General features: G+C 44.0%; 73 protein-coding genes and 3 long non-coding RNA genes across 133 annotated transcripts; 48 read left to right on the top strand and 28 right to left on the bottom strand.

Annotated features, from left to right (window-relative positions):
• Positions 1-405: 405 nt before the first annotated feature.
• Positions 406-8,567, top strand: camta2 (calmodulin binding transcription activator 2). Its single transcript, XM_076155812.1, has 12 exons — positions 406-1,002; positions 1,901-2,085; positions 2,205-2,283; positions 2,373-2,652; positions 2,846-3,079; positions 3,179-3,372; positions 3,549-3,730; positions 3,900-4,104; positions 4,303-4,374; positions 4,800-4,993; positions 5,136-5,210; positions 5,524-8,567. Exons 1-12 carry the CDS (start codon positions 757-759, stop codon positions 5,576-5,578), a joined length of 2,001 nt encoding a protein of 666 aa, XP_076011927.1. The 5' UTR covers positions 406-756; the 3' UTR covers positions 5,579-8,567.
• Positions 8,541-10,605, bottom strand: trappc1 (trafficking protein particle complex subunit 1). The gene is made up of 5 exons (XM_076156359.1): positions 10,536-10,605; positions 9,855-9,953; positions 9,685-9,755; positions 9,381-9,519; positions 8,541-9,267 (listed from the first exon to the last, which is right to left on the bottom strand). Exons 2-5 carry the CDS (start codon positions 9,951-9,953, stop codon positions 9,139-9,141), a joined length of 438 nt encoding a protein of 145 aa, XP_076012474.1. The 5' UTR covers positions 10,536-10,605; the 3' UTR covers positions 8,541-9,138.
• Positions 10,606-10,972: 367 nt separating this feature from the next.
• On the top strand, positions 10,973-13,549 carry psmb6 (proteasome 20S subunit beta 6). Of its 5 annotated transcripts, none has more exons than XM_076156086.1 (8): positions 10,973-11,107; positions 11,596-11,663; positions 11,803-11,868; positions 12,350-12,415; positions 12,513-12,642; positions 12,908-13,052; positions 13,273-13,396; positions 13,463-13,549. In XM_076156086.1, exons 1-8 carry the CDS (start codon positions 11,009-11,011, stop codon positions 13,542-13,544), a joined length of 780 nt encoding a protein of 259 aa, XP_076012201.1. In that variant the 5' UTR covers positions 10,973-11,008; the 3' UTR covers positions 13,545-13,549. The 5 variants fall into 5 exon arrangements, with proteins under 5 accessions (XP_076012201.1, XP_076012281.1, XP_076012123.1 ...); XM_076156166.1 differs by having other exon boundaries at positions 13,455-13,549; XM_076156008.1 differs by having other exon boundaries at positions 13,449-13,549.
• Positions 13,550-16,346: 2,797 nt separating this feature from the next.
• LOC143004561 (ephrin type-B receptor 4b-like) lies at positions 16,347-30,316 on the top strand. 2 transcript variants are annotated; one of them, XM_076155594.1, is made up of 22 exons: positions 16,347-16,969; positions 17,067-17,249; positions 21,069-21,139; positions 21,262-21,404; positions 21,509-21,872; positions 22,026-22,188; positions 22,896-23,051; positions 23,295-23,443; positions 23,522-23,726; positions 23,879-24,006; positions 24,085-24,250; positions 24,416-24,515; positions 24,892-24,956; positions 25,050-25,163; positions 26,161-26,408; positions 26,577-26,723; positions 26,814-26,882; positions 27,343-27,392; positions 27,487-27,586; positions 27,712-27,905; positions 28,213-28,371; positions 28,723-30,316. In XM_076155594.1, the coding sequence occupies exons 2-22, from the start codon at positions 17,129-17,131 to the stop codon at positions 28,826-28,828; spliced, it is 3,018 nt and encodes a 1,005-aa protein (XP_076011709.1). In that variant the 5' UTR covers positions 16,347-16,969; positions 17,067-17,128; the 3' UTR covers positions 28,829-30,316. The 2 variants fall into 2 exon arrangements, with proteins under 2 accessions (XP_076011709.1, XP_076011796.1); XM_076155681.1 differs by having other exon boundaries at positions 16,347-17,249; positions 24,895-24,956.
• An 11,721-nt stretch (positions 30,317-42,037) lies between these two features.
• On the bottom strand, positions 42,038-43,711 carry LOC143006010 (E3 ubiquitin-protein ligase TRIM39-like). Its single transcript, XM_076157353.1, has 2 exons — positions 42,803-43,711; positions 42,038-42,679 (listed from the first exon to the last, which is right to left on the bottom strand). Exons 1-2 carry the CDS (start codon positions 43,709-43,711, stop codon positions 42,038-42,040), a joined length of 1,551 nt encoding a protein of 516 aa, XP_076013468.1.
• Positions 43,712-52,708: 8,997 nt separating this feature from the next.
• On the bottom strand, positions 52,709-57,791 carry mepceb (methylphosphate capping enzyme b). The gene is made up of 8 exons (XM_076155329.1): positions 57,250-57,791; positions 56,186-56,619; positions 55,721-56,034; positions 54,591-54,888; positions 53,889-54,489; positions 53,569-53,784; positions 53,381-53,489; positions 52,709-53,216 (listed from the first exon to the last, which is right to left on the bottom strand). Exons 2-8 carry the CDS (start codon positions 56,566-56,568, stop codon positions 53,164-53,166), a joined length of 1,974 nt encoding a protein of 657 aa, XP_076011444.1. The 5' UTR covers positions 56,569-56,619; positions 57,250-57,791; the 3' UTR covers positions 52,709-53,163.
• A 1,494-nt stretch (positions 57,792-59,285) lies between these two features.
• Positions 59,286-75,146, top strand: dlg4b (discs, large homolog 4b (Drosophila)). Its single transcript, XM_076155062.1, has 21 exons — positions 59,286-59,335; positions 59,755-59,874; positions 60,199-60,269; positions 63,134-63,259; positions 68,113-68,163; positions 68,427-68,551; positions 68,776-68,945; positions 69,151-69,287; positions 69,369-69,519; positions 70,191-70,302; positions 70,420-70,576; positions 70,976-71,078; positions 71,233-71,329; positions 71,824-72,000; positions 72,469-72,506; positions 72,703-72,750; positions 72,907-73,008; positions 73,108-73,280; positions 73,466-73,575; positions 73,659-73,750; positions 73,911-75,146. The coding sequence occupies exons 1-21, from the start codon at positions 59,317-59,319 to the stop codon at positions 74,015-74,017; spliced, it is 2,286 nt and encodes a 761-aa protein (XP_076011177.1). The 5' UTR covers positions 59,286-59,316; the 3' UTR covers positions 74,018-75,146.
• A 3,755-nt stretch (positions 75,147-78,901) lies between these two features.
• Positions 78,902-80,903, top strand: LOC143004339 (mamu class II histocompatibility antigen, DR alpha chain-like). Its single transcript, XM_076155209.1, has 4 exons — positions 78,902-79,109; positions 79,181-79,426; positions 80,123-80,407; positions 80,494-80,903. The coding sequence occupies exons 1-4, from the start codon at positions 79,052-79,054 to the stop codon at positions 80,613-80,615; spliced, it is 711 nt and encodes a 236-aa protein (XP_076011324.1). The 5' UTR covers positions 78,902-79,051; the 3' UTR covers positions 80,616-80,903.
• Positions 80,904-81,976: 1,073 nt separating this feature from the next.
• On the top strand, positions 81,977-84,437 carry LOC143004216 (rano class II histocompatibility antigen, A beta chain-like). Its single transcript, XM_076155154.1, has 6 exons — positions 81,977-82,136; positions 82,273-82,545; positions 83,286-83,499; positions 83,600-83,667; positions 83,749-83,862; positions 84,004-84,437. Exons 1-6 carry the CDS (start codon positions 82,082-82,084, stop codon positions 84,027-84,029), a joined length of 750 nt encoding a protein of 249 aa, XP_076011269.1. The 5' UTR covers positions 81,977-82,081; the 3' UTR covers positions 84,030-84,437.
• Positions 84,438-86,218: 1,781 nt separating this feature from the next.
• Positions 86,219-88,211, top strand: LOC143004063 (mamu class II histocompatibility antigen, DR alpha chain-like). The gene is made up of 4 exons (XM_076154948.1): positions 86,219-86,411; positions 86,481-86,729; positions 87,431-87,715; positions 87,802-88,211. The coding sequence occupies exons 1-4, from the start codon at positions 86,354-86,356 to the stop codon at positions 87,921-87,923; spliced, it is 714 nt and encodes a 237-aa protein (XP_076011063.1). The 5' UTR covers positions 86,219-86,353; the 3' UTR covers positions 87,924-88,211.
• A 1,243-nt stretch (positions 88,212-89,454) lies between these two features.
• LOC143003986 (rano class II histocompatibility antigen, A beta chain-like) lies at positions 89,455-91,962 on the top strand. Its single transcript, XM_076154842.1, has 6 exons — positions 89,455-89,614; positions 89,799-90,071; positions 90,811-91,024; positions 91,125-91,192; positions 91,274-91,387; positions 91,529-91,962. The coding sequence occupies exons 1-6, from the start codon at positions 89,560-89,562 to the stop codon at positions 91,552-91,554; spliced, it is 750 nt and encodes a 249-aa protein (XP_076010957.1). The 5' UTR covers positions 89,455-89,559; the 3' UTR covers positions 91,555-91,962.
• Positions 91,963-94,886: 2,924 nt separating this feature from the next.
• Positions 94,887-99,183, top strand: mogat3a (monoacylglycerol O-acyltransferase 3a). The gene is made up of 9 exons (XM_076154726.1): positions 94,887-95,202; positions 95,866-96,044; positions 96,153-96,213; positions 96,551-96,694; positions 97,582-97,712; positions 98,015-98,058; positions 98,177-98,267; positions 98,541-98,649; positions 98,769-99,183. Exons 1-9 carry the CDS (start codon positions 95,109-95,111, stop codon positions 98,921-98,923), a joined length of 1,008 nt encoding a protein of 335 aa, XP_076010841.1. The 5' UTR covers positions 94,887-95,108; the 3' UTR covers positions 98,924-99,183.
• Positions 99,184-99,722: 539 nt separating this feature from the next.
• tsc22d4 (TSC22 domain family member 4) lies at positions 99,723-105,688 on the top strand. Of its 5 annotated transcripts, none has more exons than XM_076154460.1 (5): positions 99,724-100,376; positions 101,385-102,070; positions 102,242-102,363; positions 104,712-104,763; positions 104,941-105,688. In XM_076154460.1, exons 2-5 carry the CDS (start codon positions 101,396-101,398, stop codon positions 105,100-105,102), a joined length of 1,011 nt encoding a protein of 336 aa, XP_076010575.1. In that variant the 5' UTR covers positions 99,724-100,376; positions 101,385-101,395; the 3' UTR covers positions 105,103-105,688. The 5 variants fall into 5 exon arrangements, with proteins under 5 accessions (XP_076010657.1, XP_076010575.1, XP_076010502.1 ...); XM_076154387.1 differs by having other exon boundaries at positions 99,724-100,506; XM_076154233.1 differs by having other exon boundaries at positions 99,724-100,529.
• A 120-nt stretch (positions 105,689-105,808) lies between these two features.
• Positions 105,809-109,171, top strand: ppp1r35 (protein phosphatase 1, regulatory subunit 35). The gene is made up of 6 exons (XM_076154608.1): positions 105,809-105,994; positions 106,609-106,837; positions 107,006-107,111; positions 107,257-107,378; positions 108,241-108,331; positions 108,408-109,171. The coding sequence occupies exons 1-6, from the start codon at positions 105,939-105,941 to the stop codon at positions 108,731-108,733; spliced, it is 930 nt and encodes a 309-aa protein (XP_076010723.1). The 5' UTR covers positions 105,809-105,938; the 3' UTR covers positions 108,734-109,171.
• Positions 109,172-118,105: 8,934 nt separating this feature from the next.
• Positions 118,106-129,387, top strand: LOC143003421 (phosphatidylinositol 4,5-bisphosphate 3-kinase catalytic subunit alpha isoform). Its single transcript, XM_076154101.1, has 28 exons — positions 118,106-118,405; positions 121,113-121,240; positions 121,362-121,465; positions 121,608-121,770; positions 121,865-122,074; positions 122,152-122,219; positions 122,343-122,471; positions 122,768-122,821; positions 122,963-123,072; positions 123,170-123,311; positions 123,607-123,692; positions 123,865-123,970; positions 124,153-124,305; positions 124,460-124,591; positions 124,678-124,802; positions 124,995-125,076; positions 125,181-125,345; positions 125,658-125,761; positions 125,911-126,010; positions 126,199-126,270; positions 126,530-126,636; positions 126,898-127,019; positions 127,226-127,304; positions 127,425-127,595; positions 127,848-127,965; positions 128,031-128,182; positions 128,267-128,415; positions 128,659-129,387. The coding sequence occupies exons 2-28, from the start codon at positions 121,156-121,158 to the stop codon at positions 128,781-128,783; spliced, it is 3,213 nt and encodes a 1,070-aa protein (XP_076010216.1). The 5' UTR covers positions 118,106-118,405; positions 121,113-121,155; the 3' UTR covers positions 128,784-129,387.
• Positions 129,388-133,953: 4,566 nt separating this feature from the next.
• LOC143006926 (uncharacterized) lies at positions 133,954-135,631 on the top strand. Its single transcript, XR_012964340.1, has 2 exons — positions 133,954-134,236; positions 134,561-135,631. It is a non-coding gene; the product is annotated as an uncharacterized LOC143006926 (long non-coding RNA).
• Positions 135,632-138,458: 2,827 nt separating this feature from the next.
• On the bottom strand, positions 138,459-142,004 carry hmgb2b (high mobility group box 2b). Its single transcript, XM_076153976.1, has 5 exons — positions 141,860-142,004; positions 140,298-140,456; positions 139,756-139,907; positions 139,451-139,625; positions 138,459-139,354 (listed from the first exon to the last, which is right to left on the bottom strand). Exons 2-5 carry the CDS (start codon positions 140,445-140,447, stop codon positions 139,229-139,231), a joined length of 603 nt encoding a protein of 200 aa, XP_076010091.1. The 5' UTR covers positions 140,448-140,456; positions 141,860-142,004; the 3' UTR covers positions 138,459-139,228.
• A 712-nt stretch (positions 142,005-142,716) lies between these two features.
• ctc1 (CTS telomere maintenance complex component 1) lies at positions 142,717-151,187 on the top strand. 4 transcript variants are annotated; one of them, XM_076153384.1, is made up of 25 exons: positions 142,717-142,882; positions 143,447-143,546; positions 143,693-143,777; positions 143,939-144,161; positions 144,288-144,526; positions 144,766-144,895; positions 145,014-145,424; positions 145,515-145,637; positions 145,781-146,007; positions 146,157-146,304; positions 146,486-146,703; positions 146,903-147,072; positions 147,154-147,268; positions 147,362-147,809; positions 147,982-148,071; positions 148,173-148,310; positions 148,528-148,574; positions 148,750-148,838; positions 148,950-149,085; positions 149,207-149,275; positions 149,461-149,608; positions 149,767-149,819; positions 149,923-150,079; positions 150,164-150,287; positions 150,431-151,187. In XM_076153384.1, the coding sequence occupies exons 1-25, from the start codon at positions 142,832-142,834 to the stop codon at positions 150,550-150,552; spliced, it is 3,861 nt and encodes a 1,286-aa protein (XP_076009499.1). In that variant the 5' UTR covers positions 142,717-142,831; the 3' UTR covers positions 150,553-151,187. The 4 variants fall into 4 exon arrangements, with proteins under 4 accessions (XP_076009499.1, XP_076009414.1, XP_076009579.1 ...); XM_076153299.1 differs by having other exon boundaries at positions 143,444-143,546; XM_076153464.1 differs by lacking the exons at positions 150,164-150,287; positions 150,431-151,187 and having other exon boundaries at positions 143,444-143,546; positions 149,461-149,654; positions 149,923-150,073.
• A 295-nt stretch (positions 151,188-151,482) lies between these two features.
• On the top strand, positions 151,483-159,962 carry tfr2 (transferrin receptor 2). 2 transcript variants are annotated; one of them, XM_076153656.1, is made up of 16 exons: positions 151,483-151,904; positions 152,003-152,189; positions 154,450-154,590; positions 154,679-154,787; positions 155,096-155,338; positions 155,412-155,551; positions 155,640-155,815; positions 155,902-156,021; positions 156,338-156,420; positions 156,547-156,610; positions 156,926-156,993; positions 157,097-157,167; positions 157,390-157,474; positions 157,647-157,871; positions 158,105-158,245; positions 158,711-159,962. In XM_076153656.1, the coding sequence occupies exons 1-16, from the start codon at positions 151,721-151,723 to the stop codon at positions 158,954-158,956; spliced, it is 2,283 nt and encodes a 760-aa protein (XP_076009771.1). In that variant the 5' UTR covers positions 151,483-151,720; the 3' UTR covers positions 158,957-159,962. The 2 variants fall into 2 exon arrangements, with proteins under 2 accessions (XP_076009771.1, XP_076009851.1); XM_076153736.1 differs by lacking the exons at positions 151,483-151,904; positions 152,003-152,189 and adding an exon at positions 154,034-154,353.
• On the top strand, positions 159,949-162,581 carry LOC143003257 (uncharacterized). Its single transcript, XM_076153862.1, has 7 exons — positions 159,949-160,143; positions 160,775-160,856; positions 160,943-161,026; positions 161,298-161,405; positions 161,490-161,526; positions 161,850-161,926; positions 162,064-162,581. Exons 1-7 carry the CDS (start codon positions 159,949-159,951, stop codon positions 162,081-162,083), a joined length of 603 nt encoding a protein of 200 aa, XP_076009977.1. The 3' UTR covers positions 162,084-162,581.
• A 3,020-nt stretch (positions 162,582-165,601) lies between these two features.
• On the top strand, positions 165,602-171,196 carry LOC143002792 (uncharacterized). The gene is made up of 7 exons (XM_076153177.1): positions 165,602-165,686; positions 166,937-167,379; positions 167,522-168,034; positions 168,437-168,836; positions 169,087-169,191; positions 169,288-169,362; positions 169,538-171,196. The coding sequence occupies exons 2-7, from the start codon at positions 166,969-166,971 to the stop codon at positions 170,332-170,334; spliced, it is 2,301 nt and encodes a 766-aa protein (XP_076009292.1). The 5' UTR covers positions 165,602-165,686; positions 166,937-166,968; the 3' UTR covers positions 170,335-171,196.
• A 445-nt stretch (positions 171,197-171,641) lies between these two features.
• On the top strand, positions 171,642-176,297 carry atp1b2a (ATPase Na+/K+ transporting subunit beta 2a). Its single transcript, XM_076158558.1, has 9 exons — positions 171,642-171,744; positions 173,905-174,033; positions 174,139-174,243; positions 174,475-174,554; positions 174,827-174,952; positions 175,258-175,317; positions 175,466-175,492; positions 175,783-175,878; positions 176,133-176,297. Exons 1-9 carry the CDS (start codon positions 171,642-171,644, stop codon positions 176,295-176,297), a joined length of 891 nt encoding a protein of 296 aa, XP_076014673.1.
• A 4,203-nt stretch (positions 176,298-180,500) lies between these two features.
• eif4e2rs1 (eukaryotic translation initiation factor 4E family member 2 related sequence 1) lies at positions 180,501-183,764 on the top strand. The gene is made up of 7 exons (XM_076153061.1): positions 180,501-180,667; positions 181,286-181,358; positions 181,604-181,738; positions 181,969-182,073; positions 182,192-182,344; positions 182,486-182,622; positions 182,775-183,764. Exons 1-7 carry the CDS (start codon positions 180,651-180,653, stop codon positions 182,812-182,814), a joined length of 660 nt encoding a protein of 219 aa, XP_076009176.1. The 5' UTR covers positions 180,501-180,650; the 3' UTR covers positions 182,815-183,764.
• Positions 183,765-186,353: 2,589 nt separating this feature from the next.
• LOC143006689 (retinal guanylyl cyclase 2-like) lies at positions 186,354-195,714 on the top strand. The gene is made up of 23 exons (XM_076157960.1): positions 186,354-186,565; positions 186,698-186,928; positions 187,194-187,349; positions 187,489-187,631; positions 188,367-188,522; positions 188,689-188,838; positions 188,967-189,186; positions 189,335-189,410; positions 189,893-189,977; positions 190,120-190,236; positions 190,334-190,417; positions 190,848-191,024; positions 191,221-191,374; positions 191,477-191,620; positions 191,830-191,981; positions 192,396-192,559; positions 192,761-192,884; positions 193,108-193,176; positions 193,334-193,508; positions 193,596-193,694; positions 193,815-193,900; positions 194,503-194,588; positions 195,150-195,714. Exons 1-23 carry the CDS (start codon positions 186,451-186,453, stop codon positions 195,235-195,237), a joined length of 3,051 nt encoding a protein of 1,016 aa, XP_076014075.1. The 5' UTR covers positions 186,354-186,450; the 3' UTR covers positions 195,238-195,714.
• Positions 195,715-197,066: 1,352 nt separating this feature from the next.
• On the bottom strand, positions 197,067-224,852 carry camk2d1 (calcium/calmodulin-dependent protein kinase (CaM kinase) II delta 1). 8 transcript variants are annotated; one of them, XM_076152472.1, is made up of 18 exons: positions 224,572-224,852; positions 223,501-223,595; positions 217,260-217,319; positions 216,442-216,496; positions 215,408-215,473; positions 214,459-214,531; positions 210,874-210,976; positions 209,251-209,334; positions 208,783-208,877; positions 208,139-208,261; positions 207,951-208,034; positions 207,069-207,111; positions 206,478-206,518; positions 201,968-202,016; positions 199,475-199,550; positions 199,296-199,390; positions 197,996-198,229; positions 197,067-197,789 (listed from the first exon to the last, which is right to left on the bottom strand). In XM_076152472.1, exons 1-17 carry the CDS (start codon positions 224,631-224,633, stop codon positions 197,997-197,999), a joined length of 1,437 nt encoding a protein of 478 aa, XP_076008587.1. In that variant the 5' UTR covers positions 224,634-224,852; the 3' UTR covers positions 197,067-197,789; position 197,996. The 8 variants fall into 8 exon arrangements, with proteins under 8 accessions (XP_076008587.1, XP_076008909.1, XP_076008504.1 ...); XM_076152794.1 differs by having other exon boundaries at positions 206,478-206,515; XM_076152389.1 differs by lacking the exon at positions 214,459-214,531 and adding an exon at positions 213,558-213,630.
• A 7,031-nt stretch (positions 224,853-231,883) lies between these two features.
• Positions 231,884-239,733, bottom strand: arsj (arylsulfatase family, member J). Its single transcript, XM_076152114.1, has 2 exons — positions 239,000-239,733; positions 231,884-233,377 (listed from the first exon to the last, which is right to left on the bottom strand). Exons 1-2 carry the CDS (start codon positions 239,308-239,310, stop codon positions 231,982-231,984), a joined length of 1,707 nt encoding a protein of 568 aa, XP_076008229.1. The 5' UTR covers positions 239,311-239,733; the 3' UTR covers positions 231,884-231,981.
• Positions 239,734-249,278: 9,545 nt separating this feature from the next.
• mad2l1 (MAD2 mitotic arrest deficient-like 1 (yeast)) lies at positions 249,279-251,683 on the top strand. The gene is made up of 5 exons (XM_076152002.1): positions 249,279-249,442; positions 250,180-250,326; positions 250,744-250,864; positions 251,049-251,152; positions 251,287-251,683. Exons 1-5 carry the CDS (start codon positions 249,379-249,381, stop codon positions 251,457-251,459), a joined length of 609 nt encoding a protein of 202 aa, XP_076008117.1. The 5' UTR covers positions 249,279-249,378; the 3' UTR covers positions 251,460-251,683.
• Positions 251,684-251,884: 201 nt separating this feature from the next.
• pde5ab (phosphodiesterase 5A, cGMP-specific, b) lies at positions 251,885-279,060 on the bottom strand. Of its 4 annotated transcripts, none has more exons than XM_076151794.1 (22): positions 279,019-279,060; positions 267,897-268,407; positions 267,564-267,737; positions 265,758-265,847; positions 265,496-265,567; positions 265,280-265,369; positions 265,010-265,147; positions 262,460-262,527; positions 261,874-261,976; positions 261,695-261,779; positions 261,066-261,241; positions 260,238-260,297; positions 259,398-259,544; positions 257,775-257,900; positions 257,297-257,391; positions 257,014-257,101; positions 256,631-256,731; positions 256,116-256,193; positions 255,679-255,742; positions 254,531-254,605; positions 254,116-254,199; positions 251,885-254,038 (listed from the first exon to the last, which is right to left on the bottom strand). In XM_076151794.1, exons 1-22 carry the CDS (start codon positions 279,021-279,023, stop codon positions 253,919-253,921), a joined length of 2,550 nt encoding a protein of 849 aa, XP_076007909.1. In that variant the 5' UTR covers positions 279,024-279,060; the 3' UTR covers positions 251,885-253,918. The 4 variants fall into 4 exon arrangements, with proteins under 4 accessions (XP_076007909.1, XP_076007997.1, XP_076007752.1 ...); XM_076151882.1 differs by lacking the exon at positions 279,019-279,060 and adding an exon at positions 277,851-277,951; XM_076151637.1 differs by lacking the exon at positions 279,019-279,060 and adding an exon at positions 270,329-270,610.
• Positions 279,061-280,359: 1,299 nt separating this feature from the next.
• Positions 280,360-288,217, bottom strand: zcchc4 (zinc finger, CCHC domain containing 4). The gene is made up of 13 exons (XM_076151513.1): positions 288,035-288,217; positions 287,460-287,578; positions 287,301-287,383; positions 286,608-286,880; positions 286,337-286,417; positions 283,044-283,116; positions 282,817-282,967; positions 282,609-282,709; positions 282,363-282,484; positions 281,991-282,066; positions 281,854-281,905; positions 281,613-281,760; positions 280,360-281,521 (listed from the first exon to the last, which is right to left on the bottom strand). Exons 1-13 carry the CDS (start codon positions 288,144-288,146, stop codon positions 281,410-281,412), a joined length of 1,503 nt encoding a protein of 500 aa, XP_076007628.1. The 5' UTR covers positions 288,147-288,217; the 3' UTR covers positions 280,360-281,409.
• LOC143005255 (E3 ubiquitin-protein ligase TRIM62) lies at positions 283,449-286,106 on the top strand. Its single transcript, XM_076156574.1, has 7 exons — positions 283,449-283,500; positions 283,842-284,055; positions 284,477-284,572; positions 284,665-284,895; positions 284,996-285,015; positions 285,107-285,237; positions 285,508-286,106. The coding sequence occupies exons 2-7, from the start codon at positions 283,852-283,854 to the stop codon at positions 286,104-286,106; spliced, it is 1,281 nt and encodes a 426-aa protein (XP_076012689.1). The 5' UTR covers positions 283,449-283,500; positions 283,842-283,851.
• A 1,864-nt stretch (positions 288,218-290,081) lies between the features above and the next one.
• On the bottom strand, positions 290,082-316,578 carry afap1 (actin filament associated protein 1). Of its 2 annotated transcripts, XM_076151399.1 has the most exons (18): positions 316,340-316,578; positions 310,596-310,724; positions 310,117-310,199; positions 303,193-303,301; positions 302,902-303,113; positions 302,347-302,526; positions 299,221-299,307; positions 299,043-299,118; positions 298,283-298,435; positions 297,814-298,025; positions 297,199-297,344; positions 296,695-296,809; positions 296,008-296,247; positions 294,885-295,011; positions 293,720-293,884; positions 293,094-293,284; positions 292,796-292,963; positions 290,082-292,495 (listed from the first exon to the last, which is right to left on the bottom strand). In XM_076151399.1, the coding sequence occupies exons 1-18, from the start codon at positions 316,374-316,376 to the stop codon at positions 292,469-292,471; spliced, it is 2,457 nt and encodes an 818-aa protein (XP_076007514.1). In that variant the 5' UTR covers positions 316,377-316,578; the 3' UTR covers positions 290,082-292,468. The 2 variants fall into 2 exon arrangements, with proteins under 2 accessions (XP_076007514.1, XP_076007434.1); XM_076151319.1 differs by lacking the exon at positions 296,008-296,247.
• Positions 316,579-323,501: 6,923 nt separating this feature from the next.
• ablim2 (actin binding LIM protein family, member 2) lies at positions 323,502-359,249 on the bottom strand. The gene is made up of 23 exons (XM_076152930.1): positions 359,006-359,249; positions 348,949-349,104; positions 342,672-342,855; positions 341,634-341,746; positions 341,279-341,405; positions 340,977-341,070; positions 337,886-337,973; positions 337,649-337,707; positions 337,230-337,271; positions 336,734-336,811; positions 336,256-336,399; positions 335,691-335,723; positions 335,226-335,343; positions 334,452-334,742; positions 330,346-330,453; positions 329,012-329,065; positions 327,213-327,250; positions 326,894-327,002; positions 326,745-326,803; positions 326,537-326,597; positions 326,166-326,173; positions 325,967-326,047; positions 323,502-325,173 (listed from the first exon to the last, which is right to left on the bottom strand). The coding sequence occupies exons 1-23, from the start codon at positions 359,016-359,018 to the stop codon at positions 325,060-325,062; spliced, it is 2,172 nt and encodes a 723-aa protein (XP_076009045.1). The 5' UTR covers positions 359,019-359,249; the 3' UTR covers positions 323,502-325,059.
• A 1,448-nt stretch (positions 359,250-360,697) lies between these two features.
• cth1 (cysteine three histidine 1) lies at positions 360,698-361,946 on the bottom strand. Its single transcript, XM_076157274.1, has one exon. It carries the CDS (start codon positions 361,944-361,946, stop codon positions 360,972-360,974), a length of 975 nt encoding a protein of 324 aa, XP_076013389.1. The 3' UTR covers positions 360,698-360,971.
• A 2,618-nt stretch (positions 361,947-364,564) lies between these two features.
• Positions 364,565-383,068, bottom strand: mta2 (metastasis associated 1 family, member 2). The gene is made up of 18 exons (XM_076151194.1): positions 382,640-383,068; positions 378,704-378,771; positions 377,328-377,421; positions 374,590-374,707; positions 374,243-374,306; positions 374,016-374,133; positions 373,764-373,866; positions 373,406-373,505; positions 373,018-373,206; positions 371,906-371,980; positions 371,754-371,812; positions 371,566-371,666; positions 369,322-369,461; positions 368,996-369,224; positions 368,769-368,858; positions 368,559-368,677; positions 368,168-368,310; positions 364,565-367,424 (listed from the first exon to the last, which is right to left on the bottom strand). Exons 1-18 carry the CDS (start codon positions 382,665-382,667, stop codon positions 367,247-367,249), a joined length of 2,016 nt encoding a protein of 671 aa, XP_076007309.1. The 5' UTR covers positions 382,668-383,068; the 3' UTR covers positions 364,565-367,246.
• A 626-nt stretch (positions 383,069-383,694) lies between these two features.
• Positions 383,695-408,960, bottom strand: eml3 (EMAP like 3). 3 transcript variants are annotated; one of them, XM_076150916.1, is made up of 24 exons: positions 408,828-408,960; positions 398,062-398,238; positions 397,837-397,951; positions 396,779-397,252; positions 395,110-395,226; positions 394,932-394,960; positions 392,583-392,618; positions 392,191-392,311; positions 391,776-391,925; positions 391,389-391,458; positions 390,511-390,621; positions 390,259-390,354; positions 388,803-388,937; positions 388,521-388,659; positions 388,278-388,429; positions 388,052-388,177; positions 387,815-387,946; positions 387,628-387,695; positions 386,740-386,828; positions 386,081-386,178; positions 385,798-385,885; positions 385,617-385,715; positions 385,328-385,458; positions 383,695-385,256 (listed from the first exon to the last, which is right to left on the bottom strand). In XM_076150916.1, exons 1-24 carry the CDS (start codon positions 408,850-408,852, stop codon positions 385,059-385,061), a joined length of 2,976 nt encoding a protein of 991 aa, XP_076007031.1. In that variant the 5' UTR covers positions 408,853-408,960; the 3' UTR covers positions 383,695-385,058. The 3 variants fall into 3 exon arrangements, with proteins under 3 accessions (XP_076007031.1, XP_076007120.1, XP_076007198.1); XM_076151005.1 differs by lacking the exon at positions 408,828-408,960 and adding an exon at positions 405,460-405,699; XM_076151083.1 differs by lacking the exon at positions 396,779-397,252.
• Positions 408,961-409,399: 439 nt separating this feature from the next.
• ecsit (ECSIT signaling integrator) lies at positions 409,400-413,455 on the top strand. The gene is made up of 9 exons (XM_076150791.1): positions 409,400-409,601; positions 410,305-410,477; positions 410,835-410,992; positions 411,162-411,570; positions 411,668-411,891; positions 412,087-412,144; positions 412,249-412,397; positions 412,557-412,662; positions 412,805-413,455. Exons 3-9 carry the CDS (start codon positions 410,870-410,872, stop codon positions 413,059-413,061), a joined length of 1,326 nt encoding a protein of 441 aa, XP_076006906.1. The 5' UTR covers positions 409,400-409,601; positions 410,305-410,477; positions 410,835-410,869; the 3' UTR covers positions 413,062-413,455.
• Positions 413,456-413,705: 250 nt separating this feature from the next.
• Positions 413,706-423,860, bottom strand: LOC143000957 (uncharacterized). 4 transcript variants are annotated; one of them, XM_076150605.1, is made up of 8 exons: positions 423,711-423,860; positions 418,912-422,167; positions 417,713-418,432; positions 417,172-417,221; positions 417,030-417,091; positions 416,325-416,348; positions 415,886-416,203; positions 413,706-415,483 (listed from the first exon to the last, which is right to left on the bottom strand). In XM_076150605.1, exons 2-8 carry the CDS (start codon positions 421,993-421,995, stop codon positions 415,467-415,469), a joined length of 4,275 nt encoding a protein of 1,424 aa, XP_076006720.1. In that variant the 5' UTR covers positions 421,996-422,167; positions 423,711-423,860; the 3' UTR covers positions 413,706-415,466. The 4 variants fall into 4 exon arrangements, with proteins under 4 accessions (XP_076006720.1, XP_076006619.1, XP_076006701.1 ...); XM_076150504.1 differs by having other exon boundaries at positions 416,286-416,348; positions 423,711-423,859; XM_076150586.1 differs by lacking the exon at positions 423,711-423,860 and adding an exon at positions 423,336-423,700 and having other exon boundaries at positions 416,286-416,348.
• A 1,531-nt stretch (positions 423,861-425,391) lies between these two features.
• On the top strand, positions 425,392-432,790 carry zfta (zinc finger translocation associated). Its single transcript, XM_076150382.1, has 6 exons — positions 425,392-425,941; positions 426,684-427,172; positions 427,398-427,475; positions 427,627-427,986; positions 428,836-429,279; positions 430,310-432,790. The coding sequence occupies exons 1-6, from the start codon at positions 425,818-425,820 to the stop codon at positions 430,831-430,833; spliced, it is 2,019 nt and encodes a 672-aa protein (XP_076006497.1). The 5' UTR covers positions 425,392-425,817; the 3' UTR covers positions 430,834-432,790.
• A 1,541-nt stretch (positions 432,791-434,331) lies between these two features.
• On the bottom strand, positions 434,332-455,720 carry rtn3 (reticulon 3). Of its 2 annotated transcripts, XM_076150188.1 has the most exons (8): positions 455,427-455,720; positions 451,496-451,543; positions 439,303-439,510; positions 438,876-439,014; positions 438,015-438,084; positions 437,710-437,756; positions 437,462-437,520; positions 434,332-437,355 (listed from the first exon to the last, which is right to left on the bottom strand). In XM_076150188.1, exons 1-8 carry the CDS (start codon positions 455,515-455,517, stop codon positions 437,307-437,309), a joined length of 711 nt encoding a protein of 236 aa, XP_076006303.1. In that variant the 5' UTR covers positions 455,518-455,720; the 3' UTR covers positions 434,332-437,306. The 2 variants fall into 2 exon arrangements, with proteins under 2 accessions (XP_076006303.1, XP_076006375.1); XM_076150260.1 differs by lacking the exon at positions 451,496-451,543 and having other exon boundaries at positions 455,427-455,719.
• A 1,876-nt stretch (positions 455,721-457,596) lies between these two features.
• men1 (multiple endocrine neoplasia I) lies at positions 457,597-464,353 on the top strand. Of its 2 annotated transcripts, none has more exons than XM_076150075.1 (10): positions 457,597-457,754; positions 458,907-459,368; positions 459,499-459,707; positions 459,844-459,972; positions 460,304-460,344; positions 460,424-460,511; positions 460,950-461,086; positions 462,062-462,188; positions 462,315-462,494; positions 462,603-464,353. In XM_076150075.1, exons 2-10 carry the CDS (start codon positions 458,933-458,935, stop codon positions 463,113-463,115), a joined length of 1,860 nt encoding a protein of 619 aa, XP_076006190.1. In that variant the 5' UTR covers positions 457,597-457,754; positions 458,907-458,932; the 3' UTR covers positions 463,116-464,353. The 2 variants fall into 2 exon arrangements, with proteins under 2 accessions (XP_076006190.1, XP_076006116.1); XM_076150001.1 differs by having other exon boundaries at positions 457,598-457,867.
• Positions 464,354-465,322: 969 nt separating this feature from the next.
• On the top strand, positions 465,323-484,581 carry map4k2 (mitogen-activated protein kinase kinase kinase kinase 2). Of its 8 annotated transcripts, none has more exons than XM_076149433.1 (33): positions 465,323-465,423; positions 465,511-465,694; positions 469,274-469,331; positions 469,464-469,554; positions 470,287-470,351; positions 470,641-470,696; positions 470,824-470,871; positions 471,021-471,063; positions 471,315-471,387; positions 471,928-472,059; positions 472,326-472,388; positions 472,670-472,751; positions 473,148-473,264; positions 473,346-473,424; positions 474,896-474,954; positions 475,044-475,096; positions 475,761-475,799; positions 476,998-477,031; positions 477,300-477,465; positions 477,631-477,806; positions 478,361-478,402; positions 479,038-479,122; positions 479,225-479,304; positions 479,442-479,502; positions 479,603-479,726; positions 479,868-479,929; positions 480,020-480,123; positions 480,311-480,488; positions 480,957-481,025; positions 481,125-481,211; positions 481,296-481,366; positions 481,474-481,529; positions 482,543-484,581. In XM_076149433.1, the coding sequence occupies exons 2-33, from the start codon at positions 465,602-465,604 to the stop codon at positions 482,628-482,630; spliced, it is 2,634 nt and encodes an 877-aa protein (XP_076005548.1). In that variant the 5' UTR covers positions 465,323-465,423; positions 465,511-465,601; the 3' UTR covers positions 482,631-484,581. The 8 variants fall into 8 exon arrangements, with proteins under 8 accessions (XP_076005548.1, XP_076005620.1, XP_076006000.1 ...); XM_076149505.1 differs by having other exon boundaries at positions 465,339-465,419; XM_076149885.1 differs by having other exon boundaries at positions 465,348-465,694; positions 475,047-475,096; positions 479,871-479,929.
• Positions 484,582-485,698: 1,117 nt separating this feature from the next.
• LOC142999953 (RNA-binding protein 4.1-like) lies at positions 485,699-489,295 on the top strand. Its single transcript, XM_076149307.1, has 4 exons — positions 485,699-485,790; positions 486,935-487,370; positions 487,720-488,443; positions 488,640-489,295. Exons 2-3 carry the CDS (start codon positions 486,959-486,961, stop codon positions 488,424-488,426), a joined length of 1,119 nt encoding a protein of 372 aa, XP_076005422.1. The 5' UTR covers positions 485,699-485,790; positions 486,935-486,958; the 3' UTR covers positions 488,427-488,443; positions 488,640-489,295.
• Positions 489,296-490,833: 1,538 nt separating this feature from the next.
• Positions 490,834-494,268, top strand: LOC142999693 (RNA-binding protein 4.1-like). 2 transcript variants are annotated; one of them, XM_076149286.1, is made up of 3 exons: positions 490,834-490,925; positions 491,913-492,336; positions 492,968-494,268. In XM_076149286.1, exons 2-3 carry the CDS (start codon positions 491,931-491,933, stop codon positions 493,813-493,815), a joined length of 1,254 nt encoding a protein of 417 aa, XP_076005401.1. In that variant the 5' UTR covers positions 490,834-490,925; positions 491,913-491,930; the 3' UTR covers positions 493,816-494,268. The 2 variants fall into 2 exon arrangements, with proteins under 2 accessions (XP_076005401.1, XP_076005410.1); XM_076149295.1 differs by lacking the exon at positions 492,968-494,268 and having other exon boundaries at positions 491,913-492,620.
• A 3,418-nt stretch (positions 494,269-497,686) lies between these two features.
• On the top strand, positions 497,687-508,764 carry sf1 (splicing factor 1). Its single transcript, XM_076149239.1, has 12 exons — positions 497,687-498,080; positions 499,012-499,143; positions 501,783-501,858; positions 504,454-504,606; positions 504,724-504,813; positions 504,900-505,083; positions 505,391-505,506; positions 505,592-505,699; positions 506,039-506,234; positions 506,328-506,550; positions 506,925-507,089; positions 507,345-508,764. The coding sequence occupies exons 1-12, from the start codon at positions 497,822-497,824 to the stop codon at positions 507,674-507,676; spliced, it is 2,034 nt and encodes a 677-aa protein (XP_076005354.1). The 5' UTR covers positions 497,687-497,821; the 3' UTR covers positions 507,677-508,764.
• A 984-nt stretch (positions 508,765-509,748) lies between these two features.
• Positions 509,749-519,734, top strand: LOC142999439 (glycogen phosphorylase, muscle form). Of its 2 annotated transcripts, none has more exons than XM_076149123.1 (20): positions 509,749-510,073; positions 513,225-513,326; positions 513,643-513,721; positions 513,807-513,910; positions 514,077-514,208; positions 514,306-514,417; positions 514,562-514,644; positions 514,849-514,992; positions 515,068-515,160; positions 515,246-515,392; positions 515,573-515,736; positions 515,874-515,988; positions 516,489-516,590; positions 516,676-516,823; positions 517,134-517,192; positions 517,278-517,419; positions 517,613-517,820; positions 517,983-518,117; positions 518,470-518,536; positions 518,806-519,734. In XM_076149123.1, exons 1-20 carry the CDS (start codon positions 509,831-509,833, stop codon positions 518,953-518,955), a joined length of 2,529 nt encoding a protein of 842 aa, XP_076005238.1. In that variant the 5' UTR covers positions 509,749-509,830; the 3' UTR covers positions 518,956-519,734. The 2 variants fall into 2 exon arrangements, with proteins under 2 accessions (XP_076005238.1, XP_076005166.1); XM_076149051.1 differs by lacking the exon at positions 509,749-510,073 and adding an exon at positions 511,328-511,708.
• Positions 519,735-520,146: 412 nt separating this feature from the next.
• Positions 520,147-522,837, bottom strand: trmt10a (tRNA methyltransferase 10A). Its single transcript, XM_076148924.1, has 7 exons — positions 522,393-522,837; positions 521,726-521,891; positions 521,493-521,564; positions 521,253-521,327; positions 520,897-521,046; positions 520,710-520,815; positions 520,147-520,600 (listed from the first exon to the last, which is right to left on the bottom strand). The coding sequence occupies exons 1-7, from the start codon at positions 522,575-522,577 to the stop codon at positions 520,398-520,400; spliced, it is 957 nt and encodes a 318-aa protein (XP_076005039.1). The 5' UTR covers positions 522,578-522,837; the 3' UTR covers positions 520,147-520,397.
• A 3,203-nt stretch (positions 522,838-526,040) lies between these two features.
• Positions 526,041-530,234, bottom strand: cunh4orf54 (chromosome unknown C4orf54 homolog). The gene has a single exon (XM_076157206.1). It carries the CDS (start codon positions 530,232-530,234, stop codon positions 526,041-526,043), a length of 4,194 nt encoding a protein of 1,397 aa, XP_076013321.1.
• A 2,406-nt stretch (positions 530,235-532,640) lies between these two features.
• hacd4 (3-hydroxyacyl-CoA dehydratase 4) lies at positions 532,641-536,717 on the top strand. Its single transcript, XM_076148808.1, has 7 exons — positions 532,641-532,880; positions 533,604-533,710; positions 533,785-533,912; positions 533,994-534,103; positions 534,620-534,726; positions 535,934-536,065; positions 536,538-536,717. Exons 1-7 carry the CDS (start codon positions 532,747-532,749, stop codon positions 536,618-536,620), a joined length of 801 nt encoding a protein of 266 aa, XP_076004923.1. The 5' UTR covers positions 532,641-532,746; the 3' UTR covers positions 536,621-536,717.
• On the bottom strand, positions 536,696-557,062 carry focad (focadhesin). The gene is made up of 44 exons (XM_076148388.1): positions 556,986-557,062; positions 552,067-552,138; positions 551,833-551,907; positions 551,405-551,559; positions 551,193-551,291; positions 549,072-549,173; positions 548,440-548,650; positions 547,837-548,046; positions 547,611-547,698; positions 547,312-547,505; positions 546,906-547,169; positions 546,595-546,699; positions 546,176-546,277; positions 545,947-546,074; positions 545,538-545,664; positions 545,301-545,435; positions 545,098-545,148; positions 544,588-544,671; positions 544,363-544,501; positions 544,022-544,210; positions 543,783-543,904; positions 543,594-543,686; positions 543,401-543,489; positions 543,260-543,301; positions 543,036-543,144; positions 542,692-542,808; positions 542,251-542,489; positions 542,072-542,161; positions 541,720-541,864; positions 541,497-541,616; positions 541,188-541,310; positions 540,921-540,998; positions 540,716-540,787; positions 540,461-540,563; positions 539,931-540,011; positions 539,642-539,770; positions 539,449-539,564; positions 539,037-539,297; positions 538,718-538,807; positions 538,232-538,409; positions 538,038-538,135; positions 537,540-537,791; positions 537,371-537,446; positions 536,696-536,943 (listed from the first exon to the last, which is right to left on the bottom strand). Exons 2-44 carry the CDS (start codon positions 552,118-552,120, stop codon positions 536,870-536,872), a joined length of 5,409 nt encoding a protein of 1,802 aa, XP_076004503.1. The 5' UTR covers positions 552,121-552,138; positions 556,986-557,062; the 3' UTR covers positions 536,696-536,869.
• On the top strand, positions 554,577-576,836 carry mllt3 (MLLT3 super elongation complex subunit). Of its 5 annotated transcripts, none has more exons than XM_076148604.1 (13): positions 554,577-554,640; positions 559,422-559,602; positions 565,655-565,737; positions 565,920-566,063; positions 566,515-566,553; positions 566,699-566,827; positions 569,690-570,262; positions 573,977-574,046; positions 574,139-574,274; positions 574,739-574,862; positions 575,039-575,101; positions 575,679-575,750; positions 576,024-576,836. In XM_076148604.1, the coding sequence occupies exons 2-13, from the start codon at positions 559,506-559,508 to the stop codon at positions 576,153-576,155; spliced, it is 1,662 nt and encodes a 553-aa protein (XP_076004719.1). In that variant the 5' UTR covers positions 554,577-554,640; positions 559,422-559,505; the 3' UTR covers positions 576,156-576,836. The 5 variants fall into 5 exon arrangements, with proteins under 5 accessions (XP_076004719.1, XP_076004666.1, XP_076004804.1 ...); XM_076148551.1 differs by lacking the exon at positions 554,577-554,640 and adding an exon at positions 556,079-556,323; XM_076148689.1 differs by lacking the exon at positions 554,577-554,640 and adding an exon at positions 556,391-556,455.
• Positions 576,837-586,254: 9,418 nt separating this feature from the next.
• On the bottom strand, positions 586,255-588,025 carry LOC142998647 (histone H2A.Z). The gene is made up of 5 exons (XM_076148377.1): positions 587,903-588,025; positions 587,581-587,658; positions 587,364-587,477; positions 586,737-586,866; positions 586,255-586,579 (listed from the first exon to the last, which is right to left on the bottom strand). Exons 1-5 carry the CDS (start codon positions 587,903-587,905, stop codon positions 586,518-586,520), a joined length of 387 nt encoding a protein of 128 aa, XP_076004492.1. The 5' UTR covers positions 587,906-588,025; the 3' UTR covers positions 586,255-586,517.
• A 392-nt stretch (positions 588,026-588,417) lies between these two features.
• LOC142998387 (uncharacterized) lies at positions 588,418-594,252 on the top strand. Of its 2 annotated transcripts, none has more exons than XM_076148364.1 (15): positions 588,418-588,754; positions 589,033-589,127; positions 589,370-589,460; positions 589,623-589,823; positions 589,907-590,043; positions 590,290-590,541; positions 590,653-591,321; positions 591,425-591,719; positions 591,807-592,023; positions 592,111-592,317; positions 592,643-592,749; positions 592,840-592,977; positions 593,081-593,189; positions 593,333-593,453; positions 593,583-594,252. In XM_076148364.1, the coding sequence occupies exons 1-15, from the start codon at positions 588,440-588,442 to the stop codon at positions 593,725-593,727; spliced, it is 3,099 nt and encodes a 1,032-aa protein (XP_076004479.1). In that variant the 5' UTR covers positions 588,418-588,439; the 3' UTR covers positions 593,728-594,252. The 2 variants fall into 2 exon arrangements, with proteins under 2 accessions (XP_076004479.1, XP_076004470.1); XM_076148355.1 differs by having other exon boundaries at positions 593,078-593,189.
• Positions 594,253-598,642: 4,390 nt separating this feature from the next.
• lrch4 (leucine-rich repeats and calponin homology (CH) domain containing 4) lies at positions 598,643-614,715 on the top strand. Of its 4 annotated transcripts, none has more exons than XM_076148326.1 (18): positions 598,643-599,027; positions 605,351-605,495; positions 605,659-605,788; positions 605,902-606,007; positions 606,086-606,332; positions 607,297-607,393; positions 607,686-607,803; positions 607,888-607,982; positions 608,072-608,130; positions 608,798-608,941; positions 609,277-609,345; positions 609,451-609,505; positions 609,587-609,647; positions 609,992-610,093; positions 610,320-610,417; positions 610,503-610,640; positions 610,777-610,854; positions 611,345-614,715. In XM_076148326.1, the coding sequence occupies exons 1-18, from the start codon at positions 598,853-598,855 to the stop codon at positions 611,564-611,566; spliced, it is 2,139 nt and encodes a 712-aa protein (XP_076004441.1). In that variant the 5' UTR covers positions 598,643-598,852; the 3' UTR covers positions 611,567-614,715. The 4 variants fall into 4 exon arrangements, with proteins under 4 accessions (XP_076004441.1, XP_076004432.1, XP_076004457.1 ...); XM_076148317.1 differs by having other exon boundaries at positions 598,644-599,027; positions 607,885-607,982; XM_076148342.1 differs by having other exon boundaries at positions 598,645-599,027; positions 607,885-607,982; positions 614,506-614,715.
• Positions 614,716-618,884: 4,169 nt separating this feature from the next.
• Positions 618,885-658,715, bottom strand: adam19a (ADAM metallopeptidase domain 19a). The gene is made up of 23 exons (XM_076148304.1): positions 658,511-658,715; positions 654,129-654,208; positions 645,062-645,141; positions 635,272-635,353; positions 633,852-633,928; positions 632,914-633,097; positions 632,022-632,087; positions 631,216-631,287; positions 630,969-631,135; positions 630,571-630,655; positions 630,168-630,310; positions 629,802-629,979; positions 629,018-629,107; positions 628,603-628,798; positions 628,227-628,335; positions 627,290-627,494; positions 624,561-624,638; positions 622,521-622,629; positions 622,090-622,231; positions 621,513-621,612; positions 621,043-621,291; positions 620,627-620,847; positions 618,885-619,608 (listed from the first exon to the last, which is right to left on the bottom strand). The coding sequence occupies exons 1-23, from the start codon at positions 658,638-658,640 to the stop codon at positions 619,557-619,559; spliced, it is 2,895 nt and encodes a 964-aa protein (XP_076004419.1). The 5' UTR covers positions 658,641-658,715; the 3' UTR covers positions 618,885-619,556.
• Positions 658,716-660,207: 1,492 nt separating this feature from the next.
• rwdd (RWD domain containing 4) lies at positions 660,208-663,192 on the top strand. Its single transcript, XM_076148291.1, has 7 exons — positions 660,208-660,400; positions 661,129-661,209; positions 661,357-661,466; positions 661,800-661,950; positions 662,055-662,151; positions 662,386-662,549; positions 662,634-663,192. Exons 1-6 carry the CDS (start codon positions 660,377-660,379, stop codon positions 662,472-662,474), a joined length of 552 nt encoding a protein of 183 aa, XP_076004406.1. The 5' UTR covers positions 660,208-660,376; the 3' UTR covers positions 662,475-662,549; positions 662,634-663,192.
• An 862-nt stretch (positions 663,193-664,054) lies between these two features.
• ing2 (inhibitor of growth family, member 2) lies at positions 664,055-667,474 on the bottom strand. The gene is made up of 2 exons (XM_076148278.1): positions 667,173-667,474; positions 664,055-665,395 (listed from the first exon to the last, which is right to left on the bottom strand). Exons 1-2 carry the CDS (start codon positions 667,315-667,317, stop codon positions 664,695-664,697), a joined length of 846 nt encoding a protein of 281 aa, XP_076004393.1. The 5' UTR covers positions 667,318-667,474; the 3' UTR covers positions 664,055-664,694.
• Positions 667,475-669,368: 1,894 nt separating this feature from the next.
• On the top strand, positions 669,369-676,835 carry LOC142996901 (macrosialin-like). 3 transcript variants are annotated; one of them, XM_076148134.1, is made up of 7 exons: positions 669,369-669,525; positions 670,996-671,064; positions 671,101-671,513; positions 672,269-672,388; positions 672,990-673,059; positions 673,543-673,716; positions 674,274-676,835. In XM_076148134.1, exons 1-7 carry the CDS (start codon positions 669,477-669,479, stop codon positions 674,411-674,413), a joined length of 1,035 nt encoding a protein of 344 aa, XP_076004249.1. In that variant the 5' UTR covers positions 669,369-669,476; the 3' UTR covers positions 674,414-676,835. The 3 variants fall into 3 exon arrangements, with proteins under 3 accessions (XP_076004249.1, XP_076004329.1, XP_076004176.1); XM_076148214.1 differs by having other exon boundaries at positions 670,996-671,325; positions 671,398-671,513; XM_076148061.1 differs by having other exon boundaries at positions 670,996-671,513.
• A 766-nt stretch (positions 676,836-677,601) lies between these two features.
• LOC142997285 (membrane-spanning 4-domains subfamily A member 4A-like) lies at positions 677,602-679,651 on the top strand. The gene is made up of 7 exons (XM_076148264.1): positions 677,602-677,632; positions 677,890-677,999; positions 678,376-678,483; positions 678,605-678,658; positions 678,821-678,982; positions 679,142-679,264; positions 679,356-679,651. Exons 1-7 carry the CDS (start codon positions 677,626-677,628, stop codon positions 679,419-679,421), a joined length of 630 nt encoding a protein of 209 aa, XP_076004379.1. The 5' UTR covers positions 677,602-677,625; the 3' UTR covers positions 679,422-679,651.
• Positions 679,652-679,690: 39 nt separating this feature from the next.
• On the bottom strand, positions 679,691-681,516 carry slx1b (SLX1 homolog B, structure-specific endonuclease subunit). Its single transcript, XM_076148250.1, has 5 exons — positions 681,084-681,516; positions 680,944-680,995; positions 680,515-680,844; positions 680,114-680,329; positions 679,691-679,910 (listed from the first exon to the last, which is right to left on the bottom strand). The coding sequence occupies exons 1-5, from the start codon at positions 681,254-681,256 to the stop codon at positions 679,881-679,883; spliced, it is 801 nt and encodes a 266-aa protein (XP_076004365.1). The 5' UTR covers positions 681,257-681,516; the 3' UTR covers positions 679,691-679,880.
• Positions 681,517-681,830: 314 nt separating this feature from the next.
• On the top strand, positions 681,831-686,164 carry taf6l (TAF6-like RNA polymerase II, p300/CBP-associated factor (PCAF)-associated factor). Its single transcript, XM_076147825.1, has 11 exons — positions 681,831-681,917; positions 682,484-682,636; positions 682,802-682,888; positions 682,961-683,111; positions 683,206-683,351; positions 683,421-683,495; positions 683,603-683,823; positions 684,039-684,171; positions 684,267-684,395; positions 684,640-685,127; positions 685,274-686,164. Exons 2-11 carry the CDS (start codon positions 682,490-682,492, stop codon positions 685,617-685,619), a joined length of 1,923 nt encoding a protein of 640 aa, XP_076003940.1. The 5' UTR covers positions 681,831-681,917; positions 682,484-682,489; the 3' UTR covers positions 685,620-686,164.
• Positions 686,165-686,277: 113 nt separating this feature from the next.
• kcnk7 (potassium channel, subfamily K, member 7) lies at positions 686,278-687,858 on the top strand. The gene is made up of 3 exons (XM_076147951.1): positions 686,278-686,629; positions 686,713-687,108; positions 687,200-687,858. Exons 1-3 carry the CDS (start codon positions 686,293-686,295, stop codon positions 687,439-687,441), a joined length of 975 nt encoding a protein of 324 aa, XP_076004066.1. The 5' UTR covers positions 686,278-686,292; the 3' UTR covers positions 687,442-687,858.
• A 2,658-nt stretch (positions 687,859-690,516) lies between these two features.
• Positions 690,517-723,231, top strand: ehbp1l1a (EH domain binding protein 1-like 1a). Of its 5 annotated transcripts, XM_076147434.1 has the most exons (24): positions 690,517-690,873; positions 694,252-694,309; positions 694,564-694,659; positions 694,833-694,886; positions 694,968-695,146; positions 695,267-695,412; positions 699,736-699,795; positions 700,254-700,347; positions 707,953-710,876; positions 711,215-711,269; positions 711,423-711,614; positions 712,544-713,056; positions 713,758-716,016; positions 716,834-716,933; positions 717,038-717,186; positions 717,613-717,661; positions 718,055-718,573; positions 719,000-719,051; positions 719,175-719,230; positions 719,735-719,846; positions 720,132-720,231; positions 720,472-720,545; positions 720,769-720,883; positions 721,199-723,231. In XM_076147434.1, the coding sequence occupies exons 1-24, from the start codon at positions 690,770-690,772 to the stop codon at positions 721,290-721,292; spliced, it is 8,154 nt and encodes a 2,717-aa protein (XP_076003549.1). In that variant the 5' UTR covers positions 690,517-690,769; the 3' UTR covers positions 721,293-723,231. The 5 variants fall into 5 exon arrangements, with proteins under 5 accessions (XP_076003549.1, XP_076003585.1, XP_076003657.1 ...); XM_076147470.1 differs by lacking the exon at positions 712,544-713,056; XM_076147542.1 differs by lacking the exons at positions 711,423-711,614; positions 712,544-713,056.
• Positions 723,232-723,352: 121 nt separating this feature from the next.
• On the top strand, positions 723,353-730,870 carry LOC142996119 (tyrosine-protein kinase receptor TYRO3). 3 transcript variants are annotated; one of them, XM_076147045.1, is made up of 15 exons: positions 723,353-724,007; positions 724,143-724,204; positions 724,392-725,016; positions 725,532-725,687; positions 725,830-726,159; positions 726,290-726,461; positions 726,558-726,643; positions 726,935-727,048; positions 727,242-727,322; positions 727,766-727,858; positions 728,266-728,387; positions 728,550-728,659; positions 729,170-729,323; positions 729,516-729,652; positions 730,277-730,870. In XM_076147045.1, the coding sequence occupies exons 1-15, from the start codon at positions 723,944-723,946 to the stop codon at positions 730,602-730,604; spliced, it is 2,634 nt and encodes an 877-aa protein (XP_076003160.1). In that variant the 5' UTR covers positions 723,353-723,943; the 3' UTR covers positions 730,605-730,870. The 3 variants fall into 3 exon arrangements, with proteins under 3 accessions (XP_076003160.1, XP_076003311.1, XP_076003228.1); XM_076147196.1 differs by having other exon boundaries at positions 723,966-724,047; positions 724,370-725,016; XM_076147113.1 differs by having other exon boundaries at positions 723,981-724,007; positions 724,370-725,016.
• Positions 730,871-730,991: 121 nt separating this feature from the next.
• On the top strand, positions 730,992-737,978 carry rab1ba (zRAB1B, member RAS oncogene family a). Its single transcript, XM_076147316.1, has 6 exons — positions 730,992-731,362; positions 732,300-732,372; positions 732,661-732,756; positions 733,573-733,668; positions 733,849-733,980; positions 734,304-737,978. Exons 1-6 carry the CDS (start codon positions 731,349-731,351, stop codon positions 734,496-734,498), a joined length of 606 nt encoding a protein of 201 aa, XP_076003431.1. The 5' UTR covers positions 730,992-731,348; the 3' UTR covers positions 734,499-737,978.
• Positions 737,979-738,923: 945 nt separating this feature from the next.
• Positions 738,924-750,113, bottom strand: peli3 (pellino E3 ubiquitin protein ligase family member 3). Its single transcript, XM_076158205.1, has 7 exons — positions 749,842-750,113; positions 743,047-743,247; positions 741,861-741,990; positions 741,656-741,757; positions 741,194-741,418; positions 739,896-740,084; positions 738,924-739,682 (listed from the first exon to the last, which is right to left on the bottom strand). The coding sequence occupies exons 2-7, from the start codon at positions 743,217-743,219 to the stop codon at positions 739,083-739,085; spliced, it is 1,419 nt and encodes a 472-aa protein (XP_076014320.1). The 5' UTR covers positions 743,220-743,247; positions 749,842-750,113; the 3' UTR covers positions 738,924-739,082.
• A 1,043-nt stretch (positions 750,114-751,156) lies between these two features.
• On the top strand, positions 751,157-754,860 carry LOC143005695 (solute carrier family 22 member 13-like). The gene is made up of 10 exons (XM_076157088.1): positions 751,157-751,531; positions 751,669-751,772; positions 751,857-752,011; positions 752,487-752,655; positions 752,749-752,869; positions 753,256-753,362; positions 753,617-753,831; positions 754,005-754,113; positions 754,284-754,490; positions 754,788-754,860. Exons 1-10 carry the CDS (start codon positions 751,157-751,159, stop codon positions 754,858-754,860), a joined length of 1,635 nt encoding a protein of 544 aa, XP_076013203.1.
• Positions 754,861-755,884: 1,024 nt separating this feature from the next.
• rce1a (Ras converting CAAX endopeptidase 1a) lies at positions 755,885-759,378 on the top strand. The gene is given in 9 exon segments (XM_076158079.1): positions 755,885-756,219; positions 756,615-756,717; positions 757,014-757,097; positions 757,339-757,350; positions 757,353-757,419; positions 757,532-757,699; positions 757,837-757,908; positions 757,993-758,055; positions 758,416-759,378. Coding segments are annotated over 9 exon segments (1,041 nt in total). The 5' UTR covers positions 755,885-755,977; the 3' UTR covers positions 758,646-759,378.
• Positions 759,379-762,421: 3,043 nt separating this feature from the next.
• On the bottom strand, positions 762,422-764,091 carry LOC142996055 (uncharacterized). Its single transcript, XR_012961722.1, has 3 exons — positions 763,591-764,091; positions 763,211-763,498; positions 762,422-763,033 (listed from the first exon to the last, which is right to left on the bottom strand). It is a non-coding gene; the product is annotated as an uncharacterized LOC142996055 (long non-coding RNA).
• An 809-nt stretch (positions 764,092-764,900) lies between these two features.
• On the top strand, positions 764,901-772,471 carry LOC142995996 (uncharacterized). The gene is made up of 3 exons (XR_012961720.1): positions 764,901-764,971; positions 765,193-765,275; positions 771,248-772,471. It is a non-coding gene; the product is annotated as an uncharacterized LOC142995996 (long non-coding RNA).
• A 3,949-nt stretch (positions 772,472-776,420) lies between these two features.
• cd248a (CD248 molecule, endosialin a) lies at positions 776,421-780,539 on the top strand. The gene has a single exon (XM_076146786.1). The coding sequence runs from the start codon at positions 776,571-776,573 to the stop codon at positions 778,815-778,817; it is 2,247 nt and encodes a 748-aa protein (XP_076002901.1). The 5' UTR covers positions 776,421-776,570; the 3' UTR covers positions 778,818-780,539.
• Positions 780,540-785,097: 4,558 nt separating this feature from the next.
• sstr1b (somatostatin receptor 1b) lies at positions 785,098-786,192 on the bottom strand. Its single transcript, XM_076146800.1, has one exon. The coding sequence runs from the start codon at positions 786,190-786,192 to the stop codon at positions 785,098-785,100; it is 1,095 nt and encodes a 364-aa protein (XP_076002915.1).
• Positions 786,193-790,705: 4,513 nt separating this feature from the next.
• Positions 790,706-791,098, top strand: LOC143005559 (cilia- and flagella-associated protein 144-like). The gene has a single exon (XM_076157011.1). It carries the CDS (start codon positions 790,706-790,708, stop codon positions 791,096-791,098), a length of 393 nt encoding a protein of 130 aa, XP_076013126.1.
• Positions 791,099-793,754: 2,656 nt separating this feature from the next.
• znf16l (zinc finger protein 16 like) lies at positions 793,755-799,866 on the bottom strand. Its single transcript, XM_076146767.1, has 4 exons — positions 799,304-799,866; positions 795,971-796,360; positions 795,645-795,863; positions 793,755-795,474 (listed from the first exon to the last, which is right to left on the bottom strand). The coding sequence occupies exons 1-4, from the start codon at positions 799,635-799,637 to the stop codon at positions 794,771-794,773; spliced, it is 1,647 nt and encodes a 548-aa protein (XP_076002882.1). The 5' UTR covers positions 799,638-799,866; the 3' UTR covers positions 793,755-794,770.
• A 1,737-nt stretch (positions 799,867-801,603) lies between these two features.
• Positions 801,604-808,098, top strand: htra3b (HtrA serine peptidase 3b). Its single transcript, XM_076146647.1, has 10 exons — positions 801,604-802,311; positions 804,371-804,470; positions 804,562-804,694; positions 804,790-804,879; positions 806,112-806,306; positions 806,613-806,645; positions 806,805-806,919; positions 806,992-807,049; positions 807,185-807,280; positions 807,374-808,098. The coding sequence occupies exons 1-10, from the start codon at positions 801,831-801,833 to the stop codon at positions 807,540-807,542; spliced, it is 1,470 nt and encodes a 489-aa protein (XP_076002762.1). The 5' UTR covers positions 801,604-801,830; the 3' UTR covers positions 807,543-808,098.
• Positions 808,099-808,249: 151 nt separating this feature from the next.
• Positions 808,250-813,506, bottom strand: acox3 (acyl-CoA oxidase 3, pristanoyl). Of its 2 annotated transcripts, none has more exons than XM_076146468.1 (19): positions 813,405-813,506; positions 812,568-812,737; positions 812,157-812,254; positions 811,885-812,020; positions 811,728-811,802; positions 811,500-811,589; positions 811,253-811,396; positions 811,070-811,158; positions 810,832-810,928; positions 810,551-810,736; positions 810,335-810,457; positions 810,086-810,206; positions 809,855-809,977; positions 809,664-809,777; positions 809,445-809,560; positions 809,193-809,367; positions 808,972-809,039; positions 808,758-808,844; positions 808,250-808,619 (listed from the first exon to the last, which is right to left on the bottom strand). In XM_076146468.1, the coding sequence occupies exons 2-19, from the start codon at positions 812,730-812,732 to the stop codon at positions 808,500-808,502; spliced, it is 2,127 nt and encodes a 708-aa protein (XP_076002583.1). In that variant the 5' UTR covers positions 812,733-812,737; positions 813,405-813,506; the 3' UTR covers positions 808,250-808,499. The 2 variants fall into 2 exon arrangements, with proteins under 2 accessions (XP_076002583.1, XP_076002668.1); XM_076146553.1 differs by lacking the exon at positions 813,405-813,506 and adding an exon at positions 813,190-813,303.
• A 6,268-nt stretch (positions 813,507-819,774) lies between these two features.
• On the bottom strand, positions 819,775-824,551 carry nat16 (N-acetyltransferase 16). Its single transcript, XM_076158768.1, is given in 5 exon segments — positions 819,775-820,003; positions 820,255-820,604; positions 821,015-821,239; positions 821,382-821,606; positions 824,489-824,551. Coding segments are annotated over 5 exon segments (1,092 nt in total).
• Positions 824,552-830,464: the final 5,913 nt, after the last annotated feature.

Genomic DNA, 830,464 nt, shown 5'->3' with positions numbered 1-830,464 from the left:
TTTATATTGCGTCACCTCATGGCCGTCTTTGTGTTTAGTCAATTGATCAGTTTTTACTCTTACAACCTAAGTTCAGTGATTGCAAGTGTGTGTGTGTGTGTGTGTGTGTGTGTGTGTGTGTGTGTGTGTGTGTGTGTGTGTGTGTGTGTGTGTGTGTGTGTGTGTGTGTGTGTGTGTGTGTGTGTGTGTGTGTGTGTGTGTGTGTGTGTGTGTGTGTGTGCGCGCATGTTTCCAGGTCACTGCTGTGTGTGCTATATTAGGCCGTGCTCTTTTATTTATTTCTTCTCACACACACATGTCAGCACAGTGATTGAAGTCATTGCAGATAGTTTCCATCGGACACAGGGTGGGGGGGGGGGGCAGGTTGTGGTTGGGGTTGAAAATATTTTGAAGGTGTGCGTGTGTGTGTTTGTTAAAGAGGTTCTCTTAAATCAGTTATTTAAGAGAAGTTATCCATCTGCCTGCTGGTTAGAGCTGTCAGCACACACACACACACACACACACACACACACACACACACACACACACACACACACACACACACACACACACACACACACAGAGTCTAACCTTGCTGTGTTTTTAGCCAATCAGCTCACAGTTTGTGTGCTAGTTCAGCCAATAGCAGTTGAGGTTTTTGTTTGGATGGATGAGTGATGTTAACGAGGCAAACGAGAAGGGATTAAGATTAAAATATCAGCAGCGTCCGAGTTGAAGGGTCATATCGCACAAACGTGTGTGTGTGTGTGTGTGTGTATGAACCGTGTGGGCGTGAAGCCTGAGACGTACTCTGAGAGGGGAGCGCTCACTCTGTGTGCGTTGTCCGTGTCGACAGATAATCAGTTCAGGATGTCCATCCTGGAGCGGCTGGAGCAGATGGAGAGGAGGATGGCAGAGATGGCTTCCCGTGATCTCAACCAGCACTACCAGCAGCACCAGCAGCAACGTGGCAACCAGCTGGCCACGCCCCCTCCACCTCCTCTACCTGAGCACGTTGACCAGGTGAGGATCCAATCAATCTGCTACAAGACACTTGCGTTTTAATCAATCATCAAACCTCTATCATGATCAATTATCCATGTGTTAGACATTCAAATTAAATATATGTTGGCATTGATGTATTATTGATCAGCTATAGCTGTTGTTGGTTGATCAATGGGCCAGGATCTTTGAACTAATTTCAATGCATTATATTTTTATGACTGCTATTGAACCTGGCCAGTGACGCTCAACCTGTCTCTGTGTCTGCCTGTCTCTCTCTTTCTCTGATGTCATGGGGAGTTTGGCAGATGAAGTACTGGAGTTAAAATAGACTGAATGTGACAGAGGTGGGCGGGTGTGTGTGTGTGGGGGGGGGGGTTGCTTGACCTTAAGTAAAACAATTAGAAGCTCCAATTTGCACCAGAAACTCCAAAGAAGGTTACAGTGATCACAGCACTTCCGATGGTGATTTGAGATTCATTTGACCATCGCTGCTCTCTGTGATTAACAGGAATGCGGCGGCAAACTTTTTCGGAATGATACCGAAATGCTGGCAGCAAGTGAAAACTCAGGAAGCGGTTCATTTTTAGCTTTTCTTCCATGTGCGTCACAGAGGAAGAGCTATACATACCAAGGAGTGTCAGGGAGGGAAAAACGAGAGGGGGGGGGAGGAGGGGGTGAGTTATGAATGTAATGTTTCCGACCAGCTGGTGGGGGAGGAGGGGTGAAAGGAGAGAAGGTGAGAAAGACAGGAAGGGAGAGACAGTCAGCTGGGTCGGGTTCAATCTGACAGGTGAGAGCGTGTTCACCTGAAACACCCCATGCCTCTGTGATTGGTCTGAGATGTCACATGACCGCAGACTGCTTTGCTCCTGTCTCTCTCTCTCTCTCTCTGTCTCTCTCTGTCTCTGTCTCACAGTCCTCTCAGTGGTTTGAGAGGAGGATTGTGGGAGTGTGTGAGCGGATGATGAAAGGAGCAAGGTGGGGCAGAGGAGGAGGAGGTGAGCGGCTTCATCACTCAGTTCGTCACCGAGGGATGACGCTGCTCCACCTGGCAGCCGCACAAGGATACACGCACCTGATACACACTCTGATCCACTGGAGGTACGCGATATCGCACACTGACCTCTCTCACCTAAATGTGACTTTGCATCACATCCAATGACTTATGATCGCAGTTTTGCAAATGAGAGTTTGATTGAGTTTCTTGTTTCTGTGTACAGGAGTGTGAACAGCGACAGTTTGGACTTGGAACAAGAAGTTGATCCTCTTAATGTGGACCACTTCTCCTGCACACCACTGGTAACACAAAATACATGCGGACATGGACTCAAATGCCTACGAGATTGTTTGAATTTGCTCCTGACACACCTGTTACCGTGTGTGTTCAGATGTGGGCCTGCGCCCTCGGCCACCAGAGAGCAGCAGAGCTCCTGTACGGCTGGAACAGTCAGGCTCTGGGGATCCCCGATTCACTGGGCCGCCTGCCGCTGGCCGTTGCTCGCTCCCGAGGCCACACCCGCCTTGCCACAGCGCTGGAGGAGCTGCACACACACCGCACAAACGCACACGTGCACACACTACAGAGAGACACACACGCACCTTCAGAGGATTCGAACACACCGGTGACACCACAACCACCGTCTCCTCTGTCCACTAGCCCAGACACAGGTAACACACACGCACACACGCACACACGCACACACACACACACACACACACACACACACACACACACACACACACACACACACACACACACACACACACACACACACACACACACACACACACACACACACAGTGACCACTATCAGATAATCTAATAATAATGTTTGATTCCTCTCTGTGTGCCCTCCTGCAGGCCTCAGCTCTTCCAGCAGTCTCCTTTCACCCAGCGAACCCTCCTCCCCCTCTCCCAGCTCTGCCTACTCCAGTGGTCCCACCCCCATGGACACCTCACCCTCCTCACTCTCATCCCCTTCCTTCTCCTCCTGTTCGTCATTGCCCGACTCCCCTCCCTCCCCCTCCTCCCGCCCCCTCTCATCCCTGCCCGCAGCCATGTGGGGGGCGGAGCCAAACGCTGATCTCAGCTCTGGTAAGACTGCTTACATTGAATGGGTGTTAGTTGGTAAAAATATTAGCTGTTAAATTACTGTAGTGTAATGACAAAATGATGCGTTGTCATATTTCTCAGGATCTAACCTCATGGACTATGAGAGCGCTTGCACTGCCTCCCCTTGCACGTATGCACCACCACACGCACACACAGCAGGAGGGCGGCGGTCCCATGCAGCTGCAGCGACGCTGGAAGCGCATCTGCTGAGCTACAGCGAGAATGCAGAGAATGAGGGAGAGGAGGAGGAATACTTGGAGGAGGAGGTGCTGCAGGTACGTACTTGAAATCCTCTTAGAAATCCTAAAACAATACCAGGTGGAAACGTATAGGTGCACACTGTTGACATCAGGTTATCTGCGATTATCGTCACTCCTTTATGAGCGTAAAACAACACATTTCTCAGACATTTAAGTGCCTGTTGCTGTGGTTACTGCCCCTCCACCTTCAGGTTGACATGGCAACGCTAGCGGAGCAAATCATCGAAGCAACCCCAGAGCGAATCAAACAGGAGGACTTTCCCAGAGGGGTGGAGTCACCACTCAGAGAGAGGAGGGACAACCCGCCCATACAAGACACCTGGTTGGCTACTTACCTTGACATGGTCGACACCCACACACACTCCCCACCCAGGTAAGCCCCACCCATTTAAACACCAGCATGCCCACAATATTCTGTGATTGACATACTGATGCTCATCAGCCTTGTTGCCATAGCATTTGTATGCCACACGTTATGTACTGGTTACCACAGTAACCTCTCAACCAAAAGTTTGTCAGAAAATGTGCGCGTGTGTGTGCAGGCGGGTGTGTCCCCCATCCCCCCTTAGCACGCTGGCCCTCCAGAGGCTCCGCCCTCCCTCCTCTGCAGCATGGGCGGAGTTCCTGAATGCCTCAGCCAATGGAAAGATGGAGAGAGACTTTGCCCTGCTGACGCTGACAGACGGTGAGCAGAGAGAGCTGTACGAGGCGGCCAGGATCATCCAGAATGCTTTCAGGAAATACAAGGTGACTCACAATCACAAATATTATACATTACATATTATACATACACAGCCAGAGGGCGCTGGTCATGTTTTCTGTCAGCTCAAAGGTTCTAGGCGGGCAGGTCGATGCGATGCAGGGAAGAACCCATTCATCATTGATTTTAATACTGATATGTCCGATGGTGGCCCTGTTAGCAGTTCTCTTTTGTGTCTCTCTCAGGGTCGGAGGTTAAAGGAACAACAGGACATGGCCGCAGCTGTCATACAGAGATGCTATAGGAAATACAAACAGGTGTGTGTGTGTGTGTGTGTAATGAGTTTCTGTCTTCGAGCTTAACTAACAATGAACTAACCTGCTGTGTCTCTTACCGTTTCTCTCTCTCTGTTAGCTAACATGGATAGCTCTGAAGGTAATATGAGCAGTAGATTTAGTCTTGTACACCCAGGGTGTGTGCGTGTTGAGTGTGTATGTGTGTGCCCGCAGACTAGACCCAAAGCTATCCTAGATAAAGGTTTGCTCCCTGTCTGACGCCTTTTGACTCTTCTTTTATGATGTTTACCATTTATTTGTTTATAAAGGCAGAGTGTCAGTAAACCACAGCTGATCAGTGTCAATAACATTGTGATCACAGATGTGTTTATCCTTTATTGATCATTCCCAAACGTTGTGACGCCGCTGTGTTTAGATGGACACTAACTTTGACACCTCCCCCTCAGTATGCCTTGTATAAGAAGATGACGCAGGCGGCCATCTTGATCCAGTCCAAGTTCCGCTCGTATTACGAGCAGAAACGTTTCCAGCAGAGCCGGCGTGCGGCAGTCCTCATCCAGCAGTACTACCGCAGCTACAAGGAGTACGAGCGGCTGAAACAGGCGCCGAGGGGCGCAGCCAGCCACAACCCCAAGATCAAGTAAGAGCTTCCAATACATCTGAGCAGTACTCCTGAACAGTGGTACTGATCAACAAAAACATTGATTTGTGATTATTACAGTTTGAGGCAGCGATAATGAGCGACCGGCTGTAACCATCAGATTATTAATTGTGTTTATCAGGGGATCGTTCCTGACCAAGAAGCAGGACCAGGCAGCGAGAAAGATCATGAGGTTCCTGAGGCGCTGCAGACACAGGTACACACACATACACATGCACACACGTGACCAATGAAACGTTTTGGCTTGTAATAAAGAAAGTAGTGTGGATGTCTGTACATAGTTGATATTAACACGGCCACCTTGTGACCACAGTGTTTAAGATAATGAAACAGATTTACATTTAACTTTGTGCTCCATGGATCACGTTTATAATTTAACACCTGTCTGTGTCCGTCTCTGTCTCCCTTTCTCTCTTTATCTCTCTTCCTATCTCTCTCTCTCTCTCTCTCTCTCTCTCTCTTTCTCTCCCTCCCTTTCTCTCTCTTTCCCTCTCTCTCTCTCTCTCCAGAATAAAGGAACTCAAGCAGACGAGGGAGTTGGAGAGGAGAGGACTGACCACTTAACCATTTCATCCCATTCATCTCGGGCAGGGGGAGAAGGATAGGAGAGACAGATGACAGACAGACAGATACTCTTCTCATCAATTATGACATGAAGTGAAGGAAAACAAGCGACGGATGAAGAGAAGGACAGAGAGATGCTTTATCTCCTTTCATTCTTCCTTTACTCTCTCATCGCATCTGTCTGTCTCTCTTTCTGCCCGTCTGTTCCTCCTGGTTGAAGTGTTAAGTGTTTGTGTGCAGCTCACCGTGCTGTCTGAAATAATCACTTTTCAGCACTCCCTCCTCCTTCTTTGGGATTTATTTGCCATGATTGAAGACTTCCTGGCAGCGGCACGCAAAAGCCCCGCCTCCTTCTCCGGCAGTCGACACGCCACTAAAGGTGTGAGCTTAGGGCAATGTTGTGGAGAGGCCGAATTTCAGTGACCATAAACACACTCTGCTGCAGTTGGCCACAAAACAACAAAATAATTGTATCCTCATTAATCCAGACTTTAAGCACTTCTTTTCACTTTTTTATTCATTTTTGCAGGGAAATCTGCAGATTTATTTTGTCTTTCCATCTGGATATAATTTCCATAAGCACTGAAGTTTACAGCAAAAAAGGACATCTAGTGGGAGAGCAACTCCCACTGATGGAGAGTGAACATGAAGAGAATACACTAAGCTGCGGTTTGAGCAATGTGACGTGTAATGGAAACAAAACCAATGAGAAAGTCATCTTGGAAACTCATGTAAACAGACTTTGTTTCTTCGTGGTTATGTAGGTTATGTTTGATGTCCTGGTTGCGGGTGACCTGATGTTTCCAGAAGCATGGCAAGGTCTGTTTTGTGTTGAATTGAATGAAAAAAGAAGCCACAGCACGATGCAAAGAAGATTTGATGAAGTGTGATAGGACTCGAGAGACAGACTGTGCAGACGTGGAGCAAAGGGAGATGTGCAGCAGCTGCATTGGTGGAGAACAGAGGAGGGAATATTGGGACGACGGCCTTTAGTTCCTTCACTCTGTTATCAACAGCTGAGCTCACGTTGAGGTGTTTCATGTTGTCTGAATGCTCTTAGTAGAACAGCAGTCAGTGTAAACCTGCACATGGTCACTCATTACAGCCCAAACATTTCACAGATTTGAGGAATGATTACCAGTTCCCGGAGAGCCACAAGATGGTAGAATTTTTAATTTAATTTAATTTACAGTCATTTAGCAGACACTTTTATCCAAAGCGACTTCCAATTCGGAAGCTGCTCCATGTTTACTTCTCATCTGTACATCACTAAACTTACTGACTGACACCATTTAATACAAACACTGACAACTCGCAGCAAAGAGTGTTTGATGATTTCCACCTGTTACTTTTGATAGGTTTCCGCAATTGTCTCATTAAAACACAGAGAAATACAGCACCAGAGAGTTAAGCTACGTTATAACAGACAGATTAGGAGATGTATTAGTGATCAGCACTGATCAATCACTGTGAGTCAGCAGCCTTTCTATTTAAGTACGAAGTCAAATCTTTCATCTTGGGATCAGGTTTTTTGAATTTATTTTCGGGGCTTCTTAATGGTCCACACCCCCTGAGTAGCTGCTGCCATCTCCTCCAACCCACAATCCTTTGCACATAAATCCTTTCCTGTTCATGTGTCACAGGGGGGTGCTGTTGTTCCTGCCCGGCCCGGCCGCCTGAAAATCAACCAATCAGAACGTGCGTCCGGTAAACAGTTTGTTTACCTGAATTTCATTAGAAGTCAACTGACTGACTTCAGACTGTAAATGATTATTACAGAAATATATAAACACAATCACGTATATATGAAAACAAAGTATATATTCTAAAGTTGACTTTATAGATGCTTTTGATGTTATTTATTACAGCATGTTGTGTGTGTGTGTGTGTGTGCGTGCGTGCGTGCGTGCGTGTGTGGTGCACAGACTGTACAGTCGAGTCTTAAAGAACCTCCTGACCTTTGACCTTGAATAAAAAACGTGAACTCATCTGACCTCTGAACAGACAGACGATCTGGACAATAAAAACGTTTCTTCCTCTGGAGGACGTACAAGCAGCAGGACGGCGAGCGTCCGCCGAGTCTTTTATTTATATAGGTGGGAGCCATGTGATGTTGCCGCAGCTCCTCGGCCCTCAGATGTGACGTCGCCTAACAAACGCCCCTGAATTCTGAATTGGATTCTGTGTCCCGCTGATTCAGGCTCATAGGATCATGCGGTGGACATCCTGAGACGGGCTGATTTTGCTATCGCTTTTTTAAAATCATGTTTCTAGGTAAAAATAAATAATTGTTGAGCAATTTCTGGTGACATCCGTCTCCATAGCAGCGCACAGACGCCTGAGCTTGTCGCACTCTGGTTTTGTTGTTGCGTACTTTGCCGTTTTGCCGCATGCCAATGTGAAAGTTTGTGTTTTTGTTTAGAAGAAATGATATCCGACTTAATCACATTTTGTCTTTAATCGCCGTCAGGACAAATACTGGAGTGTTGCGTGCATGTAAACGTCCTGACTGCCATTTGCTGTAGGGGTTCACAAACACATCACTGTCCTGCTTGATTGTAAATCCACACGGGTCAAGAGGCTGCCTTGGCGTTCGCTGTCCTTGTTGTTACAGAATCTTTTAGCACCGTGACATCACGCTGAAGCAGTCTTACTGTGCTGTTGCTCCTGGGTCAGGGTGGGGTCATAGGTCAGAACAGGGCTGGGGTTGTCCTGTCAGGGCAACAAGTTGCTCCTGGAAGGAGCCCACATTGCCCTCTGGTCCACATTGGGTTGCCCTCGATTCTCTAAATGTGCTTTTATAGTCACAGAATGGATGAGGCAGTGTTGTTATGGCAACCATGCCTAGCAGGACAGCATGACCGAGTTCTTTCAGATTAATGTGAGCTGCTGATGTGAAGCTTTGCATGAGTTTGTATTTGATTGTTCTGCATTTCAAAACAGATTATTCATTATTCTCAGTGTCAGATAAATAAATCACTTTACTATTTGTTTGCTTTGTTGTGTTTCCTGTGCTTTACTGGGTAGGCATCTTGAATCAACGTAATACATCTTTTATCTGGGGGTTTGAACTTCCAACTTCACGACTATATTCGCACAAAGCTAAAGACGATATTCACGTGTGATGGTACAGCAAGGTATAAAGTATATGTGTAATTGGCTTTTTAAGCCATAAGAAACTTGACTTTGGGTAGTTGACAAACTACCCTTCAGAAAGCAGTTAGCGATACTACACTCCTGATAAGAAGTAGACATTACACTGAAGCTACGGCAAGGCACAACATGAAATATTTGTGCTGTTTTACTCTCAAAGCAAAAAGGGTTTTAGAGTTTCCAATGTAGTGGATGCAGCACATGAGCAAGGGGTGCAGTGAGCAAGAACAATGATTTACAACGTTTCAAAGCACTTTAGTCATATCGTGTCACACTTTACAGCTTGTTTAAGAGTCAACATACACAAAACTGCTTCATATTCACAATAAATACCAGAAAACAACACCCACGTGTATGTCACGCAGCTCGTGGGCTGTAGTATAGCTGTGTGTGTGTGTGTGTGTATTTCATGCGGCCCGTGGGCTATAGTACGGCAGTCCTCTGATGTAGGCGTCCAGTCGGCTGCTGAACAGTTCACTGTCCAAACTGTTTCCCAACACACACACAGGGTTCTTCACGATGTGCTCCACATACAGCTGAGAGACGGACAGGCAGGGAGAGAGAGACAGACGGAGACACAGAAATGAGTGTAAATTTCTGCTTGCCTTACATTGCAGCACATGTCTGTCTGTCTGTCTGTCTGTCTTACATTGCTGTATATGTGCTGCAGGGTGTCTCTGGCACTGGGCACAGACAGGTCTGTGTTCAGGACAAACTTTAGTCCGCTCGGCGTCTCGTAGTAATGGAGACGATACTTGCTGGTCTGGAAGGACAGGAAGCCTTCCTTCCTGGAGACAGACAGGCTGCTAAGGAAGACAGACAATGCTGACTGATTGACTGACTGAGATTTGCCTTTTCCATCAAACATTTTCTTTTCCGTAAGTTGCAATTCATGAAAAGACACCAAGCGACAGATGGAGAGAGAAACAGGTAGATAGGTGCTGGAAGGATACATGTCCAGAGGAGACATCTTGCTGACGAAGGAGCGGATGGAGAAGAGCATCCCATACATCAGCTTGTACTCCTGGAGGAGAGAGAGGAAGATGAAAAATGTGAGATCATTGCTGTTGAAAACACCAATGACAGCAGATTCATCTCAGGTTCTCCGTGTTCCTCGTCTCACCTCTTCCTTGGAGATTCCTGCCTGCTTCTTGCGGTTCCACTCGTTGTAGTACAGACAGTTTCCATTACGGTCGAAAATGTAAACGTTATGCACCGTCATCTGAAACACGGGGCTCCTCATTAGCATCATGTCACCAGAACCATGTGTGCATTTCGTAGGTGAGCCACGGGTAATGTGGTCACTATTCATAAGGCAACCTCTGTGATTGACTGAGCCGAGACGCAAGGACTTCTATGAATAAACTTAATACATCTTTTATCTGGAGGTTTGGTACCTTAAACTTCCAACTTCACGACCATATTCGCATTAAACTGAAGAAATATGAGATAATCGGGTGTCATGCGATACCTACTGGCCAATCACACCGAACTCGACAACAAAAAGAACCTGCGCTAAACGAAATCCACAATAGTGATTATGGTGATTGATTTTAACCGTTCAGTGACGTTTTAACGGGGCTGCCGATCGACCGGGACCCCAAAACAGCTGGTTCGCTAACAGCTAATGACACCGTTGTACGAACCACTGAATTTAAACTATTAATACATTATTATCTTTTACATGCTACTGTCTTGTTGTTTGTAATAGAGGTTATTGTTAAAATTATTGCAAGCAAACTACATCGACACGGGGATTAAATTGCTTTTATCAGACATCTAGGAAGGGACGAATTGTGTTTACCTTCCCTTTCCTGGTTCCTGCGGAGCCCAGGACCCCACAGCAGAAGCGTCCACTGTCATGCCTGAACAAATCGTTTTGTATGGATTTTTCTTCTGTGCTTTTTGTTTGATTCATAGAAATGCAAAAAGACAAATCTCAGATCTAATGCGTCAGATAATTCCAATTTATTCCAGCCTTTTGGTTATGAACATTTTTATTTGCCTGCCTCCAATGCTTTGTTGTTGTTGTTGTTGTTGTTGTTGTTTTGCATTTAACTGAGGTACATTAATTTGTTTTACTCAATATTTGTTGAGAGTAGCTTTTCTTATAACTTGAACTTCTCTAGGGTCTTTTTTGGAACGTTTATTTGTTTTATTTCATTGTCTGTTGACTTCTTCTTTCGGCTAAACTATTGGCCTCAAAACAAAAGAAGCAACTACGGAGAGCGAGATTCACGCATTATTCATCTCGCGATACATTCATATTGAGACAAGATGGCGACTGCAGCGTCAATGATGCCGTACTTCGGCCAGCAAATTTCTTCCAAACACGACATGGTCCCGGACTGGACCAACCAGGAAGTCAGCACCGGGGTAAGAACATGAGCCGCGGGACCGGAGCGGACCGACCCGGACCACATTCTAAGCCTCTACAGAGATTAAAACTGCAGACGAACTGCTCAATGAGACAGCACTTCTTTAGCGGCTCGCGGCGGCTAACGCTAACCACGTACAGATTAAATGGTGTTTTGGCCTCAGTTCTTGTGTAAACCGGCTTTAGAAAATGAACTGGAGCAGAGGAGGCCGGTTCAGTCTCCGTGGACTAACTTACACCGGCACGGGCTTATTGAGAAAGACACGAATCCTATATTTCACGGGAGAAGCGCAATGAGCGTTAGCTTGTCCAGGCAATGGTTGGTACTGCATTTGACTCCATAATCGGACACAGCAGTTGTAATCTTCTTATTGTAAAACTAGAAAGCTACAACAGCAGACAACAGACGCAGCTAATGTTGCGGTTGATCGTTTATTTAACTAGTTTAGTTTTGAATAAATAACGTGTCCATCTTTCTGATTCTCAGACCACTATCATGGCGGTGGAGTACGATGGAGGAGTTGTGATTGGTGCCGACTCTCGAACTACTACTGGGTAAGAAACTGTCTGTGTGTGTGTGTGTGTGTGTGTGTGTGTGTGTGTGTGTGTGTGTGTGTGTGTGTGTGTGTGTGTGTGTGTGTGTGTAAAAACGATAACATTTATAAACGTGTCTCTTTGTCTGTCTGTCTCTTAGAGCCTACATCGCTAACAGGGTAACAGACAAACTGACTCCCATCCATGATCGGATCTTCTGTTGCAGGTGAGCCTTGTTTTGTGGGACTTCATGCCATCTTTGTAAAGTTGGGAAGGGTCCAGTAGTCCAGCAGGGGGCGTGGTTGTACATTGTAATGAAACATTGTATGTGTTAGATCAGGCCCAAGGGCCAAACTGAAATTTGGCCTGCGAGATCATATCAAATGTCTATTAGAGCTGGCCCGCTTGTATATAGCGCAAAAACTCAGTTCTCACCATCAAGTTGACTTTTAAGCCCAGATAAGAAGGTTTCTTCTCTGAATTCTATATATTCAGACTATGTATAATTTGGAGTCTGACCCGTGACTAAGTCCTAGTTTTGGCTTTGGCCCGCTGTGTATTTGACACCCCTGTGATAGATAGATAGATAGATAGATAGACAGATAGATAGACACAGTAGTAGTTAGTAAATATATAAAATAAAAACACAGTCATAATAAATAGAAAAGAATAAAGTAGTCAAAATGCAAAATATGTGCTGTGTTTAGGTCCGGATCTGCTGCTGACACCCAGGCCATAGCTGACGTGGTCACATACCAGCTGGGATTCCACAGGTACACACATGAACACTTATGCACGGTTCGATTAAAAGCCTCCGTGTTGGGTGATGGTTTATCATCCCCTTGTGTTTGTGTGTGGTCTCGCCCACAGCATTGAGCTGGATGAGCCTCCATTGGTGGAGACGGCTGCCAATCTGTTCAAGGCAAGCTGCTACCGCTACAGAGAGGAGCTGACAGCAGGGATACTGGTGGCTGGATGGGACAGGAGGAGGGCGGGGCAGGTATGCGCGCGCGCACACACACACACACACACACACACACACACACACACACACACACACACACACACACACACACACACACGCACATATACTTTGTATTTGTTATCAAATACAAACTTTGTGATATTGTTAAGATGCAGTGTAACTCCTCTTTTTGTCGTCGTCCCCCCCCCCCCCCTCTCTCTCTCTCTCTCTCTCTCTCTCTCTCTCTCTCTCTCTCTCTCTCTTCTCTCTCTCTCTCTCTCTCTCTCTCTCTCTCTCTCAGGTGTACTGTGTTCCTATAGGTGGTATGTTGGTGAGACAGCCTGTGGCGGTGGGTGGCAGCGGCAGCACCTACATCTATGGCTTCATGGACTCAAACTACAAACCAGGAATGACCAAAGACCAGTGTCTGGATCTGACTGCTCAAGGTAAATCAGCAAGGCATGCCTGGAGCTGCTCCCCACCTGTCTTTCTCACTCTCCACCTGGCTCTCCCATCCTCATCTCACTGTCTGTTTCTGTACCTGTCTCTCTCTTCGCACTCATGTCTCTCCCTCTCCCTCCCTCCCACCCACTCATCTGTCTTACTGTACCTATATGTCTCCATCCTCCCATTCTCTGTCTAACGCTCCACCTCCCTGTCTCCCAGCTCTGAGCCTGGCCATGGAGAGAGACGGTTCCAGCGGTGGTGTGGTGAGACTGGCGTCCATTTCAGAGGAAGGAGTAGAGAGACGGGTTATCCTGGGAAACCAGCTGCCCAAATTATCCACGCACTGAACAAACACACACACACACACACACACACACACACACACACACACACACACACACACACACACACACACACACACACACACACACACACACACACAAACATTGCAGTGTCTTCTGGTCCACGTTGTTCTGATAATAAAAGGTTAAATCTGTTTCTGTCTTCTGCTTTTCATTAATTATTCCTATATTTTCACATCTTTTCTGGATTATTCCTGTTTTTCATTTATTGCCACATTTTTAGGATTTTTTTCAGGGCATACAACAAATGCCAAAAAAATTTAAACCAGCAAAAGAAAAGAAAATCCATCTGCCACACACACTGTGGTTGTACAACAGTACAGACCGCCGAGCTGACTTCCTGCGGTGACCTTTATTGTCCCGGGGTCACTGTGGTGATGATCTGGAGGGGATGGGCCTGTTTCCCCTTGTGTGTCAGAGGGCAACCATCCAACTGCCTGTCTGTCACCACACGCAGAGAGAGAGAGACGGGTAGTGATCCAAATGTATGATTGTCAGCTGTATTTGTTATTCATCAGTTATGTTGTTCATGTTTTAATTGTTTCCAACTCATGATAAACCAAAGTAAGCAATATGCGTTTATTAAAAATATAAGGTGATGTAGTTCCCATTTTGTCCAGTAGAGAGTGCAGTGTCATTCCAAAGCAATAAAACTGAGCTGTGTGTGTGTGACAGATATATGAGAGTTCAGTGACTTACTGACGCATACACAACACTTGCACGCACACACACACGCTTTGATGTTTCCCTCCACATTGTTTCCTCCTATATCTCCCCGTTGACCTGAGACAGGCGCCTGTCTGTGTCAACCTGTCTGTCCCTGTCTACATGTCAGTCTGTCTGTGTGTGTTTCCTACTCTCCATCATCATTGGCTTGAAGTTACAGTGCGAAGGAGAGAAAGTTGGTGGTGGAAATAAAGAAAAGGGGATGAAGGAAGGATTCTGCACAGTGGTGTCAAAGGTAGAGAGGATGAAGATGAACAATAAACACTTAGGTGTTGGGGGGGAGGGGGGCTGATGGATTTGAGGAGAGAACTAAAGATGGGAGGAGGAGACGACGAGAAAATATGGAGGGAGTGTATAATGCTGAATGAAAGACAAAGGATGACAACATAACAGGCAAAAGGAAACAAATAAGGAAGGAGAGGTGAGGTGAGGAGATATGGATGGAAAGAAAGGTAGCAAAACAAAAGGAGGAAAAGCAAGAAAGATGAGAGTTTAATGATTAAGGAGGTTAAAATCGAGACAAATAAAGGTGCGTGGTCGCAGTTTTGGAGGGAAGACATGACAGGGGCATTCTGGGACATTCTTTTTGTCACCTAATTGTCAAACCCGTGATGGAGGGAAATGAGACAGGAAGGACAGGTGGGAGGGCTCCCGTGTGTGTGTGTTTGTGTGTGTGTGTTAGAAAGAGAAAGACAGTGATCTTTCAAAATACGTTCAAAAACCATGTGTAACGTTTCCAGTTACAATCTGGAATTTTGTTATGTGAACAATATTTTATAAACTCTTTAAATCTACAGTCATCTATACCCGCACTACAAATACAAATGCAAGTTAAAACCAAATCAGCAAATCATGATTACTATATAATCACCTGTGTTTAACTTGCTTTACCTTTTTTTTTTTATTCGTAGAAATATCCCTCATCCTCTTCCATTGATTCACAGACAAATCGGGTTTCAACGGAGTTTCTGAACTTTCCTGACCACACGTGAAGCCCCGCCCCATCATTCTGCATCTTATTAACTAACAAACACACGTGTGTGTATTGGTGTGTGGGACAGTATGGTGACACACTGTTATAGAGCTGCATAGTGTGTAATGGTAGTTGTGAATGTCCCTGATGATGCGTGGTGCTGTGTGTGTCCTTGTGTGTGTGTCCCTCTCCCTCTCTCCATCCCTCTTCAGTAGCACCTGAGTGTCGATCATCCCTCTTTATCCCTCCTTCCTCTTCTCACCTCAGTGCAGAATCCTTCCTTTGTTTCCTTTCCTCGTTCCACTTCCTCCTTTAGCCTCCCTCTCACTCTCTTCCTTCCTCCCAAACATTTTTTTCATCCTCTCCGTACTCTCCTTCTTAGTTCCTTTTCTCTCTTTCATTCCTTCCTTTTTTCGTTCCCCGTTGCATGAGACTAAACCCTCTTCCCTCCTTTTTCTCCTCCACTCTTCTGTCACTCTTTTTTCCTTCCCTCCTTTCTCCCCTTTACATGCTCTCATCTCTCTCGCTCTTCTCCCTCCTTTCTTGTTTTGTTCTGCATGAAAGGCGACTCGCTTGTCGTTGACACCTCCGATGACAATGAAAGAGAGAGAGGGAGAGATGGAGGGCGGAGTGATACCCAACACCCCTCTTTTATCCCAAACACAGAGAGCGTTAGAGAGAGAGAGGGGGAGATGGTTGTGCGATACCTGTTGTGCGATACCTGCTGCCTTTCATCTGAAAGAGAGATGTGACATCATTGTTATCAAACTACTATATAATCTGTCTGTCTCTCTCTCCCTTTGTCTCATCGCTTTCTGTCTGTCTGTCTCTCGCTCACCTACTTTTTATGAGCCTTCAGGTGTGAAATTTACACCTGCTGTACTACTGTACTTAGTCCTTTATCCACACACATACACACCGAGACAGGAAAGCAGGAAAACACTCATTATGATGTCATAAAAACTATTGATCAGTATTACTATGCTGTAGTATAACAGTCGTAGTGAACCCTGTTTACTTGTGTATATACCACTGATAATAACTAATAAAATAAGTGAAATAAGAACTGGGCAGACAGACAGGTAGAGAGACAGACAGCCCTCATTCCTTTCCTCTTCAAGCACACATTCCATCACATCAGGCTGTCACTCTCCACCAGGCCCCGCCCCATTAGCTATCTGAGAGCCAATCATATGCGACGAGGGCGTGGCCTCGGTGAGTTCTTCCAGAGGTGGAGAGCGGAGAAGTGAGAAAAGTTTGACCAACAAACTGTTGCCTTTGTCCCGCAGTGTTTTTTCCTCGGCAGCTGCCCTGCGCACGATTGGATCTTTGGTACGGTACACTGGACAATACTGACCGGGACAGTGAGACAGACAGGCCGGACAGATAGACAAAAAGAAAGACACAAAGACGGGAAAAGACAAAGAGAGGGCGCTCGGGATTTTCCTGCGTCTTCTGACATGGATGTTTCATCTCCGCGTGTGTGTGACGCACGCACGCGTATGAGTGTGTATTGAAACAGTGTGTGCGGGTGTGTTTCGGTCAACTCCTTCACCCCTCCTCCATTAGACCCACCGACCCGTCCTCTATGTGCTGGCCGCCCTTCAGAGCTCCTCTCTCGGCCACAGAGGCAACCGCACCCCGCTGTTTGTCCCGGAGGAAAACAGAGAGAGGGGAGGAAAAGTGAGGGAATGAAGGGATGAAAGAGGAGGGACGCGCATGGAAAACCTCACAACTGCTGGAAAGAATTAACGGACCTAAGGAATTCCAGCTTCCAACTGGTTTTTCTTCTTTCTTTTTTTGTGGTTTACAAGACAAAAGAAGTTTTTACCTTTTCACTAAACGGATTTAAAGGGTAAAATAATTGCTCTCCCCACCTACACACACACACACACTATTTTCTCGGCCTTTGGAGAAAATTGTGTTTGGCTGACTGATTGATTTATCGACAGCGGATCAGATTTGATCGGGTCTGGATTCCTTGGGACCGGAGCCATAGATCCAGACCCGGAGCATGGGGGCTGGGAGGCTGCGGGCCCCTGCGGGCCCTCAGGCCGCTGCACGGGCCTCCTCCTGCGTACTCCTGCTGCTCCTCCTGCCGATGCTCCTGCTGCACGGCTCCGGTGCGGAAGAAGGTAAGAGGTTGTCCTTTATTGAGTTAGCGAGAAATAATGAAAACATGATGAAAGCATGAAACGGTTGTGAGTCAGCGTTAAAAGAGCAAAGGAACTTTACAAAGAGTTCTGTTTGTGGAAGAAAGTTTGTAGTGTCTCCACATTTAAGACTCGGAAAGAAGCTTCAGTCCACGATTGAAGGTTAATTCTTTTAGAACACAAAACAAACAAAAATAGAATCTTTTTACTTTAACATGAAATTTCAAGATTAATTTTAAGTCCATGTTCTGAAGGAACCAGTGTCCAGATGGTTCCACAAGGTAAAGGACACCTTCAGCCCCATACATCCGTTTCACTCCTTGGTTCGCTGTGATTCTGCTTTCTGGGTTGTCTGAGCTTTTTCACATTCACCTTAGAATATCCAAGGATGCGTCAGGGAAAACTGTAATGCTTAGGTTCTCCATAGAATACTGATGTTTCAAAGAACCACCTGAAGGGAGAGGCAGCAGAAAATGGGGCCCACATCATCTCTTCAATTCAGATTGGAAACATTTCACTGGGCGGGGCAAAGCTTTCAAACAGAAGTCCTGATTTGTGTTCCTGTCTGTAGAACCAAGACGCATAAAGGAACCTGAGTTTGAGTTTGCTGACCCAGTTCCACACAGATATGTTGACCAATCAGAAACCAGTGTTGCGCCCTGTTGTGAGTCCAGAGGGTCTGAAGTCGACCCCGCAGGTCTCTGTTCCACACAAACCCAAAAGACGAGAACGACAGAGAACCTGCAGAACATCTGAGCTCAAACATGTCAGCAGAGGTTTGGAGAAGAATGGTGACAGTAGAATGCTTAGTATTTATTTTATTGGTCATTAATGAGTGGAAATCACATCTGAACTTTGTAGGGGAACAGAAACAAACACAGGAACAAACACACTGTGATTACAAGCAAATTATACACTGTGAAGATCCAGTTATTAGAGAGTGAGACAGAATGGCAGTGAGACAGACAGGTGGTTATAGTACTCATCACTGTGTATTTTTTGGGTGCGTTAATTAGCAGCTGTGAAGCAAATTTACAGCTGTGTGTGTGTGTATACGCATTATAAGCAAGATCTATGCTTCCTGCCAAAGCATAAAATTGATGGTTATGGAAAACAATCCGTGTGTATGTGGCACTAAAACATTCATCAGGAAGTCTGAATTGAAGTGGATTAGAGAGAGAGACGGATAGGAAGTCATGTCCCTGGTGTTGTCAGTTGTCGGTCAGTGTGTCCCTTAGTGTGTTTCCATGGGCACCCTGGTTATTCCACGCTGTTAGTGGTCACCCTGCTGAGCGTATGGGGCTGCATGTTGACCCTCGCTCTGCTCCTGGTTGGTCGCAGCTGACGTGGCGCAACCACATCATTTGGTTTGAAGCAGCCGCCACATCCACCAATTCGTGTGTGTGAGAGAGAGAGAGAGAGAGAAAGAATCTGCAGTTACACCTGGGAGAAAACAGCAAATTAAACTGAGATGGGACAGGAGACAAGCAGGAAGAGAGAGAGACAGGCAGAGAGACAGACAGTGGCACCAACAGGATGAGACCGAGAGGCAAGCAGGGAGACAGACAGGCAAGCAGAGAGACAGGCATGGTGGCGAGACATACAAGGGGACAAAGAGGGTGAGACCATCAGGCAAGCAGGGAGACTGACAAGCAAGCAGAGAGACAGACAGGTGGTATGTTTAAGTTCTCCTCTGCCTAGGTTCTTATTCTTTTCTTTGTTCTTTTTTCTTCGTCTTTAAGCAAAACAATACAAAACCTGTCTTACTCTCTCTCCCAAATCCCTTCAAAGTTGGCGCCTGTGTGTGGATTTACATGTTAAATGCAGGTTGGTTAATCTGTTGATTGGCCCTTCAGAACCAACCATCTAACACACATGCACACATATCTCACTTACACTCACACACACACTGTTGGTTTGAGTTTGAGTTTTTTCTTATTTATGTGAAAAAGAAGTTAGGAAAAGTTTGATTTATGATGAGTCCCAGCATGAGACCTCACACACACACAGAGTCAGGGCAAGTGTCTTGTGTAAACATCCCACCGGCGTTGTCATGGCGATTTCCGTGTCCTCGTCATGCACTCTTATCACCCAGATACACTGTTTACACTGTGTGTGTGTGTGTGTGTGTGTGTGTGTGTGTGTGTGTGTGTGTGTGTGTGTGTGTGTGTGTGTGTGTGTGTGTGTGTGTGTAAGGGTTTACAGGGTTTATAAGCATGTAAACCACACACACACACACACACACACACACACACACACACACACACACACACATAATTTGTTGAGACTGTGATCTTGATTAGTGGTGTGTGTGCGCATGCATGTGCATATAAACAATGCATTTCCTTAAAGTCGAGTTCCAATCCTCTCTGTCTCTGATTTCCCTGAATTAAGTTGCGTCTTATTTTAATTAGCCGACATGGGGAATTAAAGAGGCTGTGTTGGTGTGTGTGTGTGTGTGTGTGTGTGTGTGTGTGTGTGTGTGTGTGCGCGCATGCATGTGTGTGCATGTAATTACAGCTTTGAGTCAGCCATTTTATCGTTCTGCTTCATAGCAGCAGAGGAATGAAAGTGTGTGTGTGTGTGTGTGTGTGTGTGTGTGTGTGTGTGTGTGTGTGTGTGTGTGTGTGTGTGTGTGTGTGTGTGTGTGTGTGTGTGTGTGTGTGTGTGTGTGTGTGTGTGTGTGTGTGTGTGTGTGTGTGCGCATTCTGAACTCAAATGTTTCAGGAATAATATGACCTATCAATGCTAAACCTGAAGGTGGAGCTTTGGTTTCAGGTCATCTGTGCATTTCAAGTTTGAATACAACACGTGTCGTCTTCAAGTTCAGTCCACGTTGTTTACTTTTCCCGCCATAGTAAACTACATCCTGTTTAGACTTTGCAACTCCACCGAGACATTTCTGAACAATGAGCAGACGGTGTCACATGACTTTTGTTGCCTCCCCCTGGGTAGGGACCAGCCTTGTGTGTGTGCGACAGTCAGTGCAGCGGAAGCAAAATAGACAAATGTTAGTGAATGGGCTTTAAACAGGTGAGCATGCATGTGATTGGACAGACTGCTGGATAGACAGGGACATGACAAAGTTAGCTGACCTGCAGACACCGACCTGGCAGGAAGACAGGTGAGACTTTGATTGGAGGAGCGAGTGAACGGGTTACGTGACCTATGAGCCTCCAAGGCAGAACTTCCACTAAATACATGCATATGTGTCTTACCTGCTTCACACCAGATTCAGACCGGTTTCATACATTCTTCTTACCTGTGAAACACCATCAACTGTGAATGATGTAGGTGTGTGTGTGTGTGTGTGTGCACGAGTGTGCATGTGTGTGGGTTAAGCCATCTCATCCTCGTATATCCAGCACAGATTGTAGAACATTAGTCATGGCTGATATTACCCATCTGAAGTGTGTGTGTGTGTGTGTGTGTGTGTGTGTGTGTGTGTGTGTGTGTGTGTGTGTGTGTGTGTGTGTGTGTGTGTGTGTGTGTGTGTGTGTGTGTGTGTGTGTGTGTGTGTGTGTGTGTGTGTGTGTGTGTGTGTGTGTGTGTGTGTGTGTGTGTGTGTGTGTGTCAAGCCTGCTTCTCTTCTCCTGTCCTCCCCCCTGCATAACTAAAGCACTGATATCACTGCCTCCCTCTCTCTCTCTCTCCGTCTCTCTCTCTGCCCCTTTCTCTCTCTGCCTGTCTCTGTCTCTCTCTCTGGCTGTCTCTGTCTGTCTCTCTCTGCCCCTCCCTCTCTCTGCCTCTCTCTGTCTGTCTCTGTCTCTCTCTCTGCCTCTCTCTCTCCCACTCTCTCAGAGGTCCTGATGAACACCAAACTGGAGACCTCTGACCTCCGTTGGACGAATCATCCTGCCGATGACCCTCAGGTAAACGCAGTTTAGCTCATGGCTAGCAGCATCCTGTTACGTCCATTAGAAATGCTAACTAAAATTCGAGTCCCAGTCAGCTAAGATTATTGTCTCTCTCTCTGCCTGTCTGTTTCTCACAGTGGGAGGAAGTGAGTGGATTGGATGACGAGTCAAACAGTGTGCGGACCTATCAGATCTGTACGCCGGACAGCCCGTCTTCCTACTGGCTGAGGACACGCTGGATCCCCAGAAAAGCAGCGACCATCGTTTACGTAGAGATGCGGTTGGTTATTGATTCAGTGATAAATGTTTTTGCTCAATAAGCATATACATGTATCATATATTAACAAGCATCAACAAAACTAATCGGCTGATTGATTTGTTCAGGTTCACCATGATGGAATGTTCCGGGCTGAACCAGCGGCACTGTAAAGAAACTTTCAACCTGTTCTACTACCAGTCTGACACTGATGAGGCCACGCCCATGCGGCCCGCCTGGATGGAGAACCCGTACACCAAGGTGGCCACAGTCGCCGCAGACCACCTGCTGCGGCGTGGTGGCGAGCGCCGCTCCAACGTCAAACTGCTGAGAGTGGGGCCTCTGCAGGGGGCGGGGCTTTACCTAGCCTTCCAAAGCCAGGGTGCCTGCATGGCGCTGCTCTCAATGCGCGTCTTTTACAGGAAGTGCCCTCCCCTCCGCCGTGCCTTTGCCTCCTTCCCTGAAACTGTGCCACACTCGCTGGTGGAGCAGGTAAGCACGCCATAACCATGGTGACCAGTGTATTTGAACACACCACAGACATGAGATACTTTCTATCCTTTACAAAGTAAAAGCTCTTTGGACTAAGAGTGGCACAGCTGTCTCTACCTTTTAACGTGTGTGCGTTTGCATGTGTGCACACAGGCTCAGGGTGTGTGTGTGGAGAACGCTGCGACTTCGGCCGGTGAGCAGTCTCAGCCTCCCAGCATGCTTTGCGGCGAAGACGGACAGTGGGTGGGACAGCCGACGTCCAGCTGTGCCTGTCGCCCCGGATACGAGTCGGGCGGGTCAGACCTACGGTGCAGAGGTGAGAAAAAGAGAGAGATTATTTAAAAACTAACATCTGTGTGTCATGTCATGTCGAGAGAGAAAAGAGCACACGGCATTTTCGGGTGTGTATCTGTGTGTGTGTGCACTTGTGGTCGGACCTTCCTGTTATTTTCTGTGAGGTCAAAGTTTAACTGACTGGAACCAGGAAGTGTTGTTGTAGGGACACCAGCAGGGTCGCTTCTGTTTCTGGTTAACCCCGCTGACACATACACACGCACACACACATACACTTGGGGGAGGGGGATTTTAGTTAAGACTAGCTGAGTGAAAAGGGCAGAGGTCAACTTCTGGTGCTTAATCTGCCTGGGAGTGTGTGTGTGTGGTGTGTGTGGTGTGTGTGTGTGAGTGTGTGTGTGTGTGCACTCCAGCCTGACAATAGCACCAAGCTGTGTGCCAGCTGGTTTCTGATTGATTCTTGTGTGCATGTGTGAAACACACACAGACCTTGCTTGGCAGGGGATTTGAGGTGATGACATCATGACAGCAGTTTCCACTTCCTGTTGCAGCCAAGGTCACTTCCTGTCTCTCATTGTCCTCATTCCTCTGCGTGTGCACTCCTCCTCATCCGTCTGTCTATCTGTCTGTCTGGCGCTCAGGCTGTCAAGTCACAGCCAATCAAAGGGCTGGATTGCATGCTCAGTTTGCAGAGATCATGCTAACCTAATGCCGCCTGTCTCTTTGCAGCCTGTCCCTCAGGCCAGTTTAAGGCGGGGTCCGGACCTGGTGGGTGTGGCCCATGTCCAGACAAAAGCAACACCCGTATCCCAGGCTCTGCCTACTGCCCTTGTCTCTTTGGTTACCACAGACCCGACTCTGACCCCGCCCACGTTGCCTGCACCAGTAAGAGCTCTTCTAATTTTTTCTAATTCTGTAGAATTCTAGCCTAGCTTAGCACAAGGACCGGAAACATGTGGAAAATGTTACCCTATCTTAGTGTAAGGTCTGGAAACATATGGAAACTGTCAGCCTAGCATAGCACAAAAAAATATCTCCTGGCTTAAACCAGGATAGTGTGGAAAGCCTTTCACCTGCTCTCACCTTTTCACCTTTCCTTTCTCTGCTGACCCCTGACCTTTCCCCTAGGCCCCCCCTCTGCGCCGCGCTCCATAGTGACTCAGATCAACGACACCATGGTGACTCTGGAGTGGAGCGAGCCTCTGGACCGAGGAGGCCGGACTGACCTCACCTACAAAGTCTTGTGTTCTTTCTGTGGGGCCGTCCCCCCTGCCAAGGTAGAACCAGACCAGGCAAACTCGTCAGAAGAAGAGTCCTAATGCAGCGATTGGTCACTTTCTCTTTGTCCTTTGCAGGGATTAGTCCCTACCTGTTCTCTGTGTGATGACAGCGTTCTGTACCGTCCGGCGCAGCGGGGTCTGACTCAGCGGCGTGTTGTGATCTTGGGACTCCGTCCACACACCAACTACACTTTCACCGTCCAATCCCTCAACGGTGTCTCTTCTCTCAGCCAATCAGAGGCTGCCGCAGACAGAGTCAACGTCACCACCAGCAGAGATGGTACGCAACACAAACACTATAGTGCTATATTACCATTACCCAGCATGCCCTGCAAACACAGTGTACAACTTCCTGACTCCTCTGACTTATTCCACATGGGAAAAACACAGATTTGATAGATTGATTGATTAATTAACTATTGCTGTTTGTAGTTCCTCTCCCCTTGTCTGGTCTGAGGAGGACCGGGTCTTCAGAAACCAGTCTGTCTCTGGAGTGGAACATTCCAGTCCTGCAGAACCAGTACAAGATCCTTGACTACCAGCTCCGCTTCTGCCCAAAGGTATATGTGGACACACACGCACACACGCACACACGCACACACATAAGCTGAACTGCTCTGACGTAATGTCATCCTCAGGACGGCGTGGAGGCGGGGCAGTGGCAGTACGTGTCCAGCAGGTCTTCCTCTGTGGTGCTGGCGGGTCTGCGGCGGGCAGGGCGGTATCAGGTGCAGGTCCGTGCTCGATCCCAGGCGGGATACGGATCCTTCAGCCCGGTCATGACCTTCAACACGCTGCCTGATGGTACGACCAGGACCAGACAGACAGGCTGGGCTGAGAGTCAGTTTAAACTGGTTTTCTGGTTTAGACAGTTTGAACTGGTTTGGATAGGCTCAACAAAAGCTTAAAGATAAGGTCATCACTGTAATCATTACTTGTGATTCATTGATCTGTTTGTTTGTTTTTCAGAGAGCGACAGACACACACAGCTAGTGGTGACCAGCATACTCGTTACCATGGCAATACTGCTGCTCAGCGCCGCCGTGCTACTTGCCGTATATTGCTACCGGTGAGAGTGTGTGCGCGTGCGTGTGTGTGTGTGTGTGTGTGTGTGTGTCTTCAGGATACTCCCTCCCTGCTCGCTTTGGCAGAACAATGAAACGCTGACCTCAGGTTCAAACACACGCACAGAGTCCTGGTGGAGGGTGGGACACCTCAACTATTTTAAGATGGAGAGCGTAATACGACACTGTGAGAGAGATGGAGAGATAGAGAGAGATAATAACATTCCTGAGAGAGAGAGGGACAGAGAGAGGGAGAGAGAGTTTCTGTCTCTAGAGGAATAAGGAATTCTGCAGTTGGCTGAACAACTATAAACCTGCCTTTCTTTCTTTCACTGTGATTCTCTCTCTCTCTCTCTCTCTCTCTCTCTCTCTCTCTCTCAGCAGGAGGAGGAGAGCGAGGGATGCACAAAGGCACGACAAAATTGGACAATACCCAATGGGACAAAGTGAGTTGCTCAGGACATCTGATCATGTCATCACCATGTATAAACCTGCTGTGTGACAATGATAACAATGATGCTGTGATGTTGTTGTCGTAGCGATGAAAGTGTACATCGACCCGTTCACCTACGAGGATCCTAATGAGGCGGTCAGGGAGTTCGCCAAGGAGATCGAAGCCTCATTCGTGAAGATAGAGGAGGTGATCGGAGCAGGTAACCGGCCTGTTTCATCTTCTGCTTCCTCTGCTGTGATTGGTCAGTTTGCAGAAAGCAACATATTTTTAGGGATATATTAATCCATTTTAGGAATTTTCTGAACTTTTCTGGATCGACTCCATTCTAATAGGATTTCAAGCACATTAATTTTTTGGGAAATTTGTAGGAAGCCAGTTGATTTCTAAAAATGTCCCAAAATCTGTTAAAGCTTTTGTGATGGTTAATGAAGTGAGCGTGAAAGAAATACTTATTTTGTCAGCACTTCCGAACTTGACTTGACACACAGGAGAACAATATTAACGTTGCTGATGTCCAGCGAAATATTCATGTTAGAATAACTCCTGCTTTACTAAAAGAAAACACCAGAGTTCAGCTGTGTGCGCGCGTGTCTTTGTGCGCGAGCGTGTGTGTGTGTGTGGCTACTGTAACATTAGTAGTTGGTGATGACATTGGTGAGATGTAAGTGGATACCAGCTGCAGCAGAAACAAGTCCCCTCCAGCTAAAACACACACACACACCTCATGTGTGTGACTGTTGTATGAAGTGTAGAAATGTTGGTATGTGCTAATGAGTCTGAGTGGAACATTACGCCTCAGTGTGTTTTTGTCTTAAGTTTTTGTCTAAAGTTAATGAGTTTAACGATCATTCACTTTCTGTTGGTCAAACTTTTACTTTCCCTTGTTTTTGAAGGCGCTGTTCTTCTTGTGCGTCTGCATCGCCTAAAGACATCAGTGTTCCGTCTTAAGGCCATGCACACATCTGCATGGATGTATATCAGATATCCGACTCCTTGTTTTCCTCACAGCGCCGAGGGTCTTTAGACTGGATGAGCTACGTGTTTGTTTTTTCAGACTGTTCAGAAGCAGATTCAGTGTGTTTAGTGTAGACGTGCTTCCTGGCTGGAAACTGCCGATGCTCTACACACACATGTTCCTTTTGAGATATTTAATCTCGATCATAGATCTAGTTCAACATTCCGATGTTCTTGTCCAGGTGAGTTCGGCGAGGTGTGTCGTGGCCGGCTGCGCGTCCCGGGTCGGAAGGAGAACTATGTGGCCATCAAGACGCTGAAGGGCGGCTACACTGAAAAGCAGAGGCGGGACTTCCTGTCTGAGGCGTCCATCATGGGTCAGTTCCAGCACCCAAACATCATCCACCTTGAGGGCGTCATCACGACGTCGTGTCCAGTCATGATCCTCACCGAGTTCATGGAGAATGGAGCCCTCGACAGCTTCCTAAGGGTGAGACAGGGAGACGGGGAGAGTCAGAGACACGTATGGACTGGTGTGAGACTCGACCACTTTATTTGGGACTGGAAATGCAAATCGGTTTGCCGTACATTTGCTGTCCACTAACTACATCTCTATACCTGTCTGTCTCTCTATGTGCTTGTCCGTCTTTCTCCGCAGATGAACGATGGGCAGTTCACTACCATCCAGCTGGTCGGAATGTTGCGAGGAATTGCCGCAGGGATGAAGTACCTGTCTGACATGAGCTTCGTCCACCGAGACCTGGCAGCTCGCAACATCCTGGTTAACTCCAACCTGGTCTGTAAGGTAAGATGGCCTGCCTGTCTGTCTGCCTACATGCCTCTTTGTCAGCCCTGGTGTAATTAATGATGTAATTGTCATTTTCTGTGTGTTCAGGTGTCAGATTTTGGTCTCAGCAGGTTCCTGACTGAAAACTCGTCTGACCCAACCTACACAAGCTCCCTGGTATGTAGATATCTTAAATGGCTAATTAGCATGCTAGCCAGTTAGCTGTGTAGGTCATAAAATGCAAGGCAAACCGATCAGCTTTTATTTTGAAAAGTCTTCCGCGCTAGCAGCTGCCTGGCATCTGCATAGCATAGCTTCGGTTAAGCGCCCTCAAGAGGCTTTAATGTTCTTTGCGGCTGACAATAAAAAAGTGCTTAGACAGAGTGTCTTTTCGTGGGTGAGCTGGGGGAAAAGTTGACAGGATTGGTCAGTCGGTATCCTGTGACACAGGAACTTTGTACTTCTCTATTGGTTTTGTGCAAATACAGCTGTACATCTTACCTTAAAACTTTGAGTATTCATAGGATTTTGTGCATCTTGGCTCAGCCAATCACAGTCTGGTATTCTGGGTCGCAGTGCTGGTGAACTAAAATGAAAACAGCCTGTCTCTCTCTCTGCCTATCTGTCACTCTACAAGGGAGGGAAGATTCCGATTCGCTGGACAGCTCCTGAGGCCATAGCCTACAGGTCAGTGCTGGTACTTCACATATTTGTACTGTCCAGTGTACACATTATTAGAATTATTAGTGTAGTCTCTAAGTTTTTGATTGGTTGACCACAGGAAGTTCACATCAGCCAGTGATGCGTGGAGTTATGGCATCGTTATGTGGGAAGTGATGTCATACGGAGAGCGACCATACTGGGACATGAGTAACCAGGATGTAAGTAAGACACGTACATGTGTGTCTGTCTGCCTACTTGTGTTTTTGTCCGTCTCATCTGTCTGTGTCTCCAGGTATCCAGCACCATTAAGAACTGTTTCTGTCTCACTCCTCTGTTGTCTCAGGTCATTAACGCCATTGAGCAAGACTACAGGTTGCCGCCACCGCCAGATTGCCCCGCCTCTCTGCACGCGCTCATGCTGGACTGCTGGCAGAAGGAACGAGCCAATCGGCCAAGGTTCTGTGACGTGGTGGCTGCGCTTGATAGGCTGATTAGAAACCCCGCCTCCCTCAAAGTGACCCACCCAGAAGGACCAGGGTTAGTCATTATAACACACACAAAGTGTGTGTGTGTATTTTGTTTGAATGACAGGTGTGGAATGCCATTTATGCACCAGCTGGTGGGGTTCAGAGGGCAAAGGTTACAGACAAAGAAGCACACAGACTGTGTGTGTGTGTAAATAGTCTGTGAATGGCAGAATGGGGAGGGCTTTATAGTCTGACAATTGGCTTGGCGGCTCTATGTGATTGACAGCTTGTTATAGAGTTGGTTGTTTATAAGAGCAGGTGCAGAACATTCTTGGATTGTGACTTTATCTCTCTGTCTGTCTCTCTCCGTGTCTCAGTCCGTCTCAGCCCCTGTTGGACCAGCGCGTTCCCCCCTCACTGTCCTCCTGTGGTTCTGTCTCTGAGTGGCTTCGGGCCATAAAGATGGAGCGATATGAGCCGAGCTTCCAGCAGGCTGGATTCACCAGCCTGGACATCGTGTCCCAGCTCAACACAGAGTACGATGCACACACTCACACTTCCTGTTTGGCATCTTTGTCTTCAGCTTTGGTTACCGGTTACAGGCTTTAAGTGCCTGAGCAGTCTCCTGGCTTAGCCATAATATTACATATCACAATTAATTGCCGCAGCTTTTCTGTTAAATATTTTTTTGTCTTTGACCTTTGACCAACAAAAAAAAAAAAAGAAAAGACCAACCCACCTGCCAAGTTTGAGCCAAATCTGATCAAAACTATTTCCATCATCGCTGTGAAAACATCAGTGGTTATGATACTGGATCTGACAACACAAACGTGTGTTTTCTTGCATCCAAAGTTTGTGTTAATGCTTTTGTTTGCTTTTTTCTATAGAGACCTGCTCAGAGTGGGGGTGACCCTCGCTGGGCATCAGAAGAAAATGCTCTCCTCCATCCAGACACTCAGGATACACAAATCTCCGCCCACCCTGCCTTTCTGACCAATCACAGCCCTCTGTCATTGTTCTGTCCAATTCAAAACACTCAGGAGTCTGCTGAGCCCCACTCTCTCTCTCTACTGACACTGACCAATGAGGAATCCTTATGACTGCAGCTCCGCCTCCTGCTAGACGGACCAATCAGAGCTGACTGACAGATTTTTTCATCATCAAGCTATTTTTGATAGGACCACAGTCTTTCATTTAGCACCTTCATTTTTGTCCGATACATCGCATCATTAACAGTGGGAACAAAGTTAACTTTACTGACTTGTATTGTTCAACTCAACAAGACCTTACTTCTTTTCATATTTCAACCAATCACAGCCAAAGATGGAGCGAAAAACTTGTGAACAGTCACAGTACTAGTTCCTTACAAACATTAATAATTCATATTTAAAGTACTAATTACAGCCAGTTACACATCAGCCTAAAACAATTATATTGTCAATTTTAAGTGTTAAGTGTTTTAAGATTAGGTTTTTATTAAATAATAATAATAATTTATGTTTATGAACATTTACTCTGAAAAATAACAAATATTTCCAGTGACAACAAGCCAAGAATTTGATTGGTCCGCCCTCAGGAGACCCTTAGCCCCGCCCCCACACCAGCCAATCCACAGCTCAGGAAAACCATAGTTCCTCTTGCCTTGAGGTGATTGGCTGATGCTGATAAAACCATTGATGCACCGTTTTCAACAGCTGGCCCTTGTTGGATAAAGAGACCTTGAACAACTGTTACCACTGAGCCCCACCCACTGCATGAAAAACGGCTGGGATTGGTCCAAACTTAATTATCCCAGGAAACACTATTGGATTCTTTTGGACATACAACAAAGACGGAGAAAATTGGAACAAACAAACTTCTGCAGATGCTTCCTCTTTTCTGTCGGCTTCGCCAGGTGACAATTAAGTGCTGTCGACGTATTTAGTAGCGTTCATTTCAATAATCTGGAATCTGATCGGAGCCTGTTTTGGGAATTCTTCAGGAATGTCATGGGAGTGCAAGGAAACTGGAAATTTGTGTGAAAATGGGAATATAAAGTGGCTATAGGGAATTTTCTGTATCATGCTCTATAGGACCTTTGAAGGAATCTTTCTGAAAACTGTGGAACCACCCCAGGAATGCCTCGGGAATGATGGCTAACATGCTAAGCTTTGCAGCAAAGAACTACAGACAAACATTCTGCAGTTCTTATCCCAAAAACTGTGATCGTGGGAGGAAAAATCTTATGGAATATTAAGGAAATTTCCAGGAATTCCTTAGGTAACTGACGTGGAATGGATGCATGTGGAGTGGAGTGATGTCCTCTTCAGGGCTGATAAACATTGTAAACCCTGGGCGTCTGTTGGATTTCCCTTTTATAAGAAAAGTACCAAAGTACATTTTACTGAACCAAGAACACCTGAGGTCCCACTCCAAGGTGTCCCAACCTGGAGTTCCAGGTTTTGGTTTCGGTCCCATTTAATGAGCAGATTTTGACTGAAAGCTTTTTGAAAAACAATACAAAAATGACCAGATCCCCCAGCATGGATCAATAGCAGATTTCTGGAAGTCCAGGAAATACTGCACCGTAGACCTGTTTTCTATTGTAGCACTTTTTGTACTTGATATTTGATCATGTTTCCCAGCAGTAGGACATCAATGTTTTTATACTAAATGTACATTTCAAGAAGTTTGATGTCAATTTTGTAAAGATAAAAAAAGACAAGTCTTTGTAAAAATCAAAGTGTGTTTTTATTTATTTACTATTTTATTTTGATTTTTGATTTAGCTCTACTATTTCAATCACTATTCATATCATCTAATTTCAGTATTTATCTTTTTAATTGGTCAAAGTAAAAGATATTGAGTGTTAAAGTATTAGCTTTATAAAGATTCTATGTGAAACCAGGGGTGAAAGTTGAAGTCCTTGGAAGTACTACTACCCCAACCTTCGTTGATCCATATTGTTCTCCGCCTGCCCTAAGTTTCACGCATCCTGAACACACACATTCAATTTTTAAATGCCAGTATGGTGTAGAAATTAGAAACAATTGAAATGTATAGCAAATCAGATCAATTTGTTTTAAATTGGAAGAAAATCATCAACAGTTGAACAGTTAACGAGTCTTTGTCATAGAATTTGTCAGAACATTGGGCACATAAATGAAAGTTGAGATGATGAGTAAAATCTCTCAAAATGTCTGTTGGAATGTGAGCATTGAAATGGAAAATAACTTCTGAGAATTGTTTCCAATCACAACCTTTTTCACAAAATCACAAACCTTTTTCCGGAGGCCTCCTCCAAAACTACAGACCTCAATGCTGCTTGTATTACTTTGTTGTGTAGGGTCTCTCAGGGCTCACTTCTGGCGCTCCTGATGTTTCATCTGCATACATTCCAACCAACATAACACTATTAAAAAACTGTACGAATGAATAATCAGTATTCAGACCCAGATTCTGCCTCAAAGGTAGTGCATTGGTCTGCATCTGGCTGTCAAACACTAACCACCGTTTCAGTCGGAAGGTAAACATGTTCATAAAGCTAACTGAAGTGTGCTATGTTGTACAATCCGACAGGCTTCTACTTAGTCACATACCAGTAACTTGTCAGTCACAACGTAAAGAAATTACAATCTGTGTTCTGATCATAGAGGAAGAGAGACAGACCGAGAGGAACAGACAGACAGAGATAGGATACTGGCGGACTGAGCGGCAGAGAGAGGGAGACGGATGCATAGCTGGAGAGAGACAGACAGAGGGAGATCTACCTCTCTCACTGCCTGCTCGTCTCTCCTTCTCTCTAGAGACAGACAGTGACACACACTAACAGAGAGGGAGAGAGTCTGGTTTGTTCATCTTGTAGTAAATCAGCAGCCATTTCTTTCAATTATACAACCACTAGTGTGTGTGTGTGTGTGTGGCCTATTCTTCAACCCCCCGTCACAATATTATTCTACCAATTAACCACACACACATACACACACAGTAAATGGAAACCAGATAGGCTGAAGAAGTCTAGACAAGTGTTTGTGTGTGTTTGTGTTATTGCTGTTACTTTTAATACTACAGAAAATATTTGTGCACTTTGGCCAACCGGAACAAGCTCCTTTCTTAACGGTTCTGATTGATAGAATACTTCAGTTTGGAATCAGAAATGTTTCAAACATCTGGAAACTCTACTCAGAACTCTTCCGGGAAGTTTCATGGAGTCCAGGGGGTGGATTCTGGTTTGTCAGAGGTCTTTTAGGAGGTTGACAGAGTTGATTCGAGTTGGGAAGGTTCTTCTGGGTTCAAGAGTCTCTGCATAATTAAGGAGATTCTAATTGCTCTTTAAGAAGATCAAGTTCCTCAGGAGGCTCATGGTGTCGTTGAAGAGGTTATATGAAACATAAGTTCTAGCTGTGGTTGGGAAGGTACTATCTTTCCTTGGAATTGCAAGGATCCTTCTGGAGGATTGGAGTTTTCTTGAAGAGGTTGTAATGACAGTTGCAGATGTTAATGCCACTACAGAGGTTTTCAAGTTTTTGAGGATCTTGAAGAGGTTTTATGATTTGGTTAAGAGGTTCTAGGAGAGGTTCTTTGTGTTCCAAGGCTTCCTTTACAAGCCTCCAGCTGTCTGGGGGTGAAGAGTTTCAAGATGTCCTTGGGTCCTTGACGAGGTTAGTCATTTCTGCAGAGGTTCCACTGGGTCTTGAGGGGAGACTCAGGAGGTTTCAGTAGTTTCTAGAAGTCCTTGAAGAGTTTCCAGGCGTGCTTTATGAGGTGTTAGAGGTCAGGAAGTTTGAAGTTTCTCCCAAACTGGAAAAACTCAAAACAGAGGGAGAAAAAAACCCAACTGGAAAAATCACACACACACACACACAGAGCATTACAGAGCTGTCACTACCGATTGTCCAGGAGAGAGAGAGACAGAGAGCAGGAGGGCAGCCAAAATCCCTCCAGATATAACACACACACAACTGCACACACACACACACACACACACACACACACACACACACACACAACCGCACACACACACACTCAGGGTAATCTCTCTCTCTGGTATTATGAAACATAAGTGTCTCTTTTTTTCCCTCTTGGTTTTCTGTTTCGTTGTCTCTGCCAACTTTCTGCTCATTAACCTGAATAGGATGTATGTGTGTGTGTGTGTGTTTATATAATGTACGCTGTATGTAACTGTTGAACAGATACATACAGTTACATACACATTCTCATTTTTTGGCCCCTGACCCACTTCCATACGTAAACCAGAACAAAGCAGGACTTTGTGGGTCTGCAATGTTTACTGACTACTCCTTTCACACTTGCAAATAAGTGTAAGACAGTCAGCATGCCAATCCTGTTTGTTCAATCATTGTAAACTGAAAAAAAAAAACAATTGATCATGAAGGGGACTTTCAGATTCCCTGAAATCAGAGCATAATCTGGCGGTGGGATACATTTAAGTTGGGTAGTTACTGTCCTTAATCAGAGAAGGTCCTTTCCTGTGGGTATAAAAGTGTGAATTACCCCTTATCCAGAAGCAAGGTTGTTTCCCCCACTATGACAAAGGCTCAGCTCATGACTCCATCACAGTCTATACCCAGGATGGCAAAGGAAAACCTGCAAATACAGTCAGTTTATTTATTTTTATGGTCAACCTACAAATACAATCAGTTTATACATTTTTAGGGTCAACCTACAAATACATGCTCATAATCGACAAAGAGGTATGACGTTCAGTTAGGTGACGAAGAGAGTTTCACCCATGTAGAGCTTCACAAAGAGGCAGAGTGCTAAACTGAGCCGGAAGTCTGCTCTCCTCTGGACCAGACTGCTAGAATCCACTAGAATTTCATCAATAAAGAAACCAATTACAGAAACACTGACAGGAGAGCACAAAATGCTTAAAACAAACTAACCACCCATTTGAGAAGTACAATACAAATGTGTTTTCATAGTTTCACTTCAGTTTTCAGTGTGTTTCTACTGCTGAATTCAGACTTACTGAACAATCATCTCTGTGAATGTTGTGGATCTTAGTAGGACGAAAAATATGTGGACAGTGTAAGTCTTGGTCGCATTTTGACTCAGGATCTCAGTTTTGACTTCACCAATTTACAGTAACCTAACTCTGTCTGCCTGTCTCTCTCTCAGTGAGTGTCTACTTCGCTGTCTTCAACCAAAATGTTTGTTCAGGTTTGAGTTACACAGACTGTCAATCACACACACACACACACACACACACACACACACACACACACACACACACACACACACACACACACACACGTGTGCCTACTTAAGCTGCCAGGATCTTTGACCTTGAACATATGTGCCACTCTCTGTGTTTGTGTGTTTATGGTTCTTGATGTGGAGCACCTGCATGACCAAAACCAGAGACCACAACTTTATGTATGTATGTGTGTGCGCGTGCGTGCGTACATATGTTATTGTTTGTTCCACGTTCTCACTTGGCTGACAAATCACTCCTCAAGGACCTGTAGACCCTTCACAGTGATCCTTAGAACTCTTTAACACCCCTAGAACCTACTTATTGGTGACAGAATCTCATCATGGATCCTCTACTCAAGAGTGTGTTCAGGGTGGATTCTCTGGATTTAAAGGTTCCTAGCGGGTTCAAGTAGTTGATAGCTTGATTGGTTTCTTAGCTCTTGAGATGTTATTCCAATGTTCAAAGGTCTATCAATCAGCTCAAAGAACCCCAAACATTTCTAAGGCTTCTAGAATCTCGAATATCGAATCTCATCCTCTCATCCTCTCCTAGACCTCTTGGAAGCAGACTAGAATCTTCACACCCTCTCCTAGACCCTCCACAGCAAACATTAGAACTCCCTGAGGACACCTCGTCCTTAATTGAGGAACCTCAAATGTCAACATGGTCTTCCTGACCTAAGTAAATAACGTCCTTCAGAACTTTAACAATGTCTTTCAGGACCCCTAAGCCTCTATACCTCTTAACCTCTGCAAGAATGCCAGAACTGCCTCACAGATACCAATAACCTCTTTTATGAACAACCTAATATGTCTTAAGAAAAACAAGTGCAATTTCAACGATTAACAATAATAACAATACACTATATATAAAACAACTTAGTTAAGTAATGTGAACTGAACCGACTCACTAGCCATGAATAACTCTCAAAAAAGTCTTGGAGGAACACATAGTTTAATTCTGCGTGGATAGATATATCTTCTTTCACTGCCAACAATTCAGGAGGGAAATAATTCTAATTGATAATAAATGGGCTTGCTATATGGAGAGAAATTATATAGAACTAATAATAGCAAACAACAATCAATGTAATGTAAGGTTCTGAGACATTTCCAGAACAAACATGCAGCATTTACTGAAAAGCACCAAGCTGGAGATCAATGTAAAAGAGCGATAACGACACTGCTGCGCAGAGCAAATAGAATTTCAAGAAGATCGTAAGGAGCGGAAAGCTGTTTTCAGCCGGAGATTACATGAACATCACTTGAAAAATCACCTTTGTTAAACGCTGATCTGACACTGATGTGGAAACATTGCATTTTAGTGGCGGAATGCTGTCACCTCGCGGGTCACAAAATCTACATGCATTGGGGGAAATGTAGTTTATAGACAATGTACGCTTATGAGCAGCATAGACGTTCATTTTGCTCTTGCGGGCCACATAAAATGACGTAGCGGACCGGACTCAAGAGATCCTTTACTGGAACCTTTCATAGAATCCCTACAACCTCCTCAGGGCTGCTAGAAGCTCATCATTGACCCATAGAACCTTATCAATGACCTCTAGAATCTACACAACAACCAAAACCTCAACGCTTTCCATACCTTCCACAACAAGTATTAGAACACCTTAAGGACCTGTTGACCCTCATCAAAGACCTGTGAACCTCATCATAAACTCCTTTAACCTCCTTGAGGACCACTAGAACCTCTTGAAGACTTTGAATCTCCTTTAACATAACAGCCTCTTCAATACATGTGAGTTACACACACACACACACACACACACACACACACACACACACACACACTGTAACCAGATCTGTGTTTTGACAGAAGAAAGTACAGGCAGACACACAGGCAGGCAACCTGTCGCCATGGTAATGATCATACCTGTCAATCAGCAGCTGATCCATCAACTGATAGGCTGACACCTCACTTCCTTCACCACCAGCACCCCTGCAACCCTGACCTGGAGATGAACTCGCAACACGCACACATACTTTAGCAGGATCTTGGTTTTAGTCTAGTCATTTTGTTACACAATGAGCCGTATCAGAATCACACACTGCAGGGTGTGTGTGTGTGTGTGTTTGTCCTGAGCTGGCGCTGTCATGTTTGTTGGTGGGTTTGATTAATTGATTGATTACTGATTTGTTTACTTGACGGTGGTTTTTCAATTTCAAACAGGACATCCTGACTCCTCATTGGCCGAAACTGTGCAAGCATCACAGGTAGGAGGTAATCTGGTATATGTCACTATCACCTCATTCACTGATGCGACACCCTCCTCCTCCCATGTCATGGTACCGTCTGACCTCTCTTCATCTTCTTACTCGTCATCTTTCTCATTGTTCACTTGTCTTTCAACCTCCATTTTAATTTTTCCTCTTCTCCCTCACTTCTTTTTTTTAACTTAAAATTGAAGATGTCTGCCAAATCCATCAACGTGTGTGTGTGTGTGTATGTGTGTGTGTGTGTGTGTGTGTGTGTGTGTGTGTATGTGTAACTTATTAGAGGCGAGCTACAAACAAAACCTCATGTCGCTCCACACACACACACACACACACACACACACACACACACACACACACACACACACACAGGGAGTCTTAGGTATGTATCAGCTTTCAGTAGTGACACAGTAGTGCACTCCGGGTAATATGTGGAATATGCATATGACAAAGTTTTCGGGCTGTTGAGAATAGTGTCATTTTACACTTGACAAGTCAAAGAAATTATTTTGTGAAATTATAAATACTCCACAAAAGACCAAGACATACTTGACCCTGTACAGTATCTAAGTATTCTTACTAAGTTTCTATAAACCACTACTATCAGATAGTAGTGTGGATATAAGTGTTGCTTTGTATTTCTTTTTAATTATCTGGCTTTATGCAGTACTTTAAGGCATATGTTTACTGCAGTGCAGAATGTACAGTATGATTTTTTAAATGATATTTCACTACATTATACCATGTACATCAAATTTTATAGTACCGCATGTTGCTGTGAGTATACTGTGTGTTACTGTTTGATACTATATGGAGGTATTTGGTCCTATGTTCTACTGCACATGTGGTACTGTGGTACTGTGTGCTACCATGTGGAGGTATGAGGAACAGTATTTGCTGAGATTTGAGTACTACAGTCTGTTAGTATTGGCTACTGTTGTACTACTTTGTCCTGCAGTCATGTTCATAAGCAACATCTGGAAAATATCTTCATACATGATTCATATTTATAACAGGACATGTGTGTGTGTGTGTGTGTGTGTGTGGGCGTGTGCGTGTGTGTCTTCTGCCAATATGGTTTCTATAAAGTTTGATAGGATTTGATCAATGAATATTCAGTGTAGTTTGAATAGAAACCATAAACACATATTAAGGGTTTGAATTCTGTGTGTGTTGTACCTGCAGCAGACCACCATGGGCAGAATGTGGTGTCATCTTTAAGCAGCTTGGCTAGTACCTAATGGAGCCACAGGATTTTGACATGGAAGTTCATTCATCAATTCATATGCCACTCACTCACTCAGTGGAATGCTCCTTTAGATTTCTGTCGAGAACAAGACAAGACCAGGTCAAAAGTCATGGCTGGAATTGGCTTGTGTGATTGGCCGGATAATACGGGAAACGTTTCCAGGTCACTCCTGTGTGTATGTGTGTGTGTGTGTGTGGGGTGTAGCATTCAGGAGAGCACTCGCCACAGGGAAATTCCCAAACTCCAAAATCACTTTAGACACACACACACACACACACACACACACACACACACACACACACACACACACACACACACACAAATATGCTGGAGTTGGCTTATCACATATTATTGTTGGACAGACTCTGTGTGTGTGTGTGTGTGTGTGTGTGTGTGTGTGTGTGTGTGTGTGTGTGTGTGTGTGTGTGTGTGTATGTGTGTGTGTGTGTGATAGAGTGAGTAATAATCATGTAGCAGATTTGAAGAACATCTGTTGAACACATGTAAAAATTACACACACACTGAGCTGCCAATCACACCCTGAGCTCCTCCCACCTCTCCCTGAGTCTCTTAGTATTCTGATTATCTGTCTTTACTGACATGCAAGGCAAAATTGGGATTAAGCTGCAAGCATGGATGAAATGAATGAGGTTGCTGGGTAAAGATGACACCTTAAGTAATTACAACACGAGGAGACGCCTGTGTTCAGGGTGTCATTTTCACCTCGACCCCTAACCACCAAGCTGGACTGATACCAGTTCAGTCTTGTTACATTGTGTAAATGCGTCAACGATTGCTTGTTAAAATGACAACACTACAACAGAGATTAAAAAGATTCTACCACTCTCTAACATAAACAAACCTTAACACACATACACACACGTTTCTATACACATTCAGGTTTCTGTGGTCACGCTGCATGACACATCTATTCAGGAAAACAAACTTCTAGCCTAGCTTAGCACAAAGACTGGAAGCAGAGGGAAACTGCTAGCAATGTAAAGTTGACGCAGCCTCAAATAGTATTATGTTTACATGTGAAAGATGGGCACACACATTAACACACAAACAGATGGAGCTGATTTTGACAAAACTTTGACAGAACCCCCAATGCGTCACAGCCCCCCCCCCCACCTTCCCATTTTCTGTGGGGATCTCTACCCCCACCTCTGTCTCTGTCTCTCTCTCTCGACCAGCCTCAACCTGTCGTGTTTCTGTTGAGAACGAGAACAAACAGGACACACACCAAGCTACTTTAGAGCCAGAACAGATAGCATGGAAACTCACACATACACACGCACGCGCATGTGCACACACACACACACACACACACACACACACACACACACACACACACACACACACACACACACAGACGTTGTTTACATGTCAGACCAACTTCCATTTTCTGTCTGATTTTTCTGTCTGTCCCATCCCCCGACATCTGGGGCGAGTTAGAGAAGGAATGAAGGAATGAGACTGACCGGGGGGGGGGGGGAGAAAGGTTTGATGGTGAGAAGGACAGCTCAGATAGTGTGTGTGTGTGTCTTATAGGAACCAGATTGTAAGTCTATTGAGAACACACACACACACACACACACACACACACACACACACACACACACACACACACACACACACACACATTACTTTCATATTGATGGTCGATGTTTGACACAATTCCCATGATGCTTAGCTGTAGTGACGGAGCCTCATGGGAGGTCTGCCGCTCAACATTATTTTTTATTGTGCGTGAAACCGTGTGTGTGTGTGTGTGTGTGTGTGTGTGTGTGTGTGTGTGTGTGAAGCAACGCTCTCAGCAGTCTCGGTCAACAGTTTAAAATAATATTAGCCTAACTAACCTCTGTCTCTCGCTCTCTGTCTCTGTCTATGTCTCTCTCTTTCTCTTTCTCTTTTGCTCTATTTGTCTCTCTTTCTGTCTCTCACTCACTGTGTCTCTAATGTGCACTTTAGCATTCTATCCAGCTGTTATTAGCTTTTATTTTGAAATGTGTGAGTAGCTTCTTTTTTTATTTTCTGGCGGTACAGCAGAACATCCTGTGAGAGGGTAAGACAGTTTGTGTGAGTTCAGCTGAAGGGAAGGAGTTTTCTCGCAATGACATCATCTCATTCTTCAAAGTCTGTGTGTGTGCTTGTGTGTGTGTGTATGTGTGTGTGTCAGACACAAAGGCGTCTCACAGTGTCAGATGGTGTCTGTCTTCCTGTCTCACTGTTTCCTCTTTAATCTGCATCACAGGTCAATTCTGCTTGGAAGACAGGGTCATCGGATAGCCTAGCCTAGCACAGGGAATGGAAGCAGAGAGGAACCGCTAGCTTGGAAGCAGAGCTTGAGTTGGGCCTGACCTTTTGAACCTGTGATCACAGCCGACACAGTACGAACCCAACAGAATACTGTCGAACTTGAACCCGATCAGGCACAAAACACTTTACAATAATGGCCTAACTGTCACTACGACTTTCATCTTCCCATACATGCTATGTGCTTCATCACAGAGTCCAGGAATGAAATGTTGACCCCTAGATGAGCATGCCGGGTACAGACACATCGCACGGCATCTGATTGACTGATTTCAAACCAATCACTCAAACAATCACATCTTAAGATCGTTTTTTATCTTCTGTTTGTTGCACCTTCGAAAAAAAAGACTCAGTCTGAACTGCTGACTTGTGTGTGTGTGTGTGTGTGTGTGTGTGTGGGGTAATTTGTCCTTCTTATCTCTGTCGGACTGACACTAAGAGGTTTTGCCCTGGGGAACACACACACACCCACACACACACACTGAGCACTGAAACTTGTCAGTGTGTGTGTGTGTGTGTGTGTGTGTGTGTGTCTGGAAAGCTTCCCTCACCTCTGTTTTATCGCTGAACCTGCTGTCATTCTGTGTCTCTGTGTGTATGTGTGTGTGTGTGTGTGTGTGTGTGTGTGTGGGGGGGGGGGGGTATAATAGAGAATAGAGCAAAAAAGAAAGGGCAGAAAAAGAGGATGAGTAAAGGAAGGTAGGGAGGAGGAGGTAGGGAGGAGGAGGTAGGGAGGAGGAAAGAAGTAGAGGTGAAAAGATGAAAGGAAGGAGGACAGGAGGACAGGAAAGAAAAATGGACCAAGCATCTGGAAAATAAATGACACCACTGATAAACGTGTGTGTGTTTATCACACACACACACACACACACACACACACACACACACACACACACACACACACACACACACACACACACACACATACACACACACACGCACACACACAAACAGATGTCAGTGTGGAGAATCAGTTACTGTTAAACATGATTCTAACTAAGAATGGAGGTATGGAAGAGATGGAGGGAGGAAAGAAGGGAACAAGGAAAAGCAGAGAGGACGCTTGATTTGCATTTCATATTAACTTTATTTAATGCAGAAATACCTTTATTTGTAATTACCCAAGAACTCAAACTCTTTCTTTCTTTCTTTCTTTCTTTCTTTCGTCTACCGTGACACATAGTATAATAGAATGGTATCATATTGTAAAAGGTCCATAATAAATGACTATATTGGATCTGTTGTATTACATTGCGGCTTGCATATATTTCCATGTTTGTATTCAGATCCACATGTAATAAACTGTATTACAGCGCCATCCGCTGGTCAATCAGGACACTACATCACATTCCGCTTTAATGGGTTTAAATCAAAGGTTTGTGTCAGACAGTCCGCCTGAATCCAGGAGGTAAAAACACAAAGTTTGGCTGATAAGTTCTGAGCCACACATAGTGATTTAACATTTTGATTTAAACATTCCTCTTCAACCACTCTAAATGCAAATACAACAAATAAAAGAAAATAATCCTTCACAACAATCATCATTTCTCGGATGTTTACAGGCAATCCACAATAAAACTAATTGCATTTATGTCATAATTATTTGTCACTTGCAGGTATGAGGATGATTTATATTTCACAAATTCAAAGAATTTTATGAACAATCAAAAATTTAGAAAGTTTCATTACAAATAACTCAATCTCACATCACAGGAAGTTTCTGAGATGACAAAATATTCAAAATTAGGATGGCAACCCAACAGCAACATGTGTTGGGTTATTTGGGCTGTTATTTAGTGGTTACTACAATTTTACTAGATTGTTGCAAGAAAATTACCCAACAGATTGTTCTTAATGATTTGCTAGGTGGTCGCTAAGGTATTTTGGGTGCTGCTTTGGTGTTGCTAGGTGATTGCTGGGTTGTTGTCTTATTATGTAATTCTTAACATGTTGCCAATATTCCAGAGACTGAGTAGATGCAGTAATACGGCACTGCTATCTATCTGATGTTACCAGCTGTTGCTGTGGTCTGGTTATTGGGTGTTTGGTTACTTTGTTTCTCAGTGGTTGTTTTGGAGGAGGGGGTGGTTGCAAGGAAGTACTCGTGTGTGAGGCAGTCATAGTTAAATGAGCAGAATAGAAGTACTCACACAAAACAGTGTCCAGAGGAACACAAAATGTTCATTAAATCATCATTAAAGCTAATCAGATTGTATGACATACGCTATGATGAGCGGTGTGGTTTTACCACCCAGATTTTGCCCTGGAGAAAAGAATGGATAGAGTTTCTCTGTGAAGGAGCATCCAGTAAAGGAGTAGATAATATCCACACCATCTACGTTATAAAAGGACACCACACCCTCCTCATAATCCACAAACACCCCTACCTTCTGAGGATACCACGTCCGACTGAAGGGAAACACTTCAAGAGCTTTAGCTTTGTACTCTTTTCCTTTCCTCAGACTCAGAATCCAGTGGTTTTCATCTTTGTTCTGTGTGAGCTTCACCTTCCTGTTGATGGATTCACAGACCACTCCCAAATCCCAATTAGTCTTCTCTTTGACAAAGACCTCATAGTAAAACCTCCCAGAGGAGAAACTCTGCTTTGCTAAGACGCCTCCTTTGGGGTGAAACCTCTCTGAATTGTTTGGGAGACTCCTCTTCATGTCACCTAGGTGGACTTGTTTTCCATCATGAGACAGGTTGAGCCAGGCACTTGCTGTAGCAGGATTCAGGGTCAGATCCACTCTAAACTGCTGGACCCTCTTAAGCTCCACCTCAAGCAGTTTCTTCTTATCCCTTTTGTACGTCTGCTTCACGTCATCCACTGCTCTCACCACGCACTTCCTCACTATCTCCTCATAAAATGGTTGGAGGATGGTGACCCCTGTCCAGTCATTGGTGGCCACAGGGGTGGTCAGGGGCTGGAAGTTGAGGATGAGGTGGAGGTGGTCCTCAGAGCGTGCAAGCTCCTCCACATCAGCGGCTCTCTTTGTTAGTTCAGAGATTTCCTGCTTCAGCTCTTTGATGTAGCTTTCAGCTTTTCCCTGTGTGATTCTCTGCTTCTCTTGGATAGTGTCCATGAGCTCGACCAGACCTCCCTCCAGTAACTTCATGAGACTGGTGAGAACCTCAACCCCCTCTGCAATCTTTGTCTCTGCAGCTTCCTTGTTGATCTTTTCTGCCTTTTTGAGCTCGTCGATCTTCATCTGCCTCTTCTGGATCTTCATCTTTAGTTCAGCATCCAAGGTCTTCAGCATGCCCTTCTTTTTAGAATATTCTTCATTTAGAGGACGAAATAAGTGCGACTTGTGATCCATAATTGTGCAGTGTATACAGATACTCATCTTGTCTGTGGTGCAGTAAAACTCGATAGGTTTATCGTGCTTCTTGCAGATCCTGTTTTCCAGGTTCTTCACAGGGTCAACCAGCAGATGACTTCTGAGGCCAGCCGTACTGTGATGAGAGTCCAGGTGAGACTGACAGTAGGAGGCCAAACAAACCATGCAGGACTTTACAGCTTTCATTTTTCTGTGATTGCAGACATCACAGAGGACGTCCTCTGGTTTGGTTTTCTCCTGTTTCTCACTGCCTTCCAAGTGACTTGGTGTGGTGATTTTCTTGGGCTGTCGCATTGACTGTCTAAAACATTCAGACATGTCAGCTATGGTGAGATTGACTCGCAGAGATGGTCTTGTTACAAATGTCGCTTTGCACAAGGGGCAGTTGAAGGGGAATTGCATTTTCAAGTGCTTTGTGATGCAGAGTTTGCAAAAGTTGTGTACACATGGTAAAGTGACGGGATCAGTGAAGACCTCATAACAGATGGAGCACTCCAGCGTCTCTGACAGGGTGCTGTCCATTAAATACGCCATGTTTTCACCCTGAGACAAAAGAAACATGAACATTTACAAACTGCCGAATCATTTCAAATACAAGGGCTGAATGATAAGTGTTCACTACACAGAAAGACAAATGTTTCATGGACATTTCTGACGGTAAACTAAATTCTAAAGCTCTCAGAATTGATAAACAAAAAGGTCACGATTCCAGTAAAGTCACTTGTCATTTGATCCTTTTTATTGTGTAAAGTTAATTTCTAATCGATCAAAGGCCAGATGATAACAAAACTCAAACTTTGCTCTCAGCCCAGTTCAACTACACTGTGATTTACAACCAACCAATCAAATGACTTGGTGATCTTTGACCATGGGTGTGGCCTGTCGCATGGAAAGTTGTTTGGGACATCAAATATTAACTCCAAATTTTATGCCTGTCACACAATTATTGAACTTATGACACAGTGTTGTTGTACACTGTGAACAGTGTTGATTGATAAGTTCAGTACCTCTCATGAGGAAGTGAGCTGTATATTTTAAGCAAAAACTTTGTTTGAGGTATTAGTGGTTGGAAAGGAATAATTTGGAGAAAATTTGAGAGCTGAAATGCCTCTTAGATAGGCTTGTCACTCATCAATTGACCCTTGTACGAGAGTGTACCTAATCAGTCAATAACCTAAACCCAAAGACAGGAAATTCAAACTGTCAAAACGGGTTCATATTTAAAATACTCCCTTATCTTTACAAAAAACAGTAAAACATTCTGTGGTTTTCTTTAGATGTGGTAAGGAGGAAGGAAAGGGGAAAAAAAGAAAAGAAAAGCTCTAAACGTTTCTCCCACCTGCTGCTAGTTCACTTCAATATAATTTTGGATTCTGTGTTTGGCATTTATTTATAACGGATTGCAATGGCTGAATATGAGAGAGACTCACCTGAGCGCCAGCAGACGATGATTCAGACTGAACTTCACCCTGAAGAACCCGGAACACTGCTGACCAATCACAGGCTCTGCAGTGTAGCTCCACCTTACAGGTAACCATTCAGAACACACACACTCGCACACACACACACACACACACACACACACACACACACACTGGATGTATACACGAAGTCTGCGATTTCTCCTCAAACCTAAAAATGATCTTTTTTCTGTCACACACTTCTTATACACACTTACACACACATACATGCACATCTAATACACACACAACTAATACACGCTTATGCACACACACACACACACACACACACACACGTAATACACGCCTCTCATACACACACATGCATGAGTGATATTTTCCAGTTCTTCTCTTCTATGTGTGTGTGTTTCCAAAATGCCTCTCCAAGCTGTGGTTACTTTGGAAGTGCAATATAGAACTACAAACACACACACGCATGCACATTCCACTGGATGTATACAGGAAGTCTGCGATTTCTTCTCGAACCTAAAAATTATCTTTTTTCTGTCGGTGGTTGGAACTCAAGACTCCTAAAATATTCCCTTTTTACCAGAAAAAGGCGGGGCCAGTGTGGGCGTGGCCTGTGATCGAGAGAACGTGAGCGAGGCAGTGTTTTTCATTGTCTGTCATTTTTCCTGATTTCAGCATTGCTACAACATTGCTACTTTTTCAGACTTTCTGCACCTAAGTTTCTGCAGGCTCCCGTGTCTCCCCCCACCAGGTGAGAACCAATCCGACTATCAGATCAGGTTAATCAGTTTAATTGTGCTGCTGACGAGCTGCTAATGGATCCATAGACATTGACCTAACATGGGCCTATGTTATAACTGTCATTTTATGTTTATATTTATAGTTAAGCCCTGGAGACACTCAGGGAACTCATCTGGAACATTCTGGAAAAACAGTGGAAATGATGCTGCAATTTGTTTTCCTGCTCAGCTCTTTGTTCCTCGTTTCATCAGGACCAGTAAGAGGCAGGGGTGGGGGGCACAACAACACAACTTAGACAGAGAGACTTTGGGTGTGTGATTCTATCTTCAACCATTTTATGTGTGTCTCTGAATGTGTTTCCGGTCTGTTCTAAATCAGTGCATTGTATGTAAAACACTGTTTATCTGCCTGCCAGAAACCACAGGGAGGCTGAAAATATGGACACACACACACACACACACACACACACACACACACACACACACACACACACACACACACACACACACACAATTATATATGAGCTTCTTCAGCAAACTGACACAGATGCAAAACTCAAACAGGATCCAAACAATTATTTTATGACAAAACACATCAATATGTCACTGTGCATGTTAAGTGCTCATATAATTCTGTGCAAGCTTATAAAAAAAGCTTATAAAAAACTTATTAAGCTTATTTTCTTGTACATTCCACCTCTCTCTACTCTAAGCCCCACCTTATCATCATTTGCTGGCATTCTTCTACCTAAAACACTACGCCATCTGCGTTCAACCATAAACACTCAGTGTTGCTCTAAATTACAGATTAAACACTCTGTAGCACTCTACATCATACCCTAAACTCTCTATGGCACTCAACATCCCACTGTAAACATTCAGTGGCACACTGCTTTAACCCTTAACCTTTTTGTATGCTATGCTCCACCTTAAAACCTCTGTTGGGTGTTATACACCTTAACTCTCTGTGGTGCTCTACTTTCCACCTTAAGCTCTCTGTGTCTCTTTCTCTGCAGGTGCCTTCAGACACTGATTCATGGTCAGCCTCTTCATCAGAAAGTGATGAGAGTGTACAGGTAACACACACGCACACACAGAGTAATACCATTAGTATGACAATGAATGTCCTGTTTCTGTTTCCAGGCACATGTGCTGTTTCCAGCAGGGGGAGTGGCCTCCTTACAGACCACACCCAGCCACCGTGAAGCACTGCCTAGTGTGATTGTCAAGGTCGAGGACACAAAGAGCAACGTCACCGTCAGCTTTGCCATCGTCATCATCGCTGAGGAAAAGGATGGCAGTGGAACAGAGGGACAAGGAAGGTGAAGATCAGCTCTCCTCAACTGTCTCCTCCTCGTCTGTCTGCTATGGCTTTGCCTAATGCTCTCTTTGCTTTCCTCTTTTTTCAGCAGCAGGAGCAGCGAGAGTGATGACATCAGTGGGGAAGAAAGAATGACGCTGGGCCAGCAGCCAATGGCATCACGTGCCTATGGTGAGAGAGAGAACAGTGGACAGCCAGTGGATGAAAAGGATCACTTGATCGTCATTGGTGGAAAGAATGATGTCTCAACAGAGGAAATGATGAGCGATCAATCAATGTTTCCTGTTTCTGATGAGGAACTTGATGATTTAAACAACCTTCAACGCATCACTGAGGACAAAACAAGCCCGAAATTGACTCTGTTTGATTACTTTCATGACTTAAACAAGTTCACTGTTGGTTTGGATGAACTGAACCAAAACATACGAACAGATAATAGTGGTGCATTTTACACTGATCACAAAATCAGCACTGAATCCAATGAATTTATCATCACACATAGCAATGAGACTGCTGAACCAACATTGCTTTCTAATGAATTAAGGAACTCAGCTTCCTCTGAATTAACTGATCCAAACCCAGACCTGCAGGACATGATTAGGCGTAGTGCTGTGGAAGCATTTAGTTCTGGACTTGAGAAAGTGTTCCAGAAGGTTGTACATCTGCTTTCAGGCTACCATGACCCTGCTGAATCTGACTCTAATAATGCAAAGATTCTCAGTTTGACTCCGAGCTCATCCCCCAGTACCAAGACTGGTACTTTGTTGAGTTCTGATAACAGTGACGAGAGTCTGGAATCTACAATATCTAATTTTCCATCTGATCCCAAGAATCATACCAACATTGGAGCAAATCACGATAGTGATAAGAGTTTGGAATCCGGCAACCAGGAGGTTATTGGTTCCCATGTAAAAATCAGTTCAGGTCAGGGTTTTTGGTCTACTATCCAGAAAATGGAGAGAGCTACCACTGCTCGTCCAGTCCTATCTGCTCAGGGACTAGAACCTATGCTCTTGATCAGTTCTAGAGCCAAGTCCTTTTCTCAAGACCACAAGGATGTCAGTAGTCATGACAATAGTGCCCATGAGAGTTCAGAATCGAATGTCAGTCACCAGCAGGCTGGAGGTTCTACTGGTCCTTCTCAGCAGGTTGCCAGTTTCATGCCCAGCTTTGTCACCAAGAGACAGACGGTTATTAGGTCTGACACAAAAGGCAAGAGTCAAGACACCATCAGTACTGTCAACCAGAGAGATAATGTTTCTACTCTAAGTCCAATCAGTTCTCATCTGGTCCTTTATCCTATGATGCAGACCAAGAACAGTGATTCTAGTTCTTCCATTCATGGTGGCCCCAGGTCCTTCTCTCCAATCCAAATGAAGTTTGCTCCAAACCCTGACAGCTCTGAGGAGAGTCTGGAATCTGCTGATAAACAGGAAGTTGTGCTTTCAGCTGCTATCAGCATAACTCCTGTTTTTCATGTAGAGGTCAGCTCCAGTAGTGAGGAGGTCATGCTAAGTTTCAACTCCTCATCATCCTCCGCCTTTGTCCCTCCCCAGGAGCCAGCTGAAAGTGAGTCTGAATCACAAGAGTCTGACCACGATGCACCCATAAACTCACTGACCGGCAGTGACTCTCCAAGCCACGACACCGAATCAGGAAGACTTCATGTTCTTCCTCATCACGTTCCTACATTCTGGTCTAATAGAAAGTCTAACTTGAATCTCAGTCTCACAAGAAACCTCAGCTCCTCTATGGAGATTGGTCAGTCAGAATCTGGAGAAGCAGTCAGCATTGAAATCAGTAATGTTTACAGAGACGCTAACCCCACTGTGAACTACAACCCTAACTCTGCAAGCACAACAGCTAACTCTCAAGGTAATGCGGATGCTAAACCTGGTGCTCCAGAATCAGGTTTCAGCACAGAAGCTACAACAAACTCTCGTAAGGACAATGGTATGGATCTCTCCTCCACCACTAACATTCCAAGAGTCAGCCATTGCGCTAGTGCTGACATTAACCAAGAAGCTGTTGATGTGTTGAGGCTTGAGGACGATGATGATGCTAGCATAGAAGGCCTCATTGACACTTCTGCTGTTGGCATTAAACCAACCTCCACGACCCCAACTGCATACCCTGAAGATAGCACTGATGCTAAGGCAGAAAGGGAGGGAGTAGGTTCAGACGTTAGCATGGATTTGAACTCTCAACATCTATATGTTGAGAGTTCAAATCCTAACCAACATGCTAGCAGTGAAGAAAACATGGCCCCTCCTCGCAGAAGGAGACCATATCGCTTTGGTTACCTTGGTCCTATCAGTCATTCCTATAATAACCACCCTGTTGTCACAGAAACCAAATCCAAGGAAATGGCTGCCTCACCTCATTTGCAGGCTGGGGGATGGCATCCAAATCATTACATTCACTTTAATCCAAAGCTCCACCTCGACAGCTGGCACAACGTGAACAGACAGCGCCACAAGCAGGTTGACAGCCATCAGCACAGCTGGAAGCAGGTGATGGTCAGTGGAATTGCGGCACCTGATCCAGTTCAGAGCAGCAGCAGCAGCGAGGAAATTGGCCTGTGAAGAGGAGAGTTACAAATGTGATGTGGTCTGCAAGTTTCACCCAAAACAGGACCCCAAATGGACACCGGATGGTCTTATCGCTGAAAGCTACAGTAAATTCAAATATATGTATCTTCCACATGGTGGCACTATGGGGCTTTTACTCTTCCTCATTGGTATTAAATGAAGCAAATGCTATTGTCCAAGTTAAATTCCAGAACTGCGGTTGGTATCTACAAAAACCACCACAGCTCTTGCTTACGTGTTTGTGTTAAGCTCACCACTTATCATTAAACCCAAGATTTAAATGTTTCAAATTATTTTCTCATTTTTCAACTATAAAAAATGTTTTAAATATAGATATTCCATTCAAAAACAGATTATGTGTGTGTGTGTGTGGCAGTAAATCTGTCTCTTCCTGTTTGTGTACTGTGTGTTTATTGCGGCATCTTCTGTTGGTGAAAAATGTGTTTAACCACAGAGCATCGATCTAAATATATACAACAACTATGGAAAAGCTCAGAAATCTTTCCAACATAAATGTAAAATCTGTACACAAAAATATTGTATAAGCAAAGTCACAAATAGTACCAATACTACCATACAACCAGTGGTGGTATAATAAGACACACACACACACACACACACACACACACACACACACACACACACAGTAAATCAGGTTGTTGTTGTTGTGGTTTAACTGTCAGTCAGTAGGAGGGAGGCGGGACCAAAGGACGAGTTGATGACAGATCACTTCCTGCGAGATGGATCATAAAAGACATGACCCAGAACAGAATGCATCTACACACAGACCTGGACCTGAACAGGATTGTCTGGACCTGGACCAGACCATCTGCATCAAACCACTGCAGAATTAGTTCTGATTCGGACCAGACCAGCAGAACCACAGTGAACCCAGAGGAGCTTGTCTGGATCAGTCAGGATTTTCCAAGAATGAAGAACTTTTTGTTGCTCATCTGCCTGCTGGGACAGAACCAGGCCGGGCCAGTAAGAACCCAACAGTAATCCACTGTAATCTATTTTAATCCAAGTCATGATTATTCACATTAAATTCCTGTGTGTGTTTTCTAGCGCAGTTGCAGCAGGAGCAGGGGCAGACAGCAGTAAGTAAAGATCAGTACTGAATACTTTGAATACTGAATACTTCTATGACTCCCACTACCTTACCATACTGATATTAATACTGTTAATATGCCAAATTGTACCTCAGTGTACTATACTATGTATATCTATACTGTGCTAGCTATCATATTGCATTGTATTATAGCATTTTTTACATTAAAGCACTAATATTATACTAGCATATTACATTTTAAAATTTTACTCTTATCCTGTGCTATCATATTACTAACATTATATTACTTTATATTACGGTAATGTACTCCTTGAATCCTGCACTACCATACAAAAGTCTGCAGTGTGTGTCTGTGTGTATGTGTGTGCGCATGTGTGTGTGCGCAGCCCTCAGATGTTCCTGATGTTGTTCCACAGCAAACATCCTCCTCCTCGTCCTCCTCCTCTTCATCATCAGCCTCCTCAGAGTCAGAGCAGAGCCAGAGTTCAGAGGTCAGTTTTACCTCTGCCAAAAGCGATGATTTCTGCTACATTACCCACAAACCTCTGCAGCTTCTGCCCAATTGCTGGTTCTCTTTAACTCTGGTTGGTTCAATGTTGCAGAGCCTTGAACAGCTGATAGAACAGAACCTGCAGAATATGGTATCACACAGTCACACACACAAACACACACACACACACAGACAGACACTATACATACATTATGTGACGTAACAAAACACTGAGAGGAAATGTGTGATGTCATATCCTACAGGCTGTGGAGCAGATGGATGCTTCTCAGGAGGTAGGCTGTCAATCAAGCAAGCAGAAATTCTTCTTGCAGATCATCCGACACAATTAATCAGATGTATTCAGAAGAGGGTGTGTGGGTGGGTGTGTGTGTGTGTGTGTGTGTGTGTATGTAGAGCGGGGATCTGTTTAACAGTAGCAACTCTGTGTGGGAGAGCAAACTGGTTCTACTGGGAGAGAGAATAGGCGAGCGAGAGAGAGAGAGCGAAACTGGAGACAACAGCATGGAGAGTCAAGAGAACCGACGCAGGGTGAGACATTGCAACATGTCAAGCTATAACACACTATGACAAGACCACTATGACTATGAGAACACGACACATCATCACGTCATGTTACTAAGTTTGATGTCACGTTTCTCATCACAACACAAGACATCACAACTCGCTCTCTCAACAGGACTTATCAGTTTTGACTCCTCCCCCTCCTCTCTTAGGCTATGCTGTTAACGTTCCAACACCTCCTCAGCAGACCTCAAGTCAAAGGAGAGACGAGCCCGACTCCAGAGGAAGCTGCTGGGCAGAGTGCAGCCACAGGGAAAGTGGAAGGAGCAGGAGGTAAAGTGGGTGGAGCTGAAGGAGTAGCACAGATCCACTCGGTGCTTCCACAACTGCTAGAGGACAGCATGGAGGGTCTGACCTTTGACCAGCACGACGAGGCCCATCACCCTGGTTACCATGGAGATGAGGCGGGGCTGGAGCTGGGGCTGTAGTTCTACCCACACGCCCCGCACAGTTAACAGCTCTCAAGGAGTAGCTGACCAATCCCAAAATTCTAACAATAACTAACTTAACTCTATCTTCCTGATATGCATGTATGTGCTTATATGAATATTAATTCAGTATTTATACTTTATATTTACAACAATTTTACTGATAATATCTGACACGTCATTTTAGCAGTACTATACTTATATTTACCAACATATATGTGACTTACTTGTTTGTATTTAAACTCTGTAGTGGCTTTTTGCCTTGACACAATTGTTTAACCACAAAACATAAAGTTGGTTTCAATAGCTACTAATGACCTTCACAATAAAAGCAGTGTACCAATAAATCAATATGTGCACATACAGTTGTGTATTATTTGCAGTCATAAATACTTTTCATTCAAATAATTACAATGAAAGTACAGATATAACATTTTGAAAAAATACTAACTAATGTTTCATGGTGTTCAAAGCTGAATTACCGGTGTGATACCTTATTTTCAACCCCATCCTTATTGTAGTTGTTTTTTGTTTTGGAGTTTCTTATTCTTTCTCAGCCCACTCATATTCTGATAAAAACAAAAGCGGACTGGAGGAGCCAAAATGAAGCTAAAAGTTAAATTAATTTGATCAACTTTCATTTACACATATGTAGGGTCATGTAACCTCACGCATTAGTGGAGTAGAGTCTGCCACACAATCCTCCACTGCTTCGTCATTTTGGTGTTTAGTCTTTTACCGTTCACTTCTGCACTGATGAGCTCTTTTTTCATAATAAGAGCACTGTTGCCATTATTTGGTATATTTGACCAACTAATGTCAAACTACAATCTCTTAACTAGAGTGATGAACTTGGAAGACACTTGGCAAACCAACAGCAGATTAAGGCTTTTATTTTGTCAAAAACAAAACAAAATAATGAAACCAGAAATAGTGAAACGATCTTTATATTCAAACACCTTTAAACACTTCCGGGCTGTAGTCCATCAATCGCATTTTGGGACCAGATGCCAATATCATCCACCATATTTTCCATCGAGTGTGTCACCGATCAAGTCTTGACCCTGGTGGTCCAATCAGGTCTTCTTCTGTGACGTCTCAAAGAAATGTTCTGCGATAAAGAGCTCATTCGCCACCAGTCAGCCAATCAGCTTTTAGTCTTTTCAGTCATTTAGAAAAACACAAATGTAGGTCCATGATGGCTCCAAACACACACCGTCCTCACTCTACCTCCTCGCTATCGCTGTTCACAATTGTTACTGAGAAAGCGTTACGCGGTGCAGCCCACCCTTCCTCCTCCTGTGACTGCTGTCCCATCATATCCCATCAACCTCACTTCCTCTGGGTGGAGCCTTTGTGGAACAGGTAGACTGGCCGCTGGTTGCCTGGAGAGACACACACGTTGTTAATCACCTCTCCTGTGTGTGTGTGTGTGTGTGTGTGTATACCTATTTATGTTTGTGTATGAATCCATGCACTGAATACCCACAAACAACTAAAAGAATCAATCAATAAATGTGTGGGTGTGTGTGTGTGTGTGTGTGTCTACCTGAATGTGTCAGCAATCTATATGAAGTAAAGCCCACACTCTCAGTCAGGTAGCGGGTGAACTGCTCCGGTTTTAGTCGAAGGCTCCTGTAGTTGCGATACATCGTCTCCTAGGCAACACAAAACAGCAAACCATGTTGGCGTGTGTGCACGTGTCTAGGTTACATATGTGTATGTGTATGCATTTACCGAGGCCCTCTTGCTGCGGCTGTAGCTGCTCCACGGTTGCGGCTCCAGGATGAACATGCCGCCCTGTGACAGACTGTGATAGGCCCGTTTGAACAACTTGACCATGCCCACATCCGCCGACTGTAGCTGCACCCACTTCGTCACTCCCAGGCACAAGATGACATCATACTGTCCCCGTCCAGGCCACACCTCCCCCCTCTCTGACACGTAGTCGCCCTGATGGAAATGAAGAATGAAGCCAGTTACAGTTGTGAACATGTATCAACTTTAATATTGCGATTGCTGGATTGGGTAAGTTAAACTTTACCCTTCTGTCCTACCTGTATGAAGCTGATGTTGTTGGGGAATGGAGCTCTCTGAGGAGGAGCAGGGATGAGAAGAGGGGGAGCAGAAAGTGGACCACGACTCCCCCGGAAGGACAGAGGGAAAGAGAGGAGAGACAGAGCTTTCTGGAACTCCTCCAGCACCTCCGTCTCCATCTTCTCCTCCACCTTGTTCTCCACTATCTCCTCCTCCATCACCTCCTTCTCTCGTCTCTCTTCTTTAACCGTCTCCGTCTTCCTCCTCCTCTCGTCCACCACCAGGTCACATGACAGGAAGTGTCTTATGTTCTGCTTAGCAGCGTGGACGAGTCGTTCATCCCGGTCAACCCCCAGGATGTGGGCCGGACCAAATCGCCTGGCGATGGCCAGCGCGATGTGACCGGCGCCACAGCCGATGTCCAGAACATGTTTATCTCTGAACCAAACAGCTTCCAGCAACCGAAGCCTTGGATCCTCTTCTGCCCCCACACGCCCCTCCCACTTGTCACCATAGAAACCTTGGTAGCCATAGTAGCGGTTGTGGTTTCCATACTGGTAGCGCTGCCTATCCTTCTTCATTACTGCTGCATGGGTGGAGCTCGGCAGGAGTCCACCAAACCTGCAGGGTGCAGCACAGAAGTCACGTGACCAGATGTCCTATCAGGTGACAGCTTTATTATTTACTTCATCCTCTGTGACAGGAAATAAAATTCTCCATACCTGCTGGCTTTAGCACCGCCCACCAACGGTGTCTGGAATCTGGTTGGCTGGGTGACGGCAGACGGGATAGTGTTGTTCGCAGTGCACTCTGACGATCTCACTGAGGTGGTGCGGCGTCGTCTTCGCTGGCGACCCTCTCCTTGGTTGCGAGGCTTGTGGGTGTGGCTTGGTGGAGGGTGGGTGTGTCTTCTAGGTAAGATTGGGGGCGGGGCCACATCATCTCGACAGGTGATGGCAGTGTTGAGTTCACAGGGCAGGGGAGAAACCGGGACACTGCCCTCTCTAGTCAGCAGCGGTACTGCAGATACAAACACCATAACCACCAAATCAGTAAAGATAAGAACACTGTCACCTGTGGTCATTAGAGGTGCTGCACACATGAAAATGGCAGCTCATTATACTAGCATATTAATAACTGATTATCATATCGTCCCCCAAGCAGGTTGCATTTGGTGCATTTTGAAGTTACCAATTGATAGATTTGTACTGCTGTAAACAGAGTTTGTGTCTTTGTGGTTGCAGAGGACAGAGAGGTCTCACATTTGTTATCTTTCCAGGAGTATGGCATGTTTTGTTTTGAATGAGAGAAGTTACAGCTACACTATACACAAAGTGACAGCACCGGTGAGACACTCCACCACCGTGGAGACGTCTCAGGTTCCAAATGTAAAGATAGTCAAGCAAAGGGAGCTGTGCAGCAGATGCATTGGTGGAGAACAGAGGTGGAAATGTAGAGGAAATATTAGGACAGCGGCCTCTGGCTCCTTCACTCAGCTCTGTTATCAAACGGCTGAGCTCACGTTGAGGTGCTTCGTGTTTGTCTGAATGCTCTTAGAACAGGGGTCGGCAACCTTTTTAGCTGAAAGAACCAAAAAAAGCCAAATATTTCTAAATGCATTTCCTCAAGAGCCGTATCACAATTTGCGCTGGGATGAGCCGGTCTGACGGAGGGATTATCATCACGCTATTATCATTTATTACTTGTTAATCATGTTAAACAATGTCAGCTCAGAACTTCAAATCTACAGGGAGCCACTGCAAAGTTGAAAATGGTAAAGGAACAACGACTCCAGACAGGCTGGCAGGCAGACAGGCTGGCAGGCAGACAGCTGTGATCCTTCACATTTTACCTCTCGGTCCAGTTGTGGAGGGAAACAGACGAGCCGGTACTGCCTCCTTCTCTCCTCCACCACCTCCACCTCTTCCTCCGTCTGCTGCCCCTCCCCTCGCCCTCTCTACGCCCTCTCCTCCTCCGTGGTGTCGGTTCCTGTGTCTCTTCCTGGTTTTCAGAGGAGAAATTAGGACTCCTCCTCCATCGTCTCTGCCCTCCGTTCCTCCCTTGAGGTTCAGGGGGTCTGTGATATCACGGGGAACCAGAATCTCTACAGGGTCTCCGCCCCGTGATGGCAGGGGTGAACACTTGGGTGTCTCCAGATTGGTGACCCTGTAGAGAGGACAGGAGATCGATTTTAGGGTTAATGTGTCTGTGCTTTAGTAATTACATTACATGCCCAAGGAACTGCTGCTTATTCTTTAGTATTTCAGTGGAGAGGTCACGTGGATATTACTAGATTGTTGTTTGTGTGTGTGTGTACCTGTTGACCTCTTCATCCAATAATGAGTTCAGGTTCAGGGGGTCAAAAATGTTCCCGCCCAGCAGGAAATGACTCGGTAGGGTGTGCTCCGTCTGACTCTCACTGTTGGCCCGACGACGGCGCTTAGCCAGCCCCTTGAAGCCGACCCCCAAAGAATAGCGCCGCTTTCCCATTCGCTGGTTAGGGGCGCTAGCAGGCGGGGCCTGATTGTTCCCAGCGGGTTGGAGGCCATTTTTGGGCCGCAGTGGATGGGTTTTGACGACTTTTGGCTGGTCCGATAGGCTGACGCCAGCAGAAAAGGTGGGGCTTACTTTAAGAGGAACCTCCTGCAATGTTCTGTCAAGAGGGAGGACAGTTTCTTTATCCAATGACATCTTAATCATTGTCCTACTGGGGGCGGGGCTTCTTCCTCCACAGCCAATGGCATCTATGTGCTGCGAGAGACATAAAGAGACAGACAGATCATTTCAGAGCTCCAACTGATAACTGGTGAGACATTGTTCCTCTGACAGATTACATCCAAACTAGGTTGATGTGCTGTTACTTCAAAGACAAAAGTTATCCACACCGAAATACACGTGGATACCTCTATGTTTTCCCCCTTCTACAATTCTTCCGGTATGTATGTCTTCGCAACATTCTCTCAGCTACTTCAGGTTCAAAATACTAATCGTTTAGGGTCAAAGGTCACGAGGAAACACTTTCTGTGGCAGCAGAGAACATATCTGTGTGCAAATAAACTTTGAACTTCATTTAGCTCCCCATACAAAGACCACAAGTATCTCCAGCATGGTGCAACAAAAAAAACAGATGTTCAGATGTAAAGAATGATTACACTTTATAAAATCACTTCGGGCTATGAATTCATCAGTCAGCTCTCATATTCAGGAGGCCCTTATTGGAGTGATCTTCATGGGTTGGCCACACTACTAATCAAATCAACCCTTTGGAGTTTAGCATTGACAACCGGGAGCAATGGTCATTCAACAAAAACAAACCCAAACTTTCTCTGTGCGAGCTGTGATGTCATCAGTCTGGGCCGATTACATCTGTCAGGTACTCACTCTGTCCTGTGGGATTTGCCAAAGGTCCACGTTGTCCTCTCCAAGCCGTGTTTGTGTGTATTATCCACTCATACTCAAGTGTTCGTGACAGAAATAGACCAGTTAATGTGTTTTCTACAAACTCACCCTCCCTCGAGACAGCTTCCTAATTTGAATTAACCCCGCCCCTCATGCTAAATCTACCAATCGCAGAGCTCCCTCATGAATAAATCAATCCCCCCCCCTTTCCTGTTGTGCGCCCCCAAAAAACAACAAAAACACAAACAGCACCAGTCTGAGGAACACAGTTAGCTTCTACCACCTGCAGCTAAACATGCAGGAAGCAGACTGCAGGAAGCTATCACACGCCCCTAAACTACCCAAATAGGCTCCAAACGGCGACTGATCTAAAAAATGTAGCTCTAACTACACTGTCCGTGCGTGTGAGTGCGTGTTAAGTGTGTGTGAGCGGCTTAATAAATCATGACTTAAACTAAAATGGTCGGGACTGGCCAAGAATAGTTGCTAGCTTCTGCTTCTTCCCACTGTGCGACTGCCCCAGACGCGCGGCTTTATACCACAGCTGCGGGGCCACACCGAGCCATAAGAGTGACGCAGAAAAGAACCAATCGTAAGGCTGAAAGGGCTCCCGCCTCTCTGAGGTGCGACCAATCACAGTGCCGATCTAAGCTGCCTGTCTGAAGAGACAGACGTCCTCAGCGATGCCTGACTATAAATAATAACACGACCAAAACCGAACAATTTTACGCAAACCTTTCCATTTTTAATGGAACATAACAGCCAGTGTTCAACATGACACGCGCGGTTTGGTAATAGAAGACGGCATTAGGATGAGACTAATGTTTCGCCGCACAAACAAATGGAGTGAGCCAACCCCATATAGGGACGTTTTTCCCTGATCGTAGCCTTCTAGGATTAATCTCTTTCCAATTTGTGTGTTGTAATCTCATTTTGACTCTGTGGCAAAAACACGGCGTTGACTCAAGTGCGAGTTTGTAGTCGATTTGAGGTCAGAGTCTACAAGCACAAATTGATTTTACAGATATAACCCCGAAAGACCAAACCCGGGGTGAATTATTCCCAATTGTCCTCGCGTAAACAGAGCATACATTATTTATTTAAATCGGACTGTTAACTTGATAATTAAAGATGTCAACGGCGTAAAGCAACTTTATTAAAATGTTTGGTCGACCCGCTGATGCTCAGCGATACTTTGAAGAGACGAAGTTTATTTGTTAAATCTTTATTTTAAGACGGAAAACTTGGTCATTTTCCCATCCCCCACACAACCAAGGCCCTCTGCTGGCTAAACTACAGACATGTGACAGGAACTGTAGTTCTTTTCACTTTCTCCTTTCCTTTCCTTTCCGTTTTTACTTTGGCGGCTAATATATCGTATTTACTGATTTAAGGATTAAATATCCTATATAATCTGTCAAATAAAAAGTGGACCAGTTGGGTTTTGTGTGTTTTGACATTGGTAAACGTAGCATTGTACAGAAAGGACCTATGGTAAAAAGTACAAATGATCAAAGTTCTATGAATTTAAGTACAATGTATCTAATTACTTAACCTGTAAAATCAACATGTATATCTAATATTTATTAAATTCAGATAATCTTTATATTCTACTAGAGAAAGTTGGTGCTGGTATGTCTAAATGAGTTTTACATCAGAAATGAAAATTATACACCTAATAAGGCTACAATATGGTGCAAAAAGTATTAGCTATACAATTCTGAGAATGTCTAATCTTGCACAGTAAAAAGTATTATTTTACTCTGACTGAGGAAAATGAGGGATGTCATCTCAGTGTGTGTGATGGAGAAAGAGAGAGATAGGAGGAGAGCAGTGCAGAGGAAAAGGAATAGTTGAAGAAATTAATATTTGGTGATTTGATTGTGGAAGTGGGTGGAGCTATGATTTACGCCATTTGGACAATTGATGTAAATATCAGTCAGTGTGACCCCGCCTTCTACAAATGGAGGGATTAAGACTTCATTACCCAGCATGCCCTCTGTGTGTGAAATCTCTAAAGAGGATTTGTATGGATCAGAGACAGACGATATGCCGCTGAAAAGAGAAGGTGAGACATTTTCAAATAATTTTCTGTCTCACTGACATTCTGTCTCTCTCTCTCTCTGTGTGTGCATGTGTGTGTGTGTGTTCCTTGTGCTCCTCCAAAATGATTTCCTTCTGCTCTGCCTCTTCCTCTCACTGGTGGACTTCCTGTTTGCTGGTATTTGCTGGTCTTGTGTGTTTGTTCAGTCTTTGTTTTGATCAGGACAATTCAATATTGCCATTGTTTGCAAGAAGTACTACAAATACTGCAACTGCTTCTGTTACTGGAGTACTGAATGTCTTAATGTTACCACATCTACTGTGTGGAACGCAGTCCAGTCCAGTAGAGTCCAGTAGAGTTCAACAGGTTTGGGTAGAGTTCTGAATAGTACAATGGTGTTCAGCAGAGTTCTGTAAATACTGTCATGTGTCATGTCTCCTCAGATACTGAGCGTGCTCTGCAGGTGATGGAAGCCTGTCAGGCTGGAGCCTCTGATGGGGTCAAAGGTCGAGCAGAAAAATTACTGAACATCTTCCAAAGTGACCTGTTCCAGGCTCTGCTGGGTAAGGCACACACGCACACGCACACGCACACGCACACGCAGACGCGCGCGCACACACACACAGGCGTTACTGATTCATCCTGTTACGTGTATGTATTCACTGTCACATCGCTACATGAACGCTAGATGGCGGTGCTGCACCTTTTATACGGATGATATAAACTTCTAACCAGTGCACAACTGACAGACACATTTAAAGTGTATATTGCTTGCACACACACACAAAAACACACAAATGACCACACAATTATTAAGACAGTAAAAATAAAAAGAACAACTTTGTTTGTTTGTTTGTGTGTGTGTGTGCGTGCATGTGTGCGCGCAGACATTCAAGAGTTCTACGAGCTGACAGTGTGTGAGCACGAGTCAACCAACCAACCACACACACCTGTCCAGGTAGAAACACACACACACACACTATCTCTCTCTCTCTCTCTCTCTCTCTCTCTCTTTCTCTCTCTCTCTCTCTCTCTCTCTCTCACATGACAACACCCATCACTGTTACCTAGCGACAGCTGCAGCAGCATTACCAGGGCAACAGCTGCATAACGCCACAGCAACAACAGCCCAACCCCCGACCACCCTCTTTTCAGTCTCTGATGTACTGTCTCCCCCAAGCCTCCCCCTCTCTTTCTTTCGTATTCTCTCTCCCTCTGTCTAGCTCTTGATCGCCCAGAGTTAAAAACACACCACAGTCTCATTCATCTAGCCGTCCATCTTCCTCTTCCTCATCTTCCTTGCTCGCCCTCCCTCTCTCTCTCTCACCCTCTCCCTCGTTCAGCCGCTGACAGACATAGGGATAGAAGAGGCGAGAGGGAGGATAGACAGATAGACGAGAGAGAGAGAGAGAGAGAGAGGGCGACAGAGAGAGATCGACCATGAGTGTGTGAGTGTGTGGATATGCGTGTGTATGTATGTGTGTGTGGGTGAGTGTGTGTATATGTGTGTGTGGGGGGGGATATGGACTGCCTCTGCATTGTCACCACCAAGGTAAGAGCAGACCACTCGCATGCATGAGCTAACACACACACACACACACACACACACACACACACACACACACACACACGTGTCTCTGTGTCTGTGAAATATTGTCCTCATAATCACAAACACTAGTAGCTTCATATCCCTTTGTGTGTGTGTGTAGCATATTTCTCTTGTTGCGAGTGTGAGTTTAGTTGAAGAACATTAGCAGGCATGTTAGCTTGCTGGCTGTGTTAGCGTTTGCTCTCATTAGAGGCAGACATATCACACAAACTGATGTGATGTCACACAGCGAGATGATCTTCGTCAGTAACCAGACAGACTGTATCCGGTCTAGTGCCCCCATGAGGCTGTAATGCTCGTTACGCACCAGATAACTGTTGCATGGATGAAAAATGCGAAGACAACTTTGCTATTCTTTGATTCTATCTTTGGAGGGATATCTGTTTACGGCCCAGTGAGCATGTGAACAAAGCAGTAAAACAGATGTGAAAGGAATCTCACTGTGGATTTTCTCCCCGATTCGCTAGGTTTCTGCTTTTGTGTTGTTACCCGCCTCCTGACAGGAAGTTGGGTTCAGCAAATTTGATTGGTTTTGACGAACTGGACCACATAACGTGTTGGTGAGATTAAGGAGGTGTGCATGATTGTAACATAATTCCATTACAGCCATGGTCATGTACATGGTCCAACACAGGTCAAGTCCATTTCTTCGCTGATGACATCGTCCGGCACACATTGGCTTGCACCAGGTTCAGGTCCAGACAGGAAGCTGCATCATTGTTGTGTGAGCGTAAATGAATGATCTCGTTCCCAGTTGCTGCCCCACGTTTTTTCATTTCCACGGTATGTAGAAGAAGGAGAAACAACTCGTACAAACTCAAAGTTTTTGCAATGTTAGGGTTATTTTATTATTTTATTATCATTTGTTTAGTACATTTTGGTGTCACATGATACCAACTGACCAATCACATCTATCCATAGGGAACAATATGTAAAGTTTGTTCTGAGGATGGCACCATGGCGTTTCCTCTTTTGACTCTCACTAAGAACAATACCAGTTACATAAGCTCCTCCCTACAGAGAGAGTGACGTCCTGTATTTATATCAATATATACACATATACAATTCTAGTGCTACAAAAAGCAAACAAATATTCAAATAAATAGTTTTTCCTTATTAGATAATACATAGTTTGACTGTTTTGTGTGTGTGTATGTATGTCACATACAATATATTTGCAAGCTGATGTTCCCCATATAATCTCTGCAGGGACAAATGATGATGAGGTCACATTAGATGTCGTGTCAGCCATTATGTTATTGAATCAGTGAATGAATGAATTCTTGCGTAGTTAGCTGTCTTGCTTTAAAGTTGTGGTGCATAGCTAATAGGCAAGTAGCAAGTATCTATTGCCAGTTAGATAAGATAAGATAAAGATAAAAGTTTATTATCCTGAGGGGAATTACTGAAGTAACTAACTGTATTTACTTACAGTTGTATTTTTTCTCGTACTGTTTAAATACTAAACTATTAAGAACATATTATATAGTATTAGTGTGTCGTACACCTTTGAGAGACAGCATTTGTTTACCTACCATAGTAAACTACTTCCTCTTTTTGACTTTGTTGGTTCACCCCCTGCCATTTCTGATCAATGAGTGTGGTCTCATGACTGTTTTTAGTATATTTTGGTTCTCTTGATCAAACTGAAGCAAAATTAGTCAGTAACTTCCTGTTGGTCGCTTGTCTGTCTGTACGCCTGTCTCTTTATGAATTGGAGCCATCTCCTCCTCTGTCCGGTGATGTCAGTTGCCAGGCAACAAAGCTCTTAGGGCCTACCTGTTACTACGACGACTGCATCACTGTCTGTTCCCCATCCCCACTCATTTCTTTCTTTCTTTCTTTCTTTCTTTCTTTCTTTCTTTCTTTCTTTCTTTCTTTCTTTCTTTCTTTCTTTCTTTCTTTCTTTCTTCTTGAATAATAACAGTATCTATGATGCTGTCAATGTTTGCTTGAAAAGTTCCTAGGGGTCTTGAGGAGTTTACAGGGGACCTTGAAAGGTTGTTCCTATGGTTACTTGAGAAGTTTCTAGAGATCTGTGAGGATTCTGTCGAGGTGTTTCAGGCGTCTTTGTTTCAAGCGGTCCTTGACTACATCACATGGCACTGCAGTGTCACATTTTTCAGCATGTTATTAATCTAAATTCAATTCAAATGAGTCTCTGTGCTTGTACTAATGGATAATGCTAATAATCTGTCTATCTGTCATGGCAGAAATATCGGTACCAAGACGATGAAACTCCACCTGTTGACCCCAGCCCCGGTCACATGACGCATGGACGCAGCACAGAGTTCACACACGCACAACTGGACGGATACACACACCCTGCCGCACTCACAGTATGTAGACACACACACACACCCACACGCACGCACACACACACACACACACACACACACACACATACACACACGCACACACACACACACACATACTCACTCCTTAACACAAGCAGGTGTGTGACCTGCAAGTGCTAATGTCGACTGTGTTGTGCAAGTAGAGGCCCTGTGGTGCAGGTGTGGGCCCAGTGGGGCACGTGTGGGCCTTGTGGGGCAGGTATGGGACATGTGGTGCAGGTGTGGGCCCTGTGGTGCAGGTGTGGACCTTGTGGGGCAGGTATGGGACATGTGGTGCAGGTGTGGGCCCTGTGGTGCAGGTGTGGACCTTGTGGGGCAGGTATGGGACATGTGGTGCAGGTGTGGGCCCTGTGGTGCAGGTGTGGGCCCAGTGGGGCATGTGTGGGCCTTGAGGGGCAGGTGTGGGCCCTGTGGTGCAGGTGTGGGCCCTGTGGTGCAGGTGTGGGCCCTGTGGTGCAGGTGTGGGCCCCGTGGTGCAGGTGTGGGCCCAGTGGGGCACGTGTGGGACATGTGGGGCAGGTGGTGACCATGTGGTGCAAGTGTGGCCTGTGGCGCAGGGGTGGGCACCATGGTGCAGGTGTGGCTAATGTATTATGGTGCCTAAAACTAAAGGGTGTGAGAGAGAGACAGATGAGGTATGAGAAAGACAGAGGGAAAGAGAGAGAGACATGTTAAGATTGTGATACAGTATAAGAAATAGAATGAGAGAGAGAGAGAGGTAGAGTGAGAGAGAGGTAGAGAGAGAGAGAGGTAGAGAGAGAGGTAGAGAGAGAGAGAGAGAGAGAGAGAGAGAGAGAGAGAGAGAGAGAGAGAGAGAGAGAGAGAGAGAGAGAGAGAGAGAGAGAGAGAGAGAGAGAGAGAGAGAGAGAGGTAGAGTGGTAGAGTGAGGCAGAGATCAGTCCTACAGCCTGAGGGAGTTCTTCACTGTTAATTACTGACACACACACACACACACACACACACACACACATACACACACACACACACACACACACACACACACACACACACACACACACAGGCGTGGGCTGCCTGTGCCCACTGAATGTGATGCATCCCTCTCTTTCTCCCAAGTTGTTACCATGGCAACACAGAGGATGGGGGGAGTGTCACCATGGCAACAATATTATCCTGAATAAATATATAATTCAATTACAGCTGTCACCATCGCTGCTGTTGTCTCACTCCCTCTCCCTCTCCCTCTCCCTCTCCCTCTCCCTCTCCCTCTCCCTCTCCCTGTCTCTCTCCCTGTCTCTCTTTCTCTGTCTTTCTTCCTCTCTCACTCTTTGTTACTCTCTCTCGATGTCTCTCTCTCTCTTGGTAAGCGGCCAAGCGACGTCACATAGGGGAGGGGATTCCTTCAGAGAGAGAGAGAGAGAGAGAGAGAGAGAGAGAGAAGAGAGAGAGAGAGAGAGAGAGAGGGGGGGGTGCTGTGAAGCATTGGGAGGGTTGAGCAAAGAGAGAGAGAGAAAGAGGAGAGACTAAGCAAATGAGAGTGAGCGGAGGAGGAACGAGGGATGACAGAGAGAGCAGCTGCCTCCCTTTTTCTTTCTTTATTTCTTTCTTTTCCTTCCAGCGTGCAAGAAAAGGATTCATTTGTTGTTTTTGCCTTATTTGTCTGGTTGTTTTTCCTCTCTTTTTGTGCATTTAATGACTGGATTCTAGCGTTCCTCTCGTTTTTCTCCCTCTCTGGACCTGGAGGAATCTCTCGCTTCACCGCTCTCTCTCTCTCTCCCTGTATGTTTCCGATGGGGAAAACAGAGATTTGTTCATTTTTACCCTCATTTCTTTGTTGATTTGTCTCAGCATTGATTTGCTGGTGCCCGTCTTTGGCTCTTAACAAGGGATTCCGTCATCGACTGGAGGAATGTTGAAGAAATGATTGACAGACGAGTGATATGCGGACCTGTCTGTCTGTCGGTCATGTCTGTGGTTCCTGGTCTCTGGTTCGTTAGGGGCTCCAGGAAACCAGATCTAACAAGCTCCCTGAGATTCTGCTGAAAGCGGCCAGTGTGTGTTTTCTTTCTGTTCTGCTGTTCATTATTCATTCATCACTTTATGTAACGTTCATCTACTTGAAGAGACAGAGAGAGAGAGACAGGTAGGGACAGAGAGACAGGTAGCGAGAGAGAGACTGACAGAGGGAGAGGAAGCAGGAAGTAATGTTTGTGTCAGTGTGGTACGCAAAGAAGATGGGCAGAAGATTCATCAACAACGTGAGGAAAGCAAAGAGACACAGGCAGAGGATGATGGTATGAACCCGTCTGTCTGCCTTACCTGTCTGTCTGTCTCTGTGTTTCTGTCCCCCTGTCTGTCTCTGAGAGTGTCTGTGGACTGAATTCTGGTTTCTTCTAAAACCACTACTACCACTTGAGGGGGGCTGTATGCTGTTAACCAATCAGAACCCTCGCAGTTCTCCTCCACCATCAGGACTGACCACTCCTCTAAATGTTTTGATTTAATGACAGTAAAGCTTCAGTGACTTTAATCTGCATTCAGTCTATATCGTGATGATGATTCTGATTGGCTTCCAAATTCCTGGTTGGGAACTTAAGCTTGATTAGGACCTGAACTTTTGAGCCCAACCTGAACCTGAGAGTTCCTTCGGGCCCTGAGACTACTTTGAATCTGAACCCGACTGTAACGCAACAAAACACTGATCAGCTGACCCAAACTGAATGTTTCATTGTAATTGGTACAAAAAGAAAACAATAAACCATTCTTCTTGTATCACAAACAAGTCGAGCCATTTGCCCACATCAACAATCTCTGTTCTCACACATGTGCGATGTTTGGAATGCAAAATGTAAAATTTAGGATCCATCCTGAGCACAATGGATTCGGACTCTCGTGTCAAGGTCAGGCGGAGGTATTTGGGCTACGTTGTTGTAAAAGGTTTGAGGTTTCTTGAGATTCATGGCAAATTCTTACACTCTTGGCGAAGTCCAGTAAACTTGTGTTTTTGGGTAAACTGAACTGAAAATAATGAATACAATTACGCTGCTTTGAGTTCATTCCACTGTTGGATAACCTATTTTTGAAAATAGTGATTTATGAATCATTATCGTGAGTCATAAGGTCCTTGTAAAGATTTGACTGACTAGACGTATTTAATTGTACAACATGACTGTGGTTGCCTTTGCTGCTTGGATTGTTATCATGGTACTGAGTACGATGACTCTGGTATCTGAAATCGGTACATCTTGACACTCGGAGAGGTAAATTTGTCTGTAGGTAACATACCGATGCTGTAATGCCACCTATCGGCACTACCTATAATTACATCATATTTTGCAAGATGACCTGAGTTGGTTGCGCTGTGATCTGAGTGGAGCTGCATGATTTGTTCACTGGGACAGCTGTAGGTATACTGTTATTACCCCAGTACCCTGCAGGCTCAACACCACTGGCTCCTCACATTATTATATATTTGAATAATTGCAGCTTCTTGCAATTCAGTAATCGCATGGGGCCAAATTGCAATTTTGAATTTTGAATTTTGCTTTGACTTATTTGGCCAATGATAGCATTGGTGTGTGCTGTCACACACAAACTGCAGTGTGACACACACACACACACACACACACACACACACACACACACACACACACACACACACACACACACATTTGACACACAAACACACACAGCACATTTGACAGTTTTAACTCCACTGTATGCTCACATGTTTAAAAAGTGACGAAGCCTTGCTAACCTCTGTCATAGCAGCCTGTGTGTGGGTGTATGAGAGACATTGACTCAGAGTGGCACAAAGAGAGAGGGGGCAGGGTATCATGGGAGATGAAGAGAAAATGCTTTAATGAATTCAGTGAATTCTCTCTCTCTCTCTCTCTCTCTCTCTCTCTCTCTCTCTCTCTCTCTCTCTCTCTGTTACATAACACCAGCTTCTGCACAAACACAATGAACACAGACAGCTGCTCAGCCTGCAGGGAGACAGAGAGAGACAAACAGGTACACACATATGGACACACAGATACCGAGACACAGACACAGAAATGTAAAAAAAAGTGAGAGACAGACAGGTACACACACAGACAGAAACATGGATAGACAGGCAGGTACAGAAAGAGAGAGAGAAGCAGGTGTTCAGCTTGCTGGGAGGCAGAGAGACGGGCACACAGTGAAAGAGGAAGGCAGCTCAGCCTGAACTTGACCAGCTCTGCTGCAACCAATACTAACATGTAAAAACATCATAGCAACCACATAAAGCACCCAGCAACCACTTTGCTTTGTCTTATCACAACCATGCAGAACACCCAGTCAACTGATTTTAAAAACAGGGCACCACCTGTAATCACCATGGCAACCACACTGAGCACAGAGAAAACCCCTGGAACAACCTTGAACTCTCTAACAACCACATCAAAATGCTGCAGTAATCATCATGCAACACATGAGCAATAATCCAGCAACGCTGCGGTTACCACCAGGCAGTACCATAGCAACCACCTAACAAACTGTAGCAACCACCCAAAAGGCCAAGAACAACCCGCTGGTAACACACAAGTCACTTGGACTCTCTGATTATGCAGACGGTGACGGTGATGAAGATGATGTCGATTGTGATGATGGTGATGATGTGGAAGATGGTTGTGATGATGGTGGTGGTGGTGGTGATGATGATAGTAGTGTTGATGACGAGTGGGAGGGATTAAACAAACAGAGAGAGGTGGTCGCTATAGTTACAGTTATGGTTTCCAAGGTAACTGGCCCCCTGAGGGCTCAGCAGCTGTTGCCATGGAAATGAGAGATCAGCAGAGAGAGGCGGTGATGTGATCTAACCCCTCCCCCACTGTGTGTATGTGTGTTTCCAGATGAACGGATCAGAAGGAGAGCTGGAGTATGAGGAGATCACACTGGAGAGGGTGAGACACACACACACACACACACACACACACACACACACACACACACACACACGCATGCACTCACACACATGCATGCAAACACACACACAAGTACTGTACACTCACACTAAGTACACATAAAACACAAATTGTACTCACATACTGTATCAACAGGCACAGGTAACCTGAACACATTAACCCACACCCACACATACATTATCAGAAACTTGTGGCTGATGAGTAACTGTGTGTGCGTGTGCATGTGTGTGTGTGTGTGTTAGGGGAACTCTGGTCTGGGTTTCAGTATTGCAGGAGGAACTGATAATCCTCACATTGGAGACGATCCTTCAATCTTCATCACCAAGATCATCCCAGGAGGAGCCGCCGCCCAGGACGGACGCCTGCGGTACACACACAGTACACACAATACACACACAGTATACGAACACACACACACACACACACACACACACACACACACACACACACACACACACACACAGTTGCTATAAATTGATTATTTCCTCTCTCTTTTCCTCTCTCTCTCTCTCTCTCTCTCTCTCTCTCTCTCTCTCTCTCTCTCCACATCTCTCTCTCTCTAATGCCCTCTCTCTTCCTCTCTCTCTACAGGGTGAACGACAGCATCGTGTTTGTTAACGACGTGGACGTGCGTGAGGTCACCCACTCAATTGCTGTGGAGGCGCTGAAGGAGGCGGGGCCTGTGGTCAGGCTGTATGTCCTACGGCGACGCCCAGCGAGTGAACGCATCACGCAAATTAAACTGATGAAAGGACCCAAAGGTGAGAGGAGAGTAGTTGAGGAGGAGGAGGAGAGGAAACAAAAAGAGGGGAGGAGAGGAGGTGTTCAGTATTGTGTATCGCTGACCTCTGCTGGCACATTGTGTTACTGTATTCTATTCTTCTGTTGGACGGTACACTGCTTGGCTCTGTCTACCTGTCTCTATGTCTGTCTGCCTGTCTCTCTCTCTACCCGTCTCTCTCTCAGGTCTAGGTTTCAGTATAGCGGGTGGTGTTGGGAATCAACATGTTCCAGGTGATAACAGCATCTACGTCACTAAGATCATCGAGGGCGGAGCTGCTCACCGTGACGGACGGCTACAGATTGGGGACAAAATCCTGGCTGTACGCACAATTTACACATATACACACACACACACACTAAGGACACTAGGACTTCTGTGAGCTGACCTTTGACCCCTGCAGGTGAACCACATGTCTCTGGAGGACATCCTTCATGAAGACGCTGTGTCAGCCCTGAAGAACACAGGAGAGGTTGTTTACCTGAAGGTGGCCGCGCCCACCTCACAGTACATACATGCACCTGACCGCTACAGCCCCCCCGACCTGACCAGCTGTACGTACCTGCACTCCCTGCCATCCCCCCTGACCTTCAACATCATCACTTCTAGAAATTAAACGTGAATCATCAAACATTTGAGTTACACTGTCACTACGTTCACATCTTTTGGCTCTGTCCACTGGAAGTTAGTCGCTTCAATGGACAGCAAAGGACTCAGAGGATGGACGCATGTAACTTCACACATCATATGTAATACGGAATGATGCGCCTGAGCAGCACTCTTGCAGTTTGGCTTTGTTGCTAGCTATGCTGAGGAAGCTTGGTGAAGTCAAATGAGGAAACTAGTGTAGGGGCTAGAGCTTATGCTACGTGATGTGGGTGCCATGGTAACAACGAATGCTATGCATAGTGGTGTAGGCGGAAGGATTGTACGCACATGGGTTTTGACAGGATTAGACTTCCCTCTGTTTTCCTGGTCTTGCTTATGTCACTGTATTATCAGTCACTTATGTCACTCATATATTTGCGTTGGTTAGAGTTAGTAGGCGGTCTGAATTGCGTTATCATTGTGACATAAGTTGACAAAAGATGTGAGCGCACCAAATCATCAGTGTGTTTTTTGTCAAACCTTAATGAGTGTGATGAATATTTCAGCCTTTTGGGGGCACCATCATGTCTTTAGTGTGGTTAAATGTTATTCTCCCTGTCTTTCTTCCTCTCTGCAGCCTACATGGAACCAGATTACATGTGTGATTACCCACAAGCCCTCCCTCCTCCATCTCCACGGCGATACTCCCCTATATCCCACGGCATGATGGGAGATGAGGACTACTCCAGGTAGAGAGAGAGTGAGAGATTGATTCTAATTTGACGTGTTTGTCTCACTGCACATTCTGACCATTGTGTGTGTGTGTGTGTGTGTGTGTGTGTGTGTTTGTGTGTGTACATGCATAGGGAGCCTCGCAGGGTGTGTGTGCAGCGTGGGGCAAGCGGTCTGGGGTTTAACATCGTAGGTGGTGAGGATGGCGAGGGAATCTTCATCTCCTTCATCCTGGCAGGAGGACCAGCCGACCTGAGCGGAGAGTTGAGGAAAGGAGACCAGATCCTCAGTGTGAGTACATACAGAGAGAGAGAGAGACAGGTACAGACAGAGGGAGGGAGAGACAAAGAGACTGACAGCTACTGAGAGAGACAGGTGTTGAGAGAGACAGGTACTGGGAGAGACAGGTACATAGGTTCACAGAGAGACGATACAGAGACAGATACAGGTTCGGAGAGAGTGAGAGAGAGACAGGCACTGAGTGATAGAGAGAATGAGAAAGAGAGACAGATACAGAGAGGAACGCAAAGAAGTGGAGGGAGAAAGCCATGCAGAAAGACAGACGGGACTTAATAATAAAAAAGTTAACGTCGACCACTTTACCTGGATTAAAGATGATGTCATCGCCTGTTCAGCTGTTAACCACTAGATGTCAGTGTTCACACGGGTTTGCATGTGAAACGTGTGCAGGTGAACGGCGTGGATCTCAGGTACGCTACGCACGAACAGGCTGCAGCTGCGCTGAAGAATGCAGGACAGAACGTGACCATAGTGGCACAGTACAGACCCGAGGGTGAGCAGGCAGACACACACACACACACACACACACACACGTTACTGATTCATCCTGTTAGTTGTATGTATTCACTGTCACATCGCTACATGAACGCTAGATGGCCAGTTTCCAGTTTCCGTCTGTGTGTGCGCGCGTGCGTGTGTGTGTGTAGAGTACAGTCGTTTTGAAGCAAAGATCCATGACCTGAGGGAGCAGATGATGAACAGCTCGTCAGGAAGCCTGCGAGCGAGCCGAAGCTTCTATGTCAGGTGCGACTCATTAACCTCTTGAATTACACTAATAGGTACACGTTTGCAGGTAAAGTACTTTATGCAGCGTCATTCATGACTTCCAGTTGGTCTATGTAAATTACGTCACATTCATCCAGCTATTATAGACCAGTCGATTACATCTGGAATAAAATCCGAGATGAATTAGTCCTGGTCAATACGTCAAATGTAACAAGAACATTTATTTACATTATTTATATTTTGTACTTTTACTGCTGTGTCTTTACTGTTACCTGTAAAGCTGCTACGACAAAACTATTTCCCAGTTTGGGATCAGTAAAAGTCTTATCTATCATCTATCTATCTATCTACTCCAGGTTAAGTTGCTGGACAGTGATTAAAAAAAAAAAGCTCAGTATTTAAACTTGCAATTAAAGTTGCAATTAACTTGTTTTTATCCGTGTAGGCCTAATTCATAATCACAGCCGTGTGGTCATAATCAAGGTGGACGCTGATTCAGATGTGACTTGCAGGGCTTTGTTTGACTACGATAAGCAGTGGGACTGCGGCGTCCTATCACAGGCCCTCGACTTCAACTTCGGAGAGGTGCTACACGTGATGGACAGTGCCGACGAAGAGTGGTGGCAGGCCAGGAGGTTAAACCAGCAGGGGGAGCTGGACGAGCTGGGATTCATCCCGTCCAAACACAGGTATATACACACACACACACACACACAGACACACACAGACACACACACACATTACATTATTTGTGAGAACTATTCACAACCCTGTCAAACTTGATGTAATACCAAACTAACCTGATCCACTGGGTGGCAGTAGCCCAGTGGGTAGTGCTTCCACTTGGGAACCGGAAGGTCGCCAGTTCGAGCCCCTGCCGAGGTGCCCCTGAGCAATGCACCGAACCCTCAATTGCTCCCCCCTCTGCGAAGGGTGGTAATGTAATGTAAGTCGCTTTGGATAAAAGCGTCTGCCAAATGATCGTAATGTAATGTAATCCTGCTCCTAAACTGAATCTTAAACCATATTTCTCTCCATTTTGAGAGGTCGGTCCCCACACAACAGGGAGAATTGATTTATACATCGCTATGTTCCTTATGTTTGTTGTGTGTGTGTGTGTGTGTGTGTGTGTGTGTGTGTGTGTGTCTGTGTTTCAGAGTGGAGAGGAAGGAGTGGTCACGCCTGAAAAGCAAAGGTAATGAGGTTCTGCTTACAATCGAAAATGAGAAAAGAGTATGAATATAGGAGCAAAGGATGGCAGGAGAGAGGGAGAAGGGAAGGAAAGAAGGGAGGAGGCAAGGAGAGGAGGGAAGGAAAGGAAAACACACAAGAGGCTGAAAGAAAGACGCTGGAAGATGTTGCTGTGTACTAACGTGTGTCTGTCTTTGCAGGCAGAGAAGGATTCGTTCACAGCTACGAGCTCGTCACTCAAATTGAAGGTTGGTGACCTTAGACCTCTGACCCACAACCCTTAACATCACAGCCATTTATCAGAATTTAATGACTTTGTTTATTCACCGTGACCCTCTCTCTCTGTCTGTCTCTCTCTCTCTCTCTGTCTGTCTCTCTCTCTCTCTCTCTCTCTCCCTGTACAGTGGATTACGCTCGTCCTGTCATCATCCTCGGGCCAACCAAGGACAGAGTCAATGACGACCTGCTGTCCGAGTTTCCTGACAAATTTGGCTCCTGTGTCCCCCGTAAGCCCCGCCCACTGGTCCTCCTTCAACATACAGTCCACCTCGCAGGAAGTCCAGAGACTAAACAGGAAGTCACTGTTGTTTGACAACTCTCTCCAGATACGACTCGCCCCCGAAGGGACTATGAGATCGACGGGCGGGACTACCACTTTGTGTCGTCACGGGAACAGATGGAGCGAGACATCCAATCCCATCGCTTCATTGAGGCCGGGCAGTACAACAACCACCTGTACGGGACGTCAGTGCAGAGTGTGAGACAGGTGGCTGAACAGGTGAGACACACCGGTCACCTCGTACATTTGTTTGGAGAACATTGTCGTCACACCATGGTAGTGTTTCCAGCCATGCCGATGTTTTGAGAATGTTTTGGTTATAATGTTGTGTGTGTGTGTGTGTGTGTGTGTGTGTGTGTGTGTGTGTGTGTGTGTGTGTGCGTGCGTGCGTGTGTGCACAACAGGGGAAGCACTGCATCCTGGACGTGTCGGCTAATGCAGTGAGGAGGCTGCAGGCTGCTCAACTCCACCCCATTGCCATCTTCATCCGACCACGATCCCTAGAGAACATCCTGTAAGAACCAGGGAGGAGGGAGGGCAGGTGTGAAACTGTGTGTATGAACTTGGTTGAACTGTGAACTGTGTGTGTTTGTGCAGTGATCTGAACAAGCGTCTGTCGGAGGATCAGGCAAGGAAAGCTCTGGACCGAGCCATCAAACTGGAGCAGGACTTCCTGGAGTGTTTCACTGGTATACACACACACACACACACACACACACACACACACACACACACACAAAGTTATGATGTATAAAAGCTAGTCAGAAACATACAAAAGTGTGTTTGTGTGTGTGTGTGTGTGTGTGTGTGTGTGTGTGTGCGTGTGCTTGTGTGTGTGTGTGCGTGCAGCCATTGTGCACGGTGACAGCTTCGAGGAGGTTTACCACCTGGTGAAAACCGTCATCGAAGAGCAGAGCGGCCCTTACATCTGGGTCCCCGCCCGGGACAGACTCTGATTGGCTGATGGACCGTCGGTGTGATCCTCGCCGCTGAAACGACAAGTAGACTTTTCTCTTTTTATGGTCTTAGGTTTGTTTCTGTGGGAGGATGATGAGCAATTGTGCCCTCTGTTGGATGCTGTTGCTGTGGAAACCTTTTTTTGCAAGAGGACTAAGACATTCACAGTCACCTGTCTCTCTAACGCTCTGTCTCACTCTCCGGCATCCTGTCTGTGTGCGAGAGAGAGAAAAATGTGAATACAGAGAGACAGTCAGATACATTATTGACTGATTGAATGACCTATTGATTGATTAATATTCTTGTATTATCAGTAAATAATGATTCAGAGTGACTGTAGAGTACAGAAAGTATGGAAATATTCATATTATCATATTTATTTAGCTATCTATCTATTTATTTGTTTATTTATTGTGTGTGTGTGTGTGTATGTGAGAGAGAGAAAGAGAGAGAGAATGTGTGTGTGAGTGTACATAAAGACTTGTGTGACTGTATATAAACTTGATGGGGCTCGAACACACAGTCTATTCAGGGCTTAAAACATCGACACCTGCAATCCCCCTATGGTGAACTACAATACCCCCTAACTCCCTATAATAGACTACAACCCCCACAACCCCCTATGATGGACTACAGGACACATAATTCCCCTTTGATGGACTACAACACCCACAACCCCCCTAGGATGGACTACAACACACATCATTTCCCTGTGATGGACTAAAACCCCCACAACCTCCCTATGATGGACTACAACACCCACAACCTCCCTATGATGGACTTACAACACCCACAACCTCCCTATGATGGACTACAATACCCACAACCTCCCTATGATGGACTACAACACACATAACTCCCCAATCATGGACTACAACACCCACAACCTCCCTATGATGGACTACAACACCCACAACCTCCCTATGATGGACTACAACACCCACAACCTCCCTATGATGGACTACAACACACATAACTCCCCAATCATGGACTACAACACCCACAACCTCCCTATGATGGACTACAACACCCACAACCTCCCTATGATGGACTACAACACCCACAACCTCCCTATGATGGACTACAACACACATAACTCCCCATTGATGGACTACAACCCCCACAACCTCCCTATGATGGACTACAACACACATAACTCCCCATTGATGGACTACAACACCCACAACCTCCCTATGATGGACTACAACACACATAACTCCCCATTGATGGACTACAACCCCCACAACCTCCCTATGATGGACTACAACACACATAACTCCCCATTGATGGACTACAACACCCACAACCTCCCTATGATGGACTACAACACACATAACTCCCCATTGATGGACTACAACACCCACAACCTCCCTAAAATAAACTGCAACACCCACAACCTCCCCATGATGGACCGATGGACTCAACACGGCTGCGATGGACAGTTTTATGAATTCAGTATTTTACTTGTTGCTTAGCAACACTGCTAAATTACAGAGCGTATGAACTTCCTTTTTCACTCATCGGGATGTGGACCATATTACCCACAATGCCCAAATGAAACACAAGACCACGTCACCCAAGGCAAGCCCACAGTGTCCCCACAATGTCTTGTGGATTGCAGTACCCACAATGCCTTGCTGTTCAGCCCACACTTCCCTAAGCCAACCGTACAGTACCCATGATCCCTTGCTCTTGTAGATGATCGGAGCAAAGACGGGGCTAAGATCAAAATGATCTCGGTAAACAAACAAGATGGTGGCGAAGCTAAAGGTGTCTGGGGCGTTTTATGGGTCAATTACAACAACAGCCACCAGAGGGCACGCCCCCACAATGCTCCAGTTCCCATAGTGCTTTGGGGCAGGGGCAGCACATTGTGTGTTTTTTTTTGACTGAACATCAGGGTCATGTGAGAAACAAGGACAACATCATCACACTGATAAATCCTCACCTGGCTCTCGTCAGCACTGGTGACGTACCAGCAGAGACACGCTGTTGGTTTACTGACCGGCTTGTTGTATCATAAAATGAATTAGTTATAAATGAAATTAAACTATTGAAATATTGAAATAAATTCCTTATAAAACGTGAAGATCCAGCTGCTTTATTCACTCAAGCAACAGTCTGACAGCTCAGGCTTCATGACGGAGGTGATGAAGACAATGATGACGTTATGATGAACTCTGTGGGCAGAAAACGTCTTTGAAAGAAACGTGGATCTTGTTTCTCTTCACAGGATGTTTTGTTTTGTTTGAAAGTCTAAGTCCATTTTTTGTGACATCAGAGGCGTCGAGTGCAAATGCATCGACATAAATAAAATGAAGTTGGACTTGTTCAGTGTTTAATACGTAGTTATAGATCATCAGCTAAGGACCAACGTTTTTATCCTAACTCCTCTATCTGCTCTAAGTTGCATTATGAGACAGTAGTTACTAATAATACTGAACAGTTTATAACTTTTTATTGCACATTTGGAACACAGCGCTGATCACAAACATGCTGCTCTTAGTAACAGGTGACACTCACACCTGCTCTTCCTCTGATTGGCTGTTCAGAAAAACCTGTGCAGGTACAAATAAGGTGTTGAGCCACTAGGAGGCGCCTGAGCTCCTGCAGTTCGTGCTGTTGTCGGACCCGACATGCTGCCCCTAGCATCAGTTGACAGAGGCAGAAGCTAATTTCTCATTGGCTGGTGAGGTGCAGCGCTAGAAGTGAAAGCAAAGTGCTGGGACTTTCCAGAGACGCTGCTGCATTCAAGTTCTGCAGGAAAACACAACACTGAATCACACTGAGCTGTAGGGGGCCGTGCTAGATTCCGCAACTGTCTGGGCCATGAAGGCACCACACGTTCAGGCTTGCGTGAAAGTTTGAAGGGAACTATGAAGCGACGCAGCAACTCAATCCGATCTCATGACTCCGCGTCAAAGCACAATCTCACATAACAAGCTCGACTGATACGTTACACCCATACGGTCACAAACAACCCAAAGCTGTCTGAGTTGCAGTTTACTTAAAGTCCTTAACCACAACTTAGCAACATGTACAAATAGGAATCATAGCAATTCGCTTAAATCCTCAAGGTGGTGCACGTTTGTCACCAGGCTATGCTTGAAATGTTGCACATTTAATTTAATCTACTGAAGCGCGTTTGTGCCAGACATTTCAGCAAACGAGTAGAAAAGTATTTCGGCAAGTTTGACTGATTCATAACTGACTGAGTTGTGTGTTGTAGGTAAGCTGAGTTCTAGGGTCTCCATCTACCTGTGGGATTTTGTGCAATTGAAAAGTGTGAAATGGAAAATTTAGAATAAACAACAAGCAAAAGTTTCACGCTCACTTGGAGTTGATTCTGTTCTGAATTGAAAAAGACTTTGCTTAACTGTAACTTAAACAGAATTTTACGTCGCCGTGGTTACGTAGGACATGACAGGATTCCCAGAATCATGACAAAATCTGTGTTGAATTGAATGAGAGAAAAAGAAGTTACAGCTATACTAGACGCAAAGACTTTCATCATTGCTAATACGCCAATGAAGAAGCACAGTCTCCTTTTTGTGATTAGCCAACCCAGGCTTACTGTATGGACCAAGTAAGTGGACTGGTAGCTGGTGAGTTGCCAGTTTGCCTCCAGGGCACTGCCGAGGTGCCCCTGAGCGAGGCACCGAACCTCCAACTGCTCCACGGATGCCGTAGAATGGCTGCCCTGCACCCCCTCTGTAGTGCATGTGTTTGTGTGTGTGATATGTATTTGTATATTTGCCGAGGCGCCCCCTGAGCAAGGCACCGAACCCTCAATTGCTCCCCCCTCTGCGAAGGGTGGTAATGTAATGTAAGTCGCTTTGGATAAAAGCGTCTGCCAAATGATCGTAATGTGATGTAATGTTTAGGTTTAGATAGACTTTGTACTCTCCCTGTCAGTGAGAGTGTAAGTCTATCACTTTTACTGTCTATCCTTCTTTAACCACTCATATTCTGTGACTTGACTGACTTGACTTGATTTCTCTGTCGACTTGCAGGGCTCTGTGGATTCCTCTGATGTGGGCTTACTTGCTACGTCCTAGGAATCTAGGAATCTTGCTCTTCTAGCGTCAGACTCAAGCCCCAAGTTTCCAACCTCACCTCTGTGGGCGGGGCTTGGGCGCCGCTTTGGGCGTGGTATGTTTGACTGACAGGTGAGCCAGCATTAGATCACAAATGCAGCTACTGAATAAAAAATTAGAAAATGTTTAAATTGGGGGATGACTTTTCTTATTTCATGGTTTTTATTATTAAACATGTGTTCATCTCTTATTTGAAGTATGAACATTTATTATTTGGGAGTGGAGCTAAATATACTCCATATAAACTGTGATTTTACACTGTTGAAAGGAATCGCTCCATTTGAAAAAGGAATTAAAACAGATATATTGACGTTGTGCACAAATGGTTTGATCCGCTATTGCAAACTTTGACGTATGATTGATCAGAAGCTCACCTTGGTTACCACTGACAAAGTGCTTTCTGTGGCTAAACAGATGAACTCTGCCCACATTGAACCTGACCAATGATGCCCTTCAGGAACTCTTCTACCTGACGACACCTGACAGCATCAGGAGTTTTTTTCTGATTGGCTGTGGATAAATTAACGAGGAAGTGGAAGTAAAGTGATGGGACTTTCCACAGACGCTGTGTGTGTGTGTGTGTGTGTGTGTGTGTGGTCACTGAAAGATATACACACCAACAAACTGAAAAGGTTTTGCGTTCAGTCATTCTCTTGCTTCTCCCCACCTTTCTCTCTCTCTGTCTCACTCTGTCTGCCTGTCTGTCTGTCTCTCCCCCCCCCCCCCCCCTCTCTCCTTCTTTGTGTGTGTTGTGTTGTTTATCAGACTGAACCTTCCACAGCTCTGAGTCCTGGGTGCAGTGTGTGGGGTGTTTACCTGGACACTGATGATGTCACACAGCTGTGAAATCTGATTGGCTGGTGTGTGTGTGTAAGAGTGAAGCTGCTACTTGTGTTTGTGTTAGTTGTTAGCAGCGAGTCTAACAGAACAGAAAAGATGAAGATCAATCTCCCCCTCCTCCTCCTCTGCTGGGCCCTCTGTGCGCGAGCAAACGGTAGGTCCATCACACACACACACACACACACACAGTTTTTATTCTGATTTTCATTCTGATTCTCTGTTTAGTTCTACATGAGGACATAAATATCAGAGGCTGTTCAGACTCTGATGGAGAGAATATGTATGGGCTGGATGGTGAAGAGGTTTGGTACGCAGACTTCATCAACCAGAAAGCAGTTGAGCCTCAGCCTGAGTTTATGGATCATATGACCTACGATGGAGGTTATGAACAAGCTCAGGTTAACCTGCAGATCTGCAGACAGAACATGAAACTAAGACAACGAGCTCTCAAGAACGAAACGCTGGAAAATGGTAAAAAGTTTTTCAGTTTAACACTTTACACTTCAAACTTCATAAAGTTTAACGTCAAACAAACAGAAAATGAAGAAACTTTGCAGATGTCATTATTAATTAACACTGATTATGTTTCTCATTAAGCAAGTAATGGATATGTGTGCATGTATTTCCTCTGAGTATATCTGTGTAGTGTATTTGCCCAATTTGATATGGATGAGTTCAGATATCAGTACATATACAGCATATTTATACCACATATGTGTATTTTTACATTTAATCCTGTTTATTCTGTGGTGTTTGGTGCAGCTCCTGCTGTTGTGAAACTCCTTTGTTATGTGTGAACAAACGACCCCTCAGACCCTCATCCACTATTAGCTGCATCTTCAATTGATTATTACTTCGATTGATTATTATTGAATAGTTACATCAGTTTAAATATGACTTTAATAAAAAGAGAACATTTATCCCAACCTGACAGGAAGTCAAAGCAAACGCCAGTTAAGGGAAATACATCACAAATGAAATATGTGATGTATTTAATAAATCAGTTGAAGCGAGATGAAACCATGTTAATATGCTAATGTGTCAAGAGTTTTCTTTCTCTGTCACACACACACACATGCGCAGACATGCACACGCACGCACACACACACAATGACATTAATAGAGAAACATGTAAAACGTGTTAAACGTGTTGTGGTTGTTGTGCAGATCCTCCTCCCAACCCCACCATCTACAGCAGAGACGACGTGGAGCTCGGAGTGACCAACCAGCTCATCTGCCACGTGAGCAGGTTCTATCCGGCTCCCGTTCAGATCCACTGGACCAAGAATGGCGAGAACGCGACCCAGGGAATCCGCAGCAACCCGCCCTACGTCAACAAAGACGGGACCTTCCAGCAGTTCTCCAGCCTGAGCTTCGTCCCACAGCTGGGAGACATCTACAGCTGCAGCGTGGAGCACCCGGCCCTACAGCACCCAAAGACCAGCCTGTGGGGTGAGGAAGATGCTTATGCTGCGCCACTAACGCTCTGCTAACGCTCTGCTAACACTCTATTAACGCTGTATTTTCTGTGTTTGCAGATGTGGAGAAGACGCAGCCTGGACTGGGACCTTCCATCTTCTGTGTCGTGGGTCTGATCGTAGGACTGCTGGGCGTGGCCACAGGAACCTTCTTCCTCATCAAAGGAATCGAATGCCGCTGATTGGAGGAGAGCTGATGATGTCATCTGTGTTTCACTGTAACATAAATGAGATTTACCGTGTTTATTCCGTATATACTGATCACTATTGTGGTGAAAAGGATTGATTATATTTGCTGTTTTGCTTTTTTGATCTTAATGTGTTCAGATGAAGTGATTGATGTATGAATCAGCGAGCTGGGTGACATCATTCTGACCTCAATTATATCAACCAACAGAAGTCATTAAAGTCAGCACGTCTTTTTAAATGACCACTTCCTGTTAATAAATGATTACTTCCTTATAAACTGATCACATGTTTTATGCTTTGAGCATCACAAATTAAATGTATAAAGCTGAGGCAGAAGTTAGAGATTTTAGAAGCTGATGAAATGAAATGAAAGTGATCTGTGAGCAGCTGATGATCGGGGTGGGCTGACCCTTTAAAGCAGCAGCAGCAGTATCTACACACCTGTCTGTCTGCTCCTGCTAGATTTGAGCTTCATCGTCTCCTCCACCATCATGTCAGATCAGCTTCACCTTCAGTCGCCGTACAGGTTTGATCACAGGAAGCGTCCTGAAAAGGTTTCCATGTCGATGTTTAACAAAGATTCCTTGTGCAGGATTAACCTGCAGCTTTCAGCTTCAGCTTGGCTGCCATTTGTCTGTGATTCTTTATTTGACCACAAAGACATCACAGTAATATTCAGAACAATGGCAACTCTCTAAAATAAAACACAACAAAGACATTTAAGAAGACATTTGGTTTATCCATCTTCTGGTGGAGTCGATGTGCTGAAGCTGAACAGGCTGATTGTTACAGGATCATTAACGGGGCTGATGAGGATTCACCCTGTGTGTACTGAGGCACATGCCACCAGTGAGACAGAATCGCTATAGACGAGTAGTAGAAGGGGCTCATTCGTGCTCATACCTCCACCAAGGTCAGACAGAAGAGAAGAACAAGCTTGTTCTTAGAAAATGTATTTTTATTGAACAAACACCTCTCCTGTGTGTGTGACCCAGGATGAGGAGGACTTGTCAAGGCACAGGAATTCTTCCCACACCCTCTCGGTTTGAGATAACTGCTAAATCAAAATTCCACCTGCTGCCCTGTAAATGCTTAAGTTTGAAAGAAGTCTGGAACAAAATGTGCCTGTGAAGGTCACGGGATCAATGAGCCTGATTATTGTTTCACTCACATGGAAGGCAGGCAGGCAGGCAGGCAGGCAGGCAGGCAGGCAGGCAGGCAGGCAGGCAGGCAGGCAGGCAGGCAGGCAGGCAGGCAGGCAGGCAGGCAGACAGGTTGTATGTCAATAATGCAGATTAGTCTTCACACTGTCCCAGCACCTGCATGTCCTCTGTCTTCTGCGTGCTGTCTGCCTGGTAACTGCTGAGGCTGCAGGTCATGTGATCAACTCGGCTGCTTTATCTGTCGGGACTCCGTGTGTGTGTGTCAGTGTGTGTGTGTGTGCAGTGAGCAGAGGAACATGGCTTCATCCTTTCTGGGCTTCACCCTCCTCTTCATCGGTCTCTACGGAGCAGGTACCATCAACACACACACACACACACACACACACACACACACACACACACTCTCTCTCTCTCTCTCTCTCCCTCTCTCTCTCTCTCTCTAAACTCTAAACTCTAAACTCTCAAACTCTATCTTCATTTCTTGCAGAGGGATTTAGGAATCTTTACTTGTCCCGCTGTGTGTTCAACTCTTCTGACCTGAAGGACATCGAGTACATTTACTCCACATATTACAACAAAGTGGAGCTCGCCAGGTTCAGCAGCAGTGTGGGGAAGTTTGTTGGATACACTGTGTACGGTATGAAGCAGGCAGAGCACTGGAACAGCGATCCATCTGTGCTGGCTCAGAGGAGCCACTCGAAGGAGAGATACTGCAAACACAACATTGATAACTGGTACTCCAACATTCTGACTAAGACAGGTGAGTGACATCATCGCCCATCAAACTCTGACTCGCCCCAAAAGAATAACTGAATTGAGGCTGCAGGCTTAACTTTCACCTTCGTCTTCCTCTTCATCGCGCTGTTCCCTTCTGTTTATTTGAATTTTTATTGAACTCACCGGAGCTGATGACTTACAGAAAAAACCCGCTTTACCGTAAACAACACCAGCCGGCGGGAGGAAACGAAAACACAGCGGAGAATCTGAAATTAATGTCAATCAATAACAAAAACGGTAAAAAAGGAAAATGACAGTTCGCCTTAATGCTGCGCCTGCTGGTTTTTGACTTTGGCTTATAAAAGATTTCTTTAAAATCGTTTGAGAAATGTCGCGTCTCCTCCTTCAGCTTTCACTCAAGCTTTCATTTCCACATTCAGAAACACAGAAAACTCCTCTGTGCTCGTCAAGCACGAGCAAACAAAACCAGAATCGGTTTCATTCATTATAGGTAATTGATACAACTTCAACAACAACTTGAATAAACCTCATCTGTTACGAATAGAACTAAATATAACAAGTTTACACGAACCAGTATGAATTTAAATTATGATATTTATGTTCATTTGACTGAAACGGACCTAATGTAACTCTATGTTTCCATCTGGTGGTAAATACCTGCTACTGCCACTACTCATGTAACTCCACCAGGTAGTTCTTTGACTGTTTTACCACATCTGATGCTAAAACCTCTGCAAATAATCATGATTATGATTATTCCAGCAAAGCCCCATGTGAAGCTGAGCTCTGAGACGCCCCCTGCTGGTCAACACCCCACCAGGCTGGTGTGCAGTGCCTATAACTTCTTCCCCAAAGAAATCCACGTGACCTGGTACAGTGACGGCAAGGAAATCACCTCTGGAGTCAGTTCCACTGAAGAACAGGCAGATGGTGATTGGTACTACCAGATCCACTCCCACCTTGAGTACACGCCCAGGTGGGTCTAGGTTTTGGTTCTGGTCCTGGTCCAGGTCTGGTTTGGACTATCACAGAGCGGTGAGACATTTACATTGAGCTGTTTGTTTGTGTTGACACAGGTCTGGAGAGAAGATCACATGTGTGGTGGATCACGCCAGTCTGGAGAACTCTCTGATCACAAACTGGGGTAAGAACCTGTCCGTCTGTCTGTCTGCCTGTCTGTCTCTCTGTCTGCCTGTCTGTCTCTAACCTATCTGTCTGTCTACAGACCCGTCTCTCCCTGAGTCAGAGAAAAACAAAATCGCCATCGGAGCTTCAGGACTCATTCTTGGTGTAATTCTGTCTCTGGCTGGATTCATCTACTACAAGAGAAAGCACAGAGGTAAGAACCACACTTCAGACCAGCTTGGACGCCGTAGCTTAGACCTATTTACAGACCCGTTAAGCCCAGCTTTAACAATGTGTTTTAGTTCTGGTCCAGATGTTGACCCTGTCCTGGTCTCCTGTCTTGTCTTTAAACCAGGACGGATCCTGGTTCCCTCAAACTGATGCAGGAATCCTGAATCTTCATGCTGCTGCTGTTTGTCAGATGGAAGTCAAACCTGCTGTCAGAGCTGCCCCCTGCTGGAGCCGCAGACCACCGCTTTCTTCTTTAAGCCTTTTCTTACGCACAGGTACATCAGAGTACATATACGGTATTGTGCGTGTATATCAGAATACACGTATAGTACTCTGTATATTCCACCTGCACTCTGATGTGCTCTCTGCTGTACATTTATATCATAGTTTGCTGTGTGAGAATAACTTTACAGCAACTTATATGGGGAGTGATTTGATTAACGTTAAACATATAATCAGTTATCTGTAGTATTTTTGGGGTTTGAGGTGTGATTGCTTGAATTTTATATTTCCGCTGGAATTTACCGTTTTCGAAATAAAATAAACCATCGGAAACTCCCTGAGTGTGGCTTTATTCTTGTTGGTTTGTCTGTCTGTCTGTCTGATTATCAGCAGGATTTACTTGAAAAGTTATGAACTGATTGTCATGACACTTGTGCAGTCAGTGGCCATGACTCAGGGAAGAAACCATCAACGTTTGGTCACGTTTGGCCTGATGGTGGTGCTGTATACGCATTTTTATGCTTTGGCTATGTAGAATATCTGCACCAAAGGGGACAAAGATTTGATCTGTATTTTTGTATTTGCCTCACTGTTTTGCTGTAACTGGCTGCTATAGTGAAGTGGGTGCAGCTCATTCTTCTTCAGTCTGGGTGTGTGACACCACATGGCTTTACGCTATGTGTAGGTTATAAAAACCCCAGATAAACAGAAATCTTCAATTAAAAAGTAGGTTTGGAGAATAAATTCCCTAAGGCTGTTTGTCTCGTTCTGTTTAAATGTTCATAATTGCTCCCTGCTTACAAATAAACTTGCCCTCTTCTCTTTTCTTGACGTGATTTGCAGGCAAAGCATAAAAAACACGGTATATGCTGCCACCTGCTGGACAGAAGTGGTGCCTGCAACGTTCGGTCATTTTCTAGGGAAGATCACATATATGACAAATCCTGTAGAGTTGGAGATGCGCGTGGAAACGAAGTAATCAGTGAGCAAGGCACCGAACCCTCAATTGCTCCCCCCTCTGCGAAGGGTGGCAATGTAATGTAAGTCGCTTTGGATAATAGCGTCTGCCAAATGAACGTAATGTGATGTAATGTTTAGGTTTAGATAGACTTTGTACTCTCCCTGTCAGTGAGAGTGTAAGTCTATCACTTTTACTGTCTATCCTTCTTTAACCACTCATATTCTGTGACTTGACTGACTTGACTTGATTTCTCTGTCAACTTGCAGGGCTCTGTGGATTCCTCTGATGTGGGCTTACTTGCTCCTTCCTAGGAATCTAGGAATCTTGCTCTTCTAGCGTCAGACTCAAGCCCCAAATTTCCAACCTCACCTCTGTGGGCGGGGCTTTGGCGCCGCTTTGGGCGTGGTATGTTTGACTGACAGGTGAGCCAGCATTAGATCACAAATGCAGCTACTGAATAAAAAATTAGGACACATCTTAAAATAGAAAATGTTTAAATTGGGGGATGACTTCTCTTATTTCATGGTTTTTATTATTAAACATGTGTTCATCTCTTATTTGAAGTATGAACATTTATTATTTGGGAGTGGAGCTAAATATACTCCATATAAACTGTGATTTTACACTGTTGAAAGGAATCGCTCCATTTGAAAAAGGAATTAAAACAGATATATTGACGTTGTGCACAAATGGTTTGATCCGCTATTGCAAACTTTGACGTATGATTGATCAGAAGCTCACCTTGGTTACCACTGACAAAGTGCTTTCTGTGGCTAAACAGATGAACTCTGCCCACATTGAACCTGACCAATGATGCCCTTCAGGAACTCTTCTACCTGACGACACCTGACAGCATCAGGAGTTTTTTTCTGATTGGCTGTGGATAAATTAACGAGGAAGTGGAAGTAAAGTGATGGGACTTTCCACAGACGCTGTGTGTGTGTGTGTGTGTGTGTGTGTGTGGTCACTGAAAGATATACACACCAACAAACTGAAAAGGTTTTGCGCTCAGTCATTCTCTTGCTTCTCCCCACCTTTCTCTCTTTCTGTCTCACTCTGTCTGCCTGTCTGTCTGTCCCCCCCCCCTCTCCCTCTTTGTGTGTGTTGTGTTGTTTATCAGACTGAACCTTCCACAGCTCTGAGTCCTGGGTGCAGTGTGTGGGGTGTTTACCTGGACACTGATGATGTCACACAGCTGTGAAATCTGATTGGCTGGTGTGTGTGTGTAAGAGTGAAGCTGCTACTTGTGTTTGTGTTAGTTGTTAGCAGTGAGTCTAACAGAACAGAAAAGATGAAGATCAATCTCCCCCTCCTCCTCTTCTGCTGGGCCCTCTGTGCACGAGCAAATGGTAGGTCCATCACACACACACACACACACACAGTTTTTATTCTGATTTTCATTCTGATTCTCTGTTTAGTTCTACATGAGGACATACATATCAGAGGCTGTTCAGACTCTGATACAGAGGATATCTATGGGCTGGATGGTGAAGAGCTTTGGTACGCAGACTTCATCAACCAGAAAGCAGTTGAGCCTCAGCCTGAGTTTGTGGATCATATGAGCCCCGAAGAAGGAGCTTATGAACAAGCTCTGGCTGACCAGCAGATCTGCAGACAGAACCTGAAAACTGTTCAACAAGCTCTCAAGAATGAAACGCTGGAAAATGGTAAAAAGTTTTTCAGTTTAACACTTTACACTTCAAACTTCATGAAGTTTATCGCCAACAAACAGAAAATGAAGAAACTTTGCAGATGTCATTATTAATTAACACTGATTATGTTTCTCATTAAGCAAGTAATGGATATGTGTGCATGTATTTCCTCTGAGTATATCTGTGTAGTGTATTTGCCCAATTTGATATGGATGAGTTCAGATATCAGTACATATACAGCATATTTATACCACATATGTGTATTTTTACATTTAATCCTGTTTATTCTGTGGTGTTTGGTGCAGCTCCTGCTGTTGTGAGACTTAACATCCTTTGTTATGTGTGAACAAACGACCCCTCAGACCCTCATCCACTATTAGCTGCATCTTCAATTGATTATTACTTCGATTGATTATTATTGAATAGTTACATCAGTTTAAATATGACTTTAATAAAAAGAGAACATTTATCCCAACCTGACAGGAAGTCAAAGCAAACGCCAGTTAAGGGAAATACATCACAAATGAAATCTGTGATGTGTTTAATAAATCAGTTGAAGCGAGATGAAACCATGTTAATATGATAATGTGTCAAGAGTTTTCTTTCTCTGTCACACACACACACATGCGCAGACATGCACACGCACGCACACACACACAATGACATTAATAGAGAAACATGTTAAACGTGTTAAACGTGTTGTGGTTGTTGTGCAGATCCTCCTCCCAACCCCACCATCTACAGCAGAGACGACGTGGAGCTCGGAGTGACCAACCAGCTCATCTGCCACGTGAGCAGGTTCTATCCGGCTCCCGTTCAGATCCACTGGACCAAGAATGGCGAGAATGCGACCCAGGGAATCCGCAGCAACCCGCCCTACGTCAACAAAGACGGGACCTTCCAGCAGTTCTCCAGCCTGAGCTTCGTCCCACAGCTGGGAGACATCTACAGCTGCAGCGTGGAGCACCTGGCCCTACAGCACCCAAAGACCAGCCTGTGGGGTGAGGAAGATGCTTACGCTGCGCCACTAACGCTCTGCTAACGCTCTGCTAACACTCTATTAACGCTGTATTTTCTGTGTTTGCAGATGTGGAGAAGACGCAGCCTGGACTGGGACCTTCCATCTTCTGTGTCGTGGGTCTGATCGTAGGACTGCTGGGCGTGGCCACAGGAACCTTCTTCCTCATCAAAGGAATCGAATGCCGCTGATTGGAGGAGAGCTGATGATGTCATCTGTGTTTCACTGTAACATAAATGAGATTTACCGTGTTTATTCCGTATATACTGATCACTATTGTGGTGAAAAGGATTGATTATATTTGCTGTTTTGCTTGTTTGATCTTAATGTGTTCAGATGAAGTGATTGATGTATGAATCAGCGAGCTGGGTGACATCATTCTGACCTCAATTATATCAACCAACAGAAGTCATTAAAGTCAGCACGTCTTTTTAAATGACCACTTCCTGTTAATAAATGATTACTTCCTTATAAACTGATCACATGTTTTATGCTTTGAGCATCACAAATTAAATGTATAAAGCTGAGGCAGAAGTTAGAGATTTTAGAAGCTGATGAAATGAAATGAAAGTGATCTGTGAGCAGCTGATGATCGGGGTGGGCTGACCCTTTAAAGCAGCAGCAGCAGTATCTACACACCTGTCTGTCTGCTCCTGCTGGATTTGAGCTTCATCGTCACCTCCACCATCATGTCAGATCAGCTTCACCTTCAGTCGCCGTACAGGTTTGATCACAGGAAGCGTCCTGAAAAGGTTTCCATGTCGATGTTTAACAAAGATTCCTTGTGCAGGATTAACCTGCAGCTTTCAGCTTCAGCTTGGCTGCCATTTGTCTGTGATTCTTTATTTGACCACAAAGACATCACAGTAATATTCAGAACAATGGCAACTCTCTAATATAAAACACAACAAAGACATTTAAGAAGACATTTGGTTTATCCATCTTCTGGTGGAGTCGATGTGCTGAAGCTGAACAAGCTGATTGTTACAGGATCATTAACGGGGCTGATGAGGATTCACCCTGTGTGTACTGAGGCACATGCCACCAGTGAGACAGAATCGCTATAGACGAGTAGTAGAAGGGGCTCATTCGTGCTCATACCTCCACCAAGGTCAGACAGAAGAGAAGAACAAGCTTGTTCTTAGAAAATGTATTTTTATTGAACAAACGCCTCTCCTGTGTGTGTGACCCAGGATGAGGAGGACTTGTCAAGGCACAGGAATTCTTCCCACACCCTCTCGGTTTGATATAACTGCTAAATCAAAACTCCACCTGCTGCCCTGTAAATGCTTAAGTTTGAAAGAAGTCTGGAACAAAATGTGCCTGTGAAGGTCAAAGGATCAATGAGCCTGATTATTGTTTCACTCACATGGAAGTTTACTTTAGACAGACGGACAGACAGACAGACAGACAGACAGACAGACAGACAGACAGACAGGCAGACAGACAGACAGACAGACAGACAGACAGACAGACAGGCAGGCAGACAGACAGACAGACAGACAGGCAGACAGACAGACAGGCAGGCAGGCAGACAGACAGACAGACAGGCAGACAGACAGACAGACAGACAGACAGACAGACAGGCAGACAGGCAGGCAGGCAGGCAGGCAGGCAGGCAGGCAGGCAGGCAGACAGACAGGTTGTATGTCATTAATGCAGATTAGTCTTCACACTGTCCCAGCACCTGCATGTCCTCTGTCTTCTGCGTGCTGTCTGCCTGGTAACTGCTGAGGCTGCAGGTCATGTGATCAACTCGGCTGCTTTATCTGTCGGGACTCCGTGTGTGTGTGTCATTGTGTGTGTGTGTGCAGTGAGCAGAGGAACATGGCTTCATCCTTTCTGGGCTTCACCCTCCTCTTCATCGGTCTCTACGGAGCAGGTACCATCAACACACACACACACACACACACACACACACACATACACACACACACACACACACACACACACACACACACAATCTCTCTCTCTCTCTCTCTCTCTCTCTCTCTCTCTCTCTCTCTCTCTCTCTCTCTCTAAACTCTAAACTCTAAACTCTCAAACTCTATCTTCATTTCTTGCAGAGGGATTTAGGAATCTTGTCTTGGAACGCTGTGTGTTCAACTCTTCTGACCTGAAGGACATCGAGTACATTTACTCTGCGTATTACAACAAAGTGGAGTTCGCCAGGTTCAGCAGCAGTGTGGGGAAGTTTGTTGGATACACTGTGTTCGGTATGAAGCAGGCAGAGAACTGGAACAACAATCCATCTCAGCTGGCTCAGAAGAGACACGAGAAGGAGAGATACTGCAAAAACCACGTTGATGCCTGGTACCCCCACTTTCTGACTAAGACAGGTGAGTGACATCATCGCCCATCAAACTCTGACTCGCCCCAAAAGAATAACTGAATTGAGGCTGCAGGCTTAACTTTCACCTTCGTCTTCCTCTTCATCGCGCTGTTCCCTTCTGTTTATTTGAATTTTTATTGAACTCACCGGAGCTGATGACTTACAGAAAAAACCCGCTTTACCGTAAACAACACCAGCCGGCGGGAGGAAACGAAAACACAGCGGAGAATCTGAAATTAATGTCAATCAATAACAAAAACGGTAAAAAGGAAAATGACAGTTCGCCTTAATGCTGCGCCTGCTGGTTTTTGACTTTGGCTTATAAAAGATTTCTTTAAAATCGTTTGAGAAATGTCGCGTCTCCTCCTTCAGCTTTCACTCAAGCTTTCATTTCCACATTCAGAAACACAGAAAACTCCTCTGTGCTCGTCAAGCACGAGCAAACAAAACCAGAATCGGTTTCATTCATTATAGGTAATTGATACAACTTCAACAACAACTTGAATAAACCTCATCTGTTACGAATAGAACTAAATATAACAAGTTTACACGAACCAGTATGAATTTAAATTATGATATTTATGTTCATTTGACTGAAACGGACCTAATGTAACTCTATGTTTCCATCTGGTGGTAAATACCTGCTACTGCCACTACTCATGTAACTCCACCAGGTAGTTCTTTGACTGTTTTACCACATCTGATGCTAAAACCTCTGCAAATAATCATGATTATGATTATTCCAGCAAAGCCCCATGTGAAGCTGAGCTCTGAGACGCCCCCTGCTGGTCAACACCCCACCAGGCTGGTGTGCAGTGCCTATAACTTCTTCCCCAAAGAAATCCACGTGACCTGGTACAGTGACGGCAAGGAAATCACCTCTGGAGTCAGTTCCACTGAAGAACAGGCAGATGGTGATTGGTACTACCAGATCCACTCCCACCTTGAGTACACGCCCAGGTGGGTCTAGGTTTTGGTTCTGGTCCTGGTCCAGGTCTGGTTTGGACTATCACAGAGCGGTGAGACATTTACATTGAGCTGTTTGTTTGTGTTGACACAGGTCTGGAGAGAAGATCACATGTGTGGTGGATCACGCCAGTCTGGAGCACTCTCTGATCACAAACTGGGGTAAGAACCTGTCCGTCTGTCTGTCTGCCTGTCTGTCTCTCTGTCAGCCTGTCTGTCTCTAACCTGTCTGTCTGTCTACAGACCCGTCTCTCCCTGAGTCAGAGAAAAACAAAATCGCCATCGGAGCTTCAGGACTCATTCTTGGTGTAATTCTGTCTCTGGCTGGATTCATCTACTACAAGAGAAAGCACAGAGGTAAGAACCACACTTCAGACCAGCTTGGACGCCGTAGCTTAGACCTATTTACAGACCCGTTAAGCCCAGCTTTAACAATGTGTTTTAGTTCTGGTCCAGATGTTGACCCTGTCCTGGTCTCCTGTCTTGTCTTTAAACCAGGACGGATCCTGGTTCCCTCAAACTGATGCAGGAATCCTGAATCTTCATGCTGCTGCTGTTTGTCAGATGGAAGTCAAACCTGCTGTCAGAGCTGCCCCCTGCTGGAGCCGCAGACCACCGCTTTCTTCTTTAAGCCTTTTCTTACGTACAGGTACATCAGAGTACATATACGGTATTGTGCGTGTATATCAGAATACACGTATAGTACTCTGTATATTCCACCTGCACTCTGATGTGCTCTCTGCTGTACATTTATATCATAGTTTGCTGTGTGAGAATAACTTTACAGCAACTTATATCGGGAGTGATTTGATTAACGTTAAACATATAATCAGTTATCTGTAGTATTTTTGGGGTTTGAGGTGTGATTGCTTGAATTTTATATTTCTGCTGGAATTTACCGTTTTCGAAATAAAATAAACCATCGGAAACTCCATGAGTGTGGCTTTATTCTTGTTGGTTTGTCCGTCTGTCCGTCTGATTATCAGCAGGATTTACTTGAAAAGTTATGAACTGATTGTCATGACACTTGTGCAGTCAGTGGCCATGACTCAGGGAAGAAACCATCAACGTTTGGTCACGTTTGGCCTGATGGTGGTGCTGTATACGCATTTTTATGCTTTGGCTATGTAGAATATCTGCACCAAGGGGACAAAGATTTGATCTGTATTTTTGTATTTGCCTCACTGTTTTGCTGTAACTGGCTGCTGTAGTGAAGTGGGTGTAGCTCATTCTTCTTCAGTCTGGGTGTGTGACACCACATGGCTTTACACTATGTGTAGGTTATAAAAAAACCCTAGACAAACAGATATCTTCAATGAAATAGTAGGTTTGGAGAATAAATTCCCTAAGGCTGTTTGTCTCGTTCTGTTTAAATGTTCATAATTGCTCCCTGCTTACAAATAAACTTCCCCTCTTCTCTTTCCTTGACGTGATCTGCAGGCAAAGCATAAAAAACACGGTATATGCTGCCACCTGCTGGACAGAAGTGGTGCCTGCAACGTTCGGTCATTTTCTAGGGAAGATCACATATATGACAAATCCTGTAGAGTTGGAGATGCGCGTGGAAACGAAGTAATCAGTCAAATGAATTAAACAATAGAAACACTGGAAATTTAGAATTTAGAGTTAAATTTAGAATCTTTTTTTGTTTTAAACTGGTAAAGTTCAGGATTATCAGTTTAAAGAAGAAACACTTTGAGGTGTACTTCATGTAACTTTGAATAACAACCTTTCTCATTCTCTCAGACATTCTCAGTGCTGACAGTTCAAAAGGCCACAGACGCATGTGGAGGATCTATAGGCTCAGACAAGGAAAAGCTGCTATAGAAGGTTGACTCATACCACAGATCAGGCAGCGTGCAATCACTGATGTGTGCAGGTCAGATGGTAACTTTGTCATAATAAACTTTTACAATCTATGCAAACATTTAAACTTAGAATCATTACAACAGATGATACGTAGGCATCAATATGGAAATGTAAGAGAAATGTGTTGTGGGGAGTTTAATGCTCATAATAGATTATGCGGAAGTAATGGAGACATAGTACACATATGTCTTGTATAGATCTAACTTAAGTATCTGCTGTAGTAATATTGCAGCTCATGTGAGTGAAGTAGTAAGGATGATTGTACTATTGGAAGTGACTGTTTACCTATAACACGTTCTGTTAATGTAGCTGGAGATCATCAAGGAGGGAACAAAAAAGAGAAATGTGTTTTTTGCAAATGGGGATTAGAAATAGAGACATATAGCCAGTCAGCTAAAACAATTGTGTTTGAAGTGCATCAAAGGGGACAAAGATTTGATCTGTATTTTTGTATTTTCCTTACTGTTTTGCTGTAACTGGCTGCTATAGTGAAGTGGGTGTAGCTCATTCTTCTTCAGTCTGAGTTTGTGACACCACATGGCTTTACGCTATGTGTACGTTATAAAAAAACCCAGATAAACAGATATCTTCAATTAAAAAGTAGGTTTGGAGTATACATTCCCTAAGGCTGTTTGTCTCGTTCTGTTTGAATGTTCATAATTGCTCCCTGCTTACAAATAAACTTCCCCTCTTCTCTTTCCTTGACGTGATCTGCAGGCAAAGCATAAAAAACACGGTATATGCTGCCACCTGCTGGACAGAAGTGGTGCCTGCAACGTTCGGTCATTTTCTAGGGAAGATCACATATATGACAAATCCTGTAGAGTTGGAGATGCGCGTGGAAACGAAGTAATCAGTCAAATGAATTAAACAATAGAAACACTGGAAATTTAGAATTTAGAGTTAAATTTAGAATCTTTTTTTGTTTTAAACTGGTAAAGTTCAGGATTATCAGTTTAAAGAAGAAACACTTTGAGGTGTAGATCTAACTTAAGTATCTGCTGTAGTAATATTGCAGCTCATGTGAGTGAAGTAGTAAGGATGATTGTACTGTTGGAAGTGACTGTTTCCCTATAACACGTTCTGTTAATGTAGCTGGAGATCATCAAGGAGGGAACAAAAAAGAGAAATGTTGTTTTTTGCAAATGGGGATTGGAAAAAGAGACATATAGCCAGTCAGCTAAAACAATTGTGTTTGAAGGGACCATAGAGGAATATGCCTCTCAAATTACACATTCCAAAAGAAATGCAGCTCTGAAAAGTATTACAAGAAATGTAATGGACTATTCAAAGAAAAGAGCAATTGTTCATAGAATCATGAAGAATAGTAGAAGAAATACGTGGAGGAGGAGTAGATAGGAGATGTCTGGTCAATGGAGGAGAGTTAAGTTTGTACACAGTGGGAATCATTTAGACGAGTTACACTAACAATTAAAAGAACACACACTGAGAGAAAACAGAGATGTGCATAATAAGAAAGATAATATGGAGTCTGATTGAAAAGAGCATAACTGGACTAGAGACAGTGTCAGATGGGGGTGATTACACAGCGACAGGGGAGGAGCAACTAAGATATACAACCTGCTGAAAGTTACCAGAACAAATGTTGAAGCCAAGATTTGGGAAGAAGGGAGGATGCCAAAAACTGGAAGACTGTGTTAATTCTGCCATTTAACAAACCAGGGAAGGACATAAACAATGCAGCTTAGTGAGTTTAAACAGAAGGGTAGGAACAGCTGCAGATGGAGTCATATGGATTAGGGGAAGAGATCAGCAGACAAAATGAAGGACGGAATAGTGACAGAAGAACAGCAGTCTTAAAAATCAGAGCTACAAGTGATATGGGTAAAATGAAGAAGAAGTAAAAGAGGAGGAGCCAGGCGCGCTCCCGGCGCCTTTCGTGAGCTCTGATTGGCTGAGAGGATTCCACCCCGGGAGGTGGGGCCTATGCGCGCGCGCATTACGTATGGCTCAGACCAGAGCGTGATCGAGAAGTTTGAACAACAGATTAAAGAGTTCAAACTCTACGCTTTTACCAAAGTTCACTTGAATAAACAGCGGAGATACAGACGTCAAACAAACGCCGTCACTGCGTGCACAGAGACACGGAGACACACGAGGTGAGACACACGCTAACACAGCAACACCCAGGCAGGACCCCCGGGAGGTCTCAGCGCTTCAGGCCGTCCCAAGGAGCGCATCCGCCGGCATGGGGATAGAGTTCGCCCCGCTGAACATCCCGCTGCGGAGGAGACTGCAGACCGCCGCGGTGCTGCAGTGGGTCTTTTCTTTCCTGGCCCTGGGTAATATAACGTTCACCTCTCTGTCTGTCTGCCCACCCACCCACCTGTCTGTCTGCTCACCCGCATGTCTGTTCACCTGTTTGTCTCCACAGCTGTTTGTCTGCACAACTGTCTGTCTGTATGCTCAACTGTTTGTCTGTTGATGTGTCCGTGTTTAAATACCTGTCTGTTTGCCCACCCGCCTGTCTGCCTGCTCAGCTGCATGTCTGTTAGCCCACCTGTCTGCTCAGCTGCATGTCTGTTGGCCCACCTGTCTGTCTGCTCAACTGCATGTCTGTTGGCCCACCTGTCTGTCTGCTCAATTGTCTGTCTGCTCAGCTGCATGTCTGTTGGCCCACCTGTCTGTCTGCTCAATTGTCTGTCTGCTCAGCTGCATGTCTGTCCGCCCACCTGTCTGTTTGCTCAGTGACCTGTCTGTTTACCTGACTGTCTGTCTGCTCAGTTAGTCTGCACAAATGTCTTGGCTGTATGCTTAACTGTCTTTTTCTGTGTCTGCTCAACTACCTGTCTGTCTGCACAACTATCTGTCTGACCACACACGCACACACTAGTCTAAGTAAAGACCTCAGATATAAACTGTTTTTGGCTGATTAATAAAAACTACCCTCCATGTCTTATAATCTCAACCTGTCTCTCTCTCTCACTTCCTGGCTCTCTCTTTAGCTCAGTGCTGTCTTGCAACCTTCATCCTATTGGCCCTCTCTGATTGGTGGATGCTAGTCTTGCTGTATGCTGGTTGGCTGTGGCTGGACTGGGACACGCCCACTTGTGGTGGTCGTAGGTCACAGTGGGTGAGGACTTGGAGCATGTGGGACTACTTCAGGGATTACTTTCCTGTCACGGTGAGAACAACCGCAAACACTCATGGGAGGTGGCGTTAAATACTTATGTGACAAAGTAATGCCTGTCTCTCTCTCTCTTTCTCTTTCTGCCTGTCTGTCTCTCACCAGTTGGTTAAAACGGTTGACTTGGATCCAAAGAAAAATTACATTTTCGGCTTCCATCCTCACGGTGAGAGAGGCGCTCCAGCACATAGTCAGACCCTTTTCTCAACAGGCCCAAACTGAAAATACTCACCAGCCATGATTCCAAGGTCCATTTTACCGTAAATAAAGGCAAATCGTTGATAGGTTGGCAAAATACAACTGCAAATTTCCATTGTTTCCATTAGATTATGTTGTTGAATAACGCTATGGGAACCTTTGATACACAAACATGACAACTCCAACCGTCAACGAGGTTAAACAGGGAAGAGTAGTCTTGTCTCTATCCGGGCATCCATGTCCACGTCATTTCATTAACATCTTTCTGCTCTGCCTGTCTGTGTGACCACCTGTCTGTCTCTCAGGGGTCCTGGTTGCCGGGGGGTTCGGGAACTTCTGCACGGAGGCGACAGGTTTCTCTCGTCTGTTCCCTGGTCTGACGCCTCATCTGCTGATGCTGCCGTTCTGGTTCAGAGTCCCGCTGTTCCGAGAATACATCATGTGTGGAGGTACCGACCTGTCTGTCTGACTGGCTGTCTGTCTGTGTGTCAGTGCTTCTGTCTGTCAGTATTGCTGTCTGTCTGAAGGTCAGTTTGAAAACCAGAATTTCTAGACTTTCACAATAAACTCTTGCAACAGCTCTGAGTCAACACACACACACACACACACACACACACACACACACACACACACACACACACACACACACACACACACACAGAGTTCATAGCAGGATGTGGCAGAAAGCTTCTCTCTGATTGGCTGTCTGACCAGCTGCAGTGTCACTGAGGTTGTTTGGTTTTCAACAATCTCTGTTGCCAGTGATTACCATTGTCATTTTGGGCGGCAGTGGCCAGTTTGCCTTGCTCCAGGGCACTGCCGAGGTGCCCTGGAGCAAGGCACCGAACCCCAACCTGCTCCAAGGGCACTGGCTGTTTGCTGTGCCCCCTCCGGTGCATGTGTGTGTGGGTGTATGTGTAGGAGGGGGGTGCAACTTCAGATGTGTGTTGTGTATAAAAACGTGCATGAAATGTAGAAAAATGCATGAACGTGAATGTAAAATTTCTCAACTATGGGATTAAATAAAAGGTGTTGTTCTTCTTGTTCATTTATTGATTATATTATCATTTTAAGTGTAAAGTGCCAAAAAGTCTTGGTTGAACTTGAATCTGTAAATATATATAAATAATATTAAACAGGTAGACATTATAGTGAATTGATAATCAAGAGTAACACAACAATAAGTTTTTTTTTTTTTTAGTTAAAAATTCTGTGGTCTGTTTTTCTGAATCATAAATGTCTTGGTCGTGCATTACGGATCGTTCCAGCTGATCATTACTGTTTTATTAGTAATTGCGTTAGAATGTTTCCTTGTTCTCGCCTCTGTTTCTCTCAGGCCTGGTGTCCAGCACTAAGTCCAGTCTGTCTTACCTGATGAGTCGTCCTGAAGGCGGGAACGTGGCCGTCATTGCGGTGGGCGGATCTTCAGAGGCTCTGGACGCGCGTCCTGGAGCTCTGATGCTGCAGGTCAGACATCAAACACACTTAACCTGCAGTTCAACAAATGAACTGCCTGTGAGAGCGGAAACTAATGCCATTAGCACTGACAGTGTATTGATAGATTGACTTGTATTGATCAACCTGAATCATCTAATCATCATCTTATATTGGATATTATTATATAATGTTTTTTATCATTCTACAGGAACTTAATTGACCGTTAACTAATAAATATTGGTCAACTTCAGGCTGTTTGAGTGACGGTGGCTTCAGTTTCCCTCATGACACCAGGACAAAACAAATGAATGGCTGTTTTCTTCCTCCTGCAGGTTCGAAACAAGAAAGGCTTCATCAAACTGGCTCTCAAACATGGGTGGGTGGAGCTTAATTGATGGGAGTGGGGGAAAGGGGGGGGGGACTAAAACCTGAACCACTGACACGACAAAGCAACACTGTTATGACATTATGTGTGTGCGTGCTTGTGTGTCCAGGGCTCAGCTGGTTCCAGTTTTTTCTTTTGGGGAAAATGAGCTATTTGACCAGATGGAAAATCCCTCTGGATCCCCCCTGAGAAGACTTCAGGTCATTATTGCTGCCAACACCATAACACGTTAGCAACCACCTTACCTACACTGGTAAAAGAGTAAAATCAGAGCAAAACCTTAGTAACACAACCCAACACTGCAATCCCACCATAGCCACACGCACAAACATCATAATAAAGTCTTCTTAACCACATACCATCATCTACAAAAACCATGAAGCACCTGACAAACTTCTTACCGGCATCATATTTACATGTAAGGAACCATGGAAGAACAAAGCAACCAACAGAACGAATGTTTACTTCCACAGAACCGCCTGCAAAGCATCATGGGAGTGTCTCTGCCTCTGTTCCATGCTAGGGGAGTTTTCCAATACAGCTTCGGCTTGATTCCATACAGGAAACCAATACGCACTGTCGGTACGAAGCCACACGCTGCTATAAGACACTGCACACTGCTACACACCAATACGTACTGCTTGACCGTAGCAAAAACCATGTGTGTCTCACTCTCTCACTCTCTGTCTGTCTCTCTCCAGTGGGACAGCCTATCTCAGTCGTTCAGACTCCCTGTCCCAGCAGTGAGGACATTGAGTCTCTGCACAAACTTTATTTGGACAAACTGACTGAACTGTTTGAGCAGCACAAACATGAATTCGGTCTGGAGGACCACCAGCACCTCACCTTCACGTGACCTTCGTATGACCTGATCTGTCCTTTGCCTGACCCTCTGTCACAGAAGACCACAGTTGCCTGAACGTTAAACTTTCCGATTTTTGATTTCCCCCGCAGCTTGCATGCCAGGTGCCGCTCCTCAGCAGTACCATGCTAACAGCGATAGCGGAGTCCAGTGGTTTGAGTGAGGAAAGGTGTTTGTGGGCAGCGTCTCTGCTTGTACAATGATTTTTTCCTTTTGTTGTTGTTTTGTATTGTGTAATAAAACAATAGCAGATAGTGTCATTTTGTCATTGTAACAAGAGAAAATAATTATGTTTGTTTTTGTGCTGCTAATATTCAGATTAGATACTCGGAGGTAGCAATTTAAAAGTCAAATATTCAGTAGAAATTGCCTGCTTTTCTCAGATAAATAAAGTGAAGTACAAATGATACACTAAAGTATTCAGTTTTATCAAAGCAAATTGATGTCTTTTTTTCACAAGAGGTTTCATTGAAAGGTGAAATAACAATGGGCATGCAGTTACACAATCAAGTACTGATAGTTCATAATAATAATCATAACACTTGGATATTACACATGAAGGAAAACAGAAAGGGGACAAATAGAGGAGAAAAGGATGATATTGAGATGATATGTGGTTGCAAACATCTACCCACATTTGTCCTGGACCTCTGGGTCCATTTCAGATAGTCTCGACCCTGTTTATTACCTTAAACTGAATGAGTGCCTGCCACTAGATGTCACCATGGTAACAGATAAAGAAAAGAGAAAGAGTTTCTCAATATCTGGGTCGGGAGCCTGTGCAGGGCTTCCAGTGTGCAGAGGGATCGTCTCAGTCTCTCTTCTTGCCTTCTGGCTTCCTGTCTCTGTCCTCTTGTGTCTATGTATCTCTTCCCCATTTCTGTCTTCCTGTCTCTCTCTCTCTCTCCCCTCTGTTTTCTGTCTTTTCTCTCTCTCTGTCTTCCTGTCTTAGTCTCTCCATCTCTCTTTCTGTCTTCCTGCCTCTCTCTCTCTTTTCACTCTGTCTTCCTGTCTCTCACTCTTTTCTCTTAATTTCTCTCTTCTCTTCCTGTCTCTCTCTTTTCTCTGACACTCAGAGAGATAGAGAGGAAGACCGATGAATGTCGTTCCGGGTAAACAGGATGTATACAGCTCAGCAGCAGTTTGTTGTTGTTTTGATTTGTTGTTCCGCCGCTGTGAAGCCCCGCCTCCTTTCGGGCTGTTGGCTGAGAGGAGGATGAAGTGAGGAGAGAGAGGAGGAGGAGGAGAGGAGGAGGAGGAAGTGTAACTGCCGCTGCTGCTGTGTGATTCAGAGGAGGAAGAACAGGAAGAAGTTTGTGTGATGAGTAGAAAAGTTTGTTTTTGAAGAAGAGGAAGATGAGACTGAAGAAATGAAACAAGAAGGAGGAGGAGTTCTGTGAAAACTTTAAACTCCTTGCGCGCTACCGCTGCCTGTGTTTGGATTGCGGTGAGCTCGTTCGCCGCCACGCATGCGTACTAAACGTTGGTCTTATAAAACGTATAATGGATCTATTGTACCGTCCGGACCGCTGGTGACGTCACCGTCCACACCGGACCGAGTGGGAGGCGCGCGGCCGGTGAGCGGGAGCGCGCATGTGCCGTGCGTATGAGTGTTTGCTGATGCTGTGGTCATCCATGTCCAAATGTTGTATTACAAGGAAAAGTAACAAAGTACCACAGAGCATGTACTACTGTTTACAGTACACACTGTACATTTAGTCCTTTCCTGTTGTTACTACATCACCACTGATCCTGAAGGGTTAAAGTAAGAGTACTTATTATTTGTTTCCAGTGTGATTATATGTAAAAGCCTACATCTGACAGACGTACAAGAAGTACAAAGACAGGTTCAAGTAATACTGTATAAGTACTGGTAAAGTACAAACAGCGTAAGTAATCAGGTGCTTCTTTTGGTGCAACTACAATAATAATAAAGTAAAATAAAGTTAAGATAAGTAGTATTAAAACAGAGTAACTTGTAACTAAAGTGGGTAGAAACCTAGGTAACCATAAGGTCACTATAGTTGGAAATATTTAAGTAATTAGTAACTACATTTACTTGCAATGGAACTAACCGGTAAATAAAGTAATCAGTCGCCAAAGGTAGAAACTTAAATTATAAGCAACTAAACTAACCTAACAATATAACCAAGGAAACCACAAACTAAAGTAGGTAGTGGCTAAAGTGATTTGTAAGTGATTGTAATTTAAACAGGTCACAGAGCTTGTAGAACCTGTATCACACACAGACACACATGCCTGGCACAGGCTGTTCTTCTGGGTTGTGAAACACATGGCTGACTGAAGCAACCTGCAACAACCAGTATCAACCACACACACGCGCACGCACGCACGCACGCATGCACACACACACACACACACACACAGTAGTGATTAAGAGCATTGTTATTTTCGAACCTCTTTACGTCACATATGTGTGTGATTGTGATTTCAGTGTGTGTGAGGATGAGCAGCGGCTCCGGTAAAAAGAGGAGTGGCTTTCAGATCACGAGTGTGACCTCAGACTTCAACGCAGCACCAGCCAGCCAATCAGCTTCCAGCATTGTCCTGACGGTCCTCCAATCAGCAGGTTCAAGTCATCATGGATGCTCCTCTCAGCCAACTTCACCTTCCCTGAAAAGGAAGCACATATCCCATGATGCCTCGGGGCAGGGGACAGCCTCTTCCTCCAGGTTCAGAGTGGTGCGATTGGCCGGTCGCGGTGGCAGTGGGCGCAGCGATTCTTATTGCCGTGGACGATGGACATGCACTGATGTCCTGGATTGGCAGGAAGGGGCGGGGTTCAAACGGATGATTGACAGCATGAGGCATGCCCACTCCTTGGAATCCCTTGAAATGATTGGCCGGGGCAGAGGCAGTGATAGGGCTAACATCCATGTACGCTCCCAGACAGCATCCCACCTGCTGCCACAGCCAATCAGAGTCAGGGAGGGGACGGGACTTGTAGTGCGCAGCGGGCCACCGTCCCCGACATTTCAAGAGCCAATCAATGTCCGCCTCCTGGACTGCAAGGAACCAATAGGATTGCGGCCTTTAGACTCAACCCCTCCCCTTTTGTCTTCCCGCTCACGAAACAACATCCCTCCACCACTGCGATTGAATGTTGACACTACAGGACGGGTACACTGTTATTTTACAATTACTTTTAATTTCTCTTCACTTTCAGTTTCTGTTTGCTTTATCTTTACATTTACTTTTGTTTGAAATATACATTTAGCTGTTCTCCTGTCATTGGCTGAACAAAATTGCAATGTCACTATTGGTCTCAGTCTTCTATGTTCCTCCCTCTAGTCTGTCTACAGGCTTTCTCGCTCTCAACCCAGCTCCCCCCCATCCGGATCCTTCCATCCTGTTCAGACTTCTTCAGGATTCAGGCTGGATCAAACCATCTTCACGCTGCCGGGGGACAACAGGTCTGTCCCGAATATTTTTCAGAATCATTGGTATTCATTATAAATGATTAAAGTAACACCATCATAACTTTTTCCTGGAATTGTTTCTGTTTTTCTGCTGAGGAAAGTAAACATTTTAATGACGGCATCATCTGCATACAACTGTAGATTACAAATTCAAATGCTCTGTCAGCAACACAAGACAAATTATTTTGTATGTCAAGTAAAATTGAGCTTATTTTTATGGCCCAATATTGATGCTACTAAACGATTCCCCACACAGCCCAAAGTTCTATCAGTAGAAAAAAAGAGAGAGACAGTTCACAATAGCAAAAGAGAAAATGATCAAGAGATGTAACAATAAATTAAATACAAGTTGAGTCCTGAGGATCAGAAGTGTGCAGAGATGTGGTCAAAATGAAAATATTTAAGTATTGGGAGAGTTATTGAGAGTCAGAAAGAGAGAGACAGACAGAGACAGAGAGAGAGAGAGAGAGAGAGAGAGAGAGAGAGAGAGAGAGACAGCAAGAAAGACACAGAGAGAGAGGGAGAGAGATAGAGCAAGAGAGCAAGAGAGAGAGACAGAGAGAGGTATGATGTAATGAATATTATATATACTTATACGTATAAGATAAGGGTCGAAGGGCATGCGGTCGCTAAGGTTCCCAACTGCCAAATAAAAAAGGCTCTGTTAGCCAAGTCTCTCATGAGGCTCATCACAAGCCTGTTCTAGATGGGAGTCCGTGATGTAAACCCACATACAATATATATATAATAATAGTAATATAATAAATGATATTATATATATATACACATATATATAAATTTTAGATTGTTATTCGAATACTGCAATACCTCCAGTAATACTACTAAAAACAAATTAACACCACACACACAAGCACACACACACATTCAAGGAGTGGGCAAGAGGAGAATTCCATGGCAGGGATTCTATTTGCTGCGTGCAGTGAGTGGGTTGGTGCAGAAATGAAACAGTGTTTGGTTGTAGCCAATCAGAGACGAGAGAGAGTGTGTGTAGGAGAGTGAGAAAGAGGGTGGGGTCTCTGCGAGGACCTGATGTCTCTCTGACAGTGTTTGGTCCAGAATCAAGCCTGCAATGCTAGAAGTACAGATCCACAACAGCAACTGCTTCTTTGTGGAGAGTGATGGATCACAGCCAATCAAAGAGAGTCAAGACTATGTTGGACTGTAACAGGCAAACTCTGGACCTTAACGAAGAAGAATAAACGAGGAAAAACAGCCTGGACGTTCATGAGGAGGAACAGTCTGGACCTCAATATGGAAGAACAGTCTGCACATTAACAAAAAGGACAGTGTGGATCTTAATAAGCAAGAGTTTAATGAGGACGACTATTCTGGACCTGGATAAGGATGTATATTTTGGACCTCAATGAGGAATATCAGTCTGGACTTTAAGGAGACAACACAGCCTGGATGTTAATGAGGATGAACAGCATGGGCCATCTTGGATGATAGATCATACTTGATTAGTGTCATGTGATATAGTGTCACTTGATTGGTCAAAGATGTTCAGTAGTATAAAGAAAGTCATCTCAGTGTTGGAGACGCGACACCAACCTTCATCTTCAGTCCCTCTGTCCCCCTCTGACTCCTCCCCCTCTGCTCTTCCTCAGGGTTGTCCTCGTCCTCCTTTAACCCCGCCCCTCCCTCTCAGGAGTCTCCAGCTTGTTGCTAAGACTCCAGGAACAGGAAGTGAGAGTGAACTCCTGCATGCCGGTCTATTGCGACGTCATAGAAAGTCTAAAGGTCACAGGTCAGGGATCCGAGAATCCTGGCCTACTGCAAGATTGACGACTTTTAACCCCATTCAAGCTCCATCACTGATTTACGAACCCCAAACCATGACAGTGGGGCTTCAGAGGTCACTGACCCCGCCCTTCAGAGGTCAGAATCAACCTCAGGCATTCACAGAGATCCGGAGTAAAAACAACAACCAACGAGGACACCGCGTGACTCCGTCAGCCCCGCCCCCAACCCCGACATTTGACAGTGAAACTCATAACCCATGGCAACCGGCAGCCACGCCTCACCCACATTGGTCAGTGCCTGTTAGAGGTTGTCCCAGTGGACAGGGCTCTGAGGCTACCATGATGTCACTGATGCTGTTCTGCCACAGGTAACCATGCCAATGACCTTCAGGTTCAGGGCTTCTATGGGAGGTGTGGTCAGACACACCTGGAAGTTAAAGCTGTAACAAAGTTGATCTGGAAGCTGAAAGGGTTTAGGTGCACTCAGGTTGTGCACTAGTACGAGGGTGCATTGTAATCACCGCTGTTTTATATTCAAATAAAATGTGACTCTGACCATTCTGTCTCTCTGTCTTGTAGCGGCTCCATTCATGGTCAGATTGCCATCGACAACAAAATTGAGCAGGCCATGGTAAGACAGACCTGTACACATTCTATGTTGTGCGGTATCTACTATACCCCTGCACACCTTTATTGTACTTTAATTCTACTACTAAATTGCAATGTTATGGTGGTTTTGATGTACAGACACACTTGAAAATTACGATTCCAATGTCTAATTTGTGTGTGTTTGTGTGTATCTGGGTAGGACCTGGTGAAGAGTCACCTGATGCTGGCCGTGCGTGAGGAGGTGGAGCTTCTGAAGGAGCAAATCAAAGAGCTTCAGGAGAAGAACCAGCAGCTGGAGAGGGAGAACCACATGCTCAGAGCGCTGACACACAACCCTACAACGCGCAACACACACCGATAGGCAACACCCACCCTCAGACACAACGTGACAGACAAGAGAAGAAACAGCAGCTGGAGAACAGCCAATGCCACAGCAACACACACACCACACATTACAACCAAACAATGCTCGGCACTGATAAACAACAATAAACACTGCAACAAGAAGAACACACACACACACACACACACACACACTGTCCCCTTTATGATGATCGTTTTAACTGGAAATAGTTAAACTTACCAGAATGTGAAAATTGGTTGCCATGACAACAACTGATTGTTATGAATTTCAAATTTTTGATTTTTGATTAAAATCTATTCAGGGTGTGGTGTGGCTCTAGCAGATAGAGTGGCCATCTTGGGATCGGAAGGTTTGTGGTTTGACACCAGGCTCCTGGGAGCGTGTTCACACTGACACTCATTTCAGTGTCATGTTAAGCAATTTGGTCAAAAGAGTTATTGAAGAGCAGTCCATTTACAGTTTACACCAGTATCACCCAGCCAGTGAGGATGATGATATTATTATAAATATTGATTAGGGTTCTAATAAATTAATCATGTTTTACTAAACACTTGACTGATAATGTTTGGCTTTTGCGTGATGATGCAAATACATGACAAAATTAAATCAGAATATGTAATGTAATACAAATGTGTATTCTTTTCATAGATAAGTTAAAAAAAATGTTTTACTTGAGCCGGATGAGGGCGCTTGAAAATGAAAATGAAACGGAAGCGGAAGTGAGTCTGTATTGATGTGCACAACTGAAGCGCGAGCGTAGGAGGGAAGTTTAAAACATCAAGCAGAATAACGAAAACAAATACGACTAATGATAACTACGGAGATTCTTTGAGATGTCGTCGGAAACAGCGGAACCTCTGCTCCGGGTTGTGACCGAACAGACTGTCAGGTAAACAAGGCTGCGTTAGCCTTAGCATGCATTCAGTAACCGATATTCGATTTTATGATCCTGAAACTACGAAGCAGTGCATGAAACGACAACCGAAGACGTCCTTTATTATTCCAAGGGCCGCGCTTAAGTTCTAACTATTAAAGATCAATTCTGTTCTGATTCTCCTCCTCTGGATCTCTCAGAAGATGGTTTTAAATCCGCTCTGGTTCTAAACGCTTTAAATGTTGTTGTTTGATTCTAGATGCACGTAATTTTTCTGCTCTTGTGCTAATGGTTCTCGTTTTATTTTGAACTCTTATTTAGCATTATTTATATTCAATAAATGAGCACATAAACGCTTGTTTCCGAGTGTTTCGCCAGAATGTGTGCCTGCTCATTTCCCTCCACACCATTAGAACGGGAACTCAAACGAAGCGTGTAGAAATCCTCGTAGTTTCCATCCTGTACATTAGAAGAAATATTTCGTTGATACTGCAATTTACAACTAATATTGCCAATAGTTCAGTGGTATCTACAGATGATCTTGTTCACTGCGATGTACAGTATACTGCTGTATATTAATGATGTACTAATGATGGCTAATGATATAATTGTTGCTGGTTTGTCTACAGGATGAAGAGCTGCGCCCTCCTCTCTCCTGCCCCCTCTCCTCACCAAGCCCCACAGCCCCTCTCCTCCTCTTCTGTACCTCGCTGTCCGGAGCTTGACCTCTCCGTCACTCTCAGCCCTGACCCCAAGACTGCCCCTCAGCCCTGCCCAGTCAGAAAGTCTCAGTGGAACAATCAAGTGCACCAAAAGCCCCGTCTACAAGGAGGGGCGGCAGGAAGGAGAAACAAACAGGTAACGTCTCAGCTTCTCATTTTTACCTTTGACCCGGCCTTCTCATACTAGCTGTTCTGTCCTGATGACATCATTGACGCAAAACAGAACAAATGCTAATGATAAAAATATAACTATTTTACAAGGTAGTGAGTCCTAATTTACAAAATGTCTGTCCACTTCCTGTAGGTTTGTTTCGAGGAGCGCGTGGTCGTCAAGGTTACTGACGAGCATTGTAAAACGCTTAACAGCCAGGCCCTTGCCCAAAAACAGACAAATGGAATGCGTCACTATGGTAACCAACGTTTTCATCAGCATTAACTTTTCACTTACGGCGTTGTACATGCTGCTCTGCAAGGTTGCAGCGACAATCATACATTACAGAGAGCTAGACCTTATTTATTATATTGTTTCTATATTGTTATTCTCTCCTCTGATAGGCAGAGCCACCAGCCAGCGGGTGGAGCCTCCCATTGCAGCAGCCAATGCAGAGCCACAGTTCCTCGATGGGGCGGAGCTAAATTCGACACTGGCACTGAAGGCAGAGCTGGAGTCTGTTCAGGTTGTCCCTGGAATGGCTTCATTACTTCTGATTGCATCAGCACAACATCAACACACAGTTTTCACACCACAGAGGTCTGTGATGATCTCGGTCCAAATTTTACCACCACTTTCTTTAGAGCCTGAACTCCATGGACAGTTCTGTGTCAGAGCCAAATGTGCCGATTTAGCAAATTTAGCAATCACAGTTTCTAACGTTGCAATCGATAATGTATATAGTATGTGTTATATATTGCTAAGTATCTTAAGTACTTCGTCATTATTTTAATTATAATAGAGTATTAACTGTAAAACCTGGCCTCATATGCTGTAATGAAAGTGTTTGTAGCAAGCTCACATAAATTGAGTGATCTTGTCCATATTAATATTTTTACCTCTCAAGGCAGCGACCCAGCAACACATTCTTCACTCCTTCTGTTCTTGACTACACTTCTGAGTGAGGAACTTAAAAATGTTTTCCACCATGGGACTTGTTGGTGCAGGTTTTCATGATGTGTGATATCCAACAACAATAATAACAAACAACAACAATGACGACAAATAAAACAATTTATTCATTCAGCAGCACACATTCACTTTAGCTCACTTTGTTTAGCTCCCTGGAACCGCCTCTGTATACCCCAATACTAAAACTCATTGTTTTACAGACCGCTAAGATAAGAGATAAGATAAGATAGAACTTTTTAGGTAGAACTATTTATCCCAAGGGAAGTTGTTACACTCTAGCACACGCTCACACACATCTCCTGACATGGTACTGGCACCTTCTGTGCCGTCTGTGATTAAGAACAAAAGCACTACAAACATACTCTGAATACATCTAACAATAAGACGGAGATGGCAACGTGTACATTGTCTTCCAGGGTGCACACTTTGACTCCCACAAGGCCGTTCAGGAAACGCTACAGAAATCAGAGAGGACCAAAATCCTGATCAACAGCAGAGCTACAGAAGGTAAAATACACACACTCAAACACACACTCACAGTATTTCAGCCAACATCGCTCTCTCTCTCTCTACTTCCCTCTAGGTGTGAATGTCTCACGCTCCCAGCTCCTCTTCAGCTCATTGGTCAGTGTCGACGTACAGGAGGATCAGCTGATAAGCCAGGCTCTACAGGATAGGCTGGTGCTGGCCCCGCCTACACGTAACCATGGCCACAAGGTTATGACTGGGCATGCGGCTGATTGCCCGAGCCTGCTCGTCTTTTGGACCTCTGACCTGCAGCGACAGAAGCCCCTCCCACCAGAGGAGGAGCAGGTCAACAACGAGGCCTGCCCAGCCCCAGTCCCTTGCACTGCCCACTTGACCTTTGACCTATACAAACGACAGAGACAGTGGGAGGCCACACCCTGATACACATGCACACACACACACACGCTTACGCACTGTTGTAAAGGAGGGCTCTAATTGGCTGTTGATGCTGCATTTTTACATATGAATATCTGCGATGTCATTTGATAACAGGAATCTGATTGGAAGAGATCGTCTTTGTGGATATTCTAAACTTTGTAATTTTTACGATTGAACAAAAATAAAACAACACAAATATTGTCAAATTCATCCGATCATTTTTTTAAAGGTTGATGTCATCAATGCTTTCCATTGTTTGCTTCCCTCGTGCCATTAACTGATGCAAATCACACCCGTGGAAAAACAAGAACAACAAGAACTTGATGTTCACGTCGGGCTCGGTGGGCCTTATTGTCAGTAGAGCATAACAGTTCTATTTGTGAATCAAAGGGATACTTGATGTTCATAACTTCTGTCTTTGTGCTGCAGAAGCAATAACAACATACAGTGCCTATGAATAATATTCACCCCCCATAGATGTTTTCCTCTTTTATTGCTTTTATAAATGAAATCACGGTAAATATTATTTGGCATTTTTGATAATAATTAACAAAAAACACCTCTTTAATGTCAGGTGAAAACAGTTTGACAAAGTAATGTCAGTTAATAAAAAATACATAATGTAAAATTAACGATTGCAAATTGTAAAAACTACACAGACAAGGTTGAAAGATAACTATGTGAATGTTCTGGAGTGGTCGAGTCAAAGCCCAGACCTCAATCTAATCGAGAATTAGTGGTTGGACTTGAAAAGAGCTGTTCACGGCCGATCCCCAAGCAACCTGACAGAGCTGTGCCTGTTTTGCAAGGAAGAATGGGAAAAAGTTGCGGTGTCCAGATGTGCAAGACTGATTGAGACCTAAACTGCTGTGATTGCAGCCAAAGGTACATCTACTTAATATTAAATTGAGGGGGGTGAATACTTATGCAATTGTTTATTTTACATTATATATTTTTAATTAACTGACATTACTTTGTGAAAATCACTGATTATTGTAAAAAAAATCCTAATTGTATTGACCATGATTTCATTTATAAAAGCAAGAAAAAGGGGATCCATTAGGGGTCCATTCAAAGACCTGCAGACCTTCACAGAGAATCACAGGCATCTACACAGTGATACAACTAAAATAAATAAATGTCAGTGACCTACTGTATGTCACATTTCCTGAAATCATTACATTTTGTATAGTCGGTGTCAGTGTAACACCATCCAACACCAACCCTTCTGAATAGGAGTCTTTCACCTCAGGACTTTGCCTGTTGTTTGACATTTCTATGGCTCCTGTTTCTATAGCTCCAACCATAAAGATACAAAGTTTAATTAAGATAATCAGTCAGTGTTAAATTCAGTCCAACCAAAAACGTGTGTGACTGGTGTGACGCCCACTTATGTGTGGTCACAGTAGTGTGAATTGTTTTATTTTTTTCGTATGCTAGATGTATATTTTCGCGTTGCATGTGTAAGTGAGTGTGAACACTTCTTGCCTCTGTTCGCTAGTCTGTTTGCGGCAGTCATTTTATGGTTAACACACCTGTATTGATTTCCCTCATTCTGCTGAGCGAGGTCAAGCAATATGGACGTGAAGTTCCAGTCTCACTTGTTCTATGTGCTTTGCAGGTTAGTAATGGTTTGTGAGAAATATGTCAGGTTCCTTTAAACGAATGAAAACACGTTTAGAATTTGAATATAGGGAAAGTTGGTGTTGGTTGTGGCAAGGCGTGTTGTTTCGGGGTTAGCTCTCCAGCCACTTGTTAGAAGGTGCGCTAATTTATCTTGGGCTCCATGAATGTGTTTCGATGCTAATATCTTAAATGTTTGTTTTTTTTATAAATGTGTTGCTAAAAGTTAAGCCAGTGGTTCCCAAAGTGGGGGGCGCAGAGGTATTGCAGGGGGGCCGCGACAAGAGAGAATATTTTTTTGAAAGCAGAAATGCTGTTACACAGTAAAAGTTACACAGTATTACACCGTTAGACTTTTAATAATTCCACTGTTATGGTGATTTGTCATTTTATTATTTATTTGGTTTTGTCCAATAATAAGTTGCAGTTTTATAAACTGCCATGTTTAAAATAAAATCCAGTGGAATTTGGAAGCTAATGATGATAATTGATTAATACATTGATTCAGTCTTCCTGTTTGAGCCTGATGATGACAATGTGCAGCTAGCAGAGTAGGATATTGGAGAAGGTCTGTTGGAGGTACAAAATCCAAGAAAACCATATGTAGCTGAAATAACACAAAACATGCAATTACTCTACAGAAAGAGACAGCCCTTGGCAGCATACACTGTGTTGAAAAAGAGATCCCAACAGATTTACCTGTAACACCCAAACTACCAGTCACTGTCAACATGCTACATCATCATTTGCTGACACCAGTCCATCTCCATGGCAACCTTCTGTTGATCTCAGCCACCTTAAAAATGAACAACGGGCAAAAGTAAGCAAAATGCTTTGGAGCTTTTGCACGTGACAGTAATGATGAGGGTCCCATGCCTGCAAATGTCGATCACCCTGGAGGATGAAATCCCTGTGCAGAGAGAGTATTCATCAGTCCCAAAGCCGCTATTTAAAGAGGTAAAGGAGTACATACAGGAACTGTTAATGAAAGGCTTGATAGTCAAGTCCAAGTCCCAAAAGATGGCAGCCTGTGTCTTTGTATCGGTTATCGCCGATACAAAGAGTATTCCTGATCGACACCTACTACCCAGGATATAAGACTTGACAGATACCCTTGGTGGTTATGCCTGGGTAAGTATCCTGGACCAAGGGAAAGGATATACTGTCATGGTTTTGTGACTGAGGGATGTCGTCATTTAACTGCCTTCATTACTCCCTGGGGTCTCTATGAATAGGTTTGTATCCCGTTTGGCCTCTCAAACACCCTAACCCTAACCCTTAGATACTTATTAATCGTCTAATCGTCTTATTAATTTTGCATTCACAATTCACAGCATGCAATTGAAATTTATGTTGCACCCCCTCATATCACACACACAAACACATGCATTACAGAGGGGGTGCAGGGCAGCCATTATACGGCGCCCATTGAGCAGTTGGGGGTTCGGTGCCATTCAGTTCGGTGCCTGGCAACTCACCAGCTACCAGTCCACTTACTTGGTCCATACGGGACTCAAACTGGCGACCCTCCGGTTCCCAAGCTGAATCCCTATGGACTGAGCTACTGCCGCCCGGACTGAGCTACTGCCGCCTGTGCCTGTGCCCGCATGCTTTGCTATGCAAAAACATTAAATGAACATATTGAGGCTCTCCGCAAAGTTCTCCAGGCTCTTCAGTAAAACTGAGGCCAGAGAAATGTCAGCTCTGGTCAGGGATGTGGGCCGCCTCGTATCAGCTGAAGGGGTGAGGATAGACCCACAAGACCTCAACGCTGTAAGGACTATGTCAAGCTCCAAACTAAGCTAGGGAAAAGTCCCAAAACACAGGGAAAGCACTAAACGTCCACAGTTGTCCTCTCGTGAAGGGAGGCAGTGGCTCAGTGGGTAGTGCTTCCGCTTGGGAACCGGAGGATCGCCGGTTCGAGCACCTGCCGAGGTGCCCTTGAGGTGCCCTTGAGCAAGGCACCGAACCCTCAATTGCTCCCCCCTCTGCGAAGGGTGGTAATGTAATGTAAGTCGCTTTGGATAAAAGCGTCTGCCAAAATGATCGTAATGTAATGTAATGTAATGTGAACCTGTTGATTGGACTACTGAACATCAGGAAGCCCTTGAACACCTGATCACCCTCCTAACTAACCTGCCTGTCTTGGCGTATCCAGACTTTATCTGCCTTTCACGCTTCACACTGACGCATCAGACCAGGGCCTTGGTGCAGTCCTTTATCAGTGGCAGAACGGTAGATTGAGAGTCATTGGATATGGTTTGAGAACATTGACACCAGCTGAACACAACTACCATCTGCATAGTGGAAAACTGGAGTTTCTTGCATTGAAATGGGTTGTGTGTGAGAAGTTTCGGGACCACCTTATTATGCTCCACACTTCACCATTTACACAGACAACAATCTACTGGCCTATGCTATGAGCACAGCAAATCTCAACGCTGTTGGCCATCGGTGGGTTGGGGAACTCTCAAGACTTCCGCTTTGACATGAAATACAGACCTGGGAAGTCAGACGCTGATGCCGATACTCTATCTTGCCTTCCTTTGGATATGGAGGCCTATGCAGTGGCATGCTCAGAGGAGCTCTCAGATGAGGAAGTACGTGTTACATGGGATGGGAGTCAGGCTGCTGAACGGAAGGATGTGGCCTGGGTTGCTGCCCTAAACCTCTCTTCCCCAGACTCTCATCAACAGCCCCAGTCATACCTACCAACCATCAGTCATGATGACCTCGCACAAGCTCAGAGACAGGATCAAGCCATTGGCAAGATAGTTGAGTTAAAGGAGTCAGACACAAAGTTAACTGATGAATTATGCAGAACAATGCAAACAAATAAACAAAAGCAGCTGGTCCTTTTTTTTTAAATACAGGACACTTGCTCTGAAACCTGCAACACACATTCAAGATCCCATGGGCTGCATCACATCCAGCTTCCCCTTACAGCTAGTGTGTATTGACTATTTGCATCTAGAGACCAGTTGGGGAGGGTATGAATATATTCTAGGAGTAGTTGATAATTCTACTAGATCTGCCCAGGCATATCCTACAAGAACAAGAGTGGTCAAACAGTTGAGGAGCGTATCTTTGGCGATTTCATACCTAGATTACCCATCTTAATTGCACCACAACCAGGGTCGTGAATTTGAAAACAAATTGTTTGAAACGTTGCAAAAATGTTCTAGAGTCAGCCATTCCAGGACATCACCTTACCACCCTCAAGGCAACCCAGCTGAAAGGCTGAACCACACCATACTACAGATGCTGAAAATTTTGACTAAGAGTGAAAAGATGCGGTGGAAGGATCCCCTCCCGCATGTCATGTACCTGGCATGAATCTACTGGCTACTCAGGCACAAGCGACGAAGGACATAATAAACACAGAAGCTCATCTCTCCTAGCAAACTGATTATAATCAAAAGCAGCAGCGAGTTGGACTGATCTGTCTTTCACAGCCGCACCACAATGACAGTTGACAGTCTTCTTTTCCTGGGCTTAATTGGAGCGTCATCATTAGTGTGAGCGTGGCAGAGTCATCCAGTCAGCCACGGATAAAGGACAAAGTGAAAATGAAGCCGGTTGAAGTCGGCCAGTACCGCACCAATCAGCTGACTCAGCAGTTGGTTCAGATTTCTATCCTCTAATTCTAATTGGTTAACATCAAAGATGTAATTGCTTAACATCAATCATCAAAGATGTTAACAAATTGGTTGTGTGTGTGTGTGTGTGTGTGTGTGTGTGTGTATGTGTGTGTGTGTGTGTGTGTGTGTGTGTGTGTGTGCGTGCGTGTGTGTGTTCTCTGCCCTCAGGTTCCTGTTCTAACAAATTCATTTTTTCAAAATCACACTCGATATTTGATTTATTTCCTCTGCTAAGGAGTTTATGTTTCTTGTGTTTGTGTGTCTGACTGTCAGCAGCATATCATAAAAAATGGTAACCCATTCTCCTGCCAGACGTGCCCTGAGATGTGATGACAATCTGATCATAGGTTACCTCATCAGGACCTGAGAGAGAGACAGACAAACAGAAAGACAAAGATGCTTATTGTTTGATTAACTATAAATTTTCATAATTTGTTAAAAAATTATGTAATTTTTTGCCTGACAACAATGCTTTCCAGGGGGGTCCATTCTTCTCAGCATGGCACCACGAAGGCATACAATGTTTCCTTGATCTGTACTTGGATGGCAGTTACCTGTAAACCAATTACTTAAGAACTTCCAAATCAGACACCTTGCCTTCAGAAATTTCCAAACCTCTCTTCCCCTCCCCCTCAACTCATGTGTGAAGACCTGCTTACGTTCAAGACACCACTCTGACATCTATTGCCACATTCTGGAACTCGGGGACCTATCTAATTCCAAAACATGGGCGCCTTGGACGCTGAGCTCAACCTCCGACTAGGCATGGACTGGTGGGACGAAGTCATACTACATACTGTCTCGTCCTTTGCTCGTTTCGCTCTCATCCAGTTTAAGTACATAGGGTAAGTTTGTCTAAGTCTAGATTGGCTGAAATGTACACAGAAGTAGAGGACAAATGTAAAAGATGTTTGAATCCTCACTGTAATCTAAGCCAGATGTTTTTTCTTTGCCTGAGGCTGCACAATTACTGGTCTGGTTACTTCAACACATTGTCTACCATATTGGGAACAGGTTCAACCCTCTCCTCATATTGACATCTTCGGTACCCCATCCGACTCACACCAATTGAACACCGCGCTAAAAGAAATGATCATGTTCACCTCTCCGCTTGCTAGACACCGCCTGCTTCTGCATTGGGAATCCAGTTGGGCCAAGACGGGGTTGTGTGACACTGCTGGGATGGGTCGGGTCTTTGGGTGGGATATCTTCTCTTTGTTTTTTTCTCTCCTTGAGTCCCCTTCTGCCTCTTTTTTTCTCTTCTTCACCTCATCCTGTGATGCGATCTGTAGTTGCCTACACTGTTTTTGACATCATCCTGTAAAAACTCTACCTATGAGATCATTGCATCAACATCACTGATGCCATCCTGGACTCTGCGTCCACACTACTGTGCCAGTTTCTCACAACCTTCGGCGGCCGTGGCTTTCTGCTGTTTCTGTGTCAATTTACTTGAACTTTATATTGCCTATTTTGCCCTGGGGTCTAAGTTCCCCTTTCTCTCTATCCCTCTGGCTCTCTGCCCCTTTTAAAAAAAAGTTAAACAACAGCATAATGCGCTGTCACATAATTTTAGAGATTTAGAGATTTAACATGTTTAACCCTCTGATCAACTAACTCGCCACCCGTTCCTGAGTAGCTTGTGAAAGGCTCAAAGAATAAGTACATTTGAAAACACAATGTCACTTGGTAAAGCTGTTTAAATTTATATCCAATCAAATTCATAGACATCCCACCCCCCTGACTCAACTAATTCAAACAAAATTGTGAAAACTATATTTCTGCCAAGTCTGCCCATGGTCTTGTCATTTCCTGATATTTTCGAGAATAGAAAATTGTGGAAAAAAAACAATGATTGTGGTCCTTCACACACTCACTCTGTTAGTAACAGTATCTGCTGGAATCCTTTCCAATGTAGAATCTCTTACTATGCAGCATTTTAACAGGCAAATTGAGCCAAATTAAATAAAAAGTGAAATTACTAACATGATTTTAGACTCCAGAGGGTCAAAGTGAATGCAGGAGTGCTCAGCTACTTACAATGATTTAACAGTTAAATAAGGTCCCGTTCTGCCCGTCAGACTCCAATAAACTGTTGTGACTAGTTCAGTACCTAACACACTTTAAAGAATGCGTAGGATTGATTTTGTCTGTTGTGTGATACAATCAGCTGGTTTAATGTAATCCATTTAAAATTTCCTTTCTGTCAGAGCTGTAAACTTTGAATGTTTGACTTACTGAGCAGCATAGAGACGCACAAAGACTTCATCATGTGTGCAAGACGACTCACTTCTGTTTTCTTTAATTTTTTCAGTCTGAAGAATTTTTGTCCTGCTGGCCTGTCACCTAATGTTGCCATGGAAACCCATTTTAACAGTAACCCTTTCACATCTCTTATCAACAATGTAGCTATTGCTTCCATGTGTTCACACAATGACTCCTGGTGGTGAAATGTGTAAACTGCAGTTTCATGGTCAAGACATCGAACTGGAGAATCTGTTTCTTCGATTATTACAGTTATTTATTTAAGAATGTATTGATTGGTTAATTTGTTTATCATTTGACTGAACGATTAACTGACAGCTTGAGAGAGAGAGAGGGAGAGAGAGGGGGGGGGGGACAAAGAGGGGGGGGTCCTTTCATTTGCTTAAAAACAGGAAAAGTTGAACAATGGCTTCAGATTCCACACCCCGGTTTACGCACGCACGCACGCACGCACGCACGCGCGCACACACACGCACTCACACACACACACACACACACAAACACACACAAACACACACACACACAGGAGGTAGAGAGGAAAGCAGGAGAAGGAGGTAGGGGAGGAAAGGAGGAGGCATTGTGAAGGAAACCCACTCATAGACAGACAGAAAGAGTGAGAGACAGGAAGAGGAAGACAGTATTGTTACTGGCTGCAATGAAAAACAAGTTATCAGCACAGAGCGGAAGTACACACACGCACACACAATGATTCAGTTAGTCTTTGCTGTACAACTGATCAGCATGAACAGAAAATGATTCATTGATTAAATTTATGTGGTCAGTATCACATCCTTAACATTCCATATTCATCATGTTCTCATTTATTTGACTTGCTTCTATTCTCTATTATTTCAGATGTTCTATTATTGGTTGAATTTGGAGTAACTGATTTTTGTACTCCACATGTCAAAATTCAAGATTTCCGCTGCTGCAAGTCATCAATTTTGAGATGTTCGATGAGTTAGCATTAGCTTGTAAGCATCAGCTGTGTTGGTTTCATATAGTTTTTTCTCTTTTTGTCACACAGTACACAAAACTGCATTTATAGGCAAAATGCGGCTAAATCATATACATGCATGGAGTCAGCAGATTACTGCTCTTAGATTAAACATGAGGTATTGTGTAATTGTAGTATGAGGCGTGTCTGCATATTGCGATTGAGATGTGTGTTACTCAGAGTAATCATACTTCAGTTTATCATGGTTTCAGTCCTGTTTAGACATCCACATGATGTATGAAAAGGATTATTGATGTTTTGTTGCCTTAATTGCAGTATAATAAAAGTTTCAAAGTGCATGCAAACCTACTGCGAAAACAAACACAGGAGAGGAAACAAATGAATCCCCCAATCTCTCTCTCTCTCTCTCTCTCTCTCTCACACACACATACACGCACGCACACGCACGCACGCACACATACGCACGCACGCACTCATGAACAAAAGGGAAACCGAATCGCTGGGGGAAAAAAACAGGATTAAGATTAGAATGAATGTGTGTGTGTGTGTGTGTGTGTGAGGGGGGGGGGGGTTAATATTTGGAGATTATTGTCTAATAATTTGAGAATATTTCATTTAAAGTTGCATCTCCAAACATTTTATTGACTGTTTTTGTTTCTTATTTTTTGCTGCTGCTGTCTCAACGTATGCGCATCACTTTGTTATCTCCATTAGTGCTTAAATTAAGACAACAGTGGGTGACAATGGGAGGGCATGTGTGTCCTCTTTTCAACAGCTGTTTCTGGCTGCTACCCCTTTAAGAGGATGAGGATGAGAGACTCACATCCCCCCCACCCCATCCCTCCTTCCCCTCTCTCCTCCAGCACATTGTTCTCCAGCCGGCGAGCAGCAGCTAACAGACAGGCTGCTGCCAAGCTTCACTGACAGAGAGACTGACAGACAGACAGAGAAAGACAGACGGGTCTCAGTTTCTAACAGGATTCATGCTTTGTGTTGGGTAGACAGACAGACAGAGAGGTGGAGGGCGTTGATGGAATCTACCGGCTGAGAGAAAGAAAAGGACACTAGGTGAAAGAGAGAAAGAGACATTCAGAAACAAAGGAGGAGAGAGAGCTAGAGAGTTGATTGCAATGACAGCAATGCTATGACCAAAGGCGCACAGCTCTGGACCGACTGGCACGAGGTCAGGTAAGTGACCCGAGAGAGTGAGACAGGGATTCGGAGAGAGCCCTTTCTTTAGGTTTGTCGTGGAGGACTGTGTGTGTGTGTGTGCATGCGTGCGTGTGTGCGTGTGATTTTTGGTATCACCCATTTTACTCGACGATGCTGCCACTCCTGTTGTCATGGTAACCATATCATAGTCATGACTGAAGAAAATGAGAAAATCGAGAATTGTAATTTTATTCATTAGCATGCAAATGTTTTTTAATATCAATGTGTAATTATTGTTCCAGACCCAGCACTCCATGCAGAAGTGACAAAAACTTTTTGAAAAATTTGGGTGGTGGGTGGGACTTATTGAAATTTTCATTTATGCTAAAAACATTCACTTTCTTTTTGTATTGAAAATTACAGTTAACATAAAAGCAGAGTAAGACAGAGGTCTTGGAATTGGACTGGCTAGTTTTACCCTGGATAACCCGACCACCACACCAAGTTCTAGATCAGTTGGACCCAGGATTAGAGACTTCGTTAGGAGATCTGGACCAGATATACCTATGAAACTAACCATGCTCTACGGTTATGGACCCTCTGACTATGGATATGAGGTGCTTAACCAGTTGGACCTTGGATACAAGATTGTTCTAGAGTTGTGTGGATGGCTCTAGAGTTGCAGACACATTGGACCCAGACTAAGAGAATTGCTCTAGAGCCTCTCTAGATTCCTTGAAACCAGATTAAGTGGCTGATACAGGACTGGACCAGCTGGCCTAAGGATAAGGGACTTGTTCTAGATATCTGAACCAGTTGGACACAGGCGAGGAGGCTTATGCTAGAGTTCTGGACTAGTCGGACTTTGTTCAAGAGGCTTGCTGTAGACTTCTTGCCACTTGATCCCAGGATAAGAAGCTTGTGCTCAGGTTCTGGACCCCTTAAACCCATGCTAATAGGCTCACTCCAGTGTTCTGGACAAATTGCATCCAAACTCAGAGCCTTTCTGAAGAATTCTGGAGCAGTTTTCAGAAACCATGACCACCTTTCTAAAAGCATTGACCAGGATCTCAGATTTTAGTGACCTTTATGACCTTTCCTCTAGCGTCATCCTCAGGCTCTAACAACTGCTAAAACACTTTCTTTATTGTGGGTGTAAAGAAATCCAGCCCTTAGGGGAAGGAAAAGGACTTTCTCGCTTTCGGTCTGTATTGGCTGAGGAGAGGGTGTTGTCCCTCATCGTCCTAATTTCTTTTCTGTGTGTGATTGCTTCACTGAAAACACAAAGACAATGTGAGCATGTGAGGAAATGAATGAAAAGCATATAAGACCTGTCTATAAGATATATATAAGAATATAAGACCTGTCTACAACAGGTCGTCGCAAGCTACCAGTAGCTTGCCACCCGTTTCTGAGTAGCTCGTGAAAGGTTCAAAGACTAAGTTTATTTGACAACACGTCACTTGGTAAAGCTGTTTAAATTTCTATCCAATTAAATTCATAGACATCCTGTCCCCTTTTATCACAAAACGATTATAAGCCAATCAGCTGTCAGTCCAACAAATGACACTGCTGCCAAGTTTGGTTGGACACCGTAACATTCGGCTTGCAAGCGCACGCCAGATTTGACAATAATCTCCTCGAAAATAGCCCCGTTTTAAAGCAACAAATTGGAATAATACTATTTTCATGAGGAATTAAAAAAATGTACGAATGTGAAAGACAAGTGTGTGCGTGTCTCATTGGCGGTGCGAACGCGTCTGTGGAGCGCCACTTCACCAAAGCCCACAGCAACTTTTCACAGGACTTTACGGCTGCTAGCAGGGCGTGATGTGTACATAGCAAACAAACCGGCTTAAAGACCGGCTCTTTTAGGTGAACGATGGGAGCCGGCTCCCGTCCGAGAGCCGTTTTTATTTTTCTTCCAAACAGGAAAACCTTCTGAAAAACACATTCCAAAACTGTACAACAGATAATGTGCTTCACTGCAAGAACATTCCAAAACAATTTTAATTCCTCATGAAAATAGTACCACACTCTCATCTCACTAACATCAGATCAGACTGAATGCAAGTGAAGTACAGATGATATGGGAACTACAGGGAATTCCCTGAATTACAGGGAATGTGAAGGGAAATTGTGACAGTGATATGTGGACAGACAAATGTGAAATATGAAAGGGATAGTATTGGTTAAATAGTAAAATAAGTAACTAATAATATAAAAATAAAATAACTTTTTTTGTTTTCTTTGAGATTAATATGATCTGAATTCATCAGTGTGAGCTTGACACAGAGAAAATGTATACAGCAAAGAACATGCTTATGTTGCTGAATTGAAGTGCATTTTGATACAAAATTTAAGTGTTGGGAATCGGCATTTTGTAAATGTTCACACAAAAGACGCTCATTCAGCTGGTGTGGGTGGAGAATCATGTGGATACATTTTACTAATAATGTTAAACATGAGTAGCTCTCGGATACTTTAATTTTGTCAAAGTAGCTCTCAGAGGCATAAAGGTTGGAGACCACTGATATAAGATATACAGAAATTCAGACAAAGTTTATCCTGGTCTAACTAATCTCGGCTTTATAAAAGGGGCCAAACAGTACCCAGGGTTAGACTAAACAAGGTCAGTCCCATTGTATTAAAGGGCCACTCTGGGCCAACCAGGGCTAGTATTGCTCTGACACATGGCCAACCTGGGCCAGGAAAGACTGATGTGGCTTCACTGTTTGTCCAGGTAACTCGGGGCTAAGACAAGGCACCTGTGATAGGAGGTCACCATGGTGCCCAGGCCTTCATCAGGGGAGCTGTGGGGGCTGCACCTCATGCCCCCGCGCATCCTGGTAGACTGCTGCCTACCCAATGGTACAACATCTCTATTATATATATTGTATTGTATTGTATTGTATTGTATTGTATTGTATTGTATTGTATTGTAATGTATTGTATTAATTTGTGTTGTCTTTTGTGTTGCATTTCCGTGCAGGGATGATGGTGAGTCTGGAGTGTCTAAGAGAAACTCCTCTCATCAGCATCAAGCAGCAGCTCTTTACCGAGGCCAGGAAGTACCCGTTGTATCACTTGCTGCAGGTACAGCTCCACATGCACACACCCTGATCACACGTGCACACAGCCTGACCTATGACCTCAGTGAAAGTTTTCTATAACTCTTTGTCTCAGAAGAGTTCACCATAATTGAGTTTCACTTCATGGTTTTGCTCTGATTGGCCAGGAGGAGTCGTGTTACATCTTTGTGGGCGTGACCCAGGAGGCAGAGAGGGAAGAGTTCTATGACGAGACAAGGCGACTGTGTGACCTCCGCCTCTTTCACCCGATCCTAAAGGTCATTGAACCGCTAGGCAACCGCGAGGAGAAGATCCTTAACCGAGAGATTGGTAACTGAAACACATCATAAACTGTAGCATCTCCACAGCCATTGGTAATTGGTCATCAAACATTTCCTCAGCCAATGATCTGTGGTCTGTGCAGGATTTGCCATAGGGATGCCAGTGTGCGAGTTTGAGATGATGAAGGATCCGGAGGTGCAGGATTTTCGCAGATCCATACTGAGCGTGTGCCGAGAGGCCATGGAAGAGAGGGAGGGGGGAGGGGCCCACAGCCAAGCACTCTACGTTTACCCGCCCAATTTGGAGTCCAGTCCACAACTGCCACAGCATATCTACAGCAAGCTGGATAAAGGTACAAGGAGGAGGAGCGGTATGAGGCAGGAGGAAGTTAATGCTGCCTGTCTCAAACTCTTTCTGTCTGTCTCTCAGGGAGGCTAATAGTGACCATCTGGGTGATCGTGTCTCCATCCAACTCCAAACAAAAATACACTCTGAAGGTATCAACTGTATTGTTGAAGGCAATGACATATGTCTGTAAAAAAGAGTATATCCGGAAACCTTTGTGTGCGTGTGTGTGTGTGTGTGTGGGTGTGTGTGTGTGGGTGCATGTGGGTGTGCAGGTGAGCCATGACAGTCTACCTGAGCAGCTGATTGCAGAGTCAATCAGGAAAAAAAGTCGATCGATGCATCTTTCACCGCAGCAGCTTCGCCTCTGTGTGCAAGAGTATCAGGGCCAGTACATTCTCAAGGTACCTGTCTGCCTCTCTGTCCAATATACCGTGAAGGTACCTGTCTATCTGTCTGTCCAGTACAACCCAAAGGTAGCATCTGTCACTCTGTCTGTCTGTCAGTCTTTGTCTTCTCTGTGTGTGTCTACCTGCCTGCCCATTTCTCTGTCCAGTACATATCCTGAAGGCACCTGTCTGCCTCTCATTCTCTATCTGTCTTTCTGATTGTCTGTGTGCAAGGGTACAAGAGTCCATCCTGAAATTACCTAATTGTCTCACTGCCTGACCTGTCTGTCTGCCTGCCTGTCTCTCCTCAGGTGTGTGGCTGTGATGAGTACCTGTTAGAGAAGTATCCTCTCAGTCAGTACAAGGTAACAAGGCCCATGTCTCTTTCTACCTGTCTGTCTGTCTTACACTCTGTCACTCTTACTCTGTATGTACCCTCAACCTCCTCCAGCTTAATAAAACTGCCGTCTACCTGTCTGTCTCTCTGTCCCATCGGCTGTCTCCAGTACATCCGCTCCTGCATCACAGTTGGACGTCTTCCTCACCTGATGCTGGTGTCCAAAGACAGTCTCTACTCCCAGCTTCCTGCCTCAGGCTTTGTTACGCCCTCTTACAGGTATGACAGCCAATCAGGATCGAAGAAACATCTGCTGGCCAATCAGAGGCCAGCATTCTGAGATGATGATGTTGTTGTTGTTGTTGTTGTGTTTTAGTCGCAGGACTCCTCAGCCATCTCCGTGTCCAGGAGGAGGAGACGGCTCCCCTCCTCGTTCTCTGTGGGCCTTCAACACTGTGCTGAGGGTTCGACTCCTGTGCGCCACCTATGTCAACGTCAACATCAGAGACATCGACAAGGTCTGTCTGTCTGTCTGTCTGTCTGTTTGCCTCTCTACCTGTCTTTCTATATGTCTGCCTGCCTGTGTGTTTTTCCCACTGTCTTCTGCCTCTGTTTCTGTCTCTCTTCTCCAGTGTTTCTGTCTCTCTTCTCCCTGTGTTTCTGTCTCTCTTCTCCCTGTGTTTCTGTCTCTCTTCTCCCTGTGTTTCTGTCTCTCTTCTCCCTGTGTTTCTGTCTCTCTTCTCCCTGTGTTTCTGTCTCTATTGTCACTTATATGTGTGTGTTTTAATGTGTGTTTTCCCTGTGTGTGTGCAGATCTATGTGAGGACAGGTATTTATCATGGTGGAGAGCCGCTGTGTGACAATGTCAACACACAACGAGTTCCCTGCTCTAACCCTAGGTAACACACATGTGAGCAGAGACACACACGCACACACACAAATCAACTATATGTGATTTAAACATACATTTATTTACCAAATCATAAATTGCCGGTCTCTTTCAACCTCTTTGTCTTTCTCTCTCTTCCTCTCTGTCTGTCTCTCTCTCTTTGCCTGTCTGTCTTTCTCCAGGTGGAATGAATGGCTGACCTATGACATCTACCTAGCCGACCTTCCTCGCTCAGCGAGACTCTGTCTTTCTATCTGCTCTGTGAAAGGAAGGAAAGGAGCCAAGGAAGTAAGACTCTATCTATCTATCTATCTATCTATCTATCTATCTATCTATCTATCTATCTATCTATCTATCTATCTATCTATCTATCTATCTATCTGTCTATCTATCTATCCATCTATCTATGCCTTTCTCTTTCCCTCGCTTCCTTTTAATTGCCTCTCTCTTGCTGCCTGTCTGTCTGTCAGGAGCACTGTCCTCTGGCCTGGGGTAATGTTAACTTGTTTGACTACCAAGACATCCTTGTTTCGGGGAAAGTGGCTTTAAGTCTCTGGCCAGTACCTCACGGCCTGGAGGACCTTCTCAATCCCATCGGGGCTGCTGGTTCAAATCCCAACAAGGTGAATACCTGTCTGCCTCTATATCGGTTTGACATCCAGGAAGAGCAGCAGCCTTAGTTAGGAAGCTGCCAGATCAGCATCCCAAAACTGACCCTTACAGTGCCTTGCTCGTGGGCACTTTAATCTGATGCTCTCCTTGTGTGTGTGTATGTAGGAGACCCCCTGTGTGGAGCTAGAGTTCTCCTGGTTTAATCAGACTGTGGTGTTTCCTGATGAGCAGCAGATAGAGGAACACGCTAACTGGACCATCAGCAGAGAGCTGGGATACAACTACTGCCATGGCGTGGTAACATACAAACACACACAGATTAACACATTATAGACATATGCATAGACGTACACGGTCTGACTCTCTACCTGTCTGTCTCTCAGAGCAGTCGTCTGGCCTGTGACAGCAGTGTTTCAGCAGCTGATGCTGAGCAGCTTCGCTCTCTCTGCTCTAGAGATCCTCTGTACGAGCTGTCAGAGCAGGAGAAAGACTTCCTGTGGAGGCACAGGTGAGGGGCGGGGCATATTTACAATGTGAAATAGGGGGTGATAATGGGGGGCATACAGTATGCGGAGATCTTGTAAATCAATCAATCAATCAGGAAAAAGGGAGGCAGGAGGGGAGGATAAATGGAAAGAAATGCCAAATATGTCTCAGCCTGTCTCTGTCTTTCTCTGTCTCTGTCTCTGTCTCACTTCAGACATTACTGTGTTAACATCCCAGAGTCGCTTCCCAAACTGCTGTTGTCTGTCAAGTGGAACTCCAGAGACGAAGTTTCACAGGTAAAACACAGAGTCGGGTGTTAACGCAATTTCTTCCTCATGTTAAATTTGAACTCGAGCTCTGTTTCCTCCCGCTTCTCCTCCCCCCTCCTCCTCCTCTTCAGATGTATTGCTTACTGAAGGAGTGGCCTCTAATGGAACCAGAGTCTGCACTGGAGTTGTTGGATTGTAACTTCCCTGATCCAATGGTTCGAGAGTTTGCCCTGCGCTGCCTGGTGCAAGGACTGACCGACGACAAGCTGTCACAGTATCTGCTTCAGCTGGTGCAGGTAGAGGACGTTCACAATGACATCGTGTTCACACCTTCACTATATACACAACTACAGCATGTTGACAACAACTTAATGTACACATCTGTACCGATATACTGTACACAACTAAAGCACCCTCACGCCTTCACCTTCAATTTGCCTATTTGTTTACATTGATATTGCCTATAAACTTTTCACTGTATATGAAACTTAATAACACCTACTGAAGATTTTAAAGTAACTGCTTTCCTGTGGGCTGTGTGTGTGTGTGTGTGTGTGTGTGCGTGTGCGTGTGTGTGTGTGTGTGTGTGTGTGTGTGTGTGTAACCAGGTGTTAAAGTACGAGATGTACCTGGATAATCCTCTGGCTCGTTTCCTCATTAAGAAAGCTCTGACCAATCAGAGGATAGGACACTTCTTCTTCTGGCATCTCAAGTATGTTAGAGCAGCAGAGGTTAAAGGCAGTTCACACAAAACAGACACAAACATAATACTGTCCAAAAAGTACCTGGACCTGTACAATATGTGTGTTTCTGCGTGTGTTTGTTTCTGTTTGTGTGTGTATGTGTGCGTGTCTGTGTCAGGTCAGAGATGCACAATAAGACAGTGTCTCGTCGGTTCGGTTTGCTGCTGGAAGCTTTCTGCAGAGCTTGTGGAATGTACCTGAAACACCTCAACAGACAGGTGAGCAACATCTTACAGAGCCTGGATCCTCTTCAGGGACATGGCATGGATGTGATTGGTTCATTATAACTTCTCTGTCCTCTAATTGGTTTAAATACTCACTTGGTGTGTGTGTGTGTGTGTGTGTGTGTGTGTGTGTGTGTGTGTGTGTGTGTGTGTGTGTGTGTGTGTGTGTGCATGGAGTGTAGGTGGAGGCCATGGATAAGTTGGTGAATCTGACAGACACACTGAAACAAGAGAAGAAAGATGAGACACAGAAAGTACGAACACACATTCACATAAATACAAAACACTGTCATCATTCAGTGTGTAATGATTGGTGAACTGGGTAATGATTTGTTATTTTCCTGATGGATTGATGGATTGATTGATTGATTATAAGCAGTTATTTGTAAGTTGATGTGTTTGTAGCAGGCGCAGTCACGTGAAAACAGTAATACCAGCGGCTGATCCTTTCCCTTCACCTGTCCGAATTGTGATTGAACAATGGTGTTTCTCTGTATTGTGATTGGCTATCAGACTCAGATGAAATTCCTGGTTGAACACATGTCCCGTCCTGATTATATGGAAGCTCTGCAGGGATTTGTCTCTCCACTAAACCCTGTACACCAGCTGGGAAACCTGCGGTAAATTACAACTGACTAACTGATTAACTGACTAACTAACAAACTGATTCACTGACTGACTCTGTTTTTGCTGAATAGTTTTATTGAGGAGAGCATCAGACATTACAATCAGCGTTCACTTAGGGAGCAATTTTTCGATGATAACACGTATTGACCGTCTCCATGGAGACATGTTTATTGTCAAACGCACATATTTGTCTGTTTGTGGTTATGTTTGTGTTTATATCTGTGTGTGTGTGTGGGGGGGGGGCACTCCCTCAGATTGGAGGAATGCAGGATTATGTCGTCAGCAAAGCGCCCCCTGTGGTTGAACTGGGAGAATCCAGACATCATGTCTGAGCTGCTCTTTACCAACAACGAGATCATCTTTAAGAATGGAGACGGTAGCTAGCTGCATGCTAACTCCACACTGGTGACTAAAACTGAGAAACATGTTGGCCTGCAATAATTCTGTGTGTGTGTGTGTGTGTGTGTGTGTGTGTGTGTGTGTGTGTGTGTGGCTGTGTGTCTGTGTGTCTGTGTGTGTGTGTGTATGTGTGTGTGTGTGTGTGTGTGTGGGGGGGTGTGTGTGTGTGTGTGTGTGTGTCAGACCTGCGTCAGGACATGCTGACCCTACAGATCATAAAAATCATGGAGAACATCTGGCAGAACCAGGGCCTGGACCTGCGGTGAGTAAGACCACCACAGAATCTCAAAACATGAGACCCAAACATCTCAATTCGTCCTGACGATTACTTAACTTGTCTGTCTGTCTGTCTGTCTGTCTGTCTGTCTGTCTGTCTGCCCAGCATGCTCCCATATGGCTGTCTGTCCATCGGGGACTGTGTGGGTCTGATTGAGGTGGTAAAGAACAGCTTCACCATCATGCAGATTCAGTGTAAAGGAGGCCTGAAGGGGGCGCTGCAGTTCAACTCCAACACACTGCACCACTGGATCAAAGACAAGAACCGAGGAGAGGGGTCAGTACCTGTCTTTCTGACTGTCTGTCTCTCTTTCTGTCTGTATATGGCCACCTAAAGGTGTTTAAGGTGCTGTATGACTTTAGTCACATAATTTAGGTGTATCATGATCCGGACTAGGCATATTGCGATTTTTGCTGATTTCTGTCGTATCAAATTGCATGCAAAGACATTAAGTTTGTGATTATCCTGTTGATCACCCTGCTGCATTCGTACAATTTGGTGTGAACTAACCACCTGTCTGTCTCTCAGGTATGACCGGGCCATTGATTTATTCACCAGGTCATGTGCGGGTTACTGTGTGGCCACATTCATCCTGGGAATTGGAGACCGGCACAACTCCAACATCATGGTGAAGGAGAACGGACAGGTGAGTCCCTTTTTGTCGTCATCTGCCTCCCGCTTAACTTTCAATAACTCCTCTTTCTCCTCCAGCTCTTTCACATCGACTTCGGCCACTTTTTGGATCATAAGAAGAAGAAGTTTGGGTATAAGCGGGAGCGTGTTCCTTTTGTGCTTACTCAGGACTTTCTGATTGTCATCAGTAAAGGAGTCCAGGAGTCCACCAAGACCAAGGAATTTGAGAGGTAGTCACACACAAAACCTTACCTGACCTACAGATCTTCTTCTGACAGCCCTCCTGTCTAAGTGTCTCTCTGCCATCCTGCCAGGTTCCAGGAGATGTGTTATAAGGCGTACCTGGCCATCCGGGAGCACGCCAGCCTCTTCATTAACCTGTTCTCCCTGCTGCTGGGCTGCGGCATGCCTGAGCTGCAGAGCTTTGATGACATTGCCTACCTCAGGAAAACCCTCGCTCTAGGTAAGAGTAGTAGACAGGCAGGAGAAGGGGAGGGGGGAGGGGGGGTGGGTAGGGTGGTGGTGATGGAGAAAGGAGGGGAAGAGAGACAGCCAGAGAGATGAACTGTTAATTGAGAGACAATTAGAGGCTAAATCAGGGATGAGTCTGAACCGGTTTGAGGTCCATGTTTCAAGCCTTCCTTTACCTGTCTGTCTGTCTGTCTGTCTGTCTGTCTGTCTGTCTGTCTGTCCGTCCGTCTGTCAGAGAAAAGCCAGCAGGAGGCGTTGGAGTATTTCACCAAGCAGATGAACGACGCTCATCATGGAGGCTGGAGCACCAAGATGGACTGGATCTTCCACACCATCAGACACATGCCCAATGAACACTGACACACACATACACACATACACACACGCACAAACACTCTTTATGCACTATGTAGAACTCAGTGAGGTTGACAGTGATGCTGGTTGGGTAGTTGATTATATTTGTTTGTTGGTGAACCGTTGTCGTAGCAACACGAAGCTCAGGGTCAAAGTGATCATGAAGGATGCCAAATGCATGCTGGGAAATGACAAAGATGATGAAGCTGATGAAGGTAAAGATGTGCTGAATGTCTTCCAGCCAGTGCTGCAGTCAGCCTGTTAGCGACGTCTCTGTGCTGTCAATGAGCAGTAGATTACACTTTACGCCTGGTGCTATGATTCATTTGTAGTTAAACCTCTAACGTGTTTTTAGGAGTTTGAATGAAAGCAGCTTTATTTAAACCAGCAAAGGGAACAATCAGAGCAATAACGAAAGTATCGGCACACTGACGTCTGACAATCAGTAAGTCTGACCAATAGGAACCAGAGCTGCCTAACTGTAGGCAGAGCCAAGCCAAGCAGAGGATGCTGGGAACAATCCAATCAATCAGGAGTGTTGCTCATTATTAACAAAGAAGCACAAAACAATCGTGGTAATGAATTGATTTCAAAAACCGCTGGATTTTAATTCTTTTACTAAAAACTGGTAAATGCGATGTTAAATGATGCTTTGGTGAAATAAAAGGATGATGTCATATTTCAGTAGCGAATTAAAGCAGGACAAATACATTTACTAGCGAAAAAATTGAACATTCTGACACAAAAACAACTGTAAGATTACATTTTTCTTTTTTTCCCATTGCAGTTTATTTAAGATGACAGATCTTAACTCTGTACAAAAAACATAATCACATAAACCTCTATGGCAAATGTTTACAAATATACTGTAATTGGCATATATAGATATATTTTTTATTAATTTGCATCACAAAATCTATTTAATTATTTAATTTCTTTATCATATGACTCTTCTATTTCTCTGTGTACTGCTCAGCAAACACATATACAACATCTGTAGCTCTTAAATATGGATAACTAGAGTATCTTGGGCCTTACAGTTTTCTTTTTAATGTATCCAAACTCAAGTCTGAACATTTCTTTTTGAAGGGCCTCAGGGGCGGAGCCAGGATTTCACAAATAATCAAATGCCGACTTTTTAGAAGATGCCAAAAACAAATTACATTTTACATTTTGCATTGTTCTTTGGTCAAACTTGTTTCTTTGAATCTCAATTTTTTTATTTTAAATTTTGACTTATTGCATAAATGTTGTCAGAAATGTGGCGGTAATAATTTCATGTCATTGTATTTATAATATATTTATTATCCTTGTAAACACAAAGTTCCATAAACAAAGTCATGTTTTTTTCAGATTTGTGGGGACATTTTGGTCTGAAAAGATAAACTTGTCTTTTGTTGTTTAATGTTATTTCTAAGAAACATATTGTGATGAAGTGTAGCTGAAATATTATCAGGGACCAATGTGCGACAATTTCAGCTTCTCTGTTGTCATCAAAGGATTGGGAAACGTTTAGCACTCGCTACCTGAACTACACTTAATTTTTAAGACTGAAAACAAACAGCACACAAAAGAAACAAATATGTTGTGTATACATCATAGATAATATGCAGTATATATGTATACAAAAATACACATTAAATCATATCAACAGTGTTTACAGTGCAAAACTTAACTATTATTTAGCATTAGCACAGTCACACTGCTAATGTGGGCAAACTTCTATTAGCTAGAGGTGTGGTGATAATAGCAACAAAGCATAGTAATCACACAAATGTCACAAAAAAGAATCAAATTAGCATATTGTGTCAGTGTTGAGCTCAAACTACAGCTCAAGCCATTGGGAATTTTGTGATTTATCTTGTTAAGTATCAATTTTTGCACTGCTGCTGCCGCTGTATGAAAAGTTTGTGACGTTGAGATATTTCAGTCTGCACCACAAGTGTATTTTTTTATTTTTCATTTTACAGCCTTGTGGCCACACAAAAAAACAAAATATTGTGTCCCATAGATATTCCCACAACAATGACATGCATGGATGCAGATTGGTAACTCTCCAGCTGCCAGTCAACTTACTTGGTCCATACAGGACTCGAACCTGTGACCCGCCAGTTCCTAAGTTGAGTCCCTATGGACTGAGCTACTGCCGCCCGCTCCTTTGCATGTACTATCAAATTACATGAAATTACATAGGTTAAAACAAAGACAATTGTAACGACAATAAATTAAATAAGGAGGCATAATGCAAATGTATCGCACAATAAAAAAGCTAAATATTTGTAGGATGTCGGTAAAGTGATTCCTGCCTGTTCTCACATATTGGCTGCAGACTTCAGCACTGCCCGATCTGTCGGAATACAAGTGGGAAAAAACAACATGGACTCATGGTTAGTTATGTAGCTTCATTAGCGTGTATGCCATGTTTGCCTGAGTTGGTGCACTCTAATCACTAGGGTTTGATGAATCGTGGGTGGTTAGCATGGTTAGCTTAGCATATCTTAGCATGTGTGGAAACTCTGCAACCACCAGAGGGCGGCACTGTACTCTGACGGGTTAAAGGGTAATAATGCCCATTCATAATGTGGTTCAAGCTTTTTTGTTTGTATGAGTTGTTAGTTTTGTCTTCTTCTGGCATGTTCCAATTTATTTTAGCCCCTCCCACTCTGTTGTGAACAGGTCAATGGCGATGCCTGCTAATGATCCATTTTGTGTTGACTTCTGACATTCTTTTCTATTGTGTGATTGGTCAGAAAGCAGTAAGTGGGTGTTTGTAAGTGGTTTTCATCAATAAATGGTTAAGATTTATAAAAATTTCATAATTATTGATCCAAATTTCACAAAGCTGGGACCCCTCACACACCTTCAACCTTCATGTGGGAAATAGGGACTAATCAGAGGTCTGGCCCACCTCCATGCCCACGTTTGGCTTGAGTGTGACTGTGAGCTGGTGAGTTGCGACTTCATGTTTTACTGCAATACTCAAACTCAATTTCAAAAAGCCAAACTGAGGTTTCTGATTATTAAATGACCGTCCTCGTGTTCAGAAAACCCCCCACAAAATATAAAATAATAATAAATAAATAAGAAAACACAACAATTGCTGTGCAGGAAGGTTTGGAGTTGTTGATGTGTCAGATTGGAAAGAGGATGGGTTCATCCTCTCCATATGCTTTGCTTCAACTAAAAACTGAATAGAGTTAATAGAATTATAGATATTTATTCACCTTATCCATGCATAATAATAACAACAATAAAAATAATGTATGAATGATTTTATAAATTGGATTTGAAATAATAAAAAACAAATGTTTTCAAAAATACAGCAATATGTGAAAATATAAATTGCATGTTCCAATATATACATAACTTATGCTTACATAGCAAAAAATGAATGTCCGTAATGATCTTTTTATGAACCGCAGATAATGTACTGGTTGAACGTTTTGTGTGCTTATGTTGCGGTAAAGTATCAGCGGATATAGTACTGTTAACACTTAAACTTACTCTTGCTGACTTCTGGAGGATATCGAAAGTAACCATCTGTTCTTCTCCACAGTAAGGAAACATTTATTGAAAAAAATAATACTTCACATTCACATTATAATAGTGTAAATGGTCTGTAATTGCTACGATTAAATGCAGAGGTTACAAGAAAAAAAAGAAGTGAAAAGTGAGTGAAATGTGAGTTTCTTTTGGGCGACACCTAAAATATTAAGGGATAATTATCTAAAATGAGGCCCAAATCTGATTTGTGATGTTACGAAGCTGCCTCACTTCTGGTCACACTCAAAACCCAAAAATGTAGAATTGAGACCTATAAACCTGAGGGAGGCAGTAGCTCAGTCGGTAGAGCTTCCGCTTGGGAACCGGAGGGTCGCTGGTCGAGTCCCTGCCGAGGTGCCCCTGAGCAAGGCACCGAACCCTCAATTGCTCCTCTCTGTAAGTCGCTTTGGATAAAAGCGTCTGCTAAATGATCGTAATGTAATGTAATGTCATTTTTGGAGGTTTTCTGGTGTGTTCTGTTCACTGCTTGTCCTTATCAACATTGAAACTGTATGTATTTAGATCCCAATTGGCCACCTGTGTGAACAGTAGACCCCCCCCCCCCCCCCCCCTCCCCCACTCCCCTCCAGTCTCCTAGCAGGCCTCAGGTGTGCTCCAGGTCATCCCTGTGAAACATCTAAATAAAAAATCGTCACGTTGGAGTGGGCACGCGATGGACCCAAACAAATCACTGTCCACGGCACTGATGCGCCCATTAACCAAAACAACCTCTACTATAATCGCACGGCACTGGTTGCTGCCAAGACCCTGCAGACGGGAAACATGAGCATGATTCTATCTGAACCTGGACCCTTTGACAGTGCCAACTACTCATGCACTGCTGTTAAGTAAAGTGATACGTCTACCACACATTCGGCTGATGGTCTCCAGCATTAAGCTCCAGGTCAAAGGTCAGTACTGTCACACAGGGGACACAGATCTGTGTTACATTTTTTTGCTTTCTCAAGTTCCTTGATGTGAACCTACATGATCCAGTTCCTTGGTTTACAATAAACCTGTGAGTCTGATCCCGTTTCTGAGGTTAATTCTTTACACGTGAGCCTAATGTGGTTCTTCGGTTTACTTAAAATGTATGTTCCTGATCCAGTTCTCTGATTTACTGTAAACTTCAAGCCTGGTCTGATCTGGTTCTTTGATTTACTGTTTACCTGTGGGCCTGATCCAGTTGCTTGCTTAGTTTGAACCCTGAGACTGACCGAGTTGCTTGTGTCTGTTTCCAGTGGAAGATTGGTGCAAGAGACATGACGCTGCCTTGGCTTGTGCTGGTGTCCTGGCTGTGGTTCTTGCTGTGGTCCTGTTGTTGAACCTCAGGATCTACCTGAGGAAATGCATGCATCCAAACAACTGAGGTAATGGATTTCCACCATGGTTTCTAAATGTGTCGCTGGATTATCAAACCGTTGTGACACAAGGAACAAACTCTGCCACCACGTCTGGCTCGATCGGTTGATCTCCTCGGGCATATATTCAAATAAATCATAGCTTCTTACAGTTTAGCAAGCACACGCAGATTAATTTCTAATTCTTCTTCTTCTTTGAAGGAGTCCACAGTTGATGGACTGATATGCTAACCACATTCCTGACAAGCGCTTATTGTGAAATATTGGCTATTTATATCCAACGTCAGCCTTGAACCGGTTGTCGACAATGAGCCAGGAAATGAGGTGTTTTGAGTAAAAGTTTCTCAGTGCTCTTAAATTTGAGTTCTGCCTCTGCTCTGTGCGGACACAGCGGGTCTGCTCTGCTCGCACACGGAACATGCAGCCTTCTGATAAGTCCTCCACAAGCAGGAGCAGGCGGCTGTTTTGACCAACGAAATTATCACTGCCCCGGTCCAGGCTTTCTTCACTGATCTCATCTGAACTTTTTTAGAGCAGTGTCATAATCATCAACTGGTATGACATTATTTTCTGCAGTGTTGTCATTTCTAAAGTTGGTGTTTATTGTTTTACACTGGATCTCCAGCTAGTTGCTGGGACGCCTGGACAAATCATTAACAGGATTGTTTCTGTTGGTGGAGAACTTTGGGCAGGGTTGTAAACGCTACATGTGAGGCAATCGGACAGCCGAGAAAATATGTGTGGAAATGTTTCAAATTCTCAAACTGCCACATTATGCTCCGGAAGGGAAGCAGGGAAATAACGCCCTAATGATGTGCATCAGTTTAACACAAGTACTAATAGAATAGTGTTTCTAACTGGTCTTCCATGTTTCCTCAGCAGGACAAACCCCAAACAGTGACAGCATGTGGACAACTCCCTGCATTCCTTCCTTCCTCACTTTCTCTTGTTCCGTTGTGGAAATGACCCTCAGAATGTAACCAGTAGACTTGCTTCAGACTTGCCATTGTGGTTTTCAGTTTGATGTGTTCTTTAGGTCAGTTTGTTCCTTACGTTTTACTTTGTCTGATCTTTAAATTCACGCAGCAGAGGGTGAGGGTGGTTTAGTGATGTCAGACAATACGGATAGATTTTTCTTTGATCCACTGGCACAACTTGTACATGTTTGGCTCCTATGAAATATAATATATAAACAATAAATAAATCACTTTACTCTCATTTGCTGTTAATCCCCATAATTTGCTGCCGTTTTGCTTTATGCTCATTTCAACTAAATGTTTTTCTGCCCCAGAGGCATTCAGTTACCATATTTAGTCTAATCAACTCCACAAAAAAACTAAATAAACCAATTAGATTTAAAATGTGTCTGACGTCGGGTGACTCAACTGTCTGTTTGGCTGTTGCCGTGTTTTTTTAATGATTGGCACAGCCATTTTCAATTCAGGCCTAATAATGAACCCTAGACCTAAACTTAACTACAACTCATTTGTGAGCCTTATTCTTACTCTATTATTGTAAAGCACTTTGAATTGCCTTACTGCTGAAATGTACTATATAAATCAAATTGCCTTGCCCTGCCTTGCCTCTTCCACATCCATCCTGGAAAATGTCACAGCCTGTTCTATTTGTTATCTCACACAAAATTTCTATCCAACTCAGAGTTTATATCAGATTTAGTCCTGGATGCTGATAAAATAATAATAGCTGGTGACTTTAATATTCATGTGGACGTCAATACTGATAGCCTCAGCACTGCTTTTATTTAATTACTGGACTCTATTGGCTTCTCTCAGCATGTAAGTAATCCCACTCACTGCCATTACCAAACCCTTGACCTTGTTCTGGCTTATGGCATTGATCTAGATCATTTGAACATGATCAGTTGGACATAACCTTATTCTTTCTGATCACTACTTAATAAATTTTGAATTTATATTATTGGACTACACACCCGCAGAGCAAAATACTTTCACTAGTTGTCTGTCTGCTGGTGCTATATTAAAAAAAATTAAGGAATTTCATCAGCGCTGAACTCAATTTCATATATTAACCATTCCTTTTCTGATTTAGTCCCTCACAGATAGATAATCTTGTCTACAGTACAGCAGGGTCACTGCAAATTAATCCATTGTCCCTTTAAAAAGAAAACAATCAAACAGAAGAGGTCTGTTCCGCGGTACAACACTCAAACCTGTGAACTAAAACAGACATGACTGAAACTTGAGAGAATATGACGTTCCACAAGACAGGAAGAGTCGCACTCAATTTGGCAAGACAGCCTTAAAGTATATAGTATAGGATGGCCCTCTGTAATGCCAGAGCTGCCTATTACTCGTCACTAATTGAATAGAACAAAAACAACCCACGTTTTTTTCCCAGGCTTTAGCCAGGCTGACTAAGAGCTATAACTCTATTGACCCATGTATCCCCATAGATATTAGTTGCAATGATTTCATGAGCTTGTTTGACGATATAATTATAACAATTAGAAACAATATTCACCACCTCCTGCCCTCAATAGGCACTGGTTTATCCTCAGTCACAGGAGCCTTAGGAATAGGTGTAAAACCCCATATATTTTGATAGTTTCTTTCTAGTAATTAACCTAACTCAACTATCTTCAATGATTTCCTCTAAATCATCAACCTGTCTCTTAGACCCAATTCCAACCAGGCTGCTCAAGCAAGTTTTTCCCTGAATTAGCACTTCCCTAGTAAATATAAGCAATCTTTCTTTAGTAGTGGGCTATGTACCACAGTCCTTTAAAGTAGCTGTAATTCAACCCCTTATTTAAAAACCTACTCTTGACCCAGGCATACTGGCCAACTACAGGCCTATATCTAATCTCCCATTTCTTTCCAAGATCCTCGAAAAATTGTCGCCAACCAATTACGTGAATTTCTGCTCCGACAAAAGTTTATTCGAGGTTTTTCAGTCCGGATTTAGAGCCCACCATTGCACAGAGACAGCACTTGTGAAAGTCTCAAATTACCATCTAATTGCATCAAATACACAACCTCTCTCTGTTCTTGTTCTATTATATCTTAGTGCTGCATTTGACACCATTGACCACCACATTTTATTACAGAGATTAGAACACCTAATTGGCATTAAAGGAACCGTATTAAACTGGATTAAATCATATTTGTCAGATCGATTCCAGTTTGTTCATGGTAATAATGACTCTTCCATACATACAAGAGTTGGACACGGTGTTCCTCAAGGTTCAGTGTTTGGACTAATACTTTTCACTCTGTATCTACTTCCATTAGGGTAAAATTATTCAGAAACACTCCATAAATGTTCACTGTTCACACACGGATAATACCCAACTTTATTTATCAATGAAACCAGAGGAGTCCAGTCAATTAAATAAGCATGCCTTAAGGACATCAAGACCTGGATGTCCTGTAATTTTCTATTGCTTAACTCTGACAGAACAGAGGTCATTGTGCTTGGCTCTAAACATTAGAAATACACAATCTAATGATATAGCCATGATGGATGACGTTGTCTTTGCCTCCAGCACCACCGTAAGAAATCTAGGAGTCACGTTTGACCAGGATCTGTGAAAAACAAATTTCAAGGACAGCATTCTTTCACTTACGCAAAATTGTTAAAATCAGGCATTCTGTCACAGAATGATGCAGAAAAACTTGTCCACAAATTTGTTACCTTTAGGCTGGACTATTGTTATTCATTATTATCAGGCTGCCCTAATAAGTCCCTAAAGACTCTCCAGTTGCAATGCAGCAGTGTTCTGACCAAAACTAAGAAAAGGGATCATATTGTAGCGGCGCTGCACTGGCTTCCAGTAAAATCTAGAATAGAATTTAAAATCCTTCTGCTCACTTTTGAAGCTCTTGATGGTCAGGCTCCATCCTACCTTAAAGTGCTCATAATACCATATTACCCCCATAGAACGCTGCGCTCCGAGAATGCAGGCTTACTTGTGGTTCCTAGTATCTCCAAAAGCAGAACGGGCTGTAGAGCCTTCAGTTATCAGACTCCCCTCTTGTGGAAACACCTCCCAGATTCTGTCCGGGGGTCAGGTGCCCTCTCTACATTTAAGAGAGGGTTTTTGATAAAGCTTATAGTTAGGGCCAGCCAGGCTTGCCTTGGACCGGCTGCTAGTTATGCTGATATAGGCCTAGACTGCTGGGGGACTTCCCATGATGAACTGAGCTCCTCTCTCCTCCTCCCTCCAGTTTTCTGTGTTCTCTCATCTCACAGGTTGCTGTGGAAGTCTATCCTGTAGAGATGGAGACCCTGTCCTGCTATTCGTATCATCTATCATGTTTATATTTATTCATTATATCACTTTCTATAATTTATTTATTTTGTATTGTTGTCGCTGTGCCTCTCGGTGTCTCTCTCTCTCTCTCTCTCCTTCTCAACCCAGACGGCCACCCACCTAGCGCCCGGTTCTGCCTGATGTTACTTCCCGTTCAAGGGGAGTTTTTCCTTGCCGCTGTTGCCAAGTGCTTGCTCATGGGGGAATGTTGGGCCTCTTTAAATATTCTATGTGAAGTGCCTTAAAATAACGTTTGTTGTGATTTGGCCCTACATAAATAGTTGAATTGAATATTTACATAAATGTATTCGGATTTCTCAATTCTAATTCCCAACTGAAAATTGGTTTTCATCACAATTTTGAAGCTTGTGGCTTTGTTTAAGAAATACAACTTAATACTGTGTACATTCTTCGTTATGCAAAACCCCACATAATGAGAACCTGAAAGAGGACGGCATGCTGTAACTCAGAAAAGGGCCAGTCTGCCTTTTTTCCTCACTTGGTCATTTTATTATAAAAGTTGAACGTTTCTACTGTGACAGTGAACAAGAAACAAACAAAACAAATAAAAAAACACAATGAAGAGCTTGATGGGAGGGTTTCCATGGTAACACATAGGCGGTCTTGGTTCACTACTATCCTCTGAAATGTCAGTTTTACTTTTCTGATGACTTCTGCACTAACACACTTACACACATTACTGAAAGGCGACACGCACGCACACACACAGACACACACACACTGTCATACATGTCATTGCACGCACAGAGGCTGGTGTGTGTGTGTTTCAGAGCAACCGCTTAAAATATTTCAGTGGAAACAATTTGATTTGATTTCATTGATAGGTTGTGGGCAAGTTATCCCGTCAGCACAGTTAAGTGGTCGCTAATTCACTCTGATTTACCTTAAACATTATCAACCAAATTGAAGATTCAGGTTTCTTCAAATCTTTCCTGAACCAATCAAACGCCTCGTGAAGGCGCAGGGGTGGGGCCTCTGCCTAACCACTGGCATTGTTGATCAAATTCTATCTACGTTAAGTTATAGAATCATTTATGTTTGGGAAGTCCCCCAGCATCATTTACGTCTTGCTGCAAATCCCAAGCTCTGCCCCTTGCCTCTGATTGGCTCACAGACCTGACTGACCTCTGTGACGGAGTACCACCCCTGAAACACACACACGCATTTAGTCACTCGGACTCTTTCCCTCTCTCTCTCTCACACACACACACACATCATCAGGCCCGTGGTCTTTATTCGTCGTCGTCATCATCATCATCTTCATCCTCTCCGTCTTCGTCATCGTCCTCCTCTACTCCCTGGGCTGAAGAGCCGGGATTTCGGGCAAATGACCCGCCGCCGCGGTATGCCACCATATCCTGACACACAGAGACGGAGGTTATTATTGGTCCTCTTCAGAAATCTGGGTTATGGACGGACAGGAGGTGGCCCAGCTGTCTGTCGCGTATTCTTACCTGGTCGTATTTCTCTCGTAGCTTCTGAGCCTTCTCTTCATACGGCAGTTTATCGGACTGAGTCAGTTTGCTCCACATCTCTCCCAGCCTCTTGGCACAGTCTCCTATAGACAGACCGGGATATTGTTGCTTCACGGTGGGACGGTACTCGCTGCAGAACACAAAGAATGCAGACCTGCACACAGAGACGGAGAGAGAGATGACATTTGCATTAGCCACGCTTGCATTCCTCATATTCATTTCGTTTGATGGCTGGGAAGTGTCTGGGCCTAGTTCAGGTGTGGATGTGCGTGTCATAGACTCACGGAGGCCGTTTGGGTGCATTCGGGTCTTTCCTCTTGCGCCCCCTCTTTCCGTAGCCTTTGGGTGGAACGTAGTTCTTCATCTCGCTGTTGTACCGCACTTTGTCAGCTTTGGCCATGTCCTCAAAACACTTTTTATCGCCTGGTGTCAGACCCTACACACACAACAAATGAGATTGGACCTTCAGTCACGTTCCCATACCTGCTAATAACATACAACATTTTTAAGTTAACCTTGATTTAAAAACAGTACATTTTCTGCAATTAATGGCTGTTAGAAAAAGCTGCAATTATAACAGCTAAATAAATCAAATTATATGCCTCCCCCTGGTGGGTTCTATCAAACACTGCACCCCCGCTGCAAACTAAAATAATGAACATTTACAGCAGCATGTTTGGTGACGGTGGAGTTTCAAAACATATCGTTGACATATCGTTGACATATCGTGACAAATTACAACCAGACTGAAGATTCAGGACACATTCAACAGAGAGCGGACAACCACTTGGTCCAGCCCGAGTGGTTGTCTAAATGTGTGTCTTACTTTCCACCTCTCAGAGCATTTCTTCGAGAATTCAGCGAAGTTGACAGACTGCTCTGGGTGCTTAGCCCGATGTTCCTCTCTGCACGTCTGCACAAAGAAGGCGTATGCCGAAGTCTTCCCCTTCGGCTTGTTTGCGTCCTTACGCATCATACTGATGGCCTGAAGGACAGAGGCGAGGGGACAGACGGTTGGGTCAAATAGGTTAAGCAGACGGATACAGGTGAGAGAAATGCAAAGATATGTAGTGGAGACAGAATCAGCCAATCTTTACTCCATTTAGTTGAAAAAAATGAGATTGGAATTTTTGGAAATTGTCAAATTAAAACCATATATGTATATATATATATATATATATCAACTCTGAATACCTAAGTGTGCATCTTTATGTTGCAGCCTTATTAAATTGACCCAATACATCTATTTCCAAAGATGTGAGGGCAAGGCTTTTGAACTTTGTGACCAGAAATAATCCAATTAATTTAAGTCATTTTATGTCTCCTTTGGTGTGGACTTGGGTTTTAATGTACTCATTAGCAAAACAATTTTATATCAAAACTATAATGTATATAATCGAGGAGAAATCAAATGCATTTTGATTGCATGACCCTTTAACCTATCTCGTTCAATCTGAAGAAAATAAGAAAATAAGATAGAAAAGGTCAACTTGGTTAGTGTTGATGTTATCCACTATAGTCGGTCTATTATCGTTCTCTTTTCCTCGTGTGTTTTAGAGTCGTCCAAGTCCTGAATGTGATTAACAAAGAGAAGAAAAAAGGGGTTCCATTTTCTCCACACGGTGCTCGGTAACCCTCCGGCCCAGGCTGAACTCGCACTGAGCCCGGTGTCGTCCCGTCTCCCAGCCCGGGACCCTCCGCCCGGCTCTGAGTGCTGGTCAGTGAGCGTAGCTAAAAGTAAAGCTAGCCGTGTTTTTATAATGGCTGCTGCAGTTAGCCTAGCGCTAATATGCTAAAAGCCTCAGAACAATGGACCACCATTTGCTTCCCGCCCTCTGCAGGGCTAGCCGGCCCATCCCCCTCCGCTAGCAGGGGGCTATACCCGTTGGCACGGCGAGCAGAACACGTATACACTAAATATATTTTTACCACAAAGAAACGAATTGTTTCGGTTAATGTGGAGATTTCCTGTCCATCAGCGCTCTGCGCAAAGTGGATAACGGTGCATCTGCAATGGAAATATGATGTCTGTAAAGCAGCTACGCATTTTCTACGCAGGGCTCCGGCTATGGCACGGAGAGGTCAGTGTTCTATGGACGGGGACCGGCTAATCGCCGGTATTCATAGACGAGATGGGCGTTTCGTGTCTGCAGCTGCATTTCATCGACAGTCCCCTGAGTGTTACCACAGGATAGACAGAAACCGAATAAAATCGAGCGAAAACCATCGCATCCCCAGTCTGGACTCTTGACTCGGCCATTTTATTCCTGTTCACAGCATCAGATTCATCCTGCACCTCAGATTCCCAGCTAACGGTCCCATTTTCCCCCGATTGAAATAAAGACAAAGGACCGGTCCAGCAGAAGGATCGTGACCGGGTTTACTCACTGGTCAGAGGGGTCGGCTACAAGCTTGAAGCAGACTCTGGACCAGGTTCTTGGGTTTTCTTGTTGTTGTTTGTGGGATGGAGCTGGTACTGGAGACGATGGTACACTTTCAAACTGGGTCGAGCTTGAGTGCGGCCACGCCCCCGAGAAACGCCCCCGTTGGTCATTCCTATCCAGAGGGCGGGGACACTGCCGGCCAACCGGGGCGGAGCTCGTCTGATAGCTTGCATTTGATTGGCTTACTAGAATGCAAGTCAACGATATCCACCCTTCAGCTCCGCCTACCCCACATTGTTAGTGGGGCGGGAACCCTACATGTAAGAGGGGGTGAGGCCGGTTTGTTTTCGCGTATCTGATTGGACAGGATTGGTGTCTGTTAATCAACAGGCCAATCGCGTTAAAGTGCTGTAGAAAAATAATGATAACATTAGCAATATTAATAATTATAATGACTAATGTACAATATTACAACAAATAGTAGAACATTTTAGTTAGAGATGTTTGTACGCCGCTAGCAAGGAGTAATTGAGTTTCTTTAGTTCTATTAAGTTCACTCTGAAAAGTAAGTACAAAATATACAAAATAATCAAGGTAAATTGTAGTGGAAATAAAATAATTCTGATGCATTGAGTAGTTTCCTTTGTAATTATAATCAAATAAAATTTCCTTGAGGGCAAGGTTTTCGCCACTTACATACACTATTTGTCTTTTCTTTTACTCAAAACCTTTGGTTATTGTCACAACACGTTTTTCCGTTCATTCATTAACCTATTTCTGATATAAACAGTACTGTCAGTACTTACTGAATGAATGGGGACTCTGTCGTGTTTTGTTTGACCCTGCGCGGACACCGTACTAACAGGAAGTTGAACATGTTTGTTGATGACTGACGACAAACTGGATCTGTCTGTAATAATAATTCATTCGCGTAAAAACGGGAAGCAGTGGTGTGGCGTGCGGGTTCAGCGATCAAATGGACTTTGTTCAACTGATTCTGGATCAAATAAAATCCCACAGTGAAGCCGTAAGTCCAGTTGATTGCCTTTATTAACGACTTCATAATTAATATTTAGGCCTCAACACATTTCAAACTTCGAAACTATTTAACAATAAAGACAATTTACTCTTTCGTTCGGCTCATTTTTAAGTTACCGAGCAACGCCTTCTAAAGCTGGACTCTGAACCGCCCCATCTTGTGGAAAACACATCTTTGTTTTCTCCGGTTTTTTACGTGTTAAGGTGCTTCTTTAGATAAATAATTACTCCTGATCATTTGTACAAAGATTGTATGAGTCAAGGTTGTTTCGCCGAGTACAACGTTAGAAACTTGTCGAGTCAATGTCGCCCACCCGTGTGACAAGAAGGCGGGCAGTCCATAGGTCTATAGCCAATACAGAAAAACACTTAACAAGTTTAGTATTTTTTAGGTTTAGTTGCCGGGACTTACAACTATTTGGTTATATTTGCACAAAATCCAACTGCGTGCTTCAAAGTAGTCCTGAAGTGTTTTTTTTTTTTTATAACCTGTTGAACCTAATGTATGAATGTAACCTTCATGTAGTGACACAGCTCTTGGTTTCCCCAGCAGGAGTTGTCGTGGTTAAAGGAGCTGTGTGCCTTCCTTACCCAGAACATATGTCCTCTACTCTGTGGCTCCGGTCCTCCTGCTGCTGGCGATGCACCAACAGGTCAGTGAGGTCATGGCCTGAATTGAAATACTTGCTTCCTTACCGTGCACAACATTCACCCTTTACTTGTTCTTGTTATGACAAATGCTGTTATCGTTGTTTGTTAACTATGTTATTATTTGTTGATATTGTGGGTTGCTCTGCAGGCAGCGTGTCACAGCTCGGTGTGGGCGTGGTCAAGTGGTTGCAGGAGGTCATGGCTGTCAAACACACCTTACCTGTCAGCTATAGGTACCGCACACTGATGCACTGTTTTAATATTTTATCATATAATATAATATAATTTTAATATCAGCATTTAAGCAGCATCCATCAGTATATCATTCATGACAATTTTCTACCTGAAATTATTGATATTTTTAAATGTATTGTTAATTCGGCAAATTTTCTAGGCTGGTGTCCATCTCTGAGCTGGTCGCCAGGCAACGGGTGGCCTGTGTCAGCAACTTGTCCTGGAGCACCAGTCAGCAGCGAGCATGGGCAAGAGAGGCGGAACAGGTCCTGCCTGGCCTCAGGGCTTTACCGCGGGTCAACCTGTTGCTGATTGGCTGCTTGAGGGAAGGGCGGGGTGGAGAGTGGAGATTGACAGACGCCAGTGGGAGTGTGAGGTGTGAGGTGAGTGTGTACACATCCTACATCTGATACAGGATAGGTAAGGAAGATAAGATGGTAAGAATTGGACAATATAAACACACATGGTTTGATCTCTTTCTTTCTTTCTTTCTCTCTGTCTCTCTGCAGTGCCTGTCTCCCTCTCCCATCTGGGTGAATCGTCCTCTGTTCCTGTCTCACTGGAACTACATCCCCCAGGATGCCACAGGGCAGGACGGAGAAGAAGAACGAGGCTATGTGGAGCTGATTGGCTCCCCTGTGCTGCTAGACTCTGGTCCTGAACAGGGATTGGCTGACAGTCCTGGAGGAGGGCCAGGCCTTAGAAGAGTAGTTGGTGTCAAAGATGCTGCTGCTTGTCTACACAACAGGTATCATGGGTGAACTTTGACCTCAGAGGTTATAGCTAGGGAGAAAGCACATAGTGAGCTTACCCGTCTCTCTCTTTGGGTGCCCTGTCTCTCTCTGTGTCCATCATCCTGTCTCTCCTGTTAACATTAATTGGTCTCTCTCTCTCTCTCTCTCTCTCTCCCTCTCTCTCTCTCTCTCTGCCTGTGTTCTCTTTTCTTTCTTTCTTTCTTTCTGTCTTTCTTTCTTTCCTTCTTTCTAGTAATAAAGGACTGCGTATCTCAGTATGTGGCTGTGTGTCTTCAGTCTGCCCTCAGCTGGTCATAGGTGGGACTACATTCTTCATCTTTATACTGAAGGACGACACACTCACTCTGCCTGTGCTGGTCAAGGTGTGTGTGTGTGTGTGTGTGTAAAATTAAAAGAATAAGATTGATTGAGAAGCAGGTTGCCACATGACTATTATATAACTTTCTCTCTCTCTCTCTCTCTCTCTCTCTCTCTCTGCAGGACAGCAGCAGACTGTGGTGGCATCAGTGTGTGTGCGTTGGTCAGAGAGTGTGTGTGACGGCGCTGCGTGTGTGCATATTGCGTGGCTGGAGGGAAAACCGTATTCTGTGTGTGACTAACCAGTCAGAAATACACAAACATGCAGATGAGCACACACAGGAATCAACACAAAACACATCCACATGTGAACAAGCCCTTAACACACACACGTACACACAGGAATCAACACAAAACACACCAACACAGGAACACACACTTAACACTCACACACAGGAAACAACACAAAACCCACACACAGACACACTGCTGCTGCTGTCACATGATGGTGAGGACCTTGAGGAGGCGGAGCCACAGAGACATGTTGTCCAGTCAACTGTGAGGATTAAACAATCTCGAGTCATCGGCTACCAGGTAACATGCAGGGGATACTGATTGGCTATGAAGGCAGAGAGGGAACTTGTTGCAAATGCTTCACCCTTAAACCCCGCCTCTTTCCCTTAGGGCATTGTGACAGAAGTTTTGAGTGAGGGGTCAGGGCTCTACATGATTGATGGGAAGGTGGGTCTGTGCCTGGCCTATCAGCCGACACTGAGGAGGAAGCTCAGGCCAGGAGATGCTGTGGAGGTCAAGTAGCAAACTTGTCAACTTTGAATTAAAGCTTTTTTTGTAGTGTAACTTTATTATCATTATATGATTATCAATAACTTGTTTCATCTTTTTGAATAAAGTTACATAATCCGTCATTAATGAATGTTTCTGGCTTACAGCTTCATCATATCCACTTCCTGTATGGGCCCTGCCCTGACTCCCCTCCCAGCATGCTTTGCGCCTGCCTGCGCTCCAGCTTGAGGGTCACGGCCTTCAGCAGGGTCACCGGCCCGTCTGACGCCAGCCACCCCAGTGACAAGGCTTTACCACGGCTGCTGCTGGAGAGAAATATGGGCGTGGCTGAGTACCTGTGGATTTGCCACATGACCCGACAGCTCCGACAGAGGTGTGTGTGTGTGTGTGTGTGTGTTTGTGTGTGTTTGTGTGTGTGTGTGTGGGCAGAAGTAAGAAAGATAGGCAGATAACAGAGATAGTAGAAACTAGATGTCTCCCTGTCTCTAACTCTGTCCCTAACTCTCGCTCTCTTTCTCTCAGTCTGGTTCCCACTCTGCTGAAAGAGGAGTGTGTGAGTGTGTTAGCGTGGAAGCTGATTGAGTTTGTGTGGAGGGGAAGAGGAGGAGGAATGAGGAGGGATATCTACTCAGAGATGCTGGATGAACCTCATACCTGTCCACTGACACAGGTATACACACACACACACACTAACTAGTGGTCTTTACAGAGAGACAGCTCCCTTTACTCCACTTCTTTACATTTTGAACCTAAGCAATGCTTTGTTCTCTCTCTCTCTCTCTCTCTCTCTCTCTCTCTCTCTCTCTCTCTCTCCCCTTCTCTCTCTCTGTGCTGCCCCTATGCCTCTGCAGTACTCAATCAACCCCTCAGTGTCCAGGTGTCTCTCTCTCTCAGACTGTCTTCACTCTCTTCAATCAGACTTGTGGTCTGGGCTCAGTCTGAGCTCCCTGCTGCCCCCTGGTGCAGAAAGTCTGACCACAGCGCAGCTCAACGCAGCTCTGTCCTGGTCCTACCAAACTCTGAGCTCTGACCCCCACCAAGACCACCCCCCATCTGGAGGGAAAGACAGGTGAAATCTCCCCTCTGCCTCCCAATACAACACCCACTGTCCTTCTTTGTCTCCTCCTCCCGGTGTTTCTCCGTCTCCTCCTCTGTCTCTGCCTCTCAGTCTGTTTCCTTCTCTGTCTCCTCAGTCTATCTCCTTCTCTCAGTCGGTCCCCATCTCAGTCTGCTCCTCTCAGTCTGTCTCCTCCATGTTGTTGACATAGGCAGCGCCCCCTGGTGTTGGTTGGGGTTTTGGCATTTCCGTCACAGCCCTCTGAACACACACTCCAGCTCCAACTGAAAGACCAGAAGGGCACAATGTCATGCGTCGTCACCGAAACAAGGGAGGAAGAGGCGGGGCTTCAGAATACACCCTTCAACACAGCCTGGATCGGTTTGTGTCCCTTTAAACGTAGGAAATAATGAAGACTTGTGTTCAAAGCGGAACAGAAGATTAATGTGTGTATGTGTCCAGGTTGCCTAGTGTGTGTCCAGAAGTTCACCATGGTAACAGAGCGATTCCTCCAATCAGGCTTCCCCTCCTACAAACACCTGAAGCAGGAGAAATACATAACACACAAACACCACAGGTACTTACACACATACACACACTGCAGGTTCACAAGCTCAAACATTCAAAGGTCAATGAGTCACAAAGTGTCTGCCCCATGGTTGTGTGTCAGTGTTTATCTACAGTTTTCTCTGGATGATGTTCACATCCTGATTCCATCTGACGCCATGGTTACCATCCTCCAAGAGACAAAGAGGGAGGAGTCAAGAGCAGCGGGGTCTGACAGGAAGAGAAAGAGGGAGGAGGAAGGAGAGCTCGACTCCTCCCACTCAACAAAAGACTCCTCCCACATCACCAAAGACTTCCCCAATCTTTCTTCCTCTGACACAGTCCAATCAGGCTGCAGCTCCCAGACCTGCGTCTCCATGGTGATCAGGGTGGAACAGAAGGAGGGCGTGGCTCGGAGGAACATTGGGATGGACTCAACAAACAAGGCAGGGTTTTCTCTGTGCTTCTCTGCGAAAGCCACCGCAATTGGTCCGGTGGTGAGCTGGGAGCGGGATCCCAAGAACTGCCGATTGATGGAGAGAGAAGTGGCAACAGAGGCAGAGAGAGAGAAGGTACACAAGTTAATTCTTATGTCTAATAGTGTTACACTGACTGCAATCTGAATCTCTGTGTCTCTTGTCTCTCCATCTGTCTCTCTCATCTTTCCTTCTGCCCCTCTCTCTCTGTCCCTCTCTCTCCCTCCCCTCTCTCTCTCCATTTCTCTCTGTCCCTCCCTCTCTCCAGGTTGTCTTGCTGTTCTTGCGTTCGTCCATACGTTGGTTTCCGTCCCTCCATCCTGGATGTATCTACAGGCTGGTGGCTGTTAACACCCAGGTAACATGCCAGCCTGCACTGATTGTGGACTTCCTGTGTCTCAGTCTGTCACACCTGAGGCGGCCTGACCCGGCTGATTGGTCTCTGCATCTGTCCTCCAGGATCTCCATGTTCTGATTGGCTCTGGGATTGCTGGCCGCAGTGGGGTGGACATACTCAACGACCGCAACCTTCAGGTCCGTTCTGATTGGAGGTTCCACACGCTCCCACGCCTACTCCTCCTCCCCGCCTACAAGCAGGTACTGTGTGGTTTCTATGTTTTTACTATGACGTTACTGTGGTTTAACAAGGTTTTCTTGTTGTTGTGTTGTATTCGTAGTTACTGTCTTTACTGTGTAATTGTACGTCTGTGTGCATCGCCAAGAACTCCTCTGTAACTTGGACATTTTCATCAGCCAGGTCACTAAATGGTGCCATCATTGTAGTCTTTCTTTCTTTGTCTCTCCCTCTCCTCAGTCTCGCTCGCCCAGGATCCTGTCCATCTCTGAGGTCATAGATTGTAGGTAAACAGTTACCTTTCTTTCTCTGTCTCTTTCTGTACTTCTGTCTCTTTGTTAGTGAAAAATGACAAAATTCTGCTGTGTGTGTGTGTGTGTGTGTGTGTGTGTGTGTGTGTGTGTGTGTGTGTGTGTGCGCGTGTGCGTGTGCGTGTGCGTGTGCGTGTGTGTGTGTGTGTAGCCCAGCAGAGTTGGTGTGTTTTCATGGTTTGGTCACTGAAAGGATCAGCCTAAACGATAAGACAAGCAGTGCAGGAAAGACACACACCGGTATGACACACACAGTTTGGACCTCTGGTTCACGTCTTTGTGCTAAGCTAGGCTGGCTGTTGCAGCCATGTTGGAAATCTGAAATATCATCCTGAGTTTGTGTATTTCCAGGTGTGCGGTTGACACTGAATGACCAAAGTGGGCGGAGTCTTCAGGTTTACCTGGACATAGGCCACACCTCTTACACACCTGGGATGTTACCTGGCAACATACTGTTGTTGTCTGGCTTCCAACGAAAGTTGTCCAAGTAAACTACATGCACACACACACACACACACACATGCACAGCACAATTGACGTCATCTTTGTAGACACAAGATCTTGTAGAGGCAAGATTGTTACCTGTTTACCTGTTGGTTGTCTTTCAGGTCGGGCAGTGTGTATTGCAGATCCCTACCTGTCAGTTCAATTACTGTCATCTCATTAGGAGACACATGGTAAAAATCTGTCTGTCTGCCTGCCTGTTTGCTTGTGTGTCTGGCTGCCTGCCTGTCTGTTTATCTGCCTGTTAGCCTGTCTTCCTGTCCTGCTTGACTGTCTATCTGCCTGCATGCCTACCTCGCTTTTACTATGTTGACTTGGTTTGTTTATTAATTCATTCTTCTGTTTGTTTCTGATTAAGTTTGGCTCTGCCTCCTCCCGCTCCCATAATACACCTGGGCTCCTGGGAGCCCCGGTACAACGTGGGTCAGGTTAAAGCCCACGTGGCGTGTTTCCTCTCCCTGCAGCTGCAGTGGAGCTGTTCACAATGCGGCAGCGTCTACACACAGGTACACAAGACAGTGCACCACAAAATCCCCACCAGAGTAAACACAGGTACACAACAAAGTACCCACCAGAGTCCACTGGCAGTCAGTCCTCTTGCTGTCTCTCTCTCTCACTCCCTCTGTGGGTGTCTCTCTGTCCCTCTGTCTGTCTCTCTCTCCAGTCTTGTTCCAGTTCCTGTGGTTCTTCCTCTTCAGTCTTTCAGTCCAAAGCAAAGTAAGTCTCGTTATTTTAAGTTAGAATTCGCTGAGGGTCATGAGAGTTAGATGATGATAATGTGTGTTTATTTGTGTGTGTATTTATTGTGTTGTGTGTTCAGGCTGGTGGTGGATGATGGGACGGGCGAGGCCCATGTTTTGTTTTCTAATCTTCTGGTTCGTCCTCTGCTGAGATTGGCTGAATCTCAGTGGGAGGGGCTCCAGAGATTGCTGAGGGTCCGTGGACACATCCGTGTTTACACACGTGGGCGGAGCCTGGTCTGTGTAACTTCCTGTTACTCTCACTATTATCCACTATAGACATGTAACTCAGCCTGACAGGTGTGTGTGTGTGTGTTTCAGGTGTGTGAGCCTAGCGATGATGATGCCCTCCTCCAGTACCTGGTGTGTGTATGCAGTAGTGACATTGTATGTCGGCCAATCTCTCTCACCTGCAGGATATACAAGAACAGCCAGCACACACACGGTAAACACACACACACACACACACAAACAAGCTTGTGCACACCCAAACACATATAAATACAAACACATTCGGATAAATACACATAAGTGTGCACACGCACTCAAACACACACATCTACAGCATGTTGTGTTTGTTTACTGCAGATTTGAGGAGGTTCAGTAGAGGTGACAGGGACTTCATGACCAGGATGAATCCTCCTCTACAGCTCACCTGTTTACACCTGGACACTGAGTCTGAATCAGTCAGTGGAGGCGGGGCAGGTTGACTTGAACCCAAAGAATGGGGCGGAGCCTTCATAGATCTATTTTGGATTTTGTTTATTGGACTTTTACCTCAAGGATGTTTGTTGACATAGTTTACATAGTGGTTAATAAAAAAAAATTGTTTGAAAGTCTGTTATGTTTTTCCCCTCACCCGTGCCTACATGTCGTCATGGTTACAGCTATTTGTGAAATCGGAGTCAGCCGTTGTTCTTATATTATCTCTACATTTCCTCTTCTGTTCTCCACCAGCGCCTGCTGCACACCTCCCTTTGCTCCACTTCTTTACATTTTGAACTTAAGATGTCACCACAGTTTACCTCTAGTGTCCTCTCACACTTCATCAATTCTGCATTGTGCTGTTGCTTTGTGTGTAGTGTAGCTATAACTTTTTATTCTCATTCAATTCAATTATCATTCATTCATACAGATTTATTATTTACTGCTTTTTCAACTCAACACAAAAGCTCAAGCAAACATGTTATTGAGTTTTGTATTTGTGTTACAATTACACATTTGTTTCACATTTGTATCTCCATATTGCGCAAAACCCGGGTCAGTGGAAACCACACAAACACACTTTTCAAGCTTTCTAAAAAGTGACTGAGACAATTATTTATCAGCTCAAATTTACTGAAAATCCTCTTCAAAAATGCAAATATCGCCAACATAAACATCCACTTGCATTCAAATTCAGCTGCCTCAGTATCTAAAGTACTTAGTTACAGTATGTGACAAATAATAATGCTGCTTTCAAATGAGAAACTATTGGTTTTAGGGGCAAAGCGCTGTATTTAGACAGCGTGTGTGTGTGTGTCTGTGTGTATGTTTACCTAACAGTTAATAAAGTTAACCAGACAACACAATATGACCTCCGACCCCTCTTTTAAGCACCAATCACAGGCAGACTTACCTCTGCGTAACTCGTCCTCCACACAGTTTCGACATTATGGACTCAATAAGGACGGGAGTGAGACAGCTGAAACAGCGACAGGCAGACACACAGTCACTTCTCTGATGAGTATTCATATTATCAATGATATTACTGACAAATCGATTGCTCCTGAAGCACAATAGAAAGTGACAGAACAGTACAGATTTCTGACTCAAAAGTAATTTGAGTACTTTCTTCATCTCGAGCCTTAGTCTGTGTCTCGCCACTTTGCGGTGGGCATGGTGCAGGAAGAAAGTGGTGAAGACCAGAGAGTGGAGATGAGATTGGTCCAATCAGATGGCGATCGTGACGCAGAGTTGGAGCCTAACAGTGACACCACAGCACTGGTGCAGCGGTATCGCCAAGGTTATTTGAGACTTGCAGTGTATCTGTCTTTGTGCGGAGTCGTTGTCTTTACCACAGGTATGCAGGCTTACTTGCACAAACACACACTCAAGCATACACAATTGTTGTGAGTGTTCATGTGACTGATGTTGGCGTGGCCTGTGTTTGTCTACCAGCCTTCCTTTTAGGTTATTTGGTTTTTCGTGGGCAGGGCTACTGCCCCCATGAGGATGAAGGTGAAGAAGGGGGGTCTGTGGTGGGTGGAGCTAAACATGCAGATGGAGGAACAGGTCTTTACCTGGGAGAGCTAAGAATGATGATGAGGAAGCTGCTGCGGGACGAAGACATATTCAACACTGTAAGGTAGATGCACTTTTGCACGTTTGTTTACAGAATGTTAACTCCATTACCTTCATTTCTTTACAATGATTACTATTTGTTTATAATGGGTGAACACAGATGTATTTCTTTGCATTGTTTATGTTGGTTATATACCTCATTTTACATACACATGATACTCCAACACCTAGGTTTGCATCATTCTCTGAATATTCATGACAAGTACATTCAGAGCATGTGAGAGATCGCCAGATTATAAGATGCACATGGAGCTGTCTTACTCTCATTATAACGTTTACACGCCTCAATGAATCAGTTGCATGATCTACGTCTGTTACTCGGAGTGAGTATATTTAGATTTATGGCAATTTCATTCTGGAGTTTAGATAGATAGATAGATAGATAGATAGATAGATAGATACATAGATAGATAGATAGATAGACTTTATTGAGCCCAAACAGGGAAATTGTTCCGTCACAGCAGCATAACAGTAAAACACGCTAGAATAAACAAATGAAAACATAACACACACAGTAGTAAATAAAAACACAGTCATAATAAATAAAATAAAGTAGTAAAAATGCAAAATATTGATTAAAGGGCAGAAAGACTGGATGTGACCTAAACAAAGTTTCTGTATGACTATGGGGCAGAGTGTTCTATATCAGTGGTGAGGAGTTGTAAAGGGACATAGCAGCAGGCTATCTCTTGTGACAGTGAAGCTGGATCAGTCTCTTAAAGAAGGAGCTCCGCTGTCTGTCCAGTAGGTGATGAAGAGGATGATCAGGGTTATCCATGATGTACTGAAAGTCTGTGTGGAAGAGGAAGGAAGACAGCACGGTCCCGTGTGGAGCTTCAGTGTTACTAACCACCATTACGGACAGAACATTACTCAGTCGAACAAACTGTGGTCTGTCAGTCAGATAGTCAGTCATCCAGGAGATGGTGGCCGTGTCTACCTTCATTGCTTGCAGCTTCTCCCTCAGTAGTGATGGCTGGATGGTGTTGAATACAGTGGAGAAGTCAAAGAATGTGGCTCTCACAGTGCAACCGGTTCCATCCAGATACAAGTGGGCTCGCTACAACAGGTAGATGATGGCGTCGTCTACTCCCACGTGAGGTGGATATGTGAACTGCAGAGGGTCCAGTGATGGTTTCACCAGCAGCCTAAGGCGGGCCAAGACCAGCCTCCCCAGCACCTTCATCACGTGAGATGTGAGGGCAACTGGTTGATAGTCATTTCGGCCAGATGGAGTAGACTTCTTTGGAACAGTAACCAGGCAGGACGTCTTCCACAGCACCGGTATTTTCTCCAGGGTCAGGCTCAGGTTGAAGAGGTAGCACAGGATAGCAGACAGCTGCCTGCACATGTCCTCAGAACCCTGGGGCTGATACCATCAGGGCCTGCAGCCTTGCCTTGGTGGAGTCTCTCTCGCTGTCTCCTTACCTGGCCAGTAGTCACGGTCGTTTCAAAGGTGAGTGGTTTGAGTCAAAGGCGCTCACCAGGGGGATTTGAGGGGGGGAGGTCATGAGCATTGGGAGCAGTGGCGGTGTGTGGAGGCCTGGGTGTGAGGTGGATGGGGCAGCAGATGGCTTTGAAGTCAACCTGTTGAAGAAACAGTTAAGCTCATTTGCCCTCTCCATGCTGCCTCCTTGTTGTCTTTCCCTCACCTTGAAGCCAGTGATTTGCTTCGTTCCCCACACATCCCTGGTGTTGTTCTGCTGGAGTTTGGCTGCCAGCTTCCTCCTGTAGGAGTCCTTGAACACCCTCAGCCTGTCCCCTCAACTCATGCTGTACACTCGTCATTTCATCCCTGTCTCCACACCTGAAGGCTCTCTTCTTCTTGTTAAGAAGCTCTTTCAGGTCACTGGTCCAGGGCTTGTTGTCGGGAAATGAGCGGCCAGTCCGGGTCGGCAGGGTGGTGTTCACACAGAAATTGATGTATTCTGTGATGCAATCAGTCATGCTGTTGATGTCCTCCCCATGTGGCACACACAACAAATCCCAGTAAGTCAACTCGAAGCAGTCCTGCAGTGCCTCATTCCACTTCCTCACAGCCTTTGTGGAGACAGGCAGCCATTGAACAAGGGGGACATACTTTGGAGTCAGCATGACAAGGTTGTGGTCCAATCTGCCAAGGGGGGGAAGGGCAGTGGCACTGTATGCATCCTTGGTATTTGTATACAGTAAGTCCAATGTTCTATTGTTTACGTGACATTTGAAAAAAACTGAATCTGAGTAGAATCAAAGTTTTAACATGCATTTAACATTTGTTTCCTCAGTCGAGTCAGCAGGGCGAGTCATCCTCCAGGTTCAGCTGAAGGGACGTCTCTGGCCTCAGAGATCCTCCATCGCTTCAAGCTGCTGCACATGGATCACACCTGGACTGAGTCTCTGTATGCCACGCTGCAGTTTCCTGACAGGTTGGACTGCGAACATTTACTTGTATTTTGGACAGAACACAGGACGTAGGACACATGAACACAACATAGCCTTGATTATTGTGTACAGGGCTCAGAGGAGCTCTCTGTGGCTGGTGGACTCAACAGGTCTGATCTCAGAACAGATCCCCCTCAACCCATCTGACTACTGTCCGTACAGCGCAACAGGCAGCACCATGGTGAGAGATTAATAGATCGTCCTCATGGTATTCAAGAGTTCCTACATCCTAATCATATCCATCATGTCTTTGATTGTTTGTACCGCTTAGGTCTTGGCAGTGTCTTTAGGTCCCAATTGTATTCCTTAGGTGTCCTGATTTGTCTCACGCTCTGATAATCCATCACTTTGCGAAGTCTCATGGGGTCCTTATCTCCTCATTGTATTATTTATGTCCTTGTGGAAGTCCTTAGGCCCTATGTCATCCTAATCGTCCTTACGGTCCCTCTCCATCTCTCTCTTTCCCTCTATCTCGCTCTCTTTGCACAGGGCAATATGGTTTATGCAAATTACGGCCGTCATGAGGACTTCAATTGGTTGAAGAGTGTGGGTGTGTCTCTCGCTGGCTGCGTGGTCGTAATGCGTGTTGGAGGCGGAGTCAGTTTTGCAGAGAAGGTCTGGTTGGCTGAGAGGAACGGTGCAGGTGGAGCTTTGATCTACCCTGACCCAGCTGATCTGCCACAGGACCCGAGACGCCTTGGACTGAACACACACACTGCTGTGTCTGAACATGTGAGACAATCACACGCATACAATTGGTTCCTCAGCACTGACCAATCACTAAGCATATGTTTACAAATAACAGGTGCATCTTGGGTCAGGTGACCCTTTCACCCCTGGCTTTCCTTCCTTCAATCACACACAATTCCCGCCCATTCGGTCCTCTGGCTTGCCACTCATCCCAGCACAGCCAATCAGTGCCACTGTGGCTGCCAAGCTGCTCAGGTAAGCATCGTCTCTCAAACTGATTGGTTTGGTGTTACATAGTCATCTTACCTGTCTGTCTGCCTGCATGTCTATCTCTCCCTCTCAGCCTGTTGTCTGGTCCGTCCTGTCCTACATCATGGCGGATTCGGTTGCCGTACGTGCGCTGTACGGTTGGACCAGAGTTCACTTCTGGGCGCAGAGTCAAGATGTCTGTCCACAACACCATGACTCCTGTTCTGCTCAACAACATCTTTTCCTCCCTGGAGGGTCGGGTCGAGCCAGGTAGGCAATGAATGGACACAATGAGAAAGAGAGGCTCTATTGGTTTTACTATATTTAATGAGTACTTTCATTTGGTAATATTTCAGATCAGTACATTATCCTGGGAGCTCAAAGGGACTCTATGGGTCCTGGAGCTGTGAAGTCTGGAGTGGGAACTGCAATCCTCCTGGAGCTGGCTCGCACCTTCTCTGCCATGGTGCAGAAAGGTCTGAATCCACGACAAAAGGCTCAAATAAAATGATAGATATTGGGCAAAAGTTGGTGGTTTTGTAGTTAGTAGTGATTTATACCTTTGCTAATGGGTTGCTAGATAATTATCACGTGATTCCTGGAGTGTTTGCCAGGTTAATCTTAGGTTTGTGGTAATAAGTTGCATGAGTGTTACTAATGAATTCTTAGCTCTTCCAGTAAGTTGCACAATAGACGCTACACCTAATGGAACAATTGTTACTTGATTGCTCAGTTGGTTGCCGGACAGTTTGTGAGGGGCTCAGAAATTATTATTACTATTTGTTTGTGCAGGTTTCAGTCCCAGAAGGAGTTTGCTCTTCGTCAGTTGGGACGCTGGAGACTTTGGGAATGTCGGAGCGACTGAATGGCTTGAAGTTGGTCACATGACAGAAAAACACGAAATATTGATTACATAACAATATAAGATATAACATACAAACATCAATGCTAATAACAAAAGACTGAACTTGCCCAATGACATCTGACTGTGTTGTTGCCAGGGTTACCTGTCTATGCTCCACCTGAAGGCTGTGGCCTACTTTAGTCTGGATCAAGCTATAATGGGTAACAGACAAGTCTCTGCCAATCAAAGACCTTCTGTATTTATTCACTTAATCCAGTGGTTCCCAAACCTTTTCTGCAGGGCCTCCCTTTTGTAGATAAGACAAAGAAACTTATTATCTAACAAAACAAAATAAATAATAGTGACAAATCCCCTTCACAGTGGAATTAAAAGTCTAACAGTGTAATACTGTGTAACATTTGTGCTTTCAACAAATTTTCTCTCTTGTCGTTACAATACCTACGCGCCCCCCCACTTTGGGAACTACTGACTTAATCAAAACACACAGCCATTTAAAGAAGCCTTTATTCTTACAGGCGATGATGTCCTGTCAGCGTACACCAGTCCTCTTCTTGTTGATCTGCTGGATGCAGCCATCAAACAGGTGACGACTGTGTGCATTTTCACTGTTTTATTGTCATTTACCTTAAGTTTATATATGTGTGTGTGTGTGTGTGTGTGTGTGTGTGTCTGTGTCTGTATGTTAGGTAGAACATCCCAAACATCTAGGTCAGACCATCCATAGCCAAGCAGAGAGAGAGGGTGGCAGCTGGAGGATGTGAGACACACATATTGTGCCCTGATCTACATATTGACACACAGACTCACTCAATACGTTTACATGCAGTCTCCTCAATGTGCAGAGTTCCGGAATGGCAAAATCCCATTGATTCCATGTACAAGGATAAATTAATTGCATTTAATTGTAAGGACAAATACTGTGTGTGCATGTAAATTTTCTGACTGGCACACACACTGATATATCCTCTCCTCTCCTCAGCGTAAAGCCCTTGTATCTGAACAGTGGAGCGTACAGTTTCACCGCATTTGCCGGCGTTTCAGCCATGGAACTCAGATTCACTGAGGTAACGTTCACCTACGTCACATAATCACATAATGTGATGTATTGACACTGCTAGCACTCATCATGACATCACCACTGATAGCACACCGATACCATACAACATCATCTTATGTCACCTTGTGTATTATGAGACATGTTACATCATTTGGGACTTGCCTGTCTTTTCTGCTCAGGAACGACCATATCCATTTATCAACACGCCTTTGGACAATGCTTCTCGCCTCCAGGAAGTGCTGGGGGGTCGCCTTGGGGTCACAGGGCAGCGCTTAGGGGAGCTGGTGGGCGAGATGGTGCTGCGATTGGCTCACGACCACATCCTGCCGCTACGCATCACTTCCTACGCCCAGACAGTGCTGCAGTTCAGCGTTCAACTCAATAAACACTCTGTAGAGCTGCAGGTGCACACACACACACACATGCAGAGATTTAATTGAACAAACATGACCTTGGCTCTATTATAAAAATATTTTTTTTCCTCTCTCTCTTTGCCTGTCTCTCTCTCTATCTCTGCCTCTGTCTCCCTCTGCCTTTTTCTCTCTCTGTTTCGATGCCAATCTCGCTCTCTTTCTCTCTCTTTCTTTCTTTTCTTTTCCTCTCTGTCTCTGTCTCTCTCTTATTATCTGCCTCACAGTCCAGAGGTCTGTCTCCTCAGTGGGTGTTCAGTGCCAGAGGAGATTACAGTCGAGCAGCAGAGACGCTGCAGAGGGCGATCGTAAACAGCGACCTGCATGACCCGACCGCCGCCGCTTTCTACAACACACACATCATGAGGGTACAAGTACTGCATTCACTACTACTAACAGTACTCATAATACTACTAAAAATACCACTAGCATCACTACTAACACTACTACAACCACTACTGTTAATAGTAAGAATATAATAATATCAGCATTACTGCTAACATGACAAACTAATAATACTGATGACAATAATAACCTAACAATCAGTAATAACACCAATAAGACTCCCACTCAAACTACTAATAATACGCTACTACCAACAGTACTACTAGGTAATGATAATAATACTCTACAACAGCTAATACTACTACTAATAAAAGCACTCCCATCATGCTGACAGTTAATCTCATGCAGGTTTTAATATGCAGTTATCACTCCTAATGTACTACTAATACTAACGATATACATAAATATAATTCTGCTTTTGCACTAATACTCTCATTACCAGAGGTATTCTTCTTCAACAAGGATTTCTGTCTTTGTCTGTCCAAAAGGTTGAGTACTACTTCTTGTCTCAGTATGTGTCTGTGGTGGAGACGCCGTTCCGTCATGTAATTCATGGGCGTGGCAACCACACATTGATGGCACTCACTGAGCACCTCGCCCTGCTGACCTCTGACCCTGGACGGTTTGATGAGAGCTGCTTCAGACGTCAGCTCGCCCTGTTTACGTGGACGCTGCAGGGTGCTGCCAACGCACTGAATGGAGATGTCTGGAACATATACACACATATACGCTAATCTTCACAGAAATATATGTATAGTAAATAGGTACACATGTACTGTATTTACATTAATATACTTCAGAGCCATCATCTTAATAAGCAGACCAGCAACATACGACTCCAACCAGTTAGACCAGTGATCAGTAAGACCTATTGTCCAGATCCAGACTTATATATGTGATCGGGTCGTCTACAGGTCAGTAACTTTTAGGTTTACTGATTTGAACTTGGGTGTTTGTTTGTTTTTTTTGTTTTTTTTTACTCAAAGTCCATTTGATCATCATCACCATTTGAGGATCTAGAGATTTATGTTGAAAGTTTGTTTGCTCTGTAGTTGCTAGCTGAGAGCAGCAGGTTGATTAGCGTAGCGGCTTTGAAGCTGAGATGTTTCTTAAGAAGTTAACAAAAAAGTCAAGTCAAGTCAAGTTTATTTGTATAGCCCAATATCACATACAATGTCTCAAAGGGCTTTACAGACCCACAACATGAGGACAATGCTCCAAAAAGGTGTGTCTCTGTATCACTTTCTGTACGAACAGAAGCAAACAAAAGTGTGTGAGTGTGTGACGCAATCATAGTTGCACCTGGAAGGTGTGTTTTACCACTACACTCTCACTCTGCAGACTTTAACCCTGTAATGTCAATAACACTAACACACTAAACACGATTTAATATTAGTGTCTGACGATTATTAATTAATAACTATTATTAACTAATTTGACCAAAACGCACAAAAAGCCTGAGGTGTTCTGGAGATGATAGATAAAATCTTTACCACGCTGCCAACACATTAGTTCAAGTTAGAGTAAAGTGAAATTTCACACAATGAGCGTGCATCATCTTGTGAAGAATAACGTTTTGTTTTATTTGAGTTAGTTGAGTTTATTATAGACCAGAGATTGTTTACACCAGTTAACACTTTTCATGACTGACTGATGAAAGGTGTTGTACATACAAATTAATGAATTGATTGATTGGATTGTTTGAATTGATAATCAGACTTATAAAATGGTTTCAACAGCCTTGTTTGTTGTGGTTACATGGTATCCCTCGCGTCATGGTGAGGTGGTTTGTCCACCCACTCACTCACCCACAGGACTCTCCCCTGTTAGGGGTGGGGCAAACAAACCAATAAGAGCCTGCTTTGCTTCTGGACTCAAACCAGTGGATCAGTCTCATTGTGACAACATGGACAAACTGCAAGTGAGTACTCTGATCCTTTTTGTTTCAAGATATTAGCGTGAAAGCCTCCACATACACAAGGCAGCGGTGCGTTTAAGGTCCTGCGGGACCGTGGGAGGACAGTGAAGCTTTATGTCATATAGAATTTTAGTCCGTCTCCACATTCTGACATTTTTACACATTTGTTTGAAAGGATCAGAGTGAATGTGTGTGAGAGAGTTTCTGCTGACAGCTTCAGACTGCTTATTTATTACTTACTTAGTTATGTTGCTAGGACAGGGCTCAGGTCCAATCAGCTGTTGACCCTTGGAAGAGTGCAAATGTACCTAGTGTAAAGATGTTTACAGAGCAGGGTTACTCCATGGTTCGACTTAGTCCAGGATTATAGTCAGACCAGAATTTAAGTTTACACCTTGCAGTTCCAAGAGTTTTGAGCCACTTTAGCGCTTTAAAAATGATCACATGGTGGCATCAAGAAACAAAGTAACGCCAGATCACATTTAACTTGCATAGATGCTCTGCTGGCAAACAAACGGTCAGAAAAATTAGATCAAAAAGTATGAATTTGATCAAATGCTGATGTCTTTCTGTTTCTCTATTTTATTCTCCCTCTCTTTGACTCCCTCTCTCTCCGTCTCCCCCCCCCCCTCAGATCGTCTTTGTCTGTCTCTTGTTGAAGTTAATGTTTGACCCCTGCAGTGCACAGCACCCTGACTGTCAGCTCTGCCCTGCAGGTAGCTTCAAATACATGGAAATGTGGGACACTGGTTTAATTAAATGTAATATATTTCTATAGGTTAAATGTGAATTTATTCTGTAGGGTACTATGTGACGAGAAACTGCAGTTTGGAGGCTGATGGGAGGAGGACAGGAGTTCAGTGTGCTCAATGCAAAGACTGCTCAGGTGCTGTATATACTGTATAGATATACTATACATATGTGGAGATATTAAAGCTGCTCTCTTTCCTTAAAAACAAACATGCTTTATCATTTTACACCTTTATGTTTTGCTCTACTTCTCATGCTTTCACTACGTTTTCAGCACATTACGTCCATCAGCAGTTTGTTATAAGAAGCCCGTCAAACTGCACTTATCGACAAGAAAGCTGCTCAGTCTATAAGATTAATATGTTGGTTTATTTATTGATTAAATTGTCCCCCTGTCTGTCCAACAGGGGAGGGACAGGTGATGCAGACGTCCTGTTCGTGGTCCAGTGACTCAGTGTGTGTGGAAAAGCCAGAGATGCGTGTGAACATGACAGAGATGCCTATAAGTTTACCAGGTAAGGACAATATTAAAGGAAGAGGTGCCCTTGAGGTTTTGTCTATGTTTTCTGCAGTTAATTGTTTCTTCTTCGTCCGTGCAGATTTTCCATGTGAACCATGGGTCATCTTCCTAGCAATGTAAGAATCTTTGTATAGAAAAAAACAAATATTTGAGACACTACAATAAATAAACCCTGCAACAAGGAAAATAATTTACTGTGCAGAAGAAATGCAACTAAAATGTGGCGCTGTCTGCTGACAGCAGCTCCTTGCATGTTAACTTCATCTCAGACACAGCTCCTTTAATCAAAAATACTAAATAAAACTGTGAGCATCTGTTTGTCCTTGTCACCATTCATGTTTGAGAAGAGTATGTACAGTGTGTAGAGTGTATACACGTGTGTATGTGTGTGTGATGGAGATCATGGGTGTTTAACGCTGTTTTTCTTGCTTGTTTATAGAGTTTCTATCCTCATGAGTCTGCTGTTCTGTCTGTGTCTCATTCTGTACACCTGCCAAAATTGCACCCCTCACAAAGGTAACAAGCCCCTCCCTCTTGACAAACTCCTACCATATAATAAGTAGCTCCTCTCCATTGACAACAAACCCCTCCCATCAGACAAGCCACACCTGACAACTGGTCTAATATTCTTCTCCCTCTCTGTGTTTCTGCAGGTGGATTGGGTGAGCCATGATCTGCAGCAGCTCTTGAGCCCAACTGAGAATCTCTGAATGTCGTTGAAGTCTGATCAAAATGCTTTTCAGACCTCAAGAAGGCAGAGAAGCTTCCTGTGGCAGTCTGTTGGCCACACCTGGTGTAGATGTAGTCCAGTGTCTAAGTGTAGCTCAGGGTGCAGTCCAGGTTTAGTTCAGGTAAAGTCCTGGGACATGCTCAGTCCAAGTGCAGGTGTAGTCCTGGGCCGGTGTGTAGAAAGCTGCCAAGAGTGAAAATTTGGTCTTGAATGTGTCAGAATTCTAAGAGTACTTTGCTCGTACCCGAGGTGTTGCGGCTAAATGTCCATCCGTGGTAAAAGTTGGACTAAGCTCTTAAATTTTAAAAGAAGTTCTCCAAATCAGTAAGAAGTCGTAAAATTGTTGCTTTGCGCATAAAAATGTAGGACCACACGTTTAAACGACAGCCAGCCGAAATCAACTCTGCGTGATCATATTATGTAATAATAATAATAATAATAATAATAATAATAATAATAATATCATAGTATGTAATAATATATAATAAGCAATCATTTTCCTCACTTAAAGAAACAGTGCTCTAACTGCAGTGATAAGGAGCGTAAGAAGAAGAAGAAGAAGAAGGCGAAGATGGAGAAGGGGAAGAAGAAGAAGAAGAAGAAGAGGAAGAAGAAAGCACCACAAACCTTCACCAAGGCAAAACATTTCTCTTTAAGTCACTATCTATCTATAAAACCAAAACCTGCTTTTTTTCCTACATTTGATGTTCATAATCTGACCTCTTGACCTCGAAAACCTCTCCATAGTAGTAACTCAAATAGAAATCAATCATCAAGTATGGCTCAACTATTCTGAAGTTGTGTAGCAATTGAAGATCCAGATGCAGATCCTACTGATCCGGATCTAATGGTGGTGAGTCTTTTGGTTCGAAGGCTGGCTGTACCGTGCTATCGTCTAGTGCAGTGTTTTCAACCTTTTTTTGCGATTGAACTGCGATTGCGATTGCGCGCGTGCTTCAAAATTGCCAGATCGCAGGCCGGATCGGCTCGCGGACTAATTAAGTGAATTTAGATCATTTCCCAAGGCACACCCGACGATCTCTCACAGCGGTTGAGAAACACTGATCTAGTGGTACCCTGCTTTTAATACAGGGCAAGCAGGATGAACGTCGCTGTTGGAGAGAAACTGGACTATTCCAACTATTCAGTCGTTGAGGATAGGCAATTTAGGTTGACGTCATTGTATTCAGGATTTGATGACACTTAATAGTCGCCTCAGTCAGCGGTAAAAAAATCTCTTAAACCTATACAAACAATGCTCCTATGTCCGACTCCTTACTAAGAATCTTTGTCTCTGAAGTCCAAGTTTTGGACCATTCTTTGCAGCATTTCTGCCAAGTTTTACACATGCCAGCCCGGGTTCAAGTTCAGGTTCAGCATAGGACTCATGTCTCAGGCTCTAGGTGTAGTCGAGTTTCAGTCCAGGAAGAGACCAAATGCTGTTATAGTCAAGGGTAAATTCAAGCATAGATGAGATGAGTTAAGATGAGCTGTATTTCAGGTACAGGGAGAGTACATGTTCATTCAGTTCAGTTGCATTCTAAATTTAGACAACTGGTGTGGTCCTTGTTCACATAAAGTGTATCCCAGGTGTAGATGTTGTCCAGGTTAAGGTGTGGTCTAGGTTTAGTGCAGGTGTAGACACACAAGTGTAGTTCAGGTTCAGTCCCGGTTTAGTCTGGTTCAGTCCAGGTTCAATCTAAATTTTGTTCAGATTAAGTACAGGTTCATTCAGGTTCATTGTGGGTTTAGTTCAGTTTCAGTCGGGGTTTAGCTCAAATTTGGTCTAGGTTTAATCCATCTTTAGTTTAGTTTAGTCTATGTTCAGTCTGGGTTCAGTCTTGGTTCAGTTAAGATTTTATTCACGTTCAGATCTTTTTAGACGACAAGTTTAGAGTTGAGTTGAGTTGAGTTGAGTTCATCCAGGTTCAGTCTGGGCAGGCCAGGTTAAATTCAGTTCTAATACAAGTCGAGTTGAGTTGAGTCCATGTTTAGTCCTGAGGCCTGTACTACGAAGCAAGATTAACAACGGAACATTCAATGTTACAAAGCTGCCTCACTCCTGATTGTGCTTTGTCGCTGCAGTAACTTATGTTCCATGATCCTGGTCCAGAGCAGCATTTGTTGGCACTTAGTCAGACAGAAACCTTAAGCACTGACTCTTAATCAATCACCAGCGATACCATTCCTGCAGCATCCGCTTGACATATCTGTAGGGGGTCTCCCCATATAAGGCGGGGTGAGGATATTTAGATTGCGGCAAAGTCCTTGATTTCCCCAAGCATTTTCTTAACCTACGCTTCAAGATTCTCAGCAGAAGGCAGACAGTATTTATGTACGCTTCTTACTTGCTCCGCCATGTGTTTCATACTGCAGGGATTGCAACTGAAACAATAATGATGACAATAATGCTTGATACATGATACAGTAATGACACTATAACTCGTATATTGCGTATGAAGTCAAATCAAATTCAGCTTTATCCAAAGTGCATTTGGCATAGTATACTTTACATAGAATCATACAAAAAATAAGGCAATACACACAGTACAAGCTCTTCTGACGTGAATTACGTATATCTGCACGTGACTATTCCACCTTGTTCCTCTATACTGGTCTTTGCAGACACTTTCCCTTTTATGAGACCATGCACGCCTCTGCATTAAGAAGGACGTCATTAACTAAGTGTGTTCATTAAGAGTATTGCGATATCGATTAACCATGATTGCAGAGTTTTGATTTTGTTAAGCCAGCCTACACAAACAAGGCAGCGGTCTGTTGAACTTTCTTAGATTAGATCAGATTAGATTAGATTCAACTTTATTGTCATTGCATGTCACAGGTACAAGCAACGAAATGCAGATAGCCTCTAACGAGATGTGTATAAGCGATAATTTAAAATACTATGTTACATTGATTAAATATATGATACACAGGGGTATTTGCAGTAGAGAGTTTAGACAGTAGTGCAATGGTATTGCAAAGAATGGTATACAGTGGTGCAAAGAATGATTTTACAGTATTTGCAGCAAGTAGTAGTAGTAGTAGTAGTAGTAGTAGTACAGGTTTCAGGCTCAGTGCGGGTAGTCCAGGTTTAGTCTGTGTTGAAGTAAAGGGTCAGATCAGGTTCAGTTCATATAAATATTTGGTCAGGGTCCAGGTGTGGTGCTGCCTTCTGAGTGCTGTTGCAGATTTCATTTTATTCATGATCTTCTGTTTTGTTTAAATGATTTGGAAATGGACCCCTGAAGTCTCACTGTTGAATTAAACAACTGAAAAATCTGTTCTGTTGTCTTTCTTTGAAGAACGCCAGCATTTCCATTATGAATAGCACATAAACTCGGGTGCAGTCCAGGTAAAGACCAGGTACAGTTTAAGTCAATGTCTAGTATTGAGGGATTTTCCATTAACAGCGCCCTCTGACGGACAATTTCGGAATTAAACGTTTGTGTAAAGTTAGAGTCATCCAGTGCAGCAAGTGGCGCTCTGCTTGTCTGAGAGGCAGCAACGGAGGAAGCAGCGAAGAGGCGCCCGAGCTGAGAGCAGGTTAAATTTTTTAGTCTTCAAGTTTGTAATTTTTGTCATCAGAATGCTTATTTATGATACTTGTTTGCCTTTAGCGCTGTCAGCTCCTGCATTAGCCACTGTTGCTAAGTGCTCACGGCAATCGTGATCCGCCATCTTCTAACTTGAACGTAAATAGTTATACGTGCAACGATTCCATTATCGGACACACCCTCGACTGATGGAGCTTCACTCCAGCTGTGTGTTCGACAAACACTCGGCCTGGACTCTGTGTTTGTCCGTTCACACGTTATTATCAGTGATTTGGCCCACAAACAGAATGAAACAGTTGTGATATCGGCTGAACGCCTTTGTTCTTGACCAATATTTCCTTCTGTTGAATTGTTTCTTATGTGAAAATCGGCATAAAAAGAAGTAATTAAAATCAAAATTTAAAGTCAATGACGTGCCTCCTCAGCACAGAGTGGCGATGAGAGACAAGATACCTTCTGTTATGGGGAGATGTTTGATCAATTCAATACATCCCCAATTAATAAGATCATTTTACAACATTCAAACGTTTCCCTGTCGATTCAGCCAGACACCTGACTGGCAACTGGTTATGTTAAAGTCATAGTCGTCATTCTGATGGAGTGGGTCTTTTTTTTGATCGGTTTTTGGACCAAATGAAGTAAAATCATGGCTGTAAAACAGACATTCACCCTCCTAAACTCCCAGACATTCAAACCTCACAGGCATGTTTACATTTTACACCGATTTAGAGGCGATAAGAATTGAAGAAATATTCACTTTTCAAGGCCAGAATATTGTCAACAGTTATCACCCCAGCTACTAGAAGAGGAGAAGCCGAGAGAGGACTCGTAGTTATTGCCGTAGGAATATACTGTGTGTGTATATATATGACTCGAATAGGAATAGGACTCGTAGGAATATATTGATCAGCGCGTCACAATTCTGTACAATCAAGGACCAATGCAGTCCGAGATTTACACTTTGTTGCAGTAAATACATCATCCAAGAAGACGTTTCCTACAGAAAAATGTTCCCTTATGTTCCCTAAAACGGCGTGATTTTTCTTGAGATGTGGAGAACGACCACATTTGTCAGCTGAAAACGTCCTTGGTTTCCGTAAAAAGTTGTTTTTCACATGACTCATTGTAGCATTGCACAAGTCAAGCGGGTTGTTTCTAGTTTCTTTATTGTCATTAATTTTGATACTTGATCTCTATGAAATGACACCTGTCCACTTCCCGTTGTGTTGCGTCAGAAAGGCCCTCATTACCACGGACAGGCTGATGTCACCATGGCGGACTCAGCCAATCAAATGTCTGCTAATGAAGGACTTATTAAGCCTGTCAGACTCAGACCCCAGCGCCGAATTGCCACTGCTGCCGTATGGCGTGGCCAGAGTTGGAAAAGACTCGGCCCTGCGGAGAAGAGGCGTGGTCAGAAGGAAAAGAGGCGGGACCAGGAGGAGAGGAAGGAAGGCGTGACAGTGAAGCGGATCTGGGGTGGTGGAAAGCGGCGTTGGGATAAGAAACATTACTGCGTGTTCTGTCGGCGGCCACAGGTGAAGATCGCTCGACACCTGCTGAGGAAACATACAGACAAGCCTGAGGTGGCCAAAGCCAGCGCGTTGCCGACAGGATCCAAACAGCGCCACCTGCTGCTGGAACAACTTCGCTGCAGAGGAAACTACTTACACAATATAGAGGTCTGTCTGCCTGACTATCCTTCTCTCTGTCTCGCTTCCTGTCTCCTTTTCTTCTTGTCTCTCTCTCACTCTCTCCTCCCGTCTCTCTCTGAGTTGACCAGACCTGTCTTTGTCTTTTTCTCTCAACCTGTCTCTCTCTCAGGTGATCAGACAGGGCAGCGGGGAGATCGTAACGTGGCGTCAGCCTTCGGAGGAAGTTGATGCTAGGAACTATCTGCCCTGTCCGCTCTGCCTGGGCTTCTTCCTGCGTGCTGATCTCTGGAAACACCAGGCCTCCTGCCGCAGGAAGCTGGCTTCTGATCCTACCTCTGAACCATTAACGGACATGACCTCTGACCCCACAGTGGACACAGTCTGTGAGCCCACAGATGACAAGAGCTCAGATTCCACAAATTCTCCAGTTCCAGATTCTGACTTTTTAAAAGACACACCCACAACCAAGCAGCCGTTGACTTCTGAGAGTGGAACCGAACCGCCTGCAGCCTCTGACCCCGTGTCGCACCAGAATGTGGACTCCAAACGTGAGGCAGACCAGCCCAGGAAACGCTGCAGGGTTCAGGCTGCAGCGTCACGACTCCTCCCAATCTCCAGTGGGGCATCTGAGAGCTGTAGTGAGGTCCTGCACCGCATGAACCAAGACTATATATCACACCAGGTACCTGTCTGTTTGTCTGACTTCCTGTCTCCACCTTTTCACAGTGTATTCATGGATCTTGAAAAGCATTAAAACCAATTAAATTTATATAAAACTGGACTGCACCTGAGCTAAGCTTAGTTTTAGGGAGACAGTTAGCCATCCATCATGCAGCATCATTTAAGTCCATCTTTCCCTTTGCTCTGTGGATGATCAGAATGCATTTTCTTGATAACACATTATGTTTATGCTTGTGCTGTGTGTGCTGAGTCCCAACTGAGTCAGGGTGACGTCTACAACTCCAGGGTTGAATGAACTTGTGACAGAGCCTGACCACATACGTGTGACCTCATTATCGAGATTACATATTCCGATGGTGCAGACAGATGTTTACGCAATGTCTCCTTCCCTTGCTCTTCTCAGGTGAAGTCTGATTGGTTAATCTGTAAATATGGTAATAAGCTCATGGGAAACCAAGGTGGCTGTCAGAGACGTTATGACTATGTCAGTCAGAAGCTCAGGGAGCTGGGCAGGTTTCTCCTGGCTGCAAAGTCACTGGACCTGGATGTCCAGAATCTGCAGGACCTCCTGGCTCCAGCCAGACTCGGCCTTGCGCTGGCTGCCGCCAGGAAAGCATCCGGGTACCGCTGGCGCCACCCCCCGCTGGCCGTGAAGGCTACACTGAAGACAGTCTGTGAGATTGCCATTGAAGAAAGTCTGCAGGAGGGAGACTGGGAGGCTGCTGTTAAGACCACCGACTTCTATCACCTGCTGGATCAAGACTGGAAAACCCAGTGCTTCCCAACACCTGACACTGGCTCAGGTAACACTCCAACACCAGTAGCCTCTTGTTGCAATTAATTGATCAATTAGTGAATTAGATGAATGTTAAATAAGCTGATGAGTTGGGCATCTCATTGGCTATCAAAATCTCAGGTGACCTCAACATCAGCATAAACATCCATTCACACTAAAATAGTTAAAACTTAGAAATACTAATACTTCCTTCACGAGGGAGGTTTTCTCCTCTCCATGGAGACGGACAGATCTCACCTTCCTGTTGTTTATCTTAGCTGCTACTGCGGTTGGAGCAAGGCAGAAGAAACGACTGGTTGAACCAAGAGGCCAGAAGCAGCGTAAACTCCCAGATCTGGAGCAGCTCGACCCGAGACCTGAGGGTGAGTATCAAATCTGACCTATGACCCTGAAATCTGAGGTGTAATCCTGGAATCTGAGCCATCACCAGTCATCGCTGACTTTACTGGTCTTCACAGATCCTTCAAAGAGCAGCAGCAGACCAGCAAGTTGCATGGCAACACCAGAGTCCAGACTGCAGCCTCCAGTCATAGGTAGGATCTTGTTGCCCTCCGTGTGGGCTTCTGTCGCTCATTGGGTCCCACAGATGCACAGTAGCAGTTTAATGGTCCCAATAAAAATCTGTTACAGTTCAGGACACCACCCATGGTCTGCCACATAGTTTGAGCACGTTTCACTCATTTGGACCTGCATTTTTCTGTCTTTCAGTTCCTGTTATGACCAGGAAAGTCCGGCGTCGGCCATGGTCATCTGCAGAGAAAGAGGCGGTCTGGAGACAGCTAGGAGTCCATGTGCTCTTTCAGTCAGTACCAGGAAAGGAGGTCTGTCAGCGATGTCTGGACCTGGAACCTGTCCTTAAAGGACGACACTGGAAGGACATTAAGAATCAGGTCCACAACCAGATCCAAAGCCAAAAGAAGCAGATGGACCTCCAAGAAATCCAGGGACATCAAGACCAGAGCCAGAAGAAGCAGCCAGGACAGCAGTACAATGCCCAAATGGAGGACCAGGATCACATTCAGAACCAGAAGAAACAGCAGTACCATTCCCAGATGGACCACCAGGACCAGGACCATGTCCATATCCAAAAGAAACGGCACCATCAGGCTCAACTGGACCACCAGGACCAGGAGCACAACCTAAATTACAAGAAACCGCACTATCAAGCTCAGGTAGACCACCGGGATGAGGTCCATAAAAAACAGGTCTACCCAACTGACCATCATAGCAAGGGACTGCAGACCGCTCTAGACCGGGACATTTCCAGACTCACACCTTATGTCCCTGATGAACTACATGGAGCTCCTGCACAGACTCTGCTGGACCAAGACCCCACCATCTATCCATACCCGGCCCCACACTGGGCACTGGGGCTCCACATGCACCAGCTTCTGTCTCGGCAGACAGCTTGGACAGAAGAATCCATGTCCCAAAACTACACAGTCAGCAGACAGCCCCCAGGAGGACCAACGTCGGATCCACATCCTGGACATGTCCTCTTCTGATGGGACACTTTTACTTTTAGATACATGTCCTCTGTGATGCCCCATGGTAGATTTAAGCATTCTGTGTCCATGGAGACATTTCCTGTGGTGGAATAAGACGTCTTTAAAAAGTCACACTTTTTATTGTCACATTTTCAATATTGCTGCTGAGTTTGTTTTATCAGGTTAATGTTGACAACGTATCCACATCTGCCCCCTGCAGGTTTCCAGGGTTTTTTCTACTACAGCACAAAGACAAATGTTATGACATATCGGGTGGATTTCCAAGTAGAACTGTGTAATGCTTCAATGACCATTACACCTTGTAAAATCTCTCGCCGCCCTGCATGTATATCTCCACAATGTTCTTTTCAAGTTATGGGGCGATGTCGCACAATAAAGAACCTGGAAGTTACTTTAGGATAGAGATCCATGAAAACACACAGAGGTTTCAGGGTCAAAGGTTATATGTGAACATATTTATAGCTAACTAAGTTTAAAGTTACGTGTTATCCGTCAAGGAGCTTTTAGAGGCGTTAACACGTGTTCATGGATCCATAAGGGTCCATTCAACGTCCTACAAACCTTTAAGGGAACCACAAACATCTACGCAATGATACAACTTACAGAGAAACAACCACCCCACTCTCCTCACCTGGACAAGCTGTGTATCTGTCTATGCTATGTGTCTTGCTCAACAACACTTCATCAGGATCGTTTGGAGGAGCACGGAATCAAACCAAAAACCTTCCAATCCCTAGATGACCTACACAGAAATGACTGCATTTGCGAACTACTGTATGGGTGCAGTACTGTTTGAAGTAATACAAAAATTGTAGGCATTGTGTACATTTTAAATAAAATATTGGGATTAAGTGTTGAAGCTTCCTTGGGTTCGTTTTCATTCAGGCCATTGAAACACACTCGCGCGCGCGCACGCACACACACACACACACAATGAGAGAGAGAGAGAGACTCACTGAGACAGAAATAAACAATCAGACATCCATCCTCAAATATAGACACACACACATGTACACTGTGGGCGGGGACGTTGACTGGCTTGATGACGATGTGTGATGGTGCATGTAACTGGTTTGGGAGGGGGAGGTGAGGCTCGCGCTCCGCTTTACCGCAGTGACAGTCTCCCTGGTATCCTCTCTCTCTCTTTCTCTCTCTCTCTCTCTCTCTCTCTCTCTCTCTCTCTCTCTCTCTCAGGCCCCATCATTTCCATCGTCTATCGATCCACTGGTGAGCTGTACCGGTCCCGGTAGCCGCGGGAGGCATCACGGCCACGCGTCTGAGTGAGTGAGACAGATCCGTCCATCATGTCCGGCAAAGAGGAGGACCGGAAAGGTTCGGGCGAGTGGCGGGAATTCTTCTGGAACCCGCGAACCCACGAGATGCTGGGCCGAACCGCCACGAGCTGGGGTCAGTTCCTCTGTGTGTGTGTGTGTGTGTGTGTGTGTGTGTGTGTGTGTGTGGCGTTTATTTCTCTGCACCACTCTCTCAGTGATGCTGGTTTGTCCTCGGTCAGACATGTCTTCTCTGAAGGTCACTCACGCACTCTCTCTCTCGCTCTCTCACTCTGTGTGTGTCACACTCTCTGGCTCGCTCTCTTGCTCGCTCCGTCTCTCTCTCCCTTTTTGTCTGTTTGTGTGTGTCTCTTTCTGTCTGTCTGTATGTGTCTCCCTCACCATGTCTCTCTCTGGCAACTTTGATGAACTAGAAAATCATTTGTCTGTGTGATAGAGAGCAGGAGGTGTCAAGTCTTCCAGTAACACACCAGTCCATTATTCCCCCCCCCCCCCCCCCCTGAGATTGGACAACAATGATGTCATTGGTCAGTTGTTATCATGTGATAATTCTGTGTCTGCTTTGCACAAACATGGCTGCACAGTTGTGATCTTAGGCATTGTATAAATGTATTTGTTATTTAAGTTTATAGATCAACAACCTCGTTTCCACCAACAACAAACAGCTTCAGTTCTGGTTCCCAAATATTGTTTTGAACTTTTTGGAGCGTTTCAACTAAAAAGCCTAAAAACGAATCGCCACCATTTTCCCTCCATCTCAGTTTGATCTCATATCAAGAAGCTCATCTTCGTCTGTATCATGTAGTCAAAGCTGATCAGGGGTCTGACCGGATCCACATGGGTATAAGATCTGAGACCTGATTCAATAGTGTGGGACCCAACCTGACTAAACTAAACAAACCACAAACCCAGAATATTATTTGGACTCTGGGTCTGAGGCTGCATGAGGCCCAGCCTGGTTCTTCTGGGTCTGAGGGTCTGTGAGCCTTTTTTTGGGGTCTGTTCTTCTTACATAACGACAGCCTGTGAGGATGTCATATTACCCATGGTGCATCAGGGCAGTAATGTTCTGGCCTTGACTGAGACTAAAGGACACAACCACACTCTGATATGCTCTAATACACACATACAAACACACACAGAGTGTATTGAAGCATAAAGTGAATGTCCCCAACATCAGGGCAGATGCTTTACACTGTGTGTGCCTGTGTGTCTGTGTGTCTGTGTGTGTGTGGAGAGGGGGTGGGGTGGTAATCTGGATTAGGTTGAGGGAAGTGGTTGATTGGACTGTAATCTGTCTATGACTGTCTACACATATAAGGGAAACTGCTGAACTGCTAGCCTAACTTAGCATAAAGACTGGAAACGGAGGGAAACTGTTAGCCTATCAGGAGGCGATGTGCTGTTTAGATGTGATCGTTTTAACCTTAAATCCTAATCATCTTTAAAAGACACTAATGAACTGAGCCACAGTTACATTTAAAGGAGACTGCTGCTTACAAATGCAAATCTAAATCTGTTGACCTCCAGGCTGATCAATCATGCTATGACTATGAAACATTCTGCCTCAGTAATATGTAATCAATAATCTACACTCTGTCTAATCAATTTCTATAATAAATAAATAAAAATAATAATAATAATGATAAGTGTGTGTGTGTGTGTGTGTGTGTGTGTGTGTGTGTGTGTGTGTGTGTGTGTGTGTGCCAGATTAGCCCCTCCCCCACTTTGATTCATACTGAATGTAGGTTATCCTCTGGAGGGGGAGGGGCACTCTTATGGTAGAGAGAGACAGGGAGAGAGAGAGAGTTAGCTTTGGAGAAAAGAGGATTATAAAATAATATTCAGGAGAGAGAGGATAGGGGGAGGAGGAGAGAGACTTTAGGGGGTAGAAGGAGAAGAATTGCGGGAGAAGGGAGAGGAGAAGAAGAGCGGAAAGTGGAACGAAGGGAGAAGAGGAGCAGAACATGAGAGGAAATAATAAGAAAAGGGGAGGAGGGAAAGAGATAAAGAAGAAAGTGGAGAGTTGGAGAAGGAACATTAGAGGAGGTGGAGAAGGAGAGATGATTGAAGAGGCGAGGCACAGAGAAAAAAGGGGGAGGAGTGGGCAGGAGAGGAGGAGGAAGAGTTTGGATGGCATTACAACTCTGTTTGCACAAAACCCCCAAACTGCTGAAATAAAACATAATGTCAATAAATAAATGAATAAAATAATTCTAACAAGTTTGAATAAGTTTACATATAGACTGTAAAGTGTGTGTGTGTGTGTGTGCAGGGCTCATCCTCCTCTTCTACCTGGTGTTCTATCTCTTCCTGGCGGGAATGTTTGTTCTAACCATGTACATCATGCTGCTGACGCTGGACGACTACAAGCCCACCTGGCAGGACCGCCTGACCACGCCGGGTATGACAAACAAACGCACCCCAAAACTGTCACCCTCTCTGCCTGTCTCACACTCTGCTTGTCTCACTCTCCCTGCTTGCCTCACTTTTTTTTATTTTATTCCAGGGATGATGATTCGTCCAAAAGGCGAACAGCTGGAAATCAGCTTCTCCATCTCTGACACTAAGAGTTGGGAGGGATTCGTCCAGAACCTCAATACCTTCCTCGCTCGTAAGACACGCGTGCTGTCTGTCTGACAACCTGTCTTTCTGACAACCTGATTATGTCTGCCTGCTCTCTCTGTCTCTCTCTCCTAATCTTATGGACAACCTCTCTCTCTAACAACCTGTATGTTTACCAATCTGCCTGACTACCTGTCTGCCTCTTTTTAAGTCTGTTTGTCTGTTCTCTCTCTCTCTGCCCCCCTGTCTGTCTCTCCGACCATCTGTCTGTCTTCTGTAGCCTACAACGACAGCTATCAGGCCCAGACCAATGATAATTGCACTCCAGATCAATACTTCCTGCAAGAAGACAGTGGAGAGGTAATCGTGTCTCTGTCTCTGTTTCTGTCTGTCTCTCTATCAGTTTTTGTCCCTCTGTCTCAATCTTTGTCTTCCTGCTGTCCTGTCTGTTTCTGAAGGTGAGACGTATCTCACTCTGCCTGTCTCACTCTCTGCCCACCTAACTCGCTACCCACCTCCTCTTCTCTTATCTGTGTAATTTTTTGCTGTCTCGTTCTCTCTGCCTGTCTCTCTTCTAACTCACTCCCTGTCTCCCCGTAGCTATCTGTCTCACTCTCTCTGTCTCTCCGAAGGTGAGGAATAATCCCAAGCGATCCTGTCAGTTCAATCGAACCATGCTGGAGGAATGTTCCGGAATCTCGGATCCTTTCTATGGTTACAGCACAGGACAGCCTTGCATCCTCATTAAACTTAACAGAGTATGTACACCTATGACCCTCTGCCTGTCTCACGCTCTACCTGTCGGAGTTTTCCATTGCTCTGCACTGGAAACTAAATAAAAGCTGTATATTTTTTTACATTCATGGCTTGTTTGATGTTCTCCTTGTAATGTATGTTCGACGTAAAACCCAACCTGTCTGTCTGTCTGTGTGACAAACCTAACTTGTCTCTCTCTCTCTCTCTCTCTCTCGCTCTCTCTCTCTCTCTCGCTCTCTCTCTCTCTCTCTCTCTCTCTCTTTCTCTCTCTCTCTCTCTCTCTCTCTCTCTTTCTCTCTCTCTCTAGGTGATCGGCCTCTTACCTGGGAAGGACGGCCAGTCTCCATACGTCACCTGTGGCGCCAAGGTCTGAGACTACCTCAACCTTCCTCTCCAGTCTAGCCTGTCTGTCTGTCTCTCTCTCTCTTGTCTGTCTGTCTCTTTGTCTCCTTGTGGTTTGAGTGTGTTTGTGTTTATGTCCGTTTTCATCTCTCCCCTCTGCATGTCCTCCTCAGCTATACAAAGTGGGGATAGATGAGTGGGTAAGAACATTAGAACACCTAACAGAATAGAAATAGTGGTAGAACTTTGCTTTGTAGATAGAGAACAGAAGACCAGGTGGTCCACAGTGTCCTCTTATGTAGACCAGGTGGTCCAGTCTCCTCTCATGTAGACCATAGAATAGAACAGAAGAAAGGTTCTCTGTACATGAGTCCAACCCTTTTTCCCTTTTTCATTAAATCATCAAAATAAAGTATATTATTTACTGCTGACTGATTTATTTCCAACCATAACTATTGTTGATGAATGGTGTGTGTGTTTGTGTGTGCAGAGGGAGGACAGTGAAGAGATTGGGAAGCTGACTTTCTTCCCACCTGAAGGAAGTTTCAACCTCATGTACTATCCATACTATGGCAAGAGGGCTCAGGTGACACACTGAACACACACACACACTGAACATGCACCAGGAAACCACTAGGATCAGTATTGACACCATGATAATGGTTACCGTAGTGATCTGTGTTAAATTCATCCCCTAAATGATGACTGTCCATGTCTTTACATCCAATGGATCCATGTTGCATCTGACTCTGTAAGTCATTGATCCATATCAGTGGGACCACTGGATCTGGTGGTGTGTAGCGAGTGTAGTTTTAGGAGCATTTCTCTTCTGCGTTTCAGGTGAACTACACCCAGCCACTGGTGGCCTTGAAGTTCCTGAACACCACTCTGAACACGGACATTAACGTGGAATGCAAAATCAACTCCAACTCTCTCGAATTGGGCAGCGAGAGGGACAAGTTCGCCGGACGCGTTTCCTTCAAACTACGAATCAGTGACCAATAGAACACACACACAGACACTTTTACACACATATACATTCCAACCCCTGTCCCCCAAAGCTGCAATAATCACAGCCAACACACACTCAGACATTAAAGCTGCACTAATTAAGGTGTAAATTGAAAGTGAGTGAAATGACCAGAGAGGGCGCTGCTGTGACATGTTTTTGAGTTTATCATGGGGCATATTCAACGCAGCTACGTGAATGTTAATCGCGCAAAAAATGTAGTTAGATGAATGGCAGCTAGAGGGCAGCATCGCAACAAACAACCTCTGATTGGTTTGTGCTTCCAGAGTTTGAATAGTAGGTATGTATGTATGTATGTACCGCCCCCCTCAGGTGTTTAAGCAATTTTACTTTTTCTAATTACATTCAAGAACAATGTGTAGCAGAAAAAGATTGGCAGCGTGATGTTGACGTTAGTGTCGGCTAGTTGGCTAGCTTGATACCCACTCCACCACTTGGTGTGCTGTTCAAACCTTGCACACTGTGGAGTGAAAGCATCGCCAGTGAGGTTTCAGTAATGATGCCATTTCGCTGTCAGCGACCTAGCTCGTGGCACATTAGGGACCCTATTGACACTGAAATGTTTTCTATGTTTTTGTTTATGATTATATTTTAAAACTTTACTCTGCTGCCACAAGGCAATGGTGTCCAAGATGGCATTGGTGCAGCTTTGATGTAAACACACTTTTAATGCAATGACTTCACAGATGCACACACACACACACACACACAGTCACTGCCACTGAAGATGGTCTCTGAATCATGGACAGGAGGAGTCACTTTAACTTTCCCCAAATCTGTTTACCTGTCTGTGTGTCTGTCTCTCTCACCTGTCTGACTCTCAGCGTGTCTCACTCTCAGCATATCACTCTGCATGAACTTTGCATTATGAAGCTCATCTCTACCTGCTGGTTAATGTGTTTGTTTTATTGTTGTCACATATTTATTTGTGTTAGCATTGTTTATAATGACTTTTAGTGTTTTAAGTTGCGTGTTTACACCAAGCTCGATTGGTTTGTGTAGGTGATGTATCAGCCACGACAAGACGTTTACAATCATCCAAAGCATTTGAAACCAGTTCGGATGACAAGCAGTGACTCAAGTTTTTAAACCAGCGGAATACAATCTTTTCAACAACCTAAACCAGAACCGGTATAACAACAGAACTAGGACAGATTATATCAGAACAGAAACCAGTTTAGAAACTGGAAACTGTTCTGTCTCTGAAGTGGTCGGTCTCACAGGTGGTCTGTCTCTGGTGCTCAGATGGTCTGTCCCTTAAGTGGTCTGTCTCAGGTGGTCTCTGATCTACTGGTGGACAGCCAATCAGCTGTCTAGATGCTGTGGGGGCAGGACAGGACAGATTGTGAAGTGTTAGCTAATTAATTAGTGAATAAGTTATTGAGTTACATTAGATGATACATTAGTTATTTAGCTCATCGGGTAGAATGTTTTCTGTAATGTTTGTGTGGATATTATTCTGTATATGTTTGCTTTTGTTTCAACATGGGGTAAACATGGGGTTAGCTCATCAGGTAGAACGTGTTCTGTAATGTTTGTGTGTAAAATATTCTGTTTATGTTTGCTTATGTTTCAACATGGGGTAAGCACAACCATTTCCATGACGACACCCCCGACCAAACACTCATACATTTATACACATTTTGTTTACATGTTACTCACTTGTTGTCCTACAAGGACACACCCGTGTCGCTGCCCTGCCAGGTGTTGCTGTCAGCCAATTGGCTCCCTTTAAAAAGCGACACTACTTCCTGTTTGTAGTCTCAACCTGCCAATGAGGTGCTCCTGTTGTATGATGTTATTTGCTCCTTATTTGTGATTGGTTGATTTACTTGCCTGAAGATTCCACATGTGAAATCACCATTAAATAAAAGATCTTATAACAATAAGATTGTGTGCCATTTCTTGTTAGTAGAGGGGCAGAGCTAAGGTAAATGATGGCTGGATGAAATGATGTGTGTTGGGCCTGTGTCTTAATGTGTTCTACTGTTTGATCAAAGGTTCCTTTTACGCCTCCAAAGAGCTTTGGTTCCTCCTGTAAGGGCTTCTGAACCTGTGGTAGGTGTGTGTTCTTGAGTCCCTGCAGTCCATGACACACACTGGCTGCTGATGGTCCGGACAGAGGGGCTTGGACTTCTCAGTGTGCAGGTTGCAAAGATGCTCAGATCTTGCTGAAGTTCTCTGACTCCAGGATAAAGGCCTCACACAGGTTCTTCAGCGCTAAATTACAGGGCGGCTCAGGCTTTGAAGATCTTCTCTTACAAACTAAACACTCATGAACTATACTGTTGATCCACCAGGTCGGTTCCCTCCAGTTTCTGTCCGACCTCAGTAGGAATTGTGAGTTTGGTTTGAAGATGAATCTTGCCGTCCGTCTCTTCGCGTGTTTGGACGTACAATTTAGGGAATGTATAAATGTGACATCATTGTTGTAATTGGTTAAGTTGATGACATCACTTTGTTAGTTTGATGTCATCATTATTGTTTATTTAAGTAGCTTTAGATTCAGACAGTTGCAAGTACGTTGGACTTTGTAATTTTGTGTTTTCCAATTAAATATTTAAAGGAAAGAAAAGGAGTCAAGACAAGTGGTCTTGTCGTGCGCTTGACAAACGCTGTTTGCCAGGTTTAAACAAGAAGTGACTTCTCTATGCTGAAGAGGAAGCAAGAAGAAGTGCCACTACAGAGCCAATCAAACAAGTAAAAGCTCGACAAAACCCTGTCATGGTTCTCTCGACCGATCAGTAGGTCGCATTTTCATCTCCAAGGACATTTCCAACCTGCATTCTCCTAAAAACTACATTATTCAATTTGGTCCATGTCGTCTGAATTAACGACGATGCACCTGAGAAAACTAAGAAAGAAGTACAACAATTCTATGTTGAACGCAGGTGAGAAATGTCCTTAGAAATGTTGCGGGTAAGCTCCTATTTTTAAATACACTTGGCTGCTATAAATCTGTATTTACTTAATCCTATTAAACTTTTTTACTCACTATACGGTGTTGATAATAGACTGAGCCCACTGGAACACTAAACCATCAATACCTGCTAATATTTATTTACATATTTTGATTTACGTATTCAATCACTGCTCAAGTAAGAACAAGGAAGGGTACCAAGGATACTTTTATCCTCACTGTGGTTTTAAAAAAAGCTAAGAAATATGTTATACTTTTAATGAAATACACTCTCTGCATCTCTGTGTGTGTTCGTGTGCACGTGCATGTCTGCATTTTAAAACTATGGCAGAAGGACAGACTGTGCTTATATAAAATGAATCCAAAAATGAGACCCCACACACTCACCTCAAGATGTCAAAATGTGGCCATCCAGTGTTCAGAGCTTTGTCTCCATATATGATATCAGAGAACATGTGCACCTGATGAGGTTCAGTTTGTAACTCCCTGATTTACAGAATTTACAGCTAATTAAATTAGCGATTATTTCATAATCAAGTAATAGTAATTAGTACATTTTCTGTCTCTGGGGAGATTTTAAGAATATTTACAAAAAAACATATTATATATATATATATATTCGATATAACGTAATAATTATTGAATATTTGAAACTTTATGTCGTATTTTCTCTAAATAAATAACGTTGAAAACACAGTACAAATACAAAAGTTTCTTTTTCATACGATGGGTACTTGTTTTTATGACAAACTACACACAATCACACACGTGGCACAGACAGGAGGCTTATTAGCTTATAGACTTAGCTTTTTTTCAGACAGAATTATGTGTAGATGTGATTTCAAATGACTGTGACATCGATTTGATAAAGTTGTGTTTTATAATACTCATTTGCTGCCTCAGGTCCATTGATGACACCATCAAGGATCTGTCAAAAGCGTTTAAATTAGAATAAGCGTGTTGCTATTTCGCGAAATATTGACATTTCAAATGTGTCTGCGTAAAAGTACTTACAAATTAGTATTACAACTTTTCACCCCAATTAAAACTTTATTAATCATATTTTCATATTTTGTCTGAAAAATGTCTACATAAGTTAGGTTAATTGTCGAAACCCTTTCTTTATTTTGATAAAACTGTCTTTCCCGCACCGTTGAAAATCTTCTTCTTGAAGTTTTTAGGCGGTTATTCTGTTTCACTCACTGCTTTATATTTCTGACCGCCATTTCGCATTTGTCCTCAATCGGCTTCCGTCCACACTCACTGCGCAGGCGTACGTAGACCAACCGGAACAGAGCGCCAGCCGCATGAAGAGAAAGAAACGCGACAAAACTACAATTTATACAAAACAAATAACAAAACTCTGAAATTAGAAACCAGCTAATATCTGAGATTCCAGAGCGGAAACATGGAGCTGGAGGAGCGGTAAGATCCGACTTAAAGCGAGCAAACGACAACAATTAGCATAGCTACAAATAATCAGCTAACAGATCAATAACATGAAATAATGACCGTTTATTTAAGGTCGTTTCCCTCAAACTGAACGCATATTCACGCTACACAGACTTAAAACAATACACACAGCGGAAAATGTGACTGTGAAGAGTATCTGTGTTTCAGTCGTGTGATTTCTTTTTTTGTTTGAATGAACTGCGTGAGGTGAAACTTTACCGAAAGATACTGAGTTTCCAAATAACACAAACGTGACTTGTATAGATTTAGAAATTGATGTTCTAAGTTAATATGTCTCATTGGATAAATATAAATGTACACAGTAAGTAAAAGTAATAAGTCATCGTATTAAGGAAAGTAATAATTTATTCCAGATAACGATGTCGCTTTATAGATATTATAAAGATGAGCAGACCTATCTATCCTCATCCACATCAATGTATTGATCACCGCTTTCATACAGAAATGTTGAGGCGACAGCACACACATGCAACTATTTGTAGAAAACTGCACATACAGCAACACAATGATCATTCTCTCTCTCTCTCTCTCTCTCTCTCTCTCTCTCTCTCTCTCTCTCTCTGTGTTTAGTCCCAAAGATGAGCACGAGGAGATGTGTTGCCATGACAATGGCGATGGGACCAACAATAACAAACTTCGCAAGGTGATGTCTCTCTCTGTTTGTGCAGGGTTCAGTTAAAATCATTCATATGATTGTATAGATGTCACCATCTGATTTTAAAGTATGTCTGTCTGCCTGTCCATCTCTCTGCCTGTCTGTCTCTCTATTTGGCTATCTCTCTGCCTGTCTGTCTATCTCTCTGTCTGCCTGCCTGTCTGTCTCTCTATTTGGCTATCTCTCTGCCTGTCTGTCTATCTCTCTGTCTGCCTGCCTGTCTGTCTCTACAGATGGTGTCTCCAGCTGCAGGTGAACACCCTCTGCAGTATAACTACACTTTCTGGTACAGCAGAAGAACTCCAAGCCGACCAGCGAGCTCTCAGAGCTACGAACAAAACATTAGACAGATCGGAACTGTGGCATCGGTACACACACACACACACACACACACACACACACACACACACACACACACACACACACGGAGTCTCCAGTTATTGATTGAAAGTTGCAAATGTTGCATTAGCAGAGCCCCTGACAATCCATTCTGTTGTTTTGCTGTAGCTTGATAATGACTAACGTTTACAGCATGGTGTTTGTGTGTGTGTGTGTGTATATGTCTATATGTCTATGTGTGTCTGTGTGCTTGCTTCAGGTGGAGCAGTTCTGGAAGTTTTATAGTCACTTGGTTCGACCAGGAGATCTGAATGGACACAGTGACTTCCACCTGTTTAAAGAAGGAATCAAACCCATGTGGGAGGTAAGAAACTCTGAAATGAACCCTGAGAGACATGGAGAGGATTCAAACCCAGCTAACTAGATTCCCTCTCTCTTCATCTCTCCCATTTCTTCCACCCCCACACACACACACCCCCCAGGACGAGTATAACCGCAGTGGGGGAAAGTGGATCATTCGTCTTCGTAAAGGACTAGCCAGTCGTTTTTGGGAGAACATCATCCTGGCCATGCTTGGCGAGCAGTTCATGGTGGGGGAGGAGATCTGTGGTGCTGTGGTGTCTATCCGTTTCCAGGTACTTGGAGCAGGAGTAATGTTGTACTACTACAGTGCTGTGCTGTACTTTCATTACAGTGCCACATTATACTTCTGCTGCTTTGCTTTGTAGACCTGTGAAAACCATACAACCTTTTGTGTGTGTGTGTGTGTGTGTCAGGAGGACATCCTGTCCATCTGGAACAGAACGTCCAATGATCAGATGACGACATCCAGAATTAGAGACACTTTGAGACGAGTTCTGAACCTTCCAGCAAACACCATCATGGAGTACAAGACTCACAATGACAGCCTCAGGTACCCGTCTGTCTGCTGCCTATCTGTTTCTATCTCTCTGTCTCTCTACCTGCCTGTCTGTCTGGCTCTGTCTGTCTTCCATACTTTTTACATTTGCACTTTTGAAGAGAATTACATGTACTTGTAATTAATTGGTAATGTGTATGTTTCAGGGATAACTCCAGCTTCAGGAACACAAAGATTGCGCTTTGAAGGGGGGAGAGAGAGAGTGAGCAAGAGAGAGAGAGTCAGCTGAATGTCCCATCCAATCAGGATACAGATTACTTCATCGTACTCTGTTTTGTCATTGGTCAGTGGAGGGGGCAGACGTCGCCCTGTGTGTGTGTGTGTGTGTGTGTGTGTGTGTGTGTGTGTGTGTGTGTGTGTGTGTGTGTGTGTGTGTGTGTGTGCGTGTGCGCGTGTGTGCGTGTGCGCGTGTGTGTGCGTGTGCGTTCACTCTGGACCAATAAAATCACTGAATTCCTATTTATTGAATTGAAGAAATGTGTTTTAAAACTAATTCATTCAGTTTTGCTCTCAGTGTTTACAGAATGTTAATTAACAGTTTCCATATATTTTTGTTTACTTTTCTCACCTTAATCATCTCTTAAATCTTTTATCATACATTTTCAAACAAATGTAGGCTGAGTCTAGTTTTTTACTGGAAAATATTTCCTCAGTGCTATCAAAGCTAACGTATGAATGAATTAAACAATTTATTGTTTAATGAATTGTGTGTTCAAAGTGATAATCCTTAGTTAAGTGGCTTTCTGTCTCGTGACTGACATCTAATGGTAGAGGGTAATGACAGCATGTTGGCGAGCGCAAACTCAAACGCCATTTTTTAAGATACAGATTATCACTAACATTCTCCCAATGCTAAAGTCAGACTGTGCTGCCCTCTGGTGGCAAAATGCATTTTTTACACTGAATCTGAGCCGAAGCAGAACAGGCAAAAACACAAAATTTGGTTTCTGTCGTGGCTCAACATGACTTCATCAAACGCATAATAAAAATCCATAAAGTATTTGTCATTATTTTTTATTTCTTTGCCTTTTGAAAGCGATTGTGAATAATTGTCTCCAGAGGAGGACCTGACCCCAACCTCCGAAACTCTGTTCTTCATCTGGTTTGTTGCCTTTAATAAACTCATTGAACTTTGATATTGGCAGTGTTCTAGTTGAGCTCTTTTCCATTTGTACAGAGAGGATTTTTTACCTTTTTCTCCCTAATGTGGATGGTCAAATTCCTGGACGAGGAGTCGACCAGTCAGGCGTCTCCGGGTGGGCACAAGGTGCTCCAGCCTTAAGCTTTCCCCATCAAATCTTAGCTCTGGCAGATGTTTACATGCTCTTACTCTAATAGGGGACCGTTGCTGTGCATGTAAGCGCAGCTCAAACACAGTGCGGCCAATTCTTTAAACTTTGAAGTTTGGCTCCCAAAAATGCACTAATAATTATCACTTAAGCTGAATGCAAAAAAAGTCTACAAGTGAAGTTTGAACAGAATCGTAGCTTCAGGGTTTCATCTGTGATTAACTAAAGCCAACGCAACAGGAAGTTAGTCTGTAAATGGGCACAGCTGGCAGGCTTCTCCTGCTGGTGTGAGCTTGGCAGGAGCAAAGACTCGAAGCAACTGCTACATAATCATCCTTCAAACAGTGATCCCATGAGAGGAAATGCAGCTCCTTCCCGATTTGTTTTTCCCACTTGTAATCCCAAAGAAGTGATCAGTCAATCGCTAGCATTAGTGATGTACTTTGTATTTCTTCATGTCTAGGATCTTTCTTTTGTGTTCATCTATATTGGCTACTAACTCTTGGAATGCCGACCTTAATGCCCCTGCCTTTCTCAGTTCAAACAGTAGGAGTTGGACACACAAGTGTTAAAAAGCATGATGCATGAAGTTTAAGGACAGAAGGAGACGTCTTTAGACTTTTGGGACGTCTTTGCGTCGAATCAGAACCTGGGACTTCAGCACCTGCTGCAAAATCAGCTGGTGTTTCAGTTCAGCACCAAGGACTTGGGCTACAATGACGCCTCTCCTATCTTTTGTCATCTTTCCTCTCCTTCCCATCTTCCTCTTTTGCCTCCCGTCAGCACCAGAGTGCTCTGTGTTTGGAGCTGGAGTTGGTTGAGGAATGCAGAGAGAGGGAGAGGTTTCAACAGGTGAGGACACACACTCAGTAGAGGCTCCTCCTCCTCCTGAACTCTAAACAGGATTAAACTCATGGCCCCATCCCTCTTCCTCTCTCGGTCTCTGTCTCGGTCTCTGTCTCTGTCGCTGTCTTTCACAGGTCGAAGTGAAGATTGATTTTAACTCCATCAACTCAAAACCCAAATTTTACCTCGGACAGATGAAGCTCTGAGACAAAGGTAAAGCACCACCATTTGTTTGTGTGTGTGTGTGTGTGTGTTTAGAGAGAGAGAGAGATGAGTTGTGATTTATTGGTTGTTGATGACAAGCCTTTGTCTTAATTTTGCACCTTTTCTCGCAATTTTTTAAAATGAAAATGGAAAAAGTGTAAGATATTAATATGTGTATGTAAAGTTTAAATTAGGGCATTGAATTAAAAATTGTCTTTGGGTTAAATCTATTTTTTAAAGATCAATATTCATCCAGACTGGAGGTTTAAATTTTCGCTCCACTTCAGCCCTTCTTGTCATCATAAATCATGTTTAAAGAAATAAATCCTGAATGCTGAATCTCTGACCTTCCTAAAGCTCCTACAGATGATGATATGTACGACTTTACTACATGTAATGATCCAGGAAATGTACATCTCAACTCTGTATGTCTCTCTTTCTCTGTCTTTATCACTCTCTTTTTCTGTCTCTCTCGCCCTCTCCCTGTCTGTCTCTCTCCCTCTCTCTTGAGTGTTTGAGCCGCAGCATTGTTGCTATATTTAGCGTCCTTAGTACTCTTTAGCGGTAGTTAATGTCGAGCAGCTTTAGCCTGTGGAACTTAAAATGTCAGAGGTCACTAAGTCAGCAGGGTCAAATGCGCAAAGTTGCCATTTGAATACACAGTATGTTTTATATTGCTAAAGTGTGTTTTTCAGGTTTATTTATTCATTTCTATTTTACATGTTTGCCTGGTTCAAGCATGGGGATGACATGGTTGCTATAGTAACCAGTTTTGTTGGCTGCTGGGTGGGCTGAGTTAATCCAAGCTGCTTTAGAGCCACAAATATCCTTCTGGATATTTACCTGGATTAGACTCAAGTCATTAGTCTCACACACACACACACATGGTCAGACGCTTGTTGAGTTATTTTCACTCATGTTTTTGCTTTGTTTTAAAATTACTTAGGCTCTTGATGATTTATCCACGAAAGCTGGAGTCAAGCCAGCGCAGAGTTCTTGATCAATTTATTTTTCATGGGTGTAAAATAAAAGCAACCTCTGAAAACGCCACGAACATGTTGATTAATGGCAATTCCAGGTTCCCACAAATACAGACCAAAATCCCCCACTGTCTAAAGGTGTTGAAGCTCTGGGCAAATAGAAGGGATAGGAAGGGAGTCAGTGTCCTTACCTAGAGAGTGTGCCTCCCCAAGGGGCATAAAAGATAGCGCCCCCCTGATGGAGGAGCTCTGGAAAGGCTTCAGCTGAGCACCAAGCTCCCCTTACCCAGAAATAAGCGGTAAACAGAGCTGGAGATCAGATGACCAGATGTACAAACCACTTAACTTTCACCTTTTTATACCACAGATCCACCAGGATGTGGCTTTCCACGTGGCTGTTCTGGGTGTGTCTGTGGTTGCTATGTGTAGCAGAGGTTTGGACAGCGACCTTCAAGTTGGCACTGATTGGCCCGTGGTCATGTGACCCCATCTTCTCCAAGGCGATGCCAACTGCAGCAGCCAACCTGGCGTTGTCACGGTTACGGAGCGACAGCAGTCTGAGCAGAGGATACTGGTATGACATCAAACTTCTGGAAGAGGACTGCTCTGCCTCTAAAGGTCATTAACCCCTGACCCCTAACCCTAACTAAACAATTGATGGTTTTGATACCTACTATGTTTCTCTTCACTTTCTGTACTTACTGTTTGTCTAAGTCATATTAAAATGTTTCAATTTTCTAAATATTTCAGCTTTAACCTCCCTCGGTGACATGGAGGGCTATGGCCATGCCTACATTGGGCCCTTTAACCCTGCCCTGTGCCATGCCGCCTCCCTATTCGCTCAGCACTGGGAGGCAGGGCTTGCCTCACCTGGTTGTCTGGATGCCGACTGGCCCAATCTGCCACCCATTACCCCGCCCAGCAGAGTCCTGTTTACTGTGCTGAGGTTCTTCCGCTGGGCCCATGTGGGTGTGGTCTCCTGTAAGTAGCTGTAGTCTCCTAGAGCTGATGGGGTATAAACTTATTCCTAAAACAAATTGTGTTGGGCAACAACATGTTGTCTAGTGTGAGTGGGTTTGGTCTCCTCAGGTCTCCTTGGAATGGGTGGGGGCCTCCTCTGCAGGTATGCAGGGTCACCTGTGAGCGGGTGTGGTTTGCTCTCTCTCTCCTGTTTCTTTTTCATGTCTTGTTCGTTAACAAAGGATTTCTCTCTGTGCGCTCTACTTTCTGTTGGTGTGGTCTTCAGCTTCAACTGACTTATGGGAGAGCACAGGACAGGAAGTGGCCTCAGCTCTCAGAGCAATGGGCCTGCCAGTGGGTCCAGTGGTCACCATGGACACAAGGAAGGGGGAGGGACCGCAAAAGGTGCTCAGAGCTATCAGAGAGGCCGCAAATGTAAAAGGTGAAAGAGAAAGTCTGTGACCATGTTTGCCATATTAACACTTCACAAGTTAGTAATAAGTATTGATGTTTGATTGACAACTGAAACATGTCACATGTTAACCAATGAGTACATTTCTGTTTTTCCTGTTTTATGATAGTGGTGATCCTCTGTATGAGCTCTGTCCTGATTGGTGGAGAGGATCAGAGAGAGCTCCTATTGGCTGCTCTGGACAATGGGATGGTTTCTGACGGTTACGTGTTTATTCCCTATGATGCCCTGCTATACGCCATGCCTTACCAGGTAACCAACAAATTATAACTCACTAACTGACTGCCTGGATGACTGAAAATAACGAATTGTTCAACTAACTCAGAGGTCTTCAACAGGGGGCCCTAGGGGTCCACAGAGATACTGCAGGGGGGTCGCGAAATTTGTGATTGATTAGACAATTTGTCATATTATTATTATTTTTTTTTTAAACAATTTTTTCACCCACAAATTTAAATGTTAACATGAACATGAATTAACATGTATCCAACATATTGTAGTGAACGGTTAAATGGAGGCAGAAGATGTTATCTTTCAGTCAGCAGTGCACACATTAAGGACAGACAGGAGCTCTCTCAGGCTGGCCACCGGTTCACTCACAGCAGGAGTCTAGCCTAGACCTGTCCCTGTCCCTCCAAGCCTCCTGTACACAGAGAGGAGGGTCCGCCCCTATCGCTGCTGTGCCAATCACAGGCCGCATGTTACAGGCTGAAGGCGTGAATAGCTTAGAATTGAATGCACAATAATAGGGTAGCTATGTTTATACATGGCACTAGGCCCAGTTTGATATAAAACTGAATTTTATACAATACATATATTTATAGTAGGGGGTCCCTGGTCCATCTCTCCATCAGTTTGGGGGTCCTTGGCCTGAAAAACTTTGAAGACTAACTGACAGACTGATTAACCAAGTGACAAACCTACTGCCTGGCTTACTGTCCAACTAACCGCCAAACAAACTCTTCCCTCACTTCTCTGTCTAATCAGGACACAGTATTCCCTCAGCTGACCAATAACACGAGGCTTCGCCATGCCTACAGCTCAGTCCTGACAGTTACCATGGAGTCCGATCAGAGTTTCTATGAAGCATTTCGTCAGGCTCAACTGAACCGCGAAATACGGTCTGCCATCACCGCCACTGAGGTAGTGCACAAAACAAAAACATTGAACATACAAACAACACACAGACATACACTCACACTTACACTCAAAAACATAAATGGACAAATGTTTTTAAATGTTGTTAAGCATAAAAACATAATATGCAAGATATAACTCTGTACTCTAACGCCGTACTTCTTCCCGGCAGGTGTCGCCTGTGTTTGGAACCATCTTTAACATGGTATACTTTGTCGCTAAAGCAGTAGAAGAGCGGCGTCAGGCAGGGGGTGGGCACTGGGTGACGGGTGATCAACTCGTCCAATCAGAAGGAGGCTTTGATTTCCAAGGCTTTAACCAGGTCAGAAATATTTTGTCTTGGGAGTTCTGACCAGGACAACATGCATCCAAGGGTCATGGGGTCACGCAAACGTCTCGCCCATGATAAGGTAAACCTTCATCCAATGGTTCATCCAATTTCTTTTTCAGGTGCTGTTCGGGGGTAAAGAGGGGCAGGGCTTACAGGCCAGGTATGTGGTGTTGGACTGTGATGGAGACCGACTTGTGCCAACACACACTCTTGCTCCAACACACACTTATGGGAGCATCGGAAATCTGAAACCGCTGGGTCGAACTTTTAACTTCCCTGGAGGAAAGCCGCCATCGGCCAGCTTCTGTTGGTTTAGTCCCGATGAGGCCTGCACAGGAGGTGCGTTCAGGGACACAGACAGATATGTTTTCCTATTTATTTTGTTTTACAAAATGGCAATAAGCACATTTGAGCTGTGAATGCAATATAATTATGTGTGATATTTTCCGATGTTTTACTGTGGCTGTTATGGCCTGTTCACATGCAGGGGTGGAGCCTATGATTCTCTTCTTCCTGCTCTTGTTGCTGTGCGCTCTGATTGGAGTTTTTTTCCGCTGGATTAAGTAAGCATGCCCATTCTTCACGTTTGTATGTTTTCTGTGAAGATGTTGACAAACAATTGCTCAATTGAGTTGTCTGGTTTCTTTTGTTCCGGATGAATGTCACTTCCTTCCAGGGTTTCAATACAATTTAAGTAAATATATAAAATACCGCAAAAATACAGCATATTCTAAACAGCCCCACTCGGTTTTACAGCGAGATCACTTTCGGCAACTCACTCAAAATAGCTGAATGAGACTGCGTCCCCACTGTACACACTGCAATTACACCTTACTTGTGACAGATATAGAATCTTAATTTGAGCATCTACCTGAATATCTAGATCTCCAGCAAGGCTTTCTGTAGCCACATCAGTCAAGCATACACAGTTTTTGAGTATACAATATGTCAAAAATAGTTGGATTGAACCGTAGCTACTGTCTGATTTATCAGAGATGTGGACTAATGAAACAGTCTGATCAGGAGCTGTGATTTGTGTCTGCAGAAACTACAGGAGAGGTGTCAACACCACCAAACTCGTGCTGACATTAGACGATGTCGTCTTCATTGACACGCATGTCAGCAAAAGGGTTAGTTAACTGAACTTGAATTGTTAACTTTACCTGTAGTGATGAATGTTTACCAGCGTCTTTAAGTTCATTTCTGTTGTAAATTTAGACTACATGCAGACTGCTTTACTTACTGACCTTCTGACCGGTTGTTTGTTTCAAGAAAATGAACGATGAGTCAATCATGAAGAGTATTGTGGAAAGTAAAACTCCAGTCCGATCGATCCCACGAAGCTTCATACTGACGACACCTGAGAGCTCCAATATAGGATTACTGGAGGTACACCTGTCTGTCTGCCTATTTGCCTGTCCGTCTGCTTATTTGTTCACATTCTGCGAAACACATTTGTGTTCTGCCTTGTCATTGGCTGTTTTAGGGAGACTGGGTGTGGCTGAAGAAGATTCCTGTCGGAAATTCGGTAACAGTTGTCAATCAAGGCACAAAGAATCTGTTCAGCCAGGTATGATATCAACAAAGACATACAACTATCCCGAACCCATACAATACAGTTTATGTGAACATATTTACTCTTAGTGTCAGTGAATTTAATTTAAGTATATTTACCATTTGTTACAGTTTATTCAGTTTGTTTTCGTGAGGTTACACTTGTAATGCCAATGCTAACTTGTTAGCAGAGTGAATATTTAAGATGTTTTTAGTTTTGATTGAAACTTTTATATGGTAATGAGCAGCTGGTAAATGGTTTTGTTAAATTGTCCTGAATGTGCAATCTGAGATCCAGACGCTGTTGTGTCGCTCTCAGACCTTCAAATAGCCTAGTTTAGCTTATCGTAGCCTCCTAACAAAGTGTCTTAAGGATTTTTTACTCAAAAGAAAAGTGAGGTACACGTTTTCCTCATATTTTGATTTTTGATGGATTGTCTCTACAGCTGAGGGAGATGCGACACGAGAACCTGAACCTGTATCTTGGTCTCTTTCTGGACTCTGAGATCTTTGCCATAGTAGAGGAACACTGTCCACGCGGCAGCCTGGCCGACCTGCTGGCTGATACCGACATGAGACTGGACTGGATGTTCAAGTCTTCGCTACTCACCGACCTCATCAAGGTAACCATGCAGTTAACAGTCAAACAAACACCAACAAAAACCTTGACCAGATCTTCTGTCATCTTCACTGGACCTTGATTCTGCATCTACAACCCAAAATACAAATGTTCTGCAGCACTGCTGATAATAGTTTTGTTAATAAAAGTTGTGTAACAGTAGGAGTGTATCATTGTTTTCACCTGATTGTACGTTTTAGGGGATGAAGTACCTCCATTTACGCGGTTTAAGTCATGGTCGTTTGAAGTCAACAAACTGTTTGGTCGACGGACGCTTCGTTCTCAAAATCACTGATTACGGCATTCCTATGATTCTTCACTCTCAGAACATCGTCATTCCTGAGGACCCACAAGGTATAAAACATGACATAACCCAAATGACTTTTAAAACATTTTAAAATCCCTTAAACAACCTGTCTCTGTCCTTGTATCTGTCTGTCTGTCTGTCTGTCCCAGAGCTGCTGTGGACTTCTCCAGAGCTTTTGAGAAATCCAATCAGAGGGGGATCATTTGCTGGAGACATCTACAGCTTTGCCATCATCATACAGGAAGTGATCTCAAGGACACTGCCGTACGCCATGTTGGACATGCCAGCACACGGTGAGATAACCTCAATCAATCAATCAATTGATCAGTTTGGTCACCTGTCGGACTTGACCAACTGTATGTTCTGAATGCCTGTCTGTCCATTTGTGTTTCTGTCTGACAACCTGTCAGATCACATCTCTCTCTCTCTCTCTTTCTCTCTCTCTCTCTTTTTCTCTCTGACAACTTGTCTGTCTCTGACCGCCTGTCTGTGTGTGCTGCAGAGATTGTGGATCGTGTGAAGCAGCCTCCTCCTCCTCTCTGCAGGCCTCTGGTTTCAGTGGATGAAGCTCCCACTGAGTGTCTCAGCCTGATGACTGAGTGCTGGAATGAAGACGCCACAAAGAGGCCGAGCTTTGACCAAGTGTTTAAGCAGGTAACCCAAGCTGCTGCTGCCTCCTGAAAAATGCCCATGTTGCTTTGTATCATGACAAAACAGTTTTTCCGATTTTTATTATTATTATTCTAGTAATGGATCAAAAGCTTTAATTTAATGTCAATTTTTTTGATGCACTTCTTAAAATACTAACATATGGAATACATGTAGAGATTTAAATCTGGAGGACATAAGTGGTACGTTGGTATACATGCATGTCCACCCACTCAAAACCTGCCACATCCAAACCTCTACCTTCAAAACACCATCATCAATAAAGTAAATGCTGGTACTTATTTTAGCAAAGGAATGAACATATTTCATAAGCCTCCCTCACTCAGCAGGAGGACTCAAGGAATTCAGGACTGCAGATCCTTTTCTGTTCTGTTCTGAAATCTTATATCGTGTTTGCAGTTTCGTGGTATCAACAGAGGAAAACGAGCGAACATCATTGACTCCATGTTGCGGATGTTGGAGCAGTACAGCTCCAACCTGGAGGATCTGATCCGAGAACGAACAGATGAACTGGAGATCGAGCGAAGCAAGACAGAGAAACTGATCGGGCAGCTTCTACCAAAGTGAGATTGTGGGAGGGAAACTACTGGACCAAACTGAGCTAAACACAGAGACATCATCAGGGTTCATCAGATTACTACTGGACAACAATATTAGATTAATGCAGCTTTAAATAAAATATTTCATCATCTACTGCCACTGACAGAGAATGGATTGATCAATGGATGATCAATAAACTGATAAAGTCTGATTTTCTTCTTCAGATCTGTCGCTCAGGCACTGAAGAAAGGGAAAGCGGTGCAGCCTGAACATTACGCCGAGTCCACGCTGTACTTCAGCGACATCGTTGGGTTCACCACCATCTCTTCTCTCAGTGAGCCTATAGAGGTAACCAATCAGCTCACACTTCCTGTTTACACATAGAGGTAATCACAATCTGCTCACACTCCCTGTTTACACATAGAGGTCACTAATCAGCTGATACTTCCGTTTCTACACAGAAGTAACAAATCTGTTCACACTTCCTGTTTATGGTTTACCAGTAGAGGTAAATTATCAACACAAATGATAAACATCTCTCTAAAGATACTGTGTGTTTGTGTGTTTTTAGGTGGTTGACCTGCTCAACGATCTATATACCATGTTTGATGCCATTATCGCATCTCACGATGTCTACAAGGTAAAATTACAAAAAAGAACAGTAGAGTCAGCCTTTCAGAATAAAATCCTTCTGCATACAGGAATGTCAACCCCATGTTTGTGTTTTAGATTCCCCTGTCAGGTGTGTTTTCTGGTTTATGTTACAGCTGTGTTGTTTATTTGATATATGTTTACAGGTGGAGACCATAGGAGATGCCTACATGGTGGCCTCGGGTATTCCAAACAGAAACGGGAATCGTCATGCAGCCGAAGTCGCCAACATGTCGCTAGATATTCTTCACTCTATAGGTGCATTTAAGATCAAACATATGCCAGAGATCAAAGTGAAGATTCGTATCGGACTGCACTCAGGTACACACAAGCACACACAGCTGTAAACTAGTCTTAAGGTCTCAGGTTCCTGTTAGTCTCACTGTCTCTGCCCGTCTGTCTCTCCAGGTCCAGTGGTAGCAGGTGTGGTTGGTCTCACCATGCCCAGATACTGCCTGTTTGGAGACACGGTGACCATGGCCTCGCACATGGAGGCCAGCGGACTCCGTATGTATTTAGAATTCACATTTACATGTTGAGAATTTGCAAAATGTGTGGAGATGGAAATCCTGTTTGACTTCCTGGACTTGCTTGGGTTACAATTCTCATGGGATGTGATTTGTTTAGCGTACAGAATCCATATCAGTCTGAATACAGTGAAGGTCCTGACCAGCCTGAAACTGGGATACCACATGGAAACCAGGAAAACCGAGGTACACACACATTGGTATATAAACTTGTACATACAGAGTTACATACACTTACAAAGAAATACACATGTCCAAGTAAGCATACATATACAGGTGGTATACACACACGGTCATATTTATATATTTACATATACACAATCACTCATACACACATGGACGTATATACACACAGGCATAGACACAAGTATACACAGATGCACAAGTACACACACTGATGTATGTATACACACACAAGCATACACACAAACAGGTATATACATATACACATATGCACACAAAGGCGTGTACATTAACAAATATACCGGAAATATACCAAAATTTGCACACAGATATATACAAACACAATAACTATATCCATGCACACAAACATACAGTTATACCTGCGGAAATACAAACACACATGCAAAAATATACACAGATGTACACATAGACTTGTATACACACACACACGTATACATAAAGGTGGTATATATACAGTATATACAAACAAGTACACACACATACAGTTACACACACAAATTCAGAAATTCAATCAGTAAATTCAGGCAAGTGCCACATTGTAGTGTTTTAAAAAAGAAAGTTTAAAGAGTGTGTTTTTGTCGTAGGTGAAAGGGGCCGAGGACACGTACTGGCTGGTAGGCCGAGACGGCTTCACCAAACCACTTCCTGTTCCCCCAGACCTCACCGGAGGGTAAGAACGCCAAAACACCAAGCATCAGAATCACCACAGCCCGTATCTTTCCTATCTTTACATTCACCACAGAACAGAAATGATAATTACATAAAAGCACGACACACAGGATTTTTGTGGTGTGGATTGTGGTATTCATTCATTCTTTGCAGTGTTTACTTCCAAATTTAAAACAAGTAGTTTAATATTTGAGACGCAACACATTCTTCTATCACTGAAGTGTAGTTACAAAATATTGCACAGATTATTTAAAATGTCTGAATATTTAAATGTCCTGTACAATTGCTTTTGAGGGTTTTTTGTTTTTATAAACACTGTTCTTAAATTAGTGATATTTTGGATCATCATAGGAAGGTGGCACCTGCATACAGAGAGACATGGTTATTAAACAACATTGACTGTACTACACATGCTAATAATCATACATGATTCATGTAACATCCACAAAAAACAAACTCGGGAATCCAATGATACAGGGACATTCTGTCGACTGACCCATCTTCCACTCACTGTCTCCATCTCTGTTACCTGTCTCTATCTCTCTTCCTGTCTATCTCTAAGGGCCAGTAACCATGGTATCAGTCTGGATGAGATTCCAGTTGAGAGGAGACAAAAGTTCCTGGACCGGCAAAAATTGAACAAGAAGTAGAAGATGTACAGACACACACACACGCGCACACGCACACGCACACACTTCAATTCAATTTCAATATGCCCGCTGTTGTTGTCACATGATAAAGGATTTCAATGTTCAGTATGTTCAGTATGACCTGTGTTTTACTGTGCACATGACAATAAACTTGAACCTGAAACTGAAACACACACACTCTACCCTGAGTGCCGGTTTTAGTGGGAAATGTTGCATGAATGAAATCCTGAATGAGCGAATGATCAATGATTGACTGAATGAGAGAGTGAGTGTAAGGTGTCTGGCTAAAACCCTGATGCTCATGTTTCTCTGATCCTCCAACTTGATTAACATCAATAATATATTAATTATCCGTCTTATTTTCACTGAAAGTTGTTAAAACTTGAGCACTGACTTGATGCATGCCCAGTGATGACTGAACTAAATGACATAAACCACATATGAAATGTACTTAAACAAGCCAATAAAATATGAATGGATGTGAAGGTCATGAGATCTGTGCTGGTCTTTTATGGTGTAAATATTAATGTAACATTTCTTATGAGGAACTCTCAGACACACTGAAGTTGTACATACCACTTGGTTACTGTGTTCCACCCTCCCAAGAGACCCCACTCTTCTACTTGGAAGCGGCCACAGCTCAGACTTCGAATGCCGATTTGTGCATTTGACTCGAGCTAGCATTAGCACAATAGAAATGACTGCAAACCCATGACCTATTTTGCATGAATCCCAAATTTTATTTGATATTTCTTAAACATATCAGTCTCTTCAAAAATGCCGTCATTTATATCCAACTGTTAATTTGTCCAAATATCTTAAATCTAGAGTGACATGGCAACAACACATATGGTCAAACAATCAATTGCAATTCGTTTGAAACAGTGCGGTTTGACAACGGAAGCAGATAAATCATTGTACCTAAAGAACTTATTCGTAAGCTGTTGTGATTCTGCAGAAATAGTAGTTTTTCGGAGGTCCAGTCAACACATTTTGTGTTCATGCTCACCACATAGCCCAACACAAACTACGTAAACAGGCAGCTTGTTCCTTTACTGCTGCTACCTAACAAACGTCATCACTATGGTAACCGAAATGTCTGCAGGTAGGCAGTATTACAGGTAATGCACAATTATAATTAATAAAGTAACAAATTCTCATTGTGAAATCCTCATCAAATCCTAAGAATTTAAATTCCTTGAACCTGATGTTTGATCGAATCCATCACTTGAGTGTTCACAATTTATTCCTCTGAAGTTTAATCATAGCTGTGAGCCTATTTAAGTTTGTGAATGGTTGATGGCTTTTAAGTGTTAGAGGAATGAAATTAGGAATTTCAAGCAGCGATGACAGCTAAAGCTAATTGGCCCCGCATTCTTTACATCTACAGGCTGCGTAGTCAAGTGTTACACATGTACGAGTTTGTGCTGCACATTTATTCGAATTCAAATTGTGTGAAAGTGAAGTTCTTAACACAGATGATCTCAATATTTTTAGCTTAAAAATCTATACATGTTTGAAATACTTTGTTGGCAGTGAACAGTCGGGTCACGTCGAGCTTCACCTCAGCCTGTCGCTGCTTTAAGTCCCAAATGTCGGTTGAGCTGCTATGTCACGATCTAAAAAGAAAACCAGAGTCGATACAATTCAGCTAATTAATCTCATGAAAACGTGACCGGTGTGACTTGAAAAGCAGTTCAGGTTTACATTCTATCACCCGCCGCTACAGGCTGTCGTAGTAAAACTTACATTTAGGTTTGCGTGACTGTTAAAGTATGTAGTTAGTAGGATTCTCAAAATGAACTTTAAAAAAAGGACACCAATACAAATTGAATTGACACTTTTACTTTTTACAAAAGACTTCAGAGTTTTACTAGAATCTACTTCTGCCTCATTACTGTGAAAATTAAGCTATTGTTAGTTAAAAAAATGAATTTAAAGAACATATTTCATGATGTTAACCTGTTGTTAAGAATAAGAAATAACCTCAAATTTGTTTAGCGTTCAGTATCTTGAGAACCCTTGTCGTATTAAAGTAGTCCTATTAAACAAAGAAGACGTGTCAATAAGATTCCATCGTACTGCAGAAGGTTAGTTGAGGATACACATAACAAAATGAACACCAGCATGGCCCCTAAAGTTTAATGGTGTGAATCTGAAAATCTCCATTTAAAAAAAACCAGATATGTGATATATTGGTCATTGTGCCAAAAGGCAAAACATCACAAGAGCGTTGATATTCACATGTGCAATATTAATATGTAAAAACGGCCGGTCATTGGAAGCTTTTACACACAGTATATCGTAAATCGACAAGTACTCTAAAAGCGACCAAAATGTGAAACATAAAAAAGATAATGTCAACAAAACATTCTCACTAGAAAACCACGCAGACTTTTACATTTTCTGCCTTGACATTAACAGTAATCGTTGGTCGATATGTAAACAACACACCGATGGTTGACAGGGATTGGCTGAGGATCTGATTGACACTTGGTAGGCGGGGCCTTTTCAGCTGCTGGAGGTTGTCGGGAGTCAAGCGTCATCCTCAGCTGAAACCAATATTAGACAATAATCAATAATAAGACATAATAATGTTACAATACAGAGTAAGAACTACAATACCAGGTCTCTTCCTTCCCTCTTCTCCATCTTCCCTCTCTTCCTACCCTCTTCACTTCACTCCACCCCTCTTTGCCCTCTCCTCTCTTTGCTTTCTTCCTCCCTTCTTCACCCTCTTCCTTTAGTCTTCAGTCACCTTACTTGTTTGGCACAGTGAGGGATCCCGAGCGGTGGAAGTGGATGTTCTGCCACTTGCCGTCACGCCGATGCCAGATCCGCGTCTCTTCCGACTGCATGGTGCGAGGCATGCCACTGGCGTCCACGTACTGGGTGAGGCGGATGTACGCCACGCAGGCCGCCTCGTCTCCGATCAGGTGGACATGGGGGTTGAGCAGGATGGTGTGGATGGGCTGCTTGGCTTTGGACAGAGCTGGAGAGGAAAACACTTCACATAAATGACGGAACATTCAGTGCTCAGGCGTTATTTGATTATGGTTATGGAATGCAAAGCGTTTAGTTTCTTATGTTACGTTTAATGTGACTAATTATCTGAGGACTAAGTCGCGGGCCAGACTCCATATTTCTTGAAAAATGGACTACAATTGTGCATGTTTTCCCTTCTCTCCAGATATATGATGATCAACTTTTTCATATGGAAAAATACTTATGTTTAGCTTAAACATTAAGTCTGGAACAAGCACAGCTTATTATTATAAATAGGCTCTTATTTGATCTTAATGCCCTTTATTGCTTTGCACGATCTACTTTGCTGCTGTAAACATGTGAATTTCCCCAATGTGGGACGAATAAAGGATTATCTTATCTTATCTCTTATCTTAAAGACATGAGAAATGGATTTTCAAACAAGAGATACATCAGTGGCATTTGTTTCTTATTTTCATTTAAATAAATAAATAAAATACTTGTATGCCTCTCTCTATCTGTAACCTTTCAAGTTAATTTTCAATCGGAACCTTTTCTTCACAGAACCAAAATAAAATAAATTTCCTTCAATGAAAATCCAACAATTCAACTATTCACAGTCCATGCCTTGGAGTAATGAGACAAAAGTGCATAAAGAAAGGTTCAGTTTGCTACACTCTGATGTACTCTGATGCACATAGATATGTGCTGCTGAACATAGAGAGCATTTGAGTGTGGTCGCTAGATTTGTCGCTAGTAGCTTTTGACAAAGACAAGTCGCCAAGAGGACTTGGAAAGTTGCCACATTTAGCGAGAAAGTCGCTAAGTTGGCAACACTGACTTCTTGAGACTTGAGAATAATTAGAACAATCCTGTATTTTTGTGTGACACATATTCCAGCTTTCCGTGTCAAATTACCAACTGCCAACTATGGCAGCGTGGATATCTGAATACAAACTCTGGCCAATCAGAACCAAAGATTTCTTTGCTGCTGCGCCATAAGCAAAGCAGAGTTAGCATTCAAATGTGTAGCAATAATTCAGTACGGTACTAAAACCACAATAATATCTTACCGTTCTCAAAGTAGAAGCGGTGGAAGTCGGTGCCCTCCACCAAGTTGCCTAAGGCCTCGGGCTCGAAAGAGGTCAGACCAGGGTCACATATCTTCCTGCATTAACGTAATTTTCAGTATTAATTATTTATAGTCAATACAATAATTTACAGAAATGCAAATTAAATTGACAGAACGCACGTGTAAGCCTCAAAGTCCCCGTTGTTGATGGCTTCGATCAGTTGCTCGGTGACTTTAATGATCTCCTGCTTACGAGCTGCAACAGAGAAAATTGCTGCAGTTTTAAACATTAATGCAGAAAGAAAATGTGGCATAAACAAAAACCACAACCATCAAAGGTGAAAGAGTTGAACAGTAGCTAGGTTTCCATCCAAGCAATGTGTGTCAGTGAAAAATTTCGATGTAAGAAATTATCGGTAATGTTTTACAAATTTCCACAAACTGTCTGTTTGTTTTTGTTGGATATATTCTTTGTCTTTATTTCAAATGTGATAAAAACGTTGCATGTATGGCAAAATGTAGCATTTGCTTTCATAGTGTGATGTCATCACACAACTTATTTAACAGAGCAGCAAAATCCTCAAACTTATTCACACATTTTTGATTTTGTTCTTTAAAAAACCCACAATAAAGTGAATGGAAACGGCGCTAATATCTTTAAACCGAACTCACAACATTGGGAGATTCAGGGACAAAGAAAGGATAAAAATTACCTTTCAAGCTAAGTAGGTTAGCTAGAAAACAATGGATGCAAACAATAAATAGTTGTACTTTTACTAAATTTCACCCAGTGCTGATATTTACAAACGCCACATCCAGACATCCCTGACTTATAATCAGTTGATTAATCGCGTTTCAAAATAATCGATCATGACAGCCCTCCAACAGCCTACCTTCGACAACTTGAAGTCCGCTACTGTTACCAGGTAACTGAACGCTGACGTGGCAACTCATTACGTCAAAAGATGCTAAGAGTAACAAATAAACTGCTAGCCAGGGAAACATGTGTTCTGCTGGATTGTCCCTCTTGGTTTGAGACAAATATGCCCATACACAGCTTTAGCAGTGTGGATAAATACTCTCCTGTTACTGGCTGTTTTTCACAGAAAAGCCGACTCAGCTAAATTTCTGTTAGTTTAATGCGGCCTTTGCTATTTGCAAACCAAAGTCCACAGAGCAAACCCAAAAAATGCTGATGACATTCAAATATTTGAGTTGTGTCTCGTCTCATCGCTGCTTAATGAAATTTTAGGTGGATCTTTCCAATGCAGTATAGCAATTTACCAGGCTACAACCAGCAAATCCTTCCTGCATCTCCTCAAAACAAGAATGGCTGCAACATATTTAAACTTTATGTGCAAATCCGGGAAATAAAGAAAAAAAGGAGCACAATTTTTTCCTCCAACTACTCTGATTAATTCTTGTAACATTACGACTTAAAAAAAGACTTTATTCTTAGATAACAGTACAGGCTGATGGTCTGCCTGCTGCCCCTCCACCAGTGCCTTGGGGTGCCCCTCTGGTGTGCCCCGCTGGTGGGCTTTCTTCCCTTGGTAGACACCACATAGCCTAGCTGCGTCATCAGCTAGGGACCACCAGTCATGGATGACTTGCTCCCCAGAACATCTCCTGATGGCAGAGCAATGGCAGGAATTTGTTCCCTTGCTGAAGCTCTAGGTGTTGCCTGGCCCCCAGTTCCCATGTGTCCTTCTCAGCTATAACCAGAAGCTCTCTGTTTTCTGCGCAATTCTGCTTCTGTGACTCCCATCTCATGCAGCAGATGCATGGTGGAGGAGCCGTCGAAGCTGCTGCATCCCGCCTCCACAGGTATGTGACAGACTTGGTTGCCGAGTGCAGGGAAGCTGGTTGGAAGGAGTACTTGGTCTTGAACTCGGCTCATACCTCCAGCCCCTCTTCACATGGAACTGTCAGCTCCATTAGGAGAACCGTTTTTCTTGCCTCAGACCACACCACAATGTCAGGCCTAAGCGATGTCACTGCAATCTCCTTTGGAAACTTGAGCTGCCTCAGATCAGCTCTGATGCACCATGAGACCATCTGCCTGGTGATAGAAGTCTGGCTCCTCTCTTGGGAGGGGCTGTTGATTCATATGCTTATGCTTATGACATTTCTACTTTTTGTTTGAAATAGTTTTGTTCATTTTAACTTATTGTCATAATTGAGTTTTCGTGAAAGATGTCGACTTTATTTTTGTGAAACATCTCCTTGAAATCCGAAAAAAACTTTTTCTGGAATTATTACAAGTTTAATCTGGTAACATTACAACTTCATTCCAGATGTCTTTTTTTAATTTTTTGTCTTTATTGTGTTTTTTTAACTTACAATAGTTGTTGTTTTTTCTACAATACAAAAAAAGATTTGAACGCCACATGCGGAGTAAACCACTGAATCATCCAAGCACTCAACTCACAAAACTGTGGAGTTTTTGTTTCACTCTAAAACAACTCGGATCTTCTGCCCTCTGCAGGCAAGGATGTGATCCCATGAAATGAGACACAGCTGATTCTTTTGAGGCGAAACATTTTTTAGAATATGAAACTAAAACAATGAAAAATAAAACCAGCTAAAACAGAAAAGAAGGGTATGACTGAGCTCATTCATCCCAACATCGTTTTCCCAAACTTAATATGCATATCAACTTAATACTCATACCTCTCACATCCTCATCCTCGATGGTGGTGTTGGCGCTCTCGCTGGACTCCTGTTTAACAACAAATGAGGCATAACTCAGTAACAGAAAAACACAAAATTCTATTCGTGGTGGAGATCGGTACAATTGTTTACCACTTATGCAGCAGCTCATGTCATCTTTATCAGCTTATGATAAAGTGATATGATTTACAAGATTTTTGCCATTCATTTACCAGGTCCATAGTCCATAGAATGGACCCATATGGATCCGTGAAACACATGTTAAAGCCCCTTCAAGCTTGACACCAGAAAAGACTTTCTACCAAACTTTGATTGAGGTTCTGGCTTCACCAGCAGTCTCTTTAATCACAGCCACAAAATAATTGGGACATTCATGTAAGATGAATCAATTTAACCCCCTTCAATATCAATATTTCAGTAGTCCACGTTAACCTATTATAGATTATATATTTCCACTATAAAAAAACGTAAACGACTAAAACCACTAAAAGCTTTGTTCAAGTAAGCTTCTAGATGCCACACACTCACTCATTGCCAATGCTGTTCAGTGTGTCACAGTCATGTCACTGCACAAAGCGAAAGACACAAGCATGCACGTGCGACTTCATGCCATCGCCTACAAATGATCTGCATTACATCAGAGAGATCAGATGGACTCGATGCTCGTACACTAATGCACATGCATTAGTGTACAGATATTGAAGTGTTGTTAAAGAAATGGTTACACATAAAATTGAAGTATTAAACTCCTAAATGTAATGCACAAGTTTATGCGCACAAGTCATTTTTTAACCTTACAATGCTGAGGTCACCACGACTTTACCTTCACATCTACTGAACCGGCTTACCACATTGTCTCTCATCCAATGATGCCAAATTCCATACAAACATGGCATTCAGAAATGACACACAGCTTCTATGTTAAATAACACACAACACCGACGAACTATAGGTATCAGAGCAGCTTCTTGTCTACTCGGTACCTTGTTTCCATCAGCTGGGTTGTGGATAACGGTGGTTTGGGGTTCCTAATTCACAAGCACGGTGGAAAGAGATATCAAAACAGAATTAAGGGACTCAGAAGATAGGACAGTGTTAAAAAAGGAAAAATGAAAAAAGGACCAGAGAGAGAAAAAGAATTAAATGCTTGAAAGAAAATCAGAAGAATGTGATCACTACTCCGCGCTACAACGTCTTTTACCACAGGAGATGGCCAAGTATTATAGATCACTGTCCGCACAACAGCAAAAACTGAACACACGCACACACAGCACGGTTACAAGCACATTAAAATGTGATCATACTCCAATAAAGGCAATACATCAGAATCCAATGATGTATGGAAAATTAGCTAGCCTTTCCTGGGAAACAGATGCCACTTCTTTCACTACAACACCTACAGGAAACTACTTTCCACCAAATAACTACAACACAAAATAGAGCCATCAAATATATATGTTACTCTGAAATGTGCTTGAGTAATCAATCATGACACAAGTGTAACAAAGGTAGTCTGCTGTTTGCTGTACACCTGTACTTTGTCCACAGTTCATCTTTGACCAGAAGCTATGAAAACAAACACATGACAGCAATCATGTGTACAGTATCTTATAAATGTATACAATTTCTATTTTTGTTTTACAATGAATTTCAATTTTCTTAGACAGGGTAAAATTATTGAATTTGCTGTCAATGTCTTAATTGCATTCAACTCAGTGATCTTTTCCCCACTTTAAAGGTTGAAGCACTGAGGAGCATTTCCTCTTGGATAGGTATACTTTCAACCTTATTGATTGAGTGATGTTGGCTATGACTGATGACCCAGAGCCCCAATGACGCCATTACAGCCATCATCATCATCATCAACAACAACAACAACAAAGCGTACAGCAATGTTGCAATGTAATAAAACAACTCAAAGACGCACATGGAAATCTGAGTTTACAAAACCACGACAGCATTGATGTGACAAGGAGTCAAACAGTCAAACAGATGCCATCAAACGTGTGGACGTATGGATAAGGCAGGCAGGCAGGCAGGCATGCGGGCGGGCATGCGAGCTGGCGAGCAGTGTACCAGAGAAGGAGTGGGGACAGGTTCTTTAGGACTGGTGACCACATTGGCCTTGTTGTTGATCTGGAGGAACAGAATGGACAGACAGGCAGAAGGATGGGACAGGACAGAGTAAGCAGTCTGTCTTTAGAGAGCTGGCATGGAGGAAAACTGTTACATTATTCTCATTAAACCGCTGTGGAAAAATGTCATAGACCAGTGGCTCCCAATCTTTTCCAGCAGGGCCGCCCTTTTATAGATCAGATTATCTTAGCACCCCCACCCACCCCCCATCCCCCATAATCAACCATGTCTGCATCACCACCAGGAGGCGCTGTGGACGCACTGACGACATTTGTCGCCTCACTTGCTGGACTAAAATATGACTTACTGTAGCATACTGCCACCCAAAGATGGTCTCATACTTTAACTGATGGTTTTAGATTTATTGAAATTCCAAAAACGCAAGAGACAGTATGTTCAAAACACAAGACAAAAATAATAATAAGAGCCCTTATTATACTGTATAATAAACTGCCGCACTATACTATGACTTGCTTTACTATAACTTACTGAATTAAACTATGAGGTACTGTACTATGTCTAACTATAGTATTCCTGTGAGTATATTATGATTTACCATACTATGACTTAGTATGGAACAGTTGATACAGAACATTAGAATGTTTTAGGAATACTATGACTTACTCTTCTATACTTTGTCTTACTATACTTTTCAATTCAACTTTATTTATATGTGCCAAATCACAACAAACATCTCATGACCTGCTATAATATTCTATACTGACATAATGTTCTATACTATGATGTACTGGACTGTACTATGACTTACTGGGCTTTACTATAGTACATCATAGTAAAGTCCAGTAAGTCATAGGCTAGTAAGAATAGCATAGTAACTATACTAACTCTTACTAGCCTGTACTATGTCTTATTAGACTATGACTTACTGTACATTTCTGTGGCTTACTATACTATGATGTACCATACTATACTATGATCTACTGTTCTGTATATTATGACATACTCCATTATGCCTTACTGCACTATACTACTTTATGAGTATTACTATGAATGACTATGCTATAAGTCAAAATACTACGATGGCAAATACCATGACTTATTATATAATGTGGTACTATGCTATGACTTGTTGTCGTACTATGACAATATAAAATGAGTTATTATACTATGACGTACTTTACTATACTATGACATAGCGCTATATATTTTGGCTCACAATACTATATAATGACTTCCTACACTAAAACATACTGCACTATACTATTATCTACTGACTTATTATACTGTGACGTTCCACTAAATGGAAATATCAATTGCCTTCAGGTAGTAGGCTGCAGAACACACACTACACTACCCTTGTATGCTGCCATCTGCTAAATAATTAACTTAAATTCCATTAAATTCAAAGAGCGAAGTATTATTTTGAATGCGTTTATAACTTCAGTGAAAATTTTACGGAAACAAAATCTTCAAATGCTGCGTGTTGCTCAGGACATTGGTGAAGCTCATCCATATCCATAATGAGGATGAAATTGACTGACAGATTTATAAATCAAGGGAGGAGGAAAGGCAGAATGCGTGAACACACACATACAGTACATGAGTAAACAGTGCCTCCTTTGTGGTGTCACTGGGAGGTGCCAACTGTGACATGAACGACAGTTTTGGGCTCGACTCCCACCATCACCTACCTTCCAACGAGGGAGTGTGTGTGGTGTCCACCAGGTGCTGGGCCTCATACAAAAGCACCTTCAGTAACAGACTCATTCCTCCCAGGTGTACTACTGAACGCCACAGGAAATCCTTCCTCCCTGTGGCCATCGGACTTTATAATAAATCTACCTCGGGTTGGGTCGGGACAGTGGGGTCATAGGGATCTGAGCCCCCCCCACTATCACTTTTATACAGGGTGACTTTGTAGTATGTCGCACAAGTATGTCGCACAACACGCTGCTGTATATCATATATACACACACGTATGCTGTGGTTATATAGCCAGATGCACATTTGCACTTTGCACCCTTGTCCTCCTCATGTATTTGTACTGTCATGTACTGTTCCCCGAGTGTATGTACTTCGCCCCTTATTGTGTGTTCTTATTATGTTGTACTTATTATCTGCATGCACTCTTGCATGTTTTCTATATTGCACTAGTTTTGTGATTTGTTCTAGTTTCATTCTGCACTGTACTATAACTGTTGCACATTTGCAGTCATTTCCCTCGGGATAATAAACTTTTATCTTATCTTATCAATGCTTGAGATGAAGTCAAGCATTACACAATATAAGAAGCAACAAGCTGCTGCTATTGATAAGCTGCAAAGTTACAATGTGATATCGTGTACATACAACATAAATATATGAAAGTTTTCTATACAAGGAATGTAAACAGAATGGATAAAGTAGAACTCACTTTGACACCATCCGTTTTTTTGTTCAGCAGGCTCTTGGCTGCTGTAGAGAAACAAAGATGACAAAAGTAAAGAAATTGGCAATAAATTCACACACTGACCTCACACAAACACACACATACACAACATGCAACAACAACAACAAGGCTGGCCAATTACTAGCAGCCTTCATGTGGGCCCTGCTGGGATTGGAAGCAGTGGAAAATGCAAATAAGGTGAACAGATGAAACAAAACGTGAGTCAGTCTGGCACATGCTGTCTTCTGTTATCACATTCCCTACAAACTGATTTGTGGAAGTTAGAAGGAGTTAAAATCACGTGAGAGGGGGGGATTAAGGTTCTGTCGGTCAGAAAATGACCGCCAACTAGTTGATTAACATGCAGGACAGGATTGTGACGATAAGGGTTCGGTTGTTTGTTCAGTATTACCTTACCTTATGAATGAATTTACCGCGCAAGAGAGGGAGGAGGAGGAACAAAAGTAAACAATAAGGGCACGCGTACATAGATATCATGACTCAAATGTGTTGAAAGGACTGAGAAACAATGAGAGCACCAGCCATTACTCTTCACCATAACGGGATCGGTTCTACCTGAGAAGTTGCGAGTGGCGAGCATCGTCGTCAGGATGGCACCCTGGGGAGAGACAAAACAATCCACTAAAAATGTTTTTCACGGTACATTGTTAATCATAGTATAAATACTATACAGTGATTTACTTTACTATGACTTGCCCTGTTATGACTTATTATACTCTGGCTGAAGTCATTCCCTGTTATTCTGTCTGAGTAAGGAGAGGTTTATGAAACAGAACACAACAACCAGCTGCTGTCTACCTGCCAGACACGCACAACAGGTTCTGAGCTTAGCCTGGACTGAAATCACACACTGACATGGAAGCTGTGTCACATAGTAACCCATTGGGCAACTGAACCTCACACATATGTACCTTGATCTAGGTTCTGGGCTTAAGCTAAGCATGCAGACTTCACACTGACATGGAAACTGTGTGACGTTGAAACCCATCTTCTCGGTTTGCTGTTGAACAACAATTCAAAATAATCTAAGCACACAAAAACACTTTAGCAGGGATGGGATTTAAAGTGACAACCACTGGCAAATCTGACCAATATTCAATGAGCCAAACAAATAGGAGAAGGCAGAGTGTGACACAGAGACACAACTTCAGATTCATTTACTCAAACAGAACAACAGAGAGCTACCGTATATCTTTACCCATAATGCAGTAACTCATACTGCACCCACCCACTCAATGACTCCATCTCAAGAACATGCATCATTTCAAAAACATTGATTGAAATTCCCATAGTGGGTTTCTCACCTTGTTCCCAGTATATGTTTTCTAAAGCTGACATAATCGTGTTGACATTAATGTTTTAAAGCTTATATTCCACGATCAAAGCAGATGTGTTCATGTGATCATTCACATCCATCTGATTAGGACCTTCACTCGCCTTGAGTTTCCTCCTAGCGTTGAATTTCTTCAGGCACTCCACAGTCTCCTGTCTGTGCATCATAGACGCCACAGTCGAGCGTTGCTATGGACACAGAGATGAATGCAGTTAAGAAATGCAGGTGTGTGTCGTGCTGCTCAATACAACTCTTGGCTGTGGTTTTTGTGTGGGGAGTGTTTGAGCCATACGCAGATCCACGGGTGTTTGAGGGCGTCGGTGGCAGTGATCCTCTTGGCTGGGTTGATGGTCAGCATTTTGTTGATGAGGTCTTTGGCCTCTGGGGTAACCGTGTCCCACTCAGGAGAAGGGAACTGCAAGCAAAGACATCAAATCAAACATTGACGTTGCATCTGTCCACTTTAGTCATCTGTCACTATTTTTACTTCCTCCAATTCGAGCAGTTGGCAAGTAAAAAAAGAGTACAGAGAGCGGTTACAGAGCTACATCTGTCAACAATAAATAAAAAAAGAAGAGTCGGCTACCAGGTGATTTGCCAAAGCATTGCTAAAATACAGCTTCAATTCCTGCGAGTTAGTCACCGTTGGCTTTGTTAGTATGATTCTAGGTGCAGTCAGGTCCTGGCACAGAAGTGAAGTAACAATTTTGCTTACATTTGCATTTGGTGAGATATGACTGCTTCCTGTTTACCTGACCCCCACCTGTTACAACATTTCTCGGTTCCCCTTAAAGGGGTTCTCCAAAAGTCAAGTATGAAATTTTGTGTTGAAACCTGAAAGGATTAGAAATGTTCACCACTTTCAAGACCTTTCAAGCACTACCATCTGGCACACCTAGAGGGCGACAAAGTTAGTAGAAGAAAAAAAAAACTCACGTCATAAGCGCCCGCCTTAATCTGCTGGTAGAGTCTGTGCTGGTCCTCGTCCCAGAAAGGAGGGTATCCCACCAACAGGATGTAGAGGATCACACCTACAAAACACACTTTTTTAGGCAATACCAACTCCTGTCAGCTGATGTCAATGCTGAGCGAGAGGCGCCTCAAATATTGACAACTCTTGCAGTTTGTTGAGTTTGGGAATTAGCTATTTAACATCTTTCTTGTCTCTATTTTAATAGGAAATTCGATAACCAGACTTTCACTCTGTCCTCTGAGTGATTTTCTGAAGCAGCGTTGAGGCTTTTGATGCTGCGTGGGAAGGAAAGGTCATTTATTGGCTGTGACATTTGTGTGGCAGCAGCAGCTCCACGTGGCTTCCTTCACTTCATCAAATCAGTCTGGCATTTGTTTCAGTATTTCTCTGGAAATGACAGATAACATTGCAGGGAGTCAAGGGCATCTTACCACAAGCCCACATGTCCACCGGCTTGCCGTAGGGGTCTTTCCTCAGCACCTCTGGAGACAGGTACCCTGGAGTCCCAGCAAAACCTGAAACACACACACATTTATACAGTGAACGTATATCTAAAAACCTTCTCAAACACATCACTACAGGTCTCAACAGTTGCTGCTTCATACATTTAAAGTAAAAATCTGTTAATCTAAGCACCATTATATCATTGTTTGAACACAATCCCAAATGTTCCAAGCAAGCTAGTTTCACTTCTAAGGCTCTCAGCGTTTAAACAAAAACAGAAAGACTGTGACCCAGTGAGCGTTATTCTTGCATTTTGGTGGAAAGGTAAGTTAGGTACATTAAGTTAGTCAGTGAAAGACCACATTTGTTTCTAGATCTTTCTGTTTTTTATTTATGGTTTTAACATTTTATAAGGGGTTATGATGCCTCTGTCTTCTTCATAAGGACCTGACAGAAACTCGGAAACGGAGAGTTCCGTCTAGCTGTTGATTCAAACGGGATTTAAATACCTTGATACTGATGCAGCGTGCAGAGAGTAATATATTGGAATCCCTTACATGGTATGCAAGGCCGACAACTTACATCACACTGCTCATTTGGTCTGCGTTTGGGAAACTATGCATGTGTGCTAAGTTGGGCTTTGAGTAAGAATTTGACATCTTCAGCTTACAACCGGGGCACTGCAGCCTACTTCTGCAACAACCTCATAGTACCCCTACAGACCCTTTGGCAAAGCACGACTAGTAAGTTGGAAAACAGAACGATCTGGTTCCATATGACGCTGGGGGATTGGACTAATTATTTTCCCTCTCTTTGGGGATTAGCGAGGAGAAATTGGCTTGATGTTCATACAATCTAAGCTTCAGAGAGCAGAGTGAACGGTCATACACTCCCAACCGTAACTTAAAGCAACTCAGGCACAAGATGATAAGATTAGATTGTTGTGTTAATTTGATTTGGAGATTTAATCAAATATGATACTTGGAAACAAAACGTCAACGGTATCGTTTCACATTTCTTCATTAGCTCAACCATATCTCCGAAAGGATGCTGACGGAAGAATGGTGAACGCTAAAAAGCTAACAGAGGAATGAACAAGAGAAAATACAGCAAAAAATATCAAATGGTTTGATTACAGGAATTGTATATACAAATAAAATACATGTAGAATGTATTCTGAGCCATTTTGACACATTATAGCCTTATGAAGCCTCAGGATTTGAGTTTGTTTGGAGTCTCACATTTTAGGGTCTGAAATTTTGCCAAGTGCCCTTTTGGCCGCCAGACACATACAGTAGCTGAGTTGGTTTGAAGTCTATCTCACTTTCTTAAAGGGGCCCCCTACAAACATTAGACATTTTTGACCAGAATAAGTGCCCACAAAGTGTTCAGGAGTCCGTTTCAGACCACTTGAGTCCTCACTTTTTTCCAGGAGAATGTGGACTTTTAACCTGGACCTATGCTATATTTTGCATATTTTTAGGATTTGTTCTGGGAGGGTCCTTCTTCTTCTTCTTTTTCTTCTTCTTCTGTGTTGGTCACACACAAGTTTCAGAAAAAGTCAGACACTTTATGCAGAATTAGTTTGGAAAATGCATGCGTGTACTCACCGAACCATGCCTGTTGGTCTGCCTGCACCTCAATGGCAAGGCCAAAATCTGCCAGCTTCACCGCCGCCCCCTTCAACTTGCTGGCTAGGAGCAAATTCTCCGGCTTGAAGTAGAGGAACACCAACAGAACATTTTTTAGTAAACAGGACTGAGAATTTCAGCTCTCCTAATCGCTACTGACGGGCAGGAATTCCAGGTATTGTACTGAGTAACAACGTTAGCTACCAATGTCACACTGCGTTTGGGAGATGTGGTCCTTGCTATGCTAGCGAACAGAGTGGCCAGAAATACATTTTGATATACTTTGTAGAATACAACAGAATCCCTCATTTGGATTTGCAAACGTTGTCCAACAAAATATGTGACAGTCGCTGAGTCGCGTGCAAAAACACACAATCAAACAAGGAAAACAAAATACATCTAATGGTAAATAAAAAGTGAAAAAAATCTGAATATATATATAAATCCAGCAGATAAAAATTGCAGATCTTTAGGAAATGCACATCTTTAAATTGGTTGCCCTTTGTAAACGTACACTCAAACTCAAAAGTGATCAGTATTAGGCTGAGTTTTGGGCAATTATGACTCTGGGGTAGAAACAGTTTTTTAGTCTGTCAGGGCAGCAGGTCAAACAGGTGATGTCCGGGATGGAATGGGTCTTTAAGAACGCTGAAGATGTCCCCCAAAGAGGAGAATGAGCAGTCAATCATCTTCTGAGCCGGGTTGATGACTCTCTGAAGATATGCATATGAGAAGATGTGTGTGCTTGGGTGCTGCTTGTGATGTTAGTGGAGCAGCTGTGCATCAGGAGGACATGCAGGAGGACAAAGACTGAGTAAGAGGAGGAAGCATTAAGGAGAGGAAGGCAAAATTGAAAGAGGCGATAAAGGGTTAAAGGCATTAAACAACAAAATGCAGTCATTGCCCTCCACCCAACGCTGCTGCAACCAACCAGACAACCAGGAAGGAGAATCCAAGTGTGGACACTGAAGCGTGTGCAACGAAAACATGTTTCCCTGATTCCAATTCAGTCGGGATGTAACAGGGATTTCAGAAAATTCTGGAAATGTACAGTTTTTTTCATAAATTTACATACTGTAGCTTTTTAAAACACAACGCAGCCAGGTGCTATAGGTTGCAAATTGTGGTTTTAAGTTAGTGCTGCATTGCACAAAGCATTATTCCACAATAATCTGCAAACTCACAGAGCCATACTTCTATGTTTGCATGACAGATGTGAGATAAAAAGCTTTAAACTACACAAAATGATTACATTGATAAATCACACGGGTGCTTTCCATAGTGCCTCTGCTCATTTGTTTTGCTCGAATTTGTTTTGTCTTTGTACTCCCGCAGCAAGGAAACACTGTGGAAACTGCCTGGCAACGGCCAATCAGCATTCGGGGAGATGGCTTTGAGCAAAATGCAAAACCCTGGCTTATTAGGTCTGAAGGTAAACCAAAGCTCAGGCACACCCGGCTCATTTGATTGGCAAATCGGAGAGATGGAAGGAAAGTGCAGTGAGAAAAACAACACGTTTGTTTTGTTCATCCAATATCAAAGTACATTCGCCCACGACAAACAGAAAGTTTGGTCAAAATAAACTGTTTAACACAGAAGTTTAGCTGCTCATGTCGCCAGAGTCTTATATCGGGGTTCAGCGTCATACATCCTTTATGCTTGGATCAGTCGACACAGACATGAAATCAGGCCTGGTTGATAATTGATGATGAGTTTGTCAGATGTGGAACAAAAACCTAAAGGGACACATTTCTAGCTGTGTCCCAATTAATCATTTCTGAACTACTTTTATCTAAACTACTTAATTTTTTTTATTTTAAATCATTCGATTAAAATGACACTTACTTGCTTACGTTGTTATAATTTGGCAAAGTGACCAATACGAAGAAAAGCTGGCGAAAATCTCAAGATAAACAGCTGTAAAACGTGACTTTAAAGTAAAGTAGATATTCCTCTGCCATCTAAAACCTTTCTACATGTTTATGTGTTCAGTGATCCATGTTTTGGTTTGATGGCCTTAGCCTCTGCTACCATCTAGTTGTAACCTGTAACACAGGACAAGCAGTCTGAATGGTTGTCTATGGACTAAAAATAAGGTTTAAAAATGTCATAACTTCAAAACTGCAATCATGATCTTCATCCAAATCAACTACAACATTGGCCCACGACCCACCGCTACACAATCCTCATAAAAATACATAAATTATCTTTTGAGTTAACCGGCTAACACTCGCACCCAAACCGAGGCAAAAACATTTCAATTAACTTTTGTGAATTAATGACCTTTTCCGTTTGCAAATTTACAAAACCAGTTCAAAACCAATTTTCATTTACTACTTCTGATTTGAAAAGGGCGTGACCCCGATGTAAACCACGTCCTGGACAAACGTCGCACTACAGGAGAATCCCATTTGGTTTTATGAACCATAAAAAAAACTGGTTTGTCAGAAATCAGATCAGGATCTGCAATGTTAACTTGTAGCATGTATTCCACTTCACTTGTGCCAGCTCACACCTGACATTGAATAGTTGGAAGCGGTGAAGAAAAACAATCACAGCAGTCAGAAAAACAGGGACACAAAGAGGACAAAGGAAGCAAGAGGACTGAGTAGAAAGGGACAAGCAAAAGTGATTTTGTTGGTCTCTTTGCCGTGTCTGCTTACCTTCAGGTCACGGTGGACCACGCCCATCTGGTGGCAATGGAGCACAGCTTCTAGGATCTGCTGAATGCAATGACTGCATGCAAACACCAGGGGATGTGTGTTAGTGACAAGCTACCACTCACATTAGTCTGTGGCTCTTAGCTAGCTTTGGCGCTCGGGGAACCGGCGGCCGCATTCGCAAAACGGATTGCAGCATTTCTGCTATACAAAAATGCTGAGTTTTGTTGCCACAGTTGCCAGCTGTCTAGAAATCAACAAGTTCTCCACCCGAGCGTCAAAACAGATGCGCTGTTAGCTCCTGGCCAACCGGAAGCCAGACCCTGTTAGAGAGGAGGAAGATGTCTGCAATAAAGATATGGCGGAGGACAGGAAGGTAGCGGCAAACTTTACGATGACTTAAGATGGCCGTTTACCTGAGCCTCCCAGCTATGCAAACGTCTAAGCTGTGTCAAATAACACGGAAGTAATGCACTCAATTATTTGTCCATACTGCAATTTAAAAATGCAAATACATGAGTGATATGTAAACATTGATGTAGCAACAAGTATTGAGTCTCTTACTTATAGACCATTGTCGTATCTAAAGCTACAAACGTTCGTTATTGTGCCTCCTCATCATCTTCCTCCTCAGGTCAGCGCCTCACAGTGGTTTCGGAGAGACACTACATGCATTTAGTGCCCTGATGTCTGTGGTGGGTGGCGTGGCTGCCTCCTCTGCAGCCAAACTGCCCACAATGCTCTGCTTTAAGCGGATTTCACTACATTCACGAGGGCTGGGGGAGCGTGTCTGGTGGAGGAGGGGGCTTGGTTTCAGAGGAGGCGGAAGTTGGTTATTGGTTAATTGATCAAGCAGTGGCGAGGTGGCGGAGTCTTTTTGTCGTCAGCACTGACATTCACTAACCTTTAGGTCCCTGTGCACTATGCCGTTAACATGGCAATGATTTACACTTTCAAGAATCTGCTGAATGCAGTGACTGGAGGAGGAGGAGGAGGAAGACACCGGGTTGGGACCACAAAGAAGAGGAAGAGGGAGAACAGGTAAATATCAGAAAACGAAACAAGACAAAGAAAACTGACAGCGGAAAAGTGACACGCCAGCGATTTTACAAAATGTACGTCTGAACTCTCTGTAAGTTGTATCATTGTGTAGATGTTTGTGGTTCTCTTACAGGTCTGTAGGTCTTTCAATGTACCCCTATGGATCCATGCTGTTATTTCTTAGATAGACGTTATGCACGCTGCACTAAAAGCTTAATGCAGCGGTTCCCAAAGTGGGGGGCGCAGAGCTATTGCAGGGGGGGCGCGGCGCGGGATTTGAAGAGGAGCGATATGGGTAAGTACCACCTCAGGTAAATAAATGAGGCGATACTTCTTCGTCTCGCTACAGGAGAATAAGCGTCCAGATAACGTTCTTGCTCCTGTGTTATCACTGCAACTATTTGGCCTTGTTGTTCTTTGCGTGATCACACGAGCTGCTGGCTGATGTGAGAAGGCACCTGGAAGTTACGATAGGATAGAGCTCCATCAAAACGTACAGACGTTTCAGGGTCAAAGGTCATAGGTGAACATGTTTATACGTATATATCCAACTAAACATATAAGTTAATGGAGAAGAGCTTTTCCAGGCTTTAACACGTGATCATGGATCCATAAGGGTTCATTCAAAGACCTACAGACCTGTAAGAGAACCACAAACATCTACACAATGGTACAGCTGACAGAGAACCAACCACAGAGAGTTCAGAAGATCACTAAAATGTGTAAAATCGGGTGTCGCTTCAATAGACAGAATGAAGTGTAGACACATATAGAGGAGGAGTTTGGACATGAAATGCTTGTTACTCACTGACCTGGCATCTGCTTCACTGTAGTACTCCCTGGCAACAATGTCCTCAAACAACTCCCCGCCTGTAACTCTGAAGGAGAAGGAAACAGAGTGACCAACAGACGGAAAGAGATGATTAACCCCTTATGCAAACAGAGGATTGGTCAAACCTCCGCCTATATGCCCTAATAAAATTCAAAACATTATGTAGAGGTAGAACTCACAGAGACGTGGATAAAGGCCTAAATTAAAGAGGAGAACTGGAACTTAATGTGAAATAACACAAGTCAATGACATTCAACATCTCATTTCCCCATTTAACTGGACCCCATTTGAGACAGACAGACAGAGATAGATACACATACTGAGATTGTATTATAATTAGATTCATTATTATTATCATTTTATAAAAAATCATGTTGTTGAACCAGCAGAGGGCAAAACCACGTTAAACTCCACAACCACAGACTCTCACTCCTGTGTCTGACGCTGAATCCTCACAAAACAGACTCAAAAACATTAAGTCATTCTTTGGGGGCCCCACCGGTTACATCATTACGATAATACATTTCACCATATATGGTCGTACAGTATATGGGCATTGCTGATTCAGCTGGACAGACTTTCCACGCATTTCCTTGAGCATGTTCCTCAAGTCCTGAGTGTTTTTCCAAAGCGTTGGAATATGTCACGTAACTGCTCTTAAAGTCACCATGGGAACACAAAGACAGGCAGGTCCAAAGCATAGCAGCAGCCGGCACTTACTGCTTTAAGGTGAAACTGATGAGAGCCAATTAACTCACGACAATGTATGCAAAAAGTATTCATTTTTTAAATTCACATTCAAAAATCAGATGGCAGAAAATGAGACAAATAGTGTTTTCAAATGCATACATAAATATCTGGAAATTTTGCAAGACAGGATGCAACGTCATGTGACAGGATGCAGCGTACAGGTGGACCGATGTGTTTTTTGTGAACTTTTACGTTGTGTTATTTGCTTCAATAAAGCTAAGTGTTCACTACTTGTGATGTGTACAACCAAAAAAGTCTACTTACAAATCGAAGACCAGATAATGGTATCCTTCTTCTGATATGCTGTCATGGAGACGCACTGTGGGGGGGGGAGAAAATATGTGTATTCACATTAGCAGTGTGTTGCCTTACGTACAGCATACAGTATGTCATGTTGTTATTGGTTTCATCCTTGGAGTTTAATGCATCTCCATCAGGGGATGAGAGCTGCAAATTAGCTTGAGTGAGAAGCCTTACATACATCACATACATATATATGACAGCGTCCACATGTAAACCTCAATAAAAGCTCGACGTTATCGTGTTGAAGCGACGCAGACCTGTAAAACAAACACCAAATATCAGTCAGTGACCTAATTTGTATATGACCTGAAACTGGTGACATTTTGTTGTATTTCGGGCCTCATGAAGCCTTCAGAAATGTGACGCGCTGATCACCGTGATCACTGTCAAGCCCCAAGCTCCTGGTTGCTCTCATTTCCTCGACTAAATAAAGATTTAAGTCTGGAATTTTGGGAGATGGTTGAAAAAAGCAAAGTCCCAGCTGGGATTCCCCGACGTCTTCACCATCAACGGAGAGATCCATTACCACGGTGACCTGGAAGACGGAGAGGATCACGAGACCGCCGCTACATGCCAAAAGCTGATCGGCACACGCATGAAAACCACTTTGTGCAGGTGTGAATAAACGATGAAGAAGCATTACGTGTACACAGATTTATAAGGGTCCATCCAAAGATCTTACCTGTCTGTAGGTCTCACACCAACAGACAGGTAGATCTTTGGACTTTGTTGTCTTATTTTCAAGTATGTACACAGAGTATTGCTGCTGATAACTTTACCAATATTAGCATGCTTGAGCAGGCGGCAGATCCTGGCCTCTCGCTCCAACTTCTGGTGATCTGCAGACAAACAGAGAGAACAAGGAGTCAATGTCTCCACCCAACCACTTGTATATGATTTTTCACCAAATTGTGCAGGCCACATTTTATTCTTAATGCTAATGAATCACCAATCAGCGGCATCCCGATCAAATGCTAGCGTGCGACCTTTATCGTAACCTCAGCCTAGCTTAAACCAGCTGCAAGCGCTCAACCGCCCGTCTGCAATCCTCACCAGGAAAACAGGGCACACTTACTTCCTGGATGTAATCCCGGTCACTGAGCCGGCATTCACTCCAATTCACCACGTTAGCCTTCCAATCTGCTACACCCGGTGTGAGGGCTGCCTGCTCCCCGTATCCTCACTCTCTCCCTCACTTTCCTCCCTTGGGCGTCACGTTTGAAGGTACGTGAAAGGGAATTACATCTCATCATATCTTATCACCTAAACATTGTATGTGTGAGGTAAGGCGAGATTTGATACGATTTGTTTTTAAGTCTGATCTTTGACTCTTCATGGATAAATGTTCATAACGTCGCACCGAACGATAACGCCGAAACATGATGGAAAAAGTAGCAGAAAAAGGGCCCATAAGGACAGATGTGACCATAATGTGGAATTTTGATATTGTGGCAAAATAACAAAGTGGCAATAACAGCGCCACCATCAGGCCGGCCACATGCTACAAGTTCTTTCCTGGATCGAGTCCAACTAGACATGCAAACCGCTACCATGCCTGCTGATGTACATTGTTGTGTTTGTACATTCGGGTCTTTTGCACAGCTAACATTACATTACATTACATTACGATCATTTGGCAGACGCTTTTATCCAAAGCGACTTACATTACAGTTACCACCCTTCGCAGAGGGGGTAGCAATTGAGGGTTCAGTGCCTTGCTCAGGGGCACCTTGGCAGGGGCTCGAACCGGCAACCCTCCGGTTCCCAAGCGGAAGCTCTACCCACTGAGCCACTGCCTCCCTAACGCTTCTTTCCATGTGTTGATTTGTCTCAATTATAAACTTCAGTCCTCGTTGTGATTCTGTGGCCCATTTAGGAAACCCGGTTGAGCTTCAGGACGTCACCATCAGGCCATGGAAAGGAGGGCAGCAGCTATTTTCAAAACGTCCGACTGATCAAACGAGACGCCGCCTCCCTGATCGCTGCAGTGATGGAAGTTGAGTAAAGCAGCACGCCTGGCTGCTCATCTGATGCCTGTGGGTTCAAGTCCCTCAATGCTCTCACACACCCGCAAAGGCATTAGTGTCGCACCAACGTTTCCCATATTTCTTATCAGTTCTTCAGGCTTGGTTTCGCCTGGTTTACACAGTGGCATTTCATGGAGGGCGAAGACAAGAACAAATCAAATCAGAACATTACATTACGATCATTTGGCAGACGCTTATATCCAAAGCGACTTACATTATATTACCACCCTTCGCAGAGGGGGGAGCAATTGATGATGAATTGATTGAGGTTCGGTGCCTTGCTCAGGGGCACCTCGGCAGGGGCTCGAACCAGCGACCCTCCGGTTCCCAGGCGGAAGCTCTACCCACTGAGCTACTGCCTCCCTAATCATCAGAACTCAATCCTAATCAGAACCTAATCATCCTTCAATCCTTCAATTCCAGAATTTATGACTTTGCACAACGTTATGGCACTAGAGGAGGTAGCTTGATCGATCACTGCGTTCACGGGGGTAGAGCTACTCATGCCTGTCAGCAAGCAAAAGGTCACATTTACCATTTTTTGTGCAGGAAATTTTTTTGCCATCTGCGTTGAAGGATTACACTTTGACCACGCCCCTAATGGGGGCAGACGCAGACATCAGTGTAAATCCCAAAATCTACTTTTCTCTCCACCTGCATTCCAGCCAGGCGGTATGTCGTCTTTTAACCCCTGCACAACTGATAACATTCCAACATTTTTTTCACTCTGGATTAGTCTCAACCTGTTTTCTTCAAGAGTCACAAGCCGAAACAAGCTGAAGTTATTTAGGGCGTGAGGCTCGTATGCATTTATACAAAACACAGAAACATGCAGTGAGGCATTGCATTATTATCTAATGTGTATGTTTACCTATAACTGAATCAATCTCATCTGCTAAAAGTGACATGCATAGCTTCAGAATGTTGTGATTTACATGAAATTATCGTCCAAACTGTTGTCGTTTGTCCAGGTTAGGATTAGGGATCTAGAATTTACAAATGGATAGAGATCCATAAAAACATGCACCGTTTTCAGGGTCAGAGGTCATAGGTGAACATGTTTGTACCTAACTAAACATATAGCTTCATGAAGAGGAGCATTTAGAGGCTTTAACATGCGTTCTTCAGGGTCCATTCAAAGACCTACAGTCCTGTAAGAGAACCACAACATCTACACAATGAGACAACTGATAGAGAAACAACCACAGAAAGTTCAGACGCAAATTTCCTGAAAATCCAAGAGAAAACCTGAGGTAAATGTTTTGAAATAACTGGAATTCCTTGACTGAAATGTTGCATTGATTTACATTATTTGTATAATGAACCTAATGAGGAGAACGGCCGCAGCATCAGCAGTGGAGGTACTTGTTTTCAACGGTCCTCACTGGTGTTTAGAGAATCAAACATGTGTGTGGTGGGAAAACCCGTTTAGCGAGCTCGTGTTTGCACAGATTCTGGAAGCCGTCGTGCCAGGGGAAAACCACCCGATGAGGCAGAAACCCAGTCATATAAATGTCACATATATGGCTCAGGGCAACAACCGCCTGCTGGTGACCTTTATTTATTCGCCGCACACCCGCTTTCATCTTTTCTTCACAACATGTTTGTTGTTTACCTTCACTTGTTTTCATCTCAGTCTCCTCCGCCTCTCCTGATATATAACTGATTAGAATGGGATCTGATCCAGAACCAAAAGAAAGCCTGCAGAGTCGCACCACCGCTCCTATTTTTGCAGTAAACAACCTTCATACCACCATCAATGCCGAGCAGTCCTTGACTCATGACTCGGTCTCGGTGATTACATTTGACAGGTTATTGATTAGACCACAGTTTGGTAGGCGCATGTGGCTAAATTGCGATTCAGATAAACTTTCCCAAACAACAACAAGCTCCTGTGCAGATGAATGCAAAGTGAGTGTGAAGCCCGGCAGCGTTTGAGGCTAAATCTAAGCCCACGGCGAGAGACGGTGAGCTCGCCAGATGGCGTCTGTCCAAACCTCTCGTGTCCCTAGGGGCTTTTTGACAGATGCATGAAAGGGAAACAAAGGTCAGAGAAGATAATCCATCCATCTGTGGAGGAGGGGAGGCGCTATGATGGAGTGACAGCGGCGAGACTGGGATTTAAAAAAAACATGGCAGATTATAAACACACACGCAGACACACACACACACACACACCTCTAAAATCATTCTGAAATGCTCCTGTGAGGCGTCACCACACAAAGTAAATAAGAGGCAAACATCTGTGCTTTAGCGAGCCTTTCACAGCTTGTTTCTGCCATGAGCAACGTAAACAGAGCCCACCGGTCCTCCCAGTTTGAAGCTCCCGTCGTGACCTCTTCTCTCTGACCGATTCATTTGTGAGTATTGATGATAAATGTAACAGTTTTGGTGGCCAAACATTTCAGTACTTGTTTTCAGATTCCCCATCAGTGTAATCGAGTATTTGAATACTGGAACAGAAGAGGCTTGCAGACCCTAACGTAAATCATTGTTATTCCAGGTTCATATTGACTTTAGACAAACACACCCACACACACACACAGTGAATTTATAGAAGTGAGTCACCCTGAAGTGGAGGCGTTTAATCTGAACAGTGGAGTGACACAACCTCAATTATCCCTTGCTGCACAGGCAGAGCAGATGCAGCCCGTACAGAAACGCAAACCATACTCAGTACCAAACCATAATCAGTCAGCAGCTTGTAGCTCAGAGAGTGTTGTGGTGATATACATGCAGGACGTCGTGAAAACAAATGGTATTAATAGTAGTAGAAATAACGTGGACCCCCCCATAAGGGTCCATTCAAAGACCTGTAAGAGAACCACAAAAATCTACACAATGATACAACATCAGAGGGTTTGGATGTACATTTCCTGTTCATCACCGAGGCTCAGATCGCCTCTTTTCCTTTACGTGTCTCGCTGTAACTTAGGGCTCAGTGACATTAAATGAAGCATTTAAGTGTCTGAGCTGTGTGCATTTGTGTTCTTAAATAGACCGATGCCTCTGTTACCCCACAGATTATATTTAGATCCCCATCTCATTTGTTTCCATGGGGATGCAGCGCTCTCAGCAAGCATGCAGAGGCTTCAGGTATTTTCCAGAAATGGTAGCAAGCTTTTCCACAGTCTGCTGGATTTGCCAAGTGATCATTTCCACTATGGGTCAACATTTAACTGCGGCCTAATTTTCCCCTCACTGTCAGACAGCACATCTGGAAAATGCAGCGGGTAAATGTTTAGCTTCTTGTCCCAGCTTTTATTTTGAAGGAAGCGCTTCAAACGTTGCGATGTTTACAAACTGTCTGGTTCATTGCATCATTTTTTAAATTTGCTTTCATGTTGCTTTAAAAAGGAAGCAGACCAATTTGTTCAGGGCCTTTTGAGGAGACATTTTGGGGTTTGATGAATGACTGTAATGACCCAACGCCGAATGCGGCACAGGTTTGCTCGTTGCACTTAATACCTCGAGAAACCAGCACAAATGTGCGCATCAATCATTTGCAGTTTTTCTGGTTGGCCTTCACTCTGTACAAACAGCTGAGATATTAGGCTAAACACACACACACCTCAGTATTCATCAACGTCTCGTCCTCTCCTTCGCCACGCGTGTTCACCCCTCAGCTCTGGAGCCACAGCTTTCCCCTCGTGCCCAGCTGACACCTTTCCATACCACCACAGCAGAGGATCGGATATTTAAATGAATGGAACTGGATGTTAACGGACATAACAAAGCGGCCATACTTTGTTTACATCCCGTCGAACGCTATCATGCTGATACAAACATAACAGCCGTAACAGTGAGCCCTGTATTTACAGAACAAAATGTTACTATTTTGATGATTAACAATTTCTTTTTCGTGCGTTTGAATGAGCTCAGTGGTTTGCATCTCGTCAGTCGTCTCATTTGACACATTTGCTGGTGCGTTCTGCTTATTTTCGTGCAGCTTCTCGTAAGGAAACCCCCCCCCCAATCTGTGTCTGCCTCTGCGGGGCCTCTTCAAGCTCGCCTGCCCACGTTTGTCGGCTCGAAGCCCATTGGGGCCATGTTCACTGGTGAGAGAGTCGACCCAGAATGCCTTTGTGCACAGCTGCTGAGCAGAGCGCAGCAATTCAAGGAGGTTACAGGATGGTTTCAGTTCCGTTTTTCTGTTAGCAGGATCTCAAGACCAATGAAGCTCAGTGTGTAGGTTGTTCACCATCCACAGATGAACTTGTAACATTTTGGTTCTTCTGGGCTTAGTCGAAAAACAAGGTTAACTTTTTGATTTTCTTTACTGTTTTGATCTCATCTCATCTTTGCCCATCTCCAAACTAGATGGGCAAATGTGAATCCGGGGGGGGGGGGGGCGGGGGGGTTGATTCTATGGCTTACGGTTCAAAATGTGAAAGTGCTTATTATAGGGCTGCCATGTGGCCGGTCTGCACCAGAATGTGAAGGGTTCTTCACTGGTTCAACAACCTGAACAACCTGAACAACCTGAACACTGAGTTTGACTGAAATCACTCAGTCACTCACAGTTTGGGAGATTTATTCTTTACAGAAGCACGCAACCAATGGTTCCCAACCAGTCCAAAGCTCTAGACGAAAACGGAAGAACTTGCTATGTGTTAATGTGGAAGGAAACAACACAGGGGGGAATAAACTATGACAAACAGACCAAAATGCAATCTGAATGGTTCCTCATTTTCTGTGGTTTTGGCAGAATATCGGATCAGCCAGAGATGCGCGAAGCGACCGAGCGTAAATAAGCCAAGAGCAGAAACCAACACACAACGAAAGCATCAAAGCGTGAACATCATGGCATCAATGCAGGCGACATGGCCAAATAGAGACCAACTCAAATGTAGGACATCACGGCGGCCAAACACAGCCCGCCAGTCGGAAAACAATGAACAGCCTAAAGGCGCTAGGAATTCTCTTCACCATAGCTTAATATTCTGGTCCCCAGGACTTCCTGAGGTAATACTCAGCATTAGCATGTACTCACCCCTGGCCGACAGCTTCTTGGTGTTGATTATTTTGGCGGCGTATTCCTGCCCGGTGGAAATCTTCATGCACCGCCTCACCACAGAGAAAGCCCCCCTACAGGATGCAACGGTGAAATTCAGGATCAGTCAATATTTTATGCGATCCTGTCTAATTACACAAATTCAAGCACAATACATTTTTGGACCCATTTGAGATGGTGCCTGTGTTGTCATGGCAGGTAACTTCCTCAGGGATGCTATCGCTACATTTTCTTTCTTTTTGCTGGTTTTGCCATTTTATTCAATTGTATATTTTTATACAAGATATTTACTGCCTTCTTTAAACTGTTTTTCTTCTAGCTTTTAATTCATAGAAAAACAAATTACTTCCATCCAATTGTCTGGACCAATATTTTAATAACATTTTTGCTTTTTTTTCTAATATAAAAACTATACATACGCTATATACATATTTCTCCTGTATTACTGTATGATCTGACAAATTACTGTTTACCACATTGTATTTTATTTTTCCTGAATCTGACTGATTCAATTTGATTTTGAATCCATTCTATATCTATCGATATTTATTCTTAAATATTATTATCCCCGGTTTTTATGCCTTTTCATGATTCATAATTGATCAGATTTTTCCGTTATATTGATCTTACATGTATTGATCTTTTCCAACACCTTATTGATAACCAGCATATGTATTTGTGTCTTTCTGATCTTTGTGCTCCGCTGGTTTTTGGTTTGATTCCAATTTGATTTGAATGAACTTTGAGCTGCAGCCAACGTTTGAACTGTGCAACATAGATAACGTTTGATTGAACACTTGATCGATTGTAAATTACGGAGCATCTGAGAAGTTTATAAAGTTGATCGATTGCTCCTTGTTAATGAAAAAGCGTTCAAAGCTTGTTAATGTAAAGCAAACGTAAAGATTTGGTGAATTGGAGTCAGTGTGACGTAGCGTCCGCACGCGCACAACTGAATAAAGGTGTGAACAGGTGAGCTGGGCGCGAGCGTAGAAAGTATTACAAGAGCGAACAAAATACTTAATAAAAGTACTTGCGGGCTGTACTTACTTGCCCAGCTCCTCGTACAGCTGGTGCTCATCCGTAAACCTGGTGCAGGTTGTTGAAGCCATGGTAGAGATGTTTCGACCACAAACGCTTTTCCTTCTCCCCAATGTTTCCCAAAGTGACACTTGTCGCCTTTGCCCGGGACCAAAAAGATAAATGATAATCAAAATTCCACGGAGGTTGGTTCGCGAATTCCGGTGAAGAGCTCCCGTTTTCTCCCGTCCGCCCACTCTGAAGTTGACAGGGACGTCGCGACCTGATGTTGTGATCGTCTTCACACCGACTTTCGCTTTACTAGAACACAATCAAGCTGAGTAAGTGGAACACAAGCTACTTCCTTCAAAATAAAAGGCGCTGTAATTGACGCGAAGTTTCCCAAAATTACTTGAAATGTGTTAGAAAATTACGCATATCACTCCATGTAAAAAACACCAGAGCCAGGGAATTGAGTTGGAAGATGTGATTGATGATTTGAAGTTTGTTTAAAATGTTTCTTCAGTTACAAGCTCTGCCTGAAAAGACAACACAACTATTTTTTTAATTTTACCTCATGAACACATTACATTACATTACATTACATTACGATCATTTGGCAGACGCTTTTATCCAAAGCGACTTACATTACATTATATTACCACCCTTCGCAGAGGGGGGAGCAATTGAGGGTTCGGTGCCTTGCTCAGGGGCACCTCGGCAGGGACTCGAACCGGCAACCCCCCGGTCCTTAAGCGGAAGCTCTACCCACTCGACTACTGCCTCCCTAACACCCTAACTTATTTTGTGTTCATTTGCGTAAACCTCAGTCCTTGTTGAGGTATGATATCAACTGTATGTGAAATAACACTCTATGTAATACAAGCGCTTTACATTTCCATAAACTGTATCTTACCAAATCTGAAATAAACGTCATTATTTTATTCTGATGAGGAAATGATCCAGTTTCCGGGTTTGTCCAGACCTCCGCTGGGTAACTTGATCGATCTGTTTTCCCTCGCAACGCTTCCTGGTTGGAATTGTTTCGCAACAACTCCATCTAGTGGCGGATTTGTGTACTTGCAACTCAACTGTGACAATCAAAATCCGCCACACCTGCTCAGTATCGCACGTGATTGGATTAAAGGATCTAATCAATCCACATCAGATCAATCAAGACTTTTGCTTTAACAAAAAATACAAGCTACAAATGAAAGTGAAATACAGTAAAAAGTACAATATATAATAAATATGTACACATATACAGTATGTGGTCCATTATATTATATTCAGATACAAACTTTCACTCATCTACCAAACACAATATGAGGTTTTAAATCCGTATAAAACAAGATACAGAGTTTACTCACATACATATATAGATGAGCATTTACATGTACATTCTCTTTGCTTATGTTGCTGGCTCTCACTTAACTCTGTGTCAGATTGTCTCATACCAAAGAGACAAGACCACAGTGTGATTGTCCCTGGGTTTGTGCGGCATCTGCATACGAGGACATACAGAATGGGAGCAGATGATTTACAAACGCAGGTAACTTCCACATCCACCTCGCAGGGAAGGGAAGAAATGTGTGTGTGTGACTGACCCTCTTGCTACATACAGCCCCTCTTACTACACCTCCCAACATCCACTCTCATGCCAGACACCTCTGTGCACCACCTGCATCTTATTATGTGGTCACATGCTAAAGGAAATAATGTTGGTGAATGGCACACATATAGAAAGAGTGATTTATAATGAACTAGGTGAACTACAAATGCAAACATAAATAAATAAAACAACTTGAACTTTGTCACCTGTGAAGCATTGCACAAGTTGACCTTGGGTGGCGCCAGAGGACAGGATTAGGATAGGGAAGGGTTGTTGTGTTTTTTTTTTACCTAAATCTGAAGTATTTATGCTCAGTATGGCGTCCATATTAGGTCATTTTAGACTTGTCACACACATACAGTACACACACACAAGCACACACACACGCACGCACGCGCACGCACACACACACACACACACAGTTTAAAGCTGCTCTGTATCCAGTCATGACATCATGTAACTCCGGTCCACTGAGGCCTAAACTCCGTGCTTCCTGCTTTTCCCTTCCATTTGTTTCTCTCGCTGTCATGTGAACCTTTAGATCTCACAGCTGAAACGTTTGTGGTCGACCTCAGCTGAGCGCCTTCTGTGACCCCCCTCTCACAGCGAGGGTTCCTCCTTGGATCCTTTCTGCTTCGTTTCCTTTCCCTCCCTCCTTCCCTGATTTTTATTCCACATTTCTCATCTTTTGTGTTTTCATTTTCCGTCCAGCTCAAACAGAATCGTCCGTACCAATGTTTGCGTTGTCACAGGAAACTGAAGGAAAACGTGGGTTTAATTCAAAGACAGAATGACGAGATTCACCACAAAGACAAAGTCCGGGGGGAGAAATGCAACTTTTACCCCGTCTACATACTTTCTGTTCAGCTGAGCTCATTCTGGCAGTCAGCATCTCATGTAATTGTGACGCCTACTTATGTGTGGTCACAGTGATGTGAATTGTTTTGTTGTTTTAATGCTAGAAGATGTTTATTTTCGTGTTCCATGTGTAAGTGAGACAACATTTCATGTTGGTTTTATTGTTTGCTTTGTGAACATTTCTTGCTGAAGCCAGCAGGGGCCTCTTCGCGCTAGTTGAGCGACTGTTTGCAGCATGTTCCAGAGGTCTGTTTGCGGTTGATTTCCTTCATTCTGCTGCGCGAGGCCAAGCAATATGGACGCGAAGTTCCAGTCTCACTTGTTTTCTCTGCTTTGTATGTTAGTAACGGTTTGTGAGAAATATGTCATGTTCCTTAAAACGAAGTTTGAACGTAAACGTGTTTAGAATTGGATTAAAAAGAAAATAAGAAAGTTGTATTTACAGTGTTGCTAGTCGTGTTGTTTCAATGTTTGCACTCCTGCCACGTGTTAGAAGACTTACTAATATGTTTCTGAGCTCCATGAATGTGTTTATCTTAAATGTTTTTAAAAATGTGTTGCTAAAATGTTAAACACTTGAAAGTTCAAATGTTGTATTATGCTAAAAGCTCATGAACTATTTTGATGTGGTTTGTTGCCATATAAATACATATCAGTAGAGACTGGTATTTTTAATTGTATTTTTACTAATAAATATCCACGAGGAATAGGGAATTGTCAATGACAGGATGGAAGAAATGTACACAAATGTGTTGTGTGTATTATACTGAAATGGTAAATAAATTCTGCTGAGGGAGGCGAAGCAATTCGGACAGAAAGTTCCAGTAACATAATACATCATTTTATCAGCCGAGTTACAGTAATAAATCCGGAACATTCACAGTGAAGATTGTTCAGTAGTCTATTGACCTTTGTTAAGTGAATTTTGAAGTTGCAAATTGAAACGATTAATTTGAATAAAAAACATTTCTTTAATACAATTTGCGAAAATAGCAATTGTGTGTTGTTTTTCTCTGTGTTGTACAAGGGAAGGCATTATTTTTTATTTTTTATCCCGAAATAAACATCATTTCGAAGACAAATCCTGCTCACCTGGCGACTCTTCACAAAGTCGAACTCTACTTGTTGTGTTGTAATGCATTTGAACAGTAAGCGACAAATGGAGATACAGTAAAGAAAACTGAAGTACACGAGAAGGAGTGAGGACTAAGAGAAGAATGAAAGGATTATTCAGAAACAAAGGGAGCGGTCGCTGCAAACCACAAAATGAGGCCTCGCGTATTGTAAACCACAACCTGTGTGGGCGCCAAGACAAACTCCAGTGGTGTTTGGGTGAAGCTGCTCATCGCAGGAAATCCCCGTGCCTGATTCACCGTTCATGGCTTCTTCTCACGAGAATTCATCAACGTCAGTGTGAGGAGCTCCAATTTCAGCAGTGCAACATCTCAGCGTTTCCCAGCATGGAGTACCGGAGGAAAACATGCATCATATTGTAGCACTGCGGGGAAAACGATCAATGATTAAATTGTATATCTTTAGGAATTTTGTAATTTTATATCGTTTGAAGTAATTTGATTTCCGATTGACAAAGAGTCCAGCACTGGGTCGTGTTGTAGTTGACATACTTGTGCAGTTCCTCAGACCCGATGGAGCGATCCTTAAAGATCTACGAAATTATATGACTGTCTGGTCATTTACGTCAGAACTGATGTTTTGTAAGTTTAATCATTCTGGAGATGTTTGGCGTTAGTTTACCAGGTCTGTAGGTCTTTGAGCAGATAGCTACTTTGTTTTTTCTATGAATATTACTGTGTAGTTGTAAGTTGAGGTTACGTAGTCATAACCCTAAGAAGTTACCAACTTTTTTGATTATTTGTAGGATATCTTCTCGTGAAGAAATTTGGGACAGCAATTCTTTAGCCCACTCAGGAAAAACAATCGTGATTGAACTGTTGCCTGTGTTGCTCTTCAAGCATTAGAAATTAAATAACACATTTCCTTACTTCTGCGTTCTTTCGTATTGGCTACAGACTTCTGGACTGCCTGCCTTCCTGGGGGAATACAGATGGGGGAAACACACAACTCATCGTTCACACTGCGGCTCAGGAAAAGGCGGAGTCACATTTGTCATATTTGCATGTTTGCTGACTTTGACGTCATCCCGGGCGGGAAACTCTGGTTACGCCACTCAAACCATGACAGAAACACATTTTTAAAGTCTCCATTACCTTCTCTGAATGGAATGTGGTACATTTGCCAAGTGACTCCAAGGAACGGCGGTCATACTCTTAACGTGCATTAAACATCTTTTGGCATTTTGGGGGGCGTTGGCTGGATACTTTATGGGGCGCCGATTAACTGTGATCCTCTCGGACAACAGCTGCACAATATTTGTCTCATTTTTCATCACTCTGGGAAAGAGTGCGGGAGCTTGCTGAGTCACGGTGCTCAAATGTAGCTCTTGGCAGCGATGCGGCGAGATCCTTCCAGCTGGCAACTTCACGTTCAGCTAATTTACACCGTGATCATGTGGAAACCTGAACTGTACATATAAAAGGGAAATCTGCATTATACATAAAATGTGGCCACGGGTCACTTAGATCAAAGCTTTCTGATGGCACAGTGCATGGCTTTTATGTCTTCGTCACTCACAAAGACGGGGCGCTAATGGGCGCCCTTACTGTGGCGCAATGGGGGCAGAGGGGGAGGGGCTGTTCGCTCCAATAACTCAAAGCAAATGTGGATTTCCGAGAGAATCCCAGGATAAGAATCAGATATTCTGCCCCAAATCTTCCCTTATACAGCATGTTTTTGCGGTGAAACATTTTAACCCCCTCGAGGTCTGCCATTGCCACCGACGCCTGGGCTCAACCTGCATGAATCTTGTTGGACTGAGCTAATTCTGCCTCTCAAGAGAACCTTGACGTGCATTTTACTGCAACTGTAAGTCCATGTTGGTCCAAACCAAGAAACACGTCAAATCAACAGACCATTCAAATCCCACTTGTTGAAATAGGGGTGGGAGAAAAATGTGTCCATTCAAGTACAGACAAAGTTTACATTAAGATAATTGTGAATTCAATCCAATTGTGATCACAAATGAAAAGGAATCATCTTTCGTACACTGAAAACAATGTCCTGTCTGACCTCAACAAATGAAACATGCTGTTATTGTTTTTATCTTGTGTTCAGAATTAGTTAGTTGTTTCTTTTCATTTTTGTGCACGAAAGAAATTAGTCGCAGATGAAACGCGTCACAGTGTTACTTGATCTCTTTGAGGAAACACACCTGTGATTTCATTAGTAATTCAAGTCATCATTTTTATGTGAGCAAGTCAAAAATTAATCATAAAAATCTATTACATTAAGTTTCATTTAGTGTTTCAAATTACACATTTTTCAATTTGTAAGCGACACCCCACTTTTGATCAATCTGACCGCTTTGGCGACCAATTGTTCGACAACTCATTCAACAACTCACCTCAAATGCTGGAATACTTCCTCCAGACCTGCACCACGCTGTGACTTCAGCAGAGCACTTATGTTTTTATCACAGATCAGATCGCACTTTATAGTCTTTTCCATGTGGACATAGTAGCCACGTTTCAGCTTGAAAGATTTACGATTTTTCCAGTTAAAAGCACAAAGCTAGAGAAATCTGAGCCTGAGACCAAGATGTTTGTGTCTGGGCTTTTATTTTGGTAGATTGTCTTACATTCAAGTCGGCCACGCCAGACGCATTGAAGAGTCATTCAGACAGACTGTGCTTACGAAACCAAAGTATATCAAACATCAAAACAACACAAATAAAATCCTACGGTTACATTACAGCCATTGGAATTCCGATTCTGAAACAAAAAAACGTAAAATGAGGAATGAGGCCTTGTTTACTCGTTTTCAACTCATTGTCAACAAAAATAATTTTGCGATTGCTATTTTTGTGTTGCGAATTGACAGTCGCGTTTGAATTGCTATCATTAGGGCTGTAAATAGGCCTATAGGTTTGGCGTTGCTTATGTTGCGATACAGCTGCGCTATTTTTCTTTTCTACCACTCGAGATTCGACAAATAGGATGTGCAATTAAAAACAGAAATTATGGCCGTATTTTTGTGTCACTTTGATATTAATTTTTTCTGTTGATTTTTGTTTCAGAATCAGAAATCTAATGTACAGAAGCTATACGGACCTCACGTCTTAAATGATGTTGCACCACTGAAAATAGAAACATTTCATTAGTATTTCTTTTATGTTGCTGTTGCCAAATTACACGGCAACTGTCTGCGAAGAATCACGTCTTACTCTACGTGACATAAGAATGTACAAAACGATCCAAAAGGTCAAAGGAGTTCAAATATAAAAAGTAAACATTCTTTAAATGGCAAAACATCAGTTTGAGGTCATAGGTTCACACCACAAACAAATCCACATAAAACGCTAAATTCACAGTGTTTTCTTCCATCAAACACAATATTGCACACCACAATATATTCTCTGCTGTGTTGGGCCGTGTTGAACTTGGACGAGAATTCGGACTTTAAAAGATTTTAGCTTGATCCGACAAATCAATTGGGACTTTGCTGGTGACCGCGAAGAGGAAAATTTGATATGCCAGGGGATTGTAGAATATTTAATGATTTTCGTCAAAACCCCAACCGAACTATGTCACTCCAAGTGAACGCCAAATATTGCTAAAATAATCTGACCTAATCGTCCCAAAAATCATTGTTTTATTTCAATCGCAATTGCATCACTTTAATTTTCTTGTAGCTTGAATCCCGCCTCATCTGTTTTTGTGCGTGACACTAGCGTTTGTGTGTTGTTCTATCTCGTGTTCTGAGATCTATCCACATGGTTAGTTTTTGAACAGTAAACGCTGGTGTCACGACTTTAAACTAGCTGTGATTGGTTGTCTAATGGTGAGTTAAGTGTCAATCCCTGAGAACATTTATGCAAATCAAAAAGCTACTTGCTACTCTTCAACTCTTCTTTTCAACTTGCCCGTCTTCGCCCTCTTCTTCCACCTCATTTTACCGAGGTGGTTTGTGACGAGGTTGTTGTATCGCTCATCTTCCGCCTGCTCTTCCCTCTCGTCCTTATACCAGGGGCCCCACACCCCGCCGTTGTACTGTGGGTTCGATCTCAGGTCTTTTGACGGGTAGCGCACCGGCACTGCAGTCCTGTTGTACTGCGCTAGCCGCATTAGCATCTTTTTCACTATGTGTGGGTAACGCTGCGACAAGTCCACTCGCTCGTAAGGGTCCGCTGTGATGTTGAACAGCCAGAGCGATTTGCCTCGGTCGCAGCGGACACGCTCGTTATGCCAGCGGTTGGTCAGCCGCTGGTTGGAAAAAGTCTGCGGGGGCACCCAGTCGCTGTAACCAGGGACACCCGTCAGGAGCTTCCAGTGGCCCATGCGGAGTGCGGCCTGGATGGCAGTGTTCCATAAGCCATATCCGGCCTTCCAGGAGCCGTTCTTGGCCTTGATGTAGATCGGGTCGATGTTGTGCAGAATGTCCTGGCGGGGAGACCGGCGGCCTTCGCTGATAGCCTCCCAGACGTCGTACCCATCCAAGTTTAGATCTTCATCGAGTGTCCCTTCGCCCAGCGTCACCAGTGTAGGAAACCAGTCAGTGATGTGGACCAAAGAGCGACACTTGGTCCCTTTGTTCATCAGCAGGGGGCTATGAACAAAACCCACTGCCCTGATGCCCCCCTCCCAGTACGTGGCCTTACTCCCCCTCAGGGGCCAGTTGCTTCCTCCGGCCAGAGGCTGGCCCCCGTTATCCGAAGAGTACACCAGAACTGTGTTGTCATAGTAACCATAGCGTTTTAATGCTAAAGTGAGGTTGTGGATTGCTTCGTCCAGGCAGGACACCATGGCAGCATATTTACGGCGATGAGGATTGGGAATGCCCTTGTAGCGCTCGAGGTAGCGGGCGGGAACCTGCAAAGGCGAATGAACCGCCTGATAGGCTAAATAGAGGAATAACGGCCTGCGAGGGTTGTGATTGGCTAAAATGCTGATAGCCTTTCGTGTAAACATCACAGTTGAGTACAAACCACGGTCCTGCTCCCATGCAGCCTCTTCTCCTTCATACAGGTCGTAGCCGCATATGCCTGGCCCTTCACATTTGTAGTGGCTGTAGTAGTCGCCGCTTCCCAGGAGAGAACCGAAGAAAGAGTCGAAACCACGCTGAGTCGGCAGGCAGCCGCGCTTGTAGAAACCGAGATGCCACTTGCCCACCATGTGCGTGGAGTAGCCAGCCTGCTTCAACTTCTGAGGCAGGGTGACGTTTTCCAAAGGGAGGCAGTTCGGCTGCGTTGCTCGGATGATGGAGTGCTGAAGACCCGTGTGGATCTGATACCTGAACACAAACAAAATAGACTCATTACAAGGGATCGTCCATCAAGTTACAAATATAACGATAATATCACAACATTACAGCATAAGGGGCATTAGGACCACTGTGAAGAAAAACTCAAGAGCACAGAGTGAAGAAAGAATAATTCAAGAAAAAGAACATCATGGGAAGTTTAAGAAAACTGTACTTTGTTGAAAATTGAAGAAGATGGAAAATAAAAAGTTTGGCTCTGTACATAAGGTTTATGAACACAAAGTTCTTAAACAGCGGCATGGATCTGCACACAAGATACTTCAGTGGTTTGCATTTTCCACAAGACAGAAGGAAACACCAACGCAGAGGCTTGGGTTTGGTTTGTTTACGCCCCCTTCAGAAAGAGCATCCCAATGCCACATTAATTGTTCCAAATTTAGAGGGAAAAATAACCACTATGAAAACTATGTGATGTAACTTTGTGTCTGTGAGATCGGCGATTACTCACTTCAACATCTTGTCACTGAAAACATGAAGTTGGAATGCAATCAATGAAAACACAGACTGCATTCTAACTCCAGCTGTTACGGAGTCGAGCCGACTTCATATTCATGCTGATTTCTGGCCAGGAGTTCTAAAAGACGACCTTTCACTCCAAGGTCCTGCAGGTGACGGAGGTTTTTTGGCAAAAAGCAAAGCTGTGGAATTTGGAGGCAGTTTCAGCTTTCGGGAGGCCGACCAGCACGATTAATTCTGACTTCATTTTGTTCGACTCTCTATGTCTGCTTTGAGTCAAAGCCAGATGCCCAGGAGAAGGTGAAGAAAAAGGAGAAGGAGACGGTGAAGGAGAAGGAGAAGGATCCCGTACAGCCAGATGCCACTTCATCTCCTTCCCTCTTCTGACCTCCTTCCAGTCCCTCACTTTCTTCCGGGTCAAACGGTCACCAGGGAGAGGGAGGGAAAACAAAGCGGCTGGTTTAAGTTTCCAAACAGGAGGTTCAGTTGGAGCAGTTCCATCTGGAGGAAGGGTGGGCAGGTTACAGTGAGGCTCCAGGGCGCAAACAATCCTACCGCGAAACTCTCTGAGCGATAATCCCTCCCACAACGAGGGTGTTTGCGAAAATGTTCTTGTGAAACCGCCATCCTCAAATTGAAGCCTGCATTCTGAATTCAGAGGCTTTAAGGTAACGGACTCGCATCGAGACCGCACAAGCCCCGATGGACCGAGAAAGAGAGAGAGGTTTTGTATGGTGAGGAGACGAGTTTCTGTCACTTTGTGGGGTTGTGGGACTTTAAACAAAACAACATACAGGGACACTGGGAAACAGGGAAACAGATGAGGCACTGTTGTTCCGTCTGAGCGTGACAGAGAATGAACGCAATGAATCAAACTCACGCCTACTATCAGTCAAGCCTTTGTTCATCAGATTTCCAACAAAATTTTCCGATTATTGTTCCAATGTAGAAAAGAAAGTACACAGAATTGAAGAAAATTCTACAAAAACGTATTTTTAAAAAGTTACGTACAGCAGCTGAAACGGGTGGACACATCCTAAATGATGAAATTTTACACCGACAAACCATTTTTGATTCTTCCACATTTGGTTCTAAGTTGTACACATAATGTAACAGTTGTTGTCATAGCAACACCATCAGGTCGATTGATGTCGCATTTGTAAGTACTGAGGTCATATGTGTTTGGGTACAGTCAACTAATTCATTCATGAGATGCAGCACTTTGGGAAGAATGAGCAACGCCCACTCAAGTTTGGGAGCCAATTAAATCAAACCAGTGAAGAAAGTGATAAAACAATGATCAGACTTTTGTCAGGATCAGTTCAATCCTTCTACATTTAAAGTTGACCTCAAATGGAAGCAACAAAAAACACTGCATTGGATAAAATGAAAAGGGGGGAAAATCTACTATCACAAGGATGATGTGCATAGACCAGAGGACACTAGGAAAAGAGGAATTTTGATTTTATGATTTAAGTTGATTTAAGTTATAGAACAACACGTAAACGTGGCTATTACTGCGGCACCATCAGGCCAATGGGTATCAGGACTTCATGTCTTCATCTCTGTGCCACGACAAACGTGCACACAAAGTTTCACCTAAATCCGCCCATAACATCACCAATAACAAGGTAAACATACTGTGCACGTGTAAAACCATTAAGACGTGTACACATGTGACAGCCAACCTCTGCACCACCCTGGCTCCCCTACTGCAGCTCAGCTTGCGGTATGCAAGCTTACAGGCATGTAATGAGAATGTCACGCCAAGTGCAGGCTGCCATCCCTCCGCACATCAATAAAAGCAGCTGGAGGTCTGGATGGAGAAGGGAGCGAGATAGAGTGGGAACACTAACAACATATCCCTGCGTGGTCTCTCTTTGACGGGGGATTAACCAGGGAGTGACGCGGCGTTCCTGAAGTCGAGTTGATGGTCTTTAGTATTTATGAGGCCTTAAATAGAGGCCTCTGGAGATTCCTGCTGTTGCTCCACTGCCTATGTGACCGATTTACAACTTACACAACCGCGAACCGGCGAACGCAATTTAGCAGCCAAGTTCTATCGTTGAGCGTCTTCATCCATCATTCAGCGTTGAATCCTGACAGCAAAGACCTGACCTCCTTATCCTATCAGTCCTTAAGCAACGTCGCATTCCAAGAACAAGACGAATGACATGAAATACCAGGATAATTGTGTACGCAGAGCCACAAGGCTGACAAAATTACACACACACACACACACACACACACAATCACACACACACACACACACACACACACACACACACACACACACACACACTCAACAAGAAGCCGGAAAGTCGGTTACTAAGAACCTAGCGTACTTGCTTACAACTACAGCAACACATACACATTACGTAGTGTGTTTATCCTCCTCTCTGAGACCAATACCATCAAAATCTCTGTGCTTTAAAAAAAGCTCTTTAGTTTACCTTTACTGACTTTACTGACTCCAGCATGTCAACAACAACGCAATCACAATACAAATCTTGCCACCCTCACTACACATGCGTGATGTCATTTTTGCAGAGCATCAAGAAGATTGATAATGATAACTTTCTTTCCACCTCATTTTATCATCTCTTACAATCTCGTTCTCAAGCAACGCGTCTGCCCGGGCCGGCAGTGACTGGCGTTTAACTGCTCCACGTCCTCCGAACATATGGTTCCTATAAGCCTCAGCTCTAGTCTGCATTCAATCAAAAACTCTGCCCCCAAGTCCTTCTTCCTCCTCCTCCTCCTCCTCTCTACAGTCTTTTCTTTCTTTATCTTTACACTCACTTCACATTGTGACTTTGTAAAGGAAAGGAATGCATACACCATAGCTGAGTACAGACTCATACTTCACAGTTTCATATTTTCAGCAATACTGTGCAAAAACATACAAGTACTTACAGTGACTTACCAACTGCAAACAGATTAGAAGTCTGCTTGTCTGCACCATCTTTGGCACGTGGAGCTGTGATGTTCATGTTTCTTTATTAACTGTTTGATTGTATGAACATCTGCATTTGCATAATGTGCAAAGATGTATTATTCATCACTCAAACTACAAGCATTTGAGCTTTAAAGCCTTAATGTGGCATTGAAAGGAGGTTCCGTGAAATCCTTTTTCACTCATTTGCTCATTCTGATTCTAGTTATTAACCCTTATTTCCAGCACTAACGTTATTTCTTGCGTAATTTGCATTCGGGTCCAAGTACACGTACACAAGTTGAGTACAAATTTGAAGTGTTGGTATCTGACTATGCAGCTGAACCGGCTGAAACCCTTCTTACTCTCTGACCATCCAATCTCACACTGGGTTTGTCTGGACTGGGATGTGATCAGACAACCATCCCAGTCCATTCACGTGACAAGGCCGCGTATTTGGCATTTTGAATATTTGAAACCTTTGGTGCTTAGTAAGGTTAGGGAGGAGGGGGGGCGGTGGAGCCCGAGAACATAAACAGCACAACATAAATAAACTAGATGTCCTCTGGAGGCAGGTAGCCCTGTTTTGCACCACAGATCTTCCCCCTGCTTTTCTGCAATTATCCCAGCAGGACCAAATCCTGGACCGGATCATTGAATCCACACCTTCTTTTCCATCTGGATGTTGGCCCCAACATTTTTAGCAAGCCGAGGAAGAGGATGGAGCACTTTTCTCATTATTGTCTAGGACGCCTGCCAAAATAATTTGGTGCCCGCGGTGCCGCCCCCTTGGTGTGTTGGCTAAGAAGAGGAACAGATGTTCCAGACAGAGGATGAAGGGTCCGTGTCCAAAGAGGAAGCGCACCGTAAAGCAAACTGCAAAGCCAGATCACAGTAAAAACCCTCTGCGATATACGAGAATCGCGATTAACGTTAAATATCTGACTAGCGTTTCCTGCTGCAAAAGCGATGTAAGGTCGTGCTACTGATACAGATGTTAACCCTGTGAATGAGTTCATCCTGACTTCACTCAATACTGTGAGTATTTGCCCTAGCCGCAATTACATGCAAACATGTGTTTATGCAGCATACATGCAAGGAACTTATCCAAATACATACTTGGATACCCACGTTCTACATACTACTACATACTACCATTTACACGTTTACATCCCAAAATTAATCTCTTTACAATCATATGATCTAGGATGCATCAAAGTGTCATGATGATAAGATTTATGATCTATTTAACATAGAATCTTAAATGGAAGTTGCAGTGGCCAAAAGAAGAGAACCAAAAAGAACGGGTCAATATTACACACGTACCCCTGGTTAAGGGTTAAGTATGTCTCTGACCATAAGATCGTAGAAACTATTTGTAAAATGTCTTCACATTTGGTATGAAAGTATCATGGCGCTTCCCTGTTGGCTACAGACTCGCATTATTTTTCTCCCACCTGTATTCCGACAAGAAGGTGGGCAGTCCAGAAGTCTGTAGCCAATCGGGGAAAACAATGCAGAACCTCACAATGCAGAACTTTTACTTCTTTTTTGTGCGAATAATTCAAATTCAAGTTACACAACAGTGCCCCTAAAAATGTACAAGTGATCTGTCAGTCAGTCAGTGATCTCACGCCACAAATACACCTTCTTCCCTTCCGCAGTGGGCCTCATCAACAAGGCCAAGTGTTATGATTGTATGGTCTTCCACTGACCATTTAATTTTATTTATTTTGTGCGTTTTAATTTAAGTTTTTGCACAGTTGTTGCTCTTATATGTTGATCGCACCAAGCAAATGCCTTGTAAGTGAAAACATACTTGGCAATAAAGCTCTTCTGATTCTGACTGATCTATTCTTCTGATCTAAATTGGAAATATTTGGGCTTTGATAGCCACATAATGCATTACCTTGGGATGAATGACCGGGTGTTCTACATTTCATTAGTAGAATTGCTTAGTATGATTTGGTGCATCTTCGCTCAGCCTATCACAAAGTGGCAATGTGGCAAACGTACAACATTAGAATGTCAGGTAATCACGTTGAACTTACCTGCTTGGTCACTTGCGAATAATTTGCATACCATACCTGTAGACTCCTGATTCTAGAACACATTTTAAGACTCATACTCATAGACACTTTGAATGTGAAACAATATTGCTTGACTACACCTGCCGACGAACCTTTGAGCACCATACGCACCTTCCGGTCATAAGCTGGCTCCTAGATGGGCTGCAGAGTGGCTGCACGTAGTAATTCTCCAGTTTGACCCCCTGTGCCGCCAGCCGGTCCAGTGTGGGGGTTTTGATCTCAGACCCGTGGTAACCAACATCCCTGAAGCCCTGATCGTCCACCAGGATGAAGACAATGTGAGGCTGAGAGCTGGGCTTGTCAAACACGTCCCCTCGATTCAAGGGACCCGAGTTCCAATTTTCCCACGGCATTTGAACGCTCCAAGTGTGCGAAACGATGAACCCGAGCAGCAGACTCACTGGGATCCACAGCACGGACATGTTTGCGTTTCAGCCCGAATTCGACCGCAAAACGGAGCTCTTTATCGGTCACAGCGACTGCGTGAGTGGCTGACAGCGTGACGCACATGTCCACGCGTGAACATCGTTACTTTAAATCTGCTGTCAGCTTCAAGGTTTGCAGGGTGAAACACTGCTTCAGTCCATTCAGTTTTCAGTCCATGTTCGCTTTCAAGTTACAATTCGTGTGTAAAAACGCTTTAATCTGTCCGTTTAAAAATAAAACCACGCGGAGGTTTCTCAGTCCATCCTCCCTCCGATTGTGTGGTGTCAAAAAAGTTCCAAAGTACTCAGTAATACTGCGTGTAGTCCAGCGTGTACAGTGGTCCAGTACGCGCAGTATTCGGAGTACTCGCAGTACGCAGAGTAGGCGTTCTCCATCCTGCCCACACGCTCCTGTCCCGCTCACATTCACTGAGGACTGAGGAAGACGCGCCGCTCTGCTCGCTGAACAAAACCACGCGGCATTCAGGGACAGCTCGGAAACTGCACGACCTTAACCCTTACAGCAGCGTTTGCCAACAAGGGGTCCTTATGCACTTGACAAAGGTTGCGCGGAAAGAATGAGGATTACGGTTGATTAAGAAGAGAAACTTTGTAAGCCTGTCTGTTGCTAAAATGTTTCATATTTGCACGGACACACTTGCCAGGGGCCCCAGACACAAGACGGATCTCTATAGTGATGTCAGCATATTTCTTGTCCTACGGTGCTCATTCTGGTAGTCAGCAAATCATATAATACAAAAAAAATTTAAATTGCAGAGCTGCAGTTATAAATCTGTAACTTTCACAGTGAAGATTGTTCAGTGCGTCTTGATTTAGCAGCAAAAAGTAAACTGAAACTATATAACACATATTTGTATCCTAACTTCTCCTCGGATGTGTGATTACAAAAAGTTTCCCTTGGGTGTTTAGCTTTCATGTCATTGGCTGTGTAAATATGACCTTTATTGTTGAAGTTGTGGTGGTTTCTAGAAGTCTGGTAGAGCAGACCTCCAGCTCTGTTTACAGCGTTGCCTCTCTGTGATGCTCTATTCCTGGTGAAGGACAGTAACTATCACCCCTCTTATCTCTTGCATTGGTCCAGTGCTACAGTGCCTCTCAGTGGACAGTCTGGGTTATGGTCTTTACTTCAGGAAAGAGTTTCATCTGTGACAGCCATTCACATTTTTCCACCACCTTTCTATCCTACAGGAAGTGGGAAGTGGATCCTATAGAATCTGGGTGGCTCAGCACTTTAACTGGGCTGAAATCCAGAGTAAACGCATCCCAACAATCAAACATAGCTGACATTCCTGTGATATCAGTTGAGGCTGATCGAGCTGGAGTGGAGTTAGTGTACAGCGCTGTGGCTGCCCGGGCCCCACCTGTCCCACTGATGGCTGAGCACGTCATTGTGGAATGTTTGACACAATAACAGGGTGGGTGCTACAGATCATGTGGGCGATCTCTCTGTGCGGAACATCGGTTTGTGCAGGACGAGGCTATGGAAACGTTGACATACTTGGCTAAAAGATTTACAGCTTTCACAGTGGCAGGAAGTGTAAGAGTGAAAATGTTGCTGCTGTTCACACGGCACAGAATTCCTGCTCCTAAACAGAGGAAGACTGCAGGAGGAAGCACAAGGAATGATGTCAAGAAGCCAATGGGGAAGAACAGTGAACAATCACATTATATACTCTACATACTGGAGGCAAAGAACACACAAGTTTATACATTTACACGGCTACATTCATACAAAAACAAGTATAGTACAACATTCTGATACAAATGAACCACAGTCACATCCCTCTTGTCAGAATATGGGTGGGTTTTCAATGGATATGGATGATCACCTAATAAACACCTAACATATTTGCAGCCAATCACAAAGGGCCATTAAGGGCCACACCTCCAGAATGAAGTTTCCTCAACTACAGAGAGAAAATGGGCAGTAAATTGGATTCTGGACATGTTCGCACAAAACCAAGGAAGACGTACAACATTTCAGTGTCATGTCATACCGAGCAACAGCCATTGACCTTTGCCCTCTGGCTCACATAGGAAGAGTTGCATATCGTACCCGTATACTCACAGTGCTGGGATAAGTTTTCAAAACCACATGAGTTTAGGTTTGCTGTGACATATAGTACATATGTACATCCGCTGAAGCGTCTGTGAATTTACAGTTGTGCCTTCAAGTACCGTATGTCCTTGTAGGCTTTCATGGGTATTAGTGGTTTTCTCTGTGGGCACAGTCCTGCTGTTTTATGCAACCACCCAAAGAGAACCGACAGATTTCCTGGAAGCAGAACCTGGCAATGCCTTCAAGTGCCCATGGGCATTTTTTATTTTTCACTCAAAATCAGCTTGGCTCCTGGAGTTCCTGCACCGCTGGTGGGATGAAATCACCTCCCTTCTCTCGGAAAGTCAGAAAGGTGGAGATCAATCCTTGGCAAGAAATGCAAATGGTGGTGGGTTTGATCCTCCCCTGAAAAAAACCCATAAAGTTTTCATTACATCAACTTAGATGACATGCAAAAATGCAGATACATGCAAAAATGGTTTGATATTATTCCAACCAAGACCATTAGTCACACCAGGATATAATCATATAAATGTGTGTGAGAAGATCCCATGAGGCTACAGGCCATGATTGTGATACAACAAGACGTGATAAAAATGAACAAACCACATCCTTTCTGTTACAATATGGGTGGAAAAAATAACAACATTCACTGTCCCTTGAATTTGATTGCGTAATCCAGCTCTGGCACTCATAGATTTCAGGGACAATAAAGCGTGACCACACACACACACACTCACACTCAGACACACACACACACACTTTTCTGCATACACTGGATGCTGTTAAATGTCTAGAAAATAGCATTTATTTAATGTATTGGCATTTCAGCAGGGTTGGGTTTCTCCCTCGCCATGTGTGTATGCATGCATTTGTGTGTATATGTGTGTGTTTTCATGGTGTGGGGGAGTCGCAGCATGACAGGCTCTTTCACTGTATGCCCTGCCCCCACCCCCCCCCCCCCGCAGACACCTCCTGGCCATTTCAGCGTCTGGCACCGGGCAAATACTGCATCAACTATAAGCAAACAAACACCTTCAACGAGATGAAACCTAAAGAAGGAAAACAGGACGATCATTTCAATTTAAGAGCAAAACGGAAACTTTCGCGCTTTAGAGAGATACAGAAGGAACTCTATGATTGTGTCTGACTTGCATTTTTGCAAGCGTAGAGACCGCTGCATGCAGTGAACTGAAGGTTGCAATTTGCAGGAGGCGTTTAACAAAGCCACAAGTTTCCTCTCCAATTCCCAGTAAAGTAAATTAATGAACGGAGGAGATTAAGGCAAAATAACAGCAGTGCTTCAGATTCTTTTACACGCTTGAACCGGGAGAAAACTACTTTACACAATTGCAAACCGAGATCTGCTCGTCCTGAGACAAAGCAGACATTGTTTGGATGATCGGCTTCACGTCAGCACTGTGACGCTCCTATTGAACCGATATGGTGGAGCGAGGTGTAATCCGATCTTACGTGACATTCCCTTTATCAAGTTCATCTCTTTGTGTGCCTGTCAGACAAGCCCGAGCACAGTGATCAAACTGCTTGTTTGGCCTCCGTTATGTTACCGCCATGAACGGGGACAAGCCTCTTCATCTGAGGAGAGCAGATACGAGCAGGCGAAACCTTCAGTCACAACTTGATGAACCTGACTCGAACCTACAGTACCTCCACAAAGTGCAGTCAGATTCTGATTCAACTTCACTCAAACCACAAAAGTGAAGGCAGAAAGTGACAGAATGTTCACTGTTATTCATAAACAATCATTTCTGTGCTCAGTTGGATTTCCAGACATTTCTTTGATTAACGTGTAGTTTCTTCTGTTTGATGATCAGGGAGAACCTGTCCTGCATGGTGCTTCATGCGCGTGACATATGCCACATTTTAAAAGTGGGATTTCACTCACAGCGGAACACAACAGTATTATTGCTTTTACTTAAGTCTGGATTGGAAGTGCTAAGGTGGATTTGTGAGGTTGCTGCGGTGAGGAGCGCGATGACGGCAATGAGGAGATTGAGCGCTTGAGTGCACAGGCAGAGATCAGGAGAGGAGAGCAAACACACAACACTCCCTCAGGTAGTAAGTGTTGACACACAGGTATGAATGATAAGTGGAGGAAGAGAATCCACTCCCCCTTATCCCATCATCAGGGAAACATGGCCACTGGGGTCATCAGCATTGGATGAAGCATCTGCATCCAATCTGTGGAATAAAGAGTACATTGATTTGCGCCGCAGTGTCACTGGCGTGTTAACATGCACATAAACATAATGACAGAGTTAGTGTCAGAGTGAGGAGGACGAGTAGAAGAAGGGAGAAGGCGAGATGTGGCACTTGCAACCTCGGCAGGCCTCAGATTCATGAACCACGTGTCTGAGCGTCACCTTTGCCCTCGTGGCGTATCTGGCCAGACTCCAGCAAAGAATAGCCCTGTTGTGCCAAAGAATAACACAGGTGAGCCAACATTGGCACCAAACGCCTTTTCACGGCTACGTTACATCACAGTGCAGTGGCTGTAACCCAAAACCAACCCAGACGACCGTCCGGCGGTGCTCGGCTCATAATTAGACGCTAAAAAGCTGGAATCACTGCTGCTGCGTCAACTTGGACTCTATTAGTGTTTGTTACTTGGTGTTATTCCAGCGTGGTTTCTGCTGGCCACGTGCACCATGAGAGTAATGAGTTATCCAGCCGTCTCAGGTGACTGAATCAACAAGGCTGGCCAACCCCCGCCCCCACCCGCCCCCCCCCCTCCACCTCGGCCCATAGCATAGGTCCCGGCAGTGCACGGGAAAGCCATCCCAGATCATACTCAATGCATATCCCACGTCCTCCACGGCACCATAAAATATGCAAGTCAGGTTTAGAGAAAAGGAAACGAGAAGTGATAGCGTGAGACGTTTAAGGCCAAAGTCCTGTTTTCTCTCTTAAGGCGGCGCACGTTTATTTTTTCGTCCATTTTCATGCACTTTTCCAGGTGTCAGCAGCATCACTAACTCCATGCGGGGAGGAGCTTCACGTTTACGCCTTCAAACTGAGCTTGGTCACGTTTTATGTGTTTTTAATTCAATTTGACGTTTGAGTTTTTCCTACTCATGTGAGAAATTATGGCAGATTTGTGACTAATGCCATCAGATCCGTGACACAACACATATGAAGCTGTGCAGAAGTCACATACAGTAGCTTTGGCGTGCAGTCATGTTTCATCGGTGCCCCCCACCAAAAAAAACAAGAGGAGTACCTGGGTTTGCCTCAGACCCCTGTCTCACTGAGTCCGGCTCTGAATCAGTTCACTAACAGGAAGCAACACTCGACACGGCTGACCCCTGCACACTTCCTGTCGGCGACCCCTAACTGCCCTGTGGGGGTCAAAGGTCACAGCACTTGACAGATGTCATTCAGCTGTCCCTGGGCTACCTGCCAGAAAGCCGATGGAATGCAGATGGAAAAAACTGGAGCCCAGGACCTGAGGGGGGAAATCCAGGCGAGTTTTCACCTCAAGCTCTTTCAATTTGTGCACAGACTTAATATTTTACCGTCCTGCACGTTATTAAATGTTGTCCCTTTCTTAACACTGAAATTTCCGTACAGTTAGAGTCAATTTTTCTCAAAGTAAAGTCAAAGTGAGGAGAAACTTTTGCATCTGGATCTTAAATCCATCTGCCACTGAAATGCGATGGTTTCACACCCAAACCTGCCCACCTGCTTTCAATAAAACTGGATTATAAATCTGAGTAATCCTCCTAATAAGCAAACAAACAGGCATGAAAACATAACCTCCTTAATAATAAGTGCTAATAAAAATTCTAGAAAATGGAAGCATAAAAGATCTAAAGGTTTGGCTAAAATCAAGTCTTTCCTCATTAAGTTAAAGCCATTTTTTGCAGCAAAGATCATTTCCACACGGTTCCCATCAGGGGGGCATGAAACAAAGCTGTAAACATGGAGCCCCTCCAATTGTTAGTGTATAGTGTAAAGGCTCTTTGAATAACATTTGATTATTATCTGAGACCAAACAAACTAATGTTGTTGATGAAATGAAAATGATAAGAAGGAATCGCAGCGGATAGTGCCGGTAAATAACTGATGCTTACAAATTTTAATGAAGACCCATCCAATGTCACACAAAGGGGCCCACAGTGGCTCTGCAGAGTTATTTTTAGCAGCCTCAGTGAATGCTGGTCTAGGTTGGACGTGTGCGTGTGTGTGTCACAAATAAATGAGCAGTGTTTCTGTGCGGCACACTGGCTTTCTTTCACCATACATGAACTCTGTTGAAAAGAGCTTTTTCAGCTCACTGGATACACAACACAGCAGTGTGTGTATGTGTGTGTGTGTGTGTGTGTGTGTGTGTGTGTGTGTGTGTGTGTGTGTGTGTGTGTGTGTGTGTGTACACCTCAGTCTGATGGCTCCAACATGAGTCTGACATATCACCGAAAACACAGAGCGCCACATGTAAACACTTAAACACACACACTCCTTGTTGCTGTTCATGCATCACAAGCAAACCACAGAAGATGAATTAGCTCTTATTTATGGTTTCAAGCAAAACATATTCAGAATCACGACTCTACATGAAATTATACATTTCCACATGATACATCTAGCTTTAATGGTGTCATGCAGAACTTCTATGTTTGAAAGATGGATCCATGAGGGTCCATTCAAAGACCTACAGACCTGTAAAAGAACCACAAACATCTACAATGATACAACTTATAGAGAACAATCAGAGAGAGTTCAGACGTTAAGGAGCTGAGGATTATGTCTGTAACTCTTCTGACTGTTGGATCAAAGTTTAGGTTAACTTGTGCACATTGAAGCACTGATGGTCCATGAAGCTAGAGCAGCACAACAGGAGACGTAATAATCCACATGCAGGCAGCGTGGCTAAACAGAACCAGCTGAGTGTGTGTGTGTGTGTGTGTGTGTGTGTGTGTCAGCACTGCAGGGACGGAAGACGGACAGATGTGCCAGAATACGCACAGAGAAGAGAAGAGAAACTCCACTCCCAAAACTCCTAAGCCCCACCCACTTCTTCCCTGTGAGCCTACACCTCCATCTGTTCATCCGTCCGTCCATCAGTCTGTCTGTTCATCCGTTCATCAGAGAGAGGGAGAGAGAGGGACAGAGAGAAAGAGAGAGAGAGAGTGGAAGAGAGATAGAGAGACAAGAAACAGAGTGGGAAAGAGAGAGAGACAGAGACAGAGAAAGAAAGAAAGAAAGCAAGAGAGCGAGTGAACGAGAGAGAGAGAGAGAGAGAGAGAGAGAGAGAGAGAGAGAGAGAGAGAGAGAGAGAGAGAGAGAGAGCAGCTATGCTTCCACCCATTGTTTTCTATGCAAACAGCAGTTTCAATAGACATCAGAGCAGCAGGGAGCGCTGTTTCCTGCCTCACTCTCTGCCTGAGGTCAAAACAAAGTGATGGAGAAGATTTTTTCAAAAGAAAGCGAAAAAAGCTTTAAAATGATTGATGATGATCATTGATGATGATGATGATTTGAATAACTTCTCTGTATATATGAGAAAGACATAAACAGAATATTAGATGGAACTAAGAGACGCAGAGTTAGCAGAGTTAGCAGAGACGCGACAAACTGTGGGCGAGTGTAAGGAAGAAGCAACATAGAGTTTGTTGCTTATATGATGGAACAATGAACTTATTCGCTTTTCTATTTGTAATGTTTTAACTATTAGGACCATCTTCATCTTGCAGTATTTTCGACTACAATGGGAGTACATAGAGCACACGGAGTACACAAGCACACACACAAAGCATGAGGTTCAACTGTCAGATAATCTGTTCGTATGGAAAACTCTCACCAACTATTCTGAAATATCTCCTTTTTCTTTTGCTCCACTGTAGCCCAAACACTAACATTTCATTTTTACAACATAAAAGGTTCAAATTCCGAAAACATTTAATTTTTTGCCTGTTACTGGCTGCTGCCTTTGAGGCGTTTCCATGCTTAGTGAGTTTGTTCACGTTACAGCTGCAGGACGAAGGCGTTTGCATGCAGATGTAAAGCAGCTGGATGAGAAACTATAAACGCTGCGTCCATTACATCGTGTTTACTCTGGAGGGCCATCACGTAAACGCAGCTGGAAAAGGAAGACATTCAGCGCCTGTATGAGACAAACACAACCTGGAACAACTTTAAGCCTTCAATCAGTTCACTTAGAGCCAAAGAGTGAAGTTTTGCTCATATTTGCTGAATCTTCCCAACATAATATGTCTTCTAGGTTTGAGCCATAAGCTGTCACTCTCACAGCAAAGTTGTTAAGTCTTCTCCAGCACAAAGATAGAAGTTCTGCACGCCACAATAAAAGCTAACACATCTTCTTTGTGCTGCTATAATGATGCTAACACCCTGAATGTATGTATATCTTCACAACATTCTCTCTGCTACTTCGCATTATGGGGCGACATTGCGCAAGAAGGAACCTGTAAATGACTAAAGGCTAGAGATTCATGAAAATAAGGTTTCAGGGGTCAAAGGTCATATCTTTATTTTAAAATTCCAGCTTCATGTAGAGGAGCTTTTAGAGGCTTTAACACTTGTTCTTGGATCCATAAGGGTCCATGCAAAGGCCTACAGACCTGTAAGAGAACCACAAACATCTACAAAATAATACAACCTACAGGGAAACAACCACATAGTTCAGATGTAATTATCATACATGATGAAACTTCGATGGATGTGGATAGAGTCTTTTTCAGTCTCTGATATCATCATTTGATGAATCTTAAACAGGCTTTATGTGACGTCTCATGCCGCTTGTTTACATCCTTGTGCGCTGTGTGCGTGCGAATGAGCTGCAATAAATTATTTGTACAGCTTTATGTTTTATTTGCTAAGTTCCAGCTGTTGCTTGTGGAGGCAGTGTGGGGTGGGACGGGCTGGTTGGTGAGCAGACACATGCAGCTGCTGCACTCCAATCACTGCTAACAGCACAAAAACGCAGCACCTGCATGAGAACAATGTGAGGCGATCACCTCATTACATCGCAGTGACGCATGCCATTCTCAGCTGTAGCGTGTAATGGTTGACTCTTCCCGCTTCTTCCCGCGTTATCGTGTGAGCGCTGAGCCAAGTATGCACATGAAGTTGATGTCAGCGTCCAAATATGCTGAACAAATGTACACGTCTGCACACATATGGAGCACTCGCACAGGCTAATCAAGATATTTTTGCAGTGACGGCGTCAATATTTGAAATGTATTGCCAGGAATCAATTCAGATCACTTAGTGTAGAAGAAGTAAAGGGGCCGAATGAGAAACCCCTGCTTCATATGGATTCAATTTCTCAACATGATGATACCCTGATATGTGCTCTCGCTACGTTTACACGCATGCTATAAGCTACACACACACACACACACACATGCACAGTTACAGGCTCACCTAAGCCGCCTGGGAGGAGCCGCGGCACCCAGAGGATACCAACGCAGAGAACAAGCACAAATGCCTGAGATGATGCCAGCTGGATATAGACCTGAGGGCTATATCCAGCTCTCAGGGCTAAACACAAATCATCAATTCAGATTATTTAGAGCACAATAATTGGATATCTAACTTCTCAGGCTGTATAATGTCATTATTATTACAATATATTTGCTATATTTGCAACATATAATTATTTTGATGGTAGTAGTTTTATTATTGTAAGAATGGAAGAACAACACAAATCACATTATATTAATATTTACTACCGAAAAAGAAGAAGACACCTAGTATCATTCGTATGATTAACAGCATAAGAGACTAGTAAGACTCATTGCAGTATGTTATGTGGTTACTACGCACTGCTGCCCTCTCATGGTCGATATTGGAAAGTGCAACGGAGGGCGGTGGCAACTAAGCCTCTTCGCGCACGCGCATGAATTTAAGACGCTGGCAGATTCAAACTGAACGCGCGAGACTGAAGCTTCCAGGAAAACAACAAAGCTTCATAACTGCGAGGCGAAAAAACGGCATAAAGGAAAATGACGAGCACGTTAAAAGGAATCACGCTGCGGGGGAGCGCGGAGCTGGTGGCCGAGTTCTTCTGTGAGTCACTTTTAGCGACGGCGATCGTTTATGAATGGTTTTTCAACGTTTTCGCTAAAGCTGCTGCTAACGCGAAGCTACCGGACACGCTGCGGGCACTGCTGCATTAAAGTGCACTAAAACGCGTCGCCATCTTATGTTACATGTTCGTATGTTGATCGATTTCGCTGTCGTCGTTTCAGCGAAAAATTCGGCAGAAATTAGCTTGTTTTAGAAGTTGATCGATCAATTAAATATCAGGCAGAACCGAGTTTTTGCCTTCAGTGACTTGCCTGTCCCCTCCGAATGACGTCATCATTAAAGCTAAAAGTAGCACAAAAATAGTAGTTTTTTACTAATTGCGCATAAATAAAAAAGTATTTTGATTGTTAAAGACGTTTCACAGCAGCACGAAAATGGGCATTTAAATGCTATATACGGAAGTATCTACAGATTGGTATAGAACATAAGTAGGAATGATCTGTAGAGGAGGGACAGGACAGGATTGGTTAAACACATCATCTATATAAAAGAGTAATAGGGAAAGCATTGTTCATCAAATGTATGGATTGTTTGAAAGCACAATGAACAAGTGCAGAATGAAGTTTGCTCTGAATTGAAATAGTCTGACTTTCAATAGAATTACAAAGAATCTGCACCTGTGTATATGAAAGTACTTGATCATATATATACTTTAGATTTGGTTCAAACAGTTACATGTTCTAAGCGTGACACATGATTGGTTCTCTCCGACCCAGCGTTTGGCATCAACAGCATCCTTTACCAGCGTGGGATCTACCCACCAGAGACGTTCACCAGGGTCAGCCAGTACGACATGAGCCTTCAGCTCACCACAGACGGCAAGCTGAAGAACTACCTGACCAACGTGGTGTCTCAGCTCAAAGGTGACCACTGAGTGACGCTCTAGCACTGTACAAAGAGGGGGTGGTAACCGTCCTTCCCCAGAGATAGTATTTTTATAGTTCCTGAGTAGTTTCCAGTCTTGGTTTTTGCTGCTAAATCAATATGCACTGAGCAAACTTCACTCTGAATGTTCCAGATTTATTACCGGAACTTTCCAGAATGAGCTCAGTGGGACAAGAAATATGCAAACAGTCAGTCTGGGGTTTAAAGGTTAATGTAGATAAGGCCTTAAATATAGGCTGCCATGCACCGACTTTACTTTAGATTTTAGTCGATGTGTAATTGCAATATGAATTTTGCAACCCTACTTTTCTGTGTTAAGAAGTCGCCGTGTCTACAAGTTCACCAACAATTCCATAATGTGTCGGGTGCATGAATGGTTGTCGATTTCCTTTCAGAGTGGCTGTTTGAGTGCACAGTGCAGAAGCTGGTGTTGGTCATCACGTGTCTGGAAACCAACGAGGTGCTGGAGAGATGGCAGTTCGACATCGAGTGTGACAAGTCGGCCAAGGAGAGCAGGTCGGTACGCGCTGAGACATTAGATATAACGCTATGTTTCCTTTGTCTTCATGGAACTTTCTATACCTGGTGATCACTGGTTGATCTGCCGCTTTGGATTGTTGTTGGCGTGTCAGATACAGCAAGCCGCGACCTTTACTGTAGATGAGTCGTGCTAACTTGTGTTCTTCTTCCATGTTCCCAGTGCTCCCAGAGAGAAATCCATCAAGACGATCCAGGATGAGATCCGTTCCGTCATAAGACAGATCACAGCCACCGTCACTTTCCTGCCTCTGCTTGAGACGCCATGTGAGTATCAGGAGTGACTGACCGTGGGACAAATTATGCCCAAACTTAGTCTGAATGTTTAGATGAATTATTACAGTTGAAGGCGTGTAAAGGTAGGCGGTGTGTTAACCCTTACTTTGATCCCTCCCCTCCAGGTGCCTTCGACCTCCTGGTCTACACCGACAAAGACCTGGTGGTTCCCGACAAGTGGGAGGAGTCCGGACCGCAGATCATCGACCAATCGGAGGAGGTTCGCCTGCGTTCCTTCACCACCTCCATCCACAAGGTGAACAGCATGGTGGCGTACAAGAGGGCCGACGCGATTTAAAGCTCCAGATCATCATGAGCTATAGCGCCACCTGCTGCCCCTTATAGATTTTACACCTCTCGTTCCTTCCTCGCTGTTTACCACTTGTCTGTCAGGCTCTTCCATCAATGTAAATATTTTCTAAATGGCTAAATTTCTAATTCTAATCTAAATTTGTCAGTTTACTTCAACAACTGCTGTTTTCTTTACTTTCCTGTTATCGGCCTGTTTTAGAAGCTAGTCGTCATTTATATGTTAAACTTTTATAAAGTGTCAGAAAAAAATAAATACAAGTCTTGGCTTTCATTTTGTGAATTTGTAGTTTTTTGCCAGGAGGTGGCAGTGTAACATTTCTTGTTGGAGTGTGGGGGTAGTATGAGTATTTTGCAATATAGAGAAGTTAAAAATCAATAATGTTGGTTATTGCGCATGAAAATACTGTCTAAATGGGCATTTTCTGTCATATTTTACAGATGTTGATTATTTTCCCAGCAAACTTGTACAACGTGTATAAATTCTTGTCTGTACTTCAGATGTCAGAAATGCTGCTTTAGAGTTACAGATGCAGCGTCATGTGATGGGACCTTTGTTGCACACGTGTTCTACGACAGCAGGTTGGAGGGGGAACTGATTCTGAATGAATTAAGGATGTAAATATATCTAGTGTGAAGGAGTACAGAGTCAGACAAAACAGGGTTTTTTTCTCCTTTTATTTAATCATTTTTCTGTTGTGGATTCGTCCTATTTTCTCAGAACAAGGCAGTGGAAAAAATTTCGACCCAATTCCCTTTGAAATTCAGCCCGGTCTTTGGTTTGTTTACACTTTGCGATAACACGATACAGTTTATTTCCCTACAAAATATCACTTCACAAAGAAGGATGGGCATCGTTCCGATATGAAAACCACATTTCCTATTTGAAGACTCGCGTGCTTTCAACAAAGAGAATGACCTTATAATATAGAAAATCTAATAAATATATAAAACAATAAATAGGAAATAGTTAATGTCAACAAGTGAAAAACGTTACAAAACACTCCAACTTTTTGTATTGTGAGTGTACCGTGAATTAGGGCCTGACGTACTTTTAACTACGCAACATGTACGCACCTGCCTGTATGCTTGGTGTACTTCACGTCAGTCTGAAGGATTACATATTCTGTCCACCAGGGGGCAGCACGAGGCCTGAAGCAGTACTGTATTTACCATCAACCAGTTCATAGTGCAAAGAAATGTCGTCTGATCTGCCCCCTAGTGGATAAACTGTTTACTCCTTCAGGTACACACATAGGTACATAGGCACATGTGAACACTCTTGATGTTGAAGTATGTTGAGGCCCATACAAGTATCTAACAATCTTATTATAGTACGACCAGAGTATTGTGGTACTATGTAAAGTATATACTAGTACAACATCTGTATCCTACTGTTCTGGTGCTTTCTACTATTCAGTGTTTCATTACCGTTAAAATCCACCATCTGTGTTAGAGGGTGAAGGTGAGACTTCAAAATAAAAGCCACTCTGTGCAAAAATAAAACGGCTACAGTAATAAATATATTATAGTGCTGACGTTGTTATGGTGACAGAATGGTGGCGGGTGGGAAAACATCACAAACTCGAGTAAAATTAGCATGATGTCAGACGGGAGTCCCAGATTCTTTCAAATTAAAAAAAGGAAATTGTATTTTTTCAAAGATATACGCCTCAGATTGTATAAATATTGAATGATTATCAGATGGATGGACCCAGATCTATCAGTAGCCAACTGGTGAAAACTCAACAGTGTCAAACAACCTCCATACATCTGATTTTCCATTTGACTGTACAGATTTATATTTACCTATCAATACTCAAGAGAGTGTGAGGTAATACTGCTTTTGATGCTTAATGTAGGAGCCCAAAATTTAGATCTTACCTGATATCATTTAAAGCTACAAAATGTTGATAATCTCACAAAAGATGTTGATTTGTCACCATCTTTTGTCAGATTAATATAAAATCTGTATGTTTTAAATTTACAAAAATAAGCCCCTGTTCGTTAAGGCCTGGTGTATGTTTGGTGAGGACGAGGAAGCGGCTAGCTTGGAACATCTGCGCAGCAAATTATCACATTTTTGTGTCACCTGATACCTTTTGTTTGCCCCTACCTTACCTACAAAAAGATCCACTCCCTGCTCACACACGGCCACTCCCTCTTTCCCCTATTTGATCGGCCAATCGTCTATGTAGGCGCTTTTGCATCATTGTGGAGACCGTCCACATTCTTTCAAATTTCGTGTTGGACGCAACATCCCTGAACCCAGATGTGATTTGCCCACAATTGTCCCGCACCAAGCTTGCAACGGCCTCAAGGATAGAAAGAAATTGTCCTCTTCTGAATTTACGGCAGCTCGTTGCAGAATCTTCTCCCACAAGTCAGATTTCATGCTAATTTCCTGTAGTTAAGTGATGTTGGTTGTAACGACAAACCGGGTCGGGATCACACCATGCCGTTGACCAGGTCTTTCTCGCCCTCCTCTGCTAAGAGCTTCCAATGCTGTCGGTTCTTCTGGCATCCTTCCAGCAACGGGGAACAAAACTCTGACATCCCGGCCAGCGTCTGTGACAAAGGAAACAAAAAAACAATCAGAGGGAATCGCGCAGAGAGACGGCGGTCGTGTTTGATAGTTGGTTTACCTCGTACAGCTGTATGCATATAGCATCGATGAAGGACACCTGCATACTGGGGATCTTATCTCTCTTTTCACGATTCATCAGGTCCTACAGCAAAGACATGTTGGACATAATGCTGAAATAAAGTGTATCAATACCAGAATGGCTCCAGAATGCTACAGACTTAAAAACACTGGAATTTCGCTTTAAGTTTCATCATTGTTGTTGTTCCAAATTATTATGGATGGTTTTAAAATCTTGACCAATTTGGCATAGGGAAGAGGTTGTAGGAACTCCTAGATGATCTGTGTTACTTATGCAACATGACTTACAAAATGACACAATTTCTTCAATCACACAGTAAAATGAGAAGCAGTAGGCTCATACAGTTAGATTCTCCTGCTACACAGATACCTCTGAACTGACAAAAACTACTTACGCTGGGTTCAATGTTGAGCTCTCGTCTCTCTTTGTCCCCCTGCTCGAAGAACTCTGTGGCGACAAGCTCTGCGACCTGCATTAGAGGCAAGAACTTCGAGTAAGCAAGCAAGCCGAGCGACTTCACCGCAAAACTGACTACATGTGCCGTGCTTCAAATGGTTCCTGCTTTCTTTTGCCAACAATTTGGCCGTTTGCAGATGATTTGATCATTTTCTCCTTTGAGTGCTGCCGTTTCAGGCGTTTGATGACAATTCTGTTGTTTGATTACAATTAAGTTGTTTGATTACGATACAGTATTTGGTGAGGATTGGATAGTTTGGACTCCTCTGCCTGCACACCATCGGAAACAGACTTGTATTGCAAGAACGAACTGCAATTTGGAAATGAACGAGTCTCTCTACGGTGGTGGGTGTATGTTTGACCTCACCCAATCATGATCCCCCAGATTTGTTTCATTTAATAAGAAAACCAAGAAAAGGAGCAAAAGCGAGAAGGAAAAAGTTCAGCGAGAAAAGAGAAAGAATGCAAAGAAATGCTAGTCATTGTGAGTTAATGGTCTCCATCTGTTTACAAAGACTTAAATGAAATCTGACTTGCTGCCTCAGGCTCAATCAGCTTCACCGTGTGTGTGTGTGTGTGTGTGTGTGTGTGTGTGTGTGTGTGTGTGTGTGTGTGTGTGTGTGTGTGTGTGTGTGTCACGCCATCTGCAGCTCATTGATTGAGGCTGTAATCAATGCTCGGCAGGAGAGACAGAGTTTATTATAGCTGACTGGAGGAACATGAAGCATGAAGCCAGCGTTGAGCAATTTCGTCTGCAGTTACTCACGTCACTCAACGAACTAACACATGGCCGAGAAATTCTGCTCTGAGATAACGTGACGTTAAGGCAAGAAAGCTCAGAAAGGAGAAGGGGCGAGACCAATCAAGGACAGAAAATGGACTGTGGACTGTGGACTATACTTATATAGCCCTTTACAATGACATCACATTCCTTAACCCCTAACCCTGAACATGTATAACCTTTGAGTAATCCTAGGTTTGGATGCGATTGGCTCCTGGACTCCATGCAGCATTGTCCAATCTCAGAGGGGAAAAATAAAGAACAGCAGAAATGGGGAAAAGGAGGTTTTCCAACAATGTCTTTACCCTCTTCTGTACGGGCCAAGGCTTGGTGATGGCCGAGATGTCACAAGCAGTCATCAGCATTGACCTGACAGGGGAGACAAATCAGCACAGCAACAGTTTTGACCTCCGTAGATCATTTAACCCTTTGCGTTCTGCCATAGTCACAACTTAAATCTTGTTCTATTAAGCTCATTCTAGCAATCAGCATCGAACACAATCTTTTTTTTTTTAAGGACAAACTGGAACACAGCTAGCAGTAATTTACAGATTTTCAATGTTAAAATGTCCCTGGTTTTGAGTGCTGGTGATGCTAAGGACATCAAAGGATTAAAATTGTATGTATTTATGTTAAACTGTACGGCACAACAAAACTCCACCGTAATGTAATCAGCACAAATCACAAGCTGGAACATTGCCACATCTGGTGCGTGAGTGAGTGTTGTGGGATTGACGTTCACCTTAACAAGTCTCTGTGGTGCTCATCCTCCCATATGAACTGGCTGTTCTTGGTGAGCTCAAAGAACTCGCCACGCCTCCTGACAACACACACAAACACACACAGCACAACAGCTTATTATCCTCTCACGACACCTGCCTGACTGAAAGAGGGATAAGATGACTGATAAAAGACCAACATGGATGCAATGAAAGAGAGGCAACGTGATGAGAGGTGGCGACGGTGGTTGGAGAAAGGAAGACACACAAGCACATTTTTACTTACTTAACCCACAGCAAATTGTTGCCAGGGGCGTGCAATTTTATCCATTATATCTACACAAAAGAAAAAAACTAAATGTGACTAAATTGGACGTAATTTTCGTGAATATAATTCAATTTGGTACATTGCTTTAAATCCCTGTTTAAAATACTATGACGCTCCAAATCTTGTGTACTCAAACTGCCTTCATTCTTCCGTCTTGTGTCTCTTCCCCCACCAGTCACATCCATCTGGGCTTGACATTTGGGTACGTACTTCATGTACAGAGCGAGGTCAGTGGCCAGAATAGCCCTCTCGATCATCTTCAGAGTGGCCTTGTACTCATCCAGGGACAGACTGCTCAAGATCTGGTTTCCCTGGCAGGAAAACGGAGAGAGAGGAAGGAAAAAGATGGAGAACAGGGATTGAAAGTGACATTCATTTTATATTACTGACTGAAATATTGCTTTTCTGTCAGGTTTTGCATTAAATATGGATTGATGCATTGTTTAGTCTTTTCCAACGAAATCCAGTAGCTTTCCAAAATGGTCCGAAGATGCTTGAACTGAAAACCTGCACCAGGATCAGGGTGTGTGTGTGTGTGTGTGTGTGTGTGTGTGTGTGTGTGTGTGTGTGTGTGTGTGTGTGTGTGTGCTTACAGGGCCGTTGAGGATCATGAGGCACTGGTCAAAGTGGTGATGCTCCATGGTGGAGTGACAGTACAGCTGGGCCAGTGGGTGGTCGCTTCTGGAGGAGGACACATGCATTTTTTGTGTAAGAAACTCTCACACACACACACACACACACACACACACACACACACACACACACACACACACACACACACACACACACACACACACACACACACACACACACACACACACACACACACACACACACACACACACACACACACACACACACACACACACACACAACCTCTGAATGTAGGAGTTGTTGACTCCTCTGTGGTCCAGGTCGTGGCAGAGAGTTGCAATCATCAGAGCCAAAATCTCCAGATCGTTGAGGTTATTCTATCGGATGAGAGAGAGCCACCGACCACAATAACAGCAGTTAACTAATAATGTTTCTTTATTAAGAACTGAACCTAATTTTATGAATTGATTGTTGTTGTGTGATTTTTTATTTATATTCAGAAATCATCAATATTCCTAAACCCAGCCCTGCATAGAGGTCAGCACAGCCAAATTGTTACGGCTTCTTTCCTTCACTTTGCCTAAACCTTCTGTGAAGTTATATTTCAGTATTCTTGCTACCAACTAAACAACCAACCAAAGGATGCAGGCAAAAACACAACCTCCCCATCCTGGAAGAAAATGTTTTACCTGAGGTGAAGTATATATTAATTCTTTAACAAAATCATCATAAAAACCAAACAACCAACTGTTTGACTAACCTGCAGGCGTCCTGACTTGAGCAGGGTGAACATGCACTGGGCAGTGTTGAATGCGTGTCTCCAGTTGTGATATGCCACATGCTTCCTGTAGTTCTTCTTCACACTCAGAACCCACTGGCATAAACTCTGCACAAGGTCAAACAAAACTTTGATTTAAGGAAGAGAAAAAATGACAACAAACCTGGATTAAAAACACCTTACAGTATACACTGAAACCAAGATCAGGTAAGAGAGGAAGCAAGAAATGAAGTTGAGATGAACAGGATGTAACGGTCTTCATCGCATAATGAAGAGTTCACTGTCTATCTTCATCTACAACGGATTGGATGACTGCACCACATAGCCAAACCAGCTGGTAATTTGTTAATACAGTACGTAAAATAATCTGGACGGGACCCAGAAAAGATCCTTGTGGAACGCCGGTGGAAAATTGAGAACTAACAACAAAACAGCACCGCCACAGCATTTCAGTTATTACAATGCTTGTTTTTTTGTGTCAGCAGTGCTGCCTTCACTCAGTTCTTGCAGGAGAGGAGCTCCACATTTACAGCTTTAATTCATGCTGAGCTCAGTCACCCCCCCTGGTGGAAAGCATGTTGGAAGACCCGGTTGGTTGGCTCTCTTCACAAGGTGACTGACATAGAAGTTCAAAACTCCTTAATGGAACTTTGGGCATTAAAAACCTGCAAATTCCTGTTGAAGTCCTGTCTGAACTTTAAAGTCCAAGGTCTCCTGATAAATATATAAATTATGTTTGATGCTGAGTAAGGGAATGGTTGATGCAGTCCAACGCTACAAATGTATCTGAATGATAATTTGCTGCACAGTTTTACATCCTGGGAGAGATGCTTGGCAACGTCACCTCCCAGCGTGAACATGGAACTGACAGCTCGCTGCTGGAGGGTCAGACGGTAGGTTCCTCTAATCAAAGCCTCTCTTTATGAGGCCCCTCTCCACGGGTACATCGGAGGTCAGACCCGCCATGAAAGGACCTCTTCACAGGGAGAAAAAGCTGGCAAGGGTCATTGAGCCCACCAGCGAGAAGTTGGCAAAGGGAGGTGGATGGGCACAGGAGGACATTTGGTCAGTAATGTGCGCATAAGTGTTCCAGGATCAGGCCATTGTGCTATATTTGTGTGTGTGTGTGCATGGTCTGTCAAAGGACACACACCAACATAACATAGTAATCTGACTACACCGACCTAACGACATCAAAATCTACAGCATCCAGAGTGCAAAGCCAAATCCATAAGAATGAAACAACGGTGAAATAATCAATGATCATTACTCATCATTGTCATATCAGTTTTAAACATAAAAGTACATCCAAAATGAAGTTACTAGGAAAATTCACCCATTGGTAAAAATACTTAATGTCATTAAGCTGCTTCAGTATTTTCTTTTAAAGCTGTACTTAAATGTTGAAAGTGGATATAAACATATTTACAGAGTTCTCTAAATGTTTGGACAATGTTGTAAAATGTTTAGTAATTTTTTTTAAATATTTTGACATGCATCCCAAAATGTTATGTTTTGCTCAAAATATTCAGACATTATTCTCGTAATTTTCTCCAAACATTTCAACTTCTTTTGAAAGATGTGTGTGGTAACCATGGCTCTTACCGTGTACTTCATCTGGAAGTTCTGGACCAGGTTGAGGTCGACAAACATTCGGACAGTGGACAAGATGGTTTCATGGTCGGACAAGTCAAAGTCACTGAAGGTGAATTCCAGAAGACGCAGCGACTGAGCTGATGGAACTGTGGCTACCTATACACACACACACACATACACACACACACACACTCTTTAGGTACTTCTTTGGCAATCAAAACAGGAAATCCGTTCCAGTTTCATTTGTGGTCCCTGTTTGACTTGTAGGATTCATAGGCACCAGGAGGGGGCGTGACAAAATGCAACATCTATTGCTGATTGGTTGTAAACTTTTGCAGCTGAGCCAGCCATGTTTAAGCCTTTTGCTGCGACACAATCTGAAAACAGAACGGATTCTGGTGTCCACTTGTTTGTTTGTCATCATTAGATTGTTCCTGTCCGGTCACAGCGTCACCTCAACCAGGGAAGTGCGACCTTTCAGAGGGTCTTTTAGCGTGATGGGTTGTCAGAACAGATCGCAGCTAGCAACAAATTTGTCGAAATGCATTGATATTTGTATTTATCGTGCCCATACAAGAAGGTAAAACTAAAAAAGTTCAGATTTTACAACAATTCTGTCAAGGTAAACACTAAAATTAGATTGAAACACTAACAGATTTGATTAAATTTCGTCCAAACGTATTACACACAGTGCACTGGAAGGAACATACATACGATGGCCCGGAAACATTTTGGGATCCTCCTGGAGGAGGAAGAGGAGGGGCGCAGGGTTTACCGTGCTCAGATCGAGGGTGAACATGTTCATATGCATGCAGGTGTATATGGTTAAATTAATAAAATGCTAATTACCGCGGTTACCTGGAGTTCCCGTGTTTCCTCCTCTGAAGCAGAGGCATGATATGAAAGTACCTGCACACACACACACACACACACACACACACACACACTTATGTATTAACCATACATATATTCAGAAATCCTACATCAGGTTTTCCAAGACAAACACTAGTAAAGTCAGCCTTGGTGGAGGTATGAGTGCTTTGTTATGCTTGTGCTTCTATAGGATGGGTCTGATTAGTTAAATATCGACCGCTGATAGCAGTAGCGTTGCCTTGCTAGTGGCTGTGGCTGCATTTTTACTGTAAATTTCGGCTTCATCAGCTCTCAGTCAGAAGTCACGCTTGTCATAAATAATTCACGACTGAAAGTGAGCGGTCATGCAGTGTCAGCAGCTGCACGGGAGGCAACAGCGCTGTCAGTTTGACGGTTGCTGTGTATTTGGAATACAAGGAAACCAGCAAGTCGCCCACAATCCAGAAAACGTTGTACATTTGTGAAATCAGTTTCCAATCTCGTTTTGCAAATGAAATCTTTATTGACGCACCACAAAATCCAGATCAGGTGAGCATAAACACCAATTCTTCCCCAAATTTAGTGTATTTATCCTTTAGTTCATAACCTCCAAATGCATGGTTGGTGTTGACTTCTGGTGCGTTTGAGTGCTAATAGTCAATTTCAGCGATATCACAAAGTCGCTTAAAACTAATTTTAATTATTTAAGCTTATAGAATGCAATATGTGTGAAAATACATTGTTAATCTGACTTAGTGGTATGTGTGTGTGTGTGTGTGTGTGTGTGTGTGCGTGTGTGTGGAAATGTGTGTGTGTGAGGCTGACCTCCAGTGTGACCTCCTGCTTGGCCATTGCTCTCTCCACGGTTTCGTACATCTGCGTGTTCTGGATGCCGAGGCCACAGAAGATGGCGAAGGCCTCCAGGAACTGCTCGTCATTTCTATTAAACGTCTTCACTCTGCCCGACGCCTCATCCATTTTGTTAACCAACTGACACACACCTACACACACACACAGACACACACACACCAGATTTATACACAAACTTGAAAACATACATAGTTATAACCATTATTAAGTAAGGGACAACATCACAATCAGGGACAGAGACAGACAATGAGAGAAAGAGAGGAGAGAGAGATCCAATGAGGGAGATGGAGACTGAGAGACAGACAGAGAGAGACAATGAGAGACAGACAGAGACAATGAGTGTCAATGAGAGACAGAGGGATTAGATTCCTAATATGTATAACTGCATGCTCATTGCTGTCATCTGATACTGCCTTCAATAAAAATACATGTGAAAAAAAGAGAGAGAACCTGGCAGAGAGAGACAATGAGAGAAATGATGACAGACAGACAGGCAGGCAGAGTGAGACAGAGATTGAGAGCGAGACAATGAGAGACGGACAGACAGACAGACAGACAGACAGACAGACAGACAGACAGCTTACCTATGACTTTGTCCTTCTTTCCATTCCTTATGGGCGTGCACAGTAAACTTTTTATGTGGTTGCTGCTTTCTTCAGCATTTTCACTCTGTCAGCCGACAAACAGGGAAATTATTCACAGCGGAAAAACAGGAGGAGGAGGATGAGGAGGAAGAAGTGTGATGTAGGAAAAGACAACCAACCATCCAGGGGAAGCGTTGGTCTTTGGTGACGTCTGCGATGTTGAGAGGCTGCATGGTGTTTTTCACATACTGGGCGTACATGTAGTTCATCTGAGCGTCATCCCTGTACATGAAACAACAACAACAACAACATGTTTATTAGGGTTTTATTTCGTCTTCCTAGCCAGTTTCAGTCTTTTGTGATATTGTATGGGACACATGAATAAGCCAAACATGACAGAGGAATCAACTGGTTAAGGCTGTCAGGAAGCAAACCAGCAACCCTCAACACTGAAAGCGAGTGAGTTTAGGAGCGCACGTCTGTCAGTGCTCCACGAGTCTGTTTGTTATCTTTAATCACTTGCGGTCAACCCTCAGTTTGAGGGCTGCGTGATGAACGACGGAAAACGATACGCAAACATAACATGAGGTCAAAGCAGACGGCAAAGTGTGTGTTTGTGTGTGTCTGTGTTTGAGCAGGCTTGGTGTTTGGACAGGGGTCCAGCTTCAGGCAAATTATAACAATGTGCTCTGTTCATACAGGTTCATACAGCTTTCCCTCTCTCCCTCCCTCAATCCCCTCCCTCCCGTATGCAACATGTCTTACCTTTTGTGGGCGTCTGGGAGTTCTGTGAGTTCCTCATATTCCATATGAAAGACGCTGGAGAAGGAGTTCTGTAATGAGAATGAAATTCGAACAATAAAGATGGTGCTCATTTGGAGGTGGTACATTTTGTTGTACATACGTACAACTTCAGAGCGTTCCAGTCTTTCTCCGAATGATCAACCACTACACAGAAACATTGCGGGCCTAGAAGATTGTAACACAAGTAGAAACCCATTCTGGTTGATTTGCCATTGATCCACGTCGACTCTCACTGCCTTTGACTGTGCTGCACTTTCTGATTTAAAAAAAAGCTTAAGGTTACTTTTAAATATTTTATATTATTTTGTTTCTCATGCTCATGTAAAAAATATAGCATAACTGTGACTCGAGTATGAAGAGGCAGAAAGTCCAGATTCACCTGAAACAAGCAAAACATGCATTGGATGCTGAGTGACAGAACAAGCTCAGTATAACAAAATTTATACAGACGATGGTATGGATCATCTTCTGTCTACTTTATTCTTTCCCAATGTAAAACCCTCTTTGATATGAGAGTATTTTGGAGTTTGGGGTCTGATCTGGTTCATAACCTCGTTCGGTGCAGGTCCACCTCGTACGTTTTCTGTACGTATCAAGTTCCTCGTTTCTCGTTCCCCTCAATTAAGCCATTAGGGGCGACTACGGTATTCAAATCCCAACCTTAAACACGAAAAAAAGGGAAAGTTGATCTATTACCCATTAGGTCTTGCCAGGAGGAGAGTTTATCCCGACATTCCACCGCTCACTTCGCCTTTCCCCCCTTATAGGGACTTGTTTTCTCTCAACCTGCTCTAACATACCCTTTGAAACAAATCCTTCCCCTTTTTTAAGAGGTGGGGAAAGGATGTTAAAGATAGACCAGGATTCTTCGTTTAGGAAAAATCACACACACACTCCGTGCGATGAGCTGATATATTAGAGTGAAGGTCTTACGCAGGAAAACGCAGCAAGAAATGTTTTGGGTTTTTTTTCCGTTTCATCGTTGGGAAGCAGGAATGTTTAGACTGAAGGTGAATAATATAGTGACATCATGAAGGCTTTCGCTGTCAGAAGGACGACACACACACACACACAAATTAACTATACATATATTAAGAAATCCTACATCAGGTTTTCCATTACAAACACTAGTAAAGTCAGCCGTGGTGGAGGTATTTGTTGGTATTAGTGCTTTGTTGTGCTTGTGGTTTTATATGATACCTTACTGGAGTATTTATATTATCATAAATTATTACTTTTATGCCAAAGTGATAAGTGTTTTCTACTCACGGAAAGTTTGAATTGTTAAATCTGCATATTTTGAGGCAAAGACGCAAAATGTTGCTACTGATATAGTTATTACCCCCCAAAAAATGCTAATGTGTCATTAGCATCAGTGGTCATAATCTGTTTTGAATTCCATATCTCTACTCATGTGCGGCTTGCAGCACTACTTCATTCTGCTGCTACACGCTCCTACTTTCCAATAACAAAGTGCTGTGATAAACCAGGCCAGCACACGAGTTATCGCTGCAAAAGCTCACGGTGGCGTTTACTAGACTTCGCACAGGAAAGCTGCTGTACGACGCAAACTTAATGGCGACATCGACGGACGTTTACCTGTAAACACAGATAACTGCAGTAAAAAGGGACGAACTGAGTAAATGTTTAGTAATGTGAGAGCGGTGGGGGGGGCGGGGGGGGGGGGGGAGGGGGGAGAGAGCGAGGGACAGCTGGTCTGACAAGCCGGGGGTCATGAGAAGGACACACACACACACAGCTCTATAAAGTGGTTGTAATGGAAACAGTGCAGCTCCGTTAAAATGAAAAACATCTTGATTTATAATAACAAAGTCGGATCTTCCTGGAGTTCCGAGTCGGTTTTCTCTCATCCAACATTAATTCAACATTCTCTGTCTTTTATGTGACACTCGCACTTTCATTTAGTCGCCGTAGGGCTACTTTTACTAAGACTGCTTTCCTAGCCGGGCCTCATGCTCAGAATATTCATCTTTAATGGGATTACTGCAGGTCTGAGTATCGGCTGAAGGATTCTAGTATTTGCTGCTTTTTAGAGGGAGACTGACAATGATAAGGTGAATCGATTGGTAATAGTATTTGTAATAAGAGATTATAGCTCATCACTGCAGTTTTTGATGTGTCAATACATAAGCAAACGACAAACACAATCATGAGTCGCTGCATGACACATCACCAGCTGAGACAGTTTCCAAGAAGAGGAGGAAGTGGACAAGTAGTAGACGTAACAGAGGAAGAAGCAGCTGCAGTTCTTGTTGTTGCAGTCATATTAGTAGAAGTTGTAGTACTTGTACCAATTTGAGTTGCAGTATTTGCAGTTGCAGTACTTTTAGCTGTAGCAGTAATACTACTTGTAGTTGTAGTATCTGTTGTTGTTACTTCATGTAAACTTTACAGTATTAATGTATACTTTCAGGTAACAGCTCGCAACATTTGTCATCTTCTGTGTGTGTGTGTGTGTACGTGTGTGTGTGTGTGTGTGTGCACGGTGACCATTGAGTCTTCATCAGCTATGAAGACGGTGCATGCCTGAGCCTGCATGAAGGACAGGATGGTCCCTGCGATCTTCCTTAGCAAAACCTCCAAACTCTGCTGCTCCTCAAAAATCAGACTGGCCAAGTCCAACAGAACCTGCACACACACACACATACACAAACATATGAAGTGTATAGAGTTAATAACATCTCTCTCTCTTTCTCTCACACACACACACACACACACACACACACACACACACACACACACACACACACACACACACACCTGATTGCGTCTATTCTCCAGCAGTGATGTCTCATAAAGTTGTGCATTGTGTAGGACGATGCCTGAAAATGCCAAGTAGGCCGAGAAATCCTGTGAGGCAAAAAACAGAGTCACTTTGAAAAAACCTCACGATGAAATGACGAGAAAAGACTGGATGGAAAAGTGATCAATCAGCGAGAGAAGAGAAGGTCAACTGAACGCTGCACTTTTACAAACTTTTTCATCCTGCTCGGTGAAGGCGCCGTCCTCTCCACACTTCTTGTTGATGGCCTGAGCCACGCCCACCACCTGGAGGAGACGTTAGGCAAGACATGCTTTAGGTCTTCTTCATATGTTTGTGACTTCTTCTCTACAGACGTTTGATTGTCTGAACATTCATATGCACATGGCCCCACCGTCTCTTTGTTCATTAGCTGTGTTTATGCTATGGATTCTCTGGAGACAAACGGTGAGTGATTTTGTGACGTTGGCATCTTACTTCCTCTCTGTGGTTCTTGATGGGCAGACACAGGATACTCTGGGTTTTGTACCCGGTGATCAGGTCCACTTCTGCATTGAACCTGGGGTCCTGGAGAAGCCACACACATACACATACACACACACACACCACAGACAGAGAAGGAACAGGCAGTTAGACATTTGTTTCCTGTGTGATCCTGAGCAGCTTACAGGGAGTCAAGGGGGGGGGGGGGGGGGCTCACATGATGCAGATGGACTTCCTGGAAACGAGATCAGGGTTTGCAGTTCGCGTGTGCACACACACGTACACACACACATACAAACACTGCAATTTAAACACTCAGATAATCTACGGTTGAAGGTTACATTAACTGCGTCACTAATAACGATGAGCGTGTACCAACATTCAAATACACACACGCACACAACAACAGGCACACACATTCATTCATGCACACACATATTAATTATGCACAGACACTCACACACACTTGAATCGTCAAGTGCACTTAAAAGGCGCAGACACACACTAATCAGACACAGGTGGGCTGCCCCATCAGCCTCTATTATTCTCTATTTGTTGTTTTCTCGCTCCATCTCCTCACATCCATCTCGCCCTCTGTGTGTGTGTGTGTGTGTGTGTGTGTGTGTGTGTGTGTGTGTGTGTGTGTGTGTGTGTGTGTGTGTGTGTGTGTGATGCATTGTACAATCTCTACAGTTATTAGGCCTCCTGCTGTTTTCATCTCTCTCCCTCTCTGACATCACAGAGCTTTCAAAGGATGAAGGTACCACACACACACACACACACACACACACACACACACACACACACACACACACACACACACACACACACACACACACACACACACTATATCAAGAGATTTATTTTTAACATTTTGCTTTTAAGGTTTGGGGCTTGGGCTTGGGGGGGGGGGGTTGATGATGCACTGACTCCACCAGAAGGTCATAGGTCAACACCTCAATCTCAAAGGTTGTGGCCTGAGCAAATCAACAAAACGGGTAAAAGGATTTCATCAAGTTTAATTTTCATCGTTAATCAATTAGAATCATTAGACTGCCATACAATCCATTTCTTATCAAGATATCATCAATAAATGAAGTTTTGAAATAAGCCATATGCAGATGAGATTGTGTTCTATTGTACAGACGCATGTGACTCTACCTGTGCATGTTACTGTGTTTATGCTGCAACTCATTCCTGAACAAACAACAACATAAGTAACATAAATTGAGTCTTTAGTTTCGTCAAATAAGTTAGAAAAATGTGTCTAAGAGGTGACAGAGCACCGACACCGCATTTGAGTGGTGATTTTGTTTTAATGCGTTACAGAAAAGGTTAAATCTTACTCCTGGTGACAGATTTTAAAAGTCAAACTGGTTTGATTATTGATTAAAGAGGAAAAGTGATCTTGATGAAACGCGATCAGTCGAAAGGTCGATGCACTTAAAACGTCACCAGAGACCGAACATCTGCACTCCTAAGTGAAAGAGAAGGATAATGGTGTGTGTGTGTGGTTGTGTCCACCCACCCAGTTGAGCAACATGACCTTGTTGCCTATCTTTAACCCTTGACACACAGATGGCTATATGTTTCATGGTCAGCATCGCAGAGAAGCGTCAGCAAATCTTTAACTAGGAGGAGTCTGAGATTCATTGAGTTAGTGGGGTTGAGCCTGGCAGGGCGTGGCAGCATTGCTAACCGGCTTCATTTGCTTTTATGTTTGACTCAAAAGCAAAACCATAGCAGCATCATCATGAAGCACAAACTCGGGAAACATCGGGAAGCCAATAAAAGCTTCACCTTGTAAGCGTTCTTGATGTTTAGCGGTTGTCCCGTGGCAGCTACGTGTCCCACAATGCCTTTGTTCCACTCCAGCCGGATACAGTTGCTGGACGATTCCTCCAGCGTGGAACCTTCTGCCACATCAAAGAGACGACTCACCAGGAACTTGCGGTTGGAGCTGTCCTCGCCAACCTGCCAGCACATCAACGCAATACACAGGAAGTTGATACAAATCTGTAGCAGAACATGTGAGCAGTCAAATCCTCACAGTGCAACTTTACTGACATAATCAAATCAATCAAAAAGATACCAATTTTGTTCGGTATACGGTGATACCTAATCCAGGCCTACCAGGAAGAGTGAGTAACGGTCTGCAGCGATCAGCTCATTGATGTGGAGGAAGATCTTATGACAGAGCGCCGTCACATCCAGGTGACTTGAAACATCTTTCACCAGCTCCAGCAGCCTGGCACAGCGGTCGCCCCCTCCTCTGCCACCACTGAGCACTCCCTGGCCCCCAACACCAACACCAACACCAACACCGCCCTCGCCCATCACTGCGCCTCGGAGAGGGACGGCTTCACGCTCGGCGTCGCTGAGAAACGTTAGCGAGCCTTCAGAGTCTTTAACCACGATCGGTCTGAGAGGCCGGTCGAACTCTGATGCGGAGATTTTGCGTGTCGGGGTGCTGGGGGCAGGGCTGGGAGCCGAGGCTGGGGAGGGGCAGCGGTTTTCCAGCAGGCTGACGGCGGCGGGACAGGGGTCAGTGGAGGACTGGTGGAGGCGCTGTGGTGGCGGAGTTTCTTTGGAGGAAGGCTGGATGGTGTGGACGCGCTCAGTGAACCAGGCATTCACCATCTCCCTGTAAGCACAGAGAAGAAAACATCAGGCTAAACAACACAAGTCTTTACATACAAAAACTGGTTGAAGGATGTGTGCGTGCGTGTGTGTGTCCTTTTAGCCAAGGTGAATATTTATTAGCATAACTTGAACGTGATTAAGGAGAAGTTCACTATCTGCCAATACGCCAATACACCAACACACACATTGCTCTAATCTACCTGTGCTGTGCAGGCGTGTTTACATTCACGTGTATATGCCAGTCAAAGGCCTCGTTCACCTGATGGCTAAAACACGGAAAAATCTACTGAAAGCAACAATCATAACAATTAACCGTACCAGTTCAGGCCGAGAGCCAAGCAAATAAAACTCAACAAGAATGGTCTGTTATCTCACCGTTGTGTGTGTGTGTGTGTGTGTGTGTGTGGGTGGGTTTGTGTGTGTGTGTGTGTGTGAATGAGACTAGGTCAGGTTTTGTCCTTAGAGTCCAGGCTAATGTATCCAGGGGAGGTGTGGCTGAATCAATAGCTCTCTAAGAAATGCCTCTCAACTGGAATGGGCTAATAGCTGACGTAGGCAAAGCTCTCGCCATGAGCCAATCAGCTTCAAGCTCTCACGATGCCCAGCAGCAGAAAATATAGCGTCTACTATTTCTGACAATATACCTTTAACTCCTGCAGCTTTTAAGGGAGAATATTCAAAAGGAAAGAAATACCAGAGTGGCACTTAAACACCACCTGCATACATCTTGTTCAACAGAGCTCCTTTTGCCTGTCACCATCAAAACTTAATGAAACTTTAATGAATACTGATGAAGTTGCCCACAGCTCACCTACGAAAGAAACATATCTGGGAGTTTGAAAGCTGGAATGATGCTGGTGATTCCAAGGCCCTCAGATGGCTCAGAAATGAGACGTTTGTCAAACTGCCAAGGTAGCAACTAGCTTAAGTGGATAAATGGTGCCGTCGCTAAAGCAAAGAGAGCTAGAGTGCCCTCCAGATATGCCTGCTTTAAAATCAAACACCTTATATAGACTGAACTGCAAAGGGAGGATTTGCACCTATCGCACGGTTTTCACACAGTTTACGACCGCGGGCCAAACAGAAAATCGAATTTCATTTATGGCCCCCTCACCGTATATGGCACTGCGGGCGTAATTATCACTGAGGACCACTTCACGAGTCTGTCCTGAGACATAAAGCAGTAAAAGTTAATGATTGACAGCCCTGTGTAACTCACGGTTACTGCGGTTACTGATTGTGAGGCTGAGGGGAAGTTGAAGGGCGATAGAGGCCGCCTTCACTGTGAGGTCTTTCACTGGGGCTAGGGCTCAATACGCTCTGCTCAAAGTTGGACTGTTTGCCTACATGTCCTCATTTACAGCTGTTTCTTCTACGGCACAAAGATGGGAGCTATACCCGCCACAATAAAAGCTAAAGTAGCTAAAGTATCTCAAAGATTGTTTAGTCCTTATGATGCAGATCACAAAGTCAGGACCTGGATGCAGCCAGACATGGTGGTGTACGCTAAACACACCTGGTCTGATGCTGGTGTGATGACCACTACAGGTAGACAACCACAATCAACCAGTTGATGTAACAGACTTCTCTGTCAGTTTTCTATGGCTACAGAAGAACACTAACTTCCTAACTCTTGTTCCTAACAGCAGTGAACCCAACGCCGTACCTGTAGACTCTTGGTTCTGAAATGTGTCCTCCGTACGGAGAGACGCTTCTTGATAGACATGACTACAGGATGAAAATCTGCATGTCTGTCTGTCTGTCTGTCTGTCTGTGTGTGTGTGTGTATGTCCTTCACTAGTAGAGATTTGTTTGCACTTATCACCACTACAACACACACACACTCACACACACGCACACACACACACACACACACACACACACACACACACACAAGTGCGCGCACGCCGCCTCTTCGTCACCTTGTCGCTTTCCTGATGAAGTAAGAGTGTGTGAACTCCCGGTGGTCGTCCAGCCACGCTTCCATCCTCTCGCTTTCCGGGGAACAACAGTCCTCCATGGCGCAGCGCAGCGCGATGACTGTGACTCCGACTAACGTCTACATCTACACGACCAAAGAAGTAGACGCAAACGCACGATGATAACAATAACACGTTCAGTGACACTGAGAGCGAAAGAGCGAGAAACAGAGCGACAGAGAGCAGCACGGGGACGGGTCGGTGCGCTCGGATCCCGATAATAAAGCGGCGACTGTGCGTTTCCTTCTTCAGAGCGTGAGAGGGAGAGAGGGAGAGAGAGAGAGAGAGAGAGAGAGAGAGATTCGACCTCTCAATCTCTCTCTCTCTCTCTCTCTCTCTCTCTCTCTCTCTCTCTCTCTCTCTCTCTCTCTCTTTCTCTCTCTCTCTCTCTCTCTCTCTCTCCCCCCCCCCCCCCAGTTGACTGACAGCAGCAGCAGTAACATATATATACAGTTTGTATGTGCAGCCATTTGTGTGTGAATGTAGGTTTACTAAATACGCACATTAAAGCGGCGCCTGTAAACAAATGTTTAGGGGCCGGAGAGCATCATGGGTGAGTTGTGTGTTTACATGAAGAGACATGTGAAATAGTCAATAGCTGAACTGAGAGTTGCTTGTTGTGTGTGAACATTTGCATGGCTTCATTTGCCTGCGCTGCTTGTTTCAGGTCGAACACAAAGCATCTCATTGTACTTCATGTGCCCTGTAGCAAAGGTTGAAGTACTTGAAGTACACAAAGTACACTGTCTGTCCGAGTCTGTCTGAAAGGTATTATTGTTAAATTATTGAGTGTAGAAACGAGAGGGTTGATTGATTGATTGATTGATTGATCGAGCGATTCTCTATTTATCCACTTTTCCCTTGTTTGGCCTCAACTGAGCTAATAACACCAAACATAAAAATCATAATACAACGCAACAATGAGCTTCTTTTTTTTTTTGCAATGACTAATTGGCTGTCCACCCAGCTGGACCAGCCCCCCCACACTTGGTGTTTTGTTACCAGCAGATGGTGGCAGGATTTCCCAGGAGCCCACATGCAGCTCCCCCCCCATCACAGCACATTACTATCAGGCAATCATAGCCGCAGGTCAATGCACCCAAACACAGGGACAACTAATCATAAACTCAGTTCCTCTTAAAGGCTTTTGTAACACTGCACTGTTTGCATAAATGAACACTCAGCACCTAGACACCGTGTAACACTGTATTTGAACACGCTGCTTTTGTTCCAGCTGTCGCACAAAAAATGGAACACAGACATATATTTGAATATTTTCTTGTGAGGCCTGTATGTAGTTTACATTGCAGCAGCATCACAGAATCACACAATCTATGAACTTGTGCCTGCATAAAAGTAAGATTGAGAAGTTTTAGGTTAATAATTTATTATTATTTGTTATTTATTCCTAGCTAAACTATGACCTGACCATCCCGGAGCCCCTGACCATGCTGGTGACCTTCATCCATCACAGGGCCACTCAGAAGCCGTCTCTGTGGCTCCACGTGTAGCTTCAGCTTGAGATAAAAGCCTGCAGCATCACTTTGGATGTTTTTGTGCGGTGACTCGTGCTTAGTTTGATGGCTTCCCTCCAGCCAGCAAAGCTCTGAGGAAACGCAGATGCGTCTCTGCACATCATCAGTGCTGAACCAGGTCAGCGTTAATAAATCTGGTGGCGACACAAGGCAGCTTCATCCAAGCTCCAGCGGTAGAAACGCCAAACAAACGGATGAAATCTTTCCTCAAGACTTAGAGCTCAGCTGATACATAAAAAGAATTCTATTTTACACAAAATTTAGAGTTTGATGTTAATTTGTTTTGTGTGTATAACAAAAAATACAAGTTAAATAAATGGAAAATATCTGTACATATCTACAGTTCGTCTATGCTTTACTTATTGAACCAGTAGTGGATCGTAACATAAATCCAAGAATTCTGAATTATCCAATATCAATAGCATGTTATCGGCTCGGGGCAACAGATTGTCACCCCTTGTGAGTATCGATACATTTCTGGGCGTATCACACGATGATAACCGTCACCTCATGTGGGGTGAAGCTGCTTTGAATGACTGCATAAAACAGCACAACCACAAGGGCCGACATTTTTTTTTGCTGCTAAAGCAAGACGTACTGAACAGTCTGTACTGTGAATGTTCTAGATTTATTACTGAAGCTCTCCTGATAAAGCAATGTATTACTTGAAATGCTTGACTGCTATAATGAGCTCAGTAGAACAAGAAATATGCAGACAGTGTAAAAGTTGGATGGTTGCATTCCGGCACCATGATGATCGACCCCAGAGTGCAGAAGAGAACAGAAGTCAGGGCATCATTTCAGTGATCAGTCATCATTTGGAGTTGTGAGTGATGCCATAATAAGCTTCCTTTCTGCCCCCCCTCCCCCCGCCCCCCCCGGTGAGGCTAAATGACTCATTTGCATGGCTTGTTAGCGACGTGATTGACGTTATGCAAATGATCTCACAGTGGAAGATGATATTTTGATGACAGGAAGTCTGCGATCCTGGCTGCACCTGTACAAACGTCGTCAGCTGAAGATGTGAGATCGTGACAGGCTGATTAAAGACGATAGAGTGCTTTTTGTTGTGACCGTCGCCTCTTGCAAGCATCCAGTTTGTTCCATCGCCTCTAGGCTTCCTCCAAACTGTCTACAGACCCAAAGTGACAAAGTGCAACGATTTCTGCATTCCAGCTGGAGAGAACGACCACAAAATGCTTCTCACTTGTCAGGAATCAGAAACAAAGTTCAGCATCTTTCCTGAACAAACGAAAACATGTACATACAGATCGATGCCGTTAGAAATAACAACCTGACCCAATTCAACTTCTTAATCTTAATCTTTACATTTATGCGTCTGAACAATCCTTGGTCCATTGTCGTAATGGAGCCGCAACACAAAAAAGCCTTACAGCAGATGCTCTGAAACACAAACGATAGCTCACAACCGCAACACAACAAAATGAAAATGATTTTACGACAGATTCAAACTTTCGGATCTGTAGGATGAGGGGAGCCTGATGCTCTGCTAAAGGGTTTGCAGAGCCTCCACCAGGGGGGCTAAGCAGGGGGTTGGTGCTCATTTCAGGGATTCGGGAAGTCCACCTGTTTATGGCAATCATTCACATTATAGATCCACATGAATGCTAAAGGTAAGAAGTAAGAGAAAAAAAGGGACAAGAATGACATATCACCCATGTCCACAGCCTTCCAGCACACAGAAGTATGAGCGTCGGGTTGCAGAAGATTGTAATGCTGTTTTTGTTTTAGTAAGCAAGAACAAGAACAATTTACTCAAAAGGTTCACCTCCTCTACCTGTGTGTCACAGGTGTGTGTGTGTGAGAGAGAGCTCACCTGCTCGTGGCCGATTGTGCCTGTGTGTGCACATGGAATAATCACCTTGTGGAAACATCAGCGTGGAAACACACTCATTAATGATGTTTTTGTGTATGTGTGTGTGTGTGTGTGTGTGTGTGTGTGTGTGTGATACCCTAAGGGTTGAGCTCAGATGGTGTTTGGTTCACACACACAGCGTCCCATGATAAACCTGTGTCCACATAGGCCCCATCAGTGTAAAGTGCTCATCCAGCATGTTCTCTGGTCAATAATTACAGCACACAAGTCCTAAAGGTGACCTGATTTAACCCTTTAAAGTCACCATGGTCACCACTCAACCTGCATAAATCTTGTTCTACTGAGCTCATTCCGCCCCACAGCATCAAACAGAACATATCAGTATTTCTCGGGAACCTGGACTTGGGCCATACTTTTAATGTAAATGTTCACCATAACTCACATTTTGTTCTTTAACTTCAGTCTGACAGGAATTTGAATCAAGCCTTTCCTCCTCAACACCCTAACCACCAGGGGATGTGACCAAACTCGGCTTGAAACATGAAGCCCCTCACCCGCAAGGACCAACCAACCTGGAAAAGTGGAGGAAAGTGGATGCAAATGAATTATTATAAGCCAATGCAACAATGTGATATGCTGCCTTGTGGCAGCGCTGTTTCATGCAGATCCTGCGTGTTTCCATTCCATTATCTGTACATAATATCACTTACTGAGCTACTTGCGTAATAAATCTATATTCATTATGAAATACTCGATCCCTTCAAACGTGACTAACATCTGTAAGCAAACATACAGTTTTGTTTACAGCTACAAACCGATGAAATATTTGAGTAACTTTGTCTATTTTCTGTCATAATCCAGCTCCAGGCCAGAGTAAATGCTTCTACCCCGACTCCGCATTACGACAGATATGAAACATTAACCAATATTGATCACAGCTCGTACAGGCAGTTCCTAATTATGGCCAAGGTGTCGTTTTATCTGTTAATCAGCTGATAAGGTGAACAAACTTCAGTCAACAACACAGCTGACTGGGTTTTAATCGCACAACCAATAAATCAGTTTGGAAATATACCAAAAGTGTAAATCTCATTCTCAAATCTCTCAAAGTCATTTTATTGTATTTATGAATTACCTAGACTATTTGTAGAAAATAGGGAAAACAATGGGACTACAGACTGCAAAGGGTTAATGAGGTGTTATCAAAGGTTTAACATGCGTGTAGGCAAACATTTGATCTCAAACAAGCACCTTATCTCTTTCCATAGCTTTGGAGCTTATCGTCAATAACTCAAAGTGTGGTTGCATAAGCATTTTGTGTGTTTACGCTGCACAACATCAAACAAAGCCTCAGTCTGACGCCCGGGCTCAACTCTGCTCTCAGCTTTATTTAGCTATCAAATCATTCACCGTCCTCCTCCTTCTGTTTATTCTTACGCGTTGAGAGATTTATGGGATCAATTTCCCGCTCGACGTAAACGCTGCGGCGCCGGCTGTCTGACAGTTCACCTTAGCAGCGGAAACGTGCTCTGGACGCGGTAGGCAGCTGTTGGGGTTCTGTCCTGCTGTTACACAACGGACTGTCTGTTTAGTGTAAGTCAAGTTTTAGATACTGCTCTCCGTCAAGTCCTTTTCCGGAGCCGACATTGAAACTTTGCAAGGATTTACTGCAGTTCGATGGTACGAAACAGCGGCGTGAAAGCTCAGGCTGGATTTATACCTGTGAAGGTAAACGTCTCTGTGGACAGAAACCATATCGCATCTAATGTGTTGTGAGGTCTGACTGGTAGATTTCTCTAACTTCCTGTCAGGAGGGGAGTTTGAAATGGCAACAGAAGCAGCTTTCGTGTCTACAATTGCACTGCTTTGTTTGCGTTTTCGCTGGGCTCCCGACCCCCCTGTCCACACATGAATGTGAGTGTAAAAAGAACCTCACAATTCTTGAATACTCATGAAGTTGCCCCCCTGGCTCACCCACGTTAATAATGTTAGCAACCCAGACCTCAAACGGTGGAGAATGGATGGATTAATACTTCGTCTCCAATGAGCGAATTTCAAGAAATCCGATCAGGAAATGCAAACAACCCACTCAGGAGGAACCACGGCAGAAATTCATTGTATAATCCAACAGCTCAATCGTGAGGTCAACTGGGCAATTAGTAGCTTACGTTGTTTCCATCCTTGTAATTATTTGGTGACTGTGAAATCGGGGGTATCATCTCATAAACCAGTCTTTAATGGTGCTACATGGCATCGGTTCAGGTGGGTGCAAAGAAATTAGTCATTCCTGAGTTCCTTGTACAAACCACAACTTTCATGAAGTAACCGAAGTGTAGAACAGCTTTCCCACATCTGTTCATTTGGCTCGTTCGCTCAGTGCCTCTCCGTCCTCAGATGACAGCTCGCCTCTCCCTCTTTCAGGCTCATTTTTGACCATGTGTAGCTCGTAACAGCTTGCATCCAGAATTGGACATTTTTGGATGAACACAATGGGAACTTGGCAGCGTTGCGGTCGCGGTCGCCCCCAGAGGGGAGAGTGACTCATGTGACCTCAGGAGATAAACCGCAATCAATTAACAGAGAAAATAAAGCAGAGAAATGAGGAGGTTTGGAACAAAAAAAGTGCAGTTTTACACAAAGACAGTGACCCATCTGCAAACCTCCCATGCTGTATACATGACTTTGATCTCCCCTTCTGTCGTTCCCGCGGTGATGAAAAGCACATGGCCTTTGCTTACATGTTCCCATTATAAAGTAATAACTTCCCAGCAAGGCTCTGGATGAAGCCGAGCAGCACCGTCGTTAATCACAGAGCAAAATTCCCTCTAAACACACAGAATCTGCACAGTCAAGCAGAGGCCTGAACGGTAAAGAAGGCTGTGGTTCCTACAGTGTCATGGATGATCAGCATGGACGAGTAAGACCAACTTTTTTCTCGAAAATACAACTTTTGTTCTCATAACATTTTGATTTCTTTATCCAAATATTATGACTCTGCAATAGATTCAGAAGATTCTCAAAATCTGTATTACTGTCCAGATATGTAGTGAAATAAAAATAATTTGAAGAAAATATGAAGTATGAAACAAAAGCAAGTGACTGTAAGCCGCTGGATTCAGAGCTCAGTCGCCTTAGACTGAATGTAAACAAACTAAGCTAATAAAGCTAGCAATAATTCCATCCAGAGTTTACGATGTTTTAGTAAGGACATTTTCCATGTCACTTCGTTTAAAGACCTTTAAATCCTCAAACAAGCAAACAACAAGACTGAGAGCTAAATCCTTGCAGCCATCCAACACCTCTGATCCCAAGTTTTGAACGCAGAAACTAAATCTGAGAGATTCTCCCACTTAAGTGAGGCCAGACTTTGTTGTTTTCGTGCAAAGCGGACAGGAAAGATAAGAGGCCGCAGATGGGGCGAAGTTGACATCAACGATAAGCTGCCCTGAACCGGTGAGCTACTTAAGGCAGAACAGGGATGACATTAGGTCAGGGGTGGGCAAACTACGTCCGGCCGGCAGCAACCAGAGGAGGACTTCTATTGCGCACATGCTGGTGCACTTTGCAGTGCTACAGTGCCTCTCAAACAGTCTGGGTTATGGTCCTTATTTCAAGAAAACTGGAAGTCCCCTTAATCATTTTTGTTTGATTACAATCATTTCAGCCTTTGGCAGGACCGATGTTTGGGGGCTGACTCAGCCAGGACGCTCACGTACACACACTAGCACACATGCATTCATTAAGCACATCGGGAAGATTTGGTGAATTATTATTATCATTATTATCATTATTTCTGCAGTTTCTAATGAGATGGTAAACACTTGAGTCTGATAGTCTATATCTATTCATTAGGCATCCTCGTCATCATTTAACTTGTGTGTCTCCATGTTTGCGCAGCAATCTCACAACTCAGGACGGCGACTGAAAACTTCCAAACATGTATGCGTGACTTATTTCTAATGTGAAGAATCAGACCAAAATAATGTCATTCTGATCATTCTGACGCATCTGAGAAAACAAGAAACTCTGGAATGCATGGACAATCACAGAAAAATGTGAGGAAGAAACAAAACAATTCCAAGCCCAAACTGACCTCTCTGCAAGCCAGTCACAGCAGCCCTCTGTCAGCCAGCAGGGTCAAAGGTGAACTTTCCCTGGCTTTGGCTTTCGTTAGCGGTGGCTATCATGGATCCAGTTCAGATTCAGTCCCCGAGTCCCACGACCTTGCAGGGAAGTCTTGCTGCTTCAAAAACTTTGACTGTGGGATCTGTGCCGACTTATTTAAAGTGGCGGCACACGATTGTTTACGCTGGCCTCCATGGGCGGCAACGTCAGTGACAAGTTAAAATTAATCAAACAAAGGCAAAGCCAGTGAGGAGGAGGAGGAGAATAAGTCTTGAAACACTTGTTCAATCCAGGATCATAAACACTGAGGACACAATGGGGAAAAACAGGCCCGGAATGTCTAAAAACGCAGATTTACGACGCAAATTCAAAATATATGCTGAATATATCTCATTATACTGAGCTCATTCTGGCACTCAAACACAATACAGCAATTTTTTTTTTAGTGTTGTGCTTTTTAAATCTCAAAACCTGCAAACATTTGTCTTCAACTCTCCATCCACGAGGTGATGCAGAGCCTGTTTAAGTGCATATTAACATTGAAGCCATAAGCGATATTGTCCGCTTTTTTTTTTAGAAAGTGAAGTGAAGGATTTTTAGGATTCATTTTTGTTTACATTTTTGTGAAGTTAAATATGCTTAGTTAAGAATTATTGCAGAATTGTGACAATCCAGCTTCTCCTGAAATAACGCTGTATTGTGTTCAAGTTAAGATCCTGATATTCTGTTACGACTTTCCGAGATACTTTCCGAGTTTTAAGAATGAAAGAGCTGTTTAGGTGTTTTGAGCTTCCATCTTGTTCCCTCATTAAATTAGAGCGTGAAAGATAATGACATAGAGCCGTTTGAAAAATAATCTGAAAATCAGTGTGGGTGTTCCAAATTACCTTTTGAACTGCAACATTTAAATCATCAATTATTCATGAATACTGTTAATCAGTTGCTCACTATTTAAAACTTGGTAGCTACAGAAATGTCACGTGCCTAAATATACAGCAACAGGTCTGCTAACACAACACACACACACACACACATGCGCGCACACACACACACACACACACGCTCACGCACACACATGCACACAGTGGGGACCATAACTCTCTCATGGTCGTATGTGGTTGTGGTTTTGTACTCACCCCATAGCGGTGCCGCCGAGTCCTTTAGGTTTTTAACCTCACACACTCGCTCACTGGTGGAGCTACAGGGGGATGGGTCCTCCTCCTCCTCCTCCTAGGTTTTCCCGCTTTGGTCCATGAAGCCTCTATGCTCTGGCCAGAGCTGGAATCCTTTTTTGGGACTGGAGGGTGCAAGAGAGAAAGAGACAGCTAGTCAGTGAGACAGACACACACACACTTTCAGTTTTTTATTTACATTGTCTACACTTAACTACATTCCAATAATACTATACCTCAACCCCAAAACGTTTTGAAATTTGACCGTCATAACTGGGGACAAACATGAAGAGAGGAGGTGTGAGAGAGAGAGAGAGAGAGAGAGAGAGAGAGAGAGAGAGAGAGAGAGAGAGAGAGAGACATGGTGGATGAGGACACAGCACAGAATCGTTTGTACCTTCCTATACTTTTAGGATACAACAGGCAGTGAAGTAATAAACAAAAGGTTCATGAGGCAATGAGCAAACAGGAAACAACATAGAAACCATTGGTGGAAATAATGATCACTGATCAGGAAATGTGGACCAGGTGTGGACGAGACCCCTGAAGCTGATTGACTGAGGGGAGTCAGGTGATTTAAAGGGCCAGGAACCATAAATCATGCGGGAGACCAACAGGGTCTAGTCTCGTTTCAGGGGGCTGCAGCCATGAATGGGGGTCGCTGAGGTCACAGACGCCATCAGACCACCAGGCCGTCCGATATATGAGAAACCCTGTACGTATGAGAAATACAGCATTTCCCAGAAGCCATTGCAAACAATATTAAACAATATTCTGCAATGTATTTTTCTGATATTTGTACATTTATTTAATGACGATAAAGGATGCCGATGTTAATCTCAACTCCGTTTTCATTTCATTCTGAAAATTGTACAGACTCTGATCATTTGTGTGGGTGGTTTCTTGGTAACCATAGCCCACATTCATACATTTAAATGTAAATGTTTCCTTGTCTGTGATGTTTAACGTGATTCATGTTTACGTCGCGCTTCGACTTCAACATCCCTCTAATGATTCATCACCTTTATTGTATCAAACACAGATATCAGTAGAATGATACGTTGCCGATCGCAGCATTTTCAGCGAAATCACAATTGTTTCTGGTAAACTGCAACATTTTAACCCTTTCATAACCAGGTGGGCCTCACCTGCTCACTTACAGCTCCTTACGTGACGCTTCCACTCATTTTGATGAGATTATTGAGATTCAGAGTGTAAGAGACCACAAAGAAGCGCTGCATTATACATTTTTATCTCCAGTTTAATTAGTTTTCTGTGTTTTCTGTCCCGTCACGCTCATTTCCATCAGACTGAGCAGTAAATGGAGATCTCTGCCTGATTAGCATTTCAATCACAGCACTCAGCTCCTTCAAAAGCTTTCCTGACTCCGTCTCATCCATTTTTAGTTTTAGTTCAGTTTGTGTGGATGTACTAGTTTATTTATTTATTTATTCTCAAGGCTGATGTACATTAATCAACGTGTGTAAGCGTGTCAGTGTTGAGCAGCCAGCTAATTTACAATTGCAGTCATGTGGCAAAATGTAGCTAAAAGCTATACAAAATCACATGTGTGACACAAACTGCTATGGTTCTTAGGCGTCGCTCCACAGACCATAATCCGTTTTCAACAGCATTTAACATGTAAATAAATCTATAAAATTTAAAACATTCACGTGTTCATATCCCGGTAAATTTTCTTTCACATTAGTGCCTTTAAATTAAAAACATATGGATTATTAACAGACACATTTAGGGTGGAAATCTGTTAATAATATAATTTCATATACCTACAGATTAGATTACTCAGCAGCTCACTGAATTTAAGTACTGTACGAGATCAACATCAGACAACACCGCCATCTCATGGCCAAACAGGGAACTGGCTGCCTCCTGTGTTTGGTTCAGGTGATGCTTCAAACTGCGCGTAAAATCTGGGACAACATGGATCTGGAAAGCGGATGGTTATGAAGGATACATTGCCGGAAACATCCAGCACATTAGGAGATTAAAGGGATTAAAGTGTTACCGTGAAAATAAGACAAATAGACACAGCACGGTAAAGTGATTAGGTAAAAGTAACTTAGTATCTGTACTTAACTTGAGCATTTCTATCATCATTATTTGTGACTACCCTACCTAGACTTCCTACCTAAAACCTATGCTAACATTTACTGCACAATTTGCGTGTTACTCAAAACAAACAAGACAAACAAACTAACACAGCACAAATACCACTAAATAAAATGCTGCAAAATATCAGGTGATTTTTTTTTATTACAATCTCCCTCACTGCTCACATTTTCCACTGGATGGTGTGCATGCAAGGACATCATCATCATCAATATTTTGGTGAGGTCATGTTGACGCGGCAGCCATCTTCTTTTTTCTGCGAGCTGCTCCAGACTTCCTCTTTGCCTGGGACTTGGAGTGGGGACGATGGGGCAGATTCTTGCTTTGGCCCTTCACCCTGGAAAAAACACAAACAACAGAAGAACGATGATTTATACGCGTCTGGAAATAATCGCACTCATAACTTAAGGTTCCTGTGCTCATCATACCCGTTGCCTGTGTGTTTGTCTTTGAGCGGGCAGACGTTGCATTTGTGCTTCAGGCTGCCGCACTTGAAGCAGCCCGCCTTCCCCAGGTCCTGACCACACGGATGGTCCGGGAGGGCACAGCGCCCACAAGACTGGCAGTGTTTCCAAGCTAAAGATGGGATGAGGATGAAAAAAAACGTTTTCCTTTGCATTATTCCCTCCCTCCTTTGCTAATCTTGGGTTTTTAACCTGTTGTACTCACATGGCTTCACGCATTTCTCACACGCAGAGCAGTGCTTCCACTCACGGCCGTCCTGGTGAGACAGAAACATTTACGCTGTGCCTCACATCACCATCAGCAGAGTTTGATTTATTAAATGTATAACAGCTATACACTACCTTAGAGGGACACGTGTTGCATTTCACACAGTGTCTGTTCAGCGACCACACACATCTCTGACATATGGAGCAAAATCTACAAGAAGGGAAGACACAAATAAATAAATAAAAACTCAACATGAACTGTATCGTCTTAGCTAAGAATTTGCAAAGCTCTTTCATTCATCCTTGAAAAGTGCTGCCAGGGTGTTGTGTGGGCGTAAGAGTGGTTGGTGGTGGTGTTTAAGATGCTAGGGTATTTCCAGGTGGTTGCTATAGTGTTCTGGGGTGTACTGGGTGGTTGCTAGGTTGTTCCTAAGGGCGTTTACGAGAGTAGGTGCAACTGCTGCCAAAGATGTGACTAAAACCTGAGAGAATATTGTGCAGTGATACCTGTAGCCTTCCTCTTTGGGTAGCACAACGTCTTTGGGACAGATGTTGGTGAACAGTCTGACAGGAGACTGTTTGCGACCCGTCTTCCCGTGCTTATACAGAGGATGGTTGTCGTAGTCCACCTGGTTAAAACATCGGCCGTTACCGTAGACATCAGAAGAATCTAACGAATCTTTCCTGTAGCTAATGAGCTTTCCGGTTGGATTTGAAGTATCAGTATTTATCTGATAATCCAGCTGCAGGTACCTGGTAGTCCAACATGGTGAACGTGGGCAGACACTCCAGGATGCGAGGCTCAAAGAAGTAAGGGAAGATCCAGATCATAGACATGTCCACATCACTGCTACCTGGACATGGACACAAACATGGATGTTTTGGTTTGTTAGGTTTTGGTTTCTTGCTAAAAAAAACATCAAGTGGCTTATCTGTACTCGGTATTCATAAAATGGCTGACCTGAGCTCTGCTGCTTCCTCCACATCTGTGAGATCAGAGAGAAGCTGCTGGCCAGAGGCTTCACCAGGCCGCCGAATGGAGGATCGGCCACCATAACAACCTTCTCCCCATCAGACTCAGTGAGGAAGGCCTGCAGGAGATCGCTTGACGCCTGACAAGGAAAGAAAAGGTTTAGAAGCCAACACTAAATGTTACGATATCACATGGTGAACAAGTGTCACTCCTACCTCTCCACCAAAGAAGTGATGGTTGAACATGTTGTAGTGGCAGAATTCATCCTGGCCACAGAACTGGGCATACCTGAAACACAACGCCATGATCAAGGATACTGGTGCTGTAACTGTAATAAACATTTATCCAATCATTCTGCTGAGCTCCTACATTTAGACAAACCGTGAATTTCAGCTAAACACCTCTTAGACTTCCATCATTAAGACAGAATGCATTCAGAATTCATTTGTCTTTCCGGGCCATTCTTGACAATTTGTGCAATATTTTCTGAGTAATGAAGGCTTGAGCAATTTTGAGCATGCTCGCACACACCCATACACACACACACAAACACAGTGTGACCCTGAGGTATGAATCCAGGTAATGCTGAGGCGCATGCAGCAACTTGTAACACTTGAACACACCCTCGTTCTGACAGAAGCACAGCACAGAGACGGACTGAGCAGACGTGAGGTAAGCGCTGTTAAAACCCAGAATTCAATACGAAAAGAATAAGACTTAGACTAAGACTATATTTAGCTACGGATGGCATCAGTGTTCTGCTCTTACGTGAAGTTAAAGAGGCTATAAAAGGTTGAGAGACTCAGTGCTGCAGAGGATGGCAGAAGCAGCGACATGAGCACCAAACCGTCTGCAGCTGTGGATCTGAGTGTTTGAGTTCCTAACAGAGACTGGCATGGACCCTGAACAATCCCGAAGAACTGGTTTACTTGTTTGACTAATGTCTGAAGGAAACAAACGCAACGCTACACACCGCTAGCTTTAACATCTTTACCGCCCTGTTCGTCCCTCAGCACCTCTGAAATGGCAGAAAAAGACGTAGCGGCAGACGGGTGTCAAAGGTCGGTGCAGAGAGGTCTTGAGGCGCCCTCTGCTGGATATCAGGGTGTTCTTCAGGAGGCCGGACTGGGCTTCACCCCGCTGGATTATAAGGAGGAGGTGGTTCAGCCGTTCCCACGATCCCCAAAACTGTTAAGGAAGCTGGCCAAAGCCGGAGCGCCGTCACAGGTAAACCAGTGTGATACGCACCGAGGAACACGGAGGCAGATCTCAGACACCTGACTGATCTCATATTTTACCTCCTCTGCATCCACCGACAAACTACGGGTTTGATGCCTGAGATGAATCTTAACAAACCTCACATTAAGTTCAGCTCCACTAGTATTTGACTTACACAACTCAAGACATGACTTTTAATTCGGCACCTTCAAAAAAAAAAAAAAAAAAAAAAAAAAAAAAAAGTGACCTCCTCTTCCTCATCATACCTCTATCTTCACCTCCATATGAACCTGATTGGTACATCACAGACCTTGCTTTGTTAAGATTGATCTTTCCAAACGTAATCTATACAAAACACATGTTTTAGTAGTAGTAAGTAGTTGTAGTAGTAAACCCGAGCACCTTGCTGTGACGTCATCGCCCCCTACAGGAGCAGTTATCCACACGCGTGAATGAGCTACAAGCAGAGAGATCCAAGACCGAGGCCCACATCCAGTCTTTGAAGAAACGCCGAGCTGATCTCTCCGTAAGTAAAGCTTTGAATACTGTGTGCATGTAAGTGTCGTCATCACCTCACACACCTGGACTTCATTCTTGTCTGAATTCTCTACGATGAAGAGGAGCACAGAGGTGATGAAGCAGCAGGTACGCGAGCGCTTCGAGACCATGCGGGACGTTCTGAACCGAGACGAGCAGGCAGTAGTGGACTCGCTGGAGCTGGATCTGAGGCAGACCAGGACCAGACTGGACCAGGTTCTTAAGAACTGGGAACAGTACCTGTGCCAGGTTACCAGGAGCACCACGGCAACCCAGAGAGCACTGAGCAAGACGCTCCAGGAAGATCTGAAGGTGAAGTCAAGACGCTGATGTTTAACAATGACTTCATCCGTGAGGTATTTTGCTTAGCTTTGTAACATTCTGCCTTGTTGTGTGTGTGTCTTCTGTATAGGTGCAGCCTGATCATCTAAGGTAACAAACGCCATCGCTCCTTTAAAGCATTGGAACGATGTCATATTTGTGTCCGTCATAATAACCCTCACAGAGATCCTTGTCTTCCCAGTCCTAAAAAGCCGGACGCCTCGGACGAAGGAGTACAACTCAACAAAGAGAGATTCCAGAAGCTTCTGAAAACTCTTTGGTGCCTCTCCAAAGACTTGAAAGCCCAGCTACAGAGGAAAACCTTACTGCTGGGTACCTAAGTCACTTAACACTGCTGTGACCCTTCAGAACTAGGCACAAACTAATCACCTAAAGGGAGGCAAAGGGTTTTGTCTCCACTCACAAACAAACTGGGGCACAAGAACCAGGATAATTAAGACGATTCTGGGCTCAATTCCCCCTGTGATGATGTACATATGACGTCACAGTCAAACCAACGTGCGTCTGTCCGGTTATCCCTCCAGGCCCGTCGGTACATTTCCACTTCTGTAAATATTGCTGCATGCTTCTGTTCAATTTCAGATTGGTCCCCGGTGAGAATGGATGGGCAGACATGTCACGGCCAGATGGAGGTGACACCAGAGGGGCGTGGCATATCTTTCACAAGCTCCTCCCGCTCAGCTCCAGAGCATCCCCTTCAGTTTGATAAGGTCTGCTGCGGTCTGGGTTCGTCTCCTGTGACCGCCGGCCAAAGCTACTGGGAAATCGACGTCCGCTGCTGCTCCGCCTGGGCAGTGGGCGTGGCCTACGGCAGCCTGCAGAGGAAAGGCAAGAACAAGGAGGCCAAACTGGGCCGGAACAGGAACTCCTGGTGCTTGGAGCTCCGGAACGGGCACGTTTCCGCGTGGCACAACGACCGCCACGTTGCGTGCCAGGTCGCTGGGCAGGCGCCGCTGGGAAAGGTCGGAGTGTGGGCGAATTATGAGAAGGGTCAGCTGATGTTTTACGATGCCGAGACCATGTGCCTCTTACAGAGGTTCTCCGCTGCACTGACGCCGATGTTCGACAGGGCTCATCACCAGTTCACCGAGCCACTGTACCCGGCCTTACGATTCCTGAGACCATCAGAGAGCCAAGCGTGGCCGAACCACCTGGAGATCTGTAACCTCAACACTCCATGATGTCCCACAAACACTCCAAACATCGGCCAATCCCTTCACGCTGAATGAATGATTGTGGCCTATTGTAAAAATGAGTTAGTGCTTGCTTGCTTGTGAATGTCTGCAGTTTAATCAATTCATAGAAACCTTTAACGTGCTATTGAACTCCTGTGTTTTCTATGTGGTGGACAGATTCCTGCATGTGTGTGTATGTAGCTAGTGCCGCAAGTGAATGGATAAAACAATCCCACCTAAAGTCTATGTCCAGCAGGAGACTCTTCATTGGCTCGTGTTTCTTCTCCAAGTTACGCAACTTGATGAGCTCATGGAGCCTGACGAAGACAGAAACGTGAGATGAAAACATTATATTAGTATCATTTCTTTTTGTAAATGTACTGTACGGCATAACGTACAGACTTGGGATAAGTCATGGAAATAAAGCATTTTGCCTACATACTTTCTGTGTTTCTGCATATGTTTGTTATAATATAAAGGTAACGCATGCTCAGAACTCCGCCTCACCTCGGCGTTCCCACACACAGCAACTTCCTGTATCCCAGGCCGGCCAAGGTTTGAAGCAGGAAGTCGGTGGTGCGGTCGGTGAACAGGTACTGTGCGTTACTCCTCTTGTTCTCCAGGGGGCGCAGCAGCACGCTGGGCCTCCTCAGCTGGGCCGCAGTGACGATGGCACATTTGTGGCCAGCGTGGACTTCCTGTTCCTCTGGCAGGACGAGAATCTGACAATCCTGACAGAATTTTTTGCCTTCCTGCGGCTGGGAGAGGAATTTTCTTAACCTGAGAGATGAACAGCATTCCATGAAGAAACTGACCATTTGATCATCGTGATCCTGTTATTGTTGGCCAGGGAACCAAGGTAACCAAGCAGAAATGTATGCTGAAGTAAACTGGTTACCTGGCAACATAACCGCTTCTCAACTGTGCTTGTTTGTAGTTCGATTTTCAATTTTCAGTTGTTGGAACTTGTTCCACTTTGTTAGAATAACACACAACGAAAGGGCAAATGTGTAGAATATGGGAGCGATTCTGCCTTTGGCCATTTCCTACAGTCAGAGGACACATAACATTATTGTCCCTAAGATTTCCTTAAAACCTCAACTTGGCTGCCACACTGTGAAAGAGCGAAGTGTACAAACACGTTCCATCTCCCCCCATGTTTCTGTGATCCTGAGGTTTGGGTTTCTGTGGGAATCATACCTGCTGCAGTATACCTGGTGCGTGAAAGGAGGCTTCTTGGCCAGGTTCTCCGCCTCTCTGGCCTGCTGCCGGGCCTCCGACACCTTTGAGGAAAACAATGTATTATCATGACAGAATTATTAATTAAAGCAAATCTGGTAGGTTTGGTCTTAAACGTACCTTTTCATCTGCCCACTGAAAGAAGCTGCAGTCTTTTCTGTCCCTGCAGGCCGAGCAGGCGAAGAACCTGCGACCTTTCTCTAAACCTTTGCAGGCTTTCTCAAACATCAGAGTTGGTCCTGCAAGGAGACACACAAGGTTTAATGTGTACATGCAATCACGTGATCCAACCCTCATCAATCACACACGAATAAATAATTTCAGAAAGACCAAATCCCTGATAATAGAGTCGTTATAAGACTAGAGTGTCATGAGAAACATACAAGAATAATATGAACATGAGAATAACGTAATATTTGGAGGAAAAGTAGAAATGTGAAGACAACTTTGTAATTCTTAGAAAAAAAATAGTCCAAAAAGTTTTTGGACGAGAAAAAATTGGAAATATCTTCAGAAATAAACTAAAATTTTACTTATAATGTTTCCTTAATAATATACCACGGGTAGCTTGTTTCCGTTACTCAACTTTTTTATTAGCGCACATTAACAGTGTTTCATTCATATTACGTGGAACACGACAAGAATTGGAAGAGAAGCGCTCGTGCGCGGACTGCAGTGTTACGTTTCTGTCTCACCGTGAGGACAACATGGTGTCTGTCTGTCCGCTTCCGGGACAATCACCTCGATCCCGTAATTGTCTTCGTTCGCTGCGCTGGCGTCCATGTCGACGTGAGCACTTCCGGACATTTAGACAAGTTATAGACGTACTGCGGTGCGATCCGCATGCAGCACGCTCGTGTGTTTGTACTGCCTGTGTGTCTTCTTCGGTTTTCAATACCGGTTGTACCCAGAGTTAAGAGCGAAATACCGCCCCCCTGCGCCTCGAAATGCAAACTACACGTTACAGTCATGGTTTAAATCAGCGGTCTTCAACGTTTTTCAGGCCAAGGACCCCCAAACTGATGGAGAGATGGAGCGGGGACCCCCTACTATAAATATTGTATAAAATTGGGTTTTATATCAAACTGGGCCTCGTGCCTTGTGCCACTATAGATTTTATCATCAATGTCTGTTGATCTTGGAGGGATTTGAGACTAGTTTGGAAGTATTCAACAGGTTTGTCTTTTAAGTGGCTGTGGGTTGTCTCCAAGTGCTTAGATGGCTTCATAGATTTGTTTGACAGCACAGTAGATCAAATGACACACGTAATAGATGGAAACATCTTCTGCCTCCATTTACCCGTTCACTACAATATGTTGGATTTGTGTTATTGTGTATTTAAATCAGTGGTCTCCAACCTTTTTGCCTCAGAGCTACTTTGACAAAACGAAAATTTTCCTCGAGGTGCCCGTGAGCAAGGCACCGAACCACCAACTGCTGTAGTGGTGCCGTAGTATGGCTGCCCTGCACCCCCTCTGTGATGCATGTGTTTGTGTGTGTGATGTGTAAGCCGGGGTGCAAGAAAAATTTCAATTGCATAGGATTTCATGACAATAAAGAATTTTAATCTTAAATCATAGTCTCGCCATGTTATAGTTTAACTTAAGTCCATGTTCAGTGTTCAAGTCATTTCCTTAAATCATAGTCACGCCATGTTATAGTTTAGTTCATGTTCAGTGTTTAATATCTCGTCCTTGTCTCAGGTTATGTTAAGTACCGTCACTCATGTGTTGTGATCGTCTGCCCCACCCTTGATTGTTGTCACCGGTGTCTCATAACCTCATGTACAAGTAGTCCATGTCTCCCCTTGTCCTGTGCCTGTTTGTCTTGTAACGTCTTGTCAAGTTGAGTGTTCAAATCCATATATTTGCGTCTAGTCTAGTTTTTGGCCTCATGCATATTTTTGTAAAGCCTTGTTATTAAGAGTAAAGGTTTTTGTTATCTGAACCCCTTCGTGAGTCGTGCATTTGGATCCTGCGCCTTTTGTGCCGAGAATCCCTGACACAAGGGTTTATGAAATATATGAAAAAGAGAGGAAGAGGTCGAGCCACTCCTCAGAATGTTTCAACTTTTATTCTCAAAATATTCAGACTTTATTGTTGAAATTTTGCAACATTATTCTGTTCCCATTACGTCACTTCAAAATTTGCAACGCTGCATGGTCAGGCACATATCAACTCAACCTCCCTCTTTATACAAACACAACTTTGTAATAATAACCATACAGGAACTTTACCAGACACAAATTAATACTGAGAGTAATTTATTAAATCATACATACATTATCTTTTTAAATTGAAGTGTAATTTCATTAGCAAAAAATTCTTCTTTCAATCAAAACGTTAAGAAATTAAAGTTGCTAAATGTCATTTTTTTAATACTCACCAGAACTTCTTGAGGTTTGGTGACTTAAGGCTCTAATACTCCAATGTACTTTGTTTATGTATGCTTATTTTATGCTTTGATAACATTTTATTTGATGATGGCTTTTAACATCCAATGACAATAAATGAAAATTAGCCTTGTTAGCTACAGTACCTCTAGCTCATTTAGTTTTACTGTTGATTAATGTGCACCCTCCTTGGCATATTTAGCCAATAAAATCACTATGAGTAGCATGTGATGGTAGCTCAGCTTATAATTCTATTTGTTGTATCAATGTAAGAATAAATGTAATATGTAATATATGTAAATGAACAACAAGTACAAATCCTTTCAATTGAACAAAAAACACAGCCAAGAGAAGTTTGACGATGGGTTTATTTTAAGTACGTATGTATGTCACCAAGGTAGCGACCGTCCAAGATACAGAAGAGTCAAACACATATAAGGTGCAAAAACAATCATCATCATCACGATCCATCTTGCTCAGATAAAAGTAAATGCTGGTAGATACACAGTGACTCCCTTACGGCGCCCCCTGACTTCTTGCTAACATGCAGGCTATGCAAGAGAAGCATAAAAAATATCTACAAGGCTGAGGAGGAAACGTGTGGCCTCCACTTCTGAACTCAATCATCGACCGAGAGGCCAAGTCGGAATGTAACAGGAGTGCGCTTTTCATTGACCTACTGAAGTTACGGTTCGAAAAATGTTCAATTCAAATTTTGAAAAGATAGATTACACTTGCATGAGGTGGATTTTGTGGCGAGTTGATAAAGGAGTCATCTGTAAAACTGTAACATAACGTGTTGTGTTTCATACGAAGCGAAAAGGAGATTATCTTGAATTTATCCAGAGAGAAAGAAGTCCAACAATAGCATCCATGTTGTCGGAATACAGGTAAGGAAAAAAAAACTGGCAGGTGAGCTGAGGGAATGTTCACTGTGATTGGTTGATCGGTAAAAGGGCTACTTCGCTTTAACCCTTAAAATGCATTAACTGAGAATTTGTGTGCATCTTGGCTCAGCTAATTGCAAATTGAACATTCATAAACTTGCCCCTGGATCACCTACGAAAGGAAAATTCCAAAACAGGAATCTCAGCTCACACTTTCGCTTCCATCTGTGTAACCTACATTCCTCCTGAAAGCTCTGGGGAGGTGAAACTGAAAGTCTGTGGCGTTTTTCCTGCTGGATGAAGCAAATCACAGCCAGAATGAACGCAGCAACAATGTTAGCAATGTAAAGCACCAGAAAACACATGACAATAAATGAGTGTGTGTGTGTTTGAGTCACAGTCTGATTTAGCAGAACACACAGCAACATGAGTTTACAGCAAGTGTCACTGTGTCAGTCAGTGTATTATTGATTATTGATTTTTTTGGAATGTGCCTTAGAGACACACACACATACATACACACACACGCACGCACGCACCCACACGCGCGCGCACACACACACACACACACACACACACACACACACAAACAGCCATCCATTGTAATATTAAGGCTCCTTCTGAAGAAGTACTCTGTCACCAAGTTGCACCAAGTCGCTTTAAATGCTGGGTAACGCTAATCCGCGCCTTAATGCCCACAGAATGCGCCAGGACTGGAATGTAGCTGACCTGCTGTGGTCTGGCTCTTAATGATCATGTTCATGTTCAGTAAACCAAAATAATAAGTCCATGTTTATGTCTAACTAAAATTTTTGAGGATTCTGCGTTTCATACATGTTGCTGGTTTGTATCTGGCTAACCTAATGATCACTGTGATCTTTAATACACAGATTCAGTTCGTTGGAATGAGATGCATTGGCACAGGAATTGGGAGTGTGCCAATGATATACAAAAACTTTAAATATATCAACATAAATAAACAAAGGGAAGCTAGTATTTCCTTTAATCATTTACAAATAAATACTTGGTTTGTACTTTGGCCTTTCGGAATCCTGACATGGGTGAGATAAAGTCCAGCGGGAAACACAAGTTGCACAACTTTGTACACTGAGCGTGCTCAATATATACAAGTAGTGAGACCAAAACTTTGCCATTTCTGTACGTTGTATAAAATCCCACCACTAAATGTTTGAATTTGAATTCTTTTTCTGTGATTTTGTAACATTTGACACCGATTATTAAACAGAAACTTAAGTTAGCAAATGTTCAATTCCACATCATAATCAAGAAGCTTGCTACCATGGTGATCTAGGTGGTTGCTAGGGTGGTTCCTATTGTGATTGAGTTGACAGCAGGGCAGTAATGGGACAGCTAGGGCAGTAATGGTATTCTGGGTGGTTGCTATGTTGCAATTGGTGTTTGCTTGGGCAGTTGCTTTAGTGTTCTAGGTGATTTGTTGTGGTTGCTATGGTGTTTTGGGTGGCTACTAGGATTATTGCTTTGACATTTTGGGGGGTTGCTAATAGCAGCTTGGCAATTGCTATTTACAACACTATCATCAGGTGTAGCTGTGTTTTGCTATCCACTATATAAAAACAGAGACTTCATAAATGTGTGTACAAAGCATATGTAACTTAAGTTGTTTACTTCAATATTCAGTTCAAAAACCTTTTGATTTTTGTATTCAAATTCAAACATTCAGTGTTGTGATAGAAACTCCATAGTTTTGGATTTCAAACCAGTAAAGTGTTTGCTTCAGTGATGTTTGTGTCTGACTGTTTGGACAGTTTTTTTTAAATAAATATATACACAATTTCTTAAAAAGAAAAGAAAATATGAGCCTGATTTCTTTATGTGCCGCTCTTCTGCTCCCATTCCTGAAAAAACAAACAGAGATGCGGTCAATTTGCATGTGTTTGCAGTGACATCACAATGCAAATCCAGAGGTTGTAAGTGAATTAATAAAGAGCTTATATATATATGTATATGTAACATTTCACTGTAATATATATATATAAAGATATATATTTATAAATTCAAACATGAACTGATCTACAACACAAAGCATTTATTAATGTATTTAATGATTGATTATTGATTTTCTATCCAATTTGGAATGACCAGTTCCCTAAAGTGTTGTTGTCTTTGAATGTCAGACACACTGCTTGACCTCTGACCTTGGCTTTCCTGAGGACATGTCCCCGGACGGTTGAGGGCTTCTGTCCGGCCTGCTGCCGGCGGAGCAGTGAGGCGCTGTTAACGGGTAGGGAACAGGACTCGGTGTCGCTGGTGTCGCAGCTGGAAAACGGAGAAGACTCCTGCGTCCGTCGAAGCGCCACAGGGGACTGTAACACGATTTAATGACTATTACACAGCGAATGACAAATATTCCACATAACACACTAAACAACACAGCACACGGCTGCCGCGATGCATCATGAGAATGTACAGAATTTCTGGAGTTCAGCAGCTGACCTGGAGCCCGGACACGGCAGCTTTAGGTTCGATGGTGAGGCCCAGAGTGACGCCTCCGCTCAGGGCCTTCTTCAAGCCCTCCTTCACCTCTGTCAGCTCCAGCTCCAGGTTCACTCGCTCCTCCTCCTTCTTCCTGCAGTCCTCCTCAACCTTCTTCAGACGCTCCGACAGGGAGGCCTGGGAACGCTTTCCTAAAGGAAGGAGCACACACAGGAATAAAACAACAAAAATTTAATTTAGGTGGATGCAAGAATGTTGGCTATTGGAGAGAATGGAGTGAAGACGAGGTACAAAAGTTACTGCGCTGAGCATGTTCAATGCATAAAGTTTAAAAAGTCGTTGAAATCAAAAATGTATCAAAACAACCACATTCTATTTCACAATCATGTAGCTGGTTGCTATGGTTTTCGGGAGGGTTGTTAGGGTGTCTAAGGTGTTGTTCAGGTGGTTGCTGTTGTTGGTGGTGGTGGTGGTTGAATATAAATAAATTTTAAATTACATTTTAAATTTAATTACAGTGAAATGTTCATGTTGCTGGGTTGCTAGGATGGTTGCTATGGTATGGAATGAATTCAATCTCAATGTGTGAAGCAAAAGGCTGCGCAACCTCCTCCCTTGCGTCTTACCAGCTGCAGCCTCAATGGCGGTGCGCAGGTCTCTCCTCTCCTTCTTCAGCTGGGTCAGGTGATTCCTGATCTCCTGCTTCCTCTTCATCAGCTCATCCTCCTTGCCCTGAAGGCGCTTGGCATCTGCTTCAACGCGGTTCTTGCCATACTTGCACTGCTCGGCATCTGCATGAGAAAGAGGGTGACGGTGGAATGAGTCAGATAGTTTCAGTCTGGAAATTGGACTCATACTCAGACTTGGAGGTGACTAAGACCGTGGCTCACTGTGTGAGTGTGTGGGACAAAAAAAACATCCTCCTGAAAATACTTTGTTTGTACCTCAAGAGGTGCGTTTATCGAGGATCCTGGTGGTAAATTTACCCAGAAAGCCGCTGACCTCACAGCCACAGCAGCTTTAGGGTCATTAATTACACCAGCACATTTCTTTCCTAAGTGGAAAAACTAAACACAAATTCGAGGCGAAATCAAACCTGACGTATATTTGTATTTCCATTCCGACCACACATCTGGAGGAACGGCGAGCGACTCCAGCAGCTACAAAACCTCCTCGTTCACACATTAGGAAAAAAATGCAATTCCAAGCCGCAGGGATTAACACAGCCACATTTCAGCGTCTTCCAACTTCTTCCATCACAGCTCCATGCTGCCCAAATGTTGGCGGGAGGCCAAGGTCTGGTCCACACGAGTCACAGGGACAGTCTTGAGGGGAGGATATATAATGCTCGACGGGGAGACGGTGAATTAAGTCCTGGAGTTATTTACCAACCGGCCTAAACCCACTGTAATTTGGACATTCCTGCATTGCTGTGGAGTGAAGTTTTGCTAGAAAGCGATCAGAGGTGAGGGGGGGGAGGGAGGGCAGACACAGTGTCTGCTGCAACACACTGACGAGGGATTTCACTTTCACTTCTACAAAATCAACCCTTTGTGATCCACACTTATAACCTTAAAAAGTGGCACACTAGCAATTCTACAATAGTTCAAGATTCTTGAGTAAATTACGTCTCAATTCAAAGTAATCTGAGTCATCTGACTAACAAGAAAACAAACTTTAAATTGTTGCTAGTGGTAACTAAGAAAATGGTGAAAATAAAGTGTGAATTGTTCATTCATGCAAAAAGATTTCACCCTTTTGGTTTATTTTTATCAAACCTGATGCTCTTACTTGAGTTGTTGCGTTTCAGAGACACTGTCCCTTTGGTGGCAGTCACCCCATTCTTCTTGTTCTGGTTCTTTTGGTCCAGCTTCTTTGACGCCAACCCATTGGTCACAGGGCCTTTCTTCCCTTTTAGCTGATTGGAGCAGAACAGGAGAAAGATGTCAAACAAAAAACTCCAGAGATAAAATAAAAGCACCTCTATCAAGACAGATTTGAATTGTGTGAAAGCTTGACTGCTCATTTAAAAAGCTTCTGAGGCTTCTGGGTGTCAAAAAAGTGAAAAAATAACAACTTTTATTTTGTCCCCAATCTTCCCTTTCTGAGCAAACCACGGTGGCCTGTCCGTACCAAGTCCCACCTGAGCCAATCGAGCAGAGACCTACATTCATCTTATGTAATTCATCAAAAATGTCACACTTGATCGGAACTTATTGGGCTTTGGTGGATTGTGTGTTTCTTATACTGCAGAGTGAAACATCCTGTTACAGAAGAGCTGTTGGTCCATTATACAGTATAATATAATGACATTGGAATGAATCTTTCTCTGAGCCGAGCCAACTGGTTTGGTTTGGATATGCACATCTCTACGAGGATCCACCAACAGCTGATTAAAATGGATCAATAATTCCAGAATGGAACCAGCACTGGCTTTACACCTCACTGGAAAGAATGTGCTTGTCAAAGCAGAGTGAACCCTTGTAGTTTGTGGTCAGCGCAGATGTTAACACACCACACAGAGCACATACACACACATCAAAGCACGGCAGAGGGGAGGCGTACCGTGTGGTTACTTGTTAGGCTGTGAAGGCAGGGTGGCATTCTAAGCTGCGCCATGAAATATAAATTACATCATCATAAGGGAGAGCAAAGAAATATAGAACACACACACACACGCACACACGCTCTCACACACAATCACACACCTCACGCTAGTACGTAGTTTTAATCAGATTATAGTCATTCCTGTGTCCTGTTCTTGGAAACATAAATCCACATATCCAGGCATGTTTGTTTGGCCACACCCCCTAGTGGAAAGCAAGTTAAAATGGCTTCAGCCACATTCTGCAGTGATTATTTTATGTGTTAGGCAGAAAAGAAGCACGTTAGCTTGAAGGAGAGGGTTAGTCACCTGGGCTGCATCTTTAGCTTTAGTGTCGTCAGCAAGGAATTTAGAAGAGATTTTAGAAAGCGGAGTTTTGTAGTGAGCGGCATTGGAGGAGGAGGCAGAAGAAGAGGAGGACTTGGGACGAAAGCGAGAGGTCAGCACAGGTGAGGGAGAGTTCTCATAGAGGTCAGCGTTCTCATAGTGCACTTCCTGTTTCAGTGTGCGCTTCCCTGTGGTGGGACTGGAGTACTGCACCTCTGGGTCCTTGTGTTAGAGCGAGCAAGCATGCAGATAAAAAGAGGAGAGAGGAATCAAGGAGACGAGAGGAGGAGAGGACAGAAAAGACAAGAGAGAAGAGTAGACAGAACAAAACGAAGAAATGTTAATGTTGTGTTTGTTCAACTAAACTTCTGTATTGTAGTAAGGGTTCCATAAATAGAAAACAAGCAGGGGGCGCTCTTCTGCCCTCAAGCTTCTGGAAAATCAGCAGTTTAATGACACACATCACATACTACATGCTTAATTACTACTAAACTACTACTAGTATTAGTATTTAGAGGATATTTGGTCTCCATTTACCAAGTTTGTGGACCGACAATCGAGTTCGGACCTAATTTTCCCAAAAATCTTAACTCACCAGTATGTTACTTGAATTGTCCAATCCTATGGTTGTGTGTGTGTGTGTTTTTGTGTGTGTGCGCCTGTATGTACCGTTCCATTGATGGGCACGTCGTCGTAGTGCAGAGCCATGCCGGTGGGGCAGGCGTAGCCGTTGACCGGGTTGTCGAGGTATGGGTTTGGAGAGACAGCACGTTTACTGGTGAAACTGTTGGGGAGAGGAGAATACAAATATGCTGAGTCAGCTGAGCCTAACACAAGTCTCTCATGAAGCTCTCTACATTCTGTTCAATCTTTGTTCAAGCATTTCCTCAAGCATGTCTGAAAAAAAACTTTATTAGTTGAGAATAAAATGTATGTTAACTGAAAACCCCTGAATTGATAGCTTAAAAAAATGTAAGTCTGAACTTACATTACACTTACTAAAAATAAATATTTGTATAATTTACGTTTTATTGCAAGTTTGGCATGCTAACATTAAAAATGATTGCAGAATTGTGATTTAAAATGCACTATAATGAAGAGCAGCACACATCTAAAGGTCAGAGAAACCTACAAAAACAGAACAAACCGTAAATGTACAAATGTTTCCCTCACCAGAAGGACTGCTTAGCTAGCTGGATCACATTGGCAGTGGTCTCGACGTCGATGTAGTCGTAGTGCAGGGTTGCGGGGTCGGTGGTGGACCCGGTCTCAGCCAACAAAATCCCCAACCAGCGACCCATTCCCTCTGAGGAGGAGGCCTGCAGGAGGATGAGGGCTTCTTCATTACAATGATAATTAATTGTAATTATCACACAGCTCTCTCAAATTCACAATTCTGATATACTAGCTATGCTTAATTATTTTCTTAATAATGACCTCTCAACTTGATAAGAGACAAGAAGAAGCAACAAGGTGTCAAGATCAACGACAATGTTGCTAGCGAGTAAATTTTATTCCGTTATCATTGTTTACATAGCAGCACAGTTGCTGGGCTAGCATAGAGTGATAGCAATGTAACATTTTTTCCTGGCTGATATTAGTAATACATTCTTTTAAAATGAATGTACTGTCCTGTTATGTTGCAGCACTATGTTTGCACTCATCTTAGTTTCTTCATATTTTCTATGTTTAGATTTAAGACGATGTTCATTGTTTTACAGCCTTTTCGATTGTGCAGAGAATTGAGGGTTAATAAAGGGTGATCAGTATTCCTGATTCCTGGCATACCTCCAGCACGGCCACCTCTTGGCCGTTGCGAAGCAAACGGAAGGCGAAGGGGTGTTTGTGGTCAAGGCCCGGGCTGACCTCACAGCCCCGCAGAGGCAGAGATGCGATGTGGCTCTTCAGGTCGTCGCGGTCCTTATGGAGGAGGAGCTGGTTGTCCTTCAGACGACACCAACGCTCTCGCCAGCGGTTATTGGACAGCACGTTCAGGTAGCCTGGCAAGCAAAGCAGATATGCTTCAAAATAGCTTTATGACTAGAACAGGGTCAAACAGAAACTTCTAGCTTTTAAGAGTATTTCAAAAGTGAAATGATATATATATATAAGTATAAGTATGAGGAAACAAAAAAGAGCTGATGTCATTCAATTTGTAAGAGAAAGTCTTCTGTAAAAAGAAATCATAATTTTTCAGAAACAATCAGAGGAAGTAAGACCCAAAACCATCATAAAAATAGGGTTGTCAGATCCTTACCACACGTGGGGACATCTTCTTCAGCTGATGACGTCTGCTCGTCCGTCGACGGCTTCTTCTTTCCCAAACCGATAATCTTTGTGATTTTCTTTCCGGCTCCTTTCCCAACGGTCCCGGACTTCTGCTCTGCCTTTGAGGCCTTCTTTCCTTTTCCTGACAGCAAAAGAAACATTTTGAACTTTAGGAACAAAACGGAAAAATGCAGAGGCTGTTACTCAAATATTCTGTATGATTACAAAATAATACAGATAACAATCTTACTAACTAGTAATGCTGAGCACCAAGACAGAAAAGACAAGATGAGAAAAGAAAGGGGAAGAGAAGATAAGAGAAACAAGATATGGAGAGACGGGAAGTAGAGGAAGAGAAGGAGAAAGAAGACAAGTTCTTTCAGGCCCTTCTGGCTTCAAAGGTCTTTGTTGGTGAGTTGGGTTGGTTTTTATTTCCCAGCATGCACTCTGCTGGTTTGGATTGGCTCGGGTTCACAGCATACTTTGCTGCGTTTGAATCTGCGACAATCGACAGCAAACGCTGCCAAATGCAGCATAAAGCAAAAAATGAAGCAGTCGACTAAACAAATAATTAATTAACAATCAAGAAAAAGGTATGTGTAAATGTACTTGTTCAGACACTACTCCTATAAAACAGCACCACCACAAGGTGGCAGCGCTCCATTTTCAAGCCTTCCTATTTATTACGAATAATCCGTCAAATGTCAGAGCGCTTTTCATAGATGTGCTGCAGCTCTGCAGATGCTCACCTTGGTCCTTGCAGTCCACATGTCCGTTCTCGTGGGGGGCTTCACCATCCGAGCTTGGCCGATCACACGAAGCTTTCTGGACAGACAAAAAGACAGAAAAGTGTAACTGATTTTCTTTTCACAGGTGAGCTGGGCTACACAGCAAAACACCCAAGAAAGGAAAGCGCAAAAGTTTTACCTTCTCCAGTTCAGGTTTGTGCACTGGCGATCCTGATCCAGCTCCATCTGAGTCTACGACCCCACTGGCACAAGCATCTCTCATCACCTATTAACATTAAGGAAAAGTGTAAACAAGTGTTAAATGAAACGCAAACACACACACGCGCGCACACATCCGGAATTCATCTCATATGTGTGATGTCTGACTGTGCTGATGGAATTTCAGGGTGGATCTGAACATTCCGAACATTATTTCCTCACGGCGTGGCCACATAATGAAGCTGCTCATTCCTTGGAAACCAAGAGGCTTCTGGGTAATGCAGCCCACATTTATGTGAACTCCCTCTCTACACGCCGCCCAGCTGCAGCCAACAGATCGCAATGCAGTAAAACTATGTCTGAATTAAACATAAAAACTACTATATTAGTACTATCATCTCATTATCTGTCTGTATTTGAGTGTGGTCATGATGGACCAGATGATTAAGGGGATATCCGGTTTCCCTGACCATAAAGATCATAACCCAGACTGAAAACTGAGTGGCTCTGTAGCAAATGTAAGGGATAGAAGGGGGCTAGTTACTGTCCTTACCCAGAAATAGAGCTTCAGTAGGGCGGTAAACAGCTGCTGTTAGAGCAGCTGCTAGAAAACAACTACTGAACTAAGGTACTGAACAATCATCACTCTAAATCAGGGGTATTCAACTCAAATTTAAAGAGGTCCAGTTAGAGAACATTTCTTGAAGCAAGGGTCCGGAAGATCACAATGTCTAACTTTTTATTAGTGTGATATATATTTAAGTAGCCTAGCAGCTCAAAATCTGCATGTATGAATGTACATATATGAATGACTGCAGATATAGTATGGGTAATGTTCTTTAATTTACTAAATAAAAGTAGGTCTGTTTTTCAAAATAAAATAAAATAAAGTGCAAAACCTCTGAAAAATAAAAGAAAGGGAGCAAAAGCTTGAATTTCCCTTTTTCTGCTTCACATCTTGACTCAGCAGTCCCAACCAATTTTACAGATGATAAATCTCAACACATCTTAACAATTGAACAATTGAACACTTCCTTCCCCTCTTATATCCCACTCCCCCACTTTATTGCTCAGTGAGAATCTTTTTCCTTCTACCTTCTTTTCATGTGTAACTTGCCTCTAACTCTTTCATCGGGCACAAAGATGTAAAGATTTTCATTTCTACAAAAAGTTTGGGAACCACTGGATTAATTACTGGTTAATTGCAGGATTGTCAACGCTGTAGCATGCATGTAATCGTGCATAATATTTGAAATAAATTAAATTAAAAGAGGTCCAGTGGTAAATATGACGTGCAGCACTCCTTTTGTGGTTTCAGCATGCATTGCTGCGAACCGGCAGAACTTAAGACCTGCCAACCCGGTGCATGCGGTGGTGACTGAGTGTGTGCAGATGAGCAGCGGGCATCAGGAAATGAGATTTCAGATGAACCGCGTGCATGTATGCACACACACACGAACACACACACACACACACACACACACACACACACACACGTCTTCTCCTCAGCTAGGTCTTGGCTGGGGCCGAGCATAACTGGGTTTGTCGGTCTGTGGCTCCATGGGTTTGGCGCACACAGCATTGCTTTAAGTCCAGTTATGAAGCATTTGTACTTTGTGACTTTACAGCTCTGGGTATCAGTTTGTCATTAGGACGACATTGGGTTTCGCGATTGCACAAGGGCAGAGAAAAATCAGGAGAAATCTTTATTTCCATTCTCAAGATCGAGAATATGAAATGCTGTTATTGAAGTTTTGTCCCTCTGGGTAGAAGACAAATTCCAGAAGGGGAAAAATGCAAAGCTGGAGAAAAAACAAGGTCAGGAGACGCAAAGAAAAGAGGGAACGAATAAAAGAGCAAGAGAAAAACACCCTGCGGTCATAGCAACGCAATATCCAAACAGAGACTCAAAGACGCTGTAATCTTTCTGGCTGGACGCCTTTCGCACACACCCCGAGGCCCAACAGCTAACCCTTGCTCGCTCCATCGCAGAGTCTCAGCCAGCTGGATCGGATTGCTTCTGATTGCGAAGTGATGAACTACATGTATATTGATTAAGCAAACTAAAACAGAGGGAGAAAACTGTGCCATAAACTGATTGGTTCAATATGTTTCCAATATCCAGACACCTGACTAAACACAGCCATGGCCGAGGGCCGCGGTCTCCCAGCAACCGTCACTGCAGTCCTTATTGGATTTTGGGTGGTACAGAGATTTGTTTATTTTCATGGGTCCTGTTGCTCGCAGGTACCACAGTCCACATCAATCAATAAACAATGACTTAATCACTATTTAGGAATCAAATCAAGGCAAAATCTTTGGATCTTTGTTTCTTTCTTTTTTCACAAAATGTCTGAAACTGCAGTGAAAAGACGGAATTACGGAATACTGTTGTTGGAACAGCACATAATTAACTACAATACCCACATGATTGATGTGCTTGCTAGCCTTCCACAGCTCATCTTTACCGGGACAAAGAAACATAAACTGGGCACAGTGGACCTGTGGGTTCAAAGTTGAACACATTGCAAACTGTAACCTTTGACAAATTATTATTCATTACGAAGATAACTTAAATAAAGATAATAAAGGCATTTCAAGTGATAGCAAATGAAAAACACAAGCCGAAAATAGCAAACAATAGGCAGGCAGCAAACAAGGAGAATCCCATGAGAGAACAGAGGTCAGGAGGAAGCAAAGGGTTCTGGGATGTTGCTCATTGATGGGGGAAGCCAAATATCTCTGCATCAAAGCCAAATCTTCACAAACGTCTCCTGATACAATATGAGGAAAAGTTCCACCCTGAAGAAGACAAACGACGCCCCTGACCTGACAGGAAGTTCATCTAAATTTACCACGCCGAGATAAACAACCGACAAGAATCCCAGGAACATCAATAAGATCAAAGACGACGCTGTGACCAATAAAAGCTTCTTCAATCTTGAACCATTGAAAGTTTGAGTTGACCATCAAAACTAACTATAAATTATGGAAATCAGCCAAAGAAATGTTTTGTTATCTCTAATAGATGAATCAAGAATACTCTGTCTATCACCGCTTATTTAGCTCTTTGCTTTAACAACGTCATACTGCGCTGTCTTCTTACCTTCAGCCATTCGTCCGCCTGCTCTTTGCTTTGGACAGCAAGCACCAGGGCGTCTGCCCCCTGGTGGAGGATCTTCAGTTCATGTTTCTTCTTTTTGCCGTCTCTGGGGACGTGCGTGATGCTGCAACCTGATAGGGTGAGCTCCATCTGGGGGGTGTGATCCTTGGAAGACTTATAGCACTGTCGAAAGAGAAAAAGAGGAAGCGCCCAAGTAAACCGAGAGACAAAATAAATGCTATGAGTTTGTTTTTTTAACCCTTTTAGTTTGGCCACTTTCAATGGACTCAACTTACATGCACATAAAAACAAAATGTTCGTCAGCTCTTTAATTTCAGTGTCTACGAGCGTTTTATTGATTTTTATCACTAAAAATGCACAAATCAAGGCGTTCCATCAAGCAATTTTGAGTTTTTAATTGTTTCCACTAGGGGGCATGACTGAGCAAAGTATGAAAAAAACATGGAAACCCTCTCAGCTCCTCTCCTGAAACATCTGAGTTCATGTTCATGTTCGTCCTGAGAGGTAAAAATATTGTAAGCGTGCTTCTGTACATACCAGCAATTTGTTATCTTTGATGACGCAGAGGAGTTTGGTCCACTGGCCAAAGCGTTTCTTGCGCAGCAGGAAGGCGCAAATGCGGGCATCCTTCACCAGATCCATGGATGCCTCCTCGGACGGCCACTGATGACGCATCTTCTGTCCCTTCCCGTCCTCCTCTTCCTCATCATACGACTCGTACGAGCTGCTCATCGCATCTGAGTCATAGTCTAAGAGGGAAAGGAGGAAAAAGGTCACAAGAGTGAATTTCTTCTTTACATAAAAGTAGGATATGCTTTAAAAGCTCACTGGAAGTGATGTATTCAGGAGCCTTTCCTGGACTTAGAGGCACAGCCTCCTCGTAGTAGCCTTCTGGCAGGGAGGAGCTGGGCAAAGGTGGAGGCCCACTGGTCGGGGCCTGTGGAAACACAAATTAACTCAGTGTCATTATTTATCATATCTTCTGTATGATGGAGCGCTGTTTTTACCATTGTTTGACCAGAGGTAAAATGGTCAGATGTTCTTGTTAAACATTTCGTAGGCTACTCTAAAAATAATTTATTAAGAACTTTTCTGAAAATTGCTTTTCAGCTACACAAAAAACGGTAGTAGCCTTTTACGTTTTTACGCTCAAGCAAGTTAGTGGTTACTTGCAGTTTTTATTTTTGGGTTGTATGTCGAATCTATGGCAACTGTCAGTGAGTGGCTGTTGTGGAAGAAACACATAGAGATCTGATGACATAATGACTATCAATTTCCGGGGTGCTAAGAGAGGGCTGAACGTCTGGGCCATGACTGCTTTGATTTTGCATGGGATAAGATGAGATATATATTGTTTTTTCCCACTGTAATTTCAATGCGATAGTTGAACATATATATATAATATATATTTATATACAGTATTTGTTGAGTAGGCCAGCTTTCAATCAGGCCGGCAGTGGTCCTGCCACGCCCTTGTATGGCCTTGCCATTAACACAGAGACAGAAACTCCCAAAAGAACCTGGGCTGTTACAGGATCTGAACCCGGGACCTTCTGGCTCTCATTCTTAGTGAAACAAGCTGCAGACACCATGGAAACGCTTTGATTCCCACTTTTATTCTTTCCTTTTATTTCCTGCTGGTTTTCCACTGAGTGGCTGGACTAAAACATGGACCCGTACTCCTCAGACGTTTTGAAACTCAAAGCTACGGGCTATTGGTCACCACCGACCCAATCAGGCGGCACCACTGCAGTGACGGCAGCATCTGTCGCTGTAGCAACTTGCAAACACGCAGCTCTTCGCGGCGGGTTTGGAGTCTTCAAAGCGCAGAGAGTGTGTGTCACTGCTTCGTGAAAAAGACGCACAAACCAACATTGTATTAATTCTTCAGGAAAGTTGGTGTGTCCGCTTGTCAGGAGGACCAAATTTGGCTTCCTACCCAAAAGTCTCATTTTATTCTATTTGAGGAGTTTTTTGCCCCATATGGAACAAATGAGTTCCTTGCAGTCATTGTTGCTGCTTGGATTTAGACAACAGCTGAATGTAGAGTATTAAGATTAGTCCAGTAGATGATGTTTGAACATGTATGTATACTTTCATCAGCATTTCTTACTGTAAGGACAAATTATAACCTTAAATCATTGTATTAGCTATATCATCATCTACGCCAGGGGTATTTAACTAAAATGTAAAAAGGTCCAGTCAGAGAAAATTTCTTGAAGCAAAGGTTGGAAGGTCATAATGTCTAACTATCAAGAGTGATATTTAAGTAGCCTAGTTGTATCAACATCTGCATGTAATCAATACTTGACTGTCAAATCAAATGAATTCAGTATGACTCAAAACAGTTTTGACAATATTTTGTGTCATGTAACATAGAACATATATGTACCAAATTGAATTTCAAATGGCTGCATTTCAAAATAAAAAATAAACTTAAATAAAATAAATGGAGTTAAAGCTTGAATTTCCCTTGAATTTTGAGTTTCACATCTTGACTCAACAGTCTTAACCAATTTCACAGATAATAAACCTCAACACAAAAAGAGAAGAGAGCAATCCCAGCAGCTCTGAGGGAACACTCATGAGCAGGTTGTTGGGCAGTGAATTTGTGGCACAGGGTCCTGGTGGACTCTGCTCATATTGGGCTCTGAGACCACTTAGTTTCTGTGATCTCACTTCAGATTTTAGCACGTACGTTTGTTCAAAACCTTTATGATTTGTCTCATAATCTCACATTGGCCCTTTTAATACGTGCCACCGTTTCAGAATATATGAGACACACTGGTTTAGTGGGAAGTATGAGTAGTAGTATCACGTGGGCTGACTTAACACGCATGCAATTGGTCTGTGCGCTTCCAAATTTGCGCTGCCATCTGCTGGTCTGTCTCGCGGGCCGGATCAAACGGCCTCGCCGGCCAGATCAACAGCCTGAGGTTCCCCACCCCCCTCCATCTACACCATTAATTCGACTCGTTGTGTTGCAACAAAACTTTGGTGACGTCTTTGCGTATGCTTCTCTACCCAATAACAGATTTCTTTCGTAGGAATCCCATAAATGTTCCTCCGGCTACGTCAAGTGTCGTACTTCTGTTCCGCCCAGGCGCCACCTAGTGTGACGCAACCAATGTTTACATGCCAAAAGGAAAAGATGGTGGAGCCGAGAACTACTCGGCCTCATACTGAATCCTGACTTCTGTGACCTCCTGTTAGTCTAAGTGTACATATTGTAGTCTTGCGACATGGTCAAGCTGCCGAATGAAAACAAAGGAATAGCCTGTGTGTGTGTGTGTTTGAGTCATTACATAGCAGAGTAACATGAAGCATTATGCTGCTCTCAGGGGAAAAAAGTTATGCAAACAGAGTCTGTGCAAGATTATTAACGTTATTGTTCCTTAAATGTTTATGTAAGGAAGCGGCAGAGTTTGTTATCGACTTCCAGTCCGAGCATTTGACTGATTCTCTTTGCTTTCCCCTGCCTTTGTTTCGTCTCGTCTTCCTCTTCGGGGGAATTTTGCAGACTGGATAGGGGGGAGGGGGGGGGGGGGAGAGCGAGAGAGAGAGAGAGAGAGAGAAGCAGGAGGAGGGCAGTTATGGATTCTACCTGCCAAGAAATGAGTTCACTGCCCCGACGTTTTCCCCCTGAGGAGACGCGATAAGGTTCCTGCTCCGGGCTGAGTTATGGACGAAAAGAGAGAGAGAGTGAGGTGGAGGAGGAGGCTGATGAAGAGAGGTGAGGGAACACTGAGGGTCGAACACAAAAAGAGACGCATTTATATCCAAACCTTCACCAAGGTAGAGCAGTCCTCCTTCCAGGCTTTCTAGACTCTTTTAATTCCACCATGGTTGCTCCAAAAGTTAGTGACAAAATGTAACTGTATTGTTATGGCGCCATCGTGTAACGGCCGCCATGTATTTGAAAATTTGCGACCGCGAGCAAAATGGCATCAATGCTGCCGAACACTTGTACTAAAAAGAAAAAAAGCAGTGTCAACGATCTTCTGTGCCTCAAAGTTCATACGTCCGTGTTTTGCGGTGAGGCCCTGAATGCAGCATTACACTGGATAATGTGGAGAGAATTCTGGGAGATGTAGTTTCATTCCTCCTCCGTGGTTTTCTTGATCCGTTGGCACGAAGTCTGACTCGTTTATTCCAGTCCAATCCTCCTACGCAGGACAAAATGGGACGTTTGGCGTGAGGGGAAGGTCAGGCTGAGCAGCGGACCAACCTCCAGACCAAGGTCACGACCCCACCACCACCGGCTAATTACACAGCACCACTGTGGAATTCTGACATTTCACCGCTCCGCTTGTGTTTCCAGGAGCTGTCATGTTTCCATACCAAACGTGGACAGATTATGATGGAGATGATGACCAAGTCAACACACACAACCCATAAGGTCCGCATGCGCACATTTTACAGCCTGTTCACTTCCCTGCCATCCTTTCCTTCCTTTCTCAGGGTGTCAGCATGTCACAGCACAGGTAAATTCACAACATTACAAGCGGACACACCCACTTTCAGCTGGGGCAAGAAAAACAACTGCAGTGTAAGATTGGCTGGAAAAGTGCCTGTATGTATGTGTGTGTTTCCATCACCTCTTAATGAGGTGAAAAAGTGTCTCAGCAGGCGTCAGTAGGAGCTCAGCCGGCTACATTGCACTAGAAGACCGTCATGATCACACTAGATTGAGACCACCATTGAGGGTTGTTTTGACCCGTTCACAAGAAGGAAACTTGAAGAGATTCACAATTTTCCAGGTTGTTCTCTGTAACGTAACCACTAATTGGCAAAATATGTTTCCAATACCTCTTTACAAATTATATCTGTAACGACTTGGCAAAAAACACATATAACAACTTATTTAGCAATATTTGAGGGTGTTTTAAAGAAATTCTGTGAGGCGATTGACCAAACCTGGGCTATTGTATTTCTGCCATTTGGAGCACTTTCAGAACCAGCATTCAATTTCTTCAACAGTGCAAAAATAGACCAAAATTAAAGTTATACAGTCATCTGTTTTCTTTGCATAATGCTATAATCTCACTCTGCATTGAAGTTACAATGTTTATATTTTGTGATAGCATCACACTAGGCTGCTCTCGCCAGACTTTTCACTTGCCAAATTTTCGCCAGAATGTTAACTGTTTCTTATTTTAAATTCAAATAATCAATCAAATCACTGGATGATGATCGTTCTCGACACAAATGTGTGTCTTTGATGAGTTTTCGTTTCATATTTTACTTTGTAACTCAGCGGGATTCCCCCAACCACAGCTCAGTATGTGGTGATCAGCACAATTCAGACAGGAAATAACGCCATTTGAAAGATCGTATTTAAAGAAGATGCACTGTGTCACCGTGGAAACCAAACAAGAGACAGAGGAGGCTTTCCTCAGTTCTTCTTCTGCCGATGCTTTTTGGAAAACGTTCCTGCTGAGAAACTGGAGCACGGATGGAAAAGTAATTTCACTACGTTTTTTTCTTCCCACCCAAGCGCTCGTGAAGGCTTTTTACGACGCCAGGACGTTTTTCCTGACACATGATGCCATCACAGTGACTTCATAAAGCAGTGAGTGAAAACTGCAGCAACATAAGTGAGCTGCCAGAGAACTGACGCCAGGTGAGGGGCTCAAGTTATGGTTCATACCTCCACCAAGGCCAGATAGTTCTCTCACTGATGGTTGATTAGACCGCTGACAAGTCAAATTATTGACTAAATGTAACTGTTGTTGTAGCGCCACCATCACGTTGATTGATTTATTGCATAAGTAGTCAGGTCACATGTGCACCAAGGTTGGTTACAGTTGACTGATATTTCATGAGATGCAGAACTTTGTGAAGAATGAGCCACGCCCACAGACAAGCAGAGGGCCACACCCAAGTCACACAGAGTTCAGGCATAAAAGGAGGAGGAGCTTTAAGTCTTTTTTCTTTACAAGACAAATTCTTTCTGACTCAATTTTTATTTATTTATTTTTTATGCTGTTAATTTTTAACATTATTACAATTTTTTAATTATTCATCTTATTGATCTGGTCTACCGCATGGATTATTTATTTTATTTTATTATTTACTCTTAAATGTTTTATTTATTTATTGTTTTATTTTACTTACAATTCTATTTTATTCTGTTTTAATTTTATTATAATTCCAATAGCAGTCTATGTATGCTCAACAAGGGATGTATAAATAAAGTTGGATTGATTAAAAACCCTTTGCTACACATTTACTGTATCCGCATTTGTACAATTCATCACAACAAGCTTACAAAAACACAATTACAGCTTAGAAATCCTAGAATTCCTGTTTAAACCCATCCACCTTTCCACACCAATGGGAATTTTGCCTCCCTACCATTGGGCTTGAGACCTGATCAGGTATATACACGGCTGTTTTCTGACGTGGTGTTCCATTTGTTTGAGGGCACACAGAGGTCTATAGGTGGTTAAACTGGAGCGCAAGCAAACAAGGGAGGGAGCGAGGGAGGGTCTGTCTGGGCGGAGGACATGGGAGGATGGGTTGGGGGAGGGGGGCCACTGCGCTCCAACATCAACACAGATGGAAGTCATTTGTGTGTCTCCTCAGTCGCTCACGCAGCCCGAGCAGAGTGAGGGGGCGCTACAGAAGACGTGAACAGAATACGAAAAAACAACAAATGATTCACATATTGCGCGTGTTTCACATCATGGAATATATCGTTCCAGGCTAAATCGACAAGATGACAGGGCGCTGGCGACTGTGTTTACATTCTCAGTAACAATATTGATGAAATAAAGTAAATCCAAGGTAAAGCGGCGTAGGGTCATGGTCCACATTGTGATATGCTGCTCCCTTGTGGCGCTGCTGTTTTACACAGCTACACAAAGCAGTTGCTGAGCAATGGGCATTGCTGCAAGACAGTGTTGAGATTTTAGCTTTGGTTTTGTATCACACAGCGTGTTGCTGATTGTTATGTGATACACCAGGGAATAAACTATGGGCCTATGGCACCAACCAACCGATACATCGCACATGATACATAGACAACTATTGATGTGTCTTTGAGCAAACCTCTGAATCATTTTATCTTGCTAAGTTTCAGAAGATGGTTTGGTTAACAGTCAGGAAAATGAAATTGCTAAGAAGACAAAAGCACAGGATCATAAAGACGTCACTCCTGGAATTTTCCGGGAAAAACTGTGCTGCGATTTCCAGACACACACTGGGGTCACCGGAGGAGGCCGAGGCTGCGACTGCTTTCAATTACAAACCTGTGTGTGTGTGTGGAGACGAAGGTGTTGCAGCTTATTGTCATGGCCAGAGGGTTTTGCGAGTGATCATGCACACCTGCTTTCCATTAGAGACACACACTCCTCATTAACCCTCAAGATGTGGCACGCTCCTCATATCACACACGCACACACACACACCACATATAAGACCCTTCCTCAGAAAACCTACTGAAGCCACGCCTTGCCGTCCTACTCCTTTATAAGACAGTGTAACAGACAAAACATGTTTCTGCTGACATGCTGTCAGAAAAGTCGGAATGGGATGGGAGGGCAGATTCCAACAAAATTCGTAACTCTCCGACTTAATCAAACCCGCCAGGCAGGGGAGAGGATTGAAACTGAAAATGTGCACTGTAAGTCCCGTTTCTATCCCGGATCAGACAAGGAATCTGCAGCTTTTGTAGGAAGTTCCAGTGAGGTAAGGTCATAGGTCACATGGGCTCGGGGTGTGTGTGTGTGTGTGGGGGGGGGGTCTTACCAGCCAGGGGTGAGGGATCTCTGGGAGGGGCATCTGAGGTGGGGCCGGCAGACCACTGTGGATGTCCGACTTGAATGAAGGCTCTGAGAAGAAAGAGGAGGAGGAGAAATGGCAGGACTCCTTTAATATGTAACACACAGCTGATGTATGTGCATGTGTGTGTGATAGAAAGAAAGAGAGGCTCAGTGCTCATGAGTTAACCCAGTGGGGGTTCCCAAAGTGGGGGGCGCGGGCTCGGGACCGGAAGAGGAGCGGTATGAATAAGTACCGCCTCAAGTAAATGAATGAGGCGATACTTCTCCGTCTGGCTGCAGGAGAATGAGCGTCCAGAGCGCCCCCCCCCCCCCCAGACCGATCAGCCATCCCGTATTGTTTTATATGGTATCTCCCCGCAAAGAAAAAGTTTGGGAACCACTGAGTTAACCCCATTGTCTCCCCCCCAACTCAACGTAAAGTTGCAAAAGTTGCTGTGATCAAACCTTTATCGGCGAGGACGCGGTTGAGGATGTTGGACAGGTGAATCTTCTTCTCGCGGACCCCAGCACTCAGGTATTCCCTGTCCAGAAGGTCCAGGAAGAGGCGGAGCTCGCACACCAACTCCTCCATTCCTGCACCACAAAACACACCTAATACAATCAGGGACAGCGTTCTGCATTTGTTTATTACGTCGGTTACAGCATGAAGTATGAGATAGAACTCACAACAATGTTTTGCTTATGTATTTTAATTTATTTTTATTTACAATGAGTACGTTTTTGTTCACTTTGATGATTTATAGTTGCTGTCCCACAGCACCTCTACCGGGTCTAACAATGAAATACAAAAACACACTAAAAGTACAGGCTTTTACTGCGTTTACATGCAGGGAACTTACATGAAAACAAACTCTTAACGTGCTGCGCCAAACACACGCTTACGTAAGAAAGAACCTGTGGAAATCAATCAAGGTATCGTCCATCATTTCATTCCTGTGGACAGATCTAACAGGCTGAGCGCTGCCCAACAGGCAGAAACCTGGCAACCTATCTGACAACCTGGAATCACACCAGCACCCCTGGAGAAGAGAGATGGTTGTGTTCAATGCTGCTCTTCACCTGCGTTTGAATTGCGCGTTTGCCTAAGCCTGTTTTGACTCCACCTGCAGCTTCACACAAACAGTTTGACGTCTGGGACATTATCGCTGATTAAAGTTTAGATTAAAGTTTTCTTTATCGTCAGCTCAAATAGCAGCAGGTGAGAATGTCCTCCTTTTACTATGATATTCCTGTATTTAATTTCTGGTTTTACACAAGAACGACCATCTGTCTTCAAACAAAGCCCACGAAGAGAGGAAAAATACTTCACAATGCTAACAAACTGCCCACAATTCCTCTCTCTCTCTCCTCTTGATTTCTGCACATCTGGAATTCCCAAATGATATCAAAATGTGCACACCAAAAAGAGTATTTATACAGGTAACATTCCATAAGAGGCTGTGTGAATCGATTAAAATGATCCAATTGGAATTCTTGGAAGCTAGCATGCTGCCGCTAAGAACTAGCTACAAAAAAGCCAGACACAAGATAAAGCTGCATAAAGAGGTATGAATATGCAACACTTTTCTTAATTTAAGTACTGATTCACAAGTTATTTTGCAAATCTTAAAGGAATTATTACTAGTTAAGTTGCCAACTATTCTATTGCTAACTAAACTTTGCTGTAAAAGGGACTTGAGAGGTCTCTGACAATTCCCACACCAACGTTATTCAAAATTAAACATATTCCTAATACCGCACACACACACTCACACACGCATGCATGGACGCACATGCACAAGTCATGTTTATACTGTGAGGCATTCACATCATTCACATTTCCCAGAGCTCAAACACAGGGGATTTCCTAAGCAAGGTGTGTGTGTGTGTGTGTGTCTAAGTGTGTGTGTGTGTGTGTGTGTGAGGGAACGGGGTCATGTTTGGTTCTAGGAGAGAATCTGAGACCCTGCGGCTCCATTGCAAACTTGTTGTTAGTTGTATAAATGCTTAGCCAGGAGGAGGAGGGAATTCTACCCTCTTCTTCCCAGAATACAGCTGTTAGGATTGACAGCACAATGACAGATGCTGTCCTTATCTGTGTGTGTGTGTGTGTGTTTCAGGTGTCTGTTTCTAGTGCCTAGCAGCGTCTTTAAAGCTGCCGATGTGTTTAGTCTGGCTGTTTGACGAGCATTCAGGTCAGGATCTGCCTGCACACACACACACACACACACACTGTTATGTAGTCACACCTTGAAAACAAATCTCATTGTTGTTGTAGAGCTTAAACTGGACCTGAACCTATAATCTAAACCTGCTGTCCAAAACTCAACCCAACACGCACTGGAGTGGTTACAATCCGAACCCAACTGACAAAAATCCGACCAGGGTAACTAATTTAAAAACTCTTGCGCCAGCAATCTCTTTATCACGATCTGTAAACAACTTTCACGCTACAAATGTATATGTCATAGATCACCTTCATTCTCTCTTTGCCTTTGTTTTGTCACTAAACCTGAACCTTAAAATTTGTTTAAAGAGCAAGACTTATCTGAGCCCGATGGTTCCCCGATTTTTGTGCTAAATTGGGCTGGATTTGGCAAATGTTTGAGTGGAGGTAAAATCCAATTTTCAAGGATACAAAAACATATTGATTATGAAACAGTTGCTGTTGTCAGAATGTTATGTTTTCCCTAGTTGGCTACTGGTCCGTTCCACGACTAATCGACAGAATATTAAAGAGCCAGATCAGACTAGGACACAAATTCATCAGTATGCAGTTGCTTCAAAAGTCCCGGCCCAAGTTGAGCTCTGATTGTTACTGGTTGGCAAACACAAAAACCTGAAGCCCTTTTACTGTATGAGTCAGAATGAGAACGTTTCATAGATGGTCTCTCGACTATCTCTCGACTTGGCTGCCAAACCGTGAAAGAGGAGACATAAGAAGAGATAACGCAGTGCTGGTTTCTGATGAAAGACCGCTACCCCTCTCTCTCGCTCTCTCTCTTTCCCGGCTCTGTAATTATTAGGTTTGTGTGTTTTCTCCATTCCGTCGGACACGCCAAGAGAACATCACAGAGCGGTTTGATCACTATCGAGCAGCACAGGTGGTTTACCGTGCGAGCAGATGTTGCCGCGACCGCAAAAAGAAGGAGAAGAAGAAGGCGTAGGAGGTTGGAGATGGTGGTGGAGATATGAGAGAGAGGGGAGAGGGGGAGGAAGGAGAGTGGAAGCAAAGAGAGAGAGAGGAAGGAGAGAGGGAGATAGTAACGTTCTTCTGCATCTCTTTTAAAATGATAATTACAGGGAAGTCGGCTTGGAACCACAGGCTGAGCAGAGGGAAATGTGGCGGAGGCTCCGGGATCAAATCTTTATGTAACATCAGAGACATCAGGAAGGACCGAGGCCCCAGTGGGAGAAACGTCACACTGCACATAATGTTTTGATTAGTGACGTTATGTGAAGAGCGTTAATTACTGCACCATCGTTGACTTCATCAGGAATGCAGGTAAGGCAGCAGTGTTAGCAGAAGTTGAGACTGTTGAGCCCGTACGCGTAACAATTCTGCCCAACTTGCACCCCTACTCACAAGCGGGGGTGATCGCTGACGTACATTTTGCGTGATTTTTAAGTTTTTAAGGAATGGAAACACTCCAGACAACTTTGCCTGAGACAGGCGGATGCACTAACGAGCTAACCGGCTTTTCTGGTTACGACAACGAGTCTGTTGAAGATGGCGAGGCTAATTGCAAACCATCCCATCTTACTGAAACCCAAATTACCACGGCAACCATCAACGCCAAAGACTTAACGCGACAACACTCTTGAGACTCCAGAGGTGAACGCTTGGCCGACGGAGCTACACTGACATTGCACGCAGCAGGGTGTTGGCTGGGGGTTTCCGTGGGGGGAATTGAACCCTCCGTTCCCACGTGCCAGAGAGATTAGAAACTCATTTCTCTTCATCCCTCTTCGCTGCTTCTAGAATTTGTCTTCCTCAGCCACCATACAGGAGGGGGAGGGTATGATTTCTCTCCGACACATGAAAGCTTTTAAACTTCAATCATCCCTGGGGAGGAGGTTCTAAATGAGCACCCCCCCCCCCCAACCTAAACCAGGACCAAATGGGACAAGTGGGCCAGACTAGCGACACTACCAACCCATTCCACCCACATCACACAGAAGCTAACTAACTGCACATCAGCTCAGGGTTTCCTCCAGTGAAAGCTACGACAATAAACGGCAATAAACGCTTTCACACCTCACATCGGGATCAGGCCGTGTTCTCAACTTTGCGTTCAGTCTCTGTGATGATGAAGCACGTGTGAGAGAAATGACTGACGAGACGAAAATAAAGGAGTAGAGTCGTGAAGGAAATCTGACTTATGGAAGTTGTTGACTGCCTGTTAAGATTCGCAATTTTGCACAATTTGGATTCAAAAATTGAAAAATGTGTGAAGCAAAAACCTCTCTACAAAAATAAATGTGCAATATAAAAAGTCGAATTGGTTACATAGGACATAGGTCTGGTGTTTCTTGACATAGTAAGAGAAGAAGATGCTTCACTCAGCTCTGATATCCACAGTTCAGCTAGTGTTGAGTATTTTTGTCTGAAAACTCTTAGGACAACATGAGGTCAGTAGAAACCTGCCGATGGCGACCTAAATCTAACACTGGACTTAACCCCAACGATCAAACAACATAACCTAAGCGAAGTGAGCAGAGGTTTCCCATCAGCTCCCTGGATCAGCATGGAGGTTTGGATCAGCTTGGAGGTTTACATCAGCGTAGAGGTTTAGATCAGCCCTTTACAGTCACAATCAAGCTCAACGTTTCTGATTTCGCTACAACAGCTGCAGGGTATCATGTGGCTCTGCGACGCACCCCCGCCTGGCATCTGCTGAGGTTCTGACAGACGTCCTTTGTGTTCCTGGGATGTAAACACATCTTGGTGGCACAAGAGCACAGTAGACAAATATGTTTTGGTTTGAGATGACTGACACCTGGTATGTAGTTAATGTAGTTCAAACTAAACAGACCTAAACTAAGGAGAAGTCATGTTTTCATTTCCGGTGGCAAAACATTAATAAATATATAAGTAGGGGACAAATTTTAGCTGAGTTATCCTTGTTTGCATTAAATGATGTAAGTGAATAAGTTCAGCGATATGAAGATGAGAGGTAAACATGGAGCAGATTTTTGTTCATCATATTTTGTAATTACGTGAGGTAAAGACGATGAAGTTAAGTTTTGCTCTGCGGTTTATGAGGCACTTTTGAGTCCACGTGACTGAAGAGATTTTGGCGTGAAGTTCTCACCAAACTGCAGATAGACACTCAACAACCAACCGCAACGTAATGACAACATGAGGAGCCAACTGTCTACTACCCCCCACCCCACACAGGCACACCACTTTCTCTCTGATTCTCTCTCTCCACTCATTTGATTTTTCTGCAGAATAAATACGCACGTCTCGTCACGTTTACATGCGGTTGCTACTGAATTATACACAATCACAATACAAAGAGTTGACCACAGGTGGAAATGCAGACATTAAATGTTTACAGGTCTCTGAATAACTTTGCAATCACTTTGTTGTTGCTCCATGTACATAATTTATGATCCGATCAATAAACCCTGAATAGTTATCTATCAATTTCAAGTTTGGTTAATGTGTTGAAAACAAACATGGAAACACATGTGTAAAATTTGATATACATCAACACATCTTCAGATATTCACACTATCTTCTTCTTTTAAAAAAGTTCAAAAGTTGTGAAAATAAAGTTCACTACTTTTGAAATCAAAAAACTAAAATTGTTAGAAGAATAAATTTGTAATATTTATAAAAGAGAGTAGACTTCTTACAAGAATAGAATTGGATTACTGAAGAACAAAGTCAATACATTACGGTAAAAAAAAAAAGTGGTAATATTTCAACAAAAAGTCTAAATGTTGGTTACTTTGAACAAAGTAAGATTTTGTCGTAACAAAATGGGGTGGGGGGGGCGGAATCTTTTCATAGGCCCCAAAATCTGTGACGGCACCCCTGCAGCCGTCAGAGTGGATTTTTATATAGTTAATACGAACAAGATGCGTTAAAAGCTTGAAAAGGCGCAAAAAAGTTGCTAAACTCTTACCCGTCACGCATATTAAACTAGCGTGACGCGTACGTGTAACGTACAGCCGCGAGGACTCACTCACTCACTCACCCCTGGTGGAAGTGAACAGAACGGGGTCGCTCCTCATCGTGAGTCCAGCCGAGCGCACGCGCGCGCACACACAGCGGACGCGTGTCTAGCGGCTCCCCGGTGGCGGTCCAAACCCGCCCGGATCCCCCAAACACTTTGTCCCACTGGTGCCGCTCGCTTTGACCCGCACAGATTCCGTTTGTCCCGGGCCGGACAGGGATACGTGGTCCCCCTCTCAAACCTTTTCTCCAGACTTTCTCCTATCCCTCCTCCTCCTTCAAGACTCCCCCCCCCCCTTCTCGCTCTCTCTCTCTCTCTCTCTCTCTCTCTCTCTCTATCCTTCACGAGTGTTAAGCTGCCTTTGTGGACTGTCGGAGAATAAAGTGATAATATTTCTATAAACGATAGATCAACTGATGTATTTTAAAGATTTTTGAGAAAAAGGTTGAACTGCTACAAGAATAAAGTAGCACTATTTGGAGAATAAACTATTTTTTTAAATTAACTTTTTGATTGATATTTCAAAAATAGATGACTTAAGTCTCCAGTCAAAGGGCACAAGCAAAGCCTTAGTATTGGGTTAAAAATGACAAAACCTGTTCAAACCTGCACTGAATGCATCACAGCCAAACTCTGTGGTTGTATTTCAGTTCTGTTTCAACTAATGTCAATAAATCAAAAAGTAATAAAATCTGAATTAACACTGATAATACTGATACTGATACTGAAAAACTCTTAACTCTTGCCACTAAACTCCTAAACGTTAGCAGTAAATTTTACACAGTAGTGCCTGAACGCAGCATTTTTCCTCCTCTTTCCTTTGCTTTTCGCTCCTCCTCCTCCTCCTCCTCCTCCTCCCCCCTTGTTCCTGCAGTGAGAAGTTTAGCATGTAGTCCCACATCTGATTCAGTCTCTCTCATGGCTCAAATTCATATTTGATCTGAATACAATTAATGTCCAATCTCACTCTGATTAATTTCCAATCTATTTCCGATCTCCATCCTATTCATATCTGGGGTCACTGCCACTGGCTGTGAGACTCATTACGCCTTCTCTCTCTCCAAAATATATATGATCTCTATCCGATTGATTACGATCTTTGCCAGATTCTTGTATGAATTGACAAACAGACAGTATTTTTCTTACTCTATCTCTCTCTCCCTCTCTCTCCACCCTATTCCTCCCTTACACATGACTGGAAAAGTGCAATAAAGGAGAAGAAAAGTATCAGATGGCCTCCTCCTCCTCCTCTGACAGCAGATGGGAGGTTGAGCTCAGGCCTTTTGCTCGCCCCTGGGGATAGGGTGTGGAGGGGCAGTTTTATGGTAATGGATGTAATTAGGGAAACCGGGCCCCTCTCTCTCTCTCTCTCTCTCCCTCTCTCTCTCTCTCTCTCACTCACTCTCTGTCTCTCTCTCTCTGTGACATTGAGAAAGTGCAACTAAAGCGTTGCACTTTGTAAAGCACGAACTGATGATGAAACTCATTCTCCTGCATTCACATGGCAACTGCAGCATCAGTGGTCAGAGTTCAGAGCCTGAGCAGCTCATCCGATCAAACGTTGACAAATATACACAAATTACATTAATGTGTACGCAGCGAAACACTGAGCAGAATCCAGAAAGCCCAGAAAATTGTGTGCTACTGTGTGTGTGTGTGTGTGTGTGTGTGTGTGTGTGTGTGTGTGTGTGTGTGTGTGTGTGTGAGAGAGAGAGAGAGAGAGAGAGAGACAGACAGTGAGCGAGACAGAGAGAGAGAGAGACAGAGACATAGAGAGAAGGGGAGAGAGCTGGGCAGGTTTGCTGATGTTTAGACAGTCATACCTGGAATACCAACCTCATCTGTGAGGGCAGAAACATACACACACACACTGTTCTCTTTTCTAAAGAAGTATTCATGAGGCTGCGCTTTATTCATTCATATGAATGCTTAATGTGAAAGTGAAATGGAAAATAGCGTGGTCATTATACTGGGCGTGGTCATTATACTGGGCGTGGTCATCAAACTGGACGTGGTGACCCTGAGTGGCTCTCACATCAAAAGTCCACAAACTGAAGAAGCAGAATCTTTCCCAAAGACGCCCAATCTCAAACCCAACCAGGTCTGAACCCAATACAAAGAAGTCATTTACATTTGTACGTTTCACAAGCACGTCTGAGCAGGCGTCACTGATGATCCGTCCCCCACAGTTAGGGACCATGGTAAAAGTGACCACCATACCAGGACCCACAATGAAAAAATTTGGGTCCAGCACTCATGGCTGACATTACCCATAATAAATCTGAAGTGTGTCACAGGTCTGGTACTACCATCATCATCATCATCATCATCATCATCATCATCATCATCATCATTGAATGTGTGTGTGTGTGTGTGTGTGTGTGTGTGCCTCATGCCTTGATATGAAACTCTACCTCTTCACTCAACGCTTTTATTTTGAAAGGGAAGCAGACGTAAAACACATCTCCACGGACTCATTAACATGCCGACGCACGGACGTGACCTCACGTGACTTGCAGTGTCACTCAAACCACCAAGACGCAGCACATAGGAGCCACATGCTGCAGCACTGTGGTCTGTGATCCCAGGATGGAATGACACGGCATGACTTCATCTCTTCCACTGAGTCCAAGAGGAGGAGGAGGAAGAAAAGGAGGAGGAAGCCTGGAAAGCAGAAAGTGTTTCATCATCCTGTATGAAGCTGGAACGCCTGAACTTACTATCACAGGGAATTGACTCTATATATACTGTGTGTTGGTGTGTGTGTAAGTGAATTCTGCCAAACGTAAACCTGAGCCAGGTCGGGTTTAAGTTACGTCAACATCCAACCTGTAAGCGACCTGAGATTGTGTGTGTGTGTGTGTGTGTGTGTGTGTGTGTGTGTGTGTCGTATAAGAGAGGAGCCTTGTTTAAGGTTCTCTTGTTAACAGACATGGAGCTGCTGTTTGCTCAGGGATTCCAGACCACAGCTGCTTCAATGTGGCAAAAGAGGGCACACCCACACACCCACACACTCACACACACACACACACACACACACACACACACACACACAAACATCGAACACAAATGCACACACGACTGTGTAAGAACTATTTATAACTACACAAATCTACCAACAACCACATTCCAAAAAGTGAGCACACACACACACACACACACACACTCCAAGGAAAGGTGGAAAGTCCACATCTGCCCTTCACAGCTGCCCCCCCCCCCCCCCCCCCAACACACACACATACACACACATTCTCGCCCTCTCTAGGCATGAAAGGAAAGAAATCAGGGCAGAACAACACCTCAGGCGCCGAATACCTCCACACACATTCTCACACACACACAGGAGCTGAAGCTGTGATGAATGATTGACAGAGGTGTCCTTCATCCTCATCCTCCTCCATCTTGAACCTAAGCAACACAAATGTAGACACTTGCTGCCTGCAGATGACACCCCGAGCACCCAGACACACCACTGCTACCACTGCTATGACAAAGCAGAGCAAAAGAAGAGTTCCTGCGATGCATTCAGGCACATTTAACTGGAAACGCAGTTTTCCATGAATATTTAAAAAAATTTGCTCTTGTCTCAGGGAACAAGCTGAAAATATATACTGCAGGTCCTCTCGGCTTCTGGACGAACCCGTGTTGAAGGTGTTGCAATTTTTCTTGTGTGCCTCACACACACACTCGCACACACACCTCATTTACCCCCTCAGACAGAAACATGATGGAACATGATCCTGCACAGGGAAATGAAAAACTTGGAGTACTTGTAGAAGTACTTACTCAAGTACTAATTATTGATCTCCGTCTCTCTCTCTCGCTGTACAATTATCATATTTGCATCTTAATCTGCTTTGCAGTCCACAGTGCAGAACTTTATTTCTCACTTTATGCACTTTCATTCATTTGCACATCATTCACTGAATTAACAACAATAAATCCTGAAATAATCCTGCAGCACTCAAACGCAGCAGTTGTCATGCAAATCTCAACTAATTTTACCTCAGCATCTCACTCACTCACTCACTCACTCACTCACACTCACACTCACACACACACACACACACACACACACACACACACACACACACACACACACACACACTCACTCACACAAAGGACACTTGTCCAATAGAGATGACGTCTTCAGGAGGAGTCAAATAATTGACGCGTTCGCTACTCCGACAGCTTAAGCTGCTGCAGTGTTTACCTGAGTGATCCTGTTCCACCTGCAGCAGCACGCAAACAACCTTACTGTAAAGCTGAATTTAAGCTTTGGTCATAGAAACAAAATATCATCCACAGTCTGACATCATTACCACTCTGAACGTAGATGAGATCCATTAAACTGCTGCTCTGGAAGCTAAAAGACACCCAGCTGGTCTCCCTCTTCCTCCTCCTCCTCCTCTTGCTGGGAGGAGAGGGAGGACCCAGCAGCTTCCAGCCAACCCTTCTGTCTCTCAATTAATCACACCCTCCCTCCTCCTTCATGCTCCTCTTCCTCCACTCCTGCCACATGCTCCTTTGTAGTCCCATTCACATCACTGCAAACATACAATCAGTTAATGTTCATAAAGTAATGAAATGTAATAATCATGTAAAATCATTTCAAGCCACCTGCTGTTCTGCCCGTTTGCCCCGTTTTGACCTTTAAATAACATTCTTCCAGTCTAATTTTGATCTAAAATGATGAAAAATGTATACAAATGTCCTGCAGGTTTGGGTGCTAAAATGCTGTTCTGGTACCTGAATGTTTTAGTTGATTAAACTAATTAATCAAATAAAGGCCAGAGGAGGAAGTTTGGGCCTTCTTAACGTTTAGTAAACTTTATTTGTAAATGTCTCAGGACAGGAAAGATGTGTGACAGCTGATCAGCTGACACAGTAATTACGGAGTATTCAGCCATTTTTATATGATTCATATGGATATTTGTCAGTACAAACTGGATTTGTGGTTTGGAATTTTATATATGGAGGAATAATAAGGAAAAAAGATATTTCCTCATTCAAGGAGGTCACAGGGATAACATGGATAAATCACACTGATGATACAGTACAATAACCACCTAATTTCATACTCTGTAGACACTGTAGTTATATATTTATTAATCAGATACGCAGATTTATGTCTTATATTATTTATATATTATATCAGAACATTAACATTCAAACTATTGATATAAATATTGTTTAAATTAAGCATTTGTGTATTTATTTAATTTTAGGAGTCTGTATCATGATGACACCCCTCGCGTTCATCTTCATATCCCGCGTGTTTCTTTAAGAACACAACGCAAAGCAGCAGTTAACATCGTCAGAATGAAACGTTGCGCAGAAAAAAAGCGTTAAAAGGCTTAAAATGCTCCGCTTACCTTTGTCGTCTCTGTTCTTGTGCATGTTCGCAGCTCATTCACATCCTCCAGGCTGATGATCACAATAGAGCGAGGGTGGGGCCACTGCTCGGACTGACAGCGGACTCGGCCAATCAGAGAGGAGTCGGACAAAGGCTTGACCAGTCAGGCATCATAGGAAGCGGGGCTTACGTTTCCCATCCACGAGGGCCGCCAAGCTGGAATCGAAGTTGTTTGGGTTCTTTTGTGTCCGGACCACGAACGGAAAGAGTAAAAAAAAAACAAAAAAACAGCAACAATGATGTCAGAAGCAACGAGGAGTCCGTTTCTTTTTTAATTCACTCAGCCTTTCACCGAACTAGTCTGAGCGGTTTAATTTGGGAGAATTGGGGGTTAGAAAGATGGATCGAGAGAAGAGGGGAGGGGAGGGGAGTGGAAGGAATAGAGAGATAAATGGATGGAAAGAGCGACAGACAGACAGACAGACAGACAGACAGACAGACAGACATATTGATAGATTTATTTATTTTTTGCTCCTTAAAGATCAGGCGTGAACCAGGGAGGAAACAGTTTGATTCAGATCCAAGAATTCATACAGGACAATGTTTGTCATCAAAGCCTGATATGATCAAGGAAGAGGATGAGGAGGGCCGAGACCCTGTTCATAAAATCCAAACCACGAAGTTCTTCATAAATGGCCACGTGGTTGCGCTTTGTGAACCAAATTACGAAATGCGCAGATTAATAATGATACAAAATCCCAACAATTCTTAAATTAACTTGTACTTCAGATATTCCAATGACAAAGCATAATGTTTCTTGCACATACAGTATTTCTTGTTCTACTGCACTCATTTTGAAGTCTTCATCTCATGAAATACATATCTTTTCATCTGCATGTCTGTCCACAGAATGAGGATACTGTCCCAGAATTGGTATCAAATACAGATTTAAGGACCTTTTCACTTACTGCTAAGAACAGCGAAACATCTTTAAGCTTAAGTTCTTCTTAAATGGCATAACTCAGGAAGGTAGAGTGGTTGTCTAGGGAGTGGAAGGCTCTAGGTTCAATTCCATGTCCAGTCTATACAAGTCACAGCCATGCTACCTCTGGTTGAGGGGGTCTTGATCCTCTGCTGAAGGCTTTATGGTGCCACTTCAGTTGAATGGGATCCAGGGAAGAACCCATTAAAAACTGATCAGAGTACGAGTTTTGCACAACCTCAAAAAAACAGCGGTTTTTAGAGGGATAAGTGGAATTTGTGGTCGATGGCCCTAAGAGGTAACTTACCAGGTTGGTACAAAACATGGTATCAGTGAATTAGAAAAAATGGTCACAGTGGAACTCTCTGGTTTGGATAAAGCACTTTAATAGCAGATGGATAGTGGAAATCAACACAGGAGCTTTGTGACAATCGTTAGTGCGTTGCGTACATTTGACATTTTTACTCAGGTTGTTAAAAATAATATTTGATATGTTTTCTCTTCACACCCTAGAACTCACAAAACCCTCTTCCATCATCGCTAATAAATAAATACCTTTCACAATCTAATGTCAGCTTTTCATTCCATACAATTTTACGGTAAACTATCGAATCAAAAACAGAGGGAATGCAGAAACCACGCAAATGAATTTCAGCCCCATGTCCCATTCCCATGCATGCCTGAAGAGTTATACGCTATGGCTTGTATGGAGACAAACATATCTGCCATATAATATGTCCACTACATATTCACATACATCGTACAGGGTGTTAGTTGCCGTGGTCCAGAAAACAAGCAAAGCTGATGGACTCAAGCTATGTAAGTGCAGCTTTTTGCAATGACGAACATACCGACGGTAATATCTATACCCGGAAGATAAAACCTAAATACTCACTCTCTCATGTTGCTTCTCTGTAAGTTGTATCATTGTGTAGATGTTCTCTTAAAGGTCTGTAGGTCTTTGAATGGACCCTTTTGGATCTATGAACACTTTAAAGCCTATAAAAGCTCCTCTACATGAGCATATACATTTAGTTAAATACAAATATGTTCGTTTATGACCTTTGCCTTTGTATGTTTTCATTGATCACTGAGGAAATGAAATAAAGTAAAAGAAAATAGATTTTACAAGGCATTAGCGTCATTACAGCATAACACAGTTATATTTAGGAATCCACAAGATATGTTAAGCTGTTTGTTGTGGCTTGTACAACTTCTACAGATTACGGATCTCGTAAGTGAATCACATCAATATGATACAATTTAAAAGAAACAATGTGAGTGAATGAGTGTGGACGTAAGTTTCCCTTGCGTAATGCTTCAATTAACTGTGTCGAGAACTCCTGCCTGATTCTTTTTGTCCTGTTGCTGTGGTGGCTCAGTGCTGAGTCATGGCCCTGATCCTCAGATTTTTGCTCGATGCAGGATCGGATTCAAGCGAGTTGCGAGTGCGTTTATCAAACCTAGGGGGATTTAACATGACAACAAACATGTGCTTATACAGTTATGGAGGTGAAAGATGATGGTGATGCAAGTGATGTCAGTTGAGAGACAGGGAGCGTTAAAAGACGATTAGTCCAGAAGGTTTTGGTCATCTGATTTCATGGGATGCGACCTAGGACGTTACTGTGGATGAGAAATGCAACCTTTGTTTTATAGAATTTGGTTGACATATTTGATGTATCGTCCCCGGCAACCATTGCGTTAAAACCGAAACCATTTTGTTTCTTCTCTGGTACAATAAAGAAGACAAGTCGATTTCAGTGAATAAAGAAACAAAAGTGAACTTCGATGACTTGGGCAGACACTATACGTGTTCAGTAATTGCTCATGTTAAAATTGCTCGTTCCACACATGCAAAGCCAACAGTTTCTGCACGTGACGTGTTCTCTTGGCTGCCACATGTTCGTAATGTCACTCTCAGTTTGCAAAGGCCGCCCTTGGGTATATTGCGTGAAATGGGGGGAAAATCGGACGAGAAGAAAGCGCACAAATAAAACTGATCCACAGGCGGGAAAATCCCGGCTTTCCCGATGGGAAAATCAGAAAAAGTCGTTAATTTTGCCACAATCAGGAGTTGGGATGCAGAAACCACACAATCAGGGAGACGAGGCATTTACAGGGACCATGCAAATGCAGCTTCTCTGCCTGTTCATAAGGCTGAGAGAACATTTGGACCACATTGCATACAAAAAGCTACAGGTGACCAACGCTGCCTTGACATTGATAAATGTTCCGACACGGATCGCCTCTCCATGGCGTTGCGGGCAGACGGCACAGCGTTTCACGGGTACAGAAAGTCGGGGATCACGGCGGTGCATAAATACTTTAGGTGGGTTGTTTTTCTCTCAGCTCCATCCACACTTTATGGTTTCGTGTTGAGACATCGGTTGGCACTTTGTTCTAAAAAAGGCGTGCCTTCTTCTTCATGTCGTTTTTCTTCCAGAGCGCCATGCGGTCGAACTGATCCAGGGTCATCCCAAAAACCTGCTGGAAGTCCTCAGGTGAAAGGTGTCTCTGTGAAAAGCCAAACATATGCAATTAGGGCAAAGGCGCCAGTGACAATGCTTGTAAGCAAAGGGTGTTTTATATATGATTAATTCATGAGTTTTGTTTTTGTAGGTGGTCCGGGGGCGCATTCATTTCATTGGTCAATTGGTCTTGGTCGTGATGTCAAACATTTCTCTCGTGTTTATGTGGGCATGGCTGTATAGTTCTGAATCAGAGGCAGGAGGCTGTTGTATCATAGCCAATCACTTGGTAACCATGATAACAAGCAGAGGAATGTGGAATGTTTCGCTCTGAAGCAGGCCTCTGATGAAAGGTTTTCACCCCCAGGCCACGAAATCCAAAACCCTTTCATTCTCCACCTGTCCTGCTGACAGAAAGATAATGCCAGAGAGGGAGGATGTGTCTGTGTGTGTCTGTGTGTGCCCGTGTATTGGGGGGGCGCGAATATTTTCTTATCTACAGAAGGGGGGCCCTGCAGAAAAAGTTTGGGAAGCACTGAGTTAGATTGTGATTGTTCGAAAGGCATGCTCGGCTGTGATTGGTGGAGACGTGTGGCCAGGAATTAGGGGTTTTCTGTGTTTTTGTCTCCATGCGAGTAAAAAGGAATAACAGTGCAAACTTGCAGTTTCACTTCTCTCCTTGGTGAGCTGACAAATGGAGCTCAAAATAGAAATTCGGACCTCAGTAACAAAGGACAAGGAACACAAAGAAGAACAAGGGAGCGAGGAAGAGCGAGGGAGCGAGGAAGAGCGAGGGAGCGAGGAAGAGCGAGGGAGCGAGGAAGAGCGAGGGAGCTCACCTCCAGCCTGGTGCGATCTACATCTCTGGGAAGCTTCACCTTCACTCTGTGAGTCACTGCCAGGATTTCGTATGGGTAGATCTGCCACATATACACACACACACACACAAACACATAGATGAAAGATTACAATCATAAACCAATGATCAAAGCAAGGTGCAAATGTATGTTAAGTGGTAACAAGTGAAGGAACACTTACCTTATATTCTGAGAAGAGAGAGAGAGAGAGCGAGAGAGAGACAGAGAGAGAGAGAGAGGGAGAGAGAGAGAGAGAGAGAGAGAGAGAGAGAGAGAGAGAGAGAGAGAGAGAGAGAGAGTTAATTTGGTGGAACGGTGATTTAGTTTAGTTGCAAACCTTAACAAACAATGTTCAAACATATTCCACCAAAACTATTTAATATTGCCAAAGATCTTCAGTTTCAAAGGAAGGGTAAACCCCAAATATCACAAAAAGTGTTGACGCTCCCTTAAGGTGAATCTTTGTGATATCCATGGACAGAAAATATAATCGCTTTAACCTGAGCTCTCATTTGTGTCTTCATAATTATTCAAGCTCATCTTCGTCCTCACCTCTCATTCCTCCCCAGCTGTGGGAGTCCGGGTCAACTTCGTCCTCAACCATCTCAGCAGCCTGCATGAAGCACACGCACGGTTCATCATTCAAACCACCAAAGACCAAGTGAGAAGACAACTCAAACAGGGCTGAGACAGGAACTCAGGTCCTGGTGGTTGTCGAAGTACTGTTACGTTATGCTGACATGTCCGTTTCTAGGCTCACCTTGTAAATCCCGTTCCTTCCATATCCAGGTAAGGACGCAGACTTGTTATAAGGGAAATCTGCAGTAAGTGAAAAAACACATTTGTTCTTAATTCTCATTTTACACTATGATGAGCCGAAGGTCTGTGTGTGTCCTGACCCGGACTCACTGGGCTGGGAGGTGTCAGTGGGCAGGCTGCAGGTCGACTTCCTGGGATCCAGATCTTCTGGACCGATCTGTCTGTCAATCTCACTCTTCAAAATCATCCAGCTGGTCCTCTGTGGGGGGGTAGAGAGAGAGAGAGAGAGAGAGAGAGAGAGAGAGAGAGAGAGAGAGAGAGTGGTGGAAAGAAGCAACAGATGATGGGAAAGTTATGAGTTAGTGAATCAGTTTGTTAAAGCGTCTGGAAAGTTTGAGAAAGTAAAAGGAGCCTTAAATATACTTGTATCACACATACACACACACACACACACACACAGTGGACCCACCTTACTCTCCTCCCCATCCTGCCAGGACGTTCTAGAAGCTGTAAAACAGTCAGACGTTACAGGAAGCGACAGTTTAAAAGCTCTAACTCTTGTGCACCATGACATCTTTGGCATTCGTCAGCATCTAAGGTAACGCACTGCAAGAGACGAGCCATGACCCAGTTGAGCCCAGCGATGGGCTCAAACGTAGCGTCACAACAAACGACAAAGACAGAGGCAACCACAGGCATTAAAATGGAGAGTTCGGTTAGACAGACTGAGTGCTAATGCAACAAATGAAACATTAATCGACTAACTTTGGAAACACTGATAATAAGATACTGATGCTGATGATGCATTTGTTTGATTGTACGATTGTGGGCTTTGTCTATTGGTTTTCATCCGGTCGAAGGCACAACCAAGCAGGGGGCATCCAAAAACTGCTGTTCAGCACTCAAGTTAACATGAAAAGGTCTAGAAAATAGGCTTCACTTCGTCGGGAATGTATGTTTCCCTTTTTGGTGACCTTACACCGTTAGATGCTGACAAGTTCGCCATATGCAGCTGATTTACATCGGATGTTTGATAAAGATGAATATTTCCTTTGTGTGATTGAGTCCATCGGCCCCCTAGACTCTGGTGTCCGCACGCTGAGGGTCTCTTCTCCAGAATAACTTCAATAGCAAAAATCGCACATGATTGAGTCAACAATGATAAAGGAGACAGTGAACACGACACCACAGCTGTGTTGCATTTCATGGTCGCATCCTGTAAAGGAGGCATTTGAAGATGGCTTATGTCATCGTGGACGCAATCGGCGCGTCCTTCAAATGACAATAACATTGGTAATGCTTGTTGACTGTCAGGGATAGTTGAGTTTAATAATAATTAGTTGTTATTGGGCTACGTTTACCTTTGTTAATGCTGTGAGCCATCAGCAAATTTAAGTTTCTTCTCGTAGAAAACACTTATTTATTTGTTTCTGGATGTGCCATGAAATGAGACACGTTACATCACATTACGTGACTCACATAAGGGACTCAAGGACCCACATAGTCAACATACAAACACAGTGATCACACAAACACAGTGATCACACATACACAGCGGTCACACAAACACTATGTCACCACTGTAAGATGAACACATTAGCTGGTGAGATGAACACATGCATGCATGGAGGGGTCAAGCAAATCAACACCAAAAGGACCCGAACCCAAGATTTAGTTTCCGCTAACCTATCAGAACAAGATATTACGTGACACGATAACTCCTTCTCACCGTTCGTCTTGACTAATTTGAAGAGCATCTGTTTTCACCGTTTTGCTGACAATGCAGTACATGATGCATCTCAGTTAAGGTAACTAACGTGTTTTTCCCTTTTTACGAGTGCCAGGAAGTTGATCGGAAAGCAGGGTGTAAGCTGCAGTATGAACGGCTTTTCTGCTGCTTTTTATCACAACATATCTACGCATGGAATGGGTGCAATGCACGCGTGGGAGAAAATAACGCAGGCTTCTTCTCCTCCATCTTATTTGCTGTTGTTGTTGGGCGTTGCTGGGATACCTGCACTGAGGAAGCTAAGTGAAGAATTTCATGAAATCAGATCTGGAGATTTATTCATCATTCAATCACAGTTTCTGATGTGGCAGAAACCTAGCTGACCATCTGACGGCTTGACCAGGGGTGCGATCAGGAAATGAATCAAACTTTGCCCGCGTTCCCGCTAAAAAGATAATGAGGTAACTGAAAGGTGACATGCAACACATCGTGCAGAGACCAGACCAGAGGGGAAGTGTTAAACAGTAAGTGGACTGTACCATGCTGTCTGTAGATGGGGGGTTTTCGATAGATATTATCTTTGACCATAGTCTCTGAAGATGGCAACAGGAGAGAAAATGGAAGAAGCCAACATGGGGGAGGAAGAAACAGAGAGAATGAAGAAAGAGAAGCATGAGTTAGCAGTTATCGGGGATGAGAAATTTCGGAAAAACAAAAGGAGATGCAGAACAGAACACGTTTGTCATTTTTATTATTATGGCTCAACAGAAACATTGGCACTTTGGGTATTAATCATGCAACATAATCAAAATATCGCTTTGTTGAACCAAACATACTTCAAAGCGATACACTGGTGATTTTACAAAACTGTATGAATTTCGCGAAATTTACATTGAACCCGGCCACTGTTGTTGTTTCTCTGTAAGTTGTATCATTCATCAACATATTTGCTGTTCTCTTTGAATGGACCCTTATATGGACAGAGCAATACAACCAACGGAAAATTTCAGTGACCGAGTTGGATGTAAATAAGCTAAAAATCATAGATTTCGTTTTTCGTTGGCAGACCAGCGGAGGGCAGTGACCGCAGGTGTCCACTTTCGACAGAAGTGAGGTCCAGGTTCAGACATGAAGAGATTTATGCAGGTGGGGAGTTATGCAGACCTCAGAGGGTTAACTCCACTGCAGGACAACAGGGACAAACTGTTTCTAACTAAAAACTGATCCAATCCGTTGTAGCCTCAGCTGACCCACGCAGGCCTCTGTCAGAGTCGCCTAGTAACAACTGTCATACATTAAAGAAGAAGAAGAATAACTCGCAATTTAAAAAAAAACATACAACACGTGGTTTGTTTTTCTGGTCTGTTTGAAACGAAATCCACACAAAACCAGCTCGACAACTAGGGAGTCCATTAAGTTCTTCCCTCTGCATGACTGACGGTGTGATCAACAATAGGAACAATATGTTGGATCATAGGGGGGGTGAAAGTAATGAGGGAAACGTTGTTATAATTTGTCATCTGCTGTCAGAATATATTGCAAAGTTAATGAAAAGTGATTTGCCAAGAGAGGAAGAGAGACACAGATAAGAGATAACGATTTTGTCAAGAGCTTAACAATTTCTTTTGCAAAAACTCCAGTATGATCACTGTTCAAATGATCAATGGCAGAGCAGCAGAAATGTATTGATAACACCTCTGTTCAATCAAGGCCTGAAATTGTATGTCTGCACAGAAAAATTACACATAGGACGGTACTAGGACGGAAAATGTGTTACTGGGGAACATGAGGTCGTTGCTCCATTTAGAATTGATTCCACGTAGAAAATAAAAGCTTCTCCCCGAGCCACTAATGTGCGTTTGTTTTTGCCTACCTGGTATGTGGAAATGCCGGGGAGCGGCCACGTACGACGTAGCTGAGGACGGGGATTTGCCATCGGAATAGGTGGATAAGCTGGGGGTACTCCGACCACTTTCACTACCTCCAGGGGGGGATGGAAGGAGGACATAGGGGTGTAGCAGAAAAAAAGGAGGGGTGGCAGAGAAGCATTGTTATGGTAAAGCATTTTCACAGATTTCATACTTACTTACTTATTCTTACTTCTGCAGATGGCTTCATGACCCAGCACAAACATTTTACTGACACAACATTGTCAACATTGACAAATTTGCTGAGGCTGAGAATCATTCAGACTTTTCGTGTCTACCACTTTACTGTACACCATGCACAAATACCAGGTTCTTGATCAATTCCAAATGTCAAACCCTGTGTGTGTATGTTATGTATCTTTAATCACAAAGAGTTGTTAAACCGTTGTGCTACATCGCAGGCTTGGTAATGAAGTCACTGACACGCCAAATGCCAAACGTAATAAATTGCAGGTCTCCACTTTTGACTTAGTGAACACACACTCTCTTCCCCGCGGACAGGGAGGAACACACTGGATGCAAGTGGATGAGATCACTGTCACACACACACATCTGGAGCTAAAGTAAGTAATGATTGAAGCTGGGGAGTTTGGGGATGGGGATACATTAGAAGTTTTGGCCACTAGGTGGACAAAACAGGATTGCGTCTTATCAATTGGTGACTATTGTGGAATAAACCCTGACATATTATGTGGCTACGTACCAAAAAAAAATCATAATTAGAATTTATTACTAATAACAAGCTTCTGCAGAGAAAAATAGCCTAGCCTAGCAACAGCAGTGGACAACAGAGATGTAATGGTCAATCACTATCACATGACGCCAAAAAGTCCTTTGGCAGCTGTTGGAGCAGTGATACAAAGCAGGCTGGCTATTAAGAAAATAATAATCTATCGGAATCTACTGTGGTTGACCAATCACATTTAGTCATTACAGATAGCCGTGCAATATTCCTCTTTTACTACCTAAAGAGTCTGACTGCGTTTCTGCGACCATTTACACTGCTTACCACTGCTTATCACTTCTTACCACCGCTGTCACTTCATCGTTACACTGTGGCCCTGTTGCATGAAAACACACCAACTTCTTTCACAGCGTGTTACGAAGTACTGGGAGCTGCATGCTTTCTTACATGCTACTGAAACTGGCAACCACACACCAAATTACAGCTTTTCCATCCCTCTGTTCCTCCTCCTCTCTTTCATCTTGCCGCTTAGCCTCTCAACCCTTTCACTGAAAAACCACTGAGAAGCTGGATCGCTTTTGTGATGCTGCTTATGGATCATTTTAGGCCCTTAACCCTGTACTGGTTTTCTGGAACACGTTATGATTTTTCCCACCCATAGTCTGACAAGAAGGCAGGTAGACGAACAACACAGAAGAACCGTAGAAAACGTATGACTTCTCGATACATTTTGAAATAGCTATGTTGCCTGAGCTACCAACTACATTGCCAACATAGTTCTGTGTCGAACATTTCAATTCAGTACCATAGACAAACATTTCAACTCTTTGGTAGAGGTCGCTAGTTCAAAACCTGCAAGGCCATTTCAAAAACAAAACAATGTTTGTTGTTACTAATGACGTGTATCAAAAAAGTTTTGTCATCCATAAACCGGAGTGAAGAACCCTAATTTCCCTGAAGAAATGCCTTTGTCGGCCAAAATGCACCAATGTAGTACGTCATGTACGTTGACTGATGTCTAATTATAAAGTTTCCAGATTGCTCATATCCCAGACATTTGGACATTTCATCACTGTGTGTCTGAACAGGCTGAACAATTCCCTTATCTTATCTACTTAGCTAATAGTTAAGGCATTTCTATATTTGTCAATGCTTGGGTTGTGGGAGTTGTTTTCAAGAAATCCATCACGTGATAAGCAACACAACGTTAAGAGCAACTGTCCTGACCTCAACCTCCGAAAAATGGCTTCCTTCACCGTGCTGTGCGCCAATCCATCCACTTTCCATCGCTTAGCCAGGGCAAGGTCGGAGGCATTCACAAGCCAGATAGGATCTATAATCCCAGTTGGACAGTTGGAATGTCCCTTCCACCTAAGCTGAGTACTTTGAATGCGGCTCAACTCCAAGCTTCCTCACCCAGTCCCGAAGCGTGAGTCCTGACTCACCCACAGGTTGTCCTTGATCTTTCTGTGATCATTCTTATGGTCACTACCAAAAGCTCACAACCACAGGTACAAGCTGGAACATATGTTGAGTTATTCTTTTAATAAGCCCAGTGCGACTGAATTTACACTACTCAAATTTTAATTACAGATTGACAAATACGGAATGTGTATGCTTATGGTTAAAAGTGTGTAGATTACAGACAGAAATTCTACATACGTTTATAATAATATGTGGTATGATGTGGCTAGTAAAAATTGCCATATTAATAACATTTTATTAAAAACACCTTAGATTTATATTCTTGTTGTAAAAGCTTTACGAGTCACACTTGATGATTAAAGATATGATGGCTTCCCACAGGAACATAGACCATCAAGTAAATTGAGATATTTGCTGGGTTATAACATCCTGCAAATGAACAAAAATGCGTTGAGCCTCAAGGCCGAAATCAGGTCAACACCAAAGAGATAAAGTTTGACACAATTATGAAAAAGGGCTAATTCCCAAAAAAACAACACAGTAGAACACAAATTAAAGGCAAGCAAATGGTTATGAGTAACTACGAAATACATCAATTACTACAGCTTATAGCTCTACCAAGGCTTGATTTTTGAATCCACAATCTCATACACCAAATTATCCATGCACAACAACAATTATGTCCACAAGCACAAGCGAGCAAGCAAGCAAAATGAGACAGCTGTGCAGGCCTACAAATGTACCCTGATGCACACCATGAGACCCGACAGTGCCATAAAACCAGATGACAACATCACAAAACCAGATGACAACAAAAACTTCTACTGGCCATTCCCCCAGGGGGTGGGCACATAGAGACTACAGGTGTTTTACCGTTAGCAGGAGGGAAACTGAGGTGCAGGGCGGTCCTAGGTTTGGGGTCGGGTGAGGGGTCCTGTTTGAACCCTGGGCGTGAGGGAGGTCAAGGGATGGAAAAGATTAAGCAAACAGAGGTGGTTGGACACAAAAAGCTCACGTGGAGACCACGAGGACGACTGTGGGTGAAATCGAGGCCCTATTATAGGTACTGTTACCGTGTCGACAGCGGACAAACTATCATGAGCCGATCAACCCAAAGCAACATCTAGCAAACTTCCAACTTTACTACTGCTAGCTGAAATTGTGTGAACTCTGTTTTTGGCAACATTATATCAGACCTGCATAGCTACTAACACACACAAACACACACCTTTGTAATACATCATCCCTCCACTTATTGCTTGTTACTGTGATAAATCTAGGTTTTCTGCCGTTTCAGCAAAACAAACCCCAACTATCTATGAATTTTAAAATAAGACATAGTTTCACAAACACAAATTCTGACACTGTGTGAATGCAAAAGAATGTGTAAAGTCCTGCTTTGTGATGTTGATTTCAGGGATGTGTGGCATCATCAATGATTCATAGCATTAAGATGTCGTGCTTTAGTTCAGCTATTACAGAATCACACTTCATTAGTGTCCAAACAACGGTTACAACAGATCATCCAGCAGACAGCTCACACCAAGCCAAACCCTCTGAGTTTCCACATCATTGTTATTGTGTTGAGCCAGAGCCCATGCATCACAGCATTTCAATCAGTGCGACCTTTGAGCTCGGTCAAATACAGAGCAGACCGGTGCCTAGCTGCTGTGGTGAAAACTCCTAAGGACATTTTTTTAGTTACCTAAATGTGATACCCTCATGTAATGAGAATTTTTGTAAAGTTGCTGATGTAGTTCAAGTTCTGCTTGAATATTTTTTCAGTATGCCTGGAATGTACTAAAATAACTGCACACAAAGAACAAATCCTCTCTTCTCAAAATACTTTCAGAAGTTTTGAGGTTTGTGTTTTGCAGCAGCAAGGACCAGCATCTGTATTAGACCGGGTCATGGTCGTGGTCTTTGTCTTGGCTCTGGTACCTCTGAAATAAGGGATGAAGTTGTGCTGCTGCAGCATGGCTAGGGTGGTGGGGTTCAGGTGTAAAGACAAGCCTCCACTGCTCCCCAGTGGTCCAGGCGAGTACTTGCCACTACAGTCACCACCACCACTGCTGCCCTCAGCCACACCTGAATGGTTCATAGGGAGGGAGGAGGAGTCCCTGGCCCAGGTGGAGGGGTACTTAACACCCCCCACTGAGGCCGGGGGCAGAGGAAGGGAATTGTGCTCTTGGGCCTGGCTGCCATGTTTACTGCCAGGGTTTCCCTCAGGCCCTGGATGACCAATCAAATCACAGAGGGCATGATGACTTACTGGATATGTCTTCAGTGAAGTGACGAACATGAACAGCTCAAATACATGGACAGAAGGCTGTAGTTTTAGACAGGTTTAGAAATCCCGTTTCTTACAGTGTTTATCACCTTTGGCTTTCTGAAGTCTTAGATTAAAAGTAAATGTTTCAATAGAAAGACCTTTAAAAAAGGAATGTGGCATCAATTTTCAGGTCGAGGATCTCAGAGAGTAAGTGGCACACGGCTTCACAGAAAGATTGGATGGTTGGGCAAAAACAAAATATATGAGCATGATTGAAAAGGTAAAGGTTTCAGATGACAACAGCAGTATACGTGTAGGTTTAGGTTATCTGTAATGTATGTGTGTGTGCGCGTGTGTGTGTGTTTAAGTGTGTGTGTGTGTGTGTGTGTGTGTGTGTGTGTGTGTGTGTGTGTGTGTGTGTGTGTGTGTGTGTGTATGGGCACCTTGTCGGCTGTAATTCTGGGGAGATCGGCATGGGGTGTACCGCCCGTACCCCCCCATGGAGCTGTTGGAGCTGGGGCTGGAGGGTCTACACTGACGGGGCGACTTCTCACCATCACCCTGGACACACACACACACACACAGAAAGTTCCAAATGTGGTCTGCATCTTTAGTATGTTTTTAATGAGACAGATTGATCACACTGTACAACATGTACATCCAGATAACACGGAGAGAGGAAAGCATGCAGCCGTGATGTGGATCATGCAAAGGCAAAATATGAAAAAAACAACAACTTAAGACCATGTTTGTGTGGCAAAAATTAGCCTCACATGTCAACATTTGGTTGCCCAAATGGGCCGTCCATTGCCAAGTACAAACTGCTGCAAGTGACCAATCGAAATCGCGTGTTACAGTGAGCCGTACAACAAAGAAGGGTTAACAACAGCAACCGTACAGTCTATTACCTCAGTGGGTGTAGGAGAAAGCAGCTGTGGGGACTGCAAATGAAGAAAGCTGAGGGTTAGGCCAAACTCAGGAGAGGTTCAATGAAACCAACTGAAGCAAATGATGTAACCGCATCCATACATTCAGTTCCAGCAGCGCATGAAATACCTGGAAGGCCTACTTGAGTAAAGGTAAAAGTAGAGATTTCTAATTCCAAAATGCCTTCGTTGCAAGTAAGATTCACCCATCAAACCTTTCTTTGTAACATTTCAACTTTATTTCTCAAAATATTATGACTTAATCTCTCTTTTTAACCTTTTAAGTGGCCCTCATACTACATCATAGTTTTGCCAAATTTCTAAAATGTAGTTATTATCTGCCAAAATGTAAATACTCCACTGTAGCACAAATTCTGCCAAAACATACTACAGCACTTTAATGAAGTATTTTTACTGTGTAACTTCACATCACTGCTCAGTGCTGCGAGAGAGGGATTGCAAAGGCATGGATGCAATGGAGAGAAAGAAAAGAGGTAAAAGATGAAAAAGAAAGCCAGTATGTAGAGCGAGAGAGAGATAGGTTTACCTCTCCGTAGTGTCGCTCCTCAGACGGGTAGCTGACGTATGGAGAGTACGACAGCATGTCAGGTCTGTCGATGTTGTAGATGGCCTTGGTCTTTGGCAGAGCAGCCAGGTCCTTGTAGTCCAGCATCTCCTCACCAAGTTTGGCCTAGAAGCACAAGATCCCAAACGTCATGCAATGGGCTGTTACTATGGTGTTGGTGGCAGTTGCTAAGGCAATTTCTATGGTGTTTTTTGGGGGCATTGTTGGGCTGGTTGCTATGGTGTTTAGTGTAGCAGCTGCAGTGATGATTTGGGCAGTTTTTTTTTTACAGTGTTCTGGGTGGTTGCTGTTTTTGGGCAGTGGCTAAGGTGGAAGCGGGGTTGCTAAGTTGCTTGCTGGGTGCTGCAGGGTATGGTGGTATAGGTGGTGGAAGTGTTTGTTGCTATGATGTTCTGGTTGGTTGCTAGAATGAGTACTATTGTAGGTGGTGCAATCTTACATAGATGACCCTGCTGGGAGAGCCGGAAGCACTGGAGGCCGGAACTGAAGTAATGCTCTCAGAAGAAGTCCTGGTCACCTGACACACACAACATACACAACACAATGAATGCAAGTAGGCTCTGTACGGCAACAAGAGCAATTAGTGCCGATTTGTCATTGTTGTTTCTTCCTTTAAGCACACAAACACTCCCCCTAAGTGTTGGGAGCAACACAGCGCACATGTCATTTCTTTCTGTTTAGGTTGTGTGTGTGCTGCCCTCTACAGGTACACATCCTACAGTACAGTGTACTGAGACAAACATTGTGCTGAATATAGATAGTTAGATATAATTTATTATGCGTGGTTACGCTGGGTATCGTCAGGGTGTTATAGACGTTGAACATCGATATGAAGTGAGTAAAGTAGTATGATGTCAAAAGTCAAAAAAAGTCAACCCATGCAGCAGATGGATGTGGGTTTGCATTTGGGCGGGTGGGCAAACAGGACCACCCACCTGTTGCTCAGGGACATCATTGAGTTGTATCCTCACCTGCTTCTGGGAAGGAGAGGGGTTCTAATGAAGAATGAGGATGATGGAGATAGATGAAGGGCTGATATACAAGACTGATGTGCTGAAATTTTGTGAAAAATCATGCACATCTTGTGGAAAATCTGCTGCCACGCCCCTTTTCTGCATTGATATTAACAGGGGTGTTTGCTTGAACAGCCCTGCCTCCTTCCAAGTTCCACAGGGCTCAATTTTGGGCCCACTTGTATTTTCTGTCAATATGCTTCACCTGATGATCTCTTTCATACAATTTCACTGTATGCAGACTATATCCTGTTCCATCCCATAAAACCTGATGAATATATTACTCGTTACTAGTTACTAATTGGCTTGGTCTTTGATGTTATCTTCACTGTCACTCTTACCTTACTCTTCTCCTCCAGCTTTGCTGCTTGCCTGCATGGAGGATGCCAGATAGAAGATCCTGCGGAGAGAGTTAGCATCTCTATAATGCACAATTGTGAATTAACACTGTTGACTTTCACTCAAGTGTTAGTGCTTAAAAGTGAATGATTTGGGTAAAAGTCATTGACATCTTTTTACATTTTTAGAAGACATTTCAAGTCTTTTAAAGAAAACGCAAATACCCTTTGAGTTTTTACCTTGTAGGTACATTTCCTCTCCCTCAGCAAACATGAGCTCACAGCGAGCACAGCGAGCACATGTGGGGTGGTAATGCTTCTCTCCAGCCTGTAGAACAAAGAAAAACAATTGTATACAGATACAAAATGCCTCTCATGTTGCACATGTATTAATTAATTTACAATTGTTCAGTCACTGTAATAATTATCAGTGTTTCAGTGGGACTGAGTTAATAGATTTCTTCTTAGGTTTGCTATGGATTTTATATTTTATTTTGTTAACCATCCTCTGTGAGATCATACTACATGAGCTCATTGTAATGCTGAATACAATTAGCATTAATTAAACGCTACAAGCTGAAGAAGGAAACAGAACGATGGTTGTCTTATATAAGACAACCACAAGATGGCGCACATGTGTTGAGAGATGTGCACTGAAGTTAAATTCAATGCAGAGAAAGACACAGGAGGAACTTCGTCACAGCGACTGATAATCACGTCAGCAAATGATATCAAATTTTAAGAGCTGACTGGGAGCTTGATTTATTAATGTTTAATAATAAAAAGGAAAACCCATCCATGTTTGTTATGATGGACACTTGACTTGAACAACCAAAACTCTCAACTCAGCACTAAATCATCCACATGCAAAATTAAAATGTGTGGAAATTGATGAAAACAAACGATATTATCTGGATTTAAAGCTTCCTTGAAAACCATAGCAATTGACCTTGCAACCATTAATAAATAAAAAATACTCGTAGTACTAATACTAATAGTGTCCTGTTGTGTTGAGTGATGGTACATCTGTGCAACTGTGTGGCCAACAAAAACAACATTTCTGTATCGCTCCGAGGAACTACATAGACCAAGAAATCACACTTTTCTGGATGAGACCATTAAAAATGCTAGTTTGAAATGAAAATCACTTCCACTGTGAATATGTGGCAGTGTGGTGTCGGGGTCACGTGGGTCGAAGGTAACAGAAACAGAGTTAAACTGACACGGAGAGAAAAGAGGAAGTTGATTTAGAAACGCTGAGGCACAGAGATAAAAAAGCTGTGAGACGAACGGAAAGAAGATAAGAGCTCAATCAAATCCTTCCTTTGTCCCGAATCCAAGGCAGCTACAAGGGAAAATGATCGGATTCAAATTCCTGCAGATCTGAGAGGAAGAGGAAGGGGAGGATGTGGATGAACGTGAAAGCTGAGAGGGGAACGTTTCACTTTCGTGTCGTGGTAGTTGAAGCCATGGACGATTGTGGTAACAGGTGAAAGGTCAAAGTGGTGGAAGGGTTCTCTCTCCCTTGCTGTCTATCTCTCCCACTCTCTCTCTCTCACTCTTCCTCTCTCCCCCCTCACTCGCCTATGCTGTTTGATTGAGAGGTGATACCCCCCGCGTTAATGTATTGACCTGATCTCCACCAAAGGTTGTGACATTCTGAGCGCTCGGTCTCTCAGTACAGTAATGAAGAATGTTTAGGTGCAAATGAAAGTGAAATTAGCGCTTATCCGTCTGCCAAAATGGCAAAGAAGTGGAAAACTGCTTTATGTATTTGCAGCGCTCCTGCAGTATATCTGCAAAAATATGGGCGCTGGCAATGGAGAGAGAGAGAAAGGCAGAGCGAGCTCTGGTTACGTCCTGGTTCCTTTGTGCAAAACATAGGGAATTTCCTGACTTCTGGAAAAGTTTCTGGGCAGAAAGGTACAACTGTACTTACTTGCATCAATTCATATCAACTGAATTAGATGAGAAACAGAGGAAGAGGGAAGGACAGATTTGGGTTGTAAAGAAGTAACCAGAGAATTTTTGGCAGGAGGACGTGGGTTTGGTGAAACGGCCTGTTGTTTTTCGGAGGACACGGGATACTCTCGCTGGGTGTACAGAGGAATGAGAGGAGGAGGAGAGGAAGAAAGCTTTCAGACAGGGGGTCTTGGAAGCTCCCGTCGTGACCTCGGAACAACAGAACAGCATTATGGGTACAAACAACAATCCCCCTCTCTTTGCCTTCCTCCTCTTTCATTACAGGGCACACTCACATTCTCTCCTTTCATAAACACTGATCAGGTTCCAGTGTCTGGAAAGCAGAAACAGCAGAAAAAGAGTAAGAGCGTGTGTGTGTGTGTGTGTGTGTGTGTGTAAATTACATCATCCACATCCATTTTCCACTGCATTTAGTTTTTTTTGGCCTATAGTGTTTATAGTACAGAGCCAAAGTCCATTAAGCAGAAAGAAAAGGACCTATATGTCAAGGTGTGTGTGTGTGCGTGTGTGTGTGTGTGTGTGTGTGTGTGTGTGTGTGTCCTGAACCAAAATCGAAAATGTAACCCAAGTGCGCTATCCGAGTCCAACTCCACCCAACAACACATTGTATGAGTCCGATCCGACCCACACAATGTCTTACCATCCACAGCTATTGTTATATGCTATCAAAGCAGAATACACACCGAAGCAAATCCAGATAGATGAAATACAATCAACTTTTACATCTTGCTCACATATATTGGCGTACCAACAATTACCTAATGGTATAAGCATAGTGACTGAATTAGGTCAGATCCATATGCAATGGCACACACACGGTGGGACAACAATGACAGCCAGGAGATGACGTCGTTGCTCTGAGCTTTTTCTAACACCATTGCTCAGGTGATGCAAAAGAAAAATGACACTGGACACCAATAACATTATGCGGTGACAAGCTTGATCTGCTTGGCGGTAGCCAGCTTTGCTCGGCGCTGCTTTGTTTTGTGACACAGACAGGAACTGAGACCCGCTGACAACAAAAACAATGACATGCCTGAGGGGGTGACTAGGGACGAGAAGAAGAAAAAGGTGGGTGTGATCTAGTGTGTAAGTGTGTGTGAGAGAGAGAGACAGAGAGAGAGACAGAGAGAGAGGGAGACCTTGTTCTGGCTGGATTGTTATTCCCGGTGGACGAGCACACAGCAACCATTAGCTTCTTGAAATTAGCCTATAAACTAAATCTGACTTTGACGCCATCCTCAAGTTTCATCTTCGACTGTGCACATTCTGGCAGCCAGCACCTCATATAATACATCAGTTTTATCAGGAGAACATTCACAAAGATTTGGTTATAAATGTCATTCACCTCTAGGACTTTTCCAGTGATGTACTTCTTGCAGTTTTCACACTGGATGCCAAACATGGCATGGTAGTCCATCTCACAGAAGGGGATCCCATCCCTGTGGACAAACAAAAAGGCCGCACAGATCAGAGACACCACAAACTCCACACCACCTCGGAAAGTTGCTGGCATGGGTTGTGAATGGTGCTAGGGGAGCTGGGGATGGGGCTGAGATGGTGCCGAGGGAGGGGGTGGGGACGTTTTAACGCTTTTATGATGAAATGTTACAATAACAGCAGCTTATCATTGGTAAGAGACTGACGTACTTGCTGATGTACTCGGCATTGAGCACCTTGTTGCAGACTTTGCACTTGAAGCAGCCCAGGTGCCAGTGTTTGTCCAGAGCCACTAGAGACTGTTCATTCTTAAACTCCTTCCCACAGCCGCAGCAGTCTTAATGAGGCATGAAGGGATAATAGGAAGAAGGGGTGGAAGGAAAGGAAAGAGAGACGCAATCAGCTCTATATCAAACAGGCGACAGGTCAGAGTCCGGAAGTTTGACAAGTTGGTTATCTGAGAGAGCGAGAAATGAGGCAACCACTGACATAAGAGGCTCTCATTTATTGTATTGTAGTCTATTGATTTCAGAGACATAAACAGGGAGACAAACAGAGGACTGACTGTGGACGGCCTGTATAGGCGCAGGGCTGCTGACAGCGAGCGGCTGTGTGCACGTCTGGCAGATGCACTCTTTTCCATTAAATGTCACTCGGTCACCGGCTGGGAACGGCTGTCTGCAAACAAACAAAGAAGAGACCAAATGTCAGACGAAAGGCTTTGATGGATTCAGCGTCACGTCATTCAAGATCCTGAAAATGTTAACGATTTCACTGAATGTAAGAGAATACAGTACAGATAATAACCTCCATAACAACAACAACAACACCATAACAACCGCCCTGGCTACCAGCACCCAAATACAAAAATACACTTCTCTTTGACACAAAGGCAATATTTGTTATGAGAGGATCATCAGGGTTTAATGATCACATTACAAACCTCAAATGCCACACTGGACACACACTGCTCTCAGTTTCATTGTAGGGACCGCATACACATACCCATACATATACACACACACACACACACACATTACCAGTTCAAAGGACATTTTAGACAGGCTCTGGGAATGGGCTAAGTGGCTGCAAGGACTGACCACACACTTAGAATTCCTCGGCTAACGTTACCTGAACACGAACACACACACACACACACACACACACACCTGGAAACAGGTGAAGACGGCCGTGTGACACACTGCGACACGTGTCTTTATGTGCTTGCCTATATTTATACACATACAGTATGTGACGGTGCTGCACAAACACACTCAGCACCTTCTTTGAACTGTGGGAGGACAGAAGGATGGTCGCCTAGGCAACCCGCTGATGCAGATTTTGGCATTACAGTAAGAAATAGAGTAAGTTAACTTAATCGATACATATACAATCGTATATATTTCATTTTGTCTATTCAGCAGGAAAAAAATGAGTGAATCTCAATAAAAGCATTTAAACATTTATGAGTGTCCATACCTCCATCAAGTCCTCTAGTTATGTGTCTCTCAACAATGTCATTTAACAGCTTATTGACTTGACCATGATCATAAAATCGAAGTGCAGCCCCTGAAAAATTAGAGTTAGTATTTGCTTTTCTTACTTGCAGGAGGCACAGACGAAGCAGCGGGGGTGGTATGTCTTTCCCAGCGCCGACACCACCTCCCCCTCGATGAAGTCCTGGCAGCTGAAGCAGCGAGTGCCGTACATCCGCTGGTAGTCCAACGTACAGATGTACTCACCCTGCCGCACGAAGAAGCCTCCCTGGGCAAGCTCGCTGCCGCAGACTGCGAGGAGACAGGAAGGCCAAAGGAAGGAAGAGAGGAGGAGGTGAGGAAGCAAGGAAATAACGAATGGGGGAAATGGAGAAGTAAGAATATTGGGAGGGGGAAGGAAGAAGGAAGTAAATGAGGAAAGGAAAGAGAGGAAAGGAAGGTAAAGAAAACGGGAACAACAAACAGAAAAAGAGAGATTAGAGAAAATAAAGCCACACCAAAACTGTTGGTTTCAGACCAGCCAATGAGAGCACCCGATCGCGAGTTCAAACAGCCAATCAGATCCATTGCTGCATTCTGACTCTGTTCGCGTTCTGTGGAATCAAACGTGGCGAGTTGTTCATAGCTAACTGACCTAAAGGACCAAGCGCTGACCGATCACCTTGGCCAAATGCGCATCGTGTGGCTCCACAAGGGATCATGTTTGGTGTAATGATGGAAAATCAGACCACCTGCCTCTCAGGTTCCGTTCCGAGTACAATTTTTTTCAGTGCATCAAACAAGACAGCAGCCATAAAGTCAAGACTTAGACACAAATTTGGCTGACTGTGATCGGGTTTGGATTATAAACATTTCACTGCATGCAGACTATATCCTGTTATAAACTAGCAGAATTTCGAAAAACTGTGGGCACATGACTTTAATTTTTTGCACTGACAATGCTCGAAACAATGACAGGAAAGCGAAGCTAAAAACAAACATGATTAGGTCCTTAGCCTCAGTTTAGGTCCTGTGAGTAAAACTACAGGCAACCAAAAACAGTAGTAAAAAATACATACTGTATACTGCATTAACTGATTTTAAGCTCATGAGTGATCTCATTATGCATCTCAAAGCTTTGGTATAATTATGAATCCTTTCATTGAGATAGAGTAAGTAAACTTTTATCACACACACATACGAAGAAGATACTGGAATTTGTTTTGATTTGCTTTCAATACTAACCGCCCCCCCCCCCCCCCCCCACACACACACACACACACACACACACACACACACACACACACACACACACACACACACACACACACACACACTACCCTGTGAGAATGTATGTGTGCGTGTCAGGACCTTAAAAATCACTCTCCCTCTAACAACACATTCTGATTTCACAATGTAACTGCATGACATCATCAAGCAGCCACGCCCTTACTCTGATTTTCCTCTCTTTTCTCTCTGGAAAAACACACACACTGTTGTCATCAGTGAAGTCTGAACACGCGATCAATCATTAATTGCTATCCAATGTTATGGATAACAAAAACGTGAAATGTCGCAAAAAAGGTTTTACACTCACTTGAGGTGAATTTTGTGGCAAGTTGATATTGATTCAATTTGGGAAATCATGATGAAACTTTACACAATTGACTTGTAGCTAGTGCCATCTTAAGTTAATGCACGTTATGATTGCTGAATGGCAATTGAGCGTAATTAGCATTAGCTCAGGGACTCCACTACTTCAGTACCTAAAGTAAAATGCAGTGCAGAAGCCTTCCTGTCTTCCTGCTGGTTAATGACCAAACTCCCCCACACTTGTAAAAGCTTTGGCTGACATATTGGACAACCTTTTCCTGCTTTGATATCATTTGGCTTTTTTATCATGCTGTCCCAGTGCTGACACTGTGGCAATAAAACAACCAAAACAATACCAGCAGGAATGTTTGGACAGGAAGTGGACGACATGCTTTCCATCACTTGCCGCCCTCTGCCTCAGAGGACCACATTGTGTTGGGACAGAGTTTAAGCTTGTGGCTGATGGAGAAAACAACAGCACAGCGGAAAAGTGGAGGGAGGAGGAGAGCATGAACGTCCTCTTCCTCTTTGTTTGGAGTGGAACAACTCAAACAAATGATGAAATGTTGTTAACCCTGATCCCAAAATAACTTTTCCCTGAATTTGAACAAAAACGAGGAGGTGACACTCTAATTTAGAGATATTTAGATTGCCTGTTTCTTGTTTGAGTGTAAAGGAGTATTTTTCAATTATTTTCAGATTTTTCATTGTTTGTTTTTTTAATAGAATATTTCTTTATTTTTCCACTTTGAGACTTTTACACAATTAATAAGCCTCTATAAATTACGAAATGCATTTTCTCATTTTTGGATTTTTTTCATCTCGAATTTCAGAAATTTTCAAAAATTTTCAAAAATGTAATTATAGTTAAACAATTTACACATATCAAAATGAAATCAATTCAATAAATGAAAAATGTTTTGAATATGAAATGTATTTTTAACAAATGTTAAGAAAAGAAAAATAAGGTAAAATATTTTTTTTAAAAAACGTCTTAAAATATATAAATGTTTTACCAACAAAATACAATAACATGGAAATTCTACTCTAAAATCTGCACTCGCACTTTAAGGCCAAAGATTCAAGGTCAAGCAGTGCAGCAGTGATTGACAATCCATACACACCTATATACACACATACAAACACGCACGCCCTCACTTTATGAGTCACTGTAAAACATGAGTTGCAGTCAAGGTCACACATTCATAGCAGTAAGCACATAGCACAGACATATAATTAGCCCCCAACACACACACTCACAAACAAAGGCATAGTGAAACATGAGGTGTACTTGTCAGACTATAGAACGTGTGGCTGGGCTCCAGCTCGGCTGCTCACAGATTATTCTCTTGGTATACATAATTTTCATATTGTAAAATAAACATCTGAAATGCATATGCCATTTTTGGCAATACAGACAAAAAGCTGTCTGATTTCAATATTAATTCATATATATTTTGTCATCACACGATCTTGAGAGATATCTTTAAGTAAAGTTATAAGAGCGCATGGCTCCTTTAAGAAGAAAGACGCAGGTATTGCGTCTCGGTGTGTGTGTGCGTGGACGAGCAAGAGAGAGAGAGCCACCCCTGCTATAGTGCAATATACAGTATGTAAAAATACACACACTGTCTATTTTAATTGTCCACAGAGGCGTGGCCTACATGTATGGATGAAAACATTCTGATTCTAAGAGTCATGATTAAACAGTTAAAAGCCTAAACGTAGAAGTGGTTGTTACTGCGCCACCATCAGGCCGACCAGTGCCAAAACGTCATGAGTTCATCATGGATCATGAACGACCTGCTGGCAAAAAACACAGCCTCATTGTTAGAGGTGGGGCACACGGGTTGAATTCCGGGCTCTGGGTCCCTCTGATCCGGACACTGGACTTGGATAACAGCGAGCAGGAAGCATCGCTGAGACTGAAATCCTGCAAGAGCTTCTGGGTTCTTTCATATGATGTAAGCCAGTATGAGATAAGCTCTCAGAGGCGGAAGCAAGTGGTTTACTCATAGGTAATTTGCTCTTTAGCCTTGGAAAGTGTCTCAGTCACATTATGAGCTTAACACATACGTACGTTACCCCAACAGCATAAAACATGACCCCTGCTCACTCACTGGATATATATGATATAGATCAGTAAGGGTCCATTCAAAGACCTACAGACCTTAAGAGAACCACAAACATCTACACAATGATACAACTTACAGAGAAACAACCACAGTGACATCATTGAAGTCAATGGGTTTTGTCTCTTGTTGTTCTCCTCAGCTGACACAACAACTAATTAGCCTCGTCGTGATCTCATCCACCCGCCTGAGTACAAGCCGGACAACACATGTCATGGAGATGGAATGCATCTGGAATGATGTAATTGTACAAAAATGGTCAGTTAGCAGTCATGGGCCCGACTCAGATAGAGGCCTACAAAATCCTTCCCAATGTGAACCCAGTCAGCACCATCGTCTGTCACTGCACAGATCATGTATGTAAGTAGCATGTTAGCACTGCCAGCCGAATTTGAGGTGAATTATGTAAGATTTATGGATTGCTAAGACTTTGCAACTTTCAGATCTTATCTGTCACACGCTGCTCGTCAGTTGCTCATTCCTGCATCCGGCTCTGCTTCATCTCTCCCAACACGTCCGGCAGGAACGAGGGATTATGGAAAGATCGGTGAGAAGGATGACCAAAAAGAGAAGGGATGAGGGGAAGACAGCTTGGACTTCTTCCATTGGTGAGGAAGACATTTATGCAACACATTTGTATTAATTTCAGCCATGTTGGGAGCCTGATGTACAGTTCATTTTGGTATTGAAAGGACCGTGGCTGTAAAAACATGGCAACACAATTCAGAGGAAAGGTTTGATTGATTAAAAGATTAACATGGAAGCTCAAGTCACCTAAATGCAGATTTAACTTTTAAAATTCTAAAGCTTCTGAGTGACAGGATGAGCTCAGTAGAACAAGTTCAGGTGGCGTCCAGAGACGACAGAAGACCTCTAAGGGTTAACAGGATGTGATGCTTTCCTTTGCAGTCAAAGTTATAAATGATAAATGAGCTCCGAACCATCATGTTCAGCTGCTGATCTTCTTCATCACACAGAAAACAGAGTGGAGCTGCTGACATGCCAACTGGCAACACGGGTATAAATAAACCAACACAGGAAGCTCCACTCAGGGCTCCACTCTCTGTAGCTCTGTGTGTGTGTATAAGCTGTGCTAGACAGTAGCTGTGTTACCATCCCAACCTTACACAAAACATAGGTGAAGGTTTTAAAACACTACAATGTTCAACTGTGAGTCGTTTACATGTCGCCCTCTGGAAATGAATCTGAATGTTTCTCATGGATCAAATTCCTGGACTCAAATGAGAGAAATGACCACAGGCAGGTTTACACCAAAACCAGGAGCATGTGGAGTGCAGGTGCCAGTGCTGCTGCAGGAGCCATGACCATGATGTGCTGGAGATCCCCTTCCTTCATGTTTTACAGTAATAATACAGCAGAATTGTGCCTGTTGTATATATTTAATTTATTTGCACCATAAATAACAGCAGCTGATTGGTTGAACCTAAAACCTGTAGCTTGTGGTTCTTCCTTCTGTGGTGTAAAAATGGGGCAATGTCTTCCCTCTGATCGTTTGTTGTGAGCTGCTAACTAAAAATCAACAATGAGCCGGTTTAAATGGAGGAACAGTCCCATAAAACCCCTCGTCACCAGGAATCGGTGTGAAAGTCGGAGTGAACTGATCCGATCGACTGGAACATGAGTGCCAGATTTGCAATTTGGGGCTCAGGCATGTGTAGGAGCTGTAGCAAGTATGTCACATGTTCACATGTGCATGCATGCTTTCTTCCTTCCACACGTGTTTGTGGGGTCGGCACCCCTGGCTGAAGGACGAGCACACACGTTCTCCTGGCTCTGTTCTGTTCACACTGCTTCCAAGAAGTAGACAATCCAACAGCCAACACCCAGCCGAGAACATCGCAACCATCTGCTGTAAGAATGCTGCCGGAACGCAACATGTGGCTCAAAAATAACGTCAGCTAGCAAGTAAAAGCATTACATTTTGTCAAATTTGTGGCATATTTTGTCAAATTTGTAATTTAATTAAATATTAAACCACATCAGGAGCTAATTGATAAAAAAAAATCAGCACAGTTGATCACATTCAAATCCACTGATGATTAGCTGCAGCTGGCCAGTGTCGTCACCACAGATGCATCATGGGAGTGCACTGGCTCTCCCTCGTTCACAGGGGAGGACATGAAGAAGAGGGAAGGGGGGTCGCAGGAATGCACAGACAGGGAGTCTGCTGGCTATCGTAACATTAAAGCCGAAAAACCGGAGTAAGCTGCCAACCTCTCCGAAGCCCCAATGGTAACCTAGCAACCAGAGGGTGTGTTTACGGCAACAGCAGTCCAGCACGTGGTGTGTGTGTGCTGAGAGTCTAAACTGGGAGGGGCGCAAACACACTCGTATGAAGCACAATCGCTGGCTCAAAAGCCCTGCGGCCCCACCCTCACACACACACACTAACACAGTAATCCCTCATCAATCGAGACTGAGCGATTGCATAATAATCAAACCTATGTTATTTTCATTATTTTTCTGTTTTGCATTTTGTCTGACCTTTTCAAATAATCCTCTTTGTCGAAATGGACCTAACTGCTCACCTCAGTGGTTCTCATACTGGTCCTACATATTTCCCATGTCTACATGGGGCACATGAGCACCAGGATTGACACGTGATGCATCAGTCTCTGTCTGCTCTGAGGTCGTTTGAGTTGTGGCTTCTACCTCGTACCTTTACACGCGAAGCACTTGATGTGGAAGTGTTTGTTCTGAACCCGGAGTGCCTCCCCCTTGCAGGGCTTCCCACAGTTCTGACAGGGGATGGGACCTCCTCCTCCTTTTTGCTTCTGCTGCTCCAGAGGGCTGTGGACAGCCTGCTGCTGAAACACTGAAGGAGAGAGAGGACAAGAGAGGACAGCTTCATGTTACTGTCATGTCAACAAAACAGATATCCATACTTGGTAGCTGTGTTAACTGAAAAGTCACACAGGACAACATTTGAAATGATGGAGGTTAAAGTAATACAAGTTTAGAAAATGATACAGATTTTCTGCTCATTTACATCTGAACGTTGAACCATAAGAGTCCATTCAAAGACCTACAGACCTGTAAGAGAATCTACACAATGATACAATCATTGAGGGGCGCGAAAAATTTCTCATCTAAAAAAGGGGGTCGCGAAAGAAAAAGTTTGGGAACCACTGCGTTAGAGGATCCATACATTTCCATCCTATGTGTTGTGCGTACAGTACTACACGTATGATCAGTACTCCCATAGCATCCCTGCATAGATATGCTCACATTCTTATTTACTTTTCAGTACTGATGGGGCATGGGCAAAATAAAAGGCTCTTTGTCCTCCCGGGATACATTTGTGTCGTTAGACCGGTTTCATCAGGCATCCATGGTTACCGGTAATTGGGCTTGGAAAGGGGGAGTTCATCATTCATCAGATGAATGATGTAGTGAAAGAAAGAAGGAAATGAACAGATAATGGCTGGAATTTAACCAAGATTTCTTTTGTGTTGGAAATTATTCTGCTTTCAGGGTTTTATTGGCACAATATTTTGATCCAACAGACAGATCAGATAAAAGACTGAATTCTTCTCCACAATGTGGAAAAGAATTTACCAAACTTCTCAGACTCTTTTTATTTGGGTATAATGAGGAATTCATAAAGGAAATGGAGAGCATTAAACTTAAAGTAGGTCTTAATCATGATATCAGCCCAAATACCACCTGAGCTATCGCCCAAGAAACCACCCAGAGTACATAGCAACCACACACAACACATGCTTAACCACTCTAGAAACCACACAGAATACCACACGACTACCTTCACAACAACCATGAACATGACAGCATCCCAAACATCGTATTAACCACCCAAGAATCCACCCAGACTACATAGCAACCAGTCAATACTTAACCACCAGGATGACCACAGCAATCAGCCTCACAACAATAAAGATGATAGTAACCATCCCAAACACCATATCCACCACCCTGTCAACCCCCCAAACACTTAATAGAAACTACCCACAACACCAAAGCAACCACAGCCGTTCCTGGCTTGACTGTAAGTGCAAGAACTGACGCACCGCTGGGCCTTACAGGATCATGAATCCTCACCAGTCAATCTGGACCAACAGGAGCAATGCATTCCTTACTTTTTACAAGGACCTTTAACACACACACGTGTGTCCAAGACAAACACACATCTCTTTAGAGTCGGGGTGGTTCATTGTATTTCACTAGGCTGTATTCCAGAGTTTGACGAGAGCAGATAATCCAGGTTCAAATCTAAAACACAAAAACAAACAGGAGCTTGGAGATGTGAAACTTACTCAGGCCCGTAAATAAAATCACAATATAAGGGTTCGGAAATTGTTTGTGGCATTTTCTTTGGATTTAAATTACAACTCAATCTGTGACCTGAGGCGAAGTTTTACTGCAGCATATTGAACATAGATGAGAGCACGCTAACCGATAAAGAAAAGAATTTAGGAGGGGAAGTGTTGTATCCTTGTAAAAAGCATTGATTCGAAGCATCTGGTGAAGAGAGGAGGGTGATGGGCAGACGGCAGGGATATGTGGTTGCCGTGGAACTGGGGGTGAGATTGCATCCTGCGCTGGACCAGCATGCACTATTGTATCCCGGCATCCGTTGGGGGAGATACGGTGTCCTCACTTCCTGTTCAAGCAGCAAATGAGGACTTTCACTTTCTTGTAAAATAAAACTTGCGGAATGCCAGCAGTAAAATTCACATAATGAAACAGACCAACAGCTCTACTTATTCAGGATGTTTCACTTTGTAGCACCGAAAACATACAATCAACCAAAGCTCAATCCTTCTCAATCAGAGAACATCGCTCTCTGTGGTTTCAGTAGGGTGATGATTAAAGTGAGATTTAGTTTTTTGTGAGATTTTGTAAGATTGTGTACTTGTTTAGATCAGTGTACGTTTCCATACATTATCTCTCAAACATTAACTCACTGATACAGTTCTCTTGGACACACACATATTCCCTCTGCATAAAAAGGCTTCTGTGCCACACGTGTTTGTCAAAATTCACCTCTGGCCACTGTGGTGGCGTAACACATGAGCCGCCGCATCTCACATGCCTCTGGAAGAAGCCGAGCTCCGGTGCCCGCTAAAAATAGAGCATTCCCTAAACTCATGGGAATTCTGCGGTGCCCTGCAACATTCCTGCTTGAAACCATCTGCAGAGGCGACGGGATCAAAACGCTCGCATTACCACAGCAGGCGTGCCGGTGACCTTGGGGACGTTTTTCCCGTAAGGACGTGAACTTATTCCCAAAGCATTTCAGACTACCTGTTGGAGGAAAAAGAAGAACGGGAGCCCTGGCTGGGGGTGTGGCTATGACTTGATTGGCCAAATGACTGAATGGCAAAGAAGACCTTTGTTTTGAGAGAGGCGGCATAAATGATGATGATTAAGTTATCGTTATAATTTTTTTACCAATTTTATTTTAGTTTTAGTTAAAGAAATCAAAAGTAGATTTATTTATCGATCCTGAACGTATTGTGCAAATTTATTTATCTCTTTGGCCCGTAGTCATATATTAAGCAGGATAATGTGTGATTATCAAAGGAATAAACACAGACGTCGCCCTCAGTCAACTTTTGTATTCAACTTTACATTACAACTCTACATCAACTTAATATCAACTTCACAACGCGTTAACATCAATTGTAAAGGTTTCGTGGAGGGGCCTATTAGCCCAAGGCCCCCAAATCACTGAGTCCACCCCTGTGGAGAACTGGCAAATAACAGCGGACCCTTCAAAATAAGAGCATGACTGACAAATTTCCCACTGCACACTGAGAATCTGCATTTTCATGAGCTCCTAAAGTACATTTCTGATGTTATATTAATTCATTGGCTGTGTCGTAAATCCTTCAATGCTTTGAGTCGAGGTAATTTGTTTTACAACACGTGAAGACGTTTTAATGACCTGTAGACACCTGGCTCTACCTTTGCTTTACCATTACCTCACCTCCTAAGAGTTTCCTGTCTTTCAACCCAGCAGGAAACTGGCTCCATTACAGCGCTCGCAGCCAACGAAGAGTCGTGAACACTAAACACAGTGAGGGTGAAACACTGAGAAGGAGCCGAGAACGAGAATAACTGTGAAATTTACAGTGGTTTAAAGAACCTGCGTGAAAATACAAATATCTCATTCAAGATGCAGAAGTCACAAGTCAAATTCACCGACTGAAAAGACATATTTACTTAAAAGTATTTAAGTAAAAGTTTAAAATGCAGTTACCAATCAAATCTTTCCTCCAAACATTACAACTTATGAGATATATATTCTCATAGGTTCTATTTTTTGTATTTCTTCACCAACAGTTGCATTGTTGACATGAGTACTGATGTATTGTATTTGTGACAACATAAATACTCCACTTAAGTACCACTTCCCAAATACACTTATGTAGTGGACTGAATTATTTTTGAGGATGCAGATATAAATCCACCTGTGCTGTCACACCCTCAGCCTGGGCAGCATTTGACCTCTGCCCTTGAGGTCAAGAACGATAGAAAGCTGATCTCAGACCTGATTGGAAACTGACCCCTGGAGCAAAAACACTCTTCGCATTTACGCAGCACATAGCTAGATACACAATCAATGTTAACCAATGGCGTGATGAGAGCAGGGAAAGTCGGTCATTTGAAATTAAATGAGGTGAAGAGGAAGATGAGGAGGATGAGGAAGATACCAGTTTTGGAAAGATTTTGAGAATGAAGCTAGTAAATAAGGGTGCATTAAACGTCTGTGCTGCGTCTGTTACGACTTCAAGCATTATCTAATCAGTGATGCAGCAAAATAGCAACACACAGCTCAGCGTTACAGTGTGTGTGTGTACGTGTGTGTGTGTGTAGATGGTAAGGAGAGGCTCAAGGTAAAAACACTATGGATGCTGGGAACTGCAGATACAAACACAATGACTCATGAATTCAGACTGCAGAGGAACCGCGACTCAGCAGTTTCAGCTACTGCACAGAGAGAGAGACAGAGAGACATAGAGACAGGGACAGGGACAGAGAACTATGGCCGAGGCGGTGTATCCACCTGCAAACACACATTTTTACGTTATCCTGTGCTTTCCAGGTTACTAAAGCAAAATAAGAAAAGCACATTTCTAAGCAAACATATGTGGTTATATATAGGTATGTGTTTGTATGTGTGTCATGGTTTCCAAACTGGAGGCCATAACTGTGTTTGTAGGCGTGGACGTGCAGTCGCAATGTGCGCTCGTAAAGTTTAGCTGTGTGAGGACACATGCCAACACACAAACAGGCCACGTGCCTGTACACACACACACACACACGTACACACGCATACCGCACAGACACATGCTTGCTTCATGTCTGAACTCCTGTTTCCTGAACAGTTACTGCATTACAGCCATGTTAGCATGGAAAATATTAATGCATTACAACTACTGTACATTTACTTAAGTACATTTTTTTGGGGAACCAGTGTTTTACTTGATTATTATTATTTAATATATACACCTTTAGTATTGATATATGTTTAATATTACATTATTGCATCTACAGGCTGCACTGTGCAGTCTAGACACCGAGTCACACAAACACACAAACACACACAAACACACGCGCACACACACACACACACACACACACACACACACACACACACTCACTTTTGGCTGAGTGTGTGTGTGATGCAACCTCTGGCTGGTTGTCAGCAGTCAGCGCGACGCCTGTCACGACTCTGGACCAGTGCTAAACTTAACTTTGTCAACAACTATGACGAGGGGTAAATCTGTGGTTAAAGTAGTTCACCGACAATGTAAGTTTCCCTGATTTATCTAATGACTTTTTCAGGCTATATCGAGGTTAAGGTATTTATGACGTATTTCAAAGCTATAGAGATCAACACATGTTTTGTTGTGTGTGCTTTGGATTTGGGTCCTAAATGTATCAGCATTTGTATGTAGTTTGTTTGCCTTTGCTCCCTATGGACGCATTGTCTGTGTCACCATTACCCTAGGCAGACAGAAGGGCTGCAAGTCGTGCTCTACTGAGGTAGAAAATAATTTTAAATGCATAAAAAAAAGTTTGTAAATTGTAAATCTCTGTTAACTCGTCTTCCACTATAAAACCCACTGCTTTGTGAGCTCAGCAGGCAGTGGACCAACACAACAATCCTGCTGCCAGGGGTGCTGTGGACGGCCACCGGGGGCACTGTTTGCTGTTGTGATCCACAGCCACATAGAGGAACTGAGGAACGCTTCCACTACACTTACATGCACACTTATCTTACACATACACATGTTATGGGCGTATTACAGTAAAAGGTTAAGGTCATACAGACTACACAGTACCAGAGGGAACTCAGCTCAGTACACCAGCTCCTGATTTACTGCAATCTATACCTTCATAGTAACCTCTCCAACCCAAAGTAACTCAACACAATACACAAAGTGCAATGTAAAGTGCATTATCAATATTTAATTTCCTAATATTATTAAAATATAAAATATATATGTATACCATAATTGTAACATTAAATTGCATTGTTGTATTATATTATATAATATATATCCCAAGATGGAAATCTAATAATATAATGATGTTAGCATACAAGGTTTGACCAGGTTAAAATATATAAAGGTAATTAATTATTATTAAAGGTAATAAAATTGGTTACCGTTCTCCTCCGGCATCGTTGCTCAGGTGTGTGCAGCTTTAGCTCCTTAAATAATAATCAAAGACAAGCAGATCCACAAATCTCTTCACAGGTTTCTGCCGGTGTTGCGACACATCACAGACACACACACTCACACACACCCTGGTATAATAATAGTGAACAGTCACTATCTGAGGGTCATGTGACTCTCTCCCTCTCTCCCTCTCTCTCTCTCTCTCTCTCTCTCTCTCTCTCTCTCTCTCTCTCTTCTATTGAAGCTATATCTTATAAATAGCTTATGACACACCCTCCTAGCACTTGGTGTGTCCCAGTCTTCCCAGTCCTCAGTGAACTCACCTTTAAAGTTCAAACATGCCAAGTGGCACAGAGGGTCTTTGACAAGTGATGCAGCATTGTCAAAGTCTGTTCACTAAAGAACTTCAGTATTTCCTTATACAGTTAGAGAAATGCAGTCTTTCAACACGCTTTCCACTAGGGGGTATGAAGGAAATCGTCCAGAAACAAAGTCGTAAACACAGCGTCCTTCCCTTACAAGGACTGAGGGAACACTTGTCGACAGCAACCCCGAAAAATGATGCTATCCAATGGAAAGCTGCCTTAGTGCAAATAGTGGGCACCTTGTGACGGTGTTGTTTTATGCAGTCATACAAAATATTTTCTGGACACTAGGCTGAGGCTTTACGTTTTGTTTTCCCGTGTCACTACTGTCCTGTTTATTCACCGGGAAATCCATCGTCACTGTATGGCATCTTTACTCATCTCTCAGCGGTTGCCGCAAAGGTCCAAGCCTGAACTCTCAACACACAACATCCATGTTTCGCGTTGTGATATGGATTTAAAGCAGCCGTGTTGTGAAACGAACAACTTTTCATAGTTTATGTTGATTGATCAATTGATACTACTGGCTACTAAATGGCTCAAAGGCCATTACCCAAACATCCAGTGTCTGTCTTCCACACGTGTGATTAATGTTAAACTCCAGTTGCTGTTGCACAGCGGGGAATTTTTATTTGTAGCCAGGCTTTATTCCGCACCATTGATCGAAGCTGATACGTAATCAATATCCAGGGAGCCGCAACACAAGACCTCAGGGGTTCACTGCCATGTCCTGTCATCGAACCAACCCTATGCTCCGTGTAAGAGGCTCAACATATGCCAGTCTTGTACACTGTACAAAGAAAGTACTTAGTTGCCCTTGCCTGTGTACTTAAGGGATTAAAAAGTACATCCATTAGGGGGTAGATCAGAGCCCAATCGTCCCTGACTGACATGATTATCTTGTTTTCACCCCGAAAACCGACGGTAACCCAACTGTGCTTGACCCAATATTATCATAACGCTTTGCTTCAGAACTTGATCATAGTCCGACCAATTTTTGGCTCAGCAAAGAGCAGAGAGTTTTGAATTCAAACCCAACACATTAGCAGCCGAAGAAAACTTTATCCTAACGTCTGTATCAGACAGTCAGATCAAGCACTAGTCACAGACACATCAATAGGTCTCAATGAAGACAACATTCCTCAGTTTCCCGTGGCCACAAAGCTGTAACAACTTCACCATGTTTCACACCAAACTAAGGATGACGTACAAATTTCCACACACTTTCTACATTCGATATCCACGTTTCTCTATATTTTGGGGATTTTAACAAGGAGTGAAGTAAACACATGGCTGTGAACCTCAGAGGGTTAAAGGTACACTGATGCGTGTGTATGTGTGCGTTTATATGCATTTAAACAGCGGGGAAACGCCCTCCGGTTCAACAGATATAATTAAGTTGATTGTATATTCAACTAGACACAAACACACACCCTCAGCTGTAACCATGGCAACAAGAGAAGGCCGGATGAAGGGATAAGTGGTGTGAAAAGGAAATGTACAGCAAGAACACAGGACATGACCTAGGCAGGGGTGTCAAACTCATTTTAGTTTGGGGCCACATTCAGCCCAATTTAGATTAAAGTGGGCCGGATTAGTAAAATCATAGCATAATAACCTATAAATGGATGTAAAAGGACAACTCCAAGTTTTCCCTTTGTTTTAGTGCAAAGAAGTACAGGTTCATATTGCAAATGTTTACTTTTATTTTACTATCTCTTTACAAAACTGACTCACTATCCCTGGATAACTCCAAAAAAGTCTTGGAGGAACATAGAGAGTTTAATTCTGCCTGGACAGTTACAACAATACAGGAGAGAAATAATAATAATTAATAATAATGTGCTTGCTATATGGAGAGAATTTAAAGAGAAATGATAAAATATGAGAGAAGTAAAAGGCAAAATATTCAAAGACATTTCCAGAACAAACATGCAGCATTTACTGAAAAGTACAAAGCAGGAAATGAACGTGACATAGCGATTTGGATACTACTGTGGAAAGTTGGCGAGAGCGATTTGAGAAGATCGTAAGGCACGGAATGTCATTCACAGATGGAGATTACATGAAAGAATCATTTACTAAAATATCAGAGAATCTATCCTCGGAAAATCACCTTCGTTATGTGCTGATCTGATGCTGATGTGGAAACGCTGCATTTTAGTGGCGGGATGCCGCCACTTCGCGTGTCACAAAATCGACATGCGTTGTGGGAAATAAAGTTTATGGACAATTTATGCTTGAAAGCTCTTTGCTCTCGTGGGCAACATAAAATGACATGACGGCCCGGATTCGGCCCGCGGGCCTTGAGTTTGACACCTGTGACCTAGAGTGACCCCATATTCCTTCTTCTTGACTTCCTCACACCTCAAACCAGACAAGACAAGATGAGAAACAAAAAATAAGACTAGACCAGAGCAGAGACCAGAGCAGAGACTAGAACAGAGACCAGACAAGACCAATAAGATGAGACGAGACGAGAGTTGAAACAAGACAAATGAGATGAGATGAGACAAATGATATGTGACAAATGGGATGAGAAATGAGATGGAACAAACCAGTAGAGAAATAAGTGGATATCTATCTATCTCTCTCGAGGTCCCCACCCCCCTTCCTGTCGTCCTGCACGTGGACACCAGCTGTCCCCACACAGGTTCCACGCTCTCACGTCCTCTCCACATTCCAGGACAAGGGACAAAGGACGCAGCATCTCCTGACTGTCCATCTGTGTCCGCTTACAACAGTACGCTAATGAATTTATCTCAGAATGCAACACTCCCTCGTTAGCAGTGTTCCCTCATTAAAACGGTTTGCTCAGGCTGGCACTTTTCGGTTTTAATTATTGACTGCAAAATAATTCAGCACAGACTGTATGAAGAAATCAGGCTGATCCTTGTGTTCTTCGGTAGCAGTTGGGATGGTTGTCTATGGCTTAAAAATAATATTAAAATGTGATAACTTTATAATTATGATCCAGATCCACTTCAAAATCTACTAAAAGTTTCCTTGGGATACAACCAATATCTAAGCTAAATTTCATAAAAATCTGTCAATAACATTTGAAGAAACCATCTAATCATCTAATCTAAAAAGGACTTTTTTTTTATCAAATTTGAATTTGTCTGTGAGGGATCAGGAACACATATTAAAAACCTATTACTGTCAGGGTAGAAAAAAATTTCATGTCATAATTTGGATTTTTGAATATTTCTATATGCTGGCATAAAGGAGAATGTAGGTAAACGTTATTGTATTTTTTATTCCTTTCTTGTGTTCACTATTTAACTTTTCCACACAGTGGAAATGTGATTATGTGTTTAGAATTAAGATTAAGATACTTTGTCATGTTGCATGCAATTCACGCGCAAATCACATGCAATTGACATTTGTCTTGCAACTCCAACTATGTTTTTGGTCAGGGAAAAACTGCCAGAGGGGCCCAAACCACGAAATCTAGCCCCTGCTGCTGTCATCCTATGACACATGCAAAATACACATTTCACACTGGGAATATAACAGTGACGCCCCTGCAGGTGAAAAACAGAATGACAGCCAATAACAACACAGTTTATTGACAGATTCACTGGGAAAATGTGGGATTTCAGGACAATAAATCCTTAATTTACAAGATAAAAACCAATGTGGTCTCTAAAAATGATAATGGCGATGATGCTAATTTGATGATGATGTTGATTCTTACCGGTGCTGCTCATGATGCAGTCTGATGTTTTGTGCAGTCAGATGATGCTGTCTAACGCTACATGGATGATGCCAGCGGCCGTACAGCGCACAAACTTCAGCGCCTCGCCGGCTGAAGGGCGCGTTGACCTGGGCTGCTGCCGAGAAGAGGCCGCCTGCTGGTCCCTGGAGCTCCACAAAACACTCGGCCCTGCATCCACCTTCCACTGCGGGGCTGCGCTCCTCTGCACGGCGCACACGGCGCAGGCTGGGCGTGGGCGCTCAGCGGAGAGCGCAGAGCGGAGACAAGCTGCGGAAAAAGACGAGTGTCTGGAGGAATCTCAAAATAAAAGTCTGGCCAATCCTGAAGTTCCAGGTTCAGGAGAGCTCATATGGATCATCAATCAACGATTAATCAAGTAGTAATACGAAAATATGTACCATATATTAAGTATATATAAAAGATATAATTTGTATATTTTCTACCTTTTTCTATTTCTTATCGTACAATCATGGTGATATCAGTGAAAGCTTCAAACTTAAAAAATGCACATCCCAAAAAATGTAATCCCATTTCAGTTTTCTTTCGAGGGGGAAGGTCAAACTGTTATGAGAATAAAGTCGTTACTCAAAATATTAAGAGCTCGTCCGTGCTTTCATTTTGTAGGGGAAACTTTCATTGCTTTCCGTTTTGCGCTTTTACTACGGCAGGCTTGACGAATGCCGAGTCCCAGGACAGACAGCGCCACTGCGCCGAGCTGTGGTGGAAACGAGAATTGTAGTTTCTAATAGGAAAAAAAAAATACTCGCTTATATTCTGGACAGCGGCAATATAAATATAAAATGATAATTTAGGTACTAACAATTACTTTCATTCGTAGTTCTGATTTTCTTTGTATGCCATCTCTTGCTCCCCTTTCCTCTGTCCCATCTTTCACAACGCAATTTCTTTCCTTAACCTGACTTAGTTTTATTAGTTACAAAAGTGTTTCTACTGTGAGACAAAATATAAATTTATGGATTATGATTGCAGTTGGGATGATGATCACTTTCAGACCTTTGACAGTAAACGGAATGTTGAACTAGAGGCTTAGCACAATAAACGCAGCCACGTCGCCTTCTGCTGGCGCTGAAGGGAATCGCCGCAAACGGTCGACTCCAATGAAACCCATTGGTTCATGCAAACTACAAGAAGACAAAGCGCTTAAGACTCCAGCGCTTTTCTGAGAAAAAAAACAACATTTGCCATGGCTGAGAAACACATTCAGGTGAACTGCTTGAAGGGAACTATGCTAACCACAATTGAACATCTTTACAGGGAAGAGAAAAAAAAAAAAGCCTGGAGAACACTTGAATTCGTACTTTGTCAGAATGTTACAAAAAAAGACTGGTATTTCTCAACTGCGACAAGGTCCTTCTGTAGCGCTTACAGATGTAGGAGAGCTGCAGCCAAGCAGAACAAAGCATTTTGAATAAAGTGCAGTGAAACATTGTAACCAACTCCATCACCACAAGTATCAGCGTCGCCATCGCCATTTTGCTTCTCCCAATCTTAGAACAAATGGTCAGCCATGGCTTTTTAAAAAGCAGTTGAGCTGGGTTGTAGGCAAGAGAGATTTTTTTTGAGAGATCCATTGTAGTTTGAAAGTTTAATTGAGCATTTAAATAAATTTCAGCCACAGACATTCAGAAAGCACAACATCTCACACCAAAATTGTGGATAAAAATTAGTTTATTCCTGAAGCTGAGAATTATTATTCCCACTACCGAGTTCATAAATAAACATTTCTGTACAGTTAAAAATATTAATACATTGTGGCGGTTCAGACAGTCGTAATCGCCATCCAGAACAAACAGATGCTTCCAAATGGATCTGCAAGTGAGCACTCAAACTGAGCAATTAAAAAAGTCTAAAAAAATAAAGTAAAAACACATCTAATCTAGTTGTAGCGACAAGTGCTGATGCTGGTTGGAATTCCAAGTCTGCATTACAGCGCCCTGTTGTCCTGGGTGGCTGCTACCTGCCTGCTCTCCAGCTGCTGCAGGTGCAGGGCGAGCGGCAGCAGCAGCAGGTTCAAGTGCTGGTTAGAGAACGTGAAAGCATTGTGTGCCGTTGTCTCGGAAGGAGGTGTAGCAAGAGGAGAGGCCGAAGTCGACGGAGGAGAGGACCAGTTCGGGGAGTCGGGCGACATGGAGAACGGCGTGGATGGAGAGAGTAGGTCTGTGTTACCGCGGGAAAGCTGAGGGAAGAGGGACGCTGGCCACGCCTGGTCAGCACCTGGGGTTTTAAGCTTGTTGGGGAGGCCGTGCTGAAAGCGGCAGCGTGTTCCGTACAGGCAGAAGCCAAACGCGCCGAAGGTGCGGCACAAAGCTCCACGTGGCTTCCACGCCTTCGGTTGAGGCTGAACTTGGGGTTCCGGGCTGCTCTTCTCCTCGACGTCATCGGTTACCTCCTGGTCGCTGCCAACGCTCCCTCCCTCAACGTGCAGGAAGGTGCAGCGAGTGCCAAAGGGACAAATTCCAAAGGCACGAAAGTTGCGGCAGGGGATGTTTTTACGGTGGCGTAGGGCAGGGCGCTGCTCATCTGGGCTGTGGACGAACAGGCAGCGGCTGCCATAGTAACAGTAGCTAGTGGTGTGGTAACTGCGGCACAGCTGGGTCTTGTACTTGGGGTGGCGGAAAGGCACATGGAGCTCCTGGAGGCCGTGGGCAAACTGACAGCGCTCGGCGTACTTGCAGAAACCAGTGGCGGCGTAGGTGGTGCAGAGCTCCGTCTTGTAGCGGGTGGAGCAAATCCAGGGAATGAGTGGGGGAGAGGAGGACCCAACTAGGGGATGCAGGGCCTTCGCCAGAGAGATGCCGCCAACTCCTTTAATGTCGCCATCCGACACGTCACTGGACAGCAGGTTGCCTACAAGCTCTTCATCCTGGTAGGGAGGAAGAAAGTGGTCGTCGCTGCTCATCTGCAAAACAAAGTTTGAGTGAAGCAAATTTTGTTAAATGGCAACAAACCAAAAATATGGACAGTTGGGTTCACTTTAGTGGTCACGTCATGTTGCCTAATCAAATGATAATCTTTTTTGTGCACTGCAGTGCTAAATTGTTCCACAAGGGGGGAATCACAACTAACACCTTTGTGACTTTTGCTGAACTTGAAATCATATACACCACGTGTATTTTGACAAATAGGCAGGGAATATAACTTCATTGTGACCTGAAGTTCTTTTATCTACCTTTGTTGAACACACTTATTGTAAGTCACTTTGGATAAAAGCATCTGCTAAATGATCGTAATGTAATGTAATGTTGTAGCTCATTCGTGTAGATTAAAAACAACCACATTTTAGTTTGACCTCTTCAATAATCTTGCTTCATGATTTGAAAGCTACAAAATGTATGCATTCAAGATCATTGTGATTTAGCATTGAAAAGTTGTTTCTCATTTCTGAAAAAGCACAAATATTGTGGAGTAAATTCATTATAATAGGAGCCTACAGTAAAGCAGTTTGGATGGGAAGTTGGTTTAAGAGTTCCGACGGGATCTTAAACTAATCTTTCATAAACCAGAACGTTGTTAAAACTGATGGCTAAACTAAAAATGTACATCTCTCCGTTTAGAGGGAAAGGGAAGGTGATAAAGACACGCACCTACATAACAAACAAAAGTACAAATGTAACCGAATTATGTCATAAACGAATTTTGCCACCGTTGTATAGACCATAGCGAGACCAGGGCACAAATGCGTCCATTTCTGAACATTAAGAACCTTGAACCAAATGCTGAAAACAACTTCCGGCAAAAACAACAACTTTAAAATCCGCCAATTAAACGCAGCTCGTTTGTATGAAGTCAGTTACCTGGGGTTTTGAAAGAGCCTCTTACCTCAAACATGGCCGCAGATTGACACACGTTCCTTGGGGCTTTGGGAGCTCGGCAACGGCAGGGTTAAAGCGTCCAAACGTGTGGGGGCGAAGGGGCGAAGGGGCGAAGGGGCGAAGGCGCTGCGGTGGAGTCTCGGTGTCAGCGGCCTGTCTGGAACTCAACCTCGTTAGGAAGCTCGCCGGGGAACAAAGCACGCGCCTCTTTTAAACCCCACACGGCTTCTCCTCCCGCCTTCAGCTTCAAACAAGGATCAGGTGTGCTCGAGCTCAGCGTCACCTGACACCGCGAGTGACCAATCACAGACACGTACGGGAGACGCCTTCAAAAACTGGCAAATGGGGTTGGAAATCTGCGGGTTTATGTCAAGCTGAATACAGACAGGTAATAATAATAATAATAATAATAATAATAACGATGATGATGATGATGATTCTTTGATCAGTTGTTCACATTTCAAGTGTCTAAACGTCAACGTGACCCCTGTGGAAACACGTCACCAGTGGGGTCACCACACATTTAATCAAATTAAGGTTCTAATAATCGTCGCGAGGGGTCAGTGAATCTGCACAACACCATTAATTACAACAAAACCAACACATATATATGATTAAAATAATTAAAGATGGGAAATAATTGATGCTTTAGAATCTTAAATTGCCACCACGATATGTTTGTTTTGATTTACTTGATTCAAAACAATTCTTCAAATATATGAGACAGAAATCATGACTAATTACCATGTCTTTACAGAGTAACAGACCTCGATTTTGTGCCTTTAAATTCATTTATTGAGGCATGTAAATGTGTTTTAGACACTGGGCACTTTGGATCCATCCATGTATACATATTTACTCTCATTTGTGCCTCAATTGCAGTATAGATAAGTTATCAGAGTATTGGCTGTGTAAATGTGGATTGTCCGATTAGTCACAATAAACACAAGAGCCACACATTTATATCATTTCTATTTGTGGTTAATCTTATTTTTGTGTTTTTTATCTTATATTTGTGGTTAATCTTATTTTTGTGTTTTTTATCTTATATTCTTGTTTCTTTATTCGTTAATTATGCTGCACTGTCCTGGATTTCATTATTACAGGCAAGCCAATCCACATCCTGAAGGACAGAATCAGCAGCTTTAAGAGCCAGTGTGGAAAACAACACCAGAAACCAAGATTGTAATCAGATTCAGTCTGGGAGCTCAAGCAGACGTCTGAGCCCTATAAACTTGACTCATTGATATTTGGATTTTTTTTGACTAAGAAATACTTTGATTCAGTTGATTCAGCAGACACAGAATTTTCATCCTTTCAGTTACTTGACCTCACTGTAAAATGTACCAGATGAGAGCAGTTTGTGCTTAGGGAGCCACTCAGATTTGATTAGAAGCATACATTAAAATAATTAATGAAAGTTATGTAATGAATGTGAATTTAAAAACTAGTAATGTTTCAGTATTGCAATGTTATTAGCTAAAATACTTTATCATTGCATTATGAACTTTGTGACAAATATATGATCCTTTTGTCAAAAACCATTTGAAATGTTTAAAAATTCCATTGCAAATTTGAAATATATAGTGGTTTGTACATTACGCAAAAATAAAAAAAATTATAAAAAAAAAAATATCTTCAAGTGGTAGGAAAAACACAGAATCTGCCACCTGGAAGAACAAAAAACAGAACCAGCGCCACCGTGTGACCACAAAGAAAAAAAATCTTTATTTCTTTTCTTATCAAGATACATTAAAGATACAGAGATGTCGGAATAAAAAACAGTTGAGAAATTTTTTTTCAATTGTAGCACTTTCGTCTCTCTTTCCTAAAAAACCAAAGCCCGCTCTGTTCACCCCCTCCCGCCAGATGGAGAGCAACGCTGTGCAGTACTTTAACAGAGCCACAATTACACACTTCAGATGTAAAAAAAAGTTCCAATATGCCAGGTTTCACTTTACACAGATTAGTACTTGCCATTAATTTAACACTTTGACTCCATCTTTCTTTTATTAAGAAACATTAGGAGCAATCCTGCGTATAAATCTGACAAAACCCCTCGCTGCCATAGGGATTCACATACTGAAGAGGAACTACATGATCAAATTACATGCTGAGCATTTCATGACGACGGAACAAAGTAGGAAAACTATAAGAAAAAGAAAATTACACAGCTGAAATGTCCTTTTGCATCGTCATTTTCAAAATCACAATCAAAGCGTTTCATTTTGCACTTACGTCACGCATCGTTTACCAAGAAGATTGTGGACCAGGAGAAAAAAAAGGTGACTTTCCCCAGTTCCGACTACGATAATCATTATTCTTGTTTTCAGATCTGACAACCAATAGGCGTCGTTGGTGCACTTCTGCTGGCCAGCGTTATTTGTTTTACCCCACCCATATTCCGACAAGAAGGATGTGATTGGTTAACTGGTGTCTATGAGATCTGAAATGCCGCACTTCTGTGTTTTGTACAGATGTGGCCAGATAACAGTAGGCTACTAAAACCTGAAAAATGTATAAACCTTGATTATTCATAGGATTATTTTCACCTTCTGCGTGCATGTGAAGTCATTCCTCTGTATTGGATCCCATTCCTTCTTGTGGAAATTTGGGTGAAAAAGAAAGCGCTGCTGGTGACCTGCCTGCATCCGTGGGACGTATGACATAATCTGCACGCCCGAGTTGAGACGCTTTAAAATTCTGATATCCGAGCTGATCGGAAATCTCACATAACCTCGATCCTCTTCTGTACACATTACATATTGCTGCTTTATTAGTTCGGCAACCGACCAGTGACACTATCCTGTCAGTTTCATTCGGAAACGATGTGGCTTCACGTTAAGAACAATCCGACAATATTTTCCTGAGATAACGAGGTCATTGTCTCCAGCCATTTCCCCCCCCCAAGGTACACAATATTTTTTTCTTCCTTTTTTAAGATCTCAAGGAAACAAAAGTTGTTTTCTCAAGGTCATGGAATTATTTGAGAAACTGAATGTTGTTTTCAAACAAAATCATTTCCTTGTGCTCCGCCATCTATGGAAAACCATTTTGAAGAGCGATGTCGCTCATCTTTTCTGATTCCATACAAACCTAATGAGCGAAGGCAACACTTAGCAGTAATCGATCTGAACGTTGAGATCGAAAGGACAAATCCTCATTTTTGTTCTTTTCCTGGAATTTAGCCTTTTTTCTTCCAATTTGGAATGATCAATTCCCACAATTCCGTGTTGTTGCATTTCTCACCACTGCTTGGTCCAACTAGTCAGGGGATGGAGTGTAGAAACGTGAGGACGTAATCGCCCACAATTCTATGCAGACTTCCCAACTGACCCGAGTCCACCACCGTCTCAGACTCGCCACCAAGTATGTAGTAAGTAGTAACGAAGAATCAAACGGGAGGTAACGACAGGTTAGGTTTTGCAACGCGAATCTTGAGTTAACGTGAGCGACGGATAAGATTCATCCTGCTTCATCGTTTCCACAGAAACTAGATTGTCAACAGTGCAAAACCTGACCCTCTTACCCAAACATCAATCAGTCAAATCAGACATCACCAATCGTGTCTTTCGCAGTGTCAACACAGAGTAACGCGTATAAAAAAAAAAACAGGCTACAAAGCGATTTGCTGCCATTTTTACAAAACATTATGATTTTCACAAAATTTACGTCCGAACAAAGTCACTGACATAATTTATCAGGACAGTAGTCCATAGAGTGGACCATTATGATCCAGCAACTCTACATGAAGTTCTCAAAAAAAATGCTTCGTCAGTCAATGACGGACGTGAATTTACCTGAAAATCATGGCGCTTTGTGAAACCGCCAGGATGTCACTTCAACGGCAACGCAAATGAGCGAAACATTGAACCTTACACGTCCACAGCCCCGACCCCCACTCGCATTGTGCAGGCATCGCCCCAAAACGATTATTCTATTTACAAAACTGGAGAGAGTCAAGAAAAAAAACAAACGTGTGCTTTGTCACCGTGGTTTCAGAACGAGAAACTACTTCATTTAAATTACACATTTTAAAAGTCGGCGTCATTAAAAAGGGGCAAAGCAAAAATAATTAATGAGCTAGAATAAAACGTTAACAAACCCGAAGAGAGAGAGTGTGTGTGTGTGTGTGTGTGTCTTGTAAAACGTGATGTAAATGTACAGCCATTTAAGTGCTTGTGTGTGTGTGTGTGTGTGTGTGTGTGTGTGTGCGTGTGTGTGTGTGTGTGAAGTCAGACAGTACCAAAAAAAAAAAAGACACTCAAAAGGGAGAGGAACAAAAAACTACTGGTATGGCGTCATGTGACCAACGCGGCCACCCCCCCCCCCCCCCCCCCCCCCACCCCAAACCCCCACAGTCCTGTTCAAAGATGCCCCTTCCACCTCAATCCTCCAGCACGATGGGTTCGCTAGTGCTGGAGGGGAGCAGGGGCATGGCCAGGGTGCGGGGGGGTGGAGGCGGTGGGGGTGGAGGCGGCGCTGGCAGCTTGATCCGGACTGGGAGGTGAGGTTTCCTCGCTGCCCGGCGCATCTCAGACTGGGTCAGATGTTTCCTCAGAGCCCTGTTTGGAGAGAGACCACCAGAGAGGATGGTGTTTACGCCGTTAGAATGCAAGGCGTGGGCATGTCAAACGCTACTTTTAGGAGCTGGACCAGCACTCGAGAACTTGCTGGTAAGTACAATTCACAAGTATATTGTACTTACCAGCAAGACTATTTGGCGTCCTACAGAAGCTCCAAGTCTTTCACGAAATACAACTTGCCACAAAAACATTGCGACACACCACAAAATTCGCTAGCTTCTTGAGAACCGACTCCTAAATGCAACATAGTATAATCGTGTTTAGTGCCAGGAACAGCACTGCAGAACCAACTCGAGGCTACTTCAGTCACTTTTCCATTCCAGCTTTACACAACAAATGTTAACAAATTCAACGTAGTTCAAATGAATGGTGTTTCTAATGTACTATAAAGAACCTCAATTATCATATTAACGTGGAAAATTGCACCTATTTTCACTTTCGGGTTATGGGTTAATAACCCTGTGATTGTGGGTTATTAGCAGGAATTCCTTGGCTTCCTTGTGCTTTTTATCCACTGTGTTAAAAAGGGTGTGCTTTCAGTTTGACTTTAGAGATCGAGTGGGGCTCGAAAGAGAAATGTGGTGTCACAAACTTTGATGCCTGCAACAAAATTGGACATCACAGTAGCAAAGGCTAAGATGCATCCAGATTCTTAGTTTGAACTACATTTTCGAGGCATTTCTGTGGTCCATTCCAGTGTGAATACAAACTGTTAAATGCACCTGGTGTCCTTGGTTGCGACGAACACCACAGGGTTTGGAGCTTCTCCCTGGCTAACCTTCTGCCGCTTGATAACGGACTGAGACGTGGTCCTCATCCCTGAGGAGAACGGCCTGCCATTGGCTGGGAAAGACATGCCAGTAGCCTGTGGACCAATCAAAACGTTAACATGCAGGTTCAAGCTTCATAAAGCTGCATTTGATAACAATTTTGATTTTTTTGTAAATTATAATAATAATTTTCTGAACAAAAACAACAGACAGTCTGTCAACATGTCTGTTGTTTCAAACAATTGTGATTGGTTGATTAATTTTTTGTTTTCACAAAATCTAGAAGTATAGTTGCGTCTAAATGAGTGAAGTGAAATCCAGCCCTTTGTTGGGGAATACTGACGCTGTCGAAGGCCCTCTTCCCCAGCAGGCTGGCGCCCACTCGTGGCTGGCTGGCCTGGTTGCGGTTGATTGGGGGCGGAGCTCCCCGAGGGGGTTTCAATTTCAGAGGGGCCGAGATGGCTGCAGAGAGAAAACCAACAACCATTGGTCGTCTGAAGGATGACACTTCTTAATGTTTGTTTGTGAAAGTGAAGAGTTATTTGTTTCTTACCTAAATCTTTCACGATGTTGGCCAGCGACTGCCGAGGAATCACCCGGCTCTTTACCGGAGCTTTTGTGGCTTTAGGCAGCCTGGTCATACCTGAAGAAACAATGTCAATCATCAAATTAAAAAAAGTGTTTAACCAATGCAAAGTCAATCCATCAATCAACAACCTTTCCTGACTAGTCAAACATCATTGATGATGCATTAATTAGAGTGAGTGCGTGTTTACATACACTCAGCCTTGACAGCGTTGGCATTGATGGAGGCGTAGGGTCGACGTGCAGCCCGGCGAGGCTGCAGGATGTCCTCGCATACACGCCGAGCAACACGAGTCAGCTTGGTTGTCTGCAGGATGAAGGTCTGACGGTTTTTAGCCAGCAGTTTGGCTCTGCCCTCATTGCGGGTAAATGGCGACAAGCCCTGGGCCTCCTGGCGGGTCATGTGACCTCGAGGACCTGATTCCTGATTTGGGAGAAAGAAGACGATCCAGATCAACTGAAACAAACATTCATCCAAACGCAGATCAGGGTTATTAATGAGAAGATGGACTGGGACATACGGATCCAGTTCTGGTGGCGCCCTCTAGCTGCGTGGGTGTCTTCAGGCCACCATACTTCTTCCAGTAGATCCAGCAGGAGGCGCACAGTCTGCACTGCATGTTGGGAGGCCCCCAGGCGTACCACTGAGGGGACTGAGCCGCTACAATGGGGACAGATAATCAGGTTTAAAGTATGCAACAAATAACATACAGTTGTGGTCAAAAGTTTACATACTTGTAAAGAACATGTATGCACGGCAGTCTTGAGTCTCCAATAATTTCTACAACTTATTTTTTCTACATTCATGAAGTTTGGTTCTTGGTTCTGAAGTTATTATGGGTCTACTGAAAATGTGACAGAATCTGTGTCGCTAGCTCAAAAGTATACGTACAGCAATGCTAATATTTGGTTACCCATGTCCCATGACCAATTTCACCTCAATAAGGCACTTTTGGTAGCCATCCACAAGCTTCTGGTTACATTTTTTGACCACTCCTGATAGAATTGGTGTAGTGTAGCTAAATTTGTTGGCTTTCTAACATGGACTAGGACAGGGGTCGCAGGCAAGTCCCAGTAGATTTTAAGAAAACAAATATGGAAATAAAGCTCTGATTTTGGAGATGGAGGTGATACCGTGACACTGAAATAAAGAAAAGTGTTTAATATTTCGTCAACTAAAATATGTGTCTCACACCGGCGCCTCTCCCTGCCGCCTGCAGGTGGCTTATCTCGAGTTTCTGACCCCCGGTAAGCTATCCATGGATAAATCAAAGAAAAGGAAAGTCTCGGAGGAAAATAGAGTTCAATTCAGCGTGGACAGATTCATTTGTTTGTGGAATGATTCAGGCTTACCTGTATGCTTGATATGTGGGGAGAAATTAGCAAACAACAAAAAATGTTGTACGTGGAGCTACTAAGTAAATAATTCACAAACTATTTAGATGTGCAATTATGCATGCATTTATACATGTAACGATACATGTAACTTTATGCTCTGTTTTATCTTAATTGTAAGGGTAAAATAGGTTTTGTGGCTCCATTTGAATTGAATTTTGTGGGAGAGGGGCCAAAATGGCTCTTTTGATAGTAAAGGTCGCTGACCCCTGGACTAGGACATGGTCTTGGAAAGTCAAAGGAGCTCTGCACGGATCTGAAAAAGTGGATCATTGACTTGAACAAGTGAGGAAAGTCACTTGGAGCCATTTCAAAGCAGCCATCAACTGTGCAAACAATTATTTACAAGTATAAAGTGCATGGCACAGTTGTGTCACTGCCACGATCAGGAAGAAAATGCAAGCTTTCACCTAATGCTGTGAGAAAATTGGTCAGGATGGTCAAAGGTCAACCATGAACCACCAAAAAGCAGTTCTGCAATGAATTAGAAGCTGTTGGAACACAGGTGTCAGTGTACACAGTCAAGCGTGTTTTACATCTGCATGGGTTGAGAGGCTGCTGTGCAAGAAGGAAGCCCTTGCTCCAGAAGCGATACCTAAATGCTTGACGGAAGTTCGCTGCTGTCACATGAACAAAGAAATGCCTTACGGAGGAAACTTCTGTGGTCAGATGAAACAAAAATTGAGTTTGGCCACAATGACCAGAAATGTGTGTGGAGCAGAAGAAGCTCACGCCTTTAACCCCAAGAACACCATGCCTACCATCAAGAATGGTGGTGGTAGTATTATGCTCTTGGCCTGTTTTGCTGCCAATGGACCTGGTGCTTACAGGAAGTAAATGGAATAATGAAGAAGGAGAATTAGCCCAAATTCTTTAAGAGAACCTAAAATCATCAGCCAGAGGGTTGGGTCTTGGGACGCAGTTGGGTGTTCCAACAGGACAATGACCCCAAACACACATTAAAAGTGGAACAGGAATGGCTAAATCAATCTAGAATTGAGGTCATAGAGTGGCCTTCCCAAGTTCCTGTGTGGACAGTGTGAAGAAACAACCCCATGTCATAAAGCCAACAGATTTAGCTTAAGTACACCGATTCTATCAGGAGTGGTCAAAGATTCAACCAGAAGCTTGCCAGAAGCTTGTGGGTGGCTACCAAAAGTGCCTAATTGAGGTGAAACCCATAATAACTTCATTAAAGAACCAAATTTCATGAATGTTGTTGGTGATAAAGAAGTATGCGCTTCAATAACTCTATGGCAGCGTTGAAGAAATTATTAGAGACTCAGGACTGCCATGACATACATGTTCTTTACAAGTGTATGTAAACTTCTAACCCTGAATGCTGACGCTGTTGGTGAGTTGGTACTTACTGTGGCAGCTCTCACAGCTGAGTCCTTTCTGGAAGCCCGCTGCCCCGTTCATGCCAGGCTTACTGCCCGGCACCATGATCTGGTTTGGGTTGGGTTTGGTGCTGGTGAGCGGAGCAGAAAAGAACAGGGAGGAGTTATTATGAGGTGTTCACCATCAGGGAGGAGCTGCAGTTGGATGCAATACTCACTAGGTGGGGATGTAGACCTGCTTCAGCTTGCTGTCTGCCTCAGCCGCCTTTAGTCGTTTCTAAGGGTGTGGAATACAATGGCAATGAAAGGATGATGAGAAACCGATGGACACAAGGAGCTGGAGGGCTTGCCATTAATTCTGAGCACATACCTGCTGAATGTAGCGGTCGGTGGTCTTCCACATGTAGTAGAATTGGACCACGCTGGCGAGAGACTTCCAAGGCAACTGAGGAACAAACAGACGAACCAAGCAGGTTGAGTTAATGAAGGATGACCATTGTATGTTCAACAAGTCTGTCCATACTGGATGATGGCAATGTTGTATCTTGCTCCATCCTATAGCCTCTTGATTATGTGCATCACTGTGTTCTACAAGATGAGGTAGGTTGGTCTTTAAGAAAGACGAGGGCACTGCATGGATTGTGGTTTATCTATAGGGCTCTTTGAAGTAAGTTTGATGTCCAGACCTTTTAACTTTATCTGTGCTACATGTTCATTCTGAGCCGGGTCAGGTGACGGGAGGCAGTAGCTCGGTGGGTAGAGCTTCCGCTTAGAAACCGGAGACAGGCCGGTTCAAGTCCCTGCCAAGGTGTACCTGAGCAAGGCACCGAACCCTCAATTGCTCCCCCCTCTGTAATGGGTGGTAATGAAATGTAAGTCGCTTTGGAATAAAAGCGTCTGCCAAATGATCGTAATGTAACGTAATGCTATGACCCTTACAGATGGAAAGTCAGTCACATTAAAACCTCTCGTTCCAGAAGACTTCAAAATATGTGCTGTTGTCGCATCTTTGCTCTTGAAAGATGACTCCTTATCAACTCATTATTCAGTTTCCTCTACATCTAAACAGCACCAGCAGCCACTTGGCCAGCAGGGGGCGCTGCAAGAGGAGGAAAAATGGTCTTATTACAGAACCATGATCCACAATCACTTGGCCTGTGAGTCCTGTTCCGCCTCATATCATCTCTATGCTCAGTCCAGTCCAGCAGGTGGCACCAGAACACCTCAACACAAGTGAAGAGGGTATCTAAGAGGGTTCCTCCGGGTATTTTTATGCACTATTTTATATATTTTTTACACCGTCTGTACTGTGGTAACATCAGAAGTAGCTGTAGTAGTACATCTACAATAGCTCCATCATCCCACAAAAACACTTTTGTTACCCAGACATGTAAAGCTCCTTTTCAAATTCCCACCACGCTGATCTGAATGACTGGCTGATTTTAAATTCAGTCCTGGTAAGGAACTGGCTCGGAGGCTTACAAAGTCTTGGCGGATGTCATTGAAGTCTTTGCCATATTTCTCCAGCGCCTCCTCGAAGAGCATGGCCTCCGAGGCACTCCACTCCTCCATCTCATCCCGGCACAGAACCGGCCCCCCCTGAGGGACGAGGGTGGACATGGCTTTGGCCAGATCGTAGTCGTTCTTCTGCAGCGTGTCCATAGCGTGGAACTGAGAGCAGAGAGGATCAGCGTGACAAAGAGGAAATCATAAAGGACAAACAGGAAGGAACGCAAACATTTAGCTGCCAATCAAGAGCCTGGGAAGGTTCCAGGACAGTTCCAGAGTGAGATTACTTGATTTCAAATTCCTGCAGTTCAGTCGAGGTTTTATTGTGAGCCAATATGTGCTGACAGCGTGCGCTGCTCACCAGTGTGATGTCTCTGGACGCAGCGGCAGCGCTCATGTGGAGGCTGGGCTGCCGTATGGAGCTGCTGCAGTCTAGGGCCCGAGCGAACGTCCCCACAGCCCTGAAACAGAGCTCCTGGTTACAATTCATCGTCAATACTCAACACAGAATCTATGTGCGTGTCCTGGTGCGCTGCTGGGATTCATTACATGGCCACTATGAGGGGCATTTGTATCGTTTCCAACAAAGGACCAATTTCCTGCCCTCCAAAACATCAGTGCTACCTGACAATTTGGAAATCATGACATAACCCAAGGATGGGTGGTAAAACTTTGTTCTGTCCTGACATCATGCAGGCAGACGGCCAGGAGAGCATTACCTCGCCACCACCAGGAACTGGTCGATCTGAGGGTCTTTGAGCTGATTGTTGGGGTCCCACACCATCGTCTCCAGCTTCTCCTGGATACGAGTATCTAGTTCATCTGAGGCAAACAGAAAGTTGACATTATGAATGAGTATAATATGAATGATTCAATGTAAACATATGACGAAGAAATGTAGTTCTTTTTGAATTCATTCTTTACAATTTGAAAGAGACCATGCGCTTCCCCTTATGGAATAAAGATCTTACCCTCGGCTAGTTTGTCAGGAATCTCCGCCTGGTATTTGGATCCGACCCGAATCTCACCCTGATCTGCCAGCAGCGTCTTCTGAACGGGGTCGAACACCAACGAGTAGAAGAAACAGTCCTGGACAGAGGAAGGCATCGTTTGACTGTGAGTCTGACATGACCAAACGGTTTGTGGCGAAGAACAAATTGCAACTTTGTTCATTTGTCTATATGAACTTTAATTTTACCTCTTTCTCCAGATAGCCAGCCAAAACATCCGTTTCGTTCAGGAGTGTGACGTTACATTTCCCCCTTTAAGAGATGCACGGAGAGTATAAACGCACATACATACATACAGCTTCAGATAAATCTGTGTTCATCCTCCTATTACTCGTGGTTACTGTCCTGAACACTAGTGGAATGTTCACAAGATCATTACAACTAAAAAAGGGTTAATCCCCTAAGGCATGAATGTGCTGAGCAAATCTACAAAATCCCCAATCCTCTTCCCACAAGCCCTTGCAAAAACTGTCTGTCTGGTGTAGCAGCATTGTATTTATTGAATGCGTGAACATGAGGCGTGGCAAACACGTACCGTATGTGAGTAGCAGGTAGGGATTCAAACTGTCGAGAGAGGAAAAGTTCTCTGTGTTTCAGCTGGTGTTTCTGTTGTTCGGACAGTGTCGGCTGCTTGGACTCTTCCTCAAATTCTCCTAAAACGTGAGGACACGCACACACAAACATCATAACACATTCACAAAGGGAAACCCAGATCATTCGTACTTTGTACATTGTACTGCGACAACAAATGCAAGTGAGATATAAACACAATGAATGGGATTCAGTCATTCCCTGGGAGTAAACGATGCATACGAACGTAGTCTCCCTCAGTGATGGGGACCATGGTGAAAGTGTCGCCCTTCACACAGACTACCTAAATATGTGAAATCAAACATGTTTCAAATACATTGTTGAGTCAGACCCTTGTTATGGTGACAAAGGCAGCAAACTTTAACCATCATAACAGTAACCATAATCGCAACTTTTGCTTAAATTGGTGGCGCAGATCTATGCCCTCAGGGGGTCGTCCCTGCTCTGTGTTGTTGGGTCTAAAACACAGAGGTGGGGAAAATAATCACTTCCAATTTATTCTGTCATTTAAAGAAAAACTTATTAGGAATCAATTTCTAATTAGTCTACAATAAAAATGTGTAGATGTCTCATGACTCTTAATCCAGGCAACAACCATGTGTGTGTGTGTGTGTTATCGGCCACTAGATTGCGCATTCCTAATTTGAGGCGGGTGAGTAATTTGTTGCAAGCTGGAGGGGAGGGGCCACATCACTCCATCTCTCTGGACTCCGCCCCTGCACTCAGCCACAGGAAACCCTGTCAGCGAGGGCACGGGAGGGGGAGCGAGAGAGAGAGAGAGGCACCGGGCGAGATAGCGAGGGAGGATGGTGCCTTAAGCCACACCCGTTTTTTGTTAACCTCTCAACCCCCACCTCCCTCCCCCTGTCCAGCGAGTCCCTGCCAGACAAAGTAGGAAACCCTGTGCACAAACCTGAGGCCCCCCCCCTCCCAACACATACACACACACATACACACACACACACACACACACACACACACACACACACACACACACGCACACGCACGCACACACGCACACGCAGGCACGCACGCACGCACGCACGCACGCACGCACGCACGCACGCACACACACCTCTGACAAAGACACAAGGCGAGTCAGAGTTAACCCATTATGTGCCATGGCCCTCGGGGGTAAATCAAGGGCCTTTTGTTCTCCGCAAAGACGGCTTCTTAGAGGTGTGTGTGTGTGTGAGTGTGTGTGAGAAACATGTAAATGCGTAACAGCAGCAAGCAGTTACAGTTCTACATCACTTCTTCAGTATCCCAAAGCACTAAACCAAGCTGAGCTGACCAGACCAGACTCAAAAGTGTGTTTAAAGAACTTCAGGTCAACAAGCTGACCCCTGGCATGACCTCTGACATAAGAGGAGGGCGTCGGATAGGAACATTTGGATTTGCTTGTTGAATATGTTATCCTGTGCATTCTACTGTCAATTACACAAATAATGACCACTGAGCTTGATACTTCACATCACTATGCCAAGAGCTGCACAGCGTGCATTGCTAGCTAACATTGCCTTCTTTTAGTCAGGCTGACGCCAAACCTTTGACCTCTTGGAGGTAGAATGTTTTTTGGTGCAGTTTCAATTTGACTACATCTGACTATGAAATCTTTGTTAAAATTTTTCAATAATAAAAACTCTTTGTTGTCTTACGGACCTATTTGACACAGCCAGGAAAAACGGTTTCGGTGACATCACTGTTAAAATGTTTTATTCGGCTTAATAAGAAATTACACCAAATAGATGATCATTTATTTAACGGCATTCCTCCTCCTAAGGCCCTACAAGTCAACACAAGCAGCTTGATCCCTGACCTCAATGACCTCACCCAACAGTCTGAAGCCACACCCCAATCCTCTATAAACCATGAATGGACAGATCTCTTCACTGGTTTGAGAATAAATGTGGTGCTGCGCCTAATAAAAGGCAGCGTTAACGCATCCATTTTGAGGGTGTGTGTGTGTGTGTGTGTGTGTGTGTGTACACGTCTTTGTCTGAAGCACTGCAGCCCGAGAGAGAGAGAGAGAGATAGAGAGAGAGAGAGCGAGCGAGCGAGGGAGAGAGAGAGAGAGAGAGAAAAGGGGGGGTGTCGGGATGGGTATTGATGTTGGGGCTAATATCAGGCTTCAGTGGTCTGCATGTCATTAACAACATCACGCCACCTCATCACATGCCAGATGCAAAGCGGAAACATAAAGGGAAACAAAGTTTCATTTTTTAAAAAGGCAAATAGACGTACAGAGCTCATTTTTACGTTTTTTAACCTCCAACATTATTTGAAGATGTTTGACGCCAATACGTTAAAATGATGAATATGAAGTAAGGCCTGGCCTCGGGAAAAACATTATATATACCAACAATGTATATAAAACATATATAGATTTTCATTCAAAAAATATTTAGGTTGCTTCCATTTAGGACGTCACTTTCACAACGGCCCCCAACTGTAAGGGACTTCCAGCTTCAAACTTCACATTTGGCAAAGCTAGAACTTACCTTCACACTGACACAATGCTTGTGTGCGGGTGGGTTTAACAAATCGGATGGACCCTTAACAACGCTTTATAAATTACTAAGATGGGAAGTTTGTTTACATCCAAACCAACGAGGCAGACAATGTTCCAATTTCCTCGCAAGGAAATTAAGACGGGAGTGGACAGACACGGCGGGTACTCACTGGCGTTACTGTCGGCCAGCGTGTTGAGGTTGCCCGAGATGTCTCGTCTCCTGAACAGACACACCACCTTCGCCTCCACGTTCCCATTGGCCGTCTGGAAGTGACACAGCAAAGCGCGGTTAGGATCATGAGAAGGACAGTCGATGATGTAAAGCACTTTAAACTGCACACTGTATGGACCGTGTCATACAAATGAAATTGACTGATTGATTAACCCAAGGTTATGGCCGTTGAAATGTATAATTGAGAGATTACTGGCCATTGTCACTTTAGTCACAGTATAATCAGAAATGTAGCATGCATTATTTAGTGCGTATGTTTGCTCCATGCTCTGTGTCCCAACCTGTATCATGGAAATCAAACTCTTTGTGCTCTGTGCCAATAAGCATTCGGAAGGAGCTCAAACCCATTAATGTAAGAGCATTACATAAACAAACTGATTCCTCCTCCAGGGAAACTAGCTCACGTCGCACACAGCCGCTGCGTTACATAAGAGCTTCCTGCACTGATATGATGTCATTAAATAACCAGCGGGTGAGATGCAGGCATGTTAGTATGCATGTGCACATCTGAAGGTGTGTTTAGGATGTGATGGTAAGTCCTAAACTACGTGAGCAGCTTCAGTTATACCACGGAGGTGAAAGACGCTTCACTGTGTTTGGCTCAAAACCGTGGCCAAAACAAAAAGGGGGCAAAGAGAGAGAGACGGGGAATTACACTCAACTACGCAAGACCCTTTTCTCTTTTCCCCCCCCCATCTCACTCTCCGTCTTTGTCACTCTCTCCCGCTTGCTCAGTCTCTCTCCCTCTCCCCCCTGTCTCGTCTCTCTCCTTCCACCTTTGTCCTAGTCTCCCTCCACCGTTTCTCTCTCTCCACCTCTGACACTATTGCTCTCTCTCTCACTCTCCGAATCCAACTCTTTGTATCGTTTATGTGCATTAGAAATCTAAGAAAAATGTGAACTCCATCAAATTCACAATTGTCTAGACTCAGTGTGCATTATAGTGCTTATACCATGAACCAGACACCTTTTTGGATGTTTCTATGGTCAGTCGTGCCGTTTACAGTTTGAAGCCTGGTTAGTTTACAATAAGCAATGCTGCCAGGAAGCAGAGTTTAAAGAACAGAAGAAACCCAATTCAGGATCATGCATCGCCTACGCATTTCAACCCAAATGAGACAAAAGATGTATCTTAAAAAGACAGATCTCAGTCCAAAATACCAAATTCTAGCTAGTTGCAGATAAAGCAAAGTCGATTCTAAGTAGCCACATTGAAATGGATCCTCTGACGGAAAAAACAAACATGTTAGCTACTTTTTTTAAATACTGGCTCGACACTTAATAAAAAATTCAACACGTTGATGGGACACTAACCTTGTTGAGCTCTTCTATTCTGCGAATCAGGTAGGGGTTGCTCGAGGAGTTCTCGAAGTACACGTAATCTGAAAGAGAAGAAAGAACAAAGGTCACACTCATAAAGAGAACATCTGATCAAACGGCACTTTGCAAAACACAAAAAGTAACATCTTAACATCTCAGCTAGTGAAATAGCCTCTTGCAACTTGAGGTAAGATGAATCGTTCACTGAACATCCTTCAACCAGATTTTTTCGGGATCCGTGCTGAATTCAAACTGAAAAGCCAGGCGGCTCATTTCCTGCTATCAATTGTTAATAACTGAATTAACTAATTTTTTGCTTGCGTTACAGCAACTGCTTTGAGGTTGTGAAGGACTTTGTTTGTTCTTCACTGCCTGTCTCATGAAATACCATGCAAACAGCAAGTTCATGCCAGAAAACAGGTAGCTAGCAATGGTCTCAAAGTCGTCATGTTACAAGCATTCAATTCACACCAATTCATTTAATTTATGAGTTCACCCCAATAATGTCAAATACAGTAATAATAATAAACAACATAGCTTCCCCCCTTGCTTATTTCCTACATGTGGATGTAAACGCAGCTAGTGCTTCCTTGACACATTTATGCTCAGTGGTGCGGCGTCACATTGAGCTCCATCTGGTACTCCCACAAGCGGGGACAGACGCCTCAGGAGGACATCAGCGTGCATCTAATGCATCAGCATGAGCGGGGGGGGGCCTTTCTTGCTCTACTTAACGCATTGATGTGGAGACATCATCACTGGACCACACGCATTTTGGAGAGTGGGAAGGTGCAGGCGGCAAATACTGCTCCTCTGTGAACTATCTTTTGACACAACACCCTTCAACACACAGACATTTACAGACAGATAAATCCAGCTAACCACATTTGAGGGTTGACTGACCTGCGCTGTGCTCGATTTTAAGTTCTGAATTGAAGTGCGATGAAAACACTTAACACGCTTAGCGGCTACGTAGGAGTGAAGTATGGAGTTTCATTTCCCGGTCTGATGTTATGGAAGTCTTAAGTTACAAATGGAAAGAAGTCAAGCAAAAGGGAACTGGTTAAAAACTAAAATTAAGAAAAGTCTGAATTGAGCCTTCTAAAGCTTTCAACTCAGCTCTGTTATCTACAGTTCAGTTCATGTTGGGGTGGGTGGTGTTTGTCAGAATGCATTTTGTAGAACATAATGTCCGTGTTAACCTGCTCATGGTCATTTCTCTCATTAGAGCACAAATATGTGATTATTAGTTTCAAGAAAACAACAAAATGGTGGAAAGCTGCTCCATGTTTACTTAAGAATGGCGCAATTTTACAAAACTCAATTGAACTTTGATAACGTTTTAAAACATGATGATGGAAATGCAGTTATTGAGGGGGCCCCCCTGCAGAGAAGAGTCCCCATCTCATTACAATAGGTAACTCTGCATGAAAGCCTGATTCGCACTCTGGTTAGTCTGAAATCATTCTGCTTCTGGAGATGTGGCGACAGTGATGTAAGCCACGTTATTGTCCGGTGGGACATATTGAAGGAACGTTTCAGCAGCTGAGTGAGGCCTGACGGATCAGCGATGCAGAGAACAAACACTCTGCGTTTGATGGGGATCAAACCCTGTGCTGTCCTGAAACAACACAACTCAGATTAACCTTCAGCATTATCACACGTCGACTATCAAAAGGATTCACGTATTGTTGATGGACGTTTTAAGTCTTAACTACAGAATGAATGAAAACCAATGTGCAGAAGCGGAAAAGAGAGAAAGTGGCTGCTCAGGGGCAGCTTGGCGAGCGGCGAGGGTTTGTTGTGGACGAATGCAGCTGGAGTGGCGCAGTGCTGCTGGGTGCTTGAGGGTGATGAAGAGGAGGAAGCCCTCTGACTAATCTCCTGGGACGATAATGATCTTACATACGGGCTGAACATTGTGTGCTTGGAGAGGGCGGCGAACAGACGAGGCCAGGATGCAATTCACCTGGATCACAGATTCAGATTCACATTTCAGGGTACCGTACAATCTGTTTCACTTTCAGTTTTAATCCAACTTTATCAAGAAAACTCTTTAAGAGGCCTAAAAGAACATTATTGAGCTGCATACTCTCTGGTACCTTATGATTGAATCAAACAGCAGCATGTAGACCTTTGTTTTCACATCCAATAAAAGGCTGTGCTGTATAAATTGACGTACAATAGGTCATAACCCTGCCTCATTGCCTGCCTTGCAATGTCTTGGTCCATTTTCATGGTCTGGGCATCATGATCAGAGCCAGAATACAAACATCAATTTCAGCCATGTTTGAGCCAACTCAATTAAGACCAATCGGGCCATTGTCCTGCACTCCACACCATAATTACCATGATAAGAGAACAGTTTGTGACTTTAAGAGAACCGATTTAAAACTGAATTGAGCTGATGGGTTTTTCCATGGCCTTTACAAAAAAGCGGGTCTGTAGGTCTTTGAAGGGACACTCATGGCTCCATGGACGTGTGTTAAAGCAGAACACTGTCTCTACATGAACATATTCGTTTAGTTAGATACAAATATGTTCACCTATGACCTTTGAGCCAAATATCACTTCAAGCTTAACTACTACAGTACTAAGCAAGACTATCACGGGTGCAGATTCTACAGAGGCTCCGCTGACCTCAACACACATCACACAACCTCCCGTCAAACTTATTAAAGCTCACTACTCACACTAACACTACTAATATTGGCAAAATTGTCATGAGTGAGGGCAACACGCCAATAATATCAGATTTCACAAAGTTTAAGTAATTTGAAGGACCTGATGCTGTGCTGGGCCCTCATTGGAAGGTAGTTAACACCAGACAATGCAGTGGAACGCACAAGTTCAGTGTGTTCAGGTCTTTTTCTATAAACAACCCAAAAACATTCGTGCAGATGACCATAGTAATTGTTACAGCTCCTTACACTCCTTACTACTACTCCTTGTAGTGAGTACTACAACGCAGAGCGGAAAGGGAGGAGCAACTCACAGCAGAAAATTATGGGAAAAAAATAAGCCCCTGCTGCTTACAAATGTGAGAATATGTTCCTATATGGTCCAAAGTCTAGGGAATTGCATAGACACTACTCTATTTTTACAAACTATAAACATACTATCATAATTATCTTATGCTGCTAATTGGAGTAGATTGCCGCCAAACAAAGTTTCATTGCAAGTATACATCTACTGCCTAAAATACACCATTAATGTACCAGAGCGAACTTTCTTTGGTTTAGTAAGAATATGGTCGCACAAAACCCAAGAAAGTACAGTTCACAATTACCACGTGACGGAGATTCGGCCAATCACATTCTTGCACTCGGAATAGGGGTGGGAGAATATTACGCGATAATGCTAACTGAATGGCTTCAACTACCACAGACGTCGCTACAGTTAGATCAATGCAAACCACACAACAGCAGCTAGCAGCTAGCAGCTAGCTAGCTACCTACTTCCATAACGTTATCGTAGGTACACAAACCGCGTCAGACCGGAGAAAGACGTCACATTTTCGACTGCCAAATGTACCACCGAAGCAAACACTTACATTTAAGTTAGACATAAACTTTCAGCTCGTAGTGCTCACGAGCACCCACCGAACACAACGAGTGAGGTTTATGAGAGCAAACCTCTTCAAAAGTTGATATTTTCATGTAATAAACCTAATTTGGTGTGTTGGGACATGTATGTTTAATAATAAAAACCCGGTATAGTTGTATTAATTGCTGGAGTTTACAGACGCGTTACATTACGGGATGTTTAACACGTTTAACGCTGTTCCATGCCAGTGGATTCAGGAGCTAAAGAGCTAGCTAGGGTTAGCAGCTAACAGAGCAGACAGCTAGCGGCTAGTTAGCTTAGCCACCTAGCTTCCGAGACAATCACGTTGCGGGGGGGCTCTTGAAAACCTAAAACATTCCTTACCTCCCACTCTGTACATGTTAGCCGCCATTCTCTTGTAACCTTTAGCAAAAACTGTCCCAGAGATTCCCCCACTTGCGTAGAAAAGGTCGATGCGGCTCTGTTTTATTCCTTCATTTATCGGAGACACCCCCGCCGCGAAACAAAGCCGGCGCCGGTCACAACAAGCAGCGCTGTGGCGGGTAAAAAGTTGAAAGTTTCTGTTCGGGAGCTTCCGGAGGTTTATCCCAAAAATAGCGTCTCTGTTTTCGGTCCCTCCAACGACCTTCTTCTCCTCTTCCTCACTCACTCACTCATTCACACACAGCTAGCCTGTCTCTTACTCCACTCTTCCTCCCATCCTCCGCTCCCAGCTTCATCCTCCTCTTCTTCACCTCCGCTCAGTTCAGCGCACACACATACACACACTCGCCAGGCCCCTTCGTTGTCTGCTCATCGTCATCTTCGGAGTTAGTCGACAATCATCGGCGATGTCACACACACGCTATCGATGACCGTAATATAATATAATAGAATAGAATAGAATAGAATAGAATAGAATATGATATAATATAATGTAATATAATATAATATAATATAATATAATATAATATAATATAATATAATATAATATAATATAATATGATTGATATGATATGATATATGATATAATAGAATAGAATATAATATAGATAATAATAGATGAATATAATATAGATAGATAGATAGATAGATAGATAGATAGATAGATAGATAGATAGATAGATAGATAGATAGATAGATTAAAATTACTCTTAAACGTTATTACTTGTATTTGTAAAGCTGTATTTGTATTTGAGGTGCATGTTTCGTGGTTTTAGATAAGATAAGATAAGATAGAAGTTTATTATCCCAAGGGAAATCCAGAGGGAGATTACTGTGCAACAGTTACAGTACAGTGTTGAAACTTTACAGTTTGAAAAGTTCCCGCACAAGTGACAGCAGACAACACATTTCCTGGAGCAGCACTGCCCACTAGTGCCCACTCTCCAGTCTTGAGTTGTGTATTTTGAAGCTTGACAGATCACAGTATTCTCCTCTTAAATATAACATTTATTGAAGGATTTACTTCCAAGTATTGATCTTCTATTACAGTCAGTGATGATGAGACAGGTTTGTCACAGTCTGATGAATACACATATACAAGAGCTTTAATGTAAGCTGAGACATCAACTAAACTCTAAATACACATTATGCATTATGTATTTTACATGTATTGGCAAAAGTCACAATGCAGCACTTTGCTAAATTTGGTAAACAGCATGGTTGTTAATTCAGAGGCTAAAATACAGGAATGTTCACTGAAACTAAAATCTTTGTCACGACAGTCAACAAACGTGTTCAAGCGTTTCCACACAGAGATTCACCACATAACATTTACGCTCCTCTGTAGCAAACATGTCACATTATTGTCCAGTTTCATAAACATTCTACGCGATCACAGAGTGCACAGCAGAGCCTGACAGACCCGCAAACACAATTTGACACACTTGGGGTACTACAACATGACATCACTACTTGTTTTGTATTTGTTTTCTATTTGATACAGTCATGAAGATGTAGAACAGTTTCAGTTGCAACCTTTTAACATGGAAACATCGTTATAATATTCACACCTGAACTAGCAAAAAATATTAGGCAAGGACAAAAATATTTAATCTCTTTTCCAACTGAATTTACTTTGGCATAGTAACAAATAGTTACTGGGTTACATACAGTTCACATAAGTCCACAAATGAAATCGCTATCCATAGAGGTATATGTATGAGCGAAGCTTGGGAAGTTTTGTTTTGCGTATGCAACGTTTCCTCACAATGGAAAATATGATTAGCGAGTCACTTGCTGGTCGCGCTCACATCTGAAGTTACTTTCTAGCTAATGATATAGTCTTGACTAAAATCAGAATTGACTTTAATATTGTTATTATTATTTATGAACACAGAAATCCATCAGTTATTACATTGGAATATATGTAAGGTAGGATTTGATTTGCCTTTGGGAGTGGGCATGGCTTAAATCTGGTCTTTCTGTTGGCTGGGCAGACGGACCTTTCCAGTCGTCGTAGCCACACACCTGCGACAGGCAATCTGTGCCTGTGCGGAGCCGATGACTGAGCCGGAGGGGAACATTGGTATAAAACTTTAGGTGATTGAAACCCCCACAACCTTTGGTCTTAATAGTGTAAACGTTCAAAAGTCAAAATTCAGATGGACAACACTTTGTATGTCTTGAAGAGGAGTCGTGCTGGTGCTGTGTAAGACAAACGCCACTGTGCCACCGCGTAGAGGCCCAGCTGCGCCAAACCCGTGGCCAGGCTCCCCTTGCTATCTCTCTAGGCGTGTATAAAAACACTTCCTACTCCTTCGCTCCTTCGCTCCATCGCTCCATCGCTTTCGCCTCCTTCCTAGGTGGTGGCAGGTTCTGGCGAGCTGGAGGATGCAGAGGTCAGCCTCTCCCTGCTGTCGCCCACCCCACCTCTAACCACTCGCCACTGAAGAATGCAGGTGTCTTTCCCACCCAGGGAGAGGAGGTGGGAGTCGCTATGGGTGAAGCAGACATTGGTAACATGGCTGCCGTGGCCTTCGTACTTGTGGCTTGGTGCCTGGTGGAGAAAAGAGAGTCAACAAAGAGTCCACGGCCCCCCTACACACACACATACACACAGTTACTAACCTTTGGTTTAGGACAGGGGTATTGGAAGAGGTGGACTTTGCAGAAGTCGTCAGCCACCGCCACCACCGTCTCACTGTGAGAACGACACAGAGCATTGATGTCTGTGCCGTCCGAGCCTTCCAACCACACACCTGAAAGATCACAGGGACGCTGCTGCTTACTGGTGGAATGTGCTTATTCTGAGTAGCACATATAGTTAGTGGCCATCAAACACACAGCCTGATGAAATCATAAAGTATGTTCCTGGCCTTACGTTAAAGCATGGAAATGTTTTACTGGTGTTTCTTACCCATGACATGGAAGCCTAGCACACAGGTGTAGGACGCCCACTCTCTGTCTTTGCTCTCAAAACGATTCCTTAACAGCTTGCAGCCTGCAGCAATGTCCCCTGTCAAAAGAGCTGTGTCGTTAATGAAACAAATCAATCAATTGATCAATCAATCAAATCAAACAGATACCTGATCACTTACAGTATAGGATTTCATAGTCGCCTGAGTTTGACATAATATACTTCCCATCTTTGGACCAGTCCAGATGAGTAATGAAACTGGAATGGCCCTGGGAGAACAGACGTGGGAACGATTAGCAAATCGATGAGTTGATCAAAGCAAAATTAATCTGTCATACTGAATGATGCAGATCTGCTTCCATTGGTTCGCACGTCTAATAAAAAAGCTATGTAACGATTTTGAATAAACTTGGTGGGAGCGTGGGGACATCGCACATGGAGGAACCCATTCAACAATAACTCACGTTACATTTTCCAAAGCGAGCGTAGCGCCGGCCACTGTCTGTCACGCTGTAGATGTAGATGAAGTTGTCGTGGGAACCTACAGCCAGAAAGCTGCCATCTTAACACAACAACGACAGAACACAGGAGAGAGTGTTCACAAGGTAAACGGATCACTAATGTTAAAATAGGTAAATTAAGATTAAACGTAAAGGGCATTTAAGTACAAATAAAACAAGAGGAAGACACGACAGACAGCATATTTTGAGTGATATGATCAAAATGATGTTATTAAATGTTGAAAATGTTTTTGATTCCATGGACAACCATTCAAATGGTTACCAACACTAGGTCACCACTCGATGGTATCAGAGACTAAGAATGGTACAGCTTCCTAACTAACTAATAAAGATAATGATACAAGTTACTGAGAGGAGATTTTTTAAGGTCAGTCAGTCAGACTACCAGATAGGACAGAAATGCAGGTCTTGGTTGTTATGGCATATTAGAGAGAAAGTTTGCAATCTATGAGTTCTTTCTTATTAAAGCTGCGTGTCGATCACATGAGGTTGTCATCAAGAAACCTGTGTGGTTACTGTGATTTCTGATGAATTTGTCCCCATGGCTGTAGTTTCTAGTGATGTAATTCATCAGCTTAACAAAAAATACATGGAGCTCTGACCTGGTGAGTATCTCATGACGGACAGCTGCTCGTTCCCGTCAGTGGATTCAGAGACGACCTCCCTTGTCAGAAGGTCAAGGACCAACCACCTGTTGTTGTTATAGGGGGATGGGAGATAAAGAACAGGAGAAGAAAGGCAGAGACCTTCATATTTATTGACAACGTAACTGCTCAGTCACTCTCCTGGGAGGATCTGACCCAGTTGGCCCACTCAGGAATCAATCGAATAATAGCAAGGAAATTCCAATGATGTCCAGACAGGAAATGTTCCTGTTATTCTCAGGACAGTATAACGCAAGAATAAGAGCATGACGCAGCTTGGAGGATGAGTTGTCACGGCAATCGCCCTCCTCGACAGTGGTAACATTTCTGAATAGACATAGCGAGAGAACGAAGGACCAAGAGTCTTCAGGATGGCCTTATAACCACCATGAGTGTGTTGGTGACAAGCATGATTTTCCAGAACCATCTTAGTGCCGTGAATAATTCTGATGAATACTCATATAATATTACTAATACTAAACATTTTACATGTTATGTTACCTGAACTTACAACTGCATAACCGTATTCACACACTCAACTAAGAAATACAACATTTTGGTGTCACATGGTACTGACTGACCCTAACTTGCCCCCAGCTCACCTATGCAAAGAAAAGTTGAGAACGGAACAAGATTTAGTTGGTTCATGAAAATATAATGTTGGCAGCTTTTGGTGCTTTGCCATCACCTAGAGGTTTGAAGGGGGTTTGCAAGTGCTGCCTGAGAGAGAAGTTCAGGTTAAGGACATTTGTGGCGTGTCAAAGGCGAAGTCGAGAAACATTCCAGCACCAGGAGTTTACATGTGCACACACATATTCCATTTGTGTCACATGTGAGCTGAATTACCTTCCTGTACTGAGGCCGACAGAAACCACAGATCCATTCGGACAGAAATCGGCACACAATCCGTACTCCTGAAATAGATGAGGGAGTTTCAATGCGATGCGTTCAACTAAAGTCAACTCTGTGTGTGTGTGTGTGTGTGTGTGTGTGTGTGTGTGTGTGTGTGTGTGTGTGTGTGTGTGTGTACTACCTCCAGCGTGGTGCACCAGTCCAGTTTGTGCTCCTCTGTGTTCCACAAACACACCTGCCTGTCATGAGCACAGGTGAGGAAGATATTCTGAGAGGGATGAGTGGCCAAACCCCACAACTCATCTAGGTGACCCTGACACAAACACAAATACACACATCTGTGTAAACGGTCATGATTGGAATGAGGTTTATCTTTCTATCTCTAACTTTGAAATGTGCACATATGTTATTTTCATACCTGCACGATGGCGACAAATCCCTCAGAGAAGGTTCCTCGTAAGATAGCGTTTCTGGTCGTACCGACTAACAGCTCCTCCCCATCCACGTCTGCGATCGTGCGGACTGCTCCAAATTTTTCTGGAATCTGGAGACAAACTGGCGTAACTTACATCGCCAAGACTTTCACTGTACCGGAGATGTGGCGTAGCTCTCCTCTGACACACGCACATACGATCGTTGTTCACCTCGCACTCTCTCTCGGGGGCCAGGTCAGCACTCCAGCGGATGATCTTTCGGTCTTTGCCCCCTCCGCTAAGCAGAGCGCCACCCTGCAGGGTGCACAGGGTGAACACGCTGCCTTCGTGCGCCCTGGTTTGCCGCATGATCTGGAAGGTCTCTGAGGAGATAGGACACAGAAGATAAAAAGGAAACTCATGCTCGCTTTTCACTCAGTTAACTACCACAAGCTCGCTAGCTACGCCGCCAACCTTTGGCTCCTTTCCCGAGCGTTTTCACATCGGCAGCTGATTTTCCCCAAGTCAGAATGTTTCCCTCAGAGTCTCCGGTCAGGACGTCTCCCGTCAGGCTGAAGACAAAACACTGGATGAACTTAGGCTTCTTGTATTTCTGATCAAAGAAAAGAGGGAAATGAAAATATATTAAATCAATGTGTCTGCACATACACACTGGACCTTAAAACGTATCAGTGTACATATAGATATAGCTTCTCCTCCAGTATTCTCGCCATGGATAAACTTAAAGGTTCTTACTCCGAAGATGCCCTGTTTCTTGGTGATTTGTCCCGCGCTGAGCGTCCAGAAGTAGACGTGGGATTTACCGCAGGTAATGATGTTGCAGCTGTCGCTAGGGTTGAACTCCACAGCAAACACTGCCTCATTGGTACTCTGAAACACAAACACGCACCTTCAATAACATGTCAGCCATCCCTGCATGACGATGCATGTTTCTGTTTTCTGAAGATGACCAGGGAAACATGAGATATTAACCTGAGCCCGGCACAAGGAGGCAGCATTTCACATATTAAACATGCCACTGATGCCTTTCTCACAGTAAAAAGGTTCTTTGCCAACAAAGTATTTCGAAACGGATTTGGATTTAATGTAATATTAAGGACTGCACTTTTAAAAACAATCCCCATTACATCCTGACAGGATTCTATCATTAGAGTGCTCTGTGAAAAACATCATGTGTCTGTAGCGCCTCCTACTGTCGGAGTCTCATTTGTTCTACAGACTTTGGTAATTTTTTCAGACATTTTGTGAAAGCTCTCACACACACACACACACACATACACACACAAACGTACAGTGACATCATTTCTACACAAAACGTTCTATTCATGGATGTGCTGTAAAGCAGCATATGGATCATTCCACTGCTGTGAAGAGGAAGGGGGGGGCGGTAATTATCTTGTTCCTGTTGGATGAACTCGTATGTTTGTACAGTCCAGCTCAGCGCCGCCTTCCCACAGTGAATCCTGCATACTGGATGCTAAATTCCAGAAAAATGGCCTTCTGCACAAGTCCATTAAGTTTGTGACTTGACATGATATACAATAAGCCATGCATATATACATATGCCACACACACACTGTCCCTGGCGAATGTGCGGCATAAAATATTTACACTGTTGCCATGACAGCCATGGTGAAATTGCTCTCAGGGAAGTTTTGGGATAAAAGCCCATAAAAGCAGAGCTGCCATCTTCATCCCTCCAAACAGACCTCCTTTATAATCTGCACATTCAGTATGCAGCAATGGTGGGCGTTTGGCTGCGTAGCCACTGATCCATCACCACGTTTACACAGCAACCTCTGAACTCCTGTAAGGGAGCTTTTCCGTGGTTACCCTGTGGCTTACGGACAAGTATAATGCCGCAACATCTGATAATTGAGTCAGATACATGTCAGATGATGTCATACCTTTTTCAGACTGTATAAACAAACCCTGTTTATTGGTAAAAATTGCACCTCCACATGAGTGTTCAGCTAAAACACACACATGCGTGACGCTCCCTTCATCATGGTGCATCTCTGCCAAAAGCTGTGGTGGATAAAAAACCTGGATGTCGTACTTGAGTTAACATAGATATACTGTATCTCAAAAAGGACTTTGTCACAAATAACATTCACCCATTACAAAAAAAGACAACAGACATCCTCGCTTAGGGCCATGCACAGGTAAGTTTGTACATCATTTTTTTTACCTTGACCTCTGCATGTTTGGTTCCTTTGGTGCAGTCCCACACTGACAGCATGTGCTCATTAGAGTCATCGATTACAGACAGGAAGGCCCCAGAGTCCTGAAGACAAGAAATTGACAGTGAGTTGACAGAACGAGTCTGTGAAAGTGGTGACTGTAATCCTCTATCGGTCCCATATATTAATTCTGAAGCCCTGAAATGAGAAGTATGCACAGGCTGCGTATGTGTAACTGCAGTATGAGGAGTGAAACTCACTGCAAAAGAAAACGCGACCGATCCCACTCCCCTCTCGAAGGTTCCCAGACCAATCTGCTGCAGGGTGACGAGCGTGGTCGAGTCCCAGATATGAACACAAGGCTGCAGGGGCTAACACGGCACAACAATACACAGACACACACACACGCATGCACGCACGCACGCACACACACACACACACAGATTATATTTATTTTTACCTGACAGATACAGTAGCTATGGCTAGTTGGGCTTAACTTCCCATGTTTTGTGTGGAATCTAGCTGAAAGTTTTGCCAAATGTTTTGATTTTGGTGCTGATATAGGAATAAGAATCCATAGAGGTCAATTATAGATAGATAGATGGATGGATGGATGGATGATGGATGATAGGTAGGTAGGTAGATAGATAGATAGATAGATAGATAGATAGATAGATAGATAGATAGATAGATAGATAGATAGATAGATAGATAGATAGATAGATAGATAGATAGGTAGATAGATAGGGAGGCAGTAGCTCAGTGGGTAGAGCTTCCGCTTGGGAACCGGAGGGTTACCGGTTCGAGTCCCTGCCGAGGTGCCCCTGAGCAAGACACCGAACCCTAGATTGCTCCCCCCTCTGCGAAGGGTGGTAATGTAATGAAAGGCGCTTTGGAAGTGTCTGCCAAATGATTGTAATGTAATAGTTAGATAGATAGATATTATTGATTATATTGATACCAAACTGGGAAAAATTCAAAGACCTTACAGACCTGCTACGTGAACGCAAAACATCTCCAAAATACACAAAACACAATGTGACATCAATGTCATGGACTTTGGGTGAAAAATCACACATTTCTGCCAGTGTATTGCTTCAAAGTTTCTAGCACAGGCTGGTATGGTTGCAGCAGTCACCTTTCCATCTTTATCCACCCCCGCTGTTTGTCCTGAGGCCACTCGCACCTTGTCAGGATGGAGGGTGAGACTGCAGGAAAACAGTTATCTTTATTTTAGTTAAATCTGTAATTAGGGTAAAATACATCCTATTAAGTATATTGGTCAAACTACAGGATGTTAGATTGGACTAGATATAAAAAATGTAACACGTTTAATATGTCTGATGTATGATGCAGCCATATCAGGCTAACGAGCAAACTGGATGATGTTACAAAGACTCACACAACCTGTAGAGTCTAGCAAGAAATCTTCAAAAACACAAGATAAAATGGAGGTAATTTGGTCTAATAGAAGAGAAGAATAAAGAAAGAAAGTCGATATGAAAAGTAAAGATTAGCTGCTGACCAGCGGACACAGTCGGTGTGTTTGTGATAGTGGCGCTGTGTGCGGTTCTTGATGTGGTAAAGCACCACGACGCAGGCGATGAAGTACACTGCTTCACCTGTCGGGAGAAAATACAGGTTGGCCCGGCAGTCCCGTCCCCGGTAACCATAGCTGCAATTAAAGGGTTAAGGTGACATCATCTGAACGTCTCATTGGCCCATCTGTCGTCATTCGTGTCTAGTACAGGTAACCTCAGTCCGGTCCGGTCCAGTGCAGGCCAGGCCAGGCCAGGCCAGTCAAGCCCAAACAAGTCCACGTCAGTCTTACCTAGATTTGTCTAAATCCAGTTCACGTCCATTTTTGTCATTTTCAGTCCAGCGTAGTCGGTCCCGTCCAGTCTAGTCCAGTCCAGTCTGACACGTGTGAGGGAGGATACACCCAGTCCAGCTCCAGTTTCTCAGAGGGCGGCTCCATCTTCAGGTCTTCATAGTTCTGGATGTTCGACGGGATGTACATGGTTATCGGTCGGCCTCGGATGAACATTTTGATTGACTGTTCTGTAAGCCAATCACAGTATAGTGTCAGTAATGCAAAGGTGAGTATTATAACAACAATAAAAATAATTATTAGTATTATGAGCACAACATACATGCTGTATACATGGATACTTATTGAATTCTGTACAAGTCAGACTGTATCTCGTTTGTTTTTAGATTTTAACACTTGACTTGTGAGGAATTTGTGGAACGTAAGGTTCCCTGATGATTTTCTGCACATAGAAAGCCTTTAAGGCCTAAAGTGACATAATGGCATAACAAGCTGGTCTACCTTGGCTGTAGGTTCCTCTTCGGGGCCCCAGGGATCCTGAGGGAGAATGAGACCGAAGGGTTAGCCAAGAAAATAAATAGCAACTTCTTCTGTGCTGTAAATTACAGCTGATCCCGGCCAGACCTGAACTGGTCTCAGTATCAGCGATCCCCAAGGATCCATACCCAGTGTGTCAGATCTAGTTCAGTTTTCCATCTTTTTGAGACTGTTTTGGTGTAAGGAAGGTGAGTAACAAGTGATCAAAAGCTGCCAATGCAATTGTCTCTGTCTCACCCTGTGTTTGATAATAGCAATGAAAATGAAAGTGTGCGCTGTTATCCCCTTTTATAATCACATAGAGGAACACACAAAGGAGACAGAATTCAATGACAGAATGAGCAACCCCTGACCTCTCCTAAAGTGAGTTCCTCATTGGAATATTCTATATCATTGAGATCACAAAGCACAGCAATCACTCATCAGTTCATGTAGTAAATGAGAGTTAAGCAGGGGTCTAGAGAGAATCACCAGCAAAGGGAAAGAGAGCACAGAAAGACTTGGCTTCAATCTCAACAACGCTGGCCATCCATCATTCCGTCAAAGCCAGCTGGAGCACCGCGGCCGCTCGGATAACCACAATGGAGGCGATTCTAGGCGTCGCCCATGGCCCGAACAGGCCATCCAGTGTTCCTCTCTAAAAAGTGGGCTGAGCTGAGTCACGTGGAGTGATATGTCTTTTTGGTATTTAAAGACTTTCAGTGACCTGTTGATTGAAGTAGTTTCACATCAAGTGATATTTCAGTCATCACTATTTTTCATTCTATAAATCTTCCCATTTTGGTATGTATGGTTAATTTCCCCGATGTCACACATGGACACGGCCAATTGTGTCCGTAAGAACAAACGAGCGAGGTGTCATCACTCTTTGTCACATATTAGTATGTGCATTCTGGTGCACTGACAACAGAAGCTTACACAAGCTTTAATGCTTTCAGCAAAATACTGTGATTCTTCAGGAAAATTGGGTCCAAACTAGGCAGGGGGAGTTTTTTTCTATTTGCAGTCCTTTATGTTTTAGAAAAATAATCTTCAGATTCTGCCAGCTGTGTGTCCCTCTATGTCATATGGCCCGTGAGGCCATTTGATCCGGCCCGCGAGCCCATCCGGCGATCCGGCCCGCGAGTCAGACCAGCAGATGACTGCGCAAATTTCGAAGCGCTGTTCAATTCCCCCCCCCCCCCTTAAACAAAAGTTTTGTTTGGTAAGTTAGTATGGCCCCCGAGGGCTGATTGCAACATCAAAATGGCCCGCGATATGAAAAAGGTTCCCCACCCCTGCTCTATGTGTTTTCATGGCTCTCTATGTTAACTTCCAGGTGCCTTCTCAACCCAGTGAGCAGCTTGTGTGATGTTGCCCCAATAGATTTCAGAGTTCCATTTGGGAATTCACAAGATATGTTTAGCTTTTATTGTGGTGTGCATAACCTCTATATTTGTGCAGTAGAAGAAATGGATCCATAAAGGTCCATTCAAAGACCTGACCTACCTGTAAGAGCACCACAAACATCTACACAATGATACAACAGGGAAACGTCAGTGACAGACTTAAGATGGAATTTATTTATTTAAGTCATTAAATTTGGTCAAATGGCACTATGCAATGCACTTCCAGAAATTCTTCCTGCTGAGAGGAGAGCAGCTGAATATAAACACAGCATTCATACTTCTTTGGTATTTTGGCTCCAGTCACATCAAACATCTATACTGTAGAATAAAGACCTGTCAGTTGACTGGGCCCAGCCTACAGATTGAGTAGGTCTGGCCCCCTGAAGAGTATTTGAACATTCGTTTGTTAGTTATGAGTACAGAATTACTTTGAAATGTATTCCTTTCTTTCTTCATGGACAAAGTATTTTGACCGACAAAGAAACGCAAACGGAGCCTGTCGGCTCTCTATTGTTGTATCCACCAGGCTGCAGTGTTTATGATTTATTATTATCGGTTTGCAATAAAACAGGTTTGGTAGCCAAAGACTCAAACACCAGAAGCAAACACTCAAATAGTCAGTGTGAGAAAGTGTGTCCTCTGCTGCTCTCTGCGTGAGGAGAGAGATCTAAAAAAGGACAAACCACACACATTCCAAAAAACTGCACCAACCACAAGCCTGGTTAGTTGGGAAAGAGGGAGAGAATGTGGATGACTTTACACAAACGACTGCGAGTGTGTCTGCATGAATCCACAAACGCCAACAAAGATGTCAGGACCGTTGAGCTACAAGCTACTCAAGATTTAAAGTAGTTAAATTAAATTGTCAATTTGTGCCTTGATTTCATTTATGTTCTAATTCATGAAAATTGTGACGATCCCTCACCTGCACTGGCGATGAGATCCTTAGCACGACTGCAGAGAAACAAAGCAACCGCTGCATTAAATTCATCCAAACATTCATTCTTTTGATCATTGTTGCTCCTTTTGTTTCCTGTAAAGCTGTAGCATTGACGGGTAAATGTGCATCTGTGGCTGTGACTGATGGTGGCTCGCATGCTTACTTCTCCAGGCTTGGGGAACGCGCGAGGAGATTGGCCGAGGATGCGGCCTTTTTGTCCAGGCGTTTCCTCTGCTTGTCCAGGGCGTCTTTACCCATCTTCTCACTGTTCCTGCGGACCCTGAAACACCAAAACACAATGAGACAAATGCAAGAGGAAGCTCACTACGTTAACGTGCACGCTGCTGCGAATCAGGCAAAAATGCAAGAAAGACGTACACATGCATGAAGTTTATAGGGTTTGGTTCTCGATCCAGTTCCGTTCAGTATACATGGAACCAAGGTGCTCTATGGCAAACAGGCTTCAGGTTCGACAATTTTCCAGTTCTCACCCGGAACCAACATTTCAAAATTAGGTTTGCAAACCAAAACAGAACATGGTGATGGAAACCATGTCACGCGCAAGCAAAATAAAATATCATTGTGCTACGTGCACAGAAAGTACAATCATCACTCCTCACCTATTTGCCTCAGTACTTTAGGCTTTTAGGATTAAAAAGTGTATCCACTAGGGGGACTTTATCGATATTTGAGTCTCTCCATTACACGTTTCTCAATTTGCAACTTCCAAATGTGCAAAACGCAGCTTCATGGTAACCCTGTAAATGTTTCATCGTTTCTCAGTTGTTTCTTTGACACACCTGGCGACCTTTGTAGCGAAGGAGTCATTAGAGGAAGTTTTATGGGACAGTTAGAAGACTGTCCGTCTACGTCACCAGCCTGTGATGTGTAACGTAGAAGTGAAACTCAGCTGCCTCGTCCTCCTTTACCTCACACGCTTCAATGCGTTTTGTCTTATAATACTAATGCAATAATAAGACATAAGCTTGGTAAAGTGAGTTCAAGCCTACCCAGTGCCACAGGTTTCCATGGAGACGAGACGAAAGATGCGGGTTTGATTGAAAACAGCATTTATCAACCAACAAAACCCTATAACCACCCTCAACCAGGAAGCAGGAAACATAATGCATGCATGCATGCATGAGCACACAGTAAACAATCACCACCATTTTCTGATCGTTGTTAGAGAGGCAATTAGATGACATTGTTGATTCGCTTCAGAGGGTAAACGTTAAAAGGATTGATCAGCGTGCCAGGTTGTGTCTCTGCAAATCCCAGTTGAGCAGCGCATCATCTTTATGGTTTGAGTTACATAGCCTGAAGCTACAACTGAACGGCCACATTCACCCTAAACCGAGAACAAGAACTGACCGAAACATGTCCCTCACGTCAGAATATGGGAGGGTGCTTTTGAAGGAGATTAACTCTGAAGTATGGTATACACACACTGGCATTACATTTTCCACTGGGCTCAAATCCCTGTGTGTGTTGCTACTTCTGCACGAGTACTGGCTTAATGTTCTGCCTTCCTGTCTTACGTGACCAGCTCCGGGCTAGAACACGCGGAAAAGAAAGCGTGTGGGAACCTGCAGCGAATGTGACAACAGAACATGTCATTGGGACTGCGGTTTTCCGCTCTAAAAGCAGCTAAATCGCTAACCTGGCAACCCGATGGCCTAACGACAGCTCCTGCTCTGGGGTTTGCAGGTACACAAGTCTGGAATCTGGAAAGTTGATTTGTCTGCAAAAGCCACGCAGTCATTCGAGAGGCGGAGTGCAAAGGCGAAGTAGACGATGCACCCAATGAGGGCGAGGAAGGCAGGATCACACACAGAGGTTTCTTCTCTCCTTCTACGATGGCAGACACGGGTCCTGGTCTGGAGGCAGGGCTCTGGTCTTTACCGGAGGGGGCAGAGACATTGTCCTCTGGAGTGAAGGTAGAGTCCTCCCTCTGAAGACCTCTGATGGTTGTCGGGTGGATCGGCTCCTCCACCAAAGCGGTCCAGCCCAGCTCCTTTTTCTGCTCTCCATCTTCATCATCCTCCTGTGGATCGTCCTCTTCTTCCAGACCCGGAACACGGTTGAGTTTTGCCCGGGTTCCGCCGACAATAGAGTGCCCCGCTGGAAGAGCGTCCTCCAGCTGCAGGCTCTGGACCGCCCTGGTGAGAACCAGAGGGACCCTACCTGGTATGGGGAGCTCAGTCTGGGTGGAGCTGTCCAGTGTAGCTGGTCTGAACCTGGGCCCAAGGGACTCTGGACTCACTGGGAAGCCATTTTGATGGGTCACAATGTTGTCTGACACTTGGCTAGAGGTCAAAAGGTTTAGATTAACACAGCGGAGACATACATCACACACACACACACACACACACACAGCAAACAAGGAGTAAATTTATAATGTGTGTGGTCCAAACCTGCATAAATCTTGTTATACTGAGCTCATTGTGTCATTGTGACATCAGAACTTGATCGCTGTGGTCGTTTCTGTTAGTTGTATCATTGTGTTTGTGGTTGTCTTACAGGTCTGTAGGTTTTTGAAAGGACCTTTATGGATCAAGCCTCTAAAAGCTCCTCTACATGAACTTATAGGTTTAGTTAGATACATATATGTTTATCTATGACCTTTGACCCTTGAACCTCTGTATGTTGTCATGGATCTCTATCCTATTGTAATTTCAGGTGCCTTCACATCAGTCAGCAGCTCATGTACTGTCGCCCTATAATGTGAAGTCTCTCGTTTTGTGCCCTGGAGTAGCTAGAAACTTTAGAGGGTTAAGTCACAGGACAGATTTAATTAATGACTCATTTGCTGATAAGATAAGGGTGCAATAACACAATGATGATAGCCAGCCTCCACTTCCTCCTCCTCCACCACATGTTGGTTTGGTACCTGGTGGTGGTGTGGCGAACTCCCTCGCCGGCTGAGCTGGATAACAGTCTCCGGCTGCTGGCACATCCGTCCAAACAGTACACTTGGTTTAGCACCCGTGCAGCCCCAGGATTCACTAGGCGGGAGGCAGCTGGTTACTCAGGTCCAATGAGTCTTTAAAACTCAGATATGTGTTAGTGATAACATGTATGTTGCATCGTGTTCATTCACCACTCCTCCACTTACCTGCAATGAGCTGCTGTTTCATTAATGGAAGGAGCTGATCGTGGAGGCGGAGCTTGCGCAAGGCGTCAGCCAGTGAGGATTTAAGCAGAGTGATCTCATCCTCCTGCGCCTGCAGTCGTAGCTCCATCGCGGATGCTCGGTCTGGAAAGTCAGCGCTGCTGTCCGCCGATGCGTCATCTGAGAAGAAAGAGCAGGAGAGCCAATGTGGAGGGGAGGAACTGGCCACATGATGGATTATCCACACCCTCTTCCACCTTCCTACCTGCACACCAGTCGCATTGACAACAACATTTTGTACCACTCTCTTGTTTTTGTGCGAATTTGTCTGTATAGTGGTCAACTACTGAGACATACTCAATATTTATAGGATGTGGTAAGAGAGGTGGAAATTACTTAATACACAAAGCACAGAATCACTGAAAAACATTCTGGTTTGTTAAAGTCAAGTATTCTGCTGTTCCTACGCACTAACATTCCAGTGTCTGTGTGTGTGTGTCCAATATGACAGGAACTGAACAGATGTTGCGGGGAATCATGCTTGCACAAAGGAGCGTCCAAAGAGCCAATTGTGCATGGAGCTGAGCCATCGTGACTGAAGACATGGGTGGTTCTGTTCCAAACAGAGAGTGTGTGTGCACGTGATTCCTCCTTGTTGTGGAATGCAGAACATCTCTCGTTCATTTCGTTCATGGATGGAACATTTTCCTGCACTTTTCAGCTTGCATCCAATCCATCTGTACATTTAGGTGATGTTAAACCTTCGACTACGCTGCCAGTAATCAGTTAAGCCTGAACGGACCCAGCAACAGGTTCAATACACGTGTAAGTGGATTCACTCATGGATTCCTGCCAGGCATGTTGTAACTGTAGCCATGACAAAACTCCAGTTCCAGTGAAAGAGTTGCAGCAGAGGAAACCGTCTTCCCAAACCAAGATGAATCACAGCACTGACAAGCCAGTGTTTCCTCTTTTACCATTTACATCACGAGTTGGCAAATGTCAGTGTCGACAACATGACACAACAGAAGCTAGCAGGTCGGAGTACAGACTGGGGTCAGCCCTGCGTGAGACTGAATTCAGACGACTAGTTTTTTATTCTGCGTAATGAAATTTCACAGCTGTGTGAATTCACAGCAGCAGAGGGAGAGGCAGGTCATTCCTTAGCATCACAATTTATCATACACATCTCTACTCTATTTCCTTCATGATGACTGCTGAATCTGATAACACGCTGGAGTACGTTGCTGTTTCACATAGCCAAGTTACTTTGTGTCATGCCGAGAGTAGCTTGTATTCCTCACTAGCTACAAACTAGCATTGCTACCAAACGCAACAAGACATAAATGTCCTGGAATGTAATGTAATTGTAATGTGAAATACTTTAGCTACCTAGTAGGTTTGACCCCTTAGAATACATTTCTAAAATTAGTTTCATCAGTAGGTGCGATCATTGTAGATACGTTATCCTCAGCTTAAAGTGTAAAAAGTGTCACAGGAACCTTTTTTTAATCCAGCTAAATAAACAAGAACTCAAAGAAAACATAAGGCAGGATTTTCTGTTAAGTCGCATATATTCTTCTTTCAGGAAAGTTTCTGCTTTCCTTAGGACTTAAGTGCTGTGATGAAAGATTTACACATAAGATCCAAAATTTTACGGAAGATTGCCACAATGTTTACGGAGCTGAGGTGCACGTAGATGTTTGGCTTTAGAAGCACAATTACTGATGTGGCGTAATTCCTGGCTGTGGATCAAGTTGTTATCCTTGGCTAAGAGTGAGGATGATGAGGCTTAGAGAGGATTCATGCAGAGAGGAGCAGAGGATGAAGACATAATTACTGCACAGGCAAGAAGTTTCCCCGCAAATTCTGAGGCAATCACTGGTTTGCCTTGATGTGACTGTGACCCAGAAACAATAGCGTTAACGGCTGAGCGCTCAGGCTACATTCTGGTTATTCAGCTAGACTGCAACTAAGGACTACGCAATTTTTCTAGTATTGCAGTTTACATTGTGCTGATCTTTTTTTATAAGACTTTTGACACAAGTGCAATAAATCTGGAAGATTCACAGAAAAGATTAAAACACTGAATGATTAAGGGGACTTCCAGGTTCCAGGAAGGGGGGCAGTTACTGTCCTTACCAAGAAACAGAGTATCACAGAGAGGAAGAGCTGTAAACCGAGCTAGAGGTCTGCTCTACTGTGGAGCAGGCTGCTAGAAAACACTATAACAAAATAATAAAGGTCACATTTAAGCAAACACTGACATGAAAGCACAAAACACCTAAAGGAAACCTGTGTAATCAAACGTCTGAGGAGAAGTTATAAATATAAAATATATTTATACAAAAAAAGTTTTTAGTTTCAGTTTAGTTTTTGCTGCCAAGTCAAGACATTCTGAACAATCTTCCAGATTTATGACTGCAGCTCTCCTGATAAAACAAAAACATGTATTATATGAGATGCTGACTGCCAGAATGAGCTCAGTAGGACCAGAAATATGAGGACAGTGTATAGGGAAAAGTGGTTAGCGTGTTTGTAAAGCGCCCTGCTGCCACAAGATTCATATTGGTTTTATAACACAATGCAGCTCTGAGATCTACTGTATACATAGAATCTCCTCTGAGCTGATCTGCTTCCTTCGATCTGCAGGTATTCTGATCTCATGCTCTCTCATCTGTCAGACTCACAGCCTGCAGAGAAACATGGGGGCCAGCGCAGGAAAAAGGAAGCATCTGATGAAGTGACAGTGAGCAATGTGCTGGGAATTTCCAGTGAGAACACAGAGAGAAACATCGCCAGGCTGAACAGGAAGTGAACCGCTTCTGCATCTGCTCACGAGCACATGATGCATGTAGACATGCAAAGTCTGCCAACATGCTCCAGTGTTTCCCAGAATCCACTTGGGTGGCACATCTCGACAAATGCATCTTCTGCTAACAGTTACTATAAGGAGATGGGAGAAAGTTTTCTTTACATATGTGAGCTGGGGGAAGATCATGAGGCGCGACCAATATCAACAACACATCTTTATGGTTGGAGTGATACGAACTCGAACTTACAACTACACGCATATATTCACGAAAACCAATGTGGAAATGCAGCCAGCTCACCTACAACGAGAAATAGTAAAAGGCCATATTCATCAAAGTGAATCTGCATGACCCAGCTGTGACGTCTCTGGGATTATGGCCAAGATAGAAACACCCATAATGAAACGCTTTAATCTAAGACACGTGGATGTGAAGTTAACTGCCATCCTTCACTAAGCACAACATGACGATAAACATTTTTTGCGAGGCTGCTGGAGGGAAGCAGAAACACGTGCAGCGAGGGCCTTCCAGCTGTGGGCAGCATCAAAGACCCACAATCCTCAGCAAATAAACAAGTTTCCCTCCAGAGCCCAGAGGAACAAAATTCACATCTCAATCTCACGCAGTGATGCACGAGCACAAGAACTGCAAACACCATAAACAGCATTCACTCTAATATTCCCCACAATTTTTGCCAGTTGACAATTTATCATTTACGATGATTTGCTGCTTAACTTGTGTTCTTTGCCCCCCCTCCCCCATCATTTGGATGGCTTCTCGCGGGGCCCTTTGAAAAATGTGCATGCGCAGGATGACTTGCAGAATCTCAGATTGAAATAACAATTATTTGTATATTATTATTTCATTATATAGAATCAAAGTTCCTGTCATTCCTGAAAATGTTTCTGGTTTCTCAATGCATTTGTGCAGAGCTGAGGTTTCTTCCATGATGACAGAGCATTGATTTTATCTTCACTCGTGGACTGAAAATAAAGTTCTTGGCTTCGTATCACCTCAGTAGTGTGTTAAGTCCTATCCATATGAGATGTTGATCTTTTGAACCAAGATAAATGCACGGCGTCACATTGAGGTGCATTTACCCACTAACTGCCACGCACACACACACAAACACACACACACACACATAAAGAGTATGCAACATCTTGACTACCGGCCAAGAAGACACCATAAATCATTCACAGCCATAAAACAGGAGGACTTCAGGAGGCTGCTGGTCTAATAATGCACAGAAGCACAGCATGATCATTAACAAGTCAATAATGATGAACTAAGATGACAATGAAATGGAAATTAATTAAGTATTCCAGGACTTTTACAGATTTAAGGCGAATGCATTTGGATCTTTGAATCTTTGATCTTTCGTTTTGATCGTTTTCGAACAATAAAGCTCTTTTGATTCTGATCTGCCGGGTCAGACACAAACACGTCGAACTGCGATTGGATTCAGTTAAGAAACACCACAGCGAGTGTCAGCTTGAATTGAGCAGAAGTTAGAAGTTTGGGTCTGAAAGAACCTCAAGCCCTCCCATGGAAGCCTGACCTCTGCAGACTCTGCAGACGCTGTCGGCCAAGCACCGACATGCAGACTTGCTGCCCCAAAATGTACAACTCGAAAAAAGGCAGTCATGTGACTGTAGCCCAGTGGTCTCCAACTTTTTTGTCTCCGAGAGCTACTCATGTATTACATTATTAGTAACATTTATCCACATGGCTGATTCTCCACCCAAACCAGCTGAATAAGCGTCTTTTGTGTGAACATTTACAAAATGTTGATATCCAACAAATCAGCAACATGAGCTTGTTTTTTTCTTTATACTTTATATGAATTTTCAGTGTCAAGCTCACACTAATGAATTCACATCATATCTATCTCATAGAAAACAAAACAATGTTATTATTCTTCTTATATCATTAGTTACTTATGTTACTATTTCACCAAAACTATACCTTTCATATTTCACATTTGTCTGTCCACATAGTGTAGTTCATCTGTACTTCACTTGCATTCAGTCTGTTCTGATGTTAGTGAGATGACAGTTTGGTGCTATGTTCATGAGGAAATAAAATAGTTCTGGAATGTTCTTGTAGTGAAGCACGTTCTCTATCGTACAGTTTAGGAATGTTTTCTTCAGAATGTTTTCCTGTTTGGAAGAACATACACTGGATTGAGAGCCTGGGTGGAGCTTCTTTTTTCTTCCAACTGAACTGTTGGATGCACAGTTCTCATGTCTGTGAAGGTTATTTGTGGACCCTGCTCGACGTGGCGGCTTGATTCTGCTTTTATGTTGTCACAATTGCCAAAATGCATCCAAATACTGCTTTTATTCTAGCTGTCACTCATCTTTTCGCATGCTGCACTCACCGCACTCTCTCTCTTTCTGCTTCTTTTGTCCTGCTCTGTACCTGTAGTAGACCGTCAGCACGCCCCGCCCCTCCCTGCTTGATTTCATGATCCTTGCCTGTCTTCACGTGAATTGGTCAAACGGCACAACATCAGTTCAAACATTCAGTCTTCCCGGTGTTCATGGCACGGAGAAGACCATCCTATCATTCTGTCTTGTAAAGTTGCAGAAAAAGTGTGGCGCTCCACAGACGCGTTCCCACAGCAAATGAGACACGCACACACTTGACATTCACATTCATACATTTCTTTAATTCCTCATGAAAATAGTATATTTGTTGCCTTTTATCGGGGGTCATCAACAAATCCGGCGTGCGCTTGCTAGCCAAATGTTACGGTGTCACGTAACCAAACTTAACGGCAGCGCCATTTGTTGGATTGACAGCTGATTGGTTTATAATCGTTTTGTGACAAAAGGGGGCAGAATGCTGTGAATTTGATTGGATAGAAATTTAAACAGCTTTACCAAGTGACGTTGTGTTTTATTCTTTGAACGTTTGGCGAGCTACTCAGACCCAGGTAGCAGAGGGCGACGTGGCGACGTGTTGACGACCCCTGACTGTAGCCTAACCGACTATGTTCTAAGTTCTGTCTACAGTATGTTGGGTGACGTCCTCTTTTTGCATGATTGATGCATTGCCTCGCGGTTACGACTCCACCGTGGCTGCCAGTTTTGCTGGCTCCACGCCCGCCGCTGCTGTAAAAGAGCTCGACAGGGTCGGTGCTGGTGCTGGCGTCTCCATTTTACAGGCGAGTCACATGAAAGCAGCATTTTACTGCCTGGTTTTACTGGTGGAGGCAGCAGCAACGTGAACGCTTATGTTGAGCTTTTGAATCGCCCGCCGTGCATGTTTCACCTGATGGAATGAATGGAATGGCTTTGTGTCATGTGATTCATAATTACATCAAAGTATAACCTCAACATTTGATAAAGTTGGGCAATGAGTGGCTTTTGGACAACCGCTGCACCTTATCAACCAATCTGACACAATCAAAAACACACACACAGTTTCCTTGTTTTGATTTTTTCAGGAACAAGCCAGGCAGCGGGTGAGTCAGAGCTGTTTGACAGGAAGCAGGAATCTGATCCATGCTTGACTTCTGCAGCTCCAATCTGCACATCACAACCTCTCAGACTTTCATTCACTTTCATTCGTGGTTACATTTGGCTGTACTGCAATCCTACATTAATCCTTGGGTAACAATGTTAAATCCAATGCTTTTCCTTTCAGATTTCCAGTATGATGATATTCTGCGAGAATGTTTGTGTGCTCTCCAATAGTTTTCTATGTTTTCAACAGGCGTGGGCGCCTGCGTCGGCAGTAACAGAAGTAACAGAAGAAACTTTTCATGGAGCCAATTCCTTAAACATTAAACGATAAACCCGCTTATCAACATTCTATTCTCTGAAAACAGGTGTCATTTAACAGATCCAGGTATTAAGATCTAGGTATGAATCCAGTGTGTGTGCGATTGCCCGTTCATTCACAGTTGTTGTTCATCATTCATGTCAAATTAATGGGAACATGCACAGACATGCAGGAGTCAACGCCTGCATACATCCTGAACACTCGATAACATAGAATCCCCAACACCGAATCCAGACGACTTAAACATGAACTCAAAAGATCACATCAGCAGTAAAGTGAGAAGGGATGCATGTCACAGATTCACTTGGTTAAATGTCTTCTCTTACAATTCAATCAAATCAACAAAAGGCCGAAACGAGAGAATCACAAACACCCAACGAGCTTGAACGAGAATGCGCAAGGGAACCAGGTCATTCCAGGTCTCATTGCTTCCCGCTCAACTCTTTTGTTCGGCCCGACACTGGCACGCATTCTTGTCCGACTGGTTGGCGTGGGAGTTCAGCAAAACTTCCCTTTTCATCCCGCTCAGACTGAAAGCAGCAGGCATTCTTAATCTGGAGGGAGCAGATTCCTCTTCTCCAAAATAGCTTCTCTTTTTGACTGTTTGGATCCTAAAATTAAATCATCATGTCTGTTAACGCCGCACGTCATGAAACGAAATCAAACTTTGGCCACACGTGATCACTACATCGCAAATTGAATTCAATACATAACAGAATGTAAATATGCTGATGCTACCTGAATGAGCGTGATTATTTTGACATAAATCAAGTTTGGATATTTAAAGTAATGTTACCTTCAAATGTGTGACCCTGATCGCAATTTAATCTGTTGTTCCAAACCTGCAAGCCTACTCGTCAAAGCAAAGCCAAAGTCTCGTGGTCCACCCACTCGCCAATCATCGCCTGTGCTTTGAGGCTGGAGCTTCGCTGCGGCAGCTTCCTGTTTGCCCCTGCAGAAGTGGATATGAACCTGTCTGCAAACCGACAAACCGAAACAGACAGAGACCACGCAGACCCACCCACGCTGTAGTAGAAAGTGGGAAAAGTTCAAGTTGCTGCGTTTTTCATTATTTCTGCGGTAGTCGAAACTTTGCCGAACGATGCATTCAAGTACAACTGTACAAACTAAGAGAGAGAAGACCTCTTCCCCTCTCTCTCTGCAGAACTGTACTGTGTTGAGGCTGATACTGGAAGTTCCCACACAGCCACAAACCTCAAAACAAATGTGCAGACCTGAGGCCTGTACGATAAAGGAAGCTCAACAGATCTCTGCCCCTGCACAACAGACTTTGTTAATGACAGCCTTCTTAATGCACAGTTCCTCGGAACAAGATGTAACGGTCAAGTGCAGCATAAATCTTTTCCATCAGAGTATGTGTGTGTATTGTCTATATAAGGACCAAGACATTCATGTCAAATGCACTTTACATTGCTGAATTTGATTTGATTTCACTCGATCAATACCTTAGACCAGTGGTTCCCAAACTCTCTCTGCAGAGCCCCCCTTTTGTAGATAAGAAAATCTTCGCGCGCCCCCCCCCAATGTGCACCCGCGCGGACACACACACACACACACACACACATCTTTAGCTTCCAAATTCCACTGAAATTTATTTTAAACATTGCAATTCATAAAACTGCAACTTATTATTTAACAAAACAAAATAAATAATAAAGTGACGAATCACCTTTGCAGTGGAATTATTAAAAGTCTAACCGTGTAATACTGAGTAACTTTTATTGTGCATTTCGGCTTTCAACAAATTTTCTCTCGCGCCCCCCACTGCTTCAGACTAAGCATTATTCTCATCATTACTATGCAATCCCAGCAGAATTAAATGCACTGCAAAGCAAGTAAGAAGCATACATAGATGTCTACCTTGCGCTGAGAATCTGTAGTACACAGATCAGCTTCTTTGTAGGTCAAAACTCATTTTGGACCCCAACCTTCGTTACAAACAAGTATTGAACTCCTCAAACAGCAGCTAGCCTACAGGTAAACCTAGAGGATACATTCTGTTCTGTAACTCTTCACACTCAACCTCTGACATTGAAACCATAATTCCAGCCTTTCATGCATCGGGCTCATAGCACAACGTAACTCCAGAGAAACCATTTGTATAGCCAGATAAAAGAGCACCACTATGAGGGTGAATCATGCCTCCACTTCACACTGGACACAATGGTCACTCATGTTTTGATTTTGTTAAGTTAATAGTGTTCGCTTAAAGATTATCATAGAATTGTGGTGAAAAAGGCGCTACAATAAAAGGTTGGGTTATCCTGACTAGAATACACAAATATAGTGTGGTGAGTGACAGAATGAGCTCAGTATAACAAGATTTAAGTAGATTGGGTCAGAGCATAAAAGGTTAAATCATACCAGGACTCTCATTGCATGCGTATCAATGTGTGTGTTTATGCCGTCCGCTCCACCGCTAACCAGTGAGAGGTCGACATCATCTGAGCTTCGTCGCCCTTGTCACTTAAGACAAATCCAGCCTCTACAATGGTATTTTTCAAGGTTTGTGCCAAATCTGTTCCCACAACATTTTTCTTGGCAGGGTGGAAACATTTCTCAAACATCCTCCAGACCACGAGATGCTGAAACCCCGTGAGGCCGAGGAGGTGAAAAATGCTCAACTTTATAGCATTCATCTCAGAGGTGGCTGAGCTTCTGCAGCCTCGTCCACAGATGCCAGCAAGCACGTCCACATGATGTTTACTGTTCCCCTGTGCCTCCGCCGCTTTTGCAAGGCGAGTAAACACATCAGCAGCACACGCTGCAGCGCCAAAGACTACAAGTTTGCCATAAAAGCAGCATTGTGCAACAGCTTCATGGCTCCTGCTAATGCGCTAAAATGTTAAAGCTCTGGGGGAGTTTGTGGAGTTTTTAAGCTATTTATTTATTTATGTTATTTCTATTTAAGTTTAACAATGGGTTCAAGGTGTGCAAACAAAATTTGACCAATAAATTCTCTCATGGGTGTAAACAAAGAGACCTGGTGATTGGTCAATTAGCATCACGTGACACAAATAAGGCACAGATAAGGCTAAGCTCAGTCCTGCAGCAGTAGCTCAGTCCTGGGGCGGCAGAAGCTCAGTCCATAGGGGACTCAACTAATTTAAATTGTATGTAATTTGATTGTAAATTGCATGTAATATGACAAAAAAAAATATTAATCTTAATATGGCTCTATAGTTGGTAGCTCGGGCTATATGAAACTAAAAATTTCTACAATTTAGAGTATTACTAGGATTTTAAGTATTTCTTTGTAGGGCGTACATAGCGGTTCAGCCAATCACAAAGTGGTATCCTGATATTCATGAAATCAAGCAAGTCAACCAAGTCAAACCTAAACTCTTTTTTTGTTTGTTCTACAACTGAGTCAAATTGTCACACAAATTTTTCACGTAGAACTTCTGGATGAAGCTGGACAAATGTTTTCTCTATGTTTTTTTATTTTTCGTTACTGCTTTCATCTGTCTGGCTGCCAAAGTTGAGTGGGCGTGGCTCACAAAGAGCCGCATCTCTTGTTTGAATCAGTCCAATAGAACCAAATTTGGGGCACATGTGACGTCACATCACATCAATCAACCTGTTGGTGGCGCTATGGCAACAATAGTTACTTTAAATCAATAACTTTAGAACAGCAAGCGGTAAAATCAAATGTTTGGTGGTTTGTTGAAAGGGGGGCTATTGGGTGGGGGGGCGGGGGGGCTATTATATGCCTTGATCGTCATTGATATTATAATGAATAAAAACGCTTTCGGACACAAGAGAATTAAAGAGGCATTAATTATCAGTTAATACACATGCATGTCTGAATACGATGTAAGGAACAGTTTTAAAGTTTATGAATCTCAGTGTACCATCCCACCAAAATAAGAACTGACTGATGAAAGAAGTACACGCCGTCCTATGTGGTCCTTTAAAATGCGTTGTGAAAATATCTTACACTAAAACATACAACTTTTTCACCTTGGCGTAGCAAGAAATTGAGTTCCACTGTTTTGACAGGCACAACGCAACGTATTTCTCCACGCAGAAGTGCGAGAACACATCGGGAAACGCGCAGCGCTTTAGTTTCTATCACCGCTGCAAGGTTTTGTCAGTGCAAATTGATAAATGTAAACAAACGTTTCACTTTGTTTCGCTCACCCAAACTGTTCGTAGAAGAATCCATAGCACGAAGTAGACACAGCGTGAAGTTAATTTTGAGATAAACTCTTTACTGAGGTGTTTTCCATGCTGAGGAGTGTCATCAGTCACTGGTGTCAAGTCGCCCTATTTATCAAATACACCGGAAGAAAGCGAGAATTCATAAAAATAAGATGTGTTTCAGTAAACCCAAAATCCCTCATAGAATCCTTTTTTTTTTTTTTTGATCAGGCATTACTTCCTGAAAATCTGTGCATTTTAACTCCACTTTGATATCGAAAAACACTGACAAAGCTAAACGTATCTATGCTAATAAATTCGACATTACAGATGAACTTGTAACTTGTACATGCACTTGTATACAATTGAAGTTTCAAATAATACAAAAATACATTGAAAACTCCACAAAATTATTCATAGACACAGTATGTCTGAGTGAATATATCTTTATTTTATTTTTTTACAGACGTTGCTTCCGGAAATGTTTTCACCGCTGACTTGACCAACATCATTCCAAGCGAAGTCGCTGAAAAACTGAGTGAACTTTCCACACTGTTCGTCAATGAATCCATAGTCCATCCTCGCGTTGCTGTTAAGTTTCTTTATAAAAAAAGCACAGACTGGGGCGTTTTTTCTCTTTCGACGTCTCTCAAATTCGCAGGTTTAGCACCGGAACGTCTCACCGAATCCCTATAAATAAAAGCGTCATTTAAGAAAAAAAAAGAAAAAGGGATGGAAACGTCCGAGAACCCCACAGATCTTTGCAAAATAAAGGTAATCATACATAATTTATTAAAAAATGTATTTCTATAAGTAATCTCATATACTGAATGCGTGAATGTGAAGGTCATTTCTGCATTCCGGATGTTCTGTCTGTTTATCTGTGGCTTGACACCCATCACGGGAAAGGCAGCACGCAGTCACTAAAAACAATAACGTGAAAATCACACAAACGCATCATTGGCGCGTTACTATACTGTAACTCCGTAAAAAACCGTCGACACTTAGAAACTTACGGCAGAAACCACCTCCTTTCATTTTTTTCAACGTTTTATTTGTAAAGTTTATCGCGCCTCCCGTGGACGTGGGTACTGCACGTGCTCACATTGCCTTTCCGTACTTTCACTTTGGAATAGTTTTTCTAAAGTGTCGTAAAAATGTACCTTCTAATAAATATACGATCAACCTGATTTTGTTTTAAAGTCAAAACCTGTAAACTACATGAACCCTGAATACAAAAACGGCATTAAAACTAAAGAAACTCTATTCAAACCTTATGTATAAAATTGTGTGTATGTTCAACCTGGATTCATAGATAATATATATAATATGCATTAAGAAATATACATAGAAATAAGAAATGCCCCTGATTGAATAAATATTGTGAATTTTCTGTATTTGTGAGAATATGGTTATGTTTGTAAATATATATTATACAACTATGGTACGATTGAAATTTTACTACGTTCATTCTAAGATAGAAACACAGGCAGGGGAACTATTCTTCGAGGCCTGTGTTTCTGATCAATCGGGGAAGTGAGTGAGGTCGGACCGTGACGTTGTGCCGGCAACATGGAGGCGTCCGCGGTCAGACGTTCCTGAAGGAGATCACAGTCCTCTGCCTCTCTGCGCCCTTAACGTAAATTAGAGGTAAGCGGTTTGTACCAACATCACGTAAATTAGTTAACATGAAACGCACAGGCTGATGGGTTTTTTAGCAGGGCGTCATTTTATACATTGACAGCTGTGTCCTCTTATCAAACTCCACATATCACTGCTTCAGGTTCGTGATTTGTCATAACGTTCTCAAAATTGTCGCATTACGGCGGTTGTTACGCTTTGTTATCACGTCAGAGTTACTCACTTATGAACCAATCAAACACTCAAATAGCCTCAGGTTGTTTTCATGTCAACGTCAGCCTGTTTGTGATTAATCACAGTACTCATTTGTGTGTTTGTGAAGCTCAGTGCTTATGTTTACGTTATTATTGACTTCATTTCCTGCAGTTTGGTTCCATGATGGTGAGAGTGAATGTGATACCATGAGGTGCGTTTGCTGTCTGATCCGGATCGTGGGTCACCCGGTTGGCTCTGCTGCCCGGTGTCGTTTGCTGCTCCAGCCAGCCGCCAGTCAGACCCAGAACCTGCACGACGCCCAGCAGCAGGTGCAGGAGATGCATGGGACATTGTGGGGAGCCATTAGTTTCAAACTGCACATAGAACAAGGATTTGCTTCTCACTTTTTATGTTTGCAATACTTTTGGCATCTTATGATGGCTTTGTGACAGTGAAACGTTTTACCTGTCTTCTGACCAGGCTTTTTGTCACTCCTAGGTGTTAAGGTGTTACCATGGCAGCCCAGCGTGTGCCAAGAATCGACATCCCACAGCCCCCAACTTCGTTAACGACGGCGACAAGAAGAGAGACAAGTCATTGGTCGGCAACAACGACTTGTTTGAGCACGTGGCAAAGGAGTTAAAGGACAAAGCCACGTTTAAGCAGGTGGTTGATGTCTTCACCAAGGCGGATGTGAGGCGGCGGGGACATGTAGAGTTCATCTATGCCGCACTGAAGAAGATGCCAGAGTTTGGCGTGGAGAGAGACCTCGCCGTCTACAACAAGCTGCTGGACGTTTTCCCCAAGGAGGTTTTTGTTCCCAGGAACTTCATTCAGCAAATGTTCAACCACTATCCTCGCCAGCAGGAGTGTGGCGTGCAGGTGCTAGAGCAGATGGAGAGCTACGGTGCGTGAATCCTAAGTAGTGCACAAGTATGTACTATGACAGATTATTGGATTGTAAATCGTGTGTGTGCATGTGTGCGTGTGTGCATGCATGTCAGGTATCACACCAAACATGGAGACCAAAGTTCTGCTGTACCAGATCTTTGGAGAGAAGGGTCACCCAATGAGGAAGTTCCAGCGTCTCATGTACTGGTTCCCTAAGTTCAAACACGCAAACCCCTTCCCCGTTCCCCAGCAGCTCCCTGTTGACCCGGTGGAGCTGGCTCACCTCAGCCTGACACGCATCGCCAACGACCTGGATGCTCAAGTCACCGTCTATCAGGTACATACTGTATGTCCATAGTGACTATTGTTCACATTTTACAGATGCTTAAGCAGGTTCTTCATCCAAGTATGGAGAAGTCACCTGATTGAACATCCAGGTTTTCCTGAGATTAATAATAAGTTGCGTTGCGATCCATTTTTGACTTTGCAGTTATTAGTATAGAAATGGCTTCTCATCTGCTCTTTGTCCTAGATGCCGTTAACAGACATGACGGAGAGCGGAGAACCCATAACACTTCCACATTTAGTAGGTATGGAAACATCTCCTCGTCTCCATCACGGAGTCTTGTGGTATTTTGAGCTGTGTAGCTATTTTTCCGGCTTTTCCCATTATGTGTTCCCGTCTTCCTATCAGGTATCCAGGGTCCAAGCCAGATGGAGCTACTGGCCAATCATAACCCCAGCCGGCCAGTGTTTGTGGAGGGGCCCTTCCCCCTCTGGCTGAGGAAGACTTGTGTCTACTACTACATCCTCAGAGCCGAACCCATCCCCCTCAACGAGAAGGTAAGGTATCACCGGTAAATCCAAATTCTGTGGAATTGTGATCATAATTGCAAGCAACCTGGATCCATTTTGGTTTAGGGACCAAAATAGGTTGTGGTAGTAGTAGTAGATGAGTCCTAGTCCTCTAATCCCTGGAATCATCCTTCCTGTTCCCCACAGATGGAGGAGCCCTATGATCCAGAGAGATGTTTTGATTACCCACTGCGCCTAGACCTGGACCTGGACCGCGATCTCGGAGAGGAAGAGAGCTTTGACGTGGATGATGGTGAGATGTTAAGACAGTCAAGCAAACGTGCAGACCTTGGGCTGTCAAAGACGCGAGTTGTGAGAGCATCATGATCTTTGTTCCTCAATCCAAAAATCTTGTTTTTCATGCTTAATCATTGTCTTTTGTCTTCTCTGTCCAGTGGACGAGGGTGCGGTCTTTGCCATGTGCATGACAAACCAGGGTGACCAGGCCGTCCTCAACCAGTGGATCACCGGCCTCCAGCAGACAAACCCCATCCTGGGTCGAGTCCCCACCATTTTTCGCCTGGATGCCAGCCCTCGCCAGCTGCAGGGCGTGGCTAACACGGAGCCTGAAGGCCACCGTCACCCCACACAGGAAGAGATCCAACCAGAAGAGGAAGAGGAGCCGAGTAGGAGCCAGAGGATGAAGCAGTGATGCAGTACATCCAGTCAAATCATTACATTTGTATACGACAGGGTTTTGAACTGAACTGAACAGGCGAGAAGGATCCAGACACATTCTGTCTGCCTCGTACAAAGGCGGACACAAGATTACAAAAATGTAAAGCCGATTTGTGAACCTCCTCGCTGATCCAATGTTTTGGTGGATGGCCGATTTGCCATTTGGGCGGTGAGGGGGAGGAGTAAGTTGTCATGGACACGAAACCTTCCACCTACATTGAAGAGAAAGTCTGCAGAGGTGCTTTAATACTGTCTTTGTGTAGTGTACTGTATATTCTCTATGTACTGCAACAAAGCTTCCAATGTCTCTGTGAAGTCATAATAAAGGGTCCTGCTGCGTTGATAGCAGCACTTTGAGCACTGAACAATGTTGTTTTGTTTCTCTTCAATGGCCGTTTTGGACATGAAGTTAAATCAAGAATTTTAGTCTTGAGTTTTTCACGCTGCTCTCATCTACAGGTAACGGTGGTACATCTGCAGGGAGCAAGATAAGACTACTTAAAGCAGATTGTCTCTTGATTAAGAATGTAGATCAATAGCATAAAATACAATCTTTTGGTTTTTTTCAACCTCATCGTGGGTATTTAACAGTGTGAAGCTACAGCCAAAGACTAAATGAGCCCAAATGTACAAAAGATTTATTACAGAAAAGGCATCTGAACATTCCCTTTAAACGGTAAACAAGTCACAGTTACATTCTCATCATTACATTAAGTCAAATCGTCCAGTCTGCTGCGCGTCGTCACGTTTTTTTCTTCCCCAAGTCTGGAGCCCCAACAGGACACAGCTCAGCTTACGCCTGATCCTCGCTTGTATAAATAAAACATGGGAATGCGTTCCAGAGATCCTCTTTGATATCCAACACATTATCCGTTCACGATTCATGCAGGAAAACCGTAGGATCCTCAGTGTTTGCGTCTCTAACGAGGATCCACCTAAGCAATCAATCCGTAATAGAAGAGATTCAATAAATAATAAATAAACTCACATTTCAGTCAAACGGCAGAGTCGAAAGATTTGGCATCGTATGAACCAAGTATTTTGTGTATTTACAATGCAGAGAGTTCATGTACGTGTTGCGTTTACTGTTACAAAAACATGGAAAACTGTTCAGGTATCTGCAGAGGACGCCAATGCAAAGACCTACGAAGTAACGAGCAAGCTGTAGGAAAATCTTTATACAAAAGTGTCTAAACTGCCACATGGCTACTGTGGGAAAAACCTTTAGAAAAGAGATTTCAAGAGTAAAGTCGTAACATTTCAAGAAAAACAAGACAAAACGTTAAAAGAAAAAAGTTGTGTGTTACGATGTGTTACAATGTTACGATAATAAAAATAAGAGAATGAAGTTGTGATCTTTCGAGATCTATCAAGAATAAAGTCATATTTCAGGAAATAAGATGAAATGTTTTGACAATAAAGCTGTAATATCCAGAAAAAAAAGTGAGAATCTTGACAGAATTAAGTCAGAATATCTACGAAGGAAAAAAGTTTACATTTTTGCAACTTGTTTTTCAAAAGTTTTTTTTTTCACTAAAATGTACGACTTCTGTTCTGAAAATCCCTTATTTTTCCAACAGCGACCTAGATACTCAGTCTTGCTAAAACAGAAGAGACACTGTAAATATTGTGCTGTGTGTCGTAACCAGTTTGTTCCTGTATGTGGCTGACACTGGGAAAGCGTTCCTATCTGTGTGACGACAGGAGAGATCTCCGACGTCATGTTTATGATTGGGCAGTGGGCAGTTGCACGTCTGACATAAAATGATTTGCTCCTGTTTCCTGCTCACTATTCAGGCAGTTCACTGAGATGTTCTAACTGCTTGTCAGTGCTGTCTCTCTACTTAGCGCTCAACACGGATAAATACAGTGCAAAAGGAACGTTCTGAGGTTTCTCTTCTGCGGTCAAATCCAGTGTCAGCGGGAAATTTAACGTCTTCTCAATTAAACAAAAACACTCAACCCATTTTGTCTGTAAGCATCAAACACAATATTATTGGGGGGGATTTCAGTAGAACCTGAACATTGATTTACTCCACTGTAATTCTGTGAGAATCCTTTACACAAGCGAGAAACGGTTTTATAGCTTTGATGGAGCTAGACTATCAGTTCCCTCTTCTTCCAGTCCAGTCTTTGTGCCGAGCTAGGCTAAGCACTTGTAGAGGTGAAACTGAAATTCCCCTTCACCTCTGACTGCTTAAAATGGCAAACTTGTGTAAATGTTCCTTTAAAGCCATTTACTGCTGTCACATAGCCTCAGTTGTGACTTGTGGACCTCCGTAAACCCTCATCAGAACCAGAGGAAAGGTGCCTTTCGTCCAAACACAGCCTTCACTTCTTCTCATGTGGTCCGAGCTCTTCAGCTGTTCCTTCTCGTCTTCAGTTTCGGTGAGATTCTGCAAAACAAAATCGAAGACATTAATGAATCAGCTTGGTGATATGAAGATGAGAAGTAAACATAGAGCAGCTTTCTACCATTTTGTGGCTCTCTGGGAATTAATTATCATTCTATCCTCATATCCGTCAAATGTTTGGGCTGTAAAGAGAGAAATGAGTATGTGCAGGTTTACACTGACACCATGTTCTACAAAGAGCATTCAGACAAATATGGACCACCTTGCAGTTCTTCATCAATTCTTGAGTTGTGCTGTTACTTTGTGTCTCGATGAATTACTTCTTTATCAGCCAAACATTACATCTATAAAAACTTTCTTGTTCTATTTGGGGGTATTTCCATTACACATTTTTCAATTTGTAACTTCATATTGTGCAAATCTCCTCATGTGGTCACACTGTACCTGTCAGAGCCTCGCTGTGTTGCTGCAGCTGGCTGATGAAGAAGCGCTCCCGCTGGGACACCTGCTCGTCCCACGACTCCAGTATGCGCTGGCGTTCCCTGGCCTCCAGGTTCAGGGTGTCCGGGTGGGCCTCGTCGATGTGGGCCCTCACCCCCTCCAGGCTGTGGGAGTACTGCAGCTCTCCGCACACCATGCACACGAGCAGCTGGTTGAGTGGGTCATAGTCCATGAGGTAGTGGTTCCTCCACACCAGGTCTGAAACTGGATCATCCTCGCCATTATTGTGCTCGTAGTCCGTGAATCCGAGCTCCGATTCATCTGGAAGACAAAGTTGAAGGAGTATTAGATCACTCATAAACATCCTTGGTCAGCGGATCCCAAACTTTTCTGTCTTGTTTACCCGTTGAGCCGTCTTGCTGCGTCAATCGTTCATCCTCACCTGTGCCAAATCTTGACGATTCTCCTAAAGTTTCGGAGAACAATTTTAGGATCTAAATTTGAGGAAGCAGCCTTTTAAGTCATTGCACAAAACAAAGAACTAGCAAACTACAATCTGAAAGGGCCAGAGCCAGCACCAGATGCAAACCACCACCTTCTTATATGTGAGGACCCTATGTGTAATACCACAAAAACAAATCAAACCTGGATTTTGTGTATTTATATCTCCACATTTACTGATTATTAGCTAGTTCGCACACTGTTTAGACACACACCAGGGGGAATAACTCCTGTGTCACACAAGCTTACCAAATGATGCATATTATCTATATATATCTGTATCGGTTGGATGCTTAGGTAGCCCGCGAAGTATGAATGATCAATGTGACGTACAAAAATCACAAAAAAGTTTAAAATCAACGCCAAGGCCTGTTTAGCTAGCTTAGCGTTAGTCTAGCTTGGTTTATCCTCTGTACGGTGGCCCGGTAAGGACACTTGCAGACTCAGGTTTAGCCAAATGTTCTGAGACTAACTGTTGACACTGTCATGCTAGCACAATGCTGCGATACAGAATGTGGCTTGAAAGTTGCTTACACCATTTCCAACCTAAAACTTCTGGTGTTAACAAGAATTTTGATTTGGTTAAACAAAGGAGGAACATCGACATCCATTGGAACAGAAAGTTACTTAAATTGAGATACTTCACCTTCTAATGGAACCGTGTAAGCTGGGAATGGAAACGACGTCAGGTCAGCGTCTAAGGTAGCACTGTAAAGGAAACGATTACATTCAATGACGTATAGGATGCTAATGGGGCGTGCAGAGTAGAAGCAAAGCAGATTTCACACCTCATTAACGGTTCAGACTCATCAGAGGACTTCTCCCACCGACTGGAGTCCTGCAGAGAGATAGGAGGAGACATGGGGAGTCAAAAACAGAGACGTTAACACACAAACCACAACAAACATACGACAAAACACCTTTGACAAATCTACTTTGTCATACTGCTGTCATGGGGGAACGGAATTAGAGGATGCATGCATGAAGAGGAATCGTCCTCCTCAGAATCGAGCCAAATTCACAGATGGACAAAAGCCAAAAAGCAGGGACATTTCAAGATGTTCAAGTGAGCATGCCGATAAAGTTTTATCCTGCAACTTGGCAATTTCTGTACCCGTTAGCACACCGGTCAACAAGCAGGACCTCCAAAAGAAACTACATGTTTTTTGAAGAACCGTCTAGAAATTGGACTGATTCAGGGATCTGTCCAAGAGATCGGAAAATCAAAAGATTTTGCCAAATTAAAGACACACATGCTGCTGCTGGAACACCAGGCAAAAGGAACCAACATAGAACCTGTAACCCATAACAGAAGTGGTTTTTGTTTACCTGCAAAGCCTGAGTGCCCTGGACAGGCAGGGCAGGTCTCCAGTAGTTGGAGGTACTCCTTTGAGTGAGCTCCTTGTCCTGAATTGCCTTCCTTGCCCTCTGCTCCTTCTTCTTGATCCTCCAGTATTCCCTCTTCCTCTTCATAAAGTCCTCCTCAGACTCCCCTGGGATAGGCTTCGGAGGAACCATGGTGCTTATAGGTGTCAGCTTGATGGGAGGCGGGAGTAAATGCTGTGAGGTCGGCGATTGAGCGTCAGGGATTTTGGAAGGACTCTGGGTGGAATTTGGAGCTCGACTGAGTTCAGTTGGTTGCAGGGTGATGCTGGTCAGCGGGTTGTCTGGAGGTTCCAGACTAGGAAGTGAGGGGGCTGAGTCCACATCTGTGCTATCTGACACCTCAGACATCCACTTTTGTGGGGATGCTGTGGCTTGTTCATCATCAACCAATGCCTGCATGTTGTCCATCCCATTCCCAAGCAAGGAAACAATGGAATAATCTCCAACACTGTCTGACACAATCTGGGAAGGCCCCGGTGGTTCCTGGTTGGGTGAACAGGAGACGCTGGTGATGGCCGGTTTGACCTGGAGTGTGTCCAGTGACTGCCCAGCACTGGATGTGGTAGGACTCACAACCAGGAGGGTGGGAATGCTGGTCACTGCAGTCAGAGCAGAGACGGCTGCTTTAACACCCTTAAGAGCGCCAGAAATTATATTTGGAGCCTGCAAGACAAGAATACAGAGTGATTTTTAGATACAAACACACAAGTTATGCTACTTGGTAAACTGACATTATTAATTCTACACAATTATGGAGGACCATACTACTTTTACAATATTCTCAATATTTATCACCTATCAAGTCCCAAATGTGAAAATCTCTTCAGATGTATTTTGGTGAATTACTCCGTTGAGTTACTAATCACGGAAAAAAGATTTAGATGTGCACTTTAAATGAAAATGTTAGATTAGCGCTGAAAAGATGTAAAAAGTTTATGGACACAAACTTTTCTTAGTTAACATACCTAAGTAAGATTCAGTTGCATCAGAAATTCTCCTATCATATAGCAATACTAACAGAATGTTATTACTTTAAATATCACAACACATTGAAACTGCAACTAAATATCACAAAATTGAATCTGGCAAACAAATCAATGGAGGATTAATTGCTGTGATCACATTATTATTGGTCACTTCACCTGGATGTTTTTCGGGTAAATGCGTCTGCTGCATTCTCCCAGTCTGTTCACCCTGGCCTTTAACCTGGCCCTCTGCTGCCTCTTCATCATCTTCCAGTACTCCCTCTTCCTCTGCAGGCTGTTCATGCTGCCGTCCACCGTCACCGCGCTGTGGAATTGCTTTTGTGCCGACTCTGGGTTGTTGTCGTCTTGCGCTGGATGCTGCTGCTCCGAGTGTTGTCGCTGTTGATCCGAGGGCGGGTGGTGCAGCTTAGGCGGCTCTGGGGTGCAGCAATGTTGATGGGCCAGTTTGGAGGCACGAACTCTCTTTGTTCGACGTGGAGAAGCAGGGGCCGGGCTGTCCGGCGCTTTGGTGGACGGAGAGATCGTTACGTGTGGAGGTGTTTGAGATGAGGACTCAGAGATGGAATGTGGGCATGTTTCTTCAGACGCAGGAAGGAGTGTTTTGCTAATTTGGGATGAGTCTTTGAGATGAGCGCTTGGTGACTCATCACTGGTCACTGGTGCAACAGAATTAATGACATCCTCGGGTTGAGGTAAATTTTGCTTCATCTCCTGTTCGGGTGGACTTTCATCCGCTTCGGTCTTGAAGGAACCAGGCTCTGTTTTACACTCAGTCACCGAGCTGAGGGATTCCTCCAGGAGTTTCTTCATGGAGGCCACAGCTAGGAGTGTGGTAGACTGGCTGTCAGCGCTGAGGGCCGGGTCGGGCTCCAGCTGAGGGGGTGGCGGTGGTGCTGAAGGGTTGATTTCTGGACAGATGGCTTGTTCCGATTGAGGATTTAGGTCAAGTACTGGTGCAAACTCAATCTCTTTTTTTATCTCAATGGTATTAGCCACACTGATTTGAGTTTGCGTATATTCACTGTTTGTACGATTTCTGCTCATTGGAACAGTGCCTGATGCCGATTGCTGAGCAGAGGTAAGCTTATGGATCTTCCTGCGATGGAAGGCAGCGTTAGCTCTAGCTTGCAGAACGCTGTGCTTCAGCCGAGCAGCACGAGCGGCTCGCTGCTCTCGCTTCTTAACCCTCCAGTACTCTCTTTTCTTCGCCATTCTCTCCTCCTCCGTCAACTCTGCGTCAACAGGGGCCGTGGACGTTAGCGGTGCGCAACTCGAAACGGCCATTTTCATGATGCAGCCTCCTGGCTTTGACCCTCTGGTAGCGGCGTTTTCAGGTGCATGAGGATGAGTGAGTGTGAGCTGAGTCTGTGAATCAGTAACGGCCGTCGTTGTGCTTTCCAGCTGAGTTGTTGGTGCGACCATCAGCAATTTCTGAGGTTTGCTCACCAAGTTTACAGCGAGTGGAAATGAAACTTTCACATGAGCTGGGCGGAGTAAAGGTGGAGGCTGATTTACCTTCAGGGTTACTCTTCCTTTGTGTTTGCTGTAGAGTGGAGGCTGAGGTTGAGTAATTAAGTTATTATTTAAACCTACATGAACTTCGTCGCTTTTGCATGCTGTGGGAACGTGGGGGATGTTATTAGTCACAGTCCCGTCCTCCTTGATGAACCCTCCGATAGTCTCGGAGGCGTGGCTTAGGCTGCTGCAGGCCTCTGCTCTGGCCCTCCTCATGTCCTCAAGGATTTTCTGATACCGTTTGACCCTTCGCATGAGGGAGTCCTTCTCTTTTAGCCGAGCCTTCACCTCCATGGACAGTTTGGCCCGCTGCTCGCGCTTCTTCACGCGCCAGTACTCTCGCCTCTTGGCTATGATCTGCTCAGGCGTGTCGTTGGGGTCGATTTTGGGGGCATTTCTGCTACTAAAGAAGACAGCAGCAGGAGATAAGGATTTCCCCCGCATAATTCTTTGACTCAGGAAACTCTTCTGGGCTTCAATGAACCTCTGTCTAGGTGTCCTACATCTTCCGATTCCTCGGGTAGTATAAGACAGGTATGAAAAAGCAGGAAGCCTTCTTGTTGGTTCTGCTGTTTTCTTAGCACCATGTGTGATAGCCGTCAGCGTCATCCTATCCCCTTGTGGCTTTTGCATCTTCATCTGTGCCGCTTGCTGGTCCAGGTTAAGTTTAGCTGTGGTTAACCTTGCTGCCCCTGTTTGGAGTTTATCATTCTCCCTTCTGGAGAATGAAAACGAGGGCCTGATTCGAGGAAGACACCGCCTCTGGCCTGCTCGTCTTAGAAACTGTGAGGGGAGAACGGTGCCCTCTACGCATCGTGCTGTTTGTGCCGTTTGTCTTTGAGGCTTCCCCTCGCCGCCCTGTGTGCGTTCTCTGCCTTTGAGTCGTGCCGCCAGCTTTGCCCTCTGCTCTCGTTTCTTGATACGCCATTGCTCTCTGCGCTTGGCTGCCCGCTCCTCCTCGGACTCCGGTGGACCTTTAGCCAGCGTGGTGATCAAGGCACTCTTTGTTCCAGTTTGAGGTGTTGTGTTTGCTTCTTTCCCCTCCGTTTTGATATGAACGGGGCTACACGGAGATGACACACGAATGGCATTGGTGGTCACTCTAGGGGATAACGGTTTGGGCTGAATGCATAATGCGACTTGCGCCTTAAGTTGTGCTTTGGACACCGATGCACCCTGCATCGACAAACATGGCTGAGATGCTGCTTTAGTGGAGCTGCCATTGGTGATGGTCATTCTGGTCACTCTGACTGGAGGCACTGAGGAAGTGGTGTTAAACTGGGTTCCACTGGGTTTGATTGAGGTAACGGATCTGCTCACAGCGCCTCCTGCTGGCAGCCATTTCACTGTGGCATTGTTGTCGCCAGCAACTTTGGCTGAGACCGAACTCGATGCTGGCAACTGAGGCGAGACTCTCATGAGTTTCCTTGTCTGGAGCTGCTTCTCCTTTTGGCTTAGAGCAGATTTACCGGAATCATTTCCCCCTGCGTTTCCACTCTGCTGCACATGGGAAACATTGTGATTCTGCCATGAAGAAGAGGAAGCAGCCCAAGACACAGATGAGAGAAGCTGTGGATTTTCCCCCTGCTTGCCTTGTTTTAGTGTTCCCCTCTGGTCCGTCAATCTTGCCCTCTGCTCTCGTTTCTTGGTCCTCCAGTATTCTCTTTTCTGGGCGAGGGTGGCATCATCGTATTCCGATGCAGGCCGATAGCGGTGGGACGGCATGCTATGGCCAGCTGCGATGGTCCACCTGTTCGCTCGTCACCGTGATTCACTTCATCTCCTCATTCTGTAATCCTTCCACTTACATGGCTAGCGCTAATGTCGCCTGCCCATCGGCTGCGGCAGGAGGTGTTTTCATTCCGCTTCTTCAGACATCACATCAATCTGCCCGCTTCTAAAGGACACAAAATAAATGTACCTATTAACTTATGAAGAACATACATAGGTTTATTGTTGTAACTTCCAGATGTTCGTTCATATACATCTACATAAAGGAAAACAAAACAATTATTGATTTATATCATCTTTCATATTCAATTCAGTTCAAAACAAAGTTATTTATCACTTGCGGGATGCTTGTGTCGCATGAGCATGCGCACACACACAACATAATACTTAATCAAGCAAGAGTACAAATTCCTTAATTTCATAAGCATAAGAACATTGAAAACAACAATATCAACTATAATGATGTACATGAAATATAAAAAAAGAACAAATATAATGAATGAGAGCAGATACCACAGCAACCTTGCAGCCGATGAGATAAAAGCAAAAGTTGAACTCATAATCATATTTTATAACTTGCATTCCGACAAGAGGCCAGCCCGTCTGTAGCCAGTATGGAGGAACACTGAAGAGCCAAGTCCCCTTAATACAGGATGTGAAGACGATTATACATTGTCAGGATTCTCTAGCATGATCGTTTATCTATTTGGCCAAATTTACACACAACTTGGAAAGAAGTATGACATGTTGGTGTCACGTGAGACCAAGTGACTGATCATACTCGAATACAGGTGACTTCATGCAAGACTTCCTTACTTTAGGTGTGGCTAGAGGGTTCTGTACCCACATGTAACAAGCTCTGCAGTCTTCAGAAGGCTTTAAGTAAACAAAACCGGCAAACCCGCTCTGCCCTCTCACAGAGTGCAGCAAAGGTCAGCTCAGAACGTCCCGTTTAGGAATCTGCAGTTTAAGCACTGGAGCCACAGCCCCTTTTGAGACTGAATTTTATGCTTTTTGGGATTTTAAAATGTGCATAATTATTTGCTTGTTTACAGTCTCTACTCAATATTCAGTGTCAGATGAAAGAAAGCATATGTAATTCAAATTCATACTCTGTGGTATGAATTAACCTCCATACCTTCCTACACATACTGCGCCCCGTTTGTTGTCTTTACGTTCACAATTACTGCCATACAAAGGACAAGAGGGAATCAAACGCCCATCAGGCTACAACATAGCAGGATTTCCACGTGAGACAGTAAACAACCCTTAGAGTTGGTTTAAGGTTTCATTTTAGCGTTTTAAGCTGGAGCATTTACACAAAACAAACATACCGTGCAGAAGCAGGAAGGAAGCGGAAGGACACTGTCCCTTTAAACATGTCCCTTTCTATCACTAATTACATCTGTCGTGAGCCATTTTCACGCTTTATTCTGCATCTGTATACATACGAAACAAATCAGTCGAAGCTAAGTCACCAAAACACGCGTAAAAATGCGAAAACGTTGCCACGTTTGCGCTAAATCGGGCCTGAAACGCCGCTGTCTCTGGCAGCGGCACAATGGACAAAATCTTCCTCCTTCTGTTGTCCACACGGACTGGCGCCTGTCTGAGTGCTGCCTGACTAAAAGAGGACAAAAACGCGCAGATTCTCGTCCTAAACAAGGACACTCGCAAACACGTGGAAGTAAAACATGCACAACCGTTACCTTGGAGTTACACTTAACTTTCCGGGACACTTTTAAGGGGCGTTTTGGACAGATTTTGTGCCAGGACACTGCAGATACTTTCCGACAGACAGCCGAGCTCTGAGGCTGCCTTGACAACGCTGAAAAGTACCAGGATGTGGGACCTGGATGCTCGCGCCGAGTGCGGGCGTGCGGGCGCGCGCGTGCGGGCGAGCGAGCGAGCGAGCCGTCTCTGGTCTCTCGCTCTCTTAATCCGTTACTATGGTTATAGCGTTAGAATCATATAATGTGTTAGGGCCACCGTAGCTACAAAAAGAAAGAGAAGAAGAAATTAGAATGATTATGTTGTAAAATTCAAAATGGCAAAGGTCGTAATGTTTCGTCGTAATGTAATGATTGGAATAGAATCACAATGTTAAAGCTTATTGTGATATTTTGAGACCAAAAATAATTTTAATCATATGTAATTCACAATTCTTTGATCATAAAATTATAAAATGATGTCGAAATGTCAGAATATTTCAAGAAAATCCAAATGTTACAAGAGCAGAAATATGCAATAACCACTATTGTGTAGCTGTGATGATGTTGATTCTGAATCTTTTGTGGTTACAGAGAAATGCAATTATTTTAGACGTTTCTTCCTCTTTTCACAGTTTTATTATCAGAACAAGACACACGTTGTCTAGGCTTGTTTGGACTTGGTGGAGGTATGAGCACCTACTGTACTAACAGATTTTACTGATGTGACTCTGTGCCTGGTGTTGTGTATAGTGTAAAAGGTAAAGATGCTCATTGTCCTCATCGGAATAAATAAAGTTGTCTGAATTGAATTGTATTTCCAACACAAAGCAGCTGGACAAAGGTCCACTGATTTATCGTTTTTCCTGGAGCTGACCTGGATTGATGAGATCGATCAAAGCCGGACTGATAGTAGATTTAAGAGGCCAATAACAAAGTCAATATCTGACAGTAAATTACATATATCCGCCAGATCATCTTCAAGTAAACACAAACAATTTGGACAAATGTCTCTCAAATTTCATTATTCAGGCTTTGTCAATGTCAAGAACATCCTAGGTTTGAATCTGAGTCTGGATTGACTACGTGTAAATCATTTGAGTGTTCTGGTTTCCTCCATTGGTAAAGAGAACAGATGCATCAAGGATGAGATTCAGTTAAACTTTATCATCATTAAACTGTGGAGTAGATCATAGTAGAAGAATGTCCAAATATATATGTACATGTCTATACAATTACTGTTATTATTAGAATATTCATTTGGGATGGAAAAATCTCTTCAGTGAACTTTATAATCATAGTAATACTAATAAGCAGTATGTGTTGTAGTGGTGGTAGAACTAGTAGTAATTGTGGGCAGAGTCATAGTATAAATATCTTCACTAAAAGCAATACTGATCAAGTGTGTGTGTGTGTGTGTGTGTGTGTGTGTGTGTGTGTGTGTGTGTGTGTGTGTGCGTGCTGTAACAAGATTCCACACTGAGCTAACATACTGGTCTCCATGTGGGCCCCCCAGCTCTCAGTCCTCTGCGCGGGGCTCTGGGGGCCCTCGGCTCCGCCTGTAGGTCTCAGCGCCGCTTTGCTGGGTGTTTCCGTCCTGTTCGTCGCATGTTTGTGTGATAAGTGCAGCTCTGCTCTCAGCAGCTTATCAGCATTAGCGCCCGCTGCTCCCTCTGGCCCCCCCGGGGTGGCTCTACGTGAGCGACGCTGCTACTGTCTCTTTAAATTTACCCAGGAGCCCCTTAAGGAGCCCCAGGGGCCCCTAGTCCGGCTCCCCACCCTGAAGACAAGCAAGAGCCTTAAAATACATGAGTGGAGGCCTGGCTAAGGCGCGTCCACGCTGATCGGCGCGACGCGACGGGACGATTCGAGGCGGAATTCACGATTGCGTGATTCCGTGAAAAGTTAAGTTGGCTCCCGTGCGGGGCGCGTGCGGTGCGGGACACGGCGATGGGCGCGTTGTAGCGCGGCTGCCAGCTGCGTGTCGAGCCACCGAGCGTTTGGAACATGTTGGTGAGGGAGGCAACGAGCTGTTAGTGTGACATGTCCCGCCTCAACCCGCACTGAAGCAGGAACACGCAGCGGATCAGAGCCGAGCCGGGCCGGGATGGAAGAGAAAGACGCGGGGGAGAGCGAACCCGTGGACCTCCGGTGCGCCGAGCAGCCCGAGCTTCTCTCATTAATAATAAGCGGAGAGGAGGAAGCCACGCAAGAGGAGAGCGACTTAGGAGGTAAACACGCACTTTTATTATCGCCTCTGTTTGTCACACAGCGTGGATCTGCGGGGCTGTCAGAGCCGCGGACATTGTCAGACATCAGTTAATCCGCGTCAGGGACAAAGCCGCGGAGCAGCATGGCCCCTCAGTCTGTGTGGCTCCTATAAACAAAGGCTCAACAGCACCCAGGCAGCGCGCTCACTGCTGCCTCCTAACGGACAATACATGGAACACAGAAAAATCGCAATAATCTTGGTTATGGATCACAATTTTAGATGAGCAGTGTTTACATTCAGTGTACGCCTGTCCTTATAAAACCATAATTAGAACATATAGGGAAGTATAGGAACAGGGTTTTATATATGTGAATTATTTCAAAAACTACACATCTGAATTATATAAGCACTATGTTGTTGCAAATTGATGATGTATACATACTGTCTGTGTTTATCCATTCTTAAGGGAGTAATTTAACTGCAGCTATCTGAAAAGTCTAATTAAGAAATAATAAAATAGATAATGAATACCATTAAAGGAACAATTGATTTTTCTCCTTAAAAACGTCTACTGTCAGCGTGTCATTACATTTTTAGTCATATGGAAAATTCAGTGAAGTTGCCCGTTGCCCTTGAACAAGGCACTAAGTTTGAGATCTGGGTTTTTCTCTGTTGCAGAACAGTCGTGGTGGTTCAGTTGTTGTGGATGTGAATCATTAAAGTTTAAGATGTAAACAGTTTTATCCCGCCTCGTCCCTCAGAAGATGACGGTCTGGTTAACGGACACGGCGAAGATGAATCTGAGGCTGGCATGGTCACGCCTGTCACGTCTCCTGGCACTACCTACTGGAGCATCACTGAGGGTCCAGACCACCCGCTCCTCCTCTCCCCGATCCCTGGGCCTTCCGGACGCAAACCCAGGGTCCACCGGGCTTCACGTCCGGGCCTGAGTCGGATTCCAGGCCGCGACCACAGACGCTACTACCACGAGTACTGGCGCAGCGAGTACCTGATGGACTTTGACCCTCAGCGCCACGGGATGATCTGTATGGTGTGCGGCAGCTCGCTGGCCACCCTGAAGCTCAGCACCATCAAGAGGCACATCAGACAGAAACACCCCGACTCGCTGTTGTGGAGCGGTGCCGACAAGGAGGTGATTCGCTCGGGGTGGGAGAGCCACCTGAGCCTCGGGGGAGGTCAGAGTTCATACAGCTCGGCTGCCGGACCTTCATCTCAAGATGAAGATGAAGGTGGGCAAAGATCTCAGGTTTTAGTGGAACGTAAAGCAGAGTTTAGTCAGTTTTCTGGAGGAGACACTAGGTGGCAGTATATACTCGTGTGTTGGCCTGAAAAGTGGATGATGTCATGATTTAATGCTGATGTGTTGGAGATAAGAGAGTGTCAATCTGACTGATGTCATGTACATCAGCTATGACCATGTGATCTCCTCTGAAGTTTTTTTCTTTGCTATTTAGGATGTTCTTTACTGGATCCTGAGGCTGCTTATCTCCCCAGTGAGCTTCCACACCTCCACCAAGTCCAAACCGACCCAGGTGAGGTGGAGCTGAACCACTTAAACCAAAGTTTAGTGTTTTATTTCCATAAAAGTGTCATAATTCGGAAATAATTAGAGCGGTAAGTCTTAAGGTCATTTTTTAGAAATCTGTGGTCTTCAATCTAAAACCAATCCTCCTTGATTCTCAGAGGAGCAGCATGAGACAGAGACGCCGCAGGAGCAGCCACAGCGACCCACCAGCCTCTCCCCTGAATCTGTGCTGAGCGAAGCCCCTCGGCATCAGGAGGAGGACCAGGACGTCCTCGAACCGTCCACTAGAACCCTGGAGCGCTACCTGAACGACTCGCTGCACGCCTGGTTTCGCCAGGAGTTCCTGATGGAGTACGAGGCGGAGGCCGGCCGCCTGCTGTGCATGGTGTGTGGGGGACAACTACCATCACTCCACCTGGACCACATCAAGAGCCACGTGTTGGACACCCACCCCAACTCCTTAGTCTACAGCTCAGAGGAAAAACACTGCATCCTCCAGGCCTGGGCTCAGACTCATGGTGAGAGACAATCAGCTCATGTGACACACATTAGAGCACTGTAATGGGCTTTTAATCAGGTTTGATGACATCGAGTCACTAATACATTGAGTTTACATTAGATAGATAGATAGATAGATAGATAGATAGATAGATAGATAGATAGATAGATTGGCATACATCAATCTAACGGCCAGTGGTGTTAACCTTAGGGGGGCGCTACAGGTAAAGGACAGAACACATTATAGAGTATATGATATTTGCTCATGTAACAACAGGCTAAGCCCTCAGGGAATCAAGATTTTATTCATATAGGTTTGTTGTGTACATCGTTGTGTTTTCAGGAGCGTTTGACTGAAAAACATACACACAGTTAAAAACAAGTTGTTAAAAACAGAAATAGATAAAGAAAACAAATCATAAGATCACCATGGAGACCATTGAGACCAATGCTTGCAGAGACAAAATGAGGAAAACATAATATAGAATAAACAGATCCTAAATCAAATACAGTGTAAAAAAAATATTATTAAGAGAAAAAAATAAATTAAAAGAAAGAATGTAAAGTGTTGAAACCCGAATCGAATGATAATACAATAATATAATGTGAAAAAGAAATTTAAAGAGCTAACATGAAATTCAAAATTTCATAAGGTATTTCAAAAAAGTTTTAAAAATCATTTTAAAATACATATAAATGGAAACGAGTTATAGTGATATATATATCAGTAATATAACATATTAACATAATGATTTATAACAATATTTAGAATCTGGTGTGTTCATGTTTTTGTGCAGTTGTAGATGTTCCTTATTTATTTATTGATTATTGGATATAATCATCATTAATGATTCTGTGTCCCATATCAGACGAGTCAGACAACGTTATCAAATCAGAGCCCAACACCAAAGAAGACGGGCTGGACCTCTTTGCTCGGGAGGACGTGGAGGCCAACATAGACCCACAGGGTGACAGCACTTTAACTCAGGACTCTCGTCTTATCGCGGAGGACGGCGGCGTCAGCACTTCACAGCAGGGACCTCAGCCTCCTCGCCAAACCAAAAAGAGGCGGTTGCGTGGGGGCGACCCGTGGCGGCTTCGCCTGGACTACCTGGTGGCTTACGGGCCTCAGGGGCGGGGCACGTACTGCATGGTGTGCTCTCAGGTCCTGCACGAGACCAAGGTCAGCAGCTTCCGCCGACACATCCAGCAGTGTCACCCTGAGACCACGACGCTGAGCAGACAGGAAAGGGAAGCCATGGCTGCAGCCTGGACCAAAGATTCTTCCAGCGAAGATTCTCAAGTTAAAGATGGTGAGAAACAACAGAAGAAGAAGGTGAAATGAAGGTCTTTGTTTTTACTTACTCACAGCGGCCTCTGTCAGACACTGATCACATGATCCGACGAGTGTCGTCTCTATGTCAGTGTGAATCGTCCATGCGTCAGTACAGCTAATAAATGTTTTGACATGTCCTTCCCCCGACGCGTTTCATTGATTGTCTACCAGTTAAATGTCTCTTGTGTGTTCATGTAAGAGGCCTGATAAGTATGAACCTTGGTTGCTTTGCTTTGCTCTGCTCTGCAAATGTTCCTCTCCTTCCTTTGGGAAATGAGCTTTCACTGTGTTTAACCTTTAAATAAGTAAAGGTTTTCTTTACATAAATGGATGTAGGCAGCGTATGTAAACAATACAGACGTGATTATACTAACTTTACAGGCATACGTCCTGAAAGCTAAGTAATCCTGTCCAAATAGGGATTATGACATTTACATTCCTGAATAAATCATTTCATTTGCATAATCCAGGTCTGCTTCCCGTCATGAGCATACATGAACACTCCTATCAATACTTATTCTACTGAGCTCAGACGAGCTGCAGTAATAAATCAGGAACATTCACAGTGACGATTTTTTCAGTGTGTCTTGATTTAGCAGCGTAACAACCTATAACATCTGTATCCTAACTTCTCTTCAGACGTTTGATTACAAAAGTTTCCTTCAGGTGTTTGTGTAAACTTTGTTGGTGAAGTTCTAGTGGTTTCTAGCAGTCTGGTCCAAAGTAGAGCAGACCTTCAGCTCTTCCGCTATGCCTATGCAGGCTGTGAAGCTCTACTTCTGGGTAAGGACAGTAACTGTCCCCCTTCCTACCCCCTCCATTTGTCCAGTGCCACAGTACCTCTCACAAACAGGGAGGGCCCCTTAATTATCTTGGTTTCTGTTAATTGGTATCAATTTTATTTACAACCCATCCACTTGGGTGGTTTAGGTGTTAACATGGAAATGATTTGTTGGCGTAGTTGCAATTCAATGAAAGTTTTAATGTACTCATGTTTGTTTTGGCAGAAATCGGCCTGAGTGAAGGTCTCCTAAATACCACAGGAGGGAGCATTGAGGATGGCGACACTGATGTCACATCACCCAGCAAATGGGTGAAGAAGGATGAGGTCGCGAGCGGAGGACAGTGCAAACCGAGGGACAGTGGAACCGTGACCACGCCCTCTCGCCACAGCCATTACCCGGGCAAGGACCAGCGGAGGAACTACCAGGTGCGTTGGCGGTTGGAGTATTTGATGGATTACGACTGCCGCAGACACGGGCTGATCTGCATGGTGTGCGGGGCCACGCTGGCCACACTGAAGGTCAGCACCATCAAGAGACACATCCAGCAAGTCCACCCCCGCTCTCTGTACTACAGCCCAGAGGAGAAGCAGCAGGCCCTGCAGAGCTACAACCAGGACACCCCGCACTTCACCCACTCCGACGACTGTTTATCCTCTCACGACTACACACTTGCTGAGCTTGCTCCAGCTTTGGCTCCAGCTCCGGCTTCGGCTCCAGCGACAGCTCCAGCACACTTAGGCACTTAGAAAGCCCTTCCCTCGGTCACTCTCCCCCGATGGCCCCTGGTCAGGTCAGAAACAGTCCCCCAACCTCACTGCTATGTTCACATTCCGGGACTTGATGCTCAAAACCGGGTTTCCAGTCAGATCTCATCTATTTGTCTCGACATGAATTCTGAGCTGAGCCTCCTCATAGCTTATCAAAGCAGAGACCAGATATAAATCAAATTAGGACCACTTTATGTAAGTGATCAAAAAAATAATCTGATTCTTCAGCCTGGAATGTGAACATGGTCTTATATCTGAAGCTGCTGAGGCCAAATTGGCAATCATGACCACAAAGCTTTTTGGGCTGCAAAATGAGTTAGTTACCGTCTGAACTCGGTCACTGTCGTTGCTTCTCTGTAAGTTGTTTCATAGTATAGATATGTGTGGTTAGTAAGGGTCTATTCAAAGACCTTGAGACCTGTAAGAGAACCACAAACTTCTACACAATGATACAACTTACAGGGAAACAAACAAGACCGTCTCTGGATTCTTGTTTTGCCACATTATAGCCCATCAGTCTCAGATCCAGCAAAGTCTGGGGTTTGTTTGTGGTTTCTGGTTCGGACCAGAGTCTTCGCTCTCAGGAAGTACAAGAGGCTTCAGCCAGGCTGTCGTGAATTTGTTTCATGCTCGCATTTTTGAAGACGAAACAGCACTTTGTCCCCAACAATGTAGTAAACTCCCAGCTTTTCCTCTTTACAGCTGAGCAAATGAGACTGTTTGATGTTATTGCTTAAGACAATGAACGCCACTGCGATTTCAACTCTCGAAGATATTTATATCCTTGTTTACAATGTGGGAGGAAGAGCATCCTCCTCATCCTTGCCTGTTAAAATGAGATATGTTATCTCTTTATCAGTCTGCGTTCAATCCTCTGTACACCTCAAAAGACGTGAAGCAAATGTACGTTGCGGTGAACACAATTGTCTGCAGAGGTTCATCTCCATTATCCAGGTAGTCACGTGTCCAGGAAGTTGACGTACAATCACTGGACTATAATATAAGGTTGAAGACGTTTTTTCATTTATTCAGAAGAGTTCTTAGATTCTTATGATTGTGGGCAGGTACCGGTATTTATTTCCATCTGGACTTCTTTTTGCTTGCCCCCCATGAACTTCGGAATACTGCGTCTGCTCTTAATTGGTCCAAATCATACGGCTGGCTAAGCTCCGCCTACTGGCCCCTTACCGCATGATTTCTCCTCCCACCCGGGAAACGAGAACAAGGCCATGATGAGTGAATCGATATCATGTCTCCTCTTTCTTTCTCAGTTTGTGTAAATTAGGTGTAAATTAAGTATATGTGGGCTTCAGGCTCTTCGGGTCCCCGGCAAAGAACTTCTGCTCTTAATTGGCTCAAATTTCACATGGCTGGTTGAGTTCCGCCCTTTGGCGCCTCAGCTGTGATGCAACAAGTCATGTAACATTTAGGCCAGGTTGATGAAGAACAGGTGTTAAAATCAGACAAGTTCTCCCTGAAGGCCTCAATCAGGGCCTGGACCACCGACATGTGCTGGGGTCTTCTCACCTTTGTTGCTACTCTGACCTGCAACCACGTCTGTTACGACCAACGTAGCTAAAAGCTGCGTCGAGACGGAAAACGTGTAAAAATGTTCAAAAATAGAATTATATTTCCTTTATACAAGCACTTTTATGCAACCAGGTTTATACAAGACATGTTTGTATGTCAGCCCAGTTTTTCTACTTCAACAATTCGGTAATTTCAAATGTTTTATATCAGTTCATGACTTTGATATAATTTCTCTTCATTCTCTTACTGTACAAAGTTTATGCAACACAGTAAGATGAAGTATAATCTAGAGAAGGTGGTTAGCCATAAAATGTCACCTGGAAAACACAACTCAGGGATTCTGTTTTCATCAGTAACCACCTAGTAACGTGTCGGTTGTTGAGGTTAGTTGATGCAGGCATGAAATGCTGCCCGAAGAAGAACATGATGCTTTAATTCTAAGAATAACCCGAATTTACAAGAGAAGATTTTCCAGAATTAGCTTTTGTTTCTAATGAAGCAGTGAAGGATATGGCTGCACAAACCAAACTCCTCTCCACGATAAACACGAGGAAATGGCATAGTTCCATTGCAGTGGTCCACTTTGGCTAGAGCCTGGCGTGGAGATGGAGTCGACTGAACACGCAGGTAATTGCAGCCCAAATGCACGCATAGCAAATGAGTAGCCGTTAGGAAGTGAGTGTGTGACCAGAAATGAGCTGTGCATCATTTCATGGCGATTCGGTGAAGGGCGCAGCCTTTGGGCTCCTATGCAGGCGCCGCCCTTATATCCTTCTGAGCAATGCGACATCCTGTGTACATCACGTGTTTAATCACAGTAAGGATAAATACTTGGCTTTCTGGTTTCATGTAAACGTACGGTGTGTGTGACAGAACCTCAAAGGAAGTGTCCCCTAAAGAAACAGTTTCTTGGTTTGTTTTCTGGTTTTCCGTTTAAGATGACACGTGGGCGTCCGTGTCCACGCACAGCATTTACCGACTGGAAGTGCAGCCCCCAGGTCACTCTAAAAATGACTTCTGACATGGCACTTAATTATTTAAAGATGAAGTGAAGTTAATGATACGTCTGTTAAAATGAGATTAGCTTGAGTGCGCGTTTGTTTTGTGTTTGTGTATGGGGTGGGGGGGGTGGGAGGGTGGGGGTCGGGGGGGCACACCAAGGTTACTGATATTCCATCGCTTCGTTTACTTTCGTTTTCTTTGTACCTGATCTGTACATTTCAGATATGCATCGTCTCGTTGATGAACCTTTGAATAAACCATCAACATACAAGGATGAACTGCATCATTTCTCACAGAGTAATGCAAACATTTTATTCTAAACATTTTAAGACTATACACAACCATTCACACTGCTTCTCCTGTTTGAACACCAGGTGAACACTAGATGGTAGGGACCGTACAGCCAGCCTTCAAACTAAAACTATTATTGGATCTGGATCAGTAAGATCTGGATCTGGTGGTCAGAAAGTCATCTTCAAATAGGAGTTATATTTTTCCAGGCATAGGCGAGTAATATGCAGCTACCATCATTATCTAACTGAGATAGAGCTGATTCAGTAAAGTACTAACAGTTAGAATGCATCTTCAATGGCTACAGAGCTCAATCCAGAACAGTTCACCACAATCTTTTGACATAAATATCCTAAATTTATAAAGAGATTGAGGTTTTCAAGACTAACCAGTCAGCTGTTCTGTGTTGTGCAATAACTATCTTGTGGTATTCTATATGCAGTGGAACAGGATGTTGTCTGTGCACAAAATTTAGGTGGAGTGTTATAGAGTTCTAATTTCAGCAACATACTGAAATCATAAAGTATTCATGTTCATGTGTACAGCATAATTGCATAATAAATATAGAAAGTCCTACACTGTGGGGATGTCAGACCTGGAAAACCGCTTAAAGGCTATAAAGTGGATATGGAGACAACAGATCACAAAGTCGCAGTCCTTTGACGTGTTTTTATTAATTTCACGTTGACATCAGTACAGAGACCACATACGTTTTTTTCTGTTTTCTTTTTTTCTGCAACATTTTTCCCAAAGCTTCAAAACTTGAACCAAAGTCATATTTATCGTTACAAAACAGAGCCGATATTAGTGAACAACGTCTAAGTTACCAGCAGAATCCAAAGCCAAAATAAAAAGTCAAACTCGGCTCTGGCAAACTCCCGAAGAAACGCACTGCAACGAAGAGGAAGAGGAGGAACGCAACATGCAGCGGGGAAGACGCTCACAACGTCTCTGTTCGGATTATGTATTACACTCCAGAGAATGAACCAACAATGATTCCAGGAAATGACGTACAGCAACACAGGTAACATCACCTTTGCCTTCACTCAGCACGTTTATGGGACTGCTAACACAACAATTCTAATCCAATTAAGGCAATAAATCAAAAATTTCTAATCGGACGATTTTAACTTTAACGATTTTACAAGTTGTTTTTTTCTTACACAGTAAACACTCATTTGCCAATTTAAATCTGATTATGGTGTTTGCATGAATTGTTAGGAATAATTACAGCACATTGCTTTCAAATCAAAGTTTTAACGCCAATTGTGAGTAAATGTTTCAGCTGGAGCTTAATTTGGAGGAATTTTTGTCTGCTAAAAGTCAAACTTCCCAAAATGATCTGGCGGCGTTAGTTAAATGAACTTATTTTGACAAATATGAGCAAATCTTAAAACAATGTTAAGTAAATAAATGTTCAAAATTAAATCAGAGCAGAGTCAACACATTCCATCACGAGTCCAAAAGTTGCATACTTCAGCTTTTAAGTGATATTCTGCCAATTTTACTAAATTGACAGTCGGTTTTCCTTGAAACCCGTTAAAATTGGTATGATTGCCAGAATATCAGTTTAAATCACATAAGCTGCTTTTCCATCTCAAAGGATGTGGCATCAGTTTTGTTCAGTATCCATGGAATCTCCAGGTGCTACCTAGCAAACTGGCCTGCATTTCCACCAATTTGTTGTGGCGCAATTGCAAGTAACGATTCATGCCCACTCGCAAAGTCATCACAGTTGCCAGTTGAGGTTCTACAAAGAACTATCGGTTCCAAACCAATTTTTTTTTGGGTGGAAAAGCACAAAAACAGAACTGAACCCATTCCGTGTTGATGGAAATGAGCCGATGGTGATGCGAGATGACACCCGATGGAAGGAATGTTCCAGAAACGCAAAAGATGGGACGTGCAAGGAGGATTTGAAATGAACAAAAGATAGATGCAAAATAGTTCGGCCAACTTCGACCCGTTCAGAGTTCAGGGGAAATTTACTCCGTGGTGAAAGGGACAGCAACATTTATGTGACATTGTTTTAGTTGCTCCTATAATTTCCTTCCTTAAAAACAAAGTTGATGCAGCAGTGCCAACTGCAAAACACCATCAAAACAATCACAAGTAATAATTATAGTAAACAAAAATGGGGGTCAGGAATATGTTACAGCCCATATAAAGGGGGAGAATCAGTTTCCAGCTTTACACTATGACATGCCATTCATGGAAATCAAAAAAACAAAACAAACAAGTCACTACGAAAACACTCAGCTTCTGCTTCTAACCTCCTTGCTTTCCACTCCCAGATTTTGCCTGAATTCCACAGATTTCCCCTGCCTTTTCTCAGCAATCTGGATTGCAATCCCCTTGTAGGAAGGACGACAACCTTAGCTTTCGGGCCGTGTTTCTGTGGGACTTAGCCTTGCTTAATCATGCATTCCTACAATGTCGTGACGAGGACTACAGCCATCAACAGACCACCTGTCTCACAGGTCATCTGCAGAGTCATGAGTTACGTTTTCGCTGATGGTATATATGGGTTTGGGGTTCTAAAGCAAAATCGGAGAGCAGATCTTTAATCTACGGAACTATCCAAAATGTATTCCTCTAATTTAAATTATGAAGCTCAATGACACAATGAAAATCTGACAATGCTGCCGTCAAGCTAACAGGAAGTCAAAGCAGCCATCCTATAATTAATATATCAATAATAGTAATAAGTAGTGATGAGAATACTCAAAAATTTACAAGTGAACGCGAGACTTTTAACACTGTGCGACAAAAGAGGAGTTAGGCCTGCTGTAAAGTGAGAGAACATGTCTTGATATAAAAAGCGAGGCTACCGCGTTCAGTACAGCAGTGAGCTCATTATCATAAAGTGAGCGTACAAACAGAAAAACCATCCGAAAACGCATCAGATCCAAACGGGGTGAACTAGACCAAATCATCACAGCTGGCTCCAGATTCATTTATGTTTATTTCAACCTGCTTGTGGGTTAAACAAACAAAAAAAAAAGAAAGGGTTCAGTGCATTGCAGAAACTAAACGTACACACGAGCCTGCGAGGCGAACGGAAAAAATGTGATAAACAGGCCAAACGGCAACAAAACAACCTACAAATATCGATTCACACAATGGCTGTAGAGCCAGAGAGCAGGACGAGACTCGCTACAGTAACACTCGGAAAGTCATTTATTTTAAGTAAATTACGTATTAACCTTCGGTGGAAACGTGCGGGTTAGGTACAGACATTTGCATTTTCGTGACAAACGGCTGTCACCCCCCGCCGCCCCACTACGCTACAAAACCAGGTCTTAGATTAAGTCTAGTTCACTTTGCCCTGCCTCCGTTGCGCGTGCAGGCAGGCGGAGGGGGGGGGGGGGTCCTTGCCGGTGACGCGCTTCCTGTCCGTGCAGGCACTGTTCTTCTCTAATGCTTTTGCGAGTTAAGCTGCGCAGTAGTTTTTACATACAATATCGAGTAGCTTGGGTTTTCTACCTAGCGAGGTTCAGTGGTGGTGACGAAGGAGGTGATCGGAGTCGGAGGGGGGGTGTCGGGGTTGGGGGCGGGGGAGAGGAGGAGGTGTGAGATGGTGATGAAGATGGGGTCAATGGTGATGTCGAAGTTTTTAAGGGAGGCGATCATTCAGTTTTGCTGCGCTTCACAGCTCCAGGAAGTTTGTCTTGCAACCTGGAAGACAAAGGAAAAATCAAGTGCTCGTTACTCGTGAGTGGGATTAGAGCTTCAATTTCAAGACTAAGTGGAGCCCATGGCCTCTCGTGTCACAGTTACTTACTTGGCCATTGTGGTGTTGATTTGAGTGCGTGCCACGTCGATGTATTGATCAATTTGGGTCTGAAAAACAAACCGCAAAAGAGGACATAAATGTCAAACCTAAAAATGGAAATTATCGAGTGACTTCAGGCGAATCCAATAAAGTTCAAAGTAAGTGCGATGACAACATCCATCTTCTTCTCAGTAGGCAACACTCAGCCAGACCCTAGTCTGACTCATAGCGATGTACGTAACGGAGGACAGACTCACCTTGTTCTTCTCATAGATGGGCGGCACAGCGAAGAGCAGGATGTCAGCTGGGGAGCACAGTATCATTTTTAATGAAAAGGATTTCAGGTTGATAAATGAATAAACTAAAACATCCGAGTCAGATCCCATATGTAACTATTTAATTATAATTCCCTTGTGTGGCTTTAGCATGACCTTTCACACAGAGAGCAGAGGCTACCAAAGGGATTCTCTTGCAATTGATGTTTGACTTGCCCTTTGAGACTTTGGATGCAATATATCAGGTGACGCAAATAAGCACGACAGGAAGGCGGCCCCCGACTTACCCAAGATGAGAATGGTGATCCCGTTAAATACAGCTCCCACATAGGTCAACAGCCACATGACCACAGCCAGCTGAGGAGAAAACGAGATGGCAACTTATAGAGAGGACGACAACATCGACGGCAGAAGGTTTCGCCGAATATATATAGTTCATACAGATGGTTGATGGGGCGAGTCCATAAGACTCAAGATTCCTTTCAAATGTGACTCATTTAGAATTTGATTTGAGTAAAAACAACCACATTTACACTCTTTGAGCTTGATGTAAATATTTACCATATTGATATTCTGTAAAGCTGCAGATTTTTGTACAATGAAGCTGCTTCGTTTGTTTAAATGGAAAGCTGGAACATGAGAATTTAAGCTGCTCTTCTAGTTCCAAACCTAAACAATTCACAAATTCACCCTTCACTCTCACACTTCAGTCATAAATGAATGTACATTAATGCTTTATGTACATCAATTCTTTAGTTGAACAGATCAATTGTGGTTCAAAATTTGCTACACAGGCAAATTATGTGTGATTAAAAACTCTGGTCTCAGAATATGAACAATACGGATGTGTAAAGGTTTAATATTAATGTGTGTGTGTGTGTGTGTGTGTGTGTGCGTGTGTGTGTGTGTGTGTGTCACTGCAGTGAAACCTGACCCTCCACTATTTAAAGCTTTGCTGCAATACAGCATCAAACCACAGCACCCAGTAAACTTCACAGGAAGTCGAGATTTCAGGACATGGTGCAACAGTGATTCTTTCAAAAGTCAGAAGAACAGGACAGCGAACGTTTCATTCAGAATGATCACATGACCAGTGGGCAGAGCTAAACAGACCATGTGGTATTTTGACCGATTCCAGGGTTGCTCACCTTCAGGGAGTCCACAAGGTCCTCGACCAGGAAGAGGCGGCTCATTTGCTTCAGGGCTCGGTTGATGTAGGTCAGACTGGCATCCACGTGCTTGCGGAAAGTCTCGGGGGGAATGCTGACATCCTTATCTATCAGTGCTCTGCGGAGAGGGAAGGAAGGCGAGCACAAAATGAGGCTAACCACCCCGGCTGAACATGCCGCAGGAAAACATTAACGATGGGGCGAAAGCTAATCGGGGCGCGTTCATTTGATTTCAGCAATACGTCAAAACCATCATACACATACGAGTAAAGCAACAACATATAGTATCGGTATATGCAAGAACACAAAGGACTATTTTTTGCCCATCACCCACGTTACATTATTACAGCAATGACAAACCATATGCCTCGATTACCGATGGCGCTTAAAATGTGGATCCACTTACTTGAAGGGGTGTCCGTCACTGGACTTCTGGACTGCCTGGACCACAGACTTATAGATGCGGAAGGTGATGGTGACGCACAGCAGAGCCAGCAGCAGGTAGGAGCCCACGCTGATCACGCTGAAGGCCGCCAGCGACAGCAGCGTCAGCATGGACAAACCGAACACCACGCCCGACTTCTTGGGGTCCCGCCAGTGGATCAGGTCCTTCACTGTGGTGAGAGGGGAAGGGGGAGGAGATGATCTTTATCACCAACGTGGCTTTTACCTTTCATCAGAACTACAGTATGACCATGAAGTTGTTTTAGCCAGAGCTTCTTCTCTAATTTGCCAATGAAATTCCAAAGCGATTCCATGTCGTAAACGCACACACAGACAAAGTTTTGGACAAATTTTACTTTTTGCATCGCAGCTATCAGGTTGATTCATGTTTCACTCGTCGCGGTGGTGAGGTCACATGTGCACCAAGTTTGCTTACAGTGAACCGATTCATTCACCAGCCACTCAACTTTGGCAGCCAATGGTAAAAAAATAAATAAAGAAGAGGGTGGACCCAAAAACGTGTAGCTAACCGACATCGTAAGTCCAAACGAGTTATGTATTAGCCGAGAATCAGTCACTCATTTATGTTGACAATTAAAAGAACAAGATCAATCATTAAACTATGATTGAATTTGTTGGGACAAACATGTAGATTTAACATGCTGGTACCAGTGAAATATCAACCGTGCAGTTTGTGGTCCGGCCGCATCCGGCAGAAACTGTGGCTTCTGTAGCAGCCCGTTATGTAACACTGGAGTGACTCGGCTTTCCTTCCCCTCCACTCCACATGGGGGGAGGGGGTTAAAGGCGACTAGTGTAAGTGCTGGAGAGCACGTGGAGTGAAACCTCGGGGGGGCCGCAGGCTTGTGAGTTCGCCTGTTAATGGGAACATGCGTTATATAGGACCTGAACACACACCACAGGAAGTCAAACCAGCTGCCCTTTCCCCTCGTTGCGGGAGGAAGGAACTTGCACTGGAGATTGTCTCGTTTCATAGGTTTCTCTTTCTTAACAGTTACTTCAAACCTGCACTTGAGCTCAAACCAGAAAAAGAATAAATGAATACTGAACAGGCAGTGTGCGGCTTCCCGTGTTTGAGCAAGCGCATGAAACCATGGTGACAGTGCGTCACAGCACAAGTGTGCATGTTCAAACCCTCGCTCCATTTATGTGACCCCATTACAGAGCTGGACAGAAAAGTTTGCTTCTGTGAAAAAACAAAAGAAAAGTTATTGTGCGAGTGTCTTGAGCAGTCAAATACAAGTGGAGATTACAAACCACCTCGATCTGATTCACATGACCGCACCACCTCACCGACCTCCCTGCACACAAAGGATTAACGCAAATCCGACCCAGACCGCTCGACTTGAGCCGATCTTTCAAAACTCCAGCAACAAGTTTCAACATTCTTAAAGCTGTGGTTCACTTCATCGAATAATGCCCGAAAAACGACTTGTTCACATAGCAATGTGCGAGTACTTATATAGCATATTTCTGATGTAGAAGCAGACTTGGTGACGTTCTATATAGAATTAAATGTTAGACATTCCATAAAAAAAAAATACAGTAATTTAAAAAAAACATATTTTTGTTTCATGAATTAATATATGATTGATTGATAATTGGTAGATGAATTCATCGAAAATCCCAACCCCACACACACTCCTATTAGATACGTCTGTGAAGTCGCAATGTAGGGGAAATTCTGAGGTTCCGACAAACATATTTCCCAGAGTCCCCTTCACTGCGTGCTGCTTGAGTTCTCTCTTCTCGACACCGAGCGCTACAGAGAAAAGTGAAACTTAAAGTGTGCTCCATTTTTCCTTAACTTTTATAATTGCGTTGATTACAACAATGCACAGAAAGAAACTATGCTAATCTTTCACCGAAAGTGAAGGTTTGTTCCGCTACATAAATTTGAAAAAGACGTTCATGTGCGCCTTTCCCAGAAGTTTAGAGTTTCATGAAACAGCGTCTTTTTATGGTTGGAATTGGAAAATATGTATTTTTTTTAAATCAATTATAAATATTGGAAGATTCATAATTGTGTCTAAAGCCAGTTGCTGAAGCTCAATCATCACCAGGGGGACAGAGGGCTGCTGCTGCTACGCAAGTCCTGGAAAAAATGGCGTGGCAATGATCCATCGGTGCGAACAATGAAGGGAACCCAACTAGAAACAGACACGCCCACCTTGGTGAGCCTACCTAGCCAAGTGTGCCCAGCCTAATAATCTAGTGAGGCATGGAGCAGCACTGCAGAGCAGCACCAAAATAGCAGCGAGGCTCTGGGCTGGAGGGAGAAGAGTCAGCAGCATGAGCTCTTATACAGAATGGGACACAAAAAGAAGAACGCATTACATCACCGACTACACTCACACTCTGATATAACCAATGCAGGTTTGCTACAAATGCTTTCAAAACCATCAACGTTTCCTTCGTCTTCTCAGCACATTTTGGTCACTCCAGCCCCATTGTGGAATTCTCTCATGTGCCAAGTCTACGCTTTAGTGTCTGACAAGTCCATGTGGCACTGCATGCGTTAGGATTACCGTCTGCATACCAGCAAGTGTGTGTGAGATCATGTTTGCATGGAGGAGAGGGAGTACTCGGGACTGCAGTAACCTTTGAAAGTTAAAGCCAAACACAGGCAATGTTACAAATCTTCATGATATTCACCTCATTTACATTCCAACCTGGTCTTTGTCGTCAGTTTTTTGCAAGTTGTATCATTGTGTAGATATTGGGGGCTCTCTTACAGGTCTGTAGATCTTTGAATGGACCCTGATGGATCCATGTGTTAAACCCTTTTAATTCGATACATATATGTTCACCTATGACCATTGATCCTGTGACCTGTTTTCCTGGATCTTTATCCTATACCAACTTCTGGTTGTCTTCTACCATGAGTTGGCAGCTCATGCGATATCACCCCCATACCAAGCAAAATAGATCTGTGTCCAAGAATGACTCCCATTTAGCCCAGCAACAGATTATGAACAGTATGTACTGGTTAAATAATAAATCATTCTTGACCGATCTTCAACTGTACTCGGCAGTGGAACGTCCATGCAGAAACCCAACACTCGGCTTGACATTTTACCGCGTGACTTACAGGATCTTTGCAAGCCGATGCCCAGCCACCATGTTTGAAACCCCCACCCAGACTGTGTGCCGAGCTTTAAAGGACAAAGGGCAGTGAGGGGTCAAAGGCTCAGATGGAGAGGGGATCACTTTAGTGTTCACACAGCAGTACACTATGGTCTATCCTCTGTGACAACTGCAGGCTACATCATGTCTTTATTGATTTGCACAGCTGCACCTCATTTAACGGTGAACAGAGTTGAAAGTTTGCTCTACTCTGAACCAGGCTGCTAGAACTAGTAAACCGCTAAAAATTCACCAATAAAAGGTCACATTTACACAAACGCTACACAGTGGTATCTAAAGAAAATGTTTGTTTTTGCTGCCAAATCAAGATGTACCAAATAATCTTCACTGTCAATATTCCAGATTTATTACTGGAGCTCTACTGATAAAAGCCATGCATTGTATGAGATGCTGACTGCCAGAATGAGCTCAGTAGCTCAAGAATCATGTACAGGGTAAAAGTGCCATTTCTCCCGCAGGGCATAAATGGACAAAAAAACAGACATAGAATGAAACATGAGAAAAATTCTGTCAGTCCAGAATCTGTACTGTATCTTTTGTTAGCTGTGAACATAAAACCCACTTAATCAGCTGTTTGTTATATCTATCAATCACACCCTTGTTATCTGGATTAAGTCTGCATCGACTGGAGCTCAGTGTAAAGCTTTATTTTTTTTTAAATAATATAATTCTTTGCGTGCAAAGAGGCTTTTAATGTTATGTCTTATTATATTCACTTCTATTATTCCTTTTTTCTTTTGTAATCTTGTTTATCAAACTTGATGCAACACTGATCGTACTTTACCGGTTTGTGTTGGAGTCCGACCCGACCAGACACAGGAGAGTTTAGAAGATGAACTCAACCAACAAAAATTCGGTCTTATGGAACGCATCCAGTAGGCATGCTGAGAAAACTTAAATAATCAGTAAACCTAAGTAATATTTGCCTTCTATCAGTAAAAGTTGAAGTTGTTCCCATACAGCAGTGGTTCCCAAACTTTTTCTTTCGCGCCCTCCTTTTATAGATCAGAAGTTTTTTCACTCCGCCGCGCCGCGCCCCCCCCTGGAGTAGCTCTGCGTTTATGTTGCTAGGGGTCGCGCCCACAACTTTTGGAACCACTGCCATACAGCAATGTGTGGACTGTGGTTCTTCATCACAGAACCCAACAGGTATCTCAGAAATGACCTGGTTGAACATTAGACGTTGGGTTCGGACAGTCATGTTTTGATTGCCAACATTTCTGTGTGTTCTTCTTGGTTTTCCCCCATACTACTGCTGCTGCTTGCTCACATTTAAACTTAAACACACTTTAACACATAAACGTATTAAGAAGGCTGGCTCTGTAATGTGCAGCAACCCAGATATTTTTGGGACTGTGATGAAGAAGAGGTCACTAAACAAACTGGTATCCATCATGGATATCCCTGATCATCCTCTGCATCACCTACTGGACAGACAGCGGAGCTCCTTCTCTAAGAGACTAATCCAGCATCGATGTCACAAAGACCGATACAGGAGATCCTTCCTGCCCGCTGCCATGTCCCCTTTACAACTCCTCACCACTGTCCACCACAAGAGAACACTCTGCTCCATTGTCTTCGTTTGAGTGACATCCACGTGTTCTGTCCTTTAATCAATATTTTGCACTTTAACTACTTTATTCTATTTATTATGTTTTTATTTATTTACTACTGTGTGTGTGTTGTGTTTTCATTTATTCTAGCGTGTTTTACTGTTATGCTGCTGTGACAGAACACTATCCCAGTTTGGGATCAATTAAGTAAATCTATTCTTTCTATCCATCTATTTTGATCCATTCCCACAGTTTTGTGCATGTTCAGACGATTAACTCTGCATAACATAGATCCTTGCTTGACCTCCACTTCGCAACTTTTAAAGATCTCGGTGAAAATTTTCCACCAACGTTTGTCAGCAAAAGGTATTGTTAGTACACACCACCCCCCCTACATGTTATTGCACAACACAAAAACAAACTACAGGCGGAAGGATCGAGCAGGTTAAAAGGTGCAAGTAAGAAAAGTTGATTTGACTGCATGAGGTTAGCAGGCTGATTGCCCAGGAGGAAGAGGCATTACCTGATAGGTGGGTTAGTATTGCTGTCAAGACATGCTCAGCGAGGTGATAGGCCTCAGCCATCCATTCATCAATGGCTTCTACCTCTTTGGAAAATGTGCGGTCCATAGCAAGGTCGCTTTTGGCACGAGGATTGGTAAAGGAAGACTGCGATAGCGATGCAGCAGCATTGTGATCGGCCTCGTCCAGGTCACGATTATTTGTACGGGGTTGGAGCACTGCCACCTCCTCTTCATCTTGACTGCTGCCCAGTTCTTTGAGGGCACTGATGGTCAGCCGTTCTTGCTCAAGATCCATCACCATGGTTGGAGGGTAACGGGAAGCAGGCAAACTAGTTTCTAAGGCCTCAACCTTTGGGCCAACATCTTCATCCTGCCTCGATTTTAGACACTCTCGCATGAAGTCCACAAAGCTGTCGTTTGGGCCACACTCTGAGAAGTCGGGCTCTATGTTTTCTGCACTGGCATTCATGTCTTTCTGGGTCTTTGAGCCAATGATTTCCACCAGGGCGGATTCGCTGTCATCTGTAACAGTGTCACCACTCATTTTATTCTCAGAGTATGAATCCTTGATGTTGCTCAGTGGCTCACTTCGGAAATTGGAATATGGATCTGTGGGATACTGTTGTGAAGAAACCTGACCATCTGGTTTGGGAAAGCTTTTATCATCACTTATTAGGCCGAAGTCCTCCAGTTTTTGAGGGTCTTCTGGAATGTCATGTGGTGTGACCCTTGCATGACTTAGCACTTTCTCATCATGAATGTTTACCAAGGCAGCAGGTGAATTGAAATCGTAATCAAATGACTGCCCGTCGTACATGTCGTCTTGCATGAAGCTGGATTTGGAAAGGGAAACCGTCTCAATAGAAGCGTCTTTCTCAGGCGTTCTCATCTTTTCATCCCTCATATCAGATTTGGTGGGATGAGCCACTTCCTGGGAGGTAGGATCAGGTTTGCTAGGCTCAAAAAGGATTTCTTGTACTTCATCTGACCACTCGTCGTCGTTGTCTGGGAAGTCCACTTCTTCATTAGAGACATTGAGAGGGTCATCATTAAATTTATTCAAAGTGGGCTGCGATTTCTCAGGTTGCACTTGGGGTAAATCCGACTTTGAGTCCTGTGAGGCACCAGTATTGGGTACTGCGTCTGTTTTAAACAGAAATTCCTGGCGTGCCGTTTCAGTGTTCAAGTCAACTATTTGGTGTTTGGGAGAACATTCAGAATCAGAGTCTACGGGTGAGGATGGAGGAGAGTAGCCTTCCATGAATTCAGTTTCCAAGGGGCGGGTCTTGGGTGGTTCAGCTGCAGTGTGTTCTGGCTCAGGCTCTTTTACAACTTCATAACCCTCATCTTCCTCTGCCTCAAGCTCCATTTCCATCTCCTCTTCACTATAATTTGGCTCATCTGTCTCGATAACGTTTATCGTTGGAACCTGCATTAATTTTCGCTCGGCTCTGGGTGGAGGGGTCTCCATTTCCTGAGGGACAGGGGAAGTGGGATCATTTGCTAGAGGAAGGACAGCAGCAGGAGCAGAGACTCCATCTTCAATCACTGTGTCATCCGATTCTCCTGAGCTGTCCACTTCACCCGTCTCTGGAGGATCCAAATCTCCAGCCAACAAGGCCTTTTTGGCATTTGAAACATTCTGTTTGGCATCCATGGCAACAGGTGATGAGACGGTGTGAGATGCACCAAAGCCTGCAGGAGGCACAGGTGATGGTGGAAGAGCAGAGCTCATATTCGATGAAGCCTGAACGGCAGATTTCTCCTGCTGATCCCACATGTAGGCAGTTGGCAGAAAGCTAAGATCGAACTCGGACTCCTCCTCTACACATGGCTGCTTCTGTGGATCACCGAGTTCATCCTCCAGTTTAGGAGAATCCATGAAATCGTCGGGCACACCTGCAAAAGCCGCTGGAGCATCAGGGATAACTGCATCAGTCTCCTTCACCTCATTTGACGTGGTATTGCATTCTGAAGCCGTGGCTTTAATCAAATTTAAAGCATCGTCAAAGTCTGGCACTGGAGGTAAATGAGTCTTCATCCAGTCTGCCGTTTCTTCAAATTCACTTACATGTCTTAAATCTCCAAGTACTTCAAAAGGAGATTCTGGTGACTCTTTCTCCACTGGACTTCCTTTCTTCTGGACATTTGGAGTGACGGTCTCAGTGGGAGATTTTTCTAGGTAACGCTCTCTGTAATGAGGGAAACTGCTGTCGCTTCGAAATTCTGGCTCCCTTTTCTTGGCAGCGAGAGCTTCCAGTGCCTTTATCCGCTCTGACACGGGTGACGTCTTAATCGGTGAATCGGGTTGTTCGTCCAGAGGCCCTGCGTCGCTTCCGAAACTACCGGGTGAGAACGAGCCGGGTTGGGAGGGGAAGCGAAGGGATGTGGCCACCACACCTTCAGAGGGCTTATCAGAGCCCAGAACCACTCTTTTGTCTGCATTGCCAAGCAGAAAATGGGGCGGCGAAGAGGAAAAAGAGGGGAGGGCAGATAAATCACACACAACTCCCATGCACTTCTATCATTAATATTATTATTATTATTATTTTTCAGCAAGAACTTGATGCTGCAGCCCAAGCCATCATGCATCGCAGCGTGGGATGCACGTTAAGTTTAGAAGAGATGAGTTTCTTACTTTCTGCATGCTGCTCTACACCACTACAATAAGCTGCAATTAAGATGCATGAATGAGAAATGAAAAATTAAACAAAATTTGTCAGGACATAAACTTGAGTTACAGTTTGAGTCGTTACTGTTCACGCGTTTTTTCACACACTTACTTACCCACATGTACAGAAACCATGGAACAAAGCCCAGAAACTGAAATCCAGTTGACCCCTCTCAATAAAAAGTATACAGAACAAAGCTCCTCTATCTGCTCCAGCTTGTTGTTTCTTTGTTTTCCTACGCGTCATCTGCTTTGTCTTCCAGTTTGAACCCCCAATTCTACCAATCAGATTGCTCCGAACGCGTTGGACCGTACAAAACCTTGTTGAGATTTATGGGTAGTGCATGGCGGCAAGTATCCAATCCTCAGCAACCTTCGTTTTGCTGCTTAGGTATGAAAAAATGACTAACAACATCGAGTAATTTTTCACTACAGCATACTAAACACCGTCTGCCGTCCTAGACCCTAAGATAGGCTACAGAATTTTGTAGTCATATGGAACAGTAAGCAGCACCCTTTACTTTTCAGCTTTGATTCGTCAAAGCCATCTGAAAAAGTTGTTTTTGTGCAGCACTAGGCTAAAATAAATCTTGGAAGAGTGAAAACAAAACTCAGAGGAATAGATTTTTTCCAGGAAATTTTATAAAATTTCAGTCCTGTACATCAAAAATGTCTCAAAAACGATCATTTGAACAGGATAACATCAACAATCCGATTTTACATTAATTTCCTACACAAAAGCCTAGCAGACAATCGTATCAACACAGGAGCAATGTGCATTATCAGCTCACCACAACCGTTTACGTGCAGCCAACTAGGTCACGTTAAACTGCTAATCCACCATCGCTTCATCACGCCAGTTAGCTGAACACCACACCATCCTGGAAGCACCGAGTTCCTAAAATGTTTTCGGCAACTGCTCCAATAATCACATGATCCCTTACAGCACCGAGCAGCATTTTCCACACCTGCTGTGACAGAGAATCGGCGACTATATTCGGACACCTCCAGAGATCAAACCAGTGGATAGCTCTCACGCCTTCATTCAGTATTTACATGCATGGTTAAGGTTTACATTTCATTGCAATTCAGGCAATAAGTTTTGCAGTCTTCCAGTAAACCAAAAGGCTTGGTTTATCTCCAATAACAAGCCTGGATTATGCAATCGAAATCTATAGCGGGTAAATGCCATAAAGTCGGCCTCTACTACACATGTAGCTTATTTCGAGCAATTCTGTTCTCGCCCGCAAAAAAACGATTCCATGCAGATAAATAATCTGAGCTACTCAAGTTCTCTGTTGTAACTTTTCTCGCTGCTCCAGTTTCTCATGCCCATTCATGGAAAGCCATGACTAGCTGATTCAAAATAACTTGATGAGAACAAGGCAGGGAAATTATTTAAATCTAAAATATCTCACAACTGTACGTATTGAATTTAAACACAAATTAAATTAAACTACGGCAGCCTGCACGCATTAAAATCTTACATCTCAATAACATGGTTATATATATATACACACATAAATTGAAGATGCAGATAGGATTAATCACATTTATCAGATTTTATACCCTTTGGCAGTGAGACTACAAAGCCGAATCGTTGCAGAAAACAGACTAAATGCACGGCTTGATGGGTAGAAAACCCAAAACAGAGGCAAAACAAATACCTGAATCCTTTTTATCCGCCAAACCTACAAATCATCAGAACATAACTCCAGTTTCTCCCCGTATCAAACATATGAGCTTTTGCCAATGCCCTTGAACAAGGCCCTAGCCACTGTGCCCTCTGCTCCCTGTAGCTAAACTCCCTAAGTTTAGTTTAACCGTAAAAGACATAGGATTTTTCTCAGGATTAAGCTGTACGGACAGGAGCAGCTAAAACTAAAGATTACATATTCCGTTTGTAATCGTGAGTTGAACCTTGTAATGTTTATCAGGCCGTCAGCATGAGAACACCACCACGCCCACCCCCCCCTCCCTCCCCACGTCTGACTTGTACACTTTGTCTCTGGCGGGAGCAAGGCCTTTCAGCGAGCGTCACAATACATTGTCTTGTTCAAACTGGACTTTCCATCTACCCGCCGTTGCAGCCTTTGGCTCTGCACTCGTAAACAAATTCCAAAAACAGCGAGTGCTTTCAGAGCTCGTTCACAGATTATAAACAGAGCCAGGGGGTACTTGACAAGAACCAACACCACTTCCAGGAGGTGATTTCTGAACACGCTTTGGAAAAAGTCCTCATCAATCTTTCTCAACGCGATAACCACAGTGTTTCAGCGCCGGAAACTCCTAGACTGGGGCTCTTCCTCTCTGTTTACGTTTTCACTGACCAGTATCACCAACAAACCACCAAATCTAAATAAATGACGGCATTACAGTCTCAGTTATCAATTTATTGTTTAAGTGCTGAGGGTCCAATGAGTCAGAGGTCAAAATCCCCTGGGTGCAGTATTGACATCCTTGACAACCATTCAAAGTGACAATTTTACAAAATGTTATCTTTAACTGTGATCTTCAGCTCCTTTACATCCGAACTCTCAGTGGATGTTTCTCTGCAAGTTGTATCCTTACGTAGATTAGAGAATCAACCAGAGTTCAGATATCAAAAAGCTGAAAATGGAAAGAAAGGCCAACTCTACTCTGTCGTCTTCCTATTCAACCTCGTAAATTAACATCTTAGAGCTGAAAAACAAAAAGGGGCAAAGAAAACCTATATTTGAAGCTTTAGCAAAGATGGCAGGCATGCATAAGGAAGCCATAAGCAGCTAATTTAGTGGAGGGTGGAGGAGCAGCCACAGGCGATGACAGGTCGAGACCCCCAGTCGGTGCATGATACCTCCAGTGCCACTCATCCTCAAGACTTGCATGGGGGGTGGGGGCGGGGGGGGGCTCAAATACTAGGCCAGGAGGAAGATAGGATCACCGCCACGGGACGCCAACCTGATCCATTTTTAGGCTTCATTCCACTCTTGCGCGCACAATGTCAACTTGAACTTCTCTGCTTTCTTAAAATAAAGTGGCAATCTTGGGATTAGGTTGAACCTACAGTGAGTGCCGATGACCTACATAACGGCAGCGAGCAGGCGGCAAAGAGTGAGTTGGATTATAACGCTATCAGCGGTGAAACAGGCTTTGACAGATCCTGAACTTGCAGGTGTTTGTAAGGATTTTGTGGAAAGGTGAGAGTGGTCTCGGGGCGGAGACACACACACCTGTTTGGATGCATGCGTGTTACCACAGGTGCTGTTGAAGATTAATGCCCGTTTGTACTGCTGAAAGACGAAACAAACACAGGGGCGCGCACGTCGGGGTCGCCAGACATATCAGACGACTGCAGCATGTTTTTCCTGAAGAAATTGCAGATGTGTTGTGTAACGTCGGGACAGAAACCTGTGTGTGTGTTAGTGTGTGCGTGTGTGTGCATGAGCGTGTGTGGTAGAGTGTGTTTGATGTTGGAGAGAGGTGGGATCCTTTTAATCCGAGTTGTATCGTTTCATCTTTTCAAGCAATCATTGACACATTTACACCATTTTACAAGAACACAGATTTCACTGGCATCCCTATAGCTTGGTGGTTAGGGACCGTGGTGAAAGTGACGTCCTTAACGCAGATGACCTAAATGTTTAACGTTAGAATCTATATTGGTCTTAAGTAGTTAGCACACACAACCTTTTTAATGTGACAAGGCCTCCCACCAACATACAAGAAAATGATCGCAGTTCTATTTGTGCTATTATTATTCTTAACTACAATATGTATATGAATGCGCAATTCATCCAGAGCTTTTTGATTAGTTGATGTATTTATAACAGTTGCATCTTCGTCCAGATGCTCGTCCTCAAACGTCAAAGTGAATAAACATAAAAATCAGTTAGTAGGTCAGGGCGACTAATTACGGTACTTGGTGCATAATGAAGGTTTAATGTTGAGGTGTGTGTGTGTGTGTGTGTGTGCAGGGGGGTGGGGGTGCTGGTAAGGAAAGTTATAGCTACCATATGTTAGCGGCTAAATTACAATTGGCATAGCCGAGGAGGGGGATCGACTTGGGGAGGGGCTAGGAGACGACAAGTTAGGGGGCAAGGACAGAAACTTGGTATTAGTTTGAATCATGGAAGCAGGAGAAGGGCAGCGGAAACAAAGGGATGAAGAGCAGAAGTGCAGCAAGGCCAGCGTGAGACAGGGAGGAGGAGGAAGAGGAGGAGGAGGGCGGGCGAGCAGCGTAAGAGAACCATACACTTGCCTTGAGGAGACTGAATGAGAGATACAGGCGAGGAGGAAAGAAAGGAATCTGGAAAAATAAAAAGGACAGAAGAATGATCATTGCTGAGGAAGAGGAGGAGTCCTATCCACTGAAGCTCAATCAGGAAGAGAGAAGAAGAGTTAAACCTTAACAACTCTACAGATCCCACAACCCTAATACTCTGTAATACTCTAATACTTCTGCTTTTACACATGCACTTATATTTGCTATGCAGGCAGGAACAAAACAAGCAGACAGATTGTTGATAATTACAACAAACCCAAATAAAAGCCACTGCCATCAGAAAATGCTATCGCCCTAGAAACGCTCCACCTGAGCACACACTCGCCAGCACCAAAACAACCCAGGCAAAAAGGGCAAAGTCAGATTCTGGCGCAGAAAGGCATTTTTGTTTTGTTGCCATTTCCTCGTCATGGATGCTGATAAGAAGAACCTATTCTAATAAGACATACAGTAGCTCCTAATTTAGTTCCGAAGTGGACTCCCTGCAGGCCTCTGCCTAACCTGAACTTATCATCCAGAAAAACCTGTACATCACCTTTGCCTTTGATGTCAATCAAAGCCTTGAAAGCTGAACGTGAGAAAAGGTGCCAAGTCATGAGTCAGAGCTGAGGATGGAGAGGTGTGGCGTCTGACCGGGGCAGGTTGGGGAGTTGGCACCCTTGCGGTGCAGCATTCCTTCATACGCATTCATCACACACACACACAGACACGCAGACACACACGCACTTTTCTACTCGTAGTAACACACCTGCCACTCAAAACGTGCAGGCACAAAGGGCCATTAAATGGCTTCTTAAAACCTTACATTAACACCATAATGTCATTGGAAAATACGTTCAAACAGAGTAACGGATGATGACATGACTGAAAATCAACTCAATCAGGCATGTAACCGATGCTGCCTCCATGTGCATTTCCTCGCCTCATACTGCGATTATGCAACATGTCGCTTACGACGGCGAACTCCTGTTCATTCCGTCAACATATGCTGCATCACATTTTTGCCTTCAACTGCAGAAGGACAAATACAAGTGTTAATGTAAAGATACTGAGCGGCAAGTTAATAGGAGGAGCCGCAAAAGTAAACGTAGATGAATTGATCATCGAGGAGTCAATATTTGTATGTGTCCATCATTCTTAGGACAAGGTCCCAACAAATATTTATAATGAATTGTCATAATGTTAAACGTTTCATTGGTTCCTCGCAAACAGACTAAATGTCGTCATCTTGCTTGAAGTCTGCAATACAACTGTCATTTCTGTCAAGTTGTGTTCCGTGCCGTGAAGAAGACAAGCAGACGTTAGCTTAGCGGCAGGTCTTTGCATTTGGCCCATTACCAAAAAAGCAATTACATCTAATTGTAATATAATTATCTGTTAACCAAATAGTTGATTAGCATTGTTTCCCATGTAAATTTGTGGCTGTAAATGGGCAGAAAAATCTTGACCCGGCTAAAGAGCGCGGTGTCAGCGGTAGCCTCAGAGCAAACACACATAAACCTAACAAAAGGTGGGCGTGGCCTATGTGGTGGGTGGGACGACTTCAAAATAATTTGTGCCCCTCAAGAGGGAGTGCGCCAACCAACGTCCCCTGAAAATGTCATGTCAAGTGAGAAACAAGGTTGCGCCTCTGTACGAGTTTAAGTTAAAGAACTAAATTATATACAAGATTACACTGCATCGTTCAGTGAGGCAAACTAAATTGATAAGTAATCAATTAATAAGTAAATAATCTAAGATTATGCAAGTAAATAATGTAGTAAAATTGTCCATTTCATATTGTCGTTAATCACTTTGTTTACTTTCATTAACCCTTCAGCAGACCAAATTACTCATCCAAATGGTCCACGAATTGATCATCTACTTGTAAAAGTCTTCGATTTGTATTTGTTTTAATGAATACATGTCACTCTGCACACTAAACTAAATTCCTTCTTGTGTTGAATCTAATTCTGTGGTGTGACAGACACAAACAGAAAGCTGAGCTCTTTCCATAGGATGAGAATGCAGTGAGCCACAGCTGTTTAAAGGTGACTCAGCAGAATTCCTGGCTTCAACCAAGCAGGAATGTTTTTAAAAAGCCACCATCAGCATTCCCTGAGCAGAGAAGCACATAAACTTCATTTCACAGGGGGAATTATAAATTACAGATCAATTAAAGCTCAAAAAGCGATGCAGGCCGTACAAAGATGGCCGACGCCCCTCTGCGGTTCCCGACGTGATTTACGGCGCGTCTTGATTTGATTGGACGGATCCTTTAAAGGCCTCTTATATTGTAGTTTGAGAATTTTGCAGTCATAGTGTCGGCAACAGCTGTACGACGAAAGCGTGACAACAAAAGTGCTGAATCATGAAACAGTCGCACCAGAAGGCATAAGTGAGTCATGTTTAAGACACAAATGTTGCGTTCCATTCAAAGTCGGGAGTTATGTAGTCCGAATGTACATATAACACCTTATTTGCTAAAATGTATGTATGGCACTTAAGTGATTCACATTCTTCTTGCTGGAATGCACTTGGGGAAAAATTTAGCTTGTGTTCTTTTGACGCTCCTTTCCTGTAACAACGAACTTTAGACTTGGCGAGGTAGCAAGCGCCACGCCCCGACGTTTCCACCCTGCAACCACAATCACAACTGACAGAACCCGGTTTCTCAAACCCACGGTCTCTTAGATCAACAGTGGACGACTCTGAAGCGTAATCACACAGGGCACACACTCAGACACACACACACCAACTCACACACACGGTCAACCTGCCACTCCCTAATACACCCTAACCTGTCATTGAGGCCTGCAGGACTGCATTGTTGTGTCATCAACAGTTCTCACCTGAAGAAACCACTACAAACCAGCAGGCAGTGAGGAATAGTAGTGATGATGAAGCTTTGTTTACCCTCATCATTCATCTTCATCATCATCATCATAAAATAGTCACTGCCCCTTTAAGATGTCCTTCCTTTCCTGGCTGTTACCCAGTAACAATGCATCTGCAGTGCAGCGCCCAGCAACATTTAATACCCTGAACAACAACTTATCACCCCGACGTTTTATTTTGAAAAAATATCATTTTCTGACGTCTGTCCATATGACAGGCCACACCCCACCTGAAAACATGACGTACAACACAAATACAGCGTAATAGGAAAATATTAGCGATTAAATCGTCTTTCTGTCCAGCTGATCTGACAGGCAACTTGCAAAATTGTTTATGTATTTAATTTGTCATGCTTGATTGGTTATTCACTTCAACGTCTGACAGGCCGGTTGCCGATTGAGCCTTTATTAACCCCTTAAAACCTGGTAAATTACTTTTGTGGGCTGGGCCTTTACCCAGTAGTAACGCAGTACGAACCCACTGTACCACAAAGAGATGATTGAAACGCCCAAATTCACTATAGTAACGCTTACTTTGTAAAGCCAATTGTCCCTTAAATTATCTTTATTCTGCATATGTTGGTATCATTACACTGTCATTTAAATTGAAGTGGTTACCTCAGACTATAAGAGGTTAACCCTAAGTATATTGTCTTATGATAGCATATCACTCGTAAACAGTGTTGAGCTCCACTGACAGATCTGACTTGGCATTTTTGTGGCGATGAGCTGTCGCCACCACCGCGCTGGGGCCCAGAGCTCCTGAAGGCCCGATATTGGCCGCGTGTGTCCGGGTACGAAGCGCAGGTGTTTCCCCCTCTAAACCCTGGAACATCACCGTGCACCGCACAGCAACGCGCAGCGCACAATGACAGCAAGGTGTTGCTCTCTGCGGAACAATGGCTGCGATTGTTCGCCGCGTCGCCGCCTCGTTCACGTGAGCTGAGCCTTATCGATCGCCCATTTCAATGCGGAATCTGTAATATTAAACAGTGCAGTTAAATTTTCTATTATCCTCGTTTGTTTCTTACCGGACATCTTTGAGTCTTTAGTGGCAGAATTGTGTCCGTCAGCGAAGCCTTCAGACGAAGAGATCTGGGTGGACTGAGTCATTGGATCCATTTTGGTTTCCTGGTCTGTACGCAGCAGCAACGTTGTCGCACTTGAAGTCGCCTTATGTCGCCTTTATGTCCGTCTAAAGCTCCTCGAATTTTCCCTAGCAGCGGGACGCGGCTCCGCACCTTCACGCACCGTCCGAGCAGTGAGAGCAGAATCGAGAGATGGAGGCAGGAACAAGGCGGACTTATGATGGAGGAGGAGGACGAGGAGGAGGGGAAATATGTCGGAACAAGGCTGCGTTCGCGTGAAGTGGGAAATTAGAGAATTGCAACTCAAAAACGGCCCTCTCTCTTTATTCCTCTTCACCGCGAACGTAACCCTAACGACTTCTTATGATGAGGAATTTAACTTTAAATGTTTAGAAAAAAACAAATTACAGTGTCAACCGCACAGTCCAAATCTGTGTCGCTTCCCTCAGTATCTGATTAAAGCTTCTTAAGTACACAACAGTGATGTCATTCAAACCAACGAAGTTACAACAATGATGTCATCCCAACTAACAAAGTTATAGATACATTACTAAATTATGCATTCTAGACCAGTATAAATCTGAAGAACTTATCGAAATTATTAACGAAATTATCAGTCTGCCTTCTCAAGAATAAACAACACAAACACTTTGGAAACCTACACAGCTGAGTATGTTACAATTAAACATGTTCCCCATTTTACAGATTTCACAGAAGAGGGGAGGTGACATCTCCTGTTTCTAAAAAAGTGTATCATTATGAATCTCATGTACATTGATAAAGCTTGATGTATGTAAGTAGGAATGATTTATATAGATAATAAAATCGCAAACATGGTGCAGTGGATTATTGGCTGTGGCTACTGAATGGGTGCTAGTGTTGCTGTGGTAATGCCAAGATTACCCAAAATAGAAATTAACAGCATTTGTCACGTGCACAACCACACTGGATTTCTTTCCTTTATTGTGCAATACAAAACATGAAATTATAGACAGACAAAAAACTGGCATTGCAACAATGTCAGACTCTAAAGCTACTTACAATGTTACGATATTGATGTCATCAACTAACAAATTGATGGATTTGAACTAACAAAATTATCATCATCCAAGAAACAAAGTCCTGATAGTATGAGGAAGTCAAGACATGACCATTTCACTATTTGGACTTGGAGAAATGGTGTCCAGACCCATAAATGGTAAAATGGTCAATCTATGTGTCTTCCGGGTCTTGTATTGTGTACATCAGATTTCCAGCAAACAAACAATCACACTTATAACACTTGTAAAAAAAAAAATTCCAGAACATACAACATGCCAGAATAAGTTTATGATAAAGCCTGTGGAGCAATCTGATACATTTCTAATAACTGTCGCTGTGACAATTTATAAAATTTGGGTCATCTACTGTTTTAATAGATCATAGTTATTAGTAACTATTATAATATATATAAATACAAATCATGGCAGTGACTGTATATTAAATTCAAACTGGAAGAGAAACTCCTGTCTCCCTATGATATTTCACCTCCTTCACCCTCACCCCACCCATCACCCCAACTGTGACATCATCGTATTTGGATGATGGAATTCCAATTCCATTGGTTCCATTCCATTTGTTTCTTGACTGCCACTAACTTCTATAATTTGGTAATGCAAATAAAAAACAAAGCCAACTCTATGTAAATGAAATGAAAAGTATTGCTGGACCCCTGAAACAACGTGTTTTGACAAATTTAGAGGCGATTGAGGGAATGGTTTTTATTACAACTCAAAACAAACGTACCCACACATAAACTCACTTATAGTAGTGGTAGTAGTAGTAGTAATAGTGATAATGATAATGATAATGATAATAATAAAAATAATAATAATAAATGAATACATACATACATACATACATACATACATAAGATCATTTGTAAAGGTGATATGACCTAAACAGACGTTGACGTAGCTCCATTTGTCCCAATGCATCGCATAACGACCCCGTGCTTCCCTCTGCTGGTCATCTTTGGCAACGGTAAGCTTTTAACGGCATTTCCCGGCATGCACGAGGAGGGAGAAAGAGCGCAGATTTTGCAAGATCTGTAAGCATGAGGATCGGCCTATCAGCGTTCAATTGTGGCTTCGTGCTGTTTGCAGATTTGCGCTGTTACGCAAACCCAGAGATTCAAAACAGCCTCATGGTGGATTTCTGGCAGACCGAACTGCGCGGCAAAAAGAAGGGGGACACAAACAAAAACATGTGGCTGAGGCTGTGAGGAAACCGGTGGGTAAACTCTCACACAGCGGGAAGATTGAGTGGAGATGCCAATCCAGATCGAGCGGGTGTTCGGGTGAGATCGTGGCGGTTTATCCGGAGAGAGCCGAGCTGGTTAAGTAGTAAGTAGTAGTTTGGCTAACTAGCTGTTTGTTAGCTTCATAGCTGCCCGCGAGTACAGCCGTCATCCAGGTAGCTGCCCCCGGCGTCTGCGTCACCGCCTCCGTTACACTTTCTGCCCCACTTTTCCACTCTCCTTTGAACGATTTGGGCTCAAAACAAATGATTGTTCATTCGGCAAACTAACGCCGGTAGCAAGCTCCAATCGAGAACTAGCGATAACCTAATTTAGTAAAGTTAGCTAGCGAGTTAGCCTAACTGGCTAGCAAATACAACGAGCGGGGGGTGAAAATGTGAGTCTGGGTGGCACATACAGAGTAAACTACGGCTCGTGTGCGGTGTTTGTTTCATATATCGTTGTATGTATCAGAAAAGGCGGCTTAAATTGACGTATTTGCTGGGTTTGGTGCGACCCGAGCAGTGGCAGGACCCGCCCACTAAAGCGCCATACAGCCCCGTTATCGGGATTGATGTAACGCACACGTTATGCAAGCAGACAGTCGTCTCTCTCTCTCTCTTTCTCTTTCTCTGCCCCCCCCCACTGTTGTACTGCACAGACCGGCTCATCCTATAGGACACAATCACCTTATTGTCTGCACAGGTGATTCAGTTTGTGCTGCCATGCCAACCTCACTTATTTAGAATAGCTCAATTTGACTAAATAACATAAATAAATATTGATCAACCATGTAAATATTGTTTGCTGTTAATATAACTGAATTATGACAGCCTTAGGTCGTATGACTGCATGTGTGGGTACAAATTAGATGTGTTGAAAGCCCGCATGAATGAAAGGAATGAGGAAAGCTATAGAATGTTGAAGTTTAAGTGATACACATGAATGAATTCTTCTGCACCATGGAACGATGTTGCATGGAAAATTGTCTAATCCTGTGGGACCTCAGCTTTGATGTTGCAAGTCTGAAGTCACTTTGTAATGAAAGAGCTTCTCTACAGTTCATCGTACTTGTTTTCGTCTGAATGTTCTGTATGTGTTTGTAACTTAACTCCTTGTCTGCTGTATTGTCTTCGGTACTGCAGGCGAGGAGAGAAACCGTACAAGAAGCATGGGTTTGCATTCAGCCCAGAAGAAGCACTTTCCGCTGCGGGGGATCGACGGCGTGGTTCAGCTGTTTGACGCTGAGCTCCAGAAGTCTGAGCCAGACCTGGCCCTCCTCTCCCTGGTGCTGGGTTTTGTCGAACACTTCCTGGCGGTGAACCGGGTTGTCCCCATTAATGTCCCAGGGGTCCGGTTTGAGCCGCTGGAACCAGACTGTCCAAATTCCTGCTTTCCCACAGTGGAGCTGGGCATGATCTCAGCCCTGTACGAACGCTTCACGGCCCAGATTCGCGGTGCCGTGGACCTGTCGCAGTACCGGAGGACGACTGTGGGCTCCAGCAGGGAGCTGGTGAAGAAGGTGTCAGACGTCATCTGGAACAGCCTGAGCCGCTCGTACTTCAAGGACCGAGCCCACATCCAGTCGCTCTTCAGTCTCATCACTGGTACAACTTCACTAATGAACAATGTTCTTACTTTGTGATTTTAGTGATAAGCATCTTCCTCCCTAGGGCTTTGTTGTTGTTTTCTGGAGATTCTTACAAGTTGATTGTCTGTCTGTCACATTTTAACCAGGCACCAAACTGGACAGCTCTGGGGTGGCGTTTGCGGTGGTGGCAGCCTGCCAGGTCCTCGGGCTGAAGGATGTCCACCTGGCTTTGTCCGAAGACCACGCCTGGGTCATCTTTGGCAAAGGCGGTGAAGAGACCGCCGAGGTCACCTGGCACGGGAAGGGTAACGAAGACCGGCGAGGACAAACGGTCTCGGCGGGAGTCAGTGAGAAGGTGAGGGTGAGCGATGACGTCCTGGTTCTGCTTTCACAGAAAGCCGATTCATGCAGAATGAAAATAACAAAGCCAATGGATCATTCGGTCGCTATGGTAACATGCGCACTCAGTCTTGTGTGTTTGCGCCCCTCAGAGTTGGTTGTACTTGAAGGGTTCATACATGAAATGTGACAGAAACATGGAGGTGGCCTTCATGGTCTGTGCCATCAACCCCTCACTGGACCTGCACACAGACAGCTCAGAGCTCCTGCAGCTACAACAGGTGAACACACTCACACACGTTGCTACAGCAGGAAGTGATTTGTTTTACACACGCTGGCCTGTCACAGTGCCTGGCAGTTATTTGTTTATTCAGGATTTCCTCCATGTACAGCAAACAAGGATACGATTCATTAAGGCTGAAACGTACACAGGCGGTTTTAATTGAAATTAGATGGCACAGAATTCCTCACAGGAATCCGACACAAACACCATCAAAATGTACATGCTGAGATAAACATACAGCAGGGATATTAGGGCGCATTTATATTCAATGTATCTGTATCCATTTGTTCTGTTTTTTCATTCTCTGACTCTTCTTTGTCGTTGAACAGAAGCTACTGTGGCTACTCTACGACAAAGGCGACCTGGACAGGTAAGTGCAGTTTGAGCTTTGTTCCACAGCGCTTTGCATTTGAATCTGCTGAAGTCTGACGCTGTGGCTTGTGCCTCAGGTATCCCATGGCTATGGGCACGCTGGCAGACCTCGAGGATCAGGATCCTATTCCAGGCAAGGAGAGCCCCATGGACATCCATCTGAAGGTGAGATTAGAGGTCCAACAGGTCACACGGCAGGTGGAGGTCAAAAGGCCAAACATGGCACGAGAGTCTCACTTCAAGTTCAAATAAAATAACTTTACCCACAAGAAAATTTGTGTGAAAGATTAAAGGACTGAATCATATTCAAAAGATGATGATGTAACAACGTCAGAAACTGCACAGGAATCCATAGCAACCCCTCTAGCAACCACCCGGGACATCATAGAGTTCAAGAAAATGTACAAATATTTAGCTGTGTTTTTTCTCATTATCTCCTAATGCACGGAATAAGTCAAATTGTATTTGTACAATAGATTCATCAAGTTTGAATGATGTTGTGTAATGTTGTTATGGCCGTTCCGTTGTGAATGCTTGTTTAATTCGTACTGAGCTGCAGATTGTACGACGAGTGTTGATCTCTGTGTCCGTGTTGTGTTTCAGGCTGTGGGTTCTGCTCTGAAGCACTACAACAACGAGCACATCTACCCCTACATGTACCTGGCTGGCTTCCATTACAGACACAGGAATGTGCGGGACGCTCTCAGGGCCTGGGCAGAGGCTGCACAGGTTATGCAGGAGTAAGTGAACGCCGTGCACACACACACACACACACACACACACACACACACACACACACACACACACACACACACACACACACACACACACACACACACACACACACACACTCTGGGGTTGTTTGTTGTAATGGGTTTTATCACCATGAAAGGCGCAGACAAAAAGCGATCCAGATCAGATTGCGTTGTCATGGCAACAGATGCGACTTCCCTTTCATTATACAAGCTTATTGTCTATCCACAGGGGTTAAGGCCTTTTGTGGAACTCCAGTGCACTTACTTTGGGTGATGTTTGCTGATGGCCGGGTGTTTACAAAAGTCATCAATTGTCTGATTCTGAGCATAAACATAGCTGTGAATGCAAAGGAATAAAAATCGTAAATACAAACTGACACACAAAAACCAAACGCATGGGGCTGGAATCTCAACTTGCTATCCCAGAGACAACCACAAGATGACAGTGGAAAGCTGTGTTGTCTCCCCCCCCCCCCCAATGCAACGTCCACTGTTCACGTCTAAAAATACTGACCCTGACCCCGAGGACGTTGAGAGGAAAAACAGCCGATCCCTGACGTTCCCTCCCTGTCCGACAGCTTCCTTTTCCTGCCCACCCATTGTTCCCCAGTCACAGCTCACTGCTACAGAGAAGGAAACACTGGCTTCTCCTTGTGTCTAAAAATACTACAGAAATGCATCCAAACAACACCTCAACATTACTACTTTTAGGGACTAACTTACCACCAACTTATGGAATCATTAGGCCAAAGAGGGAAAGAGAGAGAGACAGAGAGATAGACAGGGTGACAAGAGAGAGAGAGAGAGACACATTTTTCTTTGAACTTCAGCATTAATTTAATGTATCTGCAGCAAAGCAATTGGTCTCTGAGAAACACTTGAATAACAAAGTAGTAACGTGTCTGTTGTGTCTCTCTCTCTCTCTCCTTCTCCCTCTCCCTCCCTCCCTCCCTCCTGCAGCTATAACTATTTCCGTGAGGATGAGGAGATCTACAAGGAGTTCTTTGACATCGCAAACGATGTGATCCCAAACCTGCTGAAGGAGACGACAGCTGCTGCAGAAAGTACAGAAGGAGAAGGAGACAAGGTAACCATCCGTCTGTCTCTCGCTGTCTGTCTCTGTCTCTGTCTCTCTAATTTGACATTAATTGACCTTGAATCCTACAGGTTATAACTGACATTCATCTTCTTGATCGCTCCGCTCTTCACTCAGGTTGATGACCTCCCCAAGCAGGCTGCGGCATTTTCTGCGCTCCAGGACCCAGAATGCTTTGCTCACCTGCTGCGCTTCTATGATGGGATTTGTAAATGGGAGGAGGGCAGCCCCACGCCGGTGCTCCACGTGGGCTGGGCCACCTACCTGGTCCAGTCCCTGAGTCGCTTTGAAGCACAGGTTAGAAACCCACGACACGCCACCTGTGATGTGCAGAGAGCAGTTGACGTTTATTTACCATTATTTCTTCTTGGTTTACTGTTATTGTTATTTTGTCTAATCTCAAAGGTGCGTCAAAGGGTGTCCATCATCACTAAAGAGCCCGAGTCCCAGGACGACGACGACCAGTCCAGCGACGACCCACGGGAGGGCCGGAGACGAGGCCCCAGGAGGGAGTCCAAGCTGGAGGAGCAGAGCCCTCCTCTGCCTGGCGCCTCCACCTCCCCGCCCACCCAGCCCGCCGCCACACAGCCTAAGAAGGTGGGGGAGGCCGGGGGACGACGGCGCTCCCTCCAGGGCTCGCGGGCCGGAGATGGCGACGGTAAAGCTGGGTCCCCCATCCCGGACTCGCCGCCATCATCCCAGCAGCAGGCGTCCCCCTCATTGGCCAGTCCGGTCGTGGCTTTCCAGAGCGAGAAGATGAAGGGGATGAAGGAGTTGTTGCGCGCAGCCAAGGTGAACTCTAGCGCCATCAAGCTGCAGCTCACAGCTCAGTCGCAAGTCCAGATGAAGAGACAGAAGAGCACGCCAGCGGGGGATTACTCCATGTCCTTCATGAAGCGCCAGCGCAAATCTCTGTAGGTTGTGACGTGGTTGTAAGGAGGAGTCGGTCATACTGTGAATGAAAACGCTGACTCGAGAGAAACACTTTGCTTTAGATTTTTACCCATAATCCCAGCAATCTATTTTCCACGCAGACGACCTGCTCTTGAATGCCACATATCAGGTTTGAACTGAAGGAACGAATGTTTGATTCTGTTTGTGTTATTTAAGGATTCTCTGTTGTTCTGGCTCGTTTTATAGATTGTAAATGTTCGGTCGTCATTTGATTATTTAATTAGCGGGAACTTCAATTCTCAGCACATTTACACGCACATTAGAAACCTCAGTTCAACAGCGGTTAAGGCAATAATTCGATTTTGTTTCAAACATCGTCTATACGTCTTAACGCGACTAAGGTCGGTACGTTTTCACCGAGTAACACCTCGCCTCAGACTGTGACGACTCATGGTAAACACCTTTTCCTTAATTGCAGTAGAGGCAAATAATTGTAATATGTAAGTAACGAGTGCGTGTAAATGTATGAATTGAGTGTCGGGGCAACTTCAAGGAAACACAAGAGGTTTTGTGAAAATGTTACAAGAATAAAGTGGGAATGTATTTACAATTAGCAGGAACGAGCCCAGCGATGCTAACATGACGGACTGGTTTCACAAAATCATGACACTTTAATTCTCATTCTGATTTATTTATTGAACTATTGTAAATTTGTTTTCCAAACGTTTCAACTTTTTTTTTGTTCTCAAAATCGTGCAACTTCAGTCTTGAAACATTTCTTTTTTTTATTCTGGTGAATAATATTCCACCTTTTTTCTCAAATTTGACTTAATGCTCAAACTCTCTTGGTTTTCCACAGTGGCCCTAATACTGAGGAGTAACATTTGTACATTGACGTTGAACGTTAGGGAAGCCAAAGTAATGAGAACGATCAGTCACAATAAGTTTCACAGGTGTGTAAATATCAAGTTTTGCTGTTAGGATTTTATGGAATTGACTGAAGCATCGGAAGCAATTAATTTAGGATAGTTACCGTGTAACATGGTCCACTTCTCTCCACAGCTTCTCTGTACGTTGCCTTACTTTACCTTCGTTCTTTTTCAACGTAGGAGGCCTTTAGTGTGAGCGTAGCTGCGGCAGGCCTGTTTCTACCAATTAGAGACCACACTGACCATGCACTGTTGAATGCGAGCGTCTCGTCTGATAACTTGTGGGGTTTGCTCTTGTTTTTGTATCTGCAAGTAATAAAGACCTGATTAAAATATGAACTGGTTGACTATACTTGCTCGCATACATACAAACTCAGGTTTACACAAGCTTGAGGTCACTGGCCACGCTCTTTAGCAAGTCACAAGTCGGTCTCAGTCAGCCGCAAGTGTGCGATGGAAGCCCCCTCCCCCTCCCCCCCCCTCACCTGCGCAACTGTGACTCTAAGACTCTGACTCGGGAGTGTGAGTGATGGAAGGTCACTGGGGGGGCTAGTGATTTTCCCCCTGGCTCCCCCGCTGGTGGCGCCACTGCCATTAGGGCAAATTGTGACTTTTTTTAAATACTCCAGTGCCATGATTTGAGACCTTCTCAAATCATGACACTCGATTATTTAAATTCACAATTCATGCAGGCAGATATGATCTAAGGCTCATTTTAGACTGGATGTTTTTTTATAATTAGTATTTTTTACTGTTGAAATTAACAAAGATTTGACAATGGTTGTGATATTTTGAATCTCCTTTGTTAAAGGTTTGATCTGGCTAAAAAATCGGGAAAAAATCAGTTTAATTTGTTAGGTGCATTAAACATCAATTAAAGGAAGACAAGACAGAACTCACAGATCTTTCTAAACTGACTGGTTGGTTTGATGGCTGCAGTGACGTCATTGGACTAGACTAGTGGTAAGTAGCAGTCTTGTGTATGAAATAAAATCTAAACACCACAACAAAATCAACTCATCATGTCCTAAAATGACTCACCTTTGGATTTACGCTTAAAATCGTAGTGCCTGAGGTAACCAACAAAACACAATTTAACAAGAATACACATTGTAAAATGATTAATTTCGAACTTTAAAATGATTTTCCGACTTTCACAAGGTCTCCTGAAATTACGTCCTCTGTCAGGTTGCGTCCATAAGAGCCGTTATAGTAGAATCAGTATGCAAATTTACTCTGAACAGAAACTAAGTAACGGGCAGATTTGTTGGTTTTTCGCAGCGCGTTGTGCTCATGCGCGTCCTCATTCCTCTGTGACTGCGTCGAGAACGTCTCTGCCTGTGTGTGCGGGTGTCGGTTACGCGCACCAGCGTGTCAGTGAGGAACAGAGGAAGCCTGTGTGAGTGAGTGTGTGTTTATGTGTGTGCTTTTGCCCTTCGGATTAATTCGTTTGGAATGCGCTGATCACCAATCAGGTGTTCCGGTGTCAGCTCCTCCAGGTGATCAGCGGGTCCCTCTGCTGCTTTCTGCCGAACATTGGCAGCCTCAGTCGGGATGTGTGAGTAGAGTCCCGCTTACAGCATGGACCGGATCGGGGTCTCGTTCCTGGACCCCTTAGAGGACTACGAGTTAATCCAGCGGATCGGGTGCGGCACTTACGGAGATGTGTTCAAGGTGAGTGGGAACATTCCGATCATCATCAATTATTTTGCATAAAGAAGACCCGATTCGATCATTTACCTCGTGTCGTCATCAACGAGAAGAACACACGTTTTTATACACATAGCAGCATGTTGAATTGGTATTGTTTACACGAGTTAGATAAGAGACACCAAAATGAACTAAAGCAGTGGTTCTCACACCTGGGTATGTGGACCACTAGAGGTACTTGAAGAGCCCCAGGTGGTGACTCTGCAGAATCAAAACAGTTGAAACTTATGGAAGTGTTGTAATTGCTACACTTATTTGCAAATGAAATAGATTTAATTTGATAGGTTATGTTGAAAAAGATTAATCCTTTAAAATCCTTCCAAATATAATTATTCTGACTAATTATGAGCTGCTGGTTCTCCATGGAGTTACATCCAGTGGTATGTGCTTCAATCAGGCCTTTAGGTTTTGGACCTGTAACCCACGAGCATTGTTCCAGTCTGACCCAGTCAGCACTGAACAATCTTTGCTGTGAATGTTCCAGATTTTTTGTTGCAGCTCCTGATACAAATCATGTATTATGTGAGATGCTGACTGCCAGAACAAGCTCAGTTGAAGAAGAAATACGCAGACAGTGTACAAGTAGAATTTGTTTCCCTGCAGCCTAGAAGAGGTTCACGGCAGCGCTCAGTGGGCCGCTGACTTGCAAATGTTGGATTCACAAACTTAGATAAAAGCAGGCAAGGTCAGCTGAGGAAAAATGGACACAATAACAGGTGACCTTCATGATCACAGAGGAATGTTCTGATATGATGCAGCTTCAGCAAACCCAAACACTTTGGAGCAAAGTGTCTGAAGACTGAAGCTAAACCCCAGGTTTAACGCTGAATCTCCTGTTATGTTGGAGAGGATCTAGATGTCGAGTCAGACACGAGACACGTTGAGTCAATTGAGTCCACATAGGTGTGTGTCTTGCAGTGTTATTGGTTGTATGTATGAGTCTGAGTTGTAACTCTTCTAAGGAAAGGAATTTTCAATGATGGATGTGTTAATAGTTACACAGAAACAAAGTAAAGAAAGTAAAGAAAGAAAGAAAGAAAGAAAGAAAGAAAGAAAGAAAGAAAGAAAGAAAGTAAATCTCTCTTTAGATGTTAAAAGGTCTTTGTGTTTTTTGTTTCATTTCCTGAAAAGTTCACATTTAAGATAAGCAGGATCTTGACACCACAACTGCTAAAGTGGTACAAACACTCTGTCGCACTGCAGGATGCAGGAGGCGGCGGACGGCTGAGCTGCACAGGATGTTTGCGTCCTGACTCACACAGCAGACAGCCAGAAACCTCAACAGCTCTGTGCTTAAATCAAGCACAAGAACTACTGCAGACACTGAGGGAAAAAAATACTTCTTATTCTACTGAGCTCATCCTGGCAGTCAGCATCTCATATAATAGATGCATATCACACCCGCGGCACTCCCACTATTTACTATAAATGGTCAATGCAATTGAATTGATGCATATTTAAATGACTCAGCCTTGCACTTGCAATTCGAATGGCCACATCTGAATCCAAGACCAAAAGAAAAACTTCAATTTACGTACTTGTGCAAGGTGAAATTAGACATTTTGGGGGATTTTGTCGACTGTAGCAATGCGATAGCAAATAAAAAATTTAGTTAAATAATAATTCAGTTCTAACATAACTTAATAAACAACGTAATATAGTATAATGCACACTCTCCCCTCAACCATCCGCTTAATCTCTGGACTCTTAAAAAACTCCTCAAACATCATCTGACCACAGCTTACAAACCTGATTTCTGCTCCACCTCTCTCCTTGCTTCAGCTTGTTTCTGTTTTGTTTGATGCTTTTTTATGATGTTACCCTAGTGCAGGGGTCTCCAACCTTTATTCATAACATTAATCCACATGGCTGATTCTCCACCCAAACCAGCTGAATAAGCATCTTTTGTGTGAACATTTACAAAATGTTGTGCAGTCTGTTCTGATGTTAGTGAGATGACAGAGAGTGTGGTAATATGTTCATGAGGTATTAAAATAGTTTTGGAATGTTGGAATTCTGGTCGTTGAGCCGGCTTGTTCGCTAACGACACATCGCGCCCTGCTAGCAGCCGGAAAGTCCCGTGAAAAGTTGCTGTGGACTTTGGTGAAGTGGCGCTCCACAGACTCGTTCGCACCGCAAATGAGACACGCACACACTTGTCATTCCCATTCGTAATTTTTTTTAATTCCTAAAGAAAATTGTATATTTGTTGCCTTTTATCGGGGCTGTTTTCGGGCCGGTCATCCTCAAATCCGGCGTGTGCTTGCTAGCCGAATGTTACGGTGTCACGTAACCAAACTTGACAGCAGCGTCATTTGTTGGACTGACAGCTGATTGGTTTATAATCGTTATATGACAAAAGGGGGCGGGATGTCTGAATTTGATTGGATAGAAATTTAAACAGCTTTACCAAGTGACGATGTGTTGTCAAATGTGCGTATTCTTTGAACCTTTCGGCGAGCTACTCAGAAACGCTTGGTGAGCTACCGGTAGCTCGCGAGCGACGTCGTTGCAACCCCTGCTCTAAAATGTGCCTATGTAACGGTTATAAATGAGGCCCGTGATAATGTCTTATGCACATTTTAATCGTATACCTAGTCTGTTTGAACCTGGCAATTCTGTTTCATTGAAATCGGTTAAAGATTTTCAAAGCCTCCTGCTGAAAATAGAGGCAAGCCAAAATGAATGAAAACAAAATAGCTAACTGTAACTGAAAGTAAAAGTGTTAGAGAAGCTCTACCTGTTTTTCTAGATTGTTTTGACTTCTCTGGTTATTTCTGTACTTTACTTGTCCCCATTCACTGCACAAATGACGTCAGGCCACTTTGTGCATCCAACAAACCTGTCAGCCAATGGGACAAGTGGCTGAACAGCGCAGCTCGGTTGCGTCTACTTCCTGTTTTCTTTCCTGTTGAACCACAGAACTTCCTGTCACTGAGGTGATAGTAACATCTGTCACACAGACAGACCTGAAACAACACACACTCCAGCTTAACACACCACGGAAGGCAGGAAAAGAAAACATCGCTTTGATCATGCAACTAAGTGACTCCGAGTCTGAGATTTAACTGTAATCTGTTCTTACTGGAAACACTGCCGGTTAAAGAAGTAAATCTGATGTAGGGCCTCAACGTACCTCAATTTCACTCTCCCAGCATCATTGTTTACTTGCGCTGCTATACTTTGCTTACTTGAAGGATTCAAACATACAGTATATTCACAAGGGGGAAGATTCGAGGTAAAGATCAGGTTTTTGGCCCAAATTTTGGATCTGGGTGGAAAATATGAATGAATGCTGTAAATTAAAAAGAACAGATAATTAAGGGGACTTCCAGGCTCCATGAAAGAAAGACCATAACCAAGACTGGCCACTGAGTGGTGCTGTCTGCTCCACACTGGACCAGGCTGCCAAAAACCAGGAGAAATTCAGTAAAGACATTTAGTGTCACTGGTAAATCCGCCATTCAATCAACGACCTTACTGAAAAATCTGTATATTTACGTTATATATTTAACACATATTGCGGTCTTTTGTTCCATCCAGGCTCGCAACATCAGGACGTCTGAAATGACAGCGATCAAGATCGTCAAACTTGATCCTTGTAAGTAGAAAAAGGAAGACACACTGCAATGGTTGATTGATAACTCGTGAGCTTGGCCCATAGTGATCTGAGTAGAACTACAATCGGGGCTCCTTCCGTGCTGCATATAACGTGTAGCCTCTGTGTGTTCAGGTGATGACATCACATCCATCCAACAGGAGATCACGATGATGAAGGAGTGCAAGCACAAAAATATTGTGGCGTACTTCGGCAGCTACCACAGGTGCGGCATGATTCCCGCCTACACATCCACTGCACATGTGTGGAATTCCTGGGATTGTTGGTGGACTAAAAGATGCGGAATTTGACTTTTGTCTCCCCACAGTGCGGCTGGATTCCTCTCCCACTCGCTCTCGTTTTTAGCAAGATCAGTCGATCTTTAAGTATATGTGAGCCGTGCTGTGAAATTTAGTTCTCCTTGGCTTTATAGTTGCATGATATTAAATTAACTAAATTTCTAACTTTGATTTGATACTTACTGAGATCTGATGCAAAACTGAGGATATATTTCATTCTTCAAAGCAGGTCAACATAATTATCTTGCTATGTATATTTGTATAATTTAGAATCACATTTTCTTCAATAGTTACTTTGCTCGATAATGACAAAAGCTCGTATTGAGGTTGTAGAAAAGCTTTTAAGACTTTTTTTCAGTTTCAAAAAGTCAATAAAAGGGAAAATGGTGGCAACTGAGAAAAGACAAATGTACAGTAATAGTCTAATCCTCAGGTATGCAATCAGAATCCATACTGTGGATAATACTTGAATTAAATTAATACTTTTAAATTGATACTTTTCAGTACTTTTGACAGCCTTGTTTGTCATTTGTGTGGGTCCCGGTTTAGCCATTGACAAAGTCATTGACAAGCCTCATGATTCCTTGTGAACCTGCTGCAACTGTTTAGGTTGATGGTACAAATCCCTAAACAGCCTAATGAAAGTTTTGTCTCTCCAGAAACACCAAGCTGTGGATCTGTATGGAGTTCTGCGGTGGGGGCTCACTACAGGATATTTACCACGGTACAGATACATCATTCTCGTGTTTCCTTCACAACTGAATGTCTCAGTAACAATTTGAAGTAATACTAATACTTTATACTAGCTAAAATGAGAAATTCCTCCCGTCTCTTCAAAATATATTTCATTTTCACACTGTACTCTGTGCTTATCGTGTACTGGTTGAAACTCTTAGTTTTTCTCATCTCACTCGATATAAGACAGAGAGTAGTCATACAAACATTTCTAAAATGCTTCTGTGACATCATTGTCATCTGTTTTCTTTGCCTCCTCTGTGTGCGTGTCGTTACAGTGACGGGCCCGTTAAAGGAGAAACAGATTGCATATGTGTGCAGAGAAACTCTTCAGGTGAGAGGTTGAGGTGGGGATAATGGGTGGGGCTGGGGTGGCGGGGATGAAAAGAAAGAAGGTTGCTTTGCTGTTGTCTTGGTTATACATGTTGATCTTCATCTGATTGTGTTTTATGTTTTTCCAGGGTTTGTATCACCTGCACGAAACCGGCAAAATGCACAGAGACATAAAGGTACATACATGTATCTATTGTTGTTATCTTACTCTATGACTATGTACAATACTAAGTAATGCTACAAATACGATGATAATGTCAACATATACCTTCAAACTGTGTGTTTTCATATTTTCAACACCTATAGTTATGTGTGTGTTTTCCAGGGAGCCAACATCCTTTTGACGGAACGAGGAGATGTGAAGTTGGGTGAGTAGTGATCAAGTAATCTTCGTGACACACAAACACACACACACACACACACACACACACACAAACAAACAAACATACAAACACAACATATCTTTGATTCTCTCTGTATGGAGGATGATATAACAATACGACTGTTTATATTTATTTAACTGCCCCTGCTGCCTGCCTGTGACATGATGCTCTCTCTCTCTCTCTCTCTCTCTCTCTCTCTCTCTCCCTCTCTCTCTCTCTCTTTCTTGCACTATTAGCTGATTTTGGCGTGGCTGCAGAGATTAGCGCCTCCGTGGCCAAAAGGAAATCTTTCATAGGAACCCCCTACTGGTAAAATGAATATCTGCTCTCAGTCTGAACACTTTCAAATGCAAATTATAACTTTAAGGTAACAATTAAGGTAATAAATCTTAATTAAAAAAAAATCACGTTACCTAACTAGACCTGTAAAGGATTTACTCAGGTAATGTTGTTATATTCCATTTAGCTGTTCTGAACTTTCGTGTCAGTTTTTGTCTAAATCAGGTCATTCCTCATAAAGTTAGACACATTTTTACGGTCCTTTCCACATGGTTTCCACCAGGGCTTATCGAGCTTATCAATTTCTAGGACTGTGCTTATCAAACCGTGCCTGTAGCCTTTATTTTCCCATAACACAGAGATGTTAGTCAGTGTGTGCTTTTACTGAAGTTTAAATCCTATAGAGTAAAACAGTAAGAAAATGACTTCATATAAACAGTAGATTTTGTTTCATCATGATGAAGAATTCCATTCAATCTTAATTAAGTTTAAGGAAATTGTAATTAGTTCAGTATTCATTTGAGTACCATTGTATTTTTTCCTCCTCTTCTTCTGTGTAAATCTGTCCAGGATGGCACCAGAGGTGGCAGCTGTGGAGAAGAAAGGTGGCTACAACCATCTGTGTGATATCTGGGCCACTGGCATCACAGCCATTGAGCTGGCAGAACTCCAGCCGCCCATGTTTGACCTCCACCCCATGAGGCGAGTCAGCGCAGACAACCCAAACATGGATGTTTATTCCTATGCAAATCCAATGTACTTTAAATCACACCTTACATTTATTATTATTATATTTACATATGCTGAATCCTTAAAACAATTCAGGGCCAGAACTTCATAATACATTGAACATAGTGAAATACATATGCGTATGCAGAATTAAACAAATGTATGAAATGATATTTAATTGGTAGTGATGATTGATTTTGTTTCTGTTTCTGAATGTAAACTCTTATTAAACTGTTCAGAGCTCTGATGTTGATGTCTAAGAGCAACTTCCAGCCTCCACGACTGAAGGACAAAACCAAGTGGTGAGACACGTCTACTTGTATGTTTAATATCTCTTAAGTCAGGGGTTCCCAAAGTGGGGGGCGCATAGCTACTGCAGGGGGGGCGCAGTGCGGGTTCGGAAGAGGAGCGGTATGAATAAGTACCTCCCCAGGTAAATGAATGAGGCGATACTCGCTGCAGGAGAATGAGCAGCCATCGCGTATTATTTTATATCGCCTCGCCCCACGTTACACCGATCGGCTGTCCCGTATTGTTTTTTACCGTCTCCCCGGAGTATTAATTGAACTTTTTCCTCCTACAGGTCTGCAGGTTTTCAAAGCTTCGTGAAGATGGCCCTCATTAAAAACCCTCGGAAAAGGCCCTCAGCTGAGACTTTGCTGCAGGTAAACACATCATCACACCACCGTCTTATTACTTTGATTATGTTTACAGCCACTGGGCCTATAGTTTTACCAGCAGGACACAAACCTCAGCCCTGCCACTCTGCTTTGTGTCAGACATCACTTCAAATACCATAGCAGCTGCCCTTGCAACATCCACAAGATCCCAGGATCTGCGCCAAACACCACAGCATTAGTCCTAGCAACCACCCAGAACACCATAGCAACCACAGCAAAGACCTTAGCAACTGTCCTAGCATCTTCAATCATTATGGCAACTGCCCAAGCAGCAACTTAGCAGCCCCCTAACCACACACAAGTGAGGACACACTTGTGCAAGACTCACTGTTTTCTGCCGAAAACTGGCTAAGTGTTGTGTTGTGTGATTTGTTCGTCCAGCATCCGTTCGTGACCCAGCTGCTGACTCGTAACCTGGTGATCGAGCTGCTGGACACGGCGAGCAACCCTGAGCTGCACAGCAGCCACACCCACAGCATGGAGGACAGCGAGCTGGAGGTTAGTGCCTCCGAGAATCCAATGTGTTTGATAAAACTGCCCACATGTCGAAGGTTACATCCTGTTGTGTCACCTGAGCAGAATGGGGAAGTTGCTCCAGACAAGATTCAGTCAGCAGGGAAGCACCTGCCTGTAGAGAGGACGCTGTCTGAGGAACAATGTAAGGTCGGACACGCGCACACACACACACACACACATATTTATGCTTCAGGAAAAAGCCTTCCCTAACCTGTTACTTAGCTAGTAAATCAAATACAACCTCCAACAACTCCAAAGTGGAGGCCCGCTCATGCAAAGGAAATGCTGTGTGGAAATTTAATTTAATTTAATTTTATTTAATTTAATTTAATTTTATTTAATTTAATTTAATTTAATTTAATTTTATTTTATTTTATTTTATTTTATTTTATTTTATTTTATTTTATTTTATTTTATTTTATTTTATTTTATTTTATTTTATTTTATTTTATTTTGCTGCCTTGTTTTCATGGCCCTGGTTGCTGTGTTTTCTTGTGATATCTGGCCACCATGATCAGTATTTGTTGTGATGGGAGCAGCAGTACATTGGTGGTAATCATTGTCCGTAGCGGTTAAGCCCGCTGCAATGTGTCAGCTCATTGTGTGACACTGAACTGTTAAGAAAGGAAGCTGAGGTCAACACCAGGCTTATGTACAGTACAACGCAGAGCCCAGAGTGTGAATCCAGACATCATTCTTGAGTTTCAACGTCACAAGCAGCCCATTGATGGCGTGAATCACAGCCATGGCACTGTCCAGCACACACGAATGGCATGTTCTGACGCAGCCCCTCCGTCCCACATGTATGGACCAGGCGGCATGACTGAGGAGCAATTGTCCCGATTCATATCAGAGAGAGCAGGGGGGGGCTGTTCATTACTAGACAATGAAACCACTCTTCAGACAATGAAAGCACTCTTGAGCGAGTGCAACCAGCATACAGTGTATGTATACATGCATACAATCAGCCCTCGGCTGCATTTGTGCTGTTTGTTTAGTCATTACATACACAGTATTTACATGAACGCATAACTCTCAAATGTGTAATCAGATACTTAAGTATTCAAATTAAATGTAATATAATTTGTTCTTCCTTTCTGTGCCACTGTGCCGTTTTTCACATTACATTTCACACGATGGTTTCACTTTGTGGTTCCATACATTCATTTCCTCTCTCTGATTCTCTGTGGTTTCATAACAACCCAGCTTCTCTTATCAGCTGCAAACTATCAGTCGAAAACCTTCTTACATAAGCCCAAACAGGAACGAATAGTAATGAAATGTCAAGCGCATCTTAGGCAATCAAACATCACACTAAGTGTTGTTCAGGTTAGTGGGATTGTTATGCGTAACTCAAAACCATGGTGACTTTACAAACAAGCGGAAATCCACGTGGTGGAGCGATGCTTTTACTAACCATAACTGTCTGGTTTCCAAAGATGATAAGAGATTTGAGTTTGACTTGACAACATTATAAAAAAACATACACGACTTAACAAAAACTGGTATTTTTCACAATGTTCCAAAACATTTCAAGGGATCAAATACAGATTTTCACAACTGATGACTTTTCCAAGATTGTCAAAACCTTCACTTAACTCGTCTCCTTTCAGTCGACCAGGTCAAGTTCGGGCCCCCGCTGAGGAAAGTCACCGAGCCGTATCCAGATCTGGTAATGCACCTTTTCTGACATACCACACTGATATATGATCTATATTAACGTAAATATGACCACAGGTTCTGTCATGGTTTCCATCTCAGCAGGGCTCCTACGATGATGACTGGAGTCTGTCTGGGGATGAAGACAACTCGCCGTGAGTTAAATCCTCTCCTTTCCTTTCTCTCCTTGACTAGAAGGCAGCCAGTCCAGATGTCTGTTGCCACTATTGCAGAACCATACACACAAACGTACCGGAAGTGAAGAATTCCTCAGAATACTTTGTCTTTTAGTCTTTTTAGGGTTATGGGTCGCACAAAACCAAGAAAAAAGGATTACATTTCTCTGTTACATGATACCAAATGAGCAATTTTATGTGCGGAATAGGCGTGGGAAAAATAACGTCATCAGTATAGTATGATGCTTTTACAGCTGTCATATTCTGACAAATTCAATGTGAACCTGACTACAGCCTCACAAAATTCTGTCAGATGGACCTGAGCCTGACCACTAGGCAAGCTGGACAGGCTAGGCTCCACATCCTAATAGGAAAACAACTTCCGTACGTCGGTTTCCTTTCGATTCTAGTGAATTAGACCAGGGGTGGGGAGCCGATCCAGCCCGGCCGCGATTGGCCCGGCGGGCCGCATGTGCGCTTCCGAATTTCAAAGCGCTCTGTGTGTTCTGTCTACGGCCTGTAACTTCAACACCATTAGGCCCTCTTACACTTTGCAGGACGCGGCCTTTGTACTCGTACTCAGGTTGCGTCCTTTGAGGATGTGTCCATGACATGAGACACAGCTCAGGTCTTCCTGTTGCAGGAGCCTGTTGGAATGTGTGGAGGAAGCTCTGCAGCTCAGGTAGGCCACACCCACCAGCTCCACCCCCCTTAGCTCCACCCCCATTTCAATGTGATTAGCAGTGTGTGAATCTCAGCCAAGCCAAGTTATTCACCAGCAAGTTTACAAAATGTAATCGTCCAGAAAATAGGTATAATATTGTTTTTGTAGCATTTTGGCGTTCACATATCAAGTCTGCAGGTCTCTGAATGGATCCTTATCAATGTCACCAACCTGTCTAGACATTATTTCCCCGAAAATCATTACATTTCCTAAATTTGCTGGTGTATCACTTTCATATTATTGGTGTACATTCTCTCCTAATCCTGTCAAAGTTCTGCTGTGTTCTTCATCACTAGGTGTAGATCAAACCTGCTTGTTCTTATTGCTTCTTGTGCTTGTTTGTGGCGCCTCCCTGAGGTCAGATAGCAGAAATACAACACTGTGCTCATTTGTGTCATTGGGTTTGGAAACATTTGGATTCACATGATGACAGTGCAAACAATGATAGTAGACGCAGAGCCGTTGCCATGGTAAAGTCCAAAAATGATGCTTTTGATTTAGGAAACACTACATATATCAAACAGCAGGACAAATACATTTATCAGTGGTAACTGTAGACTGTAAACATAGCAAGAATTTTTGATTAGACCAACAAAAACGAAAATATCTGTCTGTATAGTTCAGTTGGAACAAGCAAGAACAATGTGTGGACTCCTGCGCTGTATTAATAATGATAAACTTGTCACACACTCACTAGTAATGTTAATAATCGTCCACGCCTTCTACGTTTCTCTTTGTTAAGTCACAAAAGCCATTCCCTACATTTCCCCAAAACGAGAAGTTTACTGCACACTGCCAACACGTGAATCCAACATAAGTATGACCACAAAAACTACTCCAAAGATTAATTTTGGACTTTATTATCAAAGTAGTAAATACGCATTTTAATACAAAAAAAGTAGAGACCATTGGAATTTCTATTATGATTTAAAATAAGTAAATACTATTTCTTGATTTTATTCTGAAGGTCAATTCAGTGTTTCATTTTCTCCTATGTGACTCAGGAGGCTCAATAATCTTCTGCATTTTTGTTTTTCTATATGTTGCTCAGCTTTATCGTCACGAGGATTGGTGATTGATTAGATATTTTGATAATTAGTCATCTGTCCAATCACTGATCGTCTGATCAGGGCTTTGTTGATCCTTTGTCTTTCAGGAGTTTAACCATCAGGAGGGCACCATCTACAGATGTGAGTCGCAGCTGAATAAATAAAAGACGTATTCATGTCCACCAAAGCCAAACATTTCGCTCTACATTGGCATGACAATCAAAACCTGCATCACTGTTCACATTCCACCTTTATAATCTGACTGGGTGACTTTAAAATCCTCCACATAGTAACTTGAAGGATCTTTCTCTTTATAAGTTTAGGAGATATTATTGGGACTCAATCATCAATAATCATCAATAATCATCATCAATCGTCAATAATCATTTTGTTCGTGTTGTGTTTCCAGGGTTGTAAAAGCAGCAGGAAGAGTGCATTGCTGAGTCCGTCCACTGCCTCTCTGCCGGCCTTCAGCTGTCTGGCCCAAAGCTCAGAGCACACTGACCCGCTGAGGCCGAGCTGCACACTGGGGCCCGACGCAGCCACCGTCACCTCCGACTGCAGCGCTAACTCAGGTACAAGGAGTTTTGACTATATATTTGTAATAGAAAACCACAAATTTTCATTGTTGCAACTTTATTCGTTAAAAACTTCTTATTCTATACAATAACCAAAGCAGTGAAAGGATTATTGTCATTTCCGTTTTACGTCATTTGGTGTTGCCTGATGTGTTTTGCCAGGTCTCGCCCGCTATTCAGCCACGCAGGACATCCGGCAGCGCTGCAGTGACCCCTGTCTGCCTGTTGGCGATGCTGCGGTGACCGAGAGGAAACATTGCTCCCCTAGCACATCCCCAAAAAGAGAGGCGCCTCTGTCGCCCGAGTGGAGCACCCTGAGGAAAAAGACAGAAGATTGTGTGCGTTCATTCAGACATTGTTATCTTTACATTGTGTTTGCTAACACATTAACCCGGTCTGATGTGGTTTTGAGCCGTTGAAGCCCCACTGCAGTTACTGAAATAAGCTTGAATTCATATTTGGCATAATTTTCCCTCTTCCTTACCTAAATGCAGTAGCGGAACTCTTGTTTACTCTAAGCCCGCATGTCCATTTACAATATATTAACATCTGACAGCCTGATGGTAACAGGATGTTTTACATGCCATAGGCATTTGATTCACTCTAAGCTCGGTTTTGCCCCCTGGTGGAAAGTGTGTTGAAAGGAACGTTGCTCAAACTTTGTAAGGAAAGGATTGATTGACCAAAAACACTCCTAAACACACCTAAACAGAACTTCGAAAAATCTGAATTAAGATCACAAAATGTATCTTACTTATACATTCATAGATCATATTTTCACTGCAGTGGGCCTTTGATGTGTGTGTGTGTGAGAGAGGCGAAATCTGAACAAAGCTGATTTTCATCAAACCTTTTGTTTTGTTTTTTGTACGTGTAACCTTTTAATGTCTAGAGAGCTGCTTGTCATGGACTTCCTCCTACCCCTCAAGTCCATGTAAGTGTGACATCTAACAGCATGTAACATCAAACAAACACTGATTAATCACTACATACACATCGTGCATGCTAAAAAAAATTGCACACCAGATGTGTGGAAAATGCTTCATATCGAATGATGGCTAGCATCAATCAGTGGACGTTTACAAGACTTGCTTTGGTTCAAGAAGGTTCTTGGTTCAAATCCTGTACCCTCCCCGGTCCCTTCAGAGTTGAGTTTGCATGTTTGTTTCCTCTGGGGGCTTCACCTTCGCCTCCACCGTCAAACACGGACGGTGAGGGGGAAATCACTCCTGTCATTGCCCTTGAGCAAGGCACAAGGCTGTAGAGATGATCTGCGTCTCCATGTGTGATCTGATGCATTTAAGATACATTTAAGAGACCAACGGTACAAGTGACAAATTTTGACTTTTATATATACATTGTCCAAATCAGTACTTATTTATACATTTATATATTATGTTTATGTTATTTGTATTCAAGTCTATTGATGCTTATATTTACTCCTCTTTATCCTTCATATTTTTGTGTTCTATCCTTAACATTTTTAACATTATGTGAAGCCTGTAGATGTTCATTCCTTCAGCATACAGTGTGTGTATCACTGATCACTCTACGCTCTGGCCTGTGTAGATGGGAGCCTGCTTTTCCAAAGTCTTCAATGGTTGTCCTCTTCAAATCCACTGTGCTGTCACCTGGATTTTACCCAAGACGAGAGGTGAGGTGGTGTTTTATTCCAAACATAGACAACCATTGTTTGTTATCTTGTACATGCGTTTTGTGCAACATACAGTGAAAACTTTTGATTTTGCCATATTAGATCAGTACCTTATTCTGGGTGCAGAGGAGGGCATCTACACACTCAACCTCAATGAACTTCATGAAGATACACTAGAAAAAGTAAGAGGACAAAACCACAATATGAAATGATCACTTCCACTAAGGACTTTCACCTTGTTTAGTGTCTGTGTGTGTATGTGTTAGCAAGATCTGTTATTACGTATGATGAGTTCACACTGTTTGTGTTCCTCCCACAGTTGCTCCCTCAGCGATGTACGTGGCTGTATGTGATGAACAACGTGTTGATGTCTGTATCAGGTAATCAGGTGATCTGCTCAGGCTGATGTCTTTTGTACCTGCCGCAGGTTTTCCTTCGCTCTAACGAGTTGTTGTTGTTGTGTTGATGTTCCTCCTGCAGGAAAGTCATCCCAGCTTTATTCCCACAGTCTGGCTGCTCTGTTTGAGCAGAGAGGACATGTGCAGAAGAGACATGGCAGCCTGTCGCTCAGCACCAACCGCTTCACAGAGAGGATAAATTCCAGGTATGCCACCACGTCACAGCCCCGCCTTAATCTTTGCTTTGTTCTGTACTTGTTGGTAGTTGGCAAAGCAGCTTTTGGTGCCTTGCTCCTACCTACAGGTTGGGGCAGGAGTCTTACTTTGGTTTATTTTCCCTTCCTCAGCAGAAAGTTTGCAGTTTCTGTGAAGATTCCTGACACTAAAGGCTGCAGGAGGTGCAGTGTGGGTAAGTGATGCATAATGAGCACTAGCAGCACTCTCTCTCTCATGTCTGCTCTCTCGCATCTTAACAGCGGGCTTCTCTCATTTCTCTCAGCCAGAAACCCATACACGGACAGTACGTTCCTCTGTGGCGCTGTTCCATCTGGCCTAGTTTTATTGTTATGGTATGAACCTTTGCAGAAGTTCATGCAGCTTAAGGTTTGTACTTTTACTTTATGGTTTGTGTAAGAGATAAATCTTGTTACAGTTCATTTCATACACGATCATGAATCTGTAACCTGAAACACCACAAGTTAGAAACTCTGATTTCATCGACTTCCCAAATTCTGTATTGATCTTATGATCACATATAATGAGACACTTCCTCTCTCTGTTTGGCTGACAGCACATCACAATGAGCCTCCCTGACTCTCTCCAAGTGTTTGAGCTGCTGGTGTTGGTGACAGATGAGTTTCCACAGCTTTGCGTCGGTGTCAGGGACGGCAGCAACGGAAAACCTGCAACCAACCAACAGCTAAAGTTTGACATTATAGAGCTGAACGGCTCGCCAATTTCAGTTCCAGGTAGGATGTGAGTGGTTGCTGCCTGTTTAAACCTGTCTGTCCACAGAGCTCATATTTTTATAAATTATGGGCTACAAATATAGATTTATCTTCACCTGTACGCAAGTTTGAGTTGGCTATTGTGTTTCTCCACTCCAAATATTAACCTCGGAACTGGATCTGGTACCTAGATTTTGATCCAATTTTTCCTGACTGATGTTCTCTGATGTAAAAACCATATCCCAGACTGTCCACTGAGCGGTGCTGTAGCACTGGGCATCTGGAAGGGCTAGTGAGCGGGCTAGTTACTTTACTTACCAAGGTACTGGGTCATCTTGGGCCTATGTGGTTAACAATATGGTTAATTCAATCCATAAATACAACTCACTCTCCATTTTTGCCGAAGTAGCGAAGAAAATTCCTATTGTAACATTCAAGTAAAGTTAATTTTGCTGGCTTGCTCTTTGATTTGTGTCTCCGCCCCTGCAGATCGTGGACTGCTAAGAGCCATGCAGGTAACCCAGCTGGACAGAGACACTGTTCTGATCGCATTAGAAAGTAAGTAACTTAAATTTCATGAATAGTTATGAATCTACAAACCCTTTCTCATGCTGATGAACAACATCTCTCTTCGTCACCTTAATGCTCGTTGGACAGAAACTGTAAAGATTGTGAACCTGCAGGGGCTTCCATCCAAAGAGCTAGCAGCTGAAATGGTCTTCGACTTCCCCATTGAAACGCTAGGTGCGAACCGCGTCCACGACAAACATATTTCAACGCAGCACACGTGGCTGCTGACAGTTTGAGTCACATGTGGTGTTTTGGTAGTTTGCTTACAGGACAGCGTTCTGGCTTTCTGGAAACACGGCCTGAAGGGAAGGAGTTTCCATTCAGATGAGGTGATGATCGCCATCTGGTGTTCAAGCATATTACTCATCCTCTCAAATATATTTCTGCATGATGGATGGTGATACAATAATCAGTTGCTTGTGTATTGTGTATGCAGGTAACACAGGAGATCACAGATGAGACCAGAGCATTTCGAGTTCTAGGAACAAACAGGTAAGCTACATGGATCAGTGTGTTGTATACACTGTACCAGCAACAGTGGCGCCTCCCGAAATTTTTCATAGGGGGGGCCAGATGTGGGGGGGGGGGACAAATAATCTAATTACTGCAGAAGGTGATTGATCTACTGACCTGTTTGTTTATGAAATCAGTGGTAAAGCAAAATAGTTCGAGTGTAGGCAGATATTCACAAAGTTGTTAGCCGACACGCTGTTTTGTGTGTTTCGGAGAGGTCACTCTCCATGTCAATGTTAATTCTTGTTTATTTCAAATTAGCGTTCTCGTTAGTGTTCTCAATAGCGGGCAACAGAAAGTAGCAACTCCCCTCTCACTCACTCTCCAATACAATTCCAAACAAAAAGCGACCCACAAACAGGTGCAAATGATCATTCATCACTGCTAAGTCTGTGACACACACACGTATACACACTCACACAGACACACAATCACACAGACGCACGCCCACATGGACACGCAATCACACAGACACTAAAGCTTGGCTTTAGTTCTATCCTGGTTACCCTGGAAACACTGCAATATCAGCCTGAACTGTTGTTTTCGATGGGGACGGCCCCAAGTACCGTTTAGTCAGTAAGGGTTTTAGTAATTGCTGTTTATTCCCTAATGAATATGCAGTTATTGAAGCCACACATTTACAGCCAATACTCAGGGGATAAGTGAAGTTTCAAACATCAACATCAACATCAATAATGTGGCACAAATGAACTACATGTGTTGTGTGTGATTACATGCTCAACACATCATCCAAACATTTATTGCACAAACTCACTTTCAGAATAAACTCCAACATGTTAACCGATGACCCTTTAATAACATAATATAATAGTTAATCGTTGACAAAGGCTCACCTTCAAATAAGCATCGTCTCAAAAATACAAGGTGATCTCAGAGTGATAAATGAGTATTTGATATATATGGAGACCAGCTCTGTTTGAAAAATGGCTGCTTTTTTTCTTGTTCCTGTTTGTCCTTTATTTGTGGACTAGGGACATCATCCTTCAGAGCACGCCGACACACGACCCCTCAGCCCTGAGTAACCTCTACATCCTGACCGGCCATGAAAGCAGCTATTGAAAGGAACAGCTGAACCTGCAACGTCAGAGGGATCTGCACATTTACAACCTGGTGTGAACAACTGACACCAGCATCACCTGATCTCAAACTCTCTGCTGTGTATGAGAGGAGCCGATACGGGATCCGGTGTCTCTGCCTGTACTGTATGACCTCTGGAAGGGTGTGTCAGAAAAAGACTCGCTAAACTGCTGAGTGAGTTTCTAATTTGTGGGTGTTCTATTTAACGCTGGCAAAGGCAGGATTTACTCTTACCAGTCCGAAACACAATGTGACTGCAACACAGAAGAGTGTCAGAAGAGTGGACAGAGCATTTGTAACGCTGTCCGTAGGTTTAGGACAACTGGCAAGGCTCAGTGTGTCAAACAGAGCTTGACCCAGCATGTATTTTAACATTGGGTGGACCTGAACCCTACCAGTCGGCAACCGGAGAAAACTGACAAAATGGAGTCTATGTTTGAAGTTGAAGCCAACCAATGCCCGATGTGAATCTTAAAAATTATGTCGAGTCTAGTCGAGTCCTGTCAGGTTCGTACAGTCACGTGCCAAATTACTTTTGTGAATTCTTTGTAGGCATTAATAGGTCCTGATAGAAACTATGGTCTCAACACAGTACTTAAAAGGGTGAAAAAACAATAATGTATTGATTGAAGTCCAAGTGAGAAAAATTTCTATTTAGACCTGTTCTGGAGTATAAGGAGTTTTCCTCCACACACAAAGTCACCAAGCTGACTGCAAAGCTCAAAGCCATTTTCATAATTGTTTTTTTTACCAGCAGCACAGGTCTCCACTGGACTCCGCTCCTCCCACCATGACCTGTGCCCCGATTGGACACAATGTGAAGTTACACAACATGTACTGTTTATATGAACATACTCCTAGCTTCATTGTAGATGAATAGTAATGTGTACTCAAGAATCAACATAATGAAAAAGCATTCAAATACTCCAGTATTTGAGTTTATCTGCCTGACTCGGCCAGATTGACCAGCGACCATAAACCATTATATAGATCTTATCATTTTCCCAGACAAGAATTGTATAAAAATATGAGTAAAAACTGATAACTTCCTTTGTTTCCGACTGGATAGCATGATGAGGAGTCAACAAGTCAAAGCAGCTTTGCAATTGGTTAATAACATGAAATGTGTAACCTCATCAAAGTTCCATGTGAACACACTAATTTACTGTACTTGCTGTGTAACAAAATCTTTATGATTACATCCAGTTGAATTACATTTTTGGACATGAAAATAAATTATGTAATTTCTCTAATCTAAAACTCAAGAAAACTGCAAGAATTAATGTCAGTGATTCTTAAAATGTTAACTCTTACATCGAAACATCATAGAATGTCCTAAAGATGTTAATGTTATAAATGTGTCTGACTACAAAGGGATTGTGACTCTCATGTGATAATGTATTAATGGAAAATGTACTGATGGATATAACATGTTCAGTCTGTGCCACCGTGTTGATGGAAGCTCGCTTGAGTTTCTGGTTTTCCGTAGATTTCCATATCGTCACCCTCTTAAAATAATTGCCTAAGTAATTTTTTTATCAAAACCTCTGGTAAAATTGCCCACATCCTCAGTTAAACAGATCGTGCCATTCTACACATGATTAAAATTGTTAGTAAAAATCATATATTCAACAAGTGGTTCAGTTTTTTGTGTTTCCTGAAAAATCTGAAAAAATGACTTAGGCGATTATTTTAAGAAGGCGTCGATATGCAGCAGCTTATGTACAGAATAACCTAAAGCAGCATTGTTCACAATAACTCAACGTGGTGATGCCAAAGCGCACTTTGGTTGCGGTAAAGCTACGTTCACTGGTGTAGCGCCCCCCTATGTACAATATGGGCCGCTGCTTTGTGTCATAACATCATCAGGGAGTGAACCTAGGAATCAATTCCATCGCTCCGTGTTTGATTAAAATTTGAATTCCTTTGCCAATGTTGTGTGCCATGATTTATTAAGAGAAAGAGGAACTGCAAAGGAAACGCTTTTCCCTGCAAGAAACTTGAAATATACATAAACGTGTAGGCAAGAGGCATTTTGTTTTTTCTTGTTACAATGTATATAATACTTCCGTAGGCTTTTACAGCATAAGGGGAATGTAACATTGTAGAATAAGCTTTCTATATCCTCCTCAGCTGGTGTACACATCCGATCTTGGCAAAATACATTTATTCTACATTTCTGAACACAAAATAGAACATAGAAAATAGAACATCAAAAATTGTGATGAAGTTTTACTTAAACTTAATGGTTTCATCTCACTTGGGCTTTGATCTTGAGTGTGTTTAGTGTGGTATTTACCCTCAATAAAAAACGAGTTCAGAGTCTGTTGCTATCATCAGACATGACCACGGAAAGGGTTTGTTGAGACCATTAAGATACAAACTAATTATCCAATTAAGACACAGTAAATTTAACGGTGGGTTAAGTATCACACACTTTCCTCTTGTTGTCACGGAGATGTTTGTCAACAATAGAAATAAAAATGTATCTTTTTGCAGGTAATGTCTGTCCCCTTGAATTATTTCATCATCATCATCATCATCATGGCACTGGGACAACTTCAGTCATCAACATCTTCATTTTGCCAATTAATCGATCAGATAATCATAAAATGGCACCACAGGTTCACTCCCATTTTGATTGAACTTGAAATCATCTTGAAATCAATGTTATAAGTCACTTCTGATGAGCTTTGTTGAATTTAACTTACAGCACCATTAAAAAAGGAACAGAGTAATTATTATAATTATTAGGACCTATGTATATTAATAAGCTCCTCCCGTAACATGACATGTGCTGTGGCATCATTCATGTTGATGTCATCCCTTCATGTCTCCCACTTCTATAATTCGTTTATTGCAAACAAAACAAAATAAAACTTTGGAGATTTGAGGGAACAGTGCTTGTTGCAGCTCCGGACAAACAAAAACACACGCACACAACCGCTAGTTCTCCAATTATAGTAGTGGAAATATGATTCGCATTTATACTCCTGATCACTAGATGGCGTAATTTCGCAGTTAAGAGTTCCGCGGCCTCAAACTCCTGATCTCTACAGAAGAAGTGGCAGCATCGTAACGCGTAAAGCAGCGGCGCCATCTCACTTCATTCATTGCTATCGAGGCCTACGTCGTTTCGTAGGTAGGTTTGAGCAAGCGCGAACACAAAACATACTACATTATTACTCCCTAACGTTATGCGTGAGTTATCTGACTTCATCTTAACCGCGCGAGCGTCTGTACGTCTGGAATCATCTGATACACTGGTCAGAGTTAGCTTCGAGCTAGCTAGCCATTAGCCAAGAAGGCTAACACTGATGCACTCCAATGTAATCGACCGTAGAAACATCAAGTGAAAGTACTAGTGAGCAATGGAAGTCCTATCAACTCTAAAAGTTGAAGCGATATGAACCTGCGTCGACGCTAACGGGTTGTTGTATACGTTATGCCAACCATCTAGTTGGCCTGTGCCACTTAGCTCACGACAACAAGCTAATGTGTACTTATTGATCTAACACCTGAACGAATGTTATGAGGCATTTAAAGTGACACAAAAAGTTGAAAACGCTTTGGAGCGGCAGTGAAGTCGTAGATGACGAGAAAATACACTTCCAATGCTGTTCATCTAATTTAGATAGTTATTATTCATTTGTTTACGACAGACAGTATGATATTTAAAAGGAGCCGATCTTAATGTTGAGTTTTAGAATTCGTCTTCATCTGCTGCAGTCAAGACGGTCCACATCTTTCCGTATAAAAAAATTAATTTCTGTGCTGTATTTTAATTGTGTCTGTGGTGAAATACTCCATATATGCAGTATTTACTTTATGAAACCTGAGACCTCTTTAGAGTGGATTTCAAAGCTAGAACTGAAATATTGAAATTGGATTCTGCATCTACTCTTTGTGTCGCTCTATAAGTTTATTTGACTTCGGAATGCTGTTATGAAAACTATAAATTCTGCACATTGTGGCATGAGGTCAATTTCCATTCCAGGTGGATAGCTAGAACTAGAATTTGTGCACAGAAATGCCGTAAATTAATAGCATGATAGCAGCGCTGTGAATTTTGCCATTCAATCCCAGCAGCACTGTTTGCAATGCAATGTGTCCTGCTCGTGTTACTGCTGCTGTTTATAATATCAATGCTGCATTGCAACTTCTTGTAGGTTGCTATTGCAGTAATGCTTATTTATTTGTGTTGGGAGTATTTATCTAAGAGCACTAGTTCAACAATCTAAAGGAAGACTGCTTCACTTTCTAATAACCTTTTTCTGATCTTGCAGCATACACCCAGGTGCAATCCAACCATGGTGAAGATCTTTGTCGGTAACCTTTCGTCAAGCACCACAGTGGAGGAGCTGCGTGAGCTCTTTGGGAAATATGGTGAGATCTCTGAGTGCGATGTGGTCAAAAACTACGGCTTTGTCCACATGGACAAGATGTCGGAAGCAGAGGAAGCCATCCGCAACCTCCACCGCCACGAGCTGAACGGCTGGTGCATGAACGTGGAGATGAGCAAAGGTAGGCCGAAGTCCACCACCAAGCTGCATGTCGGCAACCTCGGCGACGGGGTGACCGGTGAAGTTCTACGGGCCAAGTTTGCAGAGTTTGGCACAGTGGTGGAGTGTGACATCGTGAAGGACTATGCCTTTGTTCATATGGAGCGGATGGAGGACGCCATGGAAGCCATCAATAATTTGGATAACACAGCCTTCAAAGGTGAACTCTTATGAGAGTCTTGCTTGTGGTTATAGATGTGGATTCTGCCAGCTGCAGTTAAGTCCTGGTGAAATTTAGAAAAATAACCATTTTTCAGCATTTAGGAGAAAGAATTCATCAACTTTATGTCTTAACTGAGCAAGTGGACGGAAAGTAGTCAAACATAAATTTGGCCACCTCTGTAAGTCGCTGCCATTGTAACTTGTGAGTGGCCCTTGGCATAGACTGCTCTGCAGGCAATTTCGCCTGGCTCAGTGATGACAAAGTGCTTTACCGTGTTAAATAGTCGGTAAGAGGCTTTCGTGTCACAAGACCACAGTCTCACCCGTGTCTTCTCTCTCCTCACAAGGCAAGCTGATGAACGTACAGCTGTCCACCAGTCGGCTTCGCACCGCTCCGGGAATGGGAGATCATACTGGCTGCTATGTCTGTGGAAAACACGGTCATTGGTCAAAAGACTGTGCACTTGAACGGAAAAATGGCTACGGTGAAGGCACAAGGGGTCACAGTGGCCGGGGTGGTCCACGCGGTCCCCCAGATTATGGCAGGGGGAGCTACGGAATGGAGGCACCACCGGCATCAGATTACATGTCCGCTCCATATAGTCGAGCTAATTATCTTGGTGGGATGCCGCCTCCCCTCCGTAGGCTCAGCGGCTATGGCACTGATGATCGTTACGCCGGCAGAGCCATCGGCTCTTATGCTGACAAGTCATCGCCTTATGAGTGTTATGACAAGTACATGGCTCGCCCAAGCTATGGGGGGAGCTATTTCGAGGATCGTCGTGTCACCTATCCCCCCCCTCCCCCGCCTCCCTCCTCCCTCCCAAAGCCCACTTCCAGTATAGATCCATATGACCCCCGGCCACTGCCTCCACCTTCATCGGCCGTCGCCGCATACTATGCACGAGACCGCAGCCCGATCGGACGAGCACCAGTCACCTCAGACGGTTACAACTTTGAGCGAAAACGACTGTCGCCGGTGTCCTCCAGAAGCTCCTACTATGCTACTCCGCGGCCCAAGGACCAATACGCGCAGCGCTATGCACCTTACTAAAAAGCCACGCTGCCAAGGTGAGCAAGATGGTTAACATTTGTGACACTGAGTCAGTGTGACAACTGTAAAGAGTTAATAATCACCATTGGGGCCTGGAACATGCGCTGTAACCTAGATTACATGCAATTACATGCACTGAATGCTTTAAAGCTGTGCTGTGATCGTGGCGCTGAATCTCGTTGCTCAAACGCAAATGCTCTGCTCTCTTTCTAGGTCTGTTTGTGAACTACAGGACTTTTCCTTTGCCGTCATTTCTGCAAGCCGCACGATTCCATCAGTCTGTGATCTGCCAGAAAAAACAAAGCGTATGAGATGCTATCGCAAAGTTGCCAGCAGATGAATCGACCTTTCAGTCATCGACTCAACCTAAATGCACATAATTTGTTTTACAGTTTCCATTAAGGAGGGTTGGCAAATCAAACTGTTAGATATTTACAGTAGATACACATCTTTCTATCTGCTCTGCAGGTCGTCGGCTCAGTTTTTAACCAGGTGTCATTCTTTACCATTTTTCTCCTCACATGAATCAAATTTATTTCAGTTAAGTTTTCAGCTGCCATAAAGTGAATTTCAAAATATGTTTGACCATCATTTACCCGTGTTGAATGTTTTGAGCAGTTGTCTGGGTTGCTTGCTGGACAATAACCTTCCTCTTATCCTCTTCTTATTCTGTGGACATGGATGTTTAATCCCAGAAAATATTGAAGTAATCATCATCAGCAAAGGTCTGCGACTCTTCAGGTTTTTCTCTTCGAGTTTCCTCTTAAAATAAAGCAAAGACATACAAGATGTGCAGTTAACCTGCAGACTCTTGGCCCTGTGTTTCGCACGAATGGACACAACTGATCTACGAAGAGACGTCTTTCATACATGCAGATAGGATACAGTGTCACCATCTGAGTTGCTATCTCATTTAAGGAAGATTGATCATCCAAACAAACATTCCAGCCTCTTAATGTGAAACCTAACGACATGAGAATATAAAATGGATCAATTTTAGTAACACTGGTTCTGGTGTGTGCTGATCTAATGTTGAAATACTTTGCTCACCTGGCGACAAAACGATGTGGGCGGATGACATGCACGGCTACATAACATCAAGACTGCAGTTACTTCCCACGATCACTCTGTTTACCTGCACCTTAAACTTTGTTTATACTTTGATTAAGTCAAGAAAGTCAAAGTTTGTCCGCAAACCTAATGCAAATGAAACAGGACATGGCACTCCTCTTTCTCTGCGGCAATGGGATTTTGCTCGATCCTCACTCTGCGATTGCGCCTCACACCTTGTCTACTCTGAACATTATGATCCTATGAAAACTATGTAGGTCCACATGTAGGTCTTACTCACTTTTTTGACTTTGTAGTATGGACAAATAATTAGACTTTTTAGTCCATGGAAATGTGAAAGAGGTGGGTGTTTACTGCAACAAATGGAATGTGAAATGTCTTCACACAGCAGTCTTAGAGAAATGTGATGTACAACTCGGCGCTCGTCTGTGTGTCGTTGGTTTTGATTCTTGGTGGATTTGAAGTTTGTATTTTTAATACTCGCTGTGGTAGTACCGGCATACGTTCAGTCTCTGCATTTTTAAAAATAAAACCAAAATTACTCTGTGGACACGATGTCATTTCCCAGTTCTTTGCTGCTTCTTCTTTGTCAGATTCACTGCTGCGCGGGATATTGCATAAAAAACTTAACCAGGAAGTAATTAAATCTTATTCGAGAAAGAGAAGAGAGGCAGACTTGGATGTATTCATGAGTCACCATATTATTATTATTACGATCATTTGGCAGACGCTTTTATCCAAAGCGACTTACATTACATTACCACCCTTCGCAGAGGGGGGAGCAATTGGGGGTTCGGTGCCTTGCTCAGGGGTACCTCGGCAGGGGCTCGAACCGGCGACCCTCCGGTTTCCAAGCGGAAGCTCTACCCACTGAGCTACTGCCTCCCTCACCATAGTTGTTTTGGCACAGATCTATTATCTGCATGCAAACCTACTATTAAGTGCAAATACACAATGTATTTGCTTTGGTGTGTTCCAATTAAGAGACTATTTACAGTTTGTATTTCATTTTCAAGTAGTCATGTGTTTTAATGTACACTTGCGTCATTGTAAAGACGAACTAAACCCCATATAGCTGATTAAACTATTTCACATCGGTGTTTCTTTTTGTCGTAAAAACACAGGTGTAGACTACATCCGACTTTCAAAATAAAAAAACTGGGTGCCGGTTTCATAATGAATTTTAATAGTCATATTGAAGCTGTTTGATGTCATAAAAACGGATTTTTCGATAAGTAGTTGAGGATCATGGCACTTTTTCAATTGTAGAACATCTTGAACCATATGCATGTTTAAAATGCTTTATTGTGCTGAAGTCGTTGCTGTACCGTATTTCCGCAACATTCCGCGTTTGCCTGCAGCTTGCATTGTAGGTGCCAGTCGCCATTTCACTCTCTAAGTGCCCGCGTTCACACATCGGCATCAAAGGTATGGATACCCGAGGACCGAGGCTGAACTTTGAAACACACCAAACGTATTTTAGTCGTGAGCTAAATAACGTGTATTCTGATTCGGACTTTGTCAAATATTTGCCCAAGTTTGTAAACAAATGGGGCCAAACAGGCCGAGCTACTAACTGTTCGTGGCACCGTGTATCGTGGTTAAACCTCCCGTGGATAAGCGCTGCCTTTAACCTAACCACAATCTAAATGATCGCTGTCCCTTGTGATGTTTTTAGATGATATTCAAACTATCAGGCTGTATTGGTGTGTATTTACTAGTTAGTTTAGCAAGCGTTTCTCTTGTTAGTTCGCTAACTTAGCCTAGCCAGTTAGCATGTAGCCGCTTCTATGATTGACGATATCAAGCCGAGCTCCATTTTGGAATCAGGCATATTGCTTAATTAATGTAATTTATTTATTTATAAAACCACACGGTGACTTCAAAGAATTTTAAGTTGATACGGATGTTTTTTGTGTAATAACGTAGATATTTAGAAACAAATGTTTGCCCAGGGGCGGTCTGAAGCTTTGATCTGGGGCCCCTGCAGCTTTGAATGAACTATCAGACCTAAAGCCATAGGTTTACTGCTCCTAATGCCTCTTTGTTATACTACCAATGCAAATGTCCCGTCCCACCCCACATCTAAAATGTAAACAGAACAAATTCATGCAGCCACATAGGTCTGAACATGGAGGTGCAGAGAGTCATGTGCCTAACATTAGAAACTTCTTAGATTCAATTGTTGTCTCATGTCAATTACAATTTATTGTTAAGATCTATTTAAATGTGGATTTATTGGCTTAATTGGAATATAATCTTGAATTTAAGCAGCTGTGATGACCTAAGTATGTTTTAACATGCATGTAAAAGCTTCTTGTCGTCATTGAAGTCATCTGGTCAAAGCTGTCCTCCACTCAGGAATGTGAAATCCTATTCGTTGGTTCTCTACTCAAAATGTGTTTCTTCCCCCAGTGAATTAGAGGCTCCACAATGGTGAAAATATTCATCGGGAACTTGGCAGCAGAAACTACGACAGATGAGCTTCGCTCTCTCTTCTCACAATATGGCAAGATTGCAGAATGCGACATTGTCAAGAATTACGGCTTTGTGCACATGGACAACAAAGCCGAGGCGGAGGAGGCCATCCGCAACCTCCACCACTACGAACTGAACGGCCAGCCCATGAACGTGGAGCTGAGCCGCGGCAAGTCGAGAGGATCCACCAAGCTGCACGTCGGTAATATCGCCTGCACCAACCAGGAGCTGAGGGCAAAATTTGAAGAGTTTGGCGCCGTGCTGGAGTGCGACATAGTAAAAAACTATGCTTTTGTTCACATGGAGCGGATGGAGGATGCCATGGAGGTCATCAATAAGTTAGACAACTCAGCTTTTAAAGGTGAACTCTTGGGCTGGGCAAAGTTGGGAGGGTTTCTAAATAAATTTTTTTCTTAATCTGTAAGATGTTATTAAGAACATTGAACTCTCCCTGTGAGTTAACAGGTAAGTTACAGATAACACTGGTGGTAAGTAAGAAGAGAAAGATGAAGGTAAACCTGAACATTCTGTAGTTTAAAGCTGGTATCCGTAATGCTTGTCTGGATTGTGAATTTTTGAAAAACACGTTGCGAGCACCAGTCTTTGGTTATGTGACATACTGATTGTCTTTCAGGGTCACACCTACCCTACGCCCAATGTGGCTTGCACACTGAAAGTAATGCATCAAACTATTGTGTAGAAGCATCACTTTTGCAAGGAGGTGTTACACCTTTTTTTAGTTGCTATTGAAAATCACAATTTCATGAATTTTTTTATAGTTATGCCACAAGAGAAAATATTTGAGTTCTGTTGCTGCTGCAAGCGGTTAAAGCATAAAGGTACGGATTTCAGCTTTAATAACTGAGTATGGTTTCATAGGCTCAGACAATCACTTGACATCATTAGTGCCTATGTTTTGGTTTTACTGAAGAAGAAATGTTGTGCAGATTGAATGGAGGCATAATTCCTTATCAAGTGTTTTCCTTTTTAAGGCAAACTGATGAGCGTGAAGCTTTCGACTAGCCGACTGCGTACTGCGCCGGGAATGGGAGACAGATCGGGTTGTTATCGTTGCGGGCAGGAAGGCCACTGGTCCAAAGAATGCCCTCTAGACCAAAATGGCTTCGAGAGAAACGGTTCAGAGCCAAAGGCTGACGGATACGGTCCCCAGAGATATGCTGGGCGTGGTGGTCGCAACGGTGGTTATCATCCGGGCTTCGGTGGCGATCCAGATTATGGTGGTGGCTATGCTCCTGTTCATGGTTTTTCCCGGGGTTCCGGTCCCAGCGGCAGTGCGACGGGGTACAGCAGAGGCGCCGGCTATGAAAATGCAATGAGATACGGGGGTCACCCCGGTTATGGGGCCCCGACTGAACATAGCATGGCTCGGATGTACGGCAGCGAGGCAGCATACAGGAGCAACAGCTCACTCTATGGCGCGGTACCAGCCTACCCGATGCGACGGGCGTCTTGTGGTGACAGGGATCCGTACGGGGTCGTGGACTACTACGAGAAGTACAGGGCCAACGCATATGGACGCAGTTATTTTGAGGATCGTCACGCCGTCCCATTGCCTGCTCCACCGCCACCATCCAACACAGCTATGAGGGACCGTGTGCCGCCCTCTAGCATCGACGCGTACGAGCGCCCTCCCCCTCCTCCTCCACCGGCCCCAATCGCCTCATACTACACACGTGACCGGAGTCCAATTCGGAGAGTTCCTACAGAAGCGGGTGGATACGCGTATGAGCGCTCGCGCCTTTCTCCGGCCCCTCCCCACCAAAAAAATACCGCCTTTGTCAATCCGCGGGATTCTGAGCGGCCACGTTATACATACTGAGGCCCCGGTCCACCAGTCGTCTGCACACACACAACTTAGATTCATTAACCAGTAAATATTAGTGCATGTTTTAAACATTAGCCATTTGATTACATAAAATCTTATCAATTATTTGTATTAGTGAGCTTTTTAATTAGGCTTTGTGCTGTTTTTCTATTACAAGAGGTTGCAGCGTATTTGTGTTAGTGTAAGTACATCATGTTGTTGCACAGAAAACCAAGTGAACAAACATTTTATAAGCTGTGTGCTTTTATGTCAAACGTGGTCAAAATGTGATGAAAGGGAAAAGCTGCAGGTTTTTGTTTTCTGTTGCTTGGTTGGAATCGAGTCTGTTGTATAATCACTCATTTTTGATTTTTTTTTTTTTTTTTATGATTTCATCATGGAAATTGCCTTTGCTTTCTATCTTTAACAGTTAGGGTGAACTTCCTGATTAAAGTCTAAAGAATGTGACATTTGTTGTTTGTTGTTTGTGTCAGACATAAGTGACCTGTGCTGACTCTGCCTGTAGGTTCCTGTCATTTGGCAGCTCCTCATTACTGCCTGATAAATGTCAACATTGGAGACTGACATTTCACAATACAAGGTCACTTGGTAGAGCTGTTTAAATTTCTATCCAATCAAATTCACAGACATCCCGTCCCCTTTTGTCACAAAACGGTTATAAGCCAATCAGCTGTCAGTCCAACAAATGACGCTGCTGTTATGTTTGGTTACGTGACACACTAACATTAGGCCGGCAAGCGCACGCCGGATTTGACGATGACCGCCCCGAAAATAGCCCCGATAAAAAGCAACAAATATACAATTTTCATGAGGAATTAAGAACATTAACGAATGTGAAAGACAAGTGTGTGCGTGTCCCATTAGCGGTGCGAACGCGTCTGTAGAGCGCCACTTCACCAAAGCCCACAGCAACTTTTCACGGGACTTCCCGGCTGCTGGCAGGGCGCGATGTGTCGTCAGCGAACACATTTTTGTGTTCAAAAATTTTTTGCTGAACGATGGAAGCCGGCTCCCGTCCGAGAGCCGTTTTTATTTTTTCTTCCAAACAGGGAAAAACCATTCCAAAACTATTTTTCCTCATGAAAATAGTACCACACTCTCTGTCATCTCACTAACATCAGTTCAGACTGAATGCAAGTGAAGTACAGATGATATGAGAACTACAGGGAATTCCCTGAATTACAGGGAATGTGAAGGGAAATTGTGACAGTGATATGTGGACAGACAAATGTGAAATATGAAAGGTATAGTATTGGTAAATAAGTTAAATAAGTGACTAATAATTTAAAAATATAATATTGTTTTGTTTTCTATGAGATTAATATGATGTGAATTCATCAGTGTGAGCTTGAAACTGAAAATGTAAATAGCAAAAAACATGCTTATGTTGCTGAATTGAAGTGCATTTTGATACAAAATGTGAGTGTTGGATATCGACATTTTGTAAATGTTCACACATAAGACGCTTATTCAGCTGGTTTGGTTGGAGAATCAGCCATGTGGATAAATGTTACTAATAATGTTAAACATGAGCTCTTGAAGACTTTCATTTTGTCAAAGTAGCTCTCAAGAGGCAAAAAGGTTGGAGACCACTGCCTTAACTCTATGGCAAAGTATACAGGTGCAGCTCAATAAATTAGAAAATTGTGGAAATGTTTATTTATTTCAATCCAAAAAGTGAAACTCTCATATATTTTAGATTCATTACACACAAAGACAAACATTTCAAGCACTAATTTGTTTTAATTTTGATAAGTATGGCTCACAGCTCATGACAACCCCAAATTCACTATCTCAGATTATTAGAATATTACATAGAACCAGTAAAAATATATGTTTTTTAATTCAGAAATGTCAGCCTTCTGGAAAGTATATTCATGTATGCACTCAATACTTGGTCAGGGCCTGGCAAATTAAATCAGCATCTCCATAAAGCTTGTCAGCAGAAGGAAGCACAAAGTGCGCTAAAATTTCCTGGTAGACGGCTGCGTTGACTTTGGACTTGAGAAAACACAATGGACCAAAACCATCTGATGACATGGCAACCCAAATCATAACTAAATGTGGAAATTTCACACTAGACTTCAAGCCATTTGGATTATGAGCCTCTCCACTCTTTGAGTTGGAGAGTCACACCTTCATTTACAAATGAAATGCAAAATTTAAGGACGTTGGACCACTGAGCAACAGTCCAGTTCTTTTTCTCCTTAGCCCAGGTAAGACGCTTCTAAAGTTGTCTCTGGTTCAGGAGTGGCTTGACACGAGGCAACAGTTGTAGCCCGTGTCCTGGACACGTCTGAGCGCGGTGGCTCTTGATGCACTGACTTCAGCCTCGGTCCAAGCCTTGTGAAGCTCCCCTAAATTCTTGAATGGGTTTTGCTTGACTATAGGGCCTACGGTTATCCCTGTTGCTTGTGCACCTTTTCCTACAACTCTTTTTTCTTTCTATGGATATGCTTGGAAACAGCACTCTGAACAGCCAGCTTCTTGAGCAATGACCTTTTGCGGCTTACCCTCCTGATGGTGGGTGTCAATGACAACTGTCAAGTCAGTAGTCTTCCCCATGATTGTGTAGCCAACTGAACCAGGCTGAGAGACAATTTAAAGGTTCAAGAAACCTTTAAGGTTATTTAAATTAATTATTATATACTAATTTTCTGAGATACTGAATTTGGGGGTTTCATGAGCTGTAAGCCATACCTATCAAAATGTTAACAAATAAAGGCTTGAAATGTTGTCTCTGTGTGTAATGAATCTATACTATATGAGAGTTTCACTTTTTGAATTGAAGTACTGAAATAAATATATAAATAAAACTTTTCCACGATATTAGATTTATTGAGCTGCACCTGTATAATAATAACATGTTAACATTTGAGGTTTTACATGAAAATATGTAGTTCTGTTATCGGTGTGAAAACTTTCAGAATTTGTTTATCATCAAAATCTTACATTGGAAAATTAAACCGAAATCTAAGCTCTCTAACAAGATTCTCGACACTTGTTTTTTTCCAACTGATCTAAATGTGAAGACGCCTTCAGAAAACTACACTTACTATCACCAATATCTACTGTTATAAGGCACATTAAAAAAGAGTGGGTTTTCCTTTGGCCTGAAGCCACCAAGTCTGCCCCTGGGATTGAGGGCTATAAATCCACACCCAGCACTGCTCTGCATCACTTAAGATGAACCAAGGTTGACCCATAGAGGCTAAATACAAGAAGCACAGCAACTCAATAATTGGGCCAGTGAGGAAAAAGTCACACCTTCTCATAGGATCAACACTAGGCTTGATTCTTTATGTTTTGCATTGTTGTTTTTGATTTTCTCTGGTAAAAGGCTTGATTCTCCATTCTATACTCAATGCATTATGTGCAAAGCAGTGTCCATAACAGCAATCACACAGCAGTTCATAGATAAAGGTTGGTTCATTGCTCTGCTTCACTAAACAATAGAAACCAAATCAAAAGTACGCAACGTTAATTTTATAGTCACAATATTATACAGATTGGCAAAAGTCTTTGTGGTTCTGTTGTTAGTGTCCAAACTATATATTCAGTACTTGTCACTTTTTATTTAAGAACAGAAATTAATGTTTTTGTATGTGCTATTACCCAGATATCGCCGTTAACTTTGAAAGTGTTCTGTGATGGTATAAAGCTATAGAGGCGATGAATGTTGTTTTCTTTAAGTTTAACCGTTCATAAATATGGCTTATGCGTAAACGCTCATAACTGTAGAAACGGGCGAATCAGATTTGCCAATGATGATGATGACGAATTTCAACCAATAGTAGACGATCTATGGGGAGGAGCCTCTCTCAGCCAATAGCAGAGCCTCATGCTAGAACGGCTCATCCTTTGTGAGTTTCTGACCGGCGCCATTTTGAAGATAGCAGAGCAAACGTTGTCACCATTTCACTGGATTTCTCGTTATTGAACTATAACCATCCGTAATTAACTGATTTTAATAAAGACAAACCCCGGTTATCACCTGGAAATGGCCACTGGAGCAAATGCAACTCCTCTGGGTAAGTTGCACCCCAGTATTGGCGCCAAACGAGGATTTGACTCCGGGCCTGTTGCGGGGAACGGGCTGATGCCAACGCCGGGACCGCCCGCAACCTTCCCGGCGATGCAGGGCTTTCAACCCGCGATGCCGAGTCCAGCTTTTCCGCAACCACTCCAATTCAGTGCGGTCCCAGGTTTCCCGACCCAAGTTCAACAACCAGCTCCAGGTGCCGGACTGGCCAAACCAGGTAAGATAACCCAGCACACGGGCGGACACTACAAAGAATCGTAGCCAAGTAGCTCATACTGATAAAAGGCCCAGCATTTACGAAATGGTGGCGTGCTACTTGGTCCACCAGCGGCCGCAAATTAACAGCAAAGGGGTTTTTAAATAGATATAATAAAGGCTGGGTACTCACTCGCCTAAAGGGTATTTATTTATTGCTTAATGCTCGGGAGTATGAATTCTTACACACACACGGTGTTAAGTTAGCTTCCTTCGCCATGTGCTGTTTTGTTTTCGAGAGAATGTCATCTCACTCAATTTCCAGTCAAATGGATAATACAATTACCACTGAATGCCTTCTCTGGGTTATTCCGATTCGATATAGGGTTGGTTGTTCAACCATTTGCACCGCGGTACTGGGAAATAGGCAGTAGGTAGCATAGCATTTTCCTGAAAGTTTCGCTCTTGTCGCAGTTTAAGTAAAACGCAACGTGTATGACTGTACTCTGTATTAGCAAGTAACAAAATCCCGATTTACATGAAATTAACGCCGTTAAAGTTGAGCCTCTTGGGAACATTTCTGGGGGCTATCCACTACATTCTCTGATGCTTCATGTTATGGGCAGACTGATGTGAAAGGCACCCGGAAGCTACTTTAGGATAGAGATCCATGAAAACGTCGTAGGAAAATATTTGGTATTTCTGGCCACGCTTGGGTGTAACTTAACTTTTAGATGCGTGTTCTGTTGATCCACACGGGTCTCTCCGGATTTCTACAACAAAAACCTTAGCTGGGACATGAGTCCCTAGATATCACTGCTTTTTTTAAGATAGTTGGCGTATTGCTTATAGTGTGCCGCTTTTGAAACGGCAAACAGGACGGAACAACAACCGCAACACGCGAGCCATATGAGCCGACGTCTAACCTGTTGTATCCCGCTGTTTCTCTGCAGATTTTGGTCAGAAGAAATCAAGGAAGAAGAGTCGCTGGAGCAGTGAGACGCCGGATCAGAAGACAGTCATACCCGGCATGCCCACTGTCATTCCGCCTGGATTGACCCGGGATCAGGAGAGAGCTTATATAGGTAAATTGATTTTCACTTTTGTCGTGTTAACCATATTTAAAACACCAATATTATAAGTTAGCGATGTTCAAAGCAATGTGTGTTGTTCTAGTTTCCTATTTTGTGCATTTCAGCATGATGTTACACCTCATGTTTGATGAATCCCAACAGTTAAGAGCTTTCTGAGGCTCTCTGTGACAGACCTTTCTAACTTTAAAAATTAAGTATCCAAGTTTTCATTGGACACTGTTACGTTATTTTTTGCTTCACTTGTCGAAAGTAGCAATCGGATCTGAAGAGCAATGACTATACTTTGATGCAAAGTTCTAATAAAGGTCATTTCTCTCTAGCAAGGTAAAGTGGTACTGCCGTGCTGTTGTCTTGGGGTTTGCATACCGTTGGGCACCCATTAGCAAGAGGATTAGCAGATACATTATTAAACACCACTGCTTGCTGATTATTGTCCTTAGCTGCAGGTCACTGCTCACCGTCTTGCCTGAGCCCTTACAAATCATCACTACTGTTTTCTTGCATGGAAGAACTCAAAATGTCCTAACATGCTAAAGTACGCTTCTGTTTCTATTGATGTAAGTGTGAGCAATGCTGCTTCAAGGGCGCACCAAAAACTTAATTATGTCCTATCCTTGAGGGCGCATGTATACTCAACACTGTCAACACCTTTGTTTGACTAACCATTACGGATATGCAAATAGTGTTTCTCACACGATCCCTGGAATACTGATCAGCCTGGATCATTTCATTCTTTGCTCACTAGGTGGCAATGTGAGGTCCAAAACATAGTCACCTCAGTCAGCATGTACAGTACATATTAAAACTAATGTTGAATGTTTCTGACATATGGAATGTTGCAGGCGTGTAACATTATTTCCGGGTGACTTGCACAACCGATGCTGCGAATGAACGCTTGATCTGCCGGACATGCCTTCAGCAGTCACTCTACTTCAGTGTAACCTGCTTAGCAACACTTAAAGCTATTTGCTATAACGGAAAACAGGCATATGCTACACTTACAACAGGCCTATGTTAATAACTTTTTTGGTGCTGCATTTTATTCTGGACCATCTGGGAGTGGAGTATAAATGTGCCCTTACAGCGCTGCAAACACAAATGGAAACAAAACCAAAGTGGGCTTGATCCTGATCCTGGCTTAAAGAGAAAACATACTGCATTTAGTGTAAATGCCTAGCAGCAGCAGTGTAGCACCAACATGCTGCTTTCACAGGCCCCTCAGAGGGCTGTATGAAGCAGATGAGCCCCTTTGTCAATAACTGACTGTTATTGATGTTGTTCACTCATTGTTAGTGGTTGGTCTTCCTTGGTATGTAAACATTCATTTCCGTCCTCACTTATCTTTTAATTTGCTCATTCAGTAGATTCCCTTAAAAATTCCCAGGGAAAATGAAATTACAGTGAACCACAGTTCACTCAGGGGCTGTATTCATCTCAGTAATCCAGACTAATCATTTCAGTGACCAGTGAATCTGTGCTGGGGGCTATTTTCATTACAAAATCCATACTGTGCATGAGATGAGTGATTTATTGATTTCTCCCCATTTCCTTTCTGAATGTCAGAATTGCTTTTATGTAAATGCAGCCCCTCTGCGTTCGGTCTGTGGCGTGCGAGGAGTGACTGTGATCACCTGTTTTTGTTTTCCGATCATGAAAAATAGAGCTGTTATTGATTTTGACCCTGTGTGTCCTTCAAATGCCAAAGCCTTGTAAGAATCCCCCATCTCACCCTGCTCTGTAAGCAGCAGGCGAAGCCCTGTCTGTCTGGAAATAAACTTCCACTTTGAATGGTTATCCAACCGGCTGGCATTTTTAGGAATCGTGGTCAAGTCACTTACTGACACGTTGCCATGTTTCATCTTGTTTGAAAAATTGTACTTGTTGACTCTAATTTAGGTGGTTAGGAAGTTTTAAAGGGATGCACTGGTGATTTTAAATCAATGTCAGGAGTTTGTGGAAAGGTAAGCCTGAGTTCAGTCACTGTGGTTGTTTCTCTCAAAGCTGTATCATTGTGTAGATATTTGTTAACACAAAGTAGCTGAGAGAATGTTTTGGAGATATTGCATGCAGGGCAAATTGTAGGAGTAGAAAATAGTTTTTAGAGGGCTTAAGCGTCATTATAGCATCACACAGTTATATAAGTCATATTAAACTTTTATTGTGATGTGCCGAACTTCTACCTTTGCGCTATAGAAGAAATAACAACATGGTTCCATAAGGGTCCATTCACAGACCTACAGACCTGGAACAGAACCACAAACATCTACACGATGAGATAACTGACAGAGAAACAACCACAGAGAAGGAGTTTGGCTGTAATTTCCACTAAAATCATGACATTTTGTGAAATTGCCTGAATATTGCTTTTTTTAGTGCTCTGTAACTGATGCCATATTAACTGAAAAACATTATTCATTAATCTGCTATGTAGTAATTCTGTTATTTTTAGTTATTTCCTGGTGAGATGTTGACTTTATCTCATGTTTTTAATTTAACAGACTCATCATTTGTCTTTACCTCAGTAATTGATGAGACAGTGCTCTAATGTGAAGGGCGATGTCTCTGATGTTGTTATGGTAACCTCATTTCTCTCCATCCTTGTTTTTCTTTCCTAACCTGAATTCTTCCAGTCCAACTGCAGATCGAAGACCTGACTCGTAAACTGCGTACAGGAGACCTGGGAATCCCTGTTAACCCTGAGGACAGGTCGGAAAAAGATTAAACCCACCAACAGTAACATTTTCTCTACCTTCTTGACTTTTTGGAAGACAAATATTGATATTCTTTGTATTTGTGGTTGTTAGCCTAAATCACAGATCACATTAGTATTATATTGCACACATAGTCTTAAGGTCATTTTTCACTTTCTGGAGGCTAGCGTTGTGTTCTGGCTGCAGATTGTACACACAGATAATGGATAATGTTTTAGACAAACGATCCACACTGATAGATATACAGACTCATAGATCCATCATGATATAATGCACTTTATAGTACAATAACTACTATATTAATGGTAAGATGAGATGGGTATGACAATATGAGTGACAGGACTTTTAAACTTCGTTATGATATCCATCATATGACATAAAATTTCATCCTCCTTTGCATTTTTATACAATTTCTTGTACTAAAAGAAACTTTGGGTTGTGAGTGTTTGTACATACACTACCAGTCAAAAGTTGGTACTAAGAAGAGAATGAGAAGGTGTGTTCAAACTTTTGACTAGTAGTGTATTTAAAGGTGAAATAGAAATTCTAAAACATTTTATGAATTTAATCTATAATTCGTCTTTCATTCTCGTTTTTCTCCAAGATGTCAAATTTCTGCTGATTTCTAATGTGTCAGTGTCGCATAAGTGACGTTGTTTCACCTCACTGTTGCACAGTTTAAATATCAACATGCTGAATGTCAATAGATGGGAATGAATGAGTACTTCTGCAGACATTTACGTGTCCGTTAAATGTAGAAGAGAGACAGAGGAAGGAGGGAGAAAGAAAGACAGTCACACGCAAATGAGCTCAACTACGCACGATCCATCTCATTCCGTCAGATGTCCTTGTACATAAAATTCATACAGAGCTTGACCTCCAAATTTTCATGTGCTTACTTGCAGCCCAGATTCTAATCTCTAATTTCACGTTATTGTTTACTTTCTTTCAGTTGATACGTTTCTGCTTCACTTAAACATAGTTGCAAACACTCTAAATTGTAGCGTTCCCTTTGGCAAAATGCTGAAAAGGCACAAGAAATGGTATAGAAAGTGGAGGAGATATGGTTATCTTAACCCTGCATTGAGCTTTGTCTCGGGTGAAACCAGATATTTGTCTTTCACCTTTTTATTTGTCAATTTAGTGAAAATTGACGTTTTAGTGTTTCTGCTTGATGGTTTGATTCACTGCTGGTGTTAATGATGTGTGAATATGACGTACAAGGATTACTTTTCTCATGAACCCTCAAACAGGTTTGTGTGAATCGCCTAACTCCACACAAATAATTTAGTTTTTTATGTTAAGTAGTTCTTCTAAGTTTTTCTCAGTCATGTTAAAAGATAAAAAAAAAAGTAATTGATCCACAATTGTTAGCTTGTCTAATATTTTCTGTTATTGGCTGGTCTACTGATTGGTCACATCAGACGGTACAAACCTTGGCACTGATAACTTTTACGTGAGACTTGAAAAATTAATTGTTTCAGCTCATTTGTTTTCCCTGATGTTTATACTTTCCCACCCAGGGATACGGGGGGCATGAGGGGATTTGTTCCAGTTTTCCACATGAAATATTAGGTTCTGCCAGAAAACAATCCCAATTCTGCGTGTTATGGAAAAACGGTCCCCTTATGTAACATAGTAAGGATCATAAGGATCTATTCCCGCAGGAAATGCATTCCTCTTGGGAGTTGGTGAAGTTGATCTTTGCTAGCTAGCTCCCCTGTCCTCTGCGCTTGCTTTAGAGTTTGTCGTCATAATCGGACATTTCCACAGCAACAAAGATTGACTCCAGCACTCTTATAAATCACTCCCACTCTAATGTGAAAGACAAACTGGGGGTGATTCAGGTCGTCACCGTGGGAAGTTTGAAGCGTAAAAAAGAGCCTTTTTTTGTTACTCTTCTTCCTGGAATTTTCACTTGGACACAAATGCAGCTCTCCATTGGGAGATCTTAGGAAGGGGTGGAGTTCTAATCCTAATTCCTTTTCTCTAACCAAATTACCCCACATCAGCCTAACCCTTTTTCAAGCACAGTGCCTCCTTAACGCAGCACCGCAGGTTTTCAGCATCCAAGGGGAGGTATGGACCTCTTCCACTGCGCCAACATCAGACAACGCTCAAATCCAGCGTTTCTGCTTAGGATTGCGAATTTTCATTTGGTTTCTTTTTCTTCCCTTCAACTTTCCTGTCTTGTAGGCCAACAATCCTGTATGCAGGTGTAGATATGGCCATTTATTTACTTTATTTGTTTACCCTCCAATCAGTATTAGTAGCTTAACAGCCACTACGTTGGTTTGATTGCCCCTTTTTTTAACCTTGAATTGTGTAACCCATGTGAAATGTTAGTGCAGAGTTCCTTCATCATTTTTTTTCTGAGTTTGTTTTTAGTCAGCCTTCTGGTCAAGAAGAATCTCAAAATAACCACTGAGCCATGTTTCCCTCTCTCTTGGCCGTTAGTTATTTAGTCTAATGTCCTCAATGCTTAGCTACTGTAGCTGTAGGGAGCCTGTATGGTTGTTGTTGCCACTACTCAACTCCCCAAAAGATATTGATGATAGCTTCCTTGTCTTTTCTCTGCCACGACTTTCAGGTCCCCCTCTCCAGAGCCCATCTACAACAGCGAGGGCAAGAGGCTGAACACTCGCGAGTATCGCACACGGAAGAAGATCGAGGAGGAGCGTCACTCCCTCATCACTGAGATGGTGGGACTCAACCCTGACTTCAAACCTCCTGCCGACTATAAGTACGAACTGTTTACAGATTTTCTGTGTTTAGGTTTCACAGGTTAATGAACAGAATAGACAAACTTGTTTCACTAAGCCACGACCAAGTTTGTTATATCACTGACTGTTGCTTTCAGGCCTCCAGCTACAAGGGTCAACGACAAAGTTATGATCCCCCAGGACGAGTACCCTGAGATCAACTTTGTTGGTCTGCTGATTGGACCACGGTAAGTTTGCCAACATCTTGTTTTTTCAGCCCATAGTAAGCAGCAAGTTCAGTCTTCTCATTGAGGGTCCGTCTGTTTTTGACCAGTGGTAACACCCTGAAGAACATTGAGAAAGAGTGCTGCGCCAAAATCATGATCCGTGGTAAAGGTTCTGTGAAGGAGGGGAAGGTCGGACGAAAAGACGGGCAGATGCTCCCCGGGGAAGATGAGCCCCTGCATGCCCTGGTTACTGCCAACACAATGGAGAATGTGAAGAAAGCCGTGGAGCAGGTTTGTTCACGTCATTGCATCCTCATAAGCAAACTGGCTTTGATGTATCTTATGTCACTGATATCACACAAACATCAGCGTTGACTGATTCTTGGTAAATTTCAGCAGCCAGTCATGTGTTCAGATTTGTATGGTTTGGATCTATAGTAGGGTTTGAACAGATCACATAGCTGAATCAGCTCCATCTCAGTCTCATTGAGATGGTTCCGCAACATTTAAGTGTTTTTATTATTTATTGCCTTCATTGCAGTACAATCAAAGTTCTAGGTGCTTGCAAAGGTGCTGAGTGTGAGGAATATTTCCACAGATCCGCAACATTCTCAAGCAAGGCATCGAGACACCTGAGGATCAGAATGATCTGCGCAAAATGCAGCTCAGAGAGCTCGCAAGGCTCAATGGCACTCTGAGGGAGGATGACAACAGGTCAGTGTTCAGTCTGTGCTGTCTGGTGTGATTAATTCCTGTGACCGATTTGTGTGTGTTCAGCCTTTTCATCTTGCCTTTGTAGGATCCTTCGGCCGTGGCAGAACTCTGAGCCACGTAGCATCACCAACACCACCCTCTGTACCAAATGTGGTGGAGCAGGACACATCTCCTCTGACTGCAAGTACACCAGGTGAACAAGCCTCTAAAAGCTCCTTCAAGTTAACTTGTTAGATTTGGGGGTGATTTCAGGACGTTGCAGATTGGTTATTTCCTACATTGATGAAGTTCAGCGTGATACAAATATGTTCACAGTGCCTCCTAAGTTCTTACCGCTGACCCTGAAACCTCGGTATGTTGTCATGGATCTCTAGCCAATTGTAAAGTACGGGTGCCTGCTCAAACCAAAATGCCCAAACTTTCCAAAAACTGGTGGTAATGTGTCATTTTCCATCTGGCCTACATGGTAAGAAATGTTAAGCACAAATGAGCCTTCAAGACGTTCAAAGCTCTGCCTCTTTGTTTTCTGTAGCACGTTTGCTGCCCACAGAGCGACTGGTGGGGAACCTCCTCAGTCGGCACAGGACAAGGCTCGGATGGACAAGGAGTATCTGTCCCTCATGGCTGAGCTGGGTGAGGCTCCTGTTCCCACATCTGGGGGAGGACACTCCAGCAACCAAGGGGGAGGACCTCGGTCCTCAGGACCCAGCAACAACCAGCCACAACAGGTTAGTGCTCATGTTCTTTCTTTAATCCTTTTTGAGTGGATTTGTCTCGGTTACTACTTTCAAGTACATTCTGACTGTACTTCTGTGTAACAGAGTCGGCCTCCGTGGATGAACTCCGGCCCTGCCGATAACAGGAACTACCATGGCATGCACGGAGGACCCGGCGGCCATGGTGGACCCCACAACTACCCCCCACCCATGCCCAACATGGGAGGCCCCCCTATGCCACCCAACCCCAATGGCCTGCCACCACCCTGGATGCAGCCCCCTCCCCCTCCCATGGGCCAGGGACCAGGACCTCACGGACACCCCATGGGTAACAGCTGACAACTACAACTGATTTCATTTATGTGATTCAGCAGAATTGGGATTCTACAGGCTGTCAACAGAATTAAAATAACAAATACTTTAAGCACAATGCAATCACCCCTCATTACTGTGACATTTCCAGAGCTGCGTTGTGTAATAAAACTTTTCTGCTGGGTGCAGATATTAAAAATTCCATCATGGCCAAAGTAGAAATGAGACTGAGAAACAAACCTCGCTTGAAATTCTTCTTACTTTTACACGCCATATATCAGTTGTGAAAACATAATGGTGAAACAACTTTTACTTGGTTGTGGAAAAGTAAATGATCCAGTTGGAAGTCGGGAATGTTGTATTGTGTTTTACTGTTTTGCTTCTTTTTAGGTCTGCTGCCACCTCCCATGGGCATGATGCCACCTCCTCCCCCTCCCCCCAGCAGTCAGCCACCTCCTCCCCCTTCTGGACCCCTTCCGCCATGGCAACAGCAGGCTCCGCCTCCCCCACCAACCAGCAGCATGGCAACCAGCACACCGCTCCCTTGGCAACAGAGTAAGATTACACAATGTGTTCTGTGTCACTGGACAGTGAGTGACCTGCACGCAAAGTAGTTTTCCCATTTGAATACTTGTTACCGTAACTGATGAGAAAAATAAATGAAAAAGTGATAAGGAAGTTGTAACTGTGAATGATTTAGGTGTGTACAGAGCATTCTGTTAATGTCAGTTTAATTTGATTTTACTCAAACTATGACTCTTGCATAATATCGCTTTATTGCCATGTGACAACCTGTCCCTCATTCTGCAGATACCACCACGACATCCAGCCCTGGCACCGGCACCCTGCCTCCATGGCAGCAGCCCCAGCAGTCTGCAGCCTCTGCAGCCCAGCCTCCACCACCCATGGGTACCCCGTCCATGGTGCCGCCTCCCCCAGGTGTCCAGCCACCATTGCCCCCTGGCGCCCCACCTCCACCCCCTCCGCCTCCCCCTGGCTCCACGGGCATGATGTACGCCCCTCCACCACCCCCACCACCCATGGACCCGTCCAATTTTGTCACTATGATGGGGATGGGGGTACCAGGGATGCCACCATTCGGGATGCCCCCTGCCCCTCCACCCCCTCCGCCCCAGAATTAGTCCCACTCACCATTTTGCTGTCAGTTGTCCACAGAAGAATCCCCCCCACAAAAGTTCTCCAGATATCCAACAGACTCATGCAGAGCGTCTGAAAATATAACCAGTGCTTTATTTTTATGGGTCCTTGAAAGGCTGTGTCAGTTGAATTTGTAAAGTTGCGTAAATTAATTGGTTTGTCTCTTCTGGTTTTAAAGTGTTAACACAAAGCTCCTCGTGTCGGCACACACAGGTGTTTGTCACATTATTTCTGTACCAAATAAATCAGCTCAAAATGCTGAAAGTTTGATTTGGATTTTTTAATTAAAAACAAAACAGGATAATTGTTTATGATCACAGTATCTGAGCAACTGTTGAGTTGGGAAACATTCTCAAAAGATTGAGAAATAAGACAAGTTGCATTATTTTAAGCAAAAAAGTAGAAATTTGACTTTTTATGTCTCAAAATATGAAAGTTATTCTTGTAACATCTCAAACTTATTTCCTCAAAACATAACATCATAATTCTCAAGTTTTTTTAAACAGTGGCTCTAATACTCTGTTGTTCTATTATAGCAGCATCATTCTCAAACCAGAAACTAAACATTTAGTGGATTTAATTTGCATGACCTGTTTTGAAGACGCTTCACCCCGTGTGAAGAGTCAAACTCCAGTTATGATCTCTGAGTGAACATCAGATTAATATTTTTGTATCGGTGAGATGTGAAGTGTATCTTGGCTGTTGTGTTGTCTGATTGTCCCAGAATTTCCACGATTTCTCTTTTGTCCCCTGCAGTTCCTTGCCTGCATCTAGGATGTGAAATTTAAGGTTTCTGGGTCTGAAAAGAGGACTTGATGCTACACCTCGCCAGCTTTTGACGCACTGGACTACATGAATGTTGATATATCCTGTCTGCTCTGATTATAAAGCTACGTGCGGCGTTTGTGTTGCTTCTGCAAGGATTTCAGTTTTGTGCATTGAGTTAACGGAGAAGAGAAATGTTTGATATTTTCACTTTTTCTGGATTTGGTTATTGTTGTGTTATGGGCATTGGCCTCAATATTCTAGCTGTTCAAATCTCGCTTGTTTAGCATTAAACTGATTCTTTTCACCAGTTTTCATTTCATGGATGCAGGAATCGCATTGGTTTCCAGTCGCCCCGCAGGACGCCCAGGGGCTGTCTCAGCCATAAAACAAGCTGGCATTTACATGGACCCCACAGGAACCATTAGTCCATCACATCTCCAGTGGCTCAGTGGAGAGGAGACTACCAGACCGAGTGAAAACATTTTAACTAACACCTAAAGCACTTGAGACGCCCATGAAGGCAATATGATAACGATACAATTGGACAACAGCAATGATAATCGAATTTTTATATGATTCAAAATTAACTATTGGAAAGACACCCCACCAGGAGAACCACTGTGCTAAACGACGTATGTCGCCTCAACAATGTCAAATGAACAATCGCAGTTCTGCTCAAACCTGTTAAATACAAAGACACCGCATGTAAACTATCAGATCAATAATGTAAAATTAGGTTATAAATAAGACTCCTTTCCTTTTCTATAGTTAAGTTTTTGCAATGAACATGAAAATTCCATTTCATACTGAAGAGCGGCGTCACTTTAGCTAGAATTAAACCTGAAGGTGGGCAGATTTCAGTTTGAGATAAAATATTTAATGTGGGCAACAAATAATCGCTTTGCAAAGCGAGCACACACTAGACAAAGGTTATAAAACAAGGCCAAATGTCATTGCGTTTTGAGCTGCTTTAAGATGAGGTCGACGTGACCAGTGGGTTCTGTACAGCTCACGGGCTAAACAGAGCTAGCAAGTTAACCGGTAAACTGCCTCAACAGTTAAGTGATGCTCCTCTCTGTATTGTGACCTACCATTTTAATTGCACTGTGGAAAATGTAAAGGCGAATTGTGCAGAACTGAACAGTTCGCGGGAACCTATGGCTCGCGAGCCAACTATGGCTCTTTCAATGACGGCATATGGCTCTCAGACAGTTCTGGGCGCCGCCGCCCCCCCCTTACAGTTTACGACATAAAAGCGCCTGGGCGGCGCATCCCACTGTCTGTCCGAGCTCAGCGGTGAGTCGGAAGTTTGTCCCTGTAAACACTCCTTGTCACTTCGTGAAATCAACGCACAAGAAGCGTCGCTAATCATGGCTAGGCCGCTGACGGACCAAGAGAAGAGGAAGCAGATCTCGGTGCGGGGTCTGGCCGGGGTGGAAAACGTCTCGGACCTGAAAACCAATTTCAACCGGCACCTCCATTTCACCCTGGTGAAGGACCGTAATGTGGCCACCAAGCGGGATTACTACTTCGCCCTGGCCAACACCGTGCGCGATCACCTGGTGGGCCGCTGGATCCGGACGCAGCAGCATTACTACGAGAAAGACCCGAAAGTAAGGCGCGCGCTGCAGCATTCCCACAAACTCGTGCAGCACATCCGCACGTACACATCTGAGCTGAGAGGTGGGCGGGGCACAGGGGGTCCTGGCGCAGTCACAGCTGATTTCGCGTGTGAGCCTTTATGCTCCTGATGCCTATTATAGAGATCCTCTGTGCGCATTGTGTCGCCGTGCTGTCCGTCAGTAACAGTCTGCAGCCTTGATTCGACCCGCTCATTAATCGGTTGCCATTGGAGACGCAGCCTCAGTCTGTCTCATGCGCGTGCAAAATCTCTGTTAATATGACGTGAGGCTCAACTGGTTGTTAAAATTTTACGTAACACCACTTGGGATACCCCCACCCCCCGGCCCCCTGGTCCCCACACACATACACACACTGTATCACAAAATGGACACACACAGAACATGCACATAATGTTCCCAGGGTAGCTTTGTTTTTTGCCAATGCGGATGATGGAGGGAAGTGAAGAAAGCTGAGGAAGACTCGGTTTATGCATTTCTGTTCACATTTGTGATCAAAACAGATTTTACACAGCATCTCCAGTTTGTGTAAATTAACATTATAAATGTTTATCCTGGCATTATATTGGCCTGGAGTTCATGAGGACTTGTGGCTTCACATGGACTCTCCTTGACTTGGGATTGGATTACAAGGACTTGAAACTCGCTTGTGAGGCTCAGATACTTAAAATGCATCAACAGCACTCTGTATTCCTGAACACAAACAAGGCAGGAATGCTTTCAGGACCTTCATGAATCAAACATGGCCAAGGGTGTAAAATGATCTTCCGCCTTTCACAGTGAAGGGCGGCACGCAACGTCGTAAATTCAGTCATAGCGTATAAAACAAGGCTGAATGTTGTTGTGTTTTGAGCTGCTTTAAGATGAGGTCGATGTGACGAGTGGGTTCTGAACAGCTCACGGGCTACACAGAGCTAGCAAGTTAACCGAAAACTGCCTTAACAGTTAGGTGTTGCTCCTCTGTATTGTGACCTACCATTTTAATTGCACTGTGGAAAAATGTAAACGCGAACTGTGCAGTTTGTGGTACGAAATTATGTTAGAACAAGGGTCAGGAACCTGTGGCTGGCAAGCCAATTATTGCTCTGCCGCTGACGGCATATGGCTTTTCCGATGACGGCATATGGCTCGCGAGCAAATGATGGCGCTTTCGATGACGGCATATTGCTCGCAGACAGTTCTGAGCTGATATTGTTTACCACGCATGCGGCTCTTTAACGCCCCCCCCCCTTACAGTTTACGACATAAAAGTGCCTGAGCGGCGCATCCCACTGCCTGTCTGAGCTTAGCGACGAGTCGGAAGTTTGTCCCTGTAAACACTCCTCGTTACTTCGTGAAATCAACGAACAAGAAGCGTCGCTAATCATGGCTAGGCCGCTGACCGACCAAGAGAAGAGGAAGCAGATCTCGGTGCGGGGTCTGGCCGGGGTGGAAAACGTCTCGGACCTGAAAACCAATTTCAACCGGCACCTCCATTTCACCCTGGTGAAGGACCGTAATGTGGCCACCAAGCGGGATTACTACTTCGCCCTGGCAAACACCGTGCGCGATCACCTGGTGGGCCGCTGGATCCGGACGCAGCAGCATTACTACGAGAAAGACCCGAAAGTAAGACGCGCGCTGCCGCATTCCCACAAACTCGTGCAGCACATCCGCACGTACACATCTGAGCTGAGAGGTGGGCGGGGCACAGGGGGTCCTGGCGCAGTCACAGCTGATTCCGCGTGCGCGTGCGCGCCTTTGTGCTCCTGATGCCTTTTATAGAGATCCTCTGTGCGCATTGTGTCGCTGTGCTGTCCGTCACTGTAACAGTCTGCAAAAGCTGCAGCCTGTTACGTAATCGGCTGTAGCCTTGATCCGACCCGCTCATTAATCGGTTGCCATTGGAGACGCAGCCCCAGTCTGTCTCATGCGCGTGCAAAATATCTCTGTTAATATGACTGCGTTCACAAAATGGCCACACACAGAACATGCACATAATGTTCCCAGGGTAGCTTTGTTTTTTGCCAATGCGGATGATGGAGGGAAGTGAAGAAAGCTGAGGAAGTTCCTCAGTGTAGCTCAGTTCATACATTTGTGTTCACATTTGTGATTTACACAGCATCTTCAGTTTGTGTAAATAAACATTATAAATGTTTATCCTGTCATTTTATTGGCCTGGAGTTCATCATGACTTGTGGCTTCATATGGACTCTCCTTGACTTGGGATTGGAATACAAGGACTTGAAACTCGCTTGTGAGGCTCAGATACTTAAAATGCATCAGCAGCACTCAGTCTCTGTATTCTTGGAACACAAGGCAGGAATGCTTTCAGGACCTTCATGAATCAAACATGGTGTTAAAGTGTCCTCAGCCTTTCACATTAAAGGGCTCCAAGCAAGCGTCGTCAATTGAGTCATAATATTTTTATGTATTTCAAGGAAAAAGTTTTAGAATATCTTTACTTCCTTTCCTTTGTCCTTCAGAGGCTGGAATCAATTGCAGGAAGTTGGTGTCGACAGGGGTAACTGTAATAATGCTGCAGGCCTATAAATACTGAGCGCCGCGTGCCTTTGTCACTGTGGCACATTCTTTATCTCCGCCCCCAGCAGAAGAAGAAGGTCCACGTGGTTGCTGAAAGGTCGCCTAGGATGGTAAAAGTCACGTAGCAGAAGCACTAATGGTAGTTTCAGCCGTTTGTGTCCACCAAAGAGTCTCATGTCTGTGTTCTTTGCATGGTTTTAACGATGGTCTTGATGGAGACGGTTGCTAGGAGACATCTCATGACTCCCATCTTCTCACACATGATATAGCCATGTTAAGTTTTGAGTAAGTCTTTACACAAAATTCAAGGGAACATTTTTGGATTTAATGAAAGATGTGGTGTGATGTGGCTGCTGCTGCACCTGCTTGCTAACACAGATAATGTTGCAATGAATCATGCATGAATGTTTTTGTTAGCCTAACCCACAGCAGGGGACAAATAGTAACAAGGAACCCAAGAGCAGGAGAATGGGACGGGTAGAAAAGGAAATGCGTGTATCAAAACAGCAAATATTTTCAATTCAACTTTATTTAGCCAAATCACAACAAAGACAGAGAAAGTTAATATTTACCTGCTTCTTTGTCCTCCGTTGTCGTGCAGCGCGTCTACTACCTGTCTTTGGAGTTTTACATGGGCCGCACTCTCCAGAACACCATGGTTAACTTGGCCTTGGAGAACGCCTGTGATGAAGCCACGTATCAGGTGAGGCAAAGCACCATGGGACAGGAGCAGGACACATGTGCACATACAAACGTTTCTTATTTGAAGTTTGAGAGAATAGCCATAACCTCAAGAAGGGAAAGACCAAAAATGGCTGCTTTATGTATTTGGGGAAAATCATGTCCAAACTTTGGATGCTACCCTCTGGTAAAGCAAGATTGTGAGATATGAAGATGGCCTTTGTATTGTTTGGCCTCCCATAGATGTCATGAGATCCATGGAGACCTGTGGTCAAAATGATCTGTTTCTTACGATCACAACTGTTTTGTCGATGTTGAAATGTTGATGTGTCCTTTAGCTGGGTTTGGACATGGAGGAACTGCAGGACATTGAGGAAGACGCCGGCCTTGGTAACGGCGGGCTCGGCCGTCTCGCTGGTGAGATCCAGCTCCTTACCTACCGATTGGCTGACAATAGATGGAGGCTCGTGTCTCATTCAGCCTCCATGTTTTCTTTCCTTAGCTTGCTTCTTGGACTCCATGGCCTCTTTGGGCCTGGCTGCTTACGGCTACGGCATCCGATACGAGTTTGGCATCTTCAATCAGAAAATTGTCAGCGGTTGGCAGGTAAGCAATGCATATTATGCTTCATTTAAAGGAACCTATAGTGGTGGAATGGAGGAGAGAGAAACGCAGTGAAAGAAAGAGTGACAAGTTCAAGCTTTTACGTTTATGTACACAAATCAACGCTATTGAGTCCTTCAGCGTCTTAACCAATCACTTGTCCCTAAAGGTGGAAGAGGCTGACGATTGGCTGCGTTACGGGAACCCCTGGGAGAAGGCTCGACCAGAGTACATGAGGCCCGTCCACTTCTACGGACGAGTGGATCACACGGCTGACGGGCCGGAGTGGGTGGACACACAGGTTAGCAGCAAGGAAAAATAAGTATCAGCAGCGATTGCCGCTCATACCGCCGCCAAGGCCAAACAAGCTGAAATGTTCCTTTTTACTGTGCGTGTAGGTGGTTCTTGCCCTCCCCTATGACACCCCAGTTCCAGGCTACAGAAACAACGTGGTCAACACCATGAGGCTGTGGTCGGCCAAGGCGCCGTGCGACTTCAACCTCAAAGACTGTGAGCACCTCTGTTCTACTGAGCTCTTTCTGGCACTCAGCATCTCCTATAATACATTGTTTTAATCGTGAGATAAACTGGAACATTCACAGTGATCTCGTACTTGTAACCTTTGTATCCTAACATCATATAACTGTGTCACAGTTAATGTTGGTGGCTACATCCAGGCTGTTCTGGACAGAAACCTGGCTGAGAACATCTCCCGAGTTCTCTACCCCAACGACAACGTGAGTACAGCTAGGATTTATCACAGTGTGTAATGTCAATGTCACAGTATGCTTCATTGGTTATCAATCATTGATCAATCAATACATCTGTGTTTGCTCATGACGTGGCTTTCGTGGTCCCTAAGAAATCAATCGCCAGATTCAGCACAGAGGTTTGAAACACAAGGTTGCTTCTCCGGTTTCTGTAATATCTTCGGATTCCAGTTCTTTGAAGGAAAGGAGCTCCGACTGAAGCAGGAATATTTTGTGGTCGCTGCTACACTTCAAGACATCATCCGCCGATTCAAAGCCTCCAAGTTCGGCTCCACGGAAATTGTGCGGATGGACCTTGAGATGCTGCCCGAAAAGGTGAGCAGTGACCCATATGCTTTTATTTCTGCTGAACATCATGGAGTCTGTGGTGACACCTGTGTTCTTCTGCAGGTGGCCATCCAGCTGAATGACACCCACCCTGCTTTGGCCATCCCCGAGCTCATGAGGACCCTGGTGGACATCGAGAAACTCTGCTGGGAGAAGGTACAGTGCTCCGATATATAAATAATGCTCACTAATAATTAACATGTGTGGTCTCACGCTGGCCTGGTGTCGTCGCTGTCTTCAGGCCTGGGACATCGTGGTTCGTACCTGCGCCTACACCAACCACACGGTTCTGCCTGAAGCTCTGGAGCGTTGGCCTGTTGACCTCTTCCACAACTTGCTGCCGCGCCACCTTGAGATCATCTACGAGATCAACCGGCGCCACCTGGAGGTAAAGACGAAGCATTCCACCGTCTTCCATCAGTTGTGCACTAACACACTTGTGTAATGCGTTTGGTTTACATGCTGGCTGTAAAGGTGATTTGCAAACCCGGGGGTGAAGTGGTGGAGTTCAATGATTAGCTAAGTGTAGCGGTAATAAAAGACGTCTGTCTTTCCCTGTCCCCTGCAGCGCATCGCCAAACTTTATCCTGGTGACGCTGACCGCCTGCGCAGAATGTCTCTGATCGAAGAGGGTGACATGAAGAAGATTAACATGGCTCACCTGTGCATTGTGGGATCTCATGCCGTCAACGGAGTCGCACGCATCCACTCAGAAATCATTAAAGACACTGTGTAGGAAAAGCTCACCTTCGTCCTCCCCCTCTTCTACCGTGTTTAATGTAACAGTGAGGTGAGGGTGTTTGGGTCAACAACTATCCCTCTCTCATTCTCTCTCTCTGTCTCTCTCTCTTGTTCTCTCTCTCCTTTAGCTTTAAGGATTTCTATGAAGTCGAACCTGAGAAGTTCCAGAACAAGACTAACGGCATCACACCCAGACGCTGGCTGGTGATGTGTAACCCCGGCCTGGCTGAAGTCATCGCAGAGGCAAATACACATTTAAATACTACTTTGTATATAAACAAATCTGTTATAGCAACTTAAGTTCTTACACACGAAAGTACTTTTCCCCTTTTGACTATTATTATTTTGTGATACATTTATTTTATAAAGAGGGTGAATAACTCAGAGGTGGGCGGGGCTTTGCAGGCCATGCACAGTGTGACCTTAATGTGTTTAAGCAGTTGTAAAGCTGTTAGATTTTTTTGATAAAATACTGCCACTTACTGGACAAACTGTAAATTGCGCCTCACTTGAGCTGTTTTTTGAATTATGTTGGATTCTATATTAAGGCCAACACAAAAAGAAATAAATTCATAGATTTCTCTTATTCCACCGTGTTTACTTTCAATACATAAGTACATTGATTATTATATACAGTACTTCTAATACTTAAGTCAAACTAACCTAGTATACATTCATCCTTTACCCAAATATTTATTCTAATTGTGCAAATTGAACTTGTAACATGTGTGTCGTCTTCCCAGCGTATCGGTGACGACTACATCCGTGACCTGGATCAGCTGAAGAAGCTTCTGGAGTTTGTCGATGATGATTCCTTCATCTGCGACATCGCCAAAGTCAAACAGGTGAGAAAGCAGAACAATTGATGAGTGTGTTTTACATGTTGCCTCCTGCGCTCCTCATCACCTCCCTCTCTGCTTCAACCTGAAGGAGAACAAGATGAAGTTTGCCGCCCACCTTGAGGAGCACTACAAGGTGAAGATCAACCCCGACTCCATGTTTGACATCCATGTGAAGAGGATCCACGAGTACAAAAGGCAGCTGCTCAACTGTCTGCATATCATCACGCTTTACAACCGTATGCAGCAAAGCTTTCACTTTCAGATTTCAAGAATAAAGATGGAATATTTTGAGAAGAAAACTTGACATGTTACAAGGATAAATTAGTAAATATTGCCTCTTTTTTCCCTTTCACTCTGCTAACTTTTTTACTTCATTCTCATAACATTAAATGTTTTTTTTTTGTCTGGAAATATTCTCACTTTTTTCAAGTAAAATAATAAAAAAAAATGTTCTTGTAACATTTCAACAGTTTGACTCTCTTCTGGTAACATCTCAGCTCTTCTTAGAATATTTCCCTTGACTGAAGTTTGTATCTTTTTAATCAGGCATCAAGAAGGAGCCCAACAATTCGTGGACCCCTCGCACAGTCTTGATTGGAGGAAAGGTGAGTCGACTCCTTCTCCTCTTTGCTCAGGCTCTCAGTGTCTGGACACTGACTGAGGAATTGGTTTGTTCTATTCTGACTCCAGGCTGCTCCGGGTTACCACATGGCCAAGATGATCATCAAACTGATCACGTCCATCGGAGACATCGTCAACAACGATCATGTGGTGGGAGATCGCCTGAAGGTCATCTTCCTGGAGAACTACCGGGTCACCCTGGCCGAGAAGGGTAATGGAGGCTTACACTTAGTCTACAGCCGCTGTTACCAAGCTGCTCGGTGCCATGTGATCTCCATGGCGACCTGTTTGTTTGTATTCTGGTCTTTATCGGATCATATTTTTTGCTCCTGGGGATGAAAAGTGCTATAATAAATAAGAAACGGATTAATTGATGGATTGAATGATCAACATCTCTGTCTCAGCCGTACCTGCAGCCGACCTGTCAGAGCAGATCTCCACCGCCGGCACCGAGGCCTCAGGCACTGGGAACATGAAGTTCATGCTGAACGGCGCCCTAACCATCGGCACCATGGACGGCGCTAACGTGGAGATGGCGGAGGAGGCTGGCGAGGAGAACCTCTTCATCTTCGGCATGAGGGTTCCTGATGTGGAGGCGATGGACAAGAAGGGGTACAGTCACCACTGATTCACAAACTTTATTCTGTCCAGTTTGCTATAAACATGGCTGATTTATTGTTAGTCATTATGATTCTTATTGAAGTGAGTTTTATGGTAACCACGACAACCATACCATCCTCACAGTGACCTCTGATGTTTGTTCTTCCTCCTTAGTTACGACGCCTTGTCATACTACAATCGTATCCCGGAGCTGAAGCAGGCCATGGATCAGATCTCTGACGGCTTCTTCAGCCCCCAGCAGCACGACCTCTTCAAAGACCTCGTCGACATGCTGATGTACCACGACAGGTCAGGATGCCACAACGCTGATTACCACAGCAACTGTGACGACGACTGTGACCGCACTCAGCGCCTCTTACAGCTAATTAATAAAGTTTTCATTGTGTCTCTGTTAGTTGTGTAGATGTTTGTGGTTCTCTTACAACTTCTATCTTTGTGCTATAGAAGAAAGAACATGGATCCATTAGGGTCCAGTGAAAGACCTACACACCTGTTAGAGAACCACAAACATCTACACAATGATACAAGTTACAGAGAAACAACCAGAGAGAGTTCAGACGTGAAGGAGCTAAGGATACTGAAACTTAATCGCAGAAATGTATCTATGATGTTAAAATGCTTCTGTGTTTGTGCCCTGCAGGTTTAAGGTGTTTGCAGACTATGAGGACTACATGGTATGCCAGGAGAAAGTCAGCGAACTCTATAAGGTCAGCACCTTGTCATGTTAACGTATATTCGTTGTAATTGTACCTTAAGACCTGTTAAATGGAATTCAGAGTATTAAGTATGTCGTAACTTTACACGCGAGCTCATCTTGAACAGTTCAGTGGATCAGTCAGTCTTTACAATAATAAACAAATAACAAAACAGCAGGGGTTGCTAGAAGTGACACAGAGCTACATTTAGGAAACATTTTGCATTTATTTTGTGTTCAGTCTTGGTAGAGGTATCTGACACTCACTCTCTCCTCTCTCAGGACCCTAAAGAGTGGACCAAGAAGGTGATCCATAACATCGCCGGCTCTGGTAAATTCTCCAGCGACCGCACCATCACCGAGTACGCGCGGGAGATCTGGGGCATGGAGCCCAGCCTGGAGAAGATTGCAGCCCCAGATGATCCGCGCTAAGCCGGCTTGTCCGCCTCATAACTACTGTAGCTTATTAACGTTGTCCTACTAGCAGAAAGCTTCTTTAGATGATGAGTCGGTCAATTTGATCCCCAAACACCCAAAATTTTCTTCCAACTGTTGGTTTCCAAACTCTGTAAACTTTGACAATATGTCACAAATGTTAATGTTTATATTCAACTGCAATCAAACTGCACCTGAGTGCTTGGTGGTGGCGATGATCAACCTTGACATGACCCCAAATCCAGCAGGTTTTCTCTCCTGTGCCTGCAGAATTGCTTTTGCCTGATATTCAAGAACTTTGTCTCACTTGGTGGAAGGCAGCCGATCACCCACGACCAGTGTTTGTAGTCTGAGATGATGTAATCGTAACTTCAAACTGTGCAAAATGGAAAACAACCTCATGATGCCTTCACCCATGAAATGAGACGCAGCTCAGGGGAAAGCAATCCACTCCACAGCAGGATAGAAGACCTGCCGGATGGGTGGACTGAAGGCCTCTGTTTCAGTGGTTACCATGGTTACCAAAGCTGCCAGCACCACCGTCTTCCACAGAAGAGGAAAGGGACCCACTGTGACCACGCCCCCTCATTCCTGCATGTTTGTCTGTCTGTCACTCTGCTGTAACTTCAGTGTTGATTTAATGTACAAAGTTGTGATGTCGCATCCCGCTTCAGCTCCCCACTACTACATACACGACATGAAAGAACTTGAATGAATGCAGATACTTGAACACAGATACTTTCAGCTTAATCAATTCAATAAACAGACAAATTAACACAGAAGGCTCCTGTTTTTTGTGTCAATGTGTTTTGGCATAAATCAGTAGAACCAGGCTTGATAGAGTGAAGAGAGCTGTGGTGTAGTGGTGTGTGTTCATGCTTGACACCAAGCCCTCATGGGTTCAATTCCAGGTCACTGGTGCCAGCTGGGTTTTTAACCATCTGGCTTTCTCCAGTGTGTGAAAGGGGAGGATTTTAACCAGCCTCTTTAATGTCAGACTTAAGAGGTTTCCTTGCTCTCCTTTGCAGTCATCTCATCCTATTAGCTTCCATCAGCTGCTTTTCCTGTGTGCTTCCTTAAACATCACATTACACTAGATTTCCCATTTTCACTGTGCATTTAGATTTGGATGCAAACATCCTGTATTTTATGCTATAAGTAAAATGAATTACAAGAACACAATATACTTTTTTTTTTAATAGAAACTTAGACATGTTATTTTCAAACGAACACTTATCTTCCCTCAATGTTCAATAAATCAAATGTTCCATAAATCCTTAATATTGATCCTAATCATCCTCCATTGGTTTCATGGAAAAAACAGTGATGACAGAACTTAGAGAAAAATGTCTTTAAAATCAATGCCAAAGTTTAGATTAAACTGAAAATCACAAAATCAAACTCAATAAATATCTGGTAGACAGACACACTGGGGCGCTCTAAACTCTACTATCTGGATGATTCAAAGCTCCGTCATCCGTTTGGTCTTGTGCGCCGAGATCGGAGTCGGAATCTTCATCCCTTTCCCGGAGTGGCGTTCCGCAGCTGTCGACGGCCACCGCGCCTTTCCTCTGCGGCAGCACGCTGAAGAAGGCGTCCTGCCAGTTTCCCTTGACCAGATATGCCAGGACGATCTCGAACACTTGACGGACAGGGGACACACACAAGCATGTAATACACACACTCCAACATAACGCAGTGCCAAAGGGCGGGCATCAGATTAGGCTCTGGAAAGAGAAAAGCTTTCTCACCGTGGTTGACCGCCAGAACCTTGCGGCTGTTCATCTTGACGAAGCTGCTCAGAGGCAGCTGTGCGTGGGCGATGCCCAGCTCCTTCGCCTTCTCGAACGTGATTCCCTGCAACGACACGCAGACGCACACCGTTAACTCGCGTGGCGCCGCCCAGATGTGTTTCCTTGGGCTCGGGTGCAGTCAGACCTTGTGGTGGTTGTGGTCCACCAGGCCTCCGATCACGTAGGCTTTGTGGTGGTCGAGCTCCGTGAGCACGTTGGGCGAGTCGGACGTCAGATACACCAGCTGATCTTTAGACACAACGTCGCTGTAGTGCTCCGCCTTGACGCTGATGTCCTACACACACACACAACACACACAACACACAACACACACACACACACACACACACACACACAATGATGCAACAAAACATGTTGAGCTGCAGAAGAAATGACATTTAGCTACTGCGCGGCCTGATGGTGCCGCTATGACAACAACAGCTACATCTCCCCATTCACACAGAAATAACGCATCTGGCTGCTGAATGTCGTGTCCATCACCTTCCAGTTTGTCCATCCTTTGTCGTGCTCATCCATGCTCTGCCTCAGCTGTCCGCCCAGACTGGTAAGGTAGAACTGAGGGGGACAGGATGAACGACCGTGAAAGAGACACCGCTCACCGTGCTTATGATCGAACGTGATCAACCTGTCAGCATCAGTGAGACGAAGACAGACTGTCCTCATAAGTCAGTCTCGATCCAACCAATCAGAAGTCACGTTTGGATGATAATCAGGACTCACCTGCACTGGGTGTGGCGCTCGTCTGTTTTCAGCGTAGCACCGCTGGATCTGTTTATGGAGCTTTCTCACGTCCTGCGCACACAATGAGAATATATTCTAATGGGCAATAACTATATATATATATATATATATATATATATATAGTTATAACAGGTATCCTAGCAACAGGCACCAGGTGCATTCCAAAGTGCACTTAGCATTTCCGCCTCCTCTTCAGTGTTACAGCTCATTACCTTTTGTAGCATCAATGCGTCGAAGCTGCAGTCCACCACCAGCCTGAGCGAGCTGGGCGTCACCTCTCCACGCGGTCGCTTCCTGGCGCCGTGATGCTCGCCCGACTCCTCGTCTTGACTCTGCTTTTGCAGCCGGCGCTGCTGTTTCCTCTCCTTGCGTTTTTGCCTACAAGCACAGGGGAGCCAAAATGATGACATCATCTTATACTTGTGATAACTATAGATGTATGTATGCAATCTTTAGCTGTATAGGACTTTCACTTCTATTCTATGACTAATTGTTTTTAACCATTAAGGAAGAACAACCACCATAAATGAACATCGCAATTTTTCCCTCACAATCACAGTCAGTCAGTATACTTAAACCTACAAAACCTGAGTAAAAGGGTTTTCAATAATTCTGCTGTTCTAATACTTTTTATAGTTAAGTATTAATGTCTATTTTAATTTAATATCCGATTATTAATAATTTTAAATTAATTTGTATTGTATAGTTTAATAGATTCACTATATTTACCAACGCTGCTGTTTTTAGTTAAATAACTAGCTTAACTTAGTTAAATATAAAAGTATTGAAACTACACACACTTGTTATCAGAACATCAGCGTGTTTACAATATGATGCCACACGTGGTTACGTCATTTGAAGCAGCTGTGAGCTTCTTACTTTCGCTGCTCGCGCTCTTCTTCCCATTTCTGCTGTTTCAGTAACTTCTTCTTCTGCCGCTTGGACACACTCTGCTGTTCTTCGTTACTCTCCAAGCTTCCCTCGTTTCCGTTCACATTTCTTTCACATGTATCGGATGCTCCGTTCGTCTCTGTTTGCGCACATTTTTCGCCCTCAGCAGCCATCAGCGCGGAGGAGCCGAGCTAAGCTAATGCCTACTAACGGGAGCTGGCTGCTGACCGTCCGGAAGCGCTTCAATGGCGAGTTACACCAAAAACACAATTAATTAATTATTTCAATAAATCAACACATTCTGACTTCGTTCTCACTTCTAACCGCGACAAAACAAAATTAAGTAGAGCAAAAAAATCAAGAGATGAACCTATGGTTAACGTGATGTTATGACGGCGCGTATGCAACGTCATCTTCCTGCGACAAACTTTATTGACACATGCATGTTAACATTATGGTTTGTCTTCTCAATTACATCGTTGGTTGCACAAACAAACCGTTGTTGCTGGCAGTCTTTGATTCATAAACAGAACATTTCCCTTCAAATCGGTATCATGGATTATTGAATTAGTAATTTACGAAATAATTCGGTTATTTTGTAAATAAATATAAACTAATGTCTTTTAAGTTGAAATTCGAAGTGGAAGTTTGTTTTTTTCGCATTTTCATGTGAAAGATTTTTAACCATTACAACATACCAAAACTACCAGAAACAACAATATGACAAGCTGCTTACACTATAGCTCAGTGTAGCTCAACACAATGCAATATTTTATTTTATTTTATTCTATTTATTTTTTCTTATTTATTTTATTATGTAGACATGTTTATTTATTTTATTTTTTGATGTACAGTGAAAGTTTTATGCCGGAAGCCAAGCAACGATATTTCGTTGTCAAGATTCACTGTTGTGTTTTTTGTGCAATGACAATAAAAGGAAGTCTAAGTCTAAGTCTAAGTCTAAGTGTAGCTCAGCACTTTGATTGTTCTCTGATCCTGACACCGACACAGAGATATACACCTTCAAACACACTGTTAAAGATTTCACCAGTGAGAGTCCCCACAAATTTAGAAATAAGAGGATGATGAAGATGAGAGTCATGTTTGTTCTTTTGTCTGTCACAACAATTACTCAACCGGTTTTTAGAGATGATTATTCTTAGTGGAAAAAATGACATTACTATGTGTGTGATAAGCGATGAAGTTAACCTACATTTCACTGGGTGAGTATTTAGCACATCAGCTCATGAATATGGGTGATGGAATTTCCCACTGTGCGTTGCTTTAATCTCAAGAATTATATATGACACATACAGTATAGGACAAAACAAAAATATAACAAGCAGTTCTGTAAAAGAGTAAAAGATTTATTGATACTTCACAACGCACAAACATTTATGAATGGGATCTGATAAAACAAGCTTTCACTCCTTTATTGTGAATATAGTCTGTACATTTCACTCACATCATTTCTTACACAGCAGTTATTGTACTCACTTTACACAAAACTATTATTTCATTCTTCTCTTTCCGACCAGAGCCACATGTTAAAGTTTCTTTGTTTCACTTTTCCTTCATTTCGACTTTCTCTTACCTTCGCAATCTTTACCGTCTGCTCGGAAAGTTCACAGTTTTACAGCAGCAGGGTGGTCTCATGTTTACAGACCCACCATCGACCATTCTCTGCCAGAGTGCCCATGAGCAAGGCTCTGAATCCTCTAAGTGTCAGGATGTCTCCTTGAATCATCAGCCGCACCTTCATGCCTGTGAAAGCAACGACAGTGATGCAGCTCCTCCTTTCTCAACACAAATCATACAGATTATATTATATTATGAATTCTATCTAATCTATATCAAGATTTCCATTTTATGTAAGTAGTTCAGCATTAATGAAGATTAATGATATTCCTTTTTCCAGTGTGAATGTACTGCTTAGATACAATGTGAATTAAAATTAGCAATGCTGTATACAAACTGAAATGATCTCAAATATTTCCTGCAAATACAAACATCTGAAGCTGTTCAAAACCCCACCCTTTGACTTCTTAAAACAACATAAAACACAGGAAACAACTTCCACTTAGATCAACCATAACTCAAACTGAGAGTGACTATCTGCAGACGTCTGGCTGCTGAGTTTTCAACTTCATTCAGTCAGAAAATGGTCTCTCCATTAGAGGAGAATGTCCGCTGTCCAGTCTCCCAGGACATCTTCACAAATCCTGTGATCCTTCACCTCCTATTATAGCTGTCTGCAGACCTGGTGGACCAAAAATATATTTCAGGACTTCAGTTTGTAAAAGAAGATCTTCAAAGCTGAGAATGAAGAACTTCAGCAGGATCTGAGCCTCTTTGCAGCCTGCACATTGAGAAACCCAAGCTCTTCTGTCTGGACCATCAGCAGCCAGTGTGTCTGCAGGGACTCAAGAACATACACCAGCCAACCACAGGTTCCAAAACCCTTAGGTGGAAATACAGCTCTTTGAAGGAGTGAGAGGAAACTTTGATCAAACATCAGAACACATGAAGGTCCAGGCCCGACACACAGAGAGGCAGATTAGGGAGGAGTTTCAGTAGCTTCTCCAGTCTCTCCAAGAGAAATAGGAGGTCAGGATGGCTGCACTGAGGGAGGAAGAGGAACAGAAGAATCAGAAGATGAAGGCACAGAATCTGAGTAATCTGGTTCAGTGGCAGTAAATACAAAGTGTCTTCTCCAACAGTTCCATTCAAAGTTCTCTCAATGAGGAAGCACTTCCAAAAGAACAGAGCTGCCGTTCTCTGATCCTGGCACTAACACACATATACTTACTTTGACTGAGAACCTCTTTCCACACATTAACACCTTTCATAACCGCCTACTGAAGATATCACCAGTGAGAGTTTCTACAAACTTAGAGAGGTAGAGGATGATGATGATGAAGATATCAAACAGTTGGCCTCTGCTCCAGAATTCACTCCATGTTGCTAGTAACAAGATGTCTCCAATGTTTCCAGTTAGATAAGAGTTTGAACTAGCAACCTGCAGGCTCCTCATGTTCAGAGACAAACTGAACCTGCAGGATGTTGGCCTCATTCCAGAAGGGAGAAGAGAAACTCAAAACACTCACCGCCGTGCAGCATGGTGATTTTATGCTCCCCCCCTTCTCCCCCTGCCTGCTCCTATAAAAAGGTGTCTTGATGTCCAGCAGCAGCTGAGGCTCGTGTGGAAACACAGAACAAACGCCTGACCTTCTGCAGCTCAGGCTATGTCCACCATGAAATATGTCCACCCCCCCCCCCCCCCCCCCCCCCCCCCCCATTAACATTTAATGTGTTATTTCATGTAGCAACCTATGGTTTAGAAAAATGCTTTGCTCAAGTTTTTTTAATCTTTGGCTCATTACTCAGTAAGTTCTTTAAAACTTCAGTTATCTTGTGATTGTGTTAAGTCATTTTAAGTCACTGATCTGGATTTTATGATTGTAAATCGATTGATTTGTGCATTTCGGCATTTGACTAGCTTATATTTAGAGTGCATTTACAGCATATCATCGCTTTGATTATCAAATCATTCTAAACTTATTAACTTGAATCTACATGCATTTACTGCCACAAGCAACTCATTCAGAACAACTTACCGTCCAGGTGAGCCTCTGCTTATCTGTGCTCCACCACAAAGCTCATGGTTGTCCCATCAAAAGAGGGCGGGGCCACGATCCGGGGCCCCTGTTGCGATGTGATGCTGATGACCGGCTGCTTGGTGCCACAGATCCCCTGTGCCGGCCTGTAGGCGGCGCTCTGTGGGTGAGCTTGGGGGGACTTCCCAGTGGCCATGTAGAAGGGACTCTCCATGTAAACACCCTCCGTATGCTGCGACGACGCTTGCTCACCAGTCTCTGCCTCCGATTGCATGGACATCTGCGACTGGACCAGCGTCTGGGCCGGGATCACAGACGGCGTCGGTAAGAAGCCCGGGTAGAGCATGTAGGTGTGCCCGTACGCCCCTGTACTGAGGGCCATAGGTGACATCTGCAGGGTCAGGGGGGTCATGGGAGGCATGGGGGTCATGGGGGTCATGGGGGACTGTGGCATAGGAACATCCACATACTGGCCGGTCTCTGGATCAAACAGGCGCTTGGTTGCGGGTGGGACAGGCGTGTCCACCAGGTAGTAGTTTCCGGTCATGGGATCCAGGAGCATCTTCCTCTGAGTGGCCTGGTAGGGGTCGAGCATCGGGGCTGGGGTTATCGCTGGAGAGAAGCAGTAGACCTGCGGCTGATTGGCAGAAATACCCAGTGGTACGGAGTGGTAGATGCTAGCCGAAGGCGAGTGTGTTTCCATGACGATGCTGGTGCGTCTGGGTGACTGGTTGTTGTCCTCCTGGCCTCTGGCGCTGGTGTAGGGCCCTGCGTTTCCTGGAGGACTGGCGGGATGTGAGTGGGTGGTGAAGGTGTAAACTGATGTTTTATCGGAAGCAGCCTGTCTACTTGTGTTGGCGTGAGACGTGAGCGGGAGGGTCAGGTAGTTCTCACTGTCAGCTGAGGCGCTGTAGAGGTTTTGGCTGGACCTTTCCACCTCGCTGCCATAATGATCTTTGGTTTCCGCTCTGTCATGCTTACTCTGGCTGATTCTTAGCGACAGAGGCAGTTTGGGTGACTTCGGGACAACGCCTTTGTTGCTGAAAGGTGTTTGTATGATGGCGTTTGGCTGGGTGGTCTTTGCAATGTTTGCCGTGGTGCTAGCTGCTTGCAGCGCAAGCGACTTTACAAACCGGTCATCATGGCTGCTGGCGGTCTGTGACACCTTGTGGGGGTCTCTGTCGCCACAGGCCCGTAGCGGCGACTTTGTGTTGGGATGAGAGTCTGTCCTCTCCATCTTGGAATCCTGGGCCCCTTGGTCCTCGGGGGTCCCCTGCTGCTCGTTGGTGATCAGGGAGAGCACGTGACTGTCAGTCAGCGGGTGGGGCTTGTTCTTCCTTTTCCATTCGTTTCTCTCAAACACGTACAGCTGCTCCATGGTTTTCACAGCCGCCTGGAGCTTTGCCAGCGCCGCCTGGTTTGCCCCCCTTGATTCCGGTTTCTTCTCTGCCACATCGGATGTCTTCTCCTGTCTCACTGAGGCTATTCTGGTTTCTGTCCTTAGCCCAGCGGCCCCTTCAGTGGAATTTGAGTTGGGTGCTCTCCCGGCCCCTGGGGGCCTCTGTGGTGCAGCTGATCCGCAAATAGCTCTTTCTGGAGAGGATCTGTCCAAGTCCACCTCCTCCCTCATCCTACATTTTGGCACCTCAATGAGATTCCCTGATTGTTTGTCGTTATTGGTGTTGACAGATTGGCATTTAATGATGATGGGGGATACTGAGGTGGAGTTTCTGTGCTGGGTTTGCTTCTTTTGCTCAGGATTGTCATCGTTGCTATCCAAAGACCCAAAGTGATAGGAACTTTTCACCAGTTTCCGGACATCTCTGACTTGGTGAATGGGAGTCTGGAACTTCCCTTTGTTGTCCCGGATGTCTCTCACCATGAAGTGCCGAACTTTCTCTGCGGACTCGTCTTTCGGGACCGCAGCCAGGGCCTGACATTTCAGGTCTTGATTGGAGGCGTCAAACGCTTCCCTTTTGTTGACACTCCTTAAATTGATTTTAATCTCCGGTGATTTGGATGTGGCGGCGTCCCTGGAATGAGCGATGTATAAGGTGTTGTCAGAGCGCAGTTTGATTCCTCCTTCTCCTCCCTCACATGCAGAATAATCCCTGTTTTGAAGCTGCTGTCCACCTTCTCCCTCATTGGGCAGCAGTTGGATTCTTGGAACAAACAAATGTGACATTTTAGTGAGTTTCCCGCTGCCTGTTGCGCACCGACCCTCGTCTCCCTCATTCTCCTCCGCGGGTTTATCGCTTTTACGATCCTTTTGAAACTCTACCTCGTTGTCCCTCCAGCATCTGAACGCGCTATTTTGGCTCCGAAGCAGCGTGCCTTTTGACGCCTCCGATGCGCCTTTTTTAGCCTCGATTCCAGCTTCAATCGCGGCTTCCAAGTTCGCTTCTGGTGTGCGCGTTTGGCTCTTGGCATCACATGAACCGCTATCCAGAATGTCCCCTAATTCATCCACGCACACTATGGCGTTGTCAGAACTGGTTTCGGAGAATCTGGAGGTCTGTCTCTGCAGCTCCCTGCTCGCCTTGCCCCGGTGGGTCTCGCCTTCCTGGTGCGCACAGCAGGGGGCCGGAGGCTCGCTGATCTCCCCTCGTTCCATCTTGCGCTCTTGCTCGAACTGCATCTTCTTGGAAATCACGTTTTTAATCAGGCTGGAGGCGAAGCTGGCTTTCTTGTGCGGCTCCTCCATGGCGCTCGCTGCCTTGCTGCCTCTCTCCTCTCTCCTCTGCCCGCTTAAACTGCTGGTAACTTCATCCGTGGAACGTGATCCCGAAGCTTTTTGTGCAAAATTCCCACGTCTTTCTCCCGCAGACATCCCCGAATTCACATTGCAACGGAAATTCAGAGTCTCTGTCAGTCTGATTATACCACTGTGCCCTTGAGCAAATTTCCCCCTCAGCTCGATTTTCTGTGTTGATGACGGATTACCAGTCAGAGGGAAGATCTTACTGGTGGGCGGTTTGATGCCCATATAACTTTTATTGTCTGTATTTTTGGCAAATGAGGCTGAGTGATTTGTATGATGGGAGATCAAACTTTGGTCCAGCCCCTGTGATGAGATGTTGACAAACGCGGCCCACTTGTTGATCCCGATCCCGCCTCTCTCTGATGCGGAGGACTCGCTGGAGGTGCTGAAGTGAAACGCGTCCAAGTGTGGGTGAGCCAGGCTCTGAGAGTGCGCCAGGCTCTTGAATGTCCGGGCGGTCAGGTTGCGCACCTCTTTGTCAGCCTCGTCCAGTTCGCTCAGCGCGGTGGACCCACCGCTGGAATATTCGGTGACCGCTTTCCCCTTCCCTCTGTGTGCGCGTCCGGGCACAGTGATGAAACGCTTGGCGCCATCACACAGTTTCTCCGCCTTCCCATAGCGGCTCATGCCCCAGGGAAGAACATTTTCCTTGTCGTGGATGTTGCCGGGGTCATTTATAGCTCGAGGAGTCTGCTGGGGCTCATCTGCGCTGGAGAACTTGGCCGCGGCGCACAGATCACTTTCCAGCAGAGTGCTGACGGCTGCTGCCGCGCCCAGACAGCGAGCCCCCGTCTCCCCCGCCGCTCGAGCACCGGCAAAAGGCGCGTAATCGACAAAAGAGTACACCTGGTGTTCATCCTCGAGGTCCCAGCTGGAGGAGCCCACGCCGAGTCCGTAGTCACCTTCGTGGTCCGAGAGCTCGGACAGCTGAATCTCATGTGTGGTGATGTAATTGGAGTCGTCCTCCGTTGCGCTCGGGGCGCAGTTATCGGAAAGCACCAAAGTTACAGCATCATCATCATCATCATCATCATCATCATCATCCTCATAATCATCCTCATAATCCGACTCACTTCCTCTGGTCAGATAATTATCAGCGCAGCGTGATTCTCCCTGTTTGGGTACCTCGTTTTGCGCATTGTCCTCTGCTGATTCGGAGACATCCTTATTGTCCGCGTTTAGACAGTGAGTCGCTGATGAAGAGGAGCGCTCACAGCGACACTCTGTGTCATCTTCCTCGCCTTTCCCACATTTGTTGCTGTTAATGAGGACGGAAATGTTGTTTCTCCCCCGAAGAGAGTCTTTGGCCTCGCCTCTCTTGGTTTCCAGGCTCAGGTCGGCGTAGGTGTTCTCCTCCCGGGCTTCCTCGCCTCCGTGCGCTGCTGCTTTGTGGGGCAGATCCCTGATTTCTTGCCTTGCTGGAGTGTCTGTGCCGCTTTGGTTCGTCTTCATCGCTGAACTCGCAGCTTTGAGCGCAGGATCTGGTGTCTGATGGGACAGAAACGGAGGAGATGGCGCTCTCCCGGCGCCGCTCTGCGCGCCGCACATTCCACTTCCCACCGCATGAAGCCTAAAACCAAGTCTTTAAAAAGGAGCAGAGAAACATTAGCAAACTAGGGGACGCTGGCTGACTGGTTCTCAACCTGGGGTTCGAGGACAACTAAGGGGACATCAGGGATTCCCCAGAATAATGAGTATTACCTCACACAAACTCACCATACACAACATCTTCATCATTGATCACTAATAGAAGCATCTTCTCACCAGCAATGAGTAAATGTATATAGAATAGAGAATATCACACTACTGACATGAAAATCAGGGAAATGTCTGCAATATCACATGATGTATTAGCATTTTTTTGTTGTTGAAATATTGTAACTTTTTGTTGTTGTTTTGTTTGACAAAATAAGTGTTTTATTTTGTCAAACTTGTAACAATATTTCTGCAGAACAGCATCTATTTTATGTTTTTTAAGCCCTAAAACTCTGGTATAGATTAATTTGGTAAAAAGTAATTTAAGAGCCCCACTGACTATGGTAACATTTCCATGGCGACACAAACACCTCACCAGCTGTCGGCAAAAAAAGTTCAGCTCAGATGCAAATGATCCTGTCTGAAGAGACAATAAACACCCAGAGCGACAACAACTGAACGACTCCATTCACTCGTCTCTTGTTTAGTTTGGATCACCGGGGGCCAATGGGCTTGAGGGGCCCCGGGTCTCCAAAGGTCGGGCTAGGATCTCCAGAGTATAATTAGGTCAAATTTAGCAACATGGCGCCACTGCTTGACTCTGAACTTAAAGGGCATCCAGAAAAAAGTAAATGGAAAACACAGCAAGGATACAAAATGACGCTGCAGCTAGTTGGAATGAAGCTTGAACCCCAGGCTCCCCGAGGGGTTGGAAACCAGAGACGAAACTCTCCTCCACTTGTGTCAATGTCTGGATGACTCAGCTGTGGTATCTGATCCCGGATAGGCTACCGGGAATGCAGATGCAGAAACACAACAAGCTAGCATCCTCACGTCTGGATTCTTAATGACAGATATGAGAGAGAGAGAGAGAAAGAGAGAGAGGGGATTTGTAACAATAACTGTTAATCGTGAAGAATTCTTGAATATCTGTTCTGTATTGTATGTAATTGTCTGTTTTGTGTTGTGGTTTCACTGTGTATTAAATGAAAATGGCGAGCAGAGAAACAGGGAGGAGCTACACATTTACCTTGAAAAGTTCTCTGCAAACTACAAATAAACCATCACCACAGCGTGAGTTCATCGAGTAGTTCGTAGTCAAGTGTTGTGAAGTGAACTATGCTATGTTGATTTCGAGTGGAGACTTGAAAACAGCAACTGGTGAAGGGATGCGACTCCTGTCTGATACAAGCGACACCCGAAATCAGTTTAGTTGATAGAAATACAAATTGTCACATTTCTATGATTACATTTTGATTTAAATGGCATCCAGGAAAAACTTGAAAAAAAAAATGATTTAGAGAAGTCACTGTACAGCCTGTGTGACAATGGAGAAGTGCAACACTGAGCTTGGAGTTTTCTCAGCGTGTTAATTCTTCAAGTTTTCAGGCCAGACGTCTGAAGCCCTAAAACCTTGAGAAGCTTGCTTGTTGCTCTAAACGTCGCTAGGCTGAATTACTGTAAACAGGATATATTTAGCTTCCTATTTTTGTGAGTTGACCTGGTGACTGCAGGACCTGAAAAGATTTGGTTACGTTCTCAAGTCTACATTAAAACAGCAGCAGGTCAATCATGTTGCAGCGAACGTTGAAAAGGATTATCAAGGCGACATAAGATGTTAACGGGAGCAGAGCGCTCAAAGAAACACGACCCCACTTTCTTATTTCATCTGTGAACTCAGGAGGCTCAGCCAAATCTGCTGGCTAACATTCCTTACATTATATCTCCAGGGCGACAGACATTCAGGTCATGTGTGTATGCTGAAGACATCAAACGACCTGCCAAATGTGACTCGAAACATCTTCATTAGCAACTAACACTTAGTACGTTTACATGAACTTTAAGACTTTGATGTGTGATGTGTGATTTATTGTATGAAATCGTTTTTTTTTTGTCGTCATGGCAACATCTTACTGTATTAGAAATCAGTAAGAACTTCGCTGATTCTGACTTATTGCATTCAGCTGTGCGAGTGTCAATTTGTGTTAATTTCAGTGAGTACAAATGAGTTCAGCAATACATCATGGCAATTTGAAAAAAGTTTAAAAAAAAGTTGTATAATTATGAGTGAAACATGGTTATGTAATATGTTGGGAGGAGGGGGGGTGCTGGTTGTGACCCAGAGCCTCATCGGTCTCTGCTTCGCCTCTGTTTCCCCTCATCGCTCGAGAAGTTCTCATGCAGACGCTTCGTTTCGTGACGTGGCGCGCGCGATGATGCGAGTTTCCGCTACGCATTGCGACGCGTTACGTTGTTTACGTTCCGCCCTATGAAGCACGCGGACGAGCTCTCTCTCCGAACTCCCACGAAGGAGCACAAACGAGAACTCTTACTGGAATCACGCGCAGCTGCCCCAGTACCTGCAGGAATACTACCCGAGTGCTACGACAGCACTGCAACCATGTGAGTATTTAAGGGGGAAATACACGTTTTTAGGGCGTGGAGGAGCAACCTTGATGCAGTTTGATTCAATGCCTGAAAGTTTTAAGTCACTCAGATTCCAGTGTACCTGCAGTAGAAGTACAGCACTGCAGTACTCAAAGTTTTGAAACACTTGCACTTCCCCTCCTGTCAGATTGACTGCACAGTTTCTTTTTTTTTGGCTCCACAAATTTGCCGACTTGAACAACAGCAGAGACGTCATGTTACTTTTGTTTTCATCACATTATGAAATTTCATGAACAAATAAAGTAACAACAGGGAAAATCTATTGAATCTGTAAACAATCAGCTCTGCATGTAGTTTACATGGTTAAAAATGCAGTTAAGAGATTCTTCCACAATGCATAAAAAAATAATTGAAGCATCCAAAATCAAAACAAAAATGTAATGAAATGTAAATCAACTCTACGAATTGTTACACACATTATAGATGTGGGCAGGATTAAGATGAAGGGGAAGTCCCAGTACTTCAGAGCTTTGTAAGTAGGGACTGCAGTACTTCAAGGGAGTACTCGGGCAGTAGACACAAATTTACAACTCTGTTTTGTACTTGGAACAAAAGGTGAGAAATTACCAGGTGTGTAACTACAAACCTGCTTTGTTAAGGTGTTGTGTTGAGACTTGCAGGTTTATTTGGTGTTTCTGTCCTCAGTCTTTGGTCACCCGATGTGTCTCCTTGCTGCAGGTTCAGCGTCAGACTCGCCTACATCTTCATCTATAACCTGTTTCAGTTCTGCAGTCACACGTGGATCCTGGCGAACATCTCAGCGAGGTTTCTCAGTTTTGGGAGAGGTGAGCTTCCAAAAGTAAACTTGAAGGAATGGAACTGGAATGCGAGTGATTCATGGAATGCGTTTCCCTTGCAGATGCCTTGGCAGACACGTTTTACTCAGTCGGGGTTGTGATGAGCCTTTGCCAGCTGATCTCCATCCTGGAGCTTTTCCACATTGCAGACGGGCTGGAGAAGGCCCGGCTCTTTCCTCGCCTCTTCCAAGTGCGTTTCACAACTGAATTGAGTCATTTATCAGGCGAGCACTTTGTTCATCAGATTCTGCTGATGGTGTCGTCTTTCCAGATTTTGGAGCGGCATCTCCTGCTGATCCTGGTCATCATGCTGGAGGAGGTCCAGAGCAAACCTATCATGTGTGTGCAGTTCCTCCTCTGGAATATTCTGGATCTCCTACGGTTAGCACATCACTTAACTGTCTTAGTCGTATGGCATCGATTATTCAGCATTTCAGGAGTTTTAATCAAATCAAACTTTGAATCATATATAACTATATTTGCACATTCAAGGATTTCATTTTGGTGTAATTGCTAAACATAAACACATTAATATAGGAAGTATAAACAGTAAATGTAGTCAATTTTAGTGATAAGTAGGGGAAACAAAATCACAAATCTATATGCATAAAACATGATATAAATGTAAACGTAAAAACAGCTGTATAAAACAAATGTATGCAGGGGGTTTTACAGATATTCAGTGTTAACTTCGCACATCCGTTGGTCCAGCGATGGTCTTTGAATGGACCCTCATGGGTCCATGTCAGCCCCACCTTCTTAGTGAAGGACAATAATCTACACAATATGACAACTTACATAATCCACGACAGAGTTCAGATGTAAATTTCCTGAGTGAGAATGGGCATAACATGCTTTACCGATAAATTAACATTTCTCTGTGTACTTTAATGACAGGTACCCACACGAGCTCCTGTGCGTTATGGCCACGCCCTCACTCCGTATGCTGTGGACTCGCTACACGCTGGGCATCCCTATGTATGTCCTGTCAGCTGCCATAGAAGGTACTATCAGTTTAATCACCGCACTGTCATGCTGGGCTGGAAATGCTCTGCAAATATAATATACACTCCTGACATTTACAGACGCGCCTTCAAAAAAGTGCAGACCTGTGTGTTTAAACAAGTTTTTGTGTTGTCAGTATGCCTACTGACAACACAAAAACTGGAGAGGTGTCATACAGTGATCACACATTGATTGGGACCATTGGATGTGATGTGTAACCCAAAGGTGCTCAACCTGACGTTTTGAATGCAAACCCAACTGTACAACAACCCAACAAACAAAGAGACCCGATCCGATTTCCCTTTTGACATTACTTGTTTATTCCGTCTATTTCAGACCGTCAAGCCATGCTCTAGTCGAGTCAGACCCCTGATGGAAAGCATGTTGAAGGGTAAAAAATAGCGCTAACTTTATGAGGAAACGCTGACATGGACTAACTAAAAACCCTTAAATTATTTTTTGTGTGTTAGAAATTGGTAAATCCCTAAACTTATAGAACAAAATATTAAAACGTTGCTGAAATGATGGTTCTCTTTCCACGCTCACATAAAACTGAGTGAAAATACATGTAAATGAAAGTCCATGTTCAGTTTGGTCAAGGGAGGGTTTAAGACAGTTCTGGTGGTAAGTGTGTGCAGTAGTGAGTGAGCAGGAAATTAGTTGGGAAAGTGGTGGAGATAACACACCAGGAAGTGTGTGAGGACAGCACACACACAAAAAGGAAGTTATGTGACACCATTAAAAATACGGATCTTGCCAACAACGTTGCTTTTAGCTATGCAAACATCTCTACACGTGACATCATGCACATCCTGTAGTTGTTGCATTTGTTTGTGTCCCCAAAAATTACCAGGGTGCCAGGTGCAATACCCACAAAGTCATTAGCTAGGGCGAGTGTGGCGGCAACTTGCCGGTGCTGGCTAACTTTTAACGATAGGCCAACTTTTTTTTCAATGCCATGCGATCTACCCACATAATCTTCGCGATCCATCGACGTATTGGGCACCCCTGCTCTACATGGTCGTTCACACACTGACTGCAAACTTCTCAGTCAGCACACCACACACGCATACACACCAGCTTTCTGCAGCAGCAGTTCCTCTGTTTGGTGGCTTATGTGCAAGGTAGCACTAAGATGTTTTTCTGTCATCACTTCTTGCTCTCTTCCTCTGGTGATGAGTATTGAATGTGTGCGTGTTTCGTCAGGTATGGCCGTTTACAAGGCTCTGCCGTACCTGCAGCCAACAGGCTCAAACTCATTCCATCTGGACACGGCGGGATCGGCACAGATCCGCCTCCCCTCCGTGCTCATGGCGTACCTGCCTCTTCTTGCAGTTGGTAAGATGAATGATGGCTCAATACCACGTTTATGGTCTCAGTGAAGCAGCTATACGGTTACTGTAGTTACCCCAGTACTCACAGGATACCACTACTATAATGGCCTCATCACCCTATGTGGATTCCGTGACAAAAGTGGTAAGGTTTTGCTAAAAAAAAAAAAATTCAAAACATAATTGATTTTGAGACATTTTGTGTGGAGGTTGTGGGCCAAGGAACATTCTAGTAGATTTTGAGACGGTTCTCGATCAGAGTTTTTAGTTTTTAAACATAAATTTTAGCAGAGACAGCCGGCCCAAATCATTCACTACTACTGGATCTGCATCTGTAGGATCTGTCAATTAAAGAGAAACATGTTTGGCCAGGGCAGAGGTTTGCATGCTTTCTTGTTTACTTGTGATTTGAACAAGTGAATTGAATTAACTCAGATTAGTCTACACGCCAACTTGCTAACAAGAGTCTTGTCCTCTAGGGGTGGCTGTTACAGCCTGGCAGCTAGTGAAGGAGAGAGAGGAGCGCCTGGACAAATGGAACAAGAAGCTGAAAAGAAAGTAATGCAACGTACTTCAGATTACTACATTGACGGCTGCTCCGCTTTACCACACGATTAGTCAGAGAGGAAGAAGATGATGAAGAGATGTCTTCGATAGACATCAAACACTTTTAATGAGATTTACATCATCAAGTTTGCAAAAATGGCATCATTGTGTTCATTTAAGCAGGAATGAAACTGGATATAAATACTGAAAAAAAACACTGAGACCCCCAATAGTGTCCAGACGCCGGGCCGTGGCCATCTCAGGGCTACCAGCCGTATGCTCGGGTCCACACAGCTTTCTTCCTGAACTCTGCTGAGGAGCTGAGAGCCACTAACGTCGCTGAAACAAAGAGGAACAAACACACCATCACAGATTAATTACAACAAAAATGTGCCTGGACTGGTTCTGTCAACTTGAGGCGAGTTCATTCAAACACAGCCGCAAATTTAACATGTTGTGTAGATTAGCAACCTCATCAACTCCTCATCAGCTGATCACCAGGCTGTCACAAGACAACATCTCCTGGCAACAATGTCTAGTTGCATCAAATGATTCCAGAGAAATGAAAACAAATTTGACATTTTCATTATTATTAAAGCGTCACATGATTTTTCCAGAACGTTTGGGATATTTTATTTCACATTCCAATTTCAAGTTCTGTAACACAAATGTTCAGCTTCCATTGTCATCATCATCACGGTGATGTGGACCAACGTTTCACTGCACAATGTACATGTGAAAACTGTGGCGTGTTTGTGTTTGTCACCTTTAGCTACGCTGGCGGTTGTGACAGAAAGACGATCTTCAGGAGCCTCAGTGATGCTGAGAAGCCAGTCAATAAACTGTGAGGGAGGGGGGTAAAGAGACATTACAAACATAAATACCAGTGTTAATCAGGTCCTGACTATGCGATTCAGAACTTCAGGTGGACCAACCTTCTGTGACTGGGTGCTCCAGGGTTCTTTGACCAGGAGCGAGGCCAGGCTGCGGGGCAATCCCAGCAGGCACCGGGGCAGGGCGTGGTCTGTGGCAGAGTCATCACCATACAGATGGTGACGTAGAGCTGAAGGCTTGGAGTCAGGTTGCCACGGAAACCACTGGGACCTGATGCCAAGAAGTAAGGGCGTGAAGTGGTCGCCCCAGGAAACTACAGCGCCAGCAAAGACCTGGAACAGGAAGTCTGTGGCCTGTGGAACAGAATGGTTATCAGTTCACCTGGATGAATGTATACAAACAAATGTTACACTGTATGTTTTTAATGCTTTCATTGGACCAAATGATCAGCAGTTAGTTCCCACACCATTCTGCTGCACTGCACATGCTGCATTCCATGTGAGAACCCTAAAGGCTCAGTCACTTGCTGAAACACTGAGTTTTAACATGTGTGGAATGTGACATCAACACACCCACGGTCTGCAGGCACACAAACACACCATTTTAACGTCTTCACACTTAACAGAAGTTGCACCGTAGGCAACATTTCGGATGTGTCCCATGAGCTCCAGCAGCCACTCCATTCGTTTAGAAACACCTGGAACACAGAGGAAGCCACCATCTTTAGTACCTCAAACATCGATGACATAGTCACAGGAAAAATCATGCCCTGGTTTGCAGGTGATTGGTGAACCTGTGTTGGCGCTGGCAACCAGTCGGCATTGGTAAAATGTCTGAAGAAGAAGCCAGCCAACTCTAGAGCTCGGCCACCCGCTAAGCACTCCAGCGATGACATCATTAAGACCTAGCAGGGGAACTCTGCCCTGAGAGATCAGGTAGGCCAGGATGAAGCAGCTCTTCTCCATCTGACTCTGAACAGGAACAGACAGTGGATCGACACACACAACTCAACCTGGGGTCAGGATTTGAGTGCAGTTTGATTTTGTTGCAGATTTTAGATCGTTTCCAGCTGATATTCAGTTCAATCGCACAAAAACAAACCTGGACCACACTTCAGCAGTCAGTACATTAGCAAGATTAATTTATAGACGCCACATGCAAGTTCACCAATATTCATGAGGTGAGACCCAAAATACCATTATAAATCAACATATCATAATCTAAACATTATTAAAATAAGTTTATACTACTTCAATATAACCTTTGAGGCATTTCATACCTCTGTGACTCGAGAGATTCGCTCGATCTCTGTGTCTGACAACTCTGAAAGACATTTGGCGATTTTGAGGTACAAATCCACTTCATGATCCTGGAAAGATCAAAGTCATAATCAACAGAATTATCTCTCACTTTTTCACAACAACTTCATGAAAGGAGATAAGAAAGAAAAAGGCTTAGCACACTTAGCTGTACCTTTATCTTATGTAGATGATATGAGTATCATCTAGTTCATGACTCTTACATCCATCTCAATATATCAAACTGCACACAGCTGGACAGAAATGACTCACGCAGATGTGGAGAATCATCAACTGTACCTGAATTTGGTTGGGCAGGAGGGTGAAGATCTTCTCTGTGGTGGAGCACAGGGTGGTCCAGCAGTTGTTGGGGGGGTTTGGGAGGGCCAGGGCCTGGCAGAGTCCCTGCAGCACGGACCGGCAGAGGTCCAGGCGCTGAGCCCGGCGATCCTCCTGGAACTGCTGCAGGCCGAGGCTCTCGACATAGACCTGGAGCTTTTCCTCAGTGACGTGTTTCATCCACAAGCCGAGGTTCTCGTACAGGTAACCACATGTCTGGTGCTGCACCACAAACACTTATTCTAAATCTCACAACATTTATGAATACATTTTACTGTGACTTCCAAACAGATTGATCTTTTTGTACATTTTGTATAATGTCAGTTTCAGTTTCTCTACATTGAAATATGTGTGTGATTTAACTTGAACTTACACTAAGACTGTGAACAAGCGGTGCAGATATCCATGTGCCAAGAAAGAGTGACGCACTCTGAGAAGACTGCGCCTGTCCAGCTGCCAGCACCACACACTGATGCTGTAGCTCTGCTCCTGTGGAAGAGACGGAGGTTACACTGCTGATCTGACTAGACTTTTTGTTAGAATGTATGAACATGAGAGACACTAACCAAAGCTCAGCCTCATCAGAGGAGATAGGATTGCGCTCCAGTTGATGGGTGGATACTGGAAACTTGCTCCGACTGATGCCAGGGGCGTAAGTGCGGTCTTAACCAGCGATGGACAGACAAACTCTGGACCTGGGAAAGACAACATACGAGGACAGCTATTTAAGAATGACCTGGGAAAAGGAAAGGGTGAATCAATAATTCTAAGATGATAGTTGAAAGAAAATTGAAATGTGATTCAGACAATTCACACGCAAAACTGCTTGAGTACAGGAAGTGACTGAGATCAAACCTTTCCTTCCAGCCTCTGCGATGAAGTCAACAATGCATCTGATGAGACTTTTCTCTGGGAGGTAGCTGAAATCCTGAGGAACTGAGCGAACCGCAAGACGGGGTAAGAAACGACATCAATGGATGGACAGTAACCAGGACGCAGCAAACTGAAGAAATACGCTATCAGCCATTACATTTGTGTTCCATGGGCTTTTTTCATTCATATAAACAAAAGAAACAAACATGGTTGCTCTAAAGTTCTGAGTGGTCGCTTGGGAGGCTGTTAGGGGGTTGTCACTGTGTTCCTTGTGGTTTGCTCTGGTGCTCTGTGTGGTTGCTTTGGTGTGCTGCATAATTCCTATGGTAGTAGCTGTAGGTGGTTGCTATGGTGTTCTTGGTGTTTATGAGGGAGGTTTCTATGTGTTTCTGGGTGGTTGTTAGGTCTGTATGTTGTGTTGTTAATGTATGATGCCTGGGGCTGGAGAAAATGTTTCAGGGCTCATACCTTGAGGGATCGTGTCCGAAAGAAAAAGAAGCTTCTGTTCCTACCTGCAGTGTGACTGAGGCTAGTGGACATGTGAGCCAAATGCAAATGCCCCAGCAAACACGCACTGATGGACTGCAAACCGATGGCCCCCGAGAATGTTACGATCTGCAGAGGAAGGAGAACAGATCTGAATGAAGATATGAACGCTGTCTGTGGATGTTCCTCCTCGGGAATCATGATGCAGACTGTGGTTCACCGTGTAAGAAGGAGAAGAATTTGAATAGACAATATTGGAGGGGTACAATGTGCTGACACACCTGTGTGATGGCACGAATGACCTCGTTCAGTCGGCTCTGCTGCTGGGACGACAGCTCCGACTCACTCTTCAGCTGGAATACCGGACAACAACCAAACAACCAAACAAAGTGTCATTTAAGTAATCTACTCATATAAAACTATTTTTGTAAAACTTTGTTTTGTTTCTCCGTCACTTAAGGTCATGTTAATGTCTGGATGACGTACCTGAATGAGGTACTTCTCAGATCCCACTAAAGCCACCAGGCCGTTAACAGCAGCCAGTCTCTGCATGGTGGGACACCCCTGAGACACAAAACACACTCATCTGATGGAATTGTGTTATTTTAAACATCATCAGAATGTTGTTGCAGGCTTGTGTCATTCTGCCATCCAGGCCAAGCCGATATTTCGATGAATGTCTTCCAGTAACACAGGAGGGTTTTAGGTCAACATTTGAGCTGTAAGGGGAGAGGACATGTAGCGCCTAGTCACCTCAGACAGCAGGATCTTGATCCAAGCAGCCTGCAGACGTCCGTGGAGGTCTTCTGCTTTACCGTGGCTGTATGTTGACAGGCCATGGACCACCAGTCCGAGAGCCAAGGACAAGCCTGTGTTCTGGACAAACACAGAAGAGCCTCTTACATTTAACTAGACCATTGGCAGAAGCAACGCAGACCATAATACTCATCCTCCAAACAATGCAGAACACCAGAGAAAATGCCAACTTTTCCAGGATTACATCAGAAACTGTGTGTGTTTAAACTCCATATTGACGTTAATGTGACCAGCTCTCCCACACACCTGCTGGCTTTCCTCAGTCAGGCTTCGCAGGGTGTTCATGACCTCATCTGCCTTGGCTGTGTCGATTAGGCCTCCGCCGAAGGCTGAAACGCCCACGCATGCCACAGAGTAGGACAAGACCTGCAGAGACAAAGACAATCAGAGACAGGGTCTGTTAATGTTGCGAATCCAAAATAGCAATCAAACGTTCCGATGCAGTGTAAACGTGGCCACAGATCCGTACCTCCTGCATCATGCGTCCCTGGCTGCTGTCTTGCAGGTTTGCGAGCAGTTTGTCCAGAGTTTGGACCACGTAGACCTGATGGTTGGCCTGCCCGCTGGAGCAGAGAGCCGCCAGCACCAAACCCAGACCCAGCACACAGCCGGTACTGAGGAGGACAGCAGGAACCCAGAATGTATCAGAATAGATAGAATAGAATAGAATAGAATTTTATTGATCATCATGTTGCATGCAATCCACAGCAAATCCCATGCAATTGAAATGTAACTTGCACCCCCTCATATCACACACACACACAAACACACACCTGCAGCTCTGATCCCAAATCACACTCATGTCCTAACAAAACACTGACTTGTACTCCAGGTCGGGGTTGAAGGTGCAGCGTTCCAGAGCATCCAGAGATGGCAGCAGCAGATCAGCGTCCTTCTGAATAGACACGTCACTAATAAGAGGCGGGAGAAGAACTCATCAGTAAGCAGAGATCCATGACGACATACAGGGTTTTCACTCTCGCATGCACGGGCCTCCTACCTGAGGCGCTGGTGATGCAGACTGGACAGCACCATGCCAAGGCTGAGGCCTGAGTAGAACTGGACAGCCTGGGAGTCGTCTGCGGTGGTCGAGCCTGGCAGCCCAACTTGCAGCGCCGACACCACCTGGGCCAGGCCTTCCCTCTGCCACACCACTAGAACCGGGACCAGCAGGGACAAAGCCAGGCTGGCACACGAGCGAGCTATGGCACTCGCAGTGTTCTCGCCAGAGTACGAGCGCTGCACAATGAGGAATAAGACAACCAGATAAACGATTGGTTAATTGGTTTATGTTTGAATTTGACACACTGGGAGCCAATGCAGGGATTTGAGAATTGGTGTAATATGTTGAGAGAATTGATTTCATAATACTGCTGCTCGTCTCTAAATGACAGTATGAACCCTCCAGACTGCTCAGGTCTGTGTGTGAGATGCAGCTTACGTGAAGGAACCAGGGGAAGACGGAGCCTTTGGCCTTGTAGCTGCTGCTGATGATGCTGAGCAGAGAGTCCAGCACCATGGACAACCAGCAGGACGTGGGGACGAACTCCGGTCCAGCCTGTCAATCAAAGGACAGAAACGTCAGAAGCTAAGAAATAAGACATAAGAGAGCAGAGAGTCTGTGAGATGATGTAGAACAAAGAGGTCACGTGTGTGTGTGTGTGTGTGTGTGTGTGTGTGTGTGTGTGTGTGTGTGTAGCCTTGTTCACACTGACTATGGATCTCATACACACATTTATTCAATTACATCACTTTTCAGCAGATGTATGATTGACAGGTGTTTACCCCAAGCCCGCCGTCATTATCAGCTGGCAGGTTGCTCTCATATTTGGCAAGGACGGAAGCCAATCCACTAAGAGCCAGGATGGAGTTTCCCTGAACCACAGGACTGTCCCTGAAGTACACACAACACACAAGCATGAGCAGGACTGTCCCTGAAGTACACACAACACACAAGCATGAGCAGGACTGTCCCTGAAGTACACACAGACCGACAGAGACTAACTCACTTTGTGGCAGCTTTGATGACGTCTGTTAAATGATCTCGGGCCCTGAAACAAACAGGAAAGAACAGAGGCGAGGGATGAAAGACGCTACCAGTTGAATATGAAGTCTGATGCTTTCTTGCGTCATGTTGAGCAGCGACTCACCACATCCAGGCGCAGTGCTGCCTGTACTGCAGGTCCTGAACATCCTCTCTGCGCTGTTTCTGCTGCATTTCCAGATCTGCACGTCGACCCTGAACACAAAAGCCACACAAACATCTCAGCGTCTGACATGGAGGGGTGACATCATTATCCACGTACTATATCAGGCTAATGAGTGTGTGAAAGGGTTTCAAACCTGCAGCGTGGCGTGGAAAGCTCGGCTCATGAACCCTCGCCAGGCCTGAGGCAGCGGGAGGGTGCGATGCCACTCGGACGGCTGAATGTTCACCTGCAAAACCATGAGGTGAAGAGGAAGAAGAGGAGGGAGTGTTGGAGCAGGAAGTGTACAGAGCAGGGTGAGACCTGAGGAAGAGGAGCTCGTTACCTCATGAATGAGTGCTGTCAGCATCTGGTGGAAGCTGCGGCTGCGACTCAGGAGGAAGCGGCTAATGGGTTTGCCGTCACGATCGGTCTGAACGGGGAGGTCGAAGCTCTGCAGCAGACCAGCTGAGACGCAGGAAGGAAGAGGTGAAAACGTGACAACACACACGCAAAGAAAGCTGACATTCAACCTTTAAGAGAGGAAGAAAGGAAGAAAGGGACACGTAGTTGGTTTGTGCTCACCTGCGAGTCCCGGCTTGAGTCCAGGCTGCTTGTTCTTCTCGTAGGTCTTCAGAATGAATGAGGGGATTCCAGCCACCGTCTTCCCCTGGTCTGAGCGTAGCCCTGTCCCCCTCAGCGCCGTGAAATAAACCCCCCGCGGCATCCGGCTCATCTCCTGCTTCACCAGAGACACCAGGAAGAGCTCATACGCTGCAGGAAACAAACACACATGATGCTTAATGCTGATTTTGGTCTCAAAGGTTTCTGTGTTGACCTTATATCAGTGGTGTTGTGTGACAAAAGACCAAGAAAAAAAAAGGACAGTGAAATTGCTGAAACAAGATGGCGGAGGCGTAGCTCACCTGGCAGCACGGGCACAGCAGTGAGAGACAAGAGCTTCAGATAAGATGAACCTGGGATAGACAGATCCTTCTCCTCCTCCTCCTCCTCCTCCTCCTCCTCCTCCTCTTCTCCTTCAGGAAGCTTCACAGCCGGCCGGGCCTTCAGACAAGGGAACAGGAAAAGTCATCGACCAACAACTCAGAACGTCATAGGGAAACATTAGGAAACGGAAGCGTGAATCTTACGTCCTCAGGAAGATGGACGATCGTGTGGACCACATCAGGAAAATCCGCCAAAGCTTTTAAGCCACAGCTGGCCACCTCTGGATCCTACACACACACACACACACACAGGGGCACACACACACACACACACACACTCTTGATTACTGATTGATGATTATTATTATAGCAGGCCAGTAAATACACAATGTAAAAACAAAATGTGGAAGATTGAAGCAATCTGAAAATTTTATCTGAAGATAAAGTAATTTTGCGGTTTTTCAAAACAAAAACTTTCAGTAAAATACGGCTAAAATAAATGAAATAAAATTAGTTTCTATGGCATTTTCAGTGCAAATTTCCTTCCTACAGATAAAATCGAGTGGCGCCACACAGCTGACAAGGGGAACACGTCTGCCCCCCAGTGGACAGGCTGAACACTGTCCTGGCCAATCAAGGGTTCTACTAAACATTCATACAAAGTAGACTAGCTGCTAGGGATAAACAGCTGATCACACACACACACACACACACCTTGCTCACAGCATAACTCCAGAGAAGACTGACCGCCTCCTCTTTCAGTTTCTGTTGAGGAAACACAGATGGAATTTGGCACACAGGAATGTTTTACAGAAACGCATTTTTCCATGATTGTTCCCAGAATTTAGTGCATCCAGCAAAAGACACCAAAGCACACACACACACACACACACACACACACACACACACACAGGCACCTCGTACTCCTGTGAGCGGGCCGTCAGCTGGGGCAGCAGAGCCAGGAGCTCGGCGGTGGCCTTCACCACCAGGGGCCTGGAGTCACAGCTCAGCCGGGGCCCCAGGCTCCTCCACGTGGAGACGATGTCCACCACCTGTCACACACACCTCAACCAGCTCAGCCAAACCACTCCCTCTGTGTGTGTACTTGTTTGTGTGTGCGTGTGCGTGTGCGTGTGCGTGTACGTGTACGTGACCTCGGTCCGACAGAGCTCCTGTAGTCCTTGCAGGGCGAGAGCAGCAGGGGTCGCCAGGTCAGGTTTGCTACACTGAGCTAGAGTTTGTGTGATGGCAGCTAGCATATCACCTCCATGCTGGTAGGGCCTGAGACACACACACACACAACAATCAAACTAGACATCAATACAGCAAAACATGGAGAAAGCAGGAAGCATTAGAACTCATACATCCACCAAGGCCAAACAAGCCCAACTTTGTCTGCTTTCTGATAAACTCTCACTCAAATACACTCAAGAGATTTACACATTCTTAAAAACTCACAGGAAAAGACAATGAAATTAGAAAAGAATGTATGTGTGGATCAGTGTGTGCAAGAGTGTATGGAGTGTGTGTGGGTGTCTGCGTGTGTGTCTGTGTTGGGCTGACCGCTCCCTGCAGACGTCCCTGAGGCAGGCAGCCCTGGCCAGGATTTGCTCCCACTGAGCGTCTCTGCCCACCACCAGCCTGCTGTCCTGCTGGGCCAGCAGACGCTGCAGCTCCGGGTAAACGCGGTCCTGTGTGTCAGGAATCAAACCATTATCTTCATTATTCAACATAAAATCATCATCAACCGTAAAAGCCTCTATACAAACGAAGTGAGAACTTTGAAACGGACCTGTTTCTTCCACAGTGTGGTCATGAGGCACATTGCCACCGCCCTCAGGTTGGGAGTGCTAGCGAGTATCTGGATGGTCTGGAGCACCATGGGAACGCACAGCTGGAACGTCCAAGGACAGAAGAAGAAAACACTCAAGAGCGCAAACCAGCAGGGAGAACAACCACAGCTTGCATTTCTGTCTACATTTGACCTTCGCGATCTGACTAGTTGACCTTGAAAACCTTTAAACAACTCACTACAAGCTGGCTCATCAAACAGATGTTAAATCAGTAATACACAAAAGTCAATGTCTCTTAGAAGACGTGAAAGAAAGAGAATAGCTTCATTGTTTCCGCTTTTCAGGTTCAGTAAATCAAATGATCCCAGACGGCCTGCAGAGTCTCACATCATCAAGGAAGGTCAAAGGTCATCTGTACCTTATGAGTGCCGAGCTTTGGCAGGGAGTTCAGCACCGCATGACACAAGACCGGATCCTTTTCCTTCCCAAGTCTGAACAGCAGGACGGGAATGAGAGACGGGACCTGCCGACACAAGGCAACATGAATTACAGAAATATGTTCACCTATGACCTTTGACCCTGAATCGGGTGCCTTAAAGTGAAATGAAACCTTGTAAAATCGTTGGCCAGAAAGGTTCAACTTAATGTGGGATTTGTCGTCTATTGAAACGTTAGGAAAGACTGTTGGACGATGACTTCATCCTAGACATTCTGTAGATTCTGGTGTACCTGTGAGGGATCAGCCGCAGCCACGGCCTGGCCGGCGTTCAGGGCCAGCCGGCACACGTCTTCTTCCTCACTGCCGATGATGAGGTAGGTCACAATTAGGGTGAGGGAGCCAGGCAGGCGCTGGCCAGACGTCAGGGCGGCGCAGACCGACGTCAACCAATCGCTGGCTGCCGACGGATCGTCCGCCACTTTGCGCAGAATGGACAGAGTCACGCTGAGCTCACTGTGCCAGGAGGGGAGGGGGAGGGGCAATGGGAGGCCGGACTGAGAGGAAGATGAAGAATGAAGGGAAGCAGATAAGTTTGTTGTTTTCAGTAATAGTTTGAACTGAATATGAATTAATGTTGTGAAAGTCCTCAGTACGCTCTCACACTGAGCACGTGTGATGGCGGAGGTGCTGTGTTACCTGTGGGGCTTTAGCTCTCGGTTTGCTGACACTCTGCAGGAGGCTGTGGGCCAATCTGTGGTTCAGCTGGTGCGTTCGGCGGTCCGTCAGCGCCTCGGTGAGGCCCGAGCAGGACAGCAGCTGTAGCACAGGAAGAACCAGAACGGGACCCAACCAGGGTGAAAGGTCGGCGTGCTCAGGAGCTAAACTCAGAGCTGTTTGAAGGACAAAGAGAACCGGAAAACAAAAGGCGCAGAGATGAAGACATTAAATAATGATACAAGAGAAATCTTTTGTGAATGATTGTTGTCGGTCGTTACCCAGGCGGAGCAGGTCGGTCTGCTGAGCTGCAGGGGCGTCGAGCAGGAGCAGAGCCACGCCTACCAACAGCTCCTCTACTGGCAGCTCCTGCAAAAAAAACAAGAAGCTTCACATGCTGTTCACACTCATGATGCACGGCTGTGTGAATTACCGTGCAAGACACTCATAGTCATTTTTGAATAGGTTATGTATTGTTTTTGAAGATGATCTGTGTTGCGGCGTCACCTGTTGGCAATTGTGCAGGAGCTGCTGCATGAAGTGCAGGAGGGGTCTGCAGTCTCCGTTAAAGCTCAGGCACTGCTGACAGGCACAAAGCAGCTGCAGGACCAACCGGACCCTCTTACATCTCCACTGCTCCCCCTGAGCACCGACCAAGCGCTGAAGCAAGGCATCCACAAAGCTGCGCAGCTCCAGCGCCGACTCCAAACCGTCGACCTAACGCCACCAACAATGGTTACAGTAAACACGATGCACAATCCAACATCCAAGTACACAAGTCATATACGTATTTATAGATATCGGATATTTTCTGGTGTTTCTGATCAGGTATTCAAATATCTAATACAATGTAACAATGTTAAGATTCAAAACTAGTATAACTGCAGCTTTCAATATGTCCAGCAGATGGCAGCATTCCATCAATATTGTAAGCCTACAGGCCAATGGCACAAATGAACTACATGTGTTGCGCATTGTAAAAATAAAAGACATTTAGACTTTAGACACTTAAGAGTCACTTAGAGTCAAAATACAGCAGCGTGTGCATAAATATGATTGTATTTTTGTAGGACTAATATATGGGCAGTAACCACACCCCCCTCATGTTACCTGCATGTGTGGAACCAGCTCACAGAGGCAGTGAAGCAGGCTGTCGGATACTGCGAGGGTCTTCTCCTGGTCCTTCTGGGGGTCTGGGTGGACCGGCAGCAGCACCCGGAGGAGGCTGTGGCGGAGGACGGCGTGCTGGCTTTGCCTCTGAGGTTCACAGTACAAGAAACGCAGGAACGGAGCCAACATGGTGATGTAGGCAGCCTCATTTCTGCATGATCGTGGGAATGAACACATCCAGAGATCCAAAATTACTATTCTGAAGCAAAGATGCCGAATTACAACGACAAACTTCTACGCAGTGAAATGCTTCTCCCTTGTAGAGGTTCTGTTGTATATTGTTTACACAAAGCAGGCACACCTCCACCAAGGCTGAGTATTCCTTTATTTGTAGCCTTTGTCCTTTATTTATGAAATTCAACAAAATGTAACAATAAGTGGGTTGTGATTTTAAAAGCGTTTTCACGACCGTCGAACTCTGATCTCTGCTGACAGGGGTTTGACTTATGGAGCGGCCAGATGGTTTGGAACCCCCATGTGATGCAGCAGGGTGTGGTCTGGTGCTGAGTTCAGGGTCTAGTGATGATGGCTGTGTGGTTGTGGAGGTGAGTATGGGGGGCAGGGGGACTTACCTGTCAGCAGCCTGATGAATGAAGTCATCAATCCCCAGCAGCAGTTCGGGCCAGCAGTCCACGCGGTTCTCCAGGGCCGTGATGTACGGGTGAGGGCTGCTCCTGCAACGCAACACAGAGCAACACACACATAAGCTACATGCGACAGCAACGCCGATACTACGGTAACTCAAATGTATGATAACAGAACGCTAGAGGGCGCCAAAGCCCACACAGTGCTGCTTCAAAACAAGTTCAACAAGAAGGTTGTTCCTAAAACAAACATCCGGTTAAATATGTATAGACTCCATTACTCTCCAAGCCAATTGGAATTTGTCAACCTGTCACGCCAGACAAAACACTGATGTCAAATCCAAGGTGAGGTCATACAGGTCAATCAGGCAGCACCATCAGCCCCGCTGAGGCAGCGCTTCTAATCAATCGTCCCCTTCTCCAAGTGTATGAAGGAAGCTAATGGACGGAGTGTGTCTGATCGCGAAAGAGCCCGCGGCATGGGTCAGACGTGGATCAGACAAAAGCTCAACCCCCACCACTCAGACACACACACACACACACCCATCCATCAGCCCCTCGCACCATTACCGACTCTTCAGCCGGCAGACAAAGCAAGAGGCAGGAAGCAAAGCAACCTTCCTCCTCGTTCAAGTTCACTGCTTCATCTGCGAAACATGACACCGAAATCTGAGGAGAAGTGTGAAGCTGTGTTTCCATTGCCAGCAGTGCCGGCCCAACATCTGCCACAACAGCTGCTGCAGGCCCCCGTGATGGTCAGGGGGCCCCGTGGTATTTCAATTAGGAAAAAATATTGAATAGTATTGAATTGTTTACTTCTCAACCTTAATTTTATTTCATATATTGGATTTTATTGCATGATCGTCTGTGATTTTGCAAGTATCAGCATTAACCATAGAGTCCAGGTCCGAATGGAATGAGGAAAGAATTTCGATTCTATGACTTGTGTTACAAAAGTAATCAGCCAAAACATAAATGTGGTTATTGCAGCGGCATCATCGGACTGACCGGTACCAAAGGTTAATGGGTTTGACCCTGATCCAGAACTGGCTGCACACTTTCCTCTCTCTCCTTCAAGAGACAAACACAACCAGAATCAAAGAAAAAGAGGGGGCGCAGTAAGCAAACTACAGCGCTCCAAATAGACTAACACCACGTAAGTAATGAGCAGGAGTGCTGGCCGGAGCACCGAACCTTCCCGATCCCGCTGAGTGCTGGAGTTTACCGGTGTCTCAGTGGCAGATTGCACGGGGCAGCGGCAAGCAGACGGTCAACAATGGGCACCAGTGTGCATCCTCCATTAATCCTGCAGCATTTACAGTCGCACAGCAGTGCCAGGGCCCCGCGACCAATGGCTGGCCGGACTGCCGGGCCAACGGCGCCGCCCTGCTGCCCTCCGTGCATTCATCGGCACACCAGGGAAGTTCAGGCCAGCAGACAGGCACAGACGGGCCGAGACACACGACAGAAACCAAAGACAGACAGAGAAAGAAAAGAGAGGAGAGAGAGAGAGCGTAAGGAGAGAGCGAGGGAGAGAGAGTGAGGGGGAGGAGGGTAAAGGAGGAGGAGGGAGGGAAGAGCAAGGAGGAAAGAGAAGAAAGAGAAAAAGACAGCAGCTCAGTGAATTTATCCCCCACTGTAACTGATTAAAGAGGCCTAGGGATCTTGGCAGAGGTGCAGATCAAAGCCTGCAGGAGGAAGAGGAGGAGGAGGAGGAGGAGGATGAGGGCGAGCCGAAACCTCACAATGCCATTACTCTGAAAAATATTGTGATTTCGATTTGATCTGCATTATGGCAAACATATAACGTAGCTACTTTGTTTGAGGCAGAAAAACTCCCTCTGACATCTCACTAATGTTTATTTAGCGACAAATAACTGTAATCAGTCCAAAATGACACAAACTTTCTTCAAAACTTGAGCATCACAGCATTTTAACATATTAATGTTTGTCTCTCCACTGACATCTAGTGGCATTCACAGCTAATAACAACAGTTCCCAGAATTCCATGCTAAAGGTAACCATGGCAGTGAGGTGATGTCACTCATCACTTGTAAAATATGTTAAACAGCTTAATGCAGGTGGATGTTTGTGGCGTGTGTGACCGACCTGATAGAGTACGGACAGCTGAAGGTGGCGTCTGGCTCTCTTTTGTCGGCCTGCATCTGAAGCAGACGACTGATGACATTAATCAGTCCGCCCACATTCCTGTAAACAGCGAAAACACAAAAAATGGGCAATGATCAAGGACAAAGATTGTGAGGAAGATACCAGATACCTGATTTGTTGAGTGACGTGCATGCTAACGCTGTTCTCTGTACCTGGCAGAGGGCAGGAGGTTGAGGACGCTGTTGAGCACGAACTGCAGGTCTGCATGGCCCTGATCCACCAGCAGCACCACAGCGTCGCAGCAGGCCGAACGCACGGCAGCACAGGCGCTGCAGCACTGTTCCCACAGAGCGTCCAACACTGGGCCCTAACGCAAAGAAGCTTGGCGTGTTAGTATGGAGTTTACATCTACGTTTGAAGAATTTTCCTTTTTGTAGGTGAGCCAGAGGAGAACTCATGTGATTGGTCAATCGGTTTCTGTACATAAAGCTGAAAAATGTCTAAACTTTGTAGGAGTGTGTGTATCTCCTCTTCACCAATCACAAAAACGAAATTACCCCCGGTTCACCTACAAAAAAAAACACAGGCAGTGGCCTGTAGCTTTGCAGAGGGAATTCTGGGAAAGCAACGGGGATCTCACCTGAGCTGAGGTTTGGCCGATTTGTCCTTTTGATCCTTTCTCTTTCAGCACAGCAGCAACAAGGTTTCTCACCGCCTACAAACAACAAATTTAACATGAAATAGATTGAAAATAAAGAACAGCGTGAAAAAACATGAAATACAAACCACATTTGAAACTAAAAAATAACGGAGAATACTGTATGTGTGAGTGATAATCCTCCATTAAGCAGCAGAAACCACCTGGACGACTCACCTGTGCCTGGATGACGGCGCTCGGAAAGTCAAAACGCGTCTTTAGACCGTCCATCGCCTCTAAGAGTCAAACCTGAGAGCAGAAGGGAAGAGAGCTTATTAGATAATAATCATGCCTCTAACAAATTCCAAAACTACACTTCCCCTCCACTTCAACTCATGTGGGGAAGACCTGCTTGGGTCAAGGACACTACTAAGAGGGACTAACTGAGATCTATTGCCACATCCTGGACCTAGAACATGGGCCGCCAGGGAGGCTGAGCTCAAACTCCAACTAGACACGGACTAGTGGGACGAAGTCATACGCAAACTACACACTGTCTCGTCCTGTGCTCGTCTCATTCTCATCCAGTTTTCCAAATCAAGATTGTCTGAAATATACACAGACGTAGTGGACAAATGGGATAGATGTCCGAATCTACACTGTAACCCAAGTTGCACGTTTCTTCTCAACACAATTACTGGTCTGGTTACTTCAACACAATGTCTATATTGGAAACGCAGGTTCAACCCTCTCCTCATATTGCTATCTTTGGAACCCCACCCGACTCACGTCAACTTAACACTGCGCAAAAAGAAAAGATCATTTTCACCTCTGCTTGCTAGACGCCGCCTCCCTTTATTTCACCATAGCTGAGGGGCTGATGTGTTTTCTTAAACTCAGAAATCAAGTACACTACGTATGAGGGGTCACCCTGGTAAGCTCTATCAGAAATGGAAACCATTTATTTCCTATTTCACAGATCTCCAGGCCATGCCAGACCAAAAAAAAACCTGGAAACCTGAACACCAAACAGTTTCTTTAGGCAGGCGGGCCAGGATGGGGATGTGTAAACGTGGGGTTTTGTGACTGGGGTGGGTCAGGTCTCTGGGTGGGATTTCTTCCCTTTTTGTTTTTCTCCTCCTTCTCCCTCCCTCCTTGTGTCTCTTTTTCTCCCACCACAGCCAGGATGCGATCTGTAGCTGCCTGCACTGCTGTTTGATGTCATCCTCTAAAAACTGTACCTATGAGATCATCGAACCAACAACACTGATGTAATCCAGGACTCCACGTCCACGCACCTGTTACACAACCTTTTGACGGCCGTGGCTTTCTGCTGTTGCCCTGTCTGTCACCCTATTGTTTCAATTTACTTGATCATTAGATTCCCTTTTTTGCCTCATGATCTGTTTTCCTCTCAATCTACAACCTACTTTCTTTTCTCTGTCTCTCTTTTCCCCCCATTTCTGTTCTGATCAAAAACCATCCCCAAAATGTCCCATGACTGTATGCGCACTGCTATGTCAAATGCTTTCTTTTAATAAAAATATACATTAAAAAAAAAGATTTCAATTCAAACAATAATGTTTGAACTTTTCTGGATGGAGCTCTGTAGCTATTGAAGATACATTCTTTACTGAATCAGCTCCATCACAGCTGATGATGGCGGCAGCTGCATGTTTGTAGCTCAGCTAGACACTCGGCTAGGCCTGGACAAATAAAGATCCTACCTGAAGATCCTACTGGTCCAGATCCTACTGATCCAGATCCAATGGTAGTGAGTGATTTGTTTTGAAGGCTGCTGCAACATCCTCAGTCTCTGCTACCAACTAGTGGTATGCTGGTGTTGATGCAGACAAGCAGTCCGAATGGTTGTCTATGGCCCAAACGTTTTAATAACATTTTAAGTTTTTCATTGATTTCTGACGCGTAAAAGCTGAAGTATTTGTGATTAGGATTTTTTCGTCTGCGCTTAAATTGAACGTTAGGTGCTGAAACAGGACCATGCCTGACAGCTGCTGTTCAGCGCCTCCATATTGTTATTCCAAATTAGACAACCTAAGAGCGTGTGTGTGTGTGTGATGTATAGTGTGACCTGTGAATAATTTAAAGCTGAATTATGTCAGGGCTGCTGGCCAATACTTGGAGCAGACGTGGCCGCTCGTCTTTCTCAGGTGAATCCCTGAATGCCTCCAAGCAGTGCCGATCCCTGGAACGTTTCCCATCATAAACCAAGCTGTGACCCATTAGCACATAATGAGAAATATCTTCATTGTTCTTACTTCTCGGTTAGCAAAAATCCAATTTCCATAACATTTACGGGCCTGCAAAACCGCGGAGAAACAATGAGAATCTGAAATAAAATGTCTTTGGGTTTGTGTTTTGGGGATTTTTCACAATTTTCCAAAACATTTACTCAAACAGCACAATAAAACACGGAAAATCTGATAGCACAGAGCTTTTCCATTGAAAGATTCAGAATATTTTCCATAATTTTTATAGACGGACTGCAAAAAAAATAAAACAAGGTAAAATAGAATCATTTAAAATAAATATTAATAGTCAATAACATAAAAAATATATCAACAATATTTCCCTTCTTTCATGCTTGTAATTTGATGTTTCCGACTTCTTTAGAGACAGTCAGTGTAAACCGATCTATCAGTGAACACAGGCAACATGAGAGACAATGTGACCCCCACCCAGCCACCCAACCCACCCATCCCCCCTGTGCTGTTATCGAAGCGATAAGCTGCCTGCTGAGCTCTGCTGTACGCTCACATCCAACGTTCATCTCAACACTCACACCAGCAGGTAAGAAGTCAGTGCGTTTATCCTCCACCTGACCGCAAACTTCATCTCATTTTGTGACTGACATCAGCAGCTGACAATCGTCACAACAACAAACTAAAACAACCAAACTGATCAAAGGTTTTACATTTGAGACAAAAACACATAAATATGTCTGGGCTTTTTGGAAATTCCATTTCGATTCCATGTTTTCCAAGTGACCTTTTATCGATTCTGTTCGGAAATTATGCAACTGTTTTGACTGAAGTACATAGGAACAGACTGTACATTTACTTAGCACAGTCACAGGTCTACATGATTTCACTGTACTCTGACTTCTCCTCGTTTGAGAACGGGAATTATAAAGACGTGATTAAAACAATACTTCAGTTTGCGTTTTGACTTGATGCCTACAATTGTTTGTTTGAATGTTAATGATTGCTCAAAAAGCCTGGAGTGGATTTTGCTGAGGCGTGGTCAGAGGGAGGAGCCACCTGAATGCAAATGTCTGTTTTGAAATTATGAAATTATTATGTTGTTTTGTTGCAAGAGTAAGAGTTTGAGTTACATGAACAAATTCAAGGCAAAGTTGAAATGTTCCAAAAATAAACATGACGTCTTTATTCTTGGAACTCGCACTGATACAGCGATTACAGAATGTACGATGAGACATGGTCACTGACAAGCCATTGGTGACCATGTCTCATTACCGCAACATCCAGGCTCATCGCTTGGGAGTGAAAGATTTGATCGTGATTCTCTAACTAATATTTGTTTTGTCTGTATATTTATGCAAACCATTCTATTCCATTAATCATAGTATAGACAACTGAGTACAGAGTATAGAGTGTAAGTAAAGATTGTGATTGTTACCTTACACAGCCAGAAGGTCCTGGGCTCAAACCCAGAGACCCAGTCCATTCTGTGTGAAGTAATGAAAGAAATGTTATCATTTGGTCTTGTTGGGCCTTTGCGTAGGTATGAGTAGTCTAATGTCTGAGTGGTGGGCTGGACACCAAAGCGTTCCTGTGTTTTCCAACGCATTTTTTTCCTTGCAGCTGAAGCTGCTGTGTCTGCATTAGCGACACAAGAGAGGACAAAGCACAAACACCAGTGAGCCTGCGGCGCTTTAGAAACCACACGACTGAGGCTTTACACAGCTGCACACACACACACACAGTTACACCACGCTGAGCACAAACATGTCATTTTATTCAACAAAACTATTTTTTGAAAATCTACTCAAGCTTGTTAACTATATTATTATTTCTATATAAATTGGAAGTATTTTAACATATAGAAGTTACATATATGAAGTTTGTTATACATATGATGGCATGTACTGTATATTGTACATGTATATATTTTAAAATATTTAAACTGTAATTCAAACATTAAAGTTGTAAAACTTTTTAGTGTAAATATATCCATTTATTTTTTTAAATAATACATTTTCTATTTAAGTGTGTGTGTGTGAGGCGCTTAATGGCACATGAGGGCAGTGAGCAGATCACTGGGGGTAATTTTGGAGATAATAAAGTAAATATTGAACTTGTGGGTCCACAGTGCAACATTTAGCTGAACTGTTTGTTCCGTTGGGCTCGAAGCTTCAGCAACGTGGACGATGAGGCAAGACGCTTCTTTATCAGACGCTCCTGGTTTGGTGAACTACTCCTTTAATGATTGGATCCTGGCTGATGTAATCTGGTTAGTTGATGTTTCTCTGCATGTTCATTATCTGATCCGTCAGACCACAAACGCCACGTTAGTTGTCTTGACTAATGACACAGAAGTAAGAAGAGCGAGTGAGGGAATCCTGAGGTCCAAACTTCACAAACAGTTGAGTAACCTCGTTAAACTGGTTACATTTGTGAGTTTTTATCTCCAGAGTGACAACAGATTATAGATTCTGCAATAAAAGTTTTGCTACATATCTGACCCATGTTGATGCCTGAGAGCAGCAAAATCATACAATACATGAGTGACGCGATCAATATGCACATTTTGATTAAATCTGCTTCATCACCGCCAGCACAAAAGCACAGAGGCTGAGAGTGAGTTTGATCCAGATCACCGACAAGCGTAATAGATTGTGGCAAATTATGAAGGTCTAATACGAGCTGAAGTGGTACAACATGAGCAGCTTATCAATGTCAATCATTGGCAGCATCAATATTTGTGAGCCCAATAAACAAACAGGTTAGCAAACAAAGTTAGCTGATGTGGCTAACAGCTACAAGCTAGCAAGCGATCCAGCAGGCTGAGCGTTATAAAGCACATGTATGATACGCCTTATAGCAACGTGATCAATAACTGATCATACGATCGCTATTACAAGTCATAAAGGTTACACTTCGGTTAAACTTTACCTCCTTCACCCGGCTGCAGAGGCGCACATGCAACTACGGTGCGCCCCGAGGGTCAAACCGGAGTAGACAGACGCGCCTTCGCGATAGATAGATAGATAGAACTTATAAGAGGATAAAAACACTTTAATGAATTGAAACGCCACATGAATTGTGTATTTTAAGAAAATTCGGGAAATAAAACCTAAATGTATATCTGCAGCCAGAACATTCTTCTGAGAATCCCAACATTCACGTTTGGCTCCCTCCAGTCGCTAGTACGTAAACTCCTCAAAAAAGACAAACGTGTTGCATTTACCGGTTTTCCCACGGGCCTTGAAGGCAGCATAATCACTGGACGTTTTCCACCAGTTGATTGGAACCCTGCCTTATCTGCTATGCCCTCATTGGCTCTCCCCATTTCGTGCTGTCTGCTGCACACTCAGCTGCGCGTGCGCGTTACCCCTACCAACGTCAAACTAGGCGAGGGAAGCTAGTTGACAAGCGGAAATAGGACGGTTTTGCTTTCAGCATAAAATAATCAAGCCCAAGAAAACGAGAAACTAAAATGTTTGTTGTAGCATTTTTATTTGTTGAGCTTTTAAACAGCATTTACTTTTACTTTTAACACATAAGTACATTTTGTGTCACAAATAATTTCAATACTTAATGGGTTTATTTTTAATTTTGCTCAATGTTTCTAACGGGCAGAACCGTACTTGCAACCGTTTACTTGCAACTAACTAATTTTAAAATTGCTTTGAGGCACTTTATCTACGACTGGTTTCAAAACGTGTCTTTCCAACATTTCTGTGGTCTGTTCACTACAGACCACAGAATTCCAGATTTCTGGTGTTCACTACAAGATAAAGCGTTTTTGGCCTGATTCCATCCTTCCAACAATCAATTACAAAGAAAATGGATTCGGCCTCAGCCAGTCTGGTGTTTGGAAAGCTGTACTCTTGACAAGTTAAACTATAATAGTAATTCGATGAGTTTCTTATTCCCCTTGTGTTGAGGTTGCACATGTCCGCGTATCTAAGCAACGTTGAACAGAAGCATCATATAGGGGCATATAGTGTTTCTTATGAATATGTCTGTGTCGTTTTTATTTCAGGCTATTTAATGGTGAACGTCATCATTAAAATGCATTAACTTCTACTTGACGTTTTTGTTTTTTGGAATTTCCTAATGAAAGCCATAAGGCGCTGCCAGATACAAAAGATGACGTCACATCGGCTGGTTCGTCGTGATGGCGTTATTCTGAAAATCCGTGACGGAAATCGTTGCGTTGTCGACTGAACTTGACGCCAGCTGAGCCTTTGAAAGTGTGTGTGTGACTTCAGTATGTTAGAGACCATGTCCGCCGTCACACACACTCTGTGCGCACCTGAAACTCGTTCTCCATGAAATAACAGCAACGCGGGGCCGAGAGGATGGCCGGCTCGGTGAGTAAACAGTGGGGTTCGGCTGCAGGCCTGCCCGGTGATGCAGCGTGTGTCTGGGGCTTTAGTTGTTTGTCACGCTGGAGCAGCAGCGGCGGCGGCAGCAGCAGCTAGCTAGAGCCGAGTGGACAAAGTGTAACACTAAACTGAATTAAAAAACGAGCAGATTGTATTCAAATCTGACTTAAGGCGGACACTGCGCTCCCTGCGGTGCTTTATTCGGATAAAAACCTGCGATTTAAACCATGCGCATTTAATATCACGCAAGTCCGTTAAATGTCAACTTTCTTAAGTTTTTCTGTCATTCTTTCTGCGCTTTGCCTCTGTGCATCTTTGAACGCCACGCTAGCAAGCAGCGGGACTCGCCTCACATCAGCAGCAGCAGCGGCGGAAAATGCGATATTTAGCGCGTCTAAGTTGGAATTGTCTATTAGAAGTTTGCTATTGGAGGAAAAAAAGTGTTAAGTCATGGTCTTCCAGGTGCGCAGTGGGACTGGCTGGGGCCCCAAGCTAAGAGGGCCCCCAATATCCACACACACAATATGACACTCGGAGGGTTTACAGTAGAATTGATCAGGATAAACGTGTAATTTAAGATTCTGCATGCGATGGACCATGTAGGTGAGGAAGAAATTAACAAAAGGTAATACTGTGTCCGTTTTTCAGAAACATTTCACCAAGGTTTTGCGTACTAACAGCGTTTATTCCACCCCCCCCCCCTCCATGTTTCAAATATAGAGGTGAGCTACAACAACATGCAGAAAGTAAACAAGTTCTATGAAAATTCTAAATTTGGATGTCTTTATGGTCAGGGTTTCCAATCGAGTTTTGCCATTAGATTAAAGTGAAAACATTATTTACTCTTAGGTATTAAGTGATGAAGAACATAAATGACATTATTGACGACATTAAAGCAACAGTGGAGGTTTAACAGATTGTCATGACTTTTGTGAGAATCCCATCTGAGCTTGGTTACGTTGTATGGCGTTCTGACTCGGTGTTATTCCGTCCTTAGGGTGCTGTTCAGGTGAAACTAGAACTTGGTCATCGTGCTCAGGTGAGAAAGAAACCCACAGTGGAAGGCTTCACACACGACTGGATGGTGTTTGTCCGAGGGCCGGAGCACAGCAACATTCAGCACTTTGTTGAGAAAGTCGTGTTTCACCTGCACGAAAGTTTCCCCAAACCAAAAAGAGGTAAGGAAGCTTCACATTAGCATCGTTTCTTCAGCTGGGGCTTAGTGACAAGATAATGTCCTCATGAGTGTTGGACGCTGGTTTAAGAATTTCAACTTGTTGATATTTGCCTACTGGCTGTGTTTCGGGCAGTCCAACAGAATTCAGTGTTTTCATTTCCGAAATCCTGAAGACGTCCATGTTTCTTCATTTGGCTACAAACGGCCAACAAAGCAAATTAGTTTTTTTGATTCACCTAAACACAATTAACGAATTAAATGTTGGGCTGTGTTCTGACTGGAAACCTCTGCGGCCTTTGAAAAGTTCAGGATTTTAGCACTTTGTCCCCGTATAAAAACACACGGTCGTAGAGAACTTTGCAGGCTCTAGAGCAGGGGTGGGGAACCTTTTTCCTATCGCGGACCATTTTGATCGCTTCGAAATTGGCGCTGCGATCTGTCGGGGGGGATCATAAACAAAGTATATTATTTATATGATGTCATCGAAAGAGTGTCTCGTGGGCTGGATCAAACGGCCTTGCGGGCCGTATACGGCTTGCGGGCCGGAGGTTTCCCACCCCTGCTCTAGAATGATCTCCCCTGTGATGTTCTCACATGAGACTTATGGAAGATTCAGTGTTCCCCCACCGGGCTTCACGCTATCGCCTCCAAATCACATTTATCACAAGGTAGGGGTTCGGGAAAAGGATGCGGTCTGGGGAATCAAAGACCTGTCTGCTGCTTTGAGGCCTCCGTATCAGGAGATAATAGCGTTGATTTATGGGATGCCCACAGCGTTTTGGGAAAATGAATCCAGGATCAGCTTTCCATCACACAGATGCATGTCTTTCAGATCTTTTGACGGCTTTGAAGTTCTGTGATTCCAGGTCAGAGGTGATGAAGTTGTACTTTCAGCTGCATCAGAACTTTTTGTTTTCACACCTCGTGCAAATTCGCATTGCGGATTTGGGTCAAACCAGCCCGTCACACGCCGCAGTCCCCGATCCACAAGATTTCTGTCAGACGTAAGGGTGCATTGATGTTACATTAGATTACATTACGGTCATTTAGCAGACGCTTTTATCCAAAGCGACTTCCAATAAGTGCGTTCAATGATGTGTCGTAATGCAGGGATTTCTTAGGTGGCGTTTAACTGCGTCGATCTACAACCTTAAAACTGATTATTTGTGGCAAAATGAAAAAGAATGAAGATTGTTGGACACTGATTTAATTTTTTTTCTCACCTCACCTTTGCTTAACTAAATAAAGTTTTCTGTTGCAGCTGCATTGGTCCTAATCAGTGTAAAGTTTAGTGGCCCCCTGTAGGCAGTGTGATCCCCCTTGTTGTTGGCCCCTGTACGTGTCCCCCTGTGTGCCTGCTGCCAGTATTGATCGAAACGCTGCATCCCGTGTTACCTTCACATGATGGGTTGTAGCTGTTTATCGATGGGAGGCTCTCCTTCCTCTTCCGTGTGTTGGTGTCGAGAAGCGGCGTTCCTCCACTCCTGCAGTCCGCCGCGACACTCGGAGATGCTGCCAGACGCGCGTCAAGATTAATGACGGATCAGTCGGTAAAGCTGCCACCGTGCTTCATTATTACCATGCGGTTAACGGGCCGGCGTTAAGACGTTGCTATGGAGACAGTCAAATGGCAATGCCGTTCCAACAAATGGAGGTAAAGGAGCTGTTTGGAAGGAGCGGAGGGGGAGCTGTTTTGGCAGGAGGCAGCGATGGCTCACGCTGCTTAAGCACCTCATTTGGTGCCTCGGCAGCCATTTAATCGCCATGGCGATGGCGTCTTTGTCACTTTTATGGGAAGATTTAGGCAGCGTAATGGATAGAGACGGGTCGGCAGTGAAACATGCAGTGTTTCCTGCTTAAACCTGCAGGTCGCATTTTGTGAAAAAATGCCCAAAATAGCATTTTAGTTGCGACTCAAGATGTCCAAAAATGTAAATGGATATAGGGCTCATACCTCTGCCAAGGCCAAATGTGCCACGCTGACGAGTGATATGTAACAGGTTATTGATAAGCCCGTGATAATGTAATCTCTTACTCAGAGTAAAGAGTATAGTGTGTTTGTCTCGTAGGTCATTTTTACACTAATATAACGCTTCATAGCGATGTGTATCAGTCCAGCAGGGGTGGATCCCACCTTTGGGTGGGGGGGGGGGTAGAGGGGGAGCTCTGGATTGGAGCTCAGCGTGGATTGGCATCAGGCAAACTCAGCCTGTATGTACAATGTTGGATGGATCCTGCGTGCAACAAGTGGCTCCAACTTTATGAGGCGAAAAGCAAAATATCAAGTTTTTGAGTAATTTCTGTGTTTTGCTTGCTCACTGAAAAAATATTTGCAGTAGTGTGTGTGTGTGTGTGTGTGTGTGTGTGTGTGTGTGTGTGTGTGTGTGTGTGTGTGTGTGTGTGTGTGTGTGTGTGTGTGTGTGTGTGTGTGTGTGTGTGTGTGTGTGTGTGTGTGTGTGTGTGTGTGTGTGTGTGTGTGTGTGTGTGTGTGTGTGTGTGTGTGTGTGTGTGACGGGACAGTTGCAGGGGCTTGCGCACACACAGAGATTGATGCCTTAATGATTGGAGCAGCATGTTAGCCTCGGGGCATCTCTTGGCCTCCGTGGACGCTTACTCGAAGCCTTTTAACTCCCCCGTCCTCACTCTGGCTTAATTTGCGTGTTGTGTGCGCATACCACATAAGTCAATTCAGCGCAGTGACCTGTACGCTGCGCGCACTCAGACACACACACATCCTTCGGCTGAGATACATTCCTTTCTTCTTCGCCGCAGGCTTTACCGCCATCTCTGCCGGCTCCAACGATGCCTCCCCTCACTACCGCTTGCGTGCGAGCGCTGCGATTTTCCACATGAGTCCATTGCGCACTCCAGCCTTATGAAGAACTTTATATGTGGGCGTTTAACGTTGCCGTCTGCAGCCTCTCGGCGTCATCCTACACAAATCTTGTTCTACTGAGTTTATGCTGTCAAACACACAAACACACACACACGGTTATAGAAACGGTGAGGCTGCAGTCGCCATACCTGCAAGTTATTCTGTCCGCTCAAGAAACCACCTGGGGTTGTCCCAATCTGGCGTAAACTCTTGCAAACGTTCCGACTCTACCAGGGATTTAGAGACGGCAGGATTTTCCCCACCCATGGATTAATGGAAGTGAACAGGTATTGGAGTTTTGTAATGGCAAAGGTGTCGACATTATTTTTGCCCGTGTTTTTGACGTCGCTTGTGGGTCAAATTTTAGATTTGTGTTTCTTCAGTTTTTGCGTCAGAGAAATGCAGCTTCATTTCTAATAAACGCACAATTTTACAGCAGCGTTTACCTACTGTAAACCCCTCCCCCACTCCACGGACCCCTGCAGGTGTTTTCCGTAATTGTTTTAGTGATTCTCAGAAATCGTGGCCTCTTGTGTCGGCGGAACACAATGGAAGCTGCAGGCTGCTGCTGCTGGCCTGAAAGGAGGCGGGCTGGGAGGAGGTGCAGGAGGCGAGCAGTAAACGCCGGTGCTCCCCGGGCTCGTCCATGAAAGGAGGCTGGAGGAAGTGGTTTATTGAAGCGTGCTTTACACTAGCAGTCTGTCAGTCACTCGCTCTTTCACTCCTTTCTCCCCGCTCGCTGCTGTAAAAGCATTTGTCTTGTGTTTACAACGCCTCCGCACGCCCAAGCAGGAGTGTTTTGGCCAGAACTCGCACTCGGCCCTCAAAGATAACGATCTAAAGGTCAAACATTTGATATGTCTTTGTCCCATTTGTACCACTCTATAGATACTTGTGTACATATATGTATGTGTTGTTTCCTCTTGCCAAGATCTGAATTCTGCCCCTCGGGATCAGTAAAGTTGAGTTAATATCATCTAAACCAGTGGTTCTCAAACTGTGGTACGCATACCACCAGTGGTACACGGGGAAATCCAATAAAAAACCTGAACCACGAGATAATTGAACTTGACTTAATAAGTTTAGCCTTTCATAAATGTTTGCACACTACTAACCTTACCGATAGTAGCGCTGCGTGCAAACATCAACTTTTAGCTTCAGGCTAAACTCAACTGTGATGGCAAGATGGTAAGCGGAGATAGTAAAAAATAAAGTATGAGCGGTCCAAATACACTAAAGTCATGGCTCCAGAGGGGAACTAAAAGGACTAAATCTGCAGATCGAGGGTAATATTCCAAGCAGCCAGGACGAGTGCTAAGGTTAGCAGCTACATCAGTAGTGGGAGTGAAGTGTCCACAGCACCGGTAGCTGGCTGCAGAAAGCGCAAAACATTACAGAAATATGACCCGAGTTACATCAACCTTGGATTCAGCTGGATCGGGACGAAGGAAGAGCCAAAGCCACAGTGTGTGATGTATGTGGTGATGTTCTCAGCAATGAATCCATGAAACCATCGCATCTCAAACGGCATCTACAACCAAACACACAGCACTGAAACACAAACCAGTGGATTTTTTTGTAAGTAAACGTGATGAACTGAGGCAGTCCAAATGCACGATTCAGTTCTGTGGTCCACCTGTGGTTAAAGCACAGGAGGCTTCGTATTGTGCCAGCCTCAGCATAGAGAAAGCCGGTAAGCCGCACACAATTGGTGAACAGTTAGAGTTATAAATAGTTGCCAAAATGCTGTGTTTGAAGTACAGGTTTTTGTGTTTTTTACTGAAATGCAGTTGTTAATGTTCTCAGTGTGTGTGTGTGTGTGTGTGTGTGTGTGTGTGTGTGTGTGTGTGTGTGTGTGTGTGTGTGTGTGTGTGTGTGTGTGTGTGTGTGTGTGTGTGTGTGTGTGTGTGTGTGTGTGTGTGTGTGTGTGTGTGTGTGTGTGTGTGTGTGTGTGTGTGTGTGTGTGTGTGAAATGCAGTTATTAATGTTCTCACGTGTGTCTGAATGAAATGCAGTTATTAATGTCAACTGCTGTGTGTGTGTATGTTTGTATGTATGCTTGTTTGTGAATGAAATGCAGTAGTTATTAATTTTCTCGTCTGTGTGTGTGCATAGGCTATAGTGGTGGTACTTGGAGAGCCAAATATTTTCTGAGGAGGAACCTGATGTAAAAAGTTTGAGAACCACTGATCTATACCACACAGTCAAACTCAATTCAACAAATCACTCTGAGCTGCGATCTTCATCTCATTCATCCTGACGTAATGATGCTAAACACAAAAAGTCTCACCTGGCGCGCAACTTTGTTATGGGAGACATCAGGACCAGAACACACACCCCCACCCCTGACATCTGTTTAGTCCCTTGAGGTGGGCGTGGCCTTCACACCTGTGCGGTCTCACATATGGTGTCTATGGATCATTTCTGATCATCCCACACTGGACTGAATGTAAATAAATAAATGGATCTCTGTTATAAGGATAATTAAGTTAATAATGGCGATTGTCCGATAAATAACCCGACCTTGGTAAACGCAGCCTGGAATACAAGCAACCTAATTGCTGCTTTGTGTGTGAGCTCCTGTGGGACAGCGATAGACAAGGAACACCTGAGATTGCGCGTTTGTTTGCAGTAAGCGTTCCTTTGGGGAAAGCTCGTCTCCCACTACCCGGCCCAGAGTTCCCGACCTCTGAGGGTCTGCGGTTCACGTGGAGACGCGCGTCGCCTCTAATGAGATCTCACGAGAACCCTGTCGCAGGTGGAAGTGTGTGTGTGTGGCGCATTCACACTCTCGTACAATTATACAGCAAAGATGTTGAATGGCTGCCACTTTGTCTGATTACACACAGGATAAAACGTAGAACAGTGCCCGAGTCTCTCTCCTTTTCTCTCTCCCCACGCTCTGTTGCTCTTTTTCTTTCACTCTTTCTCGCACTCTTTTTCCCCCTCACTCTTACTTTCTCTTCTCACTTTCTGTCTCAACCTCCCTGCTCATTCTTTCTGTCTTCCTTGCTTTGTTGGCCTTCCTCTTGCTCTCCCTGTTTCCATCACTCTCTCCTTTTCTCGCTCGCTCCTTCTTTCTTTCATTTTTTTTTGTCCACTTGCCTTTGGTCTTCTGTGTTGTACGTCAGTCCCGTTGGTTTGACAGTTGCTATTGTCTCTTGTCTTTTTGTCTCAGTGATTAAGGATCCACCGTACAAAGTGGAAGAGTGTGGATATGCCGGCTTCATCCTGCCTATAGAGGTTTACTTCAAAAACAAGGTACGCTCACATTACTGCAAATATCTGACACCACAGCTTACACAAAGTATGCAAGTACTGCTTTACATTTCCCTCTGTCTCTCTCTCTGTCTGTGTGTTACTTGGAAACTCGAATAGATAATGACAGAATTTAACTGACTCTTCTTCTTCTCTTCCCTCTGAACGGACCACCGCTTATTCAGGAAGAACCCAAGAAAGTTCGCTTTGATTACGACCTCTTCCTGCACCTGGACGGCCACCCGCCTGTCAATCATCTGCGCTGCGAGAAGCTCACCTTCAACAACCCGACGGAGGAGTTTCGTAGGAAGCTGCTGAAAGCCGGAGGGGTAGGAGGAACATTCATGCTCTCATAACGTTAAGCAAGCGTACACAATATGCACAAGCACAGACTGACACCGAAGAGCGACGAAAGACTTGAATTTTGGTTCGTCAGATGTTATCTGACTGGTCGGAGCTACTGCAGCATCATTGGAGACAATGGGAACGAAATCGCTCCCTAAAAAGTGGCAAAATGGGCCACAGACACAATGGTCCACCTCCACAAAGACTTGAGCAATACAGATTAACCAGTCCAATCTCGCGTTCACGACTGTCGGGGGGAGAATCTCACTGCTCCAACGTCCATGGATCTCCACTATGAAACCCCACAAACGCAATCGCAGTGCTCCATCGTGGACTTTCTCTAATTGTTTGTACAATATTTGTGAGATGGCTTTAAAACATAAGACTTTACAGCTGGTGATGATAATAACGCTGGTCTGATTGTCTTCTTCACAGCAGCGGGATCCACACAAGCGAAGTTCAGAAGACTCCAAAGTAAGATTTCTGTCATGCTTGAAGATCAGTGGATTCAAAGTACATCACATGGAATACCAACAATACTTTATGCAATACTGTAGTATAAACTGTAGTATTGCATCACATTCCTTCTACTAATCCTCCCTTACTCTCGCTCACTCAGGTGATGGTGATGCAGGAGGGCTCCACCTCGCTGTTCGGTCAGCACCTGAAGCTCCCCACGCTTCCCAACACTTTGCTGACATCCACGCTGTCCGACCCGAAGAAGAGCAAAGCCTTTCACGGGTCAAAGGTCAGTCAGTGTGTTCCAGCACACCTCAGGAAATGCTTCTAGTCCACTAACCAAATGCGGTGGACATTGTGACCTCAGTATGTCGGCTGCAAATAAAACGTGGCTCGGTCTTGGCAGATGTATGAACTGCAACAAGTCTTTGCGTGTCCATAACTGAGCTCTAATGTCCTTTTTTAAAAGCTCATGAATGAAGTTCTGTGTACAAACACAGCTGATGGTCCTAAACACCTTCAGGTTGGAGCTCCTTCACCACTGAATCATCGGTGTTAGCGAGCAGACATGTTATTTCCATTACTCCTTATGTAACTGCCTGTAAATCGTGTCATTTAAAGGAGGGGGGGGTGGTTCTCATTTCACATGGAAACACTTTCCAGTCTAAACACAGTGATGAATTTTCCCTTCTCTCTCCAGCTCTTTTCACATTAACATATGCATATTGCCACATGTTGAATGGCCTTTGTAAATATTATCTCTGTAATAAATCATAACTGTTTGATTTATGATCCGGACCGATTTAATAGTTTTTTGTTCTTTTTTTTTTTTACATGAAACGTAACATCGGTGTGCAGTCATGAGTTAATGAAGGGCCGCTGTCGTGTTTACATTTCGCTTTCATTTCCTCTCTGCACGTTTTGACCTGTTGAGAGACTTATGTGGGATTGGGTCACCTGTTAACCTGCCGCTGAAAGGTTTGCGATTTTTAAAAAAAAAAAAAAAAAGGGAAGAAGGAGGTAGGCGATGACGGCTGCACTCGGAGCAGTAAAGCAGCGCTTTTACGCGGGAGGGAAATGGTTTACTGGTGCAAAGCAGCGCCTGAGTTTGGAATTGAGCCGGCAGCTTTACGTCCTGAGGTCTCGGGGTCGTGAGCTGATAGACACAATGAAAGGTTTTAGTGGTTGGGGGGGGTGGGGGGCTGCCTTTAGCCCGCCGTCTAGACTGCTTTAATGGCTTTACTGCATTGATGAAATATTGACAACAGGGCTGGAGGTGAGACCTGTGAGAAACGACCTCTGTCACTAAAACAAATGCATTTCCTCCTCGTTACACTTAAAGGCTGCACACGTCGGGCTGTGAAGAAGTCCACAAAACAAGTCTGTCCTGCCGCCCGATGTTACACCATTTCATGATTTTCAGGTCCTTGCGTCTTAACTTGGTCACCAGTGTGGTTTCTATTAACGCATGCAATTTAAAGTTACAAATTGAAAAATGTGGAATGGAAAAACCCTCTAATGCAGTGGTTTCCTAAACTTTTTACATCAGGTACCACCTCAGAAATGATTTGGCTCTCCAAGTACCACCACTATGGCCGATGTTAAAATACAGTAGCATAGGCCTACCCTATTCAGCTGCTATGCAAAATGCACACAGGAAGCCAATTTATTATCATGTATTTTGACCTTTGTCACAGTCACATTGTACAAATTGGTACTATCACAGTCACATTGTACAAATTGGTACTATAACTCTCTCATATGAACAACTCTCCTATATGGGACGGACACACACACACACACGCACACGTGAGAATGTTGATAACTGCATTTCAGTAAAAAACTCAAACAACTGTACTTCAAACACACAGCATTCTGGCAACTATTTATAACTAACTAACTGTTCACCAAGTGTGTGAGGCGTACCGGCTTTCGCTATGCGGATCCTGTGTTTTAACCACAGGTGTACCACAGAACTGAATCGTGCATTTGGACTGCCTCAGTTCATCACGTCTATGTTCCAAAAAATCCATTGGTTTGTCTTTCAGTGCTGTGTGTTTGGTTGTGAGATGCAATGGTTTCCTGGATTCATTGCTTTATTGAGAACATCACCTCATGCCACACACTGTGGCTTTGGCTCTTCGTCAGTCCCACTCCAGCTGAATCCAAGGTTGATGTAACTCAGGTCATATTTCCGTAATGTTTTGCGCTTTTTGCAGGCAGCTACCGGTGCTGTGGACACTTCACTCCCTCTACTGATGTAGCTGCTAACGTTAGCACTCACTTCAGTCTTCTAGGCTGCTTGAAATATCCTCCTCTCGATCCGCAGATTTCGTCCTTTTAGTTCCCCTCTGGAGCCATGACTTAAGTGAATTTGGACCGCTCATACTTACTTTTACTATCTACGCTTACCATCTTGCCATCACAGTTAAGTTTAGCCTGTAGCCAAAAGCTAATAGTTGACGTTTGCACGGAGCGCTACTATCGGTAAGGTTAGTAGTGTGCCGTGTACAAACATTTATGAAAGGCTAAACTTATTTTAAGTCGCATTTCAATTATCTCATGGTTGAGATATTCTTATTTGAGTCTTCCGTGTAACACTACAGGGAGCCCGCGCACCACTGGTGGTACCCCACAGTTTGAGAACCACTGTAAGTTTTTACACTCGCTTGAGGTGGATGTTGTGTGAAGTCGCTAAAGAAGTAATTTGTAAATCCGGTCTTTGTGACATTGTGGTTGGACATAAGGTCTCTGTTTTGATTCCAGAAGCATGTCGAGTTTTGTTTTGTGTTGAATTGAATGATGGAAGAAGAAGCTACAGCTATAAAGACGGAAAGCAACAGTTGCAGTTGAGCTCGCAGTTGAGAGCAACAGTTGAGCTAACGTTCATGTTTGTCTGACTACTCTTAGTAGATTATGTCATTGTAAACCTGCACATGCTCATTTCTCTCATTAGAGCGCAAACATTTAACAGATTTGAGGATCGAATGATTATTTATTCCAAGAGAGCCATGAGATGGTGGAAGGCTGTTTACGTCTCATCTTCTTAACATTAAACTGTTTCACATCATGTCAAATTGGTTGTGTGAAATTTGCATGTTGAAATGTGACGTCGACTGCAGAGTTTTAATTTGTGCCTTTACAATTGCAGGAAGGCCCTAAAGCCAGCGGCATGACCCTCCACACCACCTCATCAACCACCAACAGCAGCAGCCTCTCCAAACTTCACAAATCATCAAAGGACCACAAAGATAAGCCTCCAAAAGATTTCAAAGACCCCAAAAGTGCCTTCAGAGACTGCGGCTGGGAATCCAGCAAAACCCCCAAAGAACCCTCCAGAAAACCCAAAGAGAACCAGCCGCTCAGAGATATAAACCCTAAGATGGGCTTCAAGGAGCCTAAGTCTTTGACCAAGGAGCACCGGACTGAGGGGGTCACCCATGGGACGGGGCCCAACAAGCGCCTACCATCCCATGACGGTGATGATCACGTGACCAAAAAGCGTAAAAAGGGATTTGTGGATTCATCGGGGAAGCACACGTCGGGGTCGGATGCACAACACTTGGATAAGAAACTGTTGAAGGATAGATCCCAGATGCAGACAAGTAAATCACGCCGCGAAACTAGCGAAGCCGAACGCAAGAAGGTTCCACCACGTCCTCCATTCCACGACCTGGTGGACCCCAACGACTCGGACACGGAGGACCAGTTGATGAAATCTGACGTAAGTAGAGGATTTGTTGGATGCTGTGAGCTTGTGTATGTGTGCCTCGTCGGGTCATTTATTGTTAACCTGCACCAGCTGTGCACGAAAATGAGAGAAGAGCCCAACACAACGGTGTCACGTGATGCCAGTCGATCAGTCGCATTAACCTTCCCCCGACCCGTAGGAGAGGCTTGATTTACGTAAACATTCAATTTAAAGTTTGTAACGGCTAAAGGGAACTAAAGAAAGATTGTAAAATCTGAATTTACGGATATGTATGTTTGCAAAGTAGTGACATAAAATGAACTAGAAAAAAAAGCAACGTTGTGTGTTTGATGCTGAGTGACAGAAGTAGCTCAGTGTGAGGAGATTTATGAGGGTGGAGTCCAAACACCAGTGACGGCTGTAAACCCCAAGGTTTAAGATGCAGCTGTCTGACCATTGAAGCAGTTCAACGCTGTAAAATTCCTGATTGGAGCTTCCAGTGAAGAGTTGAAGGGAGGGAGCGATGGAAGGAGATTCTGTTCTTTCAAGTCTTTAAGACGGGAGGATTTGTTGGTGGTCAGTCCTTCCTCAGCGCTGAGGAGCCATAAAATCCAATGAGGAGCTCGGGTCTGAAGGCCTGCAGGGGCCTCGGTGGGGGTGGGCACCAATAAACCTGGTGGGTGTTCGGCTGCAATTGTCTGCAGGGCCAAACAGGAAATGGACTAACCTGTGCGACTGTTCACAGAAGATTATTTTGCTGATTTGATGCGTTAGAATTCTAAGAAGGATGCACTGTTGCTCCCATTCATAGAACAGAGAGAGAGAGACAGACTGATGTACTTGAGCTTTGGGCTGGGTCGGGGATTTTCTTGATGTTGTGGGTCTGTAAAGTCCTTTGAGACATTGCATGTGATATTGGGCAATACAAATAAACTGACTTGACTTGACGGGGAGAAAGAGAGAGAGAGGGACGGTCGCTGGTCAGTTTTATGGAAAACATGCATATTCATAAAACTTGTGAAAGGTTTTGTAAAGTGTCTCCACACTGCACACTCCTTTACAGTAGGTGGTGCTTCAAACATCAGTCACCCTACAACCAGAATCGTCATTAAATCGTTACCGTCATGAGAACCACCTGGAGACAGAGTGAAAACCTCTGCGTGATATTTGAGGTTTTTTGTGACACTTTTCTCAATTTTGTAAGTTGAAAGTGTGCAAAACAAAATTCAATGGAAATCTGCCGTGAGAGGGAGTGAGCCGGGGGGGTAGAGAGAGAGAGAGAGAGAGGTAGACTTTGAGGTAGTCTCTGGCTGTGCTTCCTCTCACATTCAGTGAAAACGTTCCATTAAAGTGGACTGGTTTTAAGGAGAGATTGATGGTTTTACAGCACCTGAGGAGAAAGAGCAGCTCCTCTTCTCTTCACTGGCTTTTGTGCTGAGGAGTCGGCCTGCGCTCATTGTTAGCACAGACTGGCAGCGTTGATGTTTCTCTCTCTTTTAGCCAGAGAAGTCGGCATATGACGACTATCAGCCGATCTCTCCATCTGCCGCTCTTTCACCCCCTCCCCCCTCTACTTAATTTTACAAATGAAATTGTTTTTTAGGGGGGAATTAATAGATTGAAGGTGAAATAAATGTGAGGATTTAGAGGTCGTAAAGAAAATTTCAATTGAGTGTTCCATTTATTTATTTTTTTAATTGTATTGGAAATCCCGGCCATCAACAATTACATGTTAGGCCCCGCTGCGTCTTTAGCGAGGACGCGTTTAGGTGCGCTGTGAGTGGGACGTGGGGTCCAGGCTCAGCGGAGACGAAAGCCAGGTGCTCTCGACCCCGCCGAGCGACGCGGGTGGCCGAGCGGACCTGGCACTCAGTTTGATCTGTGTGCTTTCACTGGACGGAAAGGAGGAAGTGTGGAGAAGGTGATGACATGAAGGGCGGGCGCGCGCACACACACACACACACACACACACACACACACACACACACACACACACACACACACACACACACTGATTTATGTAACCGTAATAAATGGCATAGATTTGCTGTTTTTGTCCAATTAAAAAATAAATAAATTACTAACATTAACAATGAATACATGTCAAAAAAACAGCTGAATGAAAGAATGGTTTCTGCTCATTGTCTGCGCTGTCTCTTTGCTCCATGGGTTTGATTGGTTATGTTACATTTTAACATTTAAGATTTTAAGATGTTGGTGTGAAGCAGACTCGAGCTGCAAAACTTTAAATCACATTCAAACCGTGTTTGTTCTGCCCCCGCTGGAGTAGAACAGCAGACCAAACATTCTTGGTGTTCGATGCTGCTTTTTGTGCTGAGGGTTAAGACAAGAAACCAGATTAATGCCAGCAAACTTCTATGCTGAAGGCCGTTTACGGTCTGTGAAGAGGGTTGCTTTGGTGGCTTTGAGCAAAGTGGGACAAAAGCCCTAAAAGGAACGGCAGCAAGATTTACGGCGCTCTGAAGAAGCCGTCCCATAAACCAACACACCAGCTGTGTGTTGTTTGTCGGCAGGAGGTGACGACCATTGAAGTTTCTGCCTTTTGTCGTTCGTCCTGCTTTCTAACTTCAAATCACTTCTTTTGCCTTTTCTGGTTTCGTGTGGCGCCACCTGTTGACTGTGGTCTGCACATCGGGATCCACAAGCTGTCTACTTCAGCTCATAAACACACACACACACTCATAAGCACAGGCCAAGTTTAAAGACTATTGTAATGTGTATCAATAAACCATAGTAACTAAGAGAGTAGTAAGATATTAATAAAAAAATAGTAAATATGAAAACCTGATAACTGAATTGTCAAACTTTGACAAAAATAGACCTTTACAATCAAGTCATTTTTATGAACATTTTAAGGGAATATTTGTTGTAGGTGTCAAAACTCAGCCTAAGCGACGCCAAAGCAGATTGTTGTTGTGATGTTTCGGATGCTGATGTGGTGAAGCTCTTCATCATCTCTGTTGCTTTTAGGTCTAAGCTGCTCCACTAAACCTAAAGAGACGCTGTGTGTAAACTAAAAGGCGCTGAGCAGCCATTTAATGTCACACAGTCGTACGTAAACCGGAAAGAACCTATCAAGACTCTTCTTTATTAATAAAGGGTGATGATCAGAATCACACCTGTGCCGTTACTGACAGTGTTGGCGACCTTCACTGAGGTTATCAGAGTCAAAACATCCTGAGCCTTCACATCCTCCCACTACCAAACGTATATTAGCCTGCTTTTGATGTCCACAGGAACAAGCAGTTTTTTGAGAAAGTCTTTGAGATCGTACACAAAACGCACCTTTTAGCCACAGGCATGTTTTATTTAGCTTGCCGTCTCATCTGGCAATAAACACAAACCCAGCAAACATGGAGCGAACTGTCTCTGGGACCTCAAATCTGTATGTGTTTGTTGTGAACCAGAGCCGAAGGCCAAATGCCTGCACAACAAAGGAAGTTCAACAAGGATTGCCGTTTATCTGGAAAATGTCACAAATTGCAACGTGGTAATACAACACTAGACGTGATCCAGATTCTGTTCCATAACCATTCAATCTTACGGCCTCACCACAAGAAACACCACCTGAGAGTTTCCATTACAGATTTTTCAGTTCTCAACTTCAAAATGCGCAAAACCAAAGTCAATCAAAATGGCCATGATTGTTTCTAGGTAGTACGTACGAAGTGTGATTCCCTCCTCCTGATGATGGCTGACCTAACCTCACTTTGCTCTTTCTTTCAGTCGGAACAGCCCAGTCCAGCCAGTTCCAGTTCCAGTTCAGGCTTTGCCCCCACACACCACAAACGGCAAGGTAACTGAGCCACATGAACGTGTAGCGATGTGGACTCGACTTCATGTAATGGCATTAAAAGACTAATCTTGATTTGCGTTTTCCACAAATAGTGCTCGGTCCACTGCAGTCAGTGATGCAGGATCTGCATTCGGATGACAATGACGAGGATTCAGATGATGACGATGACAACATGGACTCTGATGGGGATCGGCCGGCACACACACATGTGATACACCACCAACGTAGGTCAGTAAATACTAATACTATACTAGTACTGATACTGCAGTTAAAAGTGCATCAAACGGCTGCCACATTTCCTTCAATACTCCAGCTGCATGAAGAGACACGCTGCTTATAACTGCATAAAGCAGCACCACCACAAAAGGCAGCATTTTACAGTGTTGATATTGGATATAATGGTTCATTTTCATCCACTTTTCCAGGTCACTGTCGGCAGCAGAGCCGAGGGCTTTGCATTTAACGCCCCCTGCATGTTGCTGTCTCCTACCGTTATCTTCTTGCTTATACAATTTTACATTTACAGTTGCGACCTAAATGGAACCTAAATCTTTAAATCCCCGGTAGTGTCTGAATGTACAGAAGAAAGTATGTGGATATTTATCTTGAATGTTTAGTCTTTGCACATATGCCTCCTCAAGTAAACTTAAATGTGCACTTGCGTTAATCTTGGCGTTTTGTCTCATGTTTAGCGGCTCACGTTATCCTTCGTCACTCAGGGTCAGCTTGAGTGATGGCAGTGAGAGTGACAGCTCGTCGTCCTCGCCGCCCTCTCGAAATGAAGCCACGCCCTTATTAAAGACTACTAATAACCAGGTAAGGTGATGCAATTTTACAAAGTGTGACAATTTTCAGGAAGGTTACACCTGAACTCAGAAATGGACTACAGATACTTGAGCTAAGTGAAGAGAAGTCAAACTACAAGTGTCTTCTGTTACTCCTGTTATTATCTGGCCATTTTGACCGCAAATACATGTTTTACCCCTTATCAGATCCTGGAAGTGAAGAGCCCCAACAAGCAAAACAAGCAGGACAAAAACGTGGACTGTGACAAGGTACCACAACTACGCTTTATTAGGAAGGTATCGCATTTGTTCACATTTCCCTGCCTTCAGCTCATTTCCTTCTGATAGTGATAATGAGCTTAAGTTTTATTGCATGCCAATAAAAGACAAGTTTGAATAATTTCCTGAAATTATGTACATTGCAAAATCCGTCCCTTCACATTCCTTGATGTTCCATACAGTTAAGGTTCAGAGGTCAAATTGAAAGGATATTTAGTGAAGTAATTTATATTGACTGGTTTATAATCATTTTAATATCTCGACTGATCCCAACCATCGCAGATATGCTAATGCCACAGCATTGAAATTTAACATTCATGTTCTCTGGTCATGGTCGAGAAATGTGACTCAGGTGAAAATTGGTAAACTGTTCTATTTGCTTGGCACAGTTTGTTCAGCAACGTAATGACCATGACAGCATTCTAAAATGTTTGCTTCAATAAAAACAAATGGTAAAAAAGTATTTTTTACAGCTTTCTGGTATAAGCTTGCAAGTCTGCGCTCTTTAGTCCTCCTGTGTTTTTGCCGTGTGATAGTGTTAAACTGTGGCAGCGCCGCTGTTTTCTAGGCTTACCTGGACGAGCTGGTGGAGCTGCACAAACGCCTGATGACACTAAGAGAAGGTCACATCCTGCAACAGGTGAGCTGCTAACAACGCTGCTGAACGCCAGCATGTTTCCGTGCACAGATGTAGAGATTGTACAGTTTGTCCTGCAGATAGTTGCATGAGCATGAAGCGCTTCTTAATGTTCACATCCATACAGTTCTGAGCCTTTGATTGGTAAACACAATGATGTGTGTATCAATGGAATGCTGAAGCTGTTCTGGATAAATCTCCTCTGTGTTGCCTTTCATTGTGGACTGATAATGAAGCAGTTGTCCTTCAACCTTTGACCCTGGCTCATTTTTCCAGATTGTGAACCTGATCGAAGAGACCGGACACTTCCACATCACAAACACTACTTTTGACTTTGACCTGTGCTCCCTGGACAGAAGCACGGTGAGGAAGCTCCAGAGTTACCTGGAGACCTCGGGCCTGTCCTGAGGCGCTGAGCAGCTGGCTGCCATGGAGGAAAAAAAACAAAAGTCGATCTCTTTATTTTGTTTTGTGATAAACTGTGATGCGGCGCCCCACTGTGGTGGTGTCCAGTCGCAGCACGTCAAGCCTGTCACTTTGGAAATGGCTCTCGGAACGACGAGGTCATCTGGCAGCAGGAAGCGGTACCTGACACGGAGATCAGGCGATCACCCAGAACGCCTTGACAACTTTAGACAATAAAAAAACGTAAGCGAGGATGTCGACCTTGTTGCTCTTAACGAATGTGCGTGTGGTTGCCATGTTTGTTGTCTCTGTTTGTTGTTCATTGGTGACAGGTGCATGGTATTCGCTGCCTTACCACATTTGTCTTATTTATTGAATTTAATTTGCAGTTGTGTGCGTGTGTGTGTGCGTGTGTATGTATGTGAACGGGAAAAGAGATTCAGCAGAATGAGACTGTAAAGCACTTCAACATCTGCATCAAAACGATGCGCCACCATTGTACTATATTTCATGATTTTCAAGTAATTTTCCTCTGAGTTACTGTTGTCTCTCTGTCAGCTGTATCATTGTGTAGATGACTGTGGGTCTCTCACAGGTCTGTAGGTTGTTTGAATGGACCCTTATGGATCTATAACCATGTTCAAGGCTCCTCTACATGAACTTCTAAGCCTAGTTGTTGAAAAATGTTCACTTATGACCTTTGACCCTGAAACCTCTGTAGGTTGTCATGGATCTCTATCCTATAGTAACTTCCAGGTGCCTTCTCATATCAGTCAGCAGCTCTTGTGATGTCTCCCCATAACTTGAAATAGCTTAGAGAATGTACCCCTGACGTATATGAAGGGTGCTGTAGGGAAAAATTATAGAAGTGTTTGGATTTGTGGTTATTATAGTTCAACACATTATAGTATAACACAGATCAATTTTACAAACCTACCAGATATGTTCCGCTTTTATTGTGGCTTCTGTGGCAACTTCTACCTTTGTGCGTTTGAAGAAATAACATGTATCTATTAGGGTCCATTCATCGACCTACAAACCTGTAAGAGAACCACAAATCTCTCCACAACGATACAACTTGCAGAGAAACAAAGGCAGAGAGTAAAGGAGCTGAAGACAATGAAGGTGTGTCAAATTGCCGGCGCATCGCTTGAACCGAGATTCTCTGTTACTTGAATGCAACCAAAATTTCAGACTCATTGTGTGTGCGCAGCTTGTAGGTGTGAACTTGTAACGCATACACATAAATTTGTATTTCATCTGGTAACGTTGCCATGTTTGTATGACATTTCGCAAAGCTTTTGGTTCGTTTTGTCCCCAATTTGCAGGCGCTAGTTCACCTCCACTTGTGTTACTCATCAGTACCACGCAGACAGCCTCGTCCTAACGGAGGTAATAATTCCCACCCATATTCCCACATGAAGGTGCACAAGTCTGGCGACAATACTCAAAATCCAGTATGTACATTTGAAGGGTTAGGCTGAAACTATACGATAGGGTCATGTTTGCGCAAAACAGAGAAGTTCATCTAAGAATTGTGGTAGCAATTGTCCTTATTGTCAGAATAGGGGTGGGAAGCTGTCTTGCTTGCTTGACTTTTTAATGTGTGCAGAGTTCGCTACAACGAGGAGGACTTATCGAGGGATTGCGCTCCTCTATGTTGCCGCCCAAACTGATCAGTAGGAGGTGCTAGAGCTGTTATTCTCCCGCCTGCTGACTGCGCCAATTCTGTTGGTAGTAACGCATTGCCAAGCTGGAGGTTTATACGGCTAATAGGTAGAGAACACTCGTTTTTCTGTATCTCCAAATTGAATTGAGATTGGTTAAAGTGGATCTTAGACACTTGCTAAGTTTACGACTCGTAATGACCGTAATGATACCGGCACAGGAAGCTGGCAGAGCGATCTAGCGCTTGTTGCGATATCGGCTCCTACTGGTCTCTCACGTCCGTTCTCTCCCTGTAACGGTCTCACTCATCATACCAAGCAGCGTCGAGTACTGCAAGAGAATGGATTCAGAAAAAAACTTAAATAACAATCAGCCTCGTTACAAGGAGCAGCTTTTTGTACGATTACAACTTCCTTAATCCCTCTACTTAATATTTTGTGTCAGGGAAGCATGAGGGCCTGCTGGACAGAGCAGATCACTAAAGTCAAACTTTGTACACAACCAAAAATGCTTTCAAAGAAATTCATGAGAAAGACAAATCCAAAAATGTTTTGCTCCAAAATATAATCAAACGCCTCAATAACCCCATAATGATCCCCGTAGTTTAGGCAAACGCCATCTACAGAATGTGGATAAAAGTCAAACTTGATGATTTTACATACTTGAAGGGGCTTTTGGGAGATTTGGTCTGAACGACATCACTCTAGGTCTTTTGAATGGACTCTCATGGATCCATCTTCTTGTTTCTTCTACAGCACAAAGACATGCACGCCACCATGAGTTAAGACCCAATTTCCCTGAAAGTCATTAGATTTTGTAAAATGACTGGACTATTACTTAAAATGAAATTCTCTTTTCTCATAGAGGAAGTGATCCATTTCCTGTATCTCATTAAACTTCCGCTCTGGGTCTTTTTTAACCGAGCATTTCCACCAACAATAAATGTTGACCCTGTAGTGGGCACCGTGTGTTGTTCCAACCCTACAATTGCGCCACAACAGAGTGGTGGAAGTGTGGGTGGGGTCATGAGACAACATTTCGGTTCCATGGAGACTGAACCGTCTCCAGAATCACAACTTTTTAGGGGGTGAAGTGCTGTCTGAGGTTTTGGCTTCTGATTCTGCCTCACACATCTCCAACTGTTCGAGTTGAAGGTTTGCGTTTGTACGAATTGCAGTACAATTGTTTATTTAGTGGAAATGTCAGTTGTCCAATCACAGTGCTGCATTCCTTTTCTGAAGGTTCATTTTCAACTGGACGATTTGTCCCATCGCAAGTCTCAAACTAAAGTTGACCTTTAGAATGCGGGACATTGGCGACCTTTCTTTACCTTTTTAAGGGTTTTTCCTGCCTCGTCTGTCTAATGGATTCTTGTGTATTTTGAAGACAAACAATAAACACTCTGTATGATGTACAGAGTCACTAAACCACCTGTGACCTGTGTCGTATTTTTGTACATACAGTTTTCACATCCAAAAGATCTGCGATAGTCTCTGTACTGATTCCTAGAAAGAAAGAAAGTTCTGTTCGCTTATCTGGATGTTGCTCCCTTTAAGTTGTTTTTGTTACATTTCGTCAACAAAGTACTGAAATGTGAATGTACAGTGAGAAAGCTCATTCTCTGGTCAGTCTTTGGTAGACTTTCATTTGTGAACGATTTCTGTTCCACACGTAGACGAAAAGCGAAAGTGGCTGCTTGGACTCCTGGATTAACTTAAGCCATTTTCTCAGAGAGAAAGGAGCTGAGCGAGTGGGGGGGCTGGCGGAGAGGAAGAATGGAGCCTGGGGGGGCTGGAATGGTTCAGAGTCCAGGCCAGCCAGCAGGACATCCTGCTTGAGCTTCCAAATACCACTTCCTCCAATAAAAAGGGGAGAGACCTTCAGAATAATCTCCCACAGAAGACACAGAGACGTTGATTGTCACCCTGGCACGAGGCCAAGGTGAAGGAGACCCCCCTCGCCTCACACACACACACACACACCCCTCCCCCACCCCCGACAAGCTTCTGGATGGCAGTCAAAAAGCTCCTCAAGGAAGTCATTAAAGCTCGACAAAGTCTCTCCTTCCTCCCTCGTCTCGCTTCGCGGGCCCGTCTGAAGGAATGCCGCTCAGAGAAACGGGCCAAACGTTCCCAGGAAAACGCTTCGTACAGAGGCCAGGTGTCGCCTCCAGGGCCAATACAATACTTGTTCTTTATGTCATCTATCAGGTGGAAGCACTGGATACATTTCCAGCCCCAAATAATTGTTGTTTCTTAGTACAAAGCTTCTTCCAAAATCCATGAAATAGTTTTTTTTTTTTCATTTCCTTTGAATAAATTATGTTCAGCCATCTAACACAACACAGCAAAAGGTTGAGAAGTGTTAGCATTTCAGTGCATGTGTGCACCGAAACTGTTTTCAATACATCACAAAAAAATCGTCAGACGATGAAGACGACGGTTCCAGATTTATGACTGCTGCTCTCCTGATATAAATTATGTATTATATGAGATGCTGACTGCCTGGATGAGCTCAGTCGAATCAGCAATATGCAGAGAAAAAGCAATATTTTACCCTCCGGTTTTAAAATTATTTGCTTTATGACTGATCTGATGTTTATGGATAACAAAATAATTATGTGGTTAAAAATTCAGCATTTGGGTTTATAGTGAGGGACTCAACATTTACTGGGTGAACTGACAACAAAAGGAAGACCACCAAAGAATTTGCAGCCTGTTTGCAAAGGGATTTCAGCCCCCTCATTGCTCCGCCATTGTCAAAAAATTTGCACAGAGACACAATAACTCAGACACAACTCATAACCCGCCCTCACCCCCCTTTGCCCGAAAGCATTGACCCCTTCCTGTTGGCTCCCCCCGTGGAATTGTGGGTGGCAATTCAGTACCTCCTTATACTTCCAAACGCTTACAAATTATCCTCTAAGAAATCCGATCAACTTGGATGTACAGCACAAAAGCGTGCAGGCTTCAAAGGGGAGGCACGAGGAGGGACGCCGCGCGCTCAGGCTCCGCTTGGATGCTGTGGTGGATTTGATTATTGTTTTGATTGTATTGTTAAGTGTACAACAACCATCCCCCCCAGCCCCCTCAAACAGGTCCTCCCTCCACCCTCCACCAACAAAGTGGGTCCAGCCTTTTGGAGCGAATCCCAAATCCAAACCTGGTCTTTGATTCTCGGGGTCTTGGCACTGCTCCCCTAACCCTGCTTTGTTCCTCTTGATGGATCTAGGCAGCGGCCTGGCGAACCGTGACCCCAGCCAGCCCACCCCGTCTGAGCACGCACACACGCACACACGCACACACGCACACACGCACATACACTAACACACACAGCAGACAGACCGTCAGACAATGCCAACAGAAAATCGGACAGAAAAAATGTTGAATCAAAGTCTCATCCTGACGGAGATCGAGGGTTTCTGCATTCTTTGTGTCTGTTCTGATATGTTAGCCATGTGTGATGGCCAAGGAGGAGAGTCTGGACCTAACGCCCATTCAGCCCAACTGAACCATCTGCCACCAGACGGCATAAAATGGCACAAACATACAAAAGTATTCCAAGTTATGTAATAAGTAAAAAACAAATAACTAAGTGAAAGATTGTAGTGTGTTAACATGTGCAAGAAAGTAAGAAACAAACAATGTACACCACAGAAAAAACTTTAACTTGACTTCTTAACAAACTCTTAATGGAAAGAACAAAAAAAAGTGAACACTATTAAACAAAAGATCAAGCAAATGAAGCAGATTCTTCTCTTAATCTGTGATGACTTCGTCCTCTGACCTCTGCTAAAAGAAACCAAACTGGTAAATCCATCCAGATGCCGATGGCTTCCATAGAAGAGCTGCAGAGGACGATGCATGTTGCTGCTGCTGCCACCTCCACCGCTGCTGCTGCACTTCCTGGACGTTAATTAGAACCAAATGCCAAATGCAAAGGACCAAAGGACCCCCCCACCCCCACCCGTACTCCCCTCTTAATCGACTTAATGGTTGAGCGCTGCCCTGCATGACCTCGTTAGCATGCCGCTTTTCACCCAAACACGCCACCAATGGTCCAGCAAACGAGCCAATGCTTTCGTTAAAGAGGTCAAAGGTTAACAAAGGAAGGAACCTCAACATTCAGTTTAACTTCAGGAGAGACCTGATGCAACAAGACTGCTTCTGTGTTTACACGAGGCGTTCATATGTTTCCACTTTCTGTTCTTGTGATCTGCGTTGTGATTGGCTCTCGGCACCCTGGTCATCGGGTGATTCATGTTAGCTCATTGCACAGCGTTCCATCTTTTCCAATTGTTAAAATAACTGTGTAAAATAACAGTGCAAAGGATCCAAAATGTATTAACCAGAGCAAACAGAAAGTCATTTGCTACTCTTAACTCATAAATGTGTCCAAGCTGTGAAGTAACAAGGTGTGCTATTCATCTCAATGTCTGGATGATTCGCATGCACTTGCATTTGCATGAACTTGCATTTTTCCTTATCCAGATCACATCTGAACATGAGGTGTAAATGGAGTCATGGTGTGCACCAGTTAGGTGACGATTCCTCCCTTTCTTTCCTGGCAAACGAAGCAGAGGGACGTTCGCCCCCCGGTGGTGCTTTGACTCATTTGTTCGGTTAAAACTCCAGCTTCTCCTGCAACTTTGATTAGTTTGGACAAGCAGACAGAAGCTGAATCCTCCAAAATCTGTCCCGTCTGATTTCAGGACACAAAGGATGAAAAGGAAGCGATTATTCCTTAAGTCCCCCGGAAAGATGAGATGGGAATCAGTGCTTTGTCATAATTATTTACATTGAAGTCTTTCTTCTTCTTAATCTTTAAACCTTTCCAAACATCGTCGCGCATGAGCTGGAACCGTTGGACCGTGATGCCATCGTGTAAGGTAAGCTACATATATGTTAACGAAAGGTAAAAGGAAAGGAAATGTTGTACTTCTGTTTTGTGTGGTTTTAAGTTCAGGTTGTAACACCCTCAAAATGTCCTAAACTTTGTATTCGTAGGATTTTTCCAAGACAAGGTTCTTCTTCTTCTTTTCCATATCGTCTACGTTCACCTGTATGTAACTTTTATTACACTGCAATTAAAGCCACAAATCAATAAACAGTAACACCATCATTTCACCAAAATCATAGTTGTCTATTCTAAGTAGTGGCTGCAGATCTAGTGATTATAAACTGATTGATTAGGTCATGACATCGTCTTGGTTGGTAAAAGGCCCTGACTTCTGCTGTGATGTTATAGCATCATCTAGTGGAACAACGTAGTAATGCTCATGTATATGCCGGCGGACCCACAACCACACACACCTGGATAGCAGCAGAGATTTGATGACTGTTAAAGCTGATCTTGATTGACTGGTCACGCTTTAAAATATTGCAGCGTGTTTGGGGATTATGGGTGGCTAGGAACTTCCCATAATCCCTTGGGGTGGTGTTTGGTGTGGTGTCTTTACTGTCTTACCTAAATGAGTTTTACTGTTGCTCTGATGGTCAAGCTGCCAGTCCTAACAACATCCCCCCCGACACCTACAGCCATCACAGACTTCCTGACAGGAACCCACTTCCGACAGGAAGCAGCACGTGAAGCTTGGGAAACACATCTCTGACTCGCGGACCATCAGCACCGGCTCCCCTCAGGGCTGCATTTTTTCCCCTCTGCTCTTCTCCTTGTACACAAACGACTGCACCTCCAGTCATCAGTCAGTCCAGCTTCTGGTGTTCGTGGACAACACCACCCTCATTGGACTCATCTCTGATAGGAACGAGTCCGCCTTCAGGTGGGAGATTGATCGTCTGGTAAACTCATGCGGGCAGAACAATCTGGAGCTTAATGCTATGAAGACAAAGGAGATGGTTGTGGATTCTCGGTTGAACGCAGCCCCACCTGTCCCTATCCTTCTGTGTGACTCCCCAGTAGACATTGTGGAGTCCTTTTGCTTCCTGATCCATCATCTTCCAGGACCTCAAGTGGGAGCTCAACATTAGCTCCATCACCTGCAGAGCTCAACAGAGGATGTTCCTTCTGCGGCAGCTGAAGAAGTTCAACCTGCCAAAGACAATGATGGTGCACTTCTACTCTGCCATCATTGAGTCATCCTCACTTCCTCCATCACCAACTGGTGCCACTGCCAAGGACAAGGGCAGGCTCCAGCGTATCATCCGCTGTGCAGAGAAGGTGATCGGCTGCAGTCTGCCGTCCCTATAGGACCTGTACGCCTCCTGGACCCTGAGGCGGGCAGGCAAGATTGCGGCCGACTCCTCCCACCCCGGACACAAACTGTTCGAAAGCCTCCCCTCTGGCGGGAGGCTGAGGTCCATCATCTCCTTATCATCTCCTTTATTTATTTTCCAAGTCTTGCATCCGTATAACAAAACCGGTAACACTAGAGTCTTATACAGCCTAATCTTTGTCTTCTTTGAGATGTTCTTTGAGCTCCATATCTTTCTTAGCCTAGTATATGCAGCCCTTGCCTTTGATAGCCCGAAAACTCTTCGTCAGTCTTCAGTAACTCAGCCATAATGTTATCGATTCCTGGCGCCTTCCCGTTCTTTAGTTTCGTGACTGCGTCCTTTACTTCTCCAAGAATTGGAGTATGTGCTGGCTACTCGCTGCCTCCTCTGCTTCACTTGCAATGTTCTCCAACCATTTCTTCTTGTCTGATTTTCAACTTTGTTTCACCTCCCCGTCTTCCTCTCTGTATTTTGTTTTCAGCTGCCCCTTTACCCTCTCTGACAGTGTGCTTAAGATCTTCTCATTTATCTGCTGTCGCTGGTCTATCAACCTCCATGATTCTCCACTGATCCATGGCTTCTTCTTCTGCCGGGGTCTACCCAAGACCGCTTCCGCATCCTCTATGTACGCCTTCTTAATAACCCGAAAATCTAGCTCCACTTCATTCTCCTCGTCCGCTGGTTTTTCTTCTTCTTCTTCGAGTACTTGGTACCTATTTCCCAAAGTGATCTTAAATGCATTCCTCACATCTTCTTCCTTCAATTTGGATGTGTCATACTTAACTCTGTTGTTACTCCTCTGTGTTGGTGCTCTCTTTAACCTGAGCTTTATCGTTGTGCATACCAGATAGTGGTCACTTCCGATGTCTGCTGGCCTGTAGACCCTTGTGTCTTCCACCGAATTTCTAAACCGCTTGCTTACCAAAACATGGTCTATCTGGTTCCTCGTCTTGCCCTCTGGTGAAATCCATGTTGCTTTGTGGATGGTCTTGTGCAGGAACAATGTTTCTGTTATCACCAGTTCGTTGATGTCACACATCTCACATAATCGTTCTCCATTATCATTCCGCACTCCCAGTCCATGCTTGCCCATAACTCTTTCAAAGTCCCAGTTTTGATCTCCAACCTTTGCATTCATGTCTCCAGTGACGATTAACATATCATGCTCATTCCTATTATCCACTACATCCTGCAGTCTTGTGTAGAACTCATCCTTCACCTGCTCGTCTGCTTCTTCTGTGGGTGCATAAATGTGTATGACGGTCAATTTTATGTGCCTGGAGTAGAATCTGGCCTGAATTATTTCCTTTGCTGCTTGGGCAATAGTGCCACTGCTGTACAGCGTTCCTACATTCCAATTGCCAAATCTCATAGCATGTTTTGCGGGAGGTCAGAGGTCATTGGGACACACAAACCGCCTCACCACAATAAGGTGATGATCCCGCGAGACAGTCAAGTGAAAACCTACTTGGCAATAAAGCTCTTCTGATTATGAACATTGTGCACTTAGACTATGTTATGTATAATGGTTCGTCCTTCAGTAGAAACACATTTTGTTCTAAACTTGGACATAGCGTAATGTTTCCAAAGCTCTTTTCCAGTCATGTAGAGGTATACAGCATTGGAAGAAAATTGAAAGCACTCCATTTTTTTTTCTTAAATCAGGAACTCTACATGTATGACAGCCATTCCATCCCACTGTTTGTTGAATTCCAACACAAGCACGCCTCATTCTACTTAATGAGGCACTGATTACTTAAAACCAATTACCCTTATTTGGAGAGGAAAATATCAAAACCAATGCTGTGGTCATCACTATCCTTGCAATAGGAACAGCTGGTTGTCAAAAACAGCCAGTAGTAACTCAGAGGGGACCAAAAAAAAAACAAAAAAACATTGACCATGCCAAAATAGTTCAAAAGAAAAGTTGAGTGAGTTAAAGGGTTGAATTCTGGCTTTACTGTCAGGGATACAGTGAGCGTCAGGTTGCTTCTATCCTTACAATTTCAGAGACCGCGGTTCATAGTTCAGTAATAAAGGGATAGTAGACTTTTCTTATAAGAACATGGTCAAGCAGCAGACATTGGGGAAGACAAAGCTACAGACCAGCAGAGGGCAAAAACAACTTTCCACTGATATGACCGCCAACCCATAGTCAGTGAGATGGTTTCAAAAGGAAAATGAGTGAGAGGACAAGGTGAAAATGCCCAATGACAGCTTTATTAAAACATTCACTACATGGGAACGCAACAAATGTAAGCAAGTTTCAACACACAAACTGCAGCACGGAGAAGACAAAAGGCCAACGCAAACACAAGCTTCTCTGAAGCCACTTAAAAAAATACCCCAGGTGAGTAAATGCAAGCTCAACCATACCAAGATCTAACAGCACTAATCTATGACACTAAACCACCGATACAGACTTCATCCCGAGACGGCACAGATCCCACAGCGCTGCATGTTATACAGTCTTCTGCTGGCCCTTCTTCCCAATCAGAGACTTGTGGATGTGTGGGATCACACCTGAAACAAACAGGAAGGGGCGTTAAGGAGCTGTAGAGGTCAATATGTCCCGTCCCATCAGCTGTTTATAAATTCCAAACTTTAAAAATCTATCCAGTAGAGCCAAGCTCATCATTTAAACGTGACGTAGGCAGTGTGTACAGATCTGCTGCCTTACCTCCACCGGCAATGGTGGCCTTGATGAGTGAATCCAGCTCTTCGTCTCCTCTGATGGCGAGCTGCAGATGGCGTGGGGTGATACGCTTCACCTTCAGGTCCTTTGATGCGTTTCCGGCCAACTCTAGGACCTGAGGAAAAAAAAAAGGATTTAAACATTTACATACGAGGGCAAACAAGAGCAACTCCTCTTTCCGCAAGTACTGTGGCAAAAGGTCAGTATCAGTTAGTGCACACATGGTTAAATGAAGGGACTTATAAAGATTTCCACCAATACACCACCACCATAGTTTCACACAAGGGGAGGGGGTCGAAAATGTTTAGATCTGGTATCCACACTGGTTTAATATTTAGTATTTGAATCTTTGTTGGTTGGTTTGTATTGTCTGTCATGTTGTCAGACCAGTGATGAAAACACATAACCACCTGTTCACAATTGTTCATACTTCCCCTGTGCTTCACTTTATTAAAGGTTGCTTGAATAAAATATGATGGACTCTTTACAATTGGAGACATGTCTACATACTACTTTCCTGTGACATTTAACGCAGTACTTTAAAGCACAGGTCGTGAAATCTAAACTTTAGCATCCAGCAGCAGCGGGTCGGCGGGCTGCAGCTCCTCTTACCTCGGCGGTCAGGTACTCCAGGATAGCCGCGCTGTACACCGCTGCAGTGGCTCCAACTCTGCCGTGGCTGGTAGTTCTGGACTTCAGGTGTCTGTGGATGCGACCCACTGGAAACTGCGGCGACAAGGATTTAGCAGCGCTAAGACATTTCATTTTATTTGTCTTTCTCGCCTTGTTAAATTAATTTAACACATGGATGAAAATGTTGGCGACAAACCTGCAACCCTGCCCTCTGTGAGCGCGATATAGCCTTCGTCTTTGTCTTGCCAGAGTCTTTACCAGCTTTGCCACCAGCCTGTTACAACACAAACGTTACAAATCACGTCAAAGCAAATACGTTATTTTCTAAACAGACAAATAAATTAAAGCAGCGAACCGCCGTCTGTTTGGCCCCACGGTTAGCGTTTTTTTGCTAAGCTAGTTAGCGCGCTTACATAGCAGCCAGCGTTGGCTCCCGTCGCTTCACATAAACGGTTTCTGGAGTGCATTTATCTCCTTAATCCATATAAAGCGATATGCGAGTGGACATAGATCCTCACCATGTTTGAAATAGAATAATTTGTGATGCTGCAGCACAAAAACCGGTAGGAAGTCACCACGGGGGGCCGACTACTGAATTTCAACTACAACGCCCGCTCACAATTGTGGATTATATGTAGCTCGTGTTCATCCGGGTAATTGCGGGCTCGCGTGAACCAATCGTGTCTCGCTCAGTGTTTCTTGGCACTGATTCCAGCCAATCGGGAACAGAGCAGCGCGCTTTGCGGGAAAATGACGCCATGTTGGGCTAAGTGCTATGGGAAATGTAGTCCTGATTTATTGATCTGGCCCCTGATCAATAATTACGTAACAAATAACACAATCAAGGTTGCATTTAATAAACTCATAAATAGAATATGGGAAAAATGAATCAAATGGGGGCGCCATGACACCAGCAGTTACCATTTTCAATATATTTTAAAGAAGAATAATCAAATATTTGTACACTCCAGACCAGTAGGTTGCGGTATATGCAACTCTGAGACTTGTCAGCGGTTTTCAGAAGAAGAAGAAGAAGAAGAAGAAGAAAAACAAACATGGACCTTATCGAGAGGAGGTTAGCCGAGGAGGTCCGCAAATATGAACATTTGTACGACACCTCGTCGCGTAAGCACCAAGACTACCAGGTGGTGGTTAACTCATGGAGAGAGATATCTGCACACGTTGGTCTGGACGTCCGGGAGTGTATGAGGAAGTGGAAATACGTCAGGGACAAATACGTTCGCGTCCAAAAGAAAGTACGGAGGGGCGGAAAACCAGGCAGCAAAGTGCGGGCGTTCGCTGTGTTTTTGTCCTGGCTGGAGCCGCACATTAAACACAGAAGCATGGAGATAAATTACGAGGACAAGGAGGCGAGTTTTGCTTTAACGTCCCCACAAACCAGTCAGCGTTTATCCGCTCACACACTCGACTGGTGTTCACCTTAAAGTGACACCCCGGCAATTTTAATATTTGAAGACTTTCAGCTCCTTTACTCTCTGTGGTTGTTTCTTTGTAAGTTGTATCATTGTGTAGATGTCTGTGGTTCTCTTACAGGTCTGTAGGTCTTTGAATGGACCCTAATGGATCCATGTTCTTTCTTCTACAGCACAACCATTGTTATGCTATGCAATTTTCTTCACGTTCACAGGTCAGAAATGAGTTGAGCTGTAACCTGTCCGACATACAAGCCGACATACAACACACACCCATAGAAACGGTAACCCAGGCGACCCAGCCACCATGGTAAGGTCCTCTTCTATCATCACCAAGACAACAGATGTGGAACTGTAATGAATCTGATTTGTCAGTTTATATAACGGGACTGCACATTCTGAACTTCTCCTTTGACTTTGTAATGATACTTTACAGAAGTTAAAAGTTTAGCATGTCAGGAACCAGACGAGTGAACTAAATACATGTTGACGTACTGACTGATGTAATCGTTAATCAATAGGCTAACATAACAACATTCTTCTGATCCATAGGGAAGGAAATTTAAAGAACCGACTCACCAACGCTGAGCGATTCTCCTGCAGCGCTCCATTCAACAACATGGAGGAATACCCTGAATTAATGGTGAGTCAATCAAAATATAATAAAAAAAATGTGAACTCATTGATCACTTCAAGGCTCAAGCTCTGTTGTATCATTGTGTAGATGTTTGTGGTTCTCTTACAGGTCTGTTTGGTCTATATTATTCATTTTTGAGTAATGTGTGTGTGTTTTTTTGCGTTGAAGGACTGTTTGCCACCAGGTTACACATACCATGTATGCACCTATTCAAGAGTAAGCCACTCCACTGACCACATAGATTTCGAGGCTACGCTCCGCATGCCCCTCAGAGCCGTGGACGAGGTCAAGGCGTGGCTGAAGTCCACATCTGTAGCCTGGCGGGTGGACCACACCAGGCCCTCCAAAGGCCAGAGGACCATTTTCAAAGTGAGTTTGTTCTTTCCCCCGCATGGTGTTTTTGATGGATAAGTGCTCCTACAATGACCTTTCAATGTGACCTCTACTCTTAGGCCGACTACAGGTGCCATCACAACACCAGGCCCAGGGGACGGCCGAAGGAAGGTGGGTCGTCCAAGAACACAAACTGCCCGGCCAAGATGAAGATTACCCTGGTGCGCACAGAGGTCTACCACGGTCGACAGAGCAGGTCACCCACTCCGCACTGCAGTGACTGTGATGAAACGTTTTGGGAAATGAATGAATGAAAAATGAAATGAGATCGAGCTTTCAACTAGTCAGCTGACCGCCTCATCAAACGCATCACAGTGATGTCAGACTCGTCTAACTTTAACAACTACTGCAAAAGTGAAAGCAACAACAAAACAAAAGATGGAACTTGAGATGTGAAATTCTCTTTTGCTCATTTGTTTTGTCCCTTTTTCCCCCCACACAGAAGTACAGACCCTCACGTGCCCGACTTCCCCACAATGATAAAGATCTCCAGCATTCATAACCACAGCATGAACATGGGAAATGATACGCTCCAGCAGGATTTTGGGACAGAGGCGGCTGAGAAGCTGACCGAGCTGTTCCGGGCTGGACACTCTCCATCTTCGGCGCTGGATGTTCTCAGATATGATCTGCAGGTGGAGCATGAGGGCGACGACGACCCGTCCTTGTGTCCCGACCTGCAGTTCTGTTACAGGTGCGTGTGACGACAACCAGCTGACATCGGTTTATTTCAGATCAGAGACGCGTGACATGAAGCAAACTGCGGCAAACTTTGGTGTTTCTGACGTGTCGTTCTTTCTCGCAGGTTGTATCATCTGATATTCCGGCGGGAGCATTGCAGTCTTAGCGGTAAAGCCATGGCCGAGGCTTTGGAGAGGCAGATATCGCAGTACAACAGCCAGTGTGGGAGTGACTGTGCCCGGTTAAACCCCACCGCTGATGGTAGACAATTTACTGTAGCGATCTGCTCACCTCTGATGAAGAGGGTCCACGCTGGACTCAAACACAGCGGGGAGGCGGTCTTTATGGACTCATCAGGCAACATGGACCGACAGCACTGCCACGTGTTCCTCCTGCTGACACGCAGCGGCGCCGGAGGCCTTCCCTTGGGAATTGTCGTTACACAATCGGACAAGGAGAGCGTCATCTTCCAGGGCCTGCAAACGCTGAAATCTCTCCTGGTGGAAGATGCGTTTTCAGGTCGAGGGTTGTTAGGTCCTCAAGTCTTCCTGACGGACGATTGTCAAGCGGAGAGAGCAGCCGTCCATCAAGCCTTTCCCCAGACGGCGCTTCTGCTCAGCCGATTCCATCTGCTGCAAACAGTGTGGAGTTGGCTGTGGAATAAAGAGAACGACATCGTCGACACAGACCGAGTGGCCCTCTTCGCTTATGTGAAGAAGATCCTCTACGCCAGGGAGGAGACTGAAGCACAGAGTGTGTATGAGGAGGCCTCACAAAGCCCACTGATGAACAGGTGAGTACCAATCCAAAACATCACAATGCTATTCTGCTCATTTGATATCATTCACAACAATTAACAGAGGTCATCTCTATTTGGTTTCTGTTCTGTTTTAAAGCAACAACAACTTCAAGGAATACCTAACAAAACTGTACAGCCGCAAGGAATGTTGGGCTCTGTGTTACCGAGCAGGAGACCAAGCCAACCAATCAGCAACGACGATGCTCAAAGACAAAATTTTACACAGAACCAAATCCTTCAACGCGGTCCAGCTCTTTGATTTTCTTACGACTCGTCTCAACGCGTACTACACGGCCCGTATCACAGACACGGCCACGGGACAATGGGAGGGTTTCCAAAAATCCAGATTCTTGGTGAAGAACAGCGACGTGAAGCCAGAGAACATAGAACAAGTAAGCGTACACTCAATACTCCGCTACGAGTCCACAGTAAACAAGTTGCATCGTCATTTGTTTTTGTCTGTGTACGTGTTCGCACAGATCAATGGATCGCACTTCGAGGTCCGAAGCTCGTCGACCCCAGGGCAGGTCTACACCGTGGACCTGGACGTGGACATGTGCTCGTGTCTGCCGGGAAGTTCCGGTGGCCCGTGCAAGCACCAAGCTTCTGTCGCAGCAAGATATCCTGGCGACTGCTGTGATTCTCTGCCTGTTGCAGCCACAACAAGAGAACAGTTACAGCAAATTGCCACCGAACGTAAGTACGAGCCGGTCAAATGACATCTGCTTCTCCAATAAGGTAGCATTGAGTTCTGATGATGATCAAAGCTCTTTGGTGTCTCAGCTCCCAGAGTGGGTGAGCAGTGGGACTCCATGTGCCAGGAGTTTGCAGCTATGGTGGACAATCGGAAGGAGCTGCATTGCGCCGCGTCTGCCTTCATCAAGACCTTCAACAGGCTGAAAGGAAACCCCTCAATGCTGAAGTCGGCGATGCACATGTTTTCTACGCCGACGCCGACAACGTCTCAGCTGTCTAGTCGGCACACAACGCGTGAGTACCAACAGTTGGCACAAGGGGGCGATCATCACCATGCCTCTCAGCTCAGTGGACAGACTGAGGCCTGGTTTATTTCAGTCATCCTGGAAGTCCCCTTAATCATACGTTTCATATGGGGTTTTTTTCGGGTCAGAGTGATCATTTGTATTTCAGACCAATCAAAACCAGGATCCTTCACAAGGACAACAACATCTGGGCGTGATAATCTGTACATTTCTACCAAGAGATTAAACGACAAAACATGAGTGTGAAGGACAAAAGAATCATCGGATAAATGTTTGTGTTTGACCGCTTCTCTTGTATTCTTGTTCACCTGCAGCTCAGCCAATGGGGATGAAGTCAGCAGCGAAGGCTCAGCAGGGGGTGAAGATGGCAGCCAGTGAGAACCAGCAGATCATCCCTGCAAAGATCGCAGCCCCGACACAGGTACCCCACAACCCAAGACTCTCATTCAACTCCAGCCCATACCTCAGCCAAGGCAGAGTAGTCCTCAAATGATTATGATTACATTTACAGGTATCCACGGCAACCGGCCGAGTCTCTGCCACATCTCCCACAGTGATGATGGTGCAGCTTCCTAACGGGCAGAGGGTTCCTGTGCACGGCCTCATCCGGGCTGCACAGCTTCCTGTCATCCTGCCAATACCTGTCCAGGTGAAACACACACACACACACACACACACACACACACACCCTTAAAGTGATAATAACAAATGTTGAGGATAATATATCTCTTATTAAATTAAATCTATAGCAGACTCTGAACATGACCGCAGCAGCTGCCCCGCCCAGAGCCACGATCCTCCAGCACACCAAGCCCCGGCCTGGGCAGAAGATACTGGTTCCCAGTAACAAGCTGGTTCAGGGTAAGAGGACTCGCAGACGCCGAGCCGGTTTTCACAGGACACGTTTTTTCGTACACTGCAAGCTCGGAGCAGTGTGACGAAATGTGGTGGCGGTTAGCGTGATGTCCCCCTTACGTTGGTCTTCTATCTTCTCCGCCACCCAGCTGCCCTCTGTGACCACCAGGACTACCACATCCGAGAAGACGCAGCCCTGGGAGGGATCAAGGCCCAGGGACCCGGAGAGGGCCCCACCAGTAAATGGAGGTCCCGGCTCATGAGGAACAGGTATAAATGGAGGCGGCAACGCTTTAGAATCATGTTCTCACTTTGTGCCACTGTGGAGCTCAGTGACAGAGTTGGCCATGTGCAAATGCTTTAATATCCATCAATGTGTTTCCTGTTTTGTTCCTGCAGAGCAGCGGCCAGTGAGAATCGGAGGAAGAAAAGGGAGCAAGTGAAGCGCCTGGAGAACCACATCGCCGTCCTGGAAAGCCAAAACAAGACACTGAACGAGGAGCTCAAATCCTTCAAAGACGTCTCGGGCCACGAGGCTGAGTGACTCGTCCACCCGCCTGCTCCCACACAGGCCTGCTCCATGCTCTGTGCTAGTTTAGACATCGCATGCTTTGCACGTGCAGTTCACGTCGCAATGGCCACGATAGTCACGTTGAGAGTTCAGAATTGAGGTTAGCAATTTTCAAGATTTTCCTTTGTCCTTCTGCATTTGCATGAAGCAGGCGTGTGGATTGGTGAGGTCAGACCCATCGTCTGATACTCCAACCTCTAAAAACACGAGCGCCTCTTCAGGGGAGTCTCCTTCATCTACGTTTACGTCACAATAATAACAATTAAAGAACAACGTACTGAAATAAAAGAGGTTAGAATCAAAGTTTTGTTTGGTAGCTGCTCTATCTAAAGGTGACCTCCAGAGAAACGCCTGCCTTGCTCAAGAGCCCTGTTGACCCCTGATGAGCTCTGTGCTGCGGTGCTAGTTTGAGCCAGCAGGTGGTGCTGCAGCTCCTCTGATCTCATTGACAGCACGCTAAGGATGTTGATTATAAATAAAATCTTTTATAGCTTTTTAGATTTTTATACTTTGTGTTTTGATTGCATCGTTCTTTTACTCTCTCCTCCACTTCCTACTGGTCTTTTCTTTACTTTCCACTGAAAGAGTGGAGCAACTTTAAGAACTTAAATTTGACAAATTGAAGATGCATTTCCTTTTCTGCTCTACCTTTTTGCTGTTTCTTTCACTTTCTCTCATTCATTCAATCCTTACAGCAGGAGATGCAGCACGTGCAACATCTTCATTTACTTTCGTTTTCTTGTCCTTCACTTTCTTCCTACAGACTGTGTTAATGTGTAACAGGCTCCAGTGTCTGTGTGTGTGCGTGTGTGTGTCACAGCTGGTGGTGGGCTGGTCACGACTAAATTGCATACCGTTCATTCTCCTTTCAACTCTCTCTGTCTCTCTCGACCCTCCGCCTCGCTTCCCCATTCCTTCTCTCTCCCTTAGTAACTGGCCCTCGCCTCTCCCTCTTCATCTCTGTGACGCCTGCAGCCGCCTGACTTCTTCCAAAGTCACTTTTTACTGTCACTACTTTAATTCTAAAACTTTGAAAAGTGTCCAAGTATCCACAGTAGCTCCAGACTGCATTAATTCGCCTTGAGTGTTTATACTGCAAAATTCTTTTGTTTTGTGATTTAGCTTATGTTAAAAATGGATATTTGTGTTTGACACTGAGTGATAGATGGAGCTCAATATAGCAAGACTGATGCAGGTTGAGTCCAATACATTTACCAGCGTCACTCTGCGCTTGTTTGCTGTCTTTGCTAATGGAGTCTTCGCCTTCACAGCTCCGCAGTCGCGTCCCTCTATTTTCCACTGAAGTATCTGGGGTCTCTGCGGGCGCGGTGACCTCGACGTTTCTCACGCTCTTTGGCCGCAGTGGCTTCCTCTGAGCACGGCCTCACTTCTCAGCTCATCCTGTTGTCCCCCCCGTGGCTTGTGAGAAGGTTATTGGTTTCCTGACGCTTATCTTCATCAATGTGACGGCCCTTCTCAAACCTTCTTTATCAGTGTTTATGAGTATTACAAAATGAGCAGTTCAGCTATGGTCACATTCCAATGTTTCCCAAACCTCTTAGTTCTCATCTGGAACAGGGCGAGGAGTCTCGAAGTCTGCAGCCAACAGCGAAGGTGACGGAAGAACCAGCAAAGAAAACCCATGTAAACTCAAAAGTTTATACATTTTTACCAAAGGTAGATTAAGAAATCAGATGTGAGCTGGTGTAACGCACAACGCACACACATACACACTTAAGTGATAATAATAAATGTTAAGGATAATATATATCTTATTAAATTAAATGTATAGCAGACTCTGAACATGACCGCAGCAGCTGCCCCGCCCAGAGCACGAACAATCGCTGAACAGTAAATCCATATAAGAGTATGTCAGCTATTTACAAACAGCCATCGTCTCAAAAATACAAGTTGAGGACAGTGAGTCACACCTCTGATTTCTTGGACATCTTCTTTCTTCCTTTAATCTTCTCCTACTTCTGAATACTCCATGATCCTCAGCTCCTTCCTGTCTGAACTCTTGCTTCTCTGTAAGTTGTATAATTGGGTGGGTGTTGGTCTGTAGGTCTTTGAATGGACCCAGATGGATCCATGAACATGTGTTAAAGCCTCTTAAAGCTCCTTTACATAGAAGTTAATGTTCACCTATGACCTTTGACCCTGAAACCTCTGTATGGTTTCATGGATCTCTATCCTATATTAACTTCCAGGTGCCTTCTCACATCAGTCATCGTCTCATTCGATGTCGCCCCATAACACAAAGTAGCTGAGAGGATGTTGTGGTGGTAAATGCTGGGCCTTGTGAAGAAAAATAGTAGAAGAAGAAAATAGATTTTACATGGTGTTGATGTCATTATAGCTGAACACATTTCATTCGTTCAGTACATTCAGCTTTTATTGTGGCGTGCATAACTGCTATCTTTGTGCTCTGGAAGAAATGACAACATGGATCAATAAGGGTCCATCCAAAGACCTAGAGACCTGTAAGAGAAGCACAAACATCTACACAATGATACAACTTGAAAAAACTTGAGAAACAAAGACAGAGTTTAGACGTAAAGGAGCTAAGGATCATCAGTTTGTCACCCTCAACGTCGCATTAAATCCAAATCGCCAACAGACTACGTTTTTATATTTGTTGCTCTGTGTAATCTGTTAAAGTACACAGGAGCGAATGGGTTAAATATGGGATGTTAATGGATTTTACAAGTGTGTGTGTATGTAACGAAACACACACACACACACACACACACACACACACACATACACACATACACACATACTCTGGTCCCAGCTGGACTTTGACAGATGGTCCAATGGGAAAGTGCTGGACAGGGGTGAGGGGGTGGGGGGTAATGGATGAAGACTGTGTGCTTAGTGTGTGTGGAAGCGCAATAGGGGAGGGTGGAGGGTCATTTGTTCCTGAAAGAATAAAGGAATAAGAATGAGGTTAGAAACCTCATGGGAGGGGGCAGCATAGTCCTGCTGACACCAGACTAATGTGTGTTTATTGAAACACACAAGTACAGACACAGTACAGGCAAGGAAGGAGTGATAAATGAGAGGATGATATTACATTTATTTGTATTGTAGAGGACAAATTGCACAATAGTTAATTGTGAACATCTAATCACTTTGTTTCAGACATCTTTAGGCATCGATTGGGCGCTCGCAGTGAGGAGTGAAACCTTGGTAGGACTAAATTTCTCTTCTACTTCTCTTCATTCTTTGGTTGTAGGACAGTCAGTTACACAGTTACATTGTGAGACATGTTTAAAGGAAAAAAATGTCCAAATGTCAGAAGAACAAAGTTGCAAACTCTGACAAAAAAGTTGTAATGTTACAAGAATAAAATCAGGATATTGAGAAAAACAAATCCTTTCAAATGTGACGGAGATTAAGTCGTAACATTTGGAAATAAAAGTAAAAATGGCAAAAGAATAATGTTGTGGTTATTTAAGATAATAGCTGAAATACTCTTTATTCCACTTTAAAATAATTATTTGAAATTTAGGTAACGAGATTGGAGCTTTGAATCACTATAGATGGAATGTAAAACGGATCATATGTCTGCTTTGTTATTGGTTGAAACCTGATTAGGTCTCCAGGCCTCTTGCTCTGATGGTTGAGTGTTAGCGTCGCTCTAACATAGTTTAGAACTCATGAAATTCAAAGCAGCAATCAAGTTGCGAAGACAAGACCCCGCCCCCACGCATGTCAATCAAATACACGCTCAACATGGCCACGCCCATTCATTTTCCGCTGCTCTCGCTGGCTGCACCCTCGCGTTGCAACACCCACCAAGCTCCGCAGATTAACAGACATGCACCTTTTCCGTTTTTGCCTAGCGAAATATTAGCAGAATAGTATACACAGTTGATATGATCAATGAAGTAAATTGATTGAAATTGACAAATAGAAGATTGTGAATATAAACTCAAGTAGTTGTCCACATAAAGCTGTAGTAGCTTGCAGTCAACGTGTATTTCTTTGGGAATCAGAGGGTCGCCGGTTCGAGTCCCCGTCTGGACCAAGAATTTGGACTGGCAGCTGCAGAGCTGTCAGTTTGCCTCCAGGTCCCTGTCGAGGTACCCTTGAGCAAGCACCTAATTCCTAAATTGCTCCACGGGCGCCGCGTTATGGCTGCCCTGCGCTAACCCCTCTGTAATGCATGTGTGTGTGTGTTGCGATATGTAAGAGGGGCACGCAAGACAAATTTCAAATGACGTGTTTGCATGATGACGTGTTTGCAAAGAAATTTGCGCAGAAATGTAGTTCTTAAAAAGAGCCGAATTTCTATTTTCACATCACTCTGAGACAACCTTTCACATTGTGTTGGCTAAACAATATCTATTTTATAAAACAGGGCAGGCAAACACAGCAAAGTGTGGGTGAGCCTGATGAAATTAATTTGATACACGCAATTCAATTATTTAATTAACTTATAAATGGTAGGACACACTATATAATTTCCAATCTAGAAATGTCCTATAAGGAGGATTGTTTTCTTTTTTGTAAGATATTATTTTTTATGTACTCATTACTATTTTTGTATTACATTTTTCAAGATTCTATATTTTAAAATTGATGCATGTTTATAGCCATAATAATTACGTAAATGTGCACAATTCGCAGGCTTGGTATGACATGCATTCATTTTGCATCCAGTCCTGTTTTGTGTTACATGGTAAGGAAGTGATCTCCCGTATCTCTACAAAAGTACAGGATCTGTTGTCATGTTACAGGGATTGGCCAGTCGGATTGATTACAATTTCCTATCAGCGGCCACAACCTTTTTTTCCACTCGTCACGCATTTATTTCGGAGGATAGAACCTTTAGTTCCGGCAGTGGTTTTTGCCCGAACACTTTAGCTTGACGTAACTTCCTGGAAGACTGACAGCGTTTAGCGCTCCGCTTAGTTGTTCCGTTGTTTGAGCGAAGCCCCGGAGTGGCGTCGTTGCGTGGGATTTTTCTCGGATCTAATTTCGTACTTTTAAAGTTTTCCCTGTCCGGAGGAGCACCGCGCTGGGAGCTGAAAACAAGCCGCGGGGTATGAGCGAGGAACGGACGCTTGAAACAAAGTAACCGCGGTGTTTGATGGCTGCTGGGGATCATGGAGCTCAGCTGCCGGCCACAGTCGCGGCGAGCCGTAGCGTGGAGAAGGCGCTAGAGGAGGCTGCGGCCAGCGGGGCGCTCAACCTGGCCAACCGCAAACTGAAGGAGTTTCCCCGCAGCGCCACCAACTATGACCTGTCCGACATCACACACGCAGGTAAGCCCGCTGCTCACTTAGTTCCTTAACTTGTGCGGGAAGCGGATGAGCTGCGGCCGCCTTTTGTTTAATCATGGCCACCTGCGTCTCTGCCTCATCGGGCCGAGGTGTCGCTGTGGAAAGTGTGACATCTAACGTGGCCGATTGGGGGCGGAAGAGCGAGAACGTACACAAATGCGTTTTCGCGACAGTAGCTGCGCTTTGTGGTTCCTATGCTATTGTGATTGTTTATTCTTATTGTGATTCTTTCTAATGTGTGGTCTGTAAAGAGATTGTGGAATAGTATATGCACAGGTGAATGTTGGCTCTACTTGCCTTAAGTCGTTTTCTCACAGGAAATGATGGAATATTTCCTGCTGTAACTTGAGTTTATTTGTAGAACATTGCAGTTTAAAGTCGTGGTCAACTGGGAGGAAACGACAACGTAACAATGCAAATTTTCGTGATGATTACGTTGCCTCTTCATGCAAAAGAGGCATTTAGTCAGGAGTATAAAACGTAAATTGAAGTGAACATGTTTGTTTGTGGGTTAAAGTGAATTGAGCCCTGGTGGAAGAGGATTACATCCTCCCTTTCCCAATCCCAGATACTTAAAATGAATCTTGTTAGGCAGGGATTTAAATCTCTGCCCCCCCCTCGCCTCCCGTAACCGTGGTAATTATGACCATTTGCTCTGGAGAAGTTGTCTATGCTGGAACATGTAACCACACGATGATGGAGGTGACGAGTAGATGCTTGGATTAAGGCTAAGAGAGTTTGTAAAGCAGAGAGCTGCTGATGTCATAGTTGATGTTTGATTGTCCAGGAAGCTGCAGAGGTCCTGGACGCTGGAAAGGCCTCCAGACTGCGACTGTGGCTCCGCCCACACAGCAGCGCTAAACAGCAGTATAGCATAAATTTGTTGGTTCCTTTTACTTATCTTTTTACCTTTAATTTCACTAAGGAGTACTCGGTTAAGTTGGTACTGGAGGACAAGCGTACTATCAGGAGTAGTACTCTAAAGCTTTGGCCTTTAGATTTGATTTACGATTAAGCTGCAGCAAATTATTTAAATGCGAAATGATTCAATTATTTTAATCCAATTAAATGCAATGGCAAGGAATGTCCGTCTTTGTTTTTTCTTCTTCAGGAGAAGTAACTCCCTCTAACCCTAACCACAGCCTTTTAAGTTGAAGATAAGATGAGGTGTGTTACGCAAACACTCATCACTCGTTTGCTCAATATTTCCTCAATCTCTCTCACATTTTCTTGTTACTATTCTATCGTGTAAACATATTTGGATGTTTCCGTCGACCATAAAATCTTTTTCATCAAATCTTTTCTCTTTTGATGAATTTGGTGAGATTTCTTGTTTTGGTTCCGTCACCGTTCTGAGCCTTGGTTTAGTTTATTGAGTCACATTTTGTCTAAATAAAAGCCAGTTTGGAGCCATTCATCATGTTTTCTAGCTAAAATGATGTCATTAGTCTCAGGCCTCTCATAGAGCAGACACTAGCTCGCTGGGTGTTGGTGTCTTAAGCCAGAGTGAGCCAGCAAACAGCAGAGTCGTCTTTTGTTCTATGAAGCTCTTTCGTTTCGTCGCTCTGGGCCGTTTTCTGCTTGAATAAAAAACTTTTCTACATGTAATTGTAGCCTAAAGAAACGTTATGAATGCTGTGGAGTCTTCCTTCAGTCTGAGCCACCCGAGGCTCAGCAGCGCCTAAGATAATACACACACACACACACACACACACACAAACACACACACACACACACACACACACACACACACACAGACACAGACAGACACTCCTCCCACTGGAGCAGCTTCCCTTCAGGAAGGTCATAGGTTCACACACATACACACACACACGCTTGCCTTCCCCTTCCTCAGTAGCTCAGAGAACAAAGCCTGGTTGTTGTGCTGCGAGACCCTAAAGTTTGAGTTATTAGAACATAGAACCTTTAATAAGTCGACCCCATGACTGATACTCCGTTGCCTGATGGGTCGGAGATGTAACCTAAAAGTGAGTTCATACCTCTGCCAAGGCTGAGCCGTCCTGTTATGTCCTGCAAGAATCGCCTCACAGGTTTGAAGGACGCCGCCAACGCCGCTCTGATGCTTTGCCTATATTGAGATTACATCATGATGTGAATTGCCACAAACCTAACAAACTGCATCACTTGTATTTAGGCCACGCCCATTTGCAGTTGACCTGATTTTTCACTATTTAGATTTTTTTGTTTCTCCTGCTACAATTTTTGCATCAATTGTCTTTAAATAGAGTTACAGACTCTCTGCACCGACGTGGACAAACATTAGATTTTTGTTTATGTTCTTAACCATTTACCATCTAATTGGCTGTGAACGTTGAGTGGGCATGGCTCAGTCTCAAAGTGCTGCGTCTCATGAATAAATGAGTCCGCTGTAACTCAACTTAGTGGACATGTGACCTCACAACTTATAGAACAAATGGACCTCAACAGTTCCATTTGCTCAAACAATTGACATATAGTCAGCTGCTGAGAAGCTGAAGCTTTACTGTGTGTGTGTGTGTGTGTGTGGTGACCTCAGCTGGAAGTATTCTGTGTCAGTTGTTTACATCTGCTCTGTGTCATTAAAGGAGGCCGTGTTTGTGTGCATATGTGTGTTCGTGTGCATACGTGTGTGTGTGTGTGTGTTTCCTGCAGCGTGGCGGATGTGGCTTCTTGCTGGTTCAGGCGTTACTTCTGCTTTGTCTCGTACGCCTCCTGGTCGCCTCATACTCTCTGTCTGGACGTGTTTCAGTACATTTTCGTCGCTGTCAGAACGGCGACTCCGTCCGCTGAGTTACACATAAGTCGACTTCCTCAGAGAGCGGTCAGAAATGACATCATCCTGTTATGAACTGAACTGCATGATGGGTATTTGTAGAGTGAAATTTCCCTCTCAGCTCAGAGGATTGATTATTGGAAATCAAAACTCTTTGATCTTTTCTGGATGTTGACATGACGTGACTTCAGGGCAGGAAGGCGATGAAGAAACGCTTTGATGCGACCCCCCTCTTGTAAAACTCATGAAATATGGGAACGCTTGGGAGTTTTACTGGCAGATAAAAGTTGTCTTGTTTTATAAAGTGCTAGATTGGAATCTCAGCTGTGTGTGTGTGTGTGTGTGTGTGTGTGTGTGTGTGTGTGTGTGTGTGTGTGTGTGTGTGTGTGTGTGTGTGTGTGTGTGTGTGTGTGTGTGTGTGTGTGTGTGTGTGTGTGTGTGTGTGTGTGTGTGTGTGTGTGTGTGTGTGTGTGTGTGTGTGTGTGTTCGCTCTCAGTGCAGCAGCTGGTGGGGAGGGGGAATCCCTCTGTTCTCCCATGGGGGGTAACCAGAGAAAAGGCGTCTGCAAACACACACAACCATCATCAGGAGTGTATGTGTGTGTGTGTGTGTGTGACCTCAACTTCACTGTCCCAACGTGAGGAGACACAAATGTTTGTTTTCTTGGTGAGCACTTTGTGCACATCGGGCTCATTTATAGAAAGTTTTCAATCATGGCGGTTTTCAAAATGTCCAATGCTTTAGATGTAACAGTTAGGTTCTGCTCCACGTCGGGTTTGGTCGGACTTCCTTCAGACTTTGTTCCAATGTTTCTCCCCTCCTCCTGGCTTTACGTTTGTAAATAATCTGGACCGCTCGCTTATGTAAGACAGCAGATCTGAATTGTCAACCCCCCAAGCATTTACTGCCCCCTGTTGATTATTATTTTTGTACTTGAATATAAGGTTGCTCTGTGAAGTATTGTTTTGAGTACAAAGTGTCTGTTGGACCTCATGAGGTGACAGACGGATCCACAAGCTAACACCGACACGTAGATCTGAATACGTGTCCATCCTGTAGGTGCAGAGTCTTCAGAGGTGTGGAAGATCTCGTGTTGTGTTTGTGTTGTTGCACTTTTTGCATGAGAAGCTTTGCATGAGAGACACACAGAGAGGGAGAGAGAGAGACGGGGAGGGAGAGAGAGGTAGAGAGACAAAGAGGGAGGGAGAGAGACACAGACAGAAAGGGGAAGAGAAACAGAAGGGGAAGGAGAGGGAGACAGAGAGAGAGAGAGACATCTTCAAAATGGAGTCAATCAGAACGTTTTGTGTTCTAAAATGAAAGTGAACAGCTTCAGTTTCACAGCAAACCAACAGTTTTGCTCTTCTGCCATGCGCTGGTCTCCACAAACACACTCACACTCTCCTGGTATCTGAGCGTCGCTCATCTCGTAGGCCACATCCTGTGTGATGCCAGCGACTGGCGTTTCTGCCGGCACCCTGCCAAAGTCTTCAAACAATGGCTGATGACGGATCGTGAGACGACACAGAGCCAATAAAGGGACGATTGATCACATAATCTCTACTGTTTGTGGTCTGAAGAGCAAAGGGTTAACTGGTGCTTAGATGCTTGCAGCATCTTCAGGCTGCTGGGACGGCTCGCTGACTTTAGACTGCAGGTGGATTCAGACATGGTTTGTTCAGTGCGTGTGCGTCTGACGGTGGCTTCTGCTTTGTTCTTGGTGTTTGCACTTCCTGTTGTGAGATCACATGAGAGCAGGCTGATGTCAGAGGATGCAGGGCCTCAGCGGGGCCTCAGGTGATGCAATCCAGTCTGCCGTCTCCTGAGTTTCCCTCGCTTTCCTTACAGTGCCTCTACCAACAAGGTAGTTAGGCGTGTGACTAGTTCATGTATGTAGAAGTGTACCGACTGTCAGCAGTGATGTCGGCAGTGATGTCAGCGACGTCCTGACCCGTCATCAGACCACACAGCTGCGCCCTCACCTGCACCTTTCTGATGATCTGCTCTCGTTCTGTAACCACATAATGGCAGGTTTGCACGGCGTCTGGTTCAGTCAGCAGTGTGGTGAGACGGCGTGATGACACTTTGTTTACCAGTTAGAAAGTTAAGAAATTACAAAGTTGAGCTTCGGTGGCTGCACTTCAACTTAACATGAGGGGTAAAATATATATTTATATGTTCAAATAATATATGTTCTTTTATGTTTTGGGACCTCACACTCCTAAAATGTTACACAATGCAACTTTAACAAAATGTTCCAAAAACAAAAAATGGTGTTTTAATGATAATAAATTCAAAATGGCACGATTTAATCGTTGAAACCAATCAAAATAAACCAAAGTTTCCAAATACTGATAGATTTAAAGTTGTTGAGATGAATGTCAGGGTGGCACAACCTGAATCATGCGACTTGTATTATGAAATGAAGAGGGAATGACATAATGGTAATCGATATTGCATCACCAGAGGATCCCAAGTGGAGTCGCCTCAAGAACGGAGGGAGAAAGAAAAGGCTAGCATATTTCCTGTCATTGATTTAATAATCTTCAAGTATAGTAAATACAAAACATCATGCTAAAGATGTCTTACAATAAATCGTTGGAATATATTTATTTTCCCAAATAAGTCACAATTTCACAACTGATCATTTCACTTAGAACCTCCTAGTTGACCTAGTTGGTTTTGGGCCGAGTCTCTTATTTTGAAAGAGGTGGGTGTGTTTGGTGCTGGTAAGAGGGTGCTGTTGTTCCACAACAAATGAGGACATAATGGAGGCTCGGCTCCCTCCTCCATCCTGTGTCTTTGTTTGATCTTGACTCTTCTGTGTTGTGAAAATGGAGTCAGACAGGTTTGATTCTTGATTCGTCTCTTCTGCTCTCGGGTCTTTGTGCGCTTTTTGTTCGTAGCTGAATTCATTTTGCAGCAGAACGCGTCACATCTCAGCGACTCTGGAGATCCGAGTCCAGGCCTCAAACCCGCAACCCAAGAGTGCCGCCCGAACTCCGACTCGACCCAAAATGTAATGTTGCGAGTCCAAACCCGATATAATTCTGTCCAACACACCTGAACCCGACTAGCGACCAGAGCAACCACAGGGAGCGGCACAAACACTTTGATACGACGTATTTCACAAGCAGTCATATGTACAAACCAGGAAGCCCATTTCATATTCAGCCTGTGGGAACTTTGAGTTTTGATATGTTCACATTTCTTTGTACCAGGATTTGGTTTGTTTTGTTACACCCCCTTACTGGGCATGCTCACTACACCCCATCATTACACACTTCCTCTACTTTTTAAATAGAATCACCCCCAGTGTGTGTGTGTGTGTGTGTGTGTGTGTGTGTATAGATGCATTCTGTGGGCATTTTTATTTCCTGGAGAAATAAATCCAGGACAATTGAGGGGAATTCCAGGTCCCCTGAAATGAAGCTCATAACGCAGACGATTACCTTTTCTGTGGTCTCTCATTCAGACAGAATAAGTATTCAGGAATCATTAATTGATCGATCTGATTATTGTTTGTTTGTAGATTTGTCCAAGAATCGTCTGTGCGAGCTGCCAGAGGAGCTCTGTCACTTCATCTCCCTGGAAACGCTGAGCCTTTACCACAATGGGATGCGTTCAATGACCTCCAGCCTTGGCAACCTGCAGGCCCTCACCTACCTCAACCTCAGGTAACTCAAACCAACACAAGCACCAAACCTGGGCGTTTGCTGCTTAGCACAGATCAAGCTGCTGAATTGGAGTGTGTTGCAATCCAATGCAGTTTTGCCCAGACATGTGCCTCTATGATGACATGCTGTGTGTGTGTGTGTGTGTCTCTGTGTCTCTCCACAGTCGGAATCTTCTTTCAGGTTTACCCCCGGCGGTGTTTCAGCTTCCTCTTCTGCGAGTTCTCATCGTTAGCAACAACAAGCTGTCTGCACTGCCTGCCTCCATACACACCCTCACACAACTCCGACAGTTGGTATGACTTGCACACACACACACACACACACACACACACACACACACACACATACATACGCACACTGTTTTTGCAGTGCTGCATCAGTGTGTTCTCCCTGTCACCCTCTGAAGGATGTGAGCTGTAATGAGCTGCAGTGTTTGCCGGCAGAGCTCGGTCAGTTGGAGAGTCTGAGGGATTTGAACCTGCGGAGGAACCAGCTCACCACTCTGCCTGGAGGTACAGACATGTGACCTGCAGTAACACACAGACGCAGAACCAGAATCTCTCAGTAACTGACTTTTCCTTGTCTTTCAGAAATCTCTGAGCTGCCCCTCGTGCGGCTCGACGTGTCGTGCAACCGCATCTCCCACGTGCCCTTGTGCTATCGCTACCTGCGACACCTGCAGAGCATCACGCTGGACAGCAACCCGCTCCAGATGCCGCCGGCGCAGATCTGCTCCAAGGGCAAATTCCACATCTTCAAGTACCTGAACATGGAAGCCTGCAAGAGGAACCAGGAGGAGCTAGAGAGACACCTGAGGCCCACAGGCTTCAACAGCTGGTGAGGGAACCGCAAACGCACGGCTTCACACACACACGTCTGTGCTAACCAGTCTGACCGGTTTACGTTGTTAAATTCATAACATTTAATTATATAGAAAAATCAGAAAAAGACTTGACTAACAAAATCATCTGTGCTTCACATGCATTCAGTCTGATCTGATGTTAGTGAGATGACAGAGAGTGTGCTACTATGTTCATGAGGAATTAAAATAGTTCTGGAATGTTCTTGCAGTGAAGCACGTTCACTGTCCTACAGTTTTGTAGGACAGTGTTTTGTAGAGTGTTTACCTCTTTGGAAGAACATAGACAGGATTGAGAGCCTGGGTGGAGCTTCTTTTTTCTTCCAACTGAACTGTTGGATGCAGGGTTCTCATGTCTGTGAAGGTTGTGTGTGGACCCTGCTCCACATGACAGCTTACTTCTGCATTCTGCCTCTATGTTGTCACAATTGTTAAAATGCATCCAAATGCTGCTTTGTCACTCATCTCTGCTTCTCTCTGTCCTGCTCTCAAATCCGGCGTGCGCTTGCTAGCCGAATGTTACGGTGTCATGTAACCAAACATGACAGCAGCGTCATTTGTTGGACTGACAGCTGATTGGTTCATAATCGTTTTTGCGGAATGTTTGTGAATTTGATTAGATAGAAATTTAAACAGCTTTACCAAGTGACGTTGTGTTGTCAAATGTACGTCTTCATTTAACCTTTCGCGAGCGACGTGTTGCCGACCCCTGCTTTAGATAATGGAATGAAATGAGTTACGATTTTGTTAGAAGTTTTCACTCGAGATGACAGAGTGACTGCATAGGGAATAAATGGAATAGTTGGGTTTATCAAATATTCATCATCTAAACTGGATCCAGGCTAGACTGAGGAAGCCAGAGATGAGTAATGACGCGGTAGCTTCCCATCCATAACGGAGCGTGTTTGTGTGTGTGTGTGTGTGTGTGTGTTTTCCCTGCAGCCTGTCTGATCATGAGCTGTTCTCCACTCAGTTCGGGGGTTTGGATTCTGGTTTCAACAGCGTAGACAGCGGCAGCAAACGATGGTCTGGGAATGAGGTAAAGACTACACAACCCCCGAGGAAATGCAAACGCTGACATGAACGCACCAAACACATAAAGGAAACGTTTTGTAACCAAACATCTGAGGGCAAGTTAGGACACAAAAACATCAAGACGTACTGAACAACCTTCACTGTGGATGTTCCAGATTTGACTGCAGCTCTCCTGGATCATATGAGATGTTGACTGCCAGAATGAGCTCAAGTAGAACAAGAAATATGCAAACAGTGTAGCGCTCAAGCTCATCAGTCACAGATAAGTGATCCATAATTCCTTTCCGCTCCTCCAGTCGGCTGACGACTTTTCTGAGCGTTCAGTCCGCATGGCCGAGGTCAGCAGAGACCAGAGGAATCTGGAGGAGGAAGAGGAGGAGGAGGTGGAAGGCTCCCCGCTGGAGGTGAAAATAGGTAAGTGTTAATTTTCTTCCTCCCTTCCTTCTTTCTTTCCTTCCTTCCCTCCATCTTTCTTTCATTGTTTTTTCTGTGTAGCAGTGAACGGCGTGGAGGAGCGGGTGGACTTAATCGACACCAGTGTGATGGAGGAGGAAGAGGAGAAGATCAGGACGGCTCTGCCTACACCTCCTCTGGTATCTTCACACACCAAACAGCTGATCGTCAGTCCTGTTCTCCTTCACATCAGGCAGGTTATTGATTGTGTCATTGATCTCATTGACAGGAGCAGAAAGAGTCTTTGTCATCTGCACTGTCCCAAAGCCAGGACTCGCCAACACAAAGGTGAGACACACACACACACACACACACACACACACACACACACACACACACACACACACACACACACACACACACACACACACACACACACACACACACACACACACACACACACACACAGGGAAGGAAGAGAGACACAGTGCTGTTTGTGTGCTGCTGCAGATAGATTTAGATGTGTCTTGTCGCTATGACGACAGCTACAAGGCCCCAATGCATGTGGCACAGCGGAGTTCCTCAGGGCTCATTGAGTGGAAGCAGTGATGGAATGATGGGGGGAAAAAAACAATAATGCTGACATGTTTGTATTCTCGAGGGAGGGGGGGGGCAGGAAGTGACGGGGCTCATGGGAAATGCTGAAGCTTCACCAGAGGCTCATGTGTTCATGTTCACTTACACTGAAAACTGAGAAACTAAGTCTGTTGAGGCTGATTTTCACAAACGCAGAACGATTTCTCACTCCCTCACTCGCTCTGCATCCCCCCCCCCCCCCCCCAACTTTTCCACCGTGGGAAATGTCAATACTCTACGTTTATCATTACTTGCTGTTAAACATTAAACGCTGCGGTGAGCTTATGTAAACGGGAACTTCACCACCTCTACACACAACAATTGTAGTTTATAAAGTGAGTTTTTTTAGCAGATTTCTTTAATGGTCATCGCTCTGCAGGTCGAGTCTCCACGTGGACTTGGGTCCCTCATTGCCCCTGTCGCCCTCCAGTCCAACACTGGAGGAGCGTCGGCGCCCGGGAACGCTGCTCATCTGGCAGGAGAGAGAGCGGCAGCAGCAGCAGCAGAGGGAGAGAGCGACTAGGTAATGAAACCACTGTTTGTAGTAAATGTACACTTGAAATAGAGATGTACCTAACTGTACGCATTTACCTCCGAAATGCACAGATAAGACAGCATTTTCAAGCCATTTGAGTTCCAAAACCTTTGGAGGTATTTTTTTTTCTCGCTTATAAAACATTTCTCCAAACTGGAAAATGCATAATTTATAACTTTTCCAGGATTTTCCAAAAGCATTTGAATGGATTAAACACAAAGATGTCACATGACTTCCCAATACGGATTGTCTGAATTCCCATATAGCCGCATGCTCACTGGAAAGTCTCTGATGATTCCATCTCTGTTCAAACCTCACTGTAGTCTGCTGAGGACAACCTCTAAAGCAGGAAGTCATGTGACCACTGTGGGGCAGACGGGAAGTAGCTTATGGTGAGAGTTCTGGTTCCCTTTCCTTTTATTGCGCTCCAAAATTAGAAATGGAGTTTGAGGGCGTGGACCTCTGCCTGTGAATAAACGGTGCTTGTCTCCCTCTAGTGGCGCCTCACCAGAGGACAACGGCGCCCCCACAGGCTTGAGGCAGCGCTGCGCGGTGAGTCCACTTCCTGTTTTACACAGGCTAGGTTCAGGCTACGTTCAGGTGTCGTGGTAAATCTGAACTTTGTTCTTACAGAGTGCAGAGCAGATGAGCGCTGTCTGTCCTCCATCACTGCAACGCTCCGCCAGCAGATCAGGTACCACACACAGAAATGTTAATGTACATTGTTTTTAATATATTTTTAATATATAATCTAGAAGAAACTGCATAAAACACACCTTTAATTGTATTGGTTTCAGAACATTGCCACAGTCAAACATTTGCAGAAATTTCCCATTTACTTTACTAAATCACTCAAATTCAGGAAAAGTTTAAATGGCAAAATAGATTTTAAATCAGAACATGAAACAAGTAGAGTTTGTATATTTGTGTACAATCTGGTGTACGCTGCATTTTTGTAATGAGCAGAAGTTGAATTAAAGCTGATTACATCATAATGCTTCTCTGTACTGAATGAAATGTTTTGTATTGTCCTGTCAGATGTTCCGTCCTCTCCAAAGACGTCCCCTCCCCCGGGTCAGGCTCAGAAACCAAACAGCTTCCTGTTCCGCACGTCTTCCCGCAGTAACGTCAAACCCACTGGTATGGAATCTCTCTCTCTCTCTCTCACACACACACACACACACACACACACACACACACACACACACACACACACACACACACACACACACACACACACACACACACACACACACACACACACACACACACACACACACACACACACACACACACACACACACACACACACACACACACACACACACAGTGTCACAGCCATATTGTGACATTTTTTTCCTGTCAGGTGTCGTCTGTAGTCTGGGCGAGTCTGGAAGGAGTGAATCCCGCATGACGCTGCAGTCACCTAAGGAAGAGAGACCGGACATCGTACAACTACGCAAGGTAACGGAAGCATCCAGCTGGAGTGTAACAGCAGCAGATCTCTGTGCCGGAGCGTCCAGGTGATTTTCGTTCCCTTCCTCGACAGACTCTGGAGTCTCGGCTGAAGGTGACGCTAGACGACGATCTGGGCGACGCTCTGTCCAACGGCACTGTCCTCTGCCAGCTGGTCAATCACATCAGACCAAGATCTGTGTCAATCATCCACATTCCATCTCCAGCTGTGGTATGTAAGAGGGAGGTTGTGAGAGTCAGAGGAAGAATGGAGACACAAACATTCATGTCTTCCATCCATAAATATTACATTTCTGTACTTTGTTTATTCAGTCCATAATTTTCAAATGTTATGCTTTTGCTTTCAGCCAAAGCTGAGCTCAGCAAAATGTCGACTTAATGTAGAAAACTTCATTGCTGCCTGTCGCAAGCTGGGAGTCCCTGAGGTAAACATGACACGTCTCATTCTCACAGCTGTCTAATAACTCTCCAATATTGTCCCAAAAATCATCTTTACTCCAGATTTAGTTTCATGTGTCTAAGACTTTAGCACAGTGCTGTTAAGTCACCTTACATGTGCTTTTTTAACCCTTTGAAGTCGCCAGCACATCACCTGTCCAAAGTGTGGACCTGTAGTGACGCCACACTGACACACAGCCTCCGATTGTGTGTACAGCTGCACACAACCACCACCAGGGAGCAACATGTCTCAGTGCTCCAGACAGGTTGCTTCACATTAAATGATGTGAAGCAGAACATGGTATTAACCTTTTAGAGCTAGTGGCGTCTCGACGGGTCCATTAACGAAAACCTGAAACCAGTGTGAAGCTGCTGGCCGGCCTCAAAGGGTCAATCAATCAGTCTAACACTACAACCTTTCCTGTGTGTTAACAAATACCTTTGTGTTTACGCTTCTTCCTCTTCCTCGTCGCCCAGACGGTGGTGTGTGTTTGCTCTGATGTGCTTCTGTGTAAGCTGCCCGCTGTGCTGCGCTGTGTCGTGGCCCTGCTGGCCACGGAGGAGGGGGAGATGGTGGAGGACCAGCCCCCCTGCCTCTCCTCGTCTTCCTCCTCCTCGCTGCTGTCCACAGATTTCCTGCTCTTCTACTGCGTGGTCATGGCGCTGTTCTACGCTCTCTACTGCTACATCCTCACCTAGAGGAGCGACCAAGAACAGACTTCACCTTAACACACAATGTGCCTAAAAATGTCAATAGTTACACACACACACACACACAGGCACACACACACACACACAGGCACACACACACAGGCAACAGTGTGTGTGTGCATGTGATCTCCAGAGCACATTGGCCGTATACGAGCACCTTTACAGAACAAACAGGTTACCGGATGTCGGAACAGGAAGCACTACTATGAGCAGAAGAACCTTTTAATGCCTTAGCATCATTTAGCCTTCACTCTGTCACAGCACGGCTGCTGCAGGCCGGAGTTCTGGTCCTTTGGAGCGACTCTGGAGGCACACATCGTCTCGCTCGGTACTGAACTGTTCAGACATCACATCAAAGCTATGATTTGACGGTGTCCTTTTAATACAGGGAGGCGTCACCATCAAACTGTTAACCGCCACCAAATACTTCTCACATGTTCATAGTGTTAAAGTCCTGCATACACCAGTTTAGTGAAGTATAATCTAGGAGCCCAATACACAAAACCCATGTGGGGCCCATAACCCTGCACTTTACTGCGGGCTGCACATAAGCGGTACATAGATCAGCCTCCTCCTGGGTCCGGTGTAGTCAAGTTTGTTTCTCTTTGTTTATCCCTCCTGCTTCATTTCAATAAAAATCAAAGTTAACGTTTAAATGTCACAAGAATCATACATAAAAACCTACTGGTGCTTATGGGACTACAAATGATTACATTTAAACAGCGTTACACTGGAGGAATGAGACGTAACTATTTTATTCACCCAAACCAAAAACCCTCATCTGTGCAATACATTAATACACTTACAAGTATTCTGTCCATCCTTCACCACAGTACTTAATGTACTTTTTAGTATTAGTGTTTACGATGGAACTGGGATCCACTGATGGTTTAACGCTGCAAGCTTGACCGTGATGTCATCTGACCGTCGGTCTCTACACTCATGCGGGCCGACAGAAACCATACACACATAACTGCCGTGTTGAAATTAAACTTCACCGGTTCAATGTGAGCACTTGCGTGGCAGCGGTGAGCATCTGCCAAGCTTTAGGTCAGTGCGAGTTCGCAACAGCCGAGTGTCGGTGCCTCCAGAGCTGCTGGGCCCCTGGCTGAAGCTCTGGCCTGCAGGAGCGTCTGTGACCTGCAGAGGAGGAGAAGCTGTGGACTGAACTGTGAATGTGATGAGTTTATTTTTTTTTTAGCTTTGAGAAAGATGCATGCGATGTGTTTATGATTATTCTGATTCCAATACGTTACTGACAGACGCTCACAGGGAGCGGCCTCTCTGTCTGCAATGTTCCGTGTGATCAGCAGGGGGCAGTGTTGTTACAGTGGCCCCCCCGCCCCCACACACACACATACCCTGACGGTACAAAGCAGGAGTGTATAAAGTCCTTCATATTGTCCAGCTTTCTTTGCTTTTGTGTCTGTACAAATGTTAACACTATATTATTAAATTATTGTCTATTTATTTTGTTTGTTAGGAGCAGAAGCCTCAGTACATTAGAGTCAATGTTCCTGTTTTTACACTTTAAATAGCATGTTTGTCTGCTTTCACCACTCACACCTGTAACACTGCAGTCAGGGAAACTCCTTCCTTTCTCCTGTAAACACCGGCTCAAGACAAATATCCCAGGAACTAATGTCTAAGTTTAGGAAAACAGTCCAAGCAAACAAAGCTCATCTAGAAAATTCCACAACATTTTTGGCTAATTCCCATGACCAAGTGGTTAACTCTCGGCCACACTTGATGCTGTTGAAGCTGCTGTTTGTTTACGTGACTCACCCGAGTGACGCAGCAGCTGATCCCTCTGTCCGCTGTCTGTCCACACGTCTGGAGCACAAATGATTCCCTGTGAAAAGATGGAACATATGATTAATTGAATGACTTTTGCTGTTCCGCCTGCTGTCAAACTGCTTTTTCTACGGTTAGAGTCAGAATGTGTATTTTACTAAGTGAAACTGGATCCGTCCGTGGCTCAGACCAAACTCCTCTGAAGATGTCATGTTGTACCTTATATTTATATATGATGCTCTTTTGTGTATTATGGAGAATTTGAGTTTATACAAATTTATAAAGCTTCCTTCACTTTAAAGAAATTATTAAAAAAAATGAACTTCGTCAATTTGCTGTCTGTCTGCTTGCTGCTGCGTCTTGTCGTCTTCCTGAGCTGCAATCAGGGAATCTGCAGAGCCCAAACGTTCCCAGTGGAAACCTACTTCAATGAGTTTGTTTACATTTATTTAGAAGATTTGAAGCGTCTTTTTGCGAGTGGGCCTGCAGATATCCTGATGATTCGCTGCCATGTGCTTTCACGCCGTCAAACCCTCTGTGTCACAACTCCCAGCTGCCTGTTGGGGGCGCAGGTGAGTCAAAGGTTTGTGCAGCGGCTTTCAGAAGGAGGCGCTGAGGTTCATTAGATAGTGACTTAGCAGAATCTACTACAGGTGAGATCTGATCCTGTAGAACAGGGCCCCTACGATTACGGCATATACAGAATTATACTGTGGTCATAATCCCCCACGTCAGAGTGCAGCGCAAATTTCGAAGATAGTTTTGTGTTCAATCGCAGAAAAGATGTCAGCATCCGGAGCAAACTGCTCATTTATTTTCAATCAAACAGTTTTCCAAGTCCTTGTTTTTTCCTGAAGTAACATCATTCTGGAGCCATCATGCCTTCACCTCTCAGGCCTGCAGATCCTTCAATGAACTCCTCTTTTTTAAATGCATCAGATTTATCTGACTAATTGCATTCTGATTCATTTATGGAGAGAAAGAAATTGACAAAACATGCCAATGATCCATGTTGATCCTCTTCAACCTCAGCAGCTTAACTGAACAGGTTCTGTGCTGAAAGATGAGCCCACAGGTGTGTTTCTCTGCATGTGTCTTACCTGCCTTCCCAGGACTCCTTGTGTTCCCCGCAGCTCGTCACGGAGGTGGAGGGGCTGACGCGTCTCGCTCAGACCGTGCAGGCGTTGGTGGATGTGGCAGACGGCCTCCAGCGGAGCGCGAAGAGGGAAACGTCAGGGGCCGGCGGCTCGTCGCAGTGCTGAGGGGATCTATGCCAACGGACACATTTCAGAGCCGCTGTTTGTTTTTAAACCTACTTCTCTATTAAACTCTCTTCTCCTTTAGTAAGTGAGCACAGAGCCGTTGCATGTCTTCTTCTTTCACGGCTCATCAAAGCTTTCAATTGTAAACTAGACTGAATTATTTACAGCACACAGCAAAGACAAAAACAGCAGAGCTACAAATCATAAAAACTAAAACGGCACTGATTAGAGTTCATACCTCCGCCAAGGTCAAGAAGGTATTGAGGTTATTGATTAGATAACAGATTCAATGAAATTCGGCAATAACGTTTTAAGATCCAACAAACAGGACATAATAACAGAGGTAAATGCAGTCGCACGCACGCCTGCACACACACTCTTCCTCAATACACCGCCTGAGATGAGGAAGACTAGCTGCCTGCACTTTATTAATCAGTTGTGTCTTTAATCACGAGTCAATTAGCAGCGCGGCTTAACTGACTATCGGATTAATTGCCTCGTCACGTAGCCCCATCTGCCACACACACACACACACACACACACACACACACACACACACACACACACACACACACACACACACACACACACACACACACACACACACACACACACACACACACACACACACACACACACACACACACACACACACACACACACACACACACACACTCCCCTGCAGCTGCCCGCCTGCAGGTTGGAGCTTGACAGATCTTCAGGACGGACGTGTCCAACTACAAAACAAACCTACAGACTTGTCGAACATGTCCAACGGCTTCTTGTTTCCAATTTCATACCCGCTTGATCTCTCACACACTGCTGCAGAACTCCACTACAGATGATGCAGCCAAGTCAATGCTGTGGTTTCCCATGATAAAGACATAATTAGTAAAACTGGGATGCAAACAAAGCTAAAGAGCTGAGGGAGGTCCCTGCCCCACTGGAGCTAAGGGGAGAGGCTCTGATGCTGTTAGAGGGCAAAAGGTCACAGCCTGTTAGGGGAGGAAAAGTGAAAACACCTGACACAAGGACAGTGTATTCACCTGGTTCCTGAGTGTCTGACTCCACACACACAGACGGTACAGGGACTTGTGTCGGGCGGGAAGAAGAGGGAGGATCAGTAAAGTACTTATGTGTGTTTTGGGACTACGACTCTGATGTTTTGATTGCTACAAATGTCTGCTTGTGCACTTTATACACACACTTTGCAGCCTACATTTGGCTCTAATGTGGCCCAAATCACTTCACCACATTCAGATCACATCAGGTTGAAGAAATACTCACTTCTGGCACCAGGAATCGACCATTTGTCTCTGGGCCAAGAGGCTCAGCCAGATTCCACAGGCTGAAACAGTCGGGGATGAAAGAGCCTGTGGAGCTTCTGTTTGCTCTGCCAGAGACACTCAGAGTCGTACCTGCATACAGGACGGAGAGAGAGACGACAGGAGCAAACCCTCATTCCTCAGCATCGATTGCTTTCAAAGTAGCATTACTGCGATAATTCCTCATTATCGAGTCTGGGAAATGATTCATGAACCACAAACGTCTACGCAACGATCCAACCTACAGAGGAACAGCCTCTTTGTTTGCACACTAAAGAGGCTGCTGCTCTCATATTTTCTACATTTACTCTGATTTTCTTTGTATTAGGATGGAGGAAAGGGGGGGGGGGTGTAGCTGCTTGATTTCCTCCATCGTTGGAGCGTTGATTCTCTCCCTGCAGCAGCTGCTTCACTGATTCCATTCTGTCCACACCTGATTAAACACACCCTTCTCTCTCCAGCTCCTCTTTAATGAAATTCAGGGCAAACCAAACAAACAACTTCAGGCGTAACTCAAGCAAAAATGTCCTCTGTCATTACGTTTAACTCTTTATGCACAGCTCGGCTCCTTTACATGACAAACCCACTGACGCTGCAATCACGTTTGCTGCTTCAGGACCTAACATGTTCCGTTTCTCACCGGGGAGAAACGTTTCAGGTTCAGAACTAATTCATTTGAGTTGAAAATGGTCGCAACAGTGAAAAAAGACGTTACAATGAATCCAGCTAGACTAGTTTTCACCATCACTATTATTATTATTATTATTATTATAATAAGAAACAAAACCTGAAGGAGCACCAGAGCCCAGCCTGAACCCTGAACCCTGCATCCCAGTCCATCATGAGCCGCAGTCCATCATGAGCCGCAGTCCAGCAGGTTTTCCATTCTACCGTGACGTAACGATGACGTTCACCTGCTCACTCAAGTTCATTGATCACAACAACAAGGGAACGCGTTAGTGACGCTGTAGGGCGGAAAACCCGGGATGGCGATACCTTTCATGTGAATAAGCACAATAGTTACATGTTTTTACAAATACAGCCTTTAGATGAATCATAACAAAAACACCACGAGATTATAAGGAACATTTCCAATTGAAAAAGACACATTTTGCTTAAATCTTTATAAACCAGTGTTGTGCCAACTAAGCTAAACTATAGGCAATTTCTAAATTACATGTGATTATAGTAAATTTGCCTTTGTGGCTTTATTAATCATAAACATCTCACCTGAGGAAACGTTTTTAATTTTTAATGTTCGTTTTCTCCTGCCTGGAATATTTGACAACAATGACGCAGCTAAATCCAACTCTCCAGTTCACTTTCCAAACAAGCAATATGGCTGCAAACGCGGCACAAATCGACGAATTTAACACCTGTCTCACATTAACTGCGACTTTAATTTTCTGCTCTTTCCATAATTGTTCGAATTGTCTGGAATAAACGTTCAGAATTGATCAATATTAGCGAGCCGGCGTGTGAACAGTATCGATTTAGCTTCACTGATTAGCCAGAAGTCTCCTAATTAGCTGCACCTGGATTGTCTTCCGGATTCGTCAATGAACAAGATTTGTGATCAAACTAAATATAATTCTGTGCGCAGCTTCACCATCTAACAAAGACATTTATTTATCACTGCTATTTATTTATTTATGCTCACCTGCGATACAAGTTTACCAGACTTATCCAGGTTGCTACTGGGCTGCAGTATTCCGTTTGGTCGCTGAGGGGCGCTGTGATAAATGCCGCTTCCGGAATCTCAGTTTCTAGAATTCCATTATTCCAGTTCAATATAGGATTAAATTAGAAAACCTTGTTGGAAAATGCTTTTCAAGTACATTACATTACCAACTGACCAGTCCAACCTTTACAAAAGGTTGATTAATTAAATAAATAATAGAAGATGTCTTGCACTATGAAATATAAATGACTACAGTTGTTATTCCTACTTTAGTGAGCTATAAAAATCCACATTTGAGATAAGAGTAAATAATGTGGCGTTTTCATGGCAGATTGAAGCTTCTGGCTCAGCTTCCACTGCAACAGCTGAGTTTGTAAACTGAACTCATCTCCATCCCACCACTGTGCAGGATTATGGATGGATTAGACCACCATCTGCAATCTCTTTCTCACACTCACACACACAAGCAACTGACAAAAACTATGGAGGAACCTGTTATTTACCAGTTTTAATGTCTCGTTTGACATTTCCTCCATCTGCCTCTGGATTAGGAAGGGCCAGCATGGATCCTTCCCTGGTCCATGATTCAGCGCTCCACCTACTTTCATCCACATTTTGAATCCTTGAACAAATGGAGCCAGACAAAATCCTAATTTCTGTAGTTGATGTGCGTCTCCTCCAGCTGAAGACGATGCTGAGGAAAGACAGCAGTGCATTTATACAGCAGCGTCAGGCCTCAGGCTGCACAGAGGTGATTTATACACAGTGGTCATAGGAAAACCTTTTTCATTTCCATCACGTCTGCGTCTGGCACTGAATCCACCCTGCAGGTTTGTTTGGTCGCCCGGCGCTCTGGTAATGGGCCGGGAAAACGTCGGCATCGATATATCTCCCCACGAGGCCGTTCCTCCTCGCTGTCCGATAACGTTCCACTTGAACCGCAGGCGCTCCAAATGCATTCGTCTCCGGGGGGAAGTGAGCTGATACCTCATTTCCAACAGACAGGAACGCATTAAGAGCAGGTGAGGACGAGGACATTTGCAATGTAAACTCATGACAAACCACATAACCTCATCCTGCACCACAAAACCACTAGGACCCTAAATAACACTCCAAGCTTCTGAGTTAGAGTGAAGAAAAAAAACAAACACATTAATACAGGATGTGCAATGACATTTTTAAATGATTTACTTGAGTCAGCTGATCAGAGGAACATAAGCATCTTATTGTAAATGCGGAAATAAAGAAAAACACAAATGTGTGTTTTTTTAAAAACATTTTATGTAACAATTTAAAAGTGGTAACACACAGTTAACACATTCATATTAACATGAGCGAGTGGGAGTGTGTCCTGCAAGCCTCCATCATGTCCACCGGTGTGTAAACAGTGTCGAAAAATCAATGTGTTCCTCCTCTGCCTTCTGATTGGTTGCTGCGTCTTCAGATTGGTATGTCACACATTCCTTTGCAATAAATTAGAAAACACGAGAATACGGAGAAGTTGAAATGAGTTAAGGACACACCCCCTCTTTGGCGCAACACTAATGATAAAAACGCGACAAATTAAACAAACATGTAAACAAAACGGTCTTAACAAGATGTCTTTTTTCTACACAATGTAAACAGACCGACCAAAACAAGAATCGTTCAATTAAAATCTGATTTGGCAAAAGGTGGCCGACCCCTCTGGCGCCAACACGTGTCTCAGTCTGCAAGGCCTCCGTGCAAAACTGCGTCGTTGTGGTTAATGGTAGCACGCTGGGGGGCGTTGAGGGGAGAAAGTGGTCTGATCTTTGCGTCGGGGCACCCCCCACCTAGGGCAAGCGCGGCGGCTCTGTGGTTTTAGCAGCCGAAGTCTCTTTAGTGCAAATAGGCTGTAAGCCGATGGGGGGGCGAGGGGGGGGGGGGCGGCGAGGTCATTTCCGTGGCGGAGGCGAGGCTGTGATTGGTTTGGCACCTGGGACGGGTCTGCACAGGAAGGAGAGGAAGAAACGTAGACAAGTCAAGGTTAAACACAAAAGTGGCGTGCTGGCGTTTGCTTTGGGTTAATTAACCCTTACAGCTCTGTGACGACCCAGCAGCAATCCCACACCTCTGACTACGACTGACTGCGGGGCAAAGGTGAGATCGGAGTTCATTCTGGTTTTAATCCGAGTGAATATTTTAAATCGCAAAAACAAAGTTCACATTAGCCCTCATTACCATCTATGTCACTCGCTACATCACAAAAGTTCAGCTAACGGTGAAGGTGGAGAAGTAAGAATTATTTCCATGTGATCTTTGTTATTTGTCATTGGCTGGGTTTTTCTATTCAATGTCAACATTTGCATATATTTGGATGGAAACTTCTCTTCTCTCCATCTGCAGAGGAACAGCAGAGCCTAGAAACCAGCGGTACAATTTCCCAGAATTCCTTGCATTTACAGATAAACAGAATCGCAACTCTGCATCTGTCCGGCTTGCATCTTGTGAGGCGGACGCTCATAGAAACAGAGAATTGATTGCTGATGAAGATCTCAGACTTGTGTGCTTGGGAAAGTGATCCATGTGTTATTAAGTTGCAGGGTTTATTAGCCTGGTGTGTGTGTGTGTGTGTGTGTGAGAGGAGAACAGGAACAGATAACAGAGAGTATTTGTGATCTACACACACACCACACTGCTTTGTTTGGTTACTGGTTGGACAGCAAACACCGGCCCACTGGACACTTCACCAAGTTTCTTTTGTATTTTAGATTCTTTCAGTAAAGGTGTTCAGGAGTTAGAGTTTTGTGTTGTGACCTTGGATACAGCTCCATAACGCTGCAGCCTGTGTGTGTGTGTGTGTGTGTGTGTGTGTGTGTCTGTCTGTGTGTGTGTGTGTGAATAAACAAACACTGCCTCAGCTTAACTGCATGAGAAGATGTAATAAATGTAATTAATGTGTGTGATGTGATAAATCTGTGTAACGCAGTGATTTGATTGGTTGCTGCTGAATGTGTGTTCCTACCTGAGTGCTCTGAGAGGAGGGACTGCAGAGACTTTGCCCATGAGCTTGGATCTGCCTGCTGCAGGCATCATCACCAGCAAGCCCGTGGATGGCTTGCAGACTGCGGTCTGGGCCGGGGGCCGGGCCGGGCTCGTGGTGGGCGAGACCCCTCTGGCTGGGCTGAGGGGGAGGGGCCTCTGAGGAGCGAAGGGGGACGCTCTGGGCTGCAGCTCAGATACCAACTAAACACACACAAAGACACCATTCGGACTCTAAATTGCCAGAAATGTAAATGTAGGGAAACCTTTCACATGCTTTGGTGCTGGGTGTTCGGATCACTTTGTATTATTTGACATGGACAGAACTGATAAAAACCACTATACTACTCTTTACTACTCCATTACATTACAATCTGTCTAAACAATCTTTTGTCTTACCAGTGGCGATCGTATGGGGTTGAGGGGTAGAGGTTTCTTCGGTGGGCTCAGTCTCTGTGGGGTTGCAGGAGATTTAGGCAGGGCCGCAGGGGGCTTTCCTGCGGGCAGCGGCGGCCGGACCACCTTCAGGTCCCGGGCGCCTTGGGGCGACAGGGCAGGTCTCTGCGGCCGCACAATGTTGACCGGCTGGCTGCCGTTGGGCGCCTGACCCGGTCTGAGCGGCAGGACCTCTTTGCTGGTGTGAGGAAGCTGAGATCAAAAGAAGGATGATGAAAATTAACGGATAAAAAATGATGGTATGAAAAAACAAATCTACAAAGCTTTTTGCTTCTTTGCCTCAAGGCTAAGACGCAAAACTAAGGATTATTACTTTAACATGAATGTCATCCAGACAGATGGAATACTGCTCATAAACACTGAGAAACAATCTGCTTTGTACACACACACACATACAGTATACACACACACACCCCCTTGTGGCTGCTAGCTTTGTTGACTGGTCCAACCACTTTGAGGTGAAAGGCCGGGTTCAGGTGTCCATTCTTTCCCTTCTCTGCTGCTGCGTCCGCCCTGAGCACAGGAAACAGGACACACAGTGAATAAACCTGCCGGCCTCATCGCTCTTCATCAAATTCGCATCGATTTTAGGGCCTCAGGAGGGAAACCAGACGGAAACGGATGTGGAGTTGATGTTGATGTTGATCGGGCTGCATACATGACATGATCATTGGTATACAGCTGTTCTCAGGGTAAACTCACACTGCCATTAGATGCTTACATGCCTGAATAAATCGTTTCTCAATCAGATAATTTTGGTCTGTTACTCAGAGTAAACAAACACATTGGAGCTTCCTGAACACTTCCACCAGCAGTGAGCCAGGCAGCAGGGCGGTACGCTTTTGGTTCAGTTTCTCATCACATCAAGGTGTTTTGTTTTGCACAGCGGCACAGCTGGAGACCTCAACGGGTTTCACAGTAAAGCTTAATCTGTGTCCCTGTTTGACGTGTGTGCGTTGCCATGGTAACCTGTGTTTTCGGGCAGCATACTTGTTGCTTTTGTTCTTCTCTCTCTGAGAAAGCCACTTGTGGTAGCAGGAAGTCTTGATCCTGTAGCAGTAGAAGACCAGCAGCACTGCAGGCAGGAGCACCAGGAAGGCAAAGAGAAGGCCGACAACCAAAGCCACCTGACCTGTGGAGAGAGACACACACACACGCACACGCACACGCACACGCACACGCACACACACACACACACACACACACAATGAACAAGCCTGTACTCTCTTGTGTTTAAGGTGGCGTTGCTTCATAATATCCCTCCTGAACCGGTGTTGCTTCTCTGCCACTGCAAACATCAAAGCTGTTCAATCATGGCTTAATGTTTATTTCTCTTTGAGACTTTACTTTGGAAAATGAGGCTTAAGAGCATGTGAATGCTGTTAACGTGCAGGGACTGAGTGTGTTAGGGTTATACTCACTGTCGTACTGGATTGGTCCACTGTCCACGCTGCCACCGAGTCCCGGTTTGTCGCAGAAGGGCGGAGCCCAGCCCCGATTACAATGGCAGTTACCGTTACTGTTACACACCTGTGCACAAGATACAAAAGAAGGTCAAAGCTAAACCGACAAATCAGAAAAGAAACCAAAACTATTTTAGGTGAGATCTGATCAAAACTGTCCATCTGAATCAACTGACTCATCAACTGAGTGAGGTTATCAGTGAACGTGAACCTCTCTGTGGACCTTCACAGTGAAGACAAAGGTCTAAACCCTGGAATGCAAGAACCATCTGATTGGTTGAATACAAACACAACATTGAGTTTACAGGAAAACACAGAGAGGGGACAGACGTATGACATTAAATACCGACTCTGGACCCTGAACATCGAGTTCATTTTGCTGCATATTTGCAGATTGATGACCTTTGGGTTTTTAACTAGGCTCTTAAAGTGAAATGAACTGTCACTTCATATTGACGATGTACATTGATTATCATCTGCAGACATCTTCTGTAATTCTCCGGCTCCTTAAAGAAGAACAAAATGAAGGCGCGCTGTTAGACGACTCTTACTGCTACCAAACACCACACATTACCAACCAATCTATCAAACCAAAACAAAGACCTGGCAAAAATACTAATAATATATAAAGATGTTCAAATGAAAACAACACTTGTTTGTTTGTACTCATACCTTTTGGTACCTGGGACAGTTTGGCCACGTCACCTTGTAATTAATTCTTACAAACAAACAATTTCTTTTCATTCTGCTAATCTCACTCAGCAAAGCGATGTTCCACTGGTATTTGTATCCATGTTTCTACGACACGACAGAAAAGAGAAATATCTACAGGGTGTGTTCCACCACCTCCAGCTGAGACGGAACTGCAATACTTTCAAACGTATTGTTCTGTGTTTGTGTGTGTGTGTGTGTGTGTGTTCCTTCAACCTGACTATCATTTCTACTGTAAATGCTAGTAATGAAGCTGATCTTCATTACAATGTCTACTGTACGAGTTGATTTGATTCCAAACAAAAGTCGTGCGCAAATTTAATAATGGCTTCTTAAAAGGACCAGAAGCCTTCACATCTTCTTCTGCTCATTAGTCCCATTTCTTTGAACCTTCCACCAAGCCACAGCATTATAATGCGAAACAAAAGGAAAAGGAGAGGAAGCAAAGACAGCAGAAAGACAAAACAGCCTTTCCAGAATTATGGTGACATTTCCATTTTGCATCTACAGTCACACAAAGGCAATAAAGAGAGGACGAGGGGGATAAACGCAGGAAAGCTGTCGGCTGCTTCACGTCTTCATCAGGTGACAGCAGGCGAATGGGAAATGAAGAGAATTCTTACAGATAAACACAGATGATAGTTTTCAAAGACATCTGAGGTGAAATTAGAGCCACAAGACTCGCAAACAAAGCAGCCTGAATGACATCACACAGCAATAAAGTGCCAGGATCCTCTTGCAGGTGGCATTAAGATTCCATCGCTGTATCCAACAATCTTACCTGGATAATGACGCCGCAAGACAGGACGTGCATCAGTGCATTCTCCTTAAACGGTGAACATGTTTGTATAATATAAGCGTAACATGAGGCTTTAACATGTGTTTACGGATCCATAAGAGTCCATAAAAGACACTTAGAGAGGAAAAACGATGGAATTCTGACATTTGAATATTTTGAGAATATTTACTGACTAATATATTCATTCATTCATTTATTTGTGTTATTTGTTTTGTTGGTGACAGCAAACTCTGCGGCTGCTGTGTGAGATGGGAGAAGCTGATCAGTGTTGCACATGTGTGAGCTCTGTTAGTGGATCATAAAGTGTGATAGTTTCCACTCCGGCGCCCTCCGGCTCGCACCAAACGATAAAGAGCTCATCACTTCAGCTTTTGTTCTGTTCCACTCGTTTATTTTCCTGCTTTTACAGCAGAGCGGCTGTCAGCAGCCCAGCGGACACAAACAGACAAACTTAGATAGGGTAGATTATGGTGTGTGTGTGTGCATACCCCGTTGCCGTGACAGCGTGCGATGCAAGTCTCCAGCTCAGTAAAAGAGGCATTTTGGCAGCGTCGGTCTCTGCACACCTGCGGCAATACAAGCAGAACATCACACACTGTTTCATGGATCACGGTCCAAATGACATGTGTGCGCGCTCACACACACACACACACACACACACACACACACACACACACACACAGCTCTTTTTATATACAATTTTACACAATATATATTTACATGCACACTAAAACTTCACTTATACTGCAATCAGCCCAGGGGGAAAATATAACTTTTACACTGTCTGCATATTTTTTGTCCTAGGGAGCTCACTCTGGCAGTGAGTATCTCATATAATACACGTCTTCTCATCAAGGGGAGCTGCAGTCATAAATCTGGAACATTCACGAGGATTGTTCAGTGCTGCTGATTGAAGTGACGCTCACCATTGCTGTCCACCTATGCAACGTAAAATCAGCACCAAAACGTAAAATAAAACCTGAATAAGGTTTCAAACTGAATATTTCTAATAAACCTAACATAATAAAAGAAAACTGCTTAAGCAAGATGAAACACTTGATGTTGGCAGCATATACAGTGTGATAATACTGTACTATGATCCTCAGTATACACACCGTTAAGGTTGTAATGTGTGACTGGGATGAGGCTGCAGACAATATTCTCTATATTAATAAACCAATAGAACGGTGCAGCAGTGTTTGGGCTCAATAGCTGAGATAGAATTCAAGCTGCAGCACTGAGGGGCAGAGACAGAAATCCTGTCTCTGTTGATGTATTTAAATATATGAATTTCAAATACATCATTCAACATATCTATATGACCTCCGAGGTGTGTGTGTGTGTGTGTGTGTCAGTCTTGTATTCCATTTACAGTTAGGTCCATAAGTATTTGGACATTGACACAATTTTCACAATTTTGGCTACACCACCACAATGGATTTGAAATGAAACAACCGATATGTGCTTTAAGTACAGACTTTCAGCTTTCATTTGAGGGTATTTACATCCAAATCAGGTGGACGGTGTAGGAATTACAACCATTTCTATATGTGCCTCCCCATTTTCAAGGGACCAAAGGTAATTGGACAATTGGCTGCTCAGCTGTTCCATGGCCAGGTGTGTGTTTTTCCCTAATTTTGTTTCACTGACAAGGAGCAGATAAATGTCTAAAGGACATCAAGTGTGGTGTTTGCATTTGGAATCTGTTGCTGTCAACTTTCAACATGCGGTCCAAAGAGCTGTCACTATCAGTGAAGCAAGCCATCGTTTGGGTGAAAAATCAAAACAAACCCATCAGAGAGATAGCTCAAACATCAGGTGTAGCAAAATCAACTGTTAGGAACATTCTTAGAAAGAAAGAACGTACCGGTGAGCTCAGCAACACCAATACCTCAGAAAACAATTGTGGTGTATGACAGAAGAATCGTTTCACAACAGTAAGACAAATCAAGAACACTCTCCATGGGGTAGGCGTATCTGTGTCAAAGGCAACAATCAAGAGAAGACTTCACCAGAGTGAATATAGAGGGTTCACCACAAGATGGAAATTGGTGAGCCTCAAAAACAGGAAAACCAGACTAGAGTTAGCTAACAAACATCTAAAAAAGCCTGTAGAGTTTTGGAACAACATCCTATCAACGGATGAGACAAAGATCAACTTGTACCAGAATGATGGGAAGAGAAGAGTATAGAGAAGGACAGGAACTGCTCATGATCCAAAGCATACCACCTCATCAGTGAAACTTGGTGGTGGTAGTGTTATGGCGTGGGCATGTATGGCTGCCAATGGAACTGGTTCCCTTCTATTTATTGATGATGTCACTGCTGACAAAAGCATCAGGATGAATTCTAAAGTGTTTCAGGCAGTTATCTGTTCATATTCAGCCAAATGTTTCAGGACTCATTTGACAGCGCTTCACAGTGCAGATGGACTATGACCTGAAGCATACCGTGAAAGCAACCAAAGAGTTTTTTAAGGCAAAGAAGTGGAATGCTATGCAATGGCCAATGCAATCACCTGACCTGAATCCAATTGAGTATACATTTCACTTGGTGAAGACAAAACTGAATGGAAAATGCCCCAAGAACAAGCAGAAACTGAAGACATTTGCAGTAGATGCCCGACAGAGCCAGGGACCAAACCCAACGTCTGGTGATGTCTGTGGGTTCCTGACTGTCCTGGCTGTCACTGACTGAAAGGATTTGCAACCAATTATTAAAAGTGACAATTTTATCTATGATGGTTAGTTGTCCAATTACTTTTGGTCCCTTGAAGATAGGGAGGCACATATAGAAATGGTTGTAATTCCTACACCGTTCACCTGATTTGGATGTAAATACCCTTATATTAAAGCTGAAAGTCTGTATCTAAAGCACATCTTGATTGTTTCATTTCAAGTCCATTGTGGTGGTCTACAGAGCCAAAATTGTGAAAATTATGTCAATGTTGAAATACTTATGGACCTAATTGTAGAAACTGAATTACAAATCAGGCTGCACATGTGCGAAGAACATGGTCCACAAATGAGTTTTCCCATGAACACGTGTTTGCTTACCGAAGCTGAGGGATGATTCAGGAAATAACCCAAGACACTGTGTCACTGGTCGGCCTGATGGTGGCGCTGTGATCACCACGTTTACATTTTGGCCCATAACTGTAAGTCTAGTTCAGGATCTGTCCCCATGATCCACTGACACGGAGGCAACAGTAACCCACCTTTCCCTCTCCACACTTGGTGCCGGTCATGACCAGGCCGGGGTCGGGCAGGTCACCCTGGCCGTCCTGGGTGCTGTAGACGTAGGTGCCTCGGCACTTCACCTCGATGCCACCTGTCTTGATGGTGGTGTCTATGGACACGGCATTGGTACCTTTGGGCTTCTTGGCGGCGCTGTGGCACTGGATCTTACCGCACTTAGCATCGCTGGAAACAGACAGACATTTTTATGTTATTTTATATTTTATGTATTTAAGTTCTTTTGTATTTGCCACAGAAGTGGTGAAAAAGTAACCTGACAGCTGTGTGGCAATATTGGCACATAACGAAAAGGAATTACAGCATTTCACTGTTCATCAATACAGATTGATAAATCACATACTTCTTGTAAGAATATGGTTGGGGAAGAAATAAGGGTGGCAGGCAGGAAATGGTAAACACACACACACACACTCGAGTGGCCTGTCGTCACAGACAGATGATGAACGATAGCGGCGGTGCAGAGATTCCTGTGTAATTATAACATGCAGAGAGGGTATTTACACATCTGCTGTGAGTCGGCGTGGACACAATCGCTAATGGCTCCTGTGGGACGCCAACATGGATTTGTTCTGTGCTGAATCAAAGCAGTCAGCCTTCACCGCCTTAATCCACCACCTCATTTACATAGCTCAGACACTAATTTGGCTCCATTAATTAGTGCTGGCACTTTGCCATGGAAACAGTCTCTAGAGGCCTGTGTTCAGGACCTGACTGTCTGTGTGTGTGTTAACTAAACAGCTAACTGCAGCAGAGCTACATGGTTCATGTTACATTCACATCTTTTGCATATCCCATGAACTGCAGCCTGTCCACCTAATGTTAACATATGATGCAGTGAAAAGTTATCCTCTCAAGTTGTATCCAAGTTATTTTTGTGTAGATGTGTGTGTCGCTCACTTTTTGTGGCATTTCATGTAGTTTCCGTGCCCGTCTTTTCCACAATTTCCGAATGCGTTCCCGGCTGCGTTGACATCCTCGAAGCAGGCATCATGGGCCGGCCGAGCTCCTGCCACCAAAACATGCAAACACACCAATGAAGACGTTTCCTTTGACTCACACCACAGTCTTCCTGCGTCTGTACATCATTTATATTACTCCACCTTATAGGCCATCCAGAGTTTGAGACTGCTGGCGTGCTAACATTAAGATACATCACATTCAGTCTGACCTGGTAAAACCTAAAACACTTTACACATATAATTTAATGATGTTGAACCAATGCCGCCGCAGACGAGGCACACAACGTAAGTTCCCAACGTCTTTGTTTACATACCGTAGCCCCACAGCTGCACGCACTGCTGCTCGTGCATCAGGCACATGCCGTTGTGGCAGTAAGCCCGATCGTACTGACAGGACGACCCGTCCAGCAGGTAGACGTTAGCAGGACAGTATGGGGAGGCGCCGGTGCAGTACTCTGGGAGGTCACATGACCCCGCCGGCCCGCGACACATCGTACCGGCCTCTGTCAACTGGGAATCACACAGAAAAAAACACAAGATCAGAGCCGACCTGGTGTCAGGTTCAATCCCTTCAGATGAGTCTGACACGGAAGCGACTCAACAATAAAGTCTAATGATTAAGGGGACTTCCATGTGTCCTGAAATAACGACTCTAACCCAGACCTTTCTTTTAGGTGAGCTGAGGGCAGGATCCTTGTAATGGTCAGTGTGTGTGTGTTTGTGTCTTACTTTACAGCCCTCACAGCAGACTCCGTGTGCACACTGCGCCTCCTCTTTCAATGTGCAATTACTAGCATTGCAGCAGTCATTGGTACATTCCTGTAACACACACACACACACACAATCACAATGAAATCAAAACATCTGAACATGGCTTAAACTTGCCCACACATTTCAACCGCACGCACACACACGTATCTGAGCTCAACCCCATATCGGCAAGAGAGACAATCAAACTTCGGTGTTGCTTGTGTGTCAGCACGCAGGTGGAGACAACATCTGCTGTTGCCATGGCGACCTGAGTTAGGCTTTGAATGAATGTGGGAGTGAAGCAATGGAGGAAAAAGCCAATTACACCACAAGAGAAACGCGGAGGGATTACAGAGGAACACAAGCATCGCTCGCCCCCATCATGAGTCCGTACCAGGAGACACGCTCTTCAATTACATCTCACTCTCTCTCTTCCTGTACAAATCTGCATTATTAGAATTTAAGCGACGGGTTCAGGCTGATCCGTGCCTGTGTGATGACGCTGTGGATTCTTCGCTTGCTGACCACCAAAGATAAAACGTTTAGTGTAGAAGATGAGTTTGAATAAAAGTTGTTTATTGTTCCTCAGAGGGGCGATTCAGAAGGTACAGCAGCATCTTTGGATAAACGTACTAGTTATATGAACACACAAACGTGTAATATAGAATATGCTACAATTTAATGTAATCTAATCATACTGTCAAATATCAGTGACAACAATGCAGCCAATCAGAGCACAGCACCGTCGTTCCCTCTTCCTCACCTCTGGTTCTCCACAGTCGCACTCCTCTCCATCCTCTACGAAGCCGTTGCCGCACCTCTTCCCCCCCACCAGGTCGTTCATGTTAGGCATGTTGTACAGACACATGCCCCCCCCCTTCTGGAAGTAGCTGTCCAGGTCTCGCTTGCTGCAGCTGCTGAACACGCGAGGAAACGGATGCCTGCGAAAACAGAAATGAAACATATACCATCTCTCTTCCTTCTCCAGCTATAGTGCAACATCCTCTCCTGGCTTCCCTCCAGAATTCGGCAATATTTTATCAGATGAAATAGTAATGAACATGCCGAACTTGTGTTGGTGTCTGTATGTATGTATGAAATGTAGATGAGTGACGACGCGGGCGCTCACCCGGTGGCGGCGGCCATCACGCAGCCTCCCTGCTCGGCGGTGGCCTCCATGCAGCAGCCGTCATGGTCATGGCTCATGCCGAAGTTGTGGCCAATCTCGTGGGCCATGGTGGCGGCAGCGCCGATAGGAAGGTCGGAGTGATCCTGAGGGGGAAAGTGAGGGGAAAATGAACGGAAACTTGTTTGTGTCGCTATGAAACACTGATGAGACTGCAATCACGGTTTGGTGAGGAGAGACAAAACATCCTGATCACAGAGAGGATTCAAGCTGTGATATGAAGCTGTTAATATGAACCCAAAAGCACTGAAATGAACGACCCAGCGAGGAGCTCATAAAGAAATGAAAGAGAAGAAAGAGGAAGAAGACAAAGGAGAGATTCACTTCCTCTGCATGAGTCACTTACCACATTGATGCCGCCAGAGTTTTCCAGACTGCACATCCCCTCCAGCGGTGCCATTCCGATGGTCGTCCCTTTAAAAATCACACCGCTGTCACGACACACGCACACACACACACACGCACACACACACACACACACGCAAATATCACTTTTCCTTATCTCTCCATTCACAGCAGATGCACATTGATTGCGGCTGCAGAAGTACAGCAGAGAAGCTAAATTCGGACGGGCAGTCTGGAAAACTAAACATGGAGCGAATATGTAACAAAAGCCTTGGATGCTGTGAGGTCCAATCACAACCCCAAACCGGTCGTGTTCCAGCTTTACGCTTACATCATGTTCTACAAAGAGCGTCCAGACAACAAAATGTGTGTGTGTGCGTGCGTGCGTCTGTGGCTCACGTGAGCAGCTGTGCGTTGTCGTGTTTCTTGCGCGATTTCAGCTTCTGCCTCCACTGCAAGAAGGACCACAGCGTGGCGTTGGGCTCCTCAGTGACGATGCACTGATCCCTGTCGGTCCAAACCTCCAGACCGATCAGGGGGACGCGGATGTTCAGGGCCCTGTAGAACTGAAGGGAACACACGCATCACACACGGCAACAAACTCATCTGAGCTTTTGTAAAGTCACATGCGTGTGGCTTTAGTCACCTTATCCACGTAATTGGCAATTTCCATTATCCTCAGCTTGGTTTTGTGATAATCTTTATTCTGCCGTTTGAACTGCAGGACAGAGAAGAAGAACATTGCAGCAATAAGTGAAAACTCATTGGAGACATCAGAGACAAATCAGCTGTAAAGAACAATCACAACCTGAGGAGTCCTGCTTCTCCATTACAATACAATCTACAGCCTTCTGATTGGTCATCATCAACCGTTACCATGGCATTAAAGTGGGACGCGGCAGCTCACCAGAACACTAAACAGACTTGATTTGATTTGTAAAGACGCAGCCTCTCATAACGGGAGATCAGAATGCATTTAAATGCTCCTCCAACTGAAGGTTCCCCCGTGTCTCCACCCTGCAGTATGTTGTCGCTTGCTCGCACATAACCTCCGTCTATAAGCCTCCATGAGACGATCGTCAACGGTGTGGTCAGTTGGAGTGTGGCACATGCAGCGCTTCGTGGGTGGAATTCCGGTTCCACTTACTTGAGCAGCTGGGAGAAGCTAAGAGAGGGTAAAACCTGTATGTGTGTGTGTGTGTGTGTGTGTGTGTGTGTGTGTGTGTGAGCTGTTGTTGTGTTTTCATCTTATCTCTGCTGACATGGAACAAGCAATTGTTGACACATTTACTCCATTTAACAGGAACGCTGACTGAACTGGCATCACTACAGCGTGGTGTTAGGGACTGTGGTGAAAATGACGTCCTTAAGGCAGGGGAAGGAAATATTTCTAACATAAAATTCTCAATATGTTTTTAGCATAGAAGCTTTTTATTGTGAGGTAAATCTTACCAGAGCGTTGTCTGCCACGATGTAAAGCTCCATGTACTTGGTGGTTCCCCAGACGTTCCTCTTAACCTGAGATCGGAAGATACAGAAGATGGGAACAAGGTTACGAATGGGAGTAACCAATCAGTCAGCTTGTTTTGTAAAAATGTGAGTTTGTTGCTCCTTCTACAATTTTGGCTCAATTGTCTTAGTTTTTTGGGATTTTCTTCACTGCATTGATCTGATTGGATATCAGTGTGGAGTGGGTGGGGCTCATTCTCACAAAGAGCTGCATTTTACGTGTGAATTAGACTGTAGACAAACATAGTGCACGTGTGACCTCGCTACCTAAGCAACATGTGAAACTTCAATCCGTCTGATTGTGATGCTATGAAACGGTTACGTTTTGTCAATAACTCTAGAAGCAAGACGATGTCATAAGTGGTGGACTACTCAGCCTTGGTGGAGGTATGATTTCGGTGGTTCTTGTTTATTGGTTTTCTGTGGTTGAGACCTTCTGAATGTCCAGAAAAAATGTGATGGAGCAATGAAATCCCTCCATTGTTTAGTTTATGCTCTGCTCAGAGTCAATTACAGACATTAAGGCTCAACTGTAATAAAAACTAATTGATATGCGGGTCGGGGGTTTCTGTCTGGCCTCCATAACGCGCTTTGGCAGAATGTGCAATGTTTGCCTGTGCAGCTCTGCTCACACGTTACTTTGTTGGTTTGCGGCCGAAAGCCTGGAGACTCTTCTGGCTTTCCAGCATAATGACAGAGGATTAACGGGCAGCAGCTGAGAGGCTCAAGGCGGTGGAGGTGGAGGAGGAGGAGGAGGAGGGGATGAAGGGACGAGCTCAACAGCTATGAGGAGCGGCCGTTACTGAGGTGGTTGGGTCGGTCATGTTACACTGACCCGTGAATGTGGCGGCCTGAGCAGGTGGGAGAGCAGGCTGAAGTGCGAGGCGTCATGGCCATGGCCGCAGTTTCCCCCTTTGATGTGCAGGTCCTGGGCGTCAAGCAGAGAGTGGAGCAGCGGATCCTCGCCACTCACTCGATCCACATAATAGCTCAGACTGGAATTCAAAGAAATCAGGCCCCTGGTGGAGGAAAGGTGGAGGAGGAAGAGGAGCAATGCACAAAGACAACACAAAGAAAACAAAGTCAGTAGCACGTTTGGGAAGAACACATGGTTGCTCTCTCTGTTTATGATATGATTGTTTGCTCTTATGAGCGCTTGCTGCTTTCAGATCCAACACTGATACAGATCTGGGCCTGGTTTGGCTGTCAGACCCTCGCTGGGCCACAGAGCACAAACCCCCCACACTCTGGATGGGTTCTGACCTCGACCATCAATCAACCATCAATCCTACCAGCTGAGGATTAAGGTGCAGCTGAAGATGTGGGGGGGGGGAGGGGAGGGTTCAACTCTTGTCTGAGCTCACAAAACTAATTCAAAGGGAATCAAATCGCAGCCTGTTTTCTCTTCATCATCTCTGAGTGACCGCAGGGCATCGGGCCATAGCTTGAGCCATGGCTTCTATTGGATAAAAGTGTTTTCACTTGCACCAGGGAGATCATGTGTTCATTTGTGTGTTTGTCTGTGAGCAGGATCTGAAAAAGTGAAGGATTTTAGTAAAGCTCAGTGTGCAGGTTGGTCTGGATCCAGAGAGACACCAGTGACATTTGGCTGCTAGTTGGCCTGATGGTGGCACAGTAATAAGCATGTTAACATTTTGAGCTGTAAAGTTTGAGCCATACATCAATCTGCACCCATCCTTATAGGCCACGCCCATTTGTGCCTGACTAGTTCTGTTCTGCAAACATGTCTCAGTATGACAGCAGGTCGTGTACCTCACTCCTGAGCACGTGCTGACAGCGAGCCAGGACTCTGGATGTCCTGACACACGGCCGTGGTAGAAGCAGTGATCCTGAAAGGAAAAGACACATCAGTGATAGCTCATATCTCATGGCGAGGAACAATATATGACGATGTTTAAGCAGACATGTGAGGCACTCTGACTATGGATCAATGTGCCGGGTCGATGGGGAAGTGTAAACACCTGGAACGTGAAGAGCGTGAGGAGCACGAAGAGCAAGCTCAGCGAAAAAACGACGTCTGCCGATCAATAATGGTGTGCAGAAGTGGAGATGATTCAATTCATCTAGAGTTCAGACAAATTAACTAATTACTCTTATTTGTGTTTCTCAGAATCCCAATTGGCGTCCCAAAGACGAACAAATCAATGATTCCCAACAGGACAATCGCAGTGAGCCACAAACCGTAGATTTGACTAAATGTAATAATTTCGTAACTTTCATTGAGACTTCCAGTCATTGTGGAAATGTTCTGTGTCTTTAAGTTACGTTTATTTTTGTGACATTGTTTAGTTTTTATCTGATTCAGTTTGATTCTCGTAACCTTGCACATGTGAAAATGAAACGGGAAGTATTCCGAGCAGAAGTGAACATTTTCAGAAGATTTTCAGATTTCACAGCTGATTTCACTTCAACTTTTCTGTCTGACAATTTAAGTTCAAGTTTTTATCAACAAAATTTTATTCTATTTTCAGTCTATAGATATTTTATTTAAAAAATCAAATACAACTCATTTAAATATAAATTGATAAAATACTCATACTAATAATAATGATAGTAATAATAGCAGCATTGCTTTCAAGACAGAAATAAATGTGAATTGTATATAAACACTGAATCGTGTCCATGTCTTCATCTTTTCCATCTTGTCCGTGTAAGTTGACATTTCAGTCTCATCATCACTTCAGGTTCATGCTGCGTATCAGAACATCGACATCATCATAACATCAACCAGTCTGTGCATCCCTGAGCCCTGAAGAACAAAGCATCCTGCTCGACGCTATTAAATTATGCAGGAATGTCATTTTTGGTGTAAAGTCTGTGTGTGCTTATCAGAGCATGAAATGAGTTCATTTATTTCAGCAGCGGCGCTGAGCACTCGCCTATGGACAATGTTAAAATCAATTGTGAGCGAGGATTTGCTCTGTTATCACTACGCATTACTCGTGATTGTACCGCACAAATGAGGTTTAACAAATAGATTTCCTTTTTCACCTCAGCACCAAACCATCCGTCTCCCCTGAGTACAGTCAGGCGCCTCGCTCTTTACTCTCTAAAACCTCTCCACCGCTCAAACTAAAACGTGAGATCACAGCCATCGATCCTCACTGACAACACAGATTCAGTTGATGTATGTTAAAATTTAGATGTACATATGTTTCTGCACACGACTCACAGCGTTGTTGTGGTTGGTCACAGTCAGCGGCCGCCCGTCCTTGCTGTAGAGCGTTTCTGTGAAGTCTGGTCCCAAGAGCTCACTGGGAAAAAGAGCAGAGAGAGGAAGAGGAGAGGACAGATTACATATGATGTTATGTCACTTTGCAGTATGTGTCGGGTCCAACTGAACTCTTGGGTTACAGATTCGGCGTCCGTCCACCTAAGGTTTGCATGTTTCATCATGCAGTAATGCTGAATATAAAACAATCAGACAGATCTTTAGATCTAACTTTGTTTTTAAATCTGCTCCATTAATGATGGACCACCAGATCATGTTCCTGTAACTGACAAGCCTGGTTGGGAAAGGCCTTATCTCCTCAGCTCAACGTGCTACCAGCCAGGCTGCAGTGTTTCATGCTGATAAGAGAAGAGACGGAGAGGGGAAACATCAACACGTATCAAATCATCTGTGAGCGACTTACCCCAACAAACTGCTTATCTGCTAGAGCCAAACACTCCTCTATCTGCACTTTTGTTACTGCTATGTTGAAAGAAGATCGCCAATATCGATAAGGAGGAGGTTAATGTGCAGCGTCCCCGTAAAGGTCAACCTACATCATGAATGATCATCCGTTAGAAAAGGCCGACATTTGTCCTGAGCTGGAGACAAAGGACTCTATGTCAAATCCCAGGACTTCACTGGACGACTGCGTCAGCAAAACTCCAATACAAATCAGGGGCAGGATGTAATCTTCGGAACGTCTGACATTTGGTTGTTATGGTAAATAAGAGAGAATAGTTCAGTCTTGGCAGAGGTTTAAGCGCTCCAAGTCATCTCTTGTCCAATCTGTGGCAGTTACACATTTCACATAAACATCCACAAGAACAATCCTTCATACCTCTGCCAAGGCCCAACAGTCAAGGCAAAATTATGGAAAATCTGGTCCCCGGGGTCAAAGTGAGTTGCTGAAGCTGATCGTATTAGATTTTGATTGTACAATGTCACTATTGACAAAATATAACTGTTTTCAGTGATCACTTGATGTTGTTCATCTAGAGAACGGGATCAATGGCACAGGTTTCATTTTTTGCGAAACTAATGAGCTCACATGTCCACCAAGTTTGCTCACAGTCAACTAATTCATTAATAATCTGCAGCAGGAGAATAAAAAAAACCTTTGAGAGACAGAAGAAAAGATCCTGCAGAAACACACAGGGCATGATGTATGTCTTTCGTGAACTGTGAAACATATCTACAAAGGCGTACGGGAAGTGAGAGCTGGGCGTTCTTCCTTCCTGTTCACGTGACTAACATGCAGCACCGCGTTTCACGAAGTAGATCAACAGCTGGCTTCTCAGAAACTCAGCAACTGCTTTAGTTTGGTTAAAGGTGTGAAACACAGCCAGGATGTGGCTTAACGCCACGTATCAAACTCAAGGCCACAATGCATGTTGACACCAGCGTCAGATCAGAGTTTATGGAAAGTGTTTTCCGAGGATAGATTCTCTCATATTTTAGTAATCTCCATCTGTGAACGGCTTTCTGTGCCTTGCGATCTTCTTGAAATTATGTTTGCTCTCCCCAGCTTTACACAGCAGTATCCAAATCGCTCTTTTATGTTCATTTCCAGCTTGGTACTTTTTAGTAAATGTAGTGTTTGTTCTGGAACATTTTTCTTTTTTCTTTTCTTTTTTCACCAGACGTTTGGTTTGGTCCCTGGCTCTGTCGGGCATCTACTGCAAATGTCTTCAGTTTCTGCTTGTTCTTGGGGCATTTTCCATTCAGTTTTGTCTTCACCAAGTGAAATGTATACTCAATTGGATTCAGGTCAGGTGATTGCATTGGCCATTGCATAGCATTCCACTTCTTTGCCTTAAAAAACTCTTTGGTTGCTTTCACGGTATGCTTCAGGTCATAGTCCATCTGCACTGTGAAGCGCTGTCAAATGAGTTCTGAAACATTTGGCTGAATATGAACAGATAACATTGCCTGAAACACTTTAGAATTCATCCTGATGCTTTTGTCAGCAGTGACATCATCAATAAATAGAAGGGAACCAGTTCCATTGGCAGCCATACATGCCCACGCCATAACACTACCACCACCAAGTTTCACTGATGAGGTGGTATGCTTTGGATCATGAGCAGTTCCTGTCCTTCTCTATACTCTTCTCTTCCCATCTTTCTGGTACAAGTTGATCTTTGTCTCATCCGTTGATAGGATGTTGTTCCAAAACTCTACAGTCTTTTTTAGAACTCTAGTCTGGTTTTCCTGTTTTTGAGGCTCACCAATTTCCATCTTGTGGTGAACCCTGACAATCGAGGCACCTCTGAGTGCGTCTCCTTTCTTAAACACAAGTAGCTCATTATGTACCCGTCACTTAGCAACCAGTTAGTTTATGCAATGTTCAAGGACTTCCTTGCTAAATGGATAAATAGCACAGACAGATCCACAAGAGATAAAGAGCAGGAAATGTATCTTTCCTCTTAGCAGTGCTGCGTTTTCACCTTTTCATCACATAATAACCCCCCTACGGCCTTTGGCACCGTTTAAGGAAGAATTAGCTGTAAAACTCTGTCCCTTGTGGCTTATTCATTGCAAGCATCAATTAAAAAGCACAACAAAGACAGCAGTCATAGGTCTGTTCTGCTGCAGAAATAATTGGTTTGGATTTCTTGGTGTTTTCCGTGATGAAGTCCTTTCATTAGGCTTCAACACAAAGCGAGCCCAGTTTACCGTAGGACTGCTTTGAGGTGCCGACGGTGATGCGTAAATTAGCCTATAACTGCACCTCAAAAAAATCTTTCTCTCCACAACACGGATCAATACTCAGACAAAAAGAAAGCAGAAAAACTATTTAGTATTCTATGGAACTGAGACTTCTTTTAAAAATGCACATTCACAACAGAAATATGACAAAATAATAACTCTGAATCTACAGTACTGCGGTTCTCAATCCGTGTTTGTACGTAAATCACCTGTGCCTTTAAATGATGGGATGTAGCAGGGAGGCAGTAGTCGAGTGGGTAGAGCTTCCGCTTAAGAACCGGAGGGTTGCCGGTTCGGGTCCCTGCCGAGGTGCCCCTGAGCAAGGCACCGAACCCTCAATTGCTCCCCCCTCTGCGAAGGGTGGTAATATAATGTAATGTAAGTCGCTTTAGATAAAAGCGTCTGCCAAATGATCGTAATGTAATGTAATGTTTAACCCTTTGGGGTCCTCGACACAACCAGCAACCAAAACAAATGAAACAAATCCTGGGAACATGACAGGGATATTCCACTTTCACTCATTTATTTGAACATTATTTCACTTCATTCATTTATTTCTTGTTCTACTGAGCTCATTCTAGCAGTCAGCATGTCATCAGAGCAGCAATCATCTGGAACAGGCTTACTCAACAGGCGGCCTGCGGGCATAGAATACTAAATAGACATCACGCAGCTTATGGTCTGGGTGCGCTTTCTCATTTTTGCCCTGTTTGCTACCGCTAACAGGGCAAACACGGGGAGAGGACATTTATTCTGCAATGATGAGCTTTTTTCACGGACCAGGCAAAAACATCAACTTAAAAAAGCTGGTTTCTCTGACTACTGATGGGGCTCCTTCCAAAGTAAGAAAAGAGAAAGGATTAATTGCTTTGCTCAGAAAAGATCCTGAAACGCCTGACTTCTTCTCATATCACTGCATTTTGCATCAAGAACAATTGTGCGGCAAGCTGAGAGGTGGAGAGCTCAGAGCAGCTACAACTGAGCAACAACCAGATCTGAAAGTACTTGTCAAAAGAATGCAGACTCAGAGCTCTCACTAGGTATAAGTAACAACTATTTGTTATATAGTTATTGTTATTAATATTTGTGAAATGCAGACTCAGAGCTCTCACTAGGAATAAGTAGCAATTGCAAACGTTATCAATGTCATCAATGCAAAGCTATTCACTCCAGTGTTAATAAAACATCAGCTTGACCGACACTTGTCATCCTTGGAAACGCAGTCGCTACACCACATTTGTTACTCTAATTGAGAATATTTGTTAAATATTCCATGATGCTTTGCAATGCATTAAAAATTACTAGCAAGACAGCATATTAAACAGCAGTAGTAAATACAGCGAATCAAGTGGTACAAATATATGTAAATAATAATTTGTGGCCCTTTGCACGTGTTGTGGTTTAAATGTGGCTCTCTTGGCCTCTGAAGTTGAGTACCCCTGATCTGGCCATCAAGACAAAGCAGATTACAGGAGGAGGACACTTTGTCTTCTGCTGCGTCCTTTGTTTGGGCCTGAGGCATTGTGGTGGAAAAAAGCTTTTGAAATGGTTTTGGGTGCAGATAGTTTGCAATATTTTGGCTTTTTTTCTCCCTTATAACCAAAAACTAATTTTGGTGTCTATCAGGCGCAGGCAGACAGGAAATGATCAAAGCTGCTTCAGCCTGCAGCTCATCATTGGTTTCAGATAAGGTTTGGATCAGGATGACGGCACTCCTGTGGTGAAACCTTTGGCTCCACTCAGGTAACACAAAATTTCTCTCGAAACACCAGGAGGCCATCAAACATTTCCGTCTTCTGCACTCAGAGTGGTCTCATATAATGGAGTGACATACAATGGTTTAGCTGCAGCCAAGCTACTCTGAGAAAGCTCATGAGAAAATGTAGCTAACTACTCTAAAGCTACTTCAATATTGCAGTTTTGTGCTGTTTTAGTCTCAAAGTTGATTGGCAGAATAATGTGTAAATCTAAATTCAGTTTGTTTCTGCAGTGAATTCATAACAAAACATGAATTATTTAGTGACAAGTCATAGTATTCATGGATAAATATCAAGGAAAACACAATGCAGGTGCCAGGTGAGCAGGAAGACTGATGCATGCTGGGATATGTTCAGGGGCATAGCTGTGTGTTCGGTGAGAGACTCATTAATTCCCCATTGCATGACATATAGCTGAAGGCAAAAACGGGAAGCTACTGATAAGCTCCTCAAGAAAGAAGTACAGTAGATACCAACACTGCGACCTGGTGCCTTGGTCAAGGGCAAAGGTAGTATGTAAGTACTGCAGTACGTACAGTGAGCCAAGTTCATTCGGGGAGCACTGGCACACAAAGAGAACTGGAACGGGATTAAAACCGGTGAGGCGACAGATCCGCCATGCTGGAGGAACCACGATTGGGAAGCGAAACCATGCGCTATTTTCTATCACACACACACACACACACACAGACACACACTAACTAACTTTTACCATATGTCATCAACTCTTTCAGAGTGGTTTTATCGCTGCTTTCAGACCAAGACCACAAAACCTCAAACCAACCTCCTCACATCTTTACATGGGTTGATAAAGAGCGGAGATGATGGAGGGCTGCGTGCTAGCCTGTTGCTCTCTATTTCATAATGCACCAGTGTAATAAATGATGTCAACACTCCGCATACCTACACTGACCTAAACTAAATAAAGCTGAAAATAAATTGCATATAGCTGAAAAGAATGTAATGAGCGCAGCGTTATCCAGACAAAAAACACCGGCGGCCTAACGAGGCCAAAAGCTATAATTACGGCTGTACACGCATCGTCATGGCAAGTGCATGGTGCACAAACGCAGAAGCAAACATTCATCGTGGCGGTGCTGAAGCTGGAGCAAAGGTGATAAGGCGACAAACCAATGATTCTGGCCAAGTGTCTGCAGCAACATCAAAACCCTGATTTGGTTTATCTCCCCGGCAGCTGATGAAGCTTTGTCAGTAATTACAGCTCAGCTAAGGGATTCTGGGTAAAAAATGAAGAGCAGACCTGCAGTTAATGTTGCTACGTGGCTCTCTCAGCTGCACTTAGACTCCTGGATGAGGGGCCTCAATCAAACAAACACATCACTGCTGCAACGCAAGAGGCACGTCACAACAAATCAGGCTAAATTCATGCAGGTATTTGGCTTCACTTCAAACCTTTAATCAGCGCCAGTTTTAGCCATTTTGTCTATCATAATTGGTGAACAAAATCAAAATGTGCTAGGGGTGGGGTGACGCGTCGACGTAACCTCTGTACCCGAATACGTAAACACGTTGGTTTGCATTACCGTGTGCCACGTCATAATGACGTAAGATGGCTGCGCCAGGTTGAAGCATGAACGCAACCAGAGAACAAGCTGCGGCGAAAAAAAGTCGCCCACGGTCTCAAGCAGGGGTGGGAAACCTCCGGCACGCGAGACAAGCATGGCTCTTTCGATGACGGCATATAAATAATTATACTGTGATTATAATTAGAAAAGTACAGAGAAAAGTACAGAGAAAGCCAGACAGAGGGAGCTTCATTGGGTCTTTGTTGATCTCGAAAAAGCTTATGAAAGGGTACAGTATGAGGAAGTCTGGAGTGGTAGAGAAGTATGTGTGTATGAGTGGTGCAGGACATGTATGAGGGCTGCAAGACGGTGGTGAGGTGTGCCGTAGGTGTGACAGAGGGGTTCAACGTGGAGATGGGACTGCATCAAGGATCAGCCATGAGCCCCTTCTTGTTTGCTATGGTGATTGACAGATTGACAGATGAAGTCAGACAGGAATCTCCATGGACCATGATGTTTGCAGATGACATTGTGATCTGTAGTGAGAGCAGGGAGCAGGTGGAAGAAAATCTGGAGAGGTAGAGGTATGCACTGGAAAGAAGGTTAGCCGCAGTAAGATGGAGTACATGTGTGTGAATGAGAGGGACACAAGTGGAACAGTGAGGTTACAGGGAGAAAAGATAAAGAAGGTGGAGGATTTTAAGTACTTAGGGTCAACAGTCCAGAGCAGCGGAGAGTGCGGAAAAGAGGTGAAGAAACATGTGCAAGCAGGTTGGAACGGGTGGAGAAAAGGGTCAGGAGTGATGTGTGACAAAAGAGTCTCAGCAATAATGAAAGGAAAGGTGTACAAGACAGTGGTGAGACCAGCGATGTTGCATGGTTTGGAGACAGTGGCACTGAGGAAGGGACAGGAGATGGAGTTAGAGGTAGCAGAAATGAAAATGTTGACGTTCTCTTTGGGAGTGACAAGGATGGATAGGATCAGGAATGAGTACATAAGGGGAAGAGGGATAGTGAATTTATTGGGAAAAGGATGCTAAGGTGGGAACTGCCAGGCAGGAGGCCTAGAGAAAGACCAAAGAGGAGATATATGGATGTAGTGAAGGAGGATATGAGGTTAGTTGGTGTAAGAGAAGAGGATGCAGAGGATAGGGGTGGATGGAGACGGATGACTTGCTGTGGCGACCCCTGAAGGGAGCAGCCGAAAGGAAAAGAAGATGAAGAAGCTGTCATGTCAGGGTCCACAAAAAATCTTCACAGACATGAGAACTGCATCCAACAGTTCAGTTGGAAGAAAAAAGGCAGGCTAGCGTGCCTGCTACTGTCAGTGTTTCTACAACTGTTGTAGATTAATTTAGAAGCTCCACCCAGGCTCTCAATCCACTGTATGTCCTTCCAAACAGGAAAACATTCCAAAACTGTACGACAGAGAACATGCTTCACTGCAAGAACATTCCAAAACTATTCTAATTCCTCATGAAAATCGTACCACACTCTCCGTCATGTCATTAATCAGAACAGACTGAATACATGTGAAGTACAGATGATATGGGAACTACAGGTAATTCCCAGAATTACAGGGAATGTGAAGGGAAAGTGTGACAGTGATATGTGGACAGACAGAAAATGTGAAATTTGAAAGGTATAGTATTAGTAAAATAAGTAATAACATTTTGTTTGTTTTCGATGAGATTAATATGTGTATTTATTAATGTGAGCTTGACACTGAAAATGTGTACAGAAACAAATGTGCTCATGTTGCTAAATTGATACAAAATGTGAGTGTTGGATATCAACACTTAAATGTTCACACAAAAGACGCGTATTCAGCTGGTTTGGGTGGAGAATCAGCCATGTGGATAAATGTGACTTATAATGTAAAACATGAGTAGCTCTCGGACACTTCTATTTTGTCAAAATAGGCAAAAAGGTTGGAGACCCCTGCACTAGGATGATCAATATGCCAAACGTGTTTCTATTGTTATGCGGCCGATTTATATTTTCTGTTGACTTTAACCGTCACGTATGAGTGAGCTGAATGCCGAACTATGTTCTTACTCAGGACACACAGATACCCGTGAGAGAGAGAAAGAGAAAGGGGGGGTGAGGGAGAGAGTGTGTATGTGCTTGGGTGTTTTAATTGAGATTTGATTTGGATTGCAAGTTTTAGTTAGTTATTCAAATTGCACTAATTTAATCTAAATTCTATATTAACAATATTATGAATAAAATCTATAGATGAATCGTTAAAAAAATATCGTTAGGTGCAGCCCTAATATGTGCTCATCTATATCTGTTCAAATTCTGAAATGTTTAGGTGAAAAATTCAGTTTAGTTCATTGTTTACAACCTCCACAAACTTTTCTGAACACACCATTAGGCATTAAGTTGAGGAGAATCATCAAGACTGCTGTAGTCGCTTTAGAAAGAAAGAAAAGAAAGAAGGAAACACGCTTTATTGATCTCCAGAGGGGAAATTACTTTTTGGTCTTCCTGTGACTCGAACCAGCGACCCTTTGGCTCTCAGCCCAGTTCACCAGCAGACTAAGCCACTGCCACCCCTGCTGATGTCATGCTGATGTCGCCGGGCGTGTAAAATGCGCCTAAAGGTGAACTTTATGTGCCGATCACTCATCCTCCACCGCAGCCATTAAAGGAGAGATGGTTACAAAGGGACGTGGGGCTGGGCCTGTCTGAGCCGTTTAGCTTAGAAGGTCAGAGTCTGACAGATGAGCTCTTTAGGGATCCGAATACAAAGGCGAACAACACGATGCACCCATCAAATGTCAGTGCTCTCGCTCCTGCATACAGAGCGAGCGGGAACGCAGTCCATGTTTCACGTCTCAGGGCTGCACAGCTGCAGACTTCAACGCACGGCAAACAGGAAACGCTTGGAGAGTCAAGCACCAGCAGCTGTTCAGCACACACACACACCACACACACCACACACACACACACACACACACACACACACACACACATCCTCCAGCTACGACTCTTTGTTCATGTGCAGGTCAGAATATTACAGTAAATATTCTTCACCCTGAGGCTCGGATTTCTGCTCGGCTCTGCATAAAAGTTGTCATATTGAGCTGTTTATTGATCATTCTGGACTGTCATTGTTTTGCATTCGTACTCACAATTTTGCACACATTTCTGTGTGGGAGAAGTAAAGAGGTCGTGGTGACGTTTCAGATGTTTTGTGCTGCAAACCCAGATTGTTTTTTACATGTGTAAAGGTCCTGGTATTTAACCTGCTCAGACTCGCATCAGCTGCACATTCCCTCAAGGGGTGACTCAAGGACTTCCCGGTTGCCTGACATGAAGACCCTTACCCAGACCTGAGAGGCACAGTAGCACTGGGTAAATGGAAGGAATAGGGAGGGAGATAGTTACTGTCCTTACCCAGAAATATAGCTTCACAGAGCAGCTGCAGGGACACAGTGTGTATGTGTGTGTCTGTGTGTGGAGCAACTGGGAATGATACTGGATTCTGAGCTTATTTTATCCAGCAGGCCCTCCCTCCACTAGGACGAGACTGGAAGCTCCCATGAGAGTTCATACGTCATGGGAGGTTCATACCACCAAGCCAGGCCACGATCACCTTCCCTCCCTCCGCCGCCACCCCCAGATACACACCAGGAATCCAAGGGAAATTTGACTGTATGACTTACAAAATGCACAAGCGGTTATTACAGCACCACCATCAGGCCGACCGGTACACAGCGTTAAGCAGGAGAGGAGAAGGGCACTCACTGATTGCGTTCCACTTGTAGCAGTAGCTGGAGGTCAGAGGACGAAAGAAGGATTTCTCCTCTGTCTGGGTGCTTGTCCTCCTGCCGAATGAAGAGAATAAAACATTTAACACAACAGAGACACTAAAACGCAAGTGTCAAACTCAAGGTGTTTAACAGGCGTTTAACAATGGTGACTTTCAGAGGAAAGATTCTCTGATATTGTAGTAAATGATTCCTCCATGTAATCTCTGCCTGTGAAAGGCTTTAAATGCCTTATGATCTTCTCAAATTGATCTTCTTGTTTACGTTCATTTCCAGCTTGGTACTTTTCAGTAAATGCTGCGTGTTTGTTCTGGAAATGTCTTTGTACAATCTTTGATTTCTCTCCGTATAGGAAGCACATTAATATAACTTATTACTATTTCTCTCCTGTATTGTCAGTGAAAGCAAATTGTGACTGTCCAGCCAGAATTAAACTCTCTATGTTCCTCCAAGACTTTTATTTTGGAGTTATCCACAGCTTGTGAGTCAGTTCAGTTCACATTTCTACACAGATGTGGAAATGTATGTACATTTAAAATAATTTCAAGTTGTTTTATATATACTGTATTATTATCATTGTTTATTGTTGAAATTGGACTTGTTTAAATTAAGAAATTTCAGGTTGTTCATGATATGTTCTGTAAAAAGAAAGTTAAATAAAAGTAAACATCTACAATATGAACTTGTACCTCTTTGCACTAAAACAAAGGGAAAACTTGGAGTCCAATTATAGGTTATTATGCTATGATTTTACTGCTCCGGCCCACTTGAGTTTAAATTGGGCTGAATGTGGCCCCAAACTAAAATGAGTTTGACACCCCTGCACTAAAATATCACTAAACTTTAAAATGTAATTCAGCCCATATCAGTGTTTATATGGATACATGTGTGCATGTGCATGAGAGAAACTGGGCTGAGAACTGATGGAGACTCTCTCTCTGTGTGTGTGTGTCAGAGTGAGGGAGGAGGAGGAGGAGGAGGAGTGGTGCTGGAGCTACTGATGATGATGACCACGACGACGACGACCCTGTGTCAAGCTGCTCAAATTAAATCCCCACACACACAGTGAATGCGTCAATGATTTGTGTAATTCACTGTTTACGTGCACGACTAATCACAAAAGAAAAGTTGATCGCCCAAACAACAACGCTGCTAATCAATCCCGAGTCCGTTTGTTATCTCGAGGGCGTAGATTATCCTCCTTTATGATCGGCTTCAGAAACCGTGGGAAAATAAAAGTGAAAAACCAACGTTAAGCCGTTCTCACGAGGTTCTGAAGCCTCCAAATAAGCAAGAGGAAGCTAAAGTCCACACATGGTGCTCACACAATTAGTTCATATTTAGACTTTATCCGTTTTTGGGTGAGGGGAGCTGAAACATTGATCTCCTGTTGGCCTCAGGTGGACGTAATTGGACACATTCTGTCATTCATGAAGCTATATTTAATAATACCGATATTTTCCTTTCAAAAGAAAACGAATGAATGAATCATTGCGCACATTAGTCATTTCCTTTCAGTGATTTTTTTCTGAAGACGTCTGGTGCTGCGTTCCGCTCCATGTCGCCTCACCACAACCTCTGGGATGTTTAACAGTGAATTGGCTCAAAGCACTGATCAGGGATAAAGAAATATCTCCAACTTAAACTTGCCTACATTTAAGCGTCTCTGTGTCACAGTGAGTTATGTTCCTCTGGCACACAAACATAACAGTGGTGGCAGGTTCAATTCCCAGGTGCTGACACAGACACACGTAGGCTAGGACACTGCTGAGCAAACCACACACACACTCTCTCTCTGCCAGCCCCCCCCCCCCCCTCGTTATAGAGGAACAGTGACACATCTTTCCCTCCTCCTCTTCCCTCTTCATCTCGCCTAAACAACTTCCTGTATCGTGCATGAAAACCTGACGATCACTAATGAGCGGCGTGAGTGCTGTGGCTTCACACACGGGGGAGGACGTGTTTCATTCTTTCATCTCAATCCTGCGCTCCACCTTATTTTTATTTCCATGATTTCAGTCTTTTGTTTTGTTGGTCTGGTGAAAAGTAGGTCAGCCACTGCGATATTCACGTTAATGTAAAAACCTCCACACTCAGCAGCCGAGAGGGAAAAAGTTATGACCTCAAATCATAACTGAGGAAGAAATGGAGAGAAGAAGGAGTAGAGAAATGTTCACCGCCAGCAGAGGAGGAAGATTCTGTTCTTTCCATCTCTGTGCTGTAAGCTGGCTTCACCCAAAGCTGCTCGAAAGACAGAAACAGAGAGACAGAAAGAGAGAGAGAATGGAGAGGGAAAGAGAGAGGGAGAGCGATGGAAAAAAAGAGAGAGCGAGCGAGAGAGCTCTTGTTTTCTCTCCCTGAAGTTTTCAACATAAATCCTTGGCCTCCTCAGCCAAAAGAAAGAAAGACGAAGAGGAGAAAGATGGGGGAGGGGGGTGAAACTGGAGACAAAATACAAGGTGGGGACAAAGAGGGAGGGGCCAGAAAATACACCAGAGGAGAACGAGAGAATGAGTGAGCGAGTGGCAAACAACAGACTTACAAGAGGGAGATGAGGGAGAAAGAGGACATTTCTCAGAGACACATTTAGGTCAGCGCCTCCCCACCCAGCACCAAAACACTGCCCCCAGTGGTTTGGCTGCAACATTACCCTGATTGTGGCTGGACCTTGAAATGGTTTCAATGCAGGATCCTTTATGTCTGAACTCTCTGGGGTTGTTTCTCTGCAAGTTGTATCATTGTGTAGATGTGGTTCTTTTAGAGATTCATGACAACATACAGAGTTTTCAGGTTCAAAGGTCAGAGATGAAAATATTTGTATCCAACTACACTTATAAGTTCATGTAGTGGAGCTTTGAGAGACTTTAAGTCGCTTTCATGGATCCACTCAAGGGCCGACCTACAGACCTGTAAGCCATTTTTTGAAAAACTTTAAATGACGTCGTCCTCCTCATGAGATGAAGACAACCGAGGTGAAAGAAGAGTGAGGCTGGAACAAAGTAGAGCGAGGAGAAGCGCGTGGGCAAAGAAATGAAAGAGAAGAAATGGAGACGGAGAAAATTAAGTTGGAAAAACCTTCACTAAAGAGACACGACCCAGTGAGTGAAAAGCCAAGAGGCTCTGTCGGAGGATGTGATGTGGAGGCTAATTGGCTTGCAATGGAGGCAGGTGTTGTGTGCTAATTTAACACACACACACACACACACACACACACACACACACACACACACACACACACACACACACACACACACACACACACACACACACACACACACACACACACACACACACACACACACACACACACACACACACACACACACACACACACACACAGGCCGGGCCTTTGTTAAGCAAGCTAAATGGAAAGGCTCTTTGCTCGTTGACGTGTCAAAGAGGCGCAACTGTGTTAACAGCAGAGAGCAACGTAATGAGTCAAGTTCAGTGTGTGTGTGTGTGTGTGTGTGTGTGTGTGTGTGTGTGTGTGTGTGTGTGTGTGTGTGTGTGTGTGTGTGTGTGTGTGTGTGTGTGTGTGTGTGTGTGTGGGCGCATGAGTGCGGACCCAGCACCAGTAAATTCAGGGTCATCTTACCTGGGCCCTGTGATAGGACACAGTGAGCTGTAGCTGTAAAAAGGACAGAAATTCATCCACCCATCAACGGATGGGACAAAAAATCTAAGGGCATGTTAATATCGTGCTGTGGGCATCAGAAGGCACATTCTACAGAATCAACCATTGGAAAGCTGTGACTATTACAGGAGCCTTTTTCCACTAAGACCACGGCTACAATCCTGAAATACCGTTCATACACTCAGGCGTTTAGCCTTCATGTAAACAAAGCGTGTGGTTTAGCATGTGTCTCCTGCGTGTCCTCCCCCCTCCATACAGACAGAAGGCGACAGCGCTGAGGGTTCTGTGGTGGACCGCAGAGGAATTTGAAGGGCCTCGTCACAGAGCAGGACTCTCACAGACCCACACACGCCTAAACAGGGGTCGGACGGATTTCACACAAAGTATGAAATCTATCGTAGCTAGGATGTGTCTCTAAACCAGGCGAAGGACGGTGACGTAAACGTCCCCATGACCAGGGGATTAATGTCGCAGACCAAAACATCAAAGACAGACTGGATTACGCAAACACATGATGCTCTGTGTAACTGCAGTATGAGGCAGCATATGCCGATAAAAACCTGTACATGCCTGAATAAATAAATTGTGTCTATTTGAAACCGTACCGATCAATTTCCAGAAATGAGACGTCTTTCTCGCGCGCGTCCGTCCTTCAAACACCCCACGACTCCTGACCATCCAAACAGAGCGATGGATCTGGGAGCAAACACAGCAGCTGCCTCTCAGCCAAAACCCAAGTGGACTTTGGCGAGCGCTGAACGCTGAGAAGCAGCTGAATGCCGAGCAGATGTTGTGCACTTTTCTCTGCAAACTGGTTTAGTTTTGCTGGTGTTACTTAGCTTCAGTGCAGCGAAACAAACTGTGAAACTGTGCCAGCTGAGCGCAACGCCCCAAAGCAAAAGTGTAACAAAAAAGGTATAAAAAATGGATTAGAACTCAATATGTGACCCTAAACACGACTTAGGTCTAGACCTGCAGCCTAGCGCATGCTCGGCTCAGACAGTAAATCTGCACATTATTGAGGTGATTTAGCCAGAGAAAAGCTAAAGAAGGACGCAGGTGTGTGTGGGCATGATTTTATGTTTTCTGGCAAGATTACAGCTAGTCGGAGTGTCTGTAGCCAATATGGAAGAACAACATCACCTACATACAGGGAGTGAAGAAATCCTACAAATACTCAAAGTTGGGGATGTCTCAGGATTCCTGAGTAAGAGCTGGAGCACGTGGCCGGGCAAAGACGATGAGTGGAACATCGTAGAGAAAGACACACCCTTGAAGGAGGCCTGAGGAGGCCACGTAGGAGGGAAGAGGGCTCGGACTAGTCATTGGAAGTTCTCATCTCTTCGCCCATGAAACATTCTTCGCTCAACTACGATATGAGTGTGGACACCGATTTTATAAGGACGGATAACTTTGACCCTGACGCAAACCTTATTATAATTATATGGAGAAACTACGACTCAAATCCCACTCCCGAGCGAGAAATTAAACAGCGGACACACACTCACACACCTGGCTGGAGCTGGGTTCAGATGTATTAGTGGAGCAGACAGTGGATTAGAGCATAAAAGCCTGTGAGATGAGACAAAGTCTGAGTTTCCTTCGCTGCTCTGCAAGCTTGCGGCAAGTGAGGTGACAAATCAAATCAGATCCTCTTACGCCGCTCGTGAATATTCGTCACCCTGCTGCAAGCACTGAGCCGCTACAGAGCACTAATCTCCAAAGGGAACCTCCAATGTGTGAAGGCGCCGTCCTACAGCAGGATCATCTAAAAACGTGTCTGACATAAATGTGGAAAAGTGGGCGTAAATCTGTAAAAGCAACACTACGCATTTCTTCACATAAGCAGTATTACGAACTCCTGCACCTCCATGTTTACACTTCCAGATTTATTCCTGCGGCTCTCCTGATAAAAAACATGTATTATACGAAATGCTGACTGCCACAATGAGCTCAGTAGAACAAGAGCTATCCAGACAGTGCAAAAGCGCTAACATAACATACTGTATAGGGTTGTGTGTAATGTAGCACATGAGGTCTGCGCTGTATCAGTTTGATTCCCTCCTCCTCCGTGTGAACGCAGATGAGTCAAATCCCATCCAAGCTTCTGTCACCGGCTCAGCCTTTGATGGAGCACCGGGACAAAATTGAATCCAGAGCTTCTCGTTTCTCTGCGCTCCCACTTAATTTCAAGCCCATCCGCCCTTCCTCGCACACACGCACGAACACTCACACCGCTGAAATGAAATGATATTACAGTATCAATCTTTATCTAATCTGTTCTGTGGAAACAGAGGCTGACTGTAATTACACCCCCCCCCCCCCCCGGTTTAATGAGGTACATCGTTCTTCACTCACCGTTTCTGCTCTCCTCTTCCTATACTGCAGTTTCACTTTCAACGTGAAAATAATACAACAACTAATCAAACTCATGTCTTCACTAACTATATTACATTCCTATATCAGAGACGCAATGTTTACATGCACTCCATACTCCTCTGTTCCCATGAAGACGTCTTGCCTGTAGTTTAAAGCTGCATACTCCTGTGCAATAGGTGGCACCATTAAACACAGAGAAGAAGGGTAGACTCATCTCGCTAGCTCACCGCCTCGCTTGCTCGAGGTTGAGGCAACAATAAGTGACGCGATTCTTCCGCATTATTCCGTTTTAGCTACAGATTTGGTGCACCTACTGTTCGCGATACGGAGGAGAGAAAATTACGTGAAGGATGTCCTCAACGATGATCCATTTCTTGTCTGTGCTCTAGTCGATATACTTTAATAAATCCTTCTGGCACAAGCAAAGATATGAAGGCAAGTATGTGAACAATTACCCTTGAGATAGATGTACTACAAAACTTGAAGTATGTCCAGGCTCCACAACCTCTGGTAGGAGTCGGATAACTGGAACATTTTGAAGCATTTCCGGTCATAATTCATGCCCAGTACATCTGTTTAGTGCTCCAGCACTTTGATCCACTTTCCGATTCTTGATCGGCAACCGGGACGAAACTCAAGCGGACCGTTTTGGACCTGGCAGCGTTCTAAGGCCAGAGCGTCTATGTCTGCAAACTCTCTCCCCGCTGCTTCCATGTGATTGCCAAATGCCTGGGCGTGAAGGAAAATTACTGGAAAGCAGAATTTGGACCAATAATGGATTCTAACAACAAATATTTCCCTCCAAATCTGTCTCAGAGTCTGCAAACTCTCTTTGCCTACACCGTTCTGAGGAAGAAAGTCTTCAATACTGATTAACAACTTAACCCCATCGGTACAATTTTGTTATTGGGTCAGATGGGTCAGGTTTCCTTAGATAAAGACCATATCCCAAACTGTCAAACAGAAACAACAGGAGGGTAGTTATTGTCCTCAACAAGAAAGTTTCATGGTCTGCATCAGGGGTCGCCAACACGTCGCTCGCGAGCTACCAAAGCGCTTCCGAGTCGCTTGCCAAATGGTTCAAAAAATTGTACATTTGACAACACCTCTTCACTTGGTAAAGCTGTTTAAATTCCTATCCAATCAAATTCACAAACATCCCGCCTCCTTTTGTCACAAAACGATTATAAGCCAATCAGCTGTCAGTCCAACAAATGATGCTGCTGTCATGTTTGGTTACGTGAAACCGTAACCTTCGGCTGGCAAGCGCACACCGGACTTGGCAATGACCGCCCCTAAAATAGCCCCGATAAAAGGCAACAAATTACGAATGTGAATGGTAAGCAGCATTTGCAGAATTAAGCTGTCATGTCGAGCAGGGTCCACAAAAAACCTTCACAGACATGACAACTCTGCATCCAACAGTTCAGTTGGAAGAAAAAAGAAGCTCCACCCAGGCTCTCAATCCAGTGTGTGTTCTTCCAAACAGGAAAACACTCTGAAGACAACATTCCAAAACTGTATGACAGAGAACGTGTTTCAATGCAAGAACATTCCAGAACTATTTTAATTCCTCACGAAGACAGTGCTCACTCTCTGTCATCTCACTAACATCAGAACAGACTGAATGCATGTGAAGCACAGATGATATGAGAACTACAGGGATTTCCCTGAATTACAGGGAATGTGAAGGGAAGTTGTGACAGTGATATGTGGACAGACAAATGTGAAATATGAAAGGTACAGTATTGATAAAACAGTAAAATAAGTAATAACATTGTTTTTTTTAATGAAATTAAAAGATGATGTGAATTCATTAGTGGGAGCTTGACACTGAAAAAAACAAGCTTATGTTGCCGAATTGAAGTGCATTTTGATACAAAATGTGAGTGTTGAGTGTTGAATATCAACATTTTGTAAATGTTCACACAAAAGACGCTTGTTCAGCTGGTTTGGGGTGGAGAATCAGCCATGTGGATAAATGTTACTAATAATGTAAAACATGAGTAGTGCTCGGACATTTTTATTTTGTCAAAGTAGCTCTCCGAGGCAAAAAGGTTGGAGACCCCTGGTCCGCATGAACACAGAAGAAGAAAGGTAAACAGAGCTGGAGTTCTGAGACCACTACATAGAAGCTGGGATTGCTGCTGGTTGTCATGGTGAGAGTGTGAGTGTTGCTCATCATTCGCTATGACACACAGTCATACATGTCTGGTCTCTCTCTCTCTCCCTCTCTGTCTCTCCCTCCCTCTCTCTCCCTCTCTCTGACCCTGTGTTTCTCGCTCCATCTCTTCAGTACATCATGTATCCAGTTCACACCGTAAGAACAGCTTAAGATACTTCATCACAATGTGTAGAATTAAGTCTGGATTTGTTGTGTGTGCATTTTTGTGTGCAGATGGAGGTCAGATGTTTGAAATTCAACTCAGATGTTTGCCAATATATTACTCAACATGTGTCACATGGGGAAGGAAACAGATGCGGACGTTGCTTAATTTGTTATTGGCGCCGGGGCAGGAAACCAGCGCGAGGCCAGCTGTGACTCCAGGATCGACCTGGGATCAATTCCATTTTCAATCAGCCATTTCTGAGCTGTGGCTGTGCTGTAATTTCAGAGAGATCAACTAATAAATCTTTAACGAACACTTTGAGGTAGTTTTAGAGAGTTAAATTGACTTAACGTTTTTGTTTCTACGCCAACAATTTTGGCTCAATCGCCTGTAATTGTTACAGTATTTGTGTGTCTTCATAAGTTTCAGTCTTATAAGTGTCAATGCTATGAGTGACATAAATTCTTCTTTTATAGAAACAATTATTGGAAGTTTGTGAAATTTAGCCTAAAACCTACAATCTGTAATCATTTCTTCTATAGCTTTTTCTGAAATCCATCGAGTGCCCTCTAAAAAGCATCACGTCTCTCTAGCGCCTCCTACTGATGGAATCTGAACCTTTGACCACTATTCACTGTTATCTTATGGATGTTGCCGTGTTGGGTCAAGCGAAGCGAGCAAAGGCTGATGGGAATTCTGACCTGTTGCAAGGTTCCAGTCTCCCTCTTGGTTCGGCCTTTAGAGATCCACTGAGCCGTCGCTGCTCTTCCTCTCCGCAACCCTGAAGGACACAACCAAGGAGATTAAAACACTTTATGGATTAACACTTTTACGTGGTACTTCACACACAGAGGTTAGAAACAGCAGCAGAATCAATACTCAGCTTACAACATAGAAAGCCAAACACACTGCCAGCTGTAGTGATCTTACAGTACATATTTCAATTATTCACAGCTTCTGATGACAACAATAAATAGGACAGACTGTTATGTTGACAGCTGAAGCCCTGAAGAATACACAGCTCTGTTTAATCAAAGCACACAACTATAGTACATCAGTAGAATGTTCTTTATTGTGTTTTCCAACCATTTATATTTCTGAGGCGATAAAGGTGAGCGCAGCAGTGTTGTTACACAGAGAAATGGTTGTCGTTTTCACAGACAAAACGATCTCGACGCGATGACTCGATTAGCTCAGCTGAATCACGAGTGTACTCCAAACTGACAAAAACACTCCCGGGAAGTTCAATTTTAATCGTAGTGATTCATTCATGTCAGCCAGAGGCGGCTGCGAGGTCGATCACAGAAAACACCGGAACACGGTCGATTTATTTGAGCAGGAAAGCAAACCTAATAACTCTCAACCCAATGTTTATGCACCATCAGGACAAGATGCCGGGCACGACAGCAGAGTAATGGACTCTGCACTGCATCAAGAACCTCAATGGTTTCCTGATGCCTGACAACAACAACAACAACAACAACAACAATAGTACAGCCTCTAGCAATGACCTCACCACCCATGTTTACATCAACAGTTTTATCTATACGGCCAGCGGTTCCCCACCCCTGGTCTATAAGATCAATGACAGATGGGACTTCCAGGTTCACTGAAATAAAGACCATAACCCAGAAAGTCTGCTGATTGATGCTGTGGCACTGAGCAAATGGAAGGGATACAAAGGGGGATAGTTACTGTCCTTAATAAGAAACTGAGCTTCATTAAGAGGCGGTAAATAGGGCTGGAGGTCTGCACTACTACTACCACCACCACTAGCAAATGCAAAAAAGTATGAAATAAAAAGAAAAGAGACCCGAAATGACTTTTTTAGCTAATAAGCGTCTGCAAGTCCATCGCGCCATGGCAACAAAAGCCCCTGGCAACAGAGTCGCCGCAAGTCTTTTCAGCAGTCTTTACTCGTGACATATTCTATTGAAAGGCGGTAAATCCACGCGGCGCTCCGCAGCAGCCCTGTCACTCTCTTGTTTGTAATCCATTAAGGTGCCGCCAGAGTCAAATGTGCTCATTGTGCAATTCACGTAAGCTCATAAGACCTTCACAAAAGCTCGGTGGAGGCAACGGAAGCATTTCACCTGGATTCACCAGAGACATTTGGCGTATGAAATAGCGACTTTTCCTCTGGCGTAGACTTCCTTGTGCTTGTCGCCCTATAACGCAAAGTAGCTGAGAGGATGCAAGGAGATAAACGCAATCTACTCCTATGATAGAACAGAAATCACTAGGAGGATTTAGTGTTCCGTGTCAATTGTACTAACTGATTGAAAATCGCTTTGAACTGTGAATGCCTGGATCCAGAATTTGTTCACTGCCAAGAGTGAACAGATGATCTAATGGGATTCTATCACACCGCTCGCCTTAAATGATCGACTGCAGCACAGTGAAGCTTTGGGGTGGTTAATAAACAAGAAGTAGAAGAAGACCAGGCAGACGCCATCCAAGTCACCAAATCACCACTGTGCACAGCTTGACTTCCTGTCCTCGATTACAAACATCAGTGTTTGAGTGAGTGTGTGTCTGTCTGGCGGTATAACTCCAGCGTCCGCTAAGCCGGTCGGCCCAATCTGTGGAGAAGAACGAAGGAGCGATGGATGGATGAATGGAGATAAGGGGAAACCACGAGGCGTTGCTCCTCCAGCTGGAATCTTTAACCTCGCTCCATGGTTGAGCCGGCAGCTGATTGGCCACGGCGACTTATCCGCCTGCTCAAACCGACCTGGGTTTGGTCAGAGCTCTGAGCCGCTTCCTTTCATGTCACATTCCTCGCTTCCTCTCGTCTTAGGGCCCTGTTAGCGCCGATGGATTCTTTAGGGCTCTCCTGTTCCCAACTCTGCACCACTGACGAACAAATCATAACTACTTGAAAAACAAATTGCGGCTCTAAAAGACACCCACGCCGGCCGGCAGAGAGGCTTAACCGCCATAACTCTGTGGGCGTTAGATTTACCCACCATGAAATCCTGATAGGTTTCAAACTAAAAGTGCATTTGGGCTGTGACCTCTGTGTCACTCCCTGTGAGTGAGAGGGGTATTGTACGGGGGACGTGCTGTTAATGGAAGAGGGCTCTCAACTCATCCTGCGCAGATTCCTCTGGGCATGCGGCAAGCAGGCGGTGCTAAATTAGCCGTGCTGCAGCCAAACTGCTGAGCTCTGACTTTAGCCCAATCCCAGCGGAGCCGAAAGAACGTTAAGAGTTTTAAGGATTTCTTCCTTCTTTATATCATATGTGAGACTGAAAAGAGGCGAGCAGAGCGACGGACAAGGCAGAAGGAAGGAGAGGTTGCTAACAGGAAGCACAGAGTCAAGCGTTTCTGTGTCAGAAATCACCCCCACGTTTACATTTGTGCCCTTAAAAAAACAAAAAATAATGAAGGGTTACGAGTGAAACCTGACCCTCATCAGCATAACTGGATGACTAGTTGGCCTTGGCAGAGGTATTATCCCCTTATCATTGTGAGCAGACAGACTTGACTCTGACTGATACCTTGGCGTCACACACATACATACACACACAAACACATGCGCTTTGTGAATGGGTTCATTGTTTGAGCCCCATGACTTTGCTCAGAGTGATGCATCTTCATACCAACAATCATAAGACTTTGTCTTCATCTGCTGCTGAATAGGTTTAATTTAAACTTAATAATGTGGAGGCCCACAATTAAACTATAGGACCGAATTCCTACAAACCCAAAGAAGTGTAACATCACTGTGTCACATAATAGCAAAAGAGTGATCACATCCGTTGCCATGGCGAGGGCTAAGAGTCTATTGAAACTTGGAAAGATAGAAAATCATTTCTACAAATGTGAACTTTTAATCATCTGTTGATCAAATGAAACTAGAAAAGTATAGAGCAGTTTGTAATATTTGGCAGGATCCACGCTCTTATCGCACGTTCAAGTATGAGACATTCTGACCCACGCCGAGGTCCAGAAGTCAACCAACACAGAACCGCTTCCATTCCGGTTCACCAATTACAACCACGATAAAAAGATTCAATAGGTTCAAGTTTATTCCTTGTGAGCAGCGGAAAATAGTGGAAGAGAGAGAATTGTGAAGACATGGTGAGTGGGCGTGGGATTATTGAAGGATTGAGACACTGCAGGACAAACTGGTGGAAATGTGGACCAGCCGGGAGACGAACCAGCACAGGTTCCAGTCCAGATACAGAGATTTAAGGTGGAAATAAACTTTGGAATTGATTCCATCTGCCTATAGAGTTGCTGGGGGCCCTGGGGAGCCGTTGACAATCTGAGAGTTCATGTTCACCTCTGTCACCAGCTGTGATTTCAGAATAAAAGCTCGTTTTCTGTGACAAACTGAGCTCAGCCACAGAATCTTCTGCCTTTTATGGACAAAGAAACGGACGGAGCTCATGGTGGAGTTCCAGGGAGGCACCGGGTCCAAATGAACACGCAAAACATTTTTCTTTGAGCTTAATTCCTATTTAAAATTCTAAAACACACAACTAATGTACAAAATGTTGGGTTATTAGAGGAAAATGCAGAGAAGTGTGACTGTTTAACAAAACACGATGGTAAATCTGAAACTTGAAGCTTTGTGGGTCTACAGCTGAAATAAACGCAGGAAAAACACATAACGGGCGGTGATGCCGATTGTTGACTTTTGCCGTTAAATTCGTCAAAATCCGTACAACTCGGTAAAGTCCAACGTTCACCCGGTTTGCCCCGCAACAAGCCGGGTGGATAAAGGGTTAAAATAGAGGCGAGTCAGCTTCACAGATGAAGCTTTAAGTCACTTTTAAATTAAATAATCTATGATCGTTATTAGCCTGTGACACCATAAAGGACTGACCAGAATTAACCACAAAATGTCTACATCGTGGTCTCTGCGGCTTTAATATGGTGAAGTACATGTCTTATTTCTGATGAAAATTATTAAATGTTAAAACAATGTTAACAAGATGAAGAAGAAGAAGAAGAAGAAGAAGAAGAAGAAGAAGAAGAAGAAACAGAAGACGAAGACGAAGACGAAGAAGAAGAAGGAGAAGAAGGAGAAGAAGAAGTAGTATAGTAGTAGTAGTTTGCAGCTCTGTCTTACCTCGCTCCCCGGTGTCTCCGCTGGTTCTTCCCTCCGCGCCTCTCAGCAGCACAAAGCAGAGAAAAAGGAGCAAACGCGCACATTTTCCCAGTGATATTTGCGCATTTTTCTGCCTGTGTTTACTGTACATCCCTGTAATCCTCTGTAGCGGAGCGTCCTCCTCCTTCCTCACCGCGCTGCGCTCTGCTTCCCTCTGCGTCGCCTTCATGGCGCAAGCCATACACACTCACACATGACACTTCCGGTATCAATCAGAATAAAGTTCAAATTAAAATACATACTGAAAACGCGACAAAAGGGAAATTATTTACAGCACAAAACGAACAGTATGTAGATAAGCGTCATAACATATCTCAATTTTTTAGTCTGCTTATTTTACTTCTTAAATTGATAACTAAATATCTAATCAGTGTTTTATAGTACTATGCATTGTTTTGTGACAATTTAAACATAGAAAATATTTATTTTGAAATCATCCTCAATCGTTGTCCGGTCTTTGCGCGAAATGTGTAACTTGACATCACAAATGCTTAGAGAAAAGGCATGGATTTAATCAATGCTGCATTCACGAGTCCTTAGAAAAAACGAGTTTCAGTTTCTGCAAAGACTTTTAAGTGATTCACATCGGTTGTATTTTTTGGTTACTACCTGTGGATGAATAATGAAGAAGACACGCACATATATACATTGGGAGAAGTTGGTGTGTTTGCCTCTAAGACCCTCACAAAAGTATGAGTAAGACTGCTGGAATCTGCTCAATCTGACATCAACAACTACAAAAAGGTCAAATCCTGTGTCTGTGGCCTTCAATTCGCCTGTTAAATTTGATGTTGACCTTCATCACCTTTCTCCTGTCGACCTTCCAAACTATCAGAACCCAAAAGATTCCAGACTGCACTTTAAGTTTACAATGCAAGTCCAAGTCAAGATAGTAGTTTAGCTGCAGCTCAACTACTTTAATCCACGTGTAGCTTGTAGCTTTAAAAGTAGCTCCACCACACAGGATGGCTTGGAGCTCAGGTGTGAACAGAAGAAGATGGGTTGGAAAAATTCAAAAAGGTGACATCAAAAGGGGATCTCTCATCTGTGCTAATCATAATAACAATGACCTCAATTTATGTTGCATAATATTTTCCATAAACTAAAATTTAGCTCCCTGTGATTATTGTCACAGTTATTATTGACTACAGAAACATGTGATAAGTGCGCCGGGTGTACTGTGTGAGTGGGCCGGCAACGGTGAGTGCGCCGGCACCGGCAAGTGCGCCGGCACCGGCAAGTGTGCGATTGTGTGGCTGATGGAAGGTCAAGTGGCCGGTGGGGGGGCCAGCGATTTTCCAGTGGGGGCCGCGGCCACTGTAAGGGTCGACTGATGTGTTCTTCTGAGCCTGACATTTAAACAATTGGGAAGTGCTCTGTACGTACAGCAGAAGGTTAAACGTTTTTTAAAATGAATATATAAAGTATTAGAATTTAATTTGTCGAAATAAGACTTTATTCTCCTAGTTTTTCAAGTTTTTGTCTATCTATTATTTCTTATTTCAAATTACATGCATACGTTTTGTTGAAATAGTCTATCTACTTTTTCTCGAAACCTTTCCATGTAATTGTCGTCCTCACTTCAGCCACAGGGCGGCGGTATAAACTTGATACCCGTTTGTCCGAGCGGTTTTAAACGCCTGAAGTAGAAGATTTGCACTGCGCATGTGCGTATTATCATGGTGACACAGATTGAGCCGGTTGTAGAAGTTGTGAAATTATTAACTTAAGTTTTAATTGCTGACATGGAGCGATAAATTCGGAGTTTTTCTAAGGTTAGCTCAGTATAGATTTCAGGATTCGTCGCAAAGAAGCAGAAGGCGAATCATGACAACAAACGAGGATCAGGAGGTGAGAAAAAGAAATGAGCTTAGCTGTTAGCTGGTAGCCGTTAGCCACTTACTGCAAGTAACATGACAGCTTGGAGCGTTTCTGCTCTCACTCCCGAACAAACTCGTATTGATGAGCGTTTCTCTCGTCTCACCTCAAACTAAAGCCTATAATGCATCCCAGAATGCTTTTTTATGCTGACACGTGTCGTTCATGACGGAAACAATATCCCGACAAGCCGAGAAATGGTACATTTACGAGTGAAAACAACCAACGTTTCATCCTGCAATAAAACGAGATTTCCTCCACCGAAGCACAACAAATAGCGGCAATAAAGATCGTTCAACAGTCAAGAGTTTCGTCTTATGGACGTCACGATGTCCTGGTGGTAGTGTGACTTTCAAGTAATCTGAACAAAAGAAAACAGACTAAACACAGCAGAACAATCCAGTTGAACTAAATAAGGAGCAGAATAACAAAAAGGCTTCAGCGTTTACATGTAACATCAACATTTTGGGGAAAAAGTTGCATTCTTATTGTTTACAATCAACCTCACACAATGTAGGTGGGATTTTAGATAATTTATGAAACAAGTCTAGATTTAGTCAAATAAGTACATCAGAGTAACACTGTGCTGTATAAATCTGTTTTACTCTGGACAATCTAATTTGTGATATTTTCTAATCTAAACATTGTTGCCTTCTAATCCTCACATTACCCCTCCTCCTCTTCATCCTGGTGTTTCACAGATGGAGCTGGAGGCTCTTCGCTCCATCTATGAGGGCGATGAGTGTTTTAAGGAAATCACTCCAGTCTCCTTTCAGTTTAGGGTGAGTATAGCGTCGTCCTAATGAAGGTGTTAACGTGACATTTGAGAAACGTTGTACCGTCCTTTGCCTGAACCTGAGTATGACCGGAGTGGTATTGTGCATGTAAACATTCTTCATCTTAATTTTATCTTTATGTCTTTGTGACAGATAGGAGACCTGGAGGACTCTAAAGCATTCATCCTGGACATCTCGTGGCCGGAGTTGTACCCCGAGATCTCCCCGCAAATTACACTAGATGCCTTTTTCAACAACAGGATGTGAGTTAAGCTTTCTCTACTTCACACTTGCTTGTTTGCTGTCCCATGTTTTTCAAAGATAACGCAACTCCCTCAAGACTCTGCAGCACCATGATCAAGTCAAATGTTTCCCTTTAAATCAACTGAGTGGGCTTATCTATCAGATAGATTGATAGCTAACATGTCAGACGAATGTTGACACTGGCAGCACTAATGGAAGACTAGAAGATGACAGAACACGCGGGAAGGAGAACTCATACTGTCGCAGCTCAACATTGAGTCCGACCAACCACATTTTGTCAGGGAACAGAAATTTGTCCTGCCTGAACTCCGGTGTTGTTGCTTTGATTCCAGAGGGGCGGAGACCAAGCAGCTGATCCTGTCCAAGCTGGAGGAGCAGGTGGAGGCCAACCTTGGGACGGCCATGATATACACGTTGTTCGAGTGGGCCAAAGAGAACCAGGAGGCCCTCATGGAGAACCACAAGCCTGTAGTCACCGCATTAGTGAGCTTTACCTTGGCATACTTTTACATCTAGACGTGACCAGTAGTCCCGTGTGCACTTAGCATGTCATGATTTTATGAATTAACTCTTCGCCTCTCTTGCAGACTTTGGCATCCAGCGGTGACGTGAAAACAGCCAAGAAGAAGGAGAGGAAGGAGCAGCTGAGCAAATCCCAGAAGAGGAAGATTACCAACAGAACAGGTAACAGACCGACCTACTTTGTAATACTAGGTTACTACACTTTCCAGGTGTGGAAGATGATGAAATATCCTATTTTGTTGCATTTTTTAATTATGGTGGCAATCTTGATACATTACTAAAGCCTGAGAGGTGCAAACATCAACATCAATTTCGTTCCACGCATTTGTCTTTGCCTAAATGATTGCAGTATAGTTTGTGCGTAACTATAGTGACGCCATACCTTCTGCTTAACAGATAACAAGGGGGAAATGCCAAGAGGTTGGGACTGGATCGACGTCATCAAAGTTCGTACTGTCAGCTTCGATCATTCCTGTTTCCTTTAGTTGAGATTAATCATTAAACTTTCTTTTGTCTTTGTTTCTCTCCCTTGTTGTGGCAACGTCATGATTCTCCAGCACGTAAGTGAAAACTCCCTCAAAAAAAAACTTAAGCAGGAATCCTTAGAAACGCTGAGCTACGACTGATTGATCTTTCTCCTTTAGCTGAGCAGAACGGGAGGAAAAGAGGAGGATTAAGTGGCGGCGTTCCAGCGTCTGACGATCCCTGGGCTGGGGTTTTACCAGGAAGGTTTTGTGACGTGAACTCGCTGCACTCTCCTGATGCTCCTGTGCGACGCCTTCAGATCCAAACTCCTGAGATGTTACACGCAAGGTTGCTTATTCCTTGCAGCATTCCGAGAGGAGTCCAGGCTGAACTGATGTCGCACTTTAGAGCCGACAAAGGTGCAGACTTTGGGTGTTTTGTGTTTATGTGCTGCAGCCAATGTGATTTTGTTCAACATTCTGATTTTCCTCTCAAATTACTGTTTTGATCATTGTACAACTTCCTCTTTAAAAATCGACGTACGCGCCGTCACTGCCACGACAGAAACTTCTCCGCATTTACACCCCCAAACATCAGAGCCGTAAATGTTGGATTGTGAATACGAGCGACGCACAAAGCTACGTTCACATCCCGACTTCCAGACTGTTGGAGGGCTTGAGTATTTCCATTTCAATGTGATCATAAAACCAATCCTGTAGTCTTGGAATGTGAACATAGCTTCCCGCCAAAAAATTGATGCCGTTACAACCCCCACTGTTTCTTTGACAAGTTCTCTACCATGAACATATTTTAAATTTTGTACGGAAATAAAAGAAAATTCAATTGACTGCTCGTCTGATTTATTTATTTTAAATCAGTTGTAAGTATGATTTGAGTTTGTGTTAAATGCAACAGATGTTTGCTTCTGCAGCTGTATGTATTTATGGTCTCTTTGGTAACATGCTGGAAAAAAACATTAAGACCTACAGACCTGCAAGTACCACAAACATCTACTCAATGGTACAAATCAAGGCGTGGCAGCTGAAGATCATGAAGGTTTGAACTTGTAGGGAATAAAGGATCAAAGAGGAGAATGGAGAGTGATCGTATACTGTGTTTAATGGATACAAAAAGTGTACATGATTAAACCTGGGGAAATATGAGCGCCACATATGACGTCACACTCCAGCGCCCTGCTAACAATCTGCACCATTAAATGACAGCTTGTAAACGTGGGATTGTTCTCTACAATCCACACACACAGCTGGGTTTCCTCCTGATCCGCTCATCAATACTCCAGATATGTCAGAGCAGCCTTTGAAACAATCGCAAAACATTAAGGCCAAAAGTGGGGAAACTACAACGAGCATTCTGAGGAACTTTTCCTCAAATTGGAAACTTCTCCAGAACTAAAATCTTTAAACTTTCATCATTCTGCCAAACATCGAAAAGCAAAAGTTTAAAGATTCAGTTACAGTCAGAGGGAATAATCAATGTGTTTACATGCACAATAAAACTCAGATCCTAATCTCATTAAGGCCATAAATGCATCATTCCAGCGGAATAATTAGATTAAAATCCGCATACATCAATACAGCAGACTTGGACTATATGACAGGAAGTCCATTTACTCACACACGTAAATGTAATGGGAGTAACCCACTTCAGCATGAGGACTCGTCTTCCGTTACCTTGTTCCATCCACGTGTACTTCTCATTCGCCTTCATCAGACCACAGACTAATAATCAGAGTTGTGAGCATGTAAACGTAGCAGCAGTGTGTCGGAACACTGGTAATTGCTGACCGGTGGCGTTTGATTGTGCTCTAATAACATGTACTTTTAGCAAACATTCTTTTAGTAGGCTAGCAGGGGGCATTTTGACTGGCTGTGTCAAGACGCATGAAATTACAAGAATACTCAAACTTTATGCAATTACAGGATTATACAGCCTGAACTCAAAACTATATAGTCGTATTTATACAGAATTGAGAGGGTACACATTTTCTGTGTCGACCAATTACATGAACTTTCCCCACATCGCACCTACGAAGAGAAAACTCAAGTACTGTTGTGGATGACTGCTGAGGCTTAACCTTTACGTCCCCGGTTGGCGTCGTGGGAAGAACTTCCAGGGCAGAAAAGACGCCTTAAATGGCGAAGATGTGTAAATTGTTTGAGTGGAGTCCTTTAAGTAGAGTGGACGTTCTGGAGGCAGGACAGAGCGACTCAGGACGGTCACTACCTGGACCGTCGATCTTTTTTGTTTTTGTCCAGGCTTTTGTCCATTGTCTTTTCATTGTCCCCTCTGCATTTGGGGCAGTACCACTTGCCCTTTGGCTTGTAGGTCAGTCCCACGCAAGAGAAATGGAACCACTCGATGGGGCACTGGTCGTTGTCGCAGCCAATCATCTCGCCGTAAGACACCTGCTCGCAGAGGCAGTAGGTGGGCTCGTTAGGGTCGATGGCGAAGTCAACTGGCGAGGCGTCTCGCTCCTGTTTGGCCTTGCGTTTCTTCTTCTTTGCAGACTTGGACTTCTTTTCTCTGGGCTGAGGGATGGACAGCTCCTCCACGGGGTCGTCTGCTAATGAGCCGTTGGCAGAAGGGTGGCTAGAGTCGCGGCTCTCGCTGTTCCGCTGGCGTCTGGGACGGCGGGCAGATGTGCGTTCAGGGGCCGGGGAATCCTGGACACTGGAGCGACGCTCTGGCGGGAGCCGCTCCGTCTCACCTGGCTCCTGGAGAGTCAGGGAGTGGGAGTCCATCTGGCGGGAGCGATTCTCCACCAGCTCGGTCATCTGGGTCACCACGTGGATCTTCTCATCGCCCAACTCCTGGCTGATGATGAGCGCCCTCTGCAGCTGGATCTGCAGGCGCTTGCGCTGAGCTGCATCCTGCTCACCTTTGTACTTCTCGAATACTTCATCCACTTCCTTCAGCACCTCTGTGTCAGGAAATAAAGAAAGAGAAGAAGAGATTCATTTATCAGGAGTTCATTTACCTCATCATATGCAGCTAAAAGAGCAACCAATGCTCCACCAGCAGAACACAAAATACAGCTTGGACCGCCTCACTTAAAAAAAAAGAAGAGAAAAATACGGTATATACTTTTCCAGTAGGTCAATGATCAATCACACAAATGGGGATAACAGCACAGGCTTTCACTCCAGGAAGGGGGGGGGAGTCTGTGGCAGGAACACTCTCCCTTCTCTTCTCCCCTCATACATCAGCAGGACATCACAAGACTGACATCAGCCTAAGGGGGCAGCAATACCCCACCGCCACAAAATCAGAAGACTACTGTCGTTTACAGGAAGTGACGTCATGTATGGGTTTGGGATGGGGGGGCTATATGAAGGCAAAACCATCAGCTCAGTGTGGACTTCATCAGCGGAGCAGCGCTGTGCAGAAGGCAGCCTGGAGCACGTTAAACTGTGTAACCTCGATAACTACACACCATTGAACACCCGCGGGGTGTTTACGCTACAGCTTCGGATACAGCTCTACAATTCCGCGCCATAGTCAAACAACAAACAGACCGTAAATCGTTAAAAACATCGCAACGAGCATTTGTACTAGACGTTCGTAAACAGCGTTAGCATTACAGTTAGCAAAAATAAAGCGATTGGATTTCGAGCCGGTATCGAACATAACAAAAGGTACGTTCTGTAAAGCGTCAAGAACAAATGACACTAAGACCTGGCAGCTTACTTCAGCTTCCTCACAGCGTAAAGCTTTACACGTGAATAAACAATAAAAAGGGCTTTATTGCAAATATGTTCACTCGCATAACGTTCCGCTTAACGCTCGATATATTTATTTAACACAACAAGTAGCATTTAGTGTCAAATAAACGGCTGCTTAATCTACTGCTTTCTCCGTAATCCTCCATGAACCATGGGAGGCTGCAGATGCACTTATAAAAGTTGACGTTTTACGATTAAATACGGGTGATTTCTAAAACAGATTAACGCCGAATACATCATTAGACAATACATACTGGTAACACTCCGGAATTGAATCATAAAAGTGTTATGTGGCCGATAGAAGAGAAAAAATCATTTCTGTATTTTGTCATTCAGCTTCCTCACGGTGCAAAGCCCCAGATGTAATAAACACGAATTGAAACATTTAATGTCCTATTCTTCTGTTTGACGAATGTTGAAACACACAGGGTTACTCGATATCGACAAGTCTCCCTGTTTTATGGTTTTACTGCAATATTCCTCCATGAGAGAACCGCGACAGGCTGCAGCAGCACTTCAGAAAGTTGACATTGTATTATTAAATAGCTGTGTTTTTTTATATGAACACAAAGCCGAATTTGTCTATAGACGTCAAATATTGGTAACAACTCGGAAATGTGTCATCTCGTTATTGTAATTTGGTTGATCGAGGGGGAAACACAAGTGTCCATGTTTTCTAATGGAGTTCGGCGTCCCACGGGACAACAGAAGGAAACGTATCCGGGTTGTGTTGACGGCTCGCCGGCTTTTTAATCAAACATTCGGTTCGTCGGTGAATTCGTCAACATTTCAGTTGCTTATCCTGATATTGACGTGGAAGAATCACAGCACAGCGGCACTCGGTTTGTGCAAAACGGGAACAGAGGGGCTGCTGGCGCCGCTCCTCCATTTCAGCACACCCGCGGCTCACATTTGAACGCACAAACCGTCCACGTAAATAACACAAACACGTTGATAAACTCATTACTGCTTTACCTTGATACTTTGCATCGATTTCCCGCAGCAGAGAAACGTTTCTTTGTATGTCCAGAGGCAAGGACTCCACACATTCCAGATAATCCTCCACATAGCTGACCAGTTGTTGTGACTTCTCGGTGTTCGGGTAGTGGTGTCCTAACATGGCTCCTCCGCGGCATAGAGACGCTTGAAATATGGAGGAAAAGTGGAAAATACAGCGTAAAAACCAAACGCCGGGCGACTTTGCTGTTTGCAGGGCAGTTCCAGCACAGTTCACTTCAAACAAAACTCGACCCGCTGCGCATGCGTGAGTATTTTCCTTTTATGGTAGTGGACGGGTTCCTCTGTTCTGCGTCATAGGGGGCGGGGCCTGTCTGCGCTGCGGCGTTACGATTGGCTGCTGCCTCATTATCATAAACCTTTCCCGGGAAATTAAACCAATGGTGAAAACTATAAGCCGCACTCCGCAAATTTGTGGAAAGTGACTTCAGAATGAATAGACTCTTGTAAATATGTCACGTAAATACCTTGATCAGAGTTCTATTGGCTCCTTGCATGATAGCAGTTTAATCTCATGTTTGCCCTTTTAACAAAAAAACAGTTAAATAATAGTTCAACAAAATTTGATGAATTATCAGGCGGATAATATTAGTCTCAACAACGAATCCTCGATTGTTGTGTAACGCTTTTGTCCTGAGTAGATTGGCTGCTGTGTTGAGGCAAAACAACATCATGAAGAAGAACCAAGGGAACGTTGTTGAATTTTGGCCTCATAACAAAATCAGTAAGGCTGTCTTTCACCCCAAAAACTCGTGATGAAGAGGTTCAACTTCCTCCTTTTGGTCGCAGAAGTAACACCACCTGCTCTCTCTCTCCCTCTCTCCCTCTCTCCCTCTCTCTCTCTCTCTCTCTCTCTCTCTCCCTCTCTCTCTCTCTCTGTATGTCTGTTTCTATCTATTCTGATGCATATCAGATGCACAAGTTTTATTACCTCTTTCGGAGTCACATGAAATATCTTGATTTTCTATCCGTTGAAGTTCTCAGGCTCAAGTCCTGGTGGAGTCAAAACATCAGCTCATTTGAACTCGAGTCCACACCACTTAAAATAACTTAAAATACACCTTCTTAGTCACACAACTGGGAACTTACTGCTTTACTTATGTTACTGTCCTTATTGCATTACGAAGTACTTCTGCAACTGCTGGTTTTTTTTGCGTTGCTTAAGTTGATACGATTACACAAGTATAACGTTTTTGCAATTACATCTTAAGTTTATTTGGTTGTGAATACAATTAGAACACTTGTGGACAATGCTGACTGCTGCTTTAAAACTAGTTTAAGACTTAAAAGTTGAGGCCTTGAACTCACTTTGATTTGTGACTCACATAACTTACAAACTATGTCCCGCCTGCGCTGCATGGTCATAATAAATAAAACATTTAATTAAATCCGTGTAATTGAGAATAAGCTCGGTCTTTGGCCAAGGCAGCAGGTCTCTTCTTCAAAATAAAGCTCCTGATTCGAGCTCAGCTAAGAGTCTGGGGAAACCAGTTCGACAAAAGTTCAATTTTCTTCTGCTGGAAAAACAACACGTAACCTTCGACCGCCAGGTTGCTGTTGAACAACATGTCTCGTTTAGTTTCGTTTCCTGAACTTTTCAAGATGTCAATATGAAAGGTAGCATTAATACCTATTCCGGCCAACCCTTTCACAATACATTTTCTACCTCTTACTAGTCGCTTTTACGGCGACGTTAGATAAAAGTACAAAAACACAACATTGATTGTATTAAGCATGTAATGTATAGGAAGTAATATGATTCCAAATTCATAATTATTATTATGAATTGAACACGTATTATAGTGTTTTTTTTGTATTATGTAATATATAGTGTTGTATCATGAAGATGTAAATATATGTTATACATTTAATCTTGCCATACTTATCATATTATACTTATTATACAATTTTCTTTTGTATAAAGTTTCAAATCATATACATGTAATGTTGTATCATGCAGCATATATAATGTAATAGCTATATAACGTGGTATGGAGAAAACTATGAATTATGTTAAATTGTATACAACATTTATCTTATCTTTATCTTTACTGAAACTCACTGCACAGTTCTTTTGTCGATTATCTCTATCTGTCTTTTATTTCGAAGAACACTCTCCGCTTCCTGTGTTGTGACTCCTTACGACAGCTTGACTCTCTCGTCCGTTTATCTGGAGGGACGCGACGTGACAGTGCAGCATCGACTCGCGGATCAGATCCGAATCACAACAACCTGAAGAGTCTCTTCGCTCTGCGTCTCACCATGAACAGAATCCTGCTCCTCCTCTGCCTCAGCAGCTACCTGCTCGCAGGTAAAACACCTCCATCCTCTATGGAAACGGGAAAAAAAGCGTTTTAAATTTGAGTGTCGAAGTTTCCAAACTCGGGCCTGATCCGCGCTCTTATCTATTAGTGCGGTGTGACCTGGTCTACTTTTGGTTCCAATTAACCTCGAGCTGGACGCTTTTACGCACTTTCGGCTTCGTTTCACGTTTAAAAGATTTAGTTTGTACCCTTCTATTGTAATTTCCAATAATTCCGGTTATTTAATCAACGTTTTAAGTTCTATTCTTTGTGTCAAGTCGAGACTTCCTGGTTCGTTTAGGGAACAGAAATTTCCGGGCTTCCAGTTCTGCGTCACGTGCCAGCTGCTGCGTTTGACAGGAAAAGATGAATCTGCATTCTGCGTCTCCACCTCACAAACTTAACTTTCAGTTTGGAACTATACGCATGCTGTTTATGTGAAGGAAATAGTATAAATGGAGTATCAGGCCGATCACAGCATCAGAAAGGGTTCAGTTTGTAATGCCATGATAAAAAAAAGTGTAATAACTCGAGAATACTGTTAAAAATGTCCAAGAAATAAGTTGTTACATTACTAGTTCCATCATAGAAAATACAGTCACTTAAAGGAAGTTCTTGCCTGTAGTTTACAGTGACAGGTTGTTTGTCAAAAGTTACAGAAAAGTTTTGGGATTTTACCGGCAAGTAATGGCCACCACGATCCTGATGATCAAACTATGGTGGTGAAGGAAATGATTCAGCCGACATCATTCGACAGCAGAAGAAGGGAAGGTGAAAGGAAAGATAAAATGCCGGTCAGCATTCCAATCCAAACCTGTTGTCACGGTGCAGGATCATCATCTGCTTTAGCTGAAATCTCACCTCAGATATGAGTTTGGCTGATGTCCAAATCTGCTCAGGGCCCCCAAAAATCCTTCACATTTTTCTGTCAACTTGAATTTATGTCCCCAATGAAATGAGCAATAAATTGAGACAATACTCCACGTTTAATATGTTAATGTTCATATTAATAAATTCCCTCTGCGTGTTGTTGACTGCATGCAGACTGCTGGTCATAGTTCTCATTTATGACTTTTTTACGACCTTGCTGACCTCATCCAGAGCACAAATAAACTCATAAACTCATGAATCTGTCTGCCTATCATATGAAACGGCTCAAGTTTTAGACTGTAACAGGTTTATAAAGTAAACACAAAATGTTTTTGATTGACATTGATGCTGCTTAGTAGTTCACATAGTATTTACAGTGTATGTTGTGGCAGCAATTTCTTTTATCTTAAATAGCACCAGATAGCACAAATAACACTTCAAATTCTTCGTCCGTCAGTGACTTTTAATAAGACTTTGAGCAAAAATCCTCCCAAAAAAGTCACACAGTAACGTTTGGTCTGTGTGTAAACATTATAATCCACCACGTATATATGATGTCATCTCATAACCACAGGAACCTAACTCTCTTTGCATTTCTGACTTAAAAGCGCTGTCATTGGCTGACAAACCTGCTGCAACCCTGGTGCCTGCAGGCATGTTTGATGACCCCACCACACCTACAGCCAGCCCCAATACTACAACCACCACCAAACCTACAACCACCAAGCCTACAACCACCACCAAGCCTACAACCACCACCAAACCTACAACCACCACCAAGCCTACAACCACCACCAAACCTACAACCACCACCAAACCTACAACCACCACCAAGCCTACAACCACCACCAAACCTACAACCACCACCAAACCTACAACCACCACCAAACCTACAACCACCACCAAGCCTACAACCACCACCAAGCCTACAACCACCGCTAAGCCTACAACCACCACCAAGCCTACAACCACCGCCAAGCCTACAACCACTGCCAAGCCTACAACTACACCACCTTCTCCAACCCCTCCTGCCAAGTTGGAGTTGGGATCGTACAACCTCAAATTAAATGGGACGACATGTGTGATGGTTCAGATGGGCCTGCAGATCCGCCTGGTATCAGCGAAGGTGCGTTTTGGCATTGGGATTACACAAAAAAATACACGCGGGGTGGTGTGAGAAAAAAAGAAGAAAATAGATTTTTAGGGGGTGTTAGCGTTATTATAGCGCCACACAGTTCAATTTGGGAATCCAGGAGATGCGTGTGGCGGGATTACCTACTGATCTGTGAGAGAACCACAAACATCTACACAATGATACAACTTACAGAGAAACAACCACAGAGAGTTCAGATGTAATATTGAATTCATAATATTAGATTTAATGGGATGAAATGATTGGTGACCTCTCTTGGCTGGTTTGCGTCCAGGCAGCAGCAACAATCAGAATGACTCAGTCTCACTGCTGCCAAGAACTGAGAAAATGCCAACCTGCAGGTTTTCATTTCCTCATTGAGGAACTTTGGAAGTTTTAATGTGGGTCACGTCTTTGTCACAAGACACTCGCTCGCTCACCCGACATGACACCATCACTCTCCACACTAGCCTGGACAAGGTCAATCTGCGTTTTGACCTTTTGTTTTTACACTAAATTCCCAAAACATACCTGCCAGGCGTGGAAATGTTTAGGAATAACTTCCTCAACTCAAAGTCTTAACATCCTTAAAGAAGTGAAAATAACACATGGCCAGCAGACTAATGTAGTTTTATCTGCTGAAAAATATCAAATATAGGTGAAAATACTGAAAATTGGTGTTTGTGATTCTCGCCGTTGACTATTCAGTTTTGTTTTTGGATTTGACTATAAATCTTTTTTTCCTTCAGCTCAATGGAACCTTCATCCTTCAGCCAAACCTCACTCATGCAGAGGGGAAATGTGGGGCCACGAAGACCAACTTCACCCTCGTCTTCACAGAGGGAACCATCACCTTCATCTTCAACAAGGTGCGTTCAAGTTTGTCCACGTGAATGTCTGCAGTCACGTGAAATGTAGCACTGCATTCAGCGCAATGTTGACGGCAAACAGCTTCACACAACCATAGATGCTTGTTATTTATCTCTCTTCGTGTTAACAGTATTTCCTTTTGCACGTGAAATATGCATCAAAGACAAAAATGAAAACCTGATATGGTTTGTTATTATTCATATTATTTTATTTTGAAGCGTGAACCCTGCTTTATTTTGAAATAGTAAATATAATGTATTTATTATTATTGTTGTAAGCATGGTGATTAAGATCAAAACGCTAAGTTCACTATGACTTAGGACTTTTACAATGTCACACTCATATAGGAAGTTGAATCAGAACAGCTGATTAAAGCAGGAAGTGAGCCTGAGTCACATGTCATGATGTGTGTCAGGATGCAACTCACTGTTGAGTTAGATAAAAAAAGTGTAGAGAAAATACATTAGAAATACGTTAAAAAGAAGCTTAGCAGAAACTACATTAAATGATAAAAAGACAGAATAAAAGAAAGACGTTCAAAGAGGTGAAAAACAACTCAATCAATAATTGATAACAGACATAATGTTTGTTTCTTCTCAGAGCGAAACTGACAAGCTCGTCTACGTGAGCACTTTGTCCTTCAAATTCGCCTACAACTTTGGTCCCGGAGGTACGACACACACACACACACACACACACACACACACTGGGTGTTACTTTACTTGTTAGTTAGTTAGTTTGTTACTTAGCTGCTTGGGTGTTTGGTTGTTTCTTGGGTTAGTTTAGCTGTTTGTTAAGTTGTTTGTTTGTTAATTGCTCGGTCGGCTTCAGAAACGTTCTGTTTGAAGTCACAGGAGTGTTTGAACACTTGATAAAACTAATGTTGGCTCGCTCGGCCTTGGTGGAGGTATGAGCGGTGCTGCCTCTCAGTTAAAGCTGCTAATGAGGTCCGGCTGCAGGTGTGTCTGTGTGTGTATGTGTGTCTGTGTGTGTGTGTTGTGTGTTGTGTAAGGCGCTCCTACTTCCTGCTTTGTTTAATGGTTGTTAAATATAGTCTGTGTTTCTGTAGATCACATGTTTCAGCGTCAGGCAGACGAGCAGGTTTGGTTCCATTTCTGATCGTTACCGTGGTGCTGCTTTGTGTCTGTGACAGCTAGCGGCAATCATATTGCCAACAACAACTCACTGCACCTGTTTCCTGCAAAGACTGGACACTCATACTCTTGTAAGAACGAGTCTCTGTATATGGGGGGAGGCCTGTACCTGGAGCTGTGGCAGAGCAGGCTGCAGGCCGGCGGGCTGCCCAACAACAAAGACTTCGGCACCTGTAAGTAGAACACAAACACGGGATTTCACTTTATACATTCTTTCAACACCATCATGGGAACGAACCAATGTGTGTGTCTCACTCAGACCTACATGTAATGTATGTGTAATCATCTAAACATGTATGCGATCTTATCTCATCGTGTGACGTAAATGATGATGTTAGATCAATTACCTGAAGACTATATTGATCCTCAGAGGTTAAGTTCAGGTTTAAGAGCTGCACAGGGAACCGAAATGTAAAAATCCGTCCTCAAGACTGTGGACATTAAATGCCCCATGTAGAAAGAGATTAAAGAAACATATATGAACAGAACATTCTATCAATTTTAACTTTTTATCATATGCTTAACATCTATAAGATCAAGTAGTTTCGAATATTTAACATTATTATTATTATTATTATTATTATTATCATCAATAATAATAATAATAATAATAATAATAGATACTGTCAATACAGTTAGCGGGATTGAACTAGATAAAAAAAATTAATAACATATATTAACATCTAATTAATAATATTAATGTGCGTGTGTGTGTGCGTGTGCTTTCTAGCCGACGTATGTGCCGCTGACAAGCCAGATTACCGCGTGGCGATCGCAGTTGGGGTGACGCTGCTGGTGCTGATCGTGGTGGTGGTGGTGGTCTACCTGCTGGGCCGCAGGAGGAGAACCGACGGCTACCAGTCCCTCTGAACGACACCCCCGACCCCCCCACCCTCACCCTCACCCCGAGGTCAAACAGAGGTCACACCTGTGATAAACTAAAGTCAGTCTTTCTCAGGGGCTAAAGGGCGGCGCCACTCTAACCTTCTGCTTCTTTGTCAACTTTTAATGCTTGTTTCCAATGGTTTTAAGGCAGATTTAGAAACTTTTAATGTATGTGAAGTATCTAATAAGTTCTTTCTCAATATGAATGTGTTGAAATGATTTCTCGCTGACAGGCTTGTGTACCTTTGATCAGATTTAAACACTTTGTCGAATTATTGTACTTTATTGCGATCTCCTGGATAGGAAACCTGCTGGTTTTAGGCTCTCGTAGGACCGGACTGGACTCATCAAGTCTTCCACACCAGCGACTCCCGCTGGTGGGTCGGGGGGCCTGCATGGAGGAGGGCTACGATGCTACGTATACATCTTTGGACAACACAGAGGATTTCATGTGTGAAATGAGGTGGTGAAATTCTGTGCCATAAAATGTATAGTTTACAATGGAACCAAGTAATTTGCACTTTGTCCATGAAATGATAAAGAAGAGAAAGTCACTGTAGAGAAAGCCCTGTCTGCAGGTTTCTGTGTATGAAATACAAATGTCTCTTTGTCATTTTGTGGACAAAATGCATCCAGGTATTACTTGGTTTGCATTGTGAAAAACTGCATGAAATCCTCTGTGTTTCACCTGGACAAAGGTACGGCATCGATATTCTGCTAGAACAAGTTTGAGGTTGTTAAGGCAATTTGCATTTGTAAAATCAGGTTACAAATGTTTGACCAAGAATTCAAAGTGCTTTGTTATAGCAGAACCTTAGCGCCCCACCCAACGGACCAACCAGACTGCTGCCTTAGACTGTCCGGTCGAAAAATTATGTCCAACTGTCCAACTGCTGTCCCGTCCACCGTGCAAGTCCTTGGCTTCTTCAGATTTGGAACGAGTGAAGTGTGCAGCCTTTTTCATCTTCACTCATTCCGAACCCTGAAGCTGCAGAGGACTTTCACGGTGGACAAGCCAATAATTGGACAGTTGGACTTAGTTTTCTGATTGAACAGTTTAAGGCAGCCTTCTGATTGGTCCGTTTGGTCGAGTTATTTTGGCACTAATAAAGTCCCATACCAAGGCGGCAATGTTCAAGGATGCTAAGAGAATGTGGAATTTTCTATATGAAATTGGGAAGAAAAAGGGGAAATGTCCACACAAATCTGGTCAGTTTGAAGTCACGTCCTGGTTTTAACGTTGCTGTAAACAGTCTCTTCTTTTTTTTCTTAAAGGGTCGAGTTGTTTTGCTTCTTCTTGCAACCATTGTTTAGATTTACGTTTCAGGATGTAACAAAGGGAAGTAAACCAATCAGGGAGTTGTCATGTTAAATAAGGGAAAAGGGAACATTAAGCTGAAGGTTTTGTCGCTGATCGACACAGATTTGCACTGATTGTTTCGGTTATGTGAGCTGATTAGCTTTTCCACACGTACTGCATGTACTGTGACACGGGACAGCAGTGGAATTAGATTAGTTCAGGGTGATAAACTCATCGCCTCCAATCTGATGCAATATTCTGCCAACTGACAAAGATAAACATTATGAAATATCAACAACATATGTTACTGGCCTGAAGGCTCGAGTATGTACTGCCGCCTCTGAACTACTGTTTGAATATTTAGCCAAAGATACTGCTACATTCACAACTAATAATCATGCTGGAAGGTGGTATATACCAATATGTAAACAACACGTGACATCAGTGCATCCAAGTGAGAAACAATGGAGATTGCACAGGCTTAATCATTTTAACATATATTGTCTAAAAAAGGAAGCACTTCCACAGTGAAACTTTTCTATTCCAAAACAACTTTTCGATCACAATTTTCAAGTAATGTAATAATGGTTCAAACGCCTCCTAGACAGCATTCGGCAGGATCGCTGCAGTTTTCAGTCGCTCCAACACGCAGCATTTCCTCAATAAAGGCAAAACTAAACTTTTGGAGCTTGAAAAACAAAAAAACGCCAAATGTCTTCCAGGTTTGTAATGAAACTTCTGTGTTTCATTATAAATAGTAACTTTGTACCAAAGTATTCCAATACTCGGAACAGTGGAGTCCAGCTAAAACAACGTGCTTCCTTCAGGTGCCAGTGAGACTTATGCTCATACACAGTCAGGATATATTGGAATGAGGCCTTATATAAATTTCATGATAAATAATCTGAAAACGCGATTGTCCCAGTCTATGTGTTTGCTGCAAAGGTCTAAAGGATGTTAAAGGGTAGATATTCAGGATAATTCCTGCTTTCCTGTGGAATGATTGTGTTAAACTGGGAGAATAATAGAAATTAGGAATCTGATGTAGAGATCATCCAGTGTCTCTGAGCACTTTTACGTGTTAAATAAAAATCGATATATTTCTTACTGTGTGTCTGCTTTTGTTTAGAAAAGAAAGAGTAATACAAACTTCCTCACCTACCCTATAAGATAATGTACCAACAATTATTTACCAATCATTTTCTGTAGGATTTCAAAGATTTCAAGACTGATGGTGTGAACAGAGATGAATCCTCACATTCACAGCTCGACAAGGAAATGACAAAAAAATTATATGGATTAGATTCTTTAATGTTTCCTGAAAATTAAGTTTTTGAGTTTCATTGTGTTCTTGTTTGTTGTTAATATGAAATTTGTTTTTGAGGTTGTCTATTATATTCTAAAATTTCGGTAATTTTCCAGAATAAACTTAATTAGAATTTATTTATTAAATTCCCCCCCTGACTCATTCCTATGTATATTTTATTTCATACTTAAAATAGTCAAATTGGCTCAATGGCACACATGCTATGATGACATTTGCCCATCAGGGGGCCACATTACATTGAGGAGTATTTACGGCTCCGGCATTCACAGATCCTGATCCTGTGCCAACTGGATCAATATCCGATCTGAAATGTAAGCTGGGACTCTCTGAGACATCATATTGGTCACTGAAAGGAGGGGAATGTGATTTGATGATCCACGCAAACATGCTGCAGATGTGAAGTTTGGGGGAAATGGATTCTGGGTGTCAGGTTGCATTGAAACACAGGAAAACAGGAAATGGGAGGGACGGGATCCGGAGGGAGTGAAGGCGCTGACGGATCTGCAGAAAGTGAGAAGCCGAAGACTTTAAAACCCTGAAGATCCACTTAAGTACTTCAGTCTTGTCGTCATGGCAGGTAAACAGATCTGTAATATGGTACTTTTTGTGTCTGTGTGGTATTTAGCTTTTTTTGTGTCGATTGTCTGCAATGATGAATTCCAGATGTTTGCTCTTCTGTCTACATTCACGGTTGCCTAACAAGAGCAAACACTGAAGTAAAATTGTACAAGTATGACAGAGCCTGAGGGCCAAGAATGAGAGGGTTTCAGAATGAAATCTCAATTCTGGAAACATTGAGGACTTGCAGGCTGACAAGTTGTGTTCTGTGCCCAGAGGCAGAGGCAGGTGGTGCTGCAGTTCAGATCCCTCTGGTGGAAGTGACCTTCCAGAAGAACCCAGCACGGAAACAGAAGTACCTGGAGGCTGAACCCAAGGCTCTGGGGGTACAGTGTGTGTGTGTGTGTGTGTGTGTGTGCCTTTCCATAGACTGTTGTTCTGGTGCTCAGTAGCGGGGATTTCCCCAATAAGAGCCCTGCCCAAACGTAGCTGATTTGACACTGTGGAACTAGTGAGGTAAGGAGAGGTCAGGTTTGTTTGTGAGCCTTTTTTATTTTTAAACAAACATGTTTTTTAACTTTTTGGCCGGCGGAAAATCAGGTGTGAATTACAGAAGCTTCATCACTCAAGCCCATGGAAATGTAGGGGAGGTCTTAGGAAGCTCCAGACTCACCAGGCACCAGTAACCTATTGTCCAAATGCACTGTGTGTGTGTGTGTGTGTGTGTGTGTGTGATGCTCACTCTTGTTTGTCTTGTTGCAGATCACTCAGATCGGCCTCAGCGTGTATCAGATCAGCAGTGCCAGTGTGATGCTGTCCCAAGGCCTGAGAAAAGTCGGTGAAGATTTGTTCATTGCTGCCTCTTTGATGGTGATTGCCGCAGCTTCTACGTCCTAAGATAAACACTCGCCACAGTCGTCCCGTTAATTGTTTTTATGTCACAGACGTCTACAGCTCCTCCCTCTGTATGACGTGTTTGCTCTCCTCACAGGTGATCGTAGCAGGCAGTGTGGCACTAGCAGCTCAAAACCTCCATCGCCCAACTGTAAGTCGCTGCTCTCTCTCTTAAACTCATTCTGGCAGTCAGTATCTCATATAATGCATGGTTTCTATCTGCAGTAATAAATATGAAACATTCACAGTGACGTATTCTCAGTGCATGTTGATGTATGTCTCTGGAAAGTGATGTAGAAATGTTCTTTCCCAGCTGAGGGCCTGTTTGGTAATGCAGATCATCGCCTGTGCCGCCAGTGTTTTCAACTTGATCTTCTCTTTGATTAACCTGGAAAACATGCACATCAGCTGCTGGCATTATCACTATGACTACAACAACACGTCTCCTGAACTTGAACTTTGTCATCAAGCTGAGGTGAGGCACATCTGGATCCTCCATACACAAGCAATGTTGTCGCTTTGTCGGATGTTCTTCACGCATTCTGTTGTTTTTGCTCTTTCACTCCTTCATCGTGTTTACTCAGCATTGTCCTCCGACTTGATTTAACCCCTACATTACGTTCTCGTCCTACAGGGGGCCTACTTGCATCTCCAGGCTGAGAGCGTGCTGATCCAGGCAGCTTTGTTTGCCATCTCTGCCACCTTGGCTGCCTATTGCTGCAAGGTGGTCAACTGCTGCTCGCCAGCGCCCCAAGTGGTGAGCATACGTGACACTCTGCATTGAAACGCACAGGATATGTGTCTGTAGCCGCCTGGTAACCAGCTCTCTTGTCTTCGTTTGTTGTCAGCCTGTGATCACGGTGCAGGTTCCCCCCTCAGGCACACAGGACGACAACGCCACTGCAGACAGCTGAGAATATCACCATCAATACAAAAGCACCAAGCTGTTAGAGGAATGTGTATCTGTATGTTCTACTATTTACCCCAGAGCAAAAGGTTTAAAATTACCTTGAGGAAACGTCTTCTTAGATGATGTATGCCAAGGCCTTGTATGATCAATATTTACAATAATGTGCAGGATGTTGTTATCTTGGTAGAACAAAACTTATTTGATATTGCTATTTGTCCTCTCCTGCTTCTATACAATACCAATGACAAAATGTACGATGAAATATATACTATACACATTTAAAACAAAATCTGCTTTATTTTACCATAATACATAAAAGCATATACATTACATTCATGTGCATGATTAAGATGTTATGATGAAATGTAACTTGTAATTCATTGTAGGTACAGTGTCAGACTGGTACTACATCATTATTTTTACACTTTATTAAAAAAAAGGAGCCTTATCTTTATCTTCATCTTCATAACTGCAGCTCATCTGCCCAGTGGCTCTGTGGACCCACAGGGAACAAAATGAGTAAAGCCAGAGGTCACTTTACAAACATGAACTCATCAAACTCATCTTACAGTTACAAAGTAACAACACATTGACTTTCGGTGGCATTATATTTAAACACAAGTTGTGTTTGCTGTATAATCACAGTCATGTAAAGACACGAAAAGGCCCCGAGCAGGTGCACATGTGCTGACTCACCTGGGGAGCGGAGGGTGTGAACTCCTCCAGGTCAGCGAGGCAGCCATCACTGTGCCGGATGAGGTCGCCCCAAAGCACAGAGCGGCGGCAGCTGGGACACTCGCCGTCCACGGGCAGCAACTGGGACGAGTCGGACCGGAGGAAGAGCTTCGCCAGGCAGAGCAGGTGGCTGCTCATGGCACAGGACGGGTGGAAGCAGGTCAGCCTCTCTGAGACCTGACAAGAGGGAAACTCTGATGCGTGCTTCAACTGAACAACAACAACAACAACAACAACAACAACAACAACAACTGCAGCTCTTGTCTATTTGGGGAGGGATTTTTCTCCGTCTTTTTGGCACATTTGTATATTTTCCCTTAAGATAAACTTGCTAATACCTGGCCAGGAAGGGCTCCACCTACCTTGACCATCCCTTTGCAGACCCAACACCTGACCTCCTCCTTGTCCTGGTCATCCCCCGCAGTTGGCAGAAGTTGCTTTTTCTTGTTTTTGGCTCTGACGCATCCGAAGGCGACGGGCATGTGCAGAGGAGGCTGCAGGCTCGGCTCAAAGTCCATCTGGTACTCCTGCTTGAGCCATCGGGCCGTCAGAGGTAGGCGGCACCACGGCTCGGAGCGCAGCATGTTGCAGGCGACGCGCCAATGGAACTGCAGGCTGGACTCCTTCCTGGAGCGCCGAGTGACGTGCGGGAGGCGCCTGGAGGAGTGGGGATGCTGCCACGCCCACTCAAACTGACAACAGAGCAGACAGGTGAGACATGAAGAAGAAAAGATGACAAGACACGCTGAAGAGGAGAATAGAGTCACAACTAAGGCTCAAAACTGACTCACCCTCAGGGCAGCGATATCAGAGGGGAACCCATGTATGATCAGGACCATGTCCCTGAGGGATGTCAACATATTACACATGTTAATACAAACTTGTACTTGCAGTATTCCTAGACGCAGTTTGTATCCGTTTCGGGTCATACCATGGTCCTCTCCCACTCGTCCTCTTGGCTCCCCCTTTGTGTCTTCCGGCGTTATGCTGTCCGATCCGGCGCTCCGGGTTCACGGTGAAGCCGATGTAGATCCGCCCTTTGTATTTGGGGTTGGTGCAGTACAGCAAGTAGACGCCGAAGAAGCTCTCCACCTCCACCACCATGATCCTGCACCGCTCAGTCAACTCAGCTCAGCCGCTTCAGCTTTAGCATCCACGGCTTCATTTAGGAGTGCAGTTTAACAAGGAGAGTTTACAGTTAAAAGACGAAGGATCAAATTAATCAGCCGATTCAAACCCACTATATCGGCCATTATCAGTTAAACGCGAGTACACATATCCTTAATATCTCCATAAAAACAAGGAGCGAGCTAACGGCATCGTTATTTCAAATGTAGGCAGGGGAGCTAATTTAAGCACGACATTTGTAAACACAAATGTAGCTGTTCAGAATAGTGCCTGATTAAAAAAAGACGCTCTCGCTCATGAGTGAGCTCCTTGTGTTGCCATTGAAACCCCATTTAACGCAAAGGAACTGACAGACGTTCGTTCACTTTTAAATCAATAGTAATCATTGGATGAACTTAAAACACGTTTACATGAACACAAATCGGGCAATACATTCAACTCGATTTACTGTAAGGACCACTAATGTTAGGATTCGCTACTTTGAAACATAGTTCCGCCCATATTTTCTTCACGTCCGCCATGATTGGATGTGCCATCCTCATGACGCAGACACCGCGCGCCACTACGCGAGCTAAGCCGTGGGGTGGCTGTGTGAAGTTTGTGGATGTTTTGACGTGAAGTCGCTTTAAGCTAAAAGGTGAAGTTTGTTGAACATATCTCACACTTTTATTCACATTTGCAGTTGTTCGCCAGCTGAGCCTTACACAGGCTACCATTGCTCAAGCTAATGTGTGAGATAGGAGCGTAATGCCAGAACGCCATTGTTCTTTAAATAATAACCATAGCGTTCATTTAACATCTTCCAGTAAACATATATTTTACACCCGGGAATGTATTTATGTTGTTATCTGCATGTTTCGATTGTCAATTGTGACATAGATGTTGTAAATCTGTTAGTTTGGATGACATGAATTTGTTAGTCTGAGGGCCCCAGAGCTTAAGTCTGATGTGAGCAACATTGGAAGCACCACAGTTTTTTTTAACGCACACTTGAACGTACATATGAAGGTAGATTTGACTTTGTAATGTTTTGCTCAAATTAACATTTAAAGCCACTTATTGCGTGTGACAAACTGTACTACGACGCTCAGGAGGAAGCAAGATGTGCCGTTACACTTCTGCCAAAGTTTCCACTTGGACAAATCAAACAGCACTTCCATGAACAGAAGTTCCTCCCTCTGACCCTGAGCTGCTGGTGTGCAGGTGAGCATGGCGGACCGGGAGGAGCGCCGCTTCGCTGAGGTTTCCCGGGAGTCAGTGAAGCTCATGGCGGAGAGTGCGGGCGTGGAGCTGGGAGACGACGTTGCCGCTCTGCTGGCTGAGGACGTCTGCTACCGTCTCAGGGAAACCGCGCAGGTAAGCTCCTCATCATCACCCAAGATGAAGATGAATACTCAAGAGAGGTAGACACAGAGCAGCAGACCTGTCTGTCTATGTCTCTCTCTGTCTAGGTCCCTCTCTGTCTCTCTCTCTGTCTTCACGCATTAATGGCGGTGTCTTTGCCTTGTTTTGTCTCAACAGAGCAGCTCTCAGTTCATGCGTCACGCCAAGAGGAGGAAGCTGACGGTGGAGGACTTCAACAGAGCCCTGCGCTGGAGCAACGTGGAGGTCAGAAGGTCGCACAGCGTCACATGAACGACTATTTGAGTGTCCTGTAAGTCTCACCTGTCGTGTTTTCAGGCTATCTGTGGTTACGGCGCCCAGGACGCTCTGCCTTTCCGTTCAGCGAAGGAGGGCGAGCTGTTCTTCGTCGAGGATCGGGATGTGAACCTGGTGGAGTTGGCTCTGGCCACCAACATTCCTAACGGCTGTGCGGAGACCATGGTGAGAGGTATGGACCATCACAGCGGTGCAGGCAATCAAAATGTAACGTTAAAAGTAAGAGGAGAACACTTACCATGTAACTAATGACCTCTCCTGATCAGTGAACGTGTCCTACCTGGACGGGAAAGGCAACCTGGAGCCACAGGGGACAGTTCCCGGCGCTGTGCAGTCGCTCTCAGACGATCTTCTGAAGTACTATCAGCAGATCACACGGGCCATTTTAGGAGAAGACCCTCACCTGATGAAGGTAAAGCCCGCTGCTGAAAGTAGGAAGATGCATGGTGGTGAGACGTCTCACTCTTCCCGTCTGTTTCAGATGGCTCTGCTGGACCTCCAGTCCAACTCCAAGATCGCTGCCCTGCTGCCATACTTTGTGTATGTCATCAGTGGGGTACGTCCATGATCACAGCTCAGGCCGTGTCAACTATTCATGCACGTTTTCCACGAAGATCAAACTACAGTCCAGGTAATTGTTTTGGCTTTTCTTGGTGTCTTTAGGTGAAATCTGTGAGTCACGACCTGGAGCAGCTGAACCGGCTGCTCCACATGGTGAAGAGCCTGGTCCAGAATCCTTACCTGTACCTGGGCTCCTACGTCCGCAGCCTGGTCTCCAGCGTCATGTACTGCATCCTGGAGCCTCTGGCCGCCTCCATCAACCCACTCAACGACCACTGGACCCTCAGGGACTATGCAGCCCTGCTCCTCAGCCACATCTTCTGGTACGCTGCTAAACTCAAAGTTCTTACAAGAGCATCTGTTTGATCAAATGTTGTAAACAAAATCTATTTTGGACACATATTGATAAATTGTGTAGAGTAGTCACATAGTGTTTTCTACACTTCAAAGGTTTTAAAATGGAGCCTAAAGGAGGAGGTGCTGGTCAGAATGATACTGCAGTGATGTTTGATTCCAGTGTTGATGGTTTGTTGAACAGGACTCACGGTGATCTGGTGAGCGGCCTCTACCACCAGATCCTGCTCTCCCTCCAGAAGGTTCTGTCTGATCCCGTGCGGCCGCTCTGCTCACACTATGGAGCAGTGGTAGGGCTTCATGCTCTGGGATGGAAGGTACGTCCATTAAGCTCCCCCTTTAGCTTCAAATGGCGTCACTGCCGCCGCCTTCCCGCTGTCCGATGGCACCTGATGTTTGTCTTTATCGGCAGGCCGTTGAACGGGTTCTCTTTCCTCACCTTCCCGCCTACTGGGCCAACCTCCAGGCCGTGCTGGACGACTACTCTGTGTCCAACGCACAGGTCAAAGCAGACGGACATAAAGTGTACGGAGCCATCCTGGTGAGTACACAAGAAACCACAACTCCGTTCAAAATGTTGTTTTTACTCGTTTTTGATGACATTTTGATCCATCTATCCATCTGTGGTTCTAACTCCAGTGGGGAAAGGTACTGGGATTTATTCCCATTTGGTCAGGCCCATCACTGGGCTGCTCACTGTGGGATTCATCCTCTGGGGATTGTGCAAATCCACAGCAAATTCCAAGGACTCCATTGATGGTCGATTTTTCTGTCTGTCCTGCAAGGTGGCAGTGGAGCGTCTGCTGAAGATGAAGGCTTTGTCTCTGTCCCAGCCAACAGAAAGCGGATCTAACGCTCATCCTGGTTCTGCGATGGCCGCCGTGGTTTACAGGGTGAGCTCCCCTGGCCTCAGTCCCCCGCCGGAGCCGCTTTCCGAGGCGGCGCTGGGAATTGCCAGCCACCTGCAGGCGGGCGGCGCCGGCTGCCCCTGGGAGGAGTGGACCCCCGTCCCTCTCCCGGCCATGTACAGCGAGCTCTACTCCTTCTTTGGCGACAGTCTGGCAGTGCGTTTCAGCACGGGGCCCGGTCTGGGCAGCTACCCCCCCTGCAACCCATCCCAGCCCGCCGACCCCAGGAAAGACCCCCCCGGCCCCACCACTAACCCGGACACTGCCCGCAAGATGCCACAGCTGACCGCCAATCTCAACATCAGTCCGCGGCAGGACGGCAGCCCTTGCCCAGAGCCCCACCCACCCAGCCTGGCAGCAGGAAGGTGAAGCTAACGGGAACGCTGGGATTACAGCAGACTTAAACTGTGGTTCACACAAGTTTATCATGACATTGTGTAATGTTCAGATATGTTTGTGTTGCTGTGGCTGTAGATTTAACGTTTGACCATCATTCTCTTCTTCCCGTCAGGTCCATGGCTCGCTCCTCTTCCTCGTCATCCTCCGTGCAGCGTTCCAGGTCCTCCTCCTCGCGGTCGGGCCAACGTTCCACGGGCCTTTCTCGCGACGTTTTTCCCAAGGTTCGCTTCACCTCCCCTCAGACCGGACCGCCGGCCTTCTCCTTCCTCATCGGCGGACGGCAGATGGGCCGACGCTGCCAAGGTCGCCGCCCCTTCCAGACCAGTTTTGCTCCGCCTCCCTCCACGTCTGTCATCCCACCTCGTGCCTATGCCCATAAACTTCCTGTCATTGGCAGAGTGAGCAGACCTGTACGGCGATGGGCTTGTTCCTATTACTCCCTGCACCTACCCCTCTAACAGGAAGCAGATGAGAACACGCCACACCTCCACTGACGAGTGTTGCTGTCGAGTTTTTGACTCTGTCTTCCTGCACACACACGCAGGTGTTTTCAATGGTTAAAATGTGGTAACGTGGAGTTGATGGAACCAATGGACGGGCGTGGGCCTCTGTTGGATAAATCAGGATAAAGACCAAAAGAACTTTACGCTGTAGAGAGGAGACACGATATAAATATTTCAGCTTTCTTCTCGTAGCATATTCATGGAATATTACAACTTGGAAGTTACATTTCAACTACTTTCTTTATTTTTCTAACATTTTAAGTATGTAAGTAGTTGTTTTGAATTATTACAAATTTAAGTTCACATTTAGACATTTTTCCCTCTCAAAATGTTCCTTAATTCTCTAAATATTTGTATGTAGCTAACATAGCTCTAACTCATCATTAGGAGGCGCCACAGACATGATTTGTTTCAGGAAACCTGTCTAGATGTAAGATAATTGTGTGTAAAAACTATTTTGAACAAAGTTTTCTGTTTCTAAGAATAAATAATTCACTGTATTTTTAGCTGAATTGATGAATTGAATGTGGAGGTGATTAAGTTTCAGCCTCAGTAAATATTTAACGGCTAACAAGCTCCGGTGTCAGGTTACAGTCTGTGAACACAAAGGAAGCAGACAGAACAGAGAATGGGTCAGCGCACGTCCTCGCTCGGCACATTCTGCCGGGTCGACGCCTTTGCCTGTGTGCTCCTGGGCTACGTGGTCCTGGTGGTGCTGGGCGGCCTGGTGTTCTGGGTGGTGGAGATGCCTGTGGAGCTGAAGCTCAGGGAGGAGGTGAAGGAGCTCCGTCGCTCCTTCCTGCAGGAGAACCCCTGCGTTCAGGAGAAGAGCCTGACACGGCTCTTAGAGAAAGCTCTAACCGCCTACCAGAGGGACGTGGCCGTGCTGGAGGCTGACGGCGAGGAGCGACACTACGACTTCACCTCAGCGCTCTACTTTGTGATCGTCACTCTGACCACCATGGGTGAGAAACCTGTAAATCAATGAAATCATGACGAAGCAATCTCCACATCATGAGTACAGACTTTTGTCCTTGTTGTTTTCCAGGTTCAGACTCATTCAGTCCCACGTCGGATGAAGCCAAACTCTTCTGCATTGTTTTCTGCATGCTGGGGATCCCACTCACCCTTTTCCTTCTCATGTTTCTTTCCGACCTCCTCCTTCCCGTTGTCACCTACGCTCCTATCCTCCATCTCCGCACTTTCTGGGGTCTGCCCTCTGCCCGGGCCTCCCTCGTCCACTCCGGCCTCCTTTTGGTGCTTGTGGTGGCCTTCCTCTTCCTCCTCCCAGCCCTCATCTTCTCCCTGGTGGAACCTGCGTGGAGCTTCCTGGATGCTCTCTTCTTCTGCTTTGTCATTCTGAGCACCGTTGGCCAAGGAGGCTCCTCTCTGGGGAGGAACTGGAGCCACACGGCCAAGGAGATGCTGGAGCTCTTCACCACATGTAAGCACCTTCATGATGTTTGTAAATTTTGCCCTTGCTGTCTTTGCTTGGGACTCATTGCTGAGATGTTGACTTGTGTCTTGCTGGACAGGTTACCTGCTGGTGGGTCTGGTGGTGATCCTCACCTTCAAAGAGACAGTCATGCAGGTTCCCCAGGTGCGGGCGATGATCAGGCTCTGCTCTGGCCTGCAGTACGGAGGGCTGGAGGAGGAGGAGGATGAGGGGGAGGAGACGCAGTACTGCCTCCATATCTGCACCATCTCCTCCTCACACATGAGGACCACCACAGACCCCCAAACATCCAGAACCACTGGAGATGACGACTGGAAATGAAAGTGTACAAAATGCATTCAAACGCATCGACCCCACAGCAACTGATAGCTAATGACACATTGTCAATCTTTAAGTTTGAGATGGCAATTCCGACACCTGAGATCGATCTGTTACGAAACACCTTTGACTGCGGCTTCAGTTCTGATGGTCAGTAATGTGACCGACATGAAGCATGACCCGGATACTTACTATTGACTACAAAAACAAGATGCATGTGAAGTACACAGGCAAGTATGTGAACAATGATGGTTGTAAATGTAAGTGTGTAAATAGTTTGGATAATGAAAGAGTTCACTGCATGAATGATGAATGTTTCGGTACACTGAAGCAACAGCGTTCATCGTGGTTGGCACATTAAGAGTCACATGTTCTTCAGCAAACATCTCGCATACAAATACGAATAAATGAGCGTGTTAATGTTTGAATGTCCGTTTATTATGAGTGATTGTAATTATTTACGCTATAATCTAGACGAAAGCAGGATGAAATGATTACGATTGTAAAGCTAATTACGAGTTTCAACAATACAATATATAAATACAATATAAAGATTCTTTATGATGATAATGTGAAACAATACGTTCATTAGAAGTTAGCAGGGAAAGTGGTAAAAGAAATCAGCCTGAGCGTAACAAGATCTCTTCCATCTGCATTATGTCTACGTGACTGCTGTAAATTTAGCCCGGCTTCACCGAACACCTGTTGCCCATCAATCAGCGTGCCGAGGAGCCATGACAACACCGATAAGGTCACAGAGATGCAGCACCGTCACTGTTACATGTGTGACCTTTGTATGATCACAGTCAGGCTCCAGATCTGACACGGGGCCATCACATGATGATTACACACACACACACACACACACACACACACACAGACACACACACGCACACACACACACAGAGAGAGGGCGGTCAAGGGCTCAGACAGGCACGCTGGCTCACAGAACTGATGAACTAAATGAGATGTTGAGTCATTAAAGAATGGCAGCAGAGGCTCTGCTTGTAAAAACAGGAAGTACACCAGCTGCTGGGTGCTGCGGGCAGGAAGTACATTATTAGACACACACATATCCATAGGAGCCTGTCAGATAAAAAGAAGTGTGTTATACCTCCTGAAAGTACAGTTTCTTCTTAAAAACACATGATTGAAGTTATACTGAGCAGTATTTACCTTCCTCTATTGGTCCTCTCACTACTGCCACAACTTTTGTCACTTTTTGTACTCTTAGTACTTTCACTACTACCAGCATGACTAATCACCCTGTGTGTGTGTGTGTTCTCAGAGGTCACATTATGTTCCCAGCTGCTCCAAGTGTCAGCAGCACATTATAAATAGAGGCAAGGCTAAACTGGAAAAGTCCTCACAACACACACGCGCACGCACACACACACATAGGTACTTTTATTATGTTAATGTTCATGTTATGTTAATTTTTCAGCTTTTACAGATCTGACATGTATGCATCTATAGTTGTGTTTAATAATATCAGAATAAAGTCACAATTTCATTTCCTACTGTGTTTAGGAAGCTGATAAGGAACCTTAAAAAGTATGTACATAAACAAAACAAAACCTGAGACTCGGGCAGACTTGGGGTCACTCAGAGGAACCCTCATCCTCTTCTTACTTGTTACTTGAACACTCAATATGATAAAATAACATGTTCAGTTATCATCACAATTCAAAACAAATAACACATTTGTTACAAGTCAGCTTTTTAAATTAGTTTTTCTGTATTGGACCTTTACTGGCCGGGATGCTAATGAGGTATAGGATTTATAATGAGGCACAGGTGTGATTGATGGTGCCTGTCTCCTCCTGTGGAACGCCAGAGGAGGCCGTCAGGCAAGAGTTGGATCTATGTTGTGGTAACAGGTGTCATTTATGTCAAGCCAGTCAATTAGTCTGAGGATTGAGTGATGCATTTTTAATGTTTGATGACTTTGCGCAATGTAGTGTGTGTGTAGTGTGTAAATGAGGGCGATGTCCTGAGACAGATGAAACGCTCGCCTTACGTTGGGAGTGAGTGCAGGCTGGTTCGGGATCTTCCCAAGAAACCCTCCATTTACCCAGGAAACCCTCCATTACCTGCCTGAATGACTACCATTACCGCCCAGTTACTGGAGCATCCGGGCTTGGACAACCAGACTCACAAACAGATTCTTCCCCCGGGCCATCAGGCTCCTTAACCAGTAGCTCTGCACTCTACTATCACCAGCACTCCTGCCCCTTTTTATTTATGTATTTGTTATAGTTTATATTTTGGAATTTGTTGTTATTCAGTCTGGTCTGCACTTTAATTCCATTCTCTTTATTGCTGAGTACTTTGCACAAATTTCAATATGTTGTTGTTGTTGCCACGTCACAAGAAATGTCAATGTACAGAATGACCCTGTGTTTTACTGTGCAAATGACAAATAACTTGATTTAGATTTTGAACTTGATGATAGTGCATTGGTATAAACTGCTGATGTATGACTGTGCTACACAGGTCACTGGCATGTTTCAGCAGGGGGCTTGTGTGTGTGTTTTGACTAGTAAAAAGGGTATTAATGAATCAGTCCATGGAGCATATTTGATTTATGGACATTTTAGAAACTTTGACATCTTTATAGATACTTCATGGTTCTGATTGGGTTGCCAGATCCCTGACACTGCCTTGAATGCCAACTTTCAAGCTCTGGTTCAATCCACTGGTGAGCCCATTTCAGCATTCGGGCTTGTTTATCCTGTTTTGTATTTATTCCAATATTGTAATCAGCCTGTGGGCTTGTCCACGTGTTGTTCTGCCCTAAAAGAGAGAGTTGTGTTGGATGTTATTGTAATACTATTTGCTTTAGTTTCCTCGGTTGCAGGCCCGGGTTGCTGGAGACAGGCAGACTATCTTGAGTATACAATGCTTGTAGTGTATAGTTTGCAGTATATATTCTTCTTCTTCTACCCAGCAGTGAATATGTTGTAGTACCTGTGGGTGTTGGTGTAAAAACAGGAAGTACGCCACCCAAGAAGCTGTTTAATAAAGACAAAATTACAAGCTTTTGTTTTGAAAGTGCGAATAGGAAGCGCGTGTGCGCGTCGTGTGTGTTGTGTGTGTGTGTGTGTGTGTGTGTGTGTGTGTGTGTGTGTGTGTGTGTGTGTGTGTGCGTGTGTGTGTGTGTGTGTGTGTGTGTGTGTGTGTGTGTGTTTGTGTGTGTTTGTTTTGTAACTCGCTTGCAGCCGCTGGCGGAGTCACGCTGCGGGTGTCTGAGCAGGTGGAGGCTCTTGAGTGTTTTCGCTCCAGCGAAAGGACAGGGAGGCACCGAGATTCATGCCGGTTTAACGAGACCATGACTTCGGTATGGAAGCGACTCCAGCGGGTCGGAAAGAAAGCGTCCAAGTTCCAGTTTGCTGCCTCCTTCAAAGAGCTGACGATAGAATGCACCAACAAATGGTTCGTAACTTGTCATAACTTAAGTATTGCAATGTGAGTTATTACGAGTTAAGGACTGGTTTAGATGCGTGGTGCGTTCATGGGTTGGGGTAAATGTGTCACCTTTAGCTAGAAGTGAATCAGCAGAGAAAGTCATGGCAAATTTGACTTACCAATATATCGATTTAATATTGATTTTCATGAATTTGACCAATGATGTACTTAAGCGCTTTGCTCGTTATCTTTCGTAATCTTTGACATCTTCCGTGAAGAAGGGCGGAGGCGAAGGGAAACAACGTAAACACGACACGTTAAATAATTTAACGCGATTTTCTGCGCATCTTTTAGCTTCTTGGTTCACGTTTTTTTAAATACCCGCATGTGTGGATGCTCGGGGCAGAATGACAAATTACATTGCGATTGTAGACGCATATGTCGAGTTCAATTTCCTATATGTATACAAAAGAAACTCTTTTATAACTTAGTAGCATCGCTGTGACTCTTAGCTATTAGTCTTTAATGGGTTCCTTAAGTTTATTTGCGCAGTACACGCCTAGACTGCACTTCCGCGTCTGCATGCTGATAACATTCTGTCACAAATAAACATGGCAGCATAGGAGCGTAAAGCTGCCGTGGGTTTGTGTTGGTAAATGTCCGTATTAAGCGGTGACGTCATTCGTAAGGGTTGAACAAATGATGGCGTCATTCACAATGAGCGCCAGCATCCCTCTGTCCTGACGGGCAGGGGCGTCTCCAGAAACACTCACTATCACAGCCATACAGGAAAACCTGACAGAATCTGTGCAAGTTAAAGACACAACGTCTTCAGAAATCCTGACAAAACACTGTTGTACTGAGCCCAAACAGTACAAGAGGAAGAGCAACATTCTTACAAAACTGTAACAGTATAAGTCAACAACATGAAGATTTTCCAATACATTTTCTATAAAATATTAGTATCTTTTATGCAATCCTGAATTTGACGTTCATCATCTGGTTTAGAACCTAACAGGTCTCAAGCAGTCAGGTCCTTCTGGGTTCAGACTCTGTGCTCAGCTGTTAGTGTGCCTCCACTGTGAGCTTCTTGGCACCGCTGAAGATAATTCCATGATCATTAGTCATGTTGTGTTCGCGGCCCTCCAGTCCTGGCTTGCTGTGCTCTGTCACTGTGTTTACCCAGAGGTACCACACACACGGACCAGTAACGACATGTTTCTGTCTGGCCTGTATGTTTCACTTCATTTGCAATACTATGTGAGGTACACAGAGTAAAAGTTTCACTCCATCTGTGCCAAAGTTCCTTTGGGCCCAAATCAATCAGACGGTTTATAGTAGGAACTTGGTTTTATGCTGGTCAAACTTCTCAAAGCCTCACAAAGAGGAAGTACCTGAACGTGCGCACAGACAGAAACCTTCTCCGTTATACTTAAACATCTGGCAACAGCAGGTCACAACACGTTTTCTTGTTAGTTTTCTCCCATTTCAGTTGAGGCGTATGAGACGTCACCGCCTTACGTTACACTGACAGCTGGTGGTGATTAAGAGAACAGCAACTACACTGCTACAAAGATTAACTGTTTGTATCAAACAACACCATGTACTACTACTAGTACTGCTGCTCCATCTGCAGGATGTGCTCCATCCAGATCAGGTCAGAATTTCCTGAGTTTCCACTTTGTCCATCAGTGGCCTGTAAGAAGAATTTATAAAATGTGGATCCGCTCGTTAAACTCATGAAGAAAGAGCTCACATTCAGAGGGCCGAGGATACGAGTGAGCACCAGAAAGTCTCAATACTCAGAAGTACTGTTAGCTCAAACATCTGGTACTTCGCCAGAGTTCAACACTAAGTACCTAATATTGCCAGTACATAAATGCTTAAATTCCTGCAGCACAGCCACATTGTGACAAAGCAAATTCTTAAAGTCTTAAATCGACTCAGGAGGCTAACTGTCCATCACTCCATCAAAGATTCTGACATGCAAGAAATTCATCTAACTGTCCGGCGGCTCGTTCAGAAGGTCAATCTGGAACATTATCAGATGTTGCTGCCTGGCACATTGTTTACAATCCTGCTTCCTATCCTAATTGGAATTGAGGCAAATCATTCTCAAAGATACCAGGTGGTGGTTGTTACCTTCTCACTTGTAGCTACTGTATGTACATTTATCATATGCATAAATGTATAACATTTATGTTTCAGTGTTGAGAAACATTCATGAAGGTTCTGCCTCTGCGCCTGTAAGTGTAGGTCAGACATAAAATGGTGTTGCAGGTGTAGGATTGCGATTAAGCCTCTGTTAGGTTCAGCGTGGCTGCCATTCTCTATTTTTGTCTCTCACATTCTCTGCACGTTGGTTATGAGTCCTGTAACCAGAGACGGAGGCCTGTCTCACTGCTCCTGTCTCACTACTCCCAACAGGCTTTGATCAAAAAATTATAAAAGCTTAGAGTTTGGAGCCGTAGATACCTGATAACCTTTTTGTTTTATGCGCAGCTCCCTTGGCTTCACTTCTGTACATGTTTAAGACGTCTCCACGGTTTGTCTCAAGTATCCTCCTCATCAGTTCTTGCTTTGTGCTGGGACAGTTCTTCTGGAAATATCAGAGGCCTCGTGTTCTGCATAACCATGGAGATATAAAGTCTGTTTACATTACATATTTATTAATTTCTTTATCCACTCAACACAAAATCAGTCAAGTGAGAGTAAAAACTTTTATTGTAGGCGTTTTTTTCTAAAGTAAAGTGTTTTCTATTTTCCATATTTGAATTTGTAGCGTCAAATTGCACAAGCTGCAGTTCAATGCAGACGATTTTCCCGTCTGAGTTTGCAAGAGGGTCATAGGTTTTTGATGTCATGGAGCCTGAACGTTCCTACAAAAAATAATACTTTGAATATAGAATACTGTGAATAGTAATTTAATCAAAATCTAAATAGAGTGTGAGTAAGAAGTATTCAGTTACAGCAGTGGTTCCCAAAGTGCGGCGCCCCCTAGGGGGGGCGCGACAAGTGAAAAAATTTGTTGAGAGCAGAAATGCTGTCACACAGTAAAAGTTACACAGTACAAAACCGTTACACTTTTAATACTTCCACTGTAAAGGTGATTTGTCACTTTATCATTTATTTTGTTTTGTTAAATAATAAGTTGCAGTTTTATGAATTGCAATGTTTAAAATAAATTCCAGTGGAGTTTGGAAGCTAAAGCTGTGCTGCTCAATTTCCGTGTTTGTATTTAAGTATTTTGTTTGATGTAACTGGACTATGATCTGATATCATACATGAGCAGAATCCCTGCCTATATTGATGCTGATTGCTGAAGTTTTGAATGGCTATTTTAAAAACGCGATTTAAATGTAAGGAAAGTGTGAAATGTATTTTGTTGTTGTGCTCTGATTCCAGGCAGCCAGACAAACTCAGAGTGGTTTGGATCAGGAGAAACAGACGCCACAGCACAAAGGTAAGATGAAGAGCTGTGAAGGTGGAATCAGGTGGTACCACTTCCCTGCATTATAATCGCTCACATGACTGTAAGCTTTAAAGACCAACGTTGTAGCTAGAACTGTCCGAAGTACCAACACGCTTCCTTTAGTTCTGAGAAGGTTATGGAATCTTTGGGAATTGTGTGACTTGATTAGATTGTGGAATCACAGCAATGCTTTGGTGAATCAGCATGATCTGAATGTGAATCTCTTCTGTTGTTTTGTCCTTCAGCTCCATGGCTGGCAGCCTGGGATTAAGAATCCCTACCGAGGCCTGGTGATGTGGCAGGTTCCAGAAAGCCTCGACATCACCGTGACGCTCTTTAAGGTAGGACGTCCAGCCTCCGCTCAGCTGTCCACACTTTGCTTCATCCGACACCTCGGCCACAGAGTTGGAGGAAGCATTGCGTGGCTTTTAAGGTTTTAAAGTTCTGCATATATATTAGTAACTCATTTGGATGTAAAGTGGAAAAGCTGAGTGATCCTGCATCCTGTGAACAGGAACCTACAGCAGAGGAGTTTGAGGACAAAGACTGGACATTTGTCATTGAAAATGTGAGTCATCTGTAACATTTTCAACAATCACAGATGTTTAATTGCCTTGCGGGAAGCTAACCGATACTCTCTTCTCATCAGGAGACAAAGGGCCGTAGGAAAGTGCTGGCATCAGCTGACGTCAATATGAAGAAGTACGCCAGCGCCTCAACAGCCCAGTACGATCTGACCATTAAGCTCAAGCCACTGTCGGCGAAAGTGGTGGAAGCCACATTGAAGCTGACGCTGTCCTGCGTCTTCCTCAAGGAGGGCAAAGCCACGTAAGTCCTCACCTCAGCAGACCCAACGCTACAATTCTCAGGTCACATCTTTACGCAGGTGGACAGCAAGGGACTTAGCTGGGTTGTCTTACTTCACTCTTCCTCCTCTGCTCTCCACAGAGACGAGGATATGCAGAGTTTGGCAAGTCTGATGAGCATAAAGCAGAGCGACATCGGCAACCTTGATGATTTTAACGACAGCGACGAAGAAGTCGGGGAGGACAGGAGGGTCAGCGCTGGAACTGGACTAGCGACTGCTGTTACTGGTAAATCCGAGAGGAAGATTTATTCCAGTTTAATGAATCCTGGCGGTCATATAACCCCCTGCTGTCATGGAGACAAGCAGACGTTTTAGGTGTTAGATAGTCACAGCCAGTCACAGGGACGACTTGTGTGCTTTCACTTCTTGTGTGAGGTTTCAATGTCGGACCTAGGTCATCTCCTCTTACATGCTACAAGGTGTGAACCATTCCAGAACGCTTCAGCCATGTGTGTGTGAGGTCTTCTGATCTAAATGTTCGCTTGTACTGCAATGAAGGCATTACATCAATTTTAATGTTACTGACACAAATTGATGTATGTTTACGCCTAGTATCAGATGCAGATTATGCGACTGAATCGATGGAGTATGTGGGAGGATTTGCCTCACACTGCAATTACACAACCTGTCACATACGCTCCAATGACAATAGAATCCTCCTGATTCTGTTTTAAACTGGAATTGCAGTGAAGACAAATCCTCACACCCTGTGTTTAAGCTGTGTGCAATCAGTACCGGAAGTCACCTTTCACCTTTTAATTTCTGCTGCTTCCTCTTTAATACTCAAAACTCAATTCCTTCCTCACTTCCTGTCTGCTTTTCCTTTTCTTTCCTAAAACAGCTTCTGTCCCATCTCCCACCAGAATTCACGACATGGCATGGAGGCCTGCTATTGACTCAGGCCCCGCAGGTAATCAATCACCTGTTCCTCCATCGGGATTGATCCTGATTGTCACATTCCAGCGTCGGTATTCACTTGTTGTGCTGGCTTGTGTTTGCTCTCAAAACTACATGAAAATTGAACAATGTGTTTAACGCACAAAACATACGTCACCTGCGGCGCGGACATCAAACCGAGACCTCATGTCCAACGTGACCACTAACACACAAAGTCTGTTTACGTTCCAGATTTAAGAATTACTTTTATCGTCGTGCCTCTAAATCCAACTCAAGCGAGCGTGGAATCATTTAAATGTATTGTTAGCATTTCCGTGACGGGTTTTTCAACTTCTAATCTGCACAACATGGGTCAATGGAACTTCCTTCTCCTCCTCTCTTCTCTCCACTTTCCCCGCTGTACCTTTTGTTTGCTCATTTCCATTTGTTTTCATGCAAATGTTTTCATCGATTTTAATTCAGACCTTTTCATTCTCTTCTTTCTGCTCATCTTCCTATCACCCCTTTGGATTCTATCTCTCTATCCCGATCCTTTCTCCTCACCCTGTCATCCCATTTCACCCCGTAACCACAGAGATGGACTGGAGAAGTTCTGCTGGTGCTTCATCCATCATCTCCCTCCCATCTCGCCCTCCTCTACCTGAACCCTCAGTCCCCTCTGCCCCATCCCGAGCCCTCTCCTGGCAGGCTCGGCCTTCTCCCTATGCCTACTCTCTGCCGGCCTTTACTCGTGCTCACCCTCCTGCACTGCCCAAAATCTTCCAGCCCAGTGCTGGATCAGGTACCAGACCATCGCTCAGTCCTCCTCCTCTGGGTTTTATGTCTGTGATCGCTCAGAGGAAAGTCCAGTTTGTTTGTGTGTCACATCGAAGCAGCACGTAGACAACTCAAAGACATTCAGATAGGAAGAGTTTCCACATTTAACATGAAACATTAACATTGATAAATTATGGACAAATTTGAATGAATCCTACAAGTAACCTTGACTCGTTCTTGTACTCCTACTTTGAGACGTGATATTTCCATAATATTTGTAAATGCAGTGAAATTTAAAGTTGAAAAGTTATGTTGAATTAAGTGAATGAAAATAATTGAATCATGTCAGAAATGAAAGAATTTTTGCTCATCAAATTTTCCCCTTAATAATCATAAGCAATCTCCTAGTTTCAGACTTAAGACCTCTTATGATTCAAGATAGTAAATTAGGGTTTTCAATATTGATCACGTAATGTGGCTCATAGCTCTTTGACAGCCACTCAGAACCACAGATGCTGGTTTAGAACTACACCAGGTCAAATTCTTCAGATGGTTTCAGGCATACAGAGTTCACTCACAGGCCTACAGACCCAGGAAGTGAAAGTCCAATATCTCCAAAATGCTCCTGACCAAAAGCGATGGAGTTCAGAAGTAGTTTTCCTGAAAATCCTTAAATGTTGTCAAATTGTCCGACTTTAACTTAATTTTTTTCTATCTACTGGTCTCTTTTTCCTCTTTCTGCCTCTTCTCTCAGTTCCTCTCAGGCCTCATAGTTTCCACTGTGACTCCTCCCCGGTAGAGGGTGATGAGGCCCAGGCTCTTTCTTCCTTCTTCCCTCCAAAAGTCCTCACTGCTTCTTCCCTTTCCTCTTTACCCCTCGGTCCATCCCTCTATCCCCCCACTTCCTCTGATGTCCCACAAGCAGGTACTGCACAGTCCAGTTCCAAACAGGTTCTGGAATTGTCTGTCTCCTCTTCCTGTTCTTTCACCTGTCCATCTTCTCCTTTTAGCTCCCACAGCCTGGAGAGTACAGAATGTGCCTTCTTCCTCCTCACTCTCTTTCTCATCCTCCTCAGCCGCAGCTCCTCTCAGCTCCTTCCCTCCTTTAACACAACCTCCTCCTGCTCCGTGGCAGCCCAAAACTGCCCTCATCAGTCCCACCAGTCTGCCATCTGCCCCCGAGACAGGTACATAGATGGGAACAGGGACAGGTGCAGAGAATGGGACAGGGACTGGACAGAGAAGGGGACAGGCACAGGAAAATTTAAGAATAAGATTTCCGTTTTACAAATCACTTTTTATCGACTCAACACTAAATCCACCCCAAGTGACAGTAATTAGTATAGTAGTATTTTTGGTTTTATTTCTGCCATTTTATTATAATTTTCATTGTTTCCATTATGCACTTTTCAATTGGTATCTTCAATTTGGGTAATATGCTAGTAAATGTCTTCGAATTTATGCGCCTCATGTTTTGTGTCATGTCCTAAGTTTGTGCCATCATTTTGTAGCGCTTTAACTCAGTTTGTTTTTATTTGTCCTTGTCTGTCCCACTGTTTCTTTTCTTATGTGGTCAGCTCCCTGGCAGAGTGAATGGAGGCCTCCTAAACCTCAGGCTCCTCTCGCTCAGCCTGGCCTCTCTGCTACGTTTCTCCATCCAGGACAGAAAACTCACGTAGAGACACTGTGTAATGCTGCCCTATGCCTTAAAGTCACACAAAGATTTGACTGCATTTCCTGATTTTCATCTCCTTTACATCTGAACACTCATACACTGTAAGTTGTCATTGTGTATATTCTCTTACAAGGATAGGAGGTGTAGGTAGGACCTAAGTCCATGTAGTTTTTTGGACTGTACTTATATAGCATTTTTCTCCAAGGCGCTATACAATGACCTTACATTCACCCATTCATACAGTTATGCCAGGTATACCATGCAAGGAGCACATTAGGAGCAGTTATGGGTTATCGGGTAACCTGAAACAGAGGTTTCAGTGTCAAAGGTTGAAGGTGAACATATTTGTGTCTAACTAAACTTATAGCTTCATGTAGAGGAGATTTTAGAGGCTTTAATGTGTTCATGGATCCATAAGCAGACGTGTAAGAGAACCACAAACATCTACACAATAGTAGAACTTATAGAAAAACAACCAGTTCAGAGGTAAAGGAGCTGAAAATTGTGATCACTTCAACATTTGAGAAGCCAGGTCTTTCTCTCTTTCATCTTCCATTCCTTCTGTTTCTTCTTCCTCTGTATGTCAGCCTCTCTGCCCTTTGGTCAGACCTTGGAGCAGACACAGCAGGGAGGCTCTCACTTTGTTCCCTCCTGGAGATCGCAGGTCACTCCCACAGTAGAGACCCCCCAAGCTTCTCCTTTCAGTCCTTCCTCTCCTTCCTCTGGGCCTCCTCAGCCTCACTTTCCTCAAAATGTTCTTCTCTCCCCCAGCAGCCAAGATGCAGGTACACAACAAGAAACAACAAGGTTGATAATTAGAATCCAGCTTTTCAGTATGCACGATGGACGCATGTGGCTCTCCCAGCTGGTGCTTTTAATTACTGTGCCATTGATGCTGTTTTCTGTAGGAATGACTATTCACTATGACTTGTGATGCATCACTCCTGTATGATTGAATAAAAGAAGAAGCCTCTCAACTCTGTCTCAGTAAATTGATCATCGGAAACTTCAATAGTGCTTGGACTCAACCCTCGTAAATGTTATTTTGCTGAGGTCACAAGTAGTCCGTCTACACACACTACTTGTTTTGTGAGTGTTGTCTAAGTCAAGATGCAAGTCAACAAATTTGTGACCATAGTCCAAGTGGAGTCCATAAAAATTAATCTCCTTTCCACCTCCAGGCTCATCTGTCTCAAGTCTGTTGTGTTTTTTTGCTTATAGAATTTAAGAGGCAGCTGAGTACGCTGAGTGAGGAGGACAACCAGAGTACGACATCTACAGGTGAGCCAAACTACTGCAGTATTCCAATTACATGTACAGTTTCAAAGTACCTTTTTTGTGGATGCAGTCAGGAACTAGGGTATAAGGTGTAAGGAATTAATTGCTTTTCACATATGTTCATCTTGCTGATTAGTGGGTTGAAATATGCAATTCATAAAACTGCAACTTATTATTTAACAAAACAAAATGAATAATTAAGTTACAAATCACCTTTACAGTGGAATTATTTAAGGTCTAACAGTGAAATACTGTGTAACTTTTACTGTGTAACAGCATTTCTGCCATCAACAAAGTTTTTCTCTTGTTGCACCCCCCCTGCAATACTTCTGTGCCCCTCCCAGGGGGCGCGCCCCCCACGTTGGGGACCACTGATGTAGAATTAAAATACTGATGTACAATTAATTCAAACAGGTTAGCTTTGTTCTTGACATTGTAAATATGTTCATGTTGTTGTCCAGGTACTGAAGCCAGATCCACAAGCGCCGCCGGCTGGCCCTATGAACGGATTGGTGAAGTGCCATCTGGAGTAGAGGTTGCCAGGGTAGCGGCAGGGTGAGTACATTTATGTTGTATACTTACTGTTCTGCTGATTGTACCTTCAGATTTGGTGTGGTTGGAATGGAACAAACCCCCTCACATACTCACCACTGTCAGATGATGCCATTAGGTGATGCTGCTTTGTGATTGACTTTGCATTATTTGCTTAATTGACAAACCAATTTTGACCAGTGATCATGTCCCAGATTTCCTTTCAGTTCATCATTTTGTTTATTATTGATGCTGTTTTATCTATAAAGTTGACAAAGCATTGTTACAACTGTGTTGTAGTTACCAATTTTGAAAATGGTAAAACAACTTGAAATAAACTCAGTGATGAACTGCTCAACCATTTTCCCCTGTGTCACAGCTTCATCTCATATCTTTGTGTTTAGTCAGTAGTTGCAATTTTATTTAGATCTCATTAGCTTAATTTATTCTTTGGTACTCTGTTTTGCTGTGCTAAATGATTTGTATACAATCATTCTGACTACTTGTGTTGCCTTGCGATGTCATAACTGTGCAAAAGGGGGTGTCAGGCCATGTTATGGATCCACATTTTGGTACCTCAGAGTGTAGCTGTGCAGTCATGCTTTTGACTGGGAATGATATTATTGGCTGCTTAAATCATGGATTGTAAATCTCATGTTTAGATTGTTTATAATATAAGGTTGTGCGAGTTGTCTGAGGGTTCAGCTGGTTCTTGGTTTTTGTTGAGGGGACCGGCAGAAGACCACAGAGCTTACTTAACGCTAACTAACCCTGTGAAAGTTGAAAATCTTGTGTGAACTCTACCGTGACAGTGCGGGAGTCTGTGATATTTGGGTACCAATACTGATTGAGAATATTGGATATAGAATAGAAGTATTGGCACATAAATATGAATCGAAGGCTTGAGCGTTAACAATTTTTCTTGTACCACCGTTACACACCACTTTTTTTAAAAAGAAAATGAAGCTGTTGTGTTGCAGTGTGGTTTGGAAACTTGTTGGGCTTGGATTGGATTGCATCCCTTGCTCAACTCTCTGAGACGCCTGTGCTCGGCTAACACGTTGCTTTCAAAGCAGATATCTTGAATGTTGTAACTGGAACATAATCAATTGAAACATGCTGTTATTGTTGACATGGTAAATGCTCAGATTGCTGTGTTGCTTTAGTGAGTCCATCTTGGCCTAATACTGCTTGGCCAACCATGACGATTCCTGTGTGATGAGCACGCAAGTGTTTGTTTGGTTGGCGGCTGTTTGTCCATTTGGAGAGTTTTAGCCATGTAAACTCATTGTGGCTTGAATTATAGATTACAGTTTCTCTGCCGACGTCATGACCCTTGCCTTCATTTGTTTGCCCCATAGACCTGAGAGCTTGTCCTCTCTTCTGCCTATTAGCTTGAGATCATCCTCAGTCCCAGGGCTGCAGTATAGCCAGATGGAAAAAACAAAGAGGAATCAAGCAGAGATAAGGCCAACAAGGACAACTGGCTTTCCAGAGACCACATCATCTTCAGTCAGAGAACATCTGGTCAAACCGAAAAGTCACATGTCTAAGAGGTCCACTCAGTTAGAGACTGCAATAGCACAATCAGAGCCTGCCCACAATACGATTCTTTCACCTACCCGCCTACAGATTGCTACAACCTTTGACACAACACAGATTGGGAGAATAGGAATGGATTATAAAAATGATTCTCTCAGCATTAAAGGTGGATCTGAAGGTGTAACTGTGGCTTTTGGGTAAGTGTAGCATGCTGAACTGGCTCGATGAGCTGTTATGATAGATAAGTACATTTCATCAGACATTTTTGAGGTTATAAGAGCTCTTCAATGTTTCATCATTCTAAAATGTCCCTTGTTCCTTCAGACATGAAACCATCTCAGGGCCATCTTGTCTCAGAGATGACACTTGCACTGCTAGTCCCTCAACTGTAACAAGCAAACCATCAGAAGATCAATCTGAAAAATGGTCTGTAGATAATGCTTCCCAGTGGAAGAAGCCACAAAGAGGAGCTCTAGAAATGAGTCCTGTTGTTTCAAGACCTATTACAGATGAAAGAACAATGGTTGCCTCTGTGGAAGGAGTTTCAAGATTGGTGTTTGAACCTGATGTACTCCCAGCACAGAAGCCAACAACAGAAACACTGACAAAGCAAATAGAAGCACCTGGTGTCAAAGATGCTCCCTCTTGTCCAAGGGGTTTAAGTGTAGAACTTTCCATGGAGAAAGAAGAAAATGTGGTTTGGTCTGTGTGTGATAAGGGAACACCCTGCGATAGGCCAGATAAGAAAGATGCAAAGGGACAGTCATCTTCATCAAGCTCTGTAGGTAGTGTGGAGGAAAAGTTTGTGTATGTATCCAAGGTGGAGTTTGTTCCGACTTGTCCGGGTGCAGGTTTTACTCAGTTGTCGTCTTCTTTAGAGCCCGGTGCTCAGGTTGAAGGAACAGTGAGAGAATCAGATATGATTGAGTTAAGTTGCCCACGTTATTCCAGTATTCACGGCATGCCATCATTACATATATCACAAATTGAGGCTTGGTCCTTTGATAGGAGATTGCTTCTTCAGAAGATACCCAGCACAAAATTTGCATTACTCTTGTATACAGATTATGATATTTCCTTAAATGAAGGAAGTGCAGAATTTGCAAAAATGGTGAATTTAACACCATCCTGCTCCAGGTCTCCTGGTATTCCTGGATTCCCATTTGTTTCCAAGTCAAACATGGCTCATCTTTTGCCCACATGTCCCAGAATTGCAAGTGTTCCAGGATTTGCTTCTTGTGGACAAGTTCACGGATGTAAGAAATGTGTTTGGGACACATGTTCTCTGTTGAAGAAAGCACTGCAGGTGAGGGAAGCCGTTGTTTCATACATGCCATGCATTCAGGAACATGCTGTCACTGATACTAAATTAATTAAAGTCATGGTGGCCATGTTGCCAACATGTCCAAGAGAGTCCAGTGTACCTGGGTTTCCCTCTGCATCACTGCAGAAGGATATTAATACACAAAGTGTATCAGTTTTAGAGAGACCAGTGGAAAGTGAATTTGTTCTGCTTCAGGAAAAGCCACATATGAATGAAAAACAAATAAAACATATGGCAAATATGTTACCAGCTTGTTCCTGGAAGGGGACCATTTATGGTTTTCCATCTACGCCACGAAAGGAACCTGTCATGACTGAGTTTCCACCTGCAACAAAACAAGAACCTAGTATAGTTAATGTTCTCCCTACATGTCCAAGAAGGACCAGAATTACTGGTTTACCTTCTCGAGAACCAGTTAGTCCCGGAGGTGAAGATTTGTACTTGGCCTGGCATATTTTGTTGATAAAGCCTTTAAGGAAATGTGAAGTGTTAATTCAAGATGTTCTTCCAGTGGTTGCTCAGGATCCAGACATGGGAAAAATCTATAGTTCAGTAGCAATGATGCCGTCATGTCCTGCAAAGACTGCTATTCAGGGTATCCCTACAGGGCTCCACAACACATCACCCAGTATGGTCAGTCTTGTTCCTGGATGCCCCAAAGTGGCCCAAACCCCTGGTGTGCCATCTAGACATCAGAAAACCTTGGAGAACAAAGACTGGGATTTATTGAGATCGATTAGAGAGAGGCCAGAGAAGAAACCACAGGCTGATATTGTGCAGTGGACTCCGAAAGACACAGAAGTACTAAAATACATGGTAGATATGTTGCTGAGTTGCCCACAAAAATCCATAGTTTTTGGCTTACCATCTGCTCCACGACAAGAACCTAGCATGGTTCACGCTATGGCCACATACCCCAAGAACAGCATAGTTGTTGGTTTACCTTCAAAAAGTCTTTGTTCACTCAGCTGCAAAGAGTGGTTTGCCAGACCGTTTTTATTTTGGGAAAGGCCATTGAACAAAAAAGAAGTGCAGATTCGAGTGCCTATTTTTGATAAGAACACCGTTAAAACATTGTGTGCAATGTTAGCATCTTGCCCAGAAAATGCTTGTGTCCCTGGTTTCCCCTCTGCTCTGACTCAGACATCAGCTGAACGACCAAATATGCTGAATTTATTGCCTACTTGTACCAAGGTATCTAGAGTTCCTGGAATGCCACCTAGAGATGCAACCAAACTTTTAGAATGGTCCGTAGACAGAAGCGCGCTGCTATTACCAAGGGGAAGATCTACATCTCTGTCACAATTAGGTGAAATTGATTTGATCTATCTTGATTGTGAAATGTTTGTAAATATGGTGTCTATTTTGCCATCTTGCCCACGGAATACGAGTTTGCCAGGCTTTCCAGCTGTACCACGACAGATGTTGGAAGACACACTGGTCACACACATGGTCAGTCTGCTGCCTACTTGTCCAAGACACTCTAGCATTTATGGTGCACCGGCTAAAGTTCACAGCAAGGCTGAAGTAGAATGGAATGTAGAGAAAAGCTCAGTGTGGGAAAGGCAGTCAATAAATCCAGACAGAGTTGCATTTATACATAGTCAAGACATGCACTATCAGGAAAAATCACTGTTCAAAATTATGGTGTCAATGTTGCCACCCTGTGCCAAGCACTCTGATATTCCTGGAGTTCCCTCTAAGGCAGAACAGAGCAAAGTGACTATGATGAAAGAGACCCCTAGCATGTTTGAGACACTATCCACTTTGCCAAAACACAGTGAAATTCCAGGTCTACCTGCAAGGAACCATGTGATCAACTGTGATGACTGGAATATTAATAGGGAACCAGATTGGAGGAACCCACTGTTCAGAGGGAAAGAAGATTTTTCAGTCAAGGAAATGTCATTTATCAACACACAAGTAATGTTCAGCATCCTTCTATCATGTCCACAACACGCCCTCAGTCCTGGATTTCCTTCTGCTCCACGACCCCAAACTTCTGATTTCACAGTACTGAAAGATGCAAACATGGAATATTTGCTACAAACCTGCCCCATGAATTCAAGCATCATTGGATTCCCCTCAAGGATGTTAAATATTTGTGGTGGGAAGGAAAGGAAAGGAAAGGGCTGGCTTGCAGTGAAGACTGAGATGCTGTTCTTGGATAAGCATTTAAAAGTAAGAGCTAGAATTCAAGCCTCCATTTCAGGTTGTACAAATGACGCTTCCCCAGAAAAAGATGAAATGATCGCAGCTCCTTCTTTTGTGGAGTCTTGGGAAAACATTGCTTCTAGTCCTGGTCTTCCTGTAGTTACACAGTTTGAGGTAGAAAAACTTCCAAAAATGGTAAATATGGTGCCATCTTGCCCGATAAATTCCTCTGTTTTTGGGGTTCCATCAACACATATGGTCTATTCAGAGCAGGGGTTGCCAGTTGAAATGGCATTGCTGATAACATGTTCAAAGGAAAGAATTAGTTCTTCTGTCATGACTGCTTCAGGTAATGACAACCATGCTGACATGAGTTTTGAATATCTAGGGAATTCTGGTGTCATTTTTGAACAAGAGGGTGCTATTTCAGTCAAACAAAGCAATAACAAAATGGAGAACAATTATGTAGCTCTGATAGCTGACGAAGTCAACCAGCCTGATGATCTAAAACGGATTACATTATCTACCCAAAGAGAAGCTACCATGATGGATAGACTATATGTAACATGTCTGAAAGAACAATTCTCCCCCCAAGATGAACCACAGGATGTACTGCAAAGAATAATAAACAAGTCACCAGCCTTTCCTGTCATCGGTACTGGCAAACTCCTCCCATCCTCACCTGAAATCCAAATGGATAAGAAGTTAGTTGAAAAGTTATCAGAAAAGAGTGAGACAAACAGATTAGGTCTTAACACAAAGGAAGCGACACCTGAAAGTAGCTCACTGCTGGAGATGCATCCTGAGGCATCTGGCGATTGGATACAAAATGAAGCTGAAAAATTGGCCGTTGTAGAAAAAGGGTGAGTGAGTTGAAATCTTTGCAGAGATTCGTTTCTCTTCTGTGATGTGATTTTGAGTGTTTAATTCTGTTTTCAGAAGCTTACACTGCAGAATGTGGCATTCCGTTCCTGACATGCCTTTACACTTGAGTGTCAGAGCGCTGTGGGTTGCCGTGGTTTGTGGTCCCTGTACCCTCCTGTTCATTGGATTTCCGATTCTGAAAAACCACAAAATAAATTTATCGGTTCAAATAAACTGCTTTGGAAAATTGTGTTACTAATATCAAATTTAATTTTTTTTTACCCTCACTTCCCATTTTTTTTTTTACACCTTTGCTTAGCATGGAAATAAAATAAAGATCAGAGAAAAGTCAAGCACAAGTTTACATGTTTGGAGGGGGTTATGTGACTGACTGAAAGCAATTTCCAAGCAAACCCACCATGGATGGAACACAGAATCTGTGACACCTATTTTAGGCCCCCTCTCTTGTGTGTCACTGTAAACCTTTATTGCGCTTAAATAAGTGCAATAATTTCCTTTGTTAAACCTGCATATGACTAAGAGAGGCCATTTAAGGCCAGGTTTGCGCTTGATGTTGTAAAACAACACAAATTCTTTCATTTGAATGATTTGGGCCCTGTTTTTAATTTTTGTTCAGAATCAGAAATCCTATGAATGAGGACGATAGAGACTTATTTCTTTATAATGTATATCTGAGTTATGCTCTGGTTCCCATAATTTAGGTGTTTCTTTCTTGTCTTGTCATTGATTCAGCCCTTTTGGCCAAACCAATACTGAGGGAAGACAGACGTCACTGTGTGAGTTGGGAAAGACTGGGACAGAAGAAGATACTGGTGGAGTCAGTTGGGGCAGTTATGGTTTGATGTCCTTAGATGATATTTCAGTGGCGAAAATTCAGCCATGTGGAGAACCAGATGGCATTACTATGCATTACGACACTGTGCCTAAGGGGGGCGTTAGATACCCTGAAACTGGGTGAGTGTGAAAACGTAAGCCTTGGCCTCAGCTCTTTTCAGTGCATGCAATTTGTGTTGTTGCATGGTGGTTAATTTCCTCACCAATAAGGTTATGGTTTTGCCTTGGATTGTGTATGTGCAATTGCGTGTGTGTGTGTTGGCAAGGTAACGCAAAAGATTTGTGAACATTGTGGTGATATTGAGGAGAATCTATATACTAAATTGGTTATACATTTTTTAAAATGTGTTTTAAGTCATTCAGACTGCTTTTCCTGTGTTAACATTAGGTTACCACTAGATGGTAGCAGGTAAAGAAAGTCATCTTCAGATAGGAGCTATATTCATCCAGGCAGAACCTGTTTTTTTGTCTCAGTTTTGGCTGCAAAATTGAGATATCCTGAATGATCTTCTCTGTGAATTTTCCTGATTTATTGCTGCAGCTCTCCTGATACAAAATAAGTATCATATGAGATGCCGCTTTCCAGAATGTAGAACAAAAAAAAGAACAAGAAATAGAAAGGCAGTGTAAAATGTGTTCTCCTTTCGTAGTTGAGGCAGACTGGAGGATGGTTAGTGTGATAATTTGTAATGATAAAAGAATTTAATTATGTGAAATTGCACGCGAGAGTGACTTATGTGATGATGCTACACTGTAGCAGCATTGTTCTGTGATCTCAATGTGAATCACAATAATGGCTTTGGCATTATTAATATTCATTTGGCATCTTCCTTCAGCAATTTCTGACTATAACTTACTGAAGTTTATTGTATTATCTACCTTCTATTTAGACCTGAAAACACCGTTGCACAACAGCCATCATGCCCAATTGATGCGACAAGACTTCCGCCCACCCAAATCCTTAACGCTGAGCACCTAGAAAACCATCATATGGAACTACTGAAGGCTGCTACAGAGCCAACAGACAGTAGCTCCACTTGGAAGAAGCCCTCAAAAGATGACGACATCATGACGATGGAATGTGCTGTGCATTCCGTTCCATGTGCTTTACATTTTAGAGACTCAGATATAGTTGAACAAAGCTTGAATGAAAAGATTTCCTGTCCTCCAAAGACAGATATGTCCAATGTTTCAAATTTTTTTAAGTCTGGAATCGAGCACAACCAACCATCTTTATTGCAGACTTGTCCAAGTGCAACAAGGATCGCTGGCATGCCCTCTAAGTCACCTGTTCAAGAGGAAAAACACTGGCTTTTGGATCGAGAGCCTCTCTCGGAGAAAGAAAGAAAAGTGAAGGATACGTGTCTGTCAAAGTATGATGAAAGGGACAGTAAAGCAATGGTTTCACTGGCTCTATCATGTCCCAAAGAAGCCAGGAATCCAGGATTTCCTTCCGTACCACGACATAATATAGTCAGTTGTGAACACAATATCACAGATCTTTGTCCTTGTTGCCCAAAGGTGTCCAGCATACCTGGGTCACCATCTATCTGTGAAATCAGTAACACCTTATGGTTGTCTCATCAGCAACCAATACTGGAGAAGAAAATGAAACCAGAACCTGTTTTCATGGCTGAATTGCAAAACATGAGGGATCAAATTAACCAAATGGTAGCTTTGGTACCATTGTGTTCAAAACATGCTTGCGTACCAGGCTTCCCCTCCATTCCACAACCTTCCACAGTGTACCACAAGCCAAATATGGTGACCTCCTTAATGTCTTGCCCCCAAACATCTTACATCCAAGGTTTCCCATCATTAGTGGAGAATTTAAATAATAACTGGACAACATATTGTAAACCTCTATGGGAAACACAAAGAAAAATCAAACAAATTTTGACTGAACATAGATTTCATGAAGATGAAACTGAAACCATGTCAATTTTAGCCCCATCGTGTCCAAGAGAAGCCTGTATCCCAGGATTTCCTTCCTCCCTGCAAACTACAATAATCTACATCAGAACTGGTATGGTCAATCTCCTGCCATCCTGCCCAAGTCTTTCTACCATTTTTGGATGTCCATCAGTGCAGAAAGCTGATCACAAAGACTGGAGCATTGTTTGTCAACCATTGTTGAAGATGGAAATTAGAAATACATCTGTATTCTCATCAGATAACACAATTGACTTTGAAGACATTAAAGCAATGGTTTCTCTTGTATCAGGTTGCCCAAGGGAACCCTGCATCCCTGGCTTTGCCTCTTTATCACAAGTCAGAGTTCAGACCCCAGGATTCCCATCTGTTCCCAATGCAAAAACAGTTTTTTGTCCACCAAATATCATTAGCCTTCTTGAACTGTGCCCTCAACTTTCCAAAATACCTGGATTCCCATCAGTTGAAGGAGCCGGGAGTATAGGATGGGCAACAGAAAATCTGTATTCAGCGAACCGACCCTTAAAGAATGTGGTAATTTTTAACACATCAAATGGTAACAAAAAGATGATGAATAATATGGTTTCCTTTGTGCCATCCTGTCCTACAATGTCAAGCATTCCTGGTTTCCCATCACTCCCTAACCCCAAATTTAGATATTATGGGCTACACATTGTTAACCTCCTTCCATTGTGTCCGTCAGTTTCCACTATATCTGGATTTTCTTCAATTGAAGGGCACAAGGAAGTTGTTTGGGTTGCTGAGCGAGGTTCATTCATGCACAAACCACGTGAGAAGATTCAAGCTATGATTAACAGCTCTCCATTAAGTATAGATGGTGTAAACAACATACTTGCTTTGGCTTCTTCTTGTCCACAAGTATCAAGAATTCCAGGTATACCATCTGTCACCCAATTCAATATATTGAATTTTATGCCTGTTTGCTCCAAAGTGTCCAGTTTCCCTGGTTTTACATCCCTTGAAGGGGACGCAAAATTCCAATGGCTTTTTGATCCAAACGCTTTGTGGGATAAGCCTCAGAAGAAGACAGATTTTAAGAATGATAGTCCAACTTATGACCAAGAAACTGTGAACAGGATGCTGGCCTTCACACCATGTTGCGCACAAGCATCTAGGATCCCAGGATTACCCTCAGCACCTCGATCCAAATCCAAAATGGAACCCAGCATGATGAGTCTTGTCTCTTCCTGCCCCAATGTTTCAGGTCTTGAAGGTTTTGCATCCATGACTTACGTGGCAAGCACAGGGTGGCTGACTGAACCAAAACCTCTTTTGATAAAACCTCAAAAGAAGAAGACAGAAATCATGACAACACTTTATGGCCATGAAATGTTCTATATTTATGATAGTAGGTGTATGGTGACACTGGTGACATCTTGTCCAAAGGTGGCGCGAGTTCACGGTTTCCCTTCAGCTCCCATTGGAAACAGACAACCAGATATGATAAGTTTATATGCGTCTGCTCCATGTGTTTCATCTGTCCCGGGCTTTCCATCAGCAAGAATGCTTTTTGCGTGCACAGATACACAGGCAAGGACACCAACACCTAGCATGTCCCGAGAGAAACCACAAAAGAAGAGTATAGTGGTCGGCAACAGTCCAGCAAAGCATAAAGAGAAAATGGAAAATAGGATCGCACTGGCTCCATCCTGTCCACATGTGGCTCTGCTCCCTGGCTTCCCCTCAATTTCACAACTGAACCCATCAGAGACACAAACCAGTCCATCACCTTCTTCTACTGAAAGTGTTGCATCACATGGATATTCTGGCATACAGCCTGCACAGTCATATTTCAGAGAACCAACCATTCCTGCTTCCTCCTCTACATCTGCTAGCAGTCCCACCACAGCACTTTATCATGGTGAGACATTTATGATGCTAAGCGCAGTACCATTATTTGGCTTACACAATGTGCTTTGCATGTTTTTCACACTTTGCAAGGCCCTGCAATAGTCACGTTGGGTTGAGAACAGCAGTACTCTTTGCTAAAACATTTCTACAGTTTCATAAGAAACAAAACTTAGTGAAATTTGCAGTCTTCAATGTTGTCTGACAACACTGCACTGCATAATCAATAATCAAATACATCATATTTGGTTTAAAGTTGATTACAATGTGATTTCTTTTCCAGTGTGTTGCATCCCTAATTAGTATTTCCCTGGTTTATTTTGTGCTTTAATATGTTCATTTTTATGGCAGAGGGTGACTTGAAAGGAGATGAAGAGCAAAATATAGACCTTTCTGTAGATATTGGGTAAGTGGAAAAGCCTGATGCTCTTGTATGAATTGCTGTGACAGGAAGAAATTCTAGTGCTTGTCTATATGATTGCATGGTGTGACTCCATCGGAATTCTGTCTAAAAGATACCTTAAAGATGCCTTAAAACCTTTAAAATACTCGTCCTCAGAGAAACTGAAATAGACAGTGTAGCAGTAGAGGAAACCCAAACAATGAGGAAGCCATTGGAGACATCAGAACCAGCAGTCGTCTTAGGCTGGGAAGTACTGGAGGCTGAAGGAACGCTGACAGAAAAACAGGCAGCAAAGGTGGAGGAGTCATCTGGATTAGTAAAGGCTATTGTGGGTGTTTTCCATAAAGGGTAAGTTTGAGACTGCGTGTAGCATGGTGTTCCAGTGTGCAGTGATTATTGGTAAATTTGGATGCAACATAATTGATTTTAGTATGTAAAGCTTTTTCTTTTTTAACTTAACTCTTTGGTTGCTGATTGATTGCTTGATCATTTGAGTCAAACACTAAGGGCCATATTTACTAAGAATTTGCAACCATTGTTTTGGGCAAATTAGTGATTCGTGCTTTTTCTGTGTGCTCGGGTGAATGCATCATGGGCGATCCTTATGTATGACCACAGAAATATGGGAGAAGGGACTGGAGATTCCTTGAAATACACAAAGAACTAGAAGATTTATTGTTGAGAGGGAGAGAGAGAGAGAGAGACAGAGAGAACTATTTTGATACCTCTTGATGACTTTTGGTACCTTTTAGCATGATACATCAGAGTGAAGACACGATGGCAGCAATATTGCAATTATTGAAAATATATATTTGTCATATATTTGTCATGGAAGCATTCTTCCATAAATTTACAACATATTGATTTTTAACCAATCAGTGTCAAATTGACATATTGATCTGTCATAATTCCAGGAAGTCTTTGTAAGTAAGATTTGTTGATCTGTGCGGATTAGTTCAATATTAATTATGTATCCTCAGCCTTTGAGAAGACACTGGTGAGCTCCCCTGCCGTCCAAATGTGTAGTTGGGTCTTAAAAGCACACAGCACCCGATCCTTTCAGTTACATTCTCAGTGTTAGTAAATACCCTGCAACAATATAAAATTTGCTGCAATGCAAACAGTCCTAGGCAGCAATGTGTGCTGTGTTTAGTAAATATGTCCATAAGCTGCTTTTGCATGTTTGTATTGGAAATTAATTTCACTTGCTCCACTACTTAACATTGATTTACATGTGTTAAAAACCATTGCTCATTTCAGTATTCCGTTTGTCACAGTTATGAAACAGTAGCATCCATTTTGGGGCCATCTGGCCTTACTTTAGCTGAAGCTGATCACCAATCCAAGTCTGCCCCCCCCCCTATGGACTCAGAAGACAACACGGTAACACCATGGAATGGCTCTTCCTCACTTAACTTATATGAGATTAATGTCATAGAAAAGATTGCTCTTTCAGTTGAGCTTCCAACAAGTGCGGACTTGACAGATCATCATTCAGCAACTCCTTCACCAACTGCAGATAGTGAGGATGGGTTTTTGGTGGGCACTAACGTTATGAAGAAATGGCCACCGTTGACAGAGGCTGATATAACTAAAATGTCAACAGAAGACCTGGAACGTGTTGGCGAAGAGGAATTCATGAATCGGTGGCATGTAAATGAGAGTTTAGTTACAGAGCAGGATTCAGCTGTCACCTCAGTTAATGATAAAAGTTTGTTAGTAAAGCAGCAGACGGAGGCAGATCAGGACGAGGCTAGGATACTGTCAACATCTGCATACCTGGATAAAGGGTGAGTTTTTGGCCCCACTTGAGTGTTTGGTTGCACGGTGTTACGGTGTACATGTTCTGCAGTTGTAGTGTTAACATCTCTTGTGCTGCTAATGAGAGCTCACTACTCAGGAAATTGTGATGGGTGCGTGTCTGTAGCACGTTAATCAGCTCATTGGTATGCACGTCCAATCCAAGGTTGGATTAGAGTTTGTCCGTACACTGTCCGCACAGGTTTGTTGCTTCCAAAAGTAATACTTTCGATACTTAATTTTACAAAATATAATGAATTTCTGGGAAAAATATAAATATTTACAATCTAAAAATGATAGGTGACTGAATTTTTTACATGATTTTACCCCAAATCATAAATTTTTCATATAATCCCAGGAGTATCCCTTTTAAGCATCAGTTTAGCAATTTGGACATTTCACTTGTCTTTAGGAGCCCGAAGGATAAGCATTGTTGACGTGAGGTTGTATTGTGGAGGTTAAAAAGTTTGGTTCTCTCTCTCTTTTAGTCATCTTGCGTTTTGCTGTGTGCATGTAATTGAGGTACATTGTTGGCCTATTGGTAACAAAATGTGGTTGCTGTCCTGTTGGTCTTTTCCTTGGCTGTAGGTAATTGTTCTAGGACGTACGCTGCATGGTGTAATTTTAAAAACTTTTTAAAATGACAGTAAAGAATAGGAAATTCTGAAACTTTTCCTTTTGTGTCCTCAAGCCTCCAACAAACGAGTGCAGAAGAAATTTCAACTACTGCCCTACAACCAACATCTAATGAGCCTCTGTTACATGACGCGTCTGGTAATCACACAGAAGTTATCTCAGATAAACCCTCGGATCATGCGAAACTTACCCCTGTGGAAATTGAAGATGACATTGATGTTCCTCAGCGAGGCCGAAAGCACAGGAGAAGCATTCCCATCCCTCAGCAGAAAGAGTGCAGTCAAGAAAAAGTTCCTTTACGACCTTTGAGGAGGAAGGATAGTCTAACCCCAGACAGGAAACAGAAAACTCGAGTTAATACAGTCAATGAGGGGATGCCAACACTGTCAGCCTCTGACTTCTTTCCTCACAGTAAGAAAGGAGATGATAGACTTTCCCAAGGTCTTCAGATTCAAACCCAAGAATCTGTCTCTGCTCTGGCAATGGGACATAAAGATAAAGGTGAATCTGTGCAAGCATCTGACGATCTTGGGCCTCCTCGTTGTGTGAAAAGAAGAGATTCCAGTTTGCCACCCGAAGCTCCAAAGAAACCTGAGGTTTTGCCACAGTCGGAAGCCCCTCTCAAACCTTTAAGGAGAAAAGGGAGCATCCCAAGACGTACGAGTTCTAGTCCAGTAACTGATGACCAACAGAATTTGAAAGACAGATCTGCTGCTAGAGCCTTTGAGCCAGTTCCCCCTGACTGCTCTGTGAGAGGTTCCAAGGCCTCACGTTCCCCTGAACCTATAACAAACTTTGAGCCCCGTCAAACATCCACTCAGCTGATTTGCTCACAACCTGTGGAAAAAGAAGACCAAACAACCAAAGAACGGGATGCTGATTACAATAGGAGTACATCCTCACTGACAAACACAGAAAGAACGAGTTCTCCCTCTGAATTGTCCAGGAAAAACAGCAATTACCAGGCTTCTACTGAATTGACTCTTGTCCTGCAAACAAAGGGAGGAGACACCATCACACCAGAGCCAGAACCAGTACCAGAGTTGCATGTTGAGGACCCGACACATGTGTCAATCATCAAAAAGATACGCCTCCCACAATGTAGCAAGAAACGGTCTCAGAGCAAATCAGGAAAAACCCACAGTGAAAAGGAAAAGTCCATTATTCCAGATCTGACAAGGAACAATGTCGAGGATGTCCAAATGGTTGTGGGAGAGACAAAGCAGTCAGAGGTAGATGTCATCATCAAAATCACTTCTCAGAAATCAGACAATGCAATGTCAGACACAGAAATGGACAAGACATCCCTACCCATCCCAAGACCTCGCGTAAAGAAACGATTCAGTGGCTCTTTTCCAGATGACTTTAGAGCAACAGAAGCAATCTCTTTGCAACTGGATGTTTCTACGCCTGCCCAGGCCTATCAAGGGGAAGAGGCTGAGGCACCCAGGAAAGAAAGCCATTCACCTATTTCCTCAAGTACTGTTGAAGTAGTGATACACCAACACAGTACAAGAAACAGCACCCTTCCTCCTCTTTATCCTAGTGATCAACCATCTGCATCTCTAGGAGATGCAGCAGCCCCTGTGAAGATGAGAACAAGCAGAGAGAAAGTTGAGGATGGAAGCTTGCTACCTGTACCAAAACCAAGAGTAAAGAGGCGCCTCAGTGGATCATTCCCAGATAACTTCCAACCTTCTGGATTGTTGGACACAGTCATTGACACAACGGTTCATGAAACATTCCAACAGAGGGATCAGTCAAGTTTGCCTATTCCATTGCCTCGGCCTAAGAAACACTTCAGTGTGACCTATTCGGATAGCACGTCACCTGCAGACAGTTTATGCCCCATAGAAATGGGGTCCTCAGCCATGGAAGTAAAGGACGGCTCAACATCTTTGGATTCAAGTGTGATCTCAGAGGGTTTTGACGCTATACCAGGAACACATTTTGCTGCATCAGATTTGGAACAAGAAGTGTTAGTATGTTTGGGAGAGATTGATTTTCCTCTGGCGGATTCCGTAGAAGATGTTTCCAGTGAAAAGGTTTTGGAGGGGGGCACTGAAGACTGGACCTTTACTGATAAACCTGTTACAGCTTACTCTGAGAGAGCTACAGAGGCACCACATGGCAACGCAGATGTTGCTCTGGAAGTTCCCGTAGTCACATCTGCTCAGGATGATTGGCTGCATGTGGAGGAAGTTATAGTCAGGGAATCGTTGGAAACAAACGAAAGGAAACAAACGATTGACGAAGAGGCAGAGTTTGACTTTGTTTCTGTAGATGTAGCTGCTGGGTGTTTGGAAGGAGAAAGGTAAGATGAATTGATTCACACCATATGGGTACACTCATTTGATCAATATGCTTTACACCTGCAGTGTCCCAACGCTGCTGAACATTGTGAAATTAGTTTGAAGTTAGTTTTATGTCCCAATCTTTCCATCATTGAATAAGAACAGTCAACATTTAATTACAGAGGAGCACTCCAAAAGGCATTATTGTAATAGTTTTGTGACTGTGGCATACAAGACCAATTACTGTAATCTTAAAGCTGCCCTTTTCTGGTTTATTGAGGAAGTCAGTTACCTCTAGGTGTGTGTTTTAGCTGGTAACCATGCTTCAGACTAGATTTAGATGTGTTTTGGCCACTTGTCTTTTTGGCCATTTGTGTTTTTGTATTTTACATTTATCAGCTGTGTCGCAGGGAGGATCCTGCAGGAGTGTGAGACAGACGTATCACCGTGTTTTTTGAAAACATTGTTTTTTAGTCAACATTTTACTGTAAATAAGATTTATGTTGGACCACAGTAAGTGTGCCTGTTCCTGTGTTGATTTAGCTGCACCCTACTTGGATGTTTAGAGTAATCACAGTTCAAATTCGCAACTTGATGTTTTGACCAAGTTGTGCAAGCCTACATGGCTGTATCCTTTGTCTTTACAAAAGATAATGTCTCATATCTTCATCTTTTCTAATGATCATGTCTAACAATGTTTATTTTGTTTACATAGTTTTTTAACATCATGGTTTGCATAATCATCAATTAGATGCGTTTTGTTTTGCCTCATACATTTTGTTAAATGAAATTGCACATTTTACCAAATGTTTTGCTGTGCCTTTTGTTGGTTTTCAGGCAAAGGGAGACAGGAGCTGAATCCTCAGGTGGGCCTGCACCAGTGTCCCAGGGAAAGACGCGTCTAAGCCTCCCCCGAGATGGGGCTGCCTCTCAAGATGTAAGTTGAATTCATATGAATACACTTAACATTATACCATACATATACTACGCTTAGCTGTTGAATATAAACACGGACTAACTGTAACTGCCTGTGTTCCCCAGAGCCTTGTGACCTCCAGTCAGTCGTTACTGGAATGGTGTAAGGGGATCACACAAGGTCACAAGGGAGTGAGGATCACCAACTTCAGCACCTCCTGGAGGAACGGCTTGGCCTTCTGTGCCATCCTTCATCACTTCTATCCAGAAAAGATGTAAGAATTTACTGAAATAACTAACACACACAATGTTTGAACTCAATTGAACTTAATTACTTCCACCTTATATATTTACTTTCTGAGATTTGATTATTAATTATTGACCCAGGACATCTGTGATTTCATGAACTAATTTGGATTTAATTTGGAACTGCTGTGAAAATTACAGATGTGGGAGTGTTTAGTGTCTGGATGTGTGTGCTTGTTGTATGTGGAACATCTGACACATGTTGGATCAGGACATGATAAATATCACTGCGTATGTCTGTTCTTAAGAATCTCTGTTGTCAAATGTTTAAAAGCATCACGACTTCAACATTTATCTTCGAAAAACTACCAAAGATCAGCAGCAGTAGGTTTGCATTTCAGATACCTGGCACCATGATGTTTACCATGTCAACTTTATCTTTTTTGTCTGTGTAGAAATTACGAGTTGCTGGACCCTTACGACATCAAACACAACAATAAGAAGGTAACTGACACTCATGTCTTCATAAACGTAACAATCTTTCACCATTTTCACCTGTGTCACTATGTCATAACTCCCCTATTGTGGTAAGCAGATATGTTTAATCTACTGTATATTTGCTTTACGTGCAATGTCACCTGGACATGAAGTCTTAGCATCTCGTTGCTCTTGCTCAATCATTTGTAAGCGTGTGGTTACCACTGGTTGCCTAGATATGGTGTCTTGTGGTTGTTTCGCTTTTGAATTGTTTGGCCTCCTATATCCAATATGGCCCAGGGACAAGATGTCCCTTGACCTGTGATGACATGTGGAACAGCAAATTAGCTTAACATTCTTTTTGCAGTCCTTAAATGTTGAGGAACAAAGATAATCAGTTAAATTATCGTTATTTTGCAGGCCTTTGATGGCTTTGATGAGTTGGGAATCTCCAGGCTGATGGAGCCGTCAGACATGGTCATGCTAGCTGTGCCTGACCGCCTCATCGTCATGACCTACCTCAACCAGATCCGCACCCATTTCATTGGCCAGGAGCTCAGCGTGCTTCAAATAGAGAAGGACAGCAGCGAGTCCAGCTATGCGGTAGCAGCTGAGAACCAAGAGGACCCTGACCCAGAGGCTGCTGTCCGCTACTGCACCCAGAGGCTCCAGGAGCAGGGGATCACGCTTGAGACTAACGGCGGTACAGGCCAAGAAGAAGAGGAAGATGACAGTAAAAGCAATAAGGACATGGTTCCACCTCCCAGAACCAAACGGGTAGTGGTTGCTGGAGCAGGCGGGCCTCAACCGCCAGTAGCACCACCAAGGACTCACTTCATGTCCAAGTCAGGTTTCTCTCACGTGAAAGATGCAGATCTGGTTAAGAAGCGCAGGTCACAGCGAAGGAGTGGATCAGTTGAAGAAGCAGAAATATCTGTGGTATGATGTCATGTTTTTCTATCTTATCATATTTATTTTTAGTTTGTTTTTTCTTCTTAACTGATCATGTTACGCCTCCATGTACGCCCACAATTTTATGTAATTTGGTCACAGCTTCTGTGATAATTCAGTTACTGCCCACTGTATGACGCCCAGTTAAAATCTAAATGAGTGCTCAATCTTTGTGGTTTCTTTTGATCTGTGTACAATTTGGAGTCATAAATAAAAAAATGTGGAACACTCAAATTTTGGAAATATCCTCAAATATTAGCAAAACATTTTACGATTGCTTGTTGTGGAGCTGTGAACAAATCAGGGAGAATCGTGCTGTGTACGTAGGCGTAACATGCAACTCCAGCTTGTCAAGCTAAAATGTGAGTAACACTTTTTGGTTGTGGTTGTGGCGTGGTTGTGGTTGTGTGTTAGGTTGTGGCGGAACAGGAAGACGGTGTGACTACCCGAAGGAAGTCAGAAACAGGTAAGCGCTTCTTCAAAACAGCTTCAGCAGAATCCACATTGTTTGGAATTATTGTAATCAAGCCTTCTTAAAGTGACACAGATGATTTTACCAAAGTTTGTGATTTTTGGTTGTGTGTTGCAGAAGAGACCAGACGAGAGGCTGTGTCTTCTGCTGAGGAGGTCAGAGCAGAGGGTCAGGTCAGTGTCAGTATCTGAAGGTTTCGTAACCTTTACTGCACTTGAGAAGGAAAAATTCCACTTTTATATTGTCTGCATATTTCTTGTTCTACCGAGCTCATTCTGGCAGTCCGCATCTTGTTTAACACATATTAGAAGATAGGGAGAGCTGCAGTAATTATTCTGGAAAATTCGCAGTGCAGCATCATGGGGATCTGAGCTGATAGCTGATTAACAGGACAAACTCACTGACAAACAAACTTACACCTACAGGCAATTTATTTCCAGCTCAGCAGACTGCACATTTCCATCCCTTCATGCAGTCGCAGATGGGAAGTCCTTTCAAGTGTGGACATGTGTGTGCAGACACAAAATATTGGGACATCTGCCCATCTGCATCCGACAAGAAGTATCACATGATGCCGAAATGTGTTACTTCTCTTTGTTTGATGCAAATATGGCCATATTTACCTAACAATGTGTACACTTCACTTCCTGTATGTATATCCTTGTCCGTGCACACAGGACCCCAGTCAGTATGTGCTGAGTGAGATGGAAGCCCTGGAGGCGGAGCAGAAACATGTTGATAACAGAGCAGGAGTTGTCGAGCGCAAACTCAGACAACTCATGGAAACTGGTAAAAATTTAAATAAAATTTATAAATAAAAACAAAATCAATTATAAAACACACTCATCACTGTAAATTGGCTTAGGTTTGTAAGTAATGGAAGTTACTGAAGTTTTGGAATTTCATAGGCAAATAAGTAAAGAAACCCTGCATACATGTGGATGCACTATACTAAGAATCGATTATTGTGATGGTAGTTAATTCCACAATTTCCAACAAATATAAAAGTTTTGTTGTTCATTTTGATTCATTTTTGAATAGGCAAATGATTGTGATGGGATTTTCCTCTTCCAGGCAGTGACAAGTTAGATGAGGAGCGCTTGATTCAGGAATGGTTTGTGCTGGTCAACAAGAAGAACGCATTGATCAGAAGACAGGACCACCTACAGCTACTGTAAGACGTCCATCATACATCTGCACATACGTGACAAAGCAACTTTAAAAGTTCTTCTTTCCTGCTTTTACGTGTTACCTCTTAGACACATGATTAGGAAAAGTAGACAGATGTTTTACAGATGTTACATACATTTACCTCTCTACCACACCTGAACTCTGCCTGCCTGAGTGACATTTTAATGAATGATTAGTGACGATTATGAGTGCATCTTTTCAATCAATCAATTTCTTCTTACAGGCTGGAAGAACAAGATTTAGAGACGAAGTTTGAGCTGTTAAAGAAGGAGCTCAGGGACATGATGGCAATTGAAGGTGAGGTTTCAGTGCTAAATCGCACACCGTTACATGCGAACAATGCATTTGTAGCTTTCACCAAGATTTTACTCGATCAGATATAACACTCAAATGTCGCAGTACTTCATTGTAGTTGGGTATGTTGTAGTTTAGATGTTGGGAAGGTGTGCAACATGGTGGTAGATGTCCTTTTCGACCCTCATAGTCGTTCTTTTTCTTTGTTCTTCTCTTCACCATGCAGAGTGGCAGAAGACTCAGGCCCACAAACACAGGGAGCAGCTGCTGCTTCAGGAACTGGTTTCACTGGTCAACCAGAGAGACCAACTGGTCCATAACATGGACGCCAAAGAGAGAGGGTGAGACACACTTGCTTTGTGTTTGTCTGTGCACACAAATGCACACACACGCATACAAACAAATTCCATTCTGTTTGTAAACAAATTCACAACCTTTCTGGGATTAATTACAAATGTCCTTAGTAGAAGCAGTTTGTAGGTCCTGACCACTTATGACCAAATGTTATGATAATTTAGTAGAAGACTTGTTCATTAGCCTTCAGATTCACAGAAATATAAGAAAATATGGCTGAATGAGGTGCGATGCTGTACAAAAAGAATGTCAACAGTATATCATGCCCAGTCTTCATCCGTGTCCTTTGTCCTGGTCCGCAGAGCTCTTGAGGAAGACGAGCGTCTGGAACGAGGCCTGGAGCAGCGGCGGAGGAAATACGATAAGCTGCAGAAAGAGAAGTGCGTGATGCAGTAATTCTGACGTTTACAGCCGACAGAATCACAATCAGAGGGACGAACGGAAAGCGAGGTTCTTGCAGAATCATCGCCGGCTGTGCAGTGAGGAAGGCTTCACAGAGGAAGTTTATGGCTTCCTGTTGGGACTTAATCAGCGAAAGTGTTCTTCAAACTTTAACGTGCGATCTTGTGCAGCCGTTGGTGAGCTGTAAACGAGGAGTCTGAGCTGTACACCCTGGCTTCTGTGCAGTATTTCTTCATTGTTATTGTTACAGAACGTGAGCGTGGAGTGTGTGTGTGTGTGTGTGTGTGTTGTAATATTCATTATATTTTGGTACACATTTAAAAAGATTCTAATATCTTATACTTACCTTTTTGGATTGTCAATAACGATCATTTATAATAATATAATAACGATTTTTTTTAAGGCAGAACTGCTCTGTTGAGGAGTCGAACCATTGAACCACTGCATGTTAGCAAACAAACACGATAACGTGTGATCTGATTCTACGTTTTCGGAGGGGGGGTGATGGTCCTGGAGCCTCCATCTGCTGAAATCAATGAGCCGATGGAATCTAATGGCCAAATGTTGTTGTCTTTGATTGTAAACATGCATAAAAATCCAAACATTATCATTAATTGACATAAAGACGTTGTTTATGTTTGAATCTTGTTGCAGTTTAACATAGGAGAGAAGAAATGTGCCTGCGGTCAGATTGGAAATGAGGAGGTCTGAAATGTTTACGTCACATCAGAGGTCTCCAAACTTAGTGATGAACTTAATTTAAGGTTTTACTAATTATTTGTTTTAATCAAAGTTAGTGAAAGCTTTGTGAAAGCTTGGTGTAGGAAACTTTTATAATCCATACAGATGTTACTACGTGGTTTACTCAAAGGGTTCACACAATATTAACAATCAGGAGTCAGTGTTTGGTATCCTCAGCTTCCATCTCCTCTTCCTCTTCACCTTCCTCTTTAAGTGGAAAAAATACGTTTTTACTACTGTTTCACTGAAAGCTTTTTCTGTCCTGGAGTTTTGTTGTTTGTGTGAGCATTTACAGTTCCCATGATACTTTTCTGCTCGTGTTGCATTACAGTGGGATTTCAGGAGAGGAGTGTGTTACAGTGAAAGTTTCATACCTTTGATTTGCACTACCTGTAAAGTTTGAACATACTAAAGATGTTTGAATGCTTTTATTTTTTAGGGTACGAGTACTTCCTCCGTCTTGCTGTGAACTATAAACTCTACTGAACTACAACACGACAGCCCTCTTGTCACTATATGATGCAGCTGCACCTTTAAACAGAAATAGTAATGATGTCCAAATCTGTGATTGAAATTAAATATTTACAGATTTTATGTCGTAAGTCAGCAATTAGACGACAGAACACTGCAAAAAATAAAATAAGAAATAAAATCTTTAGCTTCCAAACTCCACTGGAATTTATTTTAAACATTGCAATTCATAAAACTGCAACTTATTATTTAACAAAACTAAATGAATAATAATGTGACAAATCACCTTTATAGAGGAAGTCTAATGGTGCAAATTTTCTCTCTTATCGCGCCCCCTGCAATTCATCTTTGGGAACCACTTTTCAAAGTGCAAGTGGATTTGATTTATTTACAAAGGGGAACAACTCAAAAAGTAGATTTCAAAAATGTCAAGTGAACCAATATTTTCAAGGTAAAGACCAAAAAGGAGGAGAGTCTTTTAGAAATACAAACAAATGTGTTGAATAAATAAATAATAACAAAATAACAGGCTCATAACACGTCACACAAGCAGCATATTGACTTTCTATTGGCTTTGATAAAAACAAATGAATTCATTGTTTAAACTGTTACATGCTGTTGTGAACAAACATCTCATGACGTTATTGAATAATCTCAATGATTCATCCTTTTCCCAAGTAATCCACCTTTAAAATTAATGACGAAGGCAAAAATGAGTCAGTGCTTCGCAGAAAAAATAGAGGAAGTGAGAATTGTTGCTCAATTTAGGACTAACACCAGACCTGACCTCATGAGGCACCAGGGCCTTGTGTTGGACCAACTTGGGTTACTGACACTTGAATAATGCTTCATTTCTAAGCTACTTGCACTTAGAGGGTAAAATGATAAAATGAAAATTAACATTTGAATCATCTTTACCCTCAGTCCAGTCATCTCAGTTTGACTTTTGGTGTTTAGATGTCAAACCTTTATTTGTTTTTTAATTCACAAATTAATACACAAATAAAAAGAAGAAAAATAACACGTTTGATAGATTTTTCATCAGGAATGCAAAATAAGAAATAATTAAAAATAGAAAAAAAGGAGCTTGTTTTTTTCCTCCCAGATAAAGACTGAGAAAGGGGCCCAATATGCTTCAGGGCCCCAAATCATTAGGGTGGTAGTAAATAAGTAGTATTGAAATCAAATTTTTAGTAATTTATTTGTACAGCTCAATATCACATAATGTCTCAAAGGGCTTTATTACTATTAAAAGTTGCAGCAGCAGCTGTAATGAGTTAGTCAGTAGAGCAGAAAAGGGGGGGGGGCGTGTCCGCAGAGGAGGATATCCGAATGTAGTTACAACATTCCTCCTTGTAAACACTCTGGGATCCGACCCTGATCCTCTGCCAGGCTGATCTGACTCCTCTGGCTTTGCGTCCGAGCCCAGGACCATGTGGTCTGTCGGGGCTGTGATCCTGCTGCTGTGGACCTGCCGGGGCTGTGACGCAGAGGACGGTGAGGACATTTCTGGTTATTGTTTCAGAGCCTTGACACTGTAAGTTGTTAATGCAAAGGTGGGATCGTGTTTACACAGAGGGGTCAGAGGTCATCCAAGGCCTTCATGAGAATAAACGTTTTGTCTCTGTGCAGTCGAAATTTTTCACTCGGACTCACACAGCAGACTGAGGTGGACGTCTGAACCCAGGAACCAGGTCAGAAATCATCACTTTATACTTTAATGTTCTAATGTCATCAAAAAAACAACATGACTTAAAGACATGAAGATGTATATGTATATAATATTATTTTATATTAGAATATAATATATGAAGACATCGACTGCATGGTGCTGCGTCTTTCTTCTGTTTGGGCTCCAGCTTTGATCTTTCCTGTCTGCAGTGGACTAAAGTCCCGCTGAGATTAGCCCCAGACTGGCAGGACACCATCCCAGTGTACCAGGCCTGTTCCCACAGCCGACCCAGGACTCTCTTAAGTCAATGGATGGAGCGTAAAGACGCCCACCATCTGCTGCTGGACATCGTCTTCGCTCAGGAGGCAGAGCCGTCCGGGCTGTCCAGCCCCCTGCAGGTTTACCTGTTTGACTCAGACTCGCCTGTCACTGCTTTCAGACAAGGGGGGAAAGTCCTGGACCTCCAGACCTCCAATCCGTTCCCTTCTTCAGTGGGGCAAAACCAGATTTCCAGCTACCTGAACCGCAGTCTGGCCCTGAGCCTGGGCACCGTCAGCATGCAGGGCTTCCATGTCGGCTTCTCCTACACAGGAACCTGTGTGTTTGTAGTGTCTATCAGACTATTTTACAGGAGGTGCCCTGGATCTGTGCAGGACCTTGTCAGGTTTGAGGGGTTGGGGGCCGGCTCGGGGCCCCAGAGGGGCTCCTGTGTGGAAGGGGCCACGGAGGTTTTCCAGCCTGTGAGACAGTGCCGGATGGATGGCACGTGGGGGCCCCAGCGGGGGGGCTGTGACTGCAGACCAGGACATGAACTCAGCGGTGACACCTGTCAAGGTACGGGGAGGAATAATTGAGTTATCTTGTACTTTTTATATACAGAAAGCAGCCGCGGTGGTTCCTCACTTTTGCCTCTTGTCCTCCTCTGCTGCTCGGTCTCTTCTCCTGCTTTCACTTCCTCTCTCTCTTCGATTTGTTCCTTATTCTGTTTTTAGTTCAGTAGAGTAGAGTTCCTGCGTGTTTCATGAAAACTGTGATTCATGGCTCAAAATAAGACCAGAAGTGCAGCAGTCTGCACATTTCACCATAAAAAATCAGAGTGGAACTTAAGAAATCAAACAACAAGCAGGCAAACAAACAGACACTTTCCAGACATAAACATTTGAACCTGGTGCATATTTCTTCAGGGCAGTATGAAGCCTCTGAGGACAGACTCCCTCATACTGCCCTTATGCAACACATCTCGTATACTCAGAGAGCAGCAGGTTCCATGCGTGTGTGTGGCTTAATGTTTGCCTTGATTTGTTAAGTGTGGTGGGCACATAAATGCAGTGACGTTTCCTTGGTTACAGCCTGTAGGATGGGCCACTACAAAGCAGCCAATGAGAGCGGAGGCTGCCGGGTGTGTCCACCGAACAGCAGAACGCATGGGGAGGCGGCGGAGACATGCGACTGTCTGCAGGGCTTCGGCCGCCTGACCTCTGACCCCTATTACCTGGGCTGCACCAGTAAGACACACAGACATACATCAGTTTGATGATGATGATGATGATGATGATGATTTTGACAACAGAATCTAACTTATAGTGTTTTTACTGTTGTACATCTAAAGTGTATGTGAGGGTTAACGTGCACCCATGTGGTCCTCAGAGCCACCCTCCGCCCCTGTGGACGTCACCGTGCGTCGCCACAACGACTCGGCACTGACCCTGCTGTGGGAGCCTCCTCATGACCGCGGTGGCAGAGAGGAAGTGACGTACGACATCAAATGTTTGGAGAAGGAAGCTGAGGCCGCGGTGGCGTGGGGGCGGTGTGGGGAGGAAGTTGTTCTCGTGTCGGAAGGACTCGGCAGAACGGTGGTCAGCATAATGGGACTGAACCCACAACACAACTACATGTTCTCTGTGCAGGCCTGGAACGCTCTGTCCACGCAGCAGGGGGCGTCGCTGTCATCCAGCGCCTCCGTGACCATTCACAGATGTATGTGGAGCTCATCTGCATTACTGAAGTCATGTCAAGTGTATTTCACGTGTAGCCCAATATCCCTTCATTGTCTGAAGAAAGCGTCGCAATTTCTGTTAATTTCTACGTCATATTTGAAATCTTCCAGTGAAAGTTCCTGTGATTGTGACCTCAAACCCCACTGAGGTGACGCCGTTTCCTCAGCACAGGCGCTCTGTGTGGCTGATGGCCAGTGTCATTGTTCTATGTGGAGGCCTGCTGGTCTTCATTGTGATTTCTGTCGCCGTTTGTACCCTGCGTCCAACCTTCACCAGACTCAGGTGAGGGGGACTCAGCATTTTAACAGGACATCCGTTTCTGTAAATGCAGGTGTAAGAATGATAAATCCATATTATGCATTATGTGTGTGCATAAAGGTGTGAACAGGAAGTAGAACTTCTGCCGATGAACCCTGGCATTCCCTTTCGACGCCATGAGGGCCTAGAATCACTGCAGACCAACGGTAAACATTAAATTCCCACACACTGATTGGTCAATTCGGCGTTTCTTTCAGAAACAGGAAGTGCATTTTATCGCCAGTATTCTGACAAGTAGGATGTGATTGGTCAGTCACGTGAGCAAATTGCACTTCTGCACCAACCAGATATTTCTACCTTTATTGTCCACTAGTAGTCAAGTTCAGCTTTGAGGTGCTTTGTGCACAATTGTACATGTCACAAGGTAGCACAGTGGAAAACAAATAGATTTCCTTTAACAAGAATGAATAAATCCTGTGACTTCCTGTTTGCTCCAGATGCAGACAGCGTGCTCCAGCTGCTGGAGGGGCTCGGGCCCAGACTGCTGGACAGTCTGAAGGAGGTGCTGGTAGAGCGAAACACACTCACCCTGGGCAAAGAGCTCGGCAAAGGTCAGGTCACCCTCATCACTAGCTGGCTGTCTACATGACCGAGCTAATCCATCATCCAACTCTGTTACTGATGTACTGAGTTAATGACCTCATAATACATATATGGCCTCACAGTATGGATTAGACACTAAAGGCTTTCACTCAGACTGAATGAATGACTGCTAACGTTGATTCATTCTTTCTGATGGCGAAGGAGAGTTTGGCTCAGTATATGAAGGCGTCTTCACACCACAGGAAGGCCTGGACATGAAGGTGGCTGTGAAGACCATGAGAGGTTTGCACATCACTCTTCTTCTTTTCCTTTTGGCTGCTCCCTTCAGGGGTCGCCACAGCAAGTCATCCGTCTCCATCCACCCCTATCCTCTGCATTCTCTTCTGTTACACCAACTAACCTCATATCCTCCTTCACTACATCCATATATCTCTTCTTTGGTCTTCCTCTAGGCCTCCTGCCTGGAAGTTCCCACCTTAGCATCCTTTTCCCAATAAATTCACTATCCCTCCTCTGTATATGTCCAAACCATCTCAGTCTGGCCTCTCTGACTTTATCTCCAAAACATCTAACATGTGCCGTCCCTCTTATGTACTCATTCATGATCCTATCCATCCTTGTCACTCCCAAAGAGAACCTCAAACTCCACTACTGTGTATATTTACTAATTTCCATTGAAACTCTTCAGTGGATTTCTCACTCCTGGGGTTTTCTTTCTCATCCAGTGGGAATCCACAGTCAGGCGGATTTACATGACTTCCTGACCGAGGCAGAGACAATGAAGCACTTTGATCACGTTAACGTGGTCAAACTACTCGGTAACCCATCACACATGACTCAACACCTTCACTCCATCTTCATCTCGTCTGCATACTTCTTGTTTTACTGAGCTCACTCTTGCAGTCAGCATCTCATTTGATTTAGCAGCAAAAACCAAAATGTTTGTCTTTGTGTAAATGTGACCTTTGTTGTTGGAGTTGTAGTGGTTATTAGCAGCCTGGTCCAGAGTAGAGAAGCTCTGTTTACCGCTTTGCCTCTCTGTTCATGTGTCCCTCATTTCTGAGTAAGGAGAGTGACTACCTCTCTTTCTATTTCATTTGTCATAAGTCATGGTCTCTATTTCAGGAAACCTAGAATTCCCTTCATGAAAAGAAATGGAACTAAAATCACCTTGGTGTGTGTGTGTGTGTGTGTGTGTGTGTGTGTGTGTGTGTGTGACCTCTAGGGGTCACTGTACAGAGAGAGCAAGATTCCCCTCTTCCTGTTCCTCTGGTCATTCTGCCTTTCATGAAGCATGGAGACCTGCGGCGTTTCCTCATCGCCACACGCTACGGCGACATTCCTATGGTGAGATATCTAAAGCTGGAGGTCAACAAATGTATGTGTATGCCTTTGATTAGTGAACCATACATGGAACCGAGTATTTTCAGGTGCTTTTCAGGTGCTGTTACTCATTATAATTTTCATCTCAGTACTTTTCTGACTATTTGTATCTGCCCTCTGTCTTAGTTTGTGCCCGTCCAGACTCTGCTGCGCTTCATGGTGGACATCTCAGCAGGAATGGAGTATCTGAGCTCTGTGGGGCTTCTGCACAGGGACTTGGCTGCACGCAACTGCATGTGAGTCCGCTAGAGGGCGACAGAGTCAAAGCTAGACATCAACGACTCCTTGTTCATAGAAGACAGACAGACAGACAGACAGAGACACAGGCCTCACAAATCAGTATTCAATAATATTATAACCAGCTCAGAGGTCACAACAAAAGGCAAAATAGGCGTGAGCAAATTAACAATCAGCTTAAGGAAATTATAAACAAAGGACATGCAAAGGAAATAATGGTGCTTTCTGCAGGTTGGTAAACACCCTGAGGACTGAGCAGGCAGGTTTTCATATCAGGAACACTGGCCAGGTGCTCCCAGCTAGAACTTATGTAGCTCCACCCAACTAGGAACCTGAAACACAAAACACATTCATACGTACACACACCAAGACCCAAAGCCAAGTCAAGTCTCCACCAAGTTCACCACACTGGTGAAAGTACATTAAGCTGTTTAGTGAATGATAACAAGATCATTTGGTCAAGAATTTCTTGATTGGTTCCTCGATTAACTGATGTGTTTGTCTGGCAGGCTCGGTGATAACCTCCGGGTGTGTGTGGCCGACTTTGGTCTGTCAAAGCAAAGCAGCGATTATTACCGTCAGAGAGTCTCCATCAGAGTGCCCATTAAGTGGATGGCCATAGAGAGCGTGTCCGAGTCCATCTACACCACCAAGACTGATGTGGTGAGTTTTTCCCTCTGAAGGTGTCCACTTCATCCAGAACAAAAACAATAGTTTGAAAATGACTGATTTTGAAATGATACTTTTAAGCACTGAATCTTACACCCCCCCATACAGCTATCTAGCAATGTATATTTACAGTATATGTATCTATAAGTATCACACAAACTGTGTCTGACTTCTCTGTCCTCTTAGTGGTCGTTCGGCGTAACCATGTGGGAGATCATGTCTGGTGGGAGGACTCCCTATCCTGGTGTCCACAACCAGGAGGTGCTGGATCTGCTCCTGTCTGGACACAGGCTCAAACAGCCAGAGGACTGTGACCACAGAGTGTGAGTTCCTGTCATTTTAACTCTTTCAGTGACCAGCGATCAAACAAACGCACCTCCCCAGCACACAGAGAGCGGAGGACACTGTGTGTTCAGTGTTCAGGCTCTGTTTTTCACTGATAGGGCAGCAGAGTAACAGTGACATATTTGTGAGTGTATCAGAAGAGGATAGTGACACTATGACGTGATGGTGGAAAACTGTGGGGAACTGAAACATTCACAGAGGTGCCAAATGCCAAAATGCTAAAATGCTCCGCCTTTGTGGTAACATTCTGCATTTTTGCGTCTGGTTTACATGTGATAAAATCTGAAGGAGGAACGTGGAGGAACCACGTCATGTACATACAGGTCAATCAATCAAATAGATACTGATAATTTGAATATTTTTGGGGTTTTGTAACCTGAACTTACAGCTTCACGACCATATTCATACAAAACTGAGAAAGAAGTACAACAATTTTGTTTCACATGACCTCAATTCACCTATTCTTGTCAGAATATGGGTCAGAAACAGTAAAGGTTGATATTAATAAATGATGTGATGCGTACCTACATACACATATATAAAACATTCTGTTTATTTAATTTTGTATAAATAAGTATATTTACCACTGGTCCCCCGCTCAGCTATGCAGTGATGCGGACCTGCTGGGACCAGGATCCGGCTCGGAGGCCTGACTTCAGAGACCTGGGTAAGACACTGAAAGGTCTTCTGTCAGAGCTTCCGGTGCTGGAGCCCAGCCTGGAGGTCTGCTACATCAACCAGGGCCTGGAGGCCGCTGCCTCGGCTCTCCCTCTGGATCCACACATAGACTTTGAAGAAAAGTTGGGGAACGTCTACCTGCCTGCACCCATGGGTGCTGGTGCATGCAAAGATGAGGATGAGGAAGAAGAGGAGGGTTACCTACTGTTTATCAAAAGTGATTCAGGGGTTAAAGGAGATGATAATTTGTAAACAGGGTTTTCATTCAGCTGCTTTAAGTCACTAGCAGCTTGAAAAACTCCAATGTCAAAATAGCTTGACCAGCACTGTATGTATTGTTTTTCTTGTTTATTGTTACATATACAGTGAGCACTGGGAAAAGTGCTCCATTCTATTTACCTTTTATATAAAAGTAATTATACTGTATCTTTACAATTGAGTATTAGGGCCTCTGTTAATATTTTGAGCAGATGAAATGTTCTGAAAGTAAATATTAGGATATTATTTCTTCTTCTAAAAAAAAAATTATTCTCAAGATTGTCCCTGAATTATTACAACTTTATTTTTTTTATGACCTTTCGCGTTTATTCTCAAAATACGATAAGTGTTTTTTTCACGACTCAATGGCATTAATAGTTGAAATGAGCTTGGCTGTTTGGTGTGTTAAAAAAACTACAAGTCCCAGCATGCATTCGGTCAGCTCTGCCACGTCATCCTACGTCACTACCGCACCTGCGCAGCCATCTTGTATCTCTAGCGAACAGCAGACACAGAATAGGAGCAAAAGGAGTACAAAATACTGTAATTAGTCGCGTAAACTCTTGTTATGTCCGCGAGATTTTAGCTTGTATGACGTTATAAAGGCCCAGCGCAGCGTAGCAGCAGAGGAGCGGTGACGCAGACGGAAAAGCGGACATTTAAGTGCCTTGGATACCGGACCTACGAGTCATCTTTAGCCGGAGGAGGAGGAAGGAAAAACACGTCCAGCCCGGAGCCATGAACCCAGAATAGTGAGTATCAGTGAACCACACGGTGCTCACTGCGCGTTTTTGCCCTACATGTATTACTATTATTGTGTTTGCAACGTTGTTTTGTTAACATATGGGCTAGCTTCACTGTGTTATCTGTCATGGCTAACATTAGCAGGGCGCGGACAGTTTCCTCTGAACATCAGCTGACGGCTCGCTCGTGCCTCACCGCGTCAGTGACTTCATAGTAATAATAACAATAATAATGTCCTAAATAGCGTCTAATGCCTCCGTCTGGACCGAACAGGCCCTAGATACGTAGGCCCAATGAGCAGAGCGCGTGCTCTCACGTGAGCGTTGTTTCTGTTTCGCTCCGGATTGTCAGTGGAAGCACGAACCGAACTAAGGACCGTGAAGGACCTGACTGTAGTTGTAGACTGTAGTTCCGATTGACCCCGAAGCTCTTAAAACTTCAGGCCGTTTTTTTTTCAAACCTTTATGAACTCTCTTTATCTCTGAATTCGTGCTGGTTGTATCTCTGTCAGTTGTATCTGTGTAAATATTTGTTGTTCTCTTTTAGGTCTGTAGTCTTTCAACTGACCCGTATTGTTTCAAACATCAACATGATGTCAGATTTGACTTTTTACAGTGTTAAAAGTGATCAAGCTTTAGGCTTTTAACATGAATCTAAATATATAATATCAATATCTATACTGGGAGCAGTTGGGGAGGCACTGTTTATGTGTTTACATGTAATCTGATCAGGTGTCAGGTGGTTTCACCCCACACAAGAATAGCTCAGAAATTGGGCAACCACACCTGCCTGGGCCTGGGCCTGGGCCTCCATGTGATGTTTTCCTCGCTGCCTGTTGTTTCTATAAGTGGTTAGATTTCTTGTTGCAGTTTGGACGCTGTAACTGTTCTGCATAGTGTGAAGAAAGTAATGTGTGGTACCTGCTCTCACCTGTTTGGGTTTCAGTGATTATCTCTTCAAGCTCCTGCTCATCGGAGATTCCGGTGTGGGAAAGTCCTGCCTGCTTCTTCGCTTTGCTGTAAGTAACTCCGCCCAACATGTCCGCTGAGCGATTGGTCAAATATATATATATATAATATATGAGTGAATGTGGCTGTGATTTAAATTCCTTGAACCAGCTGGTTTTTTGGCACACCTTGGTCATTGAGAACACTCTGCAAACGTATGAACACAGTGGGTTTCTCATGTCTTATGGGCGTGGTTGAACGAAGCAGGACGAGGCCATACATTTCCCCCACGTGTACGTCTTTTTTGTGTTTTTGCTCGTTCTGGTTCTGATCTGCTCCTGTTTCCTTTCATTTTGCAGGACGACACCTACACAGAGAGCTACATCAGCACCATAGGGGTGGACTTCAAGATCCGCACCATCGAGCTGGATGGCAAAACCATTAAACTGCAGATTGTGAGTCTGTCTGCCTGTCTCTATGTCTACCTGTCTCTCTCTCTGTCTGTCTGCGTGTGTGCCTGCCGGTCTGAAATTCATAGTAGCATCTGCAGCTAGTTGGGTTCCTCATGTCAGCCCAGCAAAGAGTTGTGAGGGTGAAGAACATTGCAGAATAAAATACTAAAGGAAGACTTGATTGCGCTTAGTGTCGAGCATCATTATCCAAGTGTATGCGTGCGTGCGTCCTGTGTGTGTGTGTGTGTGTGTGTGTGTGTGTGTGTGTGTGTGTGTGTGTGTGTAAAAGGTGGAACTGGATCCTGTTTTATTTGATTGAACAGGCAGTGCCTTTACAAAGACACACAGGTGCTTAACAAACACACATACACACACACACACACACACACACACACACACACACACACACACACACACACACACACACACACACACACACCACACACACACACGTGTTTGACACACTGTTTTTTATCAGGACCTCATAACCTCACCTCAGGATCAAGGGACCAGTGACAATGAGCAATTGATCAGTGCATTGATCACCACTGACAGTACTGGTTGAAAGGTTGTTGCTTATTTCTGTGATGTGTGATGCGTTGGAGGACGTCAGTTGTTTTTTCGGTGGATGAACGTCTCCCTTTAGTAACCCTCACTTGGTTGTTGACACGAAACCACAAGCACAGCACAACAGCCAAGACCAAATAACGTAATGAGTAGTAAAAACAGAAAAGACCACACCTTTATGTTTAGGTCAGGGGTCATATGTGTTCTTTGTTGCTGCTGAACCTTTCCTCTGTCCTCACCCTGGTTTCTTAGTGGGACACCGCAGGCCAGGAAAGGTTTCGAACCATCACCTCCAGTTACTACCGCGGAGCCCACGGCATCATTGTGGTGTACGATGTGACGGATCAGGTAAGGTTGTACATGCAAGTTGTATGTACATCTGTTGTTTGTTCTCTCAAACTTAACTTAGCCTTGGAAGAAGAAAAAATGGGCCTCTGATTTGCACAAAACCTAGAATGGAAACCCACCGAGCATCGGATTGTGAGCGAGCTAAATGTGGCTTTTGCTCTTCTCTTTGTGTTTCTGCAGGAGTCCTATAACAACATCAAGCAGTGGCTACAGGAAATCGACCGCTACGCCAGCGAAAATGTAAACAAGCTTCTGGTGGGAAACAAGTGTGACCTGACAACTAAGAAAGTGGTGGACTACACAACGGCCAAGGTGCATTCATCTGAAATGGACTTACGAAATACAAGCTTCCACAGAGAAAAAATGTCACTCTGCGTTGCAACATAGTAGCAGCCTGTTTAGACTTAAAGTTAAATAGCATATTTACATTTATTGTGAAATGCGACGTAGTGAATATCTTTCAGGATGTTGACATGTTTCCCGTTTGAAGCCCTGGCACGATTTCTTCTTGTTCAACAAGAAGGCGATGGTAGTTTGCAGCTAGCTGAGAATGAACACACTAAACAAACTATTTAGACCTTCATTGGACACAAACATTTTCTTAACTGTTAGCTTTCTTCTCTCTCTTGTGGCAGGAGTTTGCAGATTCTTTGGCCGTTCCCTTCCTGGAGACGAGTGCGAAGGACGCCACCAACGTGGAGCAAGCCTTCATGACCATGGCTGCCGAGATCAAGAAGCGTATGGGCCCCGGAGCAACTGCCGGCGGCGATAAGCCCAACTTAAAAATCGAAAGCACCCCAGTCAGGCAGTCTGGAGGGGGCTGCTGCTAAAGAGCCCCACCTTCACCCAAACATCTTCTTCCAACCTCACCACTGAAGTCAGCCTCGTCCTCCTCCTCCTCACCCCACCAAACAACACGCTAACCCAAACCCAGCCCGCTAACACCCCCCACCCCCACCCACCCCCCACCCCACCCCACCCCCAACCTCTGACCTCCAGTCTTCGGGCCAGCAAACGGTGGGATTGAGAAGTCGAAACAGCCAGACAAGAGGCCTGAAGAGGGACTTAGAGATGGTTCATTCATCCAGGGTTTGGTGATTGGAGCGACAAAGAGGACAAGTGGGTGTAGGTTCAAATGTAGTGTTTGTTCTTCTGGAGAAACGAATATGTTCAGATTTAGTTAAGATTCCACTTAACAAATCTGTTCACATCTTGGTGTTCAGAAGGTTCCTGGTCCATGAGGACATTAATGTTGCGTTCAAGTTTTGATCAGAAAGTGGTGAATACCAAATGTCCAAGTGTAAACATGAAGGTGCAGAAGATTGTAACTGCTTTTGTTCCTTCAGGTAAAGAAATGCAGTGAGTGGTTTCACTTCAGCGTCTCTTCTGTAAGAACAAGAACGGAATGGCACCAGGTTGTGTAGCATAAGAAATACAATTTTGTTCTGTTTGCAATCTTATTGTTCTTATATTCATATTTTTCAATCTCAAACAGCATTCAAATGCAGCATTAGGTTGCTTTCACACATGTATTTGGTTATTTAGTTTATGGCTGGTGGAGCTAAGCAACACAACAAATCGCAGTCACCACCAGAATTTCCTCTGTGGTCTAAAATGGTTACGAATTTTGGTTTGGTAATGTGCGCTAGCTATGTTTCCATCCGACTGTTCTTACTCAAACTTTACCATATGGAATACAAAATGCTTCATGAATATAGCTTATCTCCAATAAATCTTTCAAAATGTGCACAAAACTTTATACGCTTGCTAGAAGTGGTTAAAAGTCACGCGAACAGCGATTCCGGCTGATATCTTGGACGTAGGAAACGTTTTATCAGTGGACGAAATCAAAACCTTTTTGAATACAGTATATGAGGCGAAAACGACTGTACATTATTTGATTATTTCAAGCAATAAAGTGCAGCACTGAAGCAGAATTTTGCAGCAAATAAACCTGCAGGCGTGTTGCGTAGTGACAGAAGTTTCACAGAAGACGTTTCAGTGGTTTGTACTTGGCTGATTGATTTGCAATTTCTTTTGTTATTTCACATATTCGCTCCCTAGATGGACTCACGGCTTATGTCATCTTCACTGTTTTGTAGTACGAATATTGTATGAAAAAGGTAAAATTGTAAAAATGTGAAATACTGGAATGACACAAAGAGGCGTGGGAGAGGGCCGGGGGCGACCACGCACAGCCTCACTTCCTGTGAAGAATGATGGCAATATCTCACATTGATCTTATTTGATCTCTTAAATTTCTTCTTATTACTGATGTGATGGTTTTATTTCCTTTTGTTTTTGTGATGAATACGAGCTGTAAGGTTTGCTTATGTTCAGGCGGGTTTGTCTCTTGCTCGTTGGCAGATGAAGCTGGGTGGAGATGTGGCGTGAGTGTTGGGTGTCTGCAGGGTCCTAATGCAGCTTCCCTTCCCTGAGTTTGATGCGGTGGTGAGACGCTTCTTTTCAGTCTGTTCACGGTTTTCCTGTGGCCTCTCTGCGTTTCTGGTTTCTGCTTATTTAGTCACCCCCGAGATTCAAGTTGAGGCGTCAGGGTTGAGTCCATCTGACAGAGTTTGGGAACAGTCGGGAACTCAGAGTCAGATGGACTCAACCTGACCAGCTGGCATGCAACTGACCCGCCATGGACCGTCAGGTTGAGTTTTGTCGAGTTGAGTCTTGCACACAGAATCCTTGTGGATGTGGAGCGATCTAAACACATTACTGGGTTCTTACATGTTCACGTAAGAAACATGCTGTACTGAAGTCACATTCGGGCCTGTAAACTGCTGAATATGGTTCTGTCCTCAGGAAAAGGTGTCGTCCTCCGTCTTTTGGCCTTGTGAACCGTAGTTTTAGGTTTTAACACAGTTTGTTCTTACATCACAGGAAGACGTGGAAGGTGATTGGTAGCTGCTTTGTGCACATTCCGGTCCGTCGGAGCATCTGGAGGTCAAGGGACTGACTGGTCTTAGTTGTTGACCGGATATGAACTCCCAGGTGTCATCTCCACCCGACGAAGTCCTCCAGCTTCTCCGTGCAGATTACGCGATTTCCATCGGGCTTTGCTTGCTTTACACACTTACTCTGCCACATGCTGTCTCAATGACTGCACATGATGTGTCGTCGCTTAACACCAGGGGTGGATGAAGTGCCACAAAATCAGAGTAGTATCAAGTTCAGAAATGACTTTGTTTAAAGTTAAATTCACTCAAAATAATTCATTTAGCTTAACTTCGTCTTAGTAGTGAAGTATCTGTACTTTGCGAAACTCACTGTGGCGTGAGGATCAGAATCGTGTGTTGGCCTTTGTGTTGGTTGAAGCTGATCTGCTTTCCCCTTTTTTCAGCTCTGGTAAAAAAGTGGAACATTGATGTTGCGGTCAGCGAGATTGAGAAAAGGAAATGGGTGTCCAGGTGTGAGTGCGTGCGTCATTCCTGAGTGTCTTTGACTTGTTGGTGAATCCCAGCGCTCTGCCCATCTCACTTGAGTTGATGCCGAACGAGCAATGATTTGAAACTTCACACACTTTCATTATTTTCTTTTAGTAGGTGAGCCAGGGGACCGTTCATGAGGTGCAACCCTTTGTGATTGGTTGAGTTGAGATGCGCAAAACCCAATGAACACGTGTTACAGAGTGACCAATCGCATTGAACTTGTCCCCCCCAGCTCACCTACAAAAAGACGATATGCACACTGGACACTTTGCGCTTTGATGACTAAGTCCACTTTTTATTTCTTCTGAATGTTTTTGCTCTATATTCTATTGATTTTATTTTTATCATTATTACTGTGTGGTCCATTGAAGTATAACCCAGGGACAGGGCTTAAGTGGGCGGGGCATCTGATGTGGGAGGGATGAATGAGATGCAGGGCAGGGCTTGCTTATGAATGTGATTCTGATAAAACATTGCTTGGTTTCTTTAGTTTCCTGTTCCCCCCCCCCCACCTTTATTCAGACATTTCCTAAGTCGGTCGCAAATGCGAAAAAAAAAGATCTAACTTCTCATCTACACATACTTAAAGCGTAACATTGATGTGGCCCAAGCATACAACTCTTAAGGCCACAGTCGTAAAACCCTGAAAGTTGTATGATACTTCGGTGCCACACGACACCAATTGACCAGTTGCGACCTTCTTGTTGGAATACAGATGGGAGAAATGATAACAATGGGCAAAGGGTTGTGGTTTGCGTGTTATTTGCACACTTCATGGCTGTTTTCGTTGGTCTGTCTCACTGCTGAGGTTGATCGTGTTTCTTTGCTGTACATATTATAAATAAATATATATAATAAAAAGATGAAAAACAATTATGTCTGTGTCTTTTTGGCGCTCAGTTATTCTCAACAGCAGCTGGTTTCTGTGAGACCTCACCGATGTTTCTGTGTTACGCTGTGTTTTTCCTGACACGTCATAAACACCAAACAAATACTCCACATTTTTGACTAATTTGACCCAAACGTTTAATGTCCAATTCTCTGCACTGCATTTTCCACTGCAGACCAACCGTTTGACTCGCCAAACATCTCCACAATTATCCAACTTGCAGAAAGCAGAGGAACTGATGATCAGAATGGTTTGTGACAAATTAATACTCAACTGTACAAATCTGAGTGGAATTGGGAGGTCTGTCTTTGTCTCTCCCTCTCTTTGTTTCTCTGTCTCTTCCTGTCTGTCTCTCTCTTGCTCTGTCTGCACACAGAAGCAGGTGGTGTAGGCTGCAGCTGTGCTGAACTACGTCACGCAGAACCTAAGTAATATGAATGTGCAAAGTTAATAAACGCAACGTACGCAACAAAGCGAGCATGCAGGCTGCAGCTGCATCTCAGCATGCAGCTACAGCACAAACTGCAGCATACATTTGATCAGATGTGATAAATGTGAGCTCATTAATGCTTGTTGGAGTTTGATCAACATTTACTGTATGTCGCACTCTGTCTCTTGCTATGCCTCCCCCCCGCCCCCCCTCCATCTCTCTCTGTGGTGAGGTATGAAGCTGCTGGAGACCTTGAGTTATTTTTAGCACATTGTGCTCTGTGTAGCTGAAGTGTTCCTGTCTGTCATATGTGCTGGTTTCTTAATGTTCATCCTACACTGGGCTGCAGACGCAGAGAGAGACAGCTTGAGAGAAACACTCTTCGATTGGCAACACGTACGTCTGTCTCTCGTCTTTGCTGGAAACATGGAGGCTTCAGGCCTCACAGCTGATCAAACAAAACAAATCACCAAACTCATCTTCATTTCATCATGATTTATTTACATTGTCTCCATACGCATCATTCCACTTTAACCTTTAACCTCGTCACCTTTCAGTCCCTTATCTCAGCAGTCCACTTCCTGCTCCTGCCATCAGTGCTTTAAATCCACTCCAAGCGTTAAATGTTTGTCCTAACATACAGTTTAACATGGGGCCCTCAGTCGACGGGGCCCTGGAAGATAAGTTTGATGTGGCCTTGCTCACCCGTCAGCCAGGTGCCACAGAAGGGGCAGGCTGCATGGAAGGCATGGGTGCCGTGCGGTAATGGGATCTGGCTCCAGCCGAAGACCGTCTTTTCCGAGCACACATGACCACAGGGGCAGAAAGCGTGTGTGGGCGGCCCGGCATCCAGGTACAATCCTCCTTCGCAGCCCAGCCAAAGCGGCACATATGGGCCCACCCGCCGGCACATTGGGCACTCCCTTTCCCCGGTGTTCGCTGGCACCGTGCCCCCCAGCCCCGCGGGGCCTTTCTCCTTGCGGTAGCCCCAGTTGTGGTATCCGTGTACGTGGCCGCAGTTGACGTAAACCCAGGGCTGCTTCTTGTCTACGATCTCCCGCTGGGCCAGGCTGGGGAAGGCGAGGGTGTTGAAGCCCACAGGGCACTGGGGTCTTGCCGCGTTCAGCTCTTGACGCAACGACTCTAGTTGTTTGAGGGTGGGGGTGTGGCGCAGTCCGGCGGGGGTTCGCCAGAGCAGCGTGGCTCCACAGAGGTCAATGAGGGAGCCGTCCTGCAGGGTGTTTGACTCGTTCTCCACCTTCAAAGAAAACAAAGGAGAAAAGATCTGTGAACGTTAGGCGCTGCACATTGAACTCTAACCTTAACGACTACTATCTAACCTGACAATGTCCACACATTTCCTGTTCTACTGAGTGCATTCTGGCAGTCATCTCATATAATTCATGGTTTATCAGGAGAGCTGCAGTTATTAACATGCTTAGTCTTAATCTAGATCTACAGGTGGTCTTACCAGTTTGCCCCTCTGCTGGGCGGAGCGAGTCTCCCTCAGGGCGAAAACGTTACCGCACACCGAGATTTCCCTCCACACACCCGGCGCTGGCTCGGACACAAACTCTCCCGCAGGGTGCATCACCAGGACTCCGTTGGTAGTGAGGCCGTCCATCAAGCCGTCTGACGTCCTCCATTTGGCAGCTCTCTCCTAAGAGACCACAAAGATGTAGAGCTTTACATGACGCATAGTACTTTGAAAGGACACCATGGGGCAAAGCGAACCAGAAAACAAATCAGACAACTCACAGGAAAATAAAATCCAAGAATCGGCTTCATCGTTTTGGACAGATGAAGAAGCGTTATGATGCCTTTACACTTTACACTTTACACTGCCATGGAGAAACGTAAGGCTGTCAAATGCGATAGGATGAGTTCTGCGATAAGGCTTTTACAGCACAATGCACGTGCGTACATGTTGACCAGCGTTGGACATCACTTCTCAGAGGTCGAACAAAAAGGAGTGAAAGTCATATGGAAGTCATTTGTTCTGGTGTACGATGAAGGTGATGTCAGGTTTCAGTGATGTTGGGACTCTTGCGTTACAGGTTCGAGCCCTGGTGTGATCGATTGCAGAGCACAGAGGGACGGCAGTGGTGGAGGTGTCAGTGGTGGCTAGAGAGAAAAATGGCCAATGTTGCGTTTCTGCGGTGCTATTTTTAGCTCAGTACAGAGTGAAGACTGTGGTCCTGACTAATGCACCCACGCCGAAGAATCCAGAGAGAGAGAAGAATAAAACGGCAACGAGAGATGCACAAATAACGGGCTTATGGTGAGAAATTGAAGAAAAACCTGAAAGTTTGATATTAAACTGGGAAATCATACATAATTTTGATAAATAAATTATTCCAGAATAAAAGTCCAAATGTTTGAGGAGAAATTTGATTGCTTCATTTAGGCTTTATTTCAGCCTCGGGCTCTTCCTGTGTCCGATCGAATTTGTTCGTCAAACAATCTACAAACTACAATCAGGATTTAATACATATACGACTCAGACAGTGTGTGTGTGTGTGTGTGTGTGTGTGTGTGTGTGTGTGTGTGTGTGTGTGTGTTGTTATGTAACAGGATGTATATATTTTATAGGTTTAAAAAAGCAACATATAAACAGTAAATCAGACCCAAAGCACATTCATAACACACGTGAGGAACACACACTGTGGTACAGAGCTGCCCCTGCTGTCACTCTGGCAATGTTTACCATGGTTACCTCTCCTCAAGTGGATTCCCTTGTCTGACCCCCTGAGGAGAACGCTCACTTACCCCGAGGAAGATGTTCTTGGAGGAGTCAAAGCCAGCGGCGTAGATCCGTGCTGTATAGGGGGCGCTACGTTCACACATGATGCGGCAGGCGTAGCGGGAGATGGTGCTCTGAGCAGACTGGCTGCCACCACCGCCCTCCACCGCCGCCCCCCCACCCTGACCGCTGCTGCTGCCCGCCGTGTCTGTCACCACAAAGTCAATCATGCTCTCTGTGGAGCGGCCGATCTGGCAGATAAAACAGGCAAAACAACACACATGAATCATGTCGTATCATAGTGTACTGTTTTGAGTACTTGCCGAGTGCTGACAAGCTGCAGCTACACCTGATTGCCACAGCAACAGAAGAGTGTTCACCCATATATGTTTGCTGCAGTGAAACTGCTCCTGATGCGTCTTGTCATTAGCAGCTGAGATTTAAAGGGTTAAATGTTCATGTTGTATTTGTGTGGTTCTGACACTGACCTGAAACATGTCTGTGTTGGTGTCATGTGTGTACTCCACGATGACAGAGTGACTCCGTGACAGAGTAAAGGAGATGCTGTGTTGGCTTTTGTTGCTGAGTGCCTGCCAATAAAACCACAGCATGCAGGTCACATGACGAGCTGAAGGTTACAGATCGTGGATTACTACTTCAACAATAATATTTTTGACTTTTCTTCCTCCTCACCTTTGACACCAGCGGGGTTGAGACATTGTGGATAACATCGGGTTTGACACCATTGGCTTTGGGCCTCTTGTAGAGGGCCAGGCGGCTTCTTCTGCGACCTTTGTCCCCATTGGCCAGTGAGCCGTTGTGCCTGTGGAGCATAACAAAAGAACCTTAGCCCTTTCATGCACAAATTATGAAAGCCCCAGTCAGGATTTTTTTCCCAAGTGTTTTTATTTATCTTTAGGCATAAAAAGAACAAATACATTTTTTTTTTTTTTACACCAATTATTTAAGGAGTTACTGAAATGTCCACTTAAGTGGACATTGTGCATCTGAGGAACAGAAACAGAAAACGTGTGTTTTTAACAAAAAAATGAATACAATGATAATTTCTTTGATATAAACATTACAACATACATAAATTATAACTAATTTATTCTAATAAAATCTGAAAACATTTATCTATATCCTAAAAAGTTACTGTAGATGAAACATTTTCAAGAAAGAAAAAATTCTTGCATGAATTGTAGTCACTGACGCGCAATGTCCACTACAGCGGACTACACTCAAGTGGACATCGTGCATGAAAGGGTTAGCATGGATATTCAGTAGTTATGGAAACATCATGAAACGGTTTGGGAATTTCATTGTGATCATTGAGATGCTACAAAGGCAAAAAAAACAGGACGTCTCAATTGTCTATCATTTTTATTTATGTTTTAGAAAACTCACAGTAATATGTGTGGGTGCACTTTTGGGCAAACTAAATGAGTAACCATGTGAGAATAGATGTTTCCCAGTGCCTGATGTATATGATGACATTTGGAATGTTAACCAGATTGTAGCGCAACAAATAACCTAACAAAGCCCAATGACAGAGTACTAGGACCATTATTTGAAACAATGTAAAGACCAAAAAAGTCTAAATCCTATGAATATAATAACATAAATGTGATGGGAAATGTGCTTGACTACGCAAGACCTCTCTCTCTGTCTCTCTGTCTCTCTCCCCTCTCCGTCTCTCTCTCACTTTCTCTCGCTGCTGTTTCCAGAGGCACAGCGAGTTTCACTTATTCACCAACATCATTGAATCAAACACCACAACACCCTCACATGCAGCTTTCCTCCACACACACACACACACACACACACACACACACACACGTACCACCAAAGCATTCAACCTTGTGTGTCCGTGTCTCACCCTAAGACGATGAGCTCGCCGTACTTTACGGGCTCCTTGTCCTCAGGGAAGACGCCGTCTTGGGGTTGCGAGCTCGAGCCCAGAGGAGGTGAGGGCTGGCTCTTGTTGCAGGACGGGCGCAGCTCCAGAGATGGGGGGGGACACAGCGCCTCTGAGCTCCCCTCCAAAACCATGCCCACCGGCCACCGCTGGGGCTCACCACTGGGGGGGTCACATGATTACATACATACATTGTTACATCATCACATACCTACTGGGAACATGGCTAAGTTTGCCTGCATTTCCTCTGTGAAGTTTGCTTTGTGTTAATTGTTGCTCAAGCTGAATGGGCACAAAGACACATAAACAGATCCTGCATCTTCAAACCCTGTCAGCACTTTATGATGCACCTGTTGTGCCCTCAACGTTTACCTCACCATGATGAATTGCTCCAATGTGACCGCTGGTGAACCTTACATAGCTCGGAAAGACGGAAACACAGAGCGTTGGAAAGGAAAGCAAAGCTTCCCCTCACAGGCTCTTACAGTTAACAACCTGATCACCATCAATTGACAAACTGTCGTCTCCCAGAATCTTAACGAAGCCCTGGGGGCCCTGAGCATCAGCAAGCAAAGGAGGAGGAGGAGGCGCTTCACAATCACAACCTACCGCCCCACACCCTGAACCTGTCAGACTAAACCCAGAGCCTCACCCTGATCATAGTGGATGTTGATGCATGTGTAGTACAGGAGGGTTACCACAGTTACAAATGAGTTGTGTTTTTCAGTCTATCTTTAAATTAAATTTGTATGTAAGTAGGTACAGTTACCTGGCGTCATTAGTTCAAACCCAACGCACACAACAGTGTTTTTACGTGTTATGGTTCCTTCAAGACGACGAACAGCTGACAACATGCAGTGTTTTGAGCATTAGTTTGGCTACAAAGCAGTCCAGAATCCAATTCACTAGTATGAACAATTGTATGTAACTCGTTTTTTTATAATCATAGGCCTTATGGAGGTAAAGTAAGTACGGGACGTGCCTAAGTTGAGGCGTTTGTAACTCGGGGACTGCCTGTTTTTGTTTCCTTGCATCCTCTCTAGGTCACCATATCTTAATGCAATATTTAATCTTAATTTAATCAGATTTTAATGATAGGTCTGAATGATAGAGACACATAATTTTTGTTCATTTCATTGCTATCTACATTGTCAACAGGAAAACACCATGAAAGGGGTCGATGCGCATCATCTCATGCTCTGTTGGACGGGCTTGATGTGTGTGAGGAGTTGGGTGGAAAGCCACAAATTCTGTGTGAAGTTGAGCTGCACGGGCAACAGTGGTGGACGTCAAAATGAGCAGATCTTCTACTTCTACCCGTGTGAAAGCAGAAGCCGACATGGCTGCTTGTTTAACTCTACAATGATTGCTCAAGGGAAAGCACGATTGGAGCGGCAGGAAGAAGAGATCAGAAAAAGGAAAGAGCTCTTTGAGCTCGAAAAGGAGAGAGCTGCATCTATGGCTAAAGTCAATGTACTTAGAGCCTTCAGATCCACAATACAAAGCAGCACGTTCAAGAAACCTGACCAGGGGGCTCATACTGCCCTGAATGTTGATGGTGATCCATTTGCGCTTCACAGAATAGGTGGAAATCCAGCTCCGACCCAAGGAGTTCCTGTGTTTCATGTGACTGGCACTAAGCCACAGGAAAGAGACTCGTTGAGCAGAGGGGCTTCCTTGTACTGCAAGGGTGAACATGCACTGGAGTTGTGCTCTTTATTGGAAAGAAAGCACATAATGAGAAGATGGCCTACCAAATGGAACAAGGAGTTTGTTTAGGCTGAATGTGCATAGGGCACATGAGAAAGGACTGCAGGAGGCAACTATCATGTAAGATATGCGGATCCAAGCATCCCAGCCAGCTTCATATTCTCTCAAAAGCTAAAGAACCAGTCAGTCATCAAACCATTGCCAATTCGGATACCGCAGTGAACACTGCTCCACTGGCAGTACCAACTAGTGGCGTTACTGGGGCCGGTGAGGACGACTGTGAACTTTCCATCGTTCCGGAGACGGCCAAGTCTATTAATGGGCCACTCCTGGTGGAATCAACTGTGAACAGCCTGAAATTACTGCTAATCACATTTTAGTTGTAAGGATGGAGACTGGATAGCTGTTTCAAATGGACTTCTTTGAGTCCAGCCAGGATGAAGAGGCAGGTTAGTCAGAGGGATCATCATCCCTGCAGCTTGGTTACTGGGAAGGCATTGGCTGAAGGACATCATCCTCATTGTGAACAACTCTGCGCCTCATAACTCTTGGATCTTGGGGAGAGCTATTGAAGCTTTTCCAGATTAGAGAGGACTTGTGCGACAAGTTAACATTAAGACCAAAACCAGCTGTCTGGACAGGCCTGTCACGAAGCTTTGCCTTTTGCAGGAAGCCGGGAGTCCTGATAAATATAATTGTCTTATTTTGTGTGACTTGTGACGATTGAGTTTTTGACTTTTGACACTCTCGCAAATTAACTTTATGCCTGAGCTTCTGGCCGAGAGACGCTTGAAGTTCATTGGCTGATCTGTTGACCGCTAATGAGACCGCTATGGAGACCGTTCAATGAATAAATAAGGAATAACATCACCACGGAGAATCCACTGTTTATTCTGCCATACCAATGAAGAGAGTAAAAGTGCAGTGACGTCTCCGGAACAAAAGACCAGCGTGTCTGACAGACCTCGACATAAACTTTTGTGGATAGCCGCCTACACTGATGATGTCATGTTGTCACAGTGATAACACTGACTGTTTCCTCATCGTAAGTGTACCACGTGCTGGGGTAATTCAGGCTACTCTAAAGACGAAACAAGATAACTTTCCCTTAAAATGTGAAATTAGAAAACACAAAATTAAAAAGTCAAGCACACAGTTTTGCTTCAAACAGTGTATGAGCTACTAAAGTAATAAACGACAGCCAAGATGAACAAAGTTACCACATTGACTGAATAAACCTCTTAAACCTTTGGTAAATGCAAGTAAGATGCAATGTGATTGAAGAACGTGGATACTTTGATCAGGCTCATAATGACACAGAACATATGAAGTCAACTGCACATCCATCTTTGGACGTGAGGGACTGTTGGCAATGTGGTGCCTAGTAATGAGATGACGGATGGCAGGTTCAGCAGGTTCAGGCAACCAATGGCCGCTTCATTAATGAGCTGTGAAGCGACTGGGCTCATATCGAGGAGCAGTGGTGCAAAGGACAGAAACAGAAACCAGCAGGATACAGCAGCATGAACAGTCACCATGGATCTGCGTTCTGCACCATTTGAAGTTAGTGATTTTAAAATGCCTGAAGAAAAAAATGTACATCTCAAACAACTCGGAAAAGTTTTTAATGCTAAATTGAGGTGGATTTTGTGTCGAGTGGAACTAAATCTGAAGCTTGGCGTGTTTTGTTTTGTGTTGAATTGAGTGAGAGAAGAAGAAGTTACAGCTATACTAGACGCAAGGCAACAGCACCACACAAGAGTTCATGAAGAACGGCTCTTGCTTTGTGGATCCTGCTGCCGTGTGATTGGATATCAGCAGGCAAGATGTTAGCTGTTTCAGAATTGGATGAAACTTGCATGTTCAGATCGGCCATCTGCTCCACATGTCTGCACCAGAACGGAAACGAGGAGCAGAAGCTCTGGTTAATCCTCATCTTCTCCTCTCTACTATTCTCTCCTCCTTTGTCACACACATTCTCTCTCTCTCTCTCTCTCTCTCTCTCTCTCTCTCCCTCTCTCCCTCTCTCTCTCTCTCTCTCTCTCTCTCTCTCTCTCTCTCTCTCTCTCACTCTTTTGCTCTCTCTCTCTTCATCCATCACTCTCTCTCTCTCTCTCTTTTGCTCCCTCTCTCTCTCTCTCCCTCCCCCCCTCTCTCTCTTTCTCTCCGGCTGTGGGTTGATTAGAAAATGCGTGGCACAGAAGAGGCAATCCATCACCCTGCCACAGCCAGTGCGCACAAACCTGCTGACACACACACACGCACTGACCCCCCCAACTACCTTCATCATTTCTCCTCTCATCATTCTCATCGTCTTGATATGTTGGAGCCTTGCTGTTTTTCCCCCCACATTGGAATCATGAGACCCTAAACATCACACATCTGCTTCTCCCTTCATCCTCTTCCTCTCCTTACACACTCTTCCCTGTCATCCTCCTCCTCATCACACGCCCACATCACATGCCCAATAAATACAGAATATATAACAGTATATTCATTGTAAATGAATGTAATACTAATTACAAGCTTCCATTGGGTTAAAACCTCAGCTAGCCTAGCCACTGTGCTGCTTTGTAAACAATGGCAGCAGCTGGCTACATAGCAGCAGCATGTTTAGCCCATAGTGAAATGTGACAGTGAATGAATGTAACGGCAATCAGGCTGTTGATGTCTTGGTGGTCTACTAGTTTGTATGATGATGTAATGATAGTTTGTAGCATCAATGCTCGTTTGAAGCATCAATGTTAGTTTTTAGCTAGCTAGTAGCTAGTGCTGTAGTGAAACAAAGCGGCTAGCTGCCCCAGATGAGCATGTTACAGAGCGCTTTGGAGAAACCAGTAAATACTTAAATCCTTCAAACACCAAAGGATGTCACCAATGCAAAGCATCACACATGAGTATGAAGTTCATCCTGTACAACTGTGTATGTACATTATGGTCGCCATCCTCATCCTCATCCTCATCCTCATCCTCATCATCCTCATCATCCTCATCATCATCATCATCTTCACTGCTGCCACCTCTGTTTTTCTTGGACATTTTTTTGTTCTCTTTTTCTGCCTTCCTCCTCTTCGCTCTCTGCATCCACACACTGCAGGGGAAGAGCGACAGAATGTGTGGGAGAGAGAGAAACAGAGAGAGAGAGAGAGTGAGAAAGAGAGAGAGAGAGAGAGTGAAAAAGAGAGACAGAAAGAGAGACAGAAAGAGAGACAGAGAGAAAGAGAGAGAGAGAGAGAGAGAGAGAGAGAAATTTGTCTGTTCAAAAGGAGTGAACAGAGCTAAATATACTGCGAAAGACAAATGAATTTCTCTCTTCCTCTTCCTCTCTTTCGCATCTTCTTCCTCACTTGATGATGATGATGATGATGTTTTTGCTACTTATCCACCTAAACTGAGTTCTAATACGACAACAAGCTTTGTATCATCAGGTTTGGTTGTTTTGAACTTGATGCCTCAATTATGATTATGAGGGAACAGTTTCTGAAAAGCAGCAGGCTTGAGTGTCTACTACTTTACGATGTTTTTAATAAGCGTTGCTATGGTGAAACGCACTATGAATTAGAGAGAGCAAATGCTCACAGACGGGCAGAGATACAGCCAGGCAGACAGACAGGAAGACAAGCAAATGAATCCTGTTGTCCTCATGCGGTCCATTTGACAGTCAAATGTGTTCAGGTGTGGAGACAAATGCGAACACAAAGCAGAGATTGAGAAACTGGGCTTCTTCATCAGCAGCACAAACACTTAAACGCTCAGATTGATGATCGATAAATTAGTCTCATTAGTCTTTTAGTGTGGAAGTATGTGACGTGAAAAATGCTGTTTCCTGTCCGTTGTGAGGTCACGCTTAGATCACACACAGCTGCTAAGCCGACAAATGACTCAGCATCTTTTTACCCACAGGGCTTTGGGTTCGTGCACAACATATCAGAAAGACTCAGCCACCAGTTCTTTAATAATGTCTCTGATTAACGTGAAGTCTGTGTTTACACGCATCTTCTTACCAATACAACTATTGATATGAGAAATAACCTCATGTAAACATCAGAACTACATTAGGACTTGGTACCGATTTTACACCTGCAAATTGCAAATTGCAATAGAAGAGCAGATGAAGTCGTTTCTAGGGAGCGTGTTCTGGAAGCGTGCTCTAGTTCAGGAAGTGTGAATATTTGAATAGTTTTGTTTATATCGCAAAGTTTCCGAGTAACTGATCCAATGTTAACACCTGTTTACATATGAGAGATGACTTTAAGTGGATTTATTCCTTCCATGAGGAAAATAGAAGTGATAAATATTGTGTGTCAAACAAAACAATATGTGCAAAATCTATAAAAGTATTATATGTGGATTATAGGGAAGTGGGTCATAAAGTGAATATTTGCCTCACACTCAGTATTTTCTGCATGAGCCCCTGCTGGAGACAGATACATTCTGGAAACATAAATACGTTAAAATGTTGTATTTGTGACGGAAACGTGGTGTCTGTATGCGCTGAAAGTCTCTGCTCGGGGCGATTGCAGCGGATTGCGTTTCCCAATGTCACGCTGTTTATGGAAGCCTCTCTGATGAGGAGGAGGAGGAGGTGGAGGAGGGAGGAGGAGGAGGAGGATGATGTAGTAACCTGATCGAGATTTAACCATAAACAGAATCCACTTCACTTCCGACGCCTTAACACAAAATCAACACGCACGGATCGACAATTAGCGGCGGATAAATCGCGTTTACCGTGAAATAAACAAACCATTCTACCCTGCTGTGGGGTTTGTACACCGGGGATTCCTCCGCGCACGCACGCACGCACGCACGCACACACACACACACACACACACACACACACACGCACACACACAGCCCTGTCAGGAAAACACAACAACGGCAAAAACAAAAATACTATTAAAAACCTGAATAACACTGATGATGGTATATTTTGGACGCAGTCGTAGTCGCTCCGAACGTTTCCGCGTTCACCTCGCCGGAGGACAGGCCGGCGGGGTGGCTGCAGGAGGACCTGCGGGGGGACAGAGGACACAGGCCGGCCCCTACCTGCTGATGTTTGCCGATGGAGGTCCTGGTCCGGCTCGGATCTGCGTGTAATAATCCCTGATCCTGCTGCGGGCCTTTGTTCGTACTGGAGGCGGAGGTTTGGAGCGGAGGAGAAGCGGAGGACATCAGGAGAGGTCCATCATCATCATCACCATCATCATCATCATTATCAACATCATCATCATCGTCCAGCCATCATCCATCACCACTGCACGTCCACACGACACTGAGACCCGACAAGAACCCAGCTCCTACAGAAAAACAGAGGAGTCTGTCTCTCTCTCTCTCTCTCTCTCTCTCTCTCTCTCTCCCTCTCTCCCTCTCCCTCTCCCTCTCTCTGTGTGAGTGTCTCTCCCTCTCTTTGTAGGCGTGTGCTTCTCTCTCCTCTACGCTATGTATTTTCTTACAGGGGCGGCCCTAATATTTTGGGGGTCCTAAGCTTATGAATGCCCCCCAAAACCTAACATCATCATAGGCAACGTGTAACAGTTACATTTACAGTAATGTGTTTATGCCTCAATTGTTGAATGGCCAAACGAAGAGGCGGAGAAGGCAGTGGGTGTGTGTGAGTAAAAGAAATCTTTGTTTGTTCTCCTGTTTCCTGTTTGGGTTTGACAGCAGCTTGGTTGTACAGCACTGAAACACCTGCCATTGAATTTGCACGTTTAACAACAGGAGGCCTGTGAATGTCCACGTGGTCACGATCCTTAATCACTTCAGCCTGGAGGGAAAAATACAACTTTTTGCATACGACATCTACATATTTCTTGTTCCACTGAGCTTATTCTAGTGGTCAGCAGAGTCGCTGTCGGGACACGTCGACATTCTATCGTATCACAAAATAGCAAAAGCTGATCTAACTGCACCAGAGAGGTTTTTTGGGGATGTGATTTGGAGTCAGTTAATCTATATCCATATGAAATTCCACAGATACTCAATAAAAGCTGAACAAAGGCTACGTTACACAACATTTATGAGTTCTTCTTATTGCCAGGTTTATTGTCAGTCACGTTACTCTGTCCACAAAAAAGAACACTTGAAATTCAATATAACAATATAATGATATTGAAATATTGAAATAGTAGAAACTACACCTCGACTCTCTCTGAGCTTTGGCTCACATCTCACATCACATTGACCTCACATCATATGAAGCTGGGAATGTTATAAAGTATAGATAAAGTCATGACCTGAGGTTTATCCCTGCTTGTATTGTAAATATAGTGGTTATAAAGATTGAAAGCGGGATAAGCACAAGCTGTGTCACAGTTGAACATAAAGACTTTTATTCTAGAAGTTGTTCTCTTGCAACAGCATGGCTGATTTTGGAGAGATCCTGCAGAACATTGGAGAATTTGGATTATTCCAGAAGCTCAATCTTTTCGCTCTTTCCTACCCGAATGCTGTGTTTGCTTTAGTTTTTTCCAGTGTGATTTTTGTGCCTCCGGATCCAGAGCAGAGCTGTAACACAAACTGGATCCTCAGAGCCGACGCTAACCTCAGCATGGCCGAGCAGTTGAACCTGACCCTCCCCCGGGAGCAGGATGGAACCTTCAGTAAGTGTCTCATGTATGTCCCTGTGGACTGGGACATTGATGCTATCAGGGAGTATGGACTCAATGAGACCACAGGGTGCCAGGACAGATGGGTGTACAACAACACCTTGTATGACTCAACCATAGTCACTTCGGTAAGTTGTTGAGTGTTACATTGAGTGTTACAGAGAAACAAACACAGGGAGTGCAGACGTAAAGGAGCTGAAGATCACAACATTTTGTGAAAACACGCACGTCCTCATCATGAACTATTGAGTTTTTATGTTTACAGTTTGATCTGGTTTGTGCCAAAGCTAACTTAGTAGGAGCCGCACAGTCGGTGCTCATGGGCGGCATTTTGGCCGGTTGTCTTCTGTTTGGACCATTGGCAGAATCGTAAGTTGGAGCAGGACTGGAGCTCATTGGTGGAGCAGATGAAACCAAAGCCATCACGCCTTCTAACGATTATATCTCTTCCAGGTTTGGACGCAGGCGAGCTGCTCAGAGTTCTGTTGTTCTGATGCTGATATTTTGTGTGACCACGGCGCTGTGTCCCAACATCTACTTATATTTAGCATCACAATTTATGGTGGGAATTAGCTTTGGAGGGATCCGAGTAAACTGCCTTATTTTAGGTACAGTATACTTCATTTCATTTCATTTCAAATCATGTTCAGTTAGCATGTAGACAGAACTGCAAAATGAAAAATCAGCTTGTCATGGTTCACCTGAAAAGGATTTTAAGATTAGCAAGGCAACAAAGCCAGAATTTCCAACTATACCACAATGTTTGTAAAATTACCAAGAAACTAATATGATTAACGAATACTTTGTCATGTGATAGTGATTGACCAATTACATTATTGTTGTTGGGCCAGATTTGGAGGGGAACAACACCTGATTTATACAGGCATGTATATACAAAATCATAATATTCCATGTGTACATCTTCCTTGTATTTTAGCTTTAATCTCACTGAATACAAAAAAGGGTGCTTGTAAACGTGGCGACTGTGATTTTCAAACCCTACATATAAACCCTTAAGATAATGTCACATCCTGCATCAGTGTTGACATTTTTACTTCTCTTGATCAATGTTCCTACTTTTAGCCATGGAGTGGATCGGGGTTAGCAAACGCTCATGGGCAACAGGAGTGACCATGCTGTGCGGTTCCTTTGGTCAGTGCGCTGGTGCGCTCATGGTCTACTTCATCCGAAACTGGAGACTGGCCCAACTCATCACGGCTTCACAAGCCGCAGTGGTTTTCATTTACATTTGGTGTGCATTTCACTCTGTCTGCTAACATACAATATTTAATGGTACATTTTTTTATTCTAAATATCTGAAATGTGTTTTCCCCCATTACACCAGGTTCATTCCAGATTCAGCGCTATGGTTGTTGAACAAAGGACGGACAGAAGAGGCTAAAACGTGGATTGTCAAGGTTGCTGCCATCAATAAACAAGCTGTTCCAGAATCTCTGCTAGAAAGGGTATGAACTCTCATAAATTACTTTTCATGCTGAGGCCTAACAAGCGTTTAAACCGATCTGCCAGTACCCTGATCTTCAGATTGTTTACGTCTGCACTCGATTACTGAGGTTGTTTTTATGTAGGTTGTATTAATTTGTAGATACAGTATATGTTGTCCATCCAACATTAGCATGAGACACTGCGAGCTCAGCTTGTATTTTTGAGACAACGCTAATTTGATGCATGCTTATTGTCAGGGGTGATGTACAGTTAGATAGCATATGCAAATTTCAAACATGTCCTTTCCAGCTGTTTCAAAAACAAATGAACTTCTGTCTGTCAACACTTCCTGCTTGCCTTTGTGTTTGATCATTCAAGTTTTCTTCCTTCCACTTGTGTAACACAGATTACTGAGAAACAACCCGAAGAAGAACCAGAGAGAAAAGGAGGTGTCTGTGTTCTTATGCGATCGGCTGTACTTAGAAAGTATTTTTTTACCTTGATATTGGCATGGTGAGTTGGATTTCCCAAATGTGACTCAGCTGAATGAACAAATGTGATGACACGTTAAAAACACATTAGAACCTAGCCAATACTGACAATCAATACCAATATTAATACCCTGGAAGGCAGAGGCTCAAAAAGAGGAAGGAGAACAATTGGATTGATGAATGTTGGGGTAGTAGTACTGGCAAGAACTAGCTATTGAATCTTCAATATGATGAAAGGTGCTTATGTTTGACTCATTCCTTTCTTTTGTTTTCCAGTTTTTCGATGAATCTTTCCTACTTTTGCCTTTCATTCAATGTGGGAAAGTTCGGCTTGAGCGTCTTCCTGACTGCCCTCATGTTTGGTATCACTGACATACCGGCTCAGATTCTTTGCATCTGGTTATTAGAAGTTTTGGGGAGAAAAATCTCACTGATGTCAACACTTCTGATTGGAGGATTGATGTCCTTTTTGATCATTGCTGTTCCTCAAGGTAACTCACGCCACCCAACTGAAATATCTCAACAGCGCTATTGCCTCACAGAATGAAGGTTGTGGGTATGAATCCTTTGCTGTGGCCTTGTTTCCACAAACCATAAAAACAGACATAGTTGAGTGCATGGCTGTTATTGTTTTCCCACTAATTTAGTCAAATTTATATTTAAGGTAATGCCATCGCTGTTACCACATTGGCTGTTTCTGCACGTTTCTTCATCAGCTGGTCAGGAACCCTATGTTACGTTTATGCTCAGGAGCTGTTTCCCACGTCTTTACGGTAAACTAACGCCAAAGGTCACGTGAAGTCTGTAGTCTTGATGTGCCAAGTCTAGCAATTTATTGATAAAATACAAACAGCTCTTTGTTGTTTCTTTGACAAAATGCATCAAGGTTTTGATTGGTTTCTTCATTCAAATATTCAGAGCTGTTCGTACGCTCTTCTATTAGGCAAACGGGCGTAGGGTTGGGTGCGTTATCAAGCAGAGTTGGCTCCATGGTCTCACCGCTGGTCAACATGTTGGCGACGTACCATTGGTCCGTCCCAATCGTCATCTTCGGCAGCTTTACAATGTTCAGCGGAGCTCTGTGCTACATGCTTCCTGAGACCAGGGGCATAGCGCTTCCTGACTCCGTGGATGAGGCAGAGGCCAACAGGTGAGCATCCCAATGGACTGTACTTATATATTACTTTGACCTCACATTCAGGGAAACAAACTGTAAAATCTACAACATATCATCGTGGACAACCAAATCATTAATGTGTATGTATTATGAAGCACATTTAGATATTTTGACATTCACATCATTTTCATGTCTCGGTGCAAATGAGAAGGTATGGGGCCTTGTTCACAGAAAGGACAGAGGTCATTACAGTCAACATGAACTCAGCGTTTTATTATAAAATATTCACTGGAGCAACTATATGTGCTTCTCTCTGTGTTTTATCTGCAGAAACAGGACCACTGTGAAGAACCTAAGAGACTCAAACGAGCCTCAATCCAGCAGCAACTCAACCAGACTGTAGTCTGAGGATTTCCATCATCCAAACCTTTCACCAAAAACAAGTCATAATCTGATAGAGATTTATATGATAGAGATTTTATATGAACCAGAAACGTTTTTGAAAATTATGAAATTTGTTTTGGAAATATCATCATATGTTTTTGATAAAATGCTCATATGGTGCACATATTCAGGGGATTATTATCTACAATCTAATGAAGTTATCTCCAATCTGCCTTTTTAAAAGATCTACATTATTGTTTAAACACAGAATGACAAAACAATGTTACATTAAGGCAAGTTTATTTACATTGCAGCGTTCAGACACGATGGCAATTTGAAGTGCTTTATAAAGGTTTAAACCATTAAAATGACGGATTACACATCAAATCCGAGTTTCGAGATTTGATGTGAGCTATTTCCGAGATTAGAAATAGCTGTCTGCATATGTGTTGTAACGTCAAGTCGCTCGGGGAAACATGTACGTGTGAAAACAAAATCCAGATGAATGCGCACATTCATTAATAAATAATCAGACTTTTTATCTGTGAGAGAACAGCGCTCCCTGCTGACTGTTGTTATTGAAACAGGTTCACGAAAGAAGAAATCGGATACAGGCTGCTTCTGGTTTGAAAGTCCATATACAGTATATACTGTATATATGTGTGTTTATCTATATATTGTTTAAAGGCCATCATCATTCACACAACGTAATATCATCAAGGAGTGAGACACAATAAAGTCACGCTAATTTGTTTATATTTTTTATACTAGGTTTAAAATGAAGACAACATAAATTAGTGTTAATGTTTTCTTTAACCCCAAATTAAAAATAAATAATATCTAAGAGGCGTTAAATGTTGTAATCAGTATATTCGGTTTGACGGGACAAAGGTTTCTTGAATAATTTATTTATAAAAAAATTATTTCAATAATGTAGCCATATACGTATCTTCTGATAAAGGTATACAATAACAGCAGCAATCCTCCTCCTAAGTTTGCGTGGGATTACATCATAAATACGCGCAAACTCTGATGACGTAGAATCACAGCGCCCGCCGGTGAAGCTAGCGTGCGGCTAGCTACCCTGGCACCTGTGCAAATACTCGGGTTCTTGCCGGAGACTCGGCGGCTCATGTATGACCGCATTCGATGCTCCAGCGGCTCCGCCTTTCACTAACTCTTTGCCCGAGTTTGCACCTCTAGCCGCCATGTCAGAGGAGGACGACTTATCCGCCAAGCTGCTGGCAGAGGAGGCGAAGCTCCGTGACGGAGTCTCGGCTCTTCCTGCTGGTCTGTGCTGGCTCTCCGTGCTCTCCTGCCTGCTGCTCGCCTGCTCCTACGTGGGCAGTTTGTACGTGTGGAAGAGCGACCTGCCCAGGTAACCGAAACACCAACCCTCTAAATCACTAACTAATCTACCTGTACAGGTAAAGATGGCCGCTGGCTAATCCCGTGTACTGTTACATAAATCCACTAAAATACCAAATTGTCTCCCCGCTTCCTGCGCCATAAGCTCAGGTGAAATGTTACCTTGACAACGATATTCTGAAAAAAAAAAATTCTGCATTAAAAAGAATTACTGCTAAACGTTTGCCGTGAAACGGGATGTAAGATACTAATACCACGACTAATGAGCTACTAATAATAAAAATGCTCAAATCCATATAAGGTTGCTGTGGCCAGTTTCTGCTCGAGTATGTGATGTACTTCCAGGTCAGTGTTGCTCAGCTGGCAGTGGCAGCTTGACCTTTAACCCCTCTCTGTGTTTCTCAGGGATCATCCTGTGGTGATCAAGAGGAGATTCACCAGCGTGCTGATCGTGTCGGGTCTGTCGCCCGTCTTTGTGTGGGCATGGAGAGAATTCACAGGCATCAGGGTGAGTGTCAGTTTTTCCCACATGTGTTTGAGTCTGACGCCGCCTACTGGTGACTACAGCTACAGTGTTTTGACTCGCATATACTCAGTAACCTTCCCCCAAACCAAGACTGAAAATGGATCAAACTCTACAAATATTATGGCACATGTGTCTTTGTCAGTCACTCAGCCGCTATATTTTAGTGTGTGTGTGTGTGTGTGTGTGTGTGTGTGTGTGTGTGTGTGTGTGTGTGTGTGTGTGTGTGTGTGTGTGTGTGTGTGTGTGTGTGTGTGTGTGTGTGTGTGTGTGTGTGTCAGACTGGCTGGTCCTTGCTGGCCCTCATGGGGATCCGTTGTGAAGGCCTCATTCCTGCCATCGTCCTCCCTCTGCTGCTCACTATGGTAAGAAATGTCCAAGATGATGATCGTCACCATAATAATCGATATTTGACCCAAAGAATCTGAATCAAATCGCAAAGACAGGCAAGTCACAAGTCTGTCAGGTTGTCGCGCAAGTAATGGTTGCTAGGAGAAGCTGCCTTGAGATTCTCTGTTCTTGCCTGATTACCGATCTAGCTAACTGTCTAATATTTGCTAGGCTCCAGCTAGCAGGTGCAGGTTTTGATGCGTCTCACTGCTGCAGGTCCTGTTCCTGGGGGCCCTCTCATGCAGTTGGCGGTGGACTGTCCGTGGAGCTTCATGGACGGGATCAGGGTGGCATGTGGTGAGTCAGTCCACATCCTGGATTTCTCTGTTTATCCGGACCCTTCAGGCATACAAATTACCAGCGAATATCTTCCTCATCCTGGTTGTCCATGTGTCTGTCCTCTGTGCAGACCCGTGGTTCTGGATGCTGTGTTTCAGCGACATGCGCTGGCTAAGGAACCAGGTGGTGGCCCCGCTAACAGAGGAGCTGGTGTTCCGGGCCTGCATGCTGCCCATGCTGGTGCCCTGCGCCGGCCCGTCCACAGCCGTCATCACCTGCCCGCTCTTCTTCGGAGTCGGTGAGTTTGTCGTTGTCATCATCATGCCACTGTGACGCTGGCGGTCAGCATCTCATATGATACATTGTTTTTGCTAACTTAAGAGTTTCCTTTAGTTGTTTTGTGTTTTCATTTTCGTTGGTATCTCTGTTTTGCAGCTCACTTCCATCACGTGATCGAGCTTCTGCGTTTCAGACAGGGAACTCTGGGGGGGATCTTCCTCTCTGCTGGTATGACATCACTCACTCAGTCTGCTTTCAGTCAATCACATGGAAGAGGATGATGATGATGATGATGGTGTTTCTCTGTAACAGTGTTCCAGTTCTCCTACACAGCTGTGTTTGGGGCCTACACTGCCTTCATCTTCATCAGAACAGGTATTATTAGCAGTTAGTATTGTTCTTGTATTACCTTGTCATTATACACTGCTGTCTGTGGGGTCGCCAGGTAAAACAATTAGTAACAACTTCATATACACGCGCGCACACACACACACACACACACACTTACAAACTTCCTCTCAGCTTAAAAACATTCATATCCACATGAAATAAAACAATAAATAAAAATTCGATGCAAAATTCTTAATAAAGGGCTAAAATTCTGTTGTGTGTATGTTGTTTGTGTTCTGTGTGTGTGTGTGTTGTGCATGGTTTGGTGTTGTTTGTGCTGTTTTGGTGTGTGTGTGTATGTGGCGTGCATGTTTTCTGTGTTGTGTTTGCGTGTGGTTTGTGCAGGTCACCTGGTGGGCCCGGTGCTGTGCCACTCCTTCTGTAACTACATGGGTTTTCCTGCGATCAGTGCGGCCCTGGAGCACCCACACCGCCTCACCGTCCTCTCCTGCTACCTGCTGGGCGTTCTCCTCTTCTTCCTCTTGCTCTTCCCCCTCACCGACCCCTCCTACTACGGCCTCCCCACCCCTGTGTGCACCCTCAGCTCCTCCCCCAGCTCCCTCTGCCTCTCCTGAGCCCGCACCCTCCCACCCAGGAGCTGAGGAGGACGTTTGTTTTTGCCAAGTTAGCGTTCAGGTTTGGACCCATGATGCTGGCAGCCACGTAATCGCCAACGGCGATGCCTGTGGTCACGGTCAGGATCTTCATATTTACACCTTTCACTTGTTAACCCGCGGTCGAGTACGAATACAACGATGCACACGCGGTTATTCACTTCATGTTTGGTTTTGCGTGTCTCCAGCTGAGCCAGCGACTGTTTCAGGGCGAGTCGGTGGCTTGTGGAAGGAAACAAAACGTGGGGCAGAGTTTAAAGCGATACGCCTGCGATTTTTAAATTTCAGGGTTTTCGGGTCACTACCATTATTTTTTATACACATTGGAGGTGTGTGTGTGTGTGTGTGTGTGTGTGTGTGTGTGTGTGTGTGTGTGTGTGTGTGTGTGTGTGTGTGTGTGTGTGTGTGTGTGTGTGTGTGTGTGTGTGTGTGTGTGTGTGTGTGTGTGTGTGTGTGTGTGTGTGTGTGTGTGTGTGTGTGTGTGTGAACAAGAATATCAAAGTTGTTATAAAAGTGTTAAATAGATGGTTTAAAAAGACACATTTTTAAATATTTTCAGAAATAAGTCAAAAATGATGGGGATGAAGTCAGAATATCTTGGATAAAACATGTTGGGGAAGGAAATGGCCAGGGTATGTTGATGAGTGTTTCTCTGAACTATGGATGTAATGACGTGCGTGCGTGCGTGCGTGCGTGCGTGCGTGCGTGCGTGCGTGCGTGCGTGCGTGCGTGCGTGCGTGCGTGCGTGCGTGCGTGCGTGCGTGCGTGTGCGTGCGCGGTCATAGGAAGCAGCATGCAAACGACACTAACAGATTTATTGAGTTAATTGAGGCGTTTTCTTTTCGACTTTGCATCCATGTTTATCCAAGTTCTCAACACGCTGTTCCTGGAAGTTACTACAGGAATGAGATCCATGTAAACACACAGAGGTTCCAGGGTCAATGGTCATAGGTGAATATATTTTGTATTTGATTTACCATATAAATGGATGTAGAGGAGCTTTTGGAGGCTTCAACACGTGTTCATGGATCCATAAAGGTCCATTCAAAAACCTACAGACCTGTAAGAGAACGACACATCTACACAATGATTCAATGAGAAGTGACCAAGTGTGGACTTAAAATACCCCAAAATTCAGAAATGTCGTCAAATCACTGGTGCATCGCTTTAACAGATTCCAGACACTTGAACAGCTTATTTGTCATGTAAAGATTGATCTTTTTGGTGTAGGATGAAAGCGTTTGTTTACGACCTCTGCATGTTTCAGTGCTGGTAGTTTTGTTGTCTTGATGTGGGTTTGTGGTCTCTAAACCACATTATCATACCAATGCAAATGAGGCTATACCACACAGACACATAATCAACATACACAATGTGTGCGGTGTGGTAGCTTCATGGGGAGACGGTGAGGAAGTGTGTTGCGTATGGTGGTATCATGGGGCCGTTGGTGACACAGTGCTCCTCGCTAAACGTGGCCTATAAGCCTCACTCGTACTGTGAACAGGTTGGTTGTTCGGTGCTCCAGCAATAATTTACGTTTTGCTTCTCGCACGACTTGATCCATACGCCGACATGAATGATTTTGCCATTTCCTTTTGGACACCCTGTGACTTTTGGATGTACTTGTGCTGCACCTCCTTCACCTTGGCAGCAGAGGGGGTCGGAGGGCTCTGGTCAGTTCATCTGCCTGTGTGACGCCAGACATCCATTTCACTCAAACAAATATGATGCAAAGAGGAGGAGGAGGAGGAGGAGTTGTTGTTGCTGCTGCTCTTCGTCAGACTCTGAACCCTGAAATGTGACAGTTTGATCTACAGATGAATAAGCTTGGGCTACAACTACCATCTTAGACCCACCTGCTCCTCTGACTGAACCTTTAAACAGCTACACCCTCGACTTATACTACTCACAAAAAGTTAGGGATATTTGGCTTTCGGGTGAAATTTATGGAAAACGCAAAAAGTTCACGCTACAGTGATATCATGAAAGTAGGGCATTTAAGTAGAAGCATACAAAGGTGATTTCCTCATCTAGAACAATGTATTGAAACAAAAGCCAACAACAGTGGTGGGTATACCACAACAAAAAATGTCAATGTCTCAATAACGACGCCTGTGCCTGGTGGTGTGGTCAGGTCGTCTAGCACACAGACCACGCTGATGTAAACAGTTCCAATGGTCTGATGTGACACTTGGGTGCCTCTCGCCACCCTTAAATGTGCCTGGAGTTGAGTGACATTCATCATCCGGTTCCGCAGGGCACTGTTCACATGAAGCGGTCATCAGTGTGGGATGTGGCCAAAGGCCGTCCACTTCTATGCCTTTCTGTGACTCCTACAGTCTCTCTGTATCTCTGTTGCAACCTGCTGACACACTGTGACACTCTAAGCTCAGTGGCCACTTCTGTCTGAGAACATCCTGTTTGAAGCCTCGCAATGGCGAGGTACTGTTGATCAGTTGTTAGGTGTCATCTTTTAGGTTCATCCTGAAATTTCACCCGAAAGCCGAATATCCCTAACTTTTTGTGAGTAGTGTAACAACATTGAATGATTTTCAGGTCATTTACATTTGACACGGTTTTTCTGTATGTTGGATCACTCTGGACAAATGTGGCATTCAGGTACCACTTCAGCAGTCCGTAGAGTGGGACCTTTTCCTGTATTTGGTTTAACCAGACCATAAGAATAAACGTTGCTGCTCAACTTCTCGAGAAGAAGAACGACACGGCGCATTTACATGCACTTTAAAACTGCAATTGTGCTTTGGTTAAGGCAGTAAATTGGTGTGACTGCAATCAGCTTAAATCAAAGAATGATCACATTGACAGATCACATTGGAGTTCACCTGACGCCATGTACTTTCTGAGAGCGACTGAATACTATTGATCCTGTGCATGTATATGACTTCATGACATTTTCGGCCCTTACTCACAGTAAGGACTAATACTCTGGAGTACAGAGTGCACATAAATGTACTCTGTATTTTGTAGATATAACAAAGCATTTCTCGATCTGGACAAATCATCTTCTTAGACGTTGCACACTAATCTTTATATTTTCAGTTGAAGGCATAAAGCTGTTACAGCCTGAATCTGGCCTTGATTGTTCAGAAATGTGACGCACTGATCAATATATTCTGCCATTGATAAAGGTGATAATGCCAGCATTGATGTGGCTGTGGCTGTAATATCTGCCTATCTTTTGTCCAAATCTTGAGAAAAGCATGTCTTTCTCAGGAAAACAATCTAGAGAATAAGGAGTTTGCCCGTCTTCTCTCGGCCTCTGTAGTTTGGCATTGATCTGTCTTTGCTTTTGAGCAGATGCTTGATCTGCATATGTAATCATCTGCAGCGAGAGCGGCGTGGACAGAACCTCCAGATTCTATTTTTGCTGAGTTTCAACGGCTGACGTATTTTAATAAACAACCACAGCAAGAAACGTTTAAGATCCAATGATAAGCAACAGATGTTTATACTGAGCTTTATATTTTATAATCAGATCTATTTTCAATGTACAGACATGACTGCATGCGTTCTCAACTCAGATGTTTTAATATGACAATCTTTTACTGCATCACACTGACTCTGACGATTGATTTGTAAATAAATGATGTCATTTTGTACACGAGTTGGTTATTGAAGAATGACGAAAGAAAAAACTACTGCATTGTTTTATCCACGATGTAAATACCTGCAGACACACACACAAAGAAGAAGAAGAAGCAGTCTCACTCCTTGAATAGAGATGAACAAATGTTTTATTGTCTTTGAAATAATAATATGAAAACAAAAGTAACTAACTAATAACACAAACAGCTGCTAAACACACACTCAAAGAAGTTTTCAACCCCTGGCTTTACAGTTATATAGCCTATTTTCACATTTTACTCCGAAATGATTACTTCTATTATGGCCCTCAGTGAGCTCATAGCTGGCTACGACAATTCGTAAAGCAGCCGCCTCCCCCACAGCAGAGTGAGCATTTCCTGTCCTCGCCTATCTCGCTCGTATGAAATGAAGAATAACAACGGTGATAATTTTCATCCTACTTCTTATTAGTATTCATTTATTACTAACAATAATTAAGTCAATTCAACTTTCCTTATTTAATGCTAAAACCACAACAAAGGTTATCTCAAGGTGCTTCACATACAGAGCATTCAAAGAAACCCAACATTCCCCCATGAGCAAGCATTTTGACATTGTTTTATATTAGTTTTTATTAGTTATTTAATTGGAAGCAACAAAAGCTGCTCGACAAACTTAAATCATGTCAAAAATGTTGATTTGTGTTACTCTGTGGAACTCATTTTGTCTTGTTGACCATCACTTTCTCTTCTTGGGTTGAGCTCCTGTTTGGGAACAAAATGATAAATCATGATGAAATGTCTTTTAAAATCAAGATCAGCACAGTAAAAATGCAGAGCACATCGTGTCAGATGAGCTGCACATATTTAATCTCATTTCAGCAAATGGCTTAAGTTGCTAACAGATTTCATGAGCTGAAACCCTGCAGTAATGTGACATACCATTTCCTCCCCACGATGACCTGGCCGCTCCTGGTTCCAGCTATCCTTCAGCATCTCTTCAGCAATGTTGAAACATTTACCCCATTCTCTGCGCTGCACGTAGGTGTTGAGTATGTCGGTCATTTTGTCTTCCACTTCTTTATTCAGCACCTTTGAGACCAGCATCTCTTCCTGTTTTACTATCAATATGTCAAACAGAGATTGTTTCTCGTGTGATCTGCAGGGTTTCAGAGCTGAAAAAACGGCACCAACAAAAGTGATACAAAGGACGCAAATGAAACCATGAACCTAAAAAAGAAAAAGGTAGAAAAAAATTAGTCACAGGTTGTTTCCTTCAATACAATTACAGTGACATTATGTAATGTTACTTTCAAACTCACCCTGGACTTGTTTTTCAGGTCAGCCACGATTGCATTTTCTTCCGTTGTGAGTGTAGCCGGATCTTTGCAGGATAACTGTGGATTCTCTGTGTTTCTGCAGCATGTGTACCACGAACCTTCGATCAACACCGAGGCAACCCACAGCAAACCGACACACGCTGCTTTAAGTATGTCGCACAACAAAACGCAACAAAATCTTCCACGGCAGAAGGGAATTCTGCATGAACATGAGTATCTCCAGGCTCTCTGGCACAACATGTCCATCCAGAGCATTACAAACGTAATGATAAAACATGGCAGAGATATGTATAAACAGCAATCACTGTCTTGTGAACGGCAGGAACATACAAACTCCTTCTCCAACACAGCGTGATAAGAAAAAACACAGATGACAGTGACATAGATATTTAAATGTACAGAAATGTTCCGAATAGCACTTCCCAGTGCTGCTTTGAGGCCCTGCATGTTGTCTCTGCTCACACAATGGGAGCTCTGCTGTATAAATACCTTTGTAAATAACTTTCACTTTCGGCACGCGTTGTTTTTGACGGTCTCTAACGGATGATGAACAGATGTTCAAACCACATCCTAGGCAAACATCAAATATGGCAGTTTATTACACCCTGCCTGTCTCATCGTATGAACATGTCTAACAAAGACTTGCCCAAACAACATTTTGAGTGTTAGCTTCAGGGGAGAAACCAGTTTGCTGATAAATAAACCAGCCGACACAGCAATATACTCTTATATACTCTCTGAACCACAGGCATGTTTGAGACCACGTTACCATGGTGGCAGCATCCACAACGGGGACTGGCCGAGGCCTTCCCCTGAATTCTCATCCTATTATAAATCAATAACAGATCAGATCAATACTTTATTGGTCATAATAAGAACGATTAAAACGACAGTTTTACGTTTTGCTTTCGATGACTTTTCCAGGATTTCCATGATTGTATGAACACTGTAACGGGTGGTGTATGGACCCAATTGCAGTACAAAGGACTCAGAATCACTGGTAAAGTTCAACGGTTTACTGACACTCCGGCAGACAGGCACAGAAACACCGTGACAGGCAGCGATCGGTCGAGCGGGCAGGCGGGCAGTCGAACCAGCAAAGGTACCAGGAAGACAGGCAGGAGTATGCTGGAAGGTCTCGCATGGCAAAGAACAATCTGGCAAAAGGAGTGAGTGTAGAGCTGGTGAATATATGTGCTGGGCTGATTGCATGTGATGTGAAGCAGCTGTGTGCACAGGTGAGTAGAGAAGACTGGCGCGGTGGGTGTGCCTGGCAGGCTGAGTGGGGCGGAGGCAGGATCAATGGAAAAACACTGAGAGCTGGATGACTGAACTGTGACACACTGCTACTTCTACATCTGCTGTAAGTTGTGATATTTTGTCCTCAAAGCCAGTAGTCTACTCTGTAATTTGTATTTGAGTACTAAGAGATATTCATATGCTCACACAGGAAGGTGCTTCCCCGTTAATCATTCCTGATGTGTGCGGTGTAGCAGTAGGAGTTCTCTGGGTGGTTATTTGATGCTGTAGTTGGTTGCGTGTCTTCTTTGTAATCAAACCCTCCGGCGTGTTGTCTCTTCACAGCTCATGTGGCTTGGTGGCATGACATCGTTCGGGTCTCAAGGTTTGGTAAATAAACTTCTGCTGGTATCGCAGACGCTCAGTAGGTTAGGAACACTGTTTGGTTGACCTGTGACCTTTGGCCCAGCAATCCTTTCTCACCGTCTCAGTGTGCGGACACAGACACAAATATACACACCAAGACATGCACACACCGCCTCTGTGAATACATACCAATGAAGTCTGATCATTCCTGTGACACACACTCAATGCTGAGATGTGTGAGTGTGAAAGACCAGAGGAATGTGTGTGTGTGTGTGTGTGTGTGTGTGTGTGTGTGTGTGTGTGTGTGTGTGTGTGTGTGTGCAGAGGCTACACGACATTCACAAAAGCGTCTTTTGCATTCACATAGCCGTGATTCCTCTCCAGGATGAAGAGAATGCTGGAGGAATCCCTGCTTTCTCGGCACCAGGTCCAAATTCCTCCTTCTCCTTGTTTACATTTTACAGCTGTGGGAGCAGAAAAATAAACCCAGCAAAGACAAAATGCATTAAACGATATGTAGACGATTTGGCAAAATGTTACGATTTTCAGGAAATATTCATCTGAGCTCAGTCACGGATGTTTTGAATGTCGGTGCAGCGATCCCTGCATTAACTCTATTAGCACCAAATAAAGTCAATATTCAACTAATAGCAATCCAAATGTGGTGTTGCTTACTTTTTAACGACTTAACTGATTGTGATAGACCTACATTCAAAACAACAGCCACATTGTACTTACATGACGTTTCATGTAAGTACAATATGGCTGTTGTTTTGAATGTAGGCACACTGCTGCTGTTAAAGTAAATGAATGACCTCGATAAACAGATCAGAGCATTTGGCAAGTTGTAACTAAACAAGGCGAGGGCAAGCTGTGTAATTAGGGTGTGATTGTCCAGCTTAATGAGTGATGTCACAATGTGGAATCAACACTTTTAATGTGAGTAAGCCAAACATCCAAAACTATTGGCCAGAATAGTTATTCAGTCTGAGCAGAGCTGAGCTTTGAAAGGGCATGAGATTGAGGAGGAGTAATGGTCCAGGATGGCTGGTACGGTCAAGGGTTGGCAGGGGGATGACTCAACTGTTGCTCTGTGTTAGCGTTCCATTTACTGCTAGGCACAACTCCTGATTCAAAATAATTGTATTGACCAGAGCTAGCAGGAGGAAATGACGATTGGCAGTTGAGTGTTTAGGTTTGAAGGCTGCTGTACTGTCACTAGTCTCTGCTACCATTAAGTGGTAACCTGGAGGACACATCAACCGAATGGTTGTCAAGGGAATAAGATAGTATATTACCTAAGATACAAGATATAATAATGTTTAAAGATGTAATAACTTTTAAAGTCCAGATCCTCCTCAGGATCCTCTGTGATGTCATTTGGCCTATGACCTCTAAACAAAATCTGTTGATTACATTTTGAGTTATCCTGCCAACACACGCACATACAGACATACACACACAAACAGAGGAACCAATCTCTGTTGTGGTGGATGTAGGCGGTAACAGCATGGCCATGCTGAGGGAGATTGTGGGAGATGTTTAGGTGAGGTCCTGTGTTTAAATCCCACTTTAATTTGACCTACGTGGGATCTGCCACCCCCCTGCTGTAACAGCGTTATTGGGTAGCGTGATGAGTGACAGATGGCTGATGACTCAGAACACACGTGGAAGCCATTAACAAACACACACACACACACACACACACACAAACACACAAACACACACACACACACACATACACACACATACACACACACACACACACACACACACCTACACACGCGCACGCACACACACACACTACAGTTTGACCTAAATGAGTCTGTCTGTCTGTCTGTCTCCTTCCTCTGTCTCTTCCTCTCTCTCTCTCTCCCTCTCCCCCCGCTCTGTGTGTTTGTGTGTCTTTTTTGTTCCAGTCAGTTTTTGGTTTATGTATTTGTTTGGGATCCCTGTTTGATTTAAGATTTAAATACAGAAATAAATGAAGGAAATGAAATTTGTTTTTGTTCGTTTTTGTTGCAGTCAGGTTAGTTGGGGTCGGCTGGGTAGATCTCATGACCACCCCTGGGACCCGAAATGCGGAGTTGGCCCTAAGGATCATTGTAGAGATTATGTGTGTGTGTGTAGTGTGTGTGTGTGTAATAGTGTGTAGTATTGTGTAGTCGCTTCAAATAGCACAAGGTTGACGCGGTCTGACCCCAAAACATTCTCACGCCCCCACTGAGCATTTGCCAAAACACAACAGGAAGTATGGGGGCGGGGGGGTCTCACTCAGTGCATGTGCCTTTGTGTGCGGTGGTAGTATCACACTCAGTAATTCAATGTTTACTGTAGTAGGTACAGCAGTACTACATCATACAAAGTAAAAGTATTTACAGCAATGAAGAGCAAGAAATATATACTCAAGAAATAAAGAAAGAAGTACAGGAGGGAGGGAAAGAGGAAGGACTTAAGGAAGTAGAGACAATTGAGTAAAGAATGAAAGAGAGGAAGAAAAAGTGAATCTATTCAAACTGCTTCTCTGATATATTGTTTTAATTATTTTGGTAAATAAAACATGTAGGAACTCCAGTCAGCAGAGCAGTAGACTATACATAGAGGAGGCGTGGCCTGAGCAGATCCAGGTCCTTATAAGTCCCTGCAAAGTCTCCCATAAATACCAAATAAACACATTTAACGTTTGACATCACTGTTGTGTTCCACAGCTGGGGTGCAGCAGGGCACCGCGCTAGGTCCTTGAAATCTTATAAAACACAATTTTAAAATTGTTATGATGCTATGAGTTGCACAAACTCTGTGGTGTGTGACACGTGGTTGTACTCCATGCTAAAGGAACAGCCCAACACTTTGCCAGATGTGCTCGTTTGTACATTTTGTTGCCTTTTTGCAAATTAGAATAAGGATAGTGCTGCTAATTACGACATAGCTTTTAACAGAGTTGCTTGAATTCTCGAGCGGATTGGATAACAATTGAAATGTGTTTGGTTGTAGCCTGCTAATGTTACAATGTCAGTGCACGGACGACTGTCACGAATGGACTACAAATGAAACGAGAACGTTGCTAGCTTTTTGGGCCGAAGAACACATTGTACGAAAATGTTGTATGTGGCATGTAAACAAGCTGAGCATGACATGAAACTGACAAGCTCGCCCACAGAAAGGCTAAAGATGAGGCAAGAACAGACGAACATCAACAACTGGGAAATACTGGGAACAGTTGGCTAATCCAGGGAGTTTACCAAAACAAAGTCTCGCTCTGTTTCTCTGACCCCCCCCCCCCCCCCCCCCCCCTCTCTCTCTCTGTCTCTCGCCGTCCCCCTTCCTCTCTGCCCCCCGCCTTTCTCCCTCTTTCTCTTTCTTCAACCCAGATGAAAAACAGAATACCACAGCTCGTCTTCCTCTCTTGGGGCTTGGAGTTTTGGCGACATCTTTTTGTGAACTTACAGCTTATTTCCTGTGCTGAGAAAGGGTCAGCCTTCTATGACTAAATGTTTAATCAGACGCCCATTTTCCCATTTAAGGTGACGTTGATAAACTGAGTGGAGCTACGCTTTATCCCTTGTGTTTCCAATTTAGTGGAGGCAATCCATCATGGAGACACAGAGATATCGCCGGGCTGTTTATTTCTGTCGCCTAATAAAGAAGCATGGCGACGTTATCTTGGAATCTGCTGCCAGCTCTTATTCTTATGTTTGTGCTGCTACAGCCGCTGCAACAAGCTTGAATAAGATTCAAACCATGGAGAGTAAACGCAAAGAAAAATAAGTTGCTTTTAAGATCTTCAGAAGTTCTGAGTTTGTGTGTCTGTGGGTGAGGAACATGGATAGATGATGATAGAATTATTATCAATTAAGAGCAATGAGATGGTAGAAAGCTGCTACATGTTACTACATGTTACTTCTCGTCTTCATATATCAGAATTTCGTCAAACACTGACAATAAATTCACATATTCTAATGGGAAGGAGGTAAGGATGTGTGCTAGCTGACAGGATGATGAAGGTCCTTTTTGGCCTTTAGGGATTCGGTCTCACTTGCCCCCCAAACCACTTCGGGGTGAAACTCCTCCCGACCGTGTCTGGACCCATGTTGAGGCCGAGTGGGAACGAGATGTACCCGTCACCCCGGGGCTGTGTGCTGGAGGGGAGGTCACTAAATCCCACGGATGTACCAGCAGCTTTTTCCATGCATCAACACCAAATCTGGCTCAGCCCTACATGATTTGAGTCATTTTCACCGCTGTCATGTGTGCTGCGTGGGAAAGAGTTCAGGATTTGTTGATGCTCACTTATGGCATTGATAATAAATAGTTTTACAGAAAAGGAATTTATGCAAACAAATATGAGCATTATAAACTTAGTGGTGCTGCAATGAGAAGAAGCTGAGGAGCTAAAAATCTAAGTTTGTCTGAACGAAGGTCAGAAAATAACCGAGTAATTTCCCTCGGGATAATAAAATTTGGAACATTAAGAAATGAAGAGAAACAGTCACATAAATTATAATTGAGCCTTTATGTCGGTTCGTATAGGGGGCTGCGTCATTGTTCTGGGAGGCTGTTAGGTCAGTTGGTGATCACAGTTACAGGTAAGGAAGTTACTGTGGTGTTTTGGGCGGTTGCTGGGGTATTCTGGGTGGTTGATGGAGTAGTTGCCGTGGTGCTCCAGCTGTTTGCTCAGATTGATGCTATGGTGTTTGTGGTGGTTGATAGGGTGATAGTTTTGATGAAAGAGGTAGTTGCTAGAGCTGTTGCTGTGATGTTTGTGATTGGCCTTGATTCTACTTTGAGAAGTGCAGCAGATGTGTCTTCATACACCCTTCATTTAGATGTTTACAGTTGTGGGTTACAGCTTGAATCTAACCTGAGGTTACAGAGTGGAGTCTGACTCCACCCGACACACAGCAGTCCAGTCCCATGTGAGCTCCAATCCAGCAGGTTTTCTATCCAAGCTTTCTCAACTTCCAAAAATGTTTTGGCTTCTTAAACTTAAACAGAAACATGACTTTAAACAGCAGAGGTGGTTTTACTTCTCACACTACAGTAATACAGTCATGGTCAGTTGTTCATGAAAAAGTTTTGGAATTTATGTTCAAAGTCTGCACAGTCGCTCAGTCTTATTAATGACATATTTGTGTTGTTTCACTTCTCAGCAGTGAAAGGTCAATGTCAAAAATCAACCTAAATGCAGTTAACAACAGAAGAACAAAGCAAGTGCTGATGTCATTGGCGATCATAGGTTCCTTGTTGTCTTTGTCCAGCAACCTGTTGAGCTGCAGCTCCATCGCCTGTGGCCTTCTGTCACCTGGCAACAGCAGTCTTAACATAACCAATCAGGTCCCCGCTCTTAAAGCGATTGTTTCATCTCGTATTCTCTGCATCTTACCAGCCTAATTGATCCCCAAGTTTGAGCCATCATCAGTGTATTTTGTTCTTAGGACTCTGACTTGTTAAATCCATTTTCAGATATTGGTTTTTAACTCAAATGATTTTCTGTAATTTCTGTACATTTTTTAAATTGAAAGTTTGTATTTTTTCCACGTCGTCAGAATGCTCACCACCATCACTGAGGGAACTAGTTGCTCAAAAGGCTAATGGCAGCAGTAATGAAAGTAGCACTCATTTTTGTGTTGATCACATTGGAACAACATCCGATTTGAGCAACTAGTCTGGAATGTGAGAGAGGTTTGTGCTGGGAGCCTGCAGGGACACTGGGAATGTGGACTCTGAACAGGGGTGTGGGGGGCATCTCTGTCTCTCTCTCTCTCTCACCCCCCCCCCTCTCTCCATGTACACATTCCACAAGTGTGCAAAAAACTTATATTTGTTTATATTCATCTTTCTCTGTACTTGTATTGTATATAATTATTCATTATCTTGCCTCATCCCACATTTCTACTTCTGTATTTAACCATTCAACTGCTGGAGCTTTTAAGACTTCTTGAGTTCATTAATTCTGGTTGAAATTTTGCTTTTACTTTTCTTACAGAGAGCTCAAAGTACACAGATTTCATCCTTATCATTATTATCATTTCAGCATATCAGCGAAGACCCAACACATGAAAGCTTGGCTGGTGTCAATGCTGTGCTGTGTGAGCTCACAGTGAAAACCCCAGGCTGGAGGGCAAAAATATTACAGAGGGTCATGACCCCTCAAAGCTCCAGGCTGAAGGTCAGCAGATGAAGAGGGAAGGTCAGGAGATAATGACATCACAGAGAGGAGACGGACAGAGATGTCTCTGATCATGCTGCAACAAAGTGAAAGTGCGTTCTTTAACATAAAGACAGAGCCAAACACTGTTTCTGCAGGAAATTTGGTCTGTTTGTGTTTGGTGGTTGATATTGCTGCAGACTGAACAAATGAAGCCAATAACAGATTTTAAAAGTTTGATTAAAATGTCCCCCATAGTCATTACGATTTGTAAAATTGTCGCCCCCCTAAGTACAAAGACCTAATTTCAAAGCATATGGGAGGATCTGAGTGACGGGCCTCCTCAGCTGGAAGAAACTCTAACAGGGAGCAACCTGGGCAAGTGTTTAACCTCTGCACCACCTGGGGCACCAAGGCTGCAGCAACTCTACTCTGTTCTGTTTGGTCATAATCGCTGAAAGCTGCACATCCATCTTCTGTCTGGCTTCTGGTGTGTGTTTGTGGGCTGGTCCACGGCAAAGCACAGCTGTGGGAAAATGTCTTAGAGCGTTGATCTAAAATCCAGCGGTGGAGTTTGACCCCAGTGAAGAACTTTGTTTATCAGTGACACATGAAAGCACAACTCCATATCTGACCTGCTGAGGCCACACAGAGCAGATATCACACACATATCTCACGCAGACATTGCACACATTGCACAGATTGCACACATCACACACATCACACACATCATACAGACCAGTGCACACACTGGCCTTGTGGTTTTTGCAATGTTCTCTGATTTTCTCCATATTCACATCGTGCTAAAAGTCATTTGATTAACAAAACTTTACTGTAAAAGGAACATTTAAATGACAGCAATCCAAATAATCTGCAGAAAAAAACAGCAAGCAATTTTGATGTAATGTTTGAGCTCTGAAATCTGCAGCCTCACAGAAGGAAATAAAGAATGAGAGAGAGCAGCTGATGGTAAACACAGATGTGTTCTGAAGAAAATACATTTCCTTTTAACTTCATTGTTATATCTTTCTCTTCCCTCCTCCTTTCCAGGAGGAGGGAAAACTTTACTGTGAAACTTTACTAACTCGATTAAAATAGTTCATTCATCCATCCATGTAACTCCTTCAATTTGTTCAAATACATTCTGATTAAAATACTTTTCAAGGGAGGGCGAGCCAGCATGAGACAAAGATTGAGAGACTGAAAGAGAGACAGAGAGACAGAGAGACACAGAGAGAGAGACAGTGTGTGTGTGTGTGTGTGTGAGAGAGAGAGAGAGAGAGAGAGAGAGAGAGACAGAGAGAGACATAGTGAGAGAGGGGAAACCCAGACAGTGAGTGAGAGAGAGAGAGAGAGAGAGAGAGAGAGGGGAGAGAGACAGTGAGTGAGAGAGAGAGAGAGACAGAGTGAGACAGACAGAGAGAGAGAAAGAGAGAGTAGGCGTGTCCTCTAACTTTGTTCCCACTCCTTCCACCACCTGATCGTCCTCAGATAATCCTGGTCAACACCTCCTCTTTAGCCTCCCACTAGCAAAGAAGCCATTTTCGCGAAGGTCACAGCTAATGGCTGCACAACTAGTAGGACCTTTAAAGTGCCTACATGCACCTGCTGCACACATACCAGAGACCCGCAGTCTTTATTTTTACACCAGTGGATCAACAAGAAGGTGGGAAGTGCCATCGTCTGTTCCTTTCTGACAAACAATCTGAACATTGAATGGGTGCAAACATCTGCCACCATTTTGTCTACCTGTCCTCCACAGTTGGACTTTGGGCTTCGTTTACTTTAGCGAGACTGGAAGCTTCCAGCAGGGCGGATCTGTCTATGGAATATTTATTATACGAGTGTCTGGTAACCTTGGCCCAAAGTCAAATATCTTTCTCATACGTGAGGGAGAAAACGCCTCACAGGCTGACTCACTCACATAAAGCTTCTGCTGGGATGGTGAGAAATGACTTTGAGTAAGTGATCAGTTAAGTTAAAGTACTCAAACTATAAATGTCTTCAGTTGATTAAGCTACATATCGTCAGACTGAATAAACATTGTGATAACTCATCGTGATTCTTCTTTACAAAGCGTCTCAATAAATGAGAGGTAGCTCACCTAATGCCCGGTAACAAGCTGCTACATATTTACAGACACATTCCACACAGCGCCCTCTGGTGTCCAATCAGCAAAGAAAAAACATCTGTCTGTGAGAGGCGCAGTGTCATGGAAACCAGTTCAAAGTAAGAATTTGAATTATTCACCGAGCAAGCAGTGAGTGCGCCCAAATCTTTATGATGACGTGATAACAGAACACACAATATGACAAGACGCATGTAATGTGAATATGTAGCATAGTTCTATACCTAGTTCCATATTGTGAACATGGAATACATGTGTGTGGATATAGGACAGAACAGGGGTGAGGGTGGGGCCTGTTCGCCCAGCTGTTTGAGCTCAGTGGCTAATGCAGCACAGTGATGTGCACAAACGCATTTAGGAGGAGCAGCCTAAACGTTCCATATGTTCACAACAGCACAGAGGGTGGAAGGGTTTGAGCTTATATGCCTCAGAGTGTGTGTGCGTGTGTGTCTGTGGTCTGTCTGACAGCACCTTACTGAGCCGTGCTCTAACACTGATTCTGTTGTGTGATATGTATGTATGTATGTAGAGGAAAGTTCATAAACACCCTTAGCACGCACGGTTCTGATTGGTTACTTTACAACCTATAACAACACTGTCTTGTGCACTCTCTACTTTATTCTCATAGACCATTAGATGAGGGTGCCGACTCGGCCGGGTGAACAACGGCGTACTTGCCGGTGTCGGCTAACTTTTTGCGATGCGATCAGCCCACATTGCCTTCGCGATCGACCGGTCGATCAATATCACATCAATACATCAATATCTCTTAAACTAATAAAAACACAGATCATTCAGGTTACTATTGGGAGGTTTTTTAGGTCGAGGTCAGATTATAAAAGTTGAATATACATAGAAATGGTTGTCATGGTTGTTTTTGGTTGTCATGTAGACTCTCTGAGTGACCTCATGCTTATATAGAGTGTAAAGTTCAGTTGTGCTCAGACTCAGAATGCGTTCCTGACAAAATTGGGGATTTTGCAAAGGATTTTGCATGGGAAATTTTTGAAATCCCACAGGGTCTTGATCGGAATCTGAAACCTTCCTGGTGCCCCGGCCGTCTCTGCTCCAGCAGCTCAGCTCAGAAAATCATCTGGAATCTGCTCGGACACCACGGCAACAGGATGTTGCGTAGGTGTGCAGTGAAGAATTATTTTAGCGGACTGAAGCCTTCCTGCTGCTGATGCATTTTCAGCCCTTTAGATATTCGGTATCCTATCAAAAATATCAGTAAGCACAACATTGCGTCGAGACTCTCGGTCTGATATTCTGGACGATATCCAGAATCTGAGCCATGTTTTGCTTTAGATTTCTTTAGTATTCAACTTGTCTTTCGCTGTGTGTGACCGGATGTCGTGTAGGACCTGTCGAAACACAAGCAGACGCTTTCCTCACTCTGTTTAACCCTTCACCACTCAAGCCTGAGGTCAAAACTGGCTAAAAACTTTTGGTGCGTCTAAAATATAAGTGAGCGCTTTGATTTGATTTGATGTTTTGAGTCTTTTGTGATATTTGACACCTCCTGGTGCTCCCTCACTTTCAGGCCTCTGACGGGTCCTCACAGGTGCTCACCACACAGTTTGGGCTCTCACACCATAATCAACTGGATTTATGATGGACCTGCCCACACACACACACACCTCCATTTTGCTTTGTTTTCATAGCAAACCCAGAGGCCTGTTTCCTCTACGCAGACGACCTCCAGCTTTTCCTCCTTCCCCGTTAGGTCTGCGAGTTATTAGCACTGTTGTTTTTCACAGAGCTGCAGCGCTTCAAGAGGATCCGGCTCTTCCTTCTGGCCCTGGGATGCGGAGTTAGTGTGGGATAACAGATGAATGGATTAAGATGAATAGCACACAGAATTCTTTTCCATTTTTGCTTCAGCGCGATCAAAGAAGAAGATTCTTTTTGTAGTCAACAAATGCAAATGAGAGACAATGGGCCATTAATGCATTTCAGCTCATTCATAATGTCACAGTTACTTAACGCAGCAGAATGTCATCACATGTTATCTGTGTCAGCCAATCAGAGAGAGCATGTTAATGACGTCATGCACATTTATAGCATGTTTGGATGTTAACTAGACGCTCACCAAAGAAAGAAGAGCTTGTAGCTTTAAGAGAGGAGGTAGTGGGGAATAATAATGCAACTTTTGACTGAAATTCAGCAACGCTACAGCAAAGAGAACTTATTTGGGAAATGATGGCAGAACGCCCCAATTCGGTTCATCCATTAAAAAAAAAGGAAACGAAAGCGGTGGCGAGATGAGAGAGGAACTGAACAAAGAGTGGAGATGTTACACAGAAGAATGCGAACCCTCTAGTGTCTACACTGGTGGCTGCAGCAGTTCTGATATGAAACATTGATGTATGCTTCAATGAAACAATAAAGGTACATGCAGAGGGTTACAAAGATACAAATAAGTTCACCTATGACCTTTTACCCTGAAAACTCAGTTTTTAAAGTAAGTTCTAAAGTAACTTCCATTCAAAGACCTACAGTTTAGACAAAAAGAAGCTGAGAGTGATGAAGTTCAGTAAAATGACTAAGAGGAGTTTAAGGCTGCAAGAGAAAAGATGAGCACAGATAACTGATGGATGTTTGGAAAGATTTTGAGTCTGTTCAGTCATTGTTCTATCTCATTTGAGTTACTAGAGATAACAATCTGCAACAATAGTGTGTGTGTGTGTGTGTGTGTGTGTGTGTGTGTGTGTGTGTGTGTGTGTGTGTGAATGCTTTATGAAAACCATATGACACGCTCTGCAAAAGAAAGAAATGCAGAGCTCACTGCACCTCCCCCATTCTGACAAACTGCACCCCCCCACCTTCTCCAAAAACATACAATCCTCTTCCTTAGCTCCCTCCCTCTCTTTCTAACCGTCTCCCCTCCTCCCCTCCATATCTCCCTCCTTCTCTCTTTCTCCGTCTCCCCTCCTCCCTCCATATCTGCCTCCCTCCCTCGCTGGGCAGCAGATCTGTCTGAGCAGAGGCAGAGTTCAGAACATTACGGCTCAAATGAGGGTTGAAAAGTTGCGATAGACTCCTAAAGCTTTGCGATTTTAGTGTGGAGAAGCAGACACAATGAGCTCCTCTGCTCTCCTGTTGGCTTTGCTCTGTGGACTTTCCTCAGTCCAGACTCAGGACCTGAGGGAGAGTGACGCTCTGTGCAGGACTGACGGCTGTTTGGTGGTTTACTTCCAACGCAAAACCTTCCTGGATTCCTGGAGAGCCTGCAAGGATAAAGGAGGAAATCTTGCCTCTGTGAAAAGCCAGGAAGAGGCCGACAGCATTGCAACTCTTTTCTCTGGGGTGGATCTACGACACTCCCGCACTAAAGTCCAGGTATGGATCGGCCTCCAACGACAGCCACGCCAGTGTACCACCTCCAAGCCACTCCGGGGTTTCTCGTGGACCACTGGCGACCAGGATACAGAGTTTACAAACTGGCAAAGAGAAGACTCTCCTGGTCTGTGCTCAGCTCCACGCTGTGTTGTAATGAGCTACAGCACATCAGCACATGAACAGGACAGTAACTTCAAGTGGTTGGATGGTCCCTGCTCTGTCCCAGTGGACGGTTACCTCTGCCATTACGACTACAGAGGAATGTGCCCCCCCTTGTGGAGTGAAGGTGCTGGCAACGCCCTCTACACCACACCCTTTAACCTTCTGAGCACGCTCTTGATACATGTCCCCTTTGGATCCGTAGCTGTGGTTCCTTGTCCGGCCGGCAGCAAGGAAGAACAATCCGTTCTCTGCATGCAGAAGGAGGATGGCTCAGTGGGCTGGTCACGGATGGCCCCCCTCTGCTCTGATCCCCCCATCGCACAAAACTGGTGCGAGCAGGGTAATGGCGGCTGTGAGCATTACTGCAGGCCAACCGGTGCCCATGTCTACTGTGAGTGCGAAGAAGGGTTCCAGCTCAGAGCGGACGGCCAAAGTTGTGAGCAGCTAGACACATGTCTGGGGGCACCGTGCCAGTTTGAGTGCATGCCCCTCTTGGACGGGTACCGCTGCGCTTGCCCTGAGGGTTACATGCTGGCCCCAGATGAACGTGGCTGCTTGGATGTGGACGAGTGTCTACAGAGTCCTTGCGAACAGCTTTGTGTGAACTCTCTGGGGAGCTTTGAGTGCCAATGCCGGGAAGGTTATTACCTGGATGAGATGGGTGAATGCGAGGATGTGGACGAGTGCATGAGTGAACCCTGCGAAAACGCCTGTGAGAATACTCTGGGATCATATATCTGCCACTGCCATCTAGGTTACTCCCCCCAGCCCGAGGACCCTAGCCGTTGCCAAGACACAGACGAGTGCCAGATCCCAGGGACCTGCGAGCAGATGTGTGTGAACTATGAGGGTGGATTTGCATGCTACTGTGAGGAAGGTTACGAACTCATGACCGATCACTACTCCTGTCGGAAGATGGGCCACGCAGATGGCCAGTCTGCTGTCACCCCGCCTTTTCTCTGGGTAACACACCACCCTGAATCTGAATGGGATCCACAGGAACCCGTCTACAGCTGGAATCAAGAGCAGAACCCCACAGACTGGCCTCCAGAGGTGGATCCTTCCGTGGACTGGCTGACTGACCCACTTAGAGCGGATGTTATTTGGGTCACCAACGCCCCCCAGGAGGAACTGGACATTCCTACAGAGGAGCCTGAGGAAGAGGAGGAAGAGGAACAATATGTGGAACACGGAGGGGTGGACTTGGAGGGTGGACAGGTTGAAACTTCTCCAACCACACTTGCCACCACACACACACCCACCAAGAGCCTGAGCCCCGCCACAACCCCAGACAGGTACGTAGTTGAGGATGAAGAGGAGGAAGAAGAGATCACCACCGTCATCTCTGTTCTTAACACTTCTACCATCTCAGAAGGGGCCTGGAACTTTTCAACTGCTTCCCCAGCGGACCTGGTCAAGGAAATCCCTACAGCCCCTGATCATCCTGAAAAAGAGGAAGATCAGTACGTTCTCCTGTCCAAAACCCCGGGGAAGGATGTGCATGTTGAGAAAGGGGACAAAACCTCCCAGAACCTAAGTGTTACCACCCAGCCTCCTTCGTCCAAGAGCGAGACTGTAGATGATATGGATTCTGACCAGGAGGACCGGGGGCAGAAGCAGGGCAACACCTGGCTCCTGGTTGGCCTCCTGGTGCCTATATGCATCTTCGTCGTGGTGATGGTGGCACTGGGCATTATCTACTGCACCCGCTGTGCCGTTCAGCCACGTAACAAGAACGCCACTGACTGCTACCACTGGATCTCTGGAGCACATGACAAACAGGTACCACCAAACCCCTCAGTGGGGGTCAAGACCCACGTTTAAACAGAGCAGAGAGGTGCTGATGTCTACATAAACACTGTGAGTAATGAACCTGGATCTGCTCAGGTTATGGGATTTATCAGCTGATGGGGGAGGGGAACCTGAGAACCACTGAACATGTTAACTGCAATGTGGTAAAAGTGCAGACACTGAGCACACAGCAGGGATTTGCATCATGCTGCGTTGTTGTTAAATTCCTCGTTGAGTCAACTAAGTAGAACGCAGCATCAGACAAAAAATAAATCCAAAGGGAAAAATATAAATGTTGTGAAAATAGTTTTGCATTTACAATATTGAACTTAAAATATTGTAATATTTTGAGAGAAAAGGCAAAATCTGATCAGAAAAAAATTAAAATACTACAATAATATCAAAATCTTCAAACAATGACTTACGATTCCAAGAGGAGAGGCTAAATTTCAAGATAAGTCTTGACAAACAATCAGGATCTTAAGTCATAAAATTCCCACTTAACGTATTTTTAGCACATTTTTCTCAAAGATTCTTATAACATATGATTGGTTTATAAAAACTATTCCAACTTTATTCTGCAAACGTTTTGGCTTCTTTAAGAGTGCCAAGTTGGTGTTCATTTAAGTGCTGTGATGTAAGGCCAAATGGAGAAGTCTGTCCATTTCAACGTTTCATGATTTTTGGCAAATTTTACGTAGTTAATTGCTGACAATGTTTTAGCAGCTTGTGCATGTGGCCCCATAACATGAAGTAGCTGAGAGAATATTGTGCTGTAGGAGAACTAACATGGATTTGTTAGAGTCTTTTAAAAGACCTACAGACCTGTAAGAGAATCACAAAACATCTACACAATGATACAACTTACAGAGGAACAACCACAGAGAGTGAAGACATAAACGAGCTGAGGATCGTGAAGGTTTTGTCAAATCGCTGACGTCTTGCTTTAAAACCTGGACGTACTTTGTAAATACTGTATGTATTTTTGTTTCGTTTGTATTTATGAGCCTTTCACAAGTTAGTGTTTTATGAAATGTGACATTTTTCTTACTGAAATGAATAGTGGCTTTTTATAGACCACATAGGCGTTATAATATGCAGGAATTCCACACATGGGAATGTTTATTTGACTGAGGACCACATTAAGCTCTTCACGTCCCTGTGACTCTTAAAAAAGGTCAAAGTGTAGATGTTGATGACGCTCGGGGACCCTGCAGAGCCACAGGCCGTGTTTGACTTTAGCCATGACCTCGTTGGTGATGGTTTACCTTCATTCGTCAGAACACAATGGGTGAAACTCTTTATGGACTCTGGCTATGTTGGATCACATCCAGACTGTGGGACTGCATGCAGGACAATCCTTACAGTTGCCACGGTAACTGCAGATAATTACATTTTTTTTCTCAAACTCTTTCACACTACATTTTTGAGAGGTTTCTCACTGCACCAAACACAAAACAAAAACTCATCAAAAGCGACACACACACACTCCACTGACATTTCTATGAACCAATGGAAGTGGAAAACGCCTTGGTTGTATTTACTTATGCAAATGTTTTTAGGCATACATTTACAGAACTTAAGTTCATAATGCTGCATAAATGTCGTCATAATGACCTCAAATCTCTTTCATAAAACCAGGATGTACATCAGATGATCCAAGTAAGGCAAATAGCGAAAGCAAACGCTGGTAAAAATCGAAATGCTAAAAGCTGCATAGTTTTTCTCTTTGACATGATTTACATATTAGGTTTAGAGATATTGACAAAATCATAAAAATACAAAAATTGTGATTTTTGCTGAAAAAATTAAATTAAAGCCTGACATATTCTCTATTGCATAAATGCTTTAAGTTACTGTCCTGATCAGTTTATCACTAATATTGCCTCAGTAAAGCAGACATCCTGTGCAAAGACACCTGAACTGAACAGCGTCTTTAAAGCTTGCAGCAGCCTCTCCTTTGAGCTGTGTTCATGAAAATGTTGATGATGTCGTAATCTATGATCGTTGTCCTGACAACATACCCCACCCCTGCTTTGTTATTATGCTCAAACACTGAACACACACACAGCAGGGCTTTAAAAAACTTTGATTTCAGGGTCTCACACACACCTTGTTTGTCTTGATTTTACCTGCAGACTGTGAAATCTAACAACAATCTTCTGATTTTATGTTTCATGTAAAATAACGCTGAATTAAAAATGATTTTGTGGATATGTTTGGTTGCATTTTTTTCTTAAACATAGCGGCAGGGCGATCCAAGCTTTTGGGGGAAATAAAGCAGGAAGTTTGAGGAGTGAGGAGGGAAACATTGTGATCATGTTAAATAATGGAAGGTTCAGATCAAAACCATGACCGGAGTCCACAGGGGACTCAGAGGAGGTCTGTCTCTCTCCCTCTTTCTCCGTCTCTCTCTCTCTCTGTCTTTGACCTACTTCCATCCTTGTCATACACAGTCCTGAGCTCCACCCTGTGTCGATCTTTAATGTTTTCATATCATTTTGATTCCTTTGCTGATCTTTGTTAACAAAGGAATGTATTGTTTTGTTGATTTGCTAACTGATAGAGAGAGAGAGAGAGCTCCAAGGAAGTGAAGGGAAGAAGACGAGTGTGTGTGTGTGGGGGGGGGATCTGGTTGCTCTAATTAGAACAGCATGGAGAGTGTGTGTGTGTTGTGTGTGTGTGACAGAGAGAGAGAGAGAGAGAGAGATAGAGAGAGAGAGAGAGAGAGATTTACACCATTTCGAAAGATGCTGCCAACTTTTACCTCTGACCTCTGGTGTCCATGTTTTAAGTTACTTTAGGCTACTTCCTCCCTCTGAATCTCAGTCAGTTGTTTTTCAGGGTTTAAAATGCATATATACTGTATATATATCTATCTATATATATATAGATAGATATAGATATATATATAGATAGATATAGATATATATACACTCCTGGTCAGTATTATTTTGACAGCTGGGATTGGCGCCCCGCAACCAGATAGTGGATAAGCAATGATGGTTGGATGGGGCAGCAGTCCATAGGGGACTCTGCTTGGGAACCGGAGGGTGGCCCGTTTCCAGTCCCCTGTGGGCCAATGGGTGGGGATTGGCAGCTGGCAGCCAAAGAGTTGCCAGTTTGCCTCCAGGCCCCTGCCGAGGTGCCCTTGAGCAAGGCACCGAACCCCAACCTGCTCCACTGGCGCCGGCTGCTGGCTGCCTGCGGTGCCCCCTCTGGTGCATTTGTGTGTAAGAGGGGGGAGCAAACTTTAAAATTTGTGTGATTTGCCTTTTTGTGAAACATGTATGTGTATAGCATGTATGTATAACTGCATGAAATATAAAAGCATGTATTTGGAAGAGGAATTTCTCAAGTTCTGAGACAATAAAGGCCTTCTTTCTTAAAAAAAACAGTCTGATGGCGGTAGGTGAGTGGGACCAGCTCAGCCTGATTGACTGATTCTGATCAGCTCACCCACCTGTTCCCAATCCACTAATAAGCTGCAACGAAAAAGATGTGATCAGATGTGATTAAAATGAAATGTCAAACTGGGACAAACTAGTGTGTGTGTTTGTGTGTGCAGATATTAAAAGCAGATGTGTGGATCTGAAATCCTGCTGTTGGCTTTGTTTGTCAAGCCGTCAAACCTTCATCGCGTTTGTCTCCTCTTCCTCTTTTCTCCCCATGGTGACCTTGTGGTTTTCGGGCACTGAGTCAGCACTGCAATTTGCATCAGAAGTCTTTCATTTTCACCAATATTAAGTTTGATTGTTAGGGATGTGTTTAATGCAACACAAAATATTAAGAACACAAAGATATGCAAAGATAGTTAAAGTGTTTTGAGGAGGAATATTCTTTAAGGAGGACTGATTTTAGATGTACTTTTGTCCCCAAAGTAATCGATTTGATCTCAACTATCGTAGCATCTTCACCCAGTACCTCCCCTGTAGTAAACTATATAACTGTACTACTTCTCGTGTTTTCTCCTCGGTGTACTCAGACTTTTTTACTCTCATGCTGATGTTTATGAAACCCTCAGAAGCAAATGGCACATTTGGTTTAATTACAGCTGTTAAAATGTCAGCGGTTTTGCTAATTAGCTTTTTATGACTGAGTTTATGCGCACACACACACACACATTTTTTCTATTATGTGAAACAAACTTGCGTTGCTTTGAACTCATCTCAAGATAAATTAGTCTGTTCTGATAATTGCTAGCCAAGTCATTTCTTTTTGATGTGTCTGAAATCGTGTAATCTCAAACCAAGTCACATGCCAAGTGTGTGTGCACTCATGGTCCAAGTTACAGTTAAAGCAACATTTATTTTTTTTAATGTTTCATTCTTTATGTACTTTGTATAAACTGACCTTTGAACTAAAGAGAGTAATCTGCCTTTTTTCTGACTTCTGCATCCAACAAATTCCTTCCGTGTGTGGATTCGTTGTGTCTGTTTGTCGTGTCGTTTCGACTGAGACGCATAATGGTGAGACATTTTGGAAAACCCTACAATATGGCTTAAAGCTTTTTAAGTGCGGGCTTAAGTTGGATCCTGTGGGGAGTTGATGAAGAATGATGAAAAATAGTTTTCCCTTGGGCATTATTAAAATACGTTTCTTCTTTCTTTCTTTCTTTCTTTCTTTCTTTCTTTCTTTCTTTCTTTCTTTCTTTCTTTCGAAACAGTTCAAGATGTCTTCCTCAGATAACCAGTTAAACATAGAAAACTAAGCAACAAGATGCATTACAAGGCTTAAAGACAATGTTACCTGACTGTAAATGGTCCAAACATCACTGCTTAGGCTCCTCCCATTTGCCCTTTTACCAGAGATATTTCAGCCAATTACTGCCTAGGGGAGGAGTCACAATAACAAAGAACAAGAACAAAATCTGGGGGCGGCAGTAGCTCAGTCCGTAGGGGACTCAGCTGGGAACCAGAGGGCCGCAGGTTCGAGTCCCCTGTGCGGACCACGAAAGTGGACTGGCAGCTGGAGAGTTGCCTGTTTGCCTCCAGGGCACTGCCGAGGTGCCTGTGAGCAGGGCGCCATAGAATGCATGTGTTTTTTGTGTGATATGTAAGAGGTGGTGCAGTGTGAATTGCATGTGATCTGATCAAATAAAGTATCTTATCAAAAGATCAAATTGTTTCAAACCTTATTCCTCAAAAAAGTCTGTAGCCAATATGGAAGATCCACGTCAGATCTGTACAGGAAGTGAAGGAATTGTACCAACACAGAACGGTAAAGATCACCTTTTGGTTACACATGATGCCATCACATGGACCGTCCACCCATCACATTGACTGTTTACCCTTCTGCCATCTGGTAGACGCTAACGGAGCATCCGGGCACGGACTACCAGACTCAAAAGCAGCTTCTTCCCCCAGGCCATCAGGCTCCTTAACCAGTGACTTTGCACTCCATTATCATTGGCACTCATGCCACTTTTGATTTATTTATTGGTTATAGTCTGTATATATATTTTTTATTCTGTTGTTATTAAGTCTGGTCTGCTTTCCTATTCCATTTGCTTTTATGATTAGTACTTTTGCACAATTTGCACGATTTGCACTAAATTCAATTTCTATATGCTGACGATGTCTTGTTACAAAGAATGTCAATATACAGTATGACCCTGTTTTTTACCGTGCAAATGACAATAAACTTGAAACTGAAACTGAAAGTGAAACACATGTGATCACTTCCAATAGATTATCTGCCATCAGATAGGAAATGGAAATGTAAAGAACACAAAACCCTTTATATTAACAGCTGTACAGTAAAGAACACACATAAATCCAGCAATTACATTAGCATACATGAACAATGAAGCATTGCATTAAAGCTTACCACTTAGGGATGTCGACATGGTTTTTCATTTAGCGAAAAATATAAACGATCACTATAAAAGGGGAAGGGGGAAGAGTCTGATGATTCCAGGTTCCAGGAGGAATACACCTGATTTCTCTTTCACCTGTATTCTGAGAGGGAGGAGGCGACCAATATTGTGGCACCATGTCAGTTCCATTCAGTAAGTGAAGAATACACACTGCTACTACAATGGAGGGTTGTCTTTAAGGCGATGTAACTCCACCCTCAGGCCACATTCACAAAAAAACAAGAAATGAACAGCAAAATATGTGTATATGTTTGGTGTCACATTGCTATCAGTTCAGGTTTTTGTTTACATTCATGGGAACTGTACATGGAGTCTTTCTGTTGCATGTGAGTCTTGGGTTGATTTCGTTCAGCTTGATAGTCTAAAAAAACTTCTTGTTATGTGAGTTTCTGACTACAAGGTTTCAATCCTCACTGCTAGCATGGTGATCTGATCCTACAGCGTGGTGGTACGGGACGTATATGTCCCATGGCGTAAGACCATATCAGAGGCTACGCATTCCTTCCGTGGGTCGCATGTTTGTCTCTTTAGAGATACAGCAAAATAATCCACCTGCTCGGCATCCAGGCCAGATTCCATCCACCGGAAGCAAACGATTCGCTGGAACGAACGGCGGAAATTATCAGACACAAAGCCGTATAGGATCGGATTGGCACCGCTGTTGGCGTAGCTGAGAATGACAAAGAGCTGAGTGACTATCGGGTCTGGCGGCTGGTGAAAAATGCTGATCAGCTGCACAACATAGAAGGGCATCCAGCAGAGAACGAACACCGCCACAACCAGCATGACCATGCGGGTGATCTTCTTCTCTGAGCGTCGCCGTTGCAGCCAGCCGGCTTTTAGCCCCACCGCTCGCATCCTGGCCACCATCAGGCAGTAGCATAGGCAGATGGCACCGACTGGCAACAGGAAACCCAACAGGAAGGTGTACACCACAAAGGCCACCGACCACACCCGCTCAGGCCACAGGAAGTTGCAGTCCACCCCACCGTCTTGTGCTGGGACGGTATCTGCAAAGATGATAATGGGCAGGATCACGATGAGGGATAGCCCCCATACACACACGTTAACAATTTTGGCTACGGTCGGTCTGCGGTAGCGGGCGGCCTTGATCGGATGTACCACTGCTACATAACGGTCTACGCTCAGAACGGTCAGGCAGAAGATTGACGTGAACATATTGATGCCATCCACGCTCAACACCAACCTACACATCAGAGATCCAAAGGGCCAATGACGCACAGCGGCAGACGTGGCAAGGAAGGGGACGCTCAACATGAAGAGTTCATCAGCTATGGCTAAATTAAGGATGTAAATGTTGGTGGCTGTTTTCATTTTGGCGTATTTCAGGATCACATAGATGACCATCGCATTCCCTATCAAACCGATGCAACAGACCAAAGCATAGATGGACGGGATGATGATTTTAATAGCATCTGGCTCTGGGTCATAGTCTGCGTACTCCAAGCTTGTGTTGAAGGGAAACCCTGTTGGATTGGAATCGTAGTCCTGGCTCATGTTGAAATCCATGTTTGGGTCTGGGAAATTCGTTGGATGCTAAAGACAAGTTTCTGTCATGAAACAGAGATGGTGATGGACAACTATCAATGACCCGCTTACAAAGATGCTGCCAAATTAGATTGACATCATATGAGTTTCAGCTGAGCCACAAAGATTCTGCATTTGAATATGTTTTGAAGAATTGTTTGTTTTTCTGAATTTTGTTCTTTTTGTGTTGTTTCTGTGTTTTATCTCATTCAAAAGTTCAAACCATCTGGATTCACTTCCTCTTGCGGAACATTTGTTCTCGTCCACAGGACTGTTTGGCGGTGGCGGTCATGTGGCGCATCCATCTGAGCTTTGATTAAGCCACAGTGAGGTCACTTCCTGTCACATCCAGCTCCTTCGTGGAGGTGGTTGGTTGTTGGTTTACTCTGCCTTGCTGATGAGTTCTTCTCCTTTAGCCTGCATGGATACAAAGACAACAAAGAAGATACTGAAAGACCTTTCAGAGGCATCAGTGCGTCAATTCACCAACCAATCATAATCAATTAGGCCTGCAAGTCTTTGGCCCACACAGTGATTCGATTATGATCATGAGCTAAACGTTGGTTTTCACCCAGAATGCCGTAAAGCGCTTGAAGAACAAACGTGATGCACCTGCCAAGATCCAATCACAGTGCAGCAACATCCAGATAAGTTGTGTATCTATAAGTTAAGTATAAGTATACGTTATGTATGTTGGGGCATACACAGTTTTGAGGCTTGTTAAACATATGAGGCCTTTAACACATTTTTTAAGCCTGTCCCCACATGGCTGACTCTGATAAAGCATGGAATCCTTTGTTCACAAAACAAGAAGACCTAGAGTACAGTGAACCAACCCTCTCTTCACACCTTGATGTGAAGATGTCATAGACCCAGCTGCGCGACATTGGTCAAAAGGTTAAGCCTTGGCCTTGAGGTCATTTGTAGTATAAAAAGCCCTGGAAAATCAAAATCAAGTCTCTCCGGCTCAACTCAAAGCAGAAAGGAGACACAAGAAACCCAACCCTGGATTTTTCCAGTGAACACATAACCTCTAAGGCCTGCACCTCAGTTTGCTTTCAAAAATGTCTGATCTTGACTCAACTTGGGGACCAAGTGGCGATTCACTCCGCCCTTTTCCTCCTATACCACAAAGACAATTTTCCAACTTCTTTAAGCCCAGAACTGAAGAGTTGGAGCAAAGCTCACCACAATGGACAAACCATCGACTCAGTGGACCCTCAGCGCAGCTGTCCAATCTATGCTACAGAGAATCACAAAATGGACGTGATTCTATTAAGTAAGGCTTTGATGTTTGGGCAGATTAGATTTAGAGTCAGATTTAGATCCATGTAGATAAACACACTGTATGAAATACTGAATTTTCTATGTTTAATATTTCTGCTATTGTGTTCTTTAAGTTTCCTAACCGTGCTTTTCATCACTGAACTTCTTGCTATTGTTTTATGTCTCTCCGGTTTATTATATTTATGGTGATGACTCTTAGGTATCATTGTGAGTTAATAAATCCTTTCATATTATAACAAGAAGTGTCTGAAATTGTTTGCTTTGAATATTGTATGATTTCATCATCTGTCCACGCCAAGTCTCACCCTTCCAGATTGATTTCGAGCGCATAAACTAATCTTTAGATTATTCCCATTCAATTAATTAACTAATTAATTAATTTGATAATTTTAATTGATAATTAAGATTTATGATGAATCTTTGAGGCTTAGGTCAATTATCTGCTGTCTTTTTTCCCTTGTAGATAAGGGTGGTGCCCCCGAGGACTTTAATTTATTAAAGTTATTAATTTGATTATTATTTTTAATTTCATTTCATTTATTTTTTTGATAGCAATATTTGATACAGTAATTACACCAACAAAGAACAACACAGCAACACCCACAGTCAGATAACCATCCTCACTTCCTGTCTCACATGATGACACCACTATTGATAAAACGACTTTTCTACATTGTCAGTGTTGTGACACACAGAATGTGATTAGAAGGACGTTATTAATCAGGCTCCGTACACATGCTACCATAGGTATTTGTCTCACCTGTATTCTGACAACGTAACCATGCAATGGATGTCAAACCCCATGTATACAAGGTTTACACTACTATATGTATTTGTCTCACCTGTATTCTGACAACGCAATCACGCAATGGATGTCAAACCCCATGTTTACAAGGTTTATGCAGGACTCTGGTTTGGAGTGTCCACACAGTCATCGGGCGCCACGTCATGAGCGTGTACAGTGTTAATCACAATCACATGGTGCTGCTCAGACTGCGTTCTGCCTGTCATTATGTATTCATGGATACAAACACACACACACACACACGCACACACACACACACACACACACACACACTCTCACACACACACACACACACACACACACACACTGGTTTCATTGTCAAGCTGCAGCTGAAATGTAAAAATGAACAGAAAACAACACAAAGATGTCCAATGCAGAAAAAGAAGCTGGAGTTTGTAATAATGATAAGCTGCTAGATGGAGTATAAAGATAATGTAAAGATTCATGAGATCTTCATCTTTTATGATGCTGCTTGGCCTGACATCATCAGAGCAAGTTCCTCTGCTCAGGAATAATCTTGCCAAACGCTCCGCCTCCATCTATGTGCCTTTGTTTTGGCAAATTTAATGAGTCGCCAAACACGACACCTCACTCATTATGTGTACACACACACATGCATTATATACACCACTCAAGATTGCACTTATTTGCCATTAGTTACCATGACAACCTGATGTGTGCAATTCCCATTCTGAACAGAACCAATCAGCAGAAGTGGCGTGGTTACCATGGAGCTATGTGCTGCACAACCGTTCAAATGTCACGAAAACGTTTTTCCGCTTGCTTGGTGTGGATGTTGATGGCAGACATGATTTGTTTCACTCATCTTCTAAAGATGCGAGGAAACGTTCGCTCACCCCAACTTTTACTGAACTTTCTCGTTACCTTGGAAACGATTACGCTGTCTGAGGACAGCAAACGGAACCGATATCGCAGCTTTCTGTGAAGATCTACATGTCGAGAAAACAAATTCAACAAAATGACTCCAGTCCTCTGAAACGACTTCCTGATAAGGCAAGCATTTCATTAATCATTGGCTCTATTTGCTTATCAATTAATCAATCAATCCAAAATCATTATTTTTTCATGTTGATTTTTTCAAACGATGAAATTAACCAAAGTACCGACTGAAATGCACACACGCCTGTTGTCAGGGAAACACGTTTATACCTCACTACTACCATCAGAAGGAAGACGACGACTTACTGTGTGAAGCGATAAAAAAACGGGAGCATCGTCTCATCTTCCTCCTTCAGCCTGCACAGGTTTGTGTTTTCTTCCTCGCATCATGCACTTTGTCAGCGTCTCAGCATCCACAGACGCCCAAACACTCTGAGCTCCTCAGCAACACCTCCTCCCTCTCTCTCGCTCTCTCCCCCTCTGTGCCGCTCTCTCTCCCTCTCGCTCTTTCTGTCTCTCTCCCCCTCTTTCTTTCTCTCTCTCTCTGATTAACACAGAATAGAGTTAACGCTGCCAGAGTATTCAGGCACTGGGTGACCCTGTGTGGGCTCTAGAGCCTCGTACTGCATCCTGTGACGGCGGAGATGGAATAACAAATGAAACACACTCCAGCTCGTCAATATGGATCCAACATGTCCTTCTTGCTCTCACTCCTATTCCTGCTGTTCTCAGCTTTTTGTATTAGAGACAAATCTGCCTGAGGAGAAACATGTGATGAGGTTAGTCAGGGTTCAGATGTACATCTGGTTGGGCAGACGAGATTGTAGCTACCAGGTCCTCATCTCGCATGGGGTTTACCATGAACCAGAAGGGTCATAGAAGAAGTGCTTTCTTGCCCGACCCGTCCAAGTCAACCACAACCAATGCAAACTCATGTAGACTCTTCCAATAGTGTAATTCACCTCATAGACACTGTGTCTTCTGCCCATCGCTCTAATGTTCCTTATGAATCTGGTGTCAATAGCTCAAATGTATATAACCTTGCTGGAATACCACAAAGAATAGAATCTAGACTAGAATCTGTTAACCTGTTTATTAGCTTACACCTATTTTGCGTGTGTCACACTGTAAATCTGTGGTATAATTTGTCATGTTCTTAGGATGTTTATGTAGTATTTTGGTGATTTTTTTTAAATATCTGCAGTATGCTCATAATTATTATATTGTTAGCATAATCGTGATCATATTCCGGAGGTTCTGGTCTTCTGCTCTGTAACTTGTATATATATAACTCTTATAAGTACCTCCTCTTATTGATCGACTGTCAAGATGCCATGATGACATCATCATTTCAGGCACACCTACACCACCTGGAAGCAAGAGGTCATGTTAGCCTCCACATGATGTCATCTCAAGTGTAGACTGATGTTTAAATTAAGTCACATCATGCGATTAAACCTGAACTCATTCATTTTTTGTTTTTGGTTCATATCATTTTAAAACATGGCTGCCAACCTGAAAGGACTGACAGAGGTCGAGCGTGATGCCATTCACAAAGTAATGGTCCAGAAACTGGAAAGAAACATGGAGCCCTACACCGGCTTCTTCATCAATCCAACGCAGAAACTACATTTATATACGGACAAGCCCATGGCCAAGAAAGAAGACATGGCAGCGCTAAGTGAGGACTCTGAGTTCATGCAGGCCTACAGGAGGGCTCAGATGGTTCCCATGGAGAAGTTCTCACACCCGCAGACTTCCAGCCAGGTCATTGGATGGGTGTGGCTGTCGCCAATGCCACACGATCGCAGGGACAAGAGGAAGAACTTTAACAGAGAAAGCACTGATGTGTCCAAATACTTGGAGTGCCTCCTACGCAACGGCCTCAAGCCATGAGCAGGTAAACATGTCTGACTCTCTAAAGCTTCCTTTGTGATAATGACATTAATGTAAGATTTAGACAGTGGTGGGCCGTGCATTTCACGCCTAGGCCTTCAATGATGTCCTACACAGTCGTACCTGAATTATTCCTCCTCTTAAACCATCCTTATGACGCCATCGCTCTAGAAACTATACAATTTGACAGAAACACAGCATAACCGGGCGTTGCATCACCTTAAGATAGTCAAGTACAACAGAGTTATATTAATATTTCCGAAGCATTTATAATTAATAAATCAGCATTTACAATTAAGAGTGTTAAACTACCAACTTTAAGGTCGCTCGGGTCGCCAGCGTCGGGGTTGGCAGTGCTCTTCTCACGATTTCTAGCTTTTCTTGAAAAGTTTGTCTTGAAAATGGCGTTGTAATCATATCTGCGACCAAATTGATCTCTTCTCCTCGTTCAGCCATTATGGGTTGAAAAGAAACAGCTCACACAAATTAGCTTGTTCAAGTTCAGTTTGCTAGCTCTGCCTCTCAATAGTGTGTATCCAATCAAAAGACGTGCATGTGCTGATGTTATCGTACTAGCCAACTCGAAATCTGATTGGTTAAGGCCGTTAGCGTTTACTTTAAGCTATAGGCGGCCGCACTGCTGATTCTGAAGGCCTAAGGGCATATTTCATGGACCCTGGCAACACATTAAGGCTGAAATATGATTGGATAAAAGCTCTAACATAAAGCCCAGCCCCCTCCAAATCTCGTTCTGAGGCTGGAAGCAGCGCAACCAAGACGTAAGCTATGAAGTTGAGAAAAAATATATCAAAATTACATTTATATTCTGATAATGTTTAGGCCAGCAGAGAAGCCCTTGTTGGCCCTGACCGCCCGCCACTGGATGTAGACATGGCAACATCTTCATGTTTGCGGGGAAAAGGTCAATAAATGAATTTGTGGCCACTCTTAGTTACTTTATTGAACAGCACAAAAATAATTTAGTAATGTAACTTTGCTTTGTATTTGTATTTTGTTTTGAACAGACTCCCCCCTGCAGCCCATAAGATCAACACAGCGCCATCTAGTTGACAGGTATGGAATCCACCGGACACTTTTTGTGCGTCTCACTGTCTCACCCTTTAAAGCACCGATCACCTGTATCTCGATGATACACACTTGAAATGCATAAGTAAAATCTGACTGTTCCGTCTAAAATACACAATGCTCCTCTCAAACAATGATCTTGCAGGCGGGACAAACTGCTGAACAAAACCCTGCAGGTCTGTAGACGGCTAGAACCTAAGTGGCTAAGTTTAACCAAATTTGAAATTCTGATTTGCCTGGTTTGATAACCTGCTAATTTATAATCCACAACCTCTAACTACTTCAAACATATTAGTGATAATAAGAGTGAGCAGGCTCTCTGCTAACTCTGACCATCTCTCACATACTCACAAACTCACACTCTGAGTGTGGGGGGGCATTGACCAGCTACTTTCCACTTCTCCTGGCTGTTGTGCTGCCATCACGCCAGACGGTCAAGTGTCGACCAGCCGGGCTCCCAGGATCCCATCCTCCCTCTGTGTCTGTCCCTCTGTGTCTGTCCCTGTGTGTGTGTGTGTGTGTGTGTGTGTGTGTGTGTGTGTGTGTGTGTCTCTCTGTGGTTCCTATAGCACACCTGGCCATTTGAGAGGAGGGAATCTCTCTTTGAATTTCCTCCACCAAGGTTTCTTCCTTTTCCTTATACATTAATGTTTAAGGTCTTCCAAGAGAGCTCTGGACTGGGCTGGGAACCGTCTGTAGCTGGCCTGTAAAGCACTTTGAGACGATGTACGTGATATTGGGTATGGATAAAATTGACTTGATGTAGACTGTTCCATGCAGGCCCAAAAGCTCAGAGTAAAGACGGTACAGCAGCAAACACTCACTACCACTGGATAAAATGAAATCAATCAGAAATGAAGTAATCAAAAAATATACTGATTGAAAAAATTAATAAAAATTATGTAAATTGTGTTAGTCAAAAAATAATTAATACACTAAAGAAGCTTAATAGTCAAGAGAATCAGTTAATGAAAAACATTTAGATAGAATAATAATTATAATTAATTTTCTGTGCTCCCTACAAACACTCACTTTAGTGTGTTTGGTCATTAGTTTCATTTAGGAGAAGTTTTCTACTCAATGCTGCTATCTGGTGGAGCTCATCTGTATTGTCCAGACTCAGAGGGGCCCTGTGAGAGCTCGGGGCCCAAAGGGGGGGCTCAGGGGGCTCAGGGGGCTCAGGGGGCCTTGGTGGCTGTGGCATCTGCACCACACATATACTGAGATCAGCCTGAGTAGAGTCAAGTCGATTTTACTTGTTGAGCCCTATCACATACAATGTCTCAAAGGGCTTTACAGATCCACAACATCAAGAGGAATACTTAAACTTCTTTAATGTATAACATTTTTGTTTTTCACGTTACATGAAACTAATAAGAATCCCACTATTAATTCCTGAAGTATCGTTATTATTCTGTTTTTTTATTGCTTTCTTTCTATCTTTATTTTTTAGATGTTGAGTAAAGTTAATTTTTCATGCGATTGTGAACTTTTTTATTTTTCAATTCATTACATTTCTTCAACAGTATAAATATAATTAAAACTTTTATTCAATGTTTACTCTGCACTTTGTTTATTGAGCTTTTGCTGAGACCACACACACACACACACACACACACACACACACACACACACACACACACACACACACACACACACACACACACACACACACACACACACACACACACACACACACACACACACACACACACACACACACACACACACACACACACACACACACACACACACACACACACACACACACTTATTGTTTGGCTGAAGTCGTTTTATTTATTTTCTTACAGTTTAGTCATCCACGCTGAACTCGCACATACGAAGGTTAAAATCTGCTTCAGCTGATATCTGGAACGTTTTCGTCTTCATACAGGCAAACATCAGATAAACTACAGGATCCTTACATCCACTGTGCTGGCAAACATGACAAATGCAATCCCAGTATTACTTAATTCCCAGTCCTGATATGTGCTTAAGGATGTGACCCCGGTGCCTCTCACTGTGTGTTCCAAGTTCGGTTGCTCCGATATTTCCGTGTTTACTTTCCAAAGTTTTTCGATTGGAGCGTTTTGATTTCCGAACACAGTGGATTTTAGGGTTAGGTTGGATTATTCATGATACAAATCAACTTTCAACAAGCAGCTTGAGGACAAAACCCAGCAGAGACCTACCGGTCTGCTCTATGTTGTAGTTCTGTTTAGTGTCCATAGGAATACAGATGCTGAGCCCATCGGCCCGCATTCCAACCATTTTGTTGTTGTAGAACAAGCCACGCCCCCCAATATGTCCTCATGATTCCCACTCCAAGTTTGGCTTTTTCCTGGTTGTCGTCGGAGACAAACGTATAGGCTCTGATGCAATTTATTTTCAGTCGGAATGCTTTAAATGGTTTGTGAACCGGAAAGGAAACGAGGTGCATGTGATTGTTTGGTCCAAACCTGAGGTCATTGGCCCTCGTCAGTCTGAAAACACCTGAAGATCACGACACCGCGCAGTTGGCACCTAACGACCGCTCTCTGATGGAACATGGTGGGAATGGGAGTGAGTCCGTTCTGGTGGGCGGGGTCACTGTGCCGGGGTGCAGCGGTGGCTCTTGTAGGTTCCCAGATGTCGGAAGCTGCGTCCACACTGCTGGCAGCAGTACGGCGTGGCCCCGCTATGAATCCTCTGGTGGGTGTACAGGTTTCCCAGCTCCTTAAAGCGCCGGCCGCATTGCTGACAGGCATACGGACTCTCGCCCGTGTGCACCCGTTGGTGTCTCTTCAGACCAGAGAGGACCGAGAACCCCTTCCCGCACTGTGGGCAGGGGAAGGGGCTCTGGGCACCGCTGTGCACCAGCCTGTGGCTCTTTAATCGGGCTGCGTGACGGAAACGTTCCCCGCACTCCGGACACATGAAGGGCTTCTCTCCAGTGTGGATCCGCTGGTGCTGCCGCAGGTTACCCAGGTAGTTAAAGTGGCGGCCGCAGTCCCCGCACTCGTACCCCCCTTCAATTTTAATCTCCCTTTTAACAGGCCCCGCCCCGTGACCCACACTCATGACCCCTGATCCTGCACCGCCTTCGTCCGGCGTCCCGGCACCCCGTCTGGACTCGGCACTGCTGTCGGTCAGGCCAGGCGTGGCCGAGGAGGTGGACTGCAGGGCCTGGAGAGCCTGAGCGCCGGCACTGTCAGAGTGGATCAGTTTAATATGTTCCTCCAGGAACACCGAGTCAGGACAGAAGGTTCCACAGAGCGAGCAGATGTACGTGTGGCCTGGAAACTGCTGGCCTGAAAACAGGAAACAGACTGAATCAACCTGAGAGAGACGGACAGAGAGTGAGAGAGAGAGAGAAACGGGGGGCAGACGGAGACAGAGAGAGGAAAAGAGATGGACAGAGACACAGAGAGAGACACAGAAAGAGAGACAGAGAGCTTTACGTTGAGAGGGTCTGACTGACCTCCTTCCTGCTGCCGCTCTGGATTTGTCTCTACAGGACTGCTGCCCTCCCCTGGAGACTGTGAGGGGTCCATGGAGAAGTCGGGGGTGTGGATGTGTGAGAGGGGGGTCTGTGTCTGAGCTTGGTCCATTGCGGCCCCCTCCTCTGTCGATGTCTCATCTTCATCGCCGTCTTCTGCCTCACCCGTCTGTGCGTCCGGACACTCTGACTCCTTCATGCCTGTGAGAAATGAACATCAGAAAGGGGAATGAAACCGGGGGCTCACCAGTGATCCTCGTGTCACAGGTTGAGAACCATTCTAGCACGGGTCACTTTGTGGGTTTTACCCTTCAGCTCTGAGGAGTAGTCCATCGGTGCAATCCACTCATACTCGTAGATCCGTTTGCTGGCAGACGGGAGGATGCCGAAGAGATCATCTGGAGCAGAGTCGGAGTCTCCGGTTCCTGATCCGGAGCCCGTCATTCCGCTGTCTGGCCACAGACTGAGGGAGTGCGGGTCCGGCTCCTGGCGAGCCTCCCTGTCGCCTTGGCTGCTCTGGTCGCCGTCCAGTTCCGGACCCCCTCTGGAGTTTTTGTCTTTCATCAGATAATCGCATATGGCATCGATGTTTTCCTTTTTCACTCCAGGCAGGAGCGCTTTGACTCTCCTCAGGTCTGCGGCAGGCTGCTTGCCGCAGCTTAAGTCCGGTTTCCTGAAAGCATGATCTCCCAGCGACTCTACAGAGAAAAAATTGATTCCAATAACTACAAAACAATAAAAATTAAAAACTTAATCTAGAACTGATCTGTTCCACAAATTTGAAAACTGAGTGAGCAGCAAAAACCAGATAACTGATCAAAACCAAAACCATCAGAGAAAATGTGTTGACCTTTGACCTTGTGTGTTGCCAGAGTGGTTTTCTCTTCGAAACTGAGACATGTTTCTTGCTGTCATTTAAGATTTTTAGGGCCTTAAAGAAACTCAAAGTAGCTTCAGACACTAATACAATATAGTGACGACTGAAAATGATGACTACTTTTAAAAATCGTGGTTCTTGTCCTTAAAGCGACGTAAAAATAAACAAATTACAATAGCTCAACGCAAGGGGGCGCAAAGACTCCCTATGCAAGGCATGTCCTGCCCGCGGGCCGTACACGTTCAAAGTGCAATTTCTCTTTTCACATCAGGGTGGCAGCACCACTCTGTAGTCACGCTGTGACACCTTCCACCTTCCACCCTCCAGGTGTCACAGGTCTATCTCTGCTATGGCGAGGGTTCATAAAAAGAGGAAGGTGGATATCAAAGGCCGCCGCTTCCAGGAGCGATGGAAATGCTGTATTTTTTCAGTGAAAACCGAAACAATTGTGTTTGCTTAATTTGCCAAGAGACTGTTGCCTTATTGAAGGAATTCAATCTAAAGAGACACTTCCAGTAAAAACATGCTAATGCATACAACCAGCTATCAGGGAGCAAGCGTACTGAAAAAGTGAAGCGACTCGAAGCTGCCTTGGCCTCACAACAGCGGTTCTTCACGCAGTCCCGTGAGTTAAATGAAAACACTGCTAAAGCAAGCTATGAAGTGGCCATGCTTATCGCAAAAAATGGCAAACCTTGAAAATGGTGGCTCGAAACACTGTGGCACAGAGAATTGAGGACATATCATCTGATATTGAGAGAAACTGGGGGACAGGAGAGTGGATTTTGATTTCTTTTCGTCAGCTTGCGATGAAAGCACAGATGCTACTGACACTGCTCAGTTACTGATTTTTTTGAGAGGGGTTGATGATGACATGAAAGTAACAGAAGAGCTGCTTGACCTCCAAAGCCTGTAAGGCCAAACAGGAGGAACAGATTTATTCATTTGTGTTTGTTCTGCTGTTGAGGATATGAAACTACCATGGAGTAAAGTTAGTGGAATTATTACCGATGGCGCACCTGCCATGGCTGGTGAGCGAAGTGGATTAGCCGCACTGATCTGTAACAAAGTCAGCGAAGAAGGAGACAACGCTATCAAACTCCACTGTATAATTTACCAGCAGGTTCTGTGCACGAAACATCTAAAATTTGATCATGTTATGAAGCCGGTGGTGAAGACAATTAATTTCATTCGCTCTAAAGCCCTGTGCCACATTCAGTTTCAGCAGTTCTTGCTCGATATCCAGGCTGAATATGGAGATGTAGTATATCACAACGATGTGAGGTGGCTTAGCCGAGGGTCCGCACTGCAGCGTTTTGTCTTTCTCAGGGGGGAAAACTTTTTTTGTCATCTGTCAGATAATAAATGGCTGTCAGATTTGGCTTTTTTTTGACATAACAAAGCATCTGAATGCGCTGAACCTTAGCCTTCGAGGGCAAGACGCAGTGGTGAGCCAGCTGTATGCACACATCAAGGCCTTTGGAACCACACTGCAACTTTTCCAAAGACACTTTGAGCCCAGCACCGCACACTTCCCAGCATTGCATGACAGTTTTCCACTGGACAATATCTGTGCGCAAATGAGGAGGTATGCAGCAGCCATCGCATCTCTTATTGTGGAGTTTAACGGACGTTTTCGGGATTTTGCAGCTATCGAAAAGGACATGTTGCTTTTCTCTTCTCCGTTGACCCTGATGATGCTCCACATCAGCTGCAGCTGGAGCTCATTGAGTTGCAGTGTGACAAAGAGTGGCGCAGCCGACACCAGCAGCTTTCTTCTTCAGAGCTTTTACCAGCAGCTGGATAAAAGCAGATTCCCAGGAATGCGAACATTTGCAAAGAAAATGCTGAGGTTGTTCGGCTCCACATTTTTGTGTGAGAAGATATTCTCTGTTATGAATTTAAACGAGAACCACTTGAGGTCGAGACTAAGCGATATCCATCTACGTGACATTTTACGTTTCTCAACCAGTGCTGTGAAACCAGACCTGGCCTGTGTACTGCAGTCTTGATCTCAGTATCACCCTTCACATTAGTGTCAGTAAGTGACCTGTTTCTTGGTCATTTGAAATTCATAATCCCAGTTCCTGAGTGTTTTGAATATATATGTTGGAAGCATTTACAAATGACCACATCTGTCACTATTAACACTTAAATGTCAGAACCACAGTTATAAATGTATGCACTTGGATCTTAATGTTTGAAAAAGATTTCCTTTTATCTACCTGTAAATGTGACACAAAATATTACTTCCTGAATGATGTGAAAAACCAGAGCAAGGTTCATATGTTTTTTTGAACTGAACATTTCATAACCCATAATAAGTTGTGTTTAAAATAAACCTGAGGTATTTATCAGATTCATGGAAGTTTTAGGTAGGTTTCCCAGACTGCTTGTTCTTTATGTTATCTCACTCTTCGGATATGAAAGAAAGGCAGAATTATGTTGTTGACACCTGTTAAAGCCTGGGTGGTTTACATTTGGTTAGATTGCCATTTGGAGAAATGACAATGGTCGTGTTATTAAACAGAAACATGTTTCAGAACAGAGCATTTGTATGTACCTTTTTATGATTCAAAAATGTAAGGGGGGACGATCGGCCCTTGGGCATTTGCAAATTTTAAAATCCGGTCCTCTTTGAAAAAAGTTTGGACACTCCTGCCCTATGCTGCTTTAAACACTTAAACTAAGTAGAGACTCAACATGAGGCCGCCAAAGCTGAGCAGCTACATGAATCCCAAACGTAAAGCCCGTCTCATGTTACCTTGGCCGGGGGTCGCCTCCCTCTGGACGCCCTCCAGTTTCGACTTTAGCAGCTCGATTTCGTCCGTTTTCTCCCGCAACTCCATTCTGAGCACTCGGATCCGCACGCTGACCATCTTGCGGATCTCGCACAGAGCCGTCTCCAGCACGGCGGAGATGTTCCTGCCCAGATGCTCCGTGATGTCGCTGACCGAGCACAGCAGCTCCTCGTCGGGCTCTAGGTCTAGGAAATCTCCGTCGGCTCGGCTCTGTGGCCCCGAAGGCTCCATTAGGGCTCCTTGGAGCTCCGGAGACGCGCAGCTTTCGGTGAAACTCTGATTTCTCCTGCGACTCATAGATTTCACGGTTTTATTCTTGATGTTTGTTAGCTAAAGTGGCTCACAGGCTAATGTTTAGACGCTGCCGAGCGTCGAGTTCGCCCGAGTGAACGCGAGGGATACCGGATAACTACAACCGGCCTTCTAAATAAAAGTACAACCCAATTCGATTTTCGACATCCACATGTGTCGGATGTTTTACTTTGAAATCTACAAACGGAAACGGTTTCCCCCCGTCGTTTAGCTTGACAGACACTCGATGGTAATGGCTGAATTCAGTCTAGTGCAGATTTCACTGGTGGTGCCCTCTACTGTACAGTAGCCACGATAACTATTAGGAGCAGCGTGCAGGGCTGCTGCCTTGGCCAAGGGCGATGGCAGAGCCATTAACCTAATACACACGGTTTACTTACTGTACTTATCTTATTAATGCTCAATTTTGATTGGCCAATGGCAGCGATCTGCAGTGACGTGGTAGCTGATTGGTCATCCAGATGTGTGCTGCTGTTTGACAGAGTCGAGCTCGTTTACTGATCAAGTCTGAAGCAGAGCGGCGACATCCTGTGGCATATTTGTGTAGCTGCACACAACACTCATGAGTGTTGTAGTTATGAGCACTCACGCTCATAACTCTCAACTCCGAATCATAATAACGTTTATGACATTTATTGCCTTCATCCACTTTTATTTTCTAAACATTTTGGAAGTATTCCAGTGCACTCCTCCTGATTTATTAAACTAACTCAATACCTGAGACTTATTTATGATTTGCTATTGCCCCAATCGCAGTACAATGGAAGTATTTGGGCGAGGAACTTCTGGTGCTCTGGACGCTCATTCTCCTGCAGCCAGACAAAAAAGAAGTATCTCCTCATTCATATACCTGAGGCGGTACTTATTCATATTGCTCCTCTTCCGGTCCCGAGCCGCGCCCCCCCTGGAGTAGCTCTGTGCCCCCCCATAGGGGTCGCGCCCCCCACTTTGGGAAACACTGGTTTAGAACATTAAGTAAATGTGAAATATCTGTAAAATGTAAAACAAACAAACAGTGGTGACCTGATTTTTTGTATTTACAAGATACTGACATTATGACATTGATAGGTCCACTCAAGGAAGTCGGCGCTTAAAGGGTTAAAGCACTGGGTTAAAGTTAAAGTATTAGAAATGTAAACATTTGTGAGAGTCTGGAAAAGTATGAATACCCGCATAAATGTTCCCAAGTGCTGCCTGTAACCCTCCATTAGCGGAGGAAACAGAGCGAACAACGGGGCCTGTGTCCCCTCAAACAAACACACACATCCACACGCCTCGGTGAAACACACATATGTTCTGCACACACACACACACACACACACACACACACACACACACACACACACACACACACACACACACACACACACACACACACGTGCTGCTCCTGCACGCCTGTCTGCCCAAACAAACCTCACTGCTGCCCAACCGTGGAAAACCCCAGACTGGAGTGCCGACGTCAGCCTGAAGGAATTGCAAGACAGCCCAACATCTGTGTGTGTGTAAGTGTGTGTGAGAGTGTGTGTTTGAGATTATCACCCTCAGAGAAACCACATTTTAACAAAGTGAGGTCATTTTGTTTCATTTCTTCTAAGGAAATTCAGGATTCTTCAAAATGTAAATTACAAACAATTCTTAGTACATACAAATACTTACATACAGTACTTGAGTATGTTTTATAATAACTAAACATAACATAACTTAACAAATAACATAACTTAACGTAACGGTGGGTTAAAATATGATGAGAATAATGTAAATAGCCTGACGCTCGGTAGAGAAGCTCAGTTTAACAGACTGAACATGGTGCTTACAGCGCCCCCTGGTGTACAGGTTCGGTCTCCCTGGTTTACCCTTGGTTCACCTCCCTCTCTGTGAGAGGGTCGGGTTTGAATCCCGGCCACGCCTCCACGCCCCAGCTGCTGCCACTTCCCGCCACTCTGCCGACCGGCTGCTCTGCAACAACAAGCGCACCTCAGCTCCGACCCAAAGGCAGAGTTTACATCCAGAGGGTCGCAGCCCGCCGCTCCGTTGCCTCTGGACGCAAAATTGCGCGTGGCTCCAGGATAAATATCCCCACTTGCGTGATTATGTCACTCAGTCCACTCTGCTCTGCTTACCTACAACAATGGATCTCACGCTGAGGAAGACTTCCATGCGTAGAGTCTAAGGAAAGTAATGCGTAAAAGCGCCGAGCGCTCCTCTTCCTCTCTCCTCATCCTCAGCATTAAAATGCGAGCCCCGCCGCTCTCCGCCTTCGTCCTCACCCTCCTCTTCCTCCTCACAGAGTTGGTAACCGCGGAGCCCAAAGCGAAGTGTCCGGCGCGCTGCGACGTGAGCGCGTGTCCGAGCCCCAGCTGCCCCAGCGGCTACGTGCCGGACCGCTGCAACTGCTGCCTGGTGTGCGCACAGGGGGAAGGAGATCCGTGCGGCCGCAAAGACGAGCTGCCGTGCGGGGACGGGCTGGAGTGCAAACACCCGGCGGGAAGGCGGCTCTCCAAGGGCTTCTGTCAGTGCGCGTCCAGCCAGGAGGTGTGCGGCAGCGACGGGCGGACGTATGGTAACGCGTGCCAGCTGCGGGCGAGCAACCGGAAGGCGCTGCAGCGCGAAGAGGACGCGATCCGCGCGTTGCACGGAGGCGCGTGCGAACGCAACACAGGTAGGTCACGTTAAACATCTATTACATGTCTGTAGCGCCTCCTACTGACGGGTACTGACTGTATTTCACGTTGTTATTTGTTTGTTTGTTCAGACACAGGACACAATAGCTGATCATTTCAGCTGCAGGTCTTGGGTGACTGCAAAAACAAACATTACATACAAGTCCATGATGCACTACACCCACACAATGATATGACTTGCAGAGAAACGACCACAGACTTCAGATGTGAAGGAGGTTTGTAGAATCTCTGGTGTGTCCCTTTAACGACCAGACTGTACTGGGTTCCAACCCTTAAACTTAAACTCCTCTGCTCAGATAACAAACTAGAAAGAGTTGTGTCGATGATGTCATCACCATGTAGCTTTACACTTAGTCCAGGTTGTTGAGCACTTCGACTGTTAATAGACCCCAATGTGATAATGAGATCCAGATGCGGAAGGTCTCATCAGCAAAAACTCAATGGTAAAAACTAGGTCTAAAACGCAGAAATCAAGACAAGGAAGAATAACAGAGTAACGCTGAACCAAACAATCTGGCATCTGGATGGAAGACGGTAGATGTGCTGTAGAGGTGTGCAGCCTGGGCAGGTGAGAGCCATAATCAGGAGGAAGACATGCCCACGCCACCTACACACACAGACACGGGGAAAACAGGAGACAAAGTTGTAAGGGGGACGCTAGAGAAACAACTGGAGACACAGCCAAGCTGAGACACCAGAAGGCTAAAGACACGGCAAACTATAAAGTCAGACTGGAACTCCTTGTGACTCTGAAATCAGCCCAACAAATCAGTTCAGAAAACGTGGTTGAACCCCTACAGGGAAACTGTCTGATGGCTGAAGGGCATTTGGTTTGGGCTGCAACCATCACCACACACACACACCACTAAGGAGACAGGAAGTCCCAACAGCCAATGTTGCTATTTACTCTTCACTTTGATCTTGAAACCTCAATTTGGGCTTGCGGGCACACACACATGCACGCATGCACGCACACGGGGTGTGGTAAAGTAAGAACATCATCTTTGTCCTCACTGTATTTACATTCATGTTATAGGTTCACGTAATGGAAGTTCCCTTTTGCTTATTTTTCATACATAACATTTTTACGACTTTGTCTCATCGATACACTTTTTACGATGGTTCCAACTTCCTTCCTTTGAAAGCATGCAAAGCATTGTGGGAAATGGAATTGACCAACTGCAGATCCCGGAAGGTCATATGTTTGCCTAAATCGATCTTATTTGCTTGTGGAGGTGAAGTCACAGTTCATTTATGACTTACACAGAGAAGAAGAAGAAGCAGCAAGAGAGTTTGGACCTGCACACGTGTCGGCTGTGAGGGACTCAAACCTAACCGACGCCGCTGCACAGAGAGCCTCTGAGGAAAATGTGGTTTCTTCTTTTAGTGAGAAACGCTGAAGTGGCTCAAATGACAGACGCCGCAAAACTGCAGCGACGTCACAAGACATTAAACAGATGCTAAAATAGATCGGGGTCTCTGCTCGTCAGGGAATTAAACCCTAAACCCACTGCCACAGTATATTATTAGGCCTAATGTTGGTTAATTCATCTTCTACACTTAAATGTTCAAACTGGGGACAAACTTCAGCGCTACTGCCTGGTGCCCTGCTCAAGGGCATCAGCAGGAACATTAACCTAGCACACATTTTGTCATGGAGGAGGAGAACAGATAGAAACCCCTGGCACTGGATTTTAGACCAGGTCCTTCTGCTACCACTTTTATTCTGTTTGGGTTGTTTCCAAACTTGTGAACCGTTGGAGCTCAGGTGGAGTTTTCGCTTAAATCAAACTTCAGAGCTCCGTGCTGTTTGAAGTTCTATACCGATTTATTGCTCTGAGCGGTCCAGAGGTCAGAGGTCAGTGCGCGTCTGTCTCCAGCTGTGAGAGCTTTTTCACAAACTCTCCAGATGTTGTTTTGGTGTGACTTATGCCCCACCCATACTAAAACAATGGCTCCAGCCCCCTGAAGACTTTGGCTCGACTTTTCCTCTTCCTCTTCGTGATGAAGGTTCACAATGATTGTTTCCTCTCACAGGTCCTCCGCATGCCGTCAGCCCTCGCTACAAGTTTAACTTCATCGCCGACGTAGTGGAGAAAATCGCTCCGGCAGTGGTCCACATCGAGCTCTTCCTCCGGTACGAACTCTTGCGTTTACGTCTCCTGCTCAGAACCCCAAACTCCGAGCATGTGTGTGTGTGTGTGACTCTGTGTTATTGCTTCTTGCAGACATCCGCTGTTCGGCCGTCACATCCCTCTGTCCAGTGGGTCGGGCTTTGTGGTGTCAGAGACCGGAGTGATCGTCACCAACGCCCATGTGGTCTCCAGCACCATGCCCGTGTCCGGACAGCAGCACCTTAAGGTAGACGAACCCAGCAAACTCCTGCACGTTTCTCTCCTCAGAACCTCACACAACATCTCAGGACCTCATGACGTCTCCTCTTCATGTCCCCCAAGGTCCAGATGCACAACGGCAACGTGTATGAAGCCAATATTAAGGACATCGACAAAAAGTCTGACATCGCCACCATCAAGGTCGACCCACAGGTCAGTGACAGTTGACTGAATTAAGAAGAAGGAAAGACAGAATTAAAGCTTAAAACATGAAATACCAAATAATTAATTGATTTAGAATTTTAAGTATGTATTATTTTCAGTGGTGATGAATGGGTTAGGGTTAGCCCAGTGGTTTCCCCCCCCCCCACACACACACACACACACACATGCAAACACATGCACACACACACATCTTTAGCTTCCAAACTCCACTGGAATTTGTTTTAAACAAAATTAATTTTGAAATTCATAAAACTGCAACTTATTATTTAACAAATCAAATTTAATAAGTGACAAATCACCTTTACAGTGGAAATACAGTACCTCTGCGCTCCCCCTACAGGGCGCGCCCCCCACTTTGGGAACCACTGGGTTAACTGAATGTCACGTGACATCCTGGTCTTCATCAAGGCTGGGCTTTTTACCAGAACCAGACTGTGTTTACAGTGCATCACGTGGGCCACAGCCGGTTTATGAGTCAGTCACACACACACACACACACACACACACACACACACACACACACACACACACACACACACACACACACACACACACACACACACACACACACACACACACACCCTCATGATTACAGGGATTTCTGTCTTTATGCCTCCCTGATCCCCTGAGCTGATAGTGACGATGACGATGACGTGAATGCAGAGCTCATGTTGTGCTATAATTTCCTAATCAATAATAGTGATCTGAACACAAGGAAGATATTAACAAACTGTATCGGGTGGAGAGGAGTGAAAGTGTGAGCTGTTGTTCTTGGGGCCCCTGGGTTGATCTTTCTGACCTGCAGTCCCAGCTTATCCCCCAGATGGGGGTGAGCTCTGGACCCAGTGAGAGAACTCATCTGCTCTGATTCCTCTTCCTCCATCTGGTTCGAGTCAGCTCCCTCACCTCCTCACCCCTCATTTTCCATCATCGACCTCCTCCTCCTGCTGCTCTTTCACTTTCTTCTGTGTGTCACTCCTTTCTGTGATATGATGACGTTGAAAGGAATTTAAGGGGGGAAAGGCTCTGCACTCATTTGGTCAAACCTGGCCGAGTCACACTGTAAACTCTGAGTGACTCCTGAGTGTTGTGGACCTGCAGATCCTCCTGGTTGGTTTACTTTGATTTACTTTGGCTTCTGTTAAGAGCATGGAGAGGTCTCATATTGCAGTGACTTAAGTGCTAGTCCTGGTTGTCCTGTGCTCGTCTCTCCCTGTCAGGCGAAGCTGCCCATCTTGTTTCTGGGTCACAGCGCAGACCTGAGGCCCGGGGAGTTTGTGGTTGCTATCGGCAGCCCCTTCGCCCTGCAGAACACCGTCACCACCGGCATCGTCAGTACCGCTCAGAGAGACGGCAAAGAGCTGGGCCTCCCCGACTCCGACATGGACTACATCCAAACCGACGCCATTATCAACGTGAGTGTCCCACCCTCACTCGCATATGTGAACGCTAGCAACACAAAAGAGCTCTGTGATAACTGGAACACTTACCCACATGGTGTCCAACTTGTCTATGTGACAACCAATGAAAATCCATATGTTAATGAGCTTCATACGTCGCCCTCTGGTGTCCAATCAGGAAAGTAAACTCTACATTGCAAGAGAGGAGGTATGTGTGGATGAATTTAAATAGACTGACCAATCAACTGAGTGGTTTGATCTCAAACTAACTAATTTAGTTTATAATGAAATGTTATTGATTGTGTTTGTTTGCTTTCACAGTACGGGAACTCAGGAGGACCTCTTGTTAATCTGGTGAGACTTCACTCTGGTTTCTCTACCTTAGAATGTTTTAATGATCGGACTTATTAAGGTGTAGAATGTTTATATAATTTATTCAGACCTCACAGGCATATAAACACAGTAAATGATAATTAGGGACTTTGTGTGTGTGTGTGTGTGTGTGTGTGTCAGGATGGAGAGGTCATTGGCATCAACACCCTTAAGGTAGCAGCAGGAATCTCGTTTGCTATTCCGTCCGACAGGATCACTCGCTTCCTCAATGATTCCATAGACAAGCACAATAAAGGTGTGTGTCAGGGTGAGGGTGGTTGTCATGGGGACCCTTGTGTGTGCAGTGACTAACTGGAGACTCTTTCAGATGTGCAGTCAGTGAAGAAGCGTTTCATTGGAATCCGGATGTTGACAATCACACCAGCGTAAGTGTGACATCGACCAACCTGGAGCTGTTCAGTGATAGTTTGTTCTCTACATGGACACACTTAGTCCACAACATTACAGAAAGTAGTACAAATACCATAAAAACACCTAACTCTGACGTGTGTGTGTTCCAGATTGATTGAGGAGCTGAAGCAGCAGAATCCAGACTTCCCTGATGTTAGCAGTGGGATTTACGTACATGAAGTCGTTCCTCACTCACCTGCACAAAAGTACTTCTAACCTGTTACTCATTCAACCAAAAATTACTGCATTTACATTCGTCACATACATAACTCATGGTAACCCCTCTCTCCCTCCCTCAGAGGCGGTATCAGAGACGGTGACATCATTGTGAAGCTGAACGGCCGCCCTCTGGTGACCACAGGCGACCTGCAGGGGGCGCTGCAGGAGGAGACGGCCTTGCTGCTGGAGGTGAGGCGGGACAATGACGACCTGCTGTTTAACATTGAGCCTGACGTCATCATGCAGTAGATGCTGATGAAGAGCTGACGAAGAGCTCCTCATCCTCAGGCACCAGTGACTGAATGTGAAATGTAGAGATGTCCAGCAGGGGGCGTCAATGATGACGCGGCATGAAGGACGATGTGGTGTCCAGACAAGATCGACAAATTATGAAGAGGTTGCACTGTTTTATGTTTGTTACCTGAGGAAGAGGAGCGCACACCTGGCCTTAGAACGTGAGGGAAGCACGAGACATTTATCTCATTCAGCCGTGTTATAGGATTACATTGTGACATCATTTCGTCTCATTATTTATCTCATTCCCTCCTCCCCTCTTTGTTGATATCCTGACTAGGGTCCACTCAAAGACCTACAGACCTGTAAGAGAACCACTAACATCTACAGAACCGTACAGAACATACAGACACGTACAGACACACATCGTCACAGAGTTGTGTTGATCATAAATATCAATAAAAACACAGGTGCTTCACTTTAAATCTGAAATTGATCCTTAAATTGTTTGTTTACTGTGATGCTTCATGTTTCAGAGGTAAATGTGCACTGTCCCTTTAAATCAATAAATCATTTGAATCAAAGATTTTCGGATGGATTCAATCTGATATCAAATCAGTTTAGGTTTCAGTAAATTCTTTATTATGGAATCTTTACATCATTGGCCCACATTAACAGAATATTCTCAGGATTATATAAACATATTTACATCAGATTAGTAAAAATATGACATTTCACAGCAGTGAAACACAATCAAGATAGTTTTGTTCCTTCACAGGCACTTAGATTAACTTGCGATCATAAAAACTAAACGTTTCAGTCAATCACTGATGTGTGATTACAGCTCCTCTTGTGGACATAAGGATAAAATACAGAAACAACGTTGGAATTACAGGAATCAACAGAAACCTTGATTCCTCATTTCTGAGGTCTTGTGTGTTTCCGTCTGTGTTCTCCAGCGTGTTTTGGGTTCTAGAGTTTGGGGCGCAGGGAACCAACCACAGGTTTGTCAGAGCAGAACTCTTTCCACCAGGATGGACGTTCCAGAACCTGCTGACCCTGCATCACTGTGGACCACAGGTTCTTATAGAGCTGCCAGGAGAAACCAGCACAGAGTAAATTTGATTTGCAGAACAGGAAGGACAAGAACCCAAAGTCTGAGAGGATTCTGTGTGTGTGTGTGTGTGTGTGTGTGTGTGTGTGTGTGTGTGTGTGTGTGTGTGTTCATACCTGTCCGTCAGATTTGCCGAGGGCAGAGTTCAGGATAAAATCAGGAGGAGCCAAAACGTCAACCAACGACACAGCGTCATCCTTCAACTGGAGGGAACAGAATGCACTTTTATCACACAGACACATTTAGAGACAGACAGAGGGTCAGAGAGACAGAAAGAGGGTCAGAGAGAGACAGACAGAGGGTCAGAGAGACAGACAGGTTCTTCACTACCTGGGAGCAGAGGTTGAGTATGGACATCTGGATAAACTCTACTGGCTTCCCTCCACTGATATAATTACCTGCACAGCAACAGAAGATCGTTACACACACACACACACACACACACACACACACACACACACACACACACACACACACACACACACACACACACACACACACACACACACACACACACACACACACACACACACACACACACACACACATACCCTGGAACAGTGTGGTCATGTGTGTGCTGAGGCTCCACAGCCCGTAGAGGGCGCACAGCCGCCTGAGCACCGGCCTGAGAGAGAGGGGTGTGTCCGAATCTGAGACCAGCTGATGGAACCTCTGGAGGACGGTGTGCTCAATGTACGCCAAGGACAGAGAGCGGCAGAAATACACCTGGACACACACAACCAGAGCAAGGTAAGACTCACACAATCACCCTGACCTTTAACGTGTGTGTGTGCGTGTGTTACCTGACTGTTGTTGCGAGCCTCAAACTCTCCGCCCCCTGATGCTCTCTGCTCCTCCAGCCTCCTCTGACTCTGCACCAGCAGGAAACAAACTAACCACTGATAGGCTGCCAGAGGAACTGAGCACACACACACACGCTAATGTACACGTTGACAAGTCACTGAGCAGTTCAGTTACAAGCAGAAACCATAGCAGCGCACGATCAAACGCTCACATCCTACCTGCCGGGTCCATACATTCCTCCAGCGTCGCGGCCGTGAACTTGGTTTCCAGGATTTCCTTGTAGTTTTCCAGAAAGTCGACGGTCTGAAGAGGAGACTCGATCTGCGCGCCATCTGAAAGAACAACAAGCCACAGGACGTTGATGTTTGTGGTGTGAGGCTAAGGAAGCAACGGAGGAGGAGGCGCTGACCAGTCTGCTTAGCGTGGAGGCAGCTCAGTAGGTAGTTGCTGGTCTGTTGCAGTAAGACGTTGTTGTCGCCTTCGTACGTGCAGTTTGGGTCGTTGTCACTCCGGATGTCACCCAGCCGGCTCACTGAAAGAACAAACAGCCCTGTGAGTGAGCCTCTGTTACTGTGACACATGTATGTATGTATGTGCGTGTGTGTGTGTGTATGTGTGTGTGTGTGTGTGTGTGACTGACGGCCCAGGTATCCGTGTCCTCCACACGCCTCTCTGCTCTCCTGTATTCCTCTCTGTGCCGTCCATGAGCCAAGAGCTTTACTGGAGCAGCTCACTGCGTGAATCTCCCTGCCCATCTCCGCCTGACGGACACAACAGACCATCATCTTTACCTGTGTGTGTGTGTGTGTGTGTGTGTGTGAGAATCTATCAAACAACAGGACATGGTGGTCAGAGTAACATGTATGTACACATGTCAGCCTTTGCTCACCTGTCTGTCACCGTCATTCTTCATCATCTGTCCGATCTGGAACTCCACAAAATTCATGTAGAAGGTTTTGGTGAAATGTTCGAGGGCGTAAGCAGCCGCCAGGTACGGGATCAGACGCCACTGCTGTGAACGCACATGGGACAGGATGACTATACTGTACATACGACCCGCGGGGGGGGGGGGGGGGGGGGGGGGGGGACGCGTCACATATCGTACCTGCATCTGGTACTCAAGCACGGGAAGCTCCTCCCCCCCGTCTGTGGGGCCAAACTGCCTCCTGGTGGCTGAGAAGCGAATGGCGACGGTCAGGGCCAGCTTCAGATTGTTCAGGGCCATCCTGGTGATGGACACCCGGCCCCCCGACAAGGCTCCAAGGGATGCCCCGAAACGCTTCTTAGGGTCCTGAAAGGGCAAAAACCGAAGAAGAACAAATCAGCCAACGCAACATTTCATGCCACAACTCATAGAGGAAGAGGAACCAGGCTTGGCCCTCTGACCTTAAATGGCGTCACGTAGCGTCCATCAGGTGTCACATCTCCTGTGCGATTCAGCAGGTTCTCCCGTGGGATCCTCACTTTGTAGAACAGAGCAAAACTATCGAGAGAAACACAAAGAACCAGGAGAGGCTCAGACTGAAGAACAAAACCAGGAACAAACGCTCACCACTTCCTGTTACACGCTATGAGCAAAGTTTAGGACAATCACAAAGGTCGTTATTGTGCTTCACCGTCTCACCCGTTATCCAGTCCGTTCTGTCCCAGCTTTTTCCCGATGTCTCCCACCAGCACGCCGGGCAGAGCCAGCAGGGTTTTAGGATCCCGGACCTAAAGATCAGGACAACGCCGCAAAACACCAAAAGCATTTAACACCCGGAGGAAACAGCGACGCTTCCTCAGTGAAATGAGTCCAGCGTTTTACCGGCACGACGAAGGAGTGTAGGCCGTGGCAGACGGCATCAGGGGTGTAGAGCTGAGCGTACACGATGGCGTGCGTCGCCGTCTTACCAAGATTCCCCACCCAGAACTTAGCCGCCTCAAAGTCTGGAGAGTGGACAACAAACTCCTGCAAAGAGGGAGAGAGAGTCCCTCGCCCTATCAGCAATCGTTTACACAAACCCCCTGTGTGTCTATACGTGCCTGTGCGTGTGCGTGTGTATGAGTGTGACCTGGGTGCTGGCGTCGTACGTGGCCGTGGTCCTCAGGCCTCTGGTGTTGCTGCCGTGGCTCAGCTCAGTCAATGCGAAGCAGCCGAACGTCTGCAAACACACAGAGGAGCGACTTCATGTGAGCGTTCTTTAGTATCCCAGCATGCAACACAAACACACTGACGGCTCATCTTCAGCGCGTCAACGTCAGCATCATTGACACGCTGATGGATGATCGTTAAACATTACCGTCATGTCCTCTGTGCTTTCCACGAACTTCTGATGTCTCCTTGATCCTGAGTTAGCGACGGTCGCTCCAAACATCTGAAACACATCGCAGTCAATCACACTTCACTTATTTGACTATTGGCTCCTCTGGTCTGTTGGTTTTATCTGGCGATCTCACCCCTTTGTCGAGAAAGAACTTGCTGGTCACCGACCAGTCGTACATGCCCAGACAGTCGTTCATGAGCTGCATCTTGTAGGGGTTCATCATGATCTCCTCTTTGGTCAGGAAGTCGTAGCGGAAAAGCTGCTTCACCCTGCAGATGAAACGTCTGATTGAATCTTTGCATAAAATCAGCGATGACCAACGGACTGACAGATGGACGGAAGGCTGACCTACAGATCCCTGACAAACATTGAAACACGGATCACGATTACGTGTGCTCCTGGTACCTGAGGAAGGTGAGCTCTCTCAATTTCTCCAAAGGAAGATCCTCGCCGGGCTGACGGGCGAAAAGGGGGTCATTCTCCAACGTCTCGAAGATGTGATGCTGCCAAAAGGGCGAGAAGGGAGAAGAAAGCTCATAGTCATCTTCCTCACTGAGCAGTAAGCCAGCACCACATTTACATTAAAACGCAAACGGCACATTTAACACGTGACACGAATGTTAATGTGATGTCATTCTGCGCTGTAGCAAAGAAGCTAATGGCGGGAGTTAGTTACTGTCCCTCCCTGCTGTGCCCGTGGTGGAGGTCTACCAATGCAAACCTCATAATAAATTGGGCAAATACTACGCAGTGAACTATCTCCAGTGAGAATGTTGCCGAAATCAAACAAACAAGGTTGTCAAAGCTCTTTCTGACTTTGAAGACGAGCGCCTCTTCTCCCTCGATGAAGAGCAGCAGCTCCTTCCAGTCGAAGGAAGCTTTGTTCCTGTAGACGTCCAGAGGGCCACTGGGCAGGTCGCACACCACAAACGCCATGTTCTGCTTCTGCTCACAGCCAGAGGAGCTCAGCATATTCCTCATGGAGGCTGAAAACACACACAACACATACATACAGATATTACACTACATGTTTACTCTGAACCAAGGTGCTATTGTTTGGATTTAAAGTTCAAAGCCCAGATCAGGTCTCGTGTGATCAGGATATAACAAATTACAGACTGCAGCTTTAATGTGCAGAGATCAGATCGGAAATTGACCTTCACCTACATAGGATTCACACGATGACTTCGCCTTAATAACTCACTGATTGTTCATGTTACAGAACAAAAACCAATCACTTCACATTACTACTGAATTTCCTATTCTATGTGTATATAGTATACTCTTTTTACTGTAGTACTTTATGTCTGCAGTATATTTGTGAGTTTCTCTCTCTCACAGTCCAAAGGTTATAAACAGCGAGCTGTGACCTATAACCTACAAACACACAGGTGGCAGGTCGCCAGGTGAGGTTTGAACCTTTGTCGCCTGAACTCACCGCTGCTCCTCTTCACCTAAAGAAACCTCCTTAGTTCAAGTAACAGATGTAAACACAAGAGTTTGAGCTCTGTTACGTCGACAGCTGCAGGTTTCAGGCTCTTGTTTCTCTATGTCCACGTACGATTCTCTACGTTCCTATCACTTCCGGGATATTCCACTAAATTACTTATTGACAAAATAATCATGATCAATATGCTTGATTGGTTATCAAACCTTTTCTGGTGCGCGCTTGTTGTCGCTCTTCTTCTTCTTCTTCTTCTTCTTCTTCTCACCGAGAGACGCAATAACAACACATCCGCTCCCCGGCACTTCAAAATAAATGCATCGTTTTAACATCCGGTTCAAAAATGACGAAACCACGCCGAATATCGATCTGTTCTTATTTGTAGATCGATACATTACATCTGGTTTGTGTTAGGCAGAGACTTCTATATCATATAGTGGCTGCCGATTTCAGGCTGAGGGTTGTTCTGATATTTGAGCACACGGAGGCGCGTTTTAGATGTTTGTAATTTATTGTGTCGCTGTAGTAATCGAGTACACTTCTTACAAAACGAAGACAGTAATACAAACAAAAAAACTGAGAAGCATACAAATATATGTAAAGGTAAACACCACGAAGATAAATAACTGCACAGACATTAATCAATACAGAATAACTCTAGATTTACCTTGACTGACAAACTTAACGGTATGTAAATTAAAGTACTTTTGACGGGCCTAAACATTGTTGTTGGCCGCTAAAATGACGATGTTTCCTCTTTTGCTTATTAACACAAGGTTTGTTTGATATAACATGTAAACAACACATATCCACCGATAGTACGTATGTTTACTGACAGACAGATGTGATTGTAGACAAAATGATTCTCACACGTAAACGTTCTCTCATATGATTGTGGAACTGAGGGATCCTATTGATTCCATGCAGGCAACAGACAGACAGAGAAGTCTTCATTAAATAAAAGAACGTCTTTAATGATTCATCAGTTCTCAGAATAGAAAATCACACTTAAATATTCACAATTCAATTACCTCTAGGGTACATTCATAAATAAATCAGAGTAGCCAACAAGTAAAAAACTGATCCATAAAGAAATGAAAGAATATTAATGACTAATGAAATCAGAAGTCCAAAAACAAAGAATGGAAACTATGATAGTCATAAATAATGTTTGCTGAAAAGATTCTTTAACCTCTTGTCATCTTTATACCCGAGTCTCTATTTTACCCACCTGTATTCTGACAAGAAGGCAGGCAGTCAGGAAGCGTGCAGCCAATATGGAGGAACCTCATCGCCTACATAGAGGAAGTGAAGACACTGTGAATACTGAAACTTTACATTTTTACAGTGACATCAGCCTGACCTCAATGATGTGGCTGCATTAGTGTCACTTGATACCAATTAGCCGACCTTGTGGGAATACAGGTGGGCAGAAAAAATTTCAGAATCCCACCAGGTAGGAAAGAAAATGAAGCTTTTTCTTCACAAAATTGGCACGATTTACGAAACCAAATCCATCACTACTTTAACTTTTAAATTGTTTAAGTATAAATCAAACTCTGACTTGGTTACAGTGACAACTAACAACAGAATCTTTATTACCGTCAGTCAAACTAAAGCCAGAGAGGAATGGAACGCTTCATCATAACTGGATTAATCAGTGCCAGAGGAGCAGGAACATATTGATCAGCGCATTGGATTTCTAATCAATCAAGGTCGATTCCCCACCGACCTCGTTTGGTGCTTACCAACCAAACGGTTTACCAAGGACAAACACAACATTGCACCAAACAAACAAACAAACACATTCTGTTTTGGGCGGTGTAAAAACATGTCCTCACCTGCAATGAACAGAACCAAAGTGATACCAGGACCAAGTGAAAGAAAAATTCCCACATTAGGTCATCAGCGCAGACGCTTGTACAGCTACTACTTCTTCAGCAGCAGCAGCAGCAGCAGCAGCAGCAGCAGCAGCAGCAGCAGCAGCAGCAGCAGCAGCAGCAGCAGCAGCAGCAGCAGCAGCAGCAGCAGCAGCAGCAGCAGCAGCAGCGACCAATCAGATCACAGCCTCCACCGACAGCTTCCTGTCACACTACAGGATACCCATTAACAACAACTATACAAACAATAACACGTGGGGGGCAAAAAAGATCTGATCCGACCCTGCTTACATCAGTTCAAATGTGAGGACAAGCAGAACCCCAGGAGTCCTGGGAGTCTTTGTTTTCCTCCTGGCTGCAGGGCCCAGGAGGGTCCGATTCGGTCTTGATTAGCTCTGTCTGGTCCAGGTATGTCTGGTTCGGGTCTGTCTGGCTGCTGCTCTCCAGCTGGTCGCAGCGGGGCGTTTTGCAGGTGTAGCCGAGCCTCTTGAGGGTCCTCCGGGTGGTGGAGAGGGAGATGGGCCGCTCCCGCTCGTCCTCCCCCGCTCCTCCGCCGCCCCCGCTGCCGTTGTACATGGCCCGGATCTGCACTAAGGTGGCCTGGCTGTTGGCTTCTACCAGACGCTCCATCATCCGCTCCCCATGCTCGTCCACCAGTCTCTTCCTCCCGCAGGAGCCGCGGTGGCTGCTGGTCTTCTGCCGGCTGCTCCACTCCCGGTAGACCCGGGACACGGTGGTCTTAGAGAGACCCATCAGGCTCACGGTCTCTGAGATGCTGCTGCCCGCCCGCCGGGCCCCCACGATCATCCCGCGTACAAACTCACTGATGTCCGGACACTTCCCCATGGTGCGGGTGCGGACAGTACAGAACAACAACACGCCGCTTCTTCTTCTACTTCTTTTTCTCCTCCTGCACACCTTACTGACGCTTCACCGCCACCACCTGGATCGGAGTGGGACCAGAAACGCCACAGAACTCTATAATCAATCAATAACTACCGCTATCATAATTAGATAACGCAGAACTTAATCGCCATTTAAATCAGTTCATATAAAGCAGATTACCAATTACCAATTACCGACAGTGAAGTCTTGAAAGTGAGGTAATTGAAAAGGTATTTAACATTAAATTATTTTTTTCTAGCAGCAAATCTTTGTTGTTTGCTTCTGTTGTGTTCTTTCTCTTTCTTCTCTGATCAGTGTTTGGTTGGTTGTTTACTCCTCCTCCTCTTTAGTGATCCAGTGATTCCATTTTGATTTTGTTTCATTGAGTCATGAAGAAGTAATTCATCCTAATTTATAATGTGTTTCAGACAGACCGGATTAATTTGTGTAGATTAAGTTAAACATAAAACCTGTCCAGGAAACCAGAAAATATCTCAACATACTGAACAAAATAGGAAGATTTTTATTTCTTTGTATTTTTGCATGTTCGCGTAAAAAGCTAGGCAGCACTGTGACTTACAATAATTACTGTTTTGGAAAAAAAACTACAAATTTTGTGTTTGATGGTGAGTGATGAGTTTACCAAACAAGATTTGTGAGGGCTGTCAGAACTCATAGGGTTCAGAATAAGAGTATGAAAGTAGACAATGAAACTTGCTAAAAGAGAAAGAGAAGAAGGTGGACAAGATCACAGACTCAATAGTTTCCTTTAATTAAAACACAATGACTGATGAAGGTTTGTTCGTGTTCTCCTATGCGGAGGTCCAAGGCGTTACAACTCAAGCATGATCAGTCACCACAAGTCCAGCACAGAGACAGAATGTACACAGATAACACGTGTTCACCATGTTTCATCAGCTCACACAGGATGTTTGACGTGTAAAATGTCAAAGTAACAGAAAATCCAGCGGTGGGATAAATGTAGTGGAAACATAACCCAGTAAAAGTATGAGGAACATGGAAATACTAGAGTACAGTACACGTACTTAAATACTAGTAAAGAACAAGTACAGTCTTACTTTCTACCTCTTGGCTTAACAAACTCAAATGTGTAAATCAGAGCTTCTGGTTGACATACAGAGTGAACGTTCACATCAAACTGCATGTTTGTGATGAGGTTTATGATATTTTACAGGAGAGTCATTGAAGCTGATTTGTTATTGCCAAAGACAAAAAGTAAAGTGCATGCTGCTTTACCCACAAACTGAATCCTAAACACAAACAGACTCCACCCTATAACAGGTATCAGGTTTGCAGCACAACGTGTTGGTTTGAATTAATTTACTTGTATACAAAGTATACAATCATCTCATTTTTCAAACAAAGTGCTCGAAGTAAAAAATAAATCTTTAATTATTCCATTTCAGCATTCAGACAATAATGACATCACCTTTGCCTTCATCACGTGTGCGCGAAACGGGCAGATTAAATTTGCTGTTGAAGAAATCGAAAACTGAGAATCATAAGTTTCCAGAAATCTGCTGATGCTTCGGATGTTTACGATGGAGGGGAAGCACTGAAGGCCCCAGTTTACATGAAAAGATGGTGTGATGCTTACACAGAGTATCCAGAATTATTATGACTTCATGCTGACAACATTTCAACTTTTTACTCCAAAAATTCCCATGGAATTCTAACAGTGGTCTTGACACGTGTTGCAAGGCCGTCTACAGCGGATCCCGCCCCCCTGGTTGTGGTTGGTCCAAATATCACGCGGTTGGTTCAGTTCTGCCCACTTGCCCCTCGCTGGTGATGCAACAAATCATGTGATGTTTGGACCAATCGCAGCTAGGGGGCGTTACCGGACATGGAGAAGATGACCCTGCAACCAGCCTGAATCTCTCAGATGATTCGAGTTGTGCAGACAGCGTGAAAAACACGAACTCTCGAACACGCTAACGATGTGTTGTTTAGCTGCCCACCATCACGCAGATCGTGCATTCAGTGCGCATTCACTGTCCTGTTCTTTCGTCTTACGAAGTTTACCGGGGCCTTTAGCTGCCATGAAATCTGGAACTCTTTAAGTTTCCCTCTGGCACATTGAGCGAAAAAATACCATCCAAACCATCAGAACTGTAAAAATTAAAGAATGCACGACATATTTGTGCATCATACACACACAGATGTCCTACGCAGTAAACAAACACATCCAGCTGTGACGCGTGAGGTCTGCATATGCGGCACTGAAACATTTGTGATCTGTATCCAGATACGTTAAAACACGTTAATGTAGAAGCTTGCAGAACGAACTGGGATCGGAACACAAGACCACAAGCAGAGGACCGGGATGAGGAACCCCAGGCCCCAGAGCCAGAGTTTTTGCTGTGGTTACCTGTAGTTTAATAAGAACTTGATTTAAACTGTGAGATATTTGTGGGAGATCCCAATATTTAATACCTGCCGACCAATCAGAGAGGAGTTTTCTCCATAAAGACGGTTCAATCCACAGCATCTTCTGAAACAAGAATGTTTTGTGCTAATACATCGCCGGCTTCGCTTAACATCTTTAAAAAGCTTCATATTAGTGAGGATTAAAATCTATGTTTATTATGAATCATTCATCCCTGCATTACTGCACATTATCGTCTATGAAACACTCTCAAGCATTAGCATTTTGTTTGGCATTATATTAGCTCTCTACAAAACTACGCTTAGATTTCACTTGCAGTTTCAAAAGTTCTTATATATACGTTTTTATGCAGCATTGAAGTGAAAATATTAAATTAGTAACACGTAAATAAAGAAAAACTCAGCCGTCCTCTGGCTGAGGCTTTATCGTTTGTTGTGAATTAATTCATGCTTATTAACAAACATCACTGTGATCTGCAAATGATTTGATCCAGAATGTTGACGCTTCCTGTGACCTCACGCCGCACGTCTACGTCGTTTCATAAAGTGCCTTCAGAGTTGTGCGACTTCACAACGCAACTCAGATTGTGTTCATAATCTTAAAAATTAATATTTACAAAAAGAAGTAAAGATTTGAGAAACGCTAACGCTGCTTTGATGCGTTAGATTTGCATGTTTGCTGTGTTTCCGTGACGGTGAGGGAGTGGACAGAATATCCTGAACACATTCAGCATTTCATACAAGCTGCTTGTTGACCAGGAAAGTTCTGTTCGTGGAACTAACCCTGTCTGCAAGGTTTCTTTGAATGTGCTTCTTTAAATGTGTCAATGTGTTTGTGTGTTGGTTTCATTTGTTCCTTGATGTCCTCATCAGCAAACTTGATTTCATGGTTCAGTACGAGCTTCCTGTATTTGGTCCTGGTATGACCAGGGTTCACTTGTTTGGAGCATTTGCATGTTCATCACACGTGCGCAAGTTCAGTTGGCATGCACCAAACAAGGCAGCCCCCCGCCCACACACACACACACGTCAGATTAAATCTCAATGATCCCGATAACCGAAGCGTTGGAGTTTTCATTGTGTGATGTGTTCATGGTATTGTGTCCACTCCCTGTGTTTCTTCTATATTTAAACTTGTTTTCTCTTCTCTCAGTAGTAATGCGTTTGTTTTGCTTTAAATAAGAATGGTGTTGTTTGTATTCTCTGCTATCGACATCCTCCTATGGCACCTCCATCTTCTGAGCCAACTTATACTCCAGCATCACCTCCATCTTCTCCATCTTCTTCTCCAACTTCACCTCCATCTTCACCTACCTCCATCTTCTCCTCTATCTTCTTCTCCAGCTTCACCTCCATCTTCACCTACCTCCATCTTCACCTCCTTCTTCTCCTCCACTCTCCTGACTTAGATGATGTCTGACTCCAGGACGCACTGCTCGGTGTACTCCTTCACCAGCTCCACACTCAGGGTGTTGCGGCAGAATGCGGCCATGGGTTTCCAGAGCGGCGGGTCAAGGAACATCTGACACATCACGTGACCCTTCAGGGTGTTGGTGTGGCGCTGCAGGTGGCACAGGAATTGCTGCTGAACCCGATCCAGGTCCTTCCCAAACATGTCGATGTTCAGGTAATACCTGGGAAATACAATGCACAAGTCTGACACATAGTTTTTTTTATAGCTTCTAGCTATCTTTTAGACACTGCAGTAGGAACTGAAAATTGCATCATAACCTTTCCACCAATCTGCTTGCTGCAGAAGTGACTACAACTACTACTTAATTAGTTCTCAGAGTTCCTACTTCAGAATCAGACATTTACTTTAGCACCTCTGGTCGTGTCTGTGAATACCAAGAGTAAACGTTGTCGGCCATACTGGACCACTTACCAGTCATCTCCAATGGGCACCCTGAAGGGGAAGGTGCAGAGGCTTCCCACACTCGGGCTTGACACATCATCCACCATCCAATCAATGTCCTTCTTCAGCAGGATGGCCATGTTGTTGGGCAACAGCTTGAAGGGCTGCCAGTCCTGAACAATGGTGGCATTAGGTAGGACACCCTGCATGAGGTCAGAGGTCAGGTACAGCTGATGGATAGCTGTGGAATCGAGATGCTCCGGGGGAGGGCTGGAGGAAGAGGAGGAGCCGGACAAACAGGACCGGATGTCTCCATTCATGCCAAGCTCGGACAGACGGCTTTTGAGGTCTTCAGCTCTGAAGCGCACCAGCAGAATTCCCTGAGTAGAGAGAATGAGGATCAATGAAGTCAATCTTTTACAAAAACCTAAGCATGATCCAGATCTTATGTGGTCATTCAATCTGTCAGGGACATCGCTCCTTATAAGTTAAGGTTTTTGGGAGTTTTTCCTTGTCTTCCTACAGAGCTTTGGGTCAGGAACCATAAACTATTTGACTTGATGGGATGTGATGTGATGTGGGCTTCAAATAAACTTGGTTTGAGCCTGAGAGATCAATTTCTGTGAGTTCAGCAACCTTTCCAACAGAATTTTGTCCAACCTTAATTCCTTTTTTGTACATGAGTCTTGGCTACATTATGGATGTGCTACAAGGGTCTTAAAGCTGTTCAGATGTTCCACTGTATGTATAATAAGGCCTTTTGTTTGTATTATGATGGTGATGTTGGTACCTGCTTGGTGATGAGGCGATACTTCTCAAAGTCCTTGGGTCCGAGCTGATCGTCGCGGGTCAGGCGGCTCACTTTGACCTCGGGGTACCTGGACTTAACCAGCTCAGAGCAGAAGCGCTGCAGAATGCCAGCCACGCCTTTCCCACGCTCCTGGGGGGCAACTCGAAGACCCTCCACCAGCATGGTGTCCCCATCGTCAATGAGACACACCGACTCGAGAGCAATCTGCAGAGGTCGACAGGGAAGAAAAAACGATACCAATTAATAACATCCTTATTCAATCCCAGAGAGCAAAGAGACGCTGACTGAAGGAAACACGACTAATGACTTATGAGCTCTAAAAATCTACAACATGTGCCGAACTCACCACTTTGCCCTGTTTGCGGGCCAGGATAACAATGCGGTTGCTCTCCTGCAGCCAGTTGGAGTATCTGGTGGGCAGGTAGTCCAGGCCTCCATAGATGTCCTTGCTCATAGCCATGATCTCATCAAAGTCTTCCTCAGTGGCCACGGTGAACTGCAGGCCTGTGTGGCTGAAGGCCTCGGGGAGCTGGGGCATGCTCAGACTGGTGTCGATCTTCATCCTGAAGAGCTGATGGGATTTTATTTACAGTTTATTCATCAAGTCAAATCTCCAAACACAGACGTGTTTGGTTTACGTCTTAAACATTAAAATCAAACCATTTCATTGCTTACATACATATATATGGCCATCTTCTGATTTAAAACCGAAAACATGTTCAAAATTACACCAGTGACTCCATCCACCCATAAAACAACCAGCATTTGCTCAAACTCCATATTAAAGTCTTTCATCATCAATTTGACAAGAACCCAGGATCTTCAGCTCCTCCACGTCTGAACTCTTTGTGGTTGTTTCTTTGTAAGTTGTATCATTGTGTAGATGTTTATGGTTGTCTTACAGCTCTGTAGGTCTTTGAATGGGCCTTATGATCCATGTTATTATTTCTTCTAGAACACAAGGATAGAAGTTATGCACGCCACATCAAAGGCTTACTGTCTCTCGTAGATTCCCAATTAGGACTGTGTTATGCTACAATGGCTAAAATGGCTTGTAAAAACCTATTCTCTTTTTCTTTCTTACTTCCTTTTGACACCCTGCATGAATATCTCCACAATGTTCTCTCAGCTACTGCATGTTATGAGGCAACATCACACAAGCTGCCGACTGATGTGTGAAGGCACCCGGAAATTAGGATAGGGATTCATGAAAACATACATAGCATTCGGGGTTAAAGGTCAGAGGTGAACATATTTGTATCCAACTAAAGTTATAGTTTCATATAGAGGAGCTTTTTTAAGCTTTAGTTCATGGATCCGTAAGAGTCTATTCAAAAACCTGCAGACCTGTAAGAGCAGCATAAGCATCTACACAATGATACAGCTTACAGAGAAACAACCACAGAGTTAAGACATTAAGGAGCTGAGGATCTATACATTTCTGTAGCATCACTTTAACTTGAAAGTTCACATGGAGACAAGAAGGAAACAGTGATGGTGACAGAGACTGAAGAGTAAGCAGCTCAGCAGCAGCAAGTCAGAAGAAAGAACAGCGAGTGATCAAATATTCTGTCGGGCGAGCTGGGCAAGCTGAAGGTGTCAAGAAAGATTCAGAAAGTCCAAACGATTTGGAGACAGATGGACATCAAGAATCTAGAGATGAGCAGGGGGTCTATAACACTGCCAACACACCAACTGTGTGTGATGAAAGAAAGAAAAGGGGAGAGAGAGCGAGAGATGGCCTCTCTTGTTTTTGGCTCATGGGGGCTAAATCACAGAGATGCCAGACATTTTCCAATATCCAATCAATGGACCAAGTGAGCTGAGGGTGCATTTGTAGTGAAAACACAGCGGGCTCACACACACACACACACACACACTGGTATTTTTCCATCGTCCCTTTGCTGCTCTCTCTCTCGCTCTCCCTCTCCCTCTCCCTCTCCCTGTCCCTCTCCCTCTTTCTCTCTCTCTCTCTCTCTCTCTCTCTCTCTCTCTCTCTCTCGCTCTCGCTCTCTCTCTCTCTCTCTATCTCTCTCTCTCTGACTCTCTCTATGTCTCTCTCTGTCTCTGTTTCTCTCTCTTTCTTTCTCTCTCTCTCTGTCTTGCTCTCTCTCTCACACACACACAGGTTGATTCAATTTTCTTCCATTCAGTCTCTCTCTCCCTTGCTTCCGTCCTCTCCTCGGCTGGCAGTGAACTCCAAACCAAAAGGAATTTGGCGTGTTCACAAAGGTTGCTAACGCGCTGGCATGTACGATGAGTGCAGCTCAGGGTCTGTTCATGTAACGATGCTCAAACCAAATAGAAGAGACAACGTGGAACACCAACACAACATCATGGGAAAATCTGATGAATGTAAACAACGCGGTGCTGCACCAGCTCTTGACAAGACAAGAGGGCATGAACATGTTTAACCACATAACCCTTAGGGAACACACCACTTCTACATTGTATTTCTGGTTCTACAGAGCTCATCCTGGAAGCTCTATTTCTGGGTAAGGACAGTAACTACCCTCCTTTCTGTCTGTTACCAGGTCTGCTCAGGCTTAAGTGGTCAGCTGCAGATGTCATGTTGTGAGGGTCACTTCCTATACACATCGCAGCTTGTGGTTCTCAACAAAAGCTGAGCTGTGCTGCGACATCAGATATGTCAACATGATTCGGGCAGGATTCAGCAAGCTGTGGAGAAACCATGTGAGAGAATCTTCTCCTCTGTAAATTTACAATGACCACACCAGATGAGAGATTACTGAGCTACTGTGACGGGAGCATCATCAGCTATATTACGTGAAACAGCCCAAAAACAAGAACAAGCCACAAATGCGTAACATGAAGGGGATATAAGCTTAGCTAAGGATGGCACAAGTTTCAGCCCTCTGACGTAACCTGCAGCAGCCTGAATCTCCATCTTGCCACAAAGCTTTGACCAGAATAATCAATCCCCCCCCCCTCCCCCGCTTACAAGCCATCAGTGTAGCAGCTGTGGTCATAGCGCCACCATCAGGTGGATTGATGTTTCATTTGTGCATGAGTACTGAGGTCACATGTGCACCAAGTTTAGTTACAGTCGACTCATCCAGTCATGAAGAATGGATGAATTTGAAACAATTAAAAACAACAGCAAATCTTGTAAAAGCAAATGGGCGTGGCCAATATGGAATGATGTGGAAAAGCAAACGTGTCCATCAGCGCCTCCATCTGGCAGAATGGAAATAAAAATGGACACAAAAACCAACAGATCTTCACCCTTCTGCCACCCTCAGTACTTTGTTCAGCACAACACGCGAGTGTGAAGAGGTTTGGGCTGTCGAAACTTGACTGATTAAAAAATTAACCTGACTGTGTAAACATACCAGATTAAGTTTGTTTTGGGGTTTGCCTCCTGTCCATCATCATCATCATCAATGAAACACAAACGTCTGTGGAGCAGCTGGAACGTGATGGAACTCAAACACACCATGTTTTCATCAGATCTTCCTGTCAGTCACGGGATGAGAACACGGACACCAAAGTCATTTGTGTCTCCTTGGTTGATGTTAGGCTCCAGTGCTCCGACGCTAACACGATGCTAAGCATAGCACTCTGTTTGCATATTTTTCTTACTGCACTGCCAACAGTCTTGTGTGACACAGTGGGCTCTACTTTCACACCACAGCACCGTTAGCGTTGCAGTACACCGGTATTTTTTCGTAACCGTGGCGTAATTTATGTGGTCTGGTAACGCCCATAAGTCATGGTGAAAGATAGCCTGAGCTAACACGGAAACGGATTAGCCAATACTGAAATACTCACATTACATTTGCTTTTATCCAAAGCGACTTACATTACATTGCCACCCTTCGCAGAGGGGGGAGCAATTGAGGGTTCGGTGCCTTGCTCAGGGGTACCTCGGCAGGGGCTCGAACCGGCGACCCTCCGGTTCCCAAGCGGAAGCTCTACCCACTGAGCTACTGCCTCCCACGAGACAGTACTCCGGTATCAGTCAAGGTAATACCTTTGATCCAGCTAATTTAAAGCCCTTAATCAAGCAAGATTAGTTGAGTTAAAAGGCTGTCCAGCCCGATATTAGACTGTTCGGGTTATAAATGGACACATAAATGTATAAAATGCTCCATTACTCAAAATCACATCATTGCGGTGTCTCAGGCGGGAGCATACGTGCTGCCCTCTGGTGGCCACCATACCTGCACACTGATCGCGGTAAGAATCATCTTCAGTTGGACTTCCTGGCATATTTGGGATAACTATGATCGCAGAAAATCTGGACTCCCTCTGCTGTTCCTCTGCTGTCACTGCAGCACACGACGAGTCACCAAATACAAACGAAACAATGACTGCACACTGCAAAAACTCCACAAAGGGCTGTGGCGTGAAAACAGAGCCTAGCAGATCAGCGTGCTCATCAAGCGAATAATATCAAGAGTATCTGTGGACTTACCATCACCATGACGATACGTGACTGTTGGGCTACAGCACGGGCCAGAAGTTACGCTAAAGCTACAGCAGGAAAAACTCAAAGATCAACCAAAACGTTTTCAAAATCAACTTTATTTGCAACAGAATACAAGCAAAACTCTTGGAGAAAGAAAGAGCAGCACAGACAGGTTCAGGCCCGGCAGTGGTGTTTCCTTATTGGCCGGACACTCCGTCCATCACAGCTGGAAGTGATTAGGGGGCAGGATGCCGCTGACGGATCACGTCCTTGTTGCTGCATTAGTAACTCCTACGAGTTTGGGGGAATCTGGGGGAAGAGCATGAACTTCAATGAGTTATGCTCTCAACGGAACAACGGTCAATACAATCCAGCAAAGCTAAAAGCTAAAAGCTAACATCAAACCAAACACAACCACGTAAACCAGTAGGATGTCCTACAAAACAAGGGACCACTTTCATTCAATTACAACTAATATAGAGTTATGTGTTGTTATTCCATTTTGATCATTTTTACAGCATCATACAAACATCACATCAGGACTATTTCCAAAACGTGCAGTAGGGGGGCACATATCACAGGACATAAGGAGTGGGGCTCTGTCTATAAGCAGGCCTACGCTCAGCAATGTTTATGTTGTGATACATCAGCACATTTACGTTTTCTCTGGCTTCCGTAGTTACACATTAATGAATACAGGCAAGGTCTCGTAACCACCTACAAACACGCAAACTCTTTTTTTTTTGTGTCTTTTTTCTTATTTTCATATTTACGGGTTACTGAAGCAAAAGTGTCAAAAATGTAAATTAAAAACATATATAAAAATATATGCATATCAAAGCATTTCCTGACAGGAAGAGGTCTGCTGAAATATGGCTCCAATTGCTGAGTGGAGTGGATTTTCAAAAATGTAAAAATTTGTTTTTCAGAATCAAAAATCTGTTTTGTTTTTACTTTCAGAATCAAAAATCCAATAACAGAAGCCATACAAACCAAAGAGCAGATCAATAAAATGGAGTTGTTCACATGTTCACTGTTCACATGCTGACGCTTAACTAACATCGATCATATATTGAACAGTGATCGACTTTACACAGTTCACTGTAGCGCTCATCACCATGGCAACAGCAAGTTAAGTGTCACAGAGGTCTATTTCAAGCACAAATATGGGTAAGATATGGGTTGTGTAAGATATATTCAACATCAAAAAGTTTGCAGCTCTGAGCTTAAACAATGAACACATTTAGCTAAAAAAAAATCAGGATGGTATAAAGCAAAATTTCTCCAAAGGTAACACAGCCAGCATTACTGCGTCCTCTCTGTGGGAAGGTTCATCAGTGTCCACGCTGTCCACGATACCAGCGTGAACATGAATGTTGGCGTGTTTCAGTTTTTACGTAAGACGACGTGAAGAACGTTTACGGCTTTGACAGGCAGCTTCTTCATCTGCAGCTCCAGGACAGAATCTGAGCCAAATCTTCATCTTCTGACTAATCAGTCCAGTTTCCATTTTCAGTTTTATGCAAAAGATGTTTTTGTTTTTCAAAAGTCTTCATAGTTGAGTAGTGAGTAGTCCGTGTTTGCGTTAACTGATGTTAGCGAATCAGTTTAGTGATACGAAGATGAGAAGTAACCATGGAGCAGTATTCCACCATCTCTTCGTTCTCTGGGAAGTAAAAATCATTCTATCTTCAAATCCACAACGAAATGTTTGGACTCCAAGGAGAGAAGTGACCATGTGCAGGTTTACACTGACATCATGTTTTACTAAGAGCATTCAGACAACATGAATCACCTCAATGAACTATAGGTCGTCCCCCGAACATTTCCTCCATCTTCGCAAATAAAACCAACATTTGATGGTATTTATTGTAAGTCATTTTCTGATAAAGACGTTTAGATAAACAATCTATTTAACTTTGCTTCGATTTGTGCTGAATTCACTCATGTTCAAGCGTTTCCATGATGTTTGAAAAAGACCCACGATTGCCTGAATCACAGTGTAAAGTGCATGGAAACGTACTGAGAGTCGCTTTAACATGAGTTGACATGATATTGACACTGCTGCAGCGAGCCCACTCGTATCTGGATGGAAGTGGTTGCACTGTGAGAGTCACATTCTTTGACTTCTCCAGTGCATTCAACACCACCCAGCCATCAGTACTGAGGGAGAAGCTGCAAGCGATGAAGGTAAACATGTCCACCATCTCCTGGATTACTGACTGTCTGACAGACAGACCACAGTTTGTCCAACTGAGTAATGTTCTGTCTGAAATGGTGGTTAGTAACAATGGAGCTCCACAGGGGACCATGCTGTCAACCTTCCTCTTCTTCCTCTTCTTCCTTCTTCCTCTCTGGGTCTTGCCACTTGCAGAAGGTTTCTGACGACTCTGCAGTGGTTGGGTGTATTAGGGATGGACAGGAGGAGGAGCACAGAAATATGGTGGATGATTTTGTAGAGTGGTCTGGTAGGAATCACCTGATTCTGAATGTGGCCAAGACCATGGAGATGGTCATCGATTTCAGAAGGAAGAGGACGGTTTTACGGCCCCTGTGCATTCTGGGTGAGGATGTTCAGGTGGTGGAGGATTAAAAATACCTCAGAGTTCACATCGGCAACAGGCTGGACTGGAAGACCAACACTGAGGCTGTATACAGGAAGCTGAGATCTTTCAATGTGTGCAGCAAGATGTTGAAAATGTTCTACCAGTCTGTTGTAGCCAGTACACTTTATTACGCTGTTGAATGCTGGGGAAGCAGCTTCGGACACCAGCAGACTTAACAAACGTATTAAGAAGGCTGGCTCCGGAGTTGGCTGCAAACCACATACTTTTGGGACTGATATCTATCTATCTATCTATCTATCTATCTATCTATCTATCTATCTATCTATCTATCTATATCTATCTATCTATCTATTTATCTATCTATCTATCTATCTATCTATATCTATCTATCTATCTATCTATCTATCTATCTATCTATCTATCTATCTATCTATCTATCTATCTATCTATCTATCTATCTATCTATCTATCTATCTATTTATCTATCTATCTATCTATCTATATCTATCTATCTATCTATCTATCTATCTATCTATCTATCTATCTATCTATCTATCTATCTATCTATCTATCTATCTATCTATCTATCTGTATGACATTGCATCAACATGTCAACACGTCAAAACACTTTAACATCTCATTGAATCAACATATCAACATGGCAATATGTCAACACATTAACATGTTAACACATGGTCATGTCATTACATCAACATGTATGTCAGTGTGGTGCGTGTATGTCAGTGTGTGTCAGTGTATGTCAGCGTGGTGCGGGTATGGCAGTGTGTGTCAGTGTATGTCAGCGTGGTGCGGGTGTGCCAGTGTGGTGTGTGTGTATCAGTGTATGTCAGTGTGGTACATTTGTGTCAGTGTGGTGAGTGTGTGTCAGTGTGTGTCAGTAAATGTCAGTGTGGTGAGTGTGTGTCAGTGAATGTTGGTGTGGTGAGTGTGTGTCAGAGGCACATTAAAGCCACACAGCACAGAGAGCAGAAGATATGAAGAGGAGAGGCAGGGAGCCCTGCACACACACACATACATACATACTGTACATACTCATACACACTCACGCTCACACTCACACACAGTGCTATGCTATTTGACTTTGCAGTAGTTTAAGGTCCACAAATCAGGTCAGGTGGACAGTGCTCCTCCTCCTCTTCCTATTCCTCCTCCTCCACCCATCTGTCTCTTCACCTCCTCTTCATCACTCTCACCCGCCTCCTCTTTAACCATGCTACTGCAACCAACCCTTTCCTCCTCCTCATCTCAATCATCCAACTCCTCCTCCTGACCTTCTTTTGACCTTTCAAGTGCATCTATCAAACCTAATCAATCAGCTGTAATTGATGATTTTTACTTTCAACTTCTGCAAATTTCAGCATTAATTATTTACAGAATTCAGGATTAAGTTCTGTTTGGAAAACAATTACCCATTTACACTTTTCTTCACAGAAGCACACAAATGCAGCAGAAGGCAGTAAATCGTCACGGAAACACAGTCATGAGATCAGATGATGTGATCCATGGGTCAATTGATTCTTGTGAAGGTTCTAGTGCAGCACTCAGACTGATGTTTGACTTGACTGAGTGTCGTAGGTAAACTACACGTATTAAGGTTCAAATCATAAATAATTTATACTTCAGTAAGAATTAAAGACATGAAAATGACTGACAACCTCCAGTGACGAAGACGAGGGGATGAGGTCTCCACACTCTGAGATGCAATCAGTAATTCCTACGATCGAGAGTTACCGTGGTGATCACGACCTGCACGTCGTGTTTGTTGATGCTGCAGTGCAAATGCAGGAGCAGACACCAGCACACTCACACACACACACACACACACACACACACACACATGTGATCTCCACTCAAACCAGTGCTGCAGCATTCATCAAATCTTGATATCAAAATATCCTGTTATTAATTAAGTGAATAATAGATGATAAAACCTATATTTTCCTTTTCAGCACTCACATCATCACAGTATGATGCTTAGAAAAAAATCATCAGCCAATCAGAGGAGTGAAATTTTTCCAAATGTGTGAAATCATCGTTATTCCTGCGATGTACGCAAACATGTTATGAATGCGACCACACAAGGTTTTTATGCAGTGGAACCTCCACTGCTGGCTGTTAGGACATTCTAACACACGCCACACTGTTACGTAAACACACATCAGTGACACCCCCCTCCCCCGCACTGCAGCACCCACACACGCATTCATCCCACAGTCCCTGAGTCCCCCTGAGGCCCTCAGATTTACAACACACACACACAATGACACAGTGTGAGTGTGAATGTGTGTGTATGTGTGTGGTGTGAATGGTGTGTGTGTGTGTGTGTGTGTGTGTGTGTGTGTGTGTGTGTGTGTGTGTGTGTGTGCGTGTGTGTGCAGGGAGTAAAAAGGAAACGAAAAGGACTTCAAC

This window comes from Genypterus blacodes, unplaced genomic scaffold (assembly GCF_046128005.1).
Source record: "Genypterus blacodes isolate CSIRO-AG114 ecotype Tasmania unplaced genomic scaffold, CSIRO-AGI_Gbla_v1 ptg000002l_1, whole genome shotgun sequence".
NCBI classification, from domain to species: Eukaryota; Metazoa; Chordata; class Actinopteri; order Ophidiiformes; family Ophidiidae; genus Genypterus; species Genypterus blacodes.
This window is presented reverse-complemented; position numbering and strand designations above follow the sequence as displayed.

Excerpts from the sequence above, each read along its gene's own strand:
- camta2 (XM_076155812.1), top strand. The coding sequence starts at position 757 with ATGAACCGTGTGGGCGTGAAGCCTGAGACGTACTCTGAGAGGGGAGCG. Across the intron at positions 3,731-3,899 it reads CACACACACTCCCCACCCAG|GCGGGTGTGTCCCCCATCCC; the intron begins GTAAGCCCCACC and ends GTGTGTGTGCAG. Across the intron at positions 4,105-4,302 it reads ATGCTTTCAGGAAATACAAG|GGTCGGAGGTTAAAGGAACA; the intron begins GTGACTCACAAT and ends TGTCTCTCTCAG.
- trappc1 (XM_076156359.1), bottom strand. The coding sequence starts at position 9,953 with ATGACGGTGCATAACGTTTACATTTTCGACCGTAATGGAAACTGTCTG. Across the intron at positions 9,756-9,854 it reads CAGGAATCTCCAAGGAAGAG|GAGTACAAGCTGATGTATGG; the intron begins GTGAGACGAGGA and ends TCTCTCCTCCAG. Across the intron at positions 9,268-9,380 it reads TGCAGCACATATACAGCAAT|CTGTATGTGGAGCACATCGT; the intron begins GTAAGACAGACA and ends TCCGTCTCTCAG.
- psmb6 (XM_076155932.1), top strand. The coding sequence starts at position 11,009 with ATGGCGACTGCAGCGTCAATGATGCCGTACTTCGGCCAGCAAATTTCT. Across the intron at positions 11,664-11,802 it reads GACTCTCGAACTACTACTGG|AGCCTACATCGCTAACAGGG; the intron begins GTAAGAAACTGT and ends TCTGTCTCTTAG. Across the intron at positions 12,643-12,907 it reads ACAGGAGGAGGGCGGGGCAG|GTGTACTGTGTTCCTATAGG; the intron begins GTATGCGCGCGC and ends TCTCTCTCTCAG.
- LOC143004561 (XM_076155594.1), top strand. The coding sequence starts at position 17,129 with ATGGGGGCTGGGAGGCTGCGGGCCCCTGCGGGCCCTCAGGCCGCTGCA. Across the intron at positions 21,140-21,261 it reads ATCCTGCCGATGACCCTCAG|TGGGAGGAAGTGAGTGGATT; the intron begins GTAAACGCAGTT and ends TGTTTCTCACAG. Across the intron at positions 21,405-21,508 it reads ATCGTTTACGTAGAGATGCG|GTTCACCATGATGGAATGTT; the intron begins GTTGGTTATTGA and ends TGATTTGTTCAG.
- LOC143006010 (XM_076157353.1), bottom strand. The coding sequence starts at position 43,711 with ATGGCGTATTTAATGGACAGCACCCTGTCAGAGACGCTGGAGTGCTCC. Across the intron at positions 42,680-42,802 it reads CCGCTGATGTGGAGGAGCTT|TGCGTGGTGAGAGCAGTGGA; the intron begins GCACGCTCTGAG and ends ATAGTGAGGAAG.
- mepceb (XM_076155329.1), bottom strand. The coding sequence starts at position 56,568 with ATGATTAAGATGTCATTGGATAAAGAAACTGTCCTCCCTCTTGACAGA. Across the intron at positions 56,035-56,185 it reads TTGGATGAAGAGGTCAACAG|GGTCACCAATCTGGAGACAC; the intron begins GTACACACACAC and ends TCCTCTCTACAG. Across the intron at positions 54,889-55,720 it reads CTCCACAACTGGACCGAGAG|TACCGCTGCTGACTAGAGAG; the intron begins GTAAAATGTGAA and ends TTGTATCTGCAG.
- dlg4b (XM_076155062.1), top strand. Across the intron at positions 59,875-60,198 it reads CCTGTTCCAGGCTCTGCTGG|ACATTCAAGAGTTCTACGAG; the intron begins GTAAGGCACACA and ends GTGTGCGCGCAG. Across the intron at positions 69,288-69,368 it reads TTGGGGACAAAATCCTGGCT|GTGAACCACATGTCTCTGGA; the intron begins GTACGCACAATT and ends TGACCCCTGCAG.
- LOC143004339 (XM_076155209.1), top strand. The coding sequence starts at position 79,052 with ATGAAGATCAATCTCCCCCTCCTCCTCCTCTGCTGGGCCCTCTGTGCG. Across the intron at positions 79,427-80,122 it reads GAACGAAACGCTGGAAAATG|ATCCTCCTCCCAACCCCACC; the intron begins GTAAAAAGTTTT and ends GTTGTTGTGCAG. Across the intron at positions 80,408-80,493 it reads CCCAAAGACCAGCCTGTGGG|ATGTGGAGAAGACGCAGCCT; the intron begins GTGAGGAAGATG and ends CTGTGTTTGCAG.
- LOC143004216 (XM_076155154.1), top strand. The coding sequence starts at position 82,082 with ATGGCTTCATCCTTTCTGGGCTTCACCCTCCTCTTCATCGGTCTCTAC. Across the intron at positions 82,137-82,272 it reads CATCGGTCTCTACGGAGCAG|AGGGATTTAGGAATCTTTAC; the intron begins GTACCATCAACA and ends CATTTCTTGCAG. Across the intron at positions 82,546-83,285 it reads CAACATTCTGACTAAGACAG|CAAAGCCCCATGTGAAGCTG; the intron begins GTGAGTGACATC and ends TGATTATTCCAG.
- LOC143004063 (XM_076154948.1), top strand. The coding sequence starts at position 86,354 with ATGAAGATCAATCTCCCCCTCCTCCTCTTCTGCTGGGCCCTCTGTGCA. Across the intron at positions 86,730-87,430 it reads GAATGAAACGCTGGAAAATG|ATCCTCCTCCCAACCCCACC; the intron begins GTAAAAAGTTTT and ends GTTGTTGTGCAG. Across the intron at positions 87,716-87,801 it reads CCCAAAGACCAGCCTGTGGG|ATGTGGAGAAGACGCAGCCT; the intron begins GTGAGGAAGATG and ends CTGTGTTTGCAG.
- LOC143003986 (XM_076154842.1), top strand. The coding sequence starts at position 89,560 with ATGGCTTCATCCTTTCTGGGCTTCACCCTCCTCTTCATCGGTCTCTAC. Across the intron at positions 90,072-90,810 it reads CCACTTTCTGACTAAGACAG|CAAAGCCCCATGTGAAGCTG; the intron begins GTGAGTGACATC and ends TGATTATTCCAG. Across the intron at positions 91,193-91,273 it reads CTCTCTGATCACAAACTGGG|ACCCGTCTCTCCCTGAGTCA; the intron begins GTAAGAACCTGT and ends GTCTGTCTACAG.
- mogat3a (XM_076154726.1), top strand. The coding sequence starts at position 95,109 with ATGGGGATAGAGTTCGCCCCGCTGAACATCCCGCTGCGGAGGAGACTG. Across the intron at positions 96,214-96,550 it reads TTTCGGCTTCCATCCTCACG|GGGTCCTGGTTGCCGGGGGG; the intron begins GTGAGAGAGGCG and ends TCTGTCTCTCAG. Across the intron at positions 97,713-98,014 it reads CTGGAGCTCTGATGCTGCAG|GTTCGAAACAAGAAAGGCTT; the intron begins GTCAGACATCAA and ends TTCCTCCTGCAG.
- tsc22d4 (XM_076154233.1), top strand. Across the intron at positions 102,071-102,241 it reads ATGTTGACACTACAGGACGG|TCTGTCTACAGGCTTTCTCG; the intron begins GTACACTGTTAT and ends TCCTCCCTCTAG. Across the intron at positions 104,764-104,940 it reads ACAAAATTGAGCAGGCCATG|GACCTGGTGAAGAGTCACCT; the intron begins GTAAGACAGACC and ends GTATCTGGGTAG.
- ppp1r35 (XM_076154608.1), top strand. The coding sequence starts at position 105,939 with ATGTCGTCGGAAACAGCGGAACCTCTGCTCCGGGTTGTGACCGAACAG. Across the intron at positions 105,995-106,608 it reads GTGACCGAACAGACTGTCAG|GATGAAGAGCTGCGCCCTCC; the intron begins GTAAACAAGGCT and ends GTTTGTCTACAG. Across the intron at positions 106,838-107,005 it reads CAGGAAGGAGAAACAAACAG|GTTTGTTTCGAGGAGCGCGT; the intron begins GTAACGTCTCAG and ends CACTTCCTGTAG.
- LOC143003421 (XM_076154101.1), top strand. The coding sequence starts at position 121,156 with ATGGTGCCCAGGCCTTCATCAGGGGAGCTGTGGGGGCTGCACCTCATG. Across the intron at positions 123,312-123,606 it reads ACATCAGAGACATCGACAAG|ATCTATGTGAGGACAGGTAT; the intron begins GTCTGTCTGTCT and ends GTGTGTGTGCAG. Across the intron at positions 126,011-126,198 it reads TGAAACACCTCAACAGACAG|GTGGAGGCCATGGATAAGTT; the intron begins GTGAGCAACATC and ends CATGGAGTGTAG.
- hmgb2b (XM_076153976.1), bottom strand. The coding sequence starts at position 140,447 with ATGATGCGTAAGGACGCAAACAAGCCGAAGGGGAAGACTTCGGCATAC. Across the intron at positions 139,626-139,755 it reads AATGCACCCAAACGGCCTCC|GTCTGCATTCTTTGTGTTCT; the intron begins GTGAGTCTATGA and ends CTCTGTGTGCAG. Across the intron at positions 139,355-139,450 it reads TACGAGAGAAATACGACCAG|GATATGGTGGCATACCGCGG; the intron begins GTAAGAATACGC and ends TCTGTGTGTCAG.
- ctc1 (XM_076153299.1), top strand. The coding sequence starts at position 142,832 with ATGGACTTTGTTCAACTGATTCTGGATCAAATAAAATCCCACAGTGAA. Across the intron at positions 143,778-143,938 it reads ACCTTACCTGTCAGCTATAG|GCTGGTGTCCATCTCTGAGC; the intron begins GTACCGCACACT and ends CAAATTTTCTAG. Across the intron at positions 145,425-145,514 it reads CTCGAGTCATCGGCTACCAG|GGCATTGTGACAGAAGTTTT; the intron begins GTAACATGCAGG and ends TCTTTCCCTTAG.
- tfr2 (XM_076153656.1), top strand. The coding sequence starts at position 151,721 with ATGGTGCAGGAAGAAAGTGGTGAAGACCAGAGAGTGGAGATGAGATTG. Across the intron at positions 155,339-155,411 it reads ACACTGCTGTGTCTGAACAT|GTGCATCTTGGGTCAGGTGA; the intron begins GTGAGACAATCA and ends TACAAATAACAG. Across the intron at positions 157,475-157,646 it reads TGGAACTCAGATTCACTGAG|GAACGACCATATCCATTTAT; the intron begins GTAACGTTCACC and ends TTTTCTGCTCAG.
- LOC143003257 (XM_076153862.1), top strand. The coding sequence starts at position 159,949 with ATGGTTTCAACAGCCTTGTTTGTTGTGGTTACATGGTATCCCTCGCGT. Across the intron at positions 160,857-160,942 it reads CTGTCAGCTCTGCCCTGCAG|GGTACTATGTGACGAGAAAC; the intron begins GTAGCTTCAAAT and ends TTTATTCTGTAG. Across the intron at positions 161,527-161,849 it reads TGGGTCATCTTCCTAGCAAT|AGTTTCTATCCTCATGAGTC; the intron begins GTAAGAATCTTT and ends GCTTGTTTATAG.
- LOC143002792 (XM_076153177.1), top strand. The coding sequence starts at position 166,969 with ATGGCGGACTCAGCCAATCAAATGTCTGCTAATGAAGGACTTATTAAG. Across the intron at positions 167,380-167,521 it reads ACTACTTACACAATATAGAG|GTGATCAGACAGGGCAGCGG; the intron begins GTCTGTCTGCCT and ends TCTCTCTCTCAG. Across the intron at positions 169,363-169,537 it reads ACTGCAGCCTCCAGTCATAG|TTCCTGTTATGACCAGGAAA; the intron begins GTAGGATCTTGT and ends TCTGTCTTTCAG.
- atp1b2a (XM_076158558.1), top strand. The coding sequence starts at position 171,642 with ATGTCCGGCAAAGAGGAGGACCGGAAAGGTTCGGGCGAGTGGCGGGAA. Across the intron at positions 174,034-174,138 it reads GGACCGCCTGACCACGCCGG|GGATGATGATTCGTCCAAAA; the intron begins GTATGACAAACA and ends ATTTTATTCCAG. Across the intron at positions 175,879-176,132 it reads ACTATGGCAAGAGGGCTCAG|GTGAACTACACCCAGCCACT; the intron begins GTGACACACTGA and ends TCTGCGTTTCAG.
- eif4e2rs1 (XM_076153061.1), top strand. Across the intron at positions 181,359-181,603 it reads ACAATAACAAACTTCGCAAG|ATGGTGTCTCCAGCTGCAGG; the intron begins GTGATGTCTCTC and ends CTGTCTCTACAG. Across the intron at positions 182,074-182,191 it reads GAATCAAACCCATGTGGGAG|GACGAGTATAACCGCAGTGG; the intron begins GTAAGAAACTCT and ends CACACCCCCCAG.
- LOC143006689 (XM_076157960.1), top strand. The coding sequence starts at position 186,451 with ATGCCAACTGCAGCAGCCAACCTGGCGTTGTCACGGTTACGGAGCGAC. Across the intron at positions 189,187-189,334 it reads CGATGAGGCCTGCACAGGAG|GGGTGGAGCCTATGATTCTC; the intron begins GTGCGTTCAGGG and ends GTTCACATGCAG. Across the intron at positions 189,411-189,892 it reads GTTTTTTTCCGCTGGATTAA|AAACTACAGGAGAGGTGTCA; the intron begins GTAAGCATGCCC and ends TTGTGTCTGCAG.
- camk2d1 (XM_076152472.1), bottom strand. The coding sequence starts at position 224,633 with ATGGCTTCAACAACCTGCACCAGGTTTACGGATGAGCACCAGCTGTAC. Across the intron at positions 214,532-215,407 it reads TACAGTGAAGCAGATGCCAG|TCACTGCATTCAGCAGATTC; the intron begins GTCAGTGAGTAA and ends CTCCTCCTCCAG. Across the intron at positions 206,519-207,068 it reads CGCCACTCGCAACTTCTCAG|CAGCCAAGAGCCTGCTGAAC; the intron begins GTAGAACCGATC and ends GTTTCTCTACAG.
- arsj (XM_076152114.1), bottom strand. The coding sequence starts at position 239,310 with ATGTCCGTGCTGTGGATCCCAGTGAGTCTGCTGCTCGGGTTCATCGTT. Across the intron at positions 233,378-238,999 it reads AGCCAGCTTATGACCGGAAG|GTATCAGATCCACACGGGTC; the intron begins GTGCGTATGGTG and ends GTTTGTGTTCAG.
- mad2l1 (XM_076152002.1), top strand. The coding sequence starts at position 249,379 with ATGACGAGCACGTTAAAAGGAATCACGCTGCGGGGGAGCGCGGAGCTG. Across the intron at positions 250,865-251,048 it reads AAGTCGGCCAAGGAGAGCAG|TGCTCCCAGAGAGAAATCCA; the intron begins GTCGGTACGCGC and ends CCATGTTCCCAG. Across the intron at positions 251,153-251,286 it reads GCCTCTGCTTGAGACGCCAT|GTGCCTTCGACCTCCTGGTC; the intron begins GTGAGTATCAGG and ends CCTCCCCTCCAG.
- pde5ab (XM_076151637.1), bottom strand. The coding sequence starts at position 270,426 with ATGGAGGACTGTTGTTCCCCGGAAAGCGAGAGGATGGAAGCGTGGCTG. Across the intron at positions 261,242-261,694 it reads AAAGAAGGACAAAGTCATAG|GTGTGTGTCAGTTGGTTAAC; the intron begins GTAAGCTGTCTG and ends GTGTGTGTGTAG. Across the intron at positions 257,901-259,397 it reads ACTTCCAGATGAAGTACACG|AGTTTATGCCAGTGGGTTCT; the intron begins GTAAGAGCCATG and ends GACCTTGTGCAG.
- LOC143005255 (XM_076156574.1), top strand. The coding sequence starts at position 283,852 with ATGGCAGAAAAAGACGTAGCGGCAGACGGGTGTCAAAGGTCGGTGCAG. Across the intron at positions 284,056-284,476 it reads AAGCCGGAGCGCCGTCACAG|GAGCAGTTATCCACACGCGT; the intron begins GTAAACCAGTGT and ends CGCCCCCTACAG. Across the intron at positions 284,896-284,995 it reads CGCTCCAGGAAGATCTGAAG|GTGCAGCCTGATCATCTAAG; the intron begins GTGAAGTCAAGA and ends TCTTCTGTATAG.
- zcchc4 (XM_076151513.1), bottom strand. The coding sequence starts at position 288,146 with ATGTCCGGAAGTGCTCACGTCGACATGGACGCCAGCGCAGCGAACGAA. Across the intron at positions 287,579-288,034 it reads GACACCATGTTGTCCTCACG|GACCAACTCTGATGTTTGAG; the intron begins GTGAGACAGAAA and ends GTCTCCTTGCAG. Across the intron at positions 286,881-287,300 it reads CACCAGGTATACTGCAGCAG|GTTAAGAAAATTCCTCTCCC; the intron begins GTATGATTCCCA and ends TTCATCTCTCAG.
- afap1 (XM_076151399.1), bottom strand. The coding sequence starts at position 316,376 with ATGAGGAGCGACCCCGTTCTGTTCACTTCCACCAGGG. Across the intron at positions 293,285-293,719 it reads CGCCATTGAGGCTGCAGCTG|GAAAGCGTTCCCAGGCCTCC; the intron begins GTAAGACGCAAG and ends TCCTTCCTTTAG. Across the intron at positions 292,496-292,795 it reads ATGTCCTCAGGAAAGCCAAG|GAATGGGAGCAGAAGAGCGG; the intron begins GTCAGAGGTCAA and ends TTGTTTTTTCAG.
- ablim2 (XM_076152930.1), bottom strand. Across the intron at positions 336,400-336,733 it reads CTCCCAGCAGGGTCATCTAT|GCCAAACTTGGTGAGGAGAT; the intron begins GTAAGATTGCAC and ends TTGTGCTTCTAG. Across the intron at positions 326,598-326,744 it reads GAAGGAACGGGATTTACAAG|GCTGCTGAGATGGTTGAGGA; the intron begins GTGAGCCTAGAA and ends TGCTTCATGCAG.
- cth1 (XM_076157274.1), bottom strand. The coding sequence starts at position 361,946 with ATGAGCAGCGACGACCACTTTCTTCCTCCCTACCAGGATGAAGAGCTT.
- mta2 (XM_076151194.1), bottom strand. The coding sequence starts at position 382,667 with ATGGCGGCTAACATGTACAGAGTGGGAG. Across the intron at positions 369,462-371,565 it reads CAGCTGTGAGAGCTGCCACA|CGGCTCAGTCCCCTCAGTGG; the intron begins GTAAGTACCAAC and ends TCCCCATTGTAG. Across the intron at positions 369,225-369,321 it reads GCGCCACCAGAACTGGATCC|GAATCAGGTCCTCGAGGTCA; the intron begins GTATGTCCCAGT and ends CTCCCAAATCAG.
- eml3 (XM_076150916.1), bottom strand. The coding sequence starts at position 408,852 with ATGGATTCTTCTACGAACAGTTTGG. Across the intron at positions 390,355-390,510 it reads CGGTCGCGTTTTCTTTTGCA|GACTCTGGGGCCTTCCTGTC; the intron begins GTGAGTTTCACT and ends TCTTGTCTTCAG. Across the intron at positions 385,886-386,080 it reads CTCGCTTTGGAAAATGTAAC|GGCCATTCCAGTTTCATTAC; the intron begins GTGAGTTATTGT and ends CTGTTCTCCCAG.
- ecsit (XM_076150791.1), top strand. The coding sequence starts at position 410,870 with ATGAGGTGCGTTTGCTGTCTGATCCGGATCGTGGGTCACCCGGTTGGC. Across the intron at positions 410,993-411,161 it reads TGCACGACGCCCAGCAGCAG|GTGTTAAGGTGTTACCATGG; the intron begins GTGCAGGAGATG and ends TGTCACTCCTAG. Across the intron at positions 411,571-411,667 it reads AGAGCAGATGGAGAGCTACG|GTATCACACCAAACATGGAG; the intron begins GTGCGTGAATCC and ends CATGCATGTCAG.
- LOC143000957 (XM_076150504.1), bottom strand. The coding sequence starts at position 421,995 with ATGCCGTCCCACCGCTATCGGCCTGCATCGGAATACGATGATGCCACC. Across the intron at positions 416,349-417,029 it reads TTACACGGTTCCATTAGAAG|GAGAATCGTCAAGATTTGGC; the intron begins GTGAAGTATCTC and ends CCGAAACTTTAG. Across the intron at positions 416,204-416,285 it reads GCAGCAAGACGGCTCAACGG|ATGAATCGGAGCTCGGATTC; the intron begins GTAAACAAGACA and ends TTTGTCTTCCAG.
- zfta (XM_076150382.1), top strand. The coding sequence starts at position 425,818 with ATGGAAGAGAAAGACGCGGGGGAGAGCGAACCCGTGGACCTCCGGTGC. Across the intron at positions 427,987-428,835 it reads GGCCTGGGCTCAGACTCATG|ACGAGTCAGACAACGTTATC; the intron begins GTGAGAGACAAT and ends GTCCCATATCAG. Across the intron at positions 429,280-430,309 it reads AGATTCTCAAGTTAAAGATG|AAATCGGCCTGAGTGAAGGT; the intron begins GTGAGAAACAAC and ends TTGTTTTGGCAG.
- rtn3 (XM_076150188.1), bottom strand. The coding sequence starts at position 455,517 with ATGGATCCAATGACTCAGTCCACCCAGATCTCTTCGTCTGAAGGCTTC. Across the intron at positions 439,511-451,495 it reads TCTCATTCAGTCTCCTCAAG|TGAAGGACCTGATCCACTGG; the intron begins GCAAGTGTATGG and ends CTCTCACCACAG. Across the intron at positions 437,521-437,709 it reads CCATCTATGAGAAGAACAAG|ACCCAAATTGATCAATACAT; the intron begins GTGAGTCTGTCC and ends TTTGTTTTTCAG.
- men1 (XM_076150075.1), top strand. The coding sequence starts at position 458,933 with ATGGGTTTGCATTCAGCCCAGAAGAAGCACTTTCCGCTGCGGGGGATC. Across the intron at positions 460,345-460,423 it reads GACAAAGGCGACCTGGACAG|GTATCCCATGGCTATGGGCA; the intron begins GTAAGTGCAGTT and ends CTTGTGCCTCAG. Across the intron at positions 462,189-462,314 it reads CAGAAGGAGAAGGAGACAAG|GTTGATGACCTCCCCAAGCA; the intron begins GTAACCATCCGT and ends CTCTTCACTCAG.
- map4k2 (XM_076149433.1), top strand. The coding sequence starts at position 465,602 with ATGGACCGGATCGGGGTCTCGTTCCTGGACCCCTTAGAGGACTACGAG. Across the intron at positions 465,695-469,273 it reads CTTACGGAGATGTGTTCAAG|GCTCGCAACATCAGGACGTC; the intron begins GTGAGTGGGAAC and ends TGTTCCATCCAG. Across the intron at positions 470,872-471,020 it reads AAATGCACAGAGACATAAAG|GGAGCCAACATCCTTTTGAC; the intron begins GTACATACATGT and ends TGTGTTTTCCAG.
- LOC142999953 (XM_076149307.1), top strand. The coding sequence starts at position 486,959 with ATGGTGAAGATCTTTGTCGGTAACCTTTCGTCAAGCACCACAGTGGAG. Across the intron at positions 487,371-487,719 it reads GGATAACACAGCCTTCAAAG|GCAAGCTGATGAACGTACAG; the intron begins GTGAACTCTTAT and ends TCTCCTCACAAG.
- LOC142999693 (XM_076149286.1), top strand. The coding sequence starts at position 491,931 with ATGGTGAAAATATTCATCGGGAACTTGGCAGCAGAAACTACGACAGAT. Across the intron at positions 492,337-492,967 it reads AGACAACTCAGCTTTTAAAG|GCAAACTGATGAGCGTGAAG; the intron begins GTGAACTCTTGG and ends TTCCTTTTTAAG.
- sf1 (XM_076149239.1), top strand. The coding sequence starts at position 497,822 with ATGGCCACTGGAGCAAATGCAACTCCTCTGGGTAAGTTGCACCCCAGT. Across the intron at positions 499,144-501,782 it reads TCAGGAGAGAGCTTATATAG|TCCAACTGCAGATCGAAGAC; the intron begins GTAAATTGATTT and ends GAATTCTTCCAG. Across the intron at positions 501,859-504,453 it reads CCTGTTAACCCTGAGGACAG|GTCCCCCTCTCCAGAGCCCA; the intron begins GTCGGAAAAAGA and ends CACGACTTTCAG.
- LOC142999439 (XM_076149123.1), top strand. The coding sequence starts at position 509,831 with ATGGCTAGGCCGCTGACGGACCAAGAGAAGAGGAAGCAGATCTCGGTG. Across the intron at positions 510,074-513,224 it reads ACTACGAGAAAGACCCGAAA|CGCGTCTACTACCTGTCTTT; the intron begins GTAAGGCGCGCG and ends GTTGTCGTGCAG. Across the intron at positions 517,821-517,982 it reads GAGGCGATGGACAAGAAGGG|TTACGACGCCTTGTCATACT; the intron begins GTACAGTCACCA and ends CTTCCTCCTTAG.
- trmt10a (XM_076148924.1), bottom strand. The coding sequence starts at position 522,577 with ATGGCTGCTGAGGGCGAAAAATGTGCGCAAACAGAGACGAACGGAGCA. Across the intron at positions 521,047-521,252 it reads AAGGATGGACAAACTGGAAG|GACATCAGCGTCAAGGCGGA; the intron begins GTGATGGACACG and ends GTGTGTGTGTAG. Across the intron at positions 520,601-520,709 it reads GGTTCTGGCGGTCAACCACG|TGTTCGAGATCGTCCTGGCA; the intron begins GTGAGAAAGCTT and ends CTGTCCGTCAAG.
- cunh4orf54 (XM_076157206.1), bottom strand. The coding sequence starts at position 530,234 with ATGAAGACGAACCAAAGCGGCACAGACACTCCAGCAAGGCAAGAAATC.
- hacd4 (XM_076148808.1), top strand. The coding sequence starts at position 532,747 with ATGAAGCACGCGGACGAGCTCTCTCTCCGAACTCCCACGAAGGAGCAC. Across the intron at positions 533,711-533,784 it reads GTTTCTCAGTTTTGGGAGAG|ATGCCTTGGCAGACACGTTT; the intron begins GTGAGCTTCCAA and ends TTTCCCTTGCAG. Across the intron at positions 533,913-533,993 it reads TCTTTCCTCGCCTCTTCCAA|ATTTTGGAGCGGCATCTCCT; the intron begins GTGCGTTTCACA and ends TCGTCTTTCCAG.
- focad (XM_076148388.1), bottom strand. The coding sequence starts at position 552,120 with ATGGACGGTCTAAAGACGCGTTTTGACTTTCCGAGCGCCGTCATCCAG. Across the intron at positions 539,771-539,930 it reads CGCAGAGGCTGGAAGGAAAG|GTCCAGAGTTTGTCTGTCCA; the intron begins GTTTGATCTCAG and ends TGTCTTTCCCAG. Across the intron at positions 537,792-538,037 it reads AGTGTGAAGACGTTAAAATG|GCCACAGACTTCCTGTTCCA; the intron begins GTGTGTTTGTGT and ends TCTGTTCCACAG.
- mllt3 (XM_076148402.1), top strand. Across the intron at positions 559,603-565,654 it reads TTTCCCCAAACCAAAAAGAG|TGATTAAGGATCCACCGTAC; the intron begins GTAAGGAAGCTT and ends TTTTTGTCTCAG. Across the intron at positions 575,102-575,678 it reads AAAACGTGGACTGTGACAAG|GCTTACCTGGACGAGCTGGT; the intron begins GTACCACAACTA and ends GCTGTTTTCTAG.
- LOC142998647 (XM_076148377.1), bottom strand. Across the intron at positions 587,478-587,580 it reads CACAGAGGGCAGGGTTGCAG|TTTCCAGTGGGTCGCATCCA; the intron begins GTTTGTCGCCAA and ends TTGTCGCCGCAG. Across the intron at positions 586,580-586,736 it reads GGCCACCATTGCCGGTGGAG|GTGTGATCCCACACATCCAC; the intron begins GTAAGGCAGCAG and ends TGTTTGTTTCAG.
- LOC142998387 (XM_076148355.1), top strand. The coding sequence starts at position 588,440 with ATGGACCTTATCGAGAGGAGGTTAGCCGAGGAGGTCCGCAAATATGAA. Across the intron at positions 593,190-593,332 it reads CAGTAACAAGCTGGTTCAGG|CTGCCCTCTGTGACCACCAG; the intron begins GTAAGAGGACTC and ends TCCGCCACCCAG. Across the intron at positions 593,454-593,582 it reads TCCCGGCTCATGAGGAACAG|AGCAGCGGCCAGTGAGAATC; the intron begins GTATAAATGGAG and ends TTGTTCCTGCAG.
- lrch4 (XM_076148317.1), top strand. The coding sequence starts at position 598,853 with ATGGCTGCTGGGGATCATGGAGCTCAGCTGCCGGCCACAGTCGCGGCG. Across the intron at positions 607,983-608,071 it reads CTCTGCCTACACCTCCTCTG|GAGCAGAAAGAGTCTTTGTC; the intron begins GTATCTTCACAC and ends TCTCATTGACAG. Across the intron at positions 608,942-609,276 it reads CAGAGGGAGAGAGCGACTAG|TCTGCTGAGGACAACCTCTA; the intron begins GTAATGAAACCA and ends ACCTCACTGTAG.
- adam19a (XM_076148304.1), bottom strand. The coding sequence starts at position 658,640 with ATGTACAGTAAACACAGGCAGAAAAATGCGCAAATATCACTGGGAAAA. Across the intron at positions 629,980-630,167 it reads GTGATGGCCGCCGCCACCGG|GCATCCGTTTCCTCGCGTGT; the intron begins GTGAGCGCCCGC and ends CTGTTTTCGCAG. Across the intron at positions 622,630-624,560 it reads CACGCTGTCACGGCAACGGG|GTGTGTAACAGTAACGGTAA; the intron begins GTATGCACACAC and ends TCTTGTGCACAG.
- rwdd (XM_076148291.1), top strand. The coding sequence starts at position 660,377 with ATGACAACAAACGAGGATCAGGAG. Across the intron at positions 660,401-661,128 it reads CAACAAACGAGGATCAGGAG|ATGGAGCTGGAGGCTCTTCG; the intron begins GTGAGAAAAAGA and ends GGTGTTTCACAG. Across the intron at positions 661,210-661,356 it reads CAGTCTCCTTTCAGTTTAGG|ATAGGAGACCTGGAGGACTC; the intron begins GTGAGTATAGCG and ends TCTTTGTGACAG.
- ing2 (XM_076148278.1), bottom strand. The coding sequence starts at position 667,317 with ATGTTAGGACACCACTACCCGAACACCGAGAAGTCACAACAACTGGTC. Across the intron at positions 665,396-667,172 it reads AATCGATGCAAAGTATCAAG|AGGTGCTGAAGGAAGTGGAT; the intron begins GTAAAGCAGTAA and ends TTCCTGACACAG.
- LOC142996901 (XM_076148061.1), top strand. The coding sequence starts at position 669,477 with ATGAACAGAATCCTGCTCCTCCTCTGCCTCAGCAGCTACCTGCTCGCA. Across the intron at positions 669,526-670,995 it reads CAGCAGCTACCTGCTCGCAG|CGCTGTCATTGGCTGACAAA; the intron begins GTAAAACACCTC and ends CTGACTTAAAAG. Across the intron at positions 671,514-672,268 it reads TCCGCCTGGTATCAGCGAAG|CTCAATGGAACCTTCATCCT; the intron begins GTGCGTTTTGGC and ends TTTTTCCTTCAG.
- LOC142997285 (XM_076148264.1), top strand. Across the intron at positions 678,000-678,375 it reads CTGAACCCAAGGCTCTGGGG|ATCACTCAGATCGGCCTCAG; the intron begins GTACAGTGTGTG and ends GTCTTGTTGCAG. Across the intron at positions 678,659-678,820 it reads AAAACCTCCATCGCCCAACT|CTGAGGGCCTGTTTGGTAAT; the intron begins GTAAGTCGCTGC and ends GTTCTTTCCCAG.
- slx1b (XM_076148250.1), bottom strand. The coding sequence starts at position 681,256 with ATGGTGGTGGAGGTGGAGAGCTTCTTCGGCGTCTACTTGCTGTACTGC. Across the intron at positions 680,996-681,083 it reads ACGAGTGGGAGAGGACCATG|GGACATGGTCCTGATCATAC; the intron begins GTATGACCCGAA and ends GACATCCCTCAG. Across the intron at positions 680,845-680,943 it reads CTGATATCGCTGCCCTGAGG|TTTGAGTGGGCGTGGCAGCA; the intron begins GTGAGTCAGTTT and ends CTCTGTTGTCAG.
- taf6l (XM_076147825.1), top strand. The coding sequence starts at position 682,490 with ATGGCGGACCGGGAGGAGCGCCGCTTCGCTGAGGTTTCCCGGGAGTCA. Across the intron at positions 683,352-683,420 it reads AAGACCCTCACCTGATGAAG|ATGGCTCTGCTGGACCTCCA; the intron begins GTAAAGCCCGCT and ends CGTCTGTTTCAG. Across the intron at positions 683,824-684,038 it reads CTCCTCAGCCACATCTTCTG|GACTCACGGTGATCTGGTGA; the intron begins GTACGCTGCTAA and ends TTTGTTGAACAG.
- kcnk7 (XM_076147951.1), top strand. The coding sequence starts at position 686,293 with ATGGGTCAGCGCACGTCCTCGCTCGGCACATTCTGCCGGGTCGACGCC. Across the intron at positions 686,630-686,712 it reads CGTCACTCTGACCACCATGG|GTTCAGACTCATTCAGTCCC; the intron begins GTGAGAAACCTG and ends GTTGTTTTCCAG. Across the intron at positions 687,109-687,199 it reads GCTGGAGCTCTTCACCACAT|GTTACCTGCTGGTGGGTCTG; the intron begins GTAAGCACCTTC and ends CTTGCTGGACAG.
- ehbp1l1a (XM_076147434.1), top strand. The coding sequence starts at position 690,770 with ATGACTTCGGTATGGAAGCGACTCCAGCGGGTCGGAAAGAAAGCGTCC. Across the intron at positions 690,874-694,251 it reads ATAGAATGCACCAACAAATG|GCAGCCAGACAAACTCAGAG; the intron begins GTTCGTAACTTG and ends CTCTGATTCCAG. Across the intron at positions 695,147-695,266 it reads CTCAAGGAGGGCAAAGCCAC|AGACGAGGATATGCAGAGTT; the intron begins GTAAGTCCTCAC and ends TGCTCTCCACAG.
- LOC142996119 (XM_076147045.1), top strand. The coding sequence starts at position 723,944 with ATGTGGTCTGTCGGGGCTGTGATCCTGCTGCTGTGGACCTGCCGGGGC. Across the intron at positions 726,644-726,934 it reads AGAATCACTGCAGACCAACG|ATGCAGACAGCGTGCTCCAG; the intron begins GTAAACATTAAA and ends TGTTTGCTCCAG. Across the intron at positions 728,660-729,169 it reads TTGGCTGCACGCAACTGCAT|GCTCGGTGATAACCTCCGGG; the intron begins GTGAGTCCGCTA and ends TTTGTCTGGCAG.
- rab1ba (XM_076147316.1), top strand. Across the intron at positions 733,669-733,848 it reads TGTACGATGTGACGGATCAG|GAGTCCTATAACAACATCAA; the intron begins GTAAGGTTGTAC and ends GTGTTTCTGCAG. Across the intron at positions 733,981-734,303 it reads TGGACTACACAACGGCCAAG|GAGTTTGCAGATTCTTTGGC; the intron begins GTGCATTCATCT and ends CTCTTGTGGCAG.
- peli3 (XM_076158205.1), bottom strand. The coding sequence starts at position 743,219 with ATGGTTTTGGAGGGGAGCTCAGAGGCGCTGTGTCCCCCCCCATCTCTG. Across the intron at positions 741,419-741,655 it reads CCAACACAGACATGTTTCAG|ATCGGCCGCTCCACAGAGAG; the intron begins GTCAGTGTCAGA and ends TTTATCTGCCAG. Across the intron at positions 740,085-741,193 it reads CCAAGAACATCTTCCTCGGG|GAGAGAGCTGCCAAATGGAG; the intron begins GTAAGTGAGCGT and ends GTGGTCTCTTAG.
- LOC143005695 (XM_076157088.1), top strand. The coding sequence starts at position 751,157 with ATGGCTGATTTTGGAGAGATCCTGCAGAACATTGGAGAATTTGGATTA. Across the intron at positions 751,773-751,856 it reads TTTGGACCATTGGCAGAATC|GTTTGGACGCAGGCGAGCTG; the intron begins GTAAGTTGGAGC and ends TATCTCTTCCAG. Across the intron at positions 753,363-753,616 it reads TTTACCTTGATATTGGCATG|TTTTTCGATGAATCTTTCCT; the intron begins GTGAGTTGGATT and ends TTTGTTTTCCAG.
- cd248a (XM_076146786.1), top strand. The coding sequence starts at position 776,571 with ATGAGCTCCTCTGCTCTCCTGTTGGCTTTGCTCTGTGGACTTTCCTCA.
- sstr1b (XM_076146800.1), bottom strand. The coding sequence starts at position 786,192 with ATGGATTTCAACATGAGCCAGGACTACGATTCCAATCCAACAGGGTTT.
- LOC143005559 (XM_076157011.1), top strand. The coding sequence starts at position 790,706 with ATGGCTGCCAACCTGAAAGGACTGACAGAGGTCGAGCGTGATGCCATT.
- znf16l (XM_076146767.1), bottom strand. The coding sequence starts at position 799,637 with ATGAGTCGCAGGAGAAATCAGAGTTTCACCGAAAGCTGCGCGTCTCCG. Across the intron at positions 795,864-795,970 it reads CTACTCCTCAGAGCTGAAGG|GCATGAAGGAGTCAGAGTGT; the intron begins GTAAAACCCACA and ends CATTTCTCACAG. Across the intron at positions 795,475-795,644 it reads AGAGCGGCAGCAGGAAGGAG|GCCAGCAGTTTCCAGGCCAC; the intron begins GTCAGTCAGACC and ends TCCTGTTTTCAG.
- htra3b (XM_076146647.1), top strand. The coding sequence starts at position 801,831 with ATGCGTAAAAGCGCCGAGCGCTCCTCTTCCTCTCTCCTCATCCTCAGC. Across the intron at positions 802,312-804,370 it reads CGCGTGCGAACGCAACACAG|GTCCTCCGCATGCCGTCAGC; the intron begins GTAGGTCACGTT and ends TTCCTCTCACAG. Across the intron at positions 807,281-807,373 it reads CCTCACTCACCTGCACAAAA|AGGCGGTATCAGAGACGGTG; the intron begins GTACTTCTAACC and ends TCCCTCCCTCAG.
- acox3 (XM_076146468.1), bottom strand. The coding sequence starts at position 812,732 with ATGAGGAATATGCTGAGCTCCTCTGGCTGTGAGCAGAAGCAGAACATG. Across the intron at positions 811,159-811,252 it reads TACACTCCTTCGTCGTGCCG|GTCCGGGATCCTAAAACCCT; the intron begins GTAAAACGCTGG and ends CCTGATCTTTAG. Across the intron at positions 809,040-809,192 it reads CATGACCACACTGTTCCAGG|GTAATTATATCAGTGGAGGG; the intron begins GTATGTGTGTGT and ends GTTGCTGTGCAG.